Genomic DNA, 962,750 nt, shown 5'->3' with positions numbered 1-962,750 from the left:
ACTGTCTTCCCAGGGAAGAAGTGTCCATTGTTAAACCGCTCTGCGAATTGTAGCAACTAACACCACTCAGAACCCTAAAAAAGACAGCTCCCAGAATTCCTGGAGCGGAGGGAACCATGTTGGTTTAAAGTGGTCTGGAAGTGGAGCCTCACACCTCGGGCTCTACCTTTGCTTATTTATTACCCTTGTACCCCACTTTTCCTCCAAGGAGCTCAAGATGGCCTAAATCCCATTTATATCACAACCACCCAGCGAGGTGGGTCAGGCAGAGAGGCAATGGCTGGCTCAAGATCACCTAATGAAAGCTTCATGGCTGAGTGGGGATTCAAACCCTGGTCTCCCAGGTCCTAGTCCCAACACTCTAACCCAGGAGTCTGCAACCCGCGGCTCCGGAGCCGCATGTGGCTCTTTTACACCCTTGCCGCGGCTCCGGGGCGGATACTAGCGAGGGGAGGAGGCGCATTGTGCGCCCCGACACTCCCCACTGTGGCGGGCGCTGTACTGGCTGTGATGTCGCATGGGGGCGGTGTGTGCGTTAGTCACGCACCGTCCCGACGCCACCTTCCTGCCCACCCACCCGCTACATTGTATGGGCATGTACGCTGGTCACTGCATTGAAAGGGGGCATGTACGCTGGTCACTGCATTGAAAGGGGGCATGTACGCTGGTCACTGTTTTGAAGGGAAGAACACACACACACACACAAAAAGGTAACTTGTTAATTTAACGTTTATTTCTGTGAGGAGGAGTAATTCTGAGGGGTCAAACAATTAAATAAAAAGTGACAAAAAAGTTATTTTTGTAATGACGGGTTTTGCGGCTCCCAGTTGTTTTTTCTTCGGAAACGGGTCCAAGTGGCTCTTTTTGTCTTAAAGGTTGCAGACCCCTGCTCTAACCACTACTGCTGCATTATGAAATACAAGCGATAACTTTAGAGTTTATTTAATTATCTGCCTCAGTGGAGAGACCTGTTGCAGCCTAATATGCTTGTTTTATATATGCTTTCCTAGTTGATTTTCCCACCATGAACAACAGACAGACAGACAGACAGACAGAGAAAGAAGTTCCTTAAGTCTGCAATGCTATATTCGTGGAGCTGGGAGTAAGTGCAGTGGGGCATGCTCTAGGTTTCGGCTGTTAGTGGCACAAGGAAGCAGATCCTTTGGGTGACTTGAAGTGTTAATTTCCTCCCCACCCTGTGCTGCAGGGGAAAGGAGAGGAGGAAGGGAGCATTTGTTATCCTTGTAGGCTGACACAGTTAGATACCACACGTCTCAATATATCAGGTATCTGTTGGGTGTAAAAGGGGGCTCTCTCTTTCATAGGCACTGCTTTAACTACATGGGAAATTCGCAAACGCCTTACTTTGTTTGTATTGTGAGCATCGTGTTAACTTTCCATTTTTACTTAACATTTTCATTATCAACGTTCCAAAATACGTTTGGTTTCCAGTGAGTCCGTCCTCCTCACATGACAAAGTTGCTTTTTGCTCTTCCTAAGGCTGGTCCAGTCAGTGGTTTTAGCAGTACGGCTTAATCAGAAGTCATAGATGTCTGCATTTTGGGGACATTTCATGTACCTTTACTCATAAGCAATACTCATTTGTAATGAATAAGAAACAAGGTTCCTGGATGGGAAAGATTTCAGACAACATCCTGCAGCAGAAGCTAATTGTTCTTACGGTTTGGAAATGTATCCAAATGTTCAGCCACAATCTTATTTTCTCCTAATGTTGAAGCAAAATCTACTAAATCTGTCCTTTGGGAAATGGACAAGAAGTCTTTGCCTTCTTTCTGACTGCAGTCTTGAAAATACTGGAGGTGGGATCAATCATGTTCTCTCCGACTTCTTTTCTCCAGGCTGAACATATCCAATTTCTGTGACACTCCTTCACCGCACATGTTTTCTCTACCTCTGCCTACCTGTCTGCAGTCCGCTGAGCCGTTTTGACATATTAAACTTGACACAGTGCTCCACAATAGGTCATGCAGAAAAAAAGGTTCATGATCTGGAAATGATTATTTTTCTACTGCGGCCTTAAAATCAATGAAACCTCTCTTTTTCTGCAGCCGCAGCAATTGGCTGACTCAATTGCTGCAGTCCCATGATCCTTTTTACATATACCGTTCTCAAATTAAGCCAGGTATCTCCCATCCTACATTTGTCTGGTTTCGGTTGGTTGGTTTGTTTTCCCAAATGCTGAACTTTTCAATTTGTTGCTGCTGGGTTTCAGCCTAGTCTTCCATTCCCTCAACGTCATTTGGAATTTTATTCCTGTCTTCAGAGGCGTTGGCCGTTCCGTCCCCATTTTGTGTCTTCTGCTAATTTGTTAAGCATTCCTTCCACCCTTTCAGCAAGTCATTGATGAAGAACAGTTGAGGTGTCCCAGGCCCAGGGTAGATCCCTGCGGCATTGCACTTGAATCCTCCAATTTCGCAAGGAGCCATTGATGCGCAACCTTTGAGTACAGTTTCCCAACCACCTTGTGACTCTGAGCTTCTGCTTTCCTGTCCCTAGAAGTCCTGGCTACTTTTCTCAGGTCTGCTCTGTCCTTCCTTCTGTTTCCTAGATGTGTCTGGTTTTATTTTCGGCTCACCACTGAGCTTTTCCTGTAGCCACACCAGCTTTTTCAGTTGCCGCACTTTAAATTCTGGTCTGAAGCGCAACATCAAAAAAAGAAGATGATCATGGCCACTGATCCCATCACCTCCTGGCAAATAGAAGGGGAAGAAATGGAGGCAGTGAGAGATTTTACTTTCTTGGGCTCCATGATCACTGCAGATGGTGACAGCAGCCACGAAATTAAAAGACGCCTGCTTCTTGGGAGGAAAGCAATGACAAACCTAGACAGCATCTTAAAAAGCAGAGACATCACCTTGCCAACAAAGGTCCATATAGTTAAAGCTACGGTTTTCCCAGTAGAGATTGTATGGAAGTGAGAGCTGGACCATAAAGAAGGCTGATCGCCAAAGAATGGATGCTTTTGAATTCTGGTGCTGGAGGAGACTCTTGAGAGTCCCATGGACTGCAAGAAGATCAAACCTCTCCATTCTGGAGGAAATCAGCCCTGGGTTCTCACTGGAAGGACAGATCCTGAAGCTGAGGCTCCAAGACTTTGGCCACCTCAGGAGAAGAGAAGACTCCCTGGAAAAGACCCTGATGTTGGGAAAGATGGAGGGCAGAAGGAGAAGGGGATGACAGAGGACGAGATGGTTGGACAGTGTTCTCGAAGCGACCAGCATGAGTTTGACCAAACTGCGGGAGGCAGTGGAAGACAGGAGTGCCTGGCGTGCTCTGGTCCAGGGGGTCACGAAGAGGCGGACACAACTAAACGACTAAACAACAATAACACACACTCCCTGCCAAACCCATTTCCTGCCCCAGAAGGCGCATAATGTGTCCCCCACCAGAGGTACTTCTCCCCCATATATATTCAACATAAATGCTTCCTGTGCCTGAATGCATCTTCTCTTGATGCTCTCATCCAGGGGTCAGCAAACTTTTTCAGCAAGGGGCTGGTCCACTATCCCTCAAACCTTGTGGGGGGCCGGACTAAACAACTAAACAACAACTCCTTTCTGCAGAATCTCCCAGCCATCATAGGGTTCTTTTCCTATTGGAATCCCTGCCTCATGTTTGTCTAGCCTTATTTAAAGCAGCTTCCCGCAATTTGCTATGCTTTCCTTAAGCTTTCTATAAGATCAAAATTTCCAGCACCCAGAGTCTCTTATACCTAACTTATCGCACACAGTTTGCTTCACATCCGTGTGACTTGTGTTCCTGTTCTAAATTCTAACGTCTGCTTCATGTAGGAAAGGGTGTGCCGTACAAACAAGGAACCGTCTGTTCAGCTGCTCCTTTGGTATACCATGGCTGGCTAGTTAACATTTTTATTCCCAAGCGAGAAGGAGGGTTTTTCAGTGCACCATTCTGCAATGCCAAGCCTTCTAATTTTTTCCAGTGAGGTCTGTCCCCTACGTCAAGTTGCTATAAAAAGTGGAAGTGATGTTAGCCCATTTTTGGCCCGTGCGTTTTCCATATATCAGACGTTTTCTTTAATTCCGATTTACACCTGGAGCTTTCCTTGAAATGGAGGTCTCTGAAATTATGCTCAGATTATATTTTGCTAATGCTGGTCGGATACTCAACCGTTTTCCCTCGCCCTATGCCGTTGTCTTGTGGCTGCTTCTTCCTGATTTTGTAACCCAGAAGAGAGTTGCTACTCGATCTGGTTATTTTGTCTTCTTTTGCTGCAAGAATGGTAGCTTTTAAACTCTTGCTGAAAACTTCATTTCTGCCAAACCCTGGCAGGCGATTAAGAATACACCTTTACACAGTGGTTAATTGATGTCTGTTTTCATCTTCTTTGTGGTTTTTATTGTACGGTTTTATATTCTACTGCTAGATATAAAAAGATGTAGCTGTATACAGTGGTACCTCGGCTTACAGATGCTTCAGGTTACATACACTTCAGATTACAGACTCCGCTAACCCAGAAACAGTGCTTCAGGTTGAGAACTTTGCTTCAGGATGAGAACAGAAATTGTGCTCCGGCGGCGCAAGGCCCCATTAGCTAAGTGGTGCTTCAGGTTAAGAACAGTTTCAGGTTAAGAACGGACCCCCAGAACAAATTAAGTTCTTAACCCGAGGTACCACAGTATAAATATTTTTATAAAGGAGGATAGCTAGGCATGGTGTTGTTAAACTGCATTGCCACATTGTGCTTTCTGCTTCAATAAGAGAATTTTTCACGAGCGACTTGCTTGCTCAGAAAGGAAAGAGGATATGCTTGTGTAAACGAAAAAGCTTTTAGCAGGCGCTGAAAAGAGTATACAGTGGTACCTCGGGTTAAGTACTTAATTCGTTCCGGAGGTCCGTTCTTAACCTGAAACTGTGCTTAACCTGAAGCACCACCTTAGCTAATGGGGCCTCCCGCTGCCGCCGCGCCGCTGCTGCGCAATTTCTGTTCTCATCCTGAAGCAAAGTTCTTAACCCGAGGTACTATTTCTGGGTTAGCGGAGTCTGTAACCTGAAGCGTCTGTAACCTAAAGCGTATGTAATCCGAGGTACCACTGTATAGGGAAGGTGTCAATAGGCGGGGACTTCCAAAGTGCAGGTGCTGACACAGTAAAAGATTGATTTCTTGCCAACACAGAATGGGTATTGTGTGGCACCTGTAACAGAGCCAATTCTGCAGATCGAAGCAGTTGCGTGGGCATTTTTGCGTCACAAGACTTTTCCAGCTTGCATCGTGGCAGCTCAAGCCAGTTTCACCCCACCTTGGTGAAAAAGCCTTGTATTTCCGTTATTTCACTGCATGCTATTTGTCCCCAAATCTGTGCATTCCTACTTCTTAAGCCCAAGGTCATAGCTCAGCTGATCTCTGGGGCAAATACGCCAGAGCTGCTCTATTGACATTGGCACCTCAATTCACAGCGTTGAGACAGGCTGCCACACTCTCATTCATTTGATGTGCTGTCTCTCTCAGCGAGTTCTTCATTATTTCGGCTTCAGCTATAATGCAACAACTGTCCCTGTTCAGTGTGACTCTTTGACCCTGCTTGTGCATCGCGTTGAACCCTAATTAAAATAAGCAATGTGCACGAGCAGCGTGCAGCTTAGATCACATACAGTGATCACTTCTCCCTGTGCTGTCAGGAAATAATCCACGCTCCTGCTTTTCATTCTGCCTAAATACTAATAATAACACTAATTATTATTATTATTATTATTATTTATTTATACCCCGCCCATCTGGCTGAGTTTCCCCAGCCACTCTGGGCGGCTCCCAATCAAGTGTTAAAAACAATACAGCATTAAATATTAAAAACCTGAACAGGGCTGCCTTCAGATGTCTTTTAAAGATAGGATAGCTTCTTATTTCCTTCACATCTGAAGGGAGGGTGTTCCACAGGGTGGGCGCCACTACCGAGAAGGCCCTCTGCCTGGTTCCCTGTAACCTCACTTCTCGCAATGAGGGAACCGCCAGAAGGCCCTCAGCACTGGACCTCAGTGTCCAGGTAGAACAATGGGCGTGGAGACGCTCCTTCAGGTATACTGGACCGAGGCCGTTTAGGGCTTTAAAGTTCATTTTTTTTTTTTATAAAATTTTTATTGGTTTTACAAAATTTTTAAATAACAAACAAACACTTAAAAGGACAAACATACACGTATAGTTTCATAACATATTTTCATAAACCTCTTTTCTTGGACTTCCCCTTACCCCCCCCTTCTGCATCCCAATGTCCATAGTTTTTAGCAACTCCCAATTGTTACTTCCAACCTCTGTCATCTTATTCCTCTCTATATTCTGACCTTATATCACTGTATCCCTTTATTTCTAAAAACCACAACACTTTAACATTCATTAAGTTTATAATAGTCCTTAAGATAGCTTTTAAATTTTCTCCAATCTTCTTCCACCGTCTCCTTTCGTTGGTCACGGATTCTGCCTGTCATCTCAGCCAATGTCATGTAGTCCATCACTTTCATCTGCCATTCTTCCAGAGTGGGTAGATCTTGTGTCTTCCAATACTTCGCGATGAGTATTCTTGCTGCTGTTGTAGAATACATAAAAAAAGTTCTATCCCTTTTTAACACCAATTGGCCGACAATGCCCAAGAGAAAGGCCTCTGGCTTTTTAGGAAAAGTACATTTAAGTACCTTTTTCATTTCATTATAGATCATTTCCCAGAAAGCCTTAATCTTCGGGCACGTCCACCAGAGGTGGTAGAAAGTGCCTTCAGTCTCTCTACATTTCCAACATTTATTATCGGGCAAATGATAAATTTTTGCCAGCTTGACTGGAGTCATGTACCACCTGTAAACCATTTTCATAATATTTTCCTTTAAGGCATTACATGCCGTGAATTTAATACCAGTGTTCCATAACCATTCCCAGTCAGCTGACATGATATTGTACCCAACATCCTGTGCCCACTTAATCATAGCCGATTTGGCTGTTTCGTCCTGTGTACTCCATTTCAGCAACAAGTTATACATTCTAGATAAATTCTTAGTATTGGGTTCTAATAACTCAGTTTCTAGTTTTGATTTTTCCACCTGGAAGCCAATTTTCCTATCCTGTTTAAAAAACTCCATTATTTGGCGATATTGAAACCAATTTTGTACTTTGTGTTTCAATTTCTCCTGGCTTTGTAGTTTAAGCTTATCTCCATCCTGTTCCAAAATTTCCCAATACTTCGGCCATCCGACCTCCATATTGAGTTTCTTCACTGCTTTAGCCTCCACTGGTGACACCCATCTAGGGGTTTTGTTTTCCAACAGATCTTTATATCTTATCCAAACATTATATAGTGCTTTTCTAACAATATGATTTTTAAAGATACTATTGACTTTGTCATACCATAGATATGCATGCCAACCAAAAGCATTGTTAAAACCCTCCAGATCCAAAATGTCCGTATTCTCGAGGAGCATCCATTCTTTCAGCCAGCAAAAAGCTGCTGCCTCATAGTACAATTTTAAGTCCGGCAGGGCAAAACCCCCTCTTTCTTTTGCATCTGTCAATATTTTAAATTTAATTCTGGGCTTTTTGCCCTGCCAGACAAATTTCGAAATATCTTTCTGCCACCTCTTGAAACATTCCATCTTGTCAAGAATCTGCAAGGTCTGAAACAAAAATAGCATTCTAGGCAATACATTCATTTTAATCACCGCAATTCGGCCTAACATTGACAATTTCAAATTTGACCATATTTCTAGATCTTTTTTGATTTCTGACCAACATTTTTCATAATTGTCCTTATACAAATTCACATTTTTAGATGTCAAATAAACCCCTAGGTATTTCACCTTCTTAACCACTGTCAGCCCTGTTTCTTCTTGGAATTTCTCCTTTTCTATGTCTGTTAAGTTTTTTCCTAAAACTTTGGTTTTTTGTTTATTCAACTTAAATCCAGCTACCTGGCCAAACTGTTGTATTATTTCTAAAACCTTTTTCGTACTAGTGATTGGCTCTTGTAAAGTCAGTACTAAGTCATCTGCAAACGCTCTTAACTTGTAATGTTTAGCTCCGACCTGCACTCCTTTAACCTGCTGGTCATTCCTTATCATATTCAGCAACACCTCCAGGACTGAGATAAAAAGTAATGGGGAAATTGGGCACCCTTGTCGTGTTCCTTTTTCTATCTTAAGTTCCTCAGTTACTACGTTGTTTACAATCAATTTAGCCTTTTGTTCAGAATATATTGCAGCCATACCATTCTCAAAACCTTGGCCTACCCCCATCCCATGAAGGTTCTTTATCATAAAGCTCCAAGAAATATTGTCAAAGGCTTTCTCCGCGTCCACAAAAATCAATACTGCTTTAGTGTTTATATTCACCTCTAGCTTTTCTAAATAGGGCTTTAAAGTTCAGCACCAACACTTTGAATTGTGCTCGGAAACGTACTGGGAGCCAATGTAGGTCTTTCAAGACTGGTGTTATGTGGTCTCGGCGGCCGCTCCCAGTCACCAGTCTAGTTGCCGCATTCTGGATTAATTGCAGTTTCCGGGTCACCTTCAAAGGTAGCCCCACGTAGAGCGTGTTGCAGTAGTGCAAGCGGGAGATAACCAGAGCATGCACCACTCTGGCAAGACAGTCTGGATGCAGGGAGGGTCTCATCCTGTGTACCAGATGGAGCTGGCAGACAGGTGCCCTGGGCACAGAATTGACCTGTGCCTCCATGGACGGCTGAGAGTCCAAAATGACTCCCAGGCTGCGCACCTGGTCCTTGAGGGGCACAGTTACCCCATTCAGGACCAGGGAATCCCCCACACCCACCCGGCACTGTCCCCAAAAAACAGTACTTCTGTCTTGTCAGGATTCAACCTCAATCTGTTAGCCGCCATCCATCCTCCAAACGCCTCCAGGCACTAAACCTGGGATTGTGGTTTGTTTCTCTCCAAACGTGAGTGGAAAGGCAAGAACGAATTTTGGTTTTTGGGAAACAAACAGGTAGGTGGTTTGCATGTAAAGACATGGCGATGATGCAAAGTGTCTCAGAAAGACCCTGTGGAGCAGATTTTGGGGTTTTTGTGGGGGAGAGAGAAATCAGGTGTCCTATGTCATAAGCTGATTTCTGTTGCTCAAGGGGATGGACTTCGTTAAACGTTGCCCAGTTTATATTACCAGCAATTGAACCAATAGCAGGGGATTGCAAACCCGGAAGTAGGTGTTTTGGTTTGTGAATTTTGCCTTGGAAGCAGAACATGTTGAGTGTGTTCCATTTGTAAATTGAGTCCCCTGCTGCTCTGGGAAAGTACGCCTTGGTTTAAGAACGCTTTGGTTTAAGAACGGACTTCCGGAACAAATGAAGTCCGCAAACCAAGGTACCACTGTAAATAAATACAGTGGTACCTTGGGTTACATACGCTTCAGGTTACAGACTCCGCTAACCCAGAAATATTACCTCGGGTTAAGAACTTTGCTTCAGGATGAGAACAGAAATCGTCCTCCGGCTGTGCAGCAGCAGGAGGAGGCCCCATTAGCTAAAGTGCTTCAGGTTAAGAACAGACCTCCGGAACGAAAGAAGTACTTAACCCGAGGTACCACTGTACTATATTTGACACCCCTCATGAAATCAAGATACACCATGAGAACCTTTGTTCAAAACTCCAGATTATCCTGATTTTTATTTCCTTTTCCCAGGCACTACAACCGAGGCAGAGCTTTCTGAGAGTGTAAATGTCTCGACATCCAGTTCCACGACTCACAACTTAACGCCTGTTTCAAATCCCAGTGGGGACAGAACAAGGACGACAACAAATGAAGGCATGCCACCAGCATCTCCGAAGAGCGGGGCTTCTGTGTCGCCTGGGCCAACCGCAACAGAAGGGAAGCAGGCGACCTCTGCGGCGCCAGTTTCTGCGACTCCTACTTTGCAAACAGATGCTGATACTTCGGAAGATACCAATATTAACGAAGATGACACGGTGGACGACATGGTGGAGAAAGACCACGTCCCTAGCTTCCTCCCAACGGCCAAAGGAACCGCAGATCCTGCAGACTATTACGGCCCCTACGGGATGCCGTCTGACGATCAAGACGACCAAGGCCTCTCGGAGTTTACGGAAGAGTTGGCCAGCATGCACAGCTACGAAAACAAGAAATTGCTTCCGGACGAGATGAAGGACACCTCTTCCTCGGAACTGGAAGAGGATAGCCATTTCTTTTTCCATCTGGTTATCGTTGCCTTTTTGGTAGCTGTCGTTTACATCACGTATCACAATAAAAGAAAGGTACGCCGCCTTTTGAGGTTATGGTTTTGCAGTATAAGATGGGACGTGGGTGGCGCTGTGGTCTAAACCACAGAGCCTACTATTTCCCGATCAGAAGGTTGGTGGTTCGAAACCCCGCGACGGGGTGAGCTCCCGTTGCTTGGTCCCTGCTCCTGCCAACCCAGCAGTTCGAAATCACACCAGTGCAAGTAGATAAATAGGTACCGCTCCAGCAGGAAGGTAGACGGCGTTTCCGTGCACTGCTCAAGTTCGCCAGAAGCTGCTTAGTCCTGCTGGCCACATGACCCGGAAGCTGTACGCCGGCTCCTTCAGCCAATAAAGAGATGAGCGCCGCAATCCCAGAGTCGGCCACGACTGGACCTCATGGTCAAGGGTCCCTTTACCTTTACCGTTGCAGTATAAATACAGTCATACCTTGGGTTACAGACGCTTCAGGTTGCGTGTTTTCGGGTTATGGACCCGCCAAAACTTGGAAGTACCAGAACAGGTTACTTCCAGGTCTCAGGGGTCACGCAGGCGTAGAAGCGCTAAATCGCGCTATGCGCAGGCGCGCCAAATCGCAACCCACGCATGCACAGGCGCACTGCTGCGGGTTGCGAATGCTGCGGGTTGCGAACGTGCATCCCGCACGGATCCCATTTGCAAGCCGAGTGTCCACTGTATGCAGTTGCGCAGGCAGTTTTAAATTATGTTGCAAGTAATTGCAAAGCGGATGTTTGAACAGAATTGGAAACCTTCTCGTTAGTTGACTTTTGAGTATATATTTCTACAAATTTGTACTCAAAAGCGGTGTGCAAAAGAAAATGCATTCAAAACTCGTGCACAAATACATAATACCATGGGGGGGAATAGAAGACATTATCATACAAGATATACAATGAAAGCTCCAAAGTAATTACAGTGGAGATTCCACTCGCGACCACAATCCGTTCCGGAGGCTCGTCCTTATGGTGAAACGGGTCACTGGTAGAAGCGCTGTTGTGTGCAGGCACATTCGGCGGTGTCCGCTTCTGCCCATGCATGAATCACAGCAAACCTGGTGTTTACTTCCGGGTTTGCCGCGGTCACGACTTGGAACGGGACGTAAGTAGAGGGTCTACTGTAACAGGGAATATTTTCATAAGCATTTCAAATATACAGATGCACGTCTTCTCCATGGTTCTTGGACGTCAGGGCAAATACACCAAGTTAGGAAATACAGGCTTGCAAAGCTAAAAATCTTAAATTAAGAGGGGTTCCAGTGCATCATATAGCTAGGTTAATTCTTAAATGCAAGCAGTTGTGAATCTGTCCATAAAAAGGTAAAGGGACCCCTGACCATTAGGTCCAGTCGTGGCCGACTCTGGTGTTGCGGCGCTCATCTCGCTTTACTGGCCAAGGGAGCCGGCGTACAGCTTCCGGGTCATGTGGCCAGCAGGACTAAGCCGCTTCTGGTGAACCAGAGCAGCGCACGGAAACGCCGTTTACCTTCCCGCCGGAGCGGTACCTATTTATCTACTTGTACTTTGATATGTTTTCGAACCGCTAGGTTGGCAGGAGCAGGGACTGAGCAACGGGAGCTCACACCGTCGTGGGGATTCGAACCGCCGACCTTCTGATCGGCAAGTCCTAGGCTCTGTGGTTTAACCCACAGCACCACCTGCGTCCCTTAAAATTTGTCCATAGTCAACCGTTTATGGCAGTTGTTTTCAACTAGGGTGCCATGGCACCCTGGGGTGCCTTGAATGATAGGGGTATCACGGGCAACCCTGGCCTCTGGCCTTCTTTCCTTCCTTGCCTCTCTCCTCTGATGCCTCTGATGCCCAAAGGCTTGCACAGCTGTTTGTTGCAGCAGCCCTGGCTACAAGCTCCACAGGTGAAAGGTGTCTCTGGGACTGGCTAGGGGGTGCTTCCCAGGCCCCTGGGGTGCAGTGTGAGAAGGCACCCTTCTTTGAAGCAGAGGGGGCACCTCAGAAACCAGGGGCGACAGCTGTGGCTGCCCAGAGGAGCCCCAAAGATTGGGGAGAGGACAGAAGACTGAAGGACTCCTCCACAGGAGAGGATGTTTGGAAAAGGGTGAGAGGCTGCTGGCTCTGCAGGCGAGGGGTGATCTAACTGGGCTCCTGAGCCCCCCAGGAGTGCCACAGAAAATGCAGTAGGTCAAGGGAGCCATGTATTCCAAAATGTTGAAAGCCTCTACTTTCAGATGTGGCATTTCTGAGATGTTTTACAAATGTTAGTAGAACAGATGTGACAGTTTTAAGTAGAGAAGAATTAAGTAAAAATAATAAACCACTCTCAGGAGTTGGTGCCCTACAATATATTTACAGTGGTGCCCCGCAAGACGAATGCCTCGCAAGACAGAAAACTCGCTAGACGAAAGCGTTTTCCATTTTGGAGGTGCTTCGCAAAACGAATTTCCTATGGGCTTGCTTCGCAAGACGACAATGTCTTGCGAGTTCCTGCTGGTTTTTTTCCCTCCCCCCCCCCTTTTTCTAAGCCGCTAAGCCGCTTATCAGCTGATCCGATCAGCACATAAGCCGCTAATAGTGCTAATCCGGTAATCCGTCAATGGGCTTGCTTCGCAAGACGAAAAAACCGCTAGACGAAGGGAATCACAGAACGGATTCTTTTCGTCTTGCGAGGCACCACTGTACTGTATTCTTCGCTCCATAAGACGCACCTAGTTTTTAGAGGGGGAATGCAAGGAAAAAAATATTCTTTAAAGGGAGCGCTGAGCAGAGCCTGTGTGCATCCCAGGTTCTGCTCAGCGCTCCCTTTCACGAGCCGCGTGGAGCGTGTGTGAGGTGCTTGCAGGCTTCTCCCCAGGAAAAAGCCCCCGAGAGCCGCACACACGCTCCACCTCCTGCAAAAGCCAGCAAGAGCCGAAGGATAGCACGTCAGTGATGGGCTGCCCTTCTCCCCCCTCGGGGAAAAGCCCCCAAGAGCCGCACTCCCTTTAAAGAGCGCGCAGAGCTTGTGTGCTGCTCTTTGGGGCTTTTCCCGCCTGCCTCCCGCCTGTCTTCGCTCCATAAGATGCACACACATTTCCCCTTTTTAGGAGGGAAAAAGTGCGTCTTACGGAGCGAAAAATGCGGTGCTCTTCTGAGTCATAAAATTGTGGTGCAGCTTTTTAAGCTTAATCTTCCAAGGAATGTAAACATTTCCCCCGTACCCTGGGATGGAATTGAAGTGTGCTCATTACATTTATCCCTCCCCTCCCCGGTCTTCAGTGGACTTATAATATAGAATCACAACGTGAGAAGACATATGATGGATGACACAGTCTTTTAAACTTGAATACAGCCTTTCATCCGAAGAACACGGGGCAGTTGACAATATAAAAATGCAAAATGAAAGCATAATAACAGCAAACTAAAAAACAACAACCCCAACCCATTAACACCCCCCTCCGGAAAACAACCCCACAGTTTAAAAGGCTATATTGTTTAATCGGGCAAAGGCTTGGGAGAAGAGTTATGTTTTCTGCTGGTGACTAAAGATATGCAGTGAAGGCAACAGGCGAGACTCCCTGGGAAAAGCATTCTGCAAGTGGGGAGCCACTGCAGAAAAGACCCTTTTTTATGCAGCCACCCTCCAGACCTCGCATAGGTGGTACAGGGAGAAGGGCTTCATAGGATGATCTCAGGGTCTGGGTCGATTCATATGGGAAGATGCAGTCCTCGAAGTATTTAAGGTTTATAGGTCAAAACCAGCACTTTGAATTGGACCCAGAAACTAATTAGTAGGCGCGTTTAGTGAAGGAACTGGTTGTGATGACTTGCAAACGTTGACAAAGTAGAAAGCGTTTTCCCTTGAACCGCATCCTCGTTTCTTTATCGTTAGCTAATTGTTTCTTTTCTCTCTAGATTATCCTCTTGGTCCAGAGCAGAAGATGGCGAGATGGGCTTTGCTCCAGGACCGTCGGATACCATCGTTTGGATCAAAATGTCAACGAAGCTATGCCTTCATTAAAAATCACCAATGATTACATTTTTTAAAAGCGGCGTGATCCGAGTTGACTGAACTATGCCTGAAGTGCAGGTGTTTGCCATAAGCAATGAGTGCGCTCACTCTCCCTTGCCTTTCAAGTTCTTAGCCTTATACGAGGGCATAGGAGGTTAGCATTTCCTTCAGGTGGCAGCCAAACTTAAGAATCAGTGTACGTAGTGCCGTTGTTAATCACCTTTATTTATCTTCCAGTGTATTCCCTTCTGCCTGGAGCAGTCCTAGATTAGAACATAGCCAAGTAATCCTCAATATTCAATGTATGGCTAAATCTGGCAACAGTGAACCACACAGAAAGGAACTCTGGCGATTCCCTTTTTGCATCATGCGTTCTCTTCTCTCCCTCAGCACAGATTGGGGGGGAAACTTAATACATCAAAGTGTCTGGCTCCTTACTTTAAACCACATCACTGGGGTGAAGATCTAGCTGGTATTTGTTCTCTATAGCCTTTAAGTAGACATACATTTTAATAGAACAACCTTTGACATGTTACCAATCAGCCTGTCTCCTTGCATAGCTTACAGAAACCCATTTTAAATAGCGGTGGTGATTAAGAGCACATTTATTATTTTCTTTCTTTCTTTCTCTGCCATTTTCTCTGCAAAAGAAAATGGCTTTAAAACCCCAAAGTTGAGAGAAAACCTCTCTAGGCTTGAAGCCGAGATACATGAAAGATCAGCAGAACAACCTCATCTGCACCACCCTCAATATTTTAACGGTTGCCAAGACACAACTTGTGCTTTTATTCCATTGCAACCAGGGAAGGGGAGAGATTTATTATTTCTTGTTCTAATCAAGGCGTAGAATTGTCAGGAATTCGAAGTTTCCCAGCTTCGGCGAACACTGCGTTATTTTCTTTTAATTTCGGGAAAGACAAAAATCTCTTGCATATAGCTTGTGCAGAAAGTTCTTGGGATGTCGGGATTTAAAAACAAATAATAAATAAATAAAGTATGTACTTTTGCTATTTATGTTTACTTCCACAAGTTGTAATTAGTAGTTTCACTTTAATGTACACCTTGTTCATGAACGATTCGTTTTGAAGGACTGAAAAAATACGTATATAATCAGTAGGAACCTTGACTTTATATCCAAGTCTTGTGCTATTCTGAAAAACCCTTGAACCTATTTCATGAGAAGAGTTGCAGTGGTCACGATCTTGCTTAATGGAGCTTCTGCAGTAAGCATTCCTAAAAAGCAAGGGGAAGAAGAGGAAGTCAAACGATACTTGCCAAAACTGTTTTCTTGCGGTAATTTTTATCATATTTGAACCTGTATCACTTTTAATAAGATTTTTTCCCCCAAATAAACCCCAAGGATATAATTTTGTAGGAACTGCCGCTTGATTTGTGGTAATTCCATAAAAGCAAAAAAAATAATAAAAATTTGGGTGTGGGTGTGAAAATTGCACAAGGCACATGACAATTATGTGCCGCTTCGAATGAAAAAATGATTTTGGTTTAGTTTGCTTGGAGAGCAGCACAAGATGGTTGGAGCAGTGTAAGGTGCAACTTGTACCATTTTATATTAAAGGGGTGTTGTTTTTTAAAGGATGTAGTCGGAGGATATTTTCCTATAAATTCACATCAGTATTTTTCAGTCATTGGTGCATAATCACAGATGGTCTACACAAAGGCGTTGTCTGAGTTGGGGCTCAAGAAACAGAATAAGGCCAATGGGACTTTGTGGATTTAGAGCACAGTAAACAACCATTTAAGGGATGCGGGACAGAGCCTAGGACTTGCCGATCAGGTCGGCAGTTCGAATCCCCATGACGGGGTGAGCTCCCGTTGCTCGGTCCCTGCTCCTGCCAACCTAGCAGTTCGAAAGCACATCAAAGTGCAAGTAGATAAATAGGTACCGCTCCGGCGGGAAGGTAAACGGCATTTCCGTGCGCTGCTCTGGTTCGCCAGAAGCGGCTTAGTCATGCTGGCCACATGACCCGGAAGCTGTACGCTGACTCCCTCGGCCAATAAAGCGAGATGAGCACCGCAACCCCAGAGTCGGCTATGACTGGACCTAATAGTCAGGGGTCCCTTTACCTTTAAACAACCATTTCGACTGCTTACGTTCCAGCTTGCTAGGATATCACTTCATGCTTTTTGTCTGCATTCAGATTCTCTACTTTTTCTTCTTGTCCTGGGCTACTCCAGGCTACTTGAATGCCCCTAGTGTTCCCATTTTCCCATTCTTAATGTTTGTGCCTATCTGGCTTCCAAAGGGCGTTTAATGCTTATTGTCCCAATTGCTGCTTAATACTTTAGTTAGTCTCAAAATGGTTTATCTAGCTATACACACATCAAACAACGAAACACAGAAACTACATTCTGATCCTGTGCAGTATAAACCAAAATACAACAAAAGCAAAAGGATTTCCGTAGATTCAAATGGTGAAATACTTCAGCCGCTTCTGTGGGTGTCTGGAACTGTTTTCAAGCGGTTCGCCAGAAGGTAGGAATGGATGAAGTCCTATGTCTTATTTCTAACCTAGGCGACAGGTGCGTTGGAAGAATCCCTGAGAGCAGACATGTCCACAAAGTCCGTTTTGGGGGTCTAATCCAGCCTGCCAGTTGGTTTAATCTGGCCCCTGTGGCAGTTTATTTCCTGGGGTAAAATCCAAAAAACACCTCAATAACCTCAATCCTAAAAAAAGCTTGAAATATATACCGTATTTTTTGCTCTATAAGACTCACTTTTTCCCTCCTAAAAAGTAAGGGGAAATGTGTGTGCGTCTTATGGAGCAAATGCAGGCTGCGCAGCTATCACAGAAGCCAGAACAGCAAGAGGGATGGCTGCTTTCACTGCGCAGCGATCCCTCTTGCTGTTCTGGCTTCTGAGATTCAGAATATTTTTTTACTTGTTTTCCTCCTCCAAAAACTAGGTGCGTCTTATAATGCGAAAAATACAGTGTGTGTGTGTGTGTGTGTGTGTGTGTGTATATATTTGCTTTCGTAGATTTTCACGGGTACAGGAATGCAGGTTTTGGTGTCTTCGGGTGTCTTCCCGTGTAAGAGTCGGGGTGTCTGTGCGACGTTTCGACGAGGTCTCACTCGTCATCTTCAGGCTGGTGCTTTCGGCTTCTTGTTACTGGAACAGTAACAAGAAGCCGAAAGCACCAGCCTGAAGATGACGAGTGAGACCTCGTCGAAACGTCGCACAGACACCCCGACTCTTACACGGGAAGACACCCGAAGACACCAAAACCTGCATATATATATAAATAAATGCACGTATCGCAGAACACAAGAATGCCGTCAAAAAAGAAGAAAAAACTTCCTCTCTTTTCCAACACATGAAAGAAACGGGACACGAAATTAATTTTGCAGATTCCAAATTGCTCTTTAACATGGAACATCACCACAAGAGAATAATCATGGAAGCCATCGAGATAGAGAAACACCCTCACAACATGAACAAGCGTGACGACACGTCCCGCCTGCCAGACATCTGGAAATTAGCCCTCCCCACAAAAACCGACACCAGAACCAGAGGCACACAGAACGCCGTCACCAATCAACCACACCAGACCCAAACCCAGACCCTCTCCACAGACATATTACAGACTCCATCCAGTAGCCAAACTATAGTGGCACCTCCGGATGCTGCACCCCCCTGCAATCCCTACACAGATCTGGCTGGCACAAGGCACAAAACCATAGCTCGCCCCTATACACGAAGCCAAGCCAGAGCACAACTAAATGCAGCACAGCCATCTCAGAAAAACTTCACAAGCTCAAGAGGTCAAGACACGAAAGCTTTAGCAACTAATCTACACTTAATGACCCACCCAGTGATATTCAGAATATCACTCATGAAATCACCCAAGATATCCCTCAAGTAATTAAGGAACAAAAGAAGAAAAGGCACACTAATCTAGGAACTTCCTCTCTGCCCAGAACGTTGGAGGCTATACACCACACCCCTCAACAGTATTTATAGGAACTCAAACACCAGATTCTGCTCTGTTCCAGTAACAAGAAGCCGAAAGCACCAGCCTGAAGATGACGAGTGAGACCTCGTCGAAACGTCGCACAGACACCCCGACTCTTACACTTAATGACCCACCCAGTGGTATTCAGAATATCACTCATGAAATCACCCAAGATATCCCTCAAGTAATTAAGGAACAAAAGAAGAAAAGGCACACTAATCTAGGAACTTCCTCTCTGCCCAGAACGTTGGAGGCTATACACCACACCCCTCAACAGTATTTATAGGAACTCAAACACCAGATTCTGCTCTGTTCCAGTAACAAGAAGCCGAAAGCACCAGCCTGAAGATGACGAGTGAGACCTCGTCGAAACGTCGCACAGACACCCCGACTCTTACACGGGAAGACACCCGAAGACACCAAAACCTGCATTCCTGTACCCGTGAAAATCTACGAAAGCATATATATATATATATATATATATATATATATATATATATATATATATATTGACCACGTCAGACCAACACGGCTACCTACCCGAATATAAAAAAAACCTCAACAACTTCAGTCCTAAAACAAGGTCAACAACTTTGGTCGGCCCTCACGGCCCTACTCTTCATCAAATCTGGCCCTCTTTGAAAAAAGTTCGGACACCCCTGCCTTAGAGGCTTCCCCAACTTTTGACACATCGAGCTGAAAGCAGACAGTTCTCCAAGGCACCAAAGAATCAAGCCCCGTTACCTGCAAGCCAGGCGTCAAAGGTCTCTGCTGGGCTGTTCTCAGGGTGAGCACAGTTGCTGGAAACGACATGAAAAGAGAAGACTCTTGTGCTCAATGTTCTGCTTACAGGTTTCCCATTAGGACATCTGGCTCGCCTCTTTGAGAACAGGACTTGATGGACCATTGGCCTCATCCAGAAGGTTATTACATTCTTGAATCAAAAACCACACTTTAAAAATGCAATGGAAATTCGGCTCGTGCAATCTTGAGGTTTTGGGAAATCTCTACAAGGAACTGCGTGTTTTTGCAAAGGCTGGGATAACGGAATAGCTTGTTACTGTCAAAACTTTGTTCACCGTAATTTATTAATATAATTACTGATAGTAGTACAGATAATGCAGTACAAACATTTTATATTTTTTTTCTTCTTACACTTTGAACAGCGGCAGATCAACATTTTACCCAGACTGATGCAAGACGGCATTACTTGGGATAATTCATGGTCAACGTAGTTTCAGAACAGCCTAAACTAGATTCAGACTACCAAAGAAAGCTGCACAGTCTTAACTTCCGTATCATGCGTTAGTCACGGCATCTGTCTAGCAAAATAAAACATTCTAGCATTTCTCAACCTGCTCATCAGCCCCTGTGCTCCTTCCTAGCAAGGAAGCAAAGGATTTTACACATATAGAAAGTCCAGCTATGACTGCTTTGTGGTTAGGTTTGAATACGATTAAAGGACCATAAAGGAACTGATAAAAGAGTTCTCATACGTTCAGGCAGTTGGAACCCCTTTCACGCAAAGTAGAGAGTTTCCGTTCCTCTATTCCTGCTCAGGGTGGTTCCTGAAATCTTGACACGGAATCTTTTAAATGCAAACAGGAAATTTAGGGCAGACAGATTCACTTGCCTGGAAGATGATGATCACCGTTTTATTTTCCAACTTCGGGGAAAGCAGCAGCCAGAATACCAACAGGTTAGAATTATCTTTTGTTGATAGGGAGACTGGAACTTCAGATTCCCTGATTGCAACTAATCCTGGCATTACTCAGCACTCCCAGTTTTGTTCGGTACTAACTCCCTGACCGTAAGCTGTTGGATTATACCACCAAGCTGTGATAAAGGTAATTGGGTAAATTAGTGTTGCCTAACGTACTAAGCACACAACTGAGAACATGGATTATCTTTCACATTTTTGCAGGGTTCCCAGCTGCCAATCCAGAGATCACACCTAGAAGTCTGAAGCTCTAAGAATGTAGCTAACCCAGCCCCTCCCTTTCCTTCCTTCCTTCCTTCCTTCCTTCCTTCCTTCCTTCCTTCCTTCCTTCCTTCCTTCCTTCCTTCCTCAATGCAGATGTCAAAGGCAGAGGGCTGTCCATTTTAACCCTTCTCCAGCACCTAAAATTCAGTGGGCACCTAAAAAGCAGATAGGTTTTGCTCCGTTCATCAAGATTAAAGAATACTTCCTGCAATTAAATAAGAGTGCTACCATACTCCACTTCCTAGCATAATTGTCAATGAGCACATTCCATGCACAAGCAACCAGAATATTTAAGCAAAATAAGGTATGCCAAGCAACGTTCGGCAAATAACTTCATTTTAATGAAGCTGCAAGCGCATGGGAAGTAAGGAGCACAACACAGAAGTTGTGTTTCCGTAGAGCGGAGAAATAAAATCCTTTCCTACAGAAGAATATAAGGCATTCATTCAAGGGTTCCCCCCAAATCTTGACGAGATTATAGCCTTGTACCTAACTTTTTATGCATGGCTTTTTAGCACAGGAAAACGAGGAAGTTTTATGTTTACAAGGTAGTAGGAAGCAGAACCAAAAGACCTAAGCACTCTCTTACGTCAGAAAACTCTTTAATTCATAATATGCAGCTTGGCACAATTAGCTGGACTAATCATCAGTGAATATTTCCTGCATTTAGAAAACATGATAAATATCAGAAGGGCAAGCAGAACGTTCTTTTTTCAGAAGCAAGACCTTGATCGCTTTATTCCAAGACTTGCAGGCAGCTTCCACTGACGCTTTCTGCATTTGTTTTCACACAATTCCTCTCCTCTGGCCAGATACAAAGAGTATGTTCCAATATGAATAGTTTAAAAAACAGTACAAGAAGAGATGGTAAAAAGAAAGCAAAAAACAGAGTCAACTTTTTAAAAAGTCCGTATCAAGCAAAATTATAAATATGCTAGACAAATCAACTCCAAAACAGGATTTATTGTGTTTTGTTAGTTATCAAAACTATAAAAAGCATATAAATCAATATTTATAAAATAGGCAAATACCACTATTTAGTTACACAGCCATGATAACTTTTTTTTTTTTTTGGTGCAAAGCAAAAACAAATTGGAATGTGGCTCATGCTCGCCCGTTCTTCCTTCATCTTGAATTAGATGCTCATCACACACTGGATGAACTGCAGAAAGGGAAAGAGAGAGACGTGCGTTATCATCACTAGAGAGCCCCTGTGGTGTAGTGGTTAGGGTGGCGGACTGGGACCTGGGAGACCAGGGTTCAATCTCTCACTGGGAGGCCTCGGGAGTCAGTCACTGCCCTCAGCCTAACCCACCTCACAGGGTTGTTGAGGGTATTGAATGATGAGGGGGAGAACCATGTAGCTCCTTGGTGGAAAAAGTGGGATATACTGTATTTTTCGCTCTATAAGACTCACATTTTCCCTCCTAAAAAGTAAGGGGAAATGTGTGTGCGTCTTATGGGGCGAATGCAGGCTGCGCAGCTATCCCAGAAGCCAGAACAGCAAGAGGGATTGCTGCTTTCGCTGCACAGCGATCCCTCTTGCTGTTCTGGCTTCAGAGATTCAAAATATTTTTTCTCCTCCAAAAACTAGGTGCGTCTTGTGGTCTGGTGCGTCTTATAGAGCGAAAAATGCGGTATCCACCGCATTTTTCGCTCTATAGGACGCACTTTTTCCCCTCCAAAAATTAAGGGGAAATGTGTGTGTGTCCTATGGAGCGAATGCAGGCTCCTTGGCTTCAGCGATAGCAACACGAAGCCTCTGAAGCACAGAGGGAGCGCTCCCCCCGTGCTCTGGAGGCTTCGTGTTGCTTTCACTGAAGCCGCCTGAAGCCCCCAGAGCGCAGCGGGAACTCCCGCTGCACTACGGGGGCTTCAGGCAGCTATCCGCAAGGTTTCGGAGCGCAGCAGGAATTCCCGCTGCGCTCCGAAGGCTTGCAGATAGCCACCTGAAGCCAGGAGAGCAAGAGGGGTCGGTGCACACTGACCCCTCCGGCTCTCCTGGCTTTGTTTCGCTGGAGAGGTGCTGCGCAGTTTCCCCTCTCTGTGCAGCGCCCCTTCAGCGAAGCGGGAGGAGAAATGGAAGGGGCTCCGTTTCTCCTGCCACTTCGCTGAAGGGGCGCTGTGCAGAGAGGGGGAGAATTTTCCCCCCTGTTATCCCCCTCCTATGGTCCGGTGCGTCCTATAGAGCGAAAAATACAGTGCATGAAATAACTGTGGCACGATGCTTGCCAGGATCCATCAGTCTCGAGAGACAACGGAGTCCGCCTCCGGGGGTGAAGCCAAAGCGCTGTGTTTGCAGCACCGAAGTGACCTCCCTGGGGCGCAGGCTGGCCAGTGTGTCAGAGCAAGACGTTGGGTACCAGCTGGACTGCAGGAGATGATGGAAGGAGGCGCCTTAGGGACTGCACTGTAGAGGGGTGGAGAACTTCTGATCCTCCAGATCATGGGTAGGCAAACTAAGGCCCGGGGGCCAGATCCAGCCCAATCGCCTTCTAAATCCGGCCCACGAATCAGGATGTTTTTACATGAGTAGAAGGTGCGCTTTTATTTAAAATGCATCTCTGGGTTATTTGGGGGGCATAAGAATTTGTTCATTTTTTCTTCTTCAAAATATCATCCGGCCCCCCACAAGGTCTGAGGGTCAGTGGACCGGCCCCCTGCTGAAAACGTTTGCTGACCCCTGCTCCAGATGAACGGTTCTCAAACTTTTTACTCTGGGCCACGCTTTCAGAATAAGAATTTGCTCGCGCCACACTGAATTTTATATTGATCAGAAATGCAGTCATACCTTGGAAGTAGAACGGAATCTGTTCCGGAAGGTCGAATGGACTCCATTCGACTTCCAAAACGTTTGGAACCCAAATCAGACGTTCAAAGAACGTTCGAAAATCGGAACACTCACTTCTGGGTTTTGATCGTTCAGGAGCCAAGGCATTTGAGATCCAAGGTATGACTATACACTGGAAAATGCCTCTAGGATTCTCCTCAGTATTGCCTGATGATGCTCTTGCTTTCACCTTGCAAATTATTTGTTCCTATACTGCAAATCAGGGGACATGGGTGGCGCTGTGGTCTAAACCACAGAGCCTAGGGCTTGCCGATCAAAAGGTCGCTGGTTTGAATCCCCGCGACGGGGTGAGCTCCCGTTGCTCGGTCCCTGCTCCTGCCAACCTAGCAGTTCGAAAGAACGTCAAAGTGCAAGTAGATAAATAGGTACCACTCTGGCGGGAAGGTAAACAGCGTTTCTGTGCGCTGCTCTGGTTTGCCAGAAGCGGCTTAGTCATGCTGGCCACATGACCCGGAAGCGAGATGAGTTCTGCAACCCCAGAGTCGGTCACGACTGGACCTGTTGGTCAGGGGTCCCTTTACCTTTACCTTACCTATTCTGCAAATCATCAAAATTATTTTGACACTATCCCATACTGCAGCGAGCTGTTAAAATGTTGCTTGGGTTGTCTCTGATTCTTCCTGCCACACTTGGCACCCTCTCCTGCCACAACCGTTGAGAACCACTGCTCCAGCTGAACCCCAACTCTTCTATCAGCTCCAGTGAGCATGGCAAATGGCCAGGAATGATGGGAGTTGTAGTCGAGGAACAACTGGCCGTGATAAGCCAAGGCTGATGAGAGTTGGGGTTCAGCAACACCTGGACGGCCGCAGGTTCCTCACCCCCGTTGTAGGAAGCGCTGACTACATACAAGGCAGTTTTCTAGATTTCTGTAGCTGCAAATAATACCCCCAAGCTCCTGGGAGGAAGAACCAGGAGTTCAAAGCCTGGAGCTCTTGGCTTATAAGTTGCTGCAACTTCATCACAACGTTCAAGGGGGAACCGAGTCTTGGGCTTCTAAGCAGGAAATGGACTTACATCATCGTACTGGAAGTTGACCATTCCCTGCTGAGCTGCATCTCGTCTCCGAAAACTATCTGCAAATGCAGCACAGGAAAAACCACATTAGCACAGGAGCCAGGATACAGAAAAGCCCCAGGTGGAGGAATACAAGAGGGAAGTTTGCATTTCTTAGTGCACAAAGTATTGATCTGATGTGTAGCGATCTTTCCTATTCTACTTAATTCAAGAGGGTTCTGGAAGCCTCTCTGTGTGAAAGATACAAGCAGAAGGTTCATGATATTTGGGTTATTCCTTCAGAGAGTACAGCTGGCATAAACTGGTTCTGTTATCTCTTCTGTCAAGGTCATGATGACTATAATAGTAAGGCCAGAAGGAGCCTGGCTTTCATGCTTTTCTATCTCTCTCTCTTTCTGGTGTGGTGTTCTGTACATAGTACAGTGGTGCCTTGCAAGACGAAATTAATTCATTCCGCGAGTTTTGTCGTCTTGCGAAGCACGGTGTCGGGAAAGTTTTGGGAAAGCTTCAAAAATCACCAAAGTCTTTAAAAACCTCAAAAAAGGCTACCACACCGCGTTCTATGAGTTGCTCCTCGAAGTCAAGTCGCAACTGTATTAACGGTGTTAAGAAAAAGGAAACAAACTTGCAAGACGTTTCCGTCTTGCGAAGCAAGCCCATAGGGAAAATCGTCTTGCGAAGCAGCTCAAAAAACAAAAAACCCTTTTGTCTAGCGAGTTTTTTGTCTTGCGAGGCATTCGTCTTGCAAGGTACCACTGTATGCTTAGCGTTAAGGTTTCAGACTTATAATAAGTTATTTTAAGTTTAATTTAAGTCTGCTGCAACTGGATTTCTTACGGACAGGGCCAATCCTGAACGTGTTGGATTTGTGACAATTATGCTCATTTGCCTTCAGTAGCAATAAAGCTCTGCTGGATCAAATATTCATTGACTCTGGTCTATTTTTGGGGAACCTTGCAACTTGTTTAAGTTTTTACTCCTCTAACTCTACGTTGGAATCTGCTCTGGATCAATATTGAGTAGAATTCCACAACAGGCACAGAAACTCACACCCTCCCTCTCTATATCTGCCTGCCAGCCTGCTATTAAACACATTTTTGTGATTTATTTTTAGGTGAAAGCTTCTTGTTAGCAACCCTTTTGGGTGGGAGGACGGCTTCACAGGATTTCCACCTTACTCTGCCGTACTCAAGAGTTCAGAACAACAAACCCTTGTGTTGCAAACTTAGTACAACAAACAATACAAGCAACACGAAGACCAGTTTACTAGATAGCACTGCAATTCTTATTGCATAATATACATGATTTAGTACAACAAAAACTTTTTTAGGCGTTCATGGCGATCCCGGATAATCTGACTGTTTCGCTGGATATCCTCATGACCACTGCTCCTTGTACATTTTTCTAATCTATGGATTAGAAGTTTTACCACTTAGCCCACAGGATAGCATCTATTACAGGATCACACTTCAAAACGACCTTGACAGATTAGAGAACTGGGCCAAAACAAACAAGATGAACTTTAACAGGAAGAAATGTAAAGTATTGCACTTGGGCAAAAAAAATGAGAGGCACAAATACAAGATGGGTGACACCTGGCTTGAGAGCAGTACATGTGAAAAGGATCTAGGAGTCTTGGTTGACCACAAACTTGACATGAGCCAACAGTGTGACGCGGCAGCTAAAAAAGCCAATGCAATTCTGGGCTGCATCAATAGGAGTATAGCATCTAGATCAAGAGAAGTAATAGTGCCACTGTATTCTGCTCTGGTCAGACCACACCTGGAGTACTGTGTCCAGTTCTGGGCACCACAGTTCAAGAAGGACACTGACAAACTGGAACGTGTCCAGAGGAGGGCAACCAAAATGGTCAAAGGCCTGGAAACGATGCCTTATGAGGAACGGCTAAGGGAGCTGGGCATGTTTAGCCTGGAGAAGAGGAGGTTAAGGGGTGATATGATAGCCATGTTCAAATATAGAAAAGGATGTCACATAGAGGAGGGAGAAGCGGACACAGAGCAATGGATCCAAACTACAAGAAAGAAGATTCCACCTAAACATTAGGAAGAACTTCCTGACAGTGAGAGCTGTTCGACAGTGGAATTTGCTGCCAAGGAGTGTGGTGGAGTCTCCTACTTTGGAGGTCTTTAAGCAGAGGCTTGACAACCATATGTCAGGAGTGCTCTGATGGTGTTTCCTGCTTGGCAGGGGGTTGGACTCGATGGCCCTTGTGGTCTATTCCAACTCTATGATTCTATGATACTTTGTTTCAACCATAGACTTATTATACTGAAGGAATGGGTTTCTGCACCAAAATCCCTATTTTTCCTTCGCTAAAATCCATTAACTTTAGCTCTGAGTCAATGTATAAACAAAAACCCGGCCATGCCCAGAGCCCTCTCCTTTATCAGTTTGTGACGGCAGGGATGACCCTGACTGCACCAGCAGAACAGAGAAGACAAGTCTGTGCCTTATCTTATGTGCTGACCACAAAAGACGCACAAACCTAAGTCCGGAACAACACCAGAGCGTGTTCTCGGAGATGATGATCTCTTCCTCCAAGATAAGAGTAGGAAGGAATTCCCTTTTATGGTTAAGAATACCAGAGCAAGAACATATGTGATGTCAACCTGCGTACATAGGCTGACGTGGTTGGATTTATATGGGAAGGAGGGAGAGGGTACACGGAGGATATATATTCTGCATGAAACTTGTCATTTCTTTGGACTTGCTGCAGACTTGATCACACAAGTGCCTTCTGCTATCCGGAGAGCAGAATAAACGCTTTCTTTGAACCAACCTCGGTGTCATTTGACTTCCTCCTGTCCCAGAGCAACGCAGACCCAATCAGTGAACTCAAATAAGGCTAGAATACTTCTACGGACTTTCAAAGATTGACAGACGTGTGTTCATTCGCTTTCAAATATATTAGAGAATTCACAAGTGTACACATTTTGTTTTTGTTGTACTGAATCATGTATAAAGGTAAAGGTACCCCTGCCCGAACGGGCCAGTCTTGACAGACTCTGGGGTTTGTGCGCCCATCTCACATCTATAGGCCGGGGGCCAGCGCTGTCCGGAGACACTTCCGGGTCACGTGGCCAGCGTGACAAAGCTGCATCTGGCGAGCCAGCGCAGCACACGGAACGCATGTATATTATGCAATAAGAATTGCAGTGCTATCTAGTAAACTGGTCTTCGTGCTGCTTGCATTGTTTCTTGATCTACTCAAGAGTTCATCTGGAGTGTAGCGTTCGGTTCTGGGGAATGCACTTTGAGACACGAAGGAGTTCGGGAAAGAGAAAGGGAGATAGCCGGCGATACTGAGCCCAAGTCCGGGACAGAAAGCTTGGCGGAACTGGATATGTTTAGCCTTTGATGAAGAGAAAAGAAGGATCTGATTGCACTCTTTAAATAACCTGAAGGGTTGAGACGCAGAATGGTGCCAAGAGCAGGTCTCCGCTGACCCAAATGTGAGACTGGACAAGTTACGGGAGGAAAGATTTGCACTGAGAAAACAGCAGAGGATGCCTGACAGCAAAGAGGAATTTGACAGTGGGACCCCTGGCTAGATGGGGGTTGGGGGGAGCCTTCAAAAGTTCCCATTTTTTTCTCTCTGGGCCACACTTTGAATAAAAATTTGCCTGCGTCACACCGATTTTTTGGCAAAAAAAGCAAAACGAAACAACACCTAGCAGTGTTTGATTTATAACACAGAATGCAAGTACTTTATAATATGATCATGGGGCACCCAGAAAGTATAAAACAAGAACAGGAGTTATAATTATAAATGAGCCTCTTACGTATGTATTTTAAGTAGATATACAAAGTCAATGGGTGGTGTGAGCTTCCTTTTTCTGCTAGGTCTAATTTGAGACAAGCAAGCTCCCTTCTCCTCATCAACGCAAACAAGCCTTTGCCTTTTCTGATCGTCTACATTTGTCAGAGTTTAAAATCGCTGTTCACAACAGTATGTCCTGGACAACTGTAGAAGAATAATCAGAAGTATTCTCCAGCGCTCTGTTCAAACAGTGATTGTGGATCACAGCTGGGCTTGTCCGCAGAATCCTTTGATGCTCTTGCTCTCATTTTGAAAATATATCTACCCATACTCAGCAAATAAAAAAATAATTTGATACTATACTATGCTACACTGAAATGTTTAAATGTTTCATTGATTGTCCTTGAATAAATTATTATTATTATTATTATTATTATTATTATTATTATTATTATTAAATCTTCCTGCCACATCTGCCATCCTCTCCCTGCTACACCTTTGGAGAACCACAGCCTTACAGAGACCTGCAATTCTCTGTTTCTGCGATTAACCTCAAAAAGGAGCCTGGTCTTATTATTAGAAATTTCGTTATGAATTGAGAAAACCCCATACCAGTGAGAGCTCTGAGCTTAACGCAGCAGGCGATGTAGTCATCAAAACTGATCTTGCCACGAGTGCTGTATCGCTTGGAAATGCCGTTGATGGCTTGGGGACTCAGCCGAAATCCTGGACGGAAGGAGAGAGCGGGAATCATAAAACTGCACCATTAGAAGGTACCCAGAGGATCAGCTAATGCCGGCATCCCCAACCTGCGCCCCTCCAGATGTTTTTGGCCTACAACTCCCATGATCCCTAGCTAGCAGGACCAGTGGTCAGGGATGATGGGAATTGTAGTCCAAAACAGCTGGAGGGCCGAAGGTTAGGGATGCCTGATCTAATGCAACCGTTTCCCAGCCAGCGCAAAGTCTCCCAAGCTCACCCATGGATGTCAACGCCTTCTGCAGCTCCTGGGAATCGACCGTGCCGCTGCGATCGCTGTCGACGCTCATAAAGTGTTGCCGCCAGCCGTTCAGCACAGCCCAGAGCTCTTTAAACTCATTGAAGCCCATCGTGCCAGACATATCTCTCTGCGTAGCGGCTAAGGATCACTTCACGTCAATAACTGGATCAATATCCTTTCATGTGCTTGAGAAACATCAGCTACGGTTTCCCGACACTTGTGTGTGTGTGTGTAAATGTTTTGTTTATTTTCCATTTAATAAAACACATTCACATCATTATTATCCACTTTACCTCCCGGGCTCTTTAGAGCCTATCGATTTCCTTCCCTCCTGCCTCCTGGCTTTCAAAATTAACCTTTATATCATTGCATTTGGTACGTTTTCCTATTCCAATTACATTCATTGCAGAATAACTCACAATTTAAATAAATATAGAAAGGTAGAGAGCTTCTCATTACAGTCATACCTCAGGTTACAGACACTTCAGGTTGTGTTTTTTCGGGTTAAAGGTAAAGGTAAAGGGACCCCTGACCATTAGGTCCAGTCGTGACCGACTCTGGGGATGCGGCGCTCATCTCGCTTTACTGGCCAAGGGAGCTGGCATACAGATTCCAGGTCATGTGGCCAGCATGACTAAGCCGCTTCTGGTGAAACCAGAGCAGCGCACGGAAACACCGTTCACCTTCCCGCCGGAGCAGTACCTATTTATCTACTTGCACTTTGACATGCTTTCGAACTGCTAGGTGGGCAGGAGCAGGGACTGAGCAACGGGAGCTCACCCCGTTGAGGGGATTCGAACCGCCGACCTTCTGATTGGCAAGTCCTAGGCTCTGTGGTTTAACTCACAGCGCCACCCGTGTCCCTTTTTCGGGTTATGGACCACAAAAACCTGGAAGTACTGGAATGGGTTTACGTCCGGGTTTCGGCAGTCGTGGATGCGGAGAAGTGCTAAACCGCGCTTTGTGCATGCACAGAAGCCCCGAATCATAACTCATGCGTGCGGAGACCCGCCACTGCAGCTTGTGAATGCTGCAGCTTGCGAACGTGTATGCCACACAGATCACGTTCGCAACCAGAGCATCCACTGTACAAGTCTTCCGCTAAACCTGCTAGTGATGTTAATTGCTTACAATAATCTTTCAGATATCGTATAAATTTACTCCAGTCCTTTTGGAATACCTGATCATGCTGCTTTCGGATTTTTCCTGCCAGCTTCGCCAGTTCTGCAAAGTCCATCATCTTCATCTGCCACTCTCCTTTCATTGGGTTTCCCTACACTTTGGAGGGGTCACTGTCACCTTGCTTCATAAACTCATCCCCAGCGAACCCTTCTCTCCTCCCCTCCCCAAACCAATATTCAGAATAGCACTTTGCAAGGCCCACTTAGGAAGGTAATAGCACAAGAAAATTTAAAGCGGTAACAATTAATTGCACATTTGCTCCAAAGCAAGTGAAAGCTATTTAGTTTAATTACCGTATTTTTTGCTCCATAAGACGCACTTTTTCCCTCCTAAAAAGGGGAAATATCTGTGCGTCTGCAGATCACAGATCCAGGAAGTGTGAAGGGGCTCAAAGCAACAGCTTAAATAGCATATTTTTTTACCTCCCTCACCCCCTGGGTAAAATAATAATAATAATAATTTCAGCCACCTAGAAGCACAAGTCATAACTGCAATGAGAATTATTAATTATAATAACAAAAATATTATAAGTCAAAGCCAAATATGTGAAGGATACGTCGAGCATGGAGATCATGAGCCTGCAAGTCTCTAGGTTGAAAGCTGTTTAAAGAAAAACAGAAGCAGTCAACAAGAAAAATAAGGTGTTTTTCCCCCTCTCTCTTACCCCCCGCCCAAGCCAAGAGTGGTTTTCAAGGAGAAAAGTATGAACAGCATATTAATTCCTCAAGATGAATTTTCCTTCATGTTATGTACGAAATTCTCACCCTGGGCCAGCAGGGGGATACTGTAGATAGTTATGCAAATAAGGGATCGAAAGTGACATTCGGTGATTGGATAGTTTTAGAAAGTTGTTACAGTTACATTGCACTGGAGCTCTATATAAGCAGGCTGACTGAGCCCTTCAGTTCAGTTCAGTTCTGGCCTGTGAATAAACAACAGCTGTTTGAAGAATCGCTGTGTCGTCTGATATTTTCACCCACAACTTAACACTTCAAATATTTCGATATGTTAAAAGAGGGATAGGAAGAGATGCTTTAAAAAATGCAAGAGGGAAAGTAGCAACTTTTGCAACCAGTTCCGGGTCTTGTCGCTTTGGCTGCAACAAGACTCAGCACAGCTGATCCGTTTGGGTCAAACTTACGTTTATAGGCTCCTGCAATCCCTGACTGGGTCAGACATCTCTGCAGCTCGTCAGCATCTATTTGACCATCCTGTGGAAAACAGAAAGAGCATCGCGCCAGGGTCACTGCCTTTGTGCCAGAGACCTGACCATCTCTGCAATAATAATAATAATAATAATAATAATTTATAATAATAATTTATTATTTATATCCCGCCCATCTGGCTGAGTTTCCCCAGCCGCTCTGGGCAGCTCCCAGTGTTAAAACATGCCATGTTTAAGTTGACCAGGTCTAACATGGTTTCTTTAAGCTAAAATCTGAAATACACTTAACGGACAACACACATAACAGACAACATGTAACATGTAAACATACATATTTCCATCCTTTAGTTGGTTATTGTAAGGAGTTGGGCTCGCTTCAATATTGGTTTCATTAAGCAAAGTTAGTAGGAAGGTCGCACATGAAGTGGTTTTATGAGCCTCCTTGCCTCTTCAAACACACCACCAGTTAATCAAACTGGCAGGGCTCACAACGCTTGGTTGACTGGGTACCCCTTTATACAGTGGTGCCCCGCAAGACGAATGCCTCGCAAGACGGAAAACCCGCTAGACGAAAGGGTTTTCCGTTTTTGAGCTGCTTCGCAAGACAAATTTCCCTATGGGCTTGCTTCGCAAGACGAAAACGTCTTGCAAGTGTTCAGATTGTTTTTCGCTCCCCCCCCTTTTTCTAAGCCGCTAATAGCCTTTTAGCTGCTAAGCCTTTAATAGCCGCTGATCCGCTAAACCGCTAATAGCGCTAATAGGGTTGCTTCGCAAGACGAAAAAACCGCTAGACGAAGAGACTCGCGGAACGGATTATTTTCGTCTTGCGAGGCACCACTGTATATGCATGCAGTTTTGTTTTTTTTTTTTTCATTTTAAATTAACTGTAAACATGCAATTTCTCAAAACGACGGAGACCTTTGGGATAACAAGCAGTCCTGGAGAGAGATGACCAGCCTAGGACAAGAACAAACTTGCACACATCCTTTTCCCCTGTTTCCTGGAAGATGTGGTAGATAATTTATTCCGGTCGGAGACCAGCTTATAAAACACACTTGGGCGTACAATCCCAGAAGGAAAGCAAACATTTTAAACAATGCACATCAATAAACTTAAAATTTATAAATGCGATAAGCGTATAGACACTTAAAACTTTAAGATAAGCTGCCGCAGAGAGATGACCCAGAGTCACCCCTGGAACAGACTTTGGGGGTTTTCTTAACGAACTCGTTTGGGTCGGGGGATGGTCTGCGCCTACAGATCTGTACACAGAATCTGGCGACCATCCGGGTCGTCTTATGATCTTTGCCTAACAGGAAAAGGTCAAATTTTTGCTTTTCTGGGAGGTCAGCGAGCCTCAACAGTAGGGGATCAATTGGTCTCACTGCGTGCCTCTTCATAAAAGGGACATCTAAAAAATAGATGTTTGGGGCTTCCTATTTCCCCCAATGAACAGGTGCAAAGTCTCTGAGCATATGGGGCTTTTTTAAAGGCTCCTTCCAGGACCAGCATGGGGACGCGGTTGGCGCTGTGGGTAAAACCTCAGCGCCTAGGACTTGCCGATCGTCAGGTCGGCGGTTCGAACCCCCGCGGCGGGGTGCGCTCCCGTCGTTCGGTTCCAGCGCCTGCCAGCCTAGCAGTTCGAAAGCACCCCCGGGTGCAAGTAGATAAATAGGTACTGCTTTATAGCGGGAAGGTAAACGGCGTTTCTGTGTGCTGCGCTGGTGCTGGCTCGCCAGATGCAGCCTGTCACGCTGGCCACGTGACCCCGAAGTGTCTTTGGACAGCGCTGGCCCCCGGCCTCTTAAGCGAGATGGGCGCACAACCCCAGAGTCGGACATGACTGGCCCGTACCGGCAGGGGTACCTTTACCTTTACCAGGACCAGCGAGGGCAGAGCCGAACTTCTGGTGCCTGTTGGCTGGCAATTATTAAGACTGAGAAGGTGTCCACGATCTTCAAATATCTGAAGGGCTGTCATCACAGAGAAGATGGAGCAAGCTTGTTTGCTGTTGCTCCAGAAAGGACGACCCAAACCAATGGATTTGAGTTACCAAAAAAGGAGTTTCTGCCTAAATATTAGGAAGAACTTTCTCAAAAAGTGAAGGACTCTCCCATCTGCCTAGGTGTCTTTAGACCTGCTTCGAAAGCAGTTAGACTAGATCAGCGTTTCCCAAACTTGGGCTTCCAGCTGTTTGCTGGACTACAACTCCCATCATCCTTCATCACTGCTAGCTAGGGATGATGGGAGTTGTAGTCCAACAAACCCATGTTTGGGAAACACTGGACTAGAGAAACCTTGGGGTCCCTTCTGACTCTACAATGCGTCTACGATTCTGTGAGCTTCTAATCCTTGCTCCCGGCAAGCTTTTGTGTTTTGCAAGGATATCCTTATTGATGCAAAGCAGGAAAGCACACATTTGCCTTCCTGTTTGGACAAAAACAGCAGTGTCTAGTTTGGGACAAAGAAGGATCAAGTTCCTAATCGCTACCCGAAAGGGGGAGAAGTGAACATGTGTGAGGGCCGAACGAAGTTGTTGATTGAAGTGTACCCCAAAGTTGTTGAGTTTTTTTTTAGGATTTTATCCCCAGGACATATACTGCCGCGGGGGCCAGATTAAATCAACAGGCAGGCCAGATTAGGCCCCTGAAATGTACCGCTCTATATGATTCAAGCGTTAGTCTTTCCAAATTTAAAAGGACCTCAAACAAGGCCGGAATTTGAGCGCCACCCTCAAACATGCAAACTATAGATGCGGAAAAATGAGTCATTTTTATAGCTTCGTTTCCCAGGGCAGGACATGCCAAACGCGTTAGGACAGAAACTTGTTCAAATAACTAAAAATTAAATAATTCAAGAGAGGTGATCAGAACTCTCACACACCCTGTCTACATTCTGAAACTCACGTTCCCTAGCCCTGGGAGGAGTTTGGATGCAATGAAAACTCAAAGAGTCCCCATTCGAGGCTGCAAAGAGAGGATCGGAAAAGTTCACGTTGAAGCAAACCAGAGTTTCCCATTATGCCAGAACTCGGGAAACTGCGATTTGCTTAAACTAGGGTTGGCAAGAACAAGCCAGGGTAAAACTGTGGTTCCTTATTCTGGTTTGTTGCGATGCCACAGACTTCACCAACTTTCAGGTTTTGTAAGACACCAACTCCCAGCAAGCATCCAGCATGTCCAATGAGTAGAGTGCTGGAGACCAACAACATCCGAAAGACCCCGTGTTGGGGGAGGCCTGGTTTAAAGAGACGACTGTTCTCCAAATTCAGACATCCCATGGGAGTGCAGTTTGCTTAAAAGTAGATCTGAAATATTCTAGTCTCCTCCTTGGAACCACGAAAGAGGAAGAGAGGGACGCATTAGAAACTTATGGCTTGTTTGTGTAGAAGGAAACCATATTTTCCTTGATACGCCCCCAAAGGACATTTGTGGTCAATTAAAAAGTATACTGGTGAGTCAGATAGAATGCAAGCAGCCTTATCGGAATTGGCATGAGCTTGTAGGCGTAGTGGAGGGGGAATAACAGTGAAATAGAAGCATGGGGGTGATCTATTGGACCACCAGGGTAATCGACAGATCTTCTTTGCTCTAAGTAAGTTATGGAGGTTTTTGGTTTTGACTGACAGATTTAATCTGACAGCCTAGTACAGAAGAAGTCACAGTGTAAGGGGAAAAAACCAGGCAGAGGCTGGGTACTTCTTTTCTTTAATGCGGTCCGTACTCCAGACTAGCCGTTTAATTTTACTATCATTTTAACATTTCAAAGTCTGGCTTTCTTCCCCCTTTCTGTGGTTCCGTATTTTTGAATATCTTCTGCATATCCCAATTCATTTAATTTGCTCATTTAACTATCTGCTTTAAATATAAACTCTTACGAAACTGCAGAGTATTACAATAATCCTGCCAATGATTTTGTCTGTTTGCAATTCACCTGTAAATATTCAAATAAACCATTTCCATTGTTTTATAAAAGAGTTTGTTAGCTTGGTTTCTTATTCTTCCGGTAAGTTTCGCCATTTCTGCACATTCCAAGACGACTGGCGTGCTGAATTAAAACCCGAAGGTTGCATTTCAGCAGGAAGAAGAGCTTTTCCTTAAAACTCAGAGGTGCTTTTGCAAGTTCCTGCACTGCAGGGGGACTTGGGCTACTAAAACCCTTGGAGATCCCTTCAAAGTCCACAAACCCAAGCTGCCACTATGCAGTCAGAACATTTCATGGCTGAATCAGCCACAGATCTTCCTAGCTAAAGCCCAATATGCCAGCCACTTCTGACACCCTTTGTTGGCTTACTATTCAACGACCGTTTGCTGAGCCTAATAAAATGAAGAATTATAGTAGGGACTGAAAAACAGCATCTGCCTACAATTTGGGGGTCTCAATAGGGGCATTAAGGGGACGCGGGTGGCGCTGGGGGTTAAACCACAGAGCCTAGGACTTGCCGATCAGAAGGTTGGCAGTTCGAATCCCCGCGACGGGGTGAGCTCCCGTTGCTCGGTCCCTGCTCCTGCCAACCTAGCAGTTCGAAAGCACGTCAAAGTGCAAGTAGATAAATAGGTACCACTCTGGCGGGAAGGTAAACGGCGTTTCTGTGCGCTGCTCTGGTTCGCCAGAAGCGGCTTAGTCATGCTGGCCACATGACCCAGAAGCTGTACGCCGGCTCCCTTGGCCAGTAAAGTGAGATGAGCGCCGCAACCCCAGAGTCGGCCACGACTGGACCTAATGGTCAGGGGTCCCTTTACCTTTGCTATGGGGGCACTGGCTGCAGCAACAGTCACGCAAAGCTGCATTACTTCAAAAGTCACCAAGCTAGTGGAATATGCAGAAATGGCCAGACTGACGGGAAAGATCAGAAACCAGGAAGGCCAAGTTTCCCTAAACCAGCTATGACCTGCCAGAGTAGCTTAGAGGTATTTTGGCCCATTGATTTATTTCATTTATTTCCTCCAAGGACCTCAAGGTTTCTCTCGTTCCCCATCTTATCCTCAAAATGGGGTAACTGTGCCCCTGAAGGACCAGGTGCGCAGCCTGGGAGTCATTCTGGACTCACGGCTGTCCATGGAGGGGCAGGTCAGTTCTGTGTCCAGGGCAGCTGTCTCCCAGCTCCATCTGGTGCGCAGGATGAGACCCTCCCTGCCCACAGACTGTCTCTCCAGAGTGGTGCATGCTCTAGTTATCTCCCGCTTGGACTACTGCAATGCGCTCTACGTGGGGCTACCTTTGAAGGTGACTCGGAAACTACAACTAATCCAGAATGTGGCAGCTAGACTGGAGACTGGGGGCGGCCGCCGAGACCACATAACACCGGTCTTGAAAGACCTACATTGGCTCCCAGTACGTTTCCGAGCAGAATTCAAAGTGTTGGTGCTGACCTTTAAAGCCCTAAACGGCCTCGGTCCAGTATACCTGAAGGAGCGTCTCCACCCCCATCGTTCAGCCCGGACACTGAGGTCCAGCTCCGACGGTCTTTTGGTGGTTCCCTCCCTGCGAGAAGTGAGGTTGCAGGGAACCAGGCAGAGGGCCTTCTCGGTGGTGGCGCCCTCCCATCAGATGTCAAGGAAATAAGTACCGTATTTTTCTCTCTATAACACGCAGATTTTTTCTCCTAAAAAGGAAGGGGAAATGTCTGTGCGTGTTATTCAGCGAATGTGTGGTCCCTGGAGCCGAAAAATTAGGCAAAAATCAAACCGTGCTTCACGGAGAAGGGAAACCTGAAAAGAGGAAGTGGGTGCTTTCCTGCATTCTGCCTCAGGGTCTTACTGCCCACCCTCCTCTGTTTCCTTGCTGTGTTTGCTCAAACGGAACAAAGAGCAGGGAAAGCCCCTCCCCTCCAGGCAAGAAGAGGGGAAAGCAGAGCGTCCCTCTAATTCCTCTCTGTGCTCCGGTGCTGCTGAAAACATGCAGGTGGGAGAGAGAGAGAGAGAGAGAGAGAGAGAGAGAGAGAGAGAGAGAATGAGAGAGAGAGAGGGAGGGAGAGCTGGCTGGCTGGCTTGGGTGGGTGCGTGGGGAAAACTTTTGCCTTCCTTTCCTCCCTCCCGTTATACCCCACTCCTGCATTCTTAGCCCTTCTGTGTTTTTCCTTCCCTCCCCACTTAAAATGTGGTTAAAAAGCATGGATCCTCAGGATTTTTGCACTGGGTCACCCCAAATTCACCATCAGAGCACATAGCATGTCCATGGCTACAGCCTGCCCCCCCAAAATCATGCACCCACTGTTGCCTGGGGCTGCAATGGTGCAAAAATGTGGTTAAAAAGCATGGATCCACATGGATCTTTGCATTGGGTCACCCCCAAATTCACCACCAGAGAACATAGCATGTTCATGGCTGCAGCCTGCCCCCCCCAAAATCACGAACCCACTGTTGTCTGGGGCTGTAATGGTGCAAAAACGTGGTTACAAAGCATGGATCCACATGGATCCTCAGGATTTTTGCACTGGGTCACCCCAAATTCACCATCAGAGCACATAGCATGTCCATGGCCACAGCCTGCCCCCCAAAAATCATGCACCCACTGTTGCCTGGGGCTGCAATGGTGCAAAAATGTGGTTAAAAAGCATGGATCCTCAGGATCTTTGCATTGGGTCACCCCCAAATTCACCACCAGAGAACATAGCATGTCCATGGCTGCAGCCTGCCCCCCCCCAAAATCACGCACCCACTGTTGTCTGGGGCTGTAATGGTGCAAAAACGTGGTTACAAAGCATGGATCCACATGGATCCTCAGGATTTTTGCACTGGGTCACCCCAAATTCACCATCAGAGCACATAGCATGTCCATGGCTACAGCCTGCCCCCCAAAAATCATGCACCCACTGTTGCCTGGGGCTGCAACGGTGCAAAAATGTGGTTAAAAAGCACGGATCCACATGGATCCTCAGGATCTTTGCACTGGGTCACCCCCAAATTCACCACCAGAGAACATAGCATGTCCATGGCTACAGCCTGCCCCCCCCCAAATCACGCACCCACTGTTGCCTGGGGCTGCAACGGTGCAAAAATGTGGTTACAAAGCATGGATCCACATGGATCCTCAGGATCTTTGCATTGGCTCAGCCCAAATTCACCATCAGATCACATGTCTGTGGCCACAGCATGAAGCACAAAAATGATACATCCACTGTTTCATTCAGAATGTTTTTTCCCTTGTTTTCCTCCTCTAAAAACAATGTGCGTGTTATGGTCAGGTGCGTGTTATAGAGTGAAAAATACGGTAGCTATCCTATTTTTAAAATAAATAAAAAATTCCTTACAGTAGCACCTTAGAGACCAACTAAGTTTGTTATTGGTATGAGCTTTCGTGTGCATGCAGATAGCTGAAGAAGATATCTGAAGAAGTGTGCATGCACACAAAAGCTCATACCAATAACAAACTTAGTTGGTCTCTAAGGTGCTACTGGAAGGAATTATTTTTTATTTTGTTTCGACTACGGCAGACCAACGCGGCTACCTACCTGTAACTAGAACTATTTTTAAAAGACATCTGAAGGCAGCCCTGTTCAGGGAAGTTTTTTAATATTTAATGCTGTACTGTTTTTAACACTCGATTGGGAGCCGCCCAGAGTGGCTGGGGAAACTCAGCCAGGTGGGAGGGGTAAAAATAAAATAATAATAATAATAATAATTGGAATAACTTTTAAATATACTTAAAAGACCACGGAAGAACGTTAAGATCATTGGCAGGGATACAGTAACACTTGTGACGTGAAATGAACTTTGGTTACTCTGATTATATAACTGATGGGTGACAGTAAAAGATGCAGGAAAAAGGAAAAAGATAACATTTTCCAAAATGGAACCCATGGAAGGAGGGGAGGAGGTCCGTAGGTTCGGAAAAAAAATTATGTTTCAGAATTGTTAGTTATTATGTATAAATTTATGTAAAACCAATAAAAAATTATAAAAACAACAAAACATCACGACTGCTCTCAGGGTTCCACACCCCTGGGAATATATGTCACTGGCAAAAGCACACACTAGGTGTTTGCCCCCGTTGCAGATGAATTAAGGGACAGCGAGGGAAAAGAGCGTCTAATATTTGCTGTGTAAATTTGGGGGGTGGGGAGGGGGGAGCCATACCTGCCCAGCAACCGCAGCAAAATAGCCATATAAAGGATCTTGCGCCTGGCCAGGAAAGGAAGGTCCGCCGGGGGCACTCCCATACTACAAATAAAAAAAAAATGGGAAGAAATTAAATCAAGGAATTTCCACCGTCGTTTTGAGCTGAGTGGCACGCATGTTTACTGGAAAGCCAGCCCCGCAGCCTTCCTTGGGAACGGCAGTCTCAATACAGTGGTGCCCCGCAAGACGAAAAACTCACTAGACGAAAGAGTTTTCCGTTTTTTGAGTCGTTCCACAAGACGAATTTCCCTATGGGCTTGCTTCGCAAGACGAAACGTCTTGCGAGTTCTTGCGAGTTTGTTTCCTTTTTCTTAAAGCCGCCAAGCCGCTAACAGCCGTGCTTCGCAAGACGAAGAGACTCGCGGAACGGATTAATTTCGTCTTGCGAGGCACCACTGTACACGCAAAACCTATTCTTAATCCCCGTGTTCATAAAAGCAGTGAAACCTGGACACGTCGCAAGTTCGGGTCCGACAAACACCAAATAGCAGTTTTAAGTCGTCCGGCCAAAGGGCTGCTGTAAATCGCTAAGTCAAGTCGCATTTCCCAAGGCACTTTGGATAATTCTGCTGCGACAATGCTTGAGAACCAGGAAAACATTTTGCACTTTTTCACTACCAAGGAAGGCACACTTCTGAATCATTCTGCAGGCTGCACCTACAATCCTGTACCCACTTACCTGGGGGTAAGCTTACTTAGGTAAAGGTAAAGGGGCCCCTGACCATTAGGTCCAGTCGTGGCCGACTCTGGGGTTGTGGCGCTCATCTCGCTCTGTTGGCCGAGGGAGCCGGTGTACAGCTTCGGGTCATGTGGCCAGCATGACTAAGCCGCTTCTGATGAACCAGAGCAGCACACGGAAACACCGTTTACCTTCCCACTGGAGCGATACCTATTTATCTACTTGCACTGGCATACTTTCAAACTGCTAGGTTGGCAGGAGCAGGGACTGAGCAACGGGAGCTCATCCCATCGCGGGGATTTGAACTGCCGACCTTCTGATCGGCAAATCCTAGGCTCTGTGGTTTAACCCACAGCACCACCCGCGTCCCTGTAAGCTTACTTACCCCCAGGTAAAAAGGTCTAGGATTGGACAGTTAGTTGCTCTTAATTCCTACTGAAACTGAGGCTGCAACTAAGTCATCCCCTTGACCTTCGACAGATCTCCCCATGTGGATTACAGCCGTACCTTGGTTCTTGAACGTCATCCGTTCCAGAAATCTGCTCAACTCCCAAAAACGTTCGGAAACCAAAGCGCGGCTTCCGATTGGCTGCAGGAGCTTCATGCAGCCAATTGGAAGCCTCGTCGAATTTCAGCTTCCAAAGAACGTTGGCAAACCGGAACACTTACTACCGGGTTGGCTGCGTTCGGGAGCCAAAATATTCACGTACCAAGGCGTTTGTGAACCAAGGTACGACCGTACATAGAAAGGCAAGCTTTAGTTCAATGTGTTTTCAGTGGAACGCAAGCTGAACCCAGTCAGAGTCCAACAGCCCAAAGCCCTTCACACCCCCTGTTTTCCAACATGAATTTTCTTCTATGGTCAAGTGCCCATAAAAAATATCAGGAGCACAGTTAGAAATTAGCCAGGCGCATTTTGAAACTGGCGTGGGTCCAATTGCAACCACTCCGGGTGCCAGGCTAATGACTGACATCTCCACCTGGCTGGTCCCTCCAGCTTTCTTAAGCAGGTCGACAGAGGAGCTAATTTATTGCATTTATCTCCCACCTTTATATCCAAGGAGTCCATGGTACACCTCATCTAATCCATACAACGACCCTGTGAGGTAGGTGAGGAGGCTGCGACTGACTCCAAGGTCACCCAGGGAACTTCAGGACCAAGTGGGGATTTGAACCCTGATCGCCCAGGTCCTTGTTCGACACTCTGACCACTACACCACACTTCCCTCCTAGAGTCCTTCTGTGATGGGGTTAGTGGATGCTTGGGTTGTGAACGTGATCCATGCGGGATGCATGTTCACAACCAGCAGCGTTCGCAACCCGCAGTGGCGCACACATGGGTTGGGATTCGGTGCTTCTGCACAAAGCACGATTTAGCGCTTCTGCGCATGCGCAACTGCCAAAACCCAGAAGTAACCCGTTCTGGTACTTCCAGTTTTCGGTGGTCCGTAACCCCCAAAAAATGCAACCTGAAGCGTCTGTAACCCGAGGTATGACTGTAAATCAATATGGGGAAATCAAAATGTCACTTACAGCAGGATGTGACATATTTTTCTCGAACTTGTTTCATTCTGAATTGTTTTATTTGATGCTTTATTGCGCTTTTAAAGTGCTTTGAGATTTTTCTCTCTCCAATAAAATACATTGGCATAGAAATGAAATAATAGTAATAATAACAATAACAATAATAATAATAATAATAATAATAATAATAATAATAATGTGGTACTTCTGCTTACAAACGCTTTGGGTTACGAACTCCGCTAACCCGGAAGCAGCTGCTCCTGGTTGCGAACTTTGCCCCAGGATGCGAATGGAAATCGCGCGCCAGAGGTGCATGCGCAGTGGGAAACCCCATTATCAAAAGCACGCCTCAGGATAAGAACCGTGTCAGCTTAGGAACGGACCTCTGGAACGAGCCTCCTAAACGGCCTCGGTCCTGTATACCTGAAGGAGCGTCTCCACCCCCATCGTTCAGCCTGGACACTGAGGTCCAGCTCTGAGGGCCTTCTGGCGGTTCCCTCACTGCAAGAAGTGAGGTTACAGGGAACCAGGCAGAGGGCCTTCTCGGTGGTGGCACCCACCCTGTGGAACACCCTTCCAGCAGATGTCAAAGGAAATAAGCAACTATTTTACTTTTAAAAGACATCTGGAAGCAGCCCTGTTTAGGGAAGTTTTTAATGTCTGACGCTGTATTGTTTTTAATATTCAGTTGGAAGCCGCCCAGAGTGGCTAGGAAAACCCAGCCGGATGGGAGGGGTATAAATAATAAATAATAATTATTATTATTAACGAATTAAGTTCGTAACCAGAGTACCACTGTAAAGCACACTGCAAGAAAAATAAAAGGTGCCTAAACATTCTGTTGTGGCGACCGTAACCTAGGTTTAAATTCCCATTTGACAATGAGCTTATACTTCTAAAACTGCAGAAACGGTTCTCTTTCTCTGAACAATGTCGGACTCTCCCTTTTGAAATGTCACTGAGCTTCTGCCGTATTTCCCGTCAGTCTCTCCTGCCTCGCCCCATGCCCACCCGGGAAACAAAGAGCGGTGCACAATGCAAAATGTTTGCACATGGCCCGTCACAGGCCCACAAATTTCTAGAAGTGAGAAACACGGGAGTCGCTGGGCAGAGCCGTGTGACGTGGAAATGTCCTTGTTTGCGGAAAGCAAACATCCATTGAGCGCTGGGTATAAGCTCACACACCTCCATTAGTTTACAAAGGGCGTGGAAAAATCTCTGAAATGGGTGCAGCGGAAGATTCTTCTCCTATCCAGGTTGGAGTTGGTGGCCAGATCCCATGACCTGGAGATCAGGCACAGGGCCCTGTGGCTTGGTGCATATTCCGACTCAACATCTCCAGGATATCTGAAAACGCTTGACCTTCGACAGATCTCCCCATGAGGATAACAGCCATACCTTGGTTCTCGAACATAATCAGTGCCAGAAGTCTGTTTGACTTCCGAAAACGTTCAGAAACCAAAGTGCGGCCTCCGATTGGCTGCAGGAGCTTCCTGCAGCCAAGTCGGATGTTCAGCTTCCAAAGAACGTTCACAAACCAGAACACTTAATTCCAGGTTTGCGGCGTTCGGGAGCCAAAACGTACAACTACCAAGGCATTTGGGAACCAAGGCACGACTGTACAGTCATACCTCATGTTGCGTCCGCTTCAGGTTGTGGTTTTTTGGGGTTGCGGACTGTCGAAACCCGGAAGTACCGGAACATGTTACTTCCGGGTTTCGGCAGTCGCGCATGCGCAGAAGCACTAAATCATGCTTTGCGCATGCGCAGACGTGCCAAATTGCAACCCGCGCGTGCGCAGACGCGGGTTGCGAACGCTGCGGGTTGCGAACGTGCATCCCACACAGATCACATTCGTAACCGGAGCGCAGTGGCGTAGCGTGGGTTGTCAGCACCCGGGGCAAGGCAAGTAATTTGCGCCCCCTAACCCGTGGATTTGCGCCCCCAACCCTAACCCCCAGATGTTGCGCCCGGTGCGGCCGGCCCCCCCTGCACCCCCTACGCTACGCCACTGCCCGAGCGTCCACTGTACATAGAAAGGCAAGCTTTAGTTCAATGTGTTTGAAACAGGGTTGTCGCTGAGTTTTAATATACTGTATTTTTTCGTGTATAACATGCCCCTGTGTATAAGACTATTGGGGGGGGCTAAAAATTGAGAAAATGGGGAGGAGATTGCCCTTGTTTAAGACGGCCCCAATTGTTTTACATTATTTTATCATAAAAGAACCCTGGTCTTATACACAGAAAAGTACGGTACTTTAAAAAAAATATTCTGGATTTGTAATTTTGGCCATGGGCGGGGATCTTTCACCCAGCCCAAATCTATTTCAGACTACTCTCTCTCTCTCATCGAGTTATTTTTCTTGCTAATGGCTCATGATCTAATTTCACACTAATGTAAACCAAGGCCCATTATCACTCCACGTTTATGGAAAGTAGCTCTGTATTCTACTCAACCGCAGTATTTTCTTCTTGTTGTTGATCTGTACATCTTATTGAATATTTAAAGCTGCATTTTTTAAAAAGCAAAACATATATAATCTGGATTAAAAGAAATATGAATACCTGAACGTTAAGCCTGAAGGGAACGATGACAAATGTACAATATTTACAGGTGTTTGTGGGGCTTCGTTTTAAATATCCAGCCTTTTAGAGAGGCCGATGATTATACTGACCAAGCTTGGTGGTTTTCTTACAGAAGGCAGATGAGGTTTAGCAATGCAGAGTTCAAGTGTCACGCAAGGGAGAGCATAGACAAATGGAAGCATCCATTACTGCTCAAGTGCATCATGGAACGCAAACACATTATACCCGGTAATTATTCCGCCGGCAGAGTCTCAGATGAGCTTTTCGCGCTCCTTGCTTGGGGTTTTTTAGAACCAAGCTGCAGAAGAGGCCATTTATCTTCCCTTCCCCGCCCTTCCCCCAAAAAGGAAGCGTGGCCTATTGGTTTGAGTGTTTGACTTGAGCTCAGGGAGACGTGGATTAAGGTCCCCACGCGGCCACGAAAAGCTCGCTGGCGAACGTCACATGCGAGCCACTGTCTCTCACTCGTCCAGCAGCCTGTTTTGCAATCTGATCAGCGAGAAGCGGGTTCGAGTTCCGCTGCACGCGGAAGATGGTGGGAAACGACCTTGATCCCTTGTGACAATCGCAGCGCAACCAGCTGGCTGCAGGCAGGCAATGTTCCCTGCCCTTTGGAGCCTTTGCGGCCGCCGCAACATCAAAAGCCCATCCTCAGAGGTTGTGTGAACCGCCCTGCCCTGGGTCAAGGTCCAAAGTGCTCAGGGCAAGCCATTATTTGGGCACCTGCAAAAGAACACCCCACACCCCTTTCCCCCCGGGAGCAAAAATACGCACAATGAAGATAATACATTAACGAGCTGACACTGATTGCCTTTCAAAATCTTCTCCCTTAGGCGGCTCCCTCATTTTATCAACAGTAGGACTAGACCGGGGTAGGGGGGTCATTCTCATTCTGGCCCACGGACGGTCCAGGAATCAGCGTGTTTTTACATGAGTAGAATGTGTGCTTTTATTTAAAATGCATCTTTGGGTTATTTGTGGGGCATAGGAATTCGTTCATATTCTTTTCCTCCAAAATATAGTCCGGCCCCCCGACAAGGTCTGAGGGACAGTGGACCGGCCCCCTGCTGAAAAAGGTTGCTGACCCCTGGACTAGACCCAGAGCAATCCTACACAGACTTGCTTTTGAGAAGACCACGGCGACACAGCGGGGCTTACTTGAGAGTTCACAGGACTTATCCTGATGACGATTTAATTAAAGAAGCGACTTTAGATGGAACCCTGAGTCCGTAGGAGCCAAGTCCTAGGGGCCCAGGGGTCTTTGGGCCCCCCAATAAAATATTTAAGGGGGTTAAAGGTAAAGGTAAAGGGACCCCTGACGATTAGGTCCAGTCGTGGCCGACTCTGGGGTTGCGGCGCTTATCTCGCTTTACTGGCCGAGGTCCAGCTCCAAGGGCCTTCTGGCAGTTCCCTTCCTGCGAGAAGCAAAGCTACAGGGAACCAGGCAGAGGGCCTTCTTGGTAGTGGCACCCACCCTGTGGAACGCCCTTCCGCCAGATGTCAAAGAGAAAAAGAACTACAATCATACCTCGCGTTGAAGTAGCTTCAAGTTAAGTATTTTCGGGTTGCGCTCTACGGTGACCCAGAAGTAACGGAGTGCGTTACTTCTGGGTTTCACCACTCACACACGTGCAGACGCTCAAAATGACGTCATGCGCAGAAGCGGCGACACGCAACCCGTGCACGTGCAGATGTGTGTTGCGTTTACTTCAGGATGTGAAGAGGGCTCTGGAACAGATCCCTTTGTATCCAGAGGTTCCACTGTACCAGACTTTTAGAAGACATCTGAAGGCAGCCCTGTTTAGGGAAGCTTTTAAAGTTTAACAGACCACTGTATTTTAATACTCTTGTTGGAAGCCGCCCAGAGTGGCTGGGGAAACCCAGCCAGATGGGCGGAGTATAAATAATACAGTGGTGCCTCGCAAGACAAAAAGAATTCGTTCCGCGAGTCTTTACGTCTAGCGATGTTTTTCGTCTTGCGAAGCACGGTGCATCGCAACTGCGCCTCTTCAAGCGGCTTTAAAAAAAACGCAAGACGTTTTCGTCTTGCGAAGCAAGCCCATAGGGAAATTCGTCTAGCGAAGCAACGCAAAACCGAAAAACCCTTTTGTCTAGCGAGTTTTTCGTCTTGCGAGGCATTCGTCTTGCAGGGCACCACTGTAAATTCTATTCTATTCTACTCAACTGCCCACCCCCTGAACGACAAGGCCCCAAACGTTGCAAACTTATCTCATAGGGGAGATGTAGGAACCCACTAAGAAGGGAATCCAAGATGGATGGGAGTTTCTTAAAGGTTTCTTAAACTGAAGGCTCAAATTGCAGACGATTCCAGGAAGAAAGAAAAGTGGGAGGCATCTAAGGAAACCGGTGTGGCTGAGAGTTAAGAAATGGAAGAACGGGAACATCACAAAGATTATACACGAATAACTAACGGCTGCAGGGTGAAGGTCAGGCTGGCGAAAGCTCAGAATGAGCTCAGGCTTGCAAGAGAGGTTAATAATAATAAAAAAAGATTTATTCAGCTATGTCTGAAGTAAGAGGAAGAACAAGCAAGCGGTAGGGCTTCTGCGTGGAGAACATGGAGAAATGATACTGGGTGATAGAGAAAAGGCGGAATTACTCAACACCGGCTTTGCCTGTCTTCAGCCAAAAGGAAAGTGACGCCCAACGTGGTGATAACGGAATAAATGGTGTAAGGAGGGAGCTGCAGCCTGAGATAGGAAAAGAGGTAGTAAGGGAACACCTATCTATTTAAAATTAATTCAAATTTCAAGGGCCTGATGAGCTGCACCCAAGGGTGCTAAAGGAGCTTGCGGACGGTCTAGGAATCAGCATGTTTTGTATACATTTATTTGTATTTATGTATAACATGTATAATTACTAAAAAAAAAATTATCTGCAAAAAAAAAGGAACCAGCATGTTTTTACATGAGTAGAAGGTGTGCTTTTATTTAAAATGCATCTCTGGGTTATTTGTGGGGCCTGCCTGGCGTTTTCACATGAGCACAAATGCACCTCTGTGTTATTGTTATTTGTGGGGCATAGGAATCCGTTCATTCCCCCCCCCCAAAAAAAAAATATAGTCCTGGCTCCCACAAGGTCTGAGGGACTGTGGACCGGCCCCCTGCTGAAAACGTTTGCTTACCCCTGATTTAGCATTTAAAGAAGCCTTTTAAAAAAAACAACCACCCACAAAATAAAATGGTGTATCCATTTTTTTAGGAAACAAGCAAGCAAAGGCGCCCGGAGGGAACGCAGCGCGATGGTGGCAAGTATTAAAACATTACGCAACATTGAAACATTTTAACCAGGAGGGGGGGAGCCCTGCGAGGTCGACCACCCACCAACCAACGATCCTTCCCCCCCCCCCTGGCGCCCCCATCCTCGCTTCCCACCCCCCATTTACGGACCAGTTTCCCCCCCATTTAGCCCCCTCCCCTAACGCCTTGCGGGGGAGGGGGAGAGAAGAGCGGGGGAGGGGAAAGGGGGAAAGCGAAAGTGTGAAGAGGGAGAATGTGGGGAGGGGAGGCGCCCCCCCCAATGCTCTTCCCAGGCCTGCGGGCCGCGTGCACCGCCCTCCGAGGGCCGCCCTTGCTCCCCATGCCCCGCTGGTCCATCCATTCCTGCATCCTCGCTCACCTGGCCCTGGTAATAGCCAGCTCCGGCGCCGGGATGCCCAGGATACGCCATGGCCGATGCGCTCCTCGCTGCTGCAAACCACCCCGACCTCGCCGGCTCCGCGCCTCCTCCTACTCTCCGGGGAGGTCCGGATCAAACCATTGGCGAGGGGGGAGGCAGGGGGAGGGGTCTGGAAAAGGGGGGTCTCTGGGCGCCCCTCTGCAGGCGCTAGAAGGGTTGGGGTCTCGAAGAGGTCTCCAAAGGACTCGGGTCCCCCCCCGCCCAGGTTCTGCAAAGTGGGGGGTGTGGGGTGGGAATGCTGGGAACGACTCTTGGAGGTTCCCCCCCCTCCAGAAGTGGTACGAGCCGGACTTCCTCTTTCCCGGGGAGGAGAAGGAAAATGGAAACTTTCTGTGCGCAAAAGGGGAAAGTGTTTTGCAAAAGCGCGCAGGGCGCTTTTGGCTCGCAGGGCGTTTCGGGTGTTGGGGGGGGAATTGAGGGTTTTATTGGGGGGGTGGAAGAGGGGAAGGTTGCGTGCAAAATGCATGCATAAATATAAATACATAATAAACACACAAGAGGTAGCCGCTTTCATATATATAGCTGACTGTGCCCCCAAATACCCCAGTAATGAGATCATTAAGTTTGCAGATGATACAACGGTGGTTGGTTTAATCAGGGCTGGAGAGGGGGAGGCGGCCTATAGGAAGGAAGTTGAGCAGTTGGGGGAGTGGCGCAGGAAAAGCAACTTACTCCTTAACATAAAGAAAACAAAAGAGATTGTTGTGGACTTTAGGAAATGTAAATTGAATATTCAGCCATGTATTATTGAGGGGAAGTGCGTGGAACAGGTCTCGGTGTTTCAATTTCTGGGAATGGAGTTGAGAGATGACCTAACCTGGGGAGAAAACAGCAAAGACCTGATGAAGAGAGAACAGCAGGAGGTTATATTTTCTGAGAATCCTCTGGAAAAACAATCTCTCAAAGGACCTGTTGATGGCATTTTACCATTGTACTGTTATTAACTTATGGTCTGTGTGTGTGGTTTGGGAGCTGCACGGCCAGGGGAAAAACAATGCTGTCCAGGGTTGTAAAGACTGCAGAGAGAATAATTGGGTGCACTCTTCCCACCTTGGATCAAATCTATGCTTCCAGATGCCATAAGAAAGCTGCAGAGATAGCGCAGGACAGTGTGCACCCCGGAAATGATCTCTTTCAGCTTCTGCCTTCTGGAAGAAGGTACAGGGTTATAAAGACTAGGACCAGCCGCCTGAGAAACAGTTTCTAAGCAAATGCAATTCTGGTTCTAAACGCAGCATAAGGGGTCTCTATAGTGATACGGAAGGGGGGGCATGATTTTACCGTAACAATAGTATAGTGTATTTTAAAAATGTAGAAGACCCAGTGGATCAGTTCATTCGCTAGTCAGTTCATGCATAAGTTCATGCTTTACCAGTTGCACTGGCTCCCGGTGGAGTATCAGGTCAGGTTCAAGGTGCTAGTTTTGACCTTTAAAGCTCTTTGTGGCTTAAGGCCCTTGTATTTACAGGACCGCCTCTCCTGGTCTGCCCCACAGAGGACATGAAGACCAACGAATAACCCTAGTTTAGAGGTCCAAGGCCCTAAGGAAGTCAGACTATCCTCCGCCAGGGCCTTCTCAGTGATGGCTCCGACCTGGTGGAATGCTCTGTCCCAGGAGACCAGGGCCCTTCAGGATTTAACTTCCTTCCACAGGGCCTGTAAGACAGAGCTATTCCGCCTGGCTTTCAATTTGAACTTAGCCTGATCTTTTATTCCCATTCCTTCCCTCCCCTTCCCCTTTTTATGAAGATTACCCGCTCTGGGATCCCATAGCTAATTCTTCCCTGGTCTCCTCACTGGCCCAAATTGGACTAATTTAGCCAGCTAGCCCTGGTGATCATCTAATGTTTATTGGATGGATTTCCCCCCTAAATTGATTTTTGAATTCTGAATTTATTGTTATTCACGTTTTATACTGTATTTTATGCTGGTTTTTGTTGTATCAATTAAGTGTTTTAAATTTGTTGTTAGCCACCCTGAGCCCGGTTTTCTGAACCAGAAAGGGTGGGGTATAAATAAAAAATTATTATTATATTATTATATTGTGTAGCATCTGGGGAAATTAGTAAATTTCTGGGTTGGGTCCTGATTTTATTTCCTTAATTGGCTCACTAACCAACCTGCCTACACTACAACAGGAGTTGCTTAGTAACAGAGAAGCGTTGCTTGATTGCGTTACAGAGTTTATGATACAGTTAGCAACAAGGCGACAATAAACAATCTTAAAAGCGGCTGCACGCCTTTTTCTCCTGGAGAGCTGTTGTGTACTGAACCCACAACCTTCAAAACGACAAATGATATTTGACAGGTTTAAGCTAAGCAAACCACACCTCTGCTTTGCAAACGGGTTGGACGTTCACAAACAGCAGGTACCGGTAATCCTGTATCTGTTTACTCAGAAGTAAGCCCCGCTATGCTCCAACGGTTCGGAGGAGGGTATTGTGTAGGAATGGGCAGCTTGTGACCCTGCAGGTGTTAGAATCATAGAACTGTAGAGATGGAGGACACCCTGTTATGTACTGAGTTGAATAGGATCAAAATGCAGCAGTCTGATTGGTCCCAGAACAATAGGATCCAGAATGCAGCAATCTGATTGGTCCCAGAACAATAGGATTCATAATACAGCAGTCTGATTGGTCCCAGAACAATAGGATCCAGAATGCAGCAGTCTGATTGGTCCTAGAAAAATAGGATTCAGAATGCAGCAGCCTGATTGGTCCCAGGACGATAGGATCCAGAATGCAGCAGTCTGACTGGTCCCAGAACAATAGGATCCAGAATGCATCAGTCTGATTGATCCCAGAACAATAGGATCCAAAATGCAAAAGTATGATTGGTCCGCAGGAGCCACAAAATCCAACTCCAGGTGGAAGTGAATCCGCAACCTGATTGGCCTACAGGAGAATCCCGGAATTAGCCAATCCCGTGGGACCCATTGTGTAAATAATGTTTATAAAGCAGACATTTCTCAGGAACTTCCATTCCTCACTACTAAGAGCTGAATAAAGAGCACGAAATCCACACTCAACTCCGAGTACTGTACTTTTTGCCCTATAGGACGCACTGGCCCATAGGACGCACCTAGATTTGGGGGGGGGGGGAATAAAGGGGGAAATTTTTATTTACCCCCCCCCCAGGCACGGGGCTGGGGCAGGGGAAGCCCAAGCTTCCCCCGACCCCAGCCCCCAGAACGGGATCCAGAGCCATGCCGAAGCTCTGGGAGCTTGCGGGGCTGGGGGAGGGGGAAGCCCTCCGCCAGCCTCCAAACCAGGTCGGGAGACAGCGGGATGGCGCGCTGCACCTTCCCGCTGTTCCCCGAGTTTGCGGGGCTGGCGACAGGGAGGAGCAGGCTTCTCCCCCCCCGCCAGCCTTCTAACCAAGTCAGGGGACAGCGGGAAAGGCGCACTGCGCCTCCCCGCTGTCCCCCGAGTTTGCGGGGCTGGCGGTGGGGCTCTCCTGAAGCCTGGAGAGTGAGAGGGGTCGGTGCACACCGACCCCTCTCACTCTCCAGGCTTCAGTGAAAGCCTGCATTCGCCCCATAGGACGCACCCAGATTTCCCCTTCATTTTTGGAGGGGGAAAAGTGCATCCTATATGGCGAAAAATATGGTATATTTCACACCCTGAAGGTCATTTAGTCCCAACCCTCTGCACTCTTTTTTTCTTCGGGGATTCCTCATAGCCGACTAACATTGTCTTTAATAAACACGGTTTTAACAATGAGTCTGTGGGGGGCAATTCTGGATCCACACGTCCTTCCACACTGGGGACAAAATGGTTTTCGGCCTTCTAGAGGGACGGTGGACATGATTTTCACCGCTCGACAGCTTCAAGAAAAATGCAGAGAGCAAACCAACCCCTGTATATGGTGTTTATTCACCTGCCTAAGGCTTTTGACACTGTAAATCAGGGGTCAGCAAACTTACCGCGCCTCAGGCCGGTGTCTCCAGCGCCAATCGCGCGGCGGGCTGGAGGGCGGGGGAGCGTGTGCCTATTATTATTATTATTATTATTATTATTATGGTGGCGCCCGCCCTGTGGAATGCCCTCCCATCGGATGTCAAGGTTGTGGACAACTACCTGACGTTCAGAAGACATCTTAAGGCGGCCCTATTCAGGGAAGCTTTTAATGTATGATATTTTAGTGTTTTTTGGTTTTTGTGGAAGCCGCCCAGAGTGGCTGGGGAAACCCAGCCAGATGGGCGGGGTACAAATAATATGCCTATTATTATTATTATTATTATTATTATTATTATGGTGGTGGTGGTGGCGCCCGCCCTGTGGAATGCCCTCCCATCGGATGTCAAGGTGATGGACAACTACCTGACGTTCAGAAGACATCTTAAGGCGGCCCTATTCAGGGAAGCTTTTAATGTATGATATTTTAGTGTTTTTTGGTTTTTGTGGAAGCCGCCCAGAGTGGCTGGGGAAACCCAGCCAGATGGGCGGGGTACAAATAATAAATTATTATTATTATTATTATTATTATTATTATTATTACAACCAACAGTTTGACTTCACCTCCAAAGGCACACTCTTCCACTGTCTCCTGAGGCAGACGGATGCCAACCATATATGTATTAGGGGTAGGTGATTGCATTCATATCCTCCAGCAGTTCCTGGGAACAGGGTGAGGCCTCGCACTTTATCCTTCATCCTGCCAGCCCCTTGAGGGTCTTCCCATCCCTTTTTCTCAGATAAAGCTCCCATTACACACTCCCTTCACTGCAGATGGTGACAGCAGTCATGAAATTGAAAGACGCCTGCTTCTTGGGAGAAAAGCAATGACAAACCTAGACAGCATCTTAAAAAGCAGAGACATCACCTTGCCAACAAAGGTCCGTATAGTTAAAGCTATGGTTTTCCCAGTAGTGATGTATGGAAGTGAGAGCTGGACCATAAAGAAGGCTGATCGCCGAAGAATGGATGCTTTTGAATTCTGGTGCTGGAGGAGACTCTGGAGAGTCCCATGGACTGCCAGAAGATCAAACCTCTCCATTCTGAAGGAAATCAGCCCTGAGTGCTCACCGGAAGGACAGGTCCTGAAGCTGAGGCTCCAAGACTTTGGCCACCTCATGAGAAGAGAAGACTCCCTGGAAAAGACCCTGATGTTGGGAAAGATGGAGGGCCCAAGGAGAAGGGGGCGGCAGAGGACGAGATGGTGGGACAGTGTTCTCGAAGCTACCAGCATGAGTTTGACTAAACTGCGGGAGGCAGTGGAAGACGGGAGTGCCTGGCGTGGTCTGGTCCAGGGGGTCATGAAGAGTCGGACACGACTAAACAACAACAACACACACTCCCTGCCAAACCCATTTCCTGGGAACTGTGATTTCCCAGGAACTTCAGCTTTTCCGTATCTGGCTCATCATCTCCCAACCTGCCTCCACCAGCCAAGGCCCTGATCCTGCACCCATGCAGGAGGGAAACTCAGGAGAACAGAGGAGTCCCAGCGAATCCTTCACACTGCCATTTAGGACATGAAAAGAAACATGCAGTCACTTACTGTGTTATCCTTTGGTGGGAACTGCATACCTGTGCCTCTGGATAGGGAAGGAGTTTCAACTGCTCACACCTATAGAAATAATTTGGGGGGGGGGTTATACTGCAATAGCTTGACTTTTAATATTTAAGAGAGTTCCTACGTCTCCCCTAAGTATAATTTATTTCTGTTTTAAAAATAGCATCTCACCTGTGCACTGTGTCAGCCTGCTTCCTAGTGACTGAATGGACAGGTGTATATACCATAAATAATCACCTTGGTGAAATAAAAACCAAGCTGTAGAGTCAATTGTAAACATTTGTTTTTCCCCAGGTAAGACCAGAAAGCTTCTAATGTTATATATTAGTCATACTTCCCCCCCTCCCTTTGGAAGTGGGTGCAAGAAATCACACTTGAGTTTTCATATTATAATCATAGCTTGTCCATTTCACCAGTAAGTTGGCTCTGGCTGGCTTCAGGAGCTGCTCGCTGCCGTGGCGCCCGGCATTTTGCCTCACCACCAGAAGTCCCCATGTGACGTGTCTTGTGCCGTTGAAGCAATCACGCAACATTCACTCCCTACTAATAAATCTACAACACTTAAAATATAAATCTGGGGACATTTTTTGAAATCCGGGGGTGGATTTTTGTCAGGGGACGGATTTGTAAATCTGGGGACTGTCCCCGGGAAACGGGGACATCTGGTAACCATAAACAAGACGGAGGGGTCTTAATCTCACTGATGGGGTCCAAAGGAATGCAGATGTTTGGCACCAGCTTGGCTGCTGGAGTTGCCAGAAAAAGGAAACCACTTTAGGTTAGTGTAGGGTTTATTCCCTAACTTTTTCTTCTCCCAATTATGTCCCGCAAGGCTGTGTGGGTTCAGGATCAGAGTTTTCCTTCTCCTAGGTGGGCTCCTTTCCCAGGTGGACCTGCCTCTCACTTCTCCTTCTCTGAAGGAGCGTCTCCACCCCCATCTCTGCCCGGACACTGAGGTCCAGCTCTGAGGGCCTTCTGGTGGTTCCCTCATTGCAAGAAGCCAAGTTACAGGGAACCAGGCAGAGGGCCTTCTCGGTGGTGGCGCCCGCCCTGTGGAACGCCCTCCCACGAGATGTCTAAGAGAAAAACAACTACCAGACTTTTAGAATACATTTGAAGGCAGTCCTATTTAGGGAAGCTTGTAATGTTTAATAGGTTATCGTATTTAGTGTTTTGTTGGAAGCCACCCAAAGTAGCTGGGGAAACCCAGCCAGATGGGTGGGGTATAAATAATAATAATAATAATTATTATTATTATTATTATTATTATTATTATTATCTCTGCAGCATGTGCAGAAACTGCTTTCTGGACCATTGGTCTCATCCGCTCGATCCTAAATGGTGGATATGAGCAGCATATCAACTTTTATAATATATAACTTATGTATAAGCATGATCAGAGCAGTAATGCTTCTGAACAACAGTGTCTGGAAACTGCAGGGGGGAGGGCTCTTGAACTCAGGTCCGTGCTTCACACGGGTACCAGCTTAGCCATGATGAGGGCTGATCCACCATGTTCCTGTCCGTTTGCATTCCTTGGTGCAGAAAGTAAAGGTAAAGGACCCCTGGATGGTTAAGTCCAGGTAAAGGCGACTCTGGGGTTGTGGCACTCATCTCGCTTTCAGGCCGAGGGAGCCGGCGTTTGTCCACAGACAGCTTTCCGGGTCATCTGGCCAGCAAGACCAAATCACTTCTGGCGCAAAAGAACTCCGTGACGGAAACCAGAGCACCCTGAAATGCCCTTTACCTTCCCGCTGGAGCGGTACCAATTTATCTACTTGCACTGGTGTGATTTCAAACTGCTAGGTTGGCAGGAGCAGGGACCGAGCAACGGGAGCTCACTCCATCGCAGGGATTCGAACCGCCGACCTTCTGATCAGCAAGCCGAAGAGGCTTGATCTGATGTGTAGAGATCTTTTCTATTCTGCTTAACTCAAGAGGGTTATGGAAACTTCTCTGTGTGAAAAAAACAAGCAGATGATTCATGATGTTTGTGTCATTCCTTCAGAGAGTACAGCTGGCGTGAACTGGTTCTGTTATCTCTTCTGTCAAGGTCATGCAGACTATAATAATAAGGCCTGGGTTTCACTCTTTTCTATATCTTTTTCTTTCTGGTGTGATGTTCTGTACATAGTATGCTTAGTGTTAAGATTTTAGACTTATAATAAGTTATTTTAAGTTTAACTCTACTGCAACTGGATTTCTTATGGACAGAGCCAATCCTGAATGTATTGGATTTGTGACCATTCTGCTCATTTGCCTTCAGTAGCAGTAAAGCTCTGCTGGATGAAATATTCATTGCCTCTGGTCTACTTTTTGGGAATCCTGCAACATGTTTAAGTTTTTACTCTGCTAACTATATGTTGGAATCTGCTCTGGATCAATACTGAGTAGAATTCCATGACAGGCACAGAAACTCACACCCTCCCTCTCTATATCTGCCTGCCAGCCTGCTATGAAACAACACATTTTTGTGATTTATTTTCAGGCAAAAGCTTCTTGTTAGCAACCCTTTTGGGTGGGTGGATGGTTTCACAGGATTTCCACCTTCCTCCGCTCTACTCAAGAGTTCATCTTGAGTGTAGCGTTCGGTTCTGGGGAATGCACTTTGAGATACAAAGGAGTTCAGAAAAGGGAGATAGCCGGCGATACTGAGCCCAAGATAGTGAGCCCTGCTGCAACTGGATTTCTTATGGACAGGGCCAGTCCTGAATATATTGGATTTGTGACCATTATGCTCATCTGCCTTCAGTAGCAGTAAAGCTCTGCTGGATGAAATAGTACTGCCTCTGGTCTGTTTTTTTGGGAATCCTGCAACATGTTTAAGTTTTTACTCGGCTAACTATACATGACAGCAGTCACGAAATTAACATGACAGCATCTTAAAAAGCAGAGACATCACCTTGCCAACAAAGGTCCGTATCGTTAAAGCTATGGCTTTCCCAGTAGTGATGTATGGAAGTGAGAGCTGGACCCTAAAGAAGGCTGATTGCCGAAGATGGATGCTTTTGAATTCTGGTGCTGGAGGAGACTCTTGAGAGTCCCATGGACTGCAAGAAGATCAAAACGATCCATTCTGAAGGAAATCAGCCCTGAGTGCTCACTGGAAGGACAGATCCTGAAGCTGAGACTCCAAGACTTTGGCCACCTCATGAGAAGAGAAGACTCCCTGGAAAAGAGCCTGATGTTGGGAAAGATGGAGGGCACAAGGAGAAGGGGACGAGATGGTTGGACAGTGTTCTCGAAGCTACCAGCATGAGTTTGGCCAAACTGCGGGAGGCAGTGGAAGACAGGAGTGCCTGGCGTGCTCTGGTCCAGGGGGTCACGAAGAGTCGGACACGACTAAACAACAACAACAGCAACAACAACAACAACAACTATACATTGCGTTCTGCTCTGAGGAATATTAAGTAGAATTCCATGGCAGTTCCATGTTCATAGAATCATAGAATCATAGAATCATAGAATCATAGAATCATAGAGTTGGAAGAGACCACAAGGGCCATCGAGTCCAACCCCCTGCCAAGCAGGAAACACCATCAGAGCACTCCTGACATATGGTTGTCAAGCCTCTGCTTAAAGACCTCCAAAGTAGGAGACTCCACCACACTCCTTGGCAGCAAATTCCACTGTCAAACAGCTCTTACTGTCAGGAAGTTCTTCCGAATGTTTAGGTGGAATCTTCTTTCTTGTAGTTTGGATCCATTGCTCCGTGTCCGCTTCTCTGGAGCAGCAGAAAACAACCTTTCTCCCTCCTCTATGTGACATCCTTTTATATATTTGAACATGGCTATCATATCACCCCTTAACCTCCTCTTCTCCAGGCTAAACATGCCCAGCTCCCTTAGCCGTTCCTCATAAGGCATCGTTTCCAGGCCTTTGACCATTTTGGTTGCCCTCCTCTGGACACGTTCCAGTTTGTCAGTGTCCTTCTTGAATTGTGGTGCCCAGAACTGGACACAGTACTCCAGGTGTGGTCTGACCAGAGCAGAATACAGTGGCACTATTACTTCCCTTGATCTAGATGCTATACTCCTATTGATGAGGCCCAGAATTGCATTGGCTTTTTTAGCTGCCGCGTCACACTGTTGGCTCATGTCAAGTTTGTGGTCAACCAAGACTCCTAGATCCTTTTCACATGTACTGCTCTCAAGCCAGGTGTCACCCATCTTGTATTTGTGCCTCTCATTTTTTTTGCCCAAGTGCAATACTTTACATTTCTCCCTGTTAAAATTCATCTTGTTTGTTTTGGCCCAGTTCTCTAATCTGTCAAGGTCGTTTTGAAGTGTGATCCTGTCCTCTGGGGTGTTAGCCACCCCTCCCAGTTTGGTGTCATCTGCAAATTTGATCCTGGTGCCATTCCTGCTCATTCTGTTATCTGGAAGAAGGCAAACTATCCACGCCACCTCCCTAGTTGAGAGCACTTTTACGAAAACAGTGAACTTTAATTTTAGGCATGTGGACCGTCTGTTTGTCCACTAGATGGCAATAGGGGGTTGTTTTCTGTAAGCCTCCCTCTAGCAGCGGTTCTCAACCTGTGGGTCCCCAGATGTTGTTGGACTACAACTCCCATCATCCCTGAGCTCTGGCCTTGCTAGCTAGGGGTGATGGGAGTTGTAGTCTAACAACATCTGGGGACCACAGGTTGAGAAAGGCTGCTCTATAGCTAGGTATGAGGAATATACTGTACTAAGAAACAAGGCCGGATTTACGTAGAAGCTCAACAAGCTATAGCTTAGGGCCCCACTCTCTTGGGAGCCCCCCAAAAAATAAAGGGAAAAAAAACCCTGGATGTACATTTCCAAAATGTAAGATAAAAAACAAATAAAATAAAACTTACATACAGCAACAGTGTTTTGTTATGTGCAAATGGCTTTAGATACCTATGAGGTCCATAAATTAGCATATAGCATATATTCAACACAAAAAACAGTGACAATTTGATGTTGACAAAAGACAGCTGGACATATAAAGGGCCCCATTACCTTCAGTAGCTTAGGGCCTCATCAAACCTAAATCCAGCCTTGCTAAGAAATATATTTGTGGTTTTTTTCTTGTGAATAAACAGTATAGCAATTCAATGAATAAGTGAAACAGCATTTAGTGTGCACTGAATTCTGGTGCTGGAGGAGACTCTTGAGAGTCCCATGGACTGCAAGAAGATCAAACCTCTCCATTCTGAAGGAAATCAGCCCTGAGGGCTCACTGGAAGGACAGATCCTGAAGCTGAGGCTCCAAGACTTTGGCCACCTCATGAGAAGAGAAGACTCCCTGGAAAAGACCCTGATGTTGGGAAAGATGGAGGGCACAAGGAGAAGGGGACGACAGAGGACGAGATGGCGGGACAGTGTTCTCGAAGCTACCAGCATGAGTTTGACCAAACTGCGGGAGGCAGTGGAAGACAGGAGGGCCTGGTGTGCTCTGGTCCAGGGGGTCACAAAGACTAAACGACTAAACAACAATCTATGGTTATTTCCCCCTTATCTATGGCTCTATCACCTTTCTGTTTCCAGCGAAACCGGACTTTGAGAAGTGTTGCATATAGCACCTGGGGGGTGGTAGATACATTTAAAGGCTGTTCTCATTTGTTAAATCTGCATAAATTTGCGATTAAGAAAGATAGGGCCGAAGAAGAAAAACACAGGGTGGTAGTGAGATAAGATTTATTCAGAGCAGACCCGCTGAAATCAATGAGCGTGGCTAAGTTGGGGGCCATCAAACTCAATGGGTCTACTCCAGAGTAGCGCTTAGCTGAATACCACCCAGGCATCCTTTCGACTTGGATCCAAATATGCTATTGTGCAATTGGAAAGTATATTGACTACTGCAAAGTGTTGTCTCCCCAAAATTTCCACTAACCACTCTCCCCTGCTGAAGGCTTCACACAGAATCATAGATTTGTAGAATTTGAAAGGACCTGTAAGCTTACATACCTCCAAGGAAGAAGGGTCCACAACCTTTCTTTCTTACTTTCTTTTTTTCCTTTCTTTTTATTTTATTAATTTCAATGCGAAATTACAGCAAAAATTACAAACATTGAATCCAAAATAATACTATACAAAAAATAAAGAAAAACAGAACACAAAAAACCAAAAGAAAAGAAAAAGCACACATCTACAAATAAAACCATATCTTCATTCTAATCTAGTCATTACATACATATACACATATTGACTTCCTTCCTTTGTTCCACCAAGTCGGGGCCAGTACTGAAAAGGCCCTGGCCCTAGTTGAGACCAATGTAACCACCTTGCGACTTGGGACCTCCAAAATGTATATGATGTACGATGAAGTACATGATGAGTCCATTGTGCACTGGCAGAAGGAGTTTATGTTGTTGTTGTTTTTAAGCCAGCACCACGGCAGGAAAAGAAATAATCAGGACAGCTCTCAATTCCCACACAAATTGCTCTCTCCGCAATTACTGCTAATGAGAGTCTTCCCCAGGCCCTCCGGATAAGATGCTGGGCCCAGAGCGTCTACCAAACCGCAGGTGATGTAAGAGGTGGCAGGAGATTCTCTGCACCAGCACATAGCTAATAAAATGTTGGTGGCTTAGGTCAGGGAAAGAGTGGGAAGGAAGGAGCCATAGCTGTCAAGCGTCCCTTATTTGCGGGACAATCCCTTATCCCAGCGCCATGTCCCACTGCTGTCCCTTATTGATGATGTCCCTTAAATAAGCTACTGAAGGTAATGGGGCCCTTTCTATGTCCAGCTGCCCTTTGTCAACAACAAATTTATTACTTATACCCTGCCCATCTGGCCGGGCCTCCCCAGCCACTCTGGATGGCTTCCAACAGGATATTAAAAACACACTAAGACATCAAACATTAAAAGCTTTCCTAAACAGGGCTGCCTTCAGAAGTCTTCTAAAAGTCAGATAGTTGTTTATCTCCTTGACATCTGATGGGAGGGCGTTCCACAGGGCGGGTGCCACCACTGAGAAAGCCCTCTACCTGGTTCCCTGTAACCTCACTTCTCATAGTGAGGGAACCGCCAGAAGGCCCTCAGTGGACCTCAGTGTCCAGGTAGAACGATGGGGGTGGAGAAGCTCCTTCAGGTATACTAGACCGAGGCAGTTTAGGGCTTTAAAGGTGTTTGAACACTTTGAATTGTGCTTGGAAATGTACTGGGAGCCAATGTAGGTCTTTCAGGACCGGTGTTATATCGTCTTGGTGGCCACTCCCAGTCACCAGTCTAGCTGCCGCATTCTGGATTAATTGGGGCTTATCAACCCGGGAAGGTAGCCCACCTAGGTTAAGGAGTAAGGTAAAGGTAAAGGGTCCCCTGACCATTAGGTCCAGTTGTGACCGACTCTGGGGTTGCGGCGCTCATCTCGCTTTATTGGCCGAGGGAGCCAGCGTACAGCTTCTGGGTCATGTGGCCAGCAGGACTAAGCCGCTTCTGGCGAACCAGAGCAGCGCACGGAAACACCGTATAGCTTCCCGCCGGAGTGGTACCTATTTATCTACTTGCACTTTAGTCATGCTGGCCACATGACCCGGAAGCTGTACGCCGGCTCCCTCGGCCAATAAAGCGAGATGAGCGCCGCAACCCCAGAGTCGTCCGTGACTGGACGTAATGGTCAGGGGTCCCTTTACCTTTTACCTACAGTGGGCCTGTATTTACAGCTGCCCCCCTGACATCTTAGGTGTGCATATGCCCCCATTAGGGATACCACGTGGTATCTTTTAATGTTATTTTGCTCTGAGATCATCTATTCAGATCCACTCGTCAACTGGAGGGGAAAAGCAAACAAAGAAAGCAGCTTCTTTTGCTGACAGTTTGGCAATAAGGCACTTCCCGCTTCTGATCTTCGCGAACAGGCAAAAGCATGTTAAGCTTCCACAGGGTTTCTTGTGAAATCCAATATGCTGAGATCAGCCCGTCCTTCGCAACCTGGATCTGGTTACAGTACTTCAGACAATCCCTCCCTCCCGATTTCTCATTATTAGTCAGCTCAGACAACAGCCAGCCAGCCTCCTCTTGCGACACCTGGGCCACCGGCCAGCGTTATGAATATGAAGGAGACAGGTGGGAAGAAAAGGTTGGAGAGTTTTGTGGTTAAGAGATTTATGCTCATAGAGATGGGAGACACAGAGGCATACCAACAAACGAACGTGTTTGCATTAGGGGATGTCCTGAAGTAGAGGACCTTATGCATTATATCTTGCGCTGCCCCTTATATAAACAAGAGAACAATTTTTAGCACCTATAATGACAAGGTCCCCTGGCCAGACCCCCTCTGACATTATTTTATATCTCCTCGCAGACATAGATAAGTATGTGACCTGGCGTGTAGCACTCTTTGCAACTGCCGCTAGGAAAATTATATAGCCAAGACAGCCACCAAAAGTAAAGGAGATGGATTTATTTGACTCTATCTACATCAAGCTATATTCTGTCTTTATCACCAAACTCCGGATACAATTGCACGTTGTATTAATTAACATTTTTTTAAAAATATATTAGTGACCATGTGGTGATTTTAGCCTATACAGTGGTACCTCGGGTTACAGATGCTTCAGGTTACAGACTCCGCTAACTCAGAAAAGTACCTCGGATTAAGAACTTAGCTTCAGGATGAGAACAGAAATCGTGCTCCAGCGGCACAGTGGCAGCGGGAGGCCCCATTAGCTAAAGTGGTGCTTCAGGTTAAGAACAGTTTCAGGTTAAGAACGGACCTCCAGAATGAATAAAGTTATTAACCCAAGGTACCACTGTAAATTCTATTGTTTAATGTCTTAACCTGTATATTAAGGTACTTTTATAGCTCTGTTTAGAGTAGGTAATGTCTTGATAATATACCATATTTTTTGCACCATAACACTCACTTTTTTCCTCCTAAAAAGTAGGGGGAAATGTCTGTGCGTGTTATGGAGGGAATGCCTACGGGTGGCATGCCTACGGATTTTCCTCCTCTAAAAACTACGTGCGTGTTATGGCCAGGTGCGTGTTATAGAGCGAAAAATACGGTAACTGTTTTAAGTTTTTTTGTATTAATCCAGCAGATTTCCTTTTAATTGTGAATGATTCTGTGTGCATTGCGGCAGCCTTTGGCTATGTGCAATAAAATTGACTGACTGACTGACTGACAGCCCAAGAGCCCTCTGCCCTCCTGCAGTTAAACTGGGATTCAGGATACCGTCTCTGCCCTTTGGAGACAGAGCAAAGCCATCCTGGCTAGCAGCCATCAGTTGCCATCTCCATGAATTTTTCTAACTCTCTTCTAAAGCCATCCAAGTGGTTTTCCATCGCTGCCTCCTGGGCGCAGTGAATTCCATAGCTTCTCTGTCCTGTGTGTTCATTTTATCTGCCCTGAGTGCTGCAGTTTCATTAAAATTATAAGTCACCTGGTGTCAGGTGATTGATAGGTGGACAGCCCTGCCCTGTCAAATCTGGAGAGATGAAGATCTGGCCTATTGTCCAGAAAGAAATGCCTCAATATTGCTTGCAGCCCTAGACATCATCATCATCATAATTTATTACTTATACCCCGCCCATCAGGCGGGGTCTCCCCAGGCACTCTGGGCGGCTTCCAACAGGATATTAAAAACACAGTAAGACATCAAACATTAAAAATGTCCCAGAACAGGGCTACCTTCAGATGTCTTCTAAAAGTCAGACAGTTGTTTATTTCCTTGACATCTGATGGGAGGGCGTTCCACAGGGCGGGTGCCACCACTGAGAAGGCCCTCTGCCTGGTTCCCTGTAACCTCGCTTCTCGCAGTGAGGGAACCGCCAGAAGGCCCTCGGAGCTGGACCTCAGTGTCCGGGCAAAACGATGGGGGTGGAGACGCTCCTTCAGGTATACTGGACCGAGGCCATTTAGGGCTTTTAAGATCAGCACCAACACTTGGAATTGTGCTTGGAAACGTACTAGGCTCTCACTTGTGGGGTGACTCAGGGTTCCGTCCTCTCCTCCATGCTTTTTTATATCTATATGAAGCCACTGGGAGAGATCATCTGGGGGTTTGGGCTGGGTGTTCATCAATATGCGGATGATACCCAGCTCTGCCTCTTTTTTAAATCAGAACCAGTGAATGCGGTGAAGGTCCTGTGTGAGTGTCTGGAGGCGGTTGGAGGATGGATGGCAGCTAACAGATTGAGGTTGAATCCTGACAAGACAGAAGTACTGTTTTGGGGGGACAGGGGGTGAGCGGGTGTGGAGGACTCCCTGGTCCTGAATGGGGTGACTGTGCCCCTGAAGGACCAGGTGCACAGCCTGGGAGTCATTCTGGACTCACAGCTGTCCATGGAGGTGCAGGTGAATTCTGTGTCCAGGGCGGCTGTCTACCAGCTCCATCTGGTATGCAGGATGAGACTCTCCCTGCCCAAAGACTGTCTTGCAGGTGACCCTTTGAAGGTGACCCGGAAACTGCAATTAATCCAGACTGGTGACTGGAAGTGGCTGCCGAGACCATATAACACTGGTCCTGAGAGATCTTCATTGGCTCCCAGTACGTTTCTGAGCACAATTCAAAGTGTTGGTGCTGACCTTTAAAGCCCTAAACAGCCTCAAAGGCCCAGTAGACCTGAAGGAGCATCTCCACCTCCGTCGTTCTGCCCGGACACTGAGGTTCAGCGCCGAGGGCCTTCTGGTGGTTCACTCACTGCAAGAAGTGATGTTACAGGGAACCGGGCAGAGGGCCTTCTCGGTAGTGGCGCCAACCCTGTGGAACGCCCTTCCAGCAGATGTGAAGGAAATAAGCAGCTATCTTATCTTTAAAAGACATCTGAAGGCAGCCCTATTTAGGAAAGTTTTTAATATTTAATGCTGTATTGTTTTTAACACTTGATTGGGAACTGTCCAGAGTGGCTGGGGAAACTCAGCCAGATGGGTGGGGTATAAATAATAAATTATTATTATTATTATTATTAGCCAATGTAGGTCTTTCAGGATCGGTGTTATGTGGTCTCGGCGGCCGCTCCCAGTCACCAGGGACTCCGATGTTGAGGGCAAGGTAGGGTTGTTCTGTTCCTTTGAAGGCCATTTACGATAACCTTTATTGTCATTGTCCCATACAGAGCAACAAAATTGAAAAAATCTACATCAGACATTCAAAAACCCACAAGCCTACTATCACAGCCTGGTTAGCCCCCTAAAAACTCTGATACCCCATAATTAAATACAATATACTCCCACATAGACCACTTTACGCTGCATTTAAAACCAAATCGCATTTGGGTAGAAACTGTTTCTCAGGCGGCTAGTCCTAGTCTTTATAACCCTGGACCTTCTTCCAGAAGGCAGAAGCTGAAAGACATCATTTCTGGGGTGCGCACTATCCTATGCTATCTCTGCAGCTTTCTTATGGCACCTGACAGCATAGATTTGATCCAAGGTGGGAAGAGTGCACCCAATTATTCTCTCTGCAGTCTTTACAACCCTGGACAGCATTGTTTTTTCCCTGACTGTGCAGCTCCCAAACCACACACACAGACCGTAAGTTAATACACTCTCAACAGTACAATGGTAAAATGTCTACGTTTTTATATGCAGATTCAGACACGGGGAAGTGGCTCTCTTAAGAGTATATAGCAGCACGTCGTTTCCCACCACAAATTTAATCCAAGCGAGTTATTAATGGGAATTATCCATCAGCAACACACCCAGTTTTCTTGGAACAGCCTAAAAACGCCATGCAATCAAAGGCAGGCGTGCTGCTTTTATAATCTCCCTTCTTGAGCTTGCCAAAGGTGATGAGTATGGAGCCCTGGAGCCTAACTTCCCAATGCAATGAAATAATTAAAAAATTGTCCAGTAGCACCTTAGAGACCAACTGAGTTTGTTCTGGGTATAAGCTTTCGTGTGCATGCATACTTCTTCAGATTCCCAATGAAGTGCAAGTTAACATCATGTTAGATTAAGGTTACTAGATTTTTTTTCAATGAATCCGGGGACATCATAAATAAATATGTAAGTAATAAATAAATACTACACATTTGATACGCTGATGCTGCAAGTAATGGCGGTGGCAGAGGGGCAGCCTCTGCCTTGACCTCAACCGCCACGTTTTCCCTTCCTCCAAAGTTCGAAACACAAATCAGATCTGGCAGCAACCTAACTAACCTGGATCAGGAAGGCGTGTTGAATTTCTCAACTTTCAAGTTCCAAAAATGAAATTTAGTTTTGTTTGGTAAATAAGATGCGTGTAAAATTGCATAGAAATAATTAAAATAATTGTCAAGTACTTGCTGTCATATTTATTATTTTTAATAATAATAATAATAATAATAATAATAATAATAATAATAATATTTAGCATTACCCAGCATTTTCAGAAGGTAATTAAATTAAAATTATTTGACTTTCCGAAAGCAGTTTATGTGCTTCGTTATCAAACGTACATTTTACAAGCTGAATGTTGTCCAATCACAAAGCTAATAGCAAATTTGAATTCCTTACATTCCCCCCCCCCAAAAAAAGTAAGACCCTCATGGAAGAAATTTGCAAAATTCAAGTTTTCCCACCAGGTCGGTTGTGAAACTGGGTCATCTAATTCTTTCCCTGTGGCCAAACCACTAATTAGTCTGAACTTGCAGTTACTTATGAGAACACAATTAAAGAAAACCACACAGCTAAACAGTGTTGTTTATTAAAATACCAAGTGAAACAGGTAAATATAAGAAAATGCATTTAATACTGATATAAATCATTTCACTGTATGTACACAGAGCTCACAGCAGGGTGTTTCCTAGGCAGTATTATAAATGACAATATTACAGATCAACTGGACCGTCCATAATAGGAAATATTTCAAGGTTTGAAAATGTCTATCACCAAAACATAAAACTACCCTCAAATCTAGTATTTCCTCTTCAAAGTCTTTATACAATTAGGATAATCCTGTGAATCCACTGCAACAGATTCATACGCAGAAAATCCTGACTTCATTAAGGTAACAGTGTTTTACAGGTAGAATGTTCTTAAGTCAAACATGTTCCGTACCTTCAAAGCTATTGAATTAGCTTTCATTATCCAATTTGCATAAGTTTCCTCATCAACGAATTGGACAGTACCAAGTTTTACAATGCATTTATGTTTTCCACCTTTCAAAGTGTGGCTTCACATTAAATACAGCAGCGACTAAAAGAGGGAAGGCTTAACTGAGAGTTCCATTTTCCCCAAGGAAAGAAGGCTATTAGATGTAGGGTTATTATTCTATTAATGTCTATAGTCACTACCATCAGCCAGAAAAGAGAATTCTAAGCTTTAGTAGGTCAACTGAGCACATGGTATGCATAGTTTGGCCAAAGATATCTATCCAATAGAAGAAAAATGAATAGGTTAAATCCAACTCGTTATTGATCTGCAAGATCATTTATTGCAGAATAGGAAACATTCCAAGACAGAAGAAAGAGATTCTTCTTTCAAGGAAGGGGTGGCGTAATTTTTGTTGATTTATAAATTGCCTTTCACATAAGTGTCAGGATATACAGACATGCAACAGAAAGAATTGTGATTGGTTTAAAAACGATAAGGGCAAGACTTCCGGAGGCGGCGCAAAACGGCAATGGCGGTCCTCTTCGAGCTGTGAAGAGGGGCTCCGCAGAAAAGGGTCGTTCGCTACGGCAAAGCGGTGACCCATCAAGAAAAACGATAAGGGCAAGACCGAGGCTGTGCTCACACCATACATGGAAAGCACACACGTCCACCACAAAAAAATATTTCTGGGAGCTATAGTTTGTTAAGGGTGCTGGGAATGGTAGTTCTGTAGGGAGGAAACTACAGTTCCCATGATTCTTTGGGGGGGAGTGTTTTAGATGCATTGTGTGTATACATCCCTAAAAAAACTACAGTTCCCAGAATTCTTTGGGTAACAGTGGCTGGAGACAGTCAGGTGGTGTGACCAGAGGAGGAATGACCACTTGGAGGAGAGCAGAGAAGAAACGGCCTGGTGCGTCTGCAGCAGCTGGACGCCTCCATCTTCCCCAGCTGCAACAAAACATGTCTCTCCTGTATCGGCCTCTACAGCCACAGCAGGCGCTGTAACTCTCCAATGGTCTGACTTCACCCCCAAAGGCGCACTCCTCCATTGTCTCCTGAGACAGAACCCAACCAATTCTAGTCAATGGGTCAGTCCCAAATTCTTAAGGCAACAAGTAGCAGGGTGGGTTGGATTGGTACGAAAGCAATTTAAAAATCAAGAAATCTTCTGCTGTCTCGACGGATGCCAACTCTGCATATTGCTGATTGTTGGCTCAAAATTAAGAGAACCAACCATTTTCTTGGCAAAACGCTTCTGGATAATGGAAGCATTCTCCCCCTGTGCAACCTATCTGTGTTTCCTAGGATCATGTACAAAATGCCTGCGTGTGAAAGAGCATTGCAGGGGGTTAGACTAGATGACTCATGGGGCCTCTCTTCCAACTCTACAATTCTGTGAGTCTAAGAATCTACGGTTTCAGTGTAAGGATTGCCAATGGTGACTCGGCAAACTCGTTAACTCTAAACAGTATATTATTAAAAGCTACAGTAGAAAAGAGGGCGAAACACAAAGTGTCAAGTATATAAATTTTATAAAAATAGAATTAGCTGGCTTTTAAAAATATACTTTATTGAGCCTCAGTAACATTTGTACATAATAAAGAAAAATAGCAAAAGATCCTGACGCAACTGCATTTCATCCAAATCTCTTCCTTGCTGCTTACATATCAGTTATTTCTGAGTTCACTACGATTTATATTTTAATTTTCAATTGATAGATGTTCTCTTTTTTTGAACTAGAGCAAGAAACAAAGAAGAGGACACATATTTTGATCTAAAAAATATCGATTCTTTCCTTCTTTTAAGCAAATGGTGATGGATGGAGACTGTCGTGTAATTGCCATCCTACTTTCAAAAATACCTATCATTATAGAAATCTGTGTCGCGCTGCATCAAGCTACACGCCAGTCCAAATCTGAAAGTTTGGGGAAATTCCAGAGTTTATAGATTTCTGGATCTAGTTGCAATTTCTGTGATGTTTCATGCTCCCCTCCTCAACGAGACGATCCTGTACATAAGTTGGCATATCCAAATCAGAGAAAACTCTAATAAGCCTGGTTAATATTTTAAGAAAACACACATTTGCTAGTTAACACTGTATTGTTACCTTATTTAAAGGGAGTGGGGTTGGAATTACGGGTTTTAAGATTTTGTACATCTCTGTGTTTCAATTATTCCAGTCTCAAGCAATCCTCCCAAGCTCAATCTTTAGCAATAAAAAAATAACTTTGGTGTCTATGAAAAAAGAAGATTCAGCTTCTGGCTTCAGAACATACAATTTGTGCATCTTACAGTTTTACTGCCATAGTCTATACACTCTGGTCCAATACATTCGCAGCAGGCGTTGTGAAACCATCGGTATTTTGATGCTCCCATAGATTCGCAGGAGCTCTTGCACTGATGCACCGACATGCAGTCGTCGAAGTAAACCACCGTGCACGTGGCTTCTAAACGAAGGGAGCGAGAAAGGCACTTTAGTTTGCTGAACAAAGCTCAAGCTGCCAGTCTTTCAGACAATGGAACCAATAACTTAATTTCCAGCTTAATTCAGGGTGAATGGAACAGCTTTCCCCTTGATCCAAACACACCTGTCAGTTTTGAAACAACGTTTAAAATAAAGTCCCGTGTTTTCGCTCTATAAGACGCACCAGACCATAAGATGCACCTAGTTTTTGGAAGAGGAAAACAAGAAAAAAAAATATTCTGAATCCCATAAGCCAGGACAGCAAGCAGGGTCTGTCCTGGCTTATGGGATAGCGGTGCGCAGCCTCTCCCAGGCAAGGGGAGCCTTCATCTCCTGCCCGAGAGAGGCTGCACATGGCCAGGGCTCCCCCAAGAGCCAAACTCCCTTTAAAGAGCGTGCAGAGCGTGTGTGTGGCTCTTGGGGGCTTGTCCCCGAGGAGGGAGAAGGGCAGCCCTCCTCGGGGAAAAGCCCCCAAGAGCCGCACACACGCTCCATGCAGCTCTTTGAAGGGAGCGCTGAGCAGAGCCTCCCGCCTGCATTCGCTCCAGAAGACGTACACACATTTCCCCTTACTTTTTAGGAGGGGAAAAGTGTGTCTTATAAAGCGAAAATACGGTATGTCCCGTGTGGAATTATTGCAGTAGCAAAATCGGTATAATCTTTGTCTCCTGCTCTGCACACTCTTATCCAGGCACCCCCAAACTCGGCCCTCCAGATGTTTTTGGACTACAATTCCCACCATCCCTGACCACTGGTCCTGTTAGCTAAGGATGATGGGAGTGGTAGTCCCAAAACATATGGAAGGCCGAGTTTGGGGATGCCTGCTCTTATCAATTTATCTCCCCCCCCCCTTCTCTGGAGACCTTGGGCTGCGATACAGCAGAGAAAGTAAACACAAGACCAAATATTAAAAATCAGTTCGAAAGACCCATTGGTTGCAGACACAACATATCGTATTTTTCGCTCTATAAGGTGCACCAGACCATAAGACGCCCCTAGTTTTTGGAAGATGAAAACAAGAAGAGAAGAAAAAAAATCTGAGTCCCAGAAGCCAGGGCGGTTCAGGAATCAGCGTGTTTTTACATGAGTAGAATGTGTGCTTTTATTTCACATGCATCTCTGGGTTACTTGTGGGGCATAGGAATTCGTTCATCCCCCCCCCCAATATAGTCCGGCCCCCCACAAGGTCTGAGGGACAGTGGATCGGCCCCCTGCTGAAAAAGTTTGCTGACCCCTGATTTTAAAGCTTTTCTCCAAAAAATCCTGGGAGCAACAGTTTACCCTCTCACGGAACTATAGTTCCCCGCACCCTGACTAAACTACAGTTCCCAGGACTCTCTGAGGGAAGCCATGGGATTCAAATGTAGGCAGTGATTCACCATATTCTGTGGACCAGGCATAGCCCCACACTTTGGAACTGTGACAACGCTTGCCTGTACTTTAAAACAGCAGCTAACAAATCATTCTTCCTTCCTCTCTTTTCCAAACGAACCAACTCAACCCCAATTCTAGGAGCTCAGTCTTTGCGCAGTGACCTGCTTACCTTTGTCGCTGGAGAACGGCGTGTGGACGTTGTTGCTTGAAACGGAGACGTTCTGGTGCTGGGGGTGGTTCACCGACTCTAAAATGGAGACCAGGTTCTCGTGGTGGGACAGCTCTTCCGCGACGGGGAACGAGACAATATTCCAGTGCAGCTGGGTGTCCCCTTCTGTAAGCGCTCGGAAAAGAGAGGGGATCGGCCCATGCAGTTCCTCGACGGTGCTCTTGGACGTGGGAGGTGTGTCGCTATAATTGCGAGGGTTGCACATACCTGGAGGTGAGCAAAATAAAAAGAAAAGGCACCTATAAGAAGCAGCATTTTTTTGGAAAGGCGAAATGTTCAACTTCAAATCATGAGTGGGGAGCGCTGGTAAGACTTGAAGCTTATTTCTTTATTTCATACCATACACCGCTTTACAGTGTAGAAAGGCCCTCAAGACAGTTTACATAAATAGTTCCGTCTTGCCACTTTCACCTTCCAGGTACAGTGGTACCTCGGGTTAAGTACTTAATTTGTTCCGGAGGTCTGTTCTTAACCTGAAACTGCTCTTAACCTGAAGCACCACTTTAGTTAATGGGGCCTCCAGCTGCCGCCGCACCGCCAGAGCACGATTTCTGTTCTCATCCTGAAGCAAAGTTCTTAACCCGAGGCAAAATTTCTGGGTTAGCGGAGTCTGTAACCTGAAGTGTCTGTAACTTGAAGCGTATGTAACCCGAGGTATCACTGTACTTATTTTGGGTGATGCTTGAGTCCGTAGCATGGCTAATCCCTTTAAAGGAGCAAGCACATAGCTCGGAGCTATTCCAGGATAAAGCTTTTCCATTAGACAAGGTGCCTTTTACCAGCTTCCATCCAACAGCACATCTGGATCAGAATAACTTCAACACTGTAGTAGTACATGCACTAGTAACCTTAAGGCTGGATTACTGCAATGTGCTTTAAGTAGCAAAAAATACCAAGACATCACCTTCCATTTAAGCCTGGTGGAAAAGGGTAGGCAGCTTTTATTGGGGTGGGGGAGGACACACTATGAACCTCAAGTTTCTTATTCTGTCTCACAGACACCAAAGCCTTTTTTGTCTCCTTGTGACACAGGATGAAATTACAAATCACCTTTTCTTGGGAAAGTATCAAATTTGTGCAAAGCTTCTTTGATCACAATTCAAGAATGCAATTTTGTTTACCAAGGAGTTTAATCTCTTGCCAGAATTACAGAAGCAACTTCACTAGCCAAAGGTGTGACATAAGCACATAGTCAATGACACATGAGACACTGCTTCCATTTCACGGCATAGCTAAATATACTCCATGCCACATGAATGAACGCTCTATTGAAAGTATCACTTTGCTAATTTAATGCACTTTGAAAAACACATCTGTACGAACTCACCAGCATCTTACTTTAGGGTAATAATAGCATACGGATTACTTTCCCAAACACAACGTGTGTGTGTGTGCGCTCTCATACACACAGTTTAAAAGTACAGTGGACACTTGTGTTGCGAACGTGATCCGTGCGGGATGCACGTTCGCAACCCGCAGCAGTGCATCTGTGCATGCACAGATTGCAATTTAGCGCTTCTATGCAACTGCCGAAACCCGGAAGTAAGCCGTTCCAGTACTTCCAGGTTTCGGCGGTCCGTAACCCAAAAAAACACAACCTGAAGCATCTGTAACACGAGGCATGACTGTAACAGGATGTAGAAACTAAATTCTGAAGAATTGCTTTGTTGTATTTGACTGCTAAACTACAAAAATAGCATCAGAGTCCATTTATTCTGCAGGCCCCCCCACTATTTTACAGCAGTCGTTTTCAACCAGTGCGCCATTGCCCCCTGGGGTGCGCTGAATGATGGCCAGCCCAAGGTGGAGGAGATGCAAGGAATCATTAACTTCTGCACATGACACCCCCCTCCCCACTTCACATGCATCCCAGGAGACAGCATGAAACACAGATTTATTTAGCCAAAATAACCATCGGCTGTGTAAATTCGGATTTGGGTCAGCGGTCAGGAGAACAGACTGTCAGATACAAATATGGTAAAAATCAACATCATCTCCGTTTGGCCTACAGCAGCCTGAAATACTGCATAAAGAAGCCACAAGGCTCTGAAACATCGGCCATAAGGAAAGTTAATCAGTGGGGCAGGGAAGGCTCTAGTAGGGGGCTCAATTCATGAATTACCAAAACAGTGTGGTTCAGCGAAATTCATCTCCCCTGTATGCTTGTGAAGTGGAACACAGGATGGATGAACAACCAAGTTCTTTGACACACCACTGCTTCCCCCTCCCTTGTACGGAACAAGTCACCCTTGATGTGGGGAAGAGCGACGTCATGCACCTCAGTCCTGTGGTTCCTGTTTGGGGAAACTACTGGAATAGTGCATGATTCAGCTCACAGGGCAGCAGCAACTATATCGCTCTTCCAACATACGGATTGGACCATAGACACAGAAGTGCAAAGCTGTTTCTCCTTCCCTAATACAGTGGATGCTCGGGTTGAGAACGTGCGGGTTGCAATTTGGTGCTTCTGCGCATGTGCGACTTAGCACTTTTGCACATGCGCAATCGGCAAAACCCGGAACTAACCCATTCCAGTACTTCTGGGTTTCGGCGCATCCGTAACCCGAAAAAACGCAACCTGAAGCATCTGCAACCCAAGGTATGACTGTAAATCTAGCTCATGGGTATACCCTAGGGATGCGGTTGGCGCTGTGGGTTAAACCACAGAGCCTAGGACTTGCCGATCAGAAGGTTGGCGGTTTGAATCCCCGTGACGGGGTGAGCTCCTGTTGCTTGGTCCCTGCTCCTGCCAACCTATCAGTTCGAAAGCACAGTGCAAGTAGATAAATAGGTACCACTCCGGTGGGAAGGTAAACGGCATTTCCGTGCGCTGCTCTGGTTCGCCAGAAGCGGCTTATTCATGCTGGCTACATGACCTGGAAGCTGTACGCTGGCTCCCTCGGCCAGTAAAGTGAGATGAGCGCCACAACCCCAGAGTCGGTCACGACTGGACCTAATGGTCAGGGGTCCCTTTACCTCTATACCCTACTTTTTCCGGTGAGTGCCATGGCTAGCCCTGACATGGCGCCAGACATGATGAACCAGACACCTCAAACGGCGAGGACCCTGAGTAGCAGGCAGGGTTCCCTGAATCCAATGCTGGGGATCCGCTTGAGGGGGCCCCTCCAGGCAGAGGCTTGATGGAGAATGCCCAGATCTACCAGAGGAGGCGTTGGAGCCACTCCTCAGTCCTCTAGAGGGTCCCGTAGACCACCAATTGGGAACCCACTGCCCTAAAGCCCTGGATTCTGTGTATGCTCTGCTCCATTGTATCGACATGGCTCTTAAAAGCCACAGATCCAAAGCAGTGGGCATGAGTATATATATCTGAAGCAGCCAAGGCCGTATTAGGTGATAAAGAACGAATGAACTTACCAACGCAGTCACAGCACTCGTCCCACAGTGTGCCCAGACACAACATGCACTCCTTGCAACAGGAACAGTTCCCTTCAACAGGCCGGCATTGACACAGCTCCTGGAAACACAACACACCAGTTAGATATTTCTGTGTATAAAATACCACGGGAGACAAATGCCTTCCCCCACAACTACCACACTTAGGAACATACATAGGAAGTTTTGTTAGGAACGTACATAGGAAACAAATATTCTGCTTTATTGTCTCCCCCCCCTTTGTTGCACTATAGACTCTCCAAACAGCAATAATGTGGTAACATTGGCTGGGGGGGCGGGGGGGGGAATCATAGAACAGAATAAATCCACCACCAAGGCATTATTGTGTCAAAAATATGTTGCAAAATACACCTGCAATAAAGCACCAGCCTGGAGAGGAGGAGGAGGAAGAGAAGAAGAAGAAGAGTTTGGATTTGATATCCTGCCTTTCACTCCCCTTCAGGAGTTTCAAAGCGGCTAATATTCTCCTTTCCCTTCCTCCCCCACAACAAACACTCTGTGAGGTGAGTGGGGCTGAGAGACTTCAAAGAAGTGTGACTAGACCAAGGTCACCCAGCAGCTGCAGGTGGAGGAGTGGAGACGGACGCAAACCTGGTTCACCAGATTACGAGTCTACCGCTCTTAACCACTACACCACACTGGCTCTCCTTATCCATATACAATTGCAAAAACAGCCACACAAACCATTATTTAAGAGGGGCTGTATTTAATTGCACATTTGCTATGTACTGTGCAGATAACAGAAATCATCTTTTTAACTCCACTGCCATTTGGAAGCACAGTAACTTCTGCTATGCAAAATTACCATGTATTATTTAATGAAATTCTCACCAGTGGAAGTATATATATATTGTTTAAAATAAAGTAGGGTGTACGCAAGCTATATTGCAAAGCTCTAGTTTCCCCCCCTGCTAGCTCACTGTGATACACATAAACTAGGCTTCCTCAACCTTGGCCCTCCAGATGTTTTGAGACTACAGTTCCCATCATCCCTGACCACTGGTCCTGCTAGCTAGGGATCATGGGAGTTGTAGGCCAAAAACATCTGGAGGGCCGAGGTTGAGGAAGCCTGACATAAACTATCTATGGGTTAACGTGCAGACTGCCAAGAACTTTATTAAAGCCAAAGTTCTCAGGGAAGAAGAAATGACTAACAGGATATTTAAAAGACTCATCCAGGGCCGCAACACAAATGAAACATGTCTCAAGACAAGAAACTGTTGATCTCATTCACATCTGTTACAGAGCTGATAAAATAAATATTTATGCAGATCATCCTCCCCACATTCTGGAAAAGGCAGTATAATGAACGCAGCCTCTTCTACTTCAGCGAGTGAAAGAATTCAGAGCAATGGATCTTGCTTAATCATCTTCCTGCATCTTGAGTTCAGAGACCTGCTTTCATTATACATGGAATCTTCAACCTACAAAAAGTTGGTCATATCTGTTCCTCTTTAAATCAGATATGAATGTTCCATGAGTTTCAAAGGGACCCAGGCATGACTCATCAAACATAGCTAGCAATACTGAAGGATGCTTCCCCCCCCCCCCCGCCACAAGCAGCAATGTTGAAGTGTGTCAAGTTTCAAAATTAAAAGTACAGTGGTACCTCAGGTTAAGTACTTAATTCGTTCCGGAGGTCCGTACTTAGCCTGAAACTGTTCTTAACCTGAAGCACCACTTTAGCTAATGGGACCTCCTGCTGCCGCTGCGCCACCAGAGCACGATTTCTGTTCTCATCCTGAAGCAAAGTTCTTAACCTGAAGCACTATTTCTGGGTCAGCAGAGTCTGTAACCTGAAGCGTATGTAACCCGCGGTACCACTGTACTATGGCAGTGTTTCCCAACCAGTGTTCCGCGGCACACTAGTGTGCCGCGAGACGTTGCCTGGTGTGCCGTGGGAGGGAGGCGGGCGAGTCGGGCGGCGAGAGGCGGGGCGGCGGCGGCGAGGAGAGGCCGCCCAGCGCGGGGCTCTCGCCGTCTGCCTGGCTGGCTGCCTGCGTGGCGCTGACGTCACGGGGCTGTAACGTGCCCCACATAGGCACACGCGGGGCGGCGAGCGAGCTCCCTCCCACATCCCATCGGCACTCGCTTCGGCCGGCCTACTGGGCTGTCGCAGGCGGAAGGCCTGCGCATGCGCAAGGTTTTCGCGCCTTCGGGATTCCCTTCACGCCTTCCTCCTCCCGGGTCCTTGAGAGCGCGGGAAGCGGCAGCGCGAGACCGGCGTTGAGCCTGGTAGGTATTGCGCTTGCCAAGGCAGTCATTTGGGAAATGAAAACTTGCAAAGCAAGCAACCAGTTCAATCTGAAGTACGTGTATGCTTAATATCCTGTATCTGAAACCTGTTCTGCCCCCTCCCCCACACTTGGTGCCATTTTCATCTACACATGCAGCAGAGTAAGTTGACCCAGAATAGTACCAATTCAGATGGCAGATGGGAGAATGACAGTGCTGAATGCTTTCCCATGTAGAACAGTCCCTGCAAATAAAAACCTAGCCTATTTGGAAGAGGGATGCTAGCCTAACCATTACCTTCTATGCTGTTACTATTATTATTATTTATATTTTTACATAAGTAAAAAGTGACCTTTCCCCATCTGGCATAGTGGTGTGCCTCGAGATTCTTTTCATGGAACAAGTGTGCCTTTGCCCAAAAAAGGTTGGGAAACACTGTACTATGGTACCCCATTGCCTCTCAAGACAGATGGTTGCCAACAACAATTACCATGGCTATTTTACACATTGTGTTTTACATAATAGGAGTGGCATTTCCCACCGGCAGAAATATACAAAGAATCAGAGACATGGATTCAGCATAACTAAAATTGGCTTAACTAAGGTTTTTGCACTCTAAGCGCTGAATATGACCTCGCCTTCACTTTACACAATGTCTCGGTATCTTCTGAATTAGCTGATTATCATATCAAAAACTTCAGCACTTGCCTCATCTCTTTTTTTAAAAAAATATAATTATATAAAGACAACCTAGCATATAAGCATTTCCTGCATTGCAAAGAGTTGGGACTAGATTACCCCTGGGTTCAATTCTATGTAATCAGAGTTTTTGCATGGTATGTTTAATATTGCTCAAGTTAAATACACATTTTTAAAAATAGGGTGGTGGGTGTAGCCAACCCTTTAATTAGCAAGTCCTTCTTGTGAGTCACTCTTCTCTAAGCTTGCGCATACAAACAAGATTCAGAGCAGACTGCCCTCAAGGTAACTCACACGGTAACTTGAAGGATTATTCTGAGATTACCCTTTGCGAAAGAAACAGAATTCCATCGTGTTTTAAGGAAACACTCCTGTTTAACTACGCTGGGTCATCATTGATTTCTAGGAACTGTGATTCCCACACATCAGCAGTTGCTGAACTTTATTTTTATAAGCAAATGTTTAGCCTGTCCTTCATAACAATAAAAACGACACTGCGATGAAACCAATTCAGTTCAGTGATTAAAACCGGGGGGGGGGGGGATCAGCCTGTGCTCAGGGGGCCACGACCTCAGTTCTCCCACTTGCAGCAGAGAATAAATTCCTATTAATTTCCCAAAGGCTGGGGAAGTTGAATTTTTACTTGGCACCCAAATGACAAAAGCAAGGGAGAAGGCACCCCATAGCCACTGCCACGGAAAAGGCCCCGTCCTGTTTTCACCACATAATTCACTACTCCTGGCTGGGTGATGATGAAAAGGGCCTTCCCTCCAGATCTAAGAGCAGTAAGGTTGTTGCAGGGCGAGGCACTAATTCAGGTATTTGGGCCCCAAGTCATTTAGGAATTTGCAGGTCAACACCAACACTTTGCATTCTGTCCAGAGGGAGCCACTGCCAACATTTCAGAAGGGGTGTTACTTGATTCTGGTTGCACAGGTTAACATTTCGGCCACTGTGGTCTCAATTTAATTGTATATTCCAAACAGTCCTCAAGGGCAGCTCCACAAAGAGTGCATTACGGTAGTCCAGTCAGGAAGTTGGCAGAGCACCAGTCACTGTGGCTAGCCCATCCTATAATTTCCCACTGGGCTGTATTCAACTTAGCAGACCCACTGAAAATAATGAACCTAAATTAGTGATCTCCATTAACTCTGATGGGTCTACTCCAGGCACGTCCAACAGGTAGATCGTGACCTACCGGTAGATCACTGAACGTCTGCGGTAGATCACTGGCTCCCCCAAAGAAGCTCGACAGGTTTGTCTCCCGTAAGAAAAGCTCAACGTATTTGCCCTGAACCCCTAAAAAACTGGGCTTTCTTCCTCCCAAAAAATACCTCAACAAATTTGACCTGAACCCCCCAAAACAGAGGGTAGATCACTGCCAGTTTTTAACTCTGTGAGTAGATCATAGTTTCTTGGGAGTTGGCCACCCCTGATCTACTCTGACTAGGATTAGCACTGAATAGCACCCAGCATATTCAATTAGTGCATTACTATTCTGAAATTGCAACTTCTGACAACCTGGCTGTTATGGTAAACAGTAATTTCATTACTGCAGTTTCAATTCATCATTATTTCATTATTCTCACCACAGCACATTCAGTCTCCTACAGATATTTAACATTTATCTCAGAAAGCTAAATCTGCCAAAGCCTACATTGTATATTGTTCAAGGGCGATAGCTAATGCTTGTCCTACAACGGACACGGTTAACTTAGATTCAGGTAGGAAACCGTGTTGGTCTGACGCAGTCAAAAAAGAGTTCAGTAGCACCTCAGAAGCCAACTAAGCTTGTTCTAGGTACAAGCTTTATACCCAGAACAAATTTAGTTGGTCTCTAAGGTGCTACTGGACTATGGTTAACTTAGGTTCATCGATTTCAATATGTCTACTCTGAGTAGGTTGGGGATTGGCTATACCCTATTATGAGAAAAGAAGGTAAGGTTTTGCATTCATTCCCCAAATAAGCTCATACTACGGGGAAGAGAAAATAGATTAAAGGCACAAAATGCATGTTAAGAGTGGCAATTCATCTAGTTAATCAGTATGACTCCACAACATTATCCACTGTAAGGCTCATTTTTTATCTGTTCTAAGACAAATGAACATTTGGAAGAAAGGTAGAGACAAAACTCCCGTTCATGCCGACACAAATTTCATTTTTATTTTGCTTCTTATTTCAGGATTACTTATTCATCACATACATTCATGCTGTTAACAGCCAACCTGTACTTTCCTACCCATTTTCGACAAAAACTGTATTATCTCCTACCTGTATTAAACACTTGCTGACATCGCTTGCACAGAGAGCCTTGTTGCAGCACATTGAGGATGGGATCCAGAAGAACAGCAGACTAGTAAGTGCCGCCGCTGCGCAGTACCAGAACCTCATCTTTCTTGAAAGTGGGAGATTTCTGGAACTTTCAGACAGCACTGAAATATAAAAAAGGCAGCAATTGAAGCACCTACATTTACAGAAGCAGAAATTAGGTCTCTTTCATCCTTACCACATGCTCCGAAAACAGTTTTTTGTTTTCTCTGTGGGTTTTCCACACTCAGTCCAGCATGTGTCAAAAGCCGTTCTTGAATAATCCTAGACCACTTTTCTATAGACTTCAAACTTTTTGAAAAAGAAAGCTTCACACTTTGAATTCTAATCAAGGTTTAGTGAGAAAGGACAGGACCTGAAATAAATGAATTGTGGCTAAAAAGCAGGAGGGGAAAGTTCTAGCTGGGAAGCTGATGCAAAGATTACTGCCTCCAATTTAAAAATAATGAGAACGTGTTTCAACACAACCCCAAACTGTTTCTCAACACTGGGTGTCTAGTTGTATACATTTACAAAACAAGGCTTTTGAATAAAGAACAAGATGAGTGCCACATGTTTATGAACGGCAAGCAGCATTGTAATTGGTACAAAAAGTTACAGGAGTTCAGCAGGAAATCAGAGGATAGGCACTGACTGAAAATGAGGTGACCACTGCAAAATGTTTGCATGCGCGAACAGTATTGAAAGTGGGATATTGTAAGTGTCCACTCAAAGATTTGTTAACAGAAGCAGAAGGCCAACTAAAATTGAAAACATTTGAAGACATAGTTATTAAGAGATTGGTTACAGTACCATCAATTAAACAATGTCTTTAAAGTAGATAAGAAAAAAGGTTTTGATACACAGAGGTTGAGGTCTGAATCTGTTGGAAAATAATGTGAATGTACAAATTACTTTTAGAATGGTATCCAAAAGATGAAGAAGTTAAGGCAGTGATGATTCACTGGGCAAGAGATTTTGGATATAATATCCAATTTTCATCATGGGAAAAGTTATGGAAAGAGGATCTAAAATTTACTGTGTGCTGTTTGTTGAAGGAAAGCTATATGAAAATGATGTACCGTTGGTATCTAACACTGAGTAAAATTGTGAAAATGTACAGAACTAGTTCAAATCTGTGTTGGAAATGTAAAGGGAAAGAGGGTACCTTCTACCATATGTGGTGGTCTTGCGGAGTGGTAAAAGCTTCCTGGGAAACGATATATAGTGAGTTAAAGAAAATGTTTAAGAAACCTTTTGTTAAAAAACCAGAAGCTTTTCTGTTAGGTATAATAGGTAAAGAGATCCAAAGAGAAGACAAAAGACTTTTCATGTTTGCAACGAGGCAACAAGAATGCTTCTAGCCCAGAGATGGAAGGAGGAAGAAGTATCCACCAGAAAAGAACGGCAGACCAAGATGACGGAGTACACAGAGATGGCGAGACTGATGGGAAAGATCAGAAACCAGGAAGATCAAGTATTTTCAAAAGACTGGAATAAAATTTTAATATACTTAAGAGACCACTGTAAACAGTCAAAATCATTGGCAGGGATACAATGACACTTGTAATGTGAAATGAACTTTAGTAATTATGGATATACAACAGATAGATGCCCAACAAGAAAAAAAGAATACAATTTCTTTGAATATAGAACCCATGGAGGAGGTCCGAAGGTTTGAAAGAAACTTTTATTTTAATGTTTAGAAATGGTTAAAGTGAAAATGTATAAAATTTTGAAAAACCAATAACATAATTTTTAAGGGGGGAAAAGAAAGTGAGATATTGTATGACTGCCCCAATAGCATCATGAGCACGAATCATCATGCATGTGCAATAAAAAAAGGAAATCTGGAGGGGTCCTTACATCATTTCCAGAAACTGGCTCCCTAGCTAGGGAGCTTCTTCCACATGCCTGAAGCTGGCAAAGGCTGATTAATCAAAACCAGGATGGGTTTGGAGCAAGCTAAGGAAATGTGGAATGTCCTTTATGTCACCCTCTTGGTTATAAGCACCTAAGAGCAGCTTTCTGGCCCTCAGCAATGGCTACGGGATGGTTACTGGAGGAATATCACTCGCACAGACTGCTAACAGTGTACTTCCACCCCCCACCACACATTTTTTGTTGCCAGCTTTCTAGATTTTAGAAAGGCGCACCTGAAAATGGCCTGATAATCTTAGCTAACAGCAACCTGGCAAGACTGTGCTGAATTTTGAGAAACCTGTTTATAGCATTGGCTTCAGGCACGCTGCTGCAGATGGCCATGGACCTTTCTCTCCTGAAAGGCACTCTGGCCCTAAAAACTTCGAGGCATAAAAACCAGGAAAAAATTGCTATTTGGGGAGGGGCGGGGATGCCGAAAATTAATCCGTAACACCTGCTTGGACCTATGTTTCTTAGTTCCATAAAACAGAGAAGTATGTTACTCCAAAGTAGGTGCTTTTTTTACCCACCCAGACACATTTCAGAGGGCATCTGGAAGCTGCTCAGAAATTACCTTCACACTCATTCACCCATAATAAAAGGATCCTCTTTGCCACTCACATGCTAGGAACGCTGAGCCAGCTAAAGTTGTTAAAAGGAGCTTACAATGTTCTTAAAAGTTCCATTTTTCTGCAGGGCGAAGGCAATAGAATAGTGCAATGCAACTGTATCAGCCTACTTCATTCAAAAGATAACTTATTCCACTTACCTATTTTTTTTCTTGAAAACCCAATAAAAATAATTTTTAAAAAGCCAAGCCAAATTTCAACACCCCCCCTCCCCTTTTAAGCCCCTTGAGATGACGACTGGCAAAAGGAAACTTTTTGAGGATCCTAAAACCTTTTCCTTAAAAACAAAACACTGGACATCCAAGGGAGGGAAGAAGAACTAAGAAAAAAAAGCAAATGTGTTGGGCCAAGAGACACAAACCCGAGCCAAAAAAAGACGAAAACAGCTCCTCACCTCTGGCGTGGTTTGCTGGAGTGGGTTTGGGAGGAGGAAATAAAAATAAAAATAAAACCAGCACCGGTGTGTGCGGGGGGGGGGGGGGAGAGAGAGAGAGAGAGAGAGAAAGAAGTTTGTTGAAGGAGCCAAGGAGGCTAAGCAAAACAGCTGGTACCCTCACAGCAGGGACATACGAGGAGGGAGAAGGAGAAAAGGAAAAAGAGACCCATACACAGAAAAGAAACTGTGTTGGGACAATGTTGTTTTGCAAAACGCAACCAATATAAACATTGCATTTTACAAAATCATGTTATCTTGATTTGCACCCTTTCCCCTTCTTTTTATATATATAGAGCTGCGCGCTCACATCAAGAAAAACGGCGTCAAGGTTGCATTTCGCAAATACCTATCGTGCTTTCATCATCATCACCATCATTTTTAATTTGAATACCGTCTTTCTGTCTTACAATACTCAAGCTGGTTGACAAGCTGAAGAAACAAAAAATGTACATCTTACAACAATCTAATGTAATGCAAAATAACCGCAGCTCGCTGCATTTGGCAAAATAATTTCAGCTAGTTGCCTTTTGCAAAGTAACTTTAGCTCGCTGCATTTTGCAAAGTGTAACATCGGCGTCTTAAGACAGCCGTTTGGCGAAAGGCAACGAGGGAATGCTGTAAGGATAAAGCAACAAGTCGCTTTGTGTTTTATATATATATATATATATATACATATACACACACACACACACACACACACATATATATATATATATATATATATATATTATATTAATATACACATACATATATATATTGAAAAGAAAGAAATGATAAAACAACAAGTTGCTTTCTGTTATATATACATATACATACACACACACACACACATATATATATATATATATACACACACACATGTATATATATTATATATATTAATATACAAATACATATATATATATATATTGAAAAGAAATGATAAAGCAACAAGTTGCTTTGTGTTACATATACATACACACACACACACACACACACATACATATATATATTGAAAAGAAAGTCACTTTGCAAAAATGCAACAGTGCGCATATATATGCGCGCTGTTGCATTTTTGCAAAGTGACTTTCTCTTCGCAACATAACTTCGGCTTGTGTTGCATCCCGCCTTCTCCCGACGCCCTTATTATTCTTATTATTTTTCCCTGTGAGTGGGGGGAGAGAGAGGGGGACCCCCAGTTTCCCTAACACCCCCTTTCCCCCCTTCCAACCTCAAGAGCCCCCCTATTCCCCAGAGCTTCTTAAAACAACGCCGCCCCCCTTCCCCCCCCCCAAAAAAAATCCCATGAACTTTCCCCATGAACTCTATGATTTGGTTTCGGCCTCCCCCCATGGCCGCCCCCTTCCCGCCCTCCCTCCCTTACCCCGCAGTCGTCCTCTTGGCCTCCTCGGGGTCGCGCAGGGCCAGGCGGCTGGCAGCGTGAGGCGCCTGAAAGGGCCCCTTGCCTGCCTGCCTCGCTGCCTGCCTGGCACTCCAGACCCGGCTGCGAGAGGGAGGAGGAGGAGAAGGAGGAGGAGGCGGGGAGAAGGAATGGCCACCGCCTCCGCCTCCTCTTCTTCCTCCTCCTCCTCCCCGCCATTCCCAGGCACACGCCCCGCCGCCAGGCGCCTGAGGAGAATTCTCCTCAGGATCGGGGCCCGAGGGAGAGGCCGCGCCCTTTCTCACGGGCGGCGGGGCGAAGGAGACGCCCGGGGCCGGGGAGGCGAGCGCCTGAGGGAGCGGAAGGGCCGGAGCAGTTCCCGCCCCATTATTATTATTATTATTATTATTATTATTATTATTATTATTATTATTATTATTATTATATTTGGTTATTAAGATTCGTCTCTACCGCCTGAGGGAGCGGAAGGGCCGGAGCACTTCCCGCCCCATTATTATTATTATTATTATTATTATTATTATTATTATTATTATTATATTTGGTTATTAAGATTCGTCTCTACCGCCTGAGGGAGCGGAAGGGCCGGAGCAGTTCCCGCCCATTTATTATTATTATTATTATTATTATTATTATTATTATTATTATTATTATATTTGGTTATTAAGATTCGTCTCTACCGCCTGAGGGAGCGGAAGGGCCGGAGCAGTTCCCGCCCATTTATTATTATTATTATTATTATTATTTATTATTATATTTGGTTTTTAAGATTCGTCTCTACCGCCTGAGGGAGCAGAAGGGCTGGAGCAGTTCCCGCCCATTTATTATTATTATTATTATTATTATTATTATTATTAACCTTTGGTTATTAAGATTCGTCTACCGCCTTTGAGCCCAAAGGTCTCAGGGCGGCGGGCGAAGTTGAGAAAATGAATTACTAGGCATCATAATGAGGGGGGCGGGAAATGAAAAATAGAAGTGTGGGATTTACCTATAAGCTAAACACGCTATAGCTTAGGGCCACACTCTCCTGCCCCCCCCCCAATAAATTTAAGGGGGGGGACTGGATGTGAATTTCCAAAATATAAGATTAAAATAAAATAAAACCTACATACAGCAACAGGATTTGTGTGTTGTGTAGGCTCCTATGATGTAAGCCTGCTCCCTAAAATATCACTGGTTTGCTCCTTTCTGTATATAGGGTGCCTGTTGTTGTTTGTTTAGTCGTTTAGTCGTGTCCGACTCTTCGTGACCCCATGGACCAGAGCACCCATATAGGGTGCCTACATTCTGCATAAAGAAGGCTGATCGCCGAAGAATGGATGCTTTTGAATTCTGGTGCTGGAGGAGACTCTTGAGAGTCCCATGGACTGCAAGAAGATCAAACCTCTCCATTCTGAAGGAAATCAGCCCTGAGCGCTCACTGGAAGGACAGATCGTGAAGCTGAGGCTCCAAGACTTTGGCCACCTCATGAGAAGAGAAGACTCCCTGGAAAAGACCCTGATGTTGGGAAAGATGGAGGGCACAAGGAGAAGGGGATGACAGAGGACGAGATGGTGGGACAGTGTTCTCGAAGCTACCAGCCTGAGTTTGACCAAACTGCGGGAGGCAGTGAAAGACAGAAGTGCCTGGTGTGCTCTGGTCCAGGGGGTCACAAAGAGTCAGACACAACTAAATGACTAAACAACAGCAACAACACATTTATAGGGTGCCTACATTCTGCATGTGCAAATGGCTTGAGATACCTATGAGGTCCATAAATTACCATAGAGCATATATTCAACATGGGATGGCGCTGTGGGTAAAACCTCAGTGCCTAGGACTTGCCGATCGCATGGTCGGCGGTTCAAATCCCCGCAACAGGGTGAGCTCCCGTCGTTCGGTCCCAGCTCCTGCCCACCTAGCAGTTCGAAAGCACGAAGTGCAAGTAGATAAATAGGTACCGCTTCATAGCGGGAAGGTAAATGGCGTTCCGTGTGCTGCGCTGGTGCTGGCTCGCCAGAGCAGCTTCGTCACACTGGCCACGTGACCCGGAAGTGTCTTCGGACTGTGCCGGCTCACGGCCTCTAGAGCGAGATGAGCATGCAACCCTAGAGTCAGACACGACTGGCCCGTATGGGCAGGGGTACCTTTACCTTTTTATATATTCAACACAAAAAAACAGTGACAATTTGTTGTTGACAAAGGACAGCTGGACATAGAAAGGGCCCCATTATTTTCAGGAGCTTAAGGCCTCATCAAACCTAAATCCAGCCCTGGGCATGGCATAGTGATAAAATAAGCGCAATAACAGTAAACCCTCCTAATATATACACACACACCCCGCCCATCTGGCTGGGTTTCCCCAGCCACTCTGGGCGGCTTCCAACAAAACACCAAAAACAAGAAAACACCAGACATTAAAAGCTTCCCTAAACAATAAAACCCCCCTAATAATCATGGTAATAATAATAACAACCCCTCACACATTTAACAGGCCATAGACAATGATAATTTTAGTTTACATACCGCCCTTTAGCCAAAGATCTCAGGGAACAATTAGGAACATAAATCTTCAACCAGGCCTTTGAATAATACCCTGCAGCTTTTTACGTGTTATCACTGGGAAAGGGTGTGTTGTGTTATTGTTTCTTTGTTTGTTTACTTGTGCTTTATCTTGTCATTTATGCTGTGTACTGCCCTGAGGTTTTTTCTTGAAGGCTGGCATTTACCGGTACTTTTTTTCTCTCCATCTTCCCGTATCATTTTTAATGAAGCCTCCCAACGGTATTTCAAAGCGTTTATCATCATAGGATGCTTTATGAACATGTGCAAAGTTTCTTCTGGACTTCCCACCCCCTCCTTTCCTGATGTTTTCTCTCTCTCCCTTTTATTAGCTTTTTTAAGAACTCGTTTTTATTATCTAAACTCCACTACTGATAAATCCACTGCTTAAATTTCAAAAAAGGGTGGCATATAAATTAAATAAATAAATAAATAAAGTACGCAGCATAATAAAAACGTAACGTGCAGCATAATAATAAAATAATCATTCTAACAGCACACGCATACAGAGACATATTGAACAGGCCGTAGATTATTTAATGGCTGAAGGCCTAAGTAGACACGCGGGCAGCTGGTGATGGCGCCAGGCGAGCCTCTCTGGGGAAAGCATTGCACAGAAGGGGAGCCACCACAGAAAAGGCCCGTTCTTGTGTTGTTCCCCCATATATCACCACCATGAAATGGTAGCGTTGGAAGGGACCCCTTGGGTCATCTATCCCAACCCCACTCAGTCATCAAGCTCACAGGGCGACTTTGAGCCAGTCTCAGCCTAACTTACCTCACAAGGTTGTTGTGAGGATGAAATTGGGCAGAGGAGAACCACGTGCCCACTTTGTGGAATAAAAAGGTGTCATACAAAGGAGATATAGATATATACCGTATTTTTTGCTCTATAAAACTCACTTTTTCCCTCCTAAAAAGTAAGGGGAAATGTGTGTGTGTCTTGTGGAGTGAATGCAGGCTGCACAGCTATCCCAGAAGCCAGAACAGCAAGAGGGATTGCAGCTTTCACTGAGCAGCGATCCCTCTAGCTGTTCTGGCTTCTGGGATTCAGAATATATTTTTCTTGTTTTCCTCCTCCAAAAACTAGGTGCATCTTATGGTCTGGTGCGTCTTATAGAGTGAAAAATACGGTATATACAGTGGTGCCTCGGGTTACATACGCTTCAGGTTACAGACTCTGCTAACCCAGAAATAGTGCTTCAGGTTAAGATCTTTGCTTCAGGATAAGAACAGAAATCGTGCTCCGGCGGTGTAGTGGCAGCGGGAGGCCCCATTAGCTAAAGTGGTGCTTCAGGTTAAGAACAGACCTCCGGAACGAATTAAGTACTTAACCTGAGGCACCAGTGTGTGTGTGTGTGTGTGTATATATATATATATATGCAGGTTTTGGTGTCTTCGGGTGTCTTCCCGTGTAAGAGTCGGGGTGTCTGTGCGACGTTTCGACGAGGTCTCACTCGTCATCTTCAGGCTGGTGCTTTCGGCTTCTTGTTACTGGAACAGAGCTCTGTTCCAGTAACAAGAAGCCGAAAGCACCAGCCTGAAGATGACGAGTGAGACCTCGTCGAAACGTCGCACAGACACCCCGACTCTTACACGGGAAGACACCCGAAGACACCAAAACCTGCATTCCTATACCCGTGAAAATCTACGAAAGCATATATATATATATATATATATATATATATATATATATATATATATATCCCCACAAAGTGTTTTCCTCTCACCCCTGGAATCAGGGCCTGATTTATGCTACTGAAGGTAATGGGGCCTTAATGATAATGATAATGATGATAATAATATTTATATCCCGCCCATCTGGCTGAGTCTCCCCAACCACTTTGTCAACAACAAATTGTCACAAATTGCTCTATGGTAATTTATGGACTCATAGGTATCTCAAGCCATTTGCACATGCAGCCATGCAACCAGTCCATGCAGAATGTAGGCACCCTATATATAGAAATGAGCAAACCATAGAATGATAGAATCATAGAGTTGGAAGAGACCACAAGGGCCATTGAGTCCAACCCCCTACCAAGCAGGGGATATTTTAGGGAGCAGGCTAGCGGGCAGGGCCCCTGACTTACATCATAGGAGCCTACACAACACAAAACACTGTTGCTGTATGTAAGTTTTATTTTGTTTTTAGCTTATATTTTGGAAATGTACATCTAGGGGTTTTTTTTCCCTTTAATTTTTTTGGGGCCTCCAAGAGAGTGGGGCCCTAAGCTATAGCTTGTTTAGCTTATACGTAAATCCGGCACTGCCTGGAATGTGTGTTCCTCACTCAGAGAAATACACCCTCGCGAGTACCTGGCAGAACGCCTCTTAACTCCCTTTTGAAAGTTTGGACTGGCTTTCTCCCTTTGTTTTGCTGGTTTGATCACACCTGTATGATCACAGCGCCACCTGTTGTCCATGCAAGTACTTTCTAAGGGCTTAATCCAGGAACGAAGATCATGGCCACTGGTCCCATCACCTCCTGGCAAATAGAAGGGGAAGAAATGGAGGCAGTGAGAAATTTTACTTTCTTGGGCTCCATGATCACTGCAGATGGTGACAGCAGCCACAAAATTAAAAGATGCCTGCTTCTTGGGAGAAACGCGATGACAAACCTAGACAGCATCTTGAAAAGCAGAGACATCACCTTGCCAACAAAGGTCTGTATAGTTCAAGCTCTGGTTTTCCCCGTAGTGATGTATGGAAGTGAGAGCTGGACCATAAAAATGGCTGATCGCCGAAGAACTGATGCTTTTGAATTATGGTGCTGGAGGAGACACTTGAGAGTCCCATGGACTGCAAGAAGATCAAACCTCTCCATTCTGAAGGAAATCAGCCCTGAGTGCTCACTGGAAGGACAGATCGTGAAGCTGAGGCTCCAATACTTTGGCCACCTCATGAGAAGAGAAGACTCCCTGGAAAAGACCCTGATGTTGGGAAAGATGGAGGGCACAAGGAGAAGGGGAGACAGAGGACGAGATGGTGGGACAGTGTTCTTGAAACTACAAACATGAGTTTGACCAAACTGCGGGAGGCAGTGGAAGACAGGAGTGCCTGGCCTGCTCTGGTCCAGAGGGTCACGAAGAGTCGGACACCACTAACTAAACAACAACAATCCAGGAATGGCGAGACAGTGGCCTTCCAGATATTGTTGGACTGCAATTGGCATCAGCCAGCACGGTCGCCAACCAGGGATGTGGGTTAATAATAGAGGAACACCCTCTAGCAGCCTCTGGTTCCCCATCCCTTGCTTGGTCCCAGTGATTGCACATGGCAATGCCTTACTCTGGAGGAGATGTGCCTGCTTTGGGGGTGTATTATTTTGCAGGTGCACTGTTGGTGATTGTGAAAATTGGGATTCACAGTTCTATGCTAAAAATTGGGCTTGGTTTGGCATGCCAGCATCTGCAGGAAAGCTGCCTGTGCGTGAACGTAAGAGTCAGAAGAAGAGTCTGGCTACTGGGTCTGGCTACTCCCCTGAGCAAAATATTGCATCCCAAGAATATATTGTTGCATGCATCCCAATGTCTGAGCAGCGAGAGACTTCAGGGGTTCCAGCCGATGCCCCAGGTTGTGTCCTTAGAATAAAGGCCAGTGGAGACTGTGGCATCTTTTGGATACATGGTTTTATTTGCACATACACTGGTACCTTGGTTCTCAAACGCCTTGGTACCCAAACACTGCAAACACGGAAGTGTTCTGGTTTGCAAAGTTTTCTTGGAAGCTGAATTTGCTCCATTTTGAGTGTTACACTTCCAATTTGAGTGCCACACTTTCGTTTTGAGTGTTACGCTGAGGTCTGTCTGTTTTTGCTATGCATTTTGCGTTTTTGCTTTTGCAGCTTTTTGTTTTTGTGACTGTGTGGAACCCAGTTCAGCTACTGATTGATTGATTGATTGATTGATTGTGTGGCTGCAGTACATTGTTTATTGCTTTCATTTTATGGATCAATGGTCTCGTTAGATAGTAAAATTCATGTGAAATGGATCAATTGTTTTAGGGGTTGTTTTAGGGGTTGTTTTTAAAAGTCTGGAACGGATTAATCCACTTTGCGTTACTTTCTATGGGAAAGCGTGCCTTGATTTTGGAACGCTTTGGTTTTGGAACGGACTTCCGGAACGGATTAAGTTTGAGAACCAAGGTACCACAGTATTTAGAACATAATGTAGAAGGGCTCACAGTGTTGACACTCGGTGTTATGTACTGAGAACAATAGGATCCAAATTGCAGCAGTCTGATTAGTCCTAGAACAATAGGATTCAGAATGCAGCAGTATGATTGGTTGGCAGGAACCACCCAATCCTGCTCCAGATTGAAGTGAATCCACAACCTGATTGGCTTACAGTAGAATTCCGGAATTAGCCAATCATGTGCAGCCCATTGTGTAAATAATGTATATAAGGCAGATACTGGGAGGGGACTTTCATTCATTCCTCCTCACCACTATGAGCTGAATAAAGAGCATGAAATCACTTTGCGACTCTGAGTATATTTCACTGGCGACGAGGATGGGATCCCGCTGAGCTGACTGCCACACACAGCACCGCAGCACCGCCATCTGCCGCACCGCTGCCTCGCACCGTGTATCCAGGCTTCAGCTCCGGGACACAAGGAACTCAGAATGGCAGCCAACAGCAGCTTCTCGCCATTCAACCCAGCATCTGGAGACTGGGAAGCATACGCCTCCCGTTTCACCTTCCTCCTAGAAGCCAAAGGGGTCACCGACGAAGAAGACGCCAAGAAGAGGGCGATATTCTTCAGCGTCTGCGGAGAGGAGACGTTTGAAATCGCCCGGGCTCTCCTTGCGCCTGAAGACGTCGCTACTGTTCCATACAAAACAATAATGGAACAGCTGAAGGGGCACTTTTCGCCGCAGCCCTCAGTGGTGGCTCGTCGAAATGCCTTCTACGCAAAGCGACAAGCCCCTGGGGAAACCATAACTGCGTTTGTGACCTCTCTCCGCCAAGCCACCCGGTTCTGCAACTTCTCAGAGCTGGAGAACATGCTTCGTGACCGCCTCGTCGGTGGCCTGAAGGATGAGAAGCTGCAACGACGCCTCTACGCTAAGAAGGACCTAACGTTCCAGGTCGCTCTGGAGGAGGCCCTGGCAACGGAAGCTGCCGAGAGGTCGACGCAAGAGGCACGGCCGAGCCTGCCATCCCAACCGAGGGTCCACCACGAAGACCTCACCGACGACTCAGGATCCGACAGGGAGGAGGTGCACCGAGTACAGCAGCGCACTCAAGCAGCGCACAGACCACAGCTGCCTCGACGAGAAGGAGGAAACTGCGCAAGCTGCGGGGAGAGTCACGAGAGGAGGACCTGCCGTTTCCGCAACGCAGAGTGCAGGCAGTGCAGAAAATCGGGACACATCGCCCGGGTGTGTCGGGCTCGGCCCACCCGACACCAGGCATCAGATGACCAACCCAAGAGCCCCAGGTCCCGGGGCCCAACGCACCAAGGCAACTCGACGGAGCTCACGGACTGCCAGGTATACCAGTTGCCCCACCCCAATGTAGAGAAAATTTATGTAGAGGTACAGATAGAGGGGGCCCCATGCCGCATGGAGCTTGACACGGGTTCAACTCTATCCATAATCTCGGCAAAGACCTTAAGGAAACTGTGTCCTACTGGGGGTCCCAAACTCAGGCCGGCCCCATTCACCCTACGGGACTTCCAGAAACGTAAGGTCCCCACAATGGGGGTGGGGACCTTCAGGGTGCAATACCGAGGGCCGACGCAGCAACTGGACTTGCTTGTGGTCAAGGGCCCCTACATTAGCTTACTGGGATTGGCATGGTTTGGACCACTGGGGCTAGCTGTCACCGGGGTGAACCACACTAGCTTACAAGTGGACGTGGACGCCATATGCAAGGAATTTCCAGGGGTTTTCGACGGGAAATTGGGACAGTATACGGGCCCCCCCATTGCGCTACAGCTTGACCCCGCAGTACGACCGGTCAGGCTCAAGGCCCGCCGGGTCCCGTTCGCCTTGAAACCCCGTATAGACGAGGAATTGGACCGACTCGTGGAGCAAGGAGTGCTGGAGCCGGTGCCTAATGCCCCCTGGGAAACTCCAATCGTCACACCCGTCAAGCCTAATGGTTCGGTCCGCATCTGTGCAGACTACAAATGTACCATAAACAAGGCCCTCACGGCCCACGCATACCCAGTGCCAGTGGTCAGCCATGTCCTTGCCACGCTGGCTGGGTCGAAAATTTTTGGCAAGCTGGACTTGGCCCAAGCATATCAACAGCTGCCAGTAGATGAGGCCACAGCAGAGGCACAGACGATTGTGACGCACAGAGGAGCGTTCAGGGTAAAGCGGCTGCAATTCGGGGTCAGCGTGGCACCAGGCATATTCCAGAATCTAATGGACTCTCTCCTTAAAGGGATTCCTGGTGTCACCCCCTTCTTCGATGATGTGTTGATTGCCGGGCCCACACCAGAGGAGTTTGAGGACCGCCTCCGCACCGTTCTGCACCGTTTCCAGACGGCGGGTCTCAAGGTGAAGCGGGAAAAATGTCTACTAGGAGTGCCTCAGGTGGACTTTCTGGGATTTATGGTGGACGCAGAAGGGGTCCACCCGACTGGGGACAAGGTACGGGCTATTTGTGATGCCCCAGCGCCCAAGAGCAAGACTGAACTTCAGGCCTTCTTGGGACTATTGAACTTTTACCATTCCTTCCTTCCCCACAAGGCGGCGGTAGCGGAGCCCCTACACAGACTCCTGGACAAGCGGGCCCCCTGGGTGTGGGGCCAGCGCCAGGAGGCCGCATTCCAGGCAGTCAAGGACTTGCTTGTCTCAAACTCTGTCTTGGCACACTTCGACGAGAGGCTGCCGGTGGTGCTAGCATGCGACGCCTCACCCTATGGCATTGGCGCTGTCCTGGGGCACCAACTCCCGGATGGAAGAGAGGTACCGGTGGCGTACTTTTCCCAGACACTCAACGCAACCGAGCGGAACTACTCGCAAATTGACAAGGAGGGTCTGGCAATCGTGAAGGGAGTAAAAAAATTCCATGATTTCTTGTACGGGAGGCCCTTCACCGTGGTGACTGACCACAAGCCATTGCTTGGCTTGTTTGCCCCCGAAAGGCAGACCCCCCAAGTGCTGTCTCCTCGCGTCCTCAGGTGGTCAATTTTCCTTGCCAGCTACCAGTATGCACTGATTCACCGACCTGGGAAGGCGATGGGCCATGCGGACGCCCTCAGCAGGCTACCACTACCGGAAACAGGCCCTGACCCAGCACCTGCACAAGAGGTTATGAGCCTGGAGCTGCTTCCCGACCGCCCCATTCAGGCACAAGAAGTTGCACACCATTCCAAGAAAGATAGGATCATCTCCCGGGTCCTGGACTGGGTGTGGAGGGGATGGCCCAGCAGCAGCCCTGGGCCGGAATTCGCTGGCTACACAACCCGCAAACATGAACTGTCGGCCCACAAGGGGTGCCTGTTATGGGGAAGCAGAGTCGTTGTTCCCCAGCCCCTCCGCAAAAGGGTCCTTACAGCCCTACACGAGACACATCCAGGGGTAGTAAGAATGAAGGCCCTTGCCAGGAGTTATGTGTGGTGGCCGGGGATTGATGGAGAGATAGAGGCCTGGGTCAAACACTGCCAGGCCTGCCAAGAATCCCGCCCAGATCCCCCAAGGGCCCCAGTCCAGTCCTGGGAGTCCGCCCGAGCACCATGGTCACGCCTGCATGTGGACTTTGCTGGCCCCTTTCAGGGGAAAACATTCTTCATAGTGGTGGACTCCTACACCAAATGGCTGGAAGTCGCACTGGTACCGTCCACTTCCACGTCCGCAGCCATCCGGGTACTACGCAGGCTGTTTGCAACCCACGGGCTCCCTGACACTCTCGTCTCAGACAACGGGACTGCCTTTACGTCAGGAGAATTCCAAACCTTCACAGCACAGAACGCCATCCGCCACATCCGTTCGGCGCCGTTCCACCCTGCCACCAATGGCCAAGCAGAACGCATGGTGCGGACCACCAAGGACACCCTTCGCCGCATGACGCAAGGGGACTGGGAGTACCGCCTTGCCACATTCCTTCTAGCACAGCACAGCACCCCCAGCTCAACGACTGGCCGGAGCCCCGCTGAACTACTAATGGGTCGGCGCCTTGCAATCAGATTGGACCGCCTTCACCCCGATAGAGCTCAGGATGAGGTAGTGGTGGGGGAAGGCAAGAACCCCTGGACCTTCGAGGCCCAGGACCCAGTGTACGCAAAGAATTTTGGGGCAGGCCCAGCATGGGTACCCGCCACAGTCACCAGGGTCACTGGCCCAGTGTCGTACGAGGTGCTAACGGATGGGGGGCAATGCTGGCGCCGCCACTGCGACCAGATACGGCGACGATTCCCGGGAGAAACCCAGGAGGAGGACAGGTCAGAGGAATCCCAAGGGAACAGCGGGGCAGTGAGGCCCATAGAGCAGGAGGGGCCAGCAGGAGAGGCAGAATCAGTAAATACAGAGAGGACCCGTGAGGCCGAAAGGACACCAGAACCAGAACCACGACTGAGCGAGCCGGTTGCACCAGACCAAACAACCCCATCACAGCCAGCATCCTTGGAACACGAGCCAGAACCTGGAGCCCGGACCAGGGAACACCCCAGGCCGCAACGCACACGTAGGCCGCCGGCATACCTTGAGGACTATGAATGCGACCTCCCGGGCAGGACTGGAACTTAGAGGGGAGGGGTGTTATGTACTGAGAACAATAGGATCCAAATTGCAGCAGTCTGATTAGTCCTAGAACAATAGGATTCAGAATGCAGCAGTATGATTGGTTGGCAGGAACCACCCAATCCTGCTCCAGATTGAAGTGAATCCACAACCTGATTGGCTTACAGTAGAATTCCGGAATTAGCCAATCATGTGCAGCCCATTGTGTAAATAATGTATATAAGGCAGATACTGGGAGGGGACTTTCATTCATTCCTCCTCACCACTATGAGCTGAATAAAGAGCATGAAATCACTTTGCGACTCTGAGTATATTTCACACTCCAAACAGGCATTGCTTTCCCATTAGGCTTTTATGGGAATGGTGGTCCCCGAAGCCATGGCTCTGGAATCAGCACACAGAGCAAAACTCTGCATGTCTTTTGAAGCTTCCTGATTTGACCCAGATCAAAAGCAAAAGACTAGACCCAGGCCTATTCTATCAACAGGTGGGGCGGGTAGGGAATGTCTAGCCCTGCTGAAAGGGCCATGCCCACCAGTTGTCAATGCCATGTCAATGAAGGGTGTTTCAAACCAGCTAAGGCCATTAACTTAACATACAGACTGGTCTGACCAGTTCAGAGATGCGTAACTACAAAGCTCCCATCTCACAGATACCAAATCGCAAGTTTGATTGGGACCCCATGACCAACATCCAAATCGACCACTCAATCCAGAAACAATAGGATCATGCAGAAGGACTCAAGTCTAAATTGTGAAACAGTGGCCTATCACAGGAAATACAGTTCTGAACTTGGTTTGTACTGTCTGTATTTAAGAAGATTGATGTATTTCTTATTTTAAAAAAATCTAAGCAGATTACATAAAGTGGTACAAAGCACTCATTAAACACAGTGATGAAACAGACTTTAACAACAGTATACATAATAAAATTACCAAAATATAGATATGAAAAACTTGTTGCTGTTTTTTAAATTAAATCTTTATTGGTTTAAAATACAAAGATACAAACATACAACGAAGGTAAGTATTTCAGAGTTAAATACAAAAAGAAAAGAAAGGGGAAAGGAAAATTTTGAAACAAAGACAAAAAAATGATAAAAAGAAGGGGGAAAAGACCAAAGATTTACATGACCTTATATCTATAGGAAAAACTAGTTTTTAAAAAACAACAACACATGTACAAAATAAAATTATATGTTGTTCTGACCTAATTTAACAAAGACAGGCGTCTCCTCCCAGGTCTGTGCTTTCCTGACATAACCACTACTTACCATTAAATTGTATTTTAACTTGGCAGAACGTTCTCTAATATTTATTGCAAGCAACATTCCTGAGAATTAAGTCACTACTATTCGCCAGCCTGTGGGCATTCCAAACTAAAGAATAATTTATTCCCCAAGCAACTCAGCATTTTTTCAAGCAGAAGAGCTGAATGTGCAGTCCCTATTAATTATGCAAAAATGCACACCTTTTTTTTCTTACCTTTCCTCTTTCTCTTACAGTGATGGGTATTTTGAAAAAATTGTTCCTGAATAGCAGTTGTTGGAGTGGAAGAGGGCTGAAGTGCTTGGGAACCTGCTTGACCGCTGGAGGAAAGAATGCCTAACTAGACAGGACTTCAGTCTGATCCAAGGCAGCTGTTCTTACATTGCAAGACTGGCATCATGGAACCAGCAGACAGTGAGACTGGCAAGCTCTGGTTAGCTCATGGCATAGCTTCATGGCACATCTTCATGGCAAACAGTACGTTTCCGAGCACAGTTCAAAGTGTTGGTGTTGACCTTTAAAGCCCTTAATGGCCTCCGCCCAGGATACCTGAAGAAGCATATCTACCCCCACCATTCTGCCCGGACGATGAGGTCCAGTGCCGAGGGCCTTCTGGCGGTTCCCTCATTTCGAGAAGCAAGGCTACAGGGAACCAGGCAGAGGGCCTTCTTGGTGGTGGCGCCCGCCCTGTGGAATGCCCTCCCATCAGATGTCAAAGAGATAAACAACTACAGTCATACCTCGGGTTGAATGTGCTTCGGGATGAGCGCGTTCGAGTTGCGCTCCACGGCAACCCAGTGGATCAGGGGAACACTGTGGACATAGTTTACCTTGATTTCAATAAGTTCCTCATAATATTTTTACAGAGACACTGGTTAAAATGAGGGCTGGACAAGGTAAATGGCAAAGGTAAAAGCCCTAAATGGCCTCAGTCCAGTATATCTGGAGCGTCTCCACCCCCATTGTTGAGCCTGGACACTGAGGTCCAGCTCCGAGGGCCTTCTGGCGGTTCCCTCCCTGCGAGAAGTGAGGTTACAGGGAACCAGGCAGAGGTCCTTCTTGGTAGTGGCACCCGCCCCGTGGAACGCCCTCCCACCAGATGTCAAAGAGAACAATTACCAGACTTTTAGAAGACATATGAAAGCAGCCCTGTTCAGGGAAGCTTTTAATGTTTGATGTATTACTGTATTTTGATATTTGGTTGGAAGTCACCCAGAGTGGCTGGGGAAATCCAGCCAGATGGGCGGGGTACAAATAAATTATTATTATTATTATTATTATTATTGTATGCCCCACAGAGAAACCTACGGTCTGCAAATAATAACATCCTCAAGGTCCTAGGCCTCAGAGCCAGGGCCTTCTCGGCTGCGGCCCCAATCTGGTGGAATGCTCTGCCACAAGAGACTAGGGCCCTGCGGGACCTGACATCTTTCCGCAGGGCCTGCAAGACAGAGTTGTTCCGCCAGGCCTTTGGTCAGGGCGCAGCCTGACTCCCTCCTCTGGCAACCTGCACAGAATTTTGCTTAATTGGTTGCCATCAATTTGATTTAATTAATTTTTATAATGAACTATTTTTAGATTGTGTGACTATTTGACTGTTTGATTATTTGATTGTTGTTAGCCGCCCTGAGCCCGGCTTCGGCTGGGGAGGGCGGGATATAAATAAAATTTATTATTATTATTATTATTATTATTATTATTATTATTATTATTATTATCTTGCTCATTCTTCGTGAACACCAGAAAAGCCTGCTAGATTAGCCCAGTGGTCCATCTAGTAGTCCAGCATCCTGAACTCACCAGTGGCCAACCAGCTGTCCCTGGGAAACCTGCAAGTATAAACCAATCGCAAGAGCCTTGTGGTTTCCAGCAACTGGGATTTAGCAGCTAATAAAAGTTTGGGGGCTCTTTTGTTCGGGGCTTCCATCTTGTTCCACCTGGTGGCAGGTGGGAGTCCTGTGGCGACAGTCTCCAATAAAGACCAAGCCTACTGGCTGCTGTTTTGCTCTGGTATTCCTGGCTGGTGTCCTTGTTTTTTTGTCCAAGGGAGCCCTCAGATTTCTCCGTTAACAGTTGCTTCTCCCGAAATGGACTCTGCGAATCTCTTCTTTGGGAGGTGGGTGTCGTGCAGGTGGCCGGAGGGAGCTGGATGCGAAGGAGGCAGGTCCCAGCCTGTAGCCTTATGAGCCAACAGTGTGACGCGGCAGCTAAAAAAGCCAATGCAATTCTGGGCTGCATCAATAGGAGTATAGCATCTAGATCAAGGGAAGTAATAGTGCCACTTTATTCTGCTCTGGTCAGACCTCACCTGGAGTACTGTGTCCAGTTCTGGGCACCACAGTTCAAGAAGGACACTGACAAACTGGAACGTGTCCAGAGGAGGGCAACCAAAATGGTCAAAGGCCTGGAAACGGTGCCTTATGAGGAACGGCTAAGGGAGCTGGGCATGTTTAGCCTGGAGAAGAGGAGGTTAAGGGGTGATAAGATAGCCATGTTCAAATATAGAAAAGGATGTCACATAGAGGAGGGAGAAAGGTTGTTTTTCTGCTGCTCCAGAGAAGCGGACACGGAGCAATGGATCCAAAGTACAAGAAAGAAGATTCCACCTAAACATTCGGAAGAACTTCCTGACAGTAAGAGCTGTTCGACAGTGGAATTTGCTGCCCAGGAGTGTGGTGGAGTCTCCTCCTTTGGAGGTCTTTAAGCAGAGGCTTGACAACCATATGTCAGGAGTCCTCTGATGGTGTTTCCTGCTTGGCAGGGGGTTGGACTCGATGGCCCTTGTGGTCTCTTCCAACTCTATGATTCTATGAGGCTTTGCCCTCGGGTGGGAAAAATACTGCGCCTGGGAAAGGGAAGTGGGAGTCAACAGACACTCAAGGAATAGTTTCAGAGAAAAAGCTTTATTTCTACCATCCATGAACTGGTAGAAGGAGCAAGTGTGATAAGTCACAAAAAGCATGCACGGGTTCACAGTCATGTGCGCAGAGCATATATACCCCTTTCCAGTTCCCTCCCCCTTTCTCCTCCTTCTTCCAGAGTCCTGCCCATGAGTTCCTCTGAGCATGAACAGAAAGCTGTCTTGGGACTGTTGTGGACTCTTGGCATCCTTCCCAGGAAAGGGGAATGAAAGCCAAGGGGTCGAGGAGCCCTGGATGTCCAAAGATGTTGCAACTAGAATGAGATAAGATTCAGTTCTCTGAGTGTTCTTGGCAATGACAGAGCCTATTCATTAGCCTTTAAAAGTAACATTTTGCCTATGCACAGCATCTTGTGAGGAACAGTTTTGAGGCCTGGGGTGATTTCACAGACAGGATTTGGGTATCCTGTCCCTTCAAGCCCTTTGGGTCGCAACAAGGGCATGCTGTGCTAGCACCTCCTCACACTCCCAATCGCTACCTCCACACCCAGCTGAGAGCAAAGACCATCTCTGGTCGAGTTAAAGTTACACATGGTCTTCCCATTACATAGGAACTGGTGATCTGCTTCATCTTCAGGGTCCAGGCGGAGGTTCCCAGGGTGGAAGGTGGACTCCATGGCACCCTCAGACACCTTCCTTGGCAACCACCAAGGCCCCCCGACCTTCCCACTTTTTAAAGCTTTCCCTTAAACTCGTTAGTTTTTGCAGTGCTCCAAAACCATTAGTTTTTGGAGCTGATGTGTTATTGTTAATTATCCCCCCCTATTTTACTCCACACCTTGATTTTCCATATAATAAACTTCATGGCACAAAAAATTGGTTTCCAAAAAGACCTTTATTTTTAAAAACAATTAGAAAGGCATTTATTCATTTAGAAAACTGAAGCTGGCTGGCTTAAATCCTGTGGTTGGGCAACTGTCCCTGGAAAATAGGAGCACTTGGAGGGTTTGCTTTCACTGGGGGGTCCTTTTACATTACATTCCCTCTGAATTCACGCCCCTTATCTCCAGCCACCAATAAATGGTGGGGTGACAAAAGCAGTTGTGATTTCTTTTGATTTTCTTGGCAGCTACGTAGGCGAGATGAGCCCAAGAGCCCAGAGGGCGCAAATGTTGGCAACTCGTTTCTGTGTCCCCGGATGGCCCTGCCTGCCCCCAAACTACCAGGGTTCCCCCGCCCCCAGAAGCTGCCTCTTTCCCCTCATTCACCATGTCCGCGTGTGACATCACAGGAAGTTGGGGCACCTCAGCAGTTATTAAAAATGAGGTGACCCCCGCCATTGTGAGGCCAGGGAGGGCTTTGCAGATGTTTCCCCAGCTGTGGCCATTGGCTACCAACTCCCTGTGATGTCACAAGGGGATGCAGCCCCCTCTTCCTGTGACATCACTACCAGGGAGGGGTATCCTATGATCCTAGAGATTTCCCATATAATAAAAACATGACACAATACAAAGATTTCTTTTCAGAAAAAGTTTATTTAGGAAAAAAATGAGAAAGCCATTTATTTAGAAAACAGGAGCTGTCTGGCTTAAATCCTGCAGTTCTCTTCATGACTTTCACGGCTGGTCTTGGGGAAAACCTTGCCGGCTCCTGAAAGTCAAAAGCAAACCATTGATGGGATGGCGACTATCCGACAGCGTCCACCCAGACCCCTTGCCTTCTCCTTGCTCCACAGCATCCCAAGGCCAGGCGATCGCCTCCTTCTGCTTGCCAGCCTGCCGCCACTGTCTGGTCTTGGGGGAAACCTCGCCACCATTGGATGTCCCTGAAGGGCAAAGGCAAACACGTTGATGGGATGGCGACTATCACAGCGTCCACCCAGACTCTTCCACAGGCTTTGGTCTGACAACTTCATCCCTGACTGGCCTGCCCCGTCAAGGCAGGTTGCAGAGGTGGAGGGCCACCAGTTTGAAGCGGTAGATCCACATGGGACTACACTGGTTTCCCTGCTTTCCACCTCTAGGGCTGTGCCGGGTAGTTTCCCTCCTCGCTTTGGCCGTCGACGTAAGGTCAAGAGCTCTACGAATGTCAGCAAGCTGACATTCTCAAAAGGTAGGTCTGTTGACCTTGGGTTGAGGGCCAAAGACAAAGGTGAATGTCACCAGATAGCGTTCACAAATGGATCGGCCAGCTTCACAGGCTCTCGGCCTGCACTGACATCCCCAAATGTGAACCTGGCTTCTCCAAGGCGCCACCACTAGAAGCCGATGGGCAACTCTCCCTCACCACAGAATTCGCCAAGGGACACTCACCCGCCGCCAAAGGGGCAGCTTCCCTCCTCGGTTTGTCCACCTGTTAATAAACAAACTAGGCTTCCAAACCCGCTTGCATCCCCTCGGCCAGTCTTGTAGCCTTGCGGCATCAACCAGGCACTGAATGCAAACCTTCCGGCAATCCGTCCACCACCAACAGCCGCGCCAGGTCCATTGCCACACCTCCCCCTGCTTCAGACCTGAATTTCATCCACCTTCAAGTGCGATCCCACCAGCAAGTAAACCTCAACTTGCCTTCTCCTTGCTCCACAGCATCCCAGCGCCGGGCGATCGCCTCCTTCCTCCGGCCAGCTTGCCCCACGGGGCAGGAGACCACCCGAGCTGAGTGCCTCCACTGAGGCAACTGCCTCGGCCTTTGACTTGGCCAGCATTTATACCCTCTCAGCTGCCCAATGTTTTTGTGGCCTCACAATGGCAGCATCTGGGGAGGCCTCCCCATCACCCCTCAGACCTCACAATGAGGGGCGCAGCTCAGCAGCCATTGGCTCCTTGGCTTTTGACCAAGGAGCTATATAACATCCCCCCTCCCCAATTTGTGCCAGTATCTGTGAAGGCCACACCAGAAACCCAGGGGGGCAGGAGGGGGGCATTTCTAAGCCCAGTGGTTGCACTTCCCTCCACACAACAATAATAATAAACAAACAAATAATAAACAAACTAGGCTTCCAAACCCGTTTGCATCCCCTCGGCCAGTCTTGTAGCCTTGCGGCATCAACCAGGCACTGAATGCAAACCTTCCAGCAATCCGTCCACCACCAACAGCCGCGCCAGGTCCATTGCCAGACCTCAGCTCTCCACTTTCAAAGGATGCCCACATCGGTCTTAGATGGAAGAGACAGGAAAGTTCCAAGGCAGTTGAGATTATTTGTGGGGTCAGTTAAGGAGATCTTCTCCATTGCATACTCCATGGTCAGCTCTAGCAAAACCTCAGAGATTTTTGGAAAAGGTGTTGGCAGTGCTACAGGGACAGAACCCAGAAGGGAAAATAGGTTGGCTCTTACCTGACTGAGATGCTTGTCACATATAAAACAGTCTTATTGGGATTCATTTATTTGATTTATTGTAAATGGTTGCTTGTTTCTGGGTCTTAATAGGTTTTATTGGATTGGATACTTCTGGAACCGGACCTTTAATGGCTTTTAGTCAAATACAATAAATAATTGATTGATGAAAAGGTGCTTTTTTCCTGAGATGATAACTTTCTCCCTGCCTGTCACTCCTTGAAAGGATTTCTGTGCATAGATGAGACTCACTTTCATTGTTCTGTTCATTTGTTCGTTTGACCAGTGTTGTGTGGAGGGAAGCGCAACCACTGGGCTTAAAAATGCCCCCCTCCTGCCCCCCTGGGTTTCCAGTGTGGCCTTCAGATACTGGCACAAATTGGGGAGGGGGGTGTTATATATATCCTTGGTCAAAAGCCAAGGAGCCAATGGCTGCTGAGCTGCGCCCCTCATTGTGAGGTCTGAGGGGTGATGGAGATGCCTCCCCAGATGCTGCCATTGTGAGGTCACAAAAACATTGGGCAGCTGAGAGGGTATAAATGCTGGCCAAGTCAAAGGCCGAGGCAGTTGCCTCAGTGGAGGCACTCAGCTCGGGTGGTCTCCTGCCCCGTGGGGCAAGCTGGCCGGAGGAAGGAGGCGATCGCCCGGCGCTGGGATGCTGTGGAGCAAGGAGAAGGCAAGTTGAGGTTTACTTGCTGGTGGGATCGCACTTGAAGGTGGATGAAATTCAGGTCTGAAGCAGGGGGAGGTCTGGCAATGGACCTGGCGCGGCTGTTGGTGGTGGATGGATTGCCGGAAGGTTTGCATTCAGTGCCTGGTTGATGCCGCAAGGCTACAAGACTGGCCGAGGGGATGCAAGCGGGTTTGGAAGCCTAGTTTGTTTATTAACAGGCGGACAAACCGAGGAGGGAAGCTGCCCCTTTGGCGGCGGGTGAGTGTCCCTTGGCGAATTCTGTGGTGAGGGAGAGTTGCCCATCGGCTTCTAGTGGTGGCGCCTTGGAGAAGCCAGGTTCACATTTGGGGATGTCAGTGCAGACCGAGAGCCTGTGAAGCTGGCCGATCCATTTGTGAACGCTATCTGGTGACATTCACCTGTGTCTTTGGCCCTCAACCCAAGGTCAACAGACCTACCTTTTGAGAATGTCAGCTTGCTGACAGTCGTAGAGCTCTTGACCTTACGTCGACGGCCAAAGCGAGGAGGGAAACTACCCGGCACAGCCCTAGAGGTGGAAAGCAGGGAAACCAGTGTAGTCCCATGTGGATCTACCGCATCAAACTGGTGGCCCTCCACCTCTGCAACCTGCCTTGACGGGGCAGGCCAGTCAGGGATGAAGTTGTCAGACCAAAGCCTGTGGAAGAGTCTGGGTGGACGCTGTGATAGTCGCCATCCCATCAACGTGTTTGCCTTTGCCTTTCAGGGACATCCAATGGCGGCGAGGTTTTCCCCAAGACCAGACGGTGGCGGCAAGCTGGCAAGCGGAAGGAGGCGATCGCCTGGCGTTGGGATGCTGTGGAGCAAGGAGAAGGCAAGTTCCAGTTGACTTGCTAGTGGGATCGCTACCTGAAGGCGGCCGATATTCAGCTCTGAAGCTGGCTTACGTCTGGCGATGGACCTGGCCAGGCTGTTGGTGGTGGATGGATGCCGGAAGAGTTTGCATTCAGGCTAGCGGATGCCGCAAGGCTACGCCTGTCGAAATGGGTGCAAACTGTAGTTTGGAAGCCTAGGTTTGTTTATTAACAGGCAGCCAAACCGAGGAGGGAAGCTGCAGATAGGGCAGCGGGTGAATGCCCCTAGGCGGAAACCAGTTGTGATTTGCATTTGCATTTAAATGATGTCAGTGGACGCCCTAAGCTGAAGCTGGCTGATATTTGCAGGTGTGGACCAGCTGGTAGTGAGGAGGGTAAGTTGGCCGTTCGGCAGCTCGTGGAGGCGTCTAGGTGAAGCCAGTGTTCACAGATAGACGCCAAGGGAGGCCGCAAGGCTGATGAAGCTGGTTGCTATCTGTGAACGAAAACTGGTTTTCCTTCATCTCCGGGAGCCTGCCCATTGTGCAGGCCTGCCAGGGGTGAAGTTGCTGGGCGGAAGCCAGGGGAGTCTGGGTTGACGCTGTCGGATGGTGGCCATCCCACTCATCTGTTTGCCTTTGCCTTTCAGGGATGGCCGGAGCCGGCGAGGTTTTCCCGGAGACCAGCCGTGAAAGTCATGAAGAGAACCGTAGGACTTAAGCCAGAAAGCTCCTGTTTTCTAAATAAGCGGCTTTCTAATTTTTTCCAAAATAAACGCTTTCTGAAAAGAAATCCGTTTCGCGCCATGTTTTTATTGTATGGGAAATCTTTAGGATCATAGGGTACCCCTCCCTGGTAGTGATGTCACAGGAAGGGGGGGTTGCACCCCCTTGTGACATCACAGGGTGTTGGTAGCCAATGGCCACAGCTGGGGAAACATCTGCACAGACCTCCCAGGCCTCACAAGGGGGGGGTCATCTCATTTTAATAACTGCTGAGGTGCCCCACCATTGTGAGGGCAGCGAGGGCTGTGCAGATGTTTCCCCAGCTGTGACCGTTGGCCTGTGATGTCATAGACATCTACCAACTTCCTGTGATGTCATAAATGGTCATGGCGAATGAGGGGAAAGAGGCAGTTTCCGGGGGGGGAGCAGCCCTGGTAGCTTGGGGGCAGGCAGGGCCATCCGGGGACACAGAAACGAGTTGCCAACATTTGTGCCCTCTGGGCTCTTGGGCTCATCTCACCTACGCAGCTGCCAAGAAAATAAAAAATCACAACTGCTTTTGTCACCCCACCACTTATTGGTGGCTGGAGATAAGGGGCGTGAATTCAGAGGGAATGTAATGTAAAAGGACCCCCCAGTGAAAGCAAACCCTCCAAGTGCTCCTATTTTCCAGGGACAGTTGCCCAACCACAGGACTTAAGCCAGCCAGCTTCAGTTTTCTAAATAAATAAATGCCTTTCTAATTTTTGTTTTTTAAAAATAAAGGTCTTTTTGGAAACCAATATTTTGTGCCATGAAGTTCATTATATGGGAAATCAAAGTCTGGAGTAAAATAAAGGGGGGGGATAAGAACACCTCAGCTCCAAAAACTACTGGAAGAAGCAAAGCTCACTAGTGACGAAGCAATGATTCTTCAACATCAACTTTGTTGGACTGGTCATGTTGTGCGGATGCCTGATGATCGTCTTCCAAAGCAACTACTGTACTCTATTCCGAACTTAAAAATGGAAAGCGTAATGCTGGTGGTCAGGAAAAGAGGTTTAAAGACTGTCTCAAGGCAAATCTAAAAAAATGTAGTATAAACACTGACAACTGCGAAACACTGGCCTGCGAGTGCTCCAGTTGGAGAACAGCCTTTTCCAAAGTTTGAAGACACTCGGACTCAGGATGCAAGGGAGAAATGCGCTAAGAGGAAGGCACGCTTGGCAAATCCACACCGTGATCAACTCCCGCCAGGAAACCAATGTCCCCACTGTGGAATGACGTGTGGATCCAGAATTGGCCTCCACAGTCACTTACAGACTCATTGTTAAAACCATGTTTATGGAAGACAATCTTAGTCGGCTACGAGGGATTGCCAAAGAAGAAGATCCTCAGATGAAGGGCGCTATAGAAATTTAATTAATAATAATAAATAAAGTACATATATCGGAAGCAAAATTCACATGTCTCTTTCTACACAATCCACCAGCAACATAGCTGTCAACCTTCCCTTTTTTTGCGGGAAATTCCCTTATTCCAGCACCGTTTCCTGCTGCTATCCCGGATTGTTAGGCTGCTGATCCCTTCTTTTCCAGGCTGCTGATCCCTTATTTTCAAATCTGAAAACTGACAGCTATGACCAGCAACCTGGGGGTTTGCTTATTCATTTTACTACCACTTTCCTGACCAGTCTGCAAGCTGATAAATGAGGAAAACGACGGGATGTTCTTACCAGCTCAGAAGAATGCACTTAGAAATAAATAATAATAAAAGCCTGCCTTGCCCTGTCTCTTGTTTCAAGATTAAGACACCCAACCATAATAATAATAATAATAATAATAATAATAATAATAATAATTTTTTAGTTATGCCCCACCCATCTGGCTGAGTCTCCCCAGCCACTCTGGGCGGCTTCCAATCAAGTATTAAAAACAATACAGCATCAAATATTAAAAACTTCCCTAAACAGGGCTGCCTTCAGATGTCTTTTAAAGAGAAGATAGCTGCTTGTTTTCTTGACATCTAAAGTGAGGGCGTTCCACAGGGTTGGCGCCACTACCGAGAAGGCCCTCTACCTGGTTCCCTGTAACTTTATTTCTTGCAGCGAGGGAACTGCCAGAAGGCCCTTGGAGCTGGACCTCAGTGTCCGGGCAGAACGATGGGGGTGGAGACGCTCCTTCAGATATACTGGGCTGAGGCCATTTAGGGCTTTAAAGGTCAGCACCAACACTTTGAATTGTGCTCAGAAACGTACTGGGAGCCAGTGTAGGTCTTTCAAGACTGGTGTTATGTGGTCTTGGCGGCCGCCCCCAGTCACCAGTCTAGCTGCCGCATTCTGGTTTAGTTGTAGTTAGCGGGTCACCTTCAAAGGGAGCCCCACATAGAGCACATTGCAGTAGTCTAAGTGGGAGATAACCAGAGCATGCACCACTCTGGCAAGACAGTTCGCGGGCAGGGAGGGTCTTAGCCTGCATACCAGGTGGAGCTGGTAAACAGCCGCCCTGGACACAGACCTGACCTGCACTTCCATGGACAGCTGTGAATCCAAAATGACTCCCAGGCTGCGCACCTGGTCCTTCAGGGGCACAGTCGCCCCATTCAGGACCAGGGAGTCCTCCACACCCGCCTGCCCCCTGTCCCCCCAAAACAGTACTTCTGTCTTGTCAGGATTCAACCCCAATCTGTCAGCCGCCATCCATCCTCCAACCGCCTCCAGGCACTCACATATAAGCAATTTCCAAGCCTATTTAAAATAAAAAAAATTCCTTCTAGTAGCACCTTAAAGACCAACTAAGTTAGTTCTTGGTATGAGCCTTCGTGTGCATGCACACTTCTTCAGATACACAAGCCTATTTGTGTCCTTTGTCCCTGCATGGCAAATGCAAAGGCGGAAAGGCGTGCAGATCGCCTCCCCTTTGCAAGGCAAGGGGGTCGTGCAATTCTCCCCTTTTATTCTCCTTCATTCCCTCCCCTTGCATGGAAAATCTTCCTTCCCCGCGACGTTTCCTAAGCGGGCGGCGGCGGCGGCTCTGCCGACGGGCTATGATACCCCCCCCGATCCCCCTTTTCCCGCCAGGGCAGGCGCGGCCAAAAGCTGAGCGGCCCCAAAAGACATGTGCTCCAGGTGAGGCTCGAACTCACAACCTCGGCATCGCTCTGCTCTAGTACTGCTGTATAAGTACCGCGCGCTAACCGATTGCGCCACTGGAGCCCTGACATCAACTCCTCCCGAAACGCTTTATCAAGGGCTCAGCCTCGGCTACGCGCCACCGGGGCGCCGCCAACGCCGCTTTTATTTCCCTCATTTTTTTAAAAGGCATTCCCGACTCTTTTCCCTCCTTCGCCCCCGAACTCCAACCCCACGGAGGAGGAGGGAAAAGGGAATATCGCTCCGTCCCACTTTATCGTTCCGCCTCCCTTCGGCCTCTCGCCGGCTGCTCTGAGAGGCGCCATTCGTGGGCCCGTTTCCCTCAGGAGAAGAAGCAGCGCGGGTGGGAAACACGGCCGAGGGAGAAGGAACGAGGGAAAAGGGAATATCGCTCCGTCCCATTTTAACATTTCCCCTTCCTTCGGCCTCTCGCCGGCTGCTCTGAGGGGCGCCATTCGTGGGCCCGTTTCCCTCAGGAGAAGAAGCAGCGCGGGTGGGAAACACGGCCGAGGGAGAAGGAACGAGGGAAAAGGGAATATCGCTCCGTCCCATTTTAACATTTCCCCTTCCTTCGGCCTCTCGCCGGCTGCTCTGAGGGGCGCCATTCGTGGGCCCGTTTCCCTCAGGCGCCCGCTGAGGAGAAGAAGCGCGGGCGGGAAACACGGCCGAGGGGAAAGGGAATATCGCTCCGTCCCGCTTTATCGTTCCCCCTTCCTTCGGCCTCTCGCCGGCTGCTCGGAGAGGCGCCATTCGTGGGCCCATTTCCCTCAGGAGAAGAAGCAGCGCGGGTGGGAAACACGGCCGAGGGAGAAGGAACGAGGGAAAAGGGACTATCGCTCCGTCCCGCTTTATCGTTTCCCCTTCCTTCTGAGGGGCGGCTGGTCTGAGGGGCGCCATTCGTGGGCCCGCTCCCCTCAGGCGCCCACCGAGGAGACGAAGAAAACACGGCCGAGGGAGAAGGAAATATCGCTCCGTCCCGCTTTATCGTTCCGCCTCCCTTCAGCCTCTCGCCGGCTGCTCTGAGAGGCGCCATTCGTGGGCCTATTTCCCTCAGGAGAAGGGCCTATTTCCCTCAGGGAAACACGGCCGAGGGAGAAGGAACGAGGGAAAAGGGACTACCGCTCCGTCCCGCTTTATCGTTTCCCCTTCCTTCTGAGGGGCGCCATTCCTGGGCCCGTTCCCCTCAGGCGCCCACCGAGGAGACGAAGAAAACACGGCCGAGGGGAAAGGGAATATCGCTCCGTCCCGCTTTATCGTTCCCCCTTCCTTCAGCCTCCCCGCCGGCTGCTCTGAGGGGCGCCATTCGTGGGCCCGTTTCCCTCAGGCGCCCGCCAAGGAGGAGAAGCGGGAGTGGGAAACATGGCCGGGGGAGGAGGAGGAACGCGGCGCCTCTGAGGCGACGCGTCGCCGGGAGTCTGAGGGGGGCCCTCGGGGGCCGCCGACCGGGCGCTTCCCGGAGGAAGGCCCGAAGCGGCGGAGGAAAGGCGGAAAGGCTCGAGGGGCGTGGAGAAAGGGGGCTGTGTGTATCCCGCCCCCCCCACGTCGCACAATATGTACAAAACACACAATAAACACAACACACGGCGGGGCGGGCGGGTGTGTGTGTGTGTGTGTGTGTGGAGAGCCCTTCACGGCCGCCTCGGTGTGAGGGGACGGAGGAGGCCTCGGCGCCGCACGGTCGCTTGGCCGTTTATCGGCTCCCTCGCTCGGAGCGGTTTCCCGCCACCAGGGCCGGATTTACGGATAAGGTAAACAAGCTTCGGGCCCCACTCTCTTGGGGGCCCCCCAAAATTAAAGGAACAAAAAACGGGGTGTACATTTCCAAAATAGAAGATAATAAAATAAAACCTAACAAAAAGCGTTGTGTGTTGTGTAGGCTCCTGATACGGAAGGGGGGCCATGTCTTCTTCACCTTCTTCGCTACAATATATCCATTTATTTCCAACTGTCAATGTCAAAAGGGACTGAAATCTATAAAATTTATAGAAAAGCAACGTGCCAATTTGCTCAATTTCTCCAGGACTCCATGACACCTCCCCTGTCCTCCATAATCCCTCAAGCAAGGTGTCAAGACCCTAATCCTGTCAAATGGCAGACTAGGCATACATGGACCATTGTCTTCTCAGGATGTGCTTATCTGCGCATATCTCCAGCTCCGCATATTCCCCCCTCCCTCCTCCATATGTTAATCCGGTGTAACTCAACCTCTTCCTAATATATTTGTGATGTACAGTGGTACCCCGCAAGACGAACGCCTCGCGAGACGAAAAACTCGCAAAACGAAAGGTTTTTTCGTTTTCGAGTTGCCTCACAAGACGAATTTCCCTAAGGGCTTGCTTCGCAAAACGAAGCTTGCCCCGGGGACAGCGGGTCTTCTCTTTTGAAGCAAGGGGCGGCAGGGAGATCGCTTCTCCCGGTGCTCCGAAGCCGGGCGGGGGGGCGGGAACACCTTCTGAAGGCGGGCGGGGGGCGAAAGTCTTTGTCCCCCCTGCCTGCCTTCCCAGGGGCTTTTAAATCGCCCCGGACAGCGGAGAAGTCCTCCACTGTCCGGGGCGATTTTAAAATGCCGCCCGCCAGCATTTTAAGATCGCCTGGACAGCGGAGAAGTCCTCCGCTGTCCCGGGGTTTTTTAAAATGCTGGGGGTGGGAAGAAAAGCCCTTGTCCCCCCCCCCCCAGCCTTCAGAAGAGGTCCGGGGACAGACTGTCCCCGGACCTGGTCTGAAGGCGGTTTCCCTAGGAACGCATTGATTTTCAATGCATTCCTATGGGAAACCGTGCATCGCAAGACGAAAAAACCGCAAGACGAAGAGACTTGCGGAACGAATTAATTTCGTCTTGCGAGGCACCACTGTAATCTGTGTAACCCAACCTCTTCCTAATATATTTGTGATGTAATCTGTGTAACCCAACCTCTTCCTAATATATTTGTGATGTAATCTGTGTAACCCAACCTCTTCCTAATATATTCGTGATGTAATCTGTGTAACCCAACCTCTTCCTAATGTATTCGTGATGTAATCTGTGTAACCCAACCTCTTCCTAATGTATTCATGATGTAATCTGTGTAACCCAACCTCTTCCTAATGTATTCATGATGTAACTGGGATGTATTTTGCACTGTATTCTGGGACATGGAGGGAAGTTTCAAAAATTCATGTCACCCCTTTCTCGCTGTTCAATCTCGCCTTGAACCTGTTGCGCAATAAACTTGGATCTTCTGCAGTTTGCTCCTGTCTCCGGCTGAGCTCATTTTTCTTCCGCAGGGACCCGCGGACTTAGTCCGACGAGCTGGGTGGCAGAGTAGCCCCGCACCCAGATTTTACCGTAACACTCCTATGATGGAAGTCATGGGCCCTGCCTGCTAGCCTGCTCCCTAAGATATCACTGGTTTGCTCCTTTCTATATATAGGGTGCCTACATTCTGCATGTGCAAATGGCTTGAGATACCTATGAGGCCCATAAATTAGCATATATTCAACATAAAAAACAGCGACAATTTGTTGTTGACAAAGGACAGCTGAACATAGAAAGGGTCCCATTACCTTGGAAAGGGAGCTGGGGCTTCCTTTTACCTGTCCTTTGCCTACTTCCTATGGACACAAATACCTGAACTGTCCAGCATGTAGCAAAAGCCGGACAAGGATGATGCTAGGCACTCTTCTCTGGGGAGTTCCACAATTTAGGGGCCGCCATAGAGAAAGCCCTCTGCCACCCAAGCTATCATTCCTCATTCTTCTGGGGGTGGAAAAACTACAAACCACCCTTTGGCCAATCTCAGCAGAGTCTCCAGATATTTCCATGGAAATATGGAACTTGTTGATCACGGAAAATATAACCTACAATATAAAATTTTCCAAAAGTTTAGGAGAACCAGAACATTTGTACCTTATGGTTGGACTTTTTCAGTCCAGCTAACCTCCAGGACTCTTTGGCACTGCCAATAAGTGAAGTTGTTAGGCGTCTCGCGTCTTCCAGTTTTGTTGGCAAATTAAGAGAATGGATATGTGCCCCTCTGTCGTTTCTGATATTTTTATTATATTTTTATGTTTGTCGTCCTTGTTTGTGTTCATACATTACGTGCGATGGAATAAAACAAAACCAATTTAATATTTTATAAATTTTAATCAAAGTTTGGTGGCAATGGTGAATCACGGAACCCATCCCGAATAAGCAAAATACACTTGCAAACATTTACACTGTTTCTGCTCATCATAAGAAAGGGAAAAAAGCATTAACCAATGGAAACCCTGTCCCCTGCCTTCTTTTCTAGCTTTTTGAGACTGCATCAATATTGCCAACACACACCTACGCCACTTTTTCCAGCTCTGATAGCTTGGCAACTTATGTATTTTTAAGCCTTTTAGGATTCTAAATTCTCTGTCCACTGTTCCAGTGTTTCTCAAATTGTATGACTCAAAGTACGTTTCTACAAGTATGACTGGTACCACCGTACTTGCCCACTGCTTTCCCTTGCCATGCTGCAGTCTTCTTGTTGCAAATCCCCATATGCTAAATAAACATGGTTGGAAGAAAAGAGAAAGTCAGAAAAGGAGGAAAGGGAGGTTTCCTTCCTCTACAGGGCCAGAGCAGGTGTTGGAGAAAATTAGAGAAATTAAAGGTTAATTTAACAACAGTAGTAATAATTAGAAAGGAAGAATGTGAGAAAAGTAGTATAGGAGGAAGAAGTTAATATAAAAGCAGTTGATGAGGAATTACAGTGGATGCTCAGGTTGTGAGCCTGATCCATGCAGGAGGCACGTTCGCAACTCGCAGCGTTCGCAACCCACAGCGCTGTGTCTGCGTGGGTTGCGATTCAGCGCTTCTGGCATTGCGCAATTTAGCGCTTCTGCACATGCACGAGCGCTGAAACACGGAAGTAACCCGTTCCGGTACTTCCGGGTTCAGAGCGGTGCGCAAACCAAAAATGCGCAACCTGAAGCATCTGTAACCCAAGGTATGACTGTAATAGAAATAGTTTGTGGAGGAGTACAGTGCAAGTCAAAGCATGAAAGGAAAAGGGGGGAAGAAATGATAGGAGATGAGTAAAAACACTGTCAGGGGCATGTATGTGTGTGCAGAACATATAAGATCAAACTTAGAATCTCTCAGCTTAGAATCTCTCCATCAATTTGACCTAAAATGGGGAGGCTGCTCTGAGCCCGTCTTCAGTCGGGGAGGGCGGGGTATAAATAAAATACTATTATTATTATTATTATACTGCCAGAAGCAATATCTGTGCAGTGGTGCCTCGCAAGACGAAAAGAATCCGTTCTGTGATTCTCTTCGTCTAGCGGTTTTTTCGTCTTGCGAAGGAAGCCCATTGACGGATTAGCGGCTTTTAGCGGCTTATCAGCTTATCGGATCAGCTGATAAGCGGCTTAGCGGCTTAGAAAAAGGGGGGGAGGGAAAAAACCCCGCAGGAACTCGCAAGACATTTTCGTCTTGCGAAGCAAGCCCATAGGAGATTCGTTTTGCGAAGCACCTCCAAAACAGAAACTCTTTCGTCTAGCGAGTTTTCCGTCTTGCGAGGCATTCATCTTGCGGGGCACCACTGTACTTAGGATTTCATAGCTTAGCTTTCTTCAAGCTGTATCCTTGCCACAAGGAAACCATTGTTGTATCTGAAAATTTTCTCGTGTGAGTTTAGATATCCAATGATGAAAATTACGTCGCTAATTGCCACCTGATTAGGATGGGTTCTGTGTCCACCAATCACCATTTTGTTACTGGCTTTGTCCCTGCACTGCCATTTTGCGACTGGTGGGCCTCCGTAATTTTCATACCTCTCCAGTGGGCTTGGGGGGGGGGCAATGGTTTGAGAACCCCTCCTCTCTACTCCACTTTCTTTTTTTGAATAATTTTTTATTAAGAATTTCAGCATTACAATTTACCAAAGGCATATTATCCTCATTTCCCCCCACCCCAATTTCCCCTCCCCGCTCCCCAAGAAAAAACCACCCGGACTTCCCTCAGCTCCTCTCTCTGGTTTTTCAGCACATGTTATTCTCTGCATCTTATAAAATTGTAAAGATCCTTAAATTATCTGCCTATATGTTACCAATAATAAATTTGTGTTTGTTTATTCGAAACAATAGTGAAATTAAAAAAAAAATTGGGAAATGATATACAATGAATTGAAGAAAATGTTCCAATTAACATTTGTAAAAAAAGACCCTGAAGCATTTTGGTTAGGGATTGTAGGAAAAGACCTGCCAAGGAAATTGAAGAATATATTCATGTATGTGACAAAGGCGGCAAGAGTCTTAATAGCACAAAGATGGAAGAATGAAGAAATCCCGACAAAAGAACTGTGGCAAGGGAAATGGATGGACTATATCAAACTGGCGAAATTGACGCACAAACTACATGATAAGGACAACTGTGACTTTAAAGAAGAATGGGAACCTTTTACAAAGTACCGTATTTTTCGCTCTATAAGACTTAATTTTCCCCTCCTAAAAAGTAAGGGGAAATGTGTGGGTGCCTTATGGAGCGAATGCAGGCTGCACAGCTATCCCAGAAGCCAGAACAGCAAGAGGGATTGCTGCTTTCACTGCTGTTCTGGCTTCTGAGATTCAGAATATTTTTTTTTCTTGTTTTCCTCCTCCAAAAACTAGGTGCGTCTTGTGGTCTGGTGCGTCTTATACAGCGAAAAATACGGTACTTCAAGAAACAACGAAATGAATTGGACTCCTCTCTACCCACTTTCAGTGCAGTCACAGAACTGTAGCTAACAATTAGCCTTGCCCAAAACACTCCCCTCTTATTCTCTCCAGCCAGATGCCGTCCTCAGTCACACCAGATCCTGCGCCTCTTTTGATTTAAATAGCAAAAGGCTCCTGTCCCAACTCGTGCTCCCAAAGCAAGACACCAGTTCCATGGCACATTCGGTGGTCAAGATCTGGGTTATCCTCTCAGCCACGTCCCCGTTGATGGCGAGGGATCGGAAGTGGTCAAAGTCGTGCCTGCCCAGTTTCCGCAGGCGCCGGGCAGCTGACCGATAGCACTTCCACGGCTGGGGTTCGAGGAGCAAGTAGGCGCATTTAGACGCAAGGTAAGACAAGAACGTCACCAGGCCACGGTCTCCATGATTGAGGTGGATCCACATGGTCACGGACATACAGAAGGCGATGTCAAACGTGGAGCGGCCAAAGTTGCCCAGGTAGGAGCTCAACACCGTCTCCCTTGCATCGGGGTCCATGATGTCGAGGGCGACGTAGGAAACAGAGGCAGGGAAGGGGTTCTGTTGCCTGGCTCTCTCGATCAGCCCAGCGTCAATGTCGCAGCAGAGGAGGCGAAGTTCATTCCGGTGATCCTGGCAGGCTTGGGTCTCCTGAAGCCCCAGGAGGTGCCTGTACAGGGCAACGCTGAGCTCCCCCGAATTGCACCCCACATCCAGCCCCAAATGGGGTTTTGCACGTCGGTTAGGGAACAGCTGGCTCAGCAACGCGCTGGGCAAGAGCTGGATGCGTCCCTCCGGTGGGTGGAAGCGAGAGTAATCGGGGAAGTTCCCATATGGCGCTGCTCCGCCCGGGAGCTGGGCATCCCCAAGCACTTTACAGTACTCACTCGTGGGCACCGCCATCTTGAGACGGACGAGGCCTAACACCCAATCTTCTGCATGTTTCACAAAAACTGGTTGCGCAGACCTGGAACAAAAGGCGAGAAAATTATATGCAAGGACTGGAACTCTTTTGCTTTATTCATGGGATTTGCTGTCTTGCTGTATTTAGGAAATTGCCTTCTGTCTACTCAGTTTACCTAGCTCAGTATATGTCTGGCATCATCATCATCATAAATTTATACCCCGCCCATCTGGCTGGGTTTCCCCAGCCACTCTGGGCGGCATCCAACAAAATACTAAAATACAATAATTCATCAGATATTAAAAGCTTCCCTAAACAGGGCTGCCTTCAGATGTCTTCTAAAACTCTGGAAGTTGTTTTTCTTTTTGACATCTGGTGGGAGGGCGTTCCACAGGGTGGATGCCACTACCGAGAAGGCTTCTCGCAGCGAGGGAACCGCCAGAAGGCCCTTGGCGCTGGACCTCATACCTTCCAACATTTCTCTGATGAAAATAGAGATGTCCTATTCAGTAATAATAAACCATTAAAGCCCTAAACCAGTGTTTCCCAAACGTTTTTGGGCAACGGCACACCTGTTTACCGGAAAAAAATCTCGCGGCACACCACCATTAAAGCCCCGCCCCGTGACGTCAGCGCGCAGCGTCACGCCGGGAGGGACGCACAAAAGTGAACGTTTTTTCCCTTCCCCTTGCCGGGGTGGGAGGAGGCAGCAGAGCGAGGGACTGAGGGACGGCGGCAGCTGAGGCGGCGGCGGCTGTTGTGGTGGTGGCGGCGATAGCGGGCGGAGGAGGAGCCGTCGCCGGGAGTTGCTGCTGCTGCTGTTGCTGCCCGGACATGCCGGCCTCCTCCTCCTCCGCTGTCTCGCGCTCCTCCCTTTTGCGCGCGCTGCCCCGCCCCCGGCTCGACGCGGATCCTCGCCGCCGCCGCCCGACTCGCCCGCCTCCCTCCCACGGCACACCAGCCGGTGTCTCACGGCACACTAGTGTGCCGCGGGACACCGGTTGGGAAACACTGCCCTAAACGACCTCGGCCCAGTATACCTGAAGGCGCATCTCCACCCCATCATTCAGCCTGGACATTGAGGTCCAGCTCCAAGGGCCTTCTGGCAGTTCCCTCCCTGCAAGCAGCAAGGTTACAGGGAACCAGAGGGCCTTTTCAGTGGTGACACCCGCCCTGTGGAACATCCTCCCATCAGATGTCAAGGAAATAAACAACTACCAGACTTTTAGAAGACATCTGAAGGCAGCCCTGTTTAGGGAATGTGTTAATGTTTGATGTTTTATTAGTGTGCTTTTAATTCTGTTGGGAGCCACCCAGAGCTGGAAGCTGCAGTTCTTGCAGAATGCTGCAGCATCACAATCAAGCGGTCTATAAATTTCATTAACTAAGTAAATATTGGCACCACCGTGACTGAAATTGGATTATCTTGTTGTGGGGAGGGGGTGGGGTTGAGAAAGAAAGGGTCTTTTTTATGGACTAAAGTTTCCCACCCTAATAAACATTGGATGATGGAATCCATTAAAAAAAACACCACTACAACAAACAAACAAACAAACAACAACAACAAGGACTGAATCCCAGCCCTGTTCCCTTCGCTCCTACCTGCCTGGGATGGGCTAAGCGAGGGAGGCGCTTCTGACCCACAACTGCCCCCTTCCTCCCTTTCACCCCGCTACCAAAACCTCCCCCCGGCCCCCAGTAACGTCTGAAACGAACCAGGACGCGTGTACTCCTTGAAAGCCTGAGTCTACCCGAAGTTCGGTGTCCCTCTTCACGTTTCCCCCCTCCCCAGTTTCACCTTTCGTAAGTCTATGGTTTGCCGGTGGGTCACGTGCTCCGCGTCCCGGAAGCGCGTCCTTAGTTCTCTTTCCCCCCTCACCTTCATCCGGAAGTGAGGGAGGAAAGCACGTGACGCTCTCTCTCCCTACCGGAAGCGGGGCTATTTCCGGCGCCGCTGCGGCCGCTCTTCCTCTCCTCCTCCTTCTTCTTCTTCTGGGAGCGAGCGAGGGAGGGAGGCGAGTCTCCTCAGGCGGCTGGCCGGGCCTCTTCCGCCTCCTCCGCGGCATGTAGCTGCAACGGTCGTCCGGTAAGCGAGAGGCCGGGCGGGCGGGGGGGGGAGCCGGGCGGGGGGAGGCCTCGGAGAAGCTGCCGGGTTCGGCTTCTGAGAGAAAGAGCCATATCCTATCCATGGCCCGGGATACGTCGCAGTATATGCAGCTATGTACGAAGGGAGCAGCTCGCCTGAGGGGGGGGATCCTGTCAGCAACAGGTAGGCGCCCACATAGGGCTGTGGGAGACAGGCTTCCCAAGGGCAGTGTTCTGCCGAGAAGGCTTATTCCAGTTTTATTATATATGATATTATATATATATATATATATATAAACAAATATAAACACACACATACACACACACAATGGTACCTCGGGTTACAGACGCTTCAGGTTACAGACTCTGCTAATCCAGAAATAGTGCTTCAGGTTAAGAACTTTGCTTCAGGATGAGAACAGAAATCACACGGCGGCAGCAGGAGGCCCCATTAGCTAAAGTGGTGTTTCAGGTTAAGATCAGTTTCAGGTTAAGAACGGACCTCCGGAACGAATTAAGTACTTAACCCAAGGTACCACTGTATATGATATTTTTTATACATATACATATACATATATATATATGCAGGTTTTGGTGTCTTCGGGTGTCTTCCCGTGTAAGAGTCGGGGTGTCTGTGCGACGTTTCGACGAGGTCTCACTCGTCATCTTCAGGCTGGTGCTTTCGGCTTCTTGTTACTGTTATATATATATACACACACATACACACAGAGAGAGAGAGAGACATATATATATATCTCAAACTTAAAAATGGAAAGCGTAATGCTGGTGGTCAACAAAAGAGGTTTAAAGACTGTCTCAAGGCAAAAAAAAAAAAAAAAAAGTAGTATAAACACCAACAATTGGGAAACACTGGCCTGCGAGTGCTCCAGTTGGAGAACAGCCTTTACCAAAGGTGTCATGGGCTTTGAAGACACTCAAACTCAGGACGCAAGGGAGAAACGTGCTAAGAGGAAGGCACGCTTGGCAAATCCACACCGTGATCAGCTCCTGCCCAGAACCAATGTCCCCACTGTGGAAGGACGTGTGGATTAGTGATTGGCCTCCACAGTCACTTACGGACTCATTGTTAACAACGTGTTTATGGAAGACAATCTTGGTTACGAGGGATCGTCAAAGAATACACACACACACACATATATATATATATATATATATATATACAGTACTTTTTTCCTAGGGGGACGCAGGAGTACACATACCCCTAAGCATTTTGTGAATCTTTGTGCTTTTGTGTATTTATTTCCCCTGATTTCAACTATAAAATGGTGATTTTCTTGAGACAAAATGAGAGTACTCCTAAACATATTTTTTTAAGTGCTGTGTACACACACACACATACAAACAGAGATGATGCAATATCTGGGGGCACAACATTGGCTACACCTGCTTCAGCCAAATGTAGTTTGTAAGTTTAGATCATTACTATTACTATAATTCATTTCCCATTTCTGTTAGTGATGACACTACTAGGGTTGCCATAGTTCAAAATGTATGTGAACTACCCTGAGACCTCCAGGTATAGGCCGGGATATAAATAAATCCAATAAATAAACACAGGCACACACACATAAATATACAGACATATATCTATATCTTCATGCAACACATAATGGACCCTGGTCACCAGGCACAAAGCAAAATGCAGTCACGGTGTGTACGAGGCAGGAAATATTAGCGGCCAATAAAGGGGTGTGTGATGAGATCCTGGGCTCCTCCGGGTGACAGCTAATGAAATAAATAGCAAAACGAGGCAGCCTCAAAAGTATCTCTTGTTTCTGTAGGGCTGTACTCTGTGTTTTTATTATTATTATTTTAAGTATTTTAAGAGCATACTTGTTTTCTGCTGCTCCGGAGGGTAGGACTCAAACTAATGGCTTCAAGTCTTAAGAAAGGAGATTCTGACTAAACATTCAGAAAAACGTTCTGATAGTAAGAGCTGTTTGGCAGTGGAACAGACTTCTGCAAGAGGTTGTGGACTCTGCTTCCTTGGAGGTTTTTAAGCAGAGGTTGGGTGGCCATTTGTCATGGATGCTTTAGCTGGGATATCTGCATTGCAGGGGGTTGGACTGAATGACCTTTGGGGTCCCTTCCAACTTGATAAGATTTTATGATTCTATCAGTCAAGTAGTTTTATGTTGATAAACTGCCCTGTGATCTTCAGATGTAGAGTGGTATATAAATTTAAAATTATTATTATTATTATTATTATTATTGCCCCATAGACAGCAGCCTCTCTTCGCTCGCCTACGAAGAACGTTGCTCTTTGGCTAAGGGGTGTCACAGTCCACAGATGCCCATATTTCCTTGCCTTTTGCTTTCTGTCTAGGTTTAATCCTGGGGATAAAGAGCTTATAGTGGCAGAAACTGCTCCAGCCAGGAGTGGCTTGGCATGTTTCTGACCTGCTGAGGCTGCTGGTGGGGGTATTGTGATCCCAACAGCTTTTCTGTATTCTTGTAAACTCCTATTAATTACCAAAGGGAATGATTTGATTCCAAGTTTAAATGCCCTCCAGTAACTCCACCCCCCTCACACACCTTATCTACAGTCTACAGGCCAGGCTCTTCTTTCCTTCTTAAGTTCTTATGCAGTGCTAGAGGAAAAGAGGACTTAACAGTTCTACCTTTTGCTGCTGGCTACTCTTGCCTTCCAGTGGCTTTGCAAGACTACACTTCATAATCCAGCAAGCTCTGTTGCCAGTTGTTTTCTTTCGCAATAGAGGCTGTTTTCTTCTGCGGAAAAGGAACCGGCTATTAGCTGTGCTCTAATAGCGTTTCCTGAATCTATCGCTGGAGAAGAGAATGTTTTTCCTTAAAAGAGGCATGCAGGGTTCTTCGGGGTCAGGATTTGGCAATCTCACTTGTCCCTCTCATGGCAGGAGCTCATTTTTTTTCGGGAGACATGAGGAGGAGGAGGAGGGATAGCCCCGACCCCAAACACAAGTGGAAGCCTGCTATTTGTTTGAGCTTGTTGGGCAGTGAGCCAAAGCTAACTCCTGGCTCCAGACTGGAGGGAAATGGAGCAAAAGGCTTTACTTGTCTTTGGTGATCAAGGCTGTTGTTCAGAGGCAAAGTGCAGAAGGTTGCAGGTTCAATCCCCAGCAGTCCTGGAGAGCTGTGGCCAGTCGGTGTAAGCCAGAGGTAGGCAACATGGCGGCCTCCAAGCGTTGCTGGACTACAACTCCCATCATTCCTGACCGTTAGCTGTGCTGAGTGGGGCTGATGGGAGTTGTAGTCCAACAACACTGGGAGGGCACCAAGTTGGTGTAGGTTGGTCGAACGGCTGGCAGAGAACGAGGTAGTTTACTACGTTGGATCTCAAACCATCCTGCAAAGGGGGAGTGAGCCCCACACACCTTGCAAGCTTCTGTTCATCTTCAGGTTTACAACCTTTCCGGGACTGCATGCCATTGATCTCAGTAAACTAATATTTTTGTTTAGCAAAGAGAAAGTCTCTAAGAATGCTCTGGTGATCAAAAGAAGTTGCGTTAAGATGGTCCATGCTGGCTCTATGGTTAGATTTTTAATGAAGAACAAACACACTTGAAGATTACCTTGCGTTCCATTATTGCTTTTTCCATTGTAATGCACAGCCACAGGTGAACCTGCTTGTGTGTCTTCTACAATTGTTCACACACTGAGACTCAACTGGCCTGGCCGGTGTGTGTCCTAAAATAGGTAAAGGTAAAGGACCTCTGACCATTAGGTCCAGTCGTGACCGACTCTAGGGTTGCGGCGCTCATCTCGCTTTATTGGCCAAGGGAGCCGGCGTACAGCTTCTGGGTCATGTGGCCAGCATGACTAAGCCACTTCTGGCGAACCAGAGCAGTGCACGGAAATGCCGTTTACCTTCCCGGAGCAGTACCTATTTATCTACTTGCACTTTGAGGTGCTTTTGAACTGCTAGGTTGGCAGGAGCAGGGACCGAACAACGGGAGCTCACCCCGTCGCAGGGATTCGAACTGCTGACCTTCTTATCGGCAAGTCCTAGGATCTGTGGTTTAACCCACAGCGCCACCCGAGTTTCTTGTGTCTCCTAAAATAGACCCCCCCCCAACCCTCTATCAACATGCCAGGAATATTTTGGCTGGCAACTGATGTGGAAGGATATTCCTAAACGATGAAAATTTAAAAGCTGCTGTTGAGGATTCTGGGAGTGCTTCTACATGGCAGCTGTGGAAGTGATGTTGTGAGGTCGCTGGCTTTTTGTACAAGTACACTGCTTATATTAAGGGGGGATGTGGGTGGCGCTGTGGGTTAAACCACAGAGCCTAGGACTTGCCGATCAGAAGGTCGGTGGTTCGAATCCCCACGACGGGGTGAGCTCCGGTTGCTCAGTCCCTGCTCCTGCCAACCTAGCAGTTCGAAAGCACGTCAAAGTACAAGTAGATAAATAGGTACCACTCCGGTGGGAAGGTAAATGGCGTTTCCGTGCGCTGCTCTGGTTCACCAGAAGTGGCTTAGTCATGCTGGCCACATGACCCGGAAGCTGTCTGCAGACAAACGCCGGCTCTCTCGGCCTATAGAGCTAGATGAGCGCGTCAGTGTCGGTCACGACTGGACCTAATGGTCAGGGGTCCCTTTACCTTTACACTGCTTATATACATCACTATATATAAAATGATTATTAGTAATGATAATTCATGGGCATGTATTGCATATACATGTTTGTGATGCATAAATTTTGCGCTTGTGACATTGGGTGTTGGCACAATGTTGTTTAAAACAGCTAACCCCTCTTATAGTTAAAAAGTGAGATGAGAAAGAGAGAGAAAAGCCTGGATCAAAACATTCTCTGTAAGCTTCCTAAAGTTTACTCAGAGGGTAATTATTTGGACTGCCGGAATAATGAAACTGCGGGGTGAGAAATAGTAAGGAAGTGAACGAAATAGGAAGGAAGGAAGTTTTGCAAATGGGCAGAAGCTGTGCAACACCTAAGCACAGTTGGGCAAATGCCAGACAAGCTTTTCCTGCATCAGAGAACAAAAGTGTGCACATCTAATCCTTTGAAAATCCTGCTTCTAGGCTTTGCAGAGCTGGAATGTCAAGTTGGGTGGAGCTGTGAGCCAGTTTCCTGCAAAGTGCAACAACTCAAAAGGTAATAAATCCTTTCCTCAGCCTCCCTTAAGTTTCTCTTTAACGCTTCCTGCCTGCATTTAAACTAGGTTCTCCTCAACAGCATGAATGCAATGTTGTTTTCTTTTGAGGGAGTGAGGTTAAATGTCCTCTCTGTAACTGCACAATTTAGCAAATAATTGACAGGGGTTGGATTATGAATCTGATGGGTCCTCCGAGGGCCTCAAAAGCCGTAGGGTTATTGCCTCTCTCCCCTCCCTGAATGTGAAATGCATATTTATCTGCTGTAGGTTTGTCAGCACATTTGAATCACTTAACTCTCATTTTGCCAGGGATCCAGCAGTTAATCAGTGCATTTTAGTATAGGCATTTTAGTAGTTGGCACAGACTCAGAAGCAGTGTTGACATCAAAGCAAGCCTTGGGAAGAGGACATTTGCCTTGTCTTCCTCCCCTTGCTCCCAGGAGCCTTCGCCAGTCACCTCTTCTGCCAGGAAGAATCAGGAGCTGCAGGCTGCCAAGCTACCCAGGTGAGAAGATGCCGTCCTTGCTCTCTAGAGACCACAACACCTGATGGAGGGGTGGGCAACCGAAGGCCCTGTCAGCTTTGCCTTTGAGCTTGTGCCAACGACTGGGCTCAACCTCTTCAGCCCCGACTGGGCTAGGCAAGCTAGGAAGCACTTCCAGAGACCTTCCACTGCGGGAGAGCAGGTCTAAGTGCAACGGACTCACAACTTTGAGCTGTGAGCACCAAAGTCAGCAGAGTATGAACTACACGAACAACGGCTCTGAAGCTTAAGTTCTTTATTCTATTACAGCTACTGCAAACTAAAATAAACTAAAGACTAAAGGAGGCTAGTTTAGTTTGGTGGGACGCGGGTGGTGCTGTGGGTTAAACCACAGAGCCTAGGACTTGCCGATCAGAAGGTCGGCGGTTCAAATTCCCACGACAGGGTGAGCTCCGGTTGCTCAGTCCCTGCTCCTGCCAACCTAGCAGTTCGAAAGCACGTCAAAGTACAAGTAGATAAATAGGTACCGCTCTGGTGGGAAGGTAAATGGCGTTTCCGTGCGCTGCTCTGGTTCGCCAGAAGCAGGTTAGTCCTGCTGGCCACCTGACCCAGAAGCTGTACGCCGGCTCCCTCGGCCAATAAAGCGAGATGAGCCCCGCAACCCCAGAGTTGGCCATGACTGGACCTAATGGTCAGGGGTCCCTTTACCTTTAAAGGAGGCTACTGGACTGCATGAGTGTTACAGTTGCTTATGCAGTCATCTTATCTCTACACAGATAACACTCAGACTCCTACAGAGTCAGGCAGGAGCAGAAGAAGCGATGAGCAGATTCCCACCCTCTCCTTTCTGAAAACATTGTCAGGAGATTCTCGTGATAGGATGGGGTGAAATATCCACAGGCCCCTGGGCCACAAGCGGCCCACGGCAGTCGTTTAACCGGCCCATGAGCTGCCCCTGAACTGAGTCGTCCGTTCGCCGAGTCCCCGCGTGCTGCGCTAAACAGGTGCAGCACGATGCAGGAACTCGCTTCTGCAGTGCCAGAAATCGCCTCAACATAGACGCCAGAAATCGCGTCTGCGCAGACGCCGATCTGGCCCATGGAGGGATCTCCGCTGGAGTGAACCAGTCCAGGGAAGGTAACCCTTGCCCACCCCTGACCTGATGCTTCCTGGTTGCTTGGTAGTCCACCGTTGTGGGGAGTGGGGAGGAACTTCTAAGTCCAGGAGTTGAGTGGGGTATTGTCACACCATCCTCCTCCCGGAGCCTTCATCATCTTTTAAAAAACAACCATTCTTGCAAATTTATTTTCACTTACAGCCGGTACAGCTTCCTAGGTCCCTGTACAGTGGTACCTCAGGTTACATACGCTTCAGGTTACAGACTCCGCTAACCCAGAAATAGTACCTCGGGTTAAGAACTTTGCTTCAGGATGAGAACAGAAATCGTGCTCCGGTGGCGCGGCGGCAGCAGGAGGCCCCGTTAGCTAAAGTGGTGCTTCAGGTTAAGAACAGTTTCAGGTTAAGAACGGACCCCCGGAATGAATTAAGTACTTAACCCGAGGTACCACTGTACTGCGAGGGTGTGGAAATTGTAGCCCTCCAGTTTTGGGACTACAACTCCCATCAGCCCCAGTCAGCACGGCCCGTGGTCAGGGGTGATGGATGTTGGAGTCCATCGGCATCTGGAATGTCATAGCTTCCCCAACCCCCCCATAAGCTGTTGTAGTTGGTGAGAATTTGCATTCCTCCTCCACGTTTGTGAACATACCGTATTTTTCGCTCTATAACACGCTCCCAACCATAACACGCACGTAGTTTTTAGAGGAGGAAAACAAGAAAAAAATATTCTAAATGAAACAGTGGATGTATGATTTTTTGTGGTTCATGCTGTGGCCACAGACATGTGATCTGATGGTGAATTTGAGGTGACCCAGTGCAAAAATCCTGAGGATCCATGTGGATCCGTGCTTTGTAACCACGTTTTAAGTGGGGAGGGAAGGAAAAGCACGCAAGGGACAAGGAGCAGCGTGGGGGTGTGGAGAAGGAGCTTTTCGGGGAGCTGAGCGGGGAAGAGCAAGTGAGGAGCACTTGGATTGCAGGGGATTTGCCATTAGCTGTGTAAAAGCGCTCCTCCTTGCAGCCTGAGAGATAAGCAGTCACCAGCAGCAATAGAATGGAGCACAAAAAAGAGATAGGGGCACTAGGACCCAGACAGTGCTCAAATCTATCCTGCCTGAAAACAAGCTGCTCCCTCCCAGCTGAGACTAGGGGATTTGCGAAGTTTTCCCCTCTCCCTCATCCCCAGCCTTTTTTTTTTTACTTCCTGGTTTTCACTGCGTGGCTCAGAGCTAGAGGTTGCTTTTATTTTGCTGCTGGTTGCTTAAATTTTATCTTTCCTGCTGTCCCTCTGCAGCCTCATTGCTCTGTTTAGAGAGCGCGCAGACCTTTGCTAGCGTCTGTCCCTCCTCCGTGTCCACTTTGCTGCCATGGCTCTCCTTCCCTCCCTCCTCCCCGGCTCCAGGTCGCTTTAAAGCAAGCAAAGCGAGAGCCTCATAGAGCGTGTAAACGGCTCCCGCTTTGCTTGACTGACGGCAGCCGTGGCTCCGATCCGTGCATTCGCTCCGTAACACGCACAAGCATTTCCCCTTACTTTCTAGGAGCAAAAAAGTGCGTGTTTTGGAGCGAAAATTACGGTAACCACTTACGCTCATGCAAACAGGGATTTTGACCCATCTCTTAATTTCTGTGGCTTTCTTTTTGATCAACTGGCATCTGCTGACTCTCTTCCCCCACACCCCACCCAGATATGGAACAAATTGCTTTCCTTGTCCACCCTCAGATGAATCATGTCGACTAGCCTCAAATTGAGGGCCAAATGTAGCTTAATTTTATAGAATTTTGCAAGGTCTTTTGTGGTTTTTTTCTCTTTCTCTGAATGGCTTTGAACCACAGCTCTTTGAAATCTCATTTTGGAATACACCTGTATAGTTGCAGGCACCATTCATTCACCGAGGTTGCCAAATTCTTGCTGTTTGGAGGACATTGTTCCTCAGTAGTGGACTTCTGATTGGCGCTTTTAGAACATAGTATTAGTGCTAGTTGGGCCTCCATCCTTTTTGAGCAGCCCCTATAGCCCCTGGTAGGAGTTTTGCCCTCCTACAAGGTGTGTGTGTATACACACACTATTTTAATTCATAAAAATTACACACTTGATGGGGGGGGTTGAGCGTGAAAACACCTCAAAGCAGTTGGCGAAGGCTAATTTCTAAGTCGTTGGCAAAACAGCTTAATAGTTAGGGAAATCCCCCAAAGCAGAGAAGTAGACTAGCAAATTCAGTAATAAGACCCCCATTGTTTTATTTAACCAATTCATCAACAAAGCAATTTTAAATTTTTTGATCCATTCTTTATTTTTTAAGAAGTGTGCTGGGCTGTAAAGCAGAGTGAGTGTTTTAACTACCGTATTTTTTGCTCTATAAGACTCACTTTTTCCCTTCTAAAAAGTAAGGGGAAATGTGTGTGCATCTTACGGAGCGAATGCAGGCTGCGCAGCTATCCCAGAAGCCAGAACAGCAAGAGGGATCGCTACTTTCACTGCGCAGCGATCCCTCTTGCTGTTCTGGCTTCTGAGATTCAGAATATTTTTTTTCTTGTTTTTTTCTTGCTTTCTTATAGAGCAAAAAATACGGTACTTGAAATGACTCTTAAGTGCAGTAACCTAGATGGAATATCCTTTCTATCTCACAAAGTGAATGCATCTTTCAATTTGCTGTGACACAGGCACACTTCCCATGGCAGTTGTGCCAAGTGAAACGGGGGTTTGCTCAGCAGCCATTTCTGAAAAGCCATTTCTGAATTTTTCTGAGCTTGTGTCTATCTGCGCTACTTGCTTATTGAATGTTCCGCTTTTGCTTTACTTGCATGGCATTGTGATTTTGGAAACAGATATATTGATGGAAGTGTTGTTCTGGTGAGCTGCTTTGAGCTCAGTGTTGTTGCTGGAAAAGCAGCGTGCCAATATTAAATTTTAAAAAATTAATCATCCACAATCGCTGAAAAAATTTCCCTGCCCCACCTTTCAGCACTCCCCCCCCCCCCGGTGATACAGATTCGGTTTACCGCAACTTGTGCAATTAATCGGCTAAGATGCCTTTAACTCGGTGACAGCTCTATTCAGTTAATGAAGAAAGGAGAGAATCTGGAAGTGTTCCAAGCTTCTCTGAGGAGGAACATCCAATATGTGTCTGGAGAGGGGGAAAAACACGTCTTTTCAGAAGCAGACCGTTTTACAAATTAACTTGTTCTTCTTCCTAGTGAGAAGTCTTCGTCAGGGAGCTGGGCAGCCCTGCTATTCATCTGATTTCGGAAAGGGGAAGAGACTTGGTGTCTGCGTTGCCCAAATGTCGTCCCGCAAAGCCTCAGTTGCCAGCCAAGGAAATGGGCCTTCAGCTAATGGCAGGGAGAGGGAACTTGTGGAGCTGGCTGAGCTCGGACCCCTCTTAGAGGAGAAAGGAGACCAAGCGGCAACCAGTTCGGCCATTGTAAGTAAGCTTCCTGCCAGAGAGATGCTAAACCCCATTAAAGCAAAGCTATTTTCAGGTTAATGCCTTGCAGGGCGGTGGGGTGAATAATATGGGGAAGGGCGGAAACCATGCATGCACCACCCTGAGCACCCTGGAGAAAAGGCAGGATATGAATGTAATGATAATAAAAACATAATAATAATAATTTATTATTAAATAATAAAATCTGGCTGGGTTTTCCCAGCCACTCTGGGCAGGTTCCAACAAAATATTAAAATACAATAATGCATCAAACATTAAAAGCTTCCCTAAACAGGGCTGCCTTCAGATGTCTTCTGAAAGGCTGGTAGTTGTTGTTCTCTTTGACATCTGGTGGGAGGGTATTCCACAGGGCTGGTGCCACCACCGAGAAGGCCCTCTGCCTGGTTCCCTGTAACTTAGCTTCTCGCAGCGAGGGAACCGCCAGAAGGCCCTTGGAGCTGGACATCACTGTCCAGGCAGAATGATGGGTGGAGACGCTCCTTCAGGTATACAGTGGTACCTCGGGTTACAGATGCTTCAGGTTATAGACTCTGCTATACAGTGGTACCTCGGGTTAAGAACTTTGCTTCAGGATGAGAACAGAAATCGTTCTCCGGCGGTGCAGCAGCAGCAGGAGGCCCCATTAACTAAAGTGGTGTTTCAGGTTAAGAACAGTTTCAGGTTAAGAACGGACCTCCGGAACGAATTAAGTACTTAACCCGTGGTACCACTGTACTGGACCGTAAAGAAATACCTTTAAAGGTTGATCTTCTATCTGCATGCTGACACACGTAATTTAGCATGCCCCAGTTACTGACATAGGGACGTGGGTGGCGCTGTGGGTTAAACCACAGAGCCTAGGACTTGCCGATCTGAAGGTGGGCGGTTCGAATCCCCGCAATGGGGTGAGCTCCCATTGTTCAGTCCCTGCTCCTGCCAACCTAGCAGTTCAAAAGCACGTCAAAGTGCAAGTAGATAAATAGGTACCGCTCCGGCGGGAAGGTAAGCGGTGTTTCCGTGCGCTGCTCTGGTTCGCCAGAAGCGGCTTTGTCATGCTGGCCGCATGACCCAGAAGCTGTACGCCGGCTCACTTGGCCAATAAAGCGAGATGAGCGACAAAACCCCAGAGTCGGCCACAACTGGACCTAGTGGTCGGGGGTCCCTTTACCTTTTTAGTTACTGACAAAAGACAAGTGCTCTTGCTATATTGCTATAGTTGCTTGCCACCCACAAGCCTATCGAGAAATACACATAATAATAATAATTTCATTTTCTGTATTAGTTTTGCTGGTTTTATTGCTTTGTAATAATGGATGTTTAGGCATGTGTTTTTTTTTAATGTTCTGTGGATTTTAGCTTTGCTTTATCTTCTGCTTTATTTGCACACTATTCTTTCAGTGGTTTACGAATCCTTCTAAATAAGTAAATATAAACCATACAAGCATGGCAGGATTTAAGTATTGTACCTCCAGGGAATTTTGCGTTCTCCACTGGGAATAAATAAGGCCGGAGGAGGGGGAGCAGGGTCTTATCAAGCCCCCCTCCTTCTTTCAAGGAGATGTGTCTGAATTTGTGATGGGAACACATCCATCATTTTATTTCATGTATTTATATGCTGTTCGTCACCAGAAAAGTCTGCAGACCCAGAAAAGTCTGCAAGTGGTGTACAAAAAGATAACAAATATAGCAGAGGTGTTTGTTTGTGTGTGTCTGCGTGTTATATACACCCAGACACCACAATGTCTGTACACCCCTCTCCAGACATCTTGGAACTGTAGTTAAGGGTGCTGGGAATTGTAGCTCTGTGAGGAGTAAACAGTCGTTCCCAGGATTCATTCTGTGCATACTCTAAATATATGGTGTGCACCCTGCCTAAAAGCCACCAGTGCCGTATGAAACCATAAAATCCCAGCAAGGCAAAAGCATAGCAGCTCAATTGAGGGTCGTGGAAAACAGAGAGAAAACAGGTGACGTTCCAGTTGTCATTTGAAGCTCATCGCCTTGGTTCCTCCCATTTGGCAAGGGGCAAGGGAGAGAAAGTTCCAGAAGGTTGTCCCTACCCCAGAGAAAGGCCCCGCTTCCAAGATACCATAAAATGATAGTTACAGGTAGGTAGGCGTGTTGGTCTGCCGTAGTCGAAACAAAAAATAAAAATCAAATCAAATCCTTCCAGTAGCACCTTAGAGACCAACTAAGTTTGTTATTGGTATGAGCTTTTGTGTGCATGCACACGTCTTCAGATAGGTTAGTTGGTCTCTAAGGTGCTACTAGAAGGAATTTGGTTTCATAAAATGATAGTTTGCCAGTGATGTTATAGTTAGCAGAGCCCAATCAAGTCTCTCAGTCTTCATTCTAGGCATTAAGGCTCTTTCCATGTCTTTGTCAAACAACCATAAATATACTGGCAAATCCTATTAGCGGCTTTGTAGCTGTAATCTTGTCAGCTTGTGTGATCCCCTGTTTTGACCTTCACCTAGCCTATCGGTGCTGTGATTCTGCGCAGTGCTGGATCCACATCTCTTGGCATGTAACAATATAATTGTTTAGAATGGGTGAAAGCGACCAGCCCAGAGGCATCCAGTGACCTTCATGGCTGAGAAGGTCTTCCCAATCCAATTCCAACCCTTGAACACACCAGTAGAATTACTAGCATTAAACGCAGGAGCTCAATGGCGTTTGATTAAGATAGGCCCTCCTTCTGCAATCCTATGCCCTTCAGAGGTTTCGGGCTCGGCCGGCACATCTGGGGCTGATGGGAGACTTCGTCCCAAACATCTGGAGGGCTTCAGGTCTGGGTGTGTGTGTGTGTGCGCAGGGCAAAAGCGACCCTTGCGGCATTTTCTCGCAGCTTGAATGTATAGATTTCGCAACGGGTCTTCTGAAGTGGTGGACTGAGAGCCTTCAGGCTTTGCAAGGCTGCTGCCAGCTTCCTCCCTTTGCCCATTTGCAGAACTGCCCGTGCGATGCAACTCGAAGATTACTCTTCCTCTCTCAGTCCCACTTCCCCTTGCAAACCTGCCTTGTTTTTTCCTCATTGTGCTGAGAACGTAACAGGCAGAGCTTTGAGCTGGCGAAACAGGCCTCCTACACCGAAGCCCGCCTTGTAGGAGACGGGCGGCTGGAAAGGAGTGCCTGCCCTCCTCTGTTCTGCTTTGGCGGGCTGCGAGTTTGTTTCCTGGGCCCCAGGCCAAGTTGAGAAATGGAGTTTGCCAATTTGCGTTGCCCTCTTAGCAGCAGACGAGGAAATGCCGTTACCTTTAATCCTTTCTGCAAAGGAAATCTGGGATTAGGGCTGCAGCAGAGTTTGACCGGTCTTGCTACATGTGCAGACAGTCACGGAGGGGGTTCCTTTTGGGTGACTGGAGTTCTCTGATGGCTGCGTCTTCTCCTGCTGTTTACCAGGAGCCCCTTGCTTGCTGTCTGTCTGAGGCCCTCCTATACTGCTCTGTACAAAACTGGAGCTGTTTTCTGGTGTCAAGTGGGATTCAGTCACCTTCAAGCAATTTCAGGCTGTGCTGTTACAATTTTATTTATATATCTCCATTATTAACAACCCAAAAGTTCAATAGCAGGGTATTGCACACACACACACACACACACACACCCAAACACACAAAGCAAACAAACAATCACCCACCAATAAGGGAAAGAAATGGTGCATAAATCATGACATCCATATTTCCTGAGCTGGTGTGGTTGATAAAGAGCCTCTGAAGTCTGAAGCACAGGGAATAAAATATCACCTTGTGCTGTGGAGGTCTTGTGCAAGAAACCCACCTCCCCACAGACCCACCCCCAAATAATAATAATAATAATAATAAATTTTATTTATTCCCTGGCCAGAGCCAGGCTCAGGGTGGCTAACGCCAATAAAATCACAGTAAAAACATAATACAGTGGTACCTCAGGTTGCATACGCTTCAGGTTACATTCGCTTCAGGTCACAGACTCCGCTAACCCAGAAATAGTGCTTCAGGTTAAGAACTTTGCTTCAGGATGAGAACAGAAAGCGTTCTCTGTTGGTGCGGCGGCAGCAGGAGGCCCCATTAGCTAAAGTGGTGTTTCAAGTTAAGTACAGTTTCAGGTTAAGAACGGACCTCTGGAAGGAATTAAGTTCTTAACCCGAGGAACCACTGTAAGGGAAAAAGGGGGGGGGGAGAAAAAAACCCCAATTTAAAATACAGGTTAAAATGCAGCCTCATTTTAAAGTAGCTGATAAATCAAGACCGTAAGGGGAGGGAAACAAAGGCCAGGCGGAACAGCTCTGTCTTGCAGGCCCTGCGGAAAGATGTCAAGTCCCACTAGGTTTTTTAAAATAATAATAATAAGGAAATTGCTAGGAAAGTTGCACTGTAACCTGTGGGATAATGTGTGCTTTGACTCAGCACCACCCAAGCTCCCTGCAAACCAGTCAGGACAAACGCTCTATAAACAGGTGGTCTGGAAGGAACCCATGAGTTTGGAATATCTCTTTAATATTCAAGAGCATTTTCGGTCTGATCCCTTGCCCTTTGCTCAGGCTGTGTGATCTCGTCCTCCTAGGTTCAAGACCAGCCATGCCCAGCAACTCAGGAGGAGGAGGAGGAGGAGGTGCGCGTGCTGACCCTCCCTCTGCAGGCGCATCATGCAATGGAGAAAATGGAAGAATTTGTATACAAGGTAACTTTGGGTTGGTGCTCTAAGCTGGTATTGGGGCTCTAAGCTTCCATTGTTTCAGCTGCAGTATGCTGGGCATGCTATGTTCTCTGGCCTCCTTCCTTGCTTTGCAAGCAAAACAGGAGCATGGCAAATCGAGTTTAAGTTTGATAATAGTAATAATTTATTATTTATACCCCGCCCATCTGGCTGGGCCACCCTGGGCGGCCTCCACCAAATATCAAAATACAGCGGTCCGTTAAACATTAAAAGCTTCCCTGAACAGGGCTGCCTTCAGATGTCTTCTAAAAGTCTGGTAGTTGTTTTTCTCTTTGACATCTGATGGGAGGGCGTTCCACAGAGCAGGTGCCACCACCGAGAAGGCCCTCTGCCTGGTTCCCTGTAACTTGGCTTCTTGTAATGAGGGAACCACCAGAAGGCCCTCTTTGGAGCTGGACCTCAGTGTCCGGGCAGAACGATGGGGGTGGAGACGCTCCTGCAGGTATGCAAGATCTCAAGGAGGGGTGGGGAATGTGAGAACCTCGGGATGTTTGCTAGACCCTTGATGTCATGGACCGGCTGGACGCAGAGGAACAGTGGGAGGCCCCAGCTGGGGAACCCCCAAGCGAAGGAGGCTCAGAGCCTGGGGAGTGGCGGTGGGGGCACAACGAGCAGTCAGAGGAAGAAGAAGGAGGAGGGTGGGAGGAGGAGGAGGAGGTGTCGGAAGTTGAAGAGGCAACAGGGTTTAGTGAGCAGGAAGTCTGTGGCAGAGAGCAGTCCAGAATCGGAGGCAGAAGCCGAAGCAGGAGAGTGGAAGTAGGGAAGCCAAGAAGCAAAGAAAAGCCAGGCTAGCGAAGAAGCCAGGGAATCTCCCTCTCCTGCTGCGACCAGCTCCCATCCTTCTCGTCTCCCTGAACCAGAAGAGGTGTGAACAGCAGAGACAGGGGCATCGGCAAAGTCTCAGATTGCTTGGGAGGGACCAGGGAGAGGAGGAGATTTAGGCAGCTGTGGGAAGGTTGGGTCCTTCACTCCCCACAACTGCCTCATAGGGGCAAGATCTGCCGGGACGAGTTGCTGTGCTCACTAGGCCTGGCCTAATGAGTCAACCTTGTTTCCTTGAATAAAGAGTTCACTTCACAGCTGACCTCACTCCTTTCCTGACACTTGACCGTTGCCATCTGCCGGGTCTTGTGGAAGTTAGAGAACATCTAGAGGCCCCCGTCCTCCTGCCCAAGAGACTCCTACAAGCTTTGGCTAGTCAAGCAGTTCCCTGGAAATAAAATAACGGAAGGAGCTCACTGCTCTGTCCAGTTACGAAGCCTGGCAAGTTTGAAAGAAGTAGTCTGTGGTTCTTCCTCCAGAACAGTCCCATCTCTGTATGGCCAGACTTGTTTTGGAGGCATCAAATCCACTTCTTCCTGCTTACCGGAATTAAATTTTTAGACCGGGACGGGGAGCCTTTTCCAGCTTGAGGGCCACACTCCTTTCTGGGCAGCCTCCCAGGGGCCATGTGGACCGAGAGGCCAAAATGGGCACGACCAGAAGCAATGGTGGGCAGACATTTGGGTCACATTCATACCCTCCCCAGCCAGAGCCGGGCTCAGGGCGGCTAGCACCAGTAAAATTACAGTAAAAACATAATGGGGGGGGGGGGAATCAATTTAAAATACAGGTTAAAATGCAATTTAAAATGCAACCTCATTTTAAAAGTAGCCCATAGATCAAAACCATAAGGGGAGGGAAACATAAGGGTCAGACCGAATCCAAACCAAAGGCCAGGCAGAACAGCTCTGTCTTGCAGGCCCTGCGGAAAGATGTCACGTCCCGCAGGACCCTAGTCTCTTGTGACAGAGCGTTCCACCAAATCGGGGCCAGTACTGAAAAGGCCCTGGCCCTAGTTGAGACCAACCTAACCACCTTTCGACTTGGGACCTCCAAAATGTTGTCATTTGTAGACCTGAAAGTCCTCTGCGGGGCATACCAGGAGAGGCAGTCCTGTAGCTACGAGGGTCCTAGGCCGCATAGGGCTTTAAAGGTCAACACCAGCACCTTAAACCTGACCCTGTACTCCACCGGGAGCCAGTGCAGTTGGTAAAGCACCAGATCTGCAAAGGATTTGTTTTCAGGGGAGCTAGCCCAGTTCAGGTCCTCTGCCTCCCCTGGGACATGGGCTGAGAGTTCTGATGTGGAGGCAACTGACGATTTATGCTGCAAATGTCCTGATCAAAAGCTGTGCAAGAGTCAATTACAGGAGGGGTTGTGTGCGGCTGCGCCCCGGACCGTGTGTTTCACAGCCTAATGGTGGCTCCCTCCCATAATAATAATAATTTATTATTTATACCCCACCCATCTGGCTGGGCTTCCCCAGCCACTCTGGGCGGCTTCCAAAAAAATATTAAAATACTATAATACATCAAACATTAAAAGCTTCCCTAAACAGGGCTGCCTTCAGATGTCTTCTAAAAGTCAGTTGTTAATTTCTTTGACATCTGGTGGGAGGGCGTTCCACAGGGCGGGGGCCACCACTGAGAAGGCCCTCTGCCTGGTTCCCTGCAACCTCACTTCTTGCAGGGAGGGAACTGCCAGAAGGCCCTCGGTGCTGGACCTCAGTGTCCGGGCTGGATGATGGGGGTGGGGACGCTCCTTGTGCCAATGTGCTCCCAGGTACTGACCACCCCGCATGGTTTGGTGTGTTGCAGGTCTGGGAAGGCCGCTGGAGGGTCATCCCCTACGACGTGCTGCCCGACTGGCTGAAAGATAACGATTACCTCCTGCACGGGCACCGGCCCCCTATGCCCTCTTTCAGAGCCTGCTTCAAGAGCATCTTCCGCATCCACACGGAGACGGGCAACATTTGGACCCACTTGCTAGGTGACCCTGACTCTCTGGTTCCTACTTTAATACTCTGGGTCTCTGGTACCTGTGTTAATGTTGAGAGGGAGCATCTCTCCCCCACTGCGACTTTTTCTTCCCTTGGGGCACTGGAATTGTCCACAAAGGTAGTGGATCTAGAATTTGGATCTAGAATTGTCCTCCTCCTCCTCGTCCTGCCCATCTTCTCTACCCGATTCTAGGCTTCAATGTGATCTACGTTGTGGAGATCTTGCGTATCGTGCAAATTGTTCCTATGAACAACATAAGGGCCTTGGGAAGGAATTGTATACGGTGGTACCTTGGTTTACGAACTTCATCCGTTCCGGAAGTCCGTTCTTAAATCAAAGCGTTCTTAAACCAAGGCGTGTTTTCCAATAGCAGTGTAGGACTCAATTTACAAATGGAACACATTCAACATGTTCTGCTTCCAAGGCAAAGTTCACAAACCAAAACACCTACTTCCGGGTTTGCAGCGTTCTTAATCCACGTTGTTCGTAAACTAAGCTGTTCTTAAACCAAGGTACCACTGTATTGTGTTTTCCCCATGGGTCTCACTGTTTAAGCAAGGCCGTTTGGTAATAATAAATAATAATAATTTTTTATTTATACCCCGCCCTTCCCAGTTTAAAAACCGGGCTCAGGGCGGCTAACAACAAATTTAAAACACTTAATTATAAAAGCAGCATAAAATACAGTATGAAAACATGAATAGCAATAAAAATCAAAAATCAATTAGATAATCCCCAGGGCTAGCTGGCTGAATTGGTCCTCCTTGGGCCAGCGAGGAGGCCAGGGGAGAATTAGCTGTGGGGTCTCAGAGCGGGAAATCTTCATAAAAGAGGCGGAGGAGGGAAGAAAATGGAAATAAAAGATCAGGCTGAATTCAAATTAAAGGCCAGGCGGAATAGCTCTGTCTTACAGGCTTGACGGAAGGAGGTTATATCCTGTAGGGTCCTAGTCTCCTGGGACAGAGCATTCCACCAGGTTGGAGCCATCACTGAAAAGGCCCTGGCCCTGGTGGAGGATAGTCTGACTTCCTTAGGGCCCGGGACCTCTAAACTATGGTTATTCATGGACCTTAAGGTCCTCTGTGGGGCAGACCAGGAGAGGCGGTCCCATAAATACGAGGCCCCTAAGCCATGGTACACGTATTTGGTCCCAAACCTCCTCAAGTCTGTTAATGCGGACCATCATTTAGATGGGATGGGAAATTATGATAGTTTCTTAGGTGCCTAGTATTTTATTCCTTCCTCCCGGCTTATTTCTGGGATGGGAAAGCCTTCCGACTAACTCAGGGGCTTTTCACAGTGGCTGATCATCGTCATCATCAGTTTGTAGACTTGGAAGGGAACCCGAGGGTCATCTAGTCCAACCCACTGCAAATCAAGAATCTCGACTAAAGCATCCATGAGAGATGGAGAGCCACAGGCGACTTGGCCTGATCAGTTTGACAGTGCTGGCCTCTCCACCTCTTCATAGAAGGAGCTGTAATTATTTGCATCCTCCTCAGTCTGGGTTCATGTTATGGGGCTGAGGTGGCCTCTGCCCCCTTTGTGCAGGGGTAGCCAATGAAGTGTTCTGTAGCTGTTTTCAAGGCCACTTCTGATCAGCCCCAGCCAGGGGTTATAGGCACTGTTCCATAAACTGGAGCTAGTGGAACTTTTTGGTGCAGTGCTGAAGAGTCTCCTTCCCCAGATACATTTATGTCCACCCCTTTCTTAAAATCTTCAGATGTGCTCTTAATAACCTTTTTTATTCTGGGGAACTTAAGCTCTGCGCTGGAATTCCTCCCAATGATGTCTTGGTTTTAGTTTTAATGTGCCAGCTCCTATTCTCCTGGTTTTTATTGGGTTTAGTTTTCCTGGATTTTTATTGCATTGGTTCAGGTCTACTGGGTACCAAAGGCTATGACAGAAACTCTTTGGCCTGTTGATAAATCAGCTAATGGGACTCCCTCCCTCCCTCTCTCTCTCTCTCTCTCTCTCTCTCTCTCTCTCTGCTCTGCATTTCCGCTCCAGGTTTTGTGCTGTTCCTTTGCCTTGGGATCCTGACTATGCTCCGGCCGAACATGTACTTCATGGCCCCTCTGCAGGAAAAGGTGGTCTTTGGGATGTTTTTCCTCGGGGCTGTGCTGTGCCTCAGCTTTTCCTGGCTTTTCCATACAGTCTATTGCCATTCGGAGAAGGTGTCCCGGACGTTTTCCAAGTAAGTCGACCTGGAATCGAAACCCGGGTCGATTTAGACACTCAACTGTTATGGGGTTTGTTTTTGTTTTTTGGCTGCTAAGTGAAATGTAGATAAATTTGGGGCAGCTGTGATGCGTGTGTATGTTTTTAATGCATACCTACTTAGTAGGTAGAAAGGCTGAAAATGAGAGTAAGAGCAGAACCAGCCCCTGGCAGTGCTTCTGTTCATGAACCCAAAGACAGGTTTGAACTCCACATCTAATCCAGAATGCCCCAACGAGACTGGTGACTGGGAGCGGTCGCCAAGACCACATAACACCAGTCCTGAAAGACCTGCATTGGCTCCCAGTACGTTTCCGAGCACAATTCAAAGTGTTGGTGCTGACCTTTAAAGCCCTAAACGGCCTCGGCCCAGTATACCTGAAGGAGCGTCTCCACCCCCATCATTCAGCCCGGACACTGAGGTCCAGCTCCGATGGCTTTCTGGCGGTTTCCTCCCTGCGAGAAGTGAGGTTACAGGGAACCAGACAGAGGGCCTTCTCGGTGGTGGCGCCCGCCCTGTGGAATGCCCTCCCACCAGATGTCAAGGAAACTTAACAACTATCTGTCTTTTAGAAGACATCTGAAGGCAGCCCTGCTTAGAGAACTTTTTAACATTTGATATTTTATCATGTTTTTAATGTTCTGTTGGGAGCCGCCCAGAGTGGCTGGGGAAACCCAGCCAGATGGGCGGGGTACAAATAATAAATTATTATTATATCTGAACATTATAGTGGGTTTACCTCATTCATAGAATCGTTAAATAACAGAGTTTGAAAGAGACCCCACGGGTCATCTAGTCCAACCCCTCCCTGCAGTTCAGGAATCGGACCTAATTCCTCTTTCCTGGCATTTTCGTCTTCACACTGACTGAAATGTAGGTGTTTGTACAGTAGTCAAAATCGATAGCCCCTATGGATTGTAGACGCGGGGACATGGATGGTGCTGTGGGTTAAACCACAAAGCCTAGGACTTGCCGATCAGAAGGTCAGCGGCTCAAATCCCCGCAACGGGGTGAGCTCCCGTCGCTTGGTCCCTGCTCCTGCCAACCTAACAGTTTGAAAGCACGTCAAAGTGCAAGTAGATAAATAGGTACCGCTCCGGCTGGAAGGTAAACGGTGTTTCCGTGCGCTGCTCTGGTTCGCCAGGAGCGGCTTAGTCATGCTGGCCACATGACCCGGAAGCTGTATGCCGGCTCCCTCGTCCAATAAAGCGAGAAGAGCGCCACAACCCCAGAGTTGGCCACGACTGGACCTAACGGTCAGGGGTCCCTTTACCTTTACCTTTATGGATTGTAGAAAAAATATAGTATCTCCTTTCCCAAAGCAAACTTGACTTGCCATTTCCGGAATATGCAATACGCCTCTCACTTCCGCCTGGTTTCTGTTTGTGTCCTTCCTAGGTTGGATTATTCTGGGATAGCTCTGCTGATCATGGGGAGCTTTGTCCCCTGGCTGTACTACTCTTTCTACTGCTCCCCGCAGCCCCGACTTATCTACCTCTCCATTGTATGTGTGCTGGGTATCTCAGCCATCATCGTCGCACAGTGGGACCGGTTTGCAACGCCGAAGCACAGGCAGACGAGGGCAGGTAGGGCGGCTCTCTGTAAAGGACATCAGTACCGCGGGAGAAATTTCCCTTGGAGTTGGGAAAGGCTGCCTTATATCGGGTGCTTTCCTTTCTGAATACTTGCTTGAGATCTCCCTTTTCTCCTCCTCGCAGGGGTCTTCCTGGGGCTCGGTCTGAGTGGGGTGGTACCCACCATGCATTTCACCATCGCTGAAGGCTTCGTGAAAGCCACCACCGTTGGGCAGATGGGCTGGTTCTTCCTGATGGCTGTCATGTACATCGCAGGAGCTGGTCTCTACGCCGCCCGCATCCCTGAGCGCTTTTTCCCTGGCAAGTTCGATATCTGGGTAAGTGAGGCCAGCGAATGGTGTGGCATTTGGGTTTTTTATTTCGCAAAATTTATGCACTGTTTGATTGTGGTCTTTTTAAAAAAATCAAACAAACATCAAAGCGATTCTGAAAAGAAAATGAGACAATGTCAGCAAAAGCAACTCTTCGAAACATTCGAAAGATTAAATTGGCAACAAACTAAGAACAGATGGAGACCTACATCAGCAATGCCTAGCCAAACTCGGCCCTCCAGATGTTTTGGGACTACAGTTCCCATCATCCCTGACCACCGGTCCTGTTAGCTAGGGGTGATGGGAGTTGTAGTCCCAAAAATATCTGGAGGGACGAGTTTGGCCATGCCTGCGGCTTAAACAAAAATGTTTTTGGTGGTCTTCGGAGAGGGTACCTTCGACAGGCAAGAGCGTTCAAGAATGCGGAAGTGGTGCCACACGCGAGAGATGGATTTCTCAGAAAGTTATGTGGCACCTGTAACAAGTGCCAGTTTCCGCTGTTTGTAGCTGCCAAGTGGGCATTTGTGGGGGGTGAGGCGACCTCACAGTTAGAAGGATACCCAGTCAAATCATTAGGCTGTGCATTTATGTGTGCATGTGTGTCTGTGTGTCAGTCAGTGTCATTCCCTAATATTTTTTTATTACGTTTCACAAAATTATACACAAACAAAACACACAAACAAACATAAATCATAACCTTATTAAAATTACACTTATTAACATTGTTAAGTGACTTCTTCGCTTCCCCTTGGTTGAATTTCCATGCATATCCTTATAATTCTGGTGTACATCACCTTGCAGCGCGACGTGAAGGATAGTATAGGGCAGGGACCTCCAACTCCCAAGGGACTGCTATCTATAAAAAAACTGGCAGTGATCTACCCATTTTTTGGAGGTGGGAAAGCCTGAGTTGTTAACCTTTTTTTAGGGGGGGGGGCAGACTGGAATCTGTTGAAGTTCTGTTGGGGGTGTGTGGAATTGCTCACCTTTCACAACGACGCAGTGGAAATGACTACAGTGGTACCTCGGGTTACATACGCTTCAGGTTACAGACTCAGCTCACCCAGAAATATTACCTCGGGTTAAGAACTTTGCTTCAGGATGAGAACAGAAATCGTGCTCCGGCGGGGCAGCAGGAGGCCCCATTAGCTAAAGTGGTCTTCAGGTTAAGAACAGTTTCAGGTTAAGAACGGACCTCCGGAACGAATTAAGTACTTAACCCGAGGTACCACTGTATACTCTTTTCAGCGCCTGCTAAAAGCTTTTTCGTTTACACAAGCATATCCTCTTTCCTTTCTGAGCAAGTAAGTTGCTCGTGAAAAATTCTCTTATTGAAGCAGAAAGCACAATGTGCAATGCAGTTTAGCAACACCATGCCTAGCTATCCTCCTTTATAAAAATATTTATACTGTGGTACCTTGGGTTAAGAACTTAATTTGTTCTGGGGGTCCATTCTTAACCTGAAACTGTTCTTAACCTGAAGCACCACTTAGCTAATGGGGCCTTGCGCCGCCGGAGCACAATTTCTGTTCTCATCCTGAAGCAAAGTTCTTAACCTGAAGCACTGTTTCTAGGTTAGCGGAGTCTGTAACCTGAGGTACCACTGTACTTTTGTTTCCTGACTCGTTGGCAATATAACATTAAAGACCACCTGTCAGGGGTTCAGAAGCAGAGACGCAGAGAAGGGTGGAAACAGAGAGCGAGGGGGAGGAAGCCGAAGGGAGAATGAGTGATGATGACGACCCGAGATCTCCAAGCCTAAGCAGTGAGTCAGAGGACTCCCAAAAGGGAGCCCCAGTGAGCAGAGCAAGGGGGGGATCCGGGGGGACACCCCAGGAGGAAGGGAACAGAGGAGATTCAGAGAGCAGCAGCTGGAAGTCGGGACCCACGCTCAAGACTGAGAGCAGCAGGGAGGAAGGCAGCCAGGCATCGGGTTCCGGAGGCCGTCAGCAGGAGGGAGGGCACGAGTCAGGGGTGGTCACGCCCTCCTCAGAGAGCGAGGCAACGGTCAAGAGGAAAGTAGAGAGTTGGGCGCGCGCGCCAAGTTCAAATGCAGCGGAAGCTGGAGCAGTAAGCAGCCCGGAGAGTGAGCCAGGTCCCAAAGCCCGCCGAAAGGAAGCGGAAGGATCAGGGGGGTCAGCGTCAGAGGAGAGTAGAAGGGAGGAGTCCCAGGGGGGCAGAAGGACCCAGAGACGTAGGGAGAGGCGAAGGAGGTGGAGCAAGGCTAGGGTATTAAGCTGGTGTGCAAGAGGCGGGGACTCAGATGGGTCTTCGCCGACCTAGGGCAGAAGGTGTAGAGCTGCACGCTGCAGTTCGGAAATGAAACCTGTAACTCAATAAAGACTCTTTTAAAGTGGACGCTGTGTGGCGTGGTCCTATGTGAGCTGGGACCTGGTAGCAGCTCTGACAGTAAGACCCATCACTTCAAAGCTTCAGAAACCTGAAACCTCGCAGCGGGAGCAGAAGCCGCTAGGGGAGGAAGAGGGGTGTCTGTAAGCAAGCTCACAAAGGTTAGCAAGATGACGGAAGAACAGAGGATCTCCGCGCTGCAAGAGGCAGTGACCCAGTTGTCCTCAGAGGTATTGGCTTCCAAGAAACGGGAGGAGGAGACTACAGCCGCCTACAGAGACCTACACGCCAGGTTTGAGATGCTTGTTAAGCAAGGGCAACCGGGACCCAGACCGGAGGGCGTGGGATTGGCACGGAGAGCAGGAGGGCTTGTGGCTCACTTCGATGGGACTTTGCAACAGTACCCTAATTTTAGAGCAGACGTAATGTGCGCACTGCAACTGCTGGCAAAAGACTTTAGAGATGAGGAAGAGAAGGTGGGGTTCATATTGTCCCATTTGCATGGGGATGCCAAAGCCTGGCTGCGCAATTTGTGGAGGGATAAAGATCCGGCGCTTCAGAATGCAGATGCCTTTATCAAAGCGATGGATGCGTGTTTTTTGTCTACTATTGATGTGGATCTTGCCAGACGGGAGATTCATGGACTAAAACAAGGGAGGGCGAGCGTCCGGCAGTATCACGCCCGATTTTTTGCGCTGGTCAGTGCTTTAGAATGGGATCGGGATTCGCCCCCTGTCAGAGACCTCTTCTGGGAGGGTCTAAGTTCTGCGGTTAAGGATGAAATTGCAAGGGGGGAGAGGCCCCGAAGCACGCAGGAGGTGGTCCAAAGGGCGCTGACTGTGGGGGTGAGGCTGGAAGAACGTCCATGGTGCAGAGATGAAGGACGTGGAGGGCACGAAGCAGCGAGAAGTTTCTCTTTCGTTCCGAGGGAAGCAGCGCGTGCGCAATCCACACCTCCGCCAGGAGGGGGAGGGGAACCGATGGAGGTTGGAGGTGCAAGGGCTCAGTCAGCAGCCAGAGCCCTAGCACCGGCAGCAGTGAAAGCGAAGCCTCCTAGAGGGAACAGGAAGTGTTACATCTGCGAGGATCCAGGCCATTTGGCGAAGGAGTGTCCCCGGAGGCTCCACAAGCACACTGCAGCCTCAGCAATGGTGACTGCAGCAACGCAGCAAGGAGAACCACAGCAGGGAAACGACGATGTCTGGCTGGAGACGGAGGCACTGGGGCCCAGCCAGACGCATCTGTGAAGCAGTCCCCAGCGATATTGCAACCCACGGATCCCCTCCCACCCAAACCAGTAGTGCAGCTCACAGCATCTCTCCAGCTACCCGACGGCGTCACTATCGAAGTGCCGCTTTCTGTGGATTCTGGAAGCAACGCAGACTTTATAGCGCAGAGCTTTGTGGAGCAGCACGCTATACAGCTATTGCCTGCCACTCTGCCCCTGCAAGTCGTCACGGTGGATGGCAGAGAGTTGCTAGGGGGGCAGGTGGTGAAGCAGACGCCACCGATGGTGATGCGCCTTGGCAACCACAGGGAAGTCATCAGTTTTAATGTCACCCAACTGTCGGACACGCCCATTGTGTTGGGCATGAGTTGGCTGGACAGGCACAGTCCGACACTGGCTTGGTACCAGAGACAACTGATCTTCGGCTCCTCTTATTGCGCAGAACACTGCATCCTGCCCCGACGGGAGGGAGAGGAGGAAGAATCACAACTGCAGTTGGGAACGTTGCAAGCGGTCCCCCACAAATACGCGAGCTTTTTGGAGGTCTTCTGCGAGAAGGAGGCGGACAAGCTACCCCCTCACCGGCCATATGACTGCAAGATTGACCTCCTACCGGGGGCGACGCTGCCGAAGGGGCGGCTATACTCCATGTCTGAAGATGAAATGCAGGAACTCAAACAGTTCATCGAGCATAATCTGGAGCGTGGCTTCATCAGAGAGTCCAAGGCAGTGGGGGGCAGTCCCGTTTTCTTCGTGAAAAAGAAAGACACGCCCCAAAAAAGACTCGTTGTGGACTACCGCCTTTTGAACCAGATGACCAAACCGTCTGATTACCCCATGCCCAGGATTGACGACCTCCTCGCGACGGTGCGCAAGGGACGCGTGTTCACCAAGTTGGACCTGCGAGGGGCGTACAATCTCATCCGCATGCGGGAGGGCGATGAGTGGAAGACGGCCATGTTCACACCGCTGGGCACCTACGAATACAGAGTTATGCCCTTTGGATTACAAAATGGCTCTCACTGTTTTCAAGCTTTTATGCATCACGTGTTGGAGGGACTCCTCTACAAGACATGCGTCTGCTTCCTGGATGACATCCTGATTTTCTCTGACTCGCAGCAAGCTCACGACCGAGACGTGAGGGAGGTGCTCAGCAGGTTGCAACAACATAGACTGTACGCCAAGCTGGAGAAGTGCCAGTTCGACACGACGGAGGTGGATTTCCTGGGATACAAGTTGTCGGACAAGGGGATAGCCATGGACAGCACCAAGGTTCGTGCGGTATTGGATTGGAAGAGTCCGCGCAACCGGAAGGAGGTCCAGCGGTTTGTCGGCTTCGCCAACTTCTATCGCAAGTTTATCAAGGGGTTCGCGATGCAGACGGCAGCAATTACGGACACGCTCAGCTCCAAACAAAAGAAATTCATCTGGACGGAGCAGGCGGAACAGTCCTTTCAAGCGCTCAAGCAGCTCTTCGCATCGGAGAAGCAACTGCTGCATATCGACCCCAGTAAACCGTTGAGGGTAGAGACAGACGCGTCAGACAGAGCCGTGGGAGCTGTCCTGCTGCAGCGAGACCCGCAGGGGGTGTGGCGGCCGGGAGCGTTCTACTCCAGAAAGCTCAGCAAGTCGGAGCAGAACTACACCATCTGGGACAGGGAGTTGCTGGCCATTCATGCAGCTTTCAAGGCGTGGAGGCACTTCCTAATCGGCGCCAAGCACACGGTGCAGGTCTGCACGGACCACAAGAATCTGGAGCACTGGCGCACGGCTCAGTTCCTGAACCAGAGGCAGATACGTTGGGCGGAGTTCTTTGCTGACTTCAATTTCCGAATAGAGTACGTCCCAGGCGACACCAACATCATGGCGGATGCACTGTCCCGAAAACCGCAATACCTAGAAGAGGTGACGCCAGCGGCGGCCATGCACATCTTCGCACCGACGGCGTGGGCGTGTGCCTCAGCTACAGTAGACCTGGATGCGGTGCGACGTGCATTGCGGGACGACTCATTCGCGCAAGACAAGATGGCGGAACTGCTCAGAGGCACGGCTACCACGGACGAGTTCCAGGTGCGGGACGGCTTGCTCCTACGCAAAGGGGCTGTCTATGTACCAGGAGACGACCTTCGCGCCAAGGTACTGCAACAGTTGCACGACGCACCCACGGCCGGTCACTTTGGCACAGAGAAAACGATGGAATTAGTCGCGAGAGACTTCTGGTGGCCCAGGCTGAGAGGGGAGGTCGCGGACTACGTCGCGAGGTGCGACACCTGCCAGAGGGCCAAGCCGGTACACAGACCACCGGCGGGACTGTTAGAACCGCTGCAAACACCGTTTGAACCGTGGGAGAGGGTGGCCCTGGACTTTGTGACGGATTTACCCAGCTCGAGAGGCAAGACAGCTGTGCTAGTGGTGGTGGACTTGTTCACCAAGATGGCACATTTCATTCCGTGTGCGAAGGTGGCCACGGCGGAACAAACCGCCAAACTGTTCATAGATCACGTGTTCAAAGTGCATGGCCTGCCACGGTCTATCCTGTCCGACCGCGGACGCCAGTTCATCTCGTCTTTCTGGCAGAAGCTGATGGGTTTTCTAAATGTCAAGGTCAATCTGGCATCAGCAAGACACCCGCAGACCAACGGGCAAGCAGAGAGGGTCAATGCCATCATGCAGCAGTACCTGAGATGCTATGCCAATCAACAGCCTGCGACGTGGGTGGATTACCTGCCGCTAGCCGAGTTCGCTTACAACAACACGAAGCACGTGTCCACAGGAGTGACGCCGTTCTTTGCCAACAATGGGAGGAATCCCAGAACCTTCCCGGGACTGGAGAGAGTGGGGGAAGGAGAACCACAGACGGCGGACGCGTTCGCGTCAGAGCTGCAGGCGGTCCACGATCAACTCAGACGGCAGCTGGAGCTAGCTAAGCACGCCTACAAGGTGCAAGCTGACAAGCACAGGCGGGTTGGCGAAGTGATCCAAGTGGGAGACTGGGTCTGGTTGGCAGCCCACGCAGTGCCGACCAGGTCACTTGCCAAGAAGAAGTTGGGGCACAAGCAGATCGGTCCGTACCAAGTCGAAGCGCAGATCAACCCGGTAGCCTTCCGACTGGCGCTGCCGGAGGGTTCCAGAATGCATCCGGTGTTCCACAGGTCGGTGCTCACTCCTTACAAGGCACCTCACAGGTTCCAGGAGCCAGGGACGGCGCCAAGTCCGCTCCGGGAACGGACGGAGACGCGGGAGGTGAAGCACCAGGACCACATCAACGAGGTCACGGAGATTTTGGACTCCAGATGGGGGGAAGAGGGAGTCGAATACCTCTTAGCCAGAGAGGGCACCCGGGCCAGCGCCAATAGCTGGGTACCAGACTACGCTTTGGAGGAACCCCTGCTCAAGGACGAGTTTCATGCCCTCTTCCCACACAAACCCATGCCAGCGAGCTTCTTCGACGACTGGTTGTTCACACCCACACTTTCTTCCAGCACGTTCCATGGATTCGACTCAGAAGGGGAACCCGCACGGAGCACCCGTTCCCCAGAAGGTTCACCGGCAGGTTCGGCATCAGGCAACTCGTATTGGTGGGACGATCGACCAGAGGAGCAATGGCGCAGGAAGTGGCTGGAGATGCCAGGTCGAGCGACCGACGCAGAGACTGACATGGACGTGTTCGGGGAGGACCTCGGGTTCGAGCACGGCGGTACAGAGATGGAAGAGCAACAAGTCAACGTCGACGACCGCGAGGGAGAAGACTCGGAGGTCTTCAGTTGGCGGCCACCCACGGGGAGCGACCTGTATCCAGCATTCCCTCCCATGATGATGGAGCACCCAGCACCCACACCTGACAGCGGGGAGGGGGGAAGGGGGGGCTTCGAGGGGGGGATGGATGTCAGGGGTTCAGAAGCAGAGACGCAGAGAAGGGTGGAAACAGAGAGCGAGGGGGAGGAAGCCGAAGGGAGAATGAGTGATGATGACGACCCGAGATCTCCAAGCCTAAGCAGTGAGTCAGAGGACTCCCAAAAGGGAGCCCCAGTGAGCAGAGCAAGGGGGGGATCCGGGGGGACACCCCAGGAGGAAGGGAACAGAGGAGATTCAGAGAGCAGCAGCTGGAAGTCGGGACCCACGCTCAAGACTGAGAGCAGCAGGGAGGAAGGCAGCCAGGCATCGGGTTCCGGAGGCCGTCAGCAGGAGGGAGGGCACGAGTCAGGGGTGGTCACGCCCTCCTCAGAGAGCGAGGCAACGGTCAAGAGGAAAGTAGAGAGTTGGGCGCGCGCGCCAAGTTCAAATGCAGCGGAAGCTGGAGCAGTAAGCAGCCCGGAGAGTGAGCCAGGTCCCAAAGCCCGCCGAAAGGAAGCGGAAGGATCAGGGGGGTCAGCGTCAGAGGAGAGTAGAAGGGAGGAGTCCCAGGGGGGCAGAAGGACCCAGAGACGTAGGGAGAGGCGAAGGAGGTGGAGCAAGGCTAGGGTATTAAGCTGGTGTGCAAGAGGCGGGGACTCAGATGGGTCTTCGCCGACCTAGGGCAGAAGGTGTAGAGCTGCACGCTGCAGTTCGGAAATGAAACCTGTAACTCAATAAAGACTCTTTTAAAGTGGACGCTGTGTGGCGTGGTCCTATGTGAGCTGGGACCTGGTAGCAGCTCTGACACCACCCATTTGACGCAATGGAGTAAAAGAGCAACGGGTGAGGGGGAATGGGAGTTTCACTACACTAATTATCACAGCCGCAGATCGAGAGAGTCCAGCCGCAAACTTCCAGGGGTCAACCTGTTGATCGCGGTTGACCGGTTGGACATCGCTGATGTTGGGGTACCAAAATAAATAAAAATATAATGTGCCGGCAGCTTCACAAGGGCATCTTAGCAGTTGCCACAGCTTTTAATGCATGGGTAGGCAAACTAAGGCCCGGGGGCCGGATCCGGCCCAATCGCCTTCTCAATCCGGCCCGCAGACGGTCTGGGAATCAGCGTGTTTTTACATGAGTAGAATGTGTCTTTTTATTTAAAATCCATCTCTGGGTTATTTGTGGAGCATAGGAATTTTTTTCATTTTTTCCCCTTCAAAATATAGTCTGACACCCCCACAAGGTCTGAGGGGCAGTGGACCAGCCCCCTGCTGAAAAAGTTTGCTGACCCCTGTTTTAATGCATACAACAGACACCCCCAACCTTTCGGCCCTCCACATGTTTTGGACTACGATTCCCATCATCCCTGACCACTGGCCCTGTTAGCTAGGGATCATGGGAGTTGTAGTCCCAAACATCTGGAAGGCTGGAGTTTGCCTATGCCTGGCATACACGGGTCTCTCGCGTCTCATTTAAACCTTTGAGGTAGGTTAGGCTGAGAGACAGTGGCGGACCCCTGTGCCCCACAGTGAGCTTCATAGGTTTTTATTGTTTTTGTTTATTAAAGATTTTCTTGATTTGCAAAAGTGTGTGTAATGTCTCTCTCTCGTATTCCCCCCCCCCCCATGTAACATTTTTACAAATCAGTTTCATTTGTTGAGACATTAGGAAGAAAAGGGAGAAGAGGTGGGGGGGAGATGGGTGGTGGTGGGATCAGGTGGCGATGTTTCTATTTTACCTAATATATGTGGGGTTTTGTGTTAGCATTGTTTGTGCAGGTTCTTTGCTGTTCACTTGTGTTCCTTTGGTGGTGAGAGAGGTTGGGGTTGGCCTAGGGTGTGGTTGCTCATTTGTGGTTGGCTGTGGTGGTCTCTGTTTTCACGTGTGAGTGGGGTGGGTGGGTGTTTTGGATCAGGTTCGCCATATTGATTCGTACGCTGTTGGTGGATTTTTGTCGTTGTCTTGTTGGGCTGTGTGTGTGATAAAGGGGAGCCATACCGGGGTGAAGACGTCGTCTTCTATTTGTCCCTGTGTCAGTTTCAGTTTGTTGGTTAATTTTTCTAGTAGGGTTTTTTCCCATACTATTTGGTACCATTGGTCCTAGTCCAGCCCTCTAACCACTGCACCTCACTGCCTCCCTTGCCCGAACAGCTGTCCCTGGCTCTGATTTTTTTTTTATGCCCTCCTTGCATTTCCCGCAGTTCCAATCTCATCAGATCTTCCACGTGCTGGTGGTGGCCGCGGCCTTCGTCCACTTCTACGGCGTCTCCAACTTGCAGGAATTCCGCTACGGACTCGAAGGAGGATGTACTGACGACTCGCTCCTCTGAGGACCGCAGGAGACTTTAGTACACACTTCCTAAGTGCTTTTAAAGTAACCTTCTTCGCTAAAATCAAAAAAAGGAGACTCTGAACAGTTTCGTTTCTTTTTTCTTTTTCTTTTTCAAGAAACTTAGGAAAAGTTGGCAGTGGTTATTCCTGGCTTCTCAAGGAGGACTGGACGTGGGGACGGGATAGGTTGCCAACTGTCCACCGGGTGGAAGTGCCTGTAGCCGCAAACCCCTTTTATTGACTTCACAGGAGTAACATTGGAATTTTCGGGACACAAGAGAAATTCTGGCAAAAAGGAAAAGAGAGAAAAGGAACCGGGGCCCCTCTTACATGCTCTTTGATGCTGCAAACATACCCCATGCTTGAAGAGACACTCTGAACTCCCCATTTCCCCATCGTATCCGAAGGAGGGGTCGTATTGATCTGGCAAGGGCGACGGCGTCTCCCCCCTGCCGGGGTGCTCAGAGGCGGGTGCTTAGGGCTGTTTCCCCTTTAATTTTGTCTTTCTTGACAAAAGTAATGTATGCCTAAAATTGAGAGTATTTAATATTTAATATTGAGCTTTAAAAGAAAACGGAAAGAGAGGAAAAAAGGCGCTATCTTATCCCTCCAGCCTATTCTTACTGGAGAGCCGTTTCGTAGTATTACAGGTGGGGTGTTCTTAACTTAGGGGGCTTGTAGAGCTGCTATAGCTTTTTATGTCGAGGTGACTGAAATAATAAAAACAGACGTCTGATGCTGTGGAAGGCTGGGGAGTTCAGGGGTTCGGTTCAGAGACCTGCAGGGAATCTTCCCTCACTGCAAGGATTTGGTATCTGCAACATCCCACTGCGCTACAAGTGTGACTGCTTTGAGAGTGGTTATTTTTATTTTCTCTGCACTGGTCAGGGGACGGAAGAAGTGCGCCGCTCCTGCGAGTTGCCCACGTTCTCTTCTCTGCAGCTGGGATCTGGCCCAGTGAAAGGTCCCCTTCCCACCCACCCCAAAATTAGAACCTTTTGCAATGCGCTGCAAACTGCTTTTTCAGGCTCCTGGCTGTGCAAAAGAAAGGAAACCCCAGTTTGTGCTGCGAGGTATAATGGCTGCTGGAAGGTGGGGGAGAAAGGTGATTGTTGCTTGGTTCTGAACATGGCGACCCCATCAGGAAGTGCTGAGAGTAGGGGACTTCCAGTTCAGAATCTCGGTGGCTTCTTTCTGCCTCCTGGGCCACTTTTCCTCGCCAAGCCAACCCAACCCTCCATATCCATCATTTCCTGCAGGGATGTGGACCCTGTCTCCTTCCATGTGTTGCTGGAATTAAAACCTCCTGCCAGCTCTGACCATTGGCCATACTGGCTGCTAGGATTTGGGGGTTAACACATCACTGGTGGGGAGGAAGGGGCAGTTTCTCACCACCAGCTTAACTGGCCCTTGATTTGCTTGTGAACATTTTTGTGTGTGTTAAGGTGGAGGGTCTTCTCCTTAAATTCCTCCAGATTGGCCTTCCTAATGAGGAGCTGACCTCCTGTTGCTGTACTTTAGGAAATAGGAGCTTTCCGGGCCTGCTCTTTCTGTACGTGCAGTCTGGTTGGGCATCCAGCAAGTGCCGCAAGCCAGAACGGCGTTCGGCCATCCTTGCGTCAGCAGAACCGTGCTATCTGTAGTCAGCTAGATCTGTGACCATTAAACAGGCTTACCTACAGTGGACGGCTCGCTCCTCCGAGCTCTGCAGGCATGTGTGTGTCTTGACTAGACAGAAGGACTGCTTGCTCTCAAGTCAGTGGTCAGCGTGATGCTGTGGCTGATGGGAATTGGGGTCCGAAATATCTGGAGTGCACCAGATTGGCCCAGGCTTTTTTTGGGTTGATTCTCAGCGCTGGTGTCTGTTTGAGAAACCTCCCTTCTTCTGGGGCTGCAGTGAGGGACCCATGGCACTCTCTGTTTGCTGCTGGGCTTAGCACCCATCCTCCCAGACTACACTCATACCTTGGGTTACAGACGCTTAAGGTTGCGTCTTTTCGGGTTATGGAGCCACTGACCCGGAAGTACCGGAACGGGTTGCTTCCGGGTTTCGGTGGTCGCTCATGCGCAGAAGCAGTAAATTGTGGTTTGCGCAGAAGCACCGAATTGCAACCCGTGCATGCGCAGGCACGGCACTGCGGGTTGCGAATGTGCCTCCTGCACGGATCATGTTCACAACCCAAGTGTCCACTGTATTGGCCATGCTAGTTGGGGCTGATGGGGGCTGGGGGTCCAGAAACACCTGTTCCCCATACCTGGCCTGTGTGTGTGTGTGTGTGTGTGTGTGTGGCTTCTCCCCACCCCTTTCCCTCTTTCCTGTAGTAGGCTGCAACACAAGACTAAATACTGCTAGTTGGAGCGTCTTGCTGCTGCTGCTGAGGCAAGGAAGGAAGGGCTACCCCTATACTATCCATATAACCAGTTATCAATAATCTATATATTCAATATATATTCATATATGCTTACACGAATCAAGGATTACAGTATTTACAGTGCCTGGAGATCTTCAAACATCTGCCCTTGTAGTGCAGAGGCCTCTGTGATACAGGAAAACTGTTCCTGCAAGCTGCTGCTGCTGCTACTTTTCCTTTCTGCTTCTCCCACTCCTTCCGCAAACAGCTTGGAACTTCCTAGTTTTGCATCCCAGCCGATCCTTTAACGCACAGCTTTCCAAACTGTGTGTCAGGACACGTTAGCATGTCGGCTGCAGCGTATAGGCGTGTCTTGTGAAAGCTCCCCGCTCTCCTCCAGGGGCCGGAAAGAGGTTAGTGCAACCCCCAGTTTGCTAGTAAAACTGAGTGACTGTGTCGTGAAATAACGCATGCCTCAAAAGTGTGTCGCCAACATGAAAAGTTTGGAAAGCTCTGCTTTAGTGGCCAGACTGATTCATATTCAAAGCTTGTGTAATGTTAGTCCCTGCTGATTTTATATTCTGACCTGAACCTGCTGTTCTGCCCTGAGCTAAACACCCAATTCCAGTTGTTTTGGTCTTTGCCTGGCGACTGTGTGTAGGGGGGAAGATACAATACTATGTTGAGCACTGTGTAAGCCTTCATCAGAGTTGACCCAAGCCAGAATTGGCTCTGCGACATCAGGCCCCGGTGCTGGCGCAGTTCAGACTAATGCCTCTTAAAAAAAGAATATCCCCTTCTCTCCGTAGGGTGGGAACCAGTATTTCGCTTTGAGCCCTATCCATGTAAAAATGAGAACAGCAAGCAGATGACCCAGTGGCAAGCCTGCAAATAAGGACCTGGGTGCAACAGGAATTCTTCCCCACTTGCGATCTGGGGTAGCTCAGTTGGTAGAACAGGAGAGACTTAATCTCAGGGTCGTGGGTCAAGAAATTCCTGCATTGCAGGGGGTAGACTAGATGACCCTGGCGGGTCCCTTCCAGCTCTGATTCTGCAATCTGCAGCAGCTGGGATTCAGATGCACACTCAGTTAAGGGGAAGCATAGCTATGGTGAGTGACGGCCGTTGCCTTGTCCTGCCATTTGTCCTGCTGCCGCGAGTTGATTGCAACTCTTCTCCAGAGACCAGCCCAGGCATAGGCAAACTCGGCCTTCCAGATGTTTTGGGACTAACTCCCATTATCCCTAGCTAACAGGTCCGTATAGTTCAAGCCATGGTTTTCCCAGTAGTGATGTATGGAAGTGAGAGCTGGACCATAAAGAAGGCTGATCGCCAAAGAATGGATGCTTTTGAATTCTGGTGCTGGAGGAGACTCTTGAGAGTCCCATGGACTGCAAGAAGATCCAACCTCTCCATTCTGAAGGAAATCAGCCCTGAGTGCTCACTGGAAGGACAGATCCTGAAGCTGAGGCTCCAAGACTTTGGCCACCTCAGGAGAAGAGAAGACTCCCTGGAAAAGACCCTGATGCAAGGAGAAGGGCACGACAGAGGACGAGGTGGCTGGACAGTGTTCTCGAAGCTACCAGCATGAGTTTGACCAAACTGCGGGAGGCAGCGGAAGACAGGAGTGCCTGGCGTGCTCTGGTCCAGGGGGTCACAAAGAGGCGGACATGACTAAACAAGAACAACAAACAGGGCCAGTGGTCAGGGATGATGGGAATTGTAGTCTCAAAACATCTAGAGGGCCGAGCTTGCCTATGCCTGGTCTAGGAAAACCGATGGGACCCTAACCCTTTATGGGTGAAGGCAGTCATCTCAAAATATTTATTTTCTTCCGGGTTCCATCTAATTCGTGAAGGAAAACGCCAGGTTTTTAGAGCACTTAGACTAAGGATATACATTATGAGAGACACCTTATTGCTTATGTCTACCCAGCAGTGGCTTTGGGAAAGTTCCTATTGCCCTTCTCATAATTTTGCTCTGAAAAAGAGCAAATGTGATGCACCACCATTCCAGATCTCTTTAAAGCCTTCCGTTCCCAGTAGCTTGGACCCAAGCTGACCACGAAAGCAGAATTTGCTGGTGCAAGCTACCTCGAGTTTGCCCAAATTCGACTTGCAGATCCTTCACTCAAGAGTTTTAAAAAGAGGAGATTCCCCATTAACAGGGGTGGAGACCCTGTGTCGCCTTTCAGATTTTGCTGGACTATTAATTCCCACCATCCCTGGCCTTTAGCCATGCTGGTTTCTGGGGTTGCCGAAAGTTGGAGTCCTACAAAATCTGGAAGCGCTCAGATTTCCCCGTCCAGACCCCAACCCTGAGCTCTTAAAACCTGACCCATTTCTAACAGAGCAGGCTTCTGGACTTTCACGAGTGTTAAAAATGTTAGACGTGGCTCTTGCTCCATCCATCCGCAGTGTTAAATTAGACTTGCCCTATACTGTGATTCATTTAAAAGCTCCACCAGCGGTGTTGATGCTGTGAACCTCAACTTGCAGGCAAGATGGCCCGAGTTTGTCTCACAGCTGTGTTTTCAGTGTTTTCGTCTCTGGGACTCGCCTTTCAGAAAGGGGTCCCTAAATACATTATTTTTAACCATATACCTGCATGGTTCGTATTGCAGCTATCGCAACCTGTTATCTATCAGGCCACGACTCTCTTAGAGCATGGTGCAAGATGGCAGGATCGATCCCAGTACGAGACAGCTTGCATATTCCTGTATTGCAGGGGGTTGGACTAGACCAGGGTTTCTCAAACTTGGGTCTCCAGCTGTTTTTGGACTACAACTCTCATCATCCTTAGCTAGTCAGGGATGATGGGGATTGTAGTCCAAAAACTGTTGGAGACCCAAGTTTGGGAAACCTTGGCTAGATGATCCACAGGGTCCATTCTAACAAGACCTTTCTTGGATTCTGCGACCCAGTGGTGTGCCCAGTAATCCAGTGACCTTTTCCAGATGAGCAAATGGGCATAAATTGAAGATCGCCTTCGTAATACCGGGATTAAATGTGCTAAAACTGGGGTGGGAAACCTTTGGCCTTCCAGATGTTGTTGGGCCACAACCCCTCACCCAATCCCTGATCAATGGGGCTGCTGAGAGTCCAACAGCATTTAAACCCACCCCTTCAGCAAAAGTAGCTGCTCCAAATCGACTTGAAATTCACCTGCCTTGAAGATTGCGACTCTCCACTCGTCCACCCAAGCAGGTAAAGAATGCAGACTTCCACGTTGATGGCTTTCCCCATTTTTTAAAAAATAAAATAAAATATTGGGACCGACTTGAAAACCTTACGGCACACAACCCCTATCCATGTTTACTCAGAAGTAAATCCAGCCGAATTCAGTGGGACTTACTCCCAGGTGAGAGGGTTTAAAATTACCACCTCAATCTCGACACCTTTGTTTCATGGGACAGGATGAAGCAGAACCTGTAAAGGTAAAGGGAGCCCTGACCATTAGGTCCAGTTGTGGCCGACTCTGGGGTTGCAGCGCTCATCTTGCTTTATTGGCCGAGGGAGCTGACGTACTGCTTCCGGGTCATGTGGCCAGCATGATTAGGCCGCTTCTGGCGAACCAGAGCAGCACACGGAAAAGCCATTTACCTTCCCGCTGGAGTGGTACCTATTTATCTACTTGCACTTTGACGTGCTTTTGAACTGCTAGGTTGGCAGGAGCAGGGACTGAGCAACAGGAGCTCACCCCGTTGCGGGGATTCGAACTGCCGACCTTCTGATCGGCAAGCCCTAGGCTCCTAATTGGCAGTTGCTGAGGTGCAGAGCATCTACTGTGTGTGCAGCAGGTCCCAAGTTCGAATCCTGAACAGCATCTCTGGGAGAGAGCCTGGTTTCAAATCTCCAGTCAAGGTAGACAACACTGGTATAAGCTTTCTAGAGGTTCCTGTATTTTAAACCATGGAAAAAAGGTAGGTTTTGTGGACACCCATGGTTAATCCAAGGTTAAAAGTCTTACGAGCACAACAGTTCAAGGCTGCAGTGTTTTAAGTTTGATTTCCTCTGTGCGATTTGAGAATCCCTGCTCGTTTTAAGAAAAACAGTTCTACGTGAAAGCGAGCCCTGTGTGATTCGGTGGTGCTTGCTCCTAGGTAAACAGGGATAGGATTGCAGCCTTAAAACGTCACTGCTTTGCTCCAGTGCGCCACAAGTTGCAAGCGAATATCCTCAGGTTTTAATTGAGTGAAGAAAATCTTGGTATTAGGCTGCCAGTCTTGGGGGGGGGGGCTTTCTCTTGGCGGGGGCAGAGCAGCACATCTGAGGCAGAAGGACCATTTTGCAAGCTCTCTAACCCCAAGCAATCTTCAGCGCATGGAGGGTGCGTGTGTAAGAGAGAAACTGGAGGAACCAGATAATAATGAATAGGTTTAAAAATGAAGTTGCAGCTGCAAAGTATTAGCCCGCCCTGGAAAGAAAAAAATACCCTGAAGATGTAACTAGATTTTATTGTGCAGAAAGACTTATACCCACTGTAAGGGAGATAAATGAACATTTTGCCAGCCACAAACGATGGGAGTGACATGGAACTTGGCAGTTTGCTTGGAGGATAAACGGAAGCATTTTGCAAATGTCAATACGATGGTGCAAAATCCCTAACCTTTAAGAAAAACAAGGGGTGAGTTTTAAGATTGCAGTCAGAAAACCTAACTGTATTTAATAATTGATATGATACCGGTAGAGAGCTAATGAGAGAGAGAGAAAGCAACTAAATAAATCTGAAAAACTGATAGTTGGGAGAAAAAATATTAATATAGATATATTATTTCAAATACGATTATAGTTGGGATAGCGGCATAGATCTATTACTTAGAGATGTAAATGTTTTGAATAAGAGCAGATGTACTGAATATATTTGTTTCACAGAGCAGAAGAGAATAATGTGCTCATAACAATGAACTTTTTTGTTCCGTTTGTAAACTAGGGAAGATTTTAAGATGTTTATCAGCAATAAACATTTTTAGTAGATCTAACGGCTTTGCAACTTTTAAAAAGTTTGTCTGGTACTTTGACGGGCACGCTGATCTCAAGAGAAACACGTTAAACACCCGCATTTCAAAGATAAGGAGGATAACCGTAACGCCTGCTCCCACTTGACCAAATTCAGTGGCAGGCAGTTCCAGGGGCAAAAGCAGGCCGAGCGAAACACAGTGAAAGCAGCAATCCCTCTTGCTGTTCTGGCTTCTGGGATAGCTGCGCAGCCTGCATTCGCTCCATAAGACGCACACACATTTCCCCTTACTTTTAAGGAGGGAAAAAGTGAGTCTTATAGAGCAAAAAATAAGGTATGTTTCCCAAATCCCCTTGGCAAAAGAGTATTTGTAAAAAAAAGACACTCCTTTTAAATCCTGGTTGACTGGTCAAAAATTTAGGAGGAATGTTAAAGTGCAAGATCTGAAGGAGCGTCTCCACCCTCGTCGTTCAGCCCAGACACTGAGGTCCAACTCCGAGGGCCTCCTGGCAGTTCTCTCCCTGCGAGAAGCGAAGCTACACCGAACCAGGCAGAGGGCCTTCTCGGTGGTGGCACCCGCCCTGTGAAACGCCCTCCCACCAGATGTCAAGGAAATAAACAACTACCTGACTTTTAGAAGACATCTGAAGGCAGCTCTGTTTAGGGAAGCTTTTAACATTTGATTAATTATTGTGAGTTGTAGTCCCAAAAGAGGGGTTTCCTAACAAATCTCCGTCTCTTGGCAGCTGTAAGGAGGGATGTTGCCCATTGGCAGTTAGTGGTGGCGCCTAGGTGAAGCCAGGTTCACATCTGGATAAAACCACCCTCGGGTGGGGTGCCATTTGAACCGGGCGATTTGTCAGCTGATGGCTACATATTCCCTACAGGTCCACAGGCGGCGTGTTTCTGTGCATCAGTTCCTGAGAATCACAAGTGCTGCTGTGCTCAGATTCTGCTTGCAGTTTTTACACAGGCATCTGTGAGTACAGGATGCTGAACGTGCGCCAGTGGCCTGACCCAGCGGGCTTTTCTTACGTTACAAAGGAAGACTTCCAAGAGAGAATCTTTTAACATACCACTTAAATAAGTGCAGCAAGTTTCAGAAAGTCCGATAATGCACTCCCAAATCAGAAATTCTGAAACCATTCCAGCACCGTGCCATCTTACTTTTTCTCTGCATTATCTGAACTATGTTACAGATATGTAGCCGTGTTGGTCTGCCATAGTCAAAATAAAAAAATTCCTTCCAGTAGCACCTTAAAGACCAACTAAGTTAGTTCTTGGTATGAGCTTTCGTGTGCATGCACACTTCTTCAGATACACTGAAACAGAAGTTGCCAGATCCTTCTATATAGTGAGAAGGTGGGGAGGGGTATTACTCAGAAGGGTGGTGGGAATGGGAGATTGGCAGATAGCTGAGATGAGCCTGTTGACGAAAGCTCATACCAAGAACTAACTTAGTTGGTCTTTAAGGTGCTACTGGAAGGAATTTTTTTATTTTATCTGAACTATGTACTGGCTGTTTCTTCGAATATCTTTTTTCCTATTTATTTTTATTTGGTAACCATTTCTCCCTTTCCGAGGAAGGAACAAAAACTTTCAAAGTTCTCAGTGTCCCTGACTTAAGATTCCCACTCCTCAGCTCTGCCTACCAAGCGCTCACTGGCTAATAAATAAATTTATTTTTATTATTATTATGGTGCCTTTCGACTGTAGTGAGACCAGAAGAGGACCATTTCATTGTTGCATTGGCAAAAGCTTAAGCGGTCATGAACTTGCTATTCAGACACAAGGATTTTATTTTAGTCATTTATTTTTATTTTTAATTACTCAGTACCACAGCTCTCTCAAAAATGGCAAAGGCTACAATCTCACCTACATGGGAGGAAGCCCCACTGAATTCAGTAGGACTTACTTCCAAGTAGACATGGGTGCAGTGATGCTGCAAGGCAGCTACTTGAGCTTTCTCCTTTTTTCTCCAGCATAAAAGATGGGCATATACCCCAATCAAATCTCTTGAGTCTATGCCGAAGATCAGCAAAAGTATCGGAATTCTGCTATTTTCCAACATAGCCTACACTTGAAATTCGGGTTCCCTGCTCTTTAGTAAATGCATTTCAGAAATAAAGAACACGAGAGTGCTTATTTTTAACTCTGGATTTCACATCAGTCAAAGCTGACAGCTTTTTATTTTTAGGCAGTGGCGTACGGCTACAAGCCACAAATATTTATGATAAATTATTTCAACTCTGCCCTCCCATCGAATTCACGCAGCTGCCCATGTCAGGAAACTCTTGCGCCGCAAAAAGAAAAAAGTGTTAAGATTTCAAGTTTTAGGTTTTATTAGGGTCCCAACAAGCTCTGTCGCAAAACATGATTTAAGTGCGTTGTGCAATCAGTTTTAACATTTCCTGGATGATTTAAGCGTATGAGTTGTGCGGATGGCTTCTGGAAGACCTAAACCACTTCATCTTGTGCAGCTTGTAGAGGGGTGAACGGTTGCTCTTCAGAAATCTGGGCGATCCTTTTTCAGCTTATCGTAGTCCACGTTCACCGCATAGAACTGGAAGAGGGAAGCACAGCTGTTAGGATGAAAATCCTATTCGTACAAAGGGTTACCTCCCACTTGGACTACTGCCATGCGCTCTACGTGGGGCTACCTTTGAAGGTGACTCGGAAACTACAATTAATCCAGAATGTGGCAGCTAGACTGGTAACAAGAAGTGGCCGCCGAGACTATATAACACTGGTCCTGAAACATTGGCTCCCAGTACGTTTCCGAGCACAATTCAAAGTGCTGGTGCTGACCTTTCAAGCCCTAAATGGCCCAGTAGACCTGAAGGAGCATCTCCACCCCCATCGTTCTGCCCGGATACTGAGGTCCAGCGCCGAGGGCCTTCTGGCGGTTCCCTCACTGCGAGAAGCCAAGTTACAGGGAACCAGGCAGAGGGCCTTCTCGGCGGTGGTGCCCGCCCTGTGGAACACCCTCCCACCAGATGTCAAGGAAATAAACAACTATATAACATTTAGAAGACATCTGAAGGCAGCCCTGTTTAGGAAATTTTTTAATGTTTGATGTTTGCTGAGTTTTTATTACGTTAGAAGCCACCCAGAGCAGCTGGGGAAACCTAGCCAGATGGTGAAGGTAAAGGAACCCCTGACCATTAGGTCCAGTCGTGGCCAACTCTGGGGTTGCGGTGCTCATCTCACTTTATTGGCCGAGGGAGCCGGCGTACAGCTTCTGGGTCAGGTGGCCAGCAGGACTAAGCTGCTTCTGGCAAACCAGAGCAGCACACAGAAACGCCATTTACCTTTCCGCTGGAGCAGTACCCGCCCTGTGAAATGCCCTCCCATCAGATGTCAAGGAGATAAAGAACCACACAACTTTTAGAAGACATCTGAAGGCAGCCCTGTATCAGGAAGTTTTTAATGTCTGACATTATTTTTTCTATTTTGCTGGAAGCCGCCCACAGCGGCTGGGGAAATCCAGCCAGATGGGCAGGGTATAAGTAATAAAAAGTATTATTATTGATTTAACTAGGAGAAAAGTTATGAACGAAGCGCACTAACAAGATGTAGTGTGTGCACCATTTCATGTTTTACTGGAAAACCTTAGGTCACTGTTACTTGGAAGGCAGCGCCTTGGGGGAACAGTCCCCCCTTGGGTCCACTCCTTGGCTATAAATAGGAGATCTGACTTATGACTTCAGCACTGCCATTACAGAGTGACAGCGCCACCATAATTTCACCATTGCAACCAGCTGTTTCATTTCCACTTACCTTGGATCCCAAACGCCTCGCGAGTCAAATGTTTTAACTTCTGAATGCCGCAAACCCGGAAATGAGTGTTCTGGTTTGCGAACGTTCTTTGGAACCCGAATGTCTGACGCAACGTCCGTGGCTTCCGATTGGCTGCAGCAGCTTCCTGCAGCCAATCGGAAGCAGCGCCTTGGTTTCTGAACATTTTGGAAGTCGAACGGACTTCCGGAGGGGATTCCGTTCGACTTCCGAGGTACCACTGTATTTGAAAGACAGGTCACTGAGTATATAAACCCTGAAGCCCAAACGAAGCTTCTGTTTTTCTTTAGGTCTCAATCATTTGAGAGCTACAGATCATAAAATGGTGAAAGAAGATTTTGTGAAAGCCTAGAAAGTAGCACTCCGTTTTAGGCTATTTTATTCCAGTGGACTCAAGAAAGGCTAAATTCTTCTCTGGATTGCATCAAAAGTTTTTGATCTCCCAGAACAAGCCTTTAAAGCTTTTAACAGCTCAGGTTGTTACCCAAATAGTGACATTCTGCAAGACCAGATACCTCCTTTTCATTGTCTCTCCTTACTGCACCTGGCTCCCCCCTGAAAATCATCTGCCGGGGGTTGTGAAGTAGCCCAGAATGCAAGCCTTGTTTCGTAGTTTTGCAGAATAAATAGTAATCTCCTCTGACAGTAGGAGGTCAGAAATGTACACGATCTTAGTTGCCCTGTTCTTCAGACTGCAGACAATTTGCACACATGCCAAGACTTTTGGATCACTATATTAGGATAAGCTGAAGTTATAGGGCTGGCAGCCAGTTTAACCCACTAAATTTGCAGCATATTACGAGTTTTAAGCAAATCTGTATACATCTGCATAAAAATAAAAGTTTAAGAAACAGATTGGTGTTTAAATAATGCATGCCACTGTTGTTGGAGAGAGCCCTTTAACAAAGCCATTTCCCCTTCTCACTCAAAGGTGAGACTTACCACCTGCAGGTGATAAAGCCTTTTATAGTTAATTGGTTTTTAAATTAAATCAGGAGCACCTGCTTAAATATTTATCAGCTAAACGTTGCATCCTTATTCAGAATGCATGAACACATCAACACAGTGAGATTTATTTTCCAGGCTGCTGGTTGCCTTTCCGGGATCTCAGAGTAACGTTTACATTGCAAGAGTTTGTACGTTTTGTTTAGAATGCAACACTAAACATCTCAAGTTATTTAAAGCACCGGTTCTCAAAGTGTTCTCATTTTCACATGCCTCTGGCCTCTTTTTAGCAACACAGCCGGACCACGGCTTTTATACAAAGCCAAATATGGGAGAAACGGAGCTTTCTGCTCTCTTTGGCAGACAAGAGCTGGGATGCCTTAAATATCACACAGTTGTGCAAGGGCAGGCAGAATGTACTACAAGGGGCAAGCAGATTCCACGCTACCCAGAAATAATTGCCTTAGGCAAGAAAGAGCAAATACTTCCACTTAATTATAAAAGGAAGTATTTTCAGAGCTGAACTGCAAGAAACTGGGTAAGTGCCTAGGAGCCCTAAACAGGCAGTTAATATCACAATTCTTCTGTTGCGCACACACTGAAATAATACCCCATTGATTCAGGAGGAGGAAAAGATCTCTAATCATTCAACTTTAATGGGCTTAAAAGCAATTTTGCAGGCAGAATCACGGGTCAATGGCAGCAACTCAGGGATTTATCATGCAGAGTTGAGAAGATTGAACCGGAGGGGAGAGTGAAGAATCACAGAAGGGACCCGAGGGTCATCTAGTCCAACCCCCTGAAATGCTGTAATCACACATTATTATTATTATTATTATTATTATTAACCGCCTTTCATCCCTGAACAACCAGTTTAGAGGTCCCGGGCCCTAAGGAAGTCAGACTATCCTCCACCAGGGCCTTTTCAGTGATGGCTCCGACCTGGTGGAATGCTCTGTTCCATGAGACCAGGGCCCTGCAGGATTTAACTTCCGTCGGGCCTGTAAGACAGAGCTATTCCGCCTGGCCTTTAATCTGAATTCAGCCTGATCTTTTATTTCCCTTCCCATCCCTTCCCCTTTTATGAATATTATCGGCTCTGAGACCCCACAGCTAATTCTCCCCTGGCCTCCTCGCTGGCCCACGTAGGACCAATTCTGCCAGCTAGCCCTGGGGATTATCTAATGCTTATTTCCCCTAAATTGATTTTTGAATTTTACTGTTATTCATGTTTTTACACTGTATTTTATGCTGCTTTTATAATTAAGTGTTTTAAATTTGTTGTTAGCCACCCTGAGCCCGGTTTTTGAACCGGGAAGGGTGGGGTATAAATAAAAAACTATCATCATCATCCATAGATCTCAAGGAGGTTCACTGGTTATATAAAATGTCACCAAGAAAAAATGGTGCCTCAACATTTTGTTGTGGCAACCATAACCTAGGTTTAAGGTGCTATTTAGTGATTAGCTTAAATATCAGAGTTGGATTTCTACTCCCATCATTCCTAATCAATGGATGGGGCTGATGGGACTTGGAGTCCAGCAACCTCTGCTGGACACCAGACTCCCCATTCCTGGCCTTTAGGATAGCCAGCACTATAACCCTAGTTAGGTATTTTGTACCATACCTTGTACTGGTCATTGGGTCCCAGTTTGTTCCAAGGCTCCGGGTTGTTCTTTCTGTCCCAGCTAGGCAGAGAAACGTGACAAGAGGAAGACAGCAGTCAGTACATCTTTGTAAGAAGGAGAAAGGCCTACAGCATGAAGCATAACCACTCTACCCAACTGTTGGCACAAGGTTCTCACCAATTTAATGATCATGGCCTCCTCAATGCCACCAGAAGTGCAAACTTCTTTTATAATGTGGGATGTAAAAAAAAAAGCCAACCATATCACAAGTATTAATAAAACTCTTTTAAGGTAAAGGTAAAGGGACCACTGACCATTAGGTCCAGTCGTGACCAACTCTGGGGTTGCAGCGCTCATTTCGCTTTATTGGCCAAGGGAGCTGGCGTACAGCTTCCGGGTCATGTGGCCAGCAGGACTAAGCCGCTTTTGGCGAACCAGAGCAGCGCACGGAAATGCCATTTACCTTCCTGCTGGAGCGGTACCTAATTATCTACTTGCAGTTTGACGTGCTTTCGAACTGCTAGGTTGGCAGGAGCAGGGACTGAGCAACGGGAGCTCATTTGAACCAACCTTCTGATTGGCAAGTCCTAGGCTCTGTGGTTTAACCCACAGCGCCACCCACGTCCCTCCTTTAAAGCCAGTTAAAGCACTACGAAGCCGCCATGTCAAAAGTTCCATTACAGTCATACCTCAGGTTACAGACGCTTCAGGTTGTGCGTTTTCGGGATATGGACGCGGCAAAACCCAGAAGTACCGGAACGGGTTACTTCCGGGTTTCAGTGCTCGCACATGCGCAGAAATGATAAATCGCTCTCTGCGCATGCGCAGAAGCCCCGAATCACAACCCGCGCATGTGCAGACGCGGCGCTGCGGATTGCGAACATGCCTCCTGCAAGGATCATGTTCGCAACCCGAGCATCCACTGTACCTTGATATACCACATATGAACATGTACAACTGATGAAGCCCAGGAGGGAGAAATAAGGCATTATTCCAGAAATCCTTGTCAAGATTCTGTGGAACTGTAGTAAGTTTCCATTTGCATTTTATGAACATACAAAGACATACATGGTACAGAAACTAGCAGATATTTGGACTCTATGAATGAACTGATCTATTGGGACTTCTGTTTACATTGTTGTACTTTATGCGTTGATTATGTGCAAGAGAAGTATTTGATACTGTGGTAAAATACAGAAGAGAATTGTTTATGTGAATGCACAGCCGGTTTGGTGTGTTTGGCAACCCAATCCTACATTTTCTTCTGGGACGCGGGTGGCGCTGCTGTCTAAACCACTGAGCCTCTTGGGCTTGCCGATTGGAAGGTCGGCGTTTCGAATCCACGTGACGGTGGTGAGCTCCTGTTGTTCAGTCCCAGCTCCTGCTAACCTAGCAGTTCGAAAGCATGCCAGTGCAAGTAGATAAATGGGTAGCACTGTGGCAGGAAGGTAAATGGCGTTTCTGTGCACTCTGGTTTCCGTCACGGTGTCCCGCTGCGCCAGAACCGGTTTCATCATGTGGCCACATGACCCAGAAAGCTGTCTGTGGACAAACGCCGGCTCCCTCGGGTGAAAGTGAGATGAGCGCCACAACCCCATAGTCGCCTTTGACTGGGCTTAACCATCCAGGGGTCCTTTACCTTTTACCTACACTTTCTCCATGGCAGGCTCCTGCTAGTCTTTGTGCTTTCTGCACACACAGTTAATTGGCTTTACAGTCATACTTCGGGTTACAGATGCTTCAGGGTGTGTGTTTTCAGGTTGCGCACCGTGCAGAACACGGAAGTACCGTAACAGGTTAGTTCTGGGTTTCGGCGCTCGCGCAGAAACACCAAATTGCAACCTGTGTGAGAGCACACACGGCGCTGCGGGTTGTGAACGCTGTGGGTTGCAAATGTGTCTCCCGCACAGATCATGTTCGCAGCTATGCTGTACTGCTCATTGCAATGCCTCGGATACAACTCAGCTGAGGAATGGCAATGCTATTATGATTGATTTTCTTGCTCTAAAGCTAAGAAGCTGATGCTAATGTTTCACTGTGGTTTTATAATTGGTTGGAATAATTATTATACTACCTCTGCAGCACAGCATGCCATATTTTATTCAGGTGGTGCTTTAAGATGGCAACACTTAAAGAAGTGGCAAAAGGTCTGCCCCGAAGAAGCTTGCAAGGGTAGTCATCAGCCTGACCTTGCCATGCCATCAATCCCTGCCGCTGGGTTCCAAGATGCTTTTCGGTGGCAGTGTCGCTTCTGAAAAGAAGCAAGCTCACATCCACTTAGGCCACGGATCCCTGTGGTTAATTTTGAGTAAAGTAAGGCAGTCTGCAGCTGCCACGGATAGGAGTTAAGCTTAGGTCCCCTTCAAAAGCGCTGCCTCGTATTCATCCGTGAAGGACACCTGGGGCGATCACGTGACGTGGTTTTGTGGGGGTGGCAGTTGTCAGCACCCTGGCAAGGGCTCCCCAAAGCAACTACTATACAGTGGACGCTTGGGTTGTGAACGAGATCTGTGTGGGATGCACGTTCGCAACCCACAGGATTGGCAACCCACAGCAGCGCATCTGCACACACGCAGGTTGCAATTCGGCGCTTCTGCGCATGCACAAAGCATGCTCCCTGAAACCCAGAAGTAACCCGTTCTGGTACTTCTGGGTTTCTTTCTTTCTTTCTTTCTTTTTAAAGATATTTATTGAAGTTTTACAAATTATATCAAACAAAACAGTACACAAACACAAACAAAAAAGAACAAGTATAATTTCAGAACCTTATTTTCTTAAAGCTTACTTCACTGACCTCCTCATACCTCCCCTTTCTGCATTCCCATTTTAAGTATTAAGTTCAGCAAATCCTCACCCTTAATTTTATCTGTCAACCTTTCTTTTCTTTTAACATAATCTTTACAGCTGTACTCCATTTGACTATCTTAAGAAATATTGTAAAATTAATGTGTGCTAGAATGAGGCGGCTTTAAAAATCAAATGGTACTTCTGGGTTTCGGTGGGTACGTAACCTGAAAAAGCGCAACCTGAAGTGTCTGTAACCCAAGGTATGACTGTACTCTATTCCAAACTTAAAAATGGAAAGTGTAATGCTGGTGGCCAACAAAAGAGGTTTAAAGACCGTCTCAAGGCAAATCTTTAAAAATGTAGTATAAACACCGACAATTGGGAAACACTGGCCTGCGAGCGCTCCAGTTGGAGAACAGCCTTTCCCAAAGGTGTCTTGGGCTTTGAAGACGCTCGAACTCAGGACGCAAGGGAGAAACGTGCTAAGAGGAAGGCACACTTGGCAAATCCACACCATGATCAACTCCCACCCGGACACCTATGTGGAAGGACGTGTGGATCCAGAATTGGCCTCCACAGTCACTTACGGACTCACTGTTAAAACCGTGTTTAGGGAAGACAATCTTACTCGGCTACAAGGGATCGCCGAAGAAAGAAAGGCTGACTTACCAGACATCAGGATTGCGAAGAGCAAGGCGCATGACGTAGAGGCCCGCGCCGGTCCCTCCAATTCCAATAAAGATGAACAGAGGAATCAACTGTGATAAACAGAATGTTTCGAGATCAAAAGCGGAAGTTGAATACCAGGATAAGTAGCCATCGCACGTTTGAACCGAAGGGGAATGTGTCAGACCCCAAAGTAGGTAACCTGATGTCTTTAAAGGGATGAGGATATGGAAGGGAAAGAACAGGGGGGAGGTATTTGCAAAGGGAAAGTTGTCACTGGTAGGGGCGCATATTCAAATCCACCTGCGTCCACGTTTTCTGTCCAAGATACTGTGGCCCCATCAGCATGACCTCCCATGACAAAGTGTGGGTGGGAGAGGTCAACTATGAATCACACCTCCACACTCAAGCAACCCTTTAGGCAGACAACATGCCTCTTCAGTCTGCTCCCAGGTTGTTAACTAATTTTTTTTAAGTCTCCCTTTGCAATTTTTATTTACGAGAGAATTTCTAACCTGCCTTTCTTCCAAAGATTCCTGGGGAGGTTACATTAGAACAAAATGCGAAAGAATAAAAGCGATTCAACATGGCTTGTAGAAAACAGATAAAAGCATAGCACACACCCCATGAACCACCTGGGCTCTCATCTGCGACAGAAACCAAATTCCTCTTACCTGCCTGCCCACCCAAAAATCCCAGGCAAAGAGGTTCGTTTTCACAGGGTATCAATGCAGATGTTGTTGAAAGCCAACTCCCATCAGAATAGCCAATGGTCAGAGATGATGGGAGCTGGACCAACAACATCTGGAAGGCACTAAGTTGGTGATGGCTGCCACAAACCTCTTTGCTGGGTCTCTTTTGGCAGCGGGGGTTAGCAAAATTAAGGTGGTGCTGGTAGAAACACAGTGCTGCTGGCAAACCCGCCTGAGAAAGTGGCCTGCACAGGCATTTTAAGAGCTCAAAGGAGTTAACATCACAGAGGCCAAGAGAAGGGGAGGAAGCAGCTCCCAGGCTCTGCAAGGCCCAGAAAGCTAAATTATCCTTCTCTTACCAAGGGAAATCCAATCTTTTCTAAAGTACCTTTGGAGGAGGGGAGGGGATATTGCCCCCAAAAAGCTGCATCCTAACCCTTTAGACTAAAACAATACAATACAAGCCTATTCACTCATTTATCTGTGCCTATTATTTATTGACAAGTTTTATATTTCTTATTGTATGCTATGTTTACCTCTCCACCCACTGCAGAAAGGAAGGGCGGTTTAGGAGTCCTGCTGTTGCTTAAAAATAAAAACGAAATTTGTTGCAACCTGCTTTGGTCTTTCTAGCACAACTAAAAAATAAAACAGAATTCTGTTGCCATCTGGGGTTTCCCCTCCCCCCTTGCATGCCTAAAAAAAATAGGATTTGTTGCAATCTGTTTCCTTTCCTCGTGTAATTACAAGCAAAGGAAAATTTGTTGCAATCTGGGTTTCCCTCCTCACTCCCTTTGCATACCTAAAAAAACACACGATTTGTTGCAATCTGCTTCCTTTCCTTCAGTAATTAAAAGTAAAGGAGAATTCGTAGCAACCTGGGGTTTGTTTGTTTTTTTGTTCCTTTGCAATAAATCCTTTTTTTTAGGTATGCAAAGGAAAACAAAAACAAAAAAACCCACATTGCAACAAATTCCCCTTTATAATTGTGCGAGGACAGAAAACAGATTGCAACAAATCCTATCTTTTTCTTTTAGGTATTCAATCTGTTTAGGTATGCAATGAAAAAGGCAAAGGGGAATTTGTTGCAATGTGAGGGGTTTTTTGGTTTTCTTTTCTTTTCCATGCCTACAAAAAGAAAAAAAAGAGAGGATTTCTTGCAATCTGTGGGGTTTCTTTGTGTTTTTCTTTGCATACCTAAAAAAAGGGGGAGAAAGAGGATTTCTTGCAATCTGTGGGGGGTTTCTTCGTTTTGGTTTTCCTTTGCATACCTAAAAAAAGAGGATTTCTTGCAATCTGTGGGGGGTTTCTTCGTTTTGGTTTTCCTTTGCATACCTAAAAAAAGAGGATTTCTTGCAATCTGTGGGGGGTTTCTTCGTTTTGGCTTTCCTTTGCATACCTAAAAAAAGAGGATTTCTTGCAATCTGTGGGGGGTTTCTTCGTTTTGGTTTTCCTTTGCATACCTAAAAAAAGAGGATTTCTTGCAATCTGTGGGGGGTTTCTTCGTTTTGGTTTTCCTTTGCATACCTAAAAAAAGAGGATTTCTTGCAATCTGTGGGGGGTTTCTTCGTTTTGGTTTTCCTTTGCATACCTAAAAAAAGAGGATTTCTTGCAATCTGTGGGGGGTTTCTTCGTTTTGGTTTTCCTTTGCATACCTAAAAAAAGAGGATTTCTTGCAATCTGTGGGGGGTTTCTTCGTTTTGGCTTTCCTTTGCATACCTAAAAAAAGAGGATTTCTTGCAATCTGTGGGGGGTTTCTTCGTTTTGGTTTTCCTTTGCATACCTAAAAAAAGAGGATTTCTTGCAATCTGTGGGGGGTTTCTTCGTTTTCCTTTGCATACCTTTAAAAAGGGTGGGGGGGGAGAGGATTTCTTGCCCTCGCAATCTTCCGCGCGCGAGGAACAAAATTCGAAATAAAAGAGAAGAATGCAATAAAAAGGGCAAAGGGGGGGGGCGAGAGGAGCAGAATACGACTGGGCTCCCCCCTCCCCCCCTATAGCGCTCCCTTCGCCTCAGGAAACCAACCCCTCCCCCTCCCCCCGCCTATAGCGCTCCCTCCGGGACTCACGCTCGGGTGCTTCTTCGCGTGGGTCAGCATGAGGCGGAACATGGCGGCGGCGGCGGGCCGGACGGCGTCGAAGGAGGAGCTGCAGCAGCGACGAAGACAACCCCCGACCGTCCCTTTTCTTCCTTCTGCCTCAGCGGCCGCCTGACGAGCGCCCAATGTCACTCGAGGACCCCGCTCGAGGACCCCTCTCGGGCTGCCCCGGGAACCGCCTGCAGGGAAAGGAAGCCATTTGCCGCCCCGAGCGACGCGCTCCGAAGTAAACCAGCCGATAAAAAAGTGCCCAGGCGGGCGCCCGGCTCGAATAAGTCGATTGCTCTCCCCTCGTCCGCGTCGAAGGGAATGCAGGCAGTTGGGTAGACAGCTACAAAGGAAAGCGCGGAAAGAAGGCAGGCGGCGGCCGGCCGCTAGGGGTCGTCGGACTACAACTCGCGGCATGTCAATGCAATAAACAAGCAAATAAATAAGTGTTTTATGTATCTATTTTAGTTGCATTTAAATGCAATTTAAATACATTAAAATGCAGTTAAAATAAAAGCATTTTGTTGCATTTCAGCTCCCTGGTATGTCAATGCAAGAAGCAAGCAAATAAATAACCGTGTATTTTATGTATTTATTTTCATTGCATTTAATTGCAATTAAAATGCAATTAGATGCAATTAAAATAAACGCATTTAGTTGCATTTCAGCTCTCTGGTATGTCCATGCAAGTAACAACCAAATAAATAACGGTGTACTGTATTTTATGTATTTATTTTGATTGCATTTAAAGGCAATTAAGATAAATGCATTTAGTTGCATCTCAGCTCCCTGGTATGTCAATGCAAGAAACAAGCAAATAAATAACGGTGTATTTTATGTATTTATTTTAATTTATTGTATTTATTTAATGTATTTATTTTAATTGCATTACAGTATAATTAATTGTTCTTTAGCTTATTAATTAATTTAATAATTGCAATTAAAATAAATGCATTTGGTTGCATTTCAGCTCCCTGGTATGTCAATACTGTACAAGGAAATAACTACAGGAAAGGCAGGCGCGGGACGGGGACCGTGCGCGCCCCCGACTATGACGCAGAAAAGGGGCGGGGCGGAGGCGGCGCTTCCCTCCCGAGTCCCGCCCCCCCTTTCCCGCTCGCTTGCTTCCAAGCCGGGGCTGCTGCTGCCGCCGCTGCTCGTGCCTCCGAAATGGCCTTGAAGCTGCCGCTCCAGCTGGGCCGCTCTTCCCTTGCCTCCAGTAAGCCGAACCCAGCCACGCAAGCCCGGCGCCTCGGCCGAGCTAGGCCTCGCCTCGGGCAATATGCGTGAGCCTCCAAGGGGGTGGAGGACTCCAACTCCCATCAGGCCCCGCGGGAGGAACCTATGGCGAGGGATGCTGGGAATTGGAGTCCGGGGGAGGGGAGGAGGTGGACAAGATGGCGCCCTTCGAAGGCTTTCGCGAAGCGCCGGCTCCCGTCAGCCCCCGCGGCCAACGAGCGGTTCCCGGGGGGTGATGGGAGTTGTAGTGCAACATCTGGGAGGCCAGCAGGTCCAGCCTTTCTCAAGCTGTGGGTCCCCAAGATGTTGTTGAACTACAACTCCCATCACCCCTAACTAGCAAGGCCAGAGCTCAGGGATGATGGGAGTTGTAGTCCAACAACATCTGGGGACCCACAGCTTGAGAACCACTGCTAGCCTCTGCTCATCCCTCCCAGTTTTGAACTGGGGTGCTTTTTTGCAGGGCGGGAACTGGTTTGAACTGGGCCGCAAAAATGGTGATAGGCCTACATATTTCTGCCAGGTTGTCATTGTACCAGCCTGTCTTTGTCTGCTTCTGTGCTGATGTTACTATTCTTACGACTGCTCTCAATAATAATAGGAGTAATAGTAATAATGATAATTTATTTTGGGTTTGGGCTGCTTCAACATGCCCCCAGGCTTAAAACTGTGGTGTTTCCCACCCACCGCTTGTTATAAGTTGCCTCGTTTATTATAGCGGTTAGGTTGCCGCTTTGCTAGGACACATAGCTGTCAACCTTCCCTTTTTTTGCGGGAAATTCCCTAATTCCAGCGCCGTTTCCTGCTGCTATCCCGGATTGTTAGATATCCCGTAGACTGTCCCCAGGGCAGGTGAGGCTGCTGATCCCTTATTTTCGAGGCTGCTGATCCCTTATTTTCAAATCTGAAAGCTGATAGCTATGTTAGGACATCCCCTTGAATAGTGTGATAAAATAATAATAATAATAATAATAATAATAATAATACAGTGGTACCTCGGGTTAAGTACTTACCGGTAATTCGTTCCGGAGGTCTGTTCTTAACCTGAAACTGTTCTTAACCAGAAGCACCACTTTAGCTAATGGAGCCTTCTGCTGCCGCGCCGCTGAAGAACGATTTCTGTTCTTATCCTGAAGCAAAGTTCTTAACCCGAGGCAAAATTTCTGGGTTAGCGGAGTCTGTAACCTGAAGCGTATGTCACCTGAAGCGAATGTAACCCGAGGTACCACTGTAATCATCATCATCATCATCATTTTTATTTACAGTGGTGCCTCGCAAGACGAAAAGAATCCGTTCTGTGATTCTCTTCGTCTAGCGGTTTTTTCGTCTTACGAAGCAAGCCCATTGACGGATTAGCGCTATTAGCGGCTTTTAGCGGCTTATCTGCTGATCGGATCAGCTGATAAGCAGCTTAGTGGCTTAGAAAAAAGAGGGGGGAGGGAAAAAAACCAGCAGGAACTCGCAAGACATTGTCGTCTTGCGAAGCAAGCCCATAGGAGATTCATTTTGCGAAGCACCTCCAAAACGGAAAACTCTTTCGTCTAGCGGGTTTTCCGTCTTGCGAGGCATTCGTCTTGCGGGGCACCACTGTATATCCCGCCCTCCCCAACTGAAGCTGGGCTCAGAGCGGCTAACAACAGTAAAAGTAACACAGTTTACATAAAATCACAATCAATGAATTGAAATCCGTTCTAAAATCAATTCATTCTAAAATCAATTCAGAATCAAATTAATGGCAACCATTGGGCTAGAGGTCTATGAGGATTACCAAAGGAGGGGGTCCGACAAATGCCCCTGAGATCCTGCTCATTCAAACAGCAGCACTCCTTGCATTCTGTGTGGGAACCGGTGGAAATCAATGTTTTCCCCGGGTGCTCGTGAAGCGAAGGGGAAATATGCACCCATTTTTAAAAAATGTGACACAGGTGCAGTTTGTTAAAAGCACAAGGCAGCGGACAGGATCCAAATGGTGACAGCTCAGCTTGGGAGACCTGTGATGTTTTCAGAGTCATGTAGATTTCAAATCCAGACCTGCCGCAGCGTTCTGACCAACAGCATCCAAATTCACAGGAATTCTGGGGAAATTCAGAATAGCTGCCCCTCTTTAGCAAGCTGTCCTTATAGTGGTAACGCCTCTGTTCTCAAGAAAGTACTTGGCTATTTTTGTTCTGCATTGCATAAGTTTGGCTGTGCGAATGGCTCTCCTTTTTGTAACTTCCTGTAATTGCATATCTATGGTCACTGACTGTAGATATGCTCTCCTTTATACTCTCTTGTTGGTGAACCCAGCTGGGTCATAAAATGTGAAACCCAGTGGTGTTTTTCCACTCTTTCTATGCACTCTTAGGACTGAGTGCTGATGGTCTACTCAGGTTGGCGACTGTGCATGTGGTATCAGGCAGTAGCTGCTTTATTCCATATTATTATTATTATTATTATTATTATTATTATTATTATTATTTTCCACATTCATTCATTCATTCATGATGAAAGGGCTCATGGGCTAAAGCTGGGCCTCAACTCAATCTCAGACCTCTCTTTTTAAGAGTAAGTAGGTTAGGTTGGGAAAGACACTCCCTGAGACCTTGGATATCTGCTACCAGTTGGAATAGATGGGTTGTGCTGGCTGCAGCTTAAAGTGATGGACATGAGGCAGGAGTTGATAATGCAGGTGAGCTGCGCACAGGTGAGCTGCAAGCAAGCTGCCGGCCAGCTCTGTGGAGCCTCCTTTTATTGACATAAATATGCAAACCAGGCAGATACATTTTGGGCTGTGCCCTTTACACATATTCCAATTATGCGATGGTGGGGTGGTACAAAGTTATTTTGGCACCTGTTTCCACCGCGTCATTTCCCCCTTGCACAGTGTATGACGAAGGAGACAAAAGGTTACAGACAGGGCACCATAGACTACTGAGACTGCAAAAGGTTAGACAGTGGGCACGATGTTCAGACAGCTGCGGCTTGTCTGAGGGGGGGGGAAGTGTGCCCCACATCCAAGGTCACACGTGCAGGCAGACTGAGGCTGCCTGCGGGTGGGGAGTGTCCTCCCTCCGGACCCCGCGATCATCCCTACACAGCTGACGGGCAGGGCAGCATCTCCTGGAGGGCACCACATTGGCAAAGGCTGGAACAGATCATCCTGGGACAGGTGGACCTAATGGTCAGCTCCCTATCCTCTCAGTATTCAGGCGAAAAAAATAATATCTGAATTTTGCTTTGAAACAATTTCTGCTAAACAGTTTTCATAAGCCATATTACATTTAAACAACTAAATAGGGGCCGCTTTTGGAAATTGGAGGAAGTGTTGTGAGCAAAATGGCTACCAGGTAGCTTTCTCCTCAACGTGAATACAAGGCAGAGGATTTCTGCCTTTTGCCCCCTGAAAAGCACAACAGAATGCGCACAAGTGTTTCCTTTGCAAAGATGAACGCATACAATTCATTTGCCTGTGTTTGTCAGGGAACTTCACTTATTCAGAGTTCTGTTCCTGAATGCTTTATCCACACACTTTAGAATGACTTGCTCATAGCTGTCTAGGCCAGCTTTTCCCCAAGATGTTTTTCTCCAGATGTTTTGGATGATGACCGGCTGGGGCTGATGGGAGTTGTAGTCCAAAACATCTGTAGGACATCCAGTTAGGAACAGCTGGTCTAGATCAGCGGTTAGCAAGGTTTACCTTGCCTTGGCCGGATCACTTCCGTGGAGAGCCTCCATGGGTCAGACCGGCGCAGCGCGATGCTGGAAATCACGTCTGCACATGTCTGTGGCGCTGGAACTCACTTCTGTGCATGCCCAGACACCGAAAATCATGCCTGCGCAGAAGTGATTTGTGGCATCTGGGCATGCGCAGAAGCGATTTCCAGTTTCTCCTCAGGTGCAGAAGTGATTTCCGGAGCTGCGGAAGAGAGTCCCCGTACCGCACTGTTTAGTATTTTGTATTTGGTGCTGTTTGACTGCAGTCTGAACTGTCAGAGGAATAGGCAGCGCATGGTTTTTTTGGCTTCTACAGAGAGCAGATGAAATAAGGCTGGAGGAAGTCTTAAGACCTAGTTATCGTTCTGCACCGGAACATTCAAAATTCTTTCTACTCATGCATTTTGTGCTTTTTATACTGCATTTTTATGTTGTGAACCACTCTGAGATATACGAACGAAGGGTGGTATACAAATTTAGAAAATAATAATAATTACTTTCTACTGAGATAAAACAAAAAAAAAGCAGATAAACTTGCAAGTGCAACCCATTTATTCATACCTACTCCGGCAACTGTGACATGGTGGATATTCCATGCAGGCCTTCAGCCTCAAAGCCTTGGTGTTATTCATTTTACAGGAAGTAACCTGCATACAATATGCATATCTGCAGAAGTGATTTCCGGAGCCGCAGAAGAGAGTCACTGCGCTGCGCTGCGGCTTGGTTCTGGGGCGGCTTGTGGGTCTTTTGAACAGCCTCCATGGGCTGCTTCCGGCCCCTAGGCCGCACGTTGCTGACCCCTGGTCTAGATTAACACGCCGGCAAGCTTTCATATGGGTGTTATTATTGCTTAATGTCATTTTAGGCTTCAGTGCTCTCTCCCTTTCCTTTCCAGGTTTGTATAGGAGTTTCTTAATACATCGCTCGGTTGATTGGCTTCTGTCTGTCTCTGGATACAATGGATGAGTTTGCCTTTGGGGCCGAAGTCAAACTGTTGGGCAGTCGCTTGTTTTTCCAGGCTGATTTAAGCAAATGGAAAGTGCAGGTATTCTAAGAACGCCCTTCTGAACCTTCACTTCCTGTTTGTATATCGTAGGGTCTGTGTTGCTGCACAGAGCTTCGGGAGGTGCCTGCTTCAGCACAGAAGGGAATCCTGAAATCCCTCCCAAGCAACCGCTCAAGAAAGCAAAGTTGCCCGTGGGTCGTTTCGATGAGGCAGAAGAGTCCAGTGCAGAGAAGGAGCCACTGGAAAGTAAGTATTTTATGTGTGGGTGTAAAATATAAATGCAAACATTTGGGAAATGGTAGACCCAGTTCTGACATGCCATGCCTCTCAAACTGGGTAGTAATGGCAGCTGCCAAGGGCATGAAGATCTTTAGCAGAATTTATTTGGCCCTTCCTCCAGCCATTTTCAATGTTGTTGTTGTTTAGTCGTGTCCAACTCTTCATGACCCCCTGGACCACAGCACACCCCAGGCACTCCTGTCTTCCACTGCCTCCCGCAGCTTCCAGAACACTGTCCCACCATCTCGTCCTCTGCCGTCCCCTTTTAAAAAAACCAGTCTCCAGTCCGGCTTGGAAATCCGCTCCACTTCCCAGTGGCCGGGGGCTTCTGGAGCCAATTTTCAAGCTTATTTCTGCTTCATCTAGAGAGCTTGGTGTCCTCTGATTTAATTTGCTGTCGTTTTGTCCTTTGGTGGGGAGTTGCTGCAGGAGCTGCTGCTGTAGCCGGCGTATAAGACGACCCCCGACTTTTGAGAAGATTTTCCTGGGTTAAAAAGTAGTCTTATACGCCAGAAAACACAGTATATATGTTTTTTAGCATATCATTTTCAACAATTATTAAACATACTTTTGTATCTTATACTTTTTTTTTTACTTCCATCAATCACATCTGGAAATTTCCCAATCTTTCCACTTAATTTACATTTCTTACTTTCACTATTACATTTAAGTATCATAACTAATAGCTCTCTTCTTTCTCTTCTTTGCAATATTTCATATATTCCTCCTTGCAAAACATCTTGTAGTCCTACTAGCGCAATTTGTTGATTACAGTTGCTCTTCAAATAGTTCGTATATTTCTTCCAATCTTCTGTGAATCTCTGGTCCCTGACTTTCCAAGGGATTAAGACCCATCGGCAACCCTCACCTGGTTTAGCCAGCCAGCCGAAGCTATTTCCCCAGGTGTGGCCGCTGTCACATACTGACAGCTTCTAGGAGCCACAGGTGGGAGTCGTGTCCAGGGTGGGGAGTTGGAGAAACTAGGTGCCCAGCTAACCTGGCTTGCCTTGTAGCCCCCTGCGTAAGGAGAAAGGTAAAAACTCTTTAAAGGACTCCAGGAATGTGACACAAGAGTAACCCTCTGGTGGTTTATAATAATAATAATCATATAATAATAATTTATTATCTATACCCTGCCCATCTGGTTGGGCTTCCCCAGCCACTCTGGGCAGCTTCCAACAAAATATTAAAATGCAGCAATGCATCAAACATTAAAAGCTTCCCTATTTATTTGCATTTTGCTGTGCTTTCTTCTTCAGAATTTCCAGATGGCATCAATCCTGTTACGAAAGAGAGAGGCGGACCCAAAGGACCTGAACCAACTCGCTATGGAGACTGGGAACGCAAAGGACGCTGTATAGATTTTTAAAGGGCTGTTAAAATGACATCATATTTGGGTGAAGGGAAACTGGTGAGGAGACATTGATGTGCTGCGGAGTGTTGTATTTATTTAATGGCAATTGGGAAGGGATACTTTCTGTGAATAAATATATCTTCTACACAAGGTTAGCAGTGTTTGGTTGCCTTTTCTTTTTTTTACCTAGGTCCTTGGTGGTGATGTAAATATGAAGAAAGACAATAAGCAGACTTAATGGCCCTTATTCACCTTTCTTTCTGGAAATGCACAATAAGGGAAAAGTAGCAGATACAATTCTGGGCTGTATTAACAGAAGTGTAGTCTCCAGATGCCTGTTGTCTTAAAAAAGCAGAGACATCACCTTGCTGACAAAGGTCCGTATAGTTCAAGCTCTGGTTTTCCCAGTAGTGATGTATGGAAGTGAGAGCTGGACCATAAAGAAAGCTGATCGCCGAAGAGTGGATGCTTTTGAATTCTGGTGCTGGAGGAGACTCTTGAGAGTCCCATGGACTGCAAGAAGATCAAACGCATCCATTCTTCAGGAGATCAGCCCTGAGTGCTCACTGGAAGGACAGATCCTGAAGCTGAGGCTCCAAGACTTTGGCCACCTCATGAGAAGAGAAGACTCCCTGGAAAAGACCCTGATGTTGGGAAAGATGGAGGGCACAAGGAGAAGGGGACGACAGAGGACGAGATGGTGGGACAGTGTCCTCGAAGTTACGAACATAAGTTTGACCAAACTGCGGGAGGCAGTGGAAGACATGAGTGCCTGGCGTGCTCTGGTCCAGGGGGTCACGAAGAGGCGGACACGACTAAACGACTAAACAACAACAACATATTAATAGTGAAATAATTATTAAGCTATTAAGGAGCCTACGCAACACAAAACACTGTTGCTGTATGTAGGCTTTATTTTATTTGTTTTTTATCTTATATTTTGGAAATGTACATCCAGTTATTTTTTTCCTTTAAAATTTTGGGGTGCCCCAAGAGAGTGGGGCCCTAAGCTATAGCTTGTTCAGCTTATACGTAAATCCGGCCCTGGATGGGCGTCTGCATCCAGCAAACATCTGGAGGGCCAGAGAGCCTCCCATCCCTGTCCCTGTCCTCTCCCAGCCTCCAGGTGTTTGGGACTCCAACTCCCATCAGCCCCTGCCAGCTCCGTGGGCGGGGCCAGGCATTGCCATAGAGAGAATGCAACTTCCGCCCGCGGCCATGTTTCTCCCTGGCGGTCGCCCTCCCGCCTCAGGGCGTCGCCAGTACTTGGGCCCGCTTCCGCTTCCGGCCCGACTTCCTGGAAGGTTGGCATTTAAAGCCCCGCTGCTCGGCTGCGATTCAGCTGCGCGACGCCGCCTGCGGCTGAAGGAGTCGCCTTTGCGGAGGCAGCCCTCGCCCTTCCCTCGCCAAGCCAAGCTCCTCGAGCAGAAATTGCCTTAGAAAATCGGAGTTTTCCTCTCTTGGCGCGTTGCAACAGCCATTTTTTTATTTTCCAATAAGCCTTTGCAAGCAGTTCTTAGCAAAAAAAACCAAACCCCTATTTATTTTATTTTTTTGCATTGCATTTCATTTTATTTTTTGCATTGCATTTCATTTCATTCTTTGCATTGCATTTCATTCTTTGCATTGCATTTTATTTCATTTCATTTTTTCATTTTTTGCATTTAGCAATCAAAAACAATTTTTGGGGGGGCTTGCATTTTCATTTTATTTTGTTGCAACAGCCCTTCAAAAGCAGGGTTTTTTGTGCTTGCATTTTTATTTTTTGGCTTGCATTTTCATTTTATTTTGTTGCAACAGCCCTTCAAAAGCAGATTTTTGTGTGTGTGTGCTTGCATTTTTATTTTTTGCAATAGCCCACCCTGCAGCCGGTAGCAGGACCGCGTGGGCACATCTTTTCCTGCAAGGGATCTGGAGATCTTGCCATCCCTTTCCCCCCCTTCCTCTACCTCCCCACCTTATATTCAGGGCCTGATTTTTTGATTTTTCATTTTGCGAGCGGGCGATTCCCTTTCCCCGGCGGCTCCGCCTGCCGCTCCTCGTCTCTCCTTCCATCCATCGGCGAGCAGATTTCCTCCCCGGAGCCCAGGATCTCCTCCTCGGCCCCCTTTGCAAGATGTTCAGCTGGCTGGGCAACGACGACCGGCGGAGGAAAGACCCCGAGGTGTTCCAGACGGTGAGCGAGGGCCTGAAAAAACTCTACAAAACCAAGCTGCTGCCTCTGGAAGAATACTACAAATTCCACGAGTTTCATTCGCCCGCCTTGGAAGATGCGGATTTTGACAACAAGCCCATGGTCCTCCTCGTGGGTCAGTATTCCACCGGCAAGACCACCTTCATAAGGTAAAAACGGCTTGGTCTTTTTTTAATTTTTTTAAATAAAATATTTATTAAAGTTTCAGAAAAAGGAATTACATGAAAACAAGAAATACAAAAGTAAAAAACCAAAAATAAGAATAAAAGGAAAATGCAGAATAAAAAAAATAAGTACACTTACAGAAAAAAGACAAAATAAAAAATCAACCTTTCCATATCTTACATTCATATCCTTGTTTCCCTGACCTCCTCATACCTCCCTTTTTTGTATTCCAATTCACTTAATTAATGCAGCAATTTCTTTCCCTCCTTATTATCCTGATCTTAATATATTATAACATTAAATTTTTACCTATTTAAAAATCCAGTTTTTCCATATTCTTTTATATCATTACAACTAGAAACCGCTTAACTTCAATCAAACATCATTCTAACATTCATTAATTTTGCAATACTTATGTAAATAGTCTTTAAATTTCTTCCAATCTTCTTCCACCGACTCTTCTCCCTGGTCTCGGATTCTACCAGTCATTTCTGCCAATTCCATGTAGTCCATCAGGGTCTTTTTTTAATATTTTCAAAGAAAGATCTTTATTGAAAATCAACAAATAACCAAAATTCCCAAGGATTCCCTCACATAAACTAGAATATCTAAATTACAACAGCTGCACAATTATACACTTAATTATAAAACCCACCACCCACCCTCACAGCAATTCGACTTCTTTATATTTCTTTCCACCTGTTTCTCCTTGCATTCTATAATGAATTATTTTTGTTAAATTCTGGTTTTTCCTTCTTTATTTGTTTTGTTATTGCTTACATTTTTTATTCTAAGCCTATTAACATGTCATTTTTAGAACAATGTTTTGACATGTAATCTTCGAAAGACTTCCACTCCATTCTTAACTTTTGATTTCATTGATATATTATAATTTTGCCAATTCTATATACTCACTTAATTTACAAATCCACTCTTCGTTTCTTGGTATGTCCTGAGATTCCCATTTAGTAGCAATCACTACCCTGGCAGCTGTTGTTGCATATAAAAAGATTGTTTTTTCATATGTGGTATGTCAATTGCTGGGTCTTTTTTATTCTTATTATTTATTCGATTTCTAAACGTTTTATTATTATTTTTTATAAAATCACATATACACTCCCAAACATAAAGACACCTCCTGGTGTTTTTAATTTCTCCCCCTTGCCGCACCCTGTCTTCTTCCTCTTATAGTTCAAATTCTGCTCGCAAATTTATCATGCTATAACATTTCTTTAAATGTTCCGAAAAAGGCTTCCATTTTTTGCTGTTAGCGTGGCCAATTCTGCATAGATCCGAGGTAGGCAACCTAAGGTCCGTGGGCCGGATGCGGCCCAATCGCCATCTAAATCCAGCCCACGGACGGTCCGGGAATCAGCGTGTTTTTACATGAGCAGAATGTGTCCTTTTATTTAAAATGCATCTCTGAGTTATTTGTGGGGCGTAGGAAAGGCCTTTTTTCGTGTTGTCACCCACTAAACCTCTTGGGGATAGGGGACACAGAGAAGGGTATCGGATGACACATGCAGGGTCCGGGTCGGTTCATATCGGGAGAGGCAGTCCTATAATAATATTAAATTTATTATTTATACCCCACCCATCTGGCTGGGTTTCCCCAGCCACTCTGGGCGGCTTCCAACCAAATATTAAAAACAAGACAGCACCAAACATTAAAAACATCCCTAAACAGGGCCGCCTTCAGTTGTCTAAAAGTAAAATAGTTGCTCATTTCCTTAACATCTGCTGGGAGGGTGTTGCACAGGGCGGGCGCCACCACCGAGAAGGCCCTCTGCCTGGTTCCCTGTAGCTTTGCTTCTCGCAATGAGGGAACCGCCAGAAGGCCCTCGGCGCTGGACCTCAGTGTCCAGGCAGAACGATGGGGGTGGAGATGCTCCTTCAGGTATACTGGACCGAGGCCGTTTCGGGCTTTAGAGGTCAGCACCAACACTTTGAATCGTGCTTGGAAATGTCCTGGGAGCCAATGTAGGTCTTTCAAGACCGGTGTTATGTGGTCTCGGTGGCCACTCCCAGTCACCAGTCTAGCTGCCGCATACACCTTGTATTTAAAACACCTTCAATGCACATCTAAAGTACATGTCATTGCCCAACGAATCCTGGGAATTCTAGTTACTCACCCCAGAGCTACAATTCCCAACACCTGTATCAAACTACAATTCCCAGGACTATTTGGGGGCAAGCCATGCGCTATGAAGGTGCTTTAAATGTATGTTTCGGTTCTGCCTGTGGAAGGCTGGGTGTCATACCAGGCGCGTGAATTAATTTGTCCTGGCTATCAGAACATTGGCAACCATACCAGAAAATAATTTGCCGTGATTCTTTTCTAGAGGAAACTGTGCTCTTGGCCTTTGTATACAGTCCCATGTAGAAAAATTGCGAGATCACTGGAGCCTGTGAAAACCTTTGTGGTGAAAATTAGCATGAATGGGCACGTATGACATACCAAGACCATAGTTTGCTGACCTTTTAAAAAAGTGGCAAAATATTATGGGAATCCTGAAGAAGAAGAAAATCCAGGAGGGTTGGTCTGTTGCAGGAGAAATTAGAAAGCGACTTGTGGCATCTTGAAGACTCCCAGATTTTATTATGGCGTAAACTTTAATGATAATCCTTAAGCCTGTTTTTCCAGGGAGCAAAGTTTCCAACTGATGGTATTCAAGGCAAGGGGGTGTTTCATGTTCACACAGCAAGTGGTGTTTACATGAGAGGAGTCTGTGGAATGCTGAGTGGACAGATTCTGAGAAAATTATGGGCTGCTAGTATGCTTAGATCACGTCTTCCGTAATTGGAGGATATTTTGAAGGAGAGAGAGGGTGGGGGAGAGATTTTAGGTGCCTTAGCTGGGTGCATAGCAATTGCCCGGTGGCCCCTGGAGATTCGAAAAACGCTTTTCAGGCTTCTCTCAAGTGGTACCCATAAACTTGCAGGTGCAGAAGAACAAAGATGGTCCACTTTGAAGAAGTGGAGGCCTAAAAACAGGATCTGTGGGAAGCGTTACAAACCCCATGGAAGATCACGAGTAGGAGACTTATCTACCTGTGTCACCGTGAGGCGGTTTAGGCTTAGTTCTCACTGAGTTGGTAAGGCTGCGTCTGGGTTGTACCACATCAGACCACAGATGGGGTCTCGTATAACTGAAATAGCCAGACATAGACTTCTACCCTCTTGCTGAAAACTAGGCGTTGGGTCAGGGTTTGACCGCGGAACCTTTCCTGAGGCTAGATCAGTCGATGGAGCAAGCTTGTTTTCTCCTACTCCTGGAGGGTAGAAATCGAAACCATGGCTTCGAGTTGCAAGAAAGCAGATTGCGTCTAAGCTTCAGGAAGAAATTTCTGATGGTAAGAGCTGTTCGACAGTGGAACAGTCTCCCTCAGGAAGTTGGGGACGCTCTTTGGAGGTTTTTAAGCAGAGGTTGCATGCTTTAGCTGAGATTCTGATCCTGAATGGGTTAACTGTGCATGCTCTGGTTATCTCCCGCTTGGACTACTGCAACGCACTCTATGTGGGGCTACCTTTGAAGGTGACCCAGAAACTACAATTAATCCAGAATGCGGTAGCTAAACTGGTGACTGGGAGCAGCTGCTGAGACCTCATAACTCCGGTCTTGAAAGACCTACATTGGCTCCCAGGGCGTTTCCGAGCACAATTCAAAGTGTTGGTGCTGACCTTTCAAGCCCTAAACAGCCTCGGTCCAGTATATCTGAAGGAGCGTCTCCACCCCCATCGTTCAGCCCAGACACTGAGGTCCAGCGCCGAGGGCCTTCTGGCGGTTCCCTCATTGCGAGAAGCAAAGCTACAGGGAACCAGGCAGAGGGCCTTCTCGGTGGTGGCGCCCGCCTTGTGGAACGCCCTCTCATCAGATGTCAAAGAGATAAACAACTACCTGACATTCAGAAGACATCAGGGAAGTTTTTAATGTGTCACATTTTAGTGAATTTTGGGTCTTTGTTGGAAGCCACCCAGAGTGGCTGGGGAAACTCAGCCAGATGGGCAGGGTATAAACAATAAATTATTATTATTATTATTATTATTATTATGGAACAAAGGAAGCTGTCTTCTCCCAGTGGAGTTGTTCTTCCTAGTATTGGAGGTGGTTTGCCTCTGAACACAAATTGCAACTGCTGGAAAACAGCTTATGAGTTTTCCCCATAGGTACCTGGTTAGCTGCGTCGGGCACAGAATGCGAATCTAGGTTGGCCTTTGGCTTGATCCTGCGGCCGGGTTCTTCCTACAGTGCGATCATGGAAGGAATCAAATGTATCTGACCTTTTTCTTTGTCCAGTGCATCTTCCAACGGGGAAGATTTTTCCAGGTATTCTAGCCGGTTGTTATTTGTTAAATTTATGAGTCATGTTTTCTTTTCTTTCTTTTTGCCACAGCAATTCAAAGTGACTTACAATACGTTAAGCAAGAAACCAACCAACCAACCAACCAACCGGCGTTAAAATATATAAATGCAAAAGGCAATTCTCTTTAAAAACAACGCACCCAAACTAAATTAAAACAACCCACCCATGTGAAAAGGCTGTAGATAATTAAAATGATGAATGTCTCATGTGACGCATATATATACCGTCTGAATTTTCCTCATAATAGTATGTGTAATAAACCCCTTAGACTTTTACTGATACCGGTGTCTCTCTTCTGGATTAGTGAAAATACAGCACCGCTATAAAACTGAACTCCTGGGTTGAATTACGTAGCTTCTAAGAGCGATTTTACAGCGGGAGTAGCTGACTTGTAAAACCACCCTGTGATCCTTGGATGAAGGGAGGTATATCAATTTAATAAGTAATACAAAATAATAATAATTAATAATAATAATAATAGAAGTAGTAGTGAAAGGTAAAGGCACCCCTGACCATTAGGTCCAGTCATGACCGACTCTGGGGTTGCGGCGCTCATCTCGCTTTATTGGCCGAGGGAGCCGGCGTACAGCTTCTGGGTCATGTGGCCAGCAGGACTAAGCCGCTTCTGGCGAACCAGAGCAGTGCACGGAAACACCGTTTACCTTCCCGCCGGAGCGGTATCTATTTATCTACTTGCACTTTGACGTGCTTCCGAACTGCTAGGTTGGCAGGAGCAGGGACCGAGCAACGGGAGCTCACCCTGTCGCAGGGATTCGAACCGCCGACCTTCTGATCGGCAAGTCCTAGGCTCTGTGGTTTAACCCACAGCGCCACCTACGTCCCAATAATAATAATACTAGTAGTAGTAGTAGTAGTAGTAGTAGTAGTAGTAGTAGTAGTGGTAAATTGGCTGAAGGACCACATTCGTCCTTGACCTAGCTTTGGGGAGTGGTCCGTTGCCCCCCCCAATGATTCACACACACAACCCAACTGCCCTACCCCACCCTCCGTTGACCTGTGCATGAATTGGGTTCATCACCCGTCTCCCCAAATCTGATGACGAGAGGTGGCGATTTGTATCCCCATAGGGCACTGAGCTGGGCAGGGAGATTTTAGCTGTTTCCTTTTGACTGCCAAAATCTTTGGGATCCTGAAAAAGATGGAATAATTGCTGGGGAGAGGAGCTGCAACAGCCTGGTGTGGATACTAGGGGTAAACTCCACGTGGGGCTGCCCTTGAGACTGACCCAAAAACTCCAGCGGGTGCAGAATGCCACGGCGAGACTCCTTACGGGGTCTTCGCCACGGGATCACATTCACCCAGTTCTCTACCAGCTGCACTGGCTCCCGGTGGAGTACAGGATCAGGTTCAAGGTGCTGGTTTTAACCTTTAAAGCCCTATTCGTACCTACGGGACCGCCTCTCCTGGTATGTCCCATGGAGGACCTTACGGTCTTCAAACAAAAACATCTTGGAGATCCCGGGCCACAGGGAGGTTAGGCTGGCCTCAACCAGAGCCAGGGCCTTTTCGGCTGTGGCCCCGATCTGGTGGAATGCTCTGTCCCAAGAGACTAGGGCCCTGCGGGACTTGACATCTTTCCAAAAGACAGAGCTGTTCCACCAAACCTTTGGCCAAGGCACAGCCTGACCCCCTCCTTCTGTAATCCTCCTAGAACTCTAGCCCAATGGTTTGCATTAATTTGATTCTGAATTGATTTTAGAATGAATTGGTTTTAGAATGCTGTATTACTTTTACTGTTGTGAGCCGCTCTGAGCCCGGCTTCGGCTGGGGAGGGTGGGATATAAATAACATTTTATTGTTTTTATTATTATTATAAACTGCTCCTGGCTTAGGGAGTTCCTTTAGCGCACCGTTTGCCTCCATATAAGCCGCATAAGAGTTGCTGAGTTTAGCATCAAGGAATGGAGTTTTAAAAGAAAATATTGGGGAAGGCATGTAGCTCAGCGTTGAAGATTTCCATACAAAAAGACCCACCGCTGGCGGGGCTCAGAGAGACCCTTGCCTAAAAAAGCTTGAGAGCTGCTGCCAACCTGTGTAGACAGTATTAATCTAGATGGGTCAAATGTTCTGACTCGGTTCCAGGCAGTTTCCTCTGTTCCATGCTGTCCGTGGATTGTCCTAATCTTCTGCTGAATGTCCTTACGAATCACGCTCCCTGTTTTTTTTTACCAGTAGCCTTGTTAAAATGTTAATATTCTGGTTCTTCAGGGTCCACCTCCCTTTCCTGGCTCTGTAGAAGTGAAGTCTCAACGAGTGTGTGCTTCCTGCTTTCAACGTGTGTGTATGTAAATACTGACACGGAAACATTTAAGACGAGGGTGGGAAGAGGACAGAATCCTCAAATTGTTGGGTTGGAAGGGACCGAAAGGATAATCTAGTCCAACCCCCTGGAATACTGGAATCCTTTGCCCCACGCGGGATTCGAACCCACAACCCTGGAATTAAAGAGTCTTCTGCACTACCGAATGAGCTAGATGTGCCTTAACTCTGTTTATGTGCGCAAAACAACAACAAACCTCTGGTTATGTGAAACATCCAATAAACACACAAGACGTAACCGGCTGTACGTTTGAAAAAATAATATATACTATTCATTGTGTTGAATTGTAGATTTCAACAGAAGTAGCTCATAAAGTTCAACGAAAAAAAGTAGAAGACCCAGTGGATCAGTTCATTCTCTAAATCAGTGTTTTTCAACCACTGTTCCGCGGCACACTAGTGTGCCGCGAGATGTTGCCTGGTGTGCCGCGGGAAAAATTAAAAAATTCGAAAGATATTTTTTTTAAAGTCAAATTTTCGATTGGGGCGCCGTCCCCGGAGGGAGGCGGGCGAGTCGGGCGGCGAGAGGCGGGGCGGCGGCGGCAAGGAGAGGCCGCCCAGCGCGGGGCTCTCGCCGTCTGGCTGCCTGCGAGCTCGGCGGGCAGCGCCTCCGTCCGCAGCGCCCGCCTCGCGGCTCTCATTCCCTGCCCCTGCCAAAGCTCACCCAGCCAAGCCGCGCTCTCCTTCCTGCCTCGCTTTGCTGCCTCCTCCCCCCCCCACCCCAAAGCTTGGAGGTTCCCTGGCGCCGGCCCGCAGGTTTGACCCCCTTCTCACACCTGTTCGCGCTCCTTGCACAGAATGGGGAGGAACGGGGCTCGCCGCTGCCTCCGCTCGCCCTCCCCCCCTCCGCTGGCGGTCCCGCGATTCTTGGCTTTTTGGCGGTTGGCACAGAAGGAAGGCAAGGGGGGGGGGAAATTGAAACTTACACTTTCGTGCGTCCCTCCCGGCGTGACGCTGCGCGCTGACGTCACGAGGCTGTAATGGTGGTGTGCCTCGAGATTTTTTTCATGAAACAAGTGTGCCTTTGCCCAAAAAAGGTTGGGAAACACTGCTCTAAATCACCAATAAGGTCTATACATGTGAAAATGCAGTTCCACAGAATCCTTTCAGAGTCTTAAGACAAGGATTTCTAGAATATTAGCCTTGTTTCGCCGTCCTAGGCTTCGTCAGTAGTACAAACTCATATATGATATCACAGGACAGTGGACCTTAGCATAGTAGTAGCTTCTGTCCTGTGATATCACATATGAGTTTGTACTACTGACGAAGCCTAAGAACTGCCGCAATCTTTCGTGTGGATTGTTGGACTCTATGAACAGACAGGTGGAATAGACATTTTCACGTATATGAACCTTATGCACAAACTGATTAGAGAATGAACTGATTCACTGGGTCTTCTACTTTTTAATTGAATTGTAGATTTCAACAGAAGTAGCTCATCAAGTTCAACACAATGAATAGCATATATATATATTTTCAAACGTACAGCCGGTTACGTCTTGTGTGTTTATTAACTCTGTTTATGGCATGAGAGCTGGGTCTGCTGACCCCAGACTGGGACTGGGCAAAGGCAGGAGTTTTGAGAGGACCCTGGGGACTGTGGCTCAGTGGTTAGAGCGTCTGGCTTTTCATGCAAAAAGTCCTAGCTTCAGTCCCCAACCTCTCATAGTTTGACTTGGAATGCCCCCTGGCCGAAACCCTGAAGAGCTGCCAGTCAGTGCAGACAATATTAAGCGAGATGGACCAGCGCACCTGACTGTATGAGGCTGCATCCTATGTGAGATTCTGGGGAGCGGATTCTCCCCGCTGCCAGCCACTCATTACTTGAAGGGAGAGAAACCCAAGTCTGTGTACAGACAGCGAGAACCCACGGGGAGGTAATAAAATCTCCCGTACCTGGTGATTGTTGACCTTGAAAGGTCCTGGAATTTTTTACCTGCGCTGGTGTTTCGAAAACCTAATCGCTTGCATGCAAGAGCCAAGTACAGAATGACCAAGCAGTTCAGCTGACTGCTTTTTCTTTTAAAAAACAAAACGGGAGCAGATCTTTTCCAGCCAGAAAATAGCAGGTTCCAGGATGGCAGATATTTTTAAGGAGGACTTAATATTTTTGGGGGGTGGGGGGAACGGGACTGTGTAAAACATGGAGGTGGATTGGAAGAGAGAAGCAGTGCAAGTAAAACTATTATTTTCCTGACTCCATCTTAAATTTGGCTATCCCACCCCCCCTTGCAATATTATTGTTGTTCTTGTCATTTAGTCGTGTCCGACTCTTGGTGACCCCATGGACCAGAGCACGCCAGGCACTTCTGTCTTCCACGGCCTCCCACAGTTTGGTCAAAATCATGCTGGAAGCTTTGAGAACACTATCCAGCCATCTCGTCCTCTGTCGTCCCCTTCTCCTTGTGCCCTCAGTCTTTCCCAACATCAGGGTCCGCTAAGTCCAGTGATTCTGGGCTGCTCTCTGCCACAGACTCTTCCCGCTCACGAAGCCCTGTTGCCTCAGCTTCCAGCACCTCCTTCTCCCAATCTTCTCCCTCTGACCACTCATCATCGTTCCTCCATCCCTCCCTGGGCTCAGAGTCTTCTTCCTGGGGGGGGGGGTTACTCCAGCTCGTTCCCCACCACCACCATTCCTCTACGTCCGACCAACCCATGACACCCACCGCTGGCATTCGGCCCCCTAAAGTTGGGAATGTGGCCTTCAGTTTATAATAATAATAATAATAATTGATTATATATACCCCGCCCATCTGGCTGGATTTCCCCAGCCACTCTGGGCGGCTTCCAAAATAATATTAAAATACAATAACCTATTAAACATTAAAAGCTTCCCTAAACAGGGCTGCCTTCAGATGTCTTCTGTAAGTCAGACAGTTTTTTATCTCCTTGACATCTGATGGGAGGGTGTTCCACAGGGTGCCACCACCGAGAAGGCCCTCTGCCTGCTTCCCTGTAACCTCACTTCTCGCAGGGAGGGAACTGCCAGAAGGCCCTCGAAGCTGGACCTCAGTGTCCAGGCAGAACGATGGGGGTGGAGACGCTCCTTCAAGTATACTGGACCAAGGCCGTTTGAAAAAGCTTTCCCCCATCTCTGCACTAGGCCATAGCGGCTATTTACCTTGTTGTTCAATCTAGCCTGTTCCTGTTCAAAACTACCCGTATTTTTCGCTCTATAAAACGCACCAGACCACAAGACGCACCTAGTTTTTGGAGGAGGGAAACAAGGGGAAAAAAATATTCTGAATCTCAGAAGCCAGAACAGCAAGAGGGATCGCTGTGCAGCGAAAGCAGCAATCCCTCTTGCTGTTCTGGCTTCTGTGATAGCCGCGCAGCCTGCATTCGCTCCATAAGACGCACACACATTTCCCCTTACTTTTTAGGAGGGAAAAAGTGAGTCTTATAGAGCAAAAAATACGGTACTTTATCAAGGGGGTCCTTTGGCCAAGTGCGTTGTGCGTTGATCCTCTGTCTTTCTTTCAGGTAGAGACTGTCTTCTCCTCTTATTCCAAACACAATAGCAAAGAGATAGGCGGTCTTTTTAAATGCTAAGAAGGGCTTTGGGAACCGCAATTCAGAGGGCCCAGAATGACTCCATTTATGCTGTTTATAATGCCTGCTGAATAATGGGCTCATTGTGCATTTTAATTGCACACAGACCTGACGGATTTTTCTTAAACGCAGAAATCGTAATGGATATCAGCAGCTGGATGCATTTGGAGACAATGCTGATTCTCAGTTTAGATCCTCAATTCCCTGCACAGAATTGCAGAGCTGGAAGAGAGACCACAGGGATCAGACTTGGGTCACAGTCGAGAGGCTGAAATGCAATTGCCCGATAGTTGAAGCTAGATCAGGAAAGGCTGGCCGGGAGGTTTTCAAAACAGGGAAGGAAGGAGGCATACTGTGCTGAAGGTCGGTGAAGCAAGATGTTTGTGTCCGTCTCGTTCTGCCGATGTGCAACTCTGCCGCCCAAGGAGGTGTCGTAACTCTGCGGCGAAGCATTCGCTGCGTGCGCAGAGGGTTCCAGCTCCAGTCTCGCCTGCCTGGAGCGCTGCTGCCAGTCCGTGCAAACAGTGCTGAGCTAAATAATAATATAATAATTTATTATTTGTATCCCGCCCAACTGGCTGGGTTTCCCCAGCCACTCTGGGCGGCTTGCAACACAAGATTAAAATACAGTGGTACCTTGGGTTACATATGCTTCAAGTTACATACGCTTCAGGTTACAGACTCCGCTAACCCAGAAATATTACCTCGGGTTAAGAACTTTGCTTCAGGATGAGAACAGAAATTGTGCGGCGTCACTAAGAGGGCCCCATTAGCTAAAGTGGTACTTCAGCTTAAGAACAGTTTCAGGTTAAGAACAGACCTCCAGAACGAATTAAGTTCTTAATCTGAGGTACCACTGTACAAGAACCTATTAAACATTAAAAGCTTCCCTAAACAGGGCTGCCTTCAGATGTCTTCTAAAAGTCTGGTGGTGGTTTTTCTCTTTGACATCTGGTGGGATGGCGTTCCACAGGGCGGGTGCCACCACCGAGAAGGCCCTCTGCCTGGTTCCCTGTAACTTGGCTTCTCGCAGTGAGGGAACCGCCAGAAGGCCCTTGGAGCTGGACCTCAGTGTCCGGGTAGAACGATGGAGGTGGAGACGCTCCTTCAGGTATACTGGACCGAGGCCGTTTAGGGCTTTAAAGGTCAGCACCAACACATTGACTTGTGCTCGGAAACGTACTGGGAGCCAATGGAGGTCTTTCAAGACCGGTGTTATATGGTCTTGGCGGCCGCCCCCAGTCACCAGTCTAGCTGCTGCATTCTGGATTAATTGTAGTTTCTGGGTCACCTTCAAAGGTAGCCCCACATAGAGCGCATTGCAGGAGTCCAAGCGGGAGATAACTAGAGCATGCACCACTCTGGCGAGACAGTCCGCGGGCAGGGAGGGTCTCATCCTACGTACCAGATGGACCCAGTAACCTGACTTTGTAAAAGGCATCTTCCTATGTTAAGGTTGTTTCTCGTGTGGGGCACAGATGGCAGAAGGGGATAGTCATGAAGTCATAGAGCTAAGTGTGACCCTGAAGGTCATCCATCTCAACCCCCTGCAATGTAGGAATCCTGTCCACAGCTGTCCCTGGGTGGGCTTGATCCACCAGCCCCCTCTGGTTAACAGCCAGGCACACGGACGCATAGCGCCACAGTCCAGCTGGCTGTTGCTAGAGTTGCTGCGGCGAGTTGCTGTGGTTTGAGCCTGTGACCCCTCTTGATAATAAAATAAACACAGCTGTCCCCAGGAGATCTGGCTGCCAGCACAGGCCTCTCTGGGCCGAGTCGCTCCCTTTATTTTATTTGTTCAAAGCCTTTGTATCCTGCTCTTCAGCCGGAAAGGCTCCGCGAGCAGTTTGCAGACTGGCAAAGGCTGCCCAGCCCCGGCTTGTAATCCAAAAAGGACGCGACACAAAAGGAAAAGGGGATGGCGAGGGAAGAAGAAACAAGCAGACTCAAGGCACCAAAATTCTTAACCTTGCGAGGTTCTCGTAAATAACCGGTGTGGTGCAGAAACAGGCTGCTTGCGGTTGAGAAACAGGCCTTTGCAGGCTCCGAGAAATAGTTTGGCAGTGACTCTGCCCTGGAAGCAGCACCTGGAATTGACCATTCAAGGTGAGACCTTGGCTGAACTGGCTGGGGCTGATGGGAGTTGTAGTTCCAAACACTTGGAGTGTGCCAACTTGGCAAAAAACTGCCCTAGACCTAGAGCCCTGAAAGCTCTTGCACTGCTCTCCCCCTAGACGCTTTCTTCTAGTTTGGCCAATGTAAACATACTCCTTTCCCTGGGCGTATCGATCCCGTCAGGTTGAAAAAAGTACCGTATTTTTTGCTCTATGAGGCTCACTTTTCGCCTCCTAAAAAGTAAGGGGAAATATGTGTGCATCTTATGGAGCGAATGCAGGCTGCGCAGCTATCCCAGAAGCCAGAACAGCAAGAGGGATTGCTGCTTTCGCTGCCTAGCGATCCCTCTTGCTGTTCTGGCTTCTGAGATTCAGAATATTTTTTTTTCTTGTTTTTCTCCTCCAAAAACTAGATGCGTCTTGTGGTCTGGTGTGTCTTATAGAGCGAAAAATACGGTATTTCTATCGGTTCACATAGAAAGCAGTCTTCCCGCTGCTTTAAAGTGTCCCCAGATTCATTGAAAAAAATCTGGTAACCTTACTGTATGTGGCCCTTCGGCTGCCTATGTTTTCTCGCTGCCTGGTCTAAAACAGTCTTCACGGGCAGACCCGCGTAGAGTGCGTTGCAGTAGTCTAACTTGGAAGTTGCCTGTTTCGTTTGACCAGGCTGAATTCAAAGCACCTTCTGTTGTCGTTGCTGCCTATAACAGTATGCAGAATATTAACTTGCCGGCATGTGATTCTTCCACCGGTTGTGAGTACATCCTGTTTTCACTGCTGTGTTTTCTAAGCCTTTGCACTGGTATAGATTGTGGCTCACAAGAAATTCCTTGTCTCTCTCTCTCTCTGCCCCCCCCACCTCCTTCAGCCATCACCCTAGTACAATGAAATCCTTGTTCTTTTGAGATCTTGGGTACAAATTGCGCAGGTCTCCTTGGGTAGGGGGTGTAAATGATACTGTCCAGGTGTGTTTTTTCCACCGCACCTGCGCAGGCTGGCTGCAGGTTTTGTCTTTTGTGCATCAAGTGTCCAGTTTTTGCTCATATTTCCTGGTCCACTTGTTTTGGGGGCTTGGGAAGGGGGTTTCGGCGCTGTGTACAGCAGAATGTCGTTGATGCAAAAATAGTTCATTGCTGGTGGATAGCTCAAGGGCCATATTTAGGTTTGATGAGGCCCTAAGCTACCGAAGGTAATGGGGCCCTGTATATATCCAGCTGCCCTTTGTCAACGACAAATTGTCGCTGTTTTTTGTATTACAGTGGTACCTCAGGTTACATGCGCTTCAGGTTACAGACTCCGCTAACCCAGAAATAGTACCTCGGGTTAAGAACTTTGCTTCAGGATGAGAACAGAAATCGTGCTCCGGCGGGGCAGTGGGAGGCCCCATTAGCTAAAGTGGTGCTTCAGGTTAAAGAACAGTTTCAGGTTAAGAACAGACCTCCGGAACGAATTAAGTACTTAACCCGAGGTACCACTGTACATGAAATCAATCAGTAGCCATAAGACTCATACCCTTAGTCTATGCTGCCTAATCATCAGTCTACAAGCACTCTTTAATATTAGATAACAGCAGGCATAGGCAACCTAAGGTCTACCGTCCCTCAGACCATGTGGGGGGGCCGGACTATATTTTGAAAAAAATATATGAACAAATTTCTATGCCCCACAAATAACCCAGAGATGCATTTGAAATCAAAGCACACGTTCTACTCACGTAAAAACACCAGGCAGACCCCACAAATAACCCAGAGATGCTTTTTAAATTGAAGGGCACATTTTACTCATGTAAAAATACGCCGATTCCCAGACCCTCCGCGGGCCAGATTTAGAAGTTGATTGGGCCAGATCCGGCCCCGGGCCTTAGCTTGCCTACCCATGATTAAACCAAACCAGGGTTTGTAAGCCGACAGCTTCAAATGGTGTGTTGTTGGCAGTAATGAAACCATAATAAATGTGATAAAATAAATCACAATTTAATAAACCAAAAGGTAAAGGGACCCCTGACCGTTAGGTCCAGTCGCGGACCACTCTGGGGTTGTGATGCTCCTCTCTTTACTGGCTGAGGGAGCCAACGTTTGTCCACAGTTTTTCCGGGTCATGTGGCCAGCATGACTAAGCCGCTTCTGGCGAACCAGAGCAGCACACGGAAACGCTGCTTACCTTCCCGCTGGAGTGGTACCTATTTATCTACTTGCACTTTGACGTGCTTTCGAACTCCTAGGTCGGCAGGAGCAGGGACCGAGCAATGGGAGCTCACCCCGTTGCAGGGATTCGAACTGCCGACCTTCTGATCAGCAAGCCCAAGGCTCTGTGGTTGGCATTTTGTATGGGTTAGGAGCTGCCTGCTAAAGGAGGCATCGTCTAGCTTCAGATTTGCAACTAGCGGCCACCCTCTGAGCACGCAGCATCTTAAGTGGAACCAGTGACACATCTCATGCTTTTATGTCTGTTTCCAGGTACCTCCTCGAGCAAGAATTTCCTGGTATGAGGATTGGTCCAGAGCCCACGACTGACTCCTTCATTGCCGTGATGCAGGGCGACGTGGAAGGCATAATTCCCGGGAATGCGCTGGTGGTGGATCCAAAGAAGCCTTTCAGGAAACTGAATGCCTTTGGCAATGCCTTCTTGAACAGGTCAGTGTGGAGCGCTCTGCTCTCAATATAGATAATAATAATAATAATAATAATAATAATAATAATTAATAAATTTATTATTTATACCCCGCCCATCTGGCTCAGTCTCCCCAGCCACTCTGGGCAGCTCCCAATCAAATGTTAAAAAAAATACAGCATTAAATATTAAAAACTTCCCTAAACAGGGCTGCCTTTAGATGTCTTTTAAAGATAAGATAGCTACTTATTTCCTTCACGTCTGAAGGGAGGGCGTTCCACAGGGCAGGCGCCACTACCGAGAAGGCCCTCTGCCTGGTTCCCTGTAGCTTTGCTTCTCGCAATGAGGGAACCGCCAGAAGGCCCTCGGCGCTGGATCTCAGTGTCCGGGCAGAACGATGGGGGTGGAGACGCTCCTTCAGGTATACGGGACCGAGGCCGTTTAGGGCATGAAAGGTCAGCACCAACACTTTGAATTGTGCTCAGAAACGTACTGGGAGCCAATGTAGGTCTTTCAAGGCCAGTGTTATGTGGTCTTGGCGGCTGCTCCCAGTCACCAGTCTAGCTGCCGCGTTCTGGATTAGTTGTAGTTTCCGGGTCACCTTCAAAGGTAGCCCCACGTAGAGCGCATTGCAGTAGTCCAAGCGGGAGATAACCAGAGCATGCACCACTCTGGTGAGGCAGTCTGCGGACAGGGAGGGTCTCAGCCTGTGTACCAGATGGAGCTGGTAAACAGCTGCCCTGGACACAGAATTGACCTGCGCCTCCATGGACAGCTGTGAGTCCAGAATGACTCCCAGGCTGCGCACCTGGTCCTTCAGGGGCACAGTTACCCCATTCAGGACCAGGGAGTCCCCCACACCCACCCGCCCCCTGTCCCCCAGAAACAGTACTTCTGTCTTGTCAGGATTCAACCTCAATCTGTTAGCCACCATCCATCCTCCAACCACCTCCAGGCACTCACACAGGACCTTCACCGCCTTAAAGATAAAACTTTATTCACATTATCCAATGGCCATAGCAACAGTAAAACATTACAGTATACGCAGAAAAGGAAATTTGATAGAAGAGCACAATTTAAAGCCCTGAATCATCCGTCAGTCAGTACGACATGGCAAGGGCCAACCAGGTCGTGAAGATCTCAAGCTCCTGGCTTGGCTACCTCAGGTTGTCCCCAATTTAGATAGCTAACCCCCCCCCCCCGCCGCCGAGAACAGAGGGACACTATAGCTCTACCAAACAGACCCCCACCGATAGAGCAAATGGGAGTTTTTTTTAGACAAAGTAGGGCTCCTAGACAAGGTGGAAATGATGGAAACAGGTCTCTTGAGGGAACAGGGTCTAAAGTTGCTGTCCTGGAACATAGCAGGCTGGCACGCAAAGAAGAATTTGTTTAGTTGTGTCCGACTCTTCGTGACCCCCTGGACCAGACCACGCCAGGCACTCCTGTCTTCCACTGGCTCCCGCAGTTTGGTCAAACTCATGCTGGTAGCTTCGAGAACACTGTCCCACCATCTCGTCCTCTGTCACCCCCTTCTCCTTGTGCCCTCCATCTTTCCCAACATCAGGGTCTTTTCCAGGGAGTCTTCTCTTCTCATGAGGTGGCCAAAGTATTGGAGCCTCAGCTTCAGGATCTGTCCTTCCAGTGAGGACTCAGGGCTGATTTCCCTAAGAATGGAGAGGTTTGATCTTCTTGCAGTCCATGGGACTCTCAAGAGTCTCCTCCAGCACCATAATTCAAAAGCATCCATTCTTCGGCGATCAGCCTTCTTTATGGTCCAGCTCTCACTTCCATACATCACTACTGGGAAAACCAGAGCTTTAACTATACAGACCTTAACCAACACCTAATGTCCTACCTTATGTAATTTGACATCATGCTCCACCAAGACACATGGCATAGCGACCCTATAACGCTTAATGGCTATGGTTGCCATTCTTTGCCTGCCACCCCCTCCTCAAGGGGAGGAAGGCCCAGCGGGGGTCTCGCCTGTTTTATCTCCACGGTGCTAGACCATATTACAACAGCTTCAACCACTTGCAACTCACTTGCAATGGCCGTCCTCCTCAAACTAAGGAGAGCCTCTTTATTGCTGGTCAACGTCCATATACCGCCATGCCAGAAAAAAGCTACCATTAAGGCCTCTTGAGCAGATTTAGAGTCTCTTGAATCCATCCATCCTCTTCTTCCCCTCCGCTCTCCAGAGCTGCTTTATAATGCATCAGGCAGCAGGTGCCTTCCCTGTTTTCTCTTTTTGGCGCCTGCTGCAAAAGTTCTAGGGACACAGGTGGCGCTGTGGGTTAAACCACAGAGCCTAGGACTTGCCGATCAGAAGGTCGGCGGTTCGAATCCCCGCCACGGGGTGAGCTCCCGTTGCTCTGTCCCTGCTCCTGCCAACCTAGCAGTTCGAAATCACACCAGTGCAAGTAGATAAATAGGTAACGCTCCGGCGGGAAGGTAAACGGCGTTTCCATGCGCTGCTCTGGTTTGCCAGAAGCAGCTTAGTCATGCTGGCCACATGACCCGGAAGCTGTACGCCGGCTCCCTCAGCCAATAAAGCGAGATGAGCGCCGCAACCCCAGAGTCGGCCACGACTGGACCTAATGGTCAGGGGTCCCCTTTACTTTTACCTTTACAAACATTCTTGCTTAGGCCAGCCTATTCTGATAGGTAGAATGCCGACATGTGTTTTAATCAAGATTTTAGTTTATCTTTGATTCTAATGATGTTTCAAACAGTTTTTGTGTGTGTGTGTGCTGTTTTGAGGCAGGCACCGAAAGGAACAATGTTTTTTGTGCTTGCCTTTGTCCCTGGCCAAATTTGCCTCCTGACTTTCCTGGCATTTACTTAGCCCCAGCGCTCTCTCAGATGCTAACTAGCAGGTCGGACTCCTGCCGGGGCAAAGGCTTAAAAGCAGGACAAACAAGCCCTTGTGGCGAAACCCTAAATTTAACACATGAAAACATTTTTCTCGGCGGCTGCCTTTTAACTGTCGGAAGAGGGTGCAGAGAGTGGTGGAAGACAACTCTTAGCAGGGGGGCCTAGATCGGATTTATTGTTTGGACAGCTAAACAATCAAGAACATTTCCTTCTAAAAGATCAGGACCAAGTCCACGAGGCTGGTATTAAAGGGAAAGAAATATTCTGCTGTCTGCCTCTTACATACAGGGCTGGCCATGGTGGTGTTCGCCATGCAAAGCATTAAACGAGTAATTTTTGCTGGGTTTGGATTTCAGAATGGATTTTTCCATTTGGATTGCATTATTTTTCTTTGCTGGATTAATACCCCACCTTTTTCTCCAAGGAGCTCAAGGTGGCATGTTGTTGTTGTTGTTTAGTCGTTTAGTCATGTCTGACTCTTTGTGACCCCCTGGACCAGAGCACACCAGGCACTCCTGTCTTCCACTGCCTCCCGCAGTTTGGTCAAACTCATGCTGGTAGCTTCGAGAACACTGTCCAACCATCTTGTCCTCTGTCGTCCCCTTCTCCTTGTGCCCTCCATCTTTCCCAACATCAGGGTCTTTTCCAGGGAGTCTTCTCTTCTCATGAGGTGGCCAAAGTCTTGGAGTCTCAGCTTCAGGATCTGTCCTTCCAGTGAGCACTCAGGGCTGATTTCCTTCCGAATGGAGAGGTTTGATCTTCTTGCAGTCCATGGGACTCTCAAGAGTCTCCTCCAGCACCAAAATTCAAAAGCATCCATTCTTCAGCGATCAGCAATACCCTACCTTTTTTTCAAAGGAGCTCAAGGTGGCATTCATTCGGTTAATCCCCAACAACAACACTGTGAGGTAGGCTAGGCAGAAAGACTGTGGCAGGCCCACAGTGACCAAGGGAGCTTCATGACCAGGTGGAGATTTGAACCCGGGTCTCTTAGGTCCTAGTCTGACAATCTACCCACTGGCCCACATTGACTCCATTGGGCTTGTTTTTATGGAGGATCAGAAGGTCAGCGGTTCGAATCTCTGCGATTGGGTGTGCTTCCGTTGCTCGGTCCCTGCTCCTGCCAACCTAGCAGTTCGAAAGCATGTCAAAGTGCAAGTAGATAAATAGGTACCGCTCCGGCGGGAAGGTAAACGGCGTTTCTGTGCACTGCTCTGGTTTCGACAGAAGAGGCTTAGTCAGGCTGGCCACATGACCCGGAAAAACTGTCTGCAGAAGCGGACAAACGCCAGCTCCCTCGGCCTGTAAAGCGAGATGAGCGCCGCAACCCCAGAGTCGTTCGCGACTGGACTTAATTGTCAGGGGTCCCTTTACCTTTACCCTTTAGTCTTCAGCACATGCAATGCATTTCAGTGGAGAACTTCAGAGGAAAACCAGTGGCCCAAGGCTTAATTCTCACCCGAAATATTGTCCATGTTCTGTCCCTTGTATTACTTCGTTGTGACATTTTTCTTCTGCCTTTCCACCCCTTAGATTTGTTTGTGCACAGCTGCCAAATCCGGTTCTGGAGAGCATCAGCGTGATTGACACTCCTGGGATCCTTTCCGGGGAGAAGCAGCGAATCAGCCGAGGTAAAGTGAAAGCAGCAGCTTCTGTGGATGTCATTGCTGAGGAGTAAAAGCTTAAGCACGTTGCAGAGTTCCCAAACGATAGGCCAGAGGCAATTGATAACTTCATCCAGCAGAGCTCTACTGCTACTGAAGGCAAATCGGCGCACAGTAGAACCTTGGTTTACGTTGCGAAAGCGGCAAACCCGGAAGTATTTTTCCAGGTTTCGCTGCTCGCGCATGCGCAGAACAGGCACCTCCAGTTGCGGAAACCTCTGGATCAGACCAGAGCTCCGGAAAGGATCCCGTCCGCAACCAGAGGTACCACTGTAATGGTCACAAAGCCAATACATTCAGGATTGGCCCTGTCCATAAGAAATCCAGTTGCAGCAGACTTCACTTAAACTTACAATTACTCATAAGTCTAAACCCAGGGGTCAGCAAACTTTTTCAGCAGGGGGCCAGTCCACTGTCCCTCAGACCTTGTGGGGGGCCGGATTATATTTTGGGGGAAAAAAAGAACAAATTCCTACGCCCCACAAATAACCCAGAGATGCATTTTAAATAAAAGCACACATTCTACTCATGTAAAAACACCAGGCAGGCCCCACAAATAACCCAGAGATGCATTTTAAATAAAAGGGCACATTCTACTCAAGTAAAAACACACCAATTCCTGGACCGTCTGTGGGCTGGATTTAGAAGGCAAAGCCCAAGAAAGTAAAATCTCTCACTGCCTCCATTTCTTCCCCTTCTATTTGCCAGGAGGTGATGGGACCAGTGGCCATGATCTTTGTTTTTTTGATGTTGAGCTTCAGACCATATTTTGCGCTCTCCTCTTTCACCCTCAATAAAAGGTTATTTAATTCCTCCTCACTTTCTGCCATCCAGGTTGTGTCATCTGCACACCTGAGGTTGTTGATATGTCTTCCGGCGATCTTCATTCCAGCTTGGGATTCATAAATAAAACCTTGCTCAGGGTTTAAAGTCATCCTTTGTGGCTCTTTGAACCCTTGGCTGAGCTAAGTTTCACTCCAATGCCACGCTGAATAGCAGCTGGTGCTAGGGGTGCGTTCTTGGGTATTTAAAAGAAAAAAATGTTTTCTATAAATAGCTATCGCCCGTGTTGATTCGGCTATAAATAGGCTTCTCTCTCAGGGTCTATCGATAATTACCTCGGCCGCTGACACCCTTGATATTTCTTACTCTGTTGGCCTGAATTTCTCTTTCCAAATGTCCCTTTTCTGTGTTCATTAGTGAGCCAGGCCTGTGTGTGAAATGAGCCTTGACCCATTTTGCCGAGTCCTCCTGACCTTTCCAGTCGTCTTTGAAGGTGGGAGAGACGGTCAAAGTCTGGAAATTCATCAAGGCTCCTCTTTGCGAAGGTTGCCTGTCCCTCCTTCGGCCTCTGAAACGCTAACGGACTCTGGAGCAAGAACATTTCTCCTTTTGTGGGGCGCAGGGACAGCCTGGAAAGATCTTTTAGCCAACCCAGCTGTCTGTTTGGAGAAGGGCTCCCTGGGAGACCACTTGCTTTGCATGCAGAAGGCAGTAAATCACATAAAGTAAATTATTAGGGGGGAAACACATGATCTGCACAGGAGTGCCAGGGCTAATAAGCGCAGCTAATCTTCTTCCGTAGGTCTTGCCCTTGGGGGGCAGTTGCAGAGACTGAAGATCTCTGTCTTCCCCCAGCTGCTTAAGTCCCCTTCTTTTTTTTAATAATGATTTTTATTAATTTTCAGTTACAATAATCCAATAAAAGCCACATTATCACAATACCGACTTTGTTGTTGTTGTTGTTTAGTCGTGTCCAACTCTTTGTGACCCCCTGGACCAGAGCACTCTAGGCACTCATGTCTTCCACTGCCTCCCGCAGTTTGGTCAAACTCATGCTGGTAGCTTCGAGAACACTGTCCCACCATCTCGTCCTCTGTTGTCCCCTTCTCCTTGTGCCCTCAATCTTTACCAAGATCAGGGTCTTTTCCAGGGAGTCTTCTCTTCTCCTGAGGTGGCCAAAGTATTGGAGCCTCAGCTTCAGGATCTGTCCTTCCAGTGAGCACTCAGGGCTGGTTTCCTATAATACAATTAAAAGAGCCAGTTATTAAAAGTCCAAATTAAACTACTTTAGGTGACTTCCTGTGTGCTGGATTTCAGGGTGCCAAATTCTTATTTCGTTCTGCTTCCGTAATCTTGATTAATCCAATTACAACAGTTCTGATCTTGCTCCTTTGTTCAGCAGCCACTGGTTTCTTGACTTTCGTTCGTAATTTCACATTTAACGAATTTTATTTCAGCAAGGGGAGCTTGCATCCTATAAAATTTCATGTGTGAGGTGTTTATTTTCCATTTGTTCCTTCTTCCTGTCGTAATCCAGTCGAACCCAGCATCTCTGCTTCCACTTTTTTGTGCTCTCAAGGGCTGAAATTTCGGCTGCACCACACATGCCACCCTTTGTCATTATGGCAACAGCAAATTCTGCTGTGCGGGCGTGGGGGGGTGAGCACTCTGCACATGCTCAGGTGCTCACTCACTAAATGACTGTGTGGAGGAGATCTCGGGTGTACCTAGCAGCAGAAAAGCTCAGTGCTGGCTGGGGGGGAATGATGGGAGCAGTAGTCGAAAAACACCTGGAGGGCAGCAGGTTTGCAAAGGCGTGAGTTAGTGAGTCTTAATGTTAGTATTGCTAGGGACGCTGGTGGCGCCGTGAGTTAAACCACAGAGCCTAGGGCTTGCCGATCAGAAGGTCAGCGGTTCGAATCCCCGCGGCGGGGTGAGCTCTGGTTTCCGTGCGCTGCTCTGGTTCGCCAGAAGCGTCTTAGTCCTGCTGGCCACATGACCAGGAAGCTGTACGCCGGCTCCCTTGGCCAGTAAAGCTAGATGAGCGCCGCAACCCCAGAGTCATCCACGACTGGACCTAATGGTCAGGGGTCCTTTACCTTTAATGTTAGTATTGTTCCTGCTCAGCAGCCTTTCTCAACCTGTGGGTCCCCAGATGTTGTTGGACTACAACTCCCATCACCCCTAGTTAGCAAGGCCCAGAGCTCAGGGATGATGGGAGTTGTAGTCCAACAACATCTGGGGACCCATAGGTTGAGAACTGCTGCAATACACATTGTCCGTCTCCTTATATAAACCATTTAACTGGTCAGTTCTTGGAACAATTAAGAATGGGAGTGGTGCTTTTGCTAAGCACTGACTTAGCCTTGCCAGAAAGCCTTTCCAAGAAGCCTGTTTGATCGGCCGCAGGTGCCAATACTGAGAGCACTTTTAGCAAGTTTGCCTTTTAAGCGTCGCTGTACGAAGAAATGAGAAAATGTGAAATTGTTGACGGACCCGGTATGGTTGCAAAACCAACAAATTATTGGGGGTCGACTAGAATATTTTAGAGAGAGAGAGAGAAAGAGAAACTAATTTCCCTTCCTTAATAAATCGTTCAGAATCCCGAAGCATAATCATTCCTGTTCTTTTCGGAATGGTTTTTACGGGGCCTCTTCCAACTCTACAGTTCTTATTATTCCATATGTATCCAGCTGCAGCGATTGAGCCAGAACGACCCACTCCTGTGCAGCAACGTAGAGAGATCTGAATCTGGGTCGTACAACGAGCCCTTGAGTGAGACTTGAACTCGGGACATGCCCTGTGCTGCTTTGTCTTAATGCAAATGTTAGTTCTGGAAGCCTGACCTGCAAGTCTCTCTTTTCCCTTTAGCTGAGAAAAGCAGGGCAGATGTTAGGCTGTGAAAAGCCGCTTGTGCAATTTTCCCTTGGGATTCTCTGCAGCCAGAGTATTCCCACTGTGTCATTTTCTGCTGTTTCCTTTCGAGAAATAAGAAGCAGCTCTTGCCCTGGAGCGGCAGTTCCTTTATAAGCAGCACATTCATAATTTTGCACCTTTATATACAGTGGTACCTTGGTTCTCAAACGCCTTGGTCCTCAAACAACTTGGAACCCAAACACTGCAAACCCGGATGTAAGTGTTCCAGTTTGCAAACTTTTTCGGAAGCCGAACATGCTCCGTTTTGAGGGTTAACACTTCCGATTTGAGTGCCACACTTTAGTTTTAAGTGTTACGCTGCGGCCTGTCTGTTTCTGCTATTTATTTTGCGTCTTTGTGGCTCTTTTTTTTCTTTTTCTTTTTGCGTGGAACCCAGTTCAGCTACTGATTGATTGTGTGACTGCAGTACATTGTTTGTTGCTTTCATTTTGTGGATCAGTGGTCTCGTTAGATAGTAAAATTCATGTTAAATTGCTATTTTAGGGGTTGTTTTTAAAAGTTTGGAACGGATTAACCCATTTTGCATTGCTTTCTATTTGAGAGCGTGCTTTGGTTTTGGAACGGTAGTCTCGTAATCAGGGGAACCGGGTTCGCTTCCCCGCTCCTCCACATGCAGCTGCTGGGTGACCTTGGGCCAGTCACACTTCTTTGAAGTCTCTCAGCCCCACTCACCTCACAGAGTGTTTGTTGTGGGGGGAGAAAGGGAATGGAGAATGTTAGCCGCTTTGAGACTCCTTAAAGGGAGTGAAAGGCAGGATATCAAATCCAAACTTTGCTTCTTCTTCCTTGTGGCCCGGGACCTCCAAGATGTTTTTGTTTGAAGATCATAAGGTCCTCTGTGGGGCATTAATTAAACATTAAAAGCTTCCCCAAACAGGGCTGCCTTCAGATGCCTTCTAAAAATCTTGTAGTTGTTTTTCTCTTTGACATCCGGTGGGAGGGCGTTCCTCAGGGCGGGTGCCACCACCAAGAAGGCCCTCTGCCTGGTTCTCTGTAGCTTTGCTTCTTGCAGCGAGGGAACCGCCAAAAGGCCTTGAGAGCTGGACCTCAGTGTCCAGGCAGAATGATGGGGGTGGAGATGCTCTTTCAGGCTGAGGCAGTTTAGGGCTTTAAAGGTCAGCACCAATACTTTGAATTGTGCTCGGAAACGTACTGGGAGCCACTGTAGGTCTTTCTAGTTCAACCCCCTGCAATGTAGGAATATGTAAGGTAAAGGTAAAGGGACCCCTGACCATTAGGTCCAGTCATATCCGACTCTAGGGTTGCGGCGCTCATCTCGCTTTACTGGCGGAGGGAGCCTGCGTACAGCTTCCAGGTCATGTGGCCAGCATGACTAAGCCGCTTCTGGCAAACCAGAGCAGCGCACGGAAACGCCGTTTACCTTCCCGCCGGAGTGGTACCTATTTATCTCCTTGCACTGGCGTGCTTTCAAACTGCTAGGTTGGCAGGAGCAGGGACCGAGCAACGGGAGCTCACCCCGTCGCGGGGATTCGAACCACCGACCTTCTGATCGGCAAGTCCGAGGCTCTGTGGTTTAACCCACAGCGCCACCCGCGTCCCCGCAGGAATATGTAGCTGCCCCTTATCACATGGATGGCCTTAGTGTTTTGAGCTCCACAACCGACGGAGCCATCCCTGATGTTCTGACGGGACTCCCCTCTCTCCTGCCCCGACGTAGGCTACGACTTCGCCGCCGTCCTGGAGTGGTTTGCCGAGCGGGTGGACCGCATCATCCTCCTCTTCGACGCCCACAAGCTGGACATCTCGGACGAGTTCTCCGAGGTCATCAAAGCCCTGAAGAACCACGAGGACAAGATGAGGGTGGTGCTCAACAAGGCGGACCAGATCGAGACCCAACAGCTGATGAGGGTCTACGGGGCTCTCATGTGGTCGCTGGGGAAGATCGTCAACACGCCCGAGGTCATCAGGGTCTACATCGGCTCCTTCTGGTCTCACCCGCTCCTCATCCCCGATAACCGCAAGCTCTTCGAGGCAGAGGAGCAGGACCTCTTCAGGGATATCCAGAGCCTGCCCCGAAACGCAGCCCTCCGGAAACTGAACGACCTCATTAAGCGGGCAAGGCTAGCCAAGGTGAATGTCTGTCTGTCTGTCCGTCTGTCTCTCTCCCCAGTGACCTATTTCTTTTATTATTATTATTCAAAATTATAACAACATATTATCCAAAAACATACCACCCTTGTTTTCTCCCCCATTTTTCCTCCCTCCCACACAAAACCCATCCACCCCAACCCCGCCCCCCGACTTCCCTCAGTTCCAGTCTTTGGTTTCTCTAAGAATGCTGTTTTCTGCATGTTACAAAGTTTTATAGATCCTCAAACTATTTAGCTGATTATTATCAATAAAAGGTTTGTGAATGTTTATTCAAAACCTGCCAAGGAGTCCAGTTCACTTTGTTGCATCTTCAGATCCTTTGTAAAGGGTTCCCATTCATCCTTAAAGTCACAGTTATCCTTGTCCCGTAGCTTATATGTCAGTTTTGCCAGTTCTGCATAGTCCAGCAATTTTTCTTGCCATGGTTCTTTAGTTGGGGTTTCTTCAGTCTTCCATCCTTGTGCTACCAGAACTCTCGCGGCCATTGTCGCATACATGAAGATGTTTTTCCATCCTGAAGGGATTTTCGGAAGCAGGTGCACAAGGAAAGCTTTTCTCTGCACACTTGGCCAGTCCCAGAGATTAGCCTAGCGTTCCTCAAACTTGGGTCCCCCGGCTGCTGTCGGACTACAACTCCCATCTTCCCTAGCTTCCAGGACCCCAGTGGTCAGGGATGATGGGAGTTGCAGTCCAGCGGCAGTTGGAGACCCACATTTGAGAAAGGCCTCCTCTAAGCGCCACATCACGCTGGCTCTGGTTATAGAGTGGAACCTCAGTTTTCGAACGTGATCCGTTCCGGAAGGCCATTCAGCTTCCGAAACGTTTGAAAACCGAGGCAGTCTGCAAATTTACAGACAAAATTGATAAAAATTCAGTGGTACCTCAGTGGACGCCGTTCGACTTCCGAGGCGCGTTCAAAAACGGAAGCGTTTATTTCCGGGTTTTCGGCATTCGAGTTCCAGAACATTCGTCAACGGAGACATTTGAAAACTGAGGTACCGCTGAAATTTTGCAGTTACAGGCTGCTTTCTACCCCTTTTTCCATTTGTCCTTGTCATGAAACTCTGAGGGTAGCTTGACCTAAGGGACTGTGCTGCGCTCACAGCACCCAGGAAATGTCACGACGGAACGAGTATTTTGAAACGGAGTGTTTCAAGGCATCTGTTTCGTCCTGCGTCCTTCTCAGAAACATGCAAAATAAAATAAAATTCAACTGTGTCTACCTGAGAACCAGTGTGACGTAGTGCAGCTTTCCCTAACCTGAGGGCTTCCAGATATTTTGGATCGCAGATCCCATCAGTCCCATAAAAAGATGGTTTGGGGAAGATGCTCAACATACCTGAGATTATCAGGGGCCCAGGTTTGAGGAAAAACTGGGCTAGAGAGCCAGACGTGGACCTGGGAGACGAGAGACAAATCCTGACTCGGCTGTGAAGCTCATTGGGTGAGCTGCTGTCTCTTAGCCTAATCTACCCATAGCTGCCAAGTGTCCCTTATTTGGCGGGACAGTCCCTTATCCCAGCGCCATGTCCCGCTGCTGTCCCTTATTGATGAGGCTTCATTTGGCTGCTGGCTGGGCTTTCTGCCTTTGGCTCGGAAGGGCTCAGAAGTCGAACATACCTGTGCCCGGAAAATCCCTTATTTTGGCTGCTGATCCCTTATTTTCGAGGCTGCTGGTCCCTTATTTTCCAATCTGTAAGTTGACAGCTATGACTCTACCTTGTAGTGTCGTTGGGATTTAATGGGAAATTAGGAATCACCTTGAGCTCTTTGCAGAAATAGAGGAGAATATTTGGGCAGGAGGGATGGAGAATCAGATGGTGTTGTTGTCTAAAAAAACACAAAATATTTAGAAGAAGTACAGCTTTATTATTACGTTCACAGACCAGTTCTGGTTCACTTCGTAAAACACAACAGGGATACATTGAATTGCAGTTGGGTATAACAGAGACAATTCAGATATAGCGGCAGTTAAAAATATCTATTAAATCTTGGTTGCTAAAATATAACCTAAAATTATCATTTAGAACCTAAATCATTTTGGTAGCACAGCTTGTTCCCTAAGTTTTATGGCAGTCGCATAGTATTTACACCTCCCTTCTGTGATGTCCTTAGGTCCACGCCTACATCATTAGCTCCCTTAAGAAGGAAATGCCCTCGGTGTTTGGGAAAGATAACAAGAAGAAAGAGCTCGTGAACAATTTGGGCGAGATCTACGGGCGCATCGAGCGGGAGCATCAGATTTCGCCGGGAGATTTTCCCAATCTGAAGAAGATGCAAGTGAGTGCCAGGAAAAATACAGAGCATCTGAGAACCGGGACGGAAAACTCCTCAGTTTCACTTGCACAGAGGGAGGTCTGAGGCAAAGATGAACTTTGCTGCCCACCTCGGCTAGAACGTTCCGGTTTGGAAGGAATACTTTCGCCCAGAAGAGAAATCTCATTTTCAGTTCAGATTATCGTTCTGGGGTGGAAGGGGGAAACACAGCCTGCCTTCAAAATTTCAGAGTCAGAGTACCGTATTTTTTGTCCCATAGGATGCTCCGTCCCATAGGACGCACCTAGTTTTTTTTGGGGGGGGGAAATAAAGGGAATTCCCCCCCCTTTATTTACCCCCCAAAAGCAGGTCGGGGAAACAGAACCAGGTCGAGGAACAGCGGGATGGCAGCGCTGCGCCTCCCTGCTGTCCCCCGAGCTTGTGGGGCTGGACGATGTCTGCCCGGCGCGAGGGGCGCTCTGCATCAGGGCGCCCTGCCCACAGGGCGGCAGGCTGCTATCCGCAGCCTAGACATCCCTGCAGGACCTCCCGCAGGGCTGCCTAGGCTGCGGATGTGTTCCTGAAGCCTGGAGAGTGAGAGGGGTCGGTGCGCACCGACCCCTCTCGCTCTCCAAGCTTCAGCAAAAGCCTGCATTCCCCCCATAGGACGCACAAACGTTTCCCCTTCATTTTTGGAGGGGGAAAAGTGCGTCCTATAGGGCGAAAAATACGGTAATTGTAGAATTGTAGAGTTAGAAATTGGGGACCCCTGAGGTCCTCTAGTCCAACCCCCTGCAATGCAAGAATCTCAGCTGAAGCGTCTGTGATAGATGGCCATCCCACCTCTGCTTTAAAATCTCCGAGGAAAGAGAGTCCATTGGAGGAAGTCCCATCCTACTGTCAAACGGCGATTGCTGTCAGACAGTTCTTCCTAACCTTGAGTTGGAATCGTCTTTCTTGTAATTTTAATCTGCCGTCATAATCAGAATTATATTTCATACCCCACCCATCTGACTGGGTTTCCCCAGCGTCTCTGAGCAGCTTCTGACATAATAAAAATACAGCAATGTGTCAAACGTTAAAAGCTTCCCTATACAGGGCTGCCTTCAGAAGTCTTCTAAAAGTTGTGTAGTTGTTTATCTCCTTGACATCCGCTGGGAGGGCATTCCACAGGGCGGGCGCCACCACCGAGAAGGCCCTGTAACTTCACTTCTCGCAGGGAGTGAACCGCCAGAAGGCCCTCGGAGCTGGACCTCAGTGTCCGGGCCAAACAATGGGGGTGGAGATGCTCCTTCAGGTTTAATGGGCCAGAGCCATTTAGGGCGTTAAAAGTCAACTCCATCGACAGCCCTCCAGATATTTGAAGATGGCTATCCTATCACCTCCGAGTTTCCTCTTCCCGGCTAAATGTACCCAGCTCCCTCGACCATTCCTCATAAGGCCGTTGTTCTCAAAGCGTGTGGCACACCACAGTGGTGTGGTCGGATGTGATGACAATTGTGGCAGGAAGATTCAAGGACAATCAAAGAAGTGTTAAAACGTTTCAGTGTAGTATAGTATCAAAATAATTTTGGGGGATATTCAACCAGAACTGGGACGTGGGTGGCGCTGTGGGTTAAACCACAGAGCCTAGGACTTGCCGATCAGAAGGTCGGTGGTTCGAATCCCCGCGACGGGGTGAGCTCCCGTTGCTCGGTCCCAGCTCCTGCCAACCTAGCAGTTCGAAAGCACGTCAAAGTGCAAGTAGATAAATGGGTACCGCTCCAGTGGGAAGGTAAACAGCGCTTCCTTGCGCTGCTCTGGTTCACCAGAAGCAGCTTAGTCATGTTGGCTGCATGACCCGGAAGCTGTACGCTGGCTCCCTCAGCCAATAAAGCGAGATGAGCGCCGCAACTCCAGAGTCGGCCACGACTGGACCTAATGGTCAGGGGTCCCTTTACCTTTACAACCAGAACTATTACCTAGGCCTCTCTTCAAGAGCATTGGCCATTCTTCTGTGCTTCTCCGTAACATATTGTCGTGAAGAGGGATTTCCAACTCTGACAAATAGGAAAGATCAGAAAAGAGAAAGCCTTCTTTGTGCTGATGAGGGGATTGCAGTTAGTTTGTCTCAAGTCAGGCCTAATAAAGTGAGATTACGCTGCAAAAGCCAGTTCACACTTCTCATTAAATCTTCCAGGTATGGATAGGTATATTTTCAAAACCAAGCACTGCTAGGAGTTGTTTCCTCCCCCAACCAAACATATTTCTTGCCAATTTAAAAATCAGTGTGGCGAATTTTTATTCCGGAGGGAAAACGTTTGAGAGCTACTTCTCAGGAGGCTTGGTTATAATAAATAAGAATAATAAAATTTTATTTATATCCCACCCTCCCCAGCCAAAGCGGCTAACGACAGTAAAAATAGCACAGTTTACATAAAATAACAGTCAATTAATTGAAATACCTTCTAAAATCAATTCAAAATCAAATTAATGGCAACCGTTGGGCTAGAGTTGTGTGAGAATTACTGAAGGAGGGGGTCAGACTGTCCCTTGGCCAAAGGCCTGGTGGAACAGCTCCGTCTTACAGGCCCTGCGGAAAGATTTCAAGTCCTGCAGGGCCCTAGTCTCTTGTGATAGAGCGTTCCACCAGATCTGGGCCACAGCCAAAGAAGCCCTGGCTCTGGCTGAGGCCAGCCTAACCTCCCTGTGGCCTGGGACCTCCATGATGTTTTTGTTTGAAGACCATAAGGTCCTCCGTGGAACATACCAGGAGAGGCAGTCCCGTAGGTACGAGGGTCCCAGGCCGTATAGGGCTTTAAAGGTTAAAACCAGCACCTTGAACCTGATCCTGTACTCCACCGGGAGCCAGTGCAATTGGTATCAAGGGCAGCCCCACGTAGAATGAGTTACAATAATCCAGTCTGGAGGTGACCGTCGTGTGGATCACAGTGGCTAGGTCAGGGCGAGAGAGGTAAGGAGCCAACTGCTTAGCTTGGTGGAGATGGAAAAATGCCGCCTTTGTTATAGCTGCAGTCTGCGCCTCCATGGAAAGGGAGGTGTCGAAGATTACACCCAAACTCTTAACGGACGGTGCTGGCACTAATTGCACCCCCGCAGGAGATGGCCCCCCAATCCCATATCATCCCAACCCAGCCAAAGGTGATTGCGATCCCCTGTCTTAACGCTGAATTGCCCGTCGCTCTGTCTTTCAGGAGCAGCTACAGGGCCAAGACTTCAGTAAGTTCCAGCCCTTGAAGAGCAAACTGCTGGATGCCGTTGAGGATATGCTTGCCAGCGATATCGCCCAGCTGATGGTGCTGGTGCGCCAGGAGGAGTCCCAGCGGCCCGTGCAGATGGTGAAAGGGGGAGCCTTCGAGGGCACGCTGCACGGCCCCTTTGGGCACGGCTACGGCGAGGGCGCCGGCGAAGGGATCGACGACGCCAACTGGGTGGTGGCTAGGGACAAGCCCATGTACGACGAGATCTTCTACACGCTTTCGCCGGTGGACGGGAAGATAACCGGCGCCAACGCCAAGAAGGAGATGGTGAGGTCCAAGCTGCCGAACACTGTCTTGGGCAAGATCTGGAAACTGTCCGACATCGACAAAGACGGGATGCTTGACGACGAGGAGTTTGCGTTGGCCAACCATCTCATTAAAGTCAAGTTGGAAGGCCACGAGTTGCCGAACGAGCTCCCGTCTCACCTCATCCCTCCGTCGAAGAGGAAACTGACAGAGTGAGAGGGTGGCGGGAAGGAATTGTGGGGTGTTGGGTGGGTGGGTGAATCAAATATACCTAATGGAGATGCGGAGCTGTCTTCCGGCTTCCAATAATGTCCAGGTGTGGTGAGGAATCTGGTGCAACATTTTGGAGCAGGCGTGAGGATCCTTTGACCTTCCAGATGTTGTCGAACTGCAACCCCCTGGTTACGTGAAACATATTCAATAAACACACAAGACGTAACCGGCTGTACGTTTGAAAACATAATATATACCATATTTCTTGCTCTATAAGACTCACTTTTTCCCTCCTAAAAAGTAAGGAGAAATGTATGTGCATCTTATGGAGCGAATGCAGGCTGCACAGCTATCCCAGAAGCCAGAACAGCAAGAGGGATTGCTGCTTTCACTGTGCAGCGATCCCTCTTGCTGTTCTGGCTTCTGAGATTCTGAATATTTTTTTTCTTGTTTTCCCTCTCCAAAAACTAGGTGCATCTTGTGGTCTGGTGCGTCTTATAGAGCGAAAAATGAGGTATTCAATACATAACCGGCTGTACATTTGAAAAAATAATATATACTATTCATTGTATTGAACTGTAGATTTCAACAGAAATAGTTCATAAATTTCAACAAGAAAAAAGTAGAAGACCCAGTGGATCAGTTCATTCTCTTAATCAGTTTATGCATAAGGTCCATATATGTGAAAGTGTCTATTCCACCTGTCTGTTCATAGAGACCAACAGTCAACACGAAAGGTTGTTGCAGTTCCACAGAATCCTTTCACGGAGTCTAAGACAAGGATTTCTGGAATATTAGCCTTGTTTCGCCGTCCTGGGCTTCATCAGTAGTACAAACTCTAGGTAATGCAAATACATACAATAAAAACCGTCAAGAACCATACATACCATATATGATATCACAGGACAGTGTATCTTATAGTATAGTAGTAGCTGCTGTAAACAGCAACTTTTACAGAGTAGAATTATATGCACAAGCGCAATACTGATTCAACAGGTGTTGGCAATCAACAGATCCAAAAGTTTCTTTCTTAAAGTGACCCATATGGCACCGCAGAAGTAAAACAAACTTAAACCATACTCAGATGTTATACATATAAACAGTAATGCACCTCATACAAAAATGTAATCAAATATCAGATCTAAAGTACTATGTTATAAGATCCACTGTCCTGTGATATCCTATGTGGTATGTACGGTTGTTGACGGTTTTTATATCATTTTTGCTGTAAAAATGTGTGAGATTACGATACTGTATTTATTTGCATTACCTAGAGTTTGTACTACTGATGAAGCTTCTACACTTTTCGTTGAACTTTACGAGCTACTTCTGTTCAAATCTACAATTCAATACAATGAATAGTATATATTATTTTTTTCAAATGTACAGCTGGTTACGTCTTGTGTGTTTATTGAACTACAACCCCCAGCAGCAAACATGGCCAGCCACCAGGGATGGTGGGAGTTGCAGTTAGAATCGTCGAATTGTGGAGTTGGAAGAGGAATCGTAGCTAAAGCATTCCTGACCGTCCAAACTCTGTTTCAGAGCCTCCAGTGAAGGACAGCCCAACACCTTCTGAGGGAGTCCATTCCACTATAGAACAGCTCTCACTTTCGGAAAGTTCTTCCTGATGTTTAGTCGGAATCTCCTTGTAATTTGAATCCATTGTTTCGGGTCCTTATCTCAGGAGCAGCAGAAAACAAGCATGCTCCCTCTTCCATGGGACAACCCTTGAGATATTTGAAGATGGCTCTCATATCTCCTCTTTTCCGGGCTAAACATCCCCAGCTCCTTCAACTGTTCCTCATCAGGCATGGCTTCCAGTCCCTTGATTATCCTCTCCACATACTCTAGCTCAGGGGTCGGCAAACTAAGGCCCGCGGGCTGGATCAGGCCCAGTTGCCTCCAGGATCCGGCCCGCGGACTGTCCGTGGATCGGCGTGGGGATTGTTTGTTCAGGCTGCGCCATTTCCCCCCCCGGCGCCATTCCATTCCCACACACACACACACCGTTCCTCCTCCTCCCTCCCTCCTCCCGGTTTCTCCCTGCCTTGCCTAGAGAAGGAAGGGGGCTGGCTGAGCGCCATTTTAAGCAGCCCCTCTTTGGAGCCAGCTCTTTCGCGCCACTCATCTTCCCTCCGCCACCGCCGCCCTGGTGCTTCTGCGGGCCAGAGAGCGGAGTGGACGAACTTGCTCTGCCTACTCACGAGAAGCAGCAGCGGCAGCCCCTGGGAGGTAAGCGCAGCAGCTGGGACTAGAGGTGGGGGGTGAGGAGGAGGACTGTTTGTCCCCCTCGCCTCTTCTTCCAGCTTCCCCCTACCAGTGATACTTCTCTCTCCCCCCCCCCAATTTTTTTTTATTGGTTTTCCAAAATTTTCAAACAAGCAAACATCTTAATTGTACTTAATCCAATCTTAGTAACATTGTTAAGTGACTTCCTCAAATCCCCCTGGCTGAATTTCAGCATATATCATTGTAACAGCTTTCCAAAAACCAATTTTCTCATAAAATTAACTTAATCGCTTAACATCTTTCTTTCTTTTCATTTTAACTTTAAACATGTTATTCTCTAACAATACATATTTAAATCCGAAGCCTATCTGAGATTTGCAATTTTTTCCAATTAAGTTCTCTTAACATATTTAACTAAATAGTCTTTGAATTTCATCCATTCCTCCTGGTAGTCCTCCTCCTTCTGGTCACGGACTCTTCCTGTCAGGTCAGCTAGCTCCGAAAAGCCCATCATCGTCATCTGCCATTCCTCCACTGTTGGGACTTCTTGTGTCTTCCAGTTCTTAGCTAACAAAATTCTAGCAGCAGTTGTGGCATACAAAAACAGTCTAACATCTTTCTTGGGCACTTCCAAACCTGTTATTCCAAGAAGAATGGACTCTGGCAGTGATGCTTCTCCAGCCGGCCACAAGGTCTGAGGGACAGTGGACCGGCCCGTGGCTAAAAATTTTTGCTGACCCCTGCCCAGCTTGTCAGTATCCTTCTTAAACTCTGGCGCCCAGGACTGGACACTGGACTCGGATGCAGGAACATCTGGAGGGCCAAAGGTTTCCCATGCCTGCCGTAAAACGTTCAGTACTCCGATCTCTCCCCAATATGCAATTAACTCTTCCTTGGTGACGTCCTTGCTTCCTGACGATAATGTCTTAATAAGAACAAAGTGGTGTGAATGATTGAATCCTTAGTAGGCTGTGATTGGGGTTGAACTTCTGTCATTATTCATTGTCGGATGTTCCTCTTGAGTTTGGCCCTAACGCTTTCGAGTAAAGCATCAGAATCTCCTGCGGGTCCCAATCCAAGGCCCTTTCGGTGCTTCCAAAGGTGGCTTCTCACGTGCAATTGCCCATCTTGTGGGCAGATTGAAAACCTGCCACGTTTTCCCATTTTTCGTCTGGTTTTTCCACCCCTTCCCACAAAAATCCATTAAGAGCAGAATAGCAATGCAATCTCCTTTGCAGGGGGTGGGGGTCTTGCTCAGGGGGGTGAGGAGTTGCCCCCGGAGGTGAGGGACACGTTGGAGAGCCCGCCCCCTTTTTCTATTGGTCCGCTGTGCATTTCCTGTTCCAGAGCCATTTCCTGTCTTTCTCCGAAACTCTTGTCCCCTCCATTAACCGCTTCCTGAACTGAAGATTCTTCCACCTTCAGTTTAGCTATTAATTAGTAGGCTGCATTGACAGTGGCAGGGCTTACTTCTGAGTAAGCACTGTAAAGTTACAGTCCTCTAAACCTGTGTTGTAGGCACTCCTTAAATATATATATATATTTGGGAGGGGGGGGTTGCAATTGCACTATGGAAAATCAATGCAGCTCAGAAGCAATGAAGAACAAGCTGGTACATTTCCTAGCTGGGCTGTGAAACTTACCAGGCTGAATTCTGGAACTGGCTGGGTTGGGTTGTCTGATGAGATCTACTTGTGAAATTGAGAGCTGGGCATTCTCTGGCGAAATCCTTGCAACCTGCATCTCAGTCGTTCACTCAGAAATCAGTTTAGATGCAGTTTGCTTACCCTGTAATATGTGAGACGTAACCAGCTGTGTTCTTAGATAAATAAGATATACCGTATTTTTTGCTCTATAAGACTCACTTTTTACCTCCTAAAAAGTATGGGGAAATGTGTGTGCGTCTTACGGAGCAAATGCAGGCTGCGCAGCTATCCCAGAAGCCAGAACAGCAAGAGGGATTGCTGCTTTTGCTGTGCAGTGATCCCTCTTGCTGTTCTGGCTTCTGAGCAGTCGGGAAATGTGAGTGGGCAAAGGTGCCCACCTCTCTCTCTCTCTCATGCCCACTGGGTGAATGCAAGATGCACACACACCTTGACTCTTGAAATGTGGGTGACCAATGGCAATTCTGCTCATAGCTTTCGGTGGAAGAGCAATTACTGGAAGCCCTGAGAGCCTTCTGTATGGAAGCACCCTTAGATGACAAATACCTCTGGATGAGACTGGTGCTTCAAAGACACACTTGGATCTGAAGTATTTATGTTCAGCAGTCTTCAACGTTCAGTCTTCCTGCCTGTTGTCTGTCTCCTTAATCTTTATTGAGTGCAAATCTGTACACACAATAACTCCGCGAAAGGCGAACAGTGGGCCTGTGTTAGCCGTAGGAAACTTCCCCTGGTCGCTTGCATTTTCTTGTAAGACCTCGGCCGAAGGTGTTGCGTTAAGACTCTTGATGTTTTAGGAATTCTGGGTTCCAAAGGTCATTCCGGTGAACGCTGCACCGGATTTGCAAGCACTGCCAGGATCATCGTGCGATGCAAATCTGAGAATGGTCGGCACATAAGAACATAGCAGAGCAGGCAAAAGTTTTGATCTCCAGTATCTTCAACCCAAGCTCGAAAGCCTTGTCTGAAAGACTGGAGAGCTTTTGGACAAGTGTCAACAGTGCAGAGTAGGCTGGTGTTCTTCAACTGTTGGGTTCCCAATTCCCAGATGTCCTGGGACTACAACGTCCATCATCCACGGCCAGGTTAACGGACGGTCGTGGACGATGGGAGTTGTAGTCCGCCAACATCTGGGGACGCAACGGTTGAAGGAACACTGGAATGATGGCAGATATGGAGTCCAGCAATGGCTGGAGGGCTCCAGGTCCCCTGGTTTTTAATCATACAAGTTTAGACCCTTGCATGGAAAATATGGCAGCATCAGAAGTGGGGAGATAACTAAAGGGTTTGTGGCTGGAGCAAGCTATTGCTGCATTTATTATTCTTGGAACAAAGGGGACGGTTTGCACATTTTTCCGAGTGCTTCTTCCGCTGTGGTTGGACTTAATTTTGCTCAGTGTTTCTGTTTCACCACAGATATGTTTGTGCACAATAAAAATGGCGAAACTGTAGAATGCCCTGCTATTTCGTCATTTGCACGGTCCGTTGGCGAGAGAGGCTTGGGGGCACACGACACAAGCATGGCCCGGCCCGGGAGTCGCTTAACCCAGCAGTTACAGCCTCCACCCCAACTCTCGCCTCCCATTTTCATCTCTAAATTACCGTATGTTTTGCTCTATAAGACTCACATTTTCCCTCCTAAAAAGTAAGGGGAAATGTGTGTGCGTCTTATGGAGCGAATGCAGGCTGCGCAGCTATCCCAGAAGCCAGAACAGCAAGAGGGGTTGCTGCTTTCGCTGCGCAGCGATCCCTCTTGCTGTTCTGGCTTCTGAGATTCAGAATTTTTTTTTTCTTGTTTTCCTCCTCCAAAAACTAGGTGCGTCTCATGGTCTGGTGCGTCTTATAGAGCGAAAAATACGGCAATTGTCCTGAACCTTAGTCAGACTGGAGATACTGAGCCAAACACGTTTCCTGCTGGTCTTCCTCTTCCCTCGGTCCAAATCACGCCTCTTTCTCTGACCCCGTCATTTTTGCTGATGTCGAGAGTGAGATGAACTGTCCTCGTTGCTTTGCGTTTTGTTGAACTTCTACTGTGACCTGAGAAAATTGGGGGGGGGGGCGCGGTGGGAGACAGAGCCCAGGACAGGTATAACTTATTTTATATCTCTTGTGTTAATATTATATAGAGAAATATATATTCTGTGTGTGTAAAAAAAAACCAAACAACATTCTTATCGCAGTGCATTTACCATGTGTTTTTTTAAAAATAAAATCCGTTAACCTTTCCTCTCCCCCCGTTGTACATACATCCTAAAACATCATTAAAAAATGAAGACTTGGATCTGTTTCTTTGGGTGTCGCCTTGTTATCGATGGAGCTGGGAGTGTTTCGAAACCCGTCCCCCCCCGCACCTGAACTTTTGTTCCTACAGGCTAAGCAAACCATTCTTTACCCAAAACTAATGTGGGCAGCTGCCAGCCATTGGCCTTGTACCAATATCTGCATTCCAAATCTACGTTGTTGCTTGGGAACCAGTTGATAAAGAAAATGGAAGGGGAACGAACACACACACACACACACACACACGGTTGTGGTTGGCAGCTGTCTGTCTTGAGAGACGATGGGTGAAGTCAAAACTGCTGCGGTAGAAGCACCAAAATGACCTCTCTGGGTTGCAAGCCTGGGCAGAATGCGGCAGCCAGACTGGTGACTGGGAGCGGCTGCCGAGACTGTACTGTAAAGATCTATGTTGGCTTCCAGTACGTTTCCGAGCACAATTCAAAGTGTTGGTGCTCGCCTTTAAAGCCCTAAACGGCCTCGGTCCAGTATACCTGAAGGAGCGTCTCCACCCCCATCGTTCAGCCCGGACCCTGAGGTCCAGCGCTGAGGGCCTTCTGGTGGTTCCCTCATTGCGAGAAGTAAGGTTACAAGGAACCAGGCAGAGGGCCTTCTTGGTAGTGGCGCCCGACCTTTAGAATGCCATCCCGTCAGATGTCAAGGAAATAAACAACTATCTGACTTTTAGAAGATACCTGAAGCCAGCCCTGTTTAGGGAATTTTTAAATGTTTGATGTTTGCTGAGTTTTTATTATGTTAGAGGCCACCCGTAGTGGCTGGGGAAACCCAGCCAGATGGTAAAGGTAAAGGAACCCCTGACCATTAGGTCCAGTTGTGGCCAACTCTGGGGTTGCGGCGCTCATCTCGCTTTATTGGCCGAGGGAGCCGGCGTACAGCTTCCGGGTCATGTGGCCAGCATGAGTAAGCCGCTTCTGGCAAACCAGAGCAGCGCACGGAAACGCCGTTTACCTTCCCACCAGAGCGGTACCTATTTATCTACTTGCACTTTGACATGCTTTCAAACTGCTAGGTTGGCAGGAGCTGGGACCGAGCAACGGGAGCTCTCCCTGTCATGGGGATTCGAACTGCCGACCTTCTGATCAGCAAGTCCTAGGCTCTGTGGTTTAACCCACAGCACCATCCGCCGGGGTATAAATAATAAAATTATTATTATTATTATTATTATTATTATTGGGGTCCTGGGCTGCTCAGGCGACAAGACCTGCCCCCTCTCGGTCTTGCTGATGTGGTCCAAAGGTGTCATCCAACCACCTTAGGGACTCCACTCCAGATTTGTGTAGCAAGAGAGCTCTCTTCCCCTTTGTTTCCAGGGTCTTGTATCCAGAAACACTGATGCCTCTAGGCAGTGCATAGCTTACATTGCTAGTAGCCATCGGTAGCCCTCTCCTCCATGAATCTGTCTAATCCTCCTTTAAAGCCGTCTAGGTTGGTGATCACTGTCTCCTGTGGCAATGAGTTCCACAGTTTAACTACGCATTGTGAGAAGAAGGGCTGTGTTTTATCTGAGAGTTCTCAAGTGCAGGTAACCGTCGTCTTCTAGCATGCCTAGGCAGCAACCTTCTTTGCAAATGTGAGCAGCAGTTTGGCTGCTGCCCCAGGCAGGAATAATTCAATATAATAATAATAATTTATTATTTATACCCCTCCCATCTGGCTGGGTTTCCCCAGCCACTCTGGGCAGCTTCCAACAAAACACTAAAATGCAATAACCTATTAAACATTAAAAGCTTCCCTAAACAGGGCTGCCTTCAGATGTCTTCTAAAAGTCTGGTAGTTATTTTTCTCTTTGACATCTGGTGGGAGGGCGTTCCACAGGGCAGGCGCCACTACCGAGAAGGCCCTCTGTCTGGTTCCCTGTAACTTGGCTTCTCGCAGTGAGGGAACCGCCAGAAGGCCCTCGGCGCTGGACCTCAGTGTCCGGGCAGAACGATGGGGGTGGAGACACTCCTTCAGGTATACTGGACTGAGGCCGTTTAGGGCTTTCAAGGTCAGCACCAACACTTTGAATTGTACTCGGAAACGTACTGGGAGCCAGTGTAGGTCTTTTAAGACTGGTGTTACGTGGTCTCGGCAGCCGCTCCCAGTCACCAGTCTAGCTGCCGCATTCTGGATTAGTTGTAGTTTCTGGGTCACCTTCAAAGGTAGCCCCACATCAAGCGCATTGCAGTAGTCCAAGTGAGAGAGAACCAGAGCATGCACCACTCTGGCGAGACAGACAGCGGGCAGGGAGGGTCTCATCCTGCGTACCAGATGGAACAACTCCCATTTCCCACAAGCCAACACCGTCAAGCCGCAGGAATCCAATGGTCTCAGCTGCACAGCCAGTACTTATCCCTGTGGTGGCTTATAGCATCTAGAGTCTTAAACAGGACCAGGAACCCGAAAATTGCAGCCACCCTGCATGTACAGACTGGAGACGGCAGGAATGTTAACAAAGCCCAAAGCCCTTTTCTCCTACGAATGGATTACATACAATAAAGGATGCCATTGAGAAGATGGATGACTCTTGGTTTTGCTTTTTGAAAACGCATAATAAAAGTCCTGGCTGATCTCCACTCCCAGGGATGTGTGTTTGCTGTGTGAACTGGCAAGGACAAAAATCTTACTTTCATTTATTTGCACACCACCTTTCCTCTGAAGTTCTCGGCGTAGAATACAGGATAGAACCACAAATAATAATAAAAAAAACAAATTTAAAAAGTACAAAACAAAACAATAAAACCCTTTTTAAAAAGCCATTTAAAAGGACATAGACTGTTAAATCAACCAAAGGCCTTCACAGTAGCTCGGCTGGTTGAGCGTGAGACTCGATTTCAGGGTCGTGGGTTTGAGCCACAACCTGGGCAAAATATGCCTGCCTTGCAGGGGGGTTGGACTAGATGACCCGTGGGTCCCTTCCAACTCTACAATTTGATGACTCGCCCAACCTAGAGACAACCATGGATTGAGTAGCATGGAAGACATGAATGAGCCCAGCACATATTTGAGACTACAGAAACTTATGCAGGCCTGATGTAGCTATGATGGCTAGTAACCACAGATAGGCTTATCTTCAGGTGACGGTACTGGGACGGTTTAAATAATAATAATTATTATTATTATTTATACCCCACCCATCTGGCTGGGTTTCCCCAGCCACTCTGGGCAGCTTCCAGCAAAAATATTAAAATACAATAATTCATCAAATTTTAAATGCTTCCCTAAACAGGGCTGCCTTCAGATGTCTTCTAAAAGTCCGATACTGCAGTTGTTTGCTTACTTGACATCTGGTGGGAGGGCGTTCCACAGGGTGGGTGCCACCACCGAGAAGGCCCTCTGCCTGGTTCCCTGTAACTTGGCTTCTCACAGGGAGGGAACCGCCAGAAGGCCCTCGGAGTTGGACCTCAGTGTCTGGGCAGAATGATGGGGGTGGAGACGCTCCTTCCAGTATACTGGACCGAGGCCGTTTAGGGCTTGAAAGGTCAGTACCAACACTTTGAATTGTGCTCAGAAACGTACTGGGAGCCAATGTAGGTCTTTCAGGACCGGTGTTATATGGCATGGGTAGGCAAACTAAGGCCCGGGGGCCGATCCGGCCCAATTGCCTTCTAAATCCAGCCCGTGGATGGTCCACGAATCCGCGTGTTTTTACATGAGTGGAATGTGCCCTTTTATTTAAAATGCATCTCCGGGTTATTTGTGGGGCCTGCCTGGTGTTTTTACATGAGTAGAATGTGTGCTTTGATGTAAAATGCATCTCTGGGTTATTTGTGGGACATAGGAATTCATTCATTATTATTTTTTTCAAAATATCGTCCAGCCCTCCACAAGGTCTGAGGGACAGTGAACCAGCCCCCTGCTGAAAAAGTTTGCTGACCCCTGTTATATGGTTTTGGCAGTCGCTCCCAGTCCTCAGTCTAGCTGCCGCATTCTGGATTAGTTGTAGTTTCCGGGTCGCCTTCAAAGGTAGCCCCACATAGAGTGCATTGCAGTAGTCCAAGCAAGAGATAACCAGATAATTTTGCCGCTGTTGCTCCGGTCCAAAGAACTGGAGCATCTGCCATGAAGGGATAATAATAATAATAATAATAATAATAATAATAATAATAATAATAATAATTTATTATTTATACCCCACCCGTCTGGCTGGGTTTCCTCAGAGAAGCAACATGTCAAATTCCTTCCTGTCCCTTTTGCTCTTCTTGGCACCATTGTTGGGAGAGCAGAGTTGGAACTTGGCGTCCTGCTGTTACTGACCCCAAGGAGACCCAGCACGCTGATATTAAAGACTTAGGGAAATGTCAGACACAGCGAAGAAACGCTGATAACATTAGCCTGGAAAGACCTCTTGGCAAACCCCAAATCAATTCACGCAGAGGAGCCAGTTCCTGCAAGCATGTTTACTTACATTGGTTTTGCAGAAAACAAACCTACAGCGAGGGGGAATTTTGATATTTTGTGAACGAGTCTTTCATGTCATGATCGAGACTGATGCCTTCCGGATGCACTGATTTGTTCGGAGTTGTAGTCCAAAGTTTCTGGTGGGCCAGGTTGGAGAGGGCTGTTCTAAATCAGGGATGGAGAATCTGTGGCGGTCCTGATGTTATTGGACTCCAGTTCCCATCATCCCCAGCCAGCATGGCCAATAGGCAGGGATGATGGGAAATGTAGTTCAACTTTATATCTGCAGGTTGGTCACAGATTTCCCACCTGAGGCCTCAGTTCTCACTGAAGTGATAAAACTCAGAGGTACATCAGTTCAGATTGTGGCGGAGGGGCCTTATATGAGGGAATGCTATTCTATGATGTCATAGAATCATAGAATCATAGAGTTGGAAGAGACCACAAGGGCCATCGAGTCCAACCCCCTGCCAAGCAGGAAACAATGTCGTTTAGTCGTGTCCGCCTCTTCGTGACCCCCTGGATCAGAGCACGCCAGGCACTCCTGTCTTCCACTGCCTCCCGCAGTTTGGTCAGACTCATGCTGGTAGCTTCGAGAACACTGTCCCACCATCTTGTCCTCCGTCATCCCCTTCTCCTTCTGCCCTCCATCTTTCCCAACATCAGGGTCTTTTCCAGGGAGTCTTCTCTTCTCATGAGGCGGCCAAAGTATTGGAGCCTCAGCTTCAGGATCTGTCCTTCCAGTGAGCACTCAGGGCTGATTTCCTTCAGAATGGATAGGTTTGATCTTCTTGCAGTCCATGGGACTCTCAAGAGTCTCCTCCAGCACCAGAATTCAAAAGCATCCATTCTTCGGCGATCAGCCTTCTTTATGGTCCAGCTCTCACTTCCATACATCACCGCTGGGAAAACTATAGCTATAACTATACGGACCTTTGTTGGCTGTTCTATATGAAATTATTATTTTAATTATTTGCCTCAAAAAGACACAGCTTTCTTGGGCAAAGCCTTCTGTCCATACTGGCTTGGAAGTATAAGTATGGAAAGAATGGTTTCTAAAGCTAGAATGGCACAGACTGAGAGAGACACGGACAGATCCAGAATTTCCATAACGTAATAACACTAGCCGTGATTCCTACATTGTAAGAATAGATGGCATTTGAGGTCCCTTTCAACTCTGCAAGTCTATGGTTCTATCAATATTCCAGCCTTCAGCCAGCAAGTGAGACACAAATGGTTAAATGGGAAAAGCCAATGGAAACAAACAGGTATTTGCAGGAGTTGGACTAGAATCATAGAATCATAGAATCATAGAGTTGGAAGAGACCACCAGGGCCATTGAGTCCAACCCCATGCCAAGCAGGAAACACCATCAGAGCACTCCTGACATATGGTTGTCAAGCCTCTGCTTAAAGACCTCCAAAATAGGAGACTCCACCACACTCCTTGGCAGCAAATTCCACTGTCAAACAGCTCTTACTGTCAGGAAGTTCTTCCTAATGTTTAGGTGGAATCTTCCATTGCTCCGTGTCCGCTTCTCTGGAGCAGCAGAAAACAACCTTTCTCCCTCCTCTATGTGACATCCTTTTCTATATTTGAACATGGCTATCATATCACCCCTTAACCTCCTCTTCTCCAGGCTAAACATGCCCAGCTCCCTTAGCCGTTCCTCATAAGGCATCGTTTCCAGGCCTTGGACCATTTTGGTTGCCCTCCTCTGGACACGTTCCAGTTTGTCAGTGTCCTTCTTGAACTGTGGTGAAGATTCACCCTGTTGGACTGACTAAATTATCCTTGGCGTCTTTTCCAGCTTTACAGTTCTATGAATCTATGATTTTAAATATACACCTGTCTCATAGAGAGATTGAACCTACTGTGATGGCCTGGGACTGGGGCTCAGACTCGGAGCCAGAGGAGTCTCAGTCCGCACCGGATCCTTTGCCTCGGGCATCATCTGAACCAAGTCTGGGGCCTGATCCTGAAGATTTCCAGTCTGCCCAGGTTCCACTGCAACAAGCACCAGCTGGGCCGAGTCAGGGGCCTGAGCTTGCCCTGGCTCCAGATGCAGGGATGACCTCGTTGCCTTCAGCTGGACCATCGCTTACAGCTGCTCCACTACCAGTTGGGTCAGGGGAGGCTGAGGCGGCCTCTGGGTCTAGTAACCCACCGACGTCTCCTGAGCTGCAGAGACTGAGGTCTGAGAGAAGGAGAGACCTGAGTATTCGCAGGAGGAGTGCTCGCCTTTGGGCGAGACAGGGAGGTGAGTCGCCGGGGGATCAGGACCAGCCGCTACCCCAACAGAGATAAAAAGCTGTTGGACCCCTCCCCAGGTTGCAGGAGTAACGTGACCATATGCTAGATCCTGCCTGAGATCCTGTACCTGTCCTTGCCTGGTTTCCTGCCTTGTGTCCTGTCTTGACCCTGTTGGACTGACTCCTAGCGGAACCTACAGATTCTGGACCGGACCTGGACTGCGGTTCTCGGGTTACCCCCACGCCCAGCACACCTACAAACTTTAGTGTTACCAGCACCATGCTCTAACCAATTGAGTCCACCCAAATAAGATTGGTTGGTTTATCATTCATAGCTTGACCGTTTCCATTACAGTGGTACCTCAGGTTAAGTACTTAATTCGTTCTGGAGGTCCGTTCTTAACCTGAAACTGTTCTTAACCTGAAGCACCACTTTAGCTAATGGGGCCTCCCACTGCCGCCGCACGATTTCTGTTCTCATCCTGAAGCAAAGTTCTTAACCCGAGGTACTATTTCTGGGTTAGCGGAGTCTGTAACCTGAAGCGTATGTAACTCGAGGTACCACTGTATTTGGTGCAGGAGTTTTATTTTCAGTAGAAACAGGTCTCCGCTTTTGCACCGAGACGCGCCACTTTTAATCGTTCTCCGAGATATGGAGGGAAAAGGAAAAGCGGGGCATTCCAGGATCAAATCAGAAACCGCAACGGCTTCTGTAATTCCGGCACTGTCCCTGGAAAAAATCAGGACGCTTGGAGAATATGGTTTTGTTGCCTGAAGTGAAGCACAAAATGGCGGCTCCCCGCCTGCTTCCTTGTACAAAAGGCAGACAGATTGGCAGCTGGATTTTGCTCAAACACACAGCCGATAAAACTTCGAAAAGCAACACCCAGTACGGATGCAGGCCGGGGAAGATCTCTGCTCCAGAGGCTGGTTGGGAGAGGAAGGTCTTCAGTTGGTGCCCGAAAGACAACAAAAATGGCGCCTGTGTATCATCCAAGGAGAGGGAATTCCAACAGGCAGGGGCCAACACAGTGAAGGCCCGATTCCTACATTTGTGCAGTAGGAACTCAGTGAATAACAAAATGGAAGAGGTGTTTTTTAAAAATAAAAATACTCTTAATTATTTTTTTTAGCAGAAGACATGTTTGCTGCTTTCTGATCAGAGTGCAGAACAATAACAGGATACTAATTTGCCACAGCAAACAATGAGAACATTATCAGGGCAAATGTACGGAATGGCCCATGTCAGATAAAAGTCCTCTTCCATTTCCCTCTTTCCTCCACTATCGGTTCCTGCTTGGGAGCGTCTCTCTGCGGATGGCCCTACGCCCACCGAGGACCCATAAATTACTCGCAAACAACTCCCAAAAGGAGCAATGCCCCTAAAGTAACACTTCCACCAAGTAATAGGAACTTCCTGATGCACCGATAAGCGTTTCCTGTTTTGAGGTTTTTAAAAATAATTTACTCAGACTATTCTGAGGCAAGGAGAAAAATATGCTCCGTCGAATTCCTTTCTCCCTCAGATTCCCCTTGTCCTGAGGCAGGCGCATTGTGCTTTTGGTGAGTCTCAGGCAAAGTTCAAGTCTAAATACACAGATCAGATTCAGACCGAGATATTAAGTTCACCTCAGTCCTGATTCTTTGTACACTGAACTAAGTAATTTGTTGAAGAATCATTGCTTCAACACTGGTGATCTTTGCTTCTACCAGTACACTGGTATTCGTTCGCCTCTCTTCCCAAACAATGTGTAAAAAATTTTTGGAGACACTGTTAATGGAATCTTTCAAGGAGTTGGAGATGGCGTTTCTAAGTGGTCCACGTTTCACAAGCATACTGTAAGATTGGTAGTACAATAGCTTTGTAAACAAGCATTTTAGTTTCCCTGCGAATGTCCCAGTTCTTAAACACTCTGCACTTCAGTCAGGAGAAAGCCACACTCACAGAGCTCAGGTGATGCTGGATTTCGGCATCAGTGTCGACCCTTGTGGAAAGATAACTGCCCAGGTAAAGGTAAAGGTAGAAGAATAAGAGTTAGGACTTGATATCCTGCCTTTCACTCCCCTTAAAGAGTCTCAAGGTAAAGGTAAAGGGACCCCTGACCATTAGGTCCAGTGTTGACCGACTCTGGGGTTGCGGCGCTCATCTCGCTTTACTGGCCAAGGGAGCCGGCATACAGCTTCTGGGTCATGTGGCCAGCATGACTAAGCCGCTTCTGGTGAACCAGAGCAGCGCATGGAAATGCCATTTACCTTCCTGCTGGAGTGGTACCTATTTATCTACTTGCACTTTGACGTGCTTTCGAACTGCTAGGTTGGCAGGAGCAGGGACTGAGCAACGGGAGCTCACCCCATCACCGGGATTCAAACTGCTGACCTTCTGACTGGCAAGTCCTAGACTCTGTGGTTTAACCCACAGCGCCACCCGCATCCCTAAAAAGTCTCAAAGTGGCTAACATTCTCCTTTTCCCTTCCTCTCCCACAACAAACACTCTGTGATGTGAGTGGGGCTGAGAGACATCAGAGAAGTGTGACTAGCCCAAGGTCATCCAGCAGCTGCATGTGGAGGAGCGGGGAAGCGAACCCGGTTCACCAGATTACGAGTCCACCGCTCTTAACCACTACACCACACTGGTTCCCAGTAGAAGACCCCTGGATGGTTAAGTCCAGTCAGAGGCGACTATGGGGTTGTGGCGCTCATCTCGCTCTCAGGCCGAGGGAGCTGGCATTTGTCCACAGACAACTTTCAGGGTCATGTGGCCTGCAGGACCGCTTCTGACGCAACAGGACACCGTAATGGAAACCAGAGTGCACGGTAACATCACTTACCTTCCTGCCACAGTGGTACCTATTTATCTACTTGCACTAGTGTGCTTTCAAACTGCTAGGTTGGCAGGAGCTGGGACCGAGCAACGGAAGCTCACCCTGTCAAAGGGATTTGAACTGCTGACCTTCCGACCAGTGGTTTAGACCACAGTGCCACCTTCTTCCCCAGACAGTCAGGTCGTTTATCCATAGCAGTGACCAGAGGAGGAATGACCGCTGGGAGGAGCGCAGGGAAGAAACACCCTGGTGCATCTGCAGCAACACAACTGGTTGCCTTCATCTGCCCCAGCTGCAACAAAACATGTCTCTCCTGTATCGGTCTCTACAGCCACAGCAGGCGCTGCAACCCTCCAACAGTTTGACTTCACCTCCAAAGGCACATTCCTCCATTGTCTCCGGAGACAGATGGATGCCAGCAGCAACAGCAGTAAGTCTGCATAAAGGTGTGTGCTTTATTGACAGTCTGTGTGAGCAGAACTCGTGACATGTTCAGTCCTAAGCACCAGTCTAAAGGGACCCCTCACCATTAGGTCCAGTCGTGCTGACTCTGGGGTTGTGGCGCTCATCTTGCTTTATTGGTCGAGGGAGCCGGCGTACAGCTTCCGGGTCATGTGGCCAGCATGACTAAGCCGCTTCTGGCGAACCAGAGCAGCGCACGGAAACGCCATTAACCTTCCCGCCGGAGCGGTACCTATTTATCTACTTGCATTTTGACGTGCTTTCAAACTGCTAGGTTGGCAGGAGCAGGGACCAAGCAACGGGAGCTCACCCTGTCGCAGGGATTTGAACCGCCGACCTTCTGATCGGCAATCCCTAGGCTCTGTGGTTTAACCCACAGCGCCACCCGCGTTCCTTTTAAGCACCAGTCTAGTAGTTCCCAAATGTTTTCAGGCTACTTTCCCTATCTGTTCCATAAGCTCATCCCCTCAGTGGCCCCTATAAAAAGCATTGTTCAGTACAGCGGTTTGCACAACCCACTGAGGAAGATAATAACATTGTGGAATTCAAAACAGTAACAATTGATTGCATTCTTGTTCAAAATTGATCAACGTGATCCAGTGAGACCAGCTTTCCAAAGTCTGATAGTCATTTATACCTCCAGGGCCCCATTGCTCCCCACTTTCCTCTTTGGGTCTCCCTAGGTAATCACCAGCATCTTAAAGAGCAGAGACATCACCTTGCCTACAGAAGTCCGTATAGTTAAAGCTATGGTTTTCCCAGTAGTGATGTATGGAAGTGAGAGCTGGACCATAAAGAAGGCTGATCGCCAAAGAATGGATGCTTTTGAATTCTGGTGCTGGAGGAGACTCTTGAGAGTCTCATGGACTGCAGGAAGATCAAAACTCTCCATTCTGAAGGAAATCAGCCCTGAGTTCTCACTGGAAGGACAGATCCTGAAGCTGAGGCTCCAGTGCTTTGGCCACCTCATGAGAAGAGAAGACTCCCTGGAAAAGACCCTGATGTTGGGAAAGATGGAGGGCCCAAGGAGAAGGGGACGACAGAGAGCGAGATGGTGGGACAGTGTTCTCGAAGCTACCAGCATGAGTTTGACCAAACTGCGGGAGGCAGTGGAAGACAGGAGTGCCTGGCATGCTCTGGTCCAGGGGGTCACGAAGAGTCAGACACGACTAAAAACGACTAAACAACAACAACAACAACAACAACAAGGTAATCCCCCCAGGGGGGAATATATTCAATTTTTTAAAAGTTAGAATCTTTATTTGGTTAACCGTTCTAGTAAATATATATTTATAGTTGCTCAGGCTGTGATTGACCACAGATTCCTGACTGAGAATCTGGGAGGGAGGGAGACAGAGAGAGAATTGTTTAATTTTAGCTCACGTTTTGTATGTGCCCTCCTCCCGTATTAATTCAAACGCCGAGCAAAAATAGAATTTCCTGTTCAGATGCAACGAGATTCCTGTTTTTGCAAATGGTTGCATTTCACCAAGGAGCCAAAACTCGCTCGAGACCCCATGAAGTTTGACAGCACTTGGGATGGGATCGGATGGGAGTCATGCTTTCCATGGCGACCTGCTCAAAAAAAGAAGAGAAGAATTCGTGATGTCATTTCGAATTTCCTAAAAAGAAATGTTTTCAGCTTTGGGGGACTATTTTTAACACCCCAGCAAGAATAGCTCTTGCGTTCTTATCAGATAGCTGTTCGGGTGGAAGAGAAAGCTTATTGGTTGTCGCATGTGGGAGTATCCGGTTTTCATTGTCAGTAATTAATGATGGATAAATTGGGAACACTCCTTAAAAAATGCTGTTTCTGTTCCATCCTTATCCCTCTATTGTGCTGTGATTTCCAAACCTGCCAAAGTAAACTTGCTTTTTCAAAAAGTCTCCCCATAGTTAATACTCTAACTCATCAATTATCTGCCACCACTTCTATATCATCTATCATCTATCTATCATCTATCTATCTATCTATCTATCTATCATCTACCTACCTTATCTATCTATCTATCTATCATCTATCATCTATCATCTATCTATCTATCTATCTATCTATCTATCTATCTATCTATCTATCTATCATCTATCTATCTCTATCTATCATCTATCTATCTATCTATCTATCTATCTATCTATCTATCTATCTATCTATCTATCTATCTATCTATCTATCATCTATCTATCTATCATCTATCTATCTATCTATCATCTATCTATCTATCATCTATCTATCTATCATCTATCATCTATCTATCTATCTATCTATCTATCTATCTATCTATCTATCATCTATCTATCTATCATCTATCTATCTATCTATCTATCTATCTATCTATCATCTATCTATCTATCTTACATATCTATCTTAGTGGGAGTTAAAAATATCTGTTTTGGGGAATGATGTTTTCATCATGCTACAATGTTTAGTGACTGATGTCTGTTGTGCTTTTGGTTTTTGTAATGCTTTCACTGTGGTACCTTGGTTCTCAAACTTAATCTGTTCCGGAAGTCCGTTCCAAAACCAAAGCGTTCCAAAACCAAGGCACGTTTTTCCATAGAAAGTAATGCAAAATGGATTAACCCATCCCAGAAATATGCAAAATAACTAAGCAAGTATTAGAAGTCACCCCAGAACTGGCCCCACTAAACATCTTCAAAAATAATAATGCCCACTGACACCACAAATTGCTCATAACCCACCTACTCTCAGAAGCCAGAAACATCATAGCCAGACATTGGAGAGACCTGTCAGGAGTAAGCATGGACCAATGGTACCAAAAGATGCTTAAAGGTAAAGTAAAGTGACCAACTCTGGGGTTGCGGCGCTCATCTCACTTTATTGGCCGAGGGAGCCGGCGTGCAGCTTCCGGGTCATGTGGCCAGCAGGACTAAGCTGCTTCTGGTGAACCAGAGCAGTGCACGGAAACACCGTTTACCTTCCTTCCAGAGAGGTACCTATTTATCTACTTTTCAGCAGGAATTCTCTCTACTTGCACTTTGACGTGCTTTCGAACTGCTAGGTTGGCAGGAGCAGGGACTGAGCAACGGGAGCTCACCCCGTCACGGGGATTTGAACTGCCGACCTTCTGATCGGCAAGTCCTAGGCTCTGTTTACTTTTGAGCAAACGTGCATACCATATTCTTAAGGAGCGCCTGGTCCTCGCCTATTCGCATGGCTATCAGAAACCAGTGTGAGTTACACAGACTTTCCTCTCTCGCTTTTTCCAGCTGTGCTCTGTGACACCAAACTGGGAGCAAAGGAAGTCCCTCGATCGCTACCCCTTGCCCTCCCCATACCGTCAAAGTGTCAGGGGTGTGTAATTTATGGGATGGTAGGAAAGGGAAGTGTGTTCTGCTGACGTGACGACCAATTCCCGAAAGTAACAGATGCCATCCACTTTTCAGCAGGAGGAGTTCTCTCTTTTTAGCATCAGACTTGGGGTCTCCAGGCTTCCTTGAGTCAGTCAAAATGATGGAGTCAGAGAGGTGGGAAGCCAGTGATGCAGTCAAAGCGAAGGTCGCCCTTGGAGCGATTTCTACGCCTCCCACTTATTTGCTCCAGCCACCATCTCGTTTCACTAGGACAAGCAATAAACTCTCCTAAAATAATGCCACGGAATTCTACTCAGTGTTGATCCAGAGCAGATTCCAACGTATAGTTAGAGGAGTAAAAACTTAGACACGTTGCAGGGTTCCCAAAAAGTAGACGAGAGGCAATGAATATTTCATCCAGCAGATATTTATGGCTACTGAAGGCAAATGAGCATCATGGTCGCAAATCCAATACATTCAGGATTGGCCCTGTCCATAAGAAATCCAGTTGCAGCAGACTTAACTTAAACTTACAATTGTTGTTTAGTCGTGTCCGACTCTTCGTGACCCCATGGACCAGAGCACGCCAGGCTCTCCTGTCTTCCACTGCCTCCCGCAGTTTGGTCAAACTCATGCTGGCAGCTTCGAGAACACTGTCCAACCATCTCATCCTCTGCGTCCCATTCTCCTTGTTCCCTTCATCTTTCCTAACATCAGGGTCTTTTCCAGGGAGTCTTCTCTTCTCGTGAGGTGGCCAAAGTCTTGGAGCCTCAGCTTCAGGATCTGTCCTTCCAGTGAGCACTCAGGGCTGATTTCCCTAAGAATGGATAGGTTTGATCTTCTTGCAGTCCATGGGACTCTCAAGAGTCTCCTCCAGCACCATAATTCAAAAGCATCCATTCTTCGGCACTCAGCCTTCTTTATGGTCCAGCTCTCACTTCCATACATCACTTCCATACAGTGTCACTATCTGCAGTGACCTTTGGCCTTTAGCCACACATTTCTTCAAGGCTGCAGTCAGTGAGGTGTCAAAGACTCTTGGCTACTGAAAATATGGAGAGTGTATTTCCTCAGTGGCCCCAGCGTAGGGGAGGTGGAAAATGGCATCTTGCAAACATCCTGCAGGCCTTAGACAAATCTGATACCATCTTCCTCCCAGGATGAGAAGCTGAATAATAAGGACAATCAAAGCTTTTGCTTGGAAGAAAACAGGAAGATGGATGTAGCAATTGCAATCCTTTTTGTACCTGTTTTGTCCCTTGGAATGAAAATATGACCTCTTTCTTTCTTTCTTTCTTTCTTTCTTTCTTTCTTTCTCCTCTCATCCATTTTGCAGACAATCAGGGGTTGTGAGTCACAGAACTGCTGTGTTCTTTGCAAAACCTGCCACTTTGAATACTGTGTGCATGTCCTCCAACATTTCTCCAATGAAAACAGAATAATAATAATAATAATAATAATAATAATAATAATAATAATGGGTATTTTATTGTTTTTGCCCCAGCCATTCCGGGTGGCTTCCAACATATATAAAAAACATAATAAAACATTAAACATTTTTTAAAACTTCCCCATACAGGGCTGCTTTCAGATGTCTTCTAAAGGTTGTGTAGTTACATATTGCATTGGATCGGGGGTCGTTTAGCTCCACGCCCTCCAAGATTTCTCCAATGAAAATAGGGATGTCCTCAGGAAAACTGGGACATTCTAGGATCAAAACAGAAACTGGGACTGTTTATGTAAAGCCAGGGCTGTCTCTGGAAAATAGGGACACTTGGAGGGTCTGCTGTATGTACCTAGAAAGGTTTTATGGCAGGGGTCAGCAAACTTTTTCAGCAGGGGGCCGGTCCACTGTCCCTCAGACCTTGTGGGGGGCCGGACTATATTTTGAAGGGGGAAAATGAACGAATTCCTATGCCCCACAAATAACCCAGAGATGCAATTTAAATAAAAGCACACATTCTACTCATCTAAAAACACACTGATTTCCGGACCATCCGCAGCCGGATTTGGAAGGCGATTGGGCTGGATCCGGCCCCTGGGCCTTAGGTTGCCTACGCATGTTTTAGGGTGTACCTCCTGCCTCGTTTCCAATCAGTTTTTTTAAAATTGCTGCCACAAAAAGATCAAGAGCGTCAAACTTAACAGTAAAAAAAAACCCATAGATCAAAGAGATTGTTCTAGCAACTAAGCCATGTACTAGGTTTTTAGTTTTAAAAGAAAATGACACCCCGTTTTAAAAAACTGCAATTCTGTAGATTTCAGTAGCACACAATGAGAAATTTGCTATTCCTACAACCATGAAGGTTTCCTTTAAAAAAAGATGCAATCCTTACTACAAAAATACATAAGAAGGTTCCTCAACCTTTGTAGTTTTCAGGGAAGGGAGACAACAGTGACAGCTTTTCTGAAAGGCTATTTATTTAAATAAATTTAAATAAAACCTTGTTTCCAATCGGAGCATATCCCGTAATGTCCTGCACCTTTTTATTCCGCAGATTTTCTAGTTTCGTTTTTTTTTTTTGTCCCACTTTTGTTGCGCTATAGAGCAAAACTTACAATTAAGAAGAGGAAGTCCCACAGAAAAAAAATGATCTGTGGGATGGACACATCGTTTTGTCAGGATGCTACCAGGCTGTGGCTGCTTCTAGGTGGAATTCTGTCTGATCCAGGTTTCTGCAATTACAATTGATTGGCGGTTCTTGAGCAACAAACCCATTTCCCCAAAAGATCGGGCTTTCTGCAAGAAGGGAAGGGATGGAATAATGTGCTGGGAGGTGTCACCCTTCCTTCGACGCAATGTCAATCCCACAGACCAACGGAGATGAACATCCACTAAACAGCCAAGGCCACAAAGACTTGGTGCAAATGGCCAAGGACCCTCATACCTACGGGACGGCCTCTCCTGGTATGTCCCATGGAGGACCTTACAGTCTTCAAACAAAAACATCTTGGAGGTCCAGGGCCACAGGGAGGTTAGGCTGGCCTCAACCAGAGCCAGGGCCTTTTCGGCTGTGGCCCCGATCTGGTGGAACGCTCTGTCCCAAGAGACTAGGGCCCTGTGGGACTTGACATCTTTCCGCAGGGCCTGCAAGACAGAGCTGTAACACCAGGCCTTTGGTCAAGGCACAGTCTGACCCCCCCCTTCGGTAATCCTCACAGAACTCTAGCCCAATAGTTGCCATTAATTTAATTCTGAATTGATTTTAAAATGAATTGATTTTAGAATGTTGTGTTATTTTTATTGTTGTTAGCCGCTCTGAGCCCAGCTTTGGCTGGGGATGGAGGGATATGAAAAAAAAAATATTATTATTTTATTATTATTATTATTAAGCAAATCAGGAAGGAGAGTCAATAAGCAGATTGTCTGGAAATACCCCCAGTGACGTCGCTCAAAACACCCACAAATAAATAAGACCACCCCAGAGGTTGCCCACAATGGGTGTTGTTCTCGAAGTTTCCTCTTGACTGCCTAACCCTACAAAAGATTTGGCAGAGCTCGTTCTCTGCCATTCAGTCTAAAAACGGCGCTCCCATTAAGGAGAGGAACAGGAGTACACAGAGAGGAATTACATCTGAAAGAGGAATGGGAGTACGTTTCCTACCTACTCCTTTTCCTCCAGCAAATAGAGTAAAAAAATGTTCGTTGGTGAATGGGACTCTGTTGGCCATCGTATAACAAAGGTCAAATTCCCGCAAATAGATGTAATCTGACCTCTTCTGCTAACCCTCCATGCACTTATAAGAACTATTCCCCCTCCTTTTTCTATTTTATTCAACCAGAAACGTTGTTTTTTTCAAAAACCCACCAGAATGGTATGTTTCTTGTTTAAAGCCAAGGACACGGTGTTTTGCGAAATCTGAAAAACAGCCAAATTATTCTGGATTGTATCCAAGTACAGTGGTACCTCGGGTTAAGTACTGAATTCGTTCCGGAGGTCCGTACTTAACCTGAAACTGTTCTTAACCTGAAGCACCACTTTAGTTAATGGGGCCTCACGCTGCTGCCACGCCGCCGGAGTACAATTTCTGTTCTCATCCTGAAGCAAAGTTCTTAACCTGAAGCACTATTTCTGGGTTAGCGGAGTCTGTAACCTGAAGCGTATGTAACCTGAAGCGTATGTAACCTGAGGTACCACTGTATAGACCTGCTCATATTACTCTCCACTGAAATTAGAATCCTAGAATCCTAGAGTTGGAAGAGACCCCAAGGGCCATCGAGTCCAACCCCCTGCCAAGCAGGAAACACCATCAGAGCACTCCTGACATATGGTTGTCAAGCCTCTGCTTAAAGACCTCCAAAGTAGGAGACTCCACCACACTCCTTGGCAGCAAATTCCACTGTCAAACTGCTCTTACTGTCAGGAAGTTCTTCCTAATATTTAGGTGGAATCTTCTTTCTTGTAGTTTGGATCCATTGCTCCGTGTCCGCTTCTCTGGAGCAGCAGAAAACAACCTTTCTCCCTCCTCTATGTGACATCCTTTTATATATTTGAACATGGCTATCATATCACCCCTTAACCTCCTCTTCTCCAGGCTAAACATGCCCAGCTCCCTTAGCCGTTCCTCATAAGGCATCGTTTCCAGGCCTTTGACCATTTTGGTTGCCCTCCTCTGGACACGTTCCAGTTTGTCAGTGTCCTTCTTGAACTGTGGTGCCCAGAACTGGACACAGTACTCCAGGTGAGGTCTGACCAGAGCAGAATACAGTGGCACTATTACTTCCCTTGTAATTTACATGTCTTCACAATTCATCTAATGGGTCTACTTGGGAGTAGCTGGAGTGACATGCTTGAGTCGTTCTGGTTCTGGATTCTCTTTGGGGCAGAATGAGGATACGCCCTGACCAGGCGTCTGCAACCCGCGGCTCCGGAGTCGCATGTGGTTCTTTTACACCTTTGCCGCAGCTCTGGGGCGGATACTAGCAAGGGGAGGAGGCGCATTGTGCGCCCCGACACTCCCCACTGTGGCGGGCGCTGTACTGGCTGTGACGTCGCATGGGGCGGTGCGTGCGTTAGTCACGCACCGTCCCAGCGTCACCTTCCCGCCCGCCCACTCCATTGAAAGGGGCATGTACGCTGGTCACTGCATTGAAAGGAGGCATGTACGCTGGTCACTGTTTTGAAGGGGAGTGAAGAACACACACACACACAAAAAGGTAACTTGTTAATTTAACATTTATTTCTATGAGAAGGAGTAATTCTGAGGGGTCAAGCAAAGAATTAATAAAAAAGTGACCAAAAAGTTATTTTTATAATGACGAGTTTTGTGACTCCCAGTTTATTTTCCTTTGGAAACGGGTCCAAGTGGCTCTTTTTGTCTTAAAGGTTGCAGACCCCTGGCCCAGACAATGCTTTATATTGCATTTTCATCCCCATAGCCTTCCAAAGACCCGACAGTAATATTATAGTAAACTTTGGCTGAGAGAGGGGTTTCCCCCCCAAGTCGCAGCTGAGTAGAGATTCAAACTTTTTGGATTTCACTGGTCAGCACCTCGGATTTGGGCCTGGGAGATCAGGGTTCAAGTCCCCACTTGGCCGCAAAACTCACTAGGTGACCTTGGGCCAGTCACGGCCTCTTGGCCTAAACCAGCCTCTCAGGGTTGTTGTTGAGATTAAACGAGGAACAGGAGAAGAACCATGTACACCACTTTGAGCTCCTTGGAGGAAAAAGTGAGACGTAAATGCAATAAATAAGAAATAACAGATAAACTTCCATCAGTCCCTCCCAGCCAGCATGGCTGGTCTGTTCTTGGAAGATGACACAGGTTGTTGTTGTTTAGTCATTTAGTCGTGTCCAACTGTTCGTGACCCCCTGGACCAGAGCACGCCAGGCACTCCTGTCTTCCACTGCCTCCCACAGTTTGGTCAAACTCATGCTGGTAGCTTCAAGAACACTGTCCCACCATCTTGTCCTCTGTCATCCCCTTCTCCTTGTGCCCTCCATCTTTCCCAACATCAGGATCTTTTCCAGGGAGTCTTCTCTTCTCATGAGGTGGCCAAAGTCTTGGAGCCTCAGCTTCACGATCTGTCCCTCCAGTGAGCACTCAGGGCTGATTTCCTTCAGAATGGAGAGGTTTGATCTTCTTGCAGTCCATGGGACTCTCAAGAGTCTCCTCCAGCACCATAAATCAAAAGCATCAATTCTTCGGTGATCAGCCTTCTTTATGGTCCAGCTCTCACTTCCATACATTACCACTGGGAAAACCATAGCTTTAACTATACGGGCCTTTGTCGGCAAGGCAATGTCTCTGCTTTTAAGGTAGTGTCTCTTTTAAGACGGTGGTCAATATTGTTTTTTAATGTGTGTATTTAAAGACCAAAACCTGTTGCCTGATTAACTGGGGACACTTTTGTTGTTGTGTAATACACTGCTTCTTGAACATTGCAATCCTATGCATGCCAACTCAGAACAAATAAGTGCTATCTGAGTTTAGTCAGACTTACTGCCAGCTAAGCTTGTGCAGGACGGCTGCCTTAACGAATGAATCTGATTAATGCACTAAATCTTGCAGCGGCTCTAGCCTGCATGCCGGCAGAGGCGCAAGCTGCTTTCTTGATCTGTCACATGTCGAACAGGAGCAACGTAAGAGATCTGCAATGCTTTTCTCGTGAATTTAGCACCCTCTGGTGGGAACGTGGGCATGCTAGGGAAAGAGAAATGAGGCTCTTCAAAACACCAGGTGACCAGCACAATTCAAAGGGTTGTGTTATGTACTGAGTTGAATAGGATCCAAAATGCAGCAGTCTGATTGGTTCCAGACAATAGGATCCAAAATGCAGCAGTCTGATTGGTCCCAGAACAATAGGATTCAGAATGCAGCAGTCTGATTGGTCCTAGAACAATAGGATTCAGAATGCAGCAGTCTGATTGGTCCTAGAACAATGCAGCAGTATGATTGGTCTGCAGGAGCCACCCAATCATGCTCCAGGTGGAAGTGAATCCACAACCTGATTGGCCTACAGGAGAATTCCGGAATTAGCCAATCACGTGCAGCCCATTGTGTAAATAATGTATATAAAGCAGATACTTTGAGGGGACTTTCATTCCTCCTCACAACTATGAGCTGAATAAAGGGCATGAAATCCACTCTTGACTCTGAGTATATTTCAGGTTGGTTCTGACCTACAGAGCCTTATGCAGCGCAGGATCCCTACATGTCAACATCAGGACATCAGAAGACCATGCTGGAGGCCGTGCATGCTGGTGTCTCGATGGGCCAGTGGGGCATATGCGGCCATGGAGAGCGATTTCTATCTGCGTTATTGTGTTGGGCACAAGGGGAAGTTCGGCCACGAGTTCAAGTTCTGCACTGACCGGAAACTGAGATATGCAAACAGCATCAATTAAAAAAATGATGTCATGATCAGAAAAGAAGCCTGCGTACACAAATGTGTGATAGAAGAGCTAAAGAGGATAATCGATGACAGTGAAATCATGAAAGAATATGATGCCTTATGGCCGCCTCCTGGCAGAGTTGACCGGCAGGAGCTTGAAATTGTAATTGGTGATGAACACACATCTTTTATCACATCAAAAATTGGTTCTCTTATTGATGTAAATCAGTCCAAGGATCCAGAAGGTCTAAGAGTGTTTTACTACCTTGTCCAGGACCTCAAGTGTCTCGTCTTCAGTCTCATTGGATTACACTTCAAGATTAAGCCGATTTAAATTTGTACTGTAAGGTTTATTTTGGTGGGATCACTTTCCATTCCTTATCTTTTATTGGTTTTATGTGTGTCAGGTTTTTTTACAGAGTGAATTTAGTAAAGGTAAAGGGACCCCTGACCATTAGGTCCAGTCGCGGACGACTCTGGGGTTGTGGTGCTCATCTCGCTTTATTGGCTGAGGGAGCCGGCGTCCAGCTTCTGGGTCATGTGGCCAGCAGGACTAAGCCGCTTCTAGCAAACCAGAGCAGCGCACGCAAATGCCGTTTACCTTCCCGCCAGAGCGGTACCTATTTATCTACTCGCACTGGTGTGCTTTCGAACTGCTAGGTTGGCAGGAGCAGGGACCGAGCAATGGGAGCTCACCCCGTCATTGCAGGGATTCGAACCACTGACCTTTTGATCGGCAAGGCCTAGGCTCTGTGGTTTAACCCACAGCGCCACCCACGTCCCTTACAGAGTGAATTTAATAAATGCTAAAAAGCTAGAAGGAGGAGGAGGAGGAGGAGGAGGAGGAGGAGGAGGCCTGCTGGATCAGGCCAAAGTGTGCCCATCTAGCTCAGTATCTTGTTCCCACCGTGGCCAACCATGAGTTTTCTTCTTCCCAAGATGTCCTCCAAAGCAGAAGGTACAGATCTTTCATCAGAGTTCACTGCCAAAGCCTTTCTCAAAGCAGCGGAGGCTTAGGATCAGAGTTTTCCTTCTCCTAGATGGTCTTCCTTCCCATCAGCCCCATCTGCCCTTCACCTCCCTCTATAGCACATGCAGGAATTGCCTTCTTGACTGTTGGACCCACTCTGAGTCTTGTCTGGTCCATCCACTGGAGCCTATCTTCAAATGTAGGAGAAGACCCTAACTCACTGAGGGTTTGAGAGGACCTGAGCTGGGCACAAGAATCCCTACACCTCCTGTGGTTTCTAGCAACTGACATTCAGATGCATTGCTGACTTCCGTTGTGCACAGAAGCACAGGCCAGCCACTGTTAGCCTTTTGTTGTTGTTTAGTCGTTTAGTCGTTCAAAAGCATCCATTCTTTGGCGATCAGCCTTCTTTATGGTCCAGCTCTCACTTCCATACATCACTACTGGGAAAACCATAGTTTTAACAATACGGACCTTCGTTGGCAAGGTGATGTCTCTGCTTTTTAAGATGCTGTCTAGGTTTGTCATTGCTTTCCTCCCAAGAATTTGTCTAATATTATTTTAAAGCCATCCAGGTTGGTGGCCAGTGGGAGTGAGTTCCATAGGTTCAGCCATGCGCACTTTTTGTTCTTATTTTAAACGGGCTACACAGTAGGAAATAATTTTTTCTCGAGGACATATTACAAGCACAATTATTGTTCTCAAGTTGATATGCTTCATAATTTTCTCCCTTTTTTGCTGTTTAGCATCAGTTTAACTGTTCTCCCCCTCCCTATACTTATCTTAGTAATATATGTTTGCAATATACACAACGCAGTTAATATTTGAGTGATGCAAATTAAATTACTTCTCCTGATTTAAAAGGGTTCTGTAAAGGACTCCATTAAATCTGAGCTCAGTGCTTCCTGGAAAACTCATTCTAATGAAGGATTATTAGCCCCGATAGGCTGTCAACCCCTGCTTCAGTCTCTCTCCTTATTATATTTACATCCTAGCAATAACTCACTGGCAACAGGCCTTTTCTTCGGCAGCTGATGATTTAACAGCTGAGTTAAAAGGCTTCCTTGTGAATCAGCAGGGCAGATGCAAGAACGCAGACCTATTTTCAGCTGGGAACTGTTGCTTCGATTCAGCGCCCTGAGGCCAAAACCAGTTTAATGAGCGTGATTTTCGAGTTATGCCCGGGTTACAATTTCCCTTGTGATCTAATCTGGCTCAGCTGCTTTAGCCCGTTCTGCAGACACAATCTTAGAGTCTTTGCCTTGTGGACATTTGTGGCATAGATTGTGATGCTGGGAACCACAGGAGGCGAGAGATGCTATTGGGCTTGGGTCCAGATTGCAGGTTCACCATAATGGCCATGTGGCTGGCTCCTGTGACAGCAGGATGCAACCTAATGTTCTTGTGTTCGTTCATGGTCTTTTGGGGGAGAACCCTTTAGGTGGCCTCAGTTGTGAAGCACACATTGATTTCTCCTCTTTCCCCCTCTATCACAGGCAACTGACTTTCTGGGCTTTACAACTCCTTCCACTATAATAATAATAATAATAATAATAATAATAATAATAATAATAATAATAATTTATTCTAGTGGGCTTGCTTCATTGCGTATTTTAAATATGTGTGTTTCTAACATTTTGAAGAAATTGTTTTATTGTGTACCGTTTTATTACACATGGGCTTTATAACTGTTTTTGTGCTTGTAATCTGCCTCAAAACCAGTTTGGCATTTGTTACAGTACATTAATTTGTTAATTATCATAATAACCATGTTTTGCATGACAACTCCCATAAGCCGCAAGCCAACAGATGTTCTGGCCTGCAGCTTCCACGAGCCGCTGTTGGGAACTGCAGTCCAACACATCTGGAGGGCAACTGGGGAGGACAAAGGCATCTCTTGCAAACTTTTGTGCCTTAACAGCTGCACAAGTCGCGAGCGTAGTGTGTGCAATAGCAACTCTGAGCTCTAGATGGCGAGGTGACTTTGCACTCGACTGATACTAACTCCACTGAAAAATCGCATTTAAAGGAAGTTTGCGTTGATGGCTCAAGTTCTTTTGCCTGGCAAGTACGTCTCTAATACAACAACAACAACAACAACAACAACAACAACAACAACAACATCCTTCCTCTCAAAGTACAGGGCAGAGTGCAACACGCAAAACCACAATAATAACCAAAAGCAATCATTTGCAAGGACTAAGCTGGGACCAGAGGTGCCAACTTGAATAAAATATTGGGGGGGGCAGGGAAGCCACTCCCAACATAATCGATCACATGACGTGACACATGACGTCTCTCTCTCTCTGAATGGCAATGCCCATCAACTTTAGGAGCCCCCCAGATGCCTCAAATATTTTATGGGGGGGGCACAAAGACCTGGGGCCACCAAGAGTTGGCTCCTATGGCAAGGGCGCCAGGTAGTCCAGGGTTGCGATTCCTGCACAGCGAGAGGTTGGACTAGATGACCTGCGGGGTCCCTTTCCAGCTCCCCGGTGGTGCTGCTCCTGTTGTTGTTTAGTCATTTAGCTTTAACTATATGGACCTTTGTTGGCAAGGTGATGTCTCTGCTTTTTAAGATGCTGTCTAGGTTTGTCATTGCTTTTCTCCCAAGAAGCAGGCGTCTTTTAATTTCGTGGCTGCTGTCACCATCTGCAGTGATCGTGGAGCCCAAGGAAGTAAAATCTCTCACTGCCTCCATTTCTTCCCCTTCTGTTTGCCAGGAGGTGATGGGCGCAGTGGCCATAATCTTCATTTTTTTGATGTTGAACTTCAGACCATATTTTGCGCTCTCCTCTTTCACCCTCATTAAAAGGTTCTTTACTTTCTGCCATCAAGGTTGTGTCGTCTGCATATCTGAGGTTGTTGACATTTCTTCCGGCAATCTTAACTCCGGCTAGAGATTCATAAATGAAATCTTGCTCAGGGTTTAAAGTCATCCTTTGTGGCTGTTTGAACCCCTGGCTGAGCTAAGTTTCACTTCTTTATGGTCCAGCTCTCACTTCCATACATCACTACTGGGAAAACCAGAGCTTGAACTATACGGACCTTTGTTGGCAAGGTGATGTCTCTGCTTTTTAAGATGCTGTTGAAGTTTGTCATCACTTTTCTCCCAAGAAGCAGGCGATGCTAGCAGCGTGGAAAAGTAAAAAATTCCTTCCAGTAGCACCTTAAAGACCAACTAAGTTAGTTCTTGGTATGAGCTTTCATGTGCATGCACACTTCTTCAGATACACTGAAACAGAAGTTGCCAGATCCTTCTATATAGTGAGAAGGTGGGGAGGGGCAGCGGCGTAGCGTGAGTTGTCAGCACCCGGGGCAACGCAAGTAATTTGCGCCCCCCCAACCCCTAACCTGCGAGTTGCCGCTGGCGCTGCCGCCCAAACGAGGCCGCTTGCCCGGAGGAGGAGGGGGGCAGAGAGGCGAGGAAAATGCAACATGGCCCAGCAGCTGCAGCAGCAGCGGCGGAGGCGGGGCTGTGAGGAGGGGCTGCCTGGCGCGTCCTCCGCGGCGAGCGCTGAGAGCCGCTGCCTGCCGGGCACCTTCAGCCCAGACGCGCGCACAGCTCGTCGGTTCCGCGAGACATGCGGCTCTGCTACAGCCTGCGCCCGAGGCTCTTCGCCGACTCTGGAGGCAGCGAGCGCGCCCCTCCAGATGTTGCGCCCGGTGTGGCCTGCCCCCCTTGCACCCCCCACGCTACGCCACTGGGGAGGGGTATTACTCAGAAGGGTGGTGGGAATGGGAGATTGGCAGATAGCTGAGATGAGCCTGTTGACGACTCTTAACGACTGCAATAGGTCTTACAGGAAAAGGCAAGGGGTGAGAAGGTGAAAAATGGCTTAGTCATGTATAATGAGATAAGAATCCAGTGTCTCTGTTCAGACCAGGTCTCTCCATGGTTTTAAGTTTGGTAATGAGTTTGGTATTACCCTTCTGAGTAATACCCCTCCCCACCTTCTCACTATATAGAAGGATCTGGCAACTTCTGTTTCAGTGTATCTGAAGAAGTGTGCATGCACACGAAAGCTCATACTAAGAACTAACTTAGTTGGTCTTTAAGGTGCTACTGGAAGGAATTTTTTTATTTTGACTATGGCAGACCAACACGGCTACCTATCTGTAGCGTGGAAAAGGTGAGGGTCGCGCTGTGGCCCCGCCCCTTTCCCCTCTGGCCCCGCCCACCGGGGCAGGTAGGGCCGAAAAAGGGCCCCCCCTCTCTCTCCAAGCGGCCGTCTCGCAAGGGCAGCCGCGACGGGCGCGTTTCCTTCGCGCTCCGCCGGCCACGCGAGGCGGACGCCGCCGCCGCCGCCGCCGCCCTGCCCAAACCGGGGCTCCCTCCCCTCACCCCCAGGCGCCCCAGCACCACCGCTCTCCCCTCCCTCAAGCGCCCCTTCTTCCCCAGCCGGAGCCCGACGGCTGCCCGCGTTCCTCCGGTGGGGCTGGAGCGCGCGGCGGGCGGCTGAGGCGAACGGAGGTGGGACGGCCGAAAAGGCGGGCGAGGAGGGGAAGGAAGCCCCTCGCTCGCTCGCCGCCTCCTCCCCTCCCTCAAGCGCCCCTTCTTCCCCGGCCGGAGCCCGACGGCTGCCCGCGTTCCCCCGGCCGGGGCGCGCGGCGGGGAAAGGGCGCGCGGCGTTTCGGCTGAGGCGAGCGGAGGTGGCCGGTTGCCCGGAGGTGGGACGGCCGAAGGGGAAGGAAGCTCCTCGCTCGCCTCCCTTTAAAGGACAACTTTGCGAGCGAACCGCTGGGCGCCCCGGCCCCGGGGAGGCGCGAGGAGCCGCGGCGAAGGCGGAGGAACAGGCGGCCGGGGGTGGGTCGCTTCCTCCGCCGCCTCCTCCTCCTCCTCGGAGTTTGGTGCTCCGTATCCGGCAAGGAAAGAGCCCGGAACTGGGAGCCCCTGAGGAGACCGCCGCCGCCGCTGCCCTCGAAGTTCGCCTTCTCCCTCAGGCGGTGCCATGCGGCGTCTCCGGAGGGGCCCGTGTCCGGGCAGGGGCTGCGCGGTGGCGCTGGCGCTGCTGGCCGCCGTGGCCTTCTTCGCCGTGGCGCTGTCCCTGGCCAGCCTGCAGGCGCCCCCGGCCGGGGAGAGGCGCTCTCCTCGCGGGGAGAGGCGCTTCTCCGACGGGGCGGAGCGGCCCGAAGATCTGGCCCGCCCCGTCTACGAGAAGGCGCCGCCGGACCCTTCGGCCCCCGGGGAGTGGGGCAAGCCTGCCCACCTGCAGCTGAGCCCTGAGGAGAAGAAGGAGGAGGAAGCGCTGGTGGAGCAGTACGCCATCAACGTCTTCCTCAGCCAGAAGATCTCGCTGCACCGCCACATCCAGGACGGGCGCATGGCCGAGTGCAAGGCCAAGGCCTACCGCTACCGCCAGCTGCCCACCACCTCCGTGGTCATCGCCTTCTACAACGAGGCCTGGTCCACGCTGCTGCGCACCGTCCACAGCGTCCTGGAGACCTCTCCGGCCGTCCTGCTGAAGGAGATCATCTTGGTGGACGACCTGAGCGACAAGGCCTACCTCAAGGGTCAACTGGAGAAGTACGTCAGCGGCCTGGAGAGGGTGCGGCTGATACGCACCAACAAGCGCGAAGGGCTGGTCCGGGCGCGCCTGATCGGGGCTACCTTCGCCACCGGCGACGTCCTCACCTTCCTCGACTGCCACTGCGAGTGCGTCCCCGGCTGGCTGGAGCCGCTGCTGGAGAGGATCGCCGAAAACATGAGCACCGTCGTCTGCCCCGTCATCGACACCATCGACTGGAACACCTTCGAGTTCTACATGCAGTCGGCGGAGCCTATGATCGGGGGCTTCGACTGGCGCCTGACGTTCCAGTGGCACTCCGTCCCTGACTACGAGCGCCAGAGGCGCAAGTCCAAAATCGATCCCATTAGGTCACCCACCATGGCCGGGGGCCTGTTTGCCGTGAGCAAAAAGTACTTCGAATACCTGGGCACCTACGACATGGGGATGGACGTCTGGGGAGGAGAGAACCTGGAGCTGTCCTTTCGGGTGTGGCAATGCGGGGGCATCTTGGAGATCCACCCCTGTTCGCACGTGGGGCATGTGTTTCCCAAGCGCGCTCCCTACGCCAGGCCCAACTTCCTCCAGAACACGGCGCGGGCGGCGGAAGTGTGGATGGATGGGTATAAAGAGCACTTCTACAACAGGAATCCCCCGGCACGGAAGGAGAACTACGGAGACATCTCAGAAAGGAAGCTCTTGAGGCAGCGCCTGAAGTGCCAGAACTTCGACTGGTACCTGAAGAACATATTTCCAAACTTGCACGTGCCAGAGGACCGCCCCGGTTGGCACGGAGCTATCCGCAGCGTGGGCATCTCTTCCGAGTGCCTAGACTACAATTCTCCAGAGCACAACCCGACTGGCGCCCACGTCAACCTCTTTGGGTGCCACGGGCAAGGAGGGAACCAGTTCTTTGAGTACACGTCAAATAAGGAGATCCGGTTCAACTCTGTGACGGAGCTGTGTGCCGAAGTTCCCGACCAGAAGGATTTTGTAGGCATGAGGAACTGCCCGAAAGACGGCTCCGCTATCCCAGAAAACATCGTGTGGCATTTTAGAGAAGACGGGACCATTTATCACCCTCATTCGGCAAAATGCCTTAGCGCTTACCGCACTGCCGAGGGCCGGGCTGACGTGCAGATGAGGACCTGCAACGCAGAGGATAAAAACCAGTTGTGGAAGTTCGAAAAATAGAAATTGGTCTGGGAGTCTCTGTCCAAGACTACTTCCAGCTGACTTAGTGTGTATTCCCACTAAGTCTGGCTTAGCGCGTCTTCCCATTAACTGTTAATGCCAGATTTAGGTAGCTTCTAAAAGGGTTTTTAACAGGTTTGGGAATGGCAGTGAATGACTGTGAAGAAGCAGGGTGTTGGGGACTTGCTATCTGAAGTGCCTTTTATTCTAAACTCCCATTGGCGGGGGCTGATGAGAGTCATTGTCCAATATCTGGACAGGTGGATCCTAAGGTGTTCACTTAAAAGGGAACAACTATAATTTTGTGTGTGTGATTGTAATACTTGGGGAACAAGGTGGCCTTGGTTAGAACTGCAGATTACTGAAGGTTTATGTTACGTGTTACTGTGACAATGCGGGGGGGGGGACGGACGACTGAAATCAATACAAACGTAGCCACAGTACAGATAATAATGTTAATACGAGTTACGCCAGAGAAAGGGAAGCTGTGGTTCTCCAGCTGTTGGATAGATCAAAGCTCCCATCAACTCTTGCCATGTTGACAGGGGTTGTTGGGAGTTTTGGTCCAGCGGCTACAGGACGGCCACATGTTCCCCCATGTCTGAGTTAACTATATGCATAATTCGTGGCTAATGGGTTGGTTTGGCCAAGAAGTGGGAGAAACCTCCCATCAGTGTGCTGGCTGGAGTTGATGGGAGTTGTAGACAACCTGAATGGCACCAGGTTAGCAGTGGCCCTGTGCTGTGCCAAAATTCTTTCCCTCCCACCTTGCGCTCCATTCTAAATAATAGTTGTGGGGCCCCCAAGGCCCTGTGCCCTAAATCCACCTCCTAGGTTACAGAAGGCTGCAGAGTAGTAGCAGGCCTGAGTTCATGTTGCTTTTCATTATTGAAAGCAGAGCGAGGAAAAAATACAATCTGCATCGTGCAAGTGGTGAAAGCGATCATTTGTTAACTTAGGGAAAAGATAATCAAGTTGTAGCTGAGGTTAACAGTAATAGTGGCAAATAAGAGTCATTGTTTTTGATGACGCTGAGAAATGTCAACAGGGTGGGAAACCAGACTTGTTTCTTGTATCGGAAACACCTGCGTCAATATCTAGAGCAGGCGTGGAGATATTTGGCCCTCTGGATGTGGCTGGACTACAGCTCCCATCAGCCTTCGCAAGCACAGCCAATGGCCAGGGATGATGGGTATTGTAGTTCACTGACACCTGGAGGGCCAGTGGTTCCTCACACCTGATTTAAAGGCTCTTTATCAATGTTTCCCGAACTTGAGTCTACAGTTGTTTTAAACTATAACTCCTATCATCTTTAGCTAGGAGGATCAGTAGTCACAGATGATGGGAACTGTAGTCCAGAAACAGCCGGAGACCCATGTTTGGGAAATACTGCTCTATATCAAGATTTGCAATTCCTGATAGTAGCTATTTATGATCTCTGCCTTATCACTGTTTACATAATCAGTTACGTGTAGCGCTTTAAAATCCACTGATGGGCCAGAGAATGAGAGAAACTGCTTTTTTGGAGGGTTCTTAACGCACTTCGGATGGAATTCAGATTTCCCCGAGGGCTATATCTTTAGGTAAAGGTATAAGGTGTTGTCACACTTCCTCAAACGTGGCATAGCCAATATTAACTAATTGCTGCATTCCCAGGCTGTACCTTGAACTCAGAGGCTGTGCCCCTGTGGCTACGAAGTGACAGGAAGCTGGCAAGATATGGAGAGAAGCAGTTGCCTTTTAAGTCTCTGCTTCTGTTAAATCAACGGTGCAGTATTGTAGCTAGTCTGGCAGAGGTTCAGTGAGTAAACTGCATCGCACCTGACCGTTGACAGTATGTAGATCAATCAGGCTTTGCTAACCTGGTGCTTTCCAGATGTTCTGGCCAACGACAGCTATCAGCCCCAGCCAGCAAGGCTGACATAGGCGAATTCTTCTTAAAGAAGACTGTTACCTTCTGAAGGTAATGGTTCTGGGACCTGTATAACTTGCCTCTTGGCAGGAAAAGTGACAAACCTTTAGCTATCTCTCCCTTTATTTTAACTAAGCTGCATTTGTTAATTGGGCATGACCCATAGCACCAGCTACCTTGAAACTGTAGCAGAATTAACTCCCAACAGAGCCTCAAGTTATGAAGACCAGCAGTCTTAAACGTCATGGTTGACAACCTGCCATTTGAAGCTGTTAGCCTCTCTCTCTGTGCCTCTTGTATGTAGAGAACCTTGTTTCTGCTTCAGAACTAGCCATGTGGCCACCATGGTTAGCCATTCCAGCTTTTGGTCTTAAAAACTGAGACTGGGCACATCAAATCCTTATGCTTGAAGGGGCAGCCTAGAATTGTGGGGCTGAGGAAATGATCACCAGCACACAGAGTTGAAGGTGACAGAGGAGAAACTCAATTCTCCTGTGTTTTGCTCATTTTGCACCTGTTACTGCTCCTCTTACAGGTCACTAGGGTTTTAAAAAAACCTGATAAACTTGTTTGAACAGCAGTGAAGGCTGGACAGGATATTAATGGGTGTGAACAGTGCCTCTAATGCCACCATCGTTTAACTCTTTTGTCGACTGCCTTCATTTTTAGAGATGATGGCATTTGTGGTGGCCAAAGGAGAAGAGGCGCTGTGCCTAAAAACCTCCCTGCTCTTCTTCCAAAGCTACAATTCCTCCCCTGTTTCTACTACTCATCGCCGTTGCCTCTTGTGATTTCATCGCTGGGACAATCCAGGGTTCTCCAAGAATTGCAGGTTATTTTGCAAGCTCCAGTCCATGGTATCGGGACAGAACGATGCGGGTGGCACTGTGGGTTAAACCACAGAGCCTAGGACTTGCCGATCAGAAGGTCGGCGGTTCGAATCCCCACGGCGGGGTGAGCTCCCATTGCTCGGTCCCTGCTCCTGCCAACCTAGCAGTTCGAAAGCACGTCAAAGTGCAAGTAGATAAATAGGTACCGCTCCGGCGGGAAGGTCAACGGCATTTCTGTGCGCTCCTCTGGTTTGCCAGAAGCGGCTTAGTCATGCTGGCCACATGACCCGGAAGCTGTCTGCGGACAAATGCCGGCTCCCTCAGCCAATTAAGCGAGATGAGTGCCACAACCCCAGAGTCGGTCACGACTGGACTTAATGGTCAGGGGTCCCTTTACCTTATTATGTGCAAAGAATACGGATTTCCGAGGTGCTGGAAATGTTTGTTCACATTCCCTGCCACCCCTTCGTGGTACTTGAAGGGGGACAGAAGCCAATCTGGGGAGGGAGAGAATGTGCCACATTATATATTGAAAGCACCATGTTACCACTTTTAACAGTCATGGCTGCCTCAAAGCATCCTGGGATCTGTAGTTTGGTACAGGTGCTGGGCGTTGTTAGAGGAGACCCTGCACGATTCCCCGAGTTCTCTGGGAAGGATTGATTGTTAAGCCCCTTTGAGAACCGTATCTGTGTGAGGGAATGGAGTTGGCCAGCCTAACAACTCTTGGCGCCCTTAACTACATTTCCCAAGATTCCCAGGGGGAAGTCATGAGACTGCTGCTAACGTAGGGTGCAGATCTGGCCTGACTCTTTAGTGCCAGGAAGCATAGCTGTCAGCCGTCCCTTATTTGGTGGGAAACTCCCTTATCCCAGCGCTGTGTCCCGCTGCTGTCCCTTATTGATGATGTCCCTTAAATTTCCCGGGTTTCAAAGGAAGCAGCTCCTCTCCCTCCCTCCCTGCCAGCCAGGGAGGAGGGAGGCTCAAACTGTGTTGCTTGGCTGTGTTGCTCACCCAATAAGGAGTCTTAAGAACGACTGGGGGGTGGAGCTTGCATGCCTTGTGCCGATTAAATCAGCCGCATTGCCTGGGGACTCGCATTTGCTCAGCGCTTCCCAGCGGAGAGGTGACGGTGGTTTTCCTTGCTGCATCCCCTTTGCCGGGTTGCTGCGCTGTGGGAACCACCGCTTGAGGCTTCGTTTGGCTGCTGGCTGGGCTTTCTGCCTTTGGCTCGGAGGGGCTCAGAAGTCGAACATACCTGTGCTCTGAAAATCCCTTATTTTGGCTGCTGGTCCCTTATTTTCAAATCTGTTAAGTTGACAGCTATGCCAGGAAGACCTATGACCTTGAAGCACAGGTACAGGGAAAACAGCACACCGGAGCGAACAAATCTATGTCCGTTCTGTGGCCAATAAGAAATGAACTCATCTTCTCAGGCCATCCTGAGCGATATCTCTGTGGAAGAGGGCCTTCTGAAATTTTCCTTCTTGTGTTGGGACTCTGTGGAACGTGCCCCCCTCCCTACTTGAAGCTGTATTGAATTTCTGACATGCCAGAATTTCTGACATGCCCTTAGATGTTTTGTACTGCAGCTCCACTGGTTGGTGAAAAGGGACTTTAGTGTTACAGTCATATGATGACCGCTTTCGTGCAAAATCACTGATCTGAAACCACCCTTACGGCTTCAGAATGATGACTATTAAACCAGAACTAACAGTTACGGGAAAGTTATTGTAGGTAAGAGTCCACTGTGCACATAATATGCCAAGGTATTCCTATGACACTTTAGTATTGTGATGATTTAGCACCGTTAAATTCTATGGTGGGGCTGAGGCGTAGAGTGTCTTAACCACAAGTGACCTTGTAAAGGTTTTTCTAAAAATGTTTTCCTCCTTTTCTATGCACACCGAAGCTGGATTTACACTGAGCTCTGTGCGAAGCACTATCTCACTATGAGCTTGTGTGAGCTATGCAATTATATCCACCTATATGTGCCTTATTTCTTTTTTGAAGGTTCAGGAAAAAAACCTTGTATTTTCTTACGGAGGACTGTTTTTATGCCTAATATGAAGGTGTGCCAATCTACAATTCTCTTTGGACGGCAATCCTGAACCCATTTGCTAGAGATTAAGAGGTCGTCTTTAACTTTGTGGGACTTATATCAGGGTAAACATTTACAGGATTGCACTGTTAATAACTGGCGCGAAGGGAAAAAGCAAAACTGAATTAGTATTCCATCGCTGTATGAAAAGTACAGAGGAAAGAATATAATAATTGTGTGTGTGTGTAAGTTAAGATATATAAATATTTTTATACTAAGAATTTGCATTGGCAATCTTAGCTGTAGCATTGTCACTAAGTTCAGTTCAGAAAGGTAATACTGTACTGTTTACAGGCTTCTGAAATATTTGATATCTGGAAAATGAAGGTATGCATTTTAATTATACTTCAGTTCTTGAATGAATTATGAAATTGTATGGGGAAATTTTACTGTGAGGGTTTTAAACTACTGATTTACGGTGTCTGTTTTTAGGGAAACAAATAACTTCACAATGCGTAGATGTGATTGAAAGCTCCTTGAAAAGGCGGAAATAAACAGTTTTCAATTTAAAACTCGAATTGGCCTCTCTGTACTAATGGAACTTACTCCATTTACATCAGTCTTTGCACACTTGTATTTAGGGGCCTTAGCATCAGAAATGTCATTTACAGCTGCACAAGTTGTTATAGCTAGGAAGTGGAAAGGGCAAGGTAAATATAAAATGGAAGAATGGTATAAAGAGGTGTGGGATATAGCTGTATTCATGATAAATTAACACGTGCTATTAAGGTAAGACAGAGAATATGCAGGAGAAATGGTTTTGAGGAGATATGGAGTGTATTTGCAGAATTTGTACTGTTAAAATGGAAAGGGGTCAAACGATCGCAAAAGGTGTTGAAATTTTGGGAGGCTGAATAGCGACAATTTTTATTTTTATTTATTATTAAATAGCGACATCTTTATTTTTATTTATTTATTATTATTTCTTTGTTAATTAAAAAAGTAAAAGGAGAAGCGTAATTTAGAATGGGGTTTTGTGGCTGAAAATAGAAATGCTTTGTGTTTACTGCTGAAGTACCCATCTAATTGTTGTGACAGCAGTATACAGGTACAGTCATACCTCGGGTTACAGACGCTTCAGGTTGCGTTTTTTCGGGTTACGGACCGCCGAAACCCGGAAGTACCGGAACGGGTTACTTCTAAGTTTTGGCGGTTGCGCATGCCCAGAAGCGCCGAATTGCAACCTGTGCATGCGCAGACGTGCCACTACGGGTTGCGAACGTGCATCCCGCATGGATCACGTTCGCAACCCAAGCAGCCACTGTACAGTCAAAGCAGAAGGGTTGGGGGGAAAAGGCAGTCTGTGACAAAGCTTGACTTGGAGTTCAGCAGTGATCCACTCTGGGCTGTGACTGGCCTTCTTCCTAGTCTGCTATGCTTCCCTATAGCTGAGGTTGCCAACACAACGCCTGCGGATTCTCTGATGCCCCCAAAGGCCTTCCTTGGCACCCCTGGCAGGGTCCCCAGACTCTGCGTTTCCCTTTTTCCATTGAATGAACGGAATATTCATAATGTACGCAGGTTACTTCCTGTAAAATGAATAACATCAAGGCTTTGAGGCTGAAGCCCTGCATGGAATATCCACGATGTCACAGTTGCCGGAGTAGGTATGAATAAATGGGTTGCACTTGCAAGTTTATCTGCTTATTTTTTTTATCTAAGTAGAAAGTAATTATTATTATTATTATTATATTAACTAAATTTGTATACCACCCTTTGTTCATATATCTCAGGGTGGTTCACAACATAAAAATGCAGTATAAAAAACACAAAATGAATGAGTAGAAAGAATTTTGAATGTTCCGGTGCAGAACGATAACTAGGTCTTAAGACTTCCTCCAGCCTTATTTCATCTGCTCTCTGTAGAAGCCAAAAAAACCATGCGCTGCCTATTCCTCTGACAGTTCAAACTGCAGTCAAACAGCACCAAATACCAACAGCTTCTTATTCTCAACCACAATACAGTGGTACCTCAGGTTACAGACGCTTCAGGTTACAGACTCCGCTAACCCAGAAATAGTACCTCGGGTTAAGAACTTTGCTTCAGGATGAGAACAGAAATTGTGTGGCGGCAGCAGGAGGCCCCATTAGCTAAAGTGGTACCTCAGGTTAAGAATGGTTTCAGGTTAAGAACGGACCTCCAGAACGAATTCAGTTCTTAACCCGAGGTACCACTGTAGTTAGCTTCATCCACCTGCTATATTCCCCCGGCCAATGTGTTCTGGCTAGTTTCCTGAATTACAGACAGCTACAGGGCCGGCCCTCCCATTGGCTTTGTGAGACAGTTGTCTCGGGCGCAGGCTGGGTACAACTGGGAGGGGTGGCATATCTGTGCCCCACCCCAAGAGTATGCCACTCCTGCGCTTGTCGCCTGCATCATGCCACCTGGAAAGAGCAGGGCTGCTGCTGTCGCCACTGCCTACTCTCTGTCTGTTAAGTTGTGGGTGAACGTATCAGGCGACACAGCGATTCTTCAAACATCTCTTGTTTATTCACAGACCTAGAACCGAACTGAAGGGTTCAGCCAGCCTGCTTATATAGAGCTCCAGTACAACGCACAGTAACCACTTTCTGTAACTATCCAATCACTGAACGTCACTTTCAATCCCTTATTTGCATATGTGGACCTGAGTGAAAACTATCTACAGTATACCCCTGCTGGTTTAGGGTGAGAACTTCAGTACATATCACCGTCTTCCTTTTTCTCCTCTACCACTGCCTTCTGTTCACATCAGGGCTGCCTGCAATTGCCTCAGGCAGCAGAGGAGGTGGCAGCTGTGGTGGGTCAGGGACCAAAGGAGGAAGAAGTGGAGCCCCCCCCCCAATTTTATATTTTGCTTCAAGCTGCAAAATGTCTTGGAGAGCGGAATCACTACTCTTAGTTGCTGGAACGCTCTGTCTCATGAGACCAGGGCCCCGCGGGATCTGATTTCTTTCCGCAGGTCCTGTAAGACAGAGCTGTTCTGCCTGGCCTTTGGCTTGGAGCCAATTTGATTCCCTCCCGCTCTTTCTTTTTCCCTTTCTCCTCCTGTGATGAGGCTGCATTTTAATGTTTCACTGTTGTATTTTAATCTTGTTTTTAAGTTGTATTCATTCAACATGTTTTTGTTATTGCTTGTTAGCTGCCCTGAGCCCGGCCTTAGCTGGGGAGGGCGGGGTATAAATAAAATTTATTATTATTATTATTATTATTATTATTATTATTAATTGCTGATGCATGAGATTTCAGAACAGATCAAGCCTCTGCAAAGATTCAGACTTCCGTGTCAAAATTGGGTGGAGTGAATTTCCTTTTGTTGTTTAGTTGTTTAGTCGTGTCCGCCTCTTCGTGACCCCCTGGACCAGAGCACGCCAGGCACTCCTGTCTTCTACTGCCTCCCGCAGTTTAGTCAAACTCATGCTGGTAGCTTTGAGAACACTGTCCAACCATCTCTTCCTCTGTCGTCCCCTTCTCCTTGTGTCCTCCATCTTTCCCAACACCAGGGTCTTTTCCAGGGAGTCTTCTCTTCTCCTGAGGTGGCCAAAGTCTTGGAGCCTCAGCTTCAGGATCTGTCCTTCCAGTGAGCACTCAGGGCTGATTTCCTTCAGAATGGAGAGGTTTGATCTTCTTGCAGTCCATGGGACTCTCAAGAGTCTCCTCTAGCAATACAATTCAAAAGCATCCATTCTTCGGCAGTCAGCCTTCTTCATGGTCCAGCTCTCACTTCCATACATCACTACTGGGAAAACCATAGCTTTAACTGTTGTTGTTTAGTCGTTTAGTCATGTCCGCCTCTTCGTGACCCCATGGACCAGAGCACGCCAGGCACTCCTGTCTTCCACTGCCTCCCGCAGTTTGGTCAAACTCATGCTGGTAGCTTTAACTACACGGACCTTTTTTTAAAAAAAAAATATTTATTGAATTTTCACAAATTATAAAAACACACACAATACACAATACAAACATACACACACAAAAACAAACATGTATAATTTCCAATCCTTTTTTTCTTGAAACTTACTTCACCGACTTCCCCATACCTCCCCTTTCTGCATTCCAATTCCCAAATTTATTTCAGCAAATCCTCCCCCTTAATTTTATCTAATTTTTTCCTTTCCTTTACTTTTACTTAAACTTTTACAGCTATAATCCCATATTTTCTATAACCACAACATTTTAACTCTCATTAATTTTGCAATATAAATTTCAAATTTCTTCCAATCTTCTTCCGCCGTCTCCTTCCCCTGCTCTCGGATTCTGCCAGTCATTTCAGCCAGTCCCATATAGTCTATCACCTTCATTAACTACACGGACCTTAGTCTGCAAGGTGATGTCTCTGCTTTTTAAGATGCTGTGTGGGTTTGGCATTGCTTTTCATTATTTATTAAATTTCTATACCATCCATCATAGATTCATAGATTGCAGGGCTGTTCACAGCATTCGGTGTTCACAGTTTAGGAGGCGGATAGATGATAACACGGGTGCAAATTGTTGCGGAATGTTTCTGAGTTGCCTCTTCCCCCCCCCCCTTTTTTTTTTCTCCCATGGATGCGAAGGCAAAAAACTTTCCTCCCCTTCTGAATGGCAGGTGGAGGGGTTAGGAGGAAAGGGCGCGTGGCTTCATTTGTTTCCACTGGGCATGTCTGATTGAAAGCACATCCCATGCCACTGCGCAGACTTGCAATATCCACGGTGAGGGCAACTCTTCACTTTTCCTATCTCTACGCCTCACTGAGTTCCCGAGGATCGCTTTCCGCACACCGTAACGCCGCTGGACTCCAACTCCCATCAACCCCAGCCGCCGTGAGCGACGGCAAAGCTTGCCGGGAGCTGTAGTCCTCCCGAACCCCGCCGCTAGGGTGCGCAATTTCCCCACCTCTGACATACAAGCTCACACGCAGGCGGGGAGGGAGTCTGCTAAGGAGCCACTCACTTTAAGAGCCCCGCCTCTCACTTAGCCCTGCTGACGTGACTCCAACTCCCATCAACCCCCAGCCAGCGTGGCGGACGGCCGGGAACGACGGGAGTTGTGGTCCGTAATAACAGCCACGCACTCCCTGAGTCCAACCCGCCCTCCCCGGAAGTAACCCGGATGCTGCAGCGAACTCCAACTCCCATCAGCCCCTCCCGGCCTGCCCAACGGCGGAGGACGACGGGAGTTGTAGTTCTCCCCTCAGAAGCGGCGCCGTCGGCAGCGGAGCGGCGCCTAGCAACGGCAGCAGGCCGGCGCGGATGTGCAGGCCGCGTCCGCCCGCCTGAGGCGACGTGAGGAGGCGGCCATGGGCTGCCGGTGACGGGCCTCTCCGCCTCCTTCTCCGGCCATGGCGCCCATGGGGATCCGGCTGTCCCCTCTGGGGATGGCCGTCGTGGGCCTGCTGGGCCTGGGCGTCCTCTACCACCTCTACTCGGGGATCCTGGCCGGCCGCTTCGCCTTCTTCATGCTGGGCGGCGGAGGAGAAGGGGAGGCGGCGGCGGCGGGGGGCTCCGAGGCGGCGGCGGGCGGGCCTCCGGCCTCGGGCACCGTGGACCTGCGGGAGCTGCTGGCGGCCTCGGTGGCGGCGGCGGCCCGAGGCGGCGCCGAGGTGAGGCGGGTCCGCGACAGCAACGTCCTCAACGAGAAGGCCAAGGGCAAGACCCGCGAAGGGGCCGACGAGAAGATGACCAGCGGGGACGTCCTCTCCAACAGGAAGATGTACTACCTGCTCAAGGCCGCCTTCCCGGCGGTGCAGGTGAGGGAGAGGCGCGGCGGGGAAGGGCCGTAGGCCGCCTTTCTCTCACCCGAGGGGCTCGAGGCGGCGCACAAAATTCTCCTCCCTCTTTTAATCCCCGCCACAACCGCCCTGCCAGGTAGGGAGGCTAAGAGGTGGCGACTGACCCCGGAGCTTCGTGGCCCTGCGGGGATTCGAACTCGGCTCTCCCTGAAGGCAGCCCTGTTTAGGGAAGCTTTTGGTGTTACAGCGGTACCTCGGGTTACAGACGCTTCAGGTTACAGACGCTTCAGGTTACAGACTCCGCTAATAGTAGAAATAGTATATACTATCCAGGTACTATCCGGAAATAGTACCTTGGGTTAAGAACTTTGCTTCAGGATGAGAACAGAAATCGTGCGGCGGCAGCAAGAGGGCCCATTACCTAAAGTGGTGCTTCAGGTTAAGAACAGTTTCAAGTTAAGAACGGACCTCTAGAACAAATTAAGTACTTAACCCAAGGTACCACTGTATTGTATTTTAGTCAAAATAAAAAAATTTCTTCCTGTAGCACCTTAAAGACCAACTAAGTTAGTTCTTGGTATAAGCTTTCGTGTGCATGCACACGTGTGCATGCACACGAAAGCTTATACCAAGAACTAACTTAGTTGGTCTTTAAGGTGCTACAGGAAGAAATTTTTTTATTTTGACTATGGCAGACCAACACGGCTACCCATCTGTAATTGTATTTTAGTGTTTTGTTGGAAGCCGCCCAGAGTGGCTGGGGAAACCCAGCCAGATGGGCGAGGTATAAATAATAAATTATTATATTATTATTACAGTGGTACCTCGAGGTAAGTACTTAATTTGTCCTGGAGCCCCGTTCTTAACGTGAAGACCACTTTAACTAAAGGGGCCTCCCGCGCCGCCGGAGCACGATTTCTGTTTTCATCCTGAAGCAAAGTTCTTAACCCGAGGTACTATTTCTGGGTTAGCGGAGTCTGTAACCTGAGGTACTACTGTACTCCCACGTCTCAGTCTGACACTCAAGCGGATTTACATATAAGCTAAACAAGCTATCGCTTAGGGCCCCACTCTCTTGGGCATGTGTAGGCAAACTTAAGGCCGGGGGGCAGGATCTGGCCTACAGACGGTCCGGGAATCACCATGTTTTTACATGAGTAGAATGTGTCCTTTTATTTAAAATGCATCTCGGGGTTATCTGTGGGGCATAGGAATTCATTTCATTCTTCATTCCCCCCGCCAAAAAAATATAGTCTGCCCCCCTACAAGGTCTGAGGGACAGTTGACTGGCCCCCTGCTGGAAAAGTTTGCTGACCCCTGCTCTTGGGGGGCCCCCAAAAAAATTGAAAGGAAAAAACCTGGATGTACATTTCCAAAATATAAGATAAAAAACAAATAAAATCAAACCTACATACAGCAACAGTGTTTTGTGTTGTGTAGGTTCCTATGATGTAAGTCATGGGCCCCGCCTGCTAACCTGCTCCCTAAAATATCACTGGTTTGCTCATTTCTATATATAGGGTGCCTAAATTCTGCATGTGCAAATGGCTTTAGATACCTATGAGGTCCATTAATTACCATATAGCATATACTCAACACAAAAAAAACAGCGACAATCTGTTGTTGATAAAGGACAGCTGGATACATAAAGGGTCCCATTACCGTCAGCAGCTTACGGCCTCATCTCACCTAAATCCGGCCCTGTTCAAGCACAGTGATTCTGAAGCTTGGTTCCCTGGCTGTTGTGGGACTACAGTTCCCCTCATCCCTAGAATTGCAAGGTCTATCAGGCAGAGTCGGGTACAAAAGAGGTACCACATTTTTCCATGTGTGAGATGCCCCCATATATAAGACGACCCCTATTTTATTGAATCCCAAATTAAGAAACCAGTAGTCGTACCTTGGTTCTCGTACATTTTGGCTTCCAAAACCCCGAAAATTCCAGTTTTCGAACATTTTTCGGAAGCCGAACATCTGACGCAGCTTCCGCTTGAGTGCAGGAAGCTCCTGCAGCCAATCGGAAGCTGCGCCTTGGTTTTCAAACATTTCAGAAGTCAAGCAGACTGCCGGAATGGATTACGTTTGAGAACCAAGGTACGGCTGTAACTTAGGGTTGCCATATCCCTAGAAGCCGGATTTAGGTGAGATGAGGCCGTAAGCTGCTGACGGTAATGGGACCCTTTATGTATCCAGCTGTCCTTTATCAACAACAGATTGTCGCTGTTTTTTTTTGTGTTGAGTATATGCTATATGGTAATTAAATCTTAAAAAGCAGAGACATCACCTTGCCAACAAAGGTCCGTATAGTAAAAGCCATGGTTTTCCCAGTAGTGATGTATGGAAGTGAGAGCTGGACCATAAAGAAGGCTGATCGCCGAAGAATTGATGTTTTTGAATTATGGTGCTGGAGGAGACTCTTGAGAGTCCCATGGACTGCAAGAAGATCAAACCTCTCCATTCTGAAGGAAATCAGCCCTGAGTGCTCACTGGAAGGACAGATCGTGAAGCTGAGGCTCCAAGACTTTGGCCACCTCATGAGAAGAGAGGACTCCCTGGAAAAGACCCTGATGTTGGGAAAGATGGAGGGCACAAGGAGAAGGGGACGACAGAGAATGAGATGGTTGGATGGTGTTCTTGAAGCCACTAGCATGAGTTTGATCAAACTGCGGGAGGCAGTGGAGGACAGAAGTGCCTGGCGTGCTCTGGTCCATGGGGTCACGAAGAGTCGGACATGACTAAACGACTAAACAACAACAACAATCCCTAGAAGTGAAAATCCAGATGATCAGCGGCAATGGAAAGGCATTGAGCTTTTCTTTTTGGGTGAATAATCACAAAGCTCTTTAGCTTTTCTGGGGCAAACAGGCACTCCAACACAGACATTTGCTAACAAATGAAAAAATCGCCAAGGCGGTCAGCGTGCAATGGTTCCGGCAGCTTCTTCATGGTAGCTGCAGCAAGTTCAGTCGTGTGCATTCACCATCCCTGTATAAGGCGACTCCAGTTTTTTACCTTTTTTCTGTGTGTGTAAAAAACGTCTTCTACACACACAAAAATGGTAATCAGAATGAAAGAGCATGGTGTTGCTTCTGAGCCAAGGAACTGCACTGAGCTCAAAGTCCTTGTGCTCAAAAATCTGTTTTCCCTGTTCCCCATTTCACCAACCTAGTTTAGGCAGGGAAGGCATTTTCGTTGTTGTTAACTGAGAACCAGAAACCCTTGCCAATCTAACAGCCCCGAGACCTGCCAGTAGATCTCCAATGTACCTTCCTGCTGACCCCTGGCATAGATTTCCCTTGCTTTCCATTTTCTGTTTGCTTATCTAAAACAAATTGTGTGCTTCAGCAGGGACTGTATACATTGGGGGTGGGGGTGGCCCTGAATAGTCAAAAGATGTGTACAGTTTAGCTTTACAAGTATACATGTAGCTTTACGAGAAAGGTGGTGACTCTCACCTATGAGACTAAACTGTGTTAGTATAATGTTACCTCTGGTTAAGGACTTCGTTCCGGAGGTCCATTCTTAAACTGAAACTGTTCTTAACCTGAGACACCACTTTAGTTAATGGGGCCTCCCGCTGCTGCTGTGCTGCCGCCGCGCGATTTCTGTTCTTATCCTGAAGTAACGTTCTTAACCCGAGGTGCTATTCTGGGTTAGCGGAGTCTGTAACCTGAAGCGTCTGTAACCCGAGGTACCACTGTAATAGTAATAGCATTTACTGAGAGCCTTTTCATTTAAAGTATTTAACATACAAGATCTTTGGGATATCTCTTGGGGGTAGACCAGTATTACAGAGTTAAAGAAGGACTTGCCTAACACAGTGTTTTGACAAGTCTCCTGTCCCCATATGGATTAATCCTCCGAAGTTTATTTGTATTTCAGAAAGTTGATACTTCTGTCCGTCTCGAAAAACATGTGGCTAACTTGTCTGAATTACTAGAAGGAGGTTCCTTGGGTCACCTCTGCCAAATGCCTTAGCAGTTGCTATGTCCTTGTTTTTGGAATGCCCATAGACAACTGGGATAGCTGTTAGTAGAACATGAGACTCTTAATCTCAGGCTCATGGGTCCAAGCCCCACCTTGGGCAAAGGATTCCTGCATTGCAGGGGGTTGGACTAGATGACCCTAGTGGTCCCTCTCAATTCTATGATCTCACATTAAGACTTTATTGAGCTGTCTTTAGAACACTTTATAAGATCCCCATGTTTTTTCAGTGCATTTCTCTGATATTCTGATAAACAGAGCACTTCTAGAAGCAGGGAGGAGTCAAGAGTCAATATCAAGGTGTTTCTCTTTTTGATAATGGGACATTATGCTCATGTAAGAGCCTCCTGATTTGCAGACTTCTGAACGGATGTATTTCTCTGGCAATTTGAGTACAGTGGTACCTCGGGTTACATACGCTTCAGGTTACAGACTCCGCTAACCCAGAAATAGTACCTCGGGTTAAGAACTTTGTTTCAGGATGAGAACAGAAATCGTGCTGCGGTGGCATGGCGGCAGCGGGAGGCCCCATTAGCTAAAGTGGTGCTTCAGGTTAAGAACAGTTTCAGGTTAAGTATGGACCTCCGGAACAAATTAACTACTTAACCCAAGGTACCACTGTATAATGCCCGAGTTCTTTTGAGTACTGTATGTGCTTCTTACATTTTATAGCTAGCTGATTCTACTTGTTGGCAGGCTATAACGAGAGATGATGTGGACATAAAGCTGCAGAACAGGTTTTCTCTAATAAGGTTCCTGACTATACTCTGTGATGACCTGATAGATAAATTCAGCTTTCCTCTATCTACACATGTAACTGCTGCAACCTCAATAACTTGAGAGTTTTGCTTTTCTACAGAAACTGCTTTTGTGCTGTGACCAGTGGTAGCTCTGCAGCAAAGGATTCTATTTACACTGTCATCTTCTCTTGAAGAGACCAGGCTTGCATGCTACAGTAGTGCGCAAGAGCCTTCTTGTTTGATGTATTACTTAACAGTTTCTGCCACGTTGACGCTGGTTAGTTCCACCCTGTTTCTGCTGTGTTTATGCCCAATACAGTCTATACCAGGCATCCCCAAACTCGGCCCTCCAGATGTTTTGGGACTACAACTCCCATCATCCCTAGCTAACAGGACCAGTGGTCAAGGATGATGGGAACTGTAGTCCCAAAACATCAGGAAGGCCGAGTTTGGGGGTGCCTGGTCTATACTCACTGGTGGCAGCTCTCCAGGATTCGAAACCGTGTTCTCTCTCATCCCTAACTGAAGTTGTTGGGTTGGACCTTGGGCCTTTTGCCTTTTGCGTGCAAAGAGCTATGGCTCTTCATCTGTGAATGTCCTATTCTCATACTTTCAACCTCCACTGCTACTGCTTCCCATTCCCCATCCCTCTATTTCAGAGTATGACAGGTAGAAGAACTTAGTTATACAATAGGGACTGCTCAGGGTCTGAATTGTGAAATGCACACTAGGGGTCTGAATTGTGAAAGAATCCAGTTATCAAAACATCTGTGTATTACATGTGATGTGACACCCACACCCAGTTTCATTTCAGTTTTGACTTTAGCACTGCCTTGCTGCTTTAAGTCCCACATTGGGAAATTATATTAATCCTCTTCAGGCATTGTTAGCACTGAAGAACGCATGGGTGGGGATGAATGGACTAGCTGTTCTCTTCATGCGTTAGAGGGCGAAACTTTGAGCCTCCTGGACTCCCTGCCTGTTTAGAACCCTTAAAATCCACAAAGACTGGATGCTTCTCTCTTCAACTCGTAGTGAGCAAAGAGTGGGGCATGGAGTCATTCATTCCCACTGTTGCTCCCCATGTGTGAACATGGAAGAATCCATTAAGATGCTCATTTAACAGGTGCAAGAAGAAAGCTAACAGTTACAGTGGTCATGTGTGTGTGTGTGTGTACACACATACAGTCATACTTTGGGTTACAGACGCTTCAGGTTGCGTTTTTTTCGGGTTAAGGGCCCACCAAAACCTGGAAGTACCGGAACAGGTTACTTCTGGGTTTCAGGGGTTGCGCCTGCGCAGAAGCGCTAAATCATGCTTTGCGCAGAAGTGCCAAATTGCAACCCGCGCATGCGCAGACGCGCTGCTGCGGGTTGCAAATGTGCATCTCACACGGATCACGCTTACAACCCGAGCATCCACTGTATATGTGTATATATGTGTGTGTGTACACACACACACACCTATATAAATGTATATAAACATGTATGAATTGGGGAAAAGAAAATTTTCTGTAATTCTTGAATTATTATGAACAAATACCATAAACATTAAAGGATTGACTCTTGCATTTTGCTAAGCATGCTCAAATCCAGTCATTATTTCATTGGATTTGGGTTTAAACCGTTTGGTAAATAATGTTGCTACTGGGTTTTCTTATTGCTACATGGGAATTTCGCATTCTCAACTGTCTCAAGTGAATGCAATCTCCATCTCTGGGAATCTTAAGCATGGCAGTTTGGTGGTTGTGGAACTTCTGTGAAGTTGGTAAATATATCCTGACTGCGTAACAGATGAAACAGATATATATATATATAAGTGTGTGTAAGACATTGTTGCACTGTGGAGAAATTCCCTTTCACTGGATTACCTAATCTGAATTGATCTGAACTCGCTTTGGCATATTTGTGCAAAGCAAAATAAAAAATAAGGTGTATTTGGGATTAATAGATCCCAAACTGTTTTCCCCCCATAGGCCACATGAAAATTGCTGATAGTCTTGGCTTAATGATTGTTTTGCGTGTTGTAGCAACCGTAGTGTGCTGTGCCCGATGCAGGATGGTTTTAATTGGTTACTTTATTTTTTAGATGATATTTTATTATATTACAATTTGCATTTCACAAAACCTGTAAGAGTAGGTGTACATTCTTTTACTGCATTTCATAGGTGTTCTAATTTTTAATGGGTTAAGTTTTTGGATACATACTGTGTGAAAAACAAATGGCACGCTGTGAAACAAAACTGTTTGGGAGAAGTATTGAATTGGCATACTAAAATTTAGTGGAGTTTTTGAGCAGTCACCTGTAAGCATTAAAATATTGTATGCATGCTCTTTTGGAGGTGAAAGTTCCAGGGAAGGAATGGAAGTGTTGCAACAGTTACATGCTTATTTAATTACATACTCTCTCTTTGTCATTAGATAAACACAGAGGAACATGTAAATGCAGATGACCAGGAGATAATTTCTTGGGACCGAACTATTCCTGAAGCTATAAAGAACCAAATTCAGCCCAAATTGGTCCAAGCAGACAGTGTTACTGTGTGGATTGATCCGTTGGATGCAACTCAGGAATATACAGGTAACCAGCACTGAGCTACTTTTGGCTTACTGCTACTCTCTGTAGCACCCCACCCCTTACAATGGCATCTCACAAGCGCAGCTCCCTATCATGACTGGGGGGAATTAACTTTAACATTGTGCTTGTATGCTATGGCTCATACACTTTAATTTTACAAAGCCTAGCCTTTCTCTGGGGGACGCAGGTGGCGCTGTGGGTTAAACCACAGAGCCTAGGACTTGCCGATCAGAAGGTCGGCGGTTTGAATCACCGCGACGGGGTGAGCTCCCGTTGCTCGGTCCCTGCTCCTGCCAACCTAGCAGTTCGAAAGCACGTCAAAGTGCAAGTAGATAAGTAGGTACTGCTCCTGCGGGAAGGTAAACGGCCTTTCTGTGCGCTGCTCTGGTTCACCAGAAGCGGCTTAGTCATGGTGGCCACATGACCCGGAAGCTGTACGCCGGCTCCCTCGGCCAGTAAAGCGAGATGAGCACCACAACCCCAGAGTTGGTCGCGACTGGACCTAATGGTCAGGGGTCCCTTTACCTTTACCTTTAGCCTTTCTCTTATACAAAAATGGAAGGAATTTGTCTGATCATGGGATAGTGCTGCCTGTGGGAAACTACTTTGCACCTTTTAATGGTCCCATGGGCTTCTGGAGTGAGACGTTTGTGGTTTGCAGCATAAATCAGGTTGGAATTAGAAGACAGTAGGCGTGTTTTTTTGTAGCGATGCTGGGTGTGGCTTCCCTTTTCTTTCTTTACTTAATGTGTGGACTTATTTATAGATCTATGTCAGGCTTGAACAAATATCTTGCAGGCTTCTGCTTGAAAGGGGGATTGGTTGTGTGTGACGTGACATATTTTTGGATAGTTCCATAAACTGCCAGAAGTTGCAGGATGCTGTCCAAGCTCCTTAACATGGCAGCTGAACAATAGCAGCCTACATGATGGCCTCCAGACATTGTTGGACTACAACTCCCAGCATTCCTGACCATTGGCCATTCTGGGTTCTGTTGTCATTACGGCAAAGTTCAGATGTTAACTCCAAGCTATTGTTTTGATCTGGCCCTGTTGGAGCAAGCCTTGTGCTTGCATAATCCCTGTTTCTCCTTCTGTTCACTCATTTGGGTTCATGTCAGTCACAAACCATAGTTTGCCATTACCTCCAAAGCACAGTGGTTTCTGCAAAAGAGGCAGTAATTAAGTTGAAGGAATGAATGTGAGCAGAGGAGGGGGTCCTTTTTCCTTTAACAGAAGGCTTTTTCCTTTAACACCAAATCATTACACTAAACCAGCTCCTTGAGTAATGAAAGAAATCAATATTTTAAATATTTCATTAGCATAATTTCTTCTGGGTTTTGGAGTAAAGGGGAAACAATTTAAGAACTCAAATATGCAAGAGAGTTAAGCTGTTGAACATGAGAGAATAATTGGTGTTCAATTACTGCCGTCTTAAGTGCATTCTGATTTATGTTGAAACTTCTGCTGGATATTAAATCCAGACTGTGTTTTGTGTTGGCTCTTGTGCATAGGTTAAGTAAATACAATATCTGAAGCCTAGGATTGAAAGGGGGAAGAGCAGAATAGGACTGTGTACTTACAGGAATACTATTCAATCAAAATGATATAAAACACAAATACCCAAAGTTAGACTTACTTTCTAATTTTGCACCTTTCAGGTTGGTGTCTTGCCTTGTCATATCTGGTTTAAAAGTTAGTTTAGTGTTGTGCTTTACGCTGTACAAATGAGAAGTGTTGACATTCTTCCTATCCTCCCTTCAGAGAATCTTCGACAGTATGTTACTACTATGGTCTGTGCAGCTGTAAATGGCAAGCCAGTAATAGGAGTAATACACAAGCCATTTTCTGGATACACAGGTATGTGACATAGTTTTATTTCCATTCACAATGGTGTGAAAGTGATGCATGATTCCTAACCCTCAGCAGGGTAAAATGGATTGATTTTAGAATGCTGTATTATTTTACTGTTGTTAGCCGCTCTGAGCCCAGCTTTGGCTGGGGAGGGCAGGATATAAATAAATTATTATTTTTATTATTATTATTATTATTATTATTATTACTACTACTACTATGGTTGATGCTGTGGCACCTTATAGGTGCAGGGCTGGGCGATGTTAGATTTTCAACATTGCGATGTATCACCAGCCAGACATTGCGGTTTAGCGATATACTGCGATGTTGAAACAAGCTGCATTGGCCCCAGCCTGCTAGACGTAGGCTGAAACTGCCACAGCTCTCACCGCCGGAGCTGGGGCCCCCTCACCCCAGCGCCTTGCAGGCTAGGGCCAATGCAGCTGGTCCAGGCCACTGCTCACCGGGGGGTGGGGCAGGAGGGCTCTCCCCACCCCAGCTAAGCGACCCCTGACACCTCAGCAGCATCGGGCTTTGTGCACCTGGGGCATAGAAGAAGTCTCTCCCCACCCCAGCTGAGCTATCCAATGCGTCTGAGGTTTCGAGGTTGCTCAGACGGGAAAGGGCAGTTTCATGGAGGCCCCACTCCACTGCCGGCTGGGGCAAGCCAGTGCCGACCTGGGGGCTCTGTTAAATGCTTGGCTGAAGGGAAGTGGCAACCGGGCACCCCTCAGCCCAGCAGTTTAAAGATGCGGAGGGAGGAACAAGCTGCATCAGTGCCTCGCCGATGCAGCTTGTTTCTCCCTCTGCTCCGTCTGAGGGCAGACCGTGATGTCGGTTTCACTCAGCGGTATATCACTGGTGAAACTGCTGTGCATAGCTGTCAACTTTCAGATTTGAAAGTAAGGGATCAGCAGCCTCGAAAATAAGGGATCAGCAGCCTCACCTGTCCCGGGGACAGTCTACGGGATATCTGACAATCCGGGATAGCAGCAGGAAGCAGTGGGAAACAGCGCTGGAATAAGGGAATTTCCCGCAAAAAAAGGGAAGGTTGACAGCTATGCTGCTGTGCTTCTGAGTCCCTCTGCTAGCAGCACCCTCTGGATGAAGTTGCGCTGCTAGCAGAGACACTCAGGAGCGCAGCGGTTTCCTGAGCGATATACCACTGAGTGAAACCAACATCGCGGACTGCTCCTCATACCGGTCCTGGGTGATATATTGATATATCGGACAGGCATAGTGTGGTGCTGATAACGCCAAGGTTGCAGGTTCGATTCCTGTATGTGACAGCTGCATATTCCTACATTCCAGTTGGACTAGATAATCCTTGGGGTCTCTTCCAACTCTACCATTCTGTGATTCCAGTTGAGATGTGCTGGCCAAAGGAATGGCATGTATGCATACTAGATACCAAAAGATATAGAATCATAGAACTGTAGAATTGGAAAGTGATCATCAAGTTGAATCCCTGCAATGCTGAAACTTGGAACTGGGCTTGGTGGCTCTTCCTGAACTTCAGGAAGAAATAGGAATACAGAAGCATAAGGGTTTTTTTGCCAAATACAGCTGGGTAGGCCTGAAAACCTTTAAGCTTCTGCCAAGCAATTGGAAGACCCAGCTACCCACCCACTGGCCACTGATGACATGCCTCTTTTGCAGCCTGGGCGATGGTTGGCGGAGGATCAAATATTAAGCCTCGTTCTTCCTACAATGAGCAGACACCAACAATCATTGTCTCCCGTTCCCATGAAGGGAAAGTCAGGCAGCTTGCTTGGCAGACCTTTGGAAATAAAACTGCAATCATTAAAGCTGGAGGAGCAGGTTTGTTCTCTTGAATCTATTGTCCCTCATTTTATTAATGTTGAAATAGTGCACTGGAAATGTACGTGGTTGCAGTGTGAGATGTGGTCAAGGTTCTTGAGTTCCCTAATTTATGAGAGCAGAGGACATGGTGTTTATAGACGTAAGGGGTAGAGATGCATTCGTAGCCAACAGTGCAGTCCTGTCCATTGTCTGTTCAGAAGTAAGACTCCTCCTTGGGAGTTTGGTGAGATGTACAGTGGTACCTCGGGTTAAGTACTTAATTCGTTCCGGAGGTCCATTCTTAACCTGAAACTGTTCTTAACCTGAAGCACCACTTTAGCTAATGGGGTCTCCTGCTGCCGCTGTGCCGCCAGAGCACAATTTCTGTTCTCATCCTGAAGCAAAGTTCTTAACCTGAAGCACTATTTCTGGGTTAGCGGAGTCTGTAACCTGAAGCATATGTAACCTGAGGTACCACTGTACTCCTAAGTAAGTGTATATAGGGTTGCTGCCATTGTCTTTGGCGATCCCTCATAGCCGAGTAAGATTGTCTTCCATGAACACAGTCTTAACGGTGTGTCTGTAAGTGACTGTGGAGGCCAATTCTGGATCCACATGTCCTTGCATCGTGGGAACATAGGTTTCTGGGCAGGAGTTGATCACAGTGAGGGTTTCTAAAACATGCCTTCCTCTTAGCTCATTTCTCCCTGAGTTTGTGCTTCTTCAAAGTTCATAACACCTTTGGTAGAGACTATTCCCCAATTGGAATGTTCACAGGCCAGTGTTTCCCAATTACCCATGCTTTTATTGGATTTTTAAAGATTTGCTTTGAGAACATCTTTAAACCTCTTTTGTTGTCCATCGATATTTTACTTTCCATTCTTAAGTTGGGAATAGAATAGAGTCGTACCTTGGATCCCAAATACCTTGGTACTTGGACGTTTTTGCTCCCGAATGCTGCAAACCCAGACGTGAGTGTTCCGGTTCTTTGGGACCCAAACGTCCGAGGGGGCTTCCGATTGGCTGCAGGAGCTTACTGAAGCCAGTCAGAAGCCGCGCTTTGGTTTCTGAACGTTTTGGAAGTTGAACGGACTTCCGGAACGGAATCTGTTTGACTTCCAAGGTACGACTGTAGTTACTTTGGAAGATGATAATCAGGCATCCGAACCACATGACCAGCCCAACGAAGTTGATGTTGAAGAATCATTGCTTCGACACTGGTGATCTTTGCTTCTTCCAGTATACTGACATTAGTTCGCCTGTCTTTCCGAGTGATACGTAAAATTTTCCGGAGACACCATTGATGGAATCTTTTGAGGCTGAAGGCACTTAATTGATGAGGAGAGGTGCTAGATTTTCACTAGGTAGTGAATCTTTGAAAGATTAACGGTTTGGGAAGCTGTATCACCTGGCAAATTAATTCAGGAGTGGTTGCCAGTTTAAGCGTGTGAAATGATTACGGTTCTCCAGGCAACAGAGTGATCAAATAGTTAATTTAGAAATATGTAATCTCTCTCAGGTTGGCGAACAGTAAAAATGTTGCCGTATCTGATGGGAATTGAACTCTTTAGGTTTTTTCCTTGCTTCTGAGATTACTCTGTAACTACCAAATGAAAGTAGTTTGCAAAATGGTCCTGTGTCAGGTTTTCCTTGCAAGGCTGCCCAGTTATTTCTCTTCACATGCTGCTGTTCAGCTGTACTATTACCAAATTTCATGCACAACAAAATAAAAGCAGTAAAAAATCAAAAATACTACAAATAAAAATATAAAAATCAATAAGTAGTAAAATACATACTTTATTTAAAAAACCTGTCATTATATAATATTTTCTCATACTAAGAATACCAGCAGCTTTGGGAGTTTGATAAATATGGGTCATTAGTAAATCATAAGAGTTGGGAGAGTCCAAAACACTGTTGGTGGGTCTAGCATGCACAATTCCTCAGTCTCCTTATCAGTTCCTGGAGTCGTCCAGGATGAACTGTACCTGCCAGGACAAAGGGTGTGTCCTGCAGAAGCAAATACTTCTGTTTACCCTGAATCAGCAGGTGTTTCTTGGGCTTTCTTTTGCAGGCAGGGAGTCCTGGGTAAGAGCAAACCGCTTCCTTAGTCACACACTTGCAGTGAACAGTGTTCTCTGCCCAAATCTCCACACTGGTGATGGTGACCATGGGTGTATGTATGCCATTACATAACCCATGAGAGAGGCTGTAGTTTGATCAAGTTTTGATCGAGCTTTCGAACTGTTTAACTAAACCCAAAGTTTTAAGAATTTTCTTTGTGTAAAGAAGCATAGTTTTGCATGGACTGCCTACAAGGAGTAGCTCAAACACACCCACACCTGCTTGTAAAATATACGTAATGAGCTCTCAATTATTTCCTACCCAGGATACAAAGTTCTCTCGCTCCTGGATGTGCCTGAGAAGGATCAGGAGAAAGCCGATGTGTACATTCATGTGACGTACATCAAAAAGTGGGACATCTGTGCTGGCAATGCAGTGCTGAAGGCACTAGGAGGTCAAATGACTACACTGGCTGGGGAGGAAATCAGTTACACGGGTTCAGATGGCAACGAAGGCGGGCTCATAGCTAGTATCAATATAGACCACAGAGCGCTGGTTGAAAAACTCCCTGTATTAGACAAGGCGTCTCAGAATTAAGTTCTGAAGAGTGACCAAGTCAAGTCGTGCTCCTGGAGTCTGCAAATGGTCCTGTAGAGGTGAGGGAACGTGCGTCTGGCCTTTGGAAGGTGGCAGAGGAATATTCTTTTGGAAAACTGCACAGACCCTGGCCTCCTCCTGGACCCTGGCAGCGTTCAGAAGCAAGGTTACTGGGACTCGGTGTCCTTACGCCTCAACACCAAGCTTTTAATTTCTGAGACTGTTTCGTGTCCATAACACAAGGCCAGATAACGCTTGGAAGAACACAAGCAAGTTACAGATCTGGTTCTGGAAAACACTCACATTCTGTTATAGTATTCTTTGTATTGTGTGACAAAAGAAAAGATTGGCTGTGGGTCACTTGAAATCAGTGGATAGGTATTCTTCATCCCTTTGGGATACAAAGGGCCAAGAAGGCCAGATCATCTTCCTCGGACAATTGTCTAATCTTGGGTGCAATTTGAAATGGAAAAGGCAATGTTTGGGTCTATTTTTAATGTCTAGCTGAAAATTCAAACCAGCTTAATGTGGATGAGAGTGTTAATATTTGTGTGGTCTTATTATAATCTTTAATGATAACATTTTCTGTGTGTCATGTTAAAAGATTTCCCCTTGTACAGTTTCAGCTATTGAATATTGCCATTCTAAGCTGTTGAATTTCTTAAAACTCTTTAACATCCCGTGTTCGAGCTGATAAAGAAGTCATTTATCTTTGGCGATCATTTAATAAGCTACTTGATAAGAGAGCGAGTGATATTTTGCCAGCGTAAAATTATGATTATGAATTATGTGCAGCTGTCTTTACAGGGAATCTAAAAGTGTCTTCCTGGCTGCCATAACTGTTACACTGTGTGGACATTTCCTTTGAAAGGCTGGCCCCAGTTTTTGATTTGTCAGTTCAAAACTCTCACCCTGTTGTGATGCTTGGCATTCAGTCTTCGCAGGAGAGTTGTAGGAATTTGCCACGGATTCAGAGGAACGTGTATTTGACAACTTGTTTTCTGCCCTTCAGACCTGCCCACCTCTTAATAAACCAGCCATTTTGCCCCTTTATATTAAATAAAATAAAATAAACCCCTGTATCAGTGTGATGAATATCTGTGACTGTGAAAAACAAGATTTTAAGCTCTGTAAAAAAAAAATTAGGTCTGTAATTTGCAAATGATTAACTGGTGTGATTAATCAAGGTTTGCAAACATATTAAATCACCCCCACTGGGTCTCTGGTGTACTGATCCACAATCTCTCCTGGATGACACAAAGGGCTCTAAAATACCATGTTTGAAGTTGCATAAAGCTGGTTATCTGAATGTGGTGGGGGATGCAACTCATAAAACCATGTCTCGTTTTCAGTTTTCCTACAAAGGATTTCCTGGTGCTTTTGGTTAGTATATTAACTGGATCTTTTTCATTTTTAAAAACAGGTAATTAGTAACAAACAGTGATCCTACACACTTCTGCTCAGAAAAAAGTAGTATTGTCTTCCACGGAGCTTATTCCCAGTTAAGGTGCATATAGTTTTATATAGCAGAGTTGAACCATGGAACTCTCTGCCACAAGAGGCAGTTGTCGCCACCAACTTGCAACTTCCGCTCAGGATTCTCCCCAGGCTAAGCCCGGCGTCACCCAGCATGCTCTGCACCCTCCTCAAATGCTTTTGCCTGGCTGGGGAGTTTCCTGAAACAGTGAATCTGCATTTTCCAGTGCAATTGTTCAATATAAAATCTAGTCTGAAAACAGAAGAAATGAGCACTGAACCACTGATATAGTACAAGTGAATTCTTTATTTACTGTTTTTGCGAGTGTTAAAGATAAAACCTATTTGGGAAAGAAAGTATACCTGCCTTTTCAGTGGACCTTTATTGTTTGTTTACATATAGTTGCCTTGGTGATAGTATCTTGTGTTTACGGTAGCCGTTGTAACGCCACCCTGATCATTATTTTATTGTTTAAAGCTGCATCTTACCGCCTCCAATGGACAGTGCAAATGGGTCCTGATGTTTCCTCCCCTCGTTTTGGTGAAACAGCTTGTTTCATCAGATGATGTGTCTTCCTGAAATTCACATGCACGGTGGTGAATGGAGAGGTGAGAGAAATGTTGAAAGAACAGACTGCAATGGTGACAGACGGGAATTGCCCCATCATTTGCAATCCAGCAGAAGTCCGCTTGCAGTCTCCCTTCAAAGTTCCTTCCTTCAGGTAGCGCCACGACATTCTGGGATCAAATTAGAAACTGGGGCGACTGTCCCTGGAAAATAGGAACACTTGGAGGGTTTGCTTTCCCTGTGGGGTCATTTTACAGTACATTTCCCTCTGAATTCACCTCCCATATCTCCAACTACCTATATGTGGTGGGCTGACAAAAGCAATTGTGATTTCATTTTATTTTATTGGCAGCTGCGTAGGTGAGATGAGCCCACAGGGCACAAATGTTGGCAACTCGATTCTGTGTCTCCATCTGGCCCTGCCTGCCCCCAGACTCCAGGGGCTGCTCCCCCCCTCCAGAAACTGCCTCTTTCCCCTCATTTGCCATGTCCGTTTGTGACATCACAGGGAGTTGGTGGGTGTCTGTGACATCACAGGTAGTGTGTAGCCAATGGCCACAGCTGGGGAAACATCTGCACAGCCCTCGCTGGCCTCACAATGGGGGGGGCACCTCAGCAGTTATTAAAAATGAGGTGACCCCCCCCCCCCATTGTGAGGCCTGGGAGGGCTGTGCAGATGTTTCCCCAGCTGTGGCCATTGGCTACCAACTCCCTGTGATGTCACAAGGGGGTGCAGCCCCCTCTTCCTGTGACATGACTAGAGATTTCCCATACAATAAAAACATGGCACAAAACACAGATTTCTTTTCAGAAAACATTTATTTTGAATAAAAATTAGAAAGCCATTTATTTAGAAAACAGGAGCTGTCTGGCTTAAGTCCTGCGGTTCTCTTCATGACTTTCACGGCTGGTCTCGGGGGAAACCTCGCCGGCTCCTGAAAGGCAAAGGCAAACAGATGAGTGGGGTGGCAACTATCCGACAGCGTCCACCCAGACCCCTTGCCTTCTCCTTGCTCCACAGCATCCCAACGCCAGGCGATCGCCTCCTTCCGCTTGCCAGCCTGCCGCCACCATCTGGTCTTGGGGAAAACCTCGCCGCCATTGGATGTCCCTGAAAGGCAAAGGCAAACACGTTGATGGGATGGCGACTATCAAAGCGTCCACCCAGACTCTTCCACAGGCTTTGGTCTGACAACTTCATCCCTGACTGGCCTGCCCCGTCAAGGCAGGTTGCAGAGGTGGAGGGCCACCAGTTTGATGCGGTAGATCCACATGGGACTACACTGGTTTCCCTGCTTTCCACCTCTAGGGCTGTGCCGGGTAGTTTCCCTCCTCGCTTTGGCCGTCGACGTAAGGTCAAGAGCTCTACGAATGTCAGCAAGCTGACAGTCTCAAAAGGTAGGTCTGTTGACCTTGGGTTGAGGGCCAAAGACAAAGGTGAATGTCACCAGATAGCGTTCACAAATGGATCGGCCAGCTTCACAGGCTCTCGGCCTGCACTGACATCCCCAAATGTGAACCTGGCTTCTCCAAGGCGCCACCACTAGAAGCCGATGGGCAACTCTCCCTCACCACAGAATTCGCCAAGGGACACTCACCCGCCGCCAAAGGGGCAGCGTCCCTCCTCGGTTTGTCCGCCTGTTAATAAACAAACTAGGCTTCCAAACCCGCTTGCATCCCCTCGGCCAGTCTTGTAGCCTTGCGGCATCAACCAGGCACTGAATGCAAACCTTCCGGCAATCCGTCCACCACCAACAGCCGCGCCAGGTCCATTGCCACACCTCCCCCTGCTTCAGACCTGAATTTCATCCACCTTCAAGTGCGATCCCACCAGCAAGTAAGCCTCAACTTGCCTTCTCCTTGCTCCACAGCATCCCAGCGCCAGGCGATCGCCTCCTTCCTCCGGCCAGCTTGCCCCACGGGGCAGGAGACCACCCGAGCTGAGTGCCTCCACTGAGGCAACTGCCTCGGCCTTTGACTTGGCCAGCATTTATACCCTCTCAGCTGCCCAATGTTTTTGTGGCCTCACAATGGCAGCATCTGGGGAGGCCTCCCCATCACCCCTCAGACCTCACAATGAGGGGCGCAGCTCAGCAGCCATTGGCTCCTTGGCTTTTGACCAAGGAGATATATAACACCCCCCTCCCCAATTTGTGCCAGTATCTGTCAAGGCCACACCGGAAACCCAGTGGGGCAGGAGGGGGCATTTGTTAGCTTGTCACATGTGCTATGGTTAAATCGGACTGGTTAAATTGTCAGTAGAGGGTTGTGGAGAGCCTGCAGATTCTGTAGGAGTGCATGATGACCCTGTTGAAGAGATCAGCCACAGCTAAGAAGCAGCAGGCGGCGTTTTCCCGGGCACACTCAGCACCAGCCAAGCGAGCAATCGCGCAATGCCACCGGCGGAGACGCACCAATCGTAGTCCTCCCTGCCCGCCCAGGGGCCGCCTCTTACCATCCTTGGCGGAGCATTTTTTTTAAAAAAATATATAATCTTTATTAGCTTTCCAAACTTTATACTTCAAATACATATTATATTACATTTTACATTTATAGTGTGCTCCTACGAGCTGACTACTTCTGACTTCTTTATGTCGCTTCTTTATGTACGACTCTGGGGTTGCGCGCTCATGTCGCTCTGTAGGCTGAGGGAACCAGTGTTTGTCCGCAAACTGTTTTTCCGGGTCATGTGGCCAGCATGACTAAGCCGCTTCTGGTGAAACCAGAGCAGTGCATGAAAATGCCGTTTACCTTCCCGCTGGAGCGGTACCTATTTATCTACTTGCACTTTGAGGTGCTTTTGAACTGCTAGGTTGGCAGGAGCAGGGACCGAGCAACGGGAGCTCACCCTGTCGCAGGGATTCGAAGGCTGTGGTTTAACCCGCAGCGCCACCCACATCCCTATTTGTCCATAAATTGTCTGTAAATAAATAAACCCTTCTATAAATACAATTCTTGTCTATCTATATATTATTTGCAACCACCATTGGTTACTTTGATTACACTGTACTTCTTATTGTCATTTTTATTATTAGTCCAATAAAAGGACTTATATTACACATTATGAAGTTTATTTCAATTCTTCCGGTATCTCTATTTCACACACATCTTTCCTATGTACAACATAAACTTCTACCATTCTTTTTGAAATGTTCCATAACGTTGTTCAATTTCCCCCGTTAATTTGGCTATTTCCGCATTGACCATCTCTCTATGGTCGCACTTGGCTCCGCCCCTTCCGGGCGTGAGGGCGGGATTTCCCTTCGCTGTCCCGCCTTAAAGCTGGGGGGGCGGGAAGAGCAGCCTTAAAAACACGCGGTTCATTTCGTGGCGTCATCCTTCAGAGCTCGTCCCCTCTCTGCCATTGGCTGTTCGGGAGCGAGAGCTTCCCTATTCGTCCTCCCGCCTTTCCCGCCCCTGCTCTTCACAGAGGGGCGGGGTCCGGAGCCCGCGAAGCGAAGGACGTTGTCGCGGTCCCTCATTGGCTACCTCATAGCGAGTCCCCTCTTTCCATTGGCCGCCCGCTTCCAGGATGAAGAGGGCGGGGAGGGCGGGAAGCGGGCTGCTGCCCTGCTATTGGCCGCTCTCACTTTTGGCGGGAGGGCGCGAATCGCCGCCGCGCGCGCGAAGTGGGCGTCTCCCGGAGGAAGGGGCGGGGCCTCGCCGCTCTTTCGCCAGTGCGCGCGCGCTCTTTCGGTTTGCTCCGCGTTCGAGGCCGCGGCGACGTCGACGGCGAGGCTCATTCCGCCTCACAGCGCTGAGGCGGCAAGAAGCAGGGGGTCTTCGCTGCCGCCGCCGGACTGACTGACCCCCCCCCGCAGCCTCGCCTCATGGAGCCCGCCGGCCTTGCCCCGCCGAGGCTCTCTCACCGCCGCCGCCTCCTCCTGCAGGACCAGCCGCGCTGCCCCGCTCCGCAGGGTCGCGGAGGCCTCCCCGAACCCGCCGGCCTCGCTCGCGCCGCCGACCGCCGGAGGAGCCTGGGCTGCGGCGGGTAAGGCAGGCGGCCGCCCTCGACTTCGGCGCCTCACGCCTCGCTGTGGGGTGTTGGGGGGGTGGCCTTTGTCCCGCTCGACGCCGCAGAACTCCAACTCCCATCATGCTTTGCCGTCGGCCGCGGTCGCTGGGGCTGATGGGAGTTGGAGTTCGGCGACGCCGCACACCTGGCTTTAGAAGCCGCTTCGTCTATCCATTGAGCAACTTGGTGGGACTAAGTATATAATCCAAATAGGGCTGTTATATTTATTATTATTATTATTGTTATTGTTATTTATTTATTATTATATTTATTATTATTATTATATTTATTACTATTACTATATATTATTATTAATAATTATTATGCTGCGCTCTTCCTCTGAAGCAGGACAAGGTGGCGTATATGGTTCTCCTCGCCACGTCTCTCTCTATTTCTCTTATTTCCCCCTTTATCTGCACACACAACAGCCTTGTGAGGCAGGTTAAGCTGAGAGAGCGCGACTAGCCCAACGTAAGCTTCATAGTTCAGTGGGGAATTGAACCCTGGCCCAACACTCTTGAGCACTATACCAGTTTGAGCCTCATCCTCCTGCTTTAGAATCGGATAGAATAATAATTGGTTATTATTTTGCCGTTTTATTTATTTGATACGCTAATATTACACCATTTCTCCAGGGAGTTCCAGGTGGTTTCCATGCTTCCACTCCCAACTCGCTCCATTTTTTCTCTCAGCCATTGAGGTAGATTAAGGTTGGCCCAGTGACATAGCCCAGGGTCACCCAGTGAGCTGAGTGGGGATTTGAATGCTAGTATTTCTGGTTTATGATAGCCACTTTGCCACCCTGGTTTTCTTAAGTACGTAACTGGTCTCAGCATGGAACCACTTTTATGCAGCATTTTTTATTTATGTACTTTCATTTGTGTTTATGTAAAGTGGCATTATGTTCCATTGGGTGCCCTGAGAAGACTTCTTCACAACGATGTGTAATGCAACAGTAATGTATCTGATTATTTGCAGCTCAAGTGAAAATTGTGTACAAACGTCGGAAGAAAAGAATGTCAATCTGCAAAGGACGTCGTCTTCTGAATCTACAGATTCTGGTTTGTTTGCCTCCAGCTATAATAATAAATTTTATTTATACCCCGCCCTCCCCATCCAAGACCGGGCTCAGGGCAGCTAATAACCAATAATAAAACAAGTTGATTAAAATACAATTTAAAAAACAAGATTAGAATACAACATTAAAACATTAGGATGCAGCCTCTTCACAGGAGGAGAAAGGAGAAAGGAGAAAGAAAGAGGGGGATGGAATCAAACTGATTCTAAGCCAAAGGCCAGGTAGAACAACTCTGTCTTACAGGCCCTGCGGAAAGAAATCAGGTACCTGGTCTCATGAGACAGAGTGTTCCACCAGGCCGGAGCCAGTGTTGAAAAGGCCCTGGCTCTGGTTGAGGCTAATCTAACTTGCTTAGGGCCCAGGACCTCTAGGGTGTTGCTATTTATGGACCTTAAGGTCCTCTGTGGGGCATACCAGGAGAAGCGGTCCCATAAGTACAAGGGTCCTAGGCCGTGAAGGGCGTTAAAGGTCAAAACCCAGCACCTTAAATCTGACCCTGTACTTCACTGGTAGGCAGTGCAGCCGGAAAAGCACTGGGTGAATATGCTCCCATGTAATCCAAAACCCACTGGGCTTGACAATAAACTTCTCTGTAGTTTTAGATGGGAAGTTCAACTAGCATCTGAGCTAGAAGCTTACTTGATTGGTCCAAATGTAACTTTCTTACTCCAAATGATTTGGAGGATTGGGAGCATGTTGTAAGCCAGCACTCCCAGTTCTCTCCTTGATTTCCTGGTTTGATTCCACCATAATTTCCCTGAGCCCAGGGCAATGATGGCCTACAGATCAGGACTGGAAGCCCGGTTCTAACACTGATTGATTACCCAGTTGAGATGTAACATCATTGTTTTTCTGATTGGGAGAAAGGGGAACACTAAGATCCAAGACTTAGTATGAGCAGCCAAATCGTAAGATGGCTCTTATATGTGAACAATAAGCTTCAATATGTCAGCAGTCCATTTACGTAATGAGAACAGTACTGACCTAATATCTTTGTCTGCATGTTTTGTCACTTTCTACAAAAATCTTTGCAAGTTGTAAGATTATTTCTTTCACAGGTTGCTGTATGGATTCTCCTACCCAGCTCGGCATGAAAAACCTTGATGAAATGTATGTAGAAATACACTGGTGGTTTGTGTGCGTGTGTTTCTTGTGTGTGTGTTTTTTGTGGTTTTTTTGCTTGGGGTTTTGTATGAAACTGGTTCAGGGCACCCTAAAAGAGTCTGCTTTGGGGCAACTTGTGTTAAGCAAAAAATGCATTTGGAAGGTGTGAGAGTATTGACTTGAGTATTTCAGAACCCTGGTACTTCAAATTAGCAAGACTGGTGTAAAAGGTTCTTGGTTGTAGCTCTGCATGATAGGTTCCCCTCTGTTTCCTGGCACAATGTTTATGGGAATGTCCCATTCTTAGACTTTAGTACTCACTCACCAACGCACAGGAGAGGGATTTGTATGCACTCTCACACTCGGGAACATGTCACGCTTGCCAGAATGTTGGGTCACTGTCAGTGTGATATTATTTTAGCTAAATGAGTCATTGCTAGGTAGTCTATCGTTTTAGCTTGGATGTTGAAATTTAACTTGTAAATCTATGTTAAGGCATGTGCATCTTTTTGTTCTTGCAGTTTTAGAGTGCCCATGCGAAGAATGCACTCCCTCCCGGTAAGTGAAGCTTAGGAAGGAAACCTTCCTTTGTCCCTTTCTCAGCTGAATTTCACACTATGCAGAACTGTCAGATTATGTAAACTTAATGAATAAAGCTTGAAAAGTCTTGCATGTTGTCTGTCAGGCTCCTGGAAATCCCAATGTTGACATTAAGGGATTTTAATATCTTACACAGAGCTGGATTCTTAGTGTATTTTTGGTTTAATTTTACACACCTAATTTAATGACTGATTATTATTTAATAATAGTAACTATTATTATTCGTATCCCACCTATCTGACTGGGTTGCCCCAGCCAATCTAGCTTCCAGTATATATAAAAACATAATAAAACATTGAACCTTAAAAAGCTTCCCTATACAGGGCTGCCTTCAGATGTTTCTTAAATGTTATATAATTACTCATCTTCTTACCTGATGGGAGGGTATTCCACAGGGTGGGCACCACTACCGAGAAGGCCCTCTGCCTGGTTCCCTGTAGCTTAACTTCTTGCAGTGTGGGAACTGCCTGAAGACCCTCGGAGCTGGACCTCAGTGTCCTGGCTGAACAATGAGGGTGGAGATGCTCCTTCAGGTATATTGGGCCGAGGCCATTTAGGGCTTTAAAAGTCAGCACCAACACTTTAAATTGTGCTCAGAAACACACTGGGAGCCAATGTAAAATATGTATGTATTCTCTCCCGTCCTTAGGCATGATCACCTGAAAAAATTACAGTTTGAAACTCCCAAGTTTGCTTAGTATTGTATTGGCACTCACTAGTTTTAAATGATTAATTCTATGAAACAACAAATGCATAGAAATAGTTATTTATCCCCCCCCCCCGGTGGAAAAACAAAGCCCCGGATAATGTTCAATTTTAGAAATCCTTCCCTACAACACTTGCTCTTGTTCCGGGTCCTAGCCAGCTCTGCCCACCTCCCAATTCCAATCCACCCGTTTTCTTTTTCAGCTAGCATGCTGTGGTCCATGGCTACTGTCATTGGCCCAGATTTTATGTTTTTCAATTGAATTGGGTCCTGCTGTTCTATTGGTTGCTCCTCATGACAAAAGAGGAGAGCTGGAACCTGACTCTGCATTTGCTTCTCTCACCTTTGCAGCAGAGCCTTTTGGGATGCAGTCCTGCTCTGAAGAGGAGCCACTTAGATTTCCTCAGTTGTGATGTCTTCCAGGGATGTGGCCCTGAGGAGAACAAAGAGAATGTAAGTTTATTTCATTAAGTTCCTAATCTGGGGAAGATGGCCATGGCTATGCCCCAAGGGCTGGAACTGACGTCCATATGTAAGAGGGAAGTGTAACAAGGTTAGAGTTGTAAATGAGTGTTGCTGCAGGCACTGTGTTCCAGCTTAAGTGCTTTTTGCTGTTGTAAAATCCTAGATGTGAAATACTTGATGGAATGTTATTGGTAGAGTATTCATTTGGATATTTACAGGAGCACTTTCCGCGTGATAAGAGTAACTTCAGCCAGTGTGTGGAAAATCATACTGAATTGCTTCAGCCATTTTGCTCCTTCTGTTTCCTTCCTAAAGTTGCTGGAGAAGGGCCCCAGTTAGTTTTTGTGTTTGAATCTGATGCTGTTTGTCCCAGGGTGGTGGTCATTTTTCTTTGCACTGATGTATTCATGGAGAATTTAGAGCCATGATAAATAACTGCATGTGGTGCTTCATTTAAATGTGAATACATTTTCATAGAATCATAGAGTTGGAATAGACCACAAGGGCCATCGAGTCCAACCCCCTGCCAAGCAGGAAACACCATCAGAGCACTCCTGACATATGGTTGTCAAGCCTCTGCTTAAAGACCTCCAAAGTAGGAGACTCCACCACACTCCTTGGCAGCAAAGTTATTTTCCTTTACTTTGAAATATAACCCAAGGTGCCTAGTGCCATTTGATAGTTTCTAGGTGCTGGGTCACACTGAGTTTCCTGGGGTGCTAGTATCAGTCCTTGGGTGTTCTTCACAAACCTTCAATGTCTGAATCTGCTCAGCAGCAGATAAGTATTTGACCTAATCAGTTTAGCTGAGTGACCTGGTTTACCTTACAGAAAGAATGTGGAGGGAGTACATCTGGCTAAAACGTCATCACATTTTGATTTTTTTAAAGGTTCCATAAGATGCAGCTCGCAAGTTTCAAGCAGATTCTGCTCTGACCTTCCTTGGTCCATAATTAAGTGAATTTAAGTCTTTTCAACACAGACATGGCTTCATGGTCCTCATGAATTGCTTTGTAGTGCTACTACTTTTCGAAAGCTAAAAGAATAGCATGTACCCATTTTTTTCTCCTTGTGCAGAATATGCTTTTCTTTCACTCCAATTATGCATTCAGTTTTTGACACCACCTGCCAGGTACTTAAGCTGGAGACGATCCACCTGGCTTGGGTCACACCTTGGAGAAAGGAAAATGTGCTCTCCCATCAAATCCTATAAACCTACAAGCAATCAAGGATTTCATGGTTAGTCATTTCAACGTTTAGGGAACGTTTCTAACCCTCAAGGCTGAAAGAGAAAACCCTGAAAGTGTGTTACTAGTTTCCAAGTTAAACAAGAAGCAAAAGAATGTAAACAGGGTTATAGAATCATAGAATCATAGAGTTGGAAGAGACCACAAGGGCCATCGAGTCCAACCCCCTGCCAAGCAGGAAACACCATCAGAGCACTCCTGACATATGGTTGTCAAGCCTCTGCTTAAAGACCTCCAAAGTAGGAGACTCCACCACACTCCTTGGCAGCAAATTCCACTGTCCAACAGCTCTTACTGTCAGGAAGTTCTTCCTAATGTTTAGGTGGAATCTTCTTTCTTGTAGTTTGGATCCATTGCTCCGTGTCCGCTTCTCTGGAGCAGCAGAAAACAACCTTTCTCCCTCCTCTACATGACATCCTTTTATATATTTGAACATGGCTATCATATCACCCCTTAACCTCCTCTTCTCCAGGCTAAACATGCCCAGCTCCCTTAGCCGTTCCTCATAAGGCATCGTTTCCAGGCCTTTGACCATTTTGGTTGCCCTCCTCTGGACACGTTCCAGTTTGTCAGTGTCCTTCTTGAACTGTGGTGCCCAGAACTGGATACAGTACTCCAGGTGAGGTCTGACCAGAGCAGAATACAGTGGCACTATTACTTCCCTTGATCTAGATGCTATACTCCTATTGATGCAGCCCAGAATTGCATTGGCTTTTTTAGCTGCCGCGTCACACTGTTGGCTCATGTCAAGTTTGTGGTCAACCAAGACTCCTAGATCCTTTTCACATGTACTGCTCTCAAGCCAGGATGGGGGACACCCCATCTTGTATTTGTGCCTCTCATTTTTTTTGCCCAAGTGCAATACTTTACATTTCTCCCTGTTAAAATTCATCTTGTTTGTTTTTGCCCAGTTCTCTAATCTGTCAAGGTCGTTTTGAAGTGTGATCCTGTCCTCTGGGGTGTTAGCCACCCCTCCCAGTTTGGTGTCATCTGCAAATTTGATCAGGATGCCCTTGAGTCCATCATCCAAGTTGTTGATAAAGACGTTGAATAAGACCGGGCCCAAGACAGAACCCTGTGGCACCCCACTAGTCACTCTTCTCCAGGATGAAGAGGAACCATTGATGAGCACCCTTTGGGTTCGGTCAGTCAGCCAGTTTTCAGCTTTGCTTAGGTGTTCCACCCGAGATGCATATCAAGTCTCTGCTGTGAACTTCAATTTCATTATAGGAAGATGAGTGGGGGCGAAAAAGGCTACAGAAAGACTGGGTGTGGCAGAACAAAAGAGCTGATCGAGATTAGATTTCTCTTGAACGCTGCAGGACTCTAGACCCAAGGCTCTAGAACTGCAGGTTTCTTTCCTGGCCTTTTGAGCTCTAATGAATTGGTAAAATGGCTGTCTTGTTCCCTTTCCCTAAGGAACCATTTGAATTCAAAAAGCCAACAAAGCCTGCTTCTCGTACCTCTCTGCGTACCTCTTCCCTTGAAGATGAAGCGTTGAGGCAGGAGCCCACCACAACACTTTTGGTATGTACTACTAGTGTAGTCTCTGTGTACAGCCTTGAGACAGAGCTTCCTGTCCCAGAATATTGTGGTGCTAATTACTGTGCCCAAACCTGGGACCAACTCTGTCAGAAATGGCAGGAGAGTCTCAAAAGGCAGAAATACTGTTAGAAATCAAGATTTGGGAAAAAAACATGCTTCTGCATCAGATGCCAGATTGTAAGCTCAGCTCTTTGTACGCCTGCAGTTTCTAACTGCATGGAATGAGACAATGTGCTGAAGAGGACAACTTGGAGGTACACAAGCCAAGTGAGTCTTCATTATTTGCATGCCATGAGGACATTGGACAGCTGTCGCAGAGCCCTCATGTAATTATTTGGCAAGATCTGATTGTACGAGGCCACATCTTTCTGCATCTTGGTTTTGCAAGCAGATTAAGCTGATTTGTAGGCAGTTGGGTGTATGCATTTAGTGTATTTGGGTTTACAGAGTTATGATTCTAGATGAGAGCTACCCAAGCAAGCCAGGAGAAGGCCCTGTCTCTTTATTCCTCTCCTGATCTTCGCCTCAAAGTGAAGCCATAATCCTATGAGGGAAGACTGAATGAATGTCGACCAATAAAATATCATTTGTTTTAGTTTCATAGTGGAAAAGTTGACAACTATCAAGAAAGCTTCAGTCCAGCATTTCTGAGGCCGCTGTCTCGAGGGGCCTCGGAAACTGAGGAAGATGATGACGATGATGGATTCTTAGAGATAATGGATGGTTCAGATGTCTGCGTAAGTGATGATGAAAACACCTCTGTATTAAATACTTTAAAAACTAAAAGTTCCCCAGCTAGGTGGTTTGTGTTGGGTACAGCCATTTGCAGCCTGTCTAAAGATGGCCAGTACCGTAGATACTGCACTTGATAATTGATATAACTAGGCTTTTTCAAATTCCTTGGTTTGCCTATTTTGGGTGAAAACATGGAGATAAGTGGACTTGAGCAGTAACCTCTCTTGTTTTAGTAATTCATTGGTTGGTTGGGTTTCCAGCAGCTTTCATCAGTAACACATAATTAAACAGAGCTAAAAGGCTCGTGCCTTGCTACATAAATGCAAAAAGTGATGATACCGAATAGCCTACCAGGGGAAGGAAATTCCAAAGATGATGTGCCACAGGAAAAGCGTATCCTTAGTCAGACCCTTTTTACCGCAGGAGCAGGTGGAACACAGAATAGGGCTTTTGAAGCACATCTGCGGGAAAGCAAACTCAAAATGGGAGGGAGCAATACTGCAAATAACGACTTTTGGCCCGCCATGTGTTGCTAAGCTTCCACTTACTTCATCCCTTACTAATGGCCATGCTGACTGCGGATGAAGAGATTTGGAGTCCCAACAACATTAGGGGAATTTCCCACCCCTACCCTGTCGTGGAATTTAAAGATGAATACCAGTACTTCTGACTACTCTAGGAAACAACACTGCACATTTTGCAAGTTTGGTGTGATGTATTCATTGAGATTTGACCCACACAGCAAACTCAACACTCTATTTTGGTCCAGTGGACATTTCTGAGTAGTCTGCAAATGCATTCCACGTATAACTTACGACAATAATTTAATTTAATCTTGATAAGTGGCAAAGTCCCTCCTGTCCAAGAAGAGTCACCATTTCACTTGCTACTAATGTTGTTTTCCCTGCTTAGTAACTGACCTTTTAATTTTATTTTAGAATGATGGTGAGATGCCCTCTGACGTGGCCAGCCTTTGGACAGCTCCTCTAGTCATGAAGAAAGGGGAGGATGCCCATGTAAGTTGGCCATTTTAGTCTTCATGGAGCCTGAATAGTGCATTTAAAACCCTTTGTTGCTTTCAGTGGAGCCTATTTTCTGATATTCAAGAGGTGTTCGCTTTTAGTGCTGTTTCTCTTGAATACGTTTAAGCATATGACATCTACTCCACAGTTGTCTATCTGTGGCTTTGGAGCTTGTGTTTCTTTGTGTGTGGTTGTGTGTTCTGGCCAAGATGCAAGATGGAAGCAGAGCTCTCTTCCACTTCCATGGCCTTGCCAGTCCTTTTGGATTCCACTTGGTGCCTCACCTCGCCACAGAGATTAACTGTGGTGGGAAACATTGCATTGCTCCTGCAACGGAGGCAGCTGTTCCTTCAGCACTTTCAGAGTGGGTGGATGAGGTATAAGTAATTACTTGTGGTCAGTTGCTTTTTGTTGATGCCTTTGGCTGCCTGGCAGGGACGCGGCTGGCGCTGTGGGTTAAACCACAGAGCCTAGGATTGCCGATCAGTAGTTCGGCGGTTCGAATCCCCGCAACGGGGTGAGCTCCCATTGCTCTGTCCCTGCTCCTGCCAACCTAGCAGTTCGAAAGCACGTCAAAGTGCAAGTAGATAAATAGGTACCGCTCCGGCGAGAAGGTAAACGGCGTTTCTGTGCATTGCTCTGGTTCACCAGAATCGGCTTAGTCCTGCTGGCCACATGACCCGGAAGCTGTACGCCGGCTCCCTCGGCCAATAAAGTGAGATGAGCGCCGCAACCCGAGAGTTTTCTGCGACTGGACCTAATGGTCAGGGGTTCCTTTACCTTTGGCTGCCTGGCAGTCCTAATGCTGCTTTGGTTTTTGTGCAGAATAAACAGTGCAGGTTGCTGGGCATGGAAAGCGAGCCGTACAGCATGGCCAAAGCTGCCCTGAAGAGAACGGGACGATCCCCAGAAGAGAACTCTCCATATTTCATCAAGAGGAAAAGAAACGTCTGCAAGGCATCTTCTGAAGAACTAACGGTTGGTGGCTGAGCACCATACACTGACCGCAGCCTGCTCAATTTGTTTGTGTTCATATTGGACTCTTAACTTCAAGCAAAGCCTGTTTGCCTTTGGTACTGGTTGTGAGAGGTGTGCTGTTCTCTGAAGGGGGTGGGACCCTCTGATCAGCAGGCACTCTTCTAAATATTGAGGAGGAAAGGGGCTTAATGTGCAGATGGGAACAAATGCAAAGATCCTTAGGGATTTGGTTGCCGAACCAAGCAGGTGCCGGGGTGACTTGGAGGTCTGAGGGAAGGCGCTTGATGTGTTTCTTAAAATTCCAGCTTATTTCCTTTTCCTTCTGACTTTCTATCTTTCCATGGAGTTTGTTGTATTCCTTTGTGATTCTCTTAGATAAGGCAATGCTAATGTTTTCCTTGAGCTTTACCTTCCTCTAGTTTCAAGTCCTTCCCATCCTTTCTACTTGTTCTTTCTAGCATACCTTTGGAATAATAGAAAGCTGCCACTGCTTCTCCCCGTACTTCCCACACTTTTCACTTTTCCCCTTAACCCAGGGGTTCCAAAGTTCCCTTCTCACCAAACCCAAGCAAAAGCAGTTGTGGAAAGGAAGCTTCCGTTGCAGCAAGCTTTACATGAATTGGTCTTCCATCATCTCACATCTGCTTTCCCCTTGTTCCTTTAGAGCCTGGTGCTGATTGACCCAAACTCGTTGTTTGAAAACTCAACGGAAATAGAGAGCATTTTGGACAATGACGCAAGGGATCTTATTGGAGATTTTTCAAAGGTAATGCTGATGACCTTTCCTCTCTTGCCATTCTGTGGCTTGTGTGAGACAAGTGCAGTGCACTCATGTGTTCTGCTGTTTTCCTCACCTTAGGGTTACCTTTTCCATACTGTAGACGGGAAGCATCAAGATCTGAAGTATATTGACCCAGAAATGGTAAGCAGCACAGGCTCTTCTCACAAAAAGAAATGTTTGCTTCACATGGATTGCAAACTTACCGGTAGTTTGTCTGCAGGCCACCTGTGGAGTCCAGAGAAGGCAGAGGGGTGGGGTATTTGTCTACGCAGCTAGACAGTTCTGTCAGTTAAAACAAGTATTTTTTTTAAAGTAATGGGGCAACGTCCCCGAGGTCTAATGCTTGACCTTTTCCTCCCCTCCAGATTGTTGACGTGTTGAATGGCAAGTTTTCAAACTTCATTAAGGAGTGCGTGATAATTGACTGTCGATATCCCTATGAATATGAAGGAGGCCACATCAAGGTATGGAGGGAATTCAGAGGCACCTGCTTAAGACTGGCATCCTGATTAATTTGGGCATAAGCAGAAAAACATTAGAGTGAATCCCAAAGCTAGTAAAGGTAAAGGGACCCCTGGCCATTAGGTCCAGTCGTGACCGACTCTGGGGTTGCGGCGCTCATTTTGCTTTATTGGCTGAGGGAGCCGGCATACAGCTTCCGGATCATGTGGCCAGCATGACTTAAGTCGCTTCTGGCGAACCAGAGCAGCGCACGGAAACACCGTTTACCTTCCCGCTGGAGTGGTACCTATTTATCTACTTGCACTTTGACGTGCTTTCGAACTGCTAGGTGGAAAGGAGCAGGGACCAAGCAACGGGAGCTCACCCCGTCGCAGGGATTCAAACCGCCGACCTTCGGATCAGCAAGTCCTAGGCTCTGTGGTTTAACCCACAGCGCCACCCACGTCCCTTATCCCAAAGCTAGGCATATCCCAAATACTAGGCATTGTCACTTCTGGCTAAGTTTCAACTTGTGCTGGCCCCTTTCACGGTATCCCAAAAAACACTCACTTCAAAGGTAAGGATTTTTAGGCCTCCTTTGCAGGGAAAGATCCCCTTGGCTGATTTTCCTAAAACAGGGGAGGAAGGTGTCTTTATGGCAGGGCAGGGGAGAGAGATCAAGTCAGGGGACAGAAGATGTACAGTCTTACCTTGGAAGTTGAACAGAATCCGTTCCAGAAGTTTGTTCGACTTCCGAAATGTTTGACTTCCAGAGCGTGGCTTCTGAGCCAATTGGAAGCCATGGAAGCCCTGTCGGATGTTCAGCTTCCAAAAGAACGTTTTGCTTTCTGGTGGGAGGCTGAACAAAAAGTAACTGCTTTTATACAGAGCCATTGTAGTGACGTCTGAGAGGATGCAGTGATGCTGGAGAAAACTGAATAGCATATTACGAAGCATCTGTTTGGTGTTCTCTGCTTCCAGACGTCCTGTTTATAACTTGGGCTAGGGAGGTGAAGATGGGCCACATTAGATTTGATGAAGTGAAGGGCCGTAAGGGCTGACCAAAGTTGTTGACCTTTTTTTAGGATTGGAGTTGTTGAGGAACTAAACTGCCACAGGAGCCAGATTAAACCATCCGGCGGGCCAGATTGGGCCCTTGAACCGGACTTTGGACATGCCTGCCCTTTTCATCTTCTAAGACTAAGTTATCATGACGGATCTTGAGTGAATATGGATACTGTTTTAATGCAGTGTTTGGGGCAACAGGTCCTGTTGGGTGCTGTGCCATAACGAGCACACAACCCGCCGCCGACCTGCCTTCTCTCACCAGTGTCTCTTCCTTCTCAGGGTGCTGTAAACCTTCACATGGAAGAGGACGTGGAGGACTTTTTGCTGAAGAAGCCCATCGTGTCATCGGACGGCAAACGAGTCATCATCATTTTCCACTGCGAGTTCTCTTCAGAGCGGGCCCCGCGGATGTGAGTACACGAATGCTCCCCTTTGCATAGGTTGGGAACTTGGACGACTTGTGGTGTTACGTGGAGATGTGATTGGATGGACAATAACTGATACTTAATAGTGGAATAGGGTAGGTGAGAATTGATAGCCCAATAAGATAATGAGACTAGGCAGGTACAGGAATGGAAGGGTTTTAAGAAGCAGGCGCTGGTGCATTCCTATGCGCTCCAAGCATTTCTTTAATAATTGTCATTTTGATGCTTGGCGTCACAATCCCCCTCCTGTTAGAAATGACATCCACATACATCACTTACGGAGGGTTTTGATATGTCAGGAGTGCTCTGATGGTGTTTCCTGCTTGGCAGGGGGTTGGACTCGATGGCCCTTGTGGTCTCTTCCAACTCTATGATTCTATGAGGCTCTTTCCCATCTGTTACAGGTGCCGATTTGTGAGGGAGAGAGACCGACTTGGCAACAGCTACCCCACTCTGCATTATCCTGAACTGTATGTTCTAAAGGGAGGATACAAGGATTTCTTCTTAAAATGCAAAGTAAGTGTCATTTTACTCAGCTTCCATTTCTGAGAGCCAGTGTGGTGTAGTGGTTAAGAGCGGTAGACTCGTAATCTGGGGAACCGGGTTCGCATCTCCGCTCCTCCACCTGCAGCTGCTGGGTGACCTTGGACCAGTCACACTTCTCTGAAGTCTCTCAGCCCCACTCACCTCACAGAGTGTTTGTTGTGGGGGAGGAAGGGAAAGGAGATTGTGAGCCGCTTTGAGACTCCTGAAGGGGAGTGAAAGGCGGGATATCAAATCCAAACTCTTCCTTCTTCTTCTTCTTCGTCTTCTTCTTCTCCTCCTTGTGTCTTTATTGCATGAGTACCGTGACCTACCTTCCTGAAGCTCAAGGTGGTGTAGATGGTTTCTCTCTCTGTCCACAAAACATTGTTGCGCATGAGAGGCAGTGACTGTCCCCAAACCCCAGACAATTCACTTAATGGCTAGGTGGGAATTTAGCAACCTAGCTGTTCTAGCTGTTGCTGTGTGCAGGTGTTCTTTGTGTAGGGTGAAAAGCAGTTCTGTGCTAGGAAAACCAGAGTTATGAACTCTGTATAAAATAGTTGATCGAGCGCTTCTTGATTTTCCACCTCCTGTGTCAACCTAGGGAGAAAGGAAAAGTGATGGGTTTTTTAGGTGACAGAAATGGATGCTAAATAGGACTTCAGCACCCCGAAGATCAGTGTAGAATACATTTATACAAGGGCTGTCAATGAATCACAAGTGGCCCCAGAGATTTTATGGGTCTTGCATAATCCCCTTTTTTCCTTTCAGAGCTACTGTGAGCCCCAAGCCTATCGCCCGATGCACCACGAAGACTTCAAGGAAGACCTGCGCAAATGCCGCACGAAGAGCAGGACCTGGGCTGGTGAGAAGAGCAAAAGGGAACACTACAGTCGCCTGAAGAAGCTCTGAGAGCCGCAAGAAGGGCAGCCAGATTTAGCCTGCCTGCCTGCCCTGTGGGTGAAAGTGGGGACACGTTAACTTCTCCATGTGCCTCACAGGAATTGTTCACTCCTTGCATGGGCTTTGCTTCACTGTCTACTGAATCACTTCTTGCAAGACCAAGCAGAGTCCATGGACTGCCATATTGCAGGCATGAACCCTTCAAGCGTTTGCATTCTGTCCAGGGTTTCCCCGTATGCTTCTGAAGACAATCCATTTAAACAGTGTGTATACGGGAATCAGGGTAGCATATAACTGCCGAGCAGAGTGTCGATCATGAGATTTTAATGTCGATTTTACAAATTGTGCCTTTTTATGTTAGTACAGCCGGATGAAGCTAAGTTACCTGTGACTGGGTTTCCCGGGTTGTGTCATGGCCCTAATTTTGTACAAGGGGCAGTGAGCAGGGAGGGTTTTTTTTGAGACCTGACCCCACCCTCTGAGCCGCAGCTCTGATCTTGCCAGCATTTTCTTACCACACAGGAGTACATGTGGCGGAGGGGTGTTGGAAGTATTTTTGTGGAACGTGCATTTGCTTCCTGTAATGAAGTATTTATCTGCTGCCAAAGAGGAAGCTGTTTTATCATGTTCTAACTTATTCTTGGACCTTGTCGTCACCTTAAACTTAGTTGCTTTTTAATGCGTAGGTGTGACATTTTACATGTGCGGCGCCTGGGGTGACCCTGGTGCCAAAACAGCTTGTCAGTGTTCAAATTCAAACTGCCGTCCCTGCATATATACAGTCACACACCCTGTGTGTTCGGCTGTGATTGTGGCATGCTTCTAGGGCAGCCTCAACCTCATGCCCTCCAGATATTTTGGGCGGCAGTTCAGGCTGGGACAGGTGGCTGTTACAGTTCAGAACACCTGGTGGGCGAAAGCTGACCTAGAAGGTAAATCTGGCCTGGATAGATCATGCTGTGTTTTTCTCCTTCCTCCAACTGTCCCCAACAGAGGTTTGCTAACCCTTTTTAAAGAATTTGGCTCCCAAATCACTCCCTCATGCCTTATTGGAAGGGTGCTGGGAGGTAGGATGGCAGTGAGTCTTCATCCGCCCAGTGAGGAATCAATGGCTTTCCTCTTTTAAGTGTGTAAGTTACATGGCTGTTTGAGGAGTGTTGGCCAAAACAAATTCCGAGCTGCTTTAAATTGCTCCGGTTACCAGTGTAAACCCTGGGGGCAGAAGGAGATGGAGCAGCTCAGAGACTATGTTGTGCCTAGTCAGAAAGTATTACATGCCAGCTTACTTCTAAACCTTAGGGGGAGAACAAGTGTTATTTAGGGGGAATTAGTATTGCAAGCTATACTTTTCCGTAATTGTGTTTTGGTCTTTGAAACAATCCTTCAAATATTATAAGAAATCAGTCAGTGGCTAAACTCAACCATGAGGCTGGGACGTTTTCTGCTTCATATTTGTGCAGATGTTTGGTTTTTTGGCAATGTTGTTCCATATGCTCAAACCCCTTGAGCTGTGATGCAATTCTGTGTCTGCGTCAGATCTAAAATACCACCTCCTAGTTTGTTTGCTCTGTTGTTACTTGGCCTCTGTGCAGGTGATCAGCAGATACCTCCAAACGGGGTGGGATTAGGAGGCTCACTTCAATGCAAGCCAGTCCTCCCATTCAGTGGCAAGGAAGGCTGCAGTCTTCAATCAGAGGTGGTGCTTGAATGGGGTGAATTGCCGTAGCGGAAGTCCAGGCTTTTGCCCTTTCTGCGACAGGGACCAGCGGTCTGCCAGACCATTCTACTGTTTCCTTGCTGGCTGCTTCCTGTGAACATTCCCAAAAGTGTTTATTCCACCTCCCCAAAGCACACTTCCTGGTATTTGGATATGTATTGTTTGTTCAAGTTGCTGTTTGTCTTTTTAATTTGACATTTGCACATAATTCATTTAAGGGTAGGAAAAACAGTGTGCTTTTTAATGTATTGTGAATTTTTTGAAGGGCGACGGGGACATTTTAAACGACACTGGTCCTAATAAGGGCCTTGGCTGAAACCACCTGCTTCTGTGGCCTCGGGAAATAAAATGCCCAATACACAAGCGCTGTTTCTTTTGCCTTTTGAGCAGCTGGTACTAGATATGGTCTAACAAGAAAGGCCTGTCTAAAACACCTGATACGACCGTACAAAATCTGCATGACATTTTGGTGGGATTAAATCACAGCTTTATTTACATCTTCCTGAGGAGCAGTGGCTTGTTTTGCATTCCCCTGGGCTCAGTTGAACAGTTTTAAGTAAATTGTTTTCTGATTTGCATGTGGATTTAGGAGGGTCCGGTGGGTGGTAGAAGGCCCTGCTTTGGGTCTGGTGGAGCACGTTGTGCAAACTTCATCTTGTCGGTACATTGAACCTTCCACTTTTAACTATTTGTTTTTCCATCCCATGTGTGTTTAATTTTGCTGGTGGAGATGACTTAAAAGTGAGGGGAAGAGATGCCAGGGGCAACAAGTCCAGGGCTGAACTCCTGCTGAGAGATCTTGTTCAATAAGCCTTGACTGTTCAAGATCAATAAGATCTTGTTCAAGATCAATAAGACTGTTCAAGATCAATAAGATCTGTTCAAGATCAATAAGACTGTTCAAGATCAATAAGATCTTGTTCAATAAGCCTTATTGCCTCTTAGGCAGGATCTTTTAGAGGGAGTCCCACCCAGGTGGGGACTTACATGCTTCTGCTGCGCTTGGGATGAGGCCACTGTGCTCTCAAGTGGCTTCTTGAAAGTTTGTGGGTAGTGCTAAATACCACAGTTCCATCTGCTCTCATGAAATCTGAGCAGAGGGTGATCTGACTAAACATTTGCCAGTTGTTTAAAGATAATCTAACAGAAGAATTTTCATCTGTTCAGGAGAAGCTGTGGTATTTTGAAAGAGATGGCATGCTGCAATTACTTAACTGCTTAATCTGTTCAAAAGCAAAAGACTAGTAACAGTTCCCCCTAAGGAGCTGGTTGATGCTTCCATTTCCAGTGATGCTATGGGTCTATGCTGTGTGCCCACTTGGTGGTGCTGCTGTTCCAAGCTCTAAAAATCTTGTGTGTTTTAGCTCTGTGGGCTAGAAAAGGAGTTGTACACTTGTTCATTATTCCTTCTCGCAGTGGCCTTGTGACTGTTCACCATGGTTCCTGTATTTACAGAAGGTGATTTGTTCAGGGCAATCCATGATGCGTGTTGTTGACAGAGGATTTAAACTTCTACTCTTTTTTTAACTTAATAAATTCTGTGAGGATGTCTAAAATGAGAACCTCGACTGTTGCACAGTGTCGGAAGAAAGGAGGAGTATAAAATGCAGGCCTTTTCTTTAGCTCTTTGATTTCATTAGTCAGATGCAGAATGAGATAAAGATCAAGCAGTTCTCTGTGTGTTGGAAGTGCAGTGATGCAGGAAACATTGGAAACCTGAATTGACAGCACTAAGGTTGCTCCATCACGCATGGTGTGGCTCTTACATTTTACACAAGACTACTCAATAGTTCATGGTCAGTCTGTGTGTGTGTGTGTGTGTGTGTGTGTGGCTCCAGTTTCAGCCTAGCAGCTAAGCTGCTGTACTCAACTCTTCTGCTTCCTATTTAAAATTGTATGGTAGCTTTCATCTATTAATGATTATGCTTCCTGGTTTCCACTGAAATCTTCTCTGTCAGAGGCTGCTGCGTGGGTTAGTGTTTTTCCTTCTCCAGTGTTCCTCCATCTCTCTTCCCAAACAAAAGGAAAGGACACTAAAGGTGCTCACAGCCAAATGTGGAGTTGCTTCTGAGTGAGCTGCGGCATATGATAAAACTGATACCTAGCGTGGGATACTGGCTTGAAAACCCTGGCCTCTGATTGGCTGCTTCAAACATTAAAAGTCATCTTGTTTCCCTCACTCACCATAAAGTGGTACCCAGCCTGACACTGACATTAATGCCAGTTTCTGCATATCCAAAGTGGCTTACATATAGAATAACAGAGCTTGGGTTTTTTTAAAGGTATATCAAGGCAATTAAACTAGCAGTTTCTGTCAGTGTCAGAATATATCTCCTGGTGCCGCTGTCGAAGTAAAATGGCTGCAGAACCACTTCCATCTGGAGAATAGCTCATGCAGTAGAGCACGAGACTCTTACTCTCAGGGTTGTGGGTTTGAGCCCCACGTTGGGCAAAAGATTCCTGCATTGCAGGGGGTTGGACTAGATGACCCCTGGGGTCCCTTCCAAAGCTGCAATTCTAGGATGCTAGAATTATTGTAGAGGACCAGTGCAGCCTCAGGGTTAGATCATGCAGGATCCTAATGTGTGGGTGGTTGGGGGTCAGAGTGTGGCCCTGCTTGCCCCTTTGGTTGTGCGAAGGGGAGTTTCTGTGCTTGGGAAATTGTAGTCTTGCACCTTGGAAAGAGACTCCTAAATGCCCCTTCGACCTTGATGTAGAGCCAGCAGTGCCTTTGGTAAAATGGCATCACCACCACTATCTTATTTGCTCATCTAGTAGTTGGTTAGCATAATGCTAAGCCACATGTAGGGACCCGGGTGGCGCTGTGGTCTAAACCACTGAGCCTAGCTTAAGGCTTGCTGATTGGAAGGTCGGCGGTTCGAATCCCCGTGACCGGGTGAGCTCCCGTTGCTCGGTCCCAGCTCCTGCAGTTCAAAAGCACGTCAAAGTGCAAGTAGATAAATAGATACTGCTCTGGTGGGAGGGTAAATGGCGTTTCCGAGCACTGCTCTGGTTTCACCTTGCTGGCTCTTGGTTTCGTCTTGCTGACCACATGACCCAGAAAAACTGTCTGTGGACAAACGTCGGCTCCCTCGGCCAGTAAAGCAAGATGAGTGCCGCAACCCCTGAGTCGTTCATGACTGGACTTAACTGTCAGGGGTCTTTTACCTTTAAGCCACATGTGGGGAACCTGTGACCCTCCCAAATGTTCCTGGGCTCTAGCTCCCATCAGCCCTGACCCTTTGGCATGCTCGCTGAGGCTGACGGAGTCCTGCAAAATCTGGATGATCACGGGTTCCTCACCCCTGTACTGTAAAAGCCCATAGACTGCCATCCTTAACAGGCCTGGAAGCAAATGTGAATCTATAGAGATAAGCAAAAGTCACCAATGTTGTCAGTAAGCGACAAAACAGGCAATTCTCTCTACCCTTCTAGGCTATACTTCCTTGTACATTCTCCCCCCTGCCCCAATCCTGCTGGGATTTTGCTAATCTTGGGGGCAAGTGGAGCAAGCCAAATGCTTCCTCCCCCTTCGTACCCTGGATTTTGTGGTAGCTGAGCATGGACAGACTTACAGGGTTACGGTGGTGGTGGTTACGTTAATTGTCTTGAGTATTTCTGCAGCCAGTGGGTTGTCCTCAATGCTCCTGATGCTCCCTCTTGCGTCCTCATCATGCTGTTTTGATGAGATGAGCAACAATAATTGTCCCCCCACAAGATTGGCATTAGCATTTTATGATGATGGGAGGTTGCTCTGGGAGAAGTCTGTCTTCAAAGAGGCTGCCTTGTAACAGCTGGTTCGTGTGAGAATGCATCCGGAATGAATTTACTACCGTCAGCAAAGAGATCAAGGTGACCTTGAAAGCAAACGAAACTTGCGGCAGCCCCATGAAGCATGGTGATTGTTCTGCTCTAGGCTCATAACCCCAAGGTGTGCCCCAGGATGGACTCTTGACCATCTGCCTGGTGCCATCTGCACTCAATCGCGTGCCCCTCCAGTTGTAAAGGCTGGCATCTGTATGTTTGGGTGGGGACGACACAGCCCCTGGCACTGCAAAGATAGCTTCTAAAGGGGGTTGGATATTCTGCTTTTCAGAAAGCGTATCGTGACAGGTTCCCCCACCAAAACCCAGTTAAAATTTTTTACCTCACTGGTGGTAGACTAGCCCAAATATGCATTCTCATGCACTGAAAATTATTTTTAAAGTTCTCGTCCGAGGCTATGCAGGGATTGCTAACCCTGGCTCACCCTTCCCTCCAATGTAAGGTTAACTAAACCACCCCACCCAGAGCCTGCTGATAGGGATGCAAACTGTCCCCTCCTTGGTCATCACACTTGATCATTTGGTGAGAGGAGAGGAGGTGCTAACCTCCCTCTGCTGATCTGCATGGATCAGCTGAAGCAAAAGTGAGTCACAGATATGGGATAATTACATCCACCACTGGCATGTGGTTCTTGGAGCATTGGCCAAAGCAAGGATTTTTTTCTTTTTAAGATAGATAGGTAAAGACCCCTGACCATTAGGTCTAGTCGTGACCGACTCTGGGGTTGCGGCGCTCATCTCTTTATTGGCCGAGGGAGCCGGCGTACAGCTTCCAGGTCATGTGGCCAGCATGACTAAGCCGCTTCTGGCGAACCAGAGCAGCGCACGGAAACGCCGTTTACCTTCCCGCCAGAGCGGTACCTATTTATCTACTTGCACTTTGACATGCTTTCGAACTGCTAGGTTAGCAGGAGCAGGGACCAAGCAATGGGAGCTCACCCCGTCGTGGGGATTCGAACCGCCGGCCTTCTGATCGGCAAGCCCTAGGCTCTGTGGTTTAACCCACAGCGCCACCCGCATCCCTTTAAAATAGATATCCCTGGCCTAATTTGAGCCATGTTGCTGGTGATATACAGATCTCAGCTTGGGAAAGGGGCAGTCCAGTTTTGCACTGATGGGTTTGTATTGCTTTTCATATCTCTAGTGAATTGATTCCAAGTGTGGACTCCTCATGCAGCCAAAAGCCATGCACAGGCTGGATGTATCAGCCAGCAGCTCGGGAAACACAGTTTCCAGAAGTTCAAAAAATGTTGGCTTGGGCGGGGGGAGGCCATAAAACAACACGGTGAGGACCAAGTATGCCCAGTGAGCTCAGGGCTGGCTGATGCGGGCAGCTGTGAAAGAAAACTGAGGCAGAGGGAAATGGAATGGAGTATCCTGGGAAAGGGGGAAGAGGCTGGCTGAAACCTGCAACAGGAGCACTCCAGATATTAAAATGTACAAAACAGTAGGTTTATCAATGGCCAAATGCTAGAGTCTTTGACAGCAAGGGAAGGCTGCTGCCACTTGCTAAATGGGCTTCCTGCAAGCAGCCCAGCTGCTGGATAAAATGCCTCCTTACTTAACTTCCTGGGTGGTGACTCTGTTTAAGAAGGTAAGTTTTGCTATATAGTGTCACAAAAATATTATTGCTATATTGGCAAGCTGTAAGGTGTGCAGAAGAGGGCAACCCAGATGGTCAAGGGTCTAGAAGCCAAGGCTTATGAGGAACAGTTGAAGGAGCTGGGTATGTTTAGCTTGGATAATAGAGATGATAGTCACCTTCAAATATCTCAAGGGCTGTAAACGGAAGGTGGAGCAAGCTTGGTTTCTTTTTAAAAACTTCATTGATTTGTTAGAACAACATAGTGCAAATAAGCAATGCAGGTGGCACTGTGGGTTAAACCACAGAGCCTAGGGCTTGCTGATCAGAAGGTTGGCGGTTCGAATCCCCGCAACAGGGTGAGCTCCCGTTGCTCGGTCCCTGCTCCTGCCAACCTAGCAGTTCAAAAGCACATCAAAGTGCAAGTAGATAAATAGGTACCGCTCCGGCGGGAAGGTAAACGGCGTTTCTGTGTGCTGCTCTGGTTCGCCAGAAGCGGCTTAGTCATGCTGGCCACATGACCCAGAAGCTGTATGCAGGCTCCCTCGGCCAATAAAGCGAGATGAGCACCGCAACCCCAGGATCGGCCACGACTGGACCTAATAATGGTCAGGGGTCCCTTTACCTTTACAAAAGTGCAAATACAACATACAAAGAATCAAAAGGTAAACCAGAAGTACAAAGATGGAGCACAGCTCCAAACGGATAATAAGATAAGAGCTGTTCAACAGTGGAACTGTCTCCCTCGGAAGGTTGTGGACTCTCCTTCCTTGGAGGATTTTAAGCAGAGGCTGGATGGCCATCTGTCAGGGACGCTTCAGCTCAGATTCTTGCATCGCAGGGGGTTGGGCTGGATGACCCTCAAGATCCCTTCCAACTCTACGATTATATGATTCCCCCTTGAAACCTAGAAGGTCCTGGGCAGCGGATCATGTGGGATGTGTCACTGCTGTTCCAAATCTACCGATTGAAATCCTGGCTAAAGCAAGATTACTTCTTAGCAGAGCTGAGCTACAAGCATGTCACGTGCACTTAGATTAAGGCTAATGCATGCCCTGAGATGACAAGATTCAGTTGTAGCCGTGGCAGATCCCAGATTTAAATGAGGATGCCAACAGGGGCTAGCGTGTTTGCATCTCATGAAAATACGAGAGCAGTGGCTTCTAATAAATTGGGCCTCTGCAACTGTGTTGCAAGCAGTTACCCGCTAGAGCTGCTGCGTAGGATATTGTAGCAGTCTACCCCGGAAACCTCAGGGTCCCTTCCAACTCTACAGTTCTTTGATTCCATCACCTGGAGGATCACAGGTTCCCATCCCTGGAGTAGACACTTGTTGTTTAGGTGTGTCCGCCTCTTTGTGACCCCGTGGACCAGAGCACGCCTGGCCCTCCTGTCTTCCACTGCCTCCCGCAGTTTGGTCAGACTCATGCTGGTAGCTTCGAGAACACTGTCCCACCATCTCATCCTCTGTTGTCCCCTTCTCCTTGTGCGCTCCATCTTTCCCAGCATCAGGGTCTTTTCCAGGGAGTCTTCTCTTCTCATGAGGTGGCCAAAGGATTGGAGCCTCAGCTTCACGATCTGTCCTTCCAGTCAGCACTCAGGGCTGATTTCCTTCAGAGTTGAGAGGTTTGATCTTCTTGCAGTCCATGGGACTCTCAAGAGTCTCCTCCAGCACCAGAATTCAAAAGCATCAATTCTTCAGCAATCAGCCTTCTTTATGGTCCAGCTCTCACTTCCATACATCACTACTGGGAAAACCATAGCTTGAACTATATGGACCTTTGTTGGCAAGGTGATGTCTCTGCTTTTTAAGATGCTGTCTAGGTTAGTCATTGCTTTTCTCCCAAGAAGCAGGCGTCTCTTAATTTCATGACTGCTGTCACCATCTGCAGTGATCATGGAGCCCAAGAAAGTAAAATCTCTCACTGCCTCCATTTCTTCCCCTTCTATTTGCCAGGAGGTGATGGGACCAGTGGCCATGATCTTCGTCTTTTTGATGTTGAGCTTCAGACCATATTTTGCGCTCTCCTCTTTCACCCTCATTAAAAGGTTCTTTAATTCCTCCTCACTTACTGGGGCCCAACTCAATGCAAGGCAGCTATATAAAGATTTTTGTTTAATGTTCTATTACGTAATGTTTGATATGTTTTTATACATGCTGGAAGCTGCCGTGAGTGGCTGGGGCAACCCAGTTGGGTCGGATGGGTACAAATAATAAAGATTATTTCCTTTGAATGGAAAGGGGAACAAAAAGCAGCAGCTACCCCAACAACACAACCTCTCTCTGCAAGACAATTGCATAGCCTTATGGGGAAGGCTGCAGCCTGGCTTCCTCCCACCTAATCCCGTGTCTTCCTAGCCACACAGCCTGCTCTTTTTCCCTTTGCAGCCACTGTATTTTGCACATATGGCTTGGTTGTTTTTGCTCCAATGCAGCAGACGCCGACAATATTCCTGGAAAACATGTCTGCCTTCTGATCTGTCAACCCCATTAATCTCGTTCTGAAATGCTTCTGTCCCTGAGGCCTGATTGCTTGCTCAGATGGGCCCGGGTTCCAAAAGTCAGGAAGCCTCTTGGCTTTTGCAGGCACATTTATTGTCCTGCAGAGATGGGGGAGCACAGCACTGTAGCAGCGCAGAGCCGAGATCAGAGACGCAAACATCAATTACTAGACTGGTTTTGTTTTGATTATAATAAGAAGGCTGATTGCCGAAGAATTTACCGTATGCTTTTGAATTCTGGTGCTGGAGGAGACTCTTGAGAGTCCCATGGACTGCAAGAAGATCAAACCTATCCATTCTGAAGGAAATCAGCCCTGAGTGCTCACTGGAAGGACAGATCCTGAAGCTGAGGCTCCAAGACTTTGGCCACCTCATGAGAAGAGAAGACTCCCTGGAAAAGACCCTGATGCTGGGAAAGATGGAGGGCACAGGGAGAAGGGGACGGCAGAGGACGAGATGGTGGGACAGTGTTCTTGAAGCTACCAGCATGAGTCTGACCAAACTGCGGGAGGCAGTGGAAGACAGGAGTGCCTGGAGTGCGCTGGTCCAGGGGGTCACGAAACAACTAAACAACAACAACAACAATAAATTTTATTTATACCCCGCTCTCCCCAGCCAAGATCGGGCTCAGGGCGGCTAACACCAGATATAAAACAATTGATTGAAATACAACTTAAAAAACAAGATTAAAATACAACATGAAAATGCAGTCTCATTTCAGCAGAAACTCAAAAACTTTTGGGGGGATGAAAATGGCAAGTTTACACCAAGGCTAACTATCCAGACTGGTCCTACGTGGGCTAGAAAAAAGCCAGGGAAGTCTCCAAATAGGAGTTCCATCACAGAAGGATGGCTTCCTGGCACCAGGATCACATCTTCTGACCAAATTTAGCATGTCCTGCTGCCATTCTTGGACTCACTAACATCATTTTAGACTCCTCCACTAGGCAAACTTAAATGTTCATCTTTTTACCACCCTTTTGCACTGCTTTTGAAATACTAAGTATATAAATGCTATTAGAGGAAAAAAATGGGGAGAAATCCAATGTTCTTGTTCTGTTGGTATAAGCATTTGAGCTTACCTGACAGAATGATCTGCCCTGCGGGTTCTCCAGACCCCCAAAACCATTTTGGGGGAGTCACAGGGGGGAAAGTCCCAATTCACTAGTGCCGGATCTTGCCAGTGCACCAACGTGGTTGCATCTGGCCTGTAACGTTTAATAACTTTGTGCACTTCCTTAGAAGATAAAAACAAAATGTGACAATTAACAGCAGAAAAGGAAGATTTGGGGGAACTGTTTCCTGCATAGTCAAGAGTTACTGCTTACCTGATCATCCATTTTCCTCTAGTCTTTAAGTAGAGCTATTGATGGCTGCTACCCTGGATGACACGGGACGCGGGTGGCGCTGTGGGTTAAAGCCTCAGCGCCTAGGGCTTGCCGATCGAAAGGTCGGCAGTTCGAATCCCCGCGGCGGGGTGCGCTCCCGCTGCTCGGTCCCAGCGCCTGCCAACCTAGCAGTTCGAAAGCACCCCCGGGTGCAAGTAGATAAATAGGTACCGCTTACCAGCGGGAAGGTAAACGGCGTTCCGTGTGCTGCGCTGGCTCGCCAGATGCGGCTTTGTCACGCTGGCCACGTGACCCGGAAGTGTCTCCGGACAGCGCTGGCCCCCGGCCAATAGAGTGAGATGGGCGCACAAACCCCAGAGTCTGTCAAGACTGGCCCGTTCGGGCAGGGGTACCTTTACCTTTACCTTTACCTTTACCCTGGATGACATCACCTTGCCAACAAAGGTCCGTATAGTTAAAGCGATGGTTTTCCCAGTAGTGATGTATGGAAGTGAGAGCTGGACCATAAAGAAGGCTGATCGCCAAAGAATGGATGCTTTTGAATTCTGGTGCTGGAGGAGACTCTTGAGAGTCCCATGGACTGCAAGAAGATCAAACCTCTCTATTCTGAAGGAAATCAGCCCTGAGTGCTCACTGGAAGGACAGATCCTGAAGCTGAGGCTCCAGTACTTTGGCCACCTCAGGAGAAGAGAAGACTCCCTGGAAAAGACCCTGATGTTGGGAAAGATGGAGGGCACAAGGAGAAGGGGACGCCAGAGGACGAGATGGTTGGACAGTGTTCTCGAAGCTACCAGCATGAGTGACCAAACTGCGGGAGGCAGTGGAAGACAGGAGTGCCTGGCATGCTTTGGTCCACGGGGTCACAAAGAGTCGGACACGACTAAACGACTAAACCAGTGTTTTCCAACCGGTGTTCCGCGGCACACTAGTGTGCCGTGAGACACCGGCTGGTGTGCCGTGGGAGGGAGGCGGGCGAGTCGGGCGGCGAGAGGCGGCGGCGGCGAGGATCCGCGTCGAGCCGGGGGCGGCTCCGCGGTGGTGGTGCCGAGCGGCGGGGCAGCGCGCGCAAAAGGGAGGAGCGCGAGACAGCGGAGGAGGAGGAGGCCGGCATGTCCGGGCAGCAGCAGCAACAGCAGCAGCAGCAACTCCCGGCGACGGCTCCTCCTCTGCCCGCTATCGCCGCCACCACCACAACAGCCGCCACCGCCTCAGCTGCCGCCGTCCCTCAGTCCCTCGCTCTGCTGCCTCCTCCCACCCCGGCAAGGGGAAGGGAAAAAACGTTCACTTTTGTGCGTCCCTCCCGGCGTGACACGCGCTGACGTCACGGGGGCGGGGCTTTAATGGTGGTGTGCCGCGAGATTTTTTTCCGGTAAACAGGTGTGCCGTTGCCCAAAAACGTTTGGGAAACACTGGACTAAACAACAACAACAATAACCCTGGATGGCTATGCCCTGCCTTTACAGTTGGAGGCAGAAATGTTTCTGAATACTAGTTGCTGGAATGAACAGGAGGGGAGAGGCCTCTTATGCTGCTTGCTGGTTTCTCATAGGTTGGCAACTGTGAGAACACAATGCTGGACTAGATGGGTCCATTGGCTTGATCCAGCAGGCTCATCTTATTTCAGTAAGTAACTAATTAAACCCCTGTGTTGCAAACAATTACCAGTAATATCCAAGGCAACACGATGACCAAGTACAACAATGCAATATCAATAAACTCTTTATATAGTCTATACAGAACATTGAACAATATGAGAAACCAAATAAACAGAAATCTCATAAATCTCTGAAAGTCACTAAATGTGCACCCTTGATGGATTCTCTTGAAAACATAGAACCAAATCAACGTAAGTCAGATTCTTATTTGATGAAAACAAGCCGTAAAGCTTTGTTTTATGATGTCCAACGCTGCCGAAGTGGTCCGCAAACAGACGTAGTGAACAGGATGGACTATGCCCAAACTCTTCCCCCCAATAGCTTTGGGGATAACATTCTGCCTTCTTCCGCAGAGCTGATTTGCACTGCCATGGCTCTTGTCCTGCACTTGCAGCCCTCAGGACCAACGGCAAGTCCCTGTCGCCGCTGCCCCCCCCCCAGCAAAAGATGATTCATAAATTATCTTCACTTTGAACCCCTTCCCACCCCCTGCTCATCAGCACCCTGCTGTGTCTCTAGCTCAGATCTTCTGAGCAAGACCAATCCACCTGACAACTAATTAATGCAGCGTCTGGCCCCATCCCTTCCTGGCAGGGCAGAGCAGAAGCCAGCAGGGCCAAGGCAACACACTGCTTCCAACACCTTCGCCTGAATAAGGGTTTTGTGCAAATGAAAGACTGGCTTCCTTCCAGTGTAAAGAATAGCTCAGATTGGGTCTCGCTTTCTTTGGTTTCCCTTTCTCTCTTCCAGGCCCTAAGAACCTTATCTGTTAAATGAGATACTAGCGGTAACCCTTGATCTTTATACAGCTGGGAACTAGCCTTATCGCGCGCTATTGTGCATAAACAATCGGGTATTGCTCCAAAGCTTTGCATTGCTTTCCTCCAGGGTACCCTGGGAAGGATAGTTCTCAGAAGGGGGTGGGCAGCTCAGGACGTCTAGCCGAGAAACTTCAGGACCCTCACAAAAGCTCCTAGAATTATTTGCAAAAAACCAAGAAGAAACATAAATTGGTTGTGTAATGAAGCTCATCCACATTATGGATTAAAGGGTCTGGCAAATAAACCTTTTTTAAAAAATATGTGTCAAAGGTGCAACCTGATCTCTCCGGAGAAGTTCCTACTTTGTCTCCTTACTTTTGTGCCTCTTCTCCTGAAAAAGAGTTCTGCATCATCCCAAAAGTTATTTCCAAAATTTTAGGCGGGGGGTTGGGGGGAGGGATGATGGGAATTCACCTTCCATCTTTTATATACTTTTACTTTTGTAATATTTTTGAAAATGTAAATATATAGATAGACTTTGGGGCATAATGAACAGAAGGGCCTGTAAACATAGCATTACTTTTTTCAAAGTATTTTGTGGCAAGGGAAGTAATGCACAGTGGTATCATCTAAAGGGGGGGGGGTTCCAAAAGCATTAGACCAGAGCATGGATGGAGCAGAAATTTGGTTGAATTTGCATTTAAAGGAAAACTTACACAATTGGCACTTTCCAAAACAAATGTTTCTCAAAAGAAAAGGGGGGGGGGAGAGAAGGCACAGCTACCCTTTAAAATTTGCACTGATCTGAATTTTGCAATGCAGTTCTCTAGCTAAGTCATCTGTTTGAAATTTTTTTACACTGAATTGAGCATATAAATGCTTGAAAAGTGGAATAACACCCAAAATGCATTCTAGTAGGGGGACTTGCCTTTCAGAAGTGTGTGTCTTACGCCTCATCGCATACAAAACTGTTTATTAGGAGAAAATGGCACAAAAGCTCAAATGAGTTTTCATCATAATTTTTTAAAAATATTGTGGAAATGTAAAGAACTGAATGTAAAGATTAGATAAATGAGAAACTAAGAGAAACCCGCACTGAGATATTTGCCCATCCCTAGACCAGAGTCTACAATTATCTAACTGCCCCACTGGTTTTTATTTTCAAACAGAACAAAAATTGCTCCGATTCCTGTTCAGCCAGAACCACAAAGCAACTCTGAAGCTGCTTGAGCATTTTCTCGCACTTCCTCCTCTCGTTCACCAGAGACCAGCTGTGGTTTTGCAGCATCCTCTCTCTCCTGGGTGGCTTCTTTCGGCTCTCGCTCTGCAAGATGCCTTTTGGCCCTTCGCAGTCGCTGCAGAACCAGATTATCAGAGCAGGTTTTGAGCTGCTTCCAAGAAGGGGCAGCGAGTGATTGGTATTGTCTCTCCCTACCGGATCTTGGCACGACTAGCCTGCTCATCAAGGGAGGGAGCTCAGGAGCTGAGTCATGGTATCAGGTTCAGGTTTATGGAGAGCATCAGCTGCAAAGCATCTCAATGGGGCCTGAGAGCAGGGAGGAGGGAAGCAGAAAGCAGGGAAATGTGTCTCTGAGAATACTGTGCTGCTGCCCAGGGGATGTGCCTTTGGTGCCTGCTGAAGCGCATGTTGAAAGGGCCTGTTCCTTGAATGCAGACTAGCATTACCTTCCAGATGCCCAGGCTCTGCATGTGACTGAAGAGAACACTGCTAGGGTGCAAAGGGCCTTGGTGCCTTCACGGACCATACAGCAGCTTCCTTTATTCCCTGTTAGGTTGATGGCAGAATTGGGAAATGTTATGTCAAAGGACTGCACAGGACACTCAGCTACAGGTAGGTTAGTGCTGCGGTTCTGAGCTCATTAACTGAAGCAGCCTCTCCCAAACTGGTGCTTTCCAGCAGTGTTGGACTACAACTCCCATCAACCCCAGCCAGCAGCTGAGATTGATGGCCATCCTAAACAGCTGGAGGGCAGCAAGTTGGGGAGTTAAAGCTATGGTTTTCCCAGTAGTGATGTTTGGAAGTGAGAGCTGGACCATAAAGAAGGCTGATTGCTGAAGAATGGATGCTTTTGAATTCTGGTGCTGGATGAGACTCTTGAGAGTCCCATGGACTGCAAGAAGATCAAACCTCTCAATTCTGAAGGAAATCAGCCCTGAGTGCTCACTGGAAGAACAGATCCTGAAGCTGAGGCTGCAATACTGTGGCCACCTCATGATAAGAGAAGACTCCCTGGAAAAGACCCTGATGTTGGGAAAGATGGAGGGCACAAGGAGAAGGGGATGACAGAAGACGAGATGGTTGGACAGTGTTCTCGAAGCTACCAGCATGAGTTTGACCAAACTGCAGGAGGCAGTGGAGGACAGGAGGGCCTGGCGTGCTCTGGTCCAGGGGGGTCACGAAGAGTCGGACACGACTAAACGACTAAACAACAACAACTACTCTAGGGAGAAAACAGGCTTAGGACCAGGCTTCCTCAACCTCGGCCCTCCAGATGTTTTTGGCCTACAACTCCCATGATCCCTAGCTAGCAGGACCAGTGGTCAGGGATGATGGGAACTGAGGTTGAGGAAGCCTGCTTAGGACAATGCTGCTGCTCTGGAAGTGCAAGAGATGGAAGCTAGCTGAGGCTTCTCGAGCGAGGCTAAATAAAAAACAGGGGTGGAGGGCTTGAGGCCCTCCAGATATTGTTATAAGCCTACAACTCTCACCGTCTCTTGCTGTTTATGGCTACCAATGGCCAGGGATGATCTCCCCACCCCTGCTTTAGAGTCTAATCTCAGTCTGAACTGACAAAATACCCTCAGCCACACTTGCCGCTTACAGGACAGCGTGCCCTCACAGCATCACCTGCTGATCTCATCCCGCACTTCCCCCAGCTGCCCAGCACTGGGAGGCCACTGCTGTAATTTCCCACAATGCCCCTGGGTGATGGGCATGGAGTGGCCTGGTGAGAAATTCGAAGGGTGGCTACTTGGATCTGCCGACTGGAGCCTGCTTGGGACGTGTGTGCGCTGAGAGATCCTTGAGGTCTGTGACTGTGAAGACAGGGGGAAATATCGCTTGTGTCTGGTGCGTGTGATTGGGTAAGGTGCCTTTCAGGGAAGCTCGCCCTGGGTGGTGACAAATGGCCAACATTTCCTGACACATGCTTTAAAAACGTTTCTGCCAGCCCAGTCCTGCTGAGGGAATATAGGAGGTAGCCTTATATCAGCATTTGTCCACCTAACCCAAATTTTTATTATTATTTAAAAGCATGTATAAATTGCTTAATATTGTTACACGCCACCTCAGTGTCTGAGTTGTGAGAGGGTTAAGGGGTCCCAGGCATTTACCCAGGGTTTGGTTTCCTTGGAATGAAGGTCAGTGGAGACTGTTGTTCCCTTAGGATATATGGTTTTATTTATGCATATATACGCCTGGATCAAGGGACGCGGGTGGCACTGTGGGTTAAACCTCAGAGCCTAGGACTTACCGATCAGAAGGTTGGTGGTTCGAATCCCCATGACGGGGTGAGCTCCTGTTGTTCGGTCCCAGCTCCTGCCAACCTAGCAGTTCGAAAGCACGTCCAGGTGCAAGTAGATAAATAGGTACCACTCCAGCGGGAAGGTAAACGGCGTTTCCGTGCGCTGCTCTGGTTCGCCAGAAGCGGCTTAGTCCTGCTGGCCACATAACCTGGAAGCTGTACACCGGCTCCCTCAGCCAGTAAAGCGAGATGAGCGCCGCAACCCCAGAGTCGGCCACAACTGGACCTAATAATGGTCAGGGGTCCCTTTACCTTTTTTTACACTTGGATCATAAGATGGGGGGGCTCACAGCATTAACACCCCTACAGAGCTTGATTCTCCATTAGTCATAGCTCTGGATCCAGCACAGAGCAAGGATCATTATTATCATCATCATCGTACAGTGGTACCTCAGGTTACATACGCTTCAGGTTACAGACGCTTCAGGTTACAGACTCCACTAACCCAGGAGTAATACCTCGGGTTAAGAACTTTGCTTCAGGATGAGAACAGAAATTGTGCTCCGGTGGCGCAGCGGCAGCAGGAGGCCCCATTGGCTAAAGTGGTGCTTCAGGTTAAGAACAGTTTCAGGTTAAGAACGGACCTCCGGAACGAATTAAGTACTTAACCTGAGGTACCACAGTATTTGTATGCCGGCTTAAAACCTGACGATATTTACGTAATTTCAAACAAAAGTGCCCTGCTACTTGATCTTAGAAAGTAGGCCCTGAACATCATTTGCCCCCAGGGCGCCCAACATGGTAGCCAAGTGGCAGACCTGGAACTGAGAGGGAAACTGGCCAGGTGTTTCTGACGTGTTTCCTGGAATCGTGGCAAGCAGGGTGGCAGGGAAGGACCAACTGTGCCCGCTGGTTTCCGGGCACAAACAAACACGCACTCGCTCCGTCGTCTTTCTCTCCCCCGTTTGGTTCACGGAGGAGGAGAATAGCTTTAATGGAAAGGCAAATCCCTTAATCTTCTCCAGATACAAATCAGCTGAACAGAGCCCCAGCTAAAGGACAGAGAATATCCTACAGGGCAGGGCATGCACTGTCTATCCTGTTCCTTATTTAATCAGCTGTTGCCGTATTTATAAAGGGTGACTCGAGGCTGCCCAGATACAGCCCCTCTTGTCAGGCTCCGAATCTAGCCCTGGCTTCATCTGCTGCATCATTGCGGGCCTCAGATGGTGTGTAATGTCCCAAAAAGGGTTTTTTTTGGGGGGGTGTGGAGTTGCCTGCGAGCCACATCACCGAAGGCAGTGGTTCCCAAATGGGTGTTGGGATTACCTGGGGTGCGGGGTGTCTGCAAGAGGTAATGGGGTATCTGGAGGTGCAGATGTACAGCTGTCAACGTTTCCCTTTTTAAAGGGAAATCCCCTTATTCCGAATAGGATTCCTCGCAAGAAAAAAGGGAAAAGCTGACAGCTATGTGCAGATGACTGTTGGACTTTGAAAAGCTGGTATCACTGGATGAAGTGCATCCATTTTGTTGAATTGATTAAACTTGATTTCAATTGGATTTTGAACAAATGTACAATTGATTGCGAATTTTATTGTGTTGTTATCTTCCTTCGTCGGTTGTGTGACTGGCTGTTTTGAATTATTCTTTTTTTATAGGGTAGGGGGCACTGAGGACGAGTTTACGGACAACCTGAAAAAGTTTGGGATCACCACTGATCTAAGGTGTCTGGAAGCGCTTTCCCCTTATTCCAGAGGCATGGTGATAAGCTATGCTTCTTTACAGTGTTGAAGACAAGGCACTCTACATGTGCTTAAAAGTGCCAATTTTAAAAAAAGTAAATTATTGCACAGTGGGGCCCGAAACACTGCAAATAGGTTCTGAGGCCTAAGCTCAGATCGTATGTAGAGAAGGAAATCCACTTCCACACTCAGTCTGGGAGGTGGTGGATCCAGGATGGGGTTGGAGAATCTTTTGGCTCCACAGGCTAGATCCGTGGTTCCCAACGTGGGGCACCCCCCCACACAGAGGGGCAATTTGATTTTTAAGGGGGGGGGCAATTTGAGAATGAGTCATTAACAGTGAGTGGCCTTTTAGGCTTCCTCCACGTGAATAGGAGTTCACTTTTCAAATAATAATAATTAGGGGGGGGGGGAGAATCAGGATTTTAGAGATGCTTAGGTGGGGCATGGCCAAAAAAAGGCTAGATCCTTAGCAGGATCTAATTTTAAGATGTATTTTAATTAACTGATTGCCTGTTTTTATGTTCTTTGTATACTGTGTTAGTTTTATGATGTTAGCCGCCCTGAGCCCGGCTCCAGCCAGGGAAGGCGGGGTACAAATAAAAATTTATTATTATTATTATTATTATTATTATTATTAGGAATGACTTGCCCACCTGCAAGTCACGTGATGTAACTGTGACATCACATGACTCGCAGGTGGCCGTAGACATGGGAGAAGCCTGGATTGTACAGTTGGAAGGGACCTTGAGGATCATCTAGTCCAACCCCAGAATCTTTTTGCCCGGCTCGAACCCACAACCTTGAGATTGAAAGAGGAAATCCCAAGAAATTCCAACTTCAATGTAGTGGCAGACAAAAATATTTGAATACATAGAATTGGTGAAATTGACCTATAAGATTCGGAACCAAAAAGAATCAAAGTTTGAAAAGGATTGGAGTAAATTTGTTGAATATATACGGAGTAATTGTAAGAATTTAAAAACTGTAGCAGGATTAATGTAAATCTTGTGATGTGGATAGAGTGTAAATAAGAATCTGTAAGAAAAGATTTGAGATATGAAAACCGTTGAAGGGATGGAAGGAAGTCCGGGCGCAATAAGGCGCAGGGTAAATAAGAAGACATACAAATTTTTGAGCACACGAAAGCTCATACCAAGAACTAACTTAGTTGGTCTTTAAGGTGCTACTGGAAGGATTTTTTTTATTTTAAATTTTTGAATGTAAGAGTATTTGTTGTTGTTACAAAAAAGCAATAAAAAGTACCGGTATTTGGAAAAAAAAGAGATTGAAAGAGTCTCACACTCTAGGCACTGAGCTGTTTCCCAAAGGATATTTGCAAGGTCAAACTCTTTTGCCCTTCTCCCACTTTAAACTCCTGATTCCCGCTTTACACCATTACCTGAAGGAGTCGGGGCCTTGCTCCAAAGTAGACCAGGCTTGAAACTCAACTCTGCTCCTCAGGCTGGCGTACCTCACAAGGTGGTGGTTGTTGCTGAGATGAAACACTTGAGCTCCTTGGAGGAAAGAAATACATGAGAGAATATTTTTTAAAAAACACACAAATTTCTTAACATAAGTTAAGTTCAATTAACTGAAAACAGCTTGCAGATACTTAATTGACTTAGGATTTTATTTATGTTAAGTGATGAATTAATATGTTTAATTTCATAATGCGAAGATCTAAGGATGTTAATGTTTAAGTTAAATTTTATAAGAACTGTGATTTGGATAAAATGATATGCAATGAAATTCAAGCAAGGGGAAGCGAGGAAGTCACTTAACAATGTTAATAAGTGTCATTTTCAATAAGGCTATGATTTATGTTTGTTTGTGTTTGTTTATAATGTTGTGAAAACCAATAAATTTTTTGGGGGGGAAAAAAGAGATACACGTACATGAGAGAATTTTTTTAAAAAACACGAATTTCTCCTCCGCCTCAGGCGCCGGCCCCGCCCTTCCCCCCACCCCTCACGACAACTGTCCCGCGCGCCTCCCAAACTTGCTCCCTTTCCATTTTGCCGCCGCGCGCGCCTGCCCCGTCCCCGCCCCTCCCGCCGCCATTGGCCGCGGGGCGGGCGCCGGCGAGTCGCCATTGGCCGACTACTCAAGAGGAGCCCGCCTTCCCGCCAGCAAGCTAGAGAGGCGCGTGGGGCGAGTCCTGAGGCGGCTGAGGCGGCGCCCAGCCCGAGGCCGCCACTCCTCCTTCCCGGCCCCGCGCGCGCTCCCGCGCGCTCGCTCGTGCACACGGCTCCGCCTTCTTCCTGCCTTCCTCCTCCTCCTCCTCCTCCTCCCGGCCGGGTTTCGCTGAAGGGGACGGGCGGGCGAAGGCAGTCGCAGGAGGGACCGCATTCGCCGGGTGGCGGACACCCCACCCCACCCCCGGCTCGGTAAGGGGCGAGAGTGTGTGGAGGGGGACACGGCTGGCTGGAGGGGGGGGTCAGTCGGTTGAGGGTCTCCTTGAGGGGGTCAGGGCTTGGGAGCGGGGAGGAAGGGGTTAATTGGGGAGGGTTTCCCCCCGGGGGGGCAGCAGGGGTGCTTGGACTTTGGAGGGGGGCGCTGCGCACTAGGAAGGAAGGGGTTAAGTTGTGGGGGGTGTTTCCTTAGGGAGGGGGCAATTTGGGGAGGGGAGAGGTCGGAGCGGCAAAGGGTTAATAGTGGGGGCCGTGGGGAGGAAGGGGTTAATTGGGGGTTCCCCACCGAGGGGGCAGCAGGGGCGCTTGGGCTTTGGAGGGGGGCGCTGCGCACTAGGAAGGAAGGGGTTAAGTTGTGGGGGGTGCTTCCTTAGGGAGGGGGCAATTGGGGAGGGGAGAGGTCGGAGCGGCAAAGGGTTAATAGTGGGGGCCGTGGGGAGGAAGGGGTTAATTGGGGGTTCCCCACCGAGGGGGCAGCAGGGGCGCTTGGGCTTTGGAGGGGGCGCTGCGCACTAGGAAGGAAGGGGTTAAGTTGTGGGGGGTGCTTCCTTAGGGAGGGGGCAATTGGGGAGGGGAGAGGTCGGAGCGGCAAAGGGTTAATAGTGGGGGCCGTGGGGAGGAAGGGGTTAATCGGGGTGGGTTCCCCCCCAAGGAGCAGCAGGGGCGCTTGGGCTTTGGAGGGGGGCGCTGCGCACTAGGAAGGAAGGGGTTAAGTTGTGGGGGATGTTTCCTTAGGGAGGGGGCAATTGGGGAGGGGAGAGGTCGGAGCAGCAAAGGGTTAATAGTGGGGGGCGGTGGGGAGGAAGGGGTTAAAGCGGGGGAGAGGGAAGCAGGAAGGGGCTAAGTTGGGGTGCCTTCAAGGAGGGGGGAGCATGGAGAGGGGGGAGGACAGGGCGGGGCCAATTGGGGGGGTCCCTTGGGTGGGGTGGGGAGGCAAGGAGGGTTTGGTTGTGGGGTGGCCAGGAGTGTCCCAGGAAGGGACGGGCGCGCGCGAGGTGGTGGGGGGTTTCCTTGCAGATGCAATGCCTTGCCAACTGGGCCGTTAATTCCCTGCAACTTTGGGGGTGCACTTCTGGGTCAGGGTGTGTGTGGGGGGCGGGTGCGCGCCATCCCTCCCTTCCTGGGCCCCTGACTTTGAGGTCTGCAGCTGCCAGGCCCCGGAGAGCAAAGCGAGGGCTGGGCATGTGCGCGCCGGGGCGCGAGGGTTTGCCAGGAATCTGCGGCGTGGCGGGCGGCGGACTTCAGCCCGGAGAGCCGGAATGTGGGGAGGTGGGGATGGGCGGGCAGACCCGAGGAGGGGGATCCGGGCGGGTGGGGCGCAGGAAACCGGGGTGCATGGGCGGGGTGCGCAGAGTGGGTGCCCTGGGACTCCCCGCCGCGTGCTGGGAAGGAGGGAAGGGAGGAAGCTGGGTGGGTGGGTGGAGAGGCTAGGGGCTCCGCAGCGGGGACGGGGTTGTCCGGCAGGCGGCTGGCTCTCTCGCTCGGGGTGGGTGTGGACTGTCTGCAGTGCTAGTTGGAAAGTACCCAGGATTTGTGCGCGCGCATGGGAGCGATCGCTGCGAGAGGGAGCATTTTCAATGTGGTGGGAGTAACAGTCGGTGTGTGTGTGTGTGTGTGTGTGTGGCCTTGAGCATCATGCACCTTCCCCATTTTTTCAAACAAACAAAAGCCCGCCCTGCTGCAGAACCCAAGCATTTTGGGAAAAGGTGGGGTGGGGGGAATTCCTGTTTACGGCGTCCTCCCAAGCGACAGCAGCTCTTGGAAACTTGATAACCTCGCCAGTCCTTTCTCTTGCCCTTTCCCTCATCCTGGGCGTCGGGCCTGAATCCCAGCGTGTATAATGCAGGTCATCTGTGAGAGTCTGGAGTGAAATGATATCAGACTTTGTATTTTAACTGCGTTAAATGTGTGGTGCAACTCTTGGTGGCATAGCTAGAAACTTTGCATTTTACTCTTCCGAGTGTTTTTCTTTTTCACGTCCCTCCTCCAAAACATACCAACTTAATTTCTTTGGCATGTGTTCAGAATTGCAGTTTAGGCTACTCCGCAAGCATTTCATCTTCCCATATACCAGAATGTTGGCTTGCATGCTATCAGAGTGTCATTTATTTTGTTTTGGGTGCAGTCCTGTAAGGTGGAGGCATTTTGCAAAACTTCACAGAGCAGGAAGGTTTAGAGGGGGTGTTGATCTGCTAGCTAATTAACAGCCTTCTAAGTGGTGGAAGGCAGGGATGGGCTGCAATAATGATAGATGCTAATAGGAACAACAGCAAACTTGCAGAAAGGGGCGTTGGGAGGAACATCTTGACTAAATTAGGAGGACATCTGTCTTGGGAAGATGCCTGAGTTATGTCATCCCAGAGGAAGTGAAAACTGGGCGGGGGAAAGGCATAAAGTTTGAAGGTCTAGAGCATTTGTCCCCAACCTGGTGCCCTCAATATGATTTGGACTACAGTTCCCATCATCCCCCAGCCAGGACAACTGTGCTGGCCAGGACATGTTCTGCCAACATTTAAAAGTACCACGTTGGAGGGTGGCAGCTCTGTAGTGCAGAGTGCTGCAAAGAATTCCTGGTTTTCTTCTCCCTTCCCTTCTCAACTGTGTAGCAAGTTCTCAAAGACCTGGATTTCGAGTGAAGTCCTTTGTCTGCTTTGCATCTTGGCTTCTGATCGTAGACTTCTGCCTGCCTCTCTCTCCCTCTTCCCCGCCTCCCCCTTCCTGGTTACGTGGTTCCTCATCTGCTGTTGCCTTTCTGCAGCTATGACTGGCTGGTCTCCTTCCCAGCTTTTACAGGGATGGTTCTAGCATTGCATCAGGGGATATTTTGTGCTGTAATCCAGCAACGCAGCCAGGATAAGCGATCGCAGAACCGCTGCTTGAGGGGATGGGTGTGGTGAGCTGCGTGGATGCAGCAGCCGAGGCACGGCCGGCCTATACAGTAACTCTGCCCAGTCATCGGCACAAGGGATCTGAGCGGCAAGCTATTTTTATAAATCGGGCCTAGCTTCAAGCTGGGCGCACCGATTTAGAAGGAACAGTTGTCGTATTTTAAGTATTAAATGAGTGTGGTATGAGTGCGACGCTGCCTCGGGTAAGTTTAGACATAGGGCCCTGCTGTTCTTGGGTAGGAAGGGGCCTCTTGCTGAACGAATCCGCCCCCCGCCTTCAAGTGCATACCAAGCCTGCCTGCCTGCTTTGTCATTGCCACATTCACTTTTCGCTAGAGAGCCTCTTAAAATTAAAATTCCAGAAGGGTAGCTGTGTTTGTCTGAAGCAGTGAAAGGGCGGAGAGCTGTGGTACCTCCAAGGCTTAACGGTCTTCAAGGCACTGCAGCACTTGTGGTCGTGGACCCTGAAACTTCCGTACTCTCTAACTCTTCTGCTTCGTGGTTTCCCCCCTCTATCCCCCAGCTGTCCTCTTGCTTACATTGCTTTCCCAACTCTGCCTCCTCCGTGCATGACACAGAGCTCTCCATTTTGCAGGATTGCTTAAAAGCCAGAGTTTGTAGTGAGTGAGAAGCACCAAAACTTGCCGAGACAGACAAACCTTTGTTTATAGCACGGTTTGTAAAGACTTATAATTTGTTCTGGGCCACGGATCCAAAGCATCCCTTTGCTCTTTATTTTCTCTGCAGTGAAGCATTAAAAGCACATTTTTTATAAGTGTTGGATATAGAGTCATCTTGGTTATTTGTTTTTATTTATTTATTTCATAGCATGTCTCACCTCAAGGGCTTGAGGAGTGTTAACCACAAGTTAAAACATGCTTCAAGTGGTTGTCTTTTCAGTTGTTGGTATCCGTCTGACTTGGAAGACAATGGAAGAGTGCACCGTTGGGGATAAAGTCAAACCATTGGAGAGTTCTAGCGCCTGCTATGGCTGTAGAGACTGACGCAGGAGAGGCATGTTTTGATGCAGCTAGGGCAGAGGAAGGCGCCTGTTTTTTCTGCTACAGGTGTGCCATGGCGTTTTTTCTCTCTGTACTCTTCACAGCAGTCATTCCTCCTCTGATCACTAAGGGGGGAAAAAGAAAAGAATGTCTCAAGTGTATGTCAATACAATGGGAGAGGGACTAGTTCATGATATGGTTGAAGGGAAATGAGAAAAGATTATTTAGATGACAGTTACATAGAGTAAGTGAAAGAGGAACAAAGGGAGAGACCTATGCAGACCTAAAAAAGGCTTCTGCAACATAGAGAATCATGGAAGATTGTCACAGATCAGTCTGCAGATTGAAATTCAAGGATATTATTAAATCAGGGTGTAGCTTATTTTGCAGGGCAGGTATGTGGCTCTTACTGAATTAGCTATGCAGTTTGTCGTCTTGAAAGCCACTTGTTCTCACAGGGAAGAGAAACAAGGTGGTCAGGAAGAGTAAGTCACTCTGCTGTCTGGAATGTCTAGAAGAGGGCGGCAAAAATGGTGAGGGCTTAAGAGAGCAAATCCAACGAGAAAGAGTTGGGTCTGTTTAGCCCAGATGTGGGGATGATTTAAGGTGTGACATGATGACCACTTTCAAATATGTGCATATTCATAGTCACATGCATGCCGGGAGAAATGCATAGTCACATGCATGTCGGGAGAAATGACATGCATGTCAGGCTCATCTCAGCTATCTGCCAATCTCCCATTCCCACCACCCTTCTGAGTAATACCCCTCCCCACCTTCTCACTATATAGAAGGATCTGGCAACCTCTGTTTCAGTGTATCTGAAGAAGTGTGCATGCACACGAAAGCTCATACCAAGAACTAACTTAGTTGGTCTTTAAGGTGCTACTGGAAGGAATTTTTTTATTTGGGAGAAAATATGTTTTCTGCTGCTCTAGAGCAGAGGGTCTGGACCAGCAGGTTCAGATTACAAGAAAAAGGATTTCCACCAAAGAACGTCCTGTTGCATGAGTTATTTGACGGTGGAGTAGACCATCTTTGAAGGTGCCATGCTGTGCTTCATGAGAGGTTTTCAATGCTTGACCCGATATTGGAGATGCTGTAGCAATGAATTTCCAGCATTGGCAGAGAGTTTTGACTAGATGACCTTTGAGGGTCTCATTCAGGTTATGTTGCTCCAATTGCAGCTTTCTGTTCATTGCCCTGCACTGCTTTTGTGCTATGTGTGGTGTAGTTGTGGTTTTGCTTCTGGATGTGGTTTGATTTAAGTTAAAATATGCTGGTGTCAAGCTCTCCTTACATTCTTGGGCAGCTCCCGGCTGGATTGGTCAACCTGTGTGATCCCCTCTCCCCATGATCCCACCAGACATTGGGCTGCCTCTTCAGCACAACCGTAGTATTGCACAGAAGTTGTCGAAGGTCCTGGATTTGATTTCTGGTATCTCCAGTTAAAATTGCCTTCTTAATAGATTGCAGCAGGTTTGTAGATCATACAAAATCAGATTGCCCCCACGTATCTCTTGCCGCACATTCGTGGCCTCAGAGTGCAAAGAAAAGAGGTTCTATTCCTGTTTATGAAAGTTTACCTGGAGACTATTCTGACTCGCCATAGGTGATCAGTGGCTCTTCATAAGCCTGAGTTAAAAGGATATTGGGTAACAGAAGTCTCTTCCAGACCTTGGAAAGTTTCCTGCTTGTCCTGGGCATGCAGTGCTGGGCTCAAAGAAACCTGGATCTCCTGCTGCGGAGAAACAACTTGAAATACCTGTAGCCTATGTTGATGTGGCACATGGCATGCCAGCCATTGTCAGAAGTGTTTGCGTACACGAGGCATTAGTAGACCTACAAGGGACATGTTGCAATTGCTGTTCTGCTGTTGCTATCACTGTATGTTTGGGCCCTTTGTATTCTGTCTGCTAGTAAACAGTTGGCAAGCCTTGTGCTGGTGGCTTGAAGGATTTTACAACCATTTTTAAATGTCTACACTGGCCATTATGGCTCGTGAATGTTCTGTTTATTGCTTCTTTTGTCACTCCTTGGCAGATTTGTCTTGGGCCCCTGCCTTTGCTTTTATTGTCCAGTGTTATTTATACCGCATGACTTGCAGAATCCAGATCTAATTTAGTTTGTGATTTATGGACGCTTGCTTCTCTTCCGATTCATGTCATTGTATTGCCGGTATGTCTGTCTGTCCTCCTCCTCTTCCATTGCCACCACCCAGTTCCAGCAAGTCTATTCAGGACGACTTCTTTTGAAACGACTCCAATCAGCCAAACCCGATAAACAGAGCGGGGTGGCAACAACCCCCTAATTTCAGAGGTTAATTAGCTGCATGGCATCAGATATGCAATGGAGGCCTTGATAGATCTCTGTGGTCTGTTGATATTCAAGCAGATGGGTGCCTTCAATTTGAAACAACCGTAATTAAGTTTTGGTTAGCCAGGCAGGACTGTCACTGCTCCTGTGTTTACCTTGGCAGCAAACCAAAGGCAGGAATTATTCAATCCATATTGGGAATCTGATTATTGCTGCTAAACAGATGAGTTGATATTATTCCTTAAATCTCTTTATATTTGGATGCTGCCTCCCACATGGATGGTGGTGGTTTTTCAGAATGAAGCCAGAACGCTTGCTTCTCCTGGGCGACTTCTCTTGGCAACTGCTTCATACCACAGAAAAAGATGTGCAGGACCAGTAGTTAAGGCGTGCACTCTTTCGAGTTGTGCTTCATCGGGCATAGGGTGTGTCTGGCCTAGAGCCAGGCATGAAGGCACCCTTGTTTCTGCTGCAGCAGCCTTTCCCAGCTTGGTGGGAGTTGTCATCCAAAACATGTGGAGAGCACAGAGTTGGGGAAGAGCTGGTCTGGAGATTGCCTAGCCTGAATTGGAGCACTTTGCAACCCTGTTTCCCCAAAAGTAAGACATTTCCCGAAAATAAGACCTACTTACAGTTTTGCCTCTCGCTGTAATATAAGGCATCCCCCCAAAAGAAGACCTCCCCAGAATATGTGTACCGTATTCTTCTTCATGGAAAAATAAGACATCCCCTGAAAATAAGACCTAGCGCATCTTTGGGAGCAAAAATTAATATAAGACACTGTCTTATTTTCAGAGAAACAGGGTAGTAGTGACATACTTTTGCTTTGGGGGGTGATGGCAAGCATGTAGGAGTTCTAGGTCAGGGGTCAGCAACCTTTTTCCGCAGGGGGCCGGTCTACCACTATCCCTCAGACCTTGTGGGGGGCTGACTATATTTTTTTTGGGGGGGAATGAATGAATTCCTATGTCCCACAAATAACCTGGAGATGCATTTTAAATAAAAGCACACATTCTACTCATGTAAAAACACGCTGATTCCTGGACTGTCCGTGGGCCAGATTTAGAAGGCAATTGGGCTGTATACCCATGTTCTAGGATAGCTATTTGTTTTCATTTTACATAGCTGCTCAGTGAGAGCTCTTGAGATTCTATTAGGAACAAACATAGGCTGGATGCAGTTTATGTGCTGAAAGCAGGCAAATTGTAGCCTTCACATCCAGCCCTTCCCCTCTGTTGCAGGAAGTCACGCCTCATGGTGGCAGAGCTTCAGCCGAGTTAAATCAGAATCCGATGGCTTTATTGGGTCCTGGATCAAAGTCTCACTTGCCCAAAGTAACTCACTACTCATTTATTACCAATCTCTTTTCAAACACTGGTTTAAACAGATGGATTTGATAATGCTTCTGGCGCAGTGGAGAATGCTGACAGCTTTCATTTCTGTGATCAACCCTGTACTTAATAGCTGAAGTCTCAAATATTGTGGTTATTTTGGTGGTTACCTTTTTCCTATAGGAAAGCAGATGGGCCTGAGGCCCAAACTCTCCAGCAGAGATGGGGAACATGTGGCTGTGCAAATGATAATCAGCCAGCATGATCAAGGAGTCTAGCAACATCTGGAGGGCTACAGGGTCCCTATCCCTGCTCTTTAGTAGTGTCCCACACATCCCAAATTGCCTCTGTCCATCCTAATGAAAAGAAAGCTGTTATGAAATTTCTGCACATGATCTACGTTTGAGCTGCGTTCACAGCACCAGAGCTTGGCCAAGGTGGAAGGCCCAGTGAAGAGCTATCCTTTGAGTGCAGTAAAATTCTAAAATCCTGATAGGAATATGACAGATTTTATGATTTAAGTGAAACCACCAATCAGCCTGTGAGTAAATCTGTCAAGGCACATTTAATCAGCCACAGTTGGCACAGCTCTTTGCATTAAAAGAAACCTAATGGCTTTTTACGGGATGTTGGTGCATTGAGTTTGGCTTTCTACGGCTTTAATCAAAAGCCAGGGATGAATAATTAATCGCTGGATATCGAACTTGGGAGTCCAGACGGGAACTCTGACTTGGACTTTTCCTTCATATGTTGACCTGACCAGTCATAGCCTGGATATCCAAATGTGTAAGCATGTTGCCATAGAATACTTTTGAAATAACCATCATGTTTTGTAACAATCTGTTGCTCAGATGACCTGCCGTTCAGATGATCATTGCTGGAAGAAAGAAACACCCCCATTTCTTTGCTTTTAGGTATGGACTCCAAAGATTAGCCTGTCCATATTTGTAGCAGCTCCAAAATAAATAAATAAATGACAATATTTAATTTTAAATGAAGTCCTCGTTCCAAGAAATGATTAGGTGAAAGTGTACGTATTTGTTGCCATGCTGCCCTGTGAGAATAATCTATGAGCAGGAGCAGTCACCAGTAAGAAAAAGAGTTCGGAATAGGCCAGTATAGATGTGGATTGAATCAAGTGACTTTTCTTCTTTAACCTAGCTCAGCGTTGTCCTCTGAACCAGCCAGATGTTTGACTGACAAACAACCACAGTCCATCGTTTGAAAAATATGACGCGTGAGCCGTCTTGCTCCAAAATGGCAACTAGGCATTCCGTTCTGCAACCCTGGTTTAAGGAGCCATTGGGCACCCACCTTCTCTAACTAAATTTCTAACACTGTCGAGTGTGATGTTGCTTCTATAAGCTGGACGGTTCGGTTGGAAAACTGAAGTATTATTTGCTGACGCCCTGTGTTTTACAGAGAGTGTTCTATTTTTATACTTGTGTGCAACCTTGGAAACCCTTGCAGGTAAGAGGTGGGGTGCAAATATTTTAAATAAATTAAAAGGTAGGCTCTCTCCCTTGAATTGGCTTCCTCCCCAGCTGCTGGCACATGGCTTAGCAGCTGAGTGGCAGGAGGGAGGTTTTGGCTCACAGTCACCTTGTGCTGGGCAAGACAAGGCCTTTTTCTGCACATTTTTCTCTGCTTTGCCAGCCTGCAGTTTGGAGTCACAGGGGTGATCTGTGCCCCAAAGTTTGTACTGTATATATGGTGCTGTGCCTGCTCTTCTGTACGCACGTTGGGAGAAATTCCCCCAGGCTTTCGGTGGGAGACCGAATTTGATGCGGGGGGGGGGTGATGCAAGGATCATACCATGGTAAAAGATTGGCATGCAGAGCAGTAAAGTGAAGTATGTTTGGGGGGGGTCTTGTGGAACAGCTTGGCTGAACAGAACAGCTTGGGCTTCTTAAAGGTCCCTCGCTGTGAAGGGCAGGCTGCATCTGTTGTTGCTACTCAAAGCCAGCCCGCCACGGAGAGCATGCAGGGCTTCATCAGACGCCAGGGGATGCTCCTCAGCGGAGTGACAGGGTGGAACTCTGGGCTTCAGTTGGGAGATAAGCGAAAGTTAAATGCAAATTCTACTACCTATACAGCACTCCTCGGGAGTGCTCAGATTGCTTTGCCTACATTAACTGTAACCTTTAGCTCAGCTAGGGCTCAGCTTCATGCTTTAGGCAGTGTTAGAAACTCAGATATATAAGCTAATCACCAAATGCTACCTCAAACCTGGATTATGGTCGCCACAACAGAATGTCTATGCGCCGTTTACCCCCCAGGTGGGATTTATTTTTATTCATTTCATTTCTATACCGCTTTATATTTTAAAGAGGGGAAAATCTCAAAGCTGTTTACAACGCATCCAGTAAAACAATCCAGAATAAAACTAATTCAAGCTTCAAGGAAAATATTTCAGATCCTTCTCTTAAGGGGCATTTTGCTTTCCCCATATTGATTTGCCTGCTTAATTTATAGAGCTGCCCCATAGCAGAGGTTCTCTCGGAAGCCAGTGTAGTGTAGTGGTTAGAGTGTCATACTAGGACCTGGGAGATCTGGGTTCAAATCCCCACTCAGTCCTGAAGCTCACTGGGTGACCATGGAGTCAGTCCCAGTCTCTTAACCTACCACACAGGGTTATTGTAGGGATTGACTAATAGATAGATAGATAAATAATTAATTTATTATTCATACCCCACCCATCTGACTGGGTTATCCCACCCATTCTGGGCGGCTCCCAATAGAATATTAAAAACATGATAAACTGAGGAGGGAAGTGAACCATGTACTCCTTGGAGAAAAAGTTGGGATATAAATGCAATAAACAAACTCTTCTGATTATCTGCTTAAGAAAGTTGGAGGGGCCAGCCAGGTGGAAATGTCTTGTCACCAACCTGGTACCCAGAGATCTCCATGTGGTTGCAATTGGACCTGTGCCAGTCGTAAAATGCGCCTGGCGCCTGGCTAATTTCTAACACTGGCTTTGAGTGACGTTTGAATCAGGGCCTTGTGACCTAGAGCTCTGTCCTCTTAACCAGGACTCTACATGACTGGCCCGGATTCTTCCTTGCTTGGATAGGTGGGTCCAGAAATTTGTGCAGGTGAAGGAAATAAATTGTGAAGACCTCAACCCTGCGTGGCCTTCAGCGTAAGAGCTCTTACTGTCATCTTGTTCCTGTCACGCAAAAAAGCTTTCAGGCTTCCCGTAGGTTTGCTAATGGGGCAGGCTGTGTCTGTGGGTAGGAAAGGTCAGCAAAATGAACAGCAAAGTCTGCAGTCATGGGAGGAATTCATTCCTGGCCCTCTGCAGCTCTGAAAGTACCTTATTTAAAGAAAATGCCTGTAAAAAACTTCAAGCCCTTCCTCCAAAATGGCTGCATTCTGCATGAGATCAAGCTAAATATGAATCAGGGTGGATTTGATTTAAATCAAATCGATTGAAATCATGATTTAAATCACTAGTCAGTAAGACTTGATTTAAATCATTTTTTTACAGAAAGGCTCATTCTTGCTGGTATCATCTTAATACTGTATTTACAACTAGAGGAAGGTTTCATTTTTGGAATAATAAAATTTCAGAGTAGTTTTTACAGTTATATCAAAAATTACTGATTTGGTTATACTATTAGAAATACATAGATAATTATGAAATGATTGTGAGGTTTAATAACTTAACTGTTTATATTTGGACAACTTTTCTGCTGTACTATATTGGAAGGAGAAAAATAATCATTTCCTTAATAACAATTTAAACAATTTATTTAACTAAAACAATAACATTATAGCATATGCATCTATGTTTGTTAACTGATGTGGTTAAACAATTTTTTTTAAAAAAAACCAACAGACTGAGATTTAACACACATGAAAACCTTAAAACAAATCTTTATTTCATGATGAATAGCCTTTGGACTATAATGTAACTTAAATAGAAAACTATCTTTAGAAAGATTTTTTCCTCCAAAAGCATTTTATTTTAAAAATGAAATTTAAATTTAAAAAATGATTAAAATAAAAAATATGATTTTTTTATTTTTATCTACACTAATATGAATACAGATGCAGTTAGGTCTACCCTTGGTTGGAGGCAGCAAAGCTGAATTATTCTGGTTTTTAAAAAAATGAAAACAGCTGATTTCTGGCTGAGTTTGAAGTATACATAGAGTAGGTAGCATAAAGGGAGTAGCTCAGGTGTGGCCTTGAATTAGGGTGTGGAGGTAACTTCCACCTGGTGTTGTTGTTTACTAAAATGCTAAAACAGTTTCAAAATAGACAGCTGTATCTGACTAGGTTTGTCGAGTAGGCCCAGCTGAAATGTACCCAAGGTAGCCGTGTCTATCAATTTCAGTGTGTCTACTCTGAGCAAGGCTCACATTGGATGCTATCCAATACGGGAAGAAAACAGCTAAAATCGGTGAGAACCAGGAAATGGCAAAGACTGCGTAATAAGCAACAGATTAAGAGTATGCAAAGCAGTTCCATAGTATATCCTGCTCAGAGCTTAGGAAGATGGGACACATTTTCACCTGGGCATAAAACGGACTCTGCTGCTCTCCACATACTTTAGTTTGCAGCTTCCATCTTCCCCAGCCCAAACTCCTGGGCACCAGCTTTCGGTTATTAAATGGCTGCGTGCTCGTGACTCCTGGGATTTCCCCAACACTGTTGGTACTTGCTTCTCTCATATTGTTTGCATGGTATTCATATTCAAGTACCTGGTTGCATTTTCTCCATGGAAAACGCATGCATGGGGAAGAAAATGAGGACCAACCCAGCTGCAAAAACAAACAAACCACCATGGAGCTGCCTATAGGCATATTTACCATATTTTTTGCTCTATAAGACTCACTTTTTCCCTCCTAAAAAGTAAGGGGAAATGTGTGTGCGTTTTATGGAGTGAATGCAGGCTGCGCAGCTATCCCAGAAGCCAGAACAGCAAGAGGGATTGCTGCTTTCAGTGTGCAGTGATCCCTCTTGCTGTTCTGGCTTCTGAGATTCAGAATATTTTTTCCCTTGTTTTCCTCCTCCAAAAACTAGGTGCGTCTTGTGGTCTGGTGCGTCTTATAGAGCAAAAAATACGGTGATTATTACAGGTTGCCTGTTCTTCTTGGTCTCGCCTTAATTACATTTTAAAATGCGAAGAATACGAGACTGTTGTTTTTAAATAGGATTGTTGTCTGCTTATGTGATATATACAGAAATTACAGCGCTTTTAGCAGACTGCTCAGCTCCCATCAATGGCCCTTTGATTCTCTTTGGGGCTTGTGAAGCCAGAGGCTACTTGTGGCACACAGGGATATGGAATCAGCTGATGGTTGGTGCCTTGAATATTTTGACGCCCACAATAGTCACTTGCGTGAAGCCAGTATGCTGGGAAAGCCATTGCTAGCTGGGCCCTGCTGAACTGGGTGGGTCTAGGCTGAGGAGTCATTGGGCATCTCTGGAGATTTCTAGTTTCAGACAGAGTGCATTAGGGCTGCAATTGCAAAGCTGGTCAGCCAGAGCCAGAAACCGAATTTAGGAAAGGGTTTTAATGATATTTCTTAGTCTTAATGCCCCTTTCTGTGCTGTGGCTGCTTTAATGAGATGCATTATTCATCTGGAGTGGGATCTTGGTGGGTGGAAGGGCAGGCTGTCTTTTCTGGCATAGGATTAGGTCATATTTCCAAGACAGTTTTTGTATTGTCTGGGAGGGATGAAGCACTGTTTGTGCTGTGGAATGGACTGGAGCTGCCTCATTTTGCAAAGCAGCTCGTTCAGCTAAATGGAAGTTGTTGATCCTGCAATTTAACAAGACCAAAAATCTGGTGCAGTTTATGTGAGGCTTTTTTTTTTAAAAGGAGAACTTTCTTTTTAAGTTGTTTAATGTGGAATAATTTTATTCATTATATGTGTTATGTTTTTTAATTTAAAAAATGCTGCTTGTTACAATGGGGCTGGGAAACCTTTTTCGGCCAAGGGTCACGGACGGAGAGGGGGGAATGACTCTCGCCTAGACTAAATCCCAGCCACACAGAAGCCAGATGTTTCCTCTGCACCACCCACACCCCAAATCTCTCCCTTCTCCAGCCAAGGAAGATTCAATATCTCGGTTCCAGGATGCATTACAACCAGGCAAAAGCATGCAAGAAAGCTGTGGGGTAGGACTGGTGGGAGGTGTGGCCTGGGGAGAATGAGAAGGGGCTGGGGGAGGCACATTCAGCCCCTGACCTGAAGTTTCCTCACCCCTGAAGTGTAGTAATCTTCGTAATACAGACTTAATTTGTCCCTTTGAAGCAAGAGTGGTGATTCCTTCAGTTTTTCTTTCATAGTATTGAATCCTTAGATTTGCAGACTCTGTTTGCATGTGGCAGTTGTATCACAGCAACGTTTGGAGAGTAACATGCCTGTCCCTGAATTGTGGTTTACCACAGCGTGCGAGCTGGGCTTCTGTTTGTTTAAATGCACAATTCATTTGTTGGGAGTCATTTTCCTGGTTGTCTATATTGAACTGTTGCCTCTAGGCACGCAAACAGGTACATTTTGCTGTTTGCTTTTTGTTATAATCTGTAGGTGACTGTCATAAAGAAGGGTTGGCTGACAGCTAATAACTCCTGTGAAGTGCCCTGCAAGGGTGATGTGCAAAATGCCTTACAAGTCGTCGCCGTAAATTTCCCCGCAACAACCTTGTCATGTTACCATTTTAAAGGAGGGGAAAACAAAGTTTGCAAGGTCTGATGGCTCCCAATAGGCATTGCTCTCTGCTTTGCCCTGACCTTCAAGGCATTCGTGAGCATCCTCTGGTCATATGTTGGGTACTTTCAGGTGCAGGTGAGTCCCGGTCTGGGAAGAAGGTGGAATTTAAATACCGTATTTTTTGCTCTATACGACTCACTTTTTCCCTCCTAAAAAGTATGGGGAAATGTGTGTGCGTCTTATGGAGCGAATGCAGGCTGCGCAGCTATCCCAGAAGCCAGAACAGCAAGACGGATTGCTGCTTTCACTGCGCAGCGATCCCACTTGCTGTTCTGGCTTCTGAGATTCAGAATTATTATTTTTCTTGTTTTCCTCCTCCAAAAACTAGGTGCGTCTTGTGGTCTGGTGCGTCTTATAGAGTGAAAAATACAGTAAATATAATAACAGCAGCAGCAACCACGGCCTAGGACCCTCGTATCTACGGGACCGCTTCTCCTGCTATTCCCCACGGAGAACCTTAACGTCCATAAATAGTAACACCCCAGAGGTCCCGGGCCCTAAGGAAGTCAGATTAGCCTCAACCAGAGCCCAGGGCCTTTTCAACACTGGCCCTGGCCTGGTGGAACGCTCTGTCTCATGAGACCAGGGCCTTGCAGGATCTGAGTTCTTTCCGCAGGGCCTGTAAGACAGAGTTGTTCCGCCTGGCCTTTGGCTTGGATCAAATTGATCGCCTCTGCCTTCCCCTCTTCCTTTTTCCTTTCTCCTTCTGTGATGGAACTCCTATTTGGAGACTTCCCTGGCTTTTTTCTGGCCCACCTAGGACCAGTCTGGATAGTTGGCCTTGGTGAAGACTTGACATTTTCATCCCCAAAAAAGTTTTTGATTTGAGTTCCTACTGAAATGAGGCAGCATTTTAATGTTGTGTTTTAATCTTGTTTTTAAGTTGTAATTCAATCAATTGTTTTTATACCTGGTGTTAGCCGCCCTGAGCCCGGTCTTGGCTGGGGAGGGCAGGGCATAAATAAAATTTAACAACAACAAAAATGAAATGTATTTCCATATGCAGAGACCACTATATGCTTGGGAACAGGTAATAGAGAAGGCTGTTGACTTCATCCACAGAAGCATCTGGCTGTTCCTTGTTGAAAAGGGGAATCCTCTTGTGTAAAACTCCTTGGAATCGGGCGCAGCCAGCCTGCTGGCCGGGCAGGGTCATGTGGCAGAGTGGGGAGCGGGGATTACATGTTTTGTCCTGGGGTGACCCTGTTAGTAGCTTGCATTGGTGTAATTGATGAATGCCTGGATTTGCCAGCTTTGATATCTGCACTAAGAGCATTTGCAAGGGCTGGCTTACTTGCTTCTCCCTCCAACTTAATTTCAAACTCTGAAATTCGCTTAAGGACAGCCCTACACAGACCATGGTGTGAGCCCCTGGCAAAGTTTTGCATAACAAACTCCTCCTGTGATGGTGGTGGGAGTTAATTTCCTGGCCCTGATCATCCTAGAGGTGTGCGTGTGCCCTGAGTACAGCCTCTGGGGTGCTTTGAATAAACAAGCCACTTGTACATAATTGTGCCGCGTCAACTGAGAGCGTGGCATTGGCGGGTCAATTAAAACGGACCCGCGATCTTGCATTATGTCATTGCTCTGCAGATTTTCAGTATGCATCCATTTGGAAAGAATGTGTAGGTTTTGCAAGCGCTGTGGAATGCCGTTGGTTAACCTTCTTTTGTAAGCCTTACAATGACAGCTTGTGTGCAGCTGAACGCCCAGATCCTGAAGGGAAAAGGGAGTTCCTCCGATATGATAGCAGAAGGAAGCTCAATTTAACCTGTGGGAGACTGAGGAAGAAGGCTGGTGCTGGATGTTGGGAGATGCAAAGCCCAAGGGCTCTTGGGGAGCAAGCTTGCTGCGCTGTTGATTATTAACCTACCTCTCAGGATTGTTCTGAGGAAGTGATATCAGTCAGCTGTCAAGCACCTATTTTTATAATGAAGAATACAGCAAAAATGACTTAATGGGATTTCAAAACTTGCTTTTCCGCCTACTTTTGTTGTGAAGCCCTGCGTGTGGTGATAGTCCAGTCACAAACATTCCAAAATACTGGCCTTCGTTATGGGCTCTTATAGATATATCTTGGCAATCCTACATTGAAGTGCTATATAAATGTACTACAAATAAGTGCCACTGGAGGATGCCTGGAGAATGGCAAGAATTGAATATTGCCATTATCCATGTTCTGTGCTATGGGCCCTACCCAGAGGTTGCGCCACCTGGGCAGACGTTTCCACAGCATTTGGGCTAGTGACCATAATAACTTGTCTTTATCTGAGGCACCTGGGATTTGAATCCCCAACCTCATAGTTCTAAACTTATTAACAATTTTGGGCTAAAATCAGCCATGGCTGCTGGAAGGGGGAAGGGTCTTTTGGATGGACCAGGGCTCCACCTGGAGTCCCCGAGAATGCTTCTAGGAACATGGGAAGCTGCCTTATGCTGAGTCAGACCTTCTGTCCATCTATCTTAGGATCACCTCCAGCTGTTTTGGGACTACATTTCCCATCATCCCCGGATCCCTGGTCCTGTTAGCTAGGGATGATGGGAGTTGTAGTCCCAAAACAGCTGGAGGGCCACGTTTGACCTACACTGACTGGCAGGGTTTTTGACAGCCCTACCTGGAGATACCAGGGATTGAACTCTGGGCATCGTGCACGCAGGGCACATGCGACAGAACTGTGGCCCTTCTCTGTTAGTGCCGTGAGGGGGGAAATGGAACAAATTCCACTTCGTGCAGCAAGTTTACAGAATTCACCAGCTCACTAGGGCAGCATGGACACTAGAATGACAGGAGATAAATTATATAAATGAGCATGTGCTTCTTATTTATTCCAACAGGCTTTTATACCGGTGTTGCTCTTCAGATATTGGTGCTGGGGTCTGAGTAATTTTTATATCTTCTCCATGCTTTGCTTTCTGTGATAATTTACAGCAGGGGTGGGGGCCCTGCTGGACCAAAATGTTCCCATCATCCCTGAGCATTGGCTGTCTTGGGCTGCCAGGAGAGTGACAGTAGCTGCTAGGTCTGCCACCTTAGCTATCTCTGCTTCTACAAAGTGGCATGTGGTACCTGTCAGCTGACTCAAAGGTAAGGTAGAGTATAACCTTTAAAAATAGAAGAATGCCTATCCTTCCACTTAACACCGGATGAACTGGGAAGTACTGGTTTCTTCTGTAGGTTCGCTCTAAGCAGCAAAGGCACCATGAATTTTGCTCTGAGGAACGCCAGAGGCAGAAGCACTGGTCCCATGCTGTCCCGACAACCCACTATTTGTGCTTGACCTACTGGATGCCCAGAATCTGCCTCCATCTCTGAGAGGATTATGCAGGAACTTCTTCTATGTGTACATGCTATTCCCCAGTTGTCCATTACTAGAATTCTTACATCACCCTCTGCATTTGATATTGGCTGTTGCTGGAGAAGAGGCAGCTGACCGGGTAAATGGAAGCTCTGTTTTTGAGTTGCAAACCATTGTCTGCTGCAAGACTTCCTCGTATCACTTGTTCTCAGACATCACTTATCACTCCTTCCTCTGTTGGGGTGTGTGTTTGTGTGTGTTAAGTCTGACAAACATGGAAGCAAGTCCCAGTTGGGTTGCAAGCCATTTACTGCACAGCGAGTGCTTTTCAGCAGCAGGGCAGAGTCTCTACCAGCATGTGAATAATTCTGACAGATGTAAAACTGTTTTACAGTGGGTATTAACTGCTGCAGTTTTAACAAACTTGACTCTGGATTTTTAAAAATATATATATACGTTTTTCTTTGGCAACAAAAGTACATACATCATCTATTGTTTTCAAATCACAGAGTCCTTCATACAGTTTACTCTGAATTTTAAACTTCTTTCCCCATTTTTGGCATGGTTTTTAAGCTGTCCTGAGCTCCCTTTTGAGAGGACAAAATGAGATGGTGACACCTCTTTGCTATGGTGGGGTGCTGGGGACCCTTTCCCTTCAATGTATAACCCCCGCCGCAAGTTGTCAATGAATTGATGGGGGGGGGGACTGCAAGAAGATCAAACCTATCCATTCTGAAGGAAATCAGCCCTGAGTGCTCACTGGAAGGACAGATCCTGAAGCTGAGGCTCCCAGACTTTGGCCACCTCATGAGAAGAGAAGACTCCCTGGAAAAGACCCTGATGTTGGGAAAGATGGAGGGCACAAGGAGAAGGGGATGACAGAGGACGAGATGGTTGGACAGTGTTCTTGAAGCTACCAGCATGAGTTTGACCAAACTGCGGGAGGCAGTGGAAGACAGGAGTGCCTGGTGTGCCTCTGGTCCATGGGGTCACGAAGAGTTGGACACGACTAAACAATTGTCCCTATCTGTGCTTCATTTCCAGGAGGAGCACAGACTTGCCTTTTAAAGTTGAACCCAGTTAAGTGAAAGGTGGCTTTCCTCCTCCCCTAAATTTTAGGCTGAGCCTCCTTTCTTCACAACTCTTGATCCTCTGACTTGTCAAACTTGTCCAAGATGTGAGCCAAAAGTTAAAGCGACCTGATAAGCTTGACAACCGCTGGCAAGATGAGGGGTCTCTTAGCCACTTAACCTGGACCAAGTGAAAGGGTCATGTAAGCAGCAGAGTGGACCTGTGATATTGTTAGCTTGCATACTCAGGAACATTATTTTTTTTTTGGAGGGGGGACACTGCTTTTCTCTTGAGTGACAGGACTTCTGTAAGTGTTCAGAGACAGTTATGGCAGTTGACAAAGGCCCAGGAGTTGAGGCTACCATTGAGTCAGCAGCATTTGATGTGGGAAAAGGAGGGACCTCCAGGCGAGGTGTCCCAATAGTGTTCTGCAAAGTTTCCTGAAAACGCACACCTGCCCAAGCAGCAAAATAGACTGTGCTTGCCCATAAGAGAACTCCAAAATCCATAGTAGGCAAATATCTTTATTAGGCCAACCAAAACATTGCAAAATAGTGTGCAGGATGAAGAGATCTCCAGAACTCTTCATCAGGCCATAGTAAACAGTGCAATACAGTGGGAACAAGGGATGGGAATTAGCCGACATGAAGTCTACGTTTAGTCCCAGCCTTGCAATTTAATGAGGAGCTTTCAGGTGAAGCTGTTGTTGTGCTATGCCGATATCAGGTGGCACCAAAGCCTTACAGAGATGCAGTTGCTTTTGTTATTGGCGTGACTTGGTTGGTTGTACTGATTAATGCTTTACTTATTTGTACAATTATTTGACTGGTAAATTGACCAAGGTGCTTTTGGGTTTTTTTTTAATTAGTCAGATGACCTGTTGGGACATATTTTTGTGTCATCATGCATTTTCCTAAACAATAAAGCACAACTTCATTTACCACTGGAAGGGCTTACTGAAAACCTATTTAGGGGAGTCTTTCCCGGAAGATACAGACATTTTGTGCAGACGACATTTCACAGGGGAACTGAATCTTGACAGTTTGCTTTCTGTTTCATTCTTAGGAGCATAAGAGCTTGTTAGGATGTGGCTACATAAGAGGGATATCATTTGCGTTGCCCCATCTGACTGTTTTGTATTAGGATTCAATTTTTGTGAGTGCCCATTCTGTTTTGAGTCAAGTGAGTAGGTGCTGACAGATGAAGGAGGCAGCTGCAGGAATGAGCCATAGTCCGGCATCTCATTGAATGAACGCAGACTAAATACTATTCAGGCTTTCTGCTTGTGAATGAGCATTCAAGAATTCACATGTGTGAGGTGCAGCTTGCTCAGTCTTTCAACTGGGTAGCTGCTTACTGCTCAGTTCTTACGGATTGCACATTCTTTTAATGGGGCAGTTCAGCTGATAGAATGTTTCCTACATTCCTTTTTGGTTCTCATCCACAATGGTAAAGTTCCTCTGTGTTTCTGTGTTACTGCACTAGAGTCCTTGCATTGCACATGCCAAAGAATTTCTAGACATACTTGTCCCCATTCTTTTGAGAGACAAAAACAAAAGCACATTTTTTACCAACTGCCCCCACCGCCACTGTGAGCCCTTCCTTCTGTAATACCTTTTGGCAGATGGTACGTCTCGATTAGATCAAATTAGTTCTATTTATGCTGTAGCCTGAACATGAGACACTTCGCTGTAGCACTTGGTGGCATACAGTCATGTACACAATTTGACATTGTCTCCATGCCAGTTAACCGTTCTGCCTCACAGGCTCTGACCTATACGGAATCTCTTTTGTCTGCTAAACTTTGGATCTGAGGCTTAGCTGGCATTCTTGCCCCCCCCCGACCCAGTTTGTTCTAATACGGAACTATTTTTGCAGCTTGATATGCTGACCGAAGACTTTTAACTTCCCAAATCAGAAGCTTCATAGCTGTGTATACTTTGTCTCCCACACATAACTGTGGATGAAATCCTGTGAAATGTTTAGATGGGTGGGATAGCTTTGTGTGTTTCAGGTTCGGTAAGTCAGTTGCATCTGGTTAAGATTATTATTCATTTATATGCCACCCATCTGACTGGGTTTCCCCAGCCACTCTGGGCGGCTCCTAATAAAAAATAGTAAAAACACAATACAACATCAAACACTAAAAAGTAAAAAGTATCAAACACTGAAAAGATGCATTTTCCCTGTATGAGAACAAGGTCTTTCTTTCCTAACTACATAATTAGCACCAGGCACTTCTCTGAACCCCATCCCATTCTGATGACCCACCGAAAATAAACATTCCCAGGATGCAAACTGCCTTTTGCAAACTTAGCAACTTCTGAACTCTAAAAACCTTAATCCTTCAGCAGTGGTGGTGAGCTGAGCTCAGAAAGAACTAAATAAATGTGAAAATGACTTCCAGTTGCTAATCTGGGTGATGTGTAAATAGGGAGAGCAGATGGCTTTGCAACTATATCCTTCCATTTTACAATAATCCTTAGAGACTGATATTTTTGGCTGGTTGGGTCAGATCTGCAGGTGTGAAGAATGCAGTTGTGCAGTCCGGCTAGCTAAGCTAATAAAATGTCCGTTTTGTCTGTTTCCTGGTTCTGTAGGAAAAAGCAACCCCATTGTAATATTTGAATAATGTGATCTTAATAGCAAGAAGAAAAGGATCACTAAGGGGTTTTAATAGCTCTTAAGTTCTTCATGCAGATTCTCAGTAATTCTTTCAGCAAGAGAGGCTCAAAGGATCTAAGGTGGTCAGGATAGAGGCTGATCTGTGCATCTGCCGCAGAGGTTAGATTATTCAGAGATAATATTCTTGGCCACTACATGTTGAAAAAGACATTGATAATGACAGCCGCCCATTTGCACTTTGCCTGTAATGAGACTATGTGCTCTGCTGAGTCACGGGCAAAGAGAGCAGCAGGGTGGACTGTTTCTACAAAGCAGCCATTGCTGCCTGCTTAAGGTGTGCTGCTTCTGGCTTAAGTTAGTTTTACCTTCTTAAAATTAGGGTGTTTAATGTGGCTGGGCATTGAGATGCCTGCTACTTAGCTTTTTGTAATTTTAAATCCCTGCTCAGATCTGTATCTGCAGCCTCGTATTTGCATTAGAATGTAAAACATACACATGGACAGTGTTAGAAACTCAGATATATGTCAGAAGCCAAATGGCTCCTTAAACCAAGGTTGCAGTCGCACCTGCTTTCCTGGCATAAAGTCTCACGTTCAATTCCCAGCGTCTCCAGGTTGGGCTTGGAAGGGCTTCTAAAGCCCAGGAGCGCAGCTGTCAGTCAGTGCCAAGCTTAGATGTTTAATGTCGCTAGCAGATGACTTTATAGTAAGGCTGCTCTCTGTGTTATATCAAACCCCTGAATATTCTGTCTTCTCTGGTAGTGCTGTTGAGTAGAATGAGGTTGGCAAGTTTGCCAGTATTTTAAAGCACTTCAAGGTCAGGGAGGGAACGAAGCCTGAGAACGTTGTCTTTTTTTGGGTGGCAAAAATTCTTTCTGAAGTATTTCTTCTTGTGGCTTTATAAGACTAGAAAATGGAGCCTGCTTCCTGAGGAGGGGCATAACTGCTACTGCTGCTGCTGCTGCTGCTCCTAACAAAAAACTTTTTGATGGAGTTGGCCTTTAAGGGTGATCTCATCTCGGTGACCAATCTGAGCAATGTGCAATGCTGAAGCTATTTACTAAGACAAAGCACTGCTGAGCTGCCCAACCACAGAGAGTCCAGCCTGCTGGATTGAGAGCTGTCTGGATAGCAGCACTGGGGCTGCAGGGGAAGGGCAGATACCAGCAAATAGCCCTGGCTAGATTGTGTGGTGAACAGGATTTCCTGGTTAGGAGGGTTAAATGTTTCTCTCTGAAATCCAGAGCTTTCCTGATCCATTTGCAGCATGCCTGGAACATCCAACTGCTGCAATCCCAGGTGTAGATAATATGTTAAATATTACTTCTATTGAATTACACTGAAGGCACACCCCTTTACTCTGGATTTTGACATTTGACATATATACTCTTGGGACCCAGCTGATTTCTGTGATTGTAACTGGCTCTGGGACCTTAGTGTGAAGGGCAGGCAGTAAAACAACAACTTGTGTGTATGTTCAGAGTTTTAAAGTTGTGCCTGATTTCCCTTTTCTTTTAACTGGTAAAGTAATATCAGAGCTCCTGAGAATGGGTGAAATATCCAATATCTATGCTGAGAAAGTTCTTGACTTCTGCAAACCCAGAATAACTAAGGAGATAGTACAAGAATATTTGGCTAGTTTAGATGTATTCAAGTCTCCAGGGCCAGATGAACTGCATCCAAGAGTATTAAAAGAACTGGCAGATGTGATCTCAGAACCACTGGCAGTCATCTTTGAGAATTCCTGGAGAACAGGCGAAGTCCCGGCAGACTGGAGGAGGGCAAATGTTGTCCCTATTTTCAAAAAGGGGAAAAGAGAGGACCCAAATAATTACCGCCCAGTCAGTCTGACATCAATAGCAGGGAAGATTCTGGAGCAGATCATTAAGCAAACAGTCTGTGAGCACCTAGAAAGGAATGTTGTGATCACCAATAGTCAGCATGGATTTCTGAAAAAAAAGTCATGTCAGACTAACCTGATCTCGTTTTTTGACAGAATTACAAGCCTGGTAGATGAAGGGAACGCAGTGGATGTAGCCTACCTTGATTTCAGCAAGGCATTTGACAAGGTGCCCCATGATATTCTTGTAAAGAAGCTGGTAAAATGCGGTCTTGACTATGCTACCACTCAGTGGATTTGTAACTGGCTGACTGACCGAACCCAAAGGGTGCTCATCAATGGTTCCTCTTCATCCTGGAGAAGAGTGACTAGTGGGGTGCCACAGGGTTCTGTCTTGGGCCCGGTCTTATTCAACATCTTTATCAACGACTTGGATGATGGACTCAAGGGCATCCTGATCAAATTTGCAGATGACACCAAACTGGGAGGGGTGGCTAACACCCCAGAGGACAGGATCACACTTCAAAACGACCTTGACAGATTAGAGAACTGGGCAAAAACAAACAAGATGAATTTTAACAGGGAGAAATGTAAAGTATTGCACTTGGGCAAAAAAAATGAGAGGCACAAATACAAGATGGGTGACACCTGGCTTGAGAGCAGTACATGTGAAAAGGATCTAGGAGTCTTGGTTGACCACAAACTTGACATGAGCCAACAGTGTGACGCGGCAGCTAAAAAAGCCAATGCAATTCTGGGCTGCATCAATAGGAGTATAGCATCTAGATCAAGGGAAGTAATAGTGCCACTGTATTCTGCTCTGGTCAGACCACACCTGGAGTACTGTGTCCACTTCTGGGCACCACAATTCAAGAGGGACACTGACAAACTGGAACGTGTCCAGAGGAGGGCAACCAAAATGGTCAAAGGCCTGGAAACGATGCCTTATGAGGAACGGCTAAGGGAGCTGGGCATGTTTAGCCTGCAGAAGAGGAGGTTAAGGGGTGATATGATAGCCATGTTCAAATATATAAAAGGATGTCACATAGAGGAGGGAGAAAGGTTGTTTTCTGCTGCTCCAGAGAAGCGGACACGGAGCAATGGATCCAAACTACAAGAAAGAAGATTCCACCTAAACATTAGGAAGAACTTCCTGACAGTAAGAGCTGTTCGACAGTGGAATTTGCTGCCAAGGAGTGTGGTGGAGTCTCCTATTTTGGAGGTCTTTAAGCAGAGGCTTGACAACCATATGTCAGGAGTGCTCTGATGGTGTTTCCTGCTTGGCAGGGGGTTGGACTCGATGGCCCTTGTGGTCTCTTCCAACTCTATGATTCTATGATTCTATAACCCTGTTTACATTCTTTTGCTTCTTGTTTAACTTGGAAACTAGTAACACACTTTCAGGGTTTTCTCTTTCAGCCTTGAGGGTTAGAAACGTTCCCTAAACGTTGAAATGACTAACCATGAAATCCTTGATTGCTTGTAGGTTTATAGGATTTCATGGGAGAGCACATTTTCCTTTCTCCAAGGTGTGACCCAAGCCAGGTGGATCGTCTCCAGCTTAAGTACCTGGCAGGTGGTGTCAAAAACTGAATGCATAATTGGAGTGAAAGAAAAGCATATTCTGCACAAGGAGAAAAAAATGGGTACATGTTATTCTTTGAGCTTTCGAAAAGTAGTAGCACTACAAAGCAATTCATGAGGACCATGAAGCCATGTCTGTGTTGAAAAGACTTAAATTCACTTAATTATGGACCAAGGAAGGTCAGAGCAGAATCTGCTTGAAACTTGCGAGCTGCATCTTATGGAACCTTTAAAAAAATCAAAATGTGATGACGTTTTAGCCAGATGTACTCCCTCCACATTCTTTCTGTAAGGTAAACCAGGTCACTCAGCTAAACTGATTAGGTCAAATACTTATCTGCTGCTGAGCAGATTCAGACATTGAAGGTTTGTGAAGAACACCCAAGGACTGATACTAGCACCCCAGGAAACTCAGTGTGACCCAGCACCTAGAAACTATCAAATGGCACTAGGCACCTTGGGTTATATTTCAAAGTAAAGGAAAATAACTTTGGCTCTTTCTTATAATCTCTTAAACTTGCTGATTGGATCTTGTGTTCAGTTCCTTAGATCGTGGATGCATTTGATTGGATTCTGCAGTCATGCGCTTCGCATAGCATTGTGACGCACCTATTGCTATCTCTCACATTGCTCCGCTTTTGGGCCTCGCTTCATACTCTGGGTGTATATATACCGGCCCACCGGCTTGATGAATTTTTGGAGAGCTGGACTCCGGCCCATGGAAGCCACAGTGAATTTGCGAGTATTTCAAGTGCCATATGACAGTGTTGTCTTCGTAGCCACAGGCAAACATAGCTGCTGCTCTGGCATGTCGCCTGAGCTCTTGTTGGGCTGTTGCAATGATTAATAACTAATGCTACTTTCACATAATGATTTAATGGTGATATTTTACATAGAAACATAGTCCTTACAACAGTAGATATTTGTTGTCCTCATATTTGCATATAGCACCTCTGTAAATTGAGTGGATGGCAGCACAGCACATTTTTAGTACCAAGACCCTAATAGTGGTAGCTGAGTAACTGTGGTCTGTAGCAAATGGTCTTTGGTTTCTATGCAACTTGCACATCAGTTCTCGCTCGCCTCTTCCCTAACCCTTCCCCCCAACCCGAAAGGATTTTGGTCACCTCTAAAAAATAGAAAATATTGGGGTGGAAGCTGTATGATTCAATGGGTAATCCATTATGTCCTGGTACTGTGTTTTTGGATTGAGCACAGCTTCAATCCAAGAAGGACACTGACAAACTGGAACGTGTCCAGAGGAGGGCAACCAAAATGGTCAAAGGCCTGGAAACGATGCCTTATGAGGAATGGCTAAGGGAGCTGGGCATGTTTAGCCTGGAGAAGAGGAGGTTAAGGGGTGATATGATAGCCATGTTCAAATATATAAAAGGATGTCACATAGAGGAGGGAGAAAGGTTGTTTTCTGCTGCTCCAGAGAAGCAGACACGGAGCAATGGATCCAAACTACAAGAAAGAAGATTCCACCTAAACATTGGGAAGAACTTCCTGACAGTAAGAGCTGTTCGACCGTGGAATTTGCTGCCAAGGAGTGTGGTGGAGTCTCCTTCTTTAGAGGTCTTTAAGCAGAGGCTTGACAACCATATGTCAGGAGTGCTCTGATGGTGTTTCCTGCTTGGCAGGGGGTTGGACTTGATGGCCCTTGTGGTCTCTTCCAACTCTATGATTCTATGATTCCCTTGAGTAACAGACTTCTGTAAAATGGCATTTAGTGATGTCCAGCTGTCTTGTTGCACGGCCTTTTGGCTGCTCCCAATTCCCCCAGTGCATAGGTGTTCATGGACAGCTTCATCTTGAACCTAAGAAAAGCCTGCTGGATCAGGCCGATGGTCCATCTGTTCCAGCATCCTGTTCTCACAGTGGCTGACCAGACGCCTCTATAGTAATGGGAAACCCAGAAGCAGGATCTGAACACCAGAGCCATCTCCCCGCCATGTGGTTTTCAACAGCTGGTATTCAGAAGCAGTCTTGCCTCTGATTGTGAAGACAGAGCATAGACATCCTGGCTAGTAGCTGTCAATAGCCCTTCCCTCCATGAATATATGGTCACACTTTCTGTCTCTTGTGATGTGGATGGTTGTTGCTAAATTACAGTGCTGTTGCTGGATGCTTGGGGTGCCTATACCTGAAATATGGGCGGAGGAAACCTTACCTTTATAGATTTTTAAAGTATGCTTTCCTCTGTCCCTCCCTCATCTCTTTTGGTGCCATGCTATGGGGAGTTGGAATCTGGCTAGGCAGGAAGGTTTGGCTTAAAGTGTCTACTCCTCCTCTTCCACATGAGGCAAGGTAACTCTTAAAAGGAGGGGCATTGCTTGTTGACTCTGAGTATTTGGGGAGGTGATCGTCCATCCCTTACTGGCGGGTTTGATATTCTGAAGAGTGGTTTGGACAACTGTTTTGTATTAGAATAGCACATATTGATGACTAATATGTAATTCACACATATGAATAGATCTTGTACGCAGCCCAGAAAACTCATTGGTTTGAAAGACAGTCTAAGGATCATGTTGAGAGAATATCAGTACTGTAGTTCTTGACCAGGTGAGGGAATGCTAGGTGATCTTTCGGCAACCTCACAATGTTAGAATCCCTAAATTTCTTTGGGAGTAAAATAGAATACAAATACAGTGAAAAGGTATCTCAACAGCCTGCATTGAGAAGCATCCTTGCAGCAAGCAAAACCAAAATCAGTTTGGAGTTTCCTGGCCAACTTTTTCTAAGAGATGGGATCCCATCAGGCACTGTGGAAGCTGTGCTGTGAGCAAAAGGGGAGTTTCCCCTCCAGACGGCACAATGTGCTATATGTCACACTGTCTTTGAAACTGGGCTAGCACAAGCCCCTTGCACAGAGCCAAAGCAGCTGTTGCAACCTCAGCTCTTTCTTTGTCCATACACCTTTATGGGGCAGGTCGATCACTGCAGAGATAAGCCTGTAATTACACCCTTGTAGGTAAGGCTGATTTCCTTCTGTGCAGCAGCTGGGTATGAAGATGGAAGCTGTTCTTTTCCTTGGCCTTGGGTGGGAACCTAGTGAGGGAGGTGTCCTCTGACCTCCCTGACAAATGGAGAGCATTAGATGGCTATAATAGGCTGTAATCTTCTGCTCCAGGAGTGATAGCTCTTTTGTTTCCTCCAGCACTCTTGAGAGCCAATCACGGTGATTTCCAGAGTCCAGTTACCTTAATGGAGAAACAAAAGTACCAGCAGGCTGTAAAGCTTGAAATTCAAGTAGGCAGAGGTGACATGGAGCTCCAGTGGGCAGGCTGCCTCTGTGGCTCAGGAGCTGCTGCTTTCAAGCTGGTTCAGATTTCATCCATAGGAAGAGGAGGCGGAGGAGGAGGCCTCTGGGGAAGAGGTTTAATCAGAACTGAGCAGCTGAGGTTGTTGCTGGCATCAGGGTAGTGTGACTAGGTCCATAAATCTAGCAGGGTGTCTGCATTTCCCCAAAGACTCAGAATAATGTTCCTACCCACCTTAGTGATAGAATTGTAGAATTGGAAGGGACCACAAGGGTCATCTGGTCCAACCCCCTGCAATCCAGGAATCTTTTACCCAATGTGGGGCTCAAACCCACAACCCCGGGATTAAGAGTCTCATGCTCTACCAAGTGAGCTGTCCCTGCTGTCAATATAGGCTTTGTCGCTTTGGAACATAGAAGCTACCTTGTACTTTTAAAATGCTTTTTATTGAGGTATAACAGACAGGTATAAACAAACAGTACAAAGACGCAAGTCTGCAGCTTTTACAAAGGAAGCTGCCTTTTACAATACCTTGGTATTGCCTACAAGGACTGGCAACAGCTCTCTGGGGTTTCAGACAGGGACGATTCGTAGCCCTACTGTGAGATAACAGGGATTAAACCTGGAACCTTCTGAATGCAAAACTGGTGCTCCACCATTGAATTACAGGCTTGCCCCCCCCCCAAAAAAATTATTGGTATTAATGAAATGTCGTCAGGCTGCCTTGATGCTCCAGGGAGATATATCCTTTGCCACTAAAAATGGGTGCAGAGACTGAATGTAGAATTGTGTCCTGAACAGGTGTACAGAATTTCATTATTATTGTCAAATTCAGTTAGATGTAAAGCAAGCAAATGGGGTGCCAGTTTGGTGCATTAAGCCAAATTCAATGATACTGAGCCCCTTTCTGGTGTTCTTCTCCTTTTGCAATGAGAATAAGAGCAGATATGTGCTTGCTAGCTCTGATCCCTCTGTTGTGTTCTCCTCACTTCGCCTCCTTCCTGCTGAGCTCATGGTGGCTCCCCGTACAGTTTTGGAACCCCGCAAGATCAGGGAGTCGGTGGGCAGGATTCAACTAAGTTGTTGTGTGCACGGAATGACGTCTGCTCACACAATCCTTTCTCTCCTCTCCCATGCCCCTGAAATCTGCTCTGGAGGTTTGGGGGAACCCGCAAAAGAAATTTTGGGGGGTTGATGGGAGAGGAGAGTGGAGAAAAGTATTGTTGCACAAGATACCTTTGTTTTATGCATGCAAACCCCACTTAGCTCTGTACTGAATTCCACCCATTGCAAGTAGAGCAGGGTCCCAACTGCAGAAGCTCTTCTTAAACCCACAGAGGGCTATGTCAGGATCACGATGGATGGGGTGGACCCAGCAAATGCAGCCCCTCTTTTCTCCTCCAGTGCAGCTGGAATCACACGAGAGGGAAAGAGTGAGCAGGGTTTTTGTGCATCTTAGTCTTGAGGTTTTTTGTTTTAAATAGGCCATCTTCATTCAGACTTTGCCAGAAATGGGAGAAGAACGCCTTGTCTTCCATATTTTGTTCCAAAGTAAATATCCCACCCTGTTACGGCGGCTTAGCTTCAGTTTTAGAAGCAGCTTTTGAACACTTGCTCAGACTTTTGTCACTTTATTCAGTTAGGGGAGGTTGATCTGAATTGTAGTAGGGCTCATGCAGCCACATGGGTTTCTATTTTTGGCTTTGAGTTGAGTTACAGCAAAGCCCTCTGGTGCAATGGCTTTGCCGGTCCTGGGGGAATGACAGGGCTTGGATGACTTCAGTCTCCTTGACTTGGTGCAGTTGGGAAAGGGCTGCTGCAGATTAGACTAACGGAGTTAGCTTTCACCGCGAAAAAGGCAGAGCTTGAAATTCAGTTCTTTAGAATGAAAATGCCCCCATGACAGACTGCCAGTGACAGTTACTCAGTCAAACTAAGCCTAGTTGGGCCTAAGTTAGATTGCAGTCAAAGGAATAAAATGACTTGGTTTTACTCATTTGTTCCCAATACTTATGGACCACTTTTCACCATAATATTTATTGTTACCATTACCATTATTAATTAGATTTATATACTGCCCTTCATTGAAAGATCTCATAGATGGTCACACTGCACTTTACAGAACAATTTTATATTTATAGCATTTCTCCCCCACCTTTTCCTCCAAGGAGTACATGGTTCACCCCTCTCAGTTAAGCCCTAAAATGACTATGTGAGGTAGGTTAAGAGGCAGTGACTGGCCCAGAGCTTCGTGGCAGAGTTGGGATTCGAACCCTGGTCTCTCAGGTCCTATTCTAACACTCGAGGCACTGTCTCTCAATTAATAAGGTAATCAATCCATGCAAATAAGATGGTGTTTAAAACATAAAATGCACAGCTAAAGGTCAAAGTGTGTGTATATCTGACTTATATATTTGGAAAGCATTTTCCTTTTGCTTGCTTTAATTAACAATATTGCTCATAATGTGATTATTTTGAAATAGCTGGCCTGACCACACCACCTAGTTGTTCTTTTTCATCCTTAAAAAGATAAAATACTTATTCAGGATATAATTAGCTTGCTTTTCAATTTTTTAAAGAATCCCAGAATGAATAGCAAAAAGTAAAGGCACCTAGCTTTATAAAACACCTAAAAAAAATACTTCAAATGACATCATAAAAACAGCAGAACGAGACAGGCTAAGAAATCTAATACCCCAGCAGCAACAGAAAAACCCAATGCGTGTTAAAACAGAGGAATCAGAACCACCCAAAATTCCGAGGCAAATGGACTTGGCACACAAAACTTAATAGTGAAGATGTCAGGTGAGTCTTCCTGGGGAGAGTATTTTCCATGAGTGAGTCGCCACCACTAAAAGGCCCTTTCGCTGTTCTGTCTCTGCTCTGCAGGCAGGGAAACTTGGAGAAGAGTGTCTGATGCAGATCTTATTTCTCAAGTAGGTTTGCATAGCAAAAGGTGGTCATTAAATTCTACTTCGGGCCTCTGATTTTTCTTCAGTAATAAAGAAGGGATCAGCGGTAGCAGCTGAGACCCAGATTTTAGGGACTTACTGAGACAGCTTTCCCTAATTCTTGGCCGCTGCATAATAATTGCCTGCAGCGTCTGCGCGGAGCAGAGAGAGGGTCCTTTAGGACCAGCCTGAGTTAGGGACCCCTTATCCAGGGGCCATTCCAGGGTGAACCGTGACCAAGTTTGAAGGAAGAAGTTGAGGCTCAAAGCAACTTACATCCAAACAACCAAAAGCCTACATAGATCCATTCACCCATTAAGGTAATACATTTAAAAAATCCTACCCTGTCAAATGGCCACTGATAGAGGTGGGAGACCCGTTGGATAATCTTTAGACTATCTTTAAGTACAGTGGTGCCCCGCAAGACGAACGCCTCGCAAGACGGAAAACCCGCTAGACGAAAGGGTTTTCCGTTTTGGAGGCGCTTCGCAAAACGAATTTCCCTATGGGCTTCCTTCGCAAGACGAAAGCCCATAGGGAAATCTCCGGGACAGCGGGGAAGCGCAGCGCGTCTTCCCCACTGTCCTCGGACCTCCTCCGAAGGCTGGCGGTGGGGCGGAAAGCCCTTCTCCCCGCGCCAGCCTTCGGAAGGCTCCTCCGAAGGCTGGCGGTGGGGCGGAAAGCCCTTCTCCCCGCGCCAGCCTTCGGATGGCTGTCCTGAAGACTTGCAGTGGGAGGAGGGTTTTCCTTCCCACCGCCAACATTCAGAATGCTGTTCTGAATGTTGGCGGTGGGGAGGAAAAACCCTCCTCCCACCGCAAGCCCCGGGAACAGAGGAGAAGCGCTGCGCCCCTTCCCCTCTGTTCCCGTACCTGTCCTGAAGGCTTGCGGTGGGGAGAAAAGCCCTTCTCCGCACCGCCAGCCTGGCAAGCGGTTTCCATAGGAACGCATTAATTGATTTTCAATGCATTCCTATGGGAAACCGTGCTTCGCAAGACGAAAAACTCGCAAGAAGAAAGAACTTGCGGAACGAATTAATTTCGTCTTGCGAGGCACCACTGTAAATCTTTTTGCAAGGGTGACAATTGTTTCTGTGGGAAGGCTGTTAGGTAAAAAGATAATATGCAGGGACTCTTCCTGTCCTAAGGGAAGAAGTATTAAGTAATGCATGTCATTGGTGTGGGCTGTCAAACAGGTCGCGGAAACCAAGTCTGATGGAGAGCAATAAGTCTGGATTCTGAAAGATAATCTAAAAGTTTATGTTCTGATGGGTGCCGGTTCTGGTTGTTAAAAGAAAATGGCAGCTGTGGTCTGGCATCATTTTAAAGAAGGGATATGTTCTTCCTTGCCTGCTGTAGAATAGTTTATTGATGTATAGTCCTCTTTCTGCAAATCAGAGTGTTATTTTTTAGAAGTGAGGGCCAAATTGTATGTTCTGCGATTGAGGTGTCAGTATCCCACTCCCCCTTTTAATGCTACGCAGGCTTGTGGGGGGCTGGGTGGAGGCTGCAAGCTTGATAGCAGTGGTGAAAAACAGCCTGCAGGGCAAGGGTTAAGCACCCTCTTCCGTACTCTCCCCCCCCACCACTATACAGACCAGTACAGTCAAATTCCCAGCTGCATTTGAGTAAAAAATAAAAATGGATTGTATCCAGATCTGTTCATCCTTCCATGGAAGGTCCTTTGATTCAGCAGAGGCTTCTATGACAGCAAGGGGAAGAAACAATTTCCCCCTTCTGCAGCTCCTCAGACCCCTACTCCGTTCTGCAGGGTCCCCCCCAACCCTCTGGATCAGAGGTTCCAGGGCTTCAGAGAGGAAGGGAGATTTGCAACAGCCACCTTGTTACGCTCTCCTTTCTGCAGAAGCCTCCCCAGCATCAAAGAGCCTTTTGTGAACAGGAGGAGTCAGCCTCGTGTCAGGAGATTTCCATTGCCAGGAGAGTTCTGGTCCAGAACATCTGGAGGGCACAAGATTCGTGAAGGCTGCTGGGACACACCTGCTGGTTCTTTTTTAAAAAAAACGTAAACTTAATGAAGATATGAAAATGGAATACCGTAAGCCTGTGACTTAGGCACATTTAACTTGTGCGTGTTCAGCTTTATGCAATTGAAGGGGGTGAGTGTGCAGGGAAAAAAGACTTTGGCAGTCCTACCTACCCAATGTGTTTTGACTATACACGATTTTGGGTTTAGGCGTGATCTCCAGAACATAACCGTTGCTCAAGTTGTGGGCTTAATGTACCGTAAAGAAATAACAATGAACCCACCCACCCCCACTTCTTGCCTGCTCCTTGAAACAGGAGCCCTAATGCTTGATGTGAACATGACACTAGGAAGGTGATGGGGGGGATCCTGCCATGGAAATGTTCTTGCAGTGGAGCCAGTCATGAATTGGAGGTTTGCACTCCCAAGTTCCTCGCTGCTCTTGTCCTCCTTTGAGGGAGTTGACGTGTAGTTCTTTTCTTCCTTAACATGAGAACCTCAGCTGATGGAGGGGATGTCTCAATTATTAATAATAATAATAATAATAATAATAATAATAATAATAATAATAATAATAATAATACATTTTATTCATACCCCGCCCTCCCCAGCCGAAGCCGGGCTCAGAGCGGCTAACATCAAATGTATAACACATTAACATAAAATCAGACAATCAATTAAAATGCATCCTCAAATCAGATCAGGATCAGAATAAAATCCAATCAAATGGCAACCCGCAGATTAGGGTTGGGGACCTTAAATGCTCACCAGGCCCAACTGTTTGTGCTGAACTTATATGGGCCTGTGAGAAAAATTGGGAGGCCACTTTCATGCAAGTTCTTACGAAAGGGGAGAGGGAGTCAGACTGAACCCCGACCAAAGGCCTGGAGGAAAAGCTCCGTCTTGCAGGCCCTGCGGAAAGATGTCAAGTCCCGCAGGGCCCTAGTCTCTTGGGACAGAGCGTTCCACCAGATTGGAGCCGCAGCCGAAAAAAGCCCTGGCTCTAGTTCCCCCCAAAAACAATTCCCCTGAAGTCATCGCTGGACATCGTTCAGCCCGCCTGGCAGGAGACGCCTATAGCCGTTATAAACTAATGCCGTGATTTACCTCTTCGGCAGCAAGGGGTTGTTTAATTTTACCAAATTAGCAGTTAAGGGAGGAGGTTCTTGGGGCGCCTGTCCAAAGTGGCTGGACTCTGTTCTTAAGGAGCCATCTTGCTTGCCAAGCCTTGGGCTGCAGACACCTCCTCTCCACCCCAACACCCTCCTTTGGCAGAGTTGGAGCTTGCGATATAAATGCTGGGTTGGCCGCCTCTCAGGCTGTGCTCTCCCCCCCTGCAACGCCTGCTTCTTTTTTGTTCTGCACTTTGTAACTTGCCCGTGGCAGAGCCCATTTTTTTTTTGTGTGTGTCTGCGGGGTGAGCGTTCCAGGTTCAGCTGAAGGTTGCGGGCTGCAAAAATCCATCCTCGTGTGTTGGTAAACAATATGACACAAGATACTGTTCTGCCTCTCTGCATCCCTGTGGAACTTGATGCTGACAAGGCAGAAAACCTCCTCTGGAGGGCATTGGGATAATAAGGGTTCATTCAGGATGCCAGGCCAGATGCGATGGGTCTCTCCTTTCTGCGGGCAGGGCAGAGGAGGCTGGCTGTTAGACTGAATTATCGTTCGCTGCTTGGATGGTTTTGCGGGAAAACGGCCAAGCCTTATTTTAAAGGGAATAAAGTCAAAGACCCCTGTGTACATTGGCTTCCCAAGTCTTGTTTGTGCTTTGAAGGAAATGTTGTGCTTTATTTAGTGAAGAAGCCCAACTCATGGATTTGAATTCTCTTCGAACAGTGTTTACCAGTTATTTTTCCCAGTTTGGCTTGTTGGGAGCACAACAGAACTTTGAGGCACACAGATCTTTGGAGCGCAGAAGTCACAGCAATATTAATATTTATAGCTGCCCATCAATAAGTATATCTTGACTAGCTTACAAAAGGAGACTGTTGGAAGGCTACGGGATACAGTAATTAAAATCGGGCCTTTTTGCTTTCTTTTTATATACAAACTGGGCTGATTCTGTGAGGCAGTAACTTGATTCAGAGCAGGGATGTGTCTAAAACTTGGCTGCTCTGTGGAAAGTGAGCCTGCCATGGCCCCAGCTTAAATGCTTGATTTAAGACCGTGGCAAGTCTAGATGCTGGCAGAAAGCCCAGGTAGAAGATAGTAGTTATCCAAGAGGTGAATTGTATTTGGTTCCATCTTTTGACAAGCTAGGATTACTATTAAGAGGAACAAACGTTTCTCCTCTGCCAAAAGAGACCTAAGACAGACTTCCCCAACCTTGCGCCCTCCAGATGTGTTTGGGCTATTCACATCTGCCCCGGCCAGCATAGATGGCTGTGTTGCCTGGAGATGGTGGGTGAAACATCTGGATGACATCAAGTTGCAGAAGGTTTCATGAGGGGTTACTTAGTGTTCACCCTAGACAGCTTTGTTCCAGAAACCAAGAGGTGTGGGAAATCACACTTTGTGTCGTCCGGCAGGCAGCTTTAATACATCCAAGTCTGACTAATCAGAGGCCCACGGTGCGTTCGTGGACAGATCGTAATGTTAGAAGAGCTTGCTGGCTGAATCAGCATCCTCTTTTCAACATGGGTAACAGATGCCTGTGGGAAGCCTGCAAGCATATTAACAGCTCCGGCCCCTGCAATCATCATCTGAGGTCCTTCTTCATGTGCTTCGTCCATGAGAGGTCTGGAGGGCAGCAACATGAGAATGGGCCTTACCTGTGGTGGCTCCCCACTTGTGGAATGCCCTCCCCAGTGGCGTAGCGTGGGGGGTGCAGGGGGGGCTGGCCGCACCGGGCGCAACATCTGGGGGTTAGGGTTAGGGGGGGCAAATCCACGGGTTAGAGGGTGCGAATCCATGGGTTAAGTGCGTAAATTACTTGCCTTGCCCCGGGTGCTGACAACCCACGCTACGCCACTGGCCCTCCCTAGGGAGGCTCACTTGGTGCCTTCATTAAATATCTTTAGGCTCCGGGTGAAAATGTTTCTCTATAACCAGGCCTCTGGCTGATTAATATTCTATGTAGCCTTACAGTAAGTTTGTGGGAGGGAGTTACTGGTTTGTTTTTGTTTTATTATGTTTCTTGTGTTCTCTTTTTGGATTTTTATGTAGAGAACCGCCCTGTGATTTTCAGATGAAGGGCTGTATACAAATTTTAATAATGAGGATAAGCAGAATGTGAGTGCAACAGCAAGTTTCACAACTAGTGATTCTCAGGAACTGGTATAAATGAGCTTGGTGAAGTTGGTGGCCATTATTAAGGGGCATTATTGACCTTTACAACCATTTCTCTAGGACGGTGATTCATACAGGGTAAAGTTGAGAGCTTGCACCTGCCAAAATCCCAGGCTGAAGGGAAGCAAGTGGCAAGTTGCTTGCTTCCATTCAGATTAGTTTTTTTGGAGGTGGGCATGCTAATCTTCTCTGTATTGTTCCAGTTTTAGTATATCTGCTGTGATAGTGAGCACCTTTCAGCTTAGTTTTGAGACCTCTGTCATGCTGTCTGTTCTAGTTTCTACTAGCCTTTATTGGCATAAAAAGGTGTCTTTTCTATTCAGAGACTGTGTGCAGAACCCCTCTGTTCCAGATGGGTTATGGGGTGCTCTCTGTGTATATGTTGGGGGGGGGGGCAAACAAAGGTTCATTTCAACTAACCTTGATTTTCCTGGTACAGTGTATCTTGATTTTCCTGTTTCAGTGTATCTGAAGAAGTGTGCATGCACACGAAAGCTCATACCAAGAACTAACTTAGTTGGTCTTTAAGGTGCTACTGGAAGGAATTTTTTTATCTTGATTTTCCTGCATACCTGTGGAGGTCTCTACCCTTTTCTGCTCTCCCTGCTCAATATTGGGAATGATTTGGCCCAAGGTGAAGAAGCACCAGCTCCACTGAGTCATGCAGAATATAGTTTGTGTCCTCTGATCTCTGCTGACAGAAGCAGATGAGTTGTGATATCAAGGTGGAAGGCCACGTCTCGAGTGATTCCCTGTTCTTCTCTCATCAAGAGTGTGCCGTCCCTGCTCTGCCCTCTGCCTTCTCTGTCTCCTTTTTTAAACTTTGCTTAAGCTGCTGAATGTAGAGCAAGCATGTTAGGAAATTTCCTACCATGAGAGCTGTGTGTGCGCGCGAGAAAGAGAGAGAAAGAGACAGACAGACAGAGATAGAAGAATGACAAGTTGGAAGGAATCAACTACACAGTAGAAATCACACCAGCACGTTTGTCCTATGCAAAAAAAAAAAAAAAAAGTTTGTTGACTCCCTGCCAACAAAAATCCAAATTTTACCCCCCAGGCAGCTGAATTTTGTGATTGGGATTAAAAATGCACATTACATGAATCGTAACTAGCATTTTCCTGCAAAGTGCAATGAAGGACCGTGGGGTGCTTGGGTTGAGGGAGAGGGCCATAGCTTTGGGGGAACTGTACCCTCCAGAAGCTCTGCTTAGTGCTGCTTTTAATTTCTGAGTTGGTGGTTTTCAGACATCAGTCCTGGGATCCCTGGGGTTTATCGATAATGAAAATCGGTAAGGGCTGCCAAAGTGTATATGCATGTGAAAGTCAGCACAGAGAGAATATTGGGTGTGGGGCTCAACTGGGCCTGTCTGGCTGCCAGTGCTGGCTGACAGCGTGCCCATGGAGTGGTTTGCGCCCATCAGTGTGGAAAGGGTTCGGAGAGGATAGAGCAGGATGCTTCAAAGCCACCAGATGCTGCCAGTGCTATGTTCTGCAACCAGCTAGTTCTGCAACCAGCTAGTTCTGCTATGTTCTGCAACCAGCTAGTTCTGCAACCAGCTAGTTCTGCTATGTTCTGCAACCAGCTAGTTTTCCAGCTAGTATCTTCGAGTGTTCGAAACTCATATGTATATCTAATCACCAAACGCTACCTTAAACCTAAGTTATGGTGGCCACAATGGAATGTCTAGGTGCCATTTACCCCACAATGGAATTTATTATTGTTATTAATTTCATTTCTATACTGCTTTATATTTTAAAGGAAAAACCCGAGAGCAGTTAACAACACATTAAAATATCCAATAAAACAAACCAGAATAAAACAAATTCAAGCTTCAAGGAAAATATTTCAGATCCTTCTCTAAGTTACATTAGGCTTTCTTTATATTTATTTAACTTACTTAATTAATTTATAGTGCTGCCCCATAGCAGAAGGACTCTAGGAGGGAAGTGTGGTCAAGTGGTTAGAGTGTCAGACAGGGACCTGGGAGATCAGGGTTCAATTCCCCACTCAGTCCTGAAGTTCACTAGGTCACCTTGGAGTCATTCACAGTCTCTTCATCTACCTCACAGGATTGTTGTACGGATTAGATGAGGTGAGGGGTGAACCATGGACTCCTTGGCTATAAAGGTGGGAGATAAATGCAATAAATTAGCTCTTCTGCTGACCTGCTTAAGAAAGCTGGAGGGACCAGTCAGGTGGAGATGTTAGTCGCCAGCCTTGCATCCAGAGATCTCCACCTGGTCACAATTGGATCAGTGGTCACAGTTTCGCCAGTCACAAAACACTCACGACACCTGGTGGATTTCTAATACTGGCATTTGCCCCGAGCATGGCTTCACTTACAACCTCCAATGTGCTTGATTAACATTTAATTGCTTCTGTGACCCGCCCTCAGTGTCGCAACGCTGGGCACTTGCTGAAAAACATTCTGCTCGTGATGTGAGCGCATTCTAGCCTTGGCCGTTGCTTCTGCATGTCTGCCGACATGTAGCATGGGCAGGGCTTTGTGCTGCACCTCCACTTGGCGTTAAGTAAATGTGGATGGGGGTGGCAGGATGTGTTGGGTGGGGCTGTGTCTGGTGTTACGATCCGTGGAGCCCATGTAGATAGCAAGATTGGCAGAACATTTGTTTGTTTGTTTGTTTGTTTGTTAGATTTGTATACCACCCTTGCAGACTAGCCTGAAAGTTGCTAGCAGATCTCAAGGTGGTTCACAAGATAAAATCACAATATAAAAACACAAAATATATAATCAAAATAAAAACCCCTAACAACCCATTTGTTTCATTCCTTGCTGAGTGTTGACTGGAGGTAGTGGCCACTCATAGCTGAGTTATCCAGGCACAACTTGGGTTAAATGGGTCTAGAGCTGCTTCTGTTGAACCCTTGGCCATCCCATCCATATGGCTTTGCATTGGGAAGTGCCGTTCCCACTAGCGGGTGGGTCTTCAAAGTTGCTAAATTCAAACTTTCTTTTAGTCTGGTTAAGTGTGGTTTTACCTGTTGCGTAGTTGAGTTAGAGACACCTGACTGCTGTGCGAAGTGCTAAACCTTCTCTCTGATTACATCATTGTTTACTTGATTAGAAATAATTGTGCAAGTAATTAAATGGGTGTGCGCTCACTCTAGCCGGGTTTCACTTCTGTGCGATGAAGAGCTCCACGCTGTTGCAAAGTCTGGAGCGTTTCATTGCTTCGGCCTTCCTTAATGGGATACTATCTAGGCTATTACCTTAATTGAAGTTTATATTGAATGGTGCGCAAGAAGCCTCCTAGATCTGGATTAGTATCCTAATGACTCTCTTGTCTCTCTCTCGAGGGGAGGCTACGTGGCCAAGACAGTCCTAGACAATGCAGTGACACGGATGATAAAGGAAGGCACTTTAGGTTGGTTAGGCTCCTCTGACAAACAAATTAGCAGGGTTATGTGTATTCTGAAACAAGAGCAAATTATTGGAAACTCTGCAACTGTTTCTTTTAAATATTTTATTTTGCAGATAAGCGGTTTGTGAGATCCAGGACACACTAAGGGATTATCTGCTTAAGGTAAGAGCTGCTTTTCGTTATAGGCACTGCATTGCCTATTTCAGTATCTGCAGGCTGTTCCAGCACCCAAAAGTTGCTAGCCCATCTTGCACCTCTATTTTGCAGAAGTTGTTTGTTTGTTTGTTAGCCAACACATTTATATACTTCTTAATTATTCCCATTTCTGAGAGGTGTACAGACAGAGCAACCCACAGTAAAAAGGGGTAATGAGACAGTAAAAAATACATCATAAATTTCCTGCTGGAGCAAGGAAGTCTTAGTCATGGGTCTGAAGTTTGGCAAGGAGGGGGCCTGTCTAATCTCAGTTGGGTGGGATGTTCATCACACTGACTGCACGGCTTCTAGTGACTACAGGCTGTGTCTCTGGGCCATGAAGGGGTCACCAAATATCTCACTGATCAAGCTGGGAACAAGGGGGTCCCTAAGATATTCTGGACCCATTTTAAGGCCTTGTAAATTAATGCAAGACCCTTGAACCTGGCCCACTAATCAAAGCTCCCTGCTAGAAGAAATGTTTTACTTGCCTTATAGGTAGCTGGACTGCACGTGCAATTGGTGCAGAACCATTCAAAATTCAGTAGGCAAAGACCAGAGAGTGCTGGAGCTGGAGACTTAGCAGTGTAGCATTTCGGGGCTCATCTGGCCATCGCAGGAGTAGACAAAGATGAGGTCATTTTGCTACAGCATTTCAAGTGCTGACTTGGCGTGTGTAGGAGTCCCTTGGGGGAATCTTTGCCAATGAAATATGCCACTACCTCACCCTTTCAGGGTTCGTTTGCCTTGAGTTGTCTTTGGGGCTTTCTGTCGCTTTGGATCTGTTCTTCCTAAGGGCCTCCTGAGCAATATCGGAAGCAAATCCATGTTTGTGTTAAGCAGTTTGCTTGCTTTGGTCCTTGGTGTAGAAATTTACTTGCGCAGTTAATAGTTTTGTCACCTTGGTGCAGTATAGATAGGAGGGACATCTGTGCCACATATGTTCGAAGCAAAGCAGAAGAGCTAGATAGGGCACAGCACATCTGTTAATGATGCCTCTTACAGGCACTGCTTGCCGGAAATGAAAATGTTGCTGAGCGAGTCCACATGGAATCTAATTAGGAGAAAACCTCTTGGTAGAACTGGGTCCTCTTGCAGATCACAGGGCAGAGACACTTAACACCTCCATCTAAGAGGAGAGTCTGATGTAAAAGCCTTATTTCCTTTCCTTTCGCTTCAGCTGTTCTATAAAATGCTGCGTATGTAGTTGTTGCTGTTTAACCAAATCCATTCACTGCAATATCTGCTGTGCAGAATCCCACAACATGTTATTCACCCCACCCCAGGAGGTACCACAAATGGCTTGTTATGCAGAATTGCCTGTGATAATTCTGTAAGTTGCTGAAGCCCTTGACTTTACTGGAAACTGTACTCAGCCAACCCTGCTGTTGCCTGAAATCTCACCAAGTGTTGGCCCAGGTGCTTTGAAGCCTGGGGGACTAGAAACTTGATTTCTAAGTGAAAGCTGCAACTCCCCAGATGACTCATTTTTGTGTGCATAGCTGGAATATGTTGTCCTGGCTGTGATAATGCATCATTATACCTGCAGAGAGTAGCATAAGGAAAAACAGCATTGTGGGGAATTGTAAGCAGGAGTTTCGTTGCATTGTGGGGCCCTGTGGTTAGCAGCTGCAATGAGGCTTTCAAAGAGAAATTAACTGCTTCAGTGGGGTTGTTCCATGACAGATCACCACAAATTTTATGTGAGTTTGTGTTTTTGGTATCCACTTAAGTACTTTCATGAACTCACTGTTATTCCTCTAGGATCTTGATCTCTGTTAAAAGGGGGGGGGGGTTACATTAGCCACAGCAGAACAGCCAATTTACCGCAACACAGATCCTTTACAACACCTGTGCTACTGACTGTCAAACTTTGGTATTGTTGATTCAGGTAGGTAGCCATGTTGGTCTGGCGTAGTCGAAATAAGAATAAAAAATAAAAAAATTGTCTAGCAGCAACTTAGAGACCAACGAAAGCTTATACCCAGAACAAACTTATTTTTTAAATTTATTTGGTATTGTTGAAATACATACAACAACAGCAAATCCATTTTTTGTTGTGAGACTCAAACTGGGTCTGCTAGATGTGGCTTGTGGAGCCCCTACAGGATCAGAGGCCTTGAAGTTTAAACTTCATTAGTTTCATAGTAGATCTGCCCCTGTGTGAATGTCCAGTGGTTATTAAGACATTTTGTACCCCCTCTCAATCAGTCAGAGCAAAGTGCAACCCCATGTAACCCCCCCCCCCGGATATTTCAGTGAAACTGGCCTGTTTCTGAATCAGATCATAGTGGATATAATTGGTAAGTAGCCATAACGCACAGAGCAATCCTCCTTTTAAGGATTGCTGTCTCTTGAATGAGCGGGGCGACGCCAAAGCAACATGCTGGTGAGAGCCTTCGCTGCAAGAGGAGCAATACTCACCTGCACACTTGACGTCTACGGCCCCTTTGAGAGAAGGGAGGCTCCCCTGCCTTATGACCCTGCCCAGATCTAGGATTTAGCTCATTGAAAATCCTCCCAGGATCCTCTCTTAAGAATCAAGATTGTGTGACTATTTGGAGCCTCCTCATTCCTCCACCCCTTCGCTAGCTAAAGAAGGAATTAAAACAGAACATACGCAGAAAAAAGCAAGAATCACAACTCTTTGCATTGTACCTCCTTGGTCTGCGCAAAAGTTTCTGGGGTGGGTGAAGCCCATTTTAGTTTTCTCCCCACATGTTGGCACCATGTCAGGGATCCGTCATTTGGATGGATGAAAAGGAAAGCTGTTATAACTATCAAATTGCATCTTCATCATTTTTTTTAATTATTATTATTATTATTATTATTATTATTATTATTATTATTACTGCCCTCCACCCCACCCAAGGTCCCAGGGGTGGGTTACAGCATTAAAACACAAGATCAGAAACTGTTTAAAACAACTTGCAGTTGTAGAAGTAAGGTGGGTCCTAAAAACATATACCTAAAGTGTCAAAAGAACAGGGCAGGAGCCTTCTGTCAAGTGCAGCCTCCTGCTCCCCACAGTGACCAGCCCACAGGCCAGATGAAGTAGGCAACTGCTCTTCCCCACTGTCTGTCCTTGAGGAACTGGTATTCAGAGGTATGCTGCCTCTGGACATGGAGGTTTCATTTAGCTAATGAGCTGCCCTTCACCTTAATATTCTAGGGTGGTGTGAAGTACAGCATTAAAAACAGTTTAAAGCAAGCTGCAGTCACAAGAATAGGCTGGGCGCTTAGAATATGTGTCAAAGGCTAGGGTAAATACCGTATTTTTTGCTCTATAAGGTGCACCAGACCACAAGACGCACCTAGTTTTTGGAGGAGGAAAACAAGAAAAAAAATATTCTGAATCTCAGAAGCCAGAACAGCAAGAGGGATCGCTGCGCAGCAAAAGCAGCAATCCCTCTTGCTGTTCTGGCTTCTGGGATAGCTGCACAGCCTGCGTTTGCTCCATAAGACGCACACACATTTCCCCTTACTTTTTAGGAGGGAAAAAGTGAGTCTTATAGAGCAAAAAATACGGTAGGTACATCTTCAGCATATAATGAAAACTGTATAATGCAGGTGTCAGGCACACCTCTGGGGGAAGGAGTTCATAGGGTCATCTAGTCCAACCCCCTGCAATGTAGGAATCTTCTGCCCAATATGGGGCTTGAATCCACAACCCTGAGACTAAGAGTTTCCTGCTGCACCGACTGAGCTAGCCATAGCTTGTGTGTTAAGAAATAACTTCCAACTCTGATTCCTGGCAGTCGAAAGCTGGCAGGGTAGCATGAGTGGCAGGTACGCCCATGCACCTTGTGATGAGATTGCCCTGTTTTATTTCACATGCAAAGGAGTGGATCAGAGCTTTTGCTCCTTGCAAATATTCCCTTTTGAAAACAGAGGAGGGCCCGTGCGAACCCCCTCCATCTGCTTAGCGCAGCTGTCCCAGTTGACCATGCTGAATTGAAAGGGAGCACTGTGTGTGTGTGTGTGTGTGTACACCACCATGCCAAAAGCCCCTGAAATCTTGTTGGGTGGGGCCGCTTTCCTGGAGACTCCTAAAATACGGAGTCTGCTGCTGTTTTTTTTATTCCAGCTACATCCAGGGAGGGTGGAATGAGAGGAGGCAGAAGTTTAATCTGGGTCCCTCTGATTGATGATAAAAACCGTAGTCCCATTACGGAAATGGCTTTTGGCTAATACGCTATTCCCTGGCTTTGCTTTTAGTTCAATGGAAGCTGCTTTCCTTTTTGATGCCTGTACTATTAAAGGAAAGCAGCTGATGGGAACAGCTGCTGGCCACCCCTTTTCGGTTCCTGGCTTAGCAGGCTATCTACGGAACAGAATGAAAGTGCTTTATTAACATCAAGGGTTTGTGTGTGTGTGTGTTGTTTTGTTTCTGTAAAAAGAGAGGAAAATCCCCGTTAGTTTCTCTTCCCTAGAGAATATCCTTATCAGAAAGTGAAAAGAAAAACAAGGGAAGACACCATCCAACACCAAAGCATTAAGCCCTCTTTTATCAAGTTTCTTCATGTTTTGGGAAGGTTGCATTGATCTGCAGAATGCAAACTTAGCAGCTGGTTCTTGGTGCAGTGAAATATTTAATGGAATATCTATACAGCCATCCAAAGAAAGACTTGAGTGCTTTTGCCTTGATAGGAAGTAGTAGAGGAAGAAGAAACTTAAGAGGACGTTAAGGACTGCTTGCTTGGGGACCTCCAGATAAGCCACTTTTATAGCAGAATCCCCTTTTTTAGAGAGTTCAAAATGGTGGTTGAGGTGGGGTTACTCTGGCGCGGGAACGTAGAGGAAGGACGAAAGTGCTCATTCTCGCTGAACTCTTTTGGGTGGGTGTGGGATTTACATAGGCTCTAAACAGCTGGCACTGTGTCCACGTGAATGGCTAGCTGACAACGTGAAGCTTTAGGGGTGACACAGCCAGCTAATTTCTTTTATAGCAAGAGTCAAGTAAGTTAAAAGTTCATCTCCATTCAGCTTTTTCTCCTTTCATGGCTTTTGTTTAGGTGTCAAACAAAACCCTGAACTCAGGGCTTTTCTTTTTCCAATTCTTCTGTGCCAGCTTTATTGGAGGGGGGTGAGAAACATGCCAGCTTCACACACAGGGCTGTGTAAAAACATCAGATTTCTAGGTGCTATAGCATGCCATTTCTAGAAGCCATTTCCAGGCTGCACTGCTTGCAAATTGGCACGTTCACGAAAACATTTTGCCGGTTGTTTCACAAAACCTAAAATGTGAAATGGACATACCCCCTTTTAGCTTGGACAGGTTTGCTTTGTTGTCTAGTGCCCATCAGGAACTTCATATTGCATCTTGATGAGAGTGCTCTTTGAAAGCCTCATTTATCTTAAAATTTTTTGTGTGTGCTGACTTCCTTGGAAACGCACAATATTCAAAACCACATTGTAGAAATAATTTTAAAATCTGCTTGTGACAGCTAGCTAAACAGCCACATGTGTGTTCTGGAAACAACACGGGCAGGTTTCCTGCAGCGAAGGGGGACTTGTCTCTTGACACACAAGATTTGTGCTGGGGTTGGTTTGCCTTTGCCAACCTCGTCCTCGTACCATTGTACTGTGGAGAGTGTATTAACTTACGGTCTGTGTGTGTGGTTTGGGAGCTGCACGATCAGGGGAAAAACAATGCTGTCCAGGGTTGTAAAGACTGCAGAGAGAATAATTGGGTGCACTCTTCCCACCTTGGATCAAATCTATGCTGTCAGGTGCCATAAGAAAGCTGCAGAGATAGCGCAGGATAGTGCGCACCCCGGAAATGATCTCTTTCAGCTTCTGCCTTCTGGAAGAAGGTATAGGGTTATAAAGACTAGGACCAGCCGCCTGAGAAACAGTTTCTACCCCAATGCAATTCTGGTTCTAAATGCAGTATAAGGAGTCTCTATAGTATATTGTATTTTAAAATGGGGCTTCAGAGTTTTTAGGGGTTTTTGAATTTCGTATGTAGATTTTTCAATGTCATTATTCTGTATGGGACAATGACAATAAAGATATCGTATCGTTTCCATTTCGTGTTGACTGGGGTCGATTGGAGCTGTAGTCCAAAGCATCCCGAGGCTGCCAGGTAGAGGAAGCCTGGCTCTAGGGGTGGAGCACTTTAAAAAGACTGGAGTCAAAGTATTTCAGGGTCATTAATAAAAGCCCTAGAAGGAAGCGGAAGGGGGTGCCTTCCCAGGCATCTGGAACAGAGGAAATGGTTCTGAGCCTTGGTGGCATGAGGAAACAATAGCGTTTCCAGCTGTAGCTCTGTCAAAAGCTTCTCCCTATGGGCTTAAAACTACAGCTGCATTAAATGGAGAAAACATATTTCTTTTAACAATAAGCCCTTGTTGGGGGAGGGGGGTGTCTTGCATAGGGATCCTGGTCTGTCCTTGGATGTGGTAAAAACTCCTGGTTTTGAAGAGTTTCACGTTCTCAGAAAAAGTCCGCAAGTTTTCACCAGGGCGGTGTGTGCTCTGCACTTAAATAAATAAATAATTTTTCCCAGCAAGAATAGTAAGTTGTGGCAGGCATAAAAAATGCAAACTGAGCTAACTTGCAAAACCCTGATTTATAGTCCTAGGGACGGCATAAGGACCTATCCTTGGAGATGGTCGCCTGTCCTCTTCAAGCAGGCCTCCTTCTGATTAATATTCTACAGCCTTTTAAATGTGTCTGTGGGAAGGTGGGGTTATTGTTTTGCTGTTTTGGTTTAACTATTTACTTGTGTTTTATCTTGTATTTTATTCTGTGAACCGCCCTTGAGATCTTTTCTCAGCACTAGTTTTAAACTGTTTTATCTTCCCTGGCATTTTAAATGTCTATTTTGTTTGCCTTATATTTTGAATTTCTGTTACTGCCTTGTTTTGCTAAGTCATTATGAATATTGATGATGTTGGACTACAGCTCCCATCATCCCTGACCATTGGCTGCAGCTAATGGGAGTTTTTCTGGACCAGCAACATTGGACTGGTCACAGATTAGCCAAGTCTTGCTTTACTGTTTGATTGCATTTGTAGCTGGCATGAATGCTTTTATTCGTGCCCCTTGTGCACTGCCCTGGAATTCATTATGACAAAGTTTGGTCCATAAACAAACAAAAACCAACCAACAAACAAACGGGCCTAAAGGCTGTCCTCAAACCATGTAGATCTTATATAGGTTTGCATCCAAAGTAGCTCAAAGTTAAAGGCGCTTAGGACCCTGGGAAGCTAGTTTTACGGAATTAGGCCAATCTAGCTCAGTATTAAGGGACGCGGGTGGCGCTGTGGGTTAAATCACAGAGCCTAGGTTCGAATCCCCGCAACGGGGTGAGCTCCCATTGCTCAGTCCCTGCTCCTGCCAACCTAGCAGTCCAAAAGCACGTCAAAGTGCAAGTAGATCAATAGGTACCACTCCGGCGGGAAGGTAAACGGTGTTTCCATGCGCTGCTCTGTTTCGCTAGAAGCGGCTTAGTCATGCTGGCCACATGACCCGGAAGCTGTACGCCGGCTCCCTCGGCCAATAAAGCAAGATGAGTGCCGCAATCCCAGAGTCAGCTACGACTGGACCTAATGGTCAGGGGTCCCTTTACCTTTACCTTTAGCTCAGTATTGTTTACACCGACTGGCAATGGCTCTCCAGGGTTTCAGACCAGGAGTCTTTCCCAAGCCTGCCTGGAGATGCTGTTGAGGATTGAACCTGCAAAGCAGATGCTCTACCCCTGAGCTACAGCCCTAACCTCTGGGGCTTCCTAGACTTCAGCAAGTGTTACCCTCACATGCTTTGTTCAATCATAAAGAGGGATAGAAACCTCCTTGAACATAAGCTGTAAGCTGACATTGTCATGAAGATGAAATCTGTACCTGACACCGTGTTCTGCACTCCTGTGGAATTGAAACACACAGTTACAGTCTGGGCCATTTGTAAATTGTGTGTGTGTGTGTGTACGTGTGTACACACACACACACACCGTATTTCTCGCCCTATAGGATGCACTTTTCCCCCTCCAAAAATGAAGGGGAAGTGTGTGTGCGTCCTATGGGGCAAATGCAGGCTTTCGCTGAAGCCTGGAGAGCGAGAGGGGTCGGTGCACCTGCATACCGAAGTTGCCTGCATGCCGAAGCCTGGGCACGCTGAGCTCAGTGCGCCCAGGCTTCAAGCTTCACGCAGCTCTCTGCAAGCGGTGGGAGCCCGGCGCTGGGCTCTCACGGCTTGCAGAGAGCTGCCTGTTTTGGGGGCTGGGGTCGGGGGAAGCTCTGGCTTCCCCTGCCCCAGCCCCACGCCTGGGGAAAAATAAATCCCCCCTTTACTCCCCCCCCCAAACTAGGTGCGCCTTATGGGCCGGTGCGTCCTATGGGGCGAAAAATACGGTACATATTTTAAAGTAAAGCACATGGCAAACTAAGACCCATAGGACTTGGGACTCTCAAAGGGCCATCTTAAATTCTCCTTCCTCCCTGTTGCTGATTCAAAAGGCAGAAGCAAATAATATTGAGCTGGAATGATAATCAGGTAATTTCCCCACTTAGTTTTGCTTACAAACATTACAGAAGAAGCATGGGAGCACCTGAATGATAGGCATGGTGAACAGCTGCTGCTAAACAACTTTCCAACCCCTAACCCCCCAATATGCTTTTTATTTCTTAAAGTCTTTTTCTGCAATGAAGCTCTTTCAGTTGCGGGTATGGCTTCATCCAAGCATGTCTTAATTCCATAGATGGAGGACTTGCCTGCAGAGACCCAAGGTTTCTGCTTGTTGATAGGCCTGCTGCAAACAAGCAAACCTTGCAAAGCAGGCCTCTTTTGTTGAGCACCCCTTAACCTCTGGGAGCCCTTTGTTTTGTTGCCATACAAGCACCTGCATTGTGCAGCAGAAGTTCTTTAGTGCTGGAGGGCTGTCAAGGTGGATTAAGGTTTTCGGCCAGCCAGCCAGCCAGCCAGCCAGCCTGCCTCCGTCTCTGTCTCCTTGAGAGGTGAGTGCATCCACTTGCATTCGAGGCGTTTGCTAATGGTGCTCTTTGTACTCATATTTGGCTGTCATTGTGCCGTCTGGCAGGCCTGTCAACAAGTCCCTAATTCTCTCCAAGGTGCTGCCGATAGACTAGAGGGGGAAGCATCTCCCTCTTTTGGATAGCTGCTGTCAAATGCTTAGAAAAGACTGCTCTCTGAGGGTCTTCATTCTTCGTTTGCCCTGCTGGAAGGATAGGTCCGTCAGCAGGTATTACCTGTGATAACTCAATGGAGCCTTCATACGCAAGAAAGCGGGCCACAGTGCACCGGGTTTTTTGGGGGGGAGCGGGGACACCATTGGGAGGAGAGCGCTACTGTCCTTTTGCTCTGTTTATTTCATGGACTGGCTGGATTCAATGAGTGGTGGAAGGAACCAGATGGTGGACCCCCAAGGGAAGAAAGCTCAGAAGCAGGGTGTTGGTGGTGAGACGACAATATGTGGTCAGAAGGAGAAGAGGGAGCAGACTGAGGGGAGAAGGAGATGTTGGAAACCGAAGAGGCAACAGGGTTCAGTGAGCAGGAAGAGTCTGTGGCAGAGAGCAGTCCGGAATCAGAGATAGAAGCAGAGGCTGGAGAGGAGTGTGTGTGTGGGGGGTGTAGGAGACAGAGATGAGGCCAACTGCTGAAGAGTTCAGGGAATCTCCCCCTCCTGCTGCGGCCAGCTTCCCTCCCCCCTGGTCTCCAGAACATGCTGAGATATGAAAAGAGCAGAGGAGAGATGGGGTTGTGCGCAGACGCAGTCTCTGATTGTTTAGAACAAACCCCAGAGAGGAGGGGACTTAAGCAACTGTGGGAAGATGGGGACCTTCAGTCTTTGCAACTGCTGCACTGGGGCAAGACCTCCTGGGAAGAGTTGCTGAGATCAGTAGACTTGAACTCTATTGTTTACTTTGAATAAAGAGCTAACTTCACTGACACGTGCGTCTTTTATTGATGATCTACACCTTACTCTGCCTCTGGACAGTTTGTGGGCTTTCTGGAAGCAACTAAGGAACGTGGTGTGCCGTCATATACTGAGGCAGACGAGTAATCCATCTAGGTTGCCATCGTCTGTACTCTGACGGACAGCAGCTCTGCAAGGTGGGGGCTTCTCCCAATCCTTCCTGAAGATGCCGGGGATTGAACCTGTGACAGGTTCTGCATGCAAGACACATGCTTTGCCGCTGAGCTTATGGGTACCAGGCCTGTGAGAGAGCAGCGGAACACAGTGGAGGAGAGGAGGAGGCGGGAGCATTGCTGAACGTCTCTCTGGCTCCCCCTAGTGTCCCACCACCACAATGTGGATATAGGAACCTGCCTCCATACTGAATCAGACTGTTGGTCCATCTAATTCTGTCTACACTGCATGCAGCCGCTCTGCAGGGTTTCAGACAAGGAACTCTTCCAGCCGTTCCAGGAGATGCTTGTTGACTGTTGTGAGGAATTGGATGGTGGCCTGGGTAAACCATTGATCCGCTCCAGCAGGACTGGTCCTATGTCTTATGAAAGAGTTTCATTCTCTGTTGTCATCTCTAGAATGTGGTGCTGATAGCCCCAAGGTTGTGGGTTCGATCCCTGTATGGGACAGCTGCATATTCCTGCGTTGCAGGGGGTTGGACTAGATCAGTGTTCCCCAACCTTGGGCCTCCAGCTGTTTTTGGACTACAACTCCCATCACCCCTCGCTCGCAAGACCAGTGGTCAAGGATGATGGGAATTGTAGTCCAAAAACAGCTGGAGGCCCAAGGTTGGGGAACACTGGACTAGATGATCCTTGCAGTCCCTTCCATGAAATGGCTTTCAGCAAGGAAAGTTCTAAAATAATGCGACATTTGAGGGTGTATCGGCAGCAAAAAAAGGCAGTTCAAGACCCAGCCGGGTGGTTAACTTAGTATAACTTGATAGTTTTCCATTTTTCTTGCAAGTGCCATGAATGAAAAACTGATAATTACCACTTGGAAATTGCAAGTCCTGCTTCTAGTATAATGAGTGTGGCATGTTACCGTCTTAACTGCTTCCTGCCTTTTTATAAGATCTTAATAGTTTGGTCTTATAAAAAGGTAAAGAGTCTTTATGCTTTCCAAAATAACAAAGGAGACATTCTCTTAAGCTGATATTCGCTTTGGCAAACAGAGTTTATAAAATGCTAATGGAATATCCTTCCCTCCCCGTCTTTTTGTCAAACAGAGGAAATTGGGAGTTTATATAGAAAGAATTGTTAATTGGGCGTCTGGGAATCTTCAGATCTAGAAATGAGTTGAAACAAAACAAAATGCTTGGCCTTGAATGCCTTTCCGTCTCTTGATTAACAAGAAGAAATCTCAGCACTCAGACAGACTTCATTAAACCATTTTATCTCCTAGTGCATTAGTGAGCAGACAGATAGAGTGGGAAGAACCATCACTTTTTCCAGGAGTCTGAAACATTCTTTTTTTATCAGCAGTAAACTTCTCACCTCTGTCTCCTTGGGCGAAATGTTCTGTTTCATTGTTGACAGACTAGAATCCCTGGCAACTCCCCCTTAGTCCTTTGTGGGACTAGCTGTGTAGATCAGTGCCAATATTCTGGAAAATAGGTGGATAATTAATTGGGTTCCTTAAAAGGCAAACTCAAACTGACATGGCGCTTATCTCCCTCTTGATGTGTGTGTAGGTTTTAGCATTGATCAGCAAACATTATTTTTTGTTGGCATTAATTTAGGGTTTCATGCTCTGTACTAAAGAAGAATGGAGCCCAAGCTTCCACAGTTCAGCACATTTTAAGTCTTCTATACTATGATACTAGAAACACTGTTTTGAAGATGGAATTGGTGTGCACCAATTGTATTAAGTTACATGACATTTTTATTTTTGTTTTGAATAGATTTTATTAGCGCTTTAAAAAAATACACAGGTTAGTATCCAGTATCTTTCTATCAAAGATAAAAAACCCTAATCTAAATAAAAGCACAAACTGAAAGGAATAAAAGAGAGAAAGAAAGAAACAATCAATCAATCGGAAAGAAGAAAAAGGAAAGGAAAGAAAATAAGAGAATTTCATATTCTTCTGTCAGCTATACATAGAAAATTGTTCAAAACATCCACTCCAAGATTAACAACAAAAAATTCCACTTTCTAGAAACGAATACTTTATTTAATCTTCAAACTCAGCTATCTTTTTCAAGCAAAAAATCTATAAGGAGTAACCTCATTTAAAGTGAAAGATATACTTGAGAATCCCTTAGGGTCTATTATTATATACTGAATTGAGTATATAATATCTATATGCTATACTCTATCAAACACACAGAGTTCTTTAAGGAAAGAGATCCGCCATAGTTCTAACTTGGACATTTCAGCCTGCCTTGCTGCCTCCAGGCAGCTGAACAAGAGTCTAACATATTTTGAGGCAAAGTGGAGAAATTCCATTGTGGAGGCATACTGTGAAGACCATGGCCCTTTCCCATCTTCCTGGCGGCTAGCCAGGTTTGGGGACTCCCTGGCCAGCCTTGGCTCAGGGATGCGGCCTTCCCTGAAGTGCCTGATGTTTGCAGGTGTTAAAGGTCCATAACCCAGACTGCACGGAGCAGAGGGGTTCCTCTGCCAGTGTGGTGTAGTGGTTAAGAGCGGTAGTCCTGCAATATGGGGAACCGGGTTCGCATCTCCACTCCTCCACCTGCAGCTGCTGGGTGACCTTGGGCTAGTCACACTTCTCTGAAGTCTCTCAGCCCCACTCACCTCACAGAGTGTTTGTTGTGGGGGAGGAAGGGAAAGGAGAATGTTAGCCGCTTTGAGACTCCTTCGGATAGTGATAAAGCGGGATATCAAATCCAAACTCTTCTCTCTGTGCCAGCCATCATGCCTTCGAGTGATGGCTTTGGTTTCCCATGGACCTCTTTGCATCTCATCATAGCTAAGCTTTCTATTCCCAATAGCTTGCATGAGGTGATGCTAATAGCTTTGCAGTTGCTTAGCATCGCAGTGGAGCGTCCCTGCCCCTGATCTTTGTGAAGAAGCCAAGGGAATGAGGGAGATTTGATGAGTACTGGGTAAGCGAAGCAATGGAGACAGAAACTGTTTTGCTAGAGAGGAATCAAGTGTTTTGTTTTGAGGAGAGAAGTGGCTTGATGCAAAGGGGAAGAGGGTGGCAGTTCAGGCATAAGGGACACCCTGGAAAGGGCAAGAATGTGGGAAGAGAAACAGTGGGGCCGGTAAGTGGTGGGTTTGAAATATGGGAAAGGAAGACAAAGATGGCAGTGCACAGACCTGGAAAAAGGGGACAAACTGAAGGGTTGTATTAGGTTTTTTATTTAAAGTATACAGCTCAATCGTGGCGTGAGGTTAAACGAGTAGATGGTGCCAGGCATTACTCATTGCTTTCCTGTTTTCATAGAATTGTAGAGTTGGAAGGGATCCCAAGGGTCATCTAGCCCGACCCCCAGCAATACAGGAATCTCAACTAAGGCATCCATTACAATTGGCCAACCAACCTCTGCTTAAAGCGCTCCAAGGAGGGGAGAGTCCACCACCTCCCGAGAGAGTCCATTCCACTCTCAAGAAGCTCATATTGTTGGAATCTCCTTTCTTGTAACTTGAATCCATTGATTTGGGTCCTTGCCTCCAGAGCAGAAGAAACCAAGTTTGCTCTATCTTCCATGTGACAGCCCTTTAGATCAGGGGTCAGCAAACGTTTTCAGCAGGGGGCTGGTCTACTGTCCCTCAGAACTTGTGAGGAGCCGGACTATATGTTGGGGGGGGAAATGAACGAATTCTTATGCCCCACAAATAATCCAGAGGTGCATTTTAAATAAAAGCACACATTCTACTCATGTAAAAACACCAGGCAGGCCCCACAAATAACCCAGATATGCATTTTAAATAAAAGAACACATTCTACTCATGTAAAAACATGCTGATTCCCGGATCGTCCGTGGGCTGGATTTAGAAGGCGTTTGGGCCGGCTCCGGTCCCCGGGCCTTAGTTTGCCTACCCATACTTTAGATACTTGAAGATGGCTGTCATATGTCCTCTCAGACTCCCCTTATCCAGGCTTAGCATACCCAGCTCTCTCAACCATTCCTCATAAGGCTTGATTTCCGGACCCTTGATCATCTTGGTTGCCCTCCTCTGCACACCTTCCAGCTTGTCAACATCCTTCTTAAATTGTGGTACCCAGAAGTGGACACAGTACTGTCCTTATAGCATTGCCTGAACTCCTGAGGTATATGTGTAATAGGAATCTGGTTTAGGATAGGGGAAGCCTGTGGAGTCTGTGGTTGAACTTGAGGTCCTGGACAGTTGACTGACAAACATCTCTGGGCTTTTGCCTTCACAGATGCAAAAAAAGGGGGGGCTTTAGGCCGATTATGCCTCATTTGAGTTGAAACAGGTAGCTGCTGATGAGCATCACCCTTTTAAGCTTGGTTGGATGTCTCGGTTTTGGACTGCATGGGTTTCTTAACCTTGTCGCTCCGCAAAGAAAAGAAGCCAAGGCAGCATCTTTACTTCCAGCTCAATGACATAAACTCCCAAGAAGTACCCAAGATTGTCATTCCTAAATCGTTTCAGGCTTGCCCTTTCCCGGGGTACCGTTTATGCCATGCACACTTGCCCTGCCTGCCAGTTTCATACGCCATCAGAGACATCCGCTTAAAAGATGCGGCATAATACAAGATTAATGAGCACATATTGAATCCTTTCAGTTAGCGATGCTGACCTGGCGCAGCAGTTAATACACCATTACAGAATAGTGCTCCGCGTTTTCTGGAAGCGCTGAAATATTCTTGCAACTTTCCCATAGTGTTGGGTATCCAGGATGCTTTCCAAAAGATACCCACCCACTTGGCGAACAGATCCCCATAACCCTTTGCTGGAATAAGTGCTCCGGTTGCAACAGTTCAAAGCCCAGCAGCTTGATCTGGCCAGTGCCCTATCTTGTAGCATCGTTTTCTCACAGAGGCCAACCAGATCCCCATGGAAATCCTGCGAGCAGGACCTGAGTGGATCTGCACTCTCCCCAGTTGTGATTCCCAGCTGTACTGCCTCCAGTGGTGAAGGAAGTACATTGCTCCACCCACAGCAGAAATCAATCTTGTCAGGTGAAGTTAGATATTGTGTGCTTTCTCCTGTGTGGTTTTAAGCCAGGCTTCCTCAACCTCAGCCCTCCAAATGTTTTGGGACTACAACTCCCATGATACCTAGCTAGCAGGACAAGTGGTCAGGGATGATGGGAATTGGAGTCTCAAAACATCGGGAGGGCCGCGGTTGAGGAAGCCTGTTTTAAGCACTGGAATGGGCTCATAGGAAAGGCATAGCCTCTAGACCCCATGGCCCCCCTTGTCTAACTGATCTTGTGTGGTTTGTGCATCCGGATTTCCTCCTCTTGGGTCAAGGCTGCTCCTGGGGATATTTGCTGCTGTTCCTGGCTGTGTGGTGCAAATAGTCCATATCTTTGGAGTTGGATATTGAACGTCTCCCCTCCTGAAACCTCATGGTGGTGGGATTCTGCAAACTTCAGTGCCTTGTCAAGACTAAACACAAATGGCACTGCTTGTGAGGAGGAAATTAGTGGATTTGAGCATTTGCTCCCACCGCATGGTCACCATAACAAGCTCCCCCCCCCAAGTGCTGCTGTTGACTAGGATATGCACATACCAAACAGAAAGTTTCTCTGTGTGTGGATTTTCATGGCGACCACAGCAGATGAGGAAAGGGTGAACCTCCTTTCTGTCTTTCATGCCCTGAGCCTGTGGCTGTTGAGTTTGCAACTCAGAACTATGTGTTGAATCTTGGGCATAGCCTGACCCTTAAGCCATTTTTTGAACACCCATCTGGTATGTTCTTTGAAGAAACAAGAAGTCATGGAGGGAGCTTTTGCAGTACCTCTGGGGGGGCTCTCTGCATTACCAAAACCTTTCCAGGGACCCAGCCTGAATCTGCTGCAGTTGGAGCGCATGGACATTAGTCTTTTTCTGGACTTGCCTCTGTGTGAGAGGGTTTTGGACATTGGGGCGTTAGTTGCCCTCATCTGCAATTCTTCTCTTTGAGCTTAATGGAAACTGGCCCAGTTTCTTCCCTTTGGGTCCATGCTGCCACTCCACCCTTTATCAAATTTATTGCCTTCTTCAACATCCTCTCCTACAAAGATGCACAGGAGCCATCAAGAAGAGCGAAATGATCTTGGTTATTGAGTTGTACCAGCTCTTCCCCATTAGAGCTTCCTCCCTACCCCAGCCCGCTTTAATAGCTTCAGAGATGAGAATATTTTGGCAGGTTTTCTCATATTTGCACTGCCCTGGCTTGTAGGCACTTAAATCCTCTTGTCTGCATAGCCTTTAAATGTAGAGGCACCCAAACGTTTATGGAAGGATCCTTTGCAGACAGAAGTTTCTGTCCCTGGTGGCACCTCCAGATATGGCCAGGAGAGATCCTAGTCTCCAACCCTGACAACACTGAGCTCGAAGGAGGCAGCTTCTGAAATCCGGCCATCTCCTGTCCATGCTAGTACCACATCTTGAAAGTGCGATGATCTCTGTGGCATAAGTAGTGTCTAAAGGAGGAACTTAGGAAATAACCAATCAGCTGGGCAAATGGGTTTATCACATCAGTTTCACCCGAGGAGGTGTAGAAATGATGGTGGAGTTCTGACTATAAATGGATCTCCTAGGTCGAAAAATGGCTTTGGTCCTGTTGCACTGACTGGAGTGGCTTAGTTAACTCTTGGGCTGCTGGTGAGGAGGTTATGGAGGGCGGGGATTGGGGGAAGCTTTCCTTCCAGTGTAAGTAACAGTGGCTTAAAAAAAGAGGTTATTGACATGAGCTGAGTCATCTGAGGACAGAAACTGCAGGCTGCAGGCTCTCCTCTATGGAAGGGATAAATGGGCCTTGCCGCGATTTTGAAGGATATACATCACTCATTATGTAAAGAGTAATCTCCATACGGGAGGTTGGAATTCAGCGGGCAGGCAAGATGCTGGAGCTCATCCCCGCCTGCCTGCCCTTTGCTCTTGAAATAGATTGAACTTTAATGACCTGGGGTTTTTTCCAGTTTGGGGAGAGGGATTATTTTATTAAAATAATAAAATCCCCCACCTTGTCCACAGTGTTTTCAGGTGGTTCCCTTCCCCAAATAAAAATGCCACAGCATCTCAAAAGCACAGTCAGTAACAATAATTTCTAAAGCTTAAGCCCCTTTTAATGCAGATATGTGCCCTCAGTGATCTAGTCTCAAAATACTGTCGCAGAAGGTTTTCCCACTTCTTCCAAATGGGGAAGAAAGATGCTCATCCTTTTGTTAGAGAGCCATTTGAATCTGTGTACTGGGTCCCCGCGGAAGTTAGTCCTGGCCTGACTTTGGTCTGTGAGCTGTTGACTGCATGCCCGCTGTTGTAAGCTGCCTTGGTGGCAGCCTTCAAAATTCACCAGCTGCTCTATCGGCCACTTGCAACCAAGTGAAGATGCCTGGGAGACAATATGGCGCTTGATATCTCCACCACCTGTAGGTTTGTGCCTGGGGATCTTTGGATCTGGACTGTTTTCACACGCTAGCAACACATCCTGTAGAATTCTATCCATGATATTTTATCTGCGCAATCAGAATGAATTTCAAGAACCAAAAGTTGTACAGTGGTGCCCCGCAAGACGAATGCCTCGCAAGACGGAAAACTCGCTAGACGAAAGAGTTTTCCGTTTTGGAGGTGCTTCGCAAAACGAATCTCCTATGGGCTTGCTTCGCAAGACAAAAATGTCTTGCGAGTTCCTGCGGGGTTTTTTTTCCTTCCCCCCTTTTTCTAAGCCGCTAAGCCGCTTATCAGCTGATCCGATAAGCCGCTAATAGCGCTAATCCACTAATCCGTCAATGGGCTTGCTTCGCAAGACGAAAAAACCGCTAGATGAAGAGAATCACAGAACGGATTCTTTTCGTCTTGCGAGGCACCACTGTACTGAAAATGGCCCAAGTTGGCAACTAGGCATGCCGTTTTGGCAACAGTAACTCTGGTATAAGGAGCCATTTGGTGCCTAGTTTATATATCTGAGTTTCTAACACTGCTTGGAAGCAATTTGAAAGCAAAGCAGAGCAGAGCAGAGCAGAGCAGAGCAGAGCAAAGCAAAGCAAAGCAAAGCAAAGCAAAGCAAAGCAAAGCAAAGCAAAGCAAAGCAAAGCAAAGCTGATTGTAATAAATAAAACGAACTGTTGCTTCTCTGGAATATTTGCTTTCATGGGAGAGGATCAAGAGTAGGGGGCTCTTGGCTATGTTTGTTGGTGTGGGACTGCAGATCACATACCCCGTCATTTCCAATTAAAAAATTAGAGCAGCGGCTCTAGGAGAGACTCCAACCAGTCAGAATGAAGATAAAATTATTAGTATCTGGCAGCCTCCATATGTTTGCAGAGAAGCCTAAAGTGTGTGCTCTGCAAGAAAGGAGATGGTTTTCTGTGCCATCTTCTCCTCTGCCTTTCCCACATAATTCCCGAGAACATAATTCCTTATTCAGATAGTCTTATGTGAGCCCTTATAAGTGGCAGTTCTGGCAGCTTGATCTGTGTCTATAATTCTGAATATAGACTTTTTTTACCAGGTGGTGCATAGCTTGTATTTTTTGTGTTGAGCAAATTTCATTTTGGTGTCTTGGCTCTTTCAGACAACAGCAACAAATTAAAATCAATATTTAAAATGCAATTTAAAATTATGGTGCTTTTATACATATAAAAAAGACTGGTTTAAAGCAAAATCTGAACTTAATACGTGTTGATGCCTGTGTTTCATCTCTCAGCTAAATTCGCAGCCCTCTCTCAGACACTTTCATATATAATGGAAGAGCCATGAAGTGGCGGCAGCGCCGAATGGTCCTTAAATAGCTAGATGTTATGAATATGGCACAGTGGAGCTTTTGCTGCTTTTTGGGCCTGATATTGGGCGCCAAGGGCTGTCAAGCCATCACAAGCATTGGGGGATCTACTCTGGCTCCAGACAATGCGTTCCTGACTCTCACCAGAATAATCTAGTAAACACATTAAGGTAGTTGCACATTCCCACATGGCTGCCCAGATGGGCAAGCACCATGGGTTTTCTACCCCACAGACAAACGCTTGCCTATTTTATTTTGTGCTTTTGGAAAATTCGGGCACTTTAGTCCGATATATATATATATATATATATATATATATATATATATGCAGGTTTTGGTGTCTTCGGGTGTCTTCCCGTGTAAGAGTCGGGGTGTCTGTGCGACGTTTCGACGAGGTCTCACTCGTCATCTTCAGGCTGGTGCTTTCGGCTTCTTGTTACTGGAACAGAGCAGAGTCTGGTGTTTGAGTTCCTATAAATACTGTTGAGGGGTGTGGTGTATAGCCTCCAACGTTCTGGGCAAAGAGGAAGTTCCTAGATTAGTGTGCCTTTTCTTCTTTTGTTCCTTAATTACTTGAGGGATATCTTGGGTGATTTCATGAGTGGTATTCAGAATATCACTGGGTGGGTCATTAAGTGTAGATTAGTTGCTAAAGCTTTCGTGTCTTGACCTCTTGAGCTTGTGAAGAGTTTTTCTGAGAAGATGGCTGTGCTGCTATACACGAAGCCAAGCCAGAGCACAACTAAATGCAGCACAGCCATCTTCTCAGAAAAACTCTTCACAAGCTCAAGAGGTCAAGACACGAAAGCTTTAGCAACTAATCTACACTTAATGACCCACCCAGTGATATTCTGAATACCACTCATGAAATCACCCAAGATATCCCTCAAGTAATTAAGGAACAAAAGAAGAAAAGGCACACTAATCTAGGAACTTCCTCTTTGCCCAGAACGTTGGAGGCTATACACCACACCCCTCAACAGTATTTATAGGAACTCAAACACCAGACTCTGCTCTGTTCCAGTAACAAGAAGCCGAAAGCACCAGCCTGAAGATGACGAGTGAGACCTCGTCGAAACGTCGCACAGACACCCCGACTCTTACACGGGAAGACACCCGAAGACACCAAAACCTGCATTCCTGTACCCGTGAAAATCTACGAAAGCATATATATATATATATATATATATATATATATATATATATGTGTGTGTGTGTGTGTGTGTGTGTATTTCTTGATCAGGGTGGTGTAATCGGGCAGCATTTTGCCTGCACCAGGTTTTCGTTTTGCAGATAAATGGTCTCGCTTAGTGTCCTTGCACATGTACCGAGTGAAAGAAACAGAAACCAGTGCTTGTCAGCTTTTCCCCCTTCTTGTCTATAAGTGGACAGAATGTGGCAGAAAAGCCAAATTGCTGCAGAAGATGGTTAAGTCATGTAAGTAGGACAAAGGCATGATTTGATCATAAGCCATGTTGTGTCAGAGCAGCCATTGCCAACATTGCGCCCTCCAGCTGTTTTGGACTACAACTCCCATAAGCCTTAGCCAGACGGTAGTTGTAGTCCAAAACAGCTGGAGCGTACCAGGTTGGCAAATGCTGGAGCGCAGCCAATTTGGGTGCACCTATCTCTCTTTAGGTCAGGAAATACCTGAATTATTTTGACTTTTATCATCATGATTCTGATCCTCGTTGACTTAGTCTGTTGAGTCTCTTCCACTGTACTTTTCAGACTGATTGTGTCTGTAGAGTGGCTTGTCCCAAACCTCCCAATGAACTTCACTGTGACAGACAAAATTATCTCATGGCTCCTCTCCTCCTCTTCTCTCCTTTTCTTTCCCAGTTCTTTTAGTCCGCAAAGGTGTGAACCATGGCTGACTTCGACCACAACCTGAGTCTGGCAGACGCCCTGACGGAGCCACAGCCGCAGATCGAGGAGGAAGTGAAGCGAGATTTCATTGCCACCTTGGAGGCGGAGAAATTTGACGACATGGTTGGGGAAACGGTTGGCAAAACGGACTATGTCCCTCTTCTCGACGACGATGACCCGAAGCCTGGGAACCAGGAAGCGAAAACCAAACCCCATGCTGACAACGTCCCTGCAGAGCGTAAGTGAAGCTCAGCTGTGAATGCTTTGGGCTGTGTGGTTGGGGGTGTGTGGTGCCCAGTGGACAGAAGAGCCCTGGAGTCAATGGTGCAATGTCTTCCAACACAGCCATGCCTCCTGGGAAGGGCACAGCACTTTTGGTGTAGCATCCTCTGAGGGTGGGTGGGGGTGGTTTTCTTGCCCTTTCTTCTTTGTCTCTTCCACTGCTCAGGAAAGCAAGGGTCAGGCGATGAGTGGGCAGGTGTGTTGTTGGCAACGTCTTTGCTTGGCCTACCTGTGGTACCTTCTGTGTGTGTGCCGGGTATTGCTAATAGCTGCAATGTGGGACGAGGAGAGGAGAAGTAGGATTTGTCAAGATAAAGGTTAATGTCCTCAAGCCCAGAAGCTCCTGCAACTGTCACTATATCCTGTTCAGGTGATCATGGCAACTCTGGATGGCCTTGAGCAGGCATAGGCAAACTTAGTCCTCCAGATGTTTTGGGACTACAACTCCCATGATCCCTAGCTAACAGGACCAGTGGTCAGGGATGATGGGAATTGTAGTCTCAAAAAACATATGGAGGGCTGAGTTTGCCTATGCCTGGCCTTGAGTATGATGTAGGCAAAAAACGTGTGGATTTTTTGTTCATCCAGTGGGAATGATGAATTACTGGGCAGACCCCAGTTTCCTGGAAAGTTTAGGGGATTCTGGAGTCGAGGCTGCTTTGGAGTCATCATTTGCTGCATCTACATCCCAGTTTTTTCTCCAAGGAGCTCATGCTTCTCCCCACTCCTCACTTAATCCCCACAAGAGCCCTGTGACGTAGGTGCAGCTGAGGGGCAGTGATAGGCCTCCTCAAGGCCACCCATTGATCTTCATGGCTGAGTAGAGAGGGTTGAACCATCATCTCCCAGGTCCTCCTCCGACAACACTTCTCTTGTCTTCTTCTTCTTCCTTCTTCTTCTTCTTCTTCCTCTTGTGGTGGAGTCTCCTACTTTGGAGGTCTTTCTTTAAGCAGAGGCTTGACAACCATATGTCAGGAGTGCTCTGATGGTGTTTCCTGCTTGGCAGGGGGTTGGACTCGATGGCCCTTGTGGTCTCTTCCAACTCTATGAGTCTATGATTCTATGATTCTTCTTTTTAAATTTGTATACTACTCTTCACCTGCAAATCTCAGGGCGGTTCACAACATAAAATTACAAAATTATGGATGGATTGGATGCTCCCTTCATAATATCACCTTCGCGCACCCTTATAATGCATCACAGCGCATTCTTTGACAGGAAGCAGCAGCATTTTCTTCCATTGCATCATCTCCCTCTCAGGCCTTGCCTTGCCTCGCCATCCCCTCCCCTTTCTCCTTCCTCCCAGTACCCCAGCTGGTGCCATCCAAGGTCTGTTTCCTCTCTCCTCCCGTTTCTGCAATTCTTTGGGCACCCTCCTGTCATTGCCTGTTGTCTGGACTGTCACTGTTTCCTGTCTGGCTTCCGCTCTCCAGTCAGCTGAGGATGCTTTCGCTGAACTCTTTTCTTTCTGTGGCTCCGCATGTGTTCTTCCTGTGCTTGCCATGCCTTTTATGTCCTTAAACTGAGACCACAGCATGCTTTACACCATCCCTCCCACTCCTGGCACCTTCCAGGTGTTCTGGACTACAACTCTCACTGGCTCCAGCCAGCATGGTGTCATAGTCCAAAATATCGGGGGGGGGGGGCGCCAAGTTGGAGAAGGCTAGAATCATAGAGTTGTAGCATTGAAAGGGACCACAAGGGTCAACTAATCCAGCCCCATAATGCTTTGCTCCACCCCATGCAAGTTTATTAACTTCAGCTCATAAAACCTCTGCCCTTTTTTCCCTTTTTCCTCTTTCCTAAGTTGAGTACAGTAAATAATAGTTCCTAACTTCCCAGTCTCTTGTTTCTTCCCTCTTTTTCGGCTTATGCAATAATGCTCAAGGCCCTGTCTTTAGAGAACCCTTATTTATATAACCTTTCTTTAAAAGTAAACATACATCTTGTGTCAGGATGTATAACTTGTCTCTTGTGGTGAGACTAGCCATGTCTCGCCCGAGAGCGCCTGAATTGTGTCGCCCGCGAGGGAAAATACCTAATATTAGCTTCCAAAACCGAAACAGATTGGCGAGCCCTTGGGGAAGGCGGCCGGGGGTGGGGGGCTCGGGAGTGGGGAGGGGGCAGTGGGGAACTTCAAGGGAAGTGAAATATTGCAGGCTCCCTAGCAAAGCTCTTGCCTTGATCTCTTTCTGAAGGGGACTCCAGTGTTTGCAGTTTAGATTTCGTTTGCACTGTCTCCCTGCTTGTGTCTGACAGGTGAGAATCTGACCAGCTTACTGGGACCAAACCGAAAGGTTTGCAGCTTCATAGCGCCGAATAAGAGGTACAAGGTGGTGGGCCTCAGGTGAGAGAGGCTCACAATTGTGCCTAAAGATTTTGCAAGCTGCTAGGAACTGTTGTCAGCTGAAAGGCATATTCAGGGCGCGAAAGCTGGAGTTCATTTCTGCATGCCCATTTGGGCTGCTTTGGCAGGCGCAACAAGACAGGTGTGGCTGCTTACAATGCCAGCTTTTTATGTAGCACTTGAGACGTCTTCGGGTATGTACCCTGCAGTTCTTACAACAACCCTACAAGGTAGGTCAGTGATAAGAGCCCCTTCTTAAGCAGGCTGGTGGAGATGGTGGGGGCATGCCTAAGGCCTGCTGTGTGATCATGGCAGGGGGGAGGTCTGAACTGGGGGTTTCCTGGCTCACAGCTCAGTCTCTGCAGTTGTTGTGGGGCACTAACCAGGAGAGGCCACTTCTTGTTAGTTCTCAGGCTACATGATTTGCCTGTGTCCCCAACTTGGGATAGTGGAATGGGCTGCAGAGAGAAAATTAACGTGAGCAGGGTGAAATGAGTTAATGTATATAGTATTTTACGGAGTAGCTGAACCCAGTCTATGCATTCCAAATGTACTGAGTGTCTGTCCTAGTAAAGGACAGATGGGCTGTTATGCACCTACTTATTATCCCTCTTGCTTTGGAAGTGAAACAGACATGCTTGGGGTTTCTCTAATGCTTCAGTTGCAGTCTTTGTGCCCATGACAATTGGAAAAAAAGTGTTCTGAAGGGTACAGTATTTCAGGATCTTTATTTTTTTTTTTATAATCATATTTATTGAAATTTCCAATTATGACAGAATAAGAAAAATTGAAAAAATAGAATAAAGAAAGAAAAAAGAGAAACATGTTTAAACCATTCTTTTCATAACCTTCTTTCTGGGACTCCCTCCTTCCCCACCCGGCTGTATTCCCCTTTCCCTAAGTTGGTTCCACAAGCTCTCATTCCCAGTTTAAACCTAGTATATTTTACTCATAAGCCAATTTGAATTTACACAATCTTAACATCACTCCTCATCTTATAATAGAACAAGATTTCCCCCCCAAGATTATCTCTCATTTCCTTCCACGAGTTCCCCCTTTCTTAGAAAGAAAAAAACAAAAACGTATAAGATCAAAGTTATAAAGAATATAGGATAGAAAATATAGAAAAGTTCAATAAGTTGGTTACATAGCCTTTGGATTCTAAGATTCCCCCTCCCTTCCCCGGTTTAGATTCCCCATGTCCATCTGTCTGTATGTTGTTGGCCTGGAGATCTTAAGTCCACAGCCAAATTTTTCTCAGTCCATCTTGCCGGTTTCTTTAGATTTGGTTGTTTTAATATTATTTAACTTCAAAAATCCAGTCTAATAGAGGCCTTTAATTTTACTTAATCATTTGTTGCTCCACCTGTTGTTCTTTCCGTGTCGTAGTTAGTTCTTTGCTCTTTTATTTCTTACTTTCTCAGGTTTCTGTCTTGTTCAGCTGTTAAACCATTCTTGTTCCAAAATTTAGTGCCTCTACAGAGGTTTGTTATTCAGGGACATAGACTTACGTCCAGTTCCTTCCTTGCTTCAATAGAAGATTCTATTGTATTATGGTCACCTCTGTAGACAAAATAATGTTTCAGTTTTACAGCTTTCCCAGGAGATAAGACCTATACACATCCCAGAGTAATTTTCCACGTACGACACTTGTAATGTCCCAAAACCCCTCTAGGGGGATTGCAGTAACTTTGTATCCTCTAATCCAAAAGTCCAATTGTTATTTCTTTTCCCCCGACAGTTTATATCCATATTGTATCAAATTGTAACAAAATTAGCCAGCAAAATACTTGTAACAAAATCCTCTTTATATTCTCTAGCTTTGACAGCTCCTTTGACAGCTGTCAAATCCTCCGTCTCTCTTCGCCAGGCTCTCCGAATCACCCCGGTTCCCGGGGGGGGGGGTTGCCTTTTCCTCTCACCCTCAACTCTTCTCCTCCAGCACAATTCTTGTAGTTTCCCATCGTGGAGTTAATAATTGTCATCAATAAGCTTCTGAATCGATCTTGGTTTCCCAGTCCTTGTTTTAGCATGTTTACAATCAGGGGGGGGACTGACTTCCTTTTTAGATCCCCCCCGCTCGTACCGAATCCGAAAAAAATTCCTTTTTTTTCTCCTTTTGTACCCGGTTACCCAATTACTCACGGGTTGTCGCCAATTGTCCAAATTTCCAAAGGAAGAAGCCAGCGCTCTCCGTCGAATGGCATGCGGCTGCGCTCGGCAGGGGAAGCAGAAGACTCACAGCACCACGCCGCTCCCCGGCACCCGATCCGTAGCCTTTAAAAAGGCTCCTTCACGAGTCGGGAGGGCGCTAACGGTGCCAGCCGAGTCACCATGTCCACGGGCTCCGTGCCCTTGGTTTTTAAGGGTCCCCGCGTCGCCGGCGCGGTAGGACCCAGCCCCTGCCGAGCCGACTCCCTCCGGAGCTCGGAGAGAGTCCGCCATTCGGCGATGGCGCCAACCCGGAAGTGTTGAGTATTTCAGGATCTTTAAACTGGTGGCTTCCTGACATTTTTTCCCTTCTTTTCTCTTTCTTGGCCACCAGAGTAATATCAACAGTTATAAAGCAATAGGAAATTTTGTTTACCTTGGAAAGGCTAAGGGTTTTGGTTGATAAGATACCCCATTTTGAGACTTGGACAGACCAAAGTAAGGTTTATCTGGTCGCTCTGGAGAGAACAATGTCTTGCTTGCTTCATCCCTCTGAATTATTTTACTAACTTGATACTGAACCCTTTATTAGATTTATGCTGTCAGAGAAAGGAGGAGGAAGTATGTTCATCTTCTGGTGTGAAGGATCCTGGATGGGGCAAGGGTTGCACTGGGGTGATCTCATTCTTTTTCGGCCTGCTGGTTCTAGAATTTTGGGAACGCCTCTTGCCTTCCGCTCTCTTCCTTCTTACTAATTTCCCCCTTTCTTGAGGCAAAATGAGATCAGTCCTGGAGGAGAGAAAAATATTACATCCATGTGTGTAACTATTTAGCTAGGTACTTTTGCCTCTGGATCTGAATGAGACACCTCTGTTTCATCAGACTTAGGGCTGGGTGGATCTTTGCGGAAATACCTGATGTATGGCCCTAATAGATGTTGAGATGTTACTTTTCTGGGGACAGCATTCTTCCAAAGACCTGGCTGCCTTGTCTGGGAACGTAAACTTGTGTTAGAATATTCATCATTGTGAATCAGATGGTCTGGGGTGGAGAACTCATAGCCTTTATGTGTCCCTCAAGCTGATTTGATGCACCGTCCAGCTCTCCAAATGCAACATGTCTTCTCTTAGTTATCAGGTCTGCTGCTGGCTTGGATGAGAAGGATCAGAGAAGGAAGTGAGAGAGACGACCCTATAGAGAGAGATGCAGGGGAAAGCTGAAATGTTTTGGGAAGGATTAGCAGGGTGAGAAATCGGGTAGGGGGAGAGGTAAAAAGAGCCCCGTTATTTTGCAGGGAGCCATGAGTTGGTGGAGCCCAGAAGTCAAGAAGGAAGTGCAGTGTGAACCTGGGAAGTAGGAAGGCAAGTCCTTGCAGTAAATTGCAGTAAATTGAATTAATTTTATATGAAATGATTTTAGAATGTTGTATTATTTTATTATTGTTAGCCGCCCTGAGCCCGGCTTCGGCTGGGGAGGGTGGGATATAAATAAAAATTATTATTATTATTATTATTATTATTATTACTATTACTACTACTACTACTATTCTGATGGAGGCTAGCAGGCATCTGTTTTCCTGTGTGCGAGGAAGGAGAAGCCTTGGGTTTGGGAGCTGGAAGGGATCTGTTCTCTGGGAAATAAGAAAGAGGTGTGTGGGAGAGAAAGTGAGTGATTGAGTGATATATACCGTATTTTTCGCTCCTTAAGACACACTTTTTCCCTCCTAAAAAGTAAGGGGAAATGTGTGTGCATCTTATGGAGCAAATGGAGCTGCTCTGCTCACCGCTCCCTTTAAAGAGCCGTGTGGAGCGTGTGTGGGGCTCTTGGGGAGGGGCAGGCCGTCAGTCCGTTCACCCTCCTCGGGCAAAAGCCCCCAAGAGCCGCACACACGCTCCACGCGGCTCTTTAAAGGGAGTGCAGCTCTTGGGGGCTTTTCCGGGAGGTGGAGGAAGGGACTGACAAGCTGCCCTCCTCCCTCCTCGGGGAAAAGCCCCCAAAAGCCGCACACACGCCCTGCACACTCTTTAAAGGGAGCGCGGCTCTTGGGGGCTTTTCCGGGAGGTGGAGGAAGAGACTGACAAGCTGCCCTCCTCCCTCCTCGGGGAAAAGCCCCCCAAAGCCGCACACACGCCCTGCACACTCTTTAAAGGGAGCGCGGCTCTTGGGGGCTTTTCCGGGAGGTGGAGGAAGGGACTGACAAGCTGCCCTCCTCCCTCCTCGGGGAAAAGCCCCCCAAAGCCGCACACACGCCCTGCACACTCTTTAAAGGGAGCGCGGCTCTTGGGGGCTTTTCCGGGAGGTGGAGGAAGAGACTGACAAGCTGCCCTCCTCCCTCCTCGGGGAAAAGCCCCCCAAAGCCGCACACACGCCCTGCACACTCTTTAAAGGGAGCGCGGCTCTTGGGGGCTTTTCCGGGAGGTGGAGGAAGAGACTGACAAGCTGCCCTCCTCCCTCCTCGGGGAAAAGCCCCCCAAAGCCGCACACACGCCCTGCACACTCTTTAAAGGGAGCGCGGCTCTTGGGGGCTTTTCCGGGAGGTGGAGGAAGAGACTGACAAGCTGCCCTCCTCCCTCCTCGGGGAAAAGCCCCCCAAAGCCGCACACACGCCCTGCACACTCTTTAAAGGGAGCGCGGCTCTTGGGGGCTTTTCCGGGAGGTGGAGGAAGGGACTGACAAGCTGCCCTCCTCCCTCCTCGGGGAAAAGCCCCCCAAAGCCGCACACACGCCCTGCACACTCTTTAAAGGGAGCGCGGCTCTTGGGGGCTTTTCCGGGAGGTGGAGGAAGAGACTGACAAGCTGCCCTCCTCCCTCCTCGGGGAAAAGCCCCCCAAAGCCGCACACACGCCCTGCACACTCTTTAAAGGGAGCACGGCTCTTGGGGGCTTTTCCCAAGAGCGATCCCTCTTGCTGTTTGGCTTCTGGCTTAGCCGCATGAAGCCTCTTCAGGGCAGGGGGAGCCTTCTTGCTGTTCTGGCTTCTGGGATTCAGAATATTTTTTTTCTTGTTTTCCTTCTCCAAAAACTAGGTGCGTCTTATAGAGTGGTTCGTCCTACAGAGCAAAAAATACAGTACACACACACACACATCCTGTGTTCTGTGGAATGGCTCTTTATACTGCTGGCTCTGATCCCTCTGGTTACCCCTGAGGGAATTTGGTCCACGACACCCAAAAAGTGCCTTACCTGAACATAAGGAGAGTCTGCTGGATCAGGCCAATGGCCCACCTAGCCCAGGGTCCAGTTCTCAGAGTAGCCAACCAGATGCCTGTGAGAAACCAGCAAGCAGGATCTGAGCCCAGGAGCCTTCTCCCCTCTCCTGTGGCTTCCAACGATTGGCATTCAGAAGCAATGCTGGCACCAGCTGTGGACCAGTGTGCCCTATTCAGTTTTGTATAAGAGTGAAGCAGTGCTGGCTTCTGGAACCCATTTTAAGGCTGCAGTCTCGGTGTGCCTTTGTGGTAGATCTTGCAAGCTTAGCAACTCACCCCTAAATTTGTATTTTTTACTGATGTTGGGCTAAGTAGCTCATTGCGCGACAATGCCTAAGACTGCCCAATGATTGATAATGGAATATGCAGAAATAGCCAGATTAACAGGGAAAACTAGACAACAGGGCGAGGAAACATTTCAAAAAGAATGGGAAAAATTTACGTCGTATGTAGGAAAGATAAAATGAAATAGTGAAACCAGTAGAATTGGAAATAAACCTCACAACGGAAAAGATTAAGAAAAGTGATGGATAATGAAAATAATAAGAAGCAAAATGTATAAGGAGATTAATATAACTAACAGTAGTTGTAAATGAATACAGACAACAAGAATTGTATAAACAGGAGGATTTACCGTATTTTTCACCCTATAGGATGCACTGTTCCCCCTCCAAAAATGAAGGGGAAATGTGTGTGCGTCCTATGGGGGTGAATGCAGGCTTTCGCTGAAGCCTGGAGAGCGAGAGGGGTCGCTGCGCATCGACCCCTCTCGCTCTCCAGGCTTCAGGAAGCTCTCCGCAAGCCTTGCAAGCCCGGCGGGAGTTCCCACGGGCTCGCAAAGCTTGCGGGCAGCAGCCTGCAGCCCGAAGCATGGGGCGCCCTCCGGAGGGCGCCCTGTGCTTTGTGCAGGTGTCCGCAAGCCTTGCAGATAGCAGCCTGTTCTGGGGGCTGGGGTCAGAGGAAACTCGGGCTTCCCCCGCCCCAGCCCTGCGGTGGGGGGGAAATAATTTTTTTTTATTCATTCCCCCCCCCCCCAAAATGAGGTGTGCTCTATAAGGCGAAAAATACGGTATTTGTTTATGGATATACTATGGACAAATACGGAAAATGAATAACAATATACAAAATGGATGAAAACAATGCAATAAAATTATACATGATATAAAAAACCAGAAGAAGGAAGGAGAGAAGTCAGTGCTTAGGAGCAAGTATAAATTTAAAATGCTACACAAGTGTATGTGGAGTATATAACCCGAAAACTAATAAAGATTATTTGCGGGGGGTGGGGGGGGGAAGACTGCCCAATGATCTCGGAAGAGGCAGCGCTTGAACTCAGCCATCCATCGCAAGAGCCCAGCACTCTATTTCCGGCACCGTTCTGAGATGTACTGTCAGGATCGTTTAAACCTGGTGTGCATCTCCAGCTGCTGTTGATGTTGCTTGGAGCTGCATCTGGGAAAGGCAGGAGCCAAGCAGAACGCACACACACACACCCCTGGCAGGAAGAGCACTTCCTTCCTATGCAGAAGCAACCCAGGTTCCATTTGTGACATCTCTTCTTGAAGCACCTTTGGTAACAGGCGAGGGGAAGCTCCTGATCTGAGACCTTGGAGAACCACTTCCAGTTAGAGTTGATACTTCTGGCCAGATGGGCTGGTGGCCTAACTCCTATGAGGCAGCTGCATGTAGAGTCATAGAATTGTAGAGTTGCAAAGGGACCTCAAGGGCCATCTAGCCCACCCCCCTGCAATGCCGGAATAACCCACTGCAAAGAGGCTGTACACGGGACACTTCCCTAACCATTTGTGCAGGCTTCAGTGGTGTGATTGTGTTGTCCCGCTGTCTCGATCCTTAGCAAAGCAGGACTGGCCTTCTGGGGAATTTGAAGAGAGGCTTTCTGCTGTTGGACCATCATCTGTGGGAAAAGAACTTGTGCAGGCGCCCCCTTCCGTTTTCCTGCACGCAGTCCAGGCAGGGCTGTAAACAACCCTTCAAGATCTAACCCTCCCATCTCCTCTCGGGAGGGGGTTGTGTCTAACTGAAATCCTTCAGCCAGATTAGACAAGGCTTAAGGAGCGGTCAGATGGAGTCCCACCTGGACCCGGAGGGCTTGGGCTTGGAGAGGAGGGGCTGCCAATCCAAACAGAAATTGGCCAGGATTTCGTCTTGCACAAAAGCGTTTTGGGGCCGCTGTGCATCTCTTCCCTTCCCCATTAACACATCATTGGGACGACATTATTTTTTTTCCTCCCACGGGGATAATAGCCAGCAAGTTGGTCTTACCAAGTGGCTGAATGTCATAATTTGACAAGTGCCGGCTAATCCTCTTACTCCATCCTTTATGTAATGCCAGGGGATTGCTTGGGGAGCAGGCGAAGCCTTGCATCTCCCCCTCCTGCCCTCCTGGAAGCCGTGCTTACTCAGCGCCTCTGCTTTAACCTCAGAAAGATTGGCCCTGGGTTGGTTCTTGAGGCAGCTCAGATATGTGCTGCCCCTAACTTTTGACGGGGCAACGAGGAGAGATTAACAATGCGTCCCAATAAAGATGGCAGTTTGAACTCTGCACTGAGCAGATAAAGTAAGGCAGTTGTCGTGGAGGGATATCCAATTTATTGCATAAAACGATAAGGCGGTGCATGACGGGAGAAGGAACTGAAGAGAAAAAATTGCAAGCCGTAATATTTCCTCACCCCACAACCCAACGAGAAGCAGCTGGAGTTGCAGCTTCAGCAGCCAAACGCTCCTCACCCTTATCCTTTTCTTCCAACACACTTTTGTTAGGGTCTCCTTTGTATAAATTTCCTTATTCCAAATTTCTGATCTAGCTCGGCTTGAACATTTAAAGTTCTCCAGTGCCCAGCAGAGGGTGCTGGTCATATTCTCTTGGTGAACGTAAATTGCAGCGTATCCAAATCCCCATAGCAGAGCGACAACAACAGACTCACAAGAGATTGGAAGAATTGAGCAGAAGTGCCTGAAATGTCTCCTTGCGTCTCTCCTTTCCCCGTCTCCGTGCAGTAATATGAATCTCATGCAGCCAACATTTATTTTTCCTTGAAGATTTTGGGGCTGGAAGTTTGGTAGAGAGAAGCACTTTCATGCTTGAGATGAAAGATTGTGGGTGTCTAACAAAGTGCACTCTAACCTCTGGATGGGATAGACTTTCTGCTGCCCACCAGGCCATGGCTTTTCCACCTGCCTTGCCCCCAAGCCCCCAGCCCTGGGACCCTTTCCTAGACCATGACTTTGAGAATAGCAGAAGTAGCTAGGAAGGGGGAAGAGGAGTTCAGGGATATTTTTTAAAAAACAATTTTATAAGTTGTGTGTCCTTGTTTCTCCATCTGATCCTTTTACATGGTCTTGTAGGTTTTGGGGCATTTTATGGGACGCGGGTGGTGCTGTTGGTTAAACCACAGAGCCTAGGACTTGCCAATCAGAAGGTTGGCGGTTCGAATCTCCGCGATGGGGTGAGCTCCCGTTGCTCGGTCCCTGCTCCTGCCAACCTAGCAGTTCGAAAGCACATCAAAGTGCAAGGAGATTAATAGGTACCACTCCGGCGGGAAGGTAAACGGCGTTTCCGTGCGCTGCTCTGGTTCGCCAGAAGCGGCTTAGTCATGCTGGCCACATGACCCGGAAGCTGTATGCCAGCTCCCTTGGCCAATAAAGCGAGATGAGTGCCGCAACCCCAGAGTCGTCCACGACAGGGCTTTACCTTTACCTTTATGCATTGTAGCTTGTGGTTATTTTTATTGATTATCACTTAGTAATTCTTTATTGTAATTGATAAGTGCCATTTGCTGGTATTTAATTTTACTGTTTACTATTACATTCTAATGGATAATTGAATGTTGCTTTATTTGATATAAGTTGTTTATTTTAAAGTTACTGTGACTTTTTTGTATTGGATCAGATTGTTATTACGTGTGTGATCTTTGCTGTCTTATTTTGCTGCTTCTTTATCTTGTAAACCACTTTGCGTATAGTAATAGAGAAAGGCGGTACACAAATTGAAAATGAAATTAAATTTTCATGGTGCTCTCAAAGAACTGGCACATAGCTTGCTCTAGTGCTTGAGACTGAAATGGGTAAAATCTCTGTCCTTGGAGTCTGGTGATTCAAAGGCTCATGCTGCTCAGATCCTGAAGGTAGCATATAGTCATCCCATCCAGCAGCCATTGATAGCTTTATTCTCTCTGAATTTCTCTAATCCCCCTTTTAAATCCCACCAGTAAGAATGTAAGGGGTCCATTGGTTACATAGAAGCTGCCTTGGACCAAGTCTTCCCATGGACATCTAGGTGGGCCCTGTATGAACAGGATGATGGACTAGATGGGCCATTGGCCTGATCCTGCTTCCAGGCTGCTTCAAACCTTTTGGGAATGATCATAGATGTTTGGTTTCCCTCATCTCCTGATGAACAGCCCTGTGCTTTGGAACCTGTTGGCATTAGAACATTATAATTTGAATTAATACATCCATCTCCTGTGCCTGCTGGGTTTTCCATTTTATTCCTCTTTCGCCCAGCCCATTTCCAGTGTAACATATTCTGCAGCTTGCCCCCGGTGTTGGGATGTATGTGCTGGGACTGAGGCATGATGCCTGATCAGTGGCTATTGGATCAGAGTATTGAAGGACACAGCCTCATCCTCGAGCAACCAGCCTTCCTGTAGAGGTCTGGCTGCGGCAAGACAGATCTGTACTCTGCACTGCCTGGTTCTCCTTGAGGCATTTTCTTTTGCAGCAGCAGCAAGAGACGGGGCGCTGAGCAGGCCGAACCATCTGTCCAACCCTCCTCTGGCGGCCTTTATCGCTGTGCCCTTACGCGTGAAATCATGCGGCTGCACGTTTCCGAGGCATTCCTTTGGGGGGGGAGTGATTAGGCTTAATATATTGGCCCCATCTTCCTCGCTCGGGATTATCTGTTTTTTAGGGCGTGCTGTGGCTCTAAGGGTTGTTTATATAAAAAAACCCCCAATCCTTTGATCCTTTAGCCAGATGTAAGTACCATCTAATCATTTGGGCCAGGATTACGGACTTTGGACATCTTGGTTCGTTTTGCACTCTTAAAAACCAGGTTCTTAAAATAAAAGGAGTTTTTTGAAGGGGTGTATGTTTGTGCGTTGGGAGGGGAAGGAAAGCTAAAATGTTTAAATGCTACGCAATGTGCAGGGAGCCAGTACTCCAAATTGCAGAGACAGAAGGCAATCACCACCACCTCCAGCTCAAGTGCTGCAAAGTTGCGGGCGGGGAGAGCTGTGGGCAGCTGTGCTGAGGCACATCTGGCCTCGCGGACAGTGGTAATGGCCCGGTTGATTTCCATTTATCCATGAGCTGAATCCTTTTGTGCAGGGAGCCTCACTCCTCTTGGTTAGCTTGAGGGGGAATTGTAAGCGAGAAGAGTGAAGGGAAGCCCCGCACCCCTCTGGGAGATGGGACGGCGCGAGCTGCCTTCTTGGGGCCTGTTTTTCATTTAGCTCTTGTCTGTGCAGCTAGGGCTGCTTTTTGAAGACAGTTGGGTCCTTTGATGGGGTTTCCTCAGCCCTGTTCTGCAGATAAGCTGTTTTGATTTATGCAAGCATCCCTGTTCCCAGATGCTGTCGTGCAGGAAGGAGTCTTCTTCCCCGTTGGAATAGCTGGATTAGATCTCCGCAAAGCCTGTTTTCAGTGTGTGTAAAAGCGTCTTAATTTATGCGAATCCAGCTCTTTAAGGCCCTTGAAATGGCAGAGCTGTGTGGCACCAGCGGGGAGCTCGCTTTGCCACCTTGTAAATTCAATTGCTTGATGTCCCTGAGAAAGAGGCAGAGGCGTAGCTAGGGGGGTCGGGGGGCACTGGGCGGCACACCATGGGGGGCGACACCGCGGGGCGTGCAACACGGCCAAGCCACGTGTCTTGCTTGCCTAGCTACGCTGCTGGAAAGAAGCGGCTGGAATGCGACCAACCCACTTTACAAAATGCGACGTTGGGGACACCTGAGAACGCTGGAGGCGACAGCCTCTTATCGGAAGCCGCAGCCCTTTTGAACACTGGCTGCCTTTGTGGGGGCCATCTCTAGAGGCAGCCAAATAAGGTCACCTTCCAAAAGGTGCACATCAGAGGAAGGTTTTAACAAATCTCTCTCCCTTGAGTTTCCCTTGTCAGGTGTGTAAACTGCCTAGTACCACACTGCCATCTGTTCCCTAGCTTTGTAGGGAAAGCTGAGCCAAGAGAGATGAATGTTGCATATGTGCCATAGCGGCGCAAGCTCCTGCTTTGGTTTTGCAGCAGGAAGATCTGCCACCAATAAGCAGTGTTTGAAATTAGCCAGGAGCCAGGTGCATTTTGCTCCTGGCCTTTGAACGCTTGCGACCCAAGTGAAGATGCCAGGATGGCGCCTAATGTCGCCATCATCTAGAGTTGGGATCATTGGATCTGGACTGTTTTCACACACTAAAACCCCATCCTGTAGAATTCTAGTGGAGGAACCTGTATCCCTATAGTTGTTGGACAACCACTCCCATCACCCCTGGCCATTGTGCCATGCTGTCTGGACCATTCGGGAGTCCAACTACACTTGGAAGGCCACAGCCCCATCCCCACTTTAAATCATCTGTTTTTACTGCTTTGCTGTATTTTGAATTGTTTTCATTTGTTTTTAAACAGTACGCCACCTTGATATTACTTTTGCTCAGAAAGGCAGGATGTACTTAAGCAAGTACTATGCTGCTGTTCCTTGTATTTTTAACTTCTCTTCAGGCTTTATTTTAATCTTTGTATTTGTGCACTTTATGAATTACAAGCCATTTGAAAGCCAGTCACGGTGCTGAGGTGGGATAGACCTTCACAAATTCCCATATTTAGGCTCACAGGCTGCCAGTGTTATAAACCAGCCAGGTGCATTTTGCTACTCACACAGGTCCAGTTGTGGCCTCATGGAGACTTCCGGATGCCAGGCTGGCAACTGGGGAAAGCAAAATATCACTTAGAGAAGGATCTGAAATATTTTCTTTTAAGCTTGATTTTGTTTTATTTGATGTTTTAATGTCTTGTAAACCGCTTTCAGATTTCTCCTTTAAAATATAGCGCTATAAAAACAAAATTAAACGAATAACAATAACAACAAATCCCACTGCAAAAAAGGTGCCTAGGCATTCCATTGTGGCAACAGTAACCCAGGTTTAAGCTGCCATTTGGTGATAAGATTATATATCTGGTTTTCTAACCCTGCAGGTTGCTACAGAATGTGCAGCACTTTCTCCCTTGCTCCTTCCCTGCAAACTACTTTGCTGGGCGGTGAATACAGCCTGCCCCTGTGGAACTGGTGCAAGAATGGCATGGCTGGCTACTGGTAAAAACAGCTGGCTACCAAACTCAGTCAAAAGTTGCAGACCCTAACCCTAACCCCAGCCCTTTACAGGGAAGTACACTTGAAGAGGTTTATGCAGCCTGCATGTTAAAACCCCGTGAAGAGTGAAAATGAAGGCAGTGAGATTCCTCCCAGTTGATGAGACTGTCTCTGTCTTTTTAGGCACGTCAGCGACTGGACCAGCTGCTGTGGTCGAGAATGGCGACCATGGAATAGAAGGCACCAGGAAGGGTAAGATTTCAATGGCCTGTATTTGTCCATCCCATGATGATGTAAGGGAAATATTGGAACCACGTGGGCTTCTTCCCTCCTATCCAAAAAAACCCCAGTCTCTTAGCCATAGCTGCTGAACAGTACACAAGGCAACATTTAATACGAACAGGTATCTCACAAAAATGTATGGCGGCATCAAACATCTAAGGGGAACCTAGATTATATTCCAAGGATTAAAACATTTCTGGAACTGTAAGGTACATGAACCAAATTCTCCATAGAGGTTAATGTTGCCCCCATACACGCAGCAGTGAATATGTCACACCCCCTGCACAGTTCAAAAGTTGTTATCAATATAATCTAGGTGAGTCCTGATGTTGCCAAATGCTTTAGCAGTCTTCGGTGGCATTCTTTCTAAAAGAAGCAATGCTTTCTGCATGAGTCCCGGAGGGCAGTGGCAGTTAATGCATTAATGCTGCAGTAGCCTTTTCAGACACAATAATCTAAATTGATCTATATGCTGAGCCATATCTCCAAGACTGTAGCGGCATACAAGAGTCCAATTATACACAATCTCAAGCCTTATTTTTCCCTGAAACCTGCAGCTGCTATCTTTGGAAGTGAGTGACTTATAATACCTTATTCATTAGTTATATTAAAAAGTTCACTTACAGCTTCACTTTTTGTGCTTTTGTTTAGTAGTCAGTGAAGGGGGTCTCTCTCTTTTAGGTTTGAGGTCTTCCCTCCTAGTCATTGCCCAGGGACCTAAGATTAGGGCTTTTTGTGTTTTTTTAAACACAGGATTATATCTTTCCAGGAGCTCATTACTTGATGTAACCTTTTCCCTTTTCTGCAAAATGTTGTGTTTGTCTTGTCCTGTTGCTAGCGTTTTGTGAAAGACTTTTCTGACCCTCGTAGTAGTCCCACAGTCCAGGAAGTTCTTCCTCTTCCCCTCCCACCAAACCGCTCTCCTGCTTCAGAACAACTTTTGTAAATCAGTTTAGAAAATGCCATTGAGCATGAAGATGTTTCCAGGAGGCATCTCGTGGGCCCTCACTGCCTCCGATCGCTGAGTGGTGTTGGGTTCAAGCTGGCTTCTAGTGTCCCATTAAGAAGGATGCTTTTAAAATGAAACTCAGGCTGAACTCAGGATTGCTTCGGTGCTGTTGAGTCACTTCCATCTCCGCCCCCACCCCACTGCAAATGGGGAGAGTGCCTCTCTAGTGTGCAAGGAAGGCCCTCCCTTAGAAACAGCAGCTGCTGTTCACCTGGGTGTGATTATGGACTCTTAAATCTGCTTGTGATCTGGAAGATGGGTATGCAGGCAGCGTGCACATCCATGCCCTCTTTAACATTTTGGCTTGTCTAGTGGTTCTTTTTTCCATTATTTATTTTAAGGATTGATTTATTCCAACGTATCTATGCTGCCTCTCAGGGTAGAGCCCTGCCAATGTGGGTCACACAAGACAGTTAAAACAGAGCACCATTCTTTCAATATATGTAGTGCAATCCAGCTCTAAAAATAAAAAAGCAGCTGTTTAAAAGACAAAATCAGGCCCACTTTATTCCAGGTGTTGCACTCCTGCTTCAGAACTCAAGTATCTTGCGGGTTCAGGTCAAGGACTATCTAGTGATGCTGGCTGGAGCTGATAAGCATTGTAGCCCAGCAATGTCTCAAGGGCATATTGGCTACCTCTTACACCAACTAGTAGTGGACACCAACTAGATGACTTCAAAGGCAGAGAGGGGCATGGAGGAAAAGGCTAACAATGGCTGCTAGCATTGCAGGGGGTTGGACTAGATGTCCCTTGGGGTCCCTTCTAACTCTACAATTCTCTGATTCTACGGCTTACGTTTCTACCTCCAGTGTCAGAGGCAGTGTGTCTCTGAATAGCCGTAGCTGGGATTTGCAAGTGAGGAGAGCCTGATTCCTCCTTGAGGGCTTCCTGTAGGCGTCTGGATGGTCACTGTGAGAACAGGATTCTGGACTAGGTGGGCCATTGGCTTGTTCCAGCTGTAGGGCATCTCTCACCTTCCTATCAGGAGGCCATCGGGCTGGGGAAGGCTGCACTAGATTGCCCATTGGAAAGTTGGCTAGTGGCCTACTAGGGGAAGACCATCTACTTCATGCCCGCCTGATACATTACTTGCAGAAACGGTGAACCCTGAGGATCATTGTTGCCTATGAACTTTCCACTATCGGCTACCCAGAATAGTAACTTCCCTCTGTAATGCATTCATATCTCTTGACTTCACAGACTTGTAATAAGAAATCGTGATGAAATCCTTGTAGTCTCTGTGGCTTTCCTCTGTTTCCCCAGTTTTCCACACCGTCAACCTTTTCATGGAATTCTTTTGCACTCGCTTATATGAACAGTTCCTGAGCTGGTCTCAAAGCCAAGTAAGAGCCCAAAGTATCTGACCGGACCGAGGAGTACATTGAGGGGTTGGGTTAGTGACCCACTTCCGATCACATTGAACTCCTCTACAGGCAGGAATAAGAAGGGTAAAGCTGTACTGGCGATAAATGCAAGGATGAAGGTCCGGCTGGTGCAAACTGCCCATCCCCTGGCTTGAATTTGTTTAGCAGCTGCTGCCCTTGTTCTGCCCATAGAATTCATGCACCCAGCTGCTTAAAAGCCTTCTCTCCACCCCACCCCAGTCTAAAGAGCGTCCCCCACACTGGCACTTCCCGTGTGCCCCCTGCCCATCTCCAGCAGTAGATGGGCAACCTGTGGCCTTCCAGAGATGCTGTTGGACTCTAGTTCCCATCATCCCTAGCCAGCTTGACCCAGTGATCAGAGATGATGGAAGCTGTAGTGTAGGAACATCTGGAGGACCACAGATTTCCAATCCCTGATTTACAGCCTAGATGAGCTTGTGCTTCCTTGTTTCATTTCTTTAGGAGCATTTAGGTGCGGCTATAAATCATTATCCTCACATTTTGTCTGTGTGTCTGTGTGTGTGTTGGGAGAGGGCTGCTTATGGTGTCCCATGTACCTACTGATGATGGGTGCTGGCATCTCAGTCTTGCAAAGCTGCATTGTTCCAAGCACAGTGAGAGGTCCTGGATGCGTTGTGCGTGGTGTTGATAGAAGACCCCCCCCACACAAGCTCTGGATTCCTTTCCCGCCTTGCACAGCAGGGCAAAGACCTACTCATTGAGAAGTTCAGGCAAGGAGAGATATTAATTTACAGTTTGCTTATTTTAACGGTTTACACAATACCCACCATTTCAAAACACACAAAAAGAAAAAGAAACAAAAATTAAAACACATTAAATCTATCTGCAGAGCTAGCAAGGTGGCAGTATCTAACAATGCTACCTTGGAAAAGCTTGCCTTGAATGAAAACATCTTAAGGAGGTGCCTAAAAGAACAGATTGTTGGCGCCATCCTAATTTTAGGAGAGGTGATTGTAGAGCTTTCAAGGCTGCAGAGAAAGATGCGCAGGCGCTTAAGAGTAAAAATAAGGAAAATACAGCTTTTCTTTGGCTTTGAGTAAATATTTTTAAAACCCTGGCAGCCTGCTGGCTTGCTTTTGCAGCCTTACAATGGCTTGGCATGCGCTACATAAATCATTCTCTGCAGATTGGAGGGAATGGCTGCAGAGGTTGGAGGTGAATAGTGAAAAGGGAGATATTTTCTTGAGGCAAATATCTGCCTGGGGCATCTTAAGGGACCAAGATAGTTCAGAAGATGGTATGGGCGTGGCTCCTCTTTCTGCAGTCGTATCTGCTGTCTGTGTTAGTCTACAGCAGAAATGAGGGGAGGGAGACAGATGTTTGCAGTTGACCTCATGTCAGAAGTGATGAATTTGAGACTACCCACACAGGAATCATGAGTAACTATAGGCTGCATGGTTGTCTAGCTGCGTAAATTGTCTCAAGGCCCAAAATAGGTGGCTTATGGAGAAATAGAATAGGTCAAGTCACCTGGGTGTCAATGCCTCTTTGTGATGGCAGGATCATGTCTTAAATCAGGCTTTCCAAGCTGGGCATCTCCAAATGTTGCTGGATTCCAAGTTCCCATTAGTCCTAGCCAACATGCCCAATGGTCAGGGATGGTAGGAGCTGGAATCCCCGAACCTCTGGCAGGCACCAAGTTGACAAATACAGCTGTCTTCTAGAATTGCAGAAAGCCCATTTTAAAAACACAGTTTTTAACCCCTTTTGGTATGCAGTACCATGCATTATGAGGGACGCGGGTGGTGCTGTGGGTTAAACCACAGAGCCTAGGACTTGCCGATCAGAAGGTCGGCGGTTCGAATCCCCGCAACGGGGTGAGCTCCTGTTGCTCGGTCCCTGCTCCTGCCAACCTATCAGTTCGAAAGCACCTCAAAGTGCAAGTAGATAAATAGGTACTGCTCTGGTGGGAAGGTAAACCGCGTTTCCATGCGCTGCTCTGGTTCGCCAGAAGCGGCTTAGTCCTGCTGGCCACATGACCTAGAAGCTGTATGCCAGCTCCCTCGGCCAATAAAGCGAGATGGGCGCCGCAACCCCAGAGTCTGTCACGACTGGACCTAATGGTCAGGGGTCCCTTTACATTTACCATGCATTATGGTAGAAGAATCATAGACTAATGGAGTTGGAAGGGACCCTGATGACCATCTACTCCAACCCCCTACAGTGTGAGGAGTGCAGCGTGTCTGAGGGTGTGTTTGCAGCATGGCGTTCAGGCTCAGTGGAAGAAACCCAGTCTAGGAAGGGCAAGAGGAGCTCCAGCCCCCTGTGGCACATGCCAGCTGTGGACTGTGTGTGTGTGTTGAGTTGTGACATTTCTGTAGCGACACTCTTCCAATCTGTTGTCTTATGTGGCCTTCAGGAATGATTCCCGGCACGTTGTCTTGCGAGCTGGTGGTGGGAAGGACCAGGTTTCTTAGCTGCAAACATCCAGGTTCATCAGGCAGCTCCAGAACACAAGACGATCAAATGTCCTGAGACTCGGAAAATGCTGGGCATCGCTTGTGTTTCTGGGTCCCTTGAAAGTGCTGCTGCCTCGGTTTCCTTTGTGCACGTGAAGCAGTGGGCGGGGGTTGAGTGGGGGGTGAAGACTAGATGCTGACTGTTCCAGCACAAGACCCATTGAAATCAGTGAACGGGTGCTACATATTCAGTCAGGCCTGATTTTTTTATTTCTTATTTTTGCTTGACATGGATAGCTCAGTTGGCCAGAACAATGGCGCTGATAATGCCAAGCTTGCAGGTTTGATCCCCGTACGGGACAGCTGCATATTCCTGCTATTCCAGGGGGTTGTACTAGATGACCCTGAGCGTACTTTCCAATTCTACGATTCTATGAAGAGTGCTGCTCTTTCCATCCTAGCAAGGTCCTGTTAGCTGCATAGCTCCCTTGCAAACCCAGGCTCCCTTCAAAGGCAAACGTTTCTGCTCAAGGTCGCAGGGTCTGCAGCCTTAATGCATAGACAGAGCCATACCCAAACACATCAATTCCCCGCAGTATTTTTAGGAATCTTCCCCTGCCCTGCCCTGTGACATGACCAGAGAGGGGCTCCCAACTTCCTGCTGCATGTTTCGTACTGTTGACTGGCTGCTTCCTTTCCGCACAACAAGCATGACTCTCTCTTTCTTTCTCTCTCTGTCTCTCTCTTGCAAAAGAGAGCTTCCCTGCTTGTCTCCAGTCTGGCTGCTCTCAGTAGTATGTTGCTTGATGTGCAGTTTACTGCATTAATGTTCATGTTTACTAATGACTTAATGCTTTTATTGCCCCTCCTCCCCGTATTTTCCTTCTCCCCCATCACGTTCCTCCCCCTCCCCCTTCTATATTTCTTTTTCCTTCCTAGAAGCCTAGACCCCGGGCGCTGCTACCAACAGGAGACCAGTGCGTGCTTTTCTTCCCGATACTTACACTTCTTTTTAAAAAAATTACAAAAATGCCACCACCAAAACACCCTCCGCATTTTGCAGAGCTCTTCTTTTACCTACCTGGAGTTCTATGGGGCTGAAGAAACAACGCGGGGTGTAGATCGGCTGCTGTCCTGCCCCTTGCCAGCGCCACTCTGCTCCTCCTCCTCCTCTTCTTCTTCTTCCTCCTCCTCCCCTCCTCCTTCTCCCTGTCTCTGCGCAGCAGCTCTCATTGAGACCTTCCTTTGTTGTAAGCGCAGGTGGTGCGTGGCAGCTGTTGAAAGGGCACTTTATTAACTTTGATTTTCTCTTTTTATGATTTCACATTCTTTAAATGTAACCATCAGTTCTTTTTCCTTTTGCCACCCCTCTGAAGCCCCCACCCCTGTCTGCATTTATTTTATTTTCTTCTTACAACCAGCAGGGCTTGCCTTCCAGAGCTCATCCACAGTGTTGCAGGGCTTGGGGTCTTTAGCTTAGATTGACAGCCGCATTTCTTTGCCCTTCACTTGCTCCACCTCCATCATCCCCCTCCTCCCAAGTTCCCTGGTGCCTTTCCATATAAGGAACTTGATTTTATTGTTTGGTGTCCCCCCCAAAAAAACTTCCTTTGATTTGAAATCAGCAGGGTTCCTCCCTCCCCCTTCTTTTAAAATGACTTTGAACAGGAATTATGCAAAAAAAAAAAAAAGGGCATTTGATGAGACCTTTAAAAAGCACAGAAGAAATAAACATCGCTAAATAATTTTTTCAAGAGTGGAGCTGTCGCGCATCTACTCTTGGAGCAGAGTAACCTTGATCGCGTTCTGCTGTTCACATCAAACTCGGAGCCGGCAGACGGGTTCTGCTTTCATGAAAGTTTAATGCGTGTTGAAGTCTTACCTTTGTGCTAAGACTTTGCTCGGATGCAAATTCTTGTTTGCCTTCCCTGTCAGAAAACCAAGGTAGGAATAGACTGACAGGAGGGGAGGGGACGATGGAGCGAGCGCCACAGAGCCAGACATCAGACATGTCAAAACCGCTAATGAAATAATTATCTGACAAGGCCGCAGCCAGAGTGGGAAGGAGCTGTTGTCTCTTTGAACTCCTCCTGATCTGTCTGTAGGTTTAGCTTGTCACTTGCAATCTCCCTGGCTGTCCCCTCTCGGATATAAATTGGCCCCTGTGCATGGAGAGAACGGTAACAAAATTCACATCAAGGCCTAAATTTGGGCTCCCTTTATGCCTCCAGGCTAGCAGACGGATAAAACTTTCCTTAAGCATAGCTGACTTATGTTCTTGCTGCCTTATCTGCTACTTAAAAATTGATGTATACATTCCTGAGGACTGTTGAGCCCAGCTGTGATGCCCCTGCATGTATTTGGATGCTGAAGAATACCCAGGCCCCAAACCGGCTCGTGTCTTTATTAGAGATGCATGAAATAGAGTAAGCATGGAAACGGAGTGAGCATAGCAGAGACTCTGTTTGAAATAGAAAGCATATTGCCAACACCCAACTCACAAATAACCATATGCAGAGGGCCAGAAAGGTTCAGAGTTTCTGTGCAAGAGGTGCATTGCTTTGGTAGACAACATTTTGAGAGCTCTGGGAAAGGAGGATAGTGGCTGCCGTTGCTGGCTTTAGAAGAGCGAGTGACTTTGCCCAAGGCTTCCAGTTGTAGCTAAGATGCTGTTTCAAGATGGGGCGAATTCCAGCCTGCACCTCTGGCCGACTGAGAGTCTTTCTCTTGGCTGGGCTGACAATGTTGCCCTTGACCCAACAGGTTTTATTTGTGTGTGTACAGATATACACGGCCCATGCAAATCCAGCTTTCTGTTCTCACAGTGGCAAGCCAACTGCCTAGTGGGGAGGTCTGCAAGCAGCAGCAGCAGCACCTCCCATGTGCAATTCCCAGTTGGTTGCACTCAACCCCATATGGTTCTCTGTTCATTGTCATGCCTTATAGGAGCATTCCCTTCATTGCCTTGGTGGCTGTTGCTGGGTGAGTCGTCTTAGAAGAGTGCAATAGGGATGTTTGCCTGGGTATAGCCCACTGGGATAGGCTAGTTGTGTGACTGATGATGATGATGGACCAGCCAAGCAAGGCTCTTCCCTTCACAGGTGGCCCAGTGCAGCCCACCCCACATTCCCCCTTCATTTCGTTCCAATTTAACATCCTTGCACTGCTAATTGAAGTCCCCAGAAGATCTCCAACCACCCGTACCTCGTGCAGCACAGCTTAGGACCTGGTGTGATCCCTGCATGCTCTGGGCGTGCATCCCAAAGAGGCTTGCCTTTGAACTTTTCCAAGAGAATATCCCATAAAGAGGGGAAGCATGTTGGAATGAAGGGGCCTTTCATCTTCCTTGCTTAGTTTGTTTAAGGAAACGGGAGTGTGTTGCTTTGACCTGACATTCACTCGCAGCCTCATTAGTTGGAAGCTAGCTATTCCACGGTGCCAGCTCGTTCCGAGCATCCAAACACTCGCTGCTCTTTGTTAGCCTTGCCTTAGGGAGTGTCTGCATGCTGAGGCCCTTTGCAATAGCGTCTTTCCCCTTACCTGTAAGATGGTCTCTCCCATAGAACTCCATGGGGTCCCACTGGATCATCCAGCTTGTCCTCTTGGTATACCTGTAGCATCCTCTGTAGATTGGGGTGGGGTGGGAGAATCTGGCCTCTGTATTCAGGAGGTGCTAAAAGCTGAATTAATGTAGCTCTTTTGGTTCTGTGGATTTGGTAGAGGAGGTGGCATTTGGGAGTCAGGAAACAGGCAGGGATCACGCCCAAGGAGGCCTCTCTCATCTTCACTCATTTCACTCTCCCAAATGGTTAATAATGATGAATCTGTCCTAAGGATTTTGGGCCCTAGAGTGAAAATCTGGCTTTGTGGCTGGCAAGCAGAGACTTACAGGCACTTACTTGCGGGCACTTACAAAACTCTTGGATACTGTGACTTTCGATTTTCCCCTTGGCAAAAAGAAACATTTCCAGCGAAGTGTGAAAGAAAATGCACTTGGAGCAAATGGAACTTGAGGTGAAAATGGAGACTTGGGGCTGCAGGAAGACACTTGCCGCTCCAGTTGAGTGGCTCCCTGGGCCTCCTTTTGGGAGCTGCTGACTGGAGGAGGCCCATTAGAGTAGTTCAAGGGTTAGGGCCATGCAAGCTTTCTCCTTCCCTCGATGCAGGAAGGATGTGCCTGGACTCATAATAAGGGAACGTCTGCAACCTAAGCCCCTACAAATACTTTTAAAGACCTTCCAAATAAACCATAAGCATTTTTTCAGCTCTGTCTTTTTAGCCAATGATGTGTTGGCCTAACAAACACGTTTTGCCAAAGCAGGCAGTCCAGGTTTTTCGCCAAAGCAGGATTGGCACCTGTCGTGGCCAACCACGAGGCCTGAGGGTAACTGGGACAACCATTCCTGCAAACATCAAGCAGCTAGACTGGTGACTCCATCACAAGCCATTCTACTCACTTCTTAACTGGACCAAAGAGAAACTCCTTCAGTTTCTTCTTTCTCCATGTTTCCACCTACCATCCTTCCTTTCTTTTTGTGCTTGTTTTATATTCAGTTTCTGTGCTTCATATTTCAGTTTCTCTCTCCTCTTTTAAGTTTGCCAAATTTGCTCGGGTAAAGCCGATACTTCGGCATAGATTGCAGTGCATGAGTTTCACCACTGGTGGGTGGTTGGGTGATTCCGCTGAGGAACAAAGATTTTTATGTGCTTCTGTTTAGTAATGTCACATATATGTTGGACTGAGAAAATCTGAGTGCTTGACCCTGGGCTTTTTCGTTCCTCTGCCTTTCTGCATATGTTCCGGTAATTAATAGAACACGCCCAAGTGCACTTCTCAAATCTCCAGGCCTGTTTCTTTATTTTAAAAACAGGCCCTCGTGATTTGTTGCTCGGTTGCCTGCAATAATTATAGGAAGCTTCTAGAAATATTTCCTAAGTCAACTCATGTCTCTAAAGTCTTGTATGCAATCCTGTATACTGATCCTATACCTCTTTGCTGAATAAACTACTAATAAAGCTTGTGTGCTAACCTCACACCTGTCTCTCTCGCTTGGTGGAAATGTTCTTGTCATGGATTAAAAAAAACTTCTAGTAGTTTCAAATTCTTCCTGATTTCTCTTGATTGTAATTCTTGGGCAAATCTTGGGTTTAAATGAGTTCCTACACTTTGTTGGTAGTATTGGATAGATAATTAAGGTCAAGGCCTCTGAAATGTGGGTCTACTGAACCTCACTGTACAAAGGCATTTTCCTTTGTCCTTAAAGCAGGCAGCACAGAGGCTTCCCAAGCTAATACAATGCAATATTATTCCTGCATTGTGGGGGTGGGGTTTGGACTAGATGCCCCTTGGGGTCCCTTCCAACTCTGCAATTCTGTGATTCTCTCTTCCTGGTTGTGCCAAGCTGAGCCGGCACACTGCTGGCTTGTTTGCTCAAGGCACAAGAGTTTAGCAGAAGTTTTTACATCTCCACAGGCCTCCACTCATTTCCCAGTGCCCTGTTTGAAAGCTCATTCACATTCAAGAGCAGACATAGGCAAACTCAGCCCTCCAGATGCTTTGGGACTACAACTCTCATGATCCCTAGCTAACAGGACCAGTGGTCAGGGATGATGGGAATTGTAGTCCCAAACAAGTTTGTCTATGCGTGCTCGAGAGAGAGTGTAAATGGTATACTCATTCAGAAGCCACTCTTCCTTCTGAAATTTGATCTGGAGGGCTGGCTCAAGCAGCAAATGCCTTCCTCCTTGACTAAATGGATGCTGCTGCATTGCACAGCGAAAGCTGCCATTTGCCACAGTGGCAATTAAGCCTTTGCAAGGGTCCTCTCCCACCACCAACTGATCAGCATTAGAATTCATTTTCATTTACTCTCTTTTTCTTTTTAAGGCCCGCTCAAAGCAGCAGTTACTCAGTAGAAAGTAGGCGGCTGCTACGCCCACTGTACAGACGGGGCGCTAAGATGAAAGATGGGACTCCCCACCCCAGCGATTCCCAACAGCCCCCATGCCAAAGCTGGGTGGGATCTAAGGCTCAGGATGCCCTGTGTGCTGGCGCATGGCGAACATAGGAATGTGCCTTCCACTGAGTCACACCATGGGCCCACCTAGCTCAGTACGGTCCACACTGACTTGCAGCTGCTCTCCAGGGGCCTCTCCCAGCCATTTCTGCTGAAACCTGGGATTGAACTGGAGACCTTTTACATGCAATAATAATTTAATAGTAATTTTTTTATTTGTACCCCACCCATCTGACTGGGTTGCCACAGCCGCTCTGGGGATCTGCTCTACCTCTGAGCTGTCTCTCTTCCCCATGGGATCTTATGCATGTGTGCGTGCGTGTGTGTGTGTGTGTGTGTGTGTGTATGTGGGTGTACACTTAACACCTTACCCTTCTTTTGGACCCTGGCTAGAAACTAGGTTTTTTCACAGGGCCCCTTCAGAAGCCAGTGGGGAGAGGGGGTGAGAGAAGATTGATCCAGTCAAAGGGATTGCCACTTGGTGTCCTCTAATCATTTTCTCTTTCACAGTTGGGGAGGATACAATTTGGGGAAGTGTGGGTTTTCTTCTCCTTGTAGCTGATCAAACCTGACTCCAAAGGACATTGGGCAAAGCACAAAGTGACCATCTAACACAGAAGTCCATGGTTGGACCCCAGCTAGGCTGGTATTCTTAAGTGTGATAGGTGGGTGGTCTTCTGACTGATGTTTAGACCACAGTCAAAATCAGTCTGTGTGGGCACAGTTCCCATCACCAGCAAACACCCTGGCATTCGACACAACAAATTTGCATCACTGTCCCAGGCAAGAAGACACTTTGCATATATTTGAGTCTCCCTAATTTAGTCGTGGAACAGCTGGAGGAGGAACAGGCTGTGCTTGTGCTATGTGAGTTGCTGAACTTGAGGGAAGGCGTATGCTGTGGTGCCAACATAGTCCTGGATTTAACCCTTAACCAGTTTAAACTTGAGGTGCAAAAACTCAGACATGGGATCAAACCTAACTCTACCTGCTTCTAAATGAATAGTAAACTCCCTTTGAGAAAAAGCAGGCAGCAAACTACAGTCCCCAGAATTCTTTGGGGGAAGTCATGTGCTGCAAAATGGCATGGATGTCTCCTAGATCAGTTTCCAGCCACCCTGCACCACCCAAGGCACCTGCCTCCAGTTCTTAGTTTGTCTTTGGGCTCTGTTCCGTGACTCAGTGGAGTCTGAAAAACTGGCTGAGGTTGGCAGGTGAAAGTTCTGGGTCCTTCTGCCCAAAGCAAATAGGACTATTTGCTCTTCAGTCTCCAATCCAGTGGCTGACTCCTTGCCTGACCTATCTCAGGTGCAGCTGAGAAAACCAAAAAGATGAGCAGAGCCCCGTGAACACCACTCTGAGCTCTTAGGAGGGGAGGATGAGATTAATAGGTGCAAATGTTTCTTTGGCATCTTGAAAGGCAACTTTTGGCCAGGCTTCAGAGGCTAAGTGTCAGGCTCACAAACCAAGCAAGGAAGAGAGCGTTGCCTCAGATTAAGCAGCTAGAGAAATCTTGCCACAGTTCCAAAGCAGGTAGTTTGTCATGATAACACCAAAGAGGAGGCACATCTGCCAGCGTGAACGGAGGGAAGGGGACCGGAAGCAGGCAGGCTTTCATCTCCTCCACGTGAGCAGCAGGGAGCCTCCGTTCAGCTGCCACTTAATAGGGGGCTGATTCCTGGTTTGCGGCAGGGATGTATCAGTGTTGTTTTAAATTAGCACCCTTGCTTTGCTTCAGCTGCGCTGCATCTTCCAGTGTGAATGTCACTCTCCTTCATAGCAACAGTTTGGTGGTGGTGTTTTTTAATGGGTTTGCGAAATTGTGTGCAATTGTAGATCAGCCTTCAGCAACCTGATGCCCTCCAGAGGTTTTGGGGGTACAGCTCCCACCAGTCCCAGTCAGCCATAGGAGGTGTAGCCCAAAACATCTGGAGAGTTCTGGGTTAATGGAGGCCATGCTAGATTGATTCAGTCAGTCCAAATCCATTTTGTTCAGCCGTGCCTTCTGTGGGAAATTTAGCTTGCAAGCCCACCTCTAAACCCATACTCAGCACCATGTATATCTCTGAACATGTGCAAATCAGTCCAGTATGCAGAATGCTTAATGAGAAGGTACCAGTTAACCTTTCCCTAGAGTGCAACTTTGGGCATGGACACACTCATAGGGGGAGAGTTGACTGTCCTTAGCTCTCAACATCCCAGGATCAGTAATCATCTTCAGCAGTGCCAAAGGGAATGGTAATGGCCATATCCTGTGCATTCCATAGTTCCCTTCAGAGCCTCATTGATATGTGCATGGCCCAAGGCTTGTCGGCAAGATTCTGCTGTAGTTGAAACTTCCTGTACTTCATGGGCATGAGGTCCAGCATTTTGAGGCCTCAGACAGAACATCCACTCGGCGTTATCGCACACTAATTAACAAGAGATTTGTCTATGTAGAAATACATTGAAAACTGCCTTATATTGAATCAGAAGGGGAAGATGGGGCTTGTCCACCTGGGAAGGGAGCCCATCTAGGAGAAGGAAAACACTGGTCCTAAACCTCCGCTGCCTTAGGGGATATCTTTGGGAGGAGAAAAGGTTCAGGAGTGAATCCTACACAGATCTGGAGTGGAGGTTGGATGATGCCTTGCATGCCTCCTTCCAGCAACTCCTGCAGCCAAGCTGGTGCCAAACATGTTGCTCTGCCAAGCAGCAGGGAGGCCAAGAGGGGGGTCTTGTTGTTTAGGCAGCCCAGGACATCCAGACACACTCCCCAGGCTTGTGCTCTGGGGAGGTCACATCAGTGATGTTAACAGCGGTTTGACTTCACCCCTGGAGGTGCCCTCCATTGTCTATCGAGACAGTCAGGTGGCAACAACAACAGTTTCCCTAGAGTATATTGTCTTTCAGATTGCCTGTTAATGAGATTGGCAAGCTCAGATCCTGTGCTTTGGAAGGGACCCATGGGTCATCTAGCCCAACCCCCTGCAATGCAGGAATCTCAGCTAAAGCATCCATGACAGATGACCATCCAGCCTCTGCTTAAAAACCTCCAAGGAAGGAGTCTCCACAACCTCCTGAGGCAGACCATTCCACTGTCAAAACAGCTCTCACTGTCAGAAAGTTCTTCCTGATGTTAAGTTGGAATCTCCTTTCTTGTAACTTGAAGCCATTGGTTTGAATCTTACCCTCTAAAGCAAGAAAAAACAAGCTTGCTCCATCTTCCATGTGACAGCCCTTGAGATATTTGAAGATGGCTGTCATTCTAGTTAATCCCAGGGTATGGTCTGAAAGAGGTGCATGAGGCCATCGCCCTCTCTGAAGCTAAGCAGACCAGGGTATGGGCAGTGCCTGGCAGCTTGGGGATGTCTTGAACACAGTCTTGAGCTCCGCGATAGAAGAAAAGCAGAATACAAACGCAAGGAATTAAGAAAATGCTATTTCAGGTAAGTTTGTAAGCAGTTCATCTGTGCCTTCTCTTCAGCAGTGCTGAGGGGAGGATTCCCCTGATATAAAGGTGGTTTGAAACAGATGCAGAGGGCTGCCCTGTTAATTCACTTTGCAGTCACGGGATTCCTTAGGTCCAGAAGTGGACAGGTAAAGAGGGATGGGCCTGAGGCTCCTCATCCCTTTCTTGAAGGCGAGGCTCTCTTGCCAGGCTCTTCCCCACTGAAGCACTTTGGAGATGATGACTCTCTGAGCTGTGCCTGTATAGCTCAGTTGGTTAGAGCATGGTGCCAATGATGCCAAGGTTGCAGGTTCAATCCCCGTATGGGACAGCTGCTTATATCTCTGCATTGCAAGGAGTTAGATTAGAGGATCCCCAGGGTCCGTTCCAATTCTACGATTCTATGAACTGGAGGCTGGATCACAGGGAGCGGATGAACTTGTGCAGAGTAGCTGAGAAGAATGGAGTTGGATCCCATGTGGCTCTGGCTGCCTAGTCGTTTTTAATATTTATTATATGTATGCATTGCTACATATACAGCACACATTCAGTCTGTGCTCAGGTGTCTCCTGATGGTGGGAGATCTCTTTGCTGAACTGTGGTCTGGCACACTGTGGTTGAGCTCTTGATTGGGAGCTAATGTCTGACAGATTGTCACCCATGTCCTGGGCACAGAAGAAAGCACAACACCGTTTCTCCATTGGGGATACGAATGCCATGGGTTAACCAGTAGAAGGTTCCTTGAACCAGCTCAGGCATCCAGCCAATCGACCAGAAGAGCGCATAATAACCGCATTAATCCACACTTCCAAAGATCTGGGTGTAGACAATCAATGGGCAGTTTTTTTTGCCCAGTAACCACAATGCCTTTGGTGAGGCTTGCTAACAAAATGAATTTCTGGGTTCCAGCCTGTGGCACAGATCAAAATGAGACCTGTCAGCCAGCCAGCCTTCTGGGTGGCCTAATGCTCATCTGTTGACCTTAAAATAATTAATTTCTTATAAGAATGGGTCTCAAACAATTTCTTAGCTACTAGCTTACTGGTACGTCACTACAGTAATTATTTGTTTATCTTACCCGCTTCTCCACCTCCGGGCACTTTTGGGATGCCACCACAGAGTACCATGCTGTCTCCAATTCTTTTTAATATAAATACCAGTGGTTCCCAATTACCTGCGCACCCCCTGTTTTTCAAAAGCCAAGCCATAGACTCCTACTTTTGAAAATTTTGATATTTCTATTGTAGTTATGTGAACGGTCCTACGGACCCCCTGGGAAGTGATTTAGGGGTGAAAATAAGCTAATGACAGAGCCTTGTGACACACTATACTAGCCTTCCCCAACCTGGTGCCCTCTAACTGTTCTTAACTACAACTCCCATCAGCCCCAAGCAGCACAGTTGTTGGAAAAAGCTAGTACAAGGTGACTGACTACTAGAACTGGAAAGTAAGCAAATGTGAGAGGCAGGAGAGTGGTGGAGAGGGATGAGAATTCCTGGGTCTTGCATTTGAACTTTAGCTTTGTAGAGGATTGTAGAGGAGAAAAGAGAAGGAGGCAAACCTTGGCAACTTCTGTTGAATTTCAGGATTTTAGAAGGTAGGAATTCCTTCTGATTAGAAGATTGATGGTGGTGGATGTGGTGTTTTTTTTTTGGGGGGGGAGAGATTTGTGTATCTACAAGATGTTGATGGACTCTATTCCAGCCAGCCTGGGCAAATTGTAGGTCAGCAGCATCTAGAAGTTCCCCAACCCTAAACTAGAAGCTGGTAGGATCCTTGTGCTTTGAGTTTAGACCTAGACAGTCTCCAAAAAACCCAATTCGAGATGGTTACTTTAACCTAACTTGCCTGTTCTTTTGCCTTGCTGTTATGTTGCAGAGATCTTTCTAAACTTTCCAAGGAGGCCGTTTCAGGAAACAGATTTTTTCCAATCTGACGAAGTCTGTATTACACACGAAAGCTCATACCTTGAAAGCTTATATTTAGTTGATCTTAAAGGTGCCACTGAAAGGGGACGCGGGTGGCGCTGTGGGTTAAACCACAGAGCCTAGGGCTTGCTGATAAGAAGGTCAGCGGTTCGAATCCCCACGACGGGGTGAGCTCCCGTTGCTCGGTCCCTGCTCCTGCCAACCTAGCAGTTCGAAAGCACGTCAAAAGTGCAAGTAGATAAATAGGTACCACTCCGGCGGGAAGGTAAACGGCATTTCCGTGCGCTGCTCTGGTTTGCCAGAAGTGGCTTAGTCATGCTGGCCACATGACCCGGAAGCTGTACGCTGGCTCCCTCGGCCAGTAAAGTGAGATGAGCGCTGCAACCCCAGAGTCGGCCACGACTGGACCTAATGGTCAGGGGTCCCTTTAAAGGTGCCACTGGAATTAGTAAAAAAGATTTTTCATCTTTCATCTTTTTATTTATTATGACCATGATAGATCAACACGGCTATCTACATGAACCTTTCCAATCTGTTCTCCCTGCCACCCTCAGAATAGTGGGGTTGCGATCTGCCCAGCGTGCTATAAACTGAGTTTCAGGTGATTGTTGCTCCCGTGTTAATTCCATCCCACTTTTGCTTTTAGCAAGGAATGCCGAGTCATTGTTTCAGGAAGGGGTTACTGCTTTAACCTTGGACCGCTTCAGTGCTTCTGTCTGTTCCTTTCAGAAATAACACAGTGACATGTCTCCTCAGAGGTTGGGGAGGGAGAGAGGACAGAGAGAGAGAGAAAGAAAGAGAAAGAGAGAGGAAAGAGCAGCAGAGACAGAAATCGCTGCCTTTGCATATGTGCTGGCTCTTTGCATCCAGTCATTTGAATATAACCCTCTGCAAAAACTCACCCATTGCCCCTTAGGAGCCACAGCTCATCTCAGGGGGCAGGGACCATTCTCCTTCACGGACAGTTGAAGCTGCAGGCAGATGCACAATTAGAACGGAGTTAGTGAGCCGGCAAGAAAAGTGACATGAGAATATTTGGGAGCCGAATACATCATGACCCTTTCGGGAAGAGAAGTGGTCTGGAAGGGCACTTTGCTTTGGCCAGGAGACTTCCCCAGCTTTTGCATAAGCAAAGGCAAACTCTTCTCATCTGTACTTTCCCCCAGGTTTTCCCCTCCCTCCCCCTGTTTCGCTCCTGTCCTCTTACAAATGAGTCCCTTTTGCACTTCTGGGTTGTTGTTGTTTCTAAGGAAATAAAACTTTGGTTTATGATCCATGAGTTTTCTTGTGAAGAAGAGGAGAGGGCTATTGATGACTGTCAGTCATGGTGGCTGTGCTCTGCCTCCACAGTTAAAAGGTAAAGGGACCCCTGACCATTTGATCCAGTCGTGGCCGACTCTGGGGTTGCAGCACTCATCTCGCTTTACTGGCTGAGGGAGCCGGCGTACAGCTTCCGGGTCATGTGGCCAGCATGACTAAGCCGCTTCTGGCGAACCAGAGCAGCGCACGGAAATGCCGTTTACCTTCCCGCCAGAGCGGTACCTATTTATTTACTTGCACTTAGACGTGCTTTCGAACTGCTAGGTTGGCAGGAGCAGGGACCGAGGAATGAGAGCTCACCCCGTCACGGGGATTCGAACCGCCGACCTTCTGATTGGCAAGTCCTAGGCTCTGTGGTTTAACCCACAGCGCCACCCGCGTCCCTCCCCCCTCCACAGTTGGGAGGCAGCAAATGCTTCTGAATAACAGTTGCTGGAAACCACAGGATTATAGAATCATAGAATTGTACAGTTGGAAAGGACCCCGGGGGTCTTCTATTCCAACCCCCTGCAATGCAGGAATCTCAGAAGGGAAGAGTGATCTTTTGCTTGGATTCCTCCTTGCCAGTTTCCCACAGGTATCTGGTTCTGCTGCTGTGAAAACAGGATGCTGGACTAGATGAGCCCATTGGGCTGATCTAGCAGGCTATTATCTTAAAAGTTAAAAAATATCCTCCTCTGAAATGAAATGGAATATGCAGACAGCTGTTCAGGAGGACAGGATCTGTAGAAGTTTGCTTAGGGACAGTTTGCTGCAAGAGGCCATGCCTGACAGTCATACATACCAACACAGGTAGAGAAGACTTGCCCGGAATTGCAGAAGAAGATTTCTTAAGAAATGATGTGCAGGTGCAGTTTGGAGGATTTTGTTTTTGGAATTGGTCTCTGGGGGATGAAGGCTGAATGATGCTTGCTGCAGGACCAGCACTCTGCATGTGATTTACCCTGGAATGCCTGGTCAACCTGTACATGCTATTGGGACACCCTATTTTTCTGCTCTTGTTCCCCTCCAAAGGGTCCTGAACCTGTAAACGCTTCCTGGAGCTTCCTAGTATTCTTCCTAAACAGCAGCAATAAAACCCCTAGCACATTTGCAAAGCTAAGCAGCGTTGGGTACGGTGTCAAATTGGATGGGGAACCACATGTTGAGATTCCTGCAGGGGGTTGGACTAGATGACTTTCAGGGTCCCTTCCCATGCAACAGTTCTTTGCTGCTACCGGCTGCTGCACCGCATCACGTATTTGGAGATGCCTTCAAAGTCCACCATGGCCACTGTGTCACAGCGGTGTAGCAAGGCGGTGTTGAAATGTTCCTGTGCAACATGGAGAAGTCTCTCTGTCTCCCAAGGAGGTGGGTGAGGCGGTCTAAGCACTGCTTCTCTGAGTATTTACAACAAAATAAATTACCAAGAATTGAAAAAGAAGAAGTTGAGGCCCTAAATTCTAATATAGAAACAGATGAAATAGCACAAGTGATAAAGAAAGTGAAGAGTGGCAAATCGCCAGGTCTAGATGGAATCACATTAATATACTATAAGAACCTGGAAGAAGTAGCCATTGAGCATCTTCATATTGGCTTATCATTGGAACTGGGTGCCTGTGAGGGTGGTTAATGGTTCGGGGCTTCGCTCATAAGCTGATCCCCCACGGAGGTGTGGGAGAATAGAGGGGGTAGCCCAGAATCTGGAATAAAAGGGTAATGGAGGGGAGATGTGGATGCCTGCTTGGGGGTGGAGAGGCTTTGTTTTCTCCTTCTACGCTTGATCCATTTTTCAAACAGAAAATGCAAAAAAATGGGGAACACTTAGAAAATACTTCATTGGGTTTTATTTTATTGGAATTAAAGAGATGGGGTTTTTTCCATTCAAAATGTGCAATATGAGGACTTTAATGTTAGGCTATTGCAGCACCTGAGTGTGATAATTCCTGTGCATATACTTTAACATATGCAAGCACTCAAATTCAGGGGGCATTTCTGCATCTAGAGAGTGCCACGAGCTTCACAAGAATGGCAACACTTTTGTTTTTGGGCTTCAGCTTAGATAGTTTCCCTCTAGTTCCAGATGGCAAAAAAATAAGATACATCTGCTTAGGTAAAGGTAAAGGGATCCCTGACCATTAGGTCCAGTCGTGACCGACTCTGGGGTTGCAGCGCTCATCTCGCTTTATTGGCTGAGGGAGCCAGCGTACAGCTTCCGGGTCATGTGGACAGCATGACCAAGCCGCTTCTGGCGAACCAGAGCAGTGCACGGAAATGCCGTTTACCTTTCTGCTGGAGTGGTACCTATTTATCTACTTGCACTTCGGCGTGCTTTCGAACTGCTAGGTTGGCAGGAGCTGGGACCGAGCAATGGGAGCTCACCCCGTTGCAGGGATTCGAACCGCCGACCTTCTGATCGGCAAGTCCTAGGCTCTGTGGTTTAACCCACAGCGCCACCTGTGTCCCTTTTCTGCTTAGGTAGCATTTGTTTGTTTGTTTGTTTATTGCCCCCTATCTTTCCTCCAAGAAACTCAGGGTGGCTTATATGGGTCTCTGTGTCCACATTTTATCTTCAACAACAACCCTGTGAGGTAGGTTAGTCTAAGAAGCAGTGACTGGCCCAATATTATCCAGTGAGCTTCATGGCCAAGTGGGGATTCGAGCCCAGGGCTCCTAGGTCTTGGTCAAACACTCTTAACCACCAAACGTCCCCTGCTAGATTGGTTGTTTCTTGAGGTTACTGTCCGTCTTAGGAAACCCCTTTGCCTTTTGTAGCCCTGCTTTGCTTGCTCAGGACCCATCCATGCCAATTAAACCCATTCCAGCTGGTTTTCATTTGCAGTTGCCAATTTTTCAATCTGAGTCCTTAAAAAAAGGGGGGGGGAGAGGCATTGCCATTTTGCCAGCAAATAGTAACCTTGGGCTCCTTGTTCATTGGTCTGGAAGAGTTGTCCAAGCCCTCCCCTGTGTTAATGAGCGTTGAGTGGGACGGCAGAGGGGCAAAGGTGCTTGGTGCCTGAATTTTGCTTTTGATACGATGCCATCTATTTCTTAATTGGTACACAGGATTCTGTCTTCCAGAGCTCCCTCTCTCTCTCTCTCGGTGTGTGTGTGTGTTCTGGTTGGTTTAAAGCAAGGCTGCTGGAGGGTTGCATTTTGTCAAAGGCGGGAGAGAGTTCTATGCTCTGTCTGAACGGAGAATAAATATTTCATTTGCTGTGGAGTCTCGGGGACAGCCGGGTCCCGGCTGATACAACAGTTCTGTCTGGTGCTAATCTTTTTAAGCTTCCCTTCACTTTTGAGGCTGCATGTTCCGTCTGGGTCTTTGCATGGGTGTCTCTTCTTCCTTTACTCACGCAGGAAGGTAAGGCTGCATTGCACAACATGCCATATTGCTGTAATTTCTCGTGGAGAGGCTGCTAGCCAGAACTTGGAAACTAAGATGTGCTCCAAATTAGGAGTGGGGATTTGTGTCTGTGTGCCTGTGGCCTTGCAGAGTGTCAGTTATCCATCCCATCGTTTAATAAACTTTCATCGTTTAATAAACTTTGAGTGTGCTAGGAGATGTCTACACAACCTAGGTCTAAGGAGTGTTCATCTCTGCCTAGAGAGGATGCATTTTGTAAATATTTTTCCCCTACTTAAAAGCTGTGTGTTCTCATCTCTCTTAGCCTGCTTTAATTAATTTTAGCAGCAGAAAATGCTTTGCTTCTGTGCAGATTTAGTGCTTCTCTATTGGGATGAAATTACCAACACCATCACTGTTTTTGACCCTGTGCTGAGCATATAATAGTGAGTAGTTTGTCTTCTCTGGGTCTGAATAAGGAAGAGGGGAGATGGAAAGAGTTCTTAACTCTGTTGCTTCTGTCCAGGAGAACATTAGCAGCAGCTGCTCTCTCGACGATGCTCTAAACTTCTGTTGGATTGAACATTCACCTACTTGCTGACCAAGCACTGAACACTATGGTGGCAAATGTGTGTTTTTCTGTGATAATTTCAGAAGTGAATAGATGGCAGTTTGCCACCAATATATTTTGAGTGTAATATGGAGTGTGTGCTGAACCAAGAAGGCTAATCTATGGTGAGCATTTTGGAAGCTTTTGTCTAATTTCTGATCAGGGTATTTGACAGGTAGGGTGCATGTGTGTGTTTCATATTAATTGTTGCATAGGGTAAGCAGGGACTGCTGAGATAGCCACAGATGGCCCATAGTCACTTCAGCTATTGTAGGAAACAGCCTAGATGATGTCCAGTGTGGTGACTGATCATTATACTTTAAATACTTAGCTATATTTCTTACTTGTGGAGCAGTGGTTCCCAAACCTTTGGTGGCAACTTTTGGGGGACATAAATTGATCCCCAGTGCTCCCTATCCTACTCCAGAAAAAGCATTATTCGGAATAGCAGTTTGCATGGCCCAGTAAGTAAAATAACAGCACAGCAAAATTCAAAACAGTAACAATTAATTGAACATTTATTCAAAATCCGGTTAACACTATTTAATTCAATTAATTCAACAAAAATGATTAACTTGATCTAGTGATACCAGCCTTTCATAGCCTGAAAGTTATTTAGACCTCCAGTGCCCCCTTGCACCCCCTTGCCTCTTAGATACCCCATGGTAATCCCACCACCCACCCAGCGGGTTGCACTACCGCCTTTGGGAACCACTGCTTTAGAGGCACCCCAAAATGTGCTGCTTGTGATAGATTGCCTCTTTGCATGTGTGTGAGTGTGAGTAAGGATGGAGCCATATCTCTCAGCTGGGGCGGGTGCCTTGCTGTAGAACAGTAGTGGGGAACTGGATCTGACCAGTGGACCACATGGATCCTAATCTCTATCTACCCTGCCGCAGAGACCAAGTTTGACAGGTGGGCGAGGCAGCCTACCTGCCAGTCACCTGGTGCCACAACAACGGCAGGTGCAAAAAAAGTGTGTGTAGCATTTTCAAAGTCAGACAGTGAGCTAATAGTTGGCTCTGGGGAAGCACTGTACAAGGGACTTTGCAACCACTGCTGATCAAGTCTTTTTACCTGACCCTGAATGATATCATCTATGATGTCATGTAAGACACCACGTGTAAAGCAGGTGGGTGTGGCTTGCCCCAAACTGCCTCGTAAGCCAGGTCTGATGGAACCCATTAGACCTGCAGGCAGAGAACCCCGCCCTCTGCAATCATTTGTTCAATCTGGATTAAATGGTGTCAGTTTGCAGGATTGGATGGTAATACGCTCTTTCCCCAGACCTTGGAGAGCTGCTTCCAGTCAGTTGTTTGCTAAACACACAGGAGGTAATTTGTATGACTCTCTAGAAGGCAACTTCACATGCTGTGTCCAGGCTGCTTCAAGCTTGCTTCCCCACACGTTGTTGGACCCCATCATCCCTGACCATTGGCTGAACTTGCCAGGGATGATGGGTGTTGAAGCCCAACAACATCTGGGGACCTGAGGTTGAAGAACTCTGAGCTGTCCCTCTCTAGTGCAAGACTTTCTCAAGACATGATCAAGGGAAATAATAGTCCTGCCCTATTCTGCCTTGGTCAGACCACACCTGGAGTACTGTGTCGAGTTCTGGGCACCACAATTTAAGAAGGATATCAACAAGCTAGAACTTGTGCAGAGGAGGGTGACCAAGATGATCAAGGGTCTGGAAACCAAGCGTTATGAGGAACGGTTGAAGGAGCTGGATATATGATAACCATCTTCAAATATCTAAAGAGCTGTCATGTGGGAGATGGAGCAAGCTTGTTTTCTCCTGCTCTAGAGGGTAGGACCTGAACCAATGGCTTCAAGCTACAAGAAAGGAGCTTCCGACTAAACATATGGAAAAACTTCCTGACAGTAAGAGCTGTTTGACAGTGGAATGGTCTCCCTTGGGAGGTTATGGACTCTCCTTCTTTGTGGGTTTTTAAGCAGAGGGTGGATGGCCATCTGTGTTGGATGCTTTAGCTGAGATTCCTGCATTGCTGGGGATTGGACTACATGACCCTCGGGGTCCCTTCCAACTCTACCATTCTGTGATTTGACGCACCCACTTTATCAAAGCCAACTGAAATGATCAGGAAAGCAGCTATTTTGTTGTTTAGTTGTTTAGTCGTGCCTGACTCTTCGTGACCCCCTGGACCAGAGCACGCCAGGCACTCCTGTCTTCCACTGCCTCCCGCAGTTTGGTCAAACTCATGCTGGTAGCTTCGAGAACACTGTCCCACCATCTCGTCCTCTGTCGTCCCCTTCTCCTTGTGCCCTCCATCTTTCCCAACATCAGGGTCTTTTCCAGGGAGTCTTCTCTTCTCATGAGGTGGCCAAAGTCTTGGAGCCTCAGCTTCAGGATCTGTCCTTCCAGTGAGCACTCAGGGCTGATTTCCTTCAGAATGGAGAGATTGGATCTTCTTGCAGTCCATGGGACTCTCAAGAGTCTCCTCCAGCACCACAATTCAAAAGCATCCATTCTTTGGCGACCAGCCTTCTTTATGGTCCAGCTCTCACTTCCATACATCACTACTGCGAAAACCAGAGCTTTAACTATATGGACCTTTGTTGGCAAGGTGATGTCTCTGCTTTTTAAGATGCTGTCTAGGTTTGCCATCGCCTTTCTCCCAAGGAGCAGGCGTCTTTTAATTTTGTGGCTGCTGTCACCATCTGCAGTGATCATGTAGCCCAGGAAAATAAAATCTCTCACTGCCTCCATTTCTTCCCCTTCTATTTGCCAGGAGGTGATGGGACCAGTGGCCATGATCTTCGTTTTTTTGATGTTGAGCTTGAGACCATATTTTGTGCTCTCCTCTTTCACCCTCATTAAAAGGTTCTTTAATTCCTCCTCACTTTCTGCCATCTATTCTGCAGCTATTTTAAGAACATATAAAGAGCCTACTTGGATCAAGCCAGTGGCACACCTAGTACACAGCATCCTGTTCTTGTGGTGGCCAGCCAGATGGTTGTGTGAAGCATGCAGCCCAGGACCTGAGCACAACAGCACTTTTCCCTTCCCAGCAACTGGTATTCAGAGGCACATTATCTCTTGATATTGAAGGTGGGAGCTGGCCATTGTAGATAGCAGCAAAAATGTGTTTTGCTACATGTCACTCTGCCTAGCATGCCTTTAGATATATTGAATGCATGCAACCTTGAAAATAACACCTGAAAGTAAGTGTTTTAAGGTCTCCAGGGCATTCCACCATGCACCATCCGGTGGATCTCAGTTCAAAATGTTTGTATATGTGCATTTAAAGAAAGCATGCAGCGTTGCTGGCAGGAGGTGATGCAAGTTGAAGTCCAAAACATTCAGAATAGGTTCCCTAAGGCTGTGCTCAGGTCATATATGTCTGTGTTTTGGCTAAACTCCCATCAAGCATTTTTCTGACTTTCTTGAAAATCCAAAAGGAGCAATATTTTCGATTCTTACTCCTAATACTTGCTAAAAGCTGAGCCTGGAAAATTAGCTCTGATTGCTAGTCATTTGGAGTCATTGATCACATTTGACATAAAAAAAAAATATGGCAGCATGTATTGTCCCTAATTCTCGATGCCAAAATGCAAGGGTGGGATACTCAGTCCTTTTCTGTTTGCAAGGTTCATACAGTTCTTAACTTCATGTCAGTTCTTCTGTTAACCTGCAGAGGAGCCAAGCTCTTTCTGGGGTATAGCTATTCAGTATGTGAGCAACTGTTTGGCCACAGTGCCCAGGGAGCACAAGAGAAAGCAGATCTCACTGCAAAGGTGATAGCCTGCCATCTAGAGGGTTGCAGGTGCGCTGGTGACTGGCACTGTGAAGTTTGGTGAGTAGCTTTTCAGGGAGGCAGAGGAAGAGGGTGGGATTACAGGCCTTTCTGCTGATACAGCCAAGAGACCACCAGCATTGGGATCCTTCTTTCTTGAACTCTTTCCATTCCAGGTGGTTGTCATAAAAACTCTGAAATTGGGAACTACTGCCTGTTTGATCACACACCCCATTCATCCCTTTCCCTCAGTGGTGGCTGGTGCCAACTATAATTAGTATGGCAGAAGGAAGGGATGTTGAGCTGTAATGTGAATGTAGAAGAGCTGGGTTTTTGGCACACCATGGCCTTCTTTGTTCTGAGGTTGTTGGTGGATGCCGGAGCTCCCACCCCCGTACTGAATCTTCCAATACAGTGGTGCCTCGCAAGACAAAAAGAATCCTTATCTGCTGATCGGATCAGGTGATAAGCGGCTTAGCGGCTTAGAAAAAGGGTGGGAAAAGGGGAAAAAAACAGCAGGAACTCGCAAGACATTGTCATCTTGCGAAGCAAGCCCATAGGAAATTCGTTTTGCGAAGCACCTCCAAAACGGAAAACTCTTTCGTCTAGCGAGTTATCCGTCTTGCGAGGCATTCGTCTTGCGGTGCACCACTGTATCTTGTGTCTTTGGATGTCCTACTGTAAGTTTAGGTTCACACAACTAATGTGGATTAAATTGCTCTGCTGCTTTTGTGCGGCAAATCCACTTAAAACAAAAAAAACCCACTCGCTTTTTGCAGTTAGGAAAGTGGTGGAGAAATGCACTAAAGAAGTGTGCGATGGACAAGTAATTAACGGGGAAACGCACCCATGAGAAAATCAGGATGAATTCCCCTTGCTGCATAGCCACCCCGCAAACAAATGAGAACAGATGCTTGCTAAGGACCAGTCATTGTCTAACCACCACGTAAGCATCGCATCTGAACAAACGCTCAATAAATTGCGATGCTGGAAATAAATAAGGGCTGCCCTAGTGCTTTGAGAGGGTGTGAGGTCCTTGGCTCCCAGGTTTATCTTTTTGAGAGATAACTTGATTATTAAAAGCAGGCAGGCAGGCGCTGTGGTGTGGAGTGCTATTTCAAACAAGATAAGCAAAGCTGCGAATTCCCTGTGATGCTGGCGTGCTTTGCATCAATAATGCACCAGGGGGAAATGAGTGATCTATTGAGGGCAATCCCTTGATGGGGCTGCTGCTTTGTTTCCAGCTCCTCTGGGAGGAAGGAGCCAGTCTTTGCATTGCTCACCTAAAGGAATGTAGTAGCTTACAGCACACTCCTCCTGTCCCCCCTCAGTTAAAGGAAGACAGCTTAATTTATCCAGCTTCCTTCATCCAGTCATCTTAGCTTCTTCTGCAGGGCTTCTCTTCCCAGCTTTGCAGCCATTATTTCTTGTAATGACTGCAGCCATAAGCTGGTATTGGTGTCTGCTCCCCCTCTTTATTGATCTGTGCATCTTTCTGCTTTGCATGGATTCAGATACCTAAAGGTTGGCGGGGAGCGTTGAGCAGGAGAGAGACATTATGTAATGTGTCACGTCCTGCATGCTAGGTCTGCACCATCTTCAACCTTGGCTCCTCCAGACAGTTATTGCGGCATCACGGCAAATTGTCCAGTATAGGGCTAAGTGGTGTTTTTGTTGCTTACACTCACAATTAAAAGTTGACATTCCAGCTGCAAAGTGAATGAAGTTTATAAATGAAAATCTCTCTCTGTAATTTTCATTTTCACTTTTCCAATACACGAAAAGCAATTATAACAACAATAGCAAGTAAGAGAAAATATCTAAGCAAGACAGGAAAAGAAAGGATATCAGGATAGAAGGGGGGAGTGGTAGTTAATTAACCTGTGACCTTCTAAGGTGGGGTGGGAGGTATTGTCTTCCTCTCCCTTTTATTAATATTATATTATGTATTTTGTGTTTTATGTTGTAAATTGCCCTGTGGTCTTTTGATGAATAATAATTTTAAAACAAAATTAAAAACAAAACAGATAAAATGCAGAAGGCCAAAAACATACATATATATAAAAGCAGTTAAAAAGTAATTAAATTATAATAGAATTTAATATAAAATCAAGAGCTATTAAAATACAGATCGTGAAAACAGCACCGCTGTTTTAAAGCCCTTTCCTTAAAGAACAGTCAGTCCCCAAAAGCCTGTTTGAATGGAACATCCTTCACTTGCTGGCGAAGAACAATAAGGAGGGAGCCAGTCTTGCTTCTCTGGGGGGGGGGGGGAGTTCCAGAGTCTGGTGGCTCTTGGTGAAGGAGCATTTGCTGATGCAGGGCTGATGAGCCTTCAGTTTGGTTGTCTCGGTGGGGAATATGTGGTATTGAGCTCTTTACCTTGGCACACATTAAGAAGAAGAACCTGGCAGCCTCCAGCTTCATCAGATGGATGAAGTGGGCAACACATGCGAAGAAAGTAAACAAAGTTCTGGGGAGCCTCTCAATGGATGAAGACTCGAGGGGGGTCACATTTGGAGTGCAACTGAAGTGCAGGGCTAAGTGGCTGATATACAAAAATCCCCACGCTGGGCAGCTTTTGTGGAGTCTGGGGTCTGCTGCTGGGGGCAGCCAGCCAGCAGTTTGAAAGAGGGCAGTTTTCTAGCTATCATGTACCTAAGAGGTGGAAGAAGTAGGAGTTAATTTACCACAATAACCACAATTTAAGAAGGATGTTGAGCGGCTGGAAGGTGTGCAGAGAAGGGCAACCAAGATGATCAAGGGTCTGGAAACAGCCTTACGAGGAATGCTTGAAGGAGCTGGGTATGTTTAGCCTGGAAAAGAGGAGATTGAGGATACAATACGATACAATTTTAGCTCCCTAAAAGCTCTGGTACCCCATTTTTAAATACAATATACTCCCATAGAGACTCCTTACACTGCATTTAAAACCAAAATCACATTTGGATAGAAACTGTTTCTCAGGCGGCTAGTCCTAGTTTTTATAACCCTGTACCTTCTTCCAGAAGGCAGAAGCTGAAAGAGATCATTTCCGGGGTGCGCACTGTCCTGCTCTATCTCTGCAGCTTTCTTATGGTACCTGGAAGCATAGATTTGATCCAAGGTGGGAAGAGTGGATATGGGAGGAGGTATCTTCAACTATCTAAAGAGCTGTCACATGGAAGAGGGAGCATGCTTGTTTTCTCCTGCTATGAAGGGTAGGACTCAAGGCAATGGCTTCAAGTTAGAAGAAAGCAGATTCCAAATAAACATATGGAAAAACTTTCTGACAGTGAGAGCTGTTCGACAGTGAAACGGTCTCTCTTGGGAAGGTGGTGGACTCTTCTTCCTTGGAGGTTTTTAGGCAGAGGTTAGATGGTCATCTGTCATGGATGCTTTAGCTGAGATTCCTGCATTGCAGGGAGTTGGGCTGGATGACCCTTGGGGTCCCTTCCAACTCTACAATTCTATGAAGCACTTTTATTCTAAGTGGTGGTCACAGATTGGTCAGTGGTTGGTGAAGTGAGTCTTGAGGCTTTCCAGGCGCTGCATTCCTGTCTTGGTTTATCCTCTGCTGTATCTCATACTTACCTTCTCCTTGTGCTGTCCATCTCCTTCATTCACTTAGCAAAGCCAGCCAGCCTTTGCTAGCCTGGCGTTCTCCATGTTGGAGTCCCAGACCCCATCTTCCGCCTGCACAGGGTCACGGCCCGTTCGCTGCTCTTCTTCTGATGCAGAACAGTGTTCCAAGGTCAAATACCCAGTGCGGCATAATCCCTGCCCTTTCAAAAACAGCAAAATTGAAGACTCACTGGCCCAGGCTCGGCAGACACCCTCCAGCACAACCGCGGCCGTTTTTCATGTAGGCAGAGCTGCCTTGTCCATGAAAGTCTTCTGACAACTCCAGAAACGTCATGTCTGCTTAGCATCAATTAAGGAAAGGTGGCGAGAATGGGGGGTGGCAGAGACTGTGTATCCTGGGCTTTTTTTGGCCATGCTTTCAATTTTCGAGTTCTAAAAATATATCTGGAGAAGTGTGAGAAGCCTGGCTCACAGAAGCTGTCCATCCTTTTTTTGAAACTTTCCAGGAGATGAGATATTTTCTATTTTTCAGTAATGCGCCATCATGGTATGCGCTGCTTCATTGGAACGTAATAAGAAATAGACACAGGTCCGTCTCTGAAAAGGCTTAGAATCTTAATCTTAGAATCATAGACTTGGAAGGGGACCTAAGGATCATTTAGTCCTGAGCCCTGCAGTTCACAAATAGACAGCAGTCCCATACAGGGATTGAACCTGCAGCCTTGCCGTAATCGGTACCATGCTGCAACCAACTGAGCTATCCAGAAAGTAGACGACAAAAGGAGGAGAGAGGTGGAGAGGCAAGAGTAAGATGAGAGCAATATGGGCAAATTTCATCCCAATCTATTTAGGCTTGGTTTCAGTAGGACAGCCTTCTCCAGCTTCGTGCTCTCCAGACATTTTGGACTCCAATCCCATCAGTTCTGTGGCGTAGTGTAGCCCAAATCGTCTGGAGGGAGCCACGTTGGAGAAGACTGCTGTTGGTGGGTAGAGGCCGGACACTGTACAAGTACAAGACTTGGGGCAGCAAGGGAGACAGGATGGTCATAGGAGGAAGCAGAACTTCTGGTGATGATAAGAGGGTAAAGGGCCTGTTGGATCTGGCCAATGGCTAGTCCAGTCCACAGTCCTGGTCTCACCTTGGCCAACCAGTGGGAAGGCCACCGGTGTGCAACAGCAGGCTCTCCACTTCCTGATCTAGCATTCAGATGCATGCTGCCTCCACCAGTGGAGCTGTAACAGCCATTGTGACTGGCAGCCTTTGATGTAGTGGAGAGGCTGGGATATTGATAAAGGTGGAAAGATGCATCAACTGCTCCGAATTGGTCAAGGTTTAAAGAGTCTACCTCGCCAATAGACTTGACCTGTTTGTTCTTCTCCTGTCTTTGTCGACTGGTAGAGCATCGAAATATTCTCTCGGAATTGGAGCATCCTATCCGTGGAGCTTGGGAGAACATTTGGCGTTTCGTACAGTGTTTGTGATGCTGCTGTCAAACCATATTCTGATCCAAATATCGAACAAAGAAGAACATAGCTTGGCTAATTCTGGTGAATTTATGACAATGCAGCTTCTGTCAGGCTGAAAGAGGAAGAGAGGTGTTGCATTCAGAGCTGTAGGATTTTCTGTAGTTGCACAAAGACAGTGAACAGGTTTTTTTTATCATAGCAGCTGCCCAAATGATGAGTATTTAAGACATACTCATCTTATTGACTATTATTGAAAATAGTGAGTGTCAGGGAACTGACATCAGAGCAACAGGAGAAGGAGAGGCTCTCCGATTCTGCAGGGGAAGGTACCAGCACTAGGGGGAGACGTAGCTTGATAGAGGGGGAAGGAAATCAGCGTAACACCAAGGATCCAGGAGAGCAAATGGGAGAAGAGGTGGAAGGGCTCTGGGATTCTTCCTTGGAAGTCAGTGAGGAGAGCCCTGGTCCTCCACTACCCATGCCCTCCCTGCACAGGAGACTCCCGCGCAATGAGAGGCGGAGACGATTGGGTGTCAAACAGCTTTTATGCTGGCAAAGGTTTAAGAAATGCCCACAGACAGATTCTGCTAGCGACTGAGGCAGCCACACTGAGATGGGCTGTGCAGTCAAGACGGTTTAACCCAGGCAGCCAAGCTCCCAAACGGGGACAGTTTACGCACGAGTAACTCCCAACCACTACAGTGAGCATGCATTTTTCTCAATACCTGTTGAGCATAATGATCACACTGACTAGTTATGCCATTTTAGAATTCTTTTGGAACCTTTTTTTAAAAAAATACTCATCTGTACTTTTGGATGATGTTGTTTACTCTTTTTTTAAAAAGTGCTCCTCAGCTCTACCTTCATGTTATTATTTTGAATACAGTGATACCTCAGGTTAAGTACTTAATTCGTTCCGGAAGTCTGTTCTTAACCTGAAACTGTTCTTAACCTGAAGCACCACTTTAGCTAATGGGGCCTCCCGCTGCTACTGCGCCACCGGAGCACAATTTCTGTTCTCATCCTGAAGCAAAGTTCTTAACCCGAGGTACTATTTCTGGGTTAGCGGACTCTGTAACCTGAAGCGTATGCAACCCAAGGTACCACTGTATAGAAAAAGAGGGCATCTCCCAGTTTCGAGAGAATGAGCCAATCTTTCGAAATCAGTCCTTCATGTAATGTAAACTTTATTGCCCGAGGACTGATGGATCTTCACAGTTTTCTTCTGCTGAAGATTAATATTCTCCTCTTGGGCCATCTTCTCCCTCCCATGCCCCCCCCAAGTCTTGAATTAGCAGCTGGAAAAACAGCTAGTTGCTCGTTGGGGGGTGTGTGCTTTTAAATGGAGGTTTCCTGGCTTTAAGTTGCTAAGTCTCGGAGCTGCAAGTCCCCTCTCCTTATGCAAATAGCCGCCTTGCTTTGATGTCGTTCATTTCATTTTATTTGGGTGCCCTCTGGAATTAATGGCCTTGCCTGAGCAGTGCATGACGGATTGGGGAGATCTGTTTCTTGCCGCCGCCGCTCGTGCAGCATGTGAATTTGCAGCTCTTTGCCGGTGGGACTTGGGAAGACGAAACTAGGTCAGCGGCGCTTGTGCGTGTGCGAATATAGGCAGAGAAACGGGCTATAATCTCAGCATTAAACAAACCCGACTGTAAGGGCTGCGGGGGGTTTGCTATTTTAAGCGCTCTCGTCTCCCTGATTGCCAGCGCTCAGCGCAGAGCAAACAGATAGTTGCAGGAGCCTTTGTGCTGGAGCCGAGAGGACGCTTTTTCCGCCGATTGCTTTTGAATGGCGCCCATTTAGCAAGCACAATTCTGTGCTTCCGTGGGCCGAAGGTGGGCAGGGTCATGGGTTGGAGCCCCACGTTGGGCGAAATATTCCTGCAACGCAGGCAGTTGGACTAGATGGCTCTGGAGGTTCCTTCCAACTCTATAATTCTATGATTGTATGCTAAGGTGCCCTGCAGAGAGGCAGAAGGGGACTTACTGTATTTTTTGCTCTATGACTCACTTTTTCCCTCCTAAAAAGTAAGGGGAAATGTGTGTGCGTCTTACGGAGCGAATGCAGGCTGCGCAGCTATCCCAGAAGCCAGAACAGCAAGAGGGATGGCTGCTTTCACTGCGCAGCGATCCCTCTTGCTGTTCTGGCTTCTGAGATTCAGAATATTTTTTTTCTTGTTTTCCTCCTCCAAAAACTAGGTGTGTCTTGTGGTCTGGTGCGTCTTATAGAGCGAAAAATACGGTAATTGCTCATCTTCTCACCAGCGGGTGCAGACTGCTGCAGTGAGGCTTCTCACGGGGTCTCTGCCATGGAAGCATCTTCGCCCAGTGCTTTTCAAACTGCACTGGCTCCCGGTAGAGCACAGGGTGAGATTTAAGGTGCTGCTTTTGACCTTTAAAGCCCTTCACGGCCTAGGACCCTCGTACCTACGGGACTGCCTCTCCTGGTCTGCCCCACGGAGAGCCTCAAGGTCCATAAATAGCAACACCCTAGAGGTCCCGGGCCCTAAGGAAGTTAGATTGGCTTCAACCAGAGCCAGGGCCTTTTCAACTCTGGTCTGGTGGAACGGCCTGGTGGAACGCTCTGCCTCATGAGACCAGGGCCCTGCAGGATCTGATTTCTTTCCGCAGGGCCTGTAAGACAGACTTGTTCCATCTGGCCTTTGGCTTGGAGCCAATTTGATTCCCTCCCTCTCTTTCTTTTTTCTTTTCCTTCTCCTCCTGCGAGGAGGCTACATTTAAATATTTCAATATTTTAATGTTGTATTTTAATTTTGTTTTTAAGTTGTAATCATTCAACTTGTTTTTATTATTGCTTGTCAGCCGCTCTGAGCCCAGCCTTGGCTGGGGAGGGCGGGGTAGAAATAAAAATTATTATTATTATTATTATTCTCTCCAGGCTGTTAGGCAGGCAATAGCAAATCACCTATAATGTTTAATCTCAGGCTATTCCTTCTTTTCCTTTGAAGCCACAGCCTCATTAGACTTCATAGGACAGATTTCCAGTGGGGTCCAAGAGATCCTGCCTTCTGCTTCCCTGCTCTTGTTCTCACCCATTGCACTTCTGCGGTCTCCGTCCCCGTAACTGCCAGCAGCTCACACAGCCTGGCCTGGCCTTGAGCCACATCTGTGGTCTTTGCCCCAGCCAAACCAAACTTCCTCCCTTGAGAGAAGCTGGGCGCTTGGTCAGCACCCTGTGGCTGGCTTTCTCTGTTCGGCCTGTAAGAGCTGTGTGCGCTCCACAGTTTCACAGCTGGCTAATGGCTTAGGGGCAAAGCAGCAACTGCATTTTTAGCCTGTATTTGTTGTATGGCATGTTGCTTGGCTTGGCTTGGTTGCATTCTGCCTCTGTTTGTTGAATTTATTCCCTGATTGCATTTTATTGATTTGCTTTTGCATTGTGCATTTCCTCCGAGGACCCTCGGGTCCAAGAGGCATCTGGTTTCGTCCTGGGAGGGAGATTAGACAAGCAGGTTACTGGCTTGGTGTTACTCAGTGACCTCTAGGTCTGAGCTGTGATTTTAATCCAGGTCTCCCTGATAATGTGGGACGCGGGTGGCACTGTGGGTTAAACCACAGAGCCTAGGGCTTGCCGATCAGAAGGTCGGCGGTTCGAATCCCCATGACGGGGTGAGGTCCCGTTGCTTGGTCCCTGCTCCTGCCAACCTAGCAGTTCAAAAGCACGTCAAAGTGCTAGTAGATAAATAGGTACCACTCCGGCGAGAAGGTAAACGGTGTTTCCGTGCGCTGCTCTGGTTCGCCAGAAGCGGCTTAGTCCTGCTGGGCACATGACCCGGAAGCTGTACGCCGGCTCCCTGGGCCAATAAAGCGAGATGAGCGCCGCAACCCCAGAGTCAGTCACGACTGGACCTAATGGTCAGGCGTCCCTTTACCTTCACCTCCCTGATCATAAGAACATATGGAGAACCCTCCTGGATCAGGCCAATGACACATCTAGTCCAGCATCCTCTTCTCACCTTGGCCAACCAGATGCCTATTATGGGAAACCCGCAAGCAAGATTCGAACACAAGAGTCCTCTCCCCTCCTGTGGTTTCCAGCAGCTGGTATTCAGAAGCATTGCTGCCTATGAGAGCCAGTGTGGTATAGTGGTTAAGAGCGGTGGATTCGTAATCTGGTGAACCGGGTTCGCTTCCCCGCTCCTCCACCTGCAGCTGCTGGGTGACCTTGGGCCAGTCACACTTCTCTGAAGTCTCTCAGCCCCACTCACCTCACAGAGTGTTTGTTGTGGGGGAGGAAGGGAAAGGAGAATGTTAGCCGCTTTGAGACTCCTTCCGGTAGTGATAAAGCGGGATATCAAATCCAAACTCTTCTTCTGACTGTGGAGGCAGAGCACAGCCATCGTGGGTAGTAGCTATCAATAGCCCTCCATGGTGAAGAGCATTACTCACATTCATAAAAACCTGACCTTGCATTGTAAAAGTCCTTTTTTAATGTGTCCCCTCCCCTATAACAGTTAGCTAAGCTGGGGGGAGGTGGTTGTACTCAGTACAGATATACCTGGTTACAATTATTATTTTTGCTCTAATGAATTCAATGCTTTAAAAGAGCCAGTATGGTGTAGTGGTTAAGAGCGGTAGTCACGTAATCTGGGGAACCGGGTTCGCGTCTCCGCTCCTCCACATGCAGCTGCTGGGTGACCTTGGGCCAGTCACACTTCTCTGAAGTCTCTCAGCCCCACTCACCTCACAGAGTGTTTGTTGTGGGGGAGGAAGGGAAAGGAGAATGTTAGCCGCTTTGAGACTCCTTAAAGGGAGTGAAAGGCGGGATGTCAAATCCAAACTCTTCTTCTTCTTCTTCTTCTTCTTCTTCCTTGACCAAATCTTCTCCTTCACCTTCTCTTTGGCTGGTTCAATGCCCAGACTCGGGCCTTAGCTGCAGAAGATGGTGCTCTCCATCTTCCTTGCCTGTGTGCAGTCATGCAGATGGGATTGACCTTGTGCAGAGAAGCAGTTTGGAAGCCTCTGAAGCTCAGAAAGAGCTTTCTAGCTTTTTGCTTTTAGGCCTCGGTGTCTCTGAGGAACGAAGCCTTTAAGTCAGCTTCTCTTCCAATCTGGTGCCTCCGTTTTGGACTACAACTCCCATCAGCCTCAGCAGGCGGGTTGAACTCATGCTCACAAAGTCAAAAATACTGAAGATTTTTCAAAGGTCTGGTGGGATGAGGCTAGCCTGTTACGTATGGTAATTCTCTGTGCAAGAATAGTGGCCTGTTAAGACTGGCGTCATTCTAACGTCCCAGATGGCTTATACAGCCACACAGATCTCTGCAGAGCAGACGATGAAACAGGCAAATAAATTTGGTTGCTGCCCATAGCCAAAGTTTATTTTTGTGTATGTGTGTTTTGAGGCTTGAATCAGCCCCTGGTTAAAGTCTTGAGAATGCTTCAGCCAACTGAGGCTGATGGCTGTTGTCATTTGGGGCCGTCGGTTGTGCATCATAAATCGACCACATCACTACATTCCCCATCCCAGTTAACGCAAGCCATCTTTGGCCTCCGTCTGTTCAGAAGCAAGTTTCACACTACAAGATTAGGGTAGCTAATTAAATTTCCCCTAGACTGGCCTGCGGGTACATCTTGGGAGTGTCTTCCAACGTCCGCTTGGCACCAACTTGCCTAACTGGCTACCCATAATAGAAGAAGCTTTTGAGAGATTAGTTCTGTTCTACAGGGATGGACTTATGGACAGAAGCGGAGAGCTGCTTGAACTGGAACTGGTAGCAACCACGCACATCTAAAACATGTTGATAAGAATCAATTTAAGATCAAACAGTTACCCGGCACCTGGGAATTGTGAGCTTGTGAGCTTTCCCTCAAGGGACCAGAATGTTGAATTAGATGAGCTGTTGGCCTGATCCTGCTGTGCTCTTCTCCTGTTCTCATGTGCTCTTTCTCTCCCCCTGCCCAACACCGTTCTTCTAAAACTATCTCCTAATTGTTAGCATGCAGAATTTGGTACACGCTGGTAAGCAAGAGAACCAGGGTGAGAAGACCGTTCCCTGTAGTAGGAACAAAGAAGTGGGACCTGCAACAAGTTTATTAAATGCATTTCATGTCTCGTGAGCATACTGATATTTAGCAATTCTGGGTTTCCAACCTGTGTTAGGGCCCCCCATTTTTCTTATTTAATTTCAGCAAACTTTGGGATTTCCCCAAGTCTGCTGATGCTTCCCTCTTGTGTATAGATGGTGATTGGCAGGATAGTACAGTGGTACCTCAGGTTACAGACGCTTCAGGTTCCAGACACTTCAGGCTACAGACTCCACTAACCCAGAAATAGTACCTCGGGTTAAGAACTTTGCTTCAGGATGAGAACAGAAATCGGCAGCAGCAGGAGGCCCCATTAGCTAAAGTGGTGCTTCAGGTTAAGAACAGTTTCAGGTTAAGAACGGACCTCTGGAATGAATTAAGTTGTTAACCCGAGGTACCACTGTACCAACAAGTAACTGGAAGCGGTGACTGAAAACAAGTGCAAGCTAAGGAGGCCACCAGCAGATTGTCTAGTGTCAGCCCCACTGAAAAGGGATGCTCTGTTGCTAAGGCACACGGTTGCAGGTTCCTTGGATCTTGGAGCAGCTCCTGCTTTCTGTCCAAGTGAGTCATTTTGGGGCCGCAGGTATGTTCATGAAGCCTGCTGTCGTGAATCTCCCTTAGGCATAGCATCACGAAGCTTGCTCGAAAGGAAGAGAAGTGTAAAAGTGATGCAGAGAGGAGCACTTGCACCAACTAAATGTGACACAGCACAGTTGGATCAGCTAAAATTGCAGCATGAGATCAGGTAGCACTTAGCTGGCTTTGGGTTTGCTTAGCAATACCAGTCTGCAGAAACGAGTTGGCATCGCCACTGCTGCCTGTCTCTTCTCCTCTGGTGCTTTTGCTACAAAAGGGGGGTGGGGGTTGTAAATCCTGCTTTGAATCCAGAGGCCTGCAGAGCATTGGAGAGAAGCTGTTTTATATTTAGCAGCTCATAACAAGAGTTCCTGTGGTACTTCTCTCCCTGCCATATTTGCATGGCTCCCCACTTCCCCCCTGTTCCCAGAATGCCTTGTGTTTCCAGGGAAATTTCCCCTCCCACTGTTTAAAGACAAAGACTTCAGTAGCTTTGGCTCCTAGGGATGCTTCTCCACGCTGGAGGAAAGCCCATCTTCCAACATCTCAGAGCAAATCTTTCCTCTGGTATGACATGATGGAAGTCGCAGCAAGTTAGGACTCCATTTGGCCTCTGTTCCAAACTCTTTGGGTCTTCAAGCCCTTGACAATTCCTTGCCTATTTCAGGAAAATTGTTGTTGTTGTTGTTTAGTCGTTTAGTCGTATCCGACTCTTCGTGACCCCATGGACCAGAACACGCCAGGTACTCCTGTCTTCCACTGCCTCCCGCAGTTCAAACTCATGCTAGTAGCTTCGAGAACACCATCTCGTCCTCTTGTCGTCTCCTTCTCCTTGTTTCCTCCATCTTTCCCAACATCAGGGTCTTTTCCAGGGAGTCTTCTCTTCTCATGAGTTGGCCAAAGTATTGGAGTCTCAGCTTCAGGATCTGTCCTTCCAGTGAACACTCAGGGCTGATTTCCTTCAGAATGGAGAGGTTTGATCTTCTTGCAGTCCATGGGACTCTCAAGAGTCTCCTCCAGCACCATAATTCAAAAGCATCAGTTCTTCAGCGATCAGCCTTCTTTATGGTCCAGCTCTCACTTCCATACATCACTACTGGGAAAACCATAGCTTGAACTATATGGACCTTTGTTGGCAAGGTGATGCCTCTGCTTTTTAAGATGCTGTCTAGGTTTGTCATTGCTTTTCTCCCAAGAAGCAGGCGTCTTTTAATTTCATGACTGTTGTTACCATCTGCAGTGATCATGGAGCTCCAGAAAGTAAAATCTCTCACTGCCTCCATTTCTTTCCCTTCTATTTGCCAGGAGGTGATGGGACCAGTGGACATGATCTTCGTTTTTTTGATGCTGAGCTTCAAATCATATTTTGCGCTCTCCTCTTTCACCCTCATTAAAAGGTTCTTTAATTCCTCTTCACTTTCTGCCATCAAGGTTGTGTCATCTGCATATCTGAGGTTGTTGATATTTCTTCCAGCAATCTTAATTTCGGCTACGGATTCATCCAGCCTAGCCTTTCGCATGATGAATTCTGCATATAAGTTAAATAAGCAGGGAGACAATATATAGCCTTGCCGTACTCCTTTCCCAATTTTGAACCAATCAGTTGTTCCATATTCAGGAAAATACCGCTCTGAAATTCTGCTTAGGGAGGGATGTAGCTCAGTGGTAGAGTATCTGTTTGCATACAGAAGTCCCAAGTTCAAAGCTTGATGTCTCCAGGTAGTGCTGGGAGAGACTTCCCCTCTGAAGCCCTGGGCAGCTGCTGCCTGTCAGTGTGGACAGTACTTAGCTAGATGAACCATTGGTCTGACTCGACATTCCTTCTTTCCATCTTGCTAGCTTTACAGGAGTTTCTCACCCACTATCGATTAGATTTTTAACAGCATGCACAACATGTGGATTATTCTCTCACCCTTGCTGTGCAACCTGATCTTCCCGGTGCAGCGCATGGGGCAGCCTTAAATCTTTGGGCTGTGCCCTCCTTGCCATAGTCAACCGCGTCACTCTCCTCCCTAGCTGTGCAATAGGCAGGAGGCCTTGGAAGGAAGCCACTCTGCCCTTTGCCAAATTTGGGGCCTGCGCATGGCAAATGCAAGAAGGGCTTTGAGGTGCTTAAAGGATTTTAATAATAAATCAGCTGTATAATCATGGATATGTTAAACAAATAGACACACTGCAAAACACCGAATGAAAGCGCCTTTCTGGGAGGGTAAGGAATGCTTACGCACCGGTGTTAAGAACTTGCAATTCGGTAAACAGGGTACCACTCTGCGTGAGAAGGAAATGATGGCAACAACAGCTTTCATGTAGCATCATCATTGAGGGAGCTAAAATTTTGAGGGAAGGGGGCAGAGATAAATTAGTAAGACCCACCAGTATTGTGGACAATCCAAAGTTTAAAATGCTAAGTGCTTGATCTAAGAGGATGCTTATCTGCGTCAGTTCCTGTGGTTCTTAACTGTAGCATGGTAACCAGAAATGATCCTTGGGGTGCAGACTGGAAGAGAGAGCACCACTTTCTCTAAAAATAATAAGGTTTGGTGTACAAGGGGTGGAAATCTTGTAAGAGAATAAGTACAAGTGCTTTATTATTCTCTGAAAATGTATCCCCCAATTTAAATCATGTTAAATGTGCTTTATTTTCCCTTCCTGATCAAATATTTCCGTTCAGATACATTTGTCCTTTGGAAGAAGTGTGCGGTCGCTAAGAGACTTCTACTTTGAGTATGGAAGGATAAATAAATATCTATTGTGCAGCGCTCTGCAGACCACAATTCTCTTGCTATATTTGAACATGCTTTGCATGGACACCAACATTGGTTGGGTATCTGTTCAGGCATTTGAATGGCATCTCTCTCTCTGTGGGAAAATTAAGATGGGTGTTTATCATTTTGAGAATGTGAGCTGATTCTCCCATTTTGTTAAGTTCCTTTCTTCTTTAACAAAGCTGCAAGTCAGTTTTAAAAAAGAAGGGCGAAATGCAGATGCAATAAGCAGCCTGCATTATTTCTGAGAATGACTATCTGAAAAAGTTTTGCTGCTTTCTAGGCACATGTTAGCACCCAGCGATGTGACCCTGAAACACAGGATGTTGGTGTTGGCTCTCTCTGCAAAGCGCTGCACTGGTAGCAACCTCCTGTGTTGCTCCAATGGGGATCCAGTGGAAACAAAGCAGCTCATTCTGGTATAAAGGGATGGCTGACGGCCTCTGACTTCCTGCTTCTCATGAAGACAAGCAGCTGCAGCCCTCCCAGAAGTTCCAGAAACAAACAAACCCAATGCAAACGGTTGCCAATGGCGGAGCGTTTTACATACCAGCTTTTCATTGGGAGGTCTCAAACACAATCCTCTTTGTTCACTTCCCTTGGGCTTATTTACATGAGTAAGCCTCGTGGCTCATTCTGTCATTGGCCGTAGCTATCACTGAAGTGCACAGGGAGAGTGTCTGTGGCCAGAGGTTACCTGCTACGTGCATTGAGGTGTTGCGGTGACATGGCCTTTGGCATGAAACCCTCTTGTCTGGTGACGGGGAGGAGAGAAAAAGGGAAACGAGGGTTAAGTTGCAAATGATGCATCGACTTGGGGCGATGGAGGACAGCTGAGAAAGCTGTGTGACAGCACAATATTAAGACCAGCTAGTATTGCAAATTGTTCACCAAGGTAGGACTGAGGGGCTGCAGGGACAGGTCAGTAGGCAGGTGGGGGGAAGGTGTTTATCTGTGTCAAGATTTGTACACACAGAAGCACATGACAATGAACGTGTCTGTGTTCATGGCAGTGATTATATAAATGATTGTTTTAACATGCTTGCTAGTCTAGGCTGCATCAACAGAAGTATAGCGTCAGGATCAAGGGAAGTCGTGGTACTGCTCGATTCTGTCTTGATCAGATCCCACCTGGAGTCCTCAGTCCAGTTCTGGGCACCCCAGTTTAAAAAGCAAATTGACAAGCTGGAATGTATGCAGAGGAGATTGACCAGGATCATCAAGGGCTGGCAACCAAGTCTTGTGGGGAATGGCTGAGGGAGTTGGAGATGTTTAGCCTGGAAAAGAGGAGACTGGGAGGAGATATTAGAGCCATTTTCAGATATCTGAAGGGCTGTCACGTGGAAGATGGAACAAGCTTGTTCTCTCCTGCTCCTAAGGCTAGGACTGAACCAATGGATTCAAATGCAAGAAAGGAGATTTCAGCTAAACATTAGGAAGAAGTTGCTGATATTATGCACTGTTTGAAAGGGGAGCGAACTACCTCAAAAGGTGGTGGACTCTCCTTTCTTGGAAAATTTTAAGCAGAGGTTCGATGGCTATCTGAGATTTTTCAGCTGTGATTCCTACGATGACCTTTGTGGTCCCTTCCAAGTCTACAATTGTGTGATTCTATACCGATGAGGAATGAGCAGGTGGGCAGGGGAAGGAAATCACTACTGTAATACTTCTGGGAACGTGTAAAAGAAACTTCAGAATGCTAAGGCACTACTTGGCTTGACTTGGAAAAGGTTCGCCCATAGGTCGTTGTACAGCGGAGGATTGAATGGAGACATGGATTTGCTTGAGAGAAGGAGGATGACCACTGCTTGCTTCTCTCCATTGTCAAAATTGTCCTTATTTTAGTGGGCTGTAGGTTGCAGCTCCAACTGAAGTTCTTCTCTAACACAACCAAGGACTCTGTTTGACTTGCCGGTTATCAACGATGCTTTCCTTTTTCTCTTCCCAGTGTCCCCAGGAAAGATCATGGATGAAAAGATGTCCTACAAGGAGTTTCTGGACCGCAATGATTCGTGGACAATGGACGACAGGGCCCATTGTTTTGATCCACAGCCAGCATTTAAGCCCATGGATGTGACAGGTAAGAAGTAGCTGCAGCTGCAGCTTCGCTGAGAACGGAAGCACAGAAGCCTGCATTTTTATCGAAACCCCCCTGAAATTTCAAACCTGAACTCCATTCCAGGAACAATGCCTGCTTTCAGAAGTCTATGTTAGATTAGTGTCCCCCACCCCCTTTAGGACTTGCTTGCCTGAAGGAGTTACCTTCCCCATCCATCTCACCAACCCTCTTCATCAGAGTCTGTCCGGGTCCTCTTCTTCATTGCCTAAACGAGGGGTAGCCAATGTGGTGACCTTCAGATGTCATTGGACTACAGCTCCCATCCATCCCTCTTCTTTGGCCATGCTGACTGGGGCTGAGGGGAAGTGGATTCCAGTGACATTTAGAGGCACCGCATGGACTATCCTTGGCCTAAAGCATCTTTCTGCTGGTGGGTTTGTCAGTGGTGGCTTCCATGTGCTCGGAACATTCCACAGGTTGACTATCTGCTGTAGGAGAGAAACGAAAAAAATACTTCAACCATGATTCCACAGAGGCTCACGCACAGACAGCCAATATTTTCCCCACTACCACAGCACACCTGGTCCTGAGTGCCTTAACTGAGATTCCTACATTGCAGGGGGTTGGACTAGGTAACTGTTGAGGGTCCCTTCCAATCTACAGTTCTATGATTCCATGACTTTTTCAGTGCACACTCCGCCATGACTCAAAGATCTGTTTCTTTGGGTGTAGTCACAACCAGCTTAGACCCTGTGAACATACATGTGGAGCTAGGTACGTGAGATGAGCCTGCCAGAACAGATAAGTGGCCCATCTAGTCCAGAATCCTGTTCTCACAGTGGCCAAACAGCTGCATATGGGAAGCCTGTAAGCGGGAGCCAGACATCAGAGCACTCTCTCCTCCTGTGGTTTCCAAAAACTGATATTCAGAGGAGTGGTGGCTCTCACAGCCGAGGTCGAACACAGCCGCCATCATTGGTAGCTGTTGATCCTCCATGAATTTGTCTAATCCAGCCTTTCTCAACCTGTGGGTCCCCAGATGCTGTTGAACTACAACTCCCATCACCCCTAGCTAGCAAGGCCAGAGCTCAGGGGTGATGGGAGTTGTAGTCCAACAACATCTGGGGACCCACAGGTTGAGGGAGTTCCACTGTTTAACCATGTGCTGTGCTTTATATTGCTGTCCTGAATAATAATAATAATAATAATAACAACAACAACAACAACAACAACAACAACAACAACAAATTTTATTTATATCCCTCCCTCCCCAGCCGAAGCCGTGCTCAGGGCAGCTAACAACAATAAAATAGTACAACATTCTAAAATCATTTCATTATAAAATTAATTCAACTCAAATTGACGGCAACCATTAGGCTAAAATTCTGTGAAGATTGCCAAAGGAGGGAGTCAGGCTGTGCCCTGGCTAAAGGCCTGGTGGAACAGCTCTGTTTTGCAGGACCTGCGGAAAGATGTCAAGTCCCGCAGGGCCCTGGTCTCTTGTGACAGAGCGATCCACCAGATTGGAGCCACAGCCGAAAAAGCCCTGGCTCTAGTTGAGGCCAGCCTAACCTCCCTGTGGCCTGGGACCTTCAAGATGTTTTTGTTTGAAGACCGTAAGTTCCTCTGTGGGACATACCAGGAGAGGCGGTCCCGTAGGTACGAGGGTCCTAGGCATTCACTTCCAACATCTTCTCCTGACTGCCCCCTGCCCAAAGAAACCCCTACAATGTTCTGAAAGTAGATTAATTCCTCTGTCCGTCAGCCCCTTTCTCTTGTCACTTGCATTCAACCAAGTTCTAAAAGCTGGCATGAAGCTCACCCCAGTAACCTTCCGATCCCATCTGCTGTCCTGGCTCTTTAAATGTTTTCAGCTGCCAGCACCCCAGGCTGCAGGGACCCTCCCTCCCATTCCCCAAGGCTGAGACTTCCTCCGTGGTGGGAAAGTGTGTGTAAGGACCCTAAAATGGAAACACCATTCCCACGTGCTAGCTTTGGACAAGCAGAGATAGAAAAGTGGGCGTGCTGCTGGGTCAAATGCACACAACAGGTCAGCGGAGAGGCATGCTTTGCTCAGGTGTCCATCACCCTCAGGCAGTGGCATGGGGCCCCCTTCTCATACCTCTGCTCAGTTTAATTCCATTAATAAGTCACCTGGAGCAGCGTAGCTGTCATGGATAGTAAAGCTTCCTTGTCTGCTGCGGGAGCATTTGCATGATTTAGCTCTGTGTGCGGCGCTTAATGCCACAGTGATAATTCGTGTGTTCTGGAGCATGAAACAATTGGTCTGGTTGTTCTCTGCCGCTCCCCACCAACCCGATATTCCAGGCTGACGGGGCTCCCTCTGTGCGGAAGCACTTCGCATCTTCTTTGTGCGGCTGCCTGCATGAGCGGGTACTCTCTGGACTCCTCAAATCCTTCAAAATTCAATTTCACACAGCGGTTGGCTTGGAATGGCTCGTGGGCACTGGCCTACAAGGCTGGGACAGAGAGATTAGTGTGGAGGGCATACAAACTGCATCAGTCAAACCGATTTATCCCCTATCTCTGCCGTTTTTAAAGCTGCCTCAAATAACCCATCAATCCTGAAAAACGGGGAAATGAGGGGGCCCGTTTGCAAAACCCTAGAATATATTGCAATGAGGGCTCAGTAGCAGTTATTCTGACATGTGAAAAGAGGCTTTTGGGTAGAAGTTGATAGCTGATGTGCAAGAATATGCTCTACTATAGCCTACACAGTCTGACTTTTGGGTGTAATTCAGTATCGCTGACTGTGGGAGCTCAGAGATTTTATATTTACACACAGAATTATATTTCAGGCTTCTCATAGACATCTGGTTGGCCACTGGGAGAACAGGATCCTAGATTAGATGGGTCTTTGGCTTGACCCAGCAGGGATCTACACACCCACCCCTACATCAAAGAGCATACCACACAAACTTATTATGGATCCCCCTTTAGGATTTGGATAATCACTAAAATAATATGTATGTTACTGTGATTGATAAAGCAGAGGGCTTTTTCCCCCTCTCATGTAGCACAACACATAGGCTTCTGTCTTCATCAACTGCTCTGGTAGAAATGAAACGATGCTGTCTTATTTATATTCATCTTCCTTTCTTTTTTTCCTGGCTGCCACCTTGGAAACGGCATCACTTCTTTTTTATCAGAGCAGCTGATGAAAGCAGAAGCCTAAATGTTTTGCCACATAAATAAAAAAAACCCTTTTGTTAATCACAGTAACGTATACATATGGGAAAGCGTATAAACCTACTTAAAAAAACCTGACAACCTCTAAGTGAGTAGGCTTGCTGAAATTTCATAATGTTTTTAGCAAATGCGGAATTTGGACTTGCTGGTTTTTGAAGACACCGTAGGGACTGTTGTCACAGTGGATGTTTTTGGAATAATACTTGAGCTCCTTCCAACCTCCGACGTGTTTACATGTGGAAGGTGCTTATTAAGCGCTTCAGGAGTATGGAACACCTAGCAGGATCAGTGAGGCTCTTGGCGTACTTACAGTTCATTTGCCAACGCAGCACCCATGGGAGCACATGTACTCACAGGGTCCTCTCTCCTAGCTGAGATCAGGCTTGAAAGAAGAATACTGTTGTAGACAATAGAGCAGGCATTTTGTGTTCATGTCTGTGGGGGGTGTGTTTGGTGTCCAGGACAGTTTCTCTGGTTTGCAAATGGGCAACCTAAGGCCCGGGGGCTGGATGCGGCCTATTCGCCTTCTAAATCCAACCCGCGGACGGTCCGGGAATCAGCATGTTTTTACATGAGCAGAATGTGTGCTTTTATTTAAAATGCATCTCTGGGTTATTTGTGGGGCCAGCTTGGTGTTTTTACATGAGTAGAATGTGTGCTTTTATTTAAAATGCATCTCTGGGTTATTTGTGGGGCATAGGAATTCGTTCACCCCCCCAAAAAAAAATATAGTCCGGCCCACGACATGGTCTGAGGGACAGTGGACTGGCCCCACGGCTGAAAAAGGTTGCTGATTCCTGCTTTAGACCACCTAGTCCAAAGGACAGAAGAGTTATCCTAGGCTTCCTCAACCTCAGCCCTCCAGATGTTTTGAGACTACACTTCCCATCATCCCTGACCACTGGTCCTGCTGGCTAGGGATCACGGGAGTTGTAGGCCAAAAACATCTGAAGGGCCAAGGTTGAGGAAGCCTGAGTTATCCCCTTCTAGTGGAGAAGACTCATCGTTCCGTTGCCTCAATAAACACTGTGAAGGGATCCAAGCGCTGGCAAGGCTCGAAGTTAAAACCCTCCCCAGAATTTCTTGTGTACACAGATAGAGCACCATAAGATGACCTTTTGAGTTGGGAGTGTAAAATCATAGAGTTGGAAGGGACCCTGAGGATCATCCATTCCAAACCCTTGCAGTGCAGAAATATGCAGCTGTCCCATACGGTGCAACCTTGGCATTATCAGCACATTGCTCTAATCAACTGAGCTATCCATGCACTAAAACCAATTGATTAAAGAGCTGGCACTGAAGGAGAGCGGAATGGACGAATTAGCATTGATGTGGCTTCTTTTTGCACATGCAAGTCTTGACTGCCCCAGGGACAGGGAAGGATAAGGCTGGATCATGCTTGAAGCCTCTCGTCCAATATCCCCACCTGCCTTAGTTCTGCAGTATCTCACTGTTGGTCTGGGAAAACCTACATCTTTGTTTCCAGTGAAACGTGGAAGGCTCTCTTCACCCTGCCTCTCTTAGAAGCTTGGCTTCCGCTTCCTGTAATGCCACCCAGCTGCTAGGTAGAGGCTCGTTTTGGAAAAGCCGCTTTGCCTGCAAAGAGGTCACCGAGGCTCCTCTCTTGCTTGGCTGCCTCTGTCTGTCCAGTCAAGGGTGTAATAGGATTCCTGGCACAAGCTAACAAGATGGATTGTAGGTGGTCGCTGGGTTTGAGAACTGTCTGGAAGTGGCAGGCCGTCCGGGTCATCTGACACACATGCAAGCCTGTCCCTTCTGCACATAGGCTTTGGGCTTGTTGTGTCTGAGCAGGTACCCATCTATTGAAAGTACATTTTCACTTCCAGTAAGATGCCTCAACAATTTGAGCGGGTACACCTGAGGCATTTTTAAAATAAAAAATATAGTGTAGGATACGATTACGATAATCTTTATTGTCATTGTCCCATACAGAACAATGAAATTGAAAAAAATCTATATCAGACATTAGATAGATAGATAGATAGATAGATAGATAGATAGATAGATAGATAGTTTTATTACGGCCATAGGCCCATATTCAATACATCATACAGCAACACAGGTATAACAAGATAAAATTAATAAATTAAATTACGTTTAAATCAAGTACATCTCAGACCATAAGTTTCTAAATTCCATTAAAATAAGAACAATATAGCGCTTAAAATATCAAATTATCAGTATAAATCAATATTATTTAGGCAAAATCAATACATCAGACATTCAAAAACCAACAAGCCTGCTATCCCAGCCTGGTTAACCCCCTAAAAACTCTGATACCCCATAATTAAATTCAAAATACTCCCACAGAGGTTACCTTGCAAGCCCAGATATTATGTCTTTAACTGCACAGAGATGCTTTTTATCTTTCCTCATGTCAAGAGACCCTGGTTAGGGTTCAAAATGTGCAATAAAACTATGATTTAGGTTGGCTGCCTCTCAATCCTGCCCTGAAGTGGGTGTCTGGGTTGGGTATTGATGAGTCTTGCTTATCATCATCCAAGTAGAGGCAGGGAAACAGTTTGAGTGTGGTTTGCCCTGTGCCAGTGTGATAATTGTCGTCCAGCAACTTTCCGAGTGCCTCGCGTTAGCCATCCCTGGCACAAAGTTTAGTGACAGTAACATCTTAAAGCTATACCTGGAACAAAGTTAGCTCGGTTGAGGATCCCACAGCAGTGAGCCTAGAATTCGACATCTGCTGAACTTTACAGAGCACACTTCTTGTTCCCTTGAAAGACGTAGACTCATAGAATCTTAAAGTTGGAAGGGACCATTAGGGTCATCTAGTCCAATTCTGTGCAATGCAGGAATCTTTTGCCCAATGTGGGGCTCTAACCCCTGACCCCGAGATTAAGAGCCTTTTTCTCTGTAAACTGAGCTACCTGTCTGGCTGTGGCTCATCATTAAAAAGTGCTGGGCTTCCTGCCTAGCACATAACTGAAGCTCAAGCTTGGGAATCCTTTGCTGAGTGGCCAAAATTTCACTATAGCAAGTCCTTAGACACACATTTTTTTCCAAGGGTTGGGTTTTTTCGGTGGGGTGGGGGGAGAGGGATATTCATCTTCCTAACCCCTCCTTCCCCTTGGACCACGTTCTCAGTAGGTAGCCTGTAAGCCAGGTGAGGCTCAGCTAGCCTCAGCTCCTTTGCACCCATTGCCATGGCCCCCTGCACCCCTCTCTCGCTGATTGCCACGTCAGTTGCACAGCAGGCAGGGCTGGCACTGCAGGTGGCAGGAGCAAGGGGCTTGGGGGTGTCCTGGGCTGCAGAGTCAAGATGGAAGCTGTCCTGAACTTTGCCACGGCTCGAGACCCCGGAGAAAGATGCCAACTATCTGCTGATTGCCCCATAGAGCCTTTTAAGATGCACCGCGAAGACGTCCTGTCCGACCTTCTGCTGCTTCCTCAGGAAATGACGAATGTGCCGCCTTTCGGGGAGTATTTTGCAGCTTCGCAAGAAGTCCATGGTACAATTCTCTCCGCCGCGCTTGCCGGTTGCGTAACTCTCTCCCCGCTTCAAGTGCCACTAAGGAATTCTTCTGCATGGCTGGCATCTTTCTTCTTCCTCCTCCTCCTTCTCCAGTGTGCTTTGAAACTCGTGTTAATTATGGAGAGCAATGAGGGACATAATCTGCTTTCTCAGTAGACTTCTAATCTGCCAGTGGGTCTTGAAAAATCTCCATGCTTGCAATCAGGCCGTCGGTCGTGAGGCTGGGCTCCTTCATGCCTCCCTTAGATCTTTTTTTGAAATCATAGACTGCCGTTTTGGTGTTTGGAGGAGAGCTTGGAAGTGTGAAGAAGACCACGTTGATTTGAAACCTTTAATTCCTGGGCAAAGTGTCCCATTATCCAGGGTGGCGGTGAGGGAATTGAATACCACCACTTCACCGACCTTTTGCTCCTGTTGATCTGGCCTTCCTTTCTCCCAGCGGCTGGTGGAAACAAAAAAATCCCAATCCTCTGCAGCCAGAATTGAATGCCATTAGAGGTGCAACATTTGGGGCTCCTCCTGCTTCTCTGGGAAATTGTTTAACCTGTCCTCCTGCCTCGCTTTCTGCTTCCCTCCCCTCTGCTTGCTCTGACCCCCAGTAGAATATATCCAAGGCCAAAGGCCAGTCTTCATTGATATTACTGTACAGCCCTGCTGAACATTGGCCTAAGACTGGTGGGCAGGCCGCCTCTGAAGTCTGCATCACAAGGCTAAGACGAAGCCTAGGCACTCTGCAAGGCACTATTGGGTATGATGGGGCCTTGTTGCTACCTCCCCACTTTATTAATCCTCTTTCACCCCCTCTGCTTCTTCCAGTGGCTGCCATTGCTGCACCCACCTGTCTCATGATGCTCTGCTCATTCAGTTTTGGAAGGCTTAGGACTGGGGCGTCAGGTGGTCCCTTGCTGGTTAGCTGCAGGCGACCGCAGCAGGACCAGAGGCTTTGTAAAGTGGAGCTGGCAAGCAGTTACCAGACAGCTGCTGTGATTGTGCTGCCACCAAGTCTCTCCATCCCTGGTTTTAGGAAACCCCCCGGATGCTGGCTTGGGGTGACGGGGTCCAAATCATTTCGGGACCCAAGGTTGGGGAAATCTGTTTAAAAGGCACTTCGTAGTTTTCCTTCCTCCTGCTGTCACAAAACATCAGGAAAGTAATAAGCTCAAGCTTAGGACTTGGGAGTGCTGGTAGCAGCAAGAGGAAATGAACATTTTCTTCCTCATCTGGAAGTGTGTTTTCCTCGGTGCAAAATGCTACCTGGAAAGGAAATCCTGACTCAATTAGCTGCCGGGGCTTCATTTCCTGCAAGGTTTGTATTAGTTTGTTAGTTGATGGAAACGCATTGCATCCCACTTAAGAGACCAAATCAGCTTGGTTCAGTCTAAGCGTGAACTCCCACATAGTGGACGGCAGGGGAAATGTGGTAGCTGGTGGTGCAAAAAACCTGCCTTGTTTTTCACAGCACCTTACGGAATTGCAGGGGCGCCTGAGCAGCCCCCTCTGGGACCCCAACATCCTCCTGCAAACATTTTTGACCCCATGGCCTTCCTCGATTCCGGGGCAGAGTCTCTGCTGAACCAGAACGAAGCAGGTGAGCCCATGCTGATCTGTTGCCTCTGCCAAGAACACCAGAAGTCCTGGGGGTGAATGGGGGGCGGGGAGGAGGCAAGCTGCAGCTAGGAAACTAGGGTGTGAGGCGAGTATGCATGGGTCTGCAAGCTGCATTTCAGAAAGAAGAGAAAAGCAGGAGCAAATCTGCACTCGAGGGCTGATACGTGGCCGCCAAAGATGTTGTGGAGAGGAGATCCCTGCTTTTCCTCTGTCTGAGAGAAAAGAGTACAAGCAGAATCAAAGCAAGACAGCACCCAGGTCTGCAGTAGGATTTGAGGCTGCCAGTTGTGTAGCTGACCTGTGTGGGTGTTCCAGGTGAGCCCCGGTGCGAATTGGAGCAATCCTGAGTCAGCCACAGCTGCTCAGCAAACACCACCTAGGAGACCTCCTAGTGGTCCTCTAACTCCACCTCTTTTCTGGCGAAACAAAAAACCTGGGGCGGTTTGACTTGGGGGTCTGCAAAGGTAACCTGTCGTGAAGCCACCTTTTGGGTGGGCTTTCATGAGAGCCTGTGTATCTGCTCGTTGTTTCCCGTAGCGCCTGCAGGAGAGACGGGGCTTCCTGAAGATTTCTGGTTGAGACCTCAGCACTTAGCAGAGGGACAAGGAACACCTTTCTTTGAGCCGCCAGGTAAAAAAAAGCAGAAGCATCTCCAGAGAGGAGGTGTTCTTTTGAGGCTCTTCAGTCAGGCATTGGCACGGACCCACCTGCTGTTTCCAAACAACACCTTGATTCTCAGAGAGGAAGGCGGAGTTTTGGTGGCGCAAAGAGCAGCAAAACATCACGAGACGGTTCCCAGAATCCTTTGCTTCCCAGCTTTTGGGGTTCTGCCGTTCCCAGTCCCTGCCAGGTCCTGCCTCCCCACCCCTGTCTTCATGCATCCTGGCTGAAGCTGGAGGCAGAGAGAGATGCATGACCTACCCAGTCTGGTGCTCCCCAACTCCCTTCCCCTTCTTGTTCCACAGGTGGAAGCAGGTCAGGTCCTCTTGAAAGGGCGATGAGCAGGAAGGAGAGATTGAACGGAGAGAATCTGGTGAAGAAAGCTTTTACCTGGGGAGGGGGGCAGGTCTGTGGCATCTATGCTTGCCCCATGCACTTTGAATGACCTTTACCACCCCACTACCCCAGTTCAAGGCTTTCTCTCTCTCAGTTACATTCTATATGGATGCTGCCTATTTGCTGTCGTGTCAGGCAGAGCGCCTGCCCCAACGCCATTCAGACTGGCTGGTGGCTCCAGCTCAGTTTCTGTGTGAATAGCTTATCCCACCCCAACCCCCACCCTCTCTTTGTGCCCAGCACCCGGCAAGATCCCGACGAACTTCCCAGGATGCTCCGACACAGGTCTGGTAGACATCACAGAGCCCAATCCACCAGAGTCAAAGCAGTCCGCGCCAGCAGGTGAGGAAGAGCTCTGTGGAAAGCTGGCTCGCGTTTGAGATCTGGATACTACCCTTGCTGGATGATTGCTTGCAGCGATAGGCTCCGGTGCATCATTCCCAGAGCTGTTTCATGGCAGTGTGGGGTGGATAGGATGAGTGAGGTGGGGACAGGACTGCCCCACCCCAATGTAGCATTTCTGGTGTCCTGTTCACCCCAAGCATCCTGCAAACTGAGCAGAGGAAAAACATGGGTTGTGGTTCTTGCCCCCTAGGGCTATGGGGTTTCTTGGGCAAGGGATGTCAGGCTTTCTTCCCCAACTCATGACATTTGGGATGATTTATAATTGAGCTTCCCAGTCTGGGGACGAGGCAGATTATAAATAAATATAATTATTATCATGTAATTTATTTGTACTCCTGACTTCTGCGTAGTGGGGCAACCGGTTAACGATTTGGCTCTGAACTTGCTCCGAACTCACCCTGCCATCCCAAAGGCAGGAAAAATGACCCCCCTTTCTTTCTCGGCTGTTTGCTTTGTTCTGTTTCCAAATGGTGGCGTCGGCAGCAGGAGTTACACGTACCTTTAAATCTTCTGCTTAAGTCGTTTCTTTCCTTTTCTTTTCCAGCTTCTCCTGCGGTCGGAGGTCACGGGTCTGCCCCTGCAGTGGAAGAGCTGATGGGGTTTGAACCGTCATTTGACCAGAAATCTCTTCCTCTCAAAGAATCCCTGGCAGGTGAGCTTGCCTTCGAGACTTCGTAGTGTGCGTTTGTTTCTTGGCTTGCTTGCAATGCTTGAAAAGGAGGCGGGTTCTGGGTTTGCACAGGAAATGGTCTTCATTCAAGTGCCAGTTGGTCCCACAAGCAGGAACCCACAAGAAATGGGTCTGGGGTATAGCCTTCTCCCCCTGCCCCCTTTGCCCCCAAACCTTCACCCCCTCCTTCTCTGTCTCACACCATCATCTCCATCAATGGCCCTCCTGACGCCCGCATCCTGCCCTGCTTTGCTCTTCCATGACCTCGTTCTCTGCTGGAGCTCCTACAGTTGGAACGGTGGCACCAGATTTCCTGCAAACGCAGCAGACCCCAACCAGCAGTATTCCAACATGCTAGAGTTCCAGAAAAAGCTGCCATTTAGAGTCCTCTCTAGAGCAGGCTTCCCCCAGCATATTTTGATTACCGTCCCGCCGTTACCCTGAGATCCCAGGGAGGGTTGCAGCAATTGAAAATACGTTGCAAACAGTTCAAACCAAATCACAACCACAAGAATACGTTGGGTCCTAAAATGTAAATCCAGTAAGAACATAAGAAGAGCCCGGCTGGATCACGTTGGGCGCAGATCAGCAATAACTCACAAGGTGTCAGTGAAGTTAACTCTTTATCCCAAAAATAGAAGCTCAGGCCTAGTCAGCACAGCAAATCTTTCTCTTGCCCCATTGAGGCAGTTGTGAGGACTGAAGGTTCCTGCCTTCCCACTGCTCCCTAAGTCTTCTCCCCCCCTCCCCCCGTCCTTCCCAAGTGATCTGAGACTCCTTCATCTTGTCTGTCTTTGCTTTGCTCTCTTCATGCCTCTTATGGTTCTGGGAGACCAAGGGAGAGGGGAGCTGATCATAGCAGGAGAAGGGAGACCCCCTGGCTTCCTCACCAACCTACCTCATCTCTGCCTTTTAGCTTCCCTGCTCTCCAGCTTCCACTTCTGCCTCTAGAGTCTGGATTTCTCTCTGCCACAGCCTCTCCCTGCTCACTAAACCCTGTTACCTCTTCGGCTTCCAACACCTCCTCCTCCCTCTGACCACTCCTTGTCATGCCACAACCAATCCCCAGGCTCTGAGCCTTCTTACCTTGGGGGTTCCCCAACTGGTGCCACTTGCCATTCCTCCGCGTCCAGCCAGTCCATGGCAGCTAATGGCCCATCTAGACCAGCGTCCTGTTTTCACAGCGGCCAACCAGGTGTCCCAATGGGAATCTGAGCAGAAGCAGAATCTGAGCACAAGAGCTCTGTCTCCTGTGGCTTCCAGTAACTGGTATTCAGGAGCATTTCAGCCTCCAGCTGTGGATCATAGAATCATAGAATCATAGAGTTGGAAGAGACCACAAGGGCCATCGAGTCCAACCCCCTGCCAAGCAGGAAACACCATCAGAGCACTCCTGACATATGGTTGTCAAGCCTCTGCTTAAAGACCTCCAAAGTAGGAGACTCCACCACACTCCTTGGCAGCAAATTCCACTGTCAAACAGCTCTCACTGTCAGGAAGTTCTTTCTAATGTTTAGGTGGAATCTTCTTTCTTGTAGTTTGGATCCATTGCTCCGTGTCCGCTTCTCTGGAGCAGCAGAAAACAACCTTTCTCCCTCCTCTATGTGACATCCTTTTCTATATTTGAACATGGCTATCATATAGGCAGAACACAGCCATTGTTGTCATGATCTCATGTGTCAAATGCCAGGGCAAAGAAGTGTGTCTTCAGCATAGGACGAAGATCGTGCCTCTGTGGGTAAGACATTCCCCACCCTAGGGTCTGCCCCGCTCCGCACACTTCTGAGGGTGCTGGAACCACAAAGAGGGGTCAGGTATTTGGGGCCTAAGTAATTTAGGCCTTTAACCGTAAAAACATAAAAAGAGCCTGCTGGATCACGTCAGTGGCCCAACAGATACCTGTGGGAAACCAGCAAGCAGGATTCGGGCACAAGAGCAGCTCTTCATTTTGGACCAGTTAAAGTTTCCGAGTTGCCTTCAAGGGCAGCCCCTGGTATTGCATTGCGCAGTAATCCAGCGTGGAAGTCCCCAGCTCATGGAGTGCAATGGCCAAATCAGAATTTGTAGAGTCGGAAGGGACCCCAAAGGCCATCTCGTTTCTCTCTTGTGAACAACCCTGGGATTTTTTGATGGAGGGCAGCATATAAATATAGTGAATAAAATAAAAATCTAGTCCAGCCCCTTGCAATGCAGTCCTTCCTGTCCGAAAGCCGATGAATCAGGCAGAGCTAGAAGAAGGTACTCCTAGCCACTGAGGCCACCTGAGCCATCCATGACAAATACAGGAGCGCCCCCAAGCTACAGACCTGCTGCTTCCAAGGTAGTGCAGCACCGTCCAGGACAGGTTGTCTCCCCACATCCTGGGAGGAAGCTCACGGGCAGGAATGGGATGGTCACTGTCCATCTGTCCTCAGCACCTGCCATTTGGCCACTTCTTTTGGAGAGGTGTTGGTTGAGGACAGGCGAGTGAACCAGTATCACTGATCCTAGAGGGGAATCGTTGGCAGTCGGATGGCGCAGATGAAAAAAGGCACCTCTTCCTTCTTTTGCTATGTATAGGCTCTCCAGAAGCGACGAAGGAGCAGAAAGCGAAGGCCGCAGACGCTACAGCTCCAGGTACTGGCGGTTTTCCTGTGCTGGGGAAACAGGAGGAGAGCTGGCCTTCCCCCACCCAGCACAAGGAAAAGGAAGAGACCAGCCAGTCCCAGAAGGCAGAGGAGCTCGCAAGGAAGACTCCTCCCAGCCAGAAAGTGGATGACAGCCAGCCTTTCTTCAGCCAGTGGGGAGAGGAGAAGGAGGCAAGCGCAGCAACCAAGCCCCCCGCCCAGAAAATGGAGGAATCCAAGCCCCCTCTCATCTTCCCCATGGAGGAAAAGGAGAGGCAGCCCCCAAGCCCGAAAGTCGAAGAGCCGAAGGCTCCTTCCACCCAGCACACAGAGAAGGTCAGCGAGGGCCCGCATGTGCAGGAGGGGGCGAGTAAAGCTGCTCCAGCCCCCAAAGCAGAAGAGCCCAAAGCTTCTCCCAGCCAGCACTTAGAGAAGAAAGTGGAAGAGAGCAAGATCTCTCCCAACCAGTCCGCGGCGAGCCAAGAAGGGCCTAAGACGCCTTCTTCGCCCCTCCAGCCCTGGGAGACCTTCCCTGCTCTGGAGAAGCTCGGGGAGAAGGACAAACAGCCTCCCAGCAAGCCTACTGAGAAGCCGGAGGAGAACAAGCAGCCACTGTCGGTTCCACCTGTGGCGCCTCATCCGGAGCCTGCAGGTAAGGAAAGAGGTGGGGGGGAAAGATGTCACTTCCTATGGGGAAAGCTGCTTTCCTTCCTTCTGCCGGCGCCAATGGAAGCCACACCCTCCTCGTATCAGGAGATTGCGCCTGCTTCTCTCATGGTGGGGAGGCAGCAGCAGGGAGGCCCACCAGCGGTGCCCCTACAAGTGCAATAGAGGTGGGGGCTGAGCTGGGGATTGGGCAGTTTGGAAGAAACAGGGTGGATGGATGGACAGCCGCACATTGGGGATATTGGCAGGCAGAGCTCTTGAAATGGGCAATACTGTCCTGGTTGCTGCACTGGGCCAGGCCAATGGTCTACATCGCTCAGCCCAGGATCATGGTGAGGCTGACGTACCGTATTTTTCGCTCTATAAGACACACTTTTCCCCTCCTAAAAAGTAAGGGGAAATATGTGTGCGTCTTATGGAGCGAATGCAGGCGGGAGGCTCTGCTCAGCGCACCCTTTAAAGAGCCGCGTGGAGCGTGTTTGCGGCTCTTGGGGGCTTTTCCCTGAGGAGGGAGAAGGGCTGCCCTTCTCCCTCCTTGGGGAAAAGCCCCCAAGAGCCGCACACACGTTCCACACGCTCTTTAAAGGGAAAGCGGCTATTGGGGGAGCCTTAGCCGTGTGCAGCCTCTCCCGGGCAGGGGATGAAGGCTCCCCTTGCCTGGGAGAGGCTGCGTGCAGCCAAGCAAGAAGCCAGGACGGCCAGCGGGATCGCAGCGCAGCAATCCCGCTAGCTGTCTTGGCTTCTGGGATTCAGAATATTTTTTTCTTGTTTTCCTCTTCCAAAAACTAGGTGCGTCTTATGGTCTGGTGCGTTTTATAGAACGAAAAATACGGTATTTATCTGTCCTCTGCAGGCTTGGGCAGCTGGTTTTGACCTGTACCTAGAGACTGTGTTTTCGGTCATGGGAGCAAGCTGGTGGGGGCGGGGGTGGTGATTCTCATAGAATCATTGAATGGTAGGTTTGGCACCCCCAGGCGTCAACTGGTCCAGCCCCCTGCAAAGCAGGTGTCACAGCTAAAGCATCCCTGGCAGGTGGCCACCTAACCTCTGACCTCCAGTGAAGGCGAGCCCACCACCTTCCGACGAAGTCTCTTCCACTGTCAAACAGCTCTTACAGTCGGAAAGTTCTTCCTATAGTTTAGCCGGAGTCTCTCTCCTTTTGTGTCATTTGAATCCAGTTGGCTTCGGTCCTCCCCTCTGGAGCAGCAGAAATCAACCTAGCTCCACCTTCCACGTGGCAGCCGTTTAGATAGTTGGAGATGGCTATCCTTTCTTGACTACTCGTTTGTTTCTTATTTATTTATTTTATATTCTTTATTGAGAAATAAAAGGTACAAAATTACAAGTTCACAAAGTAAGATAAGACACACAAAAGAAGAAGAAACAAGAAAGTGTACCCATGTAGTAAGCAAAACAGAACAACTAAGATATTGTGTACCATTACAAAAAGGGGGGGGAATAGTTTTCCTTAATCAAGCAAACAAATACAAAATTTATAAAATAATGAATTGCAGATACTGTTCAATTTGTCCATGGCAAGTCTGTGTTTGTACACAACTATCCTAGCACTTGCCAGTCTTGTCTTCTTCCTTTTTTTTTAAAAAAAAAGAAAAACACTGATGTTTTTATGCTTTTATTTCTAGCAGAGTCGAAAGAACCGGTACCCCCGGGAGAGTCCAAAGGAGACGCTAAGGAGCCCTTGGCTGCTGTGGTGGAAGTGGCCAAGCCAAAGGAAGCACCTGAAGCTCGCCCTGACCATCCCGCGGAGCTGCCTCAGGGCAAGGCCGCCCTGGAACCTGCAGGTAGGCAGTGGCAGCGGCAACAGAGGAGCAGCTGAGCTCCGTCTCCAGTTCTTGTTTCCGTCTCCACCATACTCTTATCTTTCCCTCTGTGTTGCAAATTGCCTATCCCTTTGCAGCCAAAGAGGCAAACCTCTTCCTTTTCCTGTGTGGTTAGGAAACGGCCTCAGCTTTATTTCTTGTTTCTTATTTCTACTTGCTCCTCAGTCCCCAAACTGGGAATTTCCTCTCCCCCTTCCACCCCCATACTGGGAGCCAGGCAACTCTCCCCCATGGCTGAATCTTCTATGCAACATTGTCCCTTTCTGGTTACCATATAGGACTCATTTCTGATCTGACATTTAGGAGAACCATTTTGGTCACAGACCTCATAACAATGCTGGTCTGTTGCTTTTTGGGGTGTGGGGTTTTTTGGCCTGTCCTAAATCTTTTCCCTTAAAGTGTGCACTCCCACTGCCCAGCTGGGGGTGATCAGTGCAAAGCTGGCTTTGCGGTCTCCGCTGTGAGCAAGAAAAACACCCTGTGTTCTCCAACCGCAGCAAATGACCCCCTTTCTCATCACTGAGCTGTCCCTGCCTTCTCCATCTAGCCATGTGCCCCCATGCTCTGTCATGCCCCCAGCTTGTCAACAGAGCTTGCTTCCTGCCGGGAGAGTTCCCTGTTTCCGGAGCTCTTGCCTGCGTGCAACTGGCCTCCCCCCACACCCCAGAAAAAGAGGGAAAGCAGGCCCTGAAATCCATCCTAGAAAGGCCTTATGGGATCTCTAAGCCCAAAAGCAATTCTCACATTGCCCTGTAACATAGAAGCGATGACTCTTCCAGAGACCTTGTCCATGTTATGACGGAGAGAAATGCAAAAAGGAGGGGAGATTGGTACCCCACCATCCCTTATCTTGCTTCCAAATCTGCACTTTACTAAAGTGGGAGTTAATACTAGCATTGACTGTAGGCACTGGGAGCCTGGCTGAATGCCGCTTTTGGTGAGTAATCCCTCCGGTACTCCAGCAACCTTCCTGTATTCCAGGTGCGCTTCCTGCCCAAGGAAGACACACTAACAAACCCAGCGACCACCACCGCAGGGTTGGCAGAGCGAAACCTGCCTGGCTGCCTGCGGCCGATGCCCCGGAGGAGCTTCTTGTAGGTCTCCCGGCTGCACCCAGGAGCCACAACCAAGGAGGCGACCCCTTTTCGGCGACAGAGTGCAGTGGCTTTGTCGCCGGGACGTCCCCCCGGAGCAGAGCTCCTTACAGGAAGGCAGCCGGCCAGGCGTTTGAGTTTGCAGAGGGCGCGAGGGAGAGCTGGGACCTGGAAGCTTCCGCGGCACTGAAGAAGAAGAAGAAAAAACAGAAGCAGAAGAGGGTCCAGCAGCCAAGGGGGGCAGAGATGTGGGAGGACAGCTCCGAAAGGCCGCAAGCTCCCCTGTGTGCTCCTGAACCCCAGAAGCCCGAGGTCCCCTTTATTGAGCCCCGGAAGAGCGCTAAAGAGGCCTCAAGAGCCCCTGTGGACGTCACTGGGAAGGATCCTTCGGTGCTTGAGAGAGAGGGCCAAATTATGGACAGCCTTGCCCCGGTTTCTGTAAAAGGAGAGCTGGCCCTTCCGGCTGATAATGTTGCATTAGATGCAAAATTTGGCCAAGTGGAAGAGATGAGGGATGGCAGCTTGAAATTGCCATCTAAAAGCAGGGAACCTCCTGAGGAGCAGCTGAAGCCCCATGTCCAGAAGAATCAGCCAGGAAGCCCCACTTGGCCACAGGCCAGTCCTGTGGAAATGGCACCCTTTGGGAAAAGCAGGACATTGGAGGAAGGCTCAACTCACAAGGACTCGGTCCACATCGTGCCCGCTTTGGAGGCCAAAACTGTGGTGAGCAAGGAAGCTGAAGTCCTGCTTACGAAACCAGCAGCTGCGGGGGAGAAGGTCGCCCCAGAGGGCCTGGCTCCTTTGCAGGAGGTGCTGGTGGAGGAGCCGAAGAAGGAACAGAAGGGCAGGCAGGGCAGAAGTCCTGGCGAAGGAGCTGCCAAATCTCCCGCTGAAGCAAAGGCCGTGGAGCCAGCCACGGAAATGAGTTCTCCCGATAAGAGCAAGGAGAAATTCCCTGTTGCACCAGAGCCGAGCCCCACCAGGGAGTGTTCACCAGGCGACGCACAGGGGAGCAGCCCCGCAAAAAGTGCCACTCTTGATTTTGGTTCGGCAGAAACCCCCTTTTTCTTGGAAAGCAAGTCTGATCTGGGCAAGCCCTTTGCTCCCACCAAAACACCTGGCAGCGCTCAAGCACCTTCTACTGAGATGGCCAAGGGAGCCAGCCCCAGCACACCAGAACAGCCAACTGGGGCACAGGCTAAGAAGAGGGGCAGCGATGGCAGAAGCAAGCGGGTTAAGAATCCTCCGGCACCGCTGCTCTCCCTCTTGGAGGACCGGGCCAATGTGGGCAAAGCTCTGGGGGCGGAGGAAGCTGTGACCCCTCCTGAAAGCAGCATGGCAGCCAGAAGCCCCGAGGCAGCTGGCATCTCCAGCTCAGCGGACGGCAAAGCCGCTCTTGCCTCTGCGGTGTTGCAAGAGAAACCAAAGAGGAGCAGTGAGGGGAAGAGCAGGAAAGCCATGAAGAGAAGCTCGCTGGGGGCATCGTTTCCTCCAGCGGCAGAGAGCGGCACTGGCCCCTCGCCTGCGGAAGTGAGCAGAGCTGACCTGAGTAAAGAAAAGAACGATTCCAGCAAAGGAGCCAACCTCTTAGCTGCAAGCCAACTGATGGAAGTTTCTGCTGCAGATACGGCAGAGCTCCAAGCTCCTGCTGCAACTTCTTTGAAGGAGAAGATGCAAGGGGCTCCAACCAGCAGAAGCGAATGTGTCAACTTCTCTTCCTCGGCATACCCTTTCATCTTGGAAACACCAGCCAAGGCAAGTCCTCCTGAAGCCAAGGGAGCCACCGTGCCTGGTGAGAGCAAAGGGCCCAGCTTCGCCATTTTGGAGAGCCCCGCTTCAGCCCTGCCAGGGAGCAAGCCCAAAAAGAGGACCAGCGATGGGAGGAGCAAAAAGTCCGGGAAGACTCCGCCAGAGCAGCCGTTTCTGCCGGAGGCGGCCTCTGACCTGAGCAAGGCTTCTGAGAAGGCTGATGGTACCACCAAAGAATCAGGTGCTGCTGGCAGGGGTGGCGCCCCTCTGCTTGAACAGCTGGAGAGCAGTGAAGTGCAGGTTCCTGCTGCAAAACCGGTGGGGAAATCTGAAAGAAAGAAGGCGGAGGAGGGGAGTTTGGACACAGCCCCGAAGGAGTGTGGCGTTGAGCAGCCGGTCGCTTCTGATCCAAAAACCAGCACTGCAAAGCAGGAACTCTTCGCTAAAGACACAGAGAAAGGTCAGGAAGCCAGTCTAGATCCTAGAGACAGGACAGAATTGCCGAAATCCCCCCATCCCTTTACGGAGCTGGCGGCAGAAGAACCGAGGAAAAGGGATGTAGGAGGGCAGAGCCACCAGGTTTGTGTCCAAGCCATGGAAGCAAAGTCTGTACCTGCCAGGCTAGCTGCTGAACATGGGGAGGTGGCTAAAACGGAGGAGGCTCCATCCCTGAGTAAAGTCCAAGAGAAAGACCGTCCCTTGAAGGAGGCAAGAGATGCAGGGCAAGGTTCTGATGCGGGCAGAACATCCAGAGGATCAGAGGAGGCCAAGAATCGAAAAGACAAGCTGAGTTTGGAATGTCCCTTTCTTTGGGGGGAAGCCAAAGGAGAGACAGGCACACTTTTGGGGGACCAAAGAGAAGGTGAACAGAAAGAGCCCCTTTCTCCACGAAGCAGCAAGGAGGGAAGCGGTGGCGGGTCTGCTCTTGCCAGTAAGCCAGACCTGGCTGCAAAAGCTGCAAAGAGGGGCAATGACAGGAAAAGCAAGAAGGCAGCGAGTGGCCCTGACCAACCCGCCTCGCAAGCAAAGGTGGATTCCACAAACCAAGGGCAGCATCCCAAATTGGCTGGCTTCCTCCAAGGCGTGGAGGAAATGGAGTTTGTAGACGAGAACAGGAACATCAAAAGCCTTCCCCCGGGGCATCAGGTACACTGGGAAGAGAACAAGATGAGCTTGTTTGGCCCCTTTGCTCCCCCCAGTGCTGGTGGTCTTGACGAAGCCCCTTCCAAAAGCCCAGGGCTGGGGTGCCCCTTTCTAGAAGACCCAGGCAAGTTCATGAGCGAGCTGAGCAAGGAGCAGCCTTTTCTTTCCGAAATGCTGAAGGATGCCAGTAAAAGCGACCAGGAGGATCGGCATGAGCCGAAGGAGAACGTGGCCAAGTTGGGAGGCCACGAGGCCGCGATAGAGGCTTCCCTTTTGCTGAAAGCGGGCGACGAAACGAGGGAGAAAAGGAAGAAAAGCAAGAGACCCCATGCCAAGCAGGAGCTAACAGCAGGAAAGGACAAGGCGTTCAGCTCCGTCCAGGATGAAGATGGAAGGGAAAGCTTGGTGGGGAAAACACAAGGCTCTGGACCTGGCCCCACGGAACTGCCAGCGGAAGAGGTGCCCAAGGAGACTGCCCTGCTGGTTGCTGGGACAGAAGGAAATGGATCTGTCGGAAAAGAAACCAGCATCCCTTCTGGGGAATTGCCATCCCTTTGGGAGAACAAGAGAGAAGCAGCAGCACTCCAGGCACTGACAACCGCACTTGTTGGTGGCAGCTCAGAGCCAGTTGAAAAAAGCAAAGGAGCTGAACCAAAGACCTCTGAACGTCCGGATAGCTTAGGAAGTAAGGCAGGGGCAGATAAGGTCCTAGAGGATGTCCACGGGGAGGAAGCTGCTTCTGCTCCTAAACCAAAAGACCCATTCAGACCTCTGAAGCTGGATGACGTGAAGGAGCCAGAGATCAGCGTCCCAGCGCAGGCGGCCAGCAAAGAGGAAGAGGCACACCTGCCAAGCCAGGCAGCCCCACCGAAGGGCACACAGAGTTCTGGCTCTGAAGCCGGCGAGCTGATCCCACAGGCGGTGGCTGACGGTGGCGACCAAGGAGCGAGAGCGACGAAGAAAGAGGAGAGGAGAGCCCGAGGCGCTGAGCAAATGAAAGGCTACATGAGACCCACAAAGTCGAGAGGGCTTCCTCTCCCGCCGCCGCCATCGAGAGTCGCGGCTGTGCAAGAGCAAGGGAGGAGAAGGCCGGCGAAAGCGGACAGCCCAAATCTACAAAGGCAAGAGAAAGGTGTGTCTTTGCAACTGTGGCTCGTCAGCAGCTAATGCATATACTACAGCTTGTGTGTGAGAACCTGCTCCTTGGCATGAGCACCTAACTGTTAATCCTGCGTCCGATGCACCTGGCATGACTTGTGTCTTGGCTGTTCCCGTTAAGAGCCTGTTTTTGACTCTGCTTGCCTGTTTTCACCAGGGTGCTAATGGCCAAGTTTTCGAAGAACTGACAAATGTATAAAACGAGCTCCCAAAGCTTATCTTTATGTGCTTGTTCTTGCTTATGTATTTTTGTACTCCTCCTCACTAATGTTGAAAAAGCGTTGCGTCGTCTAGCAAAATAGCTTCTTGTCACCACATTGCTTGGAGGTTTCCCCTTACCTGAGGTTCAGGTCTTGGTGCATTCATTTCTCAAGTCTCAAAATGCTCGCAGGTTAAAGCCTGACAGGCTATTAGTAATGATTCCCCACCCCCTTTTGAAAACGAGTCCATTTAATAACTTGGTGCTGGTCATGAATGTCCCCCTTGCTGGCATGGAGATGGTCATATGATGGTTGGCTCACGTGGTCAGCCCACGACAAACGTCATTTCTCAACTGTGTGCAACGCAGCTGTGGGAAGCTGTTTCCAAGGCCCCTGATTGTTGGGGGGGGGGCATGAGTAATTCATGAATGTGCAGAGTGCCCCTCTGAAAAGAAAGCAGTACATATTGAGTTGAGGAAACGGTCTGGTCTTGCAATGGAAATGAAACCGCCTGCATATATTTAAATGTCCAGTTTGACTCTCACACACCCATTATTGCTTATGGGCAAGCAGAGGGGCGCTTGGTTCCTGTTCCTCAGGCGTGAACAAATGGGATAAAGGGCAAAAAATAAAACGTAACGAAATAGTAAGTTGTATCAGTTCAATCAAGGAGATCTAAAGCAATGGTTTAAATCAGCAAGCAGTTAGGATTTAAATCAAGTTTCTCATGATAGTACTTTCCTAAATTCTAGTGCAGCTCCCAAGTGCTAACCCAACTTTATTTTCCATTCAGTAGTGGGATGCTTTGTGTGTGTGTGTGTGTGTGTGTGTGTGTGTGTGTGTGTATATATATATATATATATATTTGCTTTCGTAGATTTTCACGGGTATAGGAATGCAGGTTTTGGTGTCTTCGGGTGTCTTCCCGTGTAAGAGTCGGGGTGTCTGTGCGACGTTTCGACGAGGTCTCACTCGTCATCTTCAGGCTGGTGCTTTCGGCTTCTTGTTACTGGAACAGAGCAGAGTCAAGTGTTTGAGTTCCTATAAATACTGTTGAGGGGTGTGGTGTATAGCCTCCAACGTTCTGGGTAGAGAGGAAGTTCCTAGATTAGTGTGCCTTTTCTTCTTTTGTTCCTTAATTACTTGAGGGATATCTTGGGTGATTTCATGAGTGATATTCTGAATATCACTGGGTGGGTCATTAATTACTTGAGGGATATCTTGGGTGATTTCATGAGTGATATTCTGAATATCACTGGGTGGGTCATTAAGTGTAGGTTAGATTGCTAAAGCTCTCGTGTCTTGACCTCTTGAGCTTGTGAAGAGTTTACAGTAACAAGAAGCCGAAAGCACCAGCCTGAAGATGACGAGTGAGACCTCGTCGAAACGTCGCCCAGACACCCCTACTCTTACACGGGAAGACACCCGAAGACACCAAAACCTGCATTCCTGTACCCGTGAAAATCTACGAAAGCAAATATATATATATATATATATATATATATATATATATATGCAGGTTTTGGTATCTTCGGGTGTCTTCCCGTGTAAGAGTAGGGGTGTCTGGGCGACGTTTCGACGAGGTCTCACTCGTCATCTTCAGGCTGGTGCTTTCGGCTTCTTGTTACTGGAACAGAGCAGAATCTGGTGTTTGAGTTCCTATAAATACTGTTGAGGGGTGTGGTGTATAGCCTCCAACGTTCTGGGCAGAGAGGAAGTTCCTAGATTAGTGTGCCTTTTCTTCTTTTGTTCCTTAATTACTTGAGGGATATCTTGAGTGATTTCATGAGTGATATTCTGAATACCCCTGGGTGGGTCATTAAGTGTAGATTAGTTGCTAAAGCTTTCGTGTCTTGACCTCTTGAGCTTGTGAAGAGTTTTTCTGAGAAGATGGCTGTGCTGCATTTAGTTGTGCTCTGGCTTGGCTTCGTGTATAGGGGCGAGCTGTGATTTTGTGCCTTGTGCCCGCCAGATCTGTGTAGGGATTGCAGGGGGGTGCAGCATCCGGAGGTGCCACTATAGTTTGGCTACTGGATGGAGTCTGTAATATGTCTGTGGAGAGGGTCTGGGTTTGGGTCTGGTGTGGTTGATTGGTGACGGCGTTCTGTGTGCCTCTGGTTCTGGTGTCGGTTTTTGTGGGGAGGGCTAATTTCCAGATGTCTGGCAGGCGGGACGTGTCGTCACGCTTGTTCATGTTGTGAGGGTGTTTCTCTATCTCGATGGCTTCCATGATTATTCTCTTGTGGTGATGTTCCATGTTAAAGAGCAATTTGGAATCTGCAAAATTAATTTCGTGTCCTGTTTCTTTCATGTGTTGGAAAAGAGAGGAAGTTTTTTCTTCTTTTTTGACGGCATTCTTGTGTTCTGCGATACGTGCATTTATTCGTCTGTTTGTTTGTCCAATGTACGTGGCTGGGCAGACTTTGCAGGGTATTTCATAGACCCCTTGGTTTTCCAGCTGGATTTTGTCTTTTGGGTTTCTGAGGATATTGGCTATTTTTTTGGTTGGTGCAGAAGGCTGTTTTGATATTGTGTTTATGGAGGATTTTGCTAATTTTGTCTGTAGTGCCCTTGATATAAGGAAGGAGGGCCATGCCATTGTTTTCTTCTGTGTCTTGGTTTTTGGGGGGTGTTTCTTTTTGGATTAGCTTCGTAACCTTGTTTTTCTGGTATCCATTGGCGATTAACACATTTGAGAGATTCTGTAACTCAGTTGTCAAGTGGTCTTTGTCAGCCAGGCGTTTGGTTCTGGAGATGAGAGTCTTGGCTACGGAGTTTATTTGTGCAGGGTGGTGGTGTGATTGTGCATGTAAGTAGCGGTTGGTGTGTGTTTTTTTCCGGTAGATAGTGTGTCCTAGGGAGCCATCAGGTTTTTTGTAGATTAGGACGTCAAGAAAGGGGAGTTGGTTGTTGTCTTCTATTTCCATAGTGAATTGTATTTTGGGGTGTAGGCTGTTGAGATGTGTGAGGAAGCTATCTAGTTTTTCTTTCCCGTGTGGCCAAATTACAAAGGTGTCGTCAACATATCTGAGCCAAAGTTTGGGTTTGTGTTCTGACTTGTCTAAAGCATTGGTTTCAAAGTGTTCCATGTACAAATTTGCGATGACCGGTGAGAGGGGTGATCCCATAGGTGCTCCTTCTATCTGTTTGTATCTTTGTCCATTGTGGATGAAGTACGTGTTGGTTAGGCAGTGGTTGGTCAGGTCCAGGATGTATTTGGGGGGATTGTATTTGTTTTGAATGGCTGTCAAGGCTTCATTAATGGGCACTTGAGTGAAGAGAGATACAACATCGAAGCTCACAAGTAGGTCATCGGGATGTAGGTATTGCTTCTTTATTGTTTCTATGAACTGGAAGGAGTTAGTAACGTGTGAAGCGATGGATTCTGCATAGGGCTGAAGTTGCTTAGCGAGAAATTTAGCGAGATTTTGTAGAGGTGAGCCTATGGAGCTGACTATTGGTCTGAGTGGTGTTCCTTCTTTGTGTATCTTGGGGAGACCGTAGAGTTTGGGGCATCTGGATGATTTTTCTCTGGGGATGATTCTTAGCTGGATTTCTTCACTGATAGGAGAGGCTTTTATTTTGGATTTGGTGGTTTTTTCCAGATAGGTGGTGGGATCTGTTTTTATAGGTTGGTAGGTAGGGTCTTGGAGTAGATTTGATAGTTTTGCTTGGTAGTCCGATGTGTTCATCACAACAGTGGCGTTGCCTTTGTCTGCTGGGAGAATGATTATGTTGTTGTCTTTCCTCAGGTTGGTGAGTGCTTTCTGTTCTTCTTTGTGTAAATTGCTTCTGGGTGGTTTGCTGGAGCAGAGGATGTTGGTGACTTCAAGTCTGATTTTATTGGCTTCATCTGGGTCGATTTTGGTCAGGCTAGCTTCGACTCCGCATATGATGTTTTCCGTGGGGATGCGTCTCGGGGCGACTGCAAAGTTGAAACCTTTGGAGAGTACTTTGGTTTCAGTTGGGGTGAGGATCCTGTCTGATATGTTATGTACTGTTTGTTTCATGGGTTGTTGTGGAGGGTGGCTGGGCTTCTGGCGTTTCTCTAGTTTGTAGAGTTTGTTGGTGTGTCTGTCTGTCTTATGTGAGGTCTCAGTTTCAGCTCTCCAGACGGCTAGTTGTTTGCATTTGTCCCAGAGTGCAGGGTGGATTTTGTTACATAGTTTGAGGTGAAGAGTGAGCAACTCTTTGTTGGTTTGGTTTAGTAGGTATCTTTTCTTATGTATTTCGTTTCTGATTAGGGATAGTTCAGTTCGTTTCAGGATCCTTTCGGTAGCTGCGGTTTTAGAGTGGAATTTAAGTTGGAAGCATGTGGGAGTTAAGTTGTTGTCTCGGCAGTTGCGTAGGAACAGGAGATCACATAAGATGGTGGCTCTTCGGATTTCTAGTTTCTCGTAGGTTCTTGTCAGCTGGAAGGTTTCCTCCCCGTAGAGGTGAGATATTTGCTTTCGTAGATTTTCACGGGTACAGGAATGCAGGTTTTGGTATCTTCGGGTGTCTTCCCGTGTAAGAGTAGGGGTGTCTGGGCGACGTTTCGACGAGGTCTCACTCGTCATCTTCAGGCTGGTGCTTTCGGCTTCTTGTTACTGGAACAGAGCAGAATCTGGTGTTTGAGTTCCTATAAATACTGTTGAGGGGTGTGGTGTATAGCCTCCAACGTTCTGGGCAGAGAGGAAGTTCCTAGATTAGTGTGCCTTTTCTTCTTTTGTTCCTTAATTACTTGAGGGATATCTTGAGTGATTTCATGAGTGATATTCTGAATACCCCTGGGTGGGTCATTAAGTGTAGATTAGTTGCTAAAGCTTTCGTGTCTTGACCTCTTGAGCTTGTGAAGAGTTTTTCTGAGAAGATGGCTGTGCTGCATTTAGTTGTGCTCTGGCTTGGCTTCGTGTATAGGGGCGAGCTGTGATTTTGTGCCTTGTGCCCGCCAGATCTGTGTAGGGATTGCAGGGGGGTGCAGCATCCGGAGGTGCCACTATAGTTTGGCTACTGGATGGAGTCTGTAATATGTCTGTGGAGAGGGTCTGGGTTTGGGTCTGGTGTGGTTGATTGGTGACGGCGTTCTGTGTGCCTCTGGTTCTGGTGTCGGTTTTTGTGGGGAGGGCTAATTTCCAGATGTCTGGCAGGCGGGACGTGTCGTCACGCTTGTTCATGTTGTGAGGGTGTTTCTCTATCTCGATGGCTTCCATGATTATTCTCTTGTGGTGATGTTCCATGTTAAAGAGCAATTTGGAATCTGCAAAATTAATTTCGTGTCCTGTTTCTTTCATGTGTTGGAAAAGAGAGGAAGTTTTTTCTTCTTTTTTGACGGCATTCTTGTGTTCTGCGATACGTGCATTTATTCGTCTGTTTGTTTGTCCAATGTACGTGGCTGGGCAGACTTTGCAGGGTATTTCATAGACCCCTTGGTTTTCCAGCTGGATTTTGTCTTTTGGGTTTCTGAGGATATTGGCTATTTTTTGGTTGGTGCAGAAGGCTGTTTTGATATTGTGTTTATGGAGGATTTTGCTAATTTTGTCTGTAGTGCCCTTGATATAAGGAAGGAGGGCCATGCCATTGTTTTCTTCTGTGTCTTGGTTTTTGGGGGGTGTTTCTTTTTGGATTAGCTTCGTAACCTTGTTTTTCTGGTATCCATTGGCGATTAACACATTTGAGAGATTCTGTAACTCAGTTGTCAAGTGGTCTTTGTCAGCCAGGCGTTTGGTTCTGGAGATGAGAGTCTTGGCTACGGAGTTTATTTGTGCAGGGTGGTGGTGTGATTGTGCATGTAAGTAGCGGTTGGTGTGTGTTTTTTTCCGGTAGATAGTGTGTCCTAGGGAGCCATCAGGTTTTTTGTAGATTAGGACGTCAAGAAAGGGGAGTTGGTTGTTGTCTTCTATTTCCATAGTGAATTGTATTTTGGGGTGTAGGCTGTTGAGATGTGTGAGGAAGCTATCTAGTTTTTCTTTCCCGTGTGGCCAAATTACAAAGGTGTCGTCAACATATCTGAGCCAAAGTTTGGGTTTGTGTTCTGACTTGTCTAAAGCATTGGTTTCAAAGTGTTCCATGTACAAATTTGCGATGACCGGTGAGAGGGGTGATCCCATAGGTGCTCCTTCTATCTGTTTGTATCTTTGTCCATTGTGGATGAAGTACGTGTTGGTTAGGCAGTGGTTGGTCAGGTCCAGGATGTACGAAGAAGAAAAGGCACACTAATCTAGGAACTTCCTCTCTGCCCAGAACGTTGGAGGCTTCAGAACACAAACCCAAACTTTGGCTCAGATATGTTGACGACACCTTTGTAATTTGGCCACACGGGAAAGAAAAACTAGATAGCTTCCTCACACATCTCAACAGCCTACACCCCAAAATACAATTCACTATGGAAATAGAAGACAACAACCAACTCCCCTTTCTTGACGTCCTAATCTACAAAAAACCTGATGGCTCCCTAGGACACACTATCTACCGGAAAAAAACACACACCAACCGCTACTTACATGCACAATCACACCACCACCCTGCACAAATAAACTCCGTAGCCAAGACTCTCATCTCCAGAACCAAACGCCTGGCTGACAAAGACCACTTGACAACTGAGTTACAGAATCTCTCAAATGTGTTAATCGCCAATGGATACCAGAAAAACAAGGTTACGAAGCTAATCCAAAAAGAAACACCCCCCAAAAACCAAGACACAGAAGAAAACAATGGCATGGCCCTCCTTCCTTATATCAAGGGCACTACAGACAAAATTAGCAAAATCCTCCATAAACACAATATCAAAACAGCCTTCTGCACCAACCAAAAAATAGCCAATATCCTCAGAAACCCAAAAGACAAAATCCAGCTGGAAAACCAAGGGGTCTATGAAATACCCTGCAAAGTCTGCCCAGCCACGTACATTGGACAAACAAACAGACGAATAAATGCACGTATCGCAGAACACAAGAATGCCGTCAAAAAAGAAGAAAAAACTTCCTCTCTTTTCCAACACATGAAAGAAACAGGACACGAAATTAATTTTGCAGATTCCAAATTGCTCTTTAACATGGAACATCACCACAAGAGAATAATCATGGAAGCCATCGAGATAGAGAAACACCCTCACAACATGAACAAGCGTGACGACACGTCCCGCCTGCCAGACATCTGGAAATTAGCCCTCCCCACAAAAACCGACACCAGAACCAGAGGCACACAGAACGCCGTCACCAATCAACCACACCAGACCCAAACCCAGACCCTCTCCACAGACATATTACAGACTCCATCCAGTAGCCAAACTATAGTGGCACCTCCGGATGCTGCACCCCCCTGCAATCCCTACACAGATCTGGCGGGCACAAGGCACAAAATCACAGCTCGCCCCTATACACGAAGCCAAGCCAGAGCACAACTAAATGCAGCACAGCCATCTTCTCAGAAAAACTCTTCACAAGCTCAAGAGGTCAAGACACGAAAGCTTTAGCAACTAATCTACACTTAATGACCCACCCAGGGGTATTCAGAATATCACTCATGAAATCACTCAAGATATCCCTCAAGTAATTAAGGAACAAAAGAAGAAAAGGCACACTAATCTAGGAACTTCCTCTCTGCCCAGAACGTTGGAGGCTATACACCACACCCCTCAACAGTATTTATAGGAACTCAAACACCAGATTCTGCTCTGTTCCAGTAACAAGAAGCCGAAAGCACCAGCCTGAAGATGACGAGTGAGACCTCGTCGAAACGTCGCCCAGACACCCCTACTCTTACACGGGAAGACACCCGAAGATACCAAAACCTGCATTCCTGTACCCGTGAAAATCTACGAAAGCATATATATATATATATATATATATATATAACAATCATTTTACAACATGTTTCTGAATGCACTGCTCGATGGATCACTTTTATGCATTATGCAGCTTACTTTAATATTTTACAAGCTATTATTTTGAAGACAAGCTTAGTGGGGTTTTTAAGTTTCAGTTTGTTATTTTAAACCACCCATTTTGATCCGCCTTGAAAAGGCGTCTCCAGCCAGCACCTGCATTTAATCCTGCAACCTGGAGTTCTTTACCTGGGTTTGAACCTCTGACTTTCTCTGTGGAAAGTGTGTACTCGGTCTCTGAGCAACAGCCCCTCTCCATCTTTACATGTCTACATAGCTTTCCTGCAAACTGTTTGTTGTTAGATTATCAGATAGCGTCAGATCTCCATCAGAAACATAGATTTCCCCAATGCTGAATGAACATGAGAACGAACGCCTTTCCCTAACAAACACCCGTCTTCTGTTGTCACTAAGCAAGAAGTGTTAATGCTGTTTGACGGAATATCAAAACATCTGCTTGCATGGAAAAGCTTTTTTTTTTAAGATTGAGCCATTCTGGCCTTAATGTTTTGCTGTGGTTTCTGAGAGGTTTTGTATATTTAATGACGGTTGCATAACGCATAAAGTACTTCTATTTTGGTGGAACTGCTGTTCCCTGCATGAATTTATGCCTCTAGAGTGGGGTGTGTGTGTGTGTTTCTTGCATGGGGTAGAAAATGGAGGGTGTTTATAGAGGTAGTGCCTTCTTTCAAAAAAGGAAAATAGAATTGCTGGAAGCCTTTTCCTTTGTGTGTGTGTGTGTTTTCCTTGCAAAAAGGCAAACCTTGGGAGCCGTTGACAAACAGAAAGGTTGGCCCTAAACGAATGAACGTCCGCAGGTAATTGGACTGCAAGCTGCACAGCATGCCTTAAGACTCCCACCTGCTTTGCAGGATCCCCTCTGTGTGAGTCAACTGCCTACGTGGGCCCTGTTCAGTTCTGCAGAGCTCGGAAGGATTGAAGCTTGCCTTAATGGCAGGAGGAGCTATCCTTCTCTCTCCCCCTGAGGCATGTACCCCAGATTGAAAGCAGGCTGGCTGGTGGAGAGGGTGACATTGCAGTTAGAATGTCAGCACTGTCTGCGTGGGATTGACGAGAGGACTTGAGGGGTGCTAGCAGCCCTCTGGCAAGGCCGCAAGGCCCCACGCCCCCAGTGTTGACTGCAAAAGGAGGGTGGAAGATGTTTAGCAACTGGACAGCTCCCTAGAGTGAATTTTGTCAGCCCTAATTGCCAGTCGCCAGTTCCAAAGGAACTCGTAATCCTGTCTTCATGGTGTCGTGAGCATGTGAGAGGGACTGAGGCGCAGCTTTGGTTCCTGCTGCAGAAGTTCGTTGCTCTAGAAGTTTCCAGCCCGTTATTCTGCCTCTGACAACGGCAGATCCATTAATTAATTGCGAACTGGACGTTAGGCGGGGATGAGGGACGAGCGCTCAGTCACCGGCCAAGAACAACCCTATTGTGAGTCGAGGACCCTGCCACCCACATAGGAGTATAATAAGACACAAAGACACGTTATTTTAGGTTAATGGGCAAAATTGGGCCGCAACATTGATTGGTTACAGCATGTGAGTAGTATTGGCTAGGCATTGGATGAAACAGCAATACCAGACTCCACCCCGCACAGCCGGGAGTCATATCAGGGTTAACAACCAATGGGAGGAGCTTGTTGATGCAAATACAACTGGAAGCTCCCCCATGACGTCACCGGGGGTCGTGCCATGGCCCTAGCCACCAGCAGGGCATTGGACAGGATCGACCGCTGGATTCCTTTAACTGAATACCCAAAAGAGGAGGGGTAGATGATGGCGCTTACCCAATCCTCCAACACAGCACACATATTCCATTGCCCTAACCACCAATACCAGAAAATTGTGACGAATTGCTACGAGGCAGGCGAAAAAACCAAGAGGCTGGTGCCAATTTGCCAAATGGATAAAAAAGTCCTATCAGGCCCCTTGGGCAACCAAGGCAACCAACCAAAGTCCATAGCAAGGTCAATACTCAAAAAGAAGCTGACCTAAGAGGGAGAGATCCAAAGAAAGCAGGAACAGAGCTGAGCTCTGCCGCGGCTGCTTAAATGTGGCTAGCCCCGCCCACCAGCCGGTCCTATTGGTCGGCTAGAAGGCTTGGCCGCGGCAGCAGAAGCAATCAGGAGCAGGGAACCGAGCACGCCTCCCTGCCCCCCCCCCCCCAGTGGGAAGCTGCTCCTGCTCACAACCACTCCCCTCTGGGAGGAGGAGAGGCCTTCTCATTGTCAATGAAGGCCTGGAGCGCTAGCAAACCACAAGGCTTGTCACCTTGGCTTCCTCTAAGACAGGAGCACCAGAAGCAGCCTGTCGTGGACTGGCTGAAGGCAGAGGAGGCACCAACTAGGGAACCCCCAAGGGAAGAAAGCTCAGAGCCCGGGGGTTGCTGATGGGACTACAATGGGTGGTCAGAGGGAGAAGAAGAAGAAGAAGAGTTTGGATTTGATATCCCGCCTTTCACTCCCCTTCAGGAGTCTCAAAGCGGCTAACACTCTCCTTTCCCTTCCTCCCCCACAACAAACACTCTGTGAGGTGAGTGGGGCTGAGAGACTTCAGAGAAGTGTGACTGGGCCAAGGTCACCCAGCAGCTGCAGGTGGAGGAGCGGGGACACGAACCCGGTTCCCCAGATTACGAGACTACCGCTCTTAACCACTACACCACACTGGAGAAGACTGGGAAGAGGCAACAGGGCTTTGTGAGCAGGAAGAGGCTGGGACAGAGAGCGGTCCAGAGCTTTGGGTTCATTGGAATTATAAAGTCTGTCCTGATCTCTTCCTCTTCCAAGAGCTCCCTCCAGCTATGGAGCGTGTATTTCTATAACCTTGGCTTTTGTTAGGGCACGTGGGGAGCATCTTGCAATATTGCTAAAGCTAAGCCAAACGTAGACCTGGCTAGTTTATTTGGGGTGGGTGGAAAACCACTTGTAAAGAGCAGGATGGAAATGTTGTTGTTTAGTCGTGTCCGACTCTTCGTGACCCCCTGGACCAGAGCATGCCAGGCACTTCTGTCTTCCACTGCCTCCCGCAGTTTGGTCAAACTCATGCTGGTAGCTTCGAGGACACTGTCCCACCACCTCATCCTCTGTCATCCCCTTCTTCTTGTGCCCTCCATCTTTCCAGGGTCTTTTCCAGGGAGTCTTCTCTTCTCCTGAGGTGGCCAAAGTCTTGGAGCCTCAGCTTCAGGATCTGTCCTTCCAGTGAGCACTCAGGGCTGATTTCCTTCAGAATGGAGAGGTTTGATCTTCTTGCAGTCCATGGGATGGAAATACATGTTTGAAATCCTTTGTTCAGGTGGACTCGAGCGGTGCTTGTGGACTAGTCTCACCCCACCCCGAAAGGAATTAAAAACCATGTAAATAAGTGCAACATTTGGGTTTCTCCTATTCACAGAGTTCAGCTGCTGTGCTCCTCCTTTGTTTTATTTTTGACAGCAGATGTTGGTTGTCTTGGCACACGGCTCTTGACTCTCAGTCAAAATGTATCACGGCGAAAAGTTGGAAGGCTGTTTGCATTCAAATTATTCTGTGTTACTGCTCATTTGAGGTGTGGTGGCCCATTCCTCCTCCTTAAAGATGGAGAGGCCTGTGAGTTTGCATACAGATAATCCCCTTGGTGCCTCTTCCCCCGTGCAGAACTGCCTCCAGCTGTGTGCTATTATAGCTCTGGTGGCAGAGACTAGAAAACTCTGCAAGGTGGGGCAGCTCCTTGTCTTTCTACGGCTCATTGCCTCTTCTGCCCATCACTGCTGTTGCTAAGGCACAGCTTTCTTGCATGTAGCAAGAGTGCTTATTTTGGTACCACAAGGAGGTTAGAATTATGTACCCGTCAACCGAAAATACCAAGCCCATTGTTTCGGTTTGGGGCTTGCATGCTGGTTTCAAGCGCTGGTTGCCAACCCTGTGAGGGGCGTCACAGCCACCCATCAGCTTTGCAGTGGATTGGGACCTCAGAGCTTGTTGTGTAGCGTGAGGTGGTAGAATTGTATGTAATTATTATTTATTAACTTTATATACTGCCTTTCATCCGGAGATCTCAGGACAGTTCAGAAGACAAAAATACAGAATAGAAGTACCGAATAAGTACAGTGGTACCTCGGGTTACATACGCTTCAGGTTAAAGACTCCGCTAACCCAGAAATATTACCTCTGGTTAAGAACTTTGCTTCAGGATGAGAACAGAAATCGTGCTCCATTAGCTAAATCCATTAGCCAATCGAGGCCCCATTAGCTAAAGTGGTGCTTCAGGTTAAGAACAGTTTCAGGTTAAGGATGGACCTCTGGAACGAATTAAGTACTTAACCCAAGGTACCACTGTAGTTAAAGCAAAACAACACAAATGCATTTAAAAGGCTGTATTGTTTAGTCAGCTAAAGGCTTTGGAGAAGAGGGATGTTTTCTCCTGGTGCCTAAAGCTATGTAGTGAAGGCACCAAGTGAGCCTCCATGGGGAGAGCATTTGACAGGCAGGGAGCCACTCATAGAGGAGGCACATGGAGAAGAGTCAAATGACGACTGCATGGTCCGGGTCGGTTAGTCAAACACTGCCCAGCACACACAGGTGTTCCCTGCATAAAATAAATGAACACGCAAATGACAAGTTTTGGCATAGTCTTCCCTGCTGGTTTAATTTGAGTTGGGCAGAAGCTAGATCAAGGTCTGCTGAGATGGTTCCGCACATCACTTTAAGAGCTGGATGTGGATCTGTTAACTCTCCTGGTGAACAATTAAAAGAACCAGTCTCTGCCTTTCCCTGGTTTAAAGGTAAAGGGACCGCTGACCATTAGGTCCAGTTGTGGCCGACTCTGGGGTTGCGGCGCTCATCTTGCTTTACTGGCCGAGGGAGCCGGCGTACAGCTTCCGGGACATGTGGCCAGCAGGACTCAGCTGCTTCTGGCAAACTGAAAGCAGCACACGGAAACGCCGTTTACCTTCCTGACAGAGTGGTACCTATTTATCTACTTGCACTGGTGTGCTTTCGAGCTGCTAGGTGGGCAGGAGCAGGGACTGAACAACGGGAGCTCACCCCGTCGCGGGGATTCGAACCGCCGACCTTCTGATCGGCAAGTCCTAGGCTCTGTGGTTTAACCCACAGCGCCACCCGCATCCCCTCATTCCCTGGTTTATCTGATGCCTAATAAAACGGAACAAGGGGAGCAAGCCTGTGGATCCCTAGCTTCATGTGTTTGAAGTTTGCTGGAACAGGGCCGGCTCCCCTGTTCCTTTCCGTTTATTCCACCCCTGTGCGTGTGAGCGAGGCAAGAAACCTCTGATGTAACACACACACACACCCCACCGAAGCTCTTGGCATATTCTTCTCCCCAGCATGCACAACTTAAACTGACCCAGTTGGTCCGATCGTTGACTCTGGTTGGCGACGACACTTAATTAGCAATTGCACATGACTTTGGGAGGGTATATCGGGGGGCACTTCGTCATCCCGGAAGGTGCCCGTTGCCATAGAAACCAGTGCAGAGGGGTCCTCGCCTGAAACAGTTTGCTTGGATTTTCTTCTTTTTAAAAAAGGCATTGAACAGGATAAGTACTAGCTTGAGGAGCAAATCGAAAATAGAAACGCAAGGTTGCTGTGGGTGGGAGCTGGCAGCTTGGGACTCGAGTCCTGGTGTGCTGATGCAGCAATTAGCTCTGGCATGCTGTTGGCTTGTGTGCATGCTCTGTTGTCATGCGCACCATGGCTCTTGAGCAAAACCAAACAATGGTTCACCTTGAGAGTTTGCTCTAAAATTCACAACTGGCTGAGGGTGTGTTTCTTTTTCTGAGCCTGAGAACTTCTTGGGAGGGAGGGGGTGTGTATCTGTGCCTGCAGTTATGAACATAAGAGCCTTCTGGATCCGGCCAAATGGCTCATCTATGCCAACATCCTGTTCTCACAGTGGCCAACTAGATTAAGGTTACCAGGCGTCCCCGTTTCCCGGGGACAGTCCTCGGATTTACAAATCAGTCCCTATACAAAATCCATTGAAGTTGAAAAGTGTCCCCGGATTCATTGAAAAAAATCTGGTAACCTTAAACTAGATGCTTGTGGAGAACCTGCAAACAGGATCCATGCCCGGGGGCACTCTCCCCTCCTGTCGTTTCCAGCAACTGGTATTTAGAAGGCAGACCATCGCCATCATGACTAGTAGCCATCGATAGTCCTCTTGTCCATGAATTTGTCTAGCCCTCTTTTAGCGTTCTCTAGGTTGGTGGCCGGCACTGCCTCTTGTGGCAGGGAGTTCCATAGTTTAACCATGTGCTGCGTGAAGGAGGGCTTTCTTTTCTTCTGTGCTGGGACTTCCAACATTCAGCTTTGTTGGATGCCCATGAGTTCTAGTGTTACGAATGAGAGTGAAATATTTTCCTCTGTCCATTCTCTTCTTGCCATAATGATATTATGCACTTGAATTATGTTACCTCTTACCTTTTCTCTCGGCTAAAAACGCCCTTTTGCTCTCTCCTTTCTGAACCTTGTCCAACTCACGTGGAATATCACCCATGGTATCATAGTATTAGAGTTCCGTATTTAGCATTATAAACTATATTATTGTGGTTAATGGCGATGATCGGAAAGGGGTTTTAGCACCCTTTATTAAAACAAATTCACACAGCATTATAGCGTCATGGTGCTATTACACTTGGATTTCATAGCTAGAAATGAGTTTTAGCGCTGATTAAAAGATGTGTGAACCTTTGGATAAAAGGAGCCGTAAAATGGCATCCACCGCAAAGGTTATAGTGAGTGGATGCTGAGCTTCAAATAGCTGCTTGTGTGAATTGGACCTTCCACACCTGTAGACCCTTGTGGGGGAAGAACATGGGGTGTGGGGTGTAAACTGGAAAAAAACACGGGCTCCTAATAGTGTGCAAAGTCTGTGTTGAAATTCTACTTGCAGCTTGCAACAGAAAGGCAGTAGCAAGGTAGCGCAAGGGGGGGCACTCATCTCGAAATAGCTATAGTCAATGGTAGACTGCATCTGAAACTGGAGGGTCCATCTAGGTGTCATAGCTAAATGCTAAGCCTATCCCCCCCTTTTTTTTCTGTAGTCTCCTATTAAACCCATCCAAGCCTCTGGCCACTGCCACATCTTGTGCCTGCAACTTCCATTGCAATTATGCATGCAAGAAGGTGGGGAAGAGGCAGAGATCTTGGAAAGCAGGCAGGCAGGTGAATCTCAGTTAAGCCTTCCGAAGAGCGGAACAGGGAGCGAGGGAGGAGCAGAAAGAGGTAAGGGTATAATCACTCCACCAGCGCTGGTGGTAGACGTTCACAGCCGAAGTATTTATCGTATATATAGAGAGAAAATAAATCCCCCTGCTCCTTTCAAACATGAAAGTTGCCTTTCTGCAACATGTGAGAGCTGCCGCTGCCCGTACTTAATCAAATTTCCAAAAGTGCTGGTTTAAATAACGGAAAAGATTAAAGCTCTAGGGCAGAGGATAAAGGCTTCTCATTGCATCTTTCCCCCCCTCCTTTGATGTTTCTGTATGTCCCCCACTCTTTTCTGACAGCATTGCACAGCTCTTTCTGCCCTCTCTGCTCTCTCTCAATTTTTGCCCCCAAACAAACGAAGCCTTCCTTTCCATTTCCCGATGCTATATAGTTCCATCCTATTTCTCACTGAGATGTTGGAACGGTTGTGAACATTCCGTGACATCACAGCAGCTCTGCCGCTGGCTAGGGGAGCCTGACTGGTGACAGTCAGTTTTTAAAGCCTTGTCTGGGTGTGTGTGATGCAAGATCGCATGCATGAGCTCTCGTCTCTTTGCGATCAGTGGAGCTGGGTGGGCGGTAATTGGGGAGTGTCAGGAAACAAAGGCGACTATGACTTTGCCCTACTTTATTCATAGTTCCGACACGACTTCCACCCGGCACTTAAATGCAAGGTAGCAAATGTCTAGATCAGGGAGGCTGAATTTTTTTTTAAAAAAAATATTTTTGTGTGCAGCAGGATAAATTCAGGGGGCGTGCTGGAGCTCAGAGTCTAAAAATACTTCTAGCGAGTTAATAAGTGGGAGTTGTCACTGCTGCACTGTGCTGTAAGGGCAGCCGCTGCCACGCCTGTGATGATGAGCTTTGCTTGCAGGGGCTGCTCTCCTGGCTGAAAGGAGGGTCTCGTTTAGTCCAGGTATGTCGCAGTCCCCCCAAAACAGTTGCTCATTCTTTGTTGGCAGAAGAGTGAGTGGCCACAGCAGGAGCCTTGATGGATTTTTTTTTATTATTGCATTTATACCCCACCTCATGGAGCTCAAGGCTTCGTACATGGTTCTCCCCTTCCTTGTTTAATCCCACAACAACCCTGCGAGCAACTGGCCCCAGGTCACCCAGTGAGAGCTTTGTGGCTGAGCAGGGATTCAAGCACTGGTCTCTCAAGTCCTAGTCTGACACTCTTACTGCTACACCACATTTTAATGTATTTTTAATCTTCATTGGAGCTGCCCAGAGTGGCTGGGGAAACCCAGCCAGATGGGCGGGGTACAAGTAATAAATTATTATTAGTATTATTATTGGCTCTCAAAGACATGGTACTCCAGGTGAGGCGCGAACTCACAGCACTGGCACTACTCTGCTTCGTAAGTACCGCACACTAACCTATGCTGTTTGGCCTTTGTGCATAACATGATAGATGCAGAGTGCTTTTACCTTCCGCAGAAAAGACATACAACTCGGAGAGCTGATGTAGTAGTGAAAATGGTTTAACGAGCGAGCTCCAAAGCTGCTAAATAGAAGCGTCAGTGGCTGGAACGACAGGTTTTCCGGCAGCCACATTTGGACTGATACAGCAGGGAAGGGCGTGGCTTTGATCGCAGGAACCACACATGCAATCCCACCATCCTTTCTCGCCTGCCCACAAAGCGGCTCCAGAGGATTGGGGGAATTGCTGAACGGGTGCCGTGTGACATGGATGCAGATCGGAGGGGTGGGCAGAATCGGCACCTGCCGTTTCTGCAAGCGAAAGGGCCTTTGCATCAAAGCCAGTGTCTTGTGGCAACTTGGAAATGGTTGTGGCGTGAGCTGATAAGAGATGGCAGCATGCAGTGCTGGAAGCTCTTGTCCTCGTAAAACCCGTGTCAACACAGGAAGCGGCCATCTTGCTCAATATTGTCTGCACAGACTGGTAGTGATAGTTCTCTGAGGCCCCTCCTAGCCCAACCTGGAAATGCCAGGGATTGAACCTGTGGCTTTCTGTGTGTAAAGCAGATGTTTCCTTGGCTGGTTGTGCCAAGATACACCAGCCACTCTTTCAGGTGCCATAGGGTGCTTTTGGCAACACCTGTGGAGGTGGTCTCCTGGGCAGACTCCATTGAAACGAACAGGGTGAGACAAAGACCATTTGTCAACTGGTGCGGCTTGATCTATTTGTGAATGGAGAGCAGGGCAGCTGCCTTAGGCCAGGTCAGGCTGCTGGCTCATCCAGCCAGGTGTTGTCTACTACTCCAACCTTCCCCAACCTTGTGCCCTCCAGAACTTTCGGACCATCAGCCTCAGCCTGCATGGCTGTTGTAATCTGAAACATCTCGAGGGTGATCCAGTTTGGGGGGAGGTTGGTCTACTCTGCCTGGCTCTCCCAAGATCTCGGGGAAAGGGCGGTATTTCCTCATCACCACCAACCTGTTCCTTGAACCCAGGACCTTCTGAACGCAGCTCCTGTTCTCGACCACTGAGCTACTCCTTCTCCTCTCCCCCAAAGGAAGAGGACATTTTGCTGTTTGCAGAAACTCAGCATACCTGTTTGTGTCGCAGATTCCAGACAATGGAACTGAGCACCTCAACCGTCTCTTGGCGAGTGGGCTTTTTGGACACATCTCATGACGGGCGCGACTTTCATTTGGTCCAGCAAAAAGAACCTCTGTGGTGGTTTTATGCCGTTCCAACCGATGGCTTTATTATGAGGCAGCAAATGCTTTTTGCATATCTGGAAGGAGATGTCTGTTTCCTCAAACACTTTCGCCAGATATCATACCTTTTGAAAAAAACAGAACATCATTTCTTTGGAACGTTTGCTTTTGTTTGTGTTTTGTCTCCCTCGACTATCGACGCCTGGATAAAGCAGCGGACAAATTTCACCCCCTGTGGCTTTCTCGTTGTGCTGCTTTAAAGGGATGGCAACGAAGTACCTCAATAGGCACTTTGAAGCGCAGCTGCAAATTAGATTTCTGTTTTTATGTTCAGGAGATGGCTGAAAACCCGTGTGCCCTGTAACGTTAAGAAAGAAAAGGGTCTTGCTTAAAAAGCTACATTTGAGTAAGCTGTGTTCCCTTGGGGATGAAGGGGGTTTTTTATTTATTTTTTTATCTATGAGCACAGGGGGGCATGGTGTGTCGTCACCACATCAGGCTGCCTGCAAGCCCGGCTCACTTGCTGGGTGGTGTTACAGCTCAGGAGACGAGAAGCGAGAGGAGCAGGCAGAAATGTCTCTCTCCAACCAGCCCTCCGCACCCCTCTCCGAATACAGCCAGCTGTGCAAAGGCAAGAGCACGGAGGGCATTTCGGAAGGCTTCCACTGCATGGAGGCGCAGAAGGACTTCAGGAAGACCGAGTTTGCTTGGCAGAGGACGGAGGGCAAGCTGAACGAGATCGGACTGAACGTGAACTCCGGCGGGCAGCTGAAGGATGGGCTGGTCAAGAGCAGCCAGGGCTTCACCGACGAAGACAAGCTGTGTTTCTTTGAGGGGAAGCTGGACAAAGAGCTCAAGGCAGCCCCGAAGGACAAAAGAGGCGATGCGGAGACTCTGCAAGGCAAGAAATGCCCAATGGCCCCCCTGGGTCACCTTGAGAGCTGGGCTCTCATCTCGGAAGCGTTCCCTCCCCCAGAAGGGGGCTTGGGGGGCGTCGGTGCCGCAGGCTCCCACTCTGGGCAGGCGGAGCCCACAAGGTCGCCTGCCAGGCTGGGGCAGCACGAAGCCATCACCGACCAGGAGAAGGCAGCAGGTAAGAAGGTGGCAGAAGCCAAATGCCACCAGGGTCAGACCGGGAGCGAGCCGGAGACCAGCGTGTGGAATCCCAGTTTCAGCCCCGTCCTGACCAGCAGTTTAGGTTGCCCAGAGGCGACCGGGAAGACAGAGGGACCCCCCGCCTACAGCGTGATCGGAGTGGTCAACGACAGCTATGTGCAGAGCGGGTTCGCACCTTCCCCTGCCCTGCCCAAGCTGGGACCCCCGACCACCACCGTCGAACTGGCCCAGGACGACTTCAGGAGCAGCTGCTTCAACAACCTCCACGAAATGGAAGACGAGAGGTTTTCCGCGGAGGCGGGGGAGAAGCAGGGCTCTGGCGGCGATGGCGGCTTCCTCAACCGAGGGGCCCACCAGAGGAAGGCCATGCGGCGTGCCATGTCGGAGAGCTCCCACCTGTCCGTCCCCCCAGCCCTGAACCTGGCCGACAAATACCCCGAGCCCCCGGCTCGGGAGGATCTCCTCGGCAGCCTGGTGTCGCCTAGCGGCAGCCTCTCCCAAAGCACGAGCCCCATGACCCGAAAGCCGAGCGCGCCAATGAAAAGGTCGGCCACTGTCTCGGAAGAGCAAACATCTGCCCGCAGCCTGGGCTCCGCGCAGAACAATGCTGAGCTGCCCAGCCTCATTGTGAACCAGGAGCACCCGTCCCTCCCCATGGAGGAGCCATCTGCCAGGCAGCGAGAGGAGTGGGACGCCAGTGGCAGCGCCGTCAAGAGGGAGCTGGTCAGCCCCGGGCTGTACCACAGCAAACTGGAGCAAATCCCCGAGATAGGCGGCCATGGCAAGGGAGGCAGGGCGGAGGAGGAGGCGGCGGCGACAGCAGCAGCAGCAGCAAAGGCCGAGAAGAGCCATGTTGTCAGCGAGCCCAGTTGCCTCGGCTCCCCGAGAAGCGGCAGGATCCAGGAGATGGAGCCGGGCAGAGCCGCTTCCTCGCCAGGGAGGAGAGAAATCGAGGTCAGCGATGTGCCGAGCGCTCCGTCTCCCCAGCAAGGCGATGGGCCACGTGACGGTATGTTGCTAAATTTTCTTTCCCCCCGGGGAAGCAGGCAGACTAGAGATGAAGGAAAGCGACTTGACAGATTGTGGGCAGGGGAGCGGACCCCTCCGCCAGCCTCTCCTGAGACGGACACAGCTTGCTGCGTAGCAGGCAGAACAATGGGAAGGGGGGGCGGAAATCTGGGGTGACTGGGGAGAAGAGGGGAGGGGGCGGTTCCCTCGGCCGCTGTTAGAACAGATTGCTTGCAGGTGCCAGGGAAAACAAAAGATAAGATGCATGAATAAAATAATGGGATTAACTATGCCCTGGTTTTAAAGATGCCCGGTGGTTTTGTGGGATCGGGCTGCTTAGTTGTAGGGTGAAAGCCAAGGTCCTGCATGTCCACAAAACTGCAAGAAGAGATGTGGCAGAAATTTGGGTCCTCCTTTTAGGAATGTCGGCTTCCCTTTCCTGGAAGGGGGAGCGCTCCAAGAAGGCACATTCGAGCCGTCCCTTTTGCGGCTCCGAGTATTGGCACAGACCTGCTTGGAGAGAGTGGCAAGTCTGGTGGAAAGCTGAAGAGAGACCAGTCTTTCCTCCTGTCCCATGTAGAAGCAGACCTGCCCCTTTAATGGGGGTGAAAAGCCTTTTAGCTCGCCAGGGACAGCAGTGCTTCTCTCTCTCCTCCCACCCCGCCTTTCTCTCAATAGGGGCTTGTTTTATTTCTTAGTGTGCCGGCACAATGCTTTGAGGTCAGTCTGCTGGTCTGAGCTGGGGAAAAATTGGGACAAGCACAGGCGATCTTTTGTGGTGTGAAAAGAGGAGAGAATCTCTCTCTCTTTCTTTCTCTGGTTCCAGCAGATCTGCCTTTTTGTGGTGCTTGCTTGGAAGCCATGGGGGCTGTGGCGGTAGGTTTCTACTGAAACCTCAGTATCGAGCATCTCCAAAAGCCGGTTGAGAAAGCAGTGGGAGAGGATAAAAAGTTAAAAGAATTGCACAAAATAATTACTAATGAGCAACAGTGTGTGCGTGTGTCTTACGCAGCTTGTCAAATCCGTAAGATTGCAAATATTAAGGGTTGCTTCTTAGCCAGTTTGAACTGCAGCTGTGCAACCCTTCACAGAGACTGGGCTTCCATTTCCATCTCTTGCCCTGATACGAATGATTAGGTCGCTCGCATTTCTTAACACGGAATGGCTTTGGGGGGAACTTTACTAAAACGCCTCCTTTCTTCACCCCACCCCTTCAGCTGTATGATATCGCTCCTACCCCTGTTGATACAAACATTCTTTTCCTTGCCTCTCTCCGCGGCTGCTCCTACTATTTCTCAGCTGCAACAAACTCTGCACCCAGGTTCTAGCAGGGGGTTGGAGGGGGGGGGGCAAGAGCAAAATGATCCAATTCAATGGGAAAGCAAAACCAGCCCCAATCAAAGCCACATTGATCCATTGGAAGCTGATAGTTGCCAAATCCTCACCAAAGGGGCGTATACTATATATATATATGCTTTCGTATATATATATATATACACACACACACACACACACACACACACACACACACACACAAAAATATACACTCCCTGATACTTAACTGGGCCAAAAGGTGCTTCAAGCTATTGCACCTCCAGCGAAGAGGGTCTTTGGCCCTGGATTTTCAAAGAGAAGCGAATAACGTGCAGAAAAGAGGGTCTTGCCTTTCCAGAGCAAGCTATCGGCCATGTGCTGAGAACAAAGGAGTGTCTAGGCAGCAAATTCAATTACGCTAACCTCCCGATAACCTTCAATGTGATAGACTCCCGTAAGCGAAGCTTGGGGTGTGTGGTTATTTTGACGGCCAGGACTGTAGATAGATAGATAGATATATTTGACCTTTATTTTGCTCTTCTGGTGACACCCAGTGGATATTGTTCTCTTGCGTTAGGGTGCATGCCACCTCCAAACGTTAGGAAGAACTACTCGGTTTATGGGCAGCACAGTGCGACTTGCATTCTGTGGGAATCTTCGCCGGACACCACCTCCCCGTTCTTGGTTGCCCCTTCCCCATCCCAGATCTCTAGAACCGCCATCACAGGAAAGGAAAACTACACCCACATAGTTAAACTGTGGAACTCGCTTCCACCGGACGCAGTGATGGCGCCCAACTTGAATGGCTTTAGAATAGGATCAGACAAATTCTTGGGCTGTCGATGGCTACCACTAGCCGGGATGGCTCTGCCCTGCTTCCACAATCGGAAGCCGCAAAGCTTCTGAATACCACTGTAAGCCACAAGAGGGGAGAGGGCTCTTGTGTTCAAATCCTGCTTGCTGGTTTCCCACAGACATCTCTTTGGCTAGTGTGAGAACAGGGTGCTGGACTGGCTGGACCGAGGGCCTGATCCATCAGCCTCATCTTGCATTCTTATGACCCTTGGGGCTGTTTGTACAGCTTGTAAGGATAATTATTGGAGATGAATGAGAGTTATGAGCTGCCTCCGCCAGGATCTCTTCTTTGACTATGGCCGGACTGGAAATGATGGAGGGAGAGTAAAGTCTAAGTTCCTACCAGCCTCTTAAGAGCAGTCAAGTTCTTGGGTGTTGTTGTTGTTGTTGTTATTATTATTATTATTATTATTATTATTATTATTATTATTATTATTGTAGGTGTGGAGTACTTGGGCTCATTTTTGCCTCTTTGCCCTTGCTCCTCATTTGTACAAATAGGAATAGTATCGTTCTCTGTGCCTTGTTTGTATCGTGCACTTCATTCATAAATCTCAGGGCAGTTCGCAACATAAAAATTCAAGATGAGGACACAAAGCACTTTGCTTCTCTACTTCACCAGCCTGCAAAGTTTGTTTTAATCAATAATAAACCTATAACTTGCTAAGGACAGGGACTCGGGATGGTCACCATCCACAACAGTGAGAGGGAGGCATCCAGGTGGGCAAATAAGATGCTTCAGATTCTTTGCATTCTTATCACAGCAAGACACTGGAACAGTAATTTGCCCGAGAACATTAACCCAGTGTTTTTCAACCTTGGGCCTCCAGCTCTTTTGGGACTACAACTCCCATCATCCCTGACCACTGGTCCTGCTAGCTGGGCATGATGGGAGCTGTAGTCCAAAAACAGCTGGAGGCCCAAGGTTAAGAAACACTGCATTAGCCTCCTGATCCATTGCTTAACAGTTAAAAGCTTTGAATCTCAGACTGGGTGATAGAAAGATTTGTAGGGGACTCTGGACGCTTACCTTGCCGTGTAGATTTTAAAAACACTCCCCTCTTACAAGAACGATCTTCAAGGCAGGTTAGGGTCCCGCTCGATCTGCTCTTAACGTGATCCATTTGCATCAAAATGGGGAATGGGTGTGGCTAGAGGACATCTGCTCCAGTTTGCAGCCCTTGAAGCTGCTGGCAGTGGCTTCGCCATTCGTAACTGTATAAACCGAGGCGGTCCAACTTTTCGTACCAACCGTACATTAGCGGTGGGGGAGCGCCAGGCTAAAATTCGACACACACACCCAGCCCTCATGCTGCCATCTCAAAGGCTGGGAAGGATGTGCTGGGCTTTGGGTAGGAGGCGAGAGGCTCTGGCAGGGTCCTGGACCTCTCCCATCTCCTCCCCAAAGGTAGCTAGGCTTTGGGAAGAAGACAGGAGGACTCTAGGACCCTGTCTGGGCCTCACACCTCCTTCTCAAAGCCCTGTGTCTTCTTTACCTGACTTTGGGAAGGCAGTGCAAGGGCTATGGGAGGTGTGGGGGTGTGCCAAAAGTTGCCAAGAGCTGTCAAAAAATGTCTCGCCCTTGTACTGCCCTGATAAAAACTAATGAATGCTTGGAGCGTCTCCATCTCCATCGTTCTGCTCGGACACTGAGGTCCAGCGCCGAGGGCCTTCTCGGTGGTGGCACCCGCCCTGTGGAACGCCCTCCCACCAGATGCCAAAGAGAAAAACAACTACCAAACTTTTAGAAGACATCTGAAGGCAGCCCTGTTTAGGGAAGCTTTTAATGTTTTATAGGTTATTGTATTTTAATAGACTGTTGGAAGCCACCCAGAGTGGCTGGGGAAACCCAGCCAGATGGGTGGGGTATAAATAATAAATTATTATTATTATTATTATTATTATTATTATTATTATTATTATTACTACTACTACTACTACTACGGAGGGGCTTGGGTCTGGTATGAGTGTCACTTCCCATGTAGGGTTATGGAGCCCCCCAAACTGCCAGGCAGTATGCTCTTTGTAATTACGCCCCCCCAAATCCTCAATTTAGGATGTTTTGTTTTCACTGAAAATCTCTTACTGAGCTGTGCTTAATGTGTGCGCTGGGCTGTTTGTGAGATGATCACAGGTGCCTGGTTTTGGAGGCATCAGAGCTATCGTGATTAATATTTATACAGCATTATTTACAGCCAACTCTGGGGTTGCGGTGCTCATCTCGCTTTATTGGCCGAGGGAGCCGGCGTACAGCTTCTGGGTCATGTGGCCAGCATGACTAAGCCGCTTCTGGCGAACCAGAGCAGCGCACGGAAACGCCGTTTACCTTCCCGCTGGAGCGGTACCTATTTATCTGCTTTATCTACTTGCACTTTGACGTGCTTTTGAACTGCTAGGTTGGCAGGAGCAGGGACCAAGCAACGGGAGCTCACCCAGTCACGGGGATTTGAACCGCCGACCTTCTGATCGGCAAGTCCTAGGCTCAGTGGTTTAACCCACAGCGCCACCCGCGTCCCTGATAGGCACCTAGGAAGCTGCTTATACCAAGTCTGACCTTTGTTCCATCTACCTTAGTATTACCTACACTGACTGGCAGCACCATCCCAGGGTGCAAGCAGGGACCTCTCTCTCCGCCCTACCCAGAGATGTCGTGGGTTGAACCTGGGAACTTCTCCACACAAAGCAGATACTGTGCCACTGAGCTGTGGCCCTTCCCCAAATTTGGGGGACTAATAACTTTAGTAAACAACCAAAATAATTTAGTATTGTAAAATAATGTCATAAAATCAATGCATTGATTAACAGCCACTAAACCACCAAACCCTGCAAGTGGAAACCTGCAGAAAGACTTCCTTTAGTGCAAAAGCACTTTCTCTCATTGACACCCCCCCAAAAAAAATGTGGAGTCAGGAGACCCCCCCCCATGGAGGGAAAGAGAGAGGAGATTGTTCCTTCTGGCAAGCTGAAACGCTTGCACTGATCCAGTGATTGCCGTAGTGCTATGCTGAATTCTTCCCGATATAAATAAGAATATATTTTAAAAAGCAGTCCCCGCCTACAGGTTCACAATCTAAAAGAGGGGGGAAACATTGGCAGTGTGTATGTGTGTGTCGAGATATGCCTGGTTTGTGCCACTTCAGATTGCATCGGGGGAGATTTCCACAGAAGGCAAGCAATGCCAGTTACAGGAGCTCTCTCTTCATCCTAAGTGGCACAGCCCAGGCATAGGCTGATCACTGGGCCTTTGCTCATCGTTTGCAACTTGCCATGCAGTGGCTCTGTCCAGCATCCTGTTCTCACAGTGGCCAACCAGATGTGCCCATGCGAAACTCCAAGTGGGACCTGAGGGCAACAGCAACCCCCTCCCACTTTTTCGAATCCCAGCTGCTGTAATTCGGAAGCAAACTTCCGCCATCACTAGAGGCAGAACACCGTGGCCATTGGTAGCTTTCTCCTCCTCCGCAAATTTGTCTAATTCTCTTTTCAAGCCATCCAAGCTGGTGCCCATTGCAGCCTCTGGTGGTAACAGACTCTGCAGCTTAATCTCATGGGTGCTTCGCCCCCTTTGTGTTGTTTTATCCGATCCCACAAGGCAAAAGGAAGTTGACTTAGTCCACGCGTAATAATACCTTTCCCACCTGCTGTGCAAAATTGGCGGGTTGTTCACAAGCCTTATTTTGCCCCACCTCCAGTAACAAGCGAGGGCAGCTTAGTGCCGCTCCTAAGTTTCTTTTCATCCCATTTGTTCCTCCAGGGTGCGTGGCTCCCTGTTGGGTTATCCCATATCTTGCCTGCGGCTGTGTAGGTGTCCAGAATGGGCTGTGGCTCCTAATCTTCTGTTGCCTCTGCGTCTTTCTGCATAGAAAATGTTAAGCTTTTGAGCAGATTAGGGCCGTATGAATTTGGCTTTTGCAGGCGGGAGATCGGAACCTGAAAGCAAGCGCCATTGCACACTTTATTCTCTACCCCCCCACCTCCCGTCCAATAAATAAACCTTTAAAATCTGTACCATTTGTTGGAGTCACTGTAGTTTGCAATGCAAAGGATACAACGGCTGTGTATGTTCGTCGTTACGATGAATGGAATTTATTTCACCGGTAAGGTTAGGGGATATTGGGAATATTTTTACGTTTTGTAATGTCTGCCCTTGTTAGTGGTTTGTTTCTGGGGTGAACAAAGCCCTCCCCCGGAAAGAGACCCCCTACGCAGGTTTATGCTCACCCACAGAAGTTTAGGACTTATAATAGCTGTTTGCTGTGAGAACTAAACAGAGCCTTTAGGCTCAGAAGCAGTCTATCTTTGAAAACCAGGACTTTATAAGGCTTTATAAGACTTTATAAGTAACACCTGGGTGGCCACTTGTCAGAAACAGTATTGTCAAGGCTGGTTCAGCTGCAGGTCAGCATGGAGAGACACAGAGATGAGCAGTGAAGTTGATTCTTTATTCAGGGAAACAGAATACAAACAGAGAAACCTATGGGCAAGACTGGCCCCAGTAAAGCTGTTGCCAGAACAGATTATCTGTGCCTCCCACATCCCCCTAAGTCTCCTCTCCAGCCAGCTGTTTTCCCAGCAGTCTTAAACAATGTCAGAGAAAGGGCCCCTGCGCTCTCCGTACTCTCTGCTACATGCAAAGCCCTCCATGTCCTTGGAGACAAGGGGAGCAGAATACAGTAGGACCGGCCGGCTATTGGGAATCTGTTGCAGCCTCAGCCCCATCTCCTCTTCAACTGCCTGTCCTCAATCTGCAGTGCTTTCTGCCTTTTCTCCCTCTCTCTCACTCAAGCCGGCTGCTTGTTCAGCACCTAACCATTCTGCTCCCTGTTCATCCTCTGACTTGTCTTCAGTGTCAGTTGGGGAAATGGTAATGTGGGAAAGGGGTGAGGGAGAGAGAATTGTGGAACGCCCAGGGTTCTTTTTGGAGGGAGGATACACTGCAACATTTTGATTCCGGTTGTACTTGTACGCCTATGATAAGGATACACGGGGAGGGTCCGTATGGCAGAGTCTTCTGTCCCTGGCTGTCGATGGCATAGTCCTGCTTCTAGGCTCTTCCCTGCAGACAGGAGGGGCAGAAGGAGTTGCAGATGGACTTCCTCGGTCACAGTCCAGGTTCTTTTACATGGCAGCTTATTAGTAAGCGTCTAGCCCAGTATCCTGCTTCCAAGAGCAAGGCAGGCAGCCAGCTGATTCCTGGAAGCTCAGGGAATGGCATGAGAGTGGTACACTCCCCTGTTTGCCTCCAGTGCTTGGTATTCGGGTAGAAGGAAACTGCCACCAGACCTGGCTAATAGCACTTGGTTATTTATAATACTTGTACCACAATTTCATAAAAAGGATAAGTGGTTTTATGAATTACACTGCTTGACACTGGAGCAGACTGCTTTGGAAAGTAGTGGACAATCCTTCGTTGGAGGTTTTTAAACAGAGCTTGGATGGACATATGTCAGGGAATCTTTAGCTACTAGATGACTTATGATTCTGTATCTGTTGATCAATCTATCAATTGATCAATCTACACACACACACACACACACACACACTCTCCAAATCAGATATCACTGGCTAACAGTAACACAAATATTCTTTCCTGTACATTGGTACCTCGGGTTAAGAACTTAATTCATTCCAGAGGTCCGTTGTTAACCTGAAACGGTTCTTAACCTGAAGCATGCTTTCGTTAATGGGGCTGCTGCGCCACTGGTGCACAATTTCCATTCTTATCCTGGGGCAATGTTCTTAACCTGGAGCAACCACTTCCTGGTTAGTGGAGTTTGTAACCCGAAGCATCTGTAATCTCAGGTACCACTGTAATTGTCTGCAAAAGCCTGGTGGCACAGAAACTTTTTCAGCAAACATTTCTGCTTGTCTATTGGAAGAGCACTCTGCAAGGCTGGAGGCCCGGTTTCATGTAGATGAGCCTCACCAGCAGACAACCAATAATGCTCTTACAGGTGTCTTCTGTGCTTAAGCTAGGAAATAAGGGTTCAGGCAATCTCTATGTTACGCTGGACCAAAGTTGTTCAGGTAGCAGATGGGCAGCCAGTGCAGATGTTTTAACAATGATATTGCATGTTGTCAGTGATTTGACCTCATCAGCATCCTAGCCACTACAATCAGCTTCTGGACCCAGGGCCAAGGGCAGCTCTGCATATAGTTGATAGGTCTTGTAGACCTATGCTCCTCTAAATTGGCCCAACATGTCTTTTAAATAATAATAATAATAATAATAGTGCTCCCACCCATCTGACTGGGTCCCCCAGCCACTCTGGGCGGCTTCTATCGTATGCAAAAGCATAATATAACATCAAACATTAAAAACTTCCCTGTACAGGGCTGCCTTCAGATGTCTTCTAAAAGTTGTATATTTATCTCCTTGACATCTGATGGGAGGGCGTTCCACAGGGCGGGCGCCACCACCAAGAAGGCCCTGTGCCTGGTTCCCTGTAACCTCACTTCTCGCAGGGAGGGAACCGCCAGAAGGCCCTCGGAGCTGGACCTCCGTGTCTGGGCTGAACAATGGGGGACACTCCTGCAGGTATACAGGGCATCTTAAGCTAGTGTTGCTACCACCCCCATCTTAAGAACATAAGAAGAACCTGCTGAATCAGTTCTGTGATCCAGCATCCTGTTCTCTCAGTGGCCAATCAGTTACCCATTATGGGAAACCCCATAAGCAGGATTCGAACACAAGAGCAACTAGGGTCATCTAGTCCAACCCCCAGCAGGAATCTTTTGCCAATGTGAGGATCAAACCCACGACCCTGAGAGTGGTCCCTGAGCTAGCTCTGCATGGCGCTATGAGCAAGAACTTCCACCAGATCAGCGGAAGTGTTCTTGGCTGCTAGGAATTGCTTTTGGTCAGTCTCGGTCTGCCTTGCTGCGGCGCAGGGGCAGCCCCTCCTGAGCACCCTGACGAAGGAACCTGCTGTATTTGGAGCTCATTAGGAGCAGCTTTCAGGGGCTTCTGCTAACAAGCTGCTGAGCAACAAGCGAATGAATAGAAGGCCGGGTGGACTTAATGCCTTTAAGAATCCTTCCCCCCAACTTCCCCCGGGCGTCCTTCTAGTAACTGGCAATATTTATGTGCCCGTTCAAATTCCCCTTAAACACAGACGAATAAGGACAGTAGCTTTGCTTCCAGATAAGGAGACTTTATATTGCAAACTGGTTCATCGCATATCGGAAATGGGTCATTGGCAACAGGCTTGTTTAATTTACCAGATGTTCCCCAGAAAGTGTAAATCTAGACAGTGGGGGGAGAGAATATGGGCTGGCATGTTGATGCCAAAGGTGCAGAGTAAAGGGTAAAGGGACCCCTGACCATTAGGTCCAGTCGTGACAGACTCTGGGGTTGCGGCGCTCATCTCACTTTATTGGCCGAGGGAGCCGGCGTACAGCTTCCGGGTCATGTGGCCAGCATGACTAAGCCGCTTCTGGCGAACCAGAGCAGCGCACGGAAACGCCGTTTTCCTTCCCGCTGGAGTGGTACCTATTTATCTACTTGCACTTTGACGTGCTTTTGAACTGCTAGGATGGCAGGAGCAGGGACCGAGCAAGGGGAGCTCACCCCGTCGTGGGGATTCGAACCGCCGACCTTCTGATCGGCAAGTCCTAGGCTCTGTGGTTTAACCCACAGCGCCACCCACGTCCTGAAAGGTGCAGAGTAGATGCTTCCAAAAAGCCCTGCATGAGGAACACTGATCTCCCTCAAAGAGAGGGTAGGACCCAAACCACTGGAGTCAAAACATTGGGCAGGACTTTCTGACAGTAAGAGCTGTTTGGCAGTGGAACGGATGGCCTCAGAAGGCGGTGGGCTCTCCGTCCTTGCAGGTTTTCCAGCAGAGCTTGGGGCGGCCATCTGTCGGGGATGCTTTAGCTGTGATTCCTACATTGCAGTGGGTTCAACTTCAGCCTTTCTCAACCTGTGGGTCCCCAGATGTTGTTGAACTACAACTCCCATCACCCCTAGCTAGCAAGGCCAGAGCTCAGGGATGATGGGAGTTGTAGTCCAACAACATCTGGGGACCCACAGCTTGAGAATGCCTGAACTAGATGAACCTTGCGGGTACCGTCCAATTCTGCAATTCTGTGAAAGAAGCACATATCTGGAAGCACCCTGGATTTCAAACTATTTTGGGATGCCCGGAAAAGTGAATACGCTTTTTGTAGCACCCAAGTTTGGAAGCAGGCAACTAACACAGAGTTGTGTGGTCAAAAAGAAGACAAATTCTGCAGGAATAGCAAATGAATTTGTAAGCAAGGCCAAGTTGCGCCACCCGACTTAGGTTGTCCTTTTCCTTATTTCCAGAATGTGGAATTCCAACCCCCAAATCCTACACTTGCGCAGTGATCACAGGGCAGCTCAGCCCCAACTGTGATCTCCAAATGTCTTGGGCTGCAACTCCCACTGGCCATGTTTGTGCTGGTGGGACTTGTAGCCCAAAAGCATCTGGAAAGGCTCGGATAGTTCTTGTGCACTTCCCTGGTTGACTGAATCCCACAAAGCCCTAAAATAAAGTGTCTTTCGCGTTTGCTTCACTGAACACTCTCTGCTTCGTAAAAGCTTGTTCTCAGAAGGCACACTGCGTAGAGAGAAGGGGGAAGGGAGGGAGGGAGAAGAAGTGGCGCTTAGTCAGCAAATCTGACTTCCTGCTATCCTTGTGTCGTTCCCCCTATGGAGGTGTGGGGGGAAGAGAAGGGGCTTGATAAGAGGGGGCTTCAGAATTAAAATCTCACCCAGTTGCTGCACAGGAAGAAGAAATTATTATTATTATTATTATTATTATTATTATTATTATTATTAATTATTATTATTATTAATTTATATGCCGCCCATCTGACTGGGTTACCCCAGCCCCCCGGGGCAGCTTCCAACAAATTAAGACAGAGTAAGACATCAAACATCAAAAACTTCCTTAAACAGGGCTGCCTTCAGATGTCTTCTAAGTTATTTATCTCCTTGACATCTGATGAGAGGGTGTTCCACAGGGCAGGCGCCACCACCGAGAAGGCCCTCTGCCTGGTTCCTTGTAACTTGGTTTCTCGCAGGGAGGGAACCGCCAGAAGGCCCTCAGAGATGGACCTCAGTGTCCGGGCAAAACGATGGGGATGGAGACATCAGGTCCACAGGGCCGAGGCCATTTAGAGCTCTAAAGGTCAGCACCAACACTTTGAATTGTGCTTGGAAACGTACTGGGAGCCAGTGTAGATCCTTTAGGACCGGTGTTATGTTTTCCCAGCGGCTGCTGCCAGTCCCCAGCCTGGCAGCTGCATTCTGGATTAATTGTAGTTTCCGAGTCACCTTCAAAGGCTGCCCCACGTAGAGGTGGAGGGGAAGCGTGGCAAGGCTCATGTGTGGTTCGGGTCTTCCCATTGATCCGCCACCCCATAGGAGGGGCCGCGGCAGCTCTCCCAATGTAGGGCTGGGAGTGTGGGGCAGGTGGTCCTCTTGTGCTGCTAGCTGACAGCTTTGTTCTCTCTGGCCCTGGTGACAGTCTGCTGCTGCGTGCCTCTCACTCCCAGGGGCATGGGGTGACATTTCCATCTCAGCTCCCCGGTAAGGAGTCAGAGTCACTCCTCCCACCCGCTGCCCTTGCCAGTTGCATAAGGTGCACAAACCCAACCGAAGGCAGCCAGGCAAAACGCACAGAATCCGGAGGAGGGACGCGAATCTGTCTGGCGTCTCTGCTGCTTTATATAAAGCGCTTGGCATTTCTCTATTTGGGTCAAGCAAAAAAGAGTGCAGTTCCTCTTAAGACCGTTGCTGAGAGCGGGTCCGGGACGTGGAGAGTCAAAGTAGATTCCTTTTCGGATCTAAACTTCCTTGCCTGTTGCAGCCTCCAGAGCTTTTGCTGCTTCCAAGGCCTCTGGGCAGGGATGCCTTGCATCTGCTAGCCTGCTCTGAGCACACCATTCCAGGTTAAGCAAATTCCTTTGCTGCCTCCGCCTCTGCTTCCCTCTCCCATCCGAATGGCTCCCTTTTCTCTCCCCTTCTTTTTGTGCCTCTCGTCGTTGTGTTTGAAAGGAGAATAAAGGTGCCCCTTCCCCGCCCCCCGCCCCGCACAGCTTAATCCGTTGCCCTCTAAAGGATTAGCGTCATCGGCAGAAAATCCATTATGAGAATTATGGAGCTATTTCAATGAAGGATGGGGTTGGTCCGGCTTAGGCGGCTTCAGCAGAGAGGCCGGGGCCCATTCACAAGCACCTGTTTCCGAGCAAGGCTTCCCTGCCCTTTTCCGTGGCAGGCTGGGGACAAGCCAAAAGTGGTTGAACTGGTTCCTGGGCAGGTGGAAGGAAGGTGAATCCCGGATCCCTTCTGTGCTCGCCTAGAGGATGAACAGAGTGAGTAGGAGGACTGGATTTAAGCCCAGCTAAGCCACTGAGATGCTCCTTGCTGGTGGGTCAGCGCAGAAACGAGAGGCAAGCGTTAGAACATCCAGTCTGAGACACTCTTCCAAGTCTTGAGTGCCTTTCTCGCCTAATGCCAGAGTGGTAGTAGCTCAAAAGTTAATCCAGGTCTTGCCGCTGCTAATTTTTATTTATTTGTTCATTGGCTTCCACACACGTCTCAAGGTGATGTACTCTTTTTAAAAAAATATTTTTTTATTAACAATTTCAACATAACAAATTATCAAAACAAATCATCTTCATTATCCCCCCTCCCCAACAACCCCCCCCGAAGACATCCCTCAGCTCCTCTCTCTGATTTCTCAACTCATGTTGTTCTCTGCCTATTGTAAAATTGTATACATCCTTATATTATCTATCTACTATATTAACCCTCAATGAATTTGTGTATGCTTGTTCAAAACCTGCCAAGGAGTTTTCAAAAAGTTTAAAACCATGCAAAAAATAAAAGCAGATTTAACAAACAGTATGTAGGAGGCACCAGTGGTTAGAGACCTAGTCATTCGGTTCATTGGGGGGAAAGTAAAACTTCCGTGCAGATAGTGGGTGTCTGCTGTATCTCGACAGAACAGGGGCAGCCACACTCCAAAGCCCTGCACCCAAGTTACTGTGGTGCTTGGCTTGTGATATTTTTGGGTCTTGGAGAAAGGAGAGAGCTCTCCCACAGACCACAGTGACCCACTGGATATATATAAAGGATAAGACGGTCTCTTGTCTCGGTGGTGTCACCAGCTGCTGAATAATTAACACTGCTCACTACCAAAAACACAGCTCAAGCGAGAATTTGCCTTCGAACAGCCTGGCGGTGTTTCATGGACTAACCATACATTTCAGGAGGCTGAAAGTGTGAGCTTTCGGATTACACAGGACTCTTCTTCAGAGCTCGGGCGTTTACAGTAGGAACTTTAATGTGAAGAACGTAGCAGGGCAGGCAGCTTTTGAGCCCGAGGAAAGCTGCTGGCACAATCAGAAGCTGTGTTAATTGGATTGCAAATGTCTTGCCACGCTGTGAAAGGTCAGGTTTAAAACCAATCTCAGTCTATAAGCCAAGAAGAAGAAAACCCCAGTGTTTCTTGGGGAGGAAGGCAAAGGGGGGGGGGGAAACCTTTCTACCTCTAACGCTGTTGTGTTTAGAGTGTCCCCCGTCACCCCATACTAATGCAAAACAGCCCCGTTTTCAGATTGGCAAAGCTGGAGTTAAATGTGGGAAGCAGTCAATTTTTATTACATTTTCTGGTATTACCTAGTGGCCAGAGGGCTTGGAACCCAGCGGGGAGCTGTTCTGCTGCCAGTTCAACGAATGACCAGCTTCAGATTGTTGAGTCCCAATGCCTCCCCTGGCCCAGTTTCTCAGAATTTGGAGATTCACACTTTGCAAGCATTTGCTGTTTATGGAAGCACTGGAATTTCATCTTGCGTCTCCAGCTTTTTAGAACTTCCTTCCTCTTAAACCTTTGCAGCACATCGCCACGGATCCTCACTGGTCCCAGATTGGACCACCCCTCTCATTTGAGAGGTGGGAGTCCAAATCATACCATATCCACATATTTATTCTGGATTCATAGTGCTGGTCCAAAATGCCTCCTTGCACCTCTGGTTCTTAAAACTTGCTTCCTCTTTGAAGCGCATCATTTTGTCTCCCCAGCTGCCCCTAAGTTGGCTTAGCTTTCTAGTTTGAGTGGTGAGGAAGCAAACCCAAATCATATCATATACTCACATACCTCTCCTGAATTCACGGGGCTGGTCTGCAGATAACACACGCTCTCTCTCATTGTGCAGAAATCCCCAAAGCCGTCCTGAGTACATGTTCAAATAAGTGCCTGAGTTCTTTCGGCGTTATATAAAAACTGTTTGCGTGGAGTTATATAAACAATTAAACATAGCCTCTTCTGACTGCGACGGTCTGTTTATGTGTTTTATACCTGCCTTCCCTTTCTGGTGTGACACGAGAGCACTTCTTTCCTCTCACACAAGAGCTTCCTTTTCGTATCTGACAGCCAGCCACTTAGGTCTTTCCTCGTAATGTTGCACAAAAGGCTTTCTCTTAAATGAATTTGTGCTTCTGCTGGGGACCCTCAGCCTTGGGGGCCAAATGCACCCGCCCACCAGTCTCTCTTACATGGCCACCAGGACTCTCCCCAGCCATTGAACTCCCAACCTCCTTGAGTATTTTATGCCTGGCTGGAATGTGTCCTTGAACTCTGATAATGTTTTCCTGCTTGCCTGGATGGAGGATAGAACCACGGGTACCTGAGCATGTGTAGAAAGCGGAAGGTGGTGGACTCTCCTTCTTTGGAGGTTTTAAAGCAGAGGTTGTCAGGGATTCTTGAGCTGTGATTCCTGCACTGGACTAGATGACGCCTGGAGTACCTTCCACCTGCACAATTCTACGATTCTGCTGTACAAAGTTTGCATTCAATACTCTGACTCATTTTTTGGCTTGGACCCTGCCTATCGCTAGCATGTGGAAGGTTGCCCAGAAGAAAATATGACCCTGACGTCAGGGGGAAGCCAACATGATGCCCTCTAGATGATCATAGGTAAAGGTAAAGGGACCCCTGACCATTAGGTCCAGTCGCAGACGACTCTGGGGTTGCAGCACTCATCTCGCTTTACTGGCCGAGGGAGCCGACATACAGCTTCCGGGTCATGTGGCCAGCATGACTAAGCCTCTTCTGGCGAACCAGAGCAGCGCATGGAAACGCCGTTTACCTTCCCACCGGAGCGGTACCTATTTATCTACTTGCACTTTGAGGTGCTTTCGAACTGCTAGGTTGGCAGGAGCAGGGACCGAGCAACGGGAGCTGACCCCGTCACGGGGATTTGAACCGCCGACCTTCCAATCAGCAAGCCCTAGGCTCTGTGGTTTAGACCACAGCGCCACGCGCATCCCATCTAGATTATCATAGAATCGTAGAATTGCAGAGTTGGAAGGGATCCCAGGGGTCATCTAGCCCAACCCCCTGCAATGCAGGAATCTCAGCTAAAGCGTCCACGACAGATAAGCCATAAAACCTCCAAGGAAGGACAGTCCACTACCTCCCGAGGGTGTCCTTTCCACTGTTGAGCAGCTCTTCCTGGACTCCAACTCCCATCAAGCACTGCATGGCAGGAGGAGTGGGCGTTGTCCTCCAGTGATGTGCATTTGCAGAAAGTCCGCCCGATCTCTTTGGTTGCTGGACGCTCTTCAGGCTGGATGTTGGCGACCCGCATGCATTTCCCCTCCCCGTTGCTCGCAGCCAGGTACCCGAGGGCGTCTTGGCTGAAGTTGTCAAGCTGACAGAGTGCCAAGGATTTGCCTGGCAGCAGCACAGCTGCAGCACCCAAATTTAAAGGTCTGTAATTCAGTGGGATTTGCAACTTGGGGGTGCGTCCTTTGACACTAACGCACTTTGGCATGAATCCTTTTTGTAGGAGATGGCCGGTTCTTCATCAGAGTCTTCGCCAACCTTGGACCCTCCATGTGTTTAGTTTTTATTTATTTATGCATAGCAATCCCACCTTTTTCTCCATGGAGCTCACTGTTTCGTACATGGTTCTCCTTTTCCTTGTTCAATCCTCACAGCAACCCTGTGAGGTATGCTAGTGACTGGCCCAAGGTCAGTGAGAGCTTTGTGGCTGAGTGGGGATTCGAACCCTGATCTCCAAGGTCCTAGTCCAGTTCTTTAACCGTTGCACCACACAGGTTCTCTGTCGATGGACTGCAATTCCCACCCCCCACTGTGCTGTCTGAAGCTGATGGGATTTGTAGTCCAACGTCATCTGATGTTGGCGAAGGGTCCTAGAGCTGTATTAGAGAAATAGCCAGTGTGCTCAGCACTTGAGGGTCGCTTCCAAGGCGTGATCTTGACTTCCCTGTTTCCGATGCCATTCTGGTCCATTTTAGCTGTCATTGGGACTTTGCCCTTGAGAAATCTTTGTGGATACTGTGCTTTGAGGGGGGAGACGTGGACAACCCCATAGGGCTGCTAAGTCTTGCCTCGCATGAGAATCTGTAAGCAGATTTTGGCTCTGGTTTTGAGAAGCTGAAGGCAGCCGGCCAGGCCTAAGAGTTGGCCAATGCCAGTCTTGAGCAGGGAGCATTAGCTTGTTGTTTAGTCATGTCCTTGACCCCCTGGACCAGAGCACTCCAGGCACTCCTGTCTTCCACTGCCTCCCGCAGTTTGGTCAAACTCATGCTGGTAGCTTCGAGAACACTGTCCCACCATCTCGTCCTCTGTCGTCCCCTTCTCCTTGTGCCCTCCATCTTTCCCAACATCAGGGTATTTTCCAGGGAGTCTTCTCTTCTCATGAGGTGGCCAAAGTATTGGAGCCTCAGCTTCAGGATCTGTCCTTCCAGTGAGCACTCAGGGCTAATTTCCTTCAGAATGGAGAGGTTTGATCTTCTTGCAGTCCATGGGACTCTGAAGAGTCTCCTCCAGCACCAGAATTCAAAAGCATCCATTCTTCGGCGATCAGCCTTCTTTATGGTCCAGCTCTCACTTCCATACATCACTACTGGGAAAACCATAGCTTTAACTATACAAACCTTTGTCGGCAAGGTGATGTCTCTGCTTTTTAAGATGCAGTCTAGGTTTGTCATTGCCAACCCTTAGCTACATAGCGCATAATTCCTCGCATTGCAGGTGGTGGGCTGGATGACCCTTTAGGGTCCTTCCAACTCTTCATAATTGAACTGCTCCAGGCAGCCTGTTCATTGGGCATTCACCCTGTTCCTTGCTAGAACAAACTTTGGGTTTGTATCGAAACTTTTACTCATAGCAGAAACACAGAGTAAAATCTAGTTGAATAGAATCATAGAATTATAGAGGTGGAAGGGACCACAAGGGTCATTTAGTCCAACCCCCTGCAATGCAGGAATATTTTTGCCCATCATGAGGCTCAAACCCGGAACCTTGAGATTAAAAGTCTCGCGCTTTACTGACTGAGCTCGCCTACAGTTTTCTTTCCAGACTTTTTAAGCATGCTTCTTTATACATGAGACAAACGACCTCTATGAGGGGGCAACAACATGCACAAGACCGTTGCTGAAAAAGCACAGTCCTTCCTAGTTTGTGCACTCTTGACAGATCGAAATAATAATAATAATAATAATAATAATAATAATAATAATAATAATAATAATAATAATAGATTTATACCCCACCCATCTGGCTGGGCTTCCCCAGCCACTCTGGGCGGCTTCCAACAAAATATTAAAATACCGTAATACATCAAACATTAAAAGCTTCCCTAAACAGGGCTGCCTGTTTAGGCATACAATTTCTTTAAAATAAAAAACCCTCTACAAACTGAACATTCAAAAGTGGCTGGCATAGGTGCTCCCTGGCCCCCAAGTGAAGATTTCTTTTGGGATCAATAGGTGGATTAGCAAGATCATTAGAAAGAGGAGTTGAATCATTCTCAAGTTAACGTGGCTCTGGCTCCTTGAAGACCCCGGAATAGAACAATTTTTTTTTGGGGGGGGGGTTGTTCTCTACCAGGGCAGCTGCGCCGATGAGTTGAGACAAATTACTGTGGAATTTGCTGCCAAGGAGTGTGGTGGAGTCTCCTTCTTTGGAGGTCTTTAAGCAGAGGCTTGACAACCATATGTCAGGAGTGCTCTGATGGTGTTTCCTGCTTGGCAGGGGGTTGGACTCGATGGCCCTTGTGGTCTCTTCCAACTCTATGATTCTATGATTCTATGATTCTACTGGATGGAGGGGCTGCACCCCTCCACGTGCGAGATGTCCTCGCAATACCTATTTGGGGAGGGGGGTCCGGGCTTCCTTTCTGCTCCGTCAGCCAGAAAGGTCTCCCCCATCAGCCTTTACGAACTAATGAACAGGCCTGATTAAGATTTGGCAGCTCCCGCACCACACCACCCCCTGAGGTATTCCTGGGCTGAGGGGATGGGGAGAGGGAAGGCAAAATGTTCACGCACTGGCGCTCCGCGCAGCATTACAGAGAGGATGGCCTCGTAATTAAATGCTGAATGAAAGCAAATGTTTGCTGATGAGCATGGTGGGTGGTTAATTAAGCGGACGGGGAGGAGGGGAGAGCAAAGCTCGAACCCACAACCCTGAGTTGAAGAGCTCTACCACCTGAGCCAGGGGTAGGCAACCTAAGGTCCGTGGGCCGGATGCGGCCCAATCACCTTCTAAATCCGGCCCGCGGATGGTCCGGGAATCGGCGTGTTTTTACATGAGTAGAATGTGTCCTTTTATTTAAAATGCATCTCTGGGTTATTTGTGGGGCATAGGAATTCATTCATTATTTTTTCCCAAAATATAGTCCGGCCCCCCCACATGGTCTGAGGGATGGTGGACCAGCCCACGGCTGAAAAAGTTTGCTGACCCCTGAGTCTGAGCTTTCCCAGTTCCTTCTCCGTGAATTTTTCTAATCCTCTTTTAAAACCATCCAAGTTGGAGGCCACCACTGCAAGCTCTGCCGCTCAACTCTGTGCTGCGTGAAGAAGTTCTTATCCATCCTGAATCTTTCGATCTTCAGCTTTGTTGGGTGCCCACGACTTCTGGCGTTGTCTGTGCAAGAGAGAAACTATCTCTACCCTTTTTCTCCATGCCATACAGGAAGAGTAGGATAAACACATCATAAATAAATTGCCGTCTTGAATAGGAGCCGCACGGAACTCCCATTCTGTGCTTGGATAAACAGTTTTGTGGTGACTTACAGTACACAGAACTGGCAAGATGGAGACTGCTGAATGGGTTGGAACGCAGATCGATCGTTATTGCATAAAGGTGACTTCTGGTCTCTGCGGCTGCAAGTTTAAAGACGTGTCTGTGTGTCCTTGAACTTGGGGAGATGGACTGTCGCTGAAAAGGCAGCAGACAGCCCTGAGCCATCCAAAAGCCTCGGTGAACTGGCTGCTAATTTAATCCTGCCAGAGGCCCTGGGGGTGCTGAGTCCCGCAGCAAGTTTCTTTTTCCATGGTGTGAAATCTGCCCGTGTGACAAACTGAATTATACATGCTTCTGCCTGTGGCGGAAGAAAATTCTGAAACACATTAATAACTCGGTTTAGGGGCAGGGAATGAAGTTCATTTCTAGCAACACAAACACCCCAACCGCACCCCTCCTTTCCTGCCCCTGGTCTTTGCTTACGCAAGGCTGGTTTGTTTATTGATTTTTAATTTGCATTTCTATCGCACCTTTTTTCTTCCTCCGAGGAGCTCAAGATGGCAGGCAGGGTTCTCTTCCTCCCCATTTTCTCCTCACAGCACCCCTGCAAGGTGGGCGAGTTCGAGAGAAGACAGTGACTGGCCCCTAACCAAGGTCACCCAGTGATCTTTGTGGCCAAGTGGCAATTTGAATACTGGCCTCTCCCAGGTCCTAGTCCGGCACTCTAACCACTAGGCCACGTTATTTGGAGGGAGGGGAGCAAGGTGGGACCGTAAGGGTTGCTGTGGGAAGTGAGTCAAGAAGTAATGGTAAAGGGACCCCTGACCATTAGGTCCAGTCGTGACCGACTCTGGGGTTGCGGCACTCATCTCGCTTTATTGGCCGAGGGAGCCTGCGTACAGCTTCCGGGACATGTGGCCAGCATGACTAAGCCGCTTCTGGCGAACCAGAGCAGCGCACGGAAACGCCGTTTACCTTCCCGCCGGAGCAGTACCTATTTATCTACTTGCGCTGGTGTGCTTTCGAGCTGCTAGGTTGGCAGGAGCAGGGACTGAGCAACGGGAGCTCAGTGGGGATTTGAACCACCGACCTTCTGATCGGCAAGTCCTAGGCTCTGTGATTTAACCCACAGCATCCAACCCTTTAAAAAAAAGGCCATGTCCTCTCACACACCCCTGCATAGGATTCTGAAGGCATCCCAGCCCATTCCCTGCGCCGAAACTGTAGAATCACAGGATTGTCGAGTTGGAAGGTGTTCTGAGGATCATCTAGTCCAGCCCCCCGAAATGCAGGAATTTCAGCTAGCCATTCCCAGCACTGGAAGTTGAGCAGAAGTCTGAAGCCTCCTGGCATTGCCCAAGTGGTTGCCTGGCCTTCGGCCCAGGCCCAGTTTGATCCCCCTCTATGGGTCCCTGTAAGTTACCTCTTTGGCCCTTTTATGGGCACAGGTGGGACCAACATGGATAGCTGGCCCTGATGAATACTTGATGTTCCCGATCCCTGTGGTTGTAATTCGTGGGCAGTCATTTAATTTTATCCTGATTCTAATCTTTAAGCTGTATTTTAATCAATTGTTTGCTTGTGTTTTAATGTATTTGATATTTGATGCTAGCCGCCCTGAGCCGGGTCTTTGCTGGGGCGGGCGGGGTATAAATAAAAATTTACTTACTTACAACGCCAGTTCCTTCCTGCCCCTCTCGGGTAGTGCCAGGTACACGGCTCCTTTGGCATGGGCTCTTTTGGGAATTACCTTCTCGGCCCCGAAAGAAACCTGCATTGCAGCAGATCAGCTCCCTCATTTGGTATTGCCAGCTCACGTGCCAAAGGGTTTTAGGTGTTCCTCCCAGGGGAATGTGCTCTCCTTTTTCCTCCCCCCGGTCACAATCAGCCAACTGAGCCCTTTCCAAACCCAAACATTGCTGGAAGATTCAGGACAGATTTACAGAGGTCCTTCTTCACACACCTCATAGTTAAAAACCATGGGATTCGCTCCTGGAAGAGGTGTTGACCCCCACCAATTTGGAGGGCTTTAAAAGAGGATTTGACACGTTTGTGGGAAGAGAAGACTTTCAGGGGCTATTCCCTCCCTGTGAGAAGCCAAGTTACAGGAAACCAGGCAGAGGGCCTTCTCGGTGGTGGCACCCGCCCTGTGGAACGCCCTCCCACCAGATGTCAAAGAGAAAAACAACTACCAGACTTTTAGAAGACATCTGATGGCAGCCCTGTTTAGGTAAGCTTTTAATATTTGATGCATTACGGTATCTTAATATTTTGTTGGAAGCCGCCCAGAGTGGCTGGGGAAGCCCAACCAGATGGGTGGGGTATGAATAATAAATTATTATTATTATTATTATTATTATTATTATTATTATTATTATTATTATTATTATTATTATTATTTATTATTCACCATGATGGTTCTGCTCTGCCTCCAGTCAGAGGCTGTGATGCTTTTGAATCACAGTCCCTGGGGACCACAAATGCAGAGAAAAGGAGTACGACATGTGGGCTGGTAGATGTTCAGAGAGATCCTCTTCTTCTCCAGTTAGACTTTAAAATATGTCGGGGACCGCCAGCATCCTAGGATGCAGCTCCCATCACCCTTGATTACTGGCGGTGTTGGCTGGAGTTGATGGGAGCATACTGTGCTGGCGGCTGCTTTTGCTTCCTCTGTGCAGGATGAAACATTTTTCCACATCACGTAGTCCTGGGCATAAGGCGGCTTCCTGCGATCTGGTCCGTATCGTGATATTAAGAACTTGCTGTGCTTCAGGAGCACTTCCTGTGGCAGGAGGAAGATCCCTTGTCCCTCCCGCGTTGCATTTCCCCTCAACTGCATTTAACTCCTAGCAGTTGCATACCTCCAAAATCCTTCTCTTCCTGGCTGCCACCCGGCGCCGCCGCCTTCCTTGAAGTCTCCTAGCTGGTGTTTCTGGCTCCTGGGATCGCTGAGATGAGCTCTGTAAGAGCAGAGCTGCGGGATCAGACCAGACCCCCTTACTAATGATCTCCTGTGGTCTGGAAGTGCAAGCTAACTCTCTGCATCCACACGCCAGTTACGGTTAGAACCGAGCGATGGAAAGGGAGTTAATGTGTGCCGATGTGTTCAGCCTCTGTGCATGGCAGTGTGAAGGCTTGACATTTTTGAATGTGTTCTGAATGGATGCAAATCTTAAAAGCCATTCGGCTCCATGTTTATCAGGACCTGGAAGATGGGCACAGCTAGATCATGGCGCTTCTGATGGCTTTTGAAATCCTGCGTAGGCATAGTACAGGAGGCATTCCAAAAAAACCCTCCAGCAGCCGTGGCTTCTCCTTTTTTAATCTTATTTCTTTAGATTTCATTACGGTAAACCAAAGAATATCCATTAAAAAAATTATAAATAATACAAGAAGTTGAATGCAGCATACGGCAGGATATCATCATTAAAGTTGTTATTCCAAAATATTATAATAATAATAATAATAAATTTTATTTATATCCCGCCCTCCCCAGCCGAAGCCGGGCTCAGGGCGGCTAACAACAATAAAACAGTACAAAGGTACAACATAAACAACATTCTAAAATCATTCATTATAAAAATTAATTAATTCAAGCCACTAGCAACCATTGGGCCAGAGCTCTGCGAAGATTGCCGAGGGAGGGAGTCAGGCTGTGCCCTGGCCAAAGGCCTGGTGGAACAGCTCTGTCTTGCAGGCCCTGCGGAAGGATGTCAAGTCCCGCAGGGCCCTGGTCTCTTGTGACAGAGTGTTCCACCAGATCGGAGCCACAGCCGAAAAAGCCCTGGCTCTAGTTGAGGCCAGCCTAACTTCTCTGTGGCCTGGGACCTTCAAGATGTTTTTATTTGAAGACCGTAGGTTTCTCTGTGGGGCATACCAGGAGAGGCGGTCCCGTAGGTACGAGGGTCCTAGGCCATATAGGGCTTTAAAGGTTAAAACCAGCACCTTAAACCTGATCCTGTACTCCACCGGGAGCCAGTGCAGCTGGTATAGCACCGGGTGAATGTGATCTCGCAGTGAAGACCTCGTAAGGAGTCTCGCTGCAGCATTCTGCACCCGCTGGAGTTTCTGGGTCAGTCTCAAGGGCAGCCCCACGTAGAGCGAGTTACAATAATCCAGTCTGGAGGTGACCGTCGCGTGGATCACAGTGGCTAGGTCAGGGCGAGAGAGGTAAGGAGCCAACTGCTTAGCTTGGCGGAGATGGAAAAATGCCGCCTTTGTTATAGCTGCAATCTGCGCCTCCATGGAAAGGGAGGTGTCGAAGATTACACCCAAACTCTTAACGGACGGTGCTGGCACTAATTGCGCCCCCGCAAGAGATGGGAGTTGCCCCCCCAATCCCATATCGCCCCGTCCCAGCCACAGGACCTCTGTCTTCGAAGGATTTAGCTTCAACCGGCTCCCACGTAACCATCCAGCCACAGCTTCCAAACATCTGGTCAGTGTGTCTGGGGCCGAGTCAGGATGGCCATCCATCAACAGATAGAGTTGGGTGTCATCGGCATACTGATGACAACCCAGCCCAAAACTCCGAACAAGCTGGGCGAGGGGGCGCATAAAGATGTTGAAAAGCATCGGGGAGAGTATCGCGCCCTGAGGTACTCCACACACCAAGGAGTGGCGCGATGACAATTCCCCCCCCCCCATATATTACCCATATATACCTATTTTTCCAAAAATCTGCTAGTCTGGATTTAATAAGTTCATTTGATCATGGTTACTATCAACCAATCCCCCCCCCCATCCATTTGCGTATGGTAGGAGATATACTCGCCCTTCCCCAAATTCTAGCTAGCATCATCTTAGCAGCAGTTAAAAGGTTGATTCCTGTTTCTTGATCATTTTCCAGGATAGCATCCCTTTTAGATAGGCAAGTAGGAATATTTTAGGGTGGCTTCTTGCCTGGTATCCACTCAAAATGGAGTGTAGAGTAACATCACACACAAGTGGAAACTGAGCTCATAGCTTGTTGTCAAGGCAGGTTGACGTTTGCTCTTTGTGGGCTGAAAGTGGGGGTCGGGGGGGTGGAAACCGATCTACGTGCCGTGCGCTCCACCGTTTCTAGATTAAGCTTAGCAAAGCCAAGTTTGCTGCCTAAACATGGCAAATCCCTCTAACCAGCATGTAGAAGTCCACTCCCAGTGTGATGGGAAGACTTTGCATCACCCTGCGGTAGTGAAAGAGGCACCGATACCTGTCCCTTCAGCTGCTCTCTTTGAGCTCTGTCCAAGCTCCACCTCTCTTCCTTTTGTGCTGTCATACAGGCTCTGCTAAAGGCCTCTTGTTGACGCATGGAATCCGAGTGCCTTTTTTTAATTAATTTCCTTTTTTCCTTCTTTGCTTCGGTCAGCAAAACCAGAAGAGATAAAACCAGCCGGCGAGGTCACCACAGCGAACGACATCGCGGCCCCTCCAAGCAAGGAGCTTCCGCCGAGCCCCGATAAGAAAGCCAAGGTGAGGGTCGACCGTGTTGTGCTTCCAGCGCTGCGGGTTTTGGTTCTCGGCACCCTGCTTTCCCCCTTTTTGCTTCTTAAGCCAAAGATAAGTTCTGTCCTCTGAGCTGATGGGCTCCCAAGAAAAGTAGCTGGCTACCAAGCCCAGTTTGATGCACTCAAGGCTGTTAATCCCATCCCTAAGCTCCTCATTTCTAACCCAGTGGTGGCTATGAGAAGAGACCTGGCACAGATGTTGAGCAGTTTTCTTCCCAATGTCTGCTCTGTACCCAGCCCTGTTTTGCGTGCTTAGAGGAGTCCTCAGACATAAGTAGGCCTGGAGTGAATTGTGTTGCGTCAAGTTGGAGTCCAGTTGGAAATAAGCTGTCAGGTGTGTGTGCAGGAGCCAGGCCCCTGTGACCAATAGGACTCTGCAGGACTGGGGCCTTCAGCTGAACTGCTCACTTCATCTTTTCCCTCTGCCAGTGAAGTTAGACCAGGGATTAGGGAACCTCCAGATGTGGTTGGACTCCAACTCCCTTTCAGGAATGATGCGAGCTGGAGTCCAGCATCACACGGACAACCACAGTTCCTCCATCCCTGACGCTGGCAGTACTGAACGAGATGAACCAGTGGTCCGATTCTGTATAAAGCAGCTCTCTGCATTCTGACAGCTATCATGATGCGAAAAGGTTGCCCTTTCTGGAAAAGAGATCAGGAGCAAGCCAGCCACCAGTAAATCACACGGAGTCAGTGATGTTAACACATTATTAGAAAGAAAGAAAACTGCACAGGTGTGTCAGGCCTAATGAGCACAGCAACAACTCTTCCTCTGTAAGTCTTGCCCCAATGAAACAGTTGCAGAAATTGTCTTAAGTCCCCTCATCTCCAGGGCTTTTTCCAGGCAATCGGAGACTGTGCCTGCATGCAACCTGCCACTTCTCCACTGGTTTCAGCCCTCTTCTGGTTCAGGGAGAAGGGGAGAGAGGAGCTTGTCACAGCAGGAGGGGGAGACATCTGTGACTCTTCACTAGCCAGACTCCTCTCTGCCTCTTCGCCTCCTTCCTCTCCTGCTTCCGCCTCTGATTATGGACTTCTTGTCATGGAATTCTACTCAGTATTGAACCAGAGCAGAATTCAGCATATAGTTAGCAGAGTAAAAACTTAAAACACGTTGCAGGATTCCCAAAAAACAGACCAGAGGCAATTAATCCTTCATCCAGCAGAGCTTTACTGCTGCTGAAGGCAGAGGAGCAGAATGGTCACAAGTTCAAAACTTTTATGATTGGCCCTGTCCATCAGAAATCCAGTTGCAGCAATCCAGTTGAAGCATATGTAACCCGAGGTACCACTGTATAGTGTTAAGCTTCAGACTTCTTAAGTTTAAGTTAAGTCTGAAGCTTAACACTATACAGTGGTACCTCGGGTTACATATGCTTCAGGTTACAGACTCCACTAGCCCAGAAATAGCACCTCGGGTTAAGAACTTTGCTTCAGGATGAGAACAGAAATCATGCTCCAGCGGCGCGGCAGCAGCAGGAGGCCCCATTAGTTAAAGTGGTGCTTCAGGTTAAGAACAGTTTCAGGTTAAGAACGGACCTCTGGAATGAATTAAGTACTTAACCAGATGTACCACTGTACACAGAACACCAACACCAGAAGGAAGAGAGATAGAAAGAGAACGTGAAACGCAGGCTCCTTCTGGCATTGTTATTATAGTCAGTATGACCTTGTCAGAAGAGATTACAGAACCAGTTTATGTCAGCTGTTCTCAGCTTCTCTGAAGGAATAACCCAAACATCATGAACCTCCTGCTTGTATCCTTCACACAGAGAAGCTTCCATAACCCTCTTGAATTAAGTAAAATAGGACACACTTTGTCATCCCACCACCAATCCCTGGGCTCTGAGCCTTCTTTCCCGGGGGCTTCCCCAGCTGGTTCCTCCCACCACTCCAACCAGGCCATGGCACCCAGTATACAGTGGTAGCTTGGGTTGAGAACTTAATTCATTCCTGAGGTCCGTTCTTAACCTGAAACTGTTCTTAACCTGAAGCACCACTTTAGCTAATGGGGCCTCCCGCTGCTGCCATGCTGCCGGAGCACGATTTCTGTTCTCATCCTGAAGCAAAGTTCTTAACCCGAGGTGCTATTTCTGGGTTAGCGGAGTCTGTAACCTGAAGCATCTGTAACCCGAAGTACCACTGTATACTTTGATTGGCAGCAGCTGAGAAAGGGTCATTCTTCTCACCTGCCACCTGAGACTCTTTTCTCCAGGTAAGCTGGGAACTGATCCTGGGACTCATATTAAGGAATATGGGAGTCTGCCTTATACCAAGTCAGGCCACTGGTCCCCCATGCTCACTGTTGTCTACACTGACCAATCCTACCGGGAGATTCCAGCAGGATTTGAACCTGCATTCAAAGCAGATACTCTACTCTTGAGCTACAGCTGAAAAGAGATGCCTCTTCTCTGCTGCCCCTTGACAGGTCACCCCTGTTTCTCAGTTTCCCAAGAGACCTGTGCAGACACAGGGGCTGCCATGTTTTTTTCTGGATGTAGTTACAAGGCTGTTGCAACAATTAACTCTACCAAATATCTCATTTGGGGGGCTGATTCCTAGAGGTTAACTCCTCAAAGTCCAGCATGGATTGGGTGCTAAACAGGAACCTAGGAAGTTGCCTTAATTCCGAGACGGACCACTGGCCCATCTCGCTCTGTACTGTCTGCACTGGCTGGCAGCTGCTCTCCAGGGTTTCAGAAAGGGATCTCTCCCAGACCTTTGTGGAGATGCTGTTGAGGACTGAGCAGTCTCCCTTCCCTGTATGGTGCAACATTTAGTCCTCCTCCCCACGGCAGCTCTTTCCTTAGGCTCAGAGAACCGCATGCTGCCATCTTTCCTTTCCGACTTGTTTCTTTGCTCCCATTTCTGCCGCTCGGACCTTTTGTTTACCATGCGCTTCTTTTCTTTTTGTTACGTCCATTTTTTTGCTTGTGTGCGTGTTCTGTGTGTGTACGTTTTGACACCAAGCCTTCAGCCTCCACTTCAGCAACAAAGCCTGCAGCAACAGCAGCAGCAGCAGCGAAAACCAAGGGCGCCCCCACTGCTGCCGCTGCCCCTGCCAAGCGGCCAGCGTCCACAGCTATGCCAGGCCAAAACAAAAAAGCCACCAGCCCTACCGCAGCCACCACCCCTAAACGCCTGGCGACGAGCGCCACACGACCCTCCTCCTTAACTCCTAAAGAGCCCAAACCGAAGGTAAGTCGCTTGTGTGCAAGGGGGGAGGGTTGTGGCCTTGGAGCCAGGTTGTCCTGTTGAGCACATCTGGGCTGCTGGCGTCTCCTGCTCCATCCCTGGACACATTGCCATTGCTTTGTCCTCCCGTTCAGTGGTGCAACATTTGCCCTGCCGCCACTTCAGACCTTCCAGGAAAGCACATGAGGGTGCATCGCCTCCAAATACAGGTCCAAAATCCACTCAGGAAGAAAGCTAGGGTGTCAGGGGAAATGGTAGAGTTGGAAGGGACCCTGAAGATCGTCCCTAACCCCTTGCAATGCAGGAATATGCAGCTGTCCCATAGGGGGATCGAACCCACAACCTTGGCGTAATCATCATCACGCTCTAACCAAGTGAGCTATCCAGGTCTCCTTAGCTTTCTGCACAGAGAGGGTTTGTGTGTTAATATAGGGGGGTTCGTTGGCTCAGCTCAGGAGGGAAGAGGATGAGGACAAAACTAGAATTTGGTGCCTCTGGCGCTACCTGCTGTTGGGCCCCCTTCCTTCTGCCCTACCAGTCCCAGCTGCCAGGGCCGGCTCAAGGCGTTTTGCTGCCTGAGGAGGACGACAAGATGCTGCCCTTCCCCAAGGCCCTTAGAGGAGCCAATCGGACCAGCATCTTAGCCCAATACTGGTCAAAGGAACGCATCTTCCACTGTACTTGACGGCAGCAGGCTAGCGTAGGGAATGCAGAGCACTCACAGCTCTGGCCCCTCAGCATCTGCCGCCTGAGGCAGCTGCATCACTCTGCCTCATCACAGGGCCGGCCCTGCCGGCTGCTTCTGGTCCCTCCATTCTCTGGGTGCGGGAGGGTGAGTGATTCAGCAGCCCTGTTAAAATCCGAAACGAAGGGATGAGCTGTCCCTGAGCAGGAGCCATCGGAGCTTACATTTTAATGGAAATGCGAGCCAGTGTGGTGTAGTGGTTAAGAGCGGTAGTCACGTAATCTGGGAAACCGGGTTCGTGTCTCCGCTCCTCCACATGCAGCTGCTGGGTGACCTTGGGCCAGTCACACTTCTTTGAAGTCTCTCAGCCCCACTCACCTCACAGGGTGTTTGTTGTGGGGGAGGAAGGGAAAGGAGAATGTGAGCCGCTTTGAGACTCCTGAAGGGGAGTGAAAGGCGGGATATCAAATCCAAACTCTTCTTCTTCTTCTTCCTTTAGGTAAGTAACCTTAGCTTACGGTTCCCGGTTCCCATAGTTACCAGGCCTCACTCATCAAAATCCTGACACTTTTTATAATTGACTTAGTGTGCCAGGAAACCAGAGCGGGCAGCAAACATAGGAGAACACTTTGGATCTTCGCCAGGAAAGGGCTGTTTAATCCCAAAATATGTCACCGGTTCTAAATTGCCGCTCAGCAATCAGAATCTGCTCTAAAGTATTGTGCAAGGAAAGGAAACCTGTCAAACAAATAAATTTCTCTCCCCCCCAACCCCCCACAATGTTTCTTTGCTGCATCAGTTGTTCATAGATAAATTGATCATTGCCCAGAAAGTCCCAGATGGTCTCGGACAAACGCCATCTAAGCCTGTGGAGCAATTTTCTTTTTCTGCCTGTAATTAAGAGCTTCCTCTTGGCAGATGACCAGGGAAAGGAAGAGGGAGCACGAGTGATTCCAGTGAGCGGAAAAGAGCCAGGGAACTAAGAAATAAATTAATTAAAGGCAGCGCCTTACTTATTTTATTGCATAAGATTTTTACACCACCTGATAGTGAAAAAGGGAAACGGCCGAAACAACCCTCAAAAAAGACAAAGCAGTAGAATCGTCAAGAAGAATTTAAAACATCCCAACAAATGAAATCATCGATAAACTAAAAGATACGTCAACATTCTACATGCCTGGTTAATCTTGTCTGCACTGATATCAATAGGCGGGGAGTTCCAAACTGTAGGTCCTGCCACACTAAAAGATAGAAGTGGTCAAGTGTCTTCTAAAGGAACGGCTCCTGTGTAGGCCCTCCATGAGCAGAAATTAGCCTGTCCCTGCGGGTGGCGCTGTGGGTTAAACCACAGAGCCTAGGACTTGCCGATCAGAAGGTCGGCGGTTCGAATCCCCGCGATGGGGTGAGCTCCCATTGCTCGGTCCCTGCTCCTGCCAACCTAGCAGTTCAAAAGCACCTCAAAGTGCAAGTAGATAAATAGGTACCGCTCCGGCGGGAAGGTAAACGGCGTTTCCGTGCGCTGCTCTGGTTTGCCAGAAGCGGCTTAGTCATGCTGGCCACATTACCCAGAAGCTGTACGCCAGCTCCCTCAGCCAGTAAAGCGAGATGAGCGCCGCAATCCCAGAGTCGGTCACGACTGGTCGTAATGGTCAGGGGTCCTTACCTTGCCGCATCCCACAACCGAGTTTTCTTTCTCACCTCCCAGTCTTCAATTTTACTTCTTCCCCTGGAGATTCTGCGGAGGGAGCTGGTGGAACTTCAAACCTTCAGACCCCTGCAAGCCTACACACATAGAAATGGTGCTACCAGACTTTTAGAAGACATCTGAAGGCAGCCCTGTTTAGGGAAGCTTTTAATGTTTAATAGACTATTGTATTTCAATATTCTGTTGAAAGCCACCCAGAGTGGCTGGGGAAACCCAGCCAGATGGGGGGGTATAAATAATAAATTATATTATTATTATTATTGTTATTATTATTATTATTATCCTTGACCTGACCGCTGTCAAATGCTAAGCAGGCAACATTTGGTCATCCATTTGGCCAGCATTCCAAACATAGGTGAAATCATTCATTTGACCCCAGATAATCTGTTGTGTTTTGTTTGAGGTTGGAGACAGATTTAGGATAAGAGAGAGATTTTTTGTTTTCCAAAATGGGGTTGGGGTTATCAGCCATTACTTGCTGTTGTAGTTCCTTTGAGCCTGAAACCTACCTAGCCCTTAGGAAAACCTGATCCAGATAAGTTTGTTATCTCCTCCTACACTCCACCTTTACGATGGTCACAAAATGGAGACCTTGTGGCTTTAGCCTCAAGCAAACTTCGCCCACCCCTTTGCTGAACATGCAGTTTATGGGAGAATAGCTTAGAAGTTTGCTCACTATTTGGGGACATTTTGATTGGCTGCTGATACAGAATGTGCCTGCCCATCGATTCAATTCACCCCGCCCCCGTTAGATTAGGATATCTTGATTTAAGCCAAGTCTGATTTCCTCCTGAAAAGACAGGCAGATATAATAAGACAAAAACCAAAAAGTGAAGTAAAAAAGGAATGGGAGTGTCTAAATGAATACCTTAAAAGTCAAGGTTCAAGGACAGAAATCTGGCTGAGTCTGGAATAACCTTGTGAAGTAAAAAGTATAAGAAAGAGGGATTTATATCTAGATGCTAGGATAGAGATGATAAGGGAAACAGGAAAACAGGAAGACACAATGAGAGGTAAAGGAGGTGCTGTGGGATTGGTGGAAGTCAAGGTTTGTTTTTCTTTTTGGTGTTTATATTATTAACTTGTAAGATATGGATTTGGGGTTTTTTGTATGTTGGGTTTTGCGTATTGTTATTTTTTGATATTTTTCATGTTGTTTTGTGGGAAATACTATTAAAATTTAAAAATTTTAAAAAAAGAAAAAGAAAAGACAGACTTTCGATTATCTTTTCACTTGTTATGGGAAGAGCAGGGAGACCCTTGCAGGGAAAAGTTGCAGACTTTGCGACTCGCTATAGATCCCTTTCCATAAAGCCCACCCAAGGTTGCAAAGCTGAAGGTGGTGCTGTTGGGCATGCAACTCTTTTCCAAGGAAAATCTGAACAAGCATCTCAGATGGATGAGAGGTTGTCTTAAGGCGGGAAAGCTCTGTTTGACTTGGGTCCTTTTTGTTTGTTTCTTTCCAGGGGACAGACGCAAAGAGCCCCGATAAGCGGACCTCCCCTTTGAAGCCCCCGTCCGCTACGACTCCTCGGCCGGCCGCAAAAAGCAGCCCAGCCACTCCCAGGCCGTCGACGGCACTTGCAAGTACGAATGCGCCGAGCGCAAGGGGCACGGCCACTTCGCCACCCAAGAGGCCCTCCAGTGAGTATCCCTCTGCCCCAGACTTGCCAGGAAAAGGGACGTTGATTTTGGAAGCTGCACACTCTTGCATTGCGGCTTCGCTAATTCGGCAACCTAGGGACATGTAGCTCAGTGAGTAGATCCTCTGCTTTGCATGCAAAAGGTTCCGGGTTTAGTACCCAGCGGCATCTTCAGATCTGGAAGCGTCCCTTTTCTGAATCCCTGGAGAGACACAGCTGGTGAGCGTAGCAGACATTGCCAAGCTAGATGGACCCAGCAAGAAAGGACTTCTCCATGCGGTTCATTGTTAACCGGTGGAACTCCCTCCCACAGGAGGCAGTCATGGCCACCAACCTAGATGGCTTTAGGAGAGGATGAGACAAATTCATGCAGGTGAAGGATATCGGTGGCTACAGTTGGCAGCCGCAATGCTTCTGAACGCCAGTTGCTGGAAACCCTAAGGCAGAATAATGTCCCTTGTGCCTGAATCCTGCTTGCAGGTTTCCCAGAAGAGGCATCTAGTTGGCTACTGGGAAATCAAGATGCTGTACTAGAAGAGCTATTGGCCTGATCCAGCAGGCTGCCATGTCTGACTCCATCTAAGGCAGCTTCTAATGTATTTTTGTGTGTTTTAAATGTTAACCCCCGGGACTGAGGAACAGAACCTCGCTGTTAGTTAGCCCAGCCTGTCTATGATCTGGGCTGTATACTGCTTCAAGCTTAAATTCCTAAATCTACTGGTGGAGACATATTAGACTGAAGCTCATAAACCAACCATGCTCTGTGTATGGTTTGCTTGATAAATAGCACTGTGCAGAACTTCTAGTCGTTTCCCACAGTGGGAAAAGCAAGCAATTCTTGCAGTGTTTACACTGGGCCATCACAGTCGAGGATTTCTTCTTCGTCTTACGAGTTTCCCAGTGGCTGGCCACTGCCTGAGTACCTTTGTCCAATCCAGCAAGTCAGTTTCTCACTGCTTTGCTGTCGGTGCAGGATTTGATCTACCCTGACACTGAATATTTCCCCTGCCTTGTGTGGAGCATAGCGCATTGCAAGTTGGAATTCTTAAGAGCAATGTGTCTCTTCAGATCAGAGAGAGGGAGAGAATGGCCAACTGCCTTGGAGGCTATTTTGGGCTTAGAAGAGATGGAAAACATTGACAACACTAGGAAATGCATTTTAAAATGGCTAGGTTAGAGCCATTGAAATAAATAGATGTAAGTAACAAATCCATTTATTTCAGCAGGTCTCCTCTGAACATAATATAGTTTGTGTATCACCCCTAGCATTTGTGTTGCCTGCTTCAATTGCACATTCTCTCTTTCTTTGCTTTTTTATTGATTCATATATGCTGCTTACATCCCAAAATGGCTATGTAGATGGTACACATTTAGCATCCAGGAGGCAAGATGACGTGGGTGGTAGAGCCCAAGGTGGCATGCACAGTTCTCCCCATTTTTTAGCCTCAAAACAACCCAGAGAGGTAGGTTAGGCTGAGAGAGCGTGACTTGCCCAAGGTCATGCAGTGAGTTACCTTAGCTGAGCGGGGATTTGAACCTCGGTTTCCCGCAGGTGGTGCTGTGGATTAAACCACAGAGCCTAGGGCTTGCCGATCAGAAGGTCGGCGGTTTGAATCCCCGTGACGGAGTGAGCTCCCGTTGCTCGGTCCCAGCTCCTGCCAACCTAGCAGTTCAAAAGCACCTCAAAGTGCAAGTAGATAAATAGGTACTGCTCCGGCGGGAAGGTAAACGTCGTTTCTTTGCGCTGCTCTGGTTTGCCAGAAGTGGCTTAGTCATGCTGGCCACATGACCTGGAAGCTGTACGCCGGCTCCCTTGGCCAATAAAGCGAGATGAGTGCTGCAACCCCAGAGTCGGCCACGACTGGACCTAATGGTCAGGGGTCCCTTTACCTTTACTTTCCCTAGTCCAGCACACTAACCACTGCACCACGCTGGCATGAGAGAAATGTAGGGTGTTGGGAATCCTGACAGGGGCGGTGGTAGCCTGCTTAACTGTGGCACCAGCAAGGCCCTGCCATGGACTGACCCCGGCAGAGCAGAGGTTCAGCTTGGCTGCTGTCTTTGTGTGTTGTGCAGCCATCAAGACAGACGCAAAACCTGCCGATGCCAAGAAGACCGTCGCAAAATCGCCATCAGGTAACCTGCTCTCCCTGCTTTGCTTCCTGCTTGCTTCTTTGGGTGGCCACGTGGGGCTTCTTCGGGTGGCTCTGCGGCTTCCCCTGCTGACGGATCCTCTCTTCTTCTTCCTCCTCCTCCTTCTGTTCCTCCTTCGGCAGCTGACCTCAGCCGTCCAAAGAGCGCCCCGGCCTCCACTGCTGCCAAAAGCAGCGCCACCACCCCGACCGCTGCTGCGCCCGGCCTGCCCGGAGCAGCCGCTAGCCGGCCCAAGCCAGCCACGCCCAGGCTCTCGGGGACCGGGAGCTCTGCCGCCGAGCCCAAGAAGGCGTCCACGCTCAAAACCGCACCAAAAACCAGCCCCATCACCAAGCCTTCCCGGCCCCCCACCAGTAGCGTGTCTGCCCCCGACCTGAAGAACGTCCGCTCCAAGATCGGCTCCACGGACAACATCAAGCACCAGCCTGGCGGAGGACGGGTAAGTCCCCTTGCCCCATATCTCTCTGGGTGATTGGTTGTCTGTGCTCACATGACACTCTCCCAGCGATGATGGATCACAACTCCCATGATCCCTGTCTCTTGGCCATGCTGGCTGGGGTGGATGGGAGTTGAAATCCAGGGTGCTACCCTAGCACAGTGGTGGGGGGGGAAGTGGCTTTCCAGGTGCTGCTAGACTACAACTCCCAGCAGCCTTAGCCAGCATGGTGAATGGCTAAGGATCATGGGAGTTGTAGTCCAGCAAAACCTCCAGAGAGCCGCAGATTGCCATGTCCTTCTTGTAGAAGGAGCTGCTGCTGCTGTCCTCAAGCCCCTCACACTTGCTGTAGTTGCCAGCCTTAGTTCTTTTTTGCAGCAGAGAAGCGGGTGCTTTGGATCTGGAAACACAGAGCTCAGACCTCCAGGGGCTCACTTTCGGAGGAAAGGATTTGAGCCTGTCTGCATGGTCCAGCCAGGAGAGTGCTTGTAGGGAGGGCGGGCAAAGAGCTTTTTTGATGTGGCTCTCGTACAGAGCCCCCTTTTGGCTGCTGCTGTGTTCTGCAGGGTGAGAGACTGGCCCCTCTGTAGAGGTGTCATCTTTTTGTGGCCAAACACATCTCAAATTATTGAGCCTCTGCTTGTGCTCCGTTTCTCTGAAAGACCAGTGGAACAGGTCTCTGTTTGGATTAATTTTGCGGGGGCAGAATCAGGGCCTTAAATCTGCTGGGGTTCTTATGTTGCCCTGGTTGGCTGGGCCTCAAACCCAATGTTTACTTGAGGCAACCAAGGGCTTATTAATGCATTCACTTCCCCTTAAGTAACAACCCACGGACTCCCCCCAGCCTAACATGCTAACATGTTGGAAGAGATGGGTTGAATTATTGGGGCTTTAGATCTCTCCCTGTGGATAAATGGCGGGGCAGTTTGTGTGCCCCATCTGCAAGGATGGAAACGACAGCACCCCTAAAAGAGATTTTGGGTCCCACCCATGGGGGAGAGTTGGCTGTCCTTGGCTCTCAACTCCCTTCCGAACCAGGATCAGAAATTGCATCATCTTCAGCAGTTAAAAAGGGAATGGTAATGGCCATATCAGTATCCAAAGAATCCATAGTTCCCTTCAGAGCTTCATTGATATGTGCATGACCCAAGGCTTGTCAGCAAGATTCTCCAGTAGTTGAAATGTCATGTACTTCCTGGGGATCAGGACCAGTGTTATGAGGCCTCAGACAGAACACCCTGTTGAGGTCAGCACACACAAATTAACATGAGATTTGTCTATGTAGAAATACATATATTGGGGCAGGTGGGGCTTGTCTGCCTGGGAAAGTAGCTCATTTAGGAGGAGAAAAACTCTGATCCTAAACCTCCGCTGCTTTGTGGAATATATTTGGAAGAAGAAACGGCTAAGGAGTAAACCCTACACAAATCAGCCCAGCTGGTGTCGGATATATTCCTCTGCTTTCCTTTGGACCACGTCAGTGAGGCTGAGAGGGTGATCTTGTTGTCTAGGCAGCCCAGGACCTCCAGACACACTGTCTAGGCTTGCGCCCCAGGGTGTTCACTTTGGTGCTGCTAACATAGAGGTTTGACTTCACCCCTGGAGCTGCACTTCACTGTCTCTTGAGGCAGATGGCTGCCAACAACAGCAGTTGAGTCAGACCATTGGTCCACCCAACTCACTATGCTGGCTGGCATCAGCTCTGCAAGTTTTTAGACAGGGGCATTCCCAAACATACCTGGAGATTCCATTGGGCACTGAAACTGGGATGTTCTGAATGCAAAGCAGATGTTCCACCTCTAAGTTGCGACGACCTTGCCCTTTGCTGGCCCTTCCTAAAGCTGGTACAAACCAGCCCTTAGCCTCATTTAAGAGAAGCTGAAAGAAAACTGTATTTTGACATGTCCCACAAGAAAGACCAGTGGGAAGAAAGGAAGGGAGCAAGACTGGCTTGAGCTGCTTTGGCTGCTGCCGGGAGCCAGGATTCAAAGGGGAGACCCTCTAAATGCTGGCACCCCTTTGACTCTAGAGCTTCCACAGTCAAGAGATGTATTTTAATAGAATGCATGTTCACAGCCTAATTATTCTCTCCCAGTTGGCTGCTCCCTCCTGAGTCTTCCCTCTATTTGTGATGCAATAGAAGAATTTGTGATGGAGCAGGTTGCCTTGTCTTTAGGTGCCTTTACTTCAAAGAGCAGGAAGGTGGCCCCTGTTCCTTAGACTTCCTCCAGCATCAGACAGCGGCAGGGAGCATCTGGCTTCCTGCAGTGGCTGCTGAGTCTCTGGCCTGCGTTTCCAGGCCTGAAACTGCTCAGTACCATCTGCACCATTGTCTCGTTGTTCCCTAGGGTGGGCTTGAAGCAATCTGCCTTAACAGAACCCAGATTTGACTGCAAGAATATTTGGGGGGTTAAAAGGGCCCCCCCAGAGGCTCACAGTGGCACAGGAATCTTACCTAATGCCGACAACAACCCGGTGTTTTTTTAAAAGAGTGGGAACCCCAGAAGATAAATGGTTTGTGGGCTTTTGAGAAATTAATTCCAACTTTCATCCAGGGACTGTTTTCAGGGTGGAGGTGTCTGGGTCAAGAGAATGTGCACTTTGGATAATGGTGGATAGCAAAAATGGGCGTTCCGTCTTGGGGAGACCTGTAGCTTGGAAGAGCTAATAATAATAATAATAATAATAATAATAATAATAATAATAATAATAATAATAATAATAATAATAATAAATTATTTATACCCTGCCCATCTGGCTGGGCTTCCCCAGCCACTCTAGGCAGCTTCCAAAAAAAATTATAAAATACTGTAATACATCAAACATTAAAAGCTTCCCTAAACAGGGCTGCCTTCAGATTTCTTCTAAAAGTCTGGTAGTTGTTGTTCTCTTTGACATCTGGTGGGAGGGTGTTCCGCAGGGCGGGGGCCACCACCGAGAAGGCCCTCTGCTTAGTTCCCTGTAACTTGGCTTCTCACAGTGAGCAGACCGCCAGAATGCCCTCGGTGCTGGACCTAAGTTTCCGGGTAGAACGATGGGGGTGGAGACGCTCCTTCAGATATACTGGACTGAGGCCGTTTAGAGCTGTCCAACATCCTTAGATTAGAACATTCAACATCCTTAGATTGCATTGCCCCTGAATGAGCGACTGCCACATTTTGCCCCAAACCAGAATTTGGGGTGGAGAGCCATTTACCAGACTCCCCAGTTTGTGCCATGCTGCGCCGGCTCTTGAAGACTCTCTCCAGGCTTGAGCATCACACAGGTGCCGCTGTGACCATCGTGGACAGCAGGGGAAGGGTCCCTATGTTGCAAAAGGGAGCCCGCCCCCTTGGCTAGCATTTCAGGTGGGGGGCTTCCACCCAGGTCTCCTAGCTCCAGGCAAGGAGGCTACTTTCTTGAGCCATTGCCCTGAGCTTCTCCCCCCTCCCACCCCGTCAGACCACCACCTCCCACCTGTGTACGGGCTCCTCCCTGGCCTGTCAGATCCCCATGAATGTTGTTTTAGACATCCAGCTGCCCTTCCCCCTCCCATCATTGCTTTTCGTTTCGTTATATTTTTATTTCCTTTCATGATGCAAAAAGTCACCCTCCATTTGTCTCCATTTAGGCAAAAGTAGAAAGAAAGGCAGAGTCCGCCGGGGCTGCCCGAAAGCCCGAACTCAATGCAGTATCTAAAACGGCCCCCACTAAAGCGGCTGTTTCAAAAGAGGGCGCCCCAAAGCAGCCCAATGGGAAAGTGAGTTCCATTTCAGACTTCTATCACTTGGGAGAGGCGAGCGGCAGCTCTTCTGCTACGCTGCACTTTTCATTTCCTGCTCCACCCGCTCCCGTCCCATGTTTTGGGTCACTTTCCCTTCTTTCTTAGCACTCTACACATCTTTGTTTCCTGTCTCCCCGCTCTTGCCATTGACACTCTCTTCTTCCCGGATTCCCATCCCCCTTTCCTTTGCACGCACCTTCCTTGTTGTACATCCTGCCCTCCTGCTAGTGGATTTCACGGAGAGCCATCCCGCAAACATCTTCCTGAATGTACCTTGACACGGAGCACCAGCGGTGGCTGGTGCTCGTTGGATCTGGGAGGCCAACAGTAGGTGGCGCCAGAGATAATGGCAGGCGGAGCTAACAAGAGTGTTTTTCATCCCTGCCGAGCCCTACAAGGGCAACATGGAGGAGGAAGTTTGGAGAGCCCCTGGGCAGTAGGAAGGGGGACCAATGGGGACTGGTGAAGGACAGGCTGAGGTTGGCTGGGCTGTGCCCCATTTGCCCCCATGGAGCAGCCTTCGCTGTCCCAGCCCATGTGTTTCTAACGGCAAGAGGGTGCTCAGAGACCATCCTCAAGGTTGCAATGGTGGGGGGAATTGCTTGGCTCTGCCTTCCGGCCGAGAAAGGAGGGTGGGCTGCTTCCCACCAGCACCCGCAGCTTCCCAAGAATCGGCCAACCCCTCCATCCCTGAGAATTTCCATCTCCTTGCTGCGTCCTGTAAAGCCTGTCTGTGACGAGCCTGAGAACGGTATCTAATGCACATTAGTAGCAGCGGCTTGCTGGAGGATAACACCCCTTGCTAGCGAGGCAAATTTATGTTTGTGAGTGAGGAACTGTCACCACGCAATGCACCTCCATGCCACAAGAAAGCAGTTCCAGGTTACGCCTTCCCCTGGCCCACTAGCTTTCTGTGTGGAGGGGATGTCTCCTTGATGCGAGTCCCCACCTACGGTATCAAGTGATAACACACACTGGCCACCTCAAAGAGAAGCAGGGATTTAGTTCTGCTGGACCCAGGGAGACAAATCTCCCGGGGAGAGGCTTCTGGTGTCCTCTGGTTAGTCAAATCCCCAGCGTTGGAAAGCAAGAGTATTTTGGAGAGAAATCTTCTCGCTCCAAATGCTGCAAGGACTTTCCAGCTTCCCACATTTGCTGTTTCCATGGTGGGTGATGTTTCTAAATAGCTTATGCACAATCGCTCTATGCACTGGGAGGGTGGGGGTGGGTTTGACTTATGACCTTCCAGGTGTTGTTGGACTGGGATTCTTGAGCTGCAATTCCTACAGTGCAGCGGGGTTGAACTAGATGATAGGGTCCCTTCCAACTCTACGAGTCTATGATCCAATTTCTTCAAGTGACAAGCAAGGAGACTCCGACTAAACATCAGGAAGAACTTTCTGACGGTAAGAGCTGTTCAACCATGGAACGGTCTCCCACGGGACATGGTGGACTCTCCTTCCTTGGAGGTTTGTAAGGAAAGATTAGATGGCCATCTGCCATGGATGCTTTGGCTGAGATTCCTGCATTGCACGGGATTGGACTAGATGACCCGTGGGTCCCTTCCAACTCTGTGATTCTCTGATTCTGTGACTGCTGCTCCTAGCTTCCTTGGCCATTGGCTGTGCTTGCCGGCGCTGTTGGGAGTTTACATGTGTTTATTTTGACACACAAGACACACTGGTGTAGAAAACCACTGCTGGCAAACCAGCTGTAGCCAGATGTACCCCAAAGCACACTCGGGCAACCTTGCACTGCCAGGTGCTTTGGAGTTGCCAGCACCCACTAGCCTCAGGAGAAGGGCATAATAAACAGAGTCACCAGCTCTGGCTTGGCACCGCCAGGGCCTACACGTTCCTCCGTGCTTTTGTCCGCTCAGGTTGGGCTTTCCAACACAGCCCTTTTTGTCTGGCTTCTTAATGGCCTCTGGGACGTGTTTCAGCTTGTCCAGGACATGGACAATGCCCCCGACTGGCTGGCATCAAACCTGACCCCAATTAAGTCGGACTTGGGTGATTTGTCAGGATGTGGCGATGCCTCCCTCTGCTCCCCACGTCTGGCCTCTGCCAGCAGGAAGACTCTGTGCTCTCTGCTTCCGACAGAGCAGGGGCACTTGGTTTCAAAAGGGCAAGCAGCTGCCAGGCTCAGAGAAAGATTTTTCGAAAGCCAAGGGTGCCTTTTGCTCAAAAGGATGAAGGGGAGAGGGTGACTGTTCTGGGAGAAGCAGCCCTGATGGGTTCCTCTCCAAAACCAGGACTGCACAGCTGCCACCTTTTACATCTTGTAAAAAGCTTCTTAAAAAGCAGAGACATCACCTTGCCGACAAAGGTCCGTATAGTTAAAGCTATGGTTTTCCCAGTAGTGATGTACAGAAGTGAGAGCTGGACCATCAAGAAGGCTGATCGCCGAAGAATGGATGCTTTTGAATTCTGGTGCTGGAGGAGACTCTTGAGAGTCCCATGGACTGCAAGAAGATCAAACCTCTCCATTCTGAAGGAAATCGTGAAGATTCTCATGCGAGGCTAGACTTAGCAGCCCTATGGGGTTGTCCATCTGAGACAACTAAACAACAACAACAAGGTGTCCTTTAATCTAACATCAATATTTGGGAAACCCTGGGTTAGATAGGTAGACCGACAGACAGACAGACAGACACAGATAGAAGCTAATAGCGCATCTCCATTCAGCCCAGCCGTAGTTTCATGTTGGGGTGCATTGCATTCAACATTTTCTTAGCTGGAAAGCCTATGCAGGAGGTGGTATTCGTGCTTCATGTAGTTCATGTGTGCTGTTCTGCATGCACAGTTGCAATGCACCCATCATTCAATACCTTTAGTGGTTCCCCATAGAAAATGATTAGCCGGCTGTTAACCAGAGTGCTTCCCTTGGAAGTACAAAACACAAAGGTGAGTTGAGCTGCCTGCCCTTTTTAGAGGGCCAGAATGTTCAAAAATTCCTGAAATACAAGCCTTTGATATAGGTCACCTCTCTGCATATGACGCCCAGGGGGATAACAGTCTTTGTTGGCCACAGTAAGAACAGCAGTTTTGTGGCACTTTAAAGACTAACAAATTTCATTGTGTCATAAGCTTTTTGGGCCAGCCCAAAGGCCTCTTTGTTGTTTCTCTTGAGGCACAAACAATAAAAGGACATGGAAAAGGCAGCCCAACAAAGCAGTCTTTAATACAGACAAGCCTAGTCTTAACCCCTTAGACACATTTCAGCCAAAGACGGGAGGTATTAACAGATGCTGCTGGCATGCAGCTCATCAGGCCCGTTTGAAGGACCACGAGGGCACCCAGAAGGTTGGAAAAGTGAGGGGAGACGAAAGAAAGTACTACTTCACACAGCACATCTTTAAACTATGGAACTCACTGCCACAGGAAGTGGCAGCAGCTGCCCACTTAAATGGCTTTAAAAGAGGATTAGGCATGGAGGTAAGGCTCATCACAGACTACTAGCCTAGATCTGGGCATCATGGAATAGAATTGTAGAATCATAGAATCCTAGAGTTGGAAGAGACCACAAGGGCCATCGAGTCCAACCCCCTGCCAAGCAGGAAACACCATCAGAGCACTCCTGACATATGGTTGCCAAGCCTCTGCTTAAAGACCTCCAAAGAAGGAGACTCCACCACATTCCTTGGCAGCAAATTCCACTGCTTTGTAAGCAGTGGGTGCTGAGGCTAGTGGGTGCTGGCGACTCCAAAGCACTGTAATTGTAAGTAGAGTTGGAAGGGATCACCTGCAATGATAGATGGGGAGAGAGCTGTTGCACCCTGGTTCTTCTCAGGCTTCCCACTGGGGCATCTGTTTGGCCACTGAGAGCAGAGTGCTGGATGAGACGGGTCCCCTTTGACCTGATCCAGAACTACTCCTCCTATGTTCTTCACTAGGCATCTCATTTTTGCCAGAAAGCAAAGTAGAAGTCCAGGGAAATCCCACAGTCCCCTCCTGCAATCAGTAAATACATAGACACTAGATCAGCCTTTCTCAACCTGTGGGTCCCCAGTTGTTGAACTACAACTCCCATCACCCCTAGCTAGCAAGGCCAGAGCTCAGGGATGATGGGAGTTGTAGTCCAACAACATCTGGGGACCCACAGGTTGAGAACCGCTGCACTAGATGATACAAAGCCTTCTCCTCTTGGTGCCTCTGGGTGATCTGCCCTGGTCCTTGCAAGGTACTCGATAATGCCAACTGAGATGAGGTGCTTTTCAGGGTTGTTGTTTTTTTTGCATCCGTTTGCATTACGCAATCCAGAGGCAGGCAGAGGGAAGGTTGTGGGACCCCCAAGCACCTGCTGGTCTCTGGGATCCTTGCACAGAATGATGGACACTTTGGCCTGAACCCATAAGGCACTTCATGGAATCATAGAATCGTAAAGTTGGAACGGACCCCCAAAAGTCATCTAGCCCAATGCTACGCAGTGTGGAGGAATCGCAGTTAAATCACTTCTACTGAAGCAAGACTGTATACTCAAGGCCATATAGCACAGATCAGTGGCAGCCTTAACTGTGTCAACGGCACCCCAAGTTCTGTGTTCTTCCTCTGCAAATTTAAAACACGTCAGTCTATCATGTTGAAAAGTGGACCATACCAGACTCGATGGAACCCACCCCAATACAGGGAGCATCCAGATAGGTGTGTTTTTTGTCCTTATGCACACAAGGCTTGCGGGACGCGGGTGGCACTGTGGGTTAAACCACAGAGCCTAGGGCTTGCCGATCAGAAGGTCGGCGGTTCTAATCCTCGCGACGGAGTGAGCTCCCATTGCTCGGTCCCTTCTCCTGCCAACCTGGCAGTTTGAAAGCACATCAAAGTGCAAGTAGATAAATAGGTACCACTCCAGCGGGAAGGTAAACGGTGTTTCCGTGCACTGCTCTGGTTCGCCAGAAGCGGCTTAGTCATGCTGGCCACATGACCTGGAAGCTGTACGCCGGCTCCCTCGGCCAATAAAGCGAGATGAGTGCCACAACCCCAGAGTCGGCCACGACTGGACCTAATAGTCAGGGGTCCCTTTACCTTTACCTACACAAGGCTTTCTCCCCCCTACATCCACACGACACCCTTGCCATCAAAATGCCAGCACTGTACTCCCTGCGCCTCAGTTAACCTGGATTTAGCCTTTCCAGGGGAAGTCCAACAAGTTTTGGAAAAAGCTATTTGCCAACAACACACTTGCAAGCTGGGCTCTGTCTGGAAGCACCAATTACCTCATTAATGCTCTGCCTTCCACCGGAGCACGAATTTAGCTCGATTAGAGTCTTCCTCCTTCCATCACGGGTGCATCCATAAAGGCCAGTCTTCCTGGCAGTCTCTTCCGCACTCAATGAACACCCCCTCTCTGCTGCAGATTATGCAGAGAGGGGTCTGCCGCTCTGCTCTTGCCGCTACTTACCACTGTCTGCTTCGCTTCCTTGTCGCTGTCTGCTTGCCTCCTCTTCCTCCCCCCCTTCCCCCCCCCGTCTTAAGTTTGTTCACGCTTAATCCTCGGAGCTGGGTTCAGGTTCTAACACGAGTCCTCTGTCCGTCCACCCTTCTGCCGTGGCGTGTCCCGCTCCCTCGAGAGAGTTCTAACCAGCCCTCTTCCCTTGTGTCTCCATCTCTGTGACGTTCCAGGTCCAGATAGTCTCCAAGAAAGCCAACTACAGCCACGTCCAGTCCAAGTGTGGGTCCAAGGACAATATTAAGCATGTCCCTGGAGGTGGGAATGTAAGTATTGCAGGGTTCCAGACACCAGTCTCTCTACTAACTCCTTTTCTCTCGTGCTGCTTTTGACTGTCCTCTGTGTGTATGTGTGTTAGTGTGCGTGTGTAACCTTCCCTTCCACCAAGACCACAAAGGAGCAGGAACCCCCCATTGGAAGCATTCTACCAGAAGCTTCCCTTAGCCTCCAGATTTTAGGGCGGGGGAAGCAAGAGGGAAAGTTATGGGGCTATCGAAGGAGCAGGCAACCCAGTAAGAAGCAGGCATTCACTGGTGAGCAACGGCGCTTTGGGAGGGGAACTGTAATTTGAGGGACCCAACCGTGCACATGACCTCACTTTCGCCCCTCTGGTCTTCCATTGGTACGGCCCAGACACAGATGAGACCCCCCCTCCACCAAGTAGGAATTGAGCCACACAAGGCCATTCTTCTGCTTTTCTTTGGATCACACCAGCAAGACCAAGAGGGGATCTTGTTGCCGGGACAGCCCAATACCTCCTTGTGCTCTGGGGAGGTCACTTTGGTGCTGCTAACAAGTGGTTTGACTTCACCTCTGGAGACACACTCCATTGTCTCTCGAGACAGACAGGTGCCAGCAACAAGAAGGTCATTCTGAGCTGAACAGTATATACAAATTGGAAGCCAGAATTTTATTCTGTGCCATGAAAAGCTGACGTTCTGCAACTTGTACAAATCATGCAGATTTTTACATTTTTCATATTTTGCATTCCTCCTCCTGTGTTTTTCTGCTTTGCTTGATTCTGGGTTTGCCTTATCCAGGAGAAAGTCAAGCTTCTCAGGGGACAGAAGAGTGCTGCGCCCAGTGTAGTATCCTGCAATTGGAACACATTTTTTGGGCGGGGGGACTGTGTGTATGGGGGGTGGTCTTGGAGACAGCACGTCTCTTGAGTGTGTGTGCATCCCATTCGTTTAGGTGATCTCCCATCACTCCTCTCAGCGCTTAGGAAGCCCTACTGCTCCTTGAAACTTTGCAAGCTGTCAGATCACTGCTTTCCACGTGTCGCTTGTTTTGCAGAAGTCAAATCTCCAGGGGTGCTCTTGGCAATGCCCCACCCCAAGTGCTGTGACTTGTGACAAGATGTTTCATGCTGGCGCTTCGGGAAGGAGGACGGAGCCTTAATTTGTTAGGCGGTGCAATTAATCCACCAAAGCTTTAATCGCAGGCCTTGGGAACGTACCTGCATGTCTGACAAGATTCCTTTTGTGTGCTTCTTCCTTTTAACGCTTGAGAAAGGCCTTAGGCAGTGCAGACAGAGAGAGCTTTGTGTATCCTAGACCCCTCAGTGTCTTTGTAGGGAGGGAAGGGAAACGATACTACGCATAGCACTCTGCACGCACTCGTGCGCCCGGTCGGCGCCCCCAGTGTTAACAAGCCGCTGTGTGTGTCGAAACACCAGCTGGTTGTCAAAGACACAAATCTTTTCTCTGTCGGCTTCAGACGGCCTGAGGAACACAGATTCTCTCTGAAATGATAACAGTGGGGTTTCCATGTAGCGGGGCTGTGACACTCCCCCTGAGACTGAAGTCTACCCTGTCCCTCGGCTTTCGCCCCCTCCAAAATGAGCACGCAAAATCGTATCTTAGGCACGGGGTGGCGAATGTGCAGGTTTCCTTCTGCTGACACAAAGTATTTTAAAGGGACGTTATTAGCTCAGCTTCCTCTGGTATGTCTTCTCTGGCCTTCCGTGGGTCTTTCGAGACATTCCTGCATTTGCTATGGAGTCGGCTGATCCTCCTTGGAGGGGTTAGGTTTCCTCTGAAAGCTAAAAATGTCTCAAATCGCACTCTTCTGTGGATAATTGCAATTTTATTTCATTTTTGTCTGGGGAAATGATTGTGTGGGGGGTGGAATCAGCGCGTCGGGGGCAAGTAACATTTGCTTTTTCCATGCAAACCTTTTTCTGGCTGCGGCATCTTCCTTGCCCCCCTTCCCTAATCAGGTTCCTCTGCATTCTTGGTGCTGTGAACCTCAGGGTCCCATAGACCAGCCTTGCTCAACCTGGCTCCCTGCAGACGATTGAACTACAACTCCCATGCCATCCTGAGGCTGATGCTAGTTAGAGTCCAAAACAACTGGGGGGGCAGGTTGGAGAAGGCTGGCGTAGGATGGTACCCTAGCCATAATCCCAGGGGGGCAGACAGTTGCAACAGAAGCATTTAGAAATAAATTTTGAAAATTGTCCAGTAGCACCTTAGAGACCAACTAAGTTTGCTCTGGGTATAAGCTTTTGTGTGCATGCACACTTCTTCAGATACACTGAAACAGAAGTCACCAGACCCTTATACAGTGGTGCCTCGCAAGACGAAAAGAATCCGTTCTGTGATTCTCTTCGTCTAGCGGTTTTTTCGTCTTGCAAAGCAAGCCCATTGACGGATTAGCGGATTAGCGGCTTTTAGTGGCTTATCTGCTGATCGGATCAGCTGATTAGCGGCTTAGAAAAAGGGGAGGGAAGGGGAAAAAACCAGCAGGAACTCGCAAGACATTGTCATCTTGCGAAGCAAGCCCATAGGAAATTCGTTTTGCGAAGCACCTCCAAAACGGAAAACTCTTTCGTCTAGCGGGTTTTCCGTCTTGCGAGGCATTCGTCTTGCGGGGCACCACTGTATATAGTGGGATGGTGGGGTGGGGTTTTTCTCAGGAGGATAATAGGAGATGGTGATGGACTCAATGGGTATGGTAAACCTGTTTATTGTTAACAACTGCAATTAGTCCTACGGGAAAAAGCAAGTAAGCAGATGACCAAAAATAGCTTTAGCAGGTGTAATGAGACAAGAATCCAGTATCTCTATTCAGACCAGGTCTCTCCATAGTTTTCAGCTTAGTAATAAGTTGTAATCCAGCAACTTCTCTTTCAAGTCTATTTCTGTCTCTACCTGAATCTGGAAGTGTTTAGACTCTCTCTTTGCAGGTCTAGAAAATGACCTTCCTTGCATCTCCTTTTCCCATGTTGATTTTGCAGCTATTACCTCTCCCGTTACTGGGTTTTATCTGTAGCTTCTGTCCCTCTTCCCCCTGTGAATAAAAATCACTCCAGAACAAAAAAACCAGCTGCAGGGATCACACCCAACCTCCCAGACTTATTTGATAAAGCTGTCCCTTTTCAAATCCAACTTATTTCTGTGGCCTGTCCAGAACTTCTGAGAAGAAAGGACTGTGCCCTCTCTGGTCTCTCTCTCTCTCTCTGTCTCGTGGCACCTTTCCTTCCTTCCTTCCTTCCTTCCTTCCTTCCCTCCTTCCCATGCTGTCGCCCACTTCCGTTCTCCATCTCCTCGATCCACAAAAATCGAAACTGTCCATCCTCTCGGTCCGGAGAGTAAAGTGCTCAATATTGTTTTCAGGTTCCAAATACCCAAAGGCCGTCTTCGGGCGTCCACTCCCAGTCGGCCACCGCCCCCAGGCCCAGCCAGGGCAGTACCCATGTGAGTAGAACCACCACAGCTGGCCAACTCGGCCTTGGACGGGACGGGCATTTCCACCTGTTGGGTTCGTGATACCTTCTGTGCCCTGAGACACAGAGACCAGCCACCAGCACATCGTCCCCTGCCTCCACCCCACCAAAGCAGGAATCCGGAGTTCTCCATAGTCGCTCCTGAGCCTCTCCACCCTGCAACAGGGAGATGAATCCTGGCAGGGATGTAGCTCGTAGTTAAACTACGGAACTCGCTTCCACGGGAGGCGCTGGTAGAATATGAATAGCTTTGGGGTTTTACAGTTTCACAAAGCAACCGCCCCTCCAAAAAAAGCACCCTGCTGACTATATAAACCAGGAAACCCCCCCCTTCATTTATCCTGCCCCGCAAAAAGCCGTGCCACGAAAAGAAAACATTGCCCTGAGCTCTGACTTTTCTGTTCATCCCAAGGCTTTGTTGTGCAGGCCGCAAATTTTCCCAGTCCTCACGGTTGCCAGGGGAGAGTTACCGTATTTTTCACTCCACAAGACGCACCTAGTTTTTAGAGGGGGAATGCAAGAAAAACAATATTCTTTAAAGGGAGCGCTGAGCAGAGCCTGTGTGCATCCCAGGCTCTGCTCAGCGCTCCCTTTCATGAGCCGCATGGAGCGTGTGTGCGGCACGTGCGGGCTTTTCCCCGAGGAGGGAGAAGGGCAGCCCATCAAGCCTCCAAGAGCCGCACACACGCTCTGCATGGCCCTTTAAAGGGAGCGTGGCTCTTGGGGGCTTTTCCGGGAGGTGGGGGAAGGGACAGAGCACAACTAAGCCAGAAGCTAGAACAGTGAGAGGGAGCGCTGTGATCCCTCTCGCTGTTCTGGCTTCTGGGATAGCTGCGCAGCCTGCATTCACTCCATAAGACGTACACACATTTCCCCTTACTTTTTAGGAGGGAAAAAGTGCGTCTTATAGAGCGAAGAATACGGTATTTGATTAAGCATTTATAAATTAAGTATTTAAGCATTAAACCACCATTGGCTCTCCACGTTTAAGGATGCCAGGAGCACTTAAGAAGGCAGGTACCAGAAAGGGGGAAGTGGGCAAGGCCTTCCGTGCCCTGTACAATTCCCCCCCCCCACCCCAGCCTTATTGCCTCTGGTCCAAGAGGCAACCTGAAACATTCTCCCTCCTTCCCCTCCGTCATTCCACCCTCCCTGGACGTGGCCTCCTCCTCCCCTCTCCCCTCCCTTCCCAAGTGCTTTGAAAAGTTGGGATGAATTATGCAGATTTACTAGACTTTGCATAATGCATTCTGGACACACACACACACACATCTTTTGAACTCCTTGCCCAAGATTTCTTTCTAGCAAGGCAGGGCAGCCACCCTGGGCACCCACAGGGAGACACCAGACAGATAAAAATGGAAATAATGTTATAATTATTGTCAGTGCTCCCTGCAGCCAACCCCCCCCCCCCAAAAATAATAATAAAAGAAACTGCATTGCAAGCCGGCGTCTCAGTAAAGCTGAGAGAGAGCTCTGGGGGTTTCAGTGCATTCAGCCCCATTATTAAGATGAATCAGCACCATTAATTAGTATTATTTGTCCAGCACCGACCGATGCAATGTGTAACGCCTGATGCTGTTGTCTCTACCCGCTCTCCAGCCTCTGGTTTGGCACAGTACGCTTTTTAAAAAACGCCTTCTTTTGGGATGGGGCTTTGAGAACACACACACACCCCGCCCTTTTGCTGCATGATCACCTTCTGCCCCACCCCTCGCAAGTCCCCGGAACAGCAGCAGCGGCGGCGGCGGCTCATGCCTTGCACCCATAACCAATGGGCCAGTCTGGGCGGAGGGTGAAGAGGGTGCTGGAATAGCAGAGCCCTGGAGATCTCTTCTGCTGAGCTGACAGCAGGCCTGGCGTTCCTCGTTCCTGAGGCCCTTCCTTCTTCTTTCCTCCCCTCGTGTCCTGCAGGTGCAGATCCTGAACAAGAAGATCGACTTGTCTAAAGTGTCCTCAAAGTGCGGCTCAAAGGCAAACATCAAGCATAAGCCAGGTGAGAGGGGGAATTTTAATGTATTTTGAATCTTTGTTGGAAGCCGCCCAGAGTGGCTGGGGAAACCCAGTCAGATGGGTAGGGTACAAATAAATTATTATTATTATTATTATTATTATTATTATTATTATTATTATTATTTTCCTGGTTTCCAACCATTCCCTCATTCAAAATACGTGACATTGGGGTGTATCAGATTTTTCAACTTTTCTTTCCCCACCAAGACATTTTATTAGTTTTGCAGATAAAGAGTACAAATAAGCACACATCAATAAAGTCATGCTGTTTGTGGAGATTCTCCGAATCTCGGGACTTCCCCCACCATCCCATCCATGGAGTCTTATTTTAAACATCTATAACTGCATATTAGTCCGTGCTCCAGTTTTTATACCAAACTATATTGTCCATAATGTTTTTTATACTACAAGTGAGTCAAAATCCTGCTCTTGTTTCCATCTGCTTACAGTGGTCTCCTACATAAAGGTACGGGCCAGTCTTGACAGACTCTAGGGTTGTGCGCCCATCTCACTTAAGAGGCCGGGGGCCAGCGCTGTCCGCAGGCACTTCCGGGTCACGTGGCCAGCGTGACAAAGCTGCATCTGGCAAGCCAGTGCAGCACACAGAAACGCCGTATACCTTCCCGCCAGTAAGCGGTCCCTATTTATCTACTTGCACCTGGGGATGCTTTCGAACTGCTAGGTTGGCAGGCGCTGGGACCGAGCAACGGGAGCGCACCCTGCCGCGGGGATTTGAACCGCCCACCTTTCGATCGGCAAGCCCTAGGCGCTGAGGCTTTTACCCACAGCGCCACCCGCGTCCCGGTCTCCTACATACTTGTACATAATTTTTCAACTTTCAAATTCCCAAAATTCTTAAGAAGTTGTAACATGATTTAGGAATTCAAATGGTTTTCTCTTTTTTTAGACAACTTTTAATTGATTTTTAAACAAATACAATCACCATTAAACACTTATCCAGAAGTATATCTAATGGTGTTTCTTTTATCCATTATCTCTAAACGCACACTTAGCACACTTTGCATTCAAACATAACCCTTCCACTGAGAATATTGAGCAGTTGGTATAAGAAGGTTTTGATCTGGGTCATTAACATAGTTAAAGAAAGGGGTCCACATTTCTGGGAAGGAATTCAAAAGGTATTTAACTTAGCTTTGCTCAGTAAAGTGTGTGTAAGGTTGCATAGAATAATTAAACATGATCTCCAAGTACTTGTAGTTTTATTATATATGAATATAAATTTTATTATTTAGCATTACCTGACAATTCCAGAAGGTAACATTAGCATTCTTTGGTTTCACAAAAGCAATTTATTTGCTTCTTCATTGAACAAAAATTGCCAAGCTAAATGTTGTCCAATCACAAAAATTCCTCACACCCAGAAACTTTTTTAAAAAAAGATCCCTCGCTAAGGAAATTTGCAGAAATTGAGATTGACCATTGTGAAATTTTGCAAAACTCTGTGCCAACTTTGGAACTGCTGCTGAAAACTTTTCTCTTCTAGGCCTTTGCAGGCAGTTAAGAATACATCCGCCATGGTTAATTGACTTCTGTTTTTATCTTTTTAATGATCTAATAGCTGTAAACCACTTCGAGATATAGATATGACAAAGCTATATTGTAACTTTTTAATAACTGGTGTGGTGTGGTGTGGTGTGTTTTTTTTAAGATAGATAATGACACTGTGGGACGCGGGTGGCGCTGTGGGTTAAACCACAGAGCCTAGGACTTGCCGATTGGAAGGTCAGTGGTTCGAATCCCCGCAACGGGGTGAGCTCCCGTTGCTCGGTCCCTGCTCCTGCCCACCTAGCAGTTCGAAAGCACGTCAAAGTGCAAGTAGATAAATAGGTACCGCTCTGGCGGGAAGGTAAACGGTGTTTCCGTGCGCTGCTCTGGTTCGCCAGAAGCGGATAAGTCATGCTGGCCGCATGACCCGGAATCTGTACGCCAGCTCCCTCGGACAAGAAAGCTAGATGAGTGCCACAACCCCAGAGTCGGCCACGACTGGACCTAATGGTCAGGGGCCCCCTTACCTTTAATGACACTGCAGTATGCAAAGATTTTTTGTAAATAAATCCAGAAAGAATAAGACTCTGCTGGCAGGGGCTGATGTAGTTTATGCTTCTGACTGCTGAAGACGAGGCACCTTTTCGGACGTGCAGAAGTGTGTGTGTGTTCTTTATGGATTTGAGGTCCCCCCCCCCTTAATTGGTTAAACAGTACAGCCCTCGTACAAACTTCAACCCACATCGAGAGGAAGCAAGCTGTGGGGTGCTTTTAACTGCCGGGCTCCTGGCAGCAGCGCCACCTCCCTCGAGTAACACTCTCCCTTCCTTGTTCCAGGCGGCGGAGACGTCAAGATTGAAAACCAGAAGTTGAACTTCAAGGAGAAAGCCCAGGCCAAAGTGGGCTCTCTGGACAACGTGGGGCACGTCCCGGCTGGGGGCACCGTGAAGGTATGCTTCAGGCGGCACCCAGGCATGGGTCCCTCCTTGCCCCCCGTGGTTCCCCCCCCCTCCTGTGTGCGGCCACCCGTCCGTCCTGCCATCCTCACATTGCCAACCTCACATTCATTTCCACGGTGCCACCCGATGGAGGGTGCTGAACGGAGTCCCCAGGACATTCCACCCACCCACCTACCCCTTTTAGGGCTTCATAAGTATCGGAGGCTATCCGTTTGTTTCATAAAATTCGCTTGTTAAGAACAACAACAACCTCTCAAAAAAAGAAGAATTCACACGGCAATTGTTTTAAGACTTTTGAAACGTTTAGCAGCAGTTCTCAACCTGAGGGTCCCCAGATGCTGTTGGACTACAACTCCCATCATCCCTGAGCTCTGGCTAGTTTACAGTAACTAACAACGTATTAAAACTCACATCAACTTTCTAAGCATCTGGACAGGCTTGCCTTTAAAAAAAGGGTTTTTATCAGGTGCTGAAAAGCATTCAGTGAAAGCAGTATAGGTGCTGACACACTGAAAGATTAAGTTCTTAGAAACGCATTATGGGTATTACCTGGCACCTGGGCGTGGAGAGGGGACCCACTCCCTTCTTCCCTGGAGCATGTGTGTACATTGTGTGCATAAACTGAAGCCAAGCTCCTCTGCCTTCTCCCTCGGCTAGCACATGTGTGCATAAATACGAGAATTTGAAAACAGGGCCCAGAATTATACCTTGTAAAGCCCCGCCCAGCTCCCTCCCATCAGGGAAGAGTCCTTCAGCCTTGGGCCCCCAGATGTTGAACTACGTTGGCTCCATTACCTGCAGCCAGCTTGACTAGGGGTGATAAGTTTCCCAAAGTGGCTGGGGAAACCCAGCCAGATGGGCGGGGTATAAATAAATTAGTAGTAGGAGTAGGAGTACACGGAGCCATCCAACCGTCATGGGGACTCCAGATCTATGTAGGGTTTACTCCTTAGCCTTTTCTTTTCCTGAAGATATCCCATAAGGCAGTGGAAGTTTAGGATCAGAGTTTTCCTTCTCCTAAATGGGCTCCCTTCCCTAGTGGATTAGCCTCATCTGCCCCTCACTTCCCCCTGCTGCACGTGCAGAAACTACCTTCTTGACCGTTGACTGTCCGATCAGTCCGCCGGAGCCTACCTTCACATGCAGGGGCAGTCCAAAAAAGTAAAGATTAGATGTTAGGATATAGTTCCCTTCCACCTTAAAAGGGAACAGGCATGACTGTTGTGTGTCACATGCCTGTTTACTTCTAGCACTTGCTGGGAGCTTCCGTTTTGTATGTTGCTTTTGTACTGCTGTTTTGCTGGAGATGAAGGGAAGCAGACATGTTTTCCTTTGTTCCTGAACTATGCTGTAGATAATGCTTACACATGGCTCTGTCCGCCTCTTCCGTTGTGAGAAGATTTATTCACTCTGCTGATAGAGCGTGTACAATCCTCTGAAGATTTCAGAGGCTCGTGTCGCTGATTGATGCTGTTCCAAGGGAGACCGGTGATCGCCCGGCTGCCGGCCGGTGACTGGAGCCAGCTGGGGGCCTGCCTGATGCCCCCGTCTCCCTGGCAGTATCCCAACATTAGGATCCTGAAATCACGTACAGATTTCAGTGAGCGTCTTGTGTGTTGATCAAAGAAAGGAGGAGGTGGTGGCGGCAATGGGAAGGAGGCCAGCAAGGCGAGGAGGGTGCCGTGATTCAGGGCTGTTAAGGCTAGGTTGCCTTTGTTCCCTCCCTCGTGAGGCTCATACACGCCTGTGTAGGCGACGCGGACCACCTCCTAAGAGAAGCCCCTCCCACCTGTGTAGTGATCAGATGGGATTACTATGAGGAATTATAAAATATGCATCAAGCCATTGTGTCCGCGATGAAAGCATTGCCTTGACTGGGTTCGATTCATTGACAATAATTTCTGATCAAATCCCACAAGCCTCTGCATTTCTGGCCATTTTCTCTACTGTTCATTTTCTACGCCTGACAGGCACGTATAAGCATTCTGAAACACAGGCCAGTTGCTTCATCAGACATCCTCAGTACATAAAGATAGTAGGCAGTTTCTTTGATGTAGCTGTTGTTAGTTTTGTTAATCTTAGGGCCAGGAAGAGAGTTCACAAGGAGATGGTAAATACCATTTACTGCTGTTTATGACCTCCGGGTTTCCTAAAAGCATTGCTTCCTATTTTATTTACTCTGGACTACTATGCATGCTCAAGTAGGAAATAGTTTCTTTGTAGTTAACAGGATTTCTTCTGATCTGACTTTGTCCCCACATGGGGTTTTTTGAAATGCTCAGAGGAAATCTGATTGGTTCTTACAAACACTGTGTAAAAAGTTCTTTTGTGAATAAAACGACCTGGGCCAAGGGGTGGAGAGACAGATTATTATACGCACTCCTCCCAGAGTCTTGCTGACCAAGCCTCTGTGTGTATTTTATTAATCAGAGTCCAATCCTTCCTTTGCTTTGGGAACGCTACACACCTGTCCGTCTCTCTGCTAGCGCGTGCCTCCTCCACCTTCATCTCGCCACATCCCATTCCCATCCTTGTATTGACGCCTCATTGTCCTCCCCCACCCCATTGTTTCATTGTAGACCGAGGGGGGCGAGGAGGCAGCCCCGCAGAACGGAGCTGTGACCGCCCCCCCGCCAGGTGGCAGCCCCCCCACGCAGGAGAATGGCGTAGGGCTGCCCACGCCCGCCCAGGGTGGCGGCGGCGGCGACCAAAGGGAAATTCAGTGCTTCGACACTCACATACAAGAAACAAGTAAGTGCCAGGCCTTCCTCTGTGCCTCCCCAAAGGTGCTTTGCGATGATGGGGGGCGGGCGGGAGGTGAGGGGTGATGAGAGCGGGAGGTGGAAGTTGGGGGTGGGACACCAGGCAGCTTTTCCTAAGGTACCTTCTCGAAGGCAGGAGAAGTCCTTTGCCCTCCTCCCTAGTAGGAGAGGCAGAGTGCGGAGGGGCTGGGCGGCTTAACCCGCCCTCCACCGTCCCTGTTACCGACTTCTGAAGCGGGAGGGAAGGGGAGAGGAAACGTCCCGGCGCGCCGCCTTGTTAATGAAGCCACCTGCCCTTTTATTTTCCAGGCATCTAACGATGACATTCTGGTGTCGCCTTCCTTCCGCCCCCCCCTTTTCCTCCCTCCCCACCCCCCATTGCCGTCTTCCCCCCACTCCCCCTTGTGTCGCTGCAGATTGAGTCCCACAAGCTGATGTTCCGTGAGAAGGCCAAGGCCCGCACGGACCACGGGGCGGACCCCACAGCCTCCAACCACCCCCCTGTCTTCTCCGGCGGCACCTCCCCACGGCACAGCACCTCGGTCAGCGAAAGCCTGGCCTCGGCCGCCTCCACCTCTCTGCAGCAGCCGCCACCGCCGCTGCCACGGCAGGCTCCCCTCGCGGAAGAGACGGCAGCCGCTCTTCCTCAGCAAGGCTTGTGACTCTGCCCCCTTCCCGCATTCCTCCTGCCCTCCTCCCGCTCGCGAGAAGCTCGTCTCCCTTGACCCGGAGCCTGGCTTTGTTTGGCCCTGGAAAGATGGGCTGGCCTCCCTGCCCCACGGCAGGGGACCTCTCTGGAGTGTGCCAGGCTGCCCCCGAGAGCCTCCGTGGCCCCTGGTGGTTGGTTGGTTGGTATCTCTGGGTGCAGAAATGGGCTCCCTGGGGGGGTGTCCGAGTGTGCGTTGGAGTTGTCTTGATTTCGTCCCGTCCTTCTTGGCTTGCTGTGTGGGGACTAGGGAGGGAACGCTGGTCTGCCCCACTCGTGGCGGAGCCCGAGACCCAGGCGGGAGTTAGCGGGAGTCAGCTTTGCTGCCCTCTTTCCGCCTCCAGCAACCCATTTCCCTTTGCCCTGTGTCATTTCGCGCTGCCTACTATTTAATGCTGGTCTATATATTATTATTATTCTCACACATGATAATTTCACTCTCTTTTGGAACTCTTTTAACTCCTTAACCTCCTTCTCTCCCCCAGTCCCCCAACCCTCCTTCTCATTGTGATTTAAAAAAGTACAATAAAGTGTTTGCCGATTTCTGTCGCTTGTTACCGCAGGGTCACCGCGCTCCCTTCCCTTCCCCCCTTGCCCCCTTTGCCATAGGAGAATTAAAAAAAAAAAAACGTTAACCGCTGCTGCAGTGCTGCTGGCTTCTTATCGACATATCCAGCCATTTTAACTGTGTTCTTTTTCTTTCGTTTTTTAATTTTCTTCATTTGTGTGTGGTGTTTATTTTTTGTGTGTGCTTAAAAAGGAAAAGGAAAAAAACTTTGAAATGATGGAGCAAAAAAAGGCATTGAGCCACGTTGGTTAAAAGTTCTTGAGGATGCATTGAGAGGAGGTTGTGGCTGGTAGAGGAATGGAGTTCGCTGCTCCCCTCCCTCCCGAAAAAGCTATGAAGGTCCTTTTCAACTGACTGCTGCAGAGAGAAGCCCTGGCTCTTTTGAGGGTCTGCTGCATTGCATCTCAACAGGATCTAGTTCCCATGGGGGGGGCGATTCTCCGCTGCCCATCCTGGAGAAAGAGCAGGGGAATATATTTGCAGGATTTAATCCTCAAGGCACGATGGGTTTGGCTCCGGGATCTGTGCACCTTGGAGCTGGGGTGGAGTCTGGCATTTATAAGGAAGCTCGCCACTGGCAGTGGGGCATCCTGGCAGAGTTGGGGAGGGCGTGGTGTGGGGAGACTGCTTGGTCGCTGCCCCGCCACCCCCCAAAATACCAAGAGGGTCATGGGAAAGTGTTGAGGGTCTGACGAGAGGCAGCGTCTGCATGGGGCTGGCTAGGTGATCTGTAGGTGCCAAGGAGAGAAAGAGGCAGAGATTGCTCTCCTTTGGAAGAAAAGACCCATTTTTTCTTCTAGGGGTGGGTATGGGTTGGATGGGGCTTGTGGGGAGTGTTGGCAACAAGAGTTTGAGCACCTTCGGCAATTTTATTAAATTTTTTTTTGCATTGCAAATGACACTAAAACGAAATGTAAATAAAACTTTGAAAATGGTGTGTTGTGAGAGTCGTGGGGGAATTCTGAAAGGAAGAGGGGGGAACCCAAACCGCAGGGAACAAATATTTGGGCGGGGTGGGGGGGGGTTGTTTTGTAGGCAGACTTCTGCTGGGAGGCAGGCAGGAGATGATGGCTGTGGGAAGGAGGAGCGATGATAGCACAGCTCTCCCCCCCCCCCTTTATCTCTTGGTCACAGTGTGCTTTTCAGCAACACAGCAAACCCAGGGTCTGCCTTCACACACAAAAGACATATTGCACTTATGGTTGTTGTTTTTATATATATATAAATATATATATATATATATATATATAAATATTAAAGGTTGCATGGTTTCTAATAAAATGGCTTTTTAAAACCTTAGCGGGGCTTTTTTTCTTACCCCTTTTTTGCATCAAAACGGTATGCTGAAATCTCATGAATCGCATCTCCCTTCCCCTCCTTGGAATACTATAGAAACCTTTTAAGGGGGGAGTTGCAGGTTTTGCACCTAGAAAGGGGCCTGTCTGTGTACAGAAATATATGTATGTGTGAGCTTGTGATCCATCTTGCCCACCTTCCATCTCGGCCACGCTGATTCCAAGTCTGCTTCCGAGTCTGTTGCAAAGCTTGCTGCACCTGCCCACCGGCTCTCCCACCCTCCAGAACTCAGGAAGCCCCCCACCCATGTTGTTACACGTTGCTGTGCAGCTTCCCCGCACGTTCCCATCCTCCACCCCGGTACCACCACCTCCTCCTCCTTCCTGCCCTGGCATTTCCCTGTGAGACCTTGCCGTGCCAACTCCGACCTTTTGTTTCAAACAGGCAATGCAGGCGATGGAAGCTGAAGACGGGGGATGTAATAGGAGACAGCCCCAAATCTCCTCTGCTTTGCGGGCCAGGCCCCGTGGAAAGCCTCCTTCAAATGGGTGGGGTAGCAAAAGCCCAGTGGTACCTCCCCACTTGCCCCGGCGAGGTTTGCGTAGGTGAACATCTCATCAAACTGGTTCCCCCGCTTAGATTTTGGATTCCTGGCTCCTCCGGGAAGGTTTTTTCCTGAGTTTGAGAGGCCTATAAACAGTGGAACTGCTCGCCCCAGGAGCAAGACACTGCCTTGCGCCGCTTTAGCAGCATCCCTGGGCGGCAGCGTCTTCCTAGCGGAGCAGGTCCATTTGTGTGTGTGCGCGCGTTTTTGTGTTCCAGCCCTTCGAGATCTCCACTTCCACCTGCCGCGCATGGCTCCCTTCCCCTCCGGTCCACATCCCTGCCCTGCGGCTGATGACGTCTCCCGGTCTTTCGCCCAACCTCTAAACACCAGCTTGGGTTTTCCACTCCGCTGACCTCCCTGCTGCCAGGCCAAGGGGTGCTGATGGCAGAAGGGGAGCGCTTGCTTAGGCGACCCCCTTGTCCGACAGGGAAACTTGTCCCTTGAAGCAATAAGGACAGCCTGTGTGCTCGAAAACGGGAGCTTCCTTGGCTTCCGTAGAAAGGCAAGCAGTTGCCTCATCGACCTCCTGCCCTACGAAGCTTGTGGGGCGCATGCTTTAAAAAAGAACGAAAAGAAGCTGAGACTCGCAGCTTATTTCGCAGAAAAGTGTTTGGGGGGCTCAGATATTTAAGCAGGAAGCCCCATTGTCTTGGCTTCCCTTTCCTGTGACCCCCAAGTTGAGGAGCAATTGACTTTTGTTTGCTGGAGGGTCCTTCTCCTGTTTGCAACGATGCCCACGTGTGTTTCTCCTACGATCCGTCGCTTGAGGACTCTCACTTGGAAAGTCAAATAACATTGCACTTTATCTTCCGTGATAGCGCAAAAAAAAGTGTCTTGTAAAGGGTTGTCGATTCCTTCTTTGTTCCCGACCCGAATCACTTTGAGGTGGTCGATATTAGCACCCGCCTGTCTTGAGAACATGTGCAGGTTCCGGTTGCGCCCAGTTCTGCGGTGTGCACGCACTTGTTCCCGCACAACACGCTCACTTAACACGAGTCGTGCCTGTGTTTTTAGCCTTAGATCCGGAGAGACGCTTAAAGACGATTGCTACGGGGAAGTTTTTCTTAGTCCCCAGCTTTGGTTTCTAATAAGGATTTTTACAACAATGCAATTTTAGATTTGAAAGTAGCTTGTAAATACTGCAATTCTGGGGCGGGGCAGGGTGGGTTGGGGAGAAAGGGCTTCCGTAGCCCAGCGCTAGTCTCCTTTTCCTCCCTCTTGTTTTGGAGGGGCAGGAGCAGATTTCAATTGGGGGGGGGGGTTACGTAGGTATTTTTTACAAAACGGATCATGAGAAGTATTAGAGGCGGTGGCTGTTAGGCTAAGAAGCGAAAGCAATAAATGAACCGCCCTTGCTCCCAGGGCTGTGTTTGAGAACGTGGCTTAGATCTTGTCTCTGTTTGACCGTCAGGTTTCAGTGCAGCTGGAAAATGTGGCCATAGATATTTATTTGGTAAGGGTGGAAGAAGCATCTGAATCATGAGGCCACAATCCATTGGGGTGGGACGTTCTCCTGCGGAATCCCCATTGGGAGAACGCCCTCGTGGATCGTGGCCTCATGCTAGCTAGTATAGAGGGAGCTGCCATCCAGTTTTTCCACCTAAGAGGCACAACCCTTGGAGGTCATGGTTCGGTTTTTCTTCCCAGGGCAGCACTTCTTACAGCAAGTGGAAACTGCAGCTCTGCACGTCACAACCAGCCTCCCTCGTGAGTTGGCCAATTTGCAGGACAGTGTTTGGCTTAGGGTGGACGATCCAGGCGATCCATTTTGGCAGAGGCGTAGCGTAAACAGGCTTGAGGAAGGAGGAGGCAGCAAGACCCACCCGTGCACATGTAGCTGTGTAACTCGCTCCCTATTTGAGCTTTGGGCAGTTAACAACCAGGCTGAGAATCCCAAGGTTCTCCAGATCTTTGACTCCAACTCCCATCGTCCTTTCCCATTGGCCATGCAGCCTGGGCGGGGTCGATGGGAGTTGGAGTCCATCTGCAGTTGGAGGACACCTCTTTTCCACCTGTGGTTTACAGAAACCGTAGCTCTGTGTTCTTTCCATCGGGGATCAGAATTCCGCAGAACCTTGGAAGTTTTGTGTTGTTGGGCAAGGTCATCCGTGTTGGGCATCATTCCCGGAAAATGAGGCTTGAGCTTGGATGGTGGAATGAACAATGACACTGGTTAGATATAAGAATGCAACTTGGGTGTGTAGTTTTTTAACCTGGAGGTGAATTGTAGTTTTGCGGCGTCCTTTTAGGGGGTGGTTTTCCCTCTTGCTTTCCTTGGGGTTCCTCAGAAAGAAGATGAGGCTTCGCGGGATAGCTTCTCCATGACTTTCCCTCTTTCCTTTCACTATGCCGTTACTGTAGAATATTGGGTGTGTTGTTGATCATTCCGTTCAATGGTGAGGCTCACAGGCCTGGCCAGTTGCACACTAAACGGCGACCCCAGCCTCATCGCCACTGGGGATGGGGAGCCCGTGGCGCTCTAGGTTTTGTTTGGCTCCCTGCTCCCCTCAGCCTGAGCCTGAGGATTACAAATGCAGCCCAGAAACAACCGAAGAGATCTCTCATGCCTAATCTGCAGCGACACGTGTTCGGTGTGAGGGTGCCCTGGTTGGACCGAGGGGAAGGGAAGCACAGTTCCTGTTGTTTTGAAAATGCACTTTGCTTTTAGGGAATTGCTTGATGAACGGGGAAGGGAATCAAGAAGCTTCTCAAGACAGCCGCTTTGCTTGGGCAGCAAGCCAAGCCCTCCCCCCAAGGAAGCCAGGAGATTAGCCAGCTGGTCGGGTGGTGGATTAGGAGGCAGCTGGTTGAGGTAGCCATAATCTGGTCCCCATTGGATTAGGAGAGGTTCTCCTCTTCGCAAGAGACACAGGGGCACTCTTAGCCCAGGGAACACCTTGTTTTGAAGCCTCTGCGCTTGTGATAACGGTCAGGGTGGAACACGCTGGTGAGGAAAGTGTGTGGCATAGATGCTCGGAGGCAAGGGACTTGCTGCCTTTCAGCTGACATGGGGTGTGTGTAGTCCTGCCGTCTTGGGTGATGTGCTTGCGGCTGCATCCTCTTGGGCAGAAATGTGGCCACAGACATGGGTTTCAGCGCCGTAGTGTCACATATCAGTGGTACGCACAAAACAGAGCAGGAATTGGGTTATCTGCAGCCAAGCAGAGATGGCTCTGGATCAAGAGGCCCGGATGAGAGGCTGTATAGGGCTCTGGTGGCAACCTGGACGCCTCTCTGCCAGCCCAGGGTAATTCTTCGCCTTCCTTGCAGACGACTTGAGGGTAAAGACAGCTGTAGGCTTTTAAGAGCTGTCAAGAGTGGGCCCTTGCTCTAGCCTTGCACATCAAGCCAGCCTCATCACCACTATTATTATTATTATTATTATTATTATTATTATTATTATTATTATTAAAAGCAGCATGCTCATGTTAATTTCCATCCTTTGCCTTACCTCCTCCAAAATACAATCTGCAAGCATTCTTAAAACAGTTGCAAAACTACGTGACGGGGTGGAAGCGGTTGTTGATGTCACAGCAGCTAGCCAATAGGTGCTCTGCACAAGTCTGTCCCCTCCCTCCCACTAGCTCTTTTCACGCAGAGCTACTTGGAAAACCTGCAGACCTGTTTTGGTCCAGAAAGAGAAACTTTTGATTTGCAGAGCAGCGGGGACACCATCAGTATGCCTCCCTCGCTCTTAAAATGAACATCTGTCTTTACCCTGAATGTACTTTTCGCCACTTGGGCTACTGTATGACAGAGTAGCTTGCAAGTGGCATTTCTGATTTGTCTGGCATTTCTGATTCCCTTCCATCGTGGGGCGGACAGGCTCAGGAAAGCCACGCACACACCCAACTGTATCAGGGCTGGTCCAGAGGGACGAAGGATGCTGGCTGAAGCTTTGGCATGCCGGGGTCTTTAGATTCGCCAAGGAGGCTCTGGGAAATAAAAAGTACCGATTCCCTTGTGGCTGTCCTTGGACAGGGTGGGGCTGCAGCTCAACGCCGAGTGGTTAAACCGAATAAAACGCCGTGAACTCTCCACTTTGCTTGTAAAGATTCTTATAGTTTTATCACAGCCGCCCCCAACCTGGGGTGCTCCAGCAGGGTTGAACTACAACTCCCAACAGGCCCTGTTGGGAGTTGTAGTTCAAACCTAGTAGAGCGCCCCAGGTTGGGGAAGCCATGGCAGAATGGAGAACGGCAACGGCCGCTCAGTTAGCTGGAGAACCAAACGGGATGTACTCTTCGTAACAGCCAGGATGCGCCGCTTGAAGCCCCTTCTCGGAGTGGTGACGACGTCGGAAAAGGCAGAGCGGCTGCTGGCCTGTTTCCTACGAGGGCTTGAAGGAACTCAAGAGAGCAGGTGTCATTGCTCTCCCAACTCTGAACAATATCGGGAGATCAATCGAGCTTCCATCCCCTGCAGTCTCTTACGAGCACCATCCGGATTAAGAACCCCCCCTTCCTCTCCCCTCGCTTTGGCGATTCTCGGTCTACGTCGGCGACAGTACAGAAAGGGCAAGAGGGTAGATGGAAGCGGTTAGGTTATCTGTGCCACTACAGCGGGTGATTTGCCCATCTCGAATGAGCGGGAACGAGCATCGGCCTTGCAAAGGGAGGCAGAGAGATTGGGGCGGCCTTGGCGAAAATGCCTGCCTTTTGTGTGTGTGTGTGCGCGCAAAATTCATTGCTGTAGCTGTAGGGCAGCCTTCGCCAAGCTGGTGCCCTCCATGCTGGCTTGTGGACTGCTGTGAGTTGTTGCTGGGGCGCCTCCTTGGCGAAGGGCCAGAGCCATCTCACACGACTTCGCCCGGTGCGGCTGTGCAACCAGAAGGGAGTGCCACTCCTGGCCGTGGCTGTGCAGCGAGGTAGAATTACGCAGGTGTTCCCACAATAGCCTAGCCGGGTGGTGCTGGGGCGAGGGAGGGAGGGAGGGAGGGAAGGGGTGTGTTCAGAAAATGCATGGGTGCGATGGCGCCTGGAACACAGGAGAGAGGTGGTTGGACAAACCTGTCCGGGTGTGAGCTCAGAGGGCCCTGCTGTCACGACGGCAGGATCTTAAAACCCGTTTGCTTCTGTTTACCTTCCTCTCCTGTCCTCGGACTTGTAATAGTTACTGACTGTCTCCGTTTTTAAAAGCAGCTGTTTCCGGATTTGATGTTGTGATTCTTACCTATTGTAAAGGGTTTAAATAAAGCTTCTAGATGTTCAACCTTGGCTGCCAGCTTTAGTCTGAATTCGTTTTTTTGTGGCTCTGGGTTCTCTCTCTGTCGTAGGAAGCTGCCTTGAGACAAGAGTGTGGCTCTTGGCTCACCTAGTTCAGCGGTGCCTAAACCGACCCGATAACAAGTCTACAGGGCTTCAGGCAGAACATCTCCCCGAGTCCTACCTCCCTGGGGATGCAGTTGGGCTTGAACCTGCAAAGGAGGTGCCTTTCCACTGAGCTATAGCTCTTCTCTCGCCTCCCCCCCTTTCCTTCCCCCCGCCAAATGGATGCTTCGGTCGAGAGTCCCCCTTTGCAGGGGATTGGACTAAATGACCCTCAGGGTATTTTCCAACTCTGCCGTTCTATGATTCTATAATCCTGTGGCTGTGAGTTCCATAGTTCAGCTCCACACTGCATGTAGCGCTTTCTCTTTCTGACAGCAAGAGCTGTTCCGACAGTAGAACAGTCTCCTTCGGGAGGTTGTGAACTCTCCTTCCTTGGAGGTTTCTAAGCAGAGGCTGGATGGTCATCTGTCATGGATGCTTCAGCTGAGATTCCTGCACTGCAGGGGGTTGGACTAGATGACCCTCGGGTCCCTTCCGACTCTACGATTCTCTGAAAGCAGAGTGCTCTACGGATTTCGAATCGCAGCAAATGGCAGAGAGTTTAAAACACTGCCTCTAAGCCTCCTGCGACGCTCCCTCGCCCCCCCAAAAAATACAGGCGTCTTTTCCGCAGAAAGGAAAAGCCCTTGAAATCGGCTTCATTTACATGCTGCTAATCTCCCTGATGTTAAAATGAATTTGCGCACAGAGAGGATAATCCTGGTTTCCAGCTAACGGAATTAGGAATTAATAATGCTGGTGGCCTCTTAAGAGAGGGGGGAATCTAAGGCTCTGGCCTGTTTCCTGCAGAAGTTGAGGGTCTCCGCTCTTGATGCCGCAACCCCTCACACACACACACACCCCAAAAAAATCAAGGAGAACCACACAAACAGCCTTAGCCAACCTGATATGTTCCAGATATCTTGGATTGCAACTCCCAGCTGTGCAGGCCGAGTCTTGTGGGAGACGACATCCAGAACATCTGGATGGTGTCAGATTCGCAAAGGCTCCTGTAAGTTGTCCCCCTGTTTGCTTTTAGAAACCCACCGAGTAATACGGAGGAGAACCTACTTGGTGTTGGTCAGCAAGTGGCTGAAACGAGGCACGGGAAGAGGGATCAGACTGGAGTTCAGGAAGGGAAAAAGAGGTCAGTCGGTACTTGGAGCAGCTTTCTAGTAGCCGGGGGTGTTAAGGGGTGACTGGAATACAGCGTCTTGATCCTTCCAGATGTGGGGGTCAATATTGCAAATGGTTTGTTTGTTCCCCCCTCCCCAAATTGGATCGTGCCCAACAAAGAAAAATCCATATTAAATGTAAGTAGGGGAATACAAGCTGCATTCTTGCATTAAGGGCACCATTAACTTCCTGACAGTAAGAGCTGTTTGACAGTGGAATTTGCTGCCAAGGGAGTCTCCTTCTTTGGAGGTCTTTAAGCAGAGGCTTGACAACCATATGTCAGGAGTGCTCTGGTGGTGTTTCCTGCTTGGCAGGGGGTTGGACTCGATGGCCCTTGTGGTCTCTTCCAACTCTATGATTCTATGACAGAAAAAATAATAAAAAAATTCCTTCCAGTAGCACCTTAAAGGCCAACTAAGTTAGTTCTTGGTATGAGCTTTCGTGTGCATGCACACTTCTTCAGATACACTGAAACAGAAGTTGCCAGATCCTTCTATATAGTGAGAAGGTGGGGAGGGGTATTACTCAGAAGGGTGGTGGGAATGGGAGATTGGCAGATAGCTGAGATGAGCCTGTTACAACTCCAAGAGAAGCTGCTGAATTGCAACTCCAAGAGAAGCTGCTGAATTGCAACTCATTACCAAACTTAAAACCACGGAGAGACCTGGTTTGAACAAAGACATTGGATTCTTATCTCATTATACATGACTAAGCCATTTCTCACCCTCTTACCCCTTGCCTTTTCCTGTAAGACCTATTACAGTCGTGAAGAGTCATCAACAGGCTCATCTCAGCTACCTGCCAATCTCCCATTCCCACCACCCTTCTGAGTAATACCCCTCCCCATCTTCTCACTATATAGAAGGATCTGGCAACTTCTGTTTCAGTGTATCTGAAGAAGTGTGCATGCTCACGAAAGCTCATACCAAGAACTAACTTAGTTGGTCTTTAAGGTGCTACTGGAAGGAATTTTTTTATTTTGACTATGGCAGACCAACACGGCTACCTATCTGTTATTAGAAAAAATAATGTTTGTGTGATGGGCCTAACACCCCTCCTGTGATAAGAACCAAACTGAGCTTTGGGTTGGTTAAGGGCACCATACAAACAGTTTCGAAGGCACACACTAAGTGTATTTTGCATAAAGAGTATAAAAAGTTTGGCGAGCTATTCTGCCTGACCCCCGAGTGCTAGTTTTCTGTGCTAAATTCTCCATCAGTGTCTTACCAAGACTCAGTAAGTCGAAGCACACATGCCAGTGTCTTTGAACGTACTTAAGCTGCAAGACAAGCGGAAAACAGAACTTGTTTCAAGCAAGTGAGAAAACTCCACACTTGCAGCCAGGGGTGGTTTATTATTTAGGGAGCACTTTAAACCGTATACAAAAACCAGAGCACCAAACAGATCCTGCCCCACACACTTATTATCTTAAAGAAAACAAGCTGCTGCGAAAATCCTGGGAGGATTGCAAACCCGTTCTGCGGAAAAGGACCACATACCTGAACTGGACAGACAGACATGAGGTGACACTGAAAGAGAAAATGTTTACATGCCAAGGGAGGGAAGCAATGAACTGCTGGAGGGCAAGCAGAGGTCAAGGGTTTGGTGGAGATGTTCTTAAGGGTGGGTAGTGGTACCTGAGGGGCTCTCGAGCAGTGTAAGAGGGTCTTCCCCAACTCTGGGGCCCTCCAGTGGTTTCGAACGACAACTCCCATCAGCACCTCCAGCTGATGGGAGTTGTAGTCCAGAACCGCTGGATGAGGCTAGAATGAATGGAGCTAGCAGGCACATCTGCATCCAGGCTTGGAAGCTGCAGAGTCATTTGGCCATGTCCAAGAGACTCTGGGAAGAAGGAGCCAGCCACCCACCTACCCAACTGTCTTGGCAGGATGACAAGAAGTGGACTACAGCACCAGCCAAGGAACCCCCTAGGGAAGCCTCAGAGGAAGGGTCAGAGCCCAGGGAGTGGTGGAGGGACACAGAGGACTGGCAAGAGGGGGAAGGAGGGGAGGAATGGTTGGAGGCAGAAGAAGCAACAGGCTTTAGTGAGCAAGATGACCCAGGTTCAGAAAGCAGTTCAGACTCAGATGATGAAGCAGAGGAGGCGGCGGCGAAAGCATCCCAGAAGCTTGCCATTCCTGCTGTACTAAGCTACCTGCCTTTGTCTCCAAGGACACGGACGGCTATGTATGTAGCAGAACAAAGGGCACAGATTCCCACCCACCCCTTCCCTCCAGTGTAGGCTGCTTGGAAACCAGGAGACTTGGGGAGGGGGAAGCAGAGGACAGAGACCTTCATTCCTGGAAACTGCAATGATGGGAGGCATTGCTGAGCTGTAAAGAAACAAATACACCGCTGAACTGTGCGCTGAGCTACACCTGAGCCAGCACATTAATTTTCCACTCGGATGTCCCCCTCCGTGCCCTCAGGCACCCGGGCAGAGCACGCCTGTCCCTGCTGCTGCTGCTCCTCAGCGCTATGAACCCTCCAGTGGTCCTTCAGCGACTTTTTCCTTCGGAACCTCTTCCCGCACTGGGCGCAGGCGTAGGGCCGCTCCCCGGTGTGGGTGCGCTGGTGCTCCTGCAGGTGGTGCTTGCAGATGAAGTCCTTGCCGCACTCGGCGCAGTGGTAAGGCCTCTCGCCCGTGTGCAGGCGCAGGTGGGGCACCAGGTGTTGCTTGCGCACGAAGCCCTTCCCGCACACCGAGCACCGGTAAGGCCTCTCGCCCGTGTGGATCATGCAGTGCCGCACCAGCTCCGAGGGGGAGCTGAAAGCCGTCCCGCAGAACGAGCACTCGTACTGCTTCCGTTTCTGGTGGTTCATCTGGTGCATCTGGAGGCTCAGCAACAAGCTGAAGGTCTTGCCGCAGTCCGCGCAGCGGTGCGGACGCTCCACCGCCGCTTCCGGCATGCCCCTGGCCGAGGGAGAGCCGGGGTGCCTCCCGTTGCGGGCACCGCGGAGGCCGGGGAGGGGCCGGCTCTCGCCGATGGCGCCGTTCAAAATGGGCGCCACCGAGCCCCCGGGGAGGAAGAGCAGGAGGGGTGGGTTGGCAGGGTCTTCCTCGCTCGGCGCTTCCTCCGGGTGCGGCTGGGCTGTGGCGTTAGCTGGGTGGCAAGGAAGAGAGAGGAAAGGGTTTGGTGTAACCATCCTATTGAAAGTTTTTTAGCGTATTATTAAACACTGACATTAAAACTCTTTCCCTTTTCTCCCGCGCGCTAGATAGCAGCCGGGGGGTAATGGGGGGGCAGAATTCAAAAATCAAACAGATAATCCCCAGGGCTAGCTGGCTGAATTGGTCCTACTTGGGCCAGCGAGGAGGCCAGGGGAGAATTAGCTGTGGGGTCTCAGAGCGGGTGATCTTCATAAAAGGGGAGGGGGAAGGAAGAGAAGGGAAATAAAAGATCAGGCTGTATTCAAATTAAAGGCCAGGTGGAATAGCTCTGCCTTACAGGCCCTGTGGAAGGAAGTTAAATCCTGCAGGGCCCTGGTCTCCTGGGACAGAGTGTTCCACCAGGTCGGAGCCACCACTGAGAAGGCCCTGGCCCTGGTGGAGGATAATCTAACTTCCTTAGGGCCCGGGACCTCTAAACTATGGTTATTCATGGACCTTAAGGTCCTCTGCGGGGCAGACCAGGAGAGGCAGTCCCGTAAATACGAAGGCCCTAAGCCACAAAGGGCTTTAAAGGTCAAAACCAGCACCTTAAGCCTGACCCGATACTCCACCAGGAGCCAGTGCAACTAACCTCTACACCACACCGGCCCCTAACCACTCTGCACCACGTTAGGCCCATATGCTGGCAGATGCTTCCCCACTGCCCAAGGAGGCATGAGTGGAATTGCAGAGTTGTAAGGGATCCCTTGTGGGACGCGGGTGGTGCTGTGGTCTAAACCACAGAGCCTAGGGCTTGCCGATCAGAAGGTTGGCGGTTCGAATCCCCGCGATGGGGTGAGCTCCCATTGCTCAGTCCCTGCTCCTGCCAACCTAGCAGTCCGAAAGCAAGTCAAAGTGCAAGTAGATAAATAGGTACCGCTCTGGCGGGAAGGTAAACAGCATTTCCGTGCGCTGCTCTGGTTTGCCAGAAGCAGCTTAGTCATGCTGGCCACATGTCCCAGAACCTGTACGTCTGCTCCCTCGGCCAGTAAATCAAGATGAGCGCCGCAACCCCAGAGTCGGTCACGACTGGACCTAATGGTCAGGGGTCCCCTTTACCTTTTAAGGGATCCCTGAGTCATCTAGTCCAACAGGAATCTCAACAGATGGTCCCCCATCTGATTCGAAACCACGCCAGACTCTGCTTAGCACTGCAAACGTGCTGGCGGTTTGTAGCTATTCGGCCTTGCTGCCCTACCCCTGCTTAAGTCTCCAACTCACCATTACAAGCGCTTTGAAGACTGTTTCCTGCATCCCTTCCTGCTGGAGTCTCCTCCTGTTTGACCCACGAAACTGCATCCGACCTGGAAGCCGGTAACCCTGTTGAGAGGGAGGGGGAAAGGGAGATTTATTTATTTTTAAAAATCGTTTTTATTAATTTTCCAACAAAAAACATCCAATTAAACATATCCAATCATAATCCAATTAAAATAAAAAAGACCAAATTATAATGATTCATTTTTGGGGACTTCCCATAGTCTGGACCCCTGAAGCCTATCTCCAAATCTCAGTCCTGCCTCTCCTTCTTGTTCCCGAGATTTTCCACATCTCGATTTTAACACTTTGGGAAAGGGAGATTGAAGTGGCTTTGAAAGCCAGCTTCCCCCGTTGCCCCGCCCAGATCAAATAGATCAATAAACACCCACTCATGTCATCCTCCATATTGAGCTGCCAGATTACTGCCTTCTTAACCACTGGACTCAACCTTTGTCTCGTCCGCTCCGTCCGCCGGAGCCCATCTTCGCATGCAGGCCAAGCCCCTAACTCACCGAGGGCTTGATACCCATCGGCTCCCATCGCCTGGTTTAGGCGGACATTTGGTCATTTCCCAGGTTCTTTGTTTTTTAAACTCTTATTGATAAATGCAATATTTACAAATACAAACCAGAACACTAAACAAACTCATTATACATAAGATACCATACTTTTTCGCTCCATAGGGCGCACTGGACCATAGGGCACACCTAGTTTTTTTTGGGGGGGATAAAGAAAAAAATCCCCCCCCCAGCCCCATAGAGCAAAGAAGCCAAGACAGCCAGCGGGATCCATCCCGCTGGCTGTCTTGGCTTCCTCTTTAGCCGCGCACAACCTCTCCAGCCGGGAGAGGCTGCACACGGCTTTGGCAGAAGCCAAGACAGCCAGCGGGATGGATCCCGCTCACTGTCTTGGCTTCGTTTTTAGCCGCAGGGCTGGGAGCGGAGACAAGTTTGCACAGCCTTGCCACCACTCCCGGAGCTTGAGGGCTGGGGGAGCACTCTGCAGGCTTGTGGATAGCTGCCCAAAGCCCAGGGTGCGCAGCACCGCGCTCCCCGGCCTTCGGGCTGCAGGCACATATCTGCAAGCCTGCGGAGCTCGGCAGGAACTCCCGCCAGGCTCCACAGGCTTGCGGATAGCTTTCTGAAGCCTGGTGCACACCGACCCCTCTCGCTCTCCAGGCTTCAGCGAAAGCCTGCATTCGCCCCATAGGACGCACAAACATTTCCCCTTCATTTTTGGAGGGGAAAAAGTGTGTCCTATAGAGTGAAAAATACGGTACATACACTTCTTCAGATGTCTTCTAAAAGTCAGATAGTCGTCTATTTCCTTGACATCTGATGGGAGGGTGTTTCACGGGAGGGTGCCACCACCGAGAAGGCCCTCTGCCTGGTTCCCTGTAAATTCACTTCTCGCGGTGAGGGAACCGCCAGAAGGCCCTCAGAGCTGGACCTCAGTGTCCGGGCAGAACGATAGGAGTAGAGACGCTCCTTCAGGTATACTGGGCTGAGGCCATTTAGGGCTTTCAAGGTCAGCACCAACACTTTGAAATTATTTCACAAACCAAGAAATCCAATCGTCGCTGATGTTTAAATTATGCACCATACAATGCAAATATACAGTTACAAGGTTGCCCCCAGGCAACAGGAAGATATCTTTGAGCCATTGCAATATACATTAAAATGCTGCAAAGGTTCAGCCTTGAAATGGGACTAAAATACCCCACCCAGGTCAGTAATTCTCAAAAAGTGCTGCTTTGAACCTGGGGTGCGTCCACCGAAATCTCATCGCTCACCTGCGTTGTCTGAAATAGATCCCTTGTGAGTTTCTGCTTCCAAGTTGCCCCCCTGCAGAGACTCACAGGGGTTGGCTCCTTCTGCGTCGCTCGGTAAAGTATCCAGTCCAGAAACCGTATAATCTGTTGGGGAGCCGAGCAGCAGAGTTAAGGTCCTTATTGTGCTATCACTGCTTTGTTTTCAATTGCTTTCGATATATTTAAGGAAGCACAGCACAGCACAATAACGTACAAGAATACAGAAAGGAATGAAGGAAGGCGATTCAACGTAAGTAAAATTCAACGTGCACACAAAATGCAAATTTGGGTTGTTTCAATCACAATCCCTTCACAAAGGGAAGGAATTTTCTTCAGCTGCCAAATATGGCGGCAACATTGCCACCAATCATCTGCTACGACCCCAAGGTCTCATTCCTGGTCCATCACTGCCAGTTGAGGCTCCATGAGTGTAAAATAATAATAATAATAATTTATTATTTATACCCCGCCCATCTGGCTGGGCTTCCCCAGCCACTCTGGGCGGCTTCCAACAAAACACTAAAATGCAATAACCTATGAAACATTAAAAGCTTCCCTAAACAGGGCTGCCTTCAGATGTCTTCTAAAAGTCTGGTAGTTGATTTCTCCTTGACATCTGGTGGGAGGGCGTTCCGCAGGGTGGGTGCCACTACCGAGAAGGCACCGCCCTGTGGAATGTGTAAAATTAATCATTTTTGCCCAAAATGCATTGATTTAGAATTCTGAGTAACGTGGCCTTTTTCATGTGTTCATGGAAGGGTGGTTATTACTGGATGGTTTTTGTTATGTATTTTGCGTACAGTCGTAGCTTGGAAGTCAAACAGCTTACTTCCCAAACATTTTGGCTCCTGAACGTCGCAAACCCGGAAGTGAGTATTCTGGTTTGCGAACTATTTTTGGAAGCCAAACAACCGGTGGGGCTTCCGATTGGCTGCAGGAGCTTCCTGCAGCCAATCAGAAGCCACGCTTTGGTTTTCAAACGTTTTGGAAATCGAACAGACTTCCAGAACAGATTCGGTTTGACTTCCAAGGTACGACTGTAATCATTTTGTATTTTTATACTGCAAACCACCCTGTAATACTGAATAGTATTATTATTATTATTATTATTATTATTATTATTATTATTATCCCGCCCATCTGGCTGTGTTTCCCAAGGCACTCTGGGCAGCTTATAGCCTATCTAAAAACATAATAAAAGCATCAAGCATTAAAAACCTCCCGATACAGGGCTGCCTCCGGATGTCTTCTAAAAGTTATGTAATTCTTTTATCTCCTTGACATCTGAAAGGAGGGCACTTCACAGGGATTATTATTATTTTACTGCCCATTCATTCAGTTCAGAGAGGTCCTTTCTTCATCTCTTTAATGACATTGGACGATTTATCCTCATGAGCAAACCTCCCTGCTCACCCCTAACTCTAGATTAGTTTAGGAACAAATTAGCGAGAATCCTGGGAGTTGCAGTCCAAGGACACATCTGGGAAGCCCTGGCTGAAGAGCTGCTCTATGGAGCATAAACATAGCAGCGTCCCTTCTCAGTGGGGCATGCCTGAGATCAAGTGGCAGGGAGTCCCAAAGGCTAGGTGCTGACCTTTAAAGCCCTAAACGGCCTCAATCCAGTAGACCTGAAGGAGCGTCTCCACCTCCATCGTTCTGCCCGGACACTGAGGTCCAGCGCCGAGGGCCTTCTGGCGGTTCCCTCCCTGCGAGAAGCCAAGTTACAGGGAACCAGGCACAGGGCCTTCTTGGTAGTGGCGCCCGCCCTGTGGAACGCCCTTCCAGCAGATGTCAAAGAGAAAAACAACTACCAAACTTTTAGAAGACATCTGAAGGCAGCCCTCTTTAGGGAAGCTTTTTATGTTTAGTAGGTTATTGTATTTTAGTGTTTTGTTGGAAGCCGCCCAGAGTGGCTGGGGAAACCCAGCCAGATGGACGGGGTATAAATAATAAATTATTATTATTATCATTAGGTGCTGCCACACTAAAAGATCTGAGTTCTTACAGAGGCAGAAAGCGAGTATTGTGTGGTCCCTTTAGTAGTCTCTCTCAGGTGGATATTTTGGGCAGGGTGGTAGGGTTAGAGGAAAAATAGGATGCCTTACTCCATATCCCATAGAGTCAGTTTCCCTTTGGCTGTACTGAATCTCAGCCTTACTTGGTCTAGACATTTTCACATTAACACGCAATGTGGAGGCGCCTTCCTCAGTTGACTAGAGGATGGTGCCGACAACGCCACGGTTGCAGGTTCGAAGATGCAAGTTCCTGCATTGCAGCGGGTTGGTCTAGATGACTGTTGGGTCCCTTCCAACTCTACAATTCTACGAGATAAATGTAAGTGGAGAGATAGAGCTACGCAGCAGCCTGGAAAGGAAACCTCGATACGGATAACCTAAAAACGGAACAAGCCTCTTGCGATGACATGGGAGAACGGCTGTTGTGGTGCTTTCAACATACTCACAGTTGCAGGTACTTTGACAGAGGGCTCCGTCCTGGCCATCACCCTTGGTACACAATTCCTCCTCCTGCTTAATCCACGAAATAATATCTGTCCTGGAAATGGAAGATTCTGTTTCCGGGAGATGAGAGAGAGAGAGAAGTTTGGCCTTTCCTATGTATTCCTGGTTTATCTGAAATCTCAAAATGCTCCTGGACAAAACAAAGGCGGCATTTTTTCATCTCCGCCAAGCTAAGCAGTTGGCTCCTTGCCTCTCTCGCCCTGACCTCGCCACTCTGATCCACGCGACGGTCACCTCCAGACTTGATTACTGTAACTCACTCTACGCGGGGCTGCCCTTGAAGCTGACCCAGAAACTCCAGTGGGTGCAGAATGCCATGGCGAAACTCCTTACGGGGTCCTCGCCGTGGGATCACATTCACCTGGTGCTATACCAGCTGCACTGGCTCCCGGTGGAGAACAGGATCAGGTTCAAGGTGCTGGTTTTAACCTTTAAAGCCCTATACGGCCTAGGACCCTTGTACCTACGGGACCGCCTCTCCTGGTATGTCCCATGGAGGCCTTAAAGGTAAAGGGACCCCTGTTCATTTGCTGATCAGAAGGTCGGCGGTTCGAATTCCCCACGATGGGGTGAGCTCCCGTTGTTCGGGCCCTGTTCCTGCCAACCTAGTAGTTCGAAAGCACGTCAAAGTGCAAGTAGATAAATAGGTACCACTCCGGCGGGAAAATAAACGGCGTTTCCGTGCACAGCTCTGGTTCGCCAGAAGCGGCTTAGTCATGCTGGCCACATGACCCAGAAGCTGTACGCCAGCTCCCTCGGCCAGTAAAGCGAGATGAGCGCCGCAACCCCAGAGTCAGCCACGACTGGACCTAATGGTCAGGGGTCCTTTTACCTTTTAGGGTGGTTCTTGGGGTGAACAAGGGGGTAGGGCTTTAAAATGGGGGTCAGGGTTGCTAGCAGCTCCCAAGATCTGCCCTGCTTTGCTCCCAACGTAATATCTCCTTTAAGTGAAACATTTCCAGAAACTGGTCACTCCCTTCCATCTACACATGAGCAGCAAAACGTTACTGCTGGAAGATCCCAAAACGGGAACAGCTATCTGAAGGAAATCAGCCCTGAGTGCTCACTGGAAGGACAGATCCTGAAGCTGAGGCTCCAAGACTTTGGCCACCTCATGAGAAGAGAAGACTCCCTGGAAAAGACCCTGATGCTGGGAAAGATGGAGGGCACAAGGAGAAGGGGACGATAGAGGACGAGATGGCTGGGCAGTGTTCTCGAAGCTACCAGCATGAGTCTGACCCAACTGCGTGAGGCAGTGGAAGACAGGAGTGCCTGGCGTGCTCTGGTCCAGGGGGTCACAAAGAGACGGACACGACTAAACGACTAAACAACAACAAAATTTGCCCTGGGATGCTTTGGAAAGGACAGAATCACACGCACACACACACACACATAATACACAGCAAGCAATTCTCAATTTAAAATTTGATACCTGTTTTGGAATCGGACAAAGGTTCCTGAGCACATTCTTCTGAGTTTTTCTGGCCCAGAATGTGAGGGGCATCTTCTTGCGGAGCACAGGTGAAATTCTCCAGTTTAGAAACAGCAAGATCTGGTCAAAGGAGATGGGGAAGGCAGAACACTGTCGTTACGAAGATCCCATTAAAGGGCAGTCTTTTATTTTTAACAGAGGCCCGTTCTAAATTATAATTACCAATTCCATTTACGATGCCTCTCAAAGCAATCTCACGGTATGATGAAGCTTATATGCAACCATGGCGTAGAGTTAAAGCAGTTAGAAACAATTACATATATATTAAAAAATATTTTAAAAGATTTATACCCCGCCCTTCCCGGTTCAGAAAACCGGGCTCAGGATGGCTAACAACAAATTTAAAACACTTAATTGATACAATAAAATACAGTATAAAATGTGAATAACAATAAATTCAGAATTCAAAAATCAATTTAGGGGGGAAATCCATCCAATAAACATTAGATGATCACCAGGGATAGCTGGCTAAATTAGTCGTATTTGGGCCAGTGAGGAGACCAGGGAAGAATTAGCTGTGGGATCCCAGAGTGGGTAATCTTCATAAAAAGGGGAGAGGGAGGAAAGGAAGGGGAGGAAAAGATCAGGCTAAGTTCAAATTGAAAGCCAGGCGGAATAGCTCTGTCTTACAGGCCCTGCGGAAGGAATAAATGCCAGTTCCAATTCCAAAACTAGCTGGCATAGAAGTCTCGGCTGAGGAGGCTTGTTGAAGGAAGAGAGAATTCCGACAGGTACCGAAAAGTTAAGAGAGATAGTGCCCGTCTGATACGTAACACCAGGGAGTTCCAAAGGGAACTCAAACAACTTTAGGAACGCAAGGGGATGGAGTGAAGTCCCTGGTTCATTCAGGATGTGCTAGCCAGGGTGAATCTCCCTAGGATCGTCGGATGAAAGGCAGTATACAAATTTTAATCATAATAAGAACTCCCATATTCATGGCAAGAGAACCAGCTATGACCTGCCAGAGTAGCTTAGAGGTATTTTGGCCCATTGATTTATTTCATTTATTTCCTCCAAGGACCTCAAGGTTTCTCTCGTTCCCCATCTTATCCTCAAAATGGGGCAACTGTGCCCCTGAAGGACCAGGTGCGCAGCCTGCGAGTCATTCTGGACACACAGCTGTTCATAGAGGTGCAGGTTAATTCTGTGTCCAGGGCAGCTGTTTACTAGCTCCACCTGGTACGTAGGCTGAGACCCTATCTGCCTGCAGACTGTCTCGCCAGAGTGGTGCATGCTCTGGTTATCTCCCGATTGGACTACTGCAATGCACTCTACGTGGGGCTACCTTTGAAGGTGACCCGGAAACTACAACTAATCCAGAATGCGGCAGCCAGACTGGTGACTGGGAGTGGCTGCCAAGACCACATAACACCGGTACTGAAAGACCTGCATTGGCTCCCAGTACGTTTCCGAGCACAATTCAAAGCATTGTTGCTTACATTTAAAGCCCTAAACGGCCTTGGTCCAGTATACCTGAAGGAGCGTCTCCACTTCTATCATTCTACCCGGACACTGAGGTCCAGCGCCGAGGGCCTTCTGGCAGTTCCCTCACTGGGAGAAGTGAAGTTACAGGGAACCAGGCAAAGGGCCTTCTCAGTAGTGGTGCCCACCTTGTGGAACACCCTCCCTTCAGATGTGAAGGAAGCAAGCAGCTATCCTATCTTTAAAAGACATCTGAAGGCAGCCCTGTTCAGGGAAGTTTTTAATATTTAACGCTGTACTGTTTTTAACACTTGATTGGGAGCCGCTCAGAGTGGCTGGGGAAACTCAGCCAGATGGGTGGGGTATAAATAATAAATTATTATTATTATTATTATTATTATTATTATTATTATTATTATTATTGGCTGAGAGGTAGGTTGGGCTGAGAGACAGCGGCTGGGCCAATGTTGCCCAGTGAGCCTCATGGCAAAGCAGGGAGATTCGAACTCCGGACTAGTCTAGTCCGATGCTCTAACCACCAGTGGCGTAGCGTGGGTTGTCAGCACCCGGGGCAAGGCAAGTAATTTGCGCCCCCTAACCCATGAATTTGCGCCCCCTAACCCTAACCCCCAGATGTTGCGCCCGGTGCGGCCGGCCCCCCCTGCACCCCCCACGCTACGCCACTGCTAACCACTACACCACAATGTTACCACCGCGAAAGGGATCCCACGGAGAGCCGGCCCTGCTCCTTACCGAGGGAGATCAGAGACTCTCCGTTCCCCTTGGCCACGTTTTTGTACAACTCCTTCTGCCAATCTTCTAGCCTCTCCCACTTCTCTCGGGAAAAGGGAGCCAAGCCATCGCCAGAAGCCGCCGAGACCTGGGGGATAGCAAGAAACAGAGCCGTCAGCGAGTTGCAAAACAGCTTTCCAGAGTTCGAAGCGCAAAGTGCTTTTTTAAAAAATGACAAAAGCAGGAATTGAAAAACCATCCAGTTCAAGTCATGCGACCCCCCATATTCTGAAAACTTATTTGATTGGGGTGTTTCGGGACCCAGACATTTTGTTAATAGTCTATGCCCTGAAGTGCTTTGCTAAATAGCCTACATGTGAAGAGAGGCAAAAAGGGTTTGGAGCCACTGACTTGGACCGTATTAAGAAAGTGTCAGGGATATTTGTGCAAGGAAAACTCAGCAGGCAACCGGCAACCCAGTCAGAAGGGCAGGGTAGTAATAATAATAATAATAATAATAATAATAATAATAATAATAATAATAATAAATAATTTATTTATACCCCACCCATCTGGCTCGGTTTCCCCAGCCACTTTGGGGGCTTCTGCCAGACAGCCGCCCAGTACCGAATGCACAACCCAACAAACAGTGCAATATAGATAGCTAGATATCAGAATTGAAGAATAATTCTGTTATGTACTAAGTTGAATAGGATCCAAAATGCAGCAGTCTGACTGGTCCTAGAAAAATAGGATCCAGAAAGCAGCAGTCTGACTAGTCCACAGGAGCCACCCAATCCAGTTCCAGGTGGAAGTGAATCCACAACCTGATTGGCCTACAGGAGAATCCCGGAATTAGCCAATCACGTGGGGCCCATTGTGTAAATAATGTTTATAAAGCAGACATTCTGGCAGAACTTCCATTCCTCCTCACCACTATGAGCTGAATAAAGAGCATGAAATCCACTCTTGGCTCCGAGTATATTTCAAATTTCAAGAAGAATGGTTCAGAAAACATAAGCGGTCTTGGGGCCATGGGTTCGAGTCCTGCTTTGGGCAAAAGATTCCTACATTGCAGGCAGTGGCGTAGTGTGGGTTGTCAGCACCCGGGGCAAGGCAAGTAATTTGCGCCCCCTAACCTGCCGCCGCTGCCAGCTTCTTCTTGCTGCTGCCTGGTCTGGTCTGGTGTGGTTCTCTCCCGCACTCAGCGCTGGGCGGCCGCTGCACTGTCCCTCCCCCAGATAGTCCCTCGCTCTCTCTCCGCACCGCACGCCTGGCACCCCCCCCCTCCACAGTGGGTGGCGACCCGGCGGATCGGATTCGCACAGCCAGCACTGCAGTGAGAGAGAGTGAGTGAGCCAGGTAGGGGCAGAGAGCTGAGAGTGCGAGCGCGCCCCCCCCCCCCGATGTTGCGCCTGGTGCGGCCGGGCCCCCCTGCACCCCCCACGCTACGCCACTGATTGCAGGGAGTTGGAATAGATGATCCACGGGGTCCCTTCCTATGATTCTGTGTGCCGCCAGCTCCTTAGAGGAAAGCTGAGGTGTGAATGCAATAAATAAAATCACAGCCTGATCCTTGGCAGAACTACTACTGCAGACGCCCGCCAGTTCTGTAGGTCTGTGCTTACCTTAGAAGCTCCTGCAGCTGCGTTCACAGGGACCTTCAGAAACCAGAAGTTCCCGTTCTTCAAGAGGTCCTCCATCGTCTCCATCCTCTTCTGCAGCTGCCCGTACTCCTGCAGGAGAGTCTCCAGCGCTGACCACCGGCTGTCCAGCTGGCTTCCCAGCTCGGCCATGGCCTTCTCGCAGTCCCCAAATCTCTTCTCGGCCGTCTCGGACCTCTGCTCCAGGCTGAGGAGCCGAAGGGCCTGAGCCTCCACCGTCCGCTCCACCGCCTGGACAGCGCCAACCACCGTCCACAGAGAAATCGTGGCCGTCTGCGCCTCTTTGGGGAAGGCGGCATCCACGACAGGAGCAGCCGGGACTTCTGAACTCCACCTTGAAGACTGTTCCCAAAACAAGGATGGAAGGAAATAAAAAACCGTCCAGTACAACCACAGAGCCTAGGGCTTGCCGATCAGAAGGTCGGCGGTTCAAATCCCCACGGCGGGGTGAGCTCCTGTTGCTCGGTCCCTGCTCCTGCCAACCTAGCAGTTCGAAATCACGTCAAAGTGCAAGTAGCTTACCCGTCGCGGGGATTCAAACCGCCGACCTTCTGATTGGCAAGCCCTTGGCTCAGTGGTTTTGAAGGAAGGTGAGGACAGGTGACCTCACCTAGGCCCGAAGTCACCCCCCCCAAGCAGGCTCAAAGCTTCTCAAAGCTTTTCAAAATCACCCGAGGGCAAAGCCTCATAAGGCTACAGTTTAGAGACCACCGGGCCTCCCACTCCCTTATTTTTTATCTACTGCCCATCAAAATGTGAGTCACTACTCCCCATATTGTGTTTTATTGCTTTCTAAGCTATGTGCAAAATTAGTAACAAGAATGCAAAATATGCAGGAAGCTTTCAGGCTTGCAAAGGCGTCTGCAAACAGAGCAGTCTTAGCCAGGTGTGCCTGGGACGCCTGAAACGTCGCTGCCTTTTTCTGTACCCCCCCCCCCATGCACGTTGGTAGTGCAATATTCTGAATCATTCACACACACCCCTAAACCTTCTCCCAGGGGCAGCTCATCTATCGCCCACCCCCAGCAAGAGCGCACCATCCCATCCCTGCAGAACTAGCCTCACCTGGGCAGGAAGGGGCCATTCAGCCATGGTGCGGAGCCTTTGCTGGGCGTTGGATGGGGAAAGGGGTGTGCGCGTCTCCTTGCAGAGGAGCAAGCAGTGCACAGGATGTGATGGATGGATGGATGCAAAGGAACCGGGAAGCTTGGAGAGGTTTGCTGGGAGGCAGGAAGGCGAGGGGGAAAAAAGAGAGAGAGAGACGAGGCTGCGGGAAAGCAGCGGAAGAAGCGACAGCTCCATCTATGGAGCGTCGCCTGAGCAGGGAGCGAGGAGGCTGCGCTGCTTTCCCACGTGCAAATCCATAAAAGCTGAGCCCTTTGTGCGCGCATGGCGCGGGGATCTAAACAGCTGGCTGCAAAATCTGTTGTTTAGTTGTGTCCGCTTCTTCGTGACGCCCTGGACCAGAGCACGCCAGGCTCTCCTGTCTTCCACTGCCTCCCACAGCTTGGTCAAACTCATGTTAGTAGCTTCAAGAACACTGTCCCACCATCTCGTCCTCTGTCATCCCCTTCTCCTTGTGCCCTCCATCTTTCCCAACATCAGGGTCTTTTCCAGGGAGTCTTCTCTTCTCCTGAGGTGGCCAAAGTCTTGGAGCCCCAGCTTCAGGATCTGTCCTTCCAGTGAGCACTCAGGGCTGATTTCCTTCAGAATGGAGAGGTTTGATCTTCTTGCAGTCCATGGGACTCTCAAGAGTCTCCTCCAGCACCATAATTCAAAAGCATCCATTCTTCAACGATCAGCCTTCTTTATGGTCCAGCTCTCACTTCCATACATCACTACAGTGGTACCTCATGTTACAGACACTTCAGGTTACAGACTCCGCTAACGCAGAAATAGTGCTTCAGTTTAAGAACTTTGCTTCAGGATGAGAACAGAAATCGTGCTCTGGTGGCATGGCAGCAGCAGGAGTCCCTATTAGCTAAAGTGGTGCTTCAGGCTGAGAACAGTTTCAGGTTAAGAACGGACCTCGAGAGCAAATTAAGTACTTAACCTGAGGTGCCACTGTACTGGGAAAACCATAGCTTTAACTATGCGGACCTTTGTTGGCAAGGTGATGTCTCTGCTTTTTAAGATGCTGTCTAGGTTTGTCAGTGCTTTTCTCCCAAGAAGCAGGCGTCTTTTAATTTCGTGGCTGCTGTCACCATCTGCAGTGATCATGGAGCACAAGAAAGTAAAATCACTGTTTCCATTTCTTCCCCTTCTATTTGCCAGAAAGTGATGGGACCAGTGTCCATGATCTTAGTTTATTTGATGTTGAGTTTCTGACCATATTTTGCGCTCTCCTCTTTCACCCTCATTAAAAGGTTTCTGCCTCACTTTCTGCCATCAAGGTTGTGTCATCTGCATATCTGAGGTTGTTGATATTTCTTCTGGCAATGCTGCATCCAGCTGCAAAATATTGACCCGCTTGCATTTAAAACAACAACAACCAGGATGTTGCACTGCATGGACACGCATCCTTGTGCAGGACGCACTTCACACTGCAAGCATCTCGAGCGCACCCGGTTGGCCAACGCTGCAGCGCAGTTGCTGCAACGCCGCCCAGCTTTTGCAACCCGAGGGCGCAGTGAGCATGTTCTGCCTGCAGGTGTCGCTGCAGGACTGAAGATCTCAGAAGGGGAGGAAGAGACACTCTCCCTCCCAGCGGAAATGGCAACGAACAATCAGGAGGGTACTACCTCCAACAGCATCAAGTGCCCCCTAGAGCCCTGGTGCGCTAATGCGGACCCTTAAAAGCTGGGTTCAAGTTTCCTTTTCTGCAAATGTAGAGCAGGGGGTCTGTGTGTCTTGGAAATCATAGAATTGTAGAGTTGGAAGGGACCACAAGTCCTGAAATGCAGGAATCTTTTGCCCAATGCCAACCCATAACCCTGAGATTAAGAGTCTCATGCTCCACAGCATGATAAACAACTACAAGACATAATAATAATTAATAATAATAATAATAATAATAATAATAATAATAATAATAATTTATTATTTATACCCCATCCATCTGGCTGGGCTTCCCCAGCCACTCTGGGGGGCTTACAACAAAATATTAAAATACAGTAATGCATCAAACATTAAAAGCTTCCCTAAACAGGGCTGCCTGTTCTGCCTGGCCTTTGGTTTGGACTCAGTCTGACCCTTATGTTTCCCTCCCCTTATGGTTTTGATCTATGGGCTACTTTTAAAATAAGGCTGCATTTTAAATTGCATTTTAACCTGTATTTTAAATTGGTCCCCCTCCCATTATGTTTTTATTGCAATTTTACTGGTGTTAGCCACCCTAAGCCCACCTCTGGCCGGGGAAGGCAGGTTTTCAGGTTAAGAACGGACCTCCAGAACAAGTTAAGTTCTTAACCCAAGGTACCACTGTATTTTTAATCTTTCTTGGAAGCTGCCCAGAGTGGCTGGGGAAACCCAGCCAGATGGGCGGGGTACAAATAATAAATTATTATTATTATTATTATTATTATTATTATTATTATTATTATTATTATTATTACAGACCGAGCAATACCAGACAACAAGTCATGCCAGATGAATCTCATCTCCCCCTTTTTTCATGGAGTTACAAGCTTGGTGGATCAGGGGGATGCTGTGTAGTGTGTCTTGATTTCAGGAAGGCCTTTGACAAAGTCCCCCATGATATTCTTGTAGCGAAGGTGGCATGAACATAGCCAGGATTTTTGTTAAGGTGGGGGGCAGCCAAAGTTGTTGAGCTTTCCTTGGGAAATTGCAGGTAAGAATAATACCCCAAAGACAGGACATTAGCCCCCCCCCCAGCTACACCCATGGAAGGTAGTAAAATGTGGGCTGGATGATGAGGTTAGGTGGATTTGTAGCCAGTTGGCTGACTGAGCCCAAAATCTATTCATTTATGGTTCCTCGTCATCCTGGGGGAAAGTGACAAGTCGGGTGCCGTAGGGTTCTATCCTGGGCCCAGTGTCTTTATAAATGCCTTGAGCAAAGGAATTGAGGGGATGCTCATGTTAACGGAGAAATCTGAGGGCTCCCTTGGACAAAAAACAAGGACACCAGCCAGGAATACCAGAGCAAAACAGCAGCCAGTAGGCTTGGTCTTTATTGAAGACTGTCACAACAGGACTCCCACCTGCCACCAGGTGGAACAAGATGGAAGCCCCCAGACTTTTATTAGCTGCTAATCCCCATGTTACACCCCCCCAAACTACATCACTCATACATCATGGTTACATCATGAAAGGGGAGGTCTGGTGGCCGTAATCTGAGCATCCTGGACCCTGCCCCCTGGTTCCCCTTGCCCTCCACCAAACACCCACCAAGTGGAACAAAAGAGATCTTTACATTTCCCTGTTTCCCAGCCACGTTAATCACACCCTTTTGTTTTCATCTGGGTTTGTTCTTTCTGGAATGGCTACCTGTCTGGCACTCAGGTATCAGGATGCCAGGGATTATCACTCAGGCAGAGGGGCTGCTGAGGAGCTGAGCTCACATGTCTAGATGAATTTCTGAAGTTTTCCCAGTGAGCCACCACATAGATACATTTATCAGTGAATTCTTACATTTGGTGTCGTGCAGCAAAGGCCCTTTGAACAGATAGGAAGAAACTGTGATGAAGTGTTTTGTGGGGACAAATCACAAAAGTCACAAAAGTGATTGTGCTAATTTTGGTAGTGGGCTGCATGTGCATGATATCTGCTGGAGGGGCAACTCCCCCCAACCTATACATAAATTTCTGCAACACTCATGAAATTTGCAAACTGGGAGAGTAGCTAATGCCGCAGAAGACAGAATCAGAATTCAAAATGACCTTAACAGATTGGAGAACTGGGCCCAAACTGATAAATAGGGACAAATGTAAGGTTCTGCACTTAGGCAGGAAGAACAAGTTGTCACACTGAAGAGGGAACCAGGCTGTTTTCTGCTGCACCCAAACCAGTGGATTCTAATTGCAGGAAAAGTGGTTGCAACTAAACATCAGGAAAAACTTTCTGGTGGTGTTGTAAATAAAAATATGCCCTTTTCCCTTATGGGGTATCCAAGAGCCCATATAGAGTCCTTACATAGGTTCTCTATTGGTAGGAGAAAATAACAGAGGCCAACCAGAGAATATTGAGAAGCAAAGCAGCTAGTAAGCTTGATCTTTATTGATCTGTTGCAACAGGGTACTCCCCTCACCCGCAGGAGAGGAAGAGGACCCCCCAAAATTGCTGTGCAAGGGCTTATAAAGACTTTTGAAATTCCCATCCTCTAGATCAAGACCACCCCCAGAAACATTATGCATACATCACAGAAGGGGTGTAACCTAAGACCACCCCTCAGATACATCCCACCTACATCACAGAAATTTAAATGTTGTTTTTCTCCTGTCACAGTTTATCTCCTGTCTGGCAAGTTACATGATTGGATTGCCTGGGGAGCCTGGCCATTCTTTTGTAGTGGTAAAATACTTATTTCCTGGGCCAGGTCACAGGCTCACACCTTATTCATATCTTTGAGACAGGATTTGTGAGGAAAGAGACAATGGAGAGGCTTTTCCAGTTTAACCTTGCAGGTCAGTTTAGGAATCAAAATGGTTCCAGGTTGGTCTTCCTGTGTTGATCTATGTATGTGCAGTTATGAACATTACCATATATCTAAGACCATAAAATTCCTATCACAGTGGCCAGAGCAGTTTGACACTGGAGCAGAATCCCTTGCAAAAAGTGGTGGTCTCTCCTTCCTTTGGAAGGGGTTCTTTAACGGCAATTCCTGCAGTGTAGGAAGTTGAACTAGATCCACTGGGTTCCCTTTCAATTTGACAGTTCTGTGAGCCTATAAACAGCAGCTGCATCTAGAGATTTGTCATTGGGTGCCATCTAATTTTGGAAGTTTAGCAGGGTCAGGCCAGGATGGGAGACCACCTGGAAATGTTGTGTATGGTGGGATTCTTGCTTTTGCTCCCATAAATTGTCACTTCGACTTTCCCATCTCAGAGCTCAGGAACCATCTCTCCTCCCCCCCCCCCCAATCGAAAGACTCTTCTAACATCTTAAAAGGGAGATTTGATGCAGGTTTTTCCCATGCATGAATTTCCCATTCGGGTCGTGGCTGTAAAAAGGGAAACGGACCCCTGACCGTTAGATCCAGTTGTGACCGACTCTGGGGTTGCGGCGCTCATCTCGCTTTACTGGCCAAGGAAGCTGGCGTACAGCTTCCGGGTCATGTGGCCAGCAGGACTAAGCCGCTTCTGGCGAACCAGAGCAGCGCATGGAAACGCCGTTTACCTTTCCGCCGGGGTGGTACCTATTGATCTACTTGCACTTTGACGTGCTTTCAAACTGTTAGGTTGGCAGGAGCAGTAGTGCAATTTCAGGGGGGATTGTGAGACAGAAGGGAGAGGATTTCCCAGCCACCTTTGCATCAAATGTGCCATTCAAGGCCTTAAATTAAAGTGCCTCTGCTGCTAGCTTAGGCTTTTAAGGTATGAGGAAAACTTTTCAGTCTGAATCAGACCAAAGCCTTCCTAGTGACAGACATGTCAGAGCTGTCTAGAGGGTGGTGTTTCAAAACAGCTCCCTGCATAAAGAAGCTTTAATCCCTAAACTTGAGATGTACTGTGCGAGGAGATAGGAGCATTGAGCGTGGACCCTGAACAGAGCAGGAGACGGTGCAGTTAAACTTCATGGTAACTGTCTGTTAAAATGTTCTTAACTTATTGTAACTGCAAAAGGAAACAATAAAGGTGATTTTTAGAGTGGGAGGGAAAAGGAGGGGATTCCTCGGTCTGAGTTGCAAAAAAGGGAAATTGCAAAAATGCCTACCGCACCCAGTATTCCCAGGCGGTCTCCCATCCAAGTACTAACCAGGCCCGACCCTGCTTAACTTCCGAGATCGGACGGGATCGGGTGCATTCAGGGTGGTGTGGCTGTAGGCGGCAGAAGAGCTTTCAATGGCCCTTTTCTGGTCCTGACTCCGCCTTTGCAAGAGTTTGCATCCCGCCCAGCTCTTCTTTCCTGTTCCTGCTGCCTCCTGGCGCTGCCTGCCCGCATCTCCTTTGCTTTCTCTCCCTCTCTCCTTCCAAATCTTGCAGGCAGGAAAATGCTGGGACTTGCAACGGGGGCTTTGCAGCAGCGGAATGCCTTTCCTCCGGAATTGCAACCGTGCAAGAGCTGCAGAAAACCGCTCACCGTGCATTCTTTTATTTTATTTTGCACTCTGCTCTGCTAAATCCCAGAACTTGCAGCGGTCAGAGCGGCAGAACGAGCCTGTGCTCTTCTGGCTCCTGCCGGCAGGTGGCGCTGCCCAGCCATCCCTTAGAAAAGAACGGCGCGCGGGCGAGACGGCAACCAGATAAATAAGCGGCGGTGGGCGCAACCTGCGCGCGCATGCACACCCCTCCCGGAGCAGCTCGGCGGCTCTCCTCCCGGGGCGGGGCGAAGAAGGTGCGCGGGCGGGCGCAATCGCCTCGCTGCCCGCAGGGAGTTTGTGCTGCTTTGGTGCCGTTCTGACCTCCCGCCGGCAGGTGACGCTGTACGGAGCGTGCGCTCTCTTGACAAAAAAAGGGGGAAACCGGATGTGACGTCAGATCAGCAGAGAACTTCCGCTCCTTCTTCGGAAAGGAAGGGGAGGTTTCCCAAAACAACATGGTTGCTTTGCAAATCTTGGAGCCTGGGAGGTTTGGGCTGGGTGGGCAGGTCGTCAGATGTATTTGTTTTCTCGGTTTCATTAAAATAATAAAGATTGCATTTAATCATGTATTTAAAATTAATTTATTCGGTTAATTAATTAATTATTCAAAATAATTTATTCAAAAGGTAAATATTGCAATTATCAAAGTGACCCCCGGGTATAGGACGGTATATAAATTCAAGAAATGAAATAAAATAAAAATAATATTGCAACTAATAAAATGAAACATCAACATGGTTTGCAACTGTTCCAGCACACACTGAAATAGGAGTTAAGTTTGGGCTCCCTGCAAGGGGTTCAGCTTCTTAAGGAAGGCTGGACCTTCGGAAAGAGGCTCAAACCAGTCAGGAAATAAACACAGACCAGACCAGGGATTTTCAGAAAGCAAAGCAGCTGGAAGCCTGATCCTTTATTAAAATTATATGCAGAACTGTTGGCAACAGGGTTCCTTCTCGCGTAGCGGGGGACAGAGAGAGAACCCCAAACAAAAGAGTATTTAAACTTATATACCTTTTAATTTCCATACAGAACAATGGTAACAGAAGACGTCAAACAAGGCGCGGTGAGAGGATTAGAACAGGTGAGTGGGATGTCGGAAGGCGTTGAATGGTTTGAATGGTGGTGTCGTTACTTGCGATTGTTGGACATAAAAGGTTTTGGGCTGGTTCCTTTTCCTGTTTCCAGAGGTGTCGGCTAATGGGTTTGTTTTTCCTTTATTTACAGGAAAACTTCGGAGCTGCTAGGGGCTGTCCGATAAGGAGACAGGATTTTGGGAGTCGCTTATCAATGTGGGTGTATTGCCTTATTCTGCATTTTTCCTTTATTTAAATAAAACGTATCTGAGGTTGTATTTGTGTGTGTGTGTGTGTGTCCATTTGCAGACTCATTAGGTGGCGCTGGGAAGCAGTTTGACAGTTGCGGGCGGTACAAAGTCAATTTTACAGTTTAGATACATAGTGATACAAAGTTTAGATACATATACAAAAGCATAAAACGAATAAGAAAATAGGAAGGAAATTGATACAAAGATTGAACTCCAGTTACCAACATTTGCAAGGTACAATTCAGTTAGAAGGGCAACGGTTTAAAGGAAAGGAAATAGGCATACCACGCAGGGTTTATAAATTTATTTTGGAATCCCCTCTCTGGTCATGGATTCACACATACAAACACACAACACCCCACACAAGCTTTCAAACAATTTTTTATAATTTGTGTATTATAATTATGTATTATAATTTGTCGATTTTCCTTGCCCAGGTACTCAAAGCGTTCTGCTAAGCTGTAGGACAGAGCTTCCCAAATTGTGTTGTGACACATTATTGTGTTGGCTGCAGTGTGTTGTGCGAACGCTCCCCACATTCGTCCCGGGGCTGGAAAGTGGTTCGTTTAACCTCTGGTTTGCTAGTAAAACTGAATCACTGTGTCGCGAAATGATGCAAGTCTGAAAAGTGTCTCACCAACATGGAAAGTTTGGAAAGCTCTGCTGTGGGATGTTGCCATATGTACTGATTTATTCATTTATTTTAATGAAATTTGTGAGCGAGAAAGAGCCTGAAGTTTGCTCAAGGGAACAAAAAAAGAGAGAGCGGCAGAGTTTGGGGAGCAGAATTTTAATACGGAACAACCGAAAAATAAATCCAGATATAAATACTTGAAAACCAACGATGCACGGATCCTCCAGGCACTGATCAACGATGCAAGCTGGTTGAAATTGCCTTTGGCAGGCCATTGACAGAAGCTGCGTGGATATTCATGGACTGAAGCTGGTGTGCTTGTCTCTCCTTCTGTCTGCATGTCTCTCATCCTGCCTTTCTGTGTGACTTGGGGTGTGAAAGGGTTTGTGTGTTTCAAATGTGGCCGGGTGCATTCAGGTGGGATGGGGTGGAGGTCGCCCAGGAAATAATACTTCTGTCTTGCCAGGATTAGACCTCAATCTGTTGACCATCATCCAGCCTGCAACCGCCTCTGGGCACACAGGACGTTCACCGCCTTCATTGGTTCTGATTTTTAAAAGATGTAGAGTTTCTTTATATCGCAAGACGAAAAGAATCCGTTCTGTGATTCTCTTCGTCTAGCGGTTTTTTCGTTTTGCGAAGCAAGCCCATTGACGGATTAGAGGATTAGCGCTATTAGCGGCTTTTAGCGGCTTATCGGATCAGCTGATAAGCGGCTTAGCGGCTTAGAAAAAGGGGGGGGAGGAAAAAAACCCAGCAGGAGTTTTTTGTCTTGCGAAGCAAGCCCATAGGAGATTCGTTTTGCGAAGCACCTCCAAAACGGAAAACTCTTTCGTCTAGCGAGTTTTCCGTCTTGCGAGGCATTCGTCTTGCGGGGCACCACTCTCTCTCTCTCTCTGTGTGTGTGTGTGTGTGTGTGTGTGTGTGTATATATATATATATATATATGCAGGTTTTGGTGTCTTCGGGTGTCTTCCCGTGTAAGAGTAGGGGTGTCTGGGCGACGTTTCGACGAGGTCTCACTCGTCATCTTCAGGCTGGTGCTTTCGGCTTCTTGTTACTGGAACAGAGCAGAATCTGGTGTTTGAGGGGTGTGGTGTATAGCCTCCAACGTTCTGGGCAGAGAGGAAGTTCCTAGATTAGTGTGCCTTTTCTTCTTTTGTTCCTTAATTACTTGAGGGATATCTTGAGTGATTTCATGAGTGACACTAATCTAGGAACTTCCTCTCTGCCCAGAACGTTGGAGGCTATACACCACACCCCTCAACAGTATTTATAGGAACTCAAACACCAGACACCCCTACTCTTACACGGCCAGACACCCCTACTCTTACACGGGAAGACACCCGAAGACACCAAAACCTGCATTCCTGTACCCGTGAAAATCTACGAAAGCAAATATATATATATATTTCAACATACCAATTATTATACATTCCACAGAACTCCACATCTTATACAATCTTTTTGGACTTCCATCAGCACCTCTGATGATCCACCATTTTTATCATTTCTTCTGCATTTCTTAAATTCCTATTGCCTTTAATTATCTTAACTCACAACCCACCTCTTTAACCATTTTTGCAATAATTCAAATAATTTACCTCACAAAACTTCTTGCAAACCTACAAACGTAATCTGGTCATCACAATTACTTTTCAAATAGTCCGTAAATTTACCTGGTCCCGCAGGTTTCGAATTATTCCGATTAGTTTATCCTAAAAAGATGTAGAGTCTCGCTAGAGTCCCAGCTCTACCAGGGACCCCCTGCGTCAAACTGTGCCAGCCGTTCATTATAGGAACAACTGTTTAGAAACAGGCGTCTGAGTTTTGATTTTGACTTTCCTCTTCCCTCCTTGGCCTGCTTCCCTTGTGTGTCGTGCGGCTTCTTTAAAAAATTGCAAGCCTGTGGCTAGGGAGTGTCTTGTTTGGATTGTATCTAAACCACTCTGGGTTTAAACCAGATGATGCCACTTAAAAAAAAAATAGTGTAAAATCAAAAGTACAGGCTAAAAAAATAAAAAATCTAAGCTACAAACATAGGAATATAATTTGCCCATTTGAACAAGTGGGACAATCAAATAGCAATTGTCCGATCTAAGGAACTTATTACATGGCTTCTGGTTGCAAGAATAACTTCTTTGGCCCATTTGAGTGCTGATTGCTGCAGAGAAAATAACTCACAAATTTCGCATTTCTAAGGGTAAGGAAAACCCAGAACATTTCTACACGCTTTGATGGGATTCCATTTCTTACGTGTCAAATTGAGACGTATAAAAACCCCTCTTCCCCCACCAAAACATGGAATTTGGCCATTGTTCCAGGAAAAACTTTCTGGCAGTGATGGCAGTGATTGACAAGGGAACGGACCCACTCAGAAGATGGTGGAATCTCGCTGGAAGTTTTTCAACACAGGTTGGATGGCCAGGGATTCTTCAGCTATGATTCCTGCATTGCTAGGGGTCAGGCTACATGACTTTGGGGGTCCCCCTTCCAACTCTTCCATTCTATGAGCCCACGATTTGCTTTGCTGCTTTTTCTATATCATCTGCCCTCTGTTTGGAAAACACAACCTTTGACTTTATGAAGCCTTCTTTTTCCTTGACCCCTGCAAAGCACATTCAGATGCTTTAGATAGCAAAAAAAAAAATTTGTACATTGAGTATCTATCATCAGTCTTTTTCTCAGGGTTGGAAAATCTGGCCAAAGTCAAAGCACTTTTAAGCACTGTGGGAGAAAAGTAAGGCCCTGGGTTGGGGAGGGTTTGATTTGGGGTGTTAAATTCTGAAAATTAGCCTTTGCTGGCGAACAAGGGAGATATCGTACATTGCTTGATATCCAGGCATCTGAATCTGGCTTGATCGCTTGAAGCTAAATGTGTCTCCACTAGAAAGTGTAGCTCCCAGATGTTTTGCTCTACAACTCCCATCAGCTGGCTGGGTGCTGATGGGAATCGTAATCCCAATCGCTTGTCTGGCTGGGGGAGTCGATGGGAGTTTTATTCCCAAAAACCTTGGAGGGCATCAAGTTGGGGAACGCTGGTTTAGCCAGCTGCGTCACTGACAAAAAGCAGGAGAGCGTGGGTTTCTTTATTTATTAAGTAATAGACTTCCAAAGAAACCCATCAGTGGTTTTAAAAATATCCTCAAAATAAGAGAAAGGTGGGGACACAGTTAAGCATCTTTTAAAATATCATTTTAAAATAATCAAATAGGTCACTGTTTCCATGAAACTTGGGTCTCGAGCTGTAGTTGGACTACAACTCCCATCATCCCTACCTAGTAGGACCAGTGGTCAGGGATGATGGGAATTGTAGTCCAACAACAGCTGGAGAACCAAGTTTGGGGGGAAAACAGCAAGTAGTTGCAATCCCTTTCCCCCTCCATTCCTGGAAGCTCGGAGCATCCCGCGCACGATGTACAAACCCCAAGCGAAAGACACGTGTCTGCGGGACCGCGCCGGCTGCGCGCTTCCAATCCATGAGGGCGCGAGGGGGAGGAGGGAAAAAAAACCAAGAAAAACCCCAACCCGGTGCACGTGTGAACCGGCCTTTTCCGCGATGGTTTGCAAAGGCGGCGTCTTTCCCGGGGCGAGCGCGTAACGTGTGAACGAGGCGTGACGCGTGTCCCTCCTCCCAGGCGGCTTTCTCCCTTTTTTTTTTTTTTTTTTTTTTGCAAATCCCGAGCCGTTCTACGTAGGAAGGATAAATCGCGGGGCGGTGCGGGAGAGAAAAGAGCGGGCGATCGGCGGCTCCGCCTCGGCCCTGCAGGGGGCGCGCTTCCCGGCCAGGCCCCCGTCGCGAGTGTTGCTTTTTTCCTCGCCCCCCCCCAAAGCAAATCGCTACAATTGCGCCTTGTATGTTTCCCTCGGATGTGAGCAGCCCAGCCGCGCTCCTCCGCCTCCTCCTCCGCCTCCGATCCTCGGGCTGCCCCCCTCCCGGGACCCCCCCAGCCCGGCCCGGCCCGGCCCTGGAGCCCCGATCCGGCCCTTCTCCCGCCCAGAGCCCCCCCAGCAGCCCAGGGCCATGGCCGAATGGGCCCCTGCCCAGGTGAGCCGGGAGTGGGGGGGGGACGAAGATGGAGGGGAGGGGGGGCATGATCCGGATCGAGAAGTTGATTCGGAGTCCGGAGATGGCTGGGACCCCCCCCCCCGCTGTGTATGCATGGGGGGGGGTTAGGCCTTTGCTGCCTGGGGTGGAGGGGGGGTGGGATGGGAAAACCGGGCCTCCCCCCCCCAGCAGACCCTAGTAGTTTTGCTGGGAGTGTTAAATGGGGGGGGGGAATGTCCTGGGGGAGGAGATCCATTAGGAGATCTCTTGTGGGGGGGGGGAGAGGAGAGGATCTCTTTGATTTTCCTTGGGAGAGGAGGATGGGGGGGAGGAAAAAGGGGCTGATCCGGATTGGGGGAGGGGGTTCCCGGTGGGGGGGGCAGAGCTGGTATGAATGGGGCTGGAAGGAGGTGTGTTTGTGGGGGGGGGATAATGTGGGGGGAAAGGTCCCATTGCAAAACCTGGAGGTGGGGGGCAGCCCTCCCTTCCCAGGGGATCCAACTTAAATAACAATATGGGGGGAGGCAGGTAAGCTCTGCCCCACATAATCGATCACCCCCCCCCCATTTGACCGGCCATGCCAATTCAACTTTGCAAGAGGGGGCCTGGACCCTTCAAATATTTTACTGGACCTCGGAGTTGGGTCCGCATCTATTCCTCTGTTTCATTTTTCCTGGAGGGGCCCAACTGCTTCAGGGCCCCCCCTTGGCTTCTCAGGGTTTTTTGGGGGGGCCCACAGATATCTGGGGATGAGGAGAGTCGGCAATTTGGAGGGGCGACCACACGCCCCCAGAAGCTCTCCCATCCTCTTGGACGCAGCCATGCTGTTTTTGCACAAGCCTATTTCCGCCGCTTTGGGGGACCTCTGAGAAGATGCTCAGTTTGCTTTTGAGAAAAGGGGGGGTAGGGAGTGATCTCTCCCCCCCCCAGTAATGATATTATTTTTTCTCCCTTGGGGCCTCTCAATAATGAACAGCTAACCCCTTCCTTGCAGTGACGCAGCACTCGGGTTACACAGTTATTTATTATTATTGCTATTAATTTGTTGCGTCCAAGGAGTTTGAGGTGGTTCTCCCCCAGTCTTCGTTTACCCCCCCACAACAACAACCCTGTGAGGTTTGGCTGAGAGGCAGTGACTGGCCCAAGGTCGCTTCACGACCCAGCGGAGACTTGAACCCAAGTCGTACTCTCCTACTCTAACCACTACACCTCACTGCCACTCGGCTCTCTCTAGCAACTTGGGTAAACTTGGTAGGAACTGATTCCCCTCCAGCATTCACATGACAAGGGACCTCTTGCCTTTGACTACAACTCCCATCATCCAAAGCTAGCAGAACCAGCGGTCAGGGATGGTGGGAACTGTAGTCTCAAAATGGTAGTCCTCCGTGATTTAAAAAAATACCTTTAAAATAAGAGAAAGGGGTGTGGGGAACACAGTTAAGCATCCTTTAAAATATCATTTTTAAATAATCAGTCGCCTGGAAAGTGTTGCCCAAAATTGGGTCTCCAGCAGTAGTTGGACTACAACTCCCATCGTCCCTAGCTAGCAGGATTAGTGGTCAGGGATGATGGGCATTGTAGTCCTACAACAGCTGGAGACCCAAGTTTGGGGGAAACTGACTTAGAGGAAGAGCAGTCTCCAGAGTTCTAATTTGAGTGTTGCATACAAATACACACAGACAACAAAAATGCCTTTAGCTTAACCAAATCCCCAAGCTTTTAACCCACAAACAGCCCCCTAGGTGGACCTTTGTGTCACATCCGCACCAGGAATTTAATGCATAATAATAATAATAATAATAATAATAATAATAATAATAATTTATTTGTATCCCACTCATCTTGCTGGCTTACCCCAGCCACTCTGAGAGGCTCCCGACAGAATAATAAAAACACGATAAAACATCAGACATTAAAAACATCCCTAAACAGGGCTGCCTTCAGATGTCTTCTAAAAGTCAGATACAGTAGTGGAATATTAAAATACAATAACCTATTAAACATTAAAAGCTTCCCTAAACAGGGCTGCCTTCAGATGTCTTCTAAAAGTCTGGTAGTTTCCCCCCTCTTTGACATCTGGTAGGAGGGCATTCCACAGGGCGGGTGCCACCACCAAGAAGGCCCTCTGTCTGGTTCCCTGTAACTTCACTTCTCGCAGGGAGGGAACCGCCAGAAGGCCCTCGGAGCTGGACCTCAGTGTCTGGGCAGAACGATGGGGGTGGAGACGCTCCTTCAGGTATACTGGACCAAGGCCGTTTAGGGCTTTCAAGGTCAGCACCAACACTTTGAATTGTGCTCGGAAACGTACTGGGAGCCAACGTAGGTCTTTCAGGACCGGTGTTATGTGGTCTCGGCGTCCGCTCCCAGTCACCAGTCTAGCTGCCGCATTTGAAACATTTGGTTCCCCCCTATATTATCCTGGGAACTTTAGTGGGGTTTTCCAAGGGTGCATGGAATTGCAGCTCTGTCAGGGAGCCAACTACAATTCCCAAGGTTCTTGGAAGGCGGAGAACGTACATGAAAATTATGGTCTGGCCAGCATTTGGCGCACCATTAAAATGGGGTTTTTGCTTCTTGGTGGCAGGGAGAAAGTGGTGCCCGTTTTTCCAGGCTAGGGCTGATGGGAGTTGTAGTCCAGCAACATCTGGAGCAGGCATAGGCAAACTCCGGCCCTCCAGATGTTTTGGAACTACAATTCCCATCATCCCTAGCTCACAGGACCAGTGGTCAGGGATGATGGGAACTGTAGTCCCAAAACATCTGGAGGGCCGGAGGTTGCCTGTGCAAAACATCTGGAGGCTGACTGGTTGACAGAGGGTCTTCTCAGCCATCTTTCAGGGCAAAGCCCTCGTTACAGAAAAGCACCCTAAAATATCATGTCATATTTCAGTAAATATGGGCCCAGCTCAGGGTGCTTAACTTGGCGTTCAAAGCCCTAAACGACTTAATAATAATGAAGAATTATTATTATTATTATTATTATTATTATTATTATTATTAGACCCCCCAGATGCTACAGACCTTATTGGGTGCGAAGCCTGGGAAAGATTGCCTTCTCTAGGGCAGCCCCTGTTTTTTACATTGACATTTAACTGGATGAATTTCATTTATAAAGAAAGAAAGCAATAAAAGAAAGAGTTCAATAGGTGCGGAAAAGAAAGGTGCAGTGTAATGCAATTAGTATAATCAGTTATATTTCCATACTAAGTGATATTAGTATCTTATTACGCATATGGTTATTAATGAATCTGCTACATTCTGTATAAACTCTTTTGAAACATCAATAGATTTGTCAAAAACAAAGTCTGCGTCTATCAGCAATCCATTCATAAGCTGCAGGTGTTGTCGCGTTGTCAATCCGTTGATTAAAAGGAATCACACCTGCATTCTTCCAGTCCATCGGTATCAGTCTCTTAGCAGCTTCCATAAAATAGCTATATAATTCAAAATCATATTCTCCTCTAAAAATGTTCACTTTTTCCATACGGTCATGTTTATATAGCCTAGCGCTTCTCCCAAAACTTAGTAAATATAGAACACTGTAAAAACATACATTTTAAAGAGGCATTGGCCTTCTTGCATCTCCAGCAAAAAAGCCATTTTTCGCTAGTCCTTTTTTATATAAACGTAAAGGAGTCCAATAAATTCTGAGCGTTATTTTCTGTTGTGTAAGTCTTAATTTAAGATGCATTGATGCCTTTGGCCCCAAGGCTGAAACTCTTCCCCCTAAGTTGCAGAACTCCTTCCCCACCAGAGATTCCTGTGAATATTGAACTTTTTACCCTGGTAAATATACCTGAAGGGTATATTTTTAGGACTCACCGTGTTTTTGTGATTGTAAGTTCTTTTAAAGTGCTTTTAATATCATGTTTAATATTGCAACCTGCTCTGGGACCTTGAGAGTTTAGGGCAGGTGAATAATAATAATAATAATAATAATAATAATAATAATAATAATAAATGTTTGAAAAATCAGTCTAAAAGTGGCATACCACTCTGGCATGGCAAGAGAGAATGGCAAGTGTGCAAGAAGTTTCAAATATGATCAGAAGAATCATATCACTGAGTTCAGTGGGACTTACTCCCAAGTAACTCACTACAGTGTTGAAGTCTAAACCAGGCATAGGCAAACTCCAGCCCTCCAGGTGTTTGGGACTACAATTCCCATCATCCCTAGCTAACAGGACCAGTGGCCCGGGATGATGGGAATTGTAGTCCCAAACATCTGGAGGGCCAGAGTTTGCCTATGCCTGGTCTAAACCAACTTAAACTTGCTTCAGAACGGCATCACTATCAATCCTTTAAATGTGAGTAAGTAAATAAAAATGCCCTGAAATAAATAAAACCACCGTGATGCTCACAACTTACAGCCCCAGCAATTCATATTGGCTCTCAGCGACTGATGAAAAATCCTCTACAAATTAAACCAATTAATATTTTCAGCCCTATCTGGTTGTGATAGTGTTTGGAATGCTTCAGTGACGTAGGTTAATTCTGTTTTGTATACATGGTGCTAAGAATACTGCAATTCTCCACCCGGGTGAATAATGGGAAAATGGATTCTGCAAACGGTATAAATTACGCAAATCAAACACAAGATGCACACAACTTAATTTATTTTCTTGCATTTATATCCCAGCTTTCTTCCATCATGGGAGCCAAGACATCTTACCTTGTAATTTTTTTCCTCCAGCTTTGGATTATGTGAAGGTCAAACAGTTTTTGATACCCCATCCTATTCCTGCACCTTACAAAGGTTTACCAAGCATTAGGTAAACCTTATTTGAACCCTTACACAGAGTCCGACCACTGCTTCATCTGAAATAAACCTGAGACCGTCAACATGCAAATCATATACTATACCAGTGAGCTATGACCCTTCCCCCTAATCTACCACACACTTACAAACCTACCTTGTAACAATGAGGCCTATAAACTTTATTTTTTTTGTCTGGTGAAATGAAACTTGGGGTTCTGAGAACGCTGTATGCAAGTACCAGATTCTGTACTAACTTGGTGAGTCACCCTCCTCAAATTTAGTCACTACAGGAACACCTGTTTAGAAACTGGGTGCTGGCTCTTCAGCTTCATTTTCCTCTTCCCTCCTTGTCCCTCACTCCTTGTGAGTCATGTTTTTTGAATATTGTAAGCCTTCGGGCAGAGACTGTCATTTTTTTTTTAATGGATTGCATGCTGGCTGCTCTGGGAGCCTTTTTCGGTTGAAGGTAAAGGGACCCCTGACTGTTAGGTCCAGGCACGGAAGACTCTGGGGTTGCGGCGCTCATCTCGCTTTACTGGCCGAGGGAGCCGGCGTACAGCTTCCGGGTCATGCGGCCAGCAGGACTAAGCCGCTTCTGGCGAACCAGAGCAGCGCATGGAAACGCCCTTTATCTTCCCGCCAGAGCAGTACCTATTTATCTACTTGCACTTTGACGTGCTTTCGAACTGCTAGGTTGGCAGGAGCAGGGACCGAGCAACAGGAGCTCATCCCGTCGCAGGGATTCGAACCGCCGACCTTCTGATCGACAAGTCCTAGGCTCTGTGGTTTAGATCACAGCGCCACCCCTTTTGGGTGTGGGGTGCAAATTCTCCAAAGTAATAAAACGGAAGCAGTATGAGATGGGTTTGTCTGGTGGGGAGGCGCTCCCCGGCTTTGCTGACCGCTTGGGTCTTCTCAGAGAGCCAGTGTGGTGTAGTGGTTAAGAGCGGTGGACTCGTAATCTGGTGAACCGGGTTCGCTTCCCCGCTCCTCCACATGCAGCTGCTGGGTGACCTTGGGCTAGTCACACTTCTCTGAAGTCTCTCAGCCCCACTCACCTCACAGATACAGATAGGTAGCCGTGTTGGTCTGCCATAGTCAAAATAAAAAAATTCCTTCCAGTAGCACCTTAAAGACCAACTAAGTTAGTTCTTGGTATGAGTTTTCGTGCGCATGTATCTGAAGAAGTGTGCATGCACACGAAAGCTCATACCAAGAACTAACTTAGTTGGTCTTTAAGGTGCTACTGGAAGGAATTTTTTTATTTTCACCTCACAGAGTGTTTGTTGTGGGGGAGGAAGGGAAAGGAGAATGTTAGCTGCTTTGAGACTCCTTCGGGTAGTGATAAAGCAGAATATCAAATCCAAACTGTTATGTACTGAAGTTCTCACCCTGGGCCAGCAGGGGGATACTGTAGATAGTTATGCAAATGAAGGACCGAAAGTGACGTTAAGTGATTGGATAGTTTGTATGCAAATGAAGGATCGAAAGTGACGTTCAGTGATTGGATAGTTTTAGAAAATGGCAACAGTTACATTGTTCTGGAGCTCTATATAAGCAGGCTGACTGAGCTCCTCAGTTCAGTTCTGTTCCAGCTTACAAATAAAGAGCTGCTTTGGAAGAATCGCTGTGTCGTCTGATACGTTCGCCCACAACTTAACACAAACTCTTCTTCTTCTTCTCTCCAGATCCAGGAATGGAACGTGGAGGCTCAGCACCTGATGCCCCTCCAGCCCCCCCTCGTCCCCGAGCTGAGCCACATGCGCGAAGCCCAGCTGCACACGGCGGAGGCGTCCCTGTGGAGCGTGGTGGCCACGGTCCAGGCCATGGAGCGGAAGATAGACCTGCTGGCCACCCGCCTGCTCAGCCTGGAGGGCAGGTCTGGGACAGCCGAGAAGAAGCTGCTGGACTGCGAGAAGACGGCCATGGAGTTTGGGAACCAGCTGGAGAACAAGTGGGCCGTGCTGGGGACCCTCATCCAGGAGTACGGGCTTCTGCAGAGGAGGCTGGAGAACGTGGAGAACCTCCTGAAGAACCGCAACTTCTGGGTCCTGAGGCTCCCTCCGGGGGCTAAGGGAGAAATCCCCAAGGTATATCTTTGCCACCCTTTGTATGGAAAAAGCGAGTCAAAGTCTTGGCACTTTGCTTTTTCTTTTGCACATTTTTGGTGTGCTCCCCATGACCCTGTGGACTGGAAGATAAGGCCCAAATATTTGAAAGCTTTGACCTGTTCGATTGGCTGATTGTCCATACACCAACTGTGGGGCCTATATTTTCTTGAGAAAACCACAACTTTGGTTTTCTGATAATTTCTGATAATTTACGACTAGGTGTTCTCTCTGGCAATACACTGAGAATTCTCTTATCAATCTTTTTAGGCCTATTTTTGTTTGAGATAGAGGACCGCATCATCAGCATATAATAGTACAGAGATTGGTTTTGAGGCCAGTTTAGGAGTATTGCATTCTGAAGATGTTAAGCACTGGACCATGTCGTTTATGTATAGGTTAACGAGTGCCGGGTCTAAAATGCATCCTTGCTTGACTCCCTTTATGGCTGGGACAGGTCCTGTAAATTGGCCATTTGTAGAGCAACGCACTTTCAGCACAGTGTCTTTATAAAGGCAGTTAATCAGATATAATAATCTTTTGTCTTATGCCTGAGGTGTTTAATTTGGCCCCTAGTCTTACTCGTGAGATTGAATCAAAAGCAGCTTTCAAATCAGCGAAAGCAGCATAGATTGCTTGGCGTACTTATCTATGAGGTGGGCTAGGACGAAGCAATGGTCTAGAGCAGTGTTTTTCAACCGCTGTTCCGCGGCACACTAGTGTGCCGCGAGATGTTGCCTGGTGTGCCGTGGGAAAAATTGAAAAATTAGAATGATTTTTTTTTTTAAAAAAAGTCAAATTTTCGCCCACTAGGCAGGCGCTGGACTGTGTCCACCCTATTTTCCCTCCATCCTGGGTGGGGATCAGATTGGATGGGATCGGATGAGAGCGGACAGGCGGTCTGCTCTCATCCGATTCCCCAAGAGAGCAGCGGGGCTCTGACATCTCCCTCTCTGCACACAGTGCAGAGACAGAGCTGTCATCCGCCAGCTCAGCGGGGATCAGCGGATCGATCCCCGCTGAGCAGAGAATGGTCCGCAACGTTTTTGTTTGCCATTAAAGAAAAAAATATTAAACCATGCTTGAATGTTAAACCATACTTCTTTGTGTTTATTTGATTCCTATTCAAGAGAATTACTTTATATATAGTCAATATAGGCACAGAGTTAAATTTTTTAACATTTTCTAATGGTGGTGTGCCTCGTGATTTTTTTCATGAAACAAGTGTGCCTTTGCCCAAAAAAGGTTGAAAAACACTGGTCTAGAGTAGATCTTCCTTGCCTGAATCCTGCTTGCTCTTCTGCAACGATAGCCTCAACGTCAATCCAGTTGATCAATTTATTGTGGAGGTGTTTTGCATATAATTTACTGACTATAGGTAAGAGGCTGATAGGTCTGTAGCTGGCCGGATCCGATATAGTGCCCTTTTTGAATATTGGGATGATTACCGCAATGGCCCAGATGTTGGGGAGTAAACCAGAAGAATCAACGTGAGAGAATACTGCCGCAAGCAGAGGTGCCCACCGAACCCTCCAACGTCCGGGGAATCTAAATCGGGCCGCTCGTTTGTTTTGCGGGAGCCAGCCGACTCGTGCCAGAGCACTGGAGTAAAAACGAAAGGGACATTCTGGGATCCCATCGGAAGCCGAGACGGCTTCTGCAAATCCAAGATGTCCTGCTTAAATTGGGGTGGTTGAGCTGCTGCTTTCTGTTGGTTAGAGCGTGGCGCTGATGACGCCAAAGTTGCAGGTTCGATCCGTGTTTGGGAGAGCTGCTTATTCCTGCATTCCAAGGGGTTGGGACTCAGGGCCTTGCAGAGCCAGGGAGAGGCCTGGGCCAGGTAGATAATGTGCCCTCCTTATGTTCCTCTGGCTGAGTGGAGATTTGAACCCTGGTCTCTCGCAGGTCCCAGCCCAGCACTCTAACCACTACCCTGCGTTGGCTCTGTAATAACAATGACAATAATAATTGCAATAATTTGCAGATGCCGGTGACGTTTGTCGACATTGCCGTGTATTTTTCCGCCGAAGAGTGGAAGAACTTGGCTGAGTGGCAGAAGGACCTGTACAACAACCTTGTGAAGGAGAACTACGAGTCTTTGCTCAGCCTAGGTACGGAAACAACCATCTCCCTTGCGTCGTATGTAGAGGGTTCGAAGCATTTCGTGCACATAGTCCTCGCGAAAACACTGCAAGGGAGGCCGGTATTTGTTATCCTGCGATACAACCTGTGAGATTTCCTGAACGGATTGCGGCTTGCCTCTTGGGTTTGTGGGGAGAAGCAAGATTCAGAAAGCAGACTTCAAAGAGTTTAGCCACCGTTCTGGATGCTAATTTCGATTTTAGCCAGGCTCATCCTGTTCTCTCATTGGCCAAGCGGATTCCTGTGGCAGGGAGTTCCGCAGTTGCACTGCATGAAGGATTTTCTTTTATCGGTCCTGAATTTCGCATTGGATGCCCACAGGTCCGAGCGCTATGAGAAAGGGAGATATTTTCTCTCTCCCCCCCCCCCATTTTTAAAATTCATTTTCTAACACAAATAAACAGCACATACAGGAAAACAAACAATAGAAACAGATTCTTGTCATATCCTTATTTTTTCTAAACATTGTTAGGTGGGCTTCCCCAAGTCCCCCCTATCTGATTTTCATTTTACCTCATCTTTAGCTGTTCACATATATCATAATTTCTAACCTTTCTTTTTAATCACACTTACTTTAACCATAAAAATTTTATCACTTGCAAATAATACTATTTTAAAATACACTGTCTTCTACTTCTAACCCTACAGCCCAATCCACTTCCAAAGCTATTCTAAGATCTAAATATTAACACATTTTTTGAATATATTCCTTAAATTTCTTCCAATCTTCTTCCACCATCTCTTCTCTCTGGTCTCGGAGTCTCCTGGTTAGTTTGGCAAGTTCCATATAGCCCATCATCTTCATCTGCCATTCTTCGATAGTTGGTAAATCTTGTTTCTTCCAGTTCTTCGCTAGCAATATTCTCGCAGCTGTTGTGGCATACAGAGAGGGAGATCTTTTCTCCAACCTAACATTCTGAACTTCCAACACATTGTTTCCCAAACTTGGGCCTCCAGCTGTTTTCGGACTACAGTTCCCATCATCCCTGACCACCGGTCTTGCTAGCTGGGGATGATGGGAATTGTAGTCCAAAACCAGCTGGAGACCCAAGTTTGGAAAACACTGTTCTATCATGCCACCTCTTGTTGTTCTTTAGTCGTTTAGTCGTGTCAGACTCTTCAGGACCCCCTGGACCAGAGCACGCCAGGCACTCCTGTCTTCCACTGCCTCCCGCAGTTTGGTCAAACTCATCCTGGTAGCTTCCAGAACACTGTCCCACCATCTCATCCTCTGTCATCCCCTTCTCCTTGTGCCCTCCATCTTTCCCAGCATCAGGGTATTTTCCAGGGAGTCTTCTCTTCTCATGAGGTGGCCAAAGTCTTGGAGCCTCAGCTTCAGGATCTGTCCTTCCAGTGAGCACTCAGGGCTGATTTCCTTAAGAATGGAGAGGTTGATCTTCTTGCTGTCCATGGGACTCTCAAGAGTCTCCTCCAGCACCAGAATTCAAAAGCATCAATTCTCCGGTGATCAGCCTTCTTTATGGTCTAGCTCTCACTTCCATACATCACTACTGGGAGGAAAACCATAGCCTTTACAATGCGGACCTTTGTTGGCAAGGTGATGCCTCTGCTTTTTAAGATGCTGTCTAGGTTTGTCATTGCTTTTCTCCCAAGAAACAGGCGTCTTTTAATTTCATGGCTGCTGTCACCATCTGCAGTGATCATGGAGCCCAAGGAAGTAAAATCTCTCACTGCCTCCATTTCTTCCCCTTCTATTTGCCAGGAGGTGATGGGCCCAGTGGCCATGATCTTCATTTTTTTATTTTTGATGTTTTGATCATGCCACCTCTTACCTTTCCTCTAAACTAAAAAGTCCCAGCGTTGCAACCTTTTTTTGTAACATCTGGAAAGCATGAGGTTTAGGGAAGGCTGTGCTCAGAACGGTGGGATTGTTCGGGATCTGTAAGGAGAAATCGTGGAGCGATGAAGGATGACTTGTGTTCGCTGGGGAGGGGGAAGAGATCTAGCTAAAAATCATCTTTTTCCTTCAAAGTCTTTATCTTCTCTTCTTCTCTTCTTCATGCCTTCTCCAGGAGGAGAGACTTTTGGTTTCGGGGGGGATATTTTTTGGTAACATCTTTATTGAAAGTTCAAAAAGGACTTAACTATAAGTGTACCAAAAATGGTGAGATGCAAACGAAAAGGAGAAACAGAACCCACGCAGGAGGGAAAACAAAACCCCAAACTGTATACCGTATTTTTTGCTCTATAAGACGCACCAGACCACAAGACACACCTAGTTTTTGGAGGAGGAAAACAAGAAAAAGAATATTCTGAATCTCAGAAGCCAGAACAGCAAGAGGGATCGCTGCGCAGTGAAAGCAGCAATCCCTCTTGCTGTTCTGGCTTCTGGGATAGCTGTGCAGCCTGCATTCTCTCCATAAGACACACATGCATTTCCCTTTACTTTTTAGGAGGGAAAAAGTGAGTCTTATAGAGCAAAAAACACGGTATTTTACAAGGTTGTTATAGTATTTCACCAGATCTTAACCTATAACAGTATTTATAATAATGGATTCCAAATATCATTGAATTTGCCCATGGCAGATCTGCGTTTATATGCTAGTTGTTCATATGTTGTGAGTTTGTATAAGTCTCCAATCCAATCGTAGAAGGATTTTTATTTTTCCAATTTTTATGTTTCCAGTTCATCAGTATCTGTCTTTTTGCTGTGGTCAGGGCACGGAGAGTCCACACGTATTGTCCTTTTGTCAGGTTCCATGTGCTGGGTATATACCGTATTTTTCGCTCCATGAGACACACTTTTTTCCTCCTAAAAGGTAAGGGGAAATGTGAGTGCGTCTTATGGAACACCCTTCTGTTCCTCCTCCCGCTTTGCTGAACAGACATTGCGCAGCTCTCCCTCTCTGTGCAACACTTCTCCTGTGAAGGAGGGGTGCTGCGCAGAGAGAGAGAAGGCGCAGCACCTCTTCAGCGACGCGCCTGTCCTGGCTTCTGCTTTAGCCCTGCGCAGCCTCTTCGGGCAAGGGGAGCCTTCATCCCGCTGCCCTGAAGAGGCTTGGCGCGGTTATCCCAGAAGCCAGAACAGACACACAGTATCCCAGAAGCCAGATCCCTCTTGCTGTTCTGGCTTCTGGGATTCAGAATAATTTTTTCTTGTTTTCCTCCTCCCAAACCTAGGTGCGCCTTATGGTCTAGTGCGTCTTATGGAGCAAAAAATACGGTAATTCAGGAGGATGTTTTGCTCTGTAAATGTGAGGTTGTTCCATACAGTTCTGTTGATGGTTTTGGTTACCTTCTGCCAAAAGTCTTTCACTATAGGACAATGGAAAAAAAAACATATGTTTTAGAGAAGCATTGTCCCTATTTCTCCAGGAGCAGATGTTAACATTTCCAAACCGGAGGCTCATCCCAGGATTGAACGCGGCGCAGAGCCATGTATTCCAGAACAGCAGAGCACAAAGGAGAGGGAGATATCTACGGATCCTTGCACAGGTGAGGAAAGCAATTTGGAAGAAATTCGGTGTGCAAGGAGGGGAAAAAGGTAAAGGTAAAGGGAGCCCTGACCATTAGGGTCCAGTCGTGGCCGACTCTGGGGTTGCGGCGCCCATCTCACTTTATTGGCCGAGGGAGCCGGTGTACAGTTTCCGGGTCATGTGGCCAGCAGGACTAAGCCGCTTCTGGCGAACCAGAGCAGTGCATGGAAACGCCATTTACCTTCCCGCCAGAGTGGTACCTATTTATCTACTTGCACTTTGACGTGCTTTGGAACTGCTAGGTTGGCAGGAGCAGGGACCGAGCAACGGGAGCTCACCCCGTTGCAGGGATTTGAACTGCCAACCTTCTGATCGGCAAGTCCTAGGCTCTGTGGTTTAACCCACAGCGCCACCCCCGTCCCTTGCAAAGAGGGGTAGGTTGATTCTAAAAAATCTGGGCCATCACATGCCAGACATTATTGCTGTTGAGAAAACACCACTCTTAATGAAAACAGGAGTTTCCCCTTCGTATTTCCTATTGCAGGGATCAGGGTGGATTTGATTTAAATCAAATCGATTTAAATCACAATTTAAATCACTAGCCAGTAAGACTTGATTTAAATCATTTTATTTTATTTTTTTACAGAAAGACTCATTCTTGCTGGTGTGATCTTAATATTTACAACCAGATGAAGGTTTCATTTTTGGAATAATAAATTTTCAGTGTAGTTTTTACAGTTATATAAAAAATGACTGATTTGGTTATACTATTAGAAATACATAGACAAATAATTATGAAATTGTTTACAGATAGGTAGCCATGATGGTCTGCCGGAGTCGAAACAAAATAAAAAAGTTCCTTTCAGTAGCACCTTATAGACCAACTAAGTTTGTTATTAGTATGAGCTTTCGTGTGCATACACACTTATCCAAAGAAGTGTGCATGCACACGAAAGCTCATGCCAATAACAAAATTAGTTGGTCTATAAGGTGCTACTGGAAGGAATTTTTAATGAAATTATTGTTTATGTTTGCACAACTTTTCTGCTGTACTTTATTGGAAGGAGAAAAACAATCATTTCCTTAATAACAATTTAAACAATTTATTTAACTAAAACAATAACATTACAGCATATGTATCCATGTTTGTTGACTGATGTGGTTAAACGATTTTTAAAAAAAAACAGACTGAGTTTTAACACACATGAAAAACTTGAAACAAATCCTTATTTCCTGATGAATAGCCTTTGGACTATAATGTAACTTAAATAGAAAACTATCTTTAGAAAGATTTTTCCTCCAAAAGCATTTTAATTTAAAAATCTAATTTAAATCAAAAAAATCTGATCTGAATCAAAAAATCTGATTTTTTAAAACAATTTTTAAAAAACCATTGATTTTTATCTAACCTGGCAGGGATGAAACCTGTGTTCATTGCCAGGGTAGGTGCGGAATGGGCCATTGCAAATGACTCAGCGCTGCAGCTAATTTGCAAGCCTCCATTGCATATCATTTAACGCCCATTTGCATATCAAACAGACTAGCGGAATCGGCCCAGCTGGCGCAAATAGGAGTTGCCTGGGTGCAATGCTCCACTCTCCTTAAAGGTAAAGGGACCCCTGACCATTAGGTCCAGTCGTGGCCAACAGCGGCGTAGCGTGAGTTGTCAGCACCCGGGGAAACGCAAGTAATTTGCGCCCCCTAACCCGGGGCAAGGCACGTAATTTGCGTCCCCTAACCCCTAACCTGCGAGTTGCCGCTGGCGCTGCTGCCCAAACGACGCTGCTTGCCCGGAGGAGGAGGGGGGCAGAGAGGCGAGGAAAATGCAACAGCCCAGCCGCTGCAGCAGCAGCGGCGGAGGCGGGGCTGTGAGGAGGGGCTGCCTGGCGCGTCCTCCGCGGCGAGCGCTGAGAGCCGCTGCCTGCCGGGTGCCTTCAGCCGGGCGCCGCGAGACATGCGGCTCTGCTACAGCCTGCGCCCGAGGCTCTTCGGCGACTCCGGAGGCAGCAAGCGCGCCCCCCCAGATGTTGCGGCCGGTGCGGCCGGCACCCCTGGCACCCCCCACGCTTCGCCACTGGTGGCCAACTCTGGGGTTGCGGCGCTCATCTCGTTTTACTGGCCAAAGGAGCCGGCGTACAGCTTCCAGGTCATGTGGCCAGCATGACTAAGCCGCTTCTGGCGAACCAGAGCAGCGCACGGAAACGCCCTTTACCTTCCCACCGGAGCGGTACCTATTTATCTACTTGCACTTTGATGTGCTTTCGAACTGCTAGGTGGGCAGGAGCAGGGACCGAGCAACGGGAACTCACCCTGTCGCGGGGATTCGAACCGCCGACCTTCTGATCGGCAAGTCCTAAGTCTGTGGTTTAGACCACAGCGCCACCCGCGTCCCACTCTCCTTACAGAGCTACAATTCCCAGATTAGTTTAAAATGTAGGCTCTCTCTTTCTCCCCCTCCCCCGGGGAACTCTGGGAATTGTAGCTCCGTGATGGAATCAGGGGTCTCCTAACAACTTGAAGCACCTTTGACAAACTACAGTTACTGGGATTTTTTGCAGAAGAACTTCAAAGGGCAGCGCAGATGGGGCCTAATTCTTTTTGTGTCTTTACCAAGCTACCAGCTTTTGAAACGGTTATATAACAGTCCCGCATCCTGACTGCCTTTCTCTTAGTAGAGTCCTACCTCCTCGGAAGCCGAACGGAATCCGTTCCGGTAGTCCGTTCGACTTCCAAAACGTTCGGAAACCAAGGCACGGCTTCCGATTGGCCGCTGGAAGCTCCTGCAGCCAATTGGAAGCCGCGGAACCTGTGTCGGACGTTCGGGTTCCAAAGAACGTTTGCAAACCGGAACACTCATTTCTGGGTTTGGTGCGTTTGGGAGCCGAAATGTTCAACTTGCAAGGAGTTCAACTTCTGACGTACGATTGTATACCGGTCAGGAATTTCCAAACCACTTAGAAACTGATTTCATATTGATTAGCTGCATAGATCAGGATAATGGGTCCCATAATTCTCTTCTGGTCTTCCGTCTCGACAGCCCCTCTCAAAACTCCAGAGACCAAGAGTCATAAATAATATTTGCAATATTTGCGACACTCCCGGATGCCTAAACGGGCTGTATAGCCTCTCAATTACCGTAAATCTTCTCCCTCTCCTTCCAGCTCCGTTGTCAGAATAGCAGCTTTCAGATCCAAGCACGGAAGGAGAAATTTGTTTGTTCTTCAAAAAGAAAAGGGAATATTGCTCTTCTGCTGATGTCCCCAACAAGATACCTGCGGGCACAATAGCACTACATGTTTTTGGGGGACAGGAGGCGGGCGGGTGTGGGGACTCCCTGGTCCTGAATGGGGTAACTGTGCCCCTGAAGGACCAGGAGCACAGCCTGGGAGTCATTCTGGACTCTCAGCTGTCCATGGAGGTGCAGGTCAATTCTGTGTCCAGGGCAGCTGTCTACCAGCTCCATCTGGTACGCAGGATGAGACCCTCCCTGCCTGTGGACTATCTGGCCAGAGTGGTGCATGCTCTTGTTATCTCCCACTTGGTCTACTGCAATGCGCTCTACGTGGGGCTACCTTTGAAGGTGACCCGGAAACTGCAATTAATCCAGAATGCGGCAGTTAGAGTGGTCACTGGGAGCGGCCGCCGGGACCACATAACACCGGTTCTGAGAGATCTGCATTGGCTCCCAGTCTGTTTCTGAGCACAATTCAAAGTGTTGGTGCTGACCTTTAAAGCTCTAAACGGCCTCAAAGGCCCAGTAGACCTGAAGGAGCATCTCCACCATCGTTCTGCCCGGACACTGAGGTCCAGCTCTGAGGGCCTTCTGGCGGTTCCCTCATTGCGAGAAGTGAGGTTACAGGGAACCAGGCAGAGGGCCTTCTCAGTAGTGGCGCCCACCTTGTGGAACACCCTCCCTTCAGATGTGAAGGAAATAAGCAGCTATCCTATTTTTAAAAGACATCTGAAGGCAGCCCTGTTCAGGGAAGTTTTTAATATTTAATGCTGTACTGTTTTTAAGACTTGATTGGGAGCCTCCCAGAGTGGCTGGGGAGACTCAGCCAGATGGGCGAGGTATAAATAATAAATTATTATTATTATTATTATTATTATTATTATTATTATTATTATTATTCATATAGTGGCGAGAGTGGTCACCTTTTTCCTCCCTTCAGAAGGGAGCAACTACTGCCTTCTTATAGAACCACAGAATTATAGCGTTAAACGGGACCTCCAGGGGTCATCCAGCCCAACCCACTGCCACGGAGTTCTGGAATCACGACTAAAGAATCCCTGGCAGATGGTCACACAACCTCTGCTTAAAAAAACCTCCCATTGAGGTTTTCTTATGTTTACCATATGTGGAATTTTAGGTTAGGTTTTCTGCACCTGAAATTTGGAGAAGGTGGAGAGGGATCTCCCTTGGGTCGGTAAGCCTGTTAAAGCGTCTCTTCCTCTGTCCTTTCCCTCCTTTTTACAGAACCCTTGATTTGCACGCCAGACGTCTTGAGCCGCATCAAGCAAGAGGAGCCCTTTGCAGGGGGAGGCCAGTTCACAGAGGAAAGAGGGATGCCAGCAGATCCGTGTTCAGGTGATTTGCGTGGAAGGGGACCGAGGGTCATCTAGTCCAACCCCCTGCAATTGTTATAATAAATAATAATAATTTTTTATTTATACCCCGCCCTTCCCGGTTCAGAAAACTGGGCTCAGGACGGCTAACAACATATTTAAAACACTTAATCGATGCAACAAAAACCAGCTTAAAATACAGTATAAAACGTGAATAACAATAAATTCAGAATTCAAAAATCAATTTTGGGGGAAATCCATCCAATAAACATTAGATGATCACCAGGGCTAGCTGGCCCTATTTGGGCCAGCGAGGAGACCAGGGGAGAATTAGCTGTGGGATATCAGAGCGGGTAATCGTCATAAAAAGGGGAAAGGGAAGGAAGGAAGGGGAATAAAAGATCAGGCTAAGTTCACATTGAAAGCCAGGTGGAATAGCTCTGTTTTACAAGCCCTGCGGAAGGAAGTTAAATCCTGCAGGGCCCTGGTCTCCTGGGACAGAGCATTCCACCAGGTCGGAGCCACCACTGAGAAGGCCCTGGCCCTGGTGGAGGATAATCTGACTTCCTATAGCCCGGGACCTCTAAACTATGATTATTCATAGACCTTAAGGTCCTCTGCGGGGCAGACCAGGAGAGGCAGTCCCGTAAATACGAGGGCCCTAAGCCACAAAGAGCTTTAAAGGTCAAAACCAGCACCTTAAACCTGACCCGATACTCCACCGGGAGCCAGTGCAACTGGTAAAGCACTGGTAAGTAATATTATTATTGGTAAATATTATTATTATTAAATTTACCTATATCCGCTCTATACCTGGGGGTCACAGACTAAAATCAACATATAAAACCACAAAATACTTAATAAAATAAAAAACCACAACCCCCAAAAACCACATTTTAAAAGGACATAGGGTGTAAATTGGATCAACCAAAGGCCTGGTTAAAGAGGAACGTTTTTGCCTGGTGCCTAAAGGTGTATAATGAAGGCGCCAGGCAAACTTCCCTGGAGAGAGCATTCCGCAGACGGGGAGCCACTGCAGAGAAGGCCCTGTTCTCGTGTTGCTACCCTCCAGACCTCTCGAGGAGGAGGAGGCACATGAAGGAGGGCCTCAGAAGATGATCTCAGGGTCTGGGTAGGTTCATCTGGAAGGAGGTGTTGTGGTCCTGAGGAATCACAGCTAAAGAATCCCAACCCCAGTAGAGAAACCTGCAATGATTCACCTTCCAAGGAAATCTGTTCCACCACTGGCTGAACAGCTCATAGCCTCCCAAAGTTCTCCGTAACGTTTGTCAGAAACTTCTTCCTTGTCATTTGAACCAAACCGGTGCCCTCCAAACGTTTTGGACGGTCATTCTCACCAACTGCCTGGGTGCTGATGGGAGTTGTAGTTCAAAACATCTGGCAGGTACCAGTTTGGGGGAAGCGCCTGCTCTGTAGGACTTCCATTGTCATCTTGTTTTTTGACACTCGCTTTTTAGTAGACTATGTGGAGGACTCCCTGGTCCTGAATGGGGTAACTGTGCCCCTAAAGGACCAGGTGTGCAGCCTGGGAGTCATTCTGGACTCACAGCTGTCCATGGAGGCGCAGGTCCATTCTGTGTCCAGGGCAGTTGTATATCAGCTCCATCTGGTACGCAGGATGAGACCCTCCCTGCCCACGGACTGTCTCGCCAGAGTGGTGCATGCTCTGGTTATCTCCTGCTTGGACTCCATGCGCTCTATGAGGGGCTACCTTTGAAGGTGACCCAGAAACTGCAACTACTCCAGAATGCGGCAGCTAGACTGGTGACTGGGAGCGGCCGCCAAGACCATATAACACCGGTCCTGAAAGACCTCCGTCGGCTCCCAGTACATTTCCAAGCACAATTCAAAGTGTTGGTGCTGACCTTTAAAGCCCTAAATGGCCTCGGTCCAGTATACCTGAAGGAGCGTCTCCACCCCCATCGTTCTGCCTGGACGCTGAGGTCCATCTCTGAGGGCCTTCTGGCTGTTCCCTCACTGCAAGAAGTGAGGTTACAGGGAACCAGGCAGAGGGCCTTCTCGGTGGTGGCGCCCGCCCTGTGGAACGCCCTCCCTCCATATGTCAAAGAGAAGAACAACTACCAGACTTTTAGAAGACATCTGAAGGCAGCCCTGTTTAGGGAAGCTTTTAATGTTTAATAGGTTATTGCATTTTAATATTCCGTTGGAAGCCGCCCAGAATGGCTGGGGAAACCCAGCCAGATGGGCGGGGTACTAATAATAAATTGTTGTTGTTGTTGTTGTTGTTTGAGACTCGTTTTTTAGTAGAATAGGCCGACCTGTGCCAGATGTTCTGGACTGCAACTTGCAGTCGTGCTGGCTGAGCTAATGGGAGTTGTAGTACGGAACAGCTGAAGCTGGGGTTGGGGAAGACCAGAACAGGTCAATCTTTTTGATGGACAGGCTTTGACCTCTTCTGTGCCAGGGTTTGGGCGGCCATGCGGAGGTTCTCGTTCGCCTGACTGACACGAGGGCTGCCTTCTTCTGAACTGTTTTGTTTGGTTCTCTTCGCAAAGGCGCTGAGGGGCTCATGTCCGCCCATGACTTCCTGTCGTGGATTAAGCAAGAGGAGGAGCCATGCGTCAGGGAGCACTGGGAGTCGGCAGAGAGAGACATCCTTACGGGCTCCGGAACAGGTGAGCAGCCTTTAGGATGAGCGTGCCTGCCTCAGTTCCTGCATGTAGCTGCAATCCCTGCCTCCCACGAACATAATCATGGCAAGGGGGAGACTTATCCTGGTTCCATCCTATCAGCCAGGGAAGAAGAAGCTGCTTCATTGCTTGCTTTCGAGCCCCATGTAGGGGGTTGGGCTAGATGACCCTTGCCCCTTTCCACTGTGCGATTCTAAGTCTCTTTCCTCTTCCCTCCCCATTCCTTTTTCCTTTTGTGTCATGTCCACGAGATTGTGAACCTTCAAGCAGGAACTGTCTCTGTACATCACTTAGAAACCTTTAGATGCTTTGTAAGCATTCTAGAATAATGCTGGGGACTCCAAACTGTTTAGGCATGTGGGTAAATTTGGGTTTCTGAGAAAGTGCTCCATCAAGAACTGTCATCAGCCAACTGTCTATCTAGTCCCTCTTCTTCCAGATCGGCCGACGCCTGAGATAGAAAGTGTGTGTGTGCCTATTTATTTTATTCTGCCTAAATCTCTTAAGTGTTTTACAGTGTTACCTTGGTTCCCAAACTTAATCTGTTCCGGAAGTCCGTTCCAAAACCAAAGCATTCCAAAACCAAGGTGCGCTTTCCCATAGAAAGTAATGCAAAATAGATTAATCAGTTCCAGACTTTTAAAAACAACCCCTAAAACAGCAATTTGACATGAATTTTACTCTCCAACGAGACCATTGATCCATAAAATGAAAGCAATAATCAATGTACTGTACTATAAAATAAATAAGCAGCATTGTAGATGATAAAAAATAAATTATTAGCTGCACTAATGATAGTCCTTGTTTGGATGGGGGGCTTTTATCCATTTCTGCAGTCACACAATCAATCCATCAGTAGCTGAACTGGGCCCCATACAGTCACGAAAATTAACCGAAAAGCCTCAAAAACAAAAACGCAAAATAAATAGCAAAAACAGAAGTGCCAAACTTAATCTGTTCCAGAAGTCTGTTTGACTTCCAAAATGTTCAAAAACCAAGGCGCAGCTTCTGATAGGTGCAGGCGCCCCAGAAACAATAGCCAACAGCTGCATTGGATGTTCAGCTTCCAAAAAACGTTCGAAAACCAGAACACTTTTGGCATTTTGCATTTGGGAACCAAGGTGTTTGAGAACCAAGGTGCCACTGTACAAAGTGTGCTTTTCCAAGGGAGCCGAACAAAAGTTGGACCCAGTGGCATTAAACCTGAGCCCTGAAAAGCCCATAGAGCGGGAGGAGGAAGTGGGAAAGAGTGCCCTTCTTTCAACTTTCTCCTTCTGCTCTGTATCCTTCTCAAGGGAGAAAAGGGTATCTGCCCTCACCGCCTCTTGATAAGGAGACATGGGAGGCATTGTGAGAGACATAATGGGTGATCTCAGGGGTTCCATTGTGCCCGCGGACACCCTGTTGGTGACCCCTGAGCTGTGCCCCTTGGGCTAAACTCTCCCAGTCTCTCTCCCGAATAAAACCCCTGTGGAAGTGACTTCCTTTGCCACCCCCTGTGGCTGGGATGAATAACTGCGGCCCATTCTTTTGGGCTTTGAAATACAGTGGTGCCCCGCAAGACGAACGCCTCGCGAGACGAAAAACTCGCAAAATGAAAGGTTTTTTCATTTTCGAGTTGCTTTGCAAGACGAATTTCCCTATGGGCTTGATCGCAAAACGAAGCTTGCCCCGCAAGCTCCGGGGATAGCGGGAAGCGCAGCGCATCTTCCCCGCTCTCCCCGGACCCCTTTTGAACCAAGGGGCGGCAAGGGGGAAAAGCGATCTTCTCCTCTCCGCCCCTTGCTTCAAAAGAGGGGACAGAGCGGCGCTTCCCCTCTGTCCCCGGACGGTCTCCATAGGAACGCATTGATTGATTTTCAATGCATTCCTATGGGATACCGTGCTTCGCAAGACGAAAAACTCGCAAGAAGAAAAAACTTGCGGAATGAATTAATTTCGTCTTGCGAGGCACCACTGTACAGTGGTACCTCTGGATGCGAACGGGATCCGTTACGGAGCCCCATTCGCATCCTGAAGTGAACGTAACCCGCATCTGCGTGGGTCGCGATTCGCCGCTCCCGCGCATGCGCGCGACGTTGTTTTGAGCGAAGGCGCATGCGCGAGCGGTGAAACCTGGAAATAACATGCTCTGTTACTTCCGGGTTGCCGCAGAGCGCAACCCGAAAATATTCATCCCGAAGCTACTTCAACCTGAGGTATGACTGCAGTAATGAAAAATGATCGGAAAAATAAATAAATAACTGTGGCCTGTTTCCTCTCTGGAGAGCCAGTGTGGTGTAGGGGTTAAGAGCGGTAGACTCGTAATCTGGGGAACCGGGTTCGCGTCTCCGCTCCTCCACATGCAGCTGCTGGGTGACCTTGGGCCAGTCACACTTCTCTGAAGTCTCTCAGCCCCACTCACCTCACAGAGTGTTTGTTGTGGGGGAGGAAGGGAAAGGAGAATGTGAGCCGCTTTGAGACTCCTTCGGGTAGTGATAAAGCGAGATATCAAATCCAAACTCTTCTTCTTCTTCTTCTCTCTTCCTCCCAGCTGGCGACGCGATGGCCGTCAAAGCCGAGACCCAGCGCTCGTGCCCGGAAGAACCAGCACGGACCAGGGATTCCGTGTTCCACAGCGAGGCCCCCGTATCTGCCGGGGCGGCGGCGGCATCGGCGGCGATGGAATCCTATGTGGGCCCGGGCGGCCCAGTCGTGCCGCCCCTGAGCCCCGCCAGGAGCCGACCGGGTAAATCCATTGAGTTAGAGAGCGAGTTGCAAGGCCTCTTTGCCCCACAGCCGCCGGCTGAGCGCCCCCACGGCTGCAGCGAGTGCGGGAAGATGTTTGGGGTGAAGAAGAGCCTGAAGGTTCACCAACGGAGCCACCACAGCCAGGAGCGGCCGTACGAGTGCGCCGAGTGCCGCAAGAGCTTCAACTGCCACTCGGGTCTGGTGCGGCACCAGATGACGCACCGCGGGGAGCGGCCCTACAAGTGCGAGGAGTGCGGCAAGTGCTACAGCCGTAAGGAGCACCTTCAGAACCACCAGCGGCTGCACACGGGCGAGAGGCCTTTCCAGTGTCCCGTCTGCGGCAAACGGTTCATCCGCAAGCAGAACTTGTTGAAGCACCAGCGCATCCACACCGGGGAAAGGCCCTACCAGTGCGCCGAGTGTGGGAGGAGCTTCCGCTACAAGGAGTCCCTCAAGGACCACCTGAGGACTCACAGCACCGAGCCCCCTGCCCAGAGGCTGCTGCCCTCCCTGGGCGGGGAGCCACTCCCGTAAGGCCCTGCGGGGGGAAGGAGGAAAAGCTCTCTCCATAGCTGTCAACGTTTCCCTTTTTTTAGGGGAAATTCCCTTCTCCCGAATAGGATTCGTCGCAAGAAAAGGGGAAAGTCGACAGCTGCGGCTCTCTCTTGCACTCCTTCTCCCCCCCAAAAAAAACCTCCTCCCCTCAGCCTCCTTACCCTCCAGTGCCTCCCGATTCTGCCCGGCGCGGGGGGCATAGCCGCCGCAAAGACCGCTGGACGGTGGGCGTGAGGCCGCCTTGGTTCTGCGAATGCCACGGGGCAGCTGCACCTCATTCCCCAAACGCGCACCGCCTTGCTCCCGAATCGGCCTTTGCGGAAGGAGCGGAACCCGCAAGGGACGCGGGCGGCGGCGTCTGCCGCAGGCCGGAACCTCTAGACTTCCCGGAGGCTGACGCTGAGGATCTGATGATTTCGCTTGGGGATGTTTCTAGCCCTCATTGAGGAGGGGGGTTCCAGGAGCATGGCGGCAACGTGCGCATGTGTGTTCTAAAGGCTCAGAAACCAAATTCCAAACCCCACACCCTGCTCACTCCCCTCCATGTCTCAAATGGGTTTTTTCCCCCTCGCACATCCGGAAGGAATGATTGCAATTTTAGCAGGACGCTAGCCTTGAGCGGAAGCCCCCGGAACAGACCCTTTTTGGCTAAAACGCGGCTTCTCATACGTACGAATAAGGACTTTTGCATCTCCCTCGTCTCTTTCTCTTGGGTGGCCAGTTTGCGTTGCTCCTCTGTGGGACTTGTTTTAGCCTCTGCTTTTCTTCTCTTTTCTCTTCTCCCCTCAGGGCCTGCTTCTGTTCACAGCCTCTGAACAGTTTCACTGCAAAGCACCTTTTCCAGGTCTCACCCCCCCACCCCCAAACCCCAAGTCCTGCATTTCTTTCCCTACCGCAAGTATATTTATTCGTTCTCGTTCCTCTTTCCTCCCATGCCGTTGCTTTTATTTTAAAAAAAGAAATTCCTTTTATCTCATGACAACGCAGTCCAACTCTGTTTTTAAAAATAAACATTGAAAAAGAGAGAATTATTTCCGGGTGTAGTTTTGTATCAAAGGTGCAATGCAAATAAAGACAAGATAGAAAGTGGGGGGAGAAGCGAAGAAAGCTGCTTGGGCTGCAGTTTTTATTCATAGGATCATAGAACTATAGGAAAGGGACTCAGGGGTCATCTAGTCCAACCCCCTGCGGTTTGGAACATATTTTGGTGCTCAGAGGTCCTCTGATTTTCATGGCTGTATAGGATTTGGCAGTAGGCTTTTCCCATACTTGAGCTTCGGGCCTCTTGCGTGTTTTTGGAAGGTGCACAGCTAGGATTGAAATTGAAATACTTTATTGTCACTTGTACAACTTGCATACAGTGAGATTATTACATTACATGACATTACATTACATCATACAGGATGATTCTGTATAACCAAACATCTAAAAATGAACATTTATTATTATATTATATTATTATATTATATTATACAGGATGATTCTGTATAACCAAACATCTAAAAAATGAACACATCAAAGTGTTTGAAATGGCGTGTGTATATCTCTCTCTCACACCCACACAGCTAGTTCTAATCTCAGGAAACGGGGACCAGTCTTGAGTTTTTATTGGGCACACATGCAAAACTGGACTTGATATATAATGTGCACTGACGGTGGGAGCTCCTTCATCAGCTAATTTTTAAGGGGTCGTGTAAGTTTGAAGACTCCGTATAAATATTGTTATGTACTGAAGTTCTCACCCTGGGCCAGCAGGGGGATACTGTAGATAGTCATGCAAATGAAGGATCGAAAAGTGACGTTCAGTGATTGGATAGTTTTAGAAAATGGCAACAGTAAAATTGTTCTGGAGCTCTATATAAGCAGGCTGACAGAGCTGCTCAGTTTAGTTCCAGCTTACAAAATAAAGAGCTGCTTTGGAGAAATCGCTGTGTCGTCTGCTATGTCAACCCACAACTTAACAAATATATCCTGTTATTTTCCACATTTCTCAGAGATAACAACTAAGTGTGGGTAGATCAACGTGTATCTTGAGCTTTTCTGTGCGTTTTCCAAGATACACATTGATCTGCCCACACTTAGTTGTTATCTCTGAGAAACGTAGAAAATAACAGGATATTTATTTTCTGAGCCAGTGTGGTGTAGTGGTTAAGAGCGGGAGTCACTTAATCTGGGGAACCGGGTTCGTGTCTCCACTCCTCCACATGCAGCTGCTGGGTGACCTTGGGCCAGTCACACTTCTTTGAAGTCTCTCAGCCTCACTCACCTCACAGAGTGTTTGTTGTGGGGGAGGAAGGGAAAGGAGAATGTGAGCCGCTTTGAGACTCCTGAAGGGGAGTGAAAGGCGGGATATCAAATCCAAACTCTTCTTCATATATTTATACAAATAAAGCAGAGAAATCACCTTGCCGACAAAGGTCCGTATAGTTTAAAGCTATGGTTTTCCCAGTAGTGATGTATGGAAGCGAGAGCTGGACCATAAAGAAGGCTGATTGCCGAAGAATGGATGCTTTTGAATTATGGTGCCGGAGGAGACTCTTGAGAGTCCCATGGACTGTAAGAAGATCAGACCAATCCATTATGAAGGAAATCAGCCCTCAGTGCTCACTGGAAGGACAGATCCTGAAGCTGAGGCTCCAATACTTTGGCCACCTCATGAGAAGAGAAGACTCCCTGGGAAAGACCCTGATGTTGGGAAAGATGGAGGGCACAAGAAGAAGGGGGTGACAGAGGACGAGATGGTGGGACAGTGTTCTCGAAGCTACCAGCATGAGTTTGACCAAACTGCGGGAGGCAGTGGAAGACAGGAGGGCCTGGCGTGCTCTGGTCTTGGGGGTCACAAAGAGTTGGACACGACTAAACGACTAAACAACAACAATAATTTATACAAATTCTTCTAACTAACACGACCCCTTAAAAATTAGCTGATGAAGGTGAATACATCAAAACAGGGCCCTGTCACTATTGATTTGCGAGTAGGGAACACTCCCACTACTGAAACTTATATTGGTGTGCTTTTTTCTTGGTATATTTAATAACAAGAACTCCCAACTTATTTGACGGTGGAAGCTTGCAGGGGCCGATGGGTAGGCAAACAACGGATGCAGAAGAAAAAGGTTCGGTGGGTTGGGAGTAGACCCATCTCCTCCAATGTCATCATCCCAAAAGCTACACCACAGCTGTGACAAAATAAAACATCTGGAGTAAATATTGAATATCGGGGGGGGGGGAGGCAACTAATAACAGTGGGAAAGGTGAGCGGGCAGAGGTTGAGATGGCGCAGAAAACCCCAAACCTTTTCGCTGCCTCGCACCCACCACCCACGCCACCCCCAAGATGATGGCTGAGGAATTCCCTTTGATGGATCCTGGAAAAACAGCCCGGTCCTCTGGTTTCTGAGCCTTTGGAACAGTGCCCCCCTCCCCGTGTTTTCAGTCTGGCCTCTGCCACCAAGGGGACTAGCGGCTTGCTTTCCAATGAAACGGACATCCTCAAGGTTCTCTCTAGGACAGCAGGTTCCCTATGTTAGGATATTTCCGTTCCACCTTAAAAGGGAGCAGGATGTTTCCTTCTATCCATAAATGGCAGATAAGTAGCCATATATCTTACATTTGCCTTGACAAGGCACCTTAATTACCAGATCATCTTTTGCCCTATTGCCCCTCCACTCCAAAACAAATGGCTCATGGTTTTAAATTCTATCTTAAACAGAGATCTTGGGTTCACCTTCTCACACACCATCAATGGAATAAGAATCTAACATAAGAATCTAACATTTCTTACTTTCTAAATCCTTTGCATAATTAAATTTAAGCCAACAAATCTCATACATTAGCATAGATAGCTTTTTAGAAGAAAAGGCCTTCTCAAAGTAAAAAGAACTCAGTAAAAACAGCTTCAAAAGCAGCCTCTTCAATTTACACCCCTCTTTCCCAGCCAGCTGCTTTCCCCATTAGCTCTTGCCCTTTAACCTTAGGAAAATATGACTGGAGTCTAATGGGAGGCACATGGTATTATTTTCTAATAAACAATAAATCTTACTATTTACCAACTCTTAATTAGTGTTTTTGCAGCTTGATTATATTTTGTAATATGCAGGGTCAATGTAACCTTTGCTCCCAGCCTGTAATTCCCTTTTACAACTTTGAGAAACGTGTCTCCTGTTACTGCTATAAATCAGGGGAGCCCTGTTCAGGAGAGCAGGAAGATAAACAACTGCCAAATTACTTAGCCAGCTGCTTTATGCCTGGCATGAAACATACAAACATTTGCAAATATATTTTTTAAGCTCATTTTAAAATACAGGCCTTGATCAGATGCCTCAAAACCACATCAGCAGCACAAATTCTCTGTTCAGGTGTAAGTCCAAATGAATTCAATGAGGCTTGCTTAAGCTGAAATTGTGTGCTCATTTCGCAAAAGTAAGCTCATTGACCACACTGGGGTTTATTTCTGAATAAGCATGTTTAGGATTACACTTTTTGCTGCTTTTGGGTGCGTACTTGCATGCTTGTGGGGGTGGCAAAATATTAATCAAATATCTCACTTCAATTGCTCTTGATATTATTATGATTAGAATATTTATTTATATCTTGCTTCTCCCCCCCCCCCAGTCTGGGGCTCAAAGTGGCTCGCACAATTTAAAACAGCATAGAGCCTTCTAGGGCTTCATAGGTCATAACCAGCACTTTGAATTGTTACATATTTGAGATTTATGCAGCTTGTGAAAACCAGCATACTTTTAAAAACCGGTTTATTTTCATTGATACTTACCAGAAGATAGCCAAAAGTTTGCACCCAGTACAAAGGGCATTTTTATAATACACCAGAGTCGAAGAAATACTTGGAAAATCTGATATTAAAATGAACAAAAGCAAAAGGGGGGGGGAGGAAAAAGAGAAAATAAAAGAAAATGGAAGAAGATAAAAAGGATTCCAATTCTCTGTCTGTCAGCTAAATACAGTATTCACTCATTAACATCCAACTATTCTATTTTCTACAAGCCAACCTTTTTTCAGTCTTCAAATCCAGATATTGCAAGGTCCATTTCCAATCCTTTATAAATGTCAATAAATATTCTCCCCCTCTAATTAAACATGTCGTCTTTGCCCTCTCAGCTACGTCCAAGGGTCATTTAGTCCAACGCTGTGCAACGCAGGAATCTCAGCTAGATCATACATGACAGATGGCTCTCTATTATACATGAAAAATGGTCCATCAAGACTTAAGGTATTCTGTATCCTTAATAATACTTTACTTTATTGTCACTTGTACAACTTGTATACAGTGAGATTACACGAGCACCCGCCACTCGGCTCTCTTAGTCTTAATTCCCCTCGTTTACTGACACACACACACCAAACCCGAAAGTCACTTGCCCTGTTGTTATCTTTTCATTCAGCAGCCTAACAGCCCAGGGATAGAAGCTGTTCTTTACCCTGTTGGTGCAACTAATCCTGCTTCTCTATCTTCTGCCCGAGGGCAGGAGATCAAGAAAGTGCCGGCCAGGGTGTGAATCATCCCTGAGAATTTTCCTCTCTCTCCTGAGGCAATGGCAATGTCATTCAGTAGATTCACGGAACAGCCCATAATATCTTGTGCTGTATTCACCACCCTCTGTAGGCACTTCCTATCCGTTGAGGTCAAACCAGTGTCCCACACCATGATGCAGTAGGAAAGGACACTTTCTATTGTGGACCGGTAGAAGGAGATCATCAGATGTTGATGGACATCGTTCTTCCGCAATACTCTGAGGAGATGGTAAATAGAATGGTCTTGGACAAGTTTGGTGAATTAGGAAAGCTTTATTGAATACGCTTGCAAGAGGGTAACCTGTACAGTGGTACCTCAGGTTAAGTACTTAATTCGTTCCGGAGGTCTGTTCTTAACCTGAAACTGTTCTTAACCTGAAGCACCACTTTAGCTAATGGGGCCTCCTGCTGCTACCGTGCCGCCGGAGCACAATTTCTGTTCTCATCCTGAGGCAAAGTTCTTAACCCGAGGTACTGTTTCTGGGTTAGCGGAGTCTGTAACCTGAAGCGTATGTAACCCGAGGTACCACTGTATACAGAGCAGGCACAAAGAGACACAGAAATTATGCAGCTTTTAAAGTCCTCAAATTCTTCCCTCCCCTCACATATAGGGTATGCAAAGTCCGTAGCATATTTTGTTTTCCTTATTAACATAACATCATCCCATTTCTCATGCTAATCATTGTACAAATATGGTCACAAGGTCCTTTAGATCAGTGTTTTTCAACCTTTTTTGGGCAAAGGCACACTTGTTTCATGAAAAAAATCACGAGGCACACCACCACTGTGTGCGGAGAGGGAGATGTCAGAGCCCCGCTGCTCTCTATGGGGAATCGGATGAGAGCGGACCGCCTGTCCGCTCTCATCCGATCCCATCCGATCTGATCCCCACCCAGGATGGATGGAAAATAGGGTGGACACAGTCCGGCGCCCACGTAGTGGGCGAAAATTTGACTTTTTTTAAAAAAAAAATCTTTCGAATTTTTCAATTTTTCCCACGGCACACCAGGCAACATCTCGCGGCACACTAGTGTGCCGCGGAACAGTGGTTGAAAAACACTGCTTTAGATAATCTGATTGACGCATCAGCAGAATATCTTTATTGCAGGGGCCTTAATTACCATCACTGCAAGCTGCTCCACTTCCACGCTTCTCTTATACAAGTTCAAGTCTGTTTCTCATCTGATAACGACAGATATTAACCAACAGGCATAGATGTGTGCCGCTCCTGTGTTCATGTTCCACAACCACAAGTTAGCTACATCCTGTGTATCTTACAGTGTGGGTACATCGCTTTCTGCTAATCTGTCTTCTTCATATCCTGGGGTTCTTGTGGTTACTTTTATCAGCTCTAAACTGTAAGTTATTAGCCAAGCAGGCATCCGTTCTTATATGAGAAGCAAAATAAAGCATGAAACAGAGAATCAATGTAAAGATCGTGAATTGCGCCGAGACATCACCTTGCTGACAAAGGTCTGTACAGTGGTACCTCGGGTTACAGATGCTTCAGGTTACAGTCTCTGCTAACCCAGAAATAGTACCTCGTGTTAAGAACTTTGCTTCAGGATGAGAACAGAATCGTGCGGCGGTGGTGCAGCGGCAGCGGGAGGCCCCATCAGCTAAAATGGTACCTCAGGTTAAGAACAGTTTCAGGTTAAGAACGGACCTCCAGAACAAATTAAGTTCTTAACCGGAGGTACCACTGTATGGTTTTCCCAGTAGTGATATATGGAAGTGAGAGCTGGGCCATAAAGAAGGCTGATCGCCGAAGAATGGATGCTTTTGAATTCTGGTGCTGGAGGAGACTCTTGAGAGTCCCATGGACTGCAAGAAGATCAAACCTCTCCATTCTGAAGGAAATCCGCCCTGAGCGCTCACTGGAAGGACAGATCCTGAAGCTGAGGCTCCAAGACTTTGGCCACCTCATGAGAAGAGAAGACTCCCTGGAAAAGACCTTGATGTTGGGAAAGATGGAGGGCACAAGGAGAAGGGGACGACAGAGGACAAGATGGTTGGACAGTGTTCTGGAAGCTACCAGCATGAGTTTGACCAAACTGCGGGAGGCAGTGGAAGACAGGCGTGCCTGGCATTCTCTGGTCCATGGGGTCACAAAGAGTCGGACACGACTAAACAACAACAAATGTTGTATAAATAAAGAATTGCTTAGAAGCACTTATTCCAAATCTTGGCCCACCCCAACCTCTCTCACCACCAAAGGAACACAAGCGAATAGCAGAGAACCTGCACAAGAGACGCTGACACAAATCCCCACATATATTAAGTAAAATACAGTGGTACCTCAGGTTACAGATGATTCAGGTTATGGACTCCGCTAACCCAGAAATATTACCTCGGGTTAAGAACTTTGCTTCAGGATGAGAACAGAAATCGTGCTCCAGCGGCGCAGCAGCAGCGGGAGGCGCCATTATCTAAAGTGGTGCTTCAGGTTAAGAACGGTTTCAGGTTAAGAATGGACCTCCAGAATGAATTAAGTACTTAACCTGAGGTACCACTGTAGAAATACTGCCACCCGACCCCACCCCCACTCACCTTTCCCCCCTCCACTGTAGCCCCCTGCTTGTGGTTAACGCTTAGCTGGAATGAAATATTCAACACAGCAATAGAGAAATTAAAATAATAATTTATTTGTCAGACAAATAAATGATAGGCACAGTGGTATATGGTTACCAAAGCTCTGCCCCCCTTCCAGCCCTGATGGCCAGCACTTATATTTCCTCAGCCCAGCCCCCTTGCTCCTCCTTTGCAAAGTAAAAAAGGAACTCAGTAAAAACAGTTTCAAAAGAAGCCTCTTCAGTTTACACCCCCCTTTCCCAGCCAGCTGCTTTCCCCATTAGCTCTTCCCAAAATTTATTGCCCTTTAACTCTCTCAGTATACCTTAAACCTTAGGAAAATATGGCTAGAGTCTGATGGGAGGCACATGGTACTATTTTCTGTTAAACAATAAATCTTACTATTTACCAACTCTTAATTAGTGTTTTTGCAGCTTGATTGTATTCTGTAATATGTAGGGTCACTGTAACCTTTGCTCCCAGCCTGTAATTCCCTTTTACAACTTTGAGAAACTTGTCTCCTGCTACTGCTATAAATCGGGGGGTGGGGGGCGGGCTTGTTCAGGAGAGCAGGAAGATAAACAACTGCCAGAGTACTTAGCCAGCTGGTTTCTGCCTGGCATGAAACATACAAACATTTGCAAATATATCTTTAAGCTCATTTTAAAATACAGGCCTTGATCAGATGCCTCACCACCCCTTTCCCCCTTTTCTTCCTAATGTCTCAACAAATGAAAGTGATCTGTTTGAAATGTTACTTGAACAAAAAGAGAGACATTGCACATACTTTTGTAAACAAAGAAAATCTTTAATAAAAATACATACATATATATATATATATATATATGCTTTCGTAGATTTTCACGGGTACAGGAATGCAGGTTTTGGTGTCTTCGGGTGTCTTCCCGTGTAAGAGTCGGGGTGTCTGTGCGACGTTTCGACGAGGTCTCACTCGTCATCTTCAGGCTGGTGCTTTCGGCTTCTTGTTACTGGAACAGAGCTGAATCTGGTGTTTGAGTTCCTATAAATACTGTTGAGGGGTGTGGTGTATGGCCTCCAACGTTCTGGGCAGAGAGGAAGTTCCTAGATTAGTGTGCCTTTTCTTCTTTTGTTCCTTAATTACTTGAGGGATATCTTGGGTGATTTCATGAGTGATATTCTGAATACCACTGGGTGGGTCATTAAGTGTAGATTAGTTGCTAAAGCTTTCGTGTCTTGACCTCTTGAGCTTGTGAAGAGTTTTTCTGAGAAGATGGCTGTGCTGCATTTAGTTGTGCTCTGGCTTGGCTTCGTGTATAGGGGCGAGCTGTGGTTTTGTGCCTTGTGCCAGCCAGATCTGTGTAGGGATTGCAGGGGGGTGCAGCATCCGGAGGTGCCACTATAGTTTGGCTACTGGATGGAGTCTGTAATATGTCTGTGGAGAGGGTCTGGGTTTGGGTCTGGTGTGGTTCTGAAACGCCAGAAGCCCAGCCACCCTCCACAACAACCCATGAAACAAACAGTACATAACATATCAGACAGGATCCTCACCCCAACTGAAACCAAAGTACTCTCCAAAGGTTTCAACTTTGCAGTCGCCCCGAGACGCATCCCCACGGAAAACATCATATGCGGAGTCGAAGCTAGCCTGACCAAAATCGACCCAGATGAAGCCAATAAAATCAGACTTGAAGTCACCAACATCCTCTGCTCCAGCAAACCACCCAGAAGCAATTTACACAAAGAAGAACAGAAAGCACTCACCAACCTGAGGAAAGACAACAACATAATCATTCTCCCAGCAGACAAAGGCAACGCCACTGTTGTGATGAACACATCGGACTACCAAGCAAAACTATCAAATCTACTCCAAGACCCTACCTACCAACCTATAAAAACAGATCCCACCACCTATCTGGAAAAAACCACCAAATCCAAAATAAAAGCCTCTCCTATCAGTGAAGAAATCCAGCTAAGAATCATCCCCAGAGAAAAATCATCCAGATGCCCCAAACTCTACGGTCTCCCCAAGATACACAAAGAAGGAACACCACTCAGACCAATAGTCAGCTCCATAGGCTCACCTCTACAAAATCTCGCTAAATTTCTCGCTAAGCAACTTCAGCCCTATGCAGAATCCATCGCTTCACACGTTACTAACTCCTTCCAGTTCATAGAAACAATAAAGAAACAATACCTACATCCCGATGACCTACTTGTGAGCTTCGATGTTGTATCTCTCTTCACTCAAGTGCCCATTAATGAAGCCTTGACAGCCATTCAAAACAAATACAACCCCCCCAAATACATCCTGGACCTGACCAACCACTGCCTAACCAACACGTACTTCATCCACAATGGACAAAGATACAAACAGATAGAAGGAGCACCTATGGGATCACCCCTCTCACCGGTCATCGCAAATTTGTACATGGAACACTTTGAAACCAATGCTTTAGACAAGTCAGAACACAAACCCAAACTTTGGCTCAGATATGTTGACGACACCTTTGTAATTTGGCCACACGGGAAAGAAAAACTAGATAGCTTCCTCACACATCTCAACAGCCTACACCCCAAAATACAATTCACTATGGAAATAGAAGACAACAACCAACTCCCCTTTCTTGACGTCCTAATCTACAAAAAACCTGATGGCTCCCTAGGACACACTATCTACCGGAAAAAAACACACACCAACCGCTACTTACATGCACAATCACACCACCACCCTGCACAAATAAACTCCGTAGCCAAGACTCTCATCTCCAGAACCAAACGCCTGGCTGACAAAGACCACTTGACAACTGAGTTACAGAATCTCTCAAATGTGTTAATCGCCAATGGATACCAGAAAAACAGGGTTACGAAGCTAATCCAAAAAGAAACACCCTCCAAAAACCAAGACACAGAAGAAAACAATGGCATGGCCCTCCTTCCTTATATCAAGGGCACTACAGACAAAATCAGCAAAATCCTCCATAAACACAATATCAAAACAGCCTTCTGCACCAACCAAAAAATAGCCAATATCCTCAGAAACCCAAAAGACAAAATCCAGCTGGAAAACCAAGGGGTCTATGAAATACCCTGCAAAGTCTGCCCAGCCACGTACATTGGACAAACAAACAGACGAATAAATGCACGTATCGCAGAACACAAGAATGCCGTCAAAAAAGAAGAAAAAACTTCCTCTCTTTTCCAACACATGAAAGAAACAGGACACGAAATTAATTTTGCAGATTCCAAATTGCTCTTTAACATGGAACATCACCACAAGAGAATAATCATGGAAGCCATCGAGATAGAGAAACACCCTCACAACATGAACAAGCGTGACGACACGTCCCGCCTGCCAGACATCTGGAAATTAGCCCTCCCCACAAAAACCGACACCAGAACCAGAGGCACACAGAACGCCGTCACCAATCAACCACACCAGACCCAAACCCAGACCCTCTCCACAGACATATTACAGACTCCATCCAGTAGCCAAACTATAGTGGCACCTCCGGATGCTGCACCCCCCTGCAATCCCTACACAGATCTGGCTGGCACAAGGCACAAAACCACAGCTCGCCCCTATACACGAAGCCAAGCCAGAGCACAACTAAATGCAGCACAGCCATCTTCTCAGAAAAACTCTTCACAAGCTCAAGAGGTCAAGACACGAAAGCTTTAGCAACTAATCTACACTTAATGACCCACCCAGTGGTATTCAGAATATCACTCATGAAATCACCCAAGATATCCCTCAAGTAATTAAGGAACAAAAGAAGAAAAGGCACACTAATCTAGGAACTTCCTCTCTGCCCAGAACGTTGGAGGCCATACACCACACCCCTCAACAGTATTTATAGGAACTCAAACACCAGATTCAGCTCTGTTCCAGTAACAAGAAGCCGAAAGCACCAGCCTGAAGATGACGAGTGAGACCTCGTCGAAACGTCGCACAGACACCCCGACTCTTACACGGGAAGACACCCGAAGACACCAAAACCTGCATATATATATATATATATATATGCTTTCGTAGATTCCAAGCACCAGCCTGAAGATGACGAGTGAGACCTCGTCGAAACGTCGCCCAGACACCCCGACTCTTACACGGGAAGACACCCGAAGACACCAAAACCTGCATATATATATATATATATATATATATATATATATAGGTTTTGGTGTCTTCGGGTGTCTTCCCGTGTAAGAGTCGGGGTGTCTGGGCGACGTTTCGACGAGGTCTCACTCGTCATCTTCAGGCTGGTGCTTTCGGCTTCTTGTTACTGGAACAGAGCAGAATCTGGTGTTTGAGTTCCTATAAATACTGTTGAGGGGTGTGGTGTATAGCCTCCAACGTTCTGGGCAGAGAGGATGTTCCTAGATTAGTGTGCACACTAATCTAGGAACATCCTCTCTGCCCAGAACGTTGGAGGCTATACACCACACCCCTCAACAGTATTTATAGGAACTCAAACAGCAGATTCTGCTCTGTTCCAGTAACAAGAAGCCGAAAGCACCAGCCTGAAGATGACGAGTGAGACCTCGTCGAAACGTCGCCCAGACACCCCGACTCTTACACGGGAAGACACCCGAAGACACCAAAACCTGCATTCCTGTACCCGTGAAAATCTACGAAAGCATATATATATATATATATATATATATATATGTATAGGCTGAAGTATGTGTGTAGCACCCTGCTTGTGGTTAACGCTTAGCTGGAATGAAATATTCAACGCAGCAATAGAGAAATTAAAATAATAATTTATTTGTCAGACAAATAAATGAGAGACACAGTGGTATATGGTTACCAATGCTCTGCCCTTCCAGCCCTGATGGCCAGCACTTATATTCCATCAGCCCAGGCCCCTTGCTCCTCCTTTGGCTGCCTCTGTCCAATCAGCCTGGTTGAAATTCCTATTGGCTGATTGCTATAACCAATCCTAAAAGATACACCCATTTCCTATTGCCTTTTATGGGATACAAAAAGCTATATATTCTTCTATCTATAAATGACAAATAAGTAGTCATATATCTTACATTTGCAGGTTTTGGTGTCTTCGGGTGTCTTCCCGTGTAAGAGTCGGGGTGTCTGTGCGACGTTTCGACGAGGTCTCACTCGTCATCTTCAGGCTGGTGCTTTCGGCTTCTTGTTACTGGAACAGAGCAGAATCTGGTGTTTGAGTTCTCAAACACCAGATTCTGCTCTGTTCCAGTAACAAGAAGCCGAAAGCACCAGCCTGAGGATGACGAGTGAGACCTCGTCGAAACGTCGCACAGACACCCCGACTCTTACACGGGAAGACACCCGAAGACACCAAAACCTGCATTCCTGTACCCGTGAAAATCTACGAAAGCAAATATCTTACATTTGTCTCAACAAGGAACCTTAATTACCAGCTCACCTCTTGCCCTCCTTGCCCTATTGCCCTCCAAAACAGATGGTTAATAGTTTTAAATTTTTATCTTAGACAGATGTTAGGGATCTTGGGTTCACATTCTCACGCATCATCAATGAAATATCTCCTTTTTGGAGGTCTTTAAGCAGAGGCTTGACAACCATATGTCAGGAGTGCTCTGATGGTGTTTCCTGCTTGGCAGGGGGTTGGACTCGATGGCCCTTGTGGTCTCTTCCAACTCCATGATTCTATGATTCTATGAAATAAGAATCTAACATTTCTTACTTTCTAAATCTTTTGCATAATTACATTTAAGCCAATATATTTCATACAATACTGACTTTGCCAATATATTTTCATACAATACTGACTTTGCTGCCACATACACCCGGACAACACCATTACTGGCCCCAACAACATCACACATACCATCTCGGGACTATTTAATTGCTCATCATCTAACATTGTGTATGCCATCAAATGCCAACAGTGTCCTTCAGCTCTCTATATTGGACAAACAGGCCAAACCTTACGCCAAAGAATAAACGGACATAAATCTGACATCAAGAATCACAAAACAGAGAAACCAGTAGGAGAACACTTCAATCTCCCAGGACATTCTATACAAGATCTCAAAGTAGCTGTTTTACTACAAAGGAATTTCAGAAATAGACTGGAAAGAGAAGCTGCTGAATTGCAACTCATTACCAAACTCAAAACCATGGAGAGACCTGGTCTGAACAAAGACATTGGATTCTTATCTCATTATACATGACTAAGCCATTTTTCACCTTCTCACCCCTTGCCTTTTCCTGTAAGACCTATTACAGTCGTTAAGAGTCGTCAACAGGCTCATCTCAGCTATCTGCCAATCTCCCATTCCCACCACCCTTCTGAGTAATACCCCTCCCCACCTTCTCACTATATAGAAGGATCTGGCAACTTCTGTTTCAGTGTATCTGAAGAAGTGTGCATGCACACGAAAGCTCATGCCAAGAACTAACTTAGTTGGTCTTTAAGGTGCTACTGGAAGGAATTTTTATATTTCATACATTAACATATATAGATTTTTAGAAGCAAAGGCCTTTTCAAAGTAAAACTTCTTCAGTTTACAACCTCTTTCCTGGCCAGCTGCTTTTTCTATTTGCCCTTTTAACCTTTGGCTCAAGTCTCTAGTGGGAGAAACATGGTAATTAGTGCTTTTGCAACTTGATTGTATTCTGTAGGGTCAGTAACCTAGTAACCTTTGCTCTCAGCCTGTAATTCCCTTTTTACAACTTTGAGAATTTTGGCTTCTGCTATAAATAAATCAGAGGGGCCCTGTTTAGGAAAACATCTGCCAAAGCACCCAGCTGCCTGGCATGAGAGATACAATATATATTTTTAAGCTCATTTTAAAATGCAGGTCTTCATCAGATGCCTCATGTGCTCAACTAAATGTTTGTATAAAAGATCTTATTTTATAAACGACGAAGAGGCAACAATATATTATTTCTCACACTATCCGACCTCTGCTTAAAACCCCCCTTTCGAACAGCAGAAAGTTCTTCCTGGTCTCTAGCCGGAATCTCCTTTCTTGAATCCACTGGTTGCAGGTGTGCGCGTTTGCATCCCCCGCTCGTTTCCCCCCTCTGCACAACGACCCTGCGATTTAGGCGCGCGCGGAGGGGACGCCACCGGCCCAGGATCGCGCGCAACGAGGGCAGTCAGGGCTTTTGAACCGGAGCTTCCCAGGTCCTTAATCCGAGCGTAAAGCGCCTTCTCCGCGCGTGGCAAGGCTCGGCCAGAAAGAATGGGGGGGAAAGAAGAATGTCTCGCCTTCTCCACGCCTCTGAAAGCCCTGGAGCTCCGCCCCGGCAGTCCCGACCGGAGGTGCTGCGAGGAGAAGCGTCCAGAGGCGGCGGCGGCGAGGGTCGCCATGCCTGCCCGGGAAGCAACAGGATGCGCTTCGCAGGTAGGAGCGCAACCGGTGCAGTTGGGGGGCTGCTGGAGAGCCTGCAAAACTTTGGGGTGGATCCCTGGATCGGGGGGGTGTGGCAGTTTCAGGCTACTGGGTGAAAGAGATCCACTTTTCAAGGCTTAGGCCGACCCGGATGCCCTGGCAAGTTGATGGGCTGCCCGCGCGCGCGCGCGCGCAGTTTTTGGAGACCTGGGGTGACTTTGGAACTAGCCTCCTCCTTAGCCAGCTTTTTAAAGACAAGTTTGGAGGCAACCGAGCACTGGGAAGATTGTGGCGAACCCCCCGCCCGATATGTACTTCGAAACAAAGGCGATACTAAAAATAATTTTAATGATAATTGCAAAAACCGTCAGTTGCTGCTGGTTTCCTCGCCTTATTGCAATCTAGGACGCCCGCCCCACCCCCCGGTTTAGTAAATAAAATGAGGACGGAAGAATGGGAAAGTGTTTAGGAGTGCAAGGAAGTCGGAGCCAAGTTCGGATTTGCCTCCATGACGACTACAAGAATATCAAACGCAAAATTCTTTAAAATAAAATACTTTTTGGGTGGGTGCCCCCGCATGCTGGTGCCTAAACGCACGTCTAGGCTGGCTGTTGGGCAACCCAGCGCTGCCTTTGCTCATCTGCAAATTACTGTATTTCCAAATATTTTGCACTTGGAGCTCCTATCAGCCGCAGCCAGCAGGGCCTTCAGATCTGCTGTGCTGTGCTGTAATTTGAAGCCTGCAGTACTGTGTCTACTTTCAAGGTAAAGGGTAAAGGGGCCCCTGACCTTTAGGTCCAGTCGTGGCTGACTGGGGTTGTGGCGCTCATCTCACTTTATTGGCCGAGGGAGCCGGCGTACAGCTTCTGGGTCATGCGGCCAGCAAGACTAAGCTGCTTCTGGTGAACCAGAGCAGCGCACGGAAACGCCCTTTACCTTCCCGCCGGAGCAGTACCTATTTATCTACTTGCAATTTGACGTGCTTTCGAACTGCTAGGTTGGCAGGAGCAGGGACCGAGCAACCGGCACTCACCCCGTTGTGGGGATTCGAACCTCCGACCTTCTGTTCAGCAAGTCCTAGGCTCTGTGGTTTAACCCACACCGCCACCCGCATCCCGTGTCCACTTTAAATAATAATAATTGAAAAATTAAACGAAGCTCAGAAATGAATATTGGTAAATCTGCAAGTATTCCTTACTGGCTAGCAAATGGACTCCTCTCCCCCCTAGGTAGGTTTAGTAAACGGTTTTGATGGTGACTGAAATGTGGGCGGCTGGCTTGGGGTGTGGTGAATCTAGTGTGTTGAGTTTAGATAACATTTGAGGACCTCCTAAGGAAGCCAAGACTTAAATGTGGAGCCATGCATGCAAAACACCCAAACACCTTCTAAACTTGGCATATCAAAGCACTTATCCTATCCAGTGCTTTTTTTTCTGGGGGGACGCAGGGGTACGCATACCCCTTAACAAGGGGAGAAGAAACAAAAAAGATTTTTTTTAATGGAATATGCAGAAATGGCCAGACTGGCAGGAAACATCAGGAACCAGGAAGACCTGAGTATTTTTAAATACTGGAATAACTTTCTAACATATTTGAGAGATCACTGTACACAGTTGAAATCAGTGGCAGGAATACAATGACACTTGTAACATGGATTTTGGATACTATGATTATATCACAGATAGATTACAGTAAAAGATGCAGGAATACAGTGGTGCCCTGCAAGATGAATGCCTCGCAAGATGGAAAACTTGCTAGACGAAAGAGTTTTCCGTTTTGGAGGTGCTTCGCAAAACGAATCTCCTATGGGCTTGCTTCGCAAGACGAAAATGTCTTGCGAGTTCCTGCGGGTTTTTCCCCCTCCCCCCCTTTGCTAATCCGCTAATCCGTCAATGGGCTTGCTTCGCAAGACGAAAAAACCGCTAGACGAAGAGAATCACAGAACGGGTTCTTTTCGTCTTGCGAGGCACCACTGTAAAATTTTGAATTGGAACCCATAGAGGGAAGAAAGGAGGTCTCAACGTTCGAAAGAACCACTTTCTTTTTTTAATGTGTGAAAATGTTATATTTATGGTGTATAACTTTTATGTAAAACTAATTCAAAAAATAATTCCTTTTTTATTATTGTTTTAGTTTCTTCTCTAACACAGTGAATTGTCAATTTCGTTGCTACCACCGATGGCGGCCTTTTGTCCATTAACTGTATTTATTTCCCCCGATTTGAACTATAGAATGGTGATTTTCTTGAGTCAAAATGAGAGTACCCCTAAACATTTTTTAAGAAAAAAAGTACTGATCGTATCCTAGCGGTTCTCAGGCTGTGGGTCCCCAGATGTTGTTGGACTACAACTCCCATCTTCCCTGAGCTCTGGCCTTGCTAGCTAGGGGTGATGGGAGTTGTAGTTCAACAACATCTGGTGGAATAGTTCTGTCTTACAGGCCCGGTGGAAGAAGGTTAAACCCTGAAGGGCCCTAGTCTCCTGGGACAGAGAATTCCACCAGGTCGGAGCCATCACTGAAAAGGCCCTGGCCCTGGTGGAGGATAGTCTGACTTCATTAGGGCCCAGGACCTCTAAACTATGGTTGTTCATGGAGCTTAAGGTCCTCTGCGGGGCAGACCAGGAGAGGCGGCCCTGTAAATACGAGGGCCCTAAGCCACAAAGGGCTTTGAAGGTCAGGACCAGCACCTTAAACCTGACCCTAGACTCCACTGGGAGCCAGTGCAACTGGTAAAGCACTGGGTGAATATGCTCCCATGCTCGCTGCAGCATTCTGCACCGGCTGGAGTTTGTGGGACAGTGTAGAGCGAATTACAGTAGTCAAGCCCATAGCTGTCAACCGTCCCTTATTTGGTGGGAAACTCCCTTATCCCAGTGCCGTGTCCCGCTGCTGTCCCTTACTGATGATGTCCCTTAAATTTCCCGGGTTTCAAAGGAAGCAGCTCCTCTCCCTCCCTCTCTGCTGGCCAGGGAGGAGGGAGGCTCCAACTGTGTTGCTTGGCTGTGTTGCTCACCCAATAAGGAGTCTAAGAACAACTGGGGGGTGGAGCTTGCATGCCTTGTGCCGATCAAATCGGCTGCGTTGCCTGGGGACTCGCCTTTGCGCAGTGCTTCCCAGCGGAGAGGTGACGGTGGTTTTCCTTGCTGCATCCCCTTTGCCAGGTTGCTGCGCTGTGGGAACCACTGCTTGAGGCTTTGTTTGGTGAAAATGGTCAAAGGCCTGGAAACGATGCCTTATGAGGAATGGCTAAGGGAGCTGGGCATGTTTAGCCTGGAGAAGAGGAGGTTAAGGGGTGATATGATAGCCATGTTCAAATATATAAAAGGATGTCACATAGAGGAGGGAGAAAGGTTGTTTTCTGCTGCTCCAGAGAAGCGGACACGGAGCAATGGATCCAAACTACAAGAAAGAAGATTCCACCTAAACATTAGGAAGAACTTCCTGACAGTAAGAGCTGTTCGACAGTGGCATTTGCTGCCAAGGAGTGTGGTGGAGTCTCCTGCTTTGGAGGTCTTTAAGCAGAGGCTTGACAACCATATGTCAGGAGTGCTCTGATGGTGTTTCCTACTTGGCAGGGGGTTGGACTCGATGGCCCTTGTGGTCTCTTCCAACTCTAGGATTCTATGGTCGCTGGCTGGGCTTTCTGCCTTTGGCTCGGAGGGGCTCAGAAGTTGAACATACCTGTGCTCTGAAAATCCATTATTTTGGCTGCTGATCCCTTATTTTCGGGGCTGCTGGTCTCTTATTTTCAAATATGTAAGTTGACAGCTATGGTCAAGCCTGTTCTAGTGCAGGTTGTAAATAATTAGTCCAACACCATGCAATGCAGGAATCGCAACAAAAGAACCCGTGATATTCAACTCTTAAAAAAAAATCCAACGAAGGAGATTCTTCCACTTTCCACTGTCAAACAGCTCTTACCACCAGACAGTTGTTCCTCGTGTTTCGTTGGAACCTCCTTTCTCATCATGTGATTCTAAAATGGAAATGTTTCTCATTTCAGGCAACAGTGAGGTTTGAGGACGTCATTCTTTATTTCTCCAGGAGCGAGTGGAAGTCCCTAGCCAAGTGGCAGAAGGAGCTGTACTGGGAAGTGTTGACAGATAACTATGAAGCTTTGCTCGTTGCAGGTAAGGAGAACCCCGCGGCTGAAAAAAGACCTCCGCAAATATCGCAACTTGACTTTCTATAAATGAGAAAATGCAGATCCATCTTGTTCTCAAGATGCGGTGCATGCTCTAGATATCTCCCGCTTGGACTACTGCCATGCGCTCTACATGGGGCTACATTTCAAGGTGACCTGGAAACTACAACTAATCCAGAATGCGGCAGCTAGACTGGTGACTGGGAGTGGCCGCCGAAACCACATAACACCGGTCTTGAAAGACCTACATTGGCTCCCAGTATGTTTCCGAGCACAGTTCAAAGTGTTGGTGCTGACCTTGAAAGCCCTAAACGGTCTCGGTCCTGTATACCTGAAGGAGCGTCTCCACCTCCATTGTTCTGCCTGGACACTGAGGTGCAGCTCCGAGGGCCTTCTGGCGGTTCCCTCACTGCAAGAAGCCAAGTTACAGGGAACCAGGCAGAGGGCCTTCTCGGTGGTGGCGCCCGCTCTGTGGAACGTCCTCCCATCAGATGTCAAGGAAACAAACAACTGTCTGACTTTTAGAAGACATCTGAAGGCAGCCCTGTTTAGGGAAGTTTTAAGTACTTGATGTTTTATCTGTTGGGAGCTGCCCAGAGTGGCTGGGGAAACCCAACCGGATGGGCAGGGTAAAAATAAACAACAACACAACTACTACTACAGTGGTACCTTGGTTTAAGAACAATCCTGTTTACGAACTCCGCAAAACCGGAAATAGTGTCTTGGTTTGAGAACTTTACCTAAGAACGGAATCTGAACATTGGTAGGGCACTGGCGGTGAGAGGCCTCATTAGGGAAAGCGTGCCTCAGTTTAAGAACGGTTTTGGTTTAAGAACGGACTTCCGGAATGGATTAAGTTCATAAACCGAGGTACCACTGTATTATTCTTATCCTTAGTTACTTGTAACTAGGGAAGCCATTCCTACAAATTCATTTTGGCTGACTGCCAGAAACCTACTGCTCATCAGGATTCGAAATCTGCGGGACCAGAAGTTCACAGAAGACTGGTGTAAATTTACAGACTATTTGAAAAGTAATTGTGATGATCAGACTACGTTTGTAGGTTTGCAAGAAGTTTTGTGAGGTGAATTATTGGAACTATTGCAAAAATGGATAAAGGGGAGGATGGTTACTTAAGATAATTAAAGGCAAAATGAATTTAATAAATGCATACGAAGTGGTTAAAATGGTGGATCATCAGTGGTGCTGATGGAAGTCCAAAAAAAAGATTGTATAAGTGGTGAAGTTTTGTGGTATGTATTATAATTTATATGTTAAAATTAATAAAAATTATTATATATAAAAAAGAAACCTGCTGCTCATCTGCCGCCAAAATTCATTAGTCTCTTTTCAGGCTGGAAAACCTCAAAATCGTTGCCAGTGAATCAGAGTGGGGTTTTTTAGGGGCAGGTAGCAACAGTAGATTAAGTGGAGTGTCTGAATTCGCTTTTTTCTAAAAGAGGAGCTGATGAAGGAAGGGCGAAATCGCAAGCATGCAGAGAACAAGTCCTCTTTGTCGAAATATTGTTTCCGACGCTGTGTTTTCTGTCTCCCTCATTTCCCTCTGTGAGCAGGGCAGCCGGTCACCAAAGCAGAAGTTGTGGCGTGGCTTCAGCAGTGTGAACGTCTGGATATCGAAAGAACCCAGGAATCTAGATTCAGAGACCCTGATGCAAATGTTTCTGCAAGTGAGTGGAAATTAAAAGTGGAATGAGTTGGAAGGGCAGGGTGCTGAGACTCCAAATCTACGGAAAAGCTCCAAAAGGGGGAGGACTCAGCTGACGATTATAACTCCTGAAAAAACAATGGCCAGCTGTTAATTTAAGTTAATACATTGCAAGGGGTGTAACCCGACTGGATTCTTACCAATCCAAATGGAAAGCTAGGTAAAGATAAAGGGACCCCTGACCATTAGGTCCAGTTGTGGCCGACTCTGGGGTTGCGGCGCTCATCTTGCTTTATTGGCCGAGGGAGCTGGCGTACAGCTTCCGGGTCATGTGGCCAGCAGGACTAAGCCGCTTCTGGCGCACCAGATCAGCGCATGGAAACGGCGTTTACCTTCCCGCCTGAGTGGTGCCTATTTATCTACTTGCACTGGCGTGCTTTCGAACTGCTAGGTGGGCAGGAGCAGGGACCGAGCAACGGGAGTTCACCCCGTTGCGGGGATTTGAACCGCCGACCTTCTGATCAGCAAGCCCTAGGCTCTGTGGTTTAACCCACAGTGCCACCTGCATCCCTAATGGAAAGCTACACTGCATGAAAAGCTAAGAGGCTTGGGGTTTTCCCCACAGGCCCTGATAGCTGTAGGTTATGAGAAAGCTAGAGCAATGCCACGTGAGCGAGATGAATAAACACCCAGCAATGAAAGATAATGGGAGAAGATTTACCCCAGCAAATAATTTTCATAATTACAAATACCTAAATACAGACGGTCATTTACCCTCGCTAGATTCAACGTGCTGGGCAGATTTGAGGGTAAACCATACGCAGAACGAGTCTGCCCCTGCGACTTGATGGAGGTAGAAACTGTCTCTCATGCCTTGTTACGCTGCCATTTCTACGGGGATATACGCTCGGTATTTATTACCCTTGATATGCAAAAATCTCCAAATGAATCCGAACTTCAGTGTCTAAAATCCCTGGTAGAGGACAAGGATCTTGAGATCACGTTAAGGGTAGCCAAATTCTGTGCGTTTGCCATAAAACTTAGGGAACAAGCTGTGCTATAATGATTAAGGTTTTAAATGATAATTTAGGTTATATGTTAGTGGCTAAGTTTTAATTTATATATTTTTTTAACTGTTGCTATATCTGTATTGTCCCTGTTATACCTAATTGCGAATTCAAATGTATCCCTATTGTGTTTTATGACTTCCTTGATATTGTATGTGGGCTGGAACCGGTCTGTGACCGAAATAATAAAATTCTATTCTATTGCAAGGGGCGCAACTTGATAACTCTTGAGGTCCATCCGACTCTACAGTGAAAAATTGCAAATGGAAGCTTTCTTTAAAAAAGGAATTGATGAACCTAAATTAGTTATGCCTACTAATGGCAAAGGTTCTGCTCTGAGTACGGACGGATGCGACCCTTTCACCTCTTCCGTTGTCCAAAGAGAAATAATTCCACGTTCTCTCTTTCCTTCCAGCAAACGATGGGCCCTCGAAGGCATGTTGTGAGGAGCGCAGAGGGCAGGCAGGATCTCGCGAGACGCTACGCGACAAGTCTAAGGAGGTAGTGACCCAACGCGGTGATAGAGGGGGCACCCCCAAGCAGACGTATTTGTCAGCCGGACCACAAGGGAAGCCTGCAAAGCCTGAGCCTCTTTTGCACATCAAACATGGGCAAAGTCCTGCAAGCCCGGCCGGCTCCCAGAGGCCTGCCGCTCCACCAAAACAGTATAAATGCAGGGAGTGTGGCAAGAGGTTCCGGCTGGAAGGGCTGCTTCGAATGCATCAGGAGATCGCCGCGAGGAAGATGTCCGTTGCTTGCTCTGTCTGCGGGCTGTGCTTCACGAGCCCTTTGTCTCTGAGGATGCACCAGAGAACGCACCTTCCTGCTGTGGCGGACGGGGAGAAGGCCTCTCCCGGGAAGAACCGTTTGAACGCGCAGCAAGCGCCCGAGAAGTTGCACCAGTGCGCAGACTGCGGGGACCGATTTCGCGGGTTCCTCGACGTCCTCCGGCACCAGAAAAGCCATGAGGAGGCTAGAGCCCGGCCATGCGTCCAGTGCGAGGCCTCGTTCATGCACCGGATCGACCTCGCCGCGCATGAGGAGGGCCACTTGGAGGAAGCGCTGAAGAGGCACGATCGGCGCAGGCGGAAGTGTCTCTGCAAGCTCGCCTTCCGGCTGCACTTCGCGTCGCTGCTCGGGCGTGGCGTGCAGGGCAAGCAGGCCGCCTCGCAGGAGCAGGACCTCGAGCGACCGCACCAGGACGAAGATGTCAAAGGGGAAACGCCGTATCCCTGCACCGGGTGTGGGCTGCTATTCAAGTGGGAAGAGAACCTCAAGGAACATTACAGGTACTGCAGCGAGCAGGGGCTGCAGAAGCCTCCGTTAAACGCCTCCTCCCCAGTCGCTCTGCAAGGGGAACACCGGGAGGCTAGCGACAAGCAAGGGGTTGCCCGGCCGGCTTCCGAGGGCAGCCAAGGCGACACGGGGCTCCCTTGCCCTCCCTCGCAAGCCTCCTCCGCTCAGCACGCTTGCCCGGAGTGCGGCAAACACTTCGCTTCCAATGATAGCCTCCGCAGGCACAAGAGGAAGCACAAGGCTGCGTTGCAGCGCCGCCAGAGCATAGCCCACACGGGCGGCGGTAGCGGTGGCTCCGCTGGCCCCGCCACGGCTTGCGCGACCAAGAAGCTGTACAAATGCCAGGAGTGCGGGAAGAAGCTGGTGTACAAGTGGCAGATTGTCGCTCACCAGCAAGGCCACGCCGAAGGGAAGAGTTTTATATGCCACCGTTGCGGGGAAAGCTTCGGGTTCAAGAGCAGTTTGCAGGGACACCAGCGTGCGTGTGCGGCAGGACGCGCCGCGCTGGGCAAGGCCAGGCTGCTTTGCCGGTGCGGGAAGAGCTTGTCGAAGCTGCACTTTTTCAACCATCAAGCCTTCCACGCGGGACTGAGGTATATGTGCCTCCTTTGCGGGAAGGTGTCGAGTTTCCAGAGTTCGGCCATCGCGCATCGCCGCGGCCATGTCAGAAGGGGGCAGCTACTCGCGGCGGCGAGAGGCTCCGATCTCCTTTCCCACACAATAAAAAAGGTGTACATTCCACAGGGGCCGCAGCTGCAGAATCCAGAGGGGACGGGGCAGCCCAACGATAGCTTTTCGACCGGCCAGGAGGCCCCGGCAGAGGGTGGGAAGAGCCCTCGGCAAAAATGGAAGCTGAAATCTCCCCGGTTCACCCTCCCGAAGCCCTTCAGGTGCAAGGACTGCGGGAAAGCCTTCGCCTACCTGGCTCGCCTGCTGTCACACCGCAAGGAACACACGGGTGACTTCCCCTTCCAGTGTGCCGAATGCGGCAGGGGCTTCATCAACAGAAATTGCCTCAGCCTGCACTGGAAAATACACACCAAAGAGAGCGCGTGACCGCCTCTGGATCAGGGCCACGGCGTCCTCCTGGCTTTCCCAGATTCCAGCTCCTGTCCTCATCCCCGACTGGGGCTGATGGGAGTTAGGAGCCCAAATGATGTCTAGATTATTATTATTATTATTATTAATATTATTTGTACCCTGCCCATCTGGCTGGGTTTCCATAGCCACTCTGGGTGGCTTCCAACAAATATTAAAATTACGGTACATTAAAATGTCACACATTAAAAACTTCCCTAAACAGGGCTGCCTTCAGGTGTCTTCTGCATGCCAGGTAGTTGTTTTTCTCTTTGACATCTGGTGGGAGGGCGTTCCACAGGGTGGGTGCCACCACCGAGAAGGCCCTCTGCCTGGTTCCCTATAGTTTTGCTTCTCGCAGTGAGGGAATCACCAGAAGGCCCTTGGCGCTGGACCTCAGCATCCAGGCAGAACGATGGGGGTGGAGACGCTCTTTTAGGTATATCTAGAAAGGGCCATGTTGACCCTGGAGGAAGGGAAGTGCCTGTTAGCCGGCTGCTTGTCATGGGTGGGCCGAAGAATCTCAAACCCGGGAACTTGAGAACAGCTCCCAGAATCCTCTGTCATTGCGCAGGGTGCCTTTGAGCATGCTGTTCCTCAGCGCACAGAAGCAGCGCCCCTAGAGGCTGCTGGGAAAACAGCCCTCAGAGCATGCAGCGAGTCGGAAGAGGGGTGAGCAAGACTCGAATCCATGCTATGTATTTAGAGGACGTTGCTTCTCCTACAAAATCCCTGGGAACTGTAGCTGATCCTCTGCGGAGCTACGGTTCTCCATGTACGTTAAGTGGTCTTTGCACGTCGGATGCAGATGTGACCTTAGTTAGGTGTCCTCTTTTTCTCGCTGTGTACGAGCCTCTCAGGTCACCCTCCACCCCACATAGACCTCTGGTTATAGGGTGGTATATAAATAATAATACTACTGCTACTACTGCTGCTGCTAATAATAATAATATATAGTCCCCTAATGACCTAGATAGAGAAGCAGAGCTATAAATCTGCGCCTGCTTTAAAGTAAGATTTCCACTAGTGGCTGCTTTATTAATTGGCTTAAGTCATGGCCAAATTATCTCAGGTGATCAATTCTGTGGAATACTTAACTTGGGGTGCTTTGAGATTTTGAACGTTCTTCAATCAAATATGTGAACACAGATCTGCTCTAGATGGTGTGGGTTTTTGTGTGTGTGTATGTGTGAATACCAACATTCACCAGTGCACCCAAGTTGTCTCAATTTTTCTAATTAGCAGAATTTGCCTGCAATAGGGCATCACTCCGTGCTGAATTTCATTGTTCACTGTTCAAAGCAGACTTATTAACCGTTTTGTTATTTGTCATTATGTTTTTATCATGCTTTTATTATTGACGTTCTGTGTTTTTAATGTCCCCCCCCCATCTTGCCCTGGGATCTTTTGATAAAAGGGTGGTATGTAAGTTGAATAAATAAAATTAAAATAAAAGGCAGCTTGGGGTTCTCTTTAAATTTGCCTTCAGCTGTCGGAACTGGAAATAAGCCAGGATTTTAACCATCCGATGCAGATTTCACTTTGCAGAGTGTTAGGCATGGCGATGCTGTTATCTTTCACCATCCTGGATATACTGAGTTTCACTACAGTTCCCATCACTGGTGTCCATTTGACATTTTGGCTGGGTGGTCATGGGAGCTGTAGTCCAAAGCAGCTGGGGGGGCGACACCAGGTTGGCTAAAGCAGGCATAGGCAAATCAGCCCTCCAGATGTTTTGAGACTACAATTCCCATCATCCCTGACCACTGGTCTTGCTAGCTAGGGATGATGATAATACCTTTATTGTCAATGTACAACCTGGGTACAATGAAATTAACTGAGCCTCAATTGCACTGTTATTTTCCGTTCATCAGCCTAACAGCCCACAGTAGAAGCTATTTTTTAGCCTTTTGGTACGGCTGATTATAGGACGCGGGTGGCGCAGTGGGTTAAACCACAGAAACTAGGGCTTGCCGATCAGAAGTTTGGCGGTTCGAATCCCCGCGACGGGGTGAGCTCCCGTTGCTCGGTCCCTGCTCCTGCCAGCCTAGCAGTTCAAAAGCACGTCAAAGTGCAAGTAGATAAATAGTTACGGCTCCGGTGGGAAGGTAAAAGTGAAGAATGGTCAGATGAACCTAAGTGGGGGAGGGAAATTGCCCTGTATGCCTGCTTCAGACTGGAATACACACGATCCAAAATATTATTCCCTTTAGTAGGGAAATTCACATACTGTTCAAATTTAGGAAAAACTGTCTTCAGGCAGGCCTGATTGAAATTCCTTGCCACGGGGAGGGCATCCTCTGGGTGGATTTGCTGCTGCCTAGAGATGATGTCATAGGTACACGGGTGGCACTGTCGGTTGCAGCACAGACACTAGGACTTGCCAATCAGAAGGTCGGTGGTTCTAATCCCGGCAATGACTGGGTGAGCTCCCGTTGCTTGGTCCCAGCTCCTGCCAACCTAGCAGTTCGAAAGCACATCAAAGTGCAAGTAGATAAATAGGTACCGCTCTGGCGGGAAGGTAAACGGCGTTTCCGTGCGCTGCTCTGGTTCGCTTAGTCATACTGGCCACATGACCTGGAAGCTGTACGCCGGCTCCCTCGGCCAATAGAGATGAGCGCCGCAACCCCAAAGTCATCCGCGACTAGACCAAACGGTCAGGGGTCCCTTTACCTTTAGAGATGATGTCATATAGCTTAGAAAGTGCCACTCTTAATTAATGAATGTTAGAAATTAATGAATGTTAGAAAAATGTTGGAATGAAGTTATATGGCTTTAGTAGAAATGTTATAAGGAATTAAGTATAAATAGATTAATAGAGAATTAAAGGGAAAAAAGGTTAAAATGTGTTAAGATAATATAGGATAGAAAACAGAGGAAGATGGAAAGGAATTGCTGAAACAACTAACAGAAGTGGAATACAAAAAGGGAGGTGTGAGGTGGTCATTGAAATAAGTGAATGAAAGATAAGATATTGAAACTGTTTGATGTATTTTAAATTGTTTTTGTTTTGTTAGTTTAATGTGTTAGTGTTATGCATTGTTTTTGTATTGTATTGTATTCTTTTTTTGTAGTGTTTAAATTGTTGGAAAAGTAATAATTTTTTATTTTTTTTTAAAAAAGAAAGTGCCACTCTTGACATTAGCATAAGGTGGAAAGTAAACGGCTATGATGGGAGTTGTAGTCCCAAAACACCTGAAGGGTCGAGTTTGCCTATGCCTGTGCTAAGAACATCTGTCTGCTCGCTTCCTCAGCAATTTCTAGAGTGCAGGGGGGAAAGCTCAGCTGTTAACGTCCCTCGTGACGCTACAGAAACAGAGTTGGAAGGGACCTCCAGGGGTCATCTAGTCCAACCCCCTGCAATCCAGGAATCTCAGCTAAAGCATCCATGACAGCTGGCATAAAACCTGCTTAAAAATCTCCAAGGGAATCCATTATTATCATGTGTTTAGGTTTTATATCCATGCCATCTTTTTCTGATTAGTTTACGCGTGACTGTCACATAGTACGCGTTGACGAGGAGGTATGACGGAAAAGCAAATAATAAATAAATAAGGAACGAGAATCCGTTTCGCCTTCTGAGGGAGTCCGCCTCATGTCCAGAACAGATCTTACTGCCATCTTCCTGAGGTTTAGTCAGAATCTCCTGTAACTCGAAGCCATGGGTTCGAATCCTGCCCTCTGGAACAGGAGAAAACCAGCTCGCTCCATCTTCCATGGGACAACACCTCAAGATATTTGAAGTTGCCTATGATAGCACCTCCCAGCCTTACTTTAACCAAACTAAACACCCCCAACTCCTTCGACTGTTCCTCATAAGGTCTGGCCTCTTACCATTTCGGCTGCTTTCCTCCGCACACCTTCCACCTTCTTATTTATTTTTGGAGGGAAAGCTTTCAGCCTTAGGCCTACCCCTAGATTAGGGCAGCCTTTGCCAGGCTTCTTCCCTTGTCCCCCTGATGTTGTGGGTCAGAGTCCCTGTCACAGCCAGCATCAGACAGCTGGGGCTGCCAAGAGTCGTGTTATGAAAAACACCCCCTTGCTGGAGGCTGGATTAGCCGTGTTATTCCCCCCGCCCCGAGTTTTCCACCATTCTGGCAGATGGGAATTGTGGTCCATAGAAGCAGTATGGCACAGTGGTTAGCGCCAGGCTTGAACGTGGGAGACCCCGGTTGAAATCCCCCCCCCCCGGCTATGAAACTCGCTGGGTGACCACCACCTTGAGCTCTTTGAAATAAAAGTGGGATATAATTGTGATTAATTAACCGTGTGTGTATGTGTGCGTGACTGGGTTATTGTTCTTACTTTGATTTTATATACAGTCATACCTCGTGTCACAGCTGCTTTAGGTTGCATTTTTTTGGGTTGTGGACTGCCGAAACCCGGAAGTACTGGAACGAGTTACTTCCGGGTTTTGGTGGCCGCGCATGCGCAGAAGTGCAAAATCGCGCTTTGCACATGCTCAGAAGTGCTGAATCGCAACCCACACATGCGCAGGTTGTGAGTGTGCATCCCGCACGGATCATGTTCGCAACCTGAGCATCCACTGTATTGCATCCATCTTTTCTGTGAAACGCACTGAGACCTCTGGGTATAGGACGGTGCATGAATTCAGGAAAGAATGATCATAATAATATTTAAAAGTCTAAAACATCTGTAGGCTTCCCAGATGTTGAAGCACCATGCAAATGGGAAGGCAAAAGCCACCCCAAGGATGGCAATGCTCCATGGCTCTCTCCACCTCCCAAAGTAAACTCCTTGTCCCAAATCAGAAACGATCGGCTCGGGGGAATTATTGTCAAAAGTGACCTCTGGCATTTATTTATTTTTAAAGGGTCCGCTGCGAGTCTTTCCCCAGTAACTAAAATACACAAGACAAACCGTTCGGCTGGTTGTTTGTTTTTTCTTTCCAAAAAGTGTTTATAGATACATAGGCAAATCAGTCCGTTAAATGAGTTGCAGAAAATGTTTGAACAATAGCAACTAACCCACAATCCTACTCATACAAAACATGTTCCGCATTTGTCCACACAAACACACACTCCATCACACGCACACTCAGTGTGTCCTCCCCAGCTAACACCCTTCTCTGCCCTTGCTTATGGCTGCCCTGGTATTAAATTTGAGAGCCAGTTGCCCATCGAATGCCCTGTCCTGCCAGCACTCTTTTCCACTGCAGAGCGCCCCTCGCTGGCGGGCTCTGTGTTTCTTGCGGCCTATCGACAGCCCTCTCCCCGCCACCCAGGTTTCGGTATTTATAGATGGAGGGGACACCGCAGGCGAAATTTCTTCCGTCAGGGTAGTCGTACCCCCTTGCCACTTCCCCACACTCAAAACACCACGGCATGCATTCATTCGCCAAGGGCCGAGCGAATGATCATTCGCGAATCCTTTTCGGGTCCATGTACAAAGCCCAAGCACAGTGTGCAACTAAACCTTACACAGTCATACCTGGGGTTGAAGTTGCTTCAAGTTGAGCGTTTTCGGGTTGCGCTCCGCGGCGACCCGTAAGTAACGGAATGCGTTACTTCCGGGTTTCGCTGCTTGCGCAGATGCTCAAAATGAGGTCATGCGCAGAAGCGGCGACTCGCGACAGATGCGTGTTGCGTTCGCTTCCGGATGTGAACGGGACTCTGGAACGGATCCCGTTCGCATCCAGAGGTACCACTGTATATATTCCCACATGTTGTCATCAGGCGCACACACAAACATTCTTTCTCTCTCTGCCCTCCGTTTGCCCACCTGGAGGAAATTTCGGAGCTCTGCACACACACAAACAACGTCTATTTGATTTCGATTTAGGAACTGCCCGCTCGCCCCTAGCTGCTGGGCACAAACATCCTTCTGTGCTTGGACGTGGAGCCGCGAGGACGGCCCCGGCCCCGGCGGGAGACGCCGTGGGGGCTCCGCCTCGCCCTGGCTGCCTCCCCCCGGCCGACGCTCCCCGGGTGCGGTCCAGAAAGGCCCCCTTCAGCTTTAAGAGGGACGAAGAGAGGGGTGCAGTCGGGGGCCGTCTCTGGAGGGGCTGCCTCGGGTTTCAGAGAGGAGGCGTGGGCCGCCGGCGCGACCGTTTGCGACGCCCTCTCCTGCCGCGCCGCGGCCCTGTCCTGCCGCGCTGCGGCCCTCTCTTGCCGCAAGTACCGCAGTTCGTCCCGGATATCGGTGAGGACGCCCAGAAGCCGGAATTGGAGCTCTCTGTCGCGGGCCCGCTCGTCTCGCTGCTGGGCCCTCTCCTCTTGCCACATGGCGAGCTCCTGGTGGTACAGCTGGTCCCACTGGTCCTCCATGTCCATCAGCCGCCGGATGTTAGTCCGCCAGGTTTCCCGGCCACCCTCGCGCCGGCGGGAACACCCCATCCCCCTGGGCAAGGCCCGTGGGGCGGGCGCCTGGTCTGCGTGAGGCGAAGCAGAGGATGGCAGGGACTCCTCGGTGAGGGCCCCGGTGTGGAGAGGAGACCGGGAGTGTTGCTCCTCCTCCTGCTTCTCCCACGCAGGCCCCAGAAGCCCCCGGGGCAAGGAGCCCGTCTCCGCGGCCTGGCTGGCTGCCTCCTCTTCCTCCGGCTGAGAGGCGTCGAGGGAGCGGCCCAGTGCGGGGACGTCAGGCCCCCCCTCGTGGTCCCAGTCTGAGTGGGCGTCTGCGTGGCTGAGGGCGTCCTCTGGCAGGGAGGCGGCCGACCCCTGAGAGTTGCACCTGCGGATAAGCATCGCAGCCTGCCGGCCGGACAACTTCAGGTCTTCTTCGGCCGACAGCCGAGCTTCCAGCGCCGCTTGGAGACTCATCCTGCCCTCCGCCTCCGGGCCGTCATGATCCTCCTCCTCGGAAGCGTAGGAGACGAGGGATTCGTTTCGGAGCTGGGGGGACATGGCGGACATTTCCGGGGTCCGTAGCTCTGGTCCTGATTCGGCTGCAACAGGCGAGAGAACGACATCAAGGCAGGGAATACAAGCCTAAGACAGACACAGACTCTGACAAGTCACTCATGCACTTTCACGCAGCTGCTGAAGAACTTTCAGTATCTAGGTTTCTAAGAATTATTGGGCAATGCCACATACAGGCCGCCAGCTTGATACCATATTTTTCGCTCTATAAGACGCACTTTTTCCCTCCTAAAAAGTAAGGGGAACTGTGTGTGCGTCTTATGGAGCGAATGCAGGCTGCACAGCTATCCCAGACTGCGCTGCACTCCCTCTCGCTGTTCTAGCTCCTGGCTTAGCCGCGCTCTGTCCTTTGCCCCACGTCCCGGAAAAGCCCCCAAGAGCCGCACTCCCTTTAAAGAGCCGCGTGGAGCGTGTGTGCGGCTCTTGGGGGCTTTTCCCTGAGGAGGGAGAAGGGCAACCCATCAGTGACGGGCTGCCCTTCTCTCTCCTCGGGGAAAAGCCTGCAAGCGCCGTACACACGCTCCGCGCAGCTCATGAAAGGGAGTGCTGAGCAGAGCCTGGGATGCATACAGACTCTGCTCAGCGCTCCCTTTAAAGAATTTTTTCCCTTGCATTCCCCCTCTAAAAACTACATGCGTCTTATGGTCAGGTGCATCTTATGGAGCAAAAAAATATGGTATATATTTTTGGATGTTTGTCAACTCACTATGTACTAATATATCGTAACCAAATTTTGCACGACGGTCCCAGAGATGAAGGAACAGGTTTCCCTCTATGTTTGGGTACTACCGGACACCATTATGAACGAAGATGGTGGAAGGAACCTTTCAAATGGGCATCGATTTTTAACTGCTGGATCTCAAAACGGCATTGATCATAACTGCCGAAATCAAAAGCAATGCCGGGAATGAGACTGAAAGTTCATCCATAAACCGCTTAATTTCCCAAGTGGTGTGCAAGTATCAAACATAATGGAAAATACGCAACATGGATTTATTCTTAGCCTCTAGTCTGAACCACCCACCACCTCCTCAGTTTCCCCCATCAAATCCAAGAAGTGGGCAGTTAAAAGACAGGCACTCATCCTGCATGAAGACGGCTCAAAAGAACGAGATCAGACCGGCTGCAGATTTCCACACCCCAGGATTTTCCAGTGGGGAAGCTTTGAAGCTCAGGGGCAGAGAACAAGCTTTGTACCCAGTAACCCCATGACAGGGCCTTCTCTGTGGTGGCTCCCTGTTTGCTGAAAGCCCTCTGACTCTTAGAAGACATCTGAAGGCAGCCCTGTATCGGGAAGCTTTTAATATGTGGTGCTTTTCTGTGAGTTTATAGTTTGTTGGAAGCAGCCCAGAGCGGCTGGAGCAGTTGGGACGGCATATAAATATGATAATTGTTGTTATTGTTATGGCCAGGCTGTTTGCAACGGCACCAGCGATACCTACCTGAGCTGCTCTGCCCTTCGCCTCGACTGTATTCGCAAAGCATAGAGGAGGGGTCGGGGCTCTGGACCCCCACGCGAGGCACCAGGGAGCCCTCCACGTCAGGGAGGGAGGAGGGCTGCCCGTTGGTGTCAATGTAGATACTGGGGTGGTTGAGGCCCGGTTGCAAAGCTACAAAGGACTGCTTGAACGCTCCAGGGAAGAAAATCTCTGCAGGGCAAGAAAACAAGCAAAGCGTTGCATTATCCCTTCAAGTCAACGTCAGGCAGCGGTCAACAGAGGGAGGAGTCTCGTAGAAAAGGTATAAACCAGGGTGGATAAAAATCAATGATTTTTTATAATTTAAATGGATTTTTTTTATTTAAATCAGATTTTTAAAATTTAAATCGGATTTTTAAAATTTAAATTGGATCTTTAAAATTTAAATCGGATTTTTAAAATTTAAATCGGCTTTTTAAAATAAAATGCTTTTGGAGGAAAAATCTTTCTAAAGATAGTTTTCTATTTAAGCTACATTCTAGTCCAAAGGCTATTCATCAGGAAATAAGGATTTGTTTTAAGTTGTTCATGTGTGCTAAAACTCAGTCTGGTTTTTTAAAAAAAACTGTTTAACCAAATCAGTTAAGAAACATGGATACATGGACACAAGACCGGGCTCAGGGCGGCTAACATCAGGTATAAAAACAACTGATGAAAATGCAACTTAAAAACAAGATTAAAATACTACTTAAAATGCAGCCACATTTCAGTGGAAGCCCAGATCAAAATCTGTTTGGGGGGAGAAAACGTCAAATCTTCACCAAGGCCAACTATCCAGACTGGTCCTACGTGGGCCAGAAAAAAGCCAGGGAAGTCCCCAAATAGGGGTTCCATCACAGAAGGAAAAGGAAAGAGGGGGAGGGGATCAAATTGACTCCAAGCCAAAGGCCAGGCGGAACAACTCTGTCTTACATGCCCCGCGAAAATAAATCAGATCCTGCAGGGCCCTGGTCTCATGAAACAGAGCGTTCCACCAGGCTGGAGCCATCACTGAAAAGGCCCTGGCTCTGGTTGAGGCTAATCTGACTTTCTTAGGGCCCGGGACCACTAGGGTGTTGCTATTTATGGACCTTGAGGCTCTCCGTGGGGCATACCGGGAGAGGCGGTCCCGTAGATACGAGGGTCCTAGGCCGTGAAGGGCTTTAAAGGTCAAAACCAGCACCTTAAATCTGACCCTGTACTCCACCGGGAGCCAGTGCAGCTGGAAAAGCACTGGGTGAATGTGATCCCGCGGCAAGGACCCCGTAAGGAGCCTCGCCGCAGCATTCTGCACCCAATAGAGTATTGCGGTCCCGAGCCATTTAAGGCTTTATAGGTCAAAACCAGCACTTTGAATTGGGCCCGGAAACTAATCGGCAACCAATGCAGCCGAACCAAGATGGCCGCAAGATGCTCAGACCGTCTTGCTTATATAGACTGTACTTTTCGCTCTATTAGATGCACTTTTCCCCTCCTAAAAGGTACAGTGGTACCTCGGGTTACATACGCTTCAGGTTACGCACTCCGCTAACCCAGAAATAGTGCTTCAGGTTAAGAACTTTGCTTCAGGACGAGAACAGAAATCGTGCTCTTGCGGTGCGGCAGCAGCAGGAGGCCCCATTAGCTAAAGTGGTGCTTCAGGTTAAGAACAGTTTCAGGTTAGGTACGGACCTCCGGAACGAATTAAGTACTTAACCCGAGGTACCACTGTAAGGGGAAATGTGTGTGCGCGTCTTATGGAGCGAATGCAGGCTGCGCAGCTATCGCTGAAGCCAGGAGAGCAAGAGGGATCAGGGAGCACTCTTGCCTCTTCGCTCAAGAGGCTTTGCGCTGCTTTCTTGTTTCCCTCCTCTAAAAACTAGGTGTGTCTTTGGCAGATGACGATGATGGACTTTTCGGAGCTAGCTGACCTGACCGGAAGAATCCGCCACCAGAAAGAAGAGGAGTTCCAAGAGGACTGGAGGAAATTCAAGGACTATTTGAATAAATATTGTAATATAAAAAATTTGAAATGACTTGAAAGAAACAAATAGGCCTAGGATTAAATTAAGTTATAATTAAATAAATGGGATTCAGGACGTTAAGAAAAGTGAATAGGATGGACTATAATTGGAAATTGTTTTAGTTTAATAATGATATCGGAAAGCTGTTACTTTTAATTACAAGGAAACTCAGAAGGGAGGGACTTTAGGAAGTCAACCAAGATATTTAAAAGGTTGGATTTGTGAAGAATTAAGTTTGTTATTATTGTCTATCTGTTTATTGTTCCCCCCCCCTTTCTTCTTTTTTCTTTTTGTGTAGCATCTTGCTTTGTGGTTTGTGTTATCACGGTGGAAAATCTAATAAAAACTTATTTTAAAAAATAAAAACTAGGTGCGTCTTATGGTCGGGTGCTTCTTATGGAGAGGAAAATACGGTGATAATAAACGGAAGCTCACCCGGGTCCAAGACGATTTCGGGCTCAGAGTCATGCGTGGGCTGCAGGAAAGTGGAGGCCACCATTTTTTCCAGGGGCGTGAGGCGGGGCTTGTGGGGCGCCCCTGGCCGGTGCACCGGGGGCGGTCTCTTGGCCGTGATCTTTTTCTTGACGTCCAGCCTCAAGTCTCGCCATTTGTGCTTGAGGTCGTCGATGGAGCGCTCCGTGTACCCGAGGAAGTTGACGCGGCTTTGGATCTGGGTCCAGAGCTGCTTCCGGCGGACGGGGTGAGCCCGGAACGATTCCGACCCGTACAGAGCGCTAAAATGCCGCACTACATTCCAGACCAGGGTCTCCGTCTCGTCGTTGGAGAAGTTGGCTTTCCTCTTCCGGCCTGTCGCGCTGGCCTGGGCTGCGGCGGCGGTGGAAGTGGAAGGGGGAGAGTCAAAGCGAGGTCCCCATTTGTCCCTCTCGGCCGCGGAGGAAAACATTGGAGTCCGCGAGCCAGCGAGAGCGGGAGGAAGCAGGGGCCAGAGCGGCTGGGGGCTCCGCGGGGGCAAGGCTACGGGCCGAGGCTTCTCCCACCCCACGAGCAAAAGCCGGGGGGATTCTGCGGGTGGCGTCAACCGAATGAGGACTGGAGACTCGCTCCGGAGTCATGCAGTCTCGTCCCAAGGGCACCTGGAAGGGAAGGAAGAGTGTGAGATGGAACAAGGGCAGAATGCTGCAGCTTAATAATAATAATTTATTATTTATACCCCACCCATCTGGCTGGGCTTCCCCAGCCACTCTGGGCGGCTTCCAACAAAATATTAAAATACTGTAATACATCAAACATTAAAAGCTTCCTTAAACAGGGATGCCTTCAGATGTCTTCTAAATGTCAGGTAGTTGTTTCTCTCTTTGACATCTGGTGGGAGGGCGTTCCACAGGGCAGGTGCCACCACCGAGAAGGCCCTCTGCCTGGTTCCCTGTAACTTGGCTTCTCGCAGTGAGGGAACCGACAGAAGGCCCTCGGAGCTGGATCTCAGTGTCCGGGCTGAACGATGGAGGTGGAGACGTTCCTTCAGATATAATGGACTGAGGCCATTTAGGGCTTGAAAGGTTAGCAAAAACATTTCGAATTGTGCTCAGAAACGTACTGGTAGCCAGTGTAGGTCTTTCAAGACCGGTGTTATGCGGTCTTGGCGGCCACTCCCCGTCACCAGTCTAGCTGCCGCATTCTGGTTTAGTTGTAGTTTCTGGGTCACCTTCAAAGGTAGACCCACGTAGAGCGCATTGCAGTAGTCCAAGTGGGAGATAACCAGAGCATGTACCACTCTGGCGAGACAGTCTGCGGGCAGGGAGGGTCTCAGCCTGCGTACCAGATGGAGCTGGTAGACAGCTGCCCTGGACACAGAATTGACCTGCCCCTCCATGGACAGCTGTGAGTCCAGAATGACTCCCAGGCTGTGCACCTGGTCCTTCAGGGTGCTGATTGGAGTACTTTGCTCAGAGATATGCAATGGTGGCTCATCTGCTACCAGGCTAAGTTCAAGGTATTACTACAGTGGTACTTCGGTTTTCAAACAGCTTAGTTCTTGAACTACTTGGAAACCGAACGCTGCAAACCCGGAAGTGAGTGTTCCAGTTTTCGAACTTCGTTTGGGAAGGCCGAATGTGCTCCATTTAGAGTCTGAGCTTCCGTTTTTAGTGTTGCGCTGCTAATTTGCGTCCTACCATTGCGAGAGAAGTCTTCCGTTTCTGATTGCGGTGTTCTGATGTGATATTTGGAGCTTATGTTTGGTGCTTTTGCTATTTTTTGTGTGTTTTTGTTTGTGTGGCTTTTCCCTTTTTGTGGCTGTGACTTGCGACTTTGCTTTTGTGACTGCGTGGAACTAAAAGCAGCGAAGGCAAAAGAAGCATTAACGTTGTTTATTGCTTTCGTTTTATGGATCAGTGGTTTTGTTAAGTACTAAAATTCATGTTGATTTTTTGTTTTAGGGGTTGCTTTTAATCGTCTGGAACAGATTAATCTGTTTTGCATTACTTTCTATGGGAAAGCGCGCCTTGGTTTTGGAACGCTTTGGTTTTGGAACCGACCTCCGGAACGGATTAAGTTTGAGAACCAAGATACCACTGTATTATCTGTGAGACCGCCTTACCCTATACCTGCCCATTTGATCTCCAGCATCACCTTGCCAACAGAAGTCTGTATAGTAAAACTTATGGTTTTCCCAGTAGTGATGTATGGAAGTGAGAGCTAAACCATAAAGAAGTCTGATGCTTTTGAATTCTGGTGCTGGAGGAGACTCTTGAGAGTCCCATGGATTGCAAGAAGATCCAACCTCTCCATTCTGAAGGAAATCAGCCCTGAGTGCTCATTGGAAGGACAGATCCTGAAGCTGAGGCTCCAAGACTTTGGCCACCTCAGGAGAAGAGAAGACTCCCTGGAAAAGACCCTGATGTTGGGAAAGATGGAGGGCACAAGGAGAAGGGGACGACAGAGGATGAGGTGGTGGGACAGTGTTCTCGAAGCTACCAACATGAGTTTGACCAAACTGCGGGAGGCAGTGGAAAAAAGGAGTGCCTGGCGTGCTCTGGTCCAGGGGGTCACGAAGAGTAGGACATAACTAAACGACTAAACAACAACGATCAGGGCCTGAACCCAAAGCCTTGTGGCTTCCAGCATTTGGTATTCCGAAGCATTTTTGCCTCTGACTGTGGAGCCAGAGCATAGATGTCCTGACTAGTAGCCCCAATAGCCCTCTCTTCCTCCATGAATTTGCCCAGTCCTCTTTTAACGCCATCCAATTTGCCAGCTTGCCTGCCCCGGGAAAACCATTGAATCGGGACAGGTGTCAATCTGCAGAAAACCCAACTGACGCTTGCTCCGATTCAGCAGTAAAGAGGGAGTTTTCCCGGAGGGAAACAGCAGTGTTGGTGCTGACCTTTAAAGCCCTAAATGGCCACGGTCCAGTATACCTGAAGGAGCGTCTCCACCCCCATCGTTCTGCCCGGACACTGAGATCCAGCACCAAGAGCCTTATGGCGGTTCCCTCCCTGCAAGAAGCAAAGTTACAGGGAACCGGGCAGAGGGCCTTCTCGGTAGTGGCGCCAACCCTGTGGAACGCCCTCCCTTCAGATGTGAAGGAAATAAGCAGCTATCCTATCTTTAAAAGACATCTGAAGGCAGCCCTGTTCAGGGAAGTTTTTAATATTTAACACTGTATTGTTTTTAACACTTGATTGGGAGCCGCCCAGAGTGGCTGGGGAAACTCAGCCAGATGGGCGAGGTATATATAATGAATTATTATTATTATTATTATTATTATTATTATTATTATTATTATTATTATATCAAGCGCCTGTGGTAAGCCAATATACAGATTTTCCATTCAGATGTCAGATACAGGAAAAACACAGAGGAAGTCTGCAAAGATTACACACTGGCTGGAAAGTTAAGACCCAGACAGCCCAGCGGGACTTGCTTCTGAGCAAAAGTTACGACAACACCGACTATTTGATGAGAATCCATTTAGATTTGTTTGTGGGGAGATTAAATGGCTGCTTCAAAGGCAAAGGGCCTTTGCTCAGGGGCCTTGCATGCATCGTCTCCAGGCAGGACTGGGGAAATTTCCCTACCTAAAACCCAGGAGAGCCACTGCCTGTCACAGAATCACAGAGTTGGAAGGGGACCCCGGCGGTCATCTAGCCCAACCCGCTGCAATGCAAGAATCTTTTGCCCAACAAGGGGCTTGAACCCATGACTCTATGATTCTATGCGTAAAGTTTAGACTCCTGGGGTAGCTCAATCAGTAGAGCTGATCAATTTCCCCCACATCTTTTGGGGGAACAGTTGCAAGACCTCCCAGCCACCTAATAACTGCACCACCAGAATGCGGCAGCTAGACTGGGGACTGGGAGCGGCCGTCAAGACCATATAACAGTGGTCTTGAAAGAATATGTGGAGGACTCCCTGGTCCTGAATGGGGTAACTGTGCCCCTAAAGGAACAGGTGTGCAGCCTGGGAGTCATTTTGGACTCACAGCTGTCCATGGAGGCGCAGATCTATTCTGTGTCTAGGGCAGCTGTTTATCAACTCCATCTGGTACGCAGGATGAGACCCTACCTGCCCACAGGCTGTCTCGCCAGAGTGGTGCATGCTCTGATTATCTCTCACTTGGACTACTGCAATGCACTCTACGTGGGGCTACCTTTGAAGTTGACCCAGAAACTACAACTAATCCAGAATGCGGTAGCTAGACTGGTGACTGGGAATGGCTGCAGAGACCATATAACACCGGTCTTGAAAGACCTACATTGGCTCCCAGTATGTTTCCGAGCGCAATTCAAAGTGTTGGTGCTGACCTTTAAAGCCCTAAACGGCCTCAGCCCAGTAGACCTGAAGGAGCGTTTCCACCTCCATCGTCCAGCCCAGACACTGAGGTCCATCTCCGAGGGCCTTCTGGCGGTTCCCTCCCTGCGAGAAGCCAAGTTACAGGGAAGCAGGCAGAGGGCCTTCTTGGTGGTGGCGCCCGCCCTGTGGAACGCCCTCCCAGCAGATGTCAAAGAGAAGAATAGCTACCAGACTTTTAGAAGACATCTGAAGGCAGCCCTGTTTAGGGAAGCTTTTAATGTTTAATAGGTTATTGTATTTTAGTGTTTTGTTGTTAGCTGCCCAGAGTGGTTGGGGAAACCCAGCCAGATGGCCGGGGTATTTTTAATTTTTATTATTATTATTATTATTATTACCACCAGAATCTTCTGGCATGTGATTGAATCTCAGCTGAAAACAGCACCCCAGGCCTCCTGCTGCATCAACCCACAACCAGCAACTGGGTTTTGTGTTTACACTCCAAAAAAACCACTTGGGCCTCATTGCCTCCTCATACATGGGGAACGGGAGGTCCAAAGCAGCGGCGTAGCGTGAGTTGTCAGCACCCGGGGCAACGCACGTAATTTGCACCCCTTAACCCGGGGCAAGGCAAGTAATTTGCGCCCCCCCAACCCCTAACCTGCGAGTTGCCGCTGGCGCTGCCGCGCAAACAACGCTGCTTGCCCGGAGGAGGATGGAGGCAGAAGCAGCCGCCGCCTGTGGCTGGGCCGAGGGGATGGCGGCGGCGGCAGGGTGCAGAGGCTGCCCGTGCCCGGCCAGGCGTCGGTGGCGGCGTCGGCGCTGCTGCAGCGGCTGCTCCTCCTGCGAGCAGTGAGCGGAGCGCAGCCACAGCGACGGCGGGGGGCGCGCGCGCTAGGGCGCAAGGCTGGCGGTGGCGGCAGGGAGCACGGCGGAGGAAGGAACTTGTCCCTTCCCTCTGGACTCGCGCCCCCCCCAGATGTTGCGCCCGGTGCGGCCGGCACCCCCCACGCTACGCCACTGGTCCAAAGCTCCCTGAATCCGGTTTAGGCCTTCCCTCTGCTTCCCAAAAGATTAACAAGGAATCGAACATCTCCCCGCTGGAGAGGCGTGTCCACTCCGGATCCAGATTTCATTCTGCTGTCTGCACACACGTGTCAATTCGGATTCACTCCCGGGCGCTCGAGGGCAAAAACGGCGCCCCACCGTTTCTTTCCCCGCGTGGCACTGGCCCCGGGATCCTATTGTGGGGCTGGCCAGGAAGGACCTCCAGGATCGGATCGCGCTGTCCTTAAGCGCAACCGGACAGAAGCCGTTTGCAGTAACTCAACGGGAAAAAAGCTCCTTTGTGCGGAGTTGCGCGCTAGCCTATCCCTTTCCGCAGAGAAGGGAACTCGACGGCAATAATGGCACATGCAGAAATTGAGAAGATCTCCACTGCAAGGCTCCCCTTCGTCGGCTACGCGGAGCCCGCTCAGCACGCATCTAATTCGGATTTAAAAGCACCCAAGCCTGAGAGGAATGCGGGGCAAAGGGCGCAATCCGTCCGGGTTCCAGCGGCCTGGGGCATTTCAAAAGGCCCTTCAGCCTGCAGGGATGACCACCGAAGGACAATAGGCGCCGCCACAGCTTAGCTCAGCGCCTGCGGAAGGGCGCGCGCGCGCGGAAGGGGGGGGGATGGGTTGGAGTTGTTTACAACTCTTGCCTGCCCGATCCGTATCCCACCCCCAACTCTGCAGCAGGGGCTGCATGCAAGACCCGCGATCCCGCCCACCTTTGGGATTTTGGGGAAATCCAACAACGAAAAAAGGAGAGATCAAACCACGTCGCGCGTCTCCAAAAACTCCCGGCTCTCCCCGAAAAGGCCGCGGATCCGGTGCGGAAACTCACGCGGGAGCGAGCGAGCGAGCCGCCCGGCCCGGCCCAGGGGCCTTGCTTCCGCGGAGGCGCGCGCGAACAAAACCGTGCGCTCTGCGCAACGCGGATCCGGGCAGGGGCGGAGGTTGCGCAGGGGCGGAGGGAGCGGAGGTGGAGGAGCCGCCCTCGTGCTCGCCTCTCCCCCGGCCCCGGCAGCAACTCCCCGAGCCCCTGGGCGGCGTGGGAACCGCAGCCTCTCCAAGCGCCCCCTTTCCTTACCCGCGCGCAAAGCTGCTTGTCTCCGCGGGCGCGCCAGCTTCTCCTGCGCGTCTCCTCCTGCGCGCCCCCAACGCTGGGCGGAGGGATGCGCGCGTCTCCCTTCCCCCGCGCCTCCTTCTTTGGCTCTCGCCTTAATGGCTCCTCCCGCCTCCGCGCGACGAGGAGGCGCAGGAACCAGGCGGCGGCGTTTCCTCCTGCGCCCAGGCGCGGCGGCCACTTGCCTCTGCCCTCTGCTGGCTCCGGAGGGGCCTGGAGGTTTCCGCCGATGCCTCGGCCCGGCCCCCGCCCCACATCCCCTTGGCACCCGGCACTCCTGGTGCCCGAGGAGGCTTCACACGATACGCGGGTGCACGGATCATACACGTGAAGATTCGGAAGGGACACTGAGGGTCATTTAGTCCAACCCGCTGCAACGCAGGAATCTCAGCTAAAGCATCCATGACAGCCTGGATAGCTTAGAGCATGGCGCAGATAACGGCCAAGGTTTGCAGGTTCGATTCCCGTATGGGGCAGCCGCATATTCCTGCATTGCAGGGGGTTGGACTAGATGACCCCTGGGGTTCCCTTCCAGCTCCACAATTCTACGATCTATGACAGGTGTCCATCCAACCTCTGCTTGAAAGCCTCCAAGGAAGGAGAGGTCGTCACTGCTCCTTCCTCAAATAGCTCTTGCTGTTAGAAACTTCTTCCTGATGTTGAGATGGAATCTCTTTTCTTGTCGCTTGAAGCCATGGGTTCGAGTCCTGCCCGCCTGAGCAGGAGAAAACAAGCTCCCCCCCCCCCCTTTCCATGTCACAGCACAGATACTGGATTTCCTTTTTTTTTTAATTGTGTGTATCATTTTTAATGTTGTACACCGTCCTCTGATCTTTTGAATAAGTGCAGTACAGTGGTACCTCAGGTTAAGTACTTAATTCGTTCCGGAGGTCTGTTCCTAACCTGAAACTGTTCTTAACCCAGTGGCGTGGTGTGGGGGTGCAGGGGGGGCGTGCTCACACTCGCAGCTCTCTGCACCTACCTGGCTCACTCAGGGTTAGGGGGCGCAAATTACTTGCCTTGCCCCGGGTGCTGACAACCCACGCTACGCCACTGTCTTAACCTGAAGCACCGCTTTAGCTAATGGGGCCTCCTGCTGCTGCCGGAGGACGATTTCTGTTCTCATCCTGAAGCAAAGTTCTTAACCCGAGGTACTATTTCTGGGTTAGCAGAGTCTGTAACCTGAAGCGTATGTAACCTGAGGTACCGCTGTATATGAACTGAATAAATAAAGAATATAAATAACAATGCTAGAAGTCTCTGAGCCCAGATGGGTGGACTGGAGTGTTTGGTCTCAGAGGATGGCATTGAAACAGAGAGCATAACAGAATCCTGGTGGAATGGCCAGTGTTACAAGAATTCTAAGGTCTCAAATAAATGTTCATAAATGGACAAGGCAAGCACATACATAAGTAAATAAACCACGTGTCTGAAATAGTACAGGAAGACTAAGAGGCAAACCAAAATAAAAAGCCTATAAGGATTGGGGAATCTTTAAAGAATACTTAGAAAACCATGGAATAAAAGGAAACATCTTGGCAGAATTAGACCGATCCCTATATTGTATAAATATAAGTTCATAGGGAGGTAAAAAGAAATTCTATAAGAAATATGTAACTGTGCGGTATAAAGTAATGGATAGATAAAGTACAGTAAGATTAATTGTAAGTCAGTTTTAAATTTCTTCTCTGTAAGTTTTATAATTGTGTTCAGTATTAGGAGTATATATGATGATAATTATATTAATCTTGTATCTTATAGTGTGGTGGTTTGTTTGATTTTTCTGTTATTTGTTTGATTGTATGTATGTATGTATGTTTGTTTACTTGTATGTACGTCTGTTTTCTCATAAATGTATTTATTTTAAATTAATAAAGATATATATATTTTTTAAATGAAATAGTACAGGAGAACAATCCTGAAGCCATTTTGACTCTCCCTAATTTACCTCAAATATTTTTCTGCAAGGAGGAAGGAAATGGGAAAAGCTTTCCAGTGCTCTTTGGACTTTAGGGACTTACACCTCCCTTTCCAAATACAGTCTGGCAAGTATCTGTTGTTGTTGTTGTTTAGTCGTTTAGTTGTGTCCGGCTCTTTGTGCCCCCCTGGACCAGAGCACGCCAGGCCCTCCTGTCTTCCACTGCCTCCCGCAGTTTGGTCAAACTCATGCTGGTAGCTTCGAGAACACTCTCCCACCATCTCATCCTCTGTCGTCCCCTTCTCCTTGTGCCCTCCATCTTTCCCAACATCAGGGTCTTTTCCAGGGAGTCTTCTCTTCTCATGAGGTGGCCAAAGTCTTGGAGCCTCAGCTTCAGGATCTGTCCTGCCAGTGAGCACTCAGGGCTGATTTCCTTCAGAATGGAGAGGTTGGATCTTCTTGCAGTCCATGGGACTCTCAAGAGTCTCCTCCAGCACCATCATTCAAAAGCATCCATTCTTCGGCAATCAGCATTCTTTATGGTCCAGCTCTCACTTCCATACATCACCACTGGGAAAACCATAGCTTTAACTATACAGACCTTTGTTGGCAAGGTGATGTCTCTGCTTTTTAAGATGCTGTCTAAGTATCTGTTAAGCTGAGCAAACTATCAGTATAGATTCAGGAACTAAAGTATTTACCATCTCAAAGGAATGGCCAAGCTACCCCAGAAAATGCAATCAAGTAAGGCATTTATCAGGTATCCTGGCAGACAGGAGAGAAGTAACACACTCAAATTCCTATGTATGATTTTGGGGGGGGGGGCTGGTGGTCTTGGGCTACAGGGTGGGCAATTTCAAAAGTCTAAATAGGGGCTTGTGCACTATTGTTTGGGGTCTCTCCTCTCTCCTGCTTGTGGTGAGTGGGGACCCTATTGCAACAGTTTATTTCCTTTAATAAAGATCAGGCTTACTAGGCATTTTGCTTTCAATATACTCTGGTTGACCTCTTCTTCCTCTAAATCTCCTGAGAGACTCTTTACGGGCTCTAGATACCCCATAACAGGATTAGAACTATTTTTCTTATAACACAAGGAAGGACATGTCATTTTCTTCAGTGAGAGGTCATTAAAATATGTTTTTGGGTGTGTGATAGGAATTTTGAGGTCTTAAAAGGTAAAGGGAAAGGGACCCCTGACCATTAGGTCCAGTCGCGGACAACTCTGGGGTTGCGGCGCTCATCTCCCTTTATTGGTACAGCTTCCGGATCATGTGGCCAGCATGACTAAGCCGCTTCTGGCGAACCAGAGCAGCGCACAGAAACGCCGTTTACCTTCCTGCCAGAGTGGTACCTATTTATCTACTTGCACTTTGACGTGCTTTCGAACTGCTAGATTGGCAGGAGTTTGAGATCTTAGATATATGTTAAGTGTTCATAAGTGTACCAACCAAGCACGTACATAGATCAGCACAGGAAGACCAACCTGAAACCATTTTGATTCCCAAACTGAGCAAATGTTTTCTCTGCAAGGTCAAAGAAAAATGGAAAAGCCTCCCCATTGTCTTTTCCTTCACAAATCCTGTCTTGAGGGCACATTTAAGATATGAATAGGGTGTGAGGCTGTGACCTGGCTCAGGAACGGAAGTATTTATCATTACAAAAGACTGGCCAGGCTCCCCAGGCAATCCAATCAAGTGACCATTAAACAGGTAACCTGGCAGACAGGAGATAAACAACGCACTCAGATTTCTGTTGTAGACCGCCCTTTCTGTGATGTATGTATGATGTTTCTGGGGGTGGTCTGGATCTCCAGGGTGGCAATTTCAAAAGTCTTTATAAGGCCTTGCGCGCCATTGTTCTGGGTTCCTCCTCCTTTCCTGCGTGTGAGGGGAGCACCCTGTTGCAACAGATCAAGAAAGATCAGGCTTACTAGCTGCTTTGCTTCTCAATATTTTCTGGTTGCCCTCTGTTATTTTCTCCTACCAATAGGGAACCTACGTAAGGACTCTACAGTGGTGCCCCGCAAGACGAATGCCTCGCAAGACGAAAAACTCGCTAGACGAAAGGGGTTTGCGTTTTTTGAGCTGCTTCGCAAGACGAATTTCCCTATGGGCTTGCTTCGCAAGACGGAAAACGAAAACGTCTTGCAAGTTTGTTTCCTTTTTCTTAACACCGTTAATACAGTTGCGACTTGACTTCGAGGAGCAACTCATAGAACGCGGTGTGGTAGCCTTTTTTGAGGTTTTTGAAGACTTTGGTGATTTTTGAAGCTTTTCCAAAACTTCTTTTGCAGCCATTTGGTAAGTTAAACTTTTAAAACTTTTTTGGGGGGTTTTTGGATTTTGGGTTGGGGTGTTTGGAATTCAAGGACTTGGTGTTGGGGAGGGGTTTGCAAGAATCTGGAAGCTCGTGTGTGTATTTTTCTGCATTTTTATGATTTTCTGTGACCACTGGGCCACTCTGCTGTTTCTAAAAAAATTTCTGGATTTGAATTTCTGTGTGGTGGGTGGCTGGGGGAACAGTTGAGGAGGGGGTTCTTCAGCAAGAAGCAAAGAGTGGAAGAGGAACCTTCTTCGAGTTGTCCCCCAGAGTCTTAGAAAATGTACTGTACACTTTGTTGATTTTAAAATGTTTTTCTGTCATGTTTAGAAACTTAATTTATTGTTCCTTCAATTTTTGAAATGCTCTTTACAGTATTGCGGAACGAATTAATTTCGTCTTGCGAGGCACCACTGTATATGGGCTCTTGAATACCTCATAAGGGGGAAAAGGGCAGATTTTTGTTTACAACAGTAGAGAACGTACATAAGGACTCTATATGGGCTCTTGGACACCCCATAAGGGAAAAAGGGCAGATTTTGTTTACAACATCATCCAGCCATCTTAGGGACTCTGGATTTGTGTAGGGCATGGGTAGGCAAACTAAGGCCCGAGGGCCAGATCCGGCCCAATCGCCTTCTCAATCTGGCCCGCGGACGGTCCAGGAATCAGAGTGTTTTTACATGAGAAGAATGTGTGCTTTTATTTAAAATGCACCTCTGGGTTATTTGTGGGGCATAGGAATTCGTTCATTATTATTTTCTCCAAAATATAGTCTGGACTACAAACCACATCGCCCCCCAGCCAGCATGACCAATGGTCAGGGAGGATGGGAGCTGCAGTGCAGAAACATCCAGAGGACCAGATGACCCCAGAACCTGATTTATTTATTATTAAAATAATAACAAACATAGACAGCATCTTAAAAAGTAGAGACATCACCTTGCCAACAAAGGTCCGTATAGTTAAAGCTCTGGTTTTCCCAGTAGTGATGTATGGAAGTGAGAGCTGGACCATCAAGAAGGCTGATTGCCGAAGAATGGATGCTTTTGAATTATGGTGCTGGAGGAGACTCTTGAGAGTCCCATGGACTGCAAGAAGATCAAACCCATCCATTCTGAAGGAAATCAGCCCTGAGTGCTCACTGGAAGGACAGATCCTGAAGCTGAGGCTCCAATATTTTGGCCACCTCAGGAGAAGAGAAGACTCCCTTGAAAAGACCCTGATGTTGGGGGGACGACAGAGGACAAGATGGTGGGACAGTGTTCTCGAAGCTACCAAACTGCGGGAGGCAGTGCAAGACAGGAGTGCCTGGCATGCTCTGGTCCATGGGGTCACGAAGAGCCGGACACGACTAAACGACTAAACAACAACAAAACTTCAATGTTGTCGCTTTCTAGAATGACCTCCAGGTGTCGCCGTAAGCCCACCTCTTAAACGGAGCTTCTGTCAGGTTGCCAGCTGATTTTTCCAAGCTGCGCAGCTGTGCTTTTAACAGCCGCACGAGAGGGAATCCATCTTTGCCCATCCTAATGTTGCACCTGCCCAAATTCCTCGTAAGTGCTAGGCTTAAAGAACGAGAGTATGCATCATCTTTGAACTGGAGAATCAATACAAAAGCAAAAACCATCTGGGTTATATAGATGAGCCGGGGGCTTGTATGTTAGTGGAAGCAGGTTGAGTTGGCTGTTGTTGTTTTTTTAATATTTTTTATTGGTTTCACAAATTTTTTTTATAGACAATACAAACAAATAAAGAAACAAACAAACAAACATGTATAATTTCGTATCCTTATTTCATAAACCTCACTTCTCCGACTCCCCCAAACCTCCCCTTTCTACATCCCAATTTCCAAAATTATTTCAGCAAATTCTAAACTTATTTTTATCAAATTTGCCCCTTATTTATTCTTTTCTTTTACTTAATCTTTTGCCGCTGTAATCTCCTTTTTTTTCTAAAAACCTCAACATTTTAGCATTCATCAATTTTGTAATATTTCTTGAGATAAATTTTAAATTTTTTCCAATCCTCATCCGCCGTCTCTTTCCCCTGATCACGGATTCTGCCAGTCATTTCAGCCAGTCCCATATAGTCTATCACTTTCATCTGCCATTCTTCCAAAGTGGGTAGATCTTGAGTCTTCCAATGCTTTGCGATGAGTATTCTTGCTGCTGTAGTAGCATACATAAAAAAGTTCTGTCTTTCTTTGACACCAATTGGCCGACAATGCCCAAGAGAAAGGCCTCTGGTTTCTTAGGGAAAGGTACATTTAAGTACCTTTTTCATTTCATTGTATATCATTTCCCAGAAAGCCTTAATCTTCGGGCACGTCCACCAAAGGTGATAGAAAGTACCTTCAGTTTCTTTACACTTCCAACACTTATTGTCAGGGAGTTGGCTGTTTTTTCTCTCCCTCCCACCTCCCCAGAAATTGTACTGAGACCTCATGCCTGGCAAGAGTCAAGCCATGGATTAGAGCAAAGCAGAAAATCACTCTGCGCTTTCTCAAAGGCACAGGGCTATCACAGCCAAGGTTTGTACCCACCGCACCCCCTAAACAAAATGTTGTACTTGACTGCTCTGTATTTCACAAAATCTAGGTCAAACACACATTGGAAATGCAGGGAGGTAGAAGGCACAATGGGCCACATGTGGTGGAACAGCAAAAAAAATCAGAGAATTTTGGGAGACAATATACAACGAACTTCAGAAAATGTTTAAATGTTCCTTCCCCAAGAAGCCTGAAGCCTGAAGCCTTCGTGCTAGGAATAATGAGCAATGAAATCCCAAAGAAATTTAGGAGAATTTTCATGTATGTAGCAGCAGCAGCCAGAATCTTAATTGCAAAGGGTTGGAAAGGAGATTGTATCTCATCAAAATTAGACTGGCAGGTGAAGGGAAGCAGTGGGGAGGAGAGGAGGGTTAGGTTGGGTTTGGGAAATACAGTGGTACCTCAGGTTAAGTACTTAGTTCGTTCCGGAGGTCTGTTCTTAACTTGAAACTGTTCTTAACCTGAAGCACCACTTTAGCTAATGGGGCCTCCTGCTGCCTCCGCGCCGCTGGAGCACGATTTCTGTTCTCATCCTGAAGCAAAGTTCTTAACCTGAAGCACTATTTCTGGGTTAGCGGAGTCTGTAACCTGAAGCGTATGTAACCTGAAGCGTCTGTAACCTGAGGTACCACTATAAAATAATATATGGAACAGCAAAGGATATAATAGATTCTTATAGAATAGTAATATATTGTAACCGGAATAGAGGTTTAAAAGGGGAAGTGAATGTATTTTTAGTATTTTCATTATTGTAATCGTTATTATTATTTCTTATTGGTAGAAGGCAATGTTAATTTAGACTTCTTCATTTTGCTGTCTGTATAATTTTCTTAAGACAATAAACAAAACAAAAAACAAAATTAGACTGGCAGAACAAAATGCGAGAATATGTAGAACTAGCTAGATTATCAGCAAAATTCCAAAATGTCACTGACCAAAAATTGATAGAGAATGGGATGTAATTGTAGTAATGATAAATACTTAGTTCCTGGGCCAGGTCACAGGCTCACACCCTATTCAAACACAGACATTCCCTTAAGACAGGATTTGTGAAGGAAAAGACAATGGGGAGGCTTTTCCATTTTCCTTTGACCTTGCAGAGAAAACATTTGGTCAGTTTGGGAATCAAAAATGGTTCCAGGTTGGTCTTCCTGTGCTGATCTATGTATGTGCTTGATTGGTACACTTATGAACATTTAACATATATCTAAGACCTCAAAATTCCTATCACAATACAGTGGTGCCTCGCAAGACGAAAAGAATCCGTTCCGTGATTCTCTTCGTCTAGCGGTTTTTTCGTTTTGCGAAGCAAGCCCATTGACGGATTAGAGGATTAGCGCTATTAGGGGCTTTTAGCGGCTTATCAGCTTATCGGATCAGCTGATATGTGGCTTAGCGGCTTAGAAAAAGGGGGGGGGAGGAAAAACCCCCCGCAGGAACTTGCAAGACATTTTCGTCTTGCGAAGCAAGCCCATAGGAGATTCGTTTTGCAAAGCACCTCCAAAATGGAAAACTCTTTCGTCTAGCGAGTTTTCCGTTTTGCGAGGCATTCGTCTTGCGGGGCACCACTGTATACAGAGTCTATCCAAGGGAACATTGTAAAAATGTAAATCCTTTGGCACGCCTGGATTGACTTTCTGCATGAAATAAAGAGCACCTTACAAAATTAATGTAACAGAAACAACTTAGAGGAGATAAAGCTTAGTGTGTAGTTAAAGAATCTAACTTGGGAATCACAATGGGGTGACCGGCGGTCATGATCACAAAATGTCACATACAGTAAGTATTAAGTTTGGAATGAATGTTTTATTTCTCTCCCCCCCCCCGCCCCCGGTTGATCGCTCTGTGTTGTTTAAATCAATAAAGCATAATGAAAAAGAAAAAGAAAATAAAAGAAACCACTTTAAACAGTCATGGCTTCCCCCAAATAATTCTGGGAGCTGTAGTTTGTTGAGAGTGCTGCAATGGAGACCCCAATTCTCAGAGTGGATTAATACTTACATAATTGTTTTTCACTGGGAACTCTGGGAATTGTAGTTTTGGTAGGGGGGTAGGAACCTTAGCACTCCTGACAAACTGTAGCTCCCATAATCCTTTTGGGGGAATGCCATGATGGTTTAAAGTGGGGTGGCAGAGCTTTAAATGTATGGTGTGGAAACAGCCGACTTCCCTGCTGTGATAAGAATTTTAAGGTCTTAGATATATAATAAACGTACCAACCAAGCACGTACATAGATCAGAACAGGAAGACCGACCTGAAACCATTTTTGATTCCCAAACTGACCAAATGTTTTCTCTGCAAGGTCAAAGGAAAATGGAAAAGCCTCCCCATTGTCTTTTCCTTCACAAATCCTGTCTTAAGGGTATGTCTGTGTTTGAATAGGGCGAGCCTTTGACCTGACTCAGGAACTAAGTATTTATCATTACTGAGTGCTCACTGGAAGGACAGATCCTGAAGCTGAGGCTCCAAGACTTTGGCCACCTCATGAGAAGAGAAGACTCCCTGGAAAAGACCCTGATGTTGGGAAAGATGGAGGGCACAAGGAGAAGGGGACGACAGAGGACGAGATGGTTGGACAATGTTCTCAAAGCTACTAAAATGAGTTTGACCAAACTGCAGGAGGCAGTGGAAGACAGGAGTGCCTGGCGTGCTCTGGTCCAGGGGGTCACGAAGAGTCAGATACGACTAAACGACTAAACAACAACAAACAACAAAGTATTTATCATTACAAAAGACTGGCCAGGCTCCCCAGGCAATCCAATCAAGTGACCATTAAACAGGTAACCTGGCAGACAGGAGATAAACAACACACTCAGATTTCTGTTGTAGACCGCCCTTTCTGTGATGTATGTATGATGTTTCTGGGGGTGGTCTGGATCTCCAGGGTGGCAATTTCAAAAGTCTTTATAAGGCCTTGCGCGCCATTGTTCTGGGTTCCTCCTCCTTTCCTGCGTGTGAGGGGAGCACCCTGTTGCAACAGATCAATAAAGATCAGGCTTACTAGCTGCTTCTCAGAATTCTCTGGTTGGCCCCTATTATTTTCTCCTACCAATAGGGAACCTACGTAAGGACTCTATATGGGATCTTGGATACCCCATAAGGGAAAAAGGGCAGGTTTTTGTTTACAACACTGCTCTTGTTCTTCCCTGCTCATTTCCTCGTCACGTTCCTTATTGCAAAAAGTTACCGTATATATTTTGCAGAAGCAGCTCTGTTGCCAAATCAGCTTTAACGGCATAACATGAATTTGCCAGTGATTTAACTTTGCTCGGAAACAGAGGTCACCTGGAAGTACCTGGAAGGGTGGAGCGAAACAAAACGGAACAGCGTCCAAGTAAAATTTCATTAGTTCATTATGTAAGAGTTTGGAAAAGCGATGCTGTGTCACTGTTTCTGTTATGTACTGAAGTTCTCACCCTGGGCCAGTAGGGGGATACTGTAGCTAGTTTTCACTCAGGTCCACATATGCAAATAAGGGATTGAAAGTGATGTTCAGTGATTGGATAGTTACAGAAAATGGTTACTGTTTCGTTGTAGTGGAGCTCTATATAAGCAGGCTGGCTGAACTCTTCAGTTCGGTTCTGTTCTGGCCTGTGAATAAATAAGAGCTGTTTGAAGAATCTCTGTGTCGTCTGATACGGTCACCCACAACTTAACAGTTTCTATTAGAAATTTTAAAAAAAGAACAACAACAACAACCCTAAGTTGTTTAAACCAGACAGGCTTTTTTTGACTCAGTAAAACATTCAGTTCCAGGAACAGGAAAATGTAATAAAATTATTTTAGTTTTCATCGGAGGTTTTGGTTTTTATTGCTTTTTGTTATTATTATATGGATATCTCTACTTTTATGTCCACTACTTAATATCCACCTGGAAATAAGGGTGCGGCTTTGACATTTTCCTTTTTAAAATTTTTTAAAAATTCTTTATTGATTAAAAATTTACATATCTATACAAACATATGCTATCTCTTTACACATGAAGAAAAACAAAATTATGTAGAGAATAGAAAATTTCTAAAGGAAGAAAAAAGAGGAAAAGAAAAAAATAAAGAAATAAAGATACGAAGTAAAAAAAAAATCAAAAGAGGAAAAGAAAAGACATTATTTACACCAGTGTTTCCCAACCTTTTTTGGGCAAAGGCACACTTGTTTGATGAAAAAAATCTCGAGGCACACCACCATTACAGCCCCGTGACGTCAGCGCGCAGCGTCACGCCGGGAGGGACGCACGAAAGTGTAAGTTTCAATTTTTTCCCCTCCCCCTTGCCGGGGAACCTCCAAACTTTGGGGGTGGGGGGGGAGGAGGCAGCAAAGCGAGGGACTGAGGGACTCCTCCAACGACAAGGGTTGGGGAAGAAGAGAAAGGGCTATTCCGCTCCAGTCACGGGAGCGGAATATGTACTGGCCCAACTGGTGTGCGGTCTTCGGAAAGCGGGGTGCGGGAAGGAAGCCTAGGCTCGGGGTCCACCGACCTCGGCGGAGAAAGGCAACAACTGAAGCCTCCCGACGGTTTCGGGGGAGACGTTCAGAGCTTCCCTGGGAGTTTCTCAGCCTGCCTTTCGGAGGAAGAGGCGGAGGGGGCCTGGGGATGGCGGTGGCCTCGGCCTCGCCCTCCCTCCGTCCCTCTACCTTTGTAGTGGACGCGCAGGTTGTTCTGCGAGAGGCCGATGTAGCTGAATTTGTCCTTCGGGCTCCAGGAGCGCGGCAGCGGCGTCTCCTGCTCGTCCACGGCCGGGTAGAGCCGCTTGAGGCGCCGCTTGAGCTCCTTCTCCTGCTCGTTCAGGGCCGGGTTGCCGCCGTGAGGGAAGGGCGCCGGGGCGCTGCTGCTGCTGCTGCCGCCGCCGCTCCCGGCAGGCATGGGCCCAGCTGAGGCGGCGGCGGCTGTTGTGGTGGTGGCAGCGATAGCGGGCGGAGGAGGGGGCGGCGGCGGGGCCGAGGTGGCCGCCGGCGGCGGGGGAGGCGGCGGTGGGTGGAGCAGGAGGGCGGCCGAGGCCGGTGAGGGAGTAGGGTTGCCCGGGGTTTGAGGAGCCGTCGCCGGGAGTTGCTGCTGATGCCCGGACATGCCGGCCTCCTCCTCGTCCGCTGTCCCAAGTGAACTGAGAGGAGGCCGATGACGAGCCGGCGCGTGCCTGCAGCGGCTGGCCTCGTAGGGAGCCAAGGGGCAGGGCTTCCTTTCTGAAGGAGCTGAGGGTGGGGGTCCTCCGGCGCCTTCGGCGAAATGGCGCCGGCCCAGAGCGCTTCTAGGAGGCTGCCTTTGTGCGCGACATAAAGCCCTCTTTCCCTCCCTCCAGCCCCGTGTCACCTGTGGAAAAGGGGGCTGGATCCAGTGACGCAACTCGGAAAACTGTTAGGGAAGCCAGAGCAGGAAAGTGAGTGGGGGGCGGCGCCGCCGCTTTAACCCACGTTTCCTTTTTGAAAGAGAAACTTAATCAGTGTTTCCCAACCTTTTTTGGACTCGCCCGCCTCCCTCCAGGCAACATCTCGCAGCACACTAGTGTGCCGCGGAACACCGGTTGGGAAACACTGATTTACACAATAAAAGTGTTCACTGACACAATCCTTCCCATCCTTCTCATTATACTGTAATATAAACATGTTTTTTAACACAGATTTGTATTGTATTTGTATAATATCATTTCTTTCTACTTTGTATATATTCCTCTAATCGTTTTCTTTACAAATATCACTCAATTTCTGCTAATACGGAATTATTTGTACAATCAAGTTTCACATAGTTCTGGAATATTATCCATTCTCTAGTTGTTTTTTGTTTCGATGTTCCTCTAACCGATCCAGTCAGTTTTGCTAATTGTAGATATTCTAACGTGTATCTGCCAGTCAGTAATCTCTGGAAGCGTGTCATTCTTCCAGTTCCTTGCTACAAGGATTCTAGCTGCTGTTATCCCGTACATAAACAATGTTCTTCTTTCTTTTTTAATTTCGGCTTTGACATTTTCCATATAAAATAAAAGCCGGGGGGGGGAATAGTGTGCTATTGCCCCTAATGCACACTTGGGGGGGATAGATTATATAATGCACATAGAACTCTGCACATGCTCAGAGAAAGGCCTCGCACTGGTTCCCCCCCCATGAGAGATAAAATACACTGTGGGCTTCTAATAGAGCGTAGATATTTTAGCAATGACAAGCCTAGACAGCATCTTAAAAAGCAGAGACATCACCTTGCCGACAAAGGTCCGTATAGTTCAAGCTATGGTTTTCCCGGTAGTGATGTATGGAAGTGAGAGCTGGACCATAAAGAAGGCTGATCGCCGAAGAATTGATGCTTTTGAATTCTGGTGCTGGAGGAGACTCTTTTTTTTTTATTAAGTTTAAGATCTCCAAACTTTATTCTTACCCATCAGGTTTTAAAAAAAACCTCCATCTGCTCAACATGGAAATACATTTTACATGCTGTTACTGAAAAGTACACATGCTGGTAGTTGCATTAACACCCACACTCACACCCTGCCAACCTTTGTTGTTTAGTCAGTTAGTCGTGTCCGCCTCTTCGTGACCCCCTGGACCAGAGCACGCCAGGCCCTCCTGTCTTCCACTGCCTCCCGCAGTTTGGTCAAACTCATGCTGGTAGCTTCAAGAACACTGTCCAACCATCTCGTCCTCTGTCGTCCCCTTCTCCTTGTGCCCTCCATCTTTCCTAACATCAGGGTCTTTTCCAGGGAGTCTTCTGAATCAAAACCTCTCCATTCTGAAGGAAATCAGCCCTGAGAGCTCACTGGAAGGACAGATCCTAAAGCTGAGGCTCTAAGACTTTGGCCACCTCATGAGAAGAGAAGACTCCCTAGAAAAGACCCTGATGCTGGGAAAGATGGAGGGCACAAGGAGAAGGGGACGACGAAGGATGAGATGGTTGGACAGTGTTCTCGAAGCTACCAGCATGAGTCTGACCAAACTGCGGGAGGCAGTGGAAGACAGGAGTGCCTGGCGTGCTCTGGTCCTGGGGGTCACCAAGAGTTGGACGCGACTAAACAACAACAAATTTTAGTTCTCCGAATTTTGTTAGACTTCAACTCCCACCCAGTGTGAAATCCTGGAGAACTTCTTTGGGTCAGTGGTTGGACGATAGTGAGCTAGATCGATCCAATATCTGATTTTGTATAAGGCCCGTGCTCAGTTTTGGAAAAGTTAATTGAATACAGACTAGGTACAATATACCCCGAATTTGTTTGTGAAGCATGTGTGGAGTGTGGACACTCTGACTTTTTTTAAATATAGCAACTTTTTGAATCTTTATTTGCACCAGCCATAGCAATAAAACAAAATGACTTTACCCGGGGGTGCAAGGAGTGTGGGGCACCCGGGCGCCCAATTCTGGGGGGCACCAAATGTATACCTACTGTATAACTGTCCCTCTCGATCGGCGGCAGTGAAAAGCAATGAAGTGAAAGTCCTTGCCCCCCCCCACTGCCGCTCTGTTAATGCGTAGGCATGGGACAAGATTGCTCCGTCCCTGAGGAGAAAAACGCCGTCATGTGAGGAAAAGGGAGGGAGAGGGAAAGAATGCGTGCGCAGGCAATCCACACGGCAATTCCTGGACCACCCGTGGGCCGGATTTAGAAGGCAATTGGGCCTGATTTGGCCCACGGGCCTTAGTTTGTCAACCCATGCCCCACGCTCTTCCACATATTGATAGTGTGCTCAGCTTAACAGATACTTGCCAGACTATATTCGAAAAGGGAGGTACAGTGGTACTTTGGGTTACAGACGCTTCAGGTTACAGACTCCGCTAACCCAGAAATAGTACCTCGGCTTAAGAACTTTGCTTCAGGATGAGAACAGAAATCGTGCAGCAACAGTGTGGCGGCAGCGGGTGGCCCCATTAGCTAAAGTGGTACCTCAGGTTAAGAACAGTTTCATGTTAAGAACGGACCTGCAGAACGAATTATCAATCAATCAATCTTTATTACCGTCGAGAGACCCAACAAATCGTTACAAAACAATGCACATTAAAAACCAAATTATCAGTACCAAATTATCGAAGGTTATTCACCAAAGCCAAACTAAACGTCTTTCCTTCCGCAGTGTTGGATGGCAGGTTGAGAGGAATTCCCTACCAGAACAGACTTTGCTCGTGTGCTCAAGACATCGATTCCATAAAACATGTTTTGCTGCACTGTGCGAAATACGAGCAAGCCAGGGCTGAACTGATATTACCCTTGCTGGTACCTTTCTCTGGAAAATCAGAAGCTCACTATGTCAGGTTCCTATTGGAAGACCAGACAAACGCTAGAACATTCGCAGAACGAATTAAGTTCTTAACCCGAGGTACCACTGTATAAACCCCATGTCCAAAGTCAATTGGAAAGCTTTCCCCATTTCCTTCCTCCTTGCAGAGAAATATTTGAGGTCAATTTGGCAGAGTCAAAATGGCTTCAGGATTGTTCTCCTGTACTATTGCAGACACGTGGTTTATATACTGATTATGTCTTTGCCTTGTACATTTACGAACATTTATTCTATGTTTGAGGGATGCGGGTGGCGTTGTGGATTAAACCACAGAGCCTAGGACTTGCTGATCAGAAGGTCGGCGGTTCGAATCCCCGCGACGGGGTGAGCTCCTGTTGCTCGGTCCCTGCTCCTGCCAACCTAGCAGTTCGAAAGCACATCAAAGTGCAAGTAGATAAATAGGTACCGCTCCGGCGGGAAGGTAAACGGCATTTCCGTGTGCTGCTCTCGTTCGCCAGAAGCGGCTTAGTCATGCTGGCCACATGACCCGTAAGCTGTACGCCGGCTCCCTTGGCCAGTAAAGCGAGATGAGCACCACAACCCCAGAATCGGCCACGACTGGACCTAATGGTCAGGGGTCCCTTTACCTTTACCTATTCTATGTCTGAGACTTTAGAATTCTTATAACAAATACATAAAGGCAGGGCCCAAAGGCGACTGTCTCCTGGCACGAAGTTTCATCTGGTGTGTGTGTGTGTGTGTCTGATGACCTGAAGAATGTTCCAGAAAACTATCCACAGCCAGGTGCTTCCCTGACATGCTTGCAAAATCCTATTCAGTTAGTGGGTTATCCCACAGAATGAAGCCCTCTCCATATTGTGACAGTTTGGAAGGAGAAGTCCCCGTTCCTCTTTGGAAACGTCTCCAACGATATCGACAAGCAATCGTTTGGCAGAAAATCCTTGCGACAGGATTGCAAAGGGAGGGTGGTTGGTTGTGGTAAATAAAATGTCAAGTTTGCTGCTGACGACCCCCAGCGAGCAGCTCTCTATACCTTTGAGCAACAAACCGGTTATAAACTGTTTCTTTCCGTCGGTACGCTGAAGGGTTGTACAATATTAAGAAGAAAGAAGACCTTGTTGGATCGAGTCTGGCATCTCGTTCTCACTGCGGCCACCCAGATGCCCGTTATGGGAAACGGGCAAACAGGATTTGAACACAAGACCCGTCTCCCCTCCTGGGGTTTCCGGAAATTGGTATTGAGAAGCATTGCTGCCTATGACCGTTAGAGTAAGATAACTGCCGAGTTGGAAGGGACCCTGAGGGTCATCTAGTCCAACCCCCTGCGAGGCAGGAATCTTTTGCTAGAGGCAGGGCTCGAACCCACCACCCTGAGATTCTAAAAGTCAGATAGTTGTTTATCTCCTTGACATCTGATGGGAGGGCGTTCCACAGGGAGGGCGCCACCACCGAGAAGACCCTCTGCCTGGTTCCCTGTAACGTCACGTCTCGCAATGAGAGAACCGCCAGAAGGCCCACGGCACTGGACCTCAGTGTCCGGGCAGAACAATGGGGGTGGAGATGCTCCTTCAGGTATACTTTTCCAGGCTAAACATACCCAGTCCTCCTAAGGATTGGTTTACAGATCCTTGATCATCTTGGTTTCCCTCTTCTGCACGCCTTCTGGTTTGTTCATATGACATGGCATGACAGTCTCCATGCAGTGGTACCTCAGGTTAAGTACTTAATTCGTTCTGGAGGTCCATTCTTAACCTGAAACTGTTCTTAACCCAAAGCACCACTTTAGCTAATGGGGTCTCCTGCTGCCGCCGCGCTGCCGGAGCACCATTTCTGTTCTCATCCTGAAGCAAAGTTCTTAACCTGAAGCACTATATCTGGGTTAGCGGAGTCTGTAACCTGAAGCGTATGTAACCTGAGGTACCACTGTATTCACTCTTGGTTGTCTTGGAAGGAGGAGAAACTTCTCTTTTTAAAAATTGTTTGTACAGTGGTACCTCGCAAGACGAATGCCTCGCAAGACAAAAAACTCGCTAGACGAAAGGTTTTTCCATTTTCGATTTGCCTCGCAAGACGAATTTCACCTATGGGTTTGCTTTGCAAGACGAAAACGTCTCGCGACTTTGTTTCCTTTGTCTAAAAACAAAGACATGTTTTGTTTATAAAGTTAATTTATTTTCCCTTCAATTTTTGAACTGCTCTTTACAGTATGTGTGACTTTAAAGAGCAGTTAATAAACTGTTGTTGTACCAAATTTGGCTTTGTTTGGACTTTTTTTGACCATAGGAACGCATTAATTGATTTTCAATGCATTCCTATGGGATTTCGTGATTCGCAAGACGAAAAATTCGCTAGACGACAAAACTTGCGGAACGAATTAATTTCGTCTTGCGGGGCACCACTGTATTAAAGATTTTCTTGGGTTAAACAAGAATATATGCATTGTCTCTATTTTCAGATCATAAAGTCCTTTCTACGGATCAGTTCTCTTCAGTGGAAACCCCATCATTTGCCAAGCCCCATCCAGCCAAGCAGAAATAAACCTTCATCTATAATATTTAATAAACCTCCATCTATTTACCGTGACTTCACTTTTGTTGAAAAGTATTCATAAAGCAACTTCCTCATTCCCTCCAAGGTGAAGACGGTAATAAAATGCCCACAAAGGCATTAACTGATATGAAACAAAAAGGTGGCCTCAGATAATCCCTGCCATGGCCTTCCTTGTTGACTTAATCTCAGCGATTTAAGAGAAAACCCCAGTCACAAATGCACAGCACCAGGGGAAGGACAGGGCGTCTGATTAGGCAACAAAGCAGCTTGTTTTTCTGATATAAAAGTGGAATTCTTTTGGGTGGGGAAGTCATTGTGATAATGTGTACGGACTTGGGAAATGATGGCTTGGGGGAAAGCCCACCAGGGGCTGAAAAATTGCACTCCTGCCAGAGATTCTGTAGTAACTGTGTTCACGTGCCTTCAAGCACCTCTGGCGAGAAGAATGTGTTCCTGGGGCTGGAACGATTTTGACTGCCTTGCAGAGCCCAGCCCATGAAATGATGGATGAGGGGTTTGGAACAGCCAAACATGCTCTGGGAAAGTTCCAGAAAATAAACACCGGCTAGTGCGGAAAGGTCTCATCTCCACATTTACATGTGAAATATGTGGAAGATAGGAATTTATGCAAACCTGGTTGAAGGATAGGGTACATTCCCATCAAACCCTTGAGAGAATTGCAAGTTCCTAAAGGTGACTCTGAGAGCCATGTAGGAATTCTGTATCATTTTGCATTTTTGTGGTCTAAACCACAGAGCCTAGGGCTTGCCGATCAGAAGGTCGGCAGTTCGAATCCCTGCGACGGGGTGAGCTCCCGTTGCTCGGTCCCTGCTCCTGCCAACCTAGCAGTTCGAAAGCACGAAGTGCAAGTAGATAAATAGGTACTGCACCGGCGGGAAGGTAAACAGCGTTTCCGTGCGCTGCTCTGGTTCTGAAAGAAGCGGCTTAGTCACCCTGTCTGCGGACAAAATGCCTGCTCCCTCGGCCAGTAAAGCGAGATGAGCACCACAACCCCAGAGTCGTCTACGACTGGACCTAACGGTCAGGGGTCCCTTTACCTTTATCCTTTACATTTGAAGGATGCGGGTGGCACTGTGGGTTAAACCACAGAGCCTAGGACTTGCCGATCATAAGGTCAGCGGTTCGAATCCCCGCGACGGGGTGAGCTCCCGTTGCTCGATCCCTGCTCCTGCCAACCTAGCAGTTCGAAAGCACGTCAATGTGCAAGTAGATAAATAGGTACCACTTCGGCAGGAAGGTATATGGTGTTTCCGTGCGCTGCTCTGGTTTGCCAGAAGCGGCTTAGTCATGCTGGCCACATGACCCAGAAGCTGTACGCCGGCTCCTTTGGCCAATAAAGTGAGATGAGTGCCGCAACCTCAGAGTTGTCTGTGACTGGACCTAACGGTCAGGGGTCCCTTTACCTTTATCCTTTACATTTGTACAGTGGTACCGCGGTTTACAAACAGTCCTTTTTACGAAGTATTCGGTTTACAAACTCCGCAAAACCAGAAGTAGTGTTCCAGTTTGCGAACTTTACCTCGGTCTATGAACGGAAGCTGAACGGTGGAAGGGCACCGGTGGCAGGAGGCCTCATTAGACTCGCTGATGGGGTCCAAAGGAAAGCAGAGCAAGGCGCTGGGCACCGGCATGTTAAGATTTTAGTGTGTGTTACTCAGAGGAGACACAGGGCACTTCTAGGCTGCCACGGTTTGGGGCTGAGATTCAGTCAATATTGGCAAATTCAGGGTGCACAGTTAAAGCCTTGAGCAAGAAACTCACTTCCCCAAAAGACAGCCTCTTTGCAATAAGAAAGTTACTGGAAAATGTGCTGTGGGGTCAACACTTGCTTTGATGCAACACAATCTGACCTCCCCACAGACAAATCAGAATGGCCACTCATTGAATAGCTACAGATAGATCAAGAGGACTGCTCTGTGGGGTTACCCCGAAGCACCCACTTTTGGGTAGGCAATATTATTTTTATTTTGGGGGCTGCCACAGGTGCCAAAATATATTGGCTGGCCCTGAATATGGGCATTATCCACATTCAGAGCCCTGGTGCCTGTGAATGTCTGTGTTGTTGTTTAGTCGTTTAGTCGTGTCTGTCTCTTCGTGACCCCCTGGACCAGAGCACACCAGGCCCTCCTGTCTTCCACTGCCTCCCGCAGTTTGGTCAAACTCATGCTGGTAGCTTTGAGAACACTGTCCAACCATCTCATCCTCTGTTGTCCCCTTCTCCTTGTGCCCTCCATCTTTCCCAACATCAGGGTCTTTTCCAGGGAGTCTTCTCTTCTCATGAGGTGACCAAAGTATTGGAGCCTCAGCTTCAGGATCTGTCCTTCCAGTGAGCACTCAGAGCTGATCTCCTTAAGAATGGATTGGTTTGATCTTCTTGCAGTCCATGGGACTCTCAAGAGTCTCCTCCAGCACCAGAATTCAAAAGCATAAATTCTTCGGCGATCAGCCTTCTTTATGGTCCGAATGTCTATTGCTGGGAAAAAACAGGAGGGGATAGTGCCATTGCATACACTCCAACAGTTCTCCGATTGGGACATCCTATTCCATGGGTAGGCAAACTAAAGCCTGGGGGCCGGATCCGGCCCAATTGTCTTCTTAATCCGGCCTGCGGACGGTCCGGGAATCAGCTTGTTTTTGTTAGAGGGGGATTTTCCACTGGTGGCAGATGACAGAGACTATGACACCATGAGACCGGTGTAAAACCAAATTAAATAAAGGTTTTATTTCAAAACAACAAACAGCAAAGCTTGTGGGTGTTTTTCCTGCAGGCAGAGTTCAAACTGCAGCTTTTCTCTTTTGTAGTCATGGCCAGCTGTACCCAATCAGCCCAGAACTCACAGAAACTGTTCTTAAAGGAACAAATATCCCTACTGCTTCTCTGCAGAATGATTCCCAACAGTTTTTACATGAGTAGAATGTGTCCTTTTATTTAAAATGCATCTCTGGGTTATTTGTGGGGCATAGGAATTCCTTCATTTTTTTCCCTTCGAAATATAGTCCGGCCCCCCACAAGGTCTGAGGGACAGTGGACCGGCCCCCTGCCGAAAAATTCTGCGGACCCCTGTAACCTATTCCATAATAATAATAATTTTAGTATTTATAGCCCGGTCATTTCACTGGGTTGCCCCGGCCACTCTGGGCAGCTTCTAACATGTATAAAAACATAATAAAACATTTAAAGGGCTGCCTTCAGGTGTCTTCTAAAGTTGTCTAGTTACTTATCTCCTTGGCTCGTGGGGGGTAGGATAACTCCATACCTTCCAAAATTTCTCCGATAGAAATAGGGATGTCCTAAGGAAAAGCAGAACATTCCGAGGTGAAATCAGAAACTGGGACGGCTTCTGTAAATCCAGGACTGTCCCTGGAAAATAGGGGCACTTGGAGGGTCTGATTTTGTGCTCAGCTTCTGATTATAATAATAATTTATTATTTATACCCCACCCGTCTGGATGGGTTTCCCCAGCCACTCTGGGCGGCTTCCAACAGAAGATTAAAATACAGTAGTCTGTTAAACATTAGAAGTTTCCCTAAAGAGGGCTGTCTTCAGATGTCTTCTAAAAGTTTGGTAGTTGTTGTTCTCTTTGACATCTGGTGGGAGGGCGTTCCACAGGGCAGGTGCCACCACTGAGAAGGCCCTCTGCCTGGTTCCCTGTAACTTGGCTTCTCGCAGGGAGGGAACTGCCAGAAGGCCCTTGGCACTGGATCTCAGTGTCCTGGCAGAATAATGGGGGTGGATATACTGGACCGAGGCCATTTAGGGCTTTAAAGGTCAGCACCAACACTTTGAATTGTGCTCGGAAATGTACCAGGAGGCAATGTAGGTCTTTCAAGACCGGTGTTATGTGGTCTCGGCGTCCGCCCCCAGTCACCAGTCTATCTGCCGCATTCTGGATTATTTGTATTTTCCAGGTCACCTTCAAAGGTAGCCCCACGTAGAGCGCATTGCAGTAGTCCAAGCGGGAGATAACTAGAGCATGCATCGCTCTGGTGAGACAGTCTTTGGGCAGGGAGGGTCTCATCCTGTGTACCAGGTGGAGCTGGTAAACAGCTGCCCTGGACACAGAATTGACTGGATTCAGAAGGTTTTTACATTCCCAGCATCTGCCACATAACTTGCCCACATGTGACTATTAGCTCGCCAAGACGAGGAGTGCAGGGATTTTTCCAGTTATAGGTTAACTTCGAAAGAGCTGTTCAAATGAGAAAAGGCGCAACCTGTATTTAAAAAAGCCCCTTCTTTGTATGAAATGTACTTCCTCATGTGCTTCTCAGGCCAAGCCCAGTTCCCAGAGTGAACATTAAAGGACACCTTCCCCCTCCCTCCCACCCACAAAATATTTTCCCATGTTGCTTAAGTTTGGGCGCCGGAATTTCTCATGAGCACATAGGAACTGAGTCACTGGTTTGCGGGGGAATCCCCAGGCCGCTGACCAATCAGCACCAGATCCATGCAATTGACCGCACATAAAAAGGGAGACTCCTGGACCCAACAGGCTACCTCAGCTCCCAAAAGCCACCGGCAGAAGGGATAGATCGGAGGCTATGAAGATGGAGAGCTCTTTCTGGAGAGTCCTGCTCTTAGTTGGGGCAGCTGCCGCAACCACCGTCTTGCCTCCTGCGAAGGAACCATTGAGCTACGAGGACGCTGCGGCGCTCGCTGTCGACCTGTACAACCAAAAAGCAGACGAAGAATTCACCTATCGGCTTCTGAAAGCTGCCCCTCAGCCAAACTGGGTAAGACCACCTGCGATTTCTGCAATCTGGTGTCCCGGAGGACATGTTTCAGGCTGCAGCTGTGCTTTCCAGGACCAAAACATCTGGGGGCACCATGTTGGGGGTGGTTGGCATGCACCGTCAATGTGCATGGCACATTCTGGGGTTTTATAAACCAGAAGGCAGGTTTGAGATGCTGTGGACGCACTATATCTTTAAAGGACATTGACTTCCCACCAAAGCATTCAGGGAACTGTGGTTTGTTAAGGGTGCTGGGCGTTGCGGTAAGCTACAGTTCCCAGGATTCTATGTGGGGAGGTCATGTGTTTTGACTGTAGCCTAAGGCCACCTGTGCATCTGTTTCCACCCTCCCTCTGGGAGGGAGGGAGGGAGGGAGGAAGGAAGGAAGGAAGGAAGGAAGGAAGGAAGGAAGGAAGGAAGGAAGGAAGCCGCTCAGTGTATCTGACTCCCATATTCTGGTACTGCTGGAGAAATTTAAAAGGGCGTTCCTAGGCTGGAGGCATCCCACACAGAAACCCAAAAGAAAAGGATGCACTTTCCAGGTGAAAATATAGGCCTTTATTGAAAGACAAATGCCTAGGGAGAGTCTCAGAAATAAGGAGAAGGCTGCAAAGAACAAACATGCGAAGCAATGTTTTTTATACACTTCCAGATTACAGCGGAACCTTGGTTTTTGAGCGTCTCAAAATAATTCAGAACCCAAACGCCAAAAACCTGGAAAAAACCTGCTTCTGTTTTCGAACCTGCCTCAAAAGTCTAACGGCTTCCAGGGCTCATTTTTCTTTCCCCCCATTGATATTGCAGCCAGACCATTGATCCTCGGTTTTCGAACGTTTCAGAAGTCGAAGGGTCTTCCAGAACGGATTACGTTCGAAATCTAAGGTTCCACTGCATACATTTCTATTCACCAATTGAAGGATCACTGCAATCTTAGCGGTTGCGACCCAATGTCATTATCCTGAACTAATCAGAATCGCTTAACTCTTCAGATCAGCCCTTATCATAATATCATGTGATTACTGTTATAAGAAAAAACTGCTCATATTCCCTTATAGGGTACCCAAGAACCCGTATAGAGTCCTTATGTAGGTTCTCCATCGGTCGGAGAAAATAACAGAGGCCAACCAGAGAATATTGAGAAGCAAAGCAGCTAGTAAGCCTGATCTTTATTGATCTGTTGCAACAGGGTCCTCACTCACCACATGCCGGAGGGAGGAGGAACCCAGAACATTGGTGTGCAAGCTCTTATATAGACTTTTGAAATTGTCTACCCTGTAGCTCAAGACCACCCAACTAAAACGTCATACATACATCACAGAAGGGGTGGTCTACAGCAGAATCCTGTCTGGCAGGAAACCTGTTAATGGGTTTACCTGGACAGCCTGGCTATTCTTTTGTGATGATAAATATTTAATTCCTGAGTCCAGGTCACAGGCTCACCCTAAAGGTAAAGGGACCCCTGACCATTAGGCCCAGTCATGAACAACTTTGGGGTTGCAGCGCTCATCTCGCTTTATTGGCCGAGGGAGCCGGCATACAGCTTCCGGGTCATGTGGCCAGCATGACTAAGCCACTTCTGGCGAACCAGAGCAGCGCATGGAAATGCCATTTACCTTCCTGCCAGAGTGGTACCTATTTATCTACTTGCACTTTGACGTGCTTTCGAACTGCTAGGTTGGCAGGAGCAGGGACCGAGCAACGGGAGCTCACCCCGTTGCGGGGATTTGAACTGCTGACCTTCTGATTGGCAAGCCCAAGAGGCTCAGTGGTTTAGACCACAGCACCACCCACTTACCACAGGCTCACCCTATTCATACCCAAATGTGCCCTTAAGGCAGGATTTGTGAGCACAGAGACAATGAGGAAGCTTTTCCCATTTCCATCCAAACTGCAGAGGAATATTTGAGGTCACTGAAAGAGTCAAAATGGCTTTAGGACTGTTTTCCTGCACTGTTTTCAGACATGTAGTTTCTATATTTATGTATGTGTTTGCCTGGTACATTTATGAACATTTATTTTACATCATAAACCTTTAAATTCTCATAACACACCTGCCCAAAATGTTTGTGAGATTGATGCAAATCAGGACAACAGGTTTGGCGATATCACTCCCGTTCCTCACTAGTCGCAGGCGAGGTTTTTGGACTATCAGCTCTGATTTGGTTGCTCTTGTTTGCCTCAGGATGCGAGTTCCGAAAGCGCCCAAGAGCTGAATTTCACAATCCAAGAAACCGAGTGCCTGGCAGAGGAGGAACGCCCCGTGAAGGAATGCAGCTTCAGAGACGGAGGGGTAAGGCCGGGCGAAGTGGGGGTGAGGAATCTGTTTGAGCCCACGGTTTGCATCTGCACATGGGCTGTTCTCACAGCGGCTATTATGGGATGCCCATGAGCACAACCTGAACATCACAGCACCCTACCTTTCTGAAATTCCCAGCATACAGCCTACAGGCTGTTTATGTTGGCCAGATTCAACATGTTTCCCTCGATGGTAGTGAGAGGAAGATACTTAGCTATCCCAGAATTAGAGCGTCTCTGCAAATGCAGAAAACAGGAACCCGATACTCTAGAGCATATATTCTTTTCCTGTGATTTTGGCAGTTATGCCAGAAAACAATTATTTGAGGCCCTAAAATTTAATAGACAGATTTTTACACAACCAACTGTTCAGGACCTGCTGGCGGACAGCGATGATCAAATTACCGTATTTTTTGCACCATAACACTCACTTTTTTCCTCCTAGCAAGTAAGGGGAGATGTCTGTGCGTGTTATGGAGGAAATGCCTACGGGTGGCATGCCTACGGATTTTCCTCCGCTAAAAACTACGTGCGTGCTATGGTGGGGTGCGTGTTATAGAGCGAAAAATACGGCACTTTAATAGCGGCTGAATTTTTAAGTGCTGTCCATGAAGAAAGAATGGGCCATGATAAAGAGACTTAGTGGTTTTTAATGGTAGGTGGTGTTGCTGTGTTGTATTATATTATCTTTGTACATTGATTCATTTCTTGGAGTTAAGAATAGGACTAGGATAAATTGTGTTCGCTGAGCCCGTATTCTATACAGTCTGTATATGATGTTTGTTTGTTAATGTGTGGTGTGTTATGCCTAATAAAGGATTTTGAATTTGAATTTGAAATTCCCAGCAACTGGTATTTTGAGGTATAATCCCACAGGGTTTTCTCTAGCATCAAGACAGAGATGCAGAGGCGCGGACTGATCCGAAATCATATCAAAATGGCTTAAACCCAGTGAACACAATGCTTTCATAGCTGGCACAAATGGCTTGCTCCATATTTTTTTATAATTCCTCATAGCAATCCCACCTGATCACTACAGCTCTGAACCTCCCAACATTCAGCTGCATTTGATGGCCTCTCTCTGTAAAGACTGAAATGAAAAAGGACATTAAGAAACTTTTCCTTGTCTTTATACTGTACTTTCCTGGGCAACCAGCCAGGAGCTGCTGACAGAATCCTGACACCAGCGTAGTCATCATTAGTCTTGTGCCAATGTGTGGACGTACCCAGACTTGCACTGCACACATGTGCCACACTCACAGATGCCACAACAAATGTATGCATTCAGCGCATGGACTTACCATGCTTGCCGTCATGTCAGTACGAAGTCACATCTGAAGGGAGGGCCTTCTCGGTAGTGGCGCCCGCCCTGTGGAACACCCTCCTTTCAGATGTGAAGGAAATAAGTAGCTCTCTTATCTTTAAAAGACATCTGAGGGCAGCCCTGTTTAGGGAAGTTTTTAATACTTAATGCTGTATTGTTTTTAACACTCAATTGGAAGCCGCCCAGAGTGGCTGGGGAAACTCAGCCAGATGGGCGGGGTATAAATAATAAATTATTATTATTATTATTATTATTATTATTATTATTATTATTAAATTATTATTACACACTCCTATGTTGGTGAACCCTGTGTCAGGGTTCAAACCAGGGGCTAACTGCATGCAAAGCTCTACCCCCAAAGAGAGAGGCTTCTCCTGGCACCAACCTTGGTTTCACCTCCCATTTCCTCCCTTTGCAGGTGGTCAAGGAATGCTCCGGCTTTTACTTCCTGGCTGAGAATCCACCTGTGGCCATTGTCACCTGTGAAGCCGTAGAGGACGCGGTAAGACAGTATTTCGGGGCACCTTCTGAGGTGGAAGGGGTTGACGTTGTAACGTCCTTTTAACCAATTTGTCATGTGTGAAAGGAGTTCCCCATGGATCTCACCAAATTCCCAATCGGTCAGACACGGGATTCGAACGCACAACCCTGAGATTAAGAGTCTCGTGCTCTATCAGCTGAGCTACTCCAGCTCAGCTTCATCGTTGCTGAGTTCATCAGCTAGACTGAAAGGGAACAAAGGCTTGATTACCTAGTTCCTCGCAAGGAAATGGACATAGCTAAGCCTTGCAGGCCAGCTTACTCTATGGTCTTAACCCCTTCATGTGTTAATTAGACTTAAGCAAGTTGGTTATATGAGGCTAGGTATCCCACAGCATTTCAGCCAGTAGGACTGAGACTTGGCAGCAAACCAACAGCCAAGAGAAGGAGGAGGGAGAGAGAGGTAGAACCAGGCAAGCTGGCGCCCATTTTGGTGGTCCACAGTCCACCCGCTGGGGGATGAGATCCTAACAGGAGGCTCTTTTTTTCTCTCCTCTGCAGCCTGAGCCCAAACGGGTGAAGCGGTCCTGGCTGAAGAAGAAGTTTAAGAAGATCAAGAAGGGTGTCAAGAAGGGTTTCCGCAAAATCTTCAAGGGCAAGGGAATCATGGTGGGAGGGACCGTCCGCTATTGAGATGGAGAAATCCCGAGGAACGTGTAAAAAGCTCCTCTCTGTCTCTTCCGCACACACTTTCTCCCATTCCGACCTGTTCCCCCTTCCTCAGATTTTCCTTTTGCCCGCCACCCTGTTGCCTTGGTAACGCTTGCCAGCCATCACCAACCTGGTGCCCACCTGAATTTCCATCAGCCCCAGTCATGCCGGAGGAGACACGCAGCGGCGATGGCTGGTCCGTTCGGGAAAATGAGGCACTGCCCATCCAACCCAATTCTGTCCTCCAATGCCTTGCACCTTTCCGCCTTCCTAGTTCCACCCAGTCCAGGGGGTCTCCCTGCCTGCCAGCCTCTTCCTCGGTGTTGCCGTTGCAGAACTCACCGGAAGGATGGAGTTGTGATAGGAATTTTGAGGTCTTAGATATATGGTAATGTTCATAACCGCACATACATAGATCAGCGCAGGAAGACCGACCTGGAACCATTTTGATTCCCAAACTGACCAAATGTTTTCTCTGCAAGGTCAAAGTGGAAAAGCCTCTCCATTGTCTTTTCCTTCACAAATCCTGTCTGAAGGGTATGTCAGAGTTGGAATAGGGTGTGAGCCTGTGACCTGGCCCAGGAACTAAGTATTTATCACGACAAAAGATTAGCCAGGCTCCTCAGGCAATCCAATCAAGTAACCTGCCAGACAGGAGATAAACAACAACAGGAGAAAAACAATATTAAAACTTCTATTTTGGACCGCCTTTTCTGTGATGTAGGTGTGATGTATCTTAGGGGTGGTCTTAGGTTACACCCTTTCTGTGATGTCTGTATGATGTTTCTGGGGGTGGTCTTGATCTACAGGGTGGCAATTTCAAAAGTCTTTATAAGGCCTTGCACACCATTTTTCTGGGTTCCTCCTCCTCTCCTGCGGGTGAGGGAAGCACCCTGTTACAACAGATCAATAAAGATCAGGCTTACTAGCTGCTTTGCTTCTCAATATTCTCTGGTTGGCCTCTGTTATTCTCTCCTACCAGTAGGGAACCCATGTAAGGACTCTATATGGGCTCTTGGATACCCCATAAGGGAAAAGGGCAATTTTTGTTTACAACAGAGTCAAAACTAGAATTGGCTGCTCCAACCATCCTTCGCTCTAGCTCCACCCGTCGTTTAGGAACACGGAAAGCTGACCTGTTTTGAATTGCACCCACTGGTCCATCCATCTGGTTCAGTGTTGCCTACACGGACTGGCAGCAGCGCTCCAGAATCTCAGGCAGGGAGTGCCACTGGGAATCAAATCTGGGACCTTCAGCTGGGCCCCCTCCACTGAGCTACAGCCCTTTCCCTCAACCATTTAACCGGTTTCCTCTCCTGTTGTCCACCTCACTTTCCACCCTACCAGGGTCAGTGCGCACCAGTTCAGACATGCTAGCAGAGGCTGATGGGAGTTTTGAGAGCTCAAAACAGGCGGTTGGTGCAGACTGATCGAGCCTCTTCCTTCCTCTTCTCCAAAAACCCACTTTATTTTGCATGCAAAAAACAAAATAAAAACGCTTTGAGTAATACTTGCAATGTACGAAAAACTATGGTAAAAATGGAGTATTTTTTTAAACAATTCTAAACGATGACGTTGATGCTTAATGTCTGAATTTAAATTTGCAATGTAAAACTCAATAAAAAAAATATTTGACATAAAAAAACCTCTTATTTTGGTTTCCCGCTCTGATTTTTGTCTTCTCTCCATTTACCACACCAATCTTTTTTCTTTTTCTTGAGTGGATATTTTTCACGGCTTTGTGGGGAAACTGCTCTCTCCCCCCCCCCTTCTTCTTCCTTTCACTTCTTGCCTGGTTAGATTTATAATCCCGCAAAAAGAGCCCTGCCGGCTTGAGCGCAACTGGACATTGCCTGGCACACCTGTACAAATTAAATTCAAAGAGGCTGCTGCAGACAAAGTCTTGGTGATGCTTTCAATCCTGACGTGCAGTTCCTCCAGAGCGGCTGAGAAAAAACTGTCATGTCCCTAAAACCTGGAGCAACCGACAGGGTGCCATCCAGATGTTGCTGGACTACAAGTTCCATAATTCCTAGCCACGGGACATCGTAGTCTAGAAGGCACTGCGCTGGGCTGCCTCTGTTTGGGTCAGGAGGGGTCACAGTGGGTGTGTTGCTGTTATCATTATTTAGAAGCAACAAGATGAATAAAAATTGATTTTCTTGGTTGGACTAGATGAGCCTTGGGGTTCCTTCCAAATCTATGATTCTATGATTCCATGACTACACCTCCCAAAATCCCCAGCCAGCCGGATAGGTAAAAGGTAAAGGTACCTCTGACCGTTAGGTCTTGAAATATACTCGGAGTCAAGAGTGGATTTCATGCTCTTTATTCAGCTCATAGTGGTGAGGAGGAATGGAAGTTCCCCCAGAATGTCTGCCTTATATACATTATTTTCACAATGGGCTCCACATGATTGGCTAATTCCGGGATTCTCCTGTAGGCCAATCAGGTTGCGGATTCACTTCCACCTGGAGCTGGATTGGGTGGCTCCTGTGGACCAATCAGACTGCTATATTCTGAATCTTATTGTTCTAGGACCAATCAGACTGCTGCATTCTGAATCCTATTTTTCTGGGACCAATCAGACTGCTGCATTCTGAATCCTATTGTTCTAGGACCAATCAGACTGCTGCATTCTGAATCCTATTGTTCTAGGACCAATCAGACTGCAGCATTCTGAATCCTATTGTTCTGGGACCAATCAGACTGCTGCATTCTGAATCCTATTGTTCTGGGACCAATCAGACTGCTGCATTTTGGAACCTATTCAACTCAGTACATAACAGGTCCAGTCGTGGACAACTCTGGGGTTGCAGCGCTCATCTCGCTCTATAAGCTGAGGGAGCCGGTGTTTGTCCGCAGACAGCTTCCGGGTCATGTGGCCAGCATGACTAAGCCACTTCTAGCAAACCAGAGCAGCGCACGGAAATGCCGTTTACCTTCCCGCCAGAGCGGTATCTATTTATCTACTTGCACTTCGTGCTTTTGAACTGCCAGGTTGGCAGGAGCAGGGACCGAGCAACGGGAGCTCACCCCGTCGCGGGGATTCGAACTGCCGACCTTCTGATCGGCAAGCCCTAGGCTCAGTCGTCAAAACCTTGGTTTTCGAGCAGAATGCGTTCTGGAAGTCCATTCGACCAAAGCGACCAAGGAGTGTCCTGCAGGCAATTGGAAGCCACGCCGGACATTCAGCTTCCGAGGGAAAGTTCACAAACCAGAACACCTACTTCCAGGTTTGCGGCATTCGAGTTCCAAGTTGTTTGTGAATTAAGCTGTTCGAAAACTAAGGTACGACTATGTAGAGACTACACGTGTACAGGGCTCTGAGAATGAGGGAGATAAAACATTATCTATTTCATAAAATCAACACATTGTAGAGTTGGAAGGGATCCCGAGGGTGATTTTGTAATTCAAACCCCTATAATGCAGAAATCGCAGCCAAAAAATTCCTGGCGTCCAACATCTGCTCAAAAACCTCCACGGAAGGAGATTTCTCCACCTTGTTTGTTTAATGAATTTATAAACCGGCCACTATTTGGAACTATCATGGTGGTGCACAGAAAAAGGTTTTTTAAAACAACAAAATACAAAGTTTAAACAATAAACCATCCCCTTTCTCAGTCCTGTGAGGATAGGGCAAAGAGCGATGGGGACAGAAACTGGAGCTTTTTTTTTTTTTTTTTTGCTTTTTAAAAAAATGATATTTATTGAAATTTTGCAGACAATAAAAAGTTACAAAATAAGAAATAAAAAAGAATAACAATAATAAAAGAAAAAGAAATACAAAAATACAAAGGCAAAATACATAAAAAGAAAAAAAAGAAAAAAAGAGGTTAAAAAGGAATCAATATTTTCATGTCTTATATTTCATTCACTTGTTTCCTGACCTCCTCATACCCCGCTTTTTTGTATTCCAGTTCACATGGTTAATTCAGCAAATCCTTACCCTCTATCCTTTATCTTTACTCAATATCTTAAAATATTATAACTATATATTTTCAACCATTGTCAATCTGTATTTACATATTCTTATTAATTTTTTTTAAACCAATACTGCTTATTTTCAATCCAACCAGAAACTGGAGCTTTTAAGCCAGGGATTTAGAAATGTTTCCTAAGTGTTAGATCAGGTCCATCAAAGAAACTGGTCTCTCAGGAAGGTTCCTCAACCCTCATGCTGATTCAGTCAAATGGAAACCCAGTTTGCTCAACTCTTTACCAAAAGAAAAGAGAAACCCAAGCCACAAACTAAACCCCAAACAGCCATCTCTCCTGGTGCCAGCCCTGTGTGCCAACCCACGCTGAAGCCAGCGGTAAAAGCCACACCTGACGGTTTAAACGATCGCTTGAAATTTCCTCCTCCCTGATGGCTCCTGGACATTATCACCTCAACAGTATACTTGCAGATTTTAAAAAAAGAAATAAAAATTATGATACGATACGATACGATACGATACGATACGATACGATACGATACGATACGATACGATACGATACAATACAATACAATACAATACAATACAATACAATACAATACAATACAATAATCTTTATTGTCATTGTGCCATAAAGGTACCCCTGCCCGTACGGGCCAGTTGTGTCCGACTCTAGGGTTGTGCGCTCATCTCACTTAAGAGGCTGGGAGCCAGAGCTGTCCGGAGACACTTCCAGGTCACGTGGCCAGCGTGACGAAGCTGCTCTGGCAAGCCAGCACCAGCGCAGCACACAGAAATGCCGTTTACCTTCCCGCTATAAAGCGGTACCTATTTATCTACTTGCACTTAAGGGTGCTTTCGAACTGCTAGGTGGGCAGGAGCTGGGACCGAAAGATGGGAGCTCACCCCGCCGCGGGGATTCGAACCACCGACCATGCGATCGGCAAGTCCTAGGCGCTGAGGTTTTACCCACAGCGCCACCCGTGTCATTGTGCCATACAGAACAACAAAATTGAAAAAAATCTACATAAGACATTCAAAAACCAACAAGCCTGCCATCACAGCTATCCCAACCTGGTTAGCCCCCTAAAAACTTTGATACCCCATAATTAAATACAGTATACTCCCATAGAGACTCCTTACACTGCATTTAAAACCAAAATCACATTTGGATAGAAACTGTTTCTCAGGCAACTAGTCCTAGTCTTATAAATTTGGGTGGGAAAGGAACTGTTCACAAGTCACGGTTTTTTCCCCACTGGAAAAGTGGCCATACTTCAAGAGTGGCCCAAATGGCAGCTTCTAAATGTTGCTGGAAACCAACACCCCGGGCCGTCCTGTCTATTAGGCAGATGGAGACAGCTGCCTCAGGCGGCGGACTCTGAGGGACATTGATGTGGTCCCTACTGTTGTCACTGCTGCCAGAGAAACTAGGAGAACTGACAGCAGCAGTTCCCAGGTTCTGGCAAGTGGCAAGAGAAACTGATGAACTATGTGAAACTGGCAAAACTGACATACAAATTGCGAGACAAGGACAACTGTGACTTTAAAGAAGAATGGGAACTTTTTACAAATTACAGTGGTAGAATCCTAGAGTTGGAAGAGACCACAAGGGCCATCGAGTCCAACCCCCTGCCAAACAGGAAACACCATCAGAGCACTCCTGACATATGGTTGTCAAGCCTCTGCTTAAAGACCTCCAAAGTAGGAGACTCCACCACACTCCTTGGCAGCAAATTCCACTGTCAAACAGCTCTTACTGTCAGGAAGTTCTTCCTAATGTTTAGGTGGAATCTTCTTTCTTGTAGTTTGGATCCATTGCTCCGTGTCCGCTTCTCTGGAGCAGCAGAAAACAACCTTTCTCCCTCCTCTATGTGACATCCTTTTCTATATTTGAACATGGCTATCATATCACCCCTTAACCTCCTCTTCTCCAGGCTAAACATGCCCAGCTCCCTTAGCCGTTCCTCATAAGGCATCGTTTCCAGGCCTTTGACCATTTTGGTTGCCCTCCTCTGGACACGTTCCAGTTTGTCAGTGTCCTTCTTGAACTGTGGTGCCCAGAACTGGACACAGTACTCCAGGTGTGGTCTGACCAGAGCAGAATGCAGTGGCACTATTGCTTCCCTTGATCTAGATGCTATACTCCTATTGATGCAGCCCAGAATTGCATTGGCTTTTTTAGCTGCCGCGTCACACTGTTGGCTCATGTCAAGTTTGTGGTCAACCAAGACTCCTAGATCCTTTTCACATGTACTGCTCTCAAGCCAGGTGTCACCCTTCTTGTACCTTGGGTTAAGAACTTAACTTGTTCCGGAGGTCCGTTCTTAACCTGAAACGGTTCTTAATCTGAAGCACCATTTGAGCTAATGGGGCCTCCCGCTGCCGCCGCACAATTTCTGTTCTCACCCTGAAGCAAAGTTCTTAACCCGAGGTAATATTTCTGGGTTAGCGGAGTCTGTAACCTGAAGCGTATGTCACCTGAAGCGTCTGTAACCTGAGGTACCACTGTATCTAAAAAGACAACAAAATGAATTGGACTCGTTGGCACGTTTTGAATAAACATACACAAATTTATTGAGGGTTTATATAGTAGATAGATAATAAAACGATATATACAATTTTACAGTATGCAGAGAATAACATGAGTTGAGAAATCAGAGAGAGGAGCTGAGGGAAGTCTTGGGGGAGGGTTTTTAGGGGAGGGGGAAAAGGGGGAAATAATGAAGATTATTTGTTTTGATAATTGTTATGTTGAAATTGTTAATAAAAAACTTTTTAAAAAAGATGCTGACCCCAGTTCAGCGCCAGTCTGAGATCAAATGGTGCTCCGCGTGAGGGAAGCTTGCAGCGTTTGGGTCTTCTACATTTAGAGAAAAGGCAGAGAAAAGGCGACCTGTTGATGGTTATAATATGATGTGCGGCATCAAGAAAGCAGGTAGAGAAAAGTCATTCTCCCTCTCATAATGCTAGAATCCATGGAATCCAATGAATGTTGGAAGATTCAGGGCAGAAAAAGAAAAGAAAGGGCTTCTTCATGCGGCGCATAGTTAAACTACGGAACTCCCTGCCACTTGAGGCAGGAATGGCCACTGAGTGGATGGCTTTAAAAGAGGACTAGGTAAATTCATGGAGGAGAAGAGGGCAATTGATGGCTGCTTGCCTAGATGGCTGGGCTGGGCCTCCACAATCTGAGGTAAAAATGCTTCTGAATATCAGAGACATCTGGTTGGCCACTATGAGAACAGCATGTTGGGTGGGACGCAGGTGGTGCTGGGGTCTAAACCACAGAGCCTAGGACTTGCCGATCAGAAGGTCGGCGGTTCGAATCCCCCCGACGGGGTGAGCTCCCATTGCTCGGTCCCTGCTCCTGCCAACCTAGCAGTTCGAAAGCACGTCAAAGTGCAAGTAGATAAATAGGTACAGCTCCAGCAGGATGGTAAATGGCGTTTCCATGCGCTGCTCTGGTTCGCCGGAAGCGGCTTAGTCATGCTGACCACGTGACCCGGAAGCTGTGCGCCGGCTCCCTCGGCCAGTAAAGCGAGATGAGCGCCGCAACCCCAGAGTTGTTCACGACTGGGCCTAATGGTCAGGGGTGCCTTTACCTTTAGGGTAAGCCGGTGACCTGGACTCAGGAATTAAGTATTTTAAGTTTGAAAGCACACCGGTGCAAGTAGATAAATAGGTACCACTGCAGCGGGAAAATAAACGCCGTTTCCATGCGCTCTGGCTTCCATTAGTGTCCCGTTGCACCAGAAGCGGTTTAGTCCTGCTGTCCACGTGACCCGGAAAGCTGTCTGTGGACAAACGCCCGCTCCCTCGGCCTGAAAAGCGAGATGAGCGCCTTTGACTGGACATCCAGGGGTCCTTTACCTTTACCTTTTTTTTACTAGGTGGTCCTTTGGCCTGATACAGAAGCCTGTCATTACGTTCTTGAAAACCGAGTGCTTGTGTATTCAGTTACGGCTGCAGGAATACTGAAAGCCAGAAGTTGGAAATGGGAAACAACACCTACAATAATAGATTGGCAATCACTCCTGCTAGAGTACTTTCAATTAGCAAAGCTGACTGGAAAAGTCAGAGGAGCCCCAAATCAAAAAATATTCAGAGAATGGAGACTATTCAAAGAATATATAAGATTATATTGTAATAATAGCGTTATCCTAGCAGAACTGAATGATACTTGTATATGATAAACAAATGGAATAAATATACTAGATGAATAAAACAATGTTATAAAACAAACTGTGCGATAAAATTAAGACAAAGAAAAAGTACCATGAAGTTTCTTTCAGAAGACTTTATTAGAAAAGACAGGATGTTATAACCAATATTCATTTCTTATTGTTAGCTCTTTTTTGCTTTTTATTTTTATTTTCTTGATCTTTTTTCTATTATATTTTTGCGTTTAATTTTGATGTAACTGTAATATGGAAGTGAGAGCTGGACCATCAAGAAGGCTGATCGCCGAAGAATGGATGCTTTTGAATTCTGGTGCTGGACTCTTGAGAGTCCCATGGACTGCAAGAAGATCAAACCTCTCCATCCTGAAGGAAATCAGCCCTGAGTGCTCACTGGAAGGACAGATCCTGAAGCTGAGGCTCCAAGACTTTGGCCACCTCATGAGAAGAGAGGACTCCCTGGAAAAGACCCTGATGTTGGGAAAGATGGAGGGCATAAGGAGAAGGGGATGACAGAGGACGAGATGGTTGGACGGTGTTCTCGAAGCTGTGAACATGAGTTTGACCAAACTGCGGGAGGCAGTGGGAGACAGGAGTGCCTGGCGTGCTCTGGTCCAGGGGGTCACGAAGAGGCGGACACGACTAAACAACAACAACAACAATCTGTAATATATATGTAAGATGATCTTTTAAATCAATAAAGGTCAATTAAAACATAAATAAATGAAAATTGAATGCTGGAAATGCAGCAAGGGCTCAGAAGACTGGAGTACGAACACAGCCTTTGAGAATCAGGAATATCAACAGGCTCCCCCCATTCCTGTCTATGGCATCTTTATTGTGGCAAGATGTGGCAACAGGATTCGATCTCCTATCCGAGAGGCCTCAACCTTTCCCAAGACAGAGAACTCCTTCCTGGATTTCCCCCTCCTTTCAGTGATGTTTTGCAAGGAGGGTTTTTCAGCAGTCGCCCTTTCAGTTGGACCCACTTCAACGGACACTTCCTGGGGGGCGGGCGAGAGAAACCACACTTGCACCCTCAGCCGAAGGACGTTAGCCCACAGGGGAGGGGGGTTATAGGGCCATGGGGTGCCCTGGGCTATAAAAAAGGGAGCTCTGCCTCTAAATCCCAAGGAAGGTACCAAAGCAAGGATACTTTGAAGAGACAGAGAAGAAGATGGAGAAGAAGATGCAGAGATGCAAGCTGTTTCTGCTGCTCATCGCGGTGGTTGCGGCAGCCCCCACAACCCGCACCCCCGTCAGCTACGAGCAGGTGGTGGCGGCAGGCGTGGACACCTACAACCAGGAGCAAAACCCGGAATTTGCCTTCCGACTGCTGGAAGCCGAGCCGCAGCCTGATTGGGTACGTAGTTCTTCGGCTCCCCTCCATTATCTATTCTATCAGGCAGCAACGATTCCTTCTACAGTGGTACCTCGGGTTACAGACGCTTCAGGTTACAGACTCCACTGACCCAGAAATAGTGCTTCAGGTTAAGAACTTTGCTTCAGGATGAGAACAGAAATCGTGCTCCGGCGGCACGGCGGCAGCAGGAGGCCCCATTAGCTAAAGTGGTGCTTCAGGTTAAGAACAGTTTTGGGTTAAGTACGGACCTCCGGAATGAATTTGTAGCAAAGATCTTGCACCTGAGTTTGCTTCTTTCCTCCTCCCTCCCAATCCATTCCCCCTTTTGTGTCGTGTCTTTTTTCAATATTGTAAAAACTGAAGACCGGGACTGTCTTTTCCAGTATCTGTAAACTGCTCAGGGAGCCTGGCTGAAGAGGGAAATTAAAAACTCTTTAAATGTATTTTCCCCCCTATCTGTTTTGCTCAATGTCTCCACAGGATGCTTCTGGTGAAACTACCCAGGCTATAAAATTCTCTATCAAGGAGACGGTTTGCCCCACATCAGAGAAGAAAAATGTCTCCCAGTGTGAATACAAAGAGGATGGGGTAAGTCTGGGTGCCCCCCCCCCGCCGCAAGATATTGCCAACTTCTCACTGCCTTTAACGGCAGCTGGGTCTGCAAATAAATTAGGAAGGTGGCACAGTTCCTGCACATAAGCTTTCTTTTCCCAAGCCCTGCCCCCCCCCCCCATTTAAGCCTGGGAATCCAGGTGACATTATTAGTCAGTGTGGCTAATAATAATAGTAATAATAATTTATACCCCGCCCATCTGGCTGGGCCTCCCCAGACACTCTGGGCGGCTTCCAACCAAATATTAAAATACAGTACAGTGGTGCCCCGCAAGACGAATGCCTCGCAAGACAGAAAACTCGCTAGACGAAAGAGTTTTCCGTTTTGGAGGTGCTTCGCAAAACGAATTTCCTATGGGCTTGCTTTGCAAGACGACAATGTCTTGCGAGTTCCTGCCGTTTTTTTCCCCCTCCCCCCTTTTTCTAAGCCGCTAAGCCGCTTATCAGCTGATCCGATCAGCAGATAAGCCGCTAAAAGGCGCTAATAGTGCTAATGGCGCTAATCCGCTAATCCGTCAATGGGCTTGCTTCGCAAGACGAAAAAACCGCTAGACGAAGAGAATCACAGAACGGATTCTTTTCGTCTTGTGAGGCACCACTGCAATGCATTAAACATTGAAAGCTTCCATAAACATAGTCTTCTTCTTTGGCGATCCCTCGTAGCCGAGTAAGATTGTCTTCCATAAACACGGTCTTAACAGTGAGTCCGTAAGTGACTGCGGAGGCCAATTCTGGATCCACACGTCCTTCCACAGTGGGGACATTGGTTTCCGGGTGGGAGTTGATCACGGTGTGGATTTGCCAAGTGTGCCTTCCTCTTAGCATGTTTCTCCCTTGCGTCCTGAGTTCGAGTGTCTTCAAAGCTAATTATTATTATTATTAGTAGTATTTATTATTTATTATTTATACTCTGCCCATCTGGCTGGGTTTCCCCAGCCACTCTGGGAGGCTTCCAGCAAAATATTAAAAAACAATAATTCATCAAATATGAAAAGCTTCCCTAAACAGGCCTGCCTTCAGATGTCTTCTAAAAGTCAGATAGTTGTTTATTTCCTTGACATCTGACAGGAGGGCATTCCACAGGGTGGGCGCCACCACCGAGAAGGCCCTCTGCCTGGTTCCCTGTAACCTCACTTCTTGCAGGGAGGGAACCGCCAGAAGGCCCTCGGAGCTGGACCTCAGTGTCCGGGCTGAACGACGAGGGTGGAGATGCTCCTTCAGGTCTACTGGGCCGAGGCCATTTAGGGCTTGAAAGGTCAGCACCAACACTTTGAATTGTGCTCAGAAATGCACTGGGAGCCAATGCAGATCTCTCAGGTCCGGTATTATATGGTCCCAGCGGCCACTCCCAGTCACCAGTCTGGCTGCTGCATTCTGGATTAGTTGTAGTTTCCGAGTCACCTTCAAAGGTAGCCCCACATAGAGCGCATTCCCATGACACCTTTGGTCAAGGCTGTTCTCCAACTGGAGCACTCGCAGGCCAGTGTTTCCCAGTTGTCGGTGTTTATACTACATTTTTTTAGATTTGCCTTGAGACAGTCCTCTTTTGTTGACCACCAGCATTACGCTTTCCATTTTTAAGTTTGGAATAGAGTAGTTGCTTTGGAAGACAAATCTCAATAGTGTGGCATAGTGGTTAGAGCATGAGACTAGGATCTGGGAGACCCGCCTTCAAATCCCCCTCTCTGTCATGAAGCTTACTTGGTGATCTTGGGCCAGTCACTCACGCTCAGCCTAATCTACCTCACAGGATCGTTGTGGGAATTAAAGGAGAGGGAAAACCACCTGCGCAACTTTGAGCTCCTGGGTTTAAAAGATGGGATATAAACAAACAAAATGATTTAATTTATGCCCATGTGTAAAACTTTTTTGGGGTGGCGGAGAGCCACGGCGAGACTCCTTACGGGGTCTTCGCCGCGGGATCACATTCACCCGGTGCTATACCAGCTGCACTGGTTCCCGGTGGAGTACAGGATCAGGTTTAAGGTGCTGGTTTTAACCTTTAAAGTCCTATACGGCCCAGGACCCTCGTACCTAAGGGACCGCCTCTCCTGGTATGTCCCACGGAGGACCTTACGGTCTTCAAACAAAAACATCTTGGAGGTCCCGGGCCACAGGGAGGTTAGGCTGGCCTCAACCAGAGCCAGGGCCTTTTCGGCCGTGGCCCCGATCTGGTGGAACGCTCTGTCCCAAGAGACTAGGGCCTTGCGGGACTTGACATCTTTCCGCAGGGCCTGCAAGACAGAGCTGTTCCACCAGGCCTTTGGCCAAGGCACAGTCTGACCCCCTCTCTCCTTCTGCAATCCTCACAGAATTCTAGCCCAATGGTTGCCATTAATTTGATTCTGAATTGATTTTAGAATGAATTGGTTTTAGAATGTATTTCAATTAATTGATTGTGATTTTATGTAAACTGTGTTACTTTTACTGTTAGCCGCTCTGAGCCCAGCTTTAGCTGGGGAGGGCGGGATATAAAGAAATTATTATTATTATTATTATTATTATTATTATTATTATTATTATTATCCAGTCCAGCCCCCTGCAATGCAGGAATTTTTCACCCCATGTGGGAATCGAACCCGCAACCTTGAGATCATGGGTCTCATACCCCAACCGACCGAGCTGTTCTGTAGGTTTTAAAGTATTGCTGCAATTTTTTATTCTATTGTTTTTTCTTTTGGTAAACCTCTGAGGTTTACCCCCTTTTGTTTAGCACTCAAGCGGTGTATACATTTTATGAAATAAATAAACCGAATCAATCAATGAATGCCTAGAGTGGATGTGGCCCATATCTCTTCTTCTGTGGGCCTTTGACGTAGGACTTTTCTATAGCGCTGATGACTTACTCCTTTCCTCTTTCCTCAAACAGCTGGACAAAGACTGCTCTGGCTTCTATTCGACCCAGCAAAGTCCGCCTTTAATTATCGTGCAATGTGAGGACGTGGATCAAGAGGTAAGAGAGACTGGGCGCTGGCGAAATTTGGGACGGGGTGGGGGTGGGGGTACAATGTGCGGAGACCCCGTCCGAAGCCCTGGAGAGTAGCTGCCAGTCAGAGCCAATAACTGCTAATGTCCTGACTCAGTAGGCAGCTTCCGATCTGCACAGCGTTCCCGGTGTTTTTCATCCCCAGATTCTGGGATGAAAAATGCTTTTGAGCATGTGCAGAGTGTGATAGGAAGTAGATGGTCGGGTTTTCTAATTTTTGTAAATAAAATGGAATTGTAAATTGTAAATGGAATTGTTTTTATATGTAATAATAATAATAATTATTATTATTATTATTATTATTATTATTATTATTATTATTTAAAAGGATAGGTTGCTTTATCATATATGGGTTTGCCAGCCCAGGCTCCTTTGGGAGAAAGCATGGGATAATGATTATGCTCTCCTGTACAAAGTAGGAAAATAGCAATAATCCCCCACATTTCCACTCCCCCCCCCTCTCTCTCGGGCTCGATGTTATTGTACTCACACGGCTGTGACTAAATTTAAGAAGTGCTTTAAGATGAATGCTAGCAGCTTTTAAAACTTGGTTTTAAAATGATGGGCTCAGGTGAATTTTCTTCCCTTGCCCGCATGGCTGCATCAAACCATGTTAAAAAGGTAAAGGTACCCCTGCCCGTACGGGCCAGTCGTGTCCGACTCTAGGGTTGCGTGCTCATCTCGCTCTAGAGGCCGTGAGCCGGCGCCGTCCGAAGACACTTCCGGGTCACGTGGCCAGCGTGACGAAGCTGCATCTGGCGAGCCAGCGCAGCACACAGAAACGCCGTTTGCCTTCCCGCTATAAAGCGGTACCTATTTATCTACTTAAGAGTGCTTTCGAACTGCTAGGTGGGCAGGAGCTGGGACCGACGGGAGCTCACCCCGTCGTGGGGATTTGAACCGCCGACCTTCTGATCGGCAAGCCCTAGGCTCTGTGGTTTAACCCACAGTGCCACCCGCGTCCCCAAACCATGTTGGGGAACCCAAAAATGTGTCCTGTTCTGAAATGTGAAAAGCAAATTGCAATTCTGCGTGTAGCTCTCAGTAGAGAAGCAATGACTGGATAATGCAGACAGGGGAAACTTTGGGGTGGCTGAACTATAACTCCCATCAACCCTTGCCACTGACCCTACATGCTGAGGCTGGTGGGAGTTGTAGTTCCGCAACAACTGGAAGGCCAAAGGTTCGCCGCCCCTGGGGTAGTACTCAGAGTTTGAAAGCATCCTAAGAGCTCAGTACAGTGGCACCTTGGTACTCAAACGCCTTGGTTCCCAAACACCAAAAACCTGAAAGTAAGTGTTCCGGTTTTCGAACGTTTTTCGGAAGCCGAACGTCCAACACGGCTGTCGGCTATTGTTTCCAGGGTGCCTGTAGCAATCGGAAGCTGCACCTTGGTTTTCGAAATTTTTGGAAGTCTTGTTGTTGTTGTTGTTTAGTCGTTTAGTCGCGTCCGACTCTTTGTGACCCCCTGGACCAGAGCACGCCAGGCTCTCCTGTCTTCCACCGCCTCCCGCAGTTTGGTCAAACTCATGCTGGTAGCTTCGAGAACACTGTCCGACCATCTCGTTCTCTGTCGTCCCCTTCTCCTTGGGCCCTCCATCTTTCCCAACATCAGGGTCTTTTCCAGGGAGTCTTCTCTTCTCCTGAGGTGGCTAAAGACTTGGAGCCTCAGCTTCAGGATCCGCCCTTCCAGTGAGCACTCAGGGCTGATTTCCTTCAGAATGGAGAGGTTTGATCTTCTTGCAGTCCATGGGACTCTCAAGAGTCTCCTCCGGCACCATAATTCAAAAGCATCCATTCTTTGGCAATCAGCCTTCTTTATGGTCCAGCTCTCACTTCCATACATCACTACTGGGAAAGCCATAGCTTTAACTATACGGACCTTTGTTGGCAAGGTGATGTCTCTACTTTTTAAGATGCTGTCTAGGTTTGTCATCACTTTTCTCCCAAGAAGCAGGCGTCTTTTAATTTCGTGACTGCTGTCACCATCTGCAGTGATCATGGAACCCAAGAAAGTAAAATCTCTCACTGCCTCCATTTCTTCCCCTTCTATTTGCCTGGAGCTGATGTGTGGCCATGATCTTACTATCGTTAAATAGTAAAATTCATGTGAAATTGCTGTTTTAGGGTTGGTTTTTAAAAGTCTGGAACGGATTAATCCATTTTGCGTTACTTTCTATGAGAAAGTGTGCCTTGGTTTTGGAACACTTTGGTTTTGGAACGGATTACGTTTGAGGACCAAGGTGTATCGGCTTTGTGTAGTAATAAATGAGTATTGCAAATGCACACTCACTGTTTGTACTCACTATTTTCTCTCTTATCTCTTAGCTGAGTCGTATAACAAGGGGACGCTGGAGAAGGTTCTGGAGGGGAGCCAAAAGATTTGTGAAGAGACACGGCGTGAGGATTGCCTTAGCAGCGCTTCGGTTTGGATAGAGAACTCCAGAAGAAAAGGAAGTTCAAATGATCCCCGTCCCAATGTGCTCTCTGCACCAGCCTCACGTTAAAGGGATCTAGAAGTTCCGCTTTGCTTTTTACACTGTTTCTCTTTCACTTCTTCCAGCCCAGATAACTTCCACAAGGCTGCAGTGCGTAATGATAAAATGCCCTGCAAAAATAAAAATAAAAACCTTCTTTGCTCCAAAACCAAGTGTTTGTTAACTATACTGTACAGACTTTGATGCGAGGCAGGTCCAAATGTCACATGAGCAAACCAAATGTTGGCCTGAGCATATTTGCTTGTTTTTTTAAACAATTGTGGAGGTAAAGGTAAAGGGACCCCTGACCATTAGGTCCAGTCGTGGCCGACTCTGGGGTTGCAGCGCTCATCTCACTTTACTGTCCAAGGGAGCCGGCGTACAGCTTCCGGGTCATGTGGCCAGCATGACTAAGCCGCTTCTGGCAAACCAGAGCAGCACACAGAAACACCATTTACCTTCCCGCCGGAGCGGTACCTATTTATCTACTTGCACTTTGACGTGCGTTCGAACTGCTAGGTTGGCAGGAGCTGGGACCGAGCAACGGGAGCTCAAGCCATCGCAGGGATTTGAACCGCCGACCTTCTGATCGGCAAGCCCTAGGCTCTGTGGCTTAGCGCACAGCGCCACCCGCGTCCCTTAATTGTGGAGGTACAATGTGCTAAAGGGCAGATAGAGGGCACTGTTCTTAGCCTCTGACATGACAGCAACCTAGTGCAAATATAGTACAGAGAGGTACAGTCATGATAAAACCTGAAGACCCTTTCGGCTCTCTCTCTGGAGAACTGTGCGGAGAATTGAATTTAAGTGTGTGCTGGTCCGGGGGGGGGGGTTACCGTGCGCCGTGGTCTGAGTCCGGTCCTAGGTCGAGAGTCTGGAGGCTGTCTGACAAGGGCGAAGCAGGGTCCAAGGCAAGGAGCCGGGCATGGTCAGGAACTCCAGAAGAGCAGGTCAGGGTGCTTGCAGGAACCGGTTTCCAACGATGTTGCTCCCGCAACCTGGGACTGGGCTGACTGGCCTTTATCTCCTCTGAGGCCTGGGGTGGTCCCGGCCCACAGGAGACCCGCCTCTCCTGGCCTGGAGGCGAGCACTCCTCCTGTGAGAATTTAGTTCCCTCCGCCTCTCTGCCCTGAGCCTCTGCAGCTCAGGAGAGGCTGGAGGGTTACTGGACCCAGAGGCAACCTCACCTTTCCCTGACGGGGCTGAGAGTGGAGCACCTGCAGGCAATGGGTCCTCCATCACCTCTGGAGCCAGAGCAGACTCAGCTGGTGTCTGCTCCTGAGGATCCAGCACAGGTGAGGGCCCTTCAGGTTCAAGCCCCTGCCCCAGCTCAGCTGGCCCTGGAGGAGGGGACTCCTGTGCAGGCTGGGATTCCTCAGGTTCAGCCTCTGAATCAGATTCCCAGGTCATCACACCAAGATTGGAAAAATGAGAAGCTGAGAGAGCTGAAATTGACAGTTCCTTCCACCCGCACAGCTCACAGCAGAGGTAGCACAATGGCAATTGCTCCAAGCACATTTAAACATGATTAGATTTTACATCTAGCCCCGTCCTCCTTTAAAGAAACGTTCCCCATGAAAAGACTTAGGTTAGAATAAATCACAGACACTTGGCTTAGATCTTTACTCACAGAGTTTCTGAAAATTACAATAAACAAGACTCCATCTGCCGCCAGTAAAATAAAGGAGAAAATTTTCCAACTGACCTAAAAAGAAAGAACTTGGTTATCTTACAAAAGAATCACACAGTCTTTCCATTAGCAAAGATACAGGCTGTAGAAATCTCCTTTCAGGGAGATTATTCATTTGCTGAGCTGGGAGCCAAGTTGCATGGCTCCTTCTTTGAGGAAAGCTGCGGAGAGAGAGAAAGCGGGAGGGTGGAGAAGCAAAGGCTTCTGGGAGCCTGCTCTACCCATAGTGGCAACTTGACTTCAGAGCTCAGGTTAACCCTTTCAAGCACACAAGTGTGAGTCAGAGGAAGCAAATCATCTGGCTTCTTTTGCACGCAATCAAAATGAGATTGTCATTTTTTTTGTATTTGACGCCATCAAAGCTATCTAAGATGTATAAAAATATCTCGAACAAATGCTGGCGGTGTGTGTTCTCTGAAGGAAACCTGATTCATATGTGGTGGTCATGCCCCAATATTAAAGAGTTCTGGAATGTTATATACAATGAACTGAAAAAAAATATATAAGGATAACTTTCTCCAAAAAACCTGAGGCCTTCCTACTTGGAATCATAGGTAGAGAGTTACCAAAAAATGCAAAAGAATATTTTTTGTACGCAACTGCGGCCGCAAGAATCTTGGTTGCACAGAACAGAATGGCAGAATAAATTGGTAGAATTTGCCGAGACGGCTCAAATGACAAATAGGCTGAGAGGCAATATAAATCAAAACTTTATTCAAAAATTGGATGTGATTAAGAAATATTTAATGAAATACAATAGCGGTGTGGTGTCTATGACAGTGTTTGAATGATTTCTGTATATATGCTAGATAAAACTAAAGCAAAAGTACCTCGGGTACCTCGGGTTAAGTACTTAATTCGTTCCGGAGGTCCGTTCTTAACCTGAAACTGTTCTTAACCTGAAGCACCACTTTAGCTAATGGGGCCTCCCGCTGCTGCCGCCACGCGATTTCTGTTCTTATCCTGAAGCAAAGTTCTTAACCTGAGGTACTATTTCTGGGTTAGCGGAGTCTGTAACCTGAAGCATCTGTAACCCGAGGTACCACTGTACAGTGGTACCTCGGGTTACATGCGCTTCAGGTTACATACGCTTCAGGTTACAGACTCCACTAACCCAGAAATAGTGCTTCAGGTTAAGAACTTTGCTTCAGGATGAGAACAGAAATCATGCTCCGGCAGCGCGGCAGCAGCAGGAGGCCCCATTAGCTAAAGTGGTGCTTCAGGTTAAGAAAAGTTTCAGGTTAAGTACGGACCTCTGGAACGAATTACCGTGTTTTTCGCTCTATAACACGCACCTGACCATAACACGCACATCGTTTTTAGAGGAGGAAAACAAGGGAAAAAATATTCTGAATGAAACAGTGGACGTATCATTTTTGTGCTTCATGCTGTGGCCACAGACATGTGATCTGATGGTGAATTTGGGGTGACCCAATGCAAAAATCCTGAGAATCCCTGTGGATCCATGCTTTGTAACCATGTTTTTGTACCATTGCAGCCCCAGGCAACAGTGGGTGCGTGATTTTGCGGGCCAGGCTGTAGCCATGGACATGCTATGTGCTCTGATGGTGAATTTGGGCTGACCCAATGCAAAGATCCTGAGGATCCATGTGGATCCATGCTTTGTAACCACGTTTTTGCACCATTGCAGCCCCAGGCAACAGTGGGTGTGTGATTTTTGGGGGGCAGGCTGTAGCCATGGACATGCTGTGTGCTCTGATGGTGAATTTGGGGTGACCCAATGCAAAGATCCTGAGGATCCATGTGGATCCATGCTTTGTAACCACATTTTAAGTGGGGAGGGAAGGAAAAACACAGAAGGCTAAGAATGCAGGAGAGGGCTATAACGTGAGGAAAGGAAGGCAAATATATACGTATTTTTTTTAACTGCCTTGTCAGAAGAAAGCATTTTAACTGCATTAAGAACTATTTAGCAGCGAAACCTAAGCTTTGCCATCCCTTAAGAGGTACAGACACTGTAATCTTCCAGATCGCATGAATTTACAGGCAAAACACTGTTTAAGGATTTCATCCTTTTAAATGGAAGAAAGCATATTTGAATGCTGCGTGTCTCCAAAAACAAAAAGCAGAAAGTCAAATCAGAATTTTAAACTGAACCTGTAATCTCTCTTCCCTTCACAAACATTGTTCCCTCCGGAGCATGGAGAGGAATTAGAGGGACGCTCTGCTTTCCCCTCTGCTTGCCTGGAGGGGAGGGGCTTTCCCTGCTCTTTGTTCCGTTTGAGCAAACACAGTAACGAAACAGAGGAGGGTGGGCAGTAAGACCCTGAGGCAGAATGCAGGAAAGCAACCACTTCCTCTTTTCAGGTTTCCCTTCTCCCTGAAGCGTGGTTTGATTTTTGCCTGATTTTTCGGCTCCAGGGACCACACATTCGCTGCATAACACGCACAGACATTTCCCCTTCCTTTTTAGGAGAAAAAATCTGCGTGTTATAGAGCGAAAAATACGGTAAATGCTTAACCTGAGTTACCACTGTATAACAATGTAATGTGGTCAAGCAAACTTAATAAAACAAATTTAAATAATAAAAGTGAGATCGTCTCCCCCAAAATGGCACCCTAGAAGCGTCTCACCCAATTTCACTCCTATAGTAAGGGTTAATCAATCAATCAATTAATTACTTGATCCTCACGGAAGCCGGAAACCCTTGTGAGCAGGCAAAGAGGACCACCGGAGCGAAGGTTGCCGCTTAGCGTGGAGTAAAACAGATGGAGACTTGGTGCGGGATGTTCCCAAAGCCGCTGACCTCTGGGGTGAGGTCAATTTTGGTGACTCCCGGAGGGTGCCTGAGATGAAAACTTTGCAGAATAGTGGTGAGATACAGGAAGAGCTGCATCCGGGCCAATCCTTCACCCAGACAGATTCTCTTCCCTGCGGGAGGAAGAAAGGAGAAGCTGCAGTCCAGCTACTTCACAAATCTAGCCAGCTTTTTTAGAAGATTAGGGATACAGTGGTGCTTCGCAAGACGAAAAGAATCCGTTCTGTGATTCTCTTCGTCTAGCGGTTTTCTCATCTTGCGAAGCAAGCCCATTGACGGATTAGCGGATTAGCGCTATTAGCGGCTTTTAGCGGCATATCGGCTTATCGGATCAGCTGATAAGCGGCTTAGCGGCTTAGAAAAAGGGGGGAAGGGGGGAAAACCGCAGGAACTCGCAAGACATTTTCGTCTTGCGAAGCAAGCCCATAGGAGATTCGTTTTGCGAAGCACCTCCAAAACGGAAAACTCTTTTGTCTAGCGAGTTTTCCGTCTTGCGAGGCATTCGTCTTGCGGGGCACCACTGTATTCACGGAGGAATATTCTCTACTGAAAGAAAACTGCAGGAAAATGATGTATAGAAGGCATATAACACCAGTTATTGTATAAAACCAGCTCAAATATATGTTGGAAATGTAAGGGAAAAGAAGGGACTTTCTACCATATGTGGTGGGATTGCAGAGAAATTAAAAAATATGGGGAAATGATATATAACGAGTTGAAGAAAATGTTTAAATTAGCATTTGCAAAAAAAAGCCAGAAACATTTTTGTTAGGGATTGTAGGAAAAGGAAGGCAGATGAAGAACATATTTATGTACGTGACAACGGCGGCAAGAGTCTTAATAGCACAAGGATGGGAGAATGAAGAAACCCCGACAAAAGAACAGTGGCAAGAGAAACTGATGGACTATACGGAACTGGCAAAATTGACGTACAAAGTGCGTGACGAGGACAACTGTGACTTTAAAGAAGAATGGGAACCTTTTACAAAGTACTTAAAGAAGCAACAAAACAAACTGGACTCCTTGGCAGGTTTTGAATAAACATACACAAATTTATTTGTTAATATACCGTATTTTTCGCCCTATAAGACGCACTTTTCCCCCTCCAAAAATGAAGGGGAAATGTGTGTGTGTCTTATGGGGCGAATGCAGACTCCTTGGCTTCAGCGATAGCAACGCGAAGCCTCCGAAGCCTGCACTCCGGAGGCTTCGCATTGCTTCCGCTGAAGCCAGGAGAGACTGCTCTTTGAGGCTGGCGGTGGGGGAAAGCAGCGTTTCCCCATCGCCAGACCCAGAGGATGGGGGGCAGCAGGAAGGCCTTGCCGCTACTCTCCAACCCGGCTTTGAGGCTGGCAGTGGGGAAAGCAGCGCCAAATAAGGGACGCTTGACAGCTATGCTCCCAGCCCCGATCGAATCTGACCCACTGCTTTTTGTGGGAAAGGAAAAGGTAGAGATCCCCACCTGTGGAAAAGGGAATGTCGGCTCCGTTCTTCTTGAAATTCCCTTTTTCATCCAGGAAATGTTCTGGGGTGAACTGGAAGGGTTTGTCGTATTGCTTGGGGTCGTGCAGTGCAGAACTCAGGATGGGGAAGACGGAGGAACCCTGTTGTGGAAAGCCAAGAGGGCAAAATACATCAAGCTCTACTTTGGAAGAGCTCGTTGTGGTTCTCTTCCAGGATGCTAATATTCAGGCAGCTTCCAGGGAGCAGAGGTGGTCCAGAAAGCAACTCCTCTCTAACGAACTATTCGGAACTGGCAAAGTTAACGGCGAACATAAGAAATCAATACCATGGGCAATTTACGGGTGAGTGGAAGCCTTTTTTGGGATTATTTGGAGGGGGGAAACATAACCAAATGAAATCGTGGGCAGGATTTGAAATGTGAGCAATGGGAATAAAGCTATAATATACGAAACAGGGGGAGATGTATCAGATGAAAGAGGTGATATAACAGAGGAATATGTATTAGGTGAAATGTCTGATATTATGCAGGAAGTGAAAGGGCATGGAAAGAGAGGGGGGAAGTCAAATCATAAGAGAAACGGGTAACAAATTTGAAATCTGGAATGAGTTGGTTAAAGTTATGAAAAGCTAATAAAATCTTAATACAGACAGTAAACCCTTAAAGGCCTGAAGGGTTGAAACCAGCACAGTGAATTCGGTTGAAAAGCCACCAGTGTAATTGTTGCAAATTTTGTGCAAAGGGACCTGAACATGTAAATGTAGCCTGGCCCTAAGGGTGAGGCTCTTGGGGGGCAAGGCAGTTTGCCCCCCGATCCTTTTGTTGGGGGGGTCAGGCCCCCCCAATGTTCAGAAGGCTCTGCGCATGACATCAGGACATTGTGACGTTGCGTCCGGACCCCTCAATTCTCCGGAGAAACTGGCGCCTCTGTCTTGCATTAAGACAGGGTTGGGCAAGCTTGGGGCAGGGACCAAATGCAGCCATTCAGGGGTCTCTCTCCAGCCCTTGGTACTATCTCCAGCCCTGCTCCACACCTGCCCCGAGTGCTTTTGCCCACCTGGAATATGTCCTTGAGCTGTGACAAGATCCCCTGACTATCTGCATGGAGAGAGACTTGTGCACAGAACCCTCTTCAGTTTCGCGTTGTTGAAACGCATCTAACTAGCTCCCGTTGCTCGGTCCCAGCTCCTGCCAACCTAGCAGTTCAAAAGCATGTCAAAGTGCCAGTAGATAAATAGGTACCACGTCGTTCGCGACTGAACTTAACTGTCAGGGGTCCTTTACCTTTACCGTTTTTTAGACAAAATTCAGAGTCATTCATTGCTCAGCCCACTTCTCTATCTGGGCCTGTCCTTCACTTGATGTGCCCCCCCCAAATGTCTGTCCACGAGGCAACATGGCCATTGGGTGTAAGACGTTTCCCTATCCTTGTCCTAAAAGCAAAAGCTCTAATTAGGGTGGGGGGGGATTGGCCTTGTCTCTAGCACATGCACATGTTCATGAACATCAACCAGCACACAGCGCATAGCCTGCCACTTCATATGTTGAGCAGATGAGGATTGATTTGAACTGTTGGTAACAAGTATAGGGCAATGGTTGTTTTTCCAAGGTCAGCTGAAAAACTCGGTGCAATAACACATCACAGCAATGGCAAGCCAACACATTTTGCTGCCTGAGGCAGGACAATAAATGGTGCTCCCCACCCCAAGTCAAGACCCATAGTACCTAAAGCAGGTGGAATTATTTGCCACCTAAGACAGACAATTCCACAGGCTGACCTTCCTGATAATATCATGATCTTGATCACCACCCCTTTCTTCCCCTTTCCTGACACCCAAAATTAAGCAACTTGAAGCAGCTGCCTCTCTATATACTGTACAATGGTAGAGCCGGTCCCATGTGCCCATCAACCTCTGCCTGTTTGTTGCCTGCCACTGCTCTGAAGCTGTCAGCAGACTCTGATGCCGTTCCAGGTACCTTGGGGATGAAATAGCCTTCGATTTCAGTGTCGTGTTTCGCCACACGGGTGAACCCTAAGGGGACGAGATCCAATAATCGCTGGGCTTCGTGGAGGACGGCTTCTGTGTAAGGCATCTCAAGGCGATCCTTCATGGCAGGCGGCCTCTCCTGTCCTATCACTTGGTCTATTTCCTTTTGGATCTTTTCTGGAAGTGGACACAAAAGGCAGAACGTCCAGGTCACATCACAGCAGATGCAAGGGGAAAAAGAAAGCCAATTCTTGCTACCCGGTTCTGAAACCTAGCAAGGCCACCCTAGAATGTTTCCCCTCAGGAGAGTATGGCCAAACTACTCACGAAATCCAGCATCGCCTGAGCTCTGTGAGTGCAGTTTGAGGAGATTTCATCCCTCCCATACCCAAGAATCTCCTGATCATCTCCTGATGGTCTCTGCTGACTCTCCAGAGAAGAGGAGGCGTGTCCTGCCTATCTACTTATTCTGCCCAGCAACATCTCTGTGTGTGTGAGAGAGAGAGTCAGTCAGTCAGGGTATCGGAGAGAGTGAGAGTGTTGGAGATCCTAGAGATAAGGTTGCTGCTAAGAGCAGCTGCAGACTCTCAGTGTAGCATTGATTTATGCTTAGAATATTCAGCTCTGTATATAGTTTTGTATCATAGTTGTAGTTACAGAATAAAAGGAAGATATTCTACAGAGCTGCTCTCCGAGTGGTTTATACTCTGCAAGACTCTGCAAAACTCTGCTGCGCAACGACTGTATTATTGAGACAGTGAATCCGGTGCTCTCAGCTCTAAGCTGTGAGTCCACAGCACTGTGACCTGTTCCTGTGAGAAAGGAGGTCTCTGGCGGTGCTACCCAGCTCGCCTAGCCCAGTCGGGGTTGAGGTACATGAGTCCAGTCGGCGCACTGGCTCTAGGGCGATGCTGACACAGTTTTCTCACTCATCTCCACTCATCCTGTAAATAGTTCCTGCCTGAATAAAGCCTTTGAACTACAGAAATTGTAAATGATTGTTCAGCTCTAATTCACCCAAGCTGCAAGGACAAGTGCAAGCACAGTTAGTTCAGTGGTTAGTCAACCTTGCACGGCTGGGTGCTCAAGCAGGGTCATGAGGATATATCTGAGGGTGGTGCTTGTTGTTTCTGTCCCAGCGATGAATATGTCATAAGCTGCCATGTTCAAGTTCTCTCTAGTGAATTCAGTTTTGGGGTTCTGCTGCTCCTGGAAATGGGGAAAAAACACAGACGAGATTATCCTCTATACCAGGAGCCCGATATGATGTTTCACCAAGACTTAATCAGCATCCTACTTTTTTAAACAAATCTATACACCGCTTTTGTAAAAAACAAAAACCCACAGGACAGTTTACAAAAAGAACAAAACAATCACATTATCAGGAAAGCCAGTTAAATTAGATATTTAAAACATTTTTTAAAAATCAGATCAATGAGAAGCAAAACCGGATTAAAGCACATATCAACATTCTACATATCTGGGTAGGCTTATCTAAACAAAATTGTTTTCAGCAGGTACCTAATTTCAGACATAGGGACACGGGTGGCGCTGTGGTCTAAACCACTGAGCCTGTTGGGCTTGCCGATCAGAAGGTCGGCGGTTCGAATCCCTGCGACGGTGTGAGCTCCCGTTGCTCGGTCCCTGCTCCTGCCAACCTAGCAGTTCGAAAGTATGTCAAAGTGCAAGTAGATAAATAGGTACCACTCCAGCAGGAAGGTAAGCAGCGTTTCCGTGTGCTGCTCTGGTTTGCCAGAAGCGGCTTAGTCATGCTGGCCACATGACCCGGAAGCTGTACGCAGGCTCCCTCGGCCAGTAAAGTGAGATGAGTGCTGCAACCCCAGAGTCGTCCGCGACTGGACCTAATGGTCGGGAGTCCCTTTATCTTTAATTTCAGACATAGGGACGCGGGTGGTGCTGTGGTCTAAACCACAGAGCCTAGGGCTTGCCAATCAGAAGGTCGGTGGTTCGAATCCCCGCAACGGGGTGAGCTCCTGTTGCTTGGTCCCTGTTCCTGCCAACCTAGCAGTTCGAAAGCATGTCAAAGTGCTAGTAGATAAATAGGTACCACAATGGCGGGAAGGTAAACAGCGTTTCCGTGCACTGCTCTGGTTTTGCCAGAAGCGGCTTAGTTAAGCTGGCCCCATGACCCGGAAGCTGTCTGCGGACAAACGCCGGCTCTCTCGGCCTATAGAGCGAGATGAGTGTGCAACCCCAGAGTCAGTCACGACTGGACCTAACGGTCAGGGGTCCCTTTACCTTTACCTTTAATTTGGGACATATAAATCCACTCCTCCATATCTTACCTGCTCCATTTTGAGGAGGAAGGAATCTATGAAGTCCCGGGGAGCATTGGGATCCAGACTTCTCTCGTGATCTTTCACCTTCTGGGCTATGAAGACCTGGATGTCCCCGAGGTTTTTAAAGAAAGTTTGATGAGGACCAGGCAAGTAGTCTAGGATCCTGGGGAAGATGTTGTAGAGCTGAGAAAAGGAAAGAGAGAGGGGGGAAAAACACTCGTACAGACATAGCGGTGAATCAGACTTGGTGAGTTGGAATCTCTTCAGCGAACTAAAATAAATCGCACCGTCAGAAACTGACATGTGAGACAGCTCAGAAGCACCCCAGACCCTGAGATTCCAGGGCCCAAACGTGAGACCCAGGACCCCGTGATGTCCCAGGGCTGGGTCCTGGAGACGGAGGTTAATTGGGAGAGGAGAGCTCAGGAGAGCAGACCCTGCAGAGTGTTTATGCTATCATTTGCAGCTGGCTCCTGAATCGAGCAAGCTTGATCTCAAGTAAAAAATAATAATGGATGTACTGTGCTATATTAGAAGCAAAAAAAATCATAGAATCATAGAATCATAGAGTTGGAAGAGACCACAAGGGCCATCGAGTCCAACCCCCTGCCAAGCAGGAAAACACCATCAGAGCACTCCTGACATATGGTTGTCAAGCCTCTGCTTAAAGACCTCCAAAAGAGGAGACTCCACCACACTCCTTGGCAGCAAATTCCACTGTCGAACAGCTCTTACTGTCAGGAAGTTCTTCCTAATGTTTAGGTGGAATCTTCTTTCTTGTAGTTTGGATCCAATGCTCCGTGTCCGCTTCTCCGGAGCAGCAGAAAACAACCTTTCTCCCTCCTCTATGTGACATCCTTTTATATATTTGAACATGGCTATCATATCACCCCTTAACCTCCTCTTCTCCAGGCTAAACATGCCCAGCTCCCTTAGCCGTTCCTCATAAGGCATCGTTTCCAGGCCTTTGACCATTTTGGTTGCCCTCCTCTGGACACGTTCCAGTTTGTCAGTGTCCTTCTTGAATTGTGGTGCCCAGAACTGGACACAGTACTCCAGGTGAGGTCTGACCAGAGCAGAATACAGTGGCACTATTACTTTCCTTGATCTAGATGCTATACTCCTATTGATGCAGCCCAGAACTGCATTGGCTTTTTTAGCTGCCGCGTCACACTGTTGGCTCATGTCAAGTTTGTGGTCAACCAAGACTCCTAGATCCTTTTTACATGTACTGCTCTCGAGCCAGGTGTCACCCATCTTGTATTTGTGCCTCTCATTTTTTTTGCCCAAGTGCAATACTTTACATTTCTCCCTGTTAAAATTCATCTTGTTTGTTTTGGCCCAGTTCTCTAATTTGTCAAGGTCGTTTTGAAGTGTGATCCTGTCCTCTGGGGTGTTAGCCACCCCTCCCAGTTTGGTATCATCTGCAAATTTGATCAGGATGCCCTTGAGTCCATCATCCAAGTCGTTGATAAAGATGTTGAATAAGACCTGGCCCAAGACAGAACCCTGTGGCACCCCACTAGTCACTCTTCTCCAGGATGAAGAGGAACCATTGATGAGCACCCTTTGGGTTCGGTCAGTCAGCCAGTTACAAATCCACTGAGTGGTAGCATAGTCAAGACCGCATTTTACCAGCTTCTTTACAAGAATATCATGGGGCACCTTGTCAAATGCCTTGCTGAAATCAAGGTAGGCTACATCCACTGCGTTCCCTTCATCTACCAGGCTTGTAATTCTGTCAAAAAACGAGATCAGGTTAGTCTGACATGACTTATTTTTCAGAAATCCATGCTGACTATTGGTGATCACAGCATTCCTTTCTAGGTGCTCACAGACTGTTTGCTTAATGATCTGCTCCAGAATCTTCCCTGGTATTGATGTCAGACTGACTGGGCGGTAATTATTTGGGTCCTCTCTTTTCCCCTTTTTGAAAATAGGGACAACATTTGCCCTCCTCCAGTCTACCGGGACTTCGCCTGTTCTCCAGGAATTCTCAAAGATGACTGCCAGTGGTTCTGAGAGCACATCTGCCAGTTCTTTTAATACTCTTGGATGCAGTTCATCTGGCCCTGGAGACTTGAATACATCTAAACTAGCCAAATATTCTTGTACTATCTCCTTAGTTATTCTGGGCTGTGTTTCCTTTGCTGAATCATTTGCTCCAAATTCTTCAGGTCGGGCATTGTTTTCTTTATCGGAGAAGACTGAGGCAAAGAAGGCATTGAGGAGTTCAGCCCTTTCTGTGTCCCCTGTTTGCATTTCACCATCTTCTCCTCTGAGTGACCCCACTGTTTCTTTGTTCTTCCTTTTGCTACGAACATACCCATAAAAGCCTTTTTTGTTGCTTTTAACCTCTCTAGCAAGCCTGAGTTCATTCTGTGCTTTAGCTTTTCTGACTTTGTGTCTACACGTGCTGGCTATTTGTTTGAATTCCTCTTTGGTGGTTTCCCCCCTTTTCCATTTTATGTACACATCCTTTTTTAATCTTAATTCAGTTAAAAGTTCTTTAGATAGCCACCCTGGCTTCTTTAGGCACCTTCCATGTTTCCGTCTCATTGGTATTGCCTGACGTTGTGCTTTTACTATCTCCCTCTTAACAAACTCCCAGCCATCATGAACTCCCTTTCCTTTTAGTATTGTTGTCCATGGGATCTCACCCAGCACTTCCCTAAGTTTTATGAAGTCGGCTTTCTTAAAGTCAAGAAATTGAGTCCTAGTATGCTTGGCTGCTCCTTTCCGCTGTATAGTAAACTTCAGAAGAGCATGATCACTCGCGCCTAATGATCCTTCCACTTCTACCCCACTAACCAGGTCATCAATATTGGTTAGGACCAGATCTAAAATGGCTGTTCCTCTTGTTGCTTCTTCCACTTTCTGGACAATGAAGTTGTCTGCAAGGCCAGTGAGGAATCTGTTTGACCTTATGCTCTTGGCTGAGTTTGACGTCCAACAAATATCCGGGTAATTGAAGTCCCCCATTACTACTACCTCCCTTCCTTTTGCATGCTTGGCCATCTGTTCCAGGAAGGCATCATCTATGTCCTCCGTTTGGCTTGGGGATCTATAGTAAACTCCCACAATGAGGTCTCTGTTATTCTTCTCTCCCTTAATTTTGACCCAAATGCTCTCACTTTGGCTTTGAGGATCTAAATCTTGGATCTCTTCACAGGTATACACATCCCTGACATATAACGCCACTCCTCCTCCTTTCTTGTCTGGTCTGTTTCTCTGAAATAGATTGTATCCCCCCATTATTACATTCCAATCGTGGGACTTATCCCACCAGGTTTCAGTGATGCCTATTATGTCATATTTAGTTTGCTGTACCAAGAGCTCGAGCTCATCTTGTTTATTTCCCATGCTTTGCGCATTAGTGTACAGACATTGAAGTCCATTAATCATTCTCCCGTGTCTCTTATTTAAGGATTTTTTCCTCCCACCACTAGGTTCGCGTGCTGTTTGCTCCATTTGGTCTATGACATCTGGATGATCATCTTCATTAATTGATAGACTCCTACCTTCAGGAGCACTGTCTCCCTCCCCCACATTAGTCAGTTTAAAGCCCTCCTGATGAGGTTTCTGAGATTTTTGGCAAAAACATTTCTCCCAACCGTTGTGAGGTGCAGCCCATCACTTGCCAGAAGTCCATCTTCAAGAAACTGCAGTCCGTTATCTAAGAATCCAAACCGTTCCTGTTTACACCATTTGCGAAGCCAGCTGTTCACTTCCACTATTTTCCCCTCTCTCCCTGGGCCACGTCGTTCAACTGGGAGGACAGACAAGATGACAATTTGTGCATTTAGTTGCTTCAATTTCCTGCCGAGAGCCTTGTAGTCTCTTTTGATCTTCTGGAGGCTATTGCTTGCAGTGTCATTGGTTCCCACATGAACCAAGAGGAAGGGGTAATTGTCAGTGGGTTTTATGATTCCTTGCAGTCGTTCAGTTATATCTTGGATCTTAGCCCCGGGGAGACAGCACACTTCCCGAGACATCTTGTCAGGCCCACAGATCACTGCTTCTGTTCCCCTCAGTAGGGAATCCCCTATCACCACTACACGCCTCCTCTTGGGTTTGGTCGGGGTTCTTCCGTGAGCTGTCCGTTCCAAGGTCGCCTGCACATTCCCTGAGGACTGACTTTGCTGCTCGTCTTCATATACCTGATCGACTGTAATGAGGGAGAGATCCTCAAATGGAGTCTGCTCTTCGTCTTCCATGCTAGGGGAGAGGACCTCAAAGCGATTGTGTATTTCTAAACAATCAGAGTGAACCCTGGGCCTCCTACTTCTTTGAGTCACGTTTCTCCATATATCTGGCTCCTGTGTTGGTGAACTAGACTCCTTCTCAGGGGAGTCCCCTGTCTCCTCCTTGGTGGAGACGGTGTGCTCTGTTGCTTCCAAGAAGAGCTCCAGCTCTCTAATTCTTTGGAGCGTAGCTACAAGATTGAAAAAATCTTGTTTTGATGAACTGGAAGAACCGCAAAAAGATTCCATTAAGCACGTGGGTTGATAATATGGGCAGATTAGCTACATACCAACAAATTGCATGTCAACGCAAATTAAGAATTGATAAATATGAAGAAACCTGGAAGGAACATTTAAGCGATAAGGCAGATAGTGGGGGGAAGTGGGGGGAGGAGAGAGAGGTGGGGAAATATTGTTAAAAAGGAGTAGTCACAGGTGTATTCAAATCTGAAATGTCAAATTGTGTTGTTATGGTTTTTGTTGTATGTGTCTTTTGCGGTTGTTGTTTGTATTGAAAACATAGCTATCAACTTACAGATTTGAAAATAAGGGACCAGCAGCCTCGAAAATAAGGGATCAGCAGCCAAAATAAGGGATTTTCCGAACACAGGTATGCTCAACTTCTGAGCCCCTCTGAGCCAAAGGCAGAAAGCCCGGTCAGCAGCCAAACGAAGCCTCAAGCAGTGGTTCCCACAGCGCAGCAACCCGGCAAAGGGGATGCAGCAAGGAAAACCACCGTCACTTCTCCGCTGGGAAGCGCTGAGCAAAGGCGAGTCCCCAGGCAACGCGGCTGATTTGATTGGCACAAGGCATGCAAGCTCCACCCCCCAGTCGTTCTTAGGCTCCTTATTGGGTGATCAACACAGCCAAGCAACACAGTTGGAGCCTCCCTCCTCCCTGGCCGGCAGGGAGGGATGGAGGGAGAGGAGCTGCTTCCTTTGAAACCCGGGAAATTGAAGGGACATCATCAATAAGAACAGCAGCAGGACACGGCGCTGGGATAAGGGACTTTCCCGCCAAATAAGGGACGGTTGACAGCTATGATTGAAAAAATGATTAAATAATTCTTTTTTTTAAAAAGAGCTTGATTTCAAGTCCTGTTTTCCAGCAGGGTCTGCCTGCCCAGGAGGCAAATTGAGGCAGCTGCCTCGGGCGGCGGAATCCCGCACGGAAGCAAGGAGAAACAGCGGCAGCAACTTCCGGGGAGAGAGACCTCACGAAAACTCACAGAGCTCATTCAAGATCTTGCTGCTGCGGCCGCCGCCACCGCTTCTCACTCCACACGCACTACTCAGCGCCACCGGAGAAGCAAGGAGCAGTGGCTGAAGCTTCCGGGTTCTGGAGAGATCTTGTGGATCCCTCGCAGTTCCAGTAAGCAAGGCTTTGGCGGTGCAGAGGAGCAGCAGCGGCTGGGGTGGTGCCAGCAGTCAGCTCGCTTCCTATTTGCCATAATAATAATAATAATAATAATAATAATAATAATAATAATAAAATAAATTTATACCCCACCCATCTGGCTGGGTTTCCCCAGCCGCTCTGAGCGGTTCCCAACAGAATATTAAAAACACAACAAAACATCCAGCATAAAATTTTTTCCCAAACAGGGCTGCATTCAGATGTCTTGCAATTTAATCTGTATTTTAAATTGGGGTTTCCCCCCTATTATGTTTTTACTGTAATTTTACTGGTGTTAGCCGCCCTGAGCCTGGCACTGGCCGGGGAGGGCGGGGTATAAATAAAAATTATTATTAATTAATTATTATTATTATTATTAACGTTCTTAAACTGAGGAGCGCTTTCCCTAACGGGCCTTCTGCTGCCGGTGCCCTTCCACCGTTTGGCTTCTGTTCAAGGTAAGTTTCCCCAGCCACTCTGGGCAGCTCCCAGCAAATTAAAAACAGAATAAAGCATCAAATATTAAAAACTTTCCTAAACAGGGCTGCCTTCTGATGTCTTCTAAAAGTCAGATAGCTGTTTATTTCCTTGACATCTGATGGGAGGGTGCTCCACAGGGCGGGTGCCACCACCGAGAAGGCCCTCTGCCTGGTTCCCTGTAACCTCACTTCTCGCAGGGAGGGAACCACCAGAAGGCCCTCGGAGCTGGACCTCAGTGTCCGGGTAGAACGATGGGGGTGGAGACGCTCCTTCCTCTGCTACCCAGGGTCCTCCTTACCTGCCCTGCAGTGGAACTCTCCAACCGGAAGCTTTCGACCAGCAAGCGGAGAATCCGGAGGTACTCCGGGTCACTGTAATCAAACCGCTCACCGAGGAGGATGTGGCTGATCACGTTGCCCGTTGCGCAGCTGAACAGGACGGCTGGGTTGAAGGGCTGGCCTGGCAAAGGAAGTGGAGTTGGGAGGGATGGTGTCAAGAAATGCCCCAGCCGAAGAAACGCAGTGACTACATTATTACATGAGCACTGTTCCACAGAATTTGATATTTTCATTTCTATACATTCATTCGAAATAAGATGGGTTTATGAAGCATTATGCTAAGCTAACTGCTAAGAATAACAGTTTGAAGCTAGTAGTAAATTTAAACACAATGTGTAAGTACGATAGTTTTAAAGTAATGGTAAGTTTGGATACAACGTTTAAGTACAGAAATTCTTAGCAGAATACACACGTTTTTCATTTCAACTCTTGAGTAGGAATTATTCCTTATATTGAAACTTTTGGCCAGAGTTCTTGATATATCCTTTTCAGTGCATCTGGCATCTAGGCAGCTATTCTCTCTTTTTTTTAAATTAATATATTTTATTGCTTTTAAATATTGCATCACCAATGTAAAAAGAAAACCCACCACCCATCAGTTAACAAAAATATGTTGCATAAAAAGAAAAATGTTACCCAAAAATAAATGTTACATATAAATAAAACAGTGTTCTTCCATACTTTAAGACCCTCTCAGCGTGGGACTTCCGTTTCCTCAATAACAGCATTACAGTGGTGCCCCGCAAGACGAATGCCTCGCAAGACGAAAAACTCACTAGACGAACGGGTTTTGCGGTTTTTGAGCTGCTTCACAAGACGAATTTCCCTATGGGCTTGCTTCACAAGACGAAAGCGTCTTGCGTTTTTTGCAAGTTTGTTTCCTTTTTCTTAGCACCGTTAATACAGTTGCGACTTGACTTCGAGGAGCAACTCATAGAACGCGGTGTGGTAGCCTTTTTTGAGGTTTTTGGTGATTTTTGAAGCTTTTCCAAAACTTTCCCGACACCGTGCTTCGCAAGACGAAAACTTCGCTAGACGAAAAAACTCGCGGAACGAATTAATTTCGTCTTGTGAGGCACCACTGTATATTATAGCAATTAACTTAAGATATATTGTCTACGTTCTTTATAACATATTATATGGCCATAATTATTCAAAGCATGTTAAAGTTTTCATATGGGAACAATGTTCTTTCAAATGTAATCTAGAGTTATCCCATTCTTTATTGAAGTTTTGGCTTCTCTGGTTCCTAATGAGTGAGTTACCTGTAATTGTAACAGTGAATGGACAGGTGATCTTTACTACAAGAAACAAGAGGAAGAAGCAAAGTTTCCCCCCTCAACACAGTATTACTTAGTCTAGATTTTTATATATTAAAAAATGCATCCCCCGGAGATTTCAAAGGGCAACCTATTTGCATGTTGTGGGAATGTTCAGGGATGTAGGATAGGATATATTGTCTGATTATATCCTTATCCATCTTGTGTTCCACAATTTCAGCAGAGTAACATTCCCTTCTTTTAAATTTGCAGCGGCTGCGTTTGCTCAGGCTCGCTAAAGCCTCTATAACAACTGTTCTGGTATTTTCCCCTTATTCCCTCATAAAGGATAAGACATGACACAGTTTTCTACAAAAGTATAAAAAGAATTTACTCACATTCTGTTCACAGTCAGATTCCAGAAGGCAGACTTAGCTTAGAAAAGTAACATACACCTGGAAACTATCCCTCTGTCCTCTCTTGGCTGGAGGCCAAGAGAGCATCTTTGGCTAAGCAGATGTTGCTTCTTCGATGCATGTAGTCAAAGAGAGAGAGAGATGGCTGCCCTGCCCTGTGCTTTTGTCTTTACCTGCACAGGTGAGGCCACACCCACCTCTAGTCACATGCAGAGGAAGTCTGTCCCAGCCCAGAAGGAAACAGGAAGTTTACCTGCTGGCTGGACAAACCTTCCTCCCCATGTGTAAACATGTTCACTCTCGGAAAGTTGTACTTGACTGCTCTTGTGTTTCACATCCTACACACATACTCACCGTTTTTGGCCCTGAGCTCCTTCATCAGGTACTCTGCCTCTTCCTGGATCCTCTCCTCAATGTTCTTCTTCCCCATCCCAAAGTTCCTCATGGTGGTGAGGGAGAAGCGGCGGAGCTGGAGCCAGCGCTCGCCATTGGACATGACGATCCCTGCAGAAGAAACATAGGACTTGGCCACATTAGTAAAGAAAAGGCAAATCAAATGCACTATAAACACACGACACCAGATGGCGCCAGAGAGCAGGGAATTTTAAAACACTGTTTCCCATAGGGATTTCTTTCTTTTGCTATAACAATCTAATTTATGACTTATTCATAGAGTTTTTGTCCTGTGTCTAGAGCCACCCTGTAGTCTATGTTAGGTTTCTGTTTGTGCCACTGTGCAGTGCTTGGAGTCACAAGACTCTGTTTACATTCCAGAGATTCCAGACTGCTGGAAGTCTCACAGGAGACGGATGTTGATATTACTGGTTTCCTGTTTCTTTGTACCAGTTGCCTCTCTGCCTTCACAGAGAGAGGATGTATATTTCTTTTCTGTTTGCGTAGTTAGAAGTAAAACTCTTAGCAACGTAGCTCATATTTCTCGTCCTCTTCTGCTGCTTGGAAACTCTGTGTAATGAGGGAACGTACCTGGAGCCTCATCAAAGGCTCAGGTCGTTAATCACCATCGGAGGACTCGAGGACTCGGTCGAACGCAAGTTCCGACAGTCTATGCCAGTGGTTCCCAATTAACTTATTACTGAGGACCCCTTATTTTTCAAAAGTCAAGCCGCAGAACCCTTGCTGAAGCCTGGGGCAGCAGAAGTTGTTGAGAATGGGCGTCAGGGACCGTGCTGAGGGGGGCCTGCACTGAGGAGGAATGGTGGGAGTCTCCCCCTCCTCCTGCTACTACCCCGGATTGTGAATTTCCCCAGGAGCAGGAGGACAGTATAGATTTGGAATAGCGGTTTGCAGAGGGGCATAGTTCAGAAGGCAGAAGCTGGGAAATACTGGATTGGGAACAGCTAGGAGAAGAGACACTGGCACTTCTGGCTCAGAAATGGAAGCAGCAGGAACTTCCAACACTGGTCAAGATGATGGAGTACGTAGAGATGGCCAAGTTGACAGGGAAGATCCGGAATCAGCATGACAAACTGTTTCAAAAGGACTGGAACAAATTTATATTTGATATGAAAGAAAATTGTAAACGTTTGAAAACGTTTGTGGGCTTGAATTGAAATGTTTTGTAATGTAAATAAAAGGAACTGATTTAACGATAATAAGGTGAAATATTATAATTTGACAAAAGGTAAATAAGTTTTTATAGAAATGCGAAGAATATGGAAAGTTATGTGGAAGTCAGAAAGAGGGAGGGAAGGAGGTTGATGCTCTTACAGCGTAATATATTAAGTCATAGAATTATGTAACAAAATGTGAATATGATTTAAGTGGAAAACTCAATAAAAATTATTTAAAAAAAAGAGAGAGAGAGACACTGGAACAGAGAGGGTTAACAGATCCACACTCTAGAAAGCCTTACTCCACCGCCCTTACCAAAGTTGAGAAGAGCTCAGAAAGTGGCAGAACAGAAAGCACAGAGGGTACAAGGTCAGATGATGAGACGTAGAAGTGACATAGATTAATAGGGACAGCAGGGGGTGGGAACCTTAATTGGGAGCACCGCCATTTCTAGGAGATAAGTTCTTCTCTCGCTGTGATTATTTAACTGGTAAGAAGACACATTTTCCTTTGTTCTGCTTATCTACTGCCACAGGGGGTGGGAAGCTGATTCCCTGAGGCCTGACATTAGGAGATCGTCCCAAACTTTTTTTGAGGCGGTTGCCCCAAGTTGTTGCGTTCCGCCGATGCAATCGGGTGTGCAAGCAAGAGAGGGCAGGGACTGGAGCCCCTGATGCCACCGGCACATGAAGCGCCATGCTTGGAACAGGACCCATGAGTCAGGTCAGCCTTGGTCCCACAAGATGTGTCAGGCTGCTCTCCCCACCAGCCCAGCTATGGTCACATCAGCCTGCGCATCACCCAGCCCAGCTTGCTGGGACTGTTGAGAGTTGCACTGGGGGCAGGGGCCATGCTAATCTTCTCTGTGTTTAGTCGTTTAGTTGTTTCTGACTCTTCGTGACCCCATGGACCAGAGCACTCCAGGCACTCCTGTCTTCCACTGCCTCCCACAGTTTGGTCAAACTCATGCTGGTAGCTTTGAGAACACTGTCCAACCATCTTGTCCTCTCTTGTCCCCTTCTCCTTGTGCCCTCCATCTTTCCCAGCATCAGGGTCTTTTCCAGGGAGTCTTCTCTTCTCATGAGGTGGCCAAAGTCTTGGAGCCTCAGCTTCAGGATCTGTCCTTCCGGTGAGCACTCAGGGCTGATTTCCTTCAGAATGGAGAGGTTGGATCTTCTTGCGGTCCATGGGACTCTCAAGAGTCTCCTCCAGCACCAGAATTCAAAAGCATCCATTTATTTATATGATTTATATGGATAAAAAGCAAGGAAAAACTGTTGAAACTGGTCCGGTGAGATGTGGGGCCTGCAGAGATGAGGCGTGTGGCCTGGGGAACATTTCGAGGGCCAGACAGAAAGCTCTGGAGGGCCACATCCAGCCCTCAGGGCTGAGATCCCCCTACCCTTGGCCTAGAGACCCTTTCCACTTTTCCACCCAGGCTAGCGGTGCCCCCCTCATGTAAGAGATGCAATACCTAGTCCTCTGTTGGTCTTATCTGCTGACGGCATGCTGCCTCGGTCAAGAAACTCATCTCCACGATCAACGAGGACCTTCTTCACCAAGTCATAACCGAAGAGAACCACAGCCTGGTCTGAGCCAAAATACACGGTGAAGATCGGCCCATATTTTTTGCTCATCTGCAAAGACAAAGCAGGGAAGAGAAGGAGCAGGCATCAGGGTACTGGTGATTGCAGAAGACTAGCGGAAATGGTGGCCATGGGTTAGATTTTTGGGTGTAATAATAATAATTATAATAATAATAATTTATTATTTCTACCCCGCCCATCTGGCTGGGTTTCCCCAGCCACCCTGGGCGGCTTCCAACAAAACACTAAAATACAATAACCTATTAAACATTTAAAAAAAAAAATTCCTTCCAGTAGCACCTTAAAGACCAACTAAGTTAGTTCTTGGTATGAGCTTTCGTGTGCATGCACACTTCTTCTGGTATCTGAAGAAGTGTGCATGCACACGAAAGCTCATACCAAGAACTAACTTAGTTGGTCTTTAAGGTGCTACTGGAAGGAATTTTTTTTTTTTTTTTTGACTATGGCAGACCAACACGGCTACCTATCTACTACTATTAAACATTAAAAGCTTCCCTAAACAGGGCTGCCTTCAGATGTCTTCTAAAAGTTTGGTAGTTATTTTTCTCTTTGACATCTGGTGGGAGGGCGTTCCACAGGGCGGATGCCACCACCGAGAAGGCCCTCTGCCTGGTTCCATATAACTTCACTTCTCGCAGGGAGGGAACCGCCAGAAGGCCCTCGGCGCTGGACCTCAGTGTCCGGGCAGAACGATGGGGGTGGAGACGCTCCTTCAGGTCTACTGGGCCGAGGCCATTTAGGGCTTTCAAGGTCAGCACCAACACTTTGAATTGTGCTTGGAAACGTACTGGGAGCCAGTGTAGGTCTTTCAAGACCGGTCTTATATGGTCTCAGCGGCCACTCCCAGTCACCAGTCTAGCTGCCGCATTTTGGATTAGTTGTAGTTTCCGAGTCACCTTCAAAGGTAGCCCCACATAGAGCGCATTGCAGTAGACCAAGTGGGAGATAACTAGAGCATGCCCCACTCTGGCGAGACAGTCTGCGGGCAGGGAGGGTCTCATCCTGTGCACCAGATGGAGCTGGTAGACAGCTGCCCTGGACACAGACTTGACCTGCGCCTCCATGGACAGCTGTGAGTCCAAAATGACTCCCAGGCTGCGCACCTGGTCCTTCAGGGGCACAGTTACCCCATTCAGGACCAGGGAGTCCCCCACACCCGCCCGCCCCCTGTCCTCCAAAAACAGTACTTTTGTCAGGATTCAACCTCGATCTGTTAGCCGCCATCCATCCTCCAACCGCCTCCAGGCACTCACACAGGACCTTCACCGCCTTCACTGGTTCTGATTTGAAAGAAAGGTAGAGCTGGGTATCATCTGCATATTGATGAACACCCAGCCCAAACCCCCTGATGATCTCTCCCAGCGGCTTCATATAGATGTTAAAAAGCATGGGGGAGAGGACGGAGCCCTGAATATGAAACTTGACTTTTTTTTGGATTCAGAGAAGGGATGAGGAAATGCTCTGAGAATATGGGACGACTGATTGGCCCGGCGCCATCTGTTCGCCTCACCTTGGAATAGCTGCTTGATAAACATCTGCTGTTGCATAAGCTCCATGCAAACAAATCACAGAGTGTGGAAAGAGAGAAAAAGGAGGGTCAAGAACAGGGCAGATCATGAGACTTTTGGTTATGAAAACATGTTTATCCCCACAAAGAGCCTCTTTGTTTCCCAGCTTGCTCCTTCCCCAAACCTGGTGACCTGCACCAGAGTTTTCGAACTACAACTCCCACCAGCCCCGGCCATTGCAGTTGGGAGGTTGTAGTCCCAGGACACCTGGCTGAGGCAACCTGGGCTCTCTTCCATTCACAAAAAACACAACCATGTAGACAAGGATTAAACGTAAGGTATTGGTTGTGTTTAGAACAGATTTATGAAAGATTTAGAGAACATTGATTAGAATATTTGTGTCAGATTGTATGGGGGAAATACGGAACGACAGATACAATCTTGCTTAAAATGTATATAGGAAGTGCAGTGTAAGCGATGGAAGCCAATCAATGAAATTTTATTCTTATTTTCATATTGAGATATTTGTAGAATAAACTTGGAAGAAATTCTTCCAACTTTTCTTCTCATTATTTTTTCTTCTTTTTTCTTTTCTTCTTTTTTCCCTCTTTTGTTCCTTTCCTTTTTCATATATGTGCTTATTGGAAATATGTATGTATGTATGTATGTATGTATGTATGTATGTATTTGCAATATTTTGCTTATATTTTGTAACAATTAAAGGCAAAGGTAAAGTGACCCCTGACCATTAGGTCCAGTCGTGGCCGACTCTGGGGTTGTGGCGCTCATCTCGCTTTATTGGCCGAGGGAGCCGGCGTACAGCTTCCAGGTCATGTGGCCAGCATGACTAAGCCGCTTCTGGCGAACCAGAGCAGCGCATGGAAACCCTGTTTACCTTCCCGCTGGAGCGGTACCTATTTATCTACTTGCACTTTGATGTGCTTTTGAACTGCTAGGTTGGCAGGAGCAGGGACCGAGCAATGGGAGCTCACCCCGTCGCGGGGATTTGAACAGCCGACCTTCAGATTGGCAAGTCGTAGGCTCTGTGGTTTAACCCACAGCGCCACCCGCGTCCCCCTTTGTAACAATTACTGTATGTTAAATAAATAAATATTTTTTAAAATGCAACCATTTCCTCTCGTCCTCCAAACTGCCTCCCCAGCTGCTGCCAGATGTCTCCTTCTGAATCCTTGCCTGCAGCTGTTTGCAGTCTTGTTCCGTCATCTGAGGAGGTTTCCAAAGTGTTATTTCGCCGTGCTCTGAGCTATGTAGCTGTAAAGCACTCAGAGAAGGCTGGGCCTGGGGGAACTGGCATGCAGGTGACTTTTTAAAAAATGTTTTTTATTAGCAATTTCAACCTAACAGATTATCAAAACATATCATATTCATTATTTCCCCCCTTCCCCCCTTCAACCCTGCCCCCCGAGACTTCCCTCAGCTCCTCTCTCTGATTTCTCAGCACATATTATTCTCTGCCTGTTATAAAATTATACATGTCCTTACATTATCTATCTACCACGTTATCAACCCATACATTTGTGTATGTTTATTCAAAACCTGCCAAGGAGTCCAATTCATTTTGTTGTCTTTTTAGATAATTTGTAAAAAGCTCCCATTCTTCTCTGAAGTCACAGTTGTCCTTATCTGACAGTTTGTATGTCAATTTCGCCAGTTCTGAGTAGCTCATCAATTTTTCTTGCCACTGTTCTTTCGTCGGGATTTCCTCATTCTTCCATCCTTGTGCTATCAAGACTCTTGCCGCTGTTGTAGCATACATAAATAAGTTCTTGGTTTTCCTTGGCAAGTCTTGTCCTACAATCCCTAACAGAAATGCTTCTGGTGTTTTTTTTTTACAAATGTCATTTTAAACTTTTTTCCAATTCATTGTATCATAGAATCATAGAATCATAGAGTTGGAAGAGACCACAAGGGCCATCGAGTCCAACCCCCTGCCAAGCAGGAAACACCATCAGAGCACTCCTGATATATGGTTGTCAAGCCTCTGCTTAAAGACCTCCAAAGTAGGAGACTCCACCACACTCCTTGGCAGCAAATTCCACGGTCAAACAGCTCTTACTGTCAGGAAGTTCTTCCTAATGTTGAGGTGGAATCTTCTTTCTTGCAGTTTGGATCCATTGCTCCGTGTCCGCTTCTCTGGAGCAGCAGAAAACAACCTTTCTCCCTCCTCTATGTGACATCCTTTTCTATATTTGAACATGGCTATCATATCACCCCTTAACCTCCTCTACTCCAGGCTAAACATGCCCAGCTCCCTTAGCCGTTCCTCATAAGGCATCGTTTCCAGGCCTTTGACCATTTTGCTTGCCCTCCTCTGGACACGTTCCAGTTTGTCAGTGTCCTTCTTGAACTGTGGTGCCCAGAACTGGACACAGTACTCCAGGTGAGGTCTGACCAGAGCAGAATACAGTGGCACTATTACTTCCCTTGATCTAGATGCTATACTCCTATTGATGCAGCCCAGTATATCATTTCCCGATTTTTTAAAACTTCTCTACATTCCCACCACATATGATAAAAAGTCCCTTCTTTTTCTTTACATTTCCAACATATGTTTGGCCCAGTTTTTTTTACATTTTTGCTAGGCACGCAGGAGACTTAAACAGATCGCCAGGAGACAAGGCCTGCCCAAAGTCCCAGTGGGTCAGGGAGCCTGGGACATGGCTTAGCTGAAGCCCCGATCCTTACCTCTCGGAAGTTTCCTACGAGGTTCTGCCCCTTCAGCTGTAGGAGGTTCCCGACGAATGGAAGCGGTGTTGGCCCAGGAGGCAAGTTTTTCGCCTTAGGTCTCATCCCCCAAACCAAGAGGAAGACCAGGCAGATGACCAAGAAGATTGTTGTGCTCCCCAGCAGATCCATTGCTGCAGCAGGTAGCAGTTGGAGGCTCCTATCTCCAGACGAGGAAAAGTCTACAGTCCAGAGATTATATTCTCCAAACATCATAATCAGAGCCAGCGTCATGATCCAACAGGGCAGCGTGACCAGTTTCCAAACCCTGCCAGATTGTCCAAAGGTTGTTCTATAAGCCCTTGAAACATGTTGTGCTTTTTCAAGACTTGTCTCTACTTTCTGCTGAAAGTTGTTCTCTGGGGTTAACTAGGGAAGAAAGTGTCTCCACCCCAATCATTCTGCCCGGACACCGGGGTCCAGCTCCGAGAACCTTCTGGCAGTTCCCTCCCTGCGAGAAGTGAAGCTACAGGGAACCAGGCAGAGGGCCTTCTTGGTGGTGGCGCCTGCCCTGTGGAATGTCCTCCCACCAGATGTCAAGGAAATAAACAGCTATCTGACTTTTAGAAGACATCTGAAGGCAGCCCTGTTTAGGGAAGTTTTTAATATTTGATGCTTTATTCTGTTTTTAATCCGTTGGGAGCTGCTCAGAGTGGATGAGGAAACACAGCCGGATGGACAGGGTAATAATTTTATTATTTATACTCCGCCCATCTGGGCAGCATCCAACAAAATATTAAAATTCATCAAACATTAAAAGCTTCCCTAAACAGGGTTGCCTTCAGATGTCTTCTAAAAGTCATAATAATAATAATAATAATAATTACAGTGGTACCTCTGGTTAAGAACCGTCCTGTTTATGAACAATTTGGTTTACGAACTCTGCAAAACCAGAAGTAGTGTCCCGGTTTGCGAACTTCACCTCGGTCTAAGAACGGAAGCCGAATGGTGGAAGGGCACCGGCAGTGGGAGGCGTCATTAGGGAAAGTGCACCTCAGTTTAAGAACGGTTTTGGTTTAAGAATGGACTTCAGGAATGGATTAAGTTTGTAAACCGAAGCACCACTATTATTATTATTCCTTAGTTACTAGTAAAGGTAAAGGTACCCCTGCCCGAACGGGCCAGTCTTGACAGACTCTGGGGTTTGTGCGCCCATCTCACTCTATTGGCCGGGAGCCAGCGCTGTCCGGAGACACTTCCGGGTCACGTGGCCAGTGTGACAAAGCTGCATCTGGCGAGCCAGCGCAGCACACGGAACGCCGTTTACCTTCCCGCTGGTAAGCGGTACCTATTTATCTACTTGCACCCGGGGGTGCTTTCGAACTGCTAGGTTGGCAGGCGCTGGGACCGAGCAGCGGGAGCGCACCCCGCCGCGGGGATTCGAACCGCCGACCTTACGATCGGCAAGCCCTAGGTGCTGAGGCTTTTACCCACAGCGCCACCCGCGTCCCCTTAGTTACTAGTTACTTGTTAGTTATTATTATTCCTTAGCGGGCACACTCGCTAAACCCTGTCTGTGGTGCCTACCCCTTTCCCCAAATGATGAGACAAGAGACCAGAGTATGGGTTCAAATTGGTCACAGCTTTATTGAGCTTCAGACGTGGGAAACTCAGCACAGGCCTTGGCAGGCAACCCTCTCAGTCCGCCTGGTTATGCAGGCAGATGAGGTCCAGTGAGAGGGGACTGCAAAGCACAAACTTACACAGCCTGCCCTTCCACCGACCTCGTCCCGGGAGTTTGACCTACATGCCGCTGCTCTAGGGCCAGGGACGCCCGGTATTTGCCCTTTAACGGGCCCTGCAAGCACCGCCACATGGGGAGGGAGAATGTGTGCATCCCTCCCAACTTGATGTTAGACTAAAGGCTACCTTGCCAAGGCCTAGAACCGCCAAAGTTGTGACGAAATGCTACTGGGAAGGCGAAACCGCCAATGCAGGGGAAATTCCTTCCCGGTTCTGAATACAGCAATCAACTTTAAGACGGCAGCAGCGTCCGCTGACCTGGAATGCAAAATATTAGCCTGTAAGGAAAAGAATCATTAACCTGAAGATCGCTGACCTAGGATGAAATTATAGTGGCAAGAAATTATTAATTAGAGGGAGGGAGGGGGTGGGTGATCCTGGAAGGAAGAAAACCAAAAGAGGCCTCTTGAATGTGGCCTTAACCCCACCCCTGGCCGGCCGTCCATTGTCCTCCCTGGCAGAGGATGGGTCAAAGGCCAGCTCAAGCAGGTGAGTTCCACCAGCCCAGGTGAGCCCAGCTCAGTGCTGCAAACCCCGCCCACCTGTGGGGAAGGGAGGGCGGAAACTATCTGATTTTTAGAAGATATCTGAATGCAGCCCTGTTTAGGGAAGTTTTTAATGTTGGGTGTTTTATCGTGTTTTTAATACAGTGGTGCCTCGCAAGACGAAAAGAATCCGTTCTGTGATTCTCTTCGTCTAGCGGTTTTCTCGTCTTGCGAAGCAAGCTCATCGATGGATTAGCGGATTAGCGCTATTAGCGGCTTTTAGTGGCTTTTAGCGGCTTATCTGCTGATCAGATCAGCTGATAAGCGGCTTAGCGGCTTAGAAAAAGGGGGGGGGGAAAACCAGCAGGAACTCGCAAGACATTTTCGTCTTGCGAAGCAAGCCCATAGGAGAATTGTTTTGCGAAGCACCTCCAAAACGGAAAACTCTTTCGTCTAGCGAGTTTTCCATCTTGCGAGGCATTCGTCTTGCGGGGCACCACTGTATTCTGTTGGGAACGGGCCAGAGTGGCTGGGGAAACCCAGCCAGATGGGAGGGTTATAAATAATAAATAAATCATCATCATCATCATCCTTGCCAGTATGCTCTCAAAGTGCAATGGCTCCCAGTTACAAGAAAGGGAATTCCATCTAAACATAAGGGGGAGACTTTCTGAAAGTAAGAGCTGTTTGCTGGTGGAACAGTCTCCCATGGGAGGTTGTGAACTCTCCTTCCTTGAAGGTTGTTAAGCAGAGGCTGGATGGCCATCTGTCAGGGATGCTTTCGTTTGAGATTTCTGCATTGCTGGGGGTTAGACTAGATGACCCTCGAGGTCCATTTCAACTCTATGAATCCATGATCCCACCTTTTCTTGTTTCTGCATTGTTGAAAAATGGCTCTGAACAGGAGCAATAAATGAGGCTGCATTTTGAATTGCATTTTAACCTGTACAGTGGTGCCTCGCAAGAGGAAAAGAATCCGTTCTGTGATTCTCTTCGTCTAGCGGTTTTTTCGTCTTGCGAAGCAAGCCCATTGACGGATTAGCGCTATTAGCGGCTTTTAGTGGCTTTTAGTGGCTTATCTGCTGATCGGATCAGCTGATAAGCGGCTTAGCGGCTTAGAAAAGGGGGGGGAGGGGGAAAAAACCAGCAGGAACTCGCAAGACATTGTCGTCTTGCGAAGCAAGCCCATAGGAAATTAGTTTTGCGAAGCACCTCCAAAACGGAAAACTCTTTCGTCTAGCGAGTTTTCCGTCTTGCGAGGCATTCGTCTTGCGGGGCACCACTGTATTTTAAATTGGTTCCCCCCCATTATGTTTTCACTGTAATTTTACTGGTGTTAGCTGCCCTGAGCCCGGCTCTGGCTGAGGAATGTGGGGTATAAATAAATCTATTATTATTATTATTATTATTATTATTATTATTATTATTATTATTATTATATCTCAGTCCATAGAGCATGAGACTCTTCATCTCAGGGTTGTGGTTATAAGATGAAAAATATGAAATAGTTGCACTTGAGTTGAAATGACAAAGTAAATAACATTAATGTCATCCAGTTATCAGATATCGTTCCAGCTGTGCGACACTTGTGGCAGTGGCAAGGGGCGAACTTTTTTAAAAGTGCAAATAGATGTGGAAATGTGGAGAAAAGAACAGAAGTCACTAAGTTATTACGCATCTATTAATTTCAGTTCCTCTTATTTCTTCGAGTTTTGAGAGGAATCCAAACTGACAATTTCCCAATGACTAATGTAATACTTGCTTGCTTCTTTACACAATATTTTGGTTTTTTTAAACTATTATTATTTGGGCTTCAATTAGCATTCTGCTATTTGTCTGCTATCTGGTTTGATCTTTCTTGTAAAAATAATCTAAAGGTATGCTGAAGGAAGTTTAAATGTTTTCTTTTTATTGTGATTTAAAAGATGTGACCAACGTAACAGTTTTGCAACCTCATGGTTGCAAGAATATATCTGAAGCTTGGATAATTCCCCCCTCCCCCCCCCCAAATGGGCTGGATCCAGCCCCTGGGCCTTAGTTTGCTGAACCATGGATTACCTGGATAGCCTGGCCATTCTTTTGTGATGATAAATACTTAATTCCTGAGACCAGGTCACAGGCTCACCCTATTCATACCCAAATGTGCCCTTAAGGCAGGATTTGTGAGCACAGAGACAATGGGGGGAGGCTTTTTCAATTTCCATCCAAACCGCAGAGGAATATTTGAGGTCACTGAAAGAGTTAAAATGGCTTTAGGACTGTTCTCCTGTACTATTTCAGACAAGTGGTTTATATGCTTATGTATGTCTTTGCTTTGTACATTTACGAACATTTATTTTATATATATAAGACCTTAGAATTCCTATTGTTGTTGTTGTTTAGTCGTGTCCACCTCTTTGTGACGCCCTGGACCAGAGCACGCCAGGCCCTCCTGTCTTCCACTGCCTCCCGCAGTTTGGTCAAACTCATGCTGGTAGCTTCCAGAACACTGTCCAACCATCTTGTCTAAAAAAAGATGAGCGCCGCAACCCAGAGTCGGCCACGACTGGACCTAATGGCCAGGGGTCCCTTTACCTTTACCTTTAAACTACCCATACCACCCTGAGTAAAACACATACATCATAACCACGTCACAAATTGGAAGGGGTTTTCTGACAGATACCTGAGTATCAAGTTTGCCCCTGTCCCTCTCTTGAGCTCCACCTCACACCCATTAAGTAATACAAGGTTCCTGCTTCCCAGCCAACTTGTTACTGTTCCTGATTCCCAGCCAACTTAATCACACTCTTGTCTTGACCTGGGTTTGCTATTGTCTCCAGAATTCTAGAAAAATGCAACCTGTGTTGCTGATGGAAGTTGTGCGACTCATGCAACACGTTGGTGATTAATATACACAGAACAATAATTATGCATACTTTATCAACCTTCTGAGAAAAATATAAAACATTAAACAAAGCCACAGAGACTTGCCAACTACCCAGCCTAAAATGAATTTATAATTTCTGGTTTCAATAGATTTTTCAAATGCTTAACTCAGACCTTTAGATAAGTTAATGAAGATACCAACAAAAGGTTATTCACAATACCGGGAGATGCTAGTGGAGTTGTGTTGTTGTTGTTTAGTCATTTAGTCGTTTCCGACTCTTCGTGACCCCCTGGACCAGAGCACGCCAGGCACTCCTGTCTTCCACTGCCTCCCGCAGTTTGGTCAGACTCATGCTGGTAGCTTCCAGAACACTGTCCCACCATCTCGTCCTCTGTCGTCCCTTCTCCTTGTGCCCTCCATCTTTCCCTGCATCAGGGTCTTTTCCAGGGAGTCTTCTCTTCTCCTGAGGTGGACAAAGTCTTGGAGCCTCAGCTTCAGGGTCTGTCCTTCCAGTGAGCACTCAGAGCTGATTTCCTTCAGAATGGAGAGGTTTGATCTTCTTGCAGTCCATGGGACTCTCAAGAGTCTCCTCCAGCACCAGAATTCAAAAGCATCAATTCTTCAGCGATCAGCCTTCTTAATGGTCCAGCTAGTGGAGTTGTAGATAGATGTTTATAATGTTGTAGACAATGAAGTTGTAGAGACAGGGTTCCAGCGTTTTGCACCTGTTTCTCCCTGGCACTCCAAGTAATCAGGAGGCCTCTGTTCGCCCCCGATGGGCCCTTTAACTGGGGCTTGCAGGTAGCACACTCCCAAGGTAGTTTTCCGGGCTTCTTCAGTGGTCTAATCTCAAAGCCTTGATACGTCTATTGATATTCAATCTTATAGAGAATACTCTTTCTTGGCTTAAATTTAAGCCCAGAAAGAGTATTCTCTATAAGATTGAATATCAATATACGTATTGTCTCCAGAATGGCTACCTGTCTGCCACCCAGGTGTCAGGATGCCAGAGATTATCACCTAGGCCAGTGGTATCCAAACTTTTTTCAAAGAGGGCCAGATTTGATGAAGTGAAGGGCCGTGTTGTTGACCTTTTTTTAGGATTGACGTTGTTGAGGGGTTTTTTTTATGACTTTACCCCAGGAAATAAACTGCCACAGGGGCCAGATTATACAGATTACATGGACTCATGCTTTAGGGATTTTCTTCTTCTTCTTCAGCGATCCCTCGTAGTCGAGTAAGATTGTCTTCCATAAACACGGTCTTAACAGTGAATCCGTAAGTGGCTGTGGAGGCCAATTCTGGATCCACACGTCATTCCACAGTGGGGACATTGGTTTCCGGGCAGAAGCTGATCACGGTGTGGATTTGCCAAGCGTGCCTTCCTCTTAGCACCTTTCTCCCTTTCCTCCTGAGTTCGAGTGTCTTCAAAGCCCATGACACCTTTGGTAAAGGCTGTTCTCCAATTGGAGCTCTTGCAGGCCAGTGTTTCCCAGTTGTCGGTGTTTATACTACATTTTTAAAGATTTGCCTCGAGACAGTCTTTGAACCTCTTTTGTTGACCACCAGCATTACGCTTTCCATTTTAAAGTTCGGAATAGAGCAGTTGCTTTGGAAGACGATCATCAGGCATCCGCACAACATGACCAGTCCAACGAAGTTGATGTTGAAGAATCATTGCTTCGACACCGGTGATCTTTGCTTCTGCCAGTACACTGATATTAGTTCACCTGTCTTCCTAAGTGATGTGTAAAAATTTTCAGAGACACAATTGATGGAATTTTTCAAGGAGTTGAAGATGGCGTTTATAAGTGGTCCATGTTTCACAAGCCTACAGTAAGGTGGGTAGTACAATAGCTTTGTCAACAAGCCTTTTGGTTTCCCAGCGAATGTCCCGGTCCTCAAACACTCTGCGCTTCGATCGGGAGAAAGCCGCACTCGCAGAGCTCAGGCAATGCTGGATTTCGGCATCAATGTTGTCCCTTGTGGAAAGATAACTGCCCAGGTAGGAGAAGTGATCAACATTTTCCAATGTTGCACTATTCAGTTGGATTTGTGGCGAGAGATTATCACCTAGGCAGAGGGGCTGCTGAGTACGTGGACTCATGTTTTAGAGATTATGGCTGCCCTCCTGTCCCAAGCTCCCCTCTTGTTAGCCATTTCCTTCCTGAACAGAACAACATTGGAGTGGCGTAAATCCAACACTGGAGTGATTTTATATGAATTTCTGAAGGTTTTCTGCTACGGGGAAGGGAAATACAGTGGTACCTCAGGTTACATACGCTTCAGGTTACAGACTCTGTTAACCCAGAAATAGTGCTTCAGGTTAAGAACTTCGCTTCAGGATGAGAACAGAAATCGCGTGGTGGCGGTGCGGTGGCAGCAGAAGGCCCCATTAGCTAAAGTAGTGCTTCAGGTTAAGAACAGTTTCAGGTTAAGAACGGCCCTCCGGAACGAATTAAGTACTTAACCCGAGGTACCACTGTACTATGCAACCTTGAACAAGATACAGTGTAGCAAAACTGTGGTGGATTTTATGGGGATATTTTTATTATTACTATTATTTATTAAAGATTTTGTTGATTTACAAAAGTGTGCAATGTCTCTCTCTTGTGCCCCCCCCCCCATGTAACATTTTTACAAATCATTTTCATTTGTTATGGGGATTTTTATAAAATTGAATGGTGTCGGTTTGGGGCATGGCCTGGGGGTTTAACTGTAAACACCCTCCCCCCTCATAAATTCTGATAACAGGGGATAGGGATCCTTCTCTTGAATTGCTGCTGCTTCCTTACGCCTGAGTGCTTTGTGGTTGTGCAGTTTTGCCGGCTCCACAACTGAGTGTTTGTGTGGTTTTTTTTAAAATAAATTTTTGAAAAATAAGGCCCACAGCTGGTGTTCTTTATGTTCTGCAGCTAAAAGAAATAGGAACAATCAGTGGCGTAGCGTGGGTTGTCAGCACCCGGGGCAAGGCAAGTAATTTGCGCCCCCTAACCTGTGGATTTGCGCCCCCTAACCCCCAGATGTTGCGCCCGGTGCGGCCGGCCCCCCCTGCACCCCTCACGCTACGCCACTGGGAACAATCATCAGTGGGGATCATTCGACAGGGAGGGATGCATTGCTTCACCTTTGAAGTTGCAGAAATCCCCACACACAAAAAAATCTGGACTATTGCAATTTCCTTTTCGAGCAGAGGAAAGAGAAAATTGGGAAATTCCTTCCGAAGATGCTCTGCTGGCTCAGTGACGCCTTGACTGGCACGCATGTCTTGTGAAAGGGCCAGGGGTGGGTATCTGTTGGGAAAGTCCCTTCGAGGGCTTTCCCAGGGACTTATGAAACCCACTCCCTACCCAGAGAACCTCAGCATTTAAGCAGCATTTAAAAAGGACCTTCTTTGGGGACCAGATAAGAGATCTGAGATCTTGCTGCAGGCAAGCTGCACTCAAGATGATGAGCCGCCTTTGGAGAATCTTATTCGTCCTTGGCTTTTCTGCAGCCGCCGTTGCTCTGGCCCCTGAGCGAGTGGAGCTCAGCTACGAGGAAGCCGTTTCCTTAACCGCTGAACTCTACAGCCAAAATGCCGAGGTGGCTTTTGCCTTCCGGCTCCTGGAAGCCAAGCCACAGCCAGACTGGGTAAGTGAGCGGCTGGATCCGCTGTGTCGTGCAGAGTGGACCTTATGTGACTTGGGGCCAACCGGTGCCGCCCTGCCTCAATTTTCTTCTGTAAAATGGGCCCATTAACTATACTCTGGTATATTCTAAAAAGGTAAAGGGTCCAGTCGTGGCTGACTCTGGGGTTGTGGAGCTCATCTCGCTTTATTGGCTGAGGGAGCCGGCGTACAGCTTCTGGGTCATGTGGCCAGCATGACTAAGCCGCTTCTGGCGAACCAGAGCAGCGCACGGAAACACTGTTTACCTTCCCGCCAGAGCGGTACCTGTTTATCTACTTGCACTTTGACGTGCTTTCGAACTGCTAGGTTGGCAGGAGCAGGGACCGAGCAACGGGAGCTCACCCTGTCGCGGGGATTCGAACTGCTGACCTTCTGATCGGCAATCCCTAGGGCTCTGTGGTTTAACCCACAGCGCCACCCGCCTCCCTCTGGTATATCCTACACTGGATTATTGCGATGTTCGCCAGTGCTCTTGTATATGTTTCTGTGTCTGTGTATGATTTTAATAGCATCAAACAGGACCAATACTAGGCTTTATTTCACCCGGGTCAAAGACCCCCAAAAACCAACTAGCAAACCCTCCCCTCCGGGTAGGTACGTCTCTGGCATGAAATCAAATAATAATAATAATAATAATAATAATAATAATAATAATAATAATTTATTTATACCCCACCCATCTGACTGAGTTTCCCCAGCCCCTCTGGACGGCTCCCAATCAGTGTTAAAAACAGTACAGCATTACAAATTAAAAACTTCCCTGAACAGGGCTGCCTTCAGATGTCTTCTGAATGTCAGGTAATTATTTATCTCTTTGACATCTGATGGGAGGGCGTTCCACAGGGCGGGTGCCACTACGGAGAAGGCCCTCTGCCTGGTTCCCTGTAGCCTCACTTCTTGCAATGAGGGAACCGCCAGAAGGCCCTCGACGCTGGACCTCAGTGTCCGGGCTGAACGATGGGGGTGGAGACGCTCCTTCAGGTATACAGGACTGAGGCCGTTTAGGGCTTTAAAGGTCAGCACCAACACATTGAATCGTGCTCAGAAATGTACTGGGAGCCAATGCAGATCTCTCAGAACCGATGTTATGTGGTCCCGGCGGCCACTCCCAATCACCAGTCTAGCTGCCGCATTCTGAATTAATTGCAGTTTCCGGGTCACCTTCAAAGGTACACAAATTCTGTATAGCATACAACCTAACTTGTTCTATTTCAGTTTGTAAAATTTATATACTGCCCGACTGTGGAAAACCTCAGTGCTGTTTATAGAAAGGATAAAACAGCACGATCAATTCCTCAAAACGTTAAAGACATTTATTTTTTTCTTTTTGGGAAAAGAAAACAGCCATAAACTACAAAACACGCCAGCACTTTAAATTTCTAGGTTGGGCTGTCGTGAGTCAAAATGGGCACTTCCTTCACATTGAGCTGCCTCGATGCAAACAATTAATAAAAATAAAATGCAAGGCATTTGTCTAAGTTTGATTGGAAGCCAATTCTCACAGTGGTTCTAAAGCGGAGCTGTTCCACTTGGCACCGGTTCAGCTCCAAAATTAAAAAGAGCTTCAAAGAGCTGTTGGGCAGAGCGGCCGGCTGTGATGCTCAGAAATTAATCCCCTCCAGGGACTGGAAAGATGGAGCTGTTCCCAGAATTCACGATTATCTCCCTGGGAATGTCCGCCTTCTTCTTAGGACCCCCGGAGCGAAGAGCCTCAGGATCTGGAATTTACTGTGAAAGAGACAACGTGCTCAGCTGCTGAGCTGCTGACTGCGGCCAACTGTGACTTCAAGGAAGATGGGGTAAGCAGCCCCACGTATTTCCCCTATAGCTGTTGTTGTTTGTTGTTTAGTCGTTTAGTCGTGTCTGACTCTTCGTGACCCCCTGGACCAGAGCACGCCAGGCACTCCTGTCTTCCACTGCCTCCCGCAGTTTGGTCAAACTCATGCTGGTAGCTTCGAGAACACTGCCCCACCATCTCGTCCTCTGTCGTCCCCTTCTCCTTGTGCCCTCCATCTTTCCCAACATCAGGGTCTTTTCCAGGGAGTCTTCTCTTCTCATGAGGTGGCCAAAGTCTTGGAGCCTCAGCTTCAGGATCTGTCCTTCTTGTGAGCACTCAGGGCCGATTTCCTTCAGAATGGAGAGGTTTGATCTTCTTGCAGTCCATGGGATTCTGAAGAGTCTCCTCCAGCACCAGAATTCAAAAGCATCCATTCTTTGGTGATCAGCCTTCTTTATGGTCCAGCTCTCACTTCCATACATCACTACTGGGAAAACCATAGCTTTTACTATACAGACCTTTGTTGGGAAGGTGATGTCTCTGCAAAAAAAAAGCAGAGCAGTTATTTATCGACAGGTAAAAAATAACACTAGTTGCGTCTTTGCAAAGATTTCAGGTCAGATTGAAGACCCTATGTTCTGTATATATTATTGTATGAATCTTCTTGGGGTAGCTCCCCCCCCCCCCCCGCTTCTCATTTTCAGACTTTTTCATAAAGCCCAACAAATTGTTTTAAAATTAGGTGGTTCCTGCCTCATGTAAACAAGTAGGTCACACACAGGGTAGTTTCATATGTAGCTCCTGTGAGAAAGTTATGAATCAGAGACTTTGAAGGGATCCCGAGGGTCATCTATTCCAACCCCCTACAATGCAAGAATCTAAACTTGATCCTGCATTTTTTAGGTGAAAGTGTACATTAAGAGAAGCCTGGAGAAGAGGAGGTTAAGGGGTGATATGATAGCCATGTTCAAATATAGAAAAGGATGTCACATAGAGGAGGGAGAAAGGTTGTTTTCTGCTGCTCCAGAGAAGCGGACACGGAGCAATGGATCCAAACTGCAAGAAAGAAGATTCCACCTCAACATTAGGAAGAACTTCCTGACAGTAAGAGCTGTTCGACAGTGGAATTTGCTGCCAAGGAGTGTGGTGGAGTCTCCTACTTTGGAGGTCTTTAAGCAGAGGCTTGACAACCATATGTCAGGAGTGCTCTGATGGTGTTTCCTGCTTGGCAGGGGGTTGGACTCGATGGCCCTTGTGGTCTCTTCCAACTCTATGATTCTATGATTCTATTCTAAGAGTGCACACATTCACAGAAATAATATATTAAAAATGTATATATTAGGCCAAATTGCTTGCAAAAATTGCACTAAAACATTGACTTAAAAAACTTATGCTGAAATATTGGGAATTGTTATTTTTTTATTTTACATTTTTTATTGAAAAAGAAAAAGTACAAAAATACAACTGCACAGAGCATCATAAGACACAAAAAAGGAGATACAGTACCCATGTAGAAAACAAAACAGAACAACAAGAAGAAGATATTTAATGATATTTGAAATTACAGTAATGATATTTGGAGTTCATTTTGATAAATATCATATTAGGTTTTAACGATATTTGAAATTAATGATATTTGGAGTTCGTTTTGATAAATATCATATTATGTTTTAACGATATTTGAAATTAATGATATTTGGAGTTCATTTTGTTAAATATCATATTATGTTAAGGTCCGGTTCATTCCAATAATCATTTGTAATGTACACAATGCCAAGAATGAAACGTAAAACTGGGAAAATGGGGAAACTGAGATAAACTGAAATTGACAGGTCCACCCATCCCTACTGAGCACCTGAGGGGATTTGCAGATGGGTGGCGGCAAAAGCTGGCCAGCTGACCTGGACAGAGCGACTTCTTGTGTCGTAATAGTCAGAAAACACACACACACCATGGCAAGAAGATAAATCAAAGCAAGCTGTTGCAGTCGATCTGCAGATGGAGCCCATGCTAAGGGCACAGAACGAGGGGCTGGCAGAAAGTTGGCAACCCTTAAGCGTTGGTTTGCCAGTCGATGGCAGGGAGCCAGTTTCACAGAATTGTAGAGATGGAAGGGACCCAAGGGTCATCTAGTCCAACCCCCTGAACAGCAGCTGCTGTTGACTTCCTTTCCGAATTGTCCTTAGCTCTCAGCCGCCCGTTGGCTTACGAGGGACAGGCAGATGGGGACTGTGTTTTCTCCTTTCTCCACTCAAGGCAAGCTAAACAACCATTTTGTCGTTCTATTATTATTATTATTATTATTAATTGAATTTATTGAATTTCCGCAGGTGGTGAAGGAGTGTTCCGGGACATTCTCCATTCAGCAGCAGACTCCTGTCCAGCTCAGTTGTGACCCCGTGAGTCAGAAGGAGGCAAGTTTACTTCAGGAGTAAATGTGGGGTTGATTTTCTCTCCTAAGTGCCCAGAGGCGCAAAACCGGAAATTTAGCGCATGCATGAAAAACCTTTAATAATAATAATAATAATAATAATAATAATAATAATAATATTTTATTGATATCCTGCCCTCCTCCCCAGCCGAAGCCGGGCTCAGAGCGGCTAACAACAGTAAAAGTAACACCGTTTACATAAAATCACAATCAATTAATTGAAATACATTCTAAAATCCATTCATTCTAAAATCAATTCAGAATCAAATTAATGGCAACCACTGGGCTAGAGTTCTAGGAGGATTATGCATGGATGTCAATCGGAAGCGCAATACTGGGAAAGCCTTCTTTGCCAACCTGTCTCCCATATATATTTTAGACTACAACTCCCATCAGCGCCAGTCACTGCATGATGGGAGTTGTAGTCCAACACCTGGCAGGCCTCAGGTTAGCAAAACCTGTCTTGCAGTGTGGCAGAGATGGACAAGGCTTGTTTCACAGTGGGGACGAGAGTGCCGTCTTCCAGGGCGCTCTTTGCCTATCCTTCACATGCCACATAAATAAGATTTTTCTCAGAGCAGAAAAGGCCCTCTGCCTGGTTCCCCGTAACCTCACTTCTTGCAATGAGGGAACCGCCAGAAGGCCCTCGGAGCTGGACCTCAGTGTCCGGGCAGAATGATGGGGGTGGAGACGCTCCTTCAGCTATGGTTAAGTATGGAAGTATCTGTCAATTGCGATTCCCATGTTTTCAGTCTTAAATTCAGTTCTTCACATCTTGCAGAGATTTACAGACTTTTTGAAAGATCATCACCATTTTAGCGAAAATCTCTCCTAATAAGCAAATAATAATATTTATACATACATACATATATAACATACTCCGCCCATCTGGCTGGGATTCCCCAGCCAGTCTGGGCAGCTCCCAACAGAATATTAAAAATACAATAAAACATCAAACATTAAAAACTTCCCTAAACAAGGCTGCCTTCAGGTGTCCTCTAAAAGCCAGAGAGTTGTTTATTTCCTTGACATCTGATGGGAGGGCGTTCCACAGGGCGGGCGCCACCACCGAGAAGGCCCTCTGCCTGGTTCCTCTGTAACCTCACTTCTTGCACGGAGGGAACCTCCAGAAGGCCCTCGGAGCTGGACCTCAGTGTCCGGGCTGAACGATGGGAGTGGAGACGCTCCTTCAGATATACTGGGCCGACGCCGTTTAGGGCTTTAAAGGTCAGCACCAACACTTTGAATTGTGCTCGGAAACGTACTGGGAGCCAATGAAGATCTCTGGACCAATAATAATAATTTATAATATATACCAACTCTGCTTCTCTTTTCCCTCTAGCGGATTCGTGCCAGGAGGGGTGTGATTCGTAATTTAGTCAAGAAAGTCAAGAAAAAGTTCAGGAAGCACCGGCCTGGAAGTTACTCTGTGATTGCCCACGCGGGAGGTTGGCGGCACCGTGGACGGATTGCGTGAGAAGATTTGGATGTTGCCGCCCAAGGGAGAAGACGCCATCGTTGCTGCGGGTATTTTAACAGAGCCTGACAAAGACTTTCCCGCTTTAGGAACGACGCAAGGCAGGATCCGGCCACTTGCCTGCAAAGCAGTTTCTTCTGCTGAATGTTGAACAGGCCTTTCAGATCCTGCCTTCGATTTCCCGCCTGCTTGTAATATGTTCAGAATAAATTATTGCGATGTTTGAACCCTCCTGTTCCTCCTCGCTACTCATTTTCACGAGAGCAGGCCTGTCTTTTGCAAATATATATATATATATATCATAGAATCGTAGAGTTGGAAGTCATCTAGTCCATAGCTGTCAACGTTTCGCTTTTTTTAAGGGAAATTCCCTTATTCCGAATAGGATTCCTCGCAAGAAAAGGGAAAAGTTGACAGCTATGATCTAGTCCAGCCTCCTTGGAATGGAGGAATCGCATCTCAAGCATCCATGGCAGTTGGCCGTCCAACCTCTGCTTAAAAATAGGGTTGCAATATTTTCGGAAATTCACAGACACAGCCCGTTTTCAGCCCTTGTAAGCTGAAATGTCGGGGGAAACTCACAACCTCCTGAAGAACTCTGTTCCACTATTGAACTGTTGTTACTATCATAAAGTTCTTCCTGGCGTTGAGTTGGAATCTCCTTCCTTGTAATTTGAAGCTGTGGGTTCGAGTCCTACCCTCCGGAACAGGAGAAAACAAGCTTGTTCCTTCTTCCATGTGACATCCTTTAAGATATTTGAAGATAGCCTATTAAACAATTTTGGAACAAAATATATGAAGAAATCAAAAAGATGTTTAAAACATCTTTTAGTAGAAAACCGGAGGCATTCCTTTTAGGTATAATCACAAACGATATTCCTGACAAAGGAAAGTATTCCTCTATGCGGCAACAGCTGCCAGGATGCTCATAGCAAAAAATTGGAAAGGGAGAAAAATTCCATAAATGAAAGAATGGCAAATTAAATTTTGTGACTATATAAATCTGGCAAGACTCACAGCATTCATAAGGGGACAATCAGACCAGAAATTATTGAAAGAATGGGGATGTGCTAAAGAGTATATGAAAAAAACATTGTTCTGGAGTAAGCATATCGGTATGTAATGAATGATGTTTTGCAGAGTTAAAGAAAGAGAAAAATGGTGCAAAAAGTATAAAGATAGAGGTAATCTACGTTAGACACAACAATTTAGAAAGAGTAAACATTTCGAGGTCTTAGAACAAAGTAAGGAAGTGAATATGTATGTAATGACTAGATTAGAATGATGATATCGTTTTATTTGTAGATGTGTGTTCTTTTTTCTTTTGTGGTTTTTTTGGGACTGTTTGTACTGTTTTATTTTGGATTCAATGTTTGTTTGAATCCAATTTTTGTAATTTTGCACTGAAAATAAAAAAAAAATTAAAAAAGATATTTGAAGATGGCTCTCATATCTCCTCTCAGTTTCCTCTTATCCAGGCTAAATCTACTCCTTCAACCATTCCTCATCAGGCTCAGTTTTCAGACCCTTGATCATCTTGGTCACCCTCCTCTGCCCACCTTCCAGCTTGTCAATATCCTCCTTAATTTGTGGTACCCAGAACTGGACACTGTATTCCAGGCGTGTCCAAATTTAGTTGGAGTGGCAACCCAACATTTTATTATTATTATTATAAATATTTTTTAATTTGATTTTCCACCGTGATAACACAAACCACAAAGCAAGATGATACACAAAAACAGAAAAAGAAAAAATAATAAACAGAAAAAAGAAGGGACAATAAACATATAAACAATAAAAACTTAATTCTTCACAAATCCAACCTTTTAAACATCTTGGTTGACTTCCTCAAGTCCCTCCCTTCTGAGTTTCCTTGTAATTAAAAGTAACAGCTTTCCGATATCATTATTAAACTAAAACAATTTCCAATTATAGTCCATCTTATTCACTTTTCTTAACATTCTAAATCCCATTTATTTAATTATAACTTAACTTAATCCTAGGCCTATTTGTTTCTTTCAAGTAGTTTCTAATTTTTTATATTACAATATTTATTCAAATAGTCCTTAAATTTCCTCCAGTCCTCTTGGAACTCCTCTTCTTTCTGGTCGCGGATTCTTCCAGTCAGGTCAGCTAGCTCCGAAAAGTCCATCATCGTCATCTGCCAATCTTCCACTGTTGGTAGTTCTTGTGTTTTCCAATTTTTAGCAAGTAATATTTGGGCGGCCGTTGTGGCATACAAAAATAATTTAACATCTTTCTTGGGCTCAACCCAGCATTTTATTGTCATGTGGAATTTTTTTTGCCATAGGTCTTTGGGTCCCGTCGACCGTGTGCATTTTAACCGCAGACTTGCTCATTTTATAACCAGTGCGCCGGAGGAATCCGGGCCAATTTTACTCTGCCTCCCTAGTCATGTGGAATTTGTCAAAGTATTTATAGTACTTACAAAACTCTTCACAGCAAGAACACCAACCGTCTGGTTGTAGGATATTGCTTCACAAGCTCTAAAAACATGGTCACCTAAGCAATGTCAGATATAACTGAATATTTTTTAATTGCTCTAATGATAAAGTCCATTGTGGCAAGTATCTGTGGGACGGCTGAGTTTGCATTTTGCCACTGAGCAGGTCAATGAAATGTTGGCTTGTTGCCAGACCCAGTCTTGGATCATTATTGACACATAGGGCAATGGTATTATTTCTTATTTCGACTAAGCAAACCACATAACAACCACATAACCCTTGGATTAACTATTAACTAATCCTGGCAACGGGTTTGGAGTTGGTTCGCCACAAGGTAGTTGGGGTCATGAAGAGTCGGACACGACTAAACAACTAAACAACAACAACAGTTGCAAAAGGTTCGTATAGTTAAAGCTATGGTTTTCCCAGTAGTGATGTATGGAAGTGAGAGCTGGACCATAAAGAAGGCTGATCGCCGAAGAATTGATGCTTTTGAATTCTGGTGCTGGAGGAGACTCTTGAGAGTCCCATGGACTGCAAGAAGATCAAAGCTCTCCATTCTGAAGGAAATCAGCCCTGAGTGCTGACTGAATGGACAGATCCTGAAGCTGAGGCTCCAAGACTTTGGCCACCTCAGGAGAAGAGAAGACTCCCTAGAAAAGACCCTGATGTTGGGAAAGATGGAGGGCACAAGGAGAAGGGGACGACAGAGGACGAGATGGTGGGACAGTGTTCTCGAAGCTACCAGCATGAGTTTGACCAAACTGCGGGAGGCAGTGGAAGACAGGAGTGCCTGGCGTGCTCTGGTCCAGGGGGTCACGAAGAGTCGGACTAAACGACTAAACAGCAACAGTTGCAAAAGGTGTTTTATTATTACTATTCATTTTTAGTGAAGGTTTCCATGACTGACTATTGCAGATAACCTCTGGTGGAGCCTGCAAACCGAGTTGTAATCGTCACTCAAAGCAATTTATGGGCAATATGTGGCAAAACATCATCACATCTGCCACCCGAGACCGCATTAAAATGTAAAAATTGAACCTTTCTGCTGCTCTGTTGCAGGTACCGAGGCAGCGTTTGAAGACACCAACGAAACCCAAAGTTGTAAAAAGTATTTATTGCACTAAGATTAAAAGCAGCCACTATTTCAGGCCACGACCCACAAGATTCAAGTTGGGAAAACCCTGGTCTATGAGAACCAGAATGAGTGTCAAACTCTTTCAGGGGTGTTGGAAAAATGCAACATTTAAAACACACACACCTCTCAGTCGCATCCTAGAATACTAATAATATTTGGATACAAAGAGTCTACAGTAATATTCTACCAGCCAAATGAGTTTAGAAAATCAATGATTTTTTAGATTTTTATTTGATATTTTATTAAAAGAATTTCGCTTATAAAAAAAAAAGCGGTGAAGAGGGTGGAAAAGTGAACGAATATAAAAATAATTAAAATTTTCAGTTACGTTTCCACATGTTAGTATACAAATGTAGAGAGTTGTATTATCCCGATACAAATTCCTTTATCAATAAGCTCGTATATTTTGCATAAAGTCATTCCAAGTATCATTATATTTATCCAAAGAAAGTCTGCGTCTATAAGCGGTCCATTTGTACATTGCTAATAGATAAAGGTAAAGGGACCCCTGACCATTAGGTCCAGTCGCGGACGACTCTGGGGTTGCGGCACTCATCTCGCTTTATTGGCCAAGGGAGCTGGCATACAGCTTCTGGGTCATGTGGCCAGAATGACTAAGCCGCTTCTGGCGAACCAGAGCAGCGCACGGAAATGCCGTTTACCTTCCCGCCATAGCGGTACCTATTTATCTACTTGCACTTTGATGTGTTTTCGAACTGCTAGGTTGGCAGGAGCAGGGACCTAACAACGGGAGCTCACCCTGTTGCGGGGATTCGAACCACCGACCTTCGGATCGGCAAGTCCTAGGCTCTGTGGTTTAGCCACCCGCGTCCCACATTCCAAGTATCATTCTATTTATCCAAAGAAAGTCTGCGTCTATAAGCGGTCCCTTTGTATGCTGCTAACAGGCAACACAGTGGTACCTCGGGTTACAGACGCTTCAGGTTACAGACTCCGCTAACTCAGAAATAGTGCTTCAGGTTAAGAACTTTGCTTCAGGATGAGAACAGAAATCGTGCTCTGGCGGCGTGGTGGCAGCGGGAGGCCCCATTAGCTAAAGTGGTGCTTCAGGTTAAGAACAGTTTCAGGTTAAGAACGGACCTCTGGAACGAATTAAGTACTTAACCCGAGGTACCACTGCATTTAAAACACCCAGAAACCTCAGTGGCATCCTAGAATAACAATAATATTTGGATAGCACGAGTCTACAGTAATATTCTAACCAGCCAAATGAGTTCGGAAAATCAAATGTCCATGGGACCAAAGCGATTTCGGAAAGGTTCCAACTCCGAGAGGGATGCTCAGCTTGGCGGATGAGGGCAAGGGGGTGTTTTTACTCTTCTTCGGGGGCTGTCAGAGCTGCAGTAGAAAAGGAAGATGGGAAATACTGCTCCACAAATATTCTGGGCTGGGCAGCCTCCATCGCTTGGGGTCTGGCGTTCCTGCTGTTGGGGTTGTTTGCCTGCAAAGATTCGGAAGAACGAGAGGAAGAGTCAACAGAGGTCTTCTTCCGCTTCCGTTTGGCGATAAAAAACACAAACAAAACAGGCAGCGCAGGGATTGAATCAAAGCATCCAATATGTTCAAACCCTCCATCATTTCTCCGAGGAAAATAGGAACCTCCTAAGGGAAAGAGGGACATTCCGGGGTCAACTCAGAAACTGGGACTGGGCTTCCGTAAATCCCGGACTGTTCCTGGAAAATAGGGACACTCGGAGGGTCTGTATGTTGTGAACCACCCCGAGATCTTTGGAGGAAGGGCAGAAGAAAGAAAGAAAGAAAGAAAGAAAGAAAGAAAGAAAGAAAGAAAGAAAGAAAGAAAGAAAGAAAGAAAGAAAGAAAGATTCCAGATGCATGGCAACCCTAAATTAGCCTCGCACTCCCAGTAAAACCATTTATGGTCCCAGTTCAGCTGGCAAACAGCTCACCTGCAACGGATGGCAATTCACAGACGTCAGCGGTGAGTCTTGCATGAAGTTATGTACTGAGACCTCGGCAGAACAATCCCTGGTGGTCTGGAGAGGAAGAAAATGGGTCAGGATTCATCCTGAGCATCTAGACCAGGGGTAGCCATCTCCCAAGAGACTGTGATCTACTCGCAGAGTTAAAAACTGGCAGTGATCTATCTACACCCCTTTTTGGGGGTTCATGTCAAAGTTATTGAGATTTTTTTTAGGGATGAGGAAAGCCCCATTTTGGGGGTGTTCAGGTCAAAGTTCTTGAGCTTCTTAGGAAGGAGAAGGCCCATTTTTAGGGGTTCAGGTCAAAGTTCTTGAGCTTTTTTAAGGGGAGCTTTTTTGGGGGGGACAGTGATCTATTGGTGATCTGCCACAAACGTCCGGTGATCTCCCGGTAGAACACGATCTACCTGTTGGACGTGCCTGTTCTAGACCAAAGAGGGGGACTCAGAGGCAGAGTTAGAGCTAGCTGTGCACCTGGGGGCGGCGCGAGTGTCCTAGGGAGGCCCCACCCATGGCGAATAGTAGTAATAATAATAATAATAATAATAATAATAATAATAATAATAATAATTTATTATTTGTACCCCGCCCATCTGGCTGGGTTTCCCCAGCCACTCTGGGCGGCTTCCATAGAAACCAAAAAACACTAAAATATCATACATTAAAAGCTTCCCTGAACAGGGCTGCCTTAAGATGTCTTCTGAATGTCAGGTAGTTGTTTATCGTTTTGACATCTGATGGGAGGGTGTTCCACAGGGCGGGGGCCGCTACCGAGAAGGCCCTCTGCCTGGTTCCCTGTAGCTTTGCTTCTTGCAATGAGGGAACCGCCAGAAGGCCCTCGACGCTGGACCTCAGCATCCGGGCAGAACGATGGGGGTGGAGACGCTCCTTCAGGTATACTGGGCCGAGGCCGTTTAGGGCTTTAAAGGTCAACACCAGCACTTTGAATTGTGCTCGGAAACGTACTGGGAGCCAATGTAGGTCTTTCAAGATCGGTGTTATGTGGTCTCGGCGGCCGCCCCCAGTCACCAGTCTAGCTGCCGCATTCTGGATTAGCTGTAGTTTCCGAGTCACCTTCAAAGGTAGCCCCACGTAGAGCGCATTGCAGTAGTCCAAGCAGGAGATAACTAGAGCATGCACCACTCTGGCCAGACAGTCCGCAGGCAGATAGGGTCTCAGCCTGCGTACCAGGTGGAGTTGGTAGACAGCCGCCCTGGATACAGAATTAACCTGCACCTCCATGGACAGCTGTGAGTCCAAAATGACTCCCAGGCTGCGCACCTGGTCCTTCAGGGGCACAGTTACCCCATTCAGGACCAGGGAGTCCTCCACACCAGCCCGCCCCCTGTCCCCCAAAAACAGTACTTCTGTCTTGTCAGGATTGAACTTCAATCCATTAGCCACCATCCATCCAGGGGGCGGGATGGCAATGTTACCCCCCTCCTCAGGGATGACACCCATGGTGGCCTACACCCACCTTCCTCTGCCAGTTTGAGGGACCCCCCCATTGTGCCCCCCCCACAGAAGCTGTTGGACTCCCATCAGCCCCGGCAAATGTGGCCAATGGCCAGGGACAATGGGGGTTATAGTTTTGTTGACGGAGAAATCTGAGGGCTCCCTTGGACAAAAAACAAGGACACCAGCCAGGAATACCAGAGCAAAACAGCAGCCAGTAGACTTGGTCTTTATTGAAGACTGTCGTGACAGGACTCCCACCTGCCACCAGGTGGAACAAGATGGAAGCCCCAAACAAAAGAAGACCCCAACTTTTATCAGCTACTAATTCCCCATGCTACACTCCTAAGGATACATCATTGACACATCACAAAGAGGAGGGGTTGAGGGAGGAGTTGTGGTGGTAACCTGAGTGTCTTGTCACCCGTCCATTTCCTCCTTTCCCCCTCCCCATGAGTACTTTCCAGAGGACAAAGAGGAGTTCGCAGTTTCCTGCCCCCAGAGGGAAGGGCTGGTCACTGTCCTTGGTTTCAGTCCGTACTGAATCCACTTCCATATGCAGATCCTTTGTGAGTGTGATGATCTTCTGTCTAGGACAGGGGTCTGCAACCTTTAAGACAAAAAGAGCCACTTGGACCCGTTTCCGAAGGAAAAAAAACTGGGAGCCGCAAAACCATTGCGACATTTAAAACAAATATATCTCCGGAGCTGCGATCTGACGGCAGGCGGGAAGGTGACGTCGGGACGGTGCGTGACTAACGCATGCACCGCCCCCATGCGACGTCACAGCCAGTACAGCGCCTGCCACAGTGGGGAGTGTCGGGGTGCACAATGCGCCTCCTCCCCTCGCTAGTATCTGCCCCAGAGCCGCGGCAAAGGTGTAAAAGAGCCACATGCGGCTCCGGAGCCACGGGTGGCAGACCCCTGGTCTAGGACCATCAAGGTTGGCATGCCAACTGGGTAGGGCTCGCTGTGGACCTGTTGGTACGCTTGGGGGGTTATGGCTCCCCCCTTTGATAGCCCTTCCTTCATGGTGTAAAATAAAAGTGGAACGGTACAGATCTAATGTACGGCTGGTTTTCTATGACTTTATAACAGAAGCGTCTCGTACGTCATGTGTGTGTGTCGTGTTTCTACAAACTGAATGATTGGGGGGGGGGTTTCCAGTTTAGCAACAACAGCAGCATCTGGAGGCAGGACCACTTGCACCAGGTATTTGAACCAGAGCCCAACCCTGTCACTCACCCCATTCGGTTTGTATTTGCAGTCTCCAATCCTGTACTTGCCCGTTTTCTGACAGAGGGTCTCCTTGATGGTGAAGTCCATGCTGAAGTGAACCCCCCAGTCAAATCTCTATGGAATGGAATAATAAATAAATAAATAAATAAATAAATAATAAAATTGGAAGCAAGAAGAAATTCCAACGAAAGAAGAATGGCAGACGAAATTAATGGACTATGCAGAACGGGACAAAATGACAGGAAGGATTCGAAACCTGCGGGACCAGAGATTTACAGAAGATCGGAAGAAGTCTATGAATTATTTGAAGAGCGACTGTAATCGACAAATTACGCTAGTAGGACTGCAAGACGTTTTGTAAGGAGAAATATACAAAGTGTTACAAAGTAGAAAAAGACGGAGATATTGGTTATGAGTTTGAAATGTAATAGGGAAGATAAGAAATGCGTACTGAGAGATTAGATTGGAAAGTTTTCAGACAGGACTGATGGAAGTCAAAAAAATTGAATAATATGTAAAAGTGTGTTGAATTACTGTCGAAAATGATACGTTTAAAAACTAATAAAATTTATATAATAAAAATAATACCCTGCCCTCTGGGCCGCTAACACCAAATATATAAGACATTAAAAAGACAAAATCAAATGATTAGTTTAAATACAATTCGAACCACATTTAAAATCAAAATAAAACTAAGTGGGAACTCATGAATCATAACAGCAGGGGCAAGGAATTAAAAGTTCACCAGGCCTGGCCACCCGTGCTGGGGGGGGGGGCGATATAAAGAGCCAATGAGGCGACTTACATAAAGGGTCCCATAGAAAGAAGGGAGTCAGGCTGAACCCCGACCAAAGGTCTGGCGGAACAGCTCCGTCTTGCAGGCCCTGCAAAAAGATGTCAAATCCCGCAGGGCCCTGGTCTCTTGTGACAGAGCGTTCCACCAGACTGCCCCCCCAATAATATATTTGAGGGGGCTTGGCTCCCCCCATAGTTGATAGCCATTGCCATTCAAGGAGTGCAGGCATGCCACGTCATGTGATTGGTTATGCAAGGTGAGGCTAACCTGACCCACCCCCAATATTTTATTCAAGTTGGCACCCGTGGGTGAGAGCGTTTGTCTGTGTTTGAATAGGGTGAGCCTATGACCTGACTCAGGAACTAAGTATTTATCATTACTAAGTATTTATCAATGACAAACCTATGACAAATCTAGACAGCATCTTAAAAAGCAGAGACAACACCTTGCCAACAAAGGTCCATATAGTTAAAGCTCTGGTTTTCCCAGTAGTGATGTATGGAAGTGAGAGCTGGACCATCAAGAAGGCTGATCGCCGAAGAACTGATGCTTTTGAATGATGGTGATGGAGGAGACTCTTGAGAGTCCCATGGACTGCAAGAAGATCAAACCTCTCCATTCTGAAGGAAATCAGCCCTGAGTGGTCACTGGAAGGACAGATCCTGAAGCTGAGGCTCCAGTACTTTGGCCACCTCATGAGAAGAGAAGACTCCCTGGAAAAGACCCTGATGTTGGGAAAGGTGGAGGGCACAAGGAGAAGGGGACGACAGAGGACAAGATGGTTGGACAGTGTTCTCGAAGCTACCAGCATGAGTTTGACCAAACTGCGGGAGGCAGTGGAAGACAGGAGTGCCTGGCGTGCTCCGGTCCAGGGGGTCACGAAGAGTCGGACACAACTAAACGACTAAACAACAACAACAAGTATTTATCATTACAAAAGACTGGCCAGGCTCCCCAGGGTATCCAATCAAGTAAGCAGGCAATCCAATCAAGTGACCATTAAACAGGTAACCTGTCAGACGAGATAAACAAGTCACTCAGATTTCTGTTGTAGACCGCGTTTTTTGTGACGTAATTATGATGTTTGTGGGGGTGGTCTTAGGTTACACCCCTTCTGTGATGTATGTATGATGTTCCTGGGGGTGGTCTTGATCTACAGGAGGGGAATTTCAAAAGTCTTTATAAGGCCTTGCGCGCCATTGATCTGGGTTCCTCCTCCTTTCCTGCGTGTGAGGGGAGGACCCTGTTGCAACAGATCAACAAAGATCAGGCTTACTAGCTGCTTTGCTTCTCAATATTCTCTGGTTGACCTCTGTTATTTTCTCCTACCAATAGAAAACATATGTAAGGACTCTACAGTGGTGCCCCACAAGATGAGTGCCTCGCAAAACGAAAAACTTGCTAGACGAAAGGGTTTTCCGTTTTTTGAGCTGCTTCGCAAGACGAATTTCCCTATGGGCTTGCTTCACAAGACGAAAAACAAAAACGTCTTGCAAGTTTGTTTCCTTTTTCTTAGCACCGTTAATACATTTGCGACTTGACTTCGAGGAGCAACTCATAGAACGCAGTGTACATAGTAGCCTTTTTTGAGGTTTTTAAAGACTTTGGTGATTTTTGAAGCTTTTCCAAAACTTCTTTTAAACTTTTAAAACTTTTTTGGGGGTTTTTTGGATTTTGGGTTGGGGTGTTTGGAATTCAAGGACTTGGTGTTGGGGAGGGGTTTGCAAGAATCTGGAAGCTTGTTTTTTTTCCAGCATTTTTATGATTTTCTGTGACCATTGGGCCACTCTGCTGTTTTTTAAAAAAATATTCTGGATTTGAATTTCTGTGTGGTGGGTGGCTGGGGGAACAGTTGGGGAGGGGGTTCTTCAGCAAGAAGCAAAGAGTGGAAGAGGAACCTTCTTCGAGTTGTCCCCCAGAGTCTTAGAAAATGTACTGTACACTTTGTTGATTTTTAAATGTTTTTCTGTCATGTTTAGAAACTTAATTTATTGTTCCTTCAATTTTTGAAATGCTCTTTACAGTATGTGTGACTTTAAAGAGCACTTAATAAACTCTTGTACCAAATTTGGCTTTGTTTGGGCTTTTTTTGACCATAGGAACGCATTAATTGAATTTCAATGCATTCCTATGGGAATTCGTGCTTCGCAAGACGAAAAATTCGCTAGACAAAAAAACTCGCGGAACGAATTAGTTTCATCTTGCGAGGCACCACTGTACATGGGCTCTTGGATACCCCATAAGGGAAAAATGGCAGGTTTTGTTTACCACATTAGGCCCGCCACTCCTGAGCAGATCCTGTTTCTTCTAATAAAGAGTTAACTCCACTTTCTGTGTGTGATTTATTGCTGGCTTGCTCCTGACAGAGAGGCAGGTCTCTGCCTTCAAGGAGCTTGCAATCTACAGTCTTTCCCTCTATCTTTTTGGAAGGATGCAGGAAAAGTTGAGAAGCATTTTCTAGCTGATGCATAAGATGAACAAGAAAAGGACTTCTTCCCTCAGTTGGGCCCCAGGCAGTCTTCCTCCAGAATCTCCCTGTAAGTTTTTGGCAATAGGGAATGAGCGAGCCAGTGAGACGCTGGAGCGCCAGGAAAATGGTTGCATTTTTGATAAAGGCAGCATAAACAAAGCGTTAACAGGAATTCAGTTGCTGCTCTTCGTGTGGCGTTACAAAGAGTTTAACGGGGGGCGCTGTTTAAAAGAGAAGGCAGGAAAAAGATATGCGGCGATTTGAACACTTAACAGATTTATCAGGGCCTCATAGGATTAGAAAATCTGTTTGAATTTAAAGGCGAACCAGAGCAGCAGTTTACCTTCCCGCCGGAGCGGTAATTATTTATCTACTTGCACTTTGATGTGCTGTCAAACTGCTAGGTTGGCAGGAGCAGGGACTGAGCAGCGGGAGGTCACCCCGTCATTGCGGGGATTCGAACCGCTGACCTTCGGATCGGCAAGTCCTAGGCTCTGTGGTTTAACCCACAGCGCCACCCGCGTCCCACATTCCAAGTATCATTCTATTTATCCAAAGAAAGTCTCATAGGATTAGAAAATCAGTTTGAATTTAAAGGTATGTTCATATAAGCCAGTGTTTCCCAACCACTGTTCCGCGGCACACTAGTGTGCCGCAAGATGTTGCCTGGTGTGCCGTGGGAAAAATTAAAAAGATTTTTTTTTTTGTAAAAGTCAAATTAGGTCCTAATCTATCCCTCGAGCGCCCCTTGTCCGTTATTGTGACGCATGAAGCGTGTTCCCGCCCACTCCCCGCCCTCCCTTGCTTCTCTCTCTCTCTCTGTGGTGCTCTCCGCCGCTTCCTGCTGGGCATGCGCAGCTCGCCTCGCGCTTCCGTTCCGGCCCCTCCTTCCCCCGACTACCCCGCCGCTCCGTTCCTTTCTCTTTCTCGCGTGTCAGAGAGCGGTGGCGCGAGCGCGGCGGTTCCCTCAGGGCTGACGGCGGGCTCGAGGAGGAGGAGGAGGCAGGACGTGGAGGCGGAGAAAGCGGCGGCGGCCACCCCCCACCTCCGGCTCCAGGCCCGTGTAGAAAGCTGAGAGGGAGAGATAGATAGAGGTGGGCGGCGGCGGCGACCACGACCAACCGCCACAGTAGTTGTAGCGGCGGCGACGGCGAGCAGGGACTCCCGCTCTCTCTCCGTCGTGTCTCTCTCTCTCTCTCTCTCCCGGGCCCGTCCGTTGAGTCTCCCGCGCGCCTCGGCTACAAGATGAGCATCGAGATCCCGCCGGGTCTGACTGAGCTGCTGCAGGGCTACACGGTGGAGGTGCTGCGGCACCGGCCGCCGGACCTGCTGGTCTTCGCCGCCGCGTACTTCGCCAAGCCGCGCTCTCCTTCCTGCCTCGCTTTGCTGCCTCCTCCCCCCCACCCCCAAAGCTTGGAGGTTCCCCGGCGCCGGCCCGCAGGTTTGACCCCCTTCTCACACCTGTTCACGCTCCTTGCACGGAATGGGGCGGATGGGGAGGAACGGGGCTTGCCGCTGCCTCCGCTCGCCCTCCCCCCCTCCGCCGGCGGTCCCGCGATTCTTGGCTTTTTGGCGGTTGGCACAGAAGGAAGGCAAGGGGGAGGGGAAAAAATTGAAACTTACACTTTCGTGCGTCCCTCCCGGCGTGACGCTGCGCGCTGACGTCACGGGGCTGTAATGGTGGTGTGCCTCGAGATTTTTTTCATGAAACAAGTGTGCCTTTGCCCAAAAAAGGTTGGGAAACACTGATATAAGCGGCTTAAAATGCAATGAAGTCATTGCACCTTCGCTCTGCATTTGAAACCATTAATGTGCATTAGCTTTTTGGTTCCTGTCCTTAATCCCCAACCCAACCCTTCCCCTGAACTCCTATTCCTTTTTAAACAATTTTTTTTCCTTGCGACATAATCAGGAGTTCCTACATCCCAGGGGGTTGGACTAGATGGCTGTTCTAGGATTCTATAATGACCATTACTAACAACCCAAAGTTGTAGTAGCAGGACATTACACCACGCCAGATACAAAGCAAACAAACAGTAAGTAATAAGAGGAAGAAATCGTGACACACCAAAATAAATCAAGGCATCCATATTCCCTGAGCTGACATGGATGGTGACGTGGAACAGAGGAAATAAAATCCCACCAGATGACATAAAAGCTTTTTTGACCCTCCATCCCTCTGGAAACACACTGTTTATGTGTTACTGTTTCCGCAACAGCCAAAGTCTACAAGTTCTTATAGTGCAAAGACAAATGTATACCCCTCCACCAGTTTTTGCCTTGCTGGGATCCTAACATCCATGTCAAAAGTTATTTAGAAAGACAAGCTTGCATGTTGTCCTTGCACTTTCTGTTGTAAAGACAGGAAATTGCTTTGCAAAATATGCTTTGCTGGGAGAGATTTGCACTAAAGTGACGATAAAAATTTCAGGATTATTATTATTATTATTGCAAAAAATGGATAACCGAAATTAAGACTGGAAGAATGAGAAACAGAGGAAATGTGCAAATAAGGAAAGACTGGCACTAAAGTGCTGAATTTTCATCTGGGGCACTGAAGGTATGATTGGAAAGATGAGCATGGGAAGAACTATGGAGAAAGAACTGGAAATTTACAGCCTATGAAGTATTGAGGGAAAATCTAATCAAGATGTTTTATAGATGGTACTTAACACCTACCAAAATAGCTAAAATGTATAAGACAAAAACAAATCTGTGCTGGAGGTGTGGTAAAACAGAGGGGACACTTATACATGTTTGGTGGACCTGTGAAAAAATCAAAAGCTTCTGGAATATAGTATATGATGAGCTTGAAAAAATGTTTAAGTATAACTTTATGAAAAATACAGAAGCTTTTCTACTAGGGATAACGGACACAGGTATAGCAAGAGAAGATCAGAAAATATTCCTCTATGCCACAGGAGCGGCAAGGATCCTAATTGCTAAAAAGTGGGGAAAAGAAATTGTGCCAACAAAAAAGGAATGGCAAGACAAACTGTTAGAGAACATTGAAATCACACTAGACAAGAGTTTCAAAAAGCATGGGGAAAACGCAGAGAATACTTCACAAAACAGTGCCCTAAAATACATACCTGGATTTGTTTCGATTAATGTCCGCAGGAGACTTTGTGGATATTTAAGTTATAATTAGAAAAATCATAATAATTATTCAGAAAGGAAACAGCTTATAAGAAGTAAATAATGAGGCCAGATACAGGATAAAGGAAGTCTTTTATTTGGTTGTTTGTATTATTGTATGTTATGTTTATTATATTTCTGTACTGGAGGAGTGGGGGGTTTGTGTTATGCTGTAAATAAAATTGTCAATAAAAATTATTATTTTTTTAAAAAAAAGGAAAGATGAGCAATGGAAATAAACTGAAAGTGACAGATCTGACCATCCCTGAACAGGAGGACGTTTCAGGGAATCGAACCCATCATACTTACTGTTTTGCGCGTGCTTCTGATCTTCCACAGCCTGAAGACGGCTTGCCCGCCCGATTCCTGGTTGTATTCTTCGACGGCCATCCTGGCTACGTTTCGGGGGAGCAGCGCCGGGGGGGATTCTGAGCCCGGGAGTGTTGCTGTGGAGATTCCCAGGGTCCCCAAAATTGCCCCTACCAGGAGGAGCGCCATAGCCTATCCTCTGTCCCGTCTGAGCAAGAGAATTCTGCTGCCCTGCTCTCTAGTCTCCGGACAGAGACAGAAGCCCCAGATCAAAAGCCAAACTGCGGGAGGACGTGAACTTGCTCAATCAACTTGGCAGAAAACTCCAGCCACCCACATCCTCCTAAAACCTAAACAGTGAATCCACTTGGGAACGTGCGTCGCTAAGCTAGGATAACATGCAAGGCTTTCGGTTTCTATAGGAGTAGATACAAGAGAGCTTCCTTCTGCTCCTTGTGCCAATTTCTTGGAAAGGGATTTTTACGCAGCAGGATAAACATGGTGCCCCCAAATTAATAAGGATATAGGGCACTGCTTGCAGGGAATCTGTTCCCTTCCACGCTCAGCTGCAGGATTCCAGAAGATCCCACACAAAGCAGTGGAGCTTGGGGTGGAGCTCAGAGCTGGTGTCCAGGGCCCCACAGTTTGGTAAAGGTAAAGGGACCCCTGACCGTTAGGTCCAGTTGTGGCCGACTCTGGGGTTGCGGCACTCATCTCGCTTTATTGGCCGAGGGAGCCGGCGTACAGCTTCCGGGTCATGTGGCCAGCATGACTAAGCTGCTTCTGGTGAACCAGAGCAGTGCACGGAAACACTGTTTACCTTCCCGCCACAGTGGTACCTATTTATCTACTTGCACTTTGACAGGTTGGCAGGAGCAGGGACTGAGCAACAGGAGCTCACCCTGTCGCAGGGATTCAAACCGCCGACCTTCTGATTGGCAAGCCCTAGGTTCTGTGGGTTAACCCACAGCACCACCTGCGTCCCCCACAGCTTGGAGGGCCGACAAATAACAACATAAAGGTATTGAATGCAGGAAACAGGAAACAGGTTGGCATGGGCATGCCAGGGGGAACCTGGGGCCGGCTGGCCACAGGGTACCTCCTTATTTGAAAAAATGTTTTATAGGCAGAATAGGGACACGGGTGGCGCTGTGATCTAGGACTTGCCAATCAGAAGGTCGGCGGTTCGAATCCCCACGATGGGGTGAGCTCCCGTTGCTCGGTCCCTGCTTCTGCCAACCTAGCAGTTCGAAAGCACCTCAAAGTGCAAGTAGATAAATAGGTACCACTCCAGCAGGAAGGTAAATGGTGTTTCCGTGTGCTGCTCCGGTTCGCCGGAAGCAGCTTAGTCATGCTGGCCACATGACCCGGAAGCTGTCTGTGGATGAACGCCGGCTCTCTCGGTCTATAGAGCGAGATGAGTGCGCAACCCCAGAGTAGTCTGTGACTGGACCTAACGGTCAGGGGTACCTTTACCTTTAAGCAGTTTACTGGGAACGTATATGGTTACAGAGGCTTGTTTTATTATTTTTACCAGAGAAACATATTCTCCTTTCCTGCAGCAAAATGGAGCTTATTTCCAACTACATTGGTTACCTTTGTTCTCGAACTTAATCCGTTCCGGAAGTTCGTTTGACTCCCAAAACCATTCGAAAACCAAGGCGTGGCTTCCGATTGGATGCAAGAGCTTCCTGAACTCAAGCGGGAGTTGCGTTGGACGTTTGGCGTCCAGAAAATGTTCGCAAACCAAAACACTTACTTCTGGGTTTGCAGCGTTCGGGAGCCGATTTGTTCGACAACTAAGCCGTTCAGGAACCAAGGTACCGCTGTAAAAGCGTTCAGCATCAGGGCAGCAGAGGGAAACTCTGTTTTATTGCTGCAGTTGTCGTGGTACCAGTGTTTCAGGGAGCATATAAACATGAAACTGCACATGCTCAGAGAATCTCTATTTTTTTGTTGTTCAAGTCAGAAACTTAGAAGCAGTTGTGAACCACCGAACGGCTATGGTGGGTGGGGTTGTGTGTGTGAGAGAAGAGAAACCTGCAATATGTGCTTCACGTCTGTGGTAGTGTTAGAGATTTGGGGGGAAGTTGCTTTGGTTCAATTAAAGGCAAATCGGCCTAATCTGCATTTTTCAAGACAATATTTGAAGCAGAACACAGCTGTTTCCTTGAAATCTGCCTTTCTCTGAATTTTGCAATCCAGTTCTCCCGCCAAAAAATGCATCTGTTTGGGTGGTCTGCATATAAATGCATACACTTTTTTAACTTGGAAGTGTCTGTTGGACTGTTTAGTGTTGTTGTTGTTGTTTAGTTGTTTAGTCATGTCCGACTCTTCGTGACCCCCTGGACCAGAGCACCCCAGGCACTCCTGTCTTCTACTGCCTCCCGCAGTTTGGTCAAACTCATGTTGGTAGCTTCGAGAACACTGTCCAACCATCTCGTCCTCTGTCTTCCGCTTCTCCTTGTGCCCTCACTCTTTCCCAGCATCAGGGTCTTTTCCAGGGAGTCTTCTCTTCTCATGAGGTGGCCAAAGTCTTGGAGCCTCAGCTTCAGGATCTGTCCTTCCAGTGAGCACTCAGGGCTGGTTTCCTTCAGAATGGATAGGTTTGATCTTCTTGCAGTCCATGGGACACTCAAGAGTCTCCTCCAGCACCAGAATTCAAAAGCATCCATTCTTCGGCAATCAGCCTTCTTTATGGTCCAGCTCTCACTTCCATACATCACTACTGGGAAAACCATAGCTTTAACTACACGGACCTTTGTTGGCAAGGTGAGGTCTCTGCTCTTTTAGATTTTTAGTACTATCCACAATTTGTTGGCATCCGTCTTTATGTTTCTTTCAATAGCTTTTGGTGCTCATGGGAATTTCCAAACCCCTGACCGATTCAGGACCCCCCACCAGACCATGGTTATCCACAATGGGTATATTTGTAAACACACAAAATATTTCAGATGCCAGCAAGCCTCCGGCAACATTGTCAGAAACGAAACTGAATTTTATGTGAGCCCCCTGGGGTTCCTGGAAATTCCCAGAGAGTTGCGAGTGTGCTGTAATATTTATGTTGCGATAAGAATAGCTCGGCAGAGCATGAGACTCTTAATCTCAGGCTTGTGGGTTTGACCCCCACATTGGATGGAAGATTCCTGCGTTGCGGAGGGTGGGAATCGATGATTCTCCCTGTCCCTTCCAACTCTACAAGTCTGTGATTCTGTGAAAAACGTCCAGGAGAAAAGACATTTAGGAGTGTTACGGAAAATCTGGGTGCGTATCTACCCTGCCACCCAGCCAATCGGACCAAGTCCGTGGATTCTAGCGGAAGAAAAGGAAGCTCAGCCGGACGCAGGAGCAAAATGCGAAGATCCAAGTTTATTGCGCAACAGGTTCAAGACGAGATTGAACCCCGAGAATGGGGCGACATAAACTTTTAAAAGTTCCCACCAAGTCCCATAACACAGTGCGAGAAACGTCATGAATACATTATAGGAAGGTTGGATTTCATGGGTTACATCATGAATACATTACACACGTCATGAATATGTCAGAGAAAAGGTGGGGTTAGACTAATTTACATTTGAGGAAAGGGAGGGGGAATATGCAGAGCGAGGGTCATACACAAATATACATTTCATGAGTACCGGTGGCGGTGAGACAATGGGTTACTGATATGCACTGTCTGCCACCTGGTATTGCCCGGGGGACGGGCTGGGCAGAGCGATCTGACAGGATTAAGGAGTTCCTGTGTACGTGACTTGCCGTCTCGAGGATTATGGAGTCGGCCAACATCATGGAGTCCTGGGGAAACTGAGTCGAATGACACCAAGAGCAAGAAAATTGGAGCTGCGGTTGATTTTATATGAATTTTGAAAGGTTCTGATGACTTTCAGTCCGTTCCGTAGCCTAGATCAAAAGCGGAAGCAGAATGTATCCATTCTTGCAGAAATGGATACATTGTAACAAGGGTTTGACAGTTTTACGAGGTCGGGAGTTTCGGTTCTATTGTTCTCGCCATGGGGGGCCGTCAGCAGCTCGTCAGGAGGTTAAATGAGGCGTGCAAGAGCTCCCTGAGCTAGCTCCTGCAGGACGAATGCATGGCTGTGATTGGCCAAAGCGCGGCCATAGGAATAAGCGGAGAAGGGAAACACTCGGTCTACTCATTCTAAGTATGGAGCGCAGATAGGCATAGGAAAGGATAGGGAATATATATATACTCGAGCTTATTTCGCTCGGGAAAAGGTCTGGGAAACATGTGGTGCTTGTGCAACGGTGAAGGGGGTTCGAGGGTGGGTGTGCGGTGGTACCCTTGAGGTCATTGCCTCGGACCGCCAAAAGGAAGGGAGGAAATAGGCACCCCCCCCCCTCAGTCCGTATCAAGGAGACATGAATGGATGAAGGGCACTCCTAGATACATTGAGGTCTCTCTGATAAAGCTGAAGGTTGCGATAAGAATTTTAAGGTCTTAGATATATATTAAATGTTCGTAAATGTACCAACCAAGCACGTACATAGATCAGCACAGGAAGACCGACCTGAAACCGTTTTTGATTCCCAAACGGACCAAATGTTTTCTCTGCAAGGTCAAAGGAAAATGGAAAAGTCTCCCCATTGTCTTTCCCTTCACAAATCCTGTCTTAAGGGTATGTCTGTGTTTGAATAGGGTGAGCCTGTGACCTGACTCAGGAACTAAGTATTTATCATTACAAAAGACTGGCCAGGCTCCCCAGGGTATCCAATCAAGTAAGCATTAACAGGTAACCTGCCAGATAGGAGATAAACAACGCACTCAGATTTCTGCTGTAGACCGCCCTTTCTGTGATATAGGTATGATGTGTCCGGGGGTGGTCTTGGACTTCAGGGCGGGGAATTTAAAATGTCTATATAAGGCCTTGTGCACCATTATTTTGAGTTCCTCCTCCTTTCCTCCGTGTGAGGGGAGCACCCTGTTGCAACAGATCAATAAAGATCAGGCTTACTAGCTGCTTTGCTTCTCAATATTCTCTGGTTGGCCTCTGTTATTTTCTCCTACCAATAGGGAACCCATGTAAGGACTCTATATGGGATCTTGGATACCCCATAAGGGAAAAAGGGCAGATTGGGCAGATTTTATTTACAACAAGGTCCATTTTTTCCAAAATTCAAGACAAATTTCAAAATTGGGAGGTCAGCATCAAAGGAGTATCTGCGCTCCTCTCTTTGGGAAAGCCTGGGCAGAGTTACAAGGTCTCTTCCTACAAAAACAAACAAACCTCGGAGCCGAAGCACACAAGATCAAAGTCTGCAGAGTTCACGCAAGGAGAGAAAACACGTGGTATTTCCTCTCTGCCATTAAATAAAACATGAAAGAAAATAATTAAGCCACAATGGTTGGTTTGCCCCCTGCCCCCTTGGCACCCCATAGTTTTTACTCACCTGGGGCGGGGGAGGCACATCAATTTAAAGAGCCATGTTGCTGTTCAGGGAAGTTTTTAACGTGTGACATTTTAATGTATTTTTCATCTTTGTTGGAAGCTGCCCAGAGTGGCTGGGGAAACCCAGCCAGATGGGCGGGGTACAAATAAATTATTATTATTATTATTATTATTATTATTATTATTATTATTATTATTATTATTATTACAGACTGAGCAATACCAGACAACAAGTCATGCCAGATGAATCTCATCCCCCCCCTTTTTTCATGGAGTTACAAGCTTGGTGGATCAGGGGGATGCTGTGTAGCGTATCTTGATTTCAGGAAGCCCTTTGACAAAGTCCCCCATGATATCCTTGTAGCGACATGAGCATAGCCAGGATTTTTGTGGGGAGGGGGCAGCCAAAGTTGCTGAGCTTTTCTTGGGAAATTGCGGGTAAGAATAATACCCCATAGACAGGACATTAGCCCCCCCAGCTACACCCATTGAATGTAGTAAAATGTGCGCTGGATGATGAGGTACCTGTTAGGTGGATTTGTAACGAGTTGGCTGACCAAGCCCAAGATCTATTCATTTATGGTTCCTCGTCATTCTGAGGGAAAGTGACAAGTCGTGTGCCCTAGGGTTCTATCCTGGGTCCAGTGTCTTTGTAAATGTCTTGGACGAAGGAATTGAGGGGAAGGAATTGTTGTTGTTGTTGTTTAGTCGTGTCCGACTCTTCGTGACCCCCTGGACCAGAGCACGCCAGGCACTCCTGTCTTCCACTGCCTCCCGCAGTTTGGTCAAACTCATGCTGGTAGCTTGGAGAACACTGTCCCACCATCTCATTCTCTGTCGTCCCTTCTCCTTGTGCCCTCCATCTTTCCCAACATCAGGGTCTTTTCCAGGGAGTCTTCTCTTCTCATGAGGTGGCCAAAGTATTGGAGCCTCAGCTTCAGGATCCGCCCTTCCAGTGAGCACTCAGGGCTGATTTCCGTCAGAATGGAGAGGTTTGATCTTCTTGCAGTCCATGGGACTCTCAAGAGTCTCCTCCAGACCAGAAATCAAAAGCATCAATTCTTCGGCGATCAGTCTTCTTCATGGTCCAGCTTTCATTGTTGTTGTTGTTGTTGTTATTTCAAGAGAACTTAGGGCCAGACTAGAGGCTGACATTGGCTGTGTGATTTCTGCCTGTGTAGCCTTTTTTATTTTTTAAAAAAACTAGCAGAGTAGCTGCCCGGGACTGGCACTGTGCATGGGAAAGTAAGGAGAGCCTTAGTACAGGATCAGGCCAAAGCCCCACCTTCAGTCGTTGTCCCCCAACTGCCTCATAGGGGCAAGATCTACCAGGAAGAGTCGCTGTGCCCCTGAGCTGTCCTGTTTCTTTGAAAGAGAGTTAATTTCTCTGGCACCATGTGGGTTATTGCTCCCGGCTCCACCTCCAGATATTCTGCGTGCAAAGCAGAGGCTCCCTTCCCTCTGGTGCCTCCGCGGTCCTTTTCTTTCTAGACTGTGCTGAGGCAAGATCTGCCCTCCTTTCCTTTGCAAAGGACATTCTCTGGCACTAATCCATCGCAAACATGTGCCGTTAGCTTGACACAGAACTGCTGGCAAAGGCATTTTGACAAAATAGCTCCCGTGCATTTATTTCCAGGAAGCCAAACTGGTTCTGGCTAGAAGTCAAGGCGTTTAACGTCGATGGTTCCTTGCTGTGGAAATCTTCTTCCAGCAGAGATTGGGGTCGCATTGCTGCTTTTGAGGAATTCTCTTGGGAAACTCTTAAAAAAATGTCAACATTCCTATTCCATCACTTGAACCCTTGGCTCACCTGGTGGTTTCCCCACCCGGGCTCTGACCAGATTTTATTCCCCCACTCAAGTTTCCCTGCTTCGGCAGCAAGCACTTCAATGCATTCAAATGGACCTCAGGGTTCTGGGTTCGAGTTCCACATTGGCAAGAAGATATCGGGGGGGGGGTTCAAGCTTCCAACTCTATAATTCCATGATTCTATGTACTGTGGTACATAGAATGACAAGCATCTAAGCATTTTAGACAGCATCTAAAAAAGCAGAGACAGCACCTTGCCAACAAAGGTCCATATAGTAAAAGCTATGGTTTTCCCAGTATGGAAGTGAGAGCTGGACCATAAAGAAGGCTGATCGCCGAAGAATGGATGCTTTTGAATTCTGGTGCTGGAGGAGACTCTTGAGAGTCCCATGGACTGCAAGAAGATCAAACCTCTCCATTCTGACGGAAATCAGCCCTGAGTGCTCACTGGAAGGACAGATCCTGAAGCTGAGGCTCCAATACTTGGGCCACCTCATGAGAAGACTCCCTGGAAAAGACCCTGATGTTGGGAAAGATGGAGGGCACAAGGAGAAGGGGACGACGGAGGACGAGATGGTTGGACAGTGTTCTCGAAGCTACCAGCATGAGTCTGACCCAACTGCGGGAGGCAGTGGAAGACAGGAGTGCCTGGCGTGCTCTGGTCCAGGGGGTCACGAAGAGTCGGACACGACTAAACGACTAAACAACAACATGTCCTGTGGTTGATGTAAAGACATCAGGTCCCTACACCTGTAACCACCAAAGGGGACACATCCATCGAGTTACAAGGTCACGGGCTTCCTTATTACGCAGCAATGTCAGAGGCTGCGTTAGACAAGAAATACTTTCCCGCCCCATTGCAATTCCTCCCAAGTCCCTTTGTTCTTAAAAGCCCCATTCAGTCCAATCCCTGCTGAACACGGTTGCCTGGAGAGTGCGAGAGCCTGAAAGTGGGTGGCTTGGTTTTGGTACCAGAGGACAGTATGAACATACCATATTTTTCACTCCATAAGGCACACCTGACAAAAAGATGCACCTAGTTTTTAGAGGAGGAAAACAAGAAAAAAAGTATTCTGAACAAAACAGTGGATGTATGATTTTTGTGGTTCATACTGTGGCCACAGACATGTGATTTGACGGTGAGTTTGTGGTAGCCCAATGCAAAAATCCTGAGAATCCATGTGGATCCGTGCTTTGTAACCACGTTTTAAGTGGGGAGGGAAGGAAAAACACTGAAGGCATAAGGAGCACGCGTGGGGTGTGTGGAGGAGCTTTTCAGCTCGCTGAGCTGGAGGGAGAGAGGGAAAGAGAGCACGGTTGCTTTAAGTGTAAGTGGCTCCTCTCCTCTCCCGCTTTGCTCCTTTAAAGCGAGCGGACTCTCCTACTCTCGCTCCTCCCCGGCTCAGCGAGCTGAAAAGCTTTGCTGCTATTCAGCCAGCTGAGTGGGGAGCGAAGGAGGGAAAGAGAGCACGCTCGCTTTAACGCAGCCAACCAGACAGGAGCCACTTACACCCATGTAAGCAGCTCCTCTCCCACTTGGCTGTTTCAAAGGGAGCCACGGAGGAGGGAAGGAAGGGGAACCATGGATCCTCTGCTCGCGACTGCAGCAGATCCCCCTGCCATCCGTAGGCATTAGCTCCATAAGACACAGACATTTCCCCTTACTTTTTAGGAGGAAAAAAGTGCGTCCTATGGAGCAAAAAACACAGTACCTTCACAACGACCCGCAGATTGGCTTTTTGGGCACACACCTGCGAAAAGCTTGGCTTCTTGACTCTTGATCCTCGGACCCTTGACTTCTTGACTCCCGGCTCTCTGACCCTTGCGACTCTTGGCTTTCTGACTCCTGGCTTCTGGACTCCCGTTCCTGCTCCCACCCTGCCATCTTGCCCCCAGTCCCGACGTCCTTAGCCGGGACTTTGATCGCCCATGAACCGGACTGTGACAGATACCTTCCCAGGTTGACAGACCCCATCTGATATATGGTCCACTACAGAGAAGTAGCACCTTGAGATCTTCTCTTGAAGAGCACCAAGCCTGCTACTCAGTATGGGAACTGAAGACCCCACATCTGGGAGTGAATGCTCAAAACAGGAACAAGTGTCACTGGACAAGGTGGTGGTGGTGGGAACATGGACAAGGGCAGTGATGAAGCCTAGTTTGGACCAGGTGGGGAAACAGCTGTGCCATACAGAGGAACTTCCACACTTAGAGGAGAATGTACACTAGGGCCCTGAATGTTCATTTACCTGGAGTTATGGAAAAACGAGTGTGCAATCTAAAGGTAAAGGGACCCCTGACCATTAGGTCCAGGCGTGGCCGACTCTGGGGTTGCAGCACTCATCTCGCTTTATTGGCCGAGGGAGCCGGCTTACAGCTTCTGGGTCATGTGGCCAGGATGACTCACCCGCTTCTGGAGAACCAGAGCAGCGCACGGAAACACTGTTTACCTTCCCGCCAGAGTGGTACCTATTTATCTACTTGCACTGGCGTGCTTTCGAACTGCTAGGTTGGCAGGAGCAGGGACCGAGCAACGGGAGCTCACCCCGTCGCGGGGATTCGAACCGCCGACCTTCTGATCGGCAAGTCCTAGGCTCTGTGGTTTAACCCACAGCGCCACCCATGCAATCTATAGCCATGTAATTTCTACGATGTCTGAACCCGTGTGAATGACCCCGCAAAAGGATTTCTGTAAACTGGCTTAGGGAGAAAACGCAGGCAAAATACGCCGAAGGCAAGCCACATTCACGAAACAAGAAAGAATGACCGAGCAGCCGAGAAATAAAGTTTCTTTCAAGTTAAATATATTTGGGCTAGGGAGAGTGGAGGTATCGTCACCTAACCTTCACTCTGCCTCGGACTTCACCAACCACCACAAGAATGGACAACACTTTTTTTTTTAAAGTACATGATTTCACATTGACACAAGTGGATGGCCTTGTTACGTTTATACGGAAAGGCTCGCCGGAATGCTCAGAAGCCCCTTCTCGATCCAGGACTCTCGTCGCCGTTCCGATTTTCTTGCCCCAAATCGGTTTTCTCCTGGCAGTTATGGAAATTCACAATACTGTTCATGGATGAAGGGCATGCACAAAATCACAGGCTACGGAAATCCCAAGCGCATCCAGCGTACGTTAATTCAACACTCGCTCCCTCGGCAATTTTCAGCCCGCAAGTCTTGCAACTGAGTTAAGTTCCTCTGAGCCTCTTGTGTGAAAACGTCTCATTTCAAGATTGGGTGTCGGAATCTCTCTTGCCCCAACGGGAATGTAGGGGGCAGGAGTCGGTCTAAAATGGAAGCAGCTCTAACAGGTAAGCTACCTACGGATAGGGGCACAGCCCATTTAACTTAAGGGGAGGAGAAGGAGGTGGGGTTCAGAGGACCCAACCGGCCTTTCGATCTTTGTGCAAAACTGGAGCGGTGTAATGTTCAGACAGAAGAACGATGGAGGCGGAACAGCAGAGCTGACTCATTGCCACTGTGTTAAACTACAGTGGTTTTGAAAAAAAAAACACACACACATTCGACAGTACCTCGATTTGGCTTTGATGCTACCAGTTCCTCGAAAGGTGGAGAGAGAGAGAGAGGGAAGACACGCAGCTTTTTCCAGCTTGAAATTTGGCAACCTGATAGTGCTTAGCATAGATGGAGGACAGAGTAGAAGCTATATTTTGAGTAAGGAAGGTGTTGGTCTGAAAACCAAGTAGCCCCTGTGCTGATAAACAGCTGATAATTTTAAGGGGGGGAGGTGGGATGAGGAAGGACCACCATGAGGAAATGTTGCCCCCGTAAGAATTGGTTGTGTATACTTATCCTAACTCACAGGTTTCTCCCTGGCCGTTTTGCCCCTCGCTCATAAATCTGTAAACCTCCCATTTACTCTTAGAAGCTGCTATTTCTCACTCTCCACAGCAAGATAATGGATGTCCTACAACAGCTATCAAAACAGCCTGCAGGGCACAAACTGCCACCATCTGAGAGCTCAAAATCCCCAAGAACAAAAGGACGTGGTCACAGTTCCTCCCTGTCAGAAATCAGATACGCTTTTTTCCTGAAGGCTTGTGTGTCTCCAAAGATAGCCCTAAGCGGAAGAGCATTTCCTGTCTAAACAAAAATCTCAGATCTGGGGATGAGAATTTTGATTTGATGTGAATGGTCGCCGCAAGCAGCGCAGGAACAACTTTGTGGGAAGGACGGTGCTCAGCCGAAACATCTAGTTTCCAGGAAATTGTATGGATGTGTTGACGATGCCAAGTCAACTACTGCTGTTTCAGAATTCATCAGAGACAGGATTGGGCCCCCTTATGCTACACGCTCCCTCTTAACGCTGAATGCACCGTGGCCCTATCTTTTTGTTTCTGAAGACACAAGAGCCTTTTCTTGCTTTCTGCACGCAGCTAGAACGCTAGAGGGGAACTATCCTTGCCTTTGGAGCAAATGGAGACGAAACCATCAAACAGAGCTTTGCATGTGCATCTGCGCCACCTAGTGGCCAGGTGTAGGAAGGGGCAGACTCTTCCTGAACTGTGTTTCTCTGCAGAAAATGACTTCATTTTTCCTTGGGGAGAGGGAATAATTGCACCTCTGTGTTGACCACGAAATAAAAGACGGTGGGTGTTTTCCTGGCCAACGTACTGTCCTCGCCCTGGATGAGAAGGGAGCTCCCTTTCCAGCTTTTAAGGGGCACGACGATAGGAGCGTCTTATTACTCCTAGGAAAAGCCCACCTGACCTAAGCAGACTTACACCCACGGCACAATCACAAGGGGACCAAGGCAGCATCAGCGGAGGCACGGAAGGAGCTTGGCAGAGTCCAGGAGGAAGAGGCAGGTGAGGCTTCATTCACACGGCCTGAAATCTCCAGACTCTCGTGACACTGCGGGACCTCGCTCAACGGCCACGTGGCCCTGATCCATGGGGTTGTTTGTGCGCTTCCCAAATGACAATGGCCCAAGCACCTGGAAACGATGTCGAAGTAGAGTCTCTCTGCAGATCACCCCCTCGAGGCGAGGCTCCCAGCTGCGGAAGTCCTGGCTTTCGGGCGCCGCAGGCTCGTGCCACCTCCCGCCCTCCGCTCAGATAGTCAGGAGCGGTATGCAGCCCACCCCAACCCCTCCCTCGTGGCACACCATGGGGGCCATGAACGTCCAGCGGTTGGTTTCCGGGTCGTACATTTCTACGGAGCTCAGGTTGGACTGTCCGTCGTAGCCCCCCACGGCGTAGAGGCGGCCACAGTTCGCCACCAGGGAGACGCGGCTGCGCCGGGTGTTCATGGAAACGATCAGGTACCACTGGTCCGCCATGGAGTTGTAGACTTCGGCGATGCTGAGGAAGCCGGAGCCGTCGTAGCCGCCGCAGACGAACAACTTGCTGCCCAGGGAGGCGGCGCCGTGACGGCAGCGCTTGTTGAGCATGCTGGAAACGTTGTGCCAAGAAGCCATGTGGTGGTTGTAGTATTCCACCTGGAAGGAAGGGCGAAGGAGTCAGGCTAGGGCACAGTCTGATCCCCTCCTTCTGTAATCCTCATAGAACTCTAGCCCAATGGCTGCCATTGATTCGACTCTGAATTGATTTTAGAATGTACCGTATATACCCGAGTATAAGCCGACCCAAATATAAGCCGAGGCACCTAATTTTAGCACAAAAAAACTGGGAAAACTTATTGACTCGAGTATAAGCCGGTTCACACCACAAACCTGGTGGTGGCAGCAGTAGCGGAGGAAGAAAAGGCAGCCCGAAAGGACCCTCACTTGAGTATAAGCCAAGGGGGGCTTTTTCAGCATTAAAAATGTGCTGAAAAAGTTGGCCTATACTTGAGTATATACGGTATTTCAATCGATTGATTATGATTTTATGTAAACTGTGTTATTTTTACCATTGTTAGTCGCTCTGAGCCCGGCTTCGGCTGGGGAGGGCGGGATAGAAATAAAATTTTATTATTTATTATCATTTATTATTAGGAGAGCAAGCGAGCACAAACCCCACAGGACCACCTGTTGCCACCTTCCCAAACTTTTTTTGGGGGGCCCACTGCCCCCTTGGTTTCACAAACCCATCCCCAGTGAAAAGTATTATTCAGAGCCATAAAAAAAAAGACTTCCTTGATATTGTATGTGGGCTGGAACTGGTCTGTGACCGAAATAATAAATTCATTCATTCATTCTTCAGAGCAGCGGTTTGCACAACTCACTGAGGAAGGTACAGCGGTACCTTGGAAGTCAAACAGCTTAGTTCCCGAATGTTTTGGCTCCCGAACGCCGCAAACCCGAAAGCGACTGTTTCGGTTTGCGAACTATTTTGGGAAACCAATTTTTGACGGGGCTTCTGATTGGCTGCAGGGGAGAAGCCAGGAGGAGGGAGAGAGGAGGTGCTGCCGCGGTGTGTGTGAGGGAGGGGGGGAAATGGCGCAGCCCAAACAATCAGAATCCCCATGCCAATCCACACAGTGATTCCCGGACCATTCGCCGGCCGGATCCAGAAGGCAATTGGGCTGGATCCAGCCCCCCCGAGCCTTAGTTTGCCGACCCATGCCCTGGAGCCTCTGTGCAAAGCCTACAGCCAACGCATTGCGTTTCGGTATCAAAGTTGTGGGATCAAGTTACTGCCTGGCCCGGCCTACCTGGCAGGCCTGTTGGAAGGGTGGAAACAAGGATGTCACAGCCCACCACAATCCCTCAAAAGAAGGCAGGAAAGAAACAGCGTGATGGGGAAAAAGGTAAGAGGTGCGGCGAGCAAAAATACTCACGCTGTTGAAGATCTGCAGTCCGTCGTGCCCGCCAGATACAAATATCCTGCCTTCGAATACGGTAACACCAGCTGCACTGCGGTTTGAACTCATCGGAGTGACCACCATCCACCTTTGCAAGAGACCAGAAAATGAAATGAACTGAGTGGCAGCCAAGTTTAAGGTGAAGGCTTCGAAGCACACCTTGCGTCTGGGCTGCTAGAGGCAGGGATGAGATGTCCAGACATACTCCACAGTATACCTGAAGTAGCGTCTCCACCCCCAGCCCGGACACGGAGGTCCAGCTCCGAGGGCCTTCTGGTGGTTCCCTCACTGCGAGAAGTGAGGTTACAGCAGGCATAGGCAAACTCGGCCTCCCAGATGTTTTGAGACTACAATTCCCACCATCCATGACTGCTGGTCCTGTTAGCTAGGGATGATGGGAGTTGTGGTCCCAAAACATCTGGAGGGCCGAGTTCCCCTATGCCTGGGTTACAGGGAACCAGGCAGAGGGCCCTCTCGGTGGTGACACCTGTCCTGTGGAACGCCCTCCCATCAGATGTCAAGGAAATAAACAACTATCTGACTTTTAGAAACAGGCAGGTAGCTGTGTTGGTCTGCCGTAGTCAAAACAAAATAAAACAATTCTTTCCAGTAGCACCTTAGAGACCAACAAAGTTTGTTACTGGTATGAGCTTTCATGTGCATGCACACGAAGAAGGTATCTGAAGAAGTGTGCATGCACACGAAAGCTCATACCAGTAACAAACTTAGTTGGTCTCTAAGGTGCTACTGGAAGGAATTTTTTATTTTGTTTTGATTTTTAGAAGACATCCGAAGGTTTAGGGAAGTTTTTAATGTTTGATGTTTGATCGCGTTTGTCAGGAGCCGCCCAGAGTGGCTGGGGAAACCCAGCCAGATGGGCAGGGTATATTATTATATCATGTACTCACTTGTCCGTCTCAGGCGAATAGGCCTCCACGGAGTTGAGGGAGGACGTGCCGTCATATCCACCACAGACGTAGATCTGCCCATCCAGCACGACTGTCCCCATGGCACTGAAACAAGGACCAGGTGTTAAAGACTGCTTTCAGCAACAAGCTTTTCTTACAGGCTGGTTCCACTTCTACCTGGACCAATTGCAATGGCCCAGTTTCTTCTGCTTTCTCATTCTGAACCCATTGGCCTGTCTGGTGAACTTGTGGAAATCACAAAACACTGAAGGCCTTCCTTTTCACCTCTTCCGGACCCACCGGAACTGCCACCTGGCTGGCTGAAGGACAGCACCAGCCTTCCTGGACTTTGTAACAGCTAGACCAGGGGAGGGGGGAGCTGTGACCCTCGAGACGTTGCTCTGTTTCCAACTCCCATAACCTCTGACCACTAGACATGATGGCTGAGGCTGATGGGAGCTGGAGTCTCGAGGGCTCCAATTTAAACTAAGGAATCCAGCTTGACATTCCCCCAGAGCATTTTCCTAACACAGATACAGGAAGATGTGGGCACATATATGTTTGTAAAAGGTTTGTTTCTCTTGCTTCTCTTCTAAGTGCTGCAAGAGTACCAGAGATTTCGTTTTGTTTCATTACTTTTAATTTGTATACCACCTTTCTCTATTGCTACACACAAGGAGGTTTACAAACTGACCAAAAAATACAAAGTAGACAGCGAAGATCACACGCCTAATAACCTGATCCAATTTTTTAAAAAGTCATAATAAAAACGTAACTTTCAAATAAACAACTTATATCAAATAAAGCAATGTTCAATACAGTGGAACCTTGGTTCCCGAACTTGATCCATTCTGGGAGTCCGTTTGACTCCCGAAACGGTTTGCAAACCAAGGCATGGCTTCTGATTGGCTGCAGGAGGTTCCTGCAGCCAATCGGAAGCCAAGAAGATTCCTGCAGCCAATCAAAAGCCATGACGGACATTCGGCTTCCAAAGAACATTCGAAAACTGGAACAATCACTTCTGGTTTTTGATCGTTCGGGAGCCGGAACGTTTGGCTCCCAAGGCATTCGGGAGCTGAGGTTCCACCATAATCCATTAGCACATAATAGTAAAGAGAAAAATTTGTGCATCAGCAAATAATAATTTAACAATTGCAATAAAGAATTACAAAACGATAATCTATAAAAACAACGGCAAGTCACAATGCATCAAATATCACTAAACATACAGGAAAAGGATCACATTGAGAAACAAGGACATACAACTCAAAATTGGTTTTTTTAACGATCCCATCACTCCTCTTCTCTCTTTCCCTCCCTGCCCGCGGACTGTCTCACCAGAGTGGTGCATGCTCTAGTTCAGTGTTTCCCAACCTTGGGCCTCCAGCTGTTTTTGGACTACAACTCCCATCATCCCTAGCTAGCAAGACCAGTGGTCAGGGATGATGGGAATTGTAGTTCAAAAACAGCTGGAGGCCCAAGGTTGGGAAACACTGCGAGTTATCTCCCGCTTGGACTACTGCAATGCGCTCTACGTGGGGCTACCTTTGAAGGTGACCCGGAAACTGCAATTAATCCAGAATGCAGCAGCTAGACTGGTGACTGGGAGCGGCCGCAGAGACCACATAACACCGGTCTTGAAAGACCTACATTGGTTCCCAGTATATTTCCGAGCACAATTCAAAGTGTTGGTGCTGACCTATAAAGCCCTAAGCGACCTCCGTCCAGTATCCCTGATCCCAGATCTCCACTCCCATCGTTCTGCCCAGACACTGAGGTCCATCTCCGAGGGCCTTCTGGCGGTTCCCTCCCTGCGAGAAGCCAAGCTACAGGGAACCAGGCAGAGGGCCTTCTCGGTAGTGGCACCCGCCCTGTGGAACGCCCTCCCACCAGGTGTCAAAGAGAACAACTACCAGGCTTTTAGAAGACATCTGAAGGCAGCCCTGTTTAGGGAAGCTTTTAATGTTTAACAGACCACTGTATTTTAATACTTTGTTGGAAGCCGCCCAGAGTGGCTGGGGAAACCCAGCCAGATGGGCAGGGTATAAATTATTATTGTTATTATTATTATTATTATTATTATTATTATTAACCTCACTCACCTTCGTTTGCTGTTCATGCTTCCCACTTTGGACCAGGAATCTGTCTCTGGGTTGTAAACTTCCACGGTGCTCAGCCTCAGCTGCCCGTCGTATCCACCAATGGCGTACAAGAGCCCGTTCAGCACGGCGACGCCCACCCGGCTGCGGGCCGTCGTCATTGGCTGGCACTTCTCCCAGTGGTTGGCAATGGGGTCGAAGACTTCCACCACGTTCAGGGAGTCGCCTGCATAGAAATTTGCTGCTCATGTTTTAAAAAGTGGTCATCACTGGACTTGTAAAAGGGTAAAAGAGTATGGGGAAATAATCTACAATGAACTGGAAAATATGTTTAAAAGTGCTCCCCCCCCCCCGCCAAAAAAAACCCCTTCATATGTTGGTATTATATGATCACTGATCCACAGCATTTTTTCTACAGCGTTTGTATTTGTTTGTATTTGTGGGATGCAGGTGGCGCTGTGGGTTAAACCACAGAGCCTAGGACTTGCCGATCAGAAGGTCAGCGGTTCAAATCCCTGTGGCGGAGTGAGCTCCCGTTGTTCGGTCCCTGCTCCTGCCAACCTAGCAGTTTGAAAGCACGTCAAAGTGCAAGTGGATAAATAGGTACCACTCCAGCGGGAAGATAAACAGTGTTTCCGTGAGCTGCTCTGGTTTCGCCAGAAGCGGCTTAGTCATGCTGGCCACTTGACCCGGAAGCTGTACGCCGGCTCCCTTGGCCAATAAAGCGAGATGAGCGCTGCAACCCCAGAGTCGGCCATGACTGGACCTAATGGTCAGGGGTCCCTTTACCTTTCAACATGGGGTCGTCTTATACACGGAAAAATACAGTACTCATGAACAGCAGCTTCGCATTTATTGCACCTACTTAGTGATTCAGACTATCCGTGTGATAAACCGCTGTCAGAGGGAAAGGGCAGGCCTTTTTCATATTTTATGGTGAACGGCTGCCGGGCTCACCTTCCTCTGTGCAGCTGTGACTATGTGCCCCAGCTAGAACCCCAAATGATCCTTGCAGGATACCATGGGATGACGTATTTGCCAGGATAAAAAAATTCCTTCCAGTAGCACCTTAAAGACCAACTAAGTTAGTTCTTGGTATGAGCTTTCGTGTGCATGCACACTTCTTCAGATACACTGAAACAGAAGTTGCCAGATCCTTCTATATAGTGAGAAGATGGGGAGGGGTATTACTCAGAAGGGTGGTGGGAATGGGAGATTGGCAGGTAGCTGAGATGAGCCTGTTGATGACTCTTCACGACTGTAATAGGTCTTACAGGAAAAGGCAAGGGGTAAGAGGGTGAGAAATGGCTTAGTCATGTATAATGAGATAAGAATCCAATGTCTTTGTTCAAACCAGGTCTCTCCGTGGTTTTAAGTTTGGTAATGAGTTGCAATTCAGCAGCTTCTCTTGGAGTTGCAATTCAGCAGCTTCTCTTGGAGTTGTAACAGGCTCATCTCAGCTATCTGCCAATCTCCCATTCCCACCACCCTTCTGAGTAATACCCCTCCCCACCTTCTCACTATATAGAAGGATCTGGCAACTTCTGTTTCAGTGTATCTGAAGAAGTGTGCATGCACACGAAAGCTCATACCAAGAACTAACTTAGTTGGTCTTTAAGGTGCTACTGGAAGGAATTTTTTTATTTTGACTATGGCAGACCAACACGGCTACCTATCTGTATTTGCCAGGGATAACGAGGCTTGTCACCGAGCAAGCAAGAAGGGGTAAGGACCCCAAACAACAACTCTTGGATTGCTGAAAATCCACAGATTGGAATCCACTGTCTTGATCCAACTCTGCTTTGTTCCACACTCGATTTATATTGTGTGATTTACTTTGGGCATACAATTTTTTTTTAAAGGGAGGATGAGCTGCATGAGCTTCACAGCTTTATCCGATTTTTCACCTATGGCAGGCGTGGCCAAACTTGGCCCTCCAGCTGTTTGGGGACTACAATTCCCATCATCCCTGACCACTGGTCCTGTTAGCTAGGGATGATGGGAGTTGTAGTCCCAAAACAGCTGGAGGGCCAAGTTTGGCCATGCCCGACCTAGAGAGATCAGGGAAGCCAATGCAAACATATCTCCATTTTGGATCAGGATTGTGACACTCAAATCACTGGGTGACCAACCCAGATATACCATGGGTTCAGGATTTGCTCTTAACTCCCCTTGCCAGCACAGGACTTTAATTCAGTGCGTCGGAGCACTGCGGCATATTCACCAAACTACAATTCACATTGCCCTTTGGCAGGGAGTCATGACAGGCCAGCGTATAATAGGGCCCAAAGAGGCTGCTTTGGAGAGCCATCTTCCAATAGCTAAACAGCTGTCACAGGGAAGATGGAACAAGCTAGTTTTCTCCTGCTCCGGAGGGCAGGACTCGAACCAATGGCTTATAGGAAAGGAGATTCCGGACACAAGATCTACCCACTCTGGAAGAATGGCAGATGAAGGTGATAGACTATATGGAACTGGCGGAAATGACGGGCAGAATCCGAGACCAGGGAGAAGAGTTGGTGGAGGAAGATTGGAAGAAATTTAAAGACTATTTACAGAAACATTGTAAAATTAATGAATGTTAGAATGATGTTGGAATGAATCTAGGTGATTTTAGCAAAAATGTATCAAAGATTTAAGGAAAATAGACTGTTAATTGGTGAAAAGAGGGAAAGTAAACTTATATCAAGATCAAGATAAATTTTCAGGATAAAAATTTTGAAGAGAGGGAAAGGATTTGCTGAAATGGATAATTGACTTAGAATACAAAAAAGGGAGGTGTGAGGAGGTCAGGGAAACAAGCAAATGAAAGATAAGTTATGGGAAGGCTCGATTTGTTTTTTCTTCTTTTTTCTTTTTTCCTTTGTTTTTAATTGTTTTTATTTTTCTGTTTTTTATTGTGATGTATTGGTTTTGTTATTGTTATTGTTTAATTTGGTGTTTTTTCTTTTGTCCTTTTGTAAACTTAAAACTTTAATAAATACTATTTTTTAAAAAAGGAAAGAAGATTCCGACTAAACATCGGGAAGAACTTTCTGACAGTCTCATGGATGCTACAGCTGAGATTCCTGCATCGCAGGGGGTTAGACTAGGTGACTCTCGGGGTCCCAATTCTACAATTCCACATGCTTCCTAGGCATACATCCCTGGCAAGCAACAGAGTTGAAAGATACCTGCTGAGTTGAGGCCTCCCACGGCATAGATCAGGCCTGCGATGGAGGTGCAGCAACGGGGGCGGGTTTTGAAAGACGGGAGGTGGGGTCGTCGCTCTGGCATGAGGTGGTAATCCTTTGCTTCATCCACGAGGTCCCTGAAATCCAAATGGGAAATGATATACAGTGGTACCTCCAGTTACGAATGGGATCTGTTCCGGAGGCCTGGCCATAACCCAAAAATTTCGTAACACGGCACAGCAGAGCACTTCTGCACATGCGCAAAGCGCACAGAGTGTATCTGTATTTGTTAATTTTATCCATTCCTGAATCCAACTAATGCAAGAGGCTTCATAATATAATTTCAAATCAGGCAGTGAGAAGCCTCCTCTATCTTTAGTATCTGTTCATAATTTGTATTCTCAGCTTCTTACACTGCCAGATAAATTCTGAAATATCTTTTTGCTAATCTTCAAAACATTCCATATTGCATATTATCGGAATTGATTGGAATTAAAACAGCATTGTCAGGGGTTCAGAAGCAGAGACGCAGAGAAGGGTGGAAACAGAGAGCGAGGGGGAGGAAACCGAAGGGAGAATGAGTGATGATGACGACCCGAGATCTCCAAGCCTAAGCAGTGAGTCAGAGGACTCCCAAAAGGGAGCCCCAGTGAGCAGAGCAAGGGGGGGATCCGGGGGGACACCCCAGGAGGAAGGGAACAGAGGAGATTCAGAGAGCAGCAGCTGGAAGTCGGGACCCACGCTCAAGACTGAGAGCAGCAGGGAGGAAGGCAGCCAGGCATCGGGTTCCGGAGGCCGTCAGCAGGAGGGAGGGCACGAGTCAGGGGTGGTCACGCCCTCCTCAGAGAGCGAGGCAACGGTCAAGAGGAAAGTAGAGAGTTGGGCGCGCGCGCCAAGTTCAAATGCAGCGGAAGCTGGAGCAGTAAGCAGCCCGGAGAGTGAGCCAGGTCCCAAAGCCCGCCGAAAGGAAGCGGAAGGATCAGGGGGGTCAGCGTCAGAGGAGAGTAGAAGGGAGGAGTCCCAGGGGGGCAGAAGGACCCAGAGACGTAGGGAGAGGCGAAGGAGGTGGAGCAAGGCTAGGGTATTAAGCTGGTGTGCAAGAGGCGGGGACTCAGATGGGTCTTCGCCGACCTAGGGCAGAAGGTGTAGAGCTGCACGCTGCAGTTCGGAAATGAAACCTGTAACTCAATAAAGACTCTTTTAAAGTGGACGCTGTGTGGCGTGGTCCTGTGTGAGCTGGGACCTGGTAGCAGCTCTGACAGTAAGACCCATCCCATCAAAGCTTCAGAAACCTGAAACCTCGCAGCGGGAGCAGAAGCCGCTAGGGGAGGAAGAGGGGTGTCTGTAAGCAAGCTCACAAAGGTTAGCAAGATGACGGAAGAACAGAGGATCTCCGCGCTGCAAGAGGCAGTGACCCAGTTGTCCTCAGAGGTATTGGCTTCCAAGAAACGGGAGGAGGAGACTACAGCCGCCTACAGAGACCTACACGCCAGGTTTGAAATGCTTGTTAAGCAAGGGCAACCGGGACCCAGACCGGAGGGCGTGGGATTGGCACGGAGAGCAGGAGGGCTTGTGGCTCACTTCGATGGGACTTTGCAACAGTACCCTAATTTTAGAGCAGACGTAATGTGCGCACTGCAACTGCTGGCAAAAGACTTTAGAGATGAGGAAGAGAAGGTGGGGTTCATATTGTCCCATTTGCATGGGGATGCCAAAGCCTGGCTGCGCAATTTGTGGAGGGATAAAGATCCGGCGCTTCAGAATGCAGATGCCTTTATCAAAGCGATGGATGCGTGTTTTTTGTCTACTATTGATGTGGATCTTGCCAGACGGGAGATTCATGGACTAAAACAAGGGAGGGCGAGCGTCCGGCAGTATCACGCCCGATTTTTTGCGCTGGTCAGTGCTTTAGAATGGGATCGGGATTCGCCCCCTGTCAGAGACCTCTTCTGGGAGGGTCTAAGTTCTGCGGTTAAGGATGAAATTGCAAGGGGGGAGAGGCCCCGAAGCACGCAGGAGGTGGTCCAAAGGGCGCTGACTGTGGGGGTGAGGCTGGAAGAACGTCCATGGTGCAGAGATGAAGGACGTGGAGGGCGCGAAGCAGCGAGAAGTTTCTCTTTCGTTCCGAGGGAAGCAGCGCGTGCGCAATCCACACCTCCGCCAGGAGGGGGAGGGGAACCGATGGAGGTTGGAGGTGCAAGGGCTCAGTCAGCAGCCAGAGCCCTAGCACCGGCAGCAGTGAAAGCGAAGCCTCCTAGAGGGAACAGGAAGTGTTACATCTGCGAGGATCCAGGCCATTTGGCGAAGGAGTGTCCCCGGAGGCTCCACAAGCACACTGCAGCCTCAGCAATGGTGACTGCAGCAACGCAGCAAGGAGAACCACAGCAGGGAAACGACGATGTCTGGCTGGAGACGGAGGCACTGGGGCCCAGCCAGACGCATCTGTGAAGCAGTCCCCAGCGATATTGCAACCCACGGATCCCCTCCCACCCAAACCAGTAGTGCAGCTCACAGCGTCTCTCCAGCTACCCAATGGCGTCACTATCGAAGTGCCGCTTTCTGTGGATTCTGGAAGCAACGCAGACTTTATAGCGCAGAGCTTTGTGGAGCAGCACGCTATACAGCTATTGCCTGCCACTCTGCCCCTGCAAGTCGTCACAGTGGATGGCAGAGAGTTGCTAGGGGGGCAGGTGGTGAAGCAGACGCCACCAATGGTGATGCGCCTTGGCAACCACAGGGAAGTCATCAGTTTTAATGTCACCCAACTGTCGGACACGCCCATTGTGTTGGGCATGAGTTGGCTGGACAGGCACAGTCCGACACTGGCTTGGTACCAGAGACAACTGATCTTCGGCTCCTCTTATTGCGCAGAACACTGCATCCTGCCCCGACGGGAGGGAGAGGAGGAGGAATCACAACTGCAGTTGGGAACGTTGCAAGCGGTCCCCCACAAATACGCGAACTTTTTGGAGGTCTTCTGCGAGAAGGAGGCGGACAAGCTACCCCCTCACCGGCCATATGACTGCAAGATTGACCTCCTACCGGGGGCGACGCTGCCGAAGGGGCGGCTATACTCCATGTCTGAAGATGAAATGCAGGAACTCAAACAGTTCATCGAGCATAATCTCGAGCGTGGCTTCATCAGGGAGTCCAAGGCAGTGGGGGGCAGTCCCGTTTTCTTCGTGAAAAAGAAAGACACGCCCCAAAAAAGACTCGTTGTGGACTACCGCCTTTTGAACCAGATGACCAAACCGTCTGATTACCCCATGCCCAGGATTGACGACCTCCTCGCGACGGTGCGCAAGGGACGCGTGTTCACCAAGTTGGACCTACGAGGGGCGTACAATCTCATCCGCATGCGGGAGGGCGATGAGTGGAAGACGGCCATGTTCACACCGCTGGGCACCTACGAGTACAGGGTTATGCCCTTTGGATTACAAAATGGCTCTCACTGTTTTCAAGCTTTTATGCATCACGTGTTGGAGGGACTCCTCTACAAGACATGCGTCTGCTTCCTGGATGACATCCTGATTTTCTCGGACTCGCAGCAAGCTCACGACCGAGACGTGAGGGAGGTGCTCAGCAGGTTGCAACAACATAGACTGTACGCCAAGCTGGAGAAGTGCCAGTTCGACACGACGGAGGTGGATTTCCTGGGATACAAGTTGTCGGACAAGGGGATAGCCATGGACAGCACCAAGGTTCGTGCGGTATTGGATTGGAAGAGCCCGCGCAACCGGAAGGAGGTCCAGCGGTTTGTCGGCTTCGCCAACTTCTATCGCAAGTTTATCAAGGGGTTCGCGATGCAGACGGCAGCAATTACGGACACGCTCAGCTCCAAAAAAAAGAAATTCATCTGGACGGAGCAGGCGGAGCAGTCCTTTCAAGCGCTCAAGCATCTCTTCGCATCGGAGAAGCAACTGCTGCATATCGACCCCAGTAAACCGTTGAGGGTAGAGACAGACGCGTCAGACAGAGCCGTGGGAGCTGTTCTGCTGCAGCGAGACCCGCAGGGGGTGTGGCGGCCGGGAGCGTTCTACTCCAGAAAGCTCAGCAAGTCGGAGCAGAACTACACCATCTGGGACAGGGAGTTGCTGGCCATTCATGCAGCTTTCAAGGCGTGGAGGCACTTCCTAATCGGCGCCAAGCACACGGTGCAGGTCTGCACGGACCACAAGAATCTGGAGCACTGGCGCACGGCTCAGTTCCTGAACCAGAGGCAGATACGTTGGGCGGAGTTCTTTGCTGACTTCAATTTCCGAATAGAGTACGTCCCAGGCGACACCAACATCATGGCGGATGCACTGTCCCGAAAACCGCAATACCTAGAAGAGGTGACGCCAGCGGCGGCCATGCACATCTTCGCACCGACGGCGTGGGCGTGTGCCTCAGCTACAGTAGACCTGGATGCGGTGCGACGTGCATTGCGGGACGACTCATTCGCGCAAGACAAGATGGCGGAACTGCTCAGAGGCACGGCTACCACGGACGAGTTCCAGGTGCGGGACGGCTTGCTCCTACGCAAAGGGGCTGTCTATGTACCAGGAGACGACCTTCGCGCCAAGGTACTGCAACAGTTGCACGACGCACCCACGGCCGGTCACTTTGGCACAGAGAAAACGATGGAATTAGTCGCGAGAGACTTCTGGTGGCCCAGGCTGAGAGGGGAGGTCGCGGACTACGTCGCGAGGTGCGACACCTGCCAGAGGGCCAAGCCGGTACACAGACCACCGGCGGGACTGTTAGAACCGCTGCAAACGCCGTTTGAACCGTGGGAGAGGGTGGCCCTGGACTTTGTGACGGATTTACCCAGCTCGAGAGGCAAGACAGCTGTGCTAGTGGTGGTGGACTTGTTCACCAAGATGGCACATTTCATTCCGTGTGCGAAGGTGGCCACGGCGGAACAAACCGCCAAACTGTTCATAGATCACGTGTTCAAAGTGCATGGCCTGCCACGGTCTATCCTGTCCGACCGCGGACGCCAGTTCATCTCGTCTTTCTGGCAGAAGCTGATGGGTTTTCTAAATGTCAAGGTCAATCTGGCATCAGCAAGACACCCGCAGACCAACGGGCAAGCAGAGAGGGTCAATGCCATCATGCAGCAGTACCTGAGATGCTATGCCAATCAACAGCCTGCGACGTGGGTGGATTACCTGCCGCTAGCCGAGTTCGCTTACAACAACACGAAGCACGTGTCCACAGGAGTGACGCCGTTCTTTGCCAACAATGGGAGGCATCCCAGAACCTTCCCGGGACTGGAGAGAGTGGGGGAAGGAGACCCACAGACGGCGGACGCGTTCGCGTCAGAGCTGCAGGCGGTCCACGATCAACTCAGACGGCAGCTGGAGCTAGCTAAGCACGCCTACAAGGTGCAAGCTGACAAGCACAGGCGGGTTGGCGAAGTGATCCAAGTGGGAGACTGGGTCTGGTTGGCAGCCCACGCAGTGCCGACCAGGTCACTTGCCAAGAAGAAGTTGGGGCACAAGCAGATCGGTCCGTACCAAGTCGAAGCGCAGATCAACCCGGTAGCCTTCCGACTGGCGCTGCCGGAGGGTTCCAGAATGCATCCGGTGTTCCACAGGTCGGTGCTCACTCCCTACAAGGCACCTCACAGGTTCCAGGAGCCAGGGACGGCGCCAAGTCCGCTCCGGGAACGGACGGAGACGCGGGGGGTGAAGCACCAGGACCACATCAACGAGGTCACGGAGATTTTGGACTCCAGATGGGGGGAAGAGGGAGTCGAATACCTCTTAGCCAGAGAGGGCACCCGGGCCAGCGCCAATAGCTGGGTACCAGACTACGCTTTGGAGGAACCCCTGCTCAAGGACGAGTTTCATGCCCTCTTCCCACACAAACCCATGCCAGCGAGCTTCTTCGACGACTGGTTGTTCACACCCACACTTTCTTCCAGCACGTTCCATGGATTCGACTCAGAAGGGGAACCCGCACGGAGCACCCGTTCCCCAGAAGGTTCACCGGCAGGTTCGGCATCAGGCATCTCGTATTGGTGGGACGATCGACCAGAGGAGCAATGGCGCAGGAAGTGGCGGGAGATGCCAGGTCGAGCGACCGACGCAGAGGCTGACATGGACGTGTTCGGGGAGGACCTCGGGTTCGAGCACGGCGGTACAGAGATGGAAGCGGAACAGGTCAACGTCGACGACCGCGAGGGGGAAGACTCGGAGGTCTTCAGTTGGCGGCCACCCACGGGGAGCGACCTGTATCCAGCATTCCCTCCCATGATGATGGAGCACCCAGCACCCACACCTGACAGCGGGGAGGGGGGAAGGGGGGGCTTCGAGGGGGGGATGGATGTCAGGGGTTCAGAAGCAGAGACGCAGAGAAGGGTGGAAACAGAGAGCGAGGGGGAGGAAACCGAAGGGAGAATGAGTGATGATGACGACCCGAGATCTCCAAGCCTAAGCAGTGAGTCAGAGGACTCCCAAAAGGGAGCCCCAGTGAGCAGAGCAAGGGGGGGATCCGGGGGGACACCCCAGGAGGAAGGGAACAGAGGAGATTCAGAGAGCAGCAGCTGGAAGTCGGGACCCACGCTCAAGACTGAGAGCAGCAGGGAGGAAGGCAGCCAGGCATCGGGTTCCGGAGGCCGTCAGCAGGAGGGAGGGCACGAGTCAGGGGTGGTCACGCCCTCCTCAGAGAGCGAGGCAACGGTCAAGAGGAAAGTAGAGAGTTGGGCGCGCGCGCCAAGTTCAAATGCAGCGGAAGCTGGAGCAGTAAGCAGCCCGGAGAGTGAGCCAGGTCCCAAAGCCCGCCGAAAGGAAGCGGAAGGATCAGGGGGGTCAGCGTCAGAGGAGAGTAGAAGGGAGGAGTCCCAGGGGGGCAGAAGGACCCAGAGACGTAGGGAGAGGCGAAGGAGGTGGAGCAAGGCTAGGGTATTAAGCTGGTGTGCAAGAGGCGGGGACTCAGATGGGTCTTCGCCGACCTAGGGCAGAAGGTGTAGAGCTGCACGCTGCAGTTCGGAAATGAAACCTGTAACTCAATAAAGACTCTTTTAAAGTGGACGCTGTGTGGCGTGGTCCTGTGTGAGCTGGGACCTGGTAGCAGCTCTGACAAGCATGTTTGGCAATACGTTCATCTTAATAACTGATATTCTTCCTAAAAGATACAAGCTCGTTCTATTCTAAATTTCCAATTTCCTTTTTATTATATTCCAAGAAATCCAACCCAATTTCCACAACATTTGGGTTCAGTTCAAAACCAGAAATTTAGCATTGATTAAGCATAACGTTTCACGTACATTTATGCGGCAGCCTGCACCTCAGAGCAGCTTAAGTAAAATGGGCATGGCAATGACCTACCTGAGCAGAATGCTTTGCTGACTGGAAGCACAAAATCAGGTGTGGGAAACCCCAGTCTTGGAGGATGAAAGTAGCCCCCTTACCCGGCACAGGGGTTCCTCCCAGGCCACACCTCCTCCCTAGCAACAACTCCTCCAATTATCCCGCCTGGCTAAAAGATATCCTTGAAAATGGACAGTGCCTTTGGCTTGCCTGGATTGGGGACAGTGAACAAGTGTATATTAACCTCTAGTATTTGCATGGCTGAAATGTAGCCTATTACACAAATTAACAGAGCGTGTAATTAAGAGGGCCTAATACTAATACAAACCATTCTCTTACTGGATGTCAGACAAAGTCTTGTTCATATATGCATGCTTGATTGGCTGCAAAATTAAGTGGTGACTTGTCAAAATAGACACTACATATCAAATAGTAAAGATAAGGGACCCTTGACCATTAGGTCCAGTCGTGACCGACTCTGGGTTTACGGCGCTCATCTCACTTTATTGGCCGAGGGAGCCGGCGTATAGTTTCTGGGTCATGTGGCCAGCATGACTAAGCCGCTTCTGGCGAACCAGAGCAGCACACAGAAACACAATTTACCTTCCCGCCGGAGTGGTACCTATTTATCTACTTGCACCTTGATGTGTTTTCGAACTGCTAGGTTGACTCCCTGCTTGAAATCGAAAGGGGAATTTTACAGCTGCAATCAGAAGAGTTGAGAACAAAGAGAGATCTCTCCAGAATAACTGTGAGTCAACAAAGACATAAGGCACAAGGAGATCAGAAACAACTAATTTGGACATAATATTTGATAAAGAATTAAAGGGACAATTGATGAAAATTACAACCGCCCACAGGAAGAAGAAAGGAGAACTTTACTTGCGAATTTACAAATAATTATATGTGCTAATGCGAACTGAAGTTAATTATTATAGCTGTGGTACAAGGGATTTTATCAAGAGTGGATTGTATTTGGTTTGAGCAATAGTCTGGAGGCAGAATGAAAGGGAATCAGACTACAGCACGTGGGAAGCCACACAAAATTTATAATTAGCTATGTAATTGATATTTATTTGAATTGGTATTGCTATTTGGTATTAATATAATATGGCGCATATTGGATTTTTGTAACTGAAAATTAATAAAAATTATTTAACAAGAGAAACCTAAGTTCTGCTGCAAGGCAGGAACTTAGCACCTATGCTATGAATGCATGCATGTGTGAACGAGACCTACAACTCAGAACTCCTGAAGTCGGGCAGCCACTGCCGTGTTCCTCCCCTTCAGGCGACTCCATTTTCATTTGTACATAACGCTTTGTCAGAGCTGCTCCACAGTCTGCAGAATAAGGGCAGTGCAGTGTAATTCTGGATTGGACCACTTCAGACTGAGGACTCAGCTACATTAGTCAAAAAAAGAGTGTTTCGAATGCATTATAAACATGCAACACCAGATGGCGATGGAGAGCAAAGAAAATTTCTATGCGATTTTCCATAGCGTGTTTTTTCTTTCATTATAACGATTTAATTTCTGACTTATTTACAGAGGTTTTTTCCTGTGTGCAGATCTACCCTAAAAGTGGTCAAACAACCAGCCACATGTTAACTCTGCCTCCAAATTCCTGTATGCAGTGGAGCTCTACCTCTCTTTTAAATTAAAACCAGTGAAGGCGGTGAAGGTCCTGTGTGAGTGCCTGGAGGCGGTTGGAGGATGGATGGTGGCCAACAGATTGAGGCTGAATCCTGACAAGACAGAAGTAATGTTTTTGGGGGACAGGGGGCAGGCGGGTATGGAGGACTCCCTGGTCCTGAATGGGGTAACTGTGCCCCTGAAGGACCAGGTGCGCAGCCTGGGAGTCATTCTGGACTCACAGCTGTCCATGGAGGCACAGGTTAATTCTGTGTCCAGGGCAGCTGTCTACCAGCTCCATCTGGTACGCAGGCTGAGACCCTATCTGCCTGCAGACTGCCTTGCCAGAGCGGTGCATGCTCTAGTTATCTCCCACTTGGACTACTGCAATGTGCTCTACGTGGGGCTACCTTTGAAGGTGAGCCGGAAACTACAACTAATCCAGAATTCAGCAGCTAGACTGGAGACTGGGAGTGGCCACCGAGACCACATAACACCGGTCTTGAAAGACCTACATTGGCTCCCAGTACGTTTCCGAGAACAATTCAAAGTGTTGGTGCTGACCTTTAAAGCCCTAAACGGCCTCGGCCCAGTATACCTGAAGGAGCATCTCCACCCCCATTGTTCTGCCCAGACACTGAGGTCCAGCTCCGAGGGCCTTCTGGCTGTTCCCTCATTGCGAGAAGTGAGGTTACAGGGAACCAGGCAGAGGGTCTTCTCGGTAGTGGCGCCCGCCCTGTGGAACGCCCTCCCTTCAGATATGAAGGAAATAAGTAGCTATCTTCTCTTTAAAAGACATCTGAAGGCAGCCCTGTTTAGGGAAGTTTTTAATATTTAATGCTGTATTGTTTTTAACACTTGATTGGAAGCCGCCCAGAGTGGCTAGGGAAACTGAGCCAGATGGGCGGGGTATAAATAATAAATTATTATTATTATTACTTATTATGTGCAGAAGAATTCTGTCTCAGGGAATGTCTGCAGCGGTGCATCTCAGAATTCCACCACCTGCCTGTCTGAATGGTGAACACACATCAAGATACAGTGGTACCTCGGGTTACATGTGCTTCAGGTTACATACGCTTCAGGTTACAGACTCCGCTAACCCAGAAATAGTGCTTCAGGTTAAGAACTTTGCTTCAGGATGAGAACAGAAATCGTGCTCTGGCGGCGCGGCAGCAGCAGGAGGCCCCATTAGCTAAAGTGGTGCTTCAGGTTAAGAACATTTTCAGGTTAAGAACGGACCTCTGGAACGAATTACGTACTTAACCTGAGGTACCACTGTACTGGATGACACAAAACTCACATAGCCCATTGCCTGCCCTGAGCTTAAGGGACAGAGGAGACACAAGAGAGAGGAGGACATTGTACCATCTGACCTGGCCGGGTCACCTGGCAGAAAACTCCCTCTCTCTTTTGCCTGCATGGTGGAAAAGGGATTCTCAGTTTGGGGCTGTGTGCCTGCCACTGTCCCACGCGCTTTCTCGTTGTGATTCCCCTCCCGGAACTACTGCGGGCAGCTCAGCCCTCGCATACCCACCTGCACTTGTGGCAGCAGCGGACGAGGTCATCCTGCTGGACGCGGTCCGCAAGGAACTGGGGTCGGCAAAGAGGCAGGCGGATTTTGGAGAGGAGCTCCGGCAAGAAGGGCTCTCGATGCTCGCGGTCGTACCTCACCCAGGCCAGAGCGGCTTCGAAGACCTGTTGGAAGCGGAGAGGGAAATATATAAAAAAAGGCTACCCAGGACGTTTCCAGGTTATGATGCCCTGTTTTAGGAAACTCTGGAAGAGATGAAAGCATCAGTCCTCTTGAAGCGCCGACACTCCTTCAGGCTTGAAACCCACCTTACACTTAGGCAGTGTTAGAAATTATCGAGGCGCCAGGCATGTTTTGCGACTGGCGTGGGAGTCCATTGCGACCACATGAGAGATTTCTGGGTGCCAGATTGCCGACTGACATCTCCACCTGGCTGGCCTCTCTAGTTTCTTAAGCAGGTAAACTGAAGATCTTATTTATTGCATTTATAGTAAAGGGACCCCTGACCGTTAGGTCCAGTCGTGGCCGACTCTGGGGTTGTGGAGCTCATCTCACTTTACTGGCTGAATTGGTCCTACTTGGGCCAGCGAGGAGGCCAGGGGAGAATTAGCTGTGGGGTCTCAGAGCGGGTGATCTTCATAAAAGGGGAGGGAAGAGAAGAGAAGGGAAACAGAAGATCAGGCTGAATTCAAATTAAAGGGCAGGCGGAATAGCTCTGTCGCGACAGCTAGCAGGTTGAATTAGAGGCAGGTTTCAGTACAGGACAAGTGTAAAGAAATCCAGCAGCGTAGCTGCAAAGCGGTAACAAGGCAGGGGGCAAGCGAAACCACCCAGTCGCAAGCCAAAAGCCTCCCGACGGCAAAAAGTATTCGAGAGACAGCAGGAAGCAAGTGAAAGGGTGAGCTCCCTTGAGAGCTGCAATAGAAAAGGTTTATCTTATTTCCAGGGGATGCGGGTGGCGCTGTGGTCTAAACCACAGCGATGAGAAACCAACGCACCTTGAGACCTCGGAGCCACCTACCTGCTCCTCTAGCTTAACGTTGAGCTCATCCCTCGAGACCAGCTCCAGGACGTCTTCCAAGGGCAAGGCCAGGAACTCTTCGCACACAGAAACCTCCACAAAGTGCTGGTGGATGAAGCTGTTGGCAGCATCGTAGAGTACGGCACACATCATAGTTTCGGCAAACTGGCGCACGCCCAGGCAGTTTTTGGGGTGAAGCCTTTAAGGATGGTGCAGATGAACATGGGAGAGTTGAACAGCTAAGAAAGTGTCTGACCTAAGCAAAAGCCAGTCCCCAACCCCCGTCACCCTCTAGAACAGGATTTTCCCAAAAGTGGGTCTCCACCGACAGACCCACCGACTCCTCTTGCTCTCCTGGCTTTGCTTTGCTGAAGAGGCGCTGCACAGCTTTCCCTCTCTGCGGAGCGCCCCTTCAGCGAAGCGGGAGGAGAAATGGAAGGGGCTCCATTTCTCCTGCCGCTTTGCTGAAGAGGCGCTGTGCAGAAAGGGAGATACCGTATTTTTTGCTCTATAAGACTCACTTTTTCCCTCCTAAAAAGTAAGGGGAAATGTGTGTGCGTCTTATGGAGTCAATGCAGGCTGCGCAGCTATCCCAGAAGCCAGAACAGCAAGAGGGATTGCTGCTTTCACTGCGCAGCGATCCCTCTTGCTGTTCTGGTTTCTGAGATTCAGAATATTTTTTTTCTTGTTTTCCTCCTCCAAAAACTAGGTGCGTCTTGTGGTCTGGTGCGTCTTATAGAACGAAAAATACGGTGGTTTTTTTTCTTGTTCTCCCCCTCAAAAACTAGGTGTGTCCTACGGTCGGGTGCATCCTATAGAGCGAAAAATACGGTAATTGGCTCTTTGATTTGACACCTGGAATCTGTCTATGACCGTGGCTAGCTACAGCCCCCACCTCCCGGCCAACAGAAAGAAGGTTCCTCTTCACCCTGTCTAAAAGACTACCCAAAGCAGGCTTTGACGTGAAGTTCACAGTCCTCTCTTCTACTGAAGCACTTATTTACAATTGCATCAGGGAGAGGGAGAGAGAAATCAAGCAATACGGGTAGCGGCGGATCAGACCAGCTGGCTGCAGACCTCCCGGTCCTCTGACCCTTTAACTAGAGGCACGTCAATGATGTGGCTTAACTCAAATGGTATGAGTGGAAGGGAGCGGGGAAGAGAACGGCTTCTTGGCAGGCCACAGATATTTCAAATTCTCCTTTTCTGATGAAGTGGCAACAAGTGTGCATGTCTTTTGACCCAGCCCAAGCTACAGGGCAACATTCCACAGAATCTTCAGCCAGGCATTCTCTCCAGTGAAACCGGTCCAAAAGCTATAAAGCCAGACTGCTCAGCAATTTCCTCTTCTAGGTCACTCTACCTTTGCCCTAGACGCAAATGGACAAGGAAGTGGATAGGGCCCTCTGCCTTTACTGCACCTTACTGTGAACTTGAGAAGAATGCAACGTCCTCTACAGAGAAAGGGAACGGCAGCAACCTAGAGGGGCAAAGGAAGACAGCCTCCACTTTCTGCATCAAGAACCCTGGCTGTTTAACCTGTCCACAAATGCACTCTTTTGGGACACGGCACCAAAGATTTCAGGAGCAATGCTACTACGGAGGACTGCATTTGGTGGACAAATTAAGGGTTTGGCTTTTGTTTGGTGCCTGCTTTTTGAAATAGTATTCTCCTGATCGTGGCTCGTTCTGATTCTAAGCACGATCATCAAGGCTAGTAGCCACTGAAAGCCATATCCTCCGTGAATTTGTCTAATCCTCTTTTAAAGCCATCCAGGCAGCACCGCAAAGGAATTGTCAGTATTTAAAAAGAAGTAAGGGGGAAGAGATCAAATAAAGGGATTCGTCTCTGTAACCTTGGCCACCACATATTTTTTAGAGTGAGTAAGCTACACTTGGTTCTAGGTAAAGGTAAAGAGACCCCTGACCATTAGGTCCAGTCATGGCAGACTCTGGGGTTGCGGCGCTCATCTCGCTTTATTGGCCGAGGGTGCTGGCGTACAGCTTCCGGGTCATGTGGCCAGCAGGACTAAGCCGCTTCTGGCGAACCAGAGCAGTGCACGGAAACACCGTTTACCTTCCTGCCGGAGCAGTACCTATTTCTCTATTTGCACTTTGACGTGCTTCTGAACTGCTAGTTTAGCAGGAGCAGGGACCGAACAACGGGAGCTCACCCCGTTGTGGGGATTAGAACTGCCGGCCTTCTGATCGACAAGTCCTAGGCTCTGTGGCTTAACCCACAGTGCCACCCACGTCCCTTTACACCTGGTTCTACTAATTAGCATTTCATAGATCTGGTGAAGTACACTATAGTCCAAGACTCCCATGCCACAATAAATTAGTTCGTCTTTAAGATGCAACAAAGCTCCCACCACCCTGGGATGTTTTGATAAATGGTGGTATATAAATTATTATTATTGTTGTTGTTGTTGTTGTTGTTGTTGTTAATATTATTATTCTGCCCGGACACTGAGGTCCAGCTCCGACGGCCTTCTCGTGGTTCCCTCACTATGGGAAGTGAAGTTACAGGGGAGCAGGCAGAGAGCCTTCTCAGTAGTGGTGTCCGCCCTGTGGAACGCCCTCCCATCAGATGTCAAGAAGGTAAACAACTATTGGACTTTTAGAAGACATCTGAAGGCAGCCCTGTTTAGGGAAGCTTTTAACGTTTGGTGAATCATTGTATTTTAATATTCTGCTGGAAGCTGCCCAGAGTGGCTGGGGAATTTCCCCAGACAGATGGCAGGGCATAAATATTTATTATTATTATTATTATTACTACTACTACTTTTGGTTCCAAGGTTGGTCAGCCCCTGAGCCGGGGTCTTTTCTTTAAAAAAAAGGGAGGGGGAGTTCCAAAATGGTGAAGAGAGATTTCCAGGCAGCTCAACTGTTTGGACTTGATCATGAGAAACCATCTTCCAGTAGCCTCCTCGGCTCACTCCAACGGGGCACCTATCCAAAGGTGCTGGCACAGGACAATTCTAACAACTTATAAGAAGAGCTGAGTCTCATTGAGCTTTAAATGTATCATCATTATTATTTATATATATGTATTTATAACCTGCCTTTTCTCCCTGCTGCACTGGCTCCCAGTGGAGTACAAGGTCAGGTTTAAGGTGCTGGTTTTAACCTTTAAAGTCCTATATGGCCCAGGACCCTCGTACCTAAGGGACCGCCTCTCCTGGTATGTCTCACAGAGGAACTTACGGTCTTCAAACAAAAACATCTTGGAGGTCCAGGCCACAGGGAGGTTAGGCTGGCTTCAACCAGAGCCAGGGCTTTTTTGGCCGTGGCCCCAATCTGATGGAACGCTCTGTCACAAGAGACTAGGGCCCTGCGGGACTTGACATCTTTCTGCAGGGCCTGCAAGACAGAGCTGTTCCACCAGGCCTTTGGCCAAGGCACAGTCTGACCCCCTCTCTCCTTCTGTAATCTTCATAGAACTCTAGCCCAAGGGTTGCCATTAATTTGATTCTGAACTGATTTCAATTAATTGACTGTGATTTTATGTAAACTGTGCTATTTTTACTGTTGTTAGCTGCTCTGAGCCCGGCTTTGGCTAGGGAGGGCGGGATATAAATAAATTATTATTATTATTATTATTATTATTATACAGAAATGTATAACTTTGTATTAAGCTGGCTCTGTGGTTCTCTCGAACGAAGTATTCTTAAGTTTCTTGACTCAACTCAAGTTAACTTGGGGGGAAGGCTTTGAAATAGGAGACACCTTTAAATCCCCACTGCCATGCCTTCAACAGACTTCTTAGGGCAGGCATAGGCAAACTCGGCCCGCCAGATGTTTTGGGACTACAACTCCCATCATCCCTAGCTAACAGGACCAGTGGTCAGGGATGATGGGAATTGTAGTCCCAAAACATCTGGAGGGCCGAGTTTGCCTATGCCTGTCTTAGGGGTTGGGAGGGGGGAAGACCACCCAGGCCCCTTAGACCACCTCTTCCATGCCTGGGGGCTGGTACAGTGGCAGTATCTGCTGCAGCAACAGATTTTGCCTTCAGGAAATTCAATACCTGCTGCAACAGCAGATTTTGCTTTCAGGAAATGGCAATCGAGTTGGTGGACCACCGTTCTTGCGCTCTTCTCAAAGCGGGCCCCCGGAAATGCTAGCTGCCGGCCGGGTTTTCCCTGGTGTGTGTCTGTGCAAGGAAGATTTCGCCTCACTTCCGTATCTGGAGTTATCTCTACTTTGCACACACTTCCTGCTTTGTAGCATGCCACACGGTCTGGATTGCAGAGGACAGACGGAATCTCTGCAATCTTGATGTGCCTACGATTCCGCCTTGGGATAAGGGACACAGTCACACAAAGCACACCCTGCGCTAAGGAAATCTCAAGAAATACTAACGGTAGAAGAATGGCAGATGAAGATGTTGGAGTTTTTGGAGCTGGCAGACCTGACTAGATGAATCTGCGATCAGAAAGAAGAGGAATACCAAGAAGATTTGAAGAAATTTAAAGATGATTTAGATAAATATTGTAATATAAGAGAAGTAGAAAATACCTGAAAGTACCAAATAGGCCTAGGATTAGAATAAGGATGTTGTATATTAATATGGATCTAAGTCAGTAAGAAAAGAGATGAAGATAGTAGATTGAAGGAGTTAACTGTAGTAGAAAGATGATTTTGGAGAACTGTTACAAGGTGATATAATGAAATTCATTGTAAGAAGTTCTGTGAGGTGAATTATTGGAACTATTTCAAAAATAGATAAAGGGCAGGATGGTTAGTTAAGAATAATTAAAGGCAATATAAATTTAAGAAATGCATAAGAAGTGGTTAAAACGGTGGATCATCAGAGGTGCTGATATAAGTCCAAAAAAAGATTGTATAAGTGGTGAAGTTTTGTGGTATGCATTATAATTTATATGTTAAAATTAATAAAAATTATTATAAAAAAAGATATAATGAAATTCAGTTAGAGGGGATTCGAGGAAGTCAGTTAATAATGAAATTTAAAATGAACTTTAGAAAGAATGTGTGTTTTTATTTCTGTTTTTTCTTTTCTTTTGTTGTGTAGTATTGTAGTGTGCTTTCTTTTGTATGTTTTATATGTTCTATCTGTTAAAATCAATAAAAAATATAAAAAATATAAAAAAATAAAAAGCACACCCAGCGTCACAGCAGCGAGATTCCACAGCAGCGAGATTCCCCCTCACCTCTCTCTCAGGAATGAGCAGCAGGCATCCTTGATGTTTTGCAGTTGCAGGAAGCTTGCCCCCATCAGCAGGGACTGGACGTTCTGCTGGTCGATTGCCAAGTGCCCATTGTAGGCGAAGTTGATCAGAGCTTCCAGTGCGCTAAATGGGCCAGAGAAGAATGGGAAAGCATGAGATGTTAGTAAACACACACATGACTTTACAAGCCACTTCAAAACATGTGTGTGTGTGTGTTTGAGTGAAGGTCAGTGGGGAGGGGCAGCAACGTTCAACCCCGGGCAAGGTCTGTGTTGATTGATAGGCCCTTGTCAGATTCCAAGGATTCCAGGCCTTCAACAGCAACAAGAACATTGCGCTTCTGGTCCTTGGAATTGCAGAGATAAGCTGGAAAACAGCAACTGGGACGTACTATGGTTATAACATCTTTACAACCTCATGTTCCTGTAAGCTTAGTCAGATGAACTTTTGCCTAAAAGCAAAGGAACGAAATGCCGTTTCCAAATGTTTTGGGGAGAAAAACTCACCCAAAAATCAATAAAACATATTTTTGTATATGTAACTGTATAATGAATTATGTAATGATTATAATTATGGATTATAATGCAGGAAAACCAGAGGTTACAAATTTTCTAGTACAGTGGTACCTCAGGTTACATACGCTTCAGGTTACAGACTCCACTAACCCAGAAATTGTACCTCGGGTTAAGAACTTTGCTTCAGGATGAGTACAGAAATCTTGCTGTGGCGGCGCGGCGGCAGCAGCGGGAGGCCCCATTAGCTAAAGTGGTGCTTCAGGTTAAGAACAGTTTCAGGTTAAGAACGGACCTCTGGAACGAATTAAGTACTTAACCCGAGGTACCACTGTACTTGTGCAATGTTTTGTACTCTGTATATCACTTCTTATTGTTTAGAATAAATGGAGGTTGTGGTTTGTCTTGATTACAAGCACCATAAAGTTCCCGCGTCACTTTGATTGCGCGTTCTGAGCGCTGATTACTTCTTGGTATCCGGAGTAAGGATGGCTCCTGCTTCGAGCGATTCTCCAATACAGTGGTACCTCCAGATGCGAATGGGATCCGTTTCGGAGCCCTGTTTGCATCTAGAAGCAAACGTAACCTGTGTCCGCGTGTCTGCATGTGTGCGGGTCACGTTTTGAGCGTCTGCGCAAGCGGCGAAACCCGGAAGTAATGCGCTCCGTTACTTCTGGGTCGCCATGGAGCGCAACACGAATGCACTCATCCCGAAGCACATTCAACCCGAGGTATGAGTGTACCAGCAATTTTTGGCAAGGTTTCAATATTTCTGACAAATTCTTGAAGTCATTTTCATTGAGTAGTAAATGGGAGATTCCAATTTTTCATTTTGGGGGTGACCTTTTTCCACAACTGAGAAGGATCAGTTCCCTTTTTCAGTGTTTCTAAGCTGCTGCACCCCCAAAAGGAACTCCCCATGGATTACCATCAAGCAGTTGGTCCCTTCCCTTTCCCGCCCCGACCTGGCCACAGTGATCCATGCGACGGTCACCTCCAGGCTTGACTACTGTAATTCGCTCTACATGGGGCTGCCATTGAAGCTGTCCCAGAAACTCCAGCGGGTGCAGAATGCTGCAGCGAGGCTCCTCACGGGGTCTCTGCCATGGGAGCATATTCACCCAGTGCTTTTCCAGCTGCACTGGCTCCCGGTAGAGTACAGGGTCAGGTTCAAGGTGCTGGTCTTGACCTTTAAAGCCCTTCACGGCCTAAGACCCTCGTACCTACGGGACCGCCTCTCCCGGTATGCCCCACGGAGAGCCTCAAGGTCCATAAATAGCAACACCCTCGACGTCCCGGGCCCTAAGGAAGTTAGATTAGCCTCCATCAGGGCCAGGGCCTTTTCAACACTGGCTCCAGCCTGGTGGAACGCTCTGCCTCATGAGACCAGGGCCCTGCAGGATCTGATTTCTTTCCGCAGGGCCTGTAAGACAGAGTTGTTCCGCTTGGCCTTTGGCTTGGAGCCAATTTGATTCCCTCCCCCTCTTTCCTTTCTCCTCCTGTGATGAGGCTGCATTTTAATATTTTAATGTTTCAATATTTTAATGTATTTTAATCTTGTTTTTAAGTTGTATTCATTCAACTTGTTTTTATTATTGCTTGTTAGCCGCCCTGAGCCCGACCTTGGCTGGGGAGGGCGGGGTATAAATAAATATTATTATTATTATTATTATTATTATTATTATTATTATTATTATTACCTTGGATCCATGCCCTGCATGACAATTTCATCTTGCTTGCACTCCATCATGTCGTTTGTAAACATGGCGTGGAAGTAAGGGATGGAGGCCGCCAAGACAATCCGGTGGGCGCTGAATTTGTGGTCCCCGACCTGTGCAGTAAAAGAGAAGGGAAGAGACATTGGCTATTTGGTTCCAAGGGGAAATGTGCCATTTCAGAATGGGATAATTGTCCACGTTTGGTGTAAGCTCTGAGGCAGAGTAAATGCTTGGCATCTCTGGCAGTGATGTTCAAAAGGAGCTCGGGTAGCAAGTTGCCCAAGACCCTGAAGAGCCAATTAGCTGGCCAATACCGGGCTAGCCAGACCAGTGGGAAAAGTCGGTATCTTCCTTATATTTAATTTGAGAGGCTGCCAGCACAAGGGCGGGTCTAAAATGAGAATGCTTACTCAAAGGGTACTGCAATAGTAAAAGTTTTCTGGCAGATATTGGATTAGCCTTGTAATACAAAGTACAGTGGTGCCTCGCAAGACGAAAAGAATCCGTTCTGTGATTCTCTTCGTCTAGCGGTTTTTTCGTCTTGTGAAGCAAGCCCATTGATGGATTAGAGGATTAGCGCTATTAGCGGCTTATCAGCTTATCGGATCAGCTGATAAGCGGCTTAGAAAAAGGGGGGGAGGGGGAAAAACCTGCAGGAACTCGCAAGACATTGTCGTCTTGCGAAGCAAGCCCATAGGAGATTCGTTTTGCGAAGCACCTCCAAAACGGAAAACCCTTTCGTCTAGCGGGTTTTCCGTCTTGCGAGGCATTCGTCTTGCGGGGCACCACTGTACATGTCAGATAAAGTTAAATTAAGGTAACAAAAAAACAACGTTGTGTAACTGTGTAAATAATAGTTTATTTGAAAATTAGTACATTGGTATAGTCGGAAGTTTCTTTTCTTTGCGGACTGAAATATGAGATATTACTATTTTTTTTACTCTAGTCATAATTTTATTCTTCTTTCTTTTCTGTTTTTCTTTTCTTCCCTCCCCCCCTTTTTTTTGCTTTCTTTTTGTTCTTTTGTATGTATATTCTCAATAATTTCTATGTTTGTTTGCTGGTATTGCATGTATTTTAAGACTCTGCTTGTTCAATAATTTTTTAAAAAAATAATAAATAAATAAATAGAACGAGAAAGCTGATGCTTACAGCATCCTTTCCTGCCTCTTGAAGCTTTGGACTACAACTCCCATCAACCTCTGCCAGCACAGCCATGTTGGCTGGGAATGAGGGGAGTTGTATTCCAAGGAATCAGGGGGCACCAGATTTGGGGGAGGCTGCGGTACTGCAGGGATAGCCAGCACAGTGCCCTCCCTATGTTGCCGGACTACAACTCCCATGAGCCTGCTGGCTGAGGTTGATGGGAGTTGTAGTCCAAAACATCTGGAGGCTTACCACGTTAAGCTATCCCTGTGTGTGTACACACAAGCGGAATCCACAACAACCTAAGCTTCTATGAAACAAGAACAGCCACTTTAGCAATAACCTATTCAATACTTTTACGATTAGAATTACTCAGCGCAATCTACTGTCTCTTAATCAGATTCTTCTGAAAATCCCACAAGCGGTGGTGCTCCTCCTCTCAGGGAGAAACACAGATAAATAAGGCAGCCATGAGAGATAACAGCAGACACACCCTCAGTTTCCTGTTCCCCACGGACACAGAATCTACTTGCATCTGACATGTTGGCATATCATAGCCATATCATAGGCATGTTATAAATACATAAAAGGTCTTTTATGGAAACTGAGAAAACCCCACGGGAGGAGGCTGGGCAGATAAAACGAGATAACAGCGCCTAACCCACACGTTAGATCACATGGCAAGTAGCCGTCTGTGTGTTTTCCTTGAGCCACTGCAACCAGCAACCAGGTTCCAGCATTCCCTTAAAAAGGAAAAAGAAAAGGAGAACCAGCAAACTCTGCTTATGAAAACCAAAAAGAACGCAAATTAAAATCTTTGCCCGGAAATGAAGTTAGGCACACATGATGCCGATCACTTACTAGCCTTGATTCCCACGCCTGATTCTGAACAGAGCCAGGGTAACATTCTGCCTGTGGTTTTCGAGGGCCACATTTGAACATGGCTGGAACGCTGCCTTTAGAATCCAAAAAGGGAGACACCTGACCGGCACTTGAGCCTTGAAGTCAGGAGCAAGATCTCCCAACCGGATCCCTGTGTACCTAAGGGCAAGTTGTCAAACAAGATGTCAAAGAGAACAACAACTACCAGACTTTTAGAAGACATCTGAAGGCAGCCCTGTTTAGGGAAGCTTCTAATGTTTGATGTATTACAGTATTTTAATATTTTTTGGGAAGCCGCCCAGAGTGGCTGGGGAAGCCCAGCCAGATGGGCGGGGTAGAAATAATAATAATAGTAATTATTATTATTATTATTTAAGTTGGGCACTCTGCTGGGTCTCCGTCTTTCATGAGAGCGCCAACCGAAACAGAGCATCAGATGGGGAACATCTCCTTGGGTCCTGGGTACCAAGGATGAATGTGGCGGGAGAGAGTTGTAGGAGGATCTTGAGCTAGGAGCAGGAGGAGCCAGAATTCTCACAATGCTTTCTGCCACCTTCCTTTTTCTTCCCCCTAGATTTTCTCCCCTTCTCTCCTTACTAAAAATACCCCACTGTGCAATTAAGCTTAGAGGGGATCTTAGCACATAGAGAGGATTTATTCAACTCCACACGACTAAACAACAACAAACCCCTTTTACAATACGATAGATGCTGTTAAGGTGCTACACTCAATATGCCAGCAAGTTTGGAAAACTCAGCAGTGGCCAGAGGATTGGAGATCAGTCTACATCCCAATCCCAAAGAAGGGAAGTGCCAAAGAATGCTCCAACTACCGCACAATTGCACTCATTTCACACGCTACCAAGGTTACGCTTAAAATTCTACAAGGCAGGCTTAAGCAGTATGTGGACCGAGAACTCCCAGAAGTGCAAGCTGGATTTCGAAGGGGCAGAGGAACCAGAGACCAAATTGCAAACATGCGCTGGATTATGGAGAAAGCTAGAAAGACGTCTACTTTGGCTTCATTGACTATGCAAAAGCCTTTGACTGTGTCGACCACAGCAAACTATGGCAAGTTCTTAAAAAAATGGGAGTGCCTGATCACCTCATCTGTCTCCTGAGAAATCTCTATGTGGGACAAGAAGCTACAGTTAGAACTGGATGTGGAACAACTGATTGGTTCAAAATTGGGAAAGGAGTACGGCAAGGCTGTATACTGTCTCCCTGCTTATTTAACTTATATGCAGAATTCATCATGTGAAAGGCTGGGCTGGATGAATCCCTAGCCGGAATTAAGATTGTCAGTTTGGTACCTATGGGTGAACGTCTCTTTCATGTGGCTCTAGGACTCAGCATCCTCAGAAGGCGTTACACCCTAATTGTAGTGGGATGAAGGATGGTGTAAGAAGGGAAAGCTCGAGTCATGAGCGTTACTCTCTAGCTTGAACATTTCATATGTCAGCTCTGAGTGGGAAGTGCTAAGGCTTGGATTTGCACCTTTCTCTCTCAGTCAAAACAACATTCTCTCGGGTTTGCTCTGAGCAAAATCTTTGGCACCACCTGTGCCCACATTCTTAGGCATAAAGGATGCCAAGTTGTGTTGATGTATAAACACAAGCAGTGGGGTGAGCAACGGGGGAAAGTGGGGAAAAGGTATGTGGCTAGGACGGTTCAGTTCCAGTCGAAGCTACTCCGTTCAGGTGAGCTCAGAATCCACTTCTCTTCCCTGGTTTTATCAAACACACATTCCAAGATGATGGCAGGAAAAATAAGAGGTTTGGCAAGGTGCCCAAGCCATCTGTAGCAGATTGCAGAGCGAGCCCCCAGGAAAAGCCTTTTTTTTTTACATGTTGAGAGCTACTGCCACCACAGTGCTGAAGAGAACAAACTTCAGATTGACTGGCACCAGGAAATAACCTATAGCAGGATCTCAAACCTACTGTTGACATACGAGCATTTCATTAACATTCCATGCAGAAACATTTGTGCCAACGTGCTATTTTCAGCGTCTGTGATGGAAAGCTCGCTTGTGAGTGCCATCTGGGTGTGTTTAATAAAATGTATTACTAGTCCAATAAAGCAATTCCGGAACAGTATGTTGTAAAACTCCTTGCTGCTGTCTGCAGAATATGGGCAGAGATGTACGGGGCAAATATCGGCTCGGAGGATGGCCACAGCTGAGCAGCAGAATATGAGCTTGGCTCGCAGAAGAACCCTCAATTGAATCACTGGCACCTCCAGATACGGCTGGGAGAGATCCTTGCCTGAAAGCCTGGAGAGCCTCTCTGGGGTGGGGAATCAGTGTTGACAACATTGAGATGAACCAATGGTTTGACTCAATGTACAGCAGCAGCAAGACAATATCTAACGTAGATACAAATACAGGGACAAACCTCTGAAACAAGCCTTGGTGCCAATTTCTTCCCCATCTCTACTCAGACTACACTACTACAGGACCTAAAAATATCAGCCGCAATTTCACAGGCTCATTCGCCTGCTCTGTCTTCCAATGAGATACAGTGGTGCCTCGCAAGACAAAAAGAATCCGTTCTGTGATTCTCTTCGTCTAGCGGTTTTTTTCATCTTGCGAAGCAAGCCCATTGAAGGATTAGCGGATTAGCGCTATTAGAGGCTTTTAGCGGCTTATCTGCTGATCAGATCAGCTGACAAGCGGCTTAGTGCTATTAGCGGCTTTTAGCTGCTTTTAGCGGCTTATCTGCTGATCGGATCAGCTTAGCGGCTTAGAAAAAGGGGGGAAGGGGAAAAAACCCAGCAGGAACTTGCAAGACATTTTCGTCTTGCGAAGCAAGCCCATAGGAGATTCGTTTTGTGAAGCACCTCCAAAATGGAAAACTCTTTCATCTAGCGAGTTTTCCGTCTTGCGAGGCATTCGTCTTGCGGGGCACTACTGTATGTGCTCTCATTTGCCAGCAATGCTCTTCTGCAGTCTTGACATCATCATCATCATTATTATTATTATATTATTTTAAATCTGTATACCACTCTATACCCAAAGGTCTCATAGCTCACAACATAAAATTACAATATTAAAAAATCGCAAAATGCATAATAAAAATAAGAACAAACTGATGATCCCTTCGCCCACAACACATTTAAAAGGCCTGGTTAAAGAGGAACATCTTTGCCTGGCGCCTAAAGGTGAATAATGAAGGCACCAGGCAAACCTCCCTGGGAAGAGAATTCCACAGATGGGGAGCCACTGGAGAAAAGGCCCCGTTCTCATGTTGCCACCCTCTGGACCTTCCGAAGAGGAGGCACACAAAGGACGGCCTTAGATGATGATCTCTGGGTCAGTTCATATAGAGAGAGGCTGTCTTGGAGGGATCGCGTTCCTGAGTTGTTTAAGGCTTTATAAAGCAGCACTTTGAATTGGGCCCGGAAGCTAATGGGCAGCCAGTGCAGATGGGTCCGGATTGGTGTAATATGCTCAAACCGTCTTGCCCCGGTCAGCAACCTGGCTGACGAATTCTGCCAGAGATGCAGTTTCCGAACCGTCTTCAAAGGCACAAATCTGACGCCTGAAACAGAAATATCCAGAAACTGCCACAAATAATGCCCAGCTAGTAAACTAAGCTAATGCTTATAGACCCCTGTATGTAGTAGGCACACAGAAGAAGCCCGTGTTTCACCTTTGAGATTTTAGTAGGTTTTTCTGATTGCGATGTCGTTTCATGGCAATGAGACACTTTGCGAGGAATGTGCGAGCGCAGCCACCTGCCTGCTCAGATCCACTTTCGGAAACAGGATGTACAAAGCTTTCCCTTTATAGCACTCGGCGCCAGTTTAATGAGAGGCTGCTTCTCCCCTGCACACACCCACACCTGAATATTAATAACTCCCAATAAAGCCTTCCACAGAACGCTGCAGGTGCCATAAATATGTCAGGCTGCCTGGCTGAAAGCATGGCCCCTGGCAGAAGGCAATCTCAATTTTGTAAGGCCTCTTAAGCCCTTTTGTTAAGCAGGCCCTCTGGGACTCTTGACTTGAGTTACGGACTCGTCCTACTCCACGTACTGATGGCCAAGGGCACACCTGTTCTCAGAAGTAAGCTATTAAGGCCCTGGAATTTGGTAGAGCTTTGACAAGCATCAAACAGGAGTCAGGAAAATGTTATAAACAGAGCCACCAGTATTATGTAGGGTTTTTGGTTTATTTAAGCATCTTAAAAAGCAGAGACGTCACCTTGCCAACAAAGGTCCGTACAGTTAAAGCTATGGTTTTCCCAGTAGTGATGTATGGAAGTGAGAGCTGGACCATAAAGAAGGCTGATCGCCGAAGAATGGATGCTTTTGAATTCTGGTGCTGGAGGAGACTCTTGAGAGTCCCATGGACTGCAAGAAGATCAAACCTCTCCATTCTGAATGAAATCAGCCCTGAGTGCTCACTGGAAGGACAGACCCTGAAGCTGAGGCTCCAAGACTTTGGCCACCTCATGAGAAGAGAAGACTCCCTGGAAAAGACCCTGATGCTGGGAAAGATGGAGGACACAAGGAGAAGGGGACGACAGAGGACGAGATGGTGGGACAGTGTTCTCGAAGCTACCAGCATGAGTTTGATCAAACTGCGGGAGGCAGTGGAAGACAGGAGTGCCTGGTGTGCTCTGGTCCAGGGGGTCACAAAGAGTTAGACACAACTAAATGACACAACTAAACAACAACAACAAAGCATCTCTTTAGATGCTGCAAGTTTAACAGCATATCCTTGATTCAAGCTCTGTGGAATATCGTTTAAAATGGAAAATAGTCTCTTTGGTTGTTTTTCCCCATTTTTATTGACCCTGTTCTCCATGAGATTTGGGGAGGGGGGTGCGCACAGCTCTCCTTGCCCCCCTCCCTTAATTTAAAGTCACCCTGTGAGGCCTGTTAGACAAAGAGAAAGAGAGAGAAAAAACTGGTTCAAGATCAACTAACACGTAGCTGGCAGAATGCATACAAGAATTTCAGATTCCCCAAGTCTACCGCCTAATTTATAGGAGAATGATCTCATCTAAAGTCTCCTATACTCCTCGGAGGAAGGGCAAAACCAAATGTGATTAACGCATTCATGTTTTTTTTTACTTCATAACAAGCCTCTGAGGTAAGGACCTCAGTCCTGGTCTGGAGTAGTGGCCCAAATTCCTGGATGCTTATTTCAATTTCCTCGGAGTAGGAAGGTTTTAGGAACCCGCCATGTACAGGGCCGGGTTGAAAATTTCAGCTTGTAAATTCAGTAAATTGATCTCCTAGGGTAACAAATAGATTGACAACGGGGGCTTTTAGAGTGACTCTGATGCACATATAGACAGCCACATCACCTTGCTGATTACCGAATGCAGGCTCCTTGGCTTCAGCGATAGCAATGCGAAGCCTCTGAAGCGCAGAGGGAGCGCTCCCACCACACTTCGCGTTGCTTTCGCTGAAGCCTGGAGAGCGAGAGGCGTCAGTGCGCACCGACCCCTCTCACTCTCCAGGCTTCAGGGATAGCCGCCTACAGCCTTCGGAGCGCAGCGCAAGTTCCTGCTGTGTTCCGGAGGCTTCAGGTTCCTTTCGCTGAAGCCAGGAGAGTCTTGCTCTTCCAGCTTCAGCAAAAGGAACCCGAAGCCTGAGGAGCGCAGTGGGAACTTGCGCGGCGCTCGGAAGGCTTCAGGGATAGCCGCGCGCAGCCCCTCCGGCAGGGAGAGGCTGCACGCAGCTATGGCTTCCTTAGCCCCGCGCAGCCTCTCCCAGCTGGAGAGGTTGCGCACAGCTAAAGACGAACCCAAAACAGCGAGCGGGATCCATCCCGCTCACTGTCTTGGCTTGTGCCATAGCCGCGTGCAACCCCTCCGGCAGGGAGAGTTTGCACGCGGCTAAAGAGGAAGCCAAAACAGCGAGCGGGATGGATTCTGCTTGCTGTCTTGGCTTCTTTGCTCTTTTGGGGGGGGGGACCTGGGCTTCCCCTGGCAGTCCCAGAAGCTCTGGGAGAAGTGAACAGGCTGCGCGCAGCCTGTACGCTGCTCTTTGGGGCTGGGGGGGGGAATAAGATTTTCCCCCCTTGATTTCCCCCTTTAAAAACTAGGTGCGCCCTATGGTCCGGTGCGCCTTATGGAGCAAAAAATACGGTAAGTTTTGGTTCATTCACACGTTACAATCTCTATGAAAGCAAGGGCTCCATCCAGAGATGTTGTGCTGCTACCCAGATCATCATTTATAAAGAGATCTGTGGTACAGCACGTGTTTCTTCCTAGTTCAATCTCTGGCGTCTCCATATAAAATCATCTTAGGTAGGAGATGGTGGCTAAGACCCCTCTCTCTGACAGATGCTCTCATGAACTGCTGCCAGTCAGAACAGGCAGTGTCAGGCGAGGTGAGCCAAAAGCACGACCTGGTTTGAGGAAGCTTCTTATATTCCTATCACGCTAGTTCTTCAGGTTTGGAGCTACCATCCTGAAACATCTTATAGGAACACAGCAAGGGACGGGGACCCTAGATAGTGCAAAAAGGGAGTTCTTCCCCTTTGGGTACTTTTCTGCCCTCTCAACTGACACCTCAATATCTGATATATCCTACAAGATCACAGGATATCACACACATATGTTTTACACGGCAAATGTATGCTTCTCCATACCATCCCCTTGTTGGAGCAGATAGACATCACTACCATTACACTCCTAAAATGATGAGCATTCAGGTATCTGCGTTTAAAATGCATGATTTAGAGACACCAAGGAAGTTTCGCTCCAAAGCCTAGTTTAGTTTCAGAAACAACAGTAGGTGGTCTTCCCAATCTCCCACAAAAAGGAAACAAACAAAAAAAAATAGCTTATTCCCTACTGACAGCTTTTCAAGACAGATAGGTAGCCATGTTGGTCTGCCATAGTCAAAATAAAAAAATTCCTTCCAGTAGCACCTTAAACAAGATCAACAATATTGTCAATCTCTCACAGCAAGCACTCAGCCCAGCCGAGGAATCAGTCCTTTCACATGGACTGTCATTCTGCCCTGCCAAATCCCCACACATGATTCAGTTCTACGGGGACTTGGAAGCATTTTTCCGCCGTTTACGCCTGAAGGAGTATTTTCAACACACACAACAACAAGACAAATCAGAACAAACAACAACTTCACAACACAACACCTCTCAACCCACTGGAGAACAACAACCACCCTCCCAACAGAACACTGACCACCAACTACCACTGAAAAAGTGTTACACAAAAAGGGACTCCACATGGACCCCTCCTGATGGACGCAATACCACACTGGACTTGTACATTGACTGCTTCCGCCACAGAATCCAAACAGATGTGACCAAAAAAACTTAGTTGGTCTTTAAGGTGCTACTGGAAGGAATTTTTTTCTTTTCAAGACAGTCACACCACTCATTACAGAATGTTCAACAGAAGAGAAAACAAGAATTTTTGGTAGTGCATTCGTTTTCACCAACCCCACTTTCCCTAACTATAGGTTTCATTCAGCACCGAAGTAGGTTTCTGTTCCAGTTGCAGTTTCACAAGCATGAGTTTAGTTAAAGGAGAAATTCTCCCTTTTGTATTCTACTTAGCTGAAGCCACCAGAGTCTTTCTCCTTCCCACAGCCTCCACCATGGCACCTTCCAACCTTGTTCTGAGAGTCCTCTCCACTCCGAACCTCTCTGGAGCTGGGGTTTTTTTTTTTGGTGGGGGGGTGCGACTGTGGATCAGGATTGCTTGGGTATAATACCTTTGAGCAGGTGCTATTCTGTGACACCTCCCACCCTGAAAACTCCAGCATATATGTGAAAAAATTGATATCCCGTACATCTGGTTGGTTACATTACCAATTGCTTAAAATTATGGATTTGTAATCCTGTAATGCTATTACTGTATATCCTCTGAAGAAGGAACGGGGGCGTGGAGAGGAGAAGCAGAAGGCCAGATCATAGTAATTCAATACCTCCAAATAGAAACGTAACAGCTGTATTGATTCATAAATATGGAAACGTTTAGGAGCCGTCACAAGTTGAAATCTTGAGAATGAAAATCCAATTGTGACAAACAAAAGGGAAGGGCTTAGAGAGGAAAAACCAGTCCCAGTTGTTGCTGCACTAAAATGAAAGGCAAGTGATCTCAGGTTATAAAAATAAGTAATACTTGCAGTGAATGTCAGCTGACATTCAACAATTTGAACCCAAATTGGTTTTGGTGATAAGACAGGTAAAGGGTAAAGGGACCCCTGACCGTTAGGTCCCGTCGCGGACAACTCTGGGGTTGCGGCGCTCATCTCGCTTTATTGGCTGAGGGAGCCGGCGTACAGCTTCCGGGTCACGTGGCCAGCATGACTAAGCCACTTCTGGCGAACCAGAGCAGCGCACGGAAATGCCGTTTACCTTCCCGTCAGAACGGTACCTATTTATCTACTTGCACTTCGTGCTTTCGAACTGCTAGGTTGGCAGGAGCAGGGACTGAACAATGGGAGCTCACCCCGTCATGGGGATTCGAACCACTGATCTTTTGATCGGCAAGCCCTAGGCTCTGGGTTTAACCCACAGCACCACCCGTGTTGTGATAAGATACATGTATACATAATTTTCCTTATACCACGAGCTGGGACTTTACTGACACCCAGATGTTGAATTTCAACGCTTGCCAGTTCTAACCAGCCAGGCCTATGGCCTGAGATGATGGGAGTTGTAGTCCAACAACACTTGCCCTCTCTGGTCTTGCTTACTGGGGGGAAAATGTTGTGACTAATCGCTATGAAGCCAGCCCAAGCAGCACAACCTCTCTCCAATATAGACTGCCATTTGTGACTCACTCAGAGTCTGAGAGCCCAAAACTGCATTAAGCAGCAGCCCTCGGGCAGAAGGGTCAATGAAGACAGGAAGGAGAAGACACAGCATAGCACTGCTAGCTGGTATTATTCACAACAGCTGCTTATATCCATCACCAAGTGCACAGAATCCTGCTTCCTCCTCCAATTCTGCCTACACAGCTCAATGTATTGTTAGTGAAATGCCCATTCGAGCAAGTGGCTTAGAACAATGGTTCCCAAACTCCCCGCCCCCAGACCACTTGAAAACGGCTGAGGGTCTTAGCAAAGCACTTAATAATGGCTTTTGTGCCCAGTGCAGCAATTGTAATGCTCTGTGCCAGGTGCTCTATGATTCTGAATGGTATTTTTATAGCATACTTCACTTTTATATGATTTTATTGTACTCCATAGATTCTAAAATGTAACACAATAAAATACAATGCAAGAAGCAATTAGAATATGATTAAAACTCAAGATTTTTAATGCAACAGACCATCCTCAGTCACACACCCACAGAGCACCTGAATAAAGTTCGTGGACCACTGACGGTTAGTGGATCACAGTTTTGGAACCCCTGACCGAGAATTATTCCAGATCTTCTTCATCTTTTACCTGTCCTAGTAATGCTTGCTTAGAGTTCAATATGCTGAATGTAATACAAACAAGCTGCCAAAAACCTTGTCCTGTTGGGCAGATCTTCCACACAGTTTTTCAGGCTTCTCCAAGGCTCTGCCAAGAAATGTTGACTGCTTTGTACCAGATTAAGGAAAATTATTCCACTGTCAGCTATACCTGCTTGAGAGAGTCTCCTGAGAGTAATGACGTTTGCTTTCCCTCGGGGTCGGCCTGCTAAGTGGGAAGGAGGACAATGTGTCCTAGAGGACAGGAAAGGAAGGTCTCTCCCTCATTCTGTGCAAAGTCTGCTGTGTTCCGAATATCAAGGGGAGGAAATGCTGAGCAAACAACTTGATCACAAGTGCATTGAAAAAATGTTTCTTTAAATGACCATGAGAGAGAAAGGAGATATTTGGAACAGCAGAAAATACTTGCCACAATACTTCTGCTCCACAATTATTTTTATAGCACCCCCAAATTATAACCATTATTCAACAAGGCAGTGGTTTTCAACCAGTGTGCCGTGGCACCCTGGGGTGCCTTGAATGATGCTCAGAGGTGTCGCAGGCAACCCTCTGTCCTTCTTTCCTTCCCTCCCTCCCTCTGATGCCCTCTTGCGCCTCTGCCACCCAAAGGCTTACACAGCTGTTTGTTGCAGCAGCCCTGGCTACAAGCTCCCCAGGTGAATGGTGCCTCTGGGGCTGGTCAGGGGGTGCTGGTTGCCAGGAGCTGAGGTGGCCTCAGAGTAAGCAAGCGGTCGAGGGAGCCCAGCCAGCCAGTCTGCCAGCCCCTACTGTTGGGAATGGACTAGGGAGGGTGTTTGAAAAAGGGTGAGAAGCTCCGGGTCTGCAAGCAAAGGGTGATATAACTGGGCTCCTGAGCCCCGCAGGGTTGCCACAGAAAGAATGCAGTTGGTCAAGGGAGCCGTGGACTCAGAAAGGTTGAAAACCTCTGCAATAAGGGGTCCGTGTGCTCTGCGAACAAACCATGCGCACAAAGAAAGATTTGTTCAGCAATGAACATTCCCTTCTCAGAAACCCACTAAAACCTGAACATTTCATTCAGATATTACAGGACTTCTCTATCTAGTTCAGGGGTAGGGAAATGGTGGGTTAAATGAGGTTGGGGATTGTCATTCATTTAAAACATTTTGTACCACCGCTCTTCGGCCAAAAGAGCTTTAATATTATGATCAATAATGAACAAGACAGTTCTTGCCCACAGGCTAACCTTCTGAAAGGCATGACGCACAAGGCAAATGGAGTGAGGAGGGAGGGAGAATGCAGTCGGGCAACTGGTCTTAATGTTAGGAACTTCTTGCAATGACCATCTTGAATGGAAATGGTTCAGCGGGAGGAGGAGCCAGCAACAGCTAGTGTCTCTGTGGAGCTGATGAAGGTGGACCCTGCTCCCCATCTCTCATCGGGCTACTGCCATATGGCACAGCTGATGTTAGATGACAGCTGAGGGATAGCCATATGGAGCTGTCTGGATTTTAAGTGCATTGTGGTGGGAGACTGGTTTTCTGTACCTAATAAACCTATCCACCCCCCAAAAAATATGGATTTAAACAGGGGACAGGGAAACCTGTGGCCCTCCAGATGTTGTGAACTACAACTCCCATCATCCCTAGTCAGTGAACATGCTTGCTGAGGCTGAGGGAAGCTGCAGTTCAGCAACATGCAGAGGGCCAGAGACTCCCCATCCCTGATATAGGAGGCAACAGGTTATGCCTGCTTTTTAAAAAAGGGACTGAACTTGCCTTCAATCTGGTACCCTTAAGACTGAGGAAGGTCGGAAACAGGCTCACGAAGGATAAGCCTTAGTGACGATAAAACATACTAGCTTAGATTGGGACCTCTATATATCCCTCGTACCTACGGGTAAGAGGTCCTGGTATCCCCCAGGGCATCATTTATCCTCGTACCTACGGGACCGCCTCTCCTGGTCTGCCCCACGGAGAGCCTCAAGGTCCATAAATAGCAACACCCTAGTGGTCCCGGGCCCTAAGGAAGTTAGATTAGCCTCAACCAGAGTCAGGGCCTTTTCAACACTGGCCCCGGCCTGGTGGAACGCTCTGTCTCATGAGACCAGGGCCCTGCGGGATCTGATTTATTTCCGCAGGGCCTGTAAGACAGAGTTGTTCCACCTGGCCTTTGGCTTAGAATCAGTTTGATTCCCTCCCCCTCTTTCTTTGTCCTTTCTCCTCCTGTGAAGAGCCTGCATCCTAATGTTTTAATGTTGTATTTTAATCAACTTGTTTTTATTATTGGTTGTTAGCCGCCCTGAGCCCGGTCTTGGCTGGGGAGGGCGGGGTATAAATAAAATGTATTATTATTATTATTATTATTAAAGTGAGCATTTCTCTGAATACAGGATGCTGTGAGAACACAGATGGGGAAAGGCTGATGCCATCATATCCTCATTGCTGGAAACAGAACTGCTGAATTAATTAGACCCTGGGTCAGTCCCAGCAGGGCAAGTTTTTAATGCTATAATGCTTGTTGAAACTGTGTAGGAGGCCTAAAAGGGAAGATCAGATAATGTTTTCTGGACTTCCGGAGGATTGCAACGCTGGAGCATCCCAACTTTAAAGAAGGATGAGAGCCTTTGATGATGCCCTTTGCCAAACCACCGCTGCCAATCTGCTTCACAGCAGCCACATGCCAAACCGGGAAGAAGGATTCATTCCATGAGTCATTCAGTCCTTGGGTTGCTTCTCCTGTGAGGAGAGCGTGCAGCTGCAATTTGCATGCAGGAGGTGGAACACCACAAGCTGGGCCGATGCCGAAATCCAATTTACACACGGACCACCCACAAAACGTTAAAGCCAGGACTGGCTAGGAAGCACTGCTGTCACCGGCAACCTAGGCTTCAAAACCCCATTGGGCAACCTGGAACACATTCCTGAGAGGTTGCACAGCTTGCAATGACTAAAGGGCAATGCTATGCAAAAGTGGTTACTCCTAATAATTGGGACCGAAGTTATCCTCTGCTGGATTATAATCAAAGGGCAAACCCAGGATGAGAAGCTCCCCAAACAAGGTGCTGCTACCTCATTATAATACCTTCAAACAAACAAATGCTGAACAGGACTCTTTAACCTGAACAAAAACATGGGCTTTGTAGTATCGCCCTCAACTGCAGCTTTTTGCTACTTGGGCTCTACCCGTTTCCCAGTCCCAATCTGATCCCAAACCCCACTTCTTCCCTGCAGCCCCTCTACCCGTCAGGGTTACACCACTCAGGGATGCCAAATATACCTGCATTTCCTTTAGGTGGGAGGGACTGCCTTAGTCCCAACTTGCTGCATCTTCTCTCTTAAAGCACACCTCTGGCCCTCCCGACTGACAGTAAGGCAGCCTTTGAAGGCTAAAAGGTAAAGGTAAAGGGACCCCTGGCCATCAGGTCCAGTCGTGGCCGACTCTGGGATTGCGGTGCTCATCTCGCTTTACTGGCCAAGGGAGCCGGCATACAGCTTCCGGGTCATGTGGCCAGCATGACTAAGCCGCTTCAGAGCTGCGCACGGAAACACCGTTTACCTTCCCGCCAGAGTGGTACCTATTTATCTACTTGCACTTTGACGTGCTTTCGAACTGCTAGGTTGGCAGGAGCAGGGACCGAGCAACGGGAGCTCACCCCGTCATTGCGGGGATTCGAACCGCCGACCTTCTGATCGGCAAGTCCTAGGCTCTGTGGTTTAACCCACAGCGCCACCCGCGTCCCCTTTGAAGGCTACCCCCAACCTATAGCCATGGGAGCTGGGGCTGATGGGAGCTGGAATCCAACAGCACAAGGATGGCAAACTGTTGGGGAAAACTGACCTGGAGATTCAAGGGCAAGGCGACCCCTCCTGCTACTGCCTACCCCCCACCCCACCCCAAATCACATCCACCAGCTTTCCTATATGGTTTTTCTTCTTCAACAGGCCCTCCTTCCATAAAATCCCGATTTCCAGCTGCTTACAGGGAAGTGACAGTCTTCCCTTGGCTGCCATAGCAAAAGCGACCTTTTATGGGGGGGTGGGGATCCATAAAATAAGCCGAATAAACGCTACCGGAGAGAGCGCAGCGAACACAACACATTGCTTGCTGTTGGCCCTGACACTGTTCAACGCCGCTTCCAATGGCGTATATTTGTCGTTTCCCACCCCCCAAAAAGCCACTTTTTTGAGTGCTGCTTGAACAGACAATAAGCGCATATTGCTGCTTGTTTTATGTGTGTATCATCACCGCCTACAATATCAGTCTCAGGTCGGCTCACAGCGAGGTTTCTTGCAGCTGTGTTGCTGGGGGGCCGGGCTAGATGACTCCTGGGGGACCCCCCCCTTACAACCCTGTGACTCAAGATTACCTTCCATAAAGGCGCAACACGTGTGCTGGAAAACCAGTTCGGTCTGCCTCATTTATTAATACTCTCCTCGTTGAGGGGGGGCAAAATGCTGACCAGACCCCCCCCCACTGCTTCCCCTCCCTATCAGGGGCAGACCCCGCATCTTTCCCCCTCCCTTCCCCCTCAGGGACCCCCGCCACACCTCACCCCCCAGGGACAGCCCCCCATCTCTCTCTCTTCCCCCTCAGGGCCAGCCCCCACAATTGCCCCCTCCCCTTCAGGGAAAAGACCCCCTCCTCTCCCTCAGGGAAAAGACCCGCATCTCTCCCCCTCCATTCTCCCTCAGGGACCCCCGCCACACCTCACCCCGCCCCGGGAAAGCCCCCCATCTCTCTCCCCTCCCCCTCAGGGACAGCCCCCACATCTCCCTCCTCCCCTTCATGGAAAAGACCCCCCCCCACAAATCTCCCTCAGAGAAAAGACCCCCATCTCTCCCCCTCCCTTCCCCTCATGGACCCCCATCACACCTCACCCCCCCCAGGGAAAGCCCCCAATCCCTCTCTCCTCCCCCAAGGGCCAGCCCCCACATCTCCCTCCTCCCCTTCATGGAAAAGCCCCCCCCCCAATCTCCCTCAGGGAAAAGACCCCCATCTCTCCCCCTCCCTTCCCCTCATGGACCCCCATCACACCTCACCCCCCCCCCAGGGAAAGCCCCCAATCCCTCTCTCCTCCCCCAAGGGCCAGCCCCCACATCTCCCTCCTCCCCTTCATTGAAAAGACCCCCCACCCCACAAATCTCCCTCAGGGAAAAGACTCCCATCTCTCCCCCTCCCCTCTCAGGGACCCCCATCACACCTCACCCCCCCCAGGGAAAGCCCCCAATCCCTCTCTCCTCCCCCAAGGGCCAGCCCCCACATCTCCCTCCTCCCCTTCATGGAAAAGACCCCCCCCACACACACAAATCTCCCTCAGAGAAAAGACCCCCCCCCATTTTCTCCCCTCCCCCCCGCCTGAGGCGCTACCTTGAGGGTGACGTCGCAGAGCTTCCCCTGCCTCCGGATCTCGCCCATCACCCCGTAGCCCCGGCTGGGCAGGTCCCCCACCGAGAAGTGCACCAGGTCCTCCGGGTCCAGCTCCGGGTCCGGCCCGGCCGCTTCCAGCATCTTGCCTGCCTTCCTGCCTTCCTGCCAAGCCCCGGGTCCGGCCGGGACCGGCGCCCGCCGCGCGCGCAGAGGCGGAGGAGGGAGGGAGGGAGGGAGGGAGAGAGGCAGGGGCAGCCAGCCCTCCTTCTCCTCGCTTTCGCTTCGGGCGCCGCCTGGCCCCGCCCGGCCACCGTAACCCGGACGAGGCCGGCCCCTTTCTTCGCCTCAGCCCGACGAGGGAGGGAGGGGGGGGGACACAGAGAAAGAGACAGAGAGAGAGAGAAAGACGCGCCGGAAGCTTCTAGCCCCGCCTACCCGCCCCTTGGGCGCGAGAGCGTCCCCTTCCGGCCAAGGCCGGCGCTCGAAGCCGGAAGCGGCGGTCGCCATGGCGACGGCGGATACGGGAAGCGGCGGTCGCCATGGCGACGGCGGGCTTCCCTCTCGCCGCTCGTCCTGCCCGCGCGCTCCCGCCGGCGCTCTTTTAATGCCTCAGGCGCTCGCTCGCGCGCTCCCGTTCGCTCTCGCCCTCGCCGGCGGCGGGAGCAGGAGAAGCCTCCCCGGGGGAGGGTCAGTGCCTCCGCGTGTGCCTTTCTTTCTTTCTTTCTTTCTTTCTTTCTTTCTTTCTTTCTTTCTCTATCTGCCCTTCTTGAGGGAGCCCCCCAAGGGGCATAGGGGGGCTCTCTCCCTCTGGGGCAACAGCTGCAGCTTTCCCCTGGGCCCTCCAACAGCTGCTCAGAGATGCGGGTGGGACTGGGTTAAAATACAGTTACAGATAGGTAGCCGTGTTGGTCTGCCATAGTGAAAATAAAAAAATTCCTTCCAGTAGCACCTTAAAGACCAACTAAGTTAGTTCTTGGTATGAGCTTTCGTGTGCATGCACACTTCTTCAGATACACTGAAACAGAAGTTGCCAGACCCTTCTATATAGTGAGAAGGTGGGGAGGGGTATTACTCAGAAGGGTGGTGGGAATGGGAGATTGGCAGATAGCTGAGATGAGCCTGTTGACGACTCTTAACGACTGTAATAGGTCTTACAGGAAAAGGCAAGGGGTGAGAAGGTGAAAAATGGCTTAGTCATGTATAATGAGATAAGAATCCAATGTCTCTGTTCAGACCAGGTCTCTCCATGGTTTTAAGTTTGGTAATGAGTTGCAATTCAGCAGCTTCTCTTTCCAGTCTATTTCTGAAATTCCTTTGTAGTAAAACAGCTACTTTGAGATCTTGTATAGAATGTCCTGGGAGATTGAAGTGTTCTCCTACTGGGTTAAAATAGTTGTTGTTGGGCTGGCATTGGGGATGACAAGGAGATCACATGGATGCTTCAGAGTAGAAAGAGATAGAAAAGGCCATGTGATGATCCCATAAAAAATACCCGTCTGGAAGCACTCAGTGTTGCCTAAAGCGCAACAACTTTTGGGCGATTTTTTTTTTTAAAAAAAGCTCAACAACTTTGCCCAAAAAACTTTTGCATCCTGATTTTCACCTTTTGAAATATGGCAACCCTCCTCTACAATGTTTTTTGAATGCCGCTTGGGTTTTCCCTGAACATGTTGATCTCTTTCCTCAGCAGCCCTCCATAAGCGTCTTCCGCCACCCAGCAGCACCTGGGTTTTATAGTCGGAGGGAGTGCTGCTGTGCTTGTCCACAGAAGTTCAGTTTACATTCACGACTAATTCTTATTTACATTCATGACTAATTCTTACTTACTTACTTCTTTACTAACCTGTGCTGCACATTCCTTCCTTTGCAATATTTAGATAAAAGTAAACTCCACAGAGGGGACGCGGGTGGCGCTGTGGTCTAAACCACAGAGCCTAGGACTTGCCGATCAGAAGGTTGGCGGTTCGAATCCCCGCGACCGGGTGAGCTCCCGTTGCTCCGTCCCTGCTCCTGCCAACCTAGCAGTTCAAAAGCACCTCAAAGTGCAAGTAGATAAATAGGTACCGCTCCGGCGGGAAGGTAAACGCCGTTTCCGTGTGCTGGTCTGGTTTGCCAGAAGCGGCTTCGTCATGCTGGCCACATGACCCGGAAGCTGCACGCCGGCTCCCTCGGCCAATAAAGCGAGATGAGTGCTGCAACTCCAGAGTTGTCTGCGACTGGACCTAACGGTCAGGGGTCCCTTTACCTTTTTAAACTCCACAGTTCACTTAGAGAATTGCAGTCTTGTATATCGCCTTTCTGGCGGTGCATGCAAGGCTTAAGAATAACAATATTGCTGTCAGTGATAATGAATTATAAGGAGGAGAAAATTGGAAAAGGTGGGGAGGGGGGCTAAGCCAGTTCCACACTCTTCCCTTCAGGTGGACTTTGGGGCGGGGGAGTGGAGCTTGATGGCAAAGATGCCACCCCATAGACATAGCCCCTCTGTTGACCAGCATCATCTGCTCCCTGGCAGTTGATGGCAGAGCGTCCGGAGGGTGGGGGGAAATGATGTGGCAGCAATAGAAGAGATGGACATATGTTGGCAACAGGAGCGGGAAACCTGATTTTTAAAAACCGTATTAAATTAAAGCAATTGGGTTTGATTTGTATCAATTTGGAAAACTAATAAAAATAATTTGTAAAATAAAATAGAGCTTAGGATGGGTGGGGGTTGGCAGGCGACGGATAATAATGAACCCAAGTCGCAGAAGCAGCCCTCCCCAGTGAATTGCAGGTTGTCCTGGCCCCTGGCCCTTGAGAGATGGGCGATTCGTGCAGTACAGTGAGGTTCCTGTTGTCTGTTCTTCCTTGAGGAACAAGAGATTGCCGGGGGCTCTTCCAGAATGTTGCTATTTTCAAGTGAGATTCAGTAAAAAAAAACAAAAAACCCCAGAAAATTCAGGTTGCACAATTACAGTTGACAGGGAGGTCTTGCACATTAAATGTGCTTCTCCCAAAGATCAGACTTCTTGCAATAAGGAAAAGTGGTGAGGGAATGCGCTGGAATGTCCTTTGATGTAATGTCATCCTCCCTGCAAACACATTAGAATTAATGCTCATTTAGCAGCCACTTCCAGAAGTTTGCTGTTTGCAGGTAGGATTCAGGTACAGTGATACCTCAGGTTAAGTACTTAATTCGTTCCGGAGGTCCTTTCTTAACCTGAAACTGTTCTTAACCTGAAGCAGCACTTTAGCTAATGGGGCCTCCCACTGCCGCTCCGCTCCGCTGGAGCATGATTTCTGTTCTCATGCTGAAGCAAAGTTCTTAACCCGAGGTACTATTTCTGGGTTAGCGGACTCTGTAATCTGAAGCGTATGTAACCTGAAGCGTATGTAACCTGAGGTACCACTGTACATCCCGGAGAATTCAGGTTGCCAAATTATCGCTGATTGGGATGGCGTCCGGAAGCACCTGCCATCTAATCTCCCCGCAAAGAAATCAGGGTGAATGCTCAGCGAAGAGGCCATCTGGAAGCAATTGTAGTTGGGGAGATACACGCTCACATCTCTATTTCCCTACTTCCAGGTTACTCAGGATTCTTTGTAAGGAAGCAGAAAAGCTAAACCTTTTTGCCTAAGGCAGCGGTGAAGAGCTGTGGTCCTCCAGATGCTGTTGATGAGAGCGTAGCAACATCTGGAAAGCCACCGAATCCTAGTCCCTGTGGTTAGATGGTTTAGCAGCCTTTTAGCATCTCTGGTTTCCAAAAGCCTGTTGCTTCTTAGAATAGCTCCAGAAGTAGTTCCACACAAGGGAATGAAGACTTGCACACACCCCACCAGCTTCATTTTATTCAAAATCAAACCCAGAGTTCTATATTTCTTGGCTCAGTCACTGAGACATACTGGTGGCGGGTGGGAAGCAGGAAGGCCTGTCTCTGATCTGAAGCCTTCACAAAAAGAAGGGTGGGGGAGTTTGATCAACTGTTCCTTCCCGCCACTCCATCTTGCCGGTGGGAGCTGGGCATGGAAACTGAGGGAGCAGTCTTGCTGCTTTCAAGTTGTGGCAGGAGAATGTCTGTAGCTCTGTTCAGAGTGTCTTCCTTGCATGCAAAGCTTAGAAGGCATCAAGTTCCTCACCAGTCTAGGCAACATGGAGGCCTCCAGATGATCTTCTCCTTTCATCCTTAAACCAGCATGACCAGTGGTTAGAGATTATGTGAGTTGTCGTTCACCAACACCTGGCAGGAACTGCTTCTACTAGGGAGGCTCTGGGAAGAGATACACTCCCATACTGCCTCTGACACTGGAATTTCACCTTTTATGTGTCAAATACTGGAGGTATTTAATCTGAGCTTCTCCTGATCCAGAGGTAACAGTAATCAGCCTATCATTTGCACTGGTTTTATCTTTTTTTAAAAACCTTGAGATTCAAGGGCTGATGTGAATTGAACCTTGAAGAAATTCATTTTTCCCCTTTTTTCCTTTCCATTCCTCTGCCCCCCTGCCCCAGTGCACATCACCATGTGCGCCTGTCCAAAGAGAGTTAGCGCATTTGCACGAGTCAAGCCGACAGGTGACTTTCCACAAGACATGATCAAGTTCGGGGAAGACAATAAGGTCAGTGAACACAGCTCAGCAGAAACAAAACCGTTCTGGTCTACCTCTATTCATGTCTTTTACTGGTCTGTTTCTGTTTTAAAGCTTCGAGGATGCTTTGAATTCATTTTTAAGGAAAAGCAGAATATGGTTGGGGGGGGATGACAATTCACGCCGTGTTCTTACGTTCTTCAAGGTTACAAATTTCCACACTCCATTTTCTTTGTACTTCCCAGACAATGGAAATATACATTGAGAGAGACCGCACGAAAGGCGTGGTCAACAACAAGCAGACAGACTGGTCTTTTAAATTAGATGGCGTTCTTCATGATGCCCCGCAGGATGTGGTTTATGATGCAGTAGCCAGAGACTTGGTCGCCCAGGCCCTTAATGGATATAACGGTAAATGTTCTTGTCATTGCCTGTGCAGTCTTCAGTTTCCATCGGGAATGGGAGCAGCGTTGAATGTGTGTTACCTCAGCCGTCCTCCTCTGGCAGCCTTGTCTGAATGTTCCTTGAGGCCCTGTATCCTATTCTGATGGTCCAGTCTGTTAGGCATGCAGTACCAGACGCGGGTGGTGCTGTGGGTTAAACCACAGTGCCTAGGACTTGCCGATCAGAAGGTCGGCGGTTTGAATCCCCGTGACGGGGTGAGCTCCTGTTGTTCGGTCCCAGCTCCTGCCAACCTAGCAGTTTGAAAGCACGTCAAAGTGCAAGTAGATAAATAGGTACCACTCTGGCGGGAAGGTAAACGGCGTTTCCGTGCGCTGCTCTGGTTCGCCAGAAGCGGCTTAGTCATGCTGACTATGTCAAGGTCACGCTGAGCCAGGAGAAATAAATTCCTGTGCTCAGCAAGCCACTCTCTCTCTCTCTTACTTTCGTTTGCACGGTAGTTGTAACGAAGTTCTTTTCACCTCAGGAAAGTTTTCCCTTTACTGTGAATCTTTTGACTCTGCGTGATTCTTTGATTCTTTTTTTTTATTGCAAGACACCACTGTCTCTCACATATTGGGAGAGGCTGTCCTTGTGGTATTGCGGTCCTGAGCCATTGAAGGCTTTATAGGTCAAAACTAGCACTTTTAATTGGGTTTGGGTCTGGATACTAACTGGCAGTCAGTGTAGTCCAGTGTTTCCCAACCTTGGGCCTCCAGCTGTTTTCGAACTACAATTCCCATCATCCCTGACCACTGGTCTTGCTAGCTGAGGATTATGGGAGTTGTAGTCCAAAAACAGATGGAGGCGCCAGGTTGGGAAATGCTGGTAGTCAATCCAGGATCGGTGCAATATTCTCAAACCATCCTGCCATGGTGAGCTAGACGGGCCATTGGCCTGATCCAGAAGACTCTTCTTGTGAGTTCACGGTGTCTCATTTGAACATAGCTGTCAACCGTCCCTTATTTGGCGGGATAGTCCCTTATCCCAGCACCGTGTCCCGCTGCTGTCCCTTATTGATGATGTCCCTTAAATTTCCCGGGTTTCAAAGGAAGCAGCTCCTCTCCCTCCCTCTCTGCTGGCCAGGGAGGAGAGAGGCTCCAACTGTGTTGCTTGGCTGCATTGCTCACCCAATAAGGAGTCTAAGAACGACTGGGGGGTGGAGCTTGCATGCCTTGTGCCGATCAAATCAGCCGTGTTGCCTGGGGACTCGCCTTTGCTCAGCGCTTCCCAGCGGAGAGGTGACGGTGGTTTTCCTTGCTGCATCCCCTTTGCCGGGTTGCTGCGCTGTGGGAACCACCGCTTGAGGCTTCGTTTGGCTGCTGCCTTTGCCTCGGAGGGGCTCAGAAGCTGAACATACCTGTGCTCTGAAAATCCCTTATTTTGGCTGCTGATCCCTTATTTTCAAGGCTGCTATCCCTAATTTTTAAATCTGTAAGTTGACAGCTATGCATTTGAAACTTGCAGGTACTATATTATGCTATGGGCAAACTGGAGCTGGCAAGACTTTCACTATGACGGGAACAACGGGAAACTACAAGCATCGAGGGATCATACCCCGAGCTATCCAACAGGTAACCCTTTCCACGATGCAGTGATGCCGATGAAGGAGGAAGGTAAAACAGTTGTCCATGTGGGTGTTAGGATATTTCCTTTCCACCTTAAAAGGGAGCAGGCTTTGTGAGTCACAGAGTCTGCGCATTTCCTGTTCACAGGATGTTTATGTTTTCTATTGCTTTCGTTTCTCTCTGTGTCGTAGACACTGAAGCAGGCAGTCATGTTTTTCTTTGTTCTGATCAACGCTGAATAAAACTTGTAAATAATGCTCTCCTGCGTGCAACTTCTGCTGTGAACTATCTGCTGATAGAGTGTGCATGAGCTCTGAAATGTGGCAAGATATTTTCTAGAAACTCGTGTCGCTAATTGCTGATACTGTATCTACGGGAGATCGATGGATCGTCCGGCAGCCGGCTTGGGGGCCATGATGGACTTTGTCTCCCTGGCAGTATCCCAACAGTGGGCACATGGGAATTCCTGCCAACCTGTGACGGTTAAGGCTGGTGTCGCTGACAGAACAGAAAGTGGGAGGGGGGGAGCCCTGGGGCAGCCCCTACCTCCTAGACAAGGAGCAGTGAAGGGGCACGGGAGGGCCTGATTCTGCACCTATTTGGCCCCCATCCAGGTGACACTTCAATCCCTGGCATATCCTGTTAAACTTTAAGAGACTTTCTCCATCTGGCTATCTGAGGTCCTTTAATGGGAGCTCTCAAAAAATGACCGAATACGCTGAATTAGACCATTTATCAGAAAGAATAAAAAATAAATCAAAGGAAGTATTTACCACAAAATGGGAAGTCCTTAAAATTTGTTTGAAAAATAGCAATGGCAGTTTGAAGTGTGTAGCAGCATTTGAATAACTTCAGTAATAATAATAATAATAATTTTATTTATTTATTTATTTATTTATTTATTTATTTATTTATACTCCACCCATCTGGCTGGGTTTTTTGCGACTTTATCTGCAAAAATCTTTGCAAAATCATTGCAGGAGATCATGTGGCCCGTACTGGGCTCTGATGTAGCAGGTGGTTCCGCTAAATTGCGAACCACCTGAAAAAGTCTCCTGCTGCTGTTTTCTGCAGATGCAATAGAGGCGGTGAAGAAAGCCTTCTTCGCCGTCGCTACCGCCACTTGGTAGGCTCGACATTGAGCCCTAACCCGTGTCCGGTCAGCTTCAGTAGGAGTTTTAAATCTGATGGAAAACCTAGGATAGAATAAATAACATTAAAGCCAAAATATGCTATAATATGGTAGTGAATAATGGATGAGAAATAGAAGAAGTGAGGAGTAGACGGGAAGTCAGCTATATAGGGAAAAGTCAGGGAAGAGCCAGTGTGGTGTAGTGGTTAAGAGCGGTAGTCACGTAATCTGGGTAACCGGGTTTGCGTCTCCGCTCCTCCACCTGCAGCTGCTGGGTGACCTTGGGCCAGTCACACTTCTCTGAAGTCTCTCAGCCCCACTCACCTCACAGAGTGTTTGTTGTGGGGGAGGAAGGGAAAGGAGAATGTTAGCCGCTTTGAGACTCCTGAAGGGGAGTGAAAGGCGGGATATCAAATCCAAACTCTTCTTCTTCTTCTTATGTTAAATGTATTGTGAGTAATATTTAATGCATTGGTGTTGTTTATTTTTATTTTCTTTTTTAGTTGTTAGGAGGTGATGGATATTTGTGTATCTTCATATTTTCCTTTTGTATGTGGTATATTAAAATTAAATAAAAACTTTTTTAAAAAGGAGCTCTCGGCTAGTTGGGTTGGAAAGAGCCTCTTTTGCAGTTCCTGCTTATTTCTTGCTCAGGATGAGCTTCCCACTTGAATGGGAGAACTTCTGACTGGGCTGTGCTCTTAATTTACCACCCCTGGGTAGTACTCAACGCTTGTCCTGCCCAGAGCAGACCCAAATGAAATTAACAGACACGAGTACGAGTAGGTGTATTAATTTCAGTGGGTCTGCTCTGAGCCGGATTTAGAGGTCTCCAACCCCCTCTCTTCCCATCTTGGAAAAAAGCACAGATAACGTGATTGACAGCAACTTTGCTGAGGTCCGTCCATCCTTCTCTACAGGTATTCAAGTCGATGGAGGAACACGGGAGTCAGTTCATCACCGTTCGAATTTCGTACCTGGAAATCCACAACGAGATCATCTTTGACCTTTTAGCCACGACGCCCAGTGACATTCCACTGTCTATAGGAGAGGGACCCCAAGGCGTCTATGTGAAAGGCTTGACGGTGCACGCAGCCCCCCACGAAGAAATTGCTTTAAATCTCTTGTTCGAGGTAAGAAGAGTCAGTGTGGCCTCGCGCTTTCTCTCCTCCGTGTTACTTCTGAGCTGTGTTATGTTTTTTATAGTCATTGAATTGGCTACTTCCAGGTTGTGCAACCTGAATTTGCCTGTAGGTGATTGAACCCCACCCATATAACACCGGTCCTGAAAGACCTACATTGGCTCCCAGCACGTTTCTGAGCACAATTCAAAGTGTTGGTGCTGACCTTGAAAGCCTGAAATCAGGGGTCAGCAAACTTTTTCAGCAGGGGGCCGGTCCACTGTCTCTCAGACCTTGTGGGGGGCCAGACTATAATTTGGAGGGGGAAATGAACAAATTCCTATGCCCCACAAATAACCCAGAGATGCATTTTAAATAAAAGCACACATTCTACTCATGTAAAAACACGCTGATCGTCCGTGGGCCGGATTTAGAAGGCAATTGAACCGGATCCGGCCCCTGGGCCTTAGTTTGCCTACCCATGCAAATGGCCTTGGCCCTGTATACCTGAAGGAGCATGTTCAGCCCGGACACTGAGGTCCAGCTCCGAGGGCCTTCTGGCAGTTCCCTCCCTGTGAGAAGCAAAGTTACAGGGAACCAGGCAGAGGGCCTTCTTGGTAGTGGCGCCCGCCCTGTGGAACGCCCTCCCCTTTATATGTCAAGGAAATAAAGAACTATCTGACTTTTAGAAGACACCTGAAGGCAGCCCTGTTTAAGGAAGTTTTTAATGTTTGATGTTTTAGCGTGTTTTTAATATTCTGTTGGGAGCTGCCCAGAGTGGCTGGGTAAACCCAGCCAGATAGGCGAGGTATAAATAATTTTTTAAAAATTTTTATTATTAAAACAGAAACTGCCTGGAAGTGCCCAAACTGAAATAGTTGGTTGGGAAGTATTCTACGCCAACCCATCTTTCCCTAAACATTGGACTTTTTTGCAGTAAAGAATGGGATAATATAGGGTAGAATCTCCTATGACCCAGTGTCATCTTGTCTCCCTGCAGACCACTGAGGATGAGTGCTTAGAAGACAGGCAGTCTGAAGGCGCCCTTTCTGTTTATTCCTCGCTGTCAGCTGGCCTGAGAATGTTGCTGTGGCCTATAAATGTAGCAGAGAAACAAACTCCTTTTGTTCTGTCCTTGGTTTATTTCTCTGCTTTTCACTTTCTTCTCCAGGGGGACACCAATAGATCTGTTGGTCAACACGCTCTGAACAGGAACTCCTCCCGGTCTCACTGCATCTTCACAATTTACATCGAGGTCAGGGCTGGCGTCGTTTTCTCTTTTTTTAATAATATTTTTTATTAAGTTTTCCATTTTAACAATCCAATCACATCACATTCATTATTCCAAATTATACCAATACATATCATAAAGTCCAAATATTTTGCCAAATTATAAATTTCTGTTGGGGGTTCCCATGCTTCGAGTTCAGTAGGGTCCGATCATCTCATATTTCTGCTGCTTTTAGTATTCACCAGTCCCATCTTTCAGTCTTCTTGCTGTTATCCTTTTTCTTCTTAATAGCCTCTGAGTTGTTTCCACAGGCGAGTTAAAGTAAGCAATATTATGCTTCTGTGTGAACTTTGTATAGCTCTCCCTTTTTTTAAAAGCTGGTAAGTCTTTTGTTTGCAATAAATCCTCACACGCTGTTATTTATGCCGAATCCTTCCAAAAATCCTCCTTGGGTGGCAGGCGCCATCTTTCTCAGTTCCGATGAAATAGAATCTAGGCGTTTGCTCATTAATTTCCCCAGACAAGTTGCACCATAAATTAGCCTTTTCGGGGAAGATTTGCCAAGTCGATCTTAGAATGCAAACATGATAACAAAGTAATGGCTCGCCTCCCCCTATGGCTATTAATCTCTGCAACGTAGCCTGTCTCATAATGGCGGATCCTGATTAAAAACTGCGTCACTGGAGAGCCTTTTATTTAGGGCTGGCGGCATTTTCATGGGGTGGTCGGGAAAATCCAGAGGTCTGTGGATCCTCTGGTGCAATTCAAGAGTCCTCTTGCGTTCAAGGTGCGCTAATGTCCCTGATCTCCCACCTCAGTGTCATTCCAGAATTCTTTCTGATGCCCGTTACGTGACCTCCAAAATTAACCTGGTGGATCTAGCAGGCTCAGAGAGGCTAGCAAAGACCAAAGTAAGTCCGGTGGGAGAGCTTGTTTTTGCCTGTAGCCGGTGAGTTAGCTAACTTCGTTTTAAGTGGTCAAGAAGCTAGCTTTCCTTTTACACTAACGGAAAAAGAAATCCCCATGACAATGTGTGCATTAAGTGTCTGTCTCTGTGTGATTGTGTCGAGGGGATGCTCATTTTGTTGTCACTTTGCGGCTGGTACCGAACTGGGAGGGGTAGCTAATGCCGCAGAAGACAGAATCAGAATTCAAAATGACCTTAACAGATTGGAGAACTGGGCCCAAACTAACAGAATGAATTTCAATAGGGAGAAATGTAAGGTTCTGCACTTAGGCAGGAAGAACCAGACGCACAAATATAAGACGGGGGACTCCTGGCCTACTAGCAGTACATGTGAAAAGAATCTTGGGATCTTGGTGGACCACAAGCTTAACATGAGTCAACAGTGTGATGCAGCAGCAAAAAAGGCGAATGTTATTCTAGGCTGCATCAACAGAAGCATAGTATCTAGATCAAGAGAAGTACAGTGGTGCCTCGCAAGACAAAAAGAATCCGTTCTGTGATTCTCTTCGTCTAGTGGTTTTTTCGTCTTGCGAAGCAAGCCCATTGACGGATTAGCGGATTAGCGCTATTAGCGGCTTATCTGCTGATCAGATCAGCTGATAAGCGGCTTAGCGGCTTAGAAAAAGGGGGGGAAGGAAAAAAAACCAGCAGGAACTTGCAAGACATTGTCGTCTTGCGAAGCAAGCCCATAGGAGATTTGTTTTGCGAAGCACCTCCAAAACGGAAAACTCTTTCGTCTAGCGAGTTTTCCGTCTTGCGAGGCATTCGTCTTGCGGGGCACCACTGTAATGGTACCACTCTATTCCACCTTGGTCAGAGCACACATGGAATACTGTGTCCAATTCTGGGGAATCTCAATTTAAGAAGGATGTTGACAAGCTGGAAGGTGTGCAGAGGAGGGCAACCAAGATAATCTGTCTGGAAATCAAGTCTGGAAATCAAGCCTGATGAGGAAGGGTTGAAGGAGCTGGGTATGTTTAGCCTGGAGAAGAGGAGACTGAGAGGAGATACGGCAATCGTCTTCAAATATCTCAAGGAAATGTGCTTTTAATGTGTGGGTTGTACACAGCCTAACTTACTCTTGCATTTTAATTCTGTTTTAAATTTGTTGTTGTTGCTTAGTAATCATGTGGTTGTGTGTCCACTCTGTTTTAACTGTGTTAGCCACCTTGGGTAGTTTATACAGAAAGGCCAGATCAAATAATTCAAATGAAACGTAAACCGCACTTTCTAAGGTGTCCTCTTGTTTCCCCTTTTTAACAGTCGGAGGGGTATGGACTGAAGGAAGCAACTTACATCAACAGGTCTCTGTCGTACCTGGAACAAGTTATTATTGCGTTGGCTGACCGTAACCGGGAACACGTTCCTTTCCGCCAGAGCAAGCTCACTTACACCCTGAAGGATTCATTGGGTAAGGACTTGGGTTGGTGGTACTGGCTGGAGTGTTGGGTTTGGGCGAACCCGGGTTCAAGTCCCTGCTCATGTCAAATCTGGCCTTGACAGGGCTGTTATGACACTTCGCCGACACTCTGAGCTTAATTTAACATCACCTGATCTCTAAAATGTAGTTGCTTCTGTTCCCCCTTTCTGTTAAACAGCTCCTAAAGTGGCCAGGAAAAAAATTAAGTGCCATTAAAATTTATAATTTATTTGCAAGGTTCCCATTAAAAAGAAAATAATCTCTCTCTCTCTTTGTGTCTCTCCTAGGCGGGAATTGCAACACGGTCCTCGTAGCCAACATCTGCAGTGAAGCCATCCACATTGTGGAGACGGTAAGCCTCCTGGCGGGGACTCAAGGGACTGAGGCATGGATAGAAGTGAAGTGACCATTCCAGGTGTTTAGGCACATGCACCCAAATGCAAAACTGGGATTGTTTGAAGGCAGGGAGAGCCAATGTAGCAGCCTCCATATGGACTACAGCTCCCTATCATCCCTGGCCTTTGGTTGTGCTTGTTGGATTTGATGGCAGCTGGAGTCTGGAAATTGCTGGAGAGCATCACGGGCAGGGTATAAATAAAATATTCTTCTTCTTATTATTGGGTACCCCTGGTTTAAGGTGTGCTCTACATAGGCAGCAGAGCGAGAGTGGACTGTTCCACTTCAGACTGCAGGTGGGATATCTGTGCAACGCCACTTCTAGCCTAACTGCACTGGGTGCCACGTTGGGGCATGTGCAGAGTGCCTATTAGGGTATACACTCTGCAACCTGAATTCTCCTGTATGTGATTGAACCCCACCCATACAACACCGGTCCTGAAAGACCTACATTGGCTCCCAGTATGTTTCTGGGCACAATTCAAAGTATTGGTGCTGACCTTGAAAGCCCTAAACGGCCTTGGCCCAGTAGACCTGAAGGAGGGTCTCCACCCCCATCGTTTAGCCCGGACACTGAGGTCCAGCACTGAGGGCCTTCTGGCGGTTCCCTCATTGCGAGAAATGAGGTTACAGGGAGCCAGGCAGAGGGCCTTCTCAGTGGTGGCGCCTGCCCTGTGGAACACCCTCCCATCTATTTTTCCTCTATTATAATACATGCTATGCAAATTACATAATACACGATACCGTTACGTATACAGAAATTGATGTATTGATTTCGGGTTGACCTTTTCTCAAAAGATTTGTAAATGGCAGTTCATTCCTTTTTTTTAAGGCTTAAAAAGTTTGCTGACCCCTGTAGATTTTGCTGACTCATTCTCACATTCTTAGGTAGCTGCAGGTGCAGGACAAAACACACTCAAATTAAACAGATATTTTTTCTAAAAAAGATGTTTCGACATACTCTCATTTTGACTCAAGAAAATCACCTTTTTGTAGTTCATATCGGGGGAAATAAAGACAGTAAATGGACAAAAGTACAATGATTCACAAAATGTTTAGGAATATCCGTACCCCTGCATCCCCCCAGAAAAAAAGCACTGAGCACACCTAACTTAACCCCTTTTCTGTCCTTTTTTCTCTGCATAAACTCTTATACATTAACATGTCAGTCCATTTCCAAGCCCCTTAAAAAGCAAGGGTGGGAAACTGGATCAGCCTCCTTAGCCCGCTGTGACAGGTGGGCAAGGATTCCGCCCCATCCCCTGGCACTGGAACCTTGTGGTGAAAGGCAGATAAGAAATCAAAATAATTATAGTTACATCTATTACTTGGCATTCAGATAGGCTCTTGGGCATGGTTTTCTTGACTCCAGAACAATTGCTAAGTGACATTCATTTCTCTTAAGCTGTCCACGCTGCGTTTTGCTACCAGAATGAAATGGGTGACCACTGAGCCAATTGTGAACGAAAAAATCAACCCAGAGGTAGGTGCCGCCCTTTGTGGGCAATTCCACTGGCTGGCTGGCTGGCTGGGAAGAGAGGTTTGGTCAGTGGATGAGTGGTTAGTAGGACGCGGGTGGCGCTGTGGTCTAAACCACTGAGCCTCTTGGGCTTGCTGATCAGAAGGTCGGCGGTTCGAATCCCTGCAACGGGGTGAGCTCCCATTGCTCGGTCCCAGCTCCTGCCCACCTAGCAGTTCGAAAGCATGCCAGTGCAAGTAGATGAATAGGTACCACTGCGGCGGGAAGGTAAACGGCGTTTCCGTGCGCTCTGGTTTCCGTCACGGTGTCCCGTTGCGCCAGAAGTGGTTCAGTCCCGCTGGCCACATGACCCGGAAAGCTGTCTGTGGAGAAACGCTGGTTCCCTCGGCCTGAAAGCGAGATGAGCGCCACAACCCCAGAGTCACCTTTGACTGGACTTAACCGTCCAGGGGTCCTTTACCTTTACCTTACCATAATAATAATAATACAGTGATACCTCTGGTTGCAAATGGGATCCATTCCAGAGGCCCATTCGCTACCTGAAAAGAGCTCAGCCCGAATTGCTGTATCTGCGCAGGTGCGCGGTGCAATTTGGTGTTTGTGTTCATGCACAAAGCGCGATTTAGCACTTCTGTGCATGCGCAAGCGGCGAAACCTGGAAGTAACCCCTTCCGAGTTGCTGCGGGACGCAATCTGAAAAGACATAATCTGAAGCGTCCGTAACATGAGGTATGACTGTAGTAATAATAATAGTAATAATAGTAATAATAATAATAATAATTATTATTATTATTCCCCAGCCACTCTGGGCGGCTTCCAACAGGAGATTAAAAATACATTAAAACATCAATCATTAAAAAACTTTCCTAAACAGTAGGAAGTGAATGGGGTCACTAACTGTTTGGGCTGTGAGACCCTACCTGCACATGGCCCGTGGGTGAGGGTCTCGCACGGGGATTCGAACCTCCGACCTTCGATCAGCAAGCCCTAGTCTCTGTGGTTTAACCCACAGCGCCACCTGCGTCCCTTCAATAGTTGTAAGTCACCCTGATTATTGCAAATGCACTGGAAGGCTGTTTCTTAATTTCTGCAATAAAAATAGAAGAAATAGAAGAAATATAGCGATATAAATCTCTTCTTGCTGGCTGAGGTAGAGTAGGGGTGATGACGGCAACCAGGAAGGACTGGAAACTGAAACGCAGCTCTGGATCTTTCTACTTCTCTCTCTCTTTCCCGCTTCACTCTCACCTTTCATTCTCTCCCTTTGCTTAGCGAATGGTGAAAATTCTGGAAAAAGAAGTCCTTTACCTGAAGGAGGAGCTGGCCATGCACAACAGCTTGGTGAGAATCAGCCTCTGGGGACGCAGTTAGGCTTTGAAAATGACGGCCTCTCAAGGATTCTTTAGCTGTGATTCCTGGATTTCCGGGGGTTGGACTAGATGATCGCTGGTACTCCCTTCCAGCTCTATGATGGTAGCATCACCCAACCCAGATTGGGCCACCTACCGCTAAAGGGATGGTGAGGAAACTTTAATACACAACGTGGGGTGGGCAGCTGGACCATGCTTCACTCCCTTCTCCCCATAAACTGCTCTTAGCCACTTTTCTCCTGGCCCTGGGGAGTGGGGGAGAATTTGATTCACATTTAAAGGCAAATCTGCCAAATCCAAAACAATATACGAAGCAAAGCAGAGCTGTCCTTTGTCTACCAGTTCCACCTGGTACGCAGGCTGAGACCCTCCCTGCCCGCAGACTGTCTCGCCAGAGGTGTGCATGCTCTAGTTATCTCCCGCTTGGACTACTGCAATGCGCTCTACGTGGGTCTACCTTTGAAGGTGACCCAGAAACTACAACTAATCCAGAATGCGGCAGCTAGACTGGTGACTGGGAGCGGCCGCCGAGACCACATAACACTGGTCCTGGGAGATCTGCATTGGCTCCCAGTACGTTTCCGAGCACAATTCAAAGTGTTGGTGTTGACATTTAAAGCCCTAAACAGCCTCGGTCCAGTATACCTGAAGGAGCGTCTCCACCCCCATTGTTCTACCTGGACATTGAGGTCCAGTGCCGAGGGCCTTCTGGCGGTTCCCTCATTGCAAGAAGCCAAGTTACAGGGAACCAGGCAGAGGGCCTTCTCAGTGGTGGTGCCCGCCCTGTGGAACGCCCTCCCACCATATGTCAAAGAGATAAACAACTACCTGACATTTAGAAGACATCTGAAGGCAGCCCTGTTTAGCTAAGCTGTTAATGTTTAATAGGTTATTGTATTTTAATGTGTGACATTTTAATGTATTTTTAATCTTTGTTGGAAGCCACCCAGAGTAGCTGGGGAAACCCAGCCAGATGGGCGGAGTACAAAGAATAAATTATTATTATTATTGAAATTCAGATTTCTCCGAATTTTGCACTGCAGTTGTCCAGCCATAGAAACAAGCAACACGCACACATCATAATGGCCTGCCTTTTGCAACAAGGCTGGTTGGTATAGTGCAATGACTAAGAGACTGAGCTATGGCTCAGGAAGACCCAGGTCCAGATCTTGTGTTTGCCGTAACTTCAGTGGGTTGGTCATTCTCTTGGGTTCTGCCCTGCCTCATTTGCCGCAGCCTGGTGATATCACTCAGCTATTTAAGGAAGATGTTGTATATCAGGTCAGACCAATTCAATTTCTGGTCCTACCTGGAGATGACAGGGATTGAACCTGCGACCTTCTGTGTGCAAACAGTTGCTCCAGCTTTTATCGTACATTGCTGTTGTAAATTCTGCAGCAAGCTAATGTCTTTGAGATGCTTTGCATGCTCTAAAGTGCCATAAATGCTAATAGTTATTCCAGCTGTCTTCTCCATGGTGTGCAGATGGTTCCACCTTTAGGCAAGCAGTTGAAGGTTGTACAGTTCTCTTTTGGGGAGTGGGGAAAGATGGCTGTGGTCCTCACCGCCTAATGACATTCTGGGCACCACAATTTAAGGAGGAGGTTGAGATGCTAGAACAGGTGCAGAGACGGCCAACCGAAATGATTAAGGGTCTGGAAACCAAGCCTTAGGATGAATGGGTGAGGGAGCTGGGTATGTTTAGCCTGGAAAAGAGCAGGCTGAGAGGAGATAGAATCATAGAATAGAATCATAGAATCATAGAGTTAGAATAGACCACAAGGGCCATTGAGTCCAACCCCCTGCCAAGCAGGAAACACCATCAGAGCACTCCTGACATATGGTTGTCAAGCCTCTGCTTAAAGACCTTCAAAGAAGGAGACTCCACCACACTCCTTGGCAGCAAATTCCACTGTCGAACAGCTCTTACTGTCAGGAAGTTCTTCCTAATGTTTAGGTGGAATCTTCTTTCTTGTAGTTTGGATCCATTGCTCCGTGTCCGCTTCTCTGGAGCAGCAGAAAACAACCTTTCTCCCTCCTCTATGTGACATCCTTTTATATATTTGAACATGGCTATCATATCACCCCTTAACCTCCTCTTCTCCAGGCTAAACATGCCCAGCTCCCTTAGCCGTTCCTCATAAGGCATCGTTTCCAGGCCTTGGACCATTTTGGTTGCCCTCCTCTGGACACGTTCAGTGTCCTTCTTGAACTGTGGTGCCCAGAACTGGACACAGTACTCCAGGTGAGGTCTGACCAGCAGAATACAGTGGCACTATTACTTCCCTTGAACTAGATGCTATACTCCTATTGATGCAGCCCAGAATTGCATTGGCTTTTTTAGCTGCCGCGTCACCCTGTTGGCTCATGTCAAGTTTGTGGTCAACCAAGACTCCTAGATCCTTTTCACATGTACTGCTCTCAAGCCAGGTGTCACCCATCTTGTATTTGTGCCTCTCAATTTTTTTTGCCCAAGTGCAATACTTTACATTTCTCCCTGTTAAAATTCATCTTTTTTGTTTTTGCCCAGTTCTCTAATCTGTCAAGGTCGTTTTGAAGTGTGATCCTGTCCTCTGGGGTGTTAGCCACCCCTCCCAGTTTGGTGTCATCTGCAAATTTGATCAGGATGCCCTTGAGTCCATCATCCAAGTCGTTGATAAAGATGTTGAATAAGACCGGGCCCAAGACAGAACCCTGTGGCACCCCACTAGTCACTCTTCTCCAGGATGAAGAGGAACCATTGATGAGCACCCTTTGGGTTCGGTCAGTCAGCCATATAATAATAGCCATCTATTATAGCCATCTTCAAATATCTCAAGGGCTGTGCCATGGAAGATGGAGCAAACTTGTTTCCTCCTGCTCTGGAGGGTAGGACTCGAAGCAATGAATTTAAGTTTGAAGATGAGATTCCAACAAAGCATCAGAAAGGACTTTCTGGCAGTGAGAGCGGTTAGACCAGGGTTAGGCAACCTAAGGCCCATGGCCACAAGCAGCCCACGAAAGTCATTTCACCAGCCCACGAGCCGGCCGCTCTTCGAGTCCCCGCGCGCTGCGCTAAATCAGCGCAGCGCATGATGGACTATGCAGAATTGGATAAATTAACAGGAAGGATTCGAAACCTGCGGGACCAGAGATTCTTAGAAGACTGGAGTAAATATACGAACTATTTGAAAAGCAATTGTAATGAACAGATTACGCTAGTAGTAGGACTGCAAGAAGTTCTGTAAGGAGGACTATCTCAAATATTGCAAGACTATGAGGAGAATTATTAGTTAATGATAATTAAGAATAATAGAAAAATTAAGAAATGCAGAATAAGGGAGAAAGAACGGAAAATCATCAGGAAGTCTAAAATATTGTATAAGATGAGAAGAAATGTTATATGATTGTTGGAAAGGATATGTTAAAAAGACTAATACAAATGTATATATATAAAAAATCAGCGCAGTGCGGGGACTCGCTTCCGCGGTGCCAGAAATCGCGTCTGCGCATGCTCAGACACTGAAAATCGCGTCTGTGCAGACGCTAGAAATGCAGCCGAGCACGCAATCTGGGCCACAGGAGGGATGTCTGCTGAGTAAACCGGCCCAGGCGAGGTAAACCTTGCTGGCCCCTGTGTTAGACAGTGGAACCAACTCCCTCGGGAGGTTGTGGACTCTCCTTCCTTGGAGATTTTAAAGCAGAGGTTGGAAGCCATCTGTCATGGATGCTTTAGCTGAGATCCCTGCATTGGGTTGGACTACAGCAGCAGTTCTCAACCTGTGGGTCCCCAGATGATGTTGGACTACAACTCCCATCATCCCTGAGCTCTGGTCTTGCTAGCTAGGGCTGATGGGAGTTGTAGTTCAACAACATCTGGGGACCTACAGGTTGAGAGCGGCTGGACTAGAGGATTTTAGATGGGGCCCTTCCAACTCTACGATTCTATGAAGCATTGGACGGAAAGTGATTTTGGCATGGCCAGGAGAACTTCTAGCATTATGGAGAACAGGGATGGGCCTGCCTCTCTCCCGTCACCTAACTGCTGACCTTCTGTTCTCTTACGTTTGCAGCTCAACCGCCCTCCAGTGTCTTACGAGCCCCTGAATGAAATCCAGGTGGCAGAGATCAGCTCCCAAGTCCGCCGTTACCTCGATGGAACCATAGATGAGTTAGATGTAGGTACAGTCATACCTAATGTTACGTTTGCTTCAGGTTGCACGTTTTCAGGTTGCGTCCCGCGGCAACCCAGAAGTACCGGAAAGGGTTATTTCCGGGTTTTGCCGCTCGCGCATGCGCAGATGTGCAAAATGATGTCACGCGCACATGCAGAAGCAGCGAATCGCGACCCTCGCATGCGCAGACGTGGGTTGCATTCTGCTCATGTTGTTGACACAGCGATTCTTCAAACAGCTCTTTATTCAGATGCCAGAACAGAACTGAACTGAAGGGCTCAGTCAGCCTGCTTATATAGAGCTCCAGTACCTTGTTACTGTAAGAACTTTCTAAAACTATCCAATCACTGAACGTCACTTTCGATCCTTCATTTGCATAACTATCTACAGTATCCCCCTGCTGGCCCAGGGTGAGAACTTCAGTACATAACACATGTTGTGAACGGATCCCGTCCCCTCCGGAACGGATCCCGTTCGCAACCAGAGGTACCACTGTAGTTGTCATCTTGCAGATCCAGGGGGTGTCTTCAGAGATGGGTTGGGCAAATCATAGTTTCTTGCTCATTCGGAAGCAGTGGGGCCCAAGGCAGGGCCATACGGATTAAGGGGAGATAAACACAGTCCGGCTGCGGGATCAGGTCAAAGGCCCCTCATCTAACTTCCTATTCTCATAGCAGCCAACCAGGTCCCTCAGCAGGAAGCTAATTTGACCCTCTCATTCATGGGTAGGCAAACTAAGGCTTGGGGGCCGGATCCGGCCCAATCACCTTCTAAATCTGGCCCACGGACGGTCTGGGAATCAGCGTGTTTTTACATGAGTAGAATGTGTTCTTTTATTTAAAATGCATCTCTGGGTTATTTGTGGGGCATAGGAATTCGTTCATTTCCCCCTCCAAAATATAGTCCGGCCCCCCACAAGGTCTGAGGGACAGTGGACCGGCTCCCTGCTGAAAAAGTTTGCTGACCCCCGCTCTCATTTTACCATGAAACATTTGAAAACGTTGGCCAGGGCTGCCTGCCTCATTATGTCATTCCCTCTGCTTTGCCAGATTTTGAGCATCAGACAAATCCACGAAATATTCAACCAGTTCAAAACGATCTTGAGGTAAGTGCTTTGGCTTGCCTGTGCTTACACTCCGCTGACGCCTGCACTTAGAAACCCTTCGCTGGTGTTCGTAATTCCCACTCACGATGCCGTTGTCAGGGCTGGAGTCGGACGCAGGCCAGCAAGAAAGAAAGCAAATCTTCAATGCCAGTGAAGTTAACGCTTTATTCAGCCTCGTGGTCTCAGCAACCCTTCCCAGCAGGTCTTGCCTTCATGGAGCAGTTGCCAGAACCCCTCCTCTACCACCCTTAAGATGACTTCTCTTCTGGACATTTCCCAAGCAGTCACAAACTGTGTCTGCACACCTCTGATGTCTGTTCCGCCCTCCTCATCCTGCTGTTCCTTAGAGATCAGCGGGGAGGGGAGCTTATCGCAGCAGGAGGGGAAGACTCCCTGGATTTTTCTGCACTCTCTTGACCCCCTCCTCTGCTTCAGCCTCAGAGTCTGCACTGCTCCCTGTCACAGGCTCTTCCTGCTCACTAAAGCCTATTGTCCCTTCAGCTTCCGACACCTCCTTCCACCAATCTTCTCCCTCTGACCTCTCCTTGGTGTCCCACCACCAACCCCCTGGCTCTTGAGTCTCCCTCCTCTAGGTTTTTGCTTGGAAGTTCCCCGGCTGGTGCCTCGCATTGCTTCTCTTCACCCAGCCGTTTTCCCGCAGAACATCACATCTGCTTGGTATTTGTTAGGGAAGCCTTTCCCAACCATGGTTTTGCAGTACAACTCCCACCATCCCTGACTATTGGACATGCTTGCTGGGTCTGATGGGAGTTGTAGTTCAAAAAGTCTGGAGGCCACCAAGTTGGGGAAGGCTGTGTTAGGGTATACAGTGGTACCTCAGGTTAAGAACTTAATTCATTCTGGAGGTCCGTTCTTAACCTGAAACTGTTCTTAACCCGAAGTACCACTTTAGCTAATGGGGCCTCCCACTGCCGCACGATATCTGTTCTCATCCTGAAGCAAAGTTCTTAACCCGAGGTACTATTTCTGGGTTAGTGGAGTTTGTAACCTGAAGCGTGTGTAACCCGAGGTATCACTGTATTTCATGGACGCACAGACACAACCTCCGTTCATTCTCTAGAACTAGGGTGGTGAACCTTAGGCCATATCTTCTCCCCAGGTTGTACCTGTCCTGGCGCTGTCAGGCAAGGCATGTCCAGAGGAAGGAATTAACTCTTTATCATCAAAAGTACACTTGCTGTCAGGAGTTCAGCCTACACTCGAGTAGGACCCTGGCAGAGACACAGATAACTGGCATGTTATCTCCCTCCTGGTCGATCATTCGGGAGCTTCAAAAGCTTTCTTCAGCCCGAACATCACAGCGACCAATGCCAACTGACACCGGCACACTTAGGGATCCACAGAGTCTTCACAGCATTGCGTGGCAGACCTCAGCAACTCAGCATTTTGGCTAATCGACTTTATTTACATATAAACACACACAGAGCACTGTAACATGGCTCCCTCTCTCTCTAGCATCAGACAGCAAAGAGAAAAAGAACAAAGGACAAGAGTCCCACTTCACGGAACACAGTAACACAAACATCCTGTCTCCATCACTTCCCACTCTGTGGAGTCAAAATATATACCATCATGTGAAAGACAACAACCCCACGACTGCAATCATAGATCAGGAATTCTAACACTTGCAAGTTAGGGAAGGGCATGTCCACCAGTCCTATGTCTCAGCTCCTTCTAGGTGTGCACCCAATGAGGCAGTTGCCGCAACAGAGAGACCCTGACCTTGACTTATGCATCTCCCCCACCACCAAGGTGTGCTCAGGCAGGCAAAGACTACACTTGCGTGCCACCCGCTTTTTTTCCTCCCGCTTCAATCCTCTCCTGGTCCTGGGAGATGGTGGAACAGGGGTAGCAGGTGCAGGAGGCAGCTGCGACAGCTCAGCCCAACGGTATGGGTGCATGTTTCTGTCTCTCCCCCCTCCCCAAATGTATTCATTTTATAACACAACTGAACAAGACAAACAGAAAAACAAACAATACAAACAAATTATTGTCTTATCCTTATTTTTTCTAAACATTGTTAGGTGAGCTTCCCCAAGTCCCCCCTATCTGATTTACATATACAGTATCATAATTTTTAACCATTTTTTAAACCACACTTACTTTTACCATAAAAATCTTCACATTTTATTCACTTACAAATAATACTCTTTTAAAATACACTATCTTCTGCTTCTGACCCTACAGCCTATATCCACTTCCAAAGCTATTCTAAGATTTAAATATTAACATATTTTTTCAAAGATTCTTTAAACTTCTTCCAATCTTCTTCCACCATCTCTTCTCTCTGGTCTCGGAGTCTCCCGGTTAGTTCGGCAAGTTCCATATAGTCCATCCTCTTCATCTGCCCTTCTTCGATAGCTGGTTAATCTCGTTGCATGTTTCTCTTTTTTAGCCAGCAAGAGCAGGAAGTGGAAGCCAGGCTGCGGAATAAATACACATTGATAGACAAAAACGACTACGCAACCCTGTCTGCAGTTCAAAAGGTTGGTGTTTGTGCACTAGCACACGTGTGTGAGAGAGAGAAGGAGGGAGGGAGAGAGAGGGAAACCGAGATCACTGGGCTGGAACCCGGAGCCAGGTTCAGCAATTGCGTTTTAATTCTCCTATATTTGGTTCCACTTCAAGGCCCACCCCGGAAAACCTATGAGAGGCATTGCAGCCCGGCAATATTTCAAATCAAATCAAATTTTATTAAACGGTCACAGACCGGATTAACTCGTACAGCTAGTCAGCGAAGCATAACACCGGAAAAAACAAAGGACAATTTCAATACAGATTAGGCCATAACAGGAATTTAAAATTAGACAACATACATAAAATTAAGTATTTGCCTTCGCCTGCATATTGACATTGGAAAGCTCTTGTTTCCTGCGCCTAATAGCGGCTACACAAAATTTGGCCACATTGGTCGTAATTTCAGGAACCTTATCTTCTATCAAGGCTCTCAGACGTTGGAGTTCTGGTTCATTTTTACACTTTGGTAGAACTGGGGCAGTAAAGGTCAGGCGTCGATCCTTGTAGTAACTACAGTGCAGCAACACATGCAGACTTGTTTCCGGCAATATTTTGCAGGCCACGCATTTCAGATGGCTCTGTTTGTCCACATCAGAAAAACACGGTTCTCAGTGTTTCCGTGTCCCGGCCAATTTCCACTCCTAACCTGCCTCCCAAATTTAAACCCATGCAATCCAATTCGACTGAATAATCCTGGTATCCTAAAAACAGAGGCAGCAAGGGTTCTGAATTTTTTGCTGGAAACTGCAGGAGACAGTGGGCCCTCGTGCTCGGATCCTGCTTGCAAACATCCCATAATAAGCACCTCGCTTCTCACGTTCTGATGTCCTCAGAGTTTGGCTTGTGTGTGTATGTAAGTTGCTGGGGAGGCGGCACATTTCCCAAGGAGTGGAATCCCAGCTGCAGATTCCAGGGGCAGAGATTTGAAACCGCTTAACAGCCCCTCCGATCTCCACTGTCGCCAGGCAGGACTGGTCGATGCCGAAGGCCACCTGGTTGGGGAAGTTGACGGGCAAGGATTTGGCATCGGAGTCGCTCCGTTCTCATCCAAGCCCGGCGGGAAGAAAACGAAAGCAAAGAGAGGCAAGGACCAAGTCAGGTTGGTTCCCCCCTGTTCCCACAGTCAGGCGTCTTCAGGTCATATTTCTTACGCTCCCGTGGGCCGTGGCAAATGCGGACCCCTGAGCATTGCTTCTCTGCCTGCTGTAGTGGTGGGGTTGGGGGGTTGGCAGCTGGGTTGTGGACCCTTCTGTGGCCCAGAGGCAGGAGCCGGTGTGGGCAACACCAGGGCTTCTCTGTGGCCCCTCACTGCAGAATAATGATAACAACAACAGCAAAACAACAACAACAACAACAATTTACCGTATTTTTTGCACCATAACACTCACTTTTTTCCTCCTAGCAAGTAAGGGGAAATGTCTGTGCGTGTTATGGAGCGAATGCCTGCGGGTGGTGGTGGGATCTGCTGCAGTCGTGAGTAGAGGATCCATGGTTCCCCTTCCTTCCCTCCTCCGTGGTTACAAAGCATGGATCCACATGGATCCTCAGGATTTTTGCATTGGGCTACTCCAAACTCACTGTCAGATCACATGTCTGTGGCCACAGCATGAACCACAAAAGTCATATATCCACTATTTCGTTTAGAATATTTTTTTTCTTGTTTTCCTCCTCTAAAAACTACGTGCGTGTTATGGTCTCGTGCGTGTTATAGAGCGAAAAATACGGTATTTATACCCCGCCCATCTGGCTGAGTTTCCCCAGCCACTCTGGGCGGCTTCCAACAGAACACTAAAATACAATACAGTGGTACCTCGGGTTAAGTACTTAATTCATTCCAGAGGTCCGTTCTTAACCTGAAACTGTTCTTAACCTGAAGCACCACTTTAGCTAATGGGGCCTCCCGCTGCTGCCGCGCCGCCGGAGCACGATTTCTGTTCTCATCCTGAAGCAAAGTTCTTAACCCGAGGTACTGTTTCTGGGTTAGCGGAGTCTGTAACCTGAAGCGTATGTAACCCGAGATACCACTGTAACCTATTAAACATTAAAAGCTTCCCTAAACAGGGCTGCCTTCGGATGTCTTATAAAAGTCTGGCAGTTGTTTTTTCTCTTTGACATCTGGTGGGTGTTCCACAGGTCGGGTGCCACCACTGAGAAGGCCCTCTGCCTGCTTCCCTGTAACCTCGCTTCTTGCAGGGAGGGAACCGCCAGAAGGCCCTTGGAGCTGGACCTCAGTGTCTGGCTAGAACGATGGAGGTGGAGACGCTCCTTTAGGAGCGTGCTGGATTGCACAAAATAAGGGGAAAGGAGGTGGCCAGGGAGAATTATGTATCTTTCTGATCCCTGAATCGGGAGAGGCATTGAAACAGAGCAGGTCTTGAGCAGAGCAGGTGTCCTGGACTGGTTGGACGCAGAGGAATGGTGGGAGGAACCAGCTGGGGGGACCCCCTAAGGGAAGAAAGCTCGGAGCCCAGAGAGTGGTGGTGGGAAGACTGGGAATAGGAGGTGTCAGAAGCTGAAGAGGTAAGAGGGCTTAGTGGGCTGGGAGAATGTGGCAGAAGGGAGTCCAGAAGCAGAAACAGGAGAGTGGAATGATGGAGGCCAAGAGGCAGAGTTGAATCAGGCTGGTGAAGAAGCATGGGTTGTCTCCTCCTCACTGGTCTCCCAGAACCCTGAGAAGCATGAAGTGGGAAGAGCAAAGGCGGACATGCCGGCGTCGCCTAGGGTTGCTTGTGAAAGATCTGGGAGAGGTGGAGACTTAGGCAGCTGCGGGAAGGCCTTCAGTCTGCACAACTGCCTCATAGGGGCAAGACCTTCTCAGAAGAGCTGCTGTGCTCATTAGGCCGGACACTCCTGAGCAGATCCTGTTTATTGCTGGCTTGCTCCTGATGGCGGAGTATGCATTGCAGGGGACTGGATTAGATTATCCTTTGGGTCCTTTCCAACTCTACAATTCTCTGGTCCTGGCTCTGAGAACTGCATATACCGTATTTTTCACTCCATAAGACGCACTTTCCCCCTCCTAAAAAGTAAGGGGAAATACGTGTGCGTCTTATGGAGCGAATGCAGGCGGGAGGCTTTGCTCAGCGCTCCCTTTAAAGAGTCGCATGGAACAAGATTTGGGCTCCACTTTTAAGTATGGAGGTCTGGCTGGAAGAAACATTGTCCCTATCGGGCCAGAGCGTCTCCGAGATCTGGTGTTTAATACTAAGGACTATCAAAAAAACCGGCAGAGAGGAACTGAGAGAGAATTGAGAGCCTCGGACGTGAGATCTCCAGGCTGATAGCAGATTAAGACTGATGGACATTTGTTGGGGATTGAAACCGGGAAAGGGGACAGGGTGGGGTTTGGGGATCCAAAGGGTGCATAATTATAATCCGTCCTTTTTCTTTTTATTTTGTTTTGTTATTAGTATGAAAAGTGGGGAATTCGTGGAAGGGAATTTGGGCCGACTTTAGAAAAAGGATTTAAGATTTAAGAATGAGCACTGATGTATAAACTTTGATGTTGTAAAACTGTTTTTTTTTATTGAACTAAATATAAAAAGGTTAAAAATTGGGGATAAGAACTTGTTGAATTAACAATTTGAATTGGAATATAAGAAGGGTAGGTGTGGGGAAGTCAGGGAAATATGTTATAGAAAAATAAGGATTGTAAACTGTATATGTTTTCTTTTCTTTTTTTCTTTTTGGTTTTTTAATGTATTAAAATGGAAAATTCTTAATAAATATCTTTTTTTTTAAAAAAAGAGTTGCATGGAGCGTGTGTGCGTCTCTTGGGGGCTTTTCCCCAAGGAGGGAGAAAGGCAGCCCATCAGTCCCTCCTCCCTCCTCAGGGAAAAGCCCCCAACACACACTCCGCACGGCTCTTTAAAGGGAGCGCGGCTCTTGGGGGCTTTCCTGGGAGGTGGAGGAAGGGACTGATGGGCTGCCCTCTGTCCCTTCCCCCACCTCCCACAAAAGCCTGCAAGCGCCGCAGACACGCTCCACGCGGCTCGTGAAAGGGAGCGCTGAGCAGAGCCTGGGATGCACATAGGTTCTGCTCAGCGCTCCCTTTAAAGAATTTTTTCCCCCTAGCTTTCCCCCTCTAAAAACTAGGTGCATCTTATGGAGCGAAAAATACGGTAATATGCCCCCTTTCAGAGGCACCAAAGGCTCCCAGAGGGCCGGAAAGCTCTTGCAGGACTTTTGATCTCTTCATCACCGGTCTTCCCCTTGGCCAGCTTTGGGTGGTGGTCCTCAAAGCTGCATCCTCAAGTGCCCCAAACTAGAGCTGAGCACCTCCCAGTTTTGCTGAGGAAGGGTCAGGTCACGGCCTCAGTGGAGCTCAAGCTCAGCCCTGGATCCGGCCATAAAACGTTGCCCTCTTCTTCTTTCCCAGTCCCACTCTGAAGAAGGAAGGCTTGGCAAGTCCTCTTTCTGGGAAGGACCTGGAGACCCTTTCCCCGTCCCGCAGCCAGGTAGGGGCAGTCACCAAGGACCCGGAGGCAAGGGAGGGCTTGATCCGCGATCAGGACGCCATCAGCTTCGAGACCCATCGCTCTGACTCTGCGCCAAGAGAGGAGCCCAGCACGAGGCCCAGGTTGGTTCTTTGCCTCTTAGGAAGGTCGTGAGCCCTGTCTGTAGCCGACTAGGGTGCTGTTCCCAAAACTGATGGTGGGGATAACCACCATCTCTGCGCCTGCGCGCACACACCGTTTTTATAGTTCAAATTCACTCAAAGTCAGATCAAGGGGAGTAATAGTACTGCTCTAGTCTGCCTCGGTCAGACCCCACCTGCAGTCCTGTGTCCAGTACTGGGCACTCCAGTTTCAGAAATCTCTGGGCGCCACAATTTAAGGAGGACATTGACAAGGTGGGACGTGTGCAGAGGAGGATGACCAAGATGATCAGGGGTCTGGAAACCAAGCCTTATGAGGAACGGTTGAAGGAGTTGGGTATGTTTAGCCTGGAAAAGAGGAGACTGAGAGGAGATAGGAGAGCCATTTTCAAATATCTTAAGGCAGTGATGGCCAAACTTGGCCCTCCAGCTGTCTTGGGACTACAATTCCCATCTGTGCTGGGCCCGGGGGTTAATCCGAGCCACACTGTCCAGGTCCGGTCCCGAATCCAAGGGTTCCGCGAGGAGTCAGTCCAACAGGGCCAAGGCAGGAAACTGGGCAAGATCAGGCACAGGATAACAGGCAGATTCCAGCAGCAGCAATGTTGCTCCCACAACCTGGGGCGGAGTCCGGCAGCCTTTTATCTCTGACGGGTAACGGCCGGTCCTGATCCCCCGGTGACTCAGCTCCCTGTCTCTCCTGAAGGTGAGCACTCCTCCTGCGAATACTCAGGTCTCTCCTCTCAGACCTCAGTCTCTGCAGCTCGGGAGACATCAGTGGGTTACTAAACCCAGAGGCTGCCTCAGCCTCCCCTGACCCAACCGGTAGTGAAGCAGCTGTAAGCGATGGCCCAGCTGGAGGCAATGAGGTCATCCCTGCATCTGGAGCCAGGGCAGGCTCAGGCCCGACTCGGCCCAGCTGGTGCTTGTTGCAGGGGAACCTGTGCAGACTGGGACTCTTCAGGATCAGGCCCCAGACTAGGTTCAGATGCCGCCTAAGGCAAAGGATCCGTTGCAGACTGAGACTCCTCTGGTTCCGAGTCTGAGCCCCAGTCCCAGGCCATCACACCATCATCCCTGACCACTGGTCCTGTTAGCTAGGGACGATGGGAGTTGTAGTCCCCAAACAGCTGGAGGGCCAAGTTTGGCCATCACTGTCTTAAGGGATGTCACATGGAAGAGGGAGCGAGCTTGTTTTCTCCTGCTGTGGAGGGTAGGACTCGAACCCATGGCTTCAAGTTACAAGGAAGGAGCTTCTGACTCAATACCAGCAAGAACTTTCTCATAGTAAGAGCAGTTCAATAGTGGGACCGGCTTCCTCAGGAGGTTGTGGACTCTCCTTCATTGGAGGCTTTTAAGCAGAAGTTGGATGGCCATCTGTCATTGATGCTTTAGCTGATTCCTACACTTTAGGGGGTTGGACAAGATGATAATAATAATTTATTATTTATACTCCGCCCCTCTGGCTGGGTTTCCCCAGCCACTCTGGGCGGCTTCCAACAGAATATTAAAATACAATAACCTATCAAACATTAGAAGCTTCCCTAAACAGGGCTGCCTTCAGATGTCTTCTAAAAATCTGGTAGTTGTTTTTCTCTTTGACATCTGGTGGGAGGGCGTTCCACAGGGCGGGCGCCACGACCGAGAAGGCCCTCTGCCTGGTTCCCTGTAACTTGGTTTCTCGCAGGGATGGAACCACCAGAAGGCCCTCGGCGCTGGACCTCAGTGTCCAGGCTGAACGATGGGGGTGGAGATACTCTTTCAGGTACATAGGGCTGAGGCTGTTTAGGGCTTTAAAGGTCAGTACCAACACTTTGAATTGTGCTCGGAAACGTACTGGGAGCCAATGCAGGTCTTTCAGGACCGGTGTTATGTGGTCTCGGCGGTCGCTCCCAGTCCCCAGTCTAGCTGCCGCATTCTGGATTAGTCATAATTTCAGGGTCACCTTCAAAGGTAGCCCCACGTAGAGCGCATTGCAGAGACTCTTGGTCTCCTGTTCCAACTCTATGATTCTGACTCAGGCGGACTCTTATGGGGCTTATCGCCAGTCTCCAAGCTCAGCCTTTTCCCTCCCTGTGCCTGAAGGGTTTATTTTCCTCCTGGCTCTGTAGGGAAATTCATGACACCCCAGAGAATGTCCCCCACACAAACATACACATATACCACTTCTGGCTTGGAATGGCTGGGTTTTTTAAAAAATTGTCCTTCTCTTCTTGAGTTGAAGTTTTCATCTCCCAAAAAGTTTCTGATTTGAATTTCCATTGAAATGAGGCTGCATTTTAACATTTTAATGTTTTGATGTTGTATTTTAATCTTGTTTTTAAATCAATTTGTTTTTATATCGGGTGTTAGCCGCCCTGAGCCCGGTCTTGGCTGGGGAGGGCGGGGTATAAATAAAAATTATTATTATTGTTATTATTATTATTCTTTGGAAACAGTTCCCCACCTGCAAAGACAGCAGCCTTTGAGGAGTTCAAGAACGAGCGCGGCAGCGAAATCAACCGGATATTCAAGGAGAACAAAGCCATCCTGAATGACCGCAAGAGCAAAATGAACGAGGTCGCCCAGAGAATCAACGTGCTCAAGACCGAGATGGATAACATCAAGCAGGCACTGGACACCCAGAAAGCTGAACGCGATCAGCAGGGTGAGCAGGGCCTGGGCTGCGTCAGAGAATCTTACGAGTTGGAAGGGACCCGAGGGTCATCTAGTCCAACCCCCCCCCCGAGAGCGGGAGAGACTCATGTTAAAGTTGGGGCGGGGGGAGAAGCCGTGCCATGCCTGCCAACTAGGGAGGGGAAAGGAATTTGGTTTGGTTTGCGTTTAAACGAGAACCTACCTAAGTCACGCTTTCAGAAGCAGTTCTCCAAAATTCCTTTCTCCAGATTCTGCAATGCAGTCCTCCCACCAAGTTACAAATCCAGGGGGAAACGACACCCCAAGATGTATTACACTAAGGGCTCACAAGTGACTTCAACTCGAGGGCCTCCTCTGTACGCCCCGAGATGGACGGCATTGTGGTTTTGAGGTGCACTCCCAACCCGTAAAACTTTGTTCTGTTCTTGGACCCTCCAGGAGAATACCAGAGCGAGGACGGACAAATCATTATTGACGAAGAGGAGTTCATGTTGATTATGAAGATGAAGGACCGGAAGAAACAGTACCGGGTGGATTACGAGGAGCTGCGGAACCTCCGGTCGGAAGTCCAGTATTGCCAGCACCTGGTGGACCAGTGCCGCAACAGGCTGGTCTCAGGTACTGCCGGTGGGCAAAGGGCATGGCATGCGCTTTCTAGCCCAGCGTGCGCTGAGCATGCGCTAAGCCTTAGCACATGGCCTGCGTTGGTCTTGTTGGGCAGAAGTACAGGAAATCCATATGTTGTTGGTCTCATAGCAGGCTTCCTCAGGTCAAAAATAACGTATTTTTTGCTCTATAAGACTCACTTTTTCCCTCCTAAAAAGTAAGGGGAAATGTGTGTGCGTCTTATGAAGTCAATGCAGGCTGTACAGCTATCCCAGAAGCCAGAACAGCAAGAGGGATGGCTGCTTTCGCTGCACAGTGATCCCTATTGTTGTTCTGGCTTCTGAGATTCAGAATATTTTTTCCCTTGTTTTCCTCCTCCAAAAACTAGGTGCGTCTTGTGGTCTGGTGCATCTTATAGAGTGAAAAATACGGTAGCTGGAACAACCAAGTTTTAGCTGGTTGGAGGGCTGCGTTCAGCACCCCCCAGCATCTTCAGAGGCTTGGAATAAGGCAGAGACAGAGGACCCCAAACCGGAAGGGCCTGAAAATACTCCAGGGGAACAGATGAAACGTTCCAGATTCTTGAAAGAAATTATGATAGCAACAGGCTCAAATTAGAATCACAGTGCCCTTAGTACGCACAGGTCCCCCTTACTGAACACAATGCATTCCCAAGAAATCATTTGTTAGGAGAGTGTTCGCACAACAAGTCCACAATTTCCATTATTTCCTAAGGGGACATTTCTAATGCGGAATTTGTCCACTCCCCCCTACCACTCCATGGTTTCTTCCTGAAATCACTGCAGCCTATCAGTAAAACAGAGGCAAAATTTAAAAACTGATTTGCCTGACCCACATTTGTCAGATTTTTCTGCTCTTCGATTCATCTGCTCTTGTTCCCAGTACATTTCCGAGCACAATTCAAAGTGTCGGTGTTGACCTTTAAAGCCCTAAATGGCATCAGTTCAGTATACCTGAAGGAGCGTCTCCACCCCCATCGTTCTGCCCGGACACTGAGGTCCAGCGCCGAGGGTCTTTTGGCGGTTTCCTCACTGCGAGAAGCCAAGTTACAGGGAACCAGGCAGAGGGCCTTCTCGGTAGCGGCACCCGCCCTGTGGAACGCCCTCCCACCAGTTGTCAAAGAGAGAAACAACTACCTGACTGTCGAGTTGCAGCTCGGCATCTAAAGAAAAATCAGTCTCACACCATGATGGGTTCCGAAATATGGCTGCTCGTAGGGCTAATGCAGCACAGCTTTTATTGTGTGAAATCAGAAAGATACAAAATACAAGCAAGCAATTTGTTCTAAGCCAGAAGATAAGGACCTTCGCACTAGCATCAGGCCATGCTACGTTAGCCAATCATATGGGACAGCACGAGCTGTTCACGCGCTGTTCATGCTCCAAGGATGCTTCTAGCTATGAAATCACCCTGCAACAATAAGAACTTTGCTCATGCTTTCATGTACAAGCAATCATTTTCCCACATGTCCCCTTTTCTTGTTTATATTATTAGAGGAAAAGAGGGACCATCATTCCAAATCGTACACTTCATTGCCTAAGCGTCTACACTTTGCAACATAAACTCCTCTTGTAACCCCTGTGGTGGGCCGTGGTCGGTACCACCATGCAGTGCATTGGGAAATCAAAGAGGGTATGCATTGAATGCAACAACACACCATGATGAAACCAGCAATACATGCAATTACAATCAATAATATATTTCTTAACCATAATCCATTAGGCAACTGTCAGGGCTGCTACCCAGTCCCAGCTCACATAGGACCACGCTACCAGCGTTCACGTTATACAGGTTCCATTTTCAAACTGCAATGTGCAGCCCTACGTCTTCTATGTCAGGCCGGCGAAGATCCGTCTGAGTCTCCGCCTCTTGCACACCAGCTTAATACCCTAGCCTTGCTCCACCTCCTGCGCCTCTCCTTAACGTCTCTGGGTCCTTCTGCCTGGGGTTTCCCCCTGCTCTCCCCCCTTGCTCTGACCGCTGGCGCTCCCTTCTGGGAATCCCCGGACTCACTGGACAGGCTCGGGGATCTCGGGTCGTCATCCCCACTCATCCCTCCTTCGTATTCCTCCCCCTCGCTCTCTGTTTCCTCCCTTCTCTGCGTCTCTGCTCCTGAACCCCTGACAGCAACCAAGAAAATAAGCAATCCCATGGATCAAAACCTTCAGGTGGATTCAAAGGATTATGGGCTATCATTTGTTCCATATGATCAATAGTAGCAGAGATATTGGTCGATTGATCAGTTATATACATACAGCAATGAGAATGAATTAAGGCACAAATTCCACCTTTAGAAGCAAGGATCACATCTAAAGCATAATGATGTTGAAGAACTACATTTCTTATTTCTGATATTTCTTTGTTAATAGCTTTTTTAAAATCATTTTTCTCAGCAGCTAAAAGGCACTAGCCAAGCATATTCCGCTTGCTGTAACTAAAAAGATTGCAACAAGGTCGAAAACAGAGCCCATTGTCTCCACAGGCCTTGCTAAAGAACCATATTGCAACTTTCTGTCCGGGAACAATGCCAAAGCACAAAAATGAAACAAACTGGAACACACTGAAATTCCCTCACCCCCTCCCTTGCCAAGAGTCCACAATAGTTCCAAGACAGCCCTCTGTACATGTTCAGGGGAACACATCATAGGGCAGGACTCCTGAGGGAGGAGAAAAAAAAATATCTGGGGGGTAAAATCCAAGTGATGTCAATAAGGATGAGAATGGTAAATTAGTCCAATGGCTGTTTCTGAGCAACCTGCGTGATATTTCGTGGCTCAATTATTGGCATGTAAAAACCACAATCCAGAAGAAGTCACACAACCATTTCTGCAGATACAGGAGCCCATTTGCTGTAAATAAGTCTGATGTATTGCTCCTTGTACTGCTGAGTCAAAAGTCCAAGCCCAACGAAACGTGATGACACAGATGGGATGGTTGCTATTAGGAGGCAGCAAAACTGTAATGATGTTTGGTGGTTGAAGTGGCTTCCCAGGGAAAAGGGGGGCCAATGCAGTAGGGGTGAAGATGGCCTTTCAGCGTGCCAGGAAACACTGGAACAGCTGTGGAAGAGCCTCTTCCATTGCAGAGGTGACTGTGATCTTGTCCGCTGGATCCTTATGTCCTTTAAGGGCAGAAAATAGTGGAGACAAAGTGGAGGTGGGCAGGTCCAAATAACTCTTTATCCAATTCAGCTGTCCAAGAATTTGTTGTAAATCCACCAGTTTAAGATGATCAGGAAACTGTAGTTGAGGCGTAACTGGAATGGCTGCAGATGCTGTCAGCTTGTGTCCCAGGTACATAATAGGTAAAGTCCGCTGGATTTTTTCTTTAGCCATTGTCAATCCAACAGGTTGTAACCTTTGCAGGAATTTGGGACACGGTGGAGGACAAGGCCGTGGCTAGCAGGCTGTGGCTAGCAGTGCCCACTGACTGGCAGGCTTTAAGCATATCAGCAATGGCTATATTTGATGTTGCCATTAGAAGGCGCAGCTCTTGCTTACAGTCATTAGCGAACGCAAGCTGGCGTACAATCAGTTCTTGTGCTGCCAGGTCCTGAACTTGCCGCTTGAAGGTATTATACAAGCGATCAACAAATTGTCCATAGAGCTTTGCAGGGCCCTGTCTGACGCTCCCCAATTGGCCATTGCGCTCATTCTTGTCATCAGGGACAGAGGCCAAAGCCTCTTGGGCTGAGGCTGTGGTGGCTGCCCAATACATAGGATCAAGGGCCAACTGTTGGGCAATAGGAAGAAAATTTCCTCCTCCCGTCAGCCCATCGAGAACATCGGTTTGGGTCAGCATGACGGGGGCTGAGGGTGCAGGAGCAATCACAGGAAAGAGATTTGGAGTATCAGAATCAAAAGGCAGCAACGGAGCGGCGGCACGGAGAGATTTTTGAAGAGGAATGGTAGGAGCGGTGCCAAATGCCTTGGGCGGAGGAGGTGGGAGAGCGGGGGGTGCTGCAGAATTTGAAGAATGCAGGGGAGTGACAGGAGGAGCCGAAGGGAAAATGTCCGGCGGTTTAGGAGGTAGGTTTGAGGCAGGCAAAGCAGGAGCGGGGAGGGCGGGCGAAGAAGTTGTGGCAGCAGCCAGAAGAATGTTTGAAGGAGTTAAGCACGACATAGCTTTGTAGACGTTACTCCAGGCATGCAAAACCTTGACATCAATCTGAGGATGATTTTGAAAGAAGTGTCCAATTTTTTTCCAATCGTCTAACTCCCAATTTCCGTCCTGGGGGAACCAGGGGCAGTGAGTGTCCAGGGCTTTTATAAGGGACTTAAGGTCAGCTTTCCGAACAGCAAGGTTGTTACTGGCCAAAAGGAATTTAAGGTCTTTATAAAATTTTTTCTGTGGTGCAGAGAGAGACTTTCCCATGATTGCAAGAGTTGCAAAAAGAGCAGGGAGCACTTACCGGAGGGATCCTTAGAAGGATGAGGGAGGCGCCTTTTTGCCCTGTCCGGGCGGAAGTAAGTGCTGATAGGTCCGTAACGTAGTCCAGAATCACATTCACACGGGAGCTCTCACCAGGGATCCACTACGTGGATGAACGACGCGTCTGCAGCCCTTGCCAGGCGAGGTGAGGCTGAACGTTGTTTAACAGCATGAAATCCAAAAGAAATCACACGGGAGCACTCACCAGGGATCCACTACGTGGATGAACGACGTGTTGGTGAGTGCTGAATAATGAAAAACAACGTGAAGTCCGAAGGCAGTCACACGGGGCACCAATTGTCGAGTTGCAGCTCGGCATCCAAAGAAAAATCAGTCTCACACCATGATGGGTTCCGAAATATGGCTGCTCGTAGGGCTAATGCAGCACAGCTTTTATTGTGTGAAATCAGAAAGATACAAAATACAAGCAAGCAATTTGTTCTAAGCCAGAAGATAAGGACCTTCGCACTAGCATCAGGCCATGCTACGTTAGCCAATCATATGGGACAGCACGAGCTGTTCACGCGCTGTTCATGCTCCAAGGATGCTTCTAGCTATGAAATCACCCTGCAACAATAAGAACTTTGCTCATGCTTTCATGTACAAGCAATCATTTTCCCACACCTGACATTTAGAAGACATCTGAAGGCAGCCCTGTTTAGGGAAGCTTTTAATGTTTAATAGATTGTTGTATTTTAATATTCCGTTGGAAGCTGCCCAGAGTGGCTGGGGAAACCCAGCCAGATGGGCGGGGTATAAATAATAAATTATTATTATTATTATTATTATTATTATTATTATTCCTGCTTTCTGCCTGAAAGCGGCTGCCACTGACCAGCAAAGCACAAAAAAAGGAAGTCGACTGTTTAGATAAGTGAATCCGCAGAGCGTAGTGAAGTTTGGGCATAATTATTTAAGTGCAGATAAGTGAATTTTCAGAGAACAAGCATGCAGATGGTGTGACCTTCGTGTTTTGACTGAAGGTTACAGGCGGGCAAAATGGACTTGGTTGTTCAAATGCAATTTGAAAAATACACAAAGAAAAACAAAATGCATACAATATATATGATGTAGGAGATAACTGACCATATGTCCACCTCCTTCCAGAATTCGAAATCTGGTACAATGAGTCCTTCCTCATCCCAGAGGAGGTCCAAGGAGCCTTAAGGCCTGGAGGAGCCATAAGGCTGGGCATGATCCCAATTAACAGAGTCCTAACTCTGGTAAGTAAAGGCGAGACGCATACCTTGGCCTTCCTCGCCCTGTTTCACTCATCAGCTGCTAAGCGCTAATCAGCTGTTGGCACCCAAGAGCTGATCCACACCAGCAACTGCCAAGTTGTTGCAGACCCAGAGAACCCCCAATATCTCTTGCAAGAATCCCTGTGCCCTTAGGAGGGGGAGAAAAGGGATGTGCTTGTGTATGTGTGTCACACGATGCACAGTGCAAGATTCATTGAAGGGAAGATGGCCTTTCCTATCTTCTGAAGGACACACCATGATTTATAAGGGGGAAAAGGGAGGTCTTTCCTGATTCCTCCCTCCACAACAGACTGCTTGGTGTTGCAACGATACGATACGATAATCTTTATTGTCATTGTCCCATACAGAACAACGAAATTGAAAAAAATCTACATCAGACATTCAAAAACCTACAACCTTGCTATACCAGCCTGGTTGACCCCCTAAAAACTCTGATACCCCATAATATGCTCCCACAAAGTCTACCTTAAAGGTAAAGGGACCCCTGACCATTAGGTCCAGTCGTGGCCGACTCTGGGGTTGCGGTGCTCATCTCGCTTTATTAGCCGAGGGAGCCGGCGTACAGTGTCTGGGTTCTGTGCCCAGCATGACTAAGCCGCTTCTGGCGAACCAGAGCTGTGCACGGAAACGCCGTTTACCTTCCCGCCAGAGTGGTACCTATTTATCTACTTTCACTTTGACGTGCTTTCGAACTGCTAGGTTGGTAGGAGCAGGGACCGAGCAACGGGAACTCACCCCGTCGCAGGGATTTGAACCGCCGATCTTCTGATCGGCAAGTCCTAGGCTCTGTGGTTTAACTCATAGCGCCACCCGCATCCCAGAGGCTACCTTACACTGCATTTAAAGCCAAAATCACATTTGGATTTCTCAGGCGGCTAGTCCTAGTCTTCTTGGGGCTCCCTGTATCTCTTTGACCATGCCTTCTCCTCCTCTGGAGTTACAGAGATATTTGGCGCATGCATCAGCCAGGTAGACCGTCTTTGCTTCCCACTTCTCCCCTGGTGGGCAGGACACCATTTTGTGGTGTGTGTCCCCCTCCCAGTGCCAAAATGTATGGGCTGGCCCTGCTTCCCATCATTCAGTAGGTCAGATTTGCTGTGTACGTTGATGAAGCCCCTCTATTTCATTCTTTGCTTTTGCATTCCTCTCTTCTTCTCCTCCTTCCAGGATGAAGACGAACAGGAGAGGTTTGAGCGGATGCAGCAGGAAGTGCTGCCATTCTGCCCGGATTCTGTCTCCTTCTACAATGCCAAAGCAAAGGTGGACCGGAAGGTAAAACTGTGAACCTCTAGGCTCCTTTGGTTCTATATCAGATGCTGAAGGGAATCAGGAGATGGCCGTGATCTTTTTAGCTCCTCTTTCTGAGTTTTCCAGAGGCATCTAGCTGGGGCTAATATTTTACAATGTCACGGTCCGGTTCATGGGCGATCGAAGTCCTGGCAGGGGACGTCAGGACCGGGGGCAAGATGGTGGGGTGGGAGCAGGAACGGGGGTCCAGAAGCCAGGAGTCAGGAAGCCAAGAGTCCGAGGGTCAGAAAGCAAGGAGTCCCAAAGTCAGGGGTCCGAGGATCAAGAAGCAAGGAGTCAAGGGTCCGAGGATCAAGAAGCAAGGAGTCAAGGGTCCGAGGATCAAGAAGCAAGAAGTCAAGGGTCCGAGGATCAAGAAGCAGGAAGTCAAGAAGCCGAGGTTCAAGGATCAGGAAGCAAGAAGCCAAACACAACAAGGCAGGAAGCGTGTTGCTGTGGCAAAGAGCCGAAGGGAAATGCTGACCTTATATCCCTTCCTGGCTGTTGCCACCAGGTGCTGTGAGTTACCAATTGGCCTCACCTGTGTGACCGCGCCTTGCCTCTCCAGAACAAACTTAGGAAGGCCCCAGTCCTGCAAAGCCCTACTGGTCACAGGGCCTGGCTCCTGCACGCACACCTGACATACAACAGATGGACCCTTGGTTCTGATCCAGCTGGGCATCTCTTGTATCCTTTGCTTTCCAGGGAATAAGAGCTTCTGGGTTTTCCTTGGGGCATCCATCCTTGGGGCAGGAATTTTGACTGCTGTGAGACTGGATGCACCTTTGGCCTGATTCATCAGCCAGCCTCTTCTTATCATCCCGTTAATGCCCTATAACAGATCAAAGTTGGTGCCTGCGTTGATCTTACGGAAGTAAAATCAACAAAACGATGTCTCTTATTAGACCCCAGCAGGAACAGAAAGGCATTTAAAAGTTTCGTATTTCGCAGAACCTTTTGCCCCACAAATAACGAGCAACCGGTGTGTAAAAAGGTGGAATGGGTTCTTGGATGTTCATCTTCGGTATCCGGTTGTGCAGACAAAAGCTTATCAGTTGCTGCTGGTTAGAATCCAGAGGATGGGATGTTGCTGCTGGCTCTCAGCTTGCAAAACTGAGATCTGTCCCAGTATGTGATGGCCTGGGACTGGGGCTCGGACTCGGAACCAGAAGAGTCTCAGTCTACACCGGATCCTTTGCCTCGGGCATCATCTGAACCGAGTCTGGGGCCAGATCCTGAAGAGCCCCAGTCTGCACAGGTTCCCCTGCAACAAGCACCAGCTGAGCCGAGTCAGGGGCCTGAGCCTGCCCTGGCTCCAGATGTGGGGATGACCTCGTTGCCTTGAGCTGGGCCATCGCTTACAGCTGCTCCACTACCGGTTGGGTCAGGGGAGGCTGAGGCGGCCTCTGGGTCTGGTAACCCACCGACGTCTCCCGAGCTGCAGAGACTGAGGTCTGAGAGAAGGAGAGACCCGAGTACAGTGGTACCTTGGGTTACATACACTTCAGGTTACAGACTCCGCTAACCCAGAAATAGTACCTCGGGTTAAGAACTTTGCTTCAGGATGAGAACAGAAATAGTGCTCCGGCAGCGTGGCAGCAGCAGGAGGCCCCATTAGCTAAAGTGGTGCTTCAGGTTAAGAACAGTTTCAGGTTAAGAACGGACCTCTGGAACGAATTAAGTACAGTGGTGCCTCGCAAGATGAAAAGAATCCGTTCTGTGATTCTCTTCGTCTAGCGGTTTTTTCATCTTGCGAAGCAAGCCCATTGATCGGATCAGCTGATAAGCAGCTTAGCAGCTTAGAAAAAGGGGGGGAAGGAAAAAAACCAGCAGGAACTCGCAAGACATTGTCGTCTTGCGAAGCAAGCCCATAGGAAATTCGTTTTGCGAAGCACCTCCAAAACGGAAAACTCTTTCGTCTAGCGAGTTTTCCGTCTTGCGAGGCATTCGTCTTGCGGGGCACCATTGTACTTAACCCGAGGTACCACTGTATTCGCAGGAGGAGTGCTCGCCTTCGGGCGAAACAGGGAGGTGAATCACTGGGGGATCAGGACCGGCCACTACCCACGTCAGAGATAATAGGCTGTCGGACCCCGTCCCAGGTTGCGGGAGCAACATTGCCGTATGCTAGATCCTGCCTGAGATCCTGTACCTGTCCTTGCCTGGTCTCCTGCCTGGTGTCCAGCCTTGGCCCTGTCGGACTGACTCCCAGCAGAACCTTCGGATTCTGGTCCGGTCCTGGACTGTGTTTCACGGGTTACCCCCGGGCCCAGCACAGTAATTCCAGCAGGATGTTAACATGGTGCAGGCCTCCCCCCTCATTCACCTGAAATATGGTCCATCGAAAGTGGCAAGCGCTTTGCTAGAATAGTAAGCAGACAAGCCAGAGAGTGCAGCCGCTTCTAGAAATGATGATTGGACAACGGAACCTACAATAATTCTGTCATACACAACGCTGCAGCTTAATTGGCAGCATTTTGCCTGCAGAAATAGGCCAGGATGAGACCGAAAACGGACGCAGAGGAGCTCATTCTGCACTTCAGCACTCTATAAATACTCACTTGGTCTCATGGAAGAGGCCTGCAAAAAGTTCGTGCTTGTTTGAACTATTGGTTTGACCTAATGCTGAATCTATTTTTGCAACTTACGTCAAGGTTAGGGGTGGGGGAAGTTTGAGTATTAAAAGGGATGGGGAGAAAAGGCCTAGGAGGAACAGAGCAGAGTGGGAATTTTGAGCACCCGAACACCCCATCCAAAATTACTGGACGCCTCCCAGGCCTTGACAAGAAACCTTCTAAAACCCCACATGGGCTGGAGGCTTAAATAGATTTTGTTTTAACTGAAAGCCAATATTATCAGGGCTCTGAAAAGCCATTTCTGGTTGGCAAGATCTTAAAGGTAAAGGGACCCCTGACCATTAGGTCCGGTCATGGCCGACTCTGGGGTTGCGGCGCCCATCTCGCTTTATTGGCCGAGGGTGCTGGCGTACAGCTTCCGGGTCATGTGGCCAGCATAACTAAGCCGCTTCTGGCGAACCAGAGCAGCACACAGAAACGCCATTTACCTTCCCGCCGGAGTGGTACCTATTTATCTACTTGCACTTTGACGTGCTTTCGAACTGCTAGGTTGGCAGGAGCAGGGACCGAGCAACGGGGGCTCACCCCGTTGCGGGGATTCAAACCGCCGACCTTCTGATCAGCAAGCCCTAGGCTCTGTGGTTTAACCCACAGCTTCATCTTGCATCCCTCTTATTTCAAGACATATTTTTTTTGCACCCCACGCCCAAGAATGCCAGGAATAACAGCCCCATCTCTTTCTTTCTTTGAAAGCACAAATACGCTGGAGCCATGTCTACCCTTGAGCAAATGCGGAAGAAGCCCGGATCCGTCCAAGCAGCGGTGAAGAACAAGCCCCCTTCCGTCCTCAGCATCGTGTAGCAGAGCCAGAATGCGCCAGGTCTTATTTCTTACAGGTGGAACTAAAGAAATGGACCTCTGAGCACGTCAAAATATGTTTTGTTTTATGGAATAGGCAGAGAGTATAACAGACATCTAGGGAATCTACATTGTTAATAACACTTGTACATTTCACCATATGGTATTCACAGAGATTGGTAATAAATTAGTGAGAGAAAACTTATAAACTTTGCTGAAAGTGTCGGAAAAAGACCCAGAGTTCTGCTGGGGGAGGTGCAAATCAAGATTTGTCAGTGGGAGGAAAGGCTCTCAGGCTGGCGTCCCACTGATTCTCTCCCCGCAAAAGCAAAACAGGACTGTAAGGCTTCCTCAATAATTTGGATGTTCTTATAGGTAATGCAATGACTCCAGAATCCCTCAATAATAATAATAATAAATTTTATTTATACCCCACCTTCCCCGGCCACAGCCAGGCTCAGTGCAGCTAACACCAATAAAAGAAAATCACAGTAAAAACATAATAGGGGGGAAAGAGAGGGAGGGGGGAGCAATTTAAAATACAGGTTAAAATGCAATTTAAAATGCAGCCTCATTTTAAAATAGCTCATAAGGGGAGGGAAACATAAGGGTCAGACCGAGCCCAAACCAAAGGCGAGGCGGAACAGCTCTGTCTTGCAGGCCCTGCGGAAAAATGTCAAGTCCCCAATGTCAATGAGAAGGGGATGCTGGGAGTTGTAGTTGGGGAAGGCTGAGCTAGGAAACCTCCCCTCCTTATCCTGTTGCTGATAGGTGGAGAGAGAGAGAGAGAGAGAGAGAGGAAGACGAGGGCTTCATTCAAACACTTCTCAAGAATGGGGCCAATTCCCCTCCAAAGAGGAATCTACCTGGACAGTTTGGTTTGGGACTGCATCCTTTTGTCCTACATGCTCCTTCTGCCATCCTTGTAGAGGAATTTCTTCCCAGCGGCCAAGGGCTTCAAAAGACAGCAGGGTACCCGTTTCAGGGGATATCCTACATTTCAGGAAAAGTCCATAATAGGGGACTCAAGTCTCCAAATCAAGCAGCTCATTTTTCTTTTTTCAGTTTTTTAATTGATTTTCACAGTTTCAAAACACACAAACAAACATCTTATTTAGATCTTGGTAACATTATTAAGTGACTTCCTCAAACCCCCTTGGTTGATTTTCATTGTATCTCATTTTTAACAGTTTTCCAAAATCGATTTTCTCAAAAAATTAACTTGGGTCACTTAACCTCTTTCATTCTTTCTAGTTTGACATTAAACATCTTAAATCTGATCCTTACATATTTCACTCCTAAGCCTATCGATTTATTTGCGAGCTCTTCCCATTAAGTTATCTTAACATATTTAACTAAGGAATCTTTAAATTTCTTCCATTCTTCGTGGTACTCCTCCTCCTTCTGGTCGCGGACTCTTCCAGTCAGGTCGGCCAGCTCCGAAAAACCCATCATCTTCATCTGCCAATCTTCCACTGTTAAGCAGCTCATTTTTCAGTGGCGCGGACTCTTTGGAGAGGCAGTTCAGTGAAGGGATGGCCCGACATTGCCTGTGATTGCTGTTGGAGCAGACCTTCCTCTTGAATAGCAAAGGTCTTGACACGACCTTGACGCTTGCTCCTCCTCTGCCCCTGCAAGATGGGAGATTGGAGGGTGATGGGCAGTGTAAGGATATCAGGGGGTTGCTCAAGAGCAATCAGGCAAATGCCTCCCTGGTCTGTTGTAAAGCCCTGTTATTGGTGCCAGAAAAAACCTTCACCATGCAGAGTGCCACTATTCCGTGGCTGGCTCATTCACTGGCAGAATCTGAGAGTGGGCAGTCCTTAAACCTTCCCCAGCAGAGTAGTTTCTTGACGCCCAGTCTGCGCCTCCCCTCTCAGCGCAGAGGCCTACTGCGCAGGGAGGGCGTGGGTAACGGAGGACCTCTCTTCTGCCCGCTTTGCCCAGGCAAGGTGTCCTGGCACCACCACGCCTCCTCTGAGCCCTGAAGCTCCTCTCCACTGGAGGCATGGCTACTCTCCTCCGCTGAGGAGGCGCTGCTTTCCACAATCTTTGGGGGCTCTCTGTAATCCACTCTGCTTTTCCCCTCTCCCCCCTGAGCCGATGGCAGTTCTCTGACAGGCAGGGAAAGCAGTTTCCTTCGCCGCAGCACGAGGGCACTGCCACCTCTGCGCCTGTGATGGGTTTGTTGAGCCCTTTGCAATAAATCCCTCTGCTCAATCAGAGACGTATTTTACAGCCTTTTATTGTACATATTTACAAGGTACAGAGCATCACTTCCAGCGTCCGAATCATCCATAGCAGATCCTGGGAGAGGGCACTTCCTCCTCCTCCTCCAGCAAAGCAGCTTGGGCAATCCCAAACGGTTGTTCCCGGCGTTTTAACCCCCTCCTGTCCTGAGCTGACGGAACAGGTCTTCCCTCTCCCTCTGTGCCTGTGATGGCCTGTGATTCGGACTCGGAGGCTGAACCTGAGGGATCCCAGCCTGCACAGGAGTCCCCGCCTCCAGAACCAGCTGATCCGGGGCCGGGGCTTGAGCCTGAAGGGTCCTCACCTGTGCTAGTTCCTCAGGTGCAGGCATCAGCTGAGTCTGCTCTGGCTCCTGAGGTGATGGAGGACCCATTGCCTGCAGGTGCTCCACTCTCAGCCCCGTCAGAGGAAGCTGGGGTTGCCTCTGGGTCCGGTAACCCTCCAGTCTCTCCTGAGCTGCAGAGGCTCAGGGCAGAGAGGCGGAGGGAAGTAAGTTCCCGCAGGAGGAGTGCTCGCCTCCAGGCCAGGAGAGGCGAGTCACCTGAGGATCGGGGCCGCCCTATGCCTCGGGGCAGATAAAAGCCAGCCAGCCCTAGTCCCAGGTTGCGGGAGCAACATTGTTGGTAGCCTGTTCCTGCCTGCACCCTGTCCTGCTCTTCTGCCGGAGTTCCTGACCTCACCCAACTCCCTGCCTTGGATCCCGCTTCAGCTTTGATGGACAGCCTCCATACGGCACCGTCGACCTCGGACTGGACTCGGACCTCGCCGCACGGTTAACCCTTGGGACCAGCACAGTGCCTGAGCTGGCAGAGAGGTGCTGATGCCCGCTAACATCACCCTTGCTCTCCACCCTCTTTTACTTCTGCCTCTTCTACCGGCCCCTCTCTCCCCCCCTCCTTCAACTCCAGAGCCTTCCCTGCCAGCTCCGTGACAGTACCCATCTATTAGAACAGAGCTCCCCCAAATAGCGCCTGGCCTCACCCACAGAGGTCCCCCCTGGCACCCACAGTGCACCCTTTCGTACTGGCCTTTTGGGAGTTGCAGTGGCAAACATCTGGAGAGTGCTGGGGTGGCGTGGGGCAAAGGTTGCCCTATGTACACTACGCATCTCCAACTAAGGGACGTTGCTGGATGTTTTAAAGCACAGAGCACTGGTTTCCAAACCTTCCACGGGCCACTTGAAAGCTACTGAGGGTCTTCACGAACCACTTAATGATTCTCCTGCCTGTTGTATAGCAACTGTCCAGCACTGTGATAAATGCTTTGGAATTTATTAAAATTAAAACTCTCCAGCATGGACATTCACAGACCACTGCTGGTTGGTGGGACACTATCTGGGAGCCCATCGCAGATGGACACGTGATTCTTTCACAGAAAGTCAGTAGGCAGGTTTTGGAGATCCCTATGGACAGGCCTCGCTCAAAGAGAGGGATGAGGCTCCTGATGCCCTTCGGATGTCGCCAGACTGCAGCTCCCATCATCCTTGACCAAAAGCCATGCTGAATGGGGCTCATGGGAGCTGAAGTCCAGGAAGTGCCCCGAGAACTTTAGGTAGAGGACTCATTCTGACCCTCCCAAGAGAATCATTCCCAAAAGCATTCCTGGGTGGGCCAGAGCGCCTGTAAAAGGGATTCCAGGTATACATTTGAAAGCCAGAGTCAGGTCCTTTCCCCAAACTTGGTCTCCCACAGTTTTGGGACTACAACTCCCATCATCCTTAGCTAGCAGTAGTCAGGGATGATGGGAACTGTAGTCCAAAAACAGCAAAGTTTGGAAACCCTGTTTTACACAGTCACACAGCCATGCTGACCCTGGGGTGTGTTCAGGTGTGGATTGCAGGGGGTGGCACATTCATAACGAGAGTCGCCCCGTATTTCCTTGGGCCCCGCTCCTCCCAAGTGTTACGAGGTGGTCTGTTAGAGGTCCTGCATCCGTCGCGCTCACTCCCCGAGGTGGCTGTAATCTCCCAGGACGGAGCGCACCGTCTCAAAGGCCTGCTCAAAATCTCCTTCCTCGCAGCCGTGCCTCCAGTACCAGTGCAGGAAAGCGTTGCTCTCGTACATGGCCCTTGCCCGCCGCTCCACCCGCTGCAGGAGGTCAGCTGAGCTGCTGTGGTTGGCACAGACGGTCAAGCTGTGCCGGCCGGGAGCCACGAGGCTGGCAGCATCTGGAGGGAGGACAGAGGTGGTGGATTAGCTCAAGCTCTGGAGCCAGCCTTAAGGAAAGGCTTAATTCTGAAGGAAATCAGCCCTGAGCGCTCACTGGAAGGACGGATCCTGAAGCTGAGGCTCCAAGACTTTGGCCACCTCATGAGAAGAGAAGACTCCCCGGAAAAGACCCTGATGTTGGGAAAGATGGAGGGCACAAGGAGAAGGGGACGACGGAGGACGAGATGGTGGGACAGTGTTCTCGAAGCTACCAGCATGAGTTTGACCCAACTGCGGGAGGCAGTGGAAGACAGGAGTGCCTGGTGTGCTCTGGTCCAGGGGGTCACGAAGAGTCGGACACGACTAAACGACTAAACAACAACAACAACTGGAGCCAGCCTAAAATATATAGATTTACAGCAGATGTCCAAAGCACATCATCAGGATGTGTTGGGAACTGCATGCAAAGATGCCCCCACCCCATGGAACAGCCTCCCCAGGGAAATTCTCCTGGCATCATAATTCAGCCAGGCCTTTAAAACTAATCGTGCTTGGATATAATATTAAAAAGCAGAGACATCACCTTGCCAACAAAGGTCTGTATAGTTAAAGCTATAGTTTTCCCAGTAGCGATGTATGGAAGTGAGAGCTGGACCATAAAGAAGTCTGATCGCCGAAGAGTGGATGCTTTCGAATTATGGTGCTGGAGGAGACTCTTGAGAGTCCCATAGACTGCAAGAAGATCAAAGCAATCCACTCTGAAGGAAATCAGCCCTGAGTACTCACTCAGCGGACTAGCAGGTGAAATTATCAGACTATGCAGAGATAGCAAGATTGATAGGGAAAGTCAGAAATCAGGAGGATCAAAACTTCAACAAGGAATGGGACAAATACAAAATGTATCTAAAGGAACACGGTAATCACTTGAGTTCTTTGGCAGACTTTTAACAACTCCTGCAATGTTAAAGAGACTATGGATATTGTGGAGAACTTCAATGTGGATAAATCATAATATGCAGTTGACTTGGATATACTAAGGACCCATGGAGGGGGAGGAGGGAAATCCTAAGATTCAAAAGAATCTTTTTAAATTTTGGAATATCAATGTGTTAACCTGAGATTTATTTTGTAAAATCAATAAAAAATATTTTTTGTGCTTTATGGTTTGGCCCTCTTAAATACCTGACTTTCTCCTTTCGCATAGCCTTCATTGTCCTACACTGCACTTCAAGTGTTGCTATTTATGAGCTGCTCAGAGAAAACTTGTGTTACTGGGAGATTTCACTACAGTGGTACCTTGGTTCCCAAACGCCTTGGTACTCAAAAAACGTGGAACCCAAACACTGTAAACCCGGAAGCAAGTATTCTGGTTTGCGAACATTTTTCGGAAACCGAACGTGCACTATTTTGAGTGTTACATTTACCATTTGAGTGTTACACTGAGTTCTGTCTGTTTTTGCTATTTATTTTGTGTTTTTGTGGCTGTGTGTGTGTGTGTGTGTGTGAGAGAGAGAGAGAGAGAGAGAGAGAGACTGTGTGGAGCCCAGTTCAGCTACTGACAGATTGATTGTGTGACTGCAGTACATTGTTTATTGCTTTCATTTTATGGATTAATGGTCTCGTTAGAGAGTAAAATTCATGTTCAATTGCTGTTTTAGGGGTTGTTTTTAAAAGTCTGGATTATTCCATTTTGCATTACTTTCTACAGGAAAGCGTGCCTTGGTTTTGGAACACTTTGGTTTTGGAACGGACTTCCGGAACGGATTAAGTTTGAGAACCAAAGTACCACTGTATATAGATTCAGTAAGCAGTACAGTGGTACCTCTGGATGCGAACGGGAGCCGTTCTGGAACCCCGTTCATACCCTGAAGCGAACGCAACCCGCGTCTGCACGTGCTGCGATTCGCCGCTTCCGTGCACGAGTGTGACGTCATTGTGAGCGTCTGCGCATGCGTTAGTGGCGAAACCCAGAAGTAACGTGCTCTGTTACTTCCGGGTTGGCGCGGAGCGCAACCTGAAAACACTCAAGCCGAAGCTACTTCAACCCAAGGTATGACTGTAATAGTAGTAGTAGTAGTAGTAGTAGTAGTAGTAATAATAATAATAATAATAAATGTCCTGGGCAGAACCAGAGGCTTGCGAGACTCACCGGTCCAGTAAGTGGCAGCGAAGGGGTTCCACGAAACGCAGCGGTAGCCTTCCCTCAGCTTCCTCAGGACCAAACTGGGGTTTGCGAGAAAGGCGTCTTCCCGGGGGCCGCGAGCCACGGCCAGCACGGCTGTGCTCTGGTGCTGCCGGCAAGCCTGCTAAGGACCAAAGCACAAGGGAGATGGAAGAGCCCTCGCCACCCGACCCACCACCTGCTGCCCTTCCCTGGGACTTGCATCCATGGATGCTTCCGAGGGAGTAGGAATTCCTTAGGCTAAACAGAGCAGGAACAGGGAAATCCAGCCGGACAGTTTTCATTAAGGGTATTTGTTCTTTGAAACTACCTTCCAAATTCTGCTTGGGGCTGGATTTTACGAAGAGTTTGTTCCATGGGCAGGGAACTGGATCCGGCCCAATCGCCTTCTAAATCTGGCCCACGGACGGTCTGGGAATCAGCGTATTTTCGCATGAGTAGAATGTGTCCTATTATTTAAAATTCACCTCTGGGTTATTTGTGGGGCCTGCCTGGTGTTTTTACATGAGCAGAATGTGTGCTTTTATTTAAAATACATCTCTGGGTTATTTGTGGGGCATAGGAATTCGTTCATTACCCCCCCAAAAAATATAGTCCGGCCCCCAACAAGGTCTGAGGGAAAGTGGACCGGCCCCCTGCTGAAAGTTTGCTGACCCCTGACCTTCTATCCCAGCTGAATTCCTAGTATGATCTGCTATCCGAGGCAGGAGATTCTTCCTCTGAATTTTACACTGCAGCCTGCACGGGGGCAAAAGCCCAGAGGTAGAGAAGCCCAAGTTACTCATTTAACTCCCTCCAGTGAAAGGATACAGGATTTCCATCCAGAGACTGGCGAGGCAGCGGCTGCAGCACGGAAGACGCCAGCCTGTCCCAAAACACCGTCCCCCTGGGGAAATGAAACGCAGGACCCAATCACCACAAAGGCAATCCCATATGGAGGAAGGTAAGGAGCAATAACTCAAACAGTGTCAGAGAACTTACCGTGTTTTTTGCTCTATAACACGCACCTGACCATAACACGCACATAGTTTTTAGAGGAGGAAAACAAGAAAAAAAAATCTGAATGAAACAGTGGATGTATCATTTTTGTGCTTCATGCTGTGGCCACAGGCATGTGATTTGACGGTGAGTTTGGGGTAGCCCAATGCAAAAATCCTGAGAATCCATGTGGATCTGTGCTTTGTAACCACGTTTTTGCACCACTGCGGCCCCAGGCAACAGTGGGTGCGTGATTTTTTTGATGCGGGCTGTAGCCGTAGACGTGCTATGTGATCTGATGGTGAATTTGGGGTGACCCTGAGGCAGAATGCAGGAAAGCAGTAGCCTCCTCTACAGCTTTCCCTCCTCCGTGACGCGGGATCTGATTTTTGCCTGATTTTTGCCTCTGCACTCGGGCCAGTCGGCTCCAGGGACCACACATTCGCTCAATAACACGCACAGACATTTCCCCTTGCTTTTTAGGAGAAAAAATGTGAGTGTTATAGAAAGAAAAATACGATAACTCTTTTTTCAAAGAAACGAAACAGCTCAGGAAGCCAGGCCTAGTTAGACCCTCAGCAGATCATCTGTGGGGACTGAAGGCCCTTGCTTTCTCACTTTCCCTGCCAGAATCTGAGACTCCATCACCCTGCCTATCTTTGCTCCCCCCTCTTCATACCTCTTCTGGTTCTGAGAGACCAGGGGCAATAGCAGCTGATCACAGCAGGAGGGGGAGACCCCCAGCAACCTGCTTCCCAAGCAACCTGCCTCATCTCTGCTTCTTCTTTTTTTAAAAAAATAATAATTCAAAATTATAACAAGACATATTATCCAAAAACATATCATCCTTGTCCCCCTCCATTTTTCCTCCTTCCCCCCCACAAACCCCCCACCCCCGACTTCCCTCAGTTCCAGTCCTTGGTTTCTCCAATAATGCTGTTTTCTGCATGTTACAAAGTTTTATAGATCCTCAAACTATTTAGCTGATTATTATCAATAAAAGGTTTGTGAATGTTTATTCAAAACCTGCCAAGGAGTCCAGTTCGCTTTGTTGCGTCTTCAAATACTTTGTAAAGGGTTCCCATTCATCCTTAAAGTCACAGTTATCCTTGTCCCGTAGCTTGTATGTCAGTTTTGCCAGTTCTGCATAATCCATCAATTTTTCTTGCCATGATTCTTTAGTTGGGGTTTCTTCAGTCTTCCATCCTTGTGCTACCAGAACTCTCGCGGCCGTTGTTGCATAGCCTCATCTCTGCTTCTTGGCTCCCTTCCTCTCCCTCTCCGGACTGCTCTCTGCCCCAGACTCTCCCTGCTCACTAAGCCCAGTTGCCTCTTCAGCTTCCGGCACCTCCTCTTCCCAGTCTGACCACTCATCAACAGTGTGACGCGGCAGCTAAAAAAGCCAATGCAGTTCTGGGCTGCATCAATAGGAGTATAGCATCTAGATCAAGGGAAGTAATAGTGCCACTATTCTGCTCTGGTCAGACCTCACCTGGAGTACTGTGTCCAGTTCTGGGCACCACAGTTCAAGAAGGACACTGACCAACTGGAACGTGTCCAGAGGAGGGCAACCAAAATGGTCAAAGGCCTGGAAACGATGCCTTATGAGGAACGGCTAAGGGAGCTGGGCATGTTTAGCCTGGAGAAGAGGAGGTTAAGGGGTGATATGATAGCCATGTTCAAATATATAAAAGGATGTCACATAGAGGAGGGAGAAAGGTTGTTTTCTGCTGCTCCAGAGAAGCGGACACGGAGCAATGGATCCAAACTACAAGAAAGAAGATTCCACCTAAACATTAGGAAGAACTTCCTGACAGTAAGAGCTGTTTGACAGTGGAATTTGCTGCCAAGGAGTGTGGTGGAGTCTCCTGCTTTGGAGGTCTTTAAGCAGAGGCTTGACAACCATATGTCAGGAGTGCTCTGATGGTGTTTCCTGCTTGGCAGGGGGTTGGACTCGATGGCCCTTGTGGTCTCTTCCAACTCTATGATTCTATGATCTCTGTCCCAGCAACAAGCCCTGCTGCTCTGAGCCGCCTTTCCTTGGGGGTTCCCCTTGGGAGTTCCCCAGCTGGTGCCTTGCACCATTCTTCTACATCTTAGCCAGCCCATGATGAGCGCTGCTTATACCAAGACAGACCAAAGACCCATCTAGTACAGAGGCTGACAGGTGGCCCTCCAGGGTTTCGGAGAAGGAGATGCTATTTTGGAGGTGCTATTGGGGACTGATCCTGGGACCTTCTACATAACGACTGAGCCATCCCACTGTCTATATACCAGTTAAACTGGGTCAGGCAGCACTATATATTCTGGTACAACAGTGGTACTTTGGGTTACATATGCTTCCGGTTACAGACTCTGCTAACCCAGAAATAGTGCCTCGGGTTAAGAACTTTGCTTCAAGATGAGAACAGAAATTGCGCAGTGGTGGCGCGGCGGCAGCGGGAGGCCCCATTAGCTAAAGTGGTGCTTCAGGTTAAGAACGGTTTCAGGTTAAGAACGGACCTCTGGAACGAATTAAGTACTTAACCCGAGGTACCACTGTATTGAATTTTTATTTTACTTTTGTGTATTAAAATATATATAAATAATTTTTATTTGATTTTAAATGAATAAGAAACAAATGCAACAAAACAAATACAAAAATCCATACACAGAGATTACTCTGAATCTTGTGACCTACTCCCACCTCGGCCATGGGTCCCAATAATAACATTTATAACTGCCTATCTGTTTGTTGGGACGCGGGTAGTGCTGTGGGTTAAACCACAGAGCCTAGGACTCACTAATCAGAAAGTTGGCGGTTTGAATCCCTGTGACGGGGTAAGCTCCCGTTGCTTGGTCCCTGCTCCTGCCAAACTAGCAGTTCGAAAGCACGTCAAAGTGCAAGTAGATAAATAGGTACCACTCCGGCGGGAAGGTAAACGGCGTTTCCGTGCGCTGCTCTGGTTCGCCAGAAGCAGCTTAGTCATGCTGGCCACATGACCCGGAAGCTGTACGCCGGCTCCCTCGGACAATAAAGTGAGATGAGCACCGCAACCCCAGAGTCAGACATGACTGGACCTAATGGTCAGGGGTCCCCTTTACCTTTATCAGTTTGTTGTCTCGTTTTTTGTCCATCTAAATTGTCCGTAATTTTTCATTACATTACAAGAGTGTTTAAAGTCCTGCTAATGCTGTCATCTCCTTACAGTGGTCTCCGAAGTAAACTATAATTCCCCCCCCCCATTCTTTTTTAAAGCTTTGGGTTCCTGAGCTTCCCAGTTAATTTTGCCATTTCGGCATAGTCCATCGTCTTGGTGTGCCATTCTTCTCTGGTCGGGGTTGTCTCTTCCTTCCGTCTCTGGGCTGATAACATCTGAGTGGCAGTTGTTGCCTACTTTATGTATGAAAATATAGACTTCACTCTACACCTTTGTTTGAAATAGAGCTGTTTTAATGAAAATAAGACTTTGGCCTGGATTCGGCATTCTAGCTCCCGCAGGCATCCCCGGACTTGACCCTCCAGCTGTTTTGGGACTACAACTCCCATCATCCCTTGCTAACAGAACCAATGGTCAGGGATGATGGGAATTGTAGTCCCCAAAAAGATCTGGAGGGCAGAGTTTGCCTATGCCTGTGCTAGGGCAACAGGGCTTTTCCTCCACTAGTTCAAACTCCTACAATGCCAGGTCATCTAGTATCACCCCCTGCAAAACAAGCAACACAGCAGTAATAATAATAATAATAATAATAATAATAATAATAATAATAATAATTAATTAATTAATGCCCCGCCCATCTGGATGGGTTTCCCCAGCCACTCTGGGCGGCTTCCAATAAAACACTAAAATACAATAACCTATTAAGCATTAAAAGCTTCCCTAAACAGGGCTGCCTTCAGATGTCTTCTAAAAGTCTGGTAGTTATTTTTCTCTTTGACATCTGGTGAGAGGGCATTCCACAGGGCGGGTGCCACCACCAAGAAGGCCCTCTGCCTGCTTCCCTGTAACTTGGCTTCTCGCGGTGAGGGAACCGCCAGAAGGCCCTCGGAACTGGATCTCAGTTTGCAGGTAGAACAATGGGGGTGGAGACGCTCCTTCAGGTATACAGGACTGAGGCCGTTTAGGGCTTTCAAGGTCAGCACCAACACTTTGACTTGTGCTCAGAAACGAGTTGAAGCCTCCCAGTGAGGCCCCTGCTCCTACCTTGTGCTGGCTTGAGCTGTGTGGAGGAACTTGAAGGCGGGCATGGGGCAGACGGTTCTCAGCAGCTCCCAGGGCTCCATCCCCATGCTAACCCCACTGCAAAAAAAGGGACAGGGAACTGAGAAGAGCAGACGTAACAGGCAACACCTGCCCCAGGGCCTCCCAAACCATTTTGGGGCTGGATAATAAGGATAATAATTTTATACCCTGCCCATCTGGCTGGGTTTCCCAACAGAATACAGTGTACTTAATTCGTTCCGGAGGTCCATTCTTAACCTGAAATTGTTCTTAACCTGAAGCACCACTTTAGCTAATGGGGCCTCCCACTGCCGCCGCCGCGCGATTTCTGTTCTCATCCTGAAGCAAAGTTCTTAACCTGAGGTACTATTTCTGGGTTAGCGGAGTCCGTAACCTGAAGCGTCTGTAACCTGTGGTACCTCGGGTTACAGACGTTTCAGGTTACAGACTCTGGTAACCAGACTCTGCTAACCCAGAAATAGTACAGTGGTACCTCGGGTTACATACGCTTCAGGTTACAGACTCCGCTAACCTAGAAATAGTACCTCAGGTTAAGAATGGACCTATAGAACAAATTAAGTTCTTAACCCAAGGTACCACTGTATTAAAAACACTAAACATTAAAAACTTCCCTATACAGAGGTGCCTTCAGATGTCTTCTAAATGTCAGGTAGTTGTTTATTTCCTTGACATCTGATCGGAGGGTGTTCCACAGGGCGGGCGCCAACACCGAGAAGGCCCTCTGCCTGGTTCCCTGTAACTTGGCTTCTTGCAGGGAGGGAACCGCCAGAAGGCCCTCGGCGCTGGACCTCAGTGTCCGGGCTGAACGATGGGGGTGGAGATGCTCCTTCAGGTATAAAGGGCCGAGGGCGTTTAGGATGGAAGTTGTAGCCCGGAATGCCTGTTGGGTGCTAGGCTGGGGAAGGCTATCTCAGGCGCACACGTCTGCAGAAAGCATTTGGCCTTTCTTAAGAGAATGCAATGGAACGCCTCTTCAATCAAGGGTCGGCTGGACAGGAAGCAGCAAAAGCCGACCCCTGCTCCAAGCGCCTGCCTCGGACTCACCTTTGTGATGTGAAAATCTTTAGTGGGCAGAGAAGCCCAGCAAGGCAGGAAGCGAGGTAGGCATTCATAGAAGGGAAGGAGACTTGGCACGAGGCTTCAGGAGTGTCCTTCCTTGCCAGGGGGGCGGCTGCCTGCTTCAGAACCTCGTCGTTGTGAAACAGAAGGACCCCATCTGCATACCTGGGAGGAGGGCAAAGCAGGGTCAGGGGCATTTCTGATAGACTAATTTATTATTATTATTATTATTATTATTATTATTATTATTATTATTATTTAGTCGTGTCCGACTCTTCATGACCCCCTGGACCAGAGCACGCCAGGCACTCCTGTCTTCCACTGCCTCCCGCAGTTTAGTCAAATTCATGCTGGTAGCTTCGAGAACACTGTCCCACCATCTCGTCCTCTGTCGTCCCCTTCTCCTTGGGCCCTCCATCTTTTCCAACATCAGGGTCTTTTCCAGGGAGTCTTCTCTTCTCATAAGGTGGCCAAAGTCTTGGAGCCTCAGCTTCACGATCTGTCCTTCCAGTGAGCACTCAGGGCTGATTTCCTTCAGAATGGAGAGGTTTGATCTTCTTGCAGTCCATGAGACTCTCAAGTGTCTCCTCCAGCACCAGAATTCAAAAGCATCCATTCTTCAGCGATCAGCCTTCTTTATGGTCCAGCTCTCACTTCCATACATCACTACTGGGAAAACCATAGCTTTTACTATACGGACCTTTGTCAGCAAGGTGATGTCTCTGCTTTTTAAGATGCTGTCTAGGTTTGTCATCGCCTTTCTCCCAAGAAGCAGGCGTCTTTTAATTTGGTGACTACTTTCACCATCTGCAGTGATGATGATGATTATTATTTTATATCCCGCCTATGCTATAAGATCCACTGTCCTGTGATATCATATATGAGCTTGTACTACTGATGAAGCCTAAGATGGTGAAACAAGACTAATATTCCGGAAATCCTTGTCTTAGACTGCCACAACCTTTTGTGTGGATTGTTGGACTCTATGAACAGACAGGTGGAATAGACACTTTCACATATATGGACCTTATGCATAAGCTGTTTAGAGTATGAACTGATCCACTGGATCTTCTACATTTTTCGTTGAACTTTATGAACTACTCATGTTAAAATCTACAATTCAATACAACAAATAGTATATATTATTTTTTCAAACGTACAGCGGGTTATGTCTTGTGTGTTTATTGAATGTTTCACGTAACCAGAGGTTTGTTGTTCTTTTGCGCTTGTTTATATATGAACAACTTGCATATAAACGCAGGCTTGCCATGGACAAATTCAATGATATTTGGAACCCATTCTTACAAATACTGGAACAGGTTAAGATCTGGTGAAGTACAATAACAACCTTGTAAAATATTCAGTTTGGGGTTCCCCCCCCATCCTCCCCCCTTGTTTTCCCTTCTGCACGGCTTCTGTTTCTCCTTATTGGTCGCATCTCACCATGTCTGGTGCACATATAAGGGTAAAGGTACCCCTGCCCGTACGGGCCAGTCGTGTCCGACTCTAGGGTTGTGCGCCCATTTCACTTAAGAGGCCGGGGGCCAGCGCTGTCCGTAGACGCTTCCGGGTCACGTGGCCAGCGTGACGAAGCTGCATCTGGCGAGCCAGCACCAGCGCAGCACACGGAAACGCCGTTTACCTTCCTGCTATAAAGCGGTACCTATTTATCTACTTGAACTTAGGGGTGCTTTCTAACTGCTAGGTGGGCAGGAGCTGGGACCGAAAGACGGGAGCTCACCCCGCCGCGGGGATTCGAACCGCCGACCATACGATCGGCAAGTCCTAGGCACTGAGGTTTTACCCACAGCGCCACCTGCGTCCCTGGTGCACATATAAAGGTAAAGGTAAAGGTACCCCTGCCCGAACGGGCCAGTCTTGACAGACTCTGGGGTTTGTGCGCCCATCTCACATCTATTGGCCGGGGGCCAGCGCTGTCCGCAGACACTTCCGGGTCACGTGGCCAGCGTGACAACGCTGCTCTGGCGAGCCAGAGCCGCACACGGAACGCCGTTTACCTTCCCGCTGGTAAGCGGTACCTATTTATCTACTTGCCCCCGGGGGTGCTTTCGAACTGCTAGGTGGGCAGGCGCTGGGACCGAGCAGCGGGAGCGCACCCCGCCGCGGGGATTCGAACCGCCGAACTTTCGATCGGCAAGCCCTAGGCGCTGAGGCTTTAGCCCACAGCGCCACCCGCGTCCCTGGTGCACATATAGTTAGGTACTTTTTGAACTTTCAGTAAAGATGTTAAAAATAAATAAATGCTTGCCATGCTTGGAGGAGAACCGTTGAAATAAAGTGGAAATGCCTAACTCTGGCACATTCATTCTGACGTGTCTACCCTGAGTACAGTGGTGCCCCGCAAGACGAATGCCTCGCAAGACGGAAAACTCGCTAGAGTTTTCCGTTTTGGAGGTGCTTCGCAAAACGAATCTCCTATGGGCTTGCTTCGCAAGACGACAATGTCTTGCAAGTTCCTGCTGGTTTTCCCCCCCTTCCCCCCTTTTTCTAAGCCGCTAAGCCGCTTATCAGCTGATCCGATGAGCAGATAAGCCGCTAAAAGCAGCTAAAAGCCGCTAATAGCGCTAAGCCGCTTATCAGCTGATCCGATCAGCAGATAAGCCGCTAAAAGCCTCTAAAAGCCTCTAAAAGCCTCTAATAGCGCTAATAGCGCTAATCCTTCAATGGGCTTGCTTCGCAAGACAAAAAAAAACCGCTAGACGAAGAGAATCACAGAACGGATTCTTTTCGTCTTGCGAGGCACCACTGTAGATCTTAAGTCAGCTATATTCCAGTGCCGTTGCTTTTTTCCTTTTGCTGGCCAAGCCTTGTAAGAGACAGACCTTCTTTTACTCACCTCTGAAGCCAAGACAGGCACAACAGGGCGTTGTAGTGCTGCAGGGGGCTCTCACCAGCTTGGTGCGGTGCCACCGATACAGACAGGATGTGGCCAAGGGGGTACTCTTCTCGAATGGCTTCGCACAACCGGGAACTCAGCCCTAGGGGAGAAGAGGCCAACGCAAACGGTTTAGCATTGCTTAACACCAGGGAAAGAAGGAGTTGCTATTATTATCACTGATAATAATAATAATAATAATAAGAATGAATAAATCCCAACAGAAGAGTGGCAAGAGAAACTGATGTATTATGCAGAACTGGCTAAATTGACATACAAATTGCGAGATAAGGACAACTGTGACTTTAAAGAAGAATGGGAACTTTTTACAAATTACTTAAAAAGACAACAAATTGAATTGGACTCCCTGGCAGGATTTGAATAAACATACACAAATTTATTGATTGATAACATGGCAGATAGATAATGTAAAGATTTGCATAATTTTACAACGTGCAGAGAATACTATGTGTTGAGAAATCAGAGAGAGGAGCTGAGGGAAGTCTCTGGGGGAGGGGAAGGAGGATTGGAGGGGGTGGGGGTGGGGGAAATAATGAATATGATATGTTTGGATAAGTTGTTATGTTGAAATTGCTAATAAAAATATTTTAATAATAACAATAACAATAACAATAACAATAATAATAATAATAATAATAATAATAATAATAATAATATGTATATCTCGCCCATCTGGCTGGGCTTCCCCAGCCATTCTAGGCGGCTTACAGCATATATAAAAACTCACCAAAACACCAAGCATTAAAAAAAACAGAATATCCTATATGAGCAACAAACAAACAAACAAACCAATAAATTGATAGAAACCAATAACAACAATAAGGGGTTTATAAAAGGTAAACGGTAAAGGGACCCCTGACCATTAGGTCCAGTCGTGACCGACTCTGGGGTTGCGGCACTCATCTCGCCTTATTGGCTGAGGGAGCCGGCGTCCAACTTCTGGGTCATGTGGCCAGCAGGACTAAGCCGCTTCTGGCAAACCAGAGCAGCACACGGAAATGCCATTTACCTTCCTGCTGGAGCGGTACCTATTTATCTACTTTCACTTTGACGTGCTTTCGAACTGCTAGGTTGGCAGGAGCAGGGACCGAGCAACGGGAGCTCACCCCATCACGGGGATTCGAACCGCCGACCTTCCGATTTGCAAGTCCTAGGCTCTGTGGTTTAACCCCCAGCGCTACCCATGTCCCACAGATAGATAATGTAAGGATCTGCATAATTTTACAACATGCAGAGAATAATATGTGTTGAGAAATCAGAGAGAGGAGCTGAGGGAAGTCTCTGAGGAGGGGAGGGAGGGTTTGAGGGGTGGGAAGGGGGGGAATAATGAATATATGTTTGGATAAGTTGTTATGTTGAAATTGCTAATAAAAATATTTTTAATAATAATAATAATAATAATAATAATATGTATATCTCGCCCATCTGGCTGGGCTTCCGCAGCCACTCTAGGCGGCTTACAGCATATATAAAAACACACCAAAACAGCAAGCATTAAAAAAAACCCAGAATATCCTATAAGAGCAACAAACCAACCAATTGATAGAAACCAATAACAATGATAAAGAGTTTATACTTATACCCAAATTAAAATAACCGCAACCCCAAGACCACAGCCTGACAAAAACAAAACAGAGGAACCACAATTAAAACCATTTAAAACATTTTCGGCATTTGCCCCCACCTAAGAGATGTTCCAGCAATGTCCCTCCGTACATTGTTATGTAATTATTATTATTAGAATGTTAATTGGCCAAAGGCCTTGTTGAAGAGGACAGTTTTTGCCTGGTGCCTAAATATGCATAATGAAGGTGCCAGGCGAACGTCCCTGGGGAGAATATCCCACAAACGGGGGAGCCACTGCAGAAAAGGCCCCGTCCTCGCGTTGCCACACTCCGCACCTCTCAAGGAGGTGGCACACGAAGGAGGGCCTCAGAAGGTGATCTCAGGGTCCAGGGTGGTTCACATGGGAAGAAGCGGTCCTTGAGGTATTGCCGTCCTGAGCTGTTTAAGGCTTTACAGGTCAAAACCAGCACTTTGGATTGGGGCCAGAAGCTAACTGGCAGCCAGGGCAGTTGGACCAGGATCGGTGCAAGATGTGCAAACTGCCTTGTCCTGGTGAGCAACCTGGCTGCCGAATTCTGCGCTGGCTGAAGGCAACCCTGTTTAGTGGAGTTTTTAATGTTTGGTGTTTTATCGTGTTTTTAATATTCTGTTGGGAGCTGCCTAGAGTGCGGCTCCAGATGGGTGGGGTATAGATAATAAATTTGTTGTTGTTAAATTTTATTTATACCCTGCCCTCCCCAGCCAAGACCGGGCTCAGGGCGGCTTAAAGGTAAAGGTAAAGGTACCCCTGCCCGTACGGGCCAGTCTTGCCAGACTCTAGGGTTGTGCGCCCATCTCACTCAAGAGGCCGGGGGCCAGCGCTGTCCGAAGACACTTCCGGGTCATGTGGCCAGCGTGACAAAGCTGCATCTGGCGAGCCAGTGCAGCACACAGAAACGCCGTATACCTTCCCGCCAGTAAGCGGTCCCTATTTATCTACTTGCACCCGGGGGTGCTTTCGAACTGCTAGGTTGGCAGGCGCTGGGACCGAACGACGGGAGCGCACCCCGCCGCAGGGATTCAAACCGCCGACCTTTCGATCGGCAAGCCCTAGGCGCTGAGGCTTTTACCCACAGCGCCACCTGCGTCCCTCAGGGCGGCTTGCACTGGTATAAAAACAATTGATTGAAATGCAACTTAAAAGCAAGATTAAAATACAACATTAAAATGCAGCCTCATTTCAGCAGAAACTCACAAAACTTTTTGGGGGATCAAAACGTCAAGTCTTCACCAAGGCTAACTATCCAGGCTGGTCCTACATGGGCCAGAAAAAAGCCAGGGAAGTCTCCAAATAGGAGTTCCATCACAGGAGGAGAAAGGAAAAAAGGAGAGGGGGAGGGAATCAAATTGATTCCAAGCCAAAGGCCAGGCAGAATAACTCTGTCTTACAGGTCCTGCGGAAAGAAATCAGATCCTGCAGGGCCCTGGTCTCATGAGGCAGAGCGTTCCACCAGGCCGGGGCCAGTGTTGAGAAGGCCCTAGCTCTGGTTGAGGCTAATCTAACTTCCTTAGGGCCCGGGACCTCTAGGGTGTTGCTATTTATGGACCTTGTTGTTGTTGATTATTATTATGAACCATCTTCAAAGGCAGCCCACACCGTGCCTTTAAAAGCACATGGCTTCCCGCAGAGAATACTGGAAACTGTAGCTCACTGCAGGTGCTGGGAAGTTTAGCGCCGTGAGGTGCAAACCACGGATTCCGGGATTCTTTGGGCAAAATGCATTGTGTGGCTGTGGCCGTAGTCAGGGGAGGGGAAAATAACTTTCATTCAAACAACGTCCTCACCAGCTCCTGTGCCCCCGCTGAGGCTGTGGAACAGCACAGTCCCACCGTAGAAATCCCTTTTCTCGGCCTCTTTCCGCAGACTCTCCATTGTCCGACTGCACAAGCTCTGCTCGCCCTCCGAACGGACGCCGTGATAACCTGTGAACCGCAAAAGGTAGAATCATAGAATCACAGAGTTGGAAAAGACCACAAGGGCCATCGAGTCTAACCCCCTGCCAAGCAAGAAACACCATCAGAGCACTCCTGACATATGGTTGTCAAGCCTCTGCTTAAAGACCTCCAAAGGAGGAGACTCCACCACACTCCTTGGCAGCAAATTCCACTGACGAACAGCTCTTACTGTCAGGAAGTTCTTCCTAATGTTTAGGTGGAATCTTCTTTCTTGTAGTTTGGATCCATTGCTCCGTGTCCGCTTCTCTGGAGCAGCAGAAAACAACCTTTCTCCCTCCTCTATGTGACATCCTTTTATATATTGAACATGGCTATCATATCACCCCTTAACCTCCTCTTCTCCAGGCTAAACATGCCCAGCTCCCTTAGCCGTTCCTCATAAGGCATCGTTTCCAGGCCTTTGACCATTTTGGTTGCCCTCCTCTGGACACGTTCCAGTTTGTCAGTGTCCTTCTTGAACTGTGGTGCCCAGAACTGGACACAGTACTCCAGGTGAGGTACAGACACCAAGTGAGAACAGCTGCTGGAGACGAGCAACAGGGCAGGGAGGATCCCTGCTTTTTATTATTATAATTTTTATTAAATTTTTGTTTCACATTTTAGAATACCGTCATACCACGTTACGTTTGCTTCATGTAATGTTCTTTCAGGTTACGTCCCGCGGCGACACGGAAGTACTGGAAAGGGTTACTTCCGGGTTTTGCCCCTCGCGCAAGCGCAAAATGACATCATGCGCATGCGCGCCAAATCGCAACCTGTGCACGCGCAGATGTGCCGCTGCGGGTTGCACTCTTTTCATGTTGCGAACGGACCTCCAGAACGGACTTCCATTCTTCTTTCCATGGTTCATTTTGCACAGCATAAATCCCTACATATTTTATATACCGTATTTTTCGCTCTATAAGACGCACTTTTCCCCTCCTAAAAAGTAAGGGGAAATGTGTGTGTGTCTTATGGGGCGAATGCAGGCTGCGCAGCTGTCCCAGAAGCCAGAACAGCAAGAGGGATCGCTGTGCAGCCAAAGCAGTGATCCCTCTGGCTTCTAGGATTCAGAATTTTTTTTTTCTTGTTTTCCTCCAAAAACTAGGTGCGTCTTACAGAGCGAAAAATACGGTAAACTAAACCAATCAGTATTCCATTATAACAGGCACGTCCAACTTCCAAGACACTGCGATCTACTCCCACTATAAAAGAAACTGGCAGTGATCTACCCACTGGATTGACCAACACTGTTGAGCTTTTTTTAGAAATCCAAAGTTGAGTTTTTTTTAGAAATAAGTAGTAGTTGAACTTTTTTTTGGGGGGGGGGGTGATCAGGGTCCCACAATCAGCCATGATCGACCAGTAGATCGTGTTCGACCTGTTGGAGATCCCTGCATTGTAACATCCATCAAAACTACTTTACACTGTTGAATTTATCTTAATGCTGCTGCCCACATTTTCAGATACAGTCGTACCTTGGCTCCCGAACGCCTTGGGAGTGGAACGTTCCAGCTCCCGAACCATCGAAAACATTCAGCTTTGGAATGTTCTTTTGGAAGCCGAACACTCCTTACGGGGTCCTCGCCGTGGGATCACATTCACCCAGTGCTATACCAGCTGCACTGGCTCCTGGTGGAGTACAGGATCAGGTTCAAGGTGCTGGTTTTGACCTTTAAAGCCCTATACGGCCTGGGACCCTTGTACCTACAGGACTGCCTCTCCTGGTATGTCCCACAGAGGACCTTACGGTCTTCAAACAAAAACATATTGGAGATCCTGGACCACAGAGAGGTTAGGCTGGCCTCAACCAGAGCCAGGGCTTTTTCGGCCGTGGCCCCAATCTAGTGGAACCTGACATCTTTCCGCAGGGCCTGCAAGACAGAGCTGTTCCACCAGGCCTTTGGCCAAGGCACAGCCTGACCCCCTCCTTCGGTAATCCTCACAGAACTCTAGTCCAATGGTTGCCATTAATTTGATTTTGAACTGATTTTAGAATGAACTGATTTTAGAATGCTGTATTACTTTACTGTTTTTAGCCACTCTGAGCCCGGCTTCGGAGGGCGGGATATAAATAAAATTTATTACTATTATTATTATTATTATTATTATTATTATTATTATTATTATTATTATTATCTGACCAGGCTTCCACGGCTTCCGATTGGCTGCAGGAGCCACGCTTTGGTTTCTCCACGTAACAGAAGTCGAATGCACTTCCGGAACGGATTCCGTCCGACTTCCGAGGTACCACTGTATCTGCCATTTCCCTCCATATACCGTATTTTTCGCTCTATAAGACGCACCAGACCACAAGACGCACCTAGTTTTTGGAGGAGGAAAACAAGAAAAAAAATATTCTGAATCCCAGAAGCCAGAACAACAAGAGGGATTGCTGCGCAGTGAAAGCAGAAATCCCTCTTGCTGTTCTGGCTTCTGGGATAGCTGCGCAGCCTGCATTCGCTCCATAAGACGCGCACACATTCCCCCTTACTTTTTAGGAGGGGGAAAGTGAGTCAAAAATACGGTATATTGGCTCTCTTCCACTGTCTTTCCATTCGTATGAGCTTTCCAGAGGTTGTTGGATGCAGAGGAAATGGTGGCAGTGATCGAGCTGTGGAGCCCCCAAGGGAAGAGAGCTCAGAGTCCGGGGAGTGGAGATGGGATGACGATGAGCTTTCAGTGGGAGAAGACTGGGAAGAGGTTTGGAAGCAACACAGCCTAGTGAGCAGGGAGAACCTGTGGCAGAGAAAAGCCCAGAATCGGAGGCAGAAGCCGGAGAGGAAGGAAGCCAAGAGGCAGAGAGGAGTCAGGCTGTTGAAGAAGCCAGAGTACCTCCCCTTCCTGCTGTGACAAGCTCCTCTCCCTGCTTATCTCCCAGAACCAGAAGAGGTCTGAAAAGAGCAGAGCAGAGGTTGGTTGCACGCGGGCGCTGACTTCGGACTGCTTGGGGAAAACCCTGAAAAGGAGGGAGCTTAAGACTGTGGAGAGGTGGGGACCTTGTCTTGGCAAGTGATCCGTGGGTCAAGACACATAGATGTCAACTTTCCCCTTTTCTTCCAAGGAATCCTATTCGGAATAAGGGAATTTCCCTTTTTTAAAAAAGGGAAACGTTGACAGCTATGTCAAGACCTACTTGGGATGATCTGCTGTGCTCATGAGGCCTGACACTCAGCCAAGCCTATGCAGATGTTCTTGCTAATAAAAGTTAACTCCAACATTGAGCGACGTGACGATGGGGCATTGCTACAACGGAGAACTCGGGGGCTCTTACCATAAGCCCAGTTGCTGCCTCGTCCCTGCTTCCCCATGATGAGATTGGACTCTCTGAATAGCCTGGTTTTGGGGTGGGGGGAGGAAAAAGGAATAATGATGATGATAATGATGAAACTGGCAGAGAGACTTTATTTAGGTCTCTGTGCACTAAAGCAATAGAATAAAAATATGTTTCGCGTGGGGGTTCTGTTCCTGGCCCCTGTGCGCATCGCTGCAGTGCATATAAGCGCACTGCGTCACCCCCCACCCCCGTTTCTACCTTCTTCCACTTCCAAAAGGGATCATATGTCAACTGGATGCACCTAAACTGGTCATCACCTGTATACACAGTTTTCACCAAGAAAGTGGATTTCTGCAATCTGAACCAAGCGAATGTGCATATAAAGCTTATTTTGCACAATTTAGCCTTCTGGCTAAATGGGATGCGGGTGGCGCTGTGGGTTAAACCACAGAGCCTAGGACTTGCCGATCAGAAGGTCGGCGGTTCGAATCCCTGCGACGGGGTGAGCTCCCGTTGCTCGGTCCCTGCTCCTGCCAACCTGGCAGTTCAAAAGCACGTCAAAGTGCAAGAAGATAAATAGGTACCGCTCCGGCAGGAAGGTAAACGGCGTTTCCGTGCGCTGTTCTGGTTCGCCAGAAGCGGCTTAGTCATGCTGGTCACATGACCCGGAAGCTGTACGCCGGCTCCCTCGGCCAATAAAGCGAGATGAGTGCCGCAACCCCAGAGTTGTCCACGAGTGGACCTAATGGTCAGGGGTCCCTTTACCCTTCTGGCAACCTTTCACCACTGGAAATCCCGCTGACCCACCCCAGTTTCCGAGATTTCAGAAGACGCTGAAAGCTTCCAAGCCTCTCTCGGCTATGCAATCTCATAAAAGGCTCGTCCCCTCTTGGATCCTTTCCCATCTCCATGGAATACAGTGGTACCTCAGGATACAAACGCTTCAGGTTACAGACTCCGCTAACCCAGAAATAGTGCTTCAGGTTAAGAACTTTGCTTCAGGATGAGAACAGAAATCGTGCTCCGGTGCAGTGGCAGCAGGAGGCCCCATTAGCTAAAGTGGTCTTCAGGTTATGAACAGTTTCAGGTTAAGAATGGACCTCTGGAACGAATTAAGTACTTAACCTGAGGTACCACTGTACCCACTACCCGAATAAATCTATTAACAGTGGCCTGGAGATTTCTTATGTTGCCTTCCAGGGAAAGCAGGGCAGCGGAGATGGAGCCCCCTGCCACTTACCCTCTTTTGATTTGTTTCTGCAGCTTCCTCACCACTTTGGGCTCACTGTCCACACAGACGGCGCTCAGATGGCCATCCTGGGAGCAGAACGGGTAACTGGAAGAGACACAGCAGCAGCTCACATCAGGGGAGACCCAAGACACTCTCGGTCCACCTAGTTTTAGTTGAAATTCCTGCATCGCAGGGGAATGGACTAGACAATTGCCGGGGGCCCTTCCACCTCTACAATTGTATGATTCTATGAATCACGAAGGGACGCGGGTGGCGCTGTGGGTTAAACCACAGAGCCTAGGACTTGCCGATCAGAAGGTCGGCGGTTTGAATCCCCGCGACGGGGTGAGCTCCCGTTGCACGGTCCCTGCTCCTGCCCACCTAGCAGTTCGAAAGCACACCAGTGCAAGTAGAGAAATAGGTACCGCTCTGGCGGGAAGGTAAACAGCGTTTCTGTGTGCTGCTCTGGTTCGCCAGAAGCGGCTTAGTCATGCTGGCCACATGACCCAGAAGCTGTACACCGGCTCCCTTGGCCAATAAAGCGAGATGAGCGCCGCAACCCCAGAGTCGGCCACGACTGGACCTAATGGTCAGGGGCCCCCTTTACCCTTTATGAATCATGGAGTGATTCCAGAACTGCTATGCAAACGATCAGTGCAAAGTCTGTTTAAAATCAATGCAGTGTAGTAAGTGATGGCTTTTTGTCACTGACAACACGCCCCAAAAATGCGAGTTGCTTAAGGAATGGGGAGCCTGTGATCCTCCAGATGTTGCTGGGATCACAACTCCCATCATCTCTCACCGCTGGCCCTGCTGGCTGGGAATGATGGGATCTGGAGTCAAGCGGCAGATCGCCACCGGATCCTAGTCCTTGGGTTAGATGGCTTTCACCATTTCTGGTTTTGAGAAGCCCATTGCTTTTCAGAACAGCTCTAGAAGGAGTTCCAGCCAAGGAAATTAAGAATTGCATCCCTCCCCCAATCATTATATTCAAAATTAAACCCAGAGCTCTGTATTTCTTCCTCCTGGCTCAGCTACTGAGACATACTTGAGGGGTGAGGACGAAGGTCTGTCTCTGATTTGAAGCCTTTTAAAAAGGCAGAGGAATTGATTGACGTATTTTTTTCCTGTCCACCCGGGTAAAAAGGAGGTCATGTTTTTCCCTGGGCTCAGAGGATACAACTATGATTACTACAGAAACGTAACGATTATAAACCACTCCCAAGCGTTCAAAGTTCTTCACGTGTATCAACTAACTGAAAACCTTACAACGACCCGGCAAGAAAAGTCGTGAGAGGAGGATATTAATAGACAGGATAGTAAACTGTTTTTATCTGCAGCAATGGCAGCAAGAGTACTATTGGCACAGAAATGGAAACAAGAAGAACTACCGATGAAAGAAGAATGGCAGGCGAAGTTAATGGACTATGCAAAATTAGATGACAGGAAGGATTCGAAACCTGCGGGAACAGAGATTCTCAGAGGACTGGAGTAAATATGTGAATTATTTGAAAAGCAATTGTAATCAACAGATTACGCTAGTAGGATTGCAAGATGTTTTGTAAGGAGGACTGTACAAAATATTGCAGAGGAAAGTAAAGGTAAAGGTAAAGGGAGCCCTGACCGTTAGGTCCAGTCACGGATGACTCTGGGGTTGCGGCGCTCATCTCGCTTTACTGGCTGAGGGAGCCGGTGTACAGCTTCCGGGTCATGTGGCCAGCATGACTAAGCCGCTTCTGGTGAACTAGAGCAGCGCACAGAAACACCATTTACCTTCTCGCCAGAGCGGTACCTATTTATCTTCTTGCACTGCGTGCTTTTGAACTGCTAGGTTGGCAGGGGCAGGGACCGAGCAACGTGCGCTCACCCTGTCGCGGGGATTCGAACCGCCAACCTTCTGATTGGCAAGCCCTAGTAATAGTGAAATTAATAGAATGCAGATTAAGTGATAAAGACTGAAAAATCTTCAGATGTGATTGATGGCAGTCCAAAATACTGTATAAGAAAATATGTTATATGATTTGTGGAAGTTTTATGTAAAAATTAATATGAAAAGTCATGAGAGACTGAAGGCCCAACTATAAGCCTGTAGTCTGATCCATCAAGCTTTTCTAACAGACGTACAGGTCAGCTTCTCGGTTACTTGTGCCGGTAACGATTTGCCACCATTCCTGCCCAATCTGGTTGCCACACTGTCCAATCTGTAGCCACACGGCAGACATGGTTCCTGGAAGAGCAATGACAAAGAACATACCAGTGTTAGACATAGGACCTCACAACAGGGGAAGATGTTAACTGATTCTGTGGACACGATAAAAGCAGGTGATGTTGAATGGCTATCTTTTGTTGTTGGCATGGGTCTGTCTCGAGTGACAATGGAGTGTGCCTGAGGGGGTGAAGTCAAACCACCGTGTTGGCAGTACTGAAGTAAGCTCCCCGGGGCACAAGCCCGGGCAGTGTGTCTGGAGGTCCTGGGCTGCACAGACGACAAGACCCCGTCTCGGCCTCACTGATGAAGCCCAGAGGAAAGCAGAGCAAGGTGTTTGCCACCTGCTTGGTTGCAGGATTGGCCGAAAGGTGGCATACAACCATTTTAGGGACTCCATTCCAAAAACACTAATACCTCCGCGAACATCCGCCCCCTTGACTGTCCATTTTGGCAAATGTCCACGGCAAACCTGGAAGTACCAGAATGGGTCACTTCCAGGTTTGCTGTTTGCGAATGCACAGAAGCACTAAATCGCGCTTTGCGCATGCGCAGAAGCGCAAACCGCTCCGCGCACAGAGCCGAGCAGTTCGAAAACACGTCAAAGTGCAAGCAGATAAATAGGTACCACTCCGGCAGGAAGGTAAACGGTGTTTCCATGCGCTTTTCTGATTCGCCAGAAGTGGCTTAGTCATGCTGGCCACATGACCCGGAAGCTGTAAGTAAAGCGAGATGAGCGCCGCAACCCCAGAGTCATCCGCGACTGGACCTAACGGTCAGGGGTCCCTTTACCTTTAATCTTTCCTTACAGGTTTGCTGTAATGTTGAGATTAGCTGAGGAGGGGGGTGAACTATGGACTCCTTGGAGAAAAAGGTGGGTATAAATGCAATAAATAATCTGCTTACCTGCTTAAGAAAGCTGGAGAGGCCAGCGAGATGGAGATGCACCTATCGTAAAATGCCCGGGGAATTTCTAGCACTGTTCTGAAGAAACAAACAAACAAATATTATTCATCTATCAGATTTCTTACCCATTCCAGGGTGGTTTAATAGCAGCTTGAAAATACAATAATAACAAGAAGAAAGAAATACTTGTAAGCACGTGATAGGATCAGGCTGCAAACGATGAAAAATTGTGCCCATAGTGGTACAAAAAACACCTGATGCACAGTGAGAGAGATAACAATTATTCCTATGAAGCAAAAAATAAATCACCAGCGCCAATAAATACAGGGGAGAAATGCGTTGGTGCAATGCAAATCAGTCGACAGAAAACCACAGGTGAGAGAACTGCAGACAAAGTCTTAGTAGCAGTGGTATTTAAAGCAAAACACATCAATAATCCGAAATACCGCCGGATGAAGAGCCCGACGCTCTCCGCCTGCGTCCTGGGAAACGCGTCCTCCTCCTCCTCCTCTCCAAGGAGCGCGGCGGCGCTTTGCAGCAAAAGCGCGCTTCCTTCGGAGCTTGCAAACCGGCTCTTGCAAGCCAGAGGGGAAGGAGAAGCGTGTCGGGATGGCGTCGGAAGGGAGGACCCGCGACCCGCAGCCGCGCAGCGCTTAAAGGAAGCCTGCAGGAGAAAGGGGCGCCGGTTGCGCGGAGCTGCGCCTTTGCGCTTTTGCAGCAAGTAGGAAGTCGACGAGCTACAGTTTCCGTTTGGACGTTTCAGGACTCCGGGAGGAGGAGGAAGAAGAGGAGGAGGAGGAGGAGGAAGAGGAGGAGGGAGGTGGCGGCGGCTGCTCCTCCTAGGAGCGCGATCGCCGCCGTTAAACGAGGACAAAAAAAGAAATAAAGCCAGGGAAGAAGGGGCAGAGGAAACTCGGAGAGGGAAGGAAAGGAGGCAGCAGCAGCGAGGAGGGCGAGGTTGGTGCCAAGAAAAAGCCCTGCAAAAATCAAAATACAAGCCGCCGCTGGAGGATCGCCCGTTGGGGGAAAGAAGAAGAAGAAGGCGCCTGGATCTTGCCCAGGGAAGGAGCTCGTGGGAAAGGGCCGGAGGAGGGAGGTCAAGGAAAGGAGAAGGGCGTTTTGGGGAGGGGAGGTTTGGCTCCCGTCTCCCGATCCTGCCCATTTCTTCGAAGGCTCGTCTGGGGCCTAACTTTCTCCTCTGCCCACCTTGCCCTCGTGGATAAAATATTTCGGTTGCAAGCAGCAGCAGCAGCAGCAAAAAAGAGAGGAGCCTTTTGCAAAGAAGCGAGCGCCGTTTCCCCTTTTCTCCGCTCGAGGATTTTACAAATTGCATTATTATTATTTTGCGCCCCTGCTGCGCGCCTGGGACGCGGGGAGCACAGTTTGCAGAGAGACCCATGGCCTGATCTGCAGCCAGCGAGGATTTGCAGCGCTTTTCTTGGAGGGGTTTGGTGGGGGGGGGCGTCCTGTTTTGCTTTGGGGTGGGGGGCAAGGAGGCCAGAAAAGGGTAAAAAGCAGCAGCACATCTTTCCGCCGCCGGAGAACTTAAATTTGGATATCTATCTTGGCTTCCCCGAAGAGGATGTGAAGGAGGCGCCGGGAGCCAGACCCACCGAGCGGCCTCCTTTTTGGGGGGCAGGTCAGGAAGAGGCTTGGGGGTTTCCTGCACGCCTGTTTGGGGGGGTTTGCAACCTTGGGCGTTGGTGGCGGGGGTCGTGGTCGTTTCCCCCCGCCGCCCAGCCCCATAGCGATCCCTTATGTGGGGCGGAGGCTGCGCCTGCCCTGATCCTCCACGCCGGGGCTGCTGCATCGGATGAAGAAGAGGCCGAAGATGGGGGATTTCTACGACCCGGAACATCCCACCCTGGAGTAAGTACCACGCTGCCTGGCTCTCAGACACGGGTGCGGGCGCTCGTGTGGAAGGGACCCCGACTCGGGTTGCCCCACTTCCAGGATCGCGCGGAGGTGGGGCAATTTCTGGGGGGGGGTATCCTCCATTTACACCTCCCTCCCCATCTTTATAGCCTATAAAGGGGGAATGGACATATCCCCCCCCCAATAATAAACCTTTGCATTGCAAGGATTAGGCTCTACATTTCTAGGGTTTTGTAATGTTAAGGGGATGTCCCCCACCCCATGGGAAAGTTCAGCAAGGCCTTGGCCCCCAAATATGGGGTGCCCCACAAGACCCCCCCCCCACTCCTGGGGTGCAATGGGGGGTATTTATTTTCCCCTGGGGGCTACAGACATGGTGGACTCTCCTTCCCCTCCATACAAAGGGGTCTGTCAGGCGAAAGGCCCCCCCCCCACAAAAAAAAATAATAGCCCCCTTCCTGCAAGATAACGGTGGGGGGAGGGAAGAGCAGCAGCTTCTCGCCACGGGCCTAAACGGAGAGGCTTCAGGCGGGGCCAGGCCTCGCATCCCCGGCCTCTCGTGAGAGCCCTGGCCGGCCCGAGGGGAGCCGTCGGCGGCGAGCGGCGGAGGGAGGAGCGGGCGGGCTTGGGCGCTGGAAGGCCGCTTCTGGAACCGGGCGGCGGGTGGGTGGGTGTGGGACGAGGGCACGCCGCCTCGTCAAATGGTGAGAGGCTGGCCTTGAACCCTCACCTCACCTCGGAGGGGGAAAGGAAGGCGCCGGGGAGGCGAATGCCCTCCTCGGCGAGGGTCATGGCGGGCCGCTGTTTTGCTGCCAGCCATTTGTGGCCACAAGGCACCTGAAAAGGGACACTTTCCCCTTTCCTCCTCCTTATTTTTTTTTGGGGGGGGGAATAAAAAAATATAGGGCCAGCATTCTCTGACTCCCATGTGTGGAGGGGCCGGAAGAGGAAAATGGGGCTGAGAGAAGGTGTGTGTTTCCTTTCTTTCAGGGGAAAAGGATTAAGGGTGAATATTTTCAGGAATAGGGGGCAAAAGGGGGCCTTGCCTCCCCACCACATGCTCACAAAGGGGGGCAGGAGGGCACCGCAAATGTGCCATTTTCCTCCCCCTCCCTTGGGCACCTGGCCCGGCTTGAGAGGTTATAGGTGCCGTGCCAATTATTTTGGGTGGGTGGGCTGCAACGGGGAGGAAAAACTGCCCTTGCAAGTGCAACACGTGGGGAATAATAATAATAAATAATTTTATTTGTATCCCGCCCTCCCCAGCCAAAGCCGGGCTCAGGGCGGCTAACAACAATCAAATAATACAACATTCTCAAATCCTTTCATTGTGAAATTAATTCAGGGACACGCAGGACCCCTAACAACAGGTGTTTGCTTTTCTGCACCCAAAATGGGGCCACCGAGAAGCAGGCATTAAAAAAAAAAAAATGCCCCGCCATAAAGGCAAAACCAGACACCAGTTGAGCAAATCATCCAGACTTAATTCAGCCTAAAACTTCCTCCTTTTTTCAGGAAATTCATTGCCTGGAAGGGACAACGTTGCTCTGAAAAGAGCCACTTTCCTTGTGGGGCTTTGGAGCGCCCATGTGGGTCTCTTCAGGAATCATAATAATAATAATAATTTATACCCTGCCCATCTGGCTTCGTTTCCCCAGCCACTCTGGGTGGCTTCCAGCAAAATATTAAAATATAATAATTGTTAAGGGTGCACATGCCTTCTTGAAAGGTTTGGGGCGGGGCAGGCCGCATTTTCCCCGTTTTAATTCATTTAATTTAACTGTTCCCTAATTCAAAGGGGCCGAGGCAGGTTCCCCCGTTTTAATTCTTCACTTTGCATTGTGTTGGGGGGCACAGACAGATAAAACCCACGTGTTCACATTGGCTGGTTGCTTGGGGTGAGTAAGAATTGCCTTTAGGCGACTGGGCTCAGGAGCTACCATTTGCTTCTTTTGTTATTATTAATTATTTCATAAAATGTATATGCCTCTTGATGGTTTCAAAGAGCCTCAAAGCAGCCTCAGAGAGGCATGTTTGTGAGACAGGCTTGCCCCCCCCCCCAAGTTTCTGAAATAATAATGTTTACGAGCAAGGCTGGAAGGGCGGTTTCCTTGACCGCTCTTTGGACTTCATTGTGGGACATCTGAAGATGAGAAGAAAAGGGCCATTAAATGTACTATAAAGGCTGAAATCCTAAACTTCCCAGGGTGTGAATCCCATTGAACACAAACTGGGGCTCTTTCTGATTAAACATACTTGGGGTGTGCGGTGATAACCGTTCTTTATTTTTGCACCTCTTATCCCAAAATGGGTCCACAAAGAGGCAGACAAAAAATAAAACTTCATATACAAGGAATAAACATTAGATGGCAAAATTGGACACCAGTCGCATAAATCACCAAGTCTTAGTTTAACTTTAACTTAAACGCCCCCTGAAATGAAGCTATTGGCCACCTAAACATTTAAAGCAGACGAACAAGTCTTGGTGCCACCACTAAGCAGGCCCTCTTGCCTGTAGCCAACACCCACAGCTCTTTTTGAACCAATGTGTACAACACTCTGCAAAATAGCAATGAAAAGAGATCTCCCCGTCTTGAGGAGTGTAAAACTTAACACAGAGATGGCAGTAGCTGGTGGGGAAAGGCAAGTAGGGGAAGATTATGTGTTGAGTTTGATCAAACATTGAGCTTCCACCCCATGACCCACTTTACTCATTAACGTGTACTGGAAACAGTGAGGAGGTGCGGGGAATCCAGTCATAACAGCTCTTTTAGCCATCCTTTTCGGAAATGCATCTTAGAAGTTAAAGGGGTAGCTAATCCTTGTGATCCAATCTTGAGTATGAGCCCAGTTGCCTCCATTTTGAGTTCGCTAAGGGACATTTCTTACAGCCTTAGACCTTTATGTGTTAAATAATGTCGCTACATAAGACATATGGGCATTTGTAGGGCAGGAGAGATTTTGTCCTGGAGTGAGCCATGCCCATGTTTCATATATGGAAGGAAGATAACACACACACACATTTTTATTATTAGTTTTCCAATAGCCAAATTATAACAATAACAATCCCCCAAATTATTCAGTTATCAAAATGCCAATCAACTTCCCATTAATAAACTTCCCTTTTATTGACATTTGCTTTGTTTTTCTTTTGCCACTGAATTTCACTAAATGCACATATGTAGCCATTAGCAGGGTTGACCTGCTTTCTGTTCTTAATTTCTTTCGGAGAAGGTGGCGAAGTAGCTCAGACCCTCCTTGCTTCCCTTCTCTCGGATGTACCTCTAACCCACAACCGTTTGTCTTGAATACTATTTTATTTTTATAGCACAGCTTTCATGTCGAAGGATCCCAGTGGACATCATAAACCTAATACGTCCAGCATCCCTGAAATGCAGTCACCTCTGAGGTGGAAAGGGACAGACAACTGGTGTATCTTTCCACAGAATATGGATGGGTCTGAAGAGGTAGAAAGGTAAAATTTTGGACAAGGGCAATAGGGTAAACCTTTGTTTTTGCAAAACACTACTTACTGTATCACCATCTTTCAATACCAGTGCCAAAGTATGTTTTCTACAACTTCTGAAATTAGTGTCGTGTGAAACAAATTTGAATTCAGCTTCTATTTTACTAATTCAAATCGTAGTCATGTTTTTTGTCAGGTGGTCTTTTTATGATTGGCAGTATATAAGTTTAATAAAGAATAACATTATGGTTTTTTCCTACTCATAAAAAGTATTGTACTTGTAAGAATGCCCTTAACAGGTAGTTACTTAACAATAGTAAATAGTGTTCAAGTATTGGGTGGGAATTATTTTTCAGAATCTCACTGGTTTCACAAGCTCCCATTCTTGCAGACTGTTTTACATTACTGCTTTGTTTTTAAACCCAAGCTTCCTAACAGTTTAGCAGAACAAGTTGGCCTTTTATTTTGGGGATTCTGTAACGCAATAGCTTTCCACTCTTCATGGCTCCTTTTGTCAGCACTGCATTGTTAGGTACATCCAAAAATATGACATGTCTTCTAAAGATGTGCGGAGATGTAATCCGAAAGATATTTCACCGTGTGGCTGGCCACTTGCATTGTTTCCTGTGTTTATAAATTACTTAGCTATACAGGGCCCAACATTATGTGAGAGCAAATATTGGATCTCTTCTTTAGCAAAGGGCGTAAAGGTGCATGTTCTTTATGAAGGCATTTTTCATCTGAGTTTGGTTGCGCTTGCATTTAAATAGCTCGTCTAAACTTGCATCTTCAACAATAGCCTCCTTTCTGCCCCTCAAAGTGCCACAAGATGTTTTAAATATGCTACGATGGTGGCATTCCTGGAACCAGATGGGGAGGGGGGGGAGCATGGAGCAATTTGAAAACAAACCATCATGGCTGCAGGATATTTTCTGCTTGCTGGAGAACGTGGCTTCCTCCAAATAGGGTACCTTAAATAAGGCAGACACTGACAGCTTATCCACAGTAAAGCTACAGACAGCTTTCTGGCCTTTTTTCTTTCTTCTTGAAATGAGAGAGAGCGCGTTAATTTCCCCCGTTTAATTAATGTGAGCAGGTAGTGTTCTAGGAGCGCAGCTGTTTGAAACTGTAGGCGTAAAGTAGTAATTTGGAAAATTGGAGAAATGGCTAGTTGGCTTTCTCTCTTAACTGGAAGCTGGCAATCCGTTGTCCTGTCTTGTGCAGTTTTTTCTTTCTTAATGTGATTACTGCAGAGAAGGGAGTTTTAAACTAGATGGATGAGGTAGGAGGTAACTGTTCCCTTATGTGATGATCCGCAGCGTTTTAGAAAGTGACAAGATCAGCTGTGTTGGCTCAATTCATTTGTATGTAGAGGAGAAACACTTCCTTTTGCTTTGGTGTGGTTGAAACCGTTAACCTTGACCGGTTCCACAATGAATCAAAATAAGTTTGTTCATTCAGTTTGGTTATGGAAAATAATCCGTTAGCTGAAGATGCAACAAACCTCAAGTATGTAAGCCAAATTAGGCAAGGACTTTTTCTGCGTTTCTTTTTATAAACTACTAGGCTATCTGTAAATGGAAAACATCACCAAAGAAACCTGTTCAGCAAAGAGGTCTAGGAACCTGCAAAAGCTTCAAAATCACAGCTTATCTTTCCTGCCCCTTATACTCCAGGTTTATTAATCCACAGTAAGTTATTGTATTCTACTTGTAATTCTCAGAAGGAATTTGCATATCTGCTCCACACGGATGGTTTGAAACAGCGTGAGGGAAAATCTACCGTACTTTTAATTACCTTGGTAGAGGGTTCAAAACAGCAATTCTCTTTGTAAACTGCTTTGAAGTTGTTTTTACTAACAGGCGGTGTATAATTTTTTTATTAAATGAATGAAGGGGTACATTCACGTTAACAGTGATGAATCTGGACCATTAAAGAGTAATACATTTCTGGCTTGAGCCGTTCTAGTACTGTAGGTTTAGGTTTTCGCTGTAACGAGCTAAAAGGATTATTTCCCTTGAATACAAGTCCAGCCTTTCTCACCCCTGGGTCCCCAGATGTTGGACTACAACTCCCATCATCCCTAGCTAGCATAACCAGAGATCGGGGAAGATGGGAGTTGTAGTCCAACAACATCTGGGGACCCCCAGGTTGAGAATGGCCGTTCGGCTGTTAATTATGTATGTAAAGGAAATAAATTAATACTCTTTATGATTAAGTGGTTTGGTATAAGAGTAATGAACACTTCATTGTGGAGCTAAAATCCAAAGTGCAGTTGGGCTTAAATGTTAGGGGGCATGGGAAGGTCTGTTGAATTTGAAGTTCAGTATAGCTCCTTCACCACCCTTCCCTAAAAACGTATTCATCCTCAATGTCATAAATCTGCCACACTTCATATTTGCCATTGTAGTACCTGAAAAAACACACTATTTAATAACCCGAAGTACACGCAATAAGGGGATGAGTGCAATATGTTCGTTCATTTCATTCATTCCTGTTGTGCTTAACTTTATTATTATTGAATTTTAGACAGTTAACGGAAGCAAATACTGAAGTCAGCCTTTGGTCATAATTTAGCTGCATCTTTCGTACAGAACCTACCACCACAGGCTGGATTTGGACTACTGTTCTGTTGTCGCTGGTTTACTGCTGGGGTGACCATATGAAGGCTTTCTGTGTGGATAATTGGACGCTTAATCAGACTCGACTACTGTAGATCCAAGGGCGGTTTGAACATCCCAGAGTAAGATTAGTGTGGACAGTTCTGGGGTGCTTGGAAAGATTATACGCTACCTTTTCTGCAAGCTAGCAGTTGAGGCAGCTTGGTAGTGAAAATACAAAGCAGCGTAAATACAAAATGATAAAATAGAAAGTAGCAGCCACTGTAGAAAAAAGAGCTGCTGTAATGTAGATAAAATATAACTCATTCCTCCCCCACCCCAGTAACATAGCACACATCAGTAAAACAATTCAGCCATCAGAAACTCCCATCACAGCCCAAAACAGTTTAGAACAGAATGTCCTTAAGTTTTAACATTTTCACTTTGAAGGGCTGTGGCCTAGGCACAGCATTATAAAAAAAAAAATTAAAAAATTACCCTCCCTTCACCGCATGGTCTCAGGTTACTACTATTTAAAATACAGTGGTACCTCGGGTTAAGTACTTAATTTGTTGCGCAGGTCTGTTCTTAACCTGAAACTGTTCTTAACCTGAAGCACCACTTTAGCTAACGGGGCCTCCTGCTGCCGCCGGAGCACGATTTCTGTTCTCATCCTGAAGCAAAGTTCTTAACCCGAAGTAATATTTCTGGGTTAGCGGAGTCTGTAACCTGAAGCGTATGTAACCCCAGGTACCACTGTGCAAAGAAATCATTTTAAACAAATAATCAAGAGAATAAGGTGGCCCCAGAATATACCTCTCAGAATGTCAAAAGCCAGTGTAAAGAGGTGGGTCTTCAGCATATGACAAAAGCTACATGTGGAGGGGAAATTCCACAACTTGGGGCCTGCCGCAGAGAATACTCTGGCTTGAAATACACTTTAGGGGGGGACCAGTGTTGGAACTGGGATAGAAAAGCTATTTACCACATGGCTCTTGGAACCTGTGCTGTGGGCACCAAAACAGAATGCTTAGTCACATTTTTTTTTAATTCAGCAACATTTTCATAAGCACGAACTAATACTGTTCTTTAACCAGGTAGAAGAGCGCTTGAATCACTTGGCTCATGTGCCTCTTTAGGTGCTCTACTTCTGCGCGAATCAGCTGGTTCATGGGGCAGCGCAGAGCCAAAAGAGGCGTACCTTTTTGTGCCCTGCTGTCCCTCAGACCATTTGCAGCCACACCAGCCATCCAGATGGCGATGTTAGGCACCAAAACTGGCGCTCAGACATCTCCACCTCCTCACGAAAGGCCGGTTCCCTGTGGGAAAATGTGCCTGGCCCCTGGCAGGCACAGTGGGAGGGTAGGGCAGAAAAAAATGGTGTGTCAGAATTCAGTGTAGAAAAGCTTCCTAGGACTAGGTTGCTGAACTCTGCTTGCTGGCTGTGCAGGAGGTTATGAGTTGGAATGATAATGAAGCTGATTATTGGCGCAAGAGAGGCTTGTGCCCTAATGTAGGGGTGTGAAACTTGTGAATCTCTGTTGTTTTGGGACCCCTAACTGCCATCAGTCCAGCCAGTATGGTCAGTCATCAGGGATGATGGAAGTTGTAGCACAGCAATGGCTGGGGTGCTGCAGTTCCTCTGTCTGCTTTAGGGAAGGGACGTGGGTGGCGCTGTGGCCTAAAGCACTGAGCCTCTTGGGCTTGCTGATCGGAAGGTCAGCGGTTCGAATCCCCACAAAGGGGTGAGCTCCCGTTGCTCTGTCCCAGCTCCTGCCAACCCAGCAGTTCGAAAGCATGCCAGTGCAAGTAGATAAGTAGGTACCACTCCGGCGGGGAGGTGAACGGCGTTTCCGTGCCCTCTGGCACTCGTCACGGTCCTCCATGCGTCAGTAGCAGTTTAGGCCTGCTGGCCAACTGACTGTGGACAAACGCCGGCTCCCTCGGCCTGAAAGCGAGATGAGCTCTGCAACTCCATAGTCACCTTTGACTGGACTTAACTGTCCAGGGATCCTTTACTTTTTATCTTTTACCTTTTTACATGCTTTAGGACAAGCTGGTTTTCAAGCTCGTTGCTGCCTTTACGACTAAAAGATTTATTTAGTGGCAGTAGTAAGCTAAGAGATGGTTAACAAATCAGCGACCCAGGCATCCCCAGGAACCACTATCGCATACTTTGGACTTGTGACAAAGGTTGGCTATGACCAGGCTAGGAGATGGAGAATGTGTAATTTGCATGGTCTTTACAGACTGAGTTTACATTCTGTGTGGAGTTGTCCCTCAAATGCAGAATGTAAGCTCAGTAGGGGCAGTTTGGTTGGAGTACAGAAGGAAATGAGGTGGTTCAATAAAACAGTCCTTTGAACCTTTTGGAAGAAATTAAGACTTCTCAAACAGAAGCTCCACAGCTGCCATGATTTTGAATCACTTTAGAAACTTATAGCTAGTGCAAGTCTCTCGGACAATTTTGTGTCCCTTGCGGGTTTATTTTCCAAACCTCCTGTGGATATGTCTTTTCTTTTCTTCCCCACGGAGTGGATTATTGGTAACTTTAGCCCTCAGCGAAATGTTTTCCTACTTGCAGAACACATTTACGTGGATAAAGACAAACAGAGCAAAGTTGCTTCCTCAATTATTTTATAATCGTAATGCATCAGGGAGACAGTAATGGCTCTGGAAAAGAAAGATTTGTTTTACACCTGCACCTCTTCACCATCACTTCCTTATTAAGGAAACTAATGATTGTCTCTGAGGGCATTAAAGTGAAGGGAGGAAGGCTTGACTGCTGTGGCGTGTAATCTTTCTTTAAAAAAAGAAGAAAAAAACTTGCTTGGTAACGCTGCCCTTCGCAACTGAGCTAAGATGCCACTTCAAAATGTACCTTACATAAACTGGATGCATGGATAATGTTGGGTTCAGCTGATGTACCAAATTTGGGTGGGTAGGTGGTGAATGTACTGGGGACAGGCCTTCCTTTTGCATATTTTTTCCTTTTGCCTAAAATGAAGATGGGTGTGTTTCCGCACGTGTGCATATTAACATACACATACTTGGTTGGAAAGTGATTTCACCCTCCTTTTTGTGTCTTGTCACATACTTCATCCCCAATATCTCCTGTTAGTTAGCCATCTGCATCTGTGCAAGGTATTGCAGCAAAAAACCTGGTCCTAAAGTTATTAGGCAGTGAAAATGTAGCTGCTAAAATATACCAATGAAAACAGATAAGGCTAGAAGGAACTTTCATTTATCACAGGCATAGGCAAACTTTTGGGACTACAACTCCCATCATCCCTAACTAACAGGACCAGTGGTCAGGGCTGATGGGAATTGTAGTCTCAAAAAAACTTACGGAGGGCCGGGTTTGCCTATGCCTGATTCATCCTTTCCTGTTAAATGCTTGTCCTAACAGGAGAAGCTTACTTAGGAAGTAAATTCTGAATTAGGAAGAGGCCATCAAGAATTCAGCCTCTTCTGCCCTTAGCATGAAAGTTGTACAGTGGTGCCTCGCAAGACGAAATTAATCCATTCCGTGAGCCTCTTCGTCTAGCGGTTTTTTCGTCTTGCGAAGCAACCCTCTTAGCGGATTAGCGCTATTAGCGGTTTTGCGGCTATTAAAGGCTTAGCGGATTAGCGGCTTAGAAAAAGGGGGGAAAGCAAAAAAAAATCGGAACACTCGCAAGACGTTTTCGTCTTGCAAAGCAAGCCCATAGGGAAAATCGTCTTGCGAAGCTGCTCAAAAACGGAAAACCCTTTCGTCTAGCGGGTTTTCCATCTTGCGAGGCATTCGTCTTGCGGGGCACCACTGTACACTTGAAACATTCTCTCATACCATCCTCTTGTGGGACAGTGTTTAAGACCAGCCACCGCGCCGTCGGAGCACGGTTTCTGTTCTCGTCCTGAAGCAAAGTTCTTAACCCGCGGTACTATTTCTGGGTTAGCGGAGTGTGTAACCTGAAGCGTATGTAACCCGAGGTACCACTGTACTTCGAATTTTACCCTTGGTGATGGGAAGGTAGTGGAGATTCTGGACTACTGTTACAGAATATTTACAGTGACTCACCTCCATTAGGTTCACTACATAGATTTCTCAAGAAGGCATAAACTGCATAATTTGACCCAAAGGCATCTAAACAAAGGGACTTTTCAGCTGGTGTGTAAATCAAGTGAAAAAGCAAGTGATGCTTTTTCAGCGCTCCTTTGCTCAGAATCCCTTATGCATTTAAGGCAGCATAATGTAGTTCTGTGTCCTGCTTGCTTTCATTTTTGTGTGTGTGTGTGGGGGGGTAACAGTTCTTATTTGCATGCAAACAGCGCAGCCTCTTCTGTAGTTTTGCAAGGCTTTCTACTTTCTTTTTTCTCTGCTGCCATTTCATCGCCAGAGTATTTTGTTTGTTGTCTCCACAGCAACCATCTCAGATGCAGAACAGTACTGTAAAAGTCAATAATCTTGCCTTTTATGCTTGCCTAGGGAGATGACTCCCTGACCTTTCCGTGCTCAGGAGGCCTTCCCTAAAACTTGGCAACCTTCCTTAGCCCCAGAGAATCGTTTTAAGTATAAGAACGCCTGGTTTAACAACCTATGCACACGTTCACGCGGCCAGTTTGAGTTTGCAGTGCTGTAGCTGGAACATTCTCACAATTCAAAGACTTGGCCTTTTGCAGTTTTCTGTCCCCTTCTCTCTCCCCCAACCCCTTGTTTTTTCAGAATGCAAGTAGAAAGTAGTTGTATTGGAAGCAGATTGCGATTCTGAGCATGGAAAGTCCAGAATAGATCTGTCTGGCCATATGTTTTTTACTAAGCAACTCTGTTCCTAATGCTGGTTGAAACATTTGAAAACCTCACCCTACAAACGTCTTTCTGAAAACAAAAGGCTGCAACACGCATGAAGTGAAATTTCTGTGCTTTGTATAGTCTTCTCTTCTTCCCTCGTTTACCATTCATTAACAATATTCCACTTTTGGGTTTCAACAAAAGGTCACAGAGCAGTTAGCCAAGTGAAATGGAAACCCATCTTTAAAAAAGTAAACAAAAGCTAACATTAAGTAACCTAACAGTAGGTGAATTCTTCTAGATAGAGAAATAATTTTTAAAAGCCTAGTGGCATAAAAAAATATTTGCACCTGTTTCAGAACGGACCCAAATCAAGTAGGGGAATTTCGTGTTCCATAATTCCAGGGCAACATCAGAAGCAGTTCTAGGATGCATCTAACATTGGTTCTACTTGGATTAATTCTCGTTGGATACAACCTTTAGTCTGGTAGATGACATGCTTGCCCCCAGTATGAGGAACAGTGTTAGAGATATGAAAACTAGGAGCTAAATGGCACCTTAAACCTAGGTTATAGACGCAAAAATGGAATGTCTAGGTTTGCTTTTTTATAACAGGAATTTATAGCAAGCTGAAAATAAATGAACTGCAGCTAAAATCTTATGTTCATTTTTCACATGGTCTAGTCCTTCCCCTGCCCACCCCCCTAATATTCTTAAGAGGGTCTCTGCTCCAGTGTTCAGAGAGTAGCCGGAAGTGGGGAGACAGAAAAGGGTCCTCCTTTCCTTCCACTCCACAGTTTAAATCTGAAATCTTAGGTGCAGCCCTGCGCCCAGAGCTCAGAAACTGCTTGTGCTAATGAAATTCCCTGTCGCAGAATGCCCCAGAACAATGGGAGTTTCAAACACTGTTGTGGTATCCTGTAGGAGGGAATCATTGGCTGATCTTAAGGCTTTGAGGAAGATCAAAAAGGCCATGCACACCCACATAGTTATGTAGAAATGCAAATGACAGGTTCAGAAACACAGCATGCTTAGTGATCGGATTTGTGCAAAATAAGCAGATATACATTTACTCCACTATTGAAACTTGGAATGTAAGCTAGCTGTTTGCTTATGTTAATACAGGGGAATCCCCACTTACATGAGGGTTCCGCTCCTGGCATTCCCACGCATCATTGCTGCGCACGCAAGTGGGGATTCCTCTGTTCTGCCCCCTTTCGGCGCTGAAAACTGCACGTGTCAGCAGGACACAGGTGAGGGGATGCCTTTATTGCAAAGTAGCATGTACACTGATGATGCTATATCGCATAGCTTACCTTTCGGGTGGCGCTTCTTGGGCCCTCTGTTGCTGTCTAGAAGGCATCATTGGAAAGCTTTGTTGACATCCACAGAAGCAAGTTGCAAGACAACCAGTGATTTATGATTAGCTTAGAGCTGGTTGTGTTTATTGCACGAATGTGAAAGAGAGGGAAACGGTGGGTTTTGAGGCTGGATGTGATGGAACTGGTAAGGATGACCCTGTGCAGAATTCTCCAAAAGACGTGAGGCGAATTGGAGGATCCTGGGATGCCTAGCTGCTGTTGAGGTGTTTCACAAATGACAAGTACAGTGGTGCCTCGCAAGACGAAATTAACTCGTTCTGCGAATTTTTTCGTCTAGCGAATTTTTCGTCTTGCGAAGCACAAAATCCCATAGGAATGCATTGAAAATCAATTAATGCGTTCCTATGGTCAAAAAAAGTCCAAACAAAGCCAAATTTGGTACAACAAGAGTTTATTAAGTGCTCTTTAAAGTCACACATACTGTAAAGAGCATTTCAAAATTCAAACCCAGAATTTTTTTATGGTCACAGAAAATCATAAAAATGCAGGGGGGGGGGGAACAAGCTTCCAGATTCTTGCAAACCCCTCCCCAACTGTTCCCCCAGCCACCCAGCACACAGAAATTCAAATCCAGAATTTTTGTTTTAAAACAGCAGAGTGGCCCAATGGTCACAGAAAATCATAAAAATGCAGAAAAAAACACACAAGCTTCCAGATTCTTGCAAACCCCTCCCCAACACCAAGTCCTTGAATTCCAAACACCCCAACCCAAAATCCAAACCCCCCCCAAAAAGTTTTAAAAGCTTAACTTACCAAATAGCTGCAAAAGAAGTTTTGGAAAAGCTTCAAAAATCACCAAAGTCTTTAAAAACCTCAAAAAAGGCTACTTTGTCCACTGCGTTCTATGAGTTGCTCCTCGAAGTCAAGTCGCAGCTGTATTAACGGTGTTAAGAAAAAGGAAACAAACTTGCAAGACGTTTCCGTCTTGCAAAGCAAGCCCATAGGGAAATTCGTCTTGCGAAGCAGCTCAAAAAACGGAAAACCCTTTCGTCTAGCGAGTTTTCCGTCTAGCGAGGCATTCGTCTTGCGGGGCACCACTGTATTGTTACATGGCTGGAATGCAGAGGGTGCATTTAGATCATTAGACCACCTGATCATATCATAGCAAGTCTCCTAAGGGAAGAAAATGTGTTGTCGAGATTTGTCTAGCAGTGCCCACTGCTATGGCAACAGCATGGCATAGGATGGCTTGCCACAGTAGTTCAGATTTTCTCAGTTGTGAATCTGCCAGGAAAAGGGGGTGGCTGGATGCTGTTGCTGTTTTGCAAGCTTTGCCAAGAATGGTTGGGTGTAAAAGAGAAGCTGCTGCTTGGAGCCTTGCGTTGCTTCTAAGCTGCCACTTGGACATCCAGCGTTTACCTGCAGGGCACAGGTTCAGGCTAGCCCTCCCTTGTGAGTAGTTGAATCAGGCCTTATTGCCTTCTGTTATCAAGGTCAAGAACCAGGTGGAAGAGTGGGCTACCTGCATTTCGTTCCAAGGCAGTTGTTGGGGCTCTCCTGAGCTACAGGCTGCTATTGGATTGGTCACCTGTCCTATTGCTCCCTTTGTTGCTGGCCACCCTCCAATCACAATCTCTTGAGCTCCTCCTGCTCCGGGTTTTCCCGTAGGGCCTTAACCAGGCAGCCTCTACAAGTCTACTTGAATTTGCCTAGACTAGGGGTCTGCAACCTTTAAGACAAAAAGGGCCACTTGGACCCGTTTCCGAAGGAAAAAAACCTGGGAGCCGCAAAACTCGTCATTATAAAAATAACTTTTTTGTCACTTTTTTATTATTATTTCTTTGTTTGACCCCTCCGAATTACTCCTCCTCATAGAAATAAACGTTAAATTAACAAGTTACCTGTGTGTGTGTGTGTGTGTGTTCTTCACTCCCCTTCAAAACAGTGACCAGCGTACATGCCCCCTTTCAATGCAGTGACCAGCGTACATGCCCCTTACAATGTAGCGGGTGGGTGGGTGGGAAGGTGACGTCGGGACGGTGCGTGACTAACGCACGCACCGCCCCCATGCGACGTCACAGCCAGTACAGCGCCCGCCACAGTGGGGAGTGTCGGGGCGCACAATGCGCCTCCTCCCCTCGCTAGTATCAGCCCCGGAGCCGCAGCAAAGGTGTGAGAGAGCCACATGCGGCTCCGGAGCCGCGGGTTGCAGACCCCTGGCCTAGACCGTTGCACCTTCTCAGGCTGCTGTCATTGTCATCTCTCAGTACCTCCCATCTCCCTATTGCTTAAGGGTGGCCTTTATTCTGGTCAGGAGCTGTGGGACATTCTCATGGCTCATGAGACGCAGAGTGTCTTACCTGGGAATGTCACACAATTGGACCCCTAAGGCTGGCACAAAGCACTGCCACCCCAGGGTTTAGCTTGAGGTTGTGTTGTGCCTGAACAGTTCGCATCTAGTCCTTCGCCATCTTCCAACCCTGCTGTCAATCTCCTCCTCCTCCCTCACAGTGTTCAAAATTCTCTGGGCGCATTTTGCACCTAGCTTTCAACCTCTTGTGATCAACTGAAGATTCCTGGGTGCCAGGACAGGACGTGACAACCTCCACTATCTGGAGATCGTTGGATCTGGACTGTTTTCACACACTAATACACCATCCTGTAGAATTCTATCACTTACATTTTTAAAAAAATGATATTTATTGAAATTTTACAGACAATAAAAGGTTACAAGATTAGAAATAAGAAATAAAAAAGAATAACAATAATAAAAGAAAAAAGATACAAAAATACAAAACAAACCACATAAAAATTAAGAAAAAGTTAAAGAAAAAACCAATATTTTCATGTCTTATATTTCATTTACTTGTTTCCTGACCTCCTCACATCCCCCTTTTTTGTATTCCAATTCACATAATTAATTCAGCAAATCCTTACCCGCTATCATTTATCTTTGCTCAATATCTTAACCTATTATGACTATATATTTTAAACCATTGTCAATCTGTATTCACATATTCTTGTTAATCTTTTTACCAATACCGCTTATTTTCAATCCAACATCCCTTTAACATTCATTAATTTTACAGTATTTCTGCAAGTAGTCTTTAAATTTCTTCCAGTCTTCTTCCACCACCTCTTCTCCCTGATCTCGGATTCTGCCAGTCATTTCTGCCAGTTCCTTCTATCACTTACATTTTATCTGCACAGTCAGAATGAATTTCTGGAACCAACTCGCTTGAAGTCACCATGAAGAAAGAGGTTGGAATAAGCGAATATATGTGTGGACTGTTCCTGGGTCAAGTGACTTTTTTAACCTTGCTCAAGGTTGTCATCTGAACTAGCCAGATGCTTAACTGAGAATCAATCGCAGCCAGTCCATCCTTTGAAAAACAAGACTTTAGAGCAGTCTTGCCCTAAAATGGCAACTAGACCTTCCATTTTGGTGACTGTAACCTTGGTTTTAAGGGGCCATTTGGCACCTAGCTTATATAGATGAGTTTTGAACACCGCGCAAAAAGAGTGTCCATACAGATGGGATACAGATCCCTTTCCAACTGCCACACCAGAGAACTTCTCCTTGTCCTTTTTTCTAAGGCTTGGGGTACACAAACGTTTTTGAAATCTAGGTGGAGTTGCCAAAGGAGGTGTCTCCTCGTGAGGACTGTTTGGAGCCTGAGTTGATGCTTGCTGTCAGCCGAAATATTGTGCCAGCCGCTTGATATCCAGAGCTTACAAAGAACGAGAAAGCTAAATTACGCTTAACCTGCAACGCTGTATAAACAAACCTTTTATTCAGTTAAAACCACAAGTGGTATCAAATGCTTGCTGGCTGCTGGGGTGGTTCTTTGTTTGGAATAATGTGTTGTACAGCCAAGAATATAATCCTGAGGGCAGCAAAGAGCAGTACTATTCCTTTCCAAAGGTTGTGTTTATTCACAGGACGATGATTGGTTCAACAAGGCTTGAGTCATCTCAGTGTAAAGCTTGTGTAAACTATTTTAGAAGGGAGAAAGGAATACTCCAGGTTTTAACAGAGACTTGGCCATAGTTATACATATATTACTTCTTGCTTTGGTTATAGAGAGGGAAATGAGTTTATTGCATGGCTCTGCGATGGGGTGTCTCCCACACCCATGGGAACTTTTTAATGAAGTGTTTTCCCGGTTGTGGCTGTTGATTTCTACATCTTTTTACAGGCTGCTCCCCAATTTTCTAATTGTAGGAGAGCGAGGCTTTATACACCTACATGCACACACTACGGGCCACACCTGTATATGCTAATTATTCATGTATCAGCCAATCTTGCTTTCTCTTTCACACACCATCACCAACAGACAAATTTTGTCTTCAAGGCTGGTCTTCCCTTACTCATTTCCTGCTTCATTTCTAACCGGCCCTCTGTAATGAAAAAAAACAAAAACGCACCCGGGGTCTATTATTCTGGTGAAGGCTGACTTAGGTTTACACATATGGGTAAAGGTAAAGGGACCCCTGACCATTAGGTCCAGTCGTGACCGACTCTGGGGTTGCGGCGCTCATCTTGCTTTACTGGCCGAGGGAGCCGGCGTATAGCTTCCGGGTCATGTGGCCAGCATGACTAAGCCGCTTCTGGTGAACCAGAGCAGCGCACGGAAACGCCGTTTACCTTCCCATCGGAGCGGTACCTATTTTTCTACTTGCACTGGTGTGCTTTCGAACTGCTAGGTGGACAGGAGCAGGGACCAAGCAACGGGAGCTCACCCCGTCACGGGGATTTGAACCGCCGACTTTCTGATCGGCAAATCCTAGTCTCTGTGGTTTAACCCACAGCGCCACCCACATCCCACACATATGGTTATTTCATAGCAATTAGGTATGCCAGCAACTAGGGCTGGGCGATACCTGGTTTTCAAGATTGTGATATATCACCAACTAACATCACCTAGCCCACCTAGCAGTTCGAAAGTACCGTATTTTTCGCACCATAGGACGCACTTTTTCCCTCCTAAAAAGCAAGGGAAAATGTGTGTGCGTCCTATGGAGCGAATGCAGGGGGGAGGCAGGCGGGAAAAGCCCCCAAGAGTCGCACACAAGCTCCGTGCTCTCTTGCGGGCTTTTCCACAGGAGGGAGAAGGGACTGACTGGCCGCATCAGTCCCTTCTCCCACCTCCCAGGAAAGCCAGGAGAAGCCGCGCAGCCCCTTTAAAGAGCTCACGGCTTCTGCGGGCTTTTGCGAGAGGTGAGGGAATTCCCCCACCTCCCAGGAAAGCCAGGAGAAGCCGCGCAGCCCCTTTAAAGAGCTCACGGCTTCTGCAGGCTTTTGCGAGAGGTGAGGGAATCCCCCCACCTCCCAGGAAAGCCAGGAAAGCCCTGCGCAGCGTCTCCCGGCAAGGAGAGGCTGTACGGGGCTAAAGGGGAAGGCAAACCAGCAAGTGGGATCCATCCCGCTCGCTGCCTTGCCTTCTTCCATAGCTGCGCGCAACCCCTCCGCAAGGAGAGGCTGCGCCGGGCTAAAGGGGAAGGCAAAACAGCGAGCGGGATCCATCCTGCAGATAAAGATGTAACTGTGTAGAGGCGAACAGCAACCTGTGCCAATACTGAGTTGCATACTTTTAAAACAGGTACAGTTCTTAGCCTCCTTCCCCAGCAGTTCTGTTGGATCTTCCTGCTTTTCATGGGGTAAGAACAGAGAAGGTTCCCCCCCCCAAAAAAAAACAAACAAAAAGAAGGGGATGCTTTGGGGACAGTGGTACAGTGTTACCAGCTGCATAATTGCTCGTAGTAAATTAATGTGCCATTTATTTCACTTAATCCTGGAAAATAGCAGTAATTTTATCTCTGGGCACATTAGCAAGTAATTATCCAAACATGATAAAACTTGAAAGTCATTTTGCCTTTTTTAAAAAAACAAAACAAAACACCCCACTAGCAACTAATAGCTACATCTATCAGCTGCTGAGTGACAGCAATGATAATTTAACAGCTGAATTTAATTATGGTTGGGGTTTATTGCTTTTTTAGTAATCTCTCATTGATGATCCTGAACAGCTCTTGGGTTTCCTTAATATCGTGGAAAGGGATATTGCCTGTCCTGGCAAGGAATCTGTAATTTTGTCTAATTTGGACTGCCCACACCATTACCTTCCTATGAACATTGGTGTTAAAGAGAACAACTCCCGGCGGGAGTTGCCGCCGAGCTCACAAGGCTTGCGGACATTGCGCGAAGCATGGGGCGCCCTCCGGAGCATGCCCCGTGCTTCGGGCTGCAGGCTGCTGCCCGCAAGCCTTGCGAGCCCGCGGGAACTCCCGCTGGGCTTGCAAGTCCTGCGGATAGCTTCCTGAAGCCTGGAGAGCGAGAGGGGTCTACGCGCACCGAAGCCTCTCACTCTCCAGGCTTCAGCGAAAGCCTGCATTCGCCCCATAGGACGCACACACATTTCCCCTTCATTTTTGGAGGGGGAAAAGTGCGTCCTATAGGGCGAAAAATACGGTACGTCAAACTGACAGACTAAGGCTATGTAATCTCCCTGCAATATTCCTTTCATTATTTTGCCATATTTTTGAAATCCAAACCCGTCAGTGAAGGATGGTCACTGCTGGTCGTAGGCCTCACTGTGCTTTCCGCTAGCTCACGGGTTGTTGGAAGAAAAAACAGCAATGACAGGAAGCTCTGATACTGTTGAGTGATAATGCTGTCATTTTCAATGCAGAATCGATTCACTAGAGCAAGTAATGCGCTATGGGTATATATTTAAGTTGACAACCATTCTCAAATTGCCAGTTAAATTCTGAGGATCTTTACTGCTGCTTCCCAGCAATCGAGTAGTACGTGCTCCCCCATTTGAATACCGGGTGTTTCATCTTTGTTTATTTATTTTCCTTTTTTTTTTTAGCTGAAGGGGGGAGGGATTTGCATTTCACAAATATTTTTTTGACCCCTGGAAATTGCCCCTCCTTCACAAATTTAGTGAAGTTTTGCATGCCTTTGTGTAATTGTGCGAAACAGTTTGCATGTGCAGTGTTAGAAACTCAGATATATCAGATCGGCACCAAACGGCTCCTTAAATCAGGGTTGTTGTTGTTTAGTCGTTTAGTCGTGTCCGACTCTTCGTGACCCCATGGACCAGAGCACGCCAGGCACTCCTGTCTTCCACTGCCTCCCGCAGTTTGGTCAGACTCATGCTAGTAGCTTCGAGAACACTGTCCAACCATCTCGTCCTCCGTCGTCCCCTTCTTCTTGTGCCCTCCATCTTTCCCAACATCAGGGTCTGTTCCAGGGAGTCTTCTCTTCTCCTGAGGTGGCCAAAGTATTGGAGCCTCAGCTTCAGGATCTGTCCTTCCAGTGAGCACTCAGGTCTGATTTCCTTAAGAATGGAGAGGTTTGATCTTCTTGCAGTCCATGGGACTCTCAAGAGTCTCCTCCAGCACCAGAATTCAAAAGCATCAGCTCTTTGGCGATCAGCCTTCTTTATGGTCCAGCTCTCACTTCCAAACATCACTACTGGGAAAACCATAGCTTTAACTATACGGACCTTTGTTGGGAAGGTGATGTCTCTACTTTTTAAGATGTTGTCTAGATTTGCCATCGCCTTTCTCCCAAGGAGCCTTTCTCTCCTTCATGGATCACTGCCTTGCCGTGGCGAAGGGGCTTGAACAACTCAGAGAAGTTATGAGCTATGCCGTGCAGAGCCACCCAAGATGGACAGGTCATAGTGGAGAGTTTTGACCAAACATGATCCACCTGGAGCAGGAACCGGCAAGCCACTCCAGTATCCCTGCCAAGAAAACTCCATGGATAAAGACAACAGGCATATAAAAAACCAGGGTTACAGTCACCAAAATGGAATGCCTAGTTGCCATTTTGGGGCCAGGCAGCTTGAAAGCCGTATCTTTCAATACGACTTTTGGGTTTGTGAAATTTGTCTTGTTGTGCAGATAAAATGCAACAGATGGGATTCTACAGGATGTGTAGCTAGTGTGTGAAAAGAGTCGAGATCCTAGCATCCCCAGATAGGCACCTCCAGATGGTGGAGACGTCAGGCACCCTCCTGGCGCCCGGGCATCTTCACTTGGCCACAAGTGGCTGATAGCCAGGTGCAAAATGCACCTGGCAAATTTCGACTGCTGGGCATGTGCATCTGGTGAGAAAAGGGAAGCACCTCCCAGTTGCTAAAGCAGCAGATAGATGCTCCCGTTGCATGAAATTGCGGCAGCATGTTGCTGAAGAGGTGCGTTCTGAGACGTTGGATCAGATTGGGAGGGATTCATCTAGTTTTTCGGAGACACTCACAAAGCCAAATCTGACTCTGTAACGCCATTATGTTTTCCTGGTCACTATGTGAACCCTTTCTTTCTGTGGTCACACACAGAAGGAGCCCTGTCAAGTTCTTTTTTAAAAAAGAAGGTACAGTGGTGCCTCGCAAGACGAAAAGAATCCGTTCTGTGATTCCCTTCGTCTAGCGGTTTTTTCGTCTTGCGAAGCAAGCCGATTAGCGCTATTGGCGGCTTTTAGCGGCTTATCTGCTGATCGGATCAGCTGATAAGCGGCTTAGCGGCTTAGAAAAGGGGGGGGAGGGGAAAAACCAGCAGGAACTCGCAAGACATTTTCATCTTGCGAAGCAAGCCCATAGGAAATTCGTTTTGTGAAGCACCTCCAAAACGGAAAACTCTTTCGTCTAGCGAGTTTTCCGTCTTGCGAGGCATTCGTCTTGCGGGACACCACTGTACTCAAGCAGGAATCATTTCTTGCATTTATTTATTTGGCAGGTGTGAAAGGCATAAAACAGTGGAAGTTTATGTTTATCTTGGAATGTTTTCATGCAGGAAAAACAGAAGCTACCGAAAATGCTGTTGAGATGCTGGTACTGCTTGTAGTATAGTATCTTCCATAGAATTTATTAACTCACTGAATGCTATCTTCTTGCATGGAACTGGCCTTTTGTTGTTGAATGGCTTGCTCTGGGCCTGCAAAGCCCAACGAGACATTTATGTGTTTTGCTTCCAGAGCTACCAAATCACCACGGCTTGGCGGCTTGTCACTTTGCTGAGTTGTACGTGCTCTGGTGTTCTTGTTTCCGTCCGATGATGTTCTTTAGTAATAAAACAGTTTTTGAGAAATGCTGATTTTACAATTAAAAACTGTTCCGTATGTAAAAATTACAGGAATGTTTTATACCTTGTCCACCTAGCTGGGTTTCCCCAGCCACTCTGGGCAACTTGCAGCATATCTAACAACATAATAAAAACGTCAAGCGTTAAAAATCTCCTGATACAGGGTTGCCTTCAGATGTCTTCTACAAGTTGTGCAGTTCTTTACCTCTTTGACATCTGATGGGGGGGCATTCCAAAGGGGGGACGCCACTGTTGAGAAGGCCCTCTGCCTGTTTCCGTGAATCTTTGCTTCTCAGTGAGTGAACCGCCAGAAGACCCTCAAGAGGAGGACCTCAGCGTCCAGGCCAAATGATGGGGGTGGAGACTAAAATAACTTATATATCTTGGTATGCGTCTTACTGGAGTGCTTGTGTTAACATTCCTGGAGCCATTGTGGTTGCACTGGAGACAGATACCAACGTAACTGCTAAATACTAAATAACACTATTCACTAACCTTTCACTGACCTTTAAAGCCCTAAACTGCCTCGGCCCAGTATATCTGAAGGAGCGTCTCCACCCCCATCGTTCTGCCCGGACACTGAGGTCCAGCGCCGAGGGCCTTGTGGCGGTTCCCTCATTGTGAGAAGCAAAGCTACAGGGAACCAGGCAGAGGGCCTTCTCGGTAGTGGCACCCTCCCAGTGGAACGCCCTCCCAGCAGATGTCAAGGCGATAAACAACTACCTGACATTCAGGAGACATCTTAAGGCAGCCCTGTTCAGGGAAGTTTTTAATCTGTGATATTTTACTGTATTTTTCGTTTCCATGGATGCCGCCCAGAGTGGCTGGGGAAACCCAGCCAGATGGGCGGGGTACAAATAATAATAATAATAATAATAATAATAATAATAATAATAACTATTATTTATTTATTTATTTATTTATTTATTTATTTATTTATTTATTTACACCTTAGAGCAGGCTTTCCCAAACTTGGGTCTTCAGCTGTTTTTGGACTATAATGCCCATTATCCCTGACCAGTGGTCCTGCTAGCTAGGGATGATGGGGGTTGTGGTCCAAAAAGAGCTGGGGAGCCAAGTTTAGGAAACCCTGGTTTAGAATGTCCATCTCAGAACTTCCCATTAAACTACATGGATTGAAGCAAGAAATGTAAAAATAGCATCTTTTCCGTAGTTTTACAGCAGTAACTCAGAAACAAACAATTTGCTCAATACAGTGGAAAACAAACCCATTCAAAGTGCACTAAATCATACTAGGGTTTAACCACAAAGGAGGAATAAAATACAAATGTGGTGACTAGAACATTGAACTTGCTTTATAAAGTGCCTTTTAGGAGTTATTCTCAGCCCTACCTAGAGAGTCCAGTGATCGAAATCAGAGTCCTTCATTCTAAATATGTACTGTGTCACAGAGCTGTGAGCTTTATAATGTGCTAATTGTAGTAATTAGTGATGAATGATGGGAGATCATATTCCTATGAAGATCACTAAATAACCTATTTGTCCTTTGGGGTGTAAGAGCAAGAGGCAGTGCCTTCGCTATATGGATTTTCTGTTATTTTTACTATTATACCTTATTTTTCATCACTTCCTGCTAGAAAATATGATTTCTCCACCTTAATTTGTTAGTAAAAGTAGAAGCTGAATCATTCGGAACACGTTGGGAGTGGGGTGTATAAAGAAGAAAAATAACCGAAAACGGAAAGCTTAATTTGCTTTAACAAGGTTTACCCTATAAATGTATGTTGAATGTGAAAATTCTGGGAAATGATTTCTCTCCAAAATTAAATACCTCTTCCTCCTTGGAGGTGGCTGGCATACACAGTCCTGTGCCTCAATTCCTATTTCTAAAATCCCAATGAATTGTAACACAGGAAGGATTAAGAGATGTAAGACATACCTTTAAGATAGACATTCTGCACTGCTGGGACCCTGACATGCTATATTCTCCTTGGAAGCAGACAGTTTAAGATTCCTCCCATTTTGTTTTAATAGGTTGTTAGATGCAGGAATGAGATGCCAGAGTATCCCCCTTTTGCCTAAATGTAATGGAGCCTGGAAAAAACAGTCCTTTTAAGTCTATAACAGTGATGCCTTTTTTATATATATAAATGATCGGACACTTTCTGTAGCCAGCACAGGCAAAGCAATTTTACCTGAAAAGCAAGCGCCTTGTGTTTCCACTTAGTTTTCATGCTTTCTCTGTCCTGTTTTTTTGCATGCCTTCTTGATGGACTACAACAGAGAAGAAGAAAATGACGTGAGTATATTCTAAACTACGTTTCTTTGTGTCTTTTTTTGAAAAAGAATTAGTATGATTCCATTTGTGACCTAAAAGTTCTCCAAGTGACTTAACTTTTAAAAACAGAAATACAGTAGTACCTTGGTTCTTGAATTTAATCTGTTCCGGGAGTCTGTTCAACTCCCGGTCCCGGAACGGTTTGAAAACCAAGACGCGGCTTCTGATTGGCTGCAGGGGCTTCCTGCACTCAAGCGAAAGCCGTGTCGGACATTCGGCTTCGAAAAAGCGTTCACAAACCAGAACACTCACTTCTGGGTTCGCGGTGTTCAGGAGCCAAGCCATTCAACTACAGTGGTGCCCCGCAAGACGAATGCCTCGCAAAACGAATCTCCTATGGGCTTGCTTCGCAAGGCAACAATGTCTTGCGAGTTCCTGCTGGGTTTTTTTCCCTTTCCCCCCCTTTTTCTAAGCCGCTTATCAGCTGATCCGATCAGCAGATAAGCCGCTAAAAGCCGCTAATAGCGCTAATCCGCTAATCCGTCAATGGGCTTGCTTCACAAGACGAAAAAACCGCTAGACGAAGAGAATCACAGAACGGATTCTTTTCGTCTTGCGAGGCACCACTGTACCAAGGTACCAACATACAGGCAACTCTCAATTTACACGGGGGTTATGTGAAATCGTGTATATTTGAAACACACTAGAAAAGGCCTGCAAACACCCTCTAAACCTCTGGAAACCCTTATAAAACCCTTTTAAAAACCTGTACTTAATCAGACACTAAACTCCATCACAACTTCCTTGCTCAAACTCCAATTTTCCACATGCCTCAATGGTCATTGCAAGGAGTCCTGGGATTGCACTTACAAAGGCTCAAGGGATTACTAGGTTCTGTTTCCACACCCTTTTGCCCATTCTGGGGTCTTTTAGGGCCGCTTTTGCCATTTTTAAAGTTACTTTCGGGTTTAGTGTGATGCTAGTATGCATGGTCAGTTGGACGCACGTCAATTGGGCGTTGCCTGTACATTATACCGTGGAGTGGAGAATATAAAACATTAACATATTCATACAATACAACTATATATGTGTGTGTCTTTGTGCATACATACAAAAACACACACACTATAATGGATACAGCTGAACTTTTTAAAGCTTTTGTTTAGTTTCATTTTGCTTGAAAGGAAGGAGAATACATGGCTGGGGCATCACAGATGAGAGGCATCATAGTTTTTGTTCCCTTATTTAGACTTGCTAAAAATGCAAATAAGGTTGGCACCAGGTGGGTCTAAGAGGAAAGGTATTCCACAGTCTATCATAGAATAAAAAATCGTAGAGTTGGAACAGATCCCAAGGGTAATCTAGTCCAATGTGAAGTTCATACTGCAGTCTGCACTGCCACAGCTCAGAATTTGTGTCCTGTGGCTTCCTGTTTTTTGGTGACGCACCTTGATTCCACAGCTGCTCAACACCTTGCCGAAAGAAGGGGAAATGGGGCAGTGCCTGGTGGGGATGTGGTCAAAAAATGAGCTACTGGGGTATTACCTTGGTCACAAGGAAGCCTTAACAGCAGCTGGCCAACATGTGTCAGGTGATATTTTTCGAGGTTTATAATAAGGCTTCTAGGTATCTTAAGCTTGTCCACTAGTCTAAGCAACTCATGACTCTTTATGTTAGAGGACCCCTGTCACCCCCAACCCTATTATTATTATTATTATTATTATTATTATTATTATTATTATTTGCCTTCTGGTCCTTTTTGTATTTCCCTTTCTTTCCCTTTCTTGCTGTAACGTGAGTACAATTTTCAAAGCCACGATTTCACCAGCTCATTTCTTGTGTTCTAGGGCAAGACGGAAAATGCGCAGAAACCTGGCTTTGTCAAAGGGACAGTGTTCAAAGGAGTCGCATCGAGCCGCTTCTTGCCCAAAGGCACCCGGACAAAAGTTAACCTTGAGGAACAAGGCAGACAAAAGGTGTCCTTCAGCTTCAGCCTAACCAAGAAAACTTTGCAGAACAGATTTCTGACCGGCCTGGGGAATGACAAGCAAAACGAGGCTCCGAGCTCCCTGGGCACACCTCTTCAAACTGACATTGCCTCTAAATTTAAACTGGATCTTGGGGATTATCCGGATGTCGTGGAGGAATTTTCACCCCCAAAGCCTAAGGTGGAATTGGGCAAGATCCACTTTAAGAAACACCTGCTGAATGTTACAACAAAGCCGCCCCCTGCTGCCGCCATGCCACTGCCACCAGTAACTGTCGGACCAGCTACTGCAGCAGAATTTGTGGAATTGCCACCATCACCGCCGCCACCCCCTCCTCCTCCTCCCCCACCTCCTCCGCCCCCTCCACAAACACTACCAGCGCCAAAACCAGTACTAACCCCAGAAATTTTGCCACAACTTCCAGTAGCAGTACAGACAGCAGCTGCACCTCTGTTGCCATCGCCTGTAGAAACTGTTGTCCGCATAGCAAAGGAGCCCTCGGTGAAAGCAGCTCAGGAAACTTTAGAACTGAACATTAAGCAAAATGCTGTGTTGGAAGGCTCTGAAGAACAGCTAGCTCAGGTTATTCCTGAAGAAGCAGAACCAGTCCCAGCGAAAGGAGATTCCCATATTGGGAGGGAGGAGGACATATCAAGTGCTTCAAAGGGTGCTTCTCAAAGTTCTAAGAAACAGAGTTCCAAGAGGAAGTTGTCTGATGGAGCTTTGCCAGGTTCCGAATCTGATGAAGATTCCGTGAGGACCTCTTCAAGTCAGAGATCTCACGAGATTAAAATATCGACAAGCTCAGAGAAGGAAAAAGATTCACGGAAGAGCTCTACTTCTGTCAGAACTGAAGAGCAGGTGAAAAGTTCGTCACGGTCTAGATCTGAAAGGGATGAAAAATATTCTAGTTACTCCTCCAGATCTGAGAGAGACTCGAGGTACTCTTCCTCCCGTTCCAGATCTGAAAGAGAGAGGAGGCGAAGCAGATCCCGTTCTCGTTCTAGATCAGAGAGAGGTTCCAGAACCAGTTCTTCCTATTCCAGATCTGACCGGTCACATTACTATGACTGTGACCGGAGGTACCACAGGAGCTCACCATACAGAGAGAAGACACGATATTCTCGTTCGTACGTGGATAGCAGGACAAGAGAAAGCTCTGATTCAGAAGAAGAGTATCGGAGGACATACTCCAGGTCTACAGACTCCAGGCGTACATCCTCTCATTCCTCATCTTACAGAGACTCTAGGACCTCTTTTTCTTATTCAAAGTCAGAGCGGGATAGCAAGTTGGAATCCTCTCATACTGACTCAGAGAGAAAAGGAAAGCCTACAAAATCAGACAGGGACTCCAAAAGGACTTCAGAAAGTGACGTATCAAAAAAGTGCTCTCCAGTCAGTGAGCTGCGTCATCGGGGGGGAACATCCCACTCTAAAGCAGAGAGCAGTGTAAGTTCTTCCCGACACAAGTCCTCCTCTTCAAAGACATCTACTCCAAAGTCTGATAAATTTAAAAGTTCTTTCTGTTGTACAGAATCTGAGGAAACCAGAGAGCAGTCTAATTGTATAGACTTGGAGGCGTCTTGTGTACAAAGCTGTGAAACGAAAACTGCTATTGCACAGAAGCCAGAAACAGAAAGGACTGTTTCTCCGTTAAATCAGTTGAATGATTCACCTATTTTCAAAAAGTTAAATGAATCAAAAGAGATGTCTCCTATTTCTAAATCAAATGTACTTGCAGGAATTGATAGCCATGGCAGTATTAAGGAAGAGGAGTCTTTAATCAAGGTAAAACATGAACCGTTAAGAACTTGTTCTCCAGTAGAATTGAATATAAATGGATCCCCAGAAGGAAGGCCCAGTGATAGGGCATTGTTCCGTGCCCCCAAAATAGAAGAAATTGTAACATCTGATGATAGTTTAGACGGAACTGAACCACCACTTCCAGTCAATAGTCCAAATTTGAGTAAGTTACCGTCTAATGGGTTTCAGTGTGTGTATCAGTCTAAAGGACACGATCCGGATGATTCTCTTGTCCTCCTGAGTGACTCCAACAGTTTTCTTAAAGAAAAAATGGAAGAGTCAATTCCCTCTGAATATGATTGTGTACCTTCTTGTATTGTGAATGTAAATAATTCCAAAATACATGCAGATAAAGCGGATGATCTCACAGATCCTTGTGATAAAGCCAAAGACCCAGTCTCCTGCTATCTTTCAGATGATGCAGCTCTTTCTTTGTATTATTCAGAAGTTGAAATTGAAGCTGAGCCTTCCAGTGCAACAGTTACTCCAGAACCTTTTATGGATGTTCAGTCATCTGAAAAGTTTACATACGCTGATGTCGAAGATCAGAATCCGTCAAAAATTGCTCACGAGGATGAAAAACGTGCTAGACGTTTCAGCTTGTCAGAGTGCAGCCCAGTCAGAGACTCTTCTGCAGAAGAATATATTGTGGAAGAGAAATTTGACAATCAGTGTATTGCGCAGCAGCAGCAGCAGGCTTCCGAAAATGTGTTGTCCCACCCAGAGACAACTCTGGGGGAGGAAAAGGAAGAACTCTTGGAGTGTCCCGAAGTAGCACTTGAATTGGATGTTTCGCATGTTGATTCCGTTGTAGAGAAAACAAAATCGCCTTTTAAAAATGAGCACTCTTATTATTTAGAGATGCCAACAGAGGACTCTGAGAAAGAGGAGCCAGATGATGAGGAAGACTCTGTGGTCCTTGATGAAAGAACTGTAGTTGCTGACTTGAAGGCCCATGCTCCTGAAGTCTTGATGGTAAATGAAAAAAGTGATGACTCCTTCGTAGGATCTGCGTTTTCAGACGCTTTGTCCCCATCTTGCGATATTGTTGTGACGGTAGAAGAAACCGAAACTGCTGCCGAAGTGCCCAGATGTGACAGTAGGGGCAGTACCCCTGAGCTCACTTCCATCCGCCACGAAGAGTATTCTGACACAGCTGAAAGTGTGAGTGAACAGGACAGTGATGACAGTGACACAGAGGACTCTGATTCAGATGATAGCAGTGTTCCAAGGAACCGCCTTCAGTCAGTTGTGGTCATTCCAAAGAATTCTACCATAACCATGGAGGAGAGCAGTTCTTGTTCCTCCCGGAACAGCCAAAGTAACAGACGCTATGTGGATCACTGGGAAGATGGCAGGCCAGAGTCCAGCAGGCAATTCTGTGAAGAAATGCCGGGTGACGTGGGATCTAATAATGGCCTGCAAAATGAAAGCAAGTACCTGCCTTCTAGGGATGCAGAGGGGAGGCTAGCGATATCTACTGAGCTCAACAGAACAGAGAGTGAAGACCTCCGGCCTGGTATCCCCCATCCTCAGAGCGATGGCGTTGACAGTACGAGTCAGTCAGAGCAGGCAACAGGTTTTATTCACAAGCCAAACCCAGATGAAAGATCAATATTAACTGAAAGCATGTCTGTGGCTCGATCAATTGATGCATCGCAAGAAGGGGAGCTGCATTATATTTCCAAGAACTTTGAAATGATTGACAATATGTCCAGGCTGCAGACCAGTATTTCCAAGCCTGACAGCAGGCAGGGGAAGTCTGGTTTTGGCGAGCCCATGGAAACTGGAGATTTCTCCAGAGAGGATGGCTTCCATTCAGCAGAAGACTTGAGTAGCTTGGGGTGGGATTTCTCCCAACCAGAGAAACCAAGCAGTACATACCAACAGCCTGATAGCAGCTATGGCATCTTCCCAGGTTATGTTTACCCCCCAGCTCCGGGAACATTTGTTGGGCCTCATAACTACTGGCATGACAATGGCTATTGGGATCCAAGGTTGACCAATAGACCCTCTGAGATGAACTACGATCAAATGCAAGGGCAGGTTCCCGATTCGCTTACAGAAGACCATGAAGAGTATGAAGAGGTTGACCGCTGGGTTGACGAAAGCCACGCCTTCTTCCCCAACCAGTCAGTGAAGTTCCAGTCACGTGACCCTAGAGAGAAGGGTTCGGTGCAGGCCCATGAGATAAGCAGCAACTCCACTAAAGAGCCAATGGCCCCAAGTGAGAGGAAAGAGCAAGCGAATAAGGTTTTGGATAAGAATGACATGAAAGAGCGGGGACCGTTGAAGAAAAGGAGGACGGATTTAGAGAGTGACTCAGAGAGCGATGCTGACTTCCGGGAAAGGAAGAAGGTCAAGACAGAGGGAGAGCGGTTGCCAGCAATACTTCAGGACTCTTCCATGGTTCGTCCGCTATGTTTCATGGAAGACTTCAGGGACTCGCAGCGTTGGAAAGAGTTTGCCAAGCAAGGGAAAATGCCCTGTTACTTCGACCTCATAGAAGAAAATGTGTATTTGACGGAAAGGTAATAGGCCTCTTACTTTTAAAAACGCCTTTTATGCTAACGTGGTAATAGCGTGCCATAAATGTAATGTGAAAATTGTTTGCCCAGGGTAGTATAATACAGTCGAAGCTCCGTTTACGGAACCCTGTTGTTTTTACTGGGTTTCACTGCATGCACAGAAGCTGTCCTCAGGTTGCGGAAACCTCGGGATCCGACCGGACCTCTGGAACGGATCCCCCCCACAACCGGAGGTGCCACTGTAGTGTGCAGTAAGAATATTAGAATAGGGGGAAATGAGGTTGCGGTTCATACTAGTATATCAGGCTGGTTTAGAGTGCCAGTTGGGGTTGGAAGACCCCTTCCAAAATGGGTATTGGCCCTTTGACATACTCCTTATTTTGTATTGGTAAGTTTTATATTCAGTGTGCTGTTCAGTAGGAGTGAGTAATAATTCCCTATTAACGCAAGCAAATGTTAAGGCTACTGTAAAAATCTCAAGCGTTACAATCTTGGAAGCACCTGCTTAGTTTATAAGCCTTTTGAAGGCATCCAAAAACATTTTAAAGTTTTGTTCCCACCAAAAAAAAGAGTTGGAAACCTACTTGGTTGAATTAGCTCCCAGATCCTGAAATTGTGAATTTCTTTAAGATGCAAAAAACTCATGCTGTCGGCTGATGTGTCAATCCCACTTCAGATTTGACTTGGGTTTGCGGCAAATCAGTGGGAATTCTCAAAACATCTGTATTGCCTCAAGGCATTTTGAAGTACCATGTGTTAAAATTTAAAAGCCTGCTGTACTTTTATTTTGGATAAATTCTTCAGTTCTAGCTGGTATAATGCAGTCAGTTTTAAAGTTTGTTTTCTGGAATGCTGCATAGGAAAAAGAATAAATCTCACCGTGACATCAAGCGGATGCTGTGTGAATGTCCCACGCTTTCAAAAGATGAGCGAGCTCAAGGAGAGGTGGCGTGTGGAGAAGACTGTCTAAATCGTCTACTCATGATAGAATGGTAAGGGTCCTTTTGAAGGTTAGTCTGCTGCTGTCATCACCCACCCACATCATGACACACAGCACAGGAAAAAGAGGTTTTGATGTAAAACGCAATAATCTTTCTGGTTGTTGAAAACAGCAGGCACACCGCACTTCCGTTGTAAGTTCTTGTTGATCACAGTCAAGTGAATCTGCTTCTTGCAGTGTTGTAGAAGCAACTGCTTGGAGGAAATGTAAGACTGGTTTGGATTGCCTTGCTACTTGTAAAGCTTATGTTCTTTGTAAGCAGCTTTGAGCATAATGAAAAGGTGTATTATAAATGCCGAGATCATGTTTTCCTCTTTCCGAAAATCTGGGATAAATTCCAACATAGATATCGAGGGGTGGGGGGGCAACATACCTTAAAATGTAACCCTCTATCAGTGTTGTTGTTTAGTCGTTTAGTCGTGTCCAACTCTTCGTGACCCCATGGACCAGAGCACGCCAGGCACTCCTGTCTTCCTTCCACTGACTCCCGCAGTTTGGTCAAACTCATGCTGGTAGCTTTGAGAACACTGTCCAACCATCTCTTCCTCTGTCATCCCCTTCTCCTTGTGCCCTCCATCTTTCCCAACATCAGGGTCTTTCCCAGGGAGTCTTCTCTTCTCATGAGGTGGCCAAAGTCTTGGAGCCTCAGCTTCAGGATCTGTCCTTCCAGTGAGCACGCAGGGCTGATTTCCTTCAGAATGGATAGGTTTGATCTTCTTGCAGTCCATGGGACTCTCCAGAGTCTCCTCCAGCACCATCATTCAAAAGCATCCATTCTTCGGCGATCAGCCTTCTTTATGGTCCAGCTCTCATTTCCATACATCACTACTGGGAAAACCATAGCTTTAACTATACAGACCTTTGTTGGCAAGGTGATGTCTCTGATTTTTAAGATGCTGTCTAGGTTTGTCATTGCTTTTCTCTCAAGAAGCAGGCGTCTTTTAATTTCGTGGCTGCTGTCACCATCTGCAGTGATCATGGAGCCCAAGAAAGTAAAATCTCTATGCAAATACACTGCTTCCCAGTGATACATTTTCCATACTTCAGATAAAAAGTGCCTATAGTAGTCTTCTGTCATCATTCAAACAGAAACACTCAAATTTATTCAGTACCAAGTTACTGGTACTAGCGTACTGGAGTTTTTAAAAATCAGGATGGAGGGAAATATCAGGGTTAAAAGTACATACAGCGTGATGGTTGCATTCTTTTCCTTTTGTTGGAGGATTCTGGAATTCAATTTAGTTCAACCGGCAAAGGGAAGCTGTTTCAAATGCCTCTTTAAAACTTGCTATTTGGGCAAAACCTCTCTGTCATCCTCTCTTAAGTCTGACTGGGATGATTAACCCATGTCTGGGCTTTACCACTTCAGACCGCGGGTGGGAATGGGAATCACCCATGGTGGAATACTCTGCTTTATAAACCAGCTCCGCCTTCCTCCCCATCTGGTGCCTTCCAGATGTTTTGGACTATATAACTCTTAACTCCCATCAGACCTGACTATTAGTCACGATGGTTGCAGCTGATGGGCATTCCAGTGCAATATCATGTGGAGGTCATCAAGTTGGCGGAAACCTCATTAAATGTCAGGGAGCAGGTTTCTAAACCACTTTCTCTTTGCGTGCAAGTCTTTCATGTGCAGGGATTCTTTTATCTTTTTGTAACAGAGGACTATTCTATTATTTAAGCTTTCATCTGAAGTGAAGAACTTCAGGGAGTTCTCACCTGAGGAAGAACCAGTCTCCTAGGCATTTTGGTGTGAAGTTTCTATCTGGATAGGAGAGGAGATATTACTAGAACTGTAGTTCTAGTAGACCTGGGACTCACCTTTTCCCCCCAATCTGACTCATTTTTCCCAACAGTTGTGTCTTTATTTTCTTTCCTTTTTATCTTCCTTTTTGGCAGTTCTCTCTATTTTTCTCATTTTCTCAAAACAATTAACCTATCAGACAAGAAGACCCTTGTGTGACCCCCCCACCTTAGGTCCATGTGGGTCTTGACCAATGTACTAGATCTCCTTGGGTCCTCGTGGTTCTTTATAGCAAAACTTTTGGGTCTTCGTGTCATGCGATAGATCTTAGATTTGAATGTGATAATTACTGTTATGTTATATGTGATGTCCATACATTGGCTTAACAGACGCATTAAGACTTCTAAAATAGTTTGCATGCTGAATAGGTACAAATGTTAATGATTATTGGAAAAATGCCGGAATGTTTGTTAATCTGAGAGTACAGTGGTGCCTCGCAAGACGAAAAGAATCCGTTCTGTGATTCTCTTCGTCTAGCGGTTTTTTCGTCTTGTGAAGCAAGCCCATTGACGGATTAGCGCTATTAGCGGCTTTTAGCGGCTTATCTGCTGATCGGATCAGCTGATAAGCGGCCTAGCGGCTTAGAAAAAGGGGGGGGAGGAAAAAAACCCAGCAGGAACTCGCAAGACATTGTCGTCTTGCGAAGCAAGCCCATAGGAAATTCGTTTTGCGAAGCACCTCCAAAACGGAAAACTCTTTCGTCTAGCGAGTTTTCCGTCTTGTGAGGCATTCGTCTTGCGGGGCACCACTGTGCGGTTACATCATGGTACCTAAGTTCAAAATCTGAGACTTGTAGGATTTGTTGTGCTTCCTTAGAGCAGTGTTTCCCAACCTTTTTGGGGCAAAGGCACACTTGTTTCATGAAAAAAATCTCGAGGCACACCACCATTACAGCCCCGTGACGTCAGCGCGCAGTGTCACGCCGGGAGAGACATGAATTGCTAGCAAATTACATAATCACCTCCTTGAGGGCTGGCTCATCTTCTCCGAAGGCAGAACCCCATTAATTAACAGCACAGACTCACACCATAGCCAAGACGAGGGGGGAAAACCTCAGTCATGCACAGTCATGCACATGTGGGGGCTAAATGAGGACGAAGACCAGGCAGAGAGCAGGGTTCAAATCACCCCACCTAGCCAGGACAATCCCTGGGTGCTCCCTTGGGCCACTCGCCTGACCCACCTCGCAGGGCTGTTGTTGCGAGGATAACACGGGGAGAACCATGCGCGCCCCCGGGAGCTCCTTGGAGGAGAAAGCGGGCGATGAATGCAATGCACGAAATATATGAGAGGCGACCAGGTTTTGCAGGTGAGGGGCCCCCGCCAGCCTCCGCTTCCAACACCCGGCGCAACGACGCCGAAGTTTGCCCCCGGGCTCGGCTCGGGGAGCAGCGCTGCTCCCCCCGGCTCCCCTTCGCCCTCCCGGCTCTCTCTGCCGCCCACTGGGGACCCCCCTCACCTGCCAAGTCCGGAGCGCCGGTGGAAGTTGCATGCAGGGCGCCGCGTTGCCATTGCATTGCACTGCACTCCATGCAACGCCTGCACGCATGCATTGCCTTGCACGCCCGCCAAGGGGTCTCCCCGCGGTCCGATGCGTCCCCTCCGGCGCGGATGCAGCATTGCAAAAATAAACACCCCCCCGACGCAGCCCTACCTGGGGGGCAGCCTCCGCCTCCGCGGGGATCCCCGGGCTCCATCCTGCCGCCCGATCTCCGCGGGGACGCAGGCAGGCTGCGCGGGGTCTGCGCGGAAGAGCCCCTGCCCGCCCGGCCGCCGGCGCTGCGCTCATTCCATGGCCGGGAGAAGAGCGCTTCAAACAAAACGCCAGGCCACGCTGGGAAACGTAGTTTGCGTACCCCGCGCGGGCGCGGAGCCCAAGGGCGAGGGAACTACGGATCCCAGCAGCCCCCGCGCCGGGGACGGAGGGGGAGAGGCTGGGTGCAGGGATGGAGGGACGGGTGGGCGAGCGAGTGAGTGGCAGCCGCCAAGCCTTGGCCGAGAGCCAGGAAGGGCCTCCCCGGAGGAGGAGGAGGAGGAGGAGGGAGGCGCAGAGTGGGAGGGAGGGAACCCCAGGGGTCATCTAGTGACAGCGCCCCAATCGAAAATTTGACTTTAAAAAAATAATATATATTTTGATTTTTTTAATTTTTCCCGCGGCACACCAGGCAACATCTCGCGGTACACTAGTGTGCCGCGGAACAGTGGTTGGGAAACACTGCCTTAGAGAAACGTGTGTGCGATTTATAGAGTGTCCGCTACAAGCAGGCCAGTGAATATCCACATGCTTACTAACGCATACATAATTTTCCCTTCTGCTTAGTTCCTCAAGGTGCCCCAATGGAGACTACTGTTCCAACCGGCGGTTTCAGAGGAAGCAGCATGCAGATGTTGAAGTCATTCTGACCGAGAAGAAAGGCTGGGGGTTGAGAGCAGCAAAAGACCTACCCTCGTAAGACTCCCCTCGTTTTAAAGGATCTCCACCTTAGCAGTTTTACCCTCTTGGGCACGGCAGCAGGGAAGGTTTCATTCTGGGCAGCAGAGGGATTTTGCAGAGGGAGGCTGTTCCCACTCCCTTGCCTTTGGAATAGCTATAAGCATCATATGGGTCAGCACTTTTCCATGTACAGTGGTACCTCTGGTTATGTACTTAATTTGTTCCAGAGGTCCGTTCTTAACCTGAAACTGTTCTTAACCTGAAGCAGCACTTTAGCTAATGGGGCCTCCCGCTGCTGCTGTTCCGCCGCCGCACGGTTTCTGTTCTCATCCTGAAGCAAAGTTCTTAACCCGAGGTACTATTTCTGGGTTAGCGGAGTCTGTAACCTGAAGCGTATGTAACCTGAAACGTATGTAACCCGAGGTACCACTGTACCAGTGAATGAATGCACTGTTAGGATGTGCTCTGCAGATGGACCGGTTGGCTGTCCAGGACCATAGTGTATATGTACGTGCGCGCACACACTCCTTTTGGGAAGGAGAAGGCTGGTCAGAGGCCAAAGGCCAGCAGGATCAAAGCAGAACACCTTCATATTCCTCCCCAGGAGAAGGCAAGGCAGTAATAATAATAATAGTAATAATAATAATAAATTTTTATTTATACCCGGCCAGAGATGGGCTCAAGGCGGCTAACACCAGTAAAATTACAATAAAAACATAGTGGGGGGGCAATTTAAAATACAGGTTAAAAATACAATTTAAAATGCAGCCTCATTTTAATAATAGCCCATAGATCAAAACCATAAGGGGAGGGAAACATAAGGGTCAGACTGAGTCCAAACCAAAGGCCAGGCGGAACAGCTCTGTCTTGCAGGCCCTGCGGAAAGATGTCAAGTCCCGCAGGGCCCTGGTCTCTTGGGACAGAGCGTTCCACCAAGTCAGGGCCAGTACTGAAAAGGCCCTGGCCCTAGTTGAGACCAATCTAACCCCCTTGCGACTTGGGACCTCCAAAGTGTTGTCATTTGTGGACCTTAAGGTCCTCCGCGGGGCATACCGCGGTCCTGTAGGTACGAGGGTCCTAGGCCGCGTAGAGGAGAAACAGGGTGATGCCACGTTCCAGGGGTGTTACATTCTGTGTTGTATTCAGTCCAAATTAGGCTGGTGTGTGGGTACAGCCTGGAGCTTATTAACAGGACTCAGGTGAGAGCTATGATGTATACTTCTTGCAAATGCCATCTTTTTTATTGAACACATGGGAACTGTTTTACCACCAGGCTGTTGGTCCATCTAAGCCAGTACTGTTTATTCTGACTAATAAGTTAAGTGAAACCCCTGTTTTAAAATTAACACACAACTATGCCCAGCATTGTTCAAACTCCCTGGCTTTGGTTCAATATTGGTTCTCTTTCTAATTAGTGTCTAGTCATTTCTCAACAGTATTTATATACTGTTTTTCAGATCTAATCTCCAAAATGCTTAATAAAAAGAAATAATACAATTGCAGAATCCAAGGCAAAATTAGATATTTTTTTTCCAAGTGAAGCATGCCTGGTTGACAGCAGATCATTGGAAAACAACCTCAAACGTTTAGCGAAAGGGAGAGTTTCTTGGCCACTTTCTGAAAGTTCACATTGCTGAAGTAACCACCAGGAAGGCCCTGTTCGTAGTGGGTACCAATCTAGCACCACCAAGAGGTGGCGCTCTGAGCAGGACCTTTCTAACAGATCACAGAGTTCAGGAGGTTAGTTTCCTATTTGGAGGAAGGCAGTCCCTAAGATATTCCAGACTCAGATTGTTTAAGGTATTATAGGTCCAAGCCAGGATGCTGCTATTGTCTTAGGCTTTTTTCTTTCTTTCCTGGGCCTACTTAGCAACACTTTTGTACTGGAATACTGTGGTGAAGTCCTCGATCACAAAGAGTTCAAAACCCGAGTGAAGGAGTATGCCCGAAGCAAGAATATCCATTACTACTTCATGGCATTGAAAAACGATGAGGTGAGTTACACATCGTTTTCAGTGCTTAGGCTGTGCATTGTCCGAGTACTTTTAAGAGTTCACTGTGCATGCGTGAACCCATTGTTCGTTTTCTCTCTCTCTCGCCTACTGCTGTACTTTGTGCGCTATAAAGAAAGCCCCACAACTTCTACAGAGGGGCTTGTGATCCTTTCAAGTTGCAGGCTACTGCTAATACGCGTAAATTCTAACATACCGTATTTTTCGCCCCATAGGACGCACCTAGTTTTTTGGGGGGGAAATTAAGGAAAAAAATTTATTCCCCCCCCCCAGGTGCGGGGCTGGGGCGGGGGAAGCCCGAGCTTCCCCCGACCCCAGCCCCCAGAACAGGCTGCTATCCGCGAGCCGTGGGAGAGCTGCGCAACTTTGCGCGGCTCTCCCACGGCTAGCGGAGCGCTGCGCGAAGCCCGAAGCTTGGGGCGTGCTGAGCTCAGCGCGCCCCAAGCTTCTGGGTGCAGGCAAGCTCTCCGCTAGCCGTGGGAGAGCTGCGTCTCCCACGGCTAGCGGATAGCTTCCTGAAGCCTAGTGAGCGAGAGGGGTCGGTGTGCACTGACCCCCCTCGCTCTCCAGGCTTCAGCGAAAGCCTGCATTCGCCCCATAGGACGCACTCATGAGAAGAGAATACTCCCTGGCAAAGACCCTGATGTTGGGAAAGATGGAGGGCACAAGAAGAAGGGGACGACAGGGGACGAGATGGTTGGACAGTGTTCTCGAAGCTACCATTTTTGGAGGGGGAAAAGTGCGTCCTATAGGGCGAAAAATACGGTACGTTGAATTAGTTCTATATAAGGATACCGTCATTTTCTCCGTCAGCGTGGCCTAACAACACTTGAAGCAGACAGAATTCCATTTGGAACCCTGTAGAAAGTCTTTGAATATGGGTCAGGCTCCATTTTTTTAATGAAGAGATACAAACAAATGTTTTCCTTTTCAGATAATAGATGCCACCCAGAAAGGAAACTGCTCTCGTTTTATGAACCACAGCTGCGAGCCAAACTGTGAGACGCAGAAAGTGAGTCGCAGGAAGAAACTGATGCAGTTTTTATACTTGATTTTGGCCTAAACGAGGGTTTATATTACAGCTCCTTTACATGGAAGCGACCATAAGGCATATGGGTAGCCAGCGCAGTGAGAGACACATTTTAAAAGGCTTTTACCCCTCTTCACTCGCTGGGCTTTGGTGTGCGGGGTAAGAGCATTTTAAAATGCATGCTCATCTCGTGAAAAGTCAGCAGAGATAAACACTTTTGGCAGTGTTCTTGTGCGGGGAGCGTCACCTCTATGATGGGGAGGTTTATAAATCAAACTATAGATTTATAGTTTTATATAGTTATAATTTTATAATTTATAAATTGGAACTTCAGATAACATAAAACCAAACAGATCAACATGAATTGTGTTAACCAGTTACCATAAAGCAGTTTTATACACAAAAAACAAACCTTTTAAAACAATTCAAAATCCGTGTATGATACCACAGGGAAAACATACAACTAGCAACAAGTCATGTTGCTTCACTTCATCTAAAAGCCTGAGTAAAAAAGATGCATCTTTAAATTGGTGCCAGAAATGAAGTAATTCAAACTGTGTGTCAATAGTAGTATCTTGAATTCAGCTCAGAAATTTATAAGCAACCAGTACAAGTTACTCTGGCTGGTGTTATGTGGTCTTGACTAGCTGTGCCACTCAACAATCTGACAGTCACTTTCAGGACTAGTGGCATCTTTTAGACAGTCTTCAGGGTAGCCCCACTTAGAATGTATTACAGTAATCAATTCTAAAACTTAGATAACTGAATGACATCCACATATGCTGTATTCAGAACAATAACTACCAGGCTTTTAGAAGACATCTGAAGGCAGCCCTGTTTAGGGAAGCTTTTAGTGTTTGATGTATTGCAGTATTTTAATATTTTTTTGCAAGCCGCCCAGAGTGGCTGGGGAAGCCCAGCCAGATGGGCGGGGTATAAATAATAAATTATTATTGTTATTATTATTCCTGATATTATTTTGCTTTTGATGATTTTAAACATGTTTGCAAATATTAAACACTGGCAATAAAATTTTATAAAAATAACTAGGTCAGTTAAGGCACGCTGATAAATTTCCAAAGTTGAGCCCTGGCAATCAACAAATTGTCCATGTCTTGCCATTTCCATGTAGATTTTAATACAGTTCCTATTTCCCCCCCCTTAATTTTTCAGGCATGTGCATTTTGCATGTGCCACTGGCTGAACTGCTGTGAGGTCACTGCATTCACAGGTCGGGAAGCTGTCAGCATTCAGATGTTTGCAAACTACAGCGCTTTTGTACACAGGCTTGGGAGGGTGTTGGGGAGCTGGAATTCTGAGTAAGAAGTGTTGTCTCTTCCAAGGGCCAAGTTGCCCAAAAGCTCAGTGGCTGAGCCAGCCAGGGAAGACGGGTGGAGGAGATCCCAAGTGGGGAAAGGCTTTGATGTTAATAATAATAATAATAATAATAATAATAATTTTTATTTATACCCTGCCCTCCCCAGTCTTGGCCGGGCTCAGGGCAGCCAACAAGCAATAATAAAAACAAGTTGAATGTATACAACTTAAAAACAAGATTAAAATACAACATTAAAATATTGAAATATTAAAATGCAGCCTCATCACAGGAGGAGAAAGAAAAAAGAAAGAAAGGGGGAGGGAATCAAACTGGCTCCAAGCCAAAGGCCAGGTGGAACAACTCTGTCTTACAGGCCCTGCGGAAAGAAATCAGATCCTGCAGGGCCCTGTTCTCATGAGGCAGAGCGTTCCACCAGGCTGGGGCCAGTGTTGAAAAGGCCCTGGCTGTGGTTGAGGCTAATCTAACTTCCTTAGGGCCCGGGACCACTAGGGTGTTGCTATTTATGGACCTTGAGGCTGTCCACGGGACATACCGGGAAATGATGAGAAACATTGCCTAGGAGCAGAAGCAGATTAATGCTGTGACACAGGCAGGCAAAAGATCTTTGAAAGATGCGCCCAGTGGTGGCCAGGAAAGAGCAAAGAAGCCGTTGTGCACATGTGTAGAATTTATTATTTCAAAGCGCACAGAATTGAAGTAGCAAGCAGTATAAGAATACTGAAATTGGCTTTGGGGTCACATGGCCTGCCAGGTGCGTAAAAGACAACATCACCTGGCCAGAGGCATGTCTTGAGTCCAATTCAGGCGCTTGTCGTCTTGGCATATAAACAAATATCCTGAGGGCGAATGGAGGGGGGTTACACCACCAAGCTCTGCCTCCTCTGGCCCGTCGTAGACCAGTATAAATTAAGCAGCACATAAGCAGCACACAAAACACTACCAAACCATTCTACGTACCAAATCTTATATTAATAATCCAAAAATTGAGAGAGCTATATGATGTTGGATGTACCAAAATCTTGAGGGAGAATTTCCTGAAGAAAGAAATTAAATAGTGAAACTTAATCTAAGAAGAAATATAACATATGGACGTAAACATTTATAAATATATCAAAACCGTGAGAGATTTTACTGAAGAAGCCCAAGACTCTTCACGGGTGAAACAGGTGACAAACCTGTTTGTGGCTTGTAGTAGATCTTGTACATAGCTCTCTCAATTTTTGGATTATTATTACTTTATACTGGTGTACCACGATAATTGGGACGTGGGTGGAGCTGTGGGTTAAACCACAGAGCCTAGGACTTGCCGATCAGAAGGTTGGCGGTTCGAATCCCCACGACGGGGTGAGCTCCTGTTGCTTGGTCCTGGCTCCTGCCAACCTAGCAGTTCAAAAGCACGTCCAAGTGCAAGTAGATAAATAGGTACCACTCCAGCGGGAAGGTAAACAGCGTTTCTGTGCCGAAAGGAACTAAGGGCGTTTCTTAACACCATCCATTTCTGAAGGGGGACAAAACGAGCTTGCGTCAACATACCTAATGTAAGCGAAGTGCTGTGAACTCCCAAGCATTGCAGTTAAAATGGAGTTGGGTATGAAGTATGTTTTCAAATGGATTCTCCTGGCATAGAGATTTGTGTGTTTGCTGAGTTCTCCAGAGATACAGAGCCTTTTCTAGAATAGATGCCCTTTAAAAAAAAGCCCACAGTCCATGAATATACATATTGTTCTAATCATCTTTATTCTCTCTCCTCCCCCCCCCTTTAGTGGACAGTGAATGGACAGCTGCGGGTTGGCTTCTTCACCACAAAACTTGTTCCGTCAGGCTCAGAGCTAACCTTTGACTACCAGTTCCAGAGATATGGGTAGGTCTCGACCTGATTTACTTGCTTTGTTGTTTATAAATGACTCTCCTTGAAGAGAAGCCAATAAAGTGATCTTGTGCACAATCAAGCATAGGTCATATTTTCTACAGGGGTCAAGTGCTCATTAGCTGATTCATTCGTGTTTCCCCTGCTCTTGTTCTCACTTGGTTTGGAAGAGATAATGTGTGGGTGTTTTTTTTCATTATCATTTTCCGCCTTGCTACAGAGTGTTCAAGGTGGATGACGAGGATGAAGTTAAAAACAACAAGTGTGTTTTTTAAAAGAGTGCATATCCCTAATCATAACATAATTGCATTGTTGTACCACAGTACAGTGGTGCCCCGCAAGACGAATGCCTCGCAAGACGGAAAACTCGCTAGAAGAAAGAGTTTTCCGTTTTGGAGGTGCTTCACAAAACGAATTTCCTATGGGCTTGCTTCACGTATTGTGAGTTCCTGCTGGTTCTCCCCCTTTTTTCTAAGCCGCTAAGCCGCTTATCAGTTGATCCAATCACCAGATAAGCCGCTAATCCGTCATTGGGCTTGCTTCGCAAGACGAAAAAAAGCTAGACGAAGAGAATCACAGAACGGATTCTTTTCGTCTTGCGAGGCACCACTGTAGAATAGTCTCTCCTAGTGGATGCCCCCCCAAAAGAGAAGCAGTTACTTTTCTCTAAAAGAAAAAGAAGAAACCAGAGCAGAGGAAAACTTTGGAATTTTCTAACTGATTTTGATGGGAGAGGGGGAAAGAAAGTTGTTTGAACAATACATTAGTTGTTTGTCATTTATGTGTTGAATTTTTAACTTTTATTATTTGTTGTAAGCTGCCCTGAGAACATTTTGTTATTGCTGGGGTGGGCAAGCTGTAACGAAAGTTCTCTCTTCATGTGTGAGCTATCGAAGGCTCAGTTTTCAAGTTAGTTAAAATCTGCTTACCATTGAACCCTGTTTTACTGGAATAACTTTGTGCCGTAATTTTGTAAATCCTTTAAAACCTGAGTGGTGCTTGTTGGAGACGTCAGATTTGCCAGTACGCTTGGAATACGTTTTTTGGTTGTCCTGTTGCAGGACTAGCATGCTGTAGAGACTGAACCACACATGAGATCAGCAAAGGAAAATTAACAAATAATAAAAATAGGTGATGGTGTGAAAGGAAATAGTGGTAGGAGTTCAACTCGAGGTCAGGTTTTGAACTTCTGGCAATGCCAGTGACAATAATTATCCATTCTTCTGCAGCATGTGTGGGCAGCCTGTGGGTATTTCAATAGAATTCATGGGCCAGATTTGAAAGCACTGTGCTTAGCTTTTATTTTATTTTTAAAAGAATTTATCGTAGTACAACCCCATCTAGAGCAGGCAATTGGCTTATCTTCTAGACCAGGAATATCCCCAAAAAGCCTCCTCCTTGGCACGATTCAGTTTCAGTTTATTGGTCTGGCCTCATCCTTGATTCAGACGTTAAAGGGAAAAACAGGGTGTCGGTGACGCCTTGCTCCAAATCCCCTCATGGCCACACTCAGCAGCTTTATGTAGATATTAAACCAGACGGTGGAGCCAGTGGCATCCACAGTACACTTTCCAGGGGCTAACAGGCAGTCACTTTCTGAAACCAGCCCCTAAGATGGGAGCAGAACCACTGCAGCTCCAGGAAAATCCCGTTGATCATTCCTGGCCATTGGCCAATGATTGCGAGCGCTGATGGGAGTTGTAGTTCAGCAACAACTCAAAGACCCATAATTCCCTACCTCTGGTTAACAGTATCAAAAGCTTCTCAGAGAGCTTTTATCTTTAATTAGGTGGCGCTGTGGTCTAAACCACTGAGCCTCTTGGGCTTGTTGATCAGAAGGTTGGCGGTTCGAATCCCCACGATGGGGTGAGCTCCCGTTGCTTGGTCCCAGCTCCTGCCAACCTAGCAGTTCGAAAGCACGTCAAAGTCAAGTAGATAAATAGGTACCGCTCCGGCGGGAAGGTAAACGGCGTTTCCGTGCACTGCTTTGGTTCGTCAGAAGCGGCTTAGTCCTGCTGGCCACGTGACCTGGAAGCTGTATGCCGGCTCTCTCGGCCAGTAAAGCGAGATGAGCGCCACAACCCCAGAGTCGGCCACGACTGGACCTAACGGTCAGGGGTCCCTTTACCTTTATCTATAAGACCTGAATAATAGGGACATGGGTGGCACTGTGGTTTAAACCACTGTGCCGCTTGGACTTGCTGATTGGAAGGTCGATGGTTCGAATCCCTGCAACAGGGTGAGCTCCCGTTGTTCGGTCCCAGCTCCTGCCAACCTAGCAGTTCAAAAGCACACAGTGCAAGTAGATAAATAAGTACCGCTACAGCGGGAAGGTAAACGGTGTTTCTGTGCGCTGCTCTGGTTCTCCAGAAGCGGCTTAGTCATGCTGGCCACATGACCTGGAAAAACTGTCTGTGGACAAACTCCAGCTCCCTCGGCCTGTAAAGCGAGATGAGTGCCACAACCCCAGAGTCGTTCGCGACTGGACTTAACTGTCAGGGGTCCCTTTACCCTTTACCTTAAGACCTGAATAGGAAAGATGAACATTGTAAGAAAAAGCAGTTAAGCATTTGTACAACTGATTTCGTCACTCTCTTTTCTAAGAAGCTGAACAAAGCCCAAGATTCTTCCAGGAGCACTATAAAGCCTTTCTATATACTTCTGGGTTTGAGCTGGCAATGGATGCTCTGGTTTTTAACAAATGCTGGCTTTTGCCTTCAAGGAGGCCATGGAATAGGACAATCAATGAGCTGAACTCTATAACAGTGGAATTTTCAAGCACTTCATTTTCGTACTATGTGTTTCTTTCCAAAACAGCAAAGAGGCACAGAGGTGTTTCTGTGGCTCTGCCAACTGCCGGGGTTACCTTGGGGGAGAAAACCGGGTCAGCATCCGAGCTGCAGGAGGCAAAATGAAGAAGGAGCGGTCTCGTAAGAAAGATTCGGTAAGTGTTGGAGGGATCGGGAAGGAGAAGATTCATTTTTCTTTTCTTCTGCAGTGGGACTTACATGTGTACCACTGGGGTCGAGAGGTTTTCAAAACCAGCAGCTGATTTTCATATTCCTTCCTGTGACTTCTTCAAAAAGCAGAACTGGGTGCATGATCCCTCTGCTGGGTTCAGACAGTCAGGTGCTCCAAACCTACAAAACCACATAGCTGTTCCTGTCATTCAAAGTGACTTGGGCCCACAAAAGCGCCGTAGCATCCTGCACAATGCAAGTGGGACAGATCTGTCCAGTAGTGTTGGCCATTAGCTACGATCCCTTTACTGGGGTGTGGCTTTGTACAGTGGTACCTTGGGTTAAGTATTTACCGTAAATTTCGCTCCAAAACACGCACTTTTTTGCTCCGAGAAAGTAAGGGAAAATGCCTGTGCGTGTTAAGGAGCGAATGCACGGATCAGAGCCATGGCTGCCGTCAGTCAGGCAAAGCTGGAGCCACTTACACGCCTACGAGGCTCTCACTTTGCTTTCTTTAAAGCGACCTGGAGCCAGGAAGGAGGGAGGGAAGGAGAGCCATAGCAGGCAAGCTGGCAGCAGCCGCTTACACGGAAGGAGGGACAGACGCTAGCAAAGGTCTGCCCGCTCTCTAAACAGAGCAATGAGGCTGCAGAGAGACGGCAGGAAAGATAAAATTTAAGCAACCAGCAGCAAAATAAAACCAACCTCGAGCTCTGAGCCAGCGCAGTGAAAACCAGGAAGTAAAAAAAAAAAAGGCTGGGGAGGGCATGAGGGAGAGGGGAAAACTTCGCAAATCCAGCTGATTGGCTGGGATGGAGCAGCTTGTTTTCAGGCAGGATAGATTTGAGCATTGTCTGGGTCCTAGTGCCCCTACCGCTTTTTTGTGCTCCATTCTATTGCTGCTGGTGGCTGCTTATCATTCAGGCTGCAAGGAGGAGCACTTTTACACAGCTAATGGCGAATCCCCTGTAATCCAAGTCCTCCTCACTTGCTCAAATCTATTCCGCCTCAAAACAAGGAGGGGAAGGAAACTGTTAAATGGAAAAAAAAACCCAGGCACAGGGCAAATACCTTAAGTATACCTTTAAAGCAACAGTGCTCTTTCCCTCCCTCCTCCCCGCGGAAAAGCTCCTTGTCCCTTGAGTTCTTTTCCTTCCCTCGCCACTTAAAACGTGGTTACAAAGCACGGATCCACATGGATCCTCAGGATTTTTGCATTGGGCTACCCCAAACTCACTGTCAGATCACATGACTGTGGCCACAGCATGAACCATAAAAATCATACATCCACTGTTTCATTTAGAATATTTTTTCCTCGTTTTCCTCCTCTAAAAACTACATGCGTGTTATGGTCAGATGCGTGTTATAGAGCGAAAAATACGGTAATTCGTTCTGGAGGTCCGTACTTAACCTGAAACTGTTCTTAACCTGAAGCACCACTTTAGCTAATGGGGCTAAATGCTGCTGCTGCGCCGCCAGAGCACGATTTCTTTTCTCAACATGAAGCAAAGTTCTTAATCTGAAGCACTATTTCTGGGTTAGCAGAGTATGTAACCTGAAGCGTATGTAACCTGAGGTACCACGGTAGTCTGGTTTTGCCTCCACCATCTCTGGACTTACCAGCACTCTCCCCAATTACCTAATTTTCAGTAAAGTTGTTCCACCCCCGTCCCACCCCCATGGCCAGAGCCACTTCACATCAGTAACACCTGACTCTTTGCATCTTACAGTAGCTTCCCATGCCAAAGCTGCACCTCCATTGCAGACATGGAAAACAGCCACGTGATTCAGAACACGTGTGTGATGTGGAACATTTAGACTATGGCTGCAGCAGGAGAGTGTCAGTCGTGCTCCAAATGTAATGTGCAAATTCTGGTTTGGTTTTTTTGTTGGAATAATCATTCACCAAATTCAAATTTTTAGCATTTTTTTACAGTGGTACCTCGGGTTAAGTACTTAATTCGTTCCAGAGGTCCGTACTTAACCTGAAACTGTTTTTAACCTGAAGCACCACTTTAGCTAATGGGGCCGCCTGCTGCTGCCGTGCCACCGGAGCACGATTTCTGTTCTCATCCTGAAGCAAAGTTCTTAACCTGAAGCACTATTTCTGGGTTAGCGGAGTCTGTAACCTGAAGCGTATGTAACCCGAGGTACCACTGTACTGGTCTTAAATTAGTGGCTTTTGCTGGAATTGCAGAATTAATCAGGTTGGAAAAGACTCAGACCACTGTCTTGAAACTGAAACCACCACCACCCCAAATGCAAAATAGTCTGAACAAATTTGGCCCTGTAAGAGAAAGCGTATATTTTTATCATTCAGATGCAAAGAGCAAGCAGGACCAAGGTCAACTGCGTTGGAGCTCCCTGCAGAATAAGGAAGTTTTTTCCTGTTTAGGATGCATTTGATCTCTCCGCAACTTGTAACCTCAGCACTCTGGAAATCCAGTGTGACCTATTCCAAACCTTTCCCACCAGTAAATAAACTCTCCTTCCGAATAAATGCCAATTCGCAAAGGGTTGGGGGACGGAAGTGCACTTGTACTTTGTACATCTTTTCTTTTGCTTTTGGTAGGTGGATGGAGAATTAGAGGCACTCCTGGAAAACGGAGAAGGACTTTCAGATAAGAATCAAGTTCTTAGCTTGTCCCGGCTGATGGTGCGAATCGAGACTCTGGAGCAAAAGCTCACCTGTCTCAAACTTATACAGGTGATTATTCCTTCTTTTATTTGACCTGGAAGTGGTTGGCAAAGAAGTTAAATAAATTCTAATTTAATATTCCACTTTTAATTCTGGGGCTGAGAAGTTTTGAGGGATTGAAGTAGCCTTGCTTGGGGGAGGAGGCACATTTCCAACTTCATGTTTTATCTGTCATCACACTTACTGATGGGATTTTGCTTATGGCCGGGTTACATGCCCCCTCACTTTTTTGACTTTTATTCACTGTTTTATGTAGTGCATCATCTAATTTAATCTCCCTCTTTGTTACTATTAGGACTATCACATTTTTCATTGCTCCTGTTCTCTGTCTTACAGAGAACCTGTATGTTCCCCTTAGTGCAGGAGCTAGATCTGAAGAGTTCTCGTGTTTCTGTTTTCAAAGGAGGAACAGCCACTGTTCCTTTGTTCCTTTAGTCATGGTGCAATCAGAAACCTGTTGTTGATCCCAGCACAATCTAACCAAATTGTGTCTGCATAAGACCTCCTGCCCTCCCATCTTGTTGCAAATTGCAGAGTTTGGGCTTTTCCGCCACAAACATCTCCGCTCACCTGCACGGATGTGGGCTGCAGGTTAGCCACCCCGGGTCATCTATTCAGCTTTGCTGAATAGAGTGGAAATGCAATTAGAACTTAAAATGTACGCGCAATGAGCACAGTCACCTTTTGCAGCTAGCAGCGATTGACAATAGAAAACCCTTGGAATTGCTGGGTAAAATAACACCTTCAGTGGGAAAGGAAGCAATGGTCTCTATTCAGACTGAAATGAATAGAATTAGATTTTTGGGTGCATTGCCGTTCAGCAGTTTCAGATTGGAGCCTCCCTTTGAAATTGCTTTTTACAGTTGCCTGAGGGAGTAAGTTTCCCAGAGCTACACAATGAGGCCTCCCAGATCTAAGTTATGAAACCTATATCGGAATAATTCTTAGCTCTTCAGACTATGGACATGTTTGTTACTTGGTGTGAAGCAGTTCTGCCCGATGATGGTGGATTTTTGACTTTAGCATGAGAACATCAGAGGCTGGCTGATGAATTGGGCCAGTGGCCATTCTAGACCATCATCCTGTTCTCACAGTGGCCAGCCAGATGCCCATTATTAGGAGCTTGCAAGCCATACTGGGTGCAGCAGCATAGCTGTCAACCACCCTGTATTTGGCGGGACAGTCCCTTATCCCAGCGCCGTGTCTTGCTGCTGTCCCTTATTGATGATGTCCCTTAAATTCCCCGGGTTTCAAAGGAAGCAGCTCCTCTCCCTCCCTCCCTCCCTGCCAGTCAGGGAGGAGGGAGGCTCCAACTGTGTTGCTTGGCTGCGTTGCTCACCCAATAAGGAGTCTAAGAATGACTGGGGGGTGGAGCTTGCATGCCTTGTGCCGATCAAATCAGCCACGTTGCCTGGGGACTCACCTTTGCTCAGCGCTTCCCAGTGGAGAGGTGACGGTGGTTTTCCTTGCTGCATCCCCTTTGCTGGGTTGCTGTGCTGTGGGAACCACCGCTTGAGGCTTCGTTTGGCTGCTGGCAGGGCTTTCTGCCTTTGGCTCGGAGGGGCTCAGAAGCTGAACATACCTGTGCTCTGAAAATCCCTTATTTTGGCTGCTGGTCCCTTATTTTCGAGGCTGCTGGTCCCTTATTTTCAAATCCGTAAGTTGACAGCTATGTGCAGCATCCTTCTGGTAGCTCCATCCTTGCCGTGTGTGTGTCTGTGTGTGTGTGTTCTTTTTTTCTTTTGCTTTGTTGGGTCTGCTTTAGTTTTGCTGGTTTGCAGCAACTGTGAAAACGTGGCTGTGTGGTCTCTTGGTCATTCTCTCTCCCTGCTCCCCTTCTTTCTCTTCACAGAATACTCACTCCCAGGCCTGCCTGAAGACGTTCTTAGAATGTCATGGATTGTCCCTTCTCTGGATTTGGATGGCAGAGCTTGGTGATGGCAGGGGAAACATCGCCAACAACTTGAAACTCCAGATAGAGGTCAGTGGCTGCCCTGGGATTTCTGTGTTGCTGCGTTTTCAAAAATAGCTGCGCAAGAGTTAAGTCAAGCTTCTAACTTTAGTTCCTTGTCACTGGTTTCTTTATGGCATCTCCCATTCAAGCCAATTTGTGAGGAAATCATTCGCCCTTCTAAGAATCTTGTGGTCAGTGTGGGGTGGAGATTCGGAAGCTATTTTCCATTCTCGGTTCTGCTTCTGGCTAATTATTCCCAACATCTGTGACCCTGCCTATTGCTCTCTACCATACCACTCACTAGCAAAACAATTGGGGGGGGGGAGAATAAAACTGGATGCTATATAGATTGTGCAAGTAAACTATGATTATAGTTCCCAGTGCAGAGGTGTATTTCCACAGTTCAGTGCCTGGATTTTTGAATGCACATCTGTGGTTGTGCTTTTATTTGGAAGAGACTCGAGCAATTGCTGTAGTGTGTATCTGGCATGTAAAAAAGGTAAAGGGACCCCTGACCATTAGGTCCAGTCGTGACTGACTCTGGGGTTGCGGCGCTCATCTTGTTTTATTGGCCAAGGGAGCCGGTGTACAGCTTCCGGGTCATGTGGCCAGCAGGACTAAGCCACTTCTGGCGAACCAGAGCAGCGCATGGAAATGCCGTTTACCTTCCCACCTATTTATCTACTTTCACTTGGATGTGCTTTTGAACTGCTAGGTTGGCAGGAGCAGGGACCGAGCAATGGGAGCTCATCCCATCGCGGGGATTCAAACCGCCGACCTTCTGATCGGCAAGTCCTAGGTTCAGTGGTTTAACCCACAGCGCCACCTGCGTCCCTTCTATCTGGCATGTAAACAGTGCCAAATTAGAGAGGTCATTTCAGAGGTCAGGCCTGCATCTGGATCTGATTACATCCTCACATTGTTAGATATTTTGGTTCTTGTTGTATGTGACCTATTCAAGTCATGCCTAGCATTGTATAATTGCTCATTGACATTTAATTAACCTTTTTCCCTCCAAAAGGGATTTTATTTTTCTGATTTGCTGTCAGAAATTTCAGGCTACATCTGCTTAAGGGGCACTCTGGTTCAGTTCAGACTTTCTCCAAACCATGGTTTTGAGGATTGGGAACAAGCTGCGGAATCATACACTCCTCTGTCCCCTGTTTAATCATGGCTTTCCCTTCCATTTCCTTTTTAGCAGTAACCATAATTTGCTATGGTATTCAAATCTGCAAATTATGGCTAGTGCAGTTTCCCCCTGCAAACCAACATCTGAAACAACTTTGAAATGGACTTCTGGTTTGAAGGGCACATGTTAGCTGTTCTGTGCTGATTCGGACATCACAGTAAATTATGGTTAATGCTAAGAAGGAAATGGAAGAGGGAACGAGGGGGACACTGGACCATGGAGCTTGTTCATGAACCTTCAAAGGTGGAGGATAGTCTAAATAGAGCCCCAGTTAGTGTGTCGGCAGAGCATAATAATAATAATAATAATAATAATAATAATAATAATAATTGGGCGGCTACCAATCAAATGGTAAAAACAATACAGCATTAAATATTAAAAACTTCCCTAAACAGGGCTGCCTTCAGATGTCTTTTAAAGATAAGATAGCTGCTTATTTCCTTCACATCTGAAGGGAGGGCGTTCCACAGGACGGGCACCACTACCGAGAAGGCCCTCTGTCTGGTTCCCTGTAACCTCACTTCTTGCAATGAGGGAACCGCCAGAAGGCCCTCAGCGCTGGATCTCAGTGTCTGGACAGAACGATGTGGGTGGAGATGCTCCTTCAGCTAAACAGGACCGAGGCCGTTTAGGGCTTTCAAGCTCAGCACCAACACTTTGAATTGTGCTCGGAAACGTACTGGAAGCCAATGCAGATCTCTCAGAACCGGTGTTATGTGGTCCCGGCGGCCACTCCCAGTCACCAGTCTTGCTGCTGCATTCTGGATTAATTGCAGTTTCTGGATCACCTTCAAAGGTAGCCCCATTGCAGCAGTCCAAGCGGGAGATAACTAGAGCATGCACCACTCTGGCGAGACAGTACGCGGGCAGGGAGGGTCTCAGCCTGCGTACCAGATGGAGCTGGTAGACAGCTGCCCTGGGCACAGAACTGACCTGCGCCTCCATGGACAGCTGTGAGTCCAAAAATGACTCCCAGGCTGCGCACCTGGTCCTTCAGGGGCACAGTTGCCCCATTCAGGACCAGGGAGTCCCCCACACCCGCCCGCCCCCTTTCCCCCCAAAACAGTACTTCTGTCGCCAAATCTAACTTCAATCAAACCGACCATTCCTGAAAGTTTACAATTCTCCTTTCCTGTTCTGTGATCAGATTATGAAGACTTTGGAGCTTTTGCCTATTCCCAATAAAAACATGTTGGAGGAGAGCAAAGTGCTTCCCATTATCCAGCGCTGGGCTCAGACTAAATCCGCTATTCCACATCTCAGCGAGGGAGATGGCTATTCGAGTGAGAACACATCGCGGGCTCATACTCCACTCAACACACCCGATCCTTCCGCGAAGTCTAGCGTGGAGGGGGACACGGACACGCCCAAGAAGCTTTCTTTCCGGAAGCTCAAGATCATAAGTGAGAACAGCATGGACAGCGCCATCTCCGATACGACCAGCGAGATTGAGCTGAAGGAGGTCAAAGAGGACCTTGAGCATCCAGACAGTGTCCCAACAGAGACGGCAGAGGAACAGCCACCCCAGCAGGAGCCTGGCAAGGATGCTGCCCCCGAGGTCTCAGCAGACACCAGCAAATCTCAAGCTGTCGAGCAGGATGTGGAACCCGAGACAGAGATGAAGGAGACCTCCGCTGCAAAGCTGGAGGAATCTGTGGCTGCAGAAACGCCCTCTCAAGATGAAGAGGAGGGCGTGTCAGATGTGGAGAGTGAGAGGAGTCAAGAACAGACCGATAAGATAATAGATGCAAGTGATTTGGCGACCAAGCTTCTAGATTGCTGGAAAGACCTAAAAGTAAGTTGGCTTCTCTGTAGCAGATGCTTTTTATCATTTAGAGGTAATGGAGGTTTCCCACAGTTGACTTGTTTCTCTTGTGCAGAGTGTGTGTGTGTATTCTGAACGGCTGCAGATTTCCTCTTTTTCTTTTAGCGGGAAATCCAAATGGGCCAGGCTAAAACTTTTTTTTTAATGCTTGTAGAGAAAACCTTATAAGCATAATTGTGACCTTTTCTCCTCACACCCACCCTATTAGCCAGTAGTGTTGAATGATCAGCAAACTGTGAAGATTGGGAAATGGATTAATTATGCAGTTTGTATCCTCTATTCACAAAAATTGCATCTACGGGCCCTGCTTGGTAAAATTTGGATTGGAAAAGGTGGTGGGATTTGTTGTTCACATGACAAACTAGGGGAAATACCTCCCATTAGAAAATGATTTGACCAAAAGCTTTCCATAAGTATTCTGTTTTTCCTTTTGAAGCAAAACTGCCTACACTTCGTTAACTGGCAGTTCATTAGATGGTTAGCAAAACAGATATACTTCAACTTTGCAAAGAGAGCATTTCTCCCACTAATTTAGTATTGGTGTCTTTGACCCAAAATTTCCTGTTGTGCCCTCACTAGTTTACAGACCAGTGCAACTAGCTGTTAATGAATGAATCAACATTTTTTTCTGCTAAAAATGCTAAGTCACAAGAATATGTAACAGCGATTTGAATCTGTTTGGCAGAAAAGTGAATTATCACCTGTTCCGAAAAACATAGGCTGTCTGCTGTGAAACCTTTGAGAAATGCTGCTATCCTGTTATGTTTTTTTTTGCAAGAATAGTTAGCCTGGAAACAGGCATGCTACTGAAGAGTTTTGTGTGATGTTTTGCTGCCTTTTTTTATTAGCCTGGTGGAAGGAAGGATAGTGGGGGTGGCAGGTGTACCTGTTGTCTCTGAGATGCCAAAAGATTCAAACCACCAGTAGTTACTACTCTTCGTTTGGCTAGATTAGCTACCACGTAAGAAAACAGAAGCAGAGTAGCAATTTCTCCAGTTAGCCCCTCTCTTCTTTATCAGTGGACAGTCTTATTAGCTCTTTTGTTCTTCCTACAAGGATATGTGTGGGTAGATTCAGTGGCACTTAGGGCTGAGAAAGACAAATTATAATAATTAATAATAATAATTTATTATTTATACCCCACCCATCTGGCTGAGTTACATTGGAATCCAGAGACCAGGCAGGATAAGCCAGCATCCTTTTCCTAAACCTTTGCCTTGTTGGAATTCCTAAGAAAGATACTAAGCAGGATTCACACAACTTAAGAACGGCCCACTTCTAAAATCGGGCATGATTCCATCTGGAGATTTGCTCAAATGATTATTTTTGAAGTGCGGCAGATGCAAAGAAATCATGCTATTTCCTCTGTGTCCTTCAGGAGCATTTTACGATACTTGGTCCGTGTGTGTGTGTTGATACAGATAGGTCGGGAGTAAGGTGCTTTTTAAAAAAAAGAATAATAGCCCTGATTCTCTGAAGAACTTGACCTGTATTTGCAAGATGAGTGTGGGATTAAAAAAATTAAAACTTGATTCTTTCAGTGTAATGAGAGAACTAACAACAAGATGGATAATTAATAATATATGCCAGGCTGTCAAGTGTCGTCTACGTAAAAATAAGTTTGTGCATCTTGTTCTTTCTGCCTAGAGTATGCCCAGTATATATTGCATCTTGAATGGGCTTAGGCTTTGCCTCTGATAATCTTTTTCTGTACCCAGAAAAGGGAGCAGGCCTTGGGCTTGCTTGCACCTTAGAATCATAGAATCATAGAGTTGGAATAGACCACAAGGGCCACCGAGTCCAACCCCCTGCCAAGCAGGAAACACCATCAGAGCACTCCTGACATATGGTTGTCAAGCCTCTGCTTAAAGACCTCCAAAGAAGGAGACTCCACCACACTCCTTGGCAGCAAATTCCACTGTCGAACAGCTCTTACTGTCAGGAAGTTCTTCCTAATGTTTAGGTGGAATCTTCTTTCTTGTAGTTTGGATCCATTGCTCCGTGTCCGCTTCTCTGGAGCAGCAGAAAACAACCTTTCTCCCTCCTCTATGTGACATCCTTTTCTATATTTGAACATGGCTATCATATCACCCCTTAACCTCCTCTTCTCCAGGCTAAACATGCCCAACTCCCTTAGCCGTTCCTCATAAGGCATCGTTTCCAGGCCTTTGACCATTTTGGTTGCCCTCCTCTGGACACGTTCCAGTTTGTCAGTGTCCTTCTTGAACTGTGGTGCCCAGAACTGGACACAGTACTCCAGGTGAGGTCTGACCAGAGCAGAATACAGTGGCACTATTACTTCCCTTGATCTAGATGCTGTACTCCTATTGATGCAGCCCAGAATTGCATTGGCTTTTTTAGCTGCCGCGTCACACTGTTGTCTTGTTCTGCTCTGTTGGCCTTGTTCTGCTCTGTCCCCAGGATGGAGATTTGAAGACAAGCTGCACACACACCATACATTTAAAACACATTTTACCTCCCCAAAGAATCCTGGCGACTGTATTTTAAAAGGATGCTGGGAATTGTAGTTGTGCCAGGGGTTCCAATGATCCTTTGAAGGAGGAATGTGCTTTAAGTGTATGCAGTCTTAGTGCAATACTGGTTTTCATGTACCCAGGAGCTCCCCAGATCTGCTTCCCATGCCTAGATCGAAATCCCAGAGTATCATTCAACCACTTCATGGAGCTCCTGGGCATATATGAACCCGGTGCCTGCCACTTTTATGCGGGGAGAGGTCATTGTGAGTATGTCGCCACTCCCTTCTCGCATCAAGTAGAATAATGTTCATATCAGCAACTCCTTAATTTGTCTAGATTTGGGGCTTTGTGTTTGATTTTAATCCCCCATACCTACTTGTCAGTCTATGCCCTGGTGCTGAGGATTGAAAAGAAAATACAATTTAGTTGTTAAAAAAAACACAACCAAATCAAAAACCTAATTGTTGTTCAGTTGTGTCTCAGATACGTTGTCTTGTGAGGATTCATGGTGGGGTTAGCATGAAATCATAATTTTCTTGCTAAGTTATCTTTCTACTCTCCCTCTCCCCTTTTGGGATAGCCCTGGCTGAAGAGCAGTTTGCTCACATCTGTGGTCAGCTATGGAATCATTATCCATCAAAAGTCACTGTTTTGGATTTTTAAGCCCTTTCTGTTGCAGATCACATCACATAATATTGAGAAGGTCAATACATGGTTTAAAATATTGCTGCCAGTATTACATATATTGATCTAGCGGACATAGATTCTGATCTCGTGCTCAGTGCAGTAGCCTCCCTATAGCCTAAACCAAGCCCCTTCCTTCCACCCATCCATCAAAAACAATAGTCCTCCTTTTTAGATTCCTGTGTTTGGGAGCTGCTGTATCACAACGCTGAATTTAATCTGTCCTGCACTGCATTACGATTGCGCTAAGAGTTAGCTGCTTCTGTCTGACATTAACTGCTTTTTAAAAAAAACTCCAGCGCATTTATGCTTGAAAGAGATACCTGTAAACAGCATAGTTTTTTTACCTGATGCAAGAAAACAATTGGGGCCTGTTGTCTCTGAGATAAACACGGAGCCCATTTGTCCATGTTCCATGCCAAAACCGATTGATGCTGGTTGCTTTAGGGTCTTCCAACCCCGTAATATTAGTCTGGAGTGCTGGTCATCTATGTAGCGTAGACTGATTGGGCGGGAGGGTGTGGAAAGCTTGTAACCTAAAGCTATGTCCTTCCCGACCTCTTGATGCTGACCCCTTTGTAGTAATTTCAACCATTTCCATCCAGCTTCTCAGGGCAGCCAGGAGCTTGTTAACATCATCCCCAGCTGACCATGAGTCTCCTTTTCTCAACTCCATTTTCAACTCCGCCCTGAAGAAAGGAGAGAACGTAGCGTGCGTACTGTGAAGAAAGCAGGAAGATGGTTGGGAAGCTGGATGATGCATGAGAAATATAATAGGTGGAAAAAGAGAGGACAGAGGTGGCTAACTCATTGATGCCGACGTAATTTTGGTGCGTCCATTGCCGGCAATGGATGTCGCTCTGGGAGAATCCCCCTATTCCTGGCGGGGAAGGATCGAGTGAGCTATTCTTTTTTATATCTATATATATATCTATATATACCTCTTCACACAAAAGACAGCTGCTGCGGCTTTTGAGCATTCAAGGCCTTCATGGGCTTGAATTCCAGGAGGAACACCAGCAAAAGGCAGCACACAACCCACTGCAGCCACACGCAACACACACACAAAACCCCAGACCGGGTACGTTTTCAGCACGGGTTTCTGCAAGCGTTTCCTGCCGACTTCGGAAATGCTGCATGTGTCTCCCTGTGCTGAAAATGTGCTCCGAACTGGTTTAGACATGCAACAGGAAATGGCTAAAAACCAGCATAGCGCTTCGTTTAGCTCACACGGAGACCTGCCATTTGACCAGTTCTCGTTTGGGCATAGGAGTAAAACAGGTAAGTCCCCCAGGAAGGACGGATGAAACTTTGAGGCATTGTCGGGGAGGGAATCACAACATCTCTTAAGGTATGATGGATAATGGTTCCATTGCTGTCCACCCCTCTGGATTTGAACGACAATCCGGTGGGCATCTGTGGCCACAAACCGTGTGAGGCGCTCACCTCTTTCACTGGAATAATTTGATGGATCGGGAAATTATGCTTTCAGCTCAGCATGAGGACCAATTTAATCAATCTGTAGGTAGTAGTGTGGTAATCAGGCAGTTAGCGGCTCTGGTTCTTATTTTCTGGCGGGAACATGGAAGTACATCACTGGCCGGAATAAGGCTGGAGCTGGATTAGTTCAGCCTGTTTCCTTGAGGCTAGTTTTGTGCTGTGTGTGCATAGCAGGATGGTACCCTCGCAGTCACTCAGTTACTCATGCAGGTAGAGTGGTGCCCCGCAAGACGAATGCCTCGCAAGACGGAAAACTCGCTAGACGAAAGAGTTTTCCGTTTTGGAGGTGCTTCGCAAAACGTATCTTCTACGGGCTTGCTTCGCAAGACGAAAATGTCTTGCGAGTTCCTGCGGGTTTTTTTCCCTTTCCCCCCCTTTTTCTAAGCCGCTAAGCCACTTATCAGCTGATCCGATAAGCTGATAAGCCGCTAAAAGCCGCTAATAGCGCTAATCCTCTAATCCGTCAATGGGCTTGCTTCGCAAGACAAAAAAACTGCTAGGCGAAGAGAATCACAGAATGGATTCTTTTCCTCTTGCGAGGCACCACTGTATGAAGGGATGCTTTAGGAAGAGATCAGAGTTAACAGCAACCTGGAAGTTAGAACTTCCTCAAGGCGTAGCCATTTTGGGGGGCATTTCAAGGTCTCTTTTTTCTTTTTACTCTTTGAACTACCAACACAGAAGTGGCGTTTTAGTCCTCAGTCATATATTGGATTTAGGCTTTGCTTCAGATGTGCCGGTTGTGTTACTGGTCTGGTAACGGCTTAGGGATTATAGGTTTCTTTGTAAAAATGGTTTCATAGGCAGTAATTGGCGCTCTCTGCCCCCATTTTGGTCCATTTACTGCGCACCCTTCCCATTCCCTTCCTCCACTTTGTTGCTTTCAGTTGGCCGATGTGGCAACTCCTCGCAGCTGTTGGCTGTGCTGGCATTCCACACAGGGGGCTGCACAGTGATGCTTGAGAGAGCCTAGGTTATGGTTATAGTCATAGCTATCCCAGGTCAAGCTATTTGCTCTTAAGATACATTAAAGGCACGGCAGGGAGGGCAAATCTGGAGCTGTTAAACTGCTTTATGGGCAGGTTGCTGCGTGCTAGCATTATAATCCCTTGAACATGTGTGGCATAACAGTGTTTAAGGCATCGGCCCCATTTCGGGACTGTCTCTGGCAGTCTAAATTCTTATGCCATGGAATTTGTCCCACCAGCCCATGTTGAACTGGCCTGGGCCCATTTAATACTAACACTTCCTGGTTAAAATGGTGAGGGTCTTTAAAGCAGGTTATTTGTTCATCTTTTATTTAGGAAGCTTGAGGAGCTCCCGACTTCCAGTTCTTGTAAAAGTTTACAAGAACTTCTCATTCTTTTTTTTTTTTAAAAGCCCAATACTCTTTTGTTAGACAAGCCAGAGATTGATTAGTGTTGCACCCCAGAATTTCAAGCCTTTGAAACAGGCTTTCTCAGCCTCAGCCCTCCAGATGTTTTTGGCCTACAACTCCCATGATCCCTAGCTAGCAGGACCAGTGGTCAGGGATGATGGGAATTGTAGTCTCAAACATCTGGAGGGCTGAGGTTGAGGAAGCCTGCTTTAAAACGTTACGAGAGAGGTGTGTAAGTGGGAAGAGCTTAAATAGCAAAACAGCTCATTGCTGCTGTTGGGGACAAAGCAATTACCTTGTCTACTGACTAGTGGAGCAAGCTTTTAGCATATTTCTACAGAAATCCGTATGGATTTTTATACGGCTTCGTACTCTCTTAGGCGGTTGTTGTAAGACAGATCTGAAACTGGAAAGTATACATAAGGGAGAAAGGCAGTAGCTTGGGCTGAAAAACAATGCAAAGACTGTTCTGTTGAGCAGCCTTTCCAAGACCAGGAATTCTTCAGGATGGAAAAGCGAAGGCAGTTTTCCAACTCCTTCTCCCATACCTGTGTGTTACTTTGGCATTAAGTCATGCCCTGTGTGTTTCTGTTTTATCTATAAGCTAAAAACTAGTTTGTAGCTCCAGTGTGCTAAGGTTTTGTATGGCTTGTGCCAAAGATAAGGTGTCTTTTGTTGTTGTTGTGGTTTATGGTGCAAACCAGTTGAATGCTTGGGGGGGGGGGGAGAGAAAGTAGAATGAAGAAAGCATGAAGAGCATATGAAATTACACACAAACCCTGCTTTTGTGTTAATGGCAATCTAAATATACCCCAATCCCCATAGCTGTCAGAAGGAGGGCGCTAAGCATGTTGGGTGTGGAGGAAGAAAATAATAATAGGGAAGAAAATAGGACTTATAAATTCACTTGCCTACCCTGCACTATGGGTGTGTCTCATTTTGCAGAGTAATCTTTCATTTCCCCCAGGGGTAGTGGGAGACATTTTCCCCATGTGGCCAAAGGATTCCCCCACCCACCCCTTTTTTGTACTAAGTTTTTAAAGTTTACAGTGGTGCCTCGCAAGACGAAAAGAATCCGTTCTGTGATTCTCTTGTCTAGCGGTTTTTTCGTCTTGCGAAGCAAGCCCATTGACGGATTAGCGCTTTTAGCGGCTTATCTGCTGATCGGGTCAGCTGATAAGCGGCTTAGAAAAAGGGGGGAGGGAAAAAAACCAGCAGGAACTCGCAAGACATTGTCGTCTTGCGAAGCAAGCCCATAGGAAATTCGTTTTGCGAAGCACCTCCAAAACGGAAAACTCTTTCGTCTAGCAAGTTTTCCGAATTGCGAGGCATTCGTCTTGCGGGGCACCACTGTATTTTCAAACAGTAATTTTTTCAGCCTTGATACAGTTTCCTCAGCCTTCGATTCTACTGCAATATATTTCTATTTGGCCTTTCAGCAACAATAGTGAGGCAGAAGAAGGAGTTTATTGCGTGGACCTCTCTGTGTGCTTTGTTTCAGAAATTTGGGGAAACAGGGTAACCACATAGGTCACATGGAGACAGTCTATATTGGAGCCTTTGCTTTTATTTGTAATAATTCTTAAGCAGTCACTCCAGATTTAAATAATAAGGTTAATGTATAAAGCTAAAATGTTCGATGTTTCCCTCTTGGGTTTTTTGTTATGTTAAATGTTTTGTGGATGCTTCTATGTCGAAAAATAAAGACAAGTTGCCTTAGGTTACATCCCAACTGACTAGTAGTTGTCCTTTATAGTGAGGAGGTATAAGTTGTTTCTGATGAGGACACAGAGCAGAAAAGTAATCGTGTCTGCATTACAAATACAAACGTAAACTGGTTTTCCTGTTAACAGTTTTCATTTGTTTAATTGGTTTAGATTTAATCATGTTCCCCAAAGCTCAGAGCAGATAACAGTATTTAATTGGCATGTGTAATATTACTTGCAGTGGAATTTTAAGGGCCATTAAATAAAATCTTAACAAACGAATCCTCAACGCAGAGTTGCTTTGAGCTTGTTAACATGTGGCATTGCTCATCCTCATAAACAGCCTGATCTTTTCAGTTTACACTTTTGGTGTAACATGCAATGTGTGAATGGGGATTGGGCAAGGCAAGATTATTTAAATGGCTGCTGGCAGTACCGTGATTGAGGCAGCGCTTTGAGCAGTCGTTGGGCAGAAAAGGTGAATAGGCATGCATAAATTATAGAGCCAAGTGGTGGTTTTTTTAAAGCCCAAATTGACAAAGGAACGCAAAAGGGTATTTAAAGGGAGATGGAATGTAGAAGCAAATGCAGGAAGCTAGAAAGCCAATACAGTGGTACCTCGGGTTACATACGCATCAGGTTACAGATGCTTCAGGTTACAGACTCCGCTAACCCAGAAATAGTACCTCGGGTTAGGAACTTTGCTTCAGGATGAGAACAGAAATCGTGCAGCGGTGGCGCGGCGGCAGCAGGAGGCCCCATTAGCTAAAGTGGTGCTTCAGGTTAAGAACAGTTTCAGGTTAAGAAATGACCTCCGGAACGAATTAAGTTCTTAACCCGAGGTACCACTGTACTGGTGAATTAGGCAGCAGTCTGTGCATTTTACGTAGGAATAAGGCCCATCAAACTCAGCGTGACTTGCTTCTGAGTAGACATTCACATGGTAGCACGGTTGAAAATGCAGGGTTTTGAAAGTGGGTTTGAAAAGTGGTCAAATGAGAAACCTATTGCACAGTCATCCCTGGGTGTATAATCTATAGAAATGAAAGAGTAGCCTGCGTTGAAAATGGTATTGCTTATTGCGGGAAAAGGTGCAGTGTGTGAAAAAAAATTAGGAATCCTGAAAGAAACTCTTCCCCGAAACTACTGCGGGTAGAAATTCCAAGAGAAAAAGCATATCTGCTATCAGGCATCTCCACTCAGTTGACCGCTGTCCTGGCACAATGGCTGACTTCAAAGTATCCTCAGACCAGGTAAAGGTCAGCTTGAGTCATGGCACAGAAAGAGGCCGGGATCTAAAGCAGCCTTTCTCAACCTGTGGGTCCCCAGATGTTGTTGAACTACAACTCCCATCACCCCTAGCTAGCAAGGCCAGAGCTCAGGGATGATGGGAGTTGTAGTCCAACAACATCTGGGGACCCACCGGTTGAGAACCGCTGAAGGAAAGTGGCATTAATTAAGTCCAAGGTGGCTTTTGGCTTGTTTTTCTCAAAAAAAAAAAAAAGAATAGTTTCTATACTGCATGGCTACTATATGTGTAAAACAAACGTCATGAAACGTCTGGTGGGGAATCTAAACAAGTCTTCTGGTCTATCAAGCCCTACACAGAAGTGAAAGGAGCTCTTGATTCCACACACATGAATGGTGGAAATTGCCCAGACAGTCTAATACAGAATGGGAACTGGTAAAAAAATAAAAATAAACAAGGGGATTAGTCAAAGGGAAGAGGAATATTGTGTCTCTTTAGGAAGGTTGGAGTTTAGTTAAACCAACTGTAATCGAGTAAACTAAGATGAATGCCACAGATAGGAAGAGGCACAAATAATCCAAAAGGTTGCTTTAAAAGCCGAGGAAAGAAGAGTTCTTTAAAAAGCACAAGTCAAAATAAATAAAAACTAAATGTAAACGTGAAACTGATGAGGAAACCAAGGTGGAACCTAGAAAGTTGTCTTGTGCAATATTGCCCATCAGAGTTAGAGCCAGGTGAGGGGAGACTTTCTGGGAAGCGTGTTTAACAAGCTGAGTACCACAGCTACGAAGTCCCTCCTTCCAGTCACCACTTGTCTAACTTTAGATGGCAGGGAGAGAGGCGGAAGAAGGTGACCACAAGGTTCAGGCAGGTTCCTGTGATGGAAGACAAATCGCTCCGAGCCACTTGGGACTAGATGAATTTATCTGGTCAGATCCAGTTAGACGGTGTCTATTTCCATGCCTGTTACAACAGCTGGATAGCTCAGTCAGTAGAGTGTGAGACCCTTAATCTCACGGTTGTGCGTTTGAGCCTCCCAGTGGGCAAAAGATTCCTGCATTACAGGGGTTGAGCTAGATAACCCTTGTGGTCTTTTACAATTCTATGAACTGTGAAGTCCTACGGTTACGAAGTGATGGCTGCTAGCTCCAGGTAAAGGTAAAGGGACCCCTGACCATTAGGTCCAGTCGTGGCCGACTCTGGGGTTGCGGCGCTCATCTCGCTTTATTGGCCGAGGGAGCCGGTGTACAGCTTCCGGGTCATGTGGCCAGCAGGACTAAGCCGCTTCTGGCGAACCAGAGCAGCGCACGGAAACGCCGTTTACCTTCCCGTACCTATTTATCTACTTGCACTTTGACGTGCTTTGAAACTGCCAGGTTGGCAGGAGCAGGGACCGAGCAACGGGAGCTCACCCTGTTGCGGGGATTCGAACCGCCGACCTTCTGATCAGCAAGTCCTAGGCTCTGTGGTTTAACCCACAGCGCCACCCGTTAGACAGTGTCTATTTCCATGCCCGTTACAACAGCTGGATAGCTCAGTCAGTAGAGTGTGAGACCCTTAATCTCACAGTTGTGCGTTTGAGCCCCCCAGTGGGCAAAAAGATCCCTGCATTATGGGGGTTGAGCTAGATAACCCTTGTGGTATTTTACAATTCTATGACCTTCAGCTCAGTTTTGGAGAAAAGGAACATCTCTCTTCCAGTATACTTTATTTTATTTTATTTTATTTTATTTTATTTTATTTTATTGGTATTGGCTTCTATTTGACCTTTCAAACTAATATTTTTTCCAACTGTTTTAAATGTTGCCTTTGTATTTACACTTTTTTGTAAAACCATATGGATATTTGTATTTTGGAATTGTCCAGTGTTAGAAGTATGGGTTTTTTTCTTTATGATTCTATAGGGTGAATTGTTATATTGGAGATGGGACAGGATACATTTCCTAATTAGTGTTATGTATTTTAAGGACAAGGTTTGAGGGATCTGACCTAGCGAGAGAGAGAGAGAGAGAGAGAGAGAGAGAAGTTGAAGCCACCCGACAGAGGCACCTATTTTCATTTCATATACAAATTAAACTACACCTTATGGCTTAAACATGACTTAAAGAAAGCAGGAGTGCTCTGATGGTGTTTCCTGCTTGGCAGGGGGTTGGACTCGATGGCCCTTGTGGTCTATTCCAACTCTATGTTTCTATGATTCTATGACCTGTGAAGTCCTACAGTTACGAAGTGATGGCTGCTAGCTCCAGATAAAAGTGATCAAAGGTAATAAATACATTGCTGTGCAAGGCGTATCTTTTTAGGCGAAGATTTCCTTACACCTGGGAACTTGTATGACTTTAAAAGAGGACTAGACAAATTCATGTGAAAGTGTCCTATATGCCAGGGAAAGAAATACCTGCCGATGCACTAACCAAAGTTGTTAACAGGGAACAAATGGCTCTGTATGTACATAGATTGCAAATGTGTTAGATTCTGCAATGGTTGGTATGAAAAGGGGGAGAATGTTGATATTTCCGCCCCCCTCCCATTGCGAGAATCTCCTGATAGGATGTTTTCAGAAAGGAGGGGGCGGAAACTGCTCTTCGCTTCTTCCGTTCCTGCCTGACTCTGTGTGGAGTCTGTGTTTTGAGCCCTTCAACAGCTTAGCCAGGGAAGATCTGGTGTCTTCCTGCCCTGGTTGAAGAACGTGGCTGTGATCTGTTCATGTGGAACCTGTAGTGATTAGATGGCTGCGTGGGAGCTGTAACACTTATGCAAGCCAGTAGCTCTTTAGTTCTTAGCTTGTAGTAGCTATTAGAAATACAGTGGTGCCCCGCAAGACGAATGCCTCGCAAGACGGAAAACTCGCTAGACGAAAGAGTTTTCCGTTTTGGAGGTGCTTCGCAAAACGAATCTCCTATGGGCTTGCTTCGCAAGACGAAAATGTCTTGCGAGTTCCTGCGGGATTTTTCCCCTCCCCCCTTTTTCTAAGCCGCTTATCAGCTGATCCGATAAGCTGATAAGCCGCTAATAGCGCTAATCCTCTAATCCGTCAATGGGCTTGCTTGGCAAGACCAAAAAACCGCTAGACGAAGAGAATCACAGAACGGATTCTTTTCGTCTTGCGAGGCACCACTGTAAAAGAAGTTATGCTTCACAGCAAGCTTCCGCTTTGTTTATACTCTGCTGGGGTTAGTGCTCACAATGCACAGTTGTGAGTCCAGTGCACTGAGACCTGCTTTCCAGGATGGGAAGGTCTCCAGTCACCTAGCCCAGTCAGGGCAGAACCAGTTACTGAGCCCAGTCGCTCAAAGGCGTACTGACAATTCTATCTGTGCCTACTAGCCGTAAAGTCTATGCTGTTCTTCCATGGTTAGAGGTATTATGCATCTGTATACCAGTTGCTGGAAATTACAAGTGGGGAGAGTGCTGAGGTCCCGCTTTTGCAGGCTTTCCATGGTTATCTGGTTGGCCACTGTGAAAACGGGATGCTGGACTGGGTGGGCTGTTGACCACCCTGTCTCAACAACCTCCTGGGGTATAGATGGGGAGCCAGATATTGCATGACTACAAGTCCCATCATCCCTGACCATACCATTAGGGGGCAAGTGGTAGTTGCAGTCCAAAAACATCTGGAGGACCCAAGGTTTCCACACCTGTCCTAGGACATGGGTCATGGGTGACCAACCCGCAGATCACTGGCTGAATAAGACCTGACAGCCTTTTCTACTCACCCCAGTAGCTGCTGTGTCAGAAACAAAACCCCACACATTCCTTGGCAAGCAGCTGTAACACGTGAAACAGCAATTCCGAACCGGCAAACTTAGAGAAAGAGAAGATTTCTTAGAGGCCTCCCCCTTTGCAGCCACCTTTGTTCAAGAGGGGCTGTAGCTGATACCCTCTAAGAGGGAAGGTACCATCAAAAGTTGGGTTTTGAGCCCTTCAACAGCTTAGCCAGGGGAGATCTGGTGTGAACATGGCTGTGATCTGTTCTTGTGGAACCTGTCTGCTTTCAGATGTTGGTATACAACCTCCATCCTTCCTGAACCGTTGCCTGGAACTGGTCCAACAACATCTGTAGGGACCACTTGTTTCTAGGGAAACGGAAATAGGTACACACTCTTCTTTGTCAATATATATATATATATATTTAAAATTGTCCAGTAGCACCTTAGAGACCAACTAAGCTTGTTCTTGGTGTAAGCTTTCGTGTGCATGCACACTTCTTCAGATACCAAATTAGAGATTGTAAAGTCCTTTCAATCCCTGCATCAGGGTTCTGTTCTTGTACTTTGTAAAATGCCACACACGCTGATCGCTGCTGATTAGCAGAATGTAGCCCCAACTAGTCATCCCAAAACTAAAATGGTTGACACAATGTGCTGCGTAGCCTTGCACTCTTCCATTCCGCTTTCTCCAAGCTAATGCCAGCAATCTCCCATTTCCTCCTTCTATTCAGAATTGTTCGGCTTTATTATTTGATTTGATTTGTATACCATCCATCATCTAAAAATCTCAGGGCGATTCACAACATAAACATATATCCCTCAAGTAATTAAGGAACAAAAGAAGAAAAGGCACACTAATCTAGGAACTTCCTCTCTGCCCAGAACGTTGGAGGCTATACACCACACCCCTCAACAGTATTTATAGGAACTCAAACACCAGATTCTGCTCTGTTCCAGTAACAAGAAGCCGAAAGCACCAGCCTGAAGATGACGAGTGAGACCTCGTCGAAACGTCGCACAGACACCCCGACTCTTACACGGGAAGACACCCGAAGACACCAAAACCTGCATTCCTGTACCCGTGAAAATCTACGAAAGCAAATATATATATATATATATATATATATATATATATATATATATATATATATATATGAAGACACCAAAACCTGCATTCCTGTACCCGTGAAAATCTACGAAAGCATATATATATATATATATATATATATATATATATATATATACACACACACACACACACACACACATACATACATACCCGCACGCACACACACACACACATAAAATAAAATAAAATACATAATAAAAAGAAAACAAAACCAAATAACCCTCCCCACAAACACAAAAGGACATAGAATGCTAATCAGCCAAACGCCTGGTTAAAGAGAAAAGTATTTGCCTGGCACCTAGAGATATGTGATGAAGGTGCCAGGCAAGCCTCCCTGAGGAGAGCTTTAATTTTCTGTTTTAATTTTACAATTAATGACTCTTGACTTTGTTCTCTCTAACCCTGTCCTCTGAGGCTCAGAGGAGATCACCACCCGCCTGCTCGCTTTGGTTTTTAAAGGACAACAAATGATCCTCTGTCTGCTAACAACAAATCCAATACTAATTTAATGTTACATTCAAGCGCCCTCTCTTCCCCCCCCCCGCCCCCCAATCCTTAACCCTGCCCTATACTTCCTTGCTGTTGAGCATAGGGGGCATAGTATAGGGATAAAATAAGTATAAAGAAAGGGCTTACACAGACAGCAATTTGCTGTTCCCTCTGTTCAGCCCTTGAAAGTTGGGGAGCTCACAAGGTTGGTCACTTCCAAATCTAGGTATGATAATGGCCCTCTGTGCCTGTTCCAGCAGCATGAACAAGCAAATAATAATAATAATAATAATAATAATAATAATAATAATAATAATAATAATTTATTTATACCCCACCCATCTGGCTGAGTTTCCCCAGCCACTCTGGGCGGCTTCCAGCCGAATATTAAAAACAATACAGCGTCAGACATTAAAAACTTCCCTAAACAGGGCCACCTTCAGTTGTCTTTAAAAGTAAAATAGTTGTTTATTGCCTTGACATCTCCTGGGAGGGCATTCCACAGGGCAGGCGCCACTACCGAGACGGCCCTCTGCCTGGTTCCCTGTAACCTCACTTCTCGCAGGGAGGTAACCGCCAGAAGGCCCTCGGAGCTGGACCTCAGTGTCCGGGCTGGATGATGGGGGTGGAGACGCTCCTGCAGGTATACTGGACCGAGGCCTTTTAGGGCTTGAAAGGTCAGCTCCAGCACTTTGATTTGTGCTCAGAAACGTACTGGGAGCCAATGAAGATCTTTCAGGACTAGTGTTATATGGTCTCGGCGGCCACTGCCAGTCACCAGTCTAGCTGCCGCATTCTGGATTAATTGCAAAAGCTGAGATGAGGGTCACTGGTGCCTTTGGGTGACAAATGGCCACAGTTCCATCCCCCTTCACAACAGTTCCCCTAACTCTTAATGAAATCAGATGATCCTTAACTTCAGGCACAGGGGGTGAATACAACCTATCTGACCCCCAGAACCCTTCCCAGGCCACAGCTCTGCTTTTTCCTAGTTGAATTACATGTTTGAACTACGCCTCTTGTTCACCTGGGTGGGGGATAGAAAGGGGTGTATGAGTGTGTGTAAAACCTAGCCTACTGTAAAGGTAAAGGTACCCCTGCCCATACGGACCAGTCGTGTCTGACTCTGGGGTTGCGCGCCCATCTCGCTTAAGAGGCCGGGGGCCAGCACTGACTGGAGACACTTCCGGGTCACGTGGCCAGCGTGACAAAGCTGCTCTGGCGAGCCAGCACCAGCGCAGCACACGGAAACGCCGTTTGCCTTCCCGCTATAAAGCGGTACCTTTTTATCTACTTGTACTTAAGAGTGCTTTCGAACTGCTAGGTGGGCAGGAGCTGGGACCGAACGACGGGAGCTCACCCCGCCACGGGGACTCGAACCGCCGACCATACGATCGGCAAGTCCTAGGCGCTGAGGTTTTACCCACAGCGCCACCCACGTCCCTTAAAAGGTAAAGGTAAAGGTACCCCTGCCCGAACGGGCCAGTCTTGACAGACTCTGGGGTTTGTGCGCCCATCTCACTCAAGAGGCCGGGGGCCAGCGCTGTCCGGAGACACTTCCGGGTCACGTGGCCAGCGTGACAAAGCTGCATCTGGCGAGCCAGCGCAGCACACGGAACGCCGTTTACCTTCCCGCTGGTAAGCGGTACCTATTTATCTACTTGCACCCGGGGGTGCTTTCGAACTGCTAGGTTGGCAGGCACTGGGACCGAGCAGCGGGAGCGCACCCCGCCGCGGGGATTCGAACCGCCGACCTTTCGATCGGCAAGCCCTAGGCACTGAGGCTTTTACCCACAGCGCCACCCGCGTCCCGGTCCCACGTCCCTTAGCCTACTGTAAATGGATATAATTTCAGTTCCTCCACTTGCTTTTGCATCTAGTCCCACCTCTGGAAGAAGGGAATGTAGCTCTCAGGCTCTCCCATGTCTGCACCAATCTATAGGTCAGAGGATTGTGATCAAGCCATGGCCTTTAGCTTCTTCCTTCTTCCCCCTCCCTCCCTCTCTCTTTCTTTGATACAGGGTAGGGGCTGTACTTCTGGCCAATTGCCATCCAAACCATGGTTTTCCGTTATGTCCAAACTATAGTGCAAGAACGGAGGCAGCTGGAGGGGCATCTGCTAAAGCTTTTGGTTCATTGGCAGTTTCCCCAAGCCATGGCTTGAAGGATCACTAGGATGCAGCCATGGTCTTTAAATATCTTTTGAGGAAATGCTTAGGATTCTGTAGTTGTGATTCCTTCATGTGCCCTGTGCATATGAATTTGGCCTAAGTCAGCCGCCGAACCTGACTTAGTTTCTGTGACTTGTTTTTGCAGGAGGTGTACAGAATCCCGAAGAAGAGCCAAGCGGAGAAGGAGACCACTGGTACGTACTCGTAGATGCTCTTCTTTGGGTATCGATCAGGTTGAGAAGAAGGCCATTGAGTAGAACTTCCTTAAAAGCACTCTGTGATTCATTAGTGCTACATGACTTTATAGGGATGGCTCCTTTGTTCTATCCTTCTCTTCCTTCGTTGCTCTCTTCCTGTGGCTCAACTGAAACAGCATAGCCTTGCTTGACCACAGAAGACTTCCCTGAGACCAGGGAGGAGGACAGGCTTAGAGGTGGCACGTGGTTCAAGCTCTAGTGTTAATCAGCACTTGTTCCTTAGCAGGAGCAAAAAGAGAATTTGAAAAACCATTTCTCAGAGTTCCTTGCAAGTCAAGATATCCCTACATTTAAATATAAATCCTTATATAAAGGTAAAGGTACGCCTGACCATTAGGTCCAGTCGCGGATGACTCTGGGGTTGCGGCGCTCATCTCGCTTTACTGGCCGAGGGAGCTGGCGTACAGCTTCCGGGTCATGTGGCCAACATGACTAAGCCATTTTGGCGAACCAGAGCAGTGCACGGAAACTGCGCTTATCTTCCTGCCATAGCAGTACCTATTTATCTACTTGCACTTTGACGTGCTTTCGAACTGTTAGGTGGGCAGGAGCATGGACAGAGCAACGGGAGCTCACCCCGTCACGGGGATTCGAACCGCCAACCTTCTGATCGGCAAGCCCTAGGCTCTGTGGTTTAGACCACAGCTCCACCCACGTACCATAAATCCTTATATAGATTTGGTTAAATAAAATATATCAGCATCAGTCAGGTATCTTCTCTGTACTCTTTTTTTGGACCTAAAAAGATCTTTGTTTAGACAAGCCTATGCAGATACATAGAAATTAGCAAGTGTTTTAATCTGTTTTTAGCCGATTCTTGGTTATCATATTTTTTTTTAAAAAAAAACCTTTTAACTTTGTCTTTTACTGACAGTTTTAACATTTGGGTTATTTTGTCATCCATTTAGGGGTTTATGTACAATCAAATGGTATATACATTTTGTTAGATATTTAAATACATGAGCTAACGTGGCTTGCCTTCAGGTGTACAGACGGGACTTAAATAATGATTTACAATTGAGGGTGTTGAATGCACTCCATATAAATTACCTTAGTGTGATTCTTTTGGCTCACTTCTGTATGCTAGGTCAGTATTATTATCTCCATGTTCCAGATCAGATTCTGGGGGGGTCAAGGAGGGGAACAAAAGCTATGACATGCCCAAAGGTCACATAGTGAATTCACAGTGGAGGTGACATTTGCACCAGGGACTTCCTGATTTCATAACTCAGTCTCTTAATAAAGAAAACTGTTGTGGGTGAAGCAACTCCAAAGAGCCAACGAAGAGTGTGTTGATTGTTAAAACCCTTCCTCAATCCTTTGCCCCTTTACTTGGAACTAAATATTCTCGACATCTGGATTATTGACATGCACAGAATTGCTCTGCGAGTTCCTTGGGTTGGTGGCTGTCTTTCCCAAACACATACATTTCTTGCTTCTCCACACTGAGAACAATATTCTACTTTCGCGTACAAGTCCATGAGGGCTACCAGTCTACAAATGATTATTTGGAACAGAACAAAGAAGTAAATGGCATAGTGTTTAATTCCCCAGGTTTAGAGACTTTCTGCATAGTCTGTAATTTGACCAAGATCAGAAATACTGCAAGCACGCCTCCAGTTTATTGCAGCTTCAGATCTGCAAGTTCTGCCCAAAAAGTTGAGGCTTCGTGGCCTAAATGGAGGCAGGAGCCTGGGAATCAAACTTGAGTTAAAACAAAATATTTTATAGTATCAATTGACCACAAAACCATGGTTTATCATAATAGAAACAAGCTGAAGCAAGCCTCAGACTTGCTGAAGCCTGTGCTCTAGTTCCTTTTCAATGTATAGAATCATAGAGTTGGAAGAGACCACAAGGGCCATCGAGTCCAACCCCCTGCCAAGCAGGAAACACCATCAGAGCACTCCTGACATATGGTTGTCAAGCCTCTGCTTAAAGACCTCCAAAGAAGGAGACTCCACCATACTCGTTGGCAGCAAATTCCACTGTCAAACAGCTCTTACTGTCAAGAAGTTCTTCCTAATGTTTAGGTGGAATCTTCTTTCTTGTAGTTTGGATCCATTGCTCTGTGTCTGCTTCTCTGGAGCAGCAGAAAACAACCTTTCTCCCTCCTCTATGTGACATCCTTTTATATATTTGAACATGGCTATCATATCACCCCTTAACCTCCTCTTCTCCAGGCTAAACATGCCCAGCTCCCTTAGCCGTTCCTCATAAGGCATCGTTTCCAGGCCTTTGACCATTTTGGTTGCCCTCCTCTGGACACGTTCCAGTTTGTCAGTGTCCTTCTTGAACTGTGGTGCCCAGAACTGGACACAGTACTCCAGGTGAGGTCTGACCAGAGCAGAATACAGTGGCACTATTACTTCCCTTGATCTAGATGCTATACTCCTATTGATGAGGCCCAGAATTGCATTGGCTTTTTTAGCTGCCACGTTACACTGTTGGCTCATGTCAAGTTTGTGGTCAACCAAGACTCCTAGATTCTTTTCACATGTACTGCTCTAGATCCTTTTCAATGTAGCTGCAAGGCATTTGTACGCTTTTTAAAGATTTAACTGCAGCTTCTCCTTTTGTCCTTACTTGACAAGCTGCTCTAAATCTCAACCATGGTTTGTTTCAAACAAACCCACTTCAAACAAAACTATAAGCTGAGGTTATTCAAGAACAGAAGCAAAAGCCTTCAGACTCCGTGTGGCTACACCAAAGGAGAATGAGGTGAGCCCAAGGCTTGCTGTGGTTTATCATGATGTATGAACCACAGTCGTTTTCTTAAGCAGGTAAACAGAAATTTTAAAAGTAGAGCTGTATTATGAGGATTTTTAAAAAATAAATCAAAACCTCTTGTAGATCTAAAATACGAACAGGAACAATCCACCCAGTGTTACGCACTTCAGTATTGCACGAAGTTCATTCAAAGAAGAGTTTAGCATTCTGAAATAACTTAAAATGGCTTAAGTTTGGCTGGATCATACCCTATACAGATAACTTCCCTCTCGTGGCTAGGAAATCTTTTTTTCTGGGAAGATCTTGCGTCTCTGGTGGTTGACATAAGCCACGCTAACAACTTCTGCCTGTTTTTGACAGCAGATCGTGGGAGAGAGTCAGCAGGCCGAGACCCAGCCGCTACCCCAAAAAACCTGAGCAGAGAACGGGACCCCGAAAGGCAAAGTCAGAGCAAGGAAAAGAAAAAACGCAGAGATTCTTTGTCACCCCCGTCGGCGTATGAACGAGGCACCAAACGACCAGATGACAGGCAAGTTGTTTTCTTCTTTTTACATGTCTCCAGATAAAGGCTTGGGGTTCTGAGCTTCCTGGTTTGAAATCATCAAGTGATAATAACAGAGAGAGGTTTAATTCGATGATCTGTGCTTCTTCTCCAAAGACCATCAATAATGGCTTGATAAACAAAGCTTATCTATTGTTTTGTGCAATATCTTGTTTGAAGATCCATTCTAGACATTGGTCAGCGATGTCTGATGTGGCTTTTCAAACTACGGTTTTTCAAACCCTACATGTCAGCCTTTTCATAACTCTACCCCGCATAAGAAGAAGGCAGAGAACCCATTTTCAGGTTGAGAGCGGGAGAGGCGATACAGAGGGCAAGGAGCAAAATGAATCTCTGCCTGGGCTGGGCTGCAGCAAAGACATTAGGGGAGAATCTCCTCCATCCCTCCCATTTTTCCACTCCTCTGGAAGGCTTAGGGAGGTAACAAGACAATTAAAAATGAATGTGAAATTGAATCTGAACAAAGCAGTTAAAAGTGGGCTAGGTCCCTGTTCCTGCAGTTGGTTTCATTTCAGCACCTGAAAGCCAGGTATGATGGTGATGATGATGATGTTGTTCTTCCTCCCAAAGCATGCCAGTTCCTGCTTTCAGGCTTTCCATAGACTTCAAGTCACCCACTGGAAGAACATGAAGCAAGACTAGATGGGCCTTTGGCTTTATCCAGCAGCCTAAAGTATTGCCTAAGGCCCCAATCCTCACCTGTGTGTGTGTTGGGCGGGGGGGTTATTGGTTTGTTTTGTTCTTGCTTTTATTACGCATTTTGTGTTTTCAACTTGTATTTCTCTGCTGCCAACTGCCGTGAGATCCTCGGATGAAGGGCAGTATGCAAACAACAACAACAACAACAACAACAACAACGAATTCACAGCCAGCCACAATGCTATGCTGGCATTTGCCCGCTTACCCCAGGCTAATAGCCATGGGATCATAGCAGTGGCAGCTAATAATAATAATAACAATAATTTTGTATATATACCCCGCCCTTCCTGGTTCAAAAACTGGGCCCAGGGCGGCTAACAACAAATCTAAAACACTTAATTGCAAAAGCAACATAAAATACAGTATAAAAACATGAATAACAATAAAATTCAAAGTTCAGAAATCAATTTAGGGGAAATCTATCTAATAAGCGTTAGATAATCACCAGGGCTAGCTGGCTGAATTAGTCCTACTTGGGCCAGTGAGGAGGCTAGGGGAAAATTAGCTGTGGGGTTTCAGAGTGGGTAATCTTCATAAAAGGGGAGGGGGGAGGGAAGAGAAGAGAAGAGAAGGGAAAAAGAAGATCAGGCTGAATTCACATTAAAGGCCAGGCGGAATAGCTCTGTCTTACAGGTCCGACGGAAGAGGTTAAATCCTGCAGGGCCCTGGTCTCATGGGACAGAGCATTCCACCAGGTCAGAGCCATCACTAAGAAGGCCCTGGCCCTGGTGGAGGATAGTCTGACTTCCTTAGGGCCCGGGACCTCTAAATTATGGTTATTCATGGACCTTAAGGTCCTCTGCGGGGCTTACCAGCAGACCATTAGGTACGTGGAGGCCAGGATTGTTTGACACTCCCTTCGTCTCCTCTCCCCCAGATACGACACACCAGCCACCACCTCCAAGAAGAAAGTCCGGATCAAGGACCGCAACAAGCTGTCCACGGAGGAACGCCGCAAGCTCTTTGAGCAGGAGGTTGCGCAGCGTGAGGCCCAGAAGCAGCAGCAGCAGCAGTTGCAGACCCTTGGGATGGCCTCCCCTCTTCCCTACGACTCCCTGGGCTACAGCGTCGCGCACCAGACCTTCTTGGGCTACCCGCCCGGCTACCCCATGCAGGCCTACGTGGACCCCAGCAACCCCAATGCCGGAAAGGTGCTTCTCCCCACCCCTAGCATGGACCCCATGTGCTCCCCGGCCGCCTACGAGCACCCTCAGACTTTGGTCGGGCACACGATTGAGCCGGCCCTGGCCGCCCCTCAGCCGGTGCCCGTCGTCCAGCACGTAGCAGCAGGCACCCTGGAGGTGTCCGCCCCGCAGTACGTAACGCAGGGCGACCCGGTGGTCCACCAGGAGCAGAGCATCGCGGTCTTGCCGGTACCGGCCCCGGTGCAAGGACAGAGCTATGGAGTCTGGGATTCCAGCCAGCAGACGGTAGCAGTGCAGCCGCCCTATTCTCCAGCCCAGTCCCAGCCAGCCATCTACTACCAAGGGCAGGCCTGCCAGGCTGTTTACGGAGTCGCGTCGCCCTACTCGCAGACCACGCCACCCATCGTGCAGGTAAATCGCGCGGTGCAATTGCCCCAAATGATTTTGGTGTTTTTTTTACACAACCTTCACAAAGGTGTGCTCTCCAAGGCTTAAGAAGTACAGTGGTCCATTGCATTTTGAGAAGCAGGGTTTTTTGTTTTACACGCTCCATTCCATACTCAGTAAAGTTGGGCAGGGATCTCCTTGCACTTGATCCAGAAGCTGCAGTTAGTGCAGAATGCTGCAGCACAATTGCTGGCAGAAGCGAGGCCTTGTCAGCGCATCACACCGCTGCTCGGAGATCTGCCCTTGTGGCCAATTTGCTACCAGGCCAAGTTCAAGTTTTTACTATTGTTATATAAAGCCCTTAAGAACCTGGGACCGGTTTACCACATGTGCCCAGCAGAATTGGCACTGCTATGTGTGCCACATAATACACGTTCTGTGTTTGTAAGAACTCAGCCATTTAGTGTGGCGCTGCCTGCGCATTGAGAACTCCTTCTCTGTTGAGAGCACAGTTATTGAGAACTTTTCTGCTTTCGGCATCTGCTAAAAATGTTGTTTAGCTAAGCCTACCCAGATGCTTAGAAAGTTGGTGTAATTTTAATCTACTTTAGTATCTTAACTTTTGTATGTTTTAAAATATGATTGTGGATTTCACACACACACACACCCCTTGATTTTACTGTTTGTCCTTCGTAAACCACTTTGAGGTTTCTTTATGGACAAGCGGGATATAAATTTTATGAAATAAATAAACAAATATCTACTGCCAACTTGGCAGAGAGAAGTGGAAATTGGCAAGGGAAGAGATCTGTGAGCCCATATCCTCTCTGTCCCCTTGGCACCTTTGCTAAGCCTCTGTGCCTGCAGTTGAATAGGTTCATCAGGAACTTCTAGGGTGCAAGAAGCATAGGAACTATGTAACTGCAATGGGATAGAACTTCAGCCTCAGCCACTGACTATTACACAAAACAAAACAAAAGAATTGCCGTGAAAAACCCTGAAACGAGAGGTAATCGGATATAGAATTGAATAACAAATTAAAAAAAAAATTAAGGAAAAATTAACCTAGAATTAAACAAAGACTTAACGAGATGCCAGCTACAAAACTCGTTTCACTGAACTAATCAGTTTCCTCAGAAGGAAATAAATAATTTTAAACCTTAAATAATTTTATGTGATATCAAACAAACTCAAGAGCAGGGCTGAGACGCTTCCTTGAGTTTACAAAAAAGGTATAAAAACCTCAATGACAATTTTTAAACATAGCCCTATTTAAGAGAACGTTATAAACCTTAAATGGTTTTCACTGATTTCCAACAAACTCAGGAGCAAGGCTGGAGTGCTTTCCTGAGTTTACAAAAAAGGTTTTAAGAAAAACTTACAAAGGAATACTAGATAAGCTGTTTAAGTTTCAAACAAGCTCTAAAACAGAGCAGAAATTCAAAAAACAGGGCTGAAGCGCTCCTGACTGCTGATGTTAAAGACTGCTGCAACTGACTATGGCAACAGACTTTATTCATCTGAAATAGCTGTTTTGCCATATACTGTCTACAGCATAAAAGGACTGTACATTTGGTTGTCTGGTCTGCACAAGCATTGTAGCTTTTTGGGCTTCTTTGCAATGCTCAGTTTCTCAATGCAAGAGGTGCAATGTGTTGCCTAGAAGTCATTTCCTCTGCCCTGGAAGTCCTGCTCCAACTCTCTATTTTTAATGGAAGGTTGCTGTTACTCCGCATTTTGCACATGCTTAATTTGACCTCAAACTATTCTTTAGCTTTTCTGATTTAGCATCCTTGTCACAACAGCGCCTGAGATTGTAGCTGCTGATGCTAAAAAAAGGTGGAATGCAGATCTGCCAAGTATCTGTTAAATCTGAAAACACAGGACTACTCTTTTTTTGACGGAGGCGCTGTTATTGGGTTGTTGTTTTTATTTTGATTATACTGTGGTTTTTATGTTGATCTTTTTGGTGAACCAACCTGAGACCTCCGGGTATAGGGTGGTATATCAATTCAATTAATAATAATAATAATAATAATAATAATAATAATAATAAATTAATAATAATAAAAGAAATTGTTACAGTGCAGTATGGAAGACACCCAGCTACAGTGGTGCCTCGCAAGACGAAAAGAATCCGTTCTGTGATTCTCTTCGTCTAGCGGTTTTTTCGTCTTGCGAAGCAAGCCCATTGACGGATTAGCGCTATTAGCGGCTTTTAGCGGCTTATCTGCTGATCGGATCAGCTGATAAGCGGCTTAGCGGCTTAGAAAAAGGGGGGGAATGGAAAAAAACCAGCAGGAACTTGCAATACATTGTCGTCTTGCGAAGCAAGCCCATAGGAGATTCGTTTTGCGAAGCACCTCCAAAACGTAAAACTCTTTCGTCTAGCAAGTTTTCCGTCTTGCGAGGCATTCGTCTTGCGGGGCACCACTGTATTTGTCTCGAAGATTCTGTTGTTTTCTCCTCCCCTCCTTCAGAAGCGCTAGTGGGGTTCTCCAAGTAATTCTCTAACTGCTCTCTTGTTTTCTCCCTAGAGCTACGCACAGCCAGGTCTCCAGTATATCCAGGGGCAGCAGATTTACACTGCTCATCCCCAGGGCGTTGTGGTGCAGCCTACGACGGCAGTGACAACTATTGTAGCCACAGGACAGCCCCCGCCTATACAGCAGGTAAGGTTTGGGGAGTGTGGTCTTCTTGGACTTGCAGAAGGGCCTCCTCTTAGCCGACCGGAATGAACCTTCGCAAAACCTTCTGCTCTCACAAGTTGCAGATGAAAGAGATTAGGTCCAGTTGTTCAAGTGAGAGGGGCGGTCACTGAAGTGCCTATTTGGAAATCTGACATCATTTGTGCAATGCAGGAATAAAAAACACAATCTGTTTTCTCTAATAAAACACAACCTTTCTCTGGGTGCGTGTTTAAAAACTTTAGCAGATTTAATTACCAAAAGTAAAAGAAGATGCATAAAAATTGGCTTGTGAATGACTTGTGTGAGCGATTTCCTGCGTTTTCCTAATCAAAATGCTTTCTGCATAGGAAGAGTGCAGCCAAGTGGCTCGAACTCTGTTTTATAAAACTAAGAAGAAGGCAGAGAGTTGAAAGATTATGGCCAGCTTTGTTCTCAAATATAGCACTTCACATCAATGTCGCTATTTCTGGAACCTTGGAGTATTACCATTCAGAGAGGGGATTTTTTATTTTTACAAATGTTCTGAAAAATTATTGGACAGGACAATAGCAGAAGATTCAAGGTTAATCAGGAACAGATTGTGGTCCTTACCTCGCTTAAGAAAATGCTCCACTTCTCTCCCTTTTGTTGATGCGTTTGGCCCTCTTTCAGTTCCGTTGCTACAGATCAGTATTTTTCATGTTTTCTCTTCTTGTCTCGCCACTTCCAGCCGGAGCTGGTGGTCACCAACAACCTCTTGGACCTGCCCCCTCCATCTCCTCCCAAACCCAAAACCATTGTCCTCCCTCCGAACTGGAAAACCGCCCGGGATCCTGAGGGGAAGATCTACTACTATCACGTGGCCACCAGGTCAGCGACCTTTTCATGTTTGTTCTGCTATTTATGCCTGTTGTTCTCTTTTTTTAAAATGTCTGTTGTTTTGGGTATTTCACATGATGGGAAGGATCTGGGTGCATGGAACCTGGACTGAGTGGATAGGGAATCACTTTCTGAATGACACGCTCAGCTCAGTGAAACACTATCATTTGAGAACGTAAGGCGCATCTTATACGGTGGCTTTGAGATGTTGTAAAACAAAAATCTGCCCTTTTTCCCTTATGGGGTATCCAAGAGCCCATATAGAGTCCTTTCTGTAGGCACCACTTTCTCGCCAGAGTGGTGCATGCTCTAGTTATCTCCTGCTTGGACTACTGCAATGCGCTCTACGTGGGGCTACCTTTGACGGTGACTCGGAAACTGCAACTAATCCAGAATGCGGCAGGTAGACTGGAGACTGGGAGCGGCCGCCGGGACCATATAATACCAGATCTGAGAGATCTGCATTGGTTCCCAGTACGTTTCTGAGCACAATTCAAAGTGTTGGTGCTGAGCTTTAAAGCCCTAAACGGCCTCAGTCCCGTATACCTGAAGGAGAGTCTCCACCCCCATCATTTATTCCTAGACACTGAGATCCAGCGCCGAGGGCCTTTTGGCGGTTCCCTCATTGCGAGAAGTGAGGTTACAGGGAACCAGACAGAGGGCCTTCTCGGTGGTGGCGCCCACCCTGTGGAACACCCTCCCTTCAGATGTGAAGGAAATAAGCAGCTACAGTGGTGCCCCGCAAGACAAACGCCTCGCGAGACGAAAAACTCGCAAGACGAAAGGTTTTTTCGTTTTCGAGTTGCTTCGCAAGACAAATTTCCCTATGGGCTTGCTTCCCAAAACGAAGCTTGCCCCGGCACCCCGGACCCCGTTTGAACCAAGGGGCGGCAACGGGGAGAAGCGATTCTCCCCGTTGCCCCTTCCCTTGCTTTAAAACAGGTCCAGGGACAGAGGGGAAGGCGCGCCAAGCAGGAAACACCATCAGAGCACTCCTGACATATGGTTGTCAAGCCTCTGCTTAAAGACCTCCAAAGAAGGAGACTCCACCACACTCCTTGGCAGCAAATTTCACTGTCCAACAGCTCTTACTGTCAGGAAGTTCTTCCTAATGTTTAGGTGGAATCTTCTTTCTTGTAGTTTGGATCCATTGCTCCGTATTTAATGCTGTATTGTTTTTAAAGACTCGATTGGAAGCCGCCCAGAGTGGCTGGGGAAACTCAGCCAGATGGGCGGGTATAAATCATAATTTATTATTATTATTATCATTATTATAGGCAAACCCAGTGGGACCCTCCAAACTGGGACAGTCCGGAAGATGATGCCAGCCTTGAGCACGAAGCTGAAATGGATCTTGGAACCCCAACTTACGACGAAAACCCCATGAAGGTGAGTTCACCTGACTGGTGGCTGAAACTACCTGCATAGTAGTAACTCGGCTTGTTCCTAGCAAATTAAGGATAAGTATAGGTTCCTAGCTCAAAAGGTGATTTATCTCCTCCAGACCTGGAAAATGAAGTTAAGTTTTCTAATAGGCCACAGAGCTGATCTGCCCAGACTTGTTGCATAACAACCTCCAGACAAAAGGTAGTGTAGAACTATAGTTGCATGTGATCATTGTAATGTGTCGAGTCCTGTTGGTGCTCAGGTGGCAAACCAAACTCTGCTCGTGGCTAGAGGTACACCTGCAAGCCATGGTGCTGTTGCTTCCGCTCTGACAGCCTCTGCACCAGGAGGCTGGAGTGCTGAATGAATGGAAAATGAGAGAAATACAGTGGTGCCCCGCAAGACGGAAAACCCGCTAGACGAAAGAGTTTTCCGTTTTGGAGGTGCTTCGCAAAACGAATCTCCTATGGGCTTGCTTTGCAAGACGAAAATGTCTTGCGAGTTCCTGCGGGGTTTTTTTCCTCCCCCCCCCTTTTCCCCAAGCCGCTAAGCCGCTTATCAGCTGATCTGCTAAGCCGATAATAGCGCTAATCTGCTAAGCCGCTAATGGGCTTGCTTCGCAAGACAAAAAAACCGCAAGACGAAGAGACTCGCGGAACGGATTCTTTTCGTCTTGCGAGGCACCACTGTAATCAGGAATCAAACACCCCCCCCCCCCCAAATTTAAAGAGTGGGACTGCTATGGAGGGTACTTAAAAACACACACATTGCTCCCAAATAAAATCCTTGGTGTGCTTTGATTAATTTTTGCAAATTGCAAGACAGATGGATAATGTAATGTAATATAAGGCTGATGATTGATAAGGTGAAAAAGGACACAGTTGGTTTTTTTTAAAAAAAAAGGAAGAAAGGATTTGTAGTGAGGTAGACAGAAGTCATATAAGAAAAGTAGAAGATTATTTACGACTTAAAGATACGGAGATTTATGGTGGTAGACTTTGGGAAAACGACTCTTATTATTAGTTTGCGAATTGTATCGTTGCACCGAAACAAGAGTTAGAGTGGACTTAAGAGGAAGCTTATTGGAACCATTCAGGACATCAAAAGGCATGAAACAAGGCTGCATATTGGCTCCCACACTTTTTAACTTTTATGATATGGTGCCACATCTAACACAAGCGCAATCCCCCACTCCATCAGTTAGTAATAGGAAGATATCCTGTCTTCTGTACACCAGTGATGTGGTGCTGCTATCACTCTCTCGATTAGGTCTTAAAAATCTGCTCACAGCTTTTAGCTCGTATTGCACGCGAGAAGAGCTTGGCGTGAATTACTCCAAGACCAAAATTTTGGTCTTTGGGAAGCGTAGCCCCAGATATACAGTGGTACCTCGGGTTAAGTACTTAATTCGTTCCGGAGGTCCGTTAATAACCTGAAATTGTTCTTAACCTGAAGCACCACTTTACTTATGGGGCCTCCTGCTGTGGCCACACGATTTCTGTTCTCATCCTGAAGCAAAGTTCTTAACCCGAAGCACTCTTTCTGGGTTAGCAGAGTCTGTAACCTGAAGCATATGTAACCTGAAGCGTATGTAACATGAAGCGTATGTAACCCGAGGTACCACTGTAAATGGAAAATGGACCAGTCGAATCTGGAGCAGATACGCTCCTTTAGATATCTGGGTGTTCTTTTCACTGAGACACTATCATGGAAGGGACACATCAAGGTTGCGAAACTCAAAGCGCAGAAAGCACTAATGAAATTCTCTTTTATGCTGGGTGGCCAGTTATTAGAACCTGGGCCGAAAATCTTCGCCAGTAACGTGGTTTCCCAAATGCTCTATGGAGTACCAATATGGGGCATGGACCCAAATGCTAACAAAGCCTTAGTGCAGAACCAATTTCTCAGGAAAGTGCTCTTGCAATGGGACCCCAGCTTGGGGTGGGGCGGATTAAGCTTCCTTTTCATTGAGCGGTTAATAGAGCCCTGGAGATCCGGTTTCAGTTTTGTGTTTCAAGGGCTTGTCTGACCTATGAGCAAAGTGCTGGAGGTCGGAGACCAGGTCCCACTTTGAGCGCAGCCGCAGGCTTGCTGGATGGCACTGGGCACCTCTCAGCCTCTAGGTAAAGGTATAGGGACCTCTGACCATTAGGTCCAGTCGTGGCCAACTCTGGGGTTGCGCCGCTCATCTCGCTTTATTGGCCGAGGGAGCTGGCATACAGCTTCTGGGTCATGTGGCCAGCATGACTAAGCCGCTTCTGGTGAACCAGAGCAGCGCATGGAAACGCCCTTTACCTTCCTGCTGGAGTGGTACCTATTTATCTACTTGCACTTTGACGTGCTTTCGAACTGCTAGGTTGGCAGGAGCAGGGACCGAGCAACGGGAGCTCACCCCATCACGGGGATTCGAACCGCCAACCTTCTGATTGGCAAGTCCTAGGCTCTGTGGTTTAGACCACAGCGCCACCCGCATCCCACTCAGCCTCTATTCCACTCCATTTATTTACAAGATTGATAGTGTAAGATGTTGAGAAAGACCTTCTGAAAGTGATAGTAAATAACGAACAGGGAGGGGGCGTCAGGTGGACTAAATTGGCTTTCCCCAAACCGATGCCCTTCAGCAGCTTTGGTCTAAAGCTCCCATCATTCCTAGCTATGGGACATGCTTGCTTTGGCTCGTGAGAGTTGTAATCGAAAGCTGTTGGAGGGGGACGAGGTTGGAGAAAGCTTGAGTCAGGTGGTCTTTGGGATCCATTGCAGCTATATGATTCTGTATTGATAAAACACCAAAATGTTCAGAAGAACTGGAAAAAAGCATTTGTTATGGAATAGTTTAAACCTGATGATCCAGAAAAAGCAAATGTATTAAATGGGAAATTCCTAGGGAACCGAAAGGCTTCCTGCAGAATTCAATAAGCATTTCAAATCTCAAATTTGTAGAATCTATTTTGGACACATTTCAGCAAAAGGCACTACTTCAGACTCTTGAGAAACTGCTCTAAGAATTTTTGCTCCCCAAACTTGGCAAGAATGCCGTGCAGCTGAAACAAACCAAATTACTCCCCTTACATCTGTTTGTTTTCCCTGCTTTCTATTTTTGACTGCAAGCTCTTTGGTGGCAAGGACTTGTCTGCCTTTGCCCATGCAACTTTGCAAGATGCCGTGGACTCAGCTGGTGCCGTGTAAAGCGTAATCAATGTGAGAAACATATTTGCATGCCTCGTGGCAATGTAAGGCTGTCCATAGATACATAATTGTAGAATAAATTAAAGCACCTTAAATTAAGTGCTGAGTAGCAAAATTATCTGTGCATTTGTTAAAAGTCTGCAGTTTGAGCGTTTGACTGCATAAGTCAAACACCTTATTTTATGTCACTGGGCCCCTCAAACCAGCTCTGATCCCACCAGCTGTTAATCTTTCATAACCTGGGATCCAACCTAGCATGACAGATCTGGCAAGGGAAGTCTTGAGGATTCCTCTCTGAGCTGCATCCTCTTCTCAACATGCTCCCCTAAAATAACACGACCTCATCATGCAGAGTGCGAGTCTGGATGTTCTGAATTCCCAGGGCAGGTGTCTCCACATTTCTCTCTGTCTCAGCTGACGTGTACCAGAGATCTGCTTCAGTCTTTTGCTGCCTAGGCTAAGAAGGGAAAGAACACACAGGGACCACAAGCATGTCATTCTCTCCGTGAAATGAAACCGGCACCTCCAAAAATGAATCTTCTATCCTTTCTGTCTCTTTGCAGTCTTCCAAAAAACCCAAAACGGCAGAAGCAGACACTTCCAGCGAGCTGGCCAAGAAGAGCAAGGAAGTTTTTCGAAAGGAGGTGAGATCCAGCTTCGGAGTGGGCAAAGTTTTTGCTCCTCCTCTGGGGCTGAGCTACTGGTGCCCTTTGAATTAGTGGGTGTTTGAGAAAGATCCAGGGTAGTGCCAGATTAAGGGTTGGTAGTCAACAAAGTTTTACTTTGAGTAGGCTAGTTGAAATTAGTAAACATGACCCAAGGGCTGTTAATCGCAATGGGTCTACTCTGAGTAACACTTGGTTTGATACCACCCCAACATTCTTGCCCTGGACCAAGTTTCCAAATGATACGCAGTCGTGCCTTGGTTGTCGAACGCCTTGGTACTCGTACGTTTAAGCTCCCGAACGATGGAAAACCAGAAGTGGTTTTCGATTTTGTTTTCGGAAGCCGAACGTCCGATACAGCTTCTGCTATTTTTTCCGGCGCTCCTGTACAATTGGGAGCCGCGCCTTGGTTTCAGAACATTTCAGAAGTTGAACAGACTGCATTCTGTTCGAAAACCAAGGTATGACTGTACCAGAGCCAGGGCCTTTTCAGCTGTGGCTCCGATCTGTTGGAATGCTCTGTCACAAGAGACCCTGTGGGACTTGACATCTTTCCGCAGGGCCTGCAAGACAGAGCTGTTCCACCAGGCCTCTGACCAAGGCACAGCCTGACCCCCTCCTTTGGTAATCCTCACAGAACTCTGGCCCAATGGTTGCCATCAATTTGATTTGAACTGATTTTATAATGAATTGATTTTAGAATGCTGTATTATTTTACTGTTGCTAGCCGCTTTGGCTGGGGTGGGTGGGATATAAATAAAATTTTATTATTATTTATTATTATTATTACTGAGAAGATGTTTCAAGAAGGTTTTTGCTCATGCGTCTCAACAGCTCCTGCACACACTTTCTCCCTCCCTCCCTCCCTCCCTCCCCCAGCCCAGCCCCCCTCTTCTCTTGCTGAATTAGGGAGAAATTGTCAGTGGCTCAAACTAAGGATTGTCATTTAACGCCCCCCCCCTTTTTCCAGATGTCTCAGTTCATCGTGCAATGCCTGAACCCCTACCGCAAACCAGACTGCAAAGTTGGGCGGATAACCACAACCGAAGATTTCAAGCACCTTGCACGGAAGGTATGGCATGCCTTTTCCTCAAGAGCCAGTGTGGTGTAGTGGTTAAGAGCAGTAAATTCGTAATCTGGGGAACCGGGTTCACGTCTCCGCTCCTCCACATGCAGCTGCTGGGTGACCTTGGGCCAGTCACACTTTTCTGAAGTCTCTCAGCACCACTCACCTCACAGGGTGTTTGTTGTGGGGGAGGAAGGGAAAGGAGAATGTTAGCCGCTTTGAGACTCCTTCGGGTAGTGATAAAGTGGGATATCAAATCCAAACTCTTCTTCTTCATCTCCGTTTCCACTCGAGCTGCCGGTGACGCCGGCCAAGCTGAGGCCAGGAAATGAGCTTTAAGGGGAAGGAAGCCTGGAGGGGGAAAAATTGGGTTAAAAGCAGAAGATTTCCTGGATTATCCTTCCTTTGAAGGCCTGACCTTGGGAATACTGGAGGGACCTTGCTTCAGGGGTGTCTCACAGGATTGGACATTTGCTCCCATTTCCCCCAGGGGCCTCTCTTGAAGACCAGGTCCCTAGACAAATCAGTGAGGAGCATGTTCGCGAGTTTGCATCGGGAGGAGCTACCGCCGATGAAACTCCTCTGGCTCAGAAAGCGATTCCGTTTCTCCCTGACTTGCGGAGGGTGTGAATCGTTTCTAAGGCAAGAGCCATTTGCAGGAATCCACCTGGCTGCTTGCGAGGCCAGATGGTTGCAGAGACTTGCTTGCTGAGGCTTGAGTTGCGGATGGGATGGAAAAAGCCGGGGCAGGCGGGCGGAAAAGTGCCGTATGTGTGGGGGCCGTTGAGAGGGGAAAGAAACTCTGTGCGCCTTTGAGCTAGAGGAGTGGAAATGGGAACTGTGTGTGCCAGCAGCACCATTTGGAGACAAAGTGCTGCCTTTGAAGCCCGTGCCAAGTTTCCTCTTCTGTAAGAGAGGCCCTCTATCTTCTGAGCACCGCTCTCTTGCGCTCTCTTGCTCAGCCAGCACCTCTGTTCCCAGAGCCAGCAGCCCCAGGGTGGTGTTGAAGATACCCCAGGCAGTTGGGGGCCTGCACTTGACCATAGCCTCTCCTGCTGCTGACCAGAGCGGCTGGCTTGGCTTGCGGCTGTCAGGCTCCTGCTCTGGAAGGGGGAAATGGCAGAGAAGGTCCCGCCAGCCATCAAGCAACGAGAGGCAGTGTGGCATAGTGGTTGGGCTAGGACCTGGGAGACCCAGGCAACTGGCGGAGGAAGAGGCGTGCGGTGGGAGCGCACCACCCCTGGCAGCACAATCCCAGCACGGTGCCATCGCGGCTGCCCGCCTGTGCTGGGCGCCATGCCCCTATGGGTGGCACACCACACCCCCAGGACATGCGCCACGCCCCTGGGACGCACGCCAGCCCCACCCCGCCTGCTCTCCGCCCCCCAGTGCCAGAGCATGAAGCTCTGACACTGATCCAGGGTTCAAATCCTCAGCCGTGAAACTTGCTGGGTGGCATTGGGCCAGTTACCATCTCTCAGCCTAACCTACCTTGCACAGTTGTTGCAAGGATAAAATGGGGGCAACAGGGACCGCATACCGTATTTTTCACTCCATAAGACAGACTTTTTTCCTCCTGAAAAGTAAAGGGAAATGTCTGTGCGTCTTATGGAGCAAATGTGTGGTCGGTCGCTGGCTCCCTTGCCCAGGCCTCCATAGTTGAATGTTCTGCAGGCGGAGGCTGTTTGTTTCCCCAGCGACATGTGACTGGCTGGTTAGATTATCTGTCTGGAAACTGTAGAAACGGCTCCCTTTCCTAAAGAAGTTGCAGAACTGAGTTGAACCCCATAAAAACAGGATTTTTTTCCCTTTGCAAAGTAAGCTCAACAACTTTGAGCTGATCCTCAAAAAAGGGGGCTTTTCCCCTTTGCAAAAGAAGCTGCACAACTGTGAGCTGACCCCCCCCCCCAAAAAACGGGGCTTTCCCCCTTTCCTCCTCTAAAAACTAGGTGCGTCTTATGGAGCGAAAAATACAGTACAGCTCCCTGAGCTCCTTTGGAAGAAAAAGGTGATTTATAAATGTAATAAAATTTACAATAAAAATTAACTGGTAGACTAAAATAACAAAAACAGCCAAACGGTTTAAATGCAATCAATCAATCAATCAAGTATCAAGCATTTTCTGATTTCTTTCCTCCTGGATAGAGCTGGAACCTTGACCCTTAGCTGGCTCTGAGGAGGACCACACTTCCTCGCGCTTTTTAAAAATAAAATTGGGACACACACAAAGCAGCTTACAAAAAAGGAGTTCAAAAGAACTTTTTAAAAACCAGCAAGAAGTGGGCGATGCCCAACATCAGTCCTGCTCAGAGTAGACCCATTGAAACCAGGTGACTTAATTTCATTTATTTCAGTGGGGCTGCTCTGAGTTATGACTGGTGCTAAAGGCACTGCAGCAATATGGATAATCAGGAAGAAGAAAGATTAAAACAGGAAGGATTCTCTACCCTGTTGGTGGAAGACCCAAGTGTGCAGGTGGCTTGGCAGATGTCTCTGAGCCACAAGAGGGGTGCCAGCACCGAGAAGACCCCGTTCCGTGTCCCGTCAGCAGTGGGGAAGGAGCCCCTTTTGCAAGGCGTGTTGAGCATCTCTGGCAGCACCCTTTTCAGTGATGGCTCTGACCTGGTGGAATGCTCTGTCCCATGAGACCAGGGCCCTTCAGGATTTAATCTCTTTCCGTCGGGCCTGTAAGACAGCTATTCCGCCTGGCCTATAATTTGAATTCAGCCTGATCTTTTATTTCCCTTCCCTTCCCTCCCCCTCCCCTTTTATGAAGATCACCCACTCTGAAACCCCACAGCTAATTTTACCCTGGCCTCCTCGCTGGCCCAAGTAGGACTAATTCAGCCAGCTAGCTCTGGTGATCATCTAATGTTTATTAGATGGATTTCCCCTAAATTGATTTCTGAACTTTGTATTTTATTGTTATTCATTTTTCATACTGTATTTTATGCTGCTTTTACAATTAAGTGTTTTAGATTTGTTGTTAGCCGCCCTGAGCCTGGTTTTTGAACCGGGAAGGGCAGGGTATAAATAAAAAATTATTATTATTATGCACATCCTGTGCTCCGTAACGCTGACTAATGTTTGCTTCTCAGCTTTCATAGAAACATGGAATCATGTCGTTCAAATAAACCCCCAAAGGTCATTCAGTCCAGCCCCCTGCAATGCAGGAGTCACAGTTTAATAATCCCTGACAGCTGGCCATCCAACCTCTGTTTTAAAAGCCTCCAACAAAGGCGAGTCAGCCGCCTTAACAGACACTTGTGGCACTTTGAAATTTATCACAACTTAAGCTTTCACAGACTAGAGTTCTGTTCCTCAGATGCAACATCCGTACAAACGCCCAATGCTCTTTTTACAGTGGTGCCCCGCAAGACGAATGCCTCGCAAGACGGCAAACTCGCTAGACGAAAGAGTTTTCCGTTTTGGAGGTGCTTCGCAAAACGAATTTCCTATGGGCTTGCTTCGCAAGACGACAATGTCTTGCGAGTTCCTGCTGGCTTTTTTTCCCTTTCCCTCCCTTTTTCTAAGCCGCTTATCAGCTGATCCAATCAGCAGATAAGCCACTAATAGCGCTAATCCGCTAATCCATCAATGGGCTTGCTTCGCAAGACGAAAAAACTGCTAGATGAAGAGAATCACAGAACGGATTCTTTTCGTCTTGCGAGGCACCACTGTATCTCTAAAATCTCGCTCCCACTGATGAGAATCAGCTGACGGAGCTTTCCCCTTGAACCTGGGTGGCACAAAAGGGAGCAGGTTTTCCGGGGCACCCCTTGAGCGAGGGGCCTTGTTTTGTCTTGATTCCCCCTCCCCAGCACAGTTCCGCCTTTGCAGAGAGCTGCCCCCCTCGCCAGTGAATTCCTACTGTAGCCCTTCAGACTTTTCCCATTGGTTGGGTGCGCAGTTACATACTGCTGATATCCCCTTCAGGTCCCCTTTCCCCCTCCTCAGGAATCCAGTCTCATAAGTTTGTACACGTAAGTTACATCCTTGAGCATGAACAGAAATTCCTGTTTCTGTACTCTTATCTTGGGGTAAGAAGGTCACCCAACTATAGGAGTACTCCTGGCGCCATCCCTGGGCACGGGGGCTGACAGGACTGTCTTGCAAGGTCTGTGCGTCAGCGTGGTCAGGAGAGTTACAACCTATAAGACCCAGATCTGCCATCCCGTCTCCACTCGGAACTGACAAGGCCATCCATCAAGCCTTCATGGACTGATAAAGGAGAAGGCTCTGTTTGTACAGCTGGGTTTGGGTTGTACAGCTCAAGCTAATGGATTTTAGTTCATGGATCCTTGAAGAAGGAATTTGGGGATTTTGGGGCCCAGTTCGGGTGGCTGCACAGTCAGGTTTGGGTAACTTGTTCCTTCACTACAATCTCCTTAACCCGGCTTCTCTCTCTGTTTCCTCTCCTCTCCCGCAGCTGACCCACGGAGTCATGAACAAGGAGCTGAAATACTGCAAAAACCCTGAGGACCTCGAGTGCAACGAGAACGTGAAACACAAGACGAAGGAGTACATCAAGAAGTATATGCAGAAATTTGGGTCCGTTTACAAGCCCAAAGAGGACACGGACTTGGAGTAGCAGTCGCGGCGGGAAAGGCACCCTCTCTTCCGCTCTAGGAGCTCCCCTAACAAGGACACTTCTTATTTTCCTTTTGTTTTCCACAGGATTTCCGGCTCTCTCTCTCTCTCGATCTTTTCAAGTCGGGTTTGAGGAGGCCAGGCAGAAACTGCAGTGTGTGTGTGTAGGGGGGAGGGAGAAACTAACTCGCACAAAAACACTCACCCCATGGTACAGTTGTGACTCACTCACCCCATTGTTCGTTCCCTCTCTGCAAGGAAAGCCGGAACTTCCGGTCCGTTTGGTGCTGTTCTAGCGCAACAAACTCGAAAGCGCGTCTCGTCTCTCCCCCACGAGATCTGTATCATATTTTAACGTATATGTGAATATATTGAGTTCTCCCACCCCCTGCCCGCCCCCCTTTAGCCCGAAACGTGTTGATATCATGGGAACACTTTGTAAGAATAGTTTTGAGAAAGGGGTGGGGTGTGGGTTTTTTTGTTTTGTTTGTTTCCGTTTTCCTTTCTTTTTTTCGTTCTCTGCAAGGTTACTCTGTTATCATGTAAATATTTGCGAACAGGCTGCCTCAGGGTTTCTGGCAAGCCGCGTGCTATGTTGATAAGATTGATTTTACTGCTTAAATCATTTTACTTTATCCAATTTTTACTGAAGTTTTTATGTAAAAGAAAAAAATTAAAAAATTAAATAAAACGGCAATGAAAGAACAACAGCCGCTCTTGGGTTTTTGTGCAGCGTTTGAAAAAAAAGCGGTGTCTTTTTCCACAGTGGAAGTTTATGATCCTTGAGACGGCTTTTATCTTAGCCTTTCTCTTAAAGAAAATAGGAGGCAAGATTCACCAACGAACGCCCTGTGTGAGGCTGTTCCACCCACCTCCTGAAATAGGTTCTGGGCATAACTATCAACCGTCCCTTATTTGGTGGGAAAGTCCCTTATCCCAGTGCTGTGTCCCTTATTGATGATGTCCCTTAAATTTCCCGGGTTTCAAAGGAAGCAGCTCCTCTCCCTCCCTCCCTCCCTGCCGGCCAGGGAGGAGGGAGGCTCCAGCTGTGTTGCTTGGCTGCGTTGCTCACCCAATAAGGAGTCTAAGAACAACTGGGGGGTGGAGCTTGCAGGCCTTGTGCCGATCAAGTCGGCCGCGTTGCCTGGGGACTCGCCTTTGCTCAGTGCTTCCCAGCGGAGAGGTGACGGTGGTTTTCCTTGCTGCATCCCCTTTCCCGGGTTGCTGTGCTGTGGGAACCACCGCTTGAGGCTTTGTTTGGCTGCTGGCTGGGCTTTCTGCCTTTGGCTCGGAAGGGCTCAGAAGTTGAACATACCTGTGCCCTGAAAATCCCTTATTTTGGCTGCTGATCCCTTATTTTCAAGGCTGCTGGTCCCTTATTTTCAAATCTGTAAGTTGACAGCTATGGTTCTGGGGCTGTTGGGAGAAATCCCCCAGTACAGTTTGTGAGGGGAAGGTTGTCATTCTGTCTGGCAAACTGATATATGCTTGTACAGATGGGACATTCAACATAACCAGACGTCAGATAACACCCTAAGCTTCTAGTCCTAGTCCTCATGCTACATCACATTCCTAGGAACTGTTGCTTGCTGATGGGAATTGTGGCACTGCAAGGGCAGAACTACAGTTCCCAGAATTCTCTGGGGAAAGCCACTTGCTTTAAATGCATGCTGTAGGTACGACCCAAGATCTGGGAGCTGCTGCTTCTTTGGCGATCCCTCGTAGCCAAGTAAGATTGTCTTCCATAAACATGGTTTAACACTGAGTCCGTAAGTGACTGCGGAGGACAGTTCTGGATCCACACGTCCTTCCACAGTGGGGACATTGGTTTCTGGGCGGGAGTTGATCCTGGTGTGGATTTGCCAAGTGTGCCTTCCTCTTAGCACCTTTCTCCCTTGCGTCCTGAGTTCGAGTGTCTTCAAAGCCCATGACACCTTTGGGAAAGGCTGTTCTCCACCTGGAGCACTCGCAAGCCAGTGTTTTATATGGGCTTGCTTAGAAAAGGAAGGGCCTTCTCCTCTGTTTCTGTGGGTCATGCCCTGCTAGAGGCGAATGTCCCGATTCACACCAAATGCATTTTAAAACTGGAAAGTACATTTTCCCCTCCTCCTTACCTGCAAAGGTATTAGTAACATGGTGATGAGTGCAGGTAACACAAATAACTAGTTTCTAGGCTTCAGCAGTGTTTAGTGAAGGCAGGGAGAAGAAAAGAAAGCAAGGGATGGGAGCGGAAAATAAGTCATTTGCTAAAAGAGGCTGCTGGATCCAGCCATCTAGTTTAGTATCCTGTTCTCTTTTTTCTTTTTTATAAATATTTATTAGGATTTTACAAATTATAACAGACATAACAATGCACACAAACACAAACAAAAATAAAAAAGAAGAACAAGTATAATTTCAAAACCTTATTTTCTTAAAACCTATTTCACCGACCTCCTCATACCTCCCCTTTCTGCATTCCCATTTCAAAAATTTAGTTCAGCAAATCCTCACCCTTAATTTTGCCTAATTATCATCCTTACTTTCCTTTCAACTTAGTCTTTACAGCTGTACTCCATTTGATTTAGAAAACCACATCATTCTAAGACTCATGTATTTTACAATATTTCTTAAGATAGTTCTTAAATTTCTTCCAATCTTCTCCCGCCGTCTCTTTTCCCTGGTCTCGGATTCTGCCAGTCATTTCTGCTAGTCCCATGTAGTCTATCACCTTCATCTGCCATTCTTCCAAGGTGGGTAGGTCTTGTGTCTTCCAATACTTTGCGATGAGTATTCTTGCTGCTGTTGTAGCATACATAAAGAATGTTCTGTCTTTCTTTGGCACGGTTTAGTATCCTGTTCTCAAAGAGGCTGACTGGATGGGGAACGGGCAAGCAGGATTCGAACACAAAAGCCCTCTCCCCTATTGAGGTCTTCAGCAAGAGGTCTTCAAAAGCATGGCGGCCTTTGGCTGTGGAGGCACAGCAAAACCATCATGGCTAGTAGCCATTGGTAATGTTCTGTTGTTTAGTCGTGTCTGACTCTTTGTGACCCCCTGGACCAGAGCACGCCAGGCACTCCTGTCTTCCACTGCCTCCCGCAGTTGGTCAAACTCAGGCTGGTAGCTTCGAGAACACCATCCAACCATCTCATTCTCTGTCGTCCCCTTCTGCTTGTGCCCTCCATCTTTCCCAACATCAGGGTCTTTTCCAGGGAGTCTTCTCTTCTCATGAGGTGGCCAAAGTCTTGGAGCCTCAGCTTCAGGATCTGTCCGTTCAGTCAGCACTCAGGGCTGATTTCCTTCAGAATGGATCGGTTTGATCTTCTTGCAGTCCATGGGACTCTCAAGAGTCTCCTCCAGCACCAGAATTCAAAAGCATCCATTCTTCGGCGATCAGCCTTGATGGTCCAGCTCTCACTTCCATACATCACTACTGGGAAAACCATAGCTTTAACTATATGGACCTTTGTTGGCAAGGTGATGTCTCTGCTTTTTAAGATGCTGTCTAGGTTTGTTGTTGCTTTCCTCCCAAGAAGCAGGCATCTTTTAATTTCGTGACTGCTGTCACCATCTGCAGTGATCATGGAACCCAAGAAAGTAAAATCTCTCACTGCCTCCATTTCTTCCCCTTCTATTTGTCAGGAGGTGATGGGACCAGTGGCCATGATCTTCGTTTTTTTGATGTTGAGCTTCAGACCATATTTTGCGCTCCTCTTTCACCCTCATTAAAAGGTTGTTTTAATTCCTCCTCACTTTCTGCCATCAAGGTTGTGTCACCTGCATATCTGAGGTTGTTGATATTCCGGCAATCTTAATTGGTGACGTTATACTCACTGAATTTGTCTAATCCTCTTAAAGCAGGCATGGCCAAACTTGGCCCTCCAGCTGTTGGGGACTACAATTCCCATCATCCCTGACCACTGGTCCTGTTAGCTAGGGATGATGGGAGTTGTAGTCCCAAAACAGCTGGAGGGCCAAGTTTGGCCATGCCTGCTAAAGCCATCCAAGTTGTTGGCCATCAAAGCCCTCCTGTACAATGTGTAGTACAAACTATACATTGCCTTTCTCATATCTGTCCCAAATATTCCAACGTTCAGCTTCATTGCGTACCGATGAGTTCTAGTATTTTGTGTGTGATGGGGTGGTGGGTTTTCCCGCAAGGCAGGGCCCTGGGGAGAGGGGGCGGGGAATTGGCTGTCCTGGCTGAAACAGGAATATTAAGAGGCCTGCTTTCTGCAGGGACTCTCAGCAAACATTGCCTACCCTGCTCATAGAATCAGTATCGTGGAGTTGGAAGGGATCCAAAATAAGAAGAGGCTGTTGAATCAGGCGAATTACCCATCTAGTCCAGCATCCTGATGGGTCATTGGCCAGCCTGATGCCCATCATGGGAAACCTACAATCAGGATTCGAACACAGGGCACACACTCCCCTCCTGCGGTTTCCAGCTACTGGTCTTCAGAAGCATTGCTGCTTGAAGGCAGAGCATAGTCATCCTGGCTAGTAGCCATTGAATTCATTCAATCCTCTTAAAGCCATCCAAGTTTCTGCCCCCCCCCGCCTCCTGGGGGAGCAAGTCCGAATCTCCTGCAGTTGCTGGATATCCCAACTTCTGCTTAAAAACCTCCAGTACAGTTGAGTCTTCAACTCCCAAGTACAGTGGTACTTTGGGTCTCAAACGCCGAAAACCAGGAAGTAAATGTTCCGGTTTTTGAACGTTTTTCAGAAGCCAAACATCCGAGGTGGCTGTCGGCTATTGTTTCCGGGGCGCTTACACCAATTAGAAGCTGTGCCTTGGTTTTTGAACATTTCGGAAGTCAAACGGACTTCTACAATGGATTAAGTTTGGCGCTTTTGTTTTTGCTATTCACCGTATTTTTCGCTCCATAACACGCACCCGACCATAACACGCACTTAGTTTTTAGAGAAGGAAAATCCGTAGGCATGCCACCCGTAGGCATTTCCTCCATAACACGCACAGATATTTCCCCTTACTTTCTAGGAGGAAAAAAGTGAGTGTTATGGTGCAAAAAATACGGTACCGTATTTTTCGCCCCATAAGACGCACTTTTTCCCCTCCAAAAATGAAGGGGAAATCGGGGTGCGTCTTATGGGGCGAATGCCTGCAAGCCTCGCGCGCCCGGCAGGAGGTCCCACTGGGTGCGCGAGGCTTGGGGCGGCAGCCTGTCGCCCGAAGCACGGGGAGCCCTCTGGAGGGCTCCCCCTGCTTCGTGCGAGTGTCTGCAAGCCTCGCGCACCCGGCAGGAGGTCCCACCGGGTGCGCGAGGCTTGGGGCGGCAGCGGACTGCTTGCCGGCATGCAGAAGCTTGGGGCGCGCTGAGCTCAGCACGCCCCAAGCTTCTAGGTGCGCGCAAGCAGTCCGCTGCCGCCCCAAGCCTCGCGCACCCAGCGGGACCTCCTGCCGGGTGCGGGAGGCTTGGGGCGGCAGCGGACTGCTTGCCGGCACGCAGAAGCTTGGGGCGCGCTGAGCTCCGCACGCCCCAAGCTCCTGGTGTAGCGCAGCGCACCTGGGGGGGAAATAAATTTTTTTCCTTTATTTCCCCCCCTAAAATCTAGGTGCGTCTTATGGGGCGAAAAATACGGTATTTTGCGTTTTTGTTTTTGAGGCTTTTTCGATTAATTAGTTTTTGTGACACTGTGGAACCCAGTTCAGCTACTGATTGATTGATTGATTGATTGATTGATTGATTGATTGATTGATTGTGTGACTGCAGAAATGGATAAAAGCCCCCCATCCAAACAATGACTATCATCAGTGCAGGTAAGAATTTTTTTTTTTATCATCTACAATACAGTGGTACCTCGGGTTAAGAACTTAATTCATTCTGGAGGTCCGTTCTTAACCTGAAACTGTTCTTAACCTGCGGTACCACTTTAGCTAATGGGCCTCCCACTGCCGCCGTGCCACCGGTGCGCGGTTTCTGTTCTCATCCTGAATCGAAGTTCTTAACCCGAGGTATTACTTTTGGGCTAGTGGAGTCTGTAACCTGAAGCGTCTGTAACCCGAGGTACCACTGTACCATCTTATTTATTTTATAGTACAGTGCATTAATTCTTGCTTTCATTTTATGGATCAATGGTCTCGTGTGAAATTGCTGTTTTAGGGGTTCTTTTTAAAAGTCTGGAACGGATGAACCCGTTTTGCGTTACTTTCTATGGGAAAGCGTGCCTTGGTTTTGGAATGGACTTCCGGAACGGATTAAGTCTGAGAACCAGGTACCACAGTAACGTACTGCTTGGGACCTCCCCCCTGAATTTCACCGCCACTGTTTCTCGTGCCCGGAAAGAATTAGAGCAGGTTCAGGAGTGGGGTGGGGGGTAGAATTAGCCACTGAGGATTCCTCTTTTCCTCCTGGAGCTTTCTCTGTTCAAAGAAGGGGCGGCGAAAGGCCTTAAAATCGCAAGGATTAAACCCAACCCGGGAGCTGTGCCAGAAGATGGGGTGCCAAGTGGTATATCAGGAGTGTCTCTTTAATTACTGCCAATTAAAAGAAGTACAATTTCTCGGGCTGCCGCTGCGCTCCTTCCTACCCCCCCCCCCAAAAAAGAAGACAGACTCTGGAAGCTTTCAGCTGCTTAAAATCGCTAGCCTCTTGCCCTGTGCTATTAAGTCGAATGAAAGGGAGAAGAGGCAGGGGCACTTTCTAATAACGAACACTTGTAGCCAGAGCGACGCTAGAGAGCAAATGTTTTGGCCTCGGGCGAGCAGGAAAGGGGGGGAATTAATCCGTGTCTCCAGCCTTTGTGAGTCAGAAAGCCGTCTCCCAGAAATGCCTCGTTGGGCCAACGGATTACGAGGCCTTCTTTTGCCTCGGCCCGAGACAGGATTTCGAGCCGCTCTGATCCTCCCCTCTTACGAAAGGCCTCGTGCCGGGGTATTTAGGGCAAGACTGAAAGCTTGAAGAAGCTTTCACACCAAAACTGGATAAGGGTTTTTCATCCCCTTGTGCCACAGTCCTTGGAAACGAGCAGCAACGTCTCCAAGCTGAGAATAAAAGATGTCATTCATCCAAGCCTTTATTGGTATCATCTTCTTCAGCGATCCCTCATAGCCGAGTAAGATTGTCTTCCGTAAACACGGTTTTAACAATGAGTCTGTAAGTGACTGTGGAGGCCAATTCTGGATCCACACGTCCTTCCACAGTGGGGACACTGGTTTCCGGGTGGGAGTTGATAATGGTGTGGATTTGCCAAGCGTGCCTTCCTCTTAGCATGTTTCTCCCTAGAGTCCTGAGTTCGAGTGTCTTCAAAGCCCATGACACCTTTGGTAAAGGCTGTTCTCCAACTGGAGCACTCGCAGGCCAGTGTTTCCCGGTTGTCAGTGTTTATACTACTTTTTTTAGATTTGCCTTGAGACAGTCTTTAAACCTCATTTGTTGACTACCAGCATTACGCTTTCCATTTTTAAGTTCGGAATAGAGTAGTTGCTTTGGAAGACGATCATCAGGCACCCACACAACATGACCAGTCCAACGAAGTTGATATTGAAGAATCATTGCTTCAACACTGGTGACCTTTGCTTCTTCCAGTACACTGGCATTAGTTCGCCTGTCTTCCCAAGTGACGTGTAACAATTTTCGGAGACACCGTTGATGGAATCTTTCGAGGAGTTGGAGGTGGCGTTTATAAGTGGTCCATGTTTCACAATCATACAATAAGGTTGTAGTACAATAGCTTTGTAAACAAGCATTTTGTTTTCCCTGCGAATGTCCCGGTCCTCAAACACTGCACTTCAGTCGGTAGAAAGCCGCACTCTCAGAGCTCAGGCGATGCTGGATTTCGGCATCAGTGTCGACCCTTGTGGAAAGATAACTGCCCAGGTAAGAGAAGTGATCAACATTTTCCAACATTGGGGATGAGGCATGGAGGATTGGAGCTGCAAGGTAACTTTTGAATAAACGTGTTTTTAAAACATAGTCAAAATAAAAATAAGAGCTCCCTCTCACCGCAACTCCTGGATGTCCAGTGGTGCTGAATGTCGGAAGATTCGGGACAGAGGAAAGAAAACCCTTTGTGCTGGGTTCGAATCCTGCATGCAGGTTTCCCGTTGGGGCATCTGGCTGGACAAGATATAATAGTGCCACTGTATTCTGCTCTGGTCAGACCTCACCTGGAGTACTGTGTCCAGTTCTGGGCACCACAATTCAAGAAGGACACTGACAAACTGGAACGTGTCCAGAGGAGGGCAACCAAAATGGTCCAAGGCCTGGAAACGATGCCTTATGAGGAACGGCTAAGGGAGCTGGGCATGTTTAGCCTGGAGAAGAGGAGGTTAAGGGGTGATATGATAGCCATGTTCAAATATATCAAAGGATGTCACATAGAGGAGGGAGAAAGGTTGTTTTCTGCTGCTCCAGAGAAGCGGACACGGAGCAAGGGATCCAAACTACAAGAAAGAAGATTCCACCTAAACACTAGGAAGAACTTCCTGACAGTAAGAGCTGTTTGACAGTGGAATTTGCTGCCAAGGAGTGTGGTGGAGTCTCCTTTTTTGGAGGTCTTTAAGCAGAGGCTTGACAACCATATGTCAGGAGTGCTCTGATGGTGTTTCCTGCTTGGCAGGGGGTTGGACTCGATGGCCCTTGTGGTCTCTTCCAACTCTATGATTCTATGATTCTATTCTATGATAAGATACTGGACTAGGGCAATGGCCTCATCCATCAGACTCCATGGTTGGAGTCAGGTTGCGCCAGATACATCTACCCCTCTGGTCAGCTCGAATCGTTCCCCTTCTGTTCTCGCAGGGGCCAAGCAGATACACATCATTGGAAATTCACACGCAGGATCTGAGCACAAAAGCAACTTTCCTGCGGCTTCGAGCAACTGGAATTTGGGAGCAATGCTAGCTCTGGCCATATTTGCATTTTCTCTTGCACGATTTTATCAACCTCTGTCCTGTTCTCTGTCGCTGCCTGTAATGCCAGTGATGGGCAGCAGGTGGCGCTGCAAGAATGAAATTCTTATTCCAAGGAAGGAGGAAGAAGAGTTGACTCTCCTCATTTCTTCCTGTGCCCATTGCATTTCGGAGTGTGCGTGCGTGGCTCCCGCAACCATGCGTCCATGCGCATAGCATGTGCCTCTCCAGCCTAACGTGTTTGAAGCAGCGTGCACCGATGAGCAAATCTGCGGCTGCTCTGTCCCGTTCAGGCCTGTCGTGGCGGCTATGCAACTGCATTAATAATAATAATAATAATAATAATAATAATAATAATAATAATAATTTTATTTATACCCCGCCCTTCCTGGCCAGAGCCGGGCTCAGGGCAGCTAACACCAGTAAGATTACAGTAAAAACATAATAGGAAGAGAAACCAATTTAAAATACAGGTTAAAATGCAATTTAAAATGCAGCCTCATTTTAATACTAGCCCATAGATCAAAACCATAAGGGGAGGGAAAACATAAGGGTCAGACTGAGTCCAAACCAAAGGCCAGACGGAACAGCTCTGTCTTGCAGGCCCTGCGGAAAGATGTCAAGTCCCGCAGGGCCCTGGTCTCTTGCGGCAGAGCGTTCCACCAAGTCGGGGCCAGTACTGAAAAGGCCCTGGCCCTAGTTGAGACCAATCTAACCTCCTTGCGGCTTGGGACCTCCAAGTGTTGTCATTTGTGGACCTTAAGGCCCTCTGCGGGGCATACCAGGAGAGGCGGTCCCATAGGTACGAGGGTCCTGGGCCGTATAGGGCTTTAAAGGTTTAAACCAGCACCTTGAACCTGATCCTGTACTCCACCGGGAGCCAGTGCAGTTGGTAAAGCACTGGGTGAATGTGATCCCGCAGAAAGGACCCCGTAAGGAGCCTCACCGCAGCATTCTGAACCCGCTGGAGTTTCTGGGTCAGCTTCAAGGGCAGCCCCACATAGAGCGAGTTACAGTAATCAAGCCTGGAGGTGACGATCACATGGATCACTGTGGCCAGATCAGGGCGAGAGAGGTAAGGGACCAACTGCTTAATACGGCAGAGATGGAAAAATGCAACCTTATACTCAAGAGAAGAGGCTCTTGAAGTGGAGCGCAGGCTCGTGGAATGCCTCTCTGATGCGCAGCTCTTTGACTATCAGGACTGCATATTGTTGCCACCCTTGCGTCTCAAGAGACAATGGAGTGTGCCTCCAGGGGTGAAGTCAAACCGCTGTGTTAGCAGCACTGACGTGACCTCCTCGGGGCGCAAGCCTGGGCAGTGTGTCTTGAAGTCCTGGCCTCCTGGACGACAAGACCCCCTCTCAGCCTCGCTGATGTGGTCGAAAGGAAAGCAGAACAAGACGTTTGTCACCAGCTTGGCTGCAGAAGTTGCCGGAAGGAGGCGTACAAGGCGCCATCCAACCGTCTTACGCCTGGGTAGGCAAACTAAGGCCCGTGGGCCGGATCTGGCCCAATTGCCTTCCAAATCCGGCCAGTGGACTGCAATTCTGTTTCTTAGTCTCCTTTGCTAAATCAAAAATCACCCTCTTCTATTTGTTCTTTGAAACTACAGTGGTGCCCCGCAAGACGAATGCCTCGCAAGACGGAAAACTCGCTAGACGAAAGAGTTTTCCGTTTTGGAGGTGCTTCGCAAAACGAATTTCCTATGGGCTTGCTTCGCAAGACGAAAATGTCTTGCGAGTTCCTGCAGGTTTTTTTCCTCCCCCCCCTTTTTCTAAGCTGCTAAGCCGCTTATCAGCTGATCCGATAAGCCGCTAAAAGCCGCTAATAGCGCTAATCTGCTAATCCGTCAATGGGCTTGCTTCGCAAGATGAAAAAACCGCTAGACGAAGAGAATCACAGAACAGATTCTTTTCGTCTTGCGAGGCACCACTGTACCTTCCAAATTCTGCTTTGGGCTGGATTTTATTCCATGGGCCGGCAACCTAAGGCCCGGGGGCCGAATCCGGCCCAATCGCCTTCTAAATCCAGGCCATGGATGGTCCGGGAATCAGTGTGTTTTTACATGAGTAGAATGTGTCCTTTTATTTAAAGTGCATCTCTGGGTTATTTGTGGGGCATAGGAATTGGTTCATTCCCCCCCCCCTTTCAAAATATAGTCCGGCCCCCACAAGGTCTGAGGGGTGGGGGAGAAATAACTTAAATCTCTTTCTAAAAGATAAGAACGGGAAAATATGGCAATAGGAAATTGGGGGGGTCTCTCTTGGATGGAAAGGGGAAATAATGAAAATGTGATGTCTGGACAGAACATTGGGAAAACATCAGCAAAGAGAGGAATAAATGGATATTACCGTACACTATTATGAGGAATGCTTGCTGGCACAATTGACGGATGGATGGGTGGAAGTCACTTTTAATTATCTTTCTCTATTTTGCTATTATTCTTATCTTTCTCTCTCTTGGTATTCTATTATCATTTCTGTAATTATTTTATCTTAACAGTATTTGGGTAAGAATTGCTTACGGGTGAAGTCTGAAGGACCTTGGGGTGAGAGACCGGAGAAGAGAGGGGTTCTCTCGGGTGAGAGCTTCACAAAAGTTAAAAGGCATCTCTGAGAGAAGATTCCGTATTTACCAATCTCTTCTCTCTTTCCTCTGTTCTTTTATTCTTTTTATGTACCGGTAATTAGTTTGTCTTTTACTTTAATGTGAAAACTGTTCATAAAACGTTTGCCTTGGACATTGGCGATTATTGTTCAGGAGAAAGGAAGGAAGGAAGGAAGGAAGGAAGGAAGGAAGGAAGGAAGGAAGGAAGGAAGGAATCATAGAATCACAGAATCAGAGAATGTTAGAATTGGAAGGGAACCTATGGGTCATCTAGTCCAACCCCCAGCAATGCAGAAAATTTTCACCCAACTTTGGACTTGAACCCAGGACCATGAGGCTGAGAGTCTCGTGATCTACTGACTGAACTGTCCTGTGGGCAAGGGTTCTGTGTTCGCCACGAGGAAAGAAGGGAAGCAAATTTGGGCAGGTGCTCAGAACAGAAAAAGGAAAACCTAAGAGCTCAGAATTGGGATGGAGGGAGATGAGGCTTAATAAATAAATTAACAACAACAACAACAACAACAACAACAGCAACAACAATTTTTTATACCCCGCACTCCCCAGCCAAGACTGGGCTTGGGGCAGCTAACACCAAATATAAAAACAATTGATTAGAATACAGCTTAAAAAACAACATTAAAATGCAACATTAAAACATTAAAATGCAGCCTCATTTCAGTGGAACTCAATCGAAAACTTTTTTGGGGATAAAAACGTCAAGTCTTCACCAAGGCCAACTATCCAGACTGGTCCTTTCCAAGGTGGCGGCTGCATTTGGCAAGTCCGGACCTTTTGCTCAGTAGAGTAGACCACCGGCTCCCTCCCAGCCCTCTAAAGGCTTCAGGGGGACTTTAATAATCCAGACATCACCCACAGGGGAGCACGACAGCCCAAAACAGGTGTCAGGAGCCACAGGCCGAGGCAGGAGGCCGCCAGTTTGACAGGGATGGGATCAGGTTGTCAGTGACTGTTGTTTCAAGCAAAGTAAGCCGTCAAAATCGTGACAGGCTAGGTGGGGAGGGGGGGAGAGGAGGCCTGCCTGGAGGAGCAACAGCTGAAGCATTAAGAAGGATGAGGGCATCCGCTCCCCTGCTTTTGTCCTGCGGGCAGAGCCTCCGAAAACGGGTGTCCCTGTTGCACACGGAACCGAAAATATAAGAGGAAAAAGCTTTGCCTGCTCATCTCAGCACTTCAGTTGCCCATCCAGAGCTTGCAACCAAGTTAACTTTGCTTTTCCTAGCACAGTGATGGAAACCAACACGGAGGTCCAGCTCCGAGGGCCTTCTGGCGGTTCCCTCACTGAGAGAAGTGAGGTTACAGGGAACCACGCAGAGGGCCTTCTTGGTGGTGGCGCCCGCCCTGTGGAACGCCCTCCCACCAGATGTCAAGAAATGGGCACCTCTCTGCACATCCTAGAAGGAATGGCAAGGACATTTGGCCCGGGACTTTTAATAGCTTAAAGGTCCCGGGCCCTAAGGAAGTCAGATTATCCTCCACCAGGGCCAGGGCCTTCTCAGTGATGGCTCCGACCTGGTGGAATGCTCTGTCCCACGACACTAGGGCCCTGCAGAACTTTATCTCCTTCCGCAGGGCCTGTAAGACAGAGCTATTCCGCCTGGCCTTCAATTTGAATTAGCCTGATCCTCTATTCCCTTTTCCCTTTCCTCTTCTATGAAGAAACCCTTTCTGGGACCCACATTTAAATTCTTCCATGGTCTTCTTGCTGGCCTTAGTAGGACCAGCTTGGCCCGTTAGCCCTGGTGATCATCTGAGGTCTACTGACTGACAAACTGGAACGTGTCCAGAGGAGGGCAACCAAAATGGTCCAAGGCCTGGAAACGATGCCTTATGAGGAACGGCTAAGGGAGCTGGGCATGTTTAGCCTGGAGAAGAGGAGGTTAAGGGGTGATATGACAGCCATGTTCAAAGATATAAAAGGATGTCACCTAGAGGAGGGAGAAAGGTTGTTTTCTGCTGCTCCAGAGAAGCGGACACGGAGCAATGGATCCAAACTACAAGAAAGAAGATTCCACCTAAACATTAGGAAGAACTTCCTGACAGTAAGAGCTGTTCGACAGTGGAATTTGCTGCCAAGGAGTGTGGTGGAGTCTCCTCCTTTGGAGGTCTTTAAGCAGAGGCTTGACAACCATATGTCAGGAGTGCTCTGATGGTGTTTCCTGCTTGGCAGGGGGTTGGACTCGATGGCCTTGTGGTCTCTTCCAACTCTATGATTCTATGACTGGGTTTCCCCACCCCTCCAAAATGACCCCCGAATTTTTATTGACATTGATGCTGCATTTATGTTGTATCTTATGCTGTTTTTAAGTTGCATTTTAATCCATGTTTAATATTTGCTGTTAGTCGCCCTGAGCCCGGTTTTTAAACTGGGAAGGGCGGGGTATAAAAAAAAATAATATGATTATTATACATGTTTGAAGGGTCGACTGGTGGACATGCCGACAGCCAGCCTGTTCCACAAAGAATTTTGGTGCTCTGTGTGTCGGGATGTGTGTCTGTGCGCAGAGACCCCCGCTTTGTCTCTCTCTACCCCCTCTCCTCCGGCTGGCATTGGTCTCCGCGCCACGGCCACCCGCTATCCGGTTTCCATGCCTGGCTCCCATTAGCAACAGATGCTTCCTCTTCCAGCTGCTCCCCCTTCTCTGCCTTTGATCCCCAAGGCCCGGGCCCTGGAGATTTCAAAGGCAAGAGCAGGCCAAGAGCACATGTGTGCGCTTTGCAAGAGGAGCAGCCGCGAGGGGCCCTGTGGCGCCCGGTATGCGCTCCCTTCCAATGCACAGCCAGTTCCAGCATGTGGGGAAAAAACTGCCCTACATAGTGGAAACTGGAACTAGGTGCAATGAGACTGAGGGTATTGTTGTTGTTTAGTCGTTTAGTTGTGCCCATCTCTTCGTGACCCCCTGGACCAGAGCACGCCAGGCACTCCTGTCTTCCACTGCCTCCCGCAGTTTGGTCAAACTCATGCTGGTAGCTTCGAGAACACTGTCCAACCATCTCGTCCTCTGTCGTCCCCTTCTCCTTGTGCCCTTCATCTTTCCCAACATCAGGGTCTTTTCCAGGGAGTCTTCTCTTCTCATGAGGTGGCCAAAGTCTTGGAGCCTCAGCTTCAGGATCTGTCCTTCCAGTGAGCACTCAGGGCTGATTTCCTTCAGAATGGAGAGGTTTGATCTTCTTGCAGTCCATGGGACTCTCCAGAGTCTCCTCCAGCACCAGAATTCAAATGCATCCATTCTTCGGCGATCAGCCTTCTTTATGGTCCAGCTCTCACTTCCATACATCATTAATGGAAGACTGAGGGTACCTTCTATCATACCGTATTTTTCGCCCCATAAGATGCACTTTTTCCCTCCAAAAATGAAGGGGAAATCGGGGTGTGTCTTATGGGGCGAATGCCTGCAAGCCTCGCGCGCCTGGCAGGAGGTCCCACCGGGTGCGCGAGGCTTGGGGCAGCAGCCTGTCGCCCGAAGCACGGGGAGCCCTCGGGAGAGCTCCCCCTGCTTCGGGCGACAGGCTGCAAGCCTCGCGCACCCGGCAGGAGGTCCCACCGGGTGCGCGAGGCTTGGGGCGGCAGCCTGTGCTACTAGGTGCGCACAAGCAGTCCGCTAGCTTTGGGAGAGCCGTGCGGCTCTCCCAGGGCTAGCGGACTGCTTGCGCGCACACAGAAGCTTGGGGCGCGCTGAGCTCGGCACGCCCCAAACTTCTGGTGTAGCACAGGGGTCCGCTAGCCCTGGGAGAGCCCCACGGCTCTCCCAAGGCTAGCGGACTGCTTGCGCGCACACAGAAGCTTGGGGCGCGCTGAGCAAAGCACGCCCCAAGCTCCTGGTGTAGCGCAGCGATCCGCTAGCCCTGGGAGAGCCCCGCGGCTCTCCCAAGGCTAGCGGACTGCTTGCGCGCACGCAGAAGCTTGGGGCGCGCTGAGCAAAGCACGCCCCAAGCTCCTGGTGTAGCGCAGCGATCCGCTAGCCCTGGGAGAGCCCCGCGGCTCTCCCAGGGCTAGCGGACTGCTTGCTGGCACGCAGAAGCTTGGGGCGCGTTGAGCTCCGCACGCCCCAAGCTCCTGGTGTAGCGCAGCGCACCTGGGGGGGAAATAAAATTTTTGCCTTTATTTCCCCCCCCCCAAAAAAAATTAGGTGCGTCTTATGGGCCGGTGCGTCTTATGGGGCGAAAAATACGGTATATGGTAGGCCTGTAAAAGGGATTCCATCAATAAAAAAATTACGGGTGCATGCATGTCTGCTGCTCATGATTCTTTATGATTCTGCAGAGTGCAGAACATTTGAGGACCGGGACATTCACAGGGAAACCAAAATGCTTGTTGACAAACTATTGTACTACCAACTTCATTGTATGCTTGTGAAACGTGCACCACTTATAAACACCATCTCCAACTCCTAGAAAGATTCCATCAACGGTGTCTCCTAAAAAATTTACACATCACTTGGAAAGACAGGCGAACTAATGCCAGTGTACTGGAAGAAGTAAAGATCACTTGTGTTGAAGCAATGATTCTTCAACATCAACTTCTTTGGACCGGTCATGTTGTGCGGATGCCTGATGATCGTCTTCCAAAGCAACTACTCTATTCCGAATTTAAAAATGGAAAGCGTAATGCTGGTGGTCAGCAAAAGAGGTTTAAAGACTCTCTCAAGGCAAATCTTTAAAAATGTAGTGTAAACACCGACAACTGGGAAACACTGGCCTGTGAGCGCTCCAGTTGGAGAACAGCCTTTACCAAAGGTGTCATGGGCTTTGAAGACACTCAAACTCAGGACACAAGAGAGAAATGTGCTAAGAGGAAGGCACGCTTGGCAAATCCACACCGTGATCAACTCCTGCCCAGGAACCTATTTCCCCACTGTGGAAGGACGTGTGGATCCAGAATTGGCCTCCACAGTCACTTACGGACTCATTGTTAAAATCGTGTTTATGGAAGACAATCTTACTCATCTACAAGGGATCGCCGAAGAAGAAAGACAGTGGAACCTTGGTTGCCGAATGCTTCAGAAGTCAAAAGTTTCAGCTTTCGAACACCGACAGCCCGGAAGTGAATGCTTCCATTTTCGAACACACCTCATAAGTTGAACGGCTTCTGGGATGTGTTTTTCACTTTTCTCCATTGAAACTGCTCACCAGCAATTGTGCCTCAGTTGTCAAACATTTCAGAAGTCAAACGGTCTTCCAGAACGGATTATGTTCAACAACCAAGGTTCCACTGTATTGTGAAATAATTCATAATGAATTGGAAAAAATGTTTAAAGGCACTTTTCCAAAAATAACCCCAGTCCTTTTGGTTGGGGATAATTCAGACGGAAATTCCCAGGTGTCAAAAAAGGTTATTTTTGTATGCTACTGCTGTGGCCCGTGTTTTGTTAGCCCAAAAATGGAAAATGAGCAAGGTCCCAACCAAAGAAGAATGGCAACTTAAATTGATGGAATATGTGCAGATTTTGGACCTAACAGAATAAGAGAACATGAAGAACATACATTTAAAGAAGATTGGAAAATGTTTATTGAATATATGTGGGAAATGGGGTACACTTGAAAACATTGGCAGCATTAAGATAAATTCAACAGTGTAAATAAGTTTTCATAGAATCATAGAATCATAGAGTTGGAAGAGACCACAAGGGCCATCGAGTCCAACCCCCTGCCAAGCAGGAAACACCATCAGAGCACTCCTGACATATGGTTGTCAAGCCTCTGCTTAAAGACCTCCAAAGTAGGAGACTCCACCACACTCCTTGGCAGCAAATTCCACTGTCAAACAGCTCTTACTGTCAGGAAGTTCTTCCTAATGTTTAGGTGGAATCTTCTTTCTTGTAGTTTGGATCCATTGCTCCGTGTCCGCTTCTCTGGAGCAGCAGAAAACAACCTTTCTCCCTCCTCTATGGGACATCCTTTTCTATATTTGAACATGGCTATCATATCACCCCTTAACCTCCTCTTCTCCAGGCTAAACATGCCCTGCTCCCTTAGCCGTTCCTCATAAGGCATCGTTTCCAGGCCTTTGACCATTTTGGTTGCCCTCCTCTGGACACGTTCCAGTTTGTCAGTGTCCTTCTTGAACTGTGGTGCCCAGAACTGGACACAGTACTCCAGGTGAGGTCTGACCAGAGCAGAATAAGGTGGCACTATTACTTCCCTTGATCTAGATGCTATACTCCTATTGATGCAGCCCAGAATTGCATTGGCTTTTTTAGCTGCCGCGTCACACTGTTGGCTCATGTCAAGTTTGTGGTCAACCAAGACTCCTAGATCCTTTTCACATGTACTGCTCTCAAGCCAGGTGTCACCCATCTTGTATTAGTGCCTCTCATTTTTTTTGCCCAAGTGCAATACTTTACATTTCTCCCTGTTAAAATTCATCTTGTTGATGGATGTAATAATGGAAGACGGAATGGTTTAGTTTATGTAAAACATGCAGGGATTTATGTTATGCAAAATGAACCATGGAAAGAGAAGAAGGGAAGTCATTGGTATTTAAAGGTGGTTTAAATGAATATTATAAAATGTAAAACAGAAAATTTAATAAAAATTATAGGAAAAAAGGAAAACCAGAAACGAACTAGGGATCCCAAGATATAGCGCCCGGGGTTTTGAGGTCGATTGCCTGGAGAAAGAAAGCTCAACAGCTGTTGTGTCCCCAATTTTACTTCTAGAAATATGGAAACTGTACCTGTAGGATCATTTTACATCGGGGCCAGTGGTTTGGGGGAGAAGAACGTAAAAGACTAAGTTACCCTTTGCCAACCTCGTGCCCACCAGATGTTTAGGATTCTAGCTCCCATCCCTCCAGCCAGCTCAGCCATGCTGGGCTGATAGTAGTCCCATGCATCTAGAAGGCACCCATTTGGTGAGGACTGGGCGGCACAGGGGAGTGGCACCCATGTTCTCGAACCCACCTGTGTCTGTCCTTCGCTTGATCTCTGTTGCAGCAGCCATAGGTGCCAGCTGCCTGGGGCGCTGGGTGCCCAAACACCCACAAAATTTCCCATGAAGGGGTTGGACACCTAAACATTTCGGTGCCAGGCACACTGCATGCCATCCAGGGTGTGATGGCCTGGGATTCGGACTCGGAGGCTGAACCTGAGGAATCCCAGCCTGCACAGGAGTCCCCGCCTCCAGAACCAGCTGAGCCGGGGCTGGGGCTTGAGCCTGAAGGGTCCTCACCTGCGCTGGACCCTCAGGTGCAGGCACCAGCTGAGTCTGCTCTGGCTCCTGAGGTGATGGAGGACCCATTGTCTGCAGGTGCTCCACTCTCAGCCCCGTCAGGGGAAGCTGGGGTTGCCTCTGGGTCCGGTAACCCTCCAGCCTCTCCTGAGCTGCAGAGGCTCAGGGCAGAGGGGCGGAGGGAACTAAGTTCCTGCAGGAGGAGTGCTCACCTCCAGGCCCCGGAGAGGCGAGTCACCTTGAATCGGGGCCGCCCTATGCCTTGGGGCAGATAAAAGCCAGCCAGCCCCAGTCCCAGGTTGCAGGAGCAACATTGTTGGTACAGTGGCGTAGCGTGGGTTGTCAGCACCCGGGGCAAGTAATTTGCGCCCCCTAACCCTAACCCCCAGATGTTGCGCCCGGTGCGGCCGGCCCCCCCTGCACCCCCGCTACGCCACTGTGTTGGTAGCCAATTCCTGCCTGCACCCTGTCCTGACCTCGCCTGACTCCCTGCCTTGGACCCAGTTTCAGCTTTGACGGACGGCCTCAATACTGCACCCTCGACCTCGGACTGAACTCGGACCTCGCCTCACGGAAACCCATGGGACCAGCACACAGGCCCTGGGCACCCATGGTCGCAGGGCCAAGTTGGCACTCTGTCGGGCATTTCCACTGACCGCCAGGGTTTTTCCTCATTCGCTGGTGTGTTCAATATATGCATCAAAAGTCTCTCTGGATTTTCAAGAGATAGATCTCTGGCATAATAAATGCAGACTTTCTGCAAATGATTAAAGTGACCCGGCTCTGGAGCGTGGTGCTTGGATGTGAGCTTTCTCTCTCTCTCCCCCCGTCTCAAATAAGTAAATTAAAAAATGCAACATCTGTTGGACATCTGGGAAATGTAAGGGTTGATGTGACCAGCCAGAGCAAGGGGCCCTGGTGGAACTTTGTCCGGCTCAGGAATTTTGTGCACAGCAATAAACCGTCCTGACTTGCAGAAAATTGTTTTCCCTGGGCTTGTATTCCCCCCACAATTTTGCACAAAGATGGCAGTGGCATAAAAGCACCCGCTCTGTGGAGTGCATTCAATCCCAGCTTTCTTTTATTTTTAAAGGGAGTTTCTAGTCCATATGATTTTGCGATGGTTTTAGATTAACCAAATGAAGTTTATAGTCCTTACCGTGCAGAATGTTGTGCTCAATACAGTGATACCTTGGGTTACAGACGCTTCAGGTTGCGTTTCTGAGGTTACGGACACTCTGAAACCTAGAAGTACCGGAACGGGTGACTTCCGGGTTTTGGAGGTTGCGCATGCGCAAAAGCGCTAAATCATGCTTTGCGCATGCGCAGAAGTGCCGGGTCGCAACCCGTGCGTGCGCAGACGCACTGCTGCGGGTTGCGAATGTGCCTCCCGCACGGATCACATTCGCAACCCGAGGGTCCGCTGCATACAATTCAGATTCTGTGATTATCAAGTTTCTTTCTTTTTAAAAGGGAAAAAACACACTGATGTTTCCAGACCTCATGGCTGTGAAGATGTGCTTGAAAACTGTGCACAAGCAGAAGTCAGAGAGGTGGCTGTGAAAATCCCCATCTGCCATCCCCACAAAAGCAAAGAATGCCTTTTAACCAAAATCGTGTTTAATGCATTTGTTTGGTATGGAGGAAAGTGACACTCTTCTTTCTGTTCAATAAAACGTGGCAGAATTTGACCGCAATAGAGATCAACCAATCCCAGAAGTAAAAAAAATAAATGGTGAAATTAGTTACACACACAAATGCCGTGGGTGGAGAAAGACCCAAGTGAAAAACACATTCCTTACAAAAGGATGGAAGAAAATAAAGTATATTACACATTTACAGGAGGAAAACGAGGTTGCGGCACATTAACAGCGTCTATAAACATGAGCAGCAATGGAACTTCATTGAGCCGGTAAACCTGCGTTTGGGCTCGTACCACTTTCAACTACGGGGGGAGCTTATGTGACTGAACGCTCTTCCGTACCAAAATAAAATCCACACACAGAGAAAGTTAAGTCTAGAAACATATCTGGTTTCATTAGAGGAGGGTTGTTTTTCCACTGATTTGACAATAAATCACTCCCACCGATAGTCTAATAACTGACAGATTTCAGGAACAAGTTGTCCACCTCACTGAAGACTAGGATCATGACAAATCTTGATGGAGTCTGATTTCCCTGCGATGTCCGAGTCGGCCTGTTTAGGAGAGCGAAAGCTCAAAACTGAAGCCAGCAGAGTCTCTGCTGAACGCTTGCTGTGTGAACCAAGGCACATTAGAAATGAACAAATTTCTGCCCTTTGCATCAGAGCCAGCGACATGTCGTTTCACAACTCCTCTTTAACCGAGCTTGTGGTTCTGTATCTGTAAGAGGTTCAGGAAGTTACAAGCCCCCAGTCCCCACAAAACGTCTGTTCCTTCTCCAACATCTATACTAGTTTTCCTTAATGTTGTGCCCTCCGGACTACAACTCCCATCAGCCCCTGTGAGGTTTGTGTCCAAATAATCTGGCGAGCGTCAGATCTGAGAAACCCAATCTTTAGTCCTGCAAACAGGTCAGCAACGTAGAACTGGCCCGACAATTTTGGGGGTGTCAGTGCGAGACCAAAAATAGAGTATTTTTTAGCATTTCCTAATTGTTGGATGGGACGCGGGTGGCGCTGTGGGTTAAACCACAGAGCCTAGGGCTTGCCGATCAGAAGGTTGGCGGTTCGAATCCCTGCGACAGGGTGAGCTCCCGTTGCTCGGTCCCTGCTCCTGCCAACCTAGCAGTTCAAAAGCACAAAAGTGCAAGTAGATAAATAGGTACCGCTCCGGCAGGAAGGTACACAGTGTTTCCGTGCGCTGCTCTGGTTCGCCAGAAGCGGCTTAGTCATGCTGGCCACATGACCCGGAAGCTGTATGCCAGCTCCCTCGGCCAGTAAAGCGAGATGAGCGCCGCAACCCCATAGTCGGTCACGACTGGACCTAATGGTCAGGGGTCCCTTTACCTTTAAGTGTTGGATATCTGGAAGCTGGTGGTGAGTTTTTTTTATCCACAGAGAGCAGGGCAGGAAATGCAAGCTTAGATTTGTTCTGTAAAAGAAGCCCAAACCCCGAGGTGACACAAAGGAGTTGCCCGATTTCCCTCGGCGTTGGGAAGGCTGGCGAAGAAGGCACACATTCTCTGGACCCCACGAGGCAGACAAGGTTAAGCGCATGGCCAGAGGCGTTCTCAAGGCTCACCGGTGGAAAATGCTGCCAGTCCATCTCCCCAAGTTGGGCAGCTGCGGGCTCAGGGCAGTGCCACCCTCGCTAACCCCCCCCCTCAAAATCCGCAGAGAAGAACAGAAGCAGACGTTCTCAATATCCTCCGGCAGTGAGAATTGCAAGAAGGCAAGAAGTTTAAAAAAATGTGAAAAAAGAATTATTACGCCCTTCGAAGAATTAGTAATAATAATAATAAATTATTATTTATACCCCGCCCATCTGGCTGAGTTTCCCCAGCCACTCTGGGCGGCTCCCAATCAAGTGTTAAAAACAGTACAGTGGTGCCCCGCAAGACGAATGCCTCGCAAGACGGAAAACTCGCTAGACGAAAGAGTTTTCCGTTTTGGAGGTGCTTCGCAAAACGAATTTCCTATGGGCTTGCTTCACAAGACGAAAATGTCTTGCGAGTTCCTGCGGGGTTTTTTTCCTCCCCCCCTTTTTTCTAAGCCGCTAAGCCACTTATCAGCTGATCCGATAAGCTGAAAAGCCGCTAATAGCGCTAATCCGTCAATGGGCTTGCTTCGCAAGACGAAAAAACCGCTAGACGAAGAGAATCACAGAACGGATTCTTTTCGTCTTGCGAGGCACCACTGTACAGCATTAAATACTAAAAACTTCCCTGAACAGGGCTGCCTTGAGATGTCTTTTAAAGATAGGATAGCTGCGTATTTCCTTGACATCTGAAAGGAGGGTGTTCCACAGGGTAGGCGCCACTACCGAGAAGGCCCTCTGTCTGGTTCCCTGTAGCTTCACTTCTTGGAATGTGGGAACTGCCAAAAGGCCCTTGGCGCTGGACCTCAGGCTTAACAATGGGGATGGAGACGCTCCTTCGGGTATACAGGACCGAGGCCGTTTAGGGCTTTCAAGGTCAGCACCAACACTTTGAATTGTGCTCAGAAACGTACTGGGAGCCAATGCAGGTCTCTCAGGACTGGAGTTATGTGGTCTCGGCAGCCGCTCCCAGTCACCAGTCTAGCTGCCGCATTCTGGATTAATTGCAGTTTCCGGGACACCTTCAAAGGTAGTCCCTTCAAAAGGTAGTGAAAGGATATAGGACAGATTGGGCCGAAATAATTTCAAAATTGTATAAGGTGTTATTAGACAAATAGAAATCAGCAAAGGAAAGTTTGAAAGAATATTGGAAGCTAGATATTCAGGAACAGATTTTAGATGGAAGATTGGGAAAGAGTCTTTTGGAAACCACCCTTTGTTGCGACCTCTAGGATAATCCAGGAACAAAGGTTGTTGTTGGTACAAAAATGGTATTACACACCTGTAAGGTTGTATCATATTACAAAATCTGGAAGTAAGAATTGTTGGAGGAAATGTGGAGTGATGGGAACGTACAGTCATATGTGGTGGGATTGTCCATTAGTTAATGAATTCTGGAAACAGATTGGCATAGAAATATCGGGAATTGTGGGCAGGAAGGTGGAAATATCTAAATTAATGGTTCTTATTAGCCTGAGTAGCACAGAGTTAGAAACAAAAGAGGAATTTAAAGGGGTAAAACTGATGGTAATTGCAGCCAGACAGGTTATAGCGAGTAATTGGAAAAATGCAGAAGAGTTGGGGTGAAGCAATGGAGGGAAAAACTGAATAATATTATAATCTTAGAATATCTAACCGTGAAGATACATAAAATGAAATAGTTTAAGGTCAGCGAAAAGGAGGAGGATTGGTTGAGAAGATATTGAATTATTTGGGCAGGTTTGAACAATTTTGGGCAATTAAAATGTTAAAAGTTAAATAAACCGAGGGGAGGGAGGAATGTTAAGGTACCTCGGGTTACATACGCTTCAGGTTCCATATGCTTCAGGTTACAGACTCCGCTAACCCAGAAATAGTGCTTCAGGTTAAGAACTTTGCTTCAGGATGAGAACAGAAATTGTGCTCCGGCGGCGCGGCAGCAGCAGGAGGCCCCATTAGCTAAAGTGGTGCTTCAGGTTAAGAACAGTTTCAGCTTAAGAACGGACCTCTGGAACAAATTAAGTACTTAACCTGAGGTACCACTGTATAGAATTGTACATATGGTTGATTTGAATATGTTATTATTGATTATGTATACCCAATGTATCAGCTGCCGGGGGGGGGGGGGTTTCACTGTTTTGTTTTCACTCTTTGTGTTTGGGTGGTTGGTAAAAAAATAAAAATTTAAAAAAGAGGAACAAGAAGGCATCTCCACCTGTGGATAAAAATGGACTCTGGACACAGAAGGACCATGTGGACATGGGGGGGGGGGTCTTAACTGGGGTGGGTGCTGAAGTTGCAAGGTGTCCCCTTGGAAGTGGGGGTTATTCCAGGTTGAAGTCTTAACTGCGCACTCCTGCAATGCTGTCCACTCTGGAGAGACAAAGATGGGTTCACACTGGGCATTTTTCACCCATCTAAGGACAGCCCCATAGGAGCCTTTTGAGAGCTAGTCGCCTCCCCCCTTAGATGCCATGGAAAGGACATTTTCCAAGGAGAAGCAGCCCCCCCCCAATTATACCTCAGTCCAAGCTGCTATTATGAGCAGCCACGAAATGAAAAGACGCCTGCTTCTTGGGAGAAAAGCAATGACAAACCTAGACAGCATCCTAAAAAGCAGAGACATCACCTTGCCAACAAAGGTCCGTATAGTTCAAGCTATGGTTTTCCCAGTAGTGATGTATGGAAGAGAGAGCTGGACCATCAAGAAGGCTGATTGCTGAAGAATGGATGCTTTTGAATTCTGGTGCTGGAGGAGACTCTTGAGAGTCCCATAGACTGCAAGAAGATCAAACCATTCTGAAGGAAATCAAGGACAGATCCTGAAGCTGAGGCTCCAAGACTTTGGCCACCTCATGAGAAGAGAAGACTCCCTGGAAAAGACCCTGATGCTGGGAAAGATGGAGGGCACAAGGAGAAGGGGACGACGGAGGACGAGATGGTTGGACAGTCTTCTCGAAGCTACCAGCATGAGTTTGACCAAACTGCGGGAGGCAGTGGAAGACAGGAGGGCCTGGCGTGCTCTGGTCCAGGGGGTCACGAAGAGGCGGACACGACTAAACAACAACGAGAGCAAACGGCAAGCATTGTGACTCAGTGGCCTGCTTTGCATTCAGATCGCCACCATTTCCTAGTAAGACCGGGCGAGTCTCCTGCCTGGAACCCTGGTGAGCTGCTGTTGGTCAGAGTACACAATATTGACCTAGAAGGACCCATGATCTGGCCCGTGCATGTGTGGTATGTTCCTTCCTGCATTATGCACCGCTCAATTCTGCAACCCGCTCCCATTGAGTCCCTTCGGAATCCGCTCAGCTGCCTGCTCAGTGCCAACATGCCAACCACCTTGTCTACGTACCACATCCTTTGCCAAGCTGCTGCCATCCAGCTGATTTGGGCTACCACTCTCGTCAGGTTAAAAGTGGGTATGGTGAGGATCTATAATGAATTTTAAAAGATGCTTAAATATACATTCCCAAAAAAGCCTGAAGAACTATTGCTAGGTTTGATAGGAGAGGATTTTAAGAAGATGGACAAAAGATTATATATGTATGCTATGACAGCTGCCGGAGTTTTGATAGCCCCAAAATGGAAAACACATGAGATACCAACTGTGATGAAGTGGCAGACAAAGTTGGTCGAGTACGTGGAATTAGCAAAACTGACCCATAGGATTCGTAGTCAGGAGGAAACAAAGTACCAAATACAATGGAGTCAATTTATGGTCTATATAAGTGAGAACTGTAGAAATTTGAAGACGTTAGCAGGACTGAAATAAATCTTATGTCATGGTTTAGTTATTATTAAGGAACTGTGGATTAGGGATTGCAATAAGAAAACCAGCGGAAGGGAAGGAGGGAAGTCAACTGCTCTACGGAGCATAAAGTAAGACAGATGTAAAAGGATTTGAAATATTTGTGTATTTTGATGGT

The 962,750-nt window shown here is 47.6% G+C and overlaps 25 protein-coding genes, 11 long non-coding RNA genes and 1 pseudogene across 71 annotated transcripts in view; 18 read left to right on the top strand and 19 right to left on the bottom strand.

Annotated features, from left to right (window-relative positions):
* LOC309515021 (keratinocyte-associated transmembrane protein 2) overlaps positions 1–15,197 on the top strand; it is a 16,370-nt gene extending 1,173 nt beyond the window's left edge. The window contains 2 exon segments of the mRNA XM_082192611.1: positions 9,653–10,242; positions 14,091–15,197. Coding sequence (XP_082048737.1) covers positions 9,653–10,242; positions 14,091–14,222 — 722 coding nt within the window. The 3' untranslated portion in view covers positions 14,223–15,197.
* Positions 15,198–19,231: 4,034 nt separating this feature from the next.
* LOC309515042 (sorcin) lies at positions 19,232–160,230 on the bottom strand. 4 transcript variants are annotated; one of them, XM_082192646.1, is made up of 9 exons: positions 160,223–160,230; positions 47,690–47,760; positions 39,220–39,303; positions 31,118–31,187; positions 30,533–30,576; positions 28,774–28,921; positions 28,407–28,520; positions 24,014–24,072; positions 19,232–21,307 (listed from the first exon to the last, which is right to left on the bottom strand). In XM_082192646.1, the coding sequence occupies exons 2-9, from the start codon at positions 47,738–47,740 to the stop codon at positions 21,281–21,283; spliced, it is 597 nt and encodes a 198-aa protein (XP_082048772.1). In that variant the 5' UTR covers positions 47,741–47,760; positions 160,223–160,230; the 3' UTR covers positions 19,232–21,280. The 4 variants fall into 4 exon arrangements, with proteins under 4 accessions (XP_082048772.1, XP_082048773.1, XP_082048774.1 ...); XM_082192647.1 differs by lacking the exon at positions 39,220–39,303; XM_082192648.1 differs by lacking the exon at positions 160,223–160,230 and having other exon boundaries at positions 47,690–47,839.
* TWSG1 (twisted gastrulation BMP signaling modulator 1) lies at positions 67,807–82,435 on the bottom strand. Of its 2 annotated transcripts, none has more exons than XM_082192603.1 (5): positions 82,315–82,435; positions 78,945–79,105; positions 73,700–73,799; positions 70,265–70,531; positions 67,807–68,704 (listed from the first exon to the last, which is right to left on the bottom strand). In XM_082192603.1, exons 1-5 carry the CDS (start codon positions 82,418–82,420, stop codon positions 68,523–68,525), a joined length of 816 nt encoding a protein of 271 aa, XP_082048729.1. In that variant the 5' UTR covers positions 82,421–82,435; the 3' UTR covers positions 67,807–68,522. The 2 variants fall into 2 exon arrangements, with proteins under 2 accessions (XP_082048729.1, XP_082048728.1); XM_082192602.1 differs by lacking the exon at positions 82,315–82,435 and adding an exon at positions 81,137–81,260.
* LOC309515667 lies at positions 100,233–101,662 on the bottom strand. Its single transcript, XR_014212610.1, has 2 exons — positions 101,285–101,662; positions 100,233–100,542 (listed from the first exon to the last, which is right to left on the bottom strand). It is a non-coding gene; the product is annotated as an uncharacterized lncRNA (long non-coding RNA).
* On the top strand, positions 103,104–104,349 carry LOC309515666. The gene is made up of 2 exons (XR_014212609.1): positions 103,104–103,577; positions 104,207–104,349. It is a non-coding gene; the product is annotated as an uncharacterized lncRNA (long non-coding RNA).
* On the bottom strand, positions 114,056–116,869 carry BCDIN3D (BCDIN3 domain containing RNA methyltransferase). 2 transcript variants are annotated; one of them, XM_082192634.1, is made up of 2 exons: positions 116,602–116,688; positions 114,056–115,062 (listed from the first exon to the last, which is right to left on the bottom strand). In XM_082192634.1, the coding sequence occupies exon 2, from the start codon at positions 114,996–114,998 to the stop codon at positions 114,207–114,209; it is 792 nt and encodes a 263-aa protein (XP_082048760.1). In that variant the 5' UTR covers positions 114,999–115,062; positions 116,602–116,688; the 3' UTR covers positions 114,056–114,206. The 2 variants fall into 2 exon arrangements, with proteins under 2 accessions (XP_082048760.1, XP_082048759.1); XM_082192633.1 differs by lacking the exon at positions 116,602–116,688 and adding an exon at positions 116,716–116,869 and having other exon boundaries at positions 114,057–115,062.
* On the top strand, positions 116,942–149,364 carry ADIPOR1 (adiponectin receptor 1). 4 transcript variants are annotated; one of them, XM_082192574.1, is made up of 10 exons: positions 116,942–117,085; positions 122,128–122,200; positions 122,545–122,706; positions 127,000–127,226; positions 131,772–131,888; positions 134,564–134,735; positions 136,757–136,943; positions 138,366–138,553; positions 138,686–138,879; positions 148,489–149,364. In XM_082192574.1, the coding sequence occupies exons 4-10, from the start codon at positions 127,086–127,088 to the stop codon at positions 148,615–148,617; spliced, it is 1,128 nt and encodes a 375-aa protein (XP_082048700.1). In that variant the 5' UTR covers positions 116,942–117,085; positions 122,128–122,200; positions 122,545–122,706; positions 127,000–127,085; the 3' UTR covers positions 148,618–149,364. The 4 variants fall into 4 exon arrangements, with proteins under 4 accessions (XP_082048700.1, XP_082048701.1, XP_082048698.1 ...); XM_082192575.1 differs by lacking the exon at positions 122,545–122,706; XM_082192572.1 differs by lacking the exon at positions 116,942–117,085 and having other exon boundaries at positions 122,511–122,706.
* NDUFA4 (NDUFA4 mitochondrial complex associated) lies at positions 158,247–168,678 on the bottom strand. The gene is made up of 4 exons (XM_082192688.1): positions 168,513–168,678; positions 165,756–165,844; positions 162,299–162,359; positions 158,247–158,491 (listed from the first exon to the last, which is right to left on the bottom strand). Exons 1-4 carry the CDS (start codon positions 168,552–168,554, stop codon positions 158,435–158,437), a joined length of 249 nt encoding a protein of 82 aa, XP_082048814.1. The 5' UTR covers positions 168,555–168,678; the 3' UTR covers positions 158,247–158,434.
* On the bottom strand, positions 166,870–168,391 carry LOC309515155. The gene is made up of 2 exons (XR_014212330.1): positions 167,642–168,391; positions 166,870–167,572 (listed from the first exon to the last, which is right to left on the bottom strand). It is a non-coding gene; the product is annotated as an uncharacterized lncRNA (long non-coding RNA).
* Positions 168,679–169,604: 926 nt separating the features above from the next.
* Positions 169,605–176,254, top strand: SDHAF4 (succinate dehydrogenase complex assembly factor 4). Of its 2 annotated transcripts, none has more exons than XM_082192678.1 (3): positions 169,605–169,749; positions 174,562–174,717; positions 176,010–176,254. In XM_082192678.1, exons 1-3 carry the CDS (start codon positions 169,701–169,703, stop codon positions 176,117–176,119), a joined length of 315 nt encoding a protein of 104 aa, XP_082048804.1. In that variant the 5' UTR covers positions 169,605–169,700; the 3' UTR covers positions 176,120–176,254. The 2 variants fall into 2 exon arrangements, with proteins under 2 accessions (XP_082048804.1, XP_082048803.1); XM_082192677.1 differs by lacking the exon at positions 169,605–169,749 and adding an exon at positions 170,091–170,266.
* Positions 176,255–177,959: 1,705 nt separating this feature from the next.
* Positions 177,960–210,896, top strand: LOC309514942 (EH domain-containing protein 3). The gene is made up of 6 exons (XM_082192467.1): positions 177,960–178,447; positions 193,290–193,466; positions 197,857–197,954; positions 203,386–203,798; positions 205,935–206,099; positions 209,270–210,896. Exons 1-6 carry the CDS (start codon positions 178,221–178,223, stop codon positions 209,795–209,797), a joined length of 1,608 nt encoding a protein of 535 aa, XP_082048593.1. The 5' UTR covers positions 177,960–178,220; the 3' UTR covers positions 209,798–210,896.
* Positions 210,897–213,576: 2,680 nt separating this feature from the next.
* Positions 213,577–441,301, bottom strand: LOC309515150. Its single transcript, XR_014212325.1, has 2 exons — positions 440,890–441,301; positions 213,577–213,890 (listed from the first exon to the last, which is right to left on the bottom strand). It is a non-coding gene; the product is annotated as an uncharacterized lncRNA (long non-coding RNA).
* Positions 236,430–236,888, top strand: LOC309515067 (protein mago nashi homolog pseudogene; annotated as a pseudogene). Its single transcript has one exon. The product of its transcript is annotated as a protein mago nashi homolog pseudogene (transcript).
* Positions 242,338–248,408, top strand: LOC309514926 (polypeptide N-acetylgalactosaminyltransferase 4-like). The gene has a single exon (XM_082192427.1). It carries the CDS (start codon positions 242,477–242,479, stop codon positions 244,223–244,225), a length of 1,749 nt encoding a protein of 582 aa, XP_082048553.1. The 5' UTR covers positions 242,338–242,476; the 3' UTR covers positions 244,226–248,408.
* BPNT2 (3'(2'), 5'-bisphosphate nucleotidase 2) lies at positions 254,242–269,460 on the top strand. Its single transcript, XM_082192581.1, has 5 exons — positions 254,242–254,777; positions 261,905–262,064; positions 263,825–263,920; positions 265,574–265,735; positions 268,107–269,460. Exons 1-5 carry the CDS (start codon positions 254,370–254,372, stop codon positions 268,376–268,378), a joined length of 1,098 nt encoding a protein of 365 aa, XP_082048707.1. The 5' UTR covers positions 254,242–254,369; the 3' UTR covers positions 268,379–269,460.
* On the bottom strand, positions 271,223–273,017 carry LOC309515085. The gene is made up of 2 exons (XR_014212246.1): positions 272,276–273,017; positions 271,223–271,533 (listed from the first exon to the last, which is right to left on the bottom strand). It is a non-coding gene; the product is annotated as an uncharacterized lncRNA (long non-coding RNA).
* Positions 274,062–290,274, top strand: CDC25A (cell division cycle 25A). Its single transcript, XM_082192477.1, has 15 exons — positions 274,062–274,413; positions 275,416–275,498; positions 276,574–276,625; positions 277,141–277,177; positions 278,277–278,378; positions 281,057–281,164; positions 281,779–281,919; positions 282,856–282,933; positions 283,765–283,917; positions 284,582–284,683; positions 284,777–284,839; positions 285,064–285,162; positions 286,487–286,617; positions 287,037–287,148; positions 287,929–290,274. The coding sequence occupies exons 1-15, from the start codon at positions 274,253–274,255 to the stop codon at positions 288,067–288,069; spliced, it is 1,563 nt and encodes a 520-aa protein (XP_082048603.1). The 5' UTR covers positions 274,062–274,252; the 3' UTR covers positions 288,070–290,274.
* Positions 278,164–286,480, bottom strand: LOC309515130. Its single transcript, XR_014212304.1, has 2 exons — positions 285,850–286,480; positions 278,164–278,358 (listed from the first exon to the last, which is right to left on the bottom strand). It is a non-coding gene; the product is annotated as an uncharacterized lncRNA (long non-coding RNA).
* LOC309515128 lies at positions 287,452–308,193 on the bottom strand. Its single transcript, XR_014212302.1, has 4 exons — positions 308,081–308,193; positions 298,768–298,922; positions 293,353–293,453; positions 287,452–287,757 (listed from the first exon to the last, which is right to left on the bottom strand). It is a non-coding gene; the product is annotated as an uncharacterized lncRNA (long non-coding RNA).
* Positions 308,834–523,813, top strand: LOC309514805 (uncharacterized protein). 15 transcript variants are annotated; one of them, XM_082192107.1, is made up of 25 exons: positions 308,834–309,068; positions 348,761–348,809; positions 369,484–369,748; positions 385,004–385,072; positions 426,679–426,810; positions 433,371–433,484; positions 434,967–435,095; positions 435,653–435,745; positions 436,412–436,513; positions 437,121–437,228; positions 439,806–440,504; positions 442,165–442,320; positions 443,341–447,477; positions 492,079–492,182; positions 495,191–495,418; positions 499,272–499,449; positions 501,525–501,584; positions 501,725–502,041; positions 505,649–505,777; positions 511,423–511,515; positions 514,870–514,950; positions 516,894–516,975; positions 519,336–519,448; positions 522,037–522,208; positions 522,636–522,776. In XM_082192107.1, exons 3-25 carry the CDS (start codon positions 369,511–369,513, stop codon positions 522,638–522,640), a joined length of 7,539 nt encoding a protein of 2,512 aa, XP_082048233.1. In that variant the 5' UTR covers positions 308,834–309,068; positions 348,761–348,809; positions 369,484–369,510; the 3' UTR covers positions 522,641–522,776. The 15 variants fall into 15 exon arrangements, with proteins under 15 accessions (XP_082048233.1, XP_082048231.1, XP_082048237.1 ...); XM_082192099.1 differs by having other exon boundaries at positions 308,835–309,068; positions 442,162–442,320; XM_082192106.1 differs by lacking the exon at positions 308,834–309,068 and adding an exon at positions 312,032–312,183 and having other exon boundaries at positions 442,162–442,320.
* Positions 523,814–533,215: 9,402 nt separating this feature from the next.
* Positions 533,216–547,793, bottom strand: LOC309514901 (zinc finger protein 783-like). 2 transcript variants are annotated; one of them, XM_082192367.1, is made up of 8 exons: positions 546,994–547,790; positions 545,893–546,270; positions 544,286–544,412; positions 542,051–542,170; positions 540,561–540,668; positions 538,082–538,204; positions 536,254–536,352; positions 533,216–534,985 (listed from the first exon to the last, which is right to left on the bottom strand). In XM_082192367.1, the coding sequence occupies exons 1-8, from the start codon at positions 547,228–547,230 to the stop codon at positions 534,273–534,275; spliced, it is 1,905 nt and encodes a 634-aa protein (XP_082048493.1). In that variant the 5' UTR covers positions 547,231–547,790; the 3' UTR covers positions 533,216–534,272. The 2 variants fall into 2 exon arrangements, with proteins under 2 accessions (XP_082048493.1, XP_082048494.1); XM_082192368.1 differs by lacking the exon at positions 538,082–538,204 and having other exon boundaries at positions 546,994–547,793.
* Positions 547,794–553,760: 5,967 nt separating this feature from the next.
* LOC309515088 lies at positions 553,761–555,542 on the top strand. The gene is made up of 3 exons (XR_014212249.1): positions 553,761–554,209; positions 554,353–554,421; positions 554,890–555,542. It is a non-coding gene; the product is annotated as an uncharacterized lncRNA (long non-coding RNA).
* Positions 555,543–558,834: 3,292 nt separating this feature from the next.
* On the top strand, positions 558,835–583,143 carry LOC309514937 (zinc finger protein 398-like). Its single transcript, XM_082192450.1, has 7 exons — positions 558,835–559,134; positions 565,582–565,983; positions 567,986–568,112; positions 571,480–571,599; positions 576,058–576,168; positions 578,684–578,803; positions 581,352–583,143. The coding sequence occupies exons 1-7, from the start codon at positions 559,111–559,113 to the stop codon at positions 582,080–582,082; spliced, it is 1,635 nt and encodes a 544-aa protein (XP_082048576.1). The 5' UTR covers positions 558,835–559,110; the 3' UTR covers positions 582,083–583,143.
* Positions 583,144–597,215: 14,072 nt separating this feature from the next.
* LOC309514865 (uncharacterized protein) lies at positions 597,216–609,382 on the top strand. Its single transcript, XM_082192287.1, has 4 exons — positions 597,216–597,537; positions 601,529–601,655; positions 603,244–603,357; positions 604,818–609,382. The coding sequence occupies exons 1-4, from the start codon at positions 597,376–597,378 to the stop codon at positions 606,752–606,754; spliced, it is 2,340 nt and encodes a 779-aa protein (XP_082048413.1). The 5' UTR covers positions 597,216–597,375; the 3' UTR covers positions 606,755–609,382.
* Positions 609,383–611,658: 2,276 nt separating this feature from the next.
* On the bottom strand, positions 611,659–624,157 carry LOC309514923 (uncharacterized protein). 2 transcript variants are annotated; one of them, XM_082192422.1, is made up of 4 exons: positions 623,999–624,157; positions 617,549–618,207; positions 615,096–615,302; positions 611,659–613,679 (listed from the first exon to the last, which is right to left on the bottom strand). In XM_082192422.1, the coding sequence occupies exons 2-4, from the start codon at positions 618,015–618,017 to the stop codon at positions 612,595–612,597; spliced, it is 1,761 nt and encodes a 586-aa protein (XP_082048548.1). In that variant the 5' UTR covers positions 618,018–618,207; positions 623,999–624,157; the 3' UTR covers positions 611,659–612,594. The 2 variants fall into 2 exon arrangements, with proteins under 2 accessions (XP_082048548.1, XP_082048549.1); XM_082192423.1 differs by lacking the exon at positions 623,999–624,157 and adding an exon at positions 623,637–623,753.
* Positions 624,158–646,086: 21,929 nt separating this feature from the next.
* Positions 646,087–652,094, top strand: LOC309515053 (cathelicidin-related peptide Oh-Cath-like). The gene is made up of 4 exons (XM_082192666.1): positions 646,087–646,339; positions 648,522–648,629; positions 650,377–650,460; positions 651,000–652,094. Exons 1-4 carry the CDS (start codon positions 646,148–646,150, stop codon positions 651,129–651,131), a joined length of 516 nt encoding a protein of 171 aa, XP_082048792.1. The 5' UTR covers positions 646,087–646,147; the 3' UTR covers positions 651,132–652,094.
* An 8,151-nt stretch (positions 652,095–660,245) lies between these two features.
* On the top strand, positions 660,246–667,866 carry LOC309515059 (cathelicidin-2-like). Its single transcript, XM_082192672.1, has 4 exons — positions 660,246–660,631; positions 661,112–661,219; positions 664,113–664,196; positions 666,558–667,866. Exons 1-4 carry the CDS (start codon positions 660,446–660,448, stop codon positions 666,663–666,665), a joined length of 486 nt encoding a protein of 161 aa, XP_082048798.1. The 5' UTR covers positions 660,246–660,445; the 3' UTR covers positions 666,666–667,866.
* A 3,235-nt stretch (positions 667,867–671,101) lies between these two features.
* On the bottom strand, positions 671,102–692,739 carry LOC309514945 (cytochrome P450 2C25-like). The gene is made up of 9 exons (XM_082192473.1): positions 692,452–692,739; positions 688,105–688,267; positions 685,413–685,562; positions 683,344–683,504; positions 676,933–677,109; positions 675,694–675,835; positions 674,616–674,803; positions 672,639–672,780; positions 671,102–671,289 (listed from the first exon to the last, which is right to left on the bottom strand). The coding sequence occupies exons 1-9, from the start codon at positions 692,722–692,724 to the stop codon at positions 671,108–671,110; spliced, it is 1,578 nt and encodes a 525-aa protein (XP_082048599.1). The 5' UTR covers positions 692,725–692,739; the 3' UTR covers positions 671,102–671,107.
* An 8,164-nt stretch (positions 692,740–700,903) lies between these two features.
* On the top strand, positions 700,904–705,482 carry LOC309515065 (cathelicidin-related peptide Oh-Cath-like). The gene is made up of 3 exons (XM_082192679.1): positions 700,904–701,217; positions 702,947–703,054; positions 705,363–705,482. The coding sequence occupies exons 1-3, from the start codon at positions 701,032–701,034 to the stop codon at positions 705,465–705,467; spliced, it is 399 nt and encodes a 132-aa protein (XP_082048805.1). The 5' UTR covers positions 700,904–701,031; the 3' UTR covers positions 705,468–705,482.
* A 5,021-nt stretch (positions 705,483–710,503) lies between these two features.
* Positions 710,504–722,219, bottom strand: LOC309515054 (cathelicidin-4-like). The gene is made up of 4 exons (XM_082192667.1): positions 721,912–722,219; positions 715,205–715,312; positions 712,472–712,558; positions 710,504–712,005 (listed from the first exon to the last, which is right to left on the bottom strand). Exons 1-4 carry the CDS (start codon positions 722,098–722,100, stop codon positions 711,877–711,879), a joined length of 513 nt encoding a protein of 170 aa, XP_082048793.1. The 5' UTR covers positions 722,101–722,219; the 3' UTR covers positions 710,504–711,876.
* Positions 722,220–733,948: 11,729 nt separating this feature from the next.
* On the bottom strand, positions 733,949–778,115 carry KLHL18 (kelch like family member 18). Of its 2 annotated transcripts, none has more exons than XM_082192425.1 (10): positions 777,755–778,115; positions 760,970–761,100; positions 758,740–758,880; positions 753,563–753,761; positions 752,545–752,705; positions 742,078–742,214; positions 738,908–739,145; positions 736,806–736,910; positions 735,874–735,985; positions 733,949–734,590 (listed from the first exon to the last, which is right to left on the bottom strand). In XM_082192425.1, the coding sequence occupies exons 1-10, from the start codon at positions 777,893–777,895 to the stop codon at positions 734,204–734,206; spliced, it is 1,752 nt and encodes a 583-aa protein (XP_082048551.1). In that variant the 5' UTR covers positions 777,896–778,115; the 3' UTR covers positions 733,949–734,203. The 2 variants fall into 2 exon arrangements, with proteins under 2 accessions (XP_082048551.1, XP_082048552.1); XM_082192426.1 differs by having other exon boundaries at positions 738,908–739,130.
* LOC309515451 lies at positions 756,397–758,710 on the bottom strand. Its single transcript, XR_014212486.1, has 2 exons — positions 757,593–758,710; positions 756,397–757,552 (listed from the first exon to the last, which is right to left on the bottom strand). It is a non-coding gene; the product is annotated as an uncharacterized lncRNA (long non-coding RNA).
* A 159-nt stretch (positions 778,116–778,274) lies between the features above and the next one.
* On the top strand, positions 778,275–819,730 carry KIF9 (kinesin family member 9). Of its 2 annotated transcripts, XM_082192270.1 has the most exons (21): positions 778,275–778,441; positions 782,247–782,353; positions 782,569–782,734; positions 784,232–784,338; positions 786,385–786,597; positions 787,757–787,840; positions 788,635–788,727; positions 790,047–790,194; positions 790,491–790,555; positions 792,005–792,082; positions 793,352–793,420; positions 797,502–797,606; positions 798,653–798,708; positions 801,125–801,215; positions 802,212–802,345; positions 805,625–805,825; positions 808,282–808,490; positions 808,919–809,098; positions 814,646–814,761; positions 815,968–816,072; positions 819,417–819,730. In XM_082192270.1, exons 2-21 carry the CDS (start codon positions 782,258–782,260, stop codon positions 819,522–819,524), a joined length of 2,424 nt encoding a protein of 807 aa, XP_082048396.1. In that variant the 5' UTR covers positions 778,275–778,441; positions 782,247–782,257; the 3' UTR covers positions 819,525–819,730. The 2 variants fall into 2 exon arrangements, with proteins under 2 accessions (XP_082048396.1, XP_082048397.1); XM_082192271.1 differs by lacking the exon at positions 788,635–788,727.
* A 2,011-nt stretch (positions 819,731–821,741) lies between these two features.
* LOC309514986 (tubulin delta chain-like) lies at positions 821,742–849,138 on the bottom strand. Of its 5 annotated transcripts, none has more exons than XM_082192544.1 (12): positions 849,048–849,138; positions 846,438–846,515; positions 845,450–845,552; positions 843,335–843,430; positions 842,092–842,153; positions 838,668–838,805; positions 835,218–835,359; positions 832,346–832,525; positions 831,263–831,358; positions 826,911–826,986; positions 826,068–826,209; positions 821,742–823,938 (listed from the first exon to the last, which is right to left on the bottom strand). In XM_082192544.1, the coding sequence occupies exons 3-12, from the start codon at positions 845,545–845,547 to the stop codon at positions 823,712–823,714; spliced, it is 1,257 nt and encodes a 418-aa protein (XP_082048670.1). In that variant the 5' UTR covers positions 845,548–845,552; positions 846,438–846,515; positions 849,048–849,138; the 3' UTR covers positions 821,742–823,711. The 5 variants fall into 5 exon arrangements, with proteins under 5 accessions (XP_082048670.1, XP_082048671.1, XP_082048669.1 ...); XM_082192545.1 differs by having other exon boundaries at positions 849,043–849,108; XM_082192543.1 differs by lacking the exon at positions 849,048–849,138 and adding an exon at positions 846,884–847,178 and having other exon boundaries at positions 846,438–846,510.
* Positions 848,120–937,659, top strand: SETD2 (SET domain containing 2, histone lysine methyltransferase). Of its 3 annotated transcripts, none has more exons than XM_082192096.1 (22): positions 848,130–848,306; positions 851,641–851,787; positions 871,809–871,824; positions 873,651–878,125; positions 878,983–879,114; positions 883,250–883,378; positions 885,234–885,357; positions 886,310–886,387; positions 889,508–889,605; positions 892,429–892,555; positions 895,144–895,278; positions 897,122–897,250; positions 899,560–900,207; positions 916,876–916,924; positions 920,081–920,246; positions 921,856–922,534; positions 925,048–925,182; positions 925,910–926,049; positions 927,336–927,447; positions 931,194–931,274; positions 932,266–932,367; positions 936,791–937,659. In XM_082192096.1, the coding sequence occupies exons 1-22, from the start codon at positions 848,251–848,253 to the stop codon at positions 936,950–936,952; spliced, it is 7,920 nt and encodes a 2,639-aa protein (XP_082048222.1). In that variant the 5' UTR covers positions 848,130–848,250; the 3' UTR covers positions 936,953–937,659. The 3 variants fall into 3 exon arrangements, 2 of the variants coding, with proteins under 2 accessions (XP_082048222.1, XP_082048221.1); XM_082192095.1 differs by having other exon boundaries at positions 920,078–920,246; XR_014212213.1 differs by lacking the exons at positions 920,081–920,246; positions 921,856–922,534; positions 925,048–925,182; ... (3 more) ...; positions 932,266–932,367; positions 936,791–937,659 and adding an exon at positions 904,004–904,296 and having other exon boundaries at positions 848,120–848,306.
* On the bottom strand, positions 869,208–874,328 carry LOC309515113. Of its 2 annotated transcripts, none has more exons than XR_014212281.1 (3): positions 874,190–874,328; positions 871,721–871,799; positions 869,208–869,542 (listed from the first exon to the last, which is right to left on the bottom strand). It is a non-coding gene; the product is annotated as an uncharacterized lncRNA (long non-coding RNA). The 2 variants fall into 2 exon arrangements; XR_014212282.1 differs by lacking the exon at positions 869,208–869,542 and adding an exon at positions 869,896–870,037 and having other exon boundaries at positions 870,513–871,799.
* On the bottom strand, positions 904,984–908,018 carry LOC309515101. Its single transcript, XR_014212268.1, has 3 exons — positions 907,641–908,018; positions 905,446–907,332; positions 904,984–905,099 (listed from the first exon to the last, which is right to left on the bottom strand). It is a non-coding gene; the product is annotated as an uncharacterized lncRNA (long non-coding RNA).
* Positions 937,660–962,750: the final 25,091 nt, after the last annotated feature.

Source organism: Podarcis vaucheri, assembly GCF_965113315.1.
Source record: "Podarcis vaucheri genome assembly, chromosome: 12".
Classification (NCBI taxonomy): Eukaryota; Metazoa; Chordata; class Lepidosauria; order Squamata; family Lacertidae; genus Podarcis; species Podarcis vaucheri.
Note: the sequence above shows the minus strand (reverse complement) of the source record. Positions and strands in the feature narration are given on the sequence as shown.

Excerpts from the sequence above, each read along its gene's own strand:
- LOC309515042 (XM_082192646.1), bottom strand. The coding sequence starts at position 47,740 with ATGGCGTATCCTGGGCATCCCGGCGCCGGAGCTGGCTATTACCAGGGC. Across the intron at positions 31,188-39,219 it reads TTGCTGCGGTTGCTGGGCAG|GATGGTCAAATAGATGCTGA; the intron begins GTATGGCTCCCC and ends TGTTTTCCACAG. Across the intron at positions 24,073-28,406 it reads TAAGCTCAGAGCTCTCACTG|ATAGTTTTCGGAGACGAGAT; the intron begins GTATGGGGTTTT and ends CTGCATTTGCAG.
- TWSG1 (XM_082192602.1), bottom strand. The coding sequence starts at position 81,245 with ATGGCCATCTGCAGCAGCGTGCCTGAAGCCAATGCTATAAACAGGTTT. Across the intron at positions 73,800-78,944 it reads TCAGCAAGTGTTTAATACAG|GAGCTGTGTCAATGCCGGCC; the intron begins GTAGGAGATAAT and ends TTGTGTTTCCAG. Across the intron at positions 68,705-70,264 it reads GCCGTTCTCCAGCGACAAAG|AAGCCACGTGCACGGTGGTT; the intron begins GTAAGCAGGTCA and ends CCCTTCGTTTAG.
- BCDIN3D (XM_082192633.1), bottom strand. The coding sequence starts at position 114,998 with ATGGCGGTGCCCACGAGTGAGTACTGTAAAGTGCTTGGGGATGCCCAG.
- ADIPOR1 (XM_082192575.1), top strand. The coding sequence starts at position 127,086 with ATGTCGTCCCGCAAAGCCTCAGTTGCCAGCCAAGGAAATGGGCCTTCA. Across the intron at positions 131,889-134,563 it reads TGGAAGAATTTGTATACAAG|GTCTGGGAAGGCCGCTGGAG; the intron begins GTAACTTTGGGT and ends GGTGTGTTGCAG. Across the intron at positions 138,880-148,488 it reads CTGGCAAGTTCGATATCTGG|TTCCAATCTCATCAGATCTT; the intron begins GTAAGTGAGGCC and ends CATTTCCCGCAG.
- NDUFA4 (XM_082192688.1), bottom strand. The coding sequence starts at position 168,554 with ATGTTCCGCCTCATGCTGACCCACGCGAAGAAGCACCCGAGC. Across the intron at positions 162,360-165,755 it reads CTTCGCAATCCTGATGTCTG|CTGGGACAGAAAGAACAACC; the intron begins GTAAGTCAGCCT and ends TTCTCTGCCTAG. Across the intron at positions 158,492-162,298 it reads GACCCAATGACCAGTACAAG|TTCTATGCGGTGAACGTGGA; the intron begins GTATGGTACAAA and ends TCCCTCTTCCAG.
- SDHAF4 (XM_082192677.1), top strand. The coding sequence starts at position 170,128 with ATGATGGGAGTTGTAGTCCAACAACATCTGGGGACCCACAGCTTGAGA. Across the intron at positions 170,267-174,561 it reads TGAACTGGGCCGCAAAAATG|GGTCTGTGTTGCTGCACAGA; the intron begins GTGATAGGCCTA and ends TGTATATCGTAG. Across the intron at positions 174,718-176,009 it reads AGAGAAGGAGCCACTGGAAA|AATTTCCAGATGGCATCAAT; the intron begins GTAAGTATTTTA and ends TTTCTTCTTCAG.
- LOC309514942 (XM_082192467.1), top strand. The coding sequence starts at position 178,221 with ATGTTCAGCTGGCTGGGCAACGACGACCGGCGGAGGAAAGACCCCGAG. Across the intron at positions 193,467-197,856 it reads GGCAATGCCTTCTTGAACAG|ATTTGTTTGTGCACAGCTGC; the intron begins GTCAGTGTGGAG and ends TCCACCCCTTAG. Across the intron at positions 206,100-209,269 it reads CCAATCTGAAGAAGATGCAA|GAGCAGCTACAGGGCCAAGA; the intron begins GTGAGTGCCAGG and ends TCTGTCTTTCAG.
- LOC309514926 (XM_082192427.1), top strand. The coding sequence starts at position 242,477 with ATGCGGCGTCTCCGGAGGGGCCCGTGTCCGGGCAGGGGCTGCGCGGTG.
- BPNT2 (XM_082192581.1), top strand. The coding sequence starts at position 254,370 with ATGGCGCCCATGGGGATCCGGCTGTCCCCTCTGGGGATGGCCGTCGTG. Across the intron at positions 262,065-263,824 it reads TGCAACTCAGGAATATACAG|AGAATCTTCGACAGTATGTT; the intron begins GTAACCAGCACT and ends TCCTCCCTTCAG. Across the intron at positions 263,921-265,573 it reads GCCATTTTCTGGATACACAG|CCTGGGCGATGGTTGGCGGA; the intron begins GTATGTGACATA and ends CCTCTTTTGCAG.
- CDC25A (XM_082192477.1), top strand. The coding sequence starts at position 274,253 with ATGGAGCCCGCCGGCCTTGCCCCGCCGAGGCTCTCTCACCGCCGCCGC. Across the intron at positions 276,626-277,140 it reads ATGAAAAACCTTGATGAAAT|TTTTAGAGTGCCCATGCGAA; the intron begins GTATGTAGAAAT and ends TTGTTCTTGCAG. Across the intron at positions 287,149-287,928 it reads ATTTCTTCTTAAAATGCAAA|AGCTACTGTGAGCCCCAAGC; the intron begins GTAAGTGTCATT and ends TTTTCCTTTCAG.
- LOC309514805 (XM_082192105.1), top strand. The coding sequence starts at position 369,511 with ATGGCTGACTTCGACCACAACCTGAGTCTGGCAGACGCCCTGACGGAG. Across the intron at positions 440,505-442,161 it reads GCCTCATCCGGAGCCTGCAG|CAGAGTCGAAAGAACCGGTA; the intron begins GTAAGGAAAGAG and ends TTTTATTTCTAG. Across the intron at positions 511,516-514,869 it reads ATGTCCCTGGAGGTGGGAAT|GTTCCAAATACCCAAAGGCC; the intron begins GTAAGTATTGCA and ends TATTGTTTTCAG.
- LOC309514901 (XM_082192367.1), bottom strand. The coding sequence starts at position 547,230 with ATGGAGCTGTCGCTTCTTCCGCTGCTTTCCCGCAGCCTCGTCTCTCTC. Across the intron at positions 542,171-544,285 it reads AGAGTCTCTGATCTCCCTCG|ATCTTGCTGTTTCTAAACTG; the intron begins GTAAGGAGCAGG and ends TCCTTTGACCAG. Across the intron at positions 534,986-536,253 it reads TCTTCAAAGCGCTTGTAATG|CTAACGCCACAGCCCAGCCG; the intron begins GTGAGTTGGAGA and ends CTTGCCACCCAG.
- LOC309514937 (XM_082192450.1), top strand. The coding sequence starts at position 559,111 with ATGGCCGAATGGGCCCCTGCCCAG. Across the intron at positions 565,984-567,985 it reads CTAAGGGAGAAATCCCCAAG|ATGCCGGTGACGTTTGTCGA; the intron begins GTATATCTTTGC and ends AATAATTTGCAG. Across the intron at positions 568,113-571,479 it reads CGAGTCTTTGCTCAGCCTAG|GAGCAGATGTTAACATTTCC; the intron begins GTACGGAAACAA and ends CTATTTCTCCAG.
- LOC309514865 (XM_082192287.1), top strand. The coding sequence starts at position 597,376 with ATGGGGGGGAAAGAAGAATGTCTCGCCTTCTCCACGCCTCTGAAAGCC. Across the intron at positions 597,538-601,528 it reads CAACAGGATGCGCTTCGCAG|GCAACAGTGAGGTTTGAGGA; the intron begins GTAGGAGCGCAA and ends TTCTCATTTCAG. Across the intron at positions 601,656-603,243 it reads TGAAGCTTTGCTCGTTGCAG|GGCAGCCGGTCACCAAAGCA; the intron begins GTAAGGAGAACC and ends CTCTGTGAGCAG.
- LOC309514923 (XM_082192422.1), bottom strand. The coding sequence starts at position 618,017 with ATGTTTTCCTCCGCGGCCGAGAGGGACAAATGGGGACCTCGCTTTGAC. Across the intron at positions 615,303-617,548 it reads CGAAATCGTCTTGGACCCGG|AGATTTTCTTCCCTGGAGCG; the intron begins GTGAGCTTCCGT and ends CTTGCCCTGCAG. Across the intron at positions 613,680-615,095 it reads CGAAGGGCAGAGCAGCTCAG|CCGAATCAGGACCAGAGCTA; the intron begins GTAGGTATCGCT and ends CGCCTGTTGCAG.
- LOC309515053 (XM_082192666.1), top strand. The coding sequence starts at position 646,148 with ATGAAGATGGAGAGCTCTTTCTGGAGAGTCCTGCTCTTAGTTGGGGCA. Across the intron at positions 648,630-650,376 it reads GCAGCTTCAGAGACGGAGGG|GTGGTCAAGGAATGCTCCGG; the intron begins GTAAGGCCGGGC and ends CTCCCTTTGCAG. Across the intron at positions 650,461-650,999 it reads GTGAAGCCGTAGAGGACGCG|CCTGAGCCCAAACGGGTGAA; the intron begins GTAAGACAGTAT and ends TCTCCTCTGCAG.
- LOC309515059 (XM_082192672.1), top strand. The coding sequence starts at position 660,446 with ATGGAGAAGAAGATGCAGAGATGCAAGCTGTTTCTGCTGCTCATCGCG. Across the intron at positions 661,220-664,112 it reads GTGAATACAAAGAGGATGGG|CTGGACAAAGACTGCTCTGG; the intron begins GTAAGTCTGGGT and ends TTCCTCAAACAG. Across the intron at positions 664,197-666,557 it reads GTGAGGACGTGGATCAAGAG|CTGAGTCGTATAACAAGGGG; the intron begins GTAAGAGAGACT and ends CTTATCTCTTAG.
- LOC309514945 (XM_082192473.1), bottom strand. The coding sequence starts at position 692,724 with ATGACGCTGGCTCTGATTATGATGTTTGGAGAATATAATCTCTGGACT. Across the intron at positions 683,505-685,412 it reads GGAGCTCAGGGCCAAAAACG|GCCAGCCCTTCAACCCAGCC; the intron begins GTGAGTATGTGT and ends TTCCTTTGCCAG. Across the intron at positions 677,110-683,343 it reads AGAGTTCCACTGCAGGGCAG|CTCTACAACATCTTCCCCAG; the intron begins GTAAGGAGGACC and ends TCCTTTTCTCAG.
- LOC309515065 (XM_082192679.1), top strand. The coding sequence starts at position 701,032 with ATGATGAGCCGCCTTTGGAGAATCTTATTCGTCCTTGGCTTTTCTGCA. Across the intron at positions 701,218-702,946 it reads CCAAGCCACAGCCAGACTGG|GACCCCCGGAGCGAAGAGCC; the intron begins GTAAGTGAGCGG and ends CCTTCTTCTTAG. Across the intron at positions 703,055-705,362 it reads GTGACTTCAAGGAAGATGGG|GTGGTGAAGGAGTGTTCCGG; the intron begins GTAAGCAGCCCC and ends GAATTTCCGCAG.
- LOC309515054 (XM_082192667.1), bottom strand. The coding sequence starts at position 722,100 with ATGGCGCTCCTCCTGGTAGGGGCAATTTTGGGGACCCTGGGAATCTCC. Across the intron at positions 715,313-721,911 it reads TCAGAAGCACGCGCAAAACA|AGATTTGACTGGGGGGTTCA; the intron begins GTAAGTATGATG and ends TCCATTCCATAG. Across the intron at positions 712,006-712,471 it reads TGAATTGCCATCCGTTGCAG|GCAAACAACCCCAACAGCAG; the intron begins GTGAGCTGTTTG and ends GAATCTTTGCAG.
- KLHL18 (XM_082192425.1), bottom strand. The coding sequence starts at position 777,895 with ATGCTGGAAGCGGCCGGGCCGGACCCGGAGCTGGACCCGGAGGACCTG. Across the intron at positions 742,215-752,544 it reads CGCTGCTGCCACAAGTGCAG|GGACCTCGTGGATGAAGCAA; the intron begins GTGGGTATGCGA and ends TTTGGATTTCAG. Across the intron at positions 734,591-735,873 it reads GACTGCAGATCTTCAACAGC|GTGGAATACTACAACCACCA; the intron begins GTGAGTATTTTT and ends CCTTCCTTCCAG.
- KIF9 (XM_082192270.1), top strand. The coding sequence starts at position 782,258 with ATGTGCGCCTGTCCAAAGAGAGTTAGCGCATTTGCACGAGTCAAGCCG. Across the intron at positions 801,216-802,211 it reads CCCTGTCTGCAGTTCAAAAG|GCAGGACTGGTCGATGCCGA; the intron begins GTTGGTGTTTGT and ends CACTGTCGCCAG. Across the intron at positions 814,762-815,967 it reads TTAACAGAGTCCTAACTCTG|GATGAAGACGAACAGGAGAG; the intron begins GTAAGTAAAGGC and ends TCCTCCTTCCAG.
- LOC309514986 (XM_082192544.1), bottom strand. The coding sequence starts at position 845,547 with ATGTCTGCCGTGTGGCTACAGATTGGACAGTGTGGCAACCAGATTGGG. Across the intron at positions 842,154-843,334 it reads CAGAAACAAATCAAAAGAGG|GCTATTCAGAGAGTCCAATC; the intron begins GTAAGTGGCAGG and ends CCCCAAAACCAG. Across the intron at positions 823,939-826,067 it reads CGCTGCCACTTACTGGACCG|ATGCTGCCAGCCTCGTGGCT; the intron begins GTGAGTCTCGCA and ends TCCTCCCTCCAG.
- SETD2 (XM_082192095.1), top strand. The coding sequence starts at position 848,251 with ATGAAGAAGAGGCCGAAGATGGGGGATTTCTACGACCCGGAACATCCC. Across the intron at positions 885,358-886,309 it reads TGGCATTGAAAAACGATGAG|ATAATAGATGCCACCCAGAA; the intron begins GTGAGTTACACA and ends TTTCCTTTTCAG. Across the intron at positions 925,183-925,909 it reads AGCCCCCGCCTATACAGCAG|CCGGAGCTGGTGGTCACCAA; the intron begins GTAAGGTTTGGG and ends CGCCACTTCCAG.